This window comes from Panthera pardus, unplaced genomic scaffold, assembly GCF_024362965.1.
Source record: "Panthera pardus isolate Hobbes unplaced genomic scaffold, ASM2436296v1 HiC_scaffold_22, whole genome shotgun sequence".
Lineage (NCBI taxonomy): Eukaryota > Metazoa > Chordata > Mammalia > Carnivora > Felidae > Panthera > Panthera pardus.
Window position 1 is genome coordinate 61,782,602 of NW_026526788.1, and position 1,153,433 is coordinate 62,936,034.

At 42.2% G+C, this 1,153,433-nt stretch overlaps 3 protein-coding genes, 3 long non-coding RNA genes, 1 other non-coding gene and 1 pseudogene across 8 annotated transcripts; 5 read left to right on the forward strand and 3 right to left on the reverse strand.

The window, feature by feature from the left end:
* Nucleotides 1-341: 341 nt before the first annotated feature.
* On the reverse strand, nt 342-23,780 carry ITPRIP (inositol 1,4,5-trisphosphate receptor interacting protein). Of its 2 annotated transcripts, none has more exons than XM_019459362.2 (2): nt 23,591-23,780; nt 342-4,098 (listed from the first exon to the last, which is right to left on the reverse strand). In XM_019459362.2, the coding sequence occupies exon 2, from the start codon at nt 4,083-4,085 to the stop codon at nt 2,427-2,429; it is 1,659 nt and encodes a 552-aa protein (XP_019314907.2). In that variant the 5' UTR covers nt 4,086-4,098; nt 23,591-23,780; the 3' UTR covers nt 342-2,426. The 2 variants fall into 2 exon arrangements, with proteins under 2 accessions (XP_019314907.2, XP_019314906.2); XM_019459361.2 differs by lacking the exon at nt 23,591-23,780 and adding an exon at nt 14,672-14,731.
* A 21-nt stretch (nt 23,781-23,801) lies between these two features.
* LOC109272871 (uncharacterized) lies at nt 23,802-33,780 on the forward strand. Its single transcript, XR_002082633.2, has 3 exons — nt 23,802-26,354; nt 29,282-29,481; nt 33,245-33,780. It is a non-coding gene; the product is annotated as an uncharacterized LOC109272871 (long non-coding RNA).
* LOC109272870 (uncharacterized) lies at nt 33,579-37,859 on the reverse strand. The gene is made up of 5 exons (XR_008424918.1): nt 36,974-37,859; nt 36,243-36,382; nt 35,626-35,797; nt 34,443-34,658; nt 33,579-33,690 (listed from the first exon to the last, which is right to left on the reverse strand). It is a non-coding gene; the product is annotated as an uncharacterized LOC109272870 (long non-coding RNA).
* A 1,780-nt stretch (nt 37,860-39,639) lies between these two features.
* Nucleotides 39,640-145,573, forward strand: CFAP58 (cilia and flagella associated protein 58). Its single transcript, XM_019459373.2, has 18 exons — nt 39,640-39,794; nt 45,480-45,761; nt 47,820-47,968; nt 50,659-50,815; nt 51,666-51,860; nt 54,193-54,330; nt 56,807-56,966; nt 61,099-61,181; nt 66,011-66,202; nt 76,740-76,901; nt 77,604-77,750; nt 87,640-87,780; nt 89,044-89,267; nt 91,978-92,089; nt 94,323-94,427; nt 138,073-138,192; nt 140,536-140,669; nt 144,850-145,573. The coding sequence occupies exons 1-18, from the start codon at nt 39,786-39,788 to the stop codon at nt 144,959-144,961; spliced, it is 2,622 nt and encodes an 873-aa protein (XP_019314918.2). The 5' UTR covers nt 39,640-39,785; the 3' UTR covers nt 144,962-145,573.
* A 157,407-nt stretch (nt 145,574-302,980) lies between these two features.
* LOC109273014 (small nuclear ribonucleoprotein Sm D1-like) lies at nt 302,981-303,489 on the forward strand (annotated as a pseudogene).
* Nucleotides 303,490-313,416: 9,927 nt separating this feature from the next.
* Nucleotides 313,417-908,095, forward strand: SORCS3 (sortilin related VPS10 domain containing receptor 3). Its single transcript, XM_019459374.2, has 27 exons — nt 313,417-314,769; nt 495,572-495,639; nt 572,014-572,113; nt 629,916-630,074; nt 695,330-695,403; nt 743,109-743,173; nt 762,974-763,092; nt 793,750-793,839; nt 802,004-802,183; nt 811,493-811,639; nt 813,172-813,274; nt 818,814-818,890; nt 822,265-822,356; nt 832,269-832,376; nt 857,967-858,084; nt 859,106-859,239; nt 869,594-869,707; nt 872,886-873,057; nt 875,378-875,564; nt 881,205-881,338; nt 890,232-890,355; nt 891,957-892,069; nt 895,995-896,126; nt 898,005-898,104; nt 899,088-899,193; nt 905,158-905,318; nt 906,109-908,095. The coding sequence occupies exons 1-27, from the start codon at nt 314,143-314,145 to the stop codon at nt 906,171-906,173; spliced, it is 3,669 nt and encodes a 1,222-aa protein (XP_019314919.2). The 5' UTR covers nt 313,417-314,142; the 3' UTR covers nt 906,174-908,095.
* On the forward strand, nt 334,326-355,732 carry LOC109272873 (uncharacterized). The gene is made up of 3 exons (XR_008424921.1): nt 334,326-334,589; nt 335,765-335,854; nt 355,536-355,732. It is a non-coding gene; the product is annotated as an uncharacterized LOC109272873 (long non-coding RNA).
* Nucleotides 908,096-986,391: 78,296 nt separating the features above from the next.
* On the reverse strand, nt 986,392-986,558 carry LOC128772634 (U1 spliceosomal RNA). The gene has a single exon (XR_008416803.1). It is a non-coding gene; the product is annotated as a U1 spliceosomal RNA (small nuclear RNA).
* Nucleotides 986,559-1,153,433: the final 166,875 nt, after the last annotated feature.

Here is a 1,153,433-nt window from a genome sequence, read left to right on the forward strand (position 1 = left end):
AGTGCCCTGAGGGACTAAAGCTTCCACTTAAAAGATCATGTCTTTCCTCAAAAACCAAAAGCTTCGTGTTCCTTCTCTCTCCCACAGTTGTTTGCACATCATACTCTGTGACATAAGGTCTTGTGCTGGTATCCACCATGTTCCCCTTCTGGAACTCTGTAGGCTGCTTCGAAGATGGGCTAGAAATGTTCTACTGCATTATTTGTAAAAGTTTCCCACAAGTGTAAGAATCAAAAGGGAGTGAAAGCTTCCGATGGTCAACAGGAAACCCTCCCCACTCCCCAACTCTGCTCTGGGAACCTCACAGACTTCCTGAAGTAAAAAACAAACACCGTGACCAGTTTCTACTTCTTGTAAGAATTTAATTCTTCCTTTAATATAAATAAGGCAGCATGAAACACCGAGAGCCCTGCTGCTCTCTGCTTCAGAAGCAGCTTTGCTGCATAAAGACCCCCATTTCCCCGCTGAGTTGGCATCTCTGAATAAACAAGAGGCCAGAGGTTATTTTTCAGTGAACTTTCTTCTGGGAGCCAAGGGAGGTTCAGGCTTGGTCCTGGCTTCTGGAGGCTGGTTCCTGGCTGTGGGGTCTCCTCCAAGCACAATAAGATACGGATGAAGGAGGGGGGAATGCAAGGCACGGGCAATAATAAATATGGAAATTCAACCCGACTCTGGAAACAAGTCCCAACTGAATGGGGGGCCTGGGGCTACTGTTGGGGGCCACGTGGGCACGCCCCTTCCCTACAGCCCCAGCGGCCAGTCTGTGCAGTCTGACTCCGGCTCACACGGAAGGGTTCCTACAGGTTTCAGTGTTCCATCACAGCCCAGCCTGCTGCGAGTAAACCCTCGCAGGCAAAACGGTTGTCCATCTTCCAGAGCCCCTGGGGCCAGGTGAGACGACCTCTGGGGTCAGGACAGGATCCTCTGCAGCTCATGGTGAGCCTGACAGCCTGGTGGACCGGGTAGGCTGTTCAGCAGGCATGGCTGGCTTAAACCCTGGAGGGGAACCCAGGTGCTGGTGCAGGCGCCCTCATTCTTGCCTCCCCCTCGGCTTGCTGTAAGGGTTACTGAGGCAATGCCATGAGAGGAACTCCCAAAGGGCCAGTGAAGCCACAAGTGGAGGAGGAGTGGCTTCCCAACCCCCCTAAACAGGCCTGGAGACAGGCCAGCGCCCACCACAGGCTCTGGCACCTGCCCAGTGACCGGGGCCCCCGGCCGCACTGAGGTGACCTCTCTGGGGTCTGGGGGCTGGGTCTGCACTACCGTCCCTGTGTGCTCCCAGTCAGCTGAGCCTCTCTGGGTCTTGGTCATCTGTGTGGCTGGCAAGGCCCCTTCCAGAAAAGAGGGTTCTGTGCAGTGAGGGAGCCCCACTAGAGAGAGCAAGTCTTGGGGCCAACAGATGGAGCTGGTCTCCCCTGGCCTCCAGGCACTCCTGCTTTGGGACCGAGACCCTGCTGAAGAAAATTCAGGGCTACAGCATGTCACTTCTCAGCTCTGCAACTTTCTCTAAACCGGGCATCAGAGGCCAGGCTGCGAACCAGACCAGAGTACCCTGGGTGTAGGTGCTATCCTTTATCCCACTCACCCTGTGTCTCTTGGAGCTTCCACCTTCGGTATCTGCCCTCCCCCACCACGTGGAGACCAGCTGTGGAGAGAATACAGAGGGGTGAGGGGCCGTGGAGCTTGTACCCTGCACGGTGTGTGGCACCCACAGAGTTCAGCACACTGGGGGAAGGGGTAGGGTGAGGGGGTGCACCCTGAGACGTGTAGCTGAAAAAGCGGCCACATGAAACTTCTCTCTGCCACCAAGTACCCACTTCTGTGCAACAGAGACACTGGCCTCTTGGGGCCTCAAATCTCTACCTGGTCTTTTTTCCAAATAGCTTAAAAAATGGCAGCTGCATTAGATTCCTGTTTTGCAGGCTGTGGACAGAAGGTTGCAAATTCCCACGGCTGTCCCTGTTAGTGCCTTGGGTGCAGATGGCCGGGGCCAAGAGTAACTGGAAACAGGGTGCAGGGTCTTAACATACTACCCTGTCAGCCCTCCTAGAGATCGTCTATTGATATCCAAGTAAAGACTGGACCTAGGAGGAAAAATCTGCACTCAAATCGATGTTTGTGTTGTCTTTAACTTAGTGTCCCTGGAGTACTTCATCATCCTCTTGGCCATTTGTGGTGATCCAAAAGTAAGCTGCAGGGCGTCCACCAAACCCAGGCCATAACCTCACCAGTAGGCCCCAGTTGGCATGAAAGCAAACCAGCTTCCGGTGTGGGATTCTTTCCTCCGGGCTGTAGGGCCTGGATTTCCTGGTGGGGTGAGGCTCCCAACAAAGCCCACTGTTTTCCCAGGACAGGCCCTGTAGACACCCCCAGAGGTGTGGACATGTGGGGTGTCCTGCACCCCGGGCCTCTGGGTCCTGGACACTTTACAAGACAACAGCTTTTGGGGGCAGGCTGGCATGGTCTGAGGGGATATGTAGGGAATACTCGCTAATGAGCACTGGGGCGTTCTTCAGCATCTCATAGAAGGAGTCCACCGTCTTCCGGTAGAGACTTCGCTGCAGGACGAAGGGCCGGAAGAGGTTGAGAGGCTCGGCCCTGCGAACGGCCTCAGGGAGTCCCATGGCATTGGGCACCTTGCGGTTGCCAATGAAGAAGTGATGGAGCTTCTTCTCCAGCAGGCTCTTCTCCAGGAATCGGAGCAGCTCGTGCAGGCGAGCATCGAGCTGCCCGGCCTCCCAGTCGGCGGGCCGCCGGGAGACCAGCAGGTGCAGGAGGGCTGTCTTGAGGTGGTAGTTGCTGAGCCCACTGGGGCCAGTCAGGCGGCTCTGCTTGGACAGCAGGAAGGAGGCGATCTGCAAGCAGCTGAGGTGACAGGCACCCTCAGGCAGCGCCTTCGACGTCATCCTGAGGAACTGTCGCTCGTAGACGGCAAAGGACAGGAGCCAGTCAGTGCTGGATGCCGGGGCGTCCCCAGAGGGCTCCCTGGGAAGGTGTGAGACAAAGTACAGGTCCGAGTCGTCACACTGGATCACAGGAATCAGGTTGAAGGGCATGAACTTCCCTGAGCGGAACCTGATCTTGAGGGACCCAGGGGAGTCCAGCTGACCAAATGCCAGGTCGAACTCGTATTTGTGGGCAATGCGGTGCCAGGCTCTGGTGAGGGCCGTCTGGAACCACTTCATGACCTGCATCGCGTCCAGGTATGGGGCGCCTCTGGCACACAGCAGGGTTTCCACCTCGCTGCCCGGCCGCGCCAGGCTCTTCTTGCCGTGGAGGAGACACAGCATGTCTTCCCCGAGCTTGGTCTTGTCGCAGATGCAGCCCAGGGGATCCTCGTCGGCCCGGACCACCTTGATCCGGCCGTAGCCCTGGCGATCCAAGGGCACGGGGTGGCGGGAGCAGCAGAGCTCTGCATGGAAGTGGTAGGGCTCGGGGGGCATGAAGGGCACGAAGAGGTCGCACAGCAGCGGCCTGTCCACCTGCCAGTTCTCATACATGCTGTCCACGCCAATGAAGTCCTCCACCTCCATGTCCGTGTCGCGGTTGCAGAGGCTCCTCAGGGCCTCCAGCAGGTCATCCACAAAGCCTTCCACAAACTCCCGGGTGCGGGCCGCGTCGGCCGTGGCCCCCCGGATGCAGCGCTCATAGAAGTGGTCGAGCGTGCCCTTGTTGGGCAGGGTGAGGCCCCGGAGCGGGGCACCCTCCAGGCCGGGCAGCTCGTCCTCGTCCCCGCCCAGGCACTCGGGTGAAGGCGCATCCTGGTGGTCCTGCCGCCACACCTCGATCACCAGGAAGAGGATCATGCACAGGGTGCTCCACAGGTCCCAGGCCGTGCGGCTCTCGTTCTGCTGCTGGCCTTCCTCCTCCACCCTCTCCAGCGCCTCCTTCTCGGCCGCCAGCCGGGCCACCTCCTCCTCCAGCCGCAGCTGCTCGAGTTGTAGCTTCTCCTGGTGCGCCTGCATCTTGCGGATGATCTCCTCCTCGTTCTCGGGGACCGTGGCGTTCTCCCGCGGGAACAGCAGCGGGTGGTTGACGATGGCTGTCACCACCACCAGACACACCCGGAAGAGCCCCAGAGCCATGGCTGCAACTTTCCTGTCACACAGAGACACAGATCAACGGTCACACCCAGCGTCTCTCTGTGAGGCTTCTTCCCCGGACCCTCACACCAACCCCTGCCCCATGGAGCTGGTGAATGTTTTATGGTTCTTCTCCCACCCAACCCGCGGTCTCCTTGTGTGCTTCCATGTAGCCTTGGAAGAAAGAACTGCAAAGAGTCCCACACCAGCAATCCTGGCTGAGCAACCCACAGAGACGGCCCTGTTTCTGTCTGCCCAGGTTTTCCTCTCTCTGGCAGGAGCAACCCACTTTCCCCAGCAGTCAACCATTTTCTGCTCCCTGTCCTATGGCTTGGGTGGATAATTCCACCCCGGCTCCAGGGAGGAACATACAACTCAGGCCCAAGCTACTCCCTGCCCCGACAGTGTGGATTCAGTGAGGAGCAGAGGACCTCACTGGGGCCAATGGGAGGGAGGACCAGGTAGGATTTGTCGGGGCCAATGGGGAGAAAGACTTGCCCTGTGGCCTTCATTTGCCAGGGAACAAGATTATAGCTGCCGGTGGCTCTCCAGCTGCCTCAAAGGGGGGACTGCTTGAGAAAGATGCCAACATAGACAAAAGCAGACTCTCTGGATCCATTGCCTCTGGACTTTTAAAATCATATAAATCAATGATTTCTTTGCTTTGTTTCAATCAGTTTGAGTCATTTTTCTATCACTTCAAACCCATCTCCCCCCACTGAATTCCTTGTGGCAAAGGTGTCTTTCCTCAATGCAGTAAAGCCTAGTGGTTGAGAACAAGAAGGCTGAGTCCCAAGCAATTAGCTGTGTGACCTTGGGCATGTCAACACATCTCTCTGAGACCCAGTGTCCTTACTGTACAAGAGGAAAGCCACGGTAGCCACAGGGTCACAGTACTGATGGATGCCGTGACCCGTGAAAAGTGGGTACACAGCAGTGGATGGTGAACAGCATATATTCATCCAATAGCAAATGCTTTTGAAGCAGTTTTGGGCCCTTGTCTTCCCCCGCTGTAAACCTCTCCTGATACGTGAGGCCTCACCCCAAATACAGACACTGACCTCCTGGCCTTCTCCTTGGTAGAGCTCTCCCCAGGGCCATCTTGGAGACAACCAGAGTGACTGAGCCATTGGATTTGCTCTCATGAATCTTCTAAACTTTAAATCTGACTTCTTAGTGTGAAGGGCAATACTCCATTCCTCCAGGACAAATGGAGTTTTAGATCTCAAGCGACTTTTAGGGAAGAGCTAACCCCATTCAATCCTGGGAGTTTGTTAGACACGCAAAACCTTGGCCCCATCCCAGACCTACTGAACCAGAATCTGCATTTTAATACCATCCACATTAAAGTCTGAGCCTTCTATTACACCCTCTCCTCTCCTAGGCAGGAAGCTTGAGAAGTAACAACGGGCCTTTTCCATACTTGCCCTGCTCCCCCTGCCTGGGACCTCAGCTAGGAGGGCAAATGGCCAAATGAGGTCGTTGTCAGACAACAAAAAACACAGAGGGCTCCCCTGGCCCCCTGTATGCCAACACATGCTGATAGGAGCTTTTCCACTTTGCTTGAGCCCCATTTCTTAACCTTCAACTTGCACCCTTAAAACCACTTGTTCGGGTTCTTACCCTAATGGTGCCAAGGAACAGGTATGTGTCATCAGGTAAAGAAACCTCTGCAGATTCTGGCCAGCAGTGCCAGGATGTACACAACCTGAGTTGCCACACTTGGGTAAAGCCCGCTGCTCAGATGTGACTCCATCCTAGACGCAGCTGGACACGCAAGCAGGAACCAAAAGAGGGGTCCGCCTGCAGCCGAAATCAGTGTGCACACACACTCAGGCCTCAGGGGTGCACTTGAGGAGACGGAGGACAGGAGAAAGTGGAGGAAGTCAGACCGGAAGGTGGGCGGGCTGAGGAAAAAGTACAGGGGGCAGCTAGCCAGCTTTTCTTCCCCAAGACCAGGAGCAGTGTGCTAGAGAACTGCAGGAACAGGTCAGCCCTGGTTTCCACATTAGAGACACATCAATGGAAAGTTTTGCCAGGGTGGTCCAAGGCTGGCTTATTAACACGGGTCAGGGTTTTAAGATAAAGGTGTGCTAACAGGCAGAGCACCAGGCAACAGCCAGTTAGCAGGTAATTTGGGGGTGTTGAGGACCTTGAGGGCCCCTGTACTACAGGCCACCTTTGGGCACGGCAGGCCCTGACAAGTCACAGTAATAATCCTGGGCAACCCCTGACCCGGGAGGTTAGTCTTCATGCGAACTCAGGATAGGCTGCTACCGAGTGGGCAATGGCACCATTGTCAAACCTTAAGACTGGGAAGTCTTCCTCCTCCCTCCCCAACAGCTTCCACAGGGCTACCTGTGTGCATCCTCGGGCCCTGTTCAAGGGCTGTAATGGCCTCCTTGCACTGCGACAGGCAAGGTTCAAAGCTCCAAATGAACTGGAGCCATCGACTCTGTGTGCAAGGGGTTAAGAGGACGGATTCCAGACTAGACAAGACAGAGCCCAGCACATGCCATGTGACCTTGGACAAACAACTCAACTTCGTAGACCCTCAGTCTCTTCATCCATAAAATAGCAATAATATCTGCCGTTGCAAAGCTTGAACGAGGTAATGCATATAAAGCACTAAACCAAAAAAAAAAAAAAAAAAAAAAAAAAAAAAAAAAAAAAAAAAAAAAGCTCTTAGCTTTCCTCAGAGCAAGTTTTCTTACAAAAGTGTAGCTGTGAAGTGATGGGATGGGCAAACACAGTGAACCTGCCTGCAGGGGTTCCTGATGGGCCACACAGATGCCTCTACAAGGTACTCCGGAGGATGCAAGTGGCCCACAGTACCACGGACAGTTGGACAACTGTAGGGTTACAAGACTTGCTGGGAGCCCGAGGGAGAGGGTGGCAAAGTGGAAAGAGCCTGGGCTATAGAAGCAGACAGGCTTGGGTTTGAAACTTTACTCCTTGCTGAGTGGTCTTGCTTCTCCAGGACTCCACTGCTTTACCCGTGAGATGGGGCTAACAGCAGACCCTCCTCCACAGGGAGGTTGAGTTAAGGGAGATAATTCATCTCAGGTGCTTGGCACAGAGTAGATGCCCTACAACATCAGGGCCTTCCCCTTAGGCCTCTGCAGGCCTCTGTTTTCTCACCTGCTAAGCACACCCTGCCAAGTCCTAGGAGTGCGGAGCAAAGCACGCTCAAAAGTGCTGTGAAAGCACAAAATGCTCCCCCAGTATTGCTGTCCCTTGGCATGCCACTCTGCCCACCCTGCCCTCCAGCAAAGGGGAGAAGCCTCTGGAGGCCTGGATCCTCCTGGAGGTGGAGTTCTGACTCAGTCCTTACTTAAACCGCAACTCCCTCCCAGGGATCAGATGAGGTATAATTTTGCTTTTAACGTGTGGATAGGCCGGCTCTGCCTATGGCACCCTAAGGGATGGCGAACAGGCCGTGGCCGCTCAGTGCTCACTAGATGGGGCCGGGGTGGATCCTCTACTTTTCCTCCCCAAAACAAACCAAAGGGAACACTTCCCTGGGGCCACCGAGCCAGAAGAATGAGAAGGAACCAGAGTGGTGTGAGTCTTGTTGGAGACCAGAGGGACAGACAGGTATCTGGGAGCCTCTCCCAGAGCCATGGATATATATGTGCGCCTCCCCCACCCTTCCCGAAGGGCCCCTTTCCCCCAATTTGAAAACTGTCCACCTCTGCATTGGCCCAAGGCTCTCAGCTCTACAAGGCTGCCCCAGGCATGTGGTCCAAGACATCGATTGGGTTTGGCTTGAAAATCAACTTGGGTTCCTCTGAGGGCTTTTGTCTGTCTGCTTGCCAGGAAGCCAGCAGGAAACCTGCTGAGTTCCTCTCCACCGCTGCCCTTGCCTACAGAGTGCAGTGGCCCATGCAGGTCACAGCTAAACTTAGCCTGGCAAAGGGCCAGGGTCACGAGGCAGCAGGGGCTGGGCAGAAGGCTGCAGGTGCTCAGCCCAGACTAATGGTTTTCTCAGACCCTTATTCTGAGCCCGGCCGGAAGCCTCAGACTCTGGGGGAGAAACCCTAGATACCCTCTCTATTCCCTGGGGTCTGTCACTCCTGCATCCCCCCGCCCCCACAATCACAGCTTAATCCAATGAATGCCACTAAGAGTTGTCTAATAGATATATGCTTCTGTTTATCAAGCCCTCACTAGGATGTGCTGGGTGCACAGTGCCCCCGCCCTCCATAACCTTCCACATGGTGGGTATTACCCTGGTTTCACAGATGGATTAACCAAGCCCAAGAGACAAAGAAATTTTCTAGCCACACTACGAGAAAAGGCGCAGCCAGGTTGAGATGCAGTCTGTTCTGTGTGCTTCCACTTGCACAGCCCAAGTTCTTTCCACCCTGCTATGTTTACAAAGCACCTACTACGTGCAAGGACCATGCTGGATGCTGCAGGGCCCACACAGATGAGGGCAGCATGATCCCAGGCGGGAAGAACACCACAGTTCATGAGCGGAGGCAGACAGCCACCCGGGACTGTCACAGAACAGAATGAGCTGTGGGCATAAACGGCACATGAGCAGTAGACCACTAAAACGCAGAGGGAGAGAGTTTCGTTTCTGTTCTTTGGGGGCTCCTCCTTGTCTGTGGACCTTCCCTGTGCTCACTGGCTGGGGAGATGTGGGTGTGTAAGCCCTCAGCTCCATATCCACCCAGTACCCTCCTTCCAGACAAATTCCTACAACAAACTTGAAGCAGTGAGAGCCTGTGTCCAGCCCCACGTGTTCATCAACACCCCTTCTGCCCCACCAGCCGCCTACCCCCACCCAGAGCTAGCTGGCTGTGGCCTCAGCAGCAGGGGTGCCCAGGACCCATTTCTCAGCAGCCAGCAGTCCCCCGGGATGGTGGTTCTCAAAATATGGTCCCCACTAAGCAGCACTGCAATCACCTGGGGATTTGTTAGAGATGCAAATATTCAGGTGCAATCTCAGACCTGCTGATCAGAAATTCCAAGGCTGGGGCCCAGCACCTGGTGTCTTAACAAGCCCTTCGAGGGGGGTGGGTTCCAGTGCCCACTCAAGTCTGGGAACCAGCCTTGCCCAAGCCAGGCAGGTCTCCAGGGAAGAGGAAGGTGTGGCTCCTGCAGTGTCACGGCAGCCCTGACCTGCAGCTTGCCAAGGCCTTGCCCCACGCCCAGCCTGTCAGGTGCAATTAGCTGTGCTAATTACAACAGCAAAAGTGGCCCAGTCCCTGGCGTCATCTTCAGAGCTGAAAGGAACAGCTGAGGTCGTTTCTTTATGAAACAAAACGAAGGAGGTGGGTTGGTGACAGGAGAAGCCACCTGCAGTCCAGGCCCCGTGGGGTTACTGGGCCCTATCCCACTGCTTAGGCTCTGCACCCTCTGAGGAGCCAGGGGCCAAGGGAGACCAAGCTGTTGGTAAGTTTGGGCTGAACCCCTACTGTGTCCCTGGTCTTGTGCAGGTACAAGGTACACAGTTGTTTGGGAGAAATAAAGCCACAAATTTAATAAAGTCAGAATTCAATGTTGTACTCATCTAAGCCCCATTTTATAGATGAGGAAACTGAGACCTAGAGAGGAGGCGTGCCCGACGAGGAGGGCAGGGTGGAGGTGGTCCTGGTAGGCATCACCCTGTGGACCCTCACAGGGGTTCCCGCACAGACCGCAGAGAAGTGGTGCTTCTACTTCTGCCAAAATTTACAAGGCTGAGCACTCTGCATACATTTTGTCATTTGATTTTCAGAACATTAGTCAGGTAGCTGCAACATCCTATTTTGTGAAGAGACTGACGACAGAAAGGTCCACTGTGTGACTTCCAAGATTCCCTGTCTGCAGTGAGCCTGTCCCCCTCCTTCTGCTCTCCCTCCAACCTCCCAGGGCATGAGCCCTACCACCTGCCAGGCATCACTGCCAAGGACGACTGCCCAAATCATCCAGGGTTGGCTGTGCCCCGAGTTTCCCAGACCTTGAGGAAACAGGACTGTAAGGCTGAATGCAGAGCACGAATTTGACCCTGAGTCTTTGTGGTGGTTTGGGCCCCATGAGCACGCAGTCTGTCTGAAGCCCTGGGGGGTTCTCCTCCCGTGGTCTGGCCTGTCTTACCTGTGACTGCACGCCTCCCTCTAGCAGAGCCCACACCGCACACTGGTGTCAGACAAGCTTCCCTGCCCAGCCCAGGGCATCTTCATTCAGGCCCAGCTCAGGGGCCCTTCCTTCGGGAGCCTGCCCCTTGGTGCAGGCCACCTTCCTGCTCTTCCCTTGTGTCACTTCACCCACCAGGCCCTGCCTTCCTGGCTAGTTTCAGCAAGTTCCGAAACTGAATGTCCTCCTGCCTCCTTCAGCACCCATTGCAGCTGCCCGATATGTTGGAGCGGACTTGATCACGTATTAGGGAGGAGACAGCCACTGCGGGAGGGACATATGTTCACAACCTCTTTCCTCGTCACCTAACTCAGGGCCGGGGAGAGGGGCACAGACAGACTCAGCACAGATGGCCCCCACCCTTCCAGGAGAAGAGTCCTTTGCAGGAGAGGAGAACGGCCTCACCAAGAGCATCTCTTGCTTCGGTCCCTCTTTGCCTGCACCTCCATGGGGGTGGGGACAGGGGAAGGGCTGGGCCAAGGTGGCCTCAGGCCTGGGTAAGACAGGGAGGGGCAGGCAAAGAAAGGAAGTGAGGAAAGAGGAAGGAAGCGGCCCAACAAAGCATCATTGAGAAAGTGGGTAGGGGGGGTGAGGTTCTAGGCCCCAGTGCCTCCCCTTCTCAGTGTCCTCCCAGCCACACCCATCACCTTCCACCCACCCCTCCCCCACAGCAGGACCTTTGCCTTGGCCTCTAACCAGGCTCACCTTCCTCCCGCCTGCCACCCTCATGGCCCCTGGGTCCCCTCCCTTATCACCTTTCAGTCACCCTTCCTGAAGGCAGGGGTTGTAAGAGCACATGTGGGGGACGGGGGTGGAGAAAGACCCCCACAGAAAATGGGCAAGCCTGCAGAGGCTGCACATCTAAGGGATGGGGATGGAGTGGATGGAGTCGCACAAGCTTTATCTAAAGGCCAGAGCCGTTACATCCCATGTTCTGTGTGCCAAGAATGGCGTGATCTCGTTTGTTTTTTTCCCCAAGAGATTTTGGGATTTTATCCCAAGATAAATCTGAGATCTGGATTTTATCAATATCCCTCAATTTTACACTTGTCGGGTGCTATTTCAAAAATTCTTTGAAAACCATGGAAGCCAAATAAAATGTCAGCAGGCCACCTAAAGCCTATGGGCCCTGGTCCACAGGCCCCTTTCTCCTGTCCAGTTCCCCCTCCCCCTCATTAAGCATCCCTCAAGGCTGCCCTTGACCCTGGGACTCCTTACTCTTCCCCCTCAGCAGTACCAGCACCTACTATTTCCTCTGTGAACAGGACTCCCTGAAATAGCCCCCTCGGCTCAATCTTTGTCCCCAGTGTCTCCCAGTCGTCCCAGCAGCCACCCTCTGAATAATCATACCCGGCATTTATGGGGGTTGGCTGTGTGCCAAGCCTGTGCCAGGGATTTACATAAAGGGCTTCCCCACAGCCTCTCCAGGAACTAGAAGAAAACAGAGACTCTGTAGCTTAATGGGTATGCACTAAGTAGCACCTGGTATTACTGTCTGAGGTCTGTGGTCTCCTGGACTGGAGAACCGGATCCCCACTGTCCCCCCAAACCCCCTGCCAATCCAGGGGAGACCCATACTGACTGAGCAGAGATCTGGGCTAGGAAGAAGCATGGGTCAAAACTGGGTACTGGTAGGGGTAGGGGAGAGGGCAGAGAGGTGAGGTACCCCCCACCCCTCCATGCCCAGTGGAGAGCCCATAGCAAAGTTTACACTGTGAGGGGAGAGGTCTTCTCCCCAAGGTAAGGTCTGCTGTCTTTGCCCCATGGCCACATTGGCCAGACTCACAGCGGGTGCCCAATCACACCGGCCAAAGCGCTAAGTTTCCTCAAGGCCTACTTCTGGAAGAGGAAGGGGTTTCCAAAAAGTCACCAGGATGCCAACCCCATTCCCTGGTCCGGGGACATGCATCTGGCCAGCCAGAGTGCAGGAGGGACAGGGGCCTGGACTCCGGGGATGTGGGTGGGAGAGCCCACATCCTTCCTGTTCCCGCTCCTCCATCGGCAGCTCATGTGCATCCCTTGGCACGCAACGGACGGGGACGGCGGGGAAGCCATCAATCTCCCAGGAAGGACACGGTGTCCTTCCGCCCAGCCATGCTGCCTGATGCCGATGCCCCCACAGCACGTCATGGGAAATCACAGCGTCCTGGGACAGACAGGCCGAGGCTCAGCACCTCACAGGCTAAGGCATGGCAGTGAGGCTTGCAGGCCACAGAGACAGGAAGGGGCTCCCCCAGCAGCCGTGAGTCTGGGCCCACATCCAGCTTTCTCTTGTCTGTGCTCCCCAGGGCATCTCGAATCCAACATTTGCTGCAGTGTCTTGAATGGTGGCCCTCAAAAACATAAATCCATGTGCTAACACCGAGACCCTGTGAATGTGACTTTAGTTGGAAGGAAGGGTCTTTACAGATGTAATTAAATTAAGGATGACGGAGACGAGCTGGCCCGGGATTACCCAGGTGGGCCTACAATCCAGTGACAAGTGTCTCTTAAAACAGAAAAAGAGCAAAAGGACACAGGAGAAGGTAACAGAAGGCAGAGGCAGAGGCTGAAGGGAAGCTGCCAGGCCCGGATGGCCTGGAACCACTGGATGCTGGGCGGGGCAAGGAGGTATCCCCTCTTGCAGCATCCGGAGGCAGGGTGGCCCTGCGGTGACCTTGATTTCAGACTTTGGGCCTCCAAAGCTGTGAGAGGATCATTTCTGTTGTTTCACCACCCAGTTTGTGGTGTTCTGTCAAAGCAGTCTTGGGAGACGAACAGAGTCTCAACGCACAGTGCAGCCTCCTTGCCCCACCCAGCTCTGACGCAGCCTTTGCTCCTCGCCTAAACTCGGGGCTCCCCACCCCAGCTGGCAAGGACCTTTGCAAACAGCTCCTCTGAGCTCTAATTCCCAGCCACCCTCGGTGGCCTCTGCCTCCCTGGAGGTCTCCCTTCCCCCATTTCAGTGGGTTCCAGTTTCCATGTGACACAGGTCAGAGCTTTGAGGCGACGTTCAGGGCCTGGCCCCACCCAGCCTTGGGGGACGCCTCAGTTCCCTTCCTACTGGCCCTGGCTGATTCAGATTACTGACTGTCCCCCAAACACCTCCTGTGCTGCCCCAAATTCCCTGCACCGCGTCCACACCATGCAACCAAAACCCTGCCGGACAGTCCTCACACGAGTCCATCTCAGAAACTGCTTCCAAGAGCCTTCCTGAATCCTCTCCACCCTCAACTCCTGAGAGAAATCTTCTTTCTTGAAAGGGACACAGAACAAAGTTGGGGGAGGCGGGAGATGGCATATTTATCAAGTCCCTCTGAGCGCAAGCAAGTCTGGTGCCTTGTGTCTGGTGCAAGGCATCTCCAAAGACGTCCCATGGTGGGTACCCCACAATGCCTGCTCCCCTGCCTCTTAGCTCGGCTCGTCGGTGCAGTGGCCCCACTGCACAGGCAGGAGCCCAAGGTGCTGAGAGGTAGGGCAGTCGCTCAAGGTCTCACAGGCTAAGAGCAGAGGGGCCAGGCACTGCCATCTCCCCAGTTTACCCCACCCGCACCTCTGTCGTAGTGAGCTCCCTGAGCTCTGGTCTTATCCCACTGCTTCCAGCCCTGCCTGTTCATGCGCCAAGGACACGTGCGATCCTGGGGACCCACCAGCGTGCTCACATCCTGCACTCTAGAGACCCCCGCTTTCAAAAGAAGGCACCACACGCACCCTCCATTCTTAGGAAGGATGCATTTCCTACAGCAAGCAGGTGTGCACCAAAGCATGTCCCTTGATCCCAGATTCCCATCTCAGACTTCTGGACCTGAAATCATAGGGGCACATGAACAATGGGAACACAGAGCTAACCATCTCTCACAGTGAAGCAGCCCTCATACACCGTCAGATGCTGACTTGGCTTGAGCTAGTATTTCTCAGAATTTCCCTCTGCCTCGGGGCCCCATCTCGCCCACAAGAGCACCGGCTGAGAGGGAGCATGAACACCCACCTCAGGCAGCGATGCCATGATGCCACGGCTCCCCAGACTTGTCCCCCTCCTCTCCCTCTACCCGTGTCCTCTACACCCCCTGCCCCCAGGCAGCGAACGCTCAGACACTTTGGCTGTGGGGCAGGGATGGGGGGAAGGCAGGCTGCAGGGACAGAAAGCAGGTTCCGGACAACAGCAAACATGCTGGCTCAATGTGGAGGGTATTCAAGGGGGCTGAGCAGGAACCAGAGAGAAAATACAAAGGAAAACAAAGTGGAGACAAAGCCCTCCCTTGGCCACCCTGCCTCCCCTCTCACAGATGAGCCGGGGATGGGTGGAATGAAACAGACTGCTGGGCGCCACCTCCCTTGTGATCCCTGGATGAGAACAAAGAGAGACCTGCTCACAAAGACAACCTGGCCTTGCAGGCAAGGGCAATGGCCCCCAGGACTTTTCCATAGCCACAGAAAGGCCAGTTCCCCGTCCCACCCTCCCCATCCTGCCGCCTCTTACTCACGTCCTGGCTTGAGGGATTCTGGCCCCCACACAGTGAACAGGCCGTTCTCCCACCCGGGTCCTCTGTGGCTTGGGCGGTACCTGACACAATGCCTGGGCCCCAGCTGGGCTGGAGAGAGGGGGAGAGGGGTGGGGAGGAAGGGAAGAGCGCTGGGCCTCCTGTACGTATGTGTACACACACACACACACACACACACACACACACACACACACACACTCTGTGCCTGCAAAGATCTAAAACCCCTTTCATCTTAATAAAGGGAAACAGCAAGAGACACAAAGAAGACGGAGGCCAACCCAGTCGTAAAAAACTTAAGAGTCTGTGGCGGGCCTCTGTGCTGCTGCAGGAACCCGGGCTGAACACCAGAGCCAGAGTTAGCCTGCCTTCCCCCACCAGGGCCGCCACAGTCAGGGCCAACCAGTTCTCCCCGTCCCGGAAAGCAGAGGGCCGAGACCATAAAGCCAGGAGCAGTTGGCAAAATCACCCCCGGAATCATCTAGGACTGCACAGGGTCCCCTTCCCTGTGAATTACACAAAACGACATCCAGCCACAGGGATGGACTGAAGCCTGAGCCCTGCCCTGGTTTCTGCCCGGGGCTGTGCCTGGCACGTAGTAGGTGTCCCCAAACAGGTACAGCAGGTACGTGCGGGTCAGGCTGGGGCAGGCAGCAAGCAGACACTGACAATGCCAAGTTCACAGGACACACTCCACCCCGAGGCCACCCAGAAACAGCCCAAGGCTCTTCAGTTCAGAAGAGCTTAACGCTTTGTAGAGGCTTAGTGTACAGGGGCAATGGAGCCAAGGTCTAGAATCAGAAGGCCTGGGTTTGAGTCTCAAGTCTCTCACTTATGGTGACAATAGTACTTCCTCAGCATGGTAGTCACATACATGGTCGTGCTCCGTAAAGGACGTTGTTATCTTGGTGTTGGTATGGGTCTGTCTCTTTTGATTTGTTAAGTCCTACATCTTAGGGAGTCCTCTAGGGACTGGGGGTGGGGGGTGTTGGTCAACATCCCTGCAGCACTCCAGAAGCCTGGGGACTTAGTCTGGTTGTCTCCTAACCCCCCTGTTTCTTTGAAAGACCCCAGAGGCTGCCACAGTGGGACAGCAGGAAGCTTGGCCCCTGGGGAGACTGCAGCTCACCCCCCACTCCCACCCCAATATGGCAGCATCAATAGAGACAGCGCCTCCACCCCTTCTGAGCACCTAAAAGGAGAAACCAATGCTGGTCCCTGATGCCTGGGCATTAAAGAGAGGTGCAGGCCATCCACAAACACCTGCTGAATGGGTGAAGTCAGGACCGGGGAAAACCCTCACTGCATTTACTCCCAGGAGCAGGAATCTGAAATGGGAGTGTAGTGGGAGATCCCTGATGAAGTAACTTGTAAGTTTTTGTTTTTGTTTTTTTTCCTTGGGAGGCACTCTGCAGTCAGAAAGTTAGCAAAGTGCTAACAGTTGTTAAGCGCCTTGGGAAATGTGAGCAAAACCCCTTGCAGATGCAGCGCTGGAGACAGACCTCAGCGGCCTCAGGACTGGACGGCCTGCATCTAACTGCAGGCTGACTCACCACTGATGTTTACCGAGAAGATGACCCAACCCAGGAGTGAACCGTTTATCTGACCCCCAGCTGCCTCTGCCCTTGACACCCACTTCCTTGCTTCAGAGTCTTATAGAAATGTAAGATAAATGGAGGATTATAGGGTTCAAAGCAAATTAAATAAGAGAAGTAGCAGAGGAGCAACCCTTGAAGAGTGGCAAGCCGTTCTCCCTTTCTGGAAAAAAAGACAAGCAAGCCCCATGGCCCTGACACCCCATGGGGGGATTTAGAAAATAGTGACCAATGTGTAACATTTATTGACATTTTAGCATTGTGCAAGAGGCTTTACGTGAATCATCTTCATAATAAACTTCCAAAAGAGGCACTATCCTCATTTTACAGAAAAGGAAACTGAGGCACAGAGTGGTGAGGCCACTCGCTCAGGATTGGGGCTGGGATTTGAACTCAGGACTGACTTAAGCCTCTGGTCTTCCCATGATGCTGTGCTGCTCAGTGACCTGGTATCTGTGAAATATTACAGTGCACCTATGGGCTTTCCTGTACTGTTTTGGGAAAGAAGGTGACAGTTTAGGTGAAATCTGGGCATGAAGCAGGGAATCAGACTTAATGAGCTTTCAAGGCTCCTCCCACCCAGAGATTCTGGGAGTGTGACTTGGGATGTCTGAGACCACTATTCACCCGAAAGGACGGTGCATTGGGAAAAGGGGGTGATGGCCCTCCTGGCACTGGGTAGCGTGTTTTGGTGGGAGGCGTCAGGGAGAAAGTGGCATTTTGGGGGCAGCACGCAGTGGGGGGGGGCTGAGGGATCCCTCATTCTCTTCCTCTCCAGCCCAGGCTCGCCTGGCTGTGGTCCTGCCCCTCTGGAACAAAGTCTCAGTGAACAAAGGACCTTTTCATGAACTGCAGGCGGGTCCCCTGACTACTACTAAGGTTATTGAAACAGGCTCCCAGGAGAATAGTCTGTTAACAGCACATGGTTTTGTGCCAACAAGCAGGACTCAAATTATGACAACACCCTCCCTATGGTTTGGTGCAGGCTGGAAGGAGACTTTCCTGTATCCACCGCAGGGGAATGACACGGGGGAGAAAGCAGGAGCAGCCCAGGATAGCTCCAAAGCGCAGCCCCCTGCCAGGCAGTGAGCGTCCCACCAGGTCATTCACCTGGAAGTGAGTCATTTGAAAATTGTGGCCTTGGTACTTTTTCCAGGACTTGCATCTGAGGATCTTAAAGTGCTCTGTGTGTTCTCTGGTCCTGGCTGCTACTGTTTCCATTAAACAGGCAGGGAAACTGAGTGAGTCACACAGCAGGAGGGAACCAGGAGTGGGCGGTCAGCCTACTGTCTTCTAGCCTTGGACACTCTGACTTTGAGGGATTCAGTCCTCTGGCAGGACATAGTTGATACCCATGCCTGTCACTCCCCAGATCTCGGGTATAGTTCAACTGCCTGCATGAACTACTGGGGAGGAAGGGACTTTCCATGGCTTTAGTTTAAGCCACTTGAAAGTCTCTGCATTTTTTTAAAAAAAGCTTATTTATTTTGAGAGAAGGAGAGAAACAGAGAGAGAGGGAGGGGCAGAGAGAGAGGGCGGGGCAGAGAGAGAGGGAGAGAGAGAATCCCAAGCAGGCTCTGCACCATCAGCGGGTGCTCGAACTCAGGAACCATGAGATCATGACCTGAGCTGAAATCAAGAGTCGAACGCTTAACCAACTGAGCCACCCAGGCGCCCCCTAAGTCATCTGAAATCCTATGGGGCATGCTAGAGCTGGTGAGAGGTGAGCTGGGAGACCTTGCTCCTGTTCCCAGCTGGTACCAGTTCCTGGCGCAGCGGATCCCAGACGTTCCTCCTCTCTGTGTGCATTTCATGATAAAGCCCCATGAGGCCAATGAATCCCTAGCACACTGCCTTGCACATTGTAGGTGCACAGTAAATTCTCGCTCAAGCAATGAATGAAGGCTCTCTTTTAAATCAGTCCCTGTAGTGAGGACATGGGCATCCTTGTTTCCTACTTTCCTTTGGGGGTGAGGGTGAAGAAGGGAAAGCCACTTTCCTGATCTCCCCATCACTGCACCCCTACCCCCCACGCTCCCCTTCCAGATTCAGGCTGTAGAAGGGAAACCCAGAACCGCGGAAGCTGCCAGAAGCCCCTGTAAGGAGTCATGCTCTTTGGTCCAAGTCGCAGCTCAGAGATCTATTCACTCAGGCCAAACCAAGACCCAGAGACCTACCACCAGCTGGCTCAGACGTCTGAACTGTAGCCCCTCCCGCATCCCCTTGCCCAGCCCCTGAAAAACACACCTGTGGAGGTCACACCTTCTATGCTCCCTCCTTTCAACATGTGTCTTACAGTTAGGATGGCTCTTATTCCTCTCTCTACCTTAAGGTGGAGGTGTTGCCATGGGCAACAGTGATGTCACCTACCAGTTACTTCCATTCTGCTGATGTCAAGGGGTGGGCCACCTGGATGGATGGAGGGGGAATACACTTTCTTTGGGAAAATGCCACAGGTCCCAAACTGCTGAGGAGGACCCTACAGACCTCTTGGGCACTCCCAAATGACCCTTGTCCTCTCCCAGAAAACCTAACCCTTCTCTCCCATCTGGATGCCTATTCAGGCCAAGACTCAAATCTGATTCTCCCTCTCCCAGAGCTGGATAAAAGGTCAGGACTAGAAGCTTTGTCCTCAGCTCTGAACAAACCACAGCTAGGGCACCGATGAGCTCCTTCCTTCTATGCATCTGGGACAGTCTGGGTCCCCACAGCCTTGTCCTTCAGCCAGACATCAGTGGCACTAATGGGGAAGCTGAGGGCCCAATTCGGCAGAGAATGTGGATCCTCGAACAACCTCTACTGTCTTTAAGAGCTCATACTAGCCAAACTAAAAGTCTGTGCCAGGCACAGTGCTGAGTGCTGAGTGCTTTCTATGCATGTCCTATGAGTGGTTGTCCCCATCTTACCAATGATGAAACTGAGGCTTGAAATAGTCAAAACACTTGCCCCAATACAGAGAACATCCATACACTGAGCAGGGGAGCCAGGACTCAACCCTAGTCCACCCTACGAAGGCTCAGGAGGGTCACACCTCCTTGGTGCCGGGGCACCCTGGAGACTGTGGCTTACTAAAGATAAGCCACGAGGGGGCCTGGACAGAGATTACAGAGAGCCCTTTAAATCCAAAGAGGCCATTTGGGCAGGCCAAGCTGACCTGAGCCAGCCAAGGCAAGGTGCCTTAGTACTGCTTCACGCCCGTGCGCATGCAGGGGATGCTCTAAGTGGCCAGTCTGGGGCCTTTCACTTCCCCGAGCATCTGCGCTGATCAGGACCACGTTTCTTTGCTCTGTGCTTGGCTTCCTGTTAACCCAACCTGGCCGCCGGACCAAATCGTCTTAATTTGCATCTAGCATTCACATCCATGGCCTGGCCTTCCAACCCTGAAATGTACAGTGGTTAGCTTATGCAAATGAAACTATGTAGCTGGGAGCTAATGCTTATAAAGCACTAAACAAATTAAGTAACTAAAATAAAAGTAGCTAAATTATGCAAGAGGGAATGGAGAAATGCTATCAGGTAAACACTGTCCCCGAAGCACTGGCCAAGGAGACCTACACAGCCAAGCTGACTGGAGTACTGCTCTACCAGGCAGGTATCTCTCCACTGCTGAGAGGGCCACAGGAGTGAAGAGGGGCCCATGCTATTGGACTGCCCTGCTTTGCCAAGCACGAGCTGCCCGGATCTTTGGTTTCCCATGTGGCTCTCCCTGCCCTGCTTTGCCAAGCACGAGCTGCCCGGATCTTTGGTTTCCCATGTGGCTCGCCCGGGACGCAGGGACCAGAGACCATCTAGTCTGCATGATGGTCACACGTCTTCCAAATTAATAAAGTAGCATTCTAATTTGTACACCCACTCCTGGGAGCTTCTGGAGGTGACACAGTAGTCCAGGTCCAAACCACTCTGAAAACTGTGGAGATGGGGTTTCTGCACGGGCACAGCTAAGAGCTAGACCTTGGGCCAAGTGACAAGATCCAGGTAAACACCACCCTGTATGGCAAATCTGTGAAGGCACCAGCTGGTCCTTCCCAACAGAGTTGGAGGCATCCTCATGGGCCAAGAAGCTTGTTTGTTTAAAATACTGTCTAGAGACAGTATGTAGTAAAATGCTCCATTCCAGCTAAGTAAGTGCTAACATGTATCCTGTGGAAAATAAAGGATCACATATATGGAGCTGTGAAATGGAGTTCTGGGAAAGATTTCCTGAACAAGTTTGGGAAGGGCATTTGCAGGCGAGTAGGACCTGGACAAGAAGGAAAGAGGGAAGAGATGGGGATTGGGGGTGGGGTGGGGAGGGCTGGATCAGCATGTTTGGACAGTTGCCACCTCTGGCCACTCCTGGGGGCAGTCTCTGCCTAGGTCAGGGGCCCCGGGTAGCTGTGGCCTTCTCCCTCTGCACCACACCCAGGTGGCACTTACTCATCACCCTCCCATAGGGTCCCAAACTGGATTTGCCACCTCACAATGCCCAGTGATTAAGAAGGAAAGTCATTTGATGCTGGGGCCAGGCCTCCTGTCAGCCATCAAGACTGAGCTTGCTCTTTTTTTCCTCGCCTTTCTGCCATCAGATGAGTTTTCCATTTTTCCTCCATGTGAGCTGAATGGGTATTTCTTCCTTTGACAAAGAGAAAAGCAACTGCTCTTTCCTCCTTCCCACAAGGACCCCCAACCAAACTACCTTTTTAAGCTTAAACTGCTTCTTGCTCTGTGAATGTTCAATGACTGGGGCTCAGCTTCCAGGCTCCTGAACACTTTACTTCTCTGTGCCTTTGTTTCCTCATCTATATGAGGATAACAATACCTCCACATAGGACTACTATGAAGATTAAATGAATTAATGCAAAGAAAATGGTTTTGGAAAAAAAAAAAAAGCTTGACAAATAAATGCTAAGCCCTCAATAATTGTTGGTTATCAGGACTGCTGGGTATGGTTGCACGGGTGGTGTATTGCTCAAGAACCTGGCTGGGGTGCGGTGAGGATGAATCCAGTTCACATGCCAATTGCCCAGCTATGAGCCTTGGCCATGCCCATCAAGACGAGGCCCCAAGGTGGCATCCTAAATGTCACCGAGGTGCCACCCCCTTGCTGAGAGGTGTATCTTACTCTAATTCACACAAGGGATGGAATAGGCTAGCAACAGCCCTGGCAGTTATTGTCGATCGCTGGCATTCCCAGATAGATCTCCCTCCAGAACAAGACCGGATTAGAGGGGGGGTCTGGGATAGACTGGTCTCAGCCATTAAGGTCCCACTCCTCAGCTGCCCAGCACTCTTGGAGCACTCGCCCCTCCCTTGGGACGCTGCTCAGTTGAAGTCCCGCGGCGTGCCCTACTACTTCATCCCTACTGATCCTCCCACAGTTTTGGATTCTGAAGCAACTGTCTCCTTCATAATTGCTGACGGCCACTTGTCTCTGCTGACACTGAGAACTTCCAGTTGCTGGCAGGTTACTCCTTACTTCTTATAAGATCCATCTCCCTGCCTCTCCTACTCAGTGAGTCTTTGAGGTCAGACAGAGGAAGTCTTCCCCTTTCCTCAAGTGACAGTGCTAGAGAGTCCTGAAGGCCACACAGCCTCATCCCCCTCAGCTTCTCCTCCTGGAGGTAAAATCACCGGTTCTCTCCCTTCTCCCTCACAAGATGAGCCCTGCAGACACCCCTCGCCATGCCATCCCCTCTCCTCTGGACCAGTTCCCTTTGGCAGTGCTGCTGTCCCTGGCAAGAGGCAGCATGGAGAACTGAGCTCAGGGGCTCCAGCAGCCTGACCCCACCCTTCCATGGGCTCCGCTGGTCACTGCCTCCCACTGAGGCGTGTACCCCCTCCATCAGATGGAGTTTCCCACTTTCTTTCTCTTCTTCATCCCGGGGGTTCCGGAAGTTAAAAATACAAAACCAGCTTTCTCCCAGGCAGTACTTTCTTTGGTGGGCAATTTTGCCAGAAGCCTCTACCTGGAAGTTCTTCCCCAGGTCTTGCTCTCAGGTAAAAAGTTCACCCCCACACCCTCTTCTTTGTTTCCCTTTGAGCACTGCAGGAGGTGGGAGCCATTCCCAGTAAGGTGACAACTTCTAGGATGATGGCATCAGGTTAAGAGGTCAGATCCTCGCCCACTGAAAGCCAGAGCCTGAAATGGATGCATCTTTGAAAATTATGGAGTAAGAGGATGGCATCTGAACAAAAGCCTTTCCATCCACTGCGAGAGAGCAGAGAAGAGACTCCGAGTAACCACTTTATGGTTACCCACAAGTGGAAAATATGAGGGCTGAATGGCCTGGAGCAGCAGCCTGCACAGGGAATTAGCAAACAATGAAAGCCACTTAGGCACGTAGGCTGTTAGGAGGACTCAAAAGCACAGCCTATTATGTTATTAATAAAGAGATGAATGGCGGCAATTCCATCTGTGGCTGCCGAGGCGTTTTTCACAGCCAACCTGGACCTGTAACTACACCAGGCTCAGACCAGCTTCACTCAGCAGCCTCTTCGAGGTAGAACTGGTTTGTAAAAGGGAAGGGCCCTGGGTCATATCCAAAAGAGTAACAAGAAAATGGGATTCCCAAACGGATTTAGATCTCAAAGACCAGGGTCCAGGATCTGCCAGTATCTGGGGCTCTTCCAGTTTTGAAAGGGGGGCGAGGGGCTTTTCACACCAGGCAGAGGATGCAAAAGGCAATGTGCCGTCCCTGAGTGGTTCACTGAAATATTTTCCCTTCCTGGCTGGCAGCCTTTTGGTTTTTAAAGAGCATTTCGGAAGGGATGCCTGGCCCTGGGGCTTCGGAGTCCCTTCACCTGGCAGCCAGAAAGCTGGAGACACTGGGAGGGGGATGGGGATGGGAGTAAGGGTCAGGCGGCAGAAAACTATCTGCAGCCACAAGAGAAAGTTCGGCGCTGTGTGAGGTCCCCTCCACTAATAGTCCCGAAAGAGGAAGCCGGCGAAGGCTTCGCCCGACCCCAGCAACCTCACAACTATAAACCTTACACCGGGAAAACACAAGCTACACGCCTACTGCCCCCTTCTAGGAGTGGCCGGGCCTGTCTTTCTGCCAGAGCACTCTGCTCAGACGGTGATAAGTAACAGGGCCACGGGGTCCGCCGCGGGGGCTGGAGCGGGGCCTGGGGCGCGCGGGACGTGCGGCGCCGGAGACCACGCGTCCGCCTCTGCACGGGCGTCGCAGCCGGGTCTCCCCCAGGCACCCAGCCTGGGGCCGCGCACCGCCCACTCTCCCGCCGCCCGCACTCCACGCCGCCACCTCGGGTGCAGCGCCGTCGGCCCGCGGCCCCCCACCCCCACCCCGTGAGGTGGACGCGTCGGACTTACGCTGCCCTTAGTCCCACGCTCCCTCGCTGCAGGGACCGCGCCAGCCCCGCGGCGCGCGCGCGGGTCCAGGGCCCGGAGGCCGCTGTTCTCGGGCGGCTTCCGTCGAGCGTCCCGCTCTGCACTTAGAAGGACTGGGGGCGCGACACCCCAGCCGGCTCCCGCCTGCTGGCCTCCATCAGCGCGGCCCTAAAGGCGGCGGAGTTACTCATTTCCTGGACGTCCCAGAAACTTTTTCCTCCTTATAAGAACAAAACACCCGCCTCTACTCGCGGCAGCGGAAACTTCTTAAGGAGGACCGCGCGGGTTGCGGCGGCCGGCCCCGGGGTCGCCGTAGAGGTCGGCCCGTTGACCCCCAGAAATTTCAGAGAGGCCAGCAGGACTGGAAGGTGACCGGCAGAGTCGGGCTTTGGCCACCGGAGTAAACTTGGGCGGGTGGACAGGGAGTCGGGCAGGACGCCCTTAAAAGTCGGTCTGGGCCGGCGGAGTGGAAGGGGTTAAATCACTGCTAGTGGGCCGAGCGTTTTCCCGCGGCGCGTTTCACGGGCGGCGGAACTCCGGGGGCCACCTCTTTTGTCCCCGGGAGGGAAATATAAATTGAGCCGCCACGCCGGCCCTTTTCTTTTTTTTTTCTTTTTTTTTTTCTTTTTGCGGCTTGAATGTATTAGAAGAACTCACCAAACTGAACGAGAAGCGAAAGCATCGTAGTCTTTCTTCCTGAGTAACCCTGCACAAAGGAGAATGATGACCACACGGGTCTATCCGTAGAGGGCGCTTTAATGTCCAGAGCCTGTTTACCCTTGTGGAGTTAGCCCTGAAGGAACTGAGGCCGGGAGGGACAGCAGCAGCAGCACCCTGGTGGCGCTTAATGGGTTATGAAATCCATAACCTCTTATTTTCCCTTTGTGACCTGCTCCAGTGCCACAGCCAGTGGAAGTGGCCGGCAACGGCTTGAATAAATCCTGAATTAAGTGGCTTTGGGGGAGTCAAACGCCACCGAGGGCACCTTGGGGGAAATTATGAGAACACACTGTCCAAATGATTATCACCACTGCTACTGCTGTCGAGTCTTAGATCACCTACTTCCTTCCCTCTTCGCGCCAGCCAAATAACTTTAACACTCGCCTGGAAGACATTAGGGAGAGTCGGAAAGAGAAACAGGCAGTGAGACAAAGTCCTAAAAATAGACCCCCTGGCCCTTGGCCCAGGTTACTCTTGTTTTCAAATTTTGCTGTTGCTCATAGCTCTTTCCTTACGTCAGGGACAATTATGAAAGAGTTTTGGGAGCTGGTGGGGAGGCATGGGGAATGGGCTTGTAGGGGCCAAGGGCAGGCTGCACCAAGAAGGGCCAGTTTGGTCTGAACATTATTTTGAATTAAAAGCAAGGAAACCGCAGCAGATTTGGGAAAAGCTCTTTACCTCCCCCTCCAATTGCCTGCCCCACCAGGAAGAGAGCTATTACCAGAGATTTCTCTTTACCTAAGAAGTTTCTCTGCATAATAAGGCAAGCTTTCTTTTCCAAACTTCTCCTTTTACCTCCCTGCTGAAAGTCTTTCTTCCCTTTGTCTCCTTAGGCCCCTACCCCTCTCCTCTGCTCCCATAAGCTCCTGTTGCCTCACTGCCTTCGGAATTTGCGTGTCTGCATGGATTTCCCTTACATAGGAACCTAAATCTGATTTTCTCCTGTAAAAAAAATCTGTCAGCTGTCGGTTTGACTCTTAGTAGAATCAAATGACTAGTAGAAGGACCTTAAAGGGCAGAGAAAATTCTTCTTCCTTGTCAAAGTGATCTGGGGAAACTTTTGTGAAAGAGCTATGTATTTCCAAAATGTTTGTGAGGCGGATGGATAGGGCACTCATTCTCTCCGAGGCAGGCAGAAGAAATTCTTGGGGGGGGGGGGGGGGTAGGAACACTGGCCTGAGCACCCCTACATTGCCTTATAATCCTTTGAGTAAGAGTTCAGGGTTATGTATGCTGGAATGTGAAGGTTAGTACTGAAACACCCTCTGGGATTGCCATCCAGCCTGCAAAGCTCGCTGTGTATATTTCTTTATGGAAGGAAGATTTATTAGATTTGTCTTTCTTTTAAACCGGACCGTTTCACTCTCTGAGACCTAATGGTCACCTGCACTGGTTTCCCTCTGCTCTCAAAACAGAGTCCACTATTCTAAGCAGGCACACAGGCGGTTCATGAATTGGCCTCTGCTTATCTCACTAACCTCACGTCTCACTCCATATGCCACCCCAAACTCCTTGCAGTTCCTGGAACTTGTGCTTCTCAGAATGTGATATAGGGTTTGTCCCCACCCCCACACTTAGATAGTCACATGTGCTCTGTCTTCTGCACGCAACCTTCTCCCACCTTGTTCTCCAATCTGTCACCCCCAGTGCACACACACTTTTTTGGGGAGGTGGGGGGCCTGGCTAAGGTGTGCTCAGGCTTTAGAATAAGCAATTTCTCTTTCAGGAAGTTTTCCTTGAACCGCCATGCCTCCATTGGAACCCCCATCTATGCCATGTGGTTTCCATAACACCTTGTGGTTACTCTACACAGTTTTTAAAAGACAGGAAAGTACAAAGATTCAACTTCTGGGACCATGAAGGACTAAGAAGTACAGGACCATCTGCTTCTAACAGAACTGCTGAAAAAAAGATAGCAATGCATGAAAGGAAGAAAGGAGGAGCTCGGGGGGTGAGATGAGAAGAGAGAACCCAGAAGCACCCATCTGTGTTTGAGGTGAAAATAAGCCCAAATGGCTGACTGGAGGTGAGTACTCACTCAGGCCTTGGGTTCTAGAAAGGCAGAGATCTGGACTAGAGACCCCTGCTCACAGCTGGGACTGTGCAGAAGATCTTAGTGACTAGAGAATGGAGAAAAAATTTTCCCACTTGTTCACGGTCACAGCAAGGAAGTTTGTGGTTTGGCGCTCTGGATGAACTGATGTTGTCTGCCATAGAAATCGAAACCACTGGCCCAGCTATGGCAGCATAGGTGTGAGGCCCCAGTTTACACAACCCATGTGGTGAGGGAATCTTGAAGTCAATACAAAACATAAAAGTTGGTTCCAAAGTGATGAATCTCCTTAGTTCCTGTCAGAAGTGAATGCAAAACCCGGATGTTTCTTCTGATCCCTCAGGGAATAAACAATCCCCCATGGAAAATGAGCTTATAATAAGAAATTACAAACTAGTAAGTGAACCAATGAGGGATGAGATTGGTAGGTATAATAAACAAGAGAATTAGCCTCTTAAGGACTTGAGACAGGGGCATCTGGGTGAATCAGTCAGTTGAGCGTCTGACTATTGGTTTCAGCTCAACCCTTGATTTCACGGTTTGTGGGTTCAAATCCCACATGGGGCTCTGCACTGGCAGCACAGCACGGAGCCTGCTTGGTATTCTCTTTCTCTCTCCCTCTCTCTCTGCCCCTCTCCCACTTACACTGTGTTTGTTTCTCTCAAAAATAAATAAACTTTTAAAAAAGGTACAAATACAATATATAGAAATAAAAGCATAGTCGTTTACATTTTTAAAAACTCAGTGATTGGTATTCTTTTCTTATTAGGCAGTAATAATATATCAGTCAAAACTCCAATAATAATACCTCATTAAAAAGGGGAAAATAAAGAAAAGGGACATAATAATTGACATGGAAATGTTGGGGTTCAGAACGAACAGTCAAGAAAGAGTTCTTGAGGGGTGCCTGCACGGCTCAGTCAGTTAAGCGTCCAATTCTTGATTTTGGCTCAGGTAGTGATCCCAAGGTCGTGGGATAAAGCCCTGAGTTGGGCTGCACTCTGAGCCGGGAGCCTGCTTGGAATTCTCTCTCCCTCTGCCCCTTTCCCCTGCTCATGCTCTTGCTCTGTCTAAAAAAAAAAAAAAAAAAAAAAAAAAAAAAATTAAAAAGAATTCTTGAGATGTCTTTGGTGCCAATAGGTGGTTTTATTTTATTTATTTTTTAAAGTTTATTTATTTATTTTGAGAGAGAGAGAGAGAGACAGAGTGCATGAGCAGGGGAAAGGCAGAAAGAGAGGGAGAGAGAGAATCTTAAGCAGGCTCCGCACTGTCAGCACAGAGCCAAAATGTGGCTCGAACTCGTGAACCCATGAGATCATGACCTAAGCTGAAATCAAGAGTGGACACTTAACTGACTGAGCCACCCAGGCACCCTGCAAATAGGTGGTTTTATTAAAGCACAAGGACAGGACCTGTGGACAGAAAAAGCTGTACTGGGATTGTGAGGAGAAATTGAGCATATACCATCAGGTAGGGAGGGGGTTAGGTATAACATAAGTCTCTAAGGAATTTTGGAAGCAAGGTTTCCAGACCCCGGAGGGGGGCTAGCTATTGTTAGGAAAAGGCTATTTATTTGTTTATTTTTAAAAACTTTTTTAAATGATTTATTTATTTTTGAGAGAGAGAGAGGGGCAGAGCATGAACAGGGAGGGACAGAATCTGAAGCAGCTCCAGGCTCTGAGCTGTCGGGGCTCGAACTCATGAGCTGTGAGATCATGACCTGAGCTGAAGTTAGACGCTTAACCGACTGAGCCACCCAGGTGCCCCAGGAAAAGGTCATTTATCACTGCCTAATAAAACCTTAGTCATGAGATGCTTCAGCTGTAGATCAGTGGGCCCTATGCTTGGAGGATAATTGCTAACATGTATTTGGGGGGGTAGAGATTAAGGAAGTTTCCAAAGGAATTTTTAGAAGTTAAAGGAGACTTCTAGGATCCTGGTGGTCTGGATAGTGTTAAACTAAGATTGCCTTTTGCCCTTAGCGAAGTATCAACATTGGGGCAGTTGAGATCTAAGGGCAAGGTCACTCCACTTATCTCAAGGACTTGTCAATGGGCTGTAAGTAGTAAGGAAATTTAATTTGATTTTTTTCTTTTGCTTTTATTCCCCACATCATCTCGTTTATGAATACTTTTTCAGAAATCCTAATGAAAAAGTTAATACAGAATTCCAGCAGTGCATCAGAATACAATTAAACACTTCTGTAGCGTGATAAAAACGAAGGGTGAAGTTTGGCCCCAAAACAAATGCCATGTTTCAAGGGGAAACACTAGAAACCTTCATGTTCAAGTCAGTGCAAGATAAGGATGTCTTCTTTCATCTCTCTCTCTCTCTTTTTTTAACTTGTCAATTTGGAGTGTGATTGGTTTCAGGTATTAGAATCCTGACTATGATTTTGTATGTGTTTGAGATTACTAGAGGTTTAAACAAATAGGGGGGTTATTTTTTTCAAACAAGAAGTCTGTATGTGGGTGGCTGCTTTGGTTGAACGCTTTGATAGTTTAGGGTCGGGTCAAAAGTAAGGTACATATTGGAAAACCATCCTCCAAGGCTGCTTTCCCCAATTTAGACTCTCAATGATAAAGTGTGAGAATGATGGTTGCCCCACATCCTTTCCAGCACTGGCACTTTCCTAACTTACATTAGTGTGCTTCTTTTATGGGTGAAAAAGATATCTGAATGTGTTGATGTGCATTTCTTTAATTAGGAGTGAGGCTGAACAGAACAGGGTTATTGGCCGTTTTTATTTCTTCATTTGTAAATAGTTATAACTTTACTCATTTTTCTGCTGGTCTGTTTTTCGTGTGTGTGTGTGTGTGTGTGTGTGTGTGTGTGAAGGTAAATGGAACTGTTTTCATAATCTCAGGTCGTACATGTGGCTTCAAATTCCGCATTTATAGGTGACTTGTGACCAACGTCAGGCCAACTGCCGGGCACATACTAAACTTCACAGTCAAGAACATTGAAAAAAAAATCCAGACAAATATGGGGACAGATTTCCTGTTTACCCCCAGCTGTGATTATCCCAGTATGTGGAATAACATACACAACAATGGGAGAGACAGGAAGCCAATGCTAGTCACGGACGGAGTGATGGATGGTAAAAAAAACCCAGCATTTTCCTTGATTTGGTCGATCTCTTGCCATCATAAATTCACCTTTGCGTGCAGTTTCAAGAGATAATAACAAGTTGGTTTACAGAGCATTTCACTGGAATAGGCTGCTTTGCTGAGATGAGACCTGAGGAGTGTCCGTTGAACAGGAAGGATGATTTACATCTGGCTATTTCTTTCCCAGAGAAAAGAGGAAATTTCCTTGTGCTGGGAATCCCCCCGCTCTTCTAGGAGTGTTGGAAACAGCAGGTTAAAGATTATCTGTCAAAAAAAGTGAAGCCCAAAGAAACTGGGTCATATACTCAAGGTCACATTATTGTTTAGTGACAGTATAATAATAGGTAAAACTCATACTATGTGGTTATACTATTGCTTTAAGCACTTTACATATAACACCTCATTTAATTCTCATAATAACCACACACAGAAGGTATCATTAGCATTCCCATTTAACAGATGAAGAAATTGAAGCCCAAAGAGGCTAAGCAACTTGCTTGAGGTCACACAGCTAGTAAGTGGCAGAGCCGGGATTTAAATCAGGCACTATGGCTCCAGAATCTTGACCTAAACTACTACCTTGTATCTTTCTGTTCGAAGTAAATCCCCTTCAAATGTACAACTGATGGGGTTTTGGGGTGATGGTGGGGTTTGGAGCCAATGGCCAAGAAAGAATTCTGGAAGATGTGTTTGGTGCAAAAAAAGGTGATTTTATTAAAGCATGGGGACAGGACCTGTGGGCAGAAAGAGCTGCACTGGGGTTGTGGAGGGTGAATGATTATATACCTTCAGGTTGGGAGGGGATTAGGGACAGCGTAAGTCTAAGGAATTTTGGAAGCAAGGTTTACAGGACCTTGAGGGGCTAGCTGTTGTTAGGAAAATGTCATTTATTATTGCTTAGTAAAATCTCAGTCCTGAGACCCTTCAGATGTGTATCAGGGGGCCATAAGCTTGGAGTATGATTGCCAGCATATATCTTGGGGAAGTTGAGATATAGGAAGTGTCCAAAGGAATTATATGTTAAAGTAGATGTACAGGATTCTGGGGAGTCGGGATAATGTTAAGCCAAGATTCCCTTTTGCCCCTAGCAACGGGTCATCTTTGAGGCAGCTGCGCCCCTAGAGGGAGGTCACTCTGCCTGTTTCAAGGACTAGTCAATGGGCTGTAGGCAGTAAGGGAATTTAATTTTTCATTTGCCTTTGTTTCTCACGTCACCATGGCAAGCACTTAAACCCCCTTACATCTTGATGAAGGTGATATTAGGGCTCCAGAAAATGGAGTCTATATGCTTCTGGAGATTAGGCTATGGATAAGATTGCCTTTTTCTTGCAGTTTACTAAGTTATCTTGCACTTTTCTAAGTTTACTAACTAAACTGAAGGAGACTCCTGTCCTGCATGACTGTGATCTCTGCCAGTCAACCATTTGCTTTCTTTTCTTTTCCTTGTTCTTGGGCAGCCAGGAGTGCGGGAAGAATATCACACATATCCCACCTGTGGGTGTGGGGGTGGGGGTAGGGAGGTGCTGTTAGTCTGTACTTTGCCCTCAGCTTGCCTTATGCTCCCTCATCACTACACTGAATTTCCCCAAGAATGAGATTACAATAGTATTTAAACATTTTTCAAGCTTTTTTGAAAATACATTTTCCCTTAGAACCCAATATATTCACACATAAAAGTGTGTTATAACTGAAAGGCAAATTCCTTAAAAACAATATGCTTACTACATGTGACAAACTCTGGTATATTCCCTCTTCGTTCTCTACCCATCTCTTACCCTTATTTGAAAATGAAAAGGCAGGCCACAAATTACTAATGAGTCATGATCCACAGTAAGAAAAGAAATGCTTCTTTCTTTCTTTTTTAAAAAAGATTTTTATTCTTAAGTAATCTCTACACTCAGAGTGGGGCTTGAACTCACAACCCTGACATCAAGAGTTGCATGCTCCACCGACTGAGCCAGCCAGGTGCCTTATGTCATGAAAGCTGGTGGTGGTTTATACATGTTAAATTTCCAACCACACATAGCACTTGGAGTAAGGAAAACTGTCAGATAATTTCTGTCAGACTTATTTCTGGTCAGTAGGTATTCATTGAGCTTCCTGTAGTTAATGTCTAAAGATGGTACACTGGGACTTTAAAACAAATCACCAGGCTATATAACCTTAGGAAAACCTGTCTTCATTCATTCATTTATCCATTCATTCATTCAATAAATATTTGAGCACGTACTATATGCCAGGCATTGTGCTAAATCAGGACTTGGCAATACTGGCTGGCAGGCCAACTCCAGAGTGCCACCTGTTTCTGTAAATAAAGTTTTACTGGTTCAAAACCATGCCCATTCATTTTTGTATTGTCTGTGGCTGCTTTTGCACTACAAAAGCACAGTTGGATATGGAGATCATGTGGCCTATGAAGTCCACAATATTTCTTAATCTGGTCCTTTACAGAAAAAGTACACAGACTCTGGTGCTAGATTCTAAAATACAGTGTTATTTTAGACTGGTCTCTGCTGTCCTGGAGGTTTGAATTGTCCTGCTTGACTTCAGCTGGGTTTCAGTCACCTTGGGGGTGGGGGGGGAGGGGTTTGAGGCTTTCTGCCTCCCTCCCATTGCTGCCTCTGAGAACACCTGTTCACAGTAGATACTCCATAGTCATTTTCTACTGCTGAAATTATTCAGTAGATTTGGCAGCAAATATTGGAAAGAAAGAAACATACACCCAGGGTAGAAAGGAGAGTTTATTCCTTTAACATAACAAATAGTTTCATTTTATAGATGCCTATCTGCTGCTATGAGAAGCTAGTCGTCAACTTTTATTGAGTATCTACTGTGCATTTGGCCCTCTGGAGAAGAAAAAAGACTTGGTTCAAACTTTGGCCCTTGTGTTAAGGATAGGGAGATAAAGGAGATAAACGTATTTTATTGTAATCCTTAATACTTCTGTTTGGGGACCTGGTGCATACCTGAAGATGATTTTGGTTTACTACCTTAGAATCGCAAATGTTTGTATTCCAATACCTTTTAACTTCGCTTAGTCACTAGTTACTCCCAAGAGTAATTGCTCTATGCCTGAGTGGATAAGCTAATCCTATTTTTAATTCCTTCCTTCATCAAACTTTCTATTTTGACTGTCTCTTATGGGTCAGCACCATAGATATACTTAAAGACTGGTCCTTCTAGTCTGGTGGGAAAGACAAATAAACACATGGTTACACTATTGTGTATTGACAGAATGACACACAGGTCTTCTAGCAACACAGAGGAGGAGTACCTAACTAGGGAAGACTTCCTGGAGGAGGTGACACTGAGCTGAGTTTTAAAAAGGCTAACTGGGGGGAGCTGGGTAGCTCAGCCGGTTGAGTGTCCAACTTTGACTCAGGTCATGATCTCATGGTTGGTGGGTTCAAGCCCCACGTAGGGCTTTGTGCTGTCAGAGCAGAGCCTGCTTCAGATTCTTCATCTCCCTCTCTCTCTGCCTCTCCCTGGCTTGTGCTATCTCTCTCTTTTTCTCAAAAATAAATATTGAAAAAAATTTAAAAAAAAAAAAGAACAGGCTAACTGGACAAAGAAGGAGACATAGGATATTCCTGACACGGGATCAGCATATGTAAAGTCTAGAGATGTTTGAAAATATGGTGTTTTCAGGGAAGAGCAGAAATAAGACAAGGGATTTGTGCTTTGATGTTTTAAAGGAATTATTTATTTACTTATTCACTCATTAATTTATTTCATTTATTTATTCATTTGTAGTGGGAACAGGTTGTGTGGAGCTACTCAGTCTTTTTAAATAATCGGGTTAGCTGGTGACTTTGTGTAAGTCCTCCCTGGTTCTAGGAAGAACACCAAATTGCAGTCTTGGCCTGGCCTCTCCAGCAAGAGCACCAACTGAATGAACCAGTCATACCCAAAAGTAATCCGAATGGGAGAAGCGCAGTTGCTGTTAAGCCAATGAAATGCAAGGCAGGTTGGATAACTGCGTGGTTGTGACACTGTCATCCCCTTCTGGTAAAAATCATTGCCTGCAATGGCAGACCGCCCACTGCTTCCACTTCATGGCCAATCTTTCAATCTTCCTGATAAATGTGCCCCAGCTTTGTAGCCTCCTCCAGTATCAAGAGTGGAGTTTGTATGGAGATCCTTCGGGAACCGATGTCAAATGCTCAACAAATGTTCTGTTAAGTTTGGTCTGCAGCAGGCTGGAAAAGGAGCAGATTAAAGGAATAAAATATGGCCCGCACAGTCTTGGAGAGCACCAGCCAGCTGGGACTCTGTTCTGTCATCTAAGGTGAGCAGGGGGTCGGCTGATAAATGTCAACAATTTTCTGTAACATGTGGGCTTTTAATCTTCCCAACAGCCCGGGGGAGAAATGTTAGATATGATGACAGGGGCAGTTTTTGCCATGTTGTTTGGGGCCCCAAATGCAGTTTTGATACTAAATTCAAGCGACATCGCAAGAATGCCTGCATAAACAGGATTTGTGTTGATCAGGACTTTTGGGTTTTTGGGGGTATAAGCAATAGAAACTAACTCTGTCTAGTTTAAACAAATGAAGTCAGTTTGTTAGGAGGTTGTATCTAGCAGGACTCAAGAGTGTGGGTGTTCCCAGGGCTCCCCAGGGAGTTACCAGGCTCTGAAGAGGCATCAACAACCAGGGAGGCTCCTTCCCCCAACGCTCCCTTCTCTTGGGCCTGTGGATTCTTCCCCACGTTCATTTGCTTTATTCTTCCCTCTGTTCAGCCTACCTTTCTCTGCCTCTCCTGGGATTCACATACTCAGTTCCAGGCCCCAGGAATGAGTGGCTTGCAACTCTTGACCCCATTTATAAATCCCAGGAAAAATAATGGGATTGACCTCAGGTGGATCAGGTCTCTACCCGACTCTTCAGCTATGGCCCCAGGGAGTCAGATAGGGCCATCTATAACATTTTGGCATCAGGAAGGAACATACTTCCTGGGGGGAGTTACTAGTCTCAGAGAAAGGAATTGTGGGCTGTGTGGACTCCCTCCAAATTGGCTCCAGGACCTCTCTGATCCCTTGCAGGAGCAGGTTTCCTTTAGGGCACAGTTGCTTTGCATCGTAGGCTGGGACTTTCCATGCAGAGCCACATCTCAGTGTTTCTTTCTGCTTTTCTGGAGTTCTACAATGTATCTTCACTGGGTGCTACTAAAGAAGTGAGTGCTATGTACAGAAAGCTGTTCTTATTATGAGTCACAACACACAGCTTAGAAATCCTAGCAGGGTGCCATAGGAAGCACTTATATCCAGGTTTAAACAAAGAGCTTTGCAGAGGTATTACAGTGCATGATCATATATTCAAGTTATCTGGCAGAGTGAATGGATGTGTTCTTGGCTGTCCCTGGTCGTTGAGTTTGCAGCCATGCCTCTGTTATTCTTCCAAACCTCCACCATTCACCTACCCTCTTCTCAACATTAGTGTCCACTGGCCCCTGAGAGGGACCGCACCATCCCTATAGCAGGACTTTTACATTCTTGCCTTGGTATGTGCCCAATGCCACTTCCCATACTTGGGATTCCTTCTATTTTCTTCCATGACTCTCTGAGCCATCTGTATCATTTAAGGTCAAGGTCAAGGGCCATGTCTACCATGTAGCTTTTCCTAATATGCTATCCTTCACTGTTCTTCCTTATTTTAGAGCTCATTCAATAGACACTTACTTAATAGTTGTAAACTGAGAGGAGTGATGGCCATTTATATTGGTTTTTTCATCTGCCATAATAAAGTACCACTGACTAGGGTGGCTTAAAGAGAAATTTATTTGCTCACTGTTCTGGAGGCTAGGAGACCAAGGTCAAGGTGTCAGTGGGTTTGGTTTCTCCTGTGGCCTCTCTGCTTGGCTTGCAGATGCCCTTCTTTTCACTATGTCTTTCCTCTGTGTACATGCGTCCCTGGTGTCTCTTTGTGTGTCCAAATTTCTTCTTCTTGTAAGGACACAATTCAGACTGTATTAGGCCCACCCTAATGGCCTTATTTTAACTCACAAAGCCCTCATCTCCAGATACAGTGACATTCTGAGGTAGTGAGGTTATAGCTTCAACATATGAGTTTTAGGGGGACACAGTTCAGCCTACAATACCAATGGAGACAGGGCTGAACAAGATATACATGTACCTTGCCTTCTTGTTTGATAGCTTGTAGAGAAGACAGATCTTAAGCAACCATTTCCATGAACACATGATTAACTACCATTGTGAGAGGGTCCAAGAAGTCGAATACATGGTACTTGCAAAGGTAATCTGGTGTTGAAGGATGGTCAGGAAATCTCTCCCCAAGGAAGTGAAATCTGCAGGAGGGGTGGACGGGAGTTAGCCAGGTGAAGAGGGATGGTTGAGTATTCCAGACAGAAAGATCAACCTCTGTGAACTCCAAGCGGTGGGAAAGAACATGACATACAGGGAACTGAAAGAAGCCATTGGGGCAAGAAGTGAGCGGTGGGAGAAGGCACCAGAAGGTCAAAGGGGTCAGATGACACTGGATATTATATTCCGACATCCTCATTTCAGTGCTTACCACATCCCGCCTTGGAGTGTTTTACAATTTTTTTTTGTGTGGGGGAGGGGGTGCCATGCGTGTTTTGCTTCTCCTTATGCTCCCTTGGGAGGAGATCCTTGATTCAACTCCTTTTATATTCTCCACAGTAGGCAGCACAAGGCTGGGCACATAGTAGAGGCTCAGTAAATAAATTAAGTGGATGTAATGAGAAATGAAATTGATAGAAGCACTCTTACTTGTCTAAATTAGGGGCTGACCCAATCTTGGTGGATGAGCGGCTCCTGGAGGCTTTAAAAGGTGACAACTTTTGGTAGTGTGATGCCACCTAGTGTTCTTTTTTATTACAACAACAAAGGGGAACAGGGTCTTCAGGAATCTGGAAAATTGGAAATGAAGCATTTTCTTTCATCAGCATACATTAATTTGTCCAACCACCCATCCTCTCATCCATTAATCCATCCAAGTTGATGTCACCTGCATCTCTTTCCTGGGAGTTGAACGTGTCATGCTCCTTTCCACCTCCTGTGGTTCCCTGATTTCCTTTGTTAAGGTCTTTTTGTCCTCATATTCTAAATAATGCTCTCAGGTATCAGTGTCTAGACTGACCCAGCACCCATAGTGCTTGCTGTTGGCATGGCATGTTCTAAATTATGCCATCATATTGTGTTGGGATTACTTGTAGATGGTCTTTTCTCTCTTTCCCCCAAAGCCAGATTGTGAATGCAAAGGGCAGTGACTCTGTCTTAGTTGGCTCTGTGGTTCCTCTGGCCAGCCTTGTACTTACAGTGCAGCAGGTGCTTTAAAGAAGTGTTTTCTGGATTGAATTTCTGTCACCTTGGCAGGCCATCTGCTTGTAAAATAATCCTTCAGAAGATTCTTGGGAAATGGGAAGACATATAGCACTACAACTGATACCAATACAAGATATGGGTGGCCAGGGCCCTCTAGGTCTTTCTCTGTTATGTACCTTCAGGAATGTTATGGAGTCTCTCTGGATCACGATGGTATCACCACCTGTTAGTCCCAGCGTGTGATTGGATCTCCTGTAAACACACAAAGTAGCCTGAGCTCTGTTGCCTACCCTGTGTTCTCATTTCCATTAGCTTGGCTTGCAGTTTGGTTCAGCCTGATCCTCCAGCTTCAGCTGCCACTTCTCCCATTGCCTCCATAGTGCATTATGCCTCTGCCATATTATGTCCTTTTTTGTCTACCAGATATATAGTCTCTGTTCATGAATGAGATACAATTATACAAATGTGAATTTTCCCCAAGTTAAATCATAAATTCATTAATGTTCCAGTTAAGATTTCTCATGAGGAACTTGAAAACATCCTGAAAATTATATGGGTTGATGGAGGTTCATGATTAGCCAGTGACGTTTTGACAGAAGAAGTAGGAGTGGGGGACTTGCCCTCAATCATGATGTCTGGCTATAAAACCATCATGATAAAACTTTGTGGTACTAGCACAGGAGCAAACCACAGAGCTCAGTGCAGAACTGTCTATATTTGGGAACCAAGATGTTGAAAATGGGCTCACTCCTCTGAGAAAAAAAAAAATCGGATCCTTACCTCACACCATACGGAAAAGTAAAATGGGCTCAAGAACTGAATGCTAACAAGTAAAACCATGACACTAATGTAAGAAAATGATAGACAATACCTTTATGACCTTGGGGTTGAGAAGGACTTCTTAAATCATACTGGGAAAGCATGTAAAAAGTAAAACACACACACACACACACACACACACACACACACACACAATGAAGGGCTACAAAATGAAGGATTATTGTTTTACAAAGGACATGGCAAGCAAAGTTTTCAGTCTTTGAAAGCAGATTAATGTCCAGATTAATGTACAAAAACCTCTTGCAAATCAAATGAAAAAGAAAAAGAGCAACTGAAATATAGGTAAAGGCTATAAATAGACAATTCACAGAAGGGAATCCCAAGTGGCTTATAGATGTATGAAGAAATGTTCAATTTCACTAGGAGTCAGAGGGACACAGAGTAAAGCAAAAATATGTTGACACTACTTCCATGATAATTGACAGAATTTAGAAAATTGGCTAATTAGATGAGTCAGTATTTGTAAGGCACTTAGAATAGTATTTGACACTTGGTAAACACTATGTGAGTGTTTATGAATAAACAAACTACAATGTGCTGGTAAGGATGAGAGTAGGGCCAGAAACCCTCACACTGTGCACTGGAGGATAGTGTAGAGCAATAATTCTGGTGTGCCATCTAGCAGTACTTGAAGTTAAGTACCCAGGGCTCCTAGCAGGCTACTGGGCACCATTGTGCCATTGGAAAACAGTGTCTACCACTGGGCAAATGAATTTGAAAGAGGAAAACCCTCTCAATAGTAATAGCCTCTCAGGTTCGTGACTTGACTAGGGAACAGAGCTTTTGGGGGAAGAAAAGGGCACATCTTCCTTCAGCAGGGCACATGACATAGGAAAGCTGTTTTCCAGCTCCCACTGGTGCATGGCTGGATGTCTTTGTGCAGGACAAGTTGCATAACCAAATGTGAATTGCCCTGTACATCCACTATAACTTACCAACCTCATTTTTAGGCATATGTTGCCAAGGAATTGCACATAGGTCCACAAGAGACCATGGACGAGGATGATTATCGCTGAGAGGTAGGGGTAGCCTTGGTATCCATTTGGGGAATGGAAGTCACATGTGTTGCTGTCCAATATGGAATAATGTGCAGCAATCAGAAGCGATAAACTAGGATTACAATACCAACTGCAAAAGAATAGATTCATAAAAAGAATATTGAGTGAAAAAAAGTAGAAAATAAGATCATCCTAAAGTCCCATATCATTAAAAAATACACTAATAAAAATGCATACACTTTTCAAAAATGCATATTCAAGCACAGTAGCATGAATGTTTATGGGGCTGAGGAGGGATGGGAGTAAGGATGGGGTTAAAGGGGAAAAAAAACAAGAGGGGTTTTGCATATTTCATGAGCCAAGTTGTTTACCCTCTGTACCTGAAGGTTAAAGAGTGTGGAGGAGGAGGGGGAGAGGGAGACGAAATGATCTTGAGAGGAGCCCTAGATGAAAGGCAACTTTCCATGATGTGGCTCCACATACGTTTTCCCAGGGTGCTTCGAGCGCTGCGCCCTATTATTCTCACCACTGGTGACTAAACCCTTTGAAAGCAGGGTCTGTTTTCTCCACCTTACTTTCCCCTCCGTATCTTGCACACAGTAGCTGCTTCATTAGGGTTGAGTTGACTCGAACGGAGATCATTTCTTGTTCCCGCGACGGAGTCTCTTTGTCACGGAGAGCAGAGCGTGGCTTCCGGCCCTTCCAGAAGCCTTTGATCCACCTTTCCATCTAGGCGTTAGTTCTCCTCTGGCCTTAGCGGCCTCCCAGCTCTGCGCCTTCTCGTTCCTCGGAGTTTCCAACTTCCGAGGGCACCTTGGGACTCCGCCCAGCCTCTCATGGGCCCCGCCCCTCACACCCTTGGTCCCGCCCCACACAGGGCAGTTTGCCTATGCCTCTTAGGACGCCTCCCGGGTGCCCTCCCCGGAGGCTCCTCCCCTTTCGGAAGTCCTCCAGTTTCCTCAGAGGGCGTGGCGGTTGCCTGGCGACGGGAGGACGCGCCGAGCGCCGGGTTTCGGCCCCCTGCCGGGGATACCAATAACGTGGCGCTGTTTTAGACGCCGGGGGTAGTGCGCAGCCCCATCCGCAGACTCCGGCCCGGTTTCCGCGATCACCGCAGAAGCCTCTGAGGCCACCCCCAGAGAGCGTCAGGATGGCCGAGGTCAGGAGTCAGTGCCCCTCTCTCTGTCGTCTCTCGCTCGTCCCCTCCCCATCAACCCTCTTCTGTCGACTTGACTTCTCCGCTGTCACATCCGCTGATTCCTACATTCCTCCCATCAACATCCTATTCCCCGCACCCGCAGCCTCACCCCACCCCTCAGTGTTTACCTCCTGTCCCTCCTTCAACTGGGTGGACACACCCCAACCCCACTCTTAAAACTGGCGCTGTGTTCAACATAGTATGAAATTCATGATTTCCCAGATTCACACATGACAGGCACCCACTCCTAGATTTTGAGCCATAAGGTTTTGAGCCCAGGAGAGGTACGTAGAAATATTGATGTCTCACTGATTGGTGGGACCTGGAGCAAGGCTTCATAGATACCCACTGTCACCCCTATTCACTGACCCTTGTCCACCTGTCACTCCACGATTCCCTATCATCACCTGCTGTGACACATCTTCATTAAGCTCTTCACCTATCACCAATGCCCCGTGTTGTCATTGACCACTGTGTAAAATCTTCTAGCCCACTTTGTAGCACACTCCATCTTCAGGCTCACCAATGAGGGACCATTTCTGTAGCTCTTTATTGATCCTTTGTCCATTAGCACCTTCATTTGTAATTTGGACAACCTCATGTCCCTGTCATCACTTGTCAGTCACAGTCCCCATTCACCGTGGCCATACCCTATTCCTCCATCACCCCTTCAGATCCCTCCCTCATCTCACACGTCACAGGATCGGTCCCAGCCAGGGTCAGCCATATAGTTTGTGAGGCTCAATGAAGATGCAGAGCCCCTTGTCAACAAATTATTAAGAATTCCAAAGTGAGACAGCAGAGCATTAAACCAAAGGTGGGGCTTATCTGAACAAGGGGCCCTGGGCACTCTCAAGGTTTTATGTCTAGGGAACCAGACCGGTCCGCACTTCTCTCATCACCATCATGCCCCCACTCTTATTCCAGTTCCTTCTCATATCTCCTCACATCCCTCACCATTCCATCTCCTCCATATTTGGTCCCTCCTTCCTGTGGGCAAAGATCCCTCCTTCTCTTATCATACAATCCCTCTCCCACCCTCATCTTCCTCACTCTCAGGTAGGTGCCTCACACATCCATACTGTGGTGGCCACAATACTCACCCCATTACCTACACTCATTCGTGTCTCTTTCCTTCCCATCTCTTCCTCCCATTCCTTCTAGCTCTCCTTTAGTTTCTCCTTTATTTGATTTTTAGCATACCTTCCTTTTCTCCCTCACCAGTCATCTTGGTTCATTTCATTCTTCATTTTCCACACATAAGCCCAGATACCAATACCATTAACAATTTATTTCCCAGTCTCCCTTCTCCTGCATTATCTCCCCTCATTTCTTGCCTTCTTTTGTTTTTCTTCTCACTTGATCTCAGCCAGGTTTTCCTCACCTCTACTTCCACAAGTCTCCATTTCCACTCTGGCCTCATTTGTCACTGCAACTCTCTTGTCCTTTTTCCTTGTTGTTCTCCCCACTGAATGATATTCCCAACACCTACAACAGTGCCCGGCAGATAGTAAGCACTTAATAGACAGGTGTTGAATGAAGGAACATCATAGTTCCTTTCTGACCAGTTCATGTTGAAATCATGCTTCTAAAGTAGGTATCATTATATGCTCTAACAATGTAGACACCAAGACACCAACTGGTTATGGGTCACAGCTCAGAGATGATTTTTGCTGTGCTTTTAGTAGTAGCATATATATATATACACACACACACACACATACACATATGTATCCATATACATATATATGTGTATATATGTATATATATACACAACACACATATATGCATATTTATTTATTTTGAGAGAAGGAGAGAGTAAGCAAGCAGGAGAGGGAGAGAGAGAATGCCAAGCAGGCTCTACAAAGCCCATCATGGGACTGCATCCCATGAACCATGAGATCATGACCTGAGTGGAAATCTGGAGTCTGACACTTAACCGACTGAGCCACCCAGGTGCCCCAATAGTAGTATATTTTTAAAATGACAATATGAACAAATCTGTTTGTGAATGTTTTTAAAAAACCTTTTCTTTCTTTGACATTTTTCCATTCCTATGCTAAGTGCCAGGTGTACAGGGAAAACCTGGTCTGCAAACAAATCATCAGGCTAGTGATCAAGTGTTGGCATTAATACCATTTACACGGATGGAACTGAGAACATTGCTATGATAAATTTTTGTGTGTGCTCATGTTTAGCATCAACAAGGGGAAAACACAGGGCGGCAGCACCACCATATTTCCTTAATATGATTTTTTTCTTCTTTGTGGAATTGCTGTGTTGTGATGTTTACAGTAAGCTGCTTCTCATTGGGAAGAAAATCTCTCTGCTGAGTTTAACATTAGTGCTAATGTTATACAAAATGTTATAGGTAGGCTTGGTACTCCACATCTACTTTAAGATGTGGATTCTTTTTGCTTGCATGTAATCTTTAGAAATCAATAGTACAAGTGTTTTTGAAAACCAAAAATACATAGACTTTCTCTGTATTGGGCAAGACAGGCTTGTTAAGGCAGAAGGTAAACTAGACTGCTTACCCCGATTCTGCAGGGTGAATTTAAATTTTACTTTATTTTTGGGATTGGAGATCATCTCAGTTGATTTCTTTGATTAGCAATACAGTGTCGATCTTGGAGCTCTTTTTCATGTAGAATATCAAAGTGTAATGTTGCATACATAAATAAGTCCTCTCAAACTTTATCAGATCAGAAGTTTTGAGTGGGTCTGTGGGCCTACAGATTAATTCACTCCATATTCCTTAGAATGCCATTCACGGCCTCCAGTCTGTCTTTAACTTCCTGTCTAGTCTTCTCTTTCCTTCTCCCTGTCATACTTCTTACTCTTTAGCTAACTTGAGTTTTTTTTAAATTTTTTAAATATTTTTTTAAATTTATTTTTGAGAAAGAGAGAGAGAGAGACAGAATGCGAGTGGGTTGGGGCAGAGAGAGAGGGAGGCGCAGAATCTGAAGCAGGCTCCAAGCTCCAAGCTGTCAGCACAGAGTCTAACGCGGGGCTCGAACTCATGAGCTGTGAGATCATGATCTGAGCCGAAGTCAGACGCTCAACCGACTGAGCCACCCAGGCACCCCGAGCTTTTTTTTTTTTTTTAATAGAATTTATTGTCAAGTTAGCTAACATACAGTGTATACAACGCTCTCTGAGCTTCGGAAGTAGATTCTCATGATTCATCACTTACATACAACACCCCCAACTTGAGCTTCTTAACCAATCTCAAATCCTGGATACTTTCTGGGCCTGAGCCTTTGTTCAAGCTTTGCCATGGGCCAGGCATACCTTTTCCCTCCACATTCACCTGTGAATATTTCACTCTCCCATCTGGGCATACTCAAATACCACCTCCTTTAGGAAATTTGCTTTCATTCTTGCTGCTGGGAGTAGTTCCATCTTCCTATAGGTCCTTGTAGAATTTTGAATCCATTTTATGGCATGTATCAAATTCTGTACTTCCACTATCTGAAAACATACTCCATCAACTATTAATGTATAAATTCCCTGTGGGAGGGCTGTTTATTCCTTACCTTGGTACCTCCTACGAAGGCTCCCTCGTTCCAACTTACAAATAGCAGATGTTCAATAAATATTTGCTGAATAAATGAAGAAATTTATTAACCACCCCCATTCTTTTTCATTATTTTGCTGTGTCTAACAAGGAGAAGGTGTATTAGTTTACTAGGCTGTTACTCAGCCATAACAGAGTACTGCAAACATGGTGGTTTAAACAGTAGACACTTCTTGTCTCACACTTTTGGAGGTTGAAGTCTGCAATCAGGATGTTGGCAGGACCATGCTTCCTCTGAGACTCTAAGTAAAATTCTTCCTTACCTCTTCCTAGCTTCTGATGGCAGCCAGTGATCCTTAGCTTTCCTTGGCTTACACCCTGTTTCTGTCTTCACGTGGTATTTCTTTCTTTCTTTATTTTTATTTTGATGTTTATTTATTTTTGAGAGAGAGCAAGAGAGAGAACAAGTGGAGGAGGGGCAGTGAAAAGGAAACAGAGGATCCAAAGTGGGCTCCAGGCTGACAGCAGAGAGCCTAATGCAGTGCTCGAACCCATGAACTGTGAGATCATGACCTAAGCTGAAGTCAGATGCTTAGCCAACTGAGCCACCCAGGCGCCCCTCGTGGTGTTTCTTCCTTCCTGTGTTTGTGTCGCTGTCCAAATCCCATCCTCTACTTTTTTTGCATTGAGATAGAATTGACATGTGACATTGTATTAGTTTTAGTTGTACAACATAATGATTATATATATATATATATATATATATATATATATATTGCAAAATGATTATTACAATAAGTTTAACATCCATCACTACACATAGTTACAGTCTTCCCTCTTTTTATAAGGACACCAGTCTTATTGGATGAGGGCCCACTCTACTCCAGTGTGACCTCAAGTTAACTGATTATATATGCAATGACTCTACTTCCAAACAAGTCACATTTATAGGTTTATAGGTACTGGGTGTTAGAACTTCAACATACCTTTCTGGGAGACAAATTCAACCCTTAACACTAGGGAAATAAGAACTCTTCAGGTGCCTGGGTGGCTCAGTCAGTTGAACGTCTGACTCTTGATTTCAGCTCAGGTCATGATCTCGCGGTTGGTGAGATTGTGCTATTGGTGCAGATTCTGCTTGGGATTCTCTCTCTCCCTCTCCTTCTGTGTCTCTCCCCTGCACCCTCTCCCCCCACCCCCAAAATAAATAAAATAAACTGAAAAAAAAATCTTATTTAACTGACTCCGGGTTCTCATCTAAGTCATAGCCAGATGTGTTTGAATTGTATCTGTATGTCCAGGCTTTTTTTTTTTTAAAATAATTTGTTGTCCAGCTGATCATGGAAAGCAAATCTAGAGAAGACCTGTGAACATTGCACAAAGGGCATCTCAATACACCTGTGAAGATGACCTTGTCTTATCATTTTAAGAGATAAAAATGATGGAATAGCTTTTAGGGGAAGATTCCATATTTCGGATGGGGTTCATTGTGAGTATGTGTGATATCATGGTATCCACACCAAGATTCCGTATATCTGACCATAATATCCCTTGGCTTTCTTCTGCAGGATGAAGTGAAAACAAATCAGGGCTTGGAATAATCATAACAGATATCAAAATTTATTGAGTGCCTCCTCTTTGCCAGGCACTTGGCCAAGTGTTTAACATGAATGATCCTGTTTGTTTATTTTTTTGAAGTTTATTTATTTATTTTGGAGGGGGGAGAGGCAGAGAGAGAGGGAGAGAGACAATCCTAAGCAGGCTCCGTGCTGTCATCATGGCGCCCAATTCAGGGCTCAGTCTCACACCATGAGATCATGACCTAAGCTGAAATCAAGTCATGCACTTAACCGACCAAGCACGCCTAATGAATGATACTATTTAATCTGATCTTTGACACCATGTGGTAGGAAATATTATTATCCTAATGCATATGTGTACATATATACATACATCAGGGGATGAACAAGATGTCTTTCCATCATATAGTCTTAATGTTTCTGTTTTTTCAGTGATTTTTATTTTGCTTCTATGAAGGTCTTGTATTCATAGATAATAATAGCAACCCCTGAATAGTAACATAGACATATTGTAATACTCATTCCCCTTCCTGCTCTTTTGTACAGGAAAAGAGTGAGAAACTAGTGCTGGAAGAAACTGCATTTGAAGAAATCGAAAGGGATTTTCAGGAGGTTCTCAATGAACTTTCGGGAGATAAAAGTCTGGAGAAATTTAGAATTGAATATGAGAAGCTTCATGCTGTCATGAAAAAGTCTTATGACAATGAAAAGCGTCTGATGGCCAAATGCAGAGAGCTAAACGCAGAGATTGTGGTTAATTCTGCAAAGGTCGCCACTGCCCTGAAGCTCTCCCAGGATGATCAGACCACCATTGCATCCCTGAAGAAGGTCAGTGATCTCATAGAAACAGAGCCTAAGGAGAGCTGCCATAAATGCATCCTATATTTAAAACGTCATTCTTTCCTTACATTGGCAGCTCTAGGCTGGTAGTAAGTGAGTTATTAAGTAAAAATCTACATGATTTATATATTCATTAAGCCTAGGGAATAATGTTATTTTCAAAGGAAATAATTAGCCTGGTGAATTTCACTGGGCAGAAAATAATATAGAACCTTGCTGGCTTGCTTTCTAAGAAGTACCGGGTTAGCAGAAAGAATGAGAAGTAAGGAAATGTAATATTAGGGACCTTGGTAGGTCTTGTTTGATAGAAGATGAGTAATTAAATATCTCATGATGATAGCTTGTGAAGGATATTTTTTGAAGGATATTTTCATGTTTCTGCTTTTCCTACTGTTTTAGAAGAAATTGCCTTGAGAATTCCTAGATAGTAATTTTCATGATCTTGTTTCCTCCTTGATCCTCCCAATTCCTTATAATGGGAGATCAGGGATTCAGTCTGGGGGCTACTGAGGAAGCATGGTTCTACTTTACCATGGAGTTTTTCATCCTCAAGTGTGTTGCATTATTTTGAGGGTAAAATGTAAATGTTCCTTGTTGCTCTCGGGGTGATAAGAAGTTGAGAGATTTTAATTTATAATTAAAACCCGAGTGGTAAAAAATAACTCATAAACTTTTTAGATAATTCCCTTGATATCATACAATGAAACATCAGGCAATTTAAATGAATTTCCAAGACCAGTGCAAATTATGACATCTGTTATCTTAGAATTTACTTTTTTTAAAGTGCTATTTTCTAATGGCATTTTCTTCTCTTTGCTGGAAAACCAATAAAAGAAGGCTTTAAATCATTGTATGATGAGGAAAAAAACCATTTTTTATTGCAAATTAAAAAACTGTAAATGGAAGTCATGAGCTGGTTAAAATATAATTGGTGAAGTTGATTTGGACAAAACTTCGTATAATTGTATTTTCATTTAAATACCCTTCATTTGTTTTGCTGAAAATAGTACATATCGTTGCTACAGAAAAATATACCCTGTAATTATTTTGAATCACTAAATTATGTGAAGTTACCCAAGACTCATCTATCTCTCTTTCATGTAATGGTGAGCACGAATTTGTGTAAATACTCTCTTCCACTCATTTTATTCCTTGTCAACATAAAAGCAGAATGTTTTCACCTTAAGCTTATAGGTTCTTACCTATATGAAGGACTCACATTGCACTTGACAGAACTTAGCAAGAAAATGGAGTGGTGGGGTAAAACTGAAGGCTGTTACAACATTTACTATGCTTTGTTCACTTATTTGAATGGCTGTAATTCACTTTTAAGTATTTATGTTAATATTCCACATTGGATTTAATAATAGTAAGGAAGCCAAACCTGCATGAGTCCTTGTTCCCATTCCCAGCTAGGGCTTTGCTTTTCCCCTGTGAGCATCTGATGAGAAGATCTGGGAGGGGATTTCTGGAATGGGAATTATCAAGGCTGTTATGTACAATTAGGTGACAGCAAAGACCACCTTGCTATGAATTGTTCTAAAGCTGACATAGCCATCCAGGACCCCTTACTTGAGACCTGACTACAAAATAGATTTTTTAAAAATTTGTAATCGATCAAGAGCTTCAGATTTAGGGCTTGGATCCAAGGCCACTCCTTATTTTTTTTTCTCCATAATATTTGGGCTTGGAAAACACATAGGCTTTTGTTTTTTAATTTTGTAAACCTATCTTAACATTTTTATTAGAAATATCCTCCTAGTTATAGTGGCCCTTGCAAGATGTGAGCCTTGTAACCCCACTCACCTACACAAGGAAAAATACCATTTGCCAGGACCCCTTCTAACACTGCTGTTCAGTATCGACTAGCTCATGTTGAACAATTTAGTAAGTCAATATAAATGGAATGCATAATGTATAATATATAATCTTCTTCCCCATAAATGACAACTATATTGGAGTTGTTTTATTATTCTACTTACTCAGTTTATCTTGCATCTGGATCCTAGTTTGGTTTTTCTCACTGATGTGCCGTGGCCCATATAGGAAATCGAAAAGGCCTGGAAGATGGTGGACTCGGCCTATGACAAAGAGCAGAAGGCAAAGGAGACGATCCTTGCCCTGAAAGAGGAAATAGTGAACTTAACCAAACTAGTCGAGCAGGGGTCTGGACTGTCACTGGACCAGGATAGCAAGTAGGTCATAGACTTGTTAATGTATGTTGAACTTGCTTTTGTGGACGCCCCCTTATTCAGCAGATGGCCTGGGGTTTGCCGTGTCACCTTGAACATTCTTTATGATACAACAGTCTTCTTCTTTGGTAGTTTCCCGGAGATTGTTTTCCATCTATTGCTATTTTTTGTTTTCAATGCTCCCTTTCTCCATACCCAAGAACTCATAATTTGTGATTATATTAAACTTTTGGCTCTGCAGGAATATGTACTACAATTTCAAAATGAGTAAATATTTTAGATTTCTTTCTCTCAAACTTGTGTGAAATGGAACTTGCTGCCTTTCTGCTCTGATTTCCAGCCCCTTCCCATGCTCTGAACCCCCATTAGTCCCATCACCATTCTTCTAACTTCTCTGGTTCTAGGCCAGAAAACAGATTCTAGACCGCTCTTTTAACCCTGAAAGCTTCGTCTTGTTGATTCTGTCTTCTAATCATCACTTGTGTCTATCCCTGCTCCTTATCAGCAGTGCTAATGCCTTGCTTCGGGCTCCCCATTCTTGGCTGGATTTGGCGATGGACTGTTAACTGTTCTAGCTGCCTTCAAGGAGACATATCCCCTCTTCACCATCTTCCACACACCAGATTAGGCTTCTGAAATGTGTATCTGAGTGCTCCCATCTCCAGCACATGTTCCAAACACCTTCAATAGCTCCCCACTCCCAAAGAATGCAGCCCAGTCATGAACATGTCTTTTAGGGCCCTACATAGATCTGTTCACCAGCCTTGCTAGACTCATGTCCCGAAACACCATGCTTGCTGATGCCTCAATACTTTTGATCATGCTGTTTTTATTCCAGGAATGCTTTTTCTTTATTTCTCCACACAGTAAACAACTATGCACCCTTCATGACCCATCTCAAACACCATCTTAATTTCATCACTGTTGGCACCTCTATTTCAACCTTCTCCCTACCCCTAGCCTCAGTGAGAGTCACTGTGTTCTCTGTTTCTGTAGAACCCAACATGTATCTCAAGTATGGCATTGATCACATTGTATCGAAATTATTTGTTGAAATACTTCACTCTCTGTTAGGCTACAAACTCTTGAAGGAAGACACTTTTACCTTCCCTCTAGGTGTCTAACACTGTGCAAGGCATGCAAAACCTTGCATTAGTTTATGAATCAGAAATGATCACACACTTCCTTAGGCATTTTTTTTTAAGTTGGCTCTGTACCCAGTGTGGAGCCCAGTGCAGGGCTTGAACTCATGACCTTGAGATCAAGACTTGAGCTGAAATCAAGAGTCGGACACTCAACTGACCAAGTCACCGGGATGCCCCTTCCTTAGGCATTTTTCACCAACTCTAACTGCTGCCTAGGTTTCTTATGTTTTCTAGATGCATTTATCCAACGTTGAGAGATAGTTCTAAGTGCCAGGGTTGGAGGAAGGAACAGGAAAAACAAAAAGAAGATGTGATATCTGTCATAATGGACTCTATTTTCTCATTAAAGAAGTCAAGCATCATCAGAGCAACTACTGAAGAGCAATGTGAGGGAACTGATCAGTTAGGAGTTTTAATGAGAGTTGGAGCACAGTGAGGAGGGGAACTGAAGAAACTATCTAGTCCTAACAATGTGCTTAGGTGTAGCTGTCTTCAGAGTAACCTCAGAATTTGAAGTTTTGTTTCTGGAGAAGAAGTTGAATGCAGTTCTGAAAGTTCCTTATTAAATACTTATGTTCTACCAAAGTTGTTGGTAAATAAACATTGTCAGAGGTGCTTCCAATGGTCATTTGATGACTCAGTAGTGAGTACCTCAAGTTCTCTATTTTCTCAACTCTCATGTGGCAGCCTTGTTCTAGACCTTCATTCTGCTGCACAGGTCAGATCAGACACAGTCTTTCTATTTCAAGAACACTAATTCTGCAGAAAGTCATGCCAAATCATAAATAATGTTTTTTTTTTAATGTGGAAGTAACTGGTTAACAATTCAAATCAACAAATATCATCACATACTCTCCAAAAGCTGGCAACATGAATGATTTCCAAATTTTGTTCTTGGGAACATTTTATCAGAGTTGCATCCCTTTGGTGGAAACTAATCTCTATGGGTGAATGATTAGAAAACTGGCAATGTGTATTATTTGCTTATTTTTATGCTTTATTTTAGACTTTATAGTTGTGATCATAGCCCTCCCTTGGGTATATTAAACAAATAATTTCTTAAATTAACATTTTCTTTAGGATTAATTACAAGAGTTGACAGTAGCTGTATAGTCTTATTGTAACAAATTCAAATAATACAGAGGTGTGGCAACTAAGGAGTAAGAATTACCCCTCCAACTCTTCCAATGCTATATTCTACTTTTCAGAGATAACCAGTTACCAATTACCAGTTTGGATCTATTTTCTTGGACTTCTATAAAAATGTCTATAAAACACATACATACACCTATATACAGACACTGTAATTATTTAAACATCAGAAAAGGGATCATGTTATATATATTATTATTGGAATGTCTTTTTCAGTTAACAACTCACAAGCAGCTACCATGTCCATGTCAGGGCATAAAGGTCCTTCTCTTTCACACTTGAATGGTGTTAGTCCTTGACCTCAAGTCTTTCCCATGAAAATGTGCTCAGAGGGTGATAGGAAGGGCTCCTGAGAAGATGGCCTTTTAGTCTGACTCCAGTGTTCTTCTTTTTTAGTATCCGAGATTTACTGAAGTTCAAAGAAGAAGTGATAAAGGAGCGAGACCAGCTCTTGTCAGAAGTGGTGAAATTACGAGAGTCCTTAGCTCAGACTACTGAACAGCAGCAGGAAACGGAGCGATGCAGAGAAGAGGCAGAGCAGACCATCAGTCAGGTCTGCTTTGTCATGGAGGGCAAGATGAAAGAACATTACCTTCTAGAAGTCCTTCCCATATTGTTCCTCTCTCAGATTTACCCCCTGGTGCCCAAATGAAGCATCCACAGGTCTGCTTATTTGTCTGGTTTGTTCTTACAAGAACAGTTATACTTGTTCATTTCTTCTCAACATTCTGTGTCTGAGAAGTCACTAAGACAGGGCACTGCTTACAGTTTTGGCTTAAGAATGTGTCCCTGGCAAAGGCGAGAATGCTCTGCATCTGGAGATGGTGCAAGTAGTTCCCTTGGCCCTTCTCCTTTGTAAGGACCTCTTTTGAACACTTTTTATAATAACCCAGGAGTCAAATAGATGATACACACATGCAACCCCTAGGAGATTACTTTGAGCATGAGATAACAGATTTTTCATAGATTTTTGACCATCCTGATAAAGCTATAATGCTTTATGTAATAACATCCAGGACTCATGTGAAACATAATTTAATGTTTAGGGTAACTGGCGACATTTTATTTAGATCCTATTGATAGAGAATTCGGTGAATTCTTTCAATGTTTAACTCTCCAGAATTCTGGGTTTCCCTATTTAATTGGATCTTATACCATTCTTTGTGGATTTGTTCCCACCGTTAGGGTGGATGTCTGGTGTTAAGGCTCTGGAAAACAACACAGAACATTCTCGAAAAGTTTGAACGTTGGGGTTCAAAGATGACTGTCCTGCAGGGGAAAGGCTACCACGAGGTGACTGCCCCGAAACTAGAAGAGTTGAGATGAGGAGCAGCTCAGCTGGTTGAGATCTGTCCTGGGGAGGGCTTCATCCCTTTCCTCCCCTATCCTTCCTGTGCCCCTAGTTCCGACAAGAGATACAGCAACGTCAGAATGAAGCGTCACGGGAGTCTCGGAAGAAGGAAAAACTGGAGAAAGAGCTCAGGCAGATTCAGACAGACATGGACACCAGGCAGACGGAAATTAGGGCCCTGCAGCAGTATGTGCAGAAGAGCAAGGAGGAGCTTCAGAAGCTGGAGCAGCAGCTGAAGGAACAGAAGGTGCGCTGGGTGTGGGCTGCGCCTCGGTCCTCGCAAAGACAAGAAGGGGGCCTTTGGAACACTTTGAGTTTTCTCTGGAAAGGAGCAGACTCTCTGCACTAGAGATGTTGGTAACACAGCACTGGGCACTGCATTGCTCTTTGAAGAGCTCGTATGGGTATCTATGACCTTTTCTCCCCCAGCTCCAGCAGGTTAATTTCTTTTTAACATTCTGTTGATGTGTAATATACACATAGAAAAGTGTGTAAGTCAACAGTGTACAGCTTGATGAATTTTCTCCACCTGAACATATCTTGGTCACCTGCACCAGGCCCAAGGAACAGTACGCCAGATGTCCTTTTGTGCCCCCTCCCAGTCACTCTCTCCCTTAAAGGTCACTTCTATTCTGAAACCTAAGCCGAGTTTAGTTTTGTCTGTTTTTGCACTTTGCAGAAATGCACTCATACAGTCATGCAATGCTCTTTTGTACTAACTTGCTCAATATTTTGTCTGTTTGTGAGATTCATTTGTGTTGCCACATGGTTATAGAATGGCACTATCCAGTATGGTAGCCACTGGCCATGCATTGCTATTTAAATTTAAGTTATTTAAAAATTTTTTTTTAATGTTTTATTATTTATTTTTGAGACAGAGAGAGACAGAGCATGAACGGGGGAGGGTCAGAGAGAGAGGGAGACACAGAATCTGAAGCAGGCTCCAGGCTCCGAGCTGTCAGCACAGAGCCCGACGCGGGGCTCGAACTCACACGCCATGAGATCATGACCTGAGCCGAAGTCGGACGCTCAACCGACTGAGCCACCCAGGCGCCCCTAAATTTAAGTTATTTTAAATAAAATGAAACAAAACAAAATCAAACCTCAAGTGCTCAGTTGAACTAGTACCATTTCAAGTGCTTAATAGCCACAGGGCTAGTAGATAACCTATTGGACAGAACAGATAGACAACATTCACATCATTGCAGAAAGTTCTGTTGCACAGAGCTCAATAGAACATTCACCGTCATAGTGTTCCTTGTGTGACCATAACATGGTTTATTTTTAAGCGGCTTATTTTTAAGTTTCAAGTTTAGGAACCCATATTCAGTCTATCTGCATTTTAAATATGGTGCTATTTTTAATATTTCCCCTATAACAGCAGTTGAAGGTAACTCAAATAGTAATAATTGTGCTCTGTCTTTTCTCATTTCTTAAAGAGGCAATTCATATAATTGAGAAAAGTTGTTTCTTGAAAATAGTTTCTCTTAGGAAGTTTTCAAAGAATTGCCAAGACATACAGCATTTTTTCCACTTAAAAAATAGATATTAGAACACATTTCTTTGTCAATTGCCTTATTAATATTGTATAAAGGCAGAAATCAGATGGGTAATACACATTGTGCAAGTATCCACAAGAAAAACGAGACTTCTTTGAGCATGAAATTCGAGAGGTTTTTGAACATCACGATTAAATTACAGTGCTTTGTTTAGCAATATCCAGGACTCACGTAAAACACAATTTCATTTTTAGCATAGCTGGCTGTATTTTGTTTGGTCCCTATTGATGGGAAATTGGATGAAGTCTTTCCATGTTTAAATTTTGCTTGCATCTAGTTATATTTTGGGATAACTGTCTAAACTATCTTCTCTCTCTTTTCCCTTCAGCGCATTTTCTCCCCCTCCATCCTCTCACTAGTCTGCCAATAGAAATGATGACGCCCCGCCCCGCCAAAAAATATAATCCTGTTTTTATAAAACTGTGTCTGCTGAGGATAGGCAAGGTAGGGAAGAGGAAACCCCATTGACACTGAAGTCAGGCAGATAGAAATCATTCCTCTGCCGTTCCACGGTTTTGACTTGAGTTGGATTTAAGGGGAATTGTCTCTGTGCTGGTGTTAGTGAATGGTTCTGTCCAAGAAAATGTTGTAGGCATGTTAATGCAGGATTTGCTTCTGAAGATGTGGCTTCCCAGCCCCACAACTGATAAAACCCGTTTGAATCTCTAGCTCATTTGCAATGATTATAGCAATTGTTGCATATGTGAAGCTTGCCAAACGGCAAACAGGCATTAAAATATTTATCCACCACCTGTGAACAAGACTTCCCAAGGCTCTCAGAAAAAAAAAAATTATGCGCTCTGTGTTATTCATTAGAAGGTGTCATTTTCCTCAGCCATTTAACATTCATCATATTTGAGTGCATTAGTGCTTTCACCGGGGATAAAGAACAATTTCTACAAAGACAAAAAAAGTGTGGTTGCTGTGATCATCCCAGGAGGTTTGCAGGGCCTCCTGTGTGGATATGCAGATATTGTAATCAGATTAAAAGCATTAACCAGCTCATTATGCATCTTTCAGATATTGAACGAAAGAGCTGCAAAGGAACTGGAGCAGTTTCAGATGCGAAATTCTAAACTTCAGCAAGAGAATGAACAACACAGTTTGGTTTGTGAGCAGCTATCCCAGGAAAACCAGCAGAAGGCATTGGAGCTCAAAGTAAACACCAAGTGACTGATTTGTTGCCTAGCACTCCCTCCCTTATTCCCTATTTTATTAAAATTTTTTAATGTTTTTCGAATTTTTGAGAGAGAGAGAGAGAGAAAAAGAGAGAGAGAAAGAAACAGATTGCAAGTGGGGGAGGAACAGAGAGAGGGAGACACAGAATCTGAAGCAGGCTCCAGGCTCGGAGCTGTCAGCACAGAGCCTGATGCAGGGCTTGAACTCAAGGATCTTGAGATCATGACCTGAGCTGAAGTCAGACACTTAACCAACTGAGCCACCCAGGCCCCCTCACTCATTCCCTATTAATACAGATTTGCTGTAGTGGTTGGAGCCGTTGGTTGGATAACCTGTATTAGCCTTGATATGTCAGAGGCAGGCTCAAGCCTACAGTGATTGCTTTCTGCTTGGAAGTAGATAGTTTGATGACTTCCATGCTCATAAAACCACAAACCTGAATATTGATCATATGATTATGCAAGTATTTTTGAGAGCAAGCTCAGATACTCATCTCTGTAACTTAGCCTTGCAAGTAACTAGTTGCCCTGAGCTAGAAACCATTTACATGAGTGAGTAGCAAAGAAGTTAGATTATATTTTACTACTTTTATATGGAGAAGGTAGAATGGGAGGGTTGGGGGATGGACTGGTACTATTGAGTATCTACTTCCAAGATTGTAGAACCATGATTTTTTCTTCTATACACTGTAAATTTCAAGACAGCCTTCCCATTCTTCTCCCTGTCCTCAATGAAGAGTGTTTGCAAATTATGTTTGGGTAACAGTTTTATACTTGGGTACATATTGTATACCTACGTGTTTGACAGAGCGACTTTATGTTTATCACTGATTCTGAAAAAAATCCATAAACCCTTCTCTGGTAATGTTAGGATACTAAGCATAAAATGAGTGACCTATCAAGAATGATACATAGATTTGATCAGTGAGTCATAACAGTTTTTGGTTCTTATGCCCTTTTGAAAATCTGATGAGAACATGGGTGTACGTGCGCCCCCCGCCCCCACGCACACACACACACACACACACACATACACACACACACACACACACACACACACACTTATTTGCACATCTTCTATCCTGTTTTGAATGCAGTCTCAGGTTTCCAAGGTTTTTCTGAAGTCTAACCACGGGGTCTGGATTAATAACTACTGAATTACAACATTCTATTGTTCTAATTGGAAAGGGCCCTAGTTCAGCTAATTTCGACCATGTAAATCTGAGGCCGAGGAGTATTTAAAACAGTCCAGAGTAGTTTGACTTGAAACCATTCTTTATGAGAAAGCTGTAAATTGAAGCAGAAATGAAATGGCTTCTTAAAGCAAAATAATATATTAGCCCCTAAGGTAAAATCAAAGTAAAAATACGTATGCCATTAATTCTCTTCTTTGGTAACATGAATGGGGCACCTTGAAAGATGGAAAATTTTTGTTATCAGATCCTGAACCTATGGGATTCTACTTCTAGCAGTAATCTGAGAATGACATGCCCAGCTGAGTGCAGTTTCTTCCTTGTCAACAGCGGGGGATAACTGCTAATGTTTATTTGCTCTCTTTGCTTTTCCAGTAATTTCTAAGAACGGCAGATTTAAAAAATGAATTTGAATTTTAAAAAATTAATAAAACTTGAGGTCCATTGGCAAAAATCTGGTGCTTTCTAGTGTTAGAATTATTATTTTGGTGCCTTTTGCCATTATGTAGACTTGCCTATTGATGATGCCCTGTCCATGTATCTGTATGTACACCCACTGACTAACATCCTCTGAGGAAGTAGGGCCCTTTCTCTAGTGTGTGTAGTTGTACTCCAGTGGCCATGTGGGTTCAAAAGAGTATCTGAATATGTTAATAGCATGTCAACAACCTTCTGAGAGAGGGGTGCCTGGGTGGCTCAGTCGGTTAAGCGTCCGACTTCGGCTCAGGTCATGATCTCACGGTTGGTGGGTTCGAGCCCTGCTTTGGGCTCTGTGCTGACAGCTCAGAGCCTGGAGCCTGCTTCGGATTCTGTGTCTACCCCTCTCTCTGCCCCTCCCCTGCTCACACTCTTTCTCTCTCTCAAAAATAAACATTAAAAAAATTTCAATAACCTTCTGAACGAGATCACTCTGTGAGTCCATAAAAATTGCTAATCAAATACAGCATTCGTATACAAAATTCACACATTTGTGATATGTACAACTCAGCATTCTTACCCTGTTTGATTCAACAATTCAGTGGTACCTTGAGACATCAGCTCTAATCAGTCTTTCCATTATTTTTTAGCTTATATAGCAACATATTTTATTCAGAGAATAGTTTTTCAATTTCTCTCAAAACCAAACAATGTGTGTTTTTGTTTAACCCATACAACAACTTTACACTAACATGGGAATAATTTCCTTTTATGGGTTCTGAGTTCACCATCACCTAGTCACTGGCACTTTATTTACTGAATATCCCTGAATCTCACTAATTACAGGCCAAAGAGGAAGAAGTCCATCAGATGCGGCTTGACATTGGGAAGCTCAATAAAATCAGAGAACAAATCCATAAGAAATTGCATCAGATCGAAGATCAAAAGTCAGAGGTGGAACAGCACAAGGAAACCCTAAAAAATCAGATCTTGGGATTAGAGAGAGGTAATCCAAGAAACATTTCGTGCTTTGTCATATTCTTTTGTAAACATTTTATTGGTGACTGTGATTTGGCAACCCAGGGCTCTATGCGTCCAAACACAAACCATGCCAGATGTAATCAGTAAAACAACTTTCAAACTGGTAAGCAGCCAATGTGCAGGGGACATCATTTTGAATACCTTGAACTATCCTGCCTTAAAAAATTCTTCAACAGACTATATTGGCGCAATGTAAATCCAGCCAAAAGTATTGCTCAGTATTTGTCGCTGGAATAAATAGCATCTATACTCTTAAGTCTGGGTTCTACATGACTTTATGCTTTAGTCCCTTTTCTCAGAGAAGATAGGGGATAAATTAAAACAAATGTCCCCCCACTAGCAATATTTGGGACAATGTTGTACCAAGAATCAGTGAGACAAAAATTAGTGGTTCCTAACTTCCTTTAAAAAAATGTTTATTTATTTATTTTGAGAGAGAGGAATAGAGAGTGAGCAGGGGAGAGGCAGAGAAAGAGGGAGACAGAGAATCCCAAGTAGGCTCTGCAGCTGTAAGTGCAGAGCCCTACATGGGGCTTGAACTCATGAACTGTGAGATCATGATCTGAGCTGAAACCAAGAGTCAGACATTTAACTGACTGAGCCACCAGGCATCACAATGGCTCCTAACTTCTTTTCTCTGTTATTACTTTACCATGTGATGAACCTTGTTTTTACCAGCTATCACATTGCCCCGTGGAGGAAAAATTTAAGTGCTATGGAAGGTCACATAGCACAGAAAAATCATTAAGGATACAAACTATGGAGTCATGTCTACCTGGGTAAAGATCTCACCTTCATCGTATTTATTGTTAGGGGATGAAATGAGCTGATACATATAAAGCACTTGTGGACAGTACCTAACACAGTAAATGCTTACTAAATGGCATCTATTATCATCTGGGCGTATTACTATTTATATAAGCAGTAAGAGAGAATGCCATCTCATTCTGAAAAAGAATATAATTGAAAATAGGATATGCTAGTCAAATTTGGTGTGGCAGAAACAGCCCTGAACTTGGACACAGAGGGTCTGGGTTTGACTTTGACTATACCAGAGTATGTGAGGCAGGAACACCTCGTTGAACTCATATGGGTTGTAGGTCACTGAATGAGATAACATGCATACCAGCATAAAAGCAGACATTGCCCCCCCCAAAAGGTAAACTCTAAATCTCTAGGCAAGGTTATTAGAAATACATCTGACCCTTGAACAACATGGGTTTGAACTGCATGGGTCCACTTACCTGTGGATTTTTTTTTTCGGTAAATACAGTACATCACTATGAATGTCTTTTCTCTTCCTTATGATATTTTTAGTAACATTTCTTTTCTGCAGCTTACTGTAGTGTAAAAATGCAGTATATAAAACATATAATGTGCTAAATATGTGTTAATCGACTGTTTATATTATCAGTAAGGCTTCTGGTCAACAGTAGGCTGTTAGTAGTTAAGTTTTTGGGGAGTCAAAAGTTATACATGGATTTTCATCTTCACAGGGGATCGGCATTCCTAAGTCTGGTGTTGTTCAACAGTGAGCTGTATTTGTTATGTAAGCCTTTGAAAAGTACAGGTATTTTTCCTTCTAAGGCATCAGGAAAAAATCTTTTATTGAGGTACAGCTAGAGCTTACCTTGAAAATTTCTCCATTCTTTCATTCAATAAACTGAGTGCCTACTATGTGTAGTCACCAAGGTAGGCATTGGCTGCATGGAGGTCCCTGCCCTCGGGATGCTTACAGTCTTGCATGAGTTTACAATCTAATGTTTTCAGTGATAGTTAGGAAGAAAAATAAAACTACTAGATCATATTTTGTAATTGGTTTAGTGACTTTCAAAACACTCCCATATTTAAATCGGTGTATTTTTTACTTGCAGTAGTTCTAAGTTTTGAAAAAAAAAATTATTCATTCTGTGTTGAACCCAATTCTTCATCCTTACGTCATATTTATAGAAGTCATCATGCTCTCTTTTGGTTATTTTATAGGTATCATTAACATTATTTTTTCTTGGGGACTTCTTCCTTTTGAATGTCTGATCAAATAGTGGCACTGGACATAAGAGTTAGAAGCATGAGTCCTCCATGGGTTGTGATTTTTCTATCACAAAACCCAAGAAACTAACTGATAAACTGCCAGAACTAATGAGAGTTCACTGGGGTGGCAGGTTATAAAATAAATATATAGGTATCAATAGCTTCCTTTCATATACAGAATCAGTTAGAATATATGATGGAAAAACCCCTTTTCACAATAGCAACTCAAGTAATAAAATATCTATAAATAAAGTTACCCGGATATCTGCAAGACATGTATATAAAACACACTCCAGAATTCTATTGAGGGGTATAAACGAAGACTTGAAAAATGGAGAGATATACAAAGTTCCTGAATGAGAAAGCTCAATATGATAAAGATATAAATCTGCCTAAATTAATCTGTATATTTGATATTTCCAATAAAAATTTCAGTAAGTTATATTGTTGGGACTTGAAAACTGATTCTAGAGTTCTTCCTGAAGAATAAACAGGTGACAATAGCCATAAAATTCTGGAAAAAGGGGTGATGAGGGAGTATTTGCCTTACTGGGTTAGGTTTTTAATATTATAAAGCTTCAATAGTCATCAAGTAGTGTAGTGAAAATGCCTGATAAACAGATCAATGGAAGAGATTGGAAAAAACAAAAAACACCCAAGATTATCATTAAGATAAAGGTGTTTCATACCGGTGTTCTGTATGGACTATTAAGAAAATGGTAGCAGAACAGTAAGTTACTTTTTGGGAAAAAAAAGTTAACACCAAATGTGGAAACCATAAAGCAAAGATTGAGAGATTTAATGAAAGAGTTCTCACAAATCCATAAAAGGGGTAAACAATTCATGAGAAAAATGGGCATAGGGCAAGTGTGGGCAAATTTAAAAACAAATACAGGGGGCACCTGGGTGCCTCAGTGGGCTCAGGTCTTGATCTCATGGTTTGTGAGTTGGAGTCCCTCATTAGGCTCTGTGCTGATGGTGTGGAGCCTACTTGGGTTTCTCTCTCTCTCTCTCTCTCTCTCTCTCTCCATTTCCCCCCTCAAAATAAATAAATAAACTTAAAAAACTCACTGTTAAAAAAACCCAGAAATACAAGTAAGTGGTCATTAAACATGAAAAAGTAGTTGATTTCACTACTAATCAAGGAAATGTAAATGAAATACAGACATACTGGCTTTGATACTCTATTGACTTGTTAAAGATCAAAGAGTGATAATATCCAGTGATGGTCTGGGTGTGGATTTAAGCTGCTATTAGTTTTCTGGAGAGAAATTTGACAGTAGGAGAGAGATGTCTTTTTTTTTTATCACCTTCAATCCAGGACTTCCTCTTCTAGAGTAACAAATGAATGAGAACTTTCACAGAATTATGGCTTATAATTGCAAATAAATAAGTAAAATGGAAGCAATTTAAATGTTAAGGTAGGGGATTGGCTAAATAAATTACGCATTTTCATATAGTGAAATATCACAGAGTCATTAAAATTCTGTTGTAGTTGCACATTTATAATATAGAGAGGCATTTATTTTATGTTAGTTAATTACGAAAGCAAGCTACAAAACAGTATGTGTAGTATAATTCATTTTGGTGTATGTATATGAATGTGTATATATTTATATTTTTATGCACACACATATTTGCATAGGAAAAAGTCTGGAAAGAGACATATGAAAATCCTAAGTAGATTCTGGTTGACTTGAAATTTTTTCCCTTTTGTTATTTGGATGTCTCATTTCTGTCTGTATTCCTAATTATTTGTATAATTAGAAAGATTTAAAAAGAGCAAGGACTCTTGGAGTCAGAGAAACCACGCTCCCAGCCTCAGCCCCTCACTTCTTGGCTGCAGACTGTTGGCATGTGGCTTAATTCCTCTAAGCCTCAGTTTCCGTCTGAGGACAGGGGACCTCCTTCATGGCGTTATGGTGAAGATCATGCAACCCTCAATAAATAGTAGTTTTATAGCTGCAGATAAATCTATAAAGCAGTTTCTCTGTTACATTGGCTTTGGCAGATTCTTTCTTAGGTTGGCTTCATATTTCTTCTTCTTCTTCTCCTTGGTCATTTAGAGGTGGAGGCTTCAAAGAAACAAGCAGAACTTGATAAGAAAGCAATGGATGAGCTTCTGAGAGAAAGGGACATATTAAATAAGGTGAGTTTGTTTTCTGTAGCACTGCTAAACAAATGTCTTTCCTTAGTGCTATGATATCTGCCTATTAGGGGATAGAAAACTCTGAGGCGAACAAAAGTAGATTAGAAATAAATAATCGTGCTCAGTTTTCTTCCAAGCTGCTGTGCACAGTCCACCATTCACTGGCTGAGAATTGAAACTGCATTATCACCAGGGAACACAAAGGGACTTGGGAATTATCATATAAACGAGGAGCGGATTTCAGAGCGCTGTGTGGATTCTGATTTTATTGCTGGTGTGTTATTTGGCATCCTAAGCAGTTGATCAAAATTTCTGAATTTAATATCTGTAATCTGCAACTTTTGCTAATCCAGAAGATACAAGTGAGCGCGAATACAATTCTAACTTTGAGGTGTTTGCTGAAAGAACAGCCGGTTGATGACAAAAACCTTCCCTGTACCTTTTCGGGATGTAGGTTTTTGGTTTTGCTTTTGGCCCTTACATCTCCTAGTCTTTGGAGCTCAATCTGGTCCAAAGCTGAGGAAGGGGTTGGGGGAGGCTTGAGGCCTGGAAAGCCTCCATTCAAGGGGGGGGGGACCCTTACCCCCACCCCTTTCCTCTCCAAACCCTTCCAGAGGATTCCTTCCAGTGATAGTCACTCTTAGGAGATTAACTACTTTCAAGGATTTAGGGTAAATTTCTTGCTCAAGGATTTCCTCCAGGGAGGAAAAATCAAAGGGCCAGTTATAGAGGGGGGAGGCTGCTTGCAGAACAGTCTAGTCTGATGGCTTTTGTCCAAGAGAGCTTCGTCTCATCAAGTAGAAACAGCCTATATCTTTTCATTCCAACTTTTATGATTTCTTTCGGTTTTCCAGAGTTGAACAAATATTGACAAAATAGGCCACTCTGTAAGCTTAACTGAGACTAGGGATCTCAGGAAGTAGCAGGAAATTACATATCTTTACATGCTGAGCTCTCCTTAGAAAATCATTGTGGTTTTTTGTGTTTTTTTTGCATAATGCTGGAAACTGTTCCTTTATTCTATAAATTTGCACATGCAAACAATGTTGTTGGATTTAGATTTGTAATTAAATTTTTTTTTTAGTTTAGACAGAGACCATGCATGAATTGGGGAGAGGGGCAAAGGGTGGGGGGAGAGAATCCTAAGCAGGCTCCATGCCTAGCGGAGAGCCTGATGCAAGGCTCCATCTCACCACCCTGAGATCATGATCTGAACCGAAATCAAGAGTTGGATGCTCAACTGACTGAGCCACCCAGGTGCCCCCTTTTAATTTATTTTAAACATATACATTTAATTCATTTATATTTTATGTATTCTGGTAAACAACCAGTAGATTTTTCTGCCACAACAGGACATATAGAGCACCGTTACTTTTACATTTATTTGTTTAATTTGACTGATGTCAGTTCCTCCTCTAGGGCAGGGTATACTTTCTTTTTTCTTTTCTGGTCGGCACATCCTTAGTGCCTAGCACAGCATCCAGCTCTCCGCAGGTATGCAATCAACCTTTACTGGTAATACATTCTTTCCCCAACGACTTGAAATGCCACCTTCACTGAATGAATGAGTGACATGGTTTTGACAGGCAGCAATGTTAATATATTTTGGCTCTTTCAGTGTCATGTTAAAGTGGCTTTGTCTTTTCTGGGGTGAAAGTTTAATTCAATACTTGAAAATAAAGTTGACCTTTTCTATTTTCTGCATCATCACCCAGCCAAGGTTTACTGTCTTTATATTCCGTGGTTTTCAGACCCCTGGCTGCAAGTCTGTATTGGTAGGAGATTTGGGAAGGGGCCACCAGGTGCCTCGTGGAACCCAAGGATCCAGGTGGAACTGATGGGAACCTGACCTGACATCTTGGGATACACGAAAGCCCTGTCTCACCACCACTGGATTTCCTGCTGAGTTTTTGCTTTCGTTTCTCTCTTTCACAGAAGATTGCCTCCCTGTTTCCCAGTCTGTTTGGGAAAAAAAAAAGGCTATCATCAACAGCTCCCAGTTTACATCCTATATTGACCTTCAAAAAGCTAAAGGCCCTATTTCAAAAATCCCTGATCCCTTCAGCTATGGCCAGAGAAGTGAACCCTCTTGCATGAGTGCGGCTGTCAGGGTGACACTGTTGTTGCCTCCATGTTTTCAGGGAACACTCTGGCTTCTCAGGCAGCCAATCCAAGGACTTTCTGCTTCAGCATCAGAAATCACTAGTGCAGCTTAAAAAAAAAATATCGGCAGCTGCATCCCATCCCAGAATCAGAATCTCTGGATCTGAGACACAGGCATCTGCATTTTCTTAAGAAACTGGGTTAGTTATTTTATTGTAGTAAAATACACATAAGACAATATTTACCATTAGTGACATTTAGTACATTCACAGTTTGTGCAACCATCACCACTATCTAGTTCCAGAACATTCTCATCACTCCCAAAGGAACCCCTACACCTGTAAAACAGTTGTTTCCCCCACCCCTGAAAACTACTAGTCTACTTTTTTCTTCTATGGATTTGACTACTCTGGATATTTATGTAGCTGGACTCATATTATACATGACTTTATGTCTGGCGTCTTTCACTCAGAATGATGTTTTCAGGCTGAAACTGTGCTGTAGCATTAAAAAAATTTTTTTAAACGTTTATTTATTATTGAGAGACAGAGAGAGACAGACCATGAGCATGGGAGGGGCAGAAAGAGGAGGAGTCACAGAATCCAAAGCAGGCTCCAGGCTCTGAGCTGTCAGCACAAAGCCCGAAGTGGGACTGGAAATCACAAACCGTGAGATCATGACCTGAGTGGAAGTCGGACGCTTAACCGACTGAGCCACCCAGGCACTGCAGGACTTCATTCCTTTTTATGGATGAATAATATTCCACTGTGTGGATATACCACATTTTGATGACCTGTTTATTAGATGATGGACATTTGGGTTGTTTCCACCTTTTGGTTTTTGTGACTAGTGCTGCTGTGAACATTCATGTACAAATTCTTGGTTGGACACCTGTTTTCAGTTCTTTTGGGTGCATACCCAGGAGTGAAATTGTTGGCTCATATGTTAATTCTAGATATTTGCATTTTGAATGAGCTGGTTTTATTTTACTGTGTAGTCAAAGCCCTGTTATGTGATTAGGTTTAAATGTTCTAAGCTCACAAGAACAAGAGTAGAGCTGGGATTGAGGTTATCTTTGGGGTCAGCCAGCCCTGGACTCAAATCCTGGCTCTGCCCCAATCCTGTTGTATGAACCTATAGGCAAGCAGCTTAACTTCTGAGTCTTAGTTTCCTACGCTTAAAATGGGAGCAAGAAAGTACTCATTTCCAACTCTAGAGGAGAAAGCAGGAAAAGACCTCTCTGACCTCAGCCGTAGCAATTTCTTACTTGACACATCCCCAAAGGCAAGGGAATTAAAAGCAAAAATGAACTACTGGGACCTTATGAAGACAAAAAGCTTCTGCACAGCAAAGGAAACAACCAACAAAACTAAAAGGCAACCAACGGAATGGGAAAAGATATTTGCAAATGACATATCGGACAAAGGGCTAGTATCCAAAATCTATAAAGAGCTCACCAAACTCCACACCCGAAAAACAAATAACCCAGTGAAGAAATGGGCAGAAAACATGAATAGACACTTCTCTAAAGAAGACATCTGGATGGCCAACAGGCACATGAAAAGATGCTCAACGTCGCTCCTCATCACGGAAATACAAATCAAAACCACACTCAGATATCACCTCACGCCAGTCAGAGTGGCCAAAATGAACAAATCAGGAGACTATAGATGCTGGAGAGGATGTGGAGAAACGGGAACCCTCTTGCACTGTTGGTGGGAATGCAAATTGGTGCAGCCGCTCTGGAAAACAGTGTGGAGGTTCCTCAAAAAATTAAAAATAGACCTACCCTATGACCCAGCAATAGCACTGCTAGGAATTTACCCAAGGGATACGGGAGTACTGATGCATAGGGGCACTTGTACCCCAATGTTTATAGCAGCACTCTTAACAATAGCCAAATTATGGAAAGAGCCTAAATGTCCATCAACAGATGAATGAATAAAGAAATTGTGGTTTATATACACAATGGAGTACTACGTGGCAATGAGAAAGAATGAAATATGGCCCTTTGCAGGAATGTGGATGGAACTGGAGAGTGTTATGCTAAGTGAAATAAGCCATACAGAGAAAGACAGATACCATATGGTTTCACTCTTATGTGGATCCTGAGAAACGTAACAGAAACCCATGGGGGAGGGGAAGGAAAAAAAAAAAAAGAGGTTAGAGTGGAAGAGAGCCAAAGCATAAGAGACTCTTAAAAACTGAGAACAAACTGAGGGTTGATGGGGGGTGGGAGGGAGGGGAAGGTGGGTGATAGGTATTGAGGAGGGCACCTTTTGGGATGAGCACTGGGTGTTGTATGGAAACCAATTTGACAATAAATTTCATATATTGGAAAAAAAAAAGAAAAAAAAAGAAAAAGAAAATCTCCCTTAAAAAATTATTTTTGCATATGCTGTCACATACATATACATTTTATGATGATACCATAATATATTTGTTGTATTTTAAAATACAGACTATTTTTTTCAAAAAAAAAAAAAGAAAGTACTCATTTCCCTTGGATGTTGTGGTCACTTAGTGCACTTACGTATGTGTGTGTCTTGTGCAAAATTAACATAATCTCTAAATAAGATGTAGAGAATATGATTATTTTTATTCACCCAAAAAACAATGTATCTAATTATTTTAGGGGTGAAACAGGGTAAATTTACCCCCCCCCCCCCGCCCTCGCCGCACATACATTTTGAGTAACGTGACTGCTCTCTTGTCTTTATTTTTAGAACATGCTTAAGGCAATCCATGCGACCCAGAAACAGATAGACCTGGTAAAGCTCCATGAACAATCCAAGAGGAACCTGGAAGAAGAAATCCAGAACTACAAGGATGAGGCTCAGAAGCAGAGAAAGATCATCTTTCAGCTGGAAAAGGAGCGAGATCGGTACATCAATGAAGCCAGTGACCTTACCCAAAAGGTAAGTCACTCCTTGACGATGTGGATGGAGCACAAGCACGTTCTTTCTGATCGTCACACACTGTAGCAAAGAGGATTTATTCAGATGTGCGCTTGTGGTTTGCATGAGAATTTAAGAGAAATGACGTCAGCAGAGTAAAAGCTGTCCCAGAGCTGATCTGGGCCAAACTGTGAAATGGACAAGGCCAGTGCTTAGGGGTCCCCTTCACCTGTTGTCGTGCCGTGCAGCTTCCCAGAGCTGGATGCGTGGGGGTGGGATGGGATGGGGGGGAGCTCTTGGCATCGTTATCTCTGCACCCTTTGTTCACACCCCCCACGTCTGGCCCTGAAACCCTTGTCCCTTCAGACCGAGGATTGCAGCTAGTAGTTAGGAGCAAGGTATCCAATTAAATAACCTCAGATTAAGACGTGAGTAACTACTGGCACCAGGCAAACGTTCACACAAGTGTGGGGAACCTGAAACCTCACCTGTGGCAGAAATTCACAGGGTGCGTAGCTAAGTCCCACATCTCTACCTCTTGTAAGCTGCTGAGGAGAGACAATGCTCAAGGCAGTATCTTGAAGAATGACTTCGGGGATTTGGATTCTACTTTAACCAGTTGTCTTAGCACATTGCCAGCATTAAGCATGACTGGTCAGACTATCCACCTTCAGTGCATTCACAGCTGCATAGAGCAGGGGGCTTCACGAGGGGGTTTCATGGTGTCAGGAGGTGGGGTTGGGGAATGGGGGAAAGTTTTAAGTATGAGGCTGAGAGAAGAGAGTTTGGGAGAAAAGACTCATTTAATGAGGTTCCCAACCACCCCCGGCTGCCTCGAAAAGTGTTCTCTACTCTGTAGCATAAGCCCTCTTTATCATCTCCTCAATGAAATCTTCAGTGCATTCTACAGTGTTTACCAGTGCGCTTGAATGTTTACATTTGTTTTGTGTTTTTTCTGGAGTGGGATCTCAGAGAAGATGACAAGGAGGACAGCCAACATTTGAATTATAAACATTAAGAAAGTGGGAAACAAGCATTACTGTTAGGAAATCAGCTTCTTCCCGCTTAGACTAAATAAATGCCGAGCAGATGTTTGTAGAATGTAAGTTTGGAGGAACACAAATGCATATGCTCTGTCAAGCCCTGGCTGGACGTGTCTTCCTTGTAAAAGATCCCCCCGGTGATTCTCATACCCCTGACTGGGAGCCGTTGGTATACAGCATTTCTCTTCTGACTTAATCATCTTACAAGCGCCATTGATTGATTTCCTGACTCGGAGACGACCAGCTGTCAGTTCAGGAACTCGTATTCTCCAGCCTGGGCTGGCCCATTAGGCTCTGCATCCGTCAGCTTAAGCTATAACAAATGACCCTCAAATTTCAGTGGTTTATAGCAACAAAGATTTATCTTTTGCTCAAATCAATGGCCTTTGAGGGTCAGCTGCAGCCCTGTTTCATGCCATCTTCACTTCAGGCTGGCCTCGTACAGAGGGAAAACAGAGTAATAGTGAACCTTGTGATGCTCTCAGAGCTTCTGCTGGTAAGGGAAGGGCGCAGGGCTTGTCCATTCATATTCCCTTGGCCAAAGCTAGTCACGTGGCCAAGCCCAACATCCCTGGATAGGAGTATAAATCCTTCTAAGAGAGAGGCACTGTCTGGTGAGACAGTAAATATATCTGAACATATAATCTGTCGCAGCTTCCTACTTCACCTTCTTGATGATCAATCTCTCTCCACTCCTGGCTGCCATCACACTATCAAAACTAGCTGTTAAAAATTCCGATGTGATCTTAGTATCACCCCCAGCCTTACAAACCTCTGTCACTTCTCAGCAACTGGGGCAGTGCATCTTTAGCACATGTAGAAAATAATATGTCTATAGCTAGTGGGAATTAGGGGGAAACTGCTCAGGGCTGCAGCGGACTAACCCAGGGATGCCTTGGTCCCCCCTGGTAGAGTGAGTCAGTATTTGGACACATATCTATAACGCATGCAAGACAAAGTAATTGGTATGCTGTGATTTATGAGACAGAGTCCAAGCTCTTTGTTCTTCCTGGAAAATCCTTCCTTCCCTTCTCTGTATGGAAAACTCCTCTTCATCCTTCAATACCCAGCTCAAGTGCTCATCTCTGGGGTCATGCCTGCCCTGACCTCTACTTTACGGATTTGTTGATATCTCTGGAATGGCACTTATCATCTTCTCGAGTATTTTCTTTGCACATTTGTTTTTCTTACTTTACAGAGAGCTCTTGAGAATAGGGTCTTTACCTCATTCATTTCTTCACCTGCAGTGTGCTGGTAAATACTAGGCACCAATAAAGTGTGTGTTAAACAGATGGATACATGGCAAGTGATAAAAAGAATGCTGCCACTGATTTTAATACAGGATTATATATTTTTCTGTTTCCTTGTAAAAGGTAAGGGTACCAAGTTTTTTGTTGTTGTTTATTTTTTCTCTTTTCTTTTCTTTCTTTTCTTTAACTTAAATCCAAGTTAGTTAATGTATAGTATAGTATTGGTTTCAGGAGCAGAATTTAGTGATTCATCACTTACATACAACACCCAATGCTCATCCCAAGTGTCCTCCTTAATGCCCATCACCCATTTAGCCCATCCCCCCACCCAACTCCCCTCCAGCAACCCTCAGCTTGTTCTCTGTATTTAGAAATCTCTTATGGTTTGCCTCTAAAAGTGCCAAGTTTTGCTGGTAACTGTTTTTCACAATTTCTGATGTTTAATCGCATAAGCTTATATAATATATCACTAAATCATCTGAGCACAGTTCTTAAAATATTATTTATTAACTGCAATTTTTCTGTCTCTTACTTAACCCCTGATAGCCTTATATATGTTGCTATGGCAACTCCAGTCATCTCTAGACTTCTTATTAAGGTCCCGTGTGTCCTTAATACATATAAGAAATATGCTCCTCCCCATATTTCTTTCTTTGTTTACTGTTACACACACACACACACTCGCACACACATACCTCACTCATTCAGACAAACAGAAAACTCCCTTTCATGCATTCTATTGATAGGGAGTTGAGGACTGATATCAGGGGCTGGGGATAATGTCACAAAACTGATGTTTTTATCTATTTCTGGAGTGAGTGTATGTTGTTCCAAGTTTTGACCCAGCAATTTCTTTTGTAAGAACTCAATCTATGGAAAAATAAAAATGCAAAGAGTTTTACAAAAGAACATTCTTTGAAATAAATTCTGCTACATTTATATGAGACAATATTATGTACCATGAAAACCACGTGTTTGAAAAGTAGTTTTAAAAATAGGGAACATGTTCACAATATGAATCTGACAAAAACAGAATGCAAAATTACTTATATGGTTTGACCTAATTTTATCGCTGTGCATAGGAGAAGGGTTGATATTTGATTTTGAACTCTTCGTATTACTTATTTTCTAAATAGGTACCAAATATTTTTTGAAAGATGGATGGAAAGTATAATTAGATATCTGAATTAACTACTCAAAGACTTACTTATAGGTACTTACATTAAATTCTTCTTCAATAACATATTTTAAAAAAAATTTTTTTTAATGTTTATTTATTTTTGAGACAGAGAGAGACAGAGCATGAACGGGGGAGGGTCAGAGAGAGAGGGAGACACAGAATCTGAAACAGGCTCCAGGCTCTGAGCCATCAGCACAGAGCCCGACGCGGGGCTCGAACTCACGGACTGTGAGATCATGACCTGAGCCGAAGTCGGACGCTTAACTGACTGAGCCACCCAGGCGCCCCTCAATAACATATTTATCATTATGGGGCTTCCCTCACTTCAAATTCATTTGAAACATGTTGCCATAATGGACAATCTTACCTGAACTATCCTTGGCAGTTTTAGCTATGAGTGACTTATGGCACGGTCTCTTCTGCCTTCTGGGCTGCAAAAACAGTGTCGATATTTGCCTTCTGCTTCTTTCCATTTAGAGAAAAAAAGGTGAAATCTTAGATACTAAAAGGCCTACATTACATTTTATTAATTTTACTTGGCATTTGCAAACAAGGCAGAAGATCCTTTTCTGTGCCAGAGTTGGATGGCTCAGAATCCCAAACCTTTTCTTATGTGCCTGTCTCAGTCAACACTTGCCATAATAATGCTGCATAATACAGAACCACCAAATCTCCCTGGAGTGCAAAAATAAGCACTTATTTCGCACACATCTGCAGCTGAGTGGGAGTCAGGTGATCGAGGCTAGGCTTGCCTGTACTTGGCTTGAGGCTGTGAATTGGGTCTGGTTTTGCTCTACATGTTTCTGATTCTCAGGATGCATGGTGTTCTCATGGAGAAAGAAAGGAAAGCAAAGGACAAACCCACCCACACAAGCACAATTCACAGCTCTCTACTTGCCTAATGTCCTTTGACATCCCATTGGCTGTGGCAAGTCACATGTCTGATCTCAACAGCAAGGGGAGATAGACTCTTCCCACCGAGGTGGTGGGGACAGGGAGAGGGAGTGAATATTTGCAGAACCATAAGATAACCTAGTCCAATGTTTCAGCACTTTTTATCCTCATGGTTTCTCCTCTGCTGCACTCCCAAATTTTACTATTCAGATAAGTCGAGAGGCACTAGGAATGGCATTGTGAGTTGTGGTCCACCATATTTACTGAACTTTTGTAAATTCTGGGTAAAACCATTCCTGGTTAATAGTTAAATCTGTGACCCATCTTGCATATTATGCACTTAACTCATTTTAGAACCCCTCCCTTTTCATTTTAAATATTAAACTTCTGGTCATTCCTCTCCCAGACATTTTATATGCCAGAAAGCATTCTTTCACAATGGATGCTTACCTACATGTCCCTTAATGCTCTGCTTATTTGCCTGTAACAGTGTCACTCACGCAAAACCCTCCTGCACAAAGTTCCAAGGCATGAATAATAATGTGCTTTCAAGGGCTTAGCAGTAAATGAGGAAAGCAAAGGTTGATCAAAGAAATATTGTTGACTGAATAGGTACTTCATGATGAAATGAAGCTCCTGTTTCTTTGATATTAATTTGAAGTTTTATAAGAGCATCTTCCATAGGATAGAACCCCGGACATACACAAATTATAAGCTTTTTCTGTTGTAATAAAATTAGTGTACAAGGGATTACTGCTTTCCTGCAGAACAGAATTTGACCCATAGAAACATCAAATTTGTTAAGTACTAATATTATAGAATAGGACATAATGTTAACCTGTCACAAAAATCTATTATTTATTAAATGATGAAATTATGATATGCTGGGTACTTAGATGATGGTGTAAATATATGTATCTTCTCACTTAAATCCTCATAATAGCCATCTGAGGTAGATACTATTCTATCCCTCATTTTATGACATAATGTAATATGTTATTAAAAACAGACACATAGATATGCCTCTCTAAATTTAAGGTAGAAGATAAAATAAGAAAGCAAGAAAAATAGAGGAGACTTAAAATCTCACGTGCCTGGCCACATAGGGTTTTTGTTTGTTTGGTTTTTTTGGTTTGTTTGCTTTTTTTTAGAGAGTGAGTTTTTTAGTTTCATTATGAAGGTAAAGGCATTGTCAGCATTCAAACCATTGACATTGAGTCAGAAAAACTTATTGGAGAAGTTTATTATACTGATATTTCATCAAATGTAAGTTAAAGGGTTCCAAATTCAATGACCTACTTTCTTATCCTGCCTTAGTCTATATGATGTTTTGACTATGCTGCAGATTTCCAGCATGCATTATTGATTTTTATCTCACTCTTATTTCTATTGGCAGGTTGTTTTAACAGAAAAAGAAAAGGTAGTAGGTTATAAACTGGAATTGTACCCTCATAGTGCACTGTAAGCATTTTCTGGGCTAGTCTGAAGTAGGCTTATGAGGGCCAGGATCTCCAAGTCTCTGGCTGTAACAAAGCTTTCTATATTTGTGTGGGATTTATCTCATGAGTTGGTTTGAGGTATCTAAAAGTGTAATCAATTAATTAAACTCCAGTCCCACAGCTGGCATCCCATATTCTCTGATATGCCATTTTCAACAGGGGACAATCTGCTGACTAAAGGCTTTGCTCCTACTTAACACCCCACACATTTTATGAATTTTCAGGATTTGACATCAGTTTGAATGATTTCCATAGAAAAAAATCGAGTTCCAACCCTCAGAACTAAATTGCTTTGTAAATTGTCTTTTCCTTTTTCCTTTTTTTTCCATTGTCACTTAAGTAAAATATCTTTGATCTTGGTATCACGATGGGTTCTTATTACTCCCAGCTTTAACAATCCAGAAGCATGTGCACTGTGATTTTGTGCACTGTTTTGTGCAGAAAGATGGACCCTGCCAGCTGATGCCTCCAAAAGAAATGCCCTTGGCTGCGTCCTTTTTCTGGAGTGTTCTTCTGTCTGTGCAAAGGATTATTCTTGTTATATCTCAAAGTGATTGAACAAGCGATTTTTTTCTTTTCTCTGATGTGCAGCTTGATATTCTGAATGCTGATGATGCTGTTCAAAGTATTTTCAATCCATTCGTTTCACTGACCCCAAAGAGGGTAATCATGTCCATAGAAAGGCTAAATTTTAGTCTAAAGTAGTGCCTTTTCTTTTTTTAAAATCAAACAAATAACTGATCTAATGGATATCTTATTTAGGTTTTTACATTTATTTTTAACTTACACATTTTCGTTACTGTGGTGGTACCTTAAAACACTGCCTGCTATAGATTCTGCAGATATGGATCAAAGAAATGAGGGGAGAAGGAATGGGGTTTCCATTCATTTCAGATGTATCCACATGCCTTTTCCCCAGACCTCCTTGTCTCAGATTTTCTAATTTATTTCCTTCTAGATCCTCAACCAACCATCAAAACCATTCACCACTGTCTGTATACATTCTTACTTTGGGATACTTACTTTCTTTTTTTTTTTTTAAATTAACGTTTATTTATTTTTGAGACAGGGAGAGACAGAGCATGAACAGGGGAGGGTCAGAGAGAGGGAGACACAGAATCTGAAGCAGGCTCCAGGCTCTGAGCCATCAGCACAGAGCCCTACGCGGGGCTCGAACTCACGGACCGCGAGATCATGACCTGAGCCGAAGTCGGCCCCTTAACCGACTGAGCCACCCAGGCGCCCCTGGGATACTTTCTTTCCACACAGAGTGGATGATAGCAATTAATAATAATAAAACTATAAAAGCATATGAAAATACTTCGTACAAATCTAGTGGCATAAATTTAAAAAAATGGCCGAAATGGTCAATTCTCTCAAAAATACATACCTACATCAAGGTATGACTTGAGGAGAAGTAGAAAACAGAAAAATCAATAGCTATGGCCACCAAAAAAAAAATGAAGGAGAATAAGCTCCAACACTCACAGAGGGCCTAATAACTTTATAATTGAGTTTCTTCAGACTTTTAAGAATCAAATAGTTCTCAGGCTCTATAACTTTCGAAAAAGTGCTGCTCATGCACTTTGTATCTTTTGGGGTAATACTGATTGGCACTGCTCTAGTGATGTATAACCCATGCCTTCTGCAGTGATAATGAATAAAGACTCCAGGCCAAGGAGAGAGCTTGGGGTCTGAGGTGAGTCCTTGGTTGGGATGGTTGAGGAATAAAAAGGAAGAGGTAGTTCCCACAAATTGTCTAAATCCCAAATATTAACTGCTTAGAAAATATATGTAGGACCATTCTTAGAAACTATCCATTAACCTTCCAGTGTTTGAACCTGTCATAACACCCTATACATGTCCTGGTTATATTTGTACTTTGGTTATCCATTTTGTGGTGGAGTCACTCAGCAGAGGTGAACTTGAGGGTAGGGAATGTGTCTTCTGGTTCTTTACATCACTAGTGCTTTTACAGTGCCTGCCATAGATAAGTCCTCAATACATGTTTATTGAGTGAATGAATAAATGGGTGAGTGGATGAAAGAGTGAACAGAAAGGTACTCTGTTCACTTTACGAAACTAGCAGAAACCTTGATACTGAAATAGAACGAAAAAGGAAGTTAGAGACTTAGATCACTTGTGAATACTTATGCAGAATCCTAAATGAAATTCTGGCAAACCAAATTCAACAGTACATTAAAAGCATCATCCAGTATGACCAAAGAGGGTTTGTCCTGAAACTGCAAGGATAGTTTTCTGTTAAGAAAACTGTTGCTGGCACTATGGAAATGGAAAGCGTTACAGCCATTTTGGAAATCAATCTATCAATATCTATTAAAGTTAAAAACGTATATGTCTTTTGAACCAGATATTTCACTCCTGGGAATCCTTCCCAACAGAAGTAAAAACACAGGAGCATAAGGACACATGTACAGAAATGATTATTTCAGCAGGGTTCAGAGCAGCAAAAAAGTGGAAACCAAACTAAGGCCCCTCAGAGGGGAAGAGCTGAATGTATAGTGTCTCACTCACACTGGAGGGCATTAAACCACCTTTAAAGAGAATGAATTAGAACTACTCCACATGATTCCCCAAAATATTATCGAGAGATTAAAAAGCAAGGTGCACAAAATGTGTATAAGGAGATTACATTTTGCTAAAAAATAAAAACAAAACCCAAAAAAGCAAGACAAAGGAAGACAAACAAATCCCTGTGTCTGTATATTTACTAGTTGAAGAGCTGTGGGTGATATTACTTTTTTTTTTACTTAAATTTCTTTCCTTGTAAAATGAGGGTGATTAATAATGCATATCTCATAGGATTTTTTGTAAAGATTAAATGATAGAATGTACCTGAGAAATATTGGCTGTTGTTATTATTATGCTAGAAGACTTGAATATATGTAGAATTCAAAGAAAAATGTGGAAGAACACATACTAAATTGTTAACCTGGTTACTTTATGTGTCAATGAGGGGTTGATATGGGTAGAAGAGAGAAGGAAGATCCAAGTAAATAAGTAAAAGAAAAAAAAATTCACGTTGATGCATTTATTTAAAATTATGGCACATGGGACTACTTATAAACACATAAAATTAAAATACTTATAAAAGGAAACATTTATTAGTAAGTATATCAAATAAATAGAACCAATAAGAAAAAAATAGTATAAAATAATATACGCTGAAAAAGCTTTTACTAATATTTAACTCCATCCTTCCTTAAATATTTTTTAAATGTTTATTTATTTATTTTGAGAGAGAGACAGAGAGACAGAGAGTTGGGGAGAGGCAGAGAGAGAGGGAAAGAGAGAATCCCAAGCAGGCCCCGTGCTGTCAGTGCAGAGCCCAATGCCGAGCTCGAACTCACAAACTGGGAGATCCTGACCTGAACTGAAATCAAGAGTTGCAGGCTTAACTGACGGAGCCAACCAGGTGCCCCTTTCCTTAAATATTTCTAAGAAAACTTTGAAAGGTGTTTATTTAAAGATATAAAAGATAAATATATTAAACACTAGGCATCATTAACTCTGATGGGAAAACATTAGAATTGTTTCTTGGAGTGTGTTTTCTGGAATACTAACTCCACATGGGGGAATAAAAGGCTTCTGTAGTGCAATGACTTGGGAACATGTTGCTCACAAGTAACCCACACCTGAGTCGTAATGAATATGAGTGTGTCAAAGGTGTAAGTACTTTTTGACCTTTAGGTTCTAGATAAAATACCTCCTTTTCAGAGAAACCTTCTCTGGCCATGTTACTGCATGGGCATGCCCTTCTTTTTATTCTCTGTCACATTGCTGTTTCTTTCCTTTAGTTATAACCATTAATTAAAATAACGCTACTGAAATGCAGTAAAAATCTTCTGAAGAATTTTCCCCTTATATATTCTAGCTTTTGTCTAGACCATCATTCCATTGATTCAGTCTTCCTTGCTAAAGTTTTTCTTCTGAAGGAATTTTTGAAGAAGTTTGTCCTTAAAAAATCAATTTCTGTGGACATTGCAGCTGAGAGTCATGATTATATAATTTCAATTGTATGGATTGCTTGTTGAGAAGCATTGGCTCACGGTGGAATTTTGTGCCTCGGTTTTTCATAGTTGCAAAAAAGAGGCAGTTATCTTGTATCTCATCTTTCCTAGAAGTGTTTTGTGCACAATAGAATGCATTTTTATGAAATCCTTTGAGTTTCCCTGATGGAGCGAGTTTGACATTGGCAAGACAGTGCTTTGATTGCTATCGATGTCCAAAGGCCACTTTTCTTTTTCGTGGTTAAATTTATAAAGCTGTGAGTGTGGCCAAACAGCTAAGTTATCTCTTATCTTTCTTAGTGCTCCATGTGAAGATCTGTTTAAACCTGCACCTTTTCTTTTTCTTTTTCTTTTTCTTTTTTTGGTGGGTGGGTGTTCAGGAGAGGTTTTCAGAATTGAAAGAATTTTTTTCCTCTTGTGATCACAAAATAACTGCTAAAGCCTTCATGCTTAAGCAGAACTCTGGTGTAGATAAAATGTATGTTTGCCCCTAATCAGCTGGGCTGAATTTCTGTGTTGCACTGCAGTGATCAGAACTGCAGTCAGATTTCCTGATTGGTAACATTTCTACCAGCTACCCTTAGATCAAAATCTGTTTGTCCTGAACTGATAATTACAGATTGGCTATGTAACCATTTTCCTATACTTCTTTTTCCCCCAGGTTCTCATGAACATGGAAGACATAAAAATCCGTGAAATGCAGATTTTTGACTACAGGAAAAAAATCGCTGAATCAGAAACTAAATTAAAACAGCAACAGAACCTGTATGAAGCGGTGAGGTCAGACAGGAATCTGTATAGCAAAAATCTAGTTGAGGCTCAGGTAAAGAATATGTTTTTGTCTTTATGTTTTGACTCCTCCCCTTCCTGGGTTCAAAGCAGTTTCTGTTATCTTAATGGCAGGATTTAGAACAAGGCAAGCAAGAAATCTCATGGAATTCACCTGAGAGAGAAGGATCAGTTTGTGCAAAACTATCAGATTATTTGAAATAGAAATGACACAACTTGATACAATGTGAAGATCATGGTCCTGCTTTTAATTATTATATAGAATTGCCATTCTCTTGTTTCTAATTTTTCAAACTGCTAATAGCTACCATGGCTGAGAGGGGAGCAGCATTCTGTTGTCATTTAATTGCACATCTTTGCTTTGTAATCTCTTAGTTATAATGTTTGTTGTTGGGCCAATTCTTCCCTTGTAAAATGAAGAATAAAATGTGTGTGTTGTGTATATGTTTGTTGTATGTGTGTTGTATGTATGTGTTGTGTGTGTATGTGTGTGTGAACTGTTCATTATGCATACTTTGTATATATCTCATGAGAATATTTTGAGAGTTAATGCTACAAAGTACTTTCAGGTTGATGGGCACAAGGTACAAAGAACAACAACCTGGTGGTGATTGTCCAGGAGACCATTGTTTTGAGAGAACCTCCCTTAAAAGCTCTTGACTATGTATTGAACTTCTATACAGAGGGTGATGTCTATTTAATTCACTTTCAAACATTTCTCCTTTCATTTTGTTAGGATGAAATAACAGAAATGAAGAGAAAATTAAAGATTATGACCCATCAGGTAGATCAGCTGAAAGAAGAAATCTCAGCCAAAGAGTCAGCACTTGTGAAGTTACATCTGGAACAGCAGCGGATAGAAAAGGAGAAGGAAACTTTGAAGGTACAGATCTTATAATAAAAGTGATTGACCCAATAGACTACCTCTTTGGCCCACTTGAGGCAGGCTCCATGCTCATTGAAGGCAACAAGGTGCAGGGAGAACAACCGAGGAACCAGGAGGGTGAACTCTAACACCTTCAGGTCAGGCTTCTGTATGGGTAGTGCTCCCAGGTAGAGCAGAGGAGGAAGCCAGTGGAGATGCATAAGCACCCCTTTCACCTATACTGCTATCATCACATCAGTGGAAGAGAAACTAGCAGGTCAGCAGTGCCTAGGAAGTCCTGGAGCTTGCAGGCTTGCTACAATCCCTTTGCATTTATAACCTCAGTCCAACACCCATACCCAACCCTCCCAAACTCTTCCCTGGACCTTCCATAAAGTGGTGCTGGTGAGACTTTGTCCCTCTGCTCCTAATAGTTGTTTGCTTTATGTGCACCTGAGTTTTCTACCTGCATTAGCATTAGCCACTCCCCCAGAGGATCACCTCTGTCTTTGTATATACTACTAAGACATATCCTTTTAAATCTACTAACTTCGAACATTATATGTCTACCAATATAACATAAAGACTTTCCCCAAGAATACAGACCAAATAATTATGCCCTTTCAAATCCATGAACCAAATATGTTTTAGTATACACATTCACTAAACCTATTTTCCTTTTCCTATCCAATCCAGTAGATTTCCCTTCTAATCCATTTGACCGAAGAATTAAAAAGGAACTTCTAAGAGTATGAAAGTATCACTTTCATTTGAAAATGTATACGCAGAATACTCATGGATGTCTATAAGCCACTTGCAGGAACTATCTATAGCAAATGAGAGACTGGGTGTCTTGGTTTCTGCACATATTTGTTTTCAAAGATAGTTTCTATATTGAAAATGTGTAGCTTTAATGCCAAATTTCCTTGATTCCAAGATGCCATAGATTGAATATACACTCTGAATTTCATAATGGGTTTTGTCAACTTAATGATGGGTCTTCGTGTAAATAAAACTACTATATTAAATCAAGGCACATTTGGTTTGAGAAAGATTAAAATATAACAAAACTGCCTTTACAAAAAGATATGATAATTGATATTTACCTGTCTAAGACTTGATCTTCCCACTCTAGATTATGATACAAAAGGAATAGGAGGAGGGACTTAAGATGGTGGAATAGTAAGGGGACCCTGAGCTTGCCTTGTCCCTCGAATACAGCTAGATAAACATGAAATCATTTTAAACAACTAGGATATCGGTCTGAGGATTATGAAAACAATCTGCACAATTGGAGGGAGAGAATGTGACAGAAGCAAGGTTTGGAGCTGTGAATCGGGGGAGAGGAAAGCAGTGGTGCTGCGTAGGGAAGGGAACCCTTTGGCAGGGAGTGGTCAGGAAGAGAGAGAAAGAGTGGTGGGGATTGAATTAGTGTAGGATTTGTGGGAGATTCTGTGGTGCAGGGATCCCCTGGGTTGCACTGGGAGAGATTGCCCCCCACTTCCTACTGTACATTTTGAGGAGGGTTTTTTTTTGCCTTTCCAAGGACAAAAGGCCCACCAGGAGCTGTTGAGTGTCCAATTCAACTTCAGGGAACAGTGGTGCCCACAGATGGATGATATCCTGGTCCCAGCTTTTTGCTCTGTGCCACAATAGACTCCAGCGACTGGGTGTGCACTGTGTGACTACTTTTCTGGGACAGAACAGTGAAGGGCTTTCTGTGAGTCTCTCCTCCAGAGGAGGGGAGTGGTCTGAGTTTTGCTGGGCCTTTTAAGATTTGGTGTTTCGAAAGCCAGCCATTGGCCAGAAATAAAACACAGAACTGTGGCACTGGGAAGACAGGTTATGGATAGGGATCTGATAAAAGCCTGGGACATTTTTCTGTGAGTTCCTCCTGAACAGCAGAGGCTGTGGGTTCCCATCTCAGGGGAGGAGCGGACGGGATGATGCCATCTTCCACCCCCCCCCCCCTGCATACCAGTGGTATCAGACTTCAGAGAGAAACACAGCACCATCTAGTAGAGGCCGAAATTGCTTCCACCAAGCCCCGCCCACCTACACCTTCCAGGCATATCTCCACTAGGGCAAGTTGGCCTGAACCAGAGTAGCAGGACCCTTGTCCAGAAGACCAGCACAAATCCCTTCCACCTGCTTTGTCTACATTTTATAGTGTGCTGCAATGTTTCAGCTCTAAGGGGAAACTGGATCTAGCTTCATTTGGGTTTCTTTTTGTTTGTTCATTTTCTTTGCTTCTCTTTTTGTTTATGTTGTTTTCTTTTTCTTTCTTGGGTACAGAAAGAGCAAATTTGTTATTCTATTTATTTTCTTTATTGTTAAACCTTTTTTGAATTTTTAATTTCTTTTTGAAAATATTTTTTCTTGGGGCGTCAGGGTGGCTCAGTCGGTTGAGTGTCTGCTTCTCTGATGAACATGGGTGCAAAAAGTTTCAACAAAATACTAGCAAATCAAATCCAACAATACATTAAAAGAATTATTCACTATGACCAAGTGGGATTTATTCCTGGATTGCAGGAGTGGTTCAATATCTGCAGATCAATCAATGTGATATACCACATTAATAAAAGAAAGGATAAAAACCATATGATCATTTCTGTAGATGAAGAAAAAGCATTTGATAAAGTACAGCATCCTTTCTTGACAAAAACCCTCAAGAAAGTAGGGATAGAATGAACATACCTCAACGTCATAAAGGCCATGTACTAAAAACCCACAGCTAATGTCATCCTCAGTGGGAAAAAAACTGAGAGTTTTCCCATTAAGGTGAAGAACATGACAGGCATGTCCACTCTCACCACTATTGTTCAATGTAGTACTGGAAGTCCTAGCCTCAGCAATCAGGCAACAAAAAGAAATAAAAGGCATCCAAATTGGCAAGAAAGACGTCAAACTTTCACTCTTTGCAGATGACATGATTCTCTATGTAGAAAACCCAAAAGATTCCACCAAAAAAATTGCTTGAACATGAATTCCGCAAAGTTGCAGGATATAAAATTAATGTACAGAAATCTGTTGCATTTCTATACACCAATAATGAAGCAACATAAAGAGAAATCAAGGAATTGATCCCATTTACAATTGCACTAAAAACCATAAGATACCTAGGAATAAACCTAACTAAAGAGGTAAAATATCTGTATGCTAAAAACTATAGAATGCTAATGAAAGAAATTGAAGAAGACACAAAGAAATGGAAGAACATTCCATGCTTTGGAAGACCAAACATTGTTAAAATGTCTATGCTACCCAAAGCAATCTACACATTCAAGGCAATCCCTATCAAAATGACACCAGCATTCTTCACAGAGCTAGAACAAACAATTCTAAAATGTTTATGGAACCAGAAAAGACCCTGAATAGCCAAAATAATGTTGAAAAGAAAACCAAAGCTGGAGGCATCACAATTCCGGACTTCAAGCTGTTATTACAAAGCTGTAGTCATCAAGATGGTATGGTACTGGCACAAAAAGACACATAGATCAATGGAACAGGATAGAGAACCCAGGAATGGACCCACAGATGTATGGCCAACTAATCTTCAACAAAGCATGAAAGAATATCCAAGGGAAAAAAGTCTCTCAGCAAACAGTGTTGGGAAAACTGGACAGTGACTTGCAGAAGAATGAACCTGGACCACTTCTTTATACCATACATAAAAATAAATTCAAAATGGTTGGAAGATGGAATATGTAAGACAGGAAACCATTAAAATCCTAGAGGAGAAAACGGCAGCCTCTTTGACCTCGACTGCAGCAACTTCTTGCTAGACATGTCTCTGGAGACAAGAAAAGCAAATATGAACTACTGGGACCTAGTCAAGATAAAAATCTTCTGCACAGCAAAGGAAACAATCAACAAAACTAAAAGGCAACCGACGGAATGGGAGAAGATATTTGCAAATGACATATCAGATAAAGGGTTAGTATCCAAAATCTATAAGGAACTTATCAAACCCAACACCCAAAAAACCAGAATAATCCGGTGAAGAAATGGGCAGAGGACATGAATAGACACTTTTCCAAAGAAGACATCCAGGTGGCTAAGAGACACATGAAAAGATGCTCAACATCACTCATCATCAGGGAAATACAAACCAAAACCACAATGAAATACCACCTCACATCTGACAGAACGGCTAACATTAACAACTCAGGAAGCAACAGATGTTGATGAGGATGTGAAAAAGGGGAACCCTTTTGCACTGTTGGTGGGAATGCAAACTGGTGCAGCTGCTCTGGAAAACAGTATGGAGGTTCCTCAAAAAGTTAAAAATAGAACTACTCATGACCCAGCAATTGCACTACTAGGTATTTATCCAAAGGATACAAAAATGCTGATTCCAAGGGGCACATGCACCCCAATGTTTATAGCAGCACTATCAGCAATAGCCAAATTATGGAAAGAGCCCAGATGTCCATCAACTGATGAATGGATAAGAAGATGTGAGATACATATACAATGGAAATTACTTGGCAGTCAAATAGAATGAAATCCTACCACTTGCAACAACATGGATGAAGTGAAATAAGTCAGTCAGAGAAAGACAAATATATGATTTCACTCATATGTGGAATTTAAGGAACAAAACATAGGGACAGAGGAGGAAAAATAAAATAAGATAAAAATAGGGAGGCAAACCATGAGGGACTCTTAACTATAGAGTAAACACAGACGGTTGATGGAGGGGTGAGCTGAATCAGGGTGATGGGTGTTAAAAAGGGCACTTGCTGGGATGAAAACTGGATGTTATAGATAAATGATCAATCACTAAATTCTACTCCTGAAACCAATACTATACTATAAGTTAACTAACTTGAATCCAAATAAATAATAAATTACTTAAAAAAATTATAACAAATCTGCATTTAAATGCATTTCCATATAAAGAAATATAAATATATATTTTTAAATTGGAAAATATCCTTCATCTTTGCCCCTGTTCTCCTTGTTCGAAGGAATAGTTTTGTAGATGGTAGCTTGTTTCACCCTGGAGCCTGTAGTGGGACGGGTTTATTAATCATTGAATGAATCGGAAGAATCTTTTTATAAACAGTGCTTCACCCATCGGCCTCATGGACCCATGTTAGCAAGGCTTCAGTGTAGCTCTATTTGGTACATCATGACATTGATCCTCATCTCTTACTAGTTAGTATTCCCAACTAGTGCTCTTTTCAAAAGATTATGACCCTATGAGTGGGGTCCAAGGTGGAGCTAAACTGCCTTCTATAAAATTCTGCTTTAGATAAAGCAATGTCCTATGCAAGAGATCAATTGTTCCTAATTCCCTAGAGTTTGACTTGGTTATTATTTGTTTCAATTATGCCCTCCATCATCATACATGTACAGCTCCAAAGAAGCGTCATAATAAAATGAAGGGCAATAGAGCTGGTATTTGGTCCTGTACCAGCACAGCTGGCAGCTGGTGAACATGAAAGGTGATTAAAGGGCTTCTACCCTAGAGAGTCTGCTCTAAACGGGGAATCCTAGGTCTGGATAGCTTTGGACTGTTGATTATAGAAAGGTGATTGATTGCTTTGGACTTCCTATGAAACCAGGGTGACTTTTTTTCCCTGGCATTTGCCATTGAGGCAAGAATGAGGAACAGAAAAAGGATGTCTGCTTAATCTATTATTTGAGGTTATCCAATGGTGCTTCGGCTGGATAATTTTGGCCTACCATTAGGCCTGCTTGACATTCTTTAGAAAAACATGACAGCTCAAATATGGAGTTTCAGCCTCTTGCCTTTGTAGCCTCATATTTGAATCACGTTTCACACAGGTCTCTAGATTTCATGCATCTGAAGTTCGCAAACCAAAATCCTGGAGGGAAGGGCAGATTTTCTAGTACCTTTGCTCCAAGAGACATTTAGCCTATTATTGTTGGGCTCTACAAAGCTTCGTGGGCACCTAATTCCTCCTGGAAGGGCAAGCCCCAGCCTGTGTTTTAGACCGTGATACGCCTTTTGACAGGACAACCCAATTTACTACTTCTCCAAGATGACAAAGAGTTGTCCATAATGGAGCACCCTTGTCCCCGTTCATCCCCCCTCAAAAGAAACATCTTGCTCCTTCCATATTTCTTTTCCTTTTTCAGTTGCTCCCAGGCCTTACTGACTTCTCAGGATTCTAGACATTGTCAGCACATTATGGTTATGACAGAATGTCAATAGTCCTCTGAGACATTGCTGCATGTGCGTTCATCTGCCCATTCTGTCCCAGTCTTGTTTCATCAGTGCTGACGGAGCCATCTCATTTGGAGTGTCCTAACAAGCCCCTGATTCTGCCTCGTCACCTTCAAATCATCCCACATCAGTCTGACAGCACTTTGATTCCTGGTGAATAATTCAGCAGCAGATTCTTTATGTCCAGAGCCCAGCATCACATTAGCAACTGGCTTCAGGGCACCTTATCCTTTTACTTAGTGGACTTTCTAGGGTGACCTGGATGGGAGCTGCCACATAGACAGAGAGGGGGAAGGAAAGAAAGCCTAATTATTCTCACGACTAGAAAACTTTAGGTGGTCCTATTAGTCTTAGATGTAAACAGATGATTTCTGTGAAACCCAGTGAATGTTGGGATCATGTACTAATGGGTGAAACACCTGTGAGTATGGTTCTTGAGATATGATTTATACCTGCAGCCAAATTGGATGATATCTATTCCGTAAACACCTATCACAAAACCGTATGATTGTGGAGGCAGTGACTAAAGGGTGTGTCCCGTCATTGCATTACAATTACAACTTCATACCACTGGTAACACTTTCAGAGACGTGGATACCTCAGGTCCCACCTAGAACATTGCTTGATGGGCTTTTGGGAGCCCAGCAATTGTTACCATCTTTCCTGGGTGAGACAGCTCAGATTTATAGCTGCTAAATGCATTAGGCTCAAGGTGTTTTGTTGATGTTAACATTTGCTGCCATAGTCTAATGCCACATCTTGTTTACAGCCCATAAATTTATGACATAAGGAGACCACTCAGAATTTTGATATATTATGGGGGAAAAAAACACACAGTAATGCCAAACGCGTGAACGGTTTTACATTTCAGACAGATACTTTTACACACCGTTGATTGCATTTTAATATAACAGGGGTTTCATTCTGTTCTGCTGATGGATTCCGATCAGCTCTTGGCACTTAGGAACAGGGAAGTGAATGTTGCACATCTGGGAAAATAAAAGTTTTATTAAAGAAAACATGAGCCAAACAGGTATTTATGGCTGCCTTCACTGTCACCTTAACTGATTAAAGAAAGAGAGAGGCTGGTTCTTTGCTTTCTTTCCCAACAGGATTGCCAAAGTGGTAAGTATTAGACCAGATCTTTTCTCAATAAGTATTTGCTTTTGCTTATCCCTGTACCAAAAACATATTCGTGAATGAACAAACGAAATGTCATAAAAGAAACCTTTGGTTTCACAGTAGCCGGATGCCTTTAGTTTGTGACATTACACGTCTATTACTAAGTGTGCAGTATCTTCTACTGTTTGGATAAGCTTGAGATATGGAGTTAATGACTCTTAGCCTCCGTGAGTCCAACCTAACTAGAGTTGGGTTGGGTCACAGGCATTTGCAAATATGGGGCTTTCTGTCATCCCAGTGAACTTTCTGGATGGGTGGAGGTGGTGGTGGTGGTGGTGGTGGGGCTCCCAATACTTCCTTGAAGGAAAAATTTATTACTTTCTCACTGTCATTTGCCAGCCAGCAAACCATTGAAAAGTTGGAGCCTTACTATCATCTTGTCATCCCCCTTGCGTTTCCAGGCATGCGTAATAACAGAGCTCTATTCTTACTTGTTACTTTTTGTGCTGAGCCCGTCTGTGATAAAAACCTGTCCTTCCCATGTGGAAGTGGAACCTCTCAAAGACATACTTTTGCTTCCTTTAATATGAATCCCTCTGTGGCTCCCCATTGTAGACTCTGTCCAGTGTGTGGCACACAAAACCTTTCCCAGTCTGGTTCAGCTTTACCTCCTGCTGTTCCCTACCTAACACTAATCCAGCCACACTGGATGTTGGCTGTGTGGTGAACATACCAGGTACTTTACAATTTGCATGCTTGGCTGTTTAATGCCTTCCCCCAACACAAGTCTCTGCATTTAGGAACTTATCTGTCAGTTGCCAAGGCTCCAACTGGTTCTTCCCTCTAACCCCTGGGCAGGCAGGAATTAGAAACTCCCATGTCCCTTTTCACTCAGTAGATAGCATTTGCACATTGTGGTGTGGTTTTATTTGTCATTTCTAACAGATGATGAATCTTTCAAGTTTTATTCTTGTATTTCACTTACAACAATTGGGTGGTGATAGCAGTGGGGGTACAGGGTTTGGAATCAGAAGATCTGGGTTGGAATCCAAACTCTGCTACTTACTAGCTGTGTGACCGTGTGCAAGTTAATTTGCTTTTCTTTGTCTCTTACGGATCACATTTGTTTTTGTTTTTTTTTTTTTAAATTTTTTTTTTTAATGTTTATTTATTTTTGGGACAGAGAGAGACAGAGCATGAACGGGGAGGGGCAGAGAGAGAGGGAGACACAGAATCTGAAACAGGCTCCAGGCTCTGAGCGGTCAGCACAGAGCCCGACGCGGGGCTTGAACTCACGGACCGCGAGATCATGACCTGAGCTGAAGTCAGGCACTTAGCCGACTGAGCCACCCAGGCGCCCCCACATTTGTTTTTTTTTAATGTTTATTTATTTTTGAGACAGAGAGAGACAGAGCATGAACGGGGGAGGGGCAGAGAGAGAGGGAGACACAGAATCGGAAGCAGGCTCCAGGCTCCGAGCCGTCAGCCCAGAGCCCGACGCGGGGCTCGAACTCATGGACCACGAGATCATGACCTGAGCTGAAGTCGGACGCTTAACCAACTGAGCCACTCAGACGCCCTTTTTTATTTTTATTTTTTAACGTTTATTTATTTTTGAGACAGACAGTCTTACGGATCACATTTGTAAACTGGGGATAAGAGTAGCTATGCAAGATGCCTGATATCAAAATGCCTGAGATATTGTAGGTCACAAACATGCTTGTGGAATTGGAGTGAATGTGTCCTTTGATGAGAGGTATTTTCTTTCTGAAACTGACTAGTCCACGGCACCCTGTCTCCATCACTCTTACGATTTCCATGTGACCTCAAGAGCCTCAAGATCTGAGCTCTCCCCGGAAGTCTCCCTGACAACCATAGTCCTCTAACCTCCTATAACATCCATTCACTGTGTGCTAATAAAGATACTGAAAAATCGCTGCCTGGACTTGTTAATGTTCATATAATACTTGTAGATCTTATCTTCTCATCTAGCTTGGAAGCATCTTAGGGATAGGATCTATGTATCTTTTTGCACCATGACATCTCTTCTGTTCCATCAAGACATTTTATAAGACAGACACTTGGTTGTTATCTTTGTTAATTTAATTTTTGTTTGCAGTAGGCTTTATCTTTACAGTTGATATGCCCGTGGTGTTAGGACCATTACAGGAGCTGATGCATGCAAAGACCCTCCCTCACCCCTCCGTACCCCTACATCCTCCTCTGCACTATTCTTTGTGAATTCTCACCTTGTTTAGCTGGTGAGAGAAGTGCTGCTGAATACCAATGAAGCCTCTGCTACACATATATAGAAAAATGATGGAAATCCCTCAAGGGCACAACTCATAGAATAAACATGACCACTGTAATGTTCACTGCTGTTTCTTTACAGGCCTGTGTGTGTGTGTGTGTGTGTGTGTGTGTGTGTGTGAAGCTTGTTTTGGTTGTGAGAGTGATCAGGCCATATTAAGCGAAACATCAGAGGAAAGTATAAGAAGAACAACTCTACATCTGATCCTGGGCCCTGCAGTCCAGGCTGGTATTGCCACAGAGTGAACTTTGTCTGTACCTTTCGCTCTTTGTCAGGCCGAGCTGCAGAAGCTCAGACAACAAGCTCTGGAGACCAAGCACTTCATTGAAAAGCAGGAAGTGGAGGAGAGAAAGCTCCTGCGGATCATCGCTGAGGCCGATGGGGAGAGGCTGAGACAGAAGAAGGAATTAGACCAGGTAGGAACATCTCCTCACCAGACCTCATCAGCAAGCACAACTGTGTGATTCAGCTTTTCATGAATCCTCATTCTTTATGCTCTTACATTCTATTTATTGGAAGAACAGCAGCAGCAGAAGATCCGTCTTCTGTTGATTAATTATGAAATATTTGTTCATTATTCAAGTCATATTTATGAGCATTTACTGTCCTCCAGGCACTGGGGATACACTGACCAACAAGAAAATAAGGTCCTTATTCTCAGGGAGCTTACATTCTAGTATAATATAAATGCTCACATATAATTGTAATTAAAAATGGCATAATTCCAGGGCTAGAAACTCAAATGCATAATTAGGGGGTTAGAAACTTACATACTGTCAGGGGCACCTGGGTGGCTTTGTCAGTTAACCATCTGACTCTTGATTTTGACTTGGTCATGATCACACAGTTTGTGAGATAGGGCCCTGGGTTGGGCTTTGCACTGACAACTCAGAGAAGTCTGCTTGGGATTCTCTCTCTGCCTCTCTGTCTCTGCCCCTCCCCAACTTGTTCTTTCTCTCTCTCAAAATAAATAGTAAAAAAAAAAAAAAAAAAAAAAAAAAAGAAAGAAACTTAAATAAGCTTTCAGAAATTTGGGAGAGTGAAAAAAAGAGAAGTTGACCGGTGTAAGACAGTAAGGAGTGGTGGAAACTGGTAAGAGCTCGCCCATCATAAAGTCATTCAAATTTTAACATTTATAGGGGTTCCTGGGTGGCTCAGTCAGTTAAGCATCTGACTCTTGATTTTGGCTCAGGTATTGATCTCATGGTTTGTGAGTTTGAGCCCTGAGTTGGGCTCTTCACTGACAATGCAGAGCCTGTTTGGGATTCTCTTTATCCCTCTCTTTCTGCCCCTCCCCCATTCATGTGCACACACGCGCGTGTTTTTTCTCTCTCTCTCTTTCTCTCTCTCTCTCTCTCTGTCAAAATAAACAAATACACTTAAAAATTTAATATTTATAAAATAATGGGTTGGGAAAAAACCAAACTGATGGACCAAGAATTAATTGGATGATGATGATGATTGATGATTTGTTGTACCCTTTCTCTTTCCAAAGGGACTGCAAATGCATGGAAGGAGCCCAGTGTTGACTGTCTAGCAGGGTCTTTCCAGTGCCCTGCCCACTGGGTACCTAGCATACAGGGGCATTTGAGACATCTTTGACAGAATGAAAGAGGCTGCCATAATGTAAAGTGAGACTTTTTGTTCCCTGACAGCCATGCCTTTCCTGATTTTTCTAGGTCATCAGCGAGAGAGATATTCTCGGGTCTCAGCTTGTCCGGCGCAATGACGAATTGGCTTTGCTCTATGAGAAGATCAAGATCCAACAGTCCGTGCTGAATAAAGGCGAGAGCCAGTACAACCAGAAGGTGGAGGACATGAGAATTCTCAAACTTGAGGTTAAGAAACTTCGCCGGGAAAAGGGGATTCTTGCCAGGAGTGTGGCAAATGTTGATGAACTCAGGTAATAGAAGACCTTTCAGAGCTGAGGGCACAGTAGCCTGAGGGGAGCTCCTGAAATGACCTTATGTTCATGCTTGTGTGTCATGGAAAGTCTTTCTCAAGTTGTACAAAATAATTTTTTATATGATGACATTATTAACGAATAATGAGAACAGCTTTTCCGTAATTCAGAATCTATGTTGTGCCCATTCTATGTCACAAAAGAATGGACTCATTTCCTCTCAGGGAAATATAAGTGAGGGCAAAAAGATTTTTTTAGAAATGTATTCTGGATTTAAAAAAAAGGAATTTGAAAACAGACCACAGACAAACTAGTTACAATGCAGAAAATAATTTCCCCCAATGAGCTGTTTAGACTTCCTTTAAGAAGGCAGTGTGCAAGCAATGGATCAGCAACATTTACATTCGGTCCTGGGAACATTTGCACATCTTTTTTCTTGGAATTATATACAGAATGAAAAGAAGAGAAAAATGTAATTTTATCACGATTTGAAAAACTCTGTTTCCTTAGAAGGCAGCCAAATTTTATGTCTCACTCTTGATTTATCTTCCGCAGCTTTTACTTTAGCTTAGTGTGCCTTCTTCTTGCCTTAAATCTTACATTATACAAGATCTACTTCCCCTTTGGGAAAACATCACCATGTTTTATATAGGCAATTGCAGGAAACCAAATAAGAGGACTGGTGTTGTTTCAGTAGCTACCCTTATTCCCCCCAGACTTGTAGATGAACAGTATCCTTGACCACCTTGGGACAAGGACACGGTTTGCATCTGCTTCTTAAATGAATTAAGTTAGAAGATAGTTTTGATATTTAGATGCAGTGAGTATATTCAGGAATAGCAAGAGAAGTTGCCACTATCCAGGATGGATCAATACTTTTTATTTTTTATTTTTTAGAGTCGCTCGTATTTCAGGTGATGAAAGTAGCGCAAATTCATTGTAGAAAATGTGGGAAATGAAGCAAAAATATAAAGAAGGGATTAGAAAATCACTCATAAGTTTACTAACCAGAGATACCAACCATTGACATTTCGAAGACAAATGGATTCGTTCTAAGTAGCTATTGAATGATCTCAAAGATCATCACTAAACTTGCCAGCCATGAGTTATTTTTGTTATATACACAAAGGACCAAATTCTACCCATTCCTTGTCAGTATGACTGGTTTGTTGGTAATAGATTTTATTTTTCTTTTCAATGGGAGGACAACTTGGGAAAGATATTGGAGGCAAGCAGGCATGAATTCCAATCTCAGACTTGCCACCCACAAGCTGTGTGACCTTGGGCAAATCATTACACTTCTCTGAGCTTTAGGCTTGTAGTTAAAATTAAACACGGAAACAAACACAATGTGCCTAGCGCAGGGTCTAGTACAAAATAAGCTGTCAGTGACAGTAGCTAATACTCCTGCCCTCCTGTCTGACGGCGCTCTAGATAATCGAAGTGTTAAAAATATGCTTTTAATTCTAAGCAGCTTGTTCTGAGCTCCCTGTTGAGTGAACATCGTGCAGTTAATTCTAATGGTTTGTCTTGCTAATGAGGGGAAGTTGTATTATTGGTTTAAATGAAGCAATTAAGTAAAAGAGATGGCTTGGTATTAGTAATCTGCACACCCACAGCAGACGAGGACAGATAATAATATCCTTGTTGCCCGTATCAGTGTGAGTGTTTGCTTCTTCTCTGCCCCCCAGCAAAGCGTCTTGTTCAATAGGGTGGCAGCCAGCTCACAGGGTACTGCGAATGGCTATCACACAGTACCTATTAGCTGGAGATTTCTGCAGTTTGGAGAAGTAGGTTTGAGCCAGAGCTAGCTCTTCAGGACCGTTGCAGCCATCTGTGTAGTTGTGGAACATGAAATAAAATATCACTCCCAACTCGGTGTTTCTCAATCCTGGCTGTACCTTAGAATTACCAGGAGGACTTTAAAACCTATGAAACCTGGGGCGCCTGGGTGGCTCAGTGGGTTAAGCGTCTGGCTGGCTCAGGCCATGATCTCATGGTTCGTAGGTTCGAGCCCCGCGTCGGACTCTGTGTTGCCAGCTTGGAGCCTGCTTTGGATTCTGTGTCTCTCTCTCTCTCTCTATGCCCCTCCCCTGCTTGCACTCTGTCTCTGTCTCTCAAAAATAAATAAACACTAAAAAAATTAAAAAAAACACAACAACAACTATGAAACCCAAGTAACATGCTAGATGAATTAAGGCAGAATTCCTGTGGGATTTGGTCTAGGCAAAGGTAGGTTGTAAGGCTCCCCCAGGTGATTCCAGGGTGCAGTTGGGTACAATGCACCGCCCTGATTGGTGTCAGGTTAACACCGGAGCCTCAGTGTCTTGCAGTCAGGTGCTGTATTTTGAAGCAGAACATAAAAGATATATTGTTCTTTATATGGAGATATTTAGAAGCATTGAAAGGTATATTAAAATTCTCATAATTTACTTCCTCCCTGTTCTTTCCATTCACTTCTAAATTCCTTGGGTATTCAGAATCATGATTCTGAAGCTCTGGTCCTTTCATTAAAGAAAAAGCTGGAGTCTGCTCTCTGTAGGGATTGGTAACATCTGTGTCTGGCTCAGATTGGGGGCTGGTCTTGGTTCACAGAAGTCTCCCTCATTCCAACTTTTTATGTAAGACGTAGTGTGTAGATAGCCACATAAAGACATGATTTTCAAATGGGAGGAGAATTTCTCTGCAAAAGAAAGTTCATCTTTTTCAGGCAGGAGTTTTTTCACATGCAAAGAGAATTCTTGAAGGAGAGGACGCGATGCCGAGCCCTGGAGGAGGAACTGGAGAACCCCATGAACGTGCACAGATGGAGGAAGCTTCAGGTAACACCTGGCAGAGCTTTCCTCTCTTCCCCGAATCTCTTCTTCTGCCCTGCAAGGTGTCCTAGCTAAAGCACAGTATGAAGCTTGGTTTTATTTAATCCTATGCAAATTGTTACCTAACATGTAAGGCTGGATCGAATGTCAGTTGGGTTGTTCCAAACCCAGATAGTTTACTTGGGTTTTGTTTAACAAGTCTTGGAATAGGGGGTCTGTGTGGCTCAGTTGAACACTCAGCTCTTGATCCTGGGGTCGTGGAATCTAGTGTTGTGTCAGCCTCCGCACTGAACATGGAGTCTGCTTAAGATTCTCTCTCTCCCCTTCTCCCTCTTTCCCTGACCCTATCTCAAAAAAAAAAAAAAAAAAAAAAAGTCTTGGACAAAATCCCTTCTGTTTCAAGAAAACCCAGGGAAAGATGTGAACTTGCCTCACCAATTGACATTTTTCTTGTTAAAGTAGTTTTGGTCAACCAGTTATCCTGAGGCTGCCTGTCTTGGATTGGTAATTGCCTTTAGCTATATTGGCCACAAGCGTCTATGCTGTCTTTCAGTTGGTCTTTGCATTCTTTGATTTCCTGCAGGAAATAAGGCCCCCTTTTTTTTTTTTTTTTTTTTTTTGAAGGACTAGCATTGTGTTAGCCAAACCCTTTCTCTTAGGATCTGGGGACATAGCTGAAGTCTCACTGTCAGGTGACGAATAACAAACCTCATATTTTATTTTATGATTTCCTGATAGATGTTCCCACCAGCCTTGCAGATAACAGTTAAAGACAAGCTCTGCTTTATTCAAGGAAAAGACGGCCATCTCTTATGGTTGTACCCAGCCACGTGGGTGCCAGGAGGGGCTTGGGCTACACGAACAATTAGGGTTTGGGAAGGATACCAGTACACGATGTAAGAAAGAGCAATCAGCCAAGTCAGTTTTTGGTTTTCATTTCTATTTTTTTTCCTTTTAATGAAGAAACCATTAAAGATAATGCATTATAAATTGTTAGGTAAACATGAGGCCTGAATTTTAACAACATCTAGTCTTGCCAGATGAATGTGTGCCAAATCTAGTCCCAGTTTGTGGATATCAGTTGGCACTGCTTAGTATTTCTTAAGCAAAGTCAAAGTCAGTGAAATGTTTTCTCCCCACCTCTTCTCGACCCTCATTTATTCCTCTTTAAATGCCAAGAGTGGTGTCATTTACTAAACTAACAATAATATGGATGTGTCTGGGGAAGTAGAGCTAAAGACTTAAAATTCATTTACTGTCACATTAGTTTATTCCATGTGTTTTCAAGCAGATCTTTAAAGTTTCCAATTCCATGTCAATTTCTATTTAAAAATTAGAAAATATTGGGGAGGCAGATGAAAATATTTAGCTGCTAGATTAATTCAAAATGTCAGTACAGTTGAAAGCAGAGCTTTGGCTCAAAGTCGAGAAGACAGATTATCAATTTATAATCGTAGAGTTTGTTCGAATTTGTACAATTCAAAGGTGCATCAAACCTTTACGGATTGATAACCCTATTTGAGAGCTAAATGCCCTGGTCGCGTTTTGCTGCCAATGATTAGCAGAAGTCTATGTCCTAGAAACCTTCCCCATCTTAGGCTATAATGAATCTTCTTGTTGGCAATTACCAAAGGAGAATCCTGAATTTGAATACATTAGGGAACCCTGTCTCATTCATTTGGAAACAGAGGGCATAGGAAGAAAAGCCTCAGAACATAGTAATGAAGAACCACAGGCTTTAGAGCCAGGCATGTCTGGGCTTGAATCCAGCTCTGACCCTCACCGGTATGGGTAAATGACTTAATCCTCTGAGCCTCAGTTCCCTTATCTGTAAAAGGGGAAGACTAATACTGTCTCTTAGGACTGTCATGTGCCTAAAATTTGATACTGTACAAAAAGCACTTAGCATGGTGTCTGGATGGTGGCAAAGAATCAGGTAAAATGCACGGTAGCTATCATTATTGTTATTATTAGTATTATCCCACTGGTGGAATAAACATATTTGCTGTCCACTTGTTGGCTAACTAGAGCCAGTAGATAAGACATTAGCCAAGCTTCAATCTTCTTTGATGGCCGTTGCCATCTGTTATGCTTTCTTAGTTTTTTGGTTCTAATTCTCTCTGAGTTGGGTCTGCAGGTTTGCAATAAATTTTAACAAAACAATAATTATTTTACACAGGGACCTCAGTGCTTTGAACTAATGATAGCTCAGCTGCTTTATTTTGTTCCCTTTGAACAGGCCAGTGACCCCAGTACCTATGAGCTGATACAGAAAATTCATACCCTGCAGAAGCGTCTCATCAGCAAGACAGAAGAGGTGGTTGAAAAAGAGCTGCTCCTGCAGGTAGTACTTTCGTTTTCTGTACTCACTGAGCAAGCATGTTTTCTGGGCATCGCCATCTCCAGGACTGTTTTTCGAATTGGCTAGTTGGCAGCATCGCATGCCCCATTTTTAACTGTAGATGGCAACAGTGACTCACACACAGAGAACAAACAACATGATTAATTGCTCTTTTATGCTGCCATCACTGATATTTCAAGAATTCTGGAAAATTAAGTTGGGTAATGTGAGCTTTTATCCCTCACTTCTCTACAGTTTTATTTGTCAGATTCTTTTAAATACTTTTCTTTATATCTTCATATAATGGAAAATGCTATGATTTTGATTTTGAAAATAAGCTTTCACATAGAGCGCAGATGATCTGTCCTCTTGAAGATTTGTGAGATGCACTGGAAGGAAAGACTTCTTTTTGTGAATTGTATGCAATCAGTTATTCTGGAGCAATCAGGAATGGTAGCATCCTTTCAGGCCTGTGTCTTTGCGAGAATAAGCCGTCACCACCATTATCACCACCATGCCAAATACCGTGCGGGTGGCTTTCCCTACTGGTCTCGGTTCCTTTTCACAGTTTGGGGGCGTGGGAGTGGGTCTTATCACCCCCAGTCAGCAGATGAGGAAGCCGGGATCCCAGAATTCAGTGTGGACAAGAATGTTAGCTCTGGTGTTTGGTGGACTGAGTTGAATCCTGTCTTTGCCAATTTGCAGCTGCATGAGGGTAACCTCTCTGCACCTGGGATTCTTAACCCGTATTATGGGACAATAACAGAACCTGTGGAAAGGGACGTTGTGAAGATGGAAAGAGCTTAGTATTCTGCTTGGCACATAATGTCTAATGGACGTTGGCAATTATTCTTATTATTTCTAATTCCAAAGCCTGTAATCTTAACTGCTGGGTTACCATTAGTAAGAGCAGGAACTTCTGTACGTGAGCAAGGGGTGTTTCCCCTTCTCTTTTACACTTTACCTTAAAAAAGACATTTTCCCTGAAGTTGGGTATATGGTAAGTAGCTTTCCAGAACATAGCTATGCTGAGTGGCCCATGGGAGACAGTCCTCTTTCTTATAGATGAGACTTTGGAGTCAGAAAGATCTGGTCTTGAATCAGCTCCAGTGCTTTGTATCACATGACTCGGGAGACTTACATAAATTCTCCAAACCTCAGTTTCTCCATCTGTTAAATGGGGACAATAATACTGAATTTCATTATGGGAGGAAGATACTCTCATTAGAGTATACAACTTAGAAATCCTGTTGTGAGGGTAACCACTTAGTGCATGGGCACTGGGGTCTGGCAGGCAGTCCGGGCTCTAAGCTGTGACTCCACAAATGAAGCCACAGTCCCGTCCCAAGGCCACACAACTGGGAAGTGGCAAAGTGGGGACTCAAACTAGACAGTCACCTCCAGAGCCCACACTTTCTACCACTGCATTACTTTGCCTCTCTTATTACTGCCTTGTTGGTTTTAAAAAGATTTTGTGTTTGCCAAACCTCTGTGTTGTAAGCTTGTTTCGTATTTCATTGACTGCTCTAATTTTATTATTTCTTTCCTTCTATGGGCTTTGGATTTATTCTGTTCTTTTTCTACCTTCTGAAGACTGATGCTCAGCTCACTAATGTTAAATCTACTTTTCTATTAGAAGCATTTACAGCTATAATACGTCTTCTAAATGATTTCTTGAGTTCCTCCCCACAGGTTTTGAGATACAGCATTTTCATTTTCATTTAGTTCTAAATATTTTCTGTTTTCAGAATTATTTCAGAATTATTTCTCCTTCGAGAGTAGTCTTAAAAAGTAGACACTATTCCTCCTGTGGTAATGAAAAGTACAACTTTAAATTTCCAGATATACATACAGTTAAGTTATCTTTTAGTTACTGATTTCTCACTTTTTTTGCATTGTGGTCTGTATTCTTTTTTTTTTTTTAATTTTTTTTTAACGTTTATTTATTTTTGAGACAGAGAGAGACAGAGCATGAATGGGGGGAGGGTCACAGAGAGAGGGAGACACAGAATCTGAAACAGGCTCCAGGCTCTGAGCGGTCAGCACAGAGCCCGACGCAGGGCTCGAACCCATGGACCGTGAGATCATGACCTGAGCCGAAGTCGGACGCTTAACCGACTGAGCCACCCAGGCGCCCCTGTGGTCTGTATTCTACTGATTCTTTGGAATTTGTTGAAACTTGCTTTTGTGACCAGCTAAGGTGGTCAGTTTTTGTAACTGAAGCCTGTGTGCTTAAAAGAGTGATGTACTCTCTAAAGGTTCAAGATTCAGGAGTCTCTATGATGTTTATCAGATCAGCCTTCTTTTTATTTTTTTTATTTTTTAAATGTTTATTTATTTATTTTTGAGAGAGAGAGACAGAGCACAAGCAGGGGAGAAGCAGAGAGAGAGGGAGACACAGAATCCCAAACAGGCTCCAGGCTCCGAGCTGTCAGCAGAGAGCCTGACACGGGGCTCGAACTCACAAACTGTGAGATCATGACCTGAGCTGAAGCTGGATGCTCAACCAACTGAGCCACCCAGGCTCCCCAGATCAGCCTTCTTAATTGCATTGTCCAGATCTGTATCTTTCCTAATTTTTTTTGTCTGCATAATCAATGAAAGAAAGTTTAGAGATTTGTCTATTTCTCACTTTTTTCCTTTGCTTTAAGTATATTTTACATTACGTTCATAAGTTGAGTAAAAGGTTGCAATTGTTATTGCTCCCTGGTGAATTGTTCCTTTAATATTGTGCAAGAACCTTCCTCAATCCTTAGTACTTTTACTTAAAGAATTGTCTGATATTAATTTAGCTCTACCTGGGGTGTTTGTGCATACGGTCTCTATACTTTTAAACTTTTGGTGTCTTTATATTTTAGGTGAGTCTCTTGTAATTAAAAAAATTTTTTTTAAATGTTTATGTATTTTTGAGAGAGAGAGAGCGCAAGAGAGCGAGTGGGAGCAGAGGAGGGGCAGAGAGAGAGGGAGACAAAGAATCTGAAGCAGGCTCCAGGCTCTGAACTGTTAGCACAGAGCCTGATGTGAGGCTTGAACCCATAAACTGTGAAATCATGACCTAAGCTGAAATCCCACGCTTAACTGACTGAGCTACCCAGGGGCCCCTCTTATAATTAAAAAAATTGAATCTGATATACAGTAAAACCTTGGAGCATAATTCGTTCTGGAAACATGCTTATAACCCAAAGCACTCGTATATCAAAGCAAATTTCCCCATAAGAAATAATGGAAACACAGATGATACATTTTACAACCCAAAAATATTCATATAAAAATGATTATAATACTGTAATATAATATAAAATAATAATGAAAATACATAATATAAAGAAAAACAAATTAACCCACACTTAACTTTGAAAGCCTTTGTGGCTGGTGTGAGGGAAACAAGAGAGAGGAGGGTTATTGGGTAGGACAACTTTCACTATCACTAACGGAATCACTGTTGGCTCAATGAAATCTTTTTCTGTATGGGGGCCATCGTATACACACTTACACGAATGTCAACAATAGTACAGTATTAATAAACTCGTCATATACTGTATTTAACGTAACTGGCAATAAGGCAGCAGAGGAAAGGGGCTCTATGTGCTGGAAGCCTGACTTAGAATGAAGAAAACATTCCTAAGCTTACTCTTGGATGGACAAACAAAGGACTGTCCATAGGTGCTTTGAAGTGGCAAAAAATACACTAGTGCCAGTTGTGGGCACCTTCCAATATTTTGAAAAATCACTGATTTTGGAAAAACACCACAGCCTAAGACTGAGCATCTGAGTATGGGAGATGATCACCCACAATCCTGCAGAGAGAGAGAGAGAGAGAGAGAGAGAGAGAGAGAGAGAGAGAGAGAAGAGCCATTGGCTCAGAAGAACCATTGTGATCATGTGACATTCGGTGTCACATACTGCTCACATTGCAAGACATCGCTTGTTTATCAAGTTAAAATTAAAAAGTTTTAAATTTGCGGAATACTAGCAGAACAAGTTACAATCCAAAGTTTTACTATATTTGTCTTTTGATTGGTACATTTAATCCAGATAATTATTGATAATTTTAGGTTTATTTCTACCTACTTATTTTCTATTATTTACCCTGATTATTATTATTATTTTTTTGGTTTGAAAAAGGTCTGTTCCTGCTTTCTATTGGATTGAGTTTTCTTTATCCCCTCTTTTTTCCCTCTGCTGGTTACTTCTCTCTCCTCATTACTCCCTACTCTCCTTTTCCTGGTTTATCTACTTATTTTTTCTGAATTGCTGCCACCACTCAATGTAATCCTCATTTTCTGTTTCATGAATTTCCTCAAAAATTGAGCATGCGTAGTGGACGTCAAATCTAAACTAATCTAAAGTTGATCCATATGCTTATTCCTAACAATACAAGGACTGGGAGTGCTTTAATGCTAAATACTCACTCCAGTTCTGCCAGCATTAGCCAGAATCATGATTTTATAGAGTCAATGAATACTTATTCAGATTTACCAAGGTGTTTACCAGTTTGGTTTTTTTAATTTTTAAAAAGTATTTATTTATTTTGAGAGAGGGGCGGGTGAGGAGGGGCAGAGCGAGAGGAAGCAAGAGAGAATCCCAAGCAGTGCAGAGCCCGATGTGGGGCTTGATCTCATGAACTGTGAAATCATGATCTGAACCAAAATCAAAAATCAGATGCTTAACTGACTGAGTCACCCACCCTTTTAAAAAAAAATTTAAGTAAGCCCTTTGCCCAATACGGGGCTTAGACTCAGGACCCCAAGATTAAGAGCCACATGCCCTACTCACTGAGCCAGTTAGGCACCCCCTGTTCTATTGTTTTCTATTTCTTCATATCCTCAGTTCCTTTCCTCAAGTTTCCATCTCCTTTTGGAGCCTTTCATAGTTATTTCAGTGATACATTTTTCAGAGGTGAACACTCTCCTTTGCTCATCTGAAAATGTTTTTATTTTGGCCATACTTATAACTGATGGAGTCCAAATTCTGTTTTCTGTGTGTACTTTGAAGCTGGACAGCCTTTGTGTTGGTTTCTAGCAATGGCATTGAGAAGTCTGCTATTAGTCTCATTATTCTCAATCCTCTTCAGGCATTTTGTCTTTGCTTCTGTTTGGTTGCTAGTGCTTCCCATTGTCTTTGGTGTCCTGGAGTTTTGCACAATGCATTTGGTATGAATTTGGTTTTGATGACAGTGCTTAGGACTTGCTCTATTTCCTGAATCTGAATCTGTCTTTGAATAGTGTCTCCTTTATCTTCTTTATTCACCCCTTCTGGAACTCTTACCACATATAGGTTGGGTTTTCTCATTCTTTCTTCCTTATCTACTGACCTCTTTGATATTTTTCTTCTCTTTATCTCTTATGTTACTTTTTCTCAGCTTTATCTTATTATGCACTAAGGTGTGCTTCTCTGCTAATAGCCAATTGAACAAGACTTGTTTTCACTAAATTTATTTTTATTTTCTAGAGGTTTTTTTCCCATATGACTGGTCTTTGTTGATAGTGTCTTGATTTTTCTTATGTTTTTTGTTCCTTCCTTTATGTCTTCAAATAATTTAAACATTTATTTTATAGTCTTTATCTGATTGTTCTATAATTTTAAGGCCTTGGAGATCTTTGCTATTGTTTATTATAACTGCTGACTTTAATTCATGATGGATCTTTTTCTCTTTGTGTTGTAATTTTGGATTGTGGACTCATTTTCAGAAAAGCTTTATAGGATTCAGGAATGGTTCAGGTTAAGGGTATGCCCTTTCATTTGTTTCTGCCAGGTACCCTAGAAGTGATGAGTTGCTTAAGATATTTTTTTATGTTAAAATCTCACCTTGGGACTTCCTGGACTATTTGGTTCATGTATATTAGAACCCCAAACTCTTGTGATGGAAGAGCCATGGATATAAGTTCTCGAGACAGCCAACATTTTTTTCCCCACTCAAAGCCCAGGAGAGATTGTTAGGTTTCTTTGTGGTCTTACTGTGCCAGTGGGTGGATTTCTATCTATTGTCTCTTTTCACTGAGGGTGTAATGCTGTTAAGTCCCTAACTTTATGTGGAGATGTCTCAGTACCAGTTACCCACTTCACACAGGCCTAGCACCACATCTTTTATCCTTTTATGGCCATTAAAACCCAAGCCCGTTGTTCAGTGAGTCCAGCCACTTGTCCCACTCAACCCCCAAGAGGTAGCTGCCCTTATATGCAGTTCACCCTCTGAATTTGACACCCGAGGATCAGACTACTTGTAAACTCCATTTGGTGATCGAAAGAATGTGTTGTTTTACTCAGCAGGTCTAATGCTTTGTGGACTTTAGCTTTCAGTCTGCCATATTGTCATAAATAGAAGTTTCTTGTTTTCTCTAATCCCTAGTTTTTTAGCCATAAAATGGGGACTTTTACCCCATTTTATCCCAGTACTTACCCACAGAATTGAATGTGTGAAGTATATAAAAAGATTTGCCAGTATGCTTGGTTATCCTGAACAATGTTCTCATTAACATTATTATTAGTAGTAGTATTAGTACTATTAATATTATTAATCACAAAATAGTTTTTTACAGTTCTCCAAAGTTTAACATCCAGCCTCACTGCTTTTTATTCAGTTCCTCATTTAATCTTTCTTTTGGATGGTTGGGTTGCCCTGTGCCTGCTGCAAGTTTCCTTCTGGGGCTTGCACATCTCCAGACAACATGCTTTATTATCTTGGGGAAGCCCCAGGTGCTCCACCGGATTTGACAGTTGCTCAGTTTCATCTGCTTTATTAAATTATTTGAGAAATTCTCTGCACTTAGAACATTTTACAATTAGAAAGATTTTTGGTTGAATTCTTCTGAGTCTCAGAACATTTGTTAAATGACTATTTAATTTGTTGCATGGTGATGAAGAGACCCCATCATTTACCAGCAGCAGATAAGATAGAAGCCTACTTACCCCCAATAGACTGTGAGTTCTTTGAGGAAAGTCACTTGGTAATTTATCTCTTTAACCCCAATGCCTGATATGGTAGCAGGACACACAGGAAGTGCTCAATAATGACGGACAGGCCTGCTGCCTGGACAAGTCCTACTCAGCCTTTAGGCCTCAACTTAAATGGTGTTTCTTCAGGGGGGGCCCTCTTCCTAGATTATGTCTCCTGGTACAGGTTACCATATTTTGACTTCTCTTTCACGCCCTCATTACATTTGTAATTAACAAAATAATTATAATTTTTTGTTTAATGACTCCTGCTGGACCGTAAGATTCACAAAGGCAGTGCCTGTGTCTGTCTTAACGATCATTTCATTCCTAGTTCCTTGCCCACAGATAAATATTTGTTTAGTGACTGATTAAATGTTGAAAGAATGGTGGTCCTTCAGTAAATGGTATGTCTTGTAGCCATTTAAGTTCTGACTTTGAGCTCTGACAGGTTATAGGAATTATTCTTCTTATTTGCCTTTGCATTTTTGTTACTAACTTCTAACTTTGGAGGATCCTAGTATTTACTCTGGGTTTATGGATCTATACACTTGATGCAAACTGTCAATGTCCTTTCTGTGTGCCAAGGCATGCTGATTCATGGGGTGTGCTCGAAGTTCTCCCCTTGCTCAGGGTTAAGGTGAAAATGGTTCTTGAGCTTGACTTTACAGCTTCAGTGATAAGATGAAGAAGTCTGTATTCTTTCCAGAATTGGAGTCTAAGTTGTGAATGTGAGGAATTTCTTTTCTTTTGCCCACCAGTCTACTCTCCTCTTCAACAAAGCAAGGGTAATGCAAGCATACCTGAGATGTGCCGCCTCCTGGTGGCCTCTTCTTTCTGTTTTTAATGCATTTATTCCTCATTTATTCTGAATCCCTTGTGTTAATGACTTCTTTAAAAAACAAGAAAAGCATCTGGAGGCTTAGGCAGGCATCCATGTTATGAGTAACTGCTATCCATTACCCAAGTATTAGTGCATCATCATCACCACCATCATCATCATCAAGATGGGATTCCAATTAACGGTATACAGCATGACAGCATTACAGTAGGAAGCTCTAACCTCTTGCCAGAGGCACTTAAACACACAAGAAACATACACAGCATTTGGAACTTGTTTTTTCCAAGTGTTTAAAGATCGAGTAGCAAGCTCAAATATACCCACCCTTAGGGCCAGTAACAAGAAAGAGCAAAGTAAAACTGTGTGTCGTGATCAGAAATGGCAACATGAAATGGACAAGGGCCTCAGAATCAGAGGCAAAAGGGAGTGGGGGGGACTGCAGTGCATGAGGGGCTGTGGGTGCCATCTCTAGGAAGCAGCCTCACCCCACCCTAGTTAGTTGCGTTCTCATGTCATCAGATCTTTAATTTTTCAAGAATAACTTGAAATGTAGATTTTTATGCTCCCTATACTGAGTTTCAATGTTGGAAACTTTAGAACATTGTATGGTCTTCCCAGAAATGCATCTGCCAACCACCCTTGACCCACAGGAGGCTGGTTTGCAACCTCTAGCTTCAAGGCCCAGGGGAGATAGAGATTTAAAGGAACAGCAGCAGCACAATCAACTTTACTTGCTTCAGTATCTTTGATTTAGTCCTTTGTCATGATTCCCTGATGGAAGTACAGAGCATAAGAATCAAAAGGTAAAGCGGAGATGAGGAGGGAGGAGGAGAGGCTCCAGGTAGTTTGCAGTGATGGACAGTCAGAGGTGAATGAGGCTGGGTTTCTTCCAAGAAGGCAAGCAAAAAGGTGGAGAAACCTGGGGTGTGTTTGTGGGGCAGTCATGGATGGGATTAATGAAGATGGACCTCCTTAAGATGTCTTTTCCCCTGCTGCTAATGTCTCTCAATTTTTTTTTACAAGCTTTTCTAAAACAGAAAAGGTATTCTGTGAATTATTAAAAAGACAAAGGGTTGCCTCCTGACCTCCCGATGCACAGGCGGCAGATGTATTTCTGGCATCCATTCAACTAACAGTTACTGAGAGCCGTCTACGTGCCAGGGCACCTGGGGTTCCAGGGTTCCTCTTTATCTTGGTCTTGGAAGACCTTGTGGCTCTGCAACCACAGTGCAGTGTGAAAAGGGCTGTGATTCTGTACAGGATGCTATGGGACTCTGGGAAAAAAACCTTTGGTGTGGTCAGGGGTCTCAGTGTGGATTCCCCAAATCAGAGACTGAGACAGGGCTTGGGTTTCGGTAGTTTGGGAGGTTGTCTCAGGAAGTTGGAGTGGGGAAGCAGAACAGTGAGACTGGGAAGGAGGAGAAGCCAGTAAAGGGAGGGAGACAGCTGGATGCCCTGTGGACATCTCAGTTCCAGTGCCACTGGAATTTCTTTGAGGATCCACTGAAACCACTGCAGAATTGTCCTGCCAAAGGAGGGGAGGCTGGGACATTGTTCATTGACTCCCATTCCCTACTGGTTGAAAGTTGTCCCCAGGTCATTGGGTTGCTTCTAAAGAAGATTGAGATACTTTAGTTGTATCCATGCCCACATCTGAGGAAGCCCTGGCCTGAGGCAGAAAAGCTGACTCCATGTGTACCTGAGGCTGAAACTGCCAGACTATTTCAGGAAATGATGGCCATATCAAGTGTGCCAGGAATGTCAGCCACAGCTGAAATTTCTAGATGGACTGACTGAGAGGATGAGACTCAGCGCTGTTGAAGGAGATGAGGTTTCCCAACAGGTCATGAAGACCAGCAACCAGGAGACCCTCTTCCTCTCAGGCCCTTGCTCACTTAGTTTCTCACTTGAGTGATAAATTGCCAGTCCAACTTTAGAAAAGGCAGTGGGCATTTTCCTACCAAGTTTCCACTTGGCCTTCCCCCATTCCAACCTCCTGGTATCTAGTTGATATCCAGTAACCAGTTGCCATGGTCAGACTGTGGTTTGTTTAAAAGATGGCGCCCCGAATTTGCTCTAATCACAATCATCTTTTACTGCATGAAGCCTGTGCACTGGGCCCTGTGCTTTACCCACACAAAGACCTCAGGGGTTATGGTGAGCACACAATGAATGACAGCTGGCTGGATGGGAGGGTGAAATGATGCACGATTCACCTGAGGAGATGGTATAATTTGGGGGAAAGGAAATAAGCTTGACCCCACAACATTAACACTGAACTGTCATACCCATGGGAGCATACCACCTACGAGAGTGACAGACTAAATGACTCCAGTGAGAAAAGGACTCTGGTGAAGTTCAGGTTTATGCTGCTCAGGAAATCGCTATATGCATTCTTGATCATTTCTTGTGCCTAGATGTCTAGGGAATGGGCATGTCCCTTAGATGAATAAATAATGAACTGAACTGGAAATCACTGCTTCTTTGTTGGCATCTGGGTCCTGCCCTTTCAGGGTAAATTTTCTCCCTAATTTAATTTTATAACTGACTAGTTGCAGGTCTGGTTTACTTAACTATAAAATGGCTTGAGTGAGAGGAGGGTTTGAATGGATCAGCACAAGTCATTAGTTGTGCAGGGGAACAAACCTCTTATGGCACACTTTTAGATAAATCTTCATTTTTCCCAATCTTTTGATTATCTTACTTTTATCTGATATTTACCATGCATTAGACATTCCTCTAAATGTTTTATATGTGGATTATTTAATTCATCTTCACAACTCTATGAGATGAGAGCCACCACTATTCCCCTTTATAGGCAGGGAACATGAGGCACAGAAAGGCTGAGAGACTTTCCCCCAAGGCCACACATCTGGTACCTGGTGGAGTTATGAATCTAACTTTGGCAGTCTGGCTCCAAAGGCTCTTGACTGTGGTAAACCATGGCCATTGATTCATCTCATGTAGGCCACTTTGGTCATCAACAGGCAGAACTCATGCTTCTCACTGTGTCTTGAGCCTGTCCACACTAAGCCTGGTTCCAGAACCTATGCCATTGGCATCACCTGAAAACTTTTTAGAAATGCAGAATCTCAGGACCTTCCCAGGCCTAATGAATCAGAATCTGCATTTAAACAAGTTACCCAGGGGTTCAGTATATGGGTTCAGTTGGAAGAGTCCTGGGGCTCTAAAAGATGGTCATCCTTTCTTTACTCCAAAGCAAGAGCTATGGTTCAAGAAGGAACATCACACCTCCTGGTTACTAGGCCTGCCGTCTTGCTAGTTGCCTGACCTTCCAACACTTCAGATCTTCTCTGAAGCCTGAAACACTTGTCTGACACTTGGAGCTCACCATCTTATCAGCATCCTTCAGTTATTGTGAAGATGAAGGGAAAGAATTGCATAAAGCCCTTACAGGAATGCCAGTGGCCATGAGAATTGGCCACTGCTCAAAAAAATATCATTATTTCTGGCTTAGAGCATGAGAAACTACCTCATACTCTTGTCCTCAGCTCCTGAACTCCAGAGACTGAGATCTAGCAGGAAATGGACAGATGAGCGCATCCAGGGTTTGAGGCATGTTTTAAGGCCCCATAAACTCTCAAAGGCTAGTGCTGTTGTTATGAAAAGTCTAGAATGTTTCTTTGTTGTTAGAGACATGAGAAACCTCTGTCCTGTTTGATGGTAGCCTGGATGGATTTGGCAGAAGCTGCCAAGAGTTTTGAAGAGTGGAGGGAAATGGCAGTCACAGCTCACATTTATAGCATACTGAGTACGTGCCCAGACGCCCTGTGCTAAAGCATTTTGCTTTCACTGTATCCACGGGAAACCCAGATGAGGCCAGTGCTGTTGTTTCTGTTTTACAGAGAAGAGAACTGAGGCTTCAAAACAAAACTTGCCCAAGAGTTTACAGCTAAGATATGCCAGAGCTACAGTTATAAAGCAGGGTTTGGTAAGTGATGACCCAACATGGCCCACACCAAGAATGGGCTTTATGTATTTAAGTGGTTAGAAAAAAATGTAAAGGAATGATCATATCTCATGACATAAAAAGAAGATGAAACGTACCTCAAATTTCTGTGTCCACGAATCAAGTTTTTTTGGCACACTGTCATACTCTTCCGTTTATGTATTGCCTATGCTCCTTTCATGAGACAGCAGTAGAGCCGAGTAGTTGTGACAGAGACCATATGGCCCACAAAGTCTGCAAAGGTAACTATCTGACCGTATGGCCCACAAAGTCTGCAAAGGTAACTATCTGGCCTTTTACAGAAAACACTCACCGACCCCACTCGTAGACCTTAGTCACTGGAAGCCAGACTGGAACCATTCACCACTGTTTTGTGGTGCCTCCCAGTAAAGCCACTGAACATTTCATTTCTATGACTACTTCCAACTTCTCTAATTCCAAAGGAATTGTTCAATTATTAAAGAACTGTTTTAAGATGTGGAAGGCAGAATTCCAATATTGCATCTCAGTCGCTGGGAGTGTAGCCTGTGCCAAACATCATTCTTGCCTGCTCCACTCACAGATAACTAAGTGGTCATCCTCCCCAAAGCTGGGCTGGAATTGTTGGAGATGCTCCCTCACCACAGAGATCCAGGGACAGAAAGGCACAGCGAAAGCTGCTGGCTAGAAACCCATCTGCAGGTTTTTGTTCTGTTCCAAAATCAAGGGGAAGAAGAACGAGTTGAGAGGGGGAAATACCTTCAGCCTTCTTGCTGTCCTCAGCAAAGAGTATTGAAAGCATTGGGAATGGTTGAGGTTTCTTCCCCAGCATGCTCCTTGTGGGCAGCTTCTCCACTGCCACCTCGTCCTGTGACTTCCTGGGGGATGTCTGCTTTCCTGCACCTGCTCCTTGAGTGTCAGGGAGGATGAAGCAGCAACTGGAGAGGGGTCGTTCAGAAAACAGAGTGCTAATGCTGGCCATAAACAAGATTTGTGTACATCCATGTGGCCTGCCTGTGGGGGGCTACATGCCTGTCTGCATCTGGTTTGCGTAGTGTGAACACTGTAAGAGGGTGGGTTCCAGGACAGCTGGTTCATGATCTTACAGCACCCCAGCAACCACTAATGTCTGATGGGAATGTTGTCAAAGTGCTTTCTGTGCATCGTCATATCTCACTGGTTCCCAAATGCTGATCTGGGGACTGCGGGGGATGTATATGTTCCCAAAGAAGTATTTCCTTGGTTTGTAATGTAATGAGCACAATGGCTGTGTAGCATAAGGTTCATTTTATTTTTTTTATTTAGGGGGACTGCAGTTTCCCCCCACTGTGTTCTTCTTCCTTAGTTTTGGAGATGTAAAATGTTATTTATTTTTTGAAATGGCATTCTCTTTTATTTTTTGTGCATTCCTTTCCTTTATGAAGTGCTTGCTGAGAGCTCCTGACAATGTGCTGTCTGTTGAGAGTGTGGATCCTATTGCTAGATTACTACCATTTGAATCTTGTCTCTGCCATGAGATCTGAGCCCCTGGGTGGCTTACTTAACCTGTCTGTGGCAACTCAGTTTCCTCATTTGTTAAGTAGGGATAATCATAGCTATCTCATAGGGTTGTTGGAGAGATTATATTAATATATGTAAAACATTTAGAAATAGACCCCTGGACCAGAGCAAACACTACATTATTATTATCTATTAGTCTTTTTCTATTTCATGTTAAAACTTAGCTAAAGAAGAAATTACTAAGACTATGCTGGTGCTTTCAAGATCTCGGGGAGGAGTTATTCAAATCTAAGGAATCTAGAACGGGAGCCACTACTTTACTTTTCATCCTCACAACGGCCCCATTTAACAGATGAAGGAGCTAACGTTCAGAGTGGTTTGTGTGCCTTTAGAAAATGTCTGCCGGCCTTGAGAAAGAGGGTGACTGTGGAGGGTGGTGCAGGACCCACTGGTCTCCTTTGCAGGAGCAGGCTTTTAATATGCAGATGTTGGGGCTTTTCTTAAAATTGTGTTCAGCTTCATTTAAAATGAATAAGTTCCTCAACCTGTGTCCCTTCACACTTGCCTACATGTACTTAATGTGCTCAATTATCACATACCTTCTTCTATTCCCTCTCACTAGTTCTCTATAAATGTGCCGGGAATAACTTCCTGAGGCGTTAGAGTCCTGCACACATTAGGAGTTCCTTAAAGAGAACTGGTAGGCTCCATTAGGCAGGCAGAGGTTAAAAACAAGTTTATACCTTCAGCCGTGAGTACCTTAAACACTTGTAACTTCAGCTAACCCAGGGAGATACTCAGCTGACTGGTGTACTAGATCTTTGATTTGCTTAGCAAGGGTTTTGTTCATTTTACTTATTTGGAAACAAGTGTCTTTCAAAAGGGGTTATCTTGATGGACTCCCTTCTCCTCACTCTTGTTTTCCTCTCAATATTAAGAGTTAGGGTTGGGGCAGTTAAAATTGTCAGGAATCCCAAGAAACAGCAGGCCTGATTTCAGAGGTTTTGTTAACAAAGGACAGACAGGCGTTAAATGTGCAGCAGACAGTGAACCTCTTCCCTCTCCTCATGGGAACACTTTCCCTGCCCCCAAGAAGAAAAGGATTTCTGCCTAGCTTTTCACCTATTTTCCAGCCCTTCCATGACTCCTTTTTCCTCCCCACCTGCATGCCCCCTGGAAAGGGAATCATTGCTAACCTGATTAGCACATAATCACAAGAGGCTTGGGCCCCATATTGTGGGTGGGCCAGGCCCTTATGTGTTACAAAGCCCCTGCCGGTGTCCTGAAGCTCCCTTGCTCTCTGAGTCACTGGGTCAGAGGTCAGAGGGTCAGGGAAAGACCCACCACATCCACTGTCCATTCAAACTCCTCTCTATCTTTGACTAGGTCTGTTCTGCCTGGCCATCTGGGCTTTAAGAAAGGGAGAGTAAGTCTCTTGGTGCAGATAATTTCCCAGTCCAATGGACTAAAGAAGCCTTTCAATGGGGGATAGTTTGGGGGGTATCACGTAGAAAAGCCTAGTGATTAAGAGCCATGACTGTTGAGCAAATCACATTTGAGTTCAAGCTCACTCCTAACACTGTGTGATCCCAAGCAAGTTACTTAACTTCCCTGAGCTTCAGTTCTTGACTTGTAAAATACAGAAAATAGTAATACCTTTCATATGTGGTTTTGTGTAGATTAAATGAGATTGTCTCTACCAAGCTCACAGCTCAACACACGCACTTAATAAATGTTAGCTGTTATTGCCTTGACATCGCACTTTGGATGTAGACTTTAGAAGCATCTCCAAAACAAAGCTTATTTGTAAGTGGCTTAGTGTAGGAACTCAGCATTACATATCTAAACTCACTTTGTGGAATAGTTACTAGACTCATCCATCCTTAGGGAAGCCTTTCCCTTTCACTTTATGGTGGCTGGCCCATAAACTGGTGTGCTCATGGAATAGGTTCTGTGATGACCTTGGTATCAGTTAGCTTTTGCTGTATAACAAACCAATCTAAAACTTAGTAGCTTGAAACAATAATCATTTATTAGGCCACAATCCTATCAGTTGGCAATTTGGGCTGGGCTCAGCTAGCCAGTTCTTCTGTTGGGCTTGATGGCCTCACTCATGTTTCTGCAGACAGCTGGCAGGTTGCTAGCAGCTGGTTGATCTAAGTGGCATCATTCACTTGTACAGTGTGGTTGATTCTGGCAATTGGCTGGGGTGATGGCAGCAAATGAACTACGTCTCCACTAGGCTGGCCCAGGTTGATTCTCATGCTGACAGTCTCAGCTTTTTAAGAACAGCAAGAAAGGATAAGCCCCCGTGTGGGGTTGGAGCCTCCATTTGTGTCATACTTACTAATGTCCCATCGACCAAAGCAAGTCACATGGCCAAGGTAAATGTGGGAGAGGACCGTGTAGGCTCATGGATACATGCAGCCATTATTGCAAAAATATACCCCAATTTCTTACCTTTCATGAGCTCGAATGGAAATACTTTGCAGTTAGGCATTCAAGTGGTACAAGATTTCTTTTTTTAATCCTTTGTCAGATATGGTATTTTAATGTGTCTGGCATCTGGTTGCACTCCTTGGATTTTATTGCTGACATGTTTTTCTTTTCTTTAATCTTTTATTCCCTTTATTTGGGAAATTATAGTTTGCTGCAGGACATAGTTCTTTTTATAGGAGAAACAGCTGTGATGTCATAACCGAGCACATTTCCTTAGGGTTATGCATTTATCCCCATGCATTTGGAGAAATGATCCACAATCCATTTGTTCATTTCTATTTTGGTGTCTGACTTCACATTGAATCAGAGCAAATACAAGAGCCAAAAATATATTAGGTGATAAATTAATCTTTAAAGAATGTTATTTACTATTTTCTTTTGATTTCTAGTTATTGAGCTCTAATAGCTGAAGGAATATTAAAAAATAATTAATTTTCTTTCTTTTATAAAGGTCTGTTGGAAGTTTCACAAAACCAATTGAGAAGGAGAATAATATGAGTTTTTGATGTCAGAAACTATTCAATTTTTTTCATTAGAGGAGTGTTTAAGCAGGAAATTTTTTTTTTAAGAAAACCAAATACAATAATATGACTAGTAACTGAAAATGGAAATAAATAGATTACTTAGAGTCCAAACAAAACATTTTCAATGAAGAATTTCTCAGTGGAACATTTAGATTCTTATTGAATCTGTACACAATTATATCTTACTCCCTAAACAAAACAGATTTTCAGTGATAAATGTTTTTGGACAGCAGCAAGATTCAATTCAGTTCATTGCAAGTAGCAGATTTATTTGTGAAATTAGAAGAAAATAGGTGTCAACTGGGGGGAGACCTATCTATCTTTAGCTGCTCTGTTGGTGTTTCACCCAGAAATACCTCAGAGATAGAGGTGCCTCTTGCAAGGATGAGAAAAATTGCAGCTGGAGCAGAAATTAATTTGTATTTATAGTCCAAACACCTACATGAATCCTTAATCTGCTTTTTTATGATTTTAGGGGAATTTATAGAATCGTTTAGATTGGAAGAAATCTCCAGTGGGTCATCAAGTTTCCTCTCCTTATAATGGCAGCACTGATTTTATTATCCTTAAAGCAGCCCTGATAGATGGGTGTCAAGTCTGGCTCATGTTTCATGCATTTAAAAATGTATATTCCCTAGCCTGAGCGTATTTAATGTGTAGGAGACAGACTGAGAGCTGCCTATATGCCCAGGAGACCTTTTCTGAGTTCCTGACACACAGCCTCCTCTGGAACAGATGCCAAATATGTAGCATATTAAGCATCATATTGATGCCATCAAACTAAGTTTGCTTTTGCCTTCTGACAATTGGAAATATTTTTCCCAGTGTGTATAGGGACCGAGTGTGCTATCTGTTCTGAGATGATAATAGAAGATCATTATCTCTTAAATCCTTTTGTCCTGAATATGTCCGAGGATCTACCATCTCCACCTGGTAGAGAGCCTGGTTGGAAGACCAATTATGAACCAAAAGTTATTTTGGGGTATCTCTAGTGTGTGCAGAAGTTTCTGAGACATAAAGGAATATAAGACATGGTCCTTACCTTCAATAAATTTATTTTCTGTTTCAGAAGGTTTCTGAGGTATATCTGGGGAAAAATGAGACTGGTCTCTATGAGTAGTGTATAAAAAAATCCAGACTATCACTTTGCGGTTCCACTTAGTGAACAATACCCAATTATGCATCATTACATTATACTGGCCACTGACAATAGTGAGTGTCCAATTATGCAGAAGAGACACTGTCTAGGAGAGAATATAATATGGTGTTTGTTGTTTAAAACAGCTGTAAGTGCCAAAGGGGTAAGAGTAGGGGAGATGAATAAGAACTGGCTTCCTCGCTGACAAAGAAGATGTGATTGGGATGGACTTTGATGTGTTAAAATTACTTATCCAGCCATTTCCTAAAAGCATGTGTTGAAGAATGGTGTGGCAGTTGAGAGTTGAGATCTAGTTTTGAGTCCTGGTTTTCCCAATGTCCAACTTTGTGACTTTGAGCAAGCAACTCACCCTCTCAGAGCCCAACTGTAGAATTGTAGAATGGTCAGAGTAATAGTACCTGGCTCATAGGGCTGTTGTGAGGACTCAGTGAGATACCTCATTTAAACCGTCTAGGACAGAGCTAGTCACGCAGGGTCGTAAGAGGTAACTGCATGTGACGTTGATGGTATTGATATAGAAAAGGCTTGTGGAAGCACATGGATGGGGTAATGGAAAGTTTTCTTGAAGGGGGCATATTTGGAAACAAGTGAAAAGGGCATTTTAGGCTGAGAGAAAATGAAGAGTCAAAAGTTCTGAGATGGGGTGAGTATGTTTGGGTGCGGAGACGGAGCTGGCCAGCAGGGACACACAGCTGGCTATTTGGTATTGGAGAATACCTTTGAATATGTTAAGTGGGGACCAATTACATGGTCTTAGAGACCAAACTTAGGCATTTAACTTGCTCCAGTAGACGGTATAGACTAATTGTGATAATGACCACAACTCCCATGGTAGAGGTCACAAGTTTTGAATGCCTATTGTGTCATTATGTGTCCAATCCTATGATAGGTCTTTTATGTTATATATTATTTTTAATTCTCATAGTAATTTTTTCCTGTTTATGTATTAGGCCTGTTTTACAAATGAGGAAACTGAGGCTCAGAATAATTAAGTAATATGGTCAAAGTCACAGAGCTAATCAGTGGCAGAACTGGGTCTCAGACCCATGCAGTCTCTGGTTAGAGGTGAATCTGTATACTAACCTGGCTTGGTTAGCCTTCCAAGCCTATGTTCTGCAGGATATTAACTATCAGAGGAGTGGCACAGTAAATGTGACCAGGAGGAAAAAATGAAACAGACAAGCGGTCAGGGTCTGGGCTAAAGGAGCAGCCAAGAGACAGTTACTATTTGGGCCCAAGTTCCTGAGGATATTGGTAAGAGACAGGCACTGGGGATGAGGAGAAAGGAGTAAATCCATGAGATCTTTAAAGAGACCAACTTAAAGGATTTGAGAATTGAATGTCTGTGAAGGTCAAGGGAGAAGAGTCAGAAGTGTTTTGCAGTTTTCATCCTGGTCACTGATAACTCCCAGGGTGCTGCAGCTGACCCACTGCCTTGGGGCCCAGTAACTACACCATACCCTTCCTCTCGCTCCTGTTCCCCACCCCTGCAAGGTTGCCCAGGCTGAAACTTGGAACAGGAAGCTCTTTAAACCTGGAACATAAGATGAAAATAAAACAAAAATAGGGAAGAAAACCCATGTCACATAAAGGTTGCAAATAGTTACTATCATAGAAAAACTAAAGACTTCAGTAATCTTTTAACACCATTTCACTCATCAAGGTGAGTGTACCTCTGGTAGGGATTAGACATTAAGGCGAAAGAACTCTTTCCCCCATTATGTATTCCACTTGGTTACTGCTGCCATATTGGAAAACTGTTGATCTTTGCATGCTTATTTGTAACCAACCCATCCCACTACATAGCTTCTTAGTTAATTTTCTAGGGTTTCTCGTTGTATAATCATGCCTTCTCTAGTAAATGATGGTTTTCCTCTTCCTTTCCAATAAGTATTCTATTTGTTTTTATTTTCTGACTCATCACTTTGTTTATAATATTAGTTATTTTAAGAAATTAGTTGCAATAGCAAAAATGATGTTGGGTTGTTGGGCACCTGAAGGAAGGGTGGATTGGAAATCAGAGAGGCTCAGATATAGTGAAAGTCCTGGAAGCTACTTCAGTAGAACCATAATTTGAAGATGCCCAAGCATATGGAAATGAAAAAAAAAGCTGAAATAGTCACAAGAGAAAAAAGACTTGCCATGTTATGGTGGGCGGAGCACAAGAGATGACTTTCAGACCTCAACTCCAAAGTCTGTGTTCTAGTTAGTAGTCACCAGGAACTTTTACTCTGTTGTTAATAGAGTTTGAAGTTTATTGTGATCAATTCGTCTGAAAAGAGGTGAGAAAATGGAAATTAATTAGAATTTTCAGTTTATAAACAGCTCCAGGAATGTAGATTTAAAAGAAATTAGCAGGTATTTTAATTTTGTTCAACATTGCCATGATCTGACTCTTAATCTAGCCCAAGGCAAAACATCACATAATAAATACAATTCAAAAATGTTTTTTCCAGTTGACAAAGCAATTTTACATATATCATCTCATTTGGTATTCAATGTCTCTGAGATGGATGATGATGGAAGTATCCAACATTTGTCTTGCAAGTTACGTTTTGCAAAGTGCTCCCGCCTACATCACTTCGTTTAATGCTTACACTCTTTGGTTTTTAACATACACTAAAAAAGTTTGTCTAATTGTAGTTCTCCATGCACAGATTTTCTTTTATTTTCTTTAAAAATGTTTATTTATTTGTTTTGAGGGGGGCAGGGGCAGAGAGAGAGGGAGAGAGAATCCCAAGCAAGCTCCTCGCTGTTAGCGCAGAGCCCAACGTGGAGCTTGAACTCACGAACTGTAAGATCATGACTTGAGCCAAAATTAAGAGTTGGATGCTCAACCTGCTGAACCACCCAGGCACTCTTTCTTTTCTGTTTTGGAAAACAAAATTCCCCAGAGAATATCCATCCTTGTTTTGTCCATGCACTGAAACCCTCTTCATTTTTTAAAATCCTGTTCAGGTAGGACATTATTTTTTTTTCCCTCTCCTCACAAGAGACAGTTAAGAGACAGAGATGGAGTGGAGAGAAGCTGAGTGAAGCAGCTCAGGAAGGGAGCACCCAGCCCTGTGGCCCGTGTGGTGGGGGTGTATGTAGAGATGGCTGATAGGAAGTCCCCTTGGCAGCTCTGAGGGTTATGAGAACTTTGAAGTGATCTTATCGTATTTGGCTTTTCCTCAAAGTGAAGAGAGTGGCGAATGTGGCTGTGTGAGGGTGTGTAGTGTGCTGTTTAGAGGGTGACATTTCAGAAGCAAATACTCCTACACACATTTAGAGGCTCCCCATTCTGCGGTGCCTGTCCATTCCCCTGATTTTATAAGGAAGTAAAAAGAAGCTCATTTGGCTGTTTGCAGGATCTTTTAGTGAAATGTGTCCAATTTTGCAGTGGAACTCAGAGGGCAGTCTCACAGAGGCCAAGGAAAGAGAATTTCAGGGAGGGAGTAGGTTATCACTGTTAGCATCTGCCAGGAGAAGTGGAACTCGGGGAGGGATGTGGCCACAAGGAAGTCACTCACAAGTGCCCTTTGAGAGTCCAGTTCTGGGAGGTTATTGGGCATGGAAACCTGACTGCCACGGGCTCAGAAGGGAAGAGGTGGTGAGAGAATGGAGGCAGTAGACTTAGGTCATATGTATAAGTCTTATGGCTCCGAAAGACTGGAGGAAAACGATTAAACATACACATAATATAAATATGTTTTTGTTATAAAAAATTCAAAGTATTTAGAAACATGGAATAAACTAGGCAAGACCTCTGTTCCTTTTAGTTGCAGCCCCACTCCCCGAGTGTAATGGGGTGAGAGGTGCTCTTCCAATCCTTAGTAAACATTTTAGAGATAGGATGAAATTCATGTTGGTGTCAGGCATAAGCACAAAGAGGATGCACAGAAGGAGAGGATGAGATTCAAGGTAGGCATGTGTGTTTGCATGTGTGCAGAGTTACAGAGTGTGTGGATTTATATGCATGGGTATATGTCTACATATGTTTATTCACATGCACATACCAGGAGAGAAGATGAAGGCCACCAGCTCTTCATTTGATATGGACAGGAAGGAAGAAGATTTATGTAGCACTGGTGTCTTGTGATGAAGACTGGGGTCTCTTGAGATGCCTTCTGTCTGTTCAGATCAGGTCATCTGCTGAGTGTGAGTGTGACCATGGTGAAACTATGGTCCAGAGAAGAGAGGTCTGAAGAAGCTGAGCCAGTGATATCTGGGTCTCCACAAGAAATTAAAATGAGAATTTCTTAAAAATTTTTTTTTAAAAATGTTTATTTACTTTTTGAGAGACAGAGAGAGAGAGAGAGGAGTGTGCAAGCTGGGGAGGGGCAGAGAGAGAGGGAGACACGGAATCCAAAGCAGGATCCAGGATCTGACCTGTCAGCACAGAGTCCAATGTGGGACTTGAACCCACAAACCGTGAGATCATGACCTGAGCTGAAGTCGGAGGCTTAACTGACTGAGCCACCCAGGCACTCCCTAAAATGAGAATTTCTGAGAGGAGGGAAGGAACGAGTCAATGTGTCTAACTTGAACTTGTAATGTCCCTGCTCCATACTTCTGCATTGCCCTCCAGCAGCATTTGGTGTCCTGGAAGCTGAGAAATGGACAGCAGGAGAAAGGTAGCACTGGGATCGTGAGTCACAGGTGAATAGGAGGTTGGGGAAGAGGGTTGAAAGTGTTGTGGAGGGCATTCAGGAGTACTTGACTCTGGGGTAAGGTGGGGGAAGCAGAACCATAAAGCCAGGAGGAGGCTAATGGGCTAAGCAGAGCGGAAGGGTTGAGTGATTGCAGGTCCCTGCAAGGGCAGAGAGAAGGAGGGGGAGAAATGGCAGGTTAGGAGCCAGCACTCAGAGAGGGGGGACATAGACTTAGAGCATTTTATTTTATTTTATTTTATTTTATTTTTTAGTGTTTATTTTTGAGAATGAGAGAGAGAGAGACAGAGTGCAAGCAGGGGAGGGACAGAGAGAGAGGGAAAGACAGAACCTGAAACAGGCACCAAGCTCTGAGCTGTCAGCACAGAGCCCCACGTGGGGCTTGAACTCCTGGAATGCGAGATCATGTCCTGAGCCAAAGTCAGAGGCTTGACTGACTGAGCCACCCAGGTGCCCCAAACTTAGAGCATTTTAAAGCTAGCGCTTGAATTAGTGACATTCATATTAAACTGGTCATGGAATTTCAGGTAGACTATTTCAACCAGATAAAAGCCAAAAAAAAAAAAAAAAAAAAAGAGTCAGTGCCTATTGTAATATATCTGTCTCTATTTCTAAGACTTATAAAAAATTTCCTTGTTATTTATGGTCCCTTTGTAGGTGTCACTTCTGAAAATCAATATGTCTCCAAATGGCACCTATTTAGAGAAGACTTAATTCCTCTTTAATATAGACTATTACTGATGCTCTCTGACTTGTGAAATCCTTCCATTCAGTAATTTACTAAATTACTCTCCAGTAAAACACGACTCAAGGTACATTTTTGTACCTCCCCTCACTTTTGCTCTGTAAAATCTGATCTTTTAATCAGTTGAGTTCCCCATGTTGAACTCCAATGCTATGAGTAGACTTATAACTCCTGGCTTTGGCTGGTTTGGACAGGACACCAAATGCAAACATCATTTTTTTCCCCCCACCACATTTTCCTCTTCTGTCTACTAGAGAGGGTTCTGGCTTTGTACTTTCTTACTGGCAACCCCTCCTCCCCACTCAGGGGAAGGGGTCTTCCCTTCTCAGAACAGTTCTCCTCGCTTTTGAGATACATGGTCATGGTGACAATGAAGGAAGGAATAGATGGGCAGCACATGAAAGAAGTTTTTCTAGGAATTTTGGAGTTGAGGATGTAAGAGTAGCTGTAGGTTATGAGGGAAGGGGGTTTTAGGTATTGATGTGGATAATACGCCTCCTTCCCAGTCACTGATACCAACGAAGTACTGAAGTTAGTCTGAAATTACTTTTTGGTAGCTTTGTTTGACCATGATACTCCTCTGTGCCTGGGCCACATCTGGATCCTACTGTCAATAGGTCTACACTAGAATCATCACTGTCCAGTCAAGAGTAGACTGCACTAAAAAGAAAGCAAGCCCAGGACTATGAATAACATGAGCTAATTCAGTGGTGTTCCACGGGGGAACAGAAACTTCAGGAGACTGACAACAAAATGTCATTCCTTTCTGGTTGTTGTATTTCATGTTACCTTCTCACCTTATGGTCTACTTCTGGAAGTGAATCTATTTTGTATTACAGAACTTAATACAAAATTTTCCACTTCCCTCAAGTTTTATTAAGTGCCTTATGGAACAATTTGTGTAAGGTCTAATTTTCCAAGTTGTCGGCTGTGCAATGTAATGACCTCATACTTTCTCATCTAGTTTCATACCATTATTTATTTAAAGAGGTGGTTGGTTTGCATTCAGATTAGGCAAATGTGAAAACTGGACATGTGTTTTTTCTTCGACAATTTTAGATCTAAAGCAACACTGTTGTTCTATTTTAGTGCCATCCAATAAAAAAATAAATAAAAAGCTGTATCTGTAATTGTAAATTTTCTAGCTGTCACAATAACAAGGTGAAAAGAATTAAGTGAAATTAACTTTATTTTTTTTTAAATTTTTTTAACGTTTATTAATTTTTGAGACAGAGAGAGACAGAGCATGAACCGGGGAGGGTCAGAGAGAGAGGGAGACTCAGAATCCGAAACAGGCCCCAGGCTCTGAGCAGTCAGCACAGAGCCCGACACGGGGCTTGAACTCACGGACCGCGAGATCGTGACCTGAGCCAAAGGCGGACGCTTAACCGACTGAACCACCCAGGTGCTCCAAGTGAAATTAACTTTAATAATATACATTGTTTAGGGGCGCCTGGGTGGCTCAGTCGGTTAAGCTGCCGACTTCAGCTCAGGTCACGATCTCGCGGTCCGTGAGTTCGAGCCCCGCGTCGGGCTCTGTGCTGACTGCTCGGAGCCTGGAGCCTGCTTCCGATTCTGTGTCTCCCTCTCTCTCTGCCCCTCCCCTGTTCATGCTCTGTCTCTCTCTGTCTCAAAAATAAATAAAACGTTAAAAAAAAATTAAAAAAAAATAATATACATTGTTTAACCCAATTTATCCAAAATAATTGTCATTTTCACATAAGATGAACTTTAAGTTAGTAAGATGATATTTCAGATTCTTTTTTTGTACTAAGTCTGTAATATCTGGTATGTATTTTACACTTCGAACACATGTCAGTTCAGACTATCTGCATTTCAAGGGCTTACTAGGCACATATGGCAATGGCTACCATACTGACTGGCACAGATCTACTCTTTGGCCATGATTACTTGAATATCAGCTTGGCTACTAAATTCTCTCTGATTTGCTGAGTATGTTTATGTAATCTGAATTATGGCACTCATGGAAGTGACAGAAGTATTTAGTCATTAAGAATCATTCATTCGTTCCTCTTTTCATTCATTTACTCATGCACTCATTCCTTTTCATTCACTCATTCATTCATTAGCTTAGAGTTCTACTTAATACCATCTGCTAAGTTTTAAGACATATTGCAAATGTTATAGAAATAAAAGTGAATTTCTGTATATTCTTGAAAGGTGGAGGAAGCCCTCCCTTTTTCATTTCGGGAAAGATTATAATGCAGAAAAGTAAAGTCTAATAGGACAAATACACCTGATATTCATCCAAATGGTGAATACTAATGTGTTGTCACATTTGTTTTGGAAGAAAAAAATTACTAGAGTACCCCTTTCGGTTTGGGTGGACACGTTCAAAGTCCTCTTTCTTTCCTGCCTTTCCTAGAGGCAACAATAACTATCTTGAATTTGGTGTGTATTCCTTCTTATCCTTTTACTGCAAATTGTTGCATGTACAGACAACATAGAGATTACTTGGTGTACTTTACATTTACACACATGGTATTATAGTACATGTATTATTATTTATTTTGTTCTTTTCTCCCCACACTCGATATATATACATATATATGCATATATGTATATATATGTATACATATAATGTTTATCTATTTATTTTGAGAGAGAGAGAGAGAGAGAGAGAGCACGTGCATGAGTGGGGGGAGGGATAGAGAGAAAGAATACCAAGCAGGCTCTCTGCTGTCAGTGCAGAGCCTGATTTGGGGCTCAATCCCATGAACCGCAAGATCATGACCTGCTGAAATCAAGAGCCGGACGCTTAACTAACTAAGCCACTCAGGTGCCCGTCAACATTATATTTTTGAGACTATCCATGATGATACACAGAGATGCTGTGGATAATTCTATTGTATATTTCTACTGTATTTATCTATAATTTAAGTGATAGACATTTAGGTATTTCCCCCCCCCACACTTCCACTATTGTAGAAGTATTTCAGTGGGCATTCCTGTACAAGTTTCCTTGTATACATATGTGAGCATGTTTCTAGGTTAGTTACCTAGAGGAAGGGTGAAGATTTTCTAGGTATAATATCAAAGGCAGAAATCACAAAGGAAGAGAGTAATAGCTTTGTCTGCATAAAATGTTGAGAGCATCAGTGTGCCTGGTTAGCTCAGTCAGTTAAGTGTCTGACTCTTGATCTGGGCTCAGGTCATGTTCTCATGGTTTGTGAATTTGAGGCCCAGGTCATGCTCTGCACTGACAACATGGGGTCTGCTTGAAATTCCCTCTCCCTCTCTTTCTGCCCCTACCCCACTCTCTCTCTCTCTTCCTCTCTCTCTCTCTCTCTCTCAGAAAAAGTTGAAAGTATCATCAGTATAGTAGGAAGTACTTTAAAAATGGAAAGGCAAAAAAAAGTACTTGCAACAAATATGACAGAGAAAGGGTTAATTTCCTTAATATATGAAAAATTTTGTAAACCAACTTAAAAAAGATGATCACCCCTGTGAATAAACTGGTAGAGGCCATAAGTAAACAACTCACAAAGGAAAAATATGAACGGCTTATTAACATATACAAATGTGATTCACGTTATTAGTAACCAAAGGAATGAAAACTAAAAGAATAATTATCTCTTTTTTTGGCCTATTGAATTGGCAAAGATGAAAACCAATGATGATACCCATCTGGTGAGAACATGGGGGCAGTAGGCACTTTTATATACTGTGGGTAGAGTTTGCATTGATGTCAACTTTTTAGAAGAGAGTTTGGTAGCAAATATTAAAGGCCTCCTAATGTGCAAACTTTGACTTGAGAATTCTACATTAGGAATTAATCCAGAAAAAACTCAGTTGTGCATAACTCTGCCATATTGAAGGTGCTTATTGTAGTGTTATTTATGCTATGTATTAAAGGTTTTTTTTTTTTAAAATAATTTATTGTCAAGGTAGTTAACATACAGTGTGCACAGTGTGCTTGTGGTTTTGGGGGTAGATTCCCATGCTTCATTGCTTACATACAACACCCAATGCTCATCCCAACAAGTGCCTCCTCAGTGCCCATCACCCATTTTCCCCTCTCCCCTATCACTCCCCGCCCCACCAACCTTCAATTTGTTCTCTGTATTTAAGAGTCTCTTACGGTGTGCCTCCCTCTCTGTTTGAAACTATTTTTTCCCCTTCCCTTCCCCCGTGGTCTTCTGTTAAGTTTCTCAAGTTCCACATATGAATGAAAATGTATGATATTTGTCTTTCTCTGACTGACTTATTTCACTTAGCATAATACTCTCCAGTTTCATCCATGTTGTTGCAAATGGCAGGATTTCATCCTTTCTCATTGCCAAGTAGTATTCCATTTTATATACAAACCACATATTCTTTATCCATTCATCAGTCCATGGACATTTGGGCTCTTTCCATAATTTGACAATTGTTCAAAGTGCTGCTGTAAACATAGGGGAACATGTGCCCCTATGAATCAGCACTCCTGTGTCCTTTGCATAAATTCCTAGTAGTGCTATTGCTGGGTTGTAGGGTAATTCTATTTTTAATTTTTTGAGGAACCTCCACTCTGTTTTCCAGAGTGGCTGTACTAGTTTGCATTCCCACCAACAGTGCAAGAGGATTCCTGTTTCTCCACATCCTCACCAACATCTGTTGTTTCCTGAGTTGTTCATTTTAGCCACTCTGACTGGTGTGAGGTGGTATCTCAAGGTGGTTTTGACTTGTATTTCCTTAATGATGAGTGATGTTGAGCATATTTTCATGTGCCTGTGGCCATTTGGATGTCTTCTTTAGAAAAGTATCTTCTCATAACTTCTGCCCATTTCTTCACTGGATTATTTGTTTTTTGGGTGTTGAGTTTGGTGAGTTCTTTATAGATTTTGGATACTAACCCTTTATCTGATATGTCATTTGCAAATATCTTCTCCCATTCCATAAGTTGCCTTTTAGTTTTGTTGATTGTTTCTTTTGTAGTGCAGAGGCTTTTTATCTTGATGAGGTCCCAATGGTTCATTTTTGCTGTTATTTCCCTTGCCTTTGGAGATGTGTTGAGTAAGAAGTTGCTGCGGCTGAGGTCAAAGAGGTTATTGTCTGTTTTCTCCTCTAGGGTTTTGATTGTTTCCTGTCTCACATTTAGGTCTTTCATCCAATTTGAGTTTATTTTTGTGTATGGTGTAAGAACGTGATCCAGTTTCATTCTTCTGCACGTTGCTGTCCAGTTCTTCCAGTACCATTTGTTAAAGAGACTGTCTTTTTTCCATTGGATACTCTTTCCTGCTTTGTCAAAGATTAGTTGGCCATACATTTGTGGGTCCAATTCTGGGTTCTCTATTCTATTCCATTCGTCTATGTGTCTGTTTTTGTGCCTGTACCATACTATCTTGATGATTACAGCTTTGCAGTAGAAGCTAAAGTCTGGGATTATGATGACTCCCACTTTGGTTTTCTTTTTCAACATTACTTTGGCTATTTGGGGTCTTTTGTGGCTCCATACAAATTTTAGGGTTGTTTGTTCTAGCTTTGAGAAGAATGCGGTGCAATTTTGATTTGAATTGCATCTAATGCATAGACTTATTTGGGTAGTATTGACATTTTAACATTATTTGTTCTTTCCATCCATGAGCATGGAATGGTTTTCCATTTCTTTATGTCTTCTTAAATTTCTTTCATAAGTTTTCTATAGTTTTCAGCACACAGATCTTTTACATCTTTGGTTAGGTTTATTCCTAGGTATTTTATGGTTCTTGGTACAATTGTAAATGGGATCAATTTCTTGACTTCTCTTTCTGTTGCTTCATTATTGGTGTATAGAAATGCAACCGATGTCTCTACATTGATTTTGTATCCTGCGACTTTGCTGAATTCATGTATCAGTTCTAGCAGCTTTTTGGTGGAGTCTTATGGGTTTTCTACATGATACATGTAGAGTATCATGTCATCTGTGAATAATGAAAGTTTGACTTCTTCTTTGCCAATTTGTATGGCTTTTATTTCATTTTGTTTTCTGATTGCTGATGCTAGGACTTCCAACACTATGTAAACAACTGTGGTGAGAGTGGACATCCCTGTAGTGTTTCTGATCTCAGGGGAAAAGCTCTCAGTTTTCCCCCATTGAAGATGATATTAGCTGTGGGCTTTTCATATATGGCTTTTATGATGTTAAGGTATGTTCCTTCTATCCTGACTTTCTTGAGGGTTTTTATTAAGAAGGATGCTGTACTTTGTCAAATACTTTTTCTACATCTATTGACAGGATCATATGGTTCTTATCCTTTCTTCTATTAATGTGATGTATCACACTGATTGATTTGTGAATATTGAACCAGCCTTGCAGCCCAGGAATGAATCCCAGTTGATCATGGTGAATAATTCTTTTAATATATTGTTGAATTTGATTTGCTAGTATCTTGTTGAGAATTTTTACATCCATATTCATCAGGGATATTGGCTTGTAATTCTCCTTTTTAGTGGGATCTCTGTTTTGGGAATCAAGGTAATGCTGGCTTCATAGTATGAGTCTGGAAGCTTTCCTTCCATTTCTATTTTTTGGAACAGCTTGAAGGATAGGTATTAACTCTGCTTTAAATGTCTGGTAGAATTCTCCTAGGAAGCCATCTGGCCCAGGACTCTTTTTTATTGGGAGGTTTTTTGATAACTGATTCAATTTCTTCACTGATTATGGGTCTTTTCAAATATTCTATTTCTTCCCGTTTGAGTTTTGGTAGTGTGTGGGTGTCTAGGAATTTGTCCATTTCTTCCAGGTTGTCCAGTTTGTTGGAATATAATTTTTCATAGCATTCTCTAATAATTGTATTTCTGTGGTGTTGGTTTTGATATGTCCTCTTTCATTCATGATTTTATGCATTTGGGCCCTCTTTCTTCTTTTTGAGAAGTCTGGCTAGGGGTTTATCAATTTTGTTTATTTTTTCAAAAAACCAGCTCTTAGATTAATTGATCTGTTGTACTGGGTTTTTTTTTTATTCTATATTGTTTATTTCTGTGATAATCTTTATTATTTCTTTTCTTCTGCTGGCTTTGGGGTTTCTTTGCTGTTCTGTGTCTAGTTCCTTTGGGTGTGTGGTTAGGTTTTGTATTTGGGATTTTTCTTGTTTCTTGAGATAGGCCTGGATTGCAATGTGTATTCCTTTTAGGACTGCCTTTGCTGCATCCCAAAGGGTTTGGACTGTCATGTTTTCATTTTCATTTGCTTCCATATCTTCTAAAATTTCTTCTTTAATTGCTTGATTGACCCATTCATTCTTTAGTAGGATGTTCTTTAACCTGCATGCATTTGGAGGCTTTCCAAATTTTTTCTTGTGATTGATTTCAAGTTTCATAGTACTGTGATATAAAAATATGTATGGTATAATATCAATTCTTTTATATTTATTGAGGGATGTTTTGCGACCCAGTATGTGATCTATCTTGGAGAATATTCCATGTACACTCAAGAAGAATGTGCATTTTGCTGCTTTTGGATTAAAAGTCCTGAATATACCTGTCAAGTCCATCTGGTCCAGTGTATCATTCAAGGTCATTGATTCTTTATTGGTTTTCTGCCTATATGATCTGTTCATTGTTGTAAGTGGAGTTTTAAAGTCCCCTGCAATTACCCTATTCTTATCAATAAGATTTCTTATGTTTGTGATTAATTTATTTATATATTTGGGTACTTTCAAGTTGGGGGCATAAACATTTACAATTTTTAGCTCTTCTTGATGGATAGACCCTGTAATTATGATATAATGCCCATCTTCATCTCTTGTTATGGCCTTTAGTAAAATCTAGTTTGTCTGATATAAGTATGGCTACTCTAGCTTTCTTTTGGCTTCCAGTAGCATGATGGATGGTTCTCCATCCCCTCACTTTCAATCTGAAGATGTCCTCAGGTCTAAAATGGGTCTCTTGTAGACAGCATCTAGATGGGTTTTTTTTAATCCATTCTGATACCCTATGTCTTTTTATTGGAGCATTTAGTCCATTTACATTCAGAGTTATTATTGAACGATATGGATTTAGTGGCATTGTGTTGTCTATAGGTTTCATGCTTGTGGTAATGTTTCTGGTCCTTCCACTCACAGAGTTCCCCTTAGGATCTCTTGCAGGGCTGGTTTAGTGGTCATGAACTCCTTCTCCTTCAGTTTTTGTTTGTTTTGGAAAGCCTTTACCTCTCCTTCTATTCTGAATGACAGCCTTGCTGGATAAAGGATTCTTGGCTGCATATTTTTCCTATTCAGCACATTCAATATTTCCTGCCACTCCCTCTGGCCTGCCAAGTCTCAGTGGACAGGTCTGCTACTACCCTTATGTGTCTACCCTTGTAGGTTAAAGCCTGTTTGTCGCTAGCCATTTTCAGAATTCTCTCTTTATCTTTGTATTTTGCCAGTTTCAACTATGATATGCTGTGGAGAGGACCTATTCCTACTAAATCTTAAGGGAGTTCTCTGTGCTTCCTAGATTTGGATGTCTGCTTCCTTCCCCAGATTAGGGAAGTTCTCAGCTATAATTTGTTCAAGTAAACCTTTTGCCCCTTTCTCTCTGTCTTCTTCTTCTGGAACTCCTATGATTTGGATGTTATTACATTTTATTGAATAATTTAGTTCTTTAATTCTCCCCTCATGGTCTAGTATTTTCTTATCTCTCTTTTTCTCAGCTTCGCCATTTTTCATAATTTTATCTTCTGTTTCACTTATTCTCCCTTCCGCTTCCTCCACCCTTGCTGTCAGTGCATCTAGTTTATTTTGCATCTCATTACAACATTTCTTAATTTGTTGTGACTATTTTTTAGTTCCTTGATCTCTGAAGCAATAGATTCTCTGCTTTCTTCTATGCTTTTTTCAAGTGCAGCTATTAATCTTAGACTATTATTCTAAATTCTTGCTCAGATATATTGTTTATATCTGTTTTTAGCAATTCTCTAGCTGTCATTTCTTCCTGGAATTTCTTTTGAGGAGAATTCTTCTGTTTCATCATTTTGACTAGTTTTCTGTCCCTTATATGTTTTAATAGCTTGTTACATGTCCTACACCTGCAAGCACTTCTATGTTAATAAGGGGTCATACGCTGTCCAGGGCCTGGCCCTTCAGGAGGTGTTTTTTGGAGGGTGTTACTTGCTCTCTGTTGTTGTGACTTTGGTTACTTTATCTCCCTACTTGTAGTGATGTTTTGGACCTTCCACCAACATACCTGATGTTTAAAACCATCATTATCAGACTCCAGTCTGGGACTTCATCTCTTTCTCCATGCACCTGACTCTAGCCTAAGCAGACCATCTCTGGTCCTGAAACGCAACTGACAAGTCTTGCCTCCATGTATTTTCTTGTGATGCCTCTGTAGCCAAAAAGTTCATTTGTTTTGAGTATGTAATTCCATCAGAGTATTTCTTGTTATAAAACTTAATTTGGCTTATTTAAAACTATGTACTACTCCAAAGAATTTTCCAATTTAGCAAGATTTCCCTGAACTACCTTTCATTGGCCCCTCTGCATGTGTTAATAACCTGATTGTGTAAGGTCCTTTCTTTATGCAACTGTCATTGTTGATGTATAGTTACACCGCTGCTATATTATTTCTTGATCCATCACTACTTTGGCTATCCCTGTGGTTTGGCTGGTAACTGAGAATGGTGGAGGCAGGGTGCTTGATAAGGGGTGGGAAGAAACCAAAAGTGTGCTGGTCCAGGCTTGGAGTTATACTGGCCTGGGTTACAATCCTGGCTCTGCAGTTTGTAGGTGTGTGATCATGGACCAGTTACTTAGCCTTGCTGAGCCTCAGTTTCCTTAATACATGTTTACCAAAGGATGTCTTGTTGACTCCTTAAAATGGAACTCACCATTTTCTTCCTGAACAGCCAGCTGCTTCCCTGGCTTGGGTATGCACATTCATGGTGTGGCAGTATCTCTAGGCACCCAGAAGCTTGAAATGCCAGAGTCACTTCTGATTCCTCCACCTCTTGCCAGGTCAGTTGCTGAGTCAAATAAATTCCATCTCCCATGCTCTTGCATCTATTTCTAACCTTGTAAGTTTTCCCCAAGCCACTCTTCTATTGTAGGTCCTCATTCTATTTTCTTAGACCAGTGTTCTCCAATGTAGAGTACTTAAGGCTATCTGCTGAGCATTGGAAGAAAATATTAGAATACACACACACAGATTTTAATATAATATAATATAATATTATATATTTTAATATATTATATATTATATTATATATATTAATTATATTATAATATTATATTATGTTATATATTTTAATATAATATAATATAATAGAATATATTATATATATTCTATTTTATACATGTCTTATAAATTACTGTTATTAATATATTATCTACCACCAACACCTCCTTTGTTTCCTGCTGCCTATCATGTTGAAAACAAACTCAACTGTCTATCAATCAAAACACATATAGTCTTCTTTTCTACTCTAGTCAGATAGTCACTTACAACTTTTCTTGTATATACTGCAGACTTACTGGATGTTTTTATGCTCTCATCTCCTTACCTTTATACTTTTGTTTGTATTTTTCCCTTCTTTTACTTTCCACCTGCTCTAGGAAACAGTGTGAGTAAGCTTAAGAGCAAGGATGAAGATATATACACACATGCATACATATATACATACACACATATTTACACATATCTATCTATATCTATTTATGTATCTATATATGCACACATGGTGGTATAGATATATGCTTATCTCAATCTTTGAAATGTTCTATTTCATATAGGTTCAAATCTTCGTTCTGCCAGTTTCTTGTTTTATTTAGGTAAGTCACTCACACTTCTGAGCCTCAACTTTCTCATCTGGAAAATAGGAATAATAGCAATCAGTTCTCATGTTTGTTGTGATGAGTTATTGAAATACCACATTGAGCTGAGTACCTGGCCTGGTACATCCAATGTAACTGTTCAGTAGATAAGAGCTGCTGTGACTGCTTCTATTACTCTTTTCAGGTATTTTTTTTGTCCAATTCTCCCAAATTGTGAGATTGTTCATGAAAGTGAATATTTTCATAATATAAATATAGTCATTAATGAGCTTGCCATTTATATGACTATCACCTACTCAGGTATGCCTACCAGCATCATGTGACTAACTTGCCCATCTTGATATCATTGGTCTCTTTTTCAATAGGATTGTCCAATGTTATTTTTAAAAAATGTTTACTTATTTATTTATTTTTGACAGAGAGAGAGAGAGAGAGACAGAGGGGGAGGGGAAGAGAGAAAGAGGGAGAGAATCTCAAGCAGGCTCCTCACTGTCAGCACAGAGCCTGATGTGGGGCTCGAACTCATGAACCATGAGATCATGACCTGAGTCAAAATCAAGAGTCAGACACATAAACTGAGCCACCCAGGTGCCCCAAGATTGTCCAATGTTGTTAACAGTCAACAAGAAATGCAAATACTATGCAGAGCAGTTGTAAGCTTTACAAAAGATGCCAGATCACTTGAAGTCAATGCAAGTGACTTAGAAAAATGCTGGAATCATATCAAAGGCAATGTTAAATCAGCATCTGGTAGGAAAAAAGAAAATTGAACAATTATAAGTGCAGGTACCTCAAAACAGAATGTTTTAAATATCAAAGGATTAAGAGGGGATTTGGGAGAAATTAATGAGGGCTTTGAATATTTCTGCTAAAGGAAGTCTTTTAAAAATAATTGGTCCTGAGTACTTAACTAAGATACAAAAAGCATTAACCATAAAAGAAATTCTGGATAAATCTTACTACATTAAAATTAAGAGCTCCTCAAAAGAAGTCATAAAGAAAGCAAGGCACAAACTTTATGTATCTTTACCCAGAATATATAAAGAATTACAAATCAATAAGAAAAAGGCAACAGTAGAAAAATAGGAAAAGCAGTGTATGCGAACAGGCCTTTCTCAGAAGGGGAAACACAAATGATGACTAAACTTGAAAAAAATGCTCAATCTTATTTTATAAGCAGGGAAATTAAATGTATTGCCACCTTGAGACATTGTTTTTCTATTTCTAGAGGGAAAAATGTTAAGATGTTTGTATTACTTATCTATTGCTTCCTTATAAATTACCACTAATCTGGGAGCTTAATACACATTATTTCATGATTTCAGTGGATAGGAATCTAGGAATAGCTTGTTTGGGGCCTCTGATCAAGGATGCCTGGTGACACAAAGCAATGGTGAGGATGTAGAGCAGTGGAAACTGATCTTTGGAAAATCATTTTACATTCTCTTACAAAGCTGAACATGTATATATCTTCAAGGTGCAGCAATCCCACCTGTAGTTCTGGATGCCGGGAAGACTTGTATTTGGGGACTTGGGAACACGTGTGAGAATGTTCATGGCAACACTGTTGATAAAAACAAAATCCTGGACACAATCCAAATGCCCACTGAAGGAGAATTGTGGAATTCTTATCCAACAGAATATCAGATGAAATACATGTACAGAAATGCACAATGACATCAGTAATCTTAGATCCATCATGTTGAATAAAACAAGTACGTCAAAGAAAACTAGGTGTGCTGGGACGTATTTTTATAAAGCTCAAAGCAAAGCAAAATTAAGTGATAGATGTATAATAAAACTATGTGAAAAAAGTCTAGGGAATGACAAAAACAGAATTCAGAAGGTGCTTATGTTGGCTGATGGTGGCAGTTGTGTAGGTACAGGGATGGGATGGAGAAGGGAGTACATTGATGATGTTCTATTTCATAAATTGGGTGATGGGTTCATCATGAGCATTCATTTTATTAATATGCTGTACAGTTATATATGCTATATGTTCTTTTGTTACATAATAAAAAATTTTTAAATGTTGTACTGCAGAAGTCAGATATATGAGGGAAGTCAAATTGTACTATAATGTTGTTAGCTATGTGAAAGAAATCTAATAATTTTTTAAAAGTTTATGTGAGTAATCTCTATAACCAACATGGGGCTCGAACTTGTGAACTCAAGAATTGCATGCTTTTCTGACTGACCAGCCAGGTGCCCCCCAAAACCCAATAATTTTAATTGATCCAGTAAGTGTACATTGTTATAATTAAAATGCAAATTTTAGGGGTGCCTGGGTGGCTCAGTCAGTTGGGCATCCAACTTTGGCTCAGGCCATGATCTTGCAGTTGGTGGGTTCAAGCCCCACATTGGGCTCTGTGATGACAGCTCAGAGCCTGGAGCTGTGTCAAATTATGTATTCCCCGCTCATGTTCTGTCTCTCTCTGTCAAAAATGGATAAACATTAAAATACAAATTTTTAAATTATAAAACAAAATACTAAATAAAAAATTAAAGTTTATTTATTTTGAGAGAGAGAGATGGGGGGAGGGACAGAGATAGATAGATAGATAGATAGACAGATAGATAGTTAGATATAGAATCCCAAGCAGGCTCTGTACCATCAGTGCAGATCCTTATGTGGGACTTGAACCCACCAACTGCGAGATCATGACTTGAGCTGAAATCAAGAGTCAGGAATTTAACCAAATGAGCCACTCAGGCACCCCTAAAGAAATTCTTAACACAAATTTTAGATCATTTTTTTCAAGGAAAAAAATTTCAAACTTTTCCCCTTAGTATTTATTACGAAAATTGGTCACATTTTCAATGGACGGACTTTAAGTGGTTTTATCTATTAAATTTGTTCTTTGGTAGTGAGGCCCTTCTCTAATTCATGAATGTAAATATTATTTCTACAACTATTATTCCCACTAAGATCCATCTGAAATATTTCCCTCTCTACAGTCCACCAAATAAATATTGTCTCTAGTTTTGAACCTACCCACACACCACACTCTATTCCTAACACCTCTTTGGGGACCTGGCCAAACTCTGTCTTATTTTGTGACTTAGTTATTCGTTTTTCCTGTGCTGAAAAGTGAGCTCCTTGAAGTTTAGACCTTATTTATCTTTGTATGAAACTAGCACAATCATATGCATAGTACTGGCACTAAATAAAAATTTAGTGAACTTGAATTTTTCTAGATGTGTTTCACTATAGGGGTTAAGAGAAGTCAATACCATCATTACTTAATAAGTGCAAAATTTTCACATACATTACATTGTGAAGTAAGGTGAAGGGTAAAACAAGCCAACATTCTTGGTGATGAAGTTCAGGCTGGTCTAAGCAATTATATACTCTGTCCAGGACTTCACAAACATATATTTGCATTTGAGAACAAAACCTGTTGCAAAGAAATCTTTCAAGAAAGTTTGTGTTGCTTATATCAGAAAACACCAGAAGCATTTTTCCTATTATTACCAAAATGGTGAAGGTTAGTGCATGCAGATTTCTCATATGCCTCATAAAACACTTAATCATCTAAATCCGGAGCCGAGAACCACTGTGTAACCAAGTAGTTTCCTGCTTATAAGGAACTCAGCTGTGTAATTCTGTTTCATCCCCAGATCCAGCATCTCCCATCCTGTCTAGGGGGCTTTACCACTTCATGACATCATAAACAAGACAGGTGCAGAGTTCAGTTTAGCTGACACTTTCGTTATAAAGCTAATAAACAAGAAAGCCCCAAGGTATCAGGCATTGTTTTTTCCTTTCCTAAAGCTAGATAGAAATGTAATATGTATACAGAGTTTCTAATTTATTTTCCTACTAACGAAAAGAGGCATTTCTAGATAAATTAGTGTTCTGGAGTTGCCTTTATACAAAGAGGGAAACAGGTTTGCTTAAGATTTTAAATTTGGCTTTAGTCTTTTGTTAAACATTATGGATGTGGGTGGGAAGATGGAAAAAGAACTAAAGGCAAACAAACAGGCAAAAATAATGCATTATTTTAATTGTAGAAAAGAGTTATGTGTGCAATTAGAATTCTTGTGTTTAAGGAGGCTGTTTAAAAAGTCCACACATAGTTTAAGAGTTATGCTTGCATTTTCATGTGTCTGTGTGCACATGCACATACAGAGCTTCAGAGTCAATTAATATGAATACAGTTGCGAGCCTTATGAATTCAAAAAAGTATTTGAAACCACTTGCACTATCAGAAAGCCACTATAAACATTTTACTAAGAGATCGAGGTTGTATATCAAGTATTTTCCTGAGTTATACACAATATACATGTTGAAAACATTTCACTCAAAGGTATGTGGTTTATAGGACCAGCTAGCTCATTAAGGTGAATTATACAAGCTCAGCTACCTGGGAGTTGTTACCCACTGATCTAATTCACGTAAAAGTTCTCAACATAAATATATCTCACCTCTGTTGATGTGTATTATTAAAATATGATGGATATAGTTTGCTGTCAATATACTTTGCTGACAAGCAACAAAATTATTGAGCATCTAGAATGAGTAGAACACAATAGCAGGTATGAGGGACATATAGAAAGATCCATCATAGTTCTGACCTTAAAGGCTCATAAGGCAACTGGAGAGAAAGAATGGATTCATATGGATTAAATACTGAAGTAATAGAACTGATATCTTGACATTTTGGAAAAGAGATTTTCTGTATATTCTCTGAGGTTGGTTCTCTCAGAAGTAGTGAGTGGGGCATTTAAAGAAAAAAGAATCAACTTCATCTTGAACCCATTGGGTGAGCTAGAGTGAAGACAAGGTGGTAGTGTCTCTTTCTTTGGAGTACATGGTATTCAAGCATCCCAGTGAGTGGCTTTCACCCTGGTGGGTATAGATAAGCGTGTGACTTTGGATCAGGAGCAAAGCTGCCTGATTCACATGAATTAGCCAGTTCATGGGGTGAAGCGATTATTTGCAATGCTCGCCCAAACAAATTGATGAATCCAGGGTGAGCAGAATCAATGCACTGGCATTTGCCAAGCACAGATTCAGATCAAAACAGAATAAATTAGTTCCTCTTAGTCAGTTATTGCCTCAAGTAGGCGAGCTGAGGAAAAAGAGGTGTTAAGGTGCACATTGAATGTGAACTACCTTCTGTTTTCAGCTGAAGATGCAGAGCCAAAGACAGGGAATGTAAACAGACAGTGAATATGAAATTGTAGCTCGGTAGGGAAAGGAGTTCTGTGAGCAACTCAATTTCTTCCTCTGAATTGTACCCAGAATAGCACTGACTCCTATTTGCATAGACTGTTCAGAATGCAGACTTTTAATTCGTTGTCAGATAAAATACAAAGACCTGAAGTCTGAGTGACTTCGTGTCTGGAGTTTCCAATCTGGGGTTACAGACTGTCACCATGTAATGACAGCATTATTTGAAGCTAATACTGTAATTAATTTCTTACCACTCTACTCAGCCAATATTAACAATGAACCATACTGTTATCCAGCACACCTTAGCGGAGAGTTCTTGTAGCAAAAGAATCCATAACCGTGTCTGACAGTCTGTCCAACTGGGAGAATTGGATGTCTAGCAAGGGAATATTTCAGGGATGGACATAATATGGTTTATGCTTGCAAGTTGTGCTCAGCCAGAGAGAAAGCTAGTCTCCTGATGTTAATAGTCTGGCTTTTTCCAGTATAGCTGTTCACAAAATAATTTAGAGAGTGAGGCATGCTACAAAGTAATATTGATGTACATTATGAACAAACTCTGTATAAAGAAATGCCAACCTGAAGATGCAATCTTTTGTTGGTGGGGAAATAATAAACTATTTATGATTTTCTTATGATGTTTCACTGACATATGGTGCTTCTAACCCAGTGACAAATTAATTGACTTGGTTTAAAAAGAAATGGATGCAGCTTAACGAAGAAGGACAGGATATGTATCACAAGGCAGCTGGTTCTGCCACTGCTGGCTTATGGAGACAATATACATGGGACAGCTAATGAGTCTCTCTGTTGCATAAGATAGATTCTCTTTATAATAGAATTGCACGCTTTGTCTCTAAATGGGGTTATTATACACACCATTGCACAATGTTTGAAGAGCTTGGTTGGCCCTTGTAGAGGGTTAGGAGAGAAATAAATTGGAAAACAATCGTACTTAAGACCTTCAATCCATCAAACACTCCATATTTATCTAAATTACCAGCATGCTCTCCCAAAATACAAATCTGTATGATACACACAGCTAGAATATTAATGCTGACCAGCCTTCACTCTGCTTTCATCCGTTAGGTTTTCCATTGTAAACACAGACCAAAATTCATGCACGTTGAAGCCGGGTAATGCATTTTAGCCAGTACCCCCCACTCCTTTTCCCTCTGCTCTTCCTAGTTCCACTCTCTTGGTCCCTGAAGTTTCATTTGGGATTCTCTCCACCCACCATGAACACACATGCATCACTTGGCCTGGGTTATTTAACTCTTAGAACTTTTCGACTTTGAATACGCCAACAGTTTTAATGGTAATTCACTCTGCTTCTTCACTTTTCTCCACACTTATGGGTTCTCACTGTTCAGTCACTGAGTTATTTCTTTAGAATAAATCCATTTCAATTCCTTTTGCAGCCTTGAAAACACCCCAGGAGGTGGTGGTAGGAGAAGGCAGGATAAATGGCAGCATCATTCACTCTGTATGTGAAGATTACACACCTATTAGAGGGTGTGGGCAGAGCCCATTCGGCTGGTGTAGGTCCAGAGAGCAGGGAGCTGAGTCAGGCTCTTACCTCGATGTGCTCTAACTTGGCTCTGAACCTGATTTCACCTTCTGGCTCCATTCTTCTACTGATAGTATCATGAAGCCCTTAGGAATTATGCAGCATGATTTCATCCAAATTCTTTCAGCGTTATAACATATCTTGAAGCCCCACAGGAGGCATCACATGGAAAAAGTGATTCATGAGTATATCATGAGTAGATTTTTGATTTATCACACTTTGGTCTTAAGGATACACCGTTCATTCCTGTTGACCTTGGGATGCTCACTTATGAGACTAGATAACAATATTTGCTTCTTCCAGCCTTTCTCCTCTGTGTCTCTGTCCTCCCTGCCAAGAGCAGTTGAAAAGTGTTACACCTGGGAAACATTCTAAGGTTCTTGGACTAAGACTATCTTTTCAGTTTAAGATGCTATTATATCCCAAACCAGATTGCTTCCTCCTTGTCATTGTGGGGTTCTTTTCAAGTCTACCTGTAATTTGGTACGGAGGAAGGGGAGCTGAAACAAATGGATGAAACAGTTTCATGGGCTTCTCCACATATTTATTACCCTCTCCAAATTGAATCTTGAAGCCTTGTCAGAAGTGTTATTTTTCCAACAGAACACGCATTAAGTGGCTATAACAAATAAACTCACCTCCTGACATCTTTCCCATTGCTTGCTACATCCATTTACTGGGAAGATTATATTGTAAGGTGTGATGGGAGGTGTTGTTCAACAAAGGAAAATCACCACTTTGTAATTCTATTTGTTCAAGTTTTTTTCTTTTGCGTGGGATTTTGGATTTACTTGTCATTTCTGGAATTATTTTTTAAATGGTGAGTATTATATTTCGATACATGTTTCTCCAGAATTTATTCCATCCAACTAATTCTTTTTTTTTAATGTTTATTTATTTGTTTATTTTTGAAGGAGAGAGACAGGGCATGAGTGGGGGAGGGGCAGAGAGAGAGGGAGACACAGAATCCAAAGCAGGCTCCAGGCTCTGAGCCATCAGCCCAGAGCCCGATGCAGGGCTCGAACTCACAAACTGTGAGATAATGACCTGAGCCAAAGTGGGATGCTTAACTGACTGAGCCACCCAGGTGCCCCACCATCCAACTAATTCTTAAGTTACATACATTCTTTTGAAAGTAGAGTCATGTTTTTTTGTGAGCAAATTTCTATAATTTGGCCAGGGGGAAAGGAAAATCCAAAGCAAATGGTAACAATGAGTAGTTAATGAATGTTCTTTTACCGATTTTTTTTTAATGACTCTCATGTTCTCTGTCAAAAACAGATTATTTGATGGCAATGCTAAGAAGACTTAGCTCCAGGTAGAAATTAGTTTCCATTTGCCTGGATGTGTCATTTATTGAGAGGGCTTTTACTTATATTTTTTTCCTTTAACACAATTACCTTAGGGAAATAAATATGTACAGAGACAAATGAGTAGACACACTAGTCTTTATCAATGTTTGTTCAAATTATTGCGGTTTAGAGAAATGGGAATCTGGAACTGAGATGCCTAGGAAATAAATCTTGCCTTGTATGTAGTATCTTTAGTTCAAGAATCTGAAAACACATTACAAGCAATTAAACTTTAGGGTACAAATGGGAATTCTATATTGTTTGTTGGTTAAATTTAATTACAAAATTATGATTTGCTTTGGGTGCCTAGGAAGCCCGTTCTTTCTACAAATGTGCACATCCTAGTTTTCATGGCTTTTTACCTATTCTCTCAAACCACTTCCAGGGTTCTGTTCTTCCCATGTTATATTGCTTAAAAGACTCAGTTTCCTTACTTCCTCCTTCTGATTTTTTTCCAGCCTCTGTGACTTTTGCTCCCCAAATGTTCTTGCAACCTCTCTAAGGTCAGTGGTATCATCCTAACAGCCCTCCCCCAAGGCCCTTTTCAGTCCCTCTCAGGTTTTTTCTTTAGCCCATCTGATATCATTGACCCATCAAATCATGCCTCCCTTTAAAAAAATTTTTTTTTAACGTTTATTTATTTTTGAGACAGGGAGAGACAGCATGAACGGGGGAGGGTCAGAGAGAGAGGGAAACACAGAATCCGAAACAGGCTCCAGGCTCTGAGCTGTCAGCACAGAGCCCGACGCGGGGCTTGAACTCACGGACCGTGAGATCAAGACCTGAGCCGAAGTTGGACCGACTGAGCCACCCAGGCGCCCCAGATGCCTCCCTTTTTAAACGCTGCCATTTCTTGCTTGGGGGACATTTGGTTACTCTCCTTTGTTCCTTTTCTCTGTGTCTTTCTTCCTTACCTCCCCTGATATGCTGGATTTCCCAAAGACCTCAAGTTCCTGGCCACCCCAGAGGCCATCCTTGGTTGGTGGAGCTGCTCTCATGACTGTAGCCATAACCCACCACCAGTTCCAATTTGCTCTTCAGTTCAAACTCTGGGACCTCATTTTCAACTCCTCTTGTTGATATCCCACTGTATCTCAAGCTCAATATATCCGGAACCCACTGATAATCAGGAGACAATGTGGGGACAATTCCCTCCCTCCTTCCCCACTCCTTCTTTCCTAGCCTCCCTGCCTCCATCACCATCACCCTCCAGCCCCCAAAGTATCCATGTTAGAAGCCTTGGAGTCTTCTTGGCCCTGCTCCTTCCTTCCTCACTTGTCTGATTTTTCACCAAATCCCACTGATTCTACTTCGGGAATGTCTTCATATCTACTTCCTTTCCAACCTAGTTGCCTTAGGTCCATCTGTTTTCATCTTCTCCTTATCCTGGTACACTGAGTAGTCTCTTCACTTTGTTCTCTGCCTTCCTGCTGGAGCTTTTCCTCTGAAGACAAACCCAGGCATGGCTTATCCTTTCCCAGACCATACAGCCTGGAACGTACCTGAGCCCAGCCTATTCTCTCCACTACTTCCTCCTGTGCACCTACTGAACTAGACTCACTTCTCCCTTGTCCTAACTCTGGACTTTGGCCTAAAAAGCTTTTCTTTTCTCCCTTCACTTGGGGAAAACTACTACTCATTCTTCAAGCAACAAGTCAAATGACATTTTTGTGAAACCTCCCCCACTCCCTACTTTTACTGGCCACAGCACATGCCCCAATCTTGCATCATTGCCCTTGTCTCTTGGTCATGGGATCATAAGCTTAGGTAACAGAGACTTTCCCTTCCTCATTTGCCTTATTATTTGTATCCAAATGCTGGGCACATCCTAAGCCATTGGCCAGGGTTGGCTCGATGCTCTCTTGATAGAATGTATGGTGGATGTACTCGGTGGGGCACTCTGAAGTCACCTAGGTGGCCCCACGTTCTCCTGACCGTGCTGGCAAAGGCGCTTTCTCTGTCTTGACGGGGCTGATTCTCTCCCTTGTGGGTGTGCTCTCCACCAGGAAAAAGAGAAACTATATGTGGAACTCAAGCACATCCTGGCACGGCAGCCCGGCCCCGAGGCTGCGGAACAGCTACAGATCTACCGTCACACGCTGCGGGAGAAGACCAAGCAGCTGAAAGTAAGTGGGAGCCTCAGTGCTTTCCTGGCCAGAGGACGGCCACCTGCTGGGGACCCGGACAAGCCCTCAGTACAAGGAGCCCAGCTCCCAAATGCCACACTCCACGGAGGTTGGCCTGTTTTGTTTTTTTTTTTCTTTTAGAATTCCAGTCCCAGGAGGAGCAGGGCACATCTCAGAGCTACCCCCCCCACCCAGCATGTAGACTAATAGACCTCACAATTCTCTGTTTCCTGAAAGGAGGTGGTGAGCGAGTAAGGAAAGAGTTGGAGAGAGGGTGATGGTGACAGAATGGAAATTCGGGGGATGGGGTGTGTAGGGACCACCTCAAGATGAGGTAGAGGATGTGGTTGGTGGGGAAGAGCAGAGGAAATATTTTAACACCATCATCCACCGAAGCAGACCACTGTGCCAAAGCAGGTTTTTGCAATTCCATTCCACCTGAAATAAACGTGCAGAAAGCACGGGCTACTGCCCAGCCCCCAGGGCCTTCCTTCATGACCATCTCTCAAATAAGTTGCTATGAAAGGAAAGTAAAATCATTTTAGAATTCTGTTAGCATAATTTCCCTTCTCGGTGACTTAAGAACGTCAGCTGGGGAGATGGAATGTATTATTATTGCACGTGCTTTTTAAAAAGTTTTCTCAGAAACTGTGTGTTCCCATTATATTTGGAGCTTTACCTCCCAAACAAGTACTTAGATATTCTTGGCACGTCAGAGAAGTCTTATACACACGCATGCACAGAATGTAGCACACGCCAGCTGAATTCTGGAACTTACCTGCATGACAAGGGCGATGATTGTTGCCTTTCTGCCTGGGGTAAAATCAACTACTATAGTGCTAATCCCTTCACAAGTAGCACGTTTTACAAGCACATCCTTCTTCTTTAAAAAGGCAGATGAAACAGAAGTGTAATTAGAACATTAATTTTCAACTTCTCACTCACAGTGTTTATTTCACACGAGTATCCTGAGACGTAGTTTGAGTTTTGCATGAGGCATAATCTTTTGATCATTTTCACCCTTCTCAACAATTGAGTATTCCAAATAAAATAAAAGCTCCTTTTCTCACAGGTCTGTCTTTATGCCACTGTCAGATAGCCACACTTAGCGCTGGGTAGTATTATATGACTCACAGGAGCTTTTTGGTATTTTTAACCGTTTAACTCAGGAAATCTAGATTTTTTTTTGCGCTGAGGAAATATGACCCCTCGTGGAAGAGGTTCAGAGGTGGTGGTACTGAGCCTGTCTGCTAGTTTGTCCTCATTATCTGGACTCTTTTAGGAAATGCTATATTCATTGTTTGGAAACAGAACCTTGGTTCCTAATTGCTTAACTATTAGGCAGATTTTCTCCCAACATGAAAGTCTTACTCTTTAGCTCATGATAACATAGTCAGAATCATTTTCATAGAGATTAAAGGAAAGAGTTTAGAAGCAGGTAAACACTCAAAGGACAAAGATCCTCCTTTTGTGCAAATTTTTAAAATAGTGAGCAAGAGGAAAAAATAAGTCTAAGTCTGTTGCATGCCCCTTAGAATGGTAACCTTCCTTTCTTCCGTTTGATTTCTGTGAGGTGTGCCCCTAGCTCAGGAATGCTTTACATATCCTGGTCAGGTGAGTAAATGCCCACCCTTCTTGCCCAGCCAAGACCAGCAGCATCTATTGAACACCATAGTGGAAGAGGCAGGTAATCAGGGTTCCTATTACACATTCCCTGGACTCTCTTGCGTTCATATCATAGCTCCCTGCTTCTCAGGAGAAAGCGTTACTGTGCCTGGAGAAAGAAAGAACCTGTGAAGAGTCCCAAAGAGCACAGTAAAGAGGTGATAGACATTTAGCAGAACAGCAACCTAGGAAAACACAGAAATTGAATGCCTACTTAGTGGTGGTGGTGGCAGGATGATTCCAGAATAATTTTTTACCATAATCCTCAAATGAATCACTGTCCCTAGTGATGACTTCTCTGAATGCTTTTTAAAAAGGCTTTAAAAGCAATTTTATCCTGCATGCCTGGGAGTTTTTCTGTCTCTACTCACCATATTCTTGAAACACATTACACCATTCATGTGTGAGCCTCGTTGAATGTGGCCTGATACTTCTTTTAAGCAGAGGTTTTGTTAAGTTTGTCACTGGATTATGAGACTTCAGACCTCAGTCGGATTTTTACCTCGGTGCAGATCTTGAGAGCTGGCGGAAGTGCGAGGATTAGCTGTTAGACTTGGGCGTGGTTTTGTAACACTAGCCTCAGTGAGGTAAATGGCAGCAGATTAGGAAAAATGTTCAGGAAAGGATATTGTCTCACTGCATATCTTCTGTTAATGCTGCTGTTATTTGTCACATTAGGTTTTGTCTTCGGAGCTGAATATGTACGAATCACAGAGCCAAGAATATAAATATGAAATCGAGAAACTTACCAATGAACTGATGAACTTAAAGAAGAAATACCTAGCTCAGAAACGTAAAGAATACACTCAGAAGTAAGAATTAGTCAAATGTTATTCTAATTTTGTTGTGCCTATTACCTGCTGATAAGAAAATAATTGGCAGACAGTCATGGAGTCACAGAATCCACTGGGTTAAAGTCGGTAACAGGGTGAACAAATGACATTTTACAGGTCCCCCCCTGGTTTGTGTCAGGGCAAGATGCATGTCTCATTTGATACTGAGGCCTCTCCTTAGGACCCTAACAGGGATCCATTAATATCTGCTCACTGATGGACCTAACACGGAGCAGAGGAAATGTATGTAGTCTTCCCTGCCCGCCCCCCCCCGCCCCCACCGCCCCACTGTTCTTATGGTTTGGAGATAATTATGCCATGACAGTGTTTGCAAATGAGGTTCACAGCCAGGCTTGTACAAACTAAAAGCATGTCCACACTTAAAACCACAGGTGATTTTGCTAAGGGGTTTAGGCTTGGTAAAGCTGCATTTCAATAATGCATTTTGTGCCATGATAATGATGAGCCCACGAATAACTTTTACCTATGTTTTAGATAATCTAGCTCTGAACCATCTTTATGTCTAATAACTGACTTCAGTATCTGCTGGGGGTATTGACGTGAGCTCTTATTTTTCTAGGAGATGATAATGCGATCTCAGGTTAACATTTTGGGTTTCAGGATGCCTGCATGTGGAAGAGTGAATGTTCTTTTCACTTTGTTTTCGTCATTTGCCTAATGCTAGGGTGAGAGAGTGGACTTGGATGAATCAATAGATTTGAACCTTGGTTTGGCTGAGTGGCATTACCCAACTCATCTAGTTAATTCTGTAGTACTCACATTGCGGGTTTAAGCCAAGTTTGGTGTTTCATTCACGTGGGCATTGCAGGGACATGGGGAAAGAGGTACATCCGCCTATGATTCATTAGTGGCAAACAGCTATTTAAAGTAACTGGATGCAAATTGATTTGCCAGTAAAAATTTGCCCTTCTGATAAATCAGAATATTCCCCTGTTCCACATTCTGATGCCAACTCCTTGGTAGAATAAAATCCTGCTAAAAATTTGAGCTAATTCCTATGGGTCTGTCTTATTGTAGGGTCTAGCAACTACCTGATACAGAATCACTGGTGGGATTTATTAAACATTCAGGTTCCCAGGCCCCATTTCCTGATGTTTGGATTCAGCAGGCTCTGGATGAGCCTTAGAAATGTGCAGTAACATCAGTCCTCAGGTGATGTCCATGCACATCTAAGCTGGAGAAGCACTGATATTAATGATGTGACTCAATGTTGGAGTGGAGACACTGGTTTTATTTTAGGACAGCAAGGTTGAGCTGGTAAGACGTCAACATGGCTAGTTCCTGTGTGAGGCATGAATCCAGCTCAGTGGCCTTCAAGCATTTCTAGTGCACACTCTTATCAGTAAAACACTTTTGAACTTGTAGCACCCCCCCCAATATATGCATATATATTAAATATATATTTATGTTAAGTTTTAAAACAAAATTTTATTTTAGAATAGTTTTATATCTCCGATATATTTTAATTTTTAATGTTTATTTATTCAATTTTTAGAGAGAGGCAGAGAGAGAGGGAGACAGAGAATCCCAAGCAGGGCATACTGAGAGAGTATGACCTGAGCTGAAATCCAAGAATTGGACGCTTAGCCAACTGAGCCACACAGGCACCCCTATTATTTTAATTTTTAAAAAGTGTTTATTTACTTTAGAGAGAGAGAGGAGAGAGAGAGGGAGGGAGAAAGTGTGAGTGAGGGAGGGGCAGAGATAGAGGGAGAGAGAGAATCCCAAGCAGACTCTGCTCTGTCAACACAGAGCCTGACGTGGGGGACTCCCATCTCATGAACCATGAGATCATGACCTGAGCTGAAGTCAAGAGTCAGATGCTTAACTGACTGAGCCACCCAGGAGTCCTTCATTTGTATATCACATGCAAAATACTATTATGACATTGTGAGTAAATATTAGTAAACTGAGATTTTGTTTTTAATTTTTAAAGACAAAATATGGGCAGAATCTGAACTACCTTCTTGGCACTTCCCTGTGGGTCATCTTACTCATTTTTGAGAGTACATGCATCTATTTTGGAGACCAGCAGTCTAGTATACACAGTTACAAATAGCTCACTTAGCTAAACAGTTAATTATCTTCCTAGAGCTGACCAACTTCCCTACCTTGGTCCTGCAGTTTGGCCTAGTCACCTTTGACCTTATTGATCCCCTTCCACCCATAGTTTTCTGGACACTGATAGTGTGTTGAGCCAACGGAAATGCCATTCTGTTGGCTCAGTCCCTCCCATTGGCACATCTACTAAAATTGCACGGCCCCCATCCATAGGTCTTTTGTAGGTATTTAATTAAAAATGAACTACAGTTAAATCAAATTAAAAATTCAGTTCCTTAGTTGCACTAGTCACATTTCAACTGCTAAATAGCCACATGGAGGTAGTGGATGCCACATCAGGCTCTAGACAGAGAGTTTTTCCATCATGGTGGAAACTTCTATTGGGTAGCACAGCTGTAGAATCTTTGTCTTTACCTGTCCTCTCCTTTCCCTAAATTGCTCACTTGTAGCCATTCTGCCCTGGTTAGGGTGCCATTGGCAATTACATTTAGTTGGGGATCCATAAACTGGAAGTAGACAGAGAGAGGGGTTCATAGGAGAAGAGCAAAAGTATTCAAGGGCTGAATGAAAGTTTACTGAGGCAAGAACAAGAGTGCTGAGATGGTGTGGACTGGAAGGGAGAAGGCTGAGGGAGCCATTGTGCTGGTCTGTAAATGCATTACAAAGGCAATATAAAGGAGACATCATTCCCATCAGTCAGCTTAGAGCAAGCCAGAAGCATTATGCTTAAGTTACTTCAGAAAGGAAAACTTAGGTTATTTAAGGCAAGAGAGGGCTGGAGGAGGTGGTGCTTGCTGCATCTACCGGCAGTCAGGGGGTAGACAAGTTGCCAAGCACTTGAAGGAATCCTCTTAACTGGATCCATTCAAGGCTAAAGCTTTTGTCCTATTTATGGAGGATGATTTTTTTTTTTTTATAATAATGAAATCAATTCTGCTAAGAAACTGCTAGATTGATTAACCAATCTTCTTCAGGTTCTTTCCAAATGGAATAATTTAGAATAATCTCTGTGGACGTTCTCCCCACACTTGCTCTTTATAAAATAGCAACTCATGCCACTTTTGCATTTATGCCTTCTTTCATTTTTCTCAAACACCCTTTTCATCATGTTTCTATCCTGACCTGCACCCCCACCCACCTGCCTCTGACTCTCCTGTCCTGGAACCCCAGGCTGGTCTAGAGTTTGTAGAACTAGTCAGATTCTTTCCCAAAAGGTGGAATTCTCTCCTCTGAGGTAAATCACTTCCAGTTGTCAAATCTAATTGGTTTTGGTCTTAGTTATTAGCTTAACTTTTATTTTTAAAAAGGGGTTCCAAAGATGTTTTCTGTAAGACCCCTGAATTCACAATAGGGAATTTGTATAAATTTAAGGTACCTCTGCAGGAAACTTGAGTGTGTGTGTGTGTGTGTGTGTGTGTGTACACGTGTGAATGTGTGTGTATGTGTGTGTATTTAAAGGATATCTATGTAGAAGATACATTATAGATTTTAGGGCAGGACTCCCTTTATCTGTTGCCCAATGTACTATCTTATTTATCTTTCTCAGATTTTCTTGTATCTTAAACTATTTCTAATAATAATTTCTGCTTGTCTAAAGTTATAGTAAAATTTGTATTTTATAAATGTCCAAGTTTGATGAAGATACCTTACGCGTGTGGTAAATATTTATGTTTCCACTGAAAATTTGAAATAGAAAAGTTGATAAATGATGAATTCGTCATTATAACTGAGCCAAGAGAAAGATTCTTCTGATGAATCTTTGGAACTAAACAGATGTTTTATAAAACAGGAAGATGATTACAAGTTGGAAGTCTCAAGTCCATAATTGAGTTATAATGAGGTCTTATGTCCACATTTAGATCAACATTAGGAGGGCATGTTTAATTGTGTCTTTCCCTAATTTTATGTGTTATCAGCGAACACCTAATTAGATTTAAACAACCACTTTGTCTAAAACTGGAAGCTTTAATCAAAGCAGTTTTCAATGGCTAACTCACCCAGGGAACTTAGAGAACACCAAACTTAGAAAGAGGAAAAAAGATGGTAAGGAAGTTAACTTTCACCTCCTGTCTTACAGAAATAAGGACAGAATATCCATGGATAACACCCTGTCAATGGCCAAGCCAATTGGCCCTCGTTTTACTGGGGGTGGATTTCCCCTCTACAGGCCATCCAAAGTGAAGTCCTAACCTGAAGCTCCTGCCTGGGTCCAGTAGAGCAGCTCATGAAATTCTCTTTGAAACGTTTTGGAGGAATCTTTTTCAAATCCCTTGGATCACAAATATTTAGAGAAATCAGTGTTCAAATTCCAGGATGGAAAGAAATGCAAAACTATCATCGTCATGTACATAAAAGAGTGGTGACATTCTGCTTGGTCCACATGGATATTAACAGATTGTAATTATATCATTCAATTAGACTGACACATTGCATAAAGCAGATCTTTTGTTACTACTACATTGATTGATTTGAAATGCACCCTATGTCTAGACACTCTGTATAGATGAAACTTTGGATCTGAATTTCTCTATTATAAACATTGCTGTATAGGTTTTACATTTAAAAAATATTTTTGAAATGCAGTGCATTTCTTTTTAATAAGAATCTATTTTAATTATTCCTCATTAACAAGTCATTGCATGAGGTGAGAAAAAAGGACAAACTCTCAAGTATTTAGAAAGTGTTTTGAGAATGATTTCTATGTGGAATTTCTTTTCAGGCCTGGGGTATGAAAATCTATTCCAAAGAGACATACTAATAAATACTTCATCATAAAAAATAAAAAAGAACCTTTGTAGAGATTTTGATCTTTGCTTTGGTAGAGTATGTAATTAAAGTTTAAAACTACTGTGAGAAATGTTTAACATAGGATTTGATTCAGAGGAACCAAGACTTTAAAATGACGGGTTTGGGCTGGTATCCTCTGAAGACCTTGCGTTTCTTAGACCTCCTACTTGGAGAACAGAATTATATAGGACCGGGATCTGTTTGGCTTTCAGGCTGCGTGCCAACATTTGGAGTCATTGAATCCATTGTATTTTCTTTCTGTTGAAGCCTCAATTACTTGGACGTCAGTTCAAAGTCTCCTCATTAAGGGTGCTGATTCAGTAATATTATGTGAGGACATTATGGTCATCCCCCTCACAAGAACTTGACCTCCGTGATCTTTGAAATTATAGAGGAGTAAGCAGATCAGGGTTAAGCAAGGACATTACAAGTGGATCATTCCATTTGTGCTATGGGACCAAGGTCCCCACTGCAGGGAGCAGGATACTTAATGACTCCAGGATGCTTGTTCAGATTATACAGAGAAGTAGGATTTTAGAGGGATTGTCTACATGTCCTCAGTTCACCACCAGAAGCAGACCCAAGGAAGTTATGGCCATGAAGTGATTTATCACGAAGTGATCCCAGGAAACCCACTAATAGTGGGGAAGTGGGTCTGAGAAGGGAAGGGAATCAAGCTAGGTGCAATTTGAAGTCAGGTTCCATGGTGGGAGACTGGCTACATTTCACAGGGGGCTCTGGAGACAATGTAAAGACATCTCAGAGTTGTCCCCTTCAGGGGAAGGCAGCTGAGTATTTATAACCCTTATTCTGGTAGTCTTTGGTCAAGGACTGCTTTGGAAAGGTTCTTCTGCCTGCAGCACAGCAGGGTCCAGCAGCCTGGGGGCAGCCCTGAGACAGAGAGGGCAGTTGCTGACTATCGGCAGTGAAAATGCTAAGGGCTGGGGGTGGGAAGTGGGAGTGGGTGAGGTAGTGCCATCCTCTCTTGCTTTTCCCACAGGGTCCCAGGAGAAAAATGACAGATGGAAATCACCCTCCACTGTAGACGGTGACTCTATGATGAGGTGTGGTCATCAACTCTTTGTGTACCATATAGGAGTGTGGAGGATGAGAATGTACCCCAGAGAATTTGCCAAGAGCACCTTAGACCTAAAGAATCATGGTGGGACCATTTCCATTTTGAAAATCACTGATGTTATCTTACCTCAGGGTCATATTTTGTTTAGACAAAAGACTTTTGCAGGTAAGGTAAAGCAAGGCAGTTATTACATATGTACAACACTGGAGATTTTCCAGTCCATTCAGGGACTTTTGAAATATATCTATTGTCAACCTCCTACTGAGTCCTTGGGTGGCTATGAGAGGTTCACTTTTTTTTTTAATAAAATTTTTTAAATATTTATTTATTTTTGAGAGAGAAAGAACACGAGTGGGGGAGTGGCAGAAAGAGAGGGAGACACAGAATCCAAAGCAGACTCCAAGCTCTGAGCTGTCAATACAGAGCCTGACGCAGGGCTCGAACTCACAAACCATGAGATCATGACCTGAGCTGAAGTTGGACGCTTAACCAACTGAGCCACCCTGGTGACCCTATGAGAAATTCACTTCCCTAGGGAAAAGGGATCTGTGATTCTTAATGTATCCTATTATGGTATAGATGGGTTCAAGTTCTGGCTCATCATAACAATAATTTGTTTTAAGGATTAAATGAATTAATGTATGGATAAGATTAGAACAATGTCAGGCACATAGTAACTGTTCAGTAAATATCTGCCATTATTATTATTACATGGTGATAACTTATGTTTTGAAATTAAAGAATAAGAATTGTCACATGATACTAATAATAACAGATAACACTATAATATTGGGATAAAGTTAGATTTGGTAATGTGATTTATAGTTGAATATCTTGTGGAAATGCCACATTGAGTACCTCATGAAAAGTTCTGTATATATATATATATTTTGTAATTGTGATTTGGGGACAGATCTTTCACCTTCAGAAGTCAGAGCGTCCAGAAGGAAAGACCCTGGTGGCCTCTAGCTGCCATCTTCTTGTTTTTCTCCATGGGGAGGAGAAGGGTGGTCAGCCTCTGTGGATGACTGAGGTCCCATGAGCCAAGATGGCGTGCGCTCCAAGAGATGACACAGCGACTCTATAGGCTCCATAGGCTTATGTTCAAATGGAGGAGGAGTAAATTAAGACTTGAAAAGGTGGAAGATACTGCCGCTGCTTCTCATTTACTGCACACCCTGACAGCCCAGGGTATTATAAGCAATAACTACTTAGGTGCAGGTATTACCAGCATAGCCACAGTACAAAAATGAGTCATTAAAAACACTGAGATTTGCAAATCATTAAAGATAACTGTGAACTCACAGTGGGCTGAGGTGCTTTTAAAATCACAAATTTGAACTGCATTGTAAAACAACATTAGGAGATTGTACAGTAGCATCATTTTATCCTGGGGTTTTCAGAGTTTCAGAAAGGAGTCATGTTGCTAAACCAGCTATTGACTCTCTACTGGGCTGATGGGGGAACTGGTAGGGTTTCTCTGTGGATAGAGAGAGACATGATAAAATGGACTCCCTGGTCATTATTTGCTGATCATAGCATCTCAACGACTGCTCTTATAGACAGATTTTTATTGTGCTTACCTCTAAAGAAATTGCCCAGAGCAAAGGTTTGTTGCTGTGACAAGCCATAGAGATGGAGGTAGTTATGCTAAGAGAAGGCAGCAGCAACTCTCCGATCATGGGCTGTAATTTTGCTGTAAAAATTTATCCAGGGTTGATAATTATCGTTTGATCTCTTGGCTTGCTCAGCCAGATTCTGAAGGTTGACCTAGGCCAAGATACCCATAGGAAAACACTATATAATGAATTTTGAGCAATGTGGCATTTCAGAGCCTGGGCTATTTGAGGAAAGATACTAGGTCTCTTAGTAAACATAATCAGTTATACGGAGATCTGGCTGGAATAGGATCAAAGGGAGGGCATTTTAAAATATTAAAATGGTAAAATAGTTTAAAAATATATGTCACTATTTTCTTTGTGGTGGATAGGAAGTATTTTTATGGCATTATCCATTTTTAACTCCTAATTCAATGCTGTTTTAGTATACCATTTCTCGTATCTATTATTTAAAAGTTCCATTAGGATTTTGAGACCCATTAGAATTTTATAACAGTGTTAAATGTGGTATCAACAGGGTACCATTTTTCTTTTTTATAAGGAAAGATAGATTTTTCCCCTTTATTTTAAAGTACCTGATTGAAAATATGGGTAGAAAATTAGAAGATACTAATGAGCAAAAAGAAGAAAAGAGCATCAATAATCCCACCATCTACTGATATCTGTTGTTTCCTGGGGCCAATGCTCCGCTCAGGGAGCATCATTTACATGGGTTGGCTGTTGCATTTGTTCATGCCCACCATTTGTTCTGATTGGTTGGTACTTATCATTCCCAACCATTAAATGTTTTGAATATTACCTCTGAAATACTACTGTTTTAGGATCTTGAGTGTACCTTTCTGGACTTTTAAAATAAGTTACATAAATATATATTTTGTTTTTAAAAACTGAAGATGTAATTGAGATATATAATTTACATATAATAAAAGCATTTGGTTCAAGTGTGAAGTTTAGTGGTTTTGACAAGTGCATATACCCAAACAACTGCTGCCACAATCATCACCTTCCAAGAATGCCCTTGTGTCCCTTAGCAGTCAATATTCACAGCTGCCACCCCACCTAAGCAACAATGGATCTGTTTTTCATCATTATATATTTGTTATATCTTTCTTAGAGTTTCATATAAATGGAATCATACACTATACACTCTTTTGTACCTGGCTTTTTTTTGTGTGGTGTGTTTTTTGAGATTCAGCCATGTTGTTGTGTATATCAATAATTCATTCATTTTTATCATTGAGTAATATTCTCTTATATTGATATAATACAATTTGTCCATTGATTTACCTGTTGATGGGAATTCAGATTGTTTCTAGTGTTTAGTTATTATGAATCAAGTTGCTATGAACATTTATGTACAAGTCTTTACATGAAAAAATATTTTCATTTCCCTTGGGTAAATGTTGAGGAATGAAATTGCTGGATCAAAAGGTAAGTGTACATTTAACATGATAAGAAACTGGTGAACTGTTTTCCTAACTTGATTGGATCATTTTACATCCCTACTAATATTGTGTATCAACTGTAATTACTCTAATCCTTGTTAATATTCAGTATTGTCAGTAGTTTTGAGCCATTCTTTTGGATATGTAGTGATATCTTATTGCGGTTTAAATTTGTATTTCCTGATAATAATATTAAGCATTTTTCATGTGCTTTTGGTCATTCGTATGTGATGTATCTTCAATCATTTATTCACTTTTTATCATATTAGATTGTAGAAGTTTTTTGTATATTCTGGATACAAAACCTTATTCAGATATATGAATTATTAATATTTTCACTCAGCTTGTGACTTATCTTTCCACCTTCTTAACGGTGTATCTTGAGGAGCAGACATTTAAAATTTAATAAGATCTGACTTATTTTTATTTTCTTATGTGGTTTGTACTTTTCTTGTCCTAAGTAATTTGTGCCTATTCCAAGATAGTAATGATTTTTAAATCTGTTTTCCTCTAGAAGTTTTAGCTTTTATGTTTATATTTATAATCCATTTATAGTTAATTTTATGTATGGTGTGAGGTTAGAGTAGAAGTTCATCTTTCTTCCATATGGATATCCAGTTGGTCAGTACCATTTACTGAAAAGACTGTCATTTTCCCATTGAATTGCCTTGGCATACTTGTAGAAAATCAATTGACTATTCAACTAGTTCTATTTATGAACTCTCTGTTCTGTTCTGTAGTTCCATATCTATTTCTCTTGGTAACAATAGCTTTATAGTAAGTCTTAAAATTAGATGGTGTAAAATCTTCAACTTTTTTCTCCTGCAGAATTATTTTTATTATTCTAGATCTTTTGCATATCTATATACAGCTTAGAATCAGCTTGTCAATTTCTACAACAAAGCCTGCTGGGAGTTTGGTTGGAATTGCCCTGAATCTATAGATTGATTTGGGGAGAATTGTCATTTTAACAATATTCAGGCTTAATCCATGAATATAGTATATGTTCTCATTTATTTAGTTTTAATTTTCTTAATTTTTTCTTTAATTTTCTTTAATTTTTTGAAAGAGAGACAGAGCTTAAGTGGGGGAGGGGCAGAGAGAGAGGGAGACAGAAATTTGAAGCAGACTCCCGGCTCCAAGCTGTCAGCACAGAGAACACACGATCATGACCTGAGCCAAAGTCGGATGCCCAACCGACTGAGCCACCCAGGTGCCCCTAGGTAGATAGTTTTAAATTTCTTTAAAAATAGATATTGCATATATTTTGTTAAATTTATGTCTAAGTGTTTTGATTTTCTGATGCTACTATAAATGGTATTTTAGTTTTTACTTTCCATTTGTCATTGATATGTAGAAATGCAACTGATTTTTCTGTAATTGTTTACATTCTAAGATGTTACTAAATTAATTTTTTTATAGCTTTTTGGGATTATGTAAGTTATTCTATGAACATAAACATATTTTCTACAAATAAGGACCGTTTCTCTTTGTTTCCAGTCAGTATTCTTTTTATTATTTGTTTCTTTGCTCATAATTGCCATACTTGTATTAGCCAGGACTTTTAGTACAATGTTAAGTTGAAATGGTGAGAGCAGTATCTTGTCTTGTTCTTGATGTTAGCTGTAGTATACTTCAACATGAAGTATACTGTTAGCTGTAGGATTTTCACAGATGCCTTTTATTAGCTTTATTTCTTGTTTGCTAAGAGGTTTTAATCAGGCATGTATATTGAATTTCATCAACCCTTTTTTTGCATGTTGAGATAATCATGTTTTTTCCTCTGTTGTTAACATGGTAAATCACTTTGATTTTCTTTTTTTTTAATTTTTAAATTTTATTTAAATCCACATTAGTTAACATGTAGTATAGTAATGGTTTCAGGAGTAGAATTTAGTGATTCATCACTTACATATAACACCCAGTGCTCATCCTAACAGGTATCCTCCTTAATGCCCATCACCCATTTAGCCCATCCCCCTGCCCAACACTCCTCCAGAAGCCCTCAGTTCTCTGTATTTGAGTCTTTTATGGTTTGCCTCCCTCTCTCTTTTTATCTTGTTTTTCCTTCCCTTCCCCTGTGTTCATCTGTTTTTTTTCTTAAATTCCCCATATGAGTGAAATCATATAATATTTATCTTTCCATGACTGACTGACTTTGCTTAGTATAACACACTCTAGTTCCATCCATGTTGATGCAAATGGCAAGATTTAATTCTTTTTGATCACTGAGTAATATTCCATTGTGTGTATATACATCTTTGTTATCCATTCATCAGTCGATGGACATTTGGGCTCTTTCCATAACTTGGCTTTTGTTGATAAATCACTTTGATTTTCAAATGTTAAACCAATTTTGCTTTTTTGGGGGGTAAACTGTACTTTGTCATATTATCATTTTTATGTATTTATATATTATTGAATTAGACTTACTTATATTTTTTAAGGACTTTTTACAAATATGTTTATGAGTTTTATTGGGCTATAGTTTTCTTGTAGTATCTTTCTCTGATTTTGGTATTAAGAGTTTGCTGGCCTCAAAAGCTGAATTGGGAAAGCTCCTTCTCCTCTTCTTCCTGAAATACTATCTGTGGAATTGGTATTATTTCTTCCTTATATATTTGACATAATTTTCCAGTAAAGCCATCTGAAATTACAATATTTCTTGTGTGACAGTTTGAAATAGATATAAGGTTATTCAATTTTTCTCTTTTATCTTGCGTCACTTTTTATACTTTGTGTCTTTCAAAGAATTTGTGTATTTCATATAAGTTTTTGAATTTATTGACATACAATTTTTCAGAATATTCTTTTACTACTCTTAACATGGCTAAGATCTGAACAAATGTTTCATTCTGGATTTTGGTAATTTGCATTTTCTCTCCTTTTTTCTTTATGAGAGTCTAGAGTTTATCAACAAAATTTTATTGATATTTCCATAAAACCAGCTCTTTATTTCTTTAATTAGTCTCTATTGTCAGTTTTTTATTTCAATGACTTCTGCTCTATACTTAGTATTTTCTTCTAGTTACTTTGGGTTTAATTTTCTCTTGTTCTTATAGCTTCTTAAGGTAATTGATTTTAGCCCTTTCCTTCTTTTTTTTAAATAGCCTTTAAAGCTACACATTTTACTCTAAACTCTGTTTTAAATGCATCCCACCCATTTTAATATGCTGTGTTTTCATTATTATTCAGTTTAATTAGTTTCTACCTTCTTTTATGACTATTTCTTTTACTCATGGGCTGCATGTTTTTAAATTTACAAACATTTTAGTGCTTTTCCAGATAGCTTTTTGTTATTGATTTTTAATTTAATTCTGTTGTCATCAGAGAACACAACCTGTATACTTTATTTAATTTTAATTTAATTTTATTTTTATTTCATTTCATTTCATTTCATTTCAGTATATTTAACATACAGTGTTACATTCATTCCAGGTGTATAATATAGTGATTCAAAATTCCATACATCACCCAATGCTCCTCACAACAAGTGCACTCCTTAAACCCCATCATCTGTTTCACCCATCCCCCCACCTTCCTGTGGGCCAGAATATGGACTTAGTTCTTGTTCTTTGTGCACTTGAAAAGAATATGTATTTTCCTTCTCTTTGGTGGAGTATTGTATAAATGTCAATTAGGTCAAGTTAGGCAATAGTGTAAATTGTTGCTGATTTTCTTGTTTTATTGATTACTGTGAGTGGAGTGTCAAATCTCCAAATGTGATTGCGGCTTTGTCTGTCCTCTGTTAGTTTTTGCTGTGTGGATTTTGAAGATTTAAAATTAGTGTATAAATACGTAGGATTGTGTCTTCTTGAAATATTGACCTTTTTATTATGAAATATCTCTCTTTATTTCTGGGAATACTGCTTGTCTAGAAGTCTGCCTTGTCTAACATTAATATAGTCACTCCAGCCTTATTATTTGTAGAGTTTTCATATCTTTTTATATCCTTTTACCTTTAATGTGTATGTTTTTTTTTTTTAAGTTTTCATTTATTTACTTTGAGAGAGGGGTTGGGGAGAGGCAGAGAGAGAGGGAGAGGGAGAGAATCCCAAGCAGGCTTTTCATTGTCAGTATGGAGCCTGATGTGGGGCTGAACTCATGAACTGTGAGATCATGACCTGAGCTGAAATCAAGAGTCAGACACTTAACAGCATGAGCCACCTAGGCACCCCTACTTTTAAGGTATTTGTATCCTTATATTAAAATATACTCACTGTGGATAGAATATAGTGGGGTATTGCTTTCTTTTCAAGTTCAGTGTGGCAGTATTGCTCTTTTTAAATTTTTTTTTAATGTTTATTTATTTTTGAGAGAGAGAGAGAGAGAGAGAGAGAGAGAGAGAGAGAGAGAGAGACAGAGCATGAGTGGGGGAGGGGCAGAGAGAGAGGGAGACACAGAATCCGAAGCAGGCTCCAGGCTTTGAACTGCCAGCACAGATCCCGATGCGGGGCTCAAACCACCAACCGTGAGATCGTGACCTGAGCCAAAGTCGGACACTTAACCGACTGAGCCACCCAGGAGCCTCAGTCTTGCCCTTTTAATTGGAGGAATTAGACCCATTACATTTAATGTAATTATCAATATTTTTAGGTCTACCATTTTACTGTTTGTCTTGTATTTGTTCCATCTTTTCACTGTTTCTCTTTTCCTGTTTGCTTTTGTACTGAATTTTCTTTTCAGCTTTATTGAGGTATAATTGACAAATAAAATTGTAAGATATTTAAAGTAAAATATACAGCATGATTATTTGATATATGTATACATTATGAAAGGATTCCCCCATTGAGTCAATTGACATATCCATCATTTCATACATTTACCTTTTTGTAATTTTATTTAAGTTCTACTCTAAACAAATTTCAGTTATACAATGCAGTGTTATCAGTTACACTCACCATGTTATACATTAGACCTTATTCACCTTATAACTGCAAGTTTGTTCCCTTTTGCCAACTTCTTCCTATGCTTGTTGTTATATTGTTTTCTGGTTTGTGTTATTATTATTATTATTATTATTAATTATTATTATTTTAAATTAGGCTTTACACACAGTGCAGACAGAGCACACAACCTGAACTCACAACCCTGAGATCAAGACCTGAGCTGAGATCAAGAGTCAGACATTTAACCAACTGAGCCACTTAGGCACCCCTGGTTTGTATTATTTTTTATTAGAAGACTGCAAATATTCTTATCTTTGTTCCCCTGAATGTAGTATGTCTTTTGCTTTATAAAATTTATCTTTATAATTGATTTGGTTATAATGTGCTTTTTTGTGGTTTTCTTTATGTTTATCCTGCTTGTGGGGTATCGAGATTGTTGGATATTGGTTATAGTTTTCATAAAATTAGGAAAAAATTTAGCCATTATTTCTTAGACTTTTTTTGTGCACACTGTTTTTCTGGGATTGCTATTTTAAAAAAATATTTATTTTTGAGAGAGAGCGAGCACGCATGAAAATGGGGGTAGGGGCAGAGAGAGAGGGAGACAGAGGATCCAAAGTGGGCTCTGTGCTGACAGCAGAGAGCCCAATGTGGGGTTTGAACTCACAAACCATGAGATCATGACCTGAGCTGAAGTTGGACACTTAAACGAGTGAGCCACCCCGGCATCCAGATTACTATTATTTTTATGTTGGACAGTTTGATAGTGTTGAGTAGGCATTACATTTTCTATTTTTCCTCCTTTTTTGGTTATTCACTTTGGGTACTTTCTTTTGCAATGTCTTAAGGTTTTACTAATATTACTTACTATTTAAATTAAATATTACTTAATATTTCCTTGTGCAGTGCTAACTCTATGTTTAAACCACATTTACTAAATTTCTTATTTTAAATATTGTATATTTCAGCTTTAGAAGTTTCATTTGGTTATTTTTATATCTTCCCTCTCCTTTATTTTCATGCTTCCTTTACAAATATGAACATATTTACCATGGATATTTTTAAATTCCTATCTACTGTAATTTGTGGCTATTTATTTTTTTAACTTTATCTATTATTTTGAGAGAGAGAGGGAGAGAGCATGAGCAGGGAAGGGCAGAGAGAGAGGGAGAGAGAGAGAATCCCAAGCAGGCTCCATGTTCAGTGTGCAGCCTGACATGGGGCTTGATCCCACACCGCAAGATCATGACCAGAGCTGAAATCAAGAGTCAGACGCTCAACCAACTGAGCCACCTATGCTCCCCTGTAGCTATTTCTATTGACTAAATTTCCTCCTGGTTTGGGTCACATTTACCTGCATCTTTGCATATATGGTATTTTTTTTAAATTAGATGATAAATATTGTGCATATTTCAACATTGAGTATCTAGAGTTTGTTGTCCTCCTTTTGCTAGATAAATTGCTTGTGGATTACCTTAGATAGTTTTTCAAACAATTTTTTATTCTGACTTATTTTTAGACTTACAGAAAAGTTGGAGAATACTGCAAAGAATTCATTGATATCACTCACTTAGATTATCCAAGTTTTACCATTTTATTTGCTTTATTCATTTATCTATTAATTTTTTTTTCTGAACCAATGTCTCTTTATTCCTAAATATGTCAGAGTGTATTTCCTAAAGATGAAGAGCTCTGTTAAATAACTCTAATAAAAATGAACCTCAAAAAATTAACACTGATATAACACTACTTTCTAATCTCTAGACTTTATGGAGATTTTACAAGTTGTCCCATTTATGTTCTTTATAGCAAATGAAAATTCAATACCACATCTCTTTAAATTACTTTTATATAGAAGAGATCTTTAGTCTTTCTTTGTATTTCATGGCACTGAAGGTTATTTTCAAACTCAAATTTCATTTTTTTTTAGTGTTTTCTTATGGCTATTTAGGTTATACACTTTTGACCAGAATATCACAGAAGTGATATTGAGTTCTTCTCAATGCATCATATCAGGAGGCAGATGGTTGGTCTCATTACTGATCATGTTAAATTTGACAGTTTGCTTAAGATGCCATCACCATATTTCTCCACTGTAAATTTAATTTGCAGCTCTGTGACTAATAAATATCTAGCAGGTAAATTTGAGACTGTGTTAATATTCTGTTCTTCCTTATTGGTACCCACTCGTTTTAGCACCACTGATGATTCTTTCCTTAATCAACAGCAATTATAACATTTTGCCAAATGGTGATATTTTCTCATTCCTTCTCCACTTATGAGCTTGCTTTATACTGGTAGGAAGAATGTTTCCTTCCTTTCTTCTTCCCTTCCCTTCCCTTCTCTTCCCTTTTCTTCCTTCCTTCCTTCCTTCCTTCCTTCCTTCCTTCCTTCCTTCCTTCCTTCCTGTATTTAGATTTTCTAAACTATTTATACAAACAATATGATTGTAATAAACACGAGAATTTTTAAAAGGAACAAAAGCTTTCATAATATGAGTCCTTTGGAAAATCAACTATTTCCATTAAGATTTCTCATTTAATGAAACAATGACAAATGAAAGAATATTCAGTCAACAGTATGTTTTGAGTTTCTACTGTATATAACTTATTGTACTAAGTGCTTCAGGAAATGTAAAACTGTCCTTGTAAATTTTAGAATTTTTGAGTTTTCTCCTCTTCACTTCCAAATTCCTTTACATCCTGCTCCCCAGACCACTTATTCTTTTATTCTATCAAGCAAGAGAGTATGCCTCTACTTTTTCCTTAAGGCTGATTCCTCCATTTTTTCCCAAAACCTTGTACGCTTTTATGTCATGTGGAATCTTGTAAGTAGACGAGATGGCATAGTGGTTAAAACCACACAGGTTTTGGAACCAGACAGACTTTTTAATTTGAATCCATATTCTTCCAAGTATAGCTTTTTGATCACAGGCAGGTTATGTAGGCTCCCCAGGCTTCAGACTCTCATTTGCAAAATGGGGATAATAACCCATCTCAGAATTGTTATGAGGATTACAGAAGACCACATGTGATATTTCCATAGTGCCTGGCACATAGTAAGTGCTCAATAAATGTCAGCTTTAATTATTATTATCTAAAAATCATCTCCTTGCTATTAATAATGGCCTAGAAAGTTTTAAAATATTGTTCTATGTGGTCAGGTGAATGGATAATAAACATCGTGAAAACTGCTTAACTGCTGTCTGAATGGATACGGTCAAGAATCCTCCCTGGATTTTGAAGTCTTCTATTATGTTCTTTAAATAGGCATTAGAAGACTGAATGGCTATAAAAGTATATTGTGCCAATTCTGTCTCTTTCACTTAAGTGATTAGTCTTTCTCACACTTAATCTGAGACAGAATGCCAGGAAGTCTTTCCTCTAGTTCCATAATAACACTGTTCTTTTCTAGTTAAACAAAGACAATTTCTTTTTCTCCTTCCCATTGTGATGATGCATGGGAACTTATTACAATACAATAATTGTAATAGCTGCCATCACAAAGGCTTTTAATAACTCAGGCCACACCCCAGAGTGTGGCCTTAATAATGCTCAGGCCACACCCCAGAGTCTTTGGGAGAGGAACCCATATTCTCAAACGTGGTTGCACATGGGAATCACTTGGGGAACTTACAGAAATACTTATATCTGGATGCTTCTCCAGAGACTCTGATTTCACTGGCTCAGGTGTAATGTGGACATAGAATTTTTTAAAGCTCCAAGGTGGTTCTGATGCACAGTCAGACTTGAGAACAGCTGATTTACACATAGTATCTCTTCCCTGAGGGAAGCCTGTCTTCAGATTCATGCAGCCTCTCTCATGAAAGAAGAAGCAGCCTGTTGGAATGTGGCACTTGATTTCAGAGGCAAGGCTTGAACTGGCAAGTTTGACTAATCCTATCATGCCCCACATTATGACATTGAGGTTTTCCTCCATCTCTGATGAAAGCACAAGCTCCTGGCCATCCCATTCTCATACTGCTCAAGTGACCCAATCCCCTATCCCTTCTCTCCTTTATTGTGCCCTCTAAACTCTGACCTATGATCTGCAAGCTTCCTACATCCTTAATCTTTTATTCTGAATGGAAATTCCCTTCTTCTTTCCCTTGTCCTGGCTCACCCTTGCCTCCTTTGCAGCCCTCTTAAGTAGAGACAATTTTCTTAAGTCTCACGGAAGTCTGTGCTCTTCAGACTAAGGATATGGAGTAGGTGTCATATTTGCTCTGCATTTCTACTTTAATTCCGATTTTTTTCTCCTTAAAAATATCAGACTGTTTGAAGTTGGGCCATCATACTATATTACCCACCAACCCTTCAAATTCCATTCTCTACCTGTCCACCTTCTAGGCACTCTCCTTGTGGCCCAAAGGCCTTGACTCGAGTCTCATTGTGTGGTATTTTAGTGCCTACTCCTCTCATTGGTTCTGGTGACTTCCATAACCATGTGCATGATCCACACAGTGCCCTGGGCTCTCAGTTCCTTGAGTTCCTCACTTCCAGCAACTTTCCCTCCCTTCCACCTTGGGTCACTGTCCAATTATTTTATTTTATTTTAGTTATTTTTAAAAAAGATTTTATTTTTTTATTTTCTGGGCAGAGAGTGAGAGCACAGGCAAGAGGGGGAGGGGTGGAGAGGGAAAGAGAGAATTTTAAGCAGGTTCCACGCCTAGGGTGACTTGATCTCACGACTGTGAGATTGTAACCTGAGCCGAAATCAAGAGTTGGACGCTTAACCAACTGAACCACCCTGGCATCCCTCGAAATCTTGATTTTAAATATTCTGTTCCCTGACAGCAGCTTCTTATTCTTCTTGATAATATGCTTTAGAATAGCCAATACAACAGTTTTCCAACATCACTGAACCCTTTCAAACTTAGACTCTACTGTTTTGTCACTATTCATCTCTTTTCTTCCTTTCCTTCCATATGTATCTTAGATTTTATGGCCCATAGTTGCCATTGTTTCCTTGCAAACACTTTCAGATCCCTTGACCCTCTCTCTCTGCTGCAATGGATTGGCAAGCATCCTAATGCAAATGTCCACCCCCTGCCTCTTTTACCATCCATCCTCACCCCTTACCTTCTTACTTTAAACTCACGGATTGCTTCATACTTAAGTGAGACCATAGAATCTATGATCTTTCCACCAACAAACCTAGACATCTGCTTGGAGTTTTGCCTGTCTTCAAATCTCTCCTATTAAGAGGTGAGAAGTGTTTCCACTTTACCCAAGGCCAATCTCTCTTCTTGTGCTCTGGATCACATCTCCTTACTACCTCAAGGACTTGCTGTTTCAGGAAGTTTTATTACCTCTCTCCTGCATCATAGGTCTGTCCTACTCTGTAGGGTCATTCTTAATAACTTATATTTACCAGCATGGCTCACCACAGGGGTGAAGTGCCCTTCTAATTCCTTCATACCAGCTGGTACATGATAGCCACAGGGCATCACAGGTAATGTTCATCTTTATCATTTGGTTACGGTAGTGTTTGCCAGGCTTTTCCGCTGTAAAATTACTATTTTTCCCTTTCCACCCTCTGTACTTTGGAAGAGAGTCACTAATTGTAATGCAACCTCAACCTGTGAAGGGATTGGTAATAATTAAGTTCCACCAAGAAAGATACATTTATCCTAGGAAATTGAGGCACAGGGAGGTTAAATGAATGTCCTAAGGTCACACATGGATGGATGATGAATAATGTTGGCTAATTATTTAAATAACTTGCAGCCATCCAACCTGTACTTATGCAGACAGACTTGCATGAGGGATTAGTTCGGTTGAAAGGGTTTAAAAAAACCCAAAAACCTCCAGGTAATTGCAAATGAATGCACTCAGCGAGACACTTAATCATTTTTGCAGGCCAATGTGTACAACAAAAATAAAAAGAGATACCAAACATTTGCTATTATCATCTGTGCCTCCATACCTCTAATTCAGAGAGGAGAACATTTTAGAGAAGTGATCGCAACTTGTGTTCTGTGGTTTGGATCCATCTTGCATATGTGTTTTATTTGACCTGCATGGTATTTAAAATTACTTTCTCTGAGGGCACCTGGGTGGCTCATTTGGTTAAGCGTCTAACTCTTGATTTCGGCTCAGATCACCATCTTGTGGTTTGGGAGTTTGAGCCCTGCATTGGACTCTACATTGAGAGTGTAGCGCCTGCTTCAGATTCATTCTCTTTCTCTCTCTCTCCCTCCCTGCCTCTGTCAAAAAAATGATTTTCTTTCTTGGTTGTCAATTTACAAACATTGGGAAAACTGGGAAGTTTCCCACACAAATAAAGATCTCAAACTTCTCTTGGAAATTTGAAAGATATGGCAGCAATGGATCTTCATTTACTATGACAGGGGTCCCTGTGGTGCCAAGCCATTCAAGGTCCTCTTGAATGATTCTCTCCAAGGGTCCCATGTAGCTATCTGGAGTGACTGGCTTTTGCAGCTGTCTGAGCCCAACACTCATGCTAAGAGAGACCAAATCATAGTCTCCAGTTGAGTGAAGGGTTACCAAGATAGAAGAGGACTTGACATATTCTGCAGAGCTCCTGAGAGGGGAACCAGAATCAACCACCCAAGCTGTAGGAGACAGCCTCCAGTTTCCTGCTTACGGCAGGATGGTCTGCAGATGTTTGCAGTCTGGCAAAGCAGCAGGTTTCCCCAAACATGTTGACTTTCTTTTCACCAGAAGTGTTTAAGCAAAGGGAGAGGATCGTGACTCAGGACTATGGAAGACAGGATTTGTGCACTGGAGAAAGTTTGGGACAGGCACACTGGAAGAAGCACAATGGAAATATTATGCAGCCCTGTTTTCCTGAAGAATTAATAAACTTGATGGAATGGCAGTTCTGCTCATGAAGAAGTATTGTACCTTGTAACTGATTATACAGGGCAGACTGCATTAATGCTCCCAATTATAAGACAAATGGGGTCACCTGCCTGGCTCAGTCAGTAGAGCACGTGACTCTTGATCTCAGGTCATGAATTCAAGCCCCACATTGAGCATAGAGCTTACTTTAAAAAAATATGCGAAGCGAAGGCTACAGTGAGCTGACTCAAGTGTCTGAGCTACAGGGGATGGTGAGCAGGACAGAGATGTAGGGAGAAAATTGGGCAGTGGTACAAGGTGAAGGGACTGGTGGAAGTTTGTGTTTTGTTGTACATGGAGAAAGAGGGTTGAGGATGTGATGGAATGATCTAGTTAAAGAAGCAGCATGCTTATCGCTAGGCAAACTGCATGCTAGATTTTATTTTCTGATTGAACAGCTTTGGCTTTCTTGAAATAAAGGGAAAGCCAGATGTAGTATAAATAATTTGTACAACCTCTTCTAAACACAGCCTGCCAAAGATAGTGTTTCAGTCTTTTTTGTTGTAAGGTCTTATGCAGACTGATGGCAGAGTGGGTTTTGGTTTAGGTGGCTAAATACTGGGGTGCTCACTATCCAGTTTGTTACCATTAGAGATCATTCCAGCTTTGCCTTGAGTTCTAGTCGCTTATATCTACGTTGTTCCAGAAAGTTATGTGGTTTGTTATAAGGCTGTGTATGTTTACAGATGTGAAGATTTGCCTGAGGAAGCATTTTGCCTCTGTGACTCTTTTCATCTATAAAGAAATCACTCAGAAATTAATTTCGGGCATGGTGTTACCAAATCAAGACAAGCGGAGCATACCTATCTATCAGGTGAGCTTGTTACCCTAACAGTGATACAGACATTCATCTCCTTGGCATCAGTGGTGTTTGAGATGGGAGAGAAATGCTTGTGGCAGCTAATTATACCTCCCTGTATTAATTACCATGTTAAGTGACAGTTTTGTTCACACATTGTTGTTTTGCTAAGGAAAAAGGAAAAGAACAATTCTGTGCCATTCTCCGAAGATTTAGAACAGGAATGTTGGCCCTCGTTCTTAACAGAATTCAGGTCGAAATAAGGAAAGAGAGAACTATTCCACTTGTGCTTGGTGGCTTAATAGGAAAAAAAAATTAATGACTTTCATCTTATTTTGGCTCAGACGCCTACCTGAGATATGATTTGAAATGAGTTTCCTATTCCTGACTCCCCTTGTTGAAGACCTGGGGATTTATCAATACCTCACAACAACAAAGAACATTGCTCAGTACAATTTGACACAGATGCTTCTTCCTGCTTCATGGAGCCACCACACATCTTCTTAACTTCTATAGATTTAAGCAGGATTTATACTTCATGAACCCAAGTGTGTATCCAAATCCTCTTGTTATTATAAAGAACAACAACAAAACAGCCATACTCTGAATAGCCAGTCTTGTTTTCTATAAACCTCTAAAGAAAGATTTGTACTCTCCCCAGTCTTAGCTTTAGAAGAAATAAACCCAGTCTGGACGGCACCCCTCCCAGAAAGCAGTATCTGAGAACAGACCCTCGGGCCCTGTAACTTTGCAGGCACTAATAGCAAGGACTCAGCAAAGTAGCTAAAGTGAATTTGTCACTAGTTCTTCTTCTTTTTTTTTAAAGTGGGCAGCAACTTATGTTTATGTTTGTCTTTCTGGAACATTGGCATGTCATGCTGTTATCTAGTCAGAGACCTTTTTATTATTTCCTTATGGGATTTATAACCAGTAGGTTTATTTCCCTCCTGATGTTTAGCATTACATTTTAGAATTATGCCCACCTGACACTTCAGGAAATTTCCTCTGAAGAGGTTGTATTTAAGCCAGAAATGGCCAAGCTCATCCAGAACCCACTGCTCAGCTGCTACTTTCTATGAGTAGAAGAGGGACTCTAAGTTGAATTGATTTTATTTGTTCAGAGTTAACTCTCCCTTCTATTTTCCTTTTTCATTTGAGTTATTCTGTCTTGGCATCCTTTTCCATTGCCTGCATATTAATATGTAGTCAATGCAGAAAATGTGGCGCTTGAGCATTGCACGAGTTCTATATGTGATGCCCATGGATGTGCAATGCTATGTGCAGATATAGTTGGGGGTTGCTGGGAAGGTCACACAGGTGTCATAGAAAGAAGTAGGGGACAGAGTCAAGACAGACTTGGATGAAACTCTGGTTGTTCCTGTTACTAGATTTATTCACTGGTTTCCCACCTTCAACACCTTGTAGGTTTATTGTAAGGCATTTCTTGAAAAGAATGTATAAATCACAGGCGATGAATAGTAAATGTTAGTTGATTTCTGATTGATAGTTGCTTTCCTTGGAAATTTATCAGATTCAGAGTCCATGGGAATATTACATATGTAGCTTGGTGTTCAGTCATTCAATGGTTTCACCTCGGAGAAGCACAAACATCCTTTAAAAACTGTATTTCCTATTTGATCAGCAATCCTACTTCTACCAAGATGGGTCCGGGTATAAGAGTTTAAAATACTTTTGATTGGCATATATGTGTATTTCCATACCTGTGTGACAAAGCACTCCATGAAAAGTACTGTACTATACGAAGGCACTTTGATCCTATTCAAAATAGTAAGATCTAAGCTCAAGCTATTTCAAAGGTCTGATAATTTCCACTTTTATTCTCAATGCTGGAATGACTCTTTATGGAGCCCCAGACTCCAGCTGGAACATTCCTGCTGCTGTTCGCAGGAAGGGCACATTCCTTTCATGCTCAGAGTGGACAATCGCTGATTGCTTCAAAAGACTACCCCTCATGTAGATGATAGAAAATGTACAGTCCTTTACTTAGCTGCTAATGAGTCATGGCTTTGTGGCCGGCAGCAAATGTGGCTGGCCACTGGAGGGCTATTGTGAGGAGGCAAACACTTTTATCCTCCAGGGTCTTGGGTGCTGCCTTCAAGTTTTGTCAAGAAGAAGCTGGGTGTTGGGTTAGCATCTTGTGAGCAGTCCGAGACTCAGGAAACACTTGAATTAGCATGACTGAGTACTATCATTATGGAAAGATGTACTGAGTACTCTGGATGGTCTGTTCTCTCTTTTGTAGCAAAGTTGACTTGGGAAACTAGTCTAAGTTCGAAATGGTTGCTTGGTGCATATAGAATCAGAATAATGAGATTAAGAGGTTTTTAGCATTACTTTTTCCTTTTTATTTTTATTTACTTAAATTTTTTTTTTTTAATTTTTAACGTTTATTTTTGAGAGAGACAGAGACAGAGCACGAGTGGGGGAGGGGCAGAGGGAGAAAGACACAGAATCCGAAGGCAGCTCCAGGCTCTGAGCTGTCAGCACAGAACACAATGAGGGACTCAAACTCACAAACCGCGAGATCATGACCTGAGATGAAGTCGAACGCTCAACCGACTGAGCCACCTAGGTGCCCCTATTAAAAAAAAAAAATTAATGTTTATTTAGTTTTGAGAGGGAAAGAGTGAGAGTGAGAGAGAGAGAGAGGCAGAACGCGAGTGGAGGAGGACTAGAGAGAGAGGGAGACACAGAATCTGAAGCAGGCTCTAGGCTCTGAGCTGTTAGCACAGAGCCTGATGTGGGGCTTGAACTCACAGACCGTGAGATCATGACCTGAGCTGAAGTCGGATGGTTAACTGACTGAGCCACTCAGTTGTCCCTACTTTTTCCTTTTTAAAATGATATGAGCAATACATTTTCATTATAGTGAGATTGGAAAACACAATACACAATAAAGAATACAAAACACGATATATATATATATATATATATATATATTATATAATATAAAGCATACAAAACACAATATATATATACACATATATATATACACATATATATGTGTATATATATATACACACATATATATGTGTATATATATATATATATACACATATGTGTATATATATATATATATACATATATGTGTGTGTATATATATATATATATATACATAAAGAACACAAGAATAAAATACACAATAAAGAATACAAAACACAGTATATATATATGTATATATTTATATATATATAAAGAACACAAAACACAATAAAGAAAAAGAAGGAGCCACCCACACTACTTAGGGATAACCAATGTTAGCATTCTGTTGTACAGTCTTCCATTCTTTCTTGTGCATCCTTATTGAGTTTTGTACAATATAAGACTTGAGGGTAATTCATCATTTTGGAGAGACTTAGACCCCTGAAATAGCAATTATTTATTTTTATTTTTTTAAATTTTATTTTGAGCAGGGGCAAGAAGTAAATGATCTTATTCCTGTAAAACCAACTCTTTTGCCAGATAAATGGGTGGATGGGTGAGAGAAAGGAGGGATGAATAATCAGTGGAATATTTGGAATGAAGAACACCTTTCACTAACTGGTAGAGTGCTTTTTTTTATTTAAAAAAGTATTTATTTATAAAGTTTATTTCTTTTTTAAATTTTTTATTTAATTTATTTTTTAAATTTACATCCTAATTAGTTAGCATATAGTGCAACAATGATTTCAGGAGTAGATTCCTTGATGCTCCTTACCCATTTAACCCGCTCCCCCCCTTCCACAACCCCTCCAGCAACCCTCTGTTTGTTCTCCGTATTTAAGAGTCTCTTATGTTTTGTCCCCCTCCTTGTTTTTATATTATTTTTGCTTCCCTTCCCTTCTGTTCAACTGTTTTGTCTCTTACAGTCCTCATATGAGTGAAGTCATACGATATTTGTCTTTCTCTGACTGACTAATTTCGCTTAGCATAATACCCTCTAGTTGCATCCTCGTAGTTGCAAATAGCAAGATTTCATTCTTTTTGATTGCCGAGTAATACCCCATTGTACGTATGTGTGTGTGTGTGTGTGTGTGTGTGTGTGTGTGTGTGTGTGTGTGTGTGTATATATATATATATATGTACCACATCTTCTTTATCCATTCATCCATTGGTGGACATTTGGACTCTTTCCATACTTTGATTATTGTTGATAGTGCTCCTATAAACTTGGGGTGCATGTGCCTATTCAAAACAGCATACTTATATCCCTTAGGTAGATACCTAGTAGTGCAGTTGCTGGGTCATAGGGTAGTTCTATTTTTAATTTTTTTGAGGAAACTCCATACCGTTTTCCAGAGTAGCTGCACCAGTTTGCATTCCTACCAGTAGTGCAAAAGAGATCCTCTTTCTCTGCATCCTCACCAACATCTGTCATTGCCTGAGTTGTTAATGTTAGCCATTCTGACAGGTGTGAGGTGGTATCTCATTGTGGTTTTGGTTTGTATTTCCCAGATGATGAGTGATGTTGAGCATTTTTTCATGTGTCAGTTGGCCATCTCTATGTCTTCTTTGGAAAAGTGTCTATTCATGCCTTTGGCCCATTTCTTCACTGGATTATTTGTTTTTTGGGTGTTGAGTTTGATAAGTTCTTTATAGATTTTGGATACTAACCCTTTATCTGATATGTCATTTGCAAATATCTTCTCCCATTCTGTCGGTTGCCTTTAGGTTTTGCTGATTGCTTCCCTTGCTGTGTGGAAGCTTTTTATTTTGATGAGGTCCCAGTAGTTCATTTTTGCTTTTGTTTCCCTTGCCTCTGGAGATGTGTTGAGTAAGAAGTTGCTGCGGCCAAGGTCAAAGAGGTTGTTGCCTGCTTTCTCCGTGAGGATTTTGATGGCTTCCTGTCTGACATTTAGGTCTTTCATCCATTTTGAGTTTGTTTTGGTGTAAGAAAGTGGTCCAGGTTCATTTTTCTGCATGTCACTGTCCAGTTTTCCCAGCACCACTTGATGAAGAGACTGTCTTTATTCCATTGGATATTCTTTCCTGCTTTGTCAAAGATTAGTTGGCCATACATTTGTGAGTCCATTTCTGGGTTCTCTATTCTGTTCCATTGATCTGAGTGTCTGTTCTTGTGCCAGTACCATACTGTTTTGATGATTACAGCTTTGTAATACAGATTGAAGTCTGGGATTGTGATGTCTCCTGCTTTGGTTTTCTTTTTCAAGATTGCTTTGGCTATCCAGGGTCTTTTCTGGTTCCATACAAATTTTAGAGTTGTTTGTTTGTTCTAGCTCTGTGAAGAATGCTGGTGTTACTTTGATAGAGATTCCATTGAATACGTAGATTGCTTTAGGTAGTATTGACATTTTAACAATATTTGTTCTTCCTATCCAGGAGCATGGAATATTTTTCCATTTTTTGGTGTCTTCTTCAATTTCTTTCATAAACTTTCTGTAGTTTTCAGTGTATAGATTTTTCACCTCTTTGGTTAGATTTATTCCTAGATATTTTATGGTTTTTGGTGCAATTGCAAATGGTGTCAATTCCTTGATTTCTCTTTCTATTGCTTCATTATTGGTGTATAGGAACGCAACCGATTTCTGTGCATTGATTTTATATACTGCCACTTTGCTGAATTCATTGATCAGTTCTAGCAGGTTTTTGGTGGAATCTTTTGGGTTTTCCATATAGAGTATCATGTCATCTGTAAAGAGTGAAAGTTTGACCTCCTCCTGGCCGATTTGGATGCCTTTTATTGTTTTGTGTTGTCTGATTGCTGAGGCTAAGACTTCCAATAGCATGTTGAATAACAGTGGTGAGAGTGGACATCCCTGTCTTGTTCCTGACCTTAGGGGGAAAGCTCTCAGTTTTTCCCCATTGAGGATAATATTAGTGGTGGGTCGTTCACATATGGTTTTTATGATCTTGAGGTATGATCCTTCTATTCCTACTTTCTTAAGGGTTTTTATCAAGAAAGATGCTGTATTTGGTCAAAGGCTTTCTCAACATCTATTGAGATGGTCATGTGGTTCTTGTCCCTTCTTTTATTGATGTGATGAATCACATTGATTGTTTTGTGGATATTGAACCAGCCCTGCATCCTAGTTATAAATCCCACTTGGCCGTGGTGAATAATTTTTTTTTAATGTATTGTTGGATCCAGTTGGCTAATATCTTGTTGAGGATTTTTGCATCCATGTTCATCAGGAAAATTGGTCTATAGTTCTCCTTTTTAGTAGGGTCTTTGTCTGGTTTTAGAATCAAGGTAATGTTAGCTTCATAGAAAGAATTTGGAAGTTTTCATTCCATTTCTATTTTTTGGAACAGCTTTAAGAGAATTTAAACTTAACTTTTACTTAAATGTTTGGTAGAATTCCCCTGGAAAGCCATCTGGCCCTGGACTCTTGTTTTTTGGGAGATTTTTGATTACTAATTTGATTTCTTTACTAGTTATGTGTCTGTTCAAATTTTCTCTTTCTTCCTGTTTCAGTCGTGGTAGTTTATCTGTTTCTAGGAATTTGTCCATTTCTTCCAGATTGCCCATTTATTGATGTATAATTGCTCATACTATTCTCTTATTATTGTTTTTATTTCTGCTGTGTTGGCTGTGATCTCCCCTCTTTCATTCTTCATTTTATTTATTTGGGTCCTTTCCTTTTTCTTTTTGATCAAACTGGCTGGTGGTTTATCAATTTTGTTAATTCTTTCAAAGAACCAGCTTCTGGTTTCATTGATCTCTTCTGCTGGGTTTTGTTTTGTTTTGTTTTTGTTTTTTTGGTTTCAATAGCATTGATTTCTGCTCTAATCTTTATTATTTCTTGTCTTCTGCTGGCTTTGGGTTTATTTGCTGTTCTTTTTCCAGCTCTTTAAGGCGTAAGGTTAGGTTATGTATTTGAGACCTTTCTTCCTTCTTTAGGAAGGCCTGGATTGCTATATACCTCCCTCTTATAACTGCCATTGCTGCATCCCAGAGGCTTTCATGTTATCATTTTCATTGGCTTCCATATACGTTTTAAGTTCTTCTTTAACTTCTTGATAAGCCAATTCATTCTTTAGTAAGATGTTCTTTAGTCTCCAAATATTTGTTATGTTTCCAATTTTTTTCTTGTGGTTGATTTCGAGTTTCATAGCGTTGTGGTCTGAAAATATGCATAGTATGATCTCAGTCTTTTTGTACTTATTGAGGGCTGATTTGTGTCCCAGCATGTGATCTATTCTGGAGACCGTTCCATGTGCACTGGAGAAGAATGTATATTCTGCCGCTATAGGATGAAATGTTCTGAATATATCTATTAAGTCCATCTGGCTCAGTGTGTCATTCAAAGCCACTGTTTCCTTGTTGATTTTCTGTTTAGATGATGTGTCCATTGTTGTAGGTGTGGTGTTGAAGTCCCCTGCTATTAATTATGATATTATTATCAATGAGTTTATGTTTGTGATTAATTGATTTATATATTTGGATGCTCCACATTTGGAGCATAAATGTGTACAATTGTTAGGTCTTCTTGGTGGATAGACCCTTAATTATGATGTAATGCCCTTCTTCATCTCTTGTTACAGTCTTTATTTTATAGTCTAGATTGTCTGATATAAATATGGCTACTCCGGCTTTCTTTTGTCAACCATTAGCATGATAGATGGTTCTTCATCCCCTTACTTTCAATCTGAAGTTGTCTTTAGGTCTAAAGTGGGTCTCTTGTAAACAGCATATAGATGGATCTTGTTTTCTTATCCATTCTGTTACCCTATGTCTTTTGATTAGAACATTTAGTCCATTGATGTTTAGAGTGAGTGCTGACAGATATGAGTTTGTTACCTTTATGTTTCTTGTAGAGTTGGAGTTTCTGGTGGTGTTCTCTGGTCCTTTCTAGTCTTTGTTGCTTTTGGTCTTTTTTTTTCTTCATCTTTTCTCCCCTCAGAGATTCCCCCTTAAAATTTCTTGCAAGGCTGGTTTAGCGGTCACAAACTCCTGTGGTTATTGTTTGGGAAACTTTTAATCTTTCCTTCTATTTTGAATGACAGCCTTGCTGGATAAAGAATTCTTGGGTGCATGTTTTTCCAATTCAGCACATTGAATATGTCCTGCCCCTCCTTCCTGGCCTGCCAAGTTTCTGTGGATAGGTCTGCTGCAAACCTGATCTGTCCTCTCTTGTAGGTCAAGGACTTTTTTCCCTTGTTGCTTTCATGATTCTTTCCTTACCTGAGTATTTTGTGAATTTGACTATAATATACCTGTTGATGGTCAGTTTTTGTTGAATCTTATGGGAGCCCTCTGTGCTTCTTGGATTTTGATGTCTGTGTCTTTCCCCAGGTTAGGAAAGTTTTCTGCTATGATTTGCTCACATAACCCTTCAACCCCTTTTTCTCTCTCTCCATCTTCTGGGACCCCTATGATTTTGATGTTGTTCCTTTTTAATGAGTCACTGATTTCTCTAATTCTTTTTTTTTTAAATTTTTTAAATGTTTATTTATTACTGAGAGAGAGATAGAGACAGAGGATGAGCATGGGAGGGGGCAAGAGAGGAAGAGACACAGAATCTGAAGCAGGCTTCAGGGTCTGAGCTCTCGGCACAGAGCCCGATGTGGGGCTCGGACTCACAAACTGCGAGATTGCGACCTGAGCCAAAGTTGGACGCTTAACTGACTAAGCCACCCAGGTGCCCAGATTTCTCTCATTCTTAAATTGTGCTCTTTTGCCTTAGTCTCCCTCTTTTTTTCTGCTTCATTATTCTCCATAAATTTGTTCTCTATATCGCTGATTCACAGCTCATTCATCCTTGCCACCGTGGCATCCATTTGAGATTGCAGCTCAGTTATAGCATTTTTTATTTCATCCTGACTAGCTTTTCTTCTTTTATCTCCATAGAGAGGGATTCTAATCTATTTTCGACCCCAGATAGTATTCTTATTTGGTAGAGTGCATTTTTAAGTTGGGTAATTGTCTTTGGGTGGGTACGATTTTGTCTGCCAGTATCCTGCCCTTGGGGGAGTCTCTTTTCTCCCTACTTGGTATGATCTGGTTGATTGTCAAACATGTTGTTATGCCCTCTCTCTAGACCTCCTAGCCACAGGGCTGAGCATGTGACCCAATCTGAGAAATCATATTCTTGCAACCCTGTGGATATAGTGATTGGTCCAGGGGTGGGCATGTGATCCAAACAGGGCTAATGAGAGGTTTTGTGTTTGTTTTGTTTTATTTTGGTTTTCCTGGAATTGATATGTGAACATTAGGAGAAAAAGTCTCTTTATGGTGAAGTAACTCATTGGGGAAAATGGGCGATAAGGCTGCCTCATGTCTTCTTGCCTGCCATGTGGCAGACAGCCTGTCTGAGAGCAGGGACCAGCAGTGCAGATATAGACAGAGAAAGGTGATAGGTAGATAGATAGATAGATAGATAGATAGATAGATAGATAGATATAGATAGATGATAGATAAATGAGAGAGAGAATAATGAGAACTTTCTGTCATCAGTGAGTTGAATTTCTTTGAGCCCTTGGATCCAGCCAACCTTAAAATTCCATTATTTAAGCTAAATAATTTTTACTTTTACTTAAGCTAGTTTTTAGTTAGTTTTGGTTAAATATAACCAAGAGCCAAGACTAACATATTTCTTCAGCTCCTTGGGGATGGTGGCCTTATCTCTGAGCACACTGCCTGTCATACACCTGCCCAGATCACTGAGTTATCTTTTCTTTCTTGTGTTCAGGGTATAGTTTTGCTGCCTTGAAAACTTCAGCTTCCAACTCTGCATCCACGGTGATGATGGGCCAATATCTTCTGGGGAAAAGAGGAGCCCAAAGCATCCTTTTGGTAATCCACATGAGGTGGAGCCTGTGATTTCTCTGACAGCTGATGGGGTCAGATGGGCAGGGCAGGCCCGGTTTTGATTAATATGCCTATAAAATGGGATTCTGGGACTGACCTCCACTCAACTCAAGCAACACAAAGATAATTGACCTTTGGAAACTGCCTTTGTCAGTCTTTTTATTATTTTTATTGGAAAGTCCTGCAAACCAATTACATCTCACAATGGGCCTTTTATGGTGCTATTAGTTTAATGCAGCTTTCAGAGAAATTAGTCCTCAGGGAGCCTGAAATTCTAGGGGAAAAAAAAGCCCTCCATGAACTTATTTGACTTTTGGATTAGCAGGAAAGATGGATTGGTGGCATGATATCCCCTACAGTAACTTTTGACATTTTGAGCCAACTGACCAAGGTACCAAATTCCCATTTGGGGCCCCTGGCAACTGCCCCAAGCAAAAGGAAAAAATAAATTTAAAAAAGACAAGCTAGCTCTTTAAAGACTCCAGTCTACAAATCAAAGAAGGTTTATTCCCCCTCAGTCTGAGGTTAAGGAAGAATAAAGTGAGAAAGTTGAAATAGAGTTTCTGCTCAGAGGTCTGGGTTTTTCCAAACATGCACTTACAGGATGTCTGTCTCAGATCCTCATGTTGGCTTCTGCCTCTCTTTGCCCTGGCCACAGTTATTTGCAGAATGACAGTTCTGGGGCCACTGTCACAGGGTCAGGCTGTAAATATGGGCTGAAGGAAAGGAGAAGCCATCTCAGTCAGATCACCTCGCCCTGGCCTGGGGATCAAGTGCTTGGGGGAAGCAGGCCCTGAAGAGCAGAGTGGGAGAAGAGAGAGACCTAGAAGGTGACAGAGGACCAGGGACTGGCAGGGTGGCCTTCCATTGCTCAGAGTCTGATCTGCAGGTTGGGTGGCCAGCTCATCCCGAGGACAGGGAAGGGGCATGGGAGCAGGTCCTTGAGGGCCAGAGGACCTCCCCATCAATCCAGCCCTCCCCGCGGAGACTCTGCCCCTGCCTGTCTCTGTGTCAGATGGTCCTTACCCAGGCTGCACGCAGGAGCACACAACCCTTCTGTCCCCTATAGCTGAAGGACTTGCCTTGTGTTCTTGTTCTCTTTCCCTCCCAGTTACTACTTATTCTGGCTCTGACCTTGTCACGTGCTGAGGCCCACCCAACCAGGCCTCTTTTCTGCAAGCCCCTACGATCCTCTGCCTGCGGACTCCCTCTGGCTGTAGAAGCCCGCTTAGCCTGAGCAGGTGGGGCAGTGCACATGCTGGGCGCTACCTCACGTGGGAGCAGCCCCCAACTATTCATGTGAAGGTGTTGCTGGACAAATAACCTAGTTTCCTAACCCCTGAGGTGGGACCGCTCTGAGGTGTTCCCCACATCTTCTCCTGGGATTCCTGGTACAACGAGCCCCAACTGCCCCAAATGGTAAACTTCTTTTTTTAATGTTTATTTCTGAGAGAGAGAGAGAGAGAGAGAGAGAGAGAGAGAGAGAGAGAGAATGGGGGAGGATCTGAGAGAGGGAGACACAGAATCTGAAACAGGCTCCAGGCTCTAAGCTGTCAATACAGAGCCCAATGTGGGGCTTGAACTTATGAGCCATGAGATCATGACCTGAGCTGAAGTGGGACGCTTAATCGATGGAGCCACCCAGGCATCCCCCAAATGGTAAACTTCTTATTAACATCTTCTTATTTGCTTCCTTCCTCTCCTTGTCTCAGCCCCCACCCCACTACCGCTGATTCTCAGAGCCACTCCCCAAAAAGTTCTCACACCCAGCCTTGTCTCAGAGCCTGCCGCTGGGGCTTGCACCCTAAGCCAGACCTCCTGCCTCATTTCCTGTCTGCTCTCTTACCTTGGGTCCAAGATCTGGCATGGCTTGTCCCATGGTGTCATGGGCTCTTCTTGCTCCCTTACTTACCTGGAATTCATTCGACTTCTCAGGTCGTATCTGTCCTAGGCACCTCTGCTCCATGACCTGGCTCGACTACCAGGATGCTCCCCTGTTCCATGTGGCTGGTATTTCTCCTGGTTTTGACCCAGTCCTTGAGTGGAAAGAATGGAATCTCAGTTTTAGGGGAGAAAAGAATAGAAAGAAAGAAATCCTGAAAGGGCCACACCTCGGGTATGAAATGTGGAGAATTCGTCTCTGGGAGAAGAACCGGGTGGATGGAGAGCTGCGTTCACCACCCACTGGGCGTGTCAGTCTCTGGTCCCAACACTTGAAATGGCAGGTGGATCGGCTTTTGTAGAAGTGGGGCTGTGCCCTCCCTTTCCTTTCCCATAACTGCTTCCTTTGGAAGCAGCAGCGTCTTGCTTGCAAAGCGGCAAGTCCTGGCTGCAACCACTGCTTGTGTCTGACGTTGGGCGAGTCATTTAAGCTCACCATAGCTCCGTGTCTTCCTGAAAAGTGAGGTTCCTCGGGCACACCTCATAGGGTAGTTGCAAGGAGTAAATAAGAAAATGTGATGAAGTGCTTAGCAGGTTGCCTGGCACGTAGTGAGAGCTCCGTAAGTGCTAGCTGTTTGTATTAACCTGGCCCGTACTGCCTGGTTTCGTTCATTATCTTTTGATGTTTTATCTCCCGGCAGGAGGGAGGCATGTGGTAGCATCTTTCTTCCTCTTGGTGGCTAAGATATGTGCATATAGTAAATATGTAAAAAGATGCATGGGTGGGGACCAGGTAGGGTAACATCCGAACCCTCTGATCCTTGCCTTTTTCTCCTAACCTCTCATGCTTCATCCACTGCAGAAACTTCCAGTTACATAGAAGACACGCTGGTCTTGGAGGCTTGTTGGAGAACCCGCCTCTGCCATGGGGCCACCTGGGGGTTAGGGAGCGTGGAGAAGCAGTTCTAGCTGGGACTAGGGGTTCGGTTCCGTCCCTGGGCTCCTAAGGATGCAGCCGGGCTGTGGCGACACTGTTCCGTTAGCAGCCCCTCTTTACCATGCCTGAAACCTAAAGGGAGCGCAGGGGCTGGTCCCCCGGGGGGAGAGGCCAGTGCAGCGGGTGGTGTTTCGCAGTCTGAGGTGCAAAAGTATTTAGGCTGAACGAGTCACTTAAATAATGGCGTTATCTGCTGCTTCCCCTTCGGTGTTCCGGACAGATAAAGATAAAATAGCCGAGGTAATTGTGGAGATGGAGTGTCGCTGGCAAATGATCTAAGCACAAAGACCATTTCCAGAGACAGATGGAGTGGAGGCTCCGGTAATTTTTCTTGAATCATGTTTAAAGTGGCACAGTCTGAAAACCAGTTCAGCAGGAGGGCCGCTCAGGGGGCCCCCGGGGCCACCTGAACTTTGAAAATATTAAAGTCCAGGGAAGTTGACCAGTCACACACACACACACACACACACACACACACACACACAACACACTTTCCCCAAGTAGCCTGGTGTAGAGGCGGCAGGTGAGGGCAGCTGGATGGTCACCCTGGAGAGTGCCACCCACACAGCACCAGGTGCCAGGTGCCGAAGTGTTAATTACCTCTGAATCTGCAACTCTTGCTGCTCTCTGGGCTTGGCTGGCTTCCAGGGCGCGGAGAAACCACTGGGAAGAGATGGGTGGGGTGAGCCGAGCGCCTTGGGAGACTTCCTCCTTCGTGATTCGGTTTGCTCGGAGGCATCGGGGCAATGGATTCTAGGAACCGGGCACTGTGAATTTGAACGTGCGGGCAACGTCCTTGGGCCCAATGCCAGCCCCGAGATGGGGAGGGAGCAGAGTCCCTCGACTCACTCTCACCCTGCTAATGAAGGAAGTAATGGGCTCTGAAGGTAAAATCACAACTTCTTATGGAGCACTCTGCAGCCATTCAAAACCATGTTGTAGAAAACTAACGACTCGGAGGAAGGTTCGTGATATATTGCTAAGGGAAAAAAGTAGACCACAAAACAGCACACAGGTGTGCTCTAGGTGTTTGTTTTAACAATTACAGATAGGCACACATATGCAAAGAAAGATGACTGAAGAGACAGCTGAGGTATTGTGTTATTTAAATTTGTTTGTTTGTTTGTTTGCCTTTTGAGTCTTTCTACATTTTCCGATTTTTCTACAATGGGCATGTGTTTCTCCTGTAATCAGCAAAAGAGATACTAAAATCATGTATTACACTCGTGTAGTATTTATAGTTTTCAAAGTTTTTTTTTGCGTACGCACTTTCACTGGATCCTCATAACAGTTCTGTGAATTTGGTGGAACAGTTTATTTCTGTTTTACGGATGAGGAAACTGAGGCTCAGAGCAAATCGAGGGCTTGAATAATGCATTGTCCAGCACGTAAGTCACTGAACCGGGGTTTTGACCCTGATCTCTTGTATTCTGGCTGTCGAGTTCTTTCCGCTACATATTAGGAATTTGGACACAGGACCATCAGCAGTATCTGCCACCTCATAATTGAGATGCTAGGTCAGGTCACATCCCCAAGAATGTCCTGCTCCCCTAGATAAGACCAGTTTCCTTTGTTATGTGTTCTCAGATCTGGCTTCATTTATTTCTATACCGTCCAATAAGGTAGCTACTAGCCACCTACGGTTATTTCAATTTGAATTTAAGATAATAAAAATTGAATAAAATGAAACATTTGGTTTTTCAGTCACGTTAGTGACGTCCTGAGTGCACACTAGCCTATGTGGCTATGCTGTATTTACATATGTCCATCAACACAGGAAGGTCTGGCAGGGCTCTTCTGGACTGTTTATCTCCCTTCATGGTTACACATTGGTTTGTTCAGTTATTTTTGGATTCGTGTCTGGTCCCCGCACTACACTGAAGTCCATGAAGGCAAGGGTCACCACTGATTTGCTTTCCTCTGAATTCACAATGCCCAGACCAGTCTTGACATAAAGAAGTTGCTTAATAAATGTCTGTTGAATGCCCCCCACTGCTTTAGGATGAAGTACAGACATGCCTCACCCTGGCTTCTCAGGCCCTGTGTAAAGCGGTGTGTTCTCCCTCACCAAACTCTCTCCAAACCTTCACCTTCTTGTCTCCAACCATCCGGTTGCCCCAGATCTCTCTCTGTTCCTTGGATGTCCCATTCCGTCTGGTCACTGAGTCGTCACAACGCTGTTTCCTCTGCCTGCAGTCTCTCCACACCACCCCCCCTCCACTTCTCCTGGATGACTCTTTGTCATCCTTTGTGTCTAAGGGTTAAAGATTGAATGTCTCTTCCTCCAGGAATCCTTCCAGATGCTCCTCCTATGTATATTCATAGCACCCTGACCCCCCCGCCCAACCCCCACTTAGCATGCTGTAGTGTAATAGTCTCTTAAGGTCTTTATCTCTCCAGCTAGATTGTTAGCTCTATGGGACAGAGGCTGTGTCTTTTTTACTCTGCATCATATCCTCTTGTGCCTAGATCAGTGCCTGGCACAAAGTAATCGTTTGATCAACAAATGCTTATTAGCAACCCACTGTGCCAGGAGCATGTCGGACACTGGACTTACGTTAGTGGACAAAAGGGACATAGTTCTGACCTTGAAGGTTTCCCCAGTCTTTAGAACCCTGCAAATGTGTATTGAATGAGTAAAAGACCGAGGCTGTGTTTGATGAGACTGGCCTAAGGCTCCAGCTGCAGAGACAGTGTGCCAGGCCAGGGCTCTTTGATGGGGAGGTTCTGGCTGCGGGCATTTTCCCAGGACCTGTCTTGGGTTTCAGGTGAGGTGTGGGGGTTTGAGAAGGATGCCCTCAAACTCGCTCCTCTGTGTTGCTCTCTTGTCTCTCCATCTCTCTCTCATTCTCTCTCTCTCTCTGCATTTCTGGAGCTTCTACTTTTTTAAAATCTGTGTTAAAGTACTCTTAGCACCCCACCCCCTAGGCTATTAAAACTGCCTGGGCTTGGTTGCTTTTTCAAATCATCCCAGGTCTTTTCTCTTGCTTGGTGAAACAAAAACAAAATTATTCTAGTGGAACATTTTACGTTAGATGCAATCTAAGAAAACAGCGCACAGCGCGGAGGGCTCATTTGGAAGCAACCAGGGCTTGGAGGGGCAGGTGGGGAGGGGGAAGCAGACAGCATATTCTCCGCAGGGCGGTGGGGGGGGTGGGATCTAAGGGTAGAAATGTCTCCAGGAGCTGGGGTGGCACTGGCATAAGTCACAACACAAATTGATGACCCTTTTGAGTGTTTTTAGCCCCCTGGGATAGAATTTTTATTTTAGTCCAGAATTATGCAGCTCTTTAGCCAGAAGCCTCTCTCCCTATCTCCTTTTATCTTCCCATCCCTCCTGCTTTTAGTGTTTTTCCCTCTACTTCAAGTTTTTACTGCATGCCTGGCCCCAGCCAGGGCCTCCACTTCCTCTGACACCCCCCCACCATGCGACTTTGGGTGGTAAATGAACAGCCCCAGCAGGAGACAGAGACTTCTAGCTCTTCTCCTTCTTCCTGCTGAGGCCCGGGGGCTGGGAGTTTTCAGCTCAGCCTGTTTTTTTTTTTGTTTGTTTGTTTTTGTTTTTTAAGTTTTTATATAAATTCCAGTTAGTTAACATACAGTGCAGTATTGGTTTCAGGTGTGCAATATAGTGAGTCCACGCTTCTATACAACACCGGGTGCCCATCACAAGTGCCCTCGTTAAACCCTTCACCTATTTCACCCATCCCCCTGCCTCCCCTCTGGTCACCATCGCTTTGTTCTCTATAGTTATGAGGCTTGGTTTGTCTCTCTTTTGTTTCCTTTTGCTCATTTGTTTTGTTACTTAAATTCCGCATAGGAGGGAAATCATATGATGTTTATCTTTCTCTGACTGACTTATTTACCTTAGCAAAAAATGTCACTGCAAATGGCAAGATTTCGTTCTTTTTTTTGGTTGAGTAATATTCCATTGTGTATATATATATATATATATATATATATATATATATATATATACACATACATACATATATATATATATATGCCACATCTTCTTTATCTGTTCATCAGTTGAGAGATACCTGGGCTGCTTCCATAGTTTGGCTGTTGTAGATAATGGTGCTGTAAACATCGAGGTGCACGTATCCCTTTGAATTAGCGTTTTTGTATTCTTTGGGTAAATACCTAGTAGTGCAATTGCTGGGTCGTAGGGTAGTCCTGTTTTTAACTTCCTGAGGCCCCTCCATACTGTTTCCCAGAGTGGCTGCACCAGTTGGCATTCCCACAAGGAGCTCAGCCTGTTTCTGGTGGACTAGCTCTGAACTATGGCCCAGGCGCCTGGGGTCATCAGGCAGCTCTACTCCCAGCTGAGCCAGACGGTCGTGACTCTGCATTATGACAAAGTCGTGCCAAAGCGAATCTCTGAGTCCCGCTCCTCCAACTGTCCCGAGTCACAAGAGGGGAAACTGAAGTCCAGAGAGGTGAGAGGGGAGGATGAATTCACACACCCCAGGTGCCAGACTCCTGACCCAGGGCTCTTTTCCTACTGGAAAAGCCTGCAGGGCAAAGCACCCGTCCTTTTTCTTGTGGCCCCATGCTGGGGACTTCGTGGGATCCCTTGCTATTTGTCTTCTCACAGAGTATAAGGCTGATGCAGGGGTAAGTGAATGGCCCTGGCCTAGATGTTGCAGACACCGTGGGGCCAGGCCCGTAGTGCAAAGCAATAAGGAATGGTCAGGACTTTGGTTGACTGGAGACTGCTCACCTCAACTGAAAGAGGCAGTGGCTACAGAGTGCCAGCGTCTTGTTGATCCAGAGGAAGGAGAGCCCAGTGTGGCCTGATGTCTGACTTTTCAAGAGGCACTAGAATTCTAGACTTCTTAAAATCTGATTGGCTATATTAAAATATGAAACCCTGAGTGGGTCAGACAAAGATTCTTGTGTGACCTGAGTTCAGGCTATTCTTTTTTTTTTTTTTGCATATTTATTTATTTATTTATTTATTTTTTGAGAGAGACAGACTGCGCAAGCAAGTGGGGGAGGGGCAGAGAGAGAAGGAGAGAGAAAGACTCCCAAGCGTGCTCCGAGCTGTCAGCACAGAGCCCGATGTGGGGCTTGAACTCACAAATGGTGAGATCATGACCTGACCGAACCCAAGAGTCAGACAGTTAACTGACTGAGTCCCCCCTGGGCGCCCTGAGATGAGGCTTTCCTTATATGAACCGAGTGCAGCCTCTCCTCTAGGCACATCGACCGATCTGGGGGTCGGCAGTGGACAGAGTGGTAGAGATAAAGGGTGCAGAGTGCTGAGATGGTCACTGATGAACATCAGCCCGCTCCCTAGCACTTGCTAGCACTTATTTATTTATTTTGAGAGAGACAGAGACAGCGAGAGTTGGGGAGGGGAGAAGAGAGAGAGAGAGAAGTCCCAAGCAGGCTCCGTGCTGTCAGCGTAGAGCTGGATGCGGGGCTTGAACTCACAAAGGGTGAGATCATGACCTGAGCTAGGGAGCGGGCTGTTGTTCATCAGTGACCATCTCAGCACTTTGCACCCTTTATCTCTACCACTCTGTCCGCTGCCAACCACCACCCCACCACCCCCACCCAGATTGGTAGACGTGCCTAGAGGAGAGGCTGCACTTGGTCCACCTAAGGATAGCCTGATCTCGGGGCTCCCGGGGGGCTCAGTCGGTTTCCTGCTGCTTTCCTCGAACAGCTTCCTTATAAAGGGAAAGAAATTGTACCAGGAGAATGCTGCAGAGTTTCTGTTTTAAGAGTGGAGGGCTAAGATTCATACTGGTGGAACTTTCTCTCCTATGCAGACAGCAAGGGCTGAGGAAGGATCTTGCTGTAGGAACTGACAGAATCCCAAGTCCAGTTGAATAATAATAAAAAAAAAACCCCTGCGACTGAATGCTTACCGTGTGCCAGGCATTACATGTCAGGCCATCTGATCCTCAAAATGACCATATGGGGTGATTTATCTTTTTTTTTTTTTTAATGGATGAAGAAATTGAAGCTCAGAGAGGTTAAGTAACTTGCCCAAGGATGCTCAGTAAGTGGATTTCTCTAACACTGTGCTTTCCTTTCCAAAGAGTTACCCCCTAAGGCACATGCATACATGCACATAAGCACCCCGACTCTATAGAAAGATACATAAGATTTAGAAATTTATCCCAAGGCTCCTATTAAAAAAGTGACTTTCATATCTTGCACAGTTTTGCATTAGTGAAAACTGCCTTTGGATGAGCTCACCTTTCCCATGAACTTCAGTTTATTGGCTTGGCAAAGGTGTCAGTGAGGGTTTGGTTGTGGTTTATTTCCCAGCTCTTGGAAAAGTGCTCGGCCCGGGAAACAACCCAGCCTGTCTCTGTGGCAGCCAGCAAGCTGGCAGCAGGAGAGAAGCAAGCACTGAACAAAAGTCGGCTCCTTTTCCTTTCTTCCTGTTCCCTTTGGCCCTAAGCCAGGCTTTCTGCTCTCACTCCTGTCCCTTCCCTCCAGGATGGAATAGGACTGGCCCACCGCACCTGCCCTTCCCCTCCACCCCACCCCCAACCCCACTCTCTGTCCCTTCTTCAACTTCGGCCACAGGGTCAGGTGCATGCTGGGAACTTCACACCCACTTGCCTGGGAGTTTGGTTAGAGTCAGTGTATGATCTGAAACTCAGAAGAGAATATCTTTTATATTTCTGTGAGTGAGGTACAATTTTTTTTAAAGCAAAATCAATTTATCTTACAGATCATATATTTGCTAGGAACATAAGTCCCTGCAGTTGGCTTAAGAAAGGGTAAGAATAAGTCTACGGGCCTGCTGGAATCCAAGTAAAATCTGGACAATGAGGCCACAGGAGAGGTGGGACCAGGCTGCTCCCAGGCCAACAGTAGCAGCAGCGTGCCCTGACCTTGCATTAGTGCTTCGCCATTAGTGTGATTCAGCTAAGCTCCACTCTGACCTACTCTCATCGGTGGCTCCATCTCAAAGTTTCCATTTCAAATTCCCAGAAGTGGCAAAACAAAGGGCATCACATGGGCAAGATGGCCATTACTGATTGAATCAGCCATGGACAAGGTGCTCCCAAAATGTTTTGTGCCCCCTATCATTTTACTGCAATATTATTATTACAGCTAAGATTAGATCAGAATGCCCAGAAGGGGTGAAGTCATCCCTTTTAATACTCATCCTCAAATGCCTGTGCTGTAAATTTTTAAAATTAAAAAACATTTAATTAAAAAAAAATCACAATATGTACTTGCTGGTACTAAAGCCAAGTGATCCTTCCTCCACGGGGTAAAAAAATGAACACGGGAGGAAATCAGACGGCAGGAAGTCAGATTTCTAACCTGTCAAGAACAGATGATATCAGGGGTTAGATGTCCACTCAGATTCTGGACTGTCCTAATTTTTTTTGGGGGGGGGGAGAAAATGATAACAATGTACAGTGAGGGACATTTCTGCAGCGAGTCACTGAAACTGGAATAGTAATATCCCCATTCTGAAGGAGCAAGAACATCCAGGAAAGCGACTGGCACATAATAGATGTTCAGTAAATGGGAACTGTGACCATCAACTCCTGGAGGCAGAGCCCAGCATTTACACAGGACTGAATGCAAAATAAAGTTGTTAACGGAATAACTGATAACCCACCGTGGCCCACTGAGAGCAGAAGGTGGCTTGCACGGAATGGACTTGGTGAATAACAGAGAGACAGTCTGGATTGGCAGAAAGTTGGAAAGGAATGACCATGGTAGCTTTTCAAAAACACTAGTGAGAGACGTATAATGGATATGCTAAGGAAGGAGAGAAAATGGAATCGTATGAAATGCTCAGTTCAAACCACAAGAGACAGAAAAAGAGTGGAAGATAAAAACAGGAACAAAGAACAAGGGGAACAAATAGGAGACAGTAACAGAGGCGATACATATTAATCCACCTATGTCAATAATCACTTTGGACATCAGTGGGCTCAAAGAACCAATGAAAAGACAGAGATTGTTGCAGTAATGCAAAATCAACACCCAACTATATGTTGTCTACAAGAAACTTACTTTAGATATAAAGATGCATATTGATTAAAAATGGATAGAGGAGGGGCACCTGGGCAGCTCAGCCTGTTAAGTGTCAGACCCTTGATTGCGGCTCAGGTCATGATCTCATGCTTTGAGAGATTGAGCCCCGTGTCTGGCTCTGCACTGGTAGCATGGAGCCTGCTTGGGTTCTCTCTCTCCCTCTCTCTCTGCTCCTCCCCTGCTCACATGCACACGCACACACCCTCTCTCTCTCAAGATAAATAAATTTTAAAAAATGGATAGAGGAAAATACACCATGCTAACAATAATCAAAAGAAAGCAAGAAGAGCTACATTAATCTCAGAGCAGATTTCAAACTGAGGTTACCAAGGATAATGATGGGTAATGATGATGGTGAATTCGAAAACTGTCAATGTGTCTCCAAATGCAGAACTTCAGAAAAGCCTTCTCAAAAAATCCAAAATGGCCATTTTACAAAAATCTGAAATCACAGAGAGCATCCCCAGGAGGCCATCAGGCCAAGTTTTCCGTCTCTTGGGGGGTGATAGGGCAGGTGGGTGTGGGGACTGAGCAGGCTGGACAAGGCTCCATGGAAGGCCCAGAGGTATTCCAGACCAGGAGGATCAGATCCTTCCGGGCATCTTCCCACTCTCCTGGGAGCTTGGAGAAGACAGACTCCTTCAGGAAGACATGCTTCTGGGAACCTCCTTTCCCTGGTCGAGAAGGGCTGTAAGGGTAGGGTTAGGGGCTGAGCCCAAGGTTCTGCTTTGTTCGCAGGGAGTCACAGGTGGGCCTGAAGGGGACAGGGGCCAAGTCTAGCTCTTCTGACCCAGGGGTTTCTGTAGCACAGGGCAGGGGTCGGGGGAGAGGGCATCCCATTCCTTTTTTTTTTTTTTAATTTTTTTTTTTAATGTTTATTTTTGAGACAGAGAGAGACAGAGCATGAATGGGGGAGGGGCAGAGAGAGAGGGAGACACAGAATCGGAAGCAGGCTCCAGGCTCTGAGCCATCAGCCCAGAGCCCGACACGGGGCTCGAACTCACGAACCGTGAGATCGTGACCCAAGCTGAAGTCGGACGCTCAACCGACTGAGCCACCCAGGCGCCCCTAGGGCATCCCATTCCTGATCGCTCCTGTACCTGAATCAGTATGGCCTTTTCAACCGGCGCAAGGAAGGATAAGCATAGCTCCTTTGGGGACAGAGCTACTCTCAAACCTCAGCTCTACCTCTGAATTATCTACATGACCTTGTGCATGTTCTCCTCCGAGTCTGTTTTCCTCATGTGTAAAATGGAAATAGTAACATAAGGTTGGGGTACTTGGTAAGTGCACGGCAAACACCTGCCATTGTTATTAACCACTAAACCCGCCAGAGCAGAAACCACGTCTCTTTCCTCAGCTGATCTCTCCAGGGCAGCTTGGCTCTGCATGGGCTCTCTGGCTTGATGGGCTGAAGGACGTCCACATGTTGGTCTCCAGACCTCAAATATATTCACTCAGCTCTGCTCGCCTGTGAGCTCACCCATCAAGCTTCTAGTGTCATGATGAGGAACCCAGATTCTAGAGTTGGAATGTCTGGGTCTTAATCCCAGTTCTGCTACTCAATAGCTGTATGACCTGAGGCATATTATTTAATCTCTTTGTGCTTCTGTTCCTTCATCAGTTAAAAAAAAAAACAATAGCAACATTCTCACTTTTTAGCATTCTTGCCAGGAGTGAATGAATTCATATGTGTAAGATACTGAGAAAGGTATCTGGTGCTTTGAGATCTGCTCGTCTCCTCCCAAGGACCGAGGTAGGTTGGGTGCTGAGGGGGCAGCTGGGGAGTAAGGGCCTTTTGTCTGGAGCCTGCTTCCCTTCAGACCTGTCCCTGCAGTTGATCGAGGGTCCCAGCTATAGGCCAGAGTCCTAGAAGAGGCGGCTGGCTCTTGGGGCTCAGGTGGAGCACGGAGAGGGTGGAGAGGGTGTGGACTGCCCTTCACCGGCCCAGTGGGTGTTTGCTCAGCCTTCCAATTTCCCATCCAGATTCCCTTCCAGAATCCCGTCCAGATTCCCATCCAGGTGCGAGGGGAGCACAGTTGGCTAATTAAGCTGAAAGCAGCATGAAGGTGCCAGGGAAGAAGTGAAGACATCTGTTCCCCTCTGATCATCAACTGGTTCCTTCTTTATAAGAATGGGCCCCTCCTCCCAGCTGAAGACCAGTGGGAGGGACATAGGGAGGGCAGTCAGGGAAACAATGATGAGAGATTTTCTCCCGTGAGTGCTTTCCAGGGCCGGGCTTTTACCTAACGATGACCTTTGGTGGAGTTGCTCCCATTTCCAATTGAAGATAGCATACAGACCTGATTTCCTTTGACCTCAGTTGACACGACTTACTCTATCCCTCCTCCTCCCCTGCCTTCATTTATTTTTATCATGTAAGGAGAGCTGCTTCTACTGCCCCCATCCAATGGGGAACTCAAGGCCATGGTCTGAATTATTAAGGGTGATAAGTGACATAAAATTTGGACAAAACCCCTCCTGTACTTGGGTAACTGAAGCCAGCATAGTTCATTCTGATGAAAGCGTCACTCAGCTCCTCTCAGGGACAACTGATGTAAAAACCCAAGGAAGTTCGAAGTCATTTGTTTCTTTGGTCTGTAGTGAAGTCAGAGATGGGACACAGGTTCATCAACCTTCAGGGAGTCCCCAGCCCCCTTCCGGCACCCCCCTGAGGACAGAAAGAGGAGGCGAGAGGAAAAGTAACTGAGGCGCCTATATTGAATGCTTATTCGGTACCATTCAGGGAGCAGTGAGTTCTCTATCTTCCTGTTTGTATTATTGTTCATAATAGAAGTTAATATTGACAGGGTGTTGTTCTAAGTTCCTTTTCTTTCGCTTATGTTTATATCCTCTGCAGTGCACAGGATAATGGACTCAGAGTCATGTCCTGAACTCAGGTCTCTGATCCAAGCCCATGTCATTATCACCTGATATACTGTGCTTGCTGTTTTATGTATTTTAAACAGGTTAGTTGTTCTAGACCTCATACTGAAGGCTGTCACCCCCATCTTCATTTACAGGCTAGGAAACTCGGTAAGGCCCAGGAAGGTGAACTCTATCAGTAGCAGGTAGAGAATACAGTTACTGCAGGCTCCTGCTGCTGTTACTAAGGTAATATCCATACTCACTGAAGACTGGGAATTTGCTTTAGTTTCAGCTACTCAGTGAAAGCACTATTGTGACTGTTTGGTTCACTGTTGTGTCCTCAGTGCCAAAAGCAGTTGCTTGGCTGAACAACTACCTGTGGAATGGGTGAATTCCACAACCGCCTCCTTTCTGCTTCTCCTTGCACAGATTGTAAAATGTAGGCAGAGCTGTTCAGGCAGGAAGGCTCTGTGTCCTCCAAGATTCTCCTCACAGGGCAGCTTCCAGACCTGCCTTTCGCTGCCTATGAATTTTAGCCTTCGGAAATACATGGAAACCACTATAATTTTTTTTAATTTGTTTTTGAGAGAGAGAGAGAGAGAGAGAGAGAGAGAGAGAAAGTGTGTGTGTGTGTGTGTGCTTGTGTGAGCATGAGTGGGGTAGGGGCAGAGAGAGAGGGAGACAGAGTCTGAAGCAGGCTCCAGGCTCTGAGCTGTCAGCACAGAGCCCAGTGTCGAGTTCGAACTCACGAACCTTGAGATCATGACCTGAGCTGAAGTCGGACACTTAACTGATTGAGCCACCCAGGCGCCCCAGAAACCACTATAATTTAACGTTTCCACCAGGGTCCAGAAACTGGGCGAATATATCAAATTGAAATCAGTTTTCCACCACTGGTAGTCTTCTGTGATGTCCTCAGTCACAACACATCAAAAGAAAGGTGTATTATATGAAATGAAAAAGAAACATTTTGTCCTCTGAATCACTGGTGTCCACCACACCCTCCCTGTAGGAAAAGGGACATTGTTGTTTGTTTCAGGGTCCCTGATGCTCTGTTAGTGGCTGTTTGGACATTGGGGGACCTGCTCCAGTTGTTCATTTCCAACAGCCATCTCTCTCTGCCTGCTGGCGTATTCTCTGTGCTCTTGGCAAATCTGGGAAATAACTGAGGAGCTTAAATGCTCTCCTTGTGGCCTGAGCAGGGTATTAGGTTCTTTCAGCTGTCTTCTCGAATGGGGTGGTGGAATCAGACACTCTTGGTTTATACTTCTAGCTCAGTCACGAGCTAGGTGAGCTTGGGCAAGTCATTAAGCCATTATTATTTAAAACTGAGAAGAAGATCCTGAAATCTAACCCTTAGAATTGCTAGATAAAGATAAAGAGAAAATCGGGGCCCCTGGGTGGCTCAGTCAGACAAGCAGATGAGCGTTCGACTTTGCCTCAGGTCATGATCTCACCGGTCATGGGTTTGAGCCCCATGTCAGGCTCTGTGGTGACAGCTCAGAGCCTGGAGCCTGCTTCGGATTCTGTGTCTCCCTCTCTTGCTGCCCCTCCCCTGCTGTCTCTCTCTCTCTCGCTCTCTCAAAAATAAATAAACATTAAAAAAAAAGACAAAGAGTAAAAATATATTCTGCTTTTCCACGGCTGAACTCCAACTGTAGCGGACACTGAGCACGTACCTGGAGCTGGGGGATGGTGTTTGTGAGTGTAGTTCTAATCCTAAAGCCTTGTGCTCTATTTTATTTTATTTTATATTTTTATTTTTTTTTTAACGTTTATTTATTTTTGAGACAGAGAGAGACAGAGCATGAACAGGGGAGGGGCAGAGAGAGAGGGAGACACAGAATCTGAAACAGGCTCCAGGCTCTGAGCTGTCAGCACAGAGCCCGACGCGGGCTCGAACTCACGGACCGTGAGATCATGACCTGAGCCGAAGTCGGACGCTTAACTGACCAAGCCACCCAGGCGCCCCTTGTGCTCTATTTTAAACATTCCTGCAGAGTTTGTGTTGTATACCTTAATATGCCCATGCTTGGTTTGATATAAAACGGTGCTCTCTGCTCCCACATCTCTGGATAGAGAATCACCATTTCAGGATGATAGCGTATCCTGTGCCTCCTGCAACACTCAAGGACCTTTGGTATCATCTGCCTGTCCCCACTCTGCTTCCGTTTCAAGGGCATGACCACAGGGCCTGGTGCCTTAGCAAGACCTCTTTATTTTTCAGTTCTTTTTTAAATCGCATAGTTCAAGTTTTTTAATTATTTACTTTTGAAAGAGAGAGAGAGAGAGAGAGAGACCAAGTGGGGGATGGGCAGAGAGAGAGGATCCAAGGGAGGTTCTGCACTGTGCGTGCAGAGGCCACAACGTCGGGCTCGAACTCACAAACTGTGAGATCATGAGCTGAGCCAAAATCAAGAGCCAGAGGTTTAGCCCCGATTGAGCCACCCAGGTGCCCGTAATTCAAGTTTTTTAATTGTGCTTTTTTTTTTTTAAATTGAAGTACAGTTGACCCACAATGTTGCATTAGTTGCAGGTGTACAACATAATGATTAGACAGTTCCGTATGTTATGCCATGTAGCTGACTATCATGTGGCTGCCATCCGTCACCATACAGCGCTATCGCAAGACATTTGACCGTGTTCCCCATGCTGCGCCTTTCATCCCCCTGGCGTATTCATTCCATAGCCGAGAGCCTGCACCTCCCACTTGCCTTCACTCCCTTTTGCCCATCCCTCCACCCCCTCCCCACTGGCAACCACCAGTGTGCTCTCTGTACGTATGGGTCTGTTTCTGGCTAAGGCCTCTTTAATGTGGCTTGACAATAGTCTCTGGAATAAAGGCTGAAGAGGTCAGTAGATCAAGGGCTCTTTGGAGAACACCTGTTTGCCCCCAGACCTGCTGCCCCTCTGTTTTGCTGTGGTTCTACCCCCACCCCTCGGGGCCAGGCACTGGCTGCTTATTGACTTTGTCAGCATTTCCCCCATGGTTCTCAGACTGACTAATTAGCCTACCCTGCCTGATTGCTGAAGCCACAGGGCACTGCCAGGGCAGCACTTTTCCACATGGCATCTGCTAAGAGAATGCAGGGCTGAGCCTTTAACCCTATCCCGTCTATGTTGTGCAGGTACTTATGAGCTCGCATGGAGATGGATATGGGGGTCTACCCCCATGAGGTTGAGGGCTAGGGGTTGTGAGTTCTGCTCTAAGAGCCGGTAGATATTTCTCTGGATGGTCAGACATTGTCAGAACACGGGACAGACTGAAGGTAGAAATTCTCACCATTATTGAGGATAATTTAGGGGAAGAGTGGCATCAGGCAACTGAAACTATTATCCTCATTTTGATGCAAATTTTACAATCTTTTTTTATTTTTAATTTTTTTAATTTTTAACTTTTTAATTTTTAATTTAATTTAATTTAATTTTTTGCCATCTGGCTTGGCCTTTTGGTTTGAAAGAGATCTGGATCAGTTAAAAAAAAAAAAGGTCAGGCTGAGGATCACATAGTTCTTTCTTCCTCTCTCTTAGATTTACTATATGTTTCCTCAGGCTGTTGCAGCCTGAGATTAAAGGTGGGTCATGTCACCAGTAATCTCCCATGCTTTCCTAGCTCATGCTCCTTCTTGGGAATGCAGGACCCTGATCCTTGCCACAGCCCCTCAAGCATTCGTGCATGTACCCAGGGAGTTTCCCGTGAAGCCCATGGGCAAATCTGGTCAGCTGCTACAGGTTTCTGCTGGGTACTGCTGTCCATGGGCCAGCTGTGCATTTCTACCTGTGCTGGACATTGCCACGGCCACAGGGCACTGTGCCTTCTCTCCACCTCCACCACCTTCCGCCACAGAACACCACAGTCTCTCTCCGTGAACACCTGCCTTCCCACTGAGGCACCACTGATACCCTGGAATTTTGAGGTGCTAACACATTGCAGTTAGTGGCACAGCTAGAGGGAATAGCTGTCTTTGTGCTTCCTCAAGCCTCCCCGCCTTCCGTTGCAGGCAGAAGGTTCTTTCATTTTTTATTTAAGGTCCTCTTTCCCTGGGGGAACAGGAGAGTGTGAGGTTAGAATCTGGGTAATGGGTTCAAACTGATTAGGGTTTGAAGCCTGGTTCTCCTGCTCAGTAGTTGTCTGTGCTAGAGAAAGTTCTTTGCTTCTTTGAACTTTAACATGTTTATTTGTGAAATAGAACTAAAACAGCAGTACCCAATTCAGGTTTAGAGGCTAAATGAGCTAAAGCATGCAAAACTACACTTACGTTGTAATGCTCTATAATGTTAGCTGATATTAATTAGCTAATAGGGCCCAAGTGATACCGCACAGGACAGGGCCAAGTGACAGATTCTGCACTATCCACAGAACCATGCCTCCTCTCTCATCTTGAGGACGTGACATTGGGTCCAACTTTTCCTCATCTCCTTCTTTCCTTAGGAATTTCACTGCTGGAAGCTCCTCAGTCCTTAAAACAATTTCCTAAAGGGGATCGCCAATTCGTCAGACATTCTAAAACATGTTTGAGTCCCACAGGTGATACAGCTTAGGCTCAACATAGGTCCACACTCCCTTATGGTCTGATTGTATCTATCTATGCATTTAAGCAAATGGGTATTTATATGTTGCCATTGGCTGTATTTATGTGTGTGTGTACAGCAAATTGCTACACACACACACACACACACACACACACACACACACTTAATTACAGCTACTCAGTTCTTTGATGTTATGGCTTGAAAATCTCCCCTGTGAGCAGAATTGTTTACTAGGCTCTGCTCTATGAGAAGAGGGCAGTGATGAATTTGGTTCCCTTGTGCTCAAGAAGACTTATCTGAATGGGACATCAGAAGACATGGACTTGCCTCATGGAAGGCCTCATCTGATAACGAAGGCATGATATTGCATCTTGGAAGACAGAAGTTTTCCAGAGCAACCTGCAAGAGCCACTGTGAATACACAGATGTTCTCTGAAAGCAGGAGTCTCCAGCAGACCCACTTGGCTCCAACTTTCCTGGCAATGAGTACAGGCTCTTTCCTTCCATCCCTCACCTCCTCTGTCATATGACAGAATGTTCTACCATTTAAATGTCCTGTGTTGCTATTGAAGGAAATCTTCTCAGGTTAATAATAAACCCAGATGGGTTTGGGGTATGGGATTTGGGTATCTCTTGGGGTTACTTGTGTTTTGAAATCTTCAGCAGTGCTTGGGTATGGGAAGTAAACACTCCCTTGAATCTCTCCTTATACCTTCTGCTCATCTTTGCCTGAATTTCAGGTGCTATTCTACCTGCAGAGGCTGACAGTTCTAAGTCAAGTCTGATCTGAGTGAGGACTGGTCCAGAGAAGTGATCATGTCTTCTATAACACATTTCCCAGCCCCTTTCCACACCTGATTGGTGATGTATGGCTGCTTGATACTCCCCTGTAGACATTCTAGATCTGATGGGCTATGGCATGTACCCAATTCTCTTGATATTACATGTCCTTCTACTCCTTCTCTGCTACTCAGAGAAGCACATGGGTAGATGTTATGAAGGATCCTTGGGAAAATCCTATAAAGGATTTGAAATCCTTGGGAATGGCCATGTGATGGATTTTCCCCTTTCTAAAGGGTACAGAATATACTAATAAATTATTGCCATTGTTCTTAAACAAGGTAGGCCAAGGCCACTGCATCCTATAAATTATGTGCCTATCTTCTTTGAGGGAGAATATAGAACTTCTACACACCCTGTGCGTGGGGCTTCATATTTAGGCAAATTTTTACACAAATACACACATGAGCACGCACACCCATCTTCAAATAGATAAGAAAAAGCGGTCCCTTTGTGCTTTTTAAATAAAGCATAATGTTGTCATGTAACTTTGCTATGGGCTTGAATTTCATCTGGGGGCCCATAATCTTTTCCCGGGGTCCCCAAATCGACAGGAGTTGGGCATTTGACTATTGTATGAATCAGACTGTGATAAGACATTAGGGATGGTACACATTCCACATCTAAAGTTAGAATCAAACCTTAAAAACTGCTTGCCAAAATGTGTACAGGTTCTTCTGAGCGCGAAATGCTACACTCGTGGACCCTCACCTCGCCTCACTGCAGGGCACTCCTGGCCTCTGCCCGTGAGCTCTTCCTTCTTTGCTCCCTTTGTGCTGGTGTCCCCAGGGTTCTGGTTCTTTCACCCTATTATCCGACACCCTCATCTCATTGTTCAATCAGGTTCGAGCTCTTCAAATGCTGGAGCAGGTAGCCGTGGCCTTAAATTTCTGCTCCACCAATTCCTGGCTCTATGACCTGGCTGTTTAAATTCTCTGAACTTCAGTTTCCTGATCTGCAAAACTGGAATAGTAATGCCTTCTTTATGGGCTAAGGATAAAAATGGTAATATAGGGCACTTAACACAGAGTCTAGTATATGACGTGGGTTTAGTAAATGCTAGTTATTTTTAGTGTTGTTTTAAATATTTAACATCCATTCATTCATCTGTCATTATCCTCTGTGGCTGTACATCCCTGTTTGCTGACACGGAGTAGGAGCACAGCATGTGTGAGCAGAATGACTCAAGTCAAAGTGAATGAATTCCTCCTTAGGTTATGGGACATCGTAGGAGTCAGCGCTTTCCCTGTTTAGGGCGAAGGCAGGACCCAGGAGAACTTGGAGAGTTGAAGAAGGAGCTGGGATTTGGGGAGCAGGCATCAGGTGGGACTTGCTATCCGGAGTCTGTGCTCATCGGGATCCTTGGCTCCATTCTGAGTCTCGCCTTGACTACTGTTCAGATCATGGATGACCCCTCATGTCCATGCATGGCATGGAGAGGGTCTGGGTCACCTCTGCAGGCCTCTCTGCCTGTGGGGGCTGCTGCCACACAACCTGGAGCGTAGGTGTTGGAAGACAGAGACCATGGCCCTGAACATTTCACCTTCTTATTCTTGTGGGAAACCACAGATAGATGTGGGACATGCCCAGCTCTCTGCTCCTTCCTTGTGTCCTGACCCACAGCACCTGTTCCAGATGCAATCCTGCTCTCCTCCAGAACAGTCTTCCCTTGGCAGCTCAACACCTCTAATGTCAGCCCGCCCCTTTCTTTCTTTCTTTGCTAATGATTTTTGTAGTTAATGAGGTCCCTCTTCCCCCCCGTTCTCTACTTACATGACTCTGCCATCAACTTTAGTAACCATCCAGCTATCTATTTATATACCACTGGGCTTCTCAGCTCTTCCTCCCCCAATTCTTCCATGACCCCTGTATTTTTTCACAATTGCAGCAAACAAGGTATGTCTCAGAGAAGATGGTTATTTCTCTAACAAGGAGTCTCAGTACGTGAAGAGACACTGCTGTCGAATGTGAATAATTAACAAAAACTTTGTTGAAATCCTTGGCCTTAAGACGGAGTGTTTGGCAGCTCAGTTAATGCCCATCTGGAGGCATCTAATATTCTATGGAGTTTTCTCACTATTAAAATGGAACCTAATAATAATGATGCCTGCAAGGAATAGTCCCTCCCTGTCAATCATATCGATCACAGAACTCTGCATCTCCATCGATTGATTAAGTCCGTCTTGAACATTTGTTGAACTCAGTGTTGTGCTGTTTGCTCCCGGGAAGTGGCTGGGGGAGCTTTAGAAGAATAGATTCTCGAGCCTCGCTCCAGGACCTCTGGGCATCCGAAGCTCTCCACCAGACTCTTCAGTGCAGTCAAGTTTGAGAACGGGGGAGAGTAGGTGCTCGTCACCCCCCGGAAGCTCAGCAGTGTGTTCAGAGGTAGCTGCCGTGTGCCTGTGCAGGGTCTGGCATTCTTGCAGCCATGTTGTTCACCTCCTCGGTTCTTTGCTTTAATTTCTTGTTTCTTAAATTCTAAGCATAGATGCTGATTCCAAGACTCAGAATCAAAGTTAGACAGCCTGCAGGTGCAGGGTTAATCTCCGATAGGAAGCTCTCTGGTTACAAAACCCACACCTTTTGCACCCACCTTATCAGGTGATTTATGCTAGGAAAAGACACAAGGCCATGCATAATTTATTGCTGACTCCTTGACTCAGTAGGTCCAGTAGGCATGTAGATGGGAGAGGGCGAGATGTGCGGCATTTGGAAAACTCAGCCATTATTCTGTTGAGGAGGTTAAAGTGGGACCTTGACAGATCCCCTCGGTGAGCTTGGAAAGTGAAAGCAGACAATGCTTCCTCCATTACTGGGCAAAATGAGAGCATTTCCTATGTTTGACTTGCATTTTCATTATAAGCAGGTGTGTGTTGGGGGAAGGAGGTCGATGGAGTTGACAGTTCACTTCCCAGGCTGGGCCTCTGGAATTTGTGGCCCTCTAGAGGGTCCTTTGCATCTCCTACTTTGCAGGCTTAGAACTTCAGCTTTTTCAATTGGCTTGGCACTGACTGAGGTTCTGGGGAATGGATTTGTGATGGCCAAACAGGACTCTGCTCCCAGAAGAATGCACCTGTAGTGGAGTGTGGAATGTCTGTGTGGAAATTTACAACAGAACCCTCCCCAGCCACATGTATCTGCCGGGGAGATTGCCTCTTGGGGGTTGGGGGGTGGAGGTGAAGGGTGGTGCTTGAGAAAACCCCCGTTGTAGCTCAGAATATTGCCTCAGAGCCCAGAAGAGAAGCAAAGGAGTTTGGATATTCACCAGGAATATTGTTTCCTGTTTATCCCGAAGATCTTTTTGCCTTATTCAGAAATGTTTGTTATTAGAATCAGACCACCCGATTCAGTTAGGCAGGGATACCTCAAAACATTCTCTCTTTTGTCTTTCTGCATTCTATCCAATACATTATGACAACTGTATCAAGGTAGTTTGTAATTAATCAGATACAACTTATTGATCATGTTTATGTCCTTTTTTAAGTGTTTATATTTGAGAGAGAGAGAGAGAGAGACAGACAGAGAGAGAGAGACAGAGTGTGAGTGGGGGAGGGGCAGAGAGAGAGGGAGACACAGAATTCGAAGCCGGCTCCAGGCTCTGAGCTGTTAGCATGGAACCCAACGTGGGACTCGAGCCCACGAACGGGGAGATCATGACCTGAGCCGAAGTGGGACGTTTAACCAAATGAGCCACCCAGGGGCCCCTGATCATATTTATCTCCTTGATGGGTCCTTACTTTTTATTGTGGTAAAATACACATAACAGAAAACTTCCATTTCAACCACACTCAAGGGTACCACCCTGAGTACATTTACATTGCTCGGCATTCATCTCCTGAACGTTCCCATCTTCCCAGACTGAAACTCTGCACGAAACTCCGACTGCCCATTTGCCCTTTCCTGCCTCTTGTGCCCTTCAGGACACTCGAGTCACCCTGGGAAAGAACTCGTCAGGGGCGTAGAAGTCTGACCTAGGATCGTGTTGAAACAGAGGCGTGGAGCTCCCCTTCGTAGACCCTGAGTGCGCAGGAGTGGAGGGAGGCCTGGGAGTCCAAGCTGCTGTGATTACGGGCCAGGGGGCCGCGGATCTTAGAGCCCACCTCCACTGAGACTCCTTGACTGATCAGTAGTGAAGCGATGCTCCCGGGCTAATAGATTCAGAAGATGTGTAATTTCTCCTTTTCTCCAGACACTCCCCGGCTTCTTTCTGGACATGGAACACCACTTTCCGAGCCTTTGAAATATTTATCCTCTCCTCTCTGCTTCCTTTACAATCTCTCTGCTGCAAGGCTGCTTTTTTGCCAGCCCCTTGAGGGCTGTAGTAGGGACAGTTTAAAATGATTTATGTATTTCCATTGACTAAAAATTGGGACAGTTCCAGAAAAACCTGAGCTTCTTATGTGCATGTGTGTGTATATAGATGTTCACATTTATATTTCTACTGTGTGAAGTGAGTGGTTCTCAAAGTGTGGTGCCTGGGTCAGCAGCACAGTATCGTCTGGGTACTTGTTAGCTGCTAGAAGCAGAATTTGGGGGGCCTCATTCCTGACCTACTGAAAATCTGGGATGAGCCCCAGAAATCTGTGATGTAGCAAGTCCTCCAAATGCTTCTGTTGTGTAGCAAGGTGTGAGAACCGCTACTTTAAATACGTTGCCGGATTTAACTTTCACGAAAGTGCTGAGAGAATCCCTAAAAAGAGAAGACAAGGGAACTTAGAAAAGTTAAAGCTAAGGGGGTGGACCAGGTTCCCCCCCCCCCCCATACCACTGTCAAGCTGATCTAGTGGCTCCCAAGGTCCTGGTGGACGGCCCTCTTGTGCACTTCTTTGCTTTTTTGCAGCCAGTTGCTGCCTGTAGAGAAAGGTTCCTCAGGCCTTTGCAAACACAGACAGGGAGGGACGAACCAAGAGGCCAGATCATGCAAACGGGAGTCAGGGGCTTGGTGTCAGGGGGCCATTTGTGTAACAGGCAGCAAGGAAGCATCTTTATGCACTGTCTCCCTTTGTCCCGTATGTAGCCAGCTTGCCCACCCTGGAGGGGACCCTTGACTTCCTCTGGCATCAGCAGCTGGCTGCGCTCTGCGGGAGGTGGCAGACGAAGGTCTGTTTGGGAAGTGTCATTACTGTGAGCGGGCGAGCTCCGAGCATGGCGTGGCGGAGGGGAGCACAGAAGGCCAGCTGTTGGCTCTGGGACTTTTGCGGAGACTGGTGCCGGTGCCATTTGGTCTCCGCTGCTGCGTGCTGTGACCCCAGGGAAACTCCACGGCTGCTGCTTGCAAGCCAGCTGTTTATGGCGCCTCCGAACAGGCATAAAATTCCTCACTAACTGTTTTCCTTTATTCTTTAAAGTTTGCTCTGATTAGCGTGAAGTTTGTTAATGGAAAATCAACATGTCTTTTTGACTCTGGCTCTGGCAGAGTCAGAGGCTTCTGGGCACTGGATTACCATCTTACATTTTTCTCCTGGTCCAGCCTGAGGTGCAGATGTGGGCGGTGGTGAATTCATGCAGCCAGTATTGGGAGCTCTTGCTCTGTAGGTGGTGGGGGTACGGCAACGAGCAGACAGCCCCTTCCCTCACCAGCTTACCTTTCAGAGGCAGCAGACAGAGACTTTTTGTTTCTTTGTGCTAATGGTATGAAGAAGTGAAACTGAGCGATGTGGTATCAGGTTCCAGCCGCTGCATAAGACACCATCCTAAAACTCAGTGGTTTAGAACACCACCGATTCAGGGGCGCCTGGGCGGCTCAGTCGGTTAAGCGGCCAACTTGGGCTCGGGTCATGATCTCACGGTTCGTGGGTTCGAGCCCCGCGTCAGGCTCTGTGCTGACAGCTCGGAGCCTGGAGCCTGCTTCGGATTCTGTGTCTCCCTCTGTCTCTGCCCTTCTCCTACTCTCTCTCTTTCTTAAAAAATGAATGAAATGAAAACATTAAAAAATTAAAAAAATAGAAAACCACCTATTCAATTTGTTTACAATTCTACAATCAGGGCTGGACTCAACAGGGTGGACTCTTTTGCAGATCTTGCTGATGGTCCCCTGTGTGGCTGCATTTGGTTGGTGGCTGGCAGGGTCTGGGATCAGCCAGGTCCGCCGGGCCCCTCTTTCTGTCTCCGTCTCCCTTTCCCTCTCCGTGTAGTCTTGCGGCCTCTCACTCTTTATATGGTCCTGCACTTACTCCCTCCAGGAAGGGAGGTGGACACTTTAAATCGGGCCCCGGGCTTCCACAAACACAGAAGTGGAAGCTTCCAGTACTTCCTAAGGCATGGCCTTACCCCTGCCATATTCTAAGGTTAAAACAGGTCCCAGGAGCAGCCTAGAACCAAGGAGATAAGACTGTGTGAGGCAGAAAGATGTAGAGGCGTGACGGATTGGGGGTCACCATTTAAAGGGCCATCCCAGGTACACTAGACTAGGTGGTGGCTAGACTAATGAGGCAGGGTGTGTGTGTTAGGTGGGCTGGTTGGGGAAGGTGTCTCTGAAGAAATGACATCTGAGCCGAGGCCTGGCTGACTATGGAGCCAGCTAGGGGAAGATCTGAGGGACGAGCCTTCTATTCAGGACAGTATGGCTTTCTCTACCATAATGTCCTCCTTACTTCCTGCTTCCCAGGCTGGAGCTGGATGTAGACCCCCTATTTGATAGGGACGGGGGAAACAGGAAACTGGATGGAGGGAAACCATGTGCCTCTGGCTCAGGAGCCAGTCAGCAGTCAGCAGGGAGGGACCAGGAGAAGAGCTTGGGGACATTTTCCCAGACTGCTTCATGGGCACCTCTGAAGGACAGATGCCAAGCCACTGGCCCTTTACAGAGAATGAATGGAATATGGGGCTTCACCTCTACAGAGGTTCCCTGTATCCTCGTGGTGGCACCACTGCTTGGTTTACTTCTTGGGAAGGGACACCTATGTGGAAGTTTCAGGAGTTGTCAATGTCAAGTGTCTTAAATATCTGAAAACAAACCTTAGGATTTTTTTTTTTGTAACAATACAAATAGAATCAACAAGGATTGAACCAGTCATTTCTCAGAATGTGGTCGGCAGACCAACTGCTCCAGCATCACTGGTGAGCTTGCTAAAATGCAGATTCTCAGTCCCAGGCCCAGATGGGCTGACAGGAATCTGTGAGAGATGGCTCCAGGAATGGACCTTTTATAGGTGCTCCCCAAAGATTCATGTGTTCATAAAAGCTCAAGAAGCACTACCTTAAAACTTCTGTGGCCCCAGAATGAGGTTACCAGTGAATTGCTTGGAAATGAAGTATAGAATCATTCTTTGAGGTCCAGCTCAAATGTCCCCTCCTCCAAGAAGCCTACTGGATTCCCTTGGGATGAACCTGGTCCCGTATGTTTGGGGGACACTTAGCATACATCGTTAAGATGATCTGGTTACAAATCCTTTGCTTTTGGCAAACTGCGAACTCCTGATGGTGGGAACAAACTTTATTTGGGTTTCTGTCCTTAGTGCTTGGCACAGTGTGTGGCACACAGTAGGTAGAGTAAGTGCTTGAATGAGTAAATGAATGGAGGGAGCCCTAAGGAAAACCTGGTTCAATCCTCTCCTCTTACAAGTACCTAAGAAGTGAGGCAACTGGCTCCCAGCCACAAGGCTAGTAGTGCAGGGTGAGGACTAGTGCTTAGGCTTCCAGACTTCTCATCAGGTGCCCAGTTCTCCCACCCAGGCCGGCATCTTCCTTCAGGTGACAGACATATCGGTTCCACTTAGAAATGAAATCCTGGGGGCACCTGGGTGGCTCAGTTGGTTGAGCGTCCAGTTCGTGAGTTTGAGCCCTGCGTCAGGCTCACTGCTGGCAGCGCAAAGCCTGCTTTGGATCCTCTGTTCCCCTTTCTCTCTGCCCCTCCCCCACTTGCACACACATGCTCTCTCAAAAATAAATAAAAGCATTAAAAAAAAAGAAATTAAATCCTGACAGTTGTCCCACCCTTCTCACAATCTCTCTATACAGTGTGGAAGGGAAGTCACATGTGATCCAGATTCCTCTGTGCTATCCCCACTCAAGCCCAACCTGGGGACAGGGGCAGGACTTTGGCTACAAGGGCTCTGAGGAGCACCCCCAGACCTGGCCCCCAACGTCAAGAGGACACAGGTTTCCTTTGCTCCCCTCCACTTGCCTTCAGTTCACAGTCCGCAAACCCCATTTGGTGTGAGCCCATCTGGGCCTCTTCCAGATGAATGTAAATGACTGCTTAGGGTGCCTCCCCCTTCATTGTGGACAGCAAAGGGCTCAGGGTGGGATTTGCATATTGCTAATTACAGTTGATTCCAACTCCAGAGAAAATCATTGATCCATTTATAACTTACAGTAATTTGGAAAGCAATTACCTTCTGGCATCTCCTTTCTTGCTAAAAATGTGTCATTATTTTTTTTTTCCTATGCTTTTTTGAAAGACAAATGATCTGGGCATTATCCACAAAGGACCAGGCTCTCTGTGTGCCTGAAAGAGGCAAATCTGTAAAATCCTGAAGGGTTAGAACTGCAAACAAAGAATCTAAATCTTGTCCAGTGGCCATGCACAGTAGGTGTGCAATCAGGAGTTGGCTGAATTGGAAACGTCTTTGTGTGGCATATGTAATTAATACAGGTGTTGTGGGCATCTGCTAAATCTAGGACATTTCTCCTCTCCTGTGTGGTGTAGTGATGGTGAGTTCAGCCTCTGGAAGCAGGCTGTCCAAGTCAGAATCTGGGATCTCCCCTTTACTAGCTTTGTGACTTTAGACAGATAGGCCTTTTTGTACCCAGCGTTTCTCATCTGTGAAATGAAAAGGCCAGCAGTGCCTCCTTCCCTAGATTTGATACGAAGGTTTAAATGAGATGATGTGGGCAGAGTATGCCTAGCAAATGGTGAATGTTAATTAATGTTAGCCATTCCTTTTCCTTGGTTCTAGGAGTTTTTTGTTGTGATTCATCAACTTCTTCCAAACTCCTATTAATGTTGACATTTTGACCTCTTCCTATAAATCACGAGTATTATCAACAGCATCTAGAATGGTAAATCCTTTCCAGAAGGTTTTCAATTGACTTTGCCCAGAGCCATCAGGGGAATCATTATATATGGCAGCTACGCCTTACAAAATATATTTCCTAAATAATAAAACTTGAAAGTACAGATGACTCCTTGATCCGTGGGCTACAGAATGGATGTTGTGTTAGTGGGCATGAAAAACAACATTAATTTTGTTGTGTATCTCAATCAGAGTTCTTGGGTGACCAGGTGCATTGTCAATGAACAGTAACACTTTGAAACAAATCTTCTTTTCTGAGCAGTAGTTCGCAACAGTAGACTTAAAGTATTCTGCAAACCATATTGTAAACAGATGTGCTGTCCTCCAAGCTTTGTTTTTCCATTTATAGTGCGTGGGCAAAGTAGATGTCGCATAATTCTTTTGGGCCCTAGGATTTTTGGAATGGTTGATGAACATTGGCCTCAACTTAAAGTCAGCAGCTGCATTAGCCCTTAATAGAGTCCGTCTGTCCTTTGGAGCTTTGAAGCCAGGCATTGATTGCTCTCCAGTTATGAAAATCCTAGATGACATCTTCTCTAATACAAGACAGTTTCATCTACACTGAAATCTGTTTAGTGTATCCGCCTTTATGAAGTATCTCAGCTAGATCTTGAGAACTTGCTGCAGATTCTACATTAGCACTCGCTGCTTCACCTTACACTTTTTTGTTGGGGAGACGGCTTCTTTCCTCAAACCTCATGAACCCACCTCTGCTGCTTTCACACATTTCTTCTGAAGCTTCCTCACCTCTCTCAGCATTCATAGAACTGAAGAGAGTTAGGACCTTTCTCTGGATGAGGCTTTGGCTTAAGGGAATGTTGCGGTCAGTTTGATTTTTTATCCAGACCACTCAAACTTTGTCTATGTCAGTAATAAGGCTGTTTCACTTTCTTACCATTTGTGTGTTCATGGGGAGAGCACTTGTAATTTCCTTCAAGAACTTTTCCTTTGCATTCATGACTTGGCTAACTGGCGCAAGAGGCCTGGCTTCCAGTCTATCTCAGCTTTCGACATGGCATCCTCACTGAGCCTAATCATTTCTAGCTTTTGATTTAAAGCGAGAGACTGGCGACGCTTCCTTTCACCTGAACACTTGGAGGGCATTGAAGGGCTATTAATTGTCCTAATTTCAATATTGTTGTGTCTCAGGGAAGAGGGAGGCCTCAGGAGAGGGAGAGACAGGGGAATGGCTGGAGCCAGACCACACACTTTTATCATTCAAGATCTCCATATTGCGTGGGTGCGGTTCATGGTGCCCCAGAAAGAATTACAACAGTAACAGCAGAAATCGCTGATCTCATATCACCATGACCAATATAACAATGAGGAAATGTTTGAAATATTTCAGGACACAGAGACACAAAGTGAGCGGACGCTTTTGGGAAAGTGGCGCCAATGGAGGACACATCCTCCGTGCGGGATTGCCGCACACCTTCATTTTGCAAAAACTGCAGCATCTGTGAAGGGCAGTAAAGGAAAGTGCAATTCAACAAGGCACACTTGTGGCACAGACAGCGTTCTGTACGGTCTGTGGTCTCAGACGCCCACTGGGCATCTTGGGAGGTATCCTCTGTGGATAAGGGAGGGGGGCTGCTCTAGATTCCGAATGAAATGGAAATAGAGCTTTCTATTAGAGCTCTTTCTAGCTAGGAGCTGCGGCAAGAGAAGGTATAATGCAAAGAAACCGTCTCGGTTTCTCCAGGCTTGGTGCTGTGCTCAATTGTCTTTAATTTTCTTGTCAGAGCAGACAGTTTAAATATCCTATCTCATTCTCCCACCGCCAGCATCGCCTTCAGAGCCCTGGCCTGTTACACTTGTGTGGTAGTTAAATACGTTTTAGCTGGTGCTCTTTTGTTTCTTTTCATAAAAGAACCAAGTAAAGAGTAAACAAGTTGTTTCTTCTTTTTTTTTTCCATTTAAGTAAATATCTCCCTTCCATTTCTGAAAAGCTCCTCGCTCTGGTGGGTTTACATCCTTACATTAATCCTATCAGCTCTTGATTCATGGATCTTTGGAAGAGGCATTAGAAAATAATCTCTGCCTCTTCCACTCTGCCCGAACCCTTGGCTGGTACAACTAGAAGCCATTTCTGCATAAAAATGCAATCATCCTTTGGTCACACATGTAGCTGGGAGAATGTTTGCTTGTTAAAACGTAATTGGTTAATTTGTATTATGCAGTTTCCATTTCTTTCTCTGTTGACAAACGCAGTTTTGTTTGTAACGGCGCTGCCCCAAACATGGAAATGTTCTGTGTCTGCACTGATACGGCAGCCGCTGGCCACAGGTGAGCACTTGAAATCGGGCTTGTGCGACTGAAGAGCTGAATTTTAAACTTTATTTAATTTTAATTAAATTAAAATTAGAAAAAGCCACCTGTGGATACAGGTCACCACTGTGGACGGTGCCGGTGTATGAGCAAGATCACTCCTGATTAGAAGGGAATGAGCCCCAGACGCTGCCCTGCAGAACCCCTGAACATCTTATAAGGGTTTACGTGTGTCCACTGGGGGTAGGGGGAAGAATGGAGGTCATTGGCATCTCTCAAGGCCTCCCTGAACTGCTTCAGACCCCTTCTTCCACCAAAGGTATGCACTGCTTTCTGTGGTATCTGAGCACATCTGGCAGGGGGAGGGGGCAAAAACATCTGGAGGTGAGTGGTAGGTCCCCTGAGCCACAGGTGGGGGGCGTTAGAGCTGGCAGTTCAAATCCCTGGCATCGCAGGATATTTGAGCACCTTCCTTAGCCGCTCAGGGTTCTTCCTCTGGGGCACAGTCCCGTTGATGAGTTGCATGGAAAGTAATAGACTAAAGGGGCTTTGCCCTCCAGCTTGACGTTCTTACATAACCAAAGAGCTGGTTACAGAGGCAGGGTACAACCAGGAAAGCAGACGTCACTGTGAATTTTCACAATGCCGGACATTTAATACAATGTGATGGAGAAGCTTAAAGCCCAAAGGGATAGTGAGGCAACTCAGAGCTTAGCAACAGAAGGAAGTAGTTGTCTCCTTCTAGGCTGGAGAGTCAGAGGGAAGGAGTGGTGTTAGCAGAGCTCAGGAGTGTTATCCGGTGGAAACTGGAGCCACGGAGCAGGTGTTTCTGATGGGAGCAGGAGTCAGTTAGGCATCTGTTGCCATAGTCACTTCCGGGGAGAGAGAAGGAGGGGGAGAGATACTCTGATTTCTCCCTTTTTCCCACCCTCCAGTCTCCCACTGATGCTTCTGGTTGAGCCAACCCAGCCAGAAGCCAGCTGATGAGGAGCCTGGGAGCAGCTCCTCCAAGGTCTCCTGTTACAGAGAACAGAGCAGGGGAGGGGCGAGGACTGGCCTGGAGTCTGTGTGTGCGTGCGTGCGTGTGTGTGTGTGTGTGTGTGTGTGTGTGTTTAAAATATAAGCCTCTACCGTTTCCCCAGTACACAGTTACAGGGGGGTGAGAATAATCCAGGTCTGTTTCCCTTGCTCCCTGCCCAGTCTTCCCCCTTCCCCAGCGCCACCTGCCTCCACCCCAGTGCCCAGGTCAGAGCACACATGAAGCGAGAGTCCGTGGTGTTGATGGGGTAGACCTCTTAGAAAGGATGCTGTGGAGTGGGGTGAACTATTTGTGGTGGTGATGGTTTGAACCAAAATATTTTATTCTTGTGCATCATTATTTTATTTGATTTAAATTTTTTTTGTTTATTTATTTTTGAGAGAGAGAGAGAGAGAGAGAGAGACAAAGTGCAAATGGGAGAGGGATAAAGAGAGAGGGAGGAGACACAGAATCCAAAGCAGGCTCCAGACTCTGAGCTGTCAGCACAGAGCCTGACACGGGGCTCCAACTCACGAACTGTGAGATCATGACCTGAGCCAAAGTGGGACGCTCAACCGACTAAGACACCCAGGCACCACTGAACTGATTTATTTTTTAAGTGACTGCCAACCTGGAGATTCTGTGATTCAGTTTTAAAAATCTGTGTAGTAGAATGTCCTCGTAATTGAAAATAAAACAAAGAAGAACGTCTGAGTAGGATTGCTGTAGCTGGCCTTTTCCCTTCCGATGTGGAAGGGCAGAAGTTCAGGAAGACCTGTGCTAAGGGCTGGGTTGTTTCTGAGATCCCGGTCCTGGAGAAGAGATGGCAGGACTGGGCTTTGAGCTAGGAGGACCTGGAGGGAAAAGACAAAGGCAGGGCTGTCCCCCCCAGACCCTGGTCCCACTGTGCCCATACCACAGGGTTCTGATGCAGGCAGGCCTACCCCTGGGGGACTCCATCATGTCTGAAGAGCCCTGGACTGTTCGAGTTGGAAAGGCCCTCAGCGGTCTGCTGGTCCAGCCCTATCATTGCACAAGCAGGAAACTGAGGCTGACTGAGCTGACCCAGCCACCTGATGGCCAAGCCAGGACCAGAGCTGAGCACGTAGTAGCAGGAGGAGGGCAGGGAATGTGCTGTGGAGGAGAAGCTGCCATTCTGGAAGGTCTGGACCACCCCTCTCTGTTAGTCTGGACAGACACTTTTAAGGGATTTTTTAAAAACACAGTTTAAGTTTCTTTTTATATATTTTGAGAGAGAGATAGAGAGCAAGCAGGGGAGGGGAAGAGAGGGAGGGAGACAGAATCCCAAGCAGGCTCTGCACCATCAGCACAGAGTCCAATGTGGGCCTCGAACTCACGAACACGAGATCATGACCTAAGTTGAAGTTAAGAGTCAGATGCTTAACTGACTGAGCCACCTAGGTGCCCTTGGACAGACACCTTTAGATGCCCTTGCTTATTTTGACCTTATTTGTTGGTGATTTGCCATCATTTGGACACAGAGCACATAGGCCTTGTTGAGAAACAGATTGAAATAAGTAACACAGGTTGGTAGGTCATTGGCACAAGAAGAATGTACTGGCTTAAAGTGGATTCAGAGCCAGACTGCTCTGCCTCGGGTAAAATCTAACTCCACTGATGACTAGCCCTATGACCTTGAGTCAGTCCCATTATCTCCCTGTGCTCCACTTTGCTCATCTATACAATGGGGATTATAGTGACTCTAACTATCTGCTACTTAGGGTTGTTTTGAGGATTATATGAGATCGTGCACACCACCTGGCCTATTATGAGTATTTCATGCTTTAAGTAGGAACTAGTATGATTACACATTAAGTATTATGAGTGACTTATTATTTGTACCAGTCGGCTAATTGTGAACTTGTGATAATTTGCTGCATTTAATGGATCAGCCTTAGCTGGTTTCCTTGTGGAAAATATATATTATGTAAGGTGAAAAATTGGGCCACTTACCATCTCCTCCCATCTCCATAGCTTCCTGAAGTCCTGAGGTGTTTTAAACAATTATCAGGCATTTATTAAGCACCTACTACTTGCTTGGCTCTGTGTGAAGAATCTATCCATGAAGTAAGAGAAAGAAAAGACTTGATTCTTGTCTTTAAGGAACCTGCACTTACTGGGGCCCCAAATGGCAGTGAGACAGTATCTGAACAGGTATTACCCTGGGGGATATATGTGTCAGTGCTTCAGGATGGGTGGGGTTGGGGACTCAAATCCTTCCATTAACTTTTAAAAAATAATGTGATTTTAGAACAGTTTTAGATTAAAAAACAACAACAATAATCGCAAAGATACTAAGAACGAAACCCCACACAGTTTTCCTGTTGTTACATCTTAACATTAGTATGGTGCGTTTGTCCTAAACAATGAACCAGCATTTGTACATTATTAATAACTAAAGCCCATACTTGGTTCAGATTTCCTTATTTTTTACCTCATGTCCTTTTGATGAGCCAGGATCCCATTCAGGACACCTCATCCCATTTAGTCATCTTGACTCCTTAGCTTCTCTTGGTTGTGACAGTTTTTCAGACTTTTCTTGTTTTTGATGACTTTGACAGTTTTGAGGGGTACCATCTAGGTGTTTTGTAGAATGTGCTTTGGGGGGAAACTCATGAAAGGTGCTCTTCTCTGGTGGGCTGAGGCTGAAATATGGGTGGGAGGGGGGTGGCTGGGTGACTCAGTTGGTTAAGCGTCTGACTCTTGATCTCAGCTCAGGTCATTATCTCATGGTTCATGGGATCGAGCCCCACATTGAGTTCTGCACTGATAGCATGGAGCCTGCTTGGGATTCTCTCTCTCTCCCTCTCTCTCTGCCCCTCTCCCACGTGCTCTTTTCCTCTCTTTCACAATAAATATTAAAAAAAAGAAATATGAGTGGAGGGAAGAGACAGTTTCACCTTCCCCACAGAGTAAATAGAAGGTTTCAAAGGCCAGAGAAGGGAACTGATGGAGGAGGGCTGAGGAATCAGCCCTGGAGGGTGAGTTGTGGGTTGAGCAGAGCTAAGGCTGTGGAAGGAAACTCTTTCCTACATGATCCTGGTAACCACATTCCTGGGCACGTGGTGGCATTGGACTGCCTCACACTGAACTTGGCAGAAGTGTTTGTGTCTCCAGGGTGGGCAGGAGAGGAGGTCACCGGCTGGGGCTCAATGCAGGCTGCACCAGGCCTGGTATGACCTGTTGGGGGCTCCGGCAGAGCTCAGGGGAACAGGCTACTGAGTGCCTGCCAGTCAATGGCATTAATTAGGAGGCTGAAAGAACTGGCAGAAATGCTTGGGACATGACACTAATGTTTTAAAAAATGTTTATTTTTGAGAGAGAGAGAGAAAGCGCAGGGGAGGAACAGAGAGAGAAGGAGATAGAGAATCAAAAGTAGGCTCTGCGCTGACAGCAGAGAGCCAGATGTGGGGCTTGAACTCACGAGCTGTGAGATCATGACCTGAGCTGAAGTCCAATGCTTAACTGACTGAGCCACCCAGGTGCCCCCACACTGATTTACTTTTATATTATTTAGTTACACAACACAAGCAAGTGAGAAAACTAACCAACCTTCCCTTTGAGAATTTGGGTGTGGCCTGGCTAAAATAACAGCCTGTGGAGGAGGAAAGGAGGTAAATATTCAGGGTAAACTTGAAGGGACTAGGCGGCCAGAGAAATCTCCCCAGAATAAGGTCATTCTGTCCATGCATCCATGTGTCTAAGCATGCATCCAGTCATCATTCCAGGCATCCATTCATTCTCCATCCATTCATCTTCCAGTATCCATTCACCCATCCATTCACCCATCCATCCACCCATCATCCATCCATCATCCCCTGTATGTGTAGGCAATGGCAGGCTACATCCTCAGTATACATTGAGCAAGTCCTTACCTGGCCAGTCCAGTGGACTGACTTTTCTGATCCACAAGCCCCTTCTGTCTCCACAGTCACCTGGCTAAACACCTCTTGCTTGAGTTCCCACCCTATGCCAGTCCTGTAGCAGATCCCAGAGGGCATCAACAGTAAGTATTAAGGCAGCTATACCTCAACACACTATTCCTATAATTGGGGAGACAGCACTCCACTCTGAAAACAATATGAAAACACAGCACATAAAAATATTTGATGGCATAGTAGAGGTTTGCACACAGTAAACAGTACTAGCAGGCTGTAGGAGGTAGAGGGGTAGACAGCTCAGATTTCAATGGAGAAGTGAGCTTTGAAAGATTCAGAGTAGAATAAGTGAGATATAAGAAGGAAGAGAAATAATGTTACTTGAATATCTGCTGCGGTTGTTAATATCCCCATTTTACAAATAAGGACGTGGAGGCACACAGAGCTTAAACACCATGCCTAATGCCACAGGGGGCTGGTTTTAAACCCAGATACTCAGACCACAGAGCTCCTTTTTTCCCCCATTATTCTGCCTCTCTGTCAAGGGTGCCTGGTAGGGTCTTGCCATTACCCCTGGCAATTCCCACCCTTTTTGTGAACATTGAAAGGCCCTACAGCCATGCATCAGGTGATGAATAAATGTTGTCCCCCTGTGAACTAAGTTGCAATTTCTGAGTTGTTTTTGGTCTGACCAATCTCTAGCATCCATTTCCCAATACCTCCCCCCTTTTGTAGCAAAGAAAAAATGAGGTGGGTTGGAAATGTTTGGGGTATTATTATTTCTCTTGCTATCTGAGAAAAAGCAGGGTCATTTAAGTACAAGATTGTCATCCTGAGTCCACTGTGGGATCCGTGAAAGCTCTTCTAAGATGTCTGCCATGATACAGTTGCCCTGGTTTCATAGGTAGGTAAACTAATTCTTCTAAAAGTTATTTTGCTGGCTGTTGGCCTGAGCCCAGATTTTCTCTCTGTCTGGTCCCTCCTGGCCAAGTACCTGCCAACAGGGGTCTCTGAGGAGTTCCATGTGGTCCCAGAGTGGTATAAGTGGCCCTGCCAGGTGATGCCACCCTGGGGCCAGGAACCCCTTGAGATGCCTCTGGACTTTCTCTGGCCTCCAGGGCAAGCCCAATCTGACCCCAGAGAGGAGCAAGTGTCTCCACTACATATGTGACTTAAAATAATGGCAGTCTTAGAAGAGACAAATCACTAGGAAGGGTTTTCCACAGGTCAGCAGGTTTGGGACTCAGATACATTAATAGGGAAAATTGCTTTTCCTTCCGAGTGGGGGACAGGGGGTGGGTGGGGTATAAGGGCTCAGGCTTCCTGGATTGAGCGGTGGAACAGGTGGGGAGGCCTGGGCTCAGCGCCCGCGGCCAACTTGGAGCCCTGAAGCCTGTCATAACTCAACATGGAGACCCCACTACTCCTCATTAGCTCACTGGAGGGGGCCTCCTCTTACTTGGCTCTCAGGATGCCTTCTCTGCTGAACTTACCCTCCTCTCTCTGCCTTTGCTTGGGTTGGTCCCTTCTGCTATGGCCATTCTGTCCTGCCAGCTCACCCTGTCCCAGGTGTCCATCCGGGAACCCACATCTTCTTCGGTGAATGTCTATACCTCCTGCTACATTCCTCAGTGATGGACATTCGCGGCATGCTACTTAGTGGGTTTGGTGGCTGCCCTGTCTTTTAACTAGTTTGTCCTTCCCTGAGGAGAAGGAACGTGTCCTATGGGCATGGGCTGTGGGGTCAGACAGACCTGCCTTGGGCTTCTAGGACAGTTCTTTCTGCCTTGAGGAGGGATTCAGTGAGCACAAAGCAAGGGCTTTGGATTCTGATTTTGGATAGCTCTGAGTTTAAATCTCGGTTCTGTCACTTTCCACTTTAGGAATGTGGAGGGGGCAGTTAGCCTCTCTAAGGCTCCTTTTCCTTCCACATAATGGGAATAACTATAGTGATTATCTAATCAGGTAGCTATGAGGAGCTGAATTAAGTAATACAGCACCTGGCACAGAGTATGAGGCTTAGGAGGAAAGGGAGATGGTCTCTGATCACCAGGGTCCTTCCTGCCTGCCCTGGGGGCTGGCACGGTGCTGCTCGAACCGATCAGTACCACTGACTAATGCACCCACACACCTGGGTAAAGGAATCTCCCCTCTTGAAAGAACAGAGTCTGGTTCTTCCAGGGCCATCTCTGGGTGGAGAGTCTTTGTGTGGGATGGGGCTGCTGGGCCTCCCACTCCCACAGCTGCCTTTTGTCTTCCAAATTCTCCTTCCTGGTTTCTGCACAGTAGAGGCACTCGGATTTTCACATTATACCTTACTAAGTTCTCAGGCATGTCAACAAGACCTCAGGGAACAGAGTAGTGATAAGAAAGAGCAAAAGGTTTGAGGTCGGGGGCCTTCAGCACTTTGTATGCTGGCTAGAGTCCTTTTCCTAGTGGGTCTCTTGTTTGGAAACTGTGTGGAGAGGCTGAGGGTCCGGCCCCAACTATCCCAGTGTGGAAGCCAGGCTCGGCCCCATGGAAGCTGTATGAGCTTGAGCAAGGTGCCACATGTTGTCACACGTGTGTGATCACAACTACATGCGCAGCGCCGGCTTAACATGGTGCCCGGCCAAAGGGCGCCGCAGATAGGAATGCATCTGTTGTCCTTAACAAATGCGATCTGGTTACTCCCTTCACTATGGCTCCCCGGACCGGGACCTCTTTAGTTAGCTCCCACTTTACCTCACCAAGGAACCCCACCCAAAGCCAGGTGCGCCTCCATGAGCTTGGAGTGCAAAAACCCAGGTCCCCTGCTCTGTAACTGGCAGCAGGTGAGCCTTCCCTCAGGCCCCCGCAGATGTCCTCACGATGAGCCCCCTCACGCACCCACCGTGGGTTCATTCCGAGGGAGGGGTAGGGGCGTGGGAGAAGGGGAAGAAAGACAGGTGCAAGATCATTCCATCAGAATGCCAACAGCTTGGCCTGCCATCTGGTAGCCCAAACAACACCCCTTATTGAAGAAATGCATTAGTTTCTGGGCTTTCTGGAAGAAAGGAGACTCCACAGGCTGTGGCCACAGGAACGAGGCGCTCCTTTGCCCGAGTGTGTGCACAGCCACACCCCTCTGAGTGGGTGTTTGTCCCCACAGCTCCACGTGGTCAGCGCGGCCGTCCCTCCTGGTTTTCAGGTGAGGGAGCTGAAGCTCAGGGAGATTAAGCACCTGGCCAGGGTCATCCAAGCAGCCAACGGCAGAGGCGGGATTTGGGCCCAGGCAGCGGGACCCTCCACCACAGTGTTCCGCAGCTCTGCTTTCGGGACGGTCACCCACGCCCTCGTTTTTCAGGAAGGGAAATCATAGTTCGGAGAGGCAAAGACACCTTTCCAAGGACGCTGGTTGCCCGTCTGTAGCCTGGCCGGCTTCTGGTTCAGAATCAGAACGCTCTGCTGGAGTCCACGAGCCCCCGGGGAGATGGAGTGGGGTCCATCGGCCCAGCTCCGGGCTGGCCTCGCGCACGGGGCCTGCAGGCAGACGGCGACCCTGGAGGCCCAGGCTGCCGCGGCTGAAGATGAAGGGGATGGGGCGTGGGGCCAGCACGGAGCCCGGGCGTCCCGCCAGAGCTGCCAACACCCAGTAGCATTTTGTCGTCTGCTCCCTTTGCCTGATTTAATACCACCTTCAATAATAATGGGGCCGGGGGAAGGGGGGAGCTGGTGAGGAAGAAACAACCCAGCCAAGAGTCTGTGTAACAATCTCATCAAACCTGGCATTTTCTCTTTGCTGTTAGGGAAGCAATTTCTCCTCTGATGTAAACATTTTTTTTTTTTTTTTTAAATGATGATTCTGGGCTGAGTGGCACCAGGGGCCGCTGCTCGGTGCTTTCCTCCAGCTCCCTCTGGTCCTCAGATGCCAGCAGAATGGGGCCTGTAACCATGGCAATTCTCTAATGTTCTCCTTCCATAAACCATAAACATAGGGGGGAGTCTCCAACATGGCTTCTTCAAGGAGAAAACAAAGCTTTCCCTGACTGGGGCAGGGCAGGGGGGCCGGGAGAGGGGCGGAGAGGAGATGTAGAGACTTAACATTTTTTTTTCTCGTCATAGAGATGAATTGCCTCAAAATTGGCTCAGTCCGATCTGTGGTTTCAGTAATTAAACGAGACATAGGCCGGGCCAGGCGCAAAACGTGTGTGTGCTCCTTAAACATTCGTTAAAGGCATGAAGGGATGGAGGTGGGGAGAGGGGTGCGCAGGGGTGTGTGTGTGGAAGGATTTGGGGAGCAGTGAGGAATGTTGGGCATATTGTCTCACATTATGAAAGGATATAAAATGAGGCTGACCTAACAGACTCCTTGCAAGAGCTAGGTGACGTATGGATTGTCCTATCTGGAGGCTGTGTGATGCCTCACCTTCCTTGTGTCCCCAGTGCTGGGCACGTGGTCTCTGGGAGGTCAGCATCAGTAAGTGTTTGCTGAAGAAACGAAAGAAGGAGTGGACCAAGTTTTTAATTTCTTGGGGGTGTTCCTAATGTATTGAGGATGTAAATATAATGAAAGGTATGAATTCTTACTCCAAAATGATAGTCATGAAAACACACATCTTATATGTCATTTCACAGTGCTCACAGACCCACTCATGGCCATCCTGAGACTCCACAGGGAGAATTCCTGGCCATGTTAACCTCTAGGTGTCCTTGGGCATTTGTTAGTTTGGACCATCAGTGAGAGAAGGGTCTACTGGGCCACCTTGATTTCCCCAATGTAACATAGAACAGGTGGATCTGAAGAGGCAATTTTACTTTTAATTTCTAAGTTTTAGGAAGATAAACAGGGTTCACCCAAATGCTTTGGAGCCCACGGGCCTTAAGAGAAATTCCACTCCAGACACCTGCATGCAGAGAGAGAAAGAATGCCTCTCCCAGGAAAGGTCTCAGAGTGCGGAAGTCTTTCTTGACCGGAAGTCTCTCGACATTTCTCTTGTCCTCAAGATTGCCACATTTTCTCCCTCCTTGCTTTGCATGGTTTGGTGTTACAAATTGATCCTATTGTTTCCCACGATCACAAGCCATGCACCTGTCTACCTCTGTTCTGAGGTGAGAACCGCCCAATCTGAAGGCAGAGAGCTATGGCTTGTTCATCTTGGGGTCCCCTTGGGCTTCACAATGTGGGGGTCCTGATACAGGCTTCTGGTTTAGGTGAGCTCTTGAATCCTCTACAGCACTATCATGCTGGGAATCCAGCACCCTCTGTGTCTTTAGGATCCAGGATTATGAAAGCAGTTTACAATACGAAAGAATACAACATCATACATCACCACTGATTTTGAATTTCTTGCCCTTGGCTTGAAAGCCAAGGGTTCTTTCCTTTTTTACCCATCAAAAGCATTCTTGTACCTAAAATGTTCCCTCCCTCGTGAAGTATTCCTCCATTGGCACCGGCAGAATGTGTTACTTCCTCCCCTGTTCCCAAGCTCTTTGCTTCACATTCAAATGTCACCTTTTTAGGGACTCTTGTGTTTCCTTTATTGTAAATTCCTGGAGGGTGGAGACTGGATCCAATTCAACTTGGTATCCCATAGTGCTTTGCATGTAGCAGAAACTCAGCAAATGAGGGACTTGGTGAACAGCAAGAAAGCAGATAGTTTTTTATTATGAAGGATGGACTTACCCCTCTCTAGATCCATGCCCGTGCTGTGTCACTTTGGTGGATAGCACGTCCCTGCCCTTTGACATGAGGTCTGGCCATTGGACGTGCTTTGCCAGGGGGTTGCCAACAGACATGAAGGAAGTGGAGGCTTGAGACGTGCTGGTGCAATACTGTTGCCCTCTTGTGCTTTTATCATCACCCGACTCACCCCTGGCCCCAAGACGAGGATCAGAAACACACGGAGCAGAGCTGCCCGGCCAATCTGCAAACCTGTGAGTGAAAAATAAGTGCTTACTGTTGCGATTTGGAGGGTGTTTGCCATGCAGCAATGGCTTTTAAATACCGCTGTTGACCTAAAATGTGGGCTAAGAAACACAGAAGGCCTTGAGGTGTTAGTTGTTTTTAAGGGATGGCATCTACTTTTTAGGAAAAAAGGGAACATGGAGGAGTGACTTGAAGAACTGGTTGGTTGTTTTCCCGATGGAAGACTGAAGGGAGGAGGAGGAGGTGTTGAATTCCGCCCCCCCCCCCCCCAAGCATCTTCCTGTCTAAGCCAAGCCTGTTGCTGTTAAAACCTGATGACGGCTTTGGTGGGTGGAAAAAAAAGAAACGGGGCTTCTTTGAGAAGCGACCCATTCTCCCATGGTGACAAAAGGCGTTGTTTACCATTGCTGACTTCTGTGAGTAACTCTGCAGCCTAAAATAATGTCTATGTGTGTGCACGAGGGTGTGTGGATTTCAGACAAAGTCTGGCTTTAGATGCCTTTTAGAAAATTGGACTTCTCCATCACTCTGCCATGGGGTTCCCTGGCTGGCTCATTGCATTACTGGTGGCATAAGGGATGGGACACGGGAGGTGAGGGACCCTAATTCGGTTTCCACCCTTGCCTGTGGCTTGAGGGTTTTCACACAGTGTGCTTTCTTCAAAATCTGGAGCTTCTGAAGCATAAGTGCAGCCAAATTTCTCACCCACTTCCAAGCCACGGCAGGTCTCCAGGGAACTGGATCCTGGTTTTGGAGACAGGGATTGGGGCACAAAAGTCATCCTGCTGAGCTTTGTGGTGACCCACAGCTGGGACGGCAGTTTTCAGTTAATAAACCTCTACTATGTGCCAAGTACTGCCGGGCACCCAAGCAACCTTTTGCTCCCTGCTCTCTTGGAGATTAGGATCCAGAGGGAAGACAGACATTGATAAATATTCATACAAATAAATGTAAATTTGTAAATGTGACAGGTGCTACACAAGGGAGCTACTTGGGCTATGAGAGCTAATCATAGAAGTATTTGGCTTTGGAACATCAGAGCTGGGAGATGATTTCTGAAGCAGTTTGAAAATCTTTGTATCACCAAGGCCGTAGCTACTCCACTTGAAGCCTTTGTGCAAATTTGGAAAAGCTGTCCCAGCTCCCAGAAGCCCTTGCGTGATCAGTGACCTGCAGAAGTGTGCACGGTGGTCCTGCCACTCAGCTCCACAGCCTTCTGTTTGTCCTCAACCCACAGCCGTGCTCCCACAGCTTGGAGGTGCGGGTCTGGGCCTGCCTCCCTATTGCATGGCCAGGGCATGCTGAGCCCTGTGTGTTAGGCACCTGTGGTGGAGTTCTAGCCCAAGTGCAGGGAATAAAAGGTAACATTGTAAGAGCATCATCTTCTCTGGTACAGAACTTGAAGCTTTTCCATTCTGACTATAACAGATCCAGCCTTCTGATGAGTGGAAAACATACTTTGCATTGTCTGATCCAGGCTATTGCTCATTTCTCTTATTCTGGCCCTGTCCAAATGGATGCTGGGAAGTATGAGGAGCTCCCTCAAAACATCAGGGTACAGGAGTTTTCAGACCTGCGTGGTTTCTGCAGTGATGCCACTTCCCCGTCTCATCGTGGCTCACCTTGCTGGCACTCCAGGATGGGGAGGGCAGAGGCCAGTAGAGTTCCCAGGCTCTGGAGTCAGTAGACATCCTGACTCGGCCTCCCCTTAGCTCTTCCTCCCAGGGGCATCCTGTGTCTATGCCGTGTCCTCAATCTGGTGCCGGCCCAGCTGGCCCATTCCCAGCCTTTGCAGCCTTTCACCTCTGCCTCAGTGGGCCCCACAGAAGGCTAACTAATCCTTGAGTTGGAGTCCATACCACATGCAAATTGAGAGAGGAGGCTTGGGAAAGGCAGCACACAGCACGGGTTCCCTCAGCTCAGAGAGAATGAGCCTGCATTCCACAGGGTTCCCTGCACAGTGCTCTCTTACCAGCATCCCCAACACAAGCCCGCTCTGTCCATGGCATTGCTTTCAAGGTCCTAACATGGTTTGTGTCTAACTTGCAATGGTCTCGTGAGCTGGCTTCCTGCTTCTAATCTCCTCCTCCTAACCCAGTCCTCTGCTCTGCTGTTGCTTTCCTTATCATAAAACAAAGCTCTGGTTATAACATCTCCTGCTCAAAAACTTTCAGCAATTAAGATGAATTGGTCCCAATTAAGCCCAAACTCTTCAACATGGCAGCTAAGACGGTCTTCACCCCCCAACTCACCCCACTGACTTTGCCTCAGTTCACTGGCCCTGCAGTCGTGGTGCTGGACCCCTGAGCCCCTGTTACTCCCCGAACACACTGGAAGCTTTCATACTGCTGTGCTTTTGCTCTCCCTGTTTCTCTCACTTGGGGTTCCCTTTCTTGGTGCTGGCTGGAGACCTTCTTCTTTCCATTCACAGCCCAATTCAAATGTTGTCTTTACTAGGAAGACTTCTGTAAATACCCCGATGGGAATAAGCATGTTGTTTCTGTGTTGTAGCCGATACCACTGCATTTATTTGCTTGGATGCTTTTCTTTCTACGTTGAAAACCTTGATTCCTTGAGGTCTAGGAAAGGCTGTTGGTCATTTGTATTAATGTGCTTGGTGATTTGTAGTGTCTTTCTACAGGGGGTCCTCCATAAATATTTATTGCTGTCAAATCCATAGGCAAGAGAAGGTATTGTCCTTGCCCTGGAGGTACTGATTGTCTGGATGAGGAAACGACATAGGAACATAAAATGTCATGAAAACAATGCTGAAAATGAGTCAGCAGTGGTGGGAATGTAAAATGGTATAGCCACTATGGAGAACAGTCTGGCAATTCCTCAAAAATTAAACATAGAATTATCATATGGGCGTATATCCAAAAGAACTGAAAGCAGAGACTTGAACTATGTCCTATACCCATGTCCACAGCAGCATGGCTCATAATAACCAAAAGGTGGAAGCCAGCCAGCCAGGTGTCCTTCTGTGGATGAATGCAAAACCAAAATGGGGTATACACTTACAGTAGAATATAGTCAGTCTTTGAAAAGAAGGAAATTCTGATATGCACTGCGAGCTACATGTATCTTGAAGACTTTGTGCTAAGTGAAATAAGTTAGTCACAAAAGGAGAATATTCTTTGATTCCACTTATATGAGGTACCTGGAGTTGTCAAATTAATAGAAACAAAGTAGGTTGGTGGTCTCCAGGGGCTGGAGGGAGGAGAAATGGGGAGGGGCTAGAGGGAGCGTTAGTGTTTAATGGGGCCAGAGTGTCAGTTTGGGAAGAGGAAAAAGTTCTGGAGATGGATGGTGGTGATGGTTACACAACAATGTAAATGTACTTAATGCCCCTAACTGTACACTTAGAAGTGGTTAAATAGGTACATTTTATGTTTTGCACAATAACAAAGGAAACAACAAGAGAAAGAATCAGCAAGTACAAATAATGGTATAAACTGGTTGCAGACTCAATCGTCTTTTGTTGTGAGTGCTGAGGTGGGTTTCAAAGGCAGAGGGGTGGGGGTTCTGGCAGACATGTTATGAGCTTTTGGGGGGAAGTGGGTGAGAGGGTCTTCTGGAGTCATGCCTTCCCTGGCAGAAGGTTCCCTATCTGATTCCTAGAGGCTGACCACTAAGGAACCCTCAGCTCAACTCCTCTGTCTTCCAGGTGGGTCTGGCCAATGGGAGGTGTGCGCAGGTGGTAGGCGGGCAAGAGAAGAATGAGGTCAGGGATCCTCTTCCTGCCTGTTTGGCAATGGCTCTGGTCCTCTCCTGCCACCACATCTCATACTAAGCAGCAATGGGAGGAAGAGAAGGAAAAGGAAGGCTTACTGGAAGTTTCCCACACTCTTCTGCTATATTTCCTGTGGTAAGAGCCCAACTGCCTGAGGAGACCAGCTGCATAAGTAGTCTTTACTCTTGGAGACAGAGTGTGGGAATAAATTCCAGGGTTCTGTTTCTAAAGAAGAAGGGTGAATGGATACAGGAGGTGCATTGGCTGCCTCTGCTGTGGGGCCGATTAAAGACCCTTTGGGACTGGGGTGAACTGAGTCACCTGTGCCTTCTTTCTTCTCCCAGTATCAGGTGTCTAGACATCGGTCTTTGGCTGACTTGGCCCCTTCTCTGTGTTGAGTGTAGAGCAAGGGGCCATGTGCCCAGTGTCACAGGGAGATGGCAAAGAACCAGAGCAGAACCAAGCACAGCCGTCTTAGATCAGGAAGCTAAAAGTGCTATTCCAAACTTGCTCCTCCCACCTGTCCTCTTAGTTATGATGGGATATAGATTGCTAAAGTAATGGGAAGGTGAGGGAGGGGGTTGTGGGTGCTTTCACCTACACATAAAACTTTGTAAAAGTTTTCTCTGAGGAGCTGGACTTAGGATAAGCCAAAGCCTGCCCCCAGATGTCATAGGGCTTGAAAAGATTTCCCAGGTTTCTGTCCACCAAACAGGTCTTGCAAGAAGCCAGTGCTGTAAACTGGGGAGTCCAGCAACATTCCAGGAGGAGGGATGATTCTGCACAAATCTTAAAGCACTGGAATGGGCTGAGAAAGCTCTCCAGCTTTGGACTTGAGAGTGGGGGCAAGAAGAGGGATGGTCAGGTATATGACCCAGGAAATGGCCCTGTCCCCTCAGTGCAAATGGACAGTGGTGGTGTGGAGCCCAGGCTTTGGCATTTCCTGGGGTTGGATCCTTGCACGATCACTTTTTTGTTGTATGACCTTGGAAGAATTCATTTAATTTTCTGAGCCTCTGCTTCCTTACCTGTACAATGTGGACCAGCTCCTGAGAGGATTCAGGAGGGAATGCATACAGCATGCTTAGCCCAGGGTCGGGCACATGGCATGAGTTTCAATGGTGGTTACCTTAACTGGCATTTCCAGGTAACGAGTTTCTGGGTACCTCAGGGTGGAGAGAGTTACTGTCTTTGTTTTGGAAATTAAGAAGCAGCCCAGGAGTGAGGAAAGTGTGGGAGTGGAGGAGGGGAGCTGTGGCAAAAGCAGGTAAGGAGCCCCAGCTTCTTTGCTCCTGAATTATTCATGGAAACAGGCTTTGAATAATTGGAAGCCATTTTTCATTATCATTATTACCCAGAGAAATGACTCCGTAGCTAAATTCTCAGGCAGGGAAGTACACTTGATTCCGTTTAGATTGCTTTCTTAAAAACTGCTCAGGGATAGCCCCAAACCACCACCTCATTTTGGGAGGTGTGAATGCAAGGGCGAATAATCCCACCTTGTCAATTACTTCCCAAAGTGACAGAGGAGAGGAGAGAGGGAGGGAGGATGGAGGGGAAAGTGGGAGGGAAAAGGGCTGTGGGGCTCTAGAAGGACCTTGGGCCTCACAGATGTGGGGTCAGCCTGGACAGAGGAGTAGTTCATGTCTTGCCATCCATCCCAATCCCCACTCCGGTATTTTGTCCCCATCCAGGCACAGGGTACTGAAAAAGGGTCACTCTGTGCCACCACTGGACCACCTTGGGCAAGCCCCGTTCCTGCCTCCATGCCTCAGTTTCTCTTTCTGAGAAACAAGACAGAGACTGTGTCTTTTGCAGAATTATTATGAGGGCTGAATGAGATGATGGACATGATTTGCCCAGCACTGTGCATGACCTCAAGGAAACTTAAGAATTGTTAGAAAACCTGTCCCCCAGCTGTTACCTCCTTTAGAGATTCAGTCCTAGGGGTTAAGCATTGCCCCTTTTCAAAATATAGAGACAGATGCCCCTGTAAGGTAAGATGTTATGCCTTTAATCATAATTAATTAATTATCTCTGGGGCTGGAAGGGGGCCACTGGTTCTTCTGTGTGTTGTGAGTGGGCAGTAGAGGAGGCGAGGGTAGGGAGGCAAGGGGTGTTGAGGAAAGGAGGAGAAAGTCACTTCAAATGGAAGCAGGGATACACCTGAAGCTTGACAGTTTTGGCAAAGGCCAGTCCGAAGATGCTCACGCATATGTCCGCATGTGCACTCATGTACCCATGCACGTGATCAGGCACTTGCATGCACACACACCCATGCACGCACATACTTGCCTGGTCTGGGTGTTTTATGAAGCCTTCTTGGACCACCCATCTCCACCCTGCCGCTCCAGCCCAGCTGACCCAGCTCAAGGCAGACATATTTGTATCTGACAGATGAGAGGTAGGCAGAGGTGTCTCATGTTGGTTTCTAGGGACCCTCCTCAAGGCAGCTGGCACATGGCCTTGGTTGTAATTCAATTGTCTGGGAGGTTTGTTAGGAATTACTTCTGTCTGTCTAATGAGTTAGTAGCTCTCAGGGCAGGGAATACCTCTGTTATGCCATGCCCCCTCTGTCCCACTCAGGGTCAAGCCCAGGGCTCTGGATGTCATCACTCTGCAAGACTCCACAGGTGGTTGATTGCTTGGCTGATGAAAGCAGATACCACCCACTGACACGTTTTGTACCCGGAGCAAAACAGGATGAGCATTCATCCTGGGGACCCTCTGAGTGAAGAGAGCCCAGTGCTGAGAACAAATGGATCAAATTTGACAAAGAAAGAAAGCAGGGACCCGCCCACTCTCACTCCACTCCCACAAGGAGCCCTACCCTGGGGATCCTTTTCTATGCCAATTCTCTCCATTCCACTCCATGTGATAACTTCATTTCTAGGTTCTCTAGCCCTCCCCTCACCCCCCACTTCCCTACTAAGGAAGAAGGTGAAGAAACTGCCATGTACTGAGTAGCACAGGTGTCAGCCTCTTGATGTTGTTCCCAGAGGCCTTCAGAGGGCAAACACTTAACCCAGCAGGACAGACATGGGAGGAGGCACTCAGCACCTGGAGGTCCTTTCCATGCAGGGGCTACATCTTCACACCAAAACAAGACCTTGGGAGGCTATGGGTTATGCATGTCTGGGGGCTTTTTGATCCAGGCAAAGGTTGTCACACTTTCCCCTCCCCTCCCCCTGGGTATGATATTAGATATCATACCCAGACAGCCCCGAGTTTGAATCCCGGCTCTGTCGCTTCTGACGTGTGGCACAGCCTCCATGGTGTGCATTCTGGCCATTTGTGAAACCAGGATCCTAGGAAAGACTTATTCCTAGATGATCCTTCTTGCCAAGTGAGTTCTTTCCTCTGCCACTCTCTAGCACTAGCCTAGCCTCTTTGTGGGCACCCGTGCATAGCCAGATGCTTGGCAAGTGTAAATGCATTGTCTAATTAAACTTCTCATAACTCATGGCAGAGGTGACAGATTGTCCTGTTTTTTTTTTTTTTTCTGTCTTCTATAGAACATCTGATTTTTATCTGGGCATAACGCCAACCAAATAAAGATCGTATTTCCCAGCCTTCTGTGTGGATAGGTATGACCATATGACAAAGTTCTGGTCAATGAGATATAAATCAAAGCGCCGTTTGTCATTGTAGGAGCACCTTCATTAAGGAAGTGGGCACATGCTCATTGTCCCTTCTTTTTTCTTTCCCTTTCTTGCTGCCTGGAAGACATAGATGTGATGGCTGGAGCGCTAGCTGCCACATTGTGCCATGAGGATGAGGACCACACTCTAGGGATGGTGGAGCAGTGAGATGGAAGGAGCTTTAGTTTCTGAGGATTTTATGGGGTAGAACCAGCATACCAGCCTTATGACTTTTATATAAGGGAGAAATAAACTCTTATTTAAGCCATCTCATCTCATCTTAGCCTCATAACTGAACGTAGTGAAAACCAATCCATTAAGAAACTCAACACATTCTTACCCTAGCTACATATCTTAATCACCTGGAAGATAGTCAAAAAGAAAAGCCCCATCCCAGACCAAAAGACCTGGAACTTCTGGAGGTAGGGTCCGGGCAGAAGTAAGTTTCACAATTCCCTAGCCAATTCTAATATGTAGCCAAGGTTGAAAATCACTGCTCTCCATCAAGTGTTGCAGACTATGAGTCTGGAATTCTCTCTTATCCAGCAAGACAGAGGATACAGAAATGAATATGGGAGAGGCTAATGTCTGGGAGGAGACAAGAGCCCCCAACAGGACTTTCGTCTCCGTATTTATTGAGTGCTCAAGATCTTACACACGTGGTGAACGTAAAGAAAACAATCAGACAGTAATCATTAACTTGTGTGTGTAACAAGCAAAGGGTCTGGGGAGCAAGTGGTGTTTGTGATCAAAGTACAATACTACAACGGCACCATAAGGAAAGTAACAAGTTACTCATGACCCCATTACAGTATCTCGCTAGCTAACCTTGGGCGCTTTTGCCCCGTGGTGGTGGCTTTCCACCCTAAGCTTTCTCAAGCCATTTTGTAAGTATAGGCATTCTTGAACTTATTTCCCCACAGTTAAGCAATGCATTTGTTCCAAATATCTGTTCCCACCTCCCCAAAGGGAGGGCAGGGGCACTTTTGAGGAGCTACCTAACGCTATGCTGACATTGGAAGGGGTTTAGGATGGCATTTCTAAAGTTATTTCTGTGCACCACTGAGAGGCTCTGTGAAAAGTGTTCTGTGGTCAAACAGGCCTGAGGAACACATTAGCATATTAAAGGCTCTGAGAAGTATAAAAGCAAAGAAACAGAATTAACTTTGTGAAATCCAGTGTTTTTCACACCTATTTCACAAAGTTTTCCCCTCTTTTTCTTTTCTTGCATAGTCTGTATTAAAATCCTACAAAAGGATTTTTGTATGTTGGCTTGGGCAAAGGCCAGAAATGTAGCAAAGATTAGCTTTGGGGGAACTTCTGGGATTTCCACAGTTGGGATTTTCCTAAGACTTCTACATTGGAATCTCTGGTTATAGACTTGAAAAGGCAGGTCGGGGTTCTAGGAAGTGAGGAGGGAGAAGGAAGGAAACTTCTTCCTTAGGGATAGGGTGGAAGAAGCTGTCTTAGAGGGTTTCCAGGTATCCAAAGCCTGCTCTGGCATTACAAGTGGAGGCTTAGGGCAGCGTGTCCATAGGTGGGTTTAGGGAGACCATAAATCCCATGAAATGATATAAGGGTTCACCTAATGAAGAGTAGAGCCCTTCAGGGGGCTCAAAAATTTAAGAACCCCTGGCTCAGAGAAAGCCAAGCTTCAAAGAAATTCAGAAGGCTAAGCTAGTCAAATTCAGCATGAGTTGCCAAGAGGCTGCTTGCTCTGAGGCTGCACTACAGAAGGGAAGTGAGTCCACGGAGGAGACAGGCCCCTGTACTTTGTTCTGGCTGAGCCAGTTCAGGGGTAACACTTTTGATTCTGGGAGTCCCCCATGAAGTAGGGAGGACAAACCATGGCTTCCCAAGCAGTGGTGGAGCCAGGATGGTGGAGGTTGAAGGTCAGTTCAGGAATCTGGGAAGCTCTGTCCAGCAGAAGACAGGCTCAGTCATTCCCATCCTTTTTTGCAACTGTGCTCTCTCTCACTCTGTATTGGCTTTAATTTCCAGAAAAGAATTCCTCTAACAAATCTCATCTGTGTTTGCTGAATGATGGACTTCAAAGAGGTTTCCAGAAGTGGATTTGGAGCAGGTGGGGACCTATGGGCCCCTAATGGCCAGGTGTGCTATAAGGTGTTCTGGCCGCAGGAAAGGGGTGTGTAGATCAGGGGACCAAAGGGAAATGGAAAGAGAGTCAGGACAAGTGGGGCTGCAGACCCCTCCCAGCTGGGCCAGTTTTATGATGGGTGCCTCTGTGGAGAAGGTTCCCTACTGGGGAAATTGGGCTTTGAGGTGTCTCTGAAGGACCCCACCCACATTCCCTCCACTTGCAGGGTAAGGCACAGATCCTTTGCATGACCAGCAAAACCCCACATTGTCTGGCACCTTTGTCCCTTCCAGCCTCCTCGTGCTCCTCCTGTCCCTGGCATCCTATGGTTCAGCCACAGTAGTCTTCGTTCTGGTCCTATAAGGCACCTTGCTTCCTTCTGCCTTAGGGCCATGGCACAGCCTGGAATACTCTCTTCTGACCCATCCTCTAGTGCAATCCTTCTCTTTCTGTTGGTCACAGCCCAGGGGACCTCCCATGAGAAGTCTTTCTCAGGCTTCTGCATCACACAGTTCTGGTGGGAGGCATCATTTGGAGAGTCTTATATGAGTGGGACCCCTTGGGGTACAATCCCATAGGAAGTGTGATAAATAAGGGCCCCTTAGCTGTGTACTGCTGCTTGCTTGCCCTTCCCAGACAGACCAGCTGCTCCTATTAAATGCCACTGTCGTGGCCGATGTCACAGTTAGGATTTTACAGCTATTTGAGTTAATAGTCATTAAGGTCCATCTTTGCTACTAGATTCAAGCACCATGAGGGCAGGACTAGGCTGATCTTGCCTTGGCACCTAGCCTAGTGTCTGGTGCAGAGTAAGTGCTGAGCAAAGGTTTGTTGACTGATGAAATGAGCGAAATGACTGACAATGAGAAGAACCAGTCGTAATGCTCTGTGCCACGTGTATCCAGAAAGGCAGGCTTTGCCGACCTCCCCAGAGGCTTATTTCTTCCCTGCTTCTATTACTAAGGCATCTGATGTGCCTAGACTGTATATGTGTGTGAGGGGATGTGGTGGGGGCGGGGGGTGGAGAGGAGCAGTATGTGTGAATGTGAGTAAAGAAGGGCCAGTAGGAAAAGAAGTTAAAATATTAGTTAATCCAAGCCAAAAAGCCAGTCCTATGCAATTTGTTCTTTTGCTTGCTTGTTCATTCATTTTTCAACTAATAAGTGCATACTGCATGCCAGGACATATGCTGGGCAACGAGAGGGTTTCCAGTAGGAACAAGACATTGTCCTGTCCTGGAGGAACTCATAACACAGTAAGAGAAAGGAAATATTTAGAGCAGCGGCCATCCTAGCAATGCAAATACACCTGCTGGTTTTTAAACAGTCACTGTATGCCAGATATTGCTGTAGACACTTGAAGATATTGGCTCATTCAGTTTTTTCAACTCCATGAGTTAGGAATAGTATTCCTACGGATTGGGAAATCGAGGCACAGAGAGGTTAAGTCGTTTTCTCAGGGCCACACAGAAAACTTTATATTCAAAATTCTATGCCATGCTGTTGCAAAGATAAAGTAGAACAGGAGGAATGGCCACAAATGCACAAACAGTGCCACAGGAGTTTGGAGGCAGGGCTCCAGGTGAGCTCGGGAATGTGGGAAGGCTTTGTGGAAGAGTGGCATTTGAGCTTGAAAGTTAGGGAGGATCTGGAGAGCTTCTCAGTGGGGGATGGTTGCAGGGGGGAGGTGACCTGGTGAGGAGACGGGGGAGCAAAGGCAGAGGAATGAGGAAGGGTGGAGGGATCTGGGGAAACAGTAGGCAGTTCAGTATGGCTGGAAGTGAGGGTGTGTGAGGAGGGCAGAGAAGGGTGAAGAAGAGGGACCAGTCTGGGTAGGATCTCAGGTGCCACTGAAGACGTCCCCTATGAGTAGGGGACAATGAGGACCCAGTCTGCCCCGGTGCTTGTGGTTCCTCTGGTGTGAGGGACAGGTTGGCAGCTCTAACTCAGCCAAGTGAGTAGAGGCCCTGGGAGTCCCAGGTAAAGCTGCTCAATGGGGGAGGAGGCAACACGGACTCCAGTGATGCTCCTAGGTTACCCCCAGGAAGCCCTTGACAAGGTTCTGCACTGCTCAGGGGCCCCACCCAGATGGCTGGCAAAGGTCACTCATCAAACTGAGCATTCCTCTGAGCCTGCTGGGCCAATCGCTGGCAGAGTGGGCAAATCCTGATAAGGGTCCTGGAGAATCCATACTTTCCCCTGCACAGAATTTACCCATGCCAAGAGAGTTTCTTACTTGCTTTGACCAAGAATTTCCAGTGTGCCTCCATTAGAGAGAGTGATAGATAGACGGGGAGGGGAGGGGGAGAGAGGAGGTTGTGAATGTATTTGCTGTGCAAGTGACTTCAGGAGAGGTCTAGGGAAGGAGGCTCGGTGGGGGCTGCTGAGAGCAGCTGAGAGAACATGTGAATTCTGTCATTGTAAGTGAAGATTAAACACTGGAGAGAATGGGGCTTTGCTGGCAGCCACTGGATTAACAGCTTGTAGATTTCAATAGTCAGTTAAAGCTGAGTTTATCACGCATGCCGTGAAATCTGGCTCTTTAAGATGAGCTATGCCGTTGTCGCTAGAAGTGGTTGAAAGTCAGAGGGAGGGCGATTTGCAGCCTGAAGACGCTGCCCCTCGGAGAGGAATCACAGCTCCTTTAGCAGCAGCCAGGGCTGAGAGATCCTGCTGATTTCCTGAAACCATGAATTTGAGATGCTACGCCCCAAGAAAAGGCAGATGCTATTTTCAGGATAATGACTGAGAGGAATCTGCTCAAGAAGCCACTGCAATGCCCCACGGCCAACTGAGTAAAGCTCTAAATCCTTGGCCCAGAAGCCTCATCCTTCTCCCCTGGGGGCATCCTGAGCCCATGTAGAGTTCGACTTCCTGGGCGCCCTCACTGGCCTGTCCTCACAGGACCAACCCACTCCAATCCTGGCCTACAGTGCAGCATTTCTGCCTCAAGCCCTTGTCCTTGCTTTCACCTGTCCAAACTCTTCCCGCTCACCAACTCCAAGTGGAACATAACGTTTGTGTACTCCTCCCGCGAAAGGTCTCTGATGCCCTACTCTTCCCCAGGTGCCAAGACATCCTCTGCTCCTGCAGGAACATCTCTCTGTGTCATGGCATGTGGGTGGTTGTAACAAGACTCTTACCAGGTTGTAAGCTTCAGAAGGCAGATGGCACATTTGGGCTTCTCTGTGTCCAGTTGGCCAAGTACCTTGCCCGTGGCCACCACATCACATACTGTGTGTTCGTTCTTAGCTTTCCCATCACATTCTTTCACCCACAGTAGCCCCTCACTGATTCCCAATGTACCATGAACTTTCACATCTCTGGGGCCTTCATTCATTCATGTGTTCAACATAATTTTTGGAGTGCCTACTGCATGATGGACTATTCCATTTCAAAGACTCAGGGGTGAGCACATGACCCAGACCTAGCCCATCAGAGCATTCCATTCTCCTACTCACAGAGATAAGTTACATACAGATGGGCCAGTGCTACAAGTCACACCATTGAAATTCAAATCTAATACTTTTGTGGGTGCTCTTGGAGGAGCATGTACTCTCTTCTAAAGTTGCTTAATAACAGGTGTCAGCCTGGAGCTTCTGGAGGCCACTCATGAGCAGCGAAAATCAAGTCCCACCAAGAAAAGCAGATCTGAAAGGCAGAGAGCTGGAGACTCCTGGTGACATCCATTGCGTACCTAGATCCAGCTATGCCTGAAGTATTCCCAGACTTTTCCATTATAGGAGCCAACCAATGCCCTCTCCTGCATCAGCCAGTTTAGTTCGGACTCTTCTACAACATGCAACCAGTGCTTTCATTAAAATAAAGGTAATGTATCGGCATTCATGCTTTTGAAAAACAGTCCTTTTTTCTCCTGGTTGTTCTAAACCTGGGTATAGAATATCCTTTGCTTTCTTGCAGCCAGGAGTGCAGAGAGTGCCGGTGGAGGGGTTGTTTGCTTGTCTGTATCATGGTGCCTGGCCTCCAGGCCACACTTGGTTGGAGCCTTCCTCTTTGTCTAGAAGCGGGCCTGACATGGGTCCTTCTCACATCTCCTGGAGTGCATGAGATCAGAAGCACACAGAATGAACGATGGGCTCTGGACAGTGGAAGGAAGTGGATCCAGAGACCATCGCTTGCCCTAGTTCAGCTTGATTAACAATTAGGTGTTAGTACACCATGGGATTTAAACATGAACGGTTTTTTTCTTTTTTCTTTTTTGTACTGGGTATATATTTTTTGTCATTGCTGCTATTGTTTTTATACTGGGTTTTACTTTAGTTCCATCCCTCTTCTGCCTCTTGAGATCCCGAGGTCCCATCATTGCCCCAGGGACTGAGATGTTCCCGCACACTTAACGAAGTCTCCAACCGGTGTATTTTTAGTCGGCTTGTTTGCATCTGTTCTCTCCCTGTTCCCTGTCTGATTGACACCCACTGGGTGAGAGGCACAGGAGCATAATTTTGCTATGGGAGCGATTTGGCTGAAGTGGCTTCACAGCACCCCTGTTTCTAGCCTGGGAGGGGGCATGGAGATTTCCATCTCTTTTAGCTCGCCTCAATTCTTTTGTTCAAATGGACTTCCAGGAGGTAAACTGGGCTGATTTGTCACCTGTCCATGGGTGGTGGATGAGAGAAACAAGAAGCATTGCTCTTAGAACCCCCACTAGGTTCAGGATGGTCTGCTAGAGAGGGGTGTTTCCAAAGTGCCTGTGTCTCTGGCTTGAGAAGCTTCTCACAGCAGAGACAGGGTTTGAAGACAGCCCTTGCTCTCCATTGAAGCACCCCACAGCCCTTTGCTAGTGGCTGCTCAGGGTCCAGTCAGGAAACAGACGGCACAAGAAGGGCATTGAAGACAGCTTAGTGAAGGGACAGTTCACAAGGGCGCAGGTTTGAAGGAACCAGCAAGGGAGGTAAAATGCCTTGGGACAAAGGACAGCAAGAAACTGTTCCCACATTTGTCTCTCTCCTGACATAAGACACAAAGCACATCCAGGGAAAGTGATGGGTGCAGAAGGGCTGGCCCACAGGACTTGTGGTTTCTTTTTTTTTTTTCAACGTTTTTTTTTTGTTTTTTTGTTTTTTGGTTTTTTTTTAAATTTATTTTTGGGACAGAGAGAGACAGAGCATGAATGGGGGAGGGGGAGGGGCAGAGAGAGAGGGAGACACAGAATCGGAAACAGGCTCCAGGCTCTGAGCCATCAGCCCAGAGCCTGACGCGGGGCTCGAACTCACGGACCGCGAGATCGTGACCTGGCTGAAGTCGGACGCTTAACCGACTGTGCCACCCAGGCGCCCCAGGACTTGTGGTTTCTAGTAGAGCAGTACAGCCATGGGTGAGCTGGGGCTGGGCTGTGACAGAGTTGGGGAGTGAAGGCCCTGTCTGCTCTGGTCTCCTGCTGGCTGAACCCAACTCAGTGGGGGAGGAAGTCTTATTGACACAGTCCATGGATGTTAGTGTGCAGAAGCATCTCTTCCGCACTGAGCAAACTGGAAGGGGTGGAGAGTGGACCTGGAAGGAAAAACAGACAGCTCTCGAGTGCTATCTCCTGTGTCATACAGGGCTTTCTGGATACAAGAAGCAGATCCACTCATGGTCACCCCCCGGGAGAAGCCAGTGATGGGACGGAACCTCAAAGGTAGGAATGCACTGGGATGTGGAGTTCATGAAGATCTCTTGTAAAGCTCCCTGGGGGAGACTGTGTGTGGATGCCACATGAAGCGGCAGCAAAGTCTAACACAGCTGAATTTTGTACTATTTGTAATGCTTACTGACCCTCCACCCCCGCCCAAAGTAGATTTTCATGAATGCTCATTTCAGCAAGCCAGACAGCACAGAGACCTGCAAAGGGAAAGTCTGACTCCTTCCTTCATCCCCTGTCCCATCCCCTAAGCCAAGAAAACAAACATTAAGGGTTTTGTGTCTATCCTCTTCTCTATGCTCAACACATTTAAATGTTTACAAAATACCCAAGTATTTTTCTTCAAATGTGAGATCACACAATGTGCATAGCCCTACAATCAATTTTTTCCCACTAAAACTGAAATGGATATCTTTGTAGATAAATCGATATATATAGTCCCAACTCATCTTTTTAAATCGCTTCCTAATATTTCATTATACCCATATATAAAGATTTTTCTAGAAAATTACACTTCTCTTTCAATTAGCTAACATAAAGTTCTTGGTGACCTAATAGGTCACATTGCCATAAATAAGACTCGTTTTTGGTCTCCAAGTACTTCTAGTCTAGCTAGTGCTGGTAAGAGTGGCCACAGGATGGAACTCAGTACAAGGGAGCCTTTACATGGCACACAGGGGGCACGGGCACTAGATGATTTAGAAGTTGAGTGGGCTGAAAAATCTTGGAAAGCTCCATGCAAGGGGAGGAGGTGGTTTGGGCTGGACCGTGGAAGGGAGAGAGGCGCCATTGCTATGTTAAGCATGTATAACAGCACTGATTAGTGATTAACAAAGTGTTACAAGGCAGAGGGTCTGCTGGGTCTATGCTGAGGTGAGACAGCAGTCATTTGTTAGTGACATCATTTGGATGCAAAGAGAGAGGAACTAATGTCATTTCAAGTCCTTGAAATCAGTGGGTTTTTTCCAAGTAGGTTAATTATCCCTGTTGCCCATAATCCTTTCACACTCTCTATTTGTGTAACAAACTCTATTTTCATTGAAAGCTCATGTGTCAACTCAAGTCTTGTCTGTGTCTAAATGATCACAAATTTGAAATCAGGCATGTTTCTGTTAATGAGGTTTGACATGATGTGCATTAGCCCATGAATACCACTGGCCCCGCAGGTCTGTATCTCATCTCAAGGGCATCTCAGCACAGACTGAAATCAGTTCCCTGTGTAGCTCTCTGGGTAGTGTAGGAGAGTGGTGGTCAAGAGCAGGCTTCCCTCCTAGTGACACAGTGGGTTCCCTTGCCTTCAGCCTGGCTTCCCCCTGCCATCCCCTTACCTTGGCTCCACCCCTCTTCTGCCCCCTCACCAGCATCTCCAAGGGCATTCCCTCTGCTTCCAGGTGGCCAGTCATTCTCTCTGACTGCCCATCGGCAATACCCCCTTTCCAGGTATTTTCTTCTCCATACTTTCTCTTAGGTTTTTGACCAGCTCACGGAAGCCTCACCTCTTAGAGTCCTTATCTAAGGCAGCAACATTTTGATCCAGCCCTGGTTTATTTCTCAAGGTCTACAACCTGGGTCCTACTTTCTCTTCACACCCCTGGCTCCAGGTCTGAACTCCTAGAACACTCCAGAATTCCCCACCTCCTTACCTCTCTGTATCTGTAACTCTTGACTCTTCCAAGATTTGTGGGCATAAAAATTCACCACCCATCTCCAGTGCAAAGTTACACTTTATGACTCTTCATTCAGAAGCCTTAGGAATCATTACAAGCCCTGATGAGGAATGAAAGAGACACAGAACTTGATGCAATCCCCTTTAAATGGGAAAAACTCCCAGTTACGAACCATGTGGGGGAGACAGATTCTTGCCTTAAAGAGGTGGTGCCAGGAATTGCTTTTCCTCTCACGGCATTCTCCAAGCTGCTGAAATATCTCCCCTCATTATTGGGAACCTATATAAAAGCCGGTAAACTTTTATTGCAGGCATATTATAGCTTTACTTCAAAACACTGCCTCCTCCCCCTACGCTTGGCAGCACTAAAGGATGGATTTCATAGGCAATTTGCAGCTGCCATTCAGGCACCGTTTGAGCAAGCAGGGTGGCAGGGAATCACTCTGCAAGCCCCTCAGACAGACTCATCTGCTCCAGGCTCTCTCACTCCGGAGTTTCCACTTGGCTGAGCCTTGCTGCATCCAGGGTCTTGCAGGAAGGTCGTGGTGCCACCTGCATGGAAGGAGAGAGCGTCCTCAGGGTGGGCGAGTGATTCCTAGTGGTTCCCAATTTGGGTAGCTGCAAGGAGAAAACACTAGAGAGACTTAGAGACTTGCCAGAGTGGTCCCAGCTGAAATGGAAATTGCCAGGAGAAGCAGGGCCACTCTTTGGACTTGAGTCTCATGGGAACAAGTCCCCAGACCCCTGCTAAGTGACTCAGACACTAAATATGATGACAGCCAGAGAGTTGGATGGGGAGCCCCAGCTCTGACATTCAACTCTTCTGTATTTTCCTTTTTTTTTTCTTTTTTTGACTAGGCTCCACACCCAACATGGGGCTTGAGCTCATGACCCTGAGATCAAGAATTGGAAGCTTTATCCACTGAGCCCACCAGGCACCCCTCAACTCTTCTGTGTTTTCATCCTGAGTTTTCCATTTATGAGCTTCATGTACTCGGGCAAGGACTTCATTTCTCTGCTCCTTGGACTTCTCCTGTTTCAGGAGGAGTAATATGCCATTGGAGGGGAAGCTGAGGAGTGAGCACAATAACAGATCTCCCAGTGTTGGTCTGAACATGAAGTAGATGTGTGACTGCTGTGGGGCCTCTCCTTCTTGTACTGGAGTGAAGTTGCTTCTGGGCAGTCATAGTTTTCCCCTCTCATTCAGTTCTCAGTGGACCACTCTTGTTAATTATTATTGGAAATAATTCTACCAGTTGAAGCACTATGACTCTTGCAAAGCCAATGCTAATACACCACATGTCCATAGTTCTCTTTTCCGTAAATGTTTTGGAACTGTTTAAAAAAATTTTTTTTGCCTTCTCTTGATAGTTTTTACACTCTCCATTTGTTGGCTTGGGCTACCTGAGCTCTCCCAAATGGATATCTGGAATAAAGGCCAAAGTTGAGGTTCAGGATAATGAAACGATGGTTCATACTTTTTAAACATCCCTTAGATACAACCAAATGGGGTTATGTATTTGGATATATAATAGTGAAGCATTGCCCAGTCCTGCCTAAAATGATTTGCAACTGACTCATTAAATCAGGGGTCAGTGAACAACAGCCTATGGGACAAATCCATTCCACCATCTGTTTTTATAAATAAAATTTTATTGGAACACAGCCGTACTCATTTGTTTATAATTGACTGTGCTTTTACACTACAGTGACAACACTGAGCAGACACCTTGTAGCCTGCAAAGCCTAAAATCTTTATTTACAGAAAAATTTTGCCAACCCCTATCCTAGGTCATCTGCTGATATGTTTCAAGACTCCTGCCTCAGCTCCAAGGGGACACTGAGGAATTAACTCCATGCAGTCCACTAGGTAAGCTCTCCAGCTGAGCCAGACATTTACTGGGAAAACATTGCTTCTACCCAATACATATATGTGGCATGCATGCCACATGACGTACATGTTGACTCTGCATTTTAGGCAAATTGGACTTATCCTGACAAATTCTTTAAATCTCAAGATTCATTTTAGGGGTAAGGCCCATTCTGGAAGACCTACCTGCTGAAGGAAGACCCAGAAAGCAGTTAGCTCAGCGGCCAGCTGTCCTTGATGCTGATGTCAAGCACTGATTTAGTCCAATACCTTAATAAGTAGGATCTTAAGTTTATTAGGGACTTATTTGTCTTCAAAGGACTGTAAAATGTGTTTTCACTTGATTCTGCTATTGTTTCTGAGAGGTATGCAAAACAGAGTTTTGTGTATGCTAGTGGTAGAACCTGGAAGAGTTTGGATTCTTTCTGCACCATGCCTTAGCTAAATTTTCACAATTAAATCTTCAGTTTCAATCTCTCATTGAGCCTCATTCTGCCTTGCCTGCAGATCTTAACAGATAGGTTTTGGTATTCATCCTTTGGCTTTTACTTCAGTATTCATCTTGCCCAGACCTACACTTGACTCCTTGAACTCATTAAGTCCTGGGTCAGGACCCTTCACTATCTCTCCCCCTCTCTGCGCCCTCCTCAAGAATTTGCCTTCTTGTGCTTTCTGCTCAAGTTCCTGCCATTAACTCAGTATCAGACAACTTGCCCCCTACTAATACATTCTCTGGACACTAATGAAAGCCTTCAGGTACTTGGTAAGTGTTCATCTTCTTAACCTAGTACTGAGGTTAATGATATTGACTTTCAAAGAGAAATGATGTGTTCTTTAAAATACCATGAAACTCCGCTCTTGACTAAAATACCATGAAACTCCACTCTTGACTTCTCATTTTGGAGGATACTTCAGGGTCTTTGCACTAAGGTAGATATGTCACTTTTTGTTTCTTTCACCCTCTGACCAAAGCCACAGCTTCATTCCCAGGACCCTTCGCTTACCCTGAGTTTGACTATAGCATGTGACATTTTGCTGCATGCAAGGGCCCTGGTGTGGACCAAGACAGTACATGATGATATGGCTTCATTTAATAGAAGCAATTGCACCCTAGTGGTGGGGTTATAGCTCCCTCATAGAGTAGCAATCGTTATTCAGCATAATAGATTGGGGTAGGCCTGGGAAAAGACAAGAAAACTAATAATCAGATCCAGTAACCAGAATCTTTCTTGAGTTACATTGCATTTTAGTAAATAAATGCAATGCATTTAGTTACATTGCAGTTTAGAAGTCAGAACGTTGTTAGTGGTCACTTACTCCATGCTCCTTATTTTAACAGTGAGAGCTGAGATTTAGAGAGCAGAAGTAACTTGTCCAAGGTCTCCCTGGGAGGTACTGGCATCATTGATGTTAGAACTCAGGTCTTCCAATTCATCCTGCACCAATAGTTTCCTAAGGGTTCAGAGGTAGTGTCTCAGGGACCCTTCAGGAGAGAAGGGGATGATGGGACCAATTTTGTCTGTTTGATTTATTTTGAGGAAAATATTTTGCTCCCTAAAACGATTTAAAAGTCACTGCAAAAAAATATGCTGACTCTTGGTCTGGGAGATTAAAAACCCTTAAAGGAAAACTGAAAAGTCATTATACAATTGGCTTCCATTTACTGAATGTCTATTGTGTTCCAGGTACTTGACACTCAGTGGCTCATTTAAGTTTAATAACATTCCCATGAGGCAAATATTATGATCCTATTTTAAGTGGGGAGTCTAAGTACTGTACAATTTAAGACTCTTGTATGAGATATACAGCAAGTAAGTGGAGGAATTGGATTTCAGACTGAGGTCTTTCTGATTTTAAGATACATTCTTCCTCATTACCCCCAGCTTTCATGTCATCCAGCTTCTTCCACAGCCAGCTCCCAGGTGATATTCCAGCCTTCCTATGTGATCACTGATTGCACGTCATGTTCCTCTAGTCTGAAGAAGACCCCTCATTTTGTTTCCTAGGCAGCATTTAAAAGCTGGACTGTGGCAGTTCCCCCTCTCAGCCCCACCCCCTCTATCCTCATCTCCCTCTTGAGTACAAGACTCTCCTGTTCTGTAGAAAAGAAAATGAGCAGCATGTGGAAGTGACACATTCATCAAGAATGTAGCTGATGCTAATAGAGGATATGAATGAGACACTATTTTGAGATAAGAATCCATTGTTTTTCTTCAAACATCACCGCTTCTTTCCCCTGAACAGTTTTGCATTTTTTGTAAAGTGTGGAGAGGGAACGAGTGTTTAAGAATGGGGAGACAGAGAGGCTTCTGTCTGCTCTCTGTGGGTAGGGTGAGGGCCTAGAGATCTGTCCCCTTCCCTATATACCAGTTCTTCTCCGAAGGTAGGTATGACTCTAATGAGGCCCTTCCCTAAGGATTGCTAGCCCTATTCTGGCTACAGGTTTCAGGTGGTATTGATACTGGAATAGAGGCTCTTCAACCAGGCACATCTCCAGATGGCAAACAAGCCTTTGCTTCTGGGGAGAAGATCCAGCCATGAAGACCTGCCTGTGGGAAAATAGGTTCTAGTTACATAAATTGGTTAGAAAAACACTTAGAGTGGCAAGCCGCCACCACGGGGCGAAAGCGCCTGAGGTTAGCTAGCAAGATATTGCAATGGGATCATGAGTAATTTGTTATATCACCTGCAGGACATTACTTTCCATTTGGTGCCAATGTACTATTGTACTTTGATAACAAAGGCCACTTGCCGCCCAGAATCTTTGCTTCTTACACACACAAGTTAATGATTACTGTCTGATTGTTTTCTCCATGTTCACGTGTATAATATCTTGTTTTCTTCACATTCACCACATGGGCAATATCTTGTGCTTTCTTCACGTTCACCACGTGGGTACTACCTTGAGAGCTCAATAAATACAGAGATGAAACCCCTGTTTGGGGCCCGTGTCTCCTTCTGGCCATCAGCCTCTCTTATATTCAATTCTGCATTCGCTCTCTTGCTGGACAAGAGAGAACTCCAGACTCATAGTCTGTGACACCTACCCATTGTCAGAGGAGGAGGCAAAGGCTGCATTATAGCAGGAACCATACGGTTATGGTCTCCATACAGATGGGGAACATGCACATAATCAAGGCTTCATTGCCCCAGAGGCTCAGCATAAAGGCAAGATGGGGAATGAAGAACCCCCAAACTGTAGGCTCCTCTATCCTTCTGGTATCTATTGTCAGCCACCACCAAAAATTACCTGTGTGAAGTCACCCAGTAGAGGAGTTCTAAGCAAGAGATAGTAAAAAAGAATTGGGGTCTGGTCCTAACTCAGCTGTAGGCTCACTTTGATCTAGGGCAAGAGCGGTCCTTCTACAGTCGTTTGCTTGTGAAAAAAAAGGGAGTTGAGCCAGTTGGTCCTTTCCTGCTCATACTTCTTCACCATAAAAGTGACATCCATACCACTCAGGGGACAGAGCGGCTTATGCTGCCCTCTGGTATACTTGCTGTGTCTACTGTGATTGTCTTTGTTGTATGTGGCAAATGTATGTGCAATTACATGACATGATGAGGGCTGAGGGATGATGCCAGAACTTCAGGTGCCAAATGAGTGGGGAGAGATAGAAAATAAAATTCCATCTCTTCTTTCTGGACTCCTGAACCTGCCTTGAGTAGGATCTGAGATGTGGCTGAGAGGCAGCCTCCCACTGCCCCAGCCATACCTGTATCACTTTCTCTCCCCCAAAGCTTTCCCCTTCACACGTGCTCTGCCCTAAACAAAGTAGGGCCAGCACTGTTAAGCCTTCCTTCTCCTACTACTGTGTTCTCTTGCACAAAGGGGAAGCATGTTTTCCTTGGATAGAGGTGAGGAAATGGTGGAGATTTTGGCTGGTTGATGCTTAAAGAGTTCTCAGGGAGGGTCAGCTCATGGAGCTCACTTTGCCAATGGGGATTTAACCCTTAGTGGCAGAGGTGGCACTCGCAGTCTATAACCATAGGAGGACTACTTGTTGGTGGAATGATGAAGACAGAGATGCTCCTTTATGTTGTTACTCAAAGGAAAACTCCAAGTTCAGGAATAGGGAACTAACAAAATCATACATCTGCCTTGAATTTCCTTCTTGAATCTCCTTGTCCTCTGGTATTGCAGGAGGAGAGTTGTCCCCAAGTTAGGCATTCAGGTTCCTTTCTCCCCTTCTTTGTCTTAAAAGCACCTACCTACCTGATCTGGGACTGTTCCAGAAATTCCAGTGCTAATTCTTAGTCCCTTTTTTGTTGAGGCATTACTATCTTTTGGTTCCTTTTTAAAGAGCAGATGTTCTGTGCCTTTAAAAGAATATAGACATCTATAAGTTCTGTAACACCTCCATATGAATTAGATTATCAAATACTCTTCAGTTTGCTGAGAATAAACCCAAAGAGAATGGTAGATTTGTAAAGAGTGAAATGTCAGAGGGCACTGCTTTCTTTGAAGCATGAGATGCTGCCTTATGCAAGTCTAGTTGATGTCCATGGAAGGATCTGGGCAACCAGGGGCAGCATTCACAGAGTGGGCATTGAATGAGATGTGTATAGTTGGGTGGGCTCTGGAAGGTATGTTGGGCAGGAGCCAAAAGCAGATACTTATTCCTACCATTTATCGAATATGTAGTACGTTCCAGGAACTTACATATGCATTAGCTCTTTTATCCTTGGAGCATCTTGTGACATAGGTGTTATTATTATGAGCTTTCTTTTATTGACAGGGATCCTAAGGCATAGAGAAGTTAAATAAGTGTGCTTAAGGTCACACAACTAAGAAGTGCCAGAGTCAGGATCTGAAAACAGATAGTATCACCCCTGTACCTGCTCTTTCTCTCTCTCTCTCTGTCTCTACAGAGTTCACAAATACAAGACTGTGAAAGAATAAATACATGGAAAATATCTATGACTTTCATATTCTCTTTGAGTTTTTTTATCATACAGCAATGACAATATTTTATGCTGCACATTTCTTTACTCTCTACAAATACTTCCACGTACATTAATTTTGTGGGGCGGGTCTGCAGGCTGGTTCCTGCTGCATAAGAGGGAACATCTTGACTAAGGGGGAGCCTACCTTCCAGAGTGATTATTACCTCTGCCCCATAAAATTTTCGGCAGGCCTTCCACACCCTCTCTTCAAGCCTTAGTCTCTGCTTCTCCCCTTGGGATTCAGCCACGCATGCTGGATCACAGAGCATGGGGTTCTCTTCAGAATAAAGGAATCCCAGCTTGTTAGTAGCCAATGAGACTTGGGTGAATTTTGGGGCACTAGATTAAGTTTTCTTTGTTTCAAAAGTCATAGACCTGGTAATTGTAGGCACCAGCCTAAATTTCACTGGGTCAGTTTCAGGTGGTGGTGATGAAGGGGGGCAGAATGGAGCTGGACTCTGGTTTTACAGGTCTGGCTTCAGTCCTCCCTTGTTCATTCAATCACTTCTTTATTCATTCAAAAATATTTTGAATGGTCATTCTGAGCCTAGTCCTGTGTAGATATGTACAGGAGATGGGGCAGGGAAAGGAAACTGTCCCTGGCCTCAAGGAGTGCCCAAGCCCACTGGGTAGAGGACTCCCACTGGAAACACCTGCTCTACATAAGGTGGGGGAGAGGGTGATAGAGGGCTCCCAGAGGCAAGGGGAGGAGAGCTCCTTGACAGTGGCAGGGGCCCTATCTGTCTGTTCAAACTCCATCCATCCTTTAGTACCCAGCCCTAAGGCCTCCTTCTCTCTGAAGCTTCTAGGCTTTTGTATTTACGTGGGTCTCCCTCCCTTCTGGGACCAGACAGCATTTCTGTTCTCTTACCCTGCTTGACATTGTTCTTTTCTTGAGTTTGCTTTGCAGTCCTCATCTGGACCATGGAAGACCATGCTGTTATTCTCATCTTCTGTCCACTATCCAACAGGACATTTCAAAATTCATTGTCAAGTAGAATCACCCGAGGAACTTATTAAAATGTGGGTTTGGATCCAATAAGTCTTGTGTGGAGCTTGAGATTCTGTGTTTCTAACGAGTTCCCAGCTGATCCCGATGCTCTATGGACCTCACTTTCAGTTGCAAAGTTCCACAGTATCAGACACAGACCAAACCTTTCGTGCTAACCTGTTGATTTACTGAACTGGCTAATGGACATATCACTTCCTTTCTCTGGCTCTCTTTTTCCTATAAGCCAGATGAGGAAATTTGTTGACAAAAATTTTGCCAAGTTCGACAAGTGCTTGGTTTCAGTACTGCCATTTCTCTCTGCTCTCTTAGCTAGCATTGATCATTGAAGATGGTATTCTTTCTCAACATGTCCTGTTGAGAAAGATTTTCCCTAGGGAGTGATTTTTGATCCAATAAATTTGGCTTGAGGATGAATCTATTCACAAAACCCCCGATAAGATGTGCTTTCAGGTCTTTTCTCATGGAATGATTTGAGGTGTGTGGGGAAGCTGTCCTGACCATACAGAGATGGCTCAGGACCTGGCCCACCCTGAGAGATGAAGGCATTGCTGCTTTTGGGGTCTCTCATGCTAGAAAAGCGCCTCTGCACAGGTCTGGGAAGTGAGAGGAGGGTCAGCAAGACAGAGAACGGGTGCTGGAAGGGGATGATTAAGTCAGTGGTTCTCAACCATGACTGAACATTAGAATCACTAAGAAAGCCTTAACAAATAATGATGCCTGGAACCATTCCTAGATATTATATTTAATCGGTCTGGGACATGACCTGGGCAGCAACATGGAAAAATCTCCCAGGTGAATCCAATGTACAATCAGGACTGAGAACCACTGATTAAGCCCATATGGTTGTGCTCAGCAAGTGGCAAGAGATTGAGGATCTGGGCTCAATCTTCACTCTGGGCTTGAGAGGAGCAGAGCCCTGACCTCCTTTCCCCAACTAGCCATTTCCAGAGCTGCTTTAAAATAAGCTCTTGGAAGGAGTTCTGGTTCAGCAGGCTTTCTGGTTAGTATGGATCCATCTCTAGAGGCCAACTCAAAGGTAAAGGATTTGAGGATTTTTTTTTTTTTTTTTTTTTTTTTTTTTTTTTTTTTTGCTTAAAACGGATCTATCCTCAAGAAAACATGGGGTAAGGTAATCCCTTCTGATTTAAAAAAAAATTTTTTTTGGAGCAGATGTTGTTATTATTGGCCCTGCTAATCTAGATGGGCTTTTCTTGTTGTCTAAGTGTTGTGGGGGGACCCCTTCTTCCTGGCTGGGGTGTGGTGCTGGGAGGCAGCTTTATTCCCATCATCCTCACGTCAGGGTTGCCCTTCTCTCATTTTCCTCCCTGATATGAATACCCATGTCCTCCCAATCCTGCAGAGCTGAGCTATCTGTTCAAGTGCAAGGATTGGATCCCACTAACGTGTCGGTGACTGAGCCCTACCCATACCCCAGCTCTCTTGGATTTGAAGAGGCTGCTTGCTGTCCTAGAATATCTTCAGTTTACAGAATTCCGGGCAGTAGATGTAGAGAACTGAAGCACTTCCCCATTACCATTGGGGGAGATTAGTTGGGCTTTTTAGAGGGGGAAGGGATGGTATTCTGTGCTCTTCCATGTCTCCTAATGATAAGAACAAGGCATTGTTTGGAACAAGCCAGATACCTGAAGAGCAGTCCACGCCTCTTGACTCTTAAAAAAAAAGACAAAAGGGGGTCTGCTTTAGGCCGCTTCAATGTATTTCTAATTATAGTGCCCATTTGTAACCAAGACTGTGGCCTTCCAAGAAGGCTTGATTACGACATTCATAATTCATTGGCAGTCATTCTATTACCGATTCAATGATTTCTCCAGTCAGGGAGAGAATTTTGATCCTTTAAAAACTGATTTTTCACATTAGAATAGCAAAAGCAATTAGTTTTATTTTTAGCTCGGTTAAGCAAGAGCTCTAATGAAGCACAAAGGAGGTTTATTCCCTTCTTTCTCCTGTTATTTCCCCTGAGGTGCTTTCGGAGAATTCAACCCAGAAGTTTGCCTGCTGCTGCCACTGGGTCTTTGTGGGATGCCTCTGGCTGCTTGAGGAAACCTACAGATGAGGACTTTGTGAAGGTGGAGGGTGGTTTCCAGAACTTGGTACTAACCTTGTATTTCCTGAGGCCTAAACCCCTACTTCTACTCTCGTGAAGGTAAGGGGTGGAAATGTATGTGGGGGTGAGCCTGGCAGCCTTAGTCCCTAAATCCCACGTCTCCTATCTGGGGTTTGTGGCATGAACAGCTGAGAATAATAGTACTTGGCATTTCGGGGCCCTTGTTCCAACAGTATGAGCTCAACTTACCACTCCCCCAACTCCCCTGCACTGGCAAATAAAGGTTTATGCCTGGGCCGCAAGTAGGGCCACACACACATTTCTAATTCCTTCCCTTAACTCCCTTAACTTCCTTGGTCCTCTCCACCCCCTGGAGCTCCCTTTCCTCTAAATTCATGGGAGCCAGCTTCTGCCTGTCAGTGTAAATTCCTAGATGATGTTGGGCACGTGGTGCTGTCACCTGGTCAGACTCTTTTACCCGCTCAGACACCTACAGGGTCCAGGGAGGCACTACTGATGGTAGTGACAAGTGTGGTGACCTGCAGAGGCCAGATTCAGTCTAATGGACACAAACCACTTTTCAATTACAAAACACTATTTTCAGGTTGAGTTTCTGGTCTGGTGTTGTCAGATTTTCTAAGAGCAGCTGAGAATCCTGATTTTAAAATGTAAAATCTCCTTATTTTAAAACATTCAATGAATTTAATTTCCTTTATTTTTTTTTAAACATTTATTTTTGAGACAGAGAGAGACAAAGCATGAACAGGGGAGGGTCAGAGAGAGAGGGAGACACAGAATCTGAAACAGGCTCCAGGCTCTGAGCTGTCAGCATAGAGCCTGACGCGGGGCTGGAACTCACAGACCAAGAGATCATGACCTGAGCTGAAGTCGGCCGCTTTACCGACTGAGCCACCCAGGTGCCGGGAGTTTAATTTTCTTTAAAACCCTATGTGGGCCCCAAACCCACAACTGGGGGCCACCATTTTGTTTCCTCAGCTTCAGGCTTTGAGAGCATAACTCAGAGAACCTCTGTTTGAAAGCATCTTTGAGCTCCAGCTGCCTCTGGTATCCTGATAGATTGGGCAGAAAAGCCAATTCTGCATGCTCTTGGCTCAGAGCTGTAGGGACTCCACAGTCACACAGGGAGCTGAGGACAGAGCTAGCATTAGCTGGTGGTCTCAAGTCCGGATTCCCTTCTTCCAGTACCACACAAAATGCATGGTGATGTTCTCTGACGTGTGGTGTCAATTTTTGTAACATTTTTTATTCTTATCCAAGTTTAATAAAAAATGAGGAAAATGCTTTCTCCCCTGGAATGGATTAGAGAAAAAAGAGAAAATAAGACTTTGCTTCTGTTGGTTTCTGCGCTATTTTTTTTTTTTTTTTTTTTTTTTTTTTTGTGGGAAAGGTGCTATTGAAATTGAGCACTGGGGCCCCTGGGTGGCTCAGTCGGTTAAGCGGCCGACTTCGGCCCAGGTCATGATCTCGCGGTCCATGAGTTCGAGCCCCGCATCGGGTTCTGTGCTGACAGCTCAGAGCCTGGAGCCTGTTTCAGATTCTGTGTCTCCCTCTCTCTGACCCTCCCCCGTTCATGCTTTGTCTCTCTCTGTCTCAAAAATAAATAAACGTTAAAAAAAAAAAAAAGAAATTGAGCACTGAAGAGGCACTATGGAAGTACCTACTGTGGACCAAAGACTGGGGAAGCCACAGGGCAGAGTGAGCCTCCCAGACCTAGTTCCTGCCCTTGGTAAGCTTCTAGTCACAGAACTTGGCCACACTCCTCACCGCATGTTTCCCAGTCCTTAGCACATAATGGGGACTTAATGAATTAAAGACCAGGCAACCCCTGTGAGACACACAATGGAGGAAGGCAAAGCAGAACGTCCAACTGAAGTCGTCAAACTGTTTCATCTTGATTTGGGGATTTTATTTCTCATGAATCTGATCTTGCACATCCTAGCATTATTTTCTTTTGGCGGATGACAGCCTGTTGTGACAGACTAGTATTGTGAACTGATAAAGAATAATATACCATTATTTAAGTGATATTGCCCCGAAAACCTGAGATGGGGCTGGTGGAGGGACACAGCAATGGCAGAAAACAGGCAAAAATCCACGGTTAATTACATTCCTTCTGAATCCTCCTCTCCTTTTCCCTTTTCTTAGTTTATCCTGACTCCAGCCCCTAAGCTATTTCTAGGAAAAATGTAGCATTACTGTGTGTCTCCTCATCTCTAGGCCCTGAAAAATTGCCTGCCATTCTCAGGGAGAGAGTATACAAATTGGACTCCAGTGGTGGCCAGCGCGGGGTGTTGGATGAGCCTCTGACAGGGGATATGAATCTTGGCTCCAGGTCCCTGTGAAGGATGGTGGGGCTGACAAGCCTACATCAAACACGCCTCTGTTCTGGGGGAGCCATCACTCACCTCTCTGAACTCTGGCAGCACATGCTAATGAGGGCCCAGCTCCTGTAACATCCCTGCCCGAAGGCTGGGGGTGGAGAGGGGGCTTGGCCTCTTGGTGGACCTAGAAAGGGCAGCCCTTGGAATTGTGAGAAAGGCAGCACCTCGCTGTATCCTTCCTACTTTTTAGTCAGTCTCCACTTATAGGGGCCTTTTTCCTCTCTGCCTCCATTTCACCTTGGCCAGTTCATTTATCCTGCCTAGGGCATGGACTCCCTTCCCGAATAACTAACTTAATGCTCTTAAGAATTGTATGTGTTACTCATTCCTCTTGGTGGCTTTCATGTTCACATGGAGACCCGAGACACAGGACAAATGCTTAACCTAAGGAACAAATGGCTGATTGTCACATTTCAGAGAACTGGTGGGAAATTATCTTGAGAGCCCTTGTGAACACAGAGGTTCCCTTTTTACTAACAGGTGGCCCTGTCAGCTGAGGGGCAACTGAACACACCCGGTGACCGTGGTGATGATGGCAAATTAACATCTATTAAGTGCCTGCCAGGTGCTATTAACAGCATCACATCCGTAAACTCATTCCTTCTGTCAGCTCCATGGTGGACACAATGATTATTCAGAAACAAAAAAAACAGGGCTCAGAGAGGTTAAAAACTCACCCATGTAGCTAAGAGGCATTGCTGGAAGATGCTCCAGAAATCCTGCCTTTTCATAACAAAAACGTGGAGGCTTAGTTCACTCGGATGATACTTCCTTTGTGAGGCATTCCCCAAATCCCACCCAATCCCCTAGTCATGTGGAGTTTAAGAGCAAGGGACTTAAGACTTGAGTTTGAATCCTGTCTTTGACAGGTACAAGTTATGTGATCTAAGGCAAATTCTGTAACTTCTCTGAGACTGCTTCCCACTTTATACAGGGGCATCAAGCTCACCAGACAGCTGTGAGGGTTAAATGGGAGGATGCAGGCAGAGCCCAGTCCCCACACCTGCTTCTGGTATAGGGTGGGCCCCAGACAACCCACCTCCCCCACTCCCAAATGTTTAATGCACATGTTCATCTTCCCCTTAAGACTGAGTATCTGAGGGGCGCCTGGGTGGTGCAGTCGGTTAAGCATCCGACTTCAGCCAGGTCACGATCTCACGGTCCGTGAGTTCGAGCCCCGCGTCGGGCTCTGGGCTGATGGCTCGGAGCCTGGAGCCTGTTTCCGATTCTGTGTCTCCCTCTCTCTCTGCCCCTCCCCCGTTCATGCTCTGTCTCTCTCTGTCCCAAAAATAAATAAATAAAAAAAAAAAAACGTTGAAAAAAGACTGAGTATCTGGGGGCAAATTCCATATGTTACTCATCTTTGAAAAGAGGTCCCGTGCAACTTTGGATAGAGTTAATCAAATCAGGTGACTAGAATTGGGATAATAACAGCAACTAACACTTATTAAATCTGAGTCTTTCTAAGCACCCGGCTGCATAGGTATTCTCGTGCCTGTTTTGTAGTTGAAAGAATTGTGGCGTGGATGGTTAAGTCATTTACTTGGGATCCCACTATTGGCAAGTAAAGGAATTGGAGGTGGGTTCAGGTGGTCTAGATCCTGAGTCTGTGCTTTTAATCACTATCCCAGAGAGTGAGCCATTTATTCCACGTCATGCAGCTAATTTAGCAGTGGAGTCAGAGACAGGGCTGGGGCTGAGCTCTGGGGACTGCCAGCCTAGGGCTCCTCACTGGAGGTGTGCCTTGTCATATGACGCTGTGATTAATTGTGAGGGAAGCTGTAGGAGGTTGACATTTCCCAGCCTCATCTGTGTTTCCTGCCCACACACTGGGCCCTGAATGTCAAAGCCCCCCACGCTGCTATGCTGGAGGGGAGGGGGAAGCCCACTTGCCATTATTAAGCAATTAAAAATATGGGCTAAGCAGATGTGGGACAACCACATTTCCCTGGTTATGTTGGGCAACAAGGTAGCTGGCTGTATCTCACATAGACATTTAAGGGACTAAATGAGAAACAGCCCTTCTCAGCTCTGAGGGGAGGTGGCTCTGAGCACTGTGCACTAAGTACCTTCCTACCTCAGAGACCCAAACAGCCTGGACACTATGAGGAGTGGGGACTAAAAGTTGTGCTCAGTGGCTTCTGAAACCCATGGTGATATCATTATATGCACAGAAGTGAGATGGAGGTGGAAAACTTTGTCTGGATCCTTGGGTCTATTCCCAAAACCAATGTAGTTCCTCAATCCACTACCCTACAATTGTCCAGAACCTCAAAAGTCAAGTTCATGTCAGGTTGGACCCAAATCATTCCTTTCCCCCCCCCCCCATTTCCACCGATAAGGATGAGTCCAGGGTTTAATTTATTACAGGAAGAAATAGGGACTGAGGCTGTTGGTGCTATGGTCTGAATGCTTCAAAATTCATATGTTGAAATCCTAATTCTGAGGTCATGGTATTAGGAGGTGGGGCTTTTAGGAAGTGATTAGATCATTAGGGCAGAACCACATGAATGTGATTAGTGCCTTAATAAGAGACACCTGAGAAAGCTCCCTCACCGCACCCCCTCCCCCCTTCTACCATGTGAGGTTACATGGCCAAGATGGCAGTTGATGAACCAGACAGAGAACCTGACAATGCAGGCACTTGGACTTCAGACTTGGCCTCCAGAATTGTGACAGACAAATTTCTGTGGCTTATAAGCTACCCAGTCTATGGTATTTTTGTTCCAGTAGCCCAAAAACACTAAGACAGTGGTGAAAAGGCCTCCTTGCCATAGGACCTATAGAGGCCTCCTGCTGCATAGAATCTGGCACTTGGAAACAGGAAGAGAGGAGGGCTCCAGGATTCTTTCCTTTTCTCCTTTCAGACACCTCCATGTCCAACTAATAACTCAGTGTCCCTTCTCATTCCTTTAGAATGTCTCTCACGTCCATACTAACTTTTGCTCTTTGAGTGTCTGTAGGTGTGCACATATCGTGTGGGTCAAGATAAAACTAGCTTCTTGATGAGTCCTGGGTTGGTCTGGGCTCATCATGGAGAATTCACTTACGTTGGCAGGATTGGAAGTGAGCCACTCCCTGTTGCTCCATGGTATGGGACACTCCAAAGGTTTCTAATCCATACTTACTGAATGAGCGACATGTGGTAGAGGAGGTCTTGTAAGTCCTTTGTTGTTTTGTTTTGTTTTGCTACCCACAATTGATAGTGACTTGACTTCAACTTCATAAATACTAATAAAATATTTAGTATTGTTTGATGGCATGAAAATTATGCAAGATAGATGGGAAATTACTTGTTTTAGTGCACATACACACACATGCATACACTACACAGAACACCCCACGGCTGTCAAAGATGATGGCAGAAAATGTCAAGCAGAGTATGGAAAGGGAAGGGGGAAAATCTTCTGCAGCATTAACAACTGCCAGCCTAGGTAGGGCCCTAGCATGCAGAGAAGATTAGTGGGTGGTCATGCAGACAGAGGTGAAAACAAGAGTAGAGAGTTTGGCCAATGAGACCAACCATCCAGGTTCCTGTATGTGGAAATAAAAATTTCAGCAAATTATTCAAGGTGGAATATCTTGGAATTCCAGGAAGAACTCACTGTCTGCTAGTCATCCAACTCTGAGTCCAGAAGCTACTTGGAGCTGTCTAGTTCTCCTTTTGCTTGGGGTCGGGTGCTCCTACCTCAGTCACTCTAAAGGAGCGAGGAGCTCTCTCTCCTTCCAGTTAAGTGGAACAGGGAACAACCACTTTTAAAATCTTTTATTTTGAATTAATTTTACACTTACAGAAGAAGTTGCAGAATAGTACAGAGTTTCCCTGTACCCTTTTTTGAGCTTCATCTAATGTTAAGAATTTCCATAACCAGAGAACAATGAACACGATGAGGAAATTAATGTTGGTCTGATACTATTAACTACAGGCTTTGGATGTTCTTCTACTTCTGCCCTTTGTCTGTGCCAGGACCCTCTCCAGCATCCCACATGGCATTTCATCTTCAGCCTCTAACAATTCCTTAGTCTGTCTTTGCCTTTTATGGCCTTGACCCTTTCAAAGAGTATAGCACTGAGGGCACAACTTCACTTCAGTGGAAAAATGCCACTTCTATGGTATTTTTGCCCCAAATGCATAACCTCTGCCTGATAAGAGAAAACATCAGATGAACCCGTGTTGAGGGGCACTCAATAAAATAGCTAGTCAATGGATGCTTTTTGAAAAAAAAGTCGAGCCTCTGCTTTTATATTCTGTTGGTCTCAAAATAGGGTTGGGGGACATTGCTCTCTGAAGTAGAAAAATAGGATACTCATTTGGAGTTTTAGCATGAAACCTTGTGAGGGAGCAGTGAGTCTTCTCTTGGGTGATGAAGATAATCCTGGACAAATGGTTGAAGCCATGGATTCTTTCTTGGCTTTCTCCTGACAGTCAGATGCCTCCCAGATGTCTTGTGAAATGGTGATACCTCTCCCAAAGGATGGCTTCAGAACCCAGTGTGATCATGTGGAGGGGCTTACTGATTCTTAAGGGATGATGCATGTCGAGGGTCTTATCATCTCTAAACTTTAGTGGGGACCCAGCAAGGTGAGAAATGTGGAGGTGTGTCAGCCAATCAGCTCCCCCACCCTCCTTGTTAGCTGTAGTCTTTGTGGGGAAACCAGGAAGGAGAGAAGAGGAAATGTTCCAGATGTAAACCCTCAACTTCTTCTAAAAGGATGTAACCTTTATAAGAGGCCCCAATGAGGAGATTGTAGACTTTCATTCAATGAATATTTTTGATCATCTGTGTGCCGGGTAGGTATGCTAGGTGCTGGGCATATGTGAATGAGCAGGACAGACTAAAATCTCTGCTCTGTGGAGGTAACATGATCATGGGGGAGGCAGACCATAAGCAAAATAAATAAGTAAATATTAGAAGGTGATGAAAATCCATCTTTGAATTAATAAAAGTCAAAACACTTTTGGATAAAATCCATGCTGGGAGGCAGATGGTCTCAGCTGACAAATGGGAATGGTCATAAAATAATGAATAGCTTATTTTAGGGGTGGGAGAATGGGTGTTGCCAAATGTCTCACCCACTTAAGCTTTCTTGCTTCCAGTTTCACATCAAACTCTGAGTTTGTGTAATTAGACCATCCATGCAGCAGTGGAAGTGTCATTCCTTTGACCTGGGAAAATGCGTCCTAATCATTCCCTCTTGGCCATATCTCAGGGGAGAAGATGAAGGAATAAAAGCACCAGGAGTAATTTGTCCTTGGAATACTAATACCAGGATAATAGCTGAGAGATGGATTGCACGCATCAATTGGAAGATATTTGAATGAGCGCGAAGAAAGCAGTGAAAAGATACATACCAGTCTGTTAATCTGCTAATATCAGGACCCTGGTGTTTTTGGAAAGTGCAGGATGGCAGTGTTGGGGAGTGGGGTGGCTAGGGGGTAGGAATAGTGCAGCCACCACCACTCAGTATAGCTGTCTGGTTTTGGTTTTAGCTTATATTAACAAGTGAGTACTGCTTTTGTAGTTGAAAAAAAATCTAAGGAAACATTTAAACAAACAAATAAAAATGGTGAATGAAAGGTGAAGAAGATCTTATGGGACTTCTGAGCCTCCAAAGTTTATAGCTTTTCTTCAAATTATTCCTTCATCCAAGCAGACACTGTTCATTGTCTTTATGTGCCAGCCCGTGCTAAAGGTCACAGGGATGAGGGCACATAAAGATGAATGGATTTGATTTCTACTTTTGGTAGTTTTGCTTCATGTTTTTTTTTTAAATTTATTTGGAGGGAGGGAGGGGGAGGGGTAGAGAGAGAGAGAAAGAGATAGAGAGAGAGAGAAAATCCCAAGCAGACTCCTCATTGTCAGCACAGAGCCTGATGTGGGGTTAGAACTCACTGTGAGATCATGACCCGAGCCGAAATCAAGAGTCAGACGCTTAATGTTAACTGACAGTCACCCAGGCACTCCTCAGTAGCTTTGTTTTTCAATAAACTGTTTTTATTGGCTTATCTGCACTATTCCCTCTTTAAATGAGGTGAAAGTCACATCACATAAAATTAACCATTCAAAAAATTTTTGATGTGTATTTATTTTTTAAGAGAGACAGAGACACAGAGTGTGAGTGGGGGAGGGGCAGAGAGAGAGGGAGACACAGAATCTGAAGCAGGCTTCAGGCTCCAAGCCATCAAGACAGAGCCCAATATGGGAGGCTCGAACTCACACACTGCGAGATCATGACCTGAGCCGAAGTCGGACGCTTAACTGACTGAACCACCCAGGCGCTCCTAAAATTAACCATTTTAAAGCAAATAATTCAGTGGCATTTAGCACATTTACAATGTTGTGCAACCACCACCTCTAAAAATTTTTCGTCATCCCAAAAAGAAGGTAGTTACCTCTCATTCTCTTCTCCCCTCCAGCCCATGGCATCCACCAAGCTGCCTTCTGTTTCTGTGGATTAACTACCTCTTCTATTTCATATAAATGAAATTATACAATATGATTTTCTTTGTCTGGCTTCTTTCACTTAGCATACTACTTGCAAGATCCATCTTGATTGTACCATGTATCAGTACTCCATTCCCTTACATGGAATTCCTAGTTTTCTATTTTATATATATTTTTAAGTCCATTTTATTATATACAATTTTTTGAATCCATTTATCCGTGGAAGAACATTTGGAGCTCCATCTTTTGGATATTTTGATGCTGTGAACATGTGTAAATATATTTGTTTCAATACCTATTTTCAATTATTTTGGAGATATACCTAGGATGGTATTTTTGGTAAATTTTGGTAATTTGGTTAATTGCTGGTAAATATTGTAGCTATAGTTAATGGTTTGAGGAACCACCACAGCAGCTGAATGTTTTACGTTACTACTAGCAATTTTCTGTTTTAGTTTTTTAATTAAAAAATTTTATTTTATTTTATTATTTTTTAATATTTATTTTTGAGAGAGAGTGGGAGACAGAGAATGAGTGAGGGAAGGGCAGATGGAGAGGGAGACACAGAATCTGAAGCAGGCTCCAGGCTGTGAGCTGTCAACACAGAGTCCGACACAGGGCTTGAACCCATGAACCATGAGATCATGACCTTAGCCAAAGTTGGATGCTTAACCAACTGAGCCACCCAGGCACCCCTGTTTTTTTTTTTTAATAACCATCCTAAGTGAATATGAAATAGTATCTTGTGGCTTTTATTTGTATTTCTCTAAAGACTAATAATATTGATCATCCTTTCATGTGTGTGTTGGCCATTTGTAAATCTTCTTTAGAGAAGTGTCTGTTCAAGTCCTTTGCCAATTTTAAAATTGGGTTTCCTTTTTGTTATTGAGCTCAACAGTTCTTTGTGTCTTCTGGCCAGCAGACTGCTATCATATCTATGATTTGCAAATATTTTTTCCCATATGTAGATTGTCTTTATCTTGATAATGTTCTTTGAGGTACAAAGGTTTGTAATTTTGATGAAGTCTAATCTATTATTTTGTTGATCATGCTTTTGTTGTCATATCTAAGAATCCATTTCTAAATCCAAGGTCATAAAGTTTTGCTCCTAAATTTTCTTCTAAGAGTTTTAAATTTCTGGCTCAGTTCATTTTTCTTCATTCTTTCCCCCTCCCCTGTTTCCTAAGACTGTATAATTTCAAATGACTTTTCTTCAGGTTCACTGATTTTTCTTTTTTCCTGCTAAAATATGCTACTGAAACCCTCCAGTGAGTTTTTCATTTGTTATATTTTCAGTTCCAGAATTTGTTTGGCTCTTTTTTATTACTTCTCTTAATTTATATTCTCTATTTGTCCATATGTTATTTTCCTGGTTTCCTTTAACTCTTTTAACATATTTAAGATGGTTGATTTAAAGTCTTTGTCTAGTAAGTCCAATGTCTATGCTTCCTTAGGGACAGTTTCTGTTAATTTTGTGTGTATATTTGTGTGAATGGGCCATGTTTCTTTCTTAGCATGCCTCATAATTTTTTTGTTGAAAAATGGACACTGAACATTGTGATGTGGTAACTCTAAATCATATTCATCTTCAGAGTTTATTTTTATTGCTTGCTGTAGACTTCAGTTACTTGCTTAGAAATTTTTCAGGGCACCTGGATGGCTCAGTTGGTTAAGTGTCCAACTTCAACTCAGGTCATGATCTCACAGTTCATGGGTTTGAGCCCCACATCAGGCACTGTGCTGACAGCTCAGAGCCTGGAACCTGCTTTGGATTCTGTGTCTCCCTTGCTCTCTGCCCCTCCTCCACTCAAGCTCTGTCATTTGCTCTCTCTCTCAAAAATAAATAAACATTAAATTAAAAAACATTTTTCTAAACTATTTTTGCATTCTTTTTATGTGTGGTCTCTGAAGTTTCCTTTCCTTTTGTGTTCAGCTAATGTTTTATTTTTTTAATATATATTTTTAAGTTTACTTCTGGGAGAGAGAGAATGCACAAGTGGGGGAAGGGCAGAGGGAGAGGGAGAGAGAGAATCCTAAGCAGGCTCCGTGCTGTTAGTACAGAGCCTAATGGGGGGCTTGAACTCATGAACCATGAGATCATGACCTGAGCCAAAATCAGGAATCAGATACTTAACTGACTAAGCCACCCAGGCGACCCTCAGCTAGTGTTTTGACAAAGTTTTCCCTGAATCCCAAGCCAAAAGGAGAGCAAGAGAGAGAAGAGGAAGGGAGGGAGAGACAGAGAGGAAAAAGGAAAAAAAAAACCTTAAAGAACCAAATACTAAAATTTGTATTTAGAACCAAAGACTAAAATTTCAGTCTATGGAGATTGGTTCTGTACAGGAGTGCTCCTTCAATGCTCAATTAGATCATTTAAACTTTTGCCTTAGCCTTCAATTTCTACCTGCACTGAGCTTAAGGATCAGCTACAGGTGAAAGTGTAAGGTCTTCTGAGGTCTTTTCTGGGCATGCATTCTACCCTGAGCATGTGTGTGGCTTTCTTAAATCCCCAGTATACATGGGGACTTTTGAATGCTCTACTTTCCCAAAGAAACTTCCTCCCCAGCTTTGGTTCCCAGGCTTTAGGCATGGTATTGTATGCCTCAATTATAATCTTTTGTCTTAGGTGGCTTTAGGTTTTTTAATTTGCCTCATGATATTTCTGGGGAATGCACACTGTCTTTTCCACCCTGAGTGAGTTCTGAGTTAGGCTAATGAAGGACATGCAGTTTGCAAAAAACCCTGCTGGTAGCTTCCTATAGGTTGCAACAGACAGAGTTCCATGTGAACAAGTCTTGTTCCTCCCCTCCCTCAGAACCAGGGACCCCTATGGGTAATATAGGCTAATGTCTTCAAGACCACTGTCAAGCTAAAGAGGGGCTGGGTCAAATGTAACTAAAAAGTCACAAAGCCTTCCTACCATTTTAAAGTTGACTTTTTTTGGTTCAGAATTCACTTGATTGCTATGAACTTTGGACTTCTTTCAAGTGTTCTGACAACGTTGATTCTGACAGCATTTCCTTGATATATTTTTATATTTCTGTGGAAGGATCAGTTCTTAGAGCTACCTATTCTACCATTTTGCTTCTTAGTAAACAAATTCGTAAGTATACAGCTAGATGATGTGTTGAATTTTCACAAGACATATATACCTCTATATTCACCCTTCAGATCTTTTTGTGTTTTAAAACATATCTGTGTATCCTCTCATTTCAAAAATTATTTATGGTAACTTACAAAGATGTATATAGTGTCAATGAGAGCAAAAATAATTTTAAGTGAGGAAAGTGGGGAGAGAAGTAATGTAGAAGGAAAACGAAACCAGGAGTAAAATGATTATCCAAGCACACGGAATAATGTCTTACATACTTAGTAGAGGTGGGATAGAAATTTGTCCCTGAGTTTCCTAGTTGGTAATGCAGGAAGTGAAATATCATCACTTCTAGTTTTTGCAATGTCCAAAGGTAAAAGCCAACTAGTTGCTCAATAGATCTGCAGCTGTATCAGGTACTGAGGCTGGAAGAAATTTCTCCTGAAGTTACATTAAGGAGACTTTGATGGATTCAGTCAGATGTGTGACTTCTAATATCTCCTTTAGTAAATAAATCCCACGGCATGAATCCCAGGCCTTCCTATGTATGAACAGCAAGGAATACTAACACCACAGTGACCCAAGTGAAGAGTAAGGACAGTAAGCCTATGAGGGGCCCAAATGCTGCTGATTGGGTGGGTGGGGGAGAGTGCTATGAAAATAAGGATAGTTGAATTAACTTCCTTATGCCTCAGTTTCCCTAGCTGTAAAATAATAATAATAGTATCCAAGGATAGACCATAAAAGGAGAAATTATATGTGTGTCTGGTATGTAGTATGCACTTGCTAAATCTAGTGATGATTATTATAATTCTAAAGACTTGTTTTTGAGACTACTGATGGCCCCTAGTTCCTTGGTTGAGTCACCCCATTTCTTTTGACCTGCTCCTCTATTTCTGAGTCCTGGACCATGCCACCAAGGCTTTCAACTGGTTAAACTATACTCAGAGCATTTGGATCCTCTGGACCTAAGGTGTGGTGAGGATATACAAGTCAGGATATTCCTAGTTATGGACCTCCCAGTCCTGCAATGGGTCAGTCTCAGGACTCAGTGAAGGCAATTGTAACTCTTGATGAGGAAGAGGAGGAGGTGACTATGTATCCCACCCCATCCTATATTCCAAGACCAGCTACTTGAGGTATGTATCCCACCCTGTATACAAATCAGGTTCAGAAAGGAACTCAATGACCATATCTCCTTGCCATGGATTGTAAGAATACAGTTGTTTATGTCAGCAGCACAGCCCATGGTTTCTCTCAGGTTGTGACAAATGCACATGGCATTTGTACTTTTTCCTTGGATGATGACCACGGCCCGGATGGGTGTGACTTCTACGGCTCTTGTGTGGTACTGCCTGAAGGGCAGCAAGGTGCTCTCAGACCTCTGTAGGATGAGCATCCATCTACAATTACAGCCAAGCCTCTGCTAGTGTCTCAGGAAGAAGCAACTCTTTATGGCTGGTCATGAGCCTTTAATATATTACCCTTAAATCATTTAAAACTGGACTAGCCCGAGCAGCAGTGAATATGCCAGTGCAGCTGGGAGCAATCTCGGCAGGCCCAGTGAAATGGCCGAGATGATCTAATAGATCTTGCTTCATCTCCAAAAGTCTATCACCCTGCCTCTCTCCTCCTTATTAAACCAAAGCTCCCCACTCACAGGAAATAAAACTGCTACCTGATATTTATATATCTTCAGAGAGTAGTGTAATTCAGAAACCAGGGAGAATGGTTTAAAACTATTTATTGAAAAGGAGACTGTTTCTTGCATGAAATAATCTTATTGGAAAAGTTACCTTATTTTTTCTACTGTACTTGGAAAATCTAGATCATTTGCAAATCAAAGGGCAAAACAGAAATTGATTTTTGTTGGCATGAGGTTGGTTTTTGTACTTTGATTAGTGGCTTGAAGCTGATGAGTCATGTGATGGTTCTGATATTTGGGGGGAGGGTATTCAGACTGAGATCATAATAGCTATTTCTAACCTTGACTTTGGGCAGAATATTGCGGGAAGTCTTATGTCACCCAAGAGCTCCAGCTACTTGCGACCTTATGATATCTTTTTGATTGGTCTTTTGCATCAAGCAGGCCCTTCCTATCCCTCACTGGACATTCCTAGACTATAAAGTTCTGAATGGAACTTTCAGGTAATGGAACTTACAGGTAAATTCTATACTCATTGTTCTAGCATTCATGTTCCTCCAAGATCTGACACAATTTGACTTTACTTCTGGACTGTTCTCTCTCCTGCATCCATGGTGTGAACCCTCTGCCACCTTTCAATCCCTCCAGCTACTCAGCACCATCTGCATATATCCTGACCACTCCAGAATTAGTGCTTTCCATTGCCCTGTCCCCTCTGTTAGAATGTCTATTCCTTTCCCAGGTATCTGTCCAAAGGTATTCTCAGAAGTTACATCCCCCATCTTGCCCACCTGTGGACGTTCTCAGTTCTCCATGAGCTCACTATCTTCTGAACTTGGTATATTTACTCTACCTGCCATCCATTCAACATGAATCTTGTACCTAGAAATCACTGCTGTTGATGGCATGTTCATTGACCTTATGAAAATTCAACTCTACCTGCAGAAGAGGGAAGGGGGAAAGAGATTTTATCTGCCCCCACCACCCCCCAACCCCCCACCCCCACCCCCCACCATCAAATTCATATGTTGAAACCCTAATCTCCAGTACTGCAGAATGTGACTCTATTTGGAGTGTTAAAAAGAAAACCACAGTCCCAGAATAGTGTCAGATAGGTTAAGGTCCCAAGTTAGCAAACTAAGACTTGATACCTAACCTAACTGAACTTTCAACCATTCAGGAATGTAAAATTCAACCAGTCAACATGGAATTTCCTGGTCAATACTAGCAAGTTTATTGATAGACCCCTTCCACTCCCCTTATGAGGGCAACCTTGCCTAAACAATAAATGTCTTGCTAATAAATTCCTTTCTTCTTTTTCTTTTTTAAAAGTTTATTTATTTTGAGAGAGAGAGAGAGAGAGAGAGAGCGCAGCATGAGCAGGGGAGGGGACAGAGAGAGAGGAGAGAGAGAATCCCAAGGAGGCTCTGCACTGTGAGCACAGAGCCTGATGTGGGGCTCGATCTTGAGAACCATGAGACCATGGTTCCAATCAAAATAAAGAGATGTTTAACCAACTGAGCCACCCAGGCACTATGTTCTTTTTCTTTTCTTTTCTTTTCTTTTCTTTTCTTTTCTTTTCTTTTCTTTTCTTTTCTCCCTTCTCTTCTCCTCTCCTCTTCCTTTCCTTTCCTTTCCTTTCCTCTCCTTTCCCTTCCCTTCCCTTCCCTTCCCTTCCCTTCCCTTCCCTTCCCTTCCCTTCCCTTCCCCTCCCCTCCCCTCCCTTCCCCTCCCCTCTTCCTTTCCTTTCCTTTCCTTTCCTTTCCTTTCCTTTCCTTTCCTTTCCTTTCCTTTCCTTTCCCTTCCCTTCCCTTCCCTTCCCTTCCCTTCCCCTCCCCTCCCTTCCCCTCCCCTCTTCCTTTCCTTTCCTTTCCTTTCCTTTCCTTTCCTTTCCTTTCCTTTCCTTTCCTTTCCTCTCCTCTCCTCTCCTTTCCTTTCCTTTCCTTTCCTTTCCTTTCCTTTCCTTTCCTTTCCTTTCTTTTCTCTTTTCTTTTCTTTTCTTTTCTTTTCTCTTTTTTCTTTTCTTTCATGACCCCTCTCTGCTTTTAAAAACGTTTCCTTTGTTTAGCTCAGCAGAGCTCCCCTCTACTAGCTAATAAGATGTTGCCAGATTCATGAATTGTTTAGTAAAATCAATTAGATCTTCAAACTTACTTGGTTGAATTTTGCTTTTTAACATGAGATAGGACCCTTAAAGAGATGATTAAGTTAAAATGAGGCTGCCAGGGTGGGCTGTAATCCAGTCTGACTGGTGTCTTTATAAGAGGACATTAAGATTCATAAAGGGACACCAGAGATGTGCACACACAGAAGAAAGACCATGTGAGGACACAGCAAGAAGGCAGACATCTGTAAATCAAGGAGACTGGCCTCAGGCTTCTGCCATCACCTTGATTTTGGACTTACAGCTTCCAAAATTTTGAGAAAATAAATTTCTTTTAAGCCACCCAATCCATGGCATTTTGTTATAACAACCTAAGCAGACTGATACACTCACTGTGAGAGTGCCCTGGAGGGAGTGTGAGGTCAGAGGTGTGAATCTGCTGTCCCCTGTCCTGGCTCAATTTCTCAAGCTTCCAAGAGTGAGCATCTCCTCGTGCTTGATGTAAAGCAAGTATTCAAAGTTATCTGTCTTTCCATCTCTCTATCTCTACAATCGCTCTCTCTTTAGCCGTATCTTATCTAGTTTCTCATAACATTTCCCCTAACCACAGGCAACTACATAATCCGGGGGTCCAAAGAATGTGTGATCTATTCCAAAACTGACTCGATTGGATTTACTGTCTTTCCAGCTCCTGGGAACCATGACCTCATTAAGATGGGGTGCACTGGCTGGAGGGGCTTCAGGGGAAACCTACAGGCTCAAATAAGCAGGAGGATAGTTTAGGCTGTGTTCTGACCTGCTTCCCTGTGGGTGGTGCCATGCGTGGGGCACTGGAGGTGGAGGCCTGAAGACCGAGGTCTCGGCACATTCCATGCAGCAAACTGTTGTGTTATTCACTGAACAACATTTATCAAAAGCTTTCTATGTGTAAGTCTCTGTAGTTCTCTGACTTTCCACTCCCTCTTCCACCAAAGAATGGGGTCCGTTTAAGAAATCTCTGAGACTCCTTTCCACAACACCTTCTGTGACCTTTTGCTTATTCTTCAGGAAGCAGGAAAAGCCTCATCAAGACAGTGATGTTTCAGATCATGAGCTTCTAATGAATGAGATCTCTGAACAAAAATTCTGTAACAGAGGAGAATTTATCCCGGACTTCCTTCTCTCCCATCTCTTGAATGGAGGATGGCTTCTTTGGTGTTGGGGAATTTTATTACAAATAATTATTGAATGTTCTGTGTGTGGCAAGCACTTTTTGAGGACAGAGGGGGAGTGACGATGAGGCTTAGGCAAGGGGAAGTCAAGGCTTTCAAAAAACATAGACTAGTTTCCTACAGATCCCAGGGGACAAGCCCTCTGAAACTAAAAATTAGTGGTTCTAACTTATTTTCCATGTCAGGGCCAAGGGCAGGCCACCCCAAAATGTGCCACTTTGGTGTATTGATTATTTTAAATAAGTTACTTTTAATTTATTATTTTAGTAAAAGTTACAGTCTGTGCATGAAGGATACACAAACCTTCCTCAGTCCCCCTGGGAGCAGGAAATAAATCTCCCATGTGAAAGGGCCCCTTCTTGTAACAGGGGATAGATGTCCTTATCACCAGAGATGGGCAATTCAGGGCCCAGAAGACTATATAAACAACTCTAGTTACTTCCTACTAATTGACTACCTCAGCCCAAATTCTGTTTAAAATTTCTTACTAATCGAAGCTCCCAAACTTAAGCTTTCTTTGTCATCAACTCCTCAAAGATTTATTGTCTCTTTGTCTACACAGTATAACAACAGCCTGCCTGGGTCACTCGTTTCGGTGTCCATGTCATTATTGGGTCTCCGTGTGCCTGTAAGAAAACTTTAAGATTCTTTGCCCTGTTCGTCTGCACTTGTAACTTTAATTCTTAGTCCAGCTGGAAGATCTTCAAGACTAGAGGAAGAATTTTTCCTTCCCTAGATCCACTATGGGCAAAAGCGCCTCTTGAAGGCCTCTGCCCTGTGCAGGACGCCCCAGGATAGCAAGCTCAGAGTACCTGCTTGGATCTAGCTGATGCCATCAAGATAAATGCCAGTCTGCCTTCTGCCCTTTGAGCCAGCACTTCCCCTTTCTCTGGCCTGCCAGTCAGAGCTGCCTGCAGAGAGCCCTAACACATGGCCCTCTCCCCCGTGTTTCCATCGACACAAAGGGCCCTTCAGGCGACGCTCCCGTCCATCAGTGACAAGCAGTTGGTACCCTAGGTCTGGGGTGCGACTTCTGATCTCAGCTTGGGGCTTGTTGAGACCTGATGACTGCTGTTCTCACTGAGAGTCAGCAGGACACGGTCAAATCACTGTTTGAACGTGGCAAAGTGATGAATCATGCTCATATTTATTCCATGCTTTTGAATGCAGCCACCTAATGTTTAAGAGCATGCAAACATTAAATGAACAGAAGGTTTGGTGGCAAGTAGGAGAAATGGACACAGCCATGATTTGCTCCTTAATAGACAAACTTTATTTTATATGGCTCAGGTGTATAGCTTAAAATAACTCCTGACCTGTAGGTAAGATTTGGATAGTCTCAATTATGCTCCAAATTTGGGAAGCAGTGCCTTATGCTAATGTCAATTTTTATAAGAGGGTGGTCTCCTTTTTGCAACAGATTGTCCGTTAAATTAGTAGAAGCCAGAAGCCATAAGTTAAAAGCAAGAAAGTACAATGTAGCAGATTGAATTTAGGTTCATGCACTGTGTTCGAAATATATGAGTGGCTGTCTGAGACCTCATTTTAAATGAATGGTGGGCTCCTTATGAAGAATCCCCTCGGTTATCTGGCTATTTGCATTGGAAACCCAGTTTCCACTCAGTGCCATAGAAGGAGCATCTCCCCACCGCAGTCACTGTGACCATGGCTTGCTCTCTGGGCTTGCTTGAATGGGCAGGACCAGACTAGAGTCTGCTGATGTCATTACACCTGTGGGAACCTGGTCCTGAGTTGCTGCCCCCACCCAACCTGGATGAGGCAGATCGAGCTTGGATTCCCATTTCCTTCTGCCATCAACAAGAGAGGTGCCCAAGGAAGAGTGAAGGCTGGAACTCTTTACCAGCTCTGGGCTCTAGATTCTTTCTTCCTGGCCTAGGTCTAAGGTTGTGTGGAAGGCAACATTAAAGCCTGCTTTTGCTTCATGCATAATTAGTGAGACCCGGCTCTCTGGGCAAAGGCCAGCTCATTCATAGTGGTTCTTAATGCTGGAGGCATGTTAGAACAAGTTGTCCCAGCTTGGAAAAACACTGATGCCCATGCGCTGACCTCTAGAGATTTTGATCTAATTGGTCTGGGATGGCACCTGGATATTGGGGTGTGTGTGTATGTGTGAGTGTGTGTGTGTGTGTGTGTGTGTGTGTGTGCGCACACTTCTTAGCTTATTCTAATATTCAGCCAGCGTTAAGAACTACTGGTTTGGAAGAAAAAGTTATCCATTTTCACTGTTAGAATTAGGAAGATTTTCTTTAATCAGACTAAGACAATGTGGTAGGCAGACAATGCAAAATTAGTTGTTCAGAAAGGGAATTAGAGACTCTGGGCATTCATGACAAAATTAGCCATGTACCCTTTTCACTATACTCAAAATAGGAGATCCAAAAAAGCTATGAAAAGGCTCCTTAGGACTTGGATAGGACTAGAAAGTAGGCAGTTTCAAAGCTAGAGGCTATACATGTTGCAAATATTTTCTCAAATTATTCCATTCATGCATTCATTCACTCTTGCATGCACTGTCTACTTGGTAGGTGGTGGTTAGTGTCAAACACTTTAATAGGCTTTAGGCTGCAAAGATGAATAATATCTTTAAGATAGGAGCTCTAAAAGGGTTAGAAGCACAAGAGATTAGGGTTAATTTCCTTAATCATAGATATTTGGCTTTTCACCTGGCTTCCGCTGTTCCTTTGCAGATGCTGGAAGTCCACATTTGCCCTTGGGTTTTCCTGGGGGACGTAATACCACCCCCCCTTCTCTGCTTCACCACTTGTGAAGTCTTGCCATCGGCATTTTCTCCAGGACATTTTTGTATGAGGATGAGTGGCATTTGGGCACTTCTTTGTCAGGCACACATTATCTTAAGTACATCCTTGTTCCCATCCTGCCTGATTCATTTGGTGATTACAGAAAGTTTATGTGAACATGCAAGTGTGCAGGGGCAGGAGGAGTGGTTTAGAATTTATCAAGATTGAGTACTAGAATATATAAATATATATAATATCTATATATATTTGTCTCTTTAAGCAACAAAAAAGTACAGATGGTCTCATGGCAGCTTCAACACCCTTAGTAGAATGTTGGGCAGGAATTAATTACACCTATTTTACCAAACAGGAATCTGAGAGGTAGAGAAATTGACTGGCAAGCATCTATTTTCTTTTTTCTCTTTTTAAAAGTTTATTCATTTTGAGAGAGAGAGAGAGGGAGAGAGAGAGAGAGAGAGGGAGAGAGAGAGAGAGGGAGAGAGAGAGAAAGCGGAGGAGAGGCAGAGAGAGAGAGTCCCAAACAGGTGCCACACTGTCACGCAGCTGATGCAGGGCTCCATCTCACGAACTGTGATATCAAGACCTGAGCTGAAATCAAGAGTTGGATGCTTAACGACTGAGCCACCCAAGCATCCCTACTGGCAAGCATCTTATTCTGGATTCCTCCCGCTGTGAGTGGCGGACATGTATCTCTAGCATCGGTCCCTGGGAGTACTTCCCTCTCCAACTTCAGGCTCCCCTTTGCTTAGGCCCCAGCACAGCCCTCTCATCCACCTCCAAAACTACAAGAAAAGCCAGCATGCCCGTGGGCACTCCTCAGCCGGCTAACTGAACATGACCACAAGGGGGCACCAAAGAGTTTCCATTACTTCTTCATTCCTTACTTTTCTATGGGTTCTCCACCTCCCTCCCCCCGCCACCCCCCTCCCCCTTAGTGAATAGGAACACAAAAGAAAATAGTGTGAACTCAGAAGGGACGATGTTGGAAGGTAAAGCTTAAGCCCCAGCTAGAAAACTGTGATGATACAGCTGAGCTGATGCCTCTAATTCTTACTTTGGTTGGAGAGGTGGGGGAATGTTACTGGCTTGGGTAGGGTTCTAGGACTGTCAGAACTACGGAGGTGCCTTATGAATGTTTTAATTTCTCCTTAAGAAGCAAAGGAAGATGATGTCTATGAAGCAGACATTTGTTCAGTCAGTCATTCACTGAGTGTGGGTAGGACATTAGGTCTGAAAAGTTGGCTGCAGATTAGTAAGACCATGCGGATCATGGAAGGGAGTCTGGATTTTATTCCAAATGCTATGGGGGGGGGGGGGTCTTTGGAGACTTCCAAGCCAGGGAGTTCTGTGGCCCATTATACCTCTGGCTGCTCTGCAAGGTACAGATGGTGGAACACACCCCATGGACACATGGGAGAGGCTGTTGCATGGTCCAGAGACACGAGGGTGGCATTGATGAAGATGGAGAAAAGCAAATGGACCCAGGGTATCTTTTGGAGTTAGGACTGGTAGGATTTAGTGGTGGTTTGCCCCCTGAGGTGTGAGAGAGAAAGGTCTGGGCCCTGGGTGGGTGCTGGAGAGATTTATTGGGGAAAATGGCTTTGGGAGAGCCAGGAAGAGAGGGACCTGTGTTCTCTTTGGCCATGGAGAATGTGTAATGTGACCATATTCTCATATGGAAATAGTCAGCAGGCAGTTGGATTTCCAAGTCCTGGGAGAGACACTTGATGAATGGGATAATTGGCATACTCACAATCAAGGGTTAGAGCTAAATGCCTGGATGCCAGGTGGGGATCTTCACCAGTTAGGAGAAAGCAGGAGGCATATGGGTGGGATTCCAGAGTCGCTGTCATGTTTCCCGATGAGAGGATTCAGGGTGGTGAGGGTGCAGGGGTGTGGGGGTGGGATGTCAATAAAGGCAGGACAGACCTGATCAGAGAGACACATTAGTTGCTAAATCTCATTAAGGGTGACAATCAGGAGAATGAGTGAGGGGTTTTAGTGAGAGGAAACACCTAGCTGGAAGAAGTGTTGACTTACAGAGAAGTCACCTCAGGAAGGAAAGCATAGCTACGTGGAATCTAGAGAAAGCTTCCTGGGTCCTTTCTGTTTGCAATGTCATAAGCTCCCTTCTCTGTCTTCTTCAAAGACTGGTCCTTATGGGGCAGAATAATACAGTGCGTGAGCACTTGATGGGGAGTGAGGAAGCCAAGGCTTGCACCTGCATCTGATTCATCTTGGACAGCCAACCAGACAGCTTCTGAAGGATGAGGGATCCTCTTTGCTGGCAGGGAAGCTCAGGGAGGTGCTAAAGAGCACGAACTTGCATGTACTTCAGAAGAACAGGACGTGAGAACATCTGAGGCTTGAAAGCAGGAAGCCTCAAGTCGTTTCTGGGCCTTGGGATTTTCAGAGTGGCTTCAGAAAACTGAGGTCCAGGACTGTTGTGTTCAGAGAAAAGTTCTGAAAAGAACATAGGGTAGCAGGGTTTCTGGGCACGAGCAAGTCAGAGCATCTTTAAACTGAGCTCTGCTAAGACTTATGCAATCAGTGGATAGCACACGTCCGCAGGCTGTCCTGGGCTCATCCTCTGTGTCCATTGCCCTGTCCCAAGTGGATTCCTTGTTGCTCTCCACTTCTGTGGAAGCCTGCTACCCTCTGAGCACTTAGCTGGCTTGGTCACCCATGTTGGTGGCTCCGGCCCAAGGCTGGCCTGACTGGAGCACAGGCAGTTCCAGTCTGCCCATCTTACATCCTCTCCTGGGGCTGTCGGGATTCTCACCTGTGTTCTTCCTTTGCCTTGTGTTAAATGTGCCGAGAGGCTGTTGGACAAACCATAGCCAGGAACCATACTTTGTTTATTTTGAGAACACACTCAGTAGAATGCAAGCAAGGAGGAAAAACCCTCAGGAAATGGGAAATAGAGTCCCAGGTGCAATTTCAGTGGCAGGCAAGAGGGACTGGGGTAGGTGGTCCCGAGAAGAAAGCAGAGCCACCAGCAGCTTCCAAAGAGGTGGACGAGCTGGTGTGTCCTCTGCAGGCATGTGGGAGGGCTGTCCCCTCCCTCCTTTCATGGTCACATATTGATGCAGGCTGGATTGCACTCACCTCAGTGGGACAGAGATGGAGAATGAAGAAGAAGACGAGGCATTCTGTACCTGCCAGACGCCCTGGGGACTCTAGATAGCCATCCTGCAGCCCTGTCCAGCCGTTTGCCTCTCCCCAAATAACAGAGTGCACACATCACAGCAAAAGGCATTTTCCAGGAGAGTGTCATCTCCATTACAGCCAGCCAGGACCCGTTGTGTACCCAGGGAGGAAGCAAGATAGATTCCTATTTGGGGGAATGAGTGTGTGGGAGAGATGTGCTGTCAGGGCGAGGGAACTTTAGGTAGAATGGATGGTGTTGTCTTGGTAGCTTTCCCCTAGCTCAGTAACGGGATGGAGATGACTCCTAGGTCTGGGTTTCTTGGGAATCATCCTCCCACCCTGTGCCATTCATATTCATTGAGTTTCTTCTAATCGGTGTCACCTGGGGAAGGAAAAGTGAGCCCAGAGCAGGAAGGCAGATTTCCTTCTGGGCACCCCTGCCTTCAGGTGTCACAATCAGTTGTCCTGACCTTGAAACACAGAGCAGGGGGATAAATGGAGGTAAACGAGCATGTCAGGTGGCCTTCTGGATTGAAGGACGTGAGAGGAGGAGTCTAGAATGTTTGGCCCAGACCCAGACTCTGAGACATTTGGGAGATTTCAACCCTGTTGTGAATCACTGTCAACCAACCTTTCAGAACCTTGGTAACTTTCCTGTCTTGGTTATTTCTTTATTTTTATTGAAGTTTTCATTCACATACCATGAAATTCCCTCACTATGCATGTTCAGCGGGCTTTAGTAAGTGTAGAGTTGTACAACCATCACAGCAATCTCATTTTAGAACAAGATATGTTTTTATTATCCTGTTTCTCTGAATGATTCAGAGAGTTGGGAGCGGGTTGCAAAGTACGGGAGGAGGACGCCCAGCCAATCTTGGGAGGAGAGGACATGTTGGAGAGATGTTGGATTGGCTGAATGGCAAGTTTCCTTGGGGAGGGAATGATGACAAGAACGGGCAGTTCCTATGGTGTAGGTACAGTGAGTCAGGGACCATGCTGGCTTTGTCACACGAATTATCACATTTGCTTCTAACAGGAGCCAGGGAGATGGGCAACCTTGTTATTTCCATTTTAAAGATGGAGGAACTAAAGATAACACAGGTTGAGTCTCTTGTACAAGGTCTCACTGCTAGAAAGTGGCCGAGGTGGGATTTGAACCCATACCTCTCTGCCTACAGAGTCTGCATGCCCAAACCATTAGGGGGCATCTGGAAGCCCTGGTCTAGAGCAAGGACCTCTTCATCTACAGTAGGATGACTTTAAATGCGACAGATTTGAAGGCATGCTGCAGACCTCTAATTGTATGACTCTTAACCGATTTGAGTTTATTAAAATGGAAAATGAATCCCTACCCCTGATTGATTCTGATTCTCACCCAGCCCTGGGTTCGCTGTCCCTTTGGCTTTGACTCCGTCTGGAGAAATAAACACTAACTACTGAGTCTGTTTGCTCTCTGACGACCCTGCATCAAATATCTGGTGCCTTCCCCTGTGCTGAGGAATAAAGGAACCTGCAAATACACGGCCATTTCACAAACAGCCTGCCTGCCACCACGGTACCGGTGTTTGATGGAGCCACTGCATTTCTGTCTCCCTTTCAAAATCAGTCTTTATGTTGTAGGCCTGAAAGCCAGGTGCCACTGTCTTCTGATGGTATGCCAGGGGTTAGAAACGGATGCTCCACATCACTTAACATGTGAAATATGATTTCTCTGTCTGGGCATATAGGAAAAGAAAGAAACGCCCAACAACAACCCTCTGTTGAATTTTGAGATGTAAATGTTTGCTAATGCTTTGCTGAAGACAGCTTCACTTGTGCTGAGAGCTATGTGTAAAGAAACATTAAAATGCATCATTTGCTCAGGGCTAAAAGTCATCAGCTTGTGATATTAATGCCCTTTAAAAAATAATTTGTCGGCATGAAATCAGAGCATGCCTTGTGCAAAGGATTGGCTCTTGTCAATTTTCTCATGGATCTACCGAGTTAGAATTGCATTTAGATCTTGCCAAAAATGAGGGGTTTCCCCCCTAATCTCTCCCTCCCTCCCTCCCTCCCTCCCTTCCTTCCTCCCTTCCTCCCTCCCTCCCTCCCTTCCTCCCTTACCTTCCTTCCTTCCTTCCTCCCTCCCTTCCTTCCTCCCTCCCTTCCTCCCTTCCTTCCTCCCTCCCTCCCTTCCTCCCTCCCTCCCTCCCTTCCTTCCTTCCTTCCTTCCTTCCTTCCTTCCTCCCTTCCTCCCTCCCTCCCTCCCTCCCTTCCTTCCTTCCTTCCCTCCCACCCTCCCTCCCTCCCTCCCTTGCTAGAAAGAGAGGTAAGGGGGTTAACTTTGATTTCATGGAGTGTGAAGGGGCTCTGCCCTGCGGGCTGGAAACGTGCTGGTCAGCTGGAAGGTTGTGGGTTATTATGCTGGCTGCTTCTCCACCCTCAGCCCATGGGCTCCCATCAGGGCTCCTCTGGGCAAATGCTGGGAAAAACAAAGGCTCACAACAGATCACCTAAATTTATTAAAGCCACTTTAATCTCCAGTGACCAAAACCTTCCTCAAACTGGCTGATGCAACATAGCAAGAAATCTTGCCAGACACAGGGGAAGGGTTCACAGAGCCCAGGGATGGGAATGAGGTGGGGCTTTTGTCCACCTGGAAATGGAGGCTCCATGCTGCTGACACTCCTGTCTCCTGGGCATGCCATGTGGGTGGGACGCCCTGTCTCCTGGGCAAGTCGTGTGGTGGGTCATGGCCACTGGCTGCTCTTGGAATGGGGGCCAAGTGGGGAGGGGGATGGAAGGTGGCTGGAGGATAGCTGAAGAGGTTGATTGCATGGAGCTCTGGCAAGGAGTTTTCTTCCAGCCTCATCTGGAGCAACCCCACTTTCTCTTGGGCTGTGTGGTGGAAGATTCCATTTGGAATAACGATTCTGTTGTGAAGAAAGAAATTGAAAATGACTGGGCTACATCATTCCTTGGCTTCCTCGTGTATTCTGCTGCTTAGAGAAATCTTCTGCCAGGAGAGTCCCAGTATGTGATTTATCACTCAAGGCATCTGTGCCTTCCTTTTGAATTCCTTTCTTCCTTTCAAAAAATCTTAAAAATTTTAAATAGCTTCTTTAAAATGTATGTGAACGCACATGCATTTTATCAATCCATTCATTCAGCACATGTTTCTTGAGTGCCTACTAGGGCTTCTGGGATCTGGGGACAGAACAGTGAACGAAGTAGAGTCAACACATGGTCCCCATGAACTTCTATCCTGGCTGGGAGGTGGTGGCGACTGCGTCTGCTTCTAGCGCGCTGGTTTGCTGCTGCCCGTCCCGCTCTTCCCAGCTGTGCTAAGGGGCTGCATTTCTGGATTTCTTAGGTTCCCAGATCCTCTGTGAGGTCTCGGGTGGCTGTGTGTCTCAGCTGAGCGTAGCTCACACACAGGTCCAAGGCCTGGGGCAGCCTCAGAGCCTGGGGAGTGTGTAGGATGGTGTGGGCTCATGCGGAGGACATGCCACTGTCTGAAGCCGAGAACCCAGAGCAGGAAGTGATGGACAGCCAGAACTCCAGACTGATTTCCATTGCTACAGCCCCAGAGCATTTCAGAGAAATTCTGGGGTTTGAAATGCCCTCTCTAAACCTCCATTGGGAAATGCCAGGGGCACAGATAAGGGCAGTCGTGTGTACCACTTCTGGCTCTGCCTCCTGGACACTTCTGTTCCCGAGCCTTGGAGGCTGGAGATCTTCTGTGGCTGGATGCTGGGTGAGGTGCATGGAATACAGAAAGGGGTGAGGAGAGCCTGTTACACTCCTGGGTCCGCCTCCTTTCCTAGGTACAGGGCAGGCGAGGAACTTAGCAGTATAGGGCAGGAGTTAAGAGTCAGTTTCTGGGAACAGACTAGGGTCCCTACTTGGATATGTGCTTTGCTTCCCTGGATTCGGCTGTTTTTGGAAAGGAGCCAGGTGACCGCGTCAGGGGGACACGAGAGAGGAAGAAGAGAAACAGGCAGAGAGAGCAGAGCTGGCTGGATGGGTCTCCTCCATGTAACAAAGCAGGCGTGTTCCACACAGCCATCTCTGTGATGCTGTCTCTTGTCTGGTTCCCCCCCACCCCTCCCTGACTCAGAGCAACAGGAAGGCCGGGTGAGGGGTGGGGAGAAGTTGGATGTGGCTGGAGGTGAAATGAGGTGGAAAACTCTCTCCCTCTGCTGCCGTCTGACAGAACACCCCGGCTTGTGCTGAGCTCCTTCGGGTGGTCAGTGCGTCTGGGATGATCCGCTGGTTACAGCTGATGACCACGTTGGCTGGAGGTACTCGGGAATGTGCCAGCCCAAGTGGTAGAGACCCATCCCATTTTCTCTCCGGGAAAAGACAGTGAGAAGCCAGAGAAGAAAATCATGGAGGAGAGGGTGGGCAGGGGGGTCCGGGGAAGCAGCTCTTTATGAGAGTGAGTGAGGCTGTGAGCAGTCCTGGACGGCAGGCTCCATAGGTGATTTGTTCCCCTGGCTCTGGGCAGAGTGCCTTGCACAAGACAGTTGGATGGAGGGATAAATGGCCAAAGCTTGCAGGGGGCCCATTCAGGATCCTGATGCCTGCTTCGGTGCCCAACACCCTCTCCTCACACTCGTTGCACCCCTGCTGAGCCCTGGCCCTGCCTGCTCCACCACCCCCAGGAAGATGTCCTGCTCAATGTGCTGCCTTTCTCAAGAGGGTCTGAGGTTTAAAAGGAAACGATGAAAGGGCAATGATTTATCCAGACTGGTAATTCCTTAATGCGATCTTCTCTTCCTGTTTCTTCAAGGCTTTATTTGGTATTATGTAAAACTTCTTATTAAATCCTTGGTCAAGCGAATTTGCCAAACCTTGGACATTGTAGCATCATCTTGAAGGTTTAAAATGCACATTGACATATTCAAGGCTCTGAAAAGTCCTGTGGTTTAAAAACAAGCCGCTTTACATTTTTAAAACAATAATTAACCTTACTGAGGTATGGTTTACAAACAATAGAATTCACTCATTTTAAGAGTGCAGTTCAATGAGTTTTGACAAATATATACAGTCAGGCAATTAACCTCACAATTAAGATATAGGATGTTTCTGGGCGCCTGGGTGGCTCAGTTGGTTAAGTGTTCGACTTTGGCTCAGGTCTTGATCTCACGGTTCGTGAGTTCGAGTTCCAAGTCGGGCTCTGTGCTGACAGCTCGGGGTCTGGAGCCTGCTTCAGATTCTCTCTCTCTCTGCCCCTCTCCTGCTCGCACTCTGTCTCTCTCTCTCAAAAATAAACATTTAAAAAAATTTTAGAAAAAGATATAGGATGTTTCCCTCAGCCCCAAAAGATCTTTACAGCTATCCTTCTTCTCAAACTCCCCACTGTGGACAACACTGATCTGTTTTCCGTGGCTATATATAGTTTTGCCTTTTCTAGAATTTCGCATAAATGGAATCCTACAGCAAGTAATCTTTTGTGTCTCAGGTTTCTTTCCCTTACTTCATGTTTCCTGGGGTTCAGTCATGCTGTGTGTATTGGCAGTTGGTTCCTTATTATTTGGAAGTTGTAGTCCATTGTACGGATGCATCCCTGTTTGTTAATCCACCTGCCAGCTGATGGATGTTAGGTGGTTAAGAATAAAACTGCTATGGATATTTGCATGTAAGTGTTTATGTGGACACGTATTTCCATTTCTCTTGGGTAAACACCTGGGAGTGAACTTGTTTCTTTGTACTTGATCAAGGGGCATTTAAACTGAACACCCGTTAATAAATGTTCTGCAGAACAGTTTCAGAAACACGGCTCACGCTCGCTCGAATGTGGGGCCTGTCAACACGATCGAGGCTGCCCGCCTCACGTCCATGGGCAGAGCCGAGGTTACTAGGGCCAGGGCCCCTGCTCGGCAGACAGGCTGGTGAATGGGTGACACTGGATTTGCCAGGCAGAACTCGCCGGGCACAGGGCCCTTGAGCTACGCATGGTGAATGAGCCTCGGAAGTGCGGCATCTTCTCTCATGTGGTAGTAAACTCAGACCTTGACCATGTTCTCTGCTGTCTCCGATCTGTCCGCGGTGGGGAGACTGTGACTCTCCCCAGGGGCCAGGCTCTGTGTCTCTTCTCATCGGCTCTGAGAAAAGAGGGACAGGAGCTCAGCAGTTGCTGCCATGCATGCCATCACCCTCACCAGCAGATGGTGGAGGGGAGGCTGCTTGCAACTCGTGGAGCATATAAGACAAAAGCCAGCCAGAGGGACCCGCAAGGTAAATGATATCAGAATCAGGCATGTAAAGGAAACAGCATCTGTCCCCGCCGTGGCTGGCTGGAGCTGAGGTGCTGGGGAGCTGGCGGCTTCCCAGGGGCCGTGCGGGGAGGCACTTCTCACCCAGGAGCAAGGGCGCTGACCCCTCAGCACGTGCTCCTATAGAGCTCACCTGAAGGGAAGAACTTTGGGAGCTCCCGGCTTGGGAGGCTGGGTGGGTCTTGATTTTAAATGTTTGATGAACGACCTCACTTCCTCTTGTTCACTGTCAGATTGTCTTGACAGGCTCTCGTGATTTTCCAAGTGTGTTGATCCGCCGAAGTTGGAAATTGCACATTGCCTATCCCACTTCATGCCTTTGGACGGGGCGTTGTATGTGGAAATGGCCTGGGACGAGCTTATCCGGGTTGCCAGCTTCTCTGAAGCAGGGGCTGAGGTGGCAGGAGGCACAGGGCATTTGTAGTCAGAACCAAGAATTTCAAAACTCCTTTTCGTCCCTTTAGCGCCACTCGGCGCTCAGGCCCACTACTATCTGGAAATATTCCCAAGGTATGCTGTGGTTTCGCAGAAGGAGCACAAGATTCTAGAATCAGACACACCCAGGTGCCAATCCTGGCTGTGTTACTGACCAGCTAACCAGCTAAGGCCAGGGCCCTCTCTGGTGACTTAGTCTTCTTGTCTGTAAAATGAAATATCTGCTTCGATGGTGTTAAGAGGAGCCCACAAGACACAATGTCATCTTTGGATAGACTGACCGCTGCCTGGCGCATATCAGGTGTATAATCAGTAGGAGTTCATGACCCTAAATTCTTGGACCCGCCCTACACATCCCCCCAGGCAACAGTGTGTGCCTCACCAAGATGGGGAGGAGGGAGGCAGGGAGGGCTGTACTGGGGGGAAAAGACACTGGTGAGACACTCCTCTACCAGAACTACTCAGCATTCTAGAATCCTGAAACCCCAGGTCCGGAGCTTTCCTTAAAGGTATTTTATCCAGCTGTCCTCCCGATGCTGGAGATGGCTTTCCAAAGCCTGTGCTTAGTGGTCATCTGACTTCCCCTGGAACAGCTTCAAAATAACACAGTGGGTGAGGACATGGTCTCTGTCACTTCCTTTTTTTTTTTAAAGTTTATTTATTTTGAAAGGGGGGGAGGGGTGAGTAGGGGGGAAGAGTGAATCCCAAGCAGGCTCTGCGTTGTCAGCGCAGTGCCTAATGCAGGGCTCCATCTCACAAGCCGTGAGATCATGACCTGAGCCAAAATCAAAAGTCGGATCCTTTTTTATTTAAAACATTTTTTTCATGTTTATTTTTTTTGAGAGAGAGAGAGACAGAGTGTGAGTGGAGGAGGGGCAGAGAGAGAGAGGGAGACACAGTATCGGAAGCAGGCACCAGGCTCCAATCTGTCAGCACAGAGCCTGACATGACTTGAACTGATGAACTGTGAGATCATGACCTGAGCTGAAGTCGGACGCTTAACCGACTGGGCCACCCATATGCCCCTTTGTTACTTTTAATCCGCAACCTTGGGCTAGTTCCTTACCTCTCTCTGCCTCAGTTTCCTCATCTGTAAAGTGGGACACTAGTAAGATTAATAATAATCATAGTACTGATCTAGTAAGATTGTTGTATGGAGGACGCAACAGATGTAAAGTCCTTGGCAAGAGAAACCACTCAGTAAATGCCAACTTTAAAAGCTTTCCATGGGGTACCTAGCTGGCTCAGTCAGTGGGGCATGCAACTCTTAATCTTGAAGCTGTGAGTTTGAGCCCAACTATGGGTGTAGAGATTACTTAAAAATAAAAAAATTCTTCTTAAAATTTATTGATTTAAGAGAGAATCTTAAACAGGCTCCATGCTCACTGTAGAGCCCAACATGGGGCTTGATTCTATGACCCTAGGATAATGACCTGAGCCAAAATCAAGAGTCAGATGTTTAACCAACTAAGCCACCTACGTGCCCCATAAAATAAAGAAATCCTTAAAAAATAAAAAATAAAAAAAACCAAAAGCTTTCCTTATTGTGCATAATCTTCTCAGTGATAAGGAACTTGCTATGGCCATTTGTACCCCATATCCTTCCTGGCACTTTGGACAGTTTCGTGTCCAGCAAAGGGAGCTCTCCTGTCTTCATGAAATTTCCACTTGGGAGTCTATTTATTATCCTTCTTAGGCTTTCATTTGTTTTTATTTATTTTTTTCATAGAGCTGTCATTTCTTCTCTGGGTCTTTTCCCCTGTTACCCTTAACACCTTTAAACCTAAATATCATTAGGTTGAATCATAGGAAATTGTCACTTTGTGTGTCAAAAGCTGCTGAATGCTGGGGATTTCATATGGTTCATCCTAATAGTGGGTTACCCAAACAGCACCATCTTTGGGGCCCTACAACCACAGTCACCACCAGCATGCTGAACACCTGATGCTGGAGCCTGTCCCAGGTCTGGTGGGGGGTGCCCATGAGTCTGTACTTCTAATAAGGTCTCCACTGAAGCAGTGGAAAGAATATTAGATTGGGAAATAGGACACAGGTCAGGGAGCATCCTATCTCTGGCTGACCATGCAAACTTGAGCAAGTCACTTTCTGTCTGTAGGGCTCTGCTGTCTTACCTCCATGATGGGAGCTTCCAGAAGGTGAGCTCTCAGATCACTTCCAACCCTGAACTCCTGTGGCTTATGAAATATTTATTAGGTGCCCCCTAGGAGCTGAAGGTCACCAAATAACATAGCTCAAACCTGCAAGGAGGTTACTTTAGTTGGGGAGATCCAATCCAGGGAACAAAGGGCTAATTGCAACTGTAAATCACTGTTATAAGTTCAGAGGAGGGGAAGGCATGGTGGATGGGGTAGGCTTCCTACTGGAAAGGGGGACTTTGGGGAGGGTCTTGGCTTTACCTTTTTAAGGTAAAGCTTGCCTTACCTTTATTTCTCTTTGATATTCCCAGCACACTGGCTCCTAAAATTTCAACAGCCTTGAGGTATTTCATTCGTTCGTTTGCCCATCCATCCATCCATCTATCTATTCATTATATCCATAAACATATCTTGGGTGCTTACATACAGTAAACAAGATAAAATTAGTGTCTGCCCTTATGGAGCCTAACAATATAAAGGAGGGATCAGGTAAGAAACGAACACACAAATTAATCAAAATATGAGATGTAGTGTTTTGCAGAGAATTAACACAGGATAAGATAATAATGACTACATGGTTTCTTGGATTGAGACAGGGGTCGTAAAGGCCTCTCTGAGGACATGTAAGGTGAGATCTAAAAGTCAAGGACCCAAACAGGACAAGATGAGGACAGAGTACTTTAGGCAGAGGGAACTCTCGGTGCAAAGGATCTAAGGTGGGAATTAACAGGAACAAAAAAAAGGCACTGCAGGAGGAGTGAGGTGAGAGTTGGGAGTGTGGTACACGATATATCTGGTGAAGTAGGCAGGGGTCAGAATGTAAAGGGTTTTATAAACCAGGATAAGGATTTTATGCTTTATTCTAAGTGCAATAGGGAACCATTGAATGGCTTTAAGCAGAGGAACATAATTTGACTTATGTTTTTGAGAGATCTCTCTGGCTTCAGAATGAAGAATGATTCTAAGGAGGCAGAGTGGAAACAGGATGCCTTCTGAGGTAATTGCAGTGGTCCAGATGAGCAATGATGATGGTGTAGATGATGGTTTGGACAAACAGTGCACAGATATTTAAATACCCAGGGCAGAGAGGGTGGGATAGGGAGACACAAGGAGGTAGGGCAAGTTCTCAATATTTAAAGCAATGTTTCTCAAACATCTTTTTCCTGCCCATGTAGGGAATGTTGTATACTTGTATCAAAAACAGTACATCTGGGGGCGCCTGGGTGGCTCAGTTGGTTAGGCATCCGACTTCGGCTCAGGTCATGATCTCGCGGTTGTTGAGTTTGAGCCCCACGTCGGGCTCTGTGCTGACAGCTCAGAGCCTGGAGCCTGTTTCGGATTCTGTGTCTCCCCCTCTCTCTGCCTCTCCCATGCTCATGCTCTGTCTCTCTCTGTCTCTCAGTAATAAATAAACGTTAAATTTTTTTTTTAAAAAACACAGTATATCTGGGGCTCCTGGCTAGCTCAATCAGTAGAGCATGCAACTCTTGATCTCAGGGTTTAAGTTCAAGCCCCACACCCGGCATGGAGCCTACCTAAACAAACATAAAAACAACAACAACAACAAAAAACCACTGTGTCAATTCAGCAGTGATTCTCTACTGGGATTCCCATGGAATCCATAAGGAGCACATTGTTGTTGGAGGAACATGGTGGGACGCCCTACTCCAATATCTCACCAACTGCCACATGATTTTATGTCCTGATTATTACATAAATCCGAACTGTGAGGGAGGCCTAGGGTCACTGCCCAAGTGATGGATAACATTTATAAATACAACCCAGTGTGACCTGAAAGCTTGTTCCTGTTTTGACCCCCTAAGGGAATTTTGATTCCCTGTGTATAAATAAAGTCATTTTAACTGGAATAACAAAAACAATAATTTGTGTCAAAAAATGATTTTATAGAGCAAACTCCATTAAGTACATTTAATTTCTTGATCTTCTGCTATGTGATGAATCTAAAAATTTCTAATCATTTTGGTTTTCATTTCCATTTTTATTATGAGAAATTCTATTCCATATACACCATACAATGAATATTTGATTTGTCACTCAGGGTTTTTATTTTTCGTGTTTTGACCATTATAGCTTTTGCCACAATGACTGATTTAACCTTTTTCAGGTCCAGTTTTCTTAGGCTTAATTTTGCAAATCTAAATTTTGTCAAGGAGATAAGATTCTTTAGTTATATTCTAATTATAATGACTTTATTATGTACCATTTTAGCCACTTTCAGCTCTATTTTCCATCCTGCATTTTCTACCAGAAATATTCATTATAAGTTGAGAAAAGCTGATAGTTGTATTTATATTCTAGCTAAGCCATGAGGATATTGAGAGCTATTATCTCAGGTATATTGGAATAGTTCTCGGATGTGGGAAGCCCACGGTGGTGAGTGTTCAGGCTCTGGAGTCAGGCTGCCTGGTTTCAAGTCCTGATTTTATCACCTTCAAGTTCTGGTGTTGGCCTCAGTTTCTTCAATGAAGAATGAGTGTCCTCTTCTAGGTGTTTGTGGCTGTGAGCTGTATGAGTCAATGAATGCACACCAAGCACCTATTACTCTGCGTCAATAAACGAACCTAATTTATTATTCTGATGAAGGCAGAATCCCGCCACTCATTAGGAAAGCCAGAGTGGGTGGAGTTTATGTCAGTGACCCCATGTCCCCACTGCATTATCTTCTTCCATTTTACTCTCTGCTTCTATCTGCCCAGAAGCCTCTTGGCTTCTCATCCCTGCTGTCTAAAGGTTCTCAAAATGTGATCCATAACTTGCAACAGAGCCAGTCTGGAAAGTTGTTAAAAGGCAGATTTCTACTGAACTAGAATCTTTTAGGGCAGGCCCTTGAGTCACTTTAACACACTCCTAGTCATGCACACGGGGGTATGAGAGACTTAGGTCTTTGGCCCCAGATGTTCTTCAAGGGTAGACAGTGATCTGCTCTGCCTGCCAGGCCGGGTGTCCAACAGGCAAGCTAACCCTGAGCTGCCCTCTGCCTAATATTTTTAGCAATAGCTTGTAATTAGTGAGCACACAAGAAGGGCCAGGAGAACTCAGCCACCTTCCTGGGACTCCCAGGGTCTGAAAGCCATCGTCTGTGTCAGACTAATAGCCTTGACCCACCCATAATTTAAATCGAAGCTGAACAGAAGCAATTCTGTCATTTTTTGCTATCTAAGGCTAATGCCAGTAAAATGACCAATGAGTACTCTGGTTTCACATCAACAGGTTACATGCAATGTAACAATGCAAAGCATATCGGTGTAAGCATATCCAGTATGGATGTGTCTGAGGTGCACAGTCTCAATTTCTATTTGTATTCAGGCAAAATTGACAGTACCTACAACAGATGACCCACGGAGGAAAATGTAGGTCAAGTCGGCAGGCAGGGAGAGAAAATGCTTGACGTGCTGCTGTACTCTCCTCTGTTTCCATGTAAGGCTGAGGAGGCTAACCAACTGTTGTCCACTTCCTGTGAACCTGGGGGGACAGACAGAGCTGATACAGGACTTGTGATCAGGTCGTTTAAACATCTTCAGCAATTGGTCAATAGCTGCTGCCTGGAGGGCTCACACTGAGCCAGCAGCCAAAGAGTTAACATCCAAACCAGCCTAGAACCTAGAAGAGCCCAGAGGGTTTAGGATTAGGGTTAGGTTGGTGGGCTGGTAGAGCTTGCTCTAGCTGAGCAGTTGGTGGGTTGTTAAATCTTTTGAATATCACCCTGGGGAACAGTTTAAAAAGTTTTCTCAGTACGATGCTCCAGGCAGTCATTACCAATTGATCAATGGGTAGTTTAGATTAAACTTATTTACCATCCATGCATTAAGGTCTTATGTCCCCCAAGGGTAATTTGGTTTATTTGGTTTCAAACAATGTGCTCTGGGAGTTAAAGAGAAATGCTTGACCTCTAAGGCTGTTCCTTCCTTTACTGGACTTGGATAGAAGCAGGGGTTTCAAATCTCATGCCCTGACTAGCTCCCACCCTTGAACACAAGCTAGGGCAAAAGGGACAGACAACAGAAAATACCCCAAGCCCTCAGTACTGAGAAGGCTTCCAGCAGAGCATCTACATTCAGGCTCAGCATCCTCCAGTGTAGAAGCTGGAGTTGCCAATGGTTTCTCTGCCACACATTCTCATTTTTGCCTGTAGATGGCCAAAGTCACTTAGCATCTAGACAGCATGACTCGTGCCATAAGTGAAAATAATTTTGCCATATGAATATGTTTTTCCTTTCTCATCAGTAGCAAAGTGACCCTGATTTTGGAACAATTATGGCCACGCTACCACCAGTGACAACCTGGGCAAAAGTAGAATTGCTGTGAAATGGAGTTTTTGGGGAAATGGAGCAGAGAGGGAATAAGCATCTATGTATGGATTGGATGGTCCAGAGGGAGAACATGGCCGTCCTCCGCAAGGGCTGGTGACACTGTGGAGTGCTGGAAAAATTTCTCTCTCCCGGATCCCTTTGTTTGCTTGTAGACTTTGCTTTTCAGACTTTCAGAGTTGCCATAACCCCCATTTCACCAGTGAGAGGACTGAGGTCCAAAAGAGTTGACTGGCGTTTCTGAGATCACGCCAGTAGCTGAAGACTGATGCAAAGTCAGTAGGGTCCTGACTGTACCTTCTATTCACCAGAGACAGCATGTCAATGTAATTTGCCCATTTCTTGATAACCCAGGGTATCATCAGGCACATTAATTATCATATAATGTTGCAGTACAAGGCTGGCTGAGGTGTGTAGATCTGTTTGCTCCCACACTCCATAGGCTCATTTAATGTTATTTTGGTGTTTGCTCCTGGTACTTCTCAGGTCTGTCTTCATCATTGTAAATCTCTTACTCTGCCTGCTTCAAACAAATATTCTAAAATCTATTTCCCCACACACTGTAGACTGTGAAAGTACATTAGTAGTTTAATTTTGCATAATTATTCTCCCCAAATGGCGGGTTGAAATCTCAGCAATGCAATCTTGTCTACTTCCTCCTCCTCTCCATTCCCTGGGTCCCCTGGACTCTCTAGGGCAAGGCACTGTTCCAGAAGGAAGCTGCCTAGCATCATGGGCCCAAACCCTGCAAGAAACAGTGTGACTGTGGGAAAGTTGCTTAGCCTCTTTGGGTTACCCTAGTGTCTTTCAGGCAGAATGCGAGGCCTAAATGCCTTCATAGAGTTGTCTTTTAACAATGCCTAGTTTCCTCCCAGTACTACGAGACACATTCCACATTTACCTTAGATTATGGCTGATTAAGGGCATGTCTGTGCTCTTTGGTAGGATCCAGAGTTCTTGAGGTGGTGACTGTGTTTCCTAATTCTGGGTCCACTGTGTCAAGTGTAGGCTTGCTACAGCTCTCCATTAATGCTTGCAGCATGGAGAATATTGTAAGTCAATACATTCTGGTTTGAGGCAGCTTGAAATGGCTGTGTTGTCATCCACAGGCTCAGGGACACATGCCTTTTCCTCTTCTCTGTATCCTAGGAGATACAGTTACTGGAGCTCATACATCCTCAATAAGTTATGACTCCTCTTTTCAAAGTGGCCCCATTGCAGAGAGTCCTTCTCCCAAGACAGAATCAGGTTCAGGGAGACACAGCTGCAAAGCCCAAGTGAAATGAGCTTGCCTGCTCCTTGCCCGTGGGCACAGAGTCTTCAAGGCAACACCCCTTCCCCTCGGAGGCCATGATTTTGAGTGGCTCTGAGTTTCTTAGCCCTGGAGCAGTCTCCTGATTCCCTCGTATCAGGGTTTAGTCATCAGGTCCACCACTGTCCAAATGGCTGGCGATGTGGAGACAGAGCAGCTGGCAGAGAAAGACAAGGTAAGAGGAGCCTGGAGAATGGAGATGAGAAAGCAAACCAGGGGGGGCCCAGGGAGGAGAAACAGATGGGAACTTGGCTATGCTCCCTGTGCCCACTTCCTCACCATACTGCTCTTTCAGCCTACAAATCTCCCTTTGCAACTTGGCTCATTTCCTTCGGTCACTTGGGCTTTGATGCCCCTCAACAAATGGACCCCAACTAATTTCTTCTCTAAATAATCCATGGAAGTCACATAGTAGGTTTCTTGAGGGCATTTGTCTTCTTATCTTTCCCTCAACGCACAATACAGGGCAGGGCAAGTAAGAGATGCTGGAGGCATATTCGTTGTTGGTTTGATGAATAATGAGCCTGTGTAGCACTAGGCTGGGCACAGGGAGTGTGTTTGCCCCTGGAAATATCAACAATTGTCTGAACCTTTCATTCAGAAAGGTATCACTCTGCTCCCCCCATAGTGTGTGTGTGTGTGTGTGTGTGTGTGTGTGTCCATCCGTCCTTGTCCATGAGCCGGGTCCTCTGTATGTGCCATAAACCCCATTTATGGTGTGTTCTGTAGTGTTTTTGCAAACACAAGAAAATCCATTTGAATCCAATATTCTTAGATTGCCTGGTTCATTTAGTAATTAGAATATATTACTCTTATAGATTATTTGAGCCTTATACTTCCTTTCAGCCCTCTCTCAGCCTCCTCCAGACCACTGCTAGTGAGACATTTGGGTAAAGTTGTAAATGCATTCACTGTATCTTTCTACCTAAGTATTTGCAGCAGGTTTTATGAAGCTTGTAAATATGAACTGATTTTCTTTTACATATGTGAGTCAGCCTTATTTTGGTCTTAAGTGGACTTTATGAACCTGCACGGATTAGAATAAACACTGAAGCCAGCAGTCAGTTCTATATTTAGTTCTTAAACAGCTAGGATTTTCATTGTGTGTGTGTGTGTGTGTGTGTGTGTGTGTGTGTGTGTGTATGTGTGCGTGCTGAATATTAAGAAAAAAATTATGAGTACTGACTGCTGCTGTGTGTGAAGCTGGCTGACTTAAAGATGGGCCTGGCAGGATTCCCGGGCAGGTAGAGCCAAGAGTCGACAGCTGAGGGACCTCTTTCTCTCCTGAAAGCCACTGTTCGGTTACCTGTAAAATGGGGGAGAATAAAACCTCCCCCTTGGGATGGTTGTGCAGATAAAAGGAAGCAGGGGATGTAAAAGGACCTAGCACATGGCTACTGTTTCAGTACTCAGTAAATACTCACTACTTCCAGAATCTCAACCTTGAATGAACTTTAAGTTTCTGAAGGGCAAATGTATGTGTCTTCTGCTGTGTCCCTGACAGTTCCTATGAAGCTCTGGGCCAAATAAATAATAATATAATACGGATTTATTACATTGGATGCAAGTGTCTGCCTGGGTCTTTATTTTATCAGAGTTCTGCCAGAGGAAAGTTTCGACTCGAACAACGTTGTCTTGGGTCATTGTTTTTTTTGTTTTTTTTGTTTTTTTTTTTTTTAACATTTTATTTATTTTTGAGACAGGAGAGACAGAGCATGAACGGGGGAGGGTCAGAGAGAGAGGGAGACACAGACTGAAACAGGCTCCAGGCTCTGAGCTGTCAGCACAGAGCCCGACGTGGGGCTCGAACTGACGGACCGTGAGATCATGACCTGAGCCGAAGTCGGACACTTCACCGACTGAGCCACCCAGGCGCCCCATGTCTTGGGTCATTGTAAGTGATAGAGCGGCAAGGTCGGGGGAGAGCCAAGGGGGTGGTCAGGGCCTTTCCAGCTCCACTCTTTGGGTTTGAGTCTCAGCTCTGGCACTTTAAGAGCTGTGTGACTTTGCATGTGTCATTTAGCCTCTCTGTGCCTCAATCTCTTTGCCTGTTAGAAGGACCCAAAAAGGGGCACCTGGGTGATGCAATTGGTTAAGCGCCCAACTCTTGATTTCAGCCCAGGTCATGATTTCACAGTTTGTGAGTTGGAGCCCTATGTGGAGTTCTGTGTTGTTGGCATGGAACCTGCTTGGGATTCTCTCTCTCCCTCTCTCTTTCTGCCCCTCCCCTGCTTGTGCTCACTCTCTCTCTCAAAATTAATTAATTAATTAAAAAAAAGAAGGACACAATAATACTACTGTTCTAGTGATCATGTATGTATACATATGATATTAATACATGTAAAACTCTGAGTGTGCCTGGCACACACAGTGTTTGTCAGTATTATCATCATCTTCATTATTATTGTTAGTGGTTAAAAGAGTGGATTTTGGTGGCAGGAAGATTTGGGTTTGGGTCTTGGCTCTGCCACTTATCAGCTCTGTGACCTTGGATAATTGTTCAACCTCCCTAAGCCCCTATGTCCTCCCCTTTTATCTGGAGGTTTCTTTTATGTCCTGGGGTTATCACAAACATCAAATGAGACAAGACGTAATGATTAGTTAGCACTGTGCCTGTCGTAGAGAAATCACCATCCATGTTTTCTATTTTATAATCTTGAGAACTACCCTGATTTAACACTATTCATTCAACAAATATTAGTAAAGATAGTGCTCAGTGTGGGCTTGGTACTGGAATAAAGCTCCTTCCCTAACGAGGAAGCATGCACATCTTTTCTGTTTTGGAGGAATATTTACTTCCTCTACCCTAGTTAGAACACTGGAATATTGTACAAAAAAACTAAGGTAGGACTACTTGAATCCCCAAAGGGTGCCTTGGCTCAAAGAGTTAGGGTTCTCATGAGGAGATCCCAGTTACAAACCAGGTACACCCCCCGGGACCTGGGATGGGAACTGATGGCAAAAGTGGATGTGGGTACTTCTGGGGTGGCCACCCATCCTGGTCTCTGACTGCCTTCCCGATGTTCTTATTAACTGTGCTCTTTTTCACCTTAAAACCATCTCCCTTCTTGACCTCCTTAAGAAAAACACCTCCACATGGCTCTAAAGAATGTGGTCAGAAGTACCCCTTGGTCAACCTCTGGCGTTTGGGAAGGATAGAAAAGACGAGGGGGCTTCTCTGGTGTGGTCAGAGAACACATCTTACCTCTCCTGGAAAAGTTGTGGATTTTTTTTCTTTTTTCTCTCTGTTGCCAGGTCAGTGCACACTATAGGAACTTTGTCGTCTTGCTAGGTTCTGCAAGGGAGTGGCTACTTGCCAGAGGGAGACAGTGTAGACAGGCCAAATTAAAATGGCAACCGAACAACAGAACTCCAGGAAAACAAACAAGCAACCAGCTTGGAGGAAGACACTTTGGGCCTCAGTTTGAATCCTGTTCTTTCTCAGTTGTTTGTTACTGTTGTCACTGGGAGAGGGGGAGGGTGGTTGGTGAACAGTGGGCCGTGGCCCCTGTATCCTCACCCCTGTGTCCTAGCTCAGTGATTATGACAGCCTGGAGGGAGGAGATGGTACCCAGAGGGAGGAGGCATTGGCTAAATATTTTGGAACGGTCTTTACGAAGACTCTTATTAACACATAATTAAGTAGAAAGCAAAATAGAGATGTCCCTGGATTTCTACAATGTTGATGTGCTACTTTTAGTACCACCACAAAAATACATTTTATAAAGAGTAATAAGACTCACAGTAAAGACTGAATAGTGATTACTGCATTTATTTAATCCTCACAACCTCTGACTTGGAGATGCTCTCATTGTTCCCAGTTTCCAGATGTGGCAACTGAGGTCGAGATGTTAAGTAAATTTCCCAAGGTCAAATGGCCAGCCAGTGACAGAGACTCTACCCAGGCAGCCAGGCTTCAGAGTCTAAGCTCTTAACCAAACTCTATATCACTTCCTGGGCTGAAAGTCAGCCTGGGATTAGGAAATTGGGGCACAGAAAGGTTAGATAACTTGCTCAAGTCACACAGCTAGGAAGTGAGAGCAGGACTCAAATTCACCTTTGACCAGCTCCAGAGAGAGTACCCTCCACTGTTACTAATGCTTTTCCTCTTTTGGAATTGGGTTCCTTAAAAGCATTGTCATGAAGATCAAATGAGACAGGGTAGGTGGGTGTGTTTAGACAACTATAAAGCATCACACTGGCTATCATTTGTCCACTAGGTCTGGGGACTAGAGGGCAAACAGGGAAAAACTCACCTTGTGTTCAGGGAGCCTCAGGCAGAGGCTGCCGAAAAGAGACCCACACATTTGCAGTGAGGAGGTCGAGCAGTATAGGTGTGAGGTATGAGCAGATCTTAAGACCAGATGGGGTGGAAAAGCAGAGCATTTCTCTTCTGGTGCTGAGTGGTGAAGCCAACAGTCTGGCCCTTGTTACCTGGGTCCCTGGGTCAAGAACCTGATGCTAATTAAGCATCGTCATCAATGACAGCAATAAAACTTGTTCTCTAAGAAGCCAAAGACATTCTGCCTCCTTCCTCCACCACACTTTTCCTTTCTCCAAGCTGCTTCCCAGCATTTCCCCGGGTTATTGGCTCTTCAGACATCCCTGCAGAGGGGTCCTAATTTGCATCTCCATATGGAAATCTTTACCTGGAGGTACGACACCTCCCTCTACAGCTGTGATCTACCTACAGAGCTGTGCCTGCCGGTGACTGAAAGTGGGGCAGGGACAGCAGCTTCTTCCCTCCCAATCTGTACCCCCACCCCAAATCCTGTCATCTGCTGAAGGCCCGGTTGTCTTCCATGGGGGCACAGGTACCTGTCCATCTCTTCAAGTCCACTGAGGGCACTTCCTTTCATCTGCTCAGAATCTAACTTAAATGTGAATCCATCCAGCACAAACACCCAGCACTCAGAAGAGCTGTAACTTTGTTAAATTTTGCTCCTTCACAACAGTTGTCTTCTTCTTTTCTGCTTGCTGATGTCCTGCCGAAGGAGTCTAAATGACAATGTTTGGAAAGATAGCAAAATTAAGCACATGGAAGTGATTTATTTTTAATCCACCACACTACAGGCTGGCCCCTCATTATTTGTGAATACGTATCAAGCCCAAACTTTGAAAATTTGATAATTGGTTTCTTACAGTTCCATTATTTCTCCTTTTCCTCCGAGTCTGATGTGTATGGAAAGTTTCTGAAGTATGCATCCAATAAATGAAATCTATATATAAAGATAGGCACAGTGAAATAAAGTAAAATAAAACCTTATTTATTTAGTGAATATTTATGACAGGTCTTTATTGTGTCAGGTACTGTATGAGGAGCTGGGGACATGGCAATGAACAAGGTCAGCATCTGTCCTCACGAACTTACTATCTAGTGGCACACAAGCCAATGAAAGAGCAAATAGACATTTTACACATTGTGATAAATTCTTAGCGTGAAGCAAGTATGGGTATTGTGAAAGACAATCATGGAAGGGAAAACCCAGGAAGGGAGTGCTTTCTGATCACCTAACCCAAAGACCTCATTTTGCAGATGAGAAAAGTCAGGAATGAGTGATTTCCCCCCCCCCGCCCCCCACCCCCCATCCTATACAAATAGTTTCTGGCAGACCCACAGCCAAGGGAGCTACTGCCTCTTGGATGGGGACTATTGGATCTGTGTGGGAAATGCTCCATCTTCTTATGGTGAATTTTCTAGGAGGATTTGTTTCAAAGACCTACATGTATATACAGTTATTTCCGGGGAAATGCTAGAAGGCATTCTGGTATTCCTGTTTTGCACATTGCTAAAGTCTGGATGCTGTGGAAGAATGAGTTCTTCCCTCTCCTCCCAGACACTAACTCAGAATTCTTGTAGTGAAGTTCATGCCCATGCACTGAGCAGAGGAGGTCCCTACACTCTGGACCCAAAGTCTGTTAGATCCAAAATCCAGGGGGCTCATGCCAAGAAGGAATTGGAGGGAAAAACAGGGCCCTCTCTTCCTGCCCCTGGTCCCCTTTCCACATGGAAATTCCTGAGGGTGGAGCCCACTTTGGTTATCTTTGTGGTTTAGTCTTCCTTACAGCTAGCAGATATCTAGCAGCTTGTTCCAAAGCCTGATGTATCATCCCTGAACTTGTCTCAGGGACCACACATCCCTCCATCCTTTGCTGTTTGGTCACAGCACTTACCATAAAGGGCAAGGTATCTTCTCTTGGTCAAAAATCCTCAGTCTTCTCCTGTTCAATACTGAGATCAAGTTGGATATAATAAGCATTCTGACTTTCTATTGCTCTGTAACAAACTATCCCCAGACACGGTAACTTAAAATAACTATTATTATCTCCCATGATTCTGGGATTGACGGGCTCGGTGGGGCAATTCTTGTTTGGCATCCCTCATTTGGTTGCAGTCAGAAGTTGTCCAAAGGCTTCTTCACTCACATGGCTGGTGCCTGGTCTGGGATGGCTGGATGCACTGGGGTCTGCTTAGACATCTCTCCCTTTGCGTGGCCTCTCCATATGGCTAGCTTGGGCATCCTCATGCCTGGTGGTCACAGTGTACTTCTCACAAGGCTACTGGCTTCCCCAGAAGACAGGAAGAGGAAGCTGCCAATCTCTTAAGGCCTGGGCCTAGAAACTGCCATAGTGTCACTTCTGCCATTTTCTATTGATCAAAGCCGTCACAGAGACATCCACATTTAAAGGGAGGGGACATAGATTCCCATCTCTGAATGGTGTAAGTACTGAAGAATTTGCGGCCATCTTTAATCTGCCAGAAATCTACTGCCCCCCCCCTTTTTTTTTAATGTTTTATTTATTTTTGAGACAGAGAGAGACAGAGCATGAGCAGGGGAGGGGCAGAGAGAGAGGGAGACACAGAATCCAAAGCAGGCTCCAGGCTCTGAGTTGTCAGCACAGAGCCTGATGCAGGGCTCAAACTCACGAATTGCGAGATCATGACCTGAGCCGAAGTCAGACGCTTAACCGACTGAGCCACCCAGGTGCCCCAATCTACTGCCCTTTCTATGTGAGAACACTAAACATTCATAAAGAAAGCAAAAGTGTCTCCATTAACTCTTTTTCTTTACAGGCCCTGCTTACAAGTTTCTTTAAGCTTCAGATCACCCTCCACCCTTCCCCACCCCTGTATGAGTCTAAATGGTCAAAGTGATCCTTTAAGACATGACATCCAGGACTTGATTCATTATCCCAGATATGGCTGTCCCAGTACAGAGCATAGTGAACTGATCAATATCTCTTTTTCTGGGAAACATAATTCTATGTATGCAGCTTAAGACTGAATTCCTTTTTGTTTTTTATCAGCCGTTACATTTTTGATACATATTGAACTGCAATGACATTTTTATTATAAAAAGTAATTGCAGCAAATGTATAAAATATGGAACAACACAAAGAAGAAAATAAGATTGTCTATATTCTCACCACTGAAAGTTAACTGCTGCTACCTTTTGAGTCTTTTTTTCTATTAATATCTATATGTGTGTGTGTATTTTCAGTAAACTGGCTTTTATCCACTTAGGAAAATGTTCTGGGGATTTTCTCCATGTCAGGAAATTCCTTCTTTATTATCATCTGTAGTGATGGCCACATAACTGTACTTTGTGGTCCAGTGAATCACCTGCATCTTTTTTTTTTTTGAATGAATGAATGAAATATAGTCAAACCAGGTCTTCTCCATTCTGTACTTGTGTAATTCTTGTTTGTTTGTTTGTTTGTTTTTAAACTTAAATGTAGGAGTATATTTTTATTAAATATTATCTTGTTACTTTTAGGGTAGATTATTGTATCTTGTTATAATCTTTTAAGTCTTGATTTCACAATCTTTCCCAGGTTTATATGATTTTAAAATCAATAATATGAAAATTACTGATATATCATTTTAAATAGGATAAACCCTCATAACATTCCCTTGGGGGCCACTCTGTACGTTTCATTACTCCATCGATCAAATACTCTTTGGCTCTGATAATTAATAATTTTATCTGTACTATCAGAGATATATGGCTTGTTTCTTCATTTGAAAACAAGAATTTTTGAAAACAGGAAAAAAAAAAGACTGCCAACCACTTTACCATTTGGATTAATTATGTCTGTTACATTTCCTTTTATGCCCATATTATCATTTTATTAAAGAAAGGAGATTGGAGTGGTTTGGTGAAACTTGTTCTTTTTGAACCCATGCTATTGTTCTAGAGGAAAAGAAATTCATCAAATACTAAAATCCAATTCAAATCTCTTATCATTCATGAATGTATAGGTGGTACATAAAGGTCTTCATCTTGAGATATCTCTTAATTTGGAGAGTAAAAATAATTTTTTTTAGATTAAGTTTTTTTGTTATTGTTGTTTCTCTTTGTCATATACAATTGCTGATGGGGGAAGATGGGAGTAATTAGTTCTTTCAAAAAATATTTAATTGAAAAATGAACACATTTTTCTGTGTTCAAAAACCAACTATTTAATTTTCTAAGGATTAAACACAACTCATTAGACTTTAAATAATACAATCCATTTGTAAAAAAAAAAATCCAGATTATTTCCCAGTTCCCCACAGTCCTTCAGAGAGTAGCCCCAGTGGCTCAGCACTTTCATATTTAAGTCCTAGAGGCACACTTCACTGTGTCTCAGTTGGGAAAAGTGATTTGGACTCATGAAAGCAGTGATGAGCTTTTTTCTTTCTCCTCACTTATCTCTGATTTCTTAACCCTGAAAAAACATTTGTTCTACCCTCTCCATGCGAAGATTATTTTTCCTGAAATAATGGAGGCAAAAGAGAAGTGGAGTAGTTGTGCTTTCTATTTGCTATTCTCATTACATCTTCTGCTTCAAGTAATGGATCCATTTCCTTCCTTTCTAAACTACCTGAGAGCCTGCTCATCTTAAGATTCTCCATACTGCCTAATGTAATGCTTTACTTGTTATAGGTATATTAGTCAAAACACTTTTGGTTGCGAGGGATACAAACCCAACTCAAACATCCTTATATCAAAAACCGTAAAATGTATGTAGACGATCCAACAGCTGACAAGCTTCAGATACAACTAGATCAAAGATTCAAAATTTGCCATCAGGACCTAGATTCTCTCTATCTCTCCTCAGTGCATTTCTCTCTGATTTTACTCTGAGGCAGTCTCCCTGCACATGGGATCCCAAGGTCTCCATCTTCACAGCTCTGAGCTGTGAGAAAAATGAAATACCTGTCTTGACTGCTCAAACAAGTCTCAGGGTTAGCTCTGTTTGACCTGTTTGGTTTGGATTAGGTCGTTCCTGAGCCAATCAATCACCATAGCCATGGCCATCTGAGGCTTCCATTGGCCTGAGCTCAGTCACATGATTACCCATTGTGTCTGGGATATAATCAGGTCTACCTAAGTGGCAGTGGGAGACAGGACCACTGGTGCTTCCTCCAGAGACAAGTCTGAGTATTGGTATCAGGAGAATTAAGGAAGGATGCTGGATGGGAAAAAAAAACACATAATCATGGCAAGTTTTTAATTAAATATTTTTTGAAGAAATTTATTAGTTCCATCATTCTCACCAGTGATTGACAAAGAGAAACAGCAATGACAAAAAACCTAGTCCTAAGAAATTTATTTTTAATCTCCAAAGTGAAAGATACCTCAGGATGAAGACCTTTAGGTCCAGCCTGTATATTCGTGAATGGTAAAGGATAGGAATTGGGTTTTATTATTTGACCAATTTCTTTTCCTCCAGAACATGTGAGTTTATTTTTCATTTTGTGAATTTCCTGGAAGCAAATGCAACACTTCCTCTCATCTGCCCTTTAAACAAAAGATTTCTCACTTTCCACTAAAATAAAATGTATTACAATAGGACTATTATATACATTAGGAAATAAAGGCTCCTGAGTTGTGGCAGCCTCAGCAGACTTGGGATCTTAAGGATGACGTCCCGCTAATGCATTGCTGCCCATCTCTCAGTGGTTTGATTCTGCCTTCCTAAAATGCAACCAAGAATAGGAATCTAGAGGCTGGTGCTCTGATGTTGAGATGACCTATTTTAAACAGCCAGTATCCAGTCAGAGGAACAGAGCACATGCTAGGAGTCCGATAGAAGGAATTTAATATGAAGAATTGATTATAAAGGCATTGGGATAACTCAAGAGCCAAATGAACCACAAGGCAACCCAGATGTTAAGGAAGCAGAAAGCCTCTACAAGCCCTAAGGTGCAGGGAATTAAGGGAGGAGGTGGTGCTGTCAGATTCAGAATGCTGGGGCCATCTAGCAGGACTGAGAACACCAGGGGCTTCCAGGTAGGAACTAGATCTATGAAAAAGGCTGTGTGATATAAGCTGGAACCACAGAGCAGTTGCCAATCAAAGCAGAAAGAAGGGGAGAACTACCTTCATTTCTCTCTCTTTTGCCCTCCAATCTCCCAACGTGGTCTCTCATTGGCTAAACCAGAAGGCAGCTAGCAAGGAAGTTGGGGAAGTGTAGTTTTCAGGACAAAGGAGAGGAATGTATCTGAAACCAAAGTGGCAAATGAGTGACACATTGTCTGTAGCAAGATGTGAAGACTGGGGCTGTTTTCACATGAAAAATTAACAGCTTTCTTATTAGTCCTTTTCTTTGTTGCAGTTAAGTGGGTTTGAAGCCTTTATGCTTTGAAGAAAAGGAAACTCCTATTTGCTGATTCTGACCATGGGTCTATTAGACTATGAGGGACCAAAGAGTGGGGGGCAGGGAGCAGGTAGCAGGAGTTTTACAGAGGAACAACTAAAAGAAAATGAGGTGATTCACTGGTGTGATGTATCTTGGAGAAGAAATGGGGAGAGTGGAGTTCCCCTCAAACTGGAAAGGTAGGGAGAGAAAGAGAGTACTATGAATGATTCCTTTATCAGATGAGTCCTGCTTGCTACTTACCAGCATTTCTGCCTGGAGACTAAAGAGCTGTGTTGTATATCTGTACTGTTGGGGCCACAGAGTGCCTTATAAAAGGGCCTGGGCCCCAAGAATGGCATGAGATTAACAGAAGACAACCAAGAGGGAATATTTGGAGGGGTTGGAGTCATTCTCAGTAAACTCAAAGGCAGATCGTAGTAGCTGACTTTTCTATTATTCTGTTAAGGATTCCACTGGATTGGCCCCTCACCTAGGGTTACTGTATAGGGGAGCTGCTGGAGAATATCACCAAACATTGATGATCACCAAACATTCCTTTTCACTCACCCTTTGTGGGCATAGATACCTGATGGGAAAGCCCAAGAAAATAAAGCTCAAAGCTATAGCTCTGAGTACTTAATTTGGGTACAGAGTTTGAACAGGGTGCATTTAGGTAGTAGGTGCAGATAACAACAGAGAACTGAATTGTCTGAATGTCTGTGGTTTTGGGTAGTGAGAGTTTGGACAGTGAGGGAATCCTGTATTTCAATATTTTAACAGTTGGCATAATCAAACTAGTGTGTTCTAATTGAATATCAGCCCTGGTCATAATCCTCCCTCCTCCAGGAAGCCTTGGGACATTATGGCCACCCATAGGCACTCTCCCAGATCCATAGCTGCTCTGCAAAGGCAGATGTGGTGGGGCTCCATACTGAGATTTCAATTCGTGCTTTATGTGGTAGTTACAAGCTACAATGTAGGTTCCAAAAACTTGTCCAAGAACATAGAACATAGACAAACCTTTGAACTCCTTTGCCTTAGGAACTTCTGTGTTGCCAGGCTACAGCAGAATTTTCCTTTGCTTCTGAAAGCCCAGGCTTTCTGAAAAGGAATGCCAGACCAGTTGTGTCTCACATAAGCACAGCCTTGGGCCAAAGTCAGTAAAGAGATGTGCCTAGTATAGTCTGAATAGTCGTAGTCAGTATAGAGTTTTAAGTTTGATTCTTGTTAAATTTTTTAAATGGAGAGATTCTACATACAAACCCAGATTTCAGGCATTTCCCAGAAATTTGAGTGCTTAGTCAGTATTAGCTCCACATTTGCAGTGCCAGCAATGGCTCTGTCCCCTTTAGAAGGCACACATTTCTGGTTAGCCATGGTCTCTGCCACTCCTTTTTGTCTTCCTGACCCAGACATGAGTCCTTTGCCATTTTGTCATCTTCCATCTGGCAGGTACCACTCATTTGCATTACCTGTTGAGTTTCTTAGGTAGTTGAGTTTCTGACTCCTGGGCTTTTGGAGTCAGGGCTTGTGGAAGGGAAGCAGAGTTGAGATTCCCTGAGCCTTGCAGAAGACTGGCTTCTCTGGGTTTTGTGAGAGGAAGACACTAACTCCTCATAGTAGGGCTGATGTGACATGGCTTGTGAATGTCTAGGAGACTGGAGACTGTGCCCTCCATCATGGTGTTGGAAGACCTCTGGGCTCAGGCTTGGATCTATCCCCTTAGGTCACCAGGCTAGCTTAGACAAGGATCACCCAGTTGTAATTTTGAGGACTGAAGACAAGGGGATTTTCCTCTGAAAATTTAAGATTTACAAGAACCCTGGGACTTCTGAACAGCACTTCAAGGAAGGCCCACAGGATTACAGAACTAAGTATCCTCTGGTGATATAGGAAAGAATTCAGAACAGGGTATTGATTAAGAAACAAGACATCAACTGTTATATATTAGCCTTAAGGATGTTTGGCTGTATCTTCATGTCTCCCTGTATTGAGAGATGGGATGAATCCCATTATTCTACCTTCAGGGCTGGATTTATGTGGTTTGCTTATGTGCTGTCACCAAGGAGCACTTTCTCTTTGTTTTGTCATTGTGAAGTTGCATGCCTGAAATGATCTGGCGATGATTTTTCAAAAAGCCCCAAGCACAGAGCTCAGTACTTTTTTTTTCTTAACAGCAGATGTTCTAATAGTCTGTCTCCTGTTGCACAGAGAAATACAAGGAAAATTATGAAGCCACCACATATATCTGAGTATCAACTGATGTTCCTGTGGGATATTGTGGAAACTTCTTAAGTGACTTCCCATATTTTACTTTCCCAGTACATTCCATATACTAGTCTCAGAGTTCTTTTCCCAGATCCTGAGATTAATCTGTTCATCCTCTTTTACAGCCCATCTCTGGACCCCTATACCTTCATTTAAAGCCCTCTGTCTTTGATATAGCTTTATAGAGCCCTCCTGCATCACCAGCTTCATCCCTCCACCATCACATGCTCTGCCCAACTTCCCCAACACTCCATTCCCTGCTTCTCTCTCTAGACCTCAGCTCAACCTTCCCCTTCAGCCTGAGGTGTCCTTTTCTTCACCTCTACTGGTTGAACTCCTGTCAAACTCCTATCTTCAAAGCCCACCTTGAATTCTGCCTCTCTCTCAAGTCATTTCTGTTATTTCTAGTAGGCATCACAATACTTTGGATTTCTATCCTAGCGCCTTCCCTAAACAACTATGTGTATGTCCTCCTCCCTCTGATCCCCTTTCCACCCCAGATCTGAGAACTCTTTAAGAGCAGCAGATTAGTACCTCTCAAGAGAATTATGACAAAAGGCAAAAGAGAAGAATCTTCTGATCATTAAATTATAAGATCAGCTTAATGGTCCAGCAAAGTCATTTATAGAAACAACTTAAGTGGTCAAAATTATTCCTGGTTCAGAGCATAACTTGATTGAAGCTGTTTTTATTTTTTATTTTTGAGGGTGAGAGAGAGAGAAGAGAAGAGAGGAGAGGGGAAGGGAGGGGAGGGGAGGAGAGAGGAGGAGAGAGGAGGAGAGGAGAGGAGAGGAGAGGAGACTAGAAGAGAGGAAGACAGAGAGTCTTAAGCAGGCTCCACGACCAGCATGGATGATGCAGGGTACCATCTTACGACCTTGAGATCATGACCTGAGCTTAAATCAAGAGTTGGGATGCTTAACTGACTGAGATACCCAGGTGCCCTGAAGCTGTTTTTATATAGCATTAAACTGTAATCTGGGGCTGGTGGAGAGGTATGTGCACATGGGAGAATCCATTGTCTTATTATATCTTCCTCTGTGTGGTTTACATCATGAATTAGCATATTTGTTAAGGTTCTGAGAAGTCCTATAGTAATGAATCCATTTTCACTTTGTTGAATCTATTATTTATTGAATTTATATGACTCATGTTTTGCATACAACATGTGAAACATTATTTTTTCATAGAATATTATTACTACCTGCTGGACTAAAGAAATGATATACCACTCAGAAGGAGAACTGGTCTATATTGAATCTGGAAAACAAAAACCGAAGGACAAATGTTGTCAGTGTCTATCCAAGGTTATTTGGAGGAGATCTGGGCTGCTGTGTTCTGCAGGTGGTGGGTCCTTTCCAGGGAGACAACACCATGTGTTCCCTTGACCTGATACCATAGGATTATTTGAGTTGGACAACTAATTTTCCTTATTCTCAATCTATGCTCACCAGAAAATCTGGTTATAGTTTAGTTTCCAAAGTAAATTTCTTACATAAAAAAAATAATCTGGCCTGAGGGCAGAGCATGTAACCCCCCTGCAGTTCTATTATGGTAGTAAATTGGCATTCTAGATTGGCCATCAGTCCTTTGTAACCTTGATTAGTGACAGTCCATCCCTGAGCTAGTGATTCACTCTCTCTGGAATAGAACAAAATCACATTTCAGAACCTGCAAGGGTCTGGATGATATCCTAGTGCTGTGGTGAAGGACAACGTCAATACCTAGCATTTATGAGGCACCATTGCAGTTATCTGTTTCTGTGTAACAAATACACACTTAGTAGCTTAAATCAGAAACAATCATCATTTTTTTTCCCTGTGGATCAGGAATTTGGGAAGACTTAGCTGAACAGTTTTCGCTTGGATTGTGGTCAGACAGTGACTACAATATCTGGGACTTGACTGGAATCTCTCTGACTTCATGTATACTCGACCTCTCCGTTTGTTCTCTCCACGTGAGCTGCTAGGAGCTTCCTCACAATATGGCATCCTCAGGGCTCCAAAAGCAAGGTTCTCAGTGAACATGGTGAAGCGCTGTCAACTTTTCTGTTCTTGCCTCAGGAATCACATCAATGTCACTTACCTGCTATTTGTTACAGGAGAGTTACAGGCCCATCCAGATTCAGAGAGAAAACAGACTCCACCTGTTGCTGAGAAAATGGCACTGTTTTAAAGAGCATGTGGGATGGGGGTAATGTAGTTTTCTTTGGAAGATACAACCTGATGCAAGCACTTACTATATTCAGTGCCTTTGCTAAATCTCTCTTCCTCTCTCTCTCCCTCTCTCTGTCTTTCTCTCTCCCCCTCTCTCTCTCACGCACACACACACACACACACGTACACACCCTTTATTTATTTCTCACAACAAATCTATGAGATCATTCTTATCATTCCCCATTTTTACAGAGGTTAAGTAATTTGTCCAGGGACTAATAGGTGGTTAGTCGTAGGGTTGGGTTTTGAAAACCAGTGTGTGCTCTTAAATAATATGCTCCACCACCTGGTGAACCAAGGTAAATGCCACCTGGGAAGTTTCTGGCAGTCTGTCACCCAGCCTTCCTAGTGGCTTCCACCTCACTGCACATGCTAAGTGTGGTGGGAGAACATTTCAAGGTGTTGATCAGAAAGCCCTCTTCCTTAAACCACCACATTCCTTGTGCCCTGAGGGTCTTTCCCTCATGGAACCCCTACCTGCTCCCCACCACCTCTGGTCATCCCTTAATGGAACCAGAAAACAAAGACCATGTTATTAAGTTTTCAGGGTTTTGTTGATGGAAGAAACATGTCCCAGTGCTACTGGCGATGTTGGTGCTCTGCCCAGGTCTCCCTGGAACTCTTCTCCCTATTTATGCTCCCTGTTAGTGTTCTTGAGCCTCTAACAGTCAGTACCTGTGCTTCTTTTCATAGACCTGCCCTTGTGCACCTGGAGCCTACTCTGCCCAGTTATATGAGGGGAGGAAAGAGAACTTATGTCTCCCCAAGTTGGTCCTTGGCCAATGCCTGAAGAGTTGGGAGAGTGAAGGCCCAACCTTCTGTCCTCTGGTTGGGAGAGCCTTGAGGGGTAACTTATACTCCAGAGCACCCTGGAGGGATCAGGGTGGGACTTTTCATGAAATCGCACTCTTTGCTTCTTCCCATTCTTCTCCTGTTTTCCCCCACTTCTCTGAAAACATCACCTTTGAAAACCACTCAGTCTGTTTCTGGGGAACCTGATGTCTCTAATGGGAAAGGAGAAGGGGAAGGAGTTAGAGAAACTTCTTCAGAACAAGTCCAGTCCTTTGCCAGATCAGAGAGCTACAGGGAGGTTGGGCCAGCCTGGCCTGTTTCATTGTCCTTCAGAAAGTAGACCCGCCCGCTGACCCAAATGACACCGGCTGTGCTGACAGCCACAAGCACAGTGTTCTGGACCAGGAGTCTCTCCTCAACACCCCTGTCTAACCTGCCTTCTCACATCCCACTCAATGGGACAAGCCCCCTAGAATGGAGCTTAAAGGGGTGATGGTAGTCTAAGGAAAAGCTCCTCCACTACTCTTTCCATTATACCTGACCAGGGTGATACTTGATGGAACTGATGTGCCACTGATACAGGGAGGGGTTGGAACCCACATAGAACTAAGAGTTAGACTTCTTGTGCCTAGCTCAGCTCCCAACTAGCTGTGTGCCCTGTTTTCTCCACTGCAATGTAGTCTCTGAGATCCCTCCAGCTCTAAATGTCTGTGCTTTCACATGACATGTTCGATGCCTCCCAAAAGCTTATAATCTTGTTAGGAAAACATGATACAATTAGAGGACTGTATATGACAGGCTATAGTACAAATCTAAAATCAGTCCAATTAAGAGGGAAAAGGAATAGTGCAGAAAACAATCACAGTAGCTGATTAGGATGGGTGGATTTCTGTGGGACAGTCTTCAGGAAAGGGTTCAAGGAAGAATTTGAGAAAGGTCTTGGAGGTTGACTATTGCTTGGTTGAAGGAAGGTAAAAGCCACCATAGTCAAAGGCTTATAATTGTTACTTTTGTGTGTGAGGGAGAGGCAAAGGAACAAAATCCTGGTTATCATCTAATTGCTGTTCCAACTCCTAAGTGAATATAGCACACACTGCTCCAGTTATAATATACTAGTTATTTACAGGGCTGTATTTCTATTCTCCCTGGCTTAACACACATCACTGGAAATCTGACATTCAGAATTGGCTTTTCCAACCTCCTAAATTTTAATTAAAGTAATTATGTTACTAACAGAAGCTGTAATTTATCTTCTCCCTGTGTTTACAAAGAGGAAAAAAGGCAACTTTGGCCAAGCACATTTTCCCTGCATCATATTGCTGGTTTGGTGGTGGGGAAAGGGGGATGTCTTTGGTTTGGGGGGGGGGGGGGGTCCAGAGGCCATACTGCTCACTGGTCTCTTCTCTCTGCAGTGCAGAGGGCCCTGTTCTAGTTCTTTTGGATAACTGCTACTGAAAACCTCAAAGTGGGCTGAGCTGTGTCATTCGGAAGCAGCATCTGGGCTAAAGAGCAAGTCCATGTTCTAGAAAAATCCTTTTGGCACAAGACACTCTGTATGTGTGTGTGTGTGTATGTGTGTGCATGTGCACGCTCACACGTGCATGTGTATTTTTGACAATGGTGGGAATAAGGAGCTCAGTGATTTAGATGAGAACTTTCCATGCAATTAACTTGTTCCATACCAAAGCAGGTGCCGAAGTGAACCACTGGGCCAGTCTGCTCAGTAAATACCCATCCATAGGTATAGAGCAATTCAATGGAAATAATTTTACTGGGTCAATTAAGCAGAACTCACACCTCCTCCTGTTAGCCTGTTTGAATTTTTTATTTCCATGAGTCATGTTTGTTCAGGATTTAAACTGCTTTACCTCTGGAAAAGCGAGCCTCTAGGGAAACATCATTGATTTGTGCAATGGTGGTTGTTGCTAGAGAAGGTGGCCCCTCTTCCCAAGCAAGAGCACTTGGTCTGGGCCTCGGGCAGGCCTGGGCTGGAGTGCTGGCTCCAACACCTAGTGGCCCTATAACCTTAGGCAAATTATTTAACTCTCTGAACCTTAGTTTTCTCATTTTAAAAGTGAAGATGGGAAGACAGCTTATATTCCCATTCTTTCATGAGGATTAATTGAGAAAATGCTGGCAAAGCTCTAAAAAAAAGGTCCTGGGATATAATCAATGCTCCATAAGCAGCCATAATTGTTATTGTTATCGACAGTAAAACTGGGTATTATTATAACTGTGCCACCTATGATGACCCAATGGAAAGCTTTTTAATAAAGGGTGGCATGTGAGGAGCTAATTGTGCTCAACTCCAAGCATGCAGGATTTAGAAACACCAATATGTGAGGTTATAAAATGGAACAATTAGGGGGTGATATAAGGGCTGGACAGAAGAAGGAACACCAGAATTCAATGAATTCTAAAGCCCCTTGGCTGCAATGAGGATCAGTCCATCTGTAGATTACCCATGGCATATCACAAAGGCTGGGAGGGAGGCTGAGAAACTAAGCATTGGGGACCACTGTCAGGTTGAAAATGAATCAGAAATGAAATGACATCACCTCTAAAATGATAAGGCAAATCAGTAAAAAAAATGCAATCTGACAAAAATTCTGTTCTTCACACAATGATAGTATTTATTGAGAGCTTACAGTTTGACAGAGGCATTAATGTGGATTCCTTATTTAATCTTTACCATAACCTATAAGGTTGGTTCTATGATTATCTCAGTTTTACAGACACATCACCCTTTAGGGATGTGCTTACTGCAGAAAACGAAAGGTCGCTTACTTCTTAAAGAGGTTCTTTTACAGCCTGGGAGAGTGTAGACGCACCAGAAGCTTACATGTGGGAGGGGCTTACTTGAACTCCAGACAATGTGGATGTACTTGTATCCGTACAATCATTAAACAAGTTATTATAGGCTCTACTACAAGGTGCTGGGAACTGAGTTTTGTGTTGAAGATATAATGATGAACACAAGTAGGTGTGATCAGCTTCTGAGAAGATGGAGTAGACGAACTTTTCCTTACGCCTCCTGCTGCTGTGTACAACAAATCCCCTTAAGCATTGTGTGTAGAGCAAACATAAGAAGACTCTGAAAGGTGGAAAGAAGATGGCAGGTCAGTAAGATATTTGGGGAACCAAGGAATGACACATGAGTTCTCTGCTTTTGTTTTTGGTTCTTGGTTTTTGGGGTTTATTTGTTTGCTTGTTTGTTTATTTTTGCCTCATGAATCCCAGACTCAGAGATGAAGAAGCCAGCAACTTGGAAATACCCATGGGCACAGACAATGCAAATCCTGTTGTCCCTAGCCAAAGAACTAGAAAAGGGGCAGTTTGGCAAGATAGGAACTTTTAGACAATAACAACTTAACTCTAGCCAAACACTACAGAAAAATCTGTGGCCTCACATCCACCCAGTGCCCAGTGGTAATGAAGCCAGCCCCCTTCCCCATGCTTTTGTATCAGTGGAGGCCACATGGGAAGCAGTAATGAAGCAAATTCCTATACCTTCCAGCCAGAGAGGTATCAGTGAAGGTTTGGGAGGAACAGGAAACTCCCACCTTTGCCCAGCCCTGCCCCCCAGGTGTCAATGGAGGCTAAGTAGGGAGTATGAATTTATACTCCTCCTGGCAGTACCAAGGTAGCACCCCCTCCTGTTCCTCTGTCAGGGCTATATCGGAAGCAAGTTAAGATCCAGAGTCCCAAAACATAATACCCACAATAAGAACCAGGAAGTCTCATACTGAATGTAAAAAGAAAATCTCATCTACTGATGCCAGCATAGAGATGACAGATAAGTTAGAATTATCTGATAAAGATTTTAAAGCTGTTATTATAAAAAAATACTTCAACAATCAATTAAAAACAAGCTGGAAACAAATGGAAGTATAGCAAGTTTCAGCAAGGAAAAGAAAGATAAAAAGAAGAACCAAGTGGAAATTCTAGAATTGAAAAACATAATAACCAAAAATAAAAATCCCAAAGGATCAATTCAACAGCAGAATAAAGGGACAGAAAACAATAATTTAACTTGAAAGTACAAAAGTAGAAATCACCCAATCTGAACAACAGAAAATAGATTGAAAAAATAAGAAAGAACAAAGTCTCAGGGGTTTGTGGGACTATAACAAAAGATCTAACATTCATGTCCTGGGACTCAAATAAGGAGAGGAGAAAAAAAACAAGGATAGAAAAGTGCTGAAGGAGATAATGGCTGAAAACTTCTCAAATTTGTCAAAAGACATACCTACATATCCAAGAAGCTGAGTGAGCCTCAAACAGAAGAAAGAAAGAAAGAAAGAAAGAAAGAAAGAAAGAAAGAAAGAAAGAAAGAAAGAAAGTCTACAGCAAGACGCATTACAATCAAACTTCTGAAAACTAGAGACAAAGAAAAATCTTGAAAGCAGCAAGAGAGAAATGACACACATTACCTAAAGGGAAAACAATTCAAATGACGATGTATTTCTCATCGGAAACTATGGAGGTCAGAAATAAGTGACACAACATTTTTCAAAATACTTTCAGCATTTCCAATGCTGAAAATAAAGAAATATCAACTCAGAATCCCACAGGCAGTGAAAATATCCTTCAAGAATGAAGGAGAAATGAAGACATTCTCAGATGAAGAAAAACTAACAGGTCTTGTCACCAGCAGACCTACCCTAAATGAATGACTGACAACAGGAGGTAGCCTAAAAAAGAAAGGAAGGAAATGATAAAGGAAGGATCTTTGAAACATCAGGAATGAAGAAAGAATGTGGGAAGCTAAAATCTTGGTAAATAAAATTGACTTTCCTTTTTCTCTTGAGTTTTCTAAAAATTTTTAGTGGTTGAAGCAACAATTATAACACTGTTCCATATAGTTCTAAATGTATGTATAGGAAATATTTAAGGCAATTATAAATAGGGGAAGGTAAAGGGACATGAAGAAAAAATAAGATTTTTATACTTCACTCACACTGGTAAAAAGAAAAATCTACAGGCTATGATAAATTGTGTATGTTTAATGCAATACCTAGAGCACACTAAAAAAGTTGTACAGAGATACACTCAAAAATGTTATAGATGAAATCAAACTGGAACTTAAAAAATGTTCAAGTAACTCACAGGAAGGCAGGGAAAACCAGACAGATAAATTAAAAACAGAACAAACAGAAAACAAAAAATAAAATGGCAGGGTTAAGCACTAATATATCACTAATTACAGGACCTGTAAATGATTGAAATATACAAAAGAGAAGGCAGTTAGGCAGCGAGGATTAACAAACATGACCCAAATATATGCTGTCTACAAGAAGCGTACTTAAAATATAACTATGAAAGGATGGAAAAGATATATCTTGAAAACATTAATCAAAAGAGAGCAGGACTAGCTATATTAATGTCAGATATAGTAAACTTCAGGACTAAGAAAATTATCAGAGACAGAGACATTATGTAATGACAAAAGGGTCAGTCTGTCAGGAAGATACAGCAATCTTAAATGTGTAAATATCAAACAATAAAGCTGCAAAATATATGAAGCACAAACTGACAGAACTGAAGGGAGAAATAGACATGTGCACAATTAGAATTAGAGAATTCAGCACTCATTTCAATTGTCCAATTGATAGAACTAGATAGAAACTCAGCAAGAACATAGAAAAACTAAACAACACCATCAACCAATGAGATCTAGCCAATATTTATAGAAAACTCCACTGTAGAATATACATTGTTTTCAAGTAAAAACAGAACATAGATAAGACAGGCCATATCCTGGGCTATAAAACAAACATTAATATTTTTTTTAAATATGAAATTTATTGTCAAGTTTGTTTCCATACAACACTCAGTGCTCATCCCAACAGGTGCCCTCCGCAATGCCCATCACCCACCCTCCTCTCCCTTCCACCCCCCTTCAACCCTCAGTTTATTCTCAGTTTTGAAGAGTCTCTTATGGTTTGGCTCCCTCCCTCTCTAACTTTTTTTTTTCTTCCCCTCCCCCATGGTCTTCTGTTAAGTTTCTCAGGATCCACATAAGAGTGAAAACATGGTATCTGTCCTTCTCTGTATGACTTGTTTCACTTAGCATAACACTCTCCAGTTCCATCCACATTGCTACAAAAGGCCATATTTCATTCTTTCTCATTGCCAAGTAGTATTCCATTGTGTACATAAACCACATCTTCTTTATCCATTCATCAGCTGATGGACATTTAGGCTCTTTCCATAATTTGGCTATTGTTGAAAGTCCTGCTATAAACATTGCGGTACAAGTGCCCCTACACATCAGCACTCCTGTATCCTTTGGGTAAATTCCTAGCAGTGCTATTGCTGGGTCATAGGGTAGATCTATTTTTAATTTTTTGAGGAACCTCCACACTGTTTTCCAGAGCGGCTACACCAGTTTGCATTCCCACCAACAGTGCAAGAGGGTTCCCGTTTCTCCACATCCTCTCCAGCATCTATAGTCTCCTGATTTGTTCATTTTGGCCACTCTGACTGCGTGAGGTGATATCTCAGTGTGGTCTTGATTTGTATTTCCCTGATGAGGAGTGACATTGAGCATCTTTTCATGTGCCTGTTGGCCATCTGGATGTCTTCTTTAGAGAAGTGTCTATTCATGTTTTCCACGCATTTCTTCACTGGATTATTTGTTTTTCGGGTGTGGAGTTTGGTGAGTTCTTTATAGATTTTGGATACTAGCCCTTTGTCTGATATGTCATTTGCGAATATCTTTTCCCATTCTGTTGGTTGCCTTTTAGTTTTGTTGATTGTTTCCTTTGCTGTGCAGAAGCTTTTTATCTTGATGAGGTCCCAATAGTCCATTTTTGCTTTGGATTCCCTTGCCTTTGGAGATGTGTTAAGTAAGAAATTGCTGTGGCTGAGGTCAATGAGGTTAGACTAGCAGAATGGACTCTCTGGAGCCAAACATTAATATTTTTATAGTTTTATATTTTAATAAAATTATTTAATATTTTAATATTTTTTTAAAAATTGAAATCATATAGAATGTGTACTCTTACCATAATGGAATCACACTAGAAATCAATAATAGAAAGATCTCCAAAAAACATGAAAATAAAAGATCATACTCCCAAATAATCCATGGATCAAATAAGATGTCTCAAGAGAAATAAAAAGAATAATGAACTTAATGAAAATAAAACCACAACATATCAAGATTTGTGGAATACAGCTAGAGTAATGCAGAGAGGGCAGTTTATAGCACCAAATGCACATATTAGAGAAGTAGAAAAGCCTCAAGTCAGTAATTTAACCTTCTACTTTAAGAACCTAGGAAAAGAAGAGCAAAATAAACCCAATGCAAGCAGAAAGAAGGGAATAATAAAGAAAATAGCAGAAGTCATTGAGACTGAAAACAGAAGAAGATAGAAGAAAATCAGTGAAACCAAGAGCTGTTTCTTTGAAAAGGGCAATAAAATTGACAAACTTCTAGGAAGACTGACACAGTAAAAAGAAAGAAGTTAGCAATATCAGAAAGGGAGAATATCACTACTGATTCTGCAAACATCAAAGGATAATAAAAAAATACTACTAACAATTCTATGCACACAAATTTGACCACTCAAAACGGAGCAAATTTTTGAGAGACACCAACCACCACAACTTATGAAATAGATTGTTTGAAAAACTCTGTAACTATTAAGGAAATTGAAGTCATAACTTCAAAAACTCCCCCAAATAAATTTCCAGGCCCAGATGGTTTTACTGGAAAATTTTATCAGGTTTAAAGAATTGAAACCAATTCTACATACTCTTTTCCAAATAATAGAAGAGGAGGGAACACTTCCTAATTCATTTTATGAAGTTAATATTACCCTGATGCCAAAACCATACAGTCCAAAAACAAACAAACAAACAAAACAACAACAAACAAACCCACAGTCCAATATCATTCATAAATATAGACACAACAATCGGTAACAAAATATTAGCAAATAAAATCCAGCAACATATAAAATGAATTTTATACCATGAAAAAATGGGGTTTATTGCTGGGATGCAAAATTGGTTTAATGTAAGAACATCAATCCACATTAATAGGCTAAAGGAGAAAAATCAACTGATCGTATCAATTGATGCAGAAAAAGCATTTCAAATTTAACACCTATTTATGATAAAAACTCAGGATAATAAGAATAGAGGGAAACTTTATGGATAAAGAGTACTATAAAAAACCAGTAGAGAACATCATACTTAGTGGTGAAATACTGAATCTTTTCCTCCAAGATTAGCAACAAGGGAAGGATGTCCACTCTTATCATTTTTATTCAGTACAGTTGAATTCAACTGGAAGTTCAAACCGGTGCAGTAAGGCAAGAAAAAAAAATGGCACACGGACTGGAAAGGAAGAAACAAAACTGTTGCTGATTGCAAAAGACACAATTGTTTACATAGAAAATGCCAAGGAATTTACAAAAATAATCCTAGAGTAAATGAGTTCACCAAGGTCACAGGATACAAGGTAAACATAAAAAAATCAACTGTATTTCTATGTGCTAGTAATTAATTCATGGATACCAAAATTTAAAATATAATACCATTTTTAGTCACTCAAAAAATGAAATACTTATGTGAAAATCTAACAAAACATATATGGGAATTATGTGCTAAAAACTATAAAATACTGACAAAAAAATCAAAGACAATACAAATAATCAAAAGACCTACTGTGTTCATGGATTGGAAGACTCAACATAGTAAAAAGTTCTCCCCAAACTGATGTATGGTTTCAATATAATTTCTATCAAAATTGCAGCAAGATTTTTTAAATAGGGATAAGAGTATTCTAACATTTATACCAAAAGGCAAAGCCTTCTTATCAAAAGTATTAAAATAGCTAAAACAATTTTGAAAAGAGGAATAAAGTAGAAGAAATCAATCTACCTGATTTCAAGACTTAATATATAACAACAATAATGAAATCTGTATGGTTTTGGCAGAGGAATAGGCACATTTGATGGATCACTGGCACAGAACAGAGAACTCAGACATAGACTAATAGACCCAACTTATTATTTTTTTTTAAGTTTATTTATTTTGAGAGACAGAGAGAGTGAGCAGCAGAGGGGAAGAGAGAGAGGAGAAAGAGAATCCCAAGCAGGCTCTGCATTGTCAGCACAGAGCCTGATGTGGGGCTCAAACCCACGAACCCATGAGATCATGACCTGAGCTGAAATCAAGAGTCAGATGCTCAACTGACTGAGCCACCCAGGTACCCCCCCCAACTTATTTTTGATGAAGGCACAAAAGCAATTCAATGGAGGAAAGATAGTTTTTCAACAAATGGTGCTGGAACAACTGGACATCTATAGCCATAAAAGTGAACTTGTTTCATACTTTATACAAAAAATGAAATAAAAATGGATCATGGGGTAAGTGCAAAATGTAAACTAAAACACTTATAAAAAAAGATCTTCGAGATTCAGGGCTAGGCAAAAAGTGTTAATGACACCAAAAACACGATTCATTAAAAAAATTGATAAACTGGACTTCATCACAATTTAAAAATTCTGCTCTGTGGGCGATCCTGTTAAGAGGATGCAAAGACATGCTACAGACTGAGAAAAGATATTTTGAAACCATATAGTCAACAAGAACCAGTATCTAGAATACAGAAAGAACTCCTAAAACTCAGCAGAGAAACAAACCAACCCAATGAGAAAATGGATCTAAGACTTGAAGAGATATTTCACCTAACTGGACACACGGTTGGCAAATGTTCAGTTTCCAGTCATTCATACTCATAGTCTTTGGGACCCGGGTTGTTGGGTTTTGTGCACTATCTGATTGAAAGAGTGATGGTGTTGCTAGGATGAAACTCCTGAGACTTTTGATGAAATTGAGTCACAAAACCATAATCATTGAATTAAAAAAATGGAACATAGGTCCATGGAACAATCACAGGTGTAAATATCAGCATGAACATGCATCTTAAAACTGTCAAAATGACCTTGAAGAACAGGTACAGCTGAAAACAATGAGTATTCAAGGAAAAAATATTCAATATTTGATTCTGCCAGATGGCTTTCCTCTGGATACACTACTCATAGATGTTGAGCCAAGGGTGAAATCTAAGGGGAGATGTTGCCAGAAGAAGCTGAGGCCAAGGAAGAGGAAGAGGAAGAGGAAGTGGTCCAGGTAGAGGAAGAGGGGGCCTTAGGCAATAATGTCTCTCAGGATTACTATTTCAAAGTGATATGTGAATTGGGGCATTTTTGTATAGGTTTTGTTTGTTTATGTCAGTTTTTAATAAACATAAATGTAGGAAAAATAGAAAAAAAAAGATGTTCAATGTCCTTAGCCATCAGGGAAGTGCAAATTAAAGCCACAATGATATTTTATTATGTATCTGCCAAATTGACTAAAATAAAAAATATTGATAACACTAAATACTGGAGGGGATTCACACATTGCTGGTGGGAATGTAAAACAGTACAGCCACTTAAAAACAGTGTAGCAATTTGTTAAATAACGAAATATGCAACTACTATGGAACCAAGCAATGGCACTCCTAGGCATTTATCCCAGGAAGATAAAAACTTACATTCACAGAAAAACCTGTATGTGTATGGAAGTTTTATTCATTATAGTCCTAAACTGGAAACAATTCAAACGTCCTTCAATGGGTTAAACAGACAGTGGTACGTCCGTCCATTCTATGGAATATAACATAGCAATAAAAAAGAGTAACTGTTGATACAAGTTACAAGCTGGATGAATCTCCAGAGAATTAGGTTGAGTGAGAAAAGCCAATCCTGATGGGTTATATACTATATGATTCCACTTATAACATTCTTGAAAGGACAAAGTTACAGTAATGGAGAACAGATTAGTGATTGCCAGGGGTTAAGGAGAGGTTGGAGACAGTATGAAAATGGGTGTGGCTATAAAAATGACAACATGAAGATCCTTGAAGTGATGGAAATGTCCCAAAACGTGACTGTTTCAATGTCAACATACTGTTGATATGGTATTGTAATTCTGTAAGATGTTACCTTTGCCGGGGGGTGAGGGGGCAGGGGGCACGTACTGGGTAAAGGGTACATGGGATGTCTTTGTGTTATTTCTTTACAATTTTTTAAAAATTTTTTTTGAGAAAGAGAGAGACAGAGCACAAGTGGAGAATGGGGGAAAGAGAGGAGAGGGAGACACAGAATCTGAAGCAGGTCCCAGACTCCAAGCTGTCAGCACAGACCCTGGTGTGGGGCTTGAACCATGAACAATGAGATACCTGAGCTGAGGTCTGATGCTTAACCAACTGAGCCACCTAGGCTCCCTTAAAAAAAATTTTTTTTAATGTTTATTTATTTTTGAGAGACAGAACACAAGCAGGGAATGGGCAGAGAGAGAGAGGGGGACAGAGGATCTGAAGAGGGCTCTGTGCTGACAGCAGAGAGCCCAATGCAGTGGTCCAACTCATGAACCATGAGATCATGGCCTGAGCCAAAGTCAGACACTTAGCTGACTGAGCCACCCAGGCGCCCCATCTTTGTGTTATTTGTTACAACTGCATGTGAATCTACAATTACCTCAAAATTAAAAGTTTAATAAAAAATAGTTATGAACCCTTTGCTGCTAAGGTTTATAGTACTTTGGAGGAGTCGTTAATTAAATCTCTATATAAACACATAAAAATTCAACTGTAATAATGCTTTGAGGAAAAGATATTTAGTCTCAGGAGAACATGTAATAGATAGGGTGTGACCATATAATTTATTGCTCAAACTGGGACACTTTGAGAGTGAAAGAAGGTGCTATTATTAATTAGGCTGAAAAAGGAGTCCTAAATTGGGGCACTGGTCACCCTAATAATGGGGCAGCTGTCCTGAGGCCGGGGAGGCTCCCATAGGGAAGTGAAGCTAGACCCAAGATCTGAAGAAAGATTGAGAATGAATCAGGCAGGTAGGGAGGGGAAAGGCAACACAGGCAAAAACCCCACAGCAGGAGAGAGCCTGTCCTTGAGGGAGCAGGAGCACCCAGGGTGCTCCCAGGAGCTCGGGGAAATCCCTGCATGGTTTTTGGTGGGAGAAGCCTCATCTGGGCTCTGGTTCCTATGACCTGAGTAGCACTCTCCCTTCCTTCTGCCTTCCTGATGCTGAACTTGGGTGTAAACCACATGTTTGTTTTCAGGCTACATTTAGCTCCTTGCTTTGCTGTTCTTTGCTACGCTTGAACAATTTCCCAAGAACTTCCAGCTCTCTTAGGTCCCCCGTGATGCTCCTGATTCTGAGTGTGGATGGGTGAAAGAGTCATGGTCCAAGTGTGGGGGTGGGAGGGCCACAGAGCATCCATGATACATCTTCTCCTCTGGCTGTAGCTAAATGGCCTCCGGCTCTTCTTGGGGTTGTCCATCTTGTCCTCAGAGGGATGCTTCTTCGGAGCTTCAACTCTGTCTTTACTTGGCGGTTCTTACCCATCTAGAAGCTAATCCTTCCCCCTCTTTCTCCACCCAGGCTCCTCATTCTTGCTTGTCTTGTATCCAAAGTTGGACTCAGGAAATCTGCACCCCATCCCCCTCCACCAAGTTCTCTGAGCACCAGGGACTGCATCTATAAATACAGATACTGACCTGGCCTGCCGACCTCTCAGAACTCTAGGAAGATTAAATGCACTTCTGCTTACCCATCTGTAAAATGGAGATATCAGCAGTTCCTATCTCAAAATTGTGTTGTTGTTTTTTTTTTTTTTTTTGTTCTTGATTTTTAGGATCCAATGACATAATCTCTGAATAGTGCCTGGCGTATAAGCACTGAATAAATCATTACTAGACCTCTTTACCTCTCCTCTCTAATCTCCCTCTACACCCACCCACCCCCTGCCACCAAATGTGCTCCATCTGCTCCATGATGCCTGGATTTCCTTCATGAGAAGTCAAAGCTTTTATTCCCCAAGGTGAAAGCGCAGAATTAAAGAGTAAATCATCTCGAGGCAATGGCCTTGTTGGTTGACCTCAATGCTATGGCTCTGAACAATTATGAAATACTCGTTTCCCTTGCTTCTGAGATACCACTATCTACGGGTTCCCCTTCTACTGCTCAAGTTGCCTCTTCCCAGGCTCATCAGTGTGTCCTCCTGGCCCATCCTCTTACCAACATTAAGGGTTTCAACTGGATGCTTTCATTTCCCACGTTGTCTTGAAGAGACCACCTTATCTCTAGGAACATAGCATTACTGTTAGAGTCGTCAGGGAGAAGAGTAAAACAAAAACCTGTTTCCTCCAATCTTCTTTCCCATTGCACCCACCTCATTAGGTCGATGCTTTTGTTTTTGGAGACATGAGTAGGGGGCAGATGTTGACAATGTTGGTGATGGCTTTCAGCAGCTTAACGAGTGTGTTCTTTTCCTGGAGGTTGTTATGTTTCTGTTGTTGACTTGTCTTCTTCAGCCTGAACTTGCTAGTTGAACACAGGCCTGGAATTCATTGACCATAATTTTCTCTTCCTTTCTAGGGGTGTCATTTAAAGATAAGAATGTCAACAACTAAATCAGCAACCTCTACTCAATTGCTAGGCATGTTGCAGGAACCATGTGCCTGATCAGCTACCAGCGTCAGTCCTCATGGTGTGTCCTTGTGTGGGGAGACAGGTGGCACTGCAGAAAGAACACTGGCTTTAGAGCCAAGGAGACCTGAATGTAAATATTGCCTAAGGCCTGTTGTGTGATCTAGAGGAAGATGCTATAAACCGCTGTGTAAGGACTTAGCTCTAATGTCATACAGATCTGGATTCAAACCCCGAATTCTGTCACTCACAAGCTGTGCAACCCAACCTCTCTGAATCAAGATTTCCTCAGCTATAAAATGGGCCAAAGTGCTGACCTCCACGGGACCATTAAGAAGAGTAAGAACCTTTACAGCCAAATTTACCTTTAGCAATTTATCTGTGCTACACTTCATTCAACTGCTTTTATGTGCATTAATTATTTAATCTTTACTATGACTCTGTGTGGTACTTTCGCCATCCCCATTTAAAGATGAGGAATGGAAGCACAGAGAAGTTAAGAATTTGTCCAAGGTCACACAGCTGGGGTTGGTATGGTAGGCATTTGGATACAGGTAATTTAGCTCCAATGTTTGGGTTCATAATCGCTCTGCTAGAACGATGATGGATCATTACCACACATCGGGTCCCAAGTTAGTGCTTGGGGTGTGTGAACACTCATTAATGCCAATGGAATCGCTTTTATCATCACTGCTTCACCACATACATTTTCGTTTCTCAGTCTACCGATTGGAACCAAGGAAACCTACTCTGGCAGAAATAAGTAAAGCAGTGGCATAGAAGACACAGAGTGGGACTTAAAGCCCTTATTAAATGTCAGTGTTCATGCTGTTCTTTTCTGCTCCTTCTTTCTTCTTCCGCTTTTCTTCATCATAACATCTTTGGTGACTTTATGACCAAGCTTCTTCTTCTTTTTGTTTTGTTTTGCTTTTATTTTTAACAATGGCCAAGCTTTGTAATGTCACTACGTGCAACTATGCTGGGCAGATGGTCACCTGTGATAGGGAAGAGCATCAAATCGTAGAGCTTTTGCCTCTTTAGAAAGTATATGGGGCGCCTGGGTGGCTCAGTCAGTTAAGCGGCCGACTTCAGCTCAGGTCATGATCTCACGGTCCATGAGTTCGAGCCCCGCATCGGGCTCTATGCTGACAGCTCGGAGCCTGGAGCCTGTTTCAGATTCTGTGTCTCCCTCTCTCTGACCCTCCCCCATTCATGCTCTGTCTCTCTCTGTCTCAAAAACAAATAAATGTTAAAAAAAATTAAAAAAAAAAAGAAAGTATACATATGCAAAAAAGAACAGAGGACTAGAAGTTGCAGCAGAAGTGTTATTATTTAAACTCATCTGTTTCACTCGTGATTGCACAGTTATCGAGGCTCAGTGCTATGTCACAGATGGGGCCAGGTGCTGAGGTTATAGCGTGGAGCAAACCAGACGCTTCTTGCCTTCGTGGACACACAGTGGTAGGAAGTCCTGATTCCAGTGGTCTTCTGACTACTTTCATCTGCATTTCATGGTTTGTTTTATAATCATTTACCTCTGTAGAAATTCAGAGAGTTACAATGTGAACTGCTGTTTTGATGTTAATCGATTAATTAATTTCCTATTTAGTTCCAAAAAGTATGTGAAGTGGCTTATCAACACCGCACAGCTATTGTAAGACTGAAGAGTATCAAACAACAAAAACAAACAGTATTTAGTAAAAGGGGAGCAGAGGATAAAGATCTTGTTCTGAAGACAGTTGGAGCAAGTGAACCTGGTACTCAGCTTGACTGTCGAGACAAGAGGAAGACAAAGTGAGAAGACAAAGCCACTTTAAGAACGCCTTTAAAAAAGGATGTCAGTTTCACAGGAGAAAGCCACTTTTTCCGGCTCTAAGTTTTATGAGGAATATGTCTTTAGATCCTCATATGAGGAGTGCTGAACATGTTATAAAATATGAGAAACAGGCTTAATTGGAATGCTTCTCCATATGTGCTGGCCATGGGTGTTGATGGCAAGATCTATTAAAATATTAAGGGTTTGGGGTGGGGAGAGAAAGAAAGGGGGGGATAGAGAGGATATGAATAAGAATGCATTTTTGATGTCAGGAAGAATAGTGTCCCAAAGTGTTATTTCACCGTGATGATTAAAAAAATAAAACATGAGGGGCGCCTTGGTGGCTCAGTTGGTTGGGCGTCTGACTTCGCCTTGGGTCATGATCTCACGGTTTGTGAGTTGGAGCCCTGGTCAGGCTCTGTGCTGACAGCTCAGAGCCTGGAACCTGCTTCAGATTCTGTGTTTCCCCCTCTCTCTGCCCCTCCCATGCTCACGTTCTGTCTCTGTCTCTCAATAATAAATAAACATTAAAATTTTTTTTTAAAAAACGTGAAAGAAGTCATATTAGGGTGGCAGTCGTGTAATCTCATGGATAATTTACAGCATACAGTGTGCTTTTTCCATTGTTTGCAACAGGGACAGAAGCCTGGAGGGAAAATGCATTCTCAGTAGGGCCTTCTTTGCTCTCCCCATTGTACCTGGGTGAGGGCTAGTCTTGGCTCCCAACATGACTTTTCCAGCTGAACTGAGCATTATGCCAGCAAGGGAGATTGGAGTCCTTCTAACCCTCACCTGTCTTTCCAATTCCAAATAGATGTTGGACAGCTCCCGTCTTACAGCAGGAAGACAAAACTTTGGAGATGGTGATGATGAAGATGGTAGTGGTGACGATAATGGGTAGTGTCAGGTGGAATGCTATAGTGGGGGCAGACTTCACGGGAGAACTGGCACTGAGAGCAGACCCTGATGGAAATGTGGCAGAGGGCAGATGAAGACTTAAGGAATTTGGTAAGAAAGTTCAAGGAGGCAAGGCAGTACATGGAGCCTTCATACTATTTTGAGAAGTTTGGACTTTATGGACAATGGTTGGCGATGCAGAGTTTTGAGGAGGGCGTTCCATGACTAATCTCCCTTATGTTTTAAAAGGCAACCATGAAACTGTGCTGTCTAAAACTGTAGCCACCAGCCACATGTGGTTATGAGCCTTGAAATGTAGTCAGTCTGAGTTGAGATGTAAGTGTAAAGTATACACTGGATCTTGAATACTTAGTGCAAAAATATGTAAAAATACCTCAATAATTTTTATTTAATGAGCTAAAATGAAGATATTTTGCATATGGTTAAGGAGGTATATTATTACAATTAATTTCATTAATTTCTTTTTGATTTTTCATGAGGCTACTAGAAAAATTTAAATTTATACTTTTATTGGACAGGCTGGTGTGGAGGCTGGGTTGGGGAAGGAAAGAACTGAAGACCAAGAGAAGATAGGAAGTTACAGCAAAACCCTAGACAACGGGGGGCGCCTGGGTAGCTCAGTCGGTTAAGCGTCCGACTTCAGCCCGGGTCACGATCTCGCGGTCCGTGAGTTCGAGCCCCGCGTTGGGCTCTGGGCTGATGGCTCAGAGCCTGGAGCCTGCTTCTGATTCTGTGTCTCCCTCTCTCTCTGCCCCTCCCCCATTCATGCTCTGTCTCTCTCTGTCTCAAAAATAAATAAAAACATTAAAAAAATTTTTTTGAAAAAAACCCTAGATGACGGAGGATGAGGGTCAGATCTAAGGCAGTGACTCTGGGAATAAACAGGAGACAACAGGTGAAAAAGGCTTTTAAAACAGGATTTGACAGGGCACCTGGGTGGCTCAGTTGGTTAAGCATCTAACTTCAGCTTGGGTCAGGAACTCCTGGTTAGTGGCTTAGTGGGTTCAAGTCCTGTGTGGGCCTGCATGCTGGTGGTGCAGAACCTGCTTGGGATTCTCTCTTTCTCCTTTCTCTCTCTGCCCCTCCTCCACTTGTGCTTTCTCTCTCTCTCTCTCAAAATTAACTTAACAGAATTTAAAAGAGGACTTGACAATGATTTTTCTGGATGTGGGGATGAGAAAGAGGGAGGAGACAGGGTTGCCTGTTAAGTATCTAGTCTGGGTGACAGAGAAGGAGGATGGTTTTTAGAACTTGATGCATACGGGTTTCAGTGTGGACCTCCACGTGTCTGGAGCAGTGGGGAACTCAGATGTGAAGCTCAAGAGAGATCAGAGTGGGCTTGTCGATTCAGGAGTCAACAAGCAAGAGGTGACAGCTGAGGCACAGAAAAGGGTGAGAAGGTTGAGCTCACTCACACAGGGAGGGGGGAGTGAGCATGAAGCATAGAGAATGGGGTGTTGATGGAGGTTTAGGGCTCAGAATTTAATTTGTGGACAAGAGAAGAGAGGCTGATGAGCTTGACTGAGGCTGGTCAGGGAGGGCCCAGGAGACCCTGGTACCACATAGACCAAGGGAGATCTTTCCAGATGGAACACTACAAATGCAGCAAGTGGAAGCTGTTGACCAGGCTGTGTCAAGGAAGCCACCAGGAGGTGTTTGCTGGGAGTAAGCCTTTGATGAGTCACCTCAAAGGCAAATGTCCGCTTGCAGAAAGTCCAGTAGAGAGCGGCGGGTGAGGAAGGGGACTACAGGTACAAGAGAGAACTCTGTGAAGAGGCTGAACTCTAGAAGGTTGGTGGGGACTCGGAGGCTGCAGAGGGAGAGTGGGCACAGGGCCGAGGACAAGGATTGTTAGGCAAAGGGTGAAGGAGGGAGAGCCTGAAGATAAAATGGGGGCCAATAACTGCTAGAGCAAGGCCAAGAGGATGAATCCGGGCAGGAGATGTGTGAAATTATCACATCTGCTAGAGCCTTTTATCCCTTTTTTTCCCCAAACAAATACTTAATAGCCACATCTCCCAGAGTCCCCCTCGAGGATCAGACCTTTCCACAGGCTATGTTCAGGTCAGGTCAGATGGGAGTGGGAGCAGGGAGTTTCCAGCATTGCTCTTGCAGATAACTGCCCCCCCCCCCCCATGGGGTACTGCACGTGAACTTTGGGGATTGGACAGCATACCTCCCCCTGTGGGTCTGGACTTGGGAGGCCTACCCCCAGCTCCCCCCCGCCCCGCTCCCGGGCTCTGTGAACGTCCACTCCGGGAGGCCAGCCTGAAAGCCAAGATCACTTCTACTCTGGCAACTAGCACCTCTGCCCACAGCCCAAGCAGAAGAGAGGCCTCGCATCCTTCCTGCACCCCGAGCTTGGCTCGGGCTGCAGCGCCCGGCTTTCCCCGGCAGGGGCGCTGGGAACCTGCGAATGGCCGGCTCGCGTCCAGCGCCTGATCCCGCGCCCACCTCAGCCTTCCGCGCTGCAACTTTTTTGGGGCGTTCCGCTGCCAACGGTCTTTGGAAACCCCTAGAGTCCAAGACACGACTCATCCTGGGCTGGACGTTGTCATCGACTTGGCTCTCCAGCTCAGTCTCCTGGGTTTCCAATTTCCAGTTTAGCTCCGGTCGGAAAAGCCTGTTCGCCAGGGTGGGGGCTCCCGGAAACCGCCGGTTGCCGCCCTCTGTGACCGGCTGATTCCCAGGCCACCTCTGCCTCCTCCATCCCTCTTGGCCCTTAGCTGGCGCTTTCGCCTCTTCTTTTCTCTGGCCTTTCCTTTCGCACCGTTATCTCGCCTTTCCTCCTCCATCTCATTTCTCCTCTCTTCTCCCTTTCCCCTTTCTCTCTTCCCCTCCATTCCCTTCTTGTCCCTTCGCCCCACATTTCTCCTCTTCCCTCTTCCGGCGTTTCCCTCCCTCTGGCTACGCTTTAAACATCACCCACAAAGGAACTCTTCCTCTAATCCCGAGGAGGAGGGGAAGGGCCTGGAGGCGGCCACGCTCTCCAAGCCCCCTCCCTTCATCCTATTCCTTTCTTAACAACCCCTCCTCCAGCTCTGCGCTTCTCGCCTTTCCAACCCCTAGAAATCACGGGGGGCTTCGCGGAGGCGGTGGGCTGCACTACGTGCCCGGGCCTGTAAACCACATCTCCTCCTCGTTCAAGTTTAGCTTCCCGCTCTCCGAAGTCTCCCTTTTCCTAGGGGGCTCCAAGGGCCCTAGCCCGGACTGCGTCCCACGCGCTCAGGCTGCTCTTCTGCAGCGGGGTCCAGGGGGGCCTGGTAGGCCGGCGCTGGGCTAGGCCGAGGGCCCTCTCACTGGCAGCCTACACTTCGAAGGAACAACTGAGCCGGTTCAGAAACGAATCTAGGAAGAGTGAGCGACCTCAATCCCAGGCTAGAAGATGGGGGCTGGATCCCCCCCGTGGGAGCGAACGGTCTCCACTGTCTTTCCTCAGCTCCGACCAGGGGTCCCGAGAAAGAGAACCGTGGAGCGGGAAGAGCCGGCAAACACCTGACCCCGCCGCCGGCTCCTCCTGGATCTCTCCCCTCGCCTTCCAGGAGGCTTAATGAATCACCAGGTTCCGTCCGCCGGCTGTGGGGGGAGCATGGGTGCGCGGGGCGCCAGGAGGAGGGGGCTGTCCAGGGCGGCCTGCCTCACTCTCAATATTGCCTTTCTGAAGACTCGCAGGCTCAGGAAATGCAAGCATAGCCCGCGCGTGATCCGAGAGCGCCCACGGTCCGAGTGGACCCCTCCCCGCCCCACACCCCACGGCTCACACTGACACGCACACAAATGCGTGCAAACGCGCACGCACGGAGGCGCGCGCCCCCGCACACCGAGCCAGCCCTGGGCTCCGCCAGGTGCCCCCACCCCGCGGCGCCCGCCCGCTAGCCCGCCAGCCCCCGGCGCACCCCTCGCCTCACCCTCTCCCGCCTGCGCGCACGCACGCGCACGCACGCAGTCCCCGTGCCCCCGCACCGGGCGGAGGCGCAGGCCGCGAGGGGCGGGGGGCGGTGGGAGGGGCGGGCCCGGGAGCCGCGAGCGGAGTCCCGGGTCCATCCCGCGCTCTGCTTCCGCGCGCCGCCTCCGCACGCGAAGGCTCCGGTCTGCCCCTTGGCTTCCGAACCCGAACAGTTGGCGCTGAAAACACTTTACTCCTCCTCCTCTTCCTCCTCCTCCCCCTCCCTTGAGACCCCCCCCCCCACATCCTCCCTGCACGCCACCTCCCGCCCCCCACAACAGGCCCGAAGAGTAACCCCCTAAAGGCGGCCAGAAGCGACTCCGAACTCTTCGGCGGGAGCAGGTTGGAGGCTGGGTTTCGGAGAGACTCTGGATTGGGGTCCGTCGCCAGCCCCTCCTCCTGGATCCGGCTTGATTTTCATATTTTAAAAGAGGATTTTTCTCATTACCTTTAAACACCCCTTTTAACAAAATTTCTGGAGGAGCTCGGTGAGGAAGATTGTGAGGGATCTTATTTTAAGGGGGAAAAAGCACCGAGGGGGTATATATTAATTTTTCTTGGGTTTTGGAATCGCCCTTTCGAGAGAGCGAGCGGTCGAGAGCGAGGAGGGAAGAGTGGAGAGGACCCGCGAGGCGCGCCAGCCCGAGCCACCTCCTTCCCGGCCGCCCCCTCCCCACTCCCCCCGACACACACTCGCTCGCTGGCTCGCCGGCGCGCGCACACCCCCCGCGCCGGACCCGCACCTCGGCGGGCGCCACACTCTCGGCAGCCCGAGCCGCGGCAGCCGCAGCGGGATGGAGGCAGCGCGCACCGAGCGCCCCGCAGGCTGGCCCGGGGCGCCTCTCGCCCGGACGGGGCTCCTGCTCCTGTCGACATGGGTCCTGGCCGGCGCCGAGATCACTTGGGGCGCGACGGGCGGTCCCGGGCGCCCCGAGGCCCCTGCGTCGCGGCCGCCGGCGCTGCTTCCTCTCTTCCCGCGGGCAGTGGCAAGCCAGTGGCCAGAGGAGCTGGCGACGGCGCGGAGAGGCGCCGCACTGGGGCGCCGGCCCGGCCCGGAGCCGCTGTCCCAGCCAGGCGGCGGCAGCGGCAGAAAGAAGCAGGGAGAAGGCGGGGGACCGTCGCCTGCAGGCGCGCGGTGGGGACAAGGCACCCCGGCTCCGGGCAAGCCTGCCGGCGCGAGGAGGAGTCGCCGGGCGCAGCCCCCCAGTACCCTGGAACGCGGGGACGCCCGGGCCTCTGCCTTGTCCGATGGTGCCAAAGGAAGCCGCCCTCCGGCCAAGGGTCTCCGGGAGGAGGTGAAGGCGCCGCGGGCCGGGGGGGCGGCGGCCGAGGAGCTCCGGCTGCCCAGCACCTCGTTCGCGCTGACCGGGGACTCGGCCCACAATCAAGCCATGGTGCACTGGTCCGGACACAACAGCAGCGTGAGTACCCGCTGGACCGCTGTCTCCTGACAGCAGGGCAGAAGGGGGGGGGGGGGGCGGGAACGAGGGACAGATAGTTGCTGGAGGGTCGAGGCAGAGGCGGGGGCGCCCTGGCTTGTAGAGAGAACAGGTTCATTCGGCTTCCCCCACGCCCCCAACAGGTTAGCGGAGTTTGTTGTAAGATGGTGTGTACGTTTGTTTGCTGGAGACCCTAGATTTGGGGCAGCCCGGAGGGAAGAGAGGGGGGAAAGAAGTGTCTTAAAGATGGGCAGGGGATGGATCTGTGGTCCCTTTCCCTGGTAAACGGCTTGGAGAGTCAGTTTTCCCGTCGGGCGCTTGAATTCGTGAGGACGCGGTCTGAATTGGCGAAGGACCCGCTGGGCAGACTGACGGATTCCCGCAACTGCCGAGCCTCCCCCCCTCCAGTCACGCGAAAGGGAACCCGGGAGCTGGAGGCCACTCAGACTCCCAGACCCCTGCCGGTCTTGGGGCCGCTGCTCTCCGCTCCAGGCGCACTTTCTCCCAGCCCCGGCGAGGGGGCTGCGCCGAGTCCACCCAAGCCCCGGCCTTCACGTCAGAGTCCCCCTCCAAAACCCAGGCAGCTGCCTGGAAAGCTATAGGAGAGGCAGTAAAAAAGTTTAAAGCGTGCAGTGAAATTCAACACCCTTTCCGCACCCCTCACCCTTACGAATGCACAGGCACACCTAAGTCTTTGAGCAAAACACTCGCCTCGGCTGCTGCGTCCCGCATCACAATCGGCCCCCGGAGTGGAGATGGGACCCGGTGCTTTCAGTGCACCTCTCCACCCCTTTCTCCCCGCTGCCAGGTTCCCCTGAGAGCAGCGGCACCGACAGGTGGCGCCCTTGAGTTTCCACTCCAGCGGCCCGGGTGCTGACGGCCCTGCGTTGGGCTTGGAGCTCCAGCGGCCCCGGGCAGCTGCTGCAGCCCACAGAGCGCGCTCGCTCGGAGGGGGTCCCGATCCCCGCCGCCCGCCCGGGCCCAGCGCCTTGCGGCCAAGCCAGGAAACGGAGGGGGACGAGCTCTCCGGTGGATGGGGGGCGGCTTCCCGCGATCTACCCCCCCCTCCCCTCCTGTCCACGGCCCCCACTTTCAGCCAGTTTGGGAAAAATCCTTTCCGCTTCTCTGGCTCTCCGGCTAAAATCAGAAACCGGCGTTGGGCAGAGTCTGGAGGGTGATGAATGTCTGTATAAGCAGCTTTGGGGAACTCATTTGATGGGAAAGCTCCTCCCCTCCCCTTCATGCCTCTCTTTACGGCTGGCATTCAAGACTTCCTGGGAAATTTTCGTCTTATTTTAAAGGGGCTCTAGGGTGTCACAGGGGTGAGAAGGAACAGGAAAGCGGGGAGTCCGCAGAGTGCAGCATGTCCACGCTGCCCAAAACAGGTTTCCTGGTTCTCCATGACACGCGCAGCCCAGCCTGGGTACGGATGCTGGGTTGGAAGGATTTGCGCCGTCCGACTCCCCAGCGGCGCGGTGTCTGGCTTCATCTGCCTCCGGTGAAGACCCCCGTAGCTTCGGAGTGTGCAACTCTGGGCATAGGGGGTGGGCACAGCAGGCCTTGTCAGGGCTGGATGATTGAAGACTTGGAAATCTCCAGAGGGAGAGGGGGAGAGGGGGAGAGGGGGAGAGAGAGGTAATTCTCTGACAGCAGGGAGTGTGACTCTCAACTTCATTTTAGTTTGATAATGAGGAAGTGTGTGTGTGTGTGTGTGTGTGTGTGTGTGTGTGTTCGTTCATGTTCACACTCAGTGAGGAGGATGAACAGGATGTGTGGAAGTAAATGTATCTCTGGGAGAAGGAGGAGGTGCTGTCCTCACATTATCTATGACTATATTACTGCCACATTTGGACGGTATAAATTCACAATGCCTAAAGCGTTTCTTATGTCTCTGCTTTTACTTGAAGGATCGTTTTTTTTTGTGTGTGTTGACTTATCCCCTGAAGATGGAATTTCAGAGAGTGACCACTTTTTTGCAAATGGTAGTTACATCTGCCTGTCTTCAATGCTGTTGTGCAGCAGAGGAAGTGAGGGGTCAAGTCTAGCCCTGTGCCCCCTGGGCAAATGGCTCATAGTTGAACCAGGGGCAGAAGCACCTGGGGAATGGACCAGTTGGCCTTGGAGCCCTTAGTGACAGCAATGAGATTCAGGCAGTCCACAAAGAGCCCACGGGATGCTTGTTGGTTGTGTTCTTGGCCAGTCTTAACTGTCCAAGAAAGGACGAGGCAACACACGTGGGTGCAGGGACCCCATCCCGTCCTTTCTTTCTAGTGGAGAGGGGGACTGCCTCTTTAGCTCCTGGGCTGGACCTGCCTCTTCTGACCATGCTGTGTAGGCAGTATTAGTGAGAAAGGCTTCACTGAGTATCAGATCTGTGCTGCTCTGAGGGAAGAGGGGAAGTATGTTACCATGGCCCTCTCTTTGAGAGACTCTAAGGAAACAACCCCTCTAAGAGAAACTGGGAAACTAGCTTCTGCAACATTACCAGGCTGGTTTCTTCAACTACCCCCCCCCCCCATTCCTGAAGTCAATAAAAGAAGATGCTCTACATAAAAGCCAGGGTGAGGGATGAGTGGGATGATGGAAGTTTCTGGAAGCTTCCCTCATCATCAGATTCAAAGTGGAGGGAGATATCCTAGCACCAGGCTCTTTTGACGTGAAAAGAGAGTTCCATCTTGCCTCTGATAACCGAAGTATTAAACACATCCTTTTCTGGGAAGACCAGCAGTTTAAGTGTGAACTGGGGTTTCTGCTCTCCTTGCAAGTGCCTTTGGTGGACCTCATTACTTGATATGAATTCCCTTTTGGGGACGGTTTTCAGTCACCCCATGTAACTGAGATCAAACTCCAGTCTGACACTTGGCAGGATGTCAGGCAGGCATAACTGGATGTGCTCCAGTCCATTTGTCCAGGTGTGCCCAGGGACTCGGGGGCAGAGGAGATCCCTGTCGAGGGCTTGGGTCATGTATCCACTTTGGTTCAAGGACTGTGCTCAGTTGGCTTGGGGGACAAAGGAGGAAGTGCCCAGCAGGCTTGAGCTAGAAGGTGTCAAGAAGGGCTGGAGTCTGGGTCTCCCTCTGACCCTTACTACCCTGCCAGGTGTTCCTAGCGAGAGGTGAGTGGACTTGGACTTGGAGCCTCTACACTGGAGGGACATTCCCACCCTATCTCCAGCAGTCTCCAGCTGGATTCCTGGTGATTAATGGCGAAGAGAGTGTGTCACAAACACCCGGAGGGACAAACCCCGAGGAACAAACACCCCACAGCTTGCAGGGAAACAGAAAAACACATCATTCTGCCCTTCTCCTTCAAATGCAGGAAGGTGCCTCCTGCTTGCTCATTGGATTGACAAAAGGCTCTGGAGACTGGAAGGTTGTAAAGGCGACAGTTCACTTCTCTGTGCCCCCTCCTCTTTGGAGTAACCCCGCATGGGGATCCCCTGTGCGTGTTGCCAAGGTGAGAACCTTGCATTCTCCCTTGGATGACCCCCATTCCTTTCCAGCAGCTCACTGGCAGTGGCAGCAACTTGCAGCCCGCTGCCCCTGCAGCGTGTCTGGTTGAAATGACTTGTCAGATAGTTTTCAGTTAATGTGCCCAACACTGCACATTGGTGCAGAAGCAGGGGTGTCGAGAAGCAGGGGATGCTGGTAACTCCAGGTGCCTCCAGATAACCCATCCCTGAGCCCGCGAGGAGGTGGAACACACAGATGTTTTCCAGGCGGGATTTCATACCTTTAACTAATTCAGCTGGACTGTGTTCTAAAATATTTACTCCTAATGTGCAAAATAGTGACAGCTTTGATCAGATTAATTGTATTTCACTCACTGGAGCAGCTAATTGTGGCTCTCAAACAGATTTTTCAAATAGCTTTTGGCTGGATTGTCTTGCCTTCATCGTCCCTGCTCACGAACCTTGTGTCACAATATCTTAATGCATTTTGCCTTCTCAGAGGCTTAATAAAGAAGCCTGCCACAGAAGCTGTTCCTCAGGGGGTTGCCAAAAAGAACCTGTTTTTAATTAATATTACAAGGGGAGCCTCTCCTTTGAGCTGGAGCTGGGAAGTGCTGTGGGACATCACAGCCCTAATTGCTCCTGGTCATTGTCCACCTGGGGTTGGGGGTGGGGTGGAGAGAGGAGGGGGCTGGACACAGGCTGTTTGTCTCTATTTGTCTGCTCTGCGTTTCCTCTGATGGCTGGGTTACAGGGTGTGATTTGCTTCTCAGATCCTGCAGTGATTTCCAAGGTGAGCAGAATTTGCAAACTCCTTAATTGGGAGGCCTGATTTAATGATTGCAGAAATGCAGTGGTTGGAACTTGCTTTGTAGTTGGCAAAGAAGTGCTGGGAAGTGGCTTCTCCAATTGTGTTGGATTTAAGAGAAGCAGCCGTGGGGGTGGGGGTGGGGGGGGGGGGTAGTGGAGGGTTGTAGCTCCAGTGGCAAGAAGGCTCAGGGCAGAAGGGAGAACTGCTTTTTCCTTGGCCTGCGTAAATCTATTATTGTCACTGGGGAATTTTGGAACTGGATGATATGTGGGCTCTGATTCATCCCATAAGGAGCAGAGGGGGTGCGACAACCCCATACAGGCTGAGATAGGAAGATACCTCTGAAGGCTGGGTTTATCCAAGGGTAGGTGCACCTGAGGCCTGCTGGCTTGACTCACCTGTTGATTGCCTGCTTTCTTTGGCCTCTTGGCAGGCTTGAGACACTTTTCTTATAGAGGGAGAATGTCGAAGGATGATTTTTCAGAGAGTTTGGGAGGAAAGCGATCTAATGAAGTTGGAGGCAGAGAAGAGAGAGTGTAGTGTCAGCGGGCCACCTTGGGTAAGTGGAATGGACACTGGGGTATGGATGGACGTTGGTAACCATCCTTACCCCCCAGGTATGGGGAGTGACTGAGAGAAGGGTCTGGATGGTGCTCTGGTTTTGCTGGCAGTGAGTGGAGATGGGAGAGCTCCGTCTCACATGCAGGAGGGACTCAGCCGTGTTTGACCAAGTGGGTGAAGGGTGACAGCCTCAAGTCTTATTGAGCGGAAGCTATGAAGGAATTAGAAGTCCTTGTCCTTTGGGATATCAGTGATTTCTTTCCCAGGTTTTTCAAACTTGACAGCGATGGTAACCAGGGGTATTTCATCTAGTATGTCTACGTCTGGCTCAAATGCCTTCACCTGCTTGCATTCAGATCCAGAGCCCTTTAACCTGGCATTTGGGGCCCTTCACTGCGTATGTCCTGGCTCTACTTTTCCACTTCTCTGTTCCCTGATGGATTCCTTCACTCTAGCCAAGGGAGCCCCTTCATTGCCCCAAGCCCCTTCTCGACTCTGAGCCTTTGCTCTTGAGGTCTTCTCCACTTATGGTACCCTTCTTCCTCCGTTGAAATGCACCTGTTATTTACAGCTCTGCTCAAGATTCAAATCCTTGAAAGCATTTGTTTCCCTTTTTCCTAATTGTTTATAGAATGTCAAAGACTGCATCACACATTTGATCACGAGTTTAGTACTCATTTATTTTAATCTTGTATGGTTTTGTAAGTGTTTTCAAGGTAAGAGATGAAGGAGGAAATAATTACAACAGCACCCCCCCACCCCTCAGCGTGAGTGTTGTTTTTCTTCTTGTGTTGTGTGGCATACAGTGCTTGTCACACAGCTCAGTACATACTTACTGAACTTACACCCAGAGCTGGAAGGCGCCTTAGCTGTGTGGGGAGGACGGGCTGACGCTCTTAATAGCACCGAGTTAATATAGCTGCTTTATTACTTCATATGTGACTTTTAACACCAGATTTGGAGGCATCTCTACCCCACTTAGTAAGAAGATGGAGATAGGAACTAGGCAACAACCTGGCTTCTTCCTTTTGGACTTCAGAGATCAGGTGGACTCACAGAAGGTAGTCGACCGCTTGCTGTGTGTTTCCTGTGTGTGTGGCAGTGTTCTGGGCACCGTGGGATTGGTAAGGGTGAGATGAAGGGAGAGCCAAATAAGGATAAGACAGCATTTGCCTCAAGGTCCTTCCAACATGCTTTGGATATGAGACTGCTGTTCTGTAAAGTTAAATAACACATGACAGCAAGATAGAAGCCATGGGGATGATACGTGGTTAATCGTTAAGCAGTTGTTTCGGGCTGCGAGCTCAGGGGAGAGAGGGTCACTGTGAGAGATACTACGGCATTGAGACTCATAGGATGTCAAGGCAGGAAGGGCATGTGGCAACTGTTTTCATTGTATCGCTCAGCATAGAGATGAGGGATGTGAGGCTCAGACAGAAACGTGGCATCCTATGATCTGGACTCTCTCCTGTTCCTTTTCTCTGTGTAGCTGTCCCCTACTCATTCCCAGGTTTCTCCTTCGGTTTACAGACCATTTTGTGTCCAAGAGGATTATGCATTTTCACTCAGGGGAGGTAGGATGCTGCCCATTTTATAGGTAGGACAGACTGAGGCCTAGGATGAATATACACGAGGCTAACCAAAGAGGCTCCTCTGGTTCCTCCTCTGGTTCCCTGGCTGTGTTCTACATCCACCCTGCCCACCCAGTGAGTTATCTGCAAACGATAAATACCAACCTCGTCAATGTTGGACAATCTGTGTCTTACTAACCGTTGTTAATGGGGGCCTCTTGTGAATCACCTCATTATTCGAGTTAGTGAATCAGGCCTGGTTGCATCACCAGGAACATTTTGCTCATTTATTTTGATCAGTGTAGTTTGGGTTTAATTATTTATGGAAATGCTTTTCTTCATAGTACGCTAATAAATGTGTTGTAGTAAATTTGGAAAAAGTAATGGAGTCTAAGAACTTCAGGATTGCACAGACAGCTTTCTGCTATTCACTCCTTGCTGGGGAGCGGAGGAAAGCATCCCTAGTGGGTTGAGATGAGAGGGCCCTGGAGCACAGTGGGGCCAGCCATACAGGACGGTTGGCCAGTAAAACTGCCCGCTGCTAAGTAGGGGCCTGTCACTTGGCCCACACCGGGACCTAGTTTAGGGGAAAAACTGGAAATAGAGCCATATAGGGAAATCAAGGATCCTGTTAGGGTGTGGATTGTGGGATTGTTTGGTCTGGGTGTGAATTCATGCTTGTGGAGTGTATCCATCCTGAACATAGTCTTCAGAGATTATTGGGGACAGCCGTGTAGTAAATAGTTAGGAGCATGGGTTCTGGAACCGGGTGCCTGGCTTTAAATCGTGCCTCTGTCCTTAATAGCCTTGTGACCTTGGACAAGTTGTTATACTTTCTTCGCTATTTGTACATTTATTAGAAGAGAGTGGTAGAAATAGTACCGTTCACACTGGGCTGCTGTAAGGATTAATGAGATAACGTACGTGGCCAAGTGCTTAAAAGAAGTGCTGGACCTGTGGCAAGCCCTGCGGATACCTTAGTTGCTTTAGTTGTTATTTTTATATTGGAAAGGGCTTTCCCTTCGCTTTCAGATGGAAACATTGAAGCAGAGGAAGGACGTACTTGCTCCAAGTTTTCCAATGAGCTAATGGCAAAAGCTTTGGCCAGAACCCTCAGGGAGATGCTCCTGTCAGGCACCTCCTATCCTTGGCCAGATGAGCCTTTGCGATATCTCTCTTCTGTGTTGTGCTGAGATAGTGAAAAAGACAGGAGAGAATGACTGGGGACCTTGAAATTCCTACTCAGAATTTGTAATAGAAGCGGTTAGAATCAGATAGTTAGAACCAGGTTAAAGATTACACTAATTAACAGCTTTTATGTGGGACATTTTTTGGGGGGGATTTCATTGAAGCCTTAAGGAAGGCATCCAGAAAGGTAGAGAATAGCTTCTCTTGGCTTGGGCACCCATAATTATGCTTCACAGCTAATCTCGGAAGACTTCTTGAAGGAAGTGAGTTAGTGGAATGTGTCATTCAGGGAAGTAGGAGAACAGTGGGCTGCTGGGGCTGGGCGGCAAGTGGAACCTGTAATGTAGTGCCGAAGACTTCTCTACATGGAAGCCATGGGATGGACATTGAGGTTCCAGCTGTGCTTCTCCTCTTGGTCTCCCAGCTCTCTCTGCTTTGTGCCTAGTGTAAAATGGGAATATCCATGACTAGAACTATCTGCAGAATATCCGCAGCCTCTTTCCAAGAATTATCACCCTGGCCAAACCCACTATTAATTTTGTAGTGATTTATCCTCATCGAGATACAGGCTTGTATTCCCTTTTTGCTTGCACCCTCTGCACCAAGAGTGGAACCTGAGATCCCTACACAGACACTAGAGGGAGTGTTGCCCTGGGAAAGAAGTGAAAATAAATAGGATGAAATAATAAAAAAAAATGCTGCACAAGGAATCGTTCCAAAGGAGAGAAGAGGAGAAACAGCACCCTGCAGGTGAATTGTGTGTGGGGATGTTTGGTGACCCCTAGATGGATATTGATTGGCAGCAGGGCACTTCAGTCCTGGGGGGGTGGGGGGCAGGGAGGTCGATCAGCCTCTTCCTGCAGAAAAAGGAAATGGGTGTTTTGTTTAAATACATTACATCCGTTCTGCAGTCCATTCAACCCATTAATGACCCAGCTAAGACTCTAGAAGTAAAAATCCGCAGGAAGTGATACTTAGGCTTGGTTGCCCTATCTCTTCTGCATTTTCTCCCTTTGTGTCCCTTCACTTCCTGTGCATGGTGCATGGTCAGTAGAAGCTTACTGAGTTGAATGTAATAAACACTTTCTTAAATACTTAGAACTGCCTGGGTAAAGAATGAGAGTCTTGGGGCTGAGGGAAGGCCTCTTCTTGCTGCCCCTGGGCCTAGGCTCACCCCTGAACATCTCTGTTCCCTCTCACTGGTGCTGAGATCCCACATGCCTGATGCAGGGCTTTCCAAGTCTTTTTGGCATCTATGGTGAGGTATGCAGTTTCTCTTCCAGATGGTTAGAGTCAGGTTAAAGATTACACTGCTGCATCAGAAATGAACTTTTTCTTCTTAAAATCTGTTCTCAGTGGGAGATGGGGAACAATTACTGAATCGAACATTTTTTTTCAGGGCTGGAAAAGTAGCTCAAGCTGCCATATCTGAATGTGATTACATGTAGTGGAGGAACTTGCTACAATAAGAGTTTCGAGACCATAAAACTGGAGTTGCAGAGAAATTTGTTTTCCAGGGTGGTGGTAGGTAGAGGAAGCTATTTTTAGAGGCAAAAGAGTTGCTCATATCACTGTGCTGCTGTCAGTGTTACTCATACTTGAAAGTGAAGTTTTGACTGGAAGGTTTCTCAAAACTCTGAAATGTCTATTGGGTTATGAGAAGATGCCCAAGCAGCAGCGACTTTGAACGGATGTCTGAGCCTCAGTTTCACTGGCTGTAAAAGTGGGATAATAGTGAACCTACAGGTTGTTGGTAATCTTAGAGACGGCGTGGGTCTAAAGTACGCTATAGTATAAAGGGTCTAGCATTGAAGGCTATCATGTTGGTTAAGAATGTTCTTATTATTCGCCTAGGCAGGAAATGGGGTAGGTTGAGTATCTGTCCATTTAGGCAGATCTGTTGGTTCTCTGCCCATATCCCCTTGGCACTTGTTTCTCTGCATGCTGGCCTGACTTAGTGTGTTAGTCTGGGCTCTCTAGAGAAAGAGAAACAATAGGATATATATCTCCGATATATATCCAGTATGTGTGTGTGCATACACACACCCCTCACTGTAAATCTCTTTGTGTGTATATAAGTAAATATATATACATACATACATATATATATGTATAGGTATGTGTGTGTATGTGCATGTGAATGTACGTGCATGTATGTCTATATCTACGTATGTGTATGTATATGTACATATGTATGTGTGTCTATGTGTATATGTATGTGTATCTAAAGGAAGTGTGTATATGTGTATCTAAAGGAAGTTATTGTGAGGAATAGACAGACACTATGAATGGGGCTGAGAAGTCTTAAATCTGTAGTTGTGAAGCTGGAGACCCAGCTGTAGTTCCAGTCTGAGTCTGAGTCTGAGGGCAAGAGAAGACCAGTGTCCCAGCTTGAAGATAGTCAGGCAAAGAGAAAGAATTATTTCTCACTCAGCCTTTTTGTTCTAATCCGCCCTTCCTGGCTTGGATGAGGGCACTCACACTGGGAGGGCAATGTGCTTTACTCAGTCCACTGATTCAAATATTAATCTCATCCAGAAACATCCTCGCAGACATACACAGAGTAATGTTTGACCAAATATCTGGGTACCCTGTGGCCCAGTCAAATTGACACATAAAATTAACCATCACACCAAGCCAGGAATTTCCCTCCTACTCTTTTAAAAGCCTGTTCTGGGGCCTCCCATGGTCCATATTGGGTGTGGGGAGGGGGATGAAGTCACTGCCCCCACTTCTGAGAGGTCCTCCTTGGAGTTGGCACCTTCCAAAAGAAAGGATCCCACTCCAGGTTTATACTGAGTGGCAGGAACATGGTGCTGGGGTTTTGAGAAGGGGACACACGCCTCCAAATTAGTGTTCACTGTCATTTCTCAAGGCTAAGCAGCCCCACCTCACTTAGGACCTGTGGTTGTTCTTCATAATACATAAAACAGAGGCTCCCTAAAATTTTGACCTCTACCTGCTGGCAGATGATGTCCTACCTGGGAGTGGGTGCAATTCCTCTTTTTCTTAGACTTTGTCAGGATTTGGGCAGGGAGCAGTTAGCTTCCCATTAGTATCTTTCTTTCTAAGATCTCATCAGTGAGAAGCATCATAATAGGATGGGAAGAATATTGTCCTGGGAGCTGAGATCTGTGGAGTTGGGTTTCTGACTCACGTACAGTAACTGCTTTTAGCTGGCCACCATTCTTAGGTGTAAGGGGATGAAAACTCTTCAGTATATGTCTATGAATGAGAGTTGTTGTTGTTTTTTAATGGGTACATTAGTAAGGAGAGTGTCTAGGATGATGGTAAAAATACTGAAAAACGCTTCTTTCAAGCATGCATAAATTTGGTCTTCCCCAAGCAGAGGTGCATTCATTTGTTCATTCATTTTTTCATTCATTTCTTTGCTTAGTGTGATGCTCATTAAGTTATTGAATATTCTTGGATTCAATTTCTTTATCTATAGAATGGATGAGCTGCATAAATTGATACAGGCCTATCTCAGCATAAACTAGATGTGATACTAGGTCAGTCATTTCCTTATGTGTGAAATGGGGACAATCCCATTGCTCCCTTTATGTCACAGTTAAGTAAGGACATAACGCACCTGGAAGCATTTTAAAAAGAATGGTTCTCAAAGCAATGTGAACAGGGGCGGTGTGAACTCATGGTGTTAGTTTACCTTACCTCTCCTTTTATGCTTTAAGTGGCTGGAGGTCCTTCCACAATAGATTTGAGACCATGTCCAACAGCCGCCTTGTTTTGCCTTCGCCCAGCACAAACGAAACCCTTCCATTAGCACACATAGCATGGCGTTAAAAACCTCATGCTTCTTATTCCAGGCACGATGTACAATTTATTTCAAGCCACATCTGATATAATAAAATTCTCAGATGGGAGTGTAATTTGGGAGTTTAAAAAAACATTTGTTCCAGGACTTGACCTGTATTGATTGCCTGGCCTCATTCTTTTCAGATAATATGAAGTATTTGGGGAGCATCTGCTATACTGCCTAGTGGTGCAGACTGGACACCCCCAAAGTGTATAGTCTTGTGTGTGGGAAACACACATTAGGAAAATGTTAGGAACAGAGAACAATGGAAGGTGCTTAGGAAATACATTGGATGTAACCTAGAGCACAGCGAATGAAACTAATAAAATGTTCAGAATATTATGCTTGTTTTTATTATCTGCAACAAAGTAGTATGGTTGACAATACTCATGACTAAATCTGTGTGACATGATAAGAAGTAAAGATTGGGTAGATTATTTTATGCTGTGACAGTTGCTCAGAATTCTGCCATAGTAGTTTGGGCTGTAACCTTCTTGTACTGCTCTTTGTTTTTTTTTTTTTTTTTTTCTTGAGTTTCTAATTGTTTTATCATCCTCACAGAGAGAAGAAACATCTGTTTCTTCACCATTGTGCCAAGATATTCCAGCTTCTTAACTGTATTACTGGATATTCTTATTTGTACTGATTTCTTTCTAGGTCTGTCTTCCTGTTCTTATCTTACTATTTCTGTTTATTCTACTCCTGGGTTCGTACTTCTGGGTTTTTGGGGGGATGGGGAGTGGCTCCATTCCTCTTTTTTGGGATGATTTTCATGTTTCTGTGGTTTATCCTCCAGTTTTTTTTTGTAGAGAGGGCATGAGAATGTCCTGGATTATTTCTGTGTCCTGACATAAATATTGATATATTGCTTTTAATTCTCAAGAAATCCTGGCTTGGATGATAAATTATATGGTCTAAAATTATGATAAATTTATGTCTAAAATTTATTTGCCTTTCTCATTTGCTTGTGGTTCATCTGGACATGGAAGTCTAGGGTCAAAAAAATTTCCCTTGGGTCGTGAAGTACTTAGTGTACTTGCTTGATTTGCATCTTTGCTATTTGGGGATTCTATGTATCCCTCTCCTACTCAGGACTAATGAGAGTAAGGGAAGGAGGTGTCTAGCATGGGCCACCTTGGCTTTGCTCAGGTCACTGATGCGCAACCCTTTAAGGAGACCTGATGCATTACAACCAGGTTTATACAAAATCAGCAGCATGGTGTGAGGGATTAAACTCTACAGAGCAGTTTGCCATAGATGCTTATTATCTGAATACTTTTAATATAAAACTCAGCCAAAAAAAGAGTAGTTTTAGCTATTTGTCATTTTAAAAAATGTAAGATAGCTTTTGAAAACGTCATCAATATTCAACAAATATTTTTGGAGTACCTGCTAGATGCCAGGCCCTGCTGGGCTCTGAGTATATAATGGTGATCAGTGCTCTGAAAGAGAGGTTCATGACATTATCAAAGATTACACTAGGCACATTTAACTTGGAGAGGGCAGAGAGGCAGAAGCAGATGAGCTGAGATCTCAAATATGCACAGGGTTAATTAGGTGAAGAGGAGAGGGCAGAGTGTTCTGGGCACATAGCTTCTGAGACATGAGGGAAGAAAGTATCTGAAAGGGACAGAGAGAAGGACAGAGAGAAGAGGGTTTGTGGGCTGGAGGCTGGCAAGAGATAAAGCTGGACAGGCAGGGATGGGTAGGGCCTTATGGATCCAGGGGGAGGAGTTTATTCTCCATCTTAAGAGCAAAGGGGTAAGCCATTGGGAGGGTTTAAAGTAGGAGAGTCATTTAATTAAATGTGCATTAAACAAAACCACTCTGATCACCCTATGAGTTAGATGGTGGAAAGGAGACCAGACTGTCGCTGTAGCTAGAGAGAGTGATGGCTTGGGTGGTGGCAGTGGAGGTGGGTGAGGAGAAGCCAGCTGAAGAAGTACTTAGCAGGTGTAGTTGATTGTATTGTTGGTTTCTCTATATAATTCCTCACGCCTCTCTATAACCCCTTTTGTACTGGGCCCTGGTAGTACCCTTTCTCTGGAGGTGGGGCATTTCTTCTCCACCTCCTAACTTTGGGTTTGGCCTTGTGATGCACTTTGGTCAATAGAAGAAGTGCCAGTTCTAAGCTTAGTTAGCAAGAGGCATCAGGTATCCACCTGCTTTCTTGTGCCTCTGCATGAGGAAACATGCCCAGGCCAACTTGCTGGTCCTGGGAGAGAGGACAAGTCATGTGCAGCCAAGCCTAGCCTACACCAGCCTGGCCCAGCCAAGAGCAGCCCTGCCCAGCTGAGCGCAGTTGAGTCAGCCAACCTCCAGCTGCCCTATATATTTATGAGCGTAAATGATTCTTGTGAGAATAAGTGGTTGAGATTTGAGTGGTTTGTTCCCCAGCATTTTTGCAGCAGAAGTTAACTGATACAGCAGGTAAAGTCAACAGAACTTGATAGATTGTGTGTAACAAATTTGTGGGAACATAACTAGAGTATAAAGGGAGGCTCACCTGTATTTCAAGGTCATTAGCTTCATACATGCTCAGGGCTATACTTAGGTGTCTCTGTGGTGGTTTCCTGTCCCTCACCTCTCTTTGTAATTCATGGCTTTTCCTGGAACCCAGTGAGGTAGGTCAGAATTCATGGTTCAAAAGAATTAATCTTCCCCCTTTTTTTCCTTCTCACTCTTTCCAGCAGCCTGATCAGATTGCAGCAGAGTGTTGGGGCCGAGCAGTTCTCAGGTCCCTCAGTGGGGGGGGGCCTTCAAGCCCTAACACTCAGTGCATTCTTGTTAGTTGAAGTCCGTTTCTGCTCTAGCTGTGAAGATGGGATTTCACTGCAAGTGGGGAGACATGCGGGGCCAGGGATTTTTCTGGTCTTGACTGATTATTTAAAATATATTAGTTCTGATAAAATATTTAGCTTTTAAACAACAAATTTAATATAGGGAATTGTGTTTTATTTATTAATTGCAGTTGGAGGGAGATTGGTAGGAGTTGCGCTGAAGTGCACTGTTGTGATTTTGCAAAGTATAGTAATTACTGTAATATTTTGTTGAATTATTAATATCTACTATGCCTGCAGGAACATAAGCTTTTGCAGTCAAATTCATTTCAAGATTGCCTTTTGCCCCTCTGGTTCTGTTTTGTGTTTTCTTCTCTTTCGTGTGCACTTATGAATTTTTTAAGAAATGGAGTTGGAAGGGCAGGGTTGATTATATGGTGTGAAACACCATTGTCACACCCTGTAACTGAACATAGGTGGGCAGGAGAGAAAACCTGTGGTTCCTTGATTGTCTCTTGTCTCAGCCAAGAGACTGTTGTGGTACCAGACTGAGGGATGCTGAAAAGGGGCGTGTTTGGGAAGAAAGGACTCATCAATGTGCCTCTTCAGGAGCTGCGATGAGGACAGAAAATGGTGGGGAGGCCATGTGTGTGCACGTCTCTGAGCACACAGTACTGATCTTTCCAGTAGGTGGAGTTGGCAGGTATTTGGGTGTATGTGTTGAAATGACACTAGCGTCCCTTAGTAATTGTTCTTGGCAACCATTGCTTAGTGTCTCTTGTGTCCTCAGATAAGATCATTGTAGATGATGATGGTAATGATGATGATGCTGACAGCTTAGGTGTGTGGATGGGCTCATGCTGTGGTAGGACTCCAGATCCATGCACAAAGCACATGTAGGAGTATCCTTTTGGTTGTGATTAAATGGACATTGGAAGACCAGCCTTCATACCACCATCTACCAGCTTTATGAAATGGCCCAAGTCAGTCCATAACTGAGACTCAAGTTTCCTTATCTGTTTCATGGTTGCAGGAATCAGAATGCAATCATATATTTGAAAAGGTGTTAGAAACTATACATTTCTAAACATATTTAGGGGAATGCCTTTGCTATTAAATCATAGGCGAAGTCGCTTGTATTCGTGGTGTGATTTTTTTGAGGGGAAGCAGGAAGTATTCTCTGCCAGATTTTTGTTTTTACTTTTGCTAGAAACTTCACAATTCAAGAGCTATCCCTTTGGGTTAAACATTATCCTCTCCAAGATCCTCTTAAAGTATCAATAATGGAGAGACGGTATTTGGAGCTGGAAAGAACAAATAATGATCTAACCAGGTCCTTTTTCAGATGTGGAAAGTGTGGCCAGGTGAGGTTGTGGCATGATCAAATTCACCAAGATGGCGGCAGCACCCACACCAGTGTCCATGTCCCTGACTCCTAGTCCAGTGCTCTTCCTGCAACACCCTGAGGCTCCTCCGTTTCCATTAGGTTCTCAATACAGTCTAAGGCTTTCTCTCCCAGAAGGGAGCCTTGGGCAGAATGAATACATTTGGTGACTTTGGGGAGACATAGGGCAGGGGATGTTCTGGGCGGCATAGTTGTGCTTGGGTCAGTCAGGTGGACCTCACTCCTCCTCTGACTGGCTCTGTCACGTTGGGTGGGTTACTTTTCTGAAACCCAGCTCTCTCCTTTATAAACTGGGATTATAATCCCTATTTTACACGGCTGTTGTGAGGATTTAGTGAACTTGAAAGGCTTGGCAAGGTTCCCACCCTGCCGGTGAAGGGTACTGGAAAGTGACTTGTAGATGGTAAGCAGTCGTGAAGACAAGCATGGTTTGTTTATCTCATAGTAGGTCTCCTCCTGAGACCCATTTTTCCTACTCTGAGAGTGTGTGTGAAGGGCAGACAGAAGGAAGTTGCACCGTCCAACACCACCATTTCCCTTCTCCAGGGTGGGGGAGGAGGGGCCCATAAGGTGTCCAGGGGAGGAAAGCCCTGCAACGTCCAGAGGGATGAGCCAAGATTTACCAATGGCCCTCCCTTTCTCTTTAATCTCAGACAGCACAGATCCAGCCCCTATTTAAATGTCCCCCCAAAAGGGTGTGGATGACAAGAGGTGAGAATGAGCGTCTTTGAAGAACAGCAGGTGACTCTGAAGAGGCTGCAAAAGTGCTTGCATACCCATACTGCTCAGTTCTGTGTTCTTATGGGGCTCCTGTTCTGGGTTTAAGTTACCAGTGTGGTTTCTGGGAAACGAGCTTCAGGGGTGTGTGTGTGTGTGTGTGTGTGTGTGTGTGTGTGTGTGTGTGTGTGTTATAAGGCAGGGCTTTAGCAATTGGCGAGAGGATGAAATTTTCTGAGACAGAAGGACACCTGAAACACCCCAGAGCCTGTGTCAACTCTCAGGCCTGGGGGCTGGGCTAGTGTTTGCCTCAAAGTGAAGTAAAGAAAAGAAAGGGACCAGGGAAGTGTGTTCAGTTCCCCTTTCTGGTTCTTTGCCTCCTCTCTGCCCAGCACCCTCCACTGTCTTCCTTCTCCCCGCCCTGGGAAAATGTTCTAACATCAGTCCTGTAGTGCTTCAGTTCCCTTTCCTGAGGCCTTTGCATTTTATTGCCTCTGACCCGCCCCCACCCCTCCAGCTTTACTGAGGTATAATTGAAGAATACAAATTGCATATATTTAATGTGTACAATGTGATGTTTTGACACATGTATACATTGTGGAATGATTACCACAATCAAGCCAGCATATCACCTCATAGAGTTACCATATTTTTTTCTTTCTTTTTCTTTTTTTGGTGGAGAGAACATTTAAGATCTATTCTCTTAGCAGATTTCGAGTATGTAATATAGTGTCATTAACCACAGTCACATTGATGGGCATTAGATATCCAGACCTTATTCATCCTGCATAATTGAAACTTTGCACTCTTTGACCAACCTCTCCCCTTTCTCCTACCTCCTAGCCCCTGACAACCTTCGTACTCTCGCCTTGTATGAATTTGACTTTTTGAAATTCTGCACGTGAGATCGTGCAGCATTTGTCTTTCCGCCCCCGCCTTACTGTACTTAGCATCATGTCCTCCAGGTTCATCCACATCATCACAAATGACAGGATTTCCTTCCTTTTTAAGGCTGGACAGTATTTCATTGTGGGTATATATATACCACGTTTCCTTTATCCATTCGTCCTTTGATGGACACTTAGGTTGATGAAATATCATGTTGTGGATAATGCTGCAAAGAACATAGGAGTGCACATATCCCTTTGAGGTCCTGATTTCATTTCCGTGGTACACCCAGAAGGCATTTTAGGGGTAGGGACTCCGGAAATCTCAGCCAGTCCCATTTGTCTAACTTGTCCACCTTCAGGGCTGGCAGCAGGAAGAGGGCGGCAGCAGGAGGAGGGTACCCTCTAGCCAGAGATGCTTGTTTCCTTTCTGACCCCTCCCTAAGCCTCGGAACACCACTGGGACGTGAGAGTGAGGGCCGTGACCAAAGGCTGGTTTCTATGTCTCTGGTGGCCATGCTTCTAATACTGGGTTTTCTTCGGTTAAGGAGGCAGGGAATTGGGGAGAGCTCTACTGTCTCCCCTGTCCCTCCTTAAATCTTATGTGTTGATTTAAAAATATATATAACATAGTGGGGGGTGGGGTGCCTGGGTGGCTCAGTCAGGTGAGTGTCTGATTCCTGATTTTGGCTTGGGTCATGATCCCAGGGTCATGGGATTGAGCCACATTTCAGGTTTCTCCCTGAGTGTGGAGCCTGCTTAGGATTCTCTCTTTCTCCCCCTCTGCTGCTTTCCCTGCTTGCATGCTCTCTTTCTCTAAAATACACACACACACACACACACACACACACACACACACACACACACACGTATGTATGTATGTGTGTGTGTATATAACACATAACATTTGCCATTTGACCCACTTTGAAGTGGCATTGATTACACTCACATTGCTGAGAACCGTCACCACTGTCCCTCTCCTGAGCTTTCTCACTGCCCAAACAGAAACTCTGTTTATGCATCAGTGACTTCCCATTGCTCTCAATTCTCTTTGTCAGCCTCTGAGCAGGTAAGGGGGCTTCCAGTTTGTTCCTTGATCCTGTCTTCTCCTGCCCCATCCCTAACCTCTCCCCCTCTTCTCCTTTCCTCCACCACAGGGGGCTGTGGTGTTGGGGGTGAGGAGAAGGCTTATCATATTCAGAGCTGAGAAATGGGCTGCATTTCAATCCCCCCTTCACATTCCATGTTCTTCATTTATGAAAATAATCACGCTTCTTGCACCCAGAGATCTGTGCCTTCTTCCACCCTCAACTTGTTCTCTTGGCATGGGGGCCGTAGGCCAGATCATTGACAGGCTGGCCGGGTATGTCCAGTGCAGTCTTGTACTTGGGACTTTGTCTCTGCTAAGCCTTTTTTTTTTAATGGGAGACTTGTTTCTATGCAGCTGAGATAGGAAACAAACATACTCCATAGTTGAGTGGTTATCGCCTATATTCATTATTATCTTTGTCATTATACGTGGTGAATGATGATGAGCTATGCATTGTGGTGTGGGCACTTTTATGTGTTTACAAATAATATATATCATCCTGCAGTAGTTCAGAACATATTGTGAACAACTTCCAAACTGTGCTTCAGTGCTGTGGCATATGCTGAGTAAAGAGCAATTCAGATTTGATCTGGTCTTTTGGGAACTTGAAATCTAAGATAAGTACATGTAAATAGAGAGAGATGGAAATGTTAAACCAACATTGGCACCCAAAATGAAGCCTTTGGGGGAGGCGATCTAATTCACCGAGGGTCTACTGTATGTCAGGAGGGGGTGTTAGGTGTGTTGTACCTGCCGTCTCATTTCCCTCTGCCAATAAGCTACAAGTTGGGGCTTACAGGTGAGGAAACCGTGATGAAGAGAGGTTGCATAGATTGCCAGGGTCACATGGCTAATAAGCTACAGAGTAGGTAATGAACTAGAACAACATGCCCTTTGGAAATGTCAGGTCGCTGAGTCTGCTATATTCATGACCTAGAAAATCATGGGGTTATAGAGTTTGGGTGTGGGGATGGGCTGAGAGAACCAGAGCGAATGGCTGGGTAGAGGTGAGGAGATAGGCTTTTATTTCATTCTAGAATGATGCAATTTTGTAAAAACCATGGACAACATTTAGTGTATTCTCCCTGTGTGCCAGGGGCTGACCTGTTATCTCTGCATCCAGCATCTCATTTAATCCTAACCTTTCTGAAGTATCTGCTATTAAGAGCCTCATTGTAAGGATGAGGAAACAAAGGCACTGAGGTGTTGCATTCCTGGCTCAGGTCACACAGCGGCTGACTGACAGAGCCACAACTCCCATGTGGGCTAGGCTGACTTGAGAGCTCCTTACAGGCAGGGCCAGAGAGCCTCTCTTCAATCTGCTTCCCCACCTGCTCCCAGCAAGGAGGGTGAGGCCCCAGGATTGTGAGGTTCACCTCCTGATCCCACCAGGGCTGAGATGGATTTCCAACCCCTGGACCTTTCCCCAGTGAGACCATCCTGTTCTCTAGAAGCCCTCACTGAGCATTTGTTCTGAAGTTCTGGTGTTTCCAGGCCTGGAGCAGGAGGAATAAAGAGTCAGAGGTGAGAAGTAACAGTGTGTGTGTGTGTGTGTGTGTGTGTGTGGGAACCAGGAGAGAGAGGGATGAGGTGAGGCCAGATTATGGAGGCATTGCATATCCCGCTGGCTTTATTTTTGTTGGCAGTGGGCACCCCTTAGGAATTGTGGGCAAGGGTGAGATACAGTTAGCAGAGGCATCAATCCTTCTCCAACCACCAGGAAACCCGGTCTCCCTTCTTGGTGGGAGGGAAAACAAAGGCTCAGAGAGGTGTGGCAGCTCCCCTGGAGGCTCCCAGTAGATTGTTTCCAGCAGCAAAACCAGAAGCTCTCTCCTTCCCAGAGATGGGGCGCTGGCAGCTGCTGGCTGCCTTCCCCTCCCTCGTTGCCCTCCCTCCCCTCCAGCAGGAGGGCCTCCTGCCCACTCCCTCCCTTCCACCGTGAGCTCTGCACAGGCCCTCTCCATCATTAGAGCAACCAGTGGGGTTCTGCTGTAATTAAAGGAAGCCAACGGGAGGGAGCAAAGCAGAGCAAGGGGAAAAAACAATCACCAACAAAACATTTTATTTCCCACGCACACTCCCTACAACCCGCGTCTATTGGCTTTCATGGGAACCTGCTTGCTTTAAATACAGCAAAGGGAAACCCCACAGGACGATGTGGGAAAGCCGGCTGTTAGTTACCATCAGGCTGCCAGGGTGGGGATTTACTCCTTTTTCCCCCCCTCCCTACCCTGCATTGGCAAAACCAATCCAATGTTAGTGTTGAAAGAGACCTCTAAGGTCATTTATTGCAACTTCCTTCCCAAGGCAGCCTGCCCTCAATGCTTGCCCCTTCTGGACATCATCTCTGACACATTGTTACCTAGCTCCCACACTCTCCAGCTCCCTAATTTGCTGGATCCAAGCTCAGGTAGGGATAGGAAGACACTTTAGGGAACAAACAAACAAACAAACAAAAAACCCAAAAATCTGGCCACCCACGCCTGCTGTCATTTACCGCCTGACTCCGGAAATGTCTAATTAATTCATTTATCCAATTAGCCCCTTGCTCTCTGAAATGCTTTTTCTTGGTTGCTGAGCAACCAGGATAGACTTTCAACACATGCACGCTGCTGGTGAATGAACCAGTAGTTTTTTCTTCACCCTGACACCCCTCGCCCACCCCCTCCCCTTTCTCCTTTTATTTTCCTGATGCACAGTAATGAAGACCATCTCCACCAATCTCCAGCCTTCTCACCTTCCCCAGGCCTCTGGATGTGTTTGCTGCCTGACTTAACACATCTCTGAAGGTAATTTTTATACCAGGCATTTGTCATGGACAAGGAGAATGACAGAATATACAGGTACACAGAGATGCGTTTGCAAAATAACGGAATGAGCCAGGCTCAGGTGGACCCAGGAAAAGCTTTGCTGGTGCCTGGGGGCTGGGGGGAGGGGACCCTGGCCAAGGTTAGGCTCAGAGGCGTTTGGGAAGAGGAGGGGCAGACTCTCTTTAAGGGACCAGGCATAAACAAGGGTAGCTTGACTAGGCTGCGGTTCCATTTGTTTTAAAGTCTGCCCTTCATGGGGAATTGTCATCCGTCCCCAGCCAGGAGCGCACTGTGAGCAGTAAACAGGACAGGGGTTTTAAGGGAGGCTGAAAGGGACAATATCAACCTAGGAGGGCGGGGAAGTGCCTTGAGGAATCATCCTTGAAGTATAACTTGCTCCTATTTCGGGATGTGAAAATGCCACATCCTGCTTCAATGAGTTAGAATGTTAGAACTGGACTTTGAGCCCAAACTTCCACCGTTCCTTGCTTTTACAGATGAGAAAATTGGAGCTTTGGGAGGATAAACAGTTTGCTCATAGCCAGCGTTTGGGTCTCCAGGGTCCCAGGCCTTCTCAGTTGACCACACTGCTTCTGTTTCATCTTATTAAGGGGCCCTTGTCCATAAAATGAGTCACTTGAGTCACTGACACTTACTTTTAAAAATCAGCTTTTATTTTGGAAGAGCTGAAGCTGGCAGTGAAGATTTGCAGGGCACAAGGGTCTTGGCTTCTGTCTACTGCAGATGCCAGGGCATGTGATGCAGTCCAGTATTCACTTTGAATAGGGGCTGGTCCTCGCCCTCAGGGAGCCCCCACAATACTGGAGGGGATGGACAGTAGAGGGGGAGGGGCTCCTTCTTAGAAGGAAGCATTTAGAGAGGAGGATCTGGGCCATTTGACCTGGACCCAGGTCTTGTGGTTGAAGGGGCTGTGAGGGTAGGGTGGGGGTGGGGCCATTCTACCAAGGGGCAGCCTGGGCCAAGGTCAGGAGGTATGAGAGATTGTGACATGTTTGGGACTGGAGAGTGGGTTAGGAATGGAGGCTTTGGGCCATTTGGCTTTCTGGGATACACAGTGGATGGCTCGGGGCTGCCCATAACGGCATCTGGAAAACGTTGCCTCCTGCTTGCCAGAATAGTAAAAGAGCACAGTTTTCTTATCTCTATGCATGGGTGGGTATGGAAAAGTGTATGTCAGGTTTTCTGGATGGAAATGACTTCCCTTCAAAGTTAGTTCATAAATAACGATGAAGGCCATGAGATACGTACACACTGCACACATATTTAGCTACTGCTGTGGACCAAACTCTCCAGGAGCAGAGTGTTCAGGAAAAGCAGCTGCCTAGAGAAAGAAATAACTATGCACTGTCAAAACCATTGGTACCCAGAGCCTCCTGTGGGACCAAGGGAAACATTTTATTGAGAAGGACCCGTTCCTTGACACTCACCATTGGTGGCACTCACTCAATCTGCAATTTCAGGAGATAGTCAGAGAAGGAACTGGCTGTGGACGATGATCACCCGATCAGGTTCTTCCAGTTAAACAGGAGCTTCTGTACGTCTGAGCATTGCGCTTCAGGGTAAAGTTCTCCTTTCTTCAGCCATCCAGCCAAACTCCCCTGATGTCAGGCACTCTTTTTTCATCAAGGCTGGGCTTGCTTTTAGAGAACCTAGAGATGGCAGGCAGCATTGTGGGATGCTCCTTAGTATAAAATCTCCTCTGGGGATTTTCTTAACAAAGTGGTTTGAATTCCTCTAGGAATTAAGCTGGGGGTGGCTATTTTTCTGGCTAAGACTTTTTATAATAAAAGGCATGCTGCACTGAAGGTCCCAGTGGTCTGTCTTTGGGGCAATCAGATGCACACGACAGTCTAAGGCTCTGGTAGGAAAGAGTCTGTGGCCTCAGTAAATATTTGATACACCTGGGGCTTTGATGGATGAAGCCACTGTCTGCTTGGGTCTTCCTAGACCAGAAGGTGGAGTCTCCGGTAGCCATTGCCTCTTGTTCATTCCTTTGATTTTCTTTGGTGAAAAATGACTCTTGTCTTGGTGAGGTCTGTTAAATCCGTTCTTTTCCAAATGGGGCTGTTGGTGTATGGAGGGGATTGGAACTTTCTCTCCCTCTGGTCAGCCCTCGCCATCCCTTGGGTGATTCGGTTTCCCATTTTCTGGGATGTGTCCACAGGGTTTGTCTCCCACCCCACCCCCCGCCTTATATAAGGGGGTAGGGTGCATCTGGCGCCAGATTTCATTCAACCCTGTAACAATCCCCCCTTTATGACATCATTGCTTGTCACCATGGAAACATCCCCCGAGTCACAGAGACTGGATTGTGGCATCATAGCATCAGGCAGGAGGAGGGAGAGAGGAGAGAAGAGGAATGAGACTGCCCAGGGGGATGAAATTCCAACAAAATACCATTTGGTGGCAGGAATGTAGGATTTTTCTGTTTGGATCCTTGAATGGAGAGTCTGACCATGGCTTGCCAGAATAAACCTCACCTAAGAGAAGGAGGACGAGTGGTTACGGAATGTGGGTTCTGGCCTCTTTGTTCTTGCTGAGTATTAAAATACTTTTAATGAGACCTATCCTAGATTTTATACGTATTTCTCATTTGATTCTCATAAAATGTTCATGAACTATTAGAGCAGAGAGGTTAAATAACCTCCCTAAGGTTACAAAGCTGGAAAAGGCAGAGCTGAGAGTTGGAGGTAGGAGCCGTAGTCTGTGCCCTCACGTGGCTTACAGTTTTGTGTGTGCACACAGACAGTTATTAAGCAAATAAAATATAGTTAAGATTGTGGTAGATATGGAGAGAGTAAACATGGTGCTTCAGTGAGGAGGCATTGGAGAGTGAGTGGGAACTGACTTTTGTGTATTATTAAATTTGGGACACGGCCCTGCATCTAGTTGTGTGTGCTTAAACACACAACGCACTGTGCTCATAGAGGCTCTGACCTGCCTGAGCTTGTCTGCTGGGCCCTGTGACTGTGACCCTCTTCCCTAGCTGCTTTCCTGTGCCTGTACCCTGCTTCTCCATTTGTCTGCTCCCTTTTTCTGAAATATTCCTGCCAGTCCTCCTCCCTTGATCCTGTTTTTTCCTACCAATCCCCCCTCCTTCTCTCTCTCTGGACTGTAAACTCCTCAAGAGAGAGAAGATACTCTCATCTGGTATAAAACATCCTTGGTTTGCCCAAGAAGGCTAGAAGATCTGTTGCAAAAATTAATGCAGTGGCTCGTTTTATAGGAAAAAAAATTGGCTAGATTTCATACCGTTAAAAAATATTCTTATAGACTTATCAGATTTTGGCTCCTAAATAAACGAATAAGTAACAAGTGTGCATTAGGAGAGAATTCCCCACACAAGTGAAATGACCAGTCATGTTTAGTTGAGTAGCTTGTTTGCTGTTGTTGGTGTGGTTCATGCTGATTGTGATTTCCTATTGTATTTATGTGGTCCAACAACATTTTCTGTTAGGAGAATTGGTCCTAGTGTGTAAGATGGTGGCAGGTAACTTAATGCTCTTCAGGTTTCTATGAGCTGTAGGTGCTGTGCCATGGGCCACCTCTGGGCATTCCTATCCTTGTATCTCACTTGGGCAATAGATGGGTCTAGCGAAGCCTACTGCTCTTCATTTGTGCCACCTTGCCGAGCTTTTAGGAGTATTTGCTGCTTGAGTTCGGTTCTCATCATTGCTTTCCTAGGATATAGGGTAGACAAGTCCCTACTTGGCTTCCAAAGTCCAGGTTACCCATCTCAGGTGAGCATCATACTGATTGGAGCTCTGCTATTATACTTTGCTGTGACAGGTGTGTGTGTGTGTGTGTGTGTGTGTGTGTGTGTGTGTGAGCGTGTGCGTGTATGTGCGCGTGCATGTGGTATGCATGTGTGTGCACACAGGTACAGTTCTTAATTAGTAAACCATATTAAATGCACTTACAATCTAAGCTTGTTCTTTCTAGGACCTAGAGTGTCTCAATCTGACTGATAAGGGGGCCGTTTATTGATTGCATCAGGACCATTTATGACTGGCACATTACAGAACTAGTAAGTGGCTTATTTTTTTAAGGGATGCATGAGGAGTCATATAATGAATTAGTTAAAACCCCAGGCTTAGGAGTGAGATAGAGACGGTTTTGGATCCTGGTTGGGCCTCTTACTTGCTAACTGATCTTGAGGAATTGACTTAGATTCTCTAGTTGTAAATGCCTTCATTTACAAAATGGGCATGAATCTTAGATTCATCATGGCATGGATGTTTAGATTCACTGAGATACACCTGTAAAGTCTTTTTTCTTTTAAATACAAAATTTATTGTCAAATTGGTTTCCATACAACACCCAGTGCTCATTCCAACAGGTGCCCTCCTCAATACCCATCACCCACCCCCCATTCCCTCCCACCCCCCATCAACCCTCAGTTTGTTCTCAGTTTTTAAGAGTCTCTTATGTTTTGGATCCCTCCCTCTCTAACCTTTTTTTTTTTTAACACCTGTAAAGTCTTAACCACGTGCCTATCTTGTCAAAGTTAACTATAATTTAGTGGGTTAAATGTACTGTTTGTATTTCCTCCAATAATTTGTTAACACTTTTTGAACTCAGTGCAAAACTTTGACTATACCCTAGATCACATCTAGGTGTTTCAAAGTTTGAATTAGAAGGATCAAGATAATTGGCATTTTTATTCATCATTTGCAGTCTCCATAGGTGAAAAGGACCCAGGAAGTGTAACTCCTAGCATAGAACTGATTTCTGAGAACTGTCTCAAGTACTGGAGATGGTTTCCCAAGTGTGACCTTGACCTTATGGCTATAAAAGCAAATTAAACAGGTGTGGTCCTCTGCCTCCAAGAGCAAGCGGTTCTCTTCACACGGTACTACCAGAGGGGAGATTCAGTCAGATGTGTATGTGAATTGACAGGCACACACGGACCAGGTGAGGGAGGTTACTCTGACCTTTAGGAATTCAGTTCATATTTCTGTATCCTCAGATATAAAAGTGCAGAAGGTAGGGGCTACTAGATACTTTTCTCCCCATGTGTTTATTGATGTGTAAAATACATGCACTGAGTACACAGTCTTTTTTTTAACGTTTATTTATTTTTGAGAGACAGAGACAGAACATGAGCAGGCGAGGAGCAGAGAGAGAGGGAGACATAGGATCTGATGCAGGCTCCAGGCTCTGAGCTGTCAGCACAGAGCCTGATGTGGGGCTCAAACTCATGAGCCATGAGATCGGGACCTGAGCCGAAGTCAGATGCTTAACCAACTGAGCCACCCAGGCGCCCCACGAATCCACAGATTTTCATCTCATTTTTTACATATGAGTACGCGGATGTCACTCCACCACATAAATGAGGTCAAGCTGTAGAACTATGTATTCATTGCATTCCAGAAAGCTCCTTCATTACCCCTTCACATTGTATGGCCTTTCTCCCTGGAAGTAATCAATATTTTGATTTCTATCAAATTTTGCCTGTTCTTGAAACTCACATAAATGGAATAATACAGTGTTGTAGGCAGCTTCTTAGATGGCTCCCAACAATCTCTGCCTCCTGATACCCATGCACTTGTATAATATCTTCCCTTTGGATGTGGACTGGCCTGTGTAACCTGCTTCTAATGAATAAGGTATGATAGACATGATGGAATATCGCTTCCATGATTAGGTTACAAAAGACTCTAACTTGAATTTTCCTTACATTCTCTCTGGTCCTTCTCTGGCTCTTGTTCTGGTGAAGCAAGTTGCCATGTTGGGAGGTGCCTTCTGGGGAACATCTGGTGAACTGAGGCCTTTGGCCCGACAACCATATGGGTGATCCTGGGAGCAAATCTTCCCCTGGCTAAGCCTTGAGATCACTGTAGTCTGGCTGACACCTTGATCAGAGCCTTGGGAGCCACCCTGAGCTGGAGGACTCAGCTAAGGTGCACCAGAATTCCTGACCCACAGAAATGGTTGAGACAATAAATGTCTCTTGTTTTAAGCCACTAAGTGTTGGTGTAATTCAATAGTGATAGACAACTAATATGTATAGTATGTTCTGTTTTGTGTCTGGCCTTTTTCACTGAAGTCTATGTGAGATCTATCCCTAGTGATACAAGTATATTGATATTTAGCTATATTGATGTATATAGCTTCAGTTTGCTTTCTTTTATTTCTGTAAAGTATTACAGTGTAGGAATATACCCAAATTATTCATCCATTCTAAAGTTTGGGATATCTGGATTGTTTCAGTTTTTGGCTGCATCACAACTTTTTTTACATTTTGTGTGTGTGTGTGTGTGTCTATATGCTCTACTTCCTCTTGATATATATCCAAGGGTAGAATAACTGGATCATAACATAGACTTTAGTAGATACTTCCAATTTTTCAAATGGTTACACTGATTACACTCCCTCTAGCAATGTATGATACTTCCCGCTTTGCCACTTCCTTGCCAAGGCCTGATATTTGTAATTAAAAAAAATTATTTTAGCCATTCTGGTGGATGTGTAGTGGTATATGCCATGTGGGTTTTAATCTGATGACTATGGATGTTGACCATTTTTCATGTTTAGTGGTCATTTGGATATAATCTTTAGTGAAACATCTATTCAGATATTTCGCCCATTTTATATTATCTGTTTTTCACGTGGATTTGTAGGAGTTCTTTATATTCTGGATTAAAGTGCTTTGCTATATTTATTATTGAGACCTTTTTCCAGTTTGTGGCTTGCTTTGTTATTAATGGGATGCTCTTAATTTTAATGAAGTTAAATTTTTCAGTTTTTTCTTTTAAGGTTATAAAATCTTTGCTCATTCCTGTGTCAGGAAGATGCTTTCCTATGTTTTCTTCAGACATGCTTTGTTTTACGTTTTACATTTAGGCCAGTGATTCACCTGGAATTTCTTTTTTTGTGTGTGCTAAGTGTCTGATGTGAAGAAGGGGGTCAAATTTATTTCCTTTTCTCATATGTAACTCCAAATGACCCATTGTCATTCACTGAAAGCATATGTTTATTGCAAATCAGGGGTCTTGTGTATGGCAGGTTTTGAGTTCTCTATTTGGTTCCATTTTTTTTTTTTTCTGCTATCCTAACACCGGTGCTACCTGTCTTCATACTATAGCTTTATAATCTGTTTTATTATTTGGTAATTTAAGTTCATCAGCTTTTTGTGTTTTCTTCATGACTGTCTTGGCTCTTGGCCCTTTACATTATATGTATATGTAAAATCCATATATGTTTTAGAATCAGCTTGCCAATTTTCATACAAAAAAAAAGCCTGCTAGGATTTTTGGCTAGGATTACATTATATCAATGATCGGTTTGGAGAATATTGACACCAGTTTTTCTTAATTTCTTTCAGCAGTGTACCACAATTTTTAGTGGAAAGATTTTAGAAATCTTTTAATATGTTCATTTCTAGGAGTTTGATGCTTTTTTGATGCTATTTTAAGTGAAATTTTCAAAAGTTAATTTTCTAATTGTTTGATGCTAGTATTATGTTAGGTTCTTCTAAATTTTCTTTGCATACTGTCATATTATCTATGAATAATGAAAGGATGTTTTCTTTCTTTTATTTGTACCTTTTATTTCATTTTCTTGCCTTATTACACAGGTTATAGCCTCCCTACAGTGTTGAGTGGAAGCAATGAGGGCAGACATCTTTTGCTTGTTCCTGAGTTCGGTGGAAAACATTTAATAGTTCACAGTGAATCATCATGTTTGCTGTAGGTGGTTATAGATATCTTTACCAGGTTAGGGATAAAAGTCTCTTTTTCAAGTCTGACATTTGATGATTATCTCTGATTGTATGGAAAAAGTAAAACCTAATCTATAGGAGGGAGGAATAATGATGAAAACATGAGTAAGAATCAGAGAGGCAAGAGAGAGAAGGAGATGAAGTATGCTAAGAAAAGAATACAAGAGGAATTTCCTAAGTGCTTCCTATGTTTCGGGCACCCTGAGAGCTGAGGTAGGTTGTGATCAATAGGTCACATGGCTAATGAGGGCTGGAGGTTGGGTGAGAACCCAGGTCTTCCGGAACCAGGGCTTATTCTTTCTGCTGTACTCAGAGGGAGAGTAAATAAAGGAAGACTTGAAAGGAAGGGAGCAGCTATTGTAAAGTCCTCTTATGGATTTTAGGACCCCGTTCTTTCCTATGTCTCCCCATCTCTTGTTTCTTTCTTCCTGTCTCTTTTTCAATCTCTGTTTCTAATTCAGTCATAATCTTAACCATGGACTCGAGCTCAGTCTCATGATGCTCTCCACAGGGGGGAATGGTGGTAGGTGTCTTCTTTCTCCTTCTATCCAGATCATATGAGGCTTCTCTGCTGTGGGCCACCTCTTATTTTAATTCAGTTTTTACATAATGCCGGTTGACACGGTCAGTCAGATCACAATGGCTAGGGAATGAGATTAATGGGCATGGTCGGTGCCTCCTTGGTGTCTTGGTGTCCATGCTCTGCAAATAATGACCAGTCAACAGTCACTGGTCCACATGGAATAAGAGGGATGAGCAAGCTTCAGCCTGGAGTGAAGGGTGCACCCACCACTCCTCACCCTAGACAAGCCCAACGTTTTGTGGTGACAAGCCAAGCTTATCTGTGGCAACTAAGGCCTCTATCCTGGACCAGGCCTAGGTGTGTTTGCAAGCCTTGCTGCTGCCGTGCTGCCTGAGCTTTCCACAGCTTGCTCTGTTCTCCTGTCGGTTTTGCTTCCTCTTTTGCAAAGTCTATCCTGAGGCTATTGTTTGGTTTTCTAGTCCTGACTGAATTAGGATGGTTCCATTTAAGGTGAAAACAATATAAAACAACCACAAAAAAAGCGCCAAAGAAGAAACCGAATAAAGAAGTGTTTTTTAGTCTTTGAAAGATGAATGCAAATGTGTTTTTGCAGTGTTTTAATACATTCGAGATGCTTCCCTAACATTAACCAATCTATCATAGCCTGCCCGGGAACCTGGTGTATTTATTATGTTGCAGGAAAGTTTTTTTGAGGAAGAGGCTGAAGGGTAGGGTGAGAAGGTGCCTGCCTGAAGGCCCATGAGTCATCAGATTCATTACTGAAGCATTAAACTACCTGCTGGTCCCTAGGACTGGCCCTTGGAGGGGTGGTTGAGGGAGCGAGGTGTGGTGGGAATGAGGTCATTATCTGACATTTTCCTGTTGTTCTGTACAGGCAGTAACCTTTATCCCACCCCAGGACTACAGCTCATGTCCTCTGAGTATGACCTTCTGGAGAAGTATGGATGAGTCAGCACTATCCAATCCCCATTCCTGGAGACAAAGCATTCAGTATGTGTGTGTGTGTGTGTGTGTTTGTGTGTGTGCGTGCATATGTGTGCGCACGTGCATGTGCATGTTTAGCAAAGAGGACCATTGAAATTGCTTGCAGCTCTGAGATTTTCTAACTTTTTCTGTTGTATGCAACATTTTAAAGTAGGAGGGGTGCTGTGTGATCAGACATTTGTTTAAAGCAGTAGGCAGTCTTAGTTCCTAGTAACATTCTAGTAGTGATGTAATTGATGTCACTTGTAGACACATGTGCCTGGTCTTAGAAAAACGTGAGGATGCCAAAATTAAATTCCTTAACTGGGCATTGATAGACCCCCTTGAGCATACTTTGAGAATCAACAAGGATGGGTCTCAACATTTCACGTCTTCCTACGTTCTGACCTCAGGTGGCCTTCCGGATAGTGCTGCATGACCGTGGCATGCTTAATAGTAATGGTACTTTAGTAATAGTGGACCCTGTTGAAGTGAGGTGACTCTGTTATGTGGGGTTGACTAGTTGGGTTGACTAGATCTGGTCCACACTAGTGACTTTCAGAGGCCAAGTTCAGACCTGCAGAAGCAGCTGTTAATGAGTTCATACGTGTAAAGTGCTTGGCTGTATCTGGCACATAGTAAGCCCTCCATCAGTGTTAGTGAACGTGAATGCTATTGCTGAAAAAGAGGTGATGATTAACAGCCATCGGGACCTGGTAAAAGTAGGGTAGAGTCAGTGCTTGGGGACAAGAGCACCATTTAGGATGAGAGAGAGTATTCAGTGCTGGAGAGTACAGGAGACTTAGTGCTTTACCTGCCTCTGACCCTTCTGCTGGGTTCAACCTAGTTGGGTCACGTGTGCTCTGGAGTTGTGCCTCCCATAGCCTCCTGAGGGCAGGGACCATGTCTACCTCAGCAGTCTCTGGCCTGGAGCGTGTGCTCAAAAATACGTTGTTGAAAAAATGGGTGATGCGCTCAAAACGCTTCGACAGTGAGCTGTGGTATTTCTCTAAGTTTATATTCTCTGAACTAACAGCATCGTGCCCACAGTGAGGTCCTGCTCTGCTCTCCCGCTGAGGGCACAGCTGCACTGGGTACCCTCAGGTCTGGGGGCTCAAGACAAATCAGATTATCTTTCCCTGAGAGACCAAGCCAGGGAAGGACATTGGAACCCTACTGTAAAATAAACTATTAAAAAAGATAGGTTCGTTTAGCCTGGAGAAGAGAAACCTGGGGGTCCAGAGCTCTTAGTATTTGAAGAGCTTCTGGGCAGAAGAAGGCAAGAATTGTTCTTTATAGCCTTCTGGATAAAAGTTTGATGGGAGATGAGAAATTGCAGAAGCTGTTTTTGTTGCGCTGTAAGGAGGGACTTTACCCTGGGGAGAAGTGGTTAGCAGAGTCTCAGGGGAGCTTTTTAGGTGGCTGTCCTGGGGTGTGCAGAGGACTTTGGAATCCACCTTCAGACTTCCTTCCAAAGTAGAAGTTAAATGGGATGAGAACAGGCTTCTCTTGCTTGTGGAGAAGTGAAAGCTGTTGAGTCAATCAGGGTTGGTGAGAACCTTATCCATCTTGAATGAGAAATGAAGGAACCCACCATTTCCTGAGCACTGTCTCTGTATCAGGAGCGTTGCTGGGTGCTTTCTTTACCAGACTTACTTGTCTTGGAACACGTTAAGGTGAGTAGTAGAGAAGGAAGCACTCAGGTGGAGTCACTTGGCCAAGGCTCACATCCTTTCCAGTCATCTCCTGGGACCCTGTGCTGTCATGTTGATACTTTTTTAATACCACACCCACTTTTTCCTCATCTAAATAAATGATTTGCAGGTAGAACAGACCTGCTTCAAACTCTTATGGAACTTTCTTCAGGGGCTTGGATGGGTTTTTGCCTTGTCAGCCAAGACTTTCCTCTTTCCTGCGGAGTCCTTGCCCAAGGCTCTCAATTGAAGTGTCCCATTTCTCCCCCTTCCCCTTGGTGGAGAGTTCCAGAAAGCTTTCTGTTGACCTTCCTTTAATTGCTAATAATTATTCAATTTTATGTAGCCCAGAGTGATAAATATTCATGAATAGCACAGTGCATCAGGATCCAACACTTTAAGCTATTGTGTTTTTTTAATTAAACTGAAACATGGAATTAAATGCAATAAAAAGGGAAAAAAAAGGGAGAGCATATGTACGTATCTATTTCAGTCCTGCTGTGGGACTGTGTGGGAGGCAGATCGGAAGCTTTGACCTGGATGTTGTGATGTTCTGTCTTAGAGTTTCTAAAGGAGACACGTAAAATATCTGGACCTGGCCAGGTTCATTCATTCATTCACACATTTTTTTCATTAATTCACTCAGCACATATTTACTACCATGAGCCCTCACAGTGCCTCTCAGTGGGCTACAAATAGACTAGAACAGGACCTAAGGAGCTCACGATTTAGTCCTGGAAGAGATAGGCACACAAATCAGCCATGCCGGAACTGCTTGGTGAGCATAGGTAAAGCACGAAATAGAGTGTTCCCAGAGGAGCAGAGGGTAACTTCCCCGGGCGGTTGATAAAGTGGCATAGGGGTGGCGTAAGCCCCGTCAGGACTTATTAGTTGGTCCCGTGTACGATGCTTCTTTCTTCAGCCCACTGAGTCTCATCTCCCTTTCCCTAGAGAGTCTGTGGAGGCTGTGGACTCAGAAGTTGGACTGCTTGGGCTCATCTCAGTTCTGATGCTTACAGTGGGTGAACATGACCCAGTGCAATGTTAAACAGCCCTGAGCCTCAGTTTTCTTATCTGTGATATGGGGATTATCACAGAACCTACCTCACAGGGCTGTGGTAAGGGCTACACTGGCCGATGCGTGTGAGGTTTCCAGAATGGTGCCTGGCGCACAGAATGTGCTCAACTATGGACGTGCCAGCCACCATTGCTGTTTGCTCTGAGGCCTTAGTCCATGAATTCTTGTGGCTTCTCTCCTGCTGCGGACTTCTCGGTTCTCTAGAGACCTCTTGTGAGGTTTGGCTCCATGAGGAGGCAGGCAAACGGCAGGTGAGCTATTGTTGAGAGTTCCAGAATACTGCTGAGAGCTGGCCTCGGGAGCCAGCGAGAGGAAGGCAAAGGCAGGGCCTTAACAAATACCTTCCAGAAGGCCCCCTCAGAGATGGGGCGGGAGCCTGGGTTGGGCACCTTGGGGAGCAGAGAGCAGGAGGGACAGCGGGAGGGGAAAATAGCACACCTTCCCGTGAATGCCACCTTGGATCCCTGCGCTCTGTGGGGAGGAAGACGCACTCACATGTGGGTGTAACACATGCTGTACTCCGTGGGTCGTGTTTTCCTGCTTTAAAATGGGAAATGTGAGTTATTTATTTGTAGCACATGCATGGTGAGATGCTCATGAACCAGCCTGGGGATGTTCTCCAAGTAAACAAACCCACTTTCTGGAGAGGCGGTTTCTTTTTACAGCCCCAGAGATAAAGTAGCCCCAGAAAGCGCACCACTGCCAGTTTCTAGCACCTCGACGTCCCTTCCTGGCTCCGAGAGGCCCATCTCTGCCATCCTCCCCCACCCCCCGCCTGCAGCGTCAGCCCTCCCACTGAGTACCACCCAGCTTGCCTTTTTGTGTCAGTTCATACTGTAGCTGTTTCAAGTCAGAGGTGGATGGGGTTGCCAAGTGGAAGAGGTTGTGGCCATGAGGAAAAGGCCCTGGGGTCACTGTCTGATAGGATGACCCATTAGGGTTGATTTTGTTTCCGAGCCTTGGTTTAAACACGAGCTCTGTGTGGTTTTTAATACACCACTGGCCCTCTCTGAGCCTAGTTTCTTCATCCATAATGATAGGATTGATCAGAATGTAAAGGCAGAGTCCTTACTGTAACCATCCAGGCCTCATGATTGGCCCTTGTCACTATGCTCACCTTACCTCTTGCTTGCTCCCCTGGTTTACTCGGTCCAGCTGCACTGGCATCTCTGTTCCCCCATAGATCCCAAATGCTCCTGCCTCAGGACCTTTGCATGGACTCTTCTCTCTCTCTCTCTCTCTCTCTCTCTCTCTGAAATGCTCTGTCCCTACCTAGCTGCATGTTTCATTTTCTCACCTCCTTCTGAAAGGAGATGAGAATTTTTTTTTTTTTTTTTTACTGAAAATTGCCTTTGTGTGAGGCCTGCCTTTGGCCCCCAATTTACAATTGTGTATCTCTCCTCCCATTCACCTTCTTTCCCTGCTTTCGTTTTCCTCAGGAACCCTCTTGCATATTACCCATTTTAGTACTGCCTGTTACTTATTGGCTGTCCCTCCCATGGGCATGCAGGCTCCACAAGGACAGAGCATTGGTCCATTTTGTTTCCACCTCCCACATGGTGCAGCCTGTGGTGGGGAGTGTGACAGAGATGGGGAAACTCAGCAAAGCAAGGTGGTGGAGACACTTTGTGATCGCAAGCTTTCTGGTTCTTTATCTCCTGAACTGTGAGAAGAGACGGCCTCCCCAGAAAGCAGTTTGTTTACTTGGAAAACAATCTGCATGCTGATTCTGCTCGGTGCCTAATAGATACTTGCTGAAGGAAAGAATACAAGGCCAAGCCTGGGGCCGTATGGCCTGGACTGCTCCTCTTATCAGCTCTGTGAACCTGAGCCAGCTCCTTAGACTCAGTGACTTTAGTTTCCTTCTTTTTCAAAAGGGGGTAAATGTGTAACTACCTTGTGGGGTTGTTGGGAGCTGTCCACGCAAGGCTGAAGAAAGCCTGCATCTTGGAGGTGCTCAGCAGGTTAGCTTTTATTTTTAAAAGTGCTTTTAGTTTTCATACTCTACTTACGGACAGAGGGTTAAGGATCTTGGGTTGAGCCCTCAAGAAATGACTCCCATAGGCACTAATATGGTTCATGCATCCTGCCTCTGATGCTGCCTGAGAGGAGGGTGGGGGCTGTTGGACAGATTGTAGGGGGTGCAACTTCATCCAGTGCTTTCATGTTGCTAAAGTCTTAGGAGACTGGACAGCGAGGCAGAGGAGAATTCTAAATTGACCCCTGGTTAGGAAATTCAGATGCCCTGGGTTCAGTACCCGGAGGGAGGTTGGGATGAAGGGACCTGGCTCTGGGCCCTGAAGCAAGCTGGGTGCCAATCTTGAGGGTGGATGCAGGCAGCTTCTGGTCTTCTCTCCTCTCCAGATCTTGCTTAGTCTTGGCCCAGGATCTTACCTATTCAGATCCTCCCTGGCATCACCACCAGCCTGGGGGTCACTGGCTTTTAGCCAGTATTCTAGGGAATCTGCTTACCCAGGACATCTAAGCATGCTTCAGCTCAGGTCCTTACAGAGCTCAGAGGAAGACCCCGAAGGTCCCAGTGGTAGGGACAGTAACTCTCACCCTGCCCACCACATTCCCCGCAGTAGACTAGTCAAATCAAGGTGACCTTGGAGCTGAGTCTTGAAGGGTTCAGAAAGCTGAGGAAGTCTTGGAAAGAGAAAGCCTTTCTTGTTTGGGCATAGTCATCAAATAGGAAGCGTAAGTTTGGGCTTCTGTTTGCCCCTTGGTCTTAGAGACAGCATGTCCTTCTAAGGGCGAGAGTGCCTGAGAGTCTCCGTGCCTTTCCTTCAGAAATAACGGATGCTTAGAAGGGAGCCCCAATTGTCTGACCCCTGCTGGCCCTCCCACTTTCTTGTTTATGGAGAAGTAGAAGAGAAGAGGCCAGCCAAGACCTACCTGGTGCTTCAGGGAAGCTTCCAGGATGATTTTGCTCCCAACATGAAGCCCTGAGGACAGGATGCCTGAAAATGGGAGAGAAAGGTATTTTTATTCTTTTGCCTTGGTGCTGTTGTGATGGCTCCTTGTATTTATGCTGTGGGTAACTTTTGGTGCCAGCTGATGTTTACTGCCTGACTCTTATCCCAGCCAAACCATCCAAGCTGGGAAGAGATGGGGAAGCCAGTTATATAAGACTGGTAATTCTGGGGTGGATTAGCCCTGGGATTCACAGGGTCTGGCTCAGCGCCCGGCAAGGCCTGGGATGGGCCTACCTCAGTCAGCTTGGCTGCCATAAGAGATACTGTAGGCTCGGAGTCCTGGGCCCCGTGCATTGGCACAGACTGCCGTGTGGCAGAGTGGCACAGTGGTCCCTCACTAGACTTTAGAGCTGGTCAGCCCCGCTCGATGCTAGCTGCTTGTGGGACCTCTGGACAGCCTTGGACTCACTCTGCTGCTCGGGCAGCTCATCTGTAAAATGGGGATGATGGTAATGATGCTTATCGTAGGAGGTTTTTGTGGAGATTCAGTGGGCCATTCCACGAACATACACAGCACCAGGCATTTGTTTAGAGAGTAACTCAGGAAATGTTGGTGTTGATGAGTAGAGAGGTGGGCAGTGAATGGATAGTGGTCGTGCCGTGAGAGGCCAGCTGTGGAGGAGGACCACACTGAGTGTTGCAGGAACGCGGAGGCAGCACACAGCCTGTGTCTGCGAGGCAGAGAGAAAGGGAGCCACAACTCGAGTCCAAGCGTGGGCACACTGGTCATCCCTGGTGTCACCTTTGATAACAAGTCTGCTGCTCCCTGGCCCCAAGGGAATCCTTTTTAGTGGCAGAGGCTGTGAGGGCCATCCACCAGTGCCTTTCTTGAGTGAGATCACAGGGCCGTGGGCCTTTAATGCACCCTCCCTGCCCAGCCAGGATGGGGAGGCAGCAGCTGCAAGGGTCACCTGCACCTGGCATCCTGCACATCCAGACCCAGGAGACATTCTTCCTTCTGTTTGACCTGCATGTTCTGAGCCCCTGGGCCCAACACTGTTCCCCCAGTTTATTGGAATTCCTTACCTGCTGACTCCATCCCTGGCCCATCCTCCCCACCTCTGCGCCCTCACAAAACTTATAAATGCCTAGAAAGAAGACATGACTACATGCAAGGTTTTTTTTTTTTTTTTTAAATAGGGGGCACATTGACTTTTTGGGCAAAGAAATTCTTTCTGGTGCTGACTGTCATGAGCACTGAAGGACTTAGCACCCCTGCTCCCAGCCGGCATCACTGGCATTGTCCCCACCCTCTTCCAGATGTCCTCGGGGGCTGGCACCTGCCCCATTGAGACCTGCGAGAGCTGAGGTGGCATGGATGTTTGCTTCTCCTCTTGTGGGTTTCTTTGCTGACTCTGCTTTCTCTTTGGGGTTGGCTGACCCCCCTCCTGACACTTTACTCCTCATTGCCTGGTGGCGGTGAGGTCCTACAGCGCTGGTGGGGGTGGGTAGGCAGTCCTGGGGAGAAGCACAGCTGTGGCAGCGGAGTGAATGCAGACGGAATGAAAGTGGGCAAGCACAGGTGGCCCGTGGCACGGGGTGTCCCTGGAGGGGCGTCTGGCTCTGATTCTCTTGCAGACCCTGCTTGTCAGCTTGTCTGTGGTGAGAGGAGGTCAGGGAGGAGGGCACTGTGTCTCTGGAAGTGAAGCTCTGAGCAGGGGTCTGGCATTCCCGGAGGCAACAGGGACTCTGTAGGAGTGCTCTCCAGGTCTCAGTTTTGTGGGGGAAGGCATCTCCCGGGAAGGGGCGACAGGACCAGCGGTGACCAGCTTGGGGCTGGGGTGGGGAGGCACAGGAACTGCCAGTTGCCGCAGACTCAGGCTGCAGAAACATCTGCCTTACTCACCCCTGCAGCCAGCATTCTGGGCAGATAAAGTGATGAATAACTGATCGTCGTGAGCTCTAGAACACCCACACTCAGTAAACTACAGAGATGAAAATCTGGGGTCTCCATGGGGCTGGCTCTACTCTGGTATAACAAGCCTGAAAGGTTCAGGAACCTTGGGAGGGAGCCCGATGAATTCAGAATGCCACACCACTCTTCCTTTGACCTGTTTTCCTGCCTCCCTTTCACCCTCCCTACCATTTCCTAGGTATTCTGTTCCCATCCCTCTTCCTTTCTCCTTGTGTTTAGAACCTTTTGCGTACCTGATGGAAAGGACCCAGGCTCCTGGGACGAGCCCCATGTACTCGGCGGTCTCTCTCAGAACCACAAATCCATCCCTCTCTCAGGCTCTTCATTCATCTATCCACCCGCCCACCCACCCTTCTGTCCGTCCATCCATCCATCCACCCACCCCAACCCTGCTTAACATCCTCCCTCCATCAAGATGGCCTGTCTTTCCCAGCTGGATAGTAAGCTCCATCAATCAGAGCATGTAACTGATACTTAAAAATCACCCAACCTGTCTGGCCTGGGGAATGCCACACCACTCTTCCTTCTGACCTGTTTTCCTGCCTGGCTTTCGCCCTCCCTACCATTTTCTAGCTATTCTGTTCCCATCCCTCTTCCTTTCTGGGGAAGTGCTGTTTGAGACACTTAGGAGCCCTCTGGGTCTCTTCCCCTTTCCTGCTGCCTCCAGGTAAGGAGTGGGGCTGAGTGAGTGGAAAAGCCCTTTCTTGATACAAAATGTCACTAGCGACTGAGCTTTTTTAAATGGTGAATATCTGTATTCTCTTTTATGAGACAGCCCCACGTTCAGATGTCTGGGAGAGGTCACACCGAACACAAATACACATTAAGGTATAAATGACTGATGTGAAGTTGTCTTTCGAGTGTGAGGGTGTGCTCAGAGCAGGGGCTGGGAGAGCATGAGGTGTGGCTGGAACCATGCAGGAGTAAGTACAGGGGTGTGGCTGGAAGGGTACCACGCAGGAGTAAGGTACAGGGGTGTGGCTGGAAGGGTACCACGCAGGAGTAAGTACAGGGGTGTGGCTGGAAGGGTACCACGCAGGAGTAAGTACAGGGGTGTGGGTGGAAGGGCACCAGGCAGGAGTAAGTACAGGGGTGTGGCTGGAAGGGTACCACGCAGGAGTAAGGTACAGGGGTGTGGCTGGAAGGGTACCAGGCAGGAGTAAGTACAGGGGTGTGGCTGGAAGGGTACCAGGCAGGAGTAAGGTACAGGGGTGTGGCTGGAAGGGTACCAGGCAGGAGTAAGTACAGGGGTGTGGCTGGAAGGGTACCAGGCAGGAGTAAGGTACAGGGGTGTGGCTGGAAGGGTACCAGGCAGGAGTAAGTACAGGGGTGTGGCTGGAAGGGTACCAGGCAGGAGTAAGGTACAGGGGTGTGGCTGGAAGGGTACCATGCAGGAGTAAGTACAGGGGTGTGGCTGGAAGGGTACCACGCAGGAGTAAGTACAGGGGTGTGGCTGGAAGGGTACCACGCAGGAGTAAGGTACAGGGGTGTGGCTGGAAGGGTACCACGCAGGAGTAAGGTACAGGGGTGTGGCTGGAAGGGTACCACGCAGGAGTAAGTACAGGGGTGTGGCTGGAAGGGTACCATGCAGGAGTAAGTACAGGGGTGTGGCTGGAAGGGTACCAGGCAGGAGTAAGTACAGGGGTGTGGCTGGAAGGGTACCAGGCAGGAGTAAGTACAGGGGTGTGGCTGGAAGGGTACCACGCAGGAGTAAGTACAGGGGTGTGGCTGGAAGGGTACCACGCAGGAGTAAGTACAGGGGTGTGGCTGGAAGGGTACCACGCAGGAGTAAGTACAGGGGTGTGGCTGGAAGGGTACCACGCAGGAGTAAGTACAGGGGTGTGGCTGGAAGGGTACCACGCAGGAGTAAGTACAGGGGTGTGGGTGGAAGGGTACCAGGCAGGAGTAAGTACAGGGGTGTGGCTGGAAGGGTACCAGGCAGGAGTAAGTACAGGGGTGTGGCTGGAAGGGTACCACGCAGGAGTAAGGTACAGGGGTGTGGCTGGAAGGGTACCAGGCAGGAGTAAGGTACAGGGGTGTGGCTGGAAGGGTACCAGGCAGGAGTAAGTACAGGGGTGTGGCTGGAAGGGTACCAGGCAGGAGTAAGGTACAGGGGTGTGGCTGGAAGGGTACCATGCAGGAGTAAGTACAGGGGTGTGGCTGGAAGGGTACCAGGCAGGAGTAAGTACAGGGGTGTGGCTGGAAGGGTACCATGCAGGAGTAAGTACAGGGGTGGGAAGGGTACCACGCAGGAGTAAGTACAGGGGTGTGGCTGGAAGGGTACCACGCAGGAGTAAGGTACAGGGGTGTGGCTGGAAGGGTACCATGCAGGAGTAAGTACAGGGGTGTGGCTGGAAGGGTACCAGGCAGGAGTAAGTACAGGGGTGTGGCTGGAAGGGTACCAGGCAGGAGTAAGTACAGGAGGAGAAGCCCTTCAGGACTCTCCTGGGCCAGTGGTTTCAAACTGAAAGTAGTAATTTCAGCGTATCAAAGCTTTGGCTCACTGGTGGCTCTTGAATCCACCGTGCGTCTGGAGAGAGTGGTGGGGAGCTTAGCGCTAGAGGTCATAGCTTTGGAGCCTGTCTGTCCTGGTTCCAATCTTGGTTCGCACGTCCTAGCTGTGTGCCCTCAGATAAGTTCTAAGCCTGAGGTTCTTCGTCTGTACCATGGAGATAGTAATAATACTGTTCTCATAGGGTCGTCCTGAGGGTCTGATGAAATAAGGCGTGCACTTCGCTTTGCAGAGTGCCTGGCACATCATGGTTCAAAACATGAGTCACCGTCATCATCGTCACTGTCATCATCGCCACCCTCATCATCACCCTCATCCATAGCTTTGGGAGAGGAATCTGGAGCAAAAGTAGGAGGCATCTGCGTACCTGAACCCTCAGCCACAGCAGTGCCAGGTTTAGCAAATAAAAATATAAGCACATTTCCTCATTATTTATCTGGAATCCACATTCCACTGAATGTCCTGTATTTTATCTGGGAAGCCTCATCAATCAAGCCTCTCAGAAGCCAGGTCTGGATCTCCTCCCCCAGCTTGATCCTAACTAGGATGGCCAAGAGGGGTCCGGGAGGAGGCGGGGGATGGGGAGGAGGCGGGGGCAGGAGGGGTGGCCGGGGTGAGGGGCTGTGTGCGTGGGGGGGACTCAGCAGAGCTGCGTGCTCCGTGGCTGCGGAGGGCGTTGTGAATCAGAGCGCGTAGACGCCAGCACCTGCCAGCAGGCCGTGGGCACGGAGACTAGCAGCCCGTGGGGAGGTGCTCCACGCCAGTTCCCAGTGGCAGCGGCACAGCAGTGGGGACCGCTTCTGTTTTCTTCTTGAGAGAAGCAGCCAGCGGAGCTCTGAGTTTTCTCACCCTGGTGGGTGTGTAGGGCACCTCCCTCCAGTTTTCTTCTGTTCCTGCTCATTTCCTTCTTCTCTGTCTTCCTGTCCTCCCCCCCGGCCCCTCCTCATCTCTTCCTCTCTACCTGCCTCCCCACCCCCCCACCAGCCTTTTTGAGAGAGCTGGTGTGGGAGGGATTCTGACGCATTCCTGGTTACCTGCTGTTCCAAGCCCACAGGCTTCTGCCCCTCCACGTGCTGACTCCCAGACCGTCCCTTGGCAGCATGGCCCGAGCCCCCAGCAGCAAGGGAACATCCGAGGGCAGGTTCTGTGTGACCTGGGGGAGATGAGCCGCTTCCACGCCCCTCCAGGTGCGCAAGCCTGCCGGGGAAGCGAGGATGTGATGTGCATAGGTGCCATCGTTTTTACTACACCCACCTCCTCTGGGTGACACATCGGGTTAACATTCTGTTGTTCCATCTATTTTGGGGGCTCTAAACTCTGGCCCCCATTCTTTTTGCCTTGGCGTAAAAGACCCTTCGTGTCTCGTCCACTTAATTTTTCACCTTTTTTTTGGTCTACTTAATTTTTTCTTGCTGTTTCTCCCATCACTCCTCCTCCCACATGAAGTCCCAGGTAAATGGAAGCGCTTTTCATTCTGAGAAAGCTCTGTGCCCCTCATACTTTCAGGCCTTTGTGCATTGTGTTTCTTCTGTCTTTGCAAGATCTACTCATCCTTCAAAATTCTGCTCAGATACCTCCTCTTCTGAGAAGCCCTCTTGACCAGCCCCTGGCAGGCTTGACCTTCAGGGCTCTTTCTCCTATAGTCAGCTTTGTCCGTAGTGCCAATGAAGCCCTTGTTGAAATTACCTTGTGAAATTGTGATTGTTTGTTTGTATATCTGCCTCTTTATCCCCGTTGGAAGTTCCTCGAATCATGTCTTTTAATTATCCCTGCCGCAGGGCCTTTGCATGTGCTATTGGATTTTCATGGAACACCGTCATCCTGTCACTGTTCACAAAATGGGCCCCGTATCAACCCTCAGATCTCAGCTTAGATGTCACCTTGTCAGAGATGCCTGCCCTGACTCACCTTACCCCTAGATGATTATTTATTACAATACCCTGTTTTCTCTTACAATAGTTTATTCGTACCTGAAATTTATTTCTATTTTGTCAGTCTTCACCACTGGAGGAGGCACCAATGAAGGCAAGCCCCTCTTGGCTGGTTCACCATCATGTCCCCATGTCTTGGCCCAGAGCCATTTGTGGATAAGCTGGAGAAAGGCATTTGTGGAGAGAGGCACGTGCAGCAGAAACACTGAAGGCCAGGAGAAAAGGAATTCCAGATCAGGATTCCCTAGAGGTGGTTAACAGAGAAGGGATGTGGGGCTGATTTCTCTGTAACTGTACCTTCCCATCTTGTCTGATCGGAGCACATACCTCCAGTGTGTACCATTATCATTTCTTTCCCTTTGTACATTTTAGTTTTAATACATGTTTCCTTGGAATTCTTCCATTTGGTTACTGTCTAACCAACAGGAACGTCCTTGTTCTGCAAATATGTAAGGTGTTTGATGAACAGCGGCTAGAGTGCCTGGGTCAGCTCTGGGATTTGCACACCAAAGGTCTGGAGTGGCCTTTGTCCCTTGCCTGCAGGTGGGAGATTCCCTTATAAATGTGGGAGCACTCAAAAAGGCCCATTCTTGGTGGTGACGCCTTTCTCTGGACCCTGGAACCCCTCCAGGTAAGGGTGTGGACTTGAGGATCCGAGCATTGACTCCGAAGTCTAGTCCCTGGAGCCCCTGCTAAGAGGGTAGGCCAGCCACCCGGGGAAGGGCCCTGAGAGATTATCCGCTCAGAGCCCCATGCCTTCTTACAGGGGGAAACCATGGCTCACAGAGAAGAAATACTTTGCCCAGAGTCACAGGGTTGAAGCAGGACCAGAACCCAGGTTTTGTGTCACCTCCTCTGGGCGCCTCACCCTCATCTAGCGAGACCCTCATGTGATGCAGGATGTTAGTTCAGAAGTGCACACTTCAGTACCGCAGGACGCTTTATGTTTATTTTCATTGTACAAAACTAAACCTTTTCTTCTTCCACATTCCTCCTCTCCCTCCTCTTCAGCAGCATGAGAACACTGAGCAGATGAAGGCAAAGTCTTGGGTTCGAGCATAGTGGGTAGGCAACAGGTGTTTCCTAGTGATCCACGATCCAAACGAGTACCGTGGAGCCCTGGCTGCTCCTCTTGGGACCAGACAGACTGTACGGAGGGCCCCCCTCTGTCAGCAACCATCTGATGGTTTCCTTATGGAAGAGAGCAGCTACGTGTGTTCAGAGCACTTTGGTTTTCAGGTACAGATTACAAAAGGCTGTTTCTATGTAGTTAACCTTTTGAGGGGTCTGCTAGAAAACTCTTCTGCAGGCTGTTTTGGTTCAGGTGTGTGATTGCAGCTGGCTCTGACCACCGCATCGTTCCAGGACACTGTCCAGGGGACCGGCCTGGCCAGAAGCCTGTGGGCAGCTTGCCTGCAGGGCTGTTGCCCTCCTGACATGCAGTGAGGGATGGGGAAGGAAGGATTCCATGGCAACAAGGCTGGAGAGCCCTAGCGCCATGGTGTCATAGCAACCAAATAGAGGAATTCTATCCACATAGTGACAGGGGGACCCCTGGACCTATCAGACTCAGCTGGCCCACTGCATTAGCAACCAGGCTGTGGCCTCCTATGATGAGAGTTGGGTGGGAGGAGGGTGCGAAGGTTGGAAGAAGTTGTTTTGTGTGTGGGTTTAGAAAACTAAAAAAAAAAAAAAATTATTGAGAGAAACAAATAAAGAAGGCTCTGTGGGATAAGTACCAATAAAAGAGAAAGGAATCAGGCCTGGCTTTGTATTGCATACCCTAGGAAATGTGTGTTGGTTCATCTCTCTCCTCGCTTGGGGCATTGAGTTTTCCCCGTTTCATGCCTGGTCTGGAACATTTTACCTTGGAGACAACACTCGTTGCTGGTTTTCCTCCTCTCTCTCCTAACATTGTTCTCTGTTCCTTTTGCTTACTCAAGACATGGGAGGAGGTGTTACAGTAGCAGTCATTGGCCGTTCTGTCCCTCACCGTATGTGTCCGCGCTGTATGGCTTGTGATGTTTCAATGTGTGTCTGTTTTGGCTAACTAAATGGACTGTGGTACTTGACCCCTTACCCCATTGTCTGGTTTTTACTGGGCAGCGTGGACACATGCAGATATTTGTGAGTTGACCAGGACCCGGTTTGGGGTCAGGTGATTGGGTACAGGCTTTAATGTAAAAGGTATCTTTTAGGGGCACCTGGGTGGCTCAGTTGGTTAAGTGTCCGACTTTGGCTCAGGTCATGATCTCGCGGTTTGTGAGTTCGAGCCCCGCGTCGGGCTCTGTGCTAACTGCTTGGCGCCTGGAGCCTGCTTCGGATTCTGTGTCTCCCTGTCTGTCTGCCCCTTCCCTGCTTGTGCTCTGTCTCTCTCTGTCTCTCAATAATAAAATAAACATTAAAAAAAAATTGAAAGGTGTCTTTTAGCAGCCTTGCAGTCTTTCTGAGATGGGACCGTCTCAGCATGGATCTGAGCCTTCATTCTTCTTTCTCATCAGTTGTGGAAGGGTAGGGAGAATGGAAGATATGGGAAGCCCTGGGGAGAAAAAACAGAGGGAAGCATGGACTACAGCAGGGAGGTCTGTGCCTATATCAGCAGAGAAAAGAAATGTGGTCTTTGACTTTCCAGCCATAAGTTTGGATTATAGGCACCTCAGTGGTCAAGATGCAAAGTGTCTTTGAGGCCTTTGGGCATGATGGATCCAGTTTTCTGTGTATACACAGTGAGATCCTGTAAAGTTAGGCCATGGCTTATATTTCTCTATCCCCCATGCCATCTGCACAGGGATGGGCCCCCGTATTTGGATGCCTTGTATTTGTTGAATGATACTGTTCTTGTCCTTGTCAAGCTTACACTCTACCTAAGAAAATGGAGCATCTCTCCATGGATTACTTACTCCCAGGGACATTAATAGACTACACGTTTTCCAGTGTAAAATAAGGATTTGCTGGCTACTGCATGAATGAATGTTTGGAACATATGGGGGCAGGCATTAGAGATTTGGAGATTGGGGAAGTTAAGAAAAAAGAAAGAGGTCGTGAAAACCAACCCTGGTGCTCTAGGCTGTGAAGAAAAGTATGCCTGTATCCTAGGGGACCTCAAACTTCAGTTGGGTCAGATTCATCTAGAAATCTGTTTAAATATGCAGCTTCTAGGGCCCTGCTTCAAAGATTCTGGCTCAGGAGTCCTGGGAATCTGCATTTTAAACGAGCTACCTGGGTGACTCTGCTGGAGGTCAGCTGGGGACCACACACTTAGAAACACTTAGAAACAAGGGCACTCCTCATATAGCAAAGCCTCTGTGAGCCACATGAGCTTCAAGACTTGCTCTTCTTAGGGGATTCACAGATAGGTTTAATAACAGAAAGATAGCATCTGTGGGGCTGGCAGATCTGGGAGCCTTGCCTTCTCTGGTAGAGGAGAAAGCACCAATGTTGTCTTTATGTTTAATTGGTGAAGCCAAGAGGTAACGGCAGGTGGCTGAGCTCCAGTATGTGGATTGGGAAGCCCTCGCTGGGTGTGTGAGCCTCACAGGCGGGGAGGGTGAGCTCCTGTCGTTTCACGGGGGCCACACTGTGGGAGCTGTGAAATGCAGGACAGGATAGGGAATTTCGGGGGAGGATTTGCTGTTTTAGGGGTTGTCTCTAAATAGGGAAGGAAAACCATTTATAAGTCAACCTACTTCACAGAAGGTTCAGAAAAACCCAACCCATCTACCACACTTTCATTCATTCTGACTTTTCCTGCTGCAGTTGGGTTGTTGGGAGGGTGCTGACGATTATATTAACCACCCTGATAGTAATAATCAAGAGCTTACACTTACTAAATGCTTTCTGTACATGCACAGTGGTAAGCACTTAATGTTCATCATCTCATTTAATCTTCACATTGACCCTGGGAGGTCTGTGCTTTTTCACTTCCCACTTAACACTGGAGGAAACTGAGGCTTCCAGAATAGAGATTTACAGCTGGTGATGGATGGATCTGAGGTTTGATTACAGTCCCTTTGTTGGAAGCATTATGCATGGAGACTGTTTGATTCAGCTTCCTTCTCTCCTCTCTTATTATCTTCTCCCATGTGCCAAAATGTTCGTTCTCCTCCATCCAGTTTATCCTGTATAGTTTCTAGTCTTACTATGGAACATGGATAGTAGAAATGGAGTGGAATAAATGGATCTTTTAAGCATGCATGTGAAGCAAAGCCTTTCAGTAAACACACAGTGCAAATAGGATGAGCACAGGGTTCTGTGTAAGGTCCTTCATGGCAGAGGTGATCACAGAATAACGGGGCCTTGATTATCCATGTGGTTGTTAGCAAAGCCCTTCTTCTGTGTTTGTGACAGATCTCTTTGGCTTGATAGATTCCTTCTAGTGTCAGATTCAAGACTCCCCTCACCCCTTTTGTCTTGGTGGGCGGATGGATATGCTTATCAGCATAAAGGTCCAAATTGCAAGTGTGAGATCCAGTACCAAAAGCTACCCTTCTCTGAGTCAGGTGCCCTAAGTGGGTACTTGGTTTGGGGTGCAGCATGGCATTAGGGGAAGACTTTTGGAAGTAGATATTCAAATCCTGCCTCTCTGTTTACCTCGGGCTAATTTCCTTGTTCACCATGGTTATTACTAGTGAATGCGGTGGATGCAGGATGAGCCTTTCTTTTCCCCAGCTGCCGGCTGCTGAGTCTTTCCCCAAGAGTCACCCTCAGCATAAGACAGCTGCCTCACCCAAGGTCACACCTATTCCCTGGGGGTAGCCTGTGTCCACATCAAAGGTATAATGGCTTGGCATCTTGACCTGAGGCCGGACAATTCCAGAACTCCTGTGGATGGGTAGAGGCCTCTGTTGTGGCTGCATCATCCCTCTGTCTTCCCAGAGGGGGAGACTTCATGTCCTTCTGCCCAGGCCCCAGGCTTCACTTCTCCTTGGCCACTTGTCTTGAGCCTCTCCCCTGAAAACACCCTCCCATATGCAAATCTCTGTTTCAGAGTTCTGGGTACCCAACCTAAGACACTTCTGTTTTGTGATCATTAAATGAGATCACTGATTCAAGTGCCTAGTGTAGTGCTTGAAAAGCAGTAGGACCTCTGTAAATGTCCCTTTCATGTTGTTAGCTTTAACATTTCATAAAATTTATAGCTATGAAATTTGAAGCCACTTTTCTGTATTTTGGAAAAATACTGAATATGCAGTCATGATCAGGGCTCAATAAATTTCAGTGAAAGTAGGAATTCTTTGGAGCTATGAAGGAAGCTTTCCTATTGATTCATGTCAAACTTCATTGTAAGAAATGTTTGGGACATTTGGATCAGCTCTGTGTAATGGAATATTATTGGGGTAATTTTTAAAAAACATTTTACTAGAAACCATATGTTCTCTGAAGGATCTTCCCAAAGATATCTTTTCTTTTAGGAAGATCTTAACCAAACTCAATCTTTTAGTGGGGAATTAATGAGGAAAGGAAGTGCTATAAATCCAGTAGGGGAAGTGGGAATGTGTTATCATCTGCATCTGCTCTTTCAATCCTCCAAATGTGCGTGTCTACGTGTGTATCTCTAAGAGAGTATTTGCGGTTTCTTATTTGCTGGAACATTAGGGAACTTAGCTGATGGTCATCAGTGGGAGTGGTTAGGATATTGGAGGCTCCATTGAGAGAAGAAGTTCTAGTATATCGTTTTGACATAACCTTTTGTAGGTGATCATAACAGAAGTAGAAATAAATGGAAAGAAATTCATGCATTACTGGAATGTATAATGCCTCTCAACACAAATTTGGTGTCCTAGAAGTAACCACTATCATAAGTTTAGCATATGTATTCCTCAGATTTTCTCTCTATGTATGATTATATTCATATAGATTAATGATATATGTGTGTGCATATGTACGTGCATATATGTATGTGTGTATATATATTTTTTAATGAGGTCCCATCATAAACTCTACTGTGTAACTTTTTTCCACATACTCTAATTGGACATCTTTCCAGATCTGTATATGTAAATCTCCTTCATTCTTTTTGATGTCTGTGCACAATACTCCATTGAGTGGCTGCACCCAAATTTATTTAAGATTTCCATTGGTGAGGATCAAAGTTGTTTCCATATTTTCAATATAGTGAACCAAGCTGCAGTGAAAGATCCTTGTTCCTACATCCATTATACCATTTAAATAAATGACCCTCAGCTCACAGAGGGCTGGATGCACAATAGGCACCGAATCAATAATTGTTGAATTGATTTCAAGGCTCGGTGCAGCTTGAGGAGAGATTAAAAGGCCTAGCTGTGCTTAGTACGCAACCAGGCACTGAGTTTTCAGGAGACATTGACCATCAGGGATAGATTTGGACAAGAAAGAGTCTGGTGCACTGAAGTCTTTCTTGGTGAAAGTTTGTTTTGGTCTGATTGTCCAGGCCCTGGTCCTGCTAGACATTCGCTTTGATGTCACAAAGAACCTTTCCTGTATGGTGGGCTTTGCCTGTACCATGGCATTAGGATATCTGGTGTTTTCTTCCTTTACAGTTTGAGGGTATGGGCTTTGATCTGAGCACATATGCTGACGATCACACGGCTGTCACCCAAGCCAGTTTAAATGTTCACAGGTGTTCCAGGCTTTACAGATGAGAGGGCTGTTCAAAGGGAACAGGTGCATCACGCGGGTGCTGAGCCTCCAACATGTAAATACTCTTTGAAAATGATCCCCTATGAATAGTTAATTTTAAAATGCATCCAGAACACACTCTGTGACATAATAGTTGATCTATAACCCCATTAATGCATCTAAGTGAAGGGTTTAGTGATGCCATTTAGCATATTCATAGTCCTGTCTGGGGTTTAATTATGTCAGCCAGGAGCCCACGCAAGCCCAGTGCACCTGATGCTGCCTGCCCCCATTGTGCTTTAGCACAGGGCAACTTTTTAAGGTGTTTTGTGCTGTATTAACCTCAAGTTCAGCAAAGGAGGTTTTCATGAAGGCCACTAATTGGAGCATCTCTCCAGGAAATCATGGGCCATGCCAATCCACTATGCAACACTATCATTTTGTCAGAACCCTCCCTCATTTCCTTTGCACGACATTCTTGTGGATCAGGACAGATGCGGAACCTGAGAGTCAGAGTTTACTGGCTTATGCAAGGTCCCATTGGATCAGTGATAGGAAACCTAGGACCAAGTTTCCTGTTTTGAAGTCCTTGGACCCCTGCAAATAACAACCACTGGACATATCTAAGTTGTGTACATAGACCGTGTACATTGAAACACACTACTTGGAGCCCAAAATGAATTCCATGTGTTCAGATTCCTTGGTGAGAATTTCTAGGGTTTTAATTCACTTTTGGTATTCAACAGCCCTCTTACTGCCACTCTCATGGTTCAGTCTATTGCTGACTGTTCTCTTTAGCACAGGTGCATACACACGTGTATCAGCTCTCACAAATTAAATAGAAAGTCATTTAGGAGGAAAGAGGAGCGATTTCATTCTAAGGAGACTTAATTAGACCCCTTACCAAACAAATGGCTGTTGAATGCTCACCCTGCGTGACTCTGGCCTGGACACAGGGAAGGAAACCCAGCTGTGCAAAGAAGTGTTCCTATACTGAGGAGCTTGCGATCCAGTTGAGGAGATGAGAAGATGATTAAGTGACACAGGGAAGCGTGTCACCAGTTGCCCATCATGAGCCATGGAGTTCTCTCCTTCCCCAGGATTTTGGAGGACGTGGGGTCCCTGTGGGGTGGAGGAGTCAGGGAAGCAGCATGGGTCCCTTTAGTCTCCCAACAGAAAGGTCTTAGAGGCTACGTAACACTTAGATGAAGGGAATGGGATAACACTTAGATGAAAGGAATGGAGAAAGGAAGTGCATTCTAGGACCCTACTAGCTCCATGAATTTGAGGCTCAGTGAGGAAATGTCAGATACTCATAAGCAGAGGTGATGCCTCGCGTGGCTTTGGATCATGTTTGTTAGCTTCCAAGGCAACTTACAGAGTGCCTAAATCACTGATTTCTAGGACTTTTTTGGACAGAAAAGGCCCAAGGGTATATATGTAAAAGAATGAAGGCCTGGGCCACCAAAATATTTTGCAGCTGATTACTCTGGGCTTTGGCTTTGGTGTCCCTGATTACTGGGTCACCACCCCTATGTCCCCACTTTATCATTACCATCCTTGGATGTGTGGGCAGAGCTCAGGAAGGGACATCATGCTTGTGTAGGGAAGACTAGTCCTCAGGGCTCCTCCTCAAGAATATAAAACTAATCGTACATATGGACCCCTGTTCTACCAAGTATATGCCAGGTAGCAAACAGGTACAAACTCTAGAGGAGAGAGTTAGCCCTAGGCTAGGATGCCTAGTTTTGTTTCAAGTAAGAGGTGGGAATTAGGCCCCTGGAGACAGGCTGGGATTGGATGGCTGGATATATGAATGGGATATGGGTGGGAAGACCATTCTGGGCCAAGAGAACCACCTGAACAAATCCTGGGGCAGCAATGTGATGGTCTTTCTGGGAAAGAGCGAGCCAGTGTTTCTGGAGGGTAGGGTACTTGTGGGATCTTAGGAGGAGGAGAAAGTCACTGTAATATGGGAGTCTTTAATATCATTTTAAAAGATTTAGGAATTTGGATACAAAGTATTAAAAGTTATAATCAGGAAAAATAGATAAAAAGATAACCAGGAAACTTGCTTGGCAAAACATAATAGGAGCTAACAGATTTTTAAAAATATGCCAGATTTTAAAAGATGGATGATTTACAGTTACTCATTAGGATAATTGCATCTGGATGCAATGTGAGCTTTATTCTAGAAATAATATATTCCAAGATTCTTAGAAATTATTTTCTCACCCAATGCTAAATAAAAATGTAATAAATAACCATTCAAGAGGCTGTTGACATATTGCAAACGTAACATGTCATGGAACAGAACGGAGGCAGAGCACTGCCTAAGGCCATGCTTCAGATGAGTGAGTGCTTGGGCAGGTGCTGAGCTGTGATTTTAGGGGTGGGATGGGTTGCCATGAGCCTCCCACATTCTGTCACTTGACCCCTCCGTGAAGCTAAACGAGATGGCTTGAGATGTGCATTCACTGTACTGGTAAGGAAGCTTTGGGTGGCAAGTGACAGAAGCTAAACTCAAACTGGTTTAAGTCCAAATGTTTAACCAAACTAAAAAATTAACCAAAACTCAACTAAGATGTCTGGAGTGGATGTAGCTTCAGTTGTGGCAGGACCTAGAGGCTCAGTGTGGTTAAGAGTCTGTCTTTTTCTCTCCTGCTTCCAACTCTACTTTCCTCCTGGTCAGCTTCCTTTTCAAGCAGGCACTCTCCATGTGGTGGGTAAGATGGCCATTCAGAGCTTGCACTGATGACAAGAGAGTCAGTCTCTCTTCTCCTTTCCCTCCTCATCCTCCTCTCCCTTTCATTATTTTTCTTTCTGAAAAAGTTGTTCCTACTTGATTCCTGTGTTCACCCCAACACTGGGCTAATTACCGGTCAGCTTGAGGAGACAGCACTCTCTAATTGAGAGCACTGCTCAGCAGGATAAAATGGAGGGGATAAAATGAAGAAGCAGTTTCCCAAAGATGTGGGTACAGACCAGATCAGAGAGAGAGTGAGAGAGAGTGGCTCGGATCAGGGTGATACCAGCTGATGCTTGCTATCATGGGGTGGGGCCCTGTGGTCCTACGGCCTTAGATGCTCTCTGATCCACACCATCAGCCCCATACCTGGAACAAAAGCAGGGACTTTTCTTAGCCTGAACTGCAGTGAAGGATGTGGGTATCAGAGGCAGGGACCTATTGGATCACATAGTCAACTGCAATCCAAGCTTTTTTGCTGGACAAAGTGACTAAACTTTACTTTGAATTTCCACCTGAAATTGTAGAAAAAGCTACTCATACTGATAGAAAGTAATAATTGCTTAGAGGATGAAGATTTGAAGGTTTTCTCTTAGAGATTACCAAAATTTAATCTATGAAGAGTTTTCCATCGTGTGTTGCCATATTTGGAATAAGGCTTTGTAGTAGATGAGTTAATAGGTCATTTGCTTGTGACACCCTGGTTTTGTTCTCCTGTGTCATGTTTATATTTACTGAGCCCCACCTCCTTGGAGAACGTACATGTAATGTTTAGCCTGTCCCTGTGAGGGGCTCTTAAAAAGCTCACAGCAAATGCTGTTTTGTGCATCCTTTTCACATCACTGGTTTGGAGGAGGGAGATAAGGGGTAGGAGATGGATATGATTTTCTCCATTTGGTTAGGAAAGTAAAACATAGGGAGGGTTAAGAAATTTGCAAGGGAATATTAGTGGCAAAGCCTAAAGATAGAACATGGCACTCCTCATTTGAAATCCGTTTTCCTAACAATCGGGCGCTGTCTTTTCTGATTTCAATATGCTGTTTCCTTTCAAAAGAGTAGCACCTTGAGCGTTCAGTTTCACGGGAGGGTCCTTTCAGATCCATTGGTGAGCCCAAAAGATAATAGCCAAGAAATCATTTAATGAGATCTGGACCATTTTATAAGGCATGCTGAGTTTCCATTTATTTGTAGCGCTGCATTCAATATGCACTTCTCTGATTTTTCTTTTAAAATAAAGTAAAAAAAAGTTTGTTTTCTGTAGTTTTTCTAATGATTGCTAATCGTAAATGCACTGGTAATGAAAGGAGTGGATATCTAGTTCAAAAGTTCAGGCAAGAGTAGATATTATTGACAACAGGCTTCTAAGCAGGTATCAAATGCTGAAGTAATTGGTTTGTGATATATATATATATATATATATATATATATATATATATATTTTTTTTTTTTTTTTTTTTTTTTTTTTTTTGTATTGGGTGGAAAATGATCTTTCCCACCTCATTGAACATCAGTAGTACTTTGTTTCATTTCTGCTGCTGCTGCCCTTGTTGTTGTTAAGTGAGCTAAGTGAATCTAATATGCCAGGAGTTGGCAAACTCTTTTTGTAAAGGGACATAGGGTGCTTTTGTGGGCCATAGGGTGAATTACTCGATTCTGCTGTTATAGTGTAAAGTTGCCATGTGCAAATATGTACATGGATGGGTGAACCTATGCTCTAATAAAGCTTTATTTACAAGAACAGATGGGGGGCCAGATTTGGCCCATGGACAGTAGTTTGTAGACCATTGGTGTGCACAGTCTGCTGGAGTCTACGTGGGTTCCTCTACCTGAGCACACCTGAAGCACAACTGTGTTTTCACAGTGTTCCTGCAGTCTCCATCCTTCTCGCTTCCTGTTTCCTGCGCAAGTGTGTTATAGGATTCAATTTCAAGTGGTATTTCCAAAAGCCCCTTTTCTAGTGGCTGCGTTTCCATCTTAAGGGCACTGGACCTTGGACTGGACTCAGGGGCCTGATCTTAGCTCTGCAGAAGCAAAGAAAAATCTTTCTGCTTAATGCTGGAGTTCGGATACATCCTCTAGCAAAATGACACTCAACAAATGTTGGTGAGTCCTAGGCTGAGTGACCCTGAGGAAACTACCTAACCTTAATGAGTTTATTGTCAACCGTAAGAATATCCACCTTTCTCTCCTCATGGGGCTGATGTAAGGATTACCCATTCATCCCATTTTTCTTTATTAAGCACCTACTTTCTGCCGTTGCTTTGGCTAGGCACTGGGGATGTACTGGTGAACACAACACTTACCAAGGTTACCTTCAAGGGTTCAAATTAATATTAAAGGAGATAAAACTTCAAATTGATTGATTATACAAAGATTTAAATTTTCCTGATCCTTTTAAACCAAAATTATGCCAAAGACCAAGGGAGATATTTGGTTCCTTATTTAGAAGGTGAACTGTAATGAAAGCCAGTGGGAGGGTGGTTTAGGTAGAATGATAAGGATTGGGGGTGAGGGCAGGGAGAAAATGAAAACAAAATGTGTTAGAGTGGCCTGATGAAGCTGCTTCCTACCAGAGTTCCCTTCTGAAAGAAATCAAAGAGATTTTTCAACTCCATCTGGGCTCTAAACCTAAGGAGATTACCACTAAAGTCAGCTAGTGGAGGGTAAAAATAAGAGTGTAGGAGGATTCATTTTGAAACGTTGTCAGCAACCAGCTGGAAAAAAATAGCAGTTACTGTGATTACTAGGAAATTTCTTGGAAGGTGTAGAGGTGTTTATCAGGTAATCTAATCTGTCACCCATTTCAGTGGCATTCGGGTGGTTGGATAAGCATTTCAGTTTAGAAGGAAATAGCACCAAACAAGAGAGAAAAGAACATGGTTATTTTCAACTCTGGGTCATCTTGGGCAGCATGGATTTCTTGTCAATCAGATCTGATAGCCTGTTCCAGTTCACTGTTGTGAGATTTTCTGAGAAATAACTTTGGGCCCTGCATGGGGTTGGAAAATGGGGGTGGGGTAGGGGTGGGGGTAGGTACCAAAGCACAGGCAGACCCTGGTTTTAGCCTTCTGAGAATCTGCTTTCTGGAGAGTGTGTGTGAAGAGGCTATGGAAAGTGTGATGGGCCACCTTCCACCTCAAGCAGCAAGGAAGTATGTCTCATGAGGGCTGATCTCAGCATGGTACCTGGCAAACTACGGGTGTGCAAATCATTGTGGAAAGAATGCCACTGTATGTTTGGTGTTCAGTCACAGCAACTCATTTGGAGACTCACAGATGCACCTTGTGCCTTTATAGTCGTGGCTCTGTGTGCTTGGAATACCCTTCACCCCAACTTTGCCATGCTAGCTCTTTCTTCTTCTTCAAGACTCTGTGCACATTTCTTCTCCCTGAAGGTTTCTTTTCTCTTTCCCTTTCCCGCCTCCTCCACCACAAGCTTGATTCAGATATTCTTACTTACCCCCTCTGCCTCTATCTTCCCATTCCACGTGCCTCTGTTACAGCCTGTGACTCACTGGATTGTGGTTGTTAGTATCTTACAGTGGAGACCAGTTGCTGGTACTTGAAAAATGTGTGTGAAATTTGCAGAGTCGTTAAAAAAGTACACACAGAGCCTGAACATATTATTTTAATGTAACACCGAGAGATGTATGTTTATTTACCCATTTTTTATTTTTTTAAATGTTTGTTTATTTTTGAGAGAGAGAGAGAGAGAGAGAGAGAGTGCAAGTGGGGGAGGGGCAGAGAGAGGGGGACACAGGATCCAAAGCAGGCTCTACACTGACAGCAGAGAGCCCGAAGCAGGGTTTGAACTCATGAACTGTGAGATCATGACCTGAGCAGAAGTCAGACGCTTAACTGAGCCACACAGGTGCCCCTGTTTACCCATTTAAAAAAAAAATTTTAATGTTTATTTATTTTTGAGAGAGATAGAGATCGAGTGCAAGTGAGGGAGGGGCAGAGAGAGAGGGAGACACAGAATCCGAAGCGGGCTCCAGGCTCTGAGCTGTCAGCACAGAGCCTAAGGTGGTGCTCAAACCCATGAACTGTGAGATCATGACCTGAGCCGAAGTCAGATGCTCAACGGACTGAGCCACCCACGCGTAGTCTATATTTAAAATACAGACAGGCTCGGGGCGCCTGGGTGGCTCAGTCGGTTGAGTGTCCGACTTCGGCTCAGGTCATGATCTCGCGGTCCGTGAGTTCGAGCCCCGCATAGGGCTCTAGGCTGACAGCTCAGAGCCTGGAGCCTGTTTCAGATTCTGTGTCTCCCTCTCTCTCTGACCCTCCCCTGTTCATGCTCTGTCTCTCTCTGTCTCAAAAATAAATAAAAACATTAAAAAAATTTTTTTTTAAATACAGACAGGCTCTAGGTCTTTTCTTTGCATGTTGGTCTACTGATTAGCCTTCTAGGTCTTGGGGCTTGTTTAAATCACACCTGTAACACATCATCTCTACTTTCCAGTTCCTGATTTTTTTTTCATGGAGTAAGAAGACATTGGGAAAACAATTAAAAGATTCTGGGTCTTCCCTACACCCAGTATTTTATACTTTTCCTGTTCACAGCTAACTTAACCACATGTTTTAATGACTCACCTTTATCAGCTCTTTGCAAAACATTCAAGTAAGCTTTTATAGAAACATGGATTTTTTTGGTCTTCATCTTCTGTTGATTTACACACTGTTTAATTTAATTATCATAACAAGTATGACAGCTATACATAGTTTGGAGAATAAATGCAATTAGCTGTCATGAACGCATAATGCAGCTGGGGGGAGAAGTAATGCTTGGGTGTACGAGACTGGGGTAACATGTGACTCAGTTGGTAGGACTTGAGTGAGGTGGGCATCAGAAGCAAGGAGAGAATCAGTTAATCCAGCAGGTCGGTTAAGCAAAGTTCCGTTTAGGGAGCATGTTCTTGGTTGAGCTAGTATGGTACCTGTTCAAGCAGGTGTTCAATAATTTGTTATATGGATACATGAACGATCCAGTAAGTGAAGGAGAGAATTTTTGGGGATACCACTTTTATAGGCCACTGGTATTTGAACTCATAATTGGCCATCTCTATCTTATAAGGAGTGCTGAACCCATATCAAAAGGCTAGAACTTTTCCCACCATCTTTGAAATGAAGAGGTGAAGGGAAATTTCTCTCCAACAAACAAGGCACAGATTTTGGGGGGAGGCTGCAAGCTGGCTCCCCAAACCCCTGCCCCAGCTTTTAACACAACTGCTGTCTTGCTGATGAATTAAGTGTCTCCCATGGTCCCTGGATACTGTGTCTGCCATTACTTCTTATTTCAGCCCCTTCTACTTTGGCTCTGAAACCTGTGAAATGTTCAGGGACTGGAGTTTCTAGAGATATATACCACCAAAGGAAACTATTTGTATTAAAATTCTCTGTGTTGTAAACCCTTTTAATGAATCTGGTTTCACTGCAGCGTATGGAACATCAGCTGGCGAGGGAGGCTGCGTACACATCAGGGCCCCATTTCTGATATAGTCCCACTTCCCTGTGGATGTTTTACCTTACCTGTAAGGAGACACTGGCAAGAAGCTTATGTATATGTGTGATACACCACGCACGCGCGCACACACACACACACACACACACACACACACAATTATTTTCCCCCTAAATATGAAACGGGTAAGTATGAGTACAGGGAGGATTGATATAGATATAGGGTCACCTCTTGAAAACCAAGGATCATGGAGAGACACAGACTGAAGCTTTTAGTGTGTGTGTGTGTGTGTGTGTGTGTGTGTGTAGTGGTTAAATTAATAGAAGCAAAATCTGTCTGAGTCATAGCATAGATCGGACACTCTGTGGCTTATCCACAAAACGGAGTGGAATGAGTTAGATCCAAGAAGCAGAAAAATGTGGGGATGTGGTGGCTAAGGGTGTATCTCCTAGTTTCAGAGAGTTCTGGGTTCAAGCTCTAGCTCTCTGCTTGTTCGCTATGTGGCTAGGTCATTTAGCTTATAGGTTTGCTTTTTAGTCTATCGAAAAGAGAATGATCGCTCTTCACAGAACTGGTGGGATGATTGGATTTTTATATGGAAAGTAATTCACACAATGCCTGCTCCACAGTAAAACACTTAAAAATGTGATATTCTTATAAACATTAGTTGTATCTGGAGACAGGACAATTTTGTCCTGCTATCAGGGCACTTTTTTGGGCTACTTGGGATCAGGAGACCTTTAATGAACTAGAACCTCTCTGATGAACACTGTGTAGTACAAAGTATAATCTAGACATTTTGAAGGTGGAAGGTCAAATAAGTAGATTTCAAGATTGCATGATACAGATTTTCAATATAATAGGAGAGCTAATAATATCCATGGAGAAGGACAGAATTGCATTCAAAGAAAATATATAAATGAGTATCACTGATGAGCTGCCATCCCTTGACCAAGGTCAAGATACCTTGGTCAGTTTGTTTCCTCTGCTTTAATCTCTGATATTCTTAACTCAGGCAGGGGCTGAGAGCTGGCAAGAATGTATCTGCTTCATGTCTATTTCAGAAACCAGAATAGAATGCCTGTTGCTTCCCCTCCCCCTCCCCCAGTCCGATGCAAGCCTGTTCTTTATCCCTTATATCAGGAAAGATTCACCTATGACCGTCTTGAGACCTAATGTCAGATACACTCGGGATGCAGTTCTTTTATTGCTGAGAAGATTGGGACTTTACACGTGAGAGAGGTTGAGATGAATGAGTTTCCATTGTATTTATAGAAACTCAGTGCAATATCTCCCAAGGTATAAATAGAACAATGGAGTGTTGACAAAGGAGCTGGTTTTCTGTAACTGTGGAAAACCTGCAATTATTCCTGGAACTATACTCATTGTTTATCTGCATCTGAATTTTAATAAACAGGGCTCTTGCTGCTTATTCATGAATTTTCAAATGGAAATATATCTCCCATTATTATCCCCTTCTTGTGAGTCAGGCCTCATCTTGCAAATTTGCAGCTGAGTAAATATACGGAACATTAGCAGCAATTAGATAATTGGTGCCCTGGATAAACCCACCCGCAGCTGTGAATGAATATGGACTGTACCAGTGTCACCTGGTGCGGCTTCCTGATGGCACTGCATGCCACCACAGCCTTGCAATTAAGTATAGACGTTTACCAGCCCGTGTCCTGGCCCTCCTTCCTCCTGAGAGACCCAAGGTAGCAAAATAAGGGAGGTTCCTCATTGTCCATGTGAATCACTGTACAATGAAAGAGTAGATGCTAGAGACTTAGTTAAAAAAAAAAAAAAGGAGAGTAGGTTCATTTATCTTTGCTTGACTGTTTGGTAAATTGCTGGTGGTAACTTGTTTGCTGCATGCAGACAACAAAAATTCATGCTTACGTTCTGGGTTGGGGAGAAAGGAAGTTGGGTTATAACTCCTGTCTTTCTGTAAACCTCCCCAAACTTGAAGCTTTGAGCTGGTCATTTTTTCCCGCCCCATCATTGTTTGGGACTCTGACATTGATTTGGGTTTCCTTTCAGCAGGTCATATTTTCCTGTCTCTTCCCTTGAGATTCTATTCCTCCTAGGCTGAACCGGATGCCTTTTCTAAGCGCATTCTTTACTCCTGCCCCTCGGGCAATCACATAGCCCTTTTGAGGTAGCTAATCTTTTTAAAATTTTTAACGTATTTTTAATTGCTAGCGACTCCAGGGACACAGTAACGTTACAAAAGGGGGAGTGGCAAGACGGCTTCACCATCGCGTCTTATCACTCTGATGAGGCTCATTCCAGCCCAGTGGAGCTCACCCCTTCGCCCTCCTCTGTCCCGCCTTGTCTCGTCTGCCGCCTCACTTTTGCTTTTGGTTTGAGAGCAATGCTGTCTAGACCTCCAGTCTCTCATTCTTGTTCTGCAGGCTAGCACCTCCCACCCCCATGCTTTCCCAAGTCACTGCTTTCCTTGTGTATGCATACACCTTCTGCGTGTTTAGAAGGAGGCGGCTGCTGTGGGATTTGGAGATAGCAGGGTAGTGGGGAGATTTGGGCTGGGTGTCTGGGCCTATGAATGAGTCACGTGGAATTCATTCATCTCCTGGGGATCATTCCAGGCCATCTCACTCTGTCCCAGCTTAGAACAGGAATGCCATATGGGTCTTGAACAGAACGGCTGGGAGGAAAGCCCTGGGAGAAGCAGCAGTCCTGGCGAGACTTCTTGCCAGCCCTGCTCTGCGTTTTCATGTGTACCGTCCTCCTTTATAAACTTGGGGCACATTCTCTGTCTTCTATGCTTATTTTTGCCACGGTTTTCTTCACATGGCCAATATTTGACATCATTAATATAATGACGAAAGCTATTTCCTATGTGGAGCTCCTACCCTGCTTTACGTATGATTATATGTTATTTCCACAATCCGTGAGATTAATTTTATTAACCCTATTTTATAGATGAGCAACTGAGAGTTCAGAGAGGTTAGTAAACATCTCAAGGTCACACAGCTAGGAAGTGGCAGGGAGGAATCGAAACCCAGGCTCATCTAATTTCAAAGCCCCTATTCTCAAACACTGTGTTGATGGCAGGACTCAAGTCCTTTGGGGCTACAGTTAATGTGTGAATTCTCTGCTTGACAGAGAGATGTGAACTGTATAGTCTGCATTTTAGTTCCTTAAATCATTTGTCCATTTGGGAGAAGACATTAAAAACACAGACTCAGGCAGCAGTGCTTGGTGATGGTGTGTGAGTGTGTGTGTGTGTGTGTGTGTCTTATACCTTGGCTGAATTTTCCCTTCCAGCTAGAAACTAGTTTTCCCAATACTCTCCTCTGGGTTCTCACTGCTGCCAACACATCAGATGCATCAACCACCTGAAACTGGGCTGCAGGGGTAGAATTTATTTGCAGACGTTTTAATTTCCCTGGTGATAAGCAAATTAATTTTGTTGCAACTCTTTAACATTCTAATTGAATGATGGAATGTTTCTGAGTGTGTTTTCCAGATAAAAGGCCGTCAAAGTCTTACCATCCACCAGAAAGAACAGGGTTGGGACCTTGGTTTACAGTTTTCCTTTGCCCGACAGCCCAGCCCAGCCCAGCCCAGCCCAGCCCATCCTATCCTCTGGGCTTGAGAAAAGCCTTTTGGCAGAAGGGTGTCAGCTCTGTAATCCAGCCACACGGCTGGCGGTCACCTCTGCTGGGGAAAGACCTTTACTTCGTTCATTTAATCAGGTATTTCTTGAGTGCTTGTTAATGTATGTAACAGACACTGTTCTAGGCTCAGTGGTGAACAGAACAGACAAGTATCTCTGCCTTTTTTGGGGGGGAGGAAGCAGATGATAAACTAATGAACAAGCGTCCCAAATCATCCTATGAAGAAAAGCAAAACAGGACAACGGATACATAATGTTGAGGGAGCTGTTCCAGAGGACACCCCTCAGGAGACCAGGGAATGAAGTGAGGAAGGGCATTGCAGCCAGGGGGAACAGCAAATCTGAGAGTTTATGTTTGTCGCTAGGCCAAATTACCACGCCCCTACCCTATTGAGAGCAGTGATTTGACCTGAATTGGATCTTGTGTAGCACCTCTTTCTTGTGGCTCCTAGAGGCCTCTTTCAGGGCAGCTCCTTTGGAGATTGCCTGTAACACCTGTGTCTCTCATTTGTTGGGAAGTCTGTTGAAGAAGTAAATAGCATCACCACAAAAAGGCTGTATATGTATGTGAAGCATAAGGCTGTGGTGACGGTAACACGGGTTCACACTTTCTGCCTCTCTTGGCTAAGAAACACTATTTATGGGGAGATGGAACCTGACAATGATGGGAAATTAGGTGGAATGATCACCAGGATCATTCACTGCACATGTTTGTCATTTTCTATTATGTGCAAGAGCCTGTGGGATGGGGTGGGACTGCTTTGGTTTTCATGTTCCTTCAGCAATAATTTTCTATTATTATTATTATTATTATTATTAATTTTTTAAACAAAGACTAGCTGTCATTATTGGGCACTTACAATATGGTAGATGCTTTTCTAAATACTTCATAAGGATTAACTAATCGTCACAATAAGCCTAAGAAATAGGTTCTTTTTATTGTCCACATTTTATGATTGAGAAAACAGAAGCACAGAGAAGTTGGTAATTTTCCTGGGGTTTCCCAGTGCCTAAGTATCTTGTCCAGGTTTCAAACCTGGCTAGTCTGGGTGGACATATCTAGCTAACTGTGGGCCAGACGCTGTGGTAAGGGCTGTAAGCTAAGTGCTCCTATCATCCTCATATGAGAAAACAGGCCCAGAGAGATCACACATCTTACTCAAGGTTACATAGTTGTGTCATCGTGTAGAGGCCAGAATCTAACATGGGTCTTTCTGACCCCAAGGCTGTGTTGTTAATGCCTCGGCCCAGCTGCCCCTTCCATGGCCACACTCACTTTCTGGGGAGCAGAAAGGATCAAGGCTGGTGCCAGCCTGGTGTAGTTTGCCAGCACCAAGCTGTGCCCCCTCTTCAGCCTGGCATTTCCTCAGGAGTTAGGATCCGGGAGAGAACCAGCATCTGGAGATGATGGTGGAGTTGCACTGGAAGGAGTTTGGGAAGCATCACCGGCTGCTGAGTTCAGGGACTCTCTTTTCAGCCTGGGCCTCTAGGTTTGGCTCTGGGACATCTCGAGGATAGTTCAGAGATGGGGGTGTTTGAGCTGAGGGGGGACCCTGCGAGTTCTGTGGGCAGCAGGTGCCAAGGGAAGCAGGAGGTTGCCAGCCACACTGGCTTACCCCACTTTCCCATGCTGCCTATGATGCTCCTGTGGTGCAGCTCAAGGAGCCCAGCTGCCATTGGTAGGTTTTCATCCTTCCTGAGATGCATCTCCAGCTCCTGGAAGTTCCTCCAACCTTCCTTCTTCTGTGATTCTTCCCACAGTAGCAACAATGAAACAAGAGTAACAGATTTCAGTAGTACTTCCCACTTACCAAAGAGGAAGAAGCCCGGCTTCAGAGAGGTTCTCGTCTTGCCAGAAGCCACATAGCCAGTAACTGTGCCCGAATCCAATCCTAGTTGCTTGACTCTTCCCCACTCTGCCACGCCGCCTCTCCAGATCATTTCCTAATTAGTCTATTTAACGGCTCTCTGTCAAGCTGGCTTCAGTTGCCCTTGCAAAGACAAGCCTGAATGAAATCAAATGATTTTACCGCTGAATGAAAACATTTGCACGATGCTGTTTTCTAGGCCATCCTCACATATGGTTCTCTTGGCTCAGGAAGCCAGTGCAGGTTTGGGGCGGGCTGCGGTGGCTGAGGAGGGACAGGACACCCTCCTTGTCACAGGTGAGCCAGTTAGCGATTGTGAGCCTGGCAGATACCTCCCTGCACGGTGGGCGGGTCCAGGGGGAGGAAGGAGACCGAGAAGCTTCCGTGGTGTTTGTGGTGCCCCCCTCTGTCTGAGAAGATGCCCATAGCTGAAGGATGGCTTGCTGCCTTATTCGTCCCGACCCTGCGACCCTCTTTCCCGTGGTCTTGGCCCCTGAATAATCTAAAAGATCACAAAGGCCTGAACTGGTTTATTCACGCAACAAAAATACGCACACGCCAATGTGTGGTGGTGATGTGGCAGTTAATAAAACAGCGAAGTCCCTGCCTCCCGGAGCTTACTTTCTAGTGGGGGAGAGTCAAGAAAATAGATTACACAACACGTTAGCAAGTGCTAAGTGCTGTAGAGAGCAGAGTGTAGGACGTGCTGTGGGTGGAACAGCTGTGTCCCCTCGTCTCAGCTCAGCCCCCTCCCCACACAACGTGGTCATCATCATCCCAATTGCAGGTGGGGTGATGGGGACAAGGAAGGAACCCCAGCCCCCCTCAGCCTTCCCCAAATCTCAGGAAAAACTATCCACTTTCACTGTGGGTCCTTTTCCATGGGATTGCTTCCTATTTTTTCCGTAGCTCCTGGCTTCCTGTTAGCAGTAGGTTTGTTGGGTAGATATTCTTCTGGACATTCCCCACTATGTCCAGTTTGCTGTTTTTATCATAAATGGGTGTTGGGTTTTCTGCACTGATGGATACTATCGTGTGGTTTGACTTTTTAAGTCTATTAATGTGATGATGACTTAGGTCCATTGATTTTCAAATGTTGAACCAGCCTTGCATACCGGCGACAATCCCATTTGGTCTTGTTGTATAATTCTTTTTATATATTGTTGATTTGCTAATATTTGTTGAGGATTTTTACATCTATGTTCACGAGAGATATTTGTCTGTGGTTTTCTTGAAAATTTTTTTTTCTGGTTTTGGTATTAGGATAAATTTTGGTCCCATAGAATGAGTTAGCAAATGTGCTCTCTGCTTCTGCCTTCTGGTGTTATTTCTGCCCTAAATGATGGTAGGACTCAGGAATGAAACCATATGGACCTGGTGATTTCTCTCTCTCTCTTTTTTTGAAGATTATTGATTCTGTTTCTTTAATAGATACAGAGCTCTTTAGGGTATCTCTTTCTCCTGGTGTCAGTTTTGGTATTTTGTGCCTTTCAAGGAACTGGTCTGTATTATCTAAAGTGTTAAATTTATGGATATTTATTTATTATCTTTTTAATATCAATGGGGTCACTAGTGATAATTACTCTTTCATTTCTAATATTGGTGTTTGTGTCTTTTCTTTTTTTTCTTGGCTCTCCTCACTGGAAGTTTGTCAATTTATTGATCTTTTCAAAGAACCAGCATTAATTTTAGTTCATTTTTCTCTGTTGTTTTCCTGGCTTCAAGTTCATTGACTTCTGCTTTTATTTTTCTTATTTCTTTGCTTCTGGCTTGAATTTCTCTTCTTCCTCTGGTTTCCTATGGTGGAAGCTTAGGTTATTGATCTTAGATCTTTATTATTTTTTGATAATATGCATTTAATATGCTGTAAATGTTACATACTTTTGAGCACTGCTTTTGCTGCATCTGATGACTTTTGATAAGTTGCCTTTTAATTTTGATGGCGTTCAAAATATTAAAAAAATTCCCTCGAAACCTCATTTTTATCCAGTGTTATTTAACATAGAAAGGTGTTGTTTAATTTCCAAATACTGGGGTATTTCACAGCTCATCTTTTTGTTTTTGATTTCTAGTCTAATTCCATTGTCGTCTGAGAATATACTTTGTAGGATTTCTGTTCTTTTAAACTTGATAAGATGTGTTTGTTCAGAATGTGATCCCTCTTGGTCAAATTCCTTGCCACCTTGGGAAGGATGGGCATTCTGCTGTTAGATGGAGTGTGGTGTCTGTTTTAGATGTAAGCCAAAACTCCAGGGTTCTTCACCTTTTCCTCCCAGCCCAGAAGATGGTGCCTTTCCAGAAGGGAAGCTTTTGGAATAGCTGAGAGTTATACTAGGGTAACCTTAGTCAGGCAAGCGGCCAGGTCATAGGCAGCATGAGGAGGGCCAGAGGCGATACGATGGGAGAGCAAGGGATCATAGGCTAAGTTAAATAGGGGTCAGGACAGGAGAGACCAGTATAATGAAGCTCGTCCTGTGTTCTTACACCTATGCTTGGTACTTTACACACATTATTTGGTGCAATCTACACCAGTGCTCTTGAAAGTGGGGTATATCCAGGGAGTGGACGAGGTTGATTCCATTGAGTGTTTGCAAGAAAATAGTAGATCCTCTATTTTTATTTTTGAACCTCTTCCTTTTACTATTTCTGCTTTGGGGTGTATTTTTAAATGTATGTCACACACTAGTGCAGGGCTATGAAGTAGATGAAGACTGGCTCTCACCACTGCCACGGCTGAAACCCTGGTCTGAGTGATCATGATCTCTGGTTAGGATTATTTCAGTAGCCTCAGATCCAGTGTTCTAATTTCTGCCCTTCCCACTGTGTGTTCACACCAGGTGACACTCTTACACATAAGTCAGTGTCCCCCTACCTCACCCAGCATCCCCAGCTCTGTCTCATTTCAAGCCAACTCCAAAGCCCTTACGGTGGACCTTGTCCCCTGTTGCTCATCTCACTCACAGCCACCCAGGTACAAGGTTCTTGCTGCCCCTGCCTTTTGCTGTGCTGTGCCCTTTGGCTGGGTGCTCTTCCCCAAGCCTGCTTGACCTGCTTTCTCAGTTTCAAGTCCTTTAAATTTGCACTCACTGCATTTCTTAGTCCTCCTCTCTGCTTTATTTTCCCTTCCCCAAATTTATAAGTGTCAGGTGTATAATTTATTTGTTCATTTGTTTACTGATAATCTTCCTCCAGCTAGAATTTAAAATGTACAAGGTCAAGGTTTTGGTCCATTTTGGTAATGCTCTGTCTTCTAGTTTCAACACATACATAGAAGGTTCTCAGTAAATACCTGTTGAATACATGAAACAGTATTTCAGGGGGTGTTAAATTTTGTTGACTGTTGGGGTACAGAGTGAAAACATATATCCTCAGAGAAGGGAGGCTGAGGCCACTAGAAAGAAGCAGAGCTGAGTTTCGAATCCAGGGTTTTCTGATGCCAGAGCCCACACTTCCCCAAGTTGCTTTTCAGGAAGAGAGGACAGGGGCATAAAGAGAGAGAGACAGACAGAGACAGATACAGAGAGAGAAAGAGGGAGAGAGAGAGAGAGAGAGAGAGAGAGAGTAAGAGTAATGGAGGAAGGGAAAGAGGAAAGGAGAGAGGGAGAGAGAGAATGAGAACTGAACATAAATAACGGAAATGATCAGAACCAAAGAGAACAAGTATTAGCCACATCCAGGCAGTTTTTTAGGATAAGAAATCATCTTCATTCCTCCAGGAATATTTTTGGAGTGGGAATGTGGTTCTTTTATCTTACCTGAGTCCTCTGAAGTTGAGTCTCAGATCAGTGGGGCCAGATACCCTGGTTCTCCCTCTGCCCACAAGGATGGACCATTGTCATCTTTATTTATTTATTTTTAAAAGTATTTATTTTTATTTTGAGAGAGAGAGAGAGAGAGACAGAGAGAGAGAGAATGAACATGAGCTGGCAAGGGGCAGAGAGAGAGAGAGAGAGAGAGAGAATCCCAAGTAGGCTCTGTGCTGTGAGTGCAGAGCCTGATGTGGGGCTCTGTCTCATGCACCATGAGATCATGATGTGAGCCAAAACCAAGAGTCAGATGGTTAACCAACTGAGCCACCCAGGCACCCCTCATTGTCATCGTCATTTGCAGGGTTGTTCTTAGGTGAGGAGGGTGCCAGCTGACACTGGAGTTCTGTCTGACTGAGGAAGGGAGAAAAGGCGCTTGACTTCTCTGCCATTGGAAGAGGAACCATCATCCTGATCCCCTTCCCCACCAAAAAAGAAGTACGTTCTAGCATCAAAAGTGGCAGCACACAGGGGCACCTGGGTGGCGCAGTCGGTTAAGCGTCCGACTTCAGCCAGGTCACGATCTCGCGGTCCGTGAGTTCGAGCCCCGCGTCAGGCTCTGGGCTGATGGCTCGGAGCCTGGAGCCTGTTTCCGATTCTGTGTCTCCCTCTCTCTCTGCCCCTCCCCCGTTCATGCTCTGTCTCTCTCTGTCCCAAAAATAAATAAAAACGTTGAAAAAAAAATTAAAAAAAAAAAAAAAAAAAAAGTGGCAGCACACAGTAAAACTAAAGGAAATAGAGGTCTGTTTCCATCTCTTCTGCTGTTCTTACCCAGAGCCTCATTTCTTCCCTTCCGGTCTGTCACCAACACTGCTTTGTTGCCTGCTGTCTATGATCTGGTTCTTTCCTCTGAGGTTTTGTGGCTGAGTTCCGGTGTCTTTCTTTATCTTCTTCCCTTTCGGTTGCTGCCTCTGCTTATGAGCATCTTCTCTTTGATGATCACATATAAAACCCAGGGACAGTGACAATTAGGAAGCCCCTGAGGGCACCACCTACATATCATGCTTGTGAGATGGTCACATCATAAACTGGAAGCAATTTCAGCAGGAAAAAAGAAGGCCAGCTGGGCAGCCTGATAAAATGTAAGGCACACAGAGCCTTGGGACAGTGAATTTTGTTACCATAGAAGAAAAGTTTGGGAGGTGCCTGTGAAGTACAATTAGAGCCTCCCAGATCTGATTGTGCCCTGACCTTCGCCCAGTGACTTCGACTCTGGGAAAGAAATCTGGAGGCCAGCAAGGCAGGGACACTTCAGCAAGGGACCCCAGTTCTGAGGAATTGGGTTTGTTGAGTGTGGCAGGTTCATCAAAGACCATAACACAGAAAATTCTGATTGTTCCTGAGAAGTGAGTCAGCATGACGGACAAACTAGGCCAACGGGGCTGGGAGCGCTCCAGGAAAGTGGGACAAATGTCAGGAATATGCCAGTATGAAAACATCTTTTTTTACATGCTATTAAGAATATTGGGGAAAAAAAAGACATTCTGGTTTTATTCCATAAAAACAAAGAAGAAAACTTTCTAGAATAGTGGTGCCCCATAGAAATATAATGTGAGCCACATATGTCACTTAAAAATTTTATATATTCCTTCTTCTTCTTCTTTTATTTCATTAAAGCAGGTTCCATGCCCAGTGTGGGATCTCGAACTCAGGACCCGAGATCAAGGGTTGCATGCTCTATCAACTGAGCCAGCCAGGCACCCCATATAATTTAAAATTTTCTAATAGGTTGAAAAAGTAAAAATGAGGTGAAATTGATTTTAGTAATAGGTTTCATTTTTACCCAATACCTCCAAAAATTAGAATTGCAACAGGTAATCAATATAAAATATTAATGCTGTTTTGTTATTTTTTTCCACATGAAGTATTTGAAATCAGGGGTGTACAAGACGCCTACAGCCCATGTCCGTTCTGACCAGCTCAATGGTTACACGCGGCTGATGGCTACTGTGTTAGACCACACAGATCTAGAAAATCCTTTTTCTTTCTCTAAAATCTCCGTTCTTTGATTTCTTCATCATTGCAAACATGTCCCTGGTTTTGCTTGCGCTTCGTACGGGAGTGTCTAGTGTAGATGTGCTCGCCAGTGGGTTGGGTTGGTTCAGGTCTTTAGGTTTTGTTCGTGTAACTGAACGTCAGGGTGGAATGTGAGATGATTGAGCCCTGTCCCTTCACCTCTGTACTTCCTGACTCAGGCCCTAAGGGAACAGGGATGCTGTGGAGAATGGATGGTGGACGTAGCACAGAGAGAGACGTGATTATGTGTCACTGTCTGATCTTCGGCGACTCACGTCACCTCTCCATTTCTCTGTCTCCTTCCCCGTAAAGTGGGGAGGGTGGAGTCATTCATGTCTGGCTCCAGGATTGTGCTGAGGATTAGGGAACACCAGAGTAGAGGACCCTTGAGGAGGTAAAAACATCACCTGCATGTAAGACGGGGTGTTTTTTTTAATTTTTTATTTTTTTTTTATTTTAAGGTGATCGAGATTAGCTAGGTCCTCTCGCTGTCTTTGTGTGAAGGTAACCTTGTCGGCAGCAAGAAACCATGGGAATTATACTCGGGTTGATATTGGAGCAGTTTGTTTGTATGTGTTGGGGTGAGGGAAATAAATGGAATCAGAATTGAGGATTGGGGAAGCCCCAGCTGAAAAGAGCTTGCTCTCTTTCTTGTCTGTAAGACCATGTCAGGAAGCTAACCAGCCAGCTGAGCTTTTTCTGCTCAGGGAGGTCTCTAAAGTAAACAAGGTGGGCAACTTTAAGCCAGCAGAGGCAAATTTACCTTAGCGTTCAGTGGCTCTGGATTCCGGGGACCCCCTGCATTGGTTTACCATGCTGTACTTAAGGACACCTTGCTCTCAGGAGACGCTGCAAACATCGGGTTGTGTCCTCTCCCAAGCACTGGAGCCTGGCATTTCTTCATCACCGTGGAGGCACTTGCTTGCAAAGGGTGTTTTACTTTGTTAGTGTGTTTTTGCTTGGCATTCCCACTGGGCATATTCATTTGAGCTCTTGCTTTTAGGTGGATTAAGTGGCTGCTGAGGTGGTGGTTGGAGCCCAGCGCCAGGGTGCAAACCTGTGGGGCCTGTTCTCCCCCATCTGTTTTGCATGTTTGCATGTAAATGGCATTAGTGCCCTCCTGCCACACCACTTCCCCAGAGGGAGTCTCTTGGGTACTGTTCTGGGATCTCCCCTTCATTCCTGGTCTCCTCCTCTGGTTTGCTAGGTAGACTGCCTCCAGGTTATTCTTTCAGAGTAGCTTCTCCTCTAAAATCTTCGATAGCTCTCTGTTGCCACTGGGTTAAATCCATCCCCTGTGGCTAGACTTCAGAGTCATCCATGGTTTTGTTCCTTGTTACCTTTTCTCAAGCTGGACTGCCTTCCTTCCAGGGGACAAGGTTTGCCTGGCCCTGTCTTAATGCCTTTACTTTTTCTCAGCCAGAGAGCACTTCCCAAAGAGGGTAGCCAGTAGTCGTGGTTTACTAGAGACTGGGGATTCCTGGGGTGCAGGACTTTCAGGGCTCAAGCTGGTGAAGTCTTGGGTGAACCAGGACAAATGGGTCACCCTCTTCCCACATCCTGTCCACCTATTGAAATTCTACCCAGTTCCAGGGTGCTGATCATCCGTTCCTTGCTGGGCCTCTGAGCTTGGGCGCTCGTTACGTGTCCATTTATACAGCACTGTTTCTGTTGTCTTTGCTCATAGGTGTTTGTGTTCTCTTACTGTCTCCCTGTATAAGTGTAAGTAATTCGAGGACAAGATCATTCATATCTCATTCTCTCCACCCTTCGGAGCACGTGGCACAGGGTCTTTCGCGTGATAGGTGTTTAGATTTTATCTTGATGCGTGAATGAATGGAGAATGAATTCTATCCTTGCAGTGAGGAACTGTAGTATACCCACATTGATTTTTATTCTTATCAATTACAAAATAATACATATTCATTGTGTTTTCACAGAAACTGGATAAAATAGAAAAGCACGCATATCGCTTGAAAATCTACTACCCAGAAACGACTACTATTAATATCTTTTTTGTCTATCTCTAATATTTTCCCTTCTTCCTTTTCATCTCTTTATCTAATCATCATCTATCTGTCTATATATCGTTTTAAAAATGCTTGGGTCTTGTGGCAACTGGGTGGCTCAAGTCATTGGGGGCATCTGGATCTTGATTTTGGCTCAGGTCATGATCTTGCGGTTCAAGAATTTGAGCCCTGTGTTGGCTCTGCGCTGACAGTGCAGAGCCTGCTTGGGATTCTCTCTCTCTCCCTCTCTCTCTGCCTGTACCCTGCTCTCTCTCTTAACAAAAATAAAAGTTTTTGGGTTGTATCATACGGATTATTTTGTAACCTGTTGTTTCCTTCAACAATGTATCATGAATGTTTGTCTTATGTAACTAAATATTCTGTTATAATTCTTAAAGGATGCGTATATATATCCTCACATGTCATACATATGTTTATCATTGTAGATCATCTGTTTATTTTATCAATCTATCTATTTACCTGCCATTCCATTTGTGGCTGTGCCAGTTTTCTTTTCTTTTTTTTTTAATATATATTTTTTAATGTTTTATTTATTTTTGACAGAGAGAGAGAGAGAGAGAGAGAGGGAGAGAGGGAGAGAGGGAGAGAGGGAGAGAGACAGGGCATGAATGGGGGAGGGGCAGAGGGAGAAGGAGACACGGAATCTGAAGCAGGCTCCAGGCTCTGAGCTGTCAGCACAGAGCCCGACGCGGGGCTCGAACTCACAGACCGTTTTTTTTTTTTTTCCTTCCTTTTTAACCAACTCCCCACTCCTGGACATTAGGATTGTTTCAGAAATTCTGCTCTTGTGGCTTTTTTTTTTTTTTTTTTTTTTTTCTCTCACCATTCCTGATTATTTCCTTAAGGGTAAATTCTTAGAGGTAGAATTTCTAGGTCAGAGCCTTCTGAGTGATTTTTAAAATTTAGTTGGGGTGCGCCGTATAGTTTGCAGGTTACCCCCGATAGAAGAAATGAGCTCTAGAGGTTAAGCCTTGCGTAGATCTCAACTCTGACAGTGACCTTGCCCTTCAGTGCTGTTCGAAGACCTGAGCCCTGGAGGTTTGAGGAAACTTAATTCTACTGCAGGGCTGAAAAAACCCGGGGCAAGGCTGAGAATGAGGTGTGTTCATGGTGGGTCGGGATTCCGGGAGTCTGGGCGTGGCTGAGGCAGTAATAGGAAGATGGTGGAAGCCAGGAAAGAGTTTGGGAACAAGGTTAGGGCAGTGCAATGTGGGCAGATTAGGTCAAATCAGGTCAGAGACCCTTGAATCTGGGGATTCGTACACTAGATGTAGTACACTAAACCAGGGGACCTTCTTTCTGCAGTGAATCCTGCTTCAGGCGGGAAGCCTTTTACTCCTGTCCTACTGAAAATCAAGGACTAATTTCTGTGATGGGGCTCTCCTGGGGCCTGCAGGCTCAAAGAACATTTCAGTGTAAGCCTTAGAAAGTGCTATCTGGCTGATCTTTCCTAGCCCCAGCTTGTCTGAGCTTAGCAAGTGACAGTGGAAGTCCAGGCTCACTGGGAGATTAGTCCTGCAGGTCACAAGCCTGAGGTGATCAGCACTAATAAGTGTGGATGACCAGCTCTGGTGTTCCAATTAGAAGAGAGCTCCATCTGCCTTAAATGGGCTCAAGTCTCTTGATCTCGACAATTACATCCCAGGTTAGATGTCAAACTTTGGTGTAATATAATATTGCTGGCAATATTTGAGGACAACTTTGCAGAGTCAGAATGTTCTGGAAGGTTGGAGACAGGCACTAATTATTCCTGTTTTCAAACTGGTCTGTAGGAGCTAGTTTACAGATGTGTGAGCTGGTTTAAGATCCTGGGCAAGATTCTAAAATAAGAGTATTCGAAAGATGGTTTGTGTAACCTTGGTAAAGCAAATAGTAATCGCTAGGAATCATCGTGTGCTAAGCAAGGAGCAAGTATTGTGTAGCTAACCTCAAACCCTTCTTTGTAGTAGGCATGGTGTATCCTAATTTTTGCAAGGTGTTGGAAAAGCCTCGCAGGATAACCTTGGGCTCAAGGTGGAGGGCTTTGGGCTGGATCAGTTATTCATGGAATATACTCAAGAGTGCTTTTTAACGAAGCATTCTTAAGACACAGACAGGTTTTAGAGCTACAAGGTTCTACTCTTGATCTTGCATTGTTAACATTTCCTTTAATCAATGACAGAGAAAAGAAATATGTAGGTGACATGAAGATGGGAGAGATAATGGATATGTCGGATGAAAAGATTCAGATCCAAAATGATTAGTTCAGGCTTGAAAAAACGAACTTAATTTATCAAAATGATGGTTAATAGGGTCATATGTTAGGTTTTATCCTTGCATTAAAAAAGTAAAACAACTGCTCAAGTACAGGATGGAGAGGCTGGGTGGACTAATATATCAGAAGATATGGAATGTCAAGTTCGGTGTGTGTCAGCTTACTTGAGTCGAAGTGCAGAGCCCGTGGGGAGGCTGGAGAAAGTCCTTCTCCCTCGTCACCGCTTCTGTTACACCTGGAACCAGGTGACTTGTTCTGGGCACAGCACGTTGAGAGGACACAACAAAAGGCAGACGGTGCACTAGAGGGAAAAAACATGGTGTCCTCCAAATCTGCCAGTGACAGGCGGTGTGTACCTTGAGGATGTGCTGAATGTCTCTGAGCCTCAGTTTCCTTGTCAGTCAAATGGAACAATAGTTACCTTATTAAGTCTTGTGAAGATGATATAATTTGTGAACATCCCTTAGAACAGGCCCTTGTCCAGACTCGGTGCTCAGCAAATCTTGGATTTATTTCTGTCGTCCCTGCTAACAGAGTGAACACAATTCTAAGAAGAGTTGAAAGTCATGTCAAGTGAAGGTACGCAGTCTGGAGAAGAGTCGACTTGGAGGCCTGCGAGATGGATGTGTACTTTCCGCCAGGCGTTGTTTGAGTGCTTTGCTTGGAGTATTTCATTTGCCTTTCTGGGTAGGCCTGTGAAGTAGACACTGTTTTGTTGTCGTTTTACAGATCAGCAAAGTGAGGATCAGGCAAGATGTGTTTAGACCAAGGCTCCGTGGCTAGTCACGGACCGAGCTGGGGCAGGATCCACCCTCGTCTTTTGCCTCTCTGTCGAAATTACTGTGCCACATCTCTTGCATTCTGGAATACTGAAAATTGGCAGGGTATTAAGTGAAAGGATTTTAGGGTAAATGGAGAGATCCATCTAGATTGGGCACCAAGAAAGTCTGAGTTGAAGAGCAGCCACGTTCCCGTCCTGCACCTTTCCACCATGTTTTCCTCAGTTGGGTCTTTTGGGCATTTTGCTGGGTGATTGCCAGCAATCCCGGAGTGAAAGAAGTGCGGAGTCCACGTTGCCTGTGGATGACTCAGGGCTGTGGTTGGGAGGGCAGAGACTTGGTGGGGTTTGTGAATGAATGAATTTCTAAGACAACCGGAAACTGCCTGTTTATCTGATCTCTCCCCCAGCCCCCACTCCTGCTGAGCTGACTGCCCAGTAGGGAGGCCTTGTGTGTGGGGGTGCACTTTGAGAGACCCCATCACCCTCCATACATTCACATCTGCGACAGAGAGCTACTTCTCTGGGTTGGAGCATAACAAATGATCCGTGGGAATATCATGGTGACCTTTTCAAAGGGTTTTCCTGGGTCCCAGCCAGAGGCAGAGATGCAAATTGATGTGTCTTCTTAGTCTGCATCTTCATTTATTGAGTCATGTTCCTTCTGTAACAAAGAGTTGGTCTTGGGGGCTAATTGTAAATCATCTCCCTCCCAGGCGTCCTTGCTCAGGATTCCTCCAGAAAGGGCTTCCTAATTCCTGACTCTTCCTCCACTCTGATTCTGGGAGCCTCAGTTTTCTAGTCACCTTGACTCCAGACCCCAGGCTCTAAACTTGGCTCCCACTGTGATGTGTCCCTTGTGCCCTGTGTGTTTTTCCAACTCTTACCCTGCATTCTGCCCCCTCCATGACTTGACCCAAGTTATTAAGGCCTCACAGATGAACTAGACTGAGGAACTGAAGGGCAGGGACAAGGATCCCTGTGCCTAGAAAGTTCCTGGCCCTCTGAAGATGCTCAGTAGGCCTGTTAAAAGAATGAGCGAGAACAAAGGAAGGGAGGAACACCAGCGAGCCCCATTTAGCCCTTCAGTGGTCTCTGCTTGTTTTGATGCAGGTGGTTAAATGACACTTCCTTCAAGCTATGGTCTCAAAAGTCAGAGGTTTGCGTTCAAATCTCAGCCTTTCCGCTGACTTGGGCACATTCGTTGAATTCTCTAAACCTCACTGTCTTCAACACGGCAAGATACAGGGTTGTTGGGAAGTTGAAATGAGATTATGGACGCAATATTCTTATTAGCCACAACAAGTGCTCAAGAAACCCTAGCTGGCTGTAGCTGTATCAGGAGGGCAGGACACCAACTTTTATTACTCCGGTTGACTTGGTGTTCATCTGGCTCTCAATAAATCTATCTTGAGCGCTTATTGGGTAAGGACCCCAGCATTTACAAAGCAAGCAAGAAAGGACTCAGCAGAGGAGTCTGACACGTTTATAATAAAACACAGTATTGTTTTACTTGAACAGAATTGTGCTAGCTTGGAGGCTTAATAGCAGACATTATGGGAACAAAGAGAGAAATAGAGGGTCATGAGGTCAGTGCCATTGTTACATCAGTGTTCTCTGTTGTCTCCGGACAGGATGTTCCTAAACCGTGGCGCTTGTATTTGAGAGGTGACTCACTCCAGCACGACACTGCTTTTAGAGATTATGATAGATACTGCCGAGAGAGGAACACTCAGAACCAGGCTCTGCTGCAGGAAGTTAAAAATGCCAAGTGCCTTTGCTGTTCTGTCCCCCAAAGGGGGCGGCTGGGGGTGTCAGTATGGAATTATTAGAAGGATGAACTCCAGTCTCAGTCCCCTTAGCTCGGAGCAGCCTCTGCTTCTGCATACGTGCGGCTGCCGCTGCTCTTAAGAAGGCTTTGTCTTGGGCTCACATGCATATTGTGGAGCAGAGATGTGTCACCCCTCCCTGAAAAGAAATAGCCATGCTAACAAGCAGGATTGGTGAGGAGGGCGGCGGGGTCGCAGGAGTGCTTTGTCATCTAGAGGGGCTATTTTGCTGGGGAGGTTTGTGTGGGTGTTCTGGGGGCAGCACGGAGTACCCAGAATGGAGGTGAGTGTAGGGATGGGGGTGTTGAGACTGCGTGCAGGTGGAGGCGGCAGGGGAGAAGGAGCCCCTCCTCCAGGCCTCATTCCTGGCCCCCGCATCTGAAAGTTGAGGGGCTGAGCAGCAGACAGTGGAGGAGGGAGCCTGAGAGCCAGAGTGGGGGCAAGTCAGGCTGCAATCAGCTTGCAGTAAACAGGCTGATTAATCAGGGATGGATTCAATTTCCCTACAAGAACTATTGCGGATTGTCATGGTGTCTCCAAAAGAATAATAACAACCCTTGAACTCGGAAAGTGCTTTATACTTCTGAAAACGCTCTGGAGTTCATGAGCTTCTCTGATGCTCCCGGCGGTCCTGAGAGGTGGGGAAGGGAGGGTGGGCTTTGCTCTCCCCTGGGCAGAGATGCGGACGGGCCTCAGGACCTGTACACGGACACCAGGTAGACCCAAAAGAGCTGGACCTGCTGCCTACCCTAAGTTCTATAACTTGTTCATGCATTCATTCATTCATTCATTCATTTATTCACCAACTCTTTGGGCGCAGTTTTTGTATCACACATTGGGCTTGGCTGAAAAAAAAATAAGGAGATCCAGAGACATGCCTGCAAATAATCCCAATAGCTTGTGTGATTCAGTAGAGCAGCTCTTTGGTGTTTCCCCTTCAGTTTCTCTTGGCAAGCACCAGGTTGGATGCTTTGCTGTAAAGTCCAAAGGTTTCACTTTTAAAAAAAAGTTTCTCAATCCCCGCTTGGTGGCGGAGGAGGGGAGGGCGGAGGAAGATAGGACAGATCCCATGTTGAGCAGGCTTGTGAACGGAACCTCATTGCCACGGAGTTGGTCTTCATTAAGCATCTCCTGGAAACCAAACAACTGAGGAGGTGCTATTCCCCAGCAGTGTCTTCGGATACCTGTGTGTCCCAAAAGAGATCATAAGCTTCTTAAGGGTCCTGGTGTGCTCTTTACCTTCCCAACCTGCCCTCACACCCTCACTACAATAGTAGGCACTCAGCATATAATAACTGGATTGAGTTAGTGGAGATACTACTATTTCTAAGTTGTTCCTCTCTCTGCATGCCCACGTGCCTGCGTGCATGTGTGTTGTGAGCATGTCAGGTTGCTTTAATCTGAAGTGTGACAAAAATGGTCTACTTCTGTGGTTTGTTTTTAGGGATGCAAGAAAAATCTCTTGCCTAGAAATAAGTCCCAGTTCCTAGTCTAGGGTACACTAGTAATTTTTATCATGAGATGTACTTCTTTATTATAAGGATGAATATTTATAGTCCTGTACACTTTAGTATGAATGAGTCACTGGTCGTTTCTTTCAGCTGTAGGAGAAATTATAATAGTGGGAGGTGGCCTGGAGCTTCTGGAGATGAAGAGGAGACCAACAAGGGCAAAGGGCAGAGGAGGTAGCCAGAGCCTAGGCACCAAACACAAACCGCTGCTCTTATCATCTAGCTGAGAGCTCACATTGGCCCTGTCTTCCCACGGAGGTGGAAAGAGCTTCGGGAGCAGAGTTTGCATTTGTCCCTAAGAAGCATTTACTAAGCAGTCAGATCACAGACGCTGCTGTGCCTGTGCACAGGACCTCAGGAAAGGTGGATTGCAGCATAATGGATCACACAGGCATGATGGCCTTAGCAACTGTCAGTGAGAATGAATCAAGAGGGGTCCACATGTGGGCAGAGAGGCTTACCTCTGATATCCTCCTTCATAGCCTGTGCTGGTGATGCTCAGGACCACGTAACAGGAGAGACTTTAATGCAGGCTTTTGAGGGAGCTGGGTTTGACCCCACCTCGGGCACATCGGACCTTTGTGACCTTGACTGAATGATTTAACCCCTCTGGTCGCCAGGGATAAAACCAACACTGACCTTGTGTTGGGTGTATTGAATGACATGACATGTGTGCAGGACTGGTTACTAACTTAGTTTCAATAGAGCTGGCAAGTTAGGTTTCTTTTCCTTCCAAGAAAAAACTCTTTTCTATAGTTAATAAAAGAATGTACACTTTAAGGTGTTCAGCTTAGAAATTCTTTCCCTGGAAGGGGTGGAGTACACATTCAAGAGTTGGTGAAGAACATCAAGAAAGAGAAGGGCTCCGGGAGGGGGCTTCCCCCCTACCGGTCCCCTTTCAAGTGGTTCTCCTGCCTGGTGAATGTCTGCAGGCAGGGGGCCGGGCTGCCCCTCCTCCAGAGCTCTGCCACTGCATTGTTCTTGGCACTTATGCCAGCCGTTCAGGGCTCTCAAAAAATTGGCTTAGGAAATAGTTTGAAAGTTATTACTTGGGATTCAGGAAACTCCAGGTGGCTTTTGAGCTCTGCCCCCAAATGCAGCCGGAGATGCATCCTCAGCTGTGCACTTTGAGGACTTTCATTATTTCTCGTGTTTGTTTCTGGCTGGAGCCAGAGCTGGGGTATTCATGAGCTCTAGCCGCCTGGCTTTTTTTTTTTTTTTTTTTTTTAAACCAATCCCTTTGTTTCTCTGGGAGAGAAAGAAGCTTGCTCCTCAATCCCCTCTGCCCAGTGGTAGGGTTCAAGGAAACTGGCCCTTGTAATTGTAAATTACCTATGAAAAAGACAAAGCCCTTGGCTCCCTTCCTGGCTAAAGCTTCAAGATCAGCGGTGATAGGAGAAATTAATGAAAGCTGCTGCTGAGCCACTGGCCTGTTGGAGGCTGCCGAGATGAAAAGGCAGCCGTGGAAGCCGGCTTTGGGGATGAGCCCTACGATAAGGATTTCTGTTTGGGATACGGTTATTACACATGCCGTGGGCTCCAGCCAGGCCTCAGCTTTCTTGGAACTAGTTCTGATTTGCTCACTAATCACCAGTTTCCTTTTCTTTCAAAATGTAACCTTTCCCCCTCTCCTCTGACCACCACCTCCCCCAGGAAAACATGCAGCCCTCGAAACACAGTATAGTAGTGACTCAAGGTGCACCTCTCTTTCTTCTTCTGTTTCCTCCTTTTGAGGGCAGAATGACAAGGGTCGGTGGGATCCACTTTCCCTTTCAAAATCTCAGCTCATGCCCTCCGGGCCTGTGTTAAACAGCTGTCATACTTAGGCTGCCCAGGAACCCACTTAGGAAACAAACCAGCCAGCCTTCTGAATTGTCCTCCTGCGACCCGACTAAATTTGTCTTCCTAATTTTTGAATGCTTGAGTTCCTGGGCCTCAGGCCGATGGGTGTCATTGCTGAACACGGTCCATCTTTTGTGCTCAGCCAGACCCTTTTGTGAATTGAGTGGATGGAGTGCAGAAGCCTGGTGGCTGGGGTCTGACTTCAAACACGGAAGGCTAAAAAGGAATAAAGGGTGTGAGCTTGTTAAAAACAAAGCGATCTCTTGTTCCTGTGTGAGGGATGCTTTCTTCTTAACGTTCCATTATCTTCCCAAGAGGAATAAACACTCGAGTGGAAAGGACACTCCGGGGGATCCCGTGTCCACCTGATCAGGGTAGGTCATGTTGCAGGTACATGCGTGTTCTGTTGCATGAAAGGGCTGTGTTTTATTTATTAAAAAAAATTTTTTTTAAGTTTTTTTGTATTTTTTGTATTTGTATTTTTTTAAAAGTTTTTTTGTACTTAAGTTTTAAGTATGAGTGGGGGAGGGGCAGAGAGGGAGACAGACAGAATTCCAAGCAGGCTCTGACCCTGATGAGAGGCTCAGACCCATGAACCTTGAGATCATGACCCGAGCTGAAATCAAAAGTTGGTTGCTCAACCAACTTGAGCCACCCAGGGGCCCCGAAAGGGCTGTGTTTTAGAGAGCACAGTGACACTTCGTTATTCTGTCAAGGTTTAGAAATAGGTTTTAAATTGACATTGATGAATTTCACATTCATGGTTTTGGATATTGTTGGCATCCCCAGAGAGCTACGTGTAGTGTGAACCCTGATAGTTTTTTTTTTTTTTTGTAATGCTAGTGCCAGGCAACCACTTAAAGAGGCATTCACTTCAAAGACAGCCCTCCGGAATAAATACATTGCAGGCCACAGGCCACCTCCTCTCCCTGAGGCTCCTCTGTTTTAGAGATCCTGGATGATTTCCATAACTGATCATTTGGGCCCCTCGCTTTTTCTTCCCACTCTTAGTGTTTTAAATTCACCAATAAGGGGTGAGCCCTCACCTCTAACCCCAATACAATCCCCCTGTCCTGCCCCCTGCTCCCCTCCCCAGCGTGCTCCCTCTGTCTCTACTTGCGATCTAGCTCTGTGGCCCCAGGTGTGTTGTGTAATTTCCAGGTCTTGTAAGAAATTTTTATTTTTTTTAAAGTGTTCTGATGGTTGATACTGAAGGGCATCTTGCAGCCTTAACCAGTAGGATCAGTCCCACCACAGCATTCCTGATTGATAGACTGATGCCAGGCACAACACGCTGTGGCACAGTAGTCAGTTTCAATGCTTTTGATAATTTTGCAGTTTATTTGATTAGTTATTACGTTCTCTGTTTGGAGAATGAGTCCTTCTGAAGTCTGTTTCTCTTGCACCCTTTGCAAGTGAACCTTTTCTTTTCAAAATGTTTCCATGTCTGAGTCCTCTGACTTTTTCAGTTGGAAACTTGATTCAGTTATTTGTCCTCTTTCTTGCTTGGTGTTCAGACTTTTAACATGGTGACTTTTTCTTTGTTCACAACTCACCCACTCGTCATGACATTTTACAGTGATCCAACCCAGGCAGTCGCCCGAAACAGGTTCTCAATTCATCTCGAAGCAGCAATTCACAGATGTAGCTTCTCATAAACACCTGGTAATATCAGAAGAACCTGGGAATATTTGAAGTGGTAGTTCCCCCCCCCCCACCCCCCGCTTGCTCTTTATTTCTGGACAGAAGTAACTGATCTTCTTGAGGGGACTGTGGCCAAATGGTAATTTGTGCTTTCTTGTGACAGATTTTGATGGGTTTCGTTGCTATCTTTTGGGATCCCAAAGCAGAAGAATGTGAGGCAGACACATTTGTGAGTGCACATTGATGGGAACTATCAGAGGCATTAAAAACTAAAATGGCTTTTAGGTCACAGTCCAGGAAAATGCTCACTTTGTGTACATTTTGGGTTAGGTGGAGAATAGTGTACAGCTGAGAACCAGCAGCAACTTCATGGTTTCCCCTGAGACTCACAGCCCAACACCCGTGGTCTGAAGATTCAGAGGGAGTTCCCTGACAGTATGCAGGTGTCCTGCAAACACCCACAGCCTATTCAGCCGACTCTCCTGCTTCTGCCTTTCAACAGTGGCAGCCAGAGGTGAAGCAAGGGGAACCCAAGACACGTGCTGCAGACACATGCTGGGTGTCTGGGGCTTTTCTGGTGGAAGTGGGCTCAGCTGGGCATTTGCACATCTGACCCTCCAAAAGTTATTAGAAAATAGGAGGAAGCTATTGGCCATGAATAGGTCCAGACTTATATTCATAGAAAAGTTGAGCATCCAGGAACAGATGTTCAGTACAGACATAATCTCTGCTCCCAATCACCGCAGGGTCTTGTTGACCTGGATCCTCTCTAACTGAGAGATGTCAGAACACTTGGGACAAGTGAAAAGAACCTCATGGTTCTCTCCCCGAACGCCTGAGACAGGTGAAGCGGAGGCTGTGTTTGCAGCACAGCCAGCAGCGGTCTTCACAATAGTTCAGGCAATGGATGGAGTTCTCGTTGAGTTTTGCTGCCATGGTCCCATGGGAATTCACTGTCCCAGGGTGAATTCTCAGGCCTGTGCCTATTACTGGCTCCACTCTGATGAGGCTGACGAAATTGCCCAGTGCCAGGTTTTCCTGAATTTGCTTCTCCTAGGACTCTGGGCAGATGAAAAGCCTTTTTATCAGTGTCCATAACCAAAAAGAGAAGGCACCTGAGAGGTACACGGTGTCTGAACTTCATAGAGGAGGGCTCTCAGAGTTGTCGCAGAAACAGAGGGAGGTCAGTGCTTTCTGGAGTCACAGCCATAGATGCTCTTCACAGCCATTATTGTCTCTCCTCTGGCATCAATGCTGAAGGCTCCTAGTGCATCTGGAGGGATCTGGAATCACTGCTTTCCTTTTATCGGAATGGGTGAGATCACACCTTCCTCCCGAATCCTGCCACACCCATTATCTCTCCTTTGATTATATTTCCATTAAAAGCCAATCCGAATAAAACATGGGCTTCACCCATCTGTGTAGGACTCCAGGATTCCTGGATGGTAATTTGAAGGTTTTGTGTTTATTCAGCTATCAAACAGTGTTCCACTTGGTACCTCCTTTGTGTAGGAAGTATGTAAGGAGATGCAGTGTGTTTAATGGTGAGGAGGAAAAACTTGGACCGCACAATGGTAGTTAGTATTACTTTTGACAAGTTAGTATTACTTTTGAAAGTATTTCTTTTAATTTGTGTATAGAATTTCTTTCTTAGCATAGTAAAAAAATATTAAAAGGTACATATTTAAAATTTTGCAACATAGGCTAACAAAGACATACTGGGCAGCATTTTCATTACATAAAACTGAAACAGTCAACATTAATTATAGCGAATTCCTTAAAAAAATATCTACCTGTACCAAATAGTCCTAGAAATCTGTGGGACCTTTTTTCCCTCACTTTTATATCATTGAATCAAATACTTACTTCCTAAGTTTGTGTCCCTTGATAAAATGAAGGCTTCGTAAGAGCAGAAGTTTCCCTAGATCAGACAGTGGTCAAAACACATTGAATACTGACCGTCTGCTTTGTCTCATCTCCTTCTTTTTGCTTTGATGCCACCTGCTCCAGGAAGTGTTAGCTGATCTCCCAGATTCAGAGTCCCCTTGTTTATGTTCTCACAACCTGGGCCTGTTTTTTTTTTTAATTCTTTAATGTTTATTTTTGAGAGAGAAGGAGACAGAACACAAGCAGAAGAAGGGCAGAGAGAGAGGGGGACACAGAATGCCAAAGCAGGCTCCTGGATCTGAGCTGTCAGTACAGTGCCTGACATGGGGGCTTGAACTCAAGGACCGTGAGATCATGACCTGAGATGAAGTCAGTTGCTTAACTGACTGAGCCACCCAGGTGCCCCTGTTTTGTTTGTTTTGTTTGTTTGTTTTGTTTTTTTACAACAATGCTCCTCTTGTTACCTGCTTAGTGACTGTCTTCCAGATAACTTTCATAACGGTGTGGACCCCCGTTTTCTTATCCCGAATGGATGCCTGCATCAGAGTCACACAGGTGCATTGCTCCCTGAAGATCAGTGGATTAATGTGCATCACACAGAATGTTTATAAAGGAAGGATACCTCCTGTTTTCTTATTTCATGGTTTCTGTGTGTCTCAAGGCAAGGAAGTGGTTTGTATGGAGAAATGATGGTGTAAAAGAGGTGAGGTTCTGTGATTCTGAGGGCTTAATTTTCTTCCGGGATCTTGTCAAATGCTTGGCCTCATTAAGTCAGAACAAGATTTACCTTCCCATCCACACAATATTAGCTTCTCATCTTGACAGTCTTGGTTTCATAAAGTCAGTTAAATCCTTTTCTTTTTTTTTTTTTTTTTTTAATTATTAGAAGGCAATGCCAATATTCCCACCCAGCCATCATAGTGGTGCACTTGCTTTCCGGAGTCCTAGAGGGCATATTTACTTTGTTATGTATCCAGACCTTTGGTTTTTATTTGTTTTTTAACTGAGCATCCATCATATGCTAATAACTTGTTGGGGATGCAAAAATCTTCTTTGTTCAAATGGTCTTCCCACCCAAGGGTCTCATGGTCCAGGTTTAGGCTTAATGGAAGCTCCAGGGAGGTTAATGTTAATGCTGGAATGGTGTAGTAGAAGGCAGGGTGGGAGAGGTGCTGTGACAGGCATTCACCCTGTGTTAGAGGTCCTTGACCAGATGAATCATCATGGGGATGAGGGGTGTTAAGACCTGGGTATCCTATAACCGTGTCCAAGAAATTTTCTCTGTAAATCGGTGTTACTGAGAGTGGGCTCTCGGGACAGCCTGTGGATTGAGTTCTTTCTCCTGGGGAAGGGATGAGTTTGTTTTGGGCCACCTGCATGTTCTCCTAAGCCTCTCTGTGTGCGTGAGTACGATTCTTTGAGATAGAGGGCTGGGGCCAGAAGACACAGGACATCTGCCTGGTCTGTACAGATGTGGACATGAAAGAGAGGTTCAGAACAGGAAAATGAAAAGCATCCTTTATTCAGGCATCCGTTTAAAGGCTAGGGCTCCAAGGAAAGGATTTCAGAATGAGCTTCCCTAAACCTTCATTCATTAGTAACAATGCTGCTGCTTCTAATCATGCTAATAATAATAGCGGTAAGCTCTGATAATGATGCCTCCCATTTTACCCAGTTCATCAGCTCATTTGACCCTCGTGGTGCTGTGAGATGGGTATTATCATCTCCATGTTGCAAGTGGAGAAACCCATTTTTGAAAGGTTGCTGAGTGTATGCATTGTGTCTGCCTGTCACCTCAGAGCTCTCCCTGATCCTGTCATCGCTCTTCCCTTTATATGCAATCTTCCTCAATAGTCTTTTTAAAAAATCCAAAACAAAAAATTGAATATGAATAGACTGTCAGAGTTATCTTTCCTTTCCTTCTCCTCCTCCAACCTTGGGCCCCTGGACATACTGGACCTGATTGGGTGGTATTTATACAGTGCTGCCTGTTGGATGAGAGTCCTAGCTTGTAGTAGTAATTTTTCTATTGCAATAATGATAATGATGATTAATTACACTAGTGCTGTATTTTAAATTTTTTTTTTTTACGTTTATTTATTTTTGAGACAGAGAGAGACAGAGCATGAACGGGGGAGGGTCAGAGAGAGAGGGAGACACAGAATCCGAAGCAGGCTCCAGGCTCCGAGCTGTCAGCACAGAGCCCGACGCGGGGCTCGAACTCACGGACCGTGAGATCATGACCTGAGCCGGAGTCAGCCGCCCAACCGACTGAGCCACCCAGGCGCCCCAGTGCTGTATTTTATTAAAACACAAAGCATGTGCCGAAAATAGTGAAGCGTTTGCTTTTTCTTACATACTCCTCACAGCAGTCCCGTGAGGAACATATGATTACCTCCACTGTTCCAGATGAAGGAGTTGAAGGTTAGAGAAATGGTATAACTTGGCTACAACAGTGTGGCTAGGAAGGGGCAAAGCCGGGATCTGAACCAGGTCTGCCTGATTCTGAAGCTCATGCTTGTGCTTCCAAGCCTTATTTTCTCCCTCATGAATGTTTTCTCATGCTGGGTTTGCAGAATCTGGACCCGCCTGCAGCCCCAGAATGCATCAGGAGTACTGCCAAGTGAAGGGCAAGCAGAATATTCTCCCTGCACTTTCTCTCTTGCCTTTTGCCTCTCTGCAGGCTGCCGGTTTGGTGTCGCGTGCCTGGGACCCATTTTAAGGCTGTGCTGCCCAAGACGTGAGTGGTGTATTAAAACTGGAGACTCATTGTTCACTTCACGGGCGTTAATCAATGGCAAATTAGAATGGAATTGATATATGCATATGACATGCACATTAATTCCAAATGTGTTTATCGTAATTAATGCTATTACAATGAATACCAAAGGAATCAGGGAATGATTAGCTACACTTAGTATTTGTTACGGTTTGTTTAAAAAAGTTAAACATAGAATTAGTTGAGGTTTGAGGAGTGATGTTTCATTTTCACGGCGAACATGGCTGTAAGCCTTGGGTTTTTGCGTGATGGGAGGTTTCAGGTGGGCTCCCCATGCGAGATTTTACAGAAAATTGAGGTAATGAGGCTATCATCCTCAATTAATGGTGTGGTTTTCCTTTTGAATCATTTGTATCTCACAGCTGTTCCCTATTGTCATACCTATATTAAAAAGCCTACCAACTCAGAAAGATGTAAATGGAAGAGATGCAAAAGTAGCCTATAAAACATCGAAAAGGATCAGTTTATGCTTTTATTTTGAGAGAGATAGCATGAGTGGGGGAAGGGCAGGGAGAGAATCCCAAGCAGGCTCCATGGTAGCCTGATGCAGGGACTCAACACAGGGCTTGATATGGTGGCTCATGGCAGGGGCTGAATCTCACAAACCAAGAGATCCCGACCGGGGTCGAGATCAAGGGTCAGGTGCTTAACCAATGGGGCCACTCAGGCGCTTTTAAAAGACATATGCTGTGTTAGCTGGGTGGGCTATTCATATTCATAGACATCTGTGATGTTTTTGCCACCTTCGTTTGTGTGACCCCATTTAATCCTCAGAATGACACTGAGGCAGAGGTTAAAATGAGAAAACCACGGCTAGGAGGAGTTGACCTGCTCCCAGTGACATGACTGCTGCGTGGAGAAATGGGGATTCGACGCTAGGTATCAAAGTGTGAGTTCAAATCCATGCTTGCTCCACTAAGAGTGGTGTACTTCCTCCCAAGTGACAGGCCCCCTCCCTCTGCACCCCTCATCTGGTGGAAGACCTTCCAGATGGGTAGAGCTGGTCATAAAGAAGACAGGATGAAAGAGAATGGTTCACTTGGGACAAACCCAACTCTGTCAATGGATCAGCTGCTCAAAGTGTTGTACTGTCACTTGTTTTCAAAGGATGGGCTTTTGAAGAAGAAGTATGTCATATGGAGGAATCTGTTTAACAAACATTTGTTGAGCACCTACATATGCTGGGAATTCTTACCAGCCCTAGTGAGACAGATGAACAGCACAGTCACACGTATGCAAATAGCTTATATTATAGGGGAGTAAGTAGACACACAGATGATTCCAAAGGGACATGATAAGTCTATGATAGATACCTGAGGTTTCTGGAGAATCAGTGAGGAGTGCTAACCTAATCTGTAGATTGTAGGGAGGCAAGAAACACTTCCCATATGTGGTATGTAGGTTGAGCCTTGAAGATTATCAAATGCCTACTTGGTATAAGATACTGGGCTCCACTCTCTGAATCCTATGGATGGGGATTCTTGGGCTATAAGAGGGCCACTTCTGGGACCGTTCTCAGTGCCTAGCATAGTGCTGATAGTAGGAGGCCTCAGTGTCTGTTGAATGAATGAATAAGTTTATGTAGAGTTTGCAAATTGCCTTCGCCAAGACACTTTCCTCTCTTCATCTTTTCACTTCTGCCCTGAATATGCCAGCATCTGGAAGGACACAGGTTACTGTACATTGTTAAGAGTAGTGGGTTTGAAGGCTGGATCTGCTGCCTGCAAGCCACGAGACCTTGGGGAGGTACCTCACTTCTCAGTCCCTGAGTGTCCTCATCTTTACTTATTTTTTTTAATGTTTATTTAGAGAGATAGGGAGCTCATGCCCATGCATGTGCAAGTGTGGGAGGGGCAGAGCAAGAGGGAAAGAGAATCCCAGGCAGGCTCTGCACTGTCAGTTCAGAGCCCAACGCGGGGTTCGATCTCATGAACCGTGAGATCATGACCTGAGCTGAAATCAAGAGTTGGTCATTTATCTGACTGAGCCACCCTGGTGCCCCTCCTCGTCTTTAAATGGGACTGATAATATCCCCAAATCACATGGTTATGACTTATAATAACTCCAAATCCCATGGTTGTATGACTGATAATAACTCCAAATCCCGTGGTTATATGACTGATGATAACTCCAAATCACATGGTTGTGTGCTGATGTGTGAAAAAGCGCTTAGAGCAGTAGCTAGCGCATAGTGAGTACTCAGTCATTATTGGCTCTTCACTTTTCTATGACACATTGATTAATCTTCTCAGACAAATCTCTTTTGGCAAATTCCAGCTTTTCTCTGCTATCATGTGGTCTGATTCTACAGTCTATAATCTCATAGAGTTTGATGATACTTTTGATGACAAGATTCCATGATTTCTTTCCTAATAACTTTACTGAGTCCCATCGAGTCTGATTTGACAAATAGTAAATGAAGAGACCTTGTTTTGGTTGTTTGTATCAGCCAAAGCTTGTGCAACCATGTGCATGGCCGGGCTGTTGAAACCACTGGTCTCTCTCTTTATTTTAATTCGTGTATTAGTTCAGTTTTTTGTTTGTTTGTTTGTTTGAATTTGAAGGCAACAGAAACCAGCTGGAATGCCCTTAAGCAAGAAAAGGAAATTTATTGAGAAGATTCTGTAGTACTACAGGCATTTCCGGGAACAACCAGGCCTCAAAAAAGGGTGGGGACCAGGGAAATTCCATAGCCTCAGGGACAGGAGTTTGTAGACCTTTCTTACAGATCTCCACCAATCCTGTAACTAGATTCTTAACAGATCCCTGGGAGAAGGTATCCAGTTTTCCCAGATGTGGCTGGGTGTCCACTGTGAAACCAATGTGCTATGGCCAAGGGGGGCCAGACTCGTGAAGCAAAAACAAGAGTGTGTGGAGGCCTGGGTCAGGCAGTTCCCAGGGAAAGGTATACAGTGTATTTACTGCAGTTAATTTGTGTGTAGCCTGGAGAATTGTGAATTTACTTCTTGCTTTCAGCTCTGAGGAGATCACTGCTCAGTCAGGCATGGTTACTGAGCACTTACCATGTGCCTCACTCTGCCGGGAATGGTGTTTATGTGAATATGTGCACGTGTGTGCATGCGTGTGTGCGTGGTGGCCAAAAAGAAGCATGCCTTGGGGACTTCGTCCTTAAGGAGGTTATAACACAAGGCCAGCACCAGGTTGAGATGGTTTTATTAGTTTGGACATGAATGTGACCTCTTTATCAGTTGTTTCCTCGTTCCTTTTTCTCCTAAGCTATTTATATCTACCTTGTATTTCATGCTTCTTACAAATTGGGGCATTTTTGGCCCAAGTATTCAGTATTGAGGGTGGATCTCAAATGAGAGCATAAAAAATACTGTACAGTTGAGGTGCCTGGGTGGCCCAGTAAGTTGGACGTCCAACTCTAGATTTTGGCTCAGGTCATGGTCTCGTGGTTTGTGAGATGGAGCCCTACGTCAGGCTCTGCGCTGGCAGCTTGGAGCCTGCTTGGGATTCTCTCTTTCTCTTGCTCTCTGCCCCTCCCCTACTTTCTTGTGTCCTCTGTCCCTCTCTCTCAAATTAAATAAATAAACTTAAAAAAATAGTGTAGAGTTTAGTGAGTGCTTACTATATGTCAATAACTGTACAATTTCATTATTTCCCTTTTCTCTAGAATTCTCTCAGCCCCCTAAACAGCAGACACTAGGATTATGCATATTTCAAAAATGAGGAGATGGGACTTTAGAAAGAGGAAGTAGCCGTCTCAAGATTATGTACCTCAAGTGTGAGCTGAATGAAAGCATTTGAACAAGTTTCAACCTTGCAAAACACAAAGCCAGGACTCCTCACTACTATACTCTCCTAGCTTTTACCTTTTATAAGATGTAGTAAATTTTTTGGCTTACTTTTCATGTTTCATATTTTCCATTTTTTCCCTTACGTTTCCACATGGAGAGATTTTCATTTTTTTTTTAAACCATAATTTCATTGGTATTTCCTAAGCCTGCACCGTGTAATTATAGGTCCCTTGCAAGATAATGGAATTGAGTGTTGTTCTTTTGAAAATCAACACATAGTGGGGTGCCTGGATGGCTAAGTTGGTTAAGCGTCCGACTCTAGCTCAGGTCATGATCTCACGGTTTGTGAGTTCAAGCCCCACGTCAGGTTCTGTGCTGACAGCTCAGAGCCTGGAGCCTGCTTCGGATAATGTGTGTGTCTCTCTCTCTCTGCCCCTCCCCCACTTGTGCTCTGTCTCTCTCAAAAATAAATAAGATGTAAAAAAAACTTTTTAAAAATAAACACATAAAAAAGTTATTAAATTTATTTTGTCCAAATCAGCATCAGACATGATTTTTTAAGCAGTCTGGAAATATGTTCAAAGGCAAGGTGTGCTAATACAAACTAGTAGGTGGCATTGACCTAAAAGAATAGTTTGGAAGGGAAAAATTTAGAATATTTATTTTTCAAAAAAAAAAAAAATCCCAAGGACAAGAATGAGGTTTTTGGAAATATTTGGGACAAGGGTATTGGGGAAGGTCCTCTAGAATGATGGATGAGAGGAAGGAAGTAGGGCTCTTCAGTTCTCACTTCAGTTTGGTCTTCTATGTCAAGGAAAATGTTCTCTGGACTGAACAGTGTAGAATGAACATGTGTAAATGAACATGAATACATGAGAAGAGCCACAAGGTATGTGAAGAGACTTACAGAATATCGTATTGATCTAAATAAATTCGAGTCTTCTATCACACAGGAGATTTACGCCATGGCTCTGGAAGACATTACGTAGGAGATCACTGTTAAAGACTCTAAGGAATCTCAAGAATGAGATAGACAGATGTCAGATGATGGGTGTCGCAACCCTGGAGCAGTGGGCTTAATGAGGAGGTGGTGATGATCACTGGGGATGTTGTGAGAATTTGATGCAAGCAATTCATGCTAGTGCAAATCTTGCCTTGTTTGTAAGGGTCACTATTAGTTGAGAAAAAGAAAATAACACAAGCAAAACAATCTCAACAACATATCTGAACAACCTCCTTGTGAAATCTTTGTGATCATCAATAGGGACGTGTATTTGTAGGTAAGGGAAACTGGATGGATTAATAACGGGTCACAAATCATTCTCAAAGGATACTGACCCATGCTTGAAAGTGAATCTGGAGATAGTCTAGTAGCCTGCTGGCTGATGCTGCCCTTGGCTCCGCCCTCCTGTCTACCTAAGAGATGCCAGCATCGTTTCCCTCAGTTTGGGGACGATATCCCCCAGTTCATCCAGTGTGCAAATAATACAAAGACAGGAGGGACAGTGAATACTAAGACAGAAACAGGATATAAAATGATATTTATAGACCAGAGATCTGGGCCAAGTCTAACAGAACAAAATGTAGCAGGGATAAATGTAAAGTTCTATAAATCCCAAAATTAAACTGCCCAAAATCGGATGAGCGCCCTCCTGTTCTAGAGAATTAGTATCATGAGTGAAATATTATTAAATGGTTGAGGAAACAGTAAGCTCAAGGATCCCTATGAGTCAACTCTGATATAATAAGCCACAAAACTCGCAAACCCATAACCTATGTTGATAGATGTATAGTATAGAATGAGAACGGGGATGATTTCTTTATACTTTGCACTTCTTAGTTTGGAATATTGTGGTTGTAGTATTTTAGTTGGGAATAATTTTCTTCTGTTCTGGTATATGCTTAGTAGGATGTGGACACATTGGAAGCCATGTAGGAGAAAGAGAACCTGATGGCCAGAAGATTTCAAGTCCTGTCATATAGGGGATGTTTGAAGAAATGGGGGCCTTACTAACATGAAAAGAGAAAGAGAAGGCAGAGAAGAGACATGATAGCAGCCTTTAGATACAGGAAGGGGTGTCAGGTACAAGAGATATTACGACTGCTTAATATAGTATCACATTGTGCTAATCTGTGGCAGTCACAGGGGGGACAGATTGGGATTCAAAATAAGGAATGAATTCCTAACAGGAATGCCTGGTCATGAGATGAGTCTTCTTAATAAGAGGTATGGAAGTTTCTATTATGGGAAGTTAATCCTAGGCTAGAAGACCAAGTAGGGTGAATCTTAACAGACATTCCTGTAGATTGCTGGTATATTCTTCAATAGGGGAACTAAGCTTTTGAGTGACATGGGCTCTCACCGTTCTGCAAGAGGTAAGCAAGCCCACAGTCAGGGAGACTAGTTAGAGGCTATTGCTATTTTCTGGGTGAAATGAAGATTGGCAACTGTTTGGATGTGAAGGTTAAGTAGGTGCAGAAGAGTCTAGGATTATCCATCATTCCAAAGCCCTTGTAAAGTACAGTGAGTGAATCTGATGTGGCTGTGGCTTGCTGTGTGATCTGGGCCAAATCATTAAATGGTGGTGGTCTTTAGCTTCCTCACCTCTGGAGGCTAGAATCAGGATCCCTTTCATTACTGGCATTCTGGGGAAAAAAAAAAAACGAGCTGTAAGAATCACATTTTTGGAAAAGTACATTTATGGCTGTGTGGCTGCCCTCTTATTTAATATATGAGGAGGGACGTGGAGGTGGCTCCTACCCAGATATATTTTCTCATATTTTCCAGCAATGACTTCTACAGTGGCTGGAATTTCACCATTCAGATTTTATTCAATTGAATTAAGACCTCATTCTCTCTTTTAAAAGCTGAATAGATGCTAAACGATGCACACGTTAAACCATAGTTAATGGTTTAATTCTAGCAGGAATTAGGTTTTTGGTTGTTTTTCTCTAAAAGCTCCAGTGAAACACAGGCTCTTAAGGAAAGACCATTGTGGAGGGTGGGGCAATATTTGGATTGCAGAGTTGAGTATAATTCCGCAGTTGACAAACGCAGTGGGGTGGGGAATCACCATTGGGGGTAGAACAAGTATACGGGCTTCAAGGGCACGCTTCAGTCATTTGAGCTGTGCTGTGGGCTCACCAGCTCTCTGGTTGGGTCCCAGGTTCATTTAGCTCCTTCTCTTCCATTTTCTTGAGAGCGAGATCTCGAGGATGTTAGGTGTGCTCCATTGTGATTGTTGTTCTGTCTGCTCAGTGATTGAAATATAACCATCTTTCCCCAGCACTTGACTTTGTGAGATGGAATTAATTACTTTCATCTGAATTATTTCCCGAGTGGTCTGAGACAGTGTATAATAATGAAGTTACTGTTGGGCTTCAGATAGTTAATGTGGACTTAAAAGAGAAAGTTTAAATATTTTCCATGTATCTTGAATGTCTATAGACAGCTGTTTGTTTCTGTCTATTTAACAACCTTGGAAAGAGTTTGCTGGTGGAATTCAGTGAGAGTTTTAAGAAAAAAAAAACCTTCATGGAAACAGGGACTTTGGCTTGAAAAATAATTTATTAAACTCTTTCTAGCAATTAACCACTCAAGTAGGAGTATGTCTACTCTATTGACTGACCTTCTTTTAATTAAATGCTGTACCTGGCTAGGTATCTTTTAAGAATCTGGCATTGACTTTACACAACCATAGGGAATCTATCCAAATAAGATTTGCTTAGGTCTCCCCCCACAGAAAAAGGTTTAGGGCACGTTCTAATATTTTAAATTAAGAGTGAGGAATCCATTTGATGGATGGAACTGGGGCCGCCTTCACTATTTGAGAAAGGTTAAATGATATTTACCAGCAAATTTTCTTGCCAAGAAATATAAAAGGAAAAGCGGTCTACATTCATGTAGAGTGATGGGCCAGGTCATGTCAGGAGGAGAACATATGTGCTCAAGTCCTGCATAGGCTTCCATTAAGTCTGGCTGCTGAAGGATGCAGTGACTATAAAGTGTGTGTAAAAACAAGAACAGGAAGAATGCAAGTATTTGCTGATGGGAACACTTTAATCCAAAGCTCATTTCCTGATACTGATTACCTTTGGTAATAGAAGGATAAGAAGGATCCTAATGTGTGACTTTGTTGATAGTTTTTCCCTCTGTTCCCAGTAAATGTGGTTTTAAAAAATATACTTTTACTATTCTAGGGTAGAGTTTTCAGAGGACTTCCTCATCAGTGATCTTATTTTCTGGCATGACATTGTCCTTGGGCTTTATGTTTGCACCATGCTATGGATAAGACAGCATTATCATGATATTCTCCAGAGGTCAGTGACCTAAAAGTCCAAAGCTGACCGGGAACTAGGGGATTCTGTGCCATCATTATGGTGACCATGTTTTCAGAAACCCCAAGAATGTTTTTTTCCTAATTATTTATGTATGTGGAATGACTAAATCATATTTGCATCCTGAAATAGAGCCTTAATTTGATAGACCTAATATGATTTAGAGACATTTGGACTGGGCCAGGCAGTCTGAGAGGTAGGAGTTCAAAGCCTCTATTTGTGGAAAGTTTCTATTTAGTGAAACTCTACCACGTGCTAGACCCTGCACTACTAATTTTATGTTACAAGCTTAAATTCCTACAACTCTCTGAAGAAGCTATTCTTACTCTTACCCAGAGGTGAGGTAACTTGCCCCAGTTTGCAGTATATAATACAGCTGGGATTTCCACCTAGGCCTGTCTCACTTAAGAGCACATCAGGGGCATCTGGGTGGCTCAATCTGTTGAGCTTCCAACTTTGGCTAAGGTCATGATCTCATGGTCTGTGAGTTTGAGCCCCACATCGGCCTCTGTGCTGACAGCTCAGAGCCTGGAGCCTGCTTTGGATTCTGTATCTCCCTCTCTATCTGACCCTTCCCTGTTCATGCTGTCTCTCTGTCTCAAAAATAAATAAACATTAAAAAAATTAAAAAAAAAAAGAGCACATGCACTTCACATGACACGGTGTTTCCATGTTGTTTATCAGTCTGTCATAAGGGCTGGCTACATCAAGATCATCTGGGGCCCTTGTTAAAAATCAGACTGTCAGACTCCTCCAAAGACCTACTAAGTCATAATCTCTCTAGCTGTTGTTGGCCAGCTCTGTAGCCCATGGGTCATGGGCTCTTCTGCGTTAATGCTTGTCTTAGACTATAACCTTATAGAGGGCAGGATTTTTGCTATGCACTTACACCTACCAGCAGATGGTAGAGACAAAGTCCAAAACACTGGGAGAAAACCCTTTATCCCCTAGCATTTCTGGTTTTAGGCGCTGTAATCAGAGAAGTCAAGAGAGTTATTGAAATATAAGCTTCCTTGGGCTTGGTGGTTGAGAACAATCTTTGGGCTCATGGCCTTGCTTGCTGTGCTATGACATGGAAATTTACTCAGAAAATGATTCCTGTCCAGCCTGCTTGTAGCTTGGGATATTCATAGAGGAATGAAAACTGATTGCAGAAGTCAGTCCCTGCTGGGGCCCCACCAGGCAGGGCCTGACCTCCATGCCCATGTATCAGCATCTTGTTTATTAGCATCAATAAAGAGTTATTCCACTCATTAGTGGATGGCAATTTGAACCACAGAATTATACCCCATTCCTGCCAGCTTGTTTACTCATTTTCTCCTTTTCCCCAAGCACTAAAAAAGTCCAGATGGAGTCAGGGCGGGTTGGAGGGGGATGCCAGAGAAAAAATTAAATTAGAGAAGGTGCTATTGAAATAACCTGGCTAATCTTAGCAGAGATCTGTGGCTAATGCATTCCAGGTGAACTCATTTTGTTTGAAAATAGTGTCATGTGTCTCTGTGTTAGTGTGTAATGGGGAGGAGAAGAGACAGAGGATAGATTTGTCTGGAATTGTTGAACAACAACTGAAACCTGACTAATGAAAAGGCACATTCATTCATTCACTCATTCATGCATTCTTTCTGCAAGGAGAAATATTGACCACCTGCTGTGTACTTGAGACTTGTCCATGTGTGAATTTTTTATATAAGAGAACTTGGGATCCACCATTAAAGAATTTAAAATTTAGATCAATGGGGCAACTGGGTGGCTTAGTTGGTTGAGTGTTGGATTCTGACTTTGGGTCAGGTCATGATCCCAGGGTTATGGGATTGAGCCCTGTGTAGGGCTCCATGCTGAGCATGTAGCCTGCCTGCTCCAGATTCTCTCTCCCTCTGTGTCTGCCCTGCTTGTGCGAGCACACACTCACTCACTCTCTCTCTTTCTAAAAAAAAGTTAAAAATTTTTAAAAATTAGATCAATAATAAAAGTGCATGAAAGTTAAGTAAGGGCATAAGAATTGGATGAGAAATATCATAACAAACCAAGTACATGTTGTTGCAGAAAGTGAGTGGTAAAGTAGTTAAGGAGAGCCTGGATGAAAGGAATAATCCTAAATGATTTAGAATTGAACTTGAAATTTGAGTTCCAAAAATGAGTTAGATTTACATGGAAATGAGGGCATTTTGGCCGAGGAGAGTGTGTGCTGAGGTGTGCTGGGGGCTTTGGCAAATAGTCAAGCCAGCCATATTGTGTTCATGGGGAACATGTTGGTGAGTCAAAGAAAGAGAAATGGAATAGCCTTTAATGATCTAGAATGATTCTACTTTGCCTTCCTCTGTCATCACACTTGTCACATGGAGTCATAATGTTCTGTGATCTTGTCTGTCTGTCCCATTAGATTGAAACTCCTCTTGATCAAGGACTATCTATCTCTTTTGACTTTCAAGTGCCATCACTGACACAAAACTGACAAATAATATGCACCCAGTTAAGGGTGTAGGGACTAAATTATGTTGTATCTGGATAAGGGTGAAGGGCCAATCCCTTCTCCCTTCCTTATTGCCTGCTACATGCAGGCCACCAGCCAGAGGGGTTTACTCTTGTATAAAATTATTAGGTTATTATATGGCTCGTCATCAATGTGGTTGGGGGAAGTTGAGGTTATTCTGAGCCCTACAGTACTATTATTGGAGTGAGGTCATTAATAAACCACAGAGGAAAGTGTCCAATGATGGACAGCTATTTATTAAGGATCTGCTTATGTCTGGTCCCATGTTAACTACTATGGGGGTATATGAAAGATTAACATATAGGATAATATAGGGACTCTGTCTTTGGAAACATGTAGCGTGTTAGACAGATGAAAGTCCAGTACATGAAACAGAAATTAACAAAAGAATGTCTGGATAAGCCAAGCAACCTGCCTAGGCCTTGATTTATTTTTGTCTATGAAGTTGGACTGGATGATCTCTAAGTACCCTTTGAGCTTGAAATTGATCAAGGGCTCAAAGAGTGCAGCAGGGGTAAATAAGTGTACAGGGCAGGTGTTGCTTATTCAGCACCTTCTTCATAAACAGCCTTTCTTGGCAGGGTAAGGGTGGGGTCAGGTAGAACTTGGAAGGTACCAGGTGAAGTTTGAGTGGGAGAGGAGAAATCATCCAGAGATGGAGAAAGCCCGAGTGAAGTGTTGGACGCTGGAGTGAGCATGCAGAGTGGAGACTGCCTGTGGTATCAGTGGACCTCCCAGGGCATGGACCCTCTGAGACTGGCGAGGGTGATGCTTTGAATATGAATCTCCTGGGAGGTTAAATACCTCCCTTCACAAGCTGCCGGCAGTGCACTGGCTGAGATCCTGGGTGTTCACGCTCTGTGCTGGTTGGTGCCTGGGGAAATCTTCCCGACTTTCAGATTAGTGATTTCTGGGACTGAATGCTAAGGATTTGACCTCTTAACAGTTCCACGTGCTTTTAGGAACCCTCCTGAGATAGTCACTTGGCTTCTCCTGAAGCTGGAACATCTGTATCCATGTTCAAGATCAACCATTATTTTCAGACCCACTCCAGCGCTGGATAACTGCTGTTGTCCAAGTTAAGGTTTTTTTTTTTTTTTTTTTTTTTGTTTTTGTTTTTTGGTGGGTTTTTTTTTGGCCCCATTAGAGCTCACAAAAGTCTGTGCCTGCTTTGTCCAGGTGGGTCTGCCAGAGGCCCCCTGACCCAAATGGTCTGTCCCCACATCATGTGGCAGCAGAGCCCAATTACAAGTGACCAGGGCAGCAGTGCACTTAATTTTACGCAGTTAACACCTAACCCTTGGTTTCCTTGGCAAAGCAAAGGCATTGGCCTTTTGGCCTCTCCTGGTCTGGTCAGCAATTACCCAGTTATTAAAAGGAGATAATTGCCATTAGCGCTTGTCCTCAGTTCATCCCAAGTCTCAGTGCGGGCTGATTTTCATCTCATTTGCAAAGCTCTCAGATGCAGGGCAGGGGATGCTGGTCCTTCAGACAGTGGGCAGGTGCAGCAGCAGAGCTTGCCCCCAAGGGCCCCTTTGCTCGGGCTGCGTTTTGCTCTTAGCGATGGTGCCCCGAGGTTTATGCTCGCCTTCGTGCTTCAGCTCCGGGGCCCCCACCTGTGTGTCTGTGTTCCTGTTTGTTTGGCGGACTGTGGTTTTATTGTCAGGGGAATAGGCTTTCCTCTTGCTTTTTCTCGGCTGGATATTGCTTTGTGGGAGCGGTTTGAAATTCAGTTTGGGGGGGCGTGAACTTTCTCTCCTCATCTCTTTCTCTTCCCCTTTCTTTCTTCTGAGTTCTCATTTCTGAAGAGATTTCTCTTCTTAAACCCTGACATTAAAGGGAGGCGTTTTCATTTTCTCCAGGAGAAGTCTCACTGCACAGGTGTGTGCTTCATTCTTCTACACGCAGCTGCTTTTCCCCCCGCTGCCTCGATGTTGATCGCGCTTGTCTGAAGTACAAAGGGAAAGTCAAGATTACAGGTTGTCCTTCTCTTGATTGTATTCTTGGCTGTAGCCTCTCAGCCCTTTGCGGGAGGAACTTCATCAGGCAGATGTGGAAACAGGAGAATTCTCAGCCCCAGAAATAGACGCTTCTCAGAGCAGATGGCTTGGGGACCCTCCTGCCCAAGAGCGGATTTAGACGGGCCCCAGCAACCCATAGGTTCCGGGTGGGGAGAAAACGTCTGAGATCTGTGTTTGAGGCAAAGAAAATTCTGACGGAGCCTGTGTGCAAATGTATTCAGAAATCTAATTAGGCCCTGGGTGTGTTTGCACTACTCTGTTGCAGTGGCTACAATATTATTCGATTTTAACTACTTCCAGAGGGCAATGATCTTTAACCCAGATTCATCCCTACTCTTTTTTTTTTCCTTTTTCCTTTTCTTTTTAGGGTTGTTAAATAGAATGAGGGTTACTCCATTTTATTCTTGTGGCTGTGGAGATTAAGGAAGCATTTGATGCTGTTTGTCATGGGGCCACCAGCTATAAACTGTGTCCCAGCTAGGAACCAGTGGTGTAGATCACAATGACAAGATGGGTCCGGAGGTAACATAATCCAGCCTCTCATTCTGTAGGCGAGAAACTTAATCTCCATATTCCCATCTGTCCAGTCTCTCTTCAAGGCCTGGGCTCCAGGATGTCTTGTTTTCCAAATGCCCTGTACCTCATCACTTAAAAATGACAGCTAGGACCTTGTGAGACTTGAGAGCTGATAAGGTGATCCAGCTGGTTCTCTGGTCTCGTGGCCCTCCACGAATGCAAGGAGAGATCCCATCCCTTCCGTGTTCTTCTTCCAGGCTGCGTCTCAGATCCAGGGGGCCTGTTCTTTTTGAATTTCCCATTTAGTGGCTTGACAAAGTCAGTCTGCCTCCATGGGCTTCCCAGTTTGACCTCTGACATGCCTTCGTCCTGCTGAGGCAGCCCCTGTTAGGGAACTGATTTTATTTTATTTTATTTTATTTTATTTTATTTTATTCTTTTATTTGAGAGAGAGAGAGAGAGAGAGAGAGAGCGAGTGAGCAGGGGACAGGGGCAGAGAGAGGGAGAGAAAGAATCCCAAGCAGGCTCCACACTCAATGTGGAGCCCAGTGTAGGGCTTGATCCCACAACTGTAGGATCATGACCTGAGCCAAAATCAAGAGTCAGATGCTCAACTGACTGAGCCACCCAGGCACCCCAGGAAAATGATTTTAAATCTGAGGCTCTGTTGTGGGCTGAGTTGTGTCCCCCTAAAATTCATATGTTGAAGTTGTCATGCCCAGGACTTCAGAATGTGGCCTTATTTGGAAATACATACAGTCATTGCGGATATGATTATTTGAGTTGATATTGGAGTCAGGTGGGCACCTAAAGCAATATGACCAGGATCCCTATTAGAGGGATATTCAGATACAGACACACACAGAGAGGACACTGTCTAAAGATACAGGCGGAGATCAGGGTGATGCATCTTTCAGCCAGGAAACACCAAAGATTGCCAGCAGACCCACAGACACCACGGGAGAGAGGTCTAGAACAGCTTCTCTCTCACGGCCCTTAGAAGGAACCAACATGTCCACACCTTGATCTTAGATTCCACCCCCCAGAACTCTGACACAAAAACTTTCTGTTGTTAAAGCCGTCCAGTTTGTGGTACTTGGTCACAGTAGCCTTAGAAGCTAACAGGCTTCAAACGAAGCGAGAATGTCTTCCCTTGTGGAAGGGGAAGTCATCACCTGGGGAGGACGGGGGCAGTGGAGGAACTTCTGTCTTCTTACTGCCATCCCAGCAGTGTGGGGATTCTTGGACAATAAATTAGGCTGAGATTTTGTGTAGGGGTTATTTTCGTGTATAATCTTTTGTCTGTTATATGTGGCCTTTTATCTGGAATACCAGTGGACTTCCCTTGCCCATGTGCTACATGTGTGAGATCCAGCCCAGAACTCCCCTTCTTGAGATCTTTTTCTACTCCTAGGCTTGGGTGTGTGTTTTCTGCCCTCCTTCCCCACAGCTTACGTCATGTTCTAACCATTGTGCTGCTTTGCCGGTTCAGCAGGTGCTCCGCAGAGGGCCTGGTGTAGTCCTGAGGGTGCTGGGATGGTGGTCGACTCAGTGTTCAGGTTGCTCATCAGCAGCGGGGGGAGCAGACGATAAGTATGTGAATGGATCAGAATAATGTCACCATGGAGGGTTACGTAAAGAGAGTAAACCAAAGTAATAGAGTAGAAGGGCCGCTGGATACAGTGAAGTCAGGGAGGCTTCTCAGAGGGGGGTATAGGTGAGCCGAGACCTGAAAGAGCAGTAGGAGCCAGCTACACGAAGATCTGCAGGGAGAGTTCCGGGCTGCGGGGAGTGCGAAGTGCGAAGCCCCAGAGGGGGCGGTGGTCCTGGCACACGCTTGCTGGAGTGGCTGGAGAATGGTGGCTCAGTGGAGAGCGGGGATGGGGTTGAAGAGATGAATGGGAGTGAGGTGGTGTGAGCTTTGCCTCCCCGCCAGACCGAGCTGATTGTGTAAAGGATTTCACAGCCTTCGTCACCAGAGCACCTAGCACACTGTCAGTGCAAATATACATATATTTATGAAGACCCATAATTAGTACATACGCTAGTATGCACACATGCTAATTAAAAATCACTAAATGCTAGACGTCACTAGACATTTATCAAGGATTGCTTCTTGGGCAAACTCTGCTGTCCAGGATGCATCAAGAGACAATAAATAAGTAAACACGGTTCGGAGATGCGAAGGCAAAATGTCGAGAGTTTTAATGTGCTTAAGGTCACAGAGTTTACTTAGCAGACACTGCCTTTGACCCTTGTTCAGAGTCTATTAATTCTCTTTCTACATACTGTTCTCATGATGTTGGTCCTTGAGTTTCCCAAGTCCTAGCAAATTTAGAGCAACAAATTATAATTGAGAAGCAAGCGGGGGTGGAGAATGGACACTAGGGGCAAACGGCATGATGTAGGCATGACGTGATGGTGGGCAGACTGGCAACAAGAAGGTGGACAGGTGTGAAGAAAAAAGAAGAACCAGGAATGCAGAATGCTCACCGGGGTAAGACTATTAATTCAGGGAAGGCAGCCTTACGCATCACAATAAGCTGAGACATCCTGTATATTCTAGCATGGTAAAAATACAGGCTGTTCACAATGAGAGTTCTGAAGTGCCACAAAAAAGGTTACATTTTGCTCCATGTATTTTGTCTAACAAAATAGAGAAGTGAGTACCATTCTAGAGTAATTTCCATTTGAAATGGCTAAAATTCAAAAACAAATCAGGTGCTTAAGGGTAAGCTTCATTTATCTGGAAAATGTATGTCTGTGCAATTCTACCTCTTTGAATGATGCCAAATAAATGAAAATGTGATTGTTTAGCCTTTTGATCTTCAAAAACCTTAGTACAAGTGGTAGATGATTTCCTGTGACCTCCTAATCAGAGCAAGGAATTATCATTTCTGTTTTTTTCCTCCCGAAGAGCCAGGTAGAAAATGACGAGCAAGCAATGACATTATTACAGTGGCACTTTCATGGATGTTCAGGGAACTAAAAAGTCAGCAGAGGCGCTGCATGAAATATTCATAGGTATTATTCTTTTTCTCGCTCCTCCCTCCCCAGATGCAGGAGTGAAAAGCATCCAGGGCAAAAGTTCTGAGTACCGGAAGCATGTAGAAGTGACTCCCGCAGGCCTATCTTTGACCTTTTGGGGAAGGGAGGGAGAGACAAAGCTCTTCCTCTCCGATGCCAACTTTCTTTTTTCTCATTTCTGCCATCTTGGTTTTCCAATACACAGAGATGCATCTGCTTCTTACAGAGGCTCTAGGGCCCTGAATGGATATTGACAGTTCCACCTCCTCTTGGGAATGAGGTTAGGATTTTACCCCTAGAGGTTTCTGGGAGGAGGTGTGTGGGATCAAATAGATCGGTATCGTCGGTGGGAGGAGATGGAAGCTAACAGCCTGGTCCAAGGTGGTTCTTGGGCACTGCCTGCAAGCTGTTGACTGGTAGGAAGTCAGGAGGCCCCCCCGGAAGCACTGGTGGGGTTGGACGATTACTCTGTGGCCTGCTTTTGTCTTAATGGTCCTTACAGAAAGTTTGGCCAGTATATGATCCCATACTGCACTGCACGTGCGCACTCTTCTATGGAAGCCCATTGTATGAAATTCTAAACTTCTGAAGTCAGATTTTCAGAGAAGCACTTTTCTGTGACAAGAACCCTCACTCTGCCCAGAGGCACCTTGACCTGTCCCACCTCCAAACACATAATGCTTATTGTTCTCCCAGGCAGATGACCTTCTTTCCATACAGATCTTAGCCATCCTTTATCGTCCATCTCGGCCTCACCACCTCCGTGAAATTCTCCATGTCCACTGCAGCCCAGTGAGATTTCTTCTCATCTTTCTAGTATTTGTTGCCTGACTGTTCATTTGGTCCCTATCACACATACCTTCTAATCAGTGGTGTGCTGGTAGATGTTTAATAAAGCTTCTCTTGGGAGTGCGGGGAGAGCCCTGATCCATAGCACTTGCCAATTTCTGTAGTGAAAATATACCCCTGCGGTGGCCAGTTTCAGACTAATGACATGATGTGACTCAATTCACAGTTGGGAAGAGGTGTGTACCATTGGCTTTCTCCCGCTGGCACCAGCTGCTTCCGGCACCCAGTGCCCTGGGACTCCTCTTGCATATCTATCTTACCTCCTGAGCTCACTGGTGCTCAACTCTGACTTCATGTTAGAAACGACAGGGGAACCTACAAAAATTCCAGTGCCCGGGCTCCACCCCCAGAGATTGATTTCCCTGGTGGTTGGAAGGAACCAGGCATCCGTAGTTTTAAGAGCTTCCCAGATGACTCAAATATACAGCTGAGGTGGGAACCACTGTCCTCGATGCAGGGGGAATACTTTATGTCAGTTCTTCTCAAAGTGTGATCCCTGGACACATCATCCTGGGACTTGTTAGAAATGCTAATTTTTGGTCCACTCCCCAGACCTACTGGCTGAGAGACTTGAGGAATGAGGGTTAGATTCACAATCTGTGGTTTCATAAACCCTCCAGGTGATTCTGGTGCACGCTAAATATGAAATATGAAATTTCATAAATATGAAAACTACTGTCTTATGTCTTCTGAATCCTTATTAGAACCTAAGACAGTTACAGGCACACAGCTGTGCCCAATCAGCACTTGTTGATTAAAACCTATCAAGGGGTACATTTTCATGAAGCAAGCTTTTCCCCCCCCTCTCTTTGTGAAAGGATTTAGTAGAGGGTACCTTAAAATAGAGACTTCTTCTTGCACAGTGAATCATGTGGTTCACAAATAGTCAAGAATCTAAAATTTAATGTTCATTCAGCTGTGCAGAAACAAACCTATTACATAAAACAAAGTACAATGACATTCATTCATTTGTTCATTTACCAAATACGTATTGATGGTGGGAACCTCATGGAAAGTACAATGAAATGCATTCATTCATTCATTTACTCACCCATTCATCCAATATGTATATGGCTGGGGGCCTCATGCTAGGCATGAACAATTTGTTATCAGTCCATATCCACCTGTGATGACCAGTCAGCATTAGAGCTGCACATGCATGGACTGTTGTGCTTGACCTGTTATTTACAAGCTGGGTGATGTGGTGGCAGACACTGAACTTCTTTAGACCTTTAATTTTTTCAGAGTGATTAGTATTTACGTAGAACTTTCTGCTTTAACTGACATAGGATACCTTTCAAAAAAAACTTACCAGCATCGTAAATAATGTTGAAAATAGAGACACACTCTCTTTTTAGTTAGAACAAAAATCAGGACACTTTTTACTCTTTTAATTTCTCAATAGTCAGTTGAGTAGTGTTTCTCAATCTTTAATGTGCATGCGAATCACCTGGGGATCCTGTTAAAATGCAGATTCCTAGAGGGCTGGAATTCCAGTGCTCCTGCTTCATAGACAGTACACTGAGTAGCAAGGCTCTGAGGTTCTGGCTGATGCAACAATAGGAAAAAGAAATGAGGGGGATGAGAATTGCAAAGGAAATTATTTGCAGAGGTGATTGCCTACTTAAAAACTTGACAAACCACTAAAACTAATAAGAGTTTTATGCTTTACACATTACAAGGTGCTTGCCTGCCTGGTGAGGTAGTTGTGAGAGTCAAGTGATGGTAATTTGTAAATCATAAAGTGTTCTAGAAGTTTAAGCTAAGAAGGTAATGAATCGTTAGTTTCTGAAAGCATAGTTAATTGTACTGCATTGCCTAGTCCATTGATTTTTTTTTTTTTTTTCGGAATTGTTAACTAAGATTCACCCAGGAAGTTCTAAGAATATATATTATCACTTGTTTCCAGTGTCCTAATCATTTCCTGAAGTAGATTACCTATCCTTTGAAGACTAGGGGCTTCTTAATCTCCTCTTGACAGCATGGTGAAGAGAAGGGATGGCAAATAGATTTTATCTAGTAGTCAACTCTGGTTGATTGGCAGGGCTTTCTGGAGTCTGAAGGCTAGGATTGCCTCCAGGCCTGAAGGCATAAGTGCGGTGATCGATTATTGATGTCTGCCTTTGACAGAGGACAGGAGAAGTGATGAGCTGGTCGTTAGAACCAGATTGACTTAGGTTTGAATCTCCTCCAAGAATCAGACCATGCCAGAAACTCCTCTTGTTAAACTCTATGACCTCTTTCTAGGTCCATGTCAGCAACCACGCTTTACCTTTCTTCTGACCCGATGGAACCTTATTTTTTTCTTTCTACTACTACTGCACACACACACACACCCTCTGTCCCCTGCTGTTTCTCTGTCCACAGATCAGAGAACAGAAAAGAAGGATGTCTTTCCAGCTCTACTCTTCCTTACAAACCCCATTCCCTTTTGGGCTCAATTCCTGTGCCATCTGTGGAAACCGATAGATACCAACATGAAGACTTTAAGAAGTTTTTGGACCTTTACAAAGCTTTATAGTCATGGAGCTAGTCACTAGTACCTAACCAGGTCAGAGGAATTTCTGGACCTCTGTCTTCTTATCTGTATAATGGAGATAATGATTTTGACATCCCAGATTTGCTGAGAGATTAAGTGATATATAGTGTATATGAAAATACCCACACCAGTGGCTCGTGTACAGCAGTTAGTCGGTCAGTCAGTGTTGGTTCCCTCTTCCAGTTGGTCCTCTGCACATGATGTGCAGTGTTTCAACAATGTCGAGATAGGGTAGGAATTGTGACCTGACTTGGCACAGGATCTAGATGACCTATGCTGTTGGATGGGGAGAAAGAAGGACAGTTATTTTATTTATAACTAAAATTTCCCAGGCTCTTGCTCTGTTTCAGGTATAATGTGAATTATGTATTAACTCATTTAATTTTCATAATGATATTGTGAATCATTATCTATTTCACAGATGAGGAAACCAAGCCCCTGAGAAATTAAATACGTTGTTCAAGTCCACCCAGCCAATCAGTGTCAGGGCTGGGGTTCCCACAGGGAGTCTGACTCAGAGTCTGTGCTTTCAACTACTTCACATGGTACTTCGTCTAGGCCTGGGGTGGGGGACATCCTGGCATCCACAGCTACCAACTTGCCTTTTGGAGCCGGACATGATAGAGATTTGCTTTGTTTTCTGTAGAATTCCTTATCTTCTAGATTTTCTGGAAGGGGCTCTTATCTTTGACTCTGGTATTCTCCTTCTGCTTCAGGAGAAAGGGCCCAGGACAAAGTCAGAATGGGATAGAGGGCAGTGAGACAAAGCCTGGAGCAGACCTACTAAAGCTATACAGTCAGGCTAGAGAGAACCAGGGGGTGAGGCCATTGTCTGATGGCTATGGTATCCATGAGAGTAGCTGAGAAGGTGGGTCACAGAGAACTATGGAGTGGAGGCTGTCACTAGATCTGGTTGATATTTGCCTCCTTGTCCCAGTGCGGGAGTCCCACCCTGACTCCCATGTGTCGAGTGAGAGGAGCACTGGGGGAAGTGAGTCAAGTGGCATCCTTGCATACCCTTCTCCTAGAATATTGCATTCACAGGGCTTGTTTACTTGTCTGTGTCCTGTGTGAGCTCTGTGGGAGGAGTAGGGGCTGTGTCTTCTTGTCACTCTTGTGTCTTAAGCACAGGCACGATGCTGGCCACACTGTTGGTAGATGAACCATGGATGGATGGATGACTTTTTAAAAGAAGGGCCCTTCATATTGTGGATTGTTGGAGGAGGCTGGCTTCCAACATGGTGGCAAGTTGGGCCTTCACCTTGGCTGTTCTTGCTGCTAGTGTAGGGACCATGACAAAGATAAGATTTGGGGAAGTCATAAGTAGAAGGAGGAACAGATGTTTCACCCTGGGCTCAAGGAGATAATGGGGCCATAATACATAAAGAGCATAACTCTCCATTATAACTTGGATGTACCCTCCCCAGTTGTGCATATTGGTCTTCTGTGACGTGTTCTTCCATCATTTTCTCCACCATGACCTCTGAGAGGTTTGATTTAACATAAATATTACCTGTATTCCACTGTGATGGGAAAGACTCATTATTTCCCAGATAATACAGGTCAGGTTCCTAGTTTTTTTGGGCTTAGCAGAGGGATACAAAAAGTGGTCATTCTTTGGGTTCACATTCCTCCAGGTTTTAAAATTTTTTTAAAAAAGTTTGGTTATTTTTGAGAGACAGAGACAGAGCATGAGCAGGAGAGGAGCAGAGAGAGAGGGAGACAGAGAATCTGAAGCAGGCTCCAAGCTCTGAGCTGTTTGCACAGAGCCCAACACAGGGCCCGAACTCACAAACTGAGATCATGACCTAGTTGAAGTCAGATGCTTAACCAACTGAGCCACCAGGTGCCCCTCCTCCAGGTTTTTTGGTGGGTAGGTTCATGTCCCCAGGTCCTCCTTACCCCCCCCATCAAATGTGGTTCTGATTCTAAATGTCTTACTTTCCCATCTCAAGTGTAAGCCCTCCAAAAGCCGGTTCTGTGACTTGTTCTGATATAGCGTGTGATTTCCATAGAGAAAATGATCAGTCAATACTTGTTGAGTTAGTGGTACACATAATCTATGCTGGAACCGCTGAGAAAATGATTTTCTCAAGAAAGTGGCAAGGTCTGCTTTCTGAACACTGAATAAATGAAAAGCTCTAAGTAGGCCTGGAATCTCTGGCCTACATGCTTGATGAAGTTTCACCTGAAGTTACAGGTGGAACCCTAGCTCCCAGGCCTGTGGAATTAATGCTTTTTGTCATGCTGCTCCAGAGGACTTGAATGTGGAAAGCCCTTAGGTTCTACTCTGAAAGTTAAATGTCACCCCTTTCTTTAGAATTGTGACCCTCCCTCTTTCCTTTGATTCTTCATGATTTACGAGTCTGTTAGAGCTTGGTTGTAATATAAAAGATGGCCAGTAGGTGCCGAATTGTTTTACGACAGGTGAAGTGGCATCAAAGCTCATGGCTTTCCAAGACTGGACAGTTTCAGGGAAGGAGGACCCAGGGGTTTAACTGGATAAAGCAGAATTAGCCCTTGAACCAAATATTTTCTGTAAAGAAATCGCTAAATATGTGATCGGGGTTGTTTAAAACTGTTAGAGCAGAGCTTCTCAAGGTGTGCCTGACTGGTTATGATGAGGGTTTACTGAGCTCCACAGTAGATGCACAGAATCAGAGTCTGCAGGGAAGACGTCCATCTGCTGTTTTGTGAGCTGTCAGGTGATTCTTAGGTGCATGGAAGTTTGAGAATCATTTGATGTAGGCACTCTCCCTTCTTCAGGTGGAGATAAGTAGGCACCTTGATTGGAGTTCAGTAAGGAGTAGGTGGAGACCAGGCATCTTTTTGAGAAATCTGAGATTTGTTATAGTAAAAAAAAAAAAAAAAATCCAGGGCCCTACTTTTTCTATCTGTAAATTGTATTCTGTGATGCAAGGAATATTTAAAGAGAGGTTGTGCTTGAGATGTGGCCAGGGAAAGTGGGTGGAGGAGAGGGAACTCTTGATACATAGGAAAGAAAAAAAACCCATCACTTTGCTAATCTGATGTTTTATTTTCCTTGACAGTGTGGTATCCATGGCCACCATGCAGAACACCTATAATAAGCCACCAAGGCGCTTGAAGGCGATGGTGAAGTGTACTTCTCCGTGGTGCTTATTAGCCATTCAGGGCTTGTTGGGCTTCTCCCGATGGAGAATTTGCTCTTCAGAGCTCCACAAGTCACCCCTTGCTCCCTCCAGCCCAATTTTCTATGCAAGAAGCATCTGTTTCTCTGCCTAATTGGAGGCCTTCCTCCTCTCGAGTGACACCGTAGTGACCTGACGTTGGAGGTGCACTGTTGAGTTCACAGAGCACACGGACAAGCGTGTAAAGGCCTGGACATGGAAGGAGGTACAGGGTCAAGGGCAGCTCGCAGAGCCCTACTCCCTGTGCTGATGGAATCCAAATGGCTGGAGAGGGTAGCTGCACCTTTGAGTGCCCTCTCTGCACAGTAGTGACATCAGGCTTCACTCTGTTCCTTCCCTGCTGCTGTGTCTCTTCTCCTGGCCCTCTGTCTTCCAAACCCTCTGCCTCTCCTGTTTCTATGATCGATAGAAGAGAGGGTCAGAGAACCACCAATTTATTTATACCTAAGGAAGCGGATCTGTATGTGAGGGAATCACAGACCGTGGGCTCCTCACAACTCCCCAGGGAGAACGCAGAGAGGGAGAACTAGTGCACCCCCCAGGGGGCTTCTAGGTTGCTGGGTGTTGGGCTTCTGTTAGCTTATGGCCAGAGGCAAAGCCAGGGTGAAGCCAGTTCACAGAGGTTGGGTCTGGAGGCTGCCCCAGGCACTGTGCCCACAGGGGTGCTGCTGGCTGTTTGCATTTCTGGAAACAGTTTTAGAACGTAAGTATCTGGTGAGGTATTTGGCATGCCCAGTGGACATTTCTACCCCTTGGAGGGAGGCCAGCTGCCGTCCTAGCTCAGGGGAATGTGCCCAGGTAGGTGAGATGCCTGTTGGGAACGGGGGGGCCCCCATGCAAGATTCAGCATCGGATGGAGGAGGCTGTGAGGTGTTACCAGGGTCTCACTCTGGTAGTTAGAGGTGGAGGGGGGTCTTCAAGATGACTTCTTAGAGCTAATGGATGCCCACTAGGAGTTGGCACCAGGCCTCTGGGCGATCTAAGATGGCTGGGCAGAGCTGGAGGGGTATTTTGCTGCCAAGGTCTGAGGCAGGACTCTCAGGGGTGAGCACTGACTTGGAGTCTGATGTCTACCTCTGTATGCTTGTGTGACCTTGAGTAGGGCCTGCCCTTCTGTGTGTCTTAGCTCCTTAGCTATAAAACGAAGGATTTGGCTTGGGGAGCCCTATGTACTGACTTGATCTTATAAGTTATAACCTTTGGTCAAATGACTCTTCTTCTGGGGCCCATTTAGGGTAATGATGATGGTGATATAATTTCACCAGTAGATAATAGCTGTTACAACAGTGCTGCCCAGTCGTGAAACAGTCTGCCTCACAAGGTAATGAACTCCTTGTCACTAGCGGTATTCAAGCAGCAAAGAATACTCTCGAGTGTTTCCAAGATAACATCATCATAATCATCTGATTATAAAAAAAAAATTAGATTCCTGGACGCCCACCCCCAGAAACTCCCAATTTGGCAAGCTTGGGATGGGACATGGGAATTTGCCTGAAAAGTGAGTCTGGGACATGGTGCTGCTATAGATAGGCCAAATTAATTTGGGAAACCATGTACACTGTAGCTTTTGTTGGAAGTTCACAAGGTGCAGGAGCCAGATAAAGCATCCTCATTGTATATGAGAGGAGCAGGGACTCCTACTATGAAGGTACAGTGCTGTTTCATGGGACTCTGTGAGGATGCCACTTTTGTGGGCCTTACGGTATTTCATGGGAAGTTCTATGACAGTGCTGTCCAACAGAAATACAACATGAGATCCATATGAAATTTAAAATTGTCTCGTGACCATATTTTAAAAAGTAAAAAAGAAAAACCCATGAAATTATTTTTCATGATTTATTTATTTAACCGAATATATTCAAAATATTGTCATTTCAGTACCTAAAATGATGAATGTGGTAGTTCGCATTCTTCTTTTTCTACTAAGCCTTTGAGATCTGGTACAGACTTTATACTCACAGCCCATTTGACTTGCGATTGGCTATGATCCAAGTGCTTAGTAACCACAGGTGGCTGGTGGGTACTGTACTGGACAGTGCTGATCTGTGAGATCTTTGCTACTCACTGTGTGGTCCAAACATCAGCAGCATCAGTGCCACCTGGGAGCTTGATAGAAATGCAGAATCTTTGGCCCCACATCTGATCTGCTGAATTGGAATTTGCATTTAGCACTATCTCAGGATTCTGTGCACCTTCAAGTTTGAGAAGGTGTGTTAGATGACCTCTCTTCCAATTCCAAGGTTTTCTGTTCTTCAGATTCCATGGGGATGTGTTTAACTAATAAGTATAGCTCACATGAGAAATTGGGAGCTCCCATGTGTAAATGTTTGGGTTCCTGGGATCCCTGGATGGAGAATGGACACATCACATAATACTGAATTGTTGCAGTCTCAATCTTGGTGTCGTAGGAGTGTCTTACAGAGAGACTTAACCGCAGAGAAGACTTCCCTAGAGAAGCGATGTTTAGGATGAGAAATGAAGGAATAGGTATCTCAGCAGTGGAACAGCATAGATGTGAGTCCTGAGGCTTCCGGAGCAGGTCAGGAGGCTGGAGAAGTGGTTGGCAGGGGGTCAGACCCCTCAGGATGACTGAGCCATGGCCCTTCATCCCAGCATGCCATTCTCTCGCAGTACATCATCAGGCTATGAGCTCCTGGCAGGTAGGCAGTGCATTGAGAAACCTTCTATTCCCCCCCAGCAGTGGTGTGCTGATGCCTTGTGACTTTGAGAACCAACTGATCCATTTCGAGGAATTTTTTGAACCGGGTAATGCACATGAGTTGCTTGAAATTGGCCATGATGACAATATTTACACTATGGAAATTGGCAAATGCTATAAATCAGGGCTCTTTTATCTTCTCTTTCAGCGAGCTGGTGTTTAAACATTTACCAGCACATTGCTGCCAGCTGACACAGTGCTGGGTCTACAGAGCAGGAGGCAGAGGCCGGGAGAAGGAGCACAGAATTGGGAGACAGATACTGTCTGTGTGTTGCTGGTCAGGGTCTTTAGCCTTTCCGATTCTCAGGTTCCTCATTTTTCAAATGAGGATATTAAGACAGATTTGAGGAATAAGCGAGAAAAGCTGTTCAAACTACAGGCCCCAGTTCAGGTCACACAAACCAGACTGAGCTCATTTCCTCCATCTCTCAATTATCTGAGTGTCCTCAAGAACTGGAAATACCTGTTCTCTGCTCCTTTTGAATTGTTTTTTGAGTATAGTTTTAAGTTTTACCTTATCAAATATTCTATGTCGTGTTAATTTTGCAAGCCATTTCTCATCCTTCTTGGGAGAAAGTGGGAACTGTGCCTCCCTGTAAGGCCCAAACTCCGGGAATAACTGTTCTGTTCCCTTACAGTGGCCTGCAGCCCCTCTGCTACCCCTCTTCCTACCCCTGTGCTCACAGCATCAATGGGAGGTCAGCCTTACTTTGGGCTGAATGGACCTTCCCAGCCCTTCCCCTGACAGCAGGAAGGAGACTCTCTTCGCACTCAGAGGGTCCCTGAAATTTATGACTCGATTTTGCGAGGCTGCATTGTTAACCCCCACGCTTCAGAGGCTGAGCAAACTCCCCCTCTGTTTCTGCAGCCTGTGCTGATATCACTGTTTCCCCAGGGAAAGGGAAGTCAGTGTTGTTCCTCGTGGGGTTGGAGGGTGAGGGCTGCTGTGTATTGATTACTTAAGGATAATATTTCTGGCAGTGAGAGCCAATGAGGTGGGAAATGGCTTTTGTGGGTGATTACATGCCGAGATGATGTGGCAGCTTCTGTCTGTGGCCACGAGTCCCAGTTACCTGACAAGAAAGAGAGATTTGGCCAGCCGTCCATCGGCGAGGCTTGGTTCAGAGGGCTGTGGGCAGGGAGAAATAACAACCGGGACATTCAGAAGTGGGATCCCAGAACACAGAGGAAACAAAGAGGGACCATCATGGATTCTGGTCCTGTCACGGCTGCAACTTGATGTGCGACCTTGAGCAAGTCATTGTCCATCTGTGCTTTATTTAACCTCTCTGGGAAGCACGGACGTGAACTACATGATCTCCAGCATCCCTCTCGGCATGGAGAGTGTATGATTTTACGAACTTCACCAACCAGCAGAGACATTCCCATTTAGGCTTGTTTTATGTTCTAATTCCCAAGGACATATTTCTAGTGGACTGTACTCCAGAGACTCTAATTATTTCTTGTTAGCCAAGAATAATTTTAACAAGCAGCAGTAAGCTATGAGGAGCCTGGTGTGTGCGTGTATTCAGTTGTAGAGTGTTCTGGGCATTCAGTTGAACTCAACCAGCATTTATTGAGTGTCAACGCTGGGGATGAAGTATGGTGCCCTGGAAACAACATAGGATTTAGGGCTAAAAGCTTGGGATTTGATCTGTGATTTGCTATTTGTTAGCTGTGGCCTTGACCTCTCTGAGTCTCAGTGTTTCCGTCTGTAAAATGGGGATAGCAAGAGCCCTTTCCTCCCTGAAAATAAATGTGAGAATGTGTCTAGAGTACATAGCACAATGCGCGAGGCATGGAACTGCTTGATATATGTTCCTTCTTTCCCTGTCAGGTGCAAGGCCTTGATTAGGTGTTCGGAGTACAATGATACATGGAAGTCAGGGGATTCTTCGAGGCTCCCACTGAACTTCAGGCAGACAGACACCATCAGTCTGTGATGAGGCATCCATCAGCACTTGAGGCGGGAATGCCATGATCACGGGCACAGAGATGTTCAGCTGTAGAGTCATGACCTAGCAAGCCAGTGGTCACTGTGCTCCTGGTTGCAATGAGGAGATACAAACCCAGTGCAGCTGGGATCAGTTCTGTAAAGACAGAATGACAGACTTCAGTGCTGCCTTGGCCTTGGGCATGGCATTTAGACTGCCTCCCTCTTGGTGCCACTGTCTTCCAGACAGAAGGACATTGGCATTTATGTTTCCAGTGCTGGACTAATACCATGGGGGCAGGATGGGATTCTACAGCTTAAAAGACACAGCCCCGAAGCCAAGAATTCTTACTTAGCTTGGGGACAAGGTGTGCTCACTTGAATAGCCAGAAGCTGGAGGCAGAGCGAACTCAGTGCTTCTGACCCTGGCAAGTGCATGATCGTGTAACCCTTCCCCTCCTGCCCTCTTTTCCTTTTTCTTGCATTAAATAAGCAGATATTGAACGCTTGTTGGTGCCAAGTGCTAAGGATCTTGGAGTAAGCAAACCTAGTGTTTGTCTCTGGAAGATTCCAGTCTGACTGGGAGATAGGTACATAAACAAGTGTGCTCAGCAGAGTATTATAGGTGCTCAGAATGTTGGGACAGAGTTGGGGGCCAGGGGAGGAGGGTGCAAGGCAGGAGTCTACCTGGATGTGAGGGCGTGTGGTTGCACCAAGGCATGTGAAGAAGGGGTTCGCGGGAGCCCATAGCGGCCAGGGAGGTTTTCTAGGGCGAGTGAGGTCTGTGCTTCTTACTCAGATCTTCTGCAGGCCATGGAGCCCTCACACTCTGTGGAGTTCTCTGACACTCCCCAGGGCTGGGGAATTCTTAGGTCTGATTTGAGTTCTGTCTGCTAGGCCTGCTTAAGTGTTGTCAGGCGTAGCAAGGGTAGTTAAGAGTTGGCGAGAAGCCCTCATCTGAAAGTCAATTGCATCTGCCTTTTGAAAACGGGACAAGACATTTATGCTTAATATTTGGGTATTTGTGTTGTTGGCTTTTTAAAACATTTTCTTTCTCAGGTCACACTCTGCTAGTGAAACAAGATTAATTTGAAATGGAATTAAGTGCCTGTTCCGTGTAAGACACCCTTGCCAAATAATTACGTCAAATATAGTTTGCAAGGAAGGTTGTCTTTTTTATCTTTTCATAAAGGGCAGTCCAGAATCCAAACACACAGCAGGCCTGCCTCTGAGAACCAGCATGTTCTTGGGTCTTTACCTAAGATCGCCGTATCAGCTCATCCCTCTCCCAGAACCCGGGTTAGGCAAAATTGTAATAATCTTATATCTCAGGACTCAGAGAACTTTTCTGTACTGTCTTCACTGAAGGTATCAGCTTTAATCAAAATAAAAGTACCTGGGCTTATTCGGCAGTGGGGGGAAAAAAAAAGAAAGAAAAAAAGGCTTAGGAAGCCCTGCAGAGTTCCTCTTTGTTATATAACAACAGAGAGACAGAAATAAAGAAAAACCTATAGGGAGAGATAGAGTGCTCATGGACTGAGAGAGAGAAATGGGAGTGTTGGGAAACAGAGACGTCCGGCTCATTGCACACACCCAGGCCGCCGTGGAACTGTGGCCTTGCAGATGTCTGTGGCCGTGCCCTCCTTCTGGCAGCCCCACGAGGGGCTTCCCTCTGGCCCCACCTGCTCACAGTTCGGAGAGCTGGCTGAGAATGGGCTCACCTTTGGGGAACAACACGACGTGACCCTAGACAGATTGTTGCTCAACTTGTTCATTTTGCGAATGGGGAAACTGACACCCAGACAAAGGAAATTCAGCAGCTTCTCACGTCTGCCAGTGCAAGCGATGGGATGCGGGAGAGTCTGAGGCTGCCCTCAAGGAGTGGCTCCTCAGTTACGTGCTGAGCTGCAGGGCGGGCAGGTGGGACGAGAACCCTGTGCTCTCGATTCCCAGGCTGCGCTCTCGATTCCACATGCCCTTCCCGCTGCCGCCTTCCCGCTTGTTCAGGGACAGGTACGAACTGACCAGAGACTGGACGTCTCTCAGGCAGTGACTTTGCTTTTGTGACCTGGTCTTTCTGATCCCCTGTCTCAGTGGTTTTCAGCCAGGGGCAGTTTTGCCTCCAGCAATATCTGGAGCCTTTTGTCACAGCTGGAGGTGGGGAGGGTGCTCTTGGCACCTATAGAGGGTGGAGACCAAGGAGGCTGTTATGTATCCTGTGATGCGCAGGAGAGCCCCTCACAAGGAAGGGTCATCAGGCCCCAAATGTTGATAGTGCTGCTGTTGAGAAACTGCCTATCTGATTTTGTGTGTGTGTGTGTGTGTGTGTGTGTGTGTGTGTGTGTGTGTGTGTTTCAAAGAGATGAGAGTTGAGTGTGACTGCAGAGAGGATACTGTTATTATTTAGGGGGCTCCTGTTTTACAAATTTGCCCAAGCATCTGAATGAACATGTTTAGCTTGTTACAAAACAGGAGTTGATGGATGAACAACACAGGTTTGAACTGTGTGGGTCCACTTTTTTTTTTATTTTGATAAATACAGTATAGTGCTATAAATAAACCTATTTCCTTTTCCTTATGATTTCCTGAAAAAAAATTTAATGTTTATTTATTTACTTTTGAGAGACAGAGAGAGAGCACAAGCAGAGGAGGGGCAGAGAGAGAGGGAAATACAAAATCTGAAGCAGGCTCTAGGCTATGAGCTATCAGCACAGAGCCTGACATGGGGCTCGAACCCACAGACCATGAGATCATGACCTGAGCTGAAGTCGGACACTTAACCAACCGAGCCACCCAAACGCCCCTTCCTTACGATTTCTTTAATAACTTTTTCTTTTCTCCAGCTTACTCTGTTGTAAGAATATAGTATATAATACATGTAGCAGACAAGATATGTGCTAATCAACTATGTTATTGTTAAGGCTTCCAGTTTACAGAGGGCTGTTAGCTTTGGGGGAGTCAAAAGTTAGATGCGGATTTTTGACTGCATGGGGCATTGGCACCCCCACATTGGTTAGGGGTCAGCTGTATTTCCAGACCCCACTCCCTATATATGGAATCAGGATCCCAAGTGGTGGGCCCAGGAATCTGTATTGCAACTTGGCTCCAAAGGTGATTCTAACACGGAGCCTGTTTTGGTAAAATAATGGGTTAGGTCACAGTGCTGGCTGAACATTTGTTATTTGCCCATTCAGTTAAATCTGGACTTTAACTTCAGCTTTGCCCTTTGTCAACTTGTGTGACCTTGGACGTATTCTCTGGGCCTGTATTTTCTCCTCCTCCAAAGAGGGACGGCCACATCCATCTCATGGTTTGCAGCGAGCGGACAGTGAGATAACTGCTTCAGAGCTCCTGGGCAACAATAGATGTTCATACCTGTGTTTGGTAGTAAGGAGAGCTACCGGTCATTAACCACTTGTATGCCAGGGGCCCTGTGAAGTGCTTTGACAGTATCCTTTCCACTTAGCTCACAGTGACCTTGTTTTATAGCTGGGGCACAGTTTAGTTCTCTGACTGGTGGGGTGGATAATGGCCCCCCAAGATGTCCACACCCTAATTTCTGGAACATGTTTAGGTTATCCTACATGGCATAAGGGACTTTACAGATGTGATTTAGTTAAGGGTCTTGAAATGGGGAGATTATTCTGGATTATCCAGATGAGCCTGACCTCATCACAGGGGTCCTTTTCATAGGGAGGAAGTAGGAGATGGGACAGTGGAGGCCAGAGGTTGGAGTGATTTGAGGAAGGGGTCACCAACTACAGAATGCCACCGACCTCCAGAAGGTCAAGTAGGCAAGGACTCGGATTCTCCCCTAGACCCTCCAGAAGGAGCATGCTCCTGCTGACACCTTGACCTTAGCCCTGTAAGACCCATTTTGGACCTCTGACTTTCAGAACTGTGAGAAAATAAGTTTGTGTTGTTTTTAAGCCACCAAGTTAACCACCAAGTGGTCATTGGTTAGAGAAGCCATCAGACGTTAATATACTTACTGAGGTCTCATATCCAGAAATTCTGAGTGATAGAAGGGGGTGGGGGGAGTGGCCAGATATGTTGTCTAACCAGTGAGAGGATACACACACACCCACACACCCACACCCAGAGCTGAAAAAGTTGGGAGAATTTGCATCAAGGAGCAAATGAAAACATCTGAGAGAAGTTGAGAGTCAGGACCCTCGTAAGTGGTACTGTTAAACCAAGGTAGCTCCCCCAAGGGTGTTGGGACACTGCCTGCTCCTGCAGCGTGTGGCTGATGTCTTGTAAAGGCATTTTGGGATCTTGGGAATGACTTCTCTCTTGCCATGTGATCAGCCTACTCCGTTGGTGCTGGCCCTTCAGCCTGGTCTTCTGCCCTCTCCCGTCTTACATGGCACAGCGGCCCCTGCTGCTGGTTGACAGATTCCAGAACAGCCTTTGGCTCTCGGGTGACTCTGATTAGAGAGGATGGCAGGGGAGGCCCCTCTGCATCCCCCTTCTTTTCCACGCACAAAGGTCTCTTCTCTCAGCCTCACCCTGCACTACCCTGAGCCGGTTGATGAGGGCGGTGTAGGTGCTGACTAACACGCTTATTAGAAGTAGGAATTATTTAGGGAGATATTGCATCATTAACCTGTCATTCATCAGAGGGAGGCTTGGCAGGCATATTAACCTTAAGCACATTGCTGTTTTGCTTGTGGGAAGGGGGGGTGGGGGGTGGGATGGGGGTGAGGTGGTGCAAAGAACTGGCTGAATTGTGGAGGACTGGGAGGGGTTGCCCTGAGTGAAGAGGCAGAGCAAAAAGAGCTGAGCGCAATTTGATAGCGGAAGTGTTTTTGGCTCGAGAAACTGAACCGCACTTGCAAGGGGACCAGCACCTCACACATCCAGGGGCATCTGTGAGCACGCATGCCCATGTGATCCCTGTAATGACAGTAATAAATGTTGTCTCGTGCTGTGACTTGTGGAGGTCGCCCTGAGATGACAAGGTGACGAGGAAGAGGTGGAGCGGGAAAGTATTAATAATAACCTTGGACATGACCCTCAGCTCTCTCACCCCTTCCCCTGAACCCGTCGGTGCTGTGCTTTGCCCAAACCTTAATGACATAGGAGCCCATGCCATCTAGTGTCAGCGTAGTGTCAGTGGGTAGCTGCTGTTATTTCCAGATGGACTTTGTGGTTTGATGGGAAGGCCAGTGCTGGTTCTTGTCCCTGTTTGGATCTGGAGGGCCTTCTGATACAAAAGCAAAATGTTCCTGCTTTGGGATAATGGGGTTTGAAACTGGGTCTCTGGGTGGGATGGGAGATAAGGACTCTGCTGGAATGTGCTGAACCGAGGCTGTCAAACCAATTCCCTTTGCAGGGGGTCAGTCAGGTGGCATCCACCAGGAGTTAGTTAGCTGGGTCTTTTGTCAAGCACACGTTTGCTGAGTGTCTGTCAGATGATCCTCATCTTACAGGGGACACGCAAGTGTCAGATAAGATCCCTCCTCAGGAGCTCACTGTCTTCTTGGGGAGAGAATAACAACATAAGGCGGTTGCTACAGAATATTTTTATTAGTACTGTTGCCAGACACAATATCATCCTCTAGTATCAGAGAGCAATATAATTGTTATGAGATACGTTATGTAGCTTTATTAGCTGTACGTACCACTCCTAGTAGTAATAAATGGAGAGCACTATTGTACTATTGTACTATTGTACATGGATGGTTTTTTGCACAGAAAATGAGCATCACTGGAGATTACAGGTAGTAGAAAACTCTGTGCAGCAGTAATACTGACATCCAACATCTGCAGAATGTTCTGTAGCTCACACTCTGCTTCGCAGGTCGTGGGATCTTCACAACAGGAAGCCCAGGGGTGTTAGGCAGCTTGCTGATACCATGCAGCTCCTAAGTGGGAGAGCTGGCGTTTGGGCCCCTTGTGACACCGGGGCCAGGGCTGGTCCCACTGCACCACAGCTGCCCACCCCACTGAATGTTGTGGGTTTGTACGTGGTATGTGGGTCACAGCGCTTTACGTTTCCAAGTCCTTTCCCATCAGCCACCTGTGAGAGTCACAGAGCAGGAGTGCATGAGGTAGGGGTGGGTGTGTTCTGGGGGAGGCTTGTTGGAGGACATGGCTTTGAGTAGCCCACTAGCTTCTGTTAGGAGAAAAGACACAAAACTCACACACACACACACACACACACACACCCCCCAAGAAAAAAAGAAGACAAACTCACAGAGCGAACAAATAATAGTCATAAGAAGCTATAACCACAAAGAACATTTGGCTGTGTCACTGTTCCCTGCTAATTGCCCAATATCAGGTACCCTTTCCTACATCCCAGAGAGACAACTGCAAAGGATGGGTAGGGTCCATCCGGTGCCCCCACTTCCTCCCGCTGACCTTCAGGTCCGGTTTGGGCCTTGGTAGTTTGTGCTGGTCTTTGGGGTCAGGGCAGATCTTCCTGCTCGTCTTCCCCTGGATCTTCTGGGTCCACCCACTTCCTCTGCCGTCATTTGCACAGGGGGGTCTCCTTCAGACAAAAGAGACACACTGCTGGTTTTGTTTTTGCAAGTTGACTGGGGTGCCCGCGTGTCGTGGCCTGCACGCTCACCCATGAACACCCTCACAGGCATGCCTGGGCTGAACTTCCCTCCCACAGCTCAGTAATCCAGTGTGGAATCTGCCATCTTGCTCGTGGATCATTTGTATTAGCAGTTCTGAGGCAGCTTTATTATTTTAAACCCCCCTTACGACATTTCCTGTGACTGACAGTCACTGTCATATTTCTGCCTGATGCACACTGAGCCTCGAATTGTTGACTTGGCTTTAGGGATGTGTCACCTGGTCGTCTACCATCGCTCACTCACGCTGCACCCGCTGTTCATTTCGGCTCGCCTGCTTCCATTAGGACAAGGCAGGGGCCTGGGGACCAGAGAGAATGGGCAGTGGTTATCCTTTATCTGGGGCTGTGTCGCTTCAGCAGAGTGGGCTTCCCTGAGCATCCTGTGGCTACGGTCAGGCAGGATGCAGCAGTGCTAGTGAGCCTTCGAGAAGAGACTGTACAGGTGTCTAGGTCACTCATCATTGCAGTCGCCAGATCTTCCAATGACCACCAGCCTGTTCTTGGATACCTGCAGAAATGAGGAGATCACTCCACCCCAAGGCAACTCATTCTGTAGGGTTAGCACCCTCTTTCTGATATTTAGTCAACATGTGGTAAGATGAGGAGAGTACTGGGCTAAGAGTTAGGCACTGCCCTAGGTTCTTCTCCTGATTCTTACTGAGAAGGTGTGGGGTCCCAGGCAAGTCACATCATCTGTCTGGGTCTCAGATTCCCCTGCCTGTGGAATGTGGGGACTGTGTTTCGCATGTTTGCTCTGAGAAGCTTGGGCTTCCTGGAAGGTTCTTCAAAGGAGGTTGAAGTGGGGGTTAAGTGTTGAGTGGGACTCCAGCCGATACTAAATGAGACTATTTATGATTTTGTGTTTTATGTATTGGGTTTTGAGTAAACGACTCTCATAGACTCTGGATAAACAAGTTTAAAAAAGAACAGGGCTGGGGGCGCCTGGGTGGCTCAGTCGGTTAAGCGTCCAACTTCAGCTCAGGTCACGATCTCACGGTCCGCGAGTTCAAGCCCCGCATCGGGCTCTGGGTTGATGGCTCAGAGCCTGGAGCCTGCTTCCGATTCTGTGTCTCCCTCTCTCTCTGCCCCTCCCCCATTCATGCTCTGTCTCTCTCTGTCTCAAAAATAAATAAAAACGTTAAAAAAAAATTAAAAAAAAAAAAAGAACAGGGCTGGATAATTCAGGGTCCTTTTCAGTTCTAATGTTTTATGATCTTTGAAATCTGTGGAAATCACAAGGAAGTCTTTTTAGTAGAATAATACTATTTTAAATCCATTTTACACAGAACAATTCTAACCCCTCTTAGGAGACCGCCTTCCTACTATCTCTGACCTTTCTAAAGTCTGTACATGCAGACTATGAATGTGAGTATTACCTCAGGGGCAGCTCTGGCCAGAGCAGGAAATTGGGAGAGATTTCTTTTGGTGCTCTCTTTCCTCTGTTACTTTCTTTCCAGCCTGTGGGGTTTCCCATTCTCCATAGACTGTCAGACCTGGTCAGCTGTCACTGTGGGAGGAATTCTCTGATAACTTTACCCTAGTTATGAAGTGTTAGCTGATGATGATTTGAAGTTTTAATATCTTCCAAAATATCTTCCAAAATATTTGGGACTTTTGAAGACAGAAAGTCTAAATCTGTTCTCAAAAAATGAATCTCTAATGATGAAGTCTGGGGTTTTAAGATAAATCGTATTGTGGGCAGTTGTGTGTCTGGAGGCTGCTCCTGGCACCCATCAGCTTCTTCCGTCCCTTCCTCCGGGCGTATTTGCCTCACAGGTATGTTTCCAGTTTTGCCTTACAGAAGTGTTTCCAGAAGTCAATCCCTCGGAATACTAATCCTAAATGCACTGAGATAAAAGGACTGTGCAGCCAAGTGCCTTTGGGGGGAATGCTGGGTATTATGTTTACCTCTTAGAGATTCATAGTGCACCCTGATCTATTTCAGACTCTGAGAAATCTGTCAGGGAAGAGTCCTGTTTATCTTTGTTTCATACAGTGTTTCCCAAACTATTGACAGTATCCTATTTTCCCCTAAGTAACAACTTTTAGCATCCCTAAGTACTGGTGTTCCCTTAGACACAGTTGGCAGATCCTACTGTACTGGTTCTCAGGGGGAAGTTTTGCTTTCTAGGGGACACTTGACAAAGCCTGGAGACATTTTTGGTTGTCACAACTTGGTATGGGACAGGGAGTGGTCCTGGCAGATGGTGAATAAAGGCTGCTTTATTTAAAGGATGCTGCTACATTTCCTAAATGCATCAGATAGCCACCCACAACAGAGAATTATCTGGCTCCAAATGTCAGTAATGCTGGGGTAGAGAAATCCTGTTCTGGAGACAGGCAGGGGCAGGGTCTGTTTAAATGTGGGGCAAGTCCCTGCCAAGTCAGGTACTCAAGTCAGGCCTTTTCTGAGTATTTTCTGAACAGTGCTGAAGGAGATGCCTGCAGGTGGTGTTTCCCTGCACACAAATCCAGAGCAGAGTGTCTGTTCCTTCAGGCTCAGAGGCAGCACCCAGTTGCCCCGAATCCCCCTATGTGGGTGGTACTGACAGCAGGGCATCTGGGATCAGGACTGACAAGGTGCATCACCTCCTTCATTTCCTTCATTCTCAGAATCAAGCAGTTTAGCACCACTGTAGGGCAAGCCTGTTTTCCCAGCTTGCAGATCGTGCTTTATTTATTTCTTTAATCTTTCTCCAAGCCTCTTTTCTTTTTTTCTTTGACAGGGCTTGGCTGCTCCTTCTGGAGATGTTGACTTGGTGGAAAAAATGTGCCTGCTGTCAAGCACAAGAGCGTTCCGGGGACTGGGATTCTTTAAATCCTGGTGATTTATCTGTTCCCATAAAGCAGAGCAATGATGCTTGTTAGTCAGCAGAACTCACACCTGCAGCGTCCCCGCCCCACTCAGTCCCACTTGGCATCAGGGAGGGCAGAAGAGACCATTCCAGGTCTCAGATTTTCTGATGCTCTAAGTCTGTGAACATAGAGCTCTTGGGAGGCCATGGATCCCTTTGAGAGTCTGAAGGAAGTAAAGGATCTTCTTGCAGTAAAGTGCATACAGATGCACTCACACAATTTTGCACGTGATTTGAGGTGGTGCATTTACTTTTGTGTTTGTGAACTCAGAATTTGACATGCCTAATTTAAGGGATTCTTCTTGGAGACTGCGGCTGCTCTGTGGGTCTACATCGAGCATTATCACTGGGGAGGACAGGGAAGGAGCCACCTCAGTTCCGGACCCCAAAGAGCTGCTGGTCTTGGGGAATCAAAATTACCCCAGCAAGTTAATAACTGCTTGTATTTTAGCTCATTCGTTCAGCACATGTTTTTTAGTTCCTGTATGTTAAGTATAGTAGGAACTACTGGAGAGTCAAAGACGATGAAAAAATGATCTTCTTTCCCTCAATAATAAAAGATACAGGAATTAAAAGAGAGCCAAAAAAAAAAAAAAAAAAGAAAAGAAAAGAAAAGAAAATTGAAACTTGAAGGCAGAAGCCGAGAGGAGTGGCCTCAAGCTCAGAAGCAGAGTGTGAGCTGGGTGAGAGCAAGCCATGAGACCGGGGCTTCCATTCAATGTGCACGGCTCCCCTAGTCTCAGAGCCACCTGCTGGGATTGAAGAATTGTGCAACATCAAGCAGGTTCTGCTCTGGTGCCTGGCACTTATCCCTGGACTCAGTCTTGGCCTGAGAAACACTAAGAAGTCAACCAGCACTTTCCAGTGTTCCAATGAAGCACTGCCCATTTCCCCTTTTCAGTGCCCTCTGCAGAGCTGGGGCCATTTTTGTAGCTTTACCTGGTTGTTATGGGGAAGAACAGAGGACACAGAGTCTCCACGTTGGGGTTTTAGGACTTGTCTTACCAGTTATGGTCCATAGCCTCCACAGCTCCTGTAGCATGACAGGGAATAAGGCTGAGTTTTCTGATCACAGTATCTTTTTTGGCAGAGCTTACTGATGTGGGAGTCTCTGTAGAGAAAGAACTTTGCAGAATGATGAACACCTTTGGAATGAATCATGTTAATGCCGCGGTTGTCTCTGTTTGGTTTCCATTGTTTGGGCTTCGTAATGAATTGTAAAGAATCCAATAAAACAACTAGACTCCTCGCTTCTGGCTAGGACACATACTTTCGGCAGCCTGGGAGGAGGACATGTTGGTCTGTTTGTTTGAGCTGGTGAGGACTTTGAATGATCCAGCCTAACCAGTGGATGCTCTTGGGCAGGATGGGCAGATGGGATTTCTTTTTCCCAAACCAATTTATGCTTGCATCAGGTTGTGATGTTCTCACCTGAAGAGGGACAATGAAGTTCGTAGCAGTTGGATTCAAAAGAAGAAATCACTTTTCTGTAATTGGTACCTTCTGTTCCCTTTTTAGAAATGCCTAGCACCACTCCCCAGTTCTGAATCCCCAGAAAAATGCAGCATAGGAAAGGAAAAAGACCACACAGAAATTACAGTTGTAAGCAGGTAATGAGAAGCAACTACAAGCAGGCAGCTCTCCGTCGTGAGAATGGGGTTGCAATTACAGATTTATATGGCTCCGTTCTCAGCTTTCAATATAGCCTGTCGACATCTCCAACTACGAAGCCCATTGCTTCGGCCTGGGCAGCCCCCTCCCGGCTCTGGCTTCAGGAGAGATTTATTATGCTTACAGACCCTGCTCACAGCAGCGCCCTCCAGATGGGCCGATGGAGGCAGGATTTTATTTTATTTCATTTTGCTGAGAACCACAGCTCTGCAGAGACGTTTGTTCTGTCTCTCAGGATGGACTCCTGAATCTAGGTGAAGAAGGTAGGGAAATTGAATCAGGCAGTGGCTGCACTGAAAGAAAATGAAAATGGAGCCAAAGGACCACTTATTGCTGCATTGTGGGAACAGAAGCCTGAAACAGTAACCGTAATACCCATCAGCTGGGAACTGGTGAAATTAATTATGGTCCATCCAGAAAATAGAATACAATGCAGCTGTTAAAAGGAGTGAGGAGGATTTATTTCCATGGGAAAGGACTGCTCTCCATGGTATAATGTGAAATGAGAAAAACAAAGTGCAATGCAGTATACATAGTGTGCTTCTATTTGTATAAAAGTATGAGTGATCTATAAATATGTCTATGTTGGAGATCTCTGGGAGGACTCATAAGAAATATGTAACACTATTTGCTACTAGGGAAGGACTTGACTGAGGGACACAAGAGGCGGGAAAGGTTTTTTTATTTTTTATTTTTTTTTGTAGAAGACCTTTCGTGCTTCTAGATTTTTTTTTTTCTATGTGCTTGTATTACTTTCTCAAAAATCACTTAAGGCTAAAAAATGAATTTGAAATCTAATAATGCCTAGCAAGGTTTGCTTTTGGAAGAATGAGCAAATTGTGGTTTGAATGTGACTAACCGAAGCTACCCAGAAATGAAAAGTTGTCTCCAGGAACTCCCATTATTGTGTGGGATTTATCATGGCTAATGATAAGTAGGAACTAGAATCTGTCAGGTGAGGTACGATTTTACCTTCATTTATGGGGATGAATTGAGTACATTATGGCCCACATAAATTGCATTTATACCACACCGATTTGTTACGTACCATCTATTAGAGGCTCAAACATCCCTCCTAATGACATCATTGTTTCCACCACCCAGGCGCCCTGCCTTTTCTGCCAACGTCTTGTTATTCTTCAGCAAGGTTGGCATGGACAGTCTGTTTCTTGGGGCTCTTGGGATTTCCTGTGAATCCCAGGGATCAGAGAGGTAACGTAAGTGTTTGAAATGGCCAAGTAAAGGAGGAAGTAAAAGTGGTCAGGGCTCTGGCAACCAGAGTGGCATGCCCCACTTGGGAAAAACATTAAATTCATCTTGAAAACAATCTGTAGGTCGTATCTTGTTCAAGGTCCGGGGGTTCTACAGTCTCTTTATTGAACTTTCTCTCATGTCCCATCTTCCTCCCTCAGTAATGCCCAGGTCTGCACGTTTGATAGCAGTCTTGGTAGTCAGAAAACATCCTCCTGGGTGTCAGTGTTGAGAGTGAATGGGGGGAAGGGTGACCAGATAGCTTAGAGCCAGCCTGATTCTTTGCATTTCCATGCATTCTGCCCCAAGTTATTGAAAAATGCATCTTCTCTTTTCTCTTGCACATCAGGTTCTTGGATAGTGAGGACTTGTTCATTTCACACAGAGCATAGGCTAACACATCTTGCCTCGGGCTTTTCTTCGAAAACCTGGGTCTTGCAGGATGTTATTGGGTTATAGTGTTGCACCTGGGAGGCTCTCTTCCCAGGATATATCTCACTGCTGGGAAAGGTAGAAACCAGAACAGATTTGCTGAGAAAATTAAATAAATGAGTGGTATCATTCTTAGCACACTGCGAATTCAGAACAACAACTTGATCAGGATTAAGAGGAAAATGGTTGCCCTTTGAATGCGTAGCTGTATGTGGAGGTGAGCACTTGGTCGGTCCCTCTCCGAGCCCTCTGCTGCCACCATCATAAAAAGAATATATGGCTGTGTGACTTTTGGGGTGATGGTTCTTCTGTCTGGCTTTCTCTGGCTCACAGGGGTCTTGGCTATCCCAGTGCCTAACTTTGTTGGATAATTCAGGACTTTCTCCCTCATCCTGTCTCTTCTTAATGGGGTTGGCATGACTCGGGGGGTTCTGTGCCAACGCTGCCATAACTCTCCTCGGTAACTCGCCCAAACAGGAGTTTCTTCCCCAGAAGAGGAGAGTGAGAGCCTATCCAGTTTCCATATAACACTGCTTCTGTCCTCCACCGAAGCCCCACTGTGCAGACTATATTCGAAAGCCATCCACAGTACTAAATAACACAATGCAGCAGACAGCGGCTCCCATAAATTACTGGAAATCGTGCTGAAAAGACAATGTAGGGTGCATAAATTCAAGTATTTAGCCAGAAGCCCATTAACTTGGGGCTGACAAAAAGAAGGGAAGAACATTAACAAACCACTTCCCGGTAGGAGTTTGCAGTGGCTGGGGAAGTAAGTGAAGGGGGAACAAAAAATAAACCACATTGGCAAGGAGGCCAGAGAAAAGGAAAGGAAAAAGGGACAGAGGTTCTTTTTTTTAAGACAGTGGGAGAGAAAAATCTATGGCCTTGAGTTGGAATCCCCAGGTGGACTAATTACCCTTGGAAGGTCCCCTCACTGTTGGGACAGGCTTTACCTGTCTCTTTACCTGTCTAGTGGCCACCTCCTCCCTGAAGCTTTCCCTGAGGTTCCAGATGAAAACAGCTTTCCCTTTTAGGACTTAACCTGTTTTCATTGCTCATCTCTCTCAGTGCTGACTTTCTACCTTTTGGGATGGTTACTTGTGTCCGTTTTGTTTTTCTACAAATGTATATGTACTTTGAAGGCAGAGATTATAACTTGATGGTTGCCAATTTAGCAGCTATGTTGCTGATTGCTTATATATATATTTCTCTCTGTGCTAGAAGGGGATACTTAGATGAACACAATGTGGTCTTAGCATTAATCCCATTTGCCTTTAGCAGAATCAATAGGGTTCTTTGCATGATGCATGTGTGATCTCTCCTGAATGAACCAAACTTGAACTTCTCTTCCCTGTTTTAAGGAAATGAGGAGATTGAAGTCCATGGTTCCTTGATCTTCAGAAGATGGCACTTCTGGTTTGCATAAAGATGGACACTCAGGCAACTCTGTTCTTGCTCTGTTTTATAGTCTACAAACAGCATCATTCTCCTGGCCAGCTGTCTGATAGATGAAAGGTAGGACTGGGAGAGTCTGGCAGTAGCCCTAGCCCCCCAAAGCTGGGAATAAAACTCGCAGGACACACTGAGATCTAAAGACCGATATGCATGAGCTATTCAAAGCAAGGCCAGTGGAGTAGTGGGTATGTCTGAGAAAGGCTAAAACAGGACTTCCTGAAGTGAGGAGGAGACTTTGATGGATAGGAGGGCTTGCCTTGAGGCAGCAGATCCTGAGCTCAGAGACTAGTGAGGTCAGTAATGCAGACACCTTCCTCTTTCAGTGGTCACTTTGCAGGTGTTTATAGAGTCCTAGAAGCAATATGGACTTAGAGCCCTACAAACAAATATATATCTATCCAAGCTTGGCATACAACAGTCCATTGTCAAACTTGGAAAACAGCCTTCCCTTTTCCTGGTTGCTATGCAGGCAAGTTGGAGCCGGGCGATAACTCCAGAAGCCGTCTGATTCAGCTCCCTGCCTTTATGTGGGTTAAGATATTGGCTCCATTTAACAGATGACTTAAAAGAGGCTCAGTGGTGCTTAAGGGCCTTAAACCACTCAGGAAGGGTGCCTAGCCCAGTGTCAACCCAGTGGTGATACATGGTATGTGGAGTGGCCATTTCGTGAACATTTTTTTGAGTTGGATTTTGGTGGAATAAGGCACTGCATTCATCTGAAATCCAGGTTCCTCAAGGACTGACTCTAAAGCTGCCTCTTTGGCCCTTAACTTGGATCATGGGAGCCCTGGAATCTCAGATTTTGCATTCTGGCTGCTGTGCTTTGGTGACATAGGAAGGACTGCAAGGGCGTTTGTGTGGCTCTGGTGTGGTCAGGAGCTAGGGCAGCAGCAGACACACAGGATCTCAGGCTGGGGTGTCTCCTTTAGCCCTTCTCTCATTCATAAGCAGAGGAGCTCTTCTGTTACTCTGTTATGTGCTGTGGATCATCTAGAGTTCTCTGCAACTCTGGGGAAATTGGAGCTCTCCAAATTGGTACTCTTTAGGTGGCTGTGATCAGAGAAGATATTTATATTCTCTACACCTTTCCATAACAAAGCCGGTGATTATAATCTTCTGTAGAGTTGTTATATTTCTGCTTTGGAATCAAATCAGAAAGAAGGAAGGAGAATAGGTTAGAGGCATAAATATAGAGAGAAACCCGGACCAGTGTCTACATTCCCTGCAAAGAGAAGCTTATGTTTTGGGGATAGTTCTGGTCTGAATTCAAAATACAGGGCCCAAGAAAGTCAGAGTTATCCTAAAACATCACATACCTATCCCGTTAGAGGTATGTGGCAATAGGTCTCGGCGGGAAGAAGATGGAGAATGCATGATGGCACTTCCACACTGACCCTGCTGGCTGCCACCTGTATCAGGTGTGCCTTTGATGCCACTTCGAGCCTCATCCTCCTGTGGCACGTGGTTGTTTCCTCTTTTTGACCATGTTCCATTCTGCTTTGCTTCACCAGTTAAACATGGTAACAACTTTGTAAAGACCATTTGGTCCTTGAAGGCAGTGAGTGTTTTATTCCCTGTGGGTTGCTTACAACATTTGTGCTGTTCCTGGTGGAGAGAAGAAATGCAGGGAACATTTATCCTTATGGTCTTTGCAACATTTCCTGCTTTAGAAAGTGAATTTCTAAGTATCCTTGGTATCAAGGTGGCTACAGTTCTTCACAGTTATCATTTCCTTCTAAGACTTAGAAGCAGAAGACTTAGAAGCAGCCGCCTTCATGAAACTTCGAATGACTGTGACTTACACGCCCTACCTGTCAAAAGTCCCACATTTTTGTAGGTTGTGTGTTATCCTTTTTGTTGTTGTTGTTCTTGTAGCCTCAGGTCGACTGTGGGATTTCCTTGGGTCTTTCACAACAGCTGTGTCCCTACTTTGAGACTGAGTGATTTTTCGGTCATTTATTTCCCAAGTTTATCTCTTAATAAGGAGTTTTACTATGGTTGGGCAAAGGAGGAGAGGAACCTTGGAATTGGTGCTGGGATATATATACATATACAAATATGCACACACATAAAATGTATATGTATATGTGTATATATAATTATATATAAAGATACATATATAGTATGTGTATAGATAGAAATGCATATGTATATGTGTATATAAATGTATGTGTACATACATAATATGTATCTATAATTATATGTACACATATGTATATGTGTGTGCAATATGTATATAATTATATATACATGTGTATGTGTATATATGTAATATGTATATATAATTATATATAAATGTATTTGTATATGTGCATGCATATATTTTTTCTCTTTTTAATCCTTGCAATAAAATGGAAAAGCATCATTATTATCTCCATTTTTGATAAAAAGAAGAGATTTTTACCACTTCAGAAGTGAGTTATTTTGAATGTCAGATAACATAACCCCATCTCCTGTGGATGCCTTTTTTTACCTAAAGTGGCTGAATAGGAAGTTGAACTCTATGTATGATAAATACAGACTCTACAATTAGGGTAATTAAAATAATGAGTCTGCACTCTTGTTCTTGTCCAAGGTCACACAGTCAGAAATCTGTGAACCTATAATTCAACCTCAGGTCTGCCTGATTCAAATGCTTCTAGTCCTTCCTGATTGAAAGGAAACAATAATGGAGGGCTGTGTTGAGGAACCAGAATTCTGTACCATGGGTCATGCTGAAAGCTTGGTGCGGAGCTAAGTGTCAGATTTGACTATACGCTTTAATAGGATCATACTGCTAAGAGGTTGGGAGATGGGTGGGAGGATCTGAGGAGGAAGAGAAATCAGTGAAAGTCCTTGGTATTACAATATTCCAGGTGAAAGATGATGAAAATCTGGACTGATGCCCTGGGAACGGAGGATGTGGTAACATGCTATCATTGCAAAGATAGAGTTCTTAGGACTCAGCCATGCGTTTGGGGAACAGTTAGGTCAATAATATGGCCTTCAGGTTTCTGTTGTGGGTGCTGGGAAGGCAGTGATGACCATTAACTGAGACAATAATACAGACAGGAGCAGGGATTTAACTTAGCAGGGGAGGGAGGGGAGGAGAATGTGTATGATTTTGACATATTATCGCTGAAGTATTGGAAGTTCAAAGGTTGGATTTTTCTAGGAGGTCGTTGGATTTATAGGACTAAAGATCAGGAGGGAGGTCAGGATGGGATTAGGAAGGTTTGGATCCACTGGCACTTAGGTGGTAATGGAACTGTCAGAGTGGATTAAATTTCCCAGGAGTGGAATGTAGAGAGAGAAGGGAGATGACAGTGGAGCACTGGCAATGACCAAAATTTAAGGGGTAGAGTGAGACAGGACAGCAATGACAGAGGTGGAGAAGATGCTGGCAGAGTGTTAGGAGAGGGTCAGGACTGGACCTTTTGCCTCAGTTTCCAGGCCAGAGAAAAGGAATATGCAGCTGCTGCTATTCTTGGCAGCTACCTCAGAAGAGTTCTAAGATCACTCTGTCTGGATTATTCATCCCTGAATTTCTGGGACAGTCATGATTTCCAACACTTTGTTCTGGGTCAGACTCCAAGCCCATATTTTCATCAGATTTTGTGTCCAGGTTTTTGGTTTGGAAAACGTCATACATATACTGCTTATCAGCTTTCAGGAGTATGGGGTCTTCTCCTGTGCACCTGTTTTCCTTCAAGGGTTGATGATTGGGACATTTTCTATCATGAGGCCAAAGTGCTAGGAGCCAGATGGCTGCTGTAGGTGGGAAAGATAAACAGTGATAAAGGGGGCTCTGGGGCTCAGAACAGATGCTATGGTAGGGGGTGGGGCATCTTGGGAGCCTTGAGGGAAAAAAGCTACAGGAATCTAGGGGAAATGAACCAAATGAACCTCTATTGGAAGGATTTAAACAAAAGATCAAGGAAGGATTTCAAGGTAGATTGTGTGTGTGTGTGTGTGTGTGTGTGTGTGTGTGCGCGCGCGCGCGCACGCACACAGGAGAGAGAGAGAGAGGAGAGAGAGAGATTATTATCTAGCATATAGTTGAAGAGGGGATTTGGAAAGTTACTTCAATAGGCAATACCTGCCTACTCCCCTTCTTACAAGTTTTGTTGCCAAAACAAGTAGGTTGCTGTGGAGGCAGCAGGGACCACATTGGAGTTGAAGTCCTTGGCTAAATACCCCGTGCCTCTGGAATTCACAGCCTAACACCCACATGGAGCTTGAAGAGGATGAGGAGCCTGTGTTTCTCTGCCCTACGGAAGGCCCTCCATGGACTCGGTGGGGGTTGGGGTTACAGAGACTAGGAAGACAAACCACCATGGGGCTGATCTCTGAGAACGGTATTTTCAGGCATTTCAGACCCGCTTCCCATTTTTACAACAAATATTTTTAAACACTCACTTTACTGTACTGAAATGAAATTCAGAGATAATGTAACCTGCCTACACACATAATTAAAATCAACATAATGCTCTGACTCTAATATAAAGAAGAAATAAATGGAGAGTAATTTATAACAAAATAGCATGTATTTCAATAAATGCTCGGGTACGACTACACTAGAGTTATAATGAAGTCATTGGATGCTTGCTTCCATACATAGAATCACTGAGAGGCAGCTACAAAAGCAGACTGATACAGGTGTGTGTTGGCAATACAAACACTACAAATGATATTGCCATTTATTATGTGATTTTTTGTTAAAATGGTGAATACTTTTTTGTAAGATCCTTTACAAAAGTCAGTCTTATAATCTACGTGGTAGTTATGTGCTTAAAAATTCAGTCTATTGATGCTATGCAAAAAAGACTTTCTGCTTATATGTATAATGAGTTTAGGTTCTAGGTGTGGTTAATGACAAATAGATTCTTCTCTATAAGAATGTCTGGTGGGGCACCTGGGTGGCTCAGTTGGTTAAGTGTCCGACTTCAGCTCGGGTCATGATCTCATGGTCCATGGGTTTGAGCTCTACACTGGGCTCTGTGCTGACAGCTCAGAGCCTGGAGCCTGCTTTGGGTTCTGTGTTTCTATCTCTTTCTGCCACCCCCCTACCCTGTCTCTCTCAAAAATAAATAAACATTAAAAAAATAAAAGAATGTCTGGTGACTGTTTCAAGCTGTGTGAGATGTGAAGTGACTTTCCATGGTACAACACAATATAGAATGATCAGCATTCCTGCCTCTGCCCACTAAATCCAGTATTGATTGCCTTGTTGCCCGAAATTTTCAAAATGCTCCCTAAGGGCCAGTAGCTGTCCTACTGACAATACATGTAAGGTGTCCAATAAAACACATATATGTGTATGTGTGTGTGTATGTATATAAAAAGTCTTGGTGGTGGCCAGAAAAGACCAATTCTGCTGGGAACTGAAGAGCTCCAGTTATGTCCTGTAATCAGTTCTTGGGACCACAAGGAGCTGTCCCTGGTTCTGCTTAGATTTTGGTACAAGCTAATTTCATTCCTTCAACTTGGACCAGTTCTAAGTCCTACCTGCCACCACGACACCATTGTGATCCTGCCTTCCTGATTAAAGGCTCTAGTTACCAGCTTTAGCTTTCTCCATAATGTGAGTTATGTGCCTATGGCCAGGCCACCAGTCAGGCCTCCATGCCCTGCTTCAGACCGAGAACATCCTGGGTGGTGGTATGGCTTTGGCTGAACCTTCTTGGTTGGATCCAAAGACAGAAGGGATAACAAACTAAGATATTTCATAAGAATAGCCTTGAGGAGGGATTCCATAAGTTATCTACCTTTTGCCTGGGAAGAGCATTGTTATTTTCTCACATTTGGATGTTCATAGCTTGTTCTGTATTTGTGAAAAGCCTGTCAGTGCCATACCTTCTGTAGCCAGAACTCTTCGTAGTATTTTCCGAAGCATTGGGACTTGTGGCAGTTCATCTCAAGCATGGATGTGGCTGTGAGTAGTATTGGCTCATTTGGTGAGATACTTAATTCTTTTCAGTTTGCTTTTGATCCCTTTAGAACATCAAGGGAGAATCTCCGTTTGGGGCTAGTGTGTCTTTAATACCTTTCTAACACTTGATAATCTCCCATTTTAACAAAAAAAAGGTGGCTTCTGTCTCAGAGCCCACAGCAGGGGACAGTATTAAGACTTTAATGGCCTTGTTTTCCTTGCTTTGCTGTTATTTTCATGATCCCTCTGCATTTATGGCAGGTGATGTAGATTTTCCATTTTGGTCGTAATACCAAGTTTTCTTTCAAAATCAATTAATTTTAGTAAAAAGAAGAGCCAATTTAAGAAATACACGGCATTTAGTATAGCTGTTTCACAGAAGCAGCATACAAAGAATGTAGTGCAGCAAAGATTGAAGTTTAGGGGACATTGACATTTTGTATCATTCAAGGATCAGGTGCTGGGTGTAAAACAAGTTCTGGGGCAGAGGAAGGCCACAATTTCAGGGTATTGGCTGGTTGTCAGGTCATTAAATTATTGCTTTCTTGCACAGACCCACTCCAGACTATTTACTATTCTTGTTGCTGTCTTTGTCCCTGGATAGGAAAGCAGCATGTTAATGCCTCATATAATTGGTGATGGATGGCCCCAGCCTGTCAGTCTCTGACACTTTGAGTGTTCAGTAATTTCATTATCTGCCCATTTCTCTACTCTTTGCAGCCTAGCACTTATGACAAGGTGGCATTCATCCCTAATGACTTGGGCTGGGCTGGGATTCCCAGGAATCATTCTGTCTTTAGGAGGGTGAAATTCTTTGAAAGAAGGCATTCCCCCTCTTTTTTTTTTTTTTCTACTCAGTTTAGAACAAATTAAGAAGCTGGGCCAAGAATTTTTGCTGCTGCAAAAATAGAAAAATAGCATAGGTAAAGAGGGCTGCAAAATGAAACTTTTAGTGACTAATGACAGTGCTTGAGTTAAATGTTTTCTAACTCAAGATGGAGCCAAAGGTTTTTTTTTTCCTACTAAATGCATGTTTTAAAGCAAACACTGACGTAGGCTGGATGTCCACTAAATAAATAAGATTAAAGGAGCCCCATTTGACATTGGCTTGATGGCACCATACTGTTTGCTAGGCCAACCTTGGCCAATTTTGCTGCTCTGAAAAAGGTAGCAAAACCTTGAGTCTGAATCAAGGCTGATATATTTTATTTATTTATTTATTTATTTATTTTTATTTTTAAACATTTATTTATTTTTTGAGAGAGTGCAAGCAGGGCAGGGGCAGAGAGAGGGGGACAGAGGATCTGAAGTGGGCTCTGTACTGACAGGCTGACAGCAGTGAGCCCGATGTGGGGTTCACAAACTGCAAGATCAGGACCTGAGCTGATTCAGCCAACTGAGCCCACCCAGGTGTCCCAGGGCTGAGAGATATACATATCTATCTATCTATCTATCTATCTATCTATCTATCTATCTTATATCTATATCTATCTATCTATCTATCTATACCCAAGTATATAAGTATATATATATAAGTATATAAGTATATATATAAGTATATATATATATATGTGTATATATATATATATATATATATACCCAAGTATATAAGTATATATATATAAGTATATAAGTATATATATAAGTATATATATATATATATATATATATATATATATATATATACACTTAAATGTTGGCTGAAATTGTATGTCTAACTCCTATGCACCACATGCATTTATTTCACCTAATCTTTACAGCAAACGTAGTTTCATACAGGTTAAGTCAATTGCCCCAAGTCACAGAGCTGGCAAGGTAGGACTAAGATTTGAATTTCACATCTCTCACCTATGTCTCAACATCCCAAATCCATGTTATTGGGACTTACCTGGCTTTTTCTTAGAAGAATTTTTCTAGCCTGGGTGGAAATAGTTCTTCCCACTCTCTTGTTTTTAATTGCAAAACTCTCCCAAAGATAAGAACCACCCTGGGGCGCCCAGTGGGTTAAGTATTCGACTTCAGCTCAGGTCATGAACTCGAAGTTCTTGAGTTTGAGCCCTGTGTTGGGCTTTGTGCTGACAGCTCAGGGGAGCCTGGAGCTTCTTTGGGTATTCTCTCTCTCTCTCTCTCTGTCTCTCTGTCTCTGTCTCTGTCTCTCTCCCCTCCCCCACTTGTACTCTGTCTCTATCTCTCTCAAAAATAAATAAACATTAAAAAAAAAAACCCTGGGAGATTGGAAAACAACAACAACAGCAACAGCAACAACCAAAAACCCAACACCTTGGATGTTTGAACAAAAGAAAAAGGAAAAATCACACATATACATGTTTCTGGGCCCCAGCCCAGATCTACTGAGTCAGTGATTCTGAGGGTGGGGCCCGATTATCTAACAAGCCCAGCAGGTGTATACAGTCATCAGGAAAGTTTGGGAAACAGTACATAATCTCATAGTGTAAACCCATGAGTGATATTTAAAATATTTAATAGCCAGGAAAGGTCTGGGCTTTGACTAGTCAGGAAGGACCCTGGCTGTAGCTGGAGCACAGTTCCAGAGGTCTTCTCAGGGCCAAGCCTTAGCTCCTTGGGTACAGGATGCAAAACACGCTGGAAAGTCTAAGCAGTGGGTCTGGGGCTATGTGGGTGGTAGTGGGACCCAGAGAGGGCTTGCAGTAACAGCTTTTTACTAATGGGCCTAGGACTGTGTCAGTATTTAACTGACAAGTCTGTACCAAGTGAGCACCAGTTGAGAATCAGCCCTGATCCTCAACCCTCACATGAGAGACTGCAAGCTGGTGGTAAAGCCTTTTTCTTTAAGTTTCCTAAAATTTCTCAACCTCGAGCCATCTGCAGGAGAATCACAGGGAAGCTCTTTTAAAAAAATGCAACTCTGCTATGATAACACACCTATTAGAATGGTGCAAATCCAAAACGCTGACAACACCAAATGCTGACGAAGGTGGGAAGCAACAGGAACTCCCGTTCACTGCTGCTGGGAATGCAAAATGGTGCCGCCACTTTGAAAGACGGCGTGCCAGTTTCTTAGAAAACTAAATGTACTCTCACCATCCGATTTAGCAAAATTTGGTATTTAACCAAATGAGTTGAAAACATATGTCCACACAAAAACCTGCATATGGATGTTTATAGCAGCTTTGTTCATAATTGCCACAACTCGGAAGCAACCAAAATGTCCTTCAGTAGGTGAATGGAAAAATAAACAGTGGTACATCCATACAATGGAATAGTATTTGGTGTTAAAAAGAAATGAGCTACCAGGCTGTGAAAATACATGGAGGAACCTCAAATGCATATTATTAAGTAAAAGAATCCAATCTGAAACAGCTATATACACTGTATGATTTCAGCTCTATGGCATTTCCAGAAAAGGCAAAACTACTGGAGACAGGAAAAAGATCAGTGTTCACCAGGGGTTAGTGGAGAAGGGAATAGGTAGAACACAAGGGATGCTTAGGGCAGTGGAAAGATGCTGTCTGATACTGTAATGGTGCATACACATCATTATGCACCTGTCAAAACCCACTGACTACACAACACCAAGAGTGAATGTAAACCATGGGCTTTTGGGTTATACTAAGTCAGTCACTGAAAGACTCTGTGCATATCAATTTCCTTCTACTCCTGGTTACTCTGATGTTGAGATTACCCCCTACCTTAAGGTACTAGTTTCAGAAAGCACCTGTGCTATGAAGTATTCCCTGATTCAGCTAGCCAGGACTGATTCTTCCTTCTCCTAAATTTGTAGAAATTGGTGACTATTGTATTGCTCATTTTCAATCCATGGATTTTCACTTCTTTTAATAGAGAGAGTGGTAAGGGGCATATAGCCAGATGGCCCTGGGTTCAAATCCTATTCTTACCACTTATAGTTGGTATCACCTGGAGAAGTCACTTGATCTGTCCATACCCATGCTTCCTCATCTGTAAGCAGGGGGAAATTAAAAGGACCTGTCTCATTTGAAGCTTAGGGCTACTAGGTTAAGGCACCATAGCTTTCATTATTTGTTTTTGACTTTCCTGTCTCCCCTGGAGAGAAATAGTGTGGGGGATTGGACAGGCTCTATAGCCAGACAGATCTTTGAATTTGACCTTGGAAAAATTCCTTAACCTTTTCAGACCATAATTTCCTCATTTGTAAAATGGAAATAAACATGCCTACCTGTGGCTATTTTTTTGATGGTGAAAAATACACCTGTAAAAGGTCCAGCCCTGCGATCGGCTCAGTCTGTGCTAATGTCTCTTTTGTGCCTGTCACTCATGCTGCCGTAAACACAGTGAGTGTGTGAATAAATGAATTATGTATTGTGCATAGTGCGAATGGAATCTTTGAGGGTAAGATACGAATCTGCTGTGAACATAATTTTTACAACTTAGGACTTTCATCTGGGTATATATGTTTGGAAGCAGAGCCTGAAAAGAGAAACTAAAGCATTGAGGCATACATTTAGTTCTAAGACCAGAACTGTACATAAATTTACAGATATGTAAAAGCTCACAGTGTCATTGTGGTATATGGCAAGGGCAAGCTTCAGAAGATCCTGTTTAAAATTCGAAAGTTTCACTTCTGAAGGTCTTAAGTTTAAACATGGATAAGAATAGAACTTACAATGATTTTGAAAGATCCTGGCTTCTTTGATGCTAAAATGGGATTTGTATTCTCTGAGATCTACTTCCATTGCCAGCTCACTAAGCAATTGCTCACATTCTTTCTTTTCACTTTATTATATTTTAGGACATTTTAAATATTTTGGTGAGTCATTCTTCTTGGTAATTAGATGTGGTGATTAGAATAGCTTTTATATTCCAAGGCATTTAGTTTCTTTTGTACACCTCAACATCATCATTTTCAGTAATGATCTAGTATTTAACAGTGGTTTCACGATACTGGATCTGTGAAGCCAAGAGAAAGTGAGCCTGTCAGGTGATGGGAAAGGAGGACCAAAACCCTCCTTATTCTGGCTATATTTAACAATTGAATCATCTAAGATGGGAGAATAGAAGAGAATAGAAACTCAGTAGCACTTGCAACACCATTAGGAATTATGGGGTTTATACAAAATTGTTTTTCAACATTTTGTAATAGTTCTTGGCATTGAGATAGTACTTTTCAGCCTGAGCTGATAGACCTCTTTGGGATTTAAAGAACAAGATACTAGGCTGAGGTTTCCCCCAGAAAGCAACGGGCTCATTCTGGGAATATCCTGGAGGCAGCAGTGCTGGGAAGTGGAGAATGTGTAGAACTGTGACATCCCAGCTCCAAGTCTGAAGCCCAGATGTAGCAAAAGAAAAGAAAGGGAAGGAACTCTGTGCTGCCATAGTGTAGTCCCAGGATCCATTTGGGAACTATGGAGCATCTACAGAATCACTTTTCCTAAGAAATGAAGCATAAACAGAATCTGTTTCCATTCAAAGCTATGAACAACTTCTGGTCATTGAAAGAGGTCATCATTCTGGCATTGGGGCCAAGTCATGGGCTCAGAGAAGATTTGGAGGTAGTGTAGGAGGCACCGAATTGAGGGTTTCCCCCTACATTTTCCTCTTCTCTTCCTACATACTTCATTAGCTAGGTCACAGGGGATCTGTAACAGTGACGCTCATGGTGCCGAGGCTTGAACAGGATGGAGATTTCTTTCTCTCCCATGTCTGATGTAGGTGGGTGGCCCAGGGAGGGGAGGTGGCTCTGCTCCACAAGCTCATCCTAGAGGCCCAGGCCCCTTCCATTTTGTTGCCCTATTAGCCTCTAACTTTGTCCTTTTCACATGGTTGAAGCTAGCCATTGTCTTATCCATGCCTGTAGTGAGCGAGAAAGGGAACAGTCCATTTCTTTTGAAGGAAGTGATGCAGAAGCTGCACACACCACTTTCACTCACATTCTACTGGCAAGAGCTGAGTCATCTCAAGGTCACTTCTAGCTGCAAGGGAGGCTTTGAAATGAAATCTCTACGAGGGGTTTCAGCTCTAAAAGGAAGAGAGAGAAGTGGGTAATAGAGTTGGTTGTCTTTGTCACAGATCCAATCCCTTTTTGAGTTGGTGGCCTTCTGATTCTACTGTCAGATCCCACTGTGCCTCACTTTCCTCAGTGAGGCTGCCTTTGGGGGATGGAGGGGCTGTAAGGCTGAGCATTCAGGCTCCAGACCTTTCCTCAACTAGCTCACCTTGATTTTACTTGTTATATGCATTGGATTTCCATATTGATTTCCTTTAAAGAAAGAATGTGTAAAATATTTTTAAAAACCACTGCTGTAAGCACTTTCTATAATCCTCTATATTACCCATCACTGGCACTTTTTTTTCCTTCTACCTTTTCACCTTTCTCCCTTTCTGGGTATCTCTGGGTTGCTGTTTATAAGGAATGCATTTAAGGCTCCTCCGTGAGTTCCCAGGCTCATTTAACTCACTCAGGCTCTTACTGCAGGTGAGTGACCCCATTATTGCTTCTGAATTCTCATGAAAGGCAGTATTTTGTTCTTGATCGTTTTCTCCTCCAGCTCTTTCTTGGAGGGCCCTCCTCCAGGGCTCAAGGTCTCTGTCTTTGACTAAATTTACAGCTGTCACAGAGATCTTTCACTGTCTCCTAAAGCCGGTTTCAAACCCCAGGGAAAGAGCCATTCTGTCATCACTTAACCACACAATGCTGGGACCCAGATCAACCCTGAGGAATAGTTCTTGGATGTCAGTTCCCAGGTTGGTGGGTATACATTTCCCATTTAGCTCCAGTTATGTAATAACCATATTGGGGTATAAAACATTCTATTGTTTAGTGCTTTATAGTTCTCATGGAGCTATCTTATGGAGCATCTCATTTGATTCTAACAAGCACCTGAGAGTAGGAATTTTCATCATTCCTATTTTAAGGTTGAGGAGACAGGTGATAATCAAAGGTTAAGGAACTTGGTCTGAGTCAGCACAACTACTAGGTGGCAGAATCAGGATTTGGACTTAGGTCGTCCAGGCTCTCCTTTCATCTACATAAAATCTTGCTTATATGGACTGTAGAGAGGATGAAATAGGTTATTAAAAGTTTCTTTAATGGTCCTTACTTCATGGGAGGGGCACAAAGTAAATATTAGTTTCCTTCGTTATCATACCTGGTACTTTTGTAAAGGTGCCTCATTTCCACCTTTACACCTTTCGTCTATTCTTAAAGCCCTGGAAATAGGCAAGGTGGGCATGATTAAGTCAATAATCCAGGTACAGATACAGAGGGTAAAACAGATGAAGTGGCTCTACCATTGTCACATAATTAGCAGCAAAATCCACCAACTGAAGCTTAGTTGTGGTTCCTTTCCATGAACTTGGCTGCATCGTGGAAGTGGGATCCTAATGCAGTTATATTCAATATTCAGAAGTTAACAAAGCTCCTCATTGAGATAGGATAAGATTTGGAAAACTGGTATCATTCAAGAAACCAGAATAGATGCCACTTCATATGAATTGGGCAACTTGATTTCTACCAGAGGTGGACTGGCTGGTAGGTATGAGCTTCCCGTGCCTTAGGAAGGGTTCAACTCTAGACACTCCAAAGTTTCATTAATTCTTTCAAACAAGTAGGGCTTAGATAAGCAGATAAATAGGGGAAGACAAATCATGAGTTGTCACCCTTAGCCAAATCTTAGGTGCTGCGTGGGAGTCATTTAGTTTTCTAATACAGTCCACCCCAATCTAATGAGCACCTGTTCTGTTTGAATCATGGAGGGGGGGGGTGGCTATAAACCGTGATTTTTGTGCTTCAGTTTTGTACTCTTGAATAGAAGAGGAGTAGAGCTAGGATTCTAAACAGAATATTTATGACTAAGTCCAGGTCATTCCACCATTCTAGGCTGGAATCCTCTGAGTTGAATTTCTGTGTGCCCAGAGGTTAAGTCTAGGCATAGAGAGATAGGGAGCATAGTTACAGGTGACCCAGTAGGAGTATGGCTAGTGCCCTCCAAGAACAGCAGCACAACATTTGATTGTGACTAATGATGAAGCCCTTGAGCTCTCTTCAGTTGGAATAATCATTCTGGTGGCATTTCAAATCAGAACAACTATTTTGGAAAGCAGCATGACAGGTTGTACCCAAAGCTATAGCATTGAGCATGGCTTTAAGTAATACCACATCTTGGAATTTATCCTAAGAACTTGCCCTCAAATGAAAAGATGCTAGGGGCATGAAAACAATCACATTTAAACCAAAAAGGAAACATAATAAGGTACATTCCATGATAGCAGTAATGATTGTTATGAAGTCTTTAAGGAAAAATGAGAATACATTTATGATAGGTTAGGTGAAAACAAAAAGATAGCTCAAAAGGGCATATGTCCTTGATCACAGATCTTTACAAAGGTCTACATTTCATCCAGTCAGAAAGGAATCCTAAATATGGGAACAGTTATAAGAGGCTAATGTGATTATGTATTTTTTTTTTCTTCCCAGAATTGTCTCTGGTGTTCTATGGTTTTTATAATGAAAGCATATGGAAGAGAACTAAGGGATGTGTGCCAGGGTAGGGTTTGCTCTGAGCTGTTGAGACCCTTCTACTTCAGTTTATGACAAATTCTGGGAAACTCCCTGGGTCCCTGGGCTTTAGGGGCAGAGCCAGGTTCCATAGAGCCTGCAACCCAACTCTTCCTGCATTCTGAGTGCTTCTGGGAAAACATCGTAGGATGTGCACCCCCAGGCTACATTTACAGACACTTCTGGACTGTTGCTCTTGTTACAAACTTTTAAACTTTTAACTGAAGTTTGGTTGACACACAATCTGAATATTCATCTTAAGAAACTCTCTCATTCTAAAATCTCTTCACTAAGTTCCCTGTACAGGTTGTGTGTGTGGTTGGGGGTGGGGCAGAGAGGGCTCTATTTTGTTTTTGGAGGCATCAGCCTACCACCGTTTATATTTTCAGTCTTAGCTGAGGGATATTGTAGAACAAATTAGGTTTTTTTTTTTGGGTTTCTTGATCCATGGAGAGGCTTTAGGGGATCCACGAATACCCTGAGATTGAGTGGAAAATTGTGTGTTAAGTGTATGCTTCTGTGGAGAGAGGATCTATCGTTTCATCGTCTTCTGTAAGAGCTCTTTGAGCCTCTAAATTAAGGAGAACTGCACTGAAGGCTCAATGTGAGGACAAATGAAGAGATACCTAGACCAGAAGGGGACATGAGTGGCCTTGTAAAAGTTTAAGAATCCCCTGTTGGGAGCATCTCCTGCTGATGGGGGGGGGGGGGGGGCGGGGGCGGGGAGGCAGTTTGTCTCCTCCCAAGTGCTTTCTCCATCTCTCTTCTCCTTATTTTTTTTTAACCTGAGTTTGGTTTTTATAGCTGAACTTTGTGAATATGAGGGTGACAGCCCAGAAGTTAAAATCATTCTGTGGCTTCCAACACTTGCTGTTCTCCCAGCTTGTAACAGATGGATTTATCGCTATTATTCCATAGAATATGATGCATGATGAGGTCGTCCTCACACCAGAAAAAAAAAAGCCTTCATAATTTACCTTCAAATCTGGGTTTGAGTGAGTGCTGGGAGGCCTGATTCTGCCATGGTGTGAAATGCATTCCCGGGAAGGGGTATGGCTCAGTTGTCTGACCTTTACAGCATATTTAAATACATATTATGGTGTTCACGGTAGTAAATAATATAGCTAAGGTTATGCACAGAGGAGAGCTGAGGGAAACATTTGCAGTAAAGCTGTGGGCTGCCCTGGCGGGGAGACAGGCACTTGGCTTTGAACTAGAATTTGGGATCTGGGTGGGGGAGTGACAGCAAATATTTTCCACATGGGTGCCAGTTACTTTAGCACTGACAGAACGAAGATTCCCAGAGCTTCTAGACAAAGTTGGTTCCATTGATTCGGGGTACGTTCTACTTTTATGAGTTGATGGAGGACATAAAGGTGGATCTTCATTTATTTAGTCATTCGCCAAGCATTTACTTAGCACATGCTGGGTACTTGGCACGATTTTACATGCTGGGGATGTAAGGACACGGCTTCTGCCTTCAAGTAGCTAACAGTAAAACTGAGATGGATATAAATAAATAAGTTACAATAATGTGCAAATCAGTGGAAGCATGCATGCAATATGAATAGGGTAAAAGAGGGACTGATTAGGGGAGTTATTAGTTCCGTATGGAGGGGCCTCAGGGAGAGGTGGAAGCTTGGAGGTAAAGATATGACTTGTGTTTTGAAGGATGGATAGGAGTTCATCTGTAATGGATGGCTGGGAAGGACATTCCAAATGGAGGAAAAAACATATGTAAAGGCCTGGAGGCAAGAGAGGGAAAGGGGCATGGGTGAAGGTGGTTTGCATTGTCTTCAGGTAAGTGAGAGGGTAGGAACTGTTGGTATATGAGAAGACTGGCGCCCATTATAAATTGGCATCGTGTGCTGTTATTATTAAGGAAAACAAACTAACATTTACTGAATGCTTACTCTGTACCATATTTTCTATTGAGCACTTCAGATGCATCATGTCATTAATGTAAATAACAATTCTGTGAAGTAGGTACTGGTATTGTCTCTATTTTATAGTCAAGGAAATGGAAACTCAGAGAAGTAAAGTAACCTGTTAAAGGTCACACAGCAGAAATGGATTGATGGTAACTTAGAGAAGTGTTGGTGATAAAGACTGAGAAGTAAATGGATTTGGGAAATATTTAGGTGGAAAAGTCAACAGAACTTGATGCATTGGATATAGAAACATGTAGGAGAAGACAAGGGAGGATTTGAGGATGATTTCTAATTTTTTGTCACATGCAGTGGGAAGGATAATCCTGTCATTCACAGACTACTGGAGGTTCTGGGAGGGAGAACAAGAGTTCCATTTTAAGTGTGCTGGGTTTTAGATACCTTTAAGATATATAAATGGAGATTTAAAAGCTGAAATAAAGGTCCATTTGTCACACATCTCCCATGACTCAGTGGCTTAAAAAAACACATTAAATTGGCTTAGAACTGTGTGAGTCAGCAATTCGGGCTGGGCCCAGCTGGTCAGTTGTTCTGGTCTTGGCCGGTCTTCCTCATGCACCTGCTCTCCCGCACACATCAGCCGGTGGCGGGGCTACTGGGGGGTGGCCGGCTGCGTGTCTCTCCTTCCAGCAGACTAACCTCAGATTGTGCTCCTGGAGGCTGGGTAGGGCTCTTAAAAAGCAAGTGGAAACACGGCATCTCTGGGAGCCTAGGCCCAGAGCTGGGGCACCATTGCTTCTGCCATATTCTTTGGAGGAAAACGAGTCAACACCAACTCAGATTCAAAGGGTGGGATAACGGTTTCTGGCTCTTGATGAGAGAAGCTGCGGGTCACAACTTGAAATGCAGGTACCGGGAGGTATGACAGCCAGGGCTGTGGGTGCAGGCGGTCGGCCACCCAAGAGAACAAGGCCCCTCTGTGCTTCTGGAGTACGTCTTCTGCCTTCCACCTCCCAGCTCTTACTCATGTCTTACCCATACTTGTTTAATAAGCATCTTGTGGTTGTCTGCTGTGTGGGTTGGCCCTCTGCTAGTTGCTGGGGATACAGAAGGGGATGCATCAGAGGCTTGGCACTTAGGCTGAGGAAAGTCGTGTACCTGTTAGTGGTGAAGGCGAGGCCACTCTGCACATCCCAGACCCTACCCAGTGTCCTTTATTTGATACTCCCTCAATGTCACCAAGGTGGCAGCCCCGGCCCCCTGGAGAAGGGTCTGCTTCCTGTAGGTGTGCAGGAAATGTGTCACCCACCAGTGGGATGGGTTATTTCTGAACATGCTTCAGACAGAAAGCATGCTCTCATTTAAGCAGAGCCATATGCCACATCTTGAATGTTAAAATTTAGCCACCACTGAATCATCTAGAGATGAAATAAAGGTTATGAGATTTTTAAAGCAGAGATAAAGGCCCTTCAATTCTATTTTTATAGCATTTCTGACTATAAAAGAAATAGGAGTATCTATCATAAGAAATTAGAAAATATGGAAACTTGTAATGAAGAAAATAAAAATTCCACTGTCATGCACTGAGGATTATGTCAACACACATGAACATTTATTTTGTAATAATATAAAAGTTATATAAAATTTTTGTGTTTAACATTGTCTTTGTACAGAATATGCGTATATCCATATGATGTATTTTTAAAAAAATATTTGTTAGTATTATGTACAGTGTTTTATGGATTGTATTTTACCCTTGACATTGCATGATTATACCTTATATTCAATATTACAAAATAAGAATGTGAGATTACGATTTTAATCCATCATATGGAAGTACCACAGCTTAATTAACCTTCCCTTGATTGTTGGCATTTATGTTGTTTCTGGTAGTTTGCTGTTATAAATTATGCTCTTGTGTCTTTCCTGGCACCTAAATCATTGCAGGCATCTATTGTTTTGTCCAGACATTGTCTTAGAATTTGCTGCACAGGGACAGAGGGTACATGCAAGTTTTAAAGGTTGTGGAGAGATACTGAGAAATGGCTTTGTAGAAAGGTGACAGAACAGTTACTGTCTCATCCTCTGAACTTCCTTTGACTCAAGAACTCTCTAAGGTGGACATTGTGGAAACTTGCCAGCAAGTATTTGTTTGTTTATTGTTTCCTTCCTTCAGTTTTTCACTCATTTGTTCATCAAACATTTATAGAGAGAGAAAGTATGTAGAGAGAACTAAAAATGTCTAAAGTGGATAGTCACCCAACTTCATGCATTTGTCAAAACTCAAAAAACTGTACGCCAAAGTAAGTTTTACTATATATACATTCAAAAAATAAATTTAAAAAATGACTAAGACATGTCCATAGCTCCAAGGAACTCGAAAGGCAGTGAGGAGGAGAAGACACGCGCACCACAATTCCAACACAGGATGACATATTAAAATGCCATAGAAGGGAAAACATTTCTTGGCACATTTTGTGTGCCAGAGACCGGGACAGGTGTTTGACGCATTCCTTTCTTTGCTCATTTCCTGGGAATAGGAAGATGGAAAGCCAGAGTGCCTGCTTTCAGAGGCCGCAGCTTCTGAGAATCAGACCTGCAAACCATCACGAGCAGGACAGGGTAGTTGCTGTAGCAGGTGTGCATGGAAGAGGAAAGAGTCGGCCTGGGGCAGCTGTGGCTGGCTTCTGAGAAGCCAGGGGGTTTGATAGGAGACAAAAAGGAAGAATAGTGCTTTGCCTTGTTTCTTCCTCACAATTGCCTGGAAAGCAGGGGCCTCCTACTTGATTCACAGAGGAAGAAACCGAGGCTTATCGCAGAGGCTAAGTGACTGGTCCAAAGTCACCCAGCTGAAAGTGGCAGAGTCACGAATTCCACCTAGATCTGTAACTGTCTGTCCTAGTCACTGGGTCCCTAGGGAGGAGCTGGGGTTTAGGATCGAGCCTAACATGGAACAGGGAAGAAAGAGAACTGGAAGGGGGTCAGAAGTGGAGTCAGTGGAGAGCAGAGGTTCATTTAGGGGAGTAGCGCGGGGAGGTGATGGGGGACCCAGACATCAGAGGGGCTTGCATTCTAGGCCGAGGGCCACAGGCCTTAGTAGGTAGGGAAGTGATTGATATTGTGAGAACAAGGAAGTCATCTGCCGAGACAGGTGCATCAGGAAAGATGAATCTGGCAGTAGCGCCCTTGAGGGTTAGATGAGGGCCAGGGGAGACTCAGATCTCTCTTGGAGAGCCATCCACAGACACATGTTAGTGGGGGACGGTGGTGCATCCTAGCCCGAGATCGGTCCCCACCTAGTTACGCACATCCTTAGTTATTCCAGGATTTTGTTTGCTATGGAAATTCTCTTATCAATTTAGTCAGAACAGTAGAAAAAACTGTATGAACACCCCTGTTGATGGGGGTGTTGTAGTTAGGTAGTGGGAATCTGAATTTTAAGTCTTTTTTTTTTTTTTTTTTTTTGTAAGCAGTGGAAGGAAGAACCCACCTCTTTATTTTCTCTAGTGCCGTGGCTTGCCCCCACCTCCAACTCCAGGACACCGGCAATGCGACCTTTAGCTCCAAAATTACCCTCAGGATAGTTTTCTTTTTCCATGTCCTACAAGGCCCCTGCGTGCTTCACTCCCTTCCCAGCTTCATTGCCTGCTGATCCCTCCAGCCTCTCTGACTTTTTGTTTGTTAAGTGTGCCAAAGTCTTTTCAGCCTGAGGGCCTTCACCACTACTGTTTCTTGTGAGGGCTGTGGTTTCCCTTCTGCTGTTCTTTAAGTGGCCAGCTACTTCTCATGATCCATTCACTGTTTAGAAAGGGCATTTCTGATCTCTGGATGTGACAGATAATCCCTTTTGCTATTTGTTAATTCAGAAAATTTCTTTGCAATTTGTAGTTATACATTCATTTCTTTGTCTAGTTTAAAAGTCTCATCTTTACTATAGATTTAATACTTCCTGAGAGCAGGGACAGCTTATTTTATGCACTAATATATATATATATATATATATATATATATATATATATATATATATATATATGTGTGTGTGTGTGTTTGTGTGTGTGTGTGTGTGTGTGTACCTGGCTCAGGAGCTGGAACATAGAAGAGGCTTCATTAATATTTGTCGAATGACTGAACCTGAGACCTTCCATTTCTGTGGCTATATCAGCTCATTTCGAGTGTGACTGGGTGAGAGTATATCACACGTCCTCAGAGCAGGAAGGCTTTCCTTTCTTCAAGGTTGGGCACATTGGGTTGGTCCTTCCTGTACCCCTTGGTCTCTCTTCAGGGGTGGGTGGCAGTGATGGCCCCACATGAGAACATTCCTCTGGGCTGGCAAAAAAAATATGTTAAAGGAAAATACTCCATTTCTTCCATGAAACAAAATTTGTAAGCAGGACAACAAAGTTTTCATGGGTTTGTGAAGGAAAAGACAAAGAGGGTATTTTATCATTGTCCACATTTTGACATTCTAAAACCTGTTTCTTCAAGTAGGAAAAAAATCTTTTATTGAAAAGGATATCTGGGGGAGTCACTTTTTTGGGGGGGTTCTATGAATAGTTTAGGAAAGTGTGTAATTTTTTCACCCCATTCCAGAGTAACTTTGCATTTACCAAATAGAAATTGGTATGTGTTCTCTCTTAGTCACGTAACGTTCTGCTAGAATATCCGTCGTTTGAATAGCTTCCAAGTTGCTTGTCACTCGGTGCAGCCCAAGAGGTGGTGTTTTGAGGGTCAAGACATGTTGAGGAAGTGAAATCAGCTTTCCTTTTATGTTGGACACGGTGTTCAGATGCTTTCTGCTGTCTCTCCTGACCTGCGGTGACATGTGTCGCTGGCCTTTTGTATATTTCTTCCCTCCCATCTTCCTGCCCTGCTCTTAGTCTAAGGATACACACCACCCAAAATAATGGAGTGAGACCCTTCTCAAAATCCAGGCTTTTATGTTGACCCAGCCTCAGCTGTCCCTAACTCAGATCCTGTGTTTGAGATCTGCTGGCTGTTCCCGATCATCATACCTCTGCCTTTGTAGGTTTTGTTCCCTTCGCCTGGAATTCTGCCCCCCTCCTAGCCCTTCACCGACCGCAGTCTCCTTATGGCTACACCTTATTCATCCTCTTAGGATTCAGCTCAGCTAGTAATCCTCCTCCTGGAAGCCTGCCGAGACAGCCTTTTCTCCTTACTGACAGCACTTTGTGCTGATGTCCATCAGAGTCACTCTCTTTATGTTGCTATTGTATGTTCATGTGTCTAACTCACTAAATGTGAAATACTCTGTAGGAAGGGCAGGACCAGGTCTAATTTATCTTTGTATCACTAACACATACTAGATATGGCTTATCAATGAATGAACATGGAGAATATTTTATTTGTTTCAAGACCTTTGCCAAAATAAAACATAGCAAGTTAATTATTTGTACCTAGCTCCGATTTGTAAGTCTTTCAGCATTATTCTATCTTATAAATATAGTTGATAATTATCCTGCCTTTTCTCTTAACCTTCATCATTAAATCCTAATGGAGCCCCAGTCTGTGAATCAGTTCAAAGATGCTCTCTGTGGAGGCACCTGGAAGAAGAGGGAAGACACAATCCCGCTTTTCAAAAAGCTGGCAGTCTAAAAGGAAGAGGCAGGACAGACAAACAATTTTAACAGAAGAATGTATGTGCATGGCGATCGCTGATACGTCAGCTTAACCTCAGCGGTAAATAACGGCTAACCACCGTAGTGAAGAACAATGTGGAAGTCAGCCACTGGGCATCCTGTAATATAACGTTCTTGGAAACATTTAAATATAAACAAATAAAGATTTGAAGTTGGTGTACAAAGTAGATTCATCATGATCCCAGTTCATTTAAAAATAGTATTCCATCCTGATTGTCATTTATGACCATCTATACAGGGGTGTATATTTGCATTTCCACAATTACATATTAAATAGACATGCATTTTTTTAAAGGTAGACTTTAGGCTAAGTCAATACATAAAACAAAAATAGTTTTTCATTATGTATCTAACTTTGTAGAATATAATCTCATTAATACCAAACACAGGGTTATCAAGTGGATATACATATTTATACGTAGCTATAATAAGCACAGCATTCTTTTGCTCTAGTTTGTAACTTAGGTATGTTTCTACATTTTCCCCCTGTATTAATACAGGCATGTAGTTTCAGTTCTCCATTTGTAGTAACAGTGTGGAATCCATCATAGAATATGCTATTAATTGCTTGAATATGTCTGTGCTGTTGGGTATTTAGGTTGTTTAATTGTTTTTTTTTCCCCCTGTGAGGGACGGCAGTGTTATGAACATTTCCATACAAATAGCTTTTTTCTTTTTTACTTTTGAGTGATTTCTTTGGAACATAAAAGTATATTACCAAAAGTGGAATTAGCAGGGTAATGGGCATAAATAGCTTTGTCATTCTGCTAGAATGTTCCCTGGCAGTCTTGGGCCAGCATACAGGATAGAGGATCCTGGTTTCTTTGGGGTATCTGCATACTTCATAACTTTAGAATTAATTTTCACTAATTCAGATGCATTTCAGAAATGAGTTAATTTGCTTTTCTGTTTTCTGTTGAACGTGGGCTGCTAGGCAGGTGTCCTGCTTTGGTTTTCTCTGCATTTCTTTGTGTATAAACTACTGTCTTTTGCTTCCAGATATCCTTGCTCTGGTGCCTTCAAGCACAGCCTTGGGTCTTACACCCAGATGGTTATCCTTTCCAGTATGAGGAAAGACAGAACTGAGCTACATCAGTTTGCTAATTGTTTTTCTTATATTTATCCTTTCCCTCCCGGCTCATCTCCACGTTACACTAATAATACCCATCCCGGGTCCTCCTGTATGCAGGCAGTTTGTGAGCTCAGTGCATTCTTAGCTGTGCCCACAGGGCCAGGAAGGGATTGGTTTCTGCTCAGTCACCTTCCAGACCCACCAGAGGCTTTTACACATCAGCTTTTGTTGAGGAAAGAGCAAGGCTTTGAGGTCCGGCTGGACTTGGATCCCAGCTCTGCACTGTGTGACCTTTGGAGGTTTCTTGGCTCTGTGAGCTTGGGCTTTCACAGCGGGATGCTGGGGAAAACCGAACCCGGTTTGCATCAGATTGGTACTACTTAGAGTGGTCTCTCTCCACTTCCCACCTCCTGCCACTCACCTCTCATCCTTCATCGCCTCTACCTTGTAAGAGAAATGGAACCTCCCGGAGCTAATTCTACATACCAGCTACCATTGCCCAGTTTCTTTCTGTGTGCCAGACACTGAGTTGATTCACGGTTTTCCTCTTCGTTCCTCACCGCAGGCCTATGAGGTCGATGTGCCTGTGTGGAGGGAGGCGGGGAGGCTCTGGGGGCCACACAGAAGTGGCGGTGCTGGAATGCGAACCCAGGGCTGTCTGCTTTCAGGATTTGGGCTTTAACTACTATAACACTTAGTCTTTAGGGGATTACTGTATCCACTGGTATATACACCGGGAGCTCAGGGTTGCTTTGCTCTTGCATGTGTCCAGCCAACAGAGGTTTGTTGAGAACCTCCTATGTGCCAGGAGGCCCATCGTCCCCAGCATCCAGTGGGCACTCTCCTATGCAGGCACTGCTGTCTGGAGGAGATGGGCTCCATGAGGTGGGGCCACCTTGCAGCACAGGAAAGTACTACTGGAGGTGGCTTGTAGGCCCCAGTGGGTATCTGGCAGGATGTGTCCCACCCTTGGGTGGGGTTTTTTTTTATGTTGCACTCATGCTGCTCAGGGCTGGGTTCGGTAGAGGCTACTGGAAGATTTGAGTGATGCTCATAAGTGGAAAATAAGCTGGGCCCCTGCTGAGCCATAGATCTCAATGCAAAAGGCCCTTAAAGCGGGGGTTCGTTCTTCTTGTGCTGGGGTGGCTGGGAGTCAACATTTGGGAGCCATTAGCAGATGCTATGTGGCTGCCCTTGGCTCTGCTCCTGTGTTTCTTGTGCCCCCCTCCCCCTCAACCCTGTCACCTTCCCCCAGACAATAACTACTGGAGGGGCTGCTTATGTAGCTCTTGATTATCTTGAGTCACTGGACGTCTGGAAATGAATCTAGCTTTCCAAGAGGCGTTGTGCCATCTGGCCTCCTCTGGAGGTTCTTGCAGATGACTCAGGTCTGCTTAGGAACAGAGCCCTGAGCAGCCGGTGGCCCCAGTACAGTTATGGAAGGGGTGACACCTCTGGGCACAGATCTCAGTGCATGAGGGGTAGAAAACAGAATCTGCATTTTTTAAAATAAGTTCTTTAAGCAGGTCTGATTCCTCTGGTCCACGACCCACACTGAGAGAGGTTCTCACCTGTTGGACGCGTATGTTGTGTTTATGTGTAAAAACACACATGCTATATATAAACTGTATCTCCATCTCACTTTCTCTCTCTGAATCTCTCCCTCCACCGTAATCTCCCACTCACAGCCTCCCACCCACTAACCTGTCTCAGTAGGTGCCCCGTCTTTCCCTCACGTGCCCACAATACCTGAGAATCCCTTGGCACATTTTAGGTATTGGGCACATGCTGGCTGATTGAATGATCCCTTTCCTGTGATTCTGGGCTTCACTTTTCTTTGAAGTCCTGTACTGTCCACCTAAACCCATCAGTGTCCTGGATGGTAGGAGACAGGTGTGTGTTCCTTTCCTTTCCCTGGATCACCTGTGACCCAAAACCTGCTCTTTTGAATCAAAGTTCCAAGTTTAGGAGAAAAACTAGAGCCTGCCATCCGAGCCCTGTGAGGTAGGTGGCCTGGAAGCAGAAACTGAAGGTGGAGTGTGACTCAAGATGTGGAGGTGGAACCTGGGGGTCGGGAGAGCAGAGAGGTGGGAGGGAACCATAGAAGTGCCCTGTCCTCAAACTCAAAATGGATAAAGGACCTGAATGTGAGACAGGAAACCATCAAAACCCTAGAGGAGAAAGCAGGAAAAGACCTCCCTGACCTCAGCCGTAGTAATCTCTTACTCGATACATCCCCAAAGGCAAGGGAATTAAAAGCAAAAATGAATTACTGGGACCTTATGAAGATAAAAAGCTTCTGCACAGCAAAGGAAACAACCAACAAAACTAAAAGGCAACCAATGGAATGGGAAAAGATATTTGCAAATGACATATCGGACAAAGGGCTAGTATCCAAAATCTATAAAGAGCTCACCAAAGTCCACACCCGAAAAACAAATAACCCGGTGAAGAAATGGGCAGAAAACATGAATAGACACTTCTCTAAAGAGGACATCTGGATGGCCAACAGGCACATGAAAAGATGCTCAACGTCGCTCCTCATCAGGGAAATACAAATCAAAACCACACTCAGATATCACCTCACGCCAGTCAGAGTGGCCAAAATGAAGAAATCAGGAGACTATAGATGCTGGAGAGGATGTGGAGAAACGGGAACCCTCTTGCACTGTTGGTGGGAATGCAAATTGGTGCAGCCGCTCTGGAAAACAGTGTGGAGGTTCCTCAGAAAATTAAAAATAGACCTACCCTATGACCCAGCAATAGCACTGCTAGGAATTTACCCAAGGGATACAGGAGTACTGATGAATAGGGGCACTTGTACCCCAATGTTTATAGCAGCACTCTCAACAATAGCCAAATTATGGAAAGAGCCGAAATGTCCATCACCTGATGAATGGATAAAAAAAATTGTGGTTTATATACACAATGGAATACTACGTGGCAATGAGAAAGAATGAAATATGGCCTTTTGTAGCAACGTGGGTGGAATTGGAGAGTGTCATGCTCAGTGAAATAAGCCATACAGAGAAAGACAGATACCGTATGTTTTCACTCTTATGTGGATCCTGAGAAACTTAACAGAAACCCATGGGGGAGGGGAAGGAAAAAAAAAAAAGAGGTTAGAGTGGGAGACAGCCAAAGCATAAGAGACTGTTAAAAACTGAGAACAAACTGAGGGTTGATGGGGGGTGGGAGGGAGGGGAGGGTGGGTGATGGGTATTGAGGAGGGCACCTTTTGGGATGAGCACTGGGTGTTGTATGGAAACCAATCTGACAATAAATTTCATATATTGAAAAAAAAGAAAAAAAAAAAAAAGAAGTGCCCTGTCCTCGCTTCCAGAGAGCTGACGTCGCTCATGCAGTCTTCGTGCCCAACCTGCAGTCCCCCAGGTCTTCTTTAACCTCTGAGTAAACGGTTGGCTTGAGATTGAGTTTATGGTTCCATCTTGAAGATTTTGTTTGGTTGATTTTGAACTTAGCCTTGAGAGAGAGGCTTAGCCAGCAGAGGTTCTAGTATACACCAAGCTGGCATGATAATTTCTGTAGTGCCAAAGTTGCTGAGTTCGTTGACTCCCTTAATCAGGAGGGAGGTGGCGGGGAGGCCCTGGGCGGCTCAGTTGGTTAAACATCTGACTCTTGATTTTGGCTCAGGTCATGATCTCAGGGTTTCTGATCGAGCCCCATGGCAGGCTCTGTGCTTCTGTGCTGATAGTGTGGGGCCTGCTTGGGATTCTCTCCCTCTCTCTCTCTCTCTCTCTCTCTCTCTCTCTCTCCCTCCCTCCCTCTCTCCCTCCCTCCCTCTCTCTCCCTCTCTCTCCCTCTCTCTCCCTCTCTCTCCCTCTCTCTCCCTCTCTCTCCCTCTCTCTCCCTCTCCCTCTCTCCCTCTCTCTCCCTCTCTATCCCTCTCTCTCCCTCTCTCTCCCTCTCTATCCCTCTCTCTCCCTCTCTCTCCCTCTCCCTCTCTCTCCCTCTCTCTCCCTCTCTCTCCCTCTCTCTCCCTCTCTCTCCCTCTCTCTCCCTCTCTCTGCCCCTCCTCTACTCGTGCTCTCTCTGTCTCTGTCTCTTCCTCTCTCAAAATGAATAAACATTAATAAAAAGGAGGGAAGTAGGATATGAAACCTTGGGAGGGAACAGTCATATTTTTTTGTTAGAATATGTCAAGTGCTGTCATTTATGTGTCATGGGACTTTGTTTAGTTACATAATCTTTTCAAGACTCTGGTTGATCCTGTTTTAAAAAAGTGGGGGAAGGGAATAATGGTGGTCACATTTCATAGGATTGCTGTAAGGGTTAAATGAAGTAGTGGATATAGATGTTGACTTGTAGTCCTACTACCATTACTGTTGTGAACTGAAATTTGTCAGTTGGCTACCATTTATTCTGTAGATATTTACTTGTTAACAGATGCTTGGAAGCATCTATTATGGATCAGGTAGGGTTATGTATGTGTATTTCCTTATTTTTCAGAAAGATCAAGAGGCTCGAAACTCACTCTCAAATATCTCGCAATGTAGTAAGAAGATAAAATGTTAACATCACAATTCAGTAAGAAGTTGTTATAATGCTAGGGTGTAGCAAGGGTCATATAAAAGAAGGAATAATAGTCTGTCTGGAAAAGACAGGGTAGGCCTTGTGGAGGAGGTAACTTTGACCTGAGGCTCAAAGGATGGCTAGAGTATTTCAGGTGTAATTAGAATATGGATGAACTGAGAAAAAAGGATTTATTGGCTGATTTGACATAAAATACTAGAGGTTAACAGCTTCAGGTCAGGTTTGATACAGCAGCTCAAATGATACCATCAGTACTTACATTCCTTTAGTATTTCTACTCTGGCTTATGCAGTGTTGGCCACATCCTCAGGTTTCACTTTGTTTTCCCCCAGCAACGTCAGGCTTTCCTTGCAAGACAGCAAAATGGTCATAGTATTCTAGAACTCATACCTTCATTCCATATTATTTAGAAGACAAAAGTCTCTTCTGATGTTTCTTGAGGAAGGAAGGGGATGCTTCTATTTCGCAAAAGTCCCAGCAAGACTCATCTTGGATGTTATTGGCTCCAGTTTAGTAACATGTTTTTCTTGGGATCAATCACTATACCATCGGGCTGGCGTGGAAGACTGACTTGGGATAAATAGAGCCAGCTCTTCAAGCTGAGGATAGATTCAGTACCATGGCCCATGCCACCTGAACCATATGACTCATCATGGGGAGAAACTGGTTCCCCAAAGGGATATTGTTCCCAGAAGGAGAGGGCATGGAGAGACATGGCAAAGCTAGCTCTCCACTACACAATAATGGGTATTTAAAGTCTGCATTTTAGGGATGCCTGGGTGGCTTGGTGAAGCATCAAACTCTTGATTTTGGCTCAGGCCATGATCTCATGGTTTGTGGGTTCAAGCTCCACATCAGGCTCTGCACTGGCAGTGTGGAACCTGCTTGAGTTCCATGCCCCCCCCCAATCCCTCCCTTGCTCTCTCTCTTTCAAAATAAATAAATAAACCATAAAAAATTTTTTTAAAAGTCTGCATTTTACGTGAGAAAATAGGGAACTGTATTTCTAGAACAACACTTAGTTGAGAATATCTAGATCAGCACTATTCATCAGAACTTTGTGCAGTGATGGGAGTGTTCTATGATCTTCTTTGTCCCGTATATTAGCCACTAGCCACATGTGACTGCTGAGTGCTTGAATGTGACTTGTGTGACTGAGGAACTGAATTATTAATTTTTATTTACTTAATTTTATTTATTTACTTAATTTTCATTATTTAAATTTAAATAGGCATGTGTAGCTAATGGATATGGTTTTGGAGAGCACAGTTCTAGACTCTCGAGAGGGTTCTGCAATATAATTAAGCCAGGAGACAGGACAGAAACAGAGAATATGAGAATGAATAAATTAATCCTGAATGCTTTGGTTATATATTATTGTGAGGAGAATAGACAAAAGTCACTCAAATCATCTTCTCCATTCTTTGGTTCAGATGAGTGACCCAGAAAATAGAACCCAAGGTGGCAGGAAATATGGATAGAGACATAGAGACCTAGGCCAGGACCAGGTTGATAAAGCCCTTGTGCCTTGTCAGTTACTTTAGATTGTCCCTTCTAGGCAGTAGGGAGTCAAGGAGGATTTTGAGAATGACCTGATCATATTTGGGTGTTGGGAAGGCAGCATGGCACTTTGCAGAACCAGAGGCTTGTGCAACTAGAGGTGGGGATACCAGAAGGAGGCAGTCCCAGAAGTGCTTATGAGAGAGGATGACAGTTTGAACTTGGGGAGGAGGGGTGGGGCTGCATAGAAGGGTGAGATGTGAACATCAGAGACAGAAGAGTAGGGTGGGGTTGCATGTGCTGCATATAGCAGGATTCCTGGATGTTTGACCTGGACAACTGAGGGGATGATTGTGCTCTCTTTGAGATGTAGCATTCCTCAAGGAAGGGATAGGTCTGAGGGGTTCCTTGATGAATACTCTTCAGGGCATGTGGTATTTAGTACACCTGTAGGAATACGCCTGCTAGGTTCTAATGTGTTCTCTCAAGGGGTATATGTTCTAGGTATGGAGATTAGGTCTTTATGAATCAAATCATTAAAAATTATTCCATGTGCCTAATGCTGTCTGCCTTAAATGCTGCATGTGTTTTTTGAATGGTGTTCTAGGTACCTTTTCAGTGTAACGAACCACCCCGAAACTTAGTGATGCAAAAGAACAACATTTTATTATGTACATACATTTTGTGGGTAAAGAATTTTGATAGGGCATGAGGTATGCCATGTCTGGTGCCTCAGCTGAATGAATCAAAGCTGAGACTGACTCAGTGGCCTTATTGGAGGGTATGTATTCCCTCATGTCTGGTGACTGACTGTCATTCTCAGCTGGCTCCTCAACTGGGCCATGGGCTGAAACTCTGTGGCCCCTGCCTGTGGTCTGTCCTGTTGTGGGCTGGTTTTTTACTTCCTTAAACATGTCATTTGGACCCCGAGAGTGACCATTCTAAGGACACACAGTGTCGCCTTTGTAGTCACTTAATACCATTTCCCCTCTGTGCCATTGGTCTGGGCCGTAACAAAGATCTGTCCACTTTCAAAAGGAGGGATGTGAACTCCACAACTCAATGGAAGGAGTATCATGGTCAAATTTGTAAGATGATAAGCATGTGACCTGGGAGACAGTGAGAAATAAGTTGGCCACAGATGGAGAGATGTATGTGGACGAGGGTAATGGATGATCTTGCTGGGGGTGGCAGGCTTGAGCTGATACTTGAAGAGTGGGTGGGAAGATTCTGGCAGGCAGAGAGAAACAGGGGGAGGAGAACATGTGAGAAGGGGAGGGTTTATGTTCCTTTTGAGGTCTACTAGACTAATCTTCTTAGTGCCAAGGGCAACTAATGGTGGGGCCCCGTTACTGCCACATCTCTGTGGGACACCAAGGAATACAGCGGGTTCAAAACAAATGGCTCCTTTCTACGTGATCACATTCAACATCAGGTCTAAAGTTCCCTGTGCTGACCAAAGTTGATCAGGCTTGTCAAAATGCAAAGCCATTTCTTTTGATTTTCCGTACTGTTTTGTGTTCTGTTTTGGAGTGGGGGGAGCCTCTACACCATGGAATTATAAGCATCACCAGAGTCCTTGAGTTAGTGCAGTTCAGTACCCTTGTTAGTGCAGGAATCACATTATGTATTTGTTTACTTATCTATTTCCCCTCCCCTCATTAGATTGAGAATTTCTGGAGAGAAGAAACTATGTCTAACCTACTCAGGCTTCTGGAGCAGAGCCAAATACACAGTAGATGCTCAGTACAAGAAAGTTAGTCATTCAAGGTTAAATGGAAACAGAGCTGAACACCTGGGCATTTTTATGCCAACTCAATTTTTTTTTTTAATATATGAAATTTATTGTCAAATTGGTTTCCATACAACACCCAGTACTCATCCCAAAAGGTGCCCTCCTCAATACCCATCACCCACCCTCCCCCTCCCTCCCACCCCCCATCAACCCTCAGTTTGTTCTCAGTTTTTAACAGTCTCTTATGCTTTGGCTGTCTCCCACTCTAACGTCTTTTTTTTTTTTTTTCCTTCCCCTCCCCCATGGGTTTCTGTTAAGTTTCTCAGGATCCACATAAGAGTGAAACCATATGGTATCTGTCTTTCGCTGTATGGCTTATTTCACTTAGCATCACACTCTCCAGTTCCATCCACGTTGCTACAAAAGGCCATATTTCATTCTTTCTCATTGCCACGTAGTATTCCATTGTGTATATAAACCACAATTTTTTTATCCATTCATCAGTTGATGGACAGTTAGGCTCTTTCCATAATTTGGCTATTGTTGAGAGTGCTGCTATAAACATTGGGGTACAAGTGCCCCTATGCATCAGTACTCCTGTATCCCTTGGATAAATTCCTAGCAGTGCTATTGCTGGGTCATAGGGTGGGTCTATTTTTAATTTTCTGAGGAACCTCCACACTGCTTTCCAGAGCGTATGCCAACTCAATCTATCGTGAGGTTCAAACTTGTTTCTGTTCCTCACTTTTATTCCTTCTCTTTGTCTCAGACTCCGACCAGCTCTTCTGTGCTCCTTGTTTCTCTAGAGCAGGAATCTGATCTGTCTCCACTTTCTGTTTCTGTATCTGACAGTCCCTGCCCCAAACCTGATTCCCATGCACACTTTTCTGCTTCATATCATGGAGGGAGATTGTTTAGATGAGAGTCAGTATACAAGAAGGGCTGCCGGCCCCCTTTCCCCTTTTCCTTGGCAAGTCTCCTTGGCTGTACTCTTTTTCTGTACCTAAGATATGTGAGGAACTTATTTTTTACAGAGATATTCTGCAAAAGATAAATTTTTCAGGACTGTGGCCATGGATTCTTAGCAAAAGAAAGGACAAGGAGATATGATCAAATGTGTGCTGGTGAATCAATACAAATAAATTATGTGTTCTTTGTTATTATGTCCTAGGCTACATGAGAGAGGGTTCTTAAATCATCCACCATCAGCCGCTGGAGGTTCTGCTCCTTTCCGAGGAGTTATATGGAGACAAAGTCTAGGCTTGTGTTATTTTAGGCAATCTAGATAACTTTCTAGTGTGGACACTGGTTTGGTTGCTAGGGGAATGCTGGCCACTGCAGAAGACCAGAGGGGAGCAATTCTTCTCTAGGTATGGCATGGCCCTGATTACACACTAAATATTTTTACCTCTAATGTCTGGGATTTATGAGCACTGTCTTGCTTGAAAGGATGGTCCTTTTACTAGAATATATGGGACAGACCTCTGGGGTTTTGACTAAGTGCTTGTCCAAGAGTTTGAACAGATTAAAATCTACATCCCCTCCCCACCTCCTACCACATGAATAGGACAGCCCTTCATCTGTTATGTCCTGAGATATGGCTTCCATGGCCCAATTCTCAGTTATTCTGGATCAAGATCTAGAACAAGGCCAACTCAGAAAGAACATGGAAATCTGGGCAATCCGCAAATGAGATCCAGGCAAGTGGTTTGTGAATGTGCTCAAGAGGTGACCAGATAGGTGGGTGAGGCTAAGCATATTAACCTAGGGAGGGAAATCCTTAGAAGTTCAGGCAGTTGGGCAGGCAATAACAAATATTCCCATCCATCTCTTAGGTATATGAACAAAAGCAAGAGGGGAAAGAGGGAGAGCTTTGGCCATGAACATGTTTCCAAAGAAAGGGAGAATGCATAGATTCAGGGAGTTAGGCTGGAATCCCATCTAACCAAGCTGGGGCGTGAAGTGAGTGTTAGATTATGCAAACATACAAGATGCTCCTCCTGTAAGTGTTGGAGCTGGATTCAAGTGCAGGCCTTCGAATTATAATGAAACCCACTAACTTCCTAGAAATCTCTGAGGCATCTTTGACTCCTTTCTTTTCTATTATGCATCATTTGCAATTTTTAGCAACAATTTTCATAGATTTTTTTTCTCCTTTTCTTTCCAATTATCATTATCTCAGTTCAGATCTTTAATCTCTTAAATTTGGATTATTGCAATATCCTCACTAACCTCCTTGTTTTTCATCTTCACTGATCTATCCTTCATACTCTGGACAGTTTTGTTTCCAAAACATAGGTGCCAACAAATCATTCACCTCAAGCACTTAGACATCTCTGTGCTATTTACTGAGTAGAGTAGAATCTCCTTAACCTGACATGGTAGGCATAATAGTGGCCTCCCAAAGATGTCCACAATTAATGCCTGCAACCTTTGAATATGTTAGGTTATAAGATGCAGGGGAATTAAGATAGTAAATGGAAATAAGGTTGTAATCATTTGAGCTGAAGATGAAGAGATTATCTTGGGTTATCTGGCTAGACCCAGTGTAATCAGAGGATCCTTAAATGGGGAAGAGGAAGGCAGAAGAGTAGGAGACTGATACAGTGTGAGAAAGAGTGTTGATTAGCCATTTGTGGCTTTGAATATGGAATGGAACCACAAGAAAGGAATGGGTGCAGCATCTAGAAGCTGGGAAAGGCAAGAAAATGGTTTCTCCCCTGGAGCCCAAGAAGGGATGTAGAAACACAGCCCTACTGGCAGCTTGATTTTAGCTAGTGAAACCTATTTTGGACTTCTGTTCTCCAAAACTGTAAGATAATACAGTTGTATTGCTTTAAGCCACTCCATTTGTGGTGACCTTTCCCTACAGAAACAATAGGAAATTTACATACATGGTGTTTTTTAGCTCTACATTTTTATTTTATTTTTAAATATAATTTATTGTCAAATTGGCTTACATGCAACACCCAGTGCTCATCCCAACCAGTGCCCTCCTCAGTGCTCATCACCCACTTTCCCCTCTCCCCCACCCCCATCAATCCTCAGTTTGTTCTCTGTATTTAAGAGACTCTTATGGTTTGCCTCCCACCCTCTCTGTTTGTAACTGCTTTTTTCCCCCCTTCCCTTCCCCCATGGTCTTCTGTTAAGTTTCTCAGGATCCACATAAGAGTGAAAACATATGGCACCTTTCTTTCTCTGACTGACTTATTTCACTTAGCATAATACCTTCCAGTTCCATCCAAATTGCTGCATGGCAGGATTTTATTCTTTCTCTTTGCCAAGTAGTATTCCATTATATATATAAACCACATCTTCTTTATCCATTCATCATTTGATGGACATTTAGGTTCTTTCCATAATTTGGCTATTGTTGAAAGCACCTCTATAAACATTGGGGTACCTGTGCCCCTATGCATAAGCACTCCTGTATCCCTTGGATTAATTCCTAGCAGTGCTATTGCTGGGTCATAGGGTAGTTCTTTTTTTATTTTTTTGAGGAACCTCCACACTGTTTTTCAGAGCAGCTGTACCAGTTTGCATTCCCACCAACAGTGCAAGAAGGTTCCTATTTCTCCACATCCTTGCCAGCATCTATAGTTTCCTGATTTGTTCATTTTAGCCACTCTGACCAGTGTGAGGTGGTATCTCAGTGTGGCTTTGATTTGTATTTCCCTGATGATAAGTGATGCTGAGCATCGTTTCATGTGTCTGTTGGCCATCTGGATGTCTTCTTTGGAAAAGTGTCTATTCATGTCTTCTGCCCATTTCTTCACTGGATTTTTTGTTTTTTGGGTATGGAGTTTGGTGAGTTCTTTATAGATTTTAGATACTAACCCTTTATCTGATATGTCATTTGCAAATATCTTTTCCCATTCCGTCAGTTGCCTTTTAGTTTTGTTGATTGTTTCCTTTGCTGTGCAGAAGCTTTTTATCTTGATGAGGTCCCAATAGTTCATTTTTGCTTTTAATTCCCTTGGCTTTGGAGATGTGTCGAGTAAGAAATTGCTGCAGCTGAGGTCAAAGAGGTTGTTGCCTGCTTTCTCCTCTAGGGTTTTGATGGTTTCCTGTCTCACATTTAGGTCTTTTGTCCATTTTGAGTTTATTTTTGTGTATGGTGTAAGAAAGTGGTCCAGTTTCATTCTTCTGCGTGTTGCTGTCCAGTTCTCCCAGCACCCATTTGCTAAAGAGACTGTCTTTTTCCCATTGGATACTCTTTCCTGCTTTGTCAAAGATTAGTTGGCCATACATTTGTGGGTCCAGTTCTGGGTTTTGTATTCTATTCCATTGGTGTATGTGTCTGTTTTTGTGCCAATACCATACTGTCTTGATGATTACAGCTTTGTAGTAGAGGCTAAAGTCTGCGATTGTGATGAGTGCTGCCTTGTTTTTCTTCTTCAATATTACTTTGGCTATTCAGGGTCTTTGAGGTTCCATAAAAATTTTAGGATTGTTTGTTCTAGCTTTGAGAGCAGTGCTGGTGCAATTTTGATTAGGATTGCATTGAACGTGTAGATTGGTTTGGGTAGTATTGACATTTTAACAATATTTATTCTTCCAATCCTTGAGAATGGGATGTTTTTCCATTTCTTTGTGTCTTCTTCAATATCCTTCATAAGTTTTCTATAGTTTTCAGCATACAGATCTTTTACATCTTTAGTTAGGTTTATTCCTAGGTATTTTATGGTTCTTGGAGCAATTGTAAATGGGATCAGTTTCCTTATTTCTCTTTCTGTTGCTTCATTATTGGTATATAAAAATAAAACCAATTTCCGTACATAGATTTTGTATCCTGAAACTTTGCTGAATTCATGTATCAGTTCTAGCAGTCTTTTGGGGGAGTCTTTTGGGTTTTCCATGTGGAGTGTCATGTTGTCTGTGAAAAGTGAAAGTTTGACTTCTTTGCAAATTTGGATGCCTTTTATTTCATTTTGTTTTCTGATTGCTGATGCTAGGACTTGAACACTATGATAAACAATAGTGGTGAGAGTGGACATCCCTGTCGTGTTCCTGATCTCAGGGGGAGAGCTCTCAGTTTTTCCCCATTGAGGATTATATTAGCTGTGGGCTTTTAATATATGGCTCTTATGATATTAAGGTATGTTCCTTCTATCCCAACTCTCTCGAGGGTTTTTATTAAGAAAGGTTGCTGAATTTTGTCAAATGCCTTTTCTGCATCAATTGACAGGATCATATGGTTCTTATCCTTTCTTTTATTAATGTGATGTATCACATTGATTGATTTGTGAATATTGAACCAGCCCTGCAGTCCAGGGATGAATCCCACTTGGTCATGGTGAATAATTCTTTTTATGTGTTATTGAATTCAATATGCTAGTATCTTGTTGAGAATTTTTGCATCCATGTTCATCAGGGATATTGGCCTGTAGTTCTTCTTTTTTTGTGGAGTCTCTGACTGGTTTGGGAATCAAAGTAATGCTGGCTTCATAGAATGAGTCTGGAAGTTTTCCTTCCATTTCTATTTTTTGGAACAGCTTGAGAAGGATAGGTATTAACTCTACTTGAAATGTCTGGTAGAATTCCCCAGGGAAGCCATATGGCCCAGGACTCCTATTTGTTGGATGATTTTTGATAACTAATTCAATTTCTTTACTATTTATGGGTCTGTTCAAGTTTTCTATTTCTCTTCATTTGAATTTTGGTTAGTGTGTGGGTGTTTAGAAATTTGTCCATTTCTTGCAGGTTGTCCAGTTTGTTGGCATATAGTTTTGCATTGTATTTTCTGATAATTGCTTGTATTTCTGAGGGATTGGTTGTAATAAATCCATTTTCATTTGTGATTTTATCCATTTGGGTCTTCTCTCTTTTCTTTTTGAGAAGCCTGGCTAGAGCTTTATCGATTTTGTTTATTTTTTCAAAAAAACCAACTCTTAGTTTCATTGATCTGTTCTTCTGGTTTTTTTTTAGATTCTATATTGTTTATTTCTGCTCTGATCTTTATTATTTCTCTTCTTATGCTGTGTTTGGGGTTTCTTTGCTGTTCTACTTCTATTTCCTTTAGGTGTGCTGTTAGATTTTGTATTTGGGATTTTTCTCGTTTCTTGAGATAGGCCTGGATTGCAATGTGTTTTCCCCTTAAGACTGCCTTTGCTGCATCCCAAAGGGTTTGGATTGTTGTGTTTTCATTTTCATTTGTTTCCACATATTTTTTAATTTCTTCTTTAATTGCCTGGTTGACCCATTCATTCTTTAGTAGGATGTTCTTTAACCTCCATGCTTTTGGAGGTTTTCCAGACTTTTTCCTTTTGGTTGATTTCAAGTTTCATAGCATTGTGGTCTGAAACCATGCATGGTATGATCTCAATTCTTTTATACTTATGAAGGGCTGTGTTGTGACCCAGTATGTGATCTATCTTGGAGAATGTTCCATGTACACTTGAGAAGAATGTATATTCTGCTGCTTTAGGATGAAAAGATCTAACTATATCTGTCAACTCCATCTAGTCCAGTGTATCATTCAGGGCCATTGTTTATGTATTGATTTTCTTTCTGGATGATATGTTCATTGTTGTAAGTGGAGTATTAAAGTCCTCTGTAATTACCACATTCTTACCAATAAGATTGCTTATGATTGTGATTGCTTTATATATTTGGGTGCTCCTGAATTTGGTGCATAGACATTTATAATTGTTAGCTCTTCTTGATGGATAGACCCTGTAATTATTATATAATGCCCTTATTCATTCTTGTTACCAGCCTTTAGTTTAAAATCTAGTCTTTCTCAGACATTCCCTGCTCATGGATTGGAAGAATAAATATTGTCAAAATGTCAATACTACCCAAAGCTATCTACACATTCAATGCAATCCCAATCAAAATTGCACCAGCATTCTTCTCGAAACTAGAACAAGCAATCCTAAAATTCATATGGAACCACAAAAGGCCCCGAATAGCCAAAGTAATTTTGAAGAAGAAGACCAAAGCAGGAGGCATCACAATCCCAGACTTTAGCCTCTACTACAAAGCTGTCATCATCAAGACAGCATGGTATTGGCATAAAAACAGACACATAGACCAATGGAATAGAATAGAAACCCCAGAACTAGACCCACAAACGTATGGCCAACTCATCTTTGACAAAGCAGGAAAGAACATCCAATGGAAAAAAGACAGTCTCTTTAACAAATGGTGCTGGGAGAACTGGACAGCAACATGCAGAAGGTTGAAACTAGACCACTTTCTCACACCATTCACAAAAATAAACTCAAAATGGATAAAGGACCTGAATGTGAGACAGGAAACCATCAAAACCTTAGAGGAGAAAGCAGGAAAAGACCTCTCTGACCTCAGCCGTAGCAATCTCTTACTCGGCACATCCCCAAAGGCAAGGGAATTAAAAGCAAAAGTGAATTACTGGGATCTTATGAAGATAAAAAGCTTCTGCACAGCAAAGGAAACAACCAACAAAACTAAAAGGCAACCAACGGAATGGGAAAAGATATTTGCAAATGACACATCGGACAAAGGGCTAGTATCCAAAATCTATAAAGAGCTCATCAAACTCCACACCCGAAAAACAACCCAGTGAAGAAATGGGCAGAAAACATGAATAGACACTTCTCTAAAGAAGACATCCGGATGGCCAACAGGCACATGAAAAGATGTTCAACGTCGCTCCTTATCAGGGAAATACAAATCAAAACCACACTCAGATACCACCTCACGCCAGTCAGAGTGGCCAAAATGAAGAAATCAGGAGACTATAGATGCTGGAGAGGATGTGGAGAAACAGGAACCCTCTTGCACTGTTGGTGGGAATGCAAATTGGTGCAGCCGCTCTGGAAAGCAGTGTGGAGGTTCCTCAGAAAATTAAAAATAGACCTACCCTATGACCCAGCAATAGCACTGCTAGGAATTTATCCAAGGGATACAGGAGTACTGATGCATAGGGGCACCTGTACCCCAATGTTTATAGCGGCACTCTCAACAATAGCCAAATTATGGAAAGAGCCTAAATGTCCATCAACTGATGAATGGATAAAGAAATTGTGGTTTATATACACAATGGAATACTACGTGGCAATGAGAAAAAATGAAATATGGCCTTTTGTAGCAACATGGATGGAACTGGAGAGTGTGATGCTAAGTGAAATAAGCCATACAGAGAAAGACAGATACCATATGGTTTCACTCTTATGTGGATCCTGAGAAACATAACAGAAACCCATGGGGGAGGGGAAGGAAAAAAAAAAAAAAAAAAAAAAGAGGTTAGAGTGGGAGAGAGCCAAAGCATTAGAGACTGTTAAAAACTGAGAACAAACTGAGGGTTGATGGGGGGTGGGAGGGAGGGCAGGGTGGGAGGGAGGGCAGGGTGGGTGATGGGTATTGAGGAGGGCACCTTTTGGGATGAGCACTGGGTATTGTATGGAAACCAATTTGACAGTAAATTTCATATATTAAAAAATAAAAAAAAATAAAAAAAAAATAAAATCTAGTCTTTCTGATATAAGTATGGTTACTCCAGCTTTCTTTTGACTTCTAGTAGCATGATAGATCGTTTTCCATCCCCTCACTTTCAATCTGAAGGTGTCCTCAGGTCTAAATGGGTCTCTTATAGATAGAAGATAGATGGGTCTTGGTTTTTTTTTTTTTTTTTTTTTTTTTTTTTTTTTTATCCATTCTGATACCCTGTGTATTTTGATTGGAGCATTTAGTCCATTTACATTCAGTGTTATTATTGAAAGATATGGGTTTAGAGTAATTGTGTTATGTGTAGGTTTCATGCTTGTAGTGATGTCTCTGGTCCTTTGTGGTCTTTGCAACATTTCACTCACAGAATACCCCTAGGATCTCTTGTAGGGCTGGTTTATTGGTGATGAATTCCTTCAGTTTTTGTTTGTTTGGGAAAGCCTTTATCTCTCCTTGTATTCTGAATGACAGGCTTGCTGGATAAAGGATTATTGGCCACATATTTTTCCTGTTCATCACATTGAAAATTTCCTGCCACTCCTCTGGCCTGCCCAGTTTTAGTAGATAGGTCTGATACTACCCTTATGTGTCTACCTTTGTATGTTAAGGCCCATTTATCCCTAGCTGCTTTCAGAATTCTTTCTTTATCTTTGTATTTTGCCAGTTTCACTATGGTAAGTCACGCAGAAGATTGATTCAAGTTATGTCTGAAGGGAGTTCTCTGTGCCTCCTGGATTTCAGTGTTTGTTTCCTTCCCCAGCTTGGGGAAGTTCTCAGCTGTGACTTGTTCAAGTACACCTTTGGTCTTTTTCTCTCTCTTCTTCTTCTTCTGGAACTCCTATCATATGGATATTGTTCCATTTCATTGAATCATTTAGCTCTTTAATTATCCCCTCATGATCCAGAATTTTTAAAAATCTTTTTCTCAGCTTCTTATTTTTCCATAATTTTATCTTCTATTTCTGCCTCTCCCTTCTGCCTCTTCAGTCTTCTCTGTGACTGCCTCTGTTTTATTTTGCACCTCATTGATAACATTTTTTCAAATTTATCATTACTATTTTTTAGTTCCTTGATCTCTGCAGCAATAGATTCTCTGCAGTCTTCTATGCTTTTTTCAAGCCCAGCGATTAATCTTATGACTATTATTCTAAATTCTTGTTCAGTTATATTGTTTATATCTGTTTTGATAAATTCTTTAGCTGCCATTTCTTCCTCAAATTTCTTTTGAGAATTCTGTTTTGTCATTTTGGCTGGTTTTCTGCCCCTTGTGTGTTTCAAAAGCTTGTTATGAGCCCTGCACCTATGAGCACTACTATATTAAAGAGGAGTCATACACTGTCCAGGGCCTGGCCCGTCAGGAGGTGTTTTTTTGGAGGGTGTTACTTGCTCTCTGTTGTTGTGACTTTGGTTACTTTATCTCCCTACTTGTAGTGATGTTTTGGACCTTCCACCAACATACCTGATGTTTAAAACCATCATTATCAAACTCCAGTCTGGGACTTCATCTCTTTCTCCATGCACCTGACTCTAGCCTAAGCAGACCACCTCTGGTCCTGAAACACGACTGACAAGTCTAGCCTCCTTGTGTTTTCTTGTAATGCCTCCATAGCCAAAAAAGTCATTTGCTTTCTTCACCTGGTAAAATAAGCCAGCTCAAATTTTCACAAAGGGTAATTCTCTACTTCATCCCAGTTTGGGAATCACTGATTACTGTTATATGTCTATCTTTCATAGTTACTGCAAGACTCACGTGAAACATTAGGTATAATATGAGCAGCCTCGTGTCAGACCAATTTCAATTTTCACCAAAGGTAGTTGTATAGATATTTACCTCTCTTCTCACACTGAAAGTGCCTTAGGTCAGATACTTTGTGTCTCATGTTTCTCCTTTTTTTTAATGATATTTAGCACAGTGCAGAGCCCAATTTGTAGGGTTGGATAGGAGACAAGTTGTGATAAATGACAGATCATGGATTGGGTGATAGATCATTTTTCTCCTCCCTTGTGTATGTGAGATCTTGGGATGGGGGGGGGGGGGTGTCTGGGTACTGTCCCAGGTTCTGAAGATACAGTAACAAATAAGACAGCTCTTGGATTTGCCATGAGGTCATCTTATAATCTAGTCAAGTCTCTGCTCTTAGTCTCATTGGAAGCACCTTGGGCTGGTAGCTACTTCCAATCTGGGGAATTGCTGATCCCCAGAAAATCCACTGGGGTCAGCAGCGAAAGTTGTTTGGCTGACAGCTCTTTCAGCTCCTGAGACCCAAGAGGGAATGATGCCCCTGACAGGAGTGGTAGAAGGAAGGGGAGTGTGTGTGCCTGCAGGTGAAATGAAAGAGACAAGTGGATAGGATCACACACCAGGCAAAATGGACTTGATGGACCTGGGATCTTTCCATTGCTGAGGCTGTCAATGCATGTCCACATAAAGTGAGCACCAGCACTCAGGGAATCTCTGAGCTTTCATCTCTACATCAGTGAGAGGCCTGGCGAGGTTGCTCTTTATTTTGTTAGCTTCAGGTTGTCATCACTAAAGAAGTGACATGCTCCCTCTTGGGACATGGCATTTTTCTACTCTGGTGGCAAATGACCTGGTTTGCTCAGAGACAAACCAGGGTGGAAGGGACCTGATATATGCTGAGGGCTTCCTGTGCACCTGACAGAAGACAACTTTCATCTAATCCTCACAACAATCCAATGAAAGAAATGAAATTGGCTTAGTTTTCCAGATGAGGAAACTTAGGCTTCATAGGATCAGCTTCTTGTCTAAGGTCACACAGAGAGTGAGTGGCAGAGTATAGATTCCACACTAAGACTATCTGGTTTAGAGCTTTTTTTCCTTTCCCAAGGAAACAGATTGCTTACATTTTCCTTTACGTTGGTGATTATCTCTGAAAGCTTCACTCCAGTGGCTTTGGAGCCAGCTTTTCATCTTTCGTCTGCTCACATCTGTTCCTTCCCTCAGCCTCCTCCTCAGGGGGTGCTGGTGGTGGTTGGATGGAAGGTGTGATGGGCACATAGGAAGATATGAACTCAGACTCCTAGTTACTGGTATACCTTGAGCTAATTAACTCTAGTTCTGGTGAGCTATCATCATGGGATATAGACACTGGCAGGGAATTCTGGGGTCATTTGGCCCCACCCCTGTTAGGGGGCTGCAAGCTACCTAAATTATTTCCAAGAGATGACTCTCTCTCTCTCATTTTCAAAGTCCCTTAGGGAATGAGAGTGAATGGATTTTTAATTAATTTTTAATGGCTCGTTATACAAAGCCAGAACAGCCCCCTACTATTCAAGAGCCATTTTTCATAAGCTCCTTGTTTCAACAATACTGTATTTCCATTTCCTACATCTGTCTCTTACCTTATTCAGCAACCAAATTCTGCACAGTACTTTCTTAACAATAGCTCTGCTTTAAATAGGGATGACTAATGCTTATTAATTTTTGTATCTCATATCCCTTGCTTGGATCAAGAAGGAATAGATAAACCTGTGTTGGGCCCTGACTGGACAGTTTCCTCATTTGGACAGTGGGGATAATGATATCTGCTTTTCACTGTGGTTATTTCCATTATATGTGTAATGCACATAAAGCACCAAACATGGTGCTAGACACTTAGTAGGTGCTCAGTATATATTAGTGTCCCACCTCTGCTTTTTCTGTATTTGTTCAGTTCTGGTCTAAGCTACTCTACTTGATCAGGTCATGCTTTTGTCTATAGACTAGTGTTTTCATTAACCTACATCCCATCAGATATAGGGATATACCTTTGTCTTTTCTAGAAGTATCTAGAGAATAACACCCCTCTAATACTTAATATGGTCATATTTAGAAGATTGTTTTCACTGTCTTCCCTTCTTGCCCTTGTGTCCCCTTTCTCTTACCCTCTCGTGGAAATTCATGAAGTTCTCTCCTAAACCACCTTGGGTTCTCACTTCTGGAGAGAATTGGCAGACTAGTTTATCTAAGGAAAAGACACATTTGAAGGAGTTTACAAAATACTCCAGAAGAAGAGGGCTGGAAATTTCCATTTTCCTCCTGTCTCTTAAGATCTTCACTTATAGCTCTCATCCTTTCTGAGAACCTTGATTACCCCAGTCCAGACTCATCTTCTCCTCCTTTGAACACCTATGGCAACACTTTCTATTCAAGAATGTGTGTATTTCTGTTGGTTATAGGCACCATGTCAAGGAAGAGCATAAAATACTCTTATAGTATAATGAGAAAAGCAGGGTCTCTATCTTGAAGGTACACATAGCCTAATGGTGGATATGCATATGCAAGTAGAGAATTATAATATAATCTGGTGAATAGCATAATTGGATGTATGTGCAACAAGTTAGGGGAACATGGATTAAAAGAGAATCCATTCTGTCTCAGAGGACAGGTGAGACATCAGAGTGTTGATGACGTTTGAGCTGGGCCTTGAGGAATGAGAAGGAGATCAGCAGGTGGAAAATGGGGGAAGGACTTTCAAGGAGAGAAGGGAGCTTTTGAAAAAGTGTGGGATCCTGGAACAGGGAAGAAATAGGTATTCCAGTGTGTCTAGAATTTAGATATCATTTGGGAAAGTGGCTCTAGAAGAGGGTTAAAATGTCTAGAGGGGCCAAGTTGAGAAAGGCCTTTCATGCCAAGGAATTTGGATTTGATTTTAAAGATGGTATGAAGGCAGGAGAGATTTTTTTGGCAGTAGGTAATGGGATTTGGCCTGTGCTGTAGAAGGGTCATTCTGGTGTAATGGTAGAAGAGGGGTGAAGATCAGAAATTAAGTAAACTAGTTATTTTGAAGGCCTCTGTAGTCATCCATTAGCTAAATCCATTGGTCTGTTCTTAATCTTCCTTGTACATGAACTGTCAGCAGTATTTTACACAGCTGATCCCTCCTCCTCTTTGAAGCACTTTCTTTACTTGGCTTCTAGCACACATGCTTTCCTGGGTTTCCTATGATCTCACAGACTCTTCTATGTCAGTGAGGGTCTCTGACTCTAGTATTTCTAAGAGAAGACAGGAATTGAATGCAGGAATTGTTTACAAGGCTGGAGGAGTGAGGAAGAGAAAAGGCAAAGTTGCCCAAAGATTGGTAACTATAGAAACCTTTTCAGGCCTCTGCATAGGAGGAGAAGAAACAGTGCAAGAGGCTGAGGATCTCTCCTACCTAGATTCCTACTGTGTGTGCCGGGCTTCGCATGCAGGGGACCCAGAAGTCTGTGCTTCCTGTCACTGAGGTCCACCGTCACTGCTGTTGTTCCCGCCAGCTCTGTTGCTGCTGTTGTTTTGTGACTTCAAAATACAAGTGGGAAGAGTAGCTTTTTTCTTTCCTACTGGTCCCTACTGGTCCCTACTGGTCCCTACTGGCATACTGCCTCCTGCATTGGGTCAGACTGGAAGGCAGATAACGTGAGAGTCTTAGAAATACAATTCTCAGGGTCCTGATTACCTGCAATACATAGACAGGAAAGAGAACTTGGAGTAAACAGACAGCACAACCCCTCTCTCTGGCTACTGTGAGCATCCATTTCCATCCCCAATTCATAAATAACTCCTTCTTTTCCTGTAGGTTCAGTGATAGTGTGAGAAGCTCAGAATAGCTGGGTATTAGTTTCTGCTTCCAGTTCAACAGAACAAGAGTTTTGTCTTTTTTTTTTTTTTTTTTTTTTTTTGACAATTCCCTCTTTAGGAACCAAGAGTTCTCTCTCAACAGAGCCAAAATGTATGGGGACATGAAGCAGATACTGTGAAATGGCTTATTGGGGACAATAATGAGAGGACCACTACCTCTTTTGCCCCTTGATTCTCAGACCATTGTATTTTGACCATATGTTGGTCAAATGCATTTTATGGAAGACAGTGCCACAACCTCACAGTGTTGACTCCCAGCTAGTGTTGTCATTGAATCTTTGAAAATCCATTCAACCATTGTATCAGGCCAGCTGCTTCTGGGTGATTAAGTTTGTGGTAAGACCAGTGAATTCCATGGATATGCCCATTACTGCACTTCATTTGCTGTGAAATGAGTTTCTTTGTTGGAAGTAATGTTGTGTGGGATACCATGACAGTGAATAAGGGGTTCTGAAATGGAAAGATTTTGACTCTAGCATAAGCACTGCAGGTAGGGAAAGCAATCACAATGAAAAGAAATTGCTCCCTGTATGTGATGGGGGCGGGGGTGGGGCGCGGTGGTGCAATGTGATCAAACTGTCACCAGGTGCCATAGTGAGGCTCAACATTGGTTTCTGATGTTGGCAGGTCGGGAATGTAGCAGTGATAATATGCACAACAGCCTTGGTGAAAGGAAGTCCATGTGAAGCCTAGGCAAAGTCTCCATCTCTGTCATAGCAGTGACCACAGAGGACCCCCCAGAGCAAACTGGGGGGGCTCTGGGGAATTGGGCTTACTGGCCTCAACCGAAGGCCATCTTGTTCATTTGATTACTGAGGTTCTTCCTTGTAGTAAATACCATTTGGTGAGCATTCACACAGGACATACATATCCACTGTGGCAATTTTGAGAGGACTTTCTCACTCCCCTGACCTCTAGATGCTGGAACACCTCAGCTCTCAATCCTCATATCTTTACTCCATCTTCACACTCTGTCTCTTGGTGATCTAATCTAGTCTTGTGTCTTTAAATACCATCTAATTAGAGACAATTCCCAAATGGATATTTCTGTCCTAGATTCTCTTCCCTCAACTCCAGACTCATTTATCCAGCTCACTATTGGACTTGTTCATTTGAATTCTCTTAGGTATCTCAAACTTCATGTTCAAAGCTAATTTCTAATTTTTCCTCCATACCTCCTTCATCTGTAGTCTTCATCTCATAAACCAGCAACTCTGCCTCCAGTTGCTTAGTCCTGAACTCTGAGAGTCATCCTCAACTGTTCTCTTTCATTCACACTCCATATCCAGTTTGCCTGACACTACCTTCAAAATACATAAACATCATGTCCCTTTTCCTGTGCACTGCTGTTGCTCTGTTGTAACACATACCATGTTTCACCTGGATGATTACAACAGGATCCTAATTCACTTTTGTGCCCTTACTGCCTTTCTCAACACAGCAGCCAGAGTGATCCTGTTAAAAGTAAACTTCTCTATTAAAATCCTCAGCAGCTCCCCATCTCACTCACTCACTCTGCATCTCACTGGAGTCCTTACAACGGTTCACAAGTTCCAGCAAGATCTGAGTCTCCGAATATCTCCCTGACTTCATCTCCCCCTACTTTCCACACCAGCTTCATTGGTCTCCTTGCTCTCCCTTGAAAATGCCAGGGACACTCCTGCCTCAGGATCTTTGTATTCACTGCTCCTCTGCCTATAATGTTGCTTACCCAGATAACCCCATGACTTCATCTCACCTCATTCAGGGTTTTGCAGGAGTGTCCATTTTTCATAGAAGATGTACCTGGGCTCCTTCATCGTCTCCTTTTCCTTAATTCCACCCCCGCCCCCATAGCACTCACCATCATTTAACTATGTCATTTACTTACTTACTTACTTACTTACTTATCTTCCTGCCAGAATGTCAGCTTCATGAGGGCAAAGAAACTGCTGTATTATTTTCAGTGCTGAATCCAGATTACTTGGCAATCAGGAAGCGTTCCATACATATTTGTAGTTAATGAATGAAAAAAAAATATGAGAACCTGTAATTGTGTGATACAGTGGACTACAGTGTATTTCAAAGACTCCGTGTTTGCCTTGATTTGTGTGGGACGAGGAAGGAATCAAGGACCATGCTAAGGTTCAGTCGTGAGCCACAGAGTTGATGAGATGCCCTTATACAAAGCAGGAAAGGGGATAAAAGCTTTGTGAAAATCTGTGCATTGTACATGACAAGTTGCTATAGTTTGTACTGTTTCCTTGTCCTCTTAACTAGATTGTAAAATCATAGCAGGCAGGGAGCACTGTTCGTGTCACTCTGAATTTGGCACACACCTACCACAGTTCAAGACGCCCAACTGGTACCCAGACATCCTTGTATTGGGGATCTGTTGGGCTTTGGGTTGTAAATGTTCAGTTTCTGTTCCTTGGTGAGGGGATCTCCCTGAGGTGTGAGAAGGACCCCGGGATTCAGACTCTGCTGGAACTGGAAAATGAAGCTCTATAGGCTGTCCCAGAGGGGTAGCATCTTTGTCGTGTGACAGTTATCAACCATTTCTGGTAAAGAAAGCTGCGGTCCTTATTCCAACTGGCTGGAAACAAAGAACTATCAAGTAGGGGCAGGAATGAAGCGGTAGCCTGTGAGTGGGATGCGCAGAGGACCCCGTGGATTTAAAGGCACCAAGATTTCAGGAAGGTTTAATGAACTAAATTAATTTTCCTTCAGAGTAAAATTTTACAGGCATGAAAGGCCCTCCCTTCACTGAATGTGCTCACGGGCGAGAGCGTCGCAGTGATTTATGAATTTGCAGATTATGCATTATCCTTTCAGAGGACAGGAATCCCCCCGGGGTTCCTGCCTTCTTTCCGAAGCTGAGTGGGGGGAGCCAGGTGAATGCACTGACTCTGATCTACAGCCTCCTGTACTGAAGTTGGGGTTGAGAATGGATGAGTTTGTTAGGAGGAGCTTAGCATAAACTCTAGAATCTGAATTCCCCTCCCCCAGCCCCTGACCAAATGAAAATCATTTGGAACCCTTATCTCCTGAAGAATAATTATCATACTAATAACACCCATTTCCCTAGTACAGTTTATAAAGCAGGTCAGCTTTCCTTATTTGATTTGAATCAACAACCCTGTGAGGTTGGCAGGGGCAAGTGTATCATTATCCCCATTTAAGGAAATTGGAGCAGATTCTGAAAACATAAATAAGTTGCTCAGGCTCACACAGTAGCATATGGTGAGACTGGGTTTTGAGGCAGCCCTCTGGTCGCAAGTGTTCCGTTATTTCCATGCTGCCATGCAAGCCCTGTCCAGGAGGCAGACGGCTGGATCCAATGGGTAAGTGAGTCTAGAGACAGGCACATTTAGAAGGGTTCTCAGGTGGGATAGCGATGGAGACTTCTTTGCAGTTCTGCATTGTGGGTACCTCCTCTCACATAGGAAGTGGGTAGGAAGAGGATAGAAAGCTCCCTTGTCCTCACATATCACTTTCCCTAACTCTGCCAGAGACTTGGACTCCTTAGTTCAAATGCATAATCCTGGAGGCAGCAGGTTGAGGAGGACTGTCCCTTTCATGAGGACAGCCACCATTTCTCTTTTGATCACTTCACCAAGAAGCTTATGCTGTGCTTAACATAAGTCAAGAACAGATGAATGAAAGAGAAGAGGGGACATATGAAATAAAGACACTAGTTACTGGCTCCGAGTGTGTGTAAAGAGCAGGCACAGGGATGGCTTGAACATCTGGGGGCATTAGAAGACACTAGATGCCTGGGGCCAAGAAAATTGGTAGTGGATGGTCAACAAAGACAGCAGCAACTGATTTCATAAGAGGCTAGTCCTGCCCTTTATTGTCACTTACTATGTAAGTCCCTTATTTTAATATAGTCTCTTAATATATGAATTATTTATTATATAATGTATGCATTATATATGTCTCCTGTTATAATTAGTCCTCTGATATATTACTTATTAGATATTTATGTATACATTACATATAGACACATAATAAGTCTCTTGGTAAATATGGTCCCTCCTTGTTATCGCCCTCTTCACTCATAAAACTTTTTATCTACCCATAGTTGGCCATAGGTTGGGCTTCCTCTGTCTTTCCTGCATGATCCCATTGTCCTTTGTGCCTTCTTTCCCAACTTGACATGGCCTATGTCTCTGAGTGGCTCATGTACACATGACATTGCATTCAACACATGACTGCTCTTGCCCCTAATGGCCCGTGCCACTCTACCTCCATACCTTTTCTTGTTACTGGAATGGCTTCCTCCCCTACCCTCCTTTTTTTCTATCGATCTCAGTTCAATTAAAAAAAAGAAAAAAAAGTGAATGAGCTCCATTTTAGTTTATGCATATTCTTAGCATACTTTAAGTCCCAGTTCATGTAATCTTTCCTTCATGGAGACCTTTCTGATCACACTCTATGGACTTAATTGCTTCTTCTTTTCAACTCTTATAGCACATTATCTGTACCTCTCAAATACATTTATCATCTCATCTCTTCTTTTATTGTTCTGCATCCATAATTCACTTGTAGTGCCTGCCAAGTGTCAGGTGATGTGCTGTGCATTGAGGATGCAGAATTGAATGAGACCTGATTTCTAACCTCAAAGAGGTCACAATCTAACAGACTAGTCAGACATACAGAAAAGTCATACTGACCCAATGTGATAGAAGCTATAAGAGATAAATGACCACAGTATAATTCCAGAGATGTCAGATACCAATTTAAGGGTGTGTGTGTGTTCGTGTGTGTGTGTCTGTGTGTGTGTGTGTGTTTACACATTTCTCTCTATATAGGTCTTTCTAACTATGTATATACACACACATACATGTCTGCGGATTTCTCTTTATACTGTGTGTGTGTGTGTGTGTGTGTGTGTGTGTGTATGTATATAGCTTATATTAAGAGAGAAATGCTATTTACTCATGAATTATTCCAATGTATTTTCACATTTAAGGCAGCAATCCTGCTGCCTGGAGGTCTCTCAGCAGTTTGTCTCTCAGCAAACCTGGGTCTCTCAGCAGTTTGTCTGGGTCTTTTCTCCTTCCATAACTCTGTTTCCTATTTACTTCTCCAAGAACAAAGAAAACAGAAGTTCCCTTCATCCTTGGGCCTTGAACTCTGGATCTCTCCCTGAGTCCCAGAGTTTAGCTGGTGCCTTCCCAATTCACCTAAGAGGAGCCCAGTAAGTATCTGTGAACTTCAGGAGAGAATGTGCAACTCCTTGAGGGCCAGGGTGTGCTTTTCTCCTCTCTGTGTGCCTCCTCCTTGTCTTGCACACAACTGGCTCACAGAAACACTTGCTGCCTGGAGTAGCATCACATTAGAGCAGAGTGAGCACAGCGTGTCATATAGCCAGGGGTGGAAGCGCTGTCTCCTGCTAGTTCTGTCTCCTGCTAGTTGTGTGCCTGGGGTGGGGGTACAATTAGCTTAGCACTTGGGATTCAGTTTTCTCATCTATAAAAGGGGGATATTATATTTCACTTGCTTAGTCTCAAGAATTTGTTGTGAGGATTGAGAAGCACTCCATGTAGTGTTTATTGCCTGGTAAGGGTTCAATTAACGTTTACTCTTTGCTTTTCCTTTGCTGAATTTGACTGCCAGCTCTCATCTGGGAGTATCTTCTGAAGAGGAGTCAAGTCAGGCTTTGCTGTGGATCCAGGATTAGCCCTTTAGCCTTCCCGCACCCCACATCCCATCCGCTGGTGATTCCTGAGGCACACTCGTATCCTCTTTCTGATCTGAGTCCTTGCCTTGTGGTCTGGGGCTTAGTGGCTTTATTGCATCTGCTTTCAGTTTTCTTCCCTAATTCCCTCCTCTCTGGTGGCCTTCAGAAGGCTCTGAGTGGTGAGAGAAGCCAGGGATGGGCAGGCCTTGTTTCCCTCTTGGTTTTGTTTGCTTGGCACAGAGTATCTCAAGGCTAAAGGTTACATTATCATCTCTTCATCGCTTTATTACTGCCCTTCTGTGCTGGCACCAGGGGAGTGGAAGCTTCCAGCCCCTAATTCACCCCTTTCCTCTGGGAAATGCAGGGCTGATTTTGCGGAGGCATTTTCCTCATACGTCTCTTTCTGCATGCTTTCTGAAGTTCGGCTACATTTAAAGGACAGGATGCTTTTCTAGGTTAGGATCTCAGCACGGTGCAAGGGCAGTGTCACTGCAGCAACAGTGTTGGGAGAGGAATCATAGTGGGATGGAGTCTTTCCCAAGTGTAGTTCTCCAGTTACCACAGGAAGATTTCTGGACCCCACTCAGGACCCACCAAGTCAAACCTGCTGGGAGTGGGACCTTAGAATCTGCATTTAAAGGCTTTCTGGTGACTGTTAGCTCCAGCTGTACTCATGACATGGAAGAACAGTGCCCTGGGCACTTGGTCAAGGTCACACATTATTGAGACTTTAACCAGTCCCTTCCTTTCTCTGTGCATCAGTTTCCCCATCTGTACAGTGAGGGAAAGAGACTAGATTAATACCATTCCCATCTGAAGACTATGATTCATCACCAAAACACCATTATCTTCTATTGACTCAAAATGATTATTTTTAGGAACCTTTGACATGTTGAGCTTGCCTGTTAGGGAGACAGAAGTACAAAATACGAACCCCACCTCAATCTAGCTGGGAACGCAAATCCTGTGACATCCAGAAGGTAACAGGATAGCGTTTGACTAAGTGCCAAGTTATGTAATTCCATTTTAAGTGCGATAGGACTTTAGAAGAGGGATAACTCTGATGGCTGGTATGGTCCTAGGAGGCTGCCTAGAGAAGGTGGGCTTCAAGTTGTTTCTTGAACAACAGGCAGGCAGGTGCAGGTGGTAATAAAAGGCTGAGGCACAGTTGATACAACATAGCATGGAAGAAAGAAAGCAGAGGTGTGAGAACAGGTTTGGCTTATTTGCAGAGCCTTGAGAAACTTGGATTGCTATAGCAGAAGACAGCGTCTTGAGAACTGGGGAAAAGTGGTTGGAGGAGTGTGTGTAGTACATGTGTGTGGGTAGTGCATGTGTGTGTGTGTAGTGTGTTACATACCAGGCTAAGGAGTCAAGTTCATTCTGAGGCAGAGGGAACCAGGACACTGATAGAATGAGAACAGCTCTGGGCTCTTTCCAGGGCTTTCTAGACCCAGTTGTTTGTTAGAAGCTCTCTATTGGTTAAGTGGAACTCTTACCCCCTACACTTCTTTCTTCTCTCTGTGTGGACTTTGCACTTTTTGGAGGTTTTTTGATGTCCCTGAAGGCTTGATATTGGGAGAAAATGAAATGACCTAATTTGCTCCTGCAGAGCTCTGGATGGGTGTTCTGACCTATTTCTAGAAAAGCATAGTTTTGAGTTTGTTTGTCCAGAATTTGGGATGGCCAGCACATAGCCAGCCCCTGTTTTTTACATAGTGACTGTGGGAATGACTTTGTAGATGAGAGAGGATAAAAGAAAGGGGAGGTGAAGTGTGTTGTGTGGGTTATCCAGCAAACAGGATTATTGGTGCATTCCTAGGCATTTGGTTGGGGAAGGTGGGGATAAGTCCCTTGTTTTCATCAGCCCCTGAATTTAACAAATGAGGAAAACTCCATGAATGGGAGAGGCAAGAACCACTGAGTGGCTGTGGGGAGCAGTTCTCTGCAATGGATATACACTCCTTACTGTTGTGCTATGTCAATAGGACAGGTAGCTTGGTAGATTTTACTGTTGTGCAAATAGCCATGTCATTGATATTTTTCTTGGCTTGGCTGTTTCTTGCCCATTCACCACTCTCCATCAAAGAATGCACGCTTGGGAAGAGCCCTTCCATTGTGGCCCTGCAGAGAAGTTGAGCATCCCAAACCAACTTTGCCATGGACTCTCTCTGACCTATAATGGGTCACATCCTTGCCTCTAATTTTTTCTTAGTTTACATAAAAGTAATGGAAATGGTGCGGACAGACCTCATGGGGTGTTGGATGTTAGTAAATCTCAAAGTGAGTGTTCTGTTGTCAGTGAGATGCCATAAAAATGTTCAATATAATGGCTGATTATTTTTCTTTAATCTTAAATAGATACCTAGAATGGGAAAGTCCCATCTTGGTAGCAGAAATTCATTATCTTGGAAAGAGTTTAATGGCTGCTGTGCAAATGAACTGGAGGAAGTTAAATTGTGGAATGGGAAGGAACTGAAAAAAGTGAAATGAGTTGTGCATTAAATTTAGATAAACACAATTATGTGTAACTGGATTATCACGTGTGCAGGCAGGCACTGTATATTAGGCACCTGTGTTTTGATTAAAATCGATTCAGGTGCATGCACTTGGCATCCTTGTGATTCGGAGTTGTGCCTAAGCCACTGTCCAGGCACACAGTGGGCAGGCAGGGAGACGTCTGATATCCAGGTCCCCAGCTAGAGAAGTTTAAAGGGCCTAGGACCAGACCGGCCCACGACCATTTCGGGAAACTGCTAACTCTATTAGAGAAAGCTCCAGCCCTCTTTCATGTACAGCTTCCTTTTGGGTTTCTGAATTTCAGCTGATGTCAGGAAAGTGGTCCCGGAGTCCAGTGGAGTCCAATGACCTGCTTCTTACTCCATGATGAGGACAGATGCCAAATGGTAGATGGCAGATGGCATCAGGGGATGTTGGGGACTGGGTTTACCTGCCATTCAAGTAGATGCGGCTGCTGAGGCGCTAGTAATGGAAACACAGAATCTCTTTGAACCCGTCTGTAGATGGAGAGAATTAGGCTCGGTTGCTTCTTACCATTGGGTCCAAGTCTGTAAGTCAGAGTCATCTCCAGATCAAAAGCAAGCCCATCGTCTGATCCCTGGGTGGCTGTACGAGTGATCAGAGCCAGCCGGCCAGCACCTCACCTTGAAGGAGGACAGATGTAGAGAAACCACTGTCGATAACCCAGTTAATTCCTGTTGGCTTGTTTTACTTCAAATGCAAAGCGTCGTCAGGATTAAAATAAATGCTACCAGTTACAGGAATGCATTAAATTAATAATTGTTTTCCCTTGCTTGATCCTATAATACCCCTCCACTCAACGGATAAATACTAAACCCTCCTCTGGGTGATTTGAGATGCACTGTATATTGTTACACAAACTAAAGTAAGCTTGCTTTTTTTTCCTCCCCTTTTGTTCCTCTTCTCTGCCCTCCTCCCCATCCCCATCACAGGTTATACTTATCCTGACGAAGCTGTACGACTTCAACCTGGGGAGCGTGACTGAGAGCTCACTCTGGAGGTAAGTGGATTAGAGGTTCTTAACAAGCTTCTGTGGCTTGGCTCACTTGAAGAATGCCAGCCACGCGGCTGGGGGGCACGTTTTGGAAGAGGCAGGAAGCAATCCTCCTCATGGAAGAGCCCCTTAGCCCCCCAGGTGGAATGGACAGCCCCACCTGTGAACTCCCGTAGCACTCTGCTTATCTCTCTGGGGGCCTGTCACAGCCCTGCCTGCTTGGCACCATTGTTGCTTCTGCGTTCCTGCGCTGTCTCGTTCTGCTTGAGGGACACACGTCTGGTTAGAGAGATCAGGGGAGCATGCCCGGAATGAGAAGAGCTGTGGGTCAGGGAGTCTGCTGAGGGGAGAGTCTTGCCTTGGGCGTGAGTCTTGGCCCAAGGACCATTTCCGGCCCTGTGCATCTGTGAGATGCTGTGGTTCTTACCTGTCCTTGTGGGAATAGATACACGTGGGGATCAGGTCCAGATGGGGACCTTCATGGGCTTCTTGATACATATATTTTAGTATATTCACTATACATATTTATAAATGCTTACTGTATATTAATGTCTATATATTTAACAAACATTTACTATATATTTAATAAATTTAATATACGTTAAAATGTATATTGGTAATACATATATTTTAATATATATCGAAATATGTATTTTATGGCTGCAATGGCATAAAGATAAGTGTGTTAATATAGTATATGGAAACTTTTTTCAGCCTCAAAGTTCATTTTTTGTTTGGACTTTAAAAGAAATGAAACATGTTTGTGGATCCTTAAAAGTATGGTAAGCCCTTGGCACTGTGCCCATTGTGCCTGCTGGATAAGTCCGCTCTGACGAGACGCGGGTCACGGGACAGAGAGAAGGATGCGGGTGGTTAGATCAGGGAGAGCTTGACTGAAGCAGAGGCCTGAGGACTTTCTCTGCACCGGGCGCTTTGGCGCCCGGCTCTACACAGCGCATGCGCACACTGCGGGCAGTGCCAGGGCAACAGCAGATTCCATCAGTCTCTCTGAGTCAGCACTTCAGGCTCTGGGAAGGCTGTGTTGTCTGTCCCGTTTGCTTTGTCATTTGTAAACACTGGGGAGGGGGCACTGTCACAAAAGGCTCTTCACTGGGCTGCCTCACCATCCCAGACCTCTGTCCTGAGGGTTTCCTGGGGTCTTGGAGCAGAAGTGGTCTGGGGCATGAATATCTGTGTGCCTTGCTTCTTCTTCATCCCACCTGTTTGTTTGCAGAGGACTGGCCAGAGTTTGTTTCCCAGGAAGGGGGAACAGTCACAGCATCAATGAAATATTTAGGGGTTAATTGCTCATATTGACTCAGGCCTGCCTCCATTCGCACAGGATGTCCAAAACCTAACTTTGCTGCTCAGTGAAAATTGGCACAGATATAAGAAAGCACTGTTCCTCTAATAGATGAGAGCATGCCTGTTTCCACTCACACAGGGCTCCCGGGGAAGTAGAGCCTCAGAAAACTTCCTCTCAGGCCCAATCGCAGTGATACTATGGTGATACCTGAAGCCTGACTCGCGCACTGCCTTCGGAGGGCAAATAATAAAAACAAGCCAGAAGATCCTGCCCTTACAATTGGAGAAGCTCTACCTGGCAGCCCATATTTCAAGAAAGGTTTGGCTAGGTCTAGGGGTGGGCCAGGCACAGCCAGGGGCCCATGCCCAGGCCCAGGCCATGCTTACTGCTGGAGGCCCTTAAGTAATGAAGTGTGTGGCCTGTGGTCATAAGAGCCAGTATATTCACTGGTGTGTACCAGAGACCATAGGCAGCCTAAGGGCACCCTGATGTGCTCTCGCCAGGATTCAGACCCCACCTCACCCACCCAAAGAGCTCTGTAACTTTTTAACCTCTTTGTATCAGTTTTCTGGGGCTGCTGTGACACCGTACCACTAACTGCCTGGCCTAAAGTGGCAGAAATGTACTGTCTCTCAGTTCTGGAATGTGGAAGTCTGAAATCAAGGTGTCTGTAGGGCCGCACTCCCTCTGAAGGCTCTAGAGAGAATCCTTCCAGCCTTGGCGGCTGCTGGCATTCCTTGTAGCTAAGGCTATGATCCTCCTTCTCTGCCTACGTCATCTCCTTGGCCCACTCCTCTCCTGTCCCTTGTAAGGACGGTTGCCATTGGAGTTAGGCCCAAGGATAATCTAGCATGATCTCATCCTGAGATCCTTAAATGCATCTGGAAAGATCCTTTTTTTTGTCAAACAAGCTCTGTGACAGGTTCTAGGGGTAAGGATGTTGAACATATTTTTCTGGGTGGTCACCGTTCAGCGCATCTCTCTTTCCCTGGATGTAAGTTGGAGATAGTACAGAAACCCCCTTTGCTGCAACCACATTGTTCTTGCCTTCCCTGAGACACATCACCTTGTCCCCTCCACGGCCCTTACCCTCGCCACCTTTTTCTGCTCCTCTCCAAGGCGGGGCGGGCAGTGCCTCTGTTCCTTACCCTCTCGGTTCCTCTAATCAGGGAGGCCTTTCTCCAGGACTTCACATTCCATCACTCAACTTGCATTTTCCTCCTTAGTACTTACCCCCATCTGGCATGCTAAATATTTTACTTATTGAATGATTTATTGTCTGCCTATAACCACTAACATCTAAGCTTGTAGAGAGAGACTTTTTTCCATTTTAATTCAGGGCTATACTCTCTGTACCTAGGACAGTATCTGGCACATAGGAGATACTTAATAAATGTTTGCTCAATGAATTAGTGGATGATTTGCAAGGACTAAATGAAATAATAAATGTAAAAACCCTTAAGAGTGGCTCACACGTAGGAAGTGTTCACTTAATTGTAATGATTGATTATTATAACCCTCTGTGTTTATATAGTGTTCATCCCATTATTGACTTTGTTTATAAGGATCCAATGATGTCGGGGTCCATGTGATGGAAATTATAGGGCACCAAGGGGATATATTCTGTGATATGGATGAATTAGCAGAGATCTTCAGGGGATTAGGGAGGGGAGAAGAGTGATTTAGATGGTTGTTCCTTGTGCTGATTAGAGGGAATTGAAGTATCGGTTTCTAGCAACAAGAGGATGTTCCTCTGTAGACAGGATTCTATGAGCTGGGGGTTGGACTGATGGGTGGGATGTGACTTGGCAAGTGAGAAGTGGAAAAACGTCCTTACTACAAGGGAAAAGGGCAGGTAAGCCTGAGCTGCAGGAGAAAAGGGAGCCAAGCAGCAGGAAGAGAGAGCAGCTGGTCTTGGACCAGGGAGGGAACGTTTGGGTGGGTCTCTTCATGTTCACAGAAGGAGCCAAACCAAAGAGTGTTTGTTACACTAAGCATGGTTTGCAGATAACAGATTCATATGGTGTGACCTTATAAGGATTTGGAATGCTGGTGGATATTGTAGGCTTTCCCTCTGGATAATTGTTACATATGAATGTGTTTTTGTGCTCTGTTTCCAAGGGTTCATGGGTCTGATAAAGCCCTGCTTAGCAACCCCTGCATAGAGCTAGAGAGAGAAAAGGGGCTGTTTCTATCCTTCGGGGGAATTTTCCAATGTGCTGGGGCCTCACAGCATTTCTTCAAACCTTGCATTGTCTTTCCTGCTCATCCCCTAGAGATCTGCGTCTCCCATCCTCTTTTCTGTCCCGATAATGATGATGTATTTTGCAGTTAGAGCCTAGAGCACTGTGATCTTCCTTACTAACACAGTGTGCAGAGAAAAAGAAACTAAATTAAACACGCACCCTTTCAGTTTTGTGATTTGGCCCAACATGCTTAACCAAGTTGAAATTGAATTTAGGGGATTCTTCTTCAATTTTCTGTACAGCAGAGGAGCCTGGAGCAGCAGCTGTCATGACAAGATGACACTCCCTGCCAGGTTACAGTGGGATATAATTATTCGCCTCACCGGATTAATAATTCAGAGGCCATCTACTTCTAAATAGACAAAAGACTGTTGAAAAGCATTCAATAGGGTAGGGGTATCTTAAGCCCTCATGACATTCTTTCTGAAACTCCTCGGTGCTGTTATCCTGGGGGGAGGGTCAAATTTTTTCTCTACCAATGCAAGGATGGCTGTATATTAATAACTGGTTATTAGCACAACCATCTGTTTGTATCCTTTAGTCAATGGACATTTTCCATAGAGAATTCATGCTTATAGACTTAAGGAGGTTGGGGACTGATATTTTTTTAACAGACCCAGGGCTGGGGTGCCTGGGTGGCTCAGTCGGTTAAGCGTCCGACTTTAGCTCAGGTCACGATCTCGCGGTCCGTGAGTTCGAGCCCCGCGTCAGGCTCTGGGCTGATGGCCCAGAGCCTGGAGCCTGCTTCCAGTTCTGTGTCTCCCTCTCTCTCTGCCCTCCCCCGTTCATGCTCTGTCTGTCTCTGTCTCAAAAATAAATAAATGTTAAAAAAAAAATTTAAAAGACCCAGGGCTTCACTTTCGGGGTGTTTTCAGTCCATAATGTGTCAAATCTGGAGGTTGCCCATCAGTCAAGAGTGATGCTGGCCCCCAGTACTGTTAGATTTGATAGAAGCCTGACCCAAAAAAGGAGAGATAAGTTCAGATTTAAAGGCTGAGCATTAGTTGATCTGTTTCCTGCTCATCGACGTAATTAAGAATAGAAGCTCGGAGACTGGTGGCCTGGGTTCAAGTCCACACTCCTCCACTTAGCCACGGAGTGACTTTGAACAAGTTTCTTCACCTCTCTGTGCCTCCATTTCTTTACTGTACAATGAGGATTATACGGGTGCCCACCTTATAGTGTGGTTATGATGTTTCACATGAAATACAATGTGTGAACTGCCTAGCATAGTGCCTGGTATACAGTGCCCACCCGTGGAAAACGCTCAGGGAGGGTTGGTAATCCTATGGAATCTGGTAATTGATCTGCTTCTTGGTGCCGGCTCCTCTTCCTGACAACAGTGTGAGACACGTTGTGCCCTTAGAAAAGCAACCAGGTTGCTCAGCCGTTTTTCCTAGGGCCCAGAGAGCAGAGAGAGGAGTTCCGGGGTAAGGTGTTTATGGAGCATACCGCCTCCTGGGCTCATCCTCCTGGGAAGCTTCCCTGCCCCTCCTCCCCGAGTGGGGTGCCCCTGTTCTGCTCACCACCGGCACCACTTACACTGTGTTGTGATTTGTTTCCAGCCTGTGAGCTTCCCAAGAGCAGGGGCAATGTGCCTTTCATGTTTCTGGATCTATAACGCATAGCACTTGGGCTACACGAAAGAAGGGCTTGGAGAGCTGAACTGAAGTACCAGTGGCCCCAAATCGGCTGCAGCATCAGCCTTGCCTTGGCCTGTCGCTTTCCTTGTATTGAGTTGTCTCATCCTCCTGCCACTGGGGAATCCAGTGACTTTTCATCCGGTTTGCAAGCTGTTGGCTGGACCATTTATTTCCTCCCCTAATTGTTCTGTCAGTGACCTTTCTGGGGGATGCTGTATTTTTTTTTAATAGAAAATGGAGACCTTTGGATTTATTAATTTTTTGTTTGCCAAGAAAACCCTGATAATAATTGCTAAGACTTCCCAGAAGTTATTAGTTTACAAATTTTAATGACACTCATGATTTATTTATGTGTTTCCCTCCCTCTGCAGCTGCTCACCCCAATTCCTTAGTGGAATTGCTGCTGAATCTGAGTGAATTAATGGAAACAAAACTGCAGATTGGAATGACATTTTTTTGTTAGGCTGTTAATTAAAAACTTCCCGTCCTATTCGCTAGGCTCTTCATATGTGAAGTCCCGAAGGCTGGGCTGATGATACAGGCTGTGAAATCCTCTCCCTAGAACTGGGGCCTCCTTCTATTTGCTTTCAGTAGTAATAAATCTGGTGAAAGCTCCTGAATGGGTCACAGAGCATTCAATTGAACAGATATTAATTGAGCATCAATTATATAAGCAGCCCTGTGCTCATTGCTGGGGGATGCAGGATAATTATGTCATGCTTGTTATCCTCGAGGAATGTTTCGTTTTGTTGAGAGGTAAGATTAATGTACTAGGAACCAACATCAGGCATATGCACGAATAATATGTATATAAAAAATACAGTGCATTCTGCAAGAAGTTGCCCTGCTATAGAAATACTTATATTTTTATTACCACCCATCTCATTCTATAAAGGGTGCAAAATAATTCTAGGAAGGAATTAGAGAAGTGATCAATATGGCACCTATTTTTTGTTTTGCTGTTTAATATAAAACATTTATTTCTCTGTTAGGGTGTGAAACTCTTAATAGGAAAGGCTCTCTCCTGTACCATTGGTTCCCATGGTTCTCGGAAACACTGGGTAATTGGTGGGATTGAATATGAGTAGTGGATAAGGAGTCGGTCCTGGATTCAGACTGCCTGGATGTGAATCCCAACTCTACTGCTTATTAGTTATACCACCTTGAGCAGTGTTTTAATTTCTCTTAGCCTCATTTACGTACCAATATAATGGGATGACAGTAAGACCTGTCTTGTGAGAGCTTTGTGAGAAGTCACTGAGATGGTACATGTAATGCAAAATGTCTGTAATCTAGTCATAACTTAATATAAACAGTAACATCTGTTGATAGGTCCACATCTGCCTAGCCCAGCAGCTTCCACCTGGTTCCACATGACAGTTGTGCTGGTAACTTTAGGAGGGCAGGGTGCAGAGCACATCTAGAATCCTAAGCACGTAAGGCCTGGATGTGATACACTTCTTTTGAGAGAACACTGTGGAGTCTTCCTCTTTGCATACTAATCTGTGCTTAGCAAAAGGGCAAGGTGAATATATTTCTTGGTTTTTCTACACCAGATGCTGATAATGATTTGGAGTATAGGATACAAACCACAATCTGATTTAAGTTCCCCTAACATAGTGTTGAGTTAACTCATCTGTTACTGGTTATTTTCTTTTTAATGCAACCATAAGGGAATCTAAGCACATTGAAGAGGTTTGTTACCGTCCAAGTACTTAACATGGAAGTCAGAGTGGGATCATGCATGTTTTTCAAATTTGGCATATCCTCACAATTTCTTGTGGAATGTGCTAAAAATCTAAATTCCTGGGTCCTGCCCAAGAGATTCCAATTTAGTAAGGCTGAGGATTACTCTGGATGTATAATTTTCGAAGTGCCCTAGTGGCCTCTTAACATCATGTAGGACCAGGAATCAGTGATCTAGGAGAAAGCCTGGTTCTGGCCCATCTCAGTTACCAGTAAATTGGATTACTCTTGCCATCCTTCTGCTTCCTCATAAACAAAGGTATGAGGTGAAATGATCTCTCAAGTCTCTTTCAACTCCGAAGTCCACAGATTCTTCCACCTTGGGAAATCAAACAAGAAGCCCACACAGTGGGATTTATGATGCGCAATGGATAACGCCCTCACTCCCGAGCATAGCCACCTTCCTTAAAAAATCAGGTATTGTTAACAACACATACACAACCCTGCTGACATGCCATGCCACTCACTGATGGATAGTGGCCAGTTGGCAGGTATTAGCTAGAACACCTCTCCAAACTACTTAATTTAAATTCATTAAACGAAGGGAGCATCACTCAACTTGTGAAAGTCTTTGTTCCAAAAAACAGAATGAGAAAGGGGTTTGCCCTAAATATTGAGCCCTCAAACATCTTACTTTGTTAGAGAATAGAGAAATGAGAATACTGGAGAATGGGGTCTGGATTGCAGATTTGTTGTTTTCCTATTTATTATGGGAAAGAGGGGTTCTTTTTATGGCCTAGTCTTTTTGTCTTCCATGAGGCAGGACCCAGACATGTATAAATCTTGATTTTTGTCCAGTGGCTGAGAGAATGTAACACTTTTGTATGGATCATGTCTGTTGATTGTTATTTTATGTTGTTTTCGCTTTCATCCAAATGCAGTGCCATTTTATCGCAATCATAAATAACCTCACCGTTTGGAGAAGGGGTGTGAAATTCTGCCCATCCCTTTCCCGAGCCTGTGCTCCCTCTCATTTTCCCAGCAGGAGATTCATTAGCTTTCTAATGAAGTTAATAAGTAAACAGGATCAGACAGTCCCTTCTAAAATAACATTTATAAATGGATGCATTTCCCTACTCTCTAAGGTAAGCCATAATTTATTTCCCTGCCAGATGTCCATGTGTGTAACACTATGATAGGTGGATCCTTGGAATTTGGTTTAAAACCCAAGGGGGAAAAAAAAAAGAGGAAAATTTTCAACTCACATAGAGCCTATCTATTACCAAGTTTATAGGAGAGTGGATTTTTACCAACCCCATTCCTGCTTATGTATATACAATGCCTATAAAGATAAGGTAGTCAAGCTTTCATGGTTACTTTCTCATCATTTGGTGGTCAATTACTTTATTGGACGTCCACTGTAAATGTCTTTAGGAGGCCTTTGGCAGCTTCCCCACAAAGACCACTGCCCTCGATATTATTTGGAAAGCAATAAACTGGTAAAAAGACATGTTCTGTTTTCTCTCTCACATGTCCGTGAGGTTTCTTTTCAAGAATTGCTGAACTTACAAAGGAGGCATTTCACACCTTGCTGTCTAAATGCTTTGTACCCAAATTAGAGCTAAAGTTAAGTCTTAAAATGCAATACATAGATAGGGTTTATCTTTAAAAGCTCCCCCTTTCAGTGGTACTTATCTCTTAAACTGGTATACTATTTGTAGTCACTGCCCACATGAATGCCTGGCACGTCTCCTATTTCTGGGAGGAATGTGAAGCCTGTGCATTGAACATTCCATTTTATGGATGGATGAACTAAGGTCCCGAATGGGTTGGTGCTCACTGATTCAGATCTGGGACCCAAATCTAGGTCTCTCCATTCTCAGTAGCCCCCTGCTCTTGCTGTTACATTAGTAATCACTCTTTCCTGGCCTTTCTAGCTCAGCCACCATTCATATTTCATAAGAGATCTATAGCCACGGGGTTGCGCTGGGGACTAGGAATGGGTTTCTTGGATGTTTGTCTAAGTGATTTTCAATTCTGGTGGATCATGAAAATCACCTGGGAAATATAAGACAAGCCAGTCTCCTGGGCCTCATTCCAAACCTATTGAGCCAGTTTCTGGGGGTGAAGATCTAGTTGTTTATAGTTTTAAGTTTATTTATTTTGAGAGAGAGGAAGAAAAAAATGAGAGTGGAGGAGGGGCAGAGAGAGAGAATCCCAAGCAGGCTTTGCACTGTCAACACAGAGCCAGATGCAGGGCTTGAACCCACAAACCGTGAGATCATGACCTGAACTGAAACCAAGAGTCAGATGCTTAACCGACTGAACCCCCCAGGCTCCCCAAGTTGTTTATAGTGTTTAAAGAGCTCCCCTCTTGATTCTGATATAACTGTCGACCTAAGAGAGGTCATGGCCATCTTTACTTCTGAAAGGTGCATAAAAACTTGTTGTGGGGAATTCCCCCTTAGCCTAGCACCTTTCCCTTGTATCTATTATCCTTATGTCTGGTTCACAATGAGAAGCACAGTCATTCATGCCCTCATCTTTATAAATGACAACCATAAAGGTTAATAATTGGAATGAGCTCTGATACTTACTAATTAGCTCACATTCTGTCAGCATCAAACTTGTTTAATTGGCAATTAACATTGATTTTAGAGAGTGGTACCACAAGAGAATGGTTACAAGGTGCTGCTATCTGTGGAGTTGTGCTTGAGATGAAACCTGTGAGGCTGAGTTGGCAGCTGGGAATCCAGGTTCCCTGGGGGTTTGGAAGGGCCCACAAATGGGAAATAGTTTCCAGGTGATTTTGGAAGGCTTTCTATTCATAATACTTGGTTGCAAGCAATAGAAGTAATCACTAATTTAGGCGAGATGTAGGATTTGTTGGAAGGATACTGGGATCACTCCGTGTTTGGAGGAACAGGTAACAGGAAGACTCCAGGAAGGACCAAAATCCTAGGCCTCTCTCGGGACCATGGTATGTCATGACTCTATTCTCTGCATCTCCAGGGACCACAGCATCTGAATGTCATGGTTCTACTCTCTAGCGAGCTGCCATAATATGACAACAACCTTCTCCGTGATTTAAATTCCCAATAGAGAATTGGAAGGCCCCCTTGAGTCAAGCAGGCAAAACTTTATGTTTGGGGGTGAGAAATTCCCAGTCTAGGCTGGCTTTCTTATTCATTCCTGTGCATAGGGAGACTGGGACCGCTAGAAAAAAAAAAAAAAACAAAACAAAAACAAACTAGGGAAGAGTTTTGGGAATACTAGACCAATAACCTTCAAGGGTATCAAATGTTTTCTGAGGTATTCTAATATAAAGGAGACTTAAAATACACTACATTTTAAAGAGCATCCCTTCACTTGTACTATTAATTTAAAAGACTAATTTAGAATGTGTTAGGGAATGTCTAGGAGCTTTACTTGTAAAGATACCACTTATAACAACCTTGCAAGGATTTTATTCCATTTTGGTAGAGATGAATCTGAGGTTTTTATAATCAGCAAGTAATGGACATTAAGTTTGACCTCACCCCTGTAAAACAAAAATACATGCTTGTCTGACCTTGTCATACTGCCTCCCCAAATAATTTTCAGTTCAGGGTCTAGTTAGTGAGCGCCTTCTCAGTTTTGGATGCTGCATTGCCATATCTGTTCTCCTGAACTTTAGACAACGTACCATAGTCCCAATAGTCTCCATAAATGATGGCATTGTGATTAATTAGACATGTTGCCAAAAATTCTTAATTTTTGGCATACCTCCTTCCCACCACCTCACCCAGAGATGCAGCAGGTAAAATGCTCGTAATCATCTGCAAATTCTCACTCATTCCGTTTATGGTTGTTGAGTACAGAGTGTTCTATGGGATGAGTGTGACATTTGTGACCATATACATTTTCAATTGAAATTTTTGCGAGACAAATGAAGATACACATACAGCTTTAAGAAATGATACAGATTGAGCTTGTGTACTCTCTACCCAGTCTCTCTAATGGTAATATTTTATCAAACTATAATATCACAACAGTGCATTGACATTGATACAATCATCAATGTTACACAAATTTGTTGTTCTCATTGGTGTGTGTGTGTGTGTGTGTGTGTGTGTGTGTGTGTAGGTTTGTCTATCCACCACTGCAATGAAGATACTGAACAGTTGCATTACAAGAATCTCTCGTGTTCCCCTTTTATAATCACATCTACCTCTCTTTCCCCAGACCCTTCATCACTAAACCTCGGCAACCTCTGATCTGTTCTCCGTTTATAAAATGTTTCATTTCAAAATGGTTAAAGAAATGGAATCATACAGTATGTAACCTTTGGGGGTTACCATTTTCACTTAGTGTAATTCCCTGGAGACTCACCCAGATTGCTGTGTATCAATAGTTTGTACTTATTGTTGAGGAGTATTCCACGTATGCATGTACCACAGGTGGTTTAACTTTTTACCTGTTGAAGGACATTTGGCTATTTCCCAGTTTTTTGTTGTTGCAGATAATGCTGTTATGAACATATGAGTACAGGTCTTTGTGCAGAGATAAGTTTTCATTCCTCTGGGACAACTGCATAGGAGTGTGATTTCTGGGTCATGTCGTAGTTGTGTGTTTAGTTTTAGAAGAAACTGACAAACCTTTTCAGAGTCGCTGTTCCATTTTATATTCCTACCAACAATGTCTGAATGATCCAGTTTTTTATAGCCTTGTCAGCAAGGCTTTCTCACTACTTTTAATTTTAGCCATGGTAAGAGGGAGGCAGTAATATCTCATTGTGGTTTGAATTTGCATCCTTGATAGCTAATGATGTTGAACATCTTTTCATGTGCCTACTTAGCATCTGTATATTGTCTTTGGTGAAATGTCTGTTCATGTCTTTTGCCAACTTAAAAATACACTTTAGAGATATTATGGAAATACAAGAAGCTGTACATATTTAATATATATATATACATATATATTTAATGTATATATATATATATATATATATATATATATATATATATATATATATATATCTTGGTGAATTTGGAGGTAAGTGAAGCTGTCACCACAACCTCTGTCATAAACATATCCATCACCTGTAAAGTTTCCTGCTGCCTTCTTTATTCATTATTATTTTTTGTGATAAGAACTCTTAACACAAGTTCTACCATATTAACACATTTTTAAGTCTGCAATACAGTATTGTTAACTATAGCTTTATGCTATACGGCAGATGTCTAAGACATGATTATCTTGTATAATTTAGAACTTTGTACCATTTGATTAATACCTCCCCATTTCTTCCTCCTTCCAGCCCCTGGCCACCACCATTACATTCTCTCCTTCTATGAATTTGATTATTTTAGATTCCTTATTCAAGCAGTATCATGTATTTGTACTTCTGTGTCTGGCTTATTTCACTTAGCGTAATGTCCTCCAGTATCATTTATGTTGTTGCAAATGGCAGGATGTCCTTCTTTTTTTAAGACTTAATGTTCCATTGTATGCGTATACTACATTTTCTTTATTGATTCATCCATCAGTGGACATTTATGTTGCTTCCATGTCTTGGCTCTTGTGAAAAATGATGCAATGGACATAAGAGTACAGATATCCCTTTCAGATTCATATTTAAATTCAAATGGATATACACTCAGAAGTGGTATTGTTGGAGCATATGGTAGTAAAACTACCATACTGTTTTCCATAGTGGCCGTACCAGTTTACATACCCACCAACAGTGTGTGGGGGTTCCCGTCCCACCACATAATCACCAGCGTGTATTATCTCGTTTCTTTGTTAATCTACATACTAATAGGTAGGAAGTGATATCTCATTGTGGTTTTGATTCACATTTCCCTGATAATTAGTGATGTTGAGCACCTATTCATATACCTGTTGGCCATTTTGTATGTTTTCTTTGGAGAAATATCTAAATGTCTATTCAGTTTTTAGTTCATATTTTAATTGGGCTATTTTTTTTTTTTGGTGTTGAGTTATAGGGATTCTTTATATGTTTTGAATATTAACCATTTATCATAATGTTATATGATTTGCAAGTATTTTCTCTCATTCCGTAGGTTGCCTTCTCATTTTGTTGATGGTTACCTTTGCTGTGCAGAAGCTTTTTAGTTTGATGTAATCCTACTTGCTTAGTTTTGCTTTTGTTGCCTGTGCTTTTGGTGCCATATGCAATAAATCATTGCCAAAGCCAATGGCAAGAAACTTTTCACCTATTTTTTTCTTGTAGCAGTTTTTTTTAGCAGTTCTATGGTGTTAGGTCATTTGCTTAAGTCTTCAATTCATTTTGAGTTGATTTTCATGTATGGTGTAAGATAAGGATCTGGTTTCATTCTTTTAGGGGTAGTTACCAAATTTCCCATATACTGTTTCTTAAAAAGCCTTTTCTTTGTTCATTCTGTATTTTTGGCATTTTTGTTGAAGATTAGTTGACCATATATGAGTTGATCTATTTCTGGTCTCTAGAGGTCAATTTTTATGCCAATGCTATATTGTTTTGAATACTTTGGCTTTGTAATATATTTTGAAATTAGGAAGTGTGATGCCCCCAGCTATTTTTTTTTCTCAAAATTGCTTTGGCTATTTTGGGTCTTTTGTGGTTTCACATGAATAATTTTAGGATTATTTTTTTCTATTTCTGTGTAAAATTTCATTGGGACTTTGATAGAGATTACATTGAATCTATAGATCACTTTGAGTAGTATGACATTTTAATAATAATAATTTGTCTAATCTCAACACATCTGTCTTTCCATTTATTGGTATTTGCTTTCATTTCTTTCATCAATGTTTTATAGTTTTCAGCATATGGGTCTTTTACCTCTTTGGTCAAGTTTATTCCTAAGTATTCATTTTGATGTTATTATAAATGAGATTTTGTTAATTTCCTTTGTGGATAGTTCATTGTTAGTGTGTGGATGGACCTTGAGGGCATTATGCTAAGTGAAGTAAGAGACAGAGAAAGACAAATACAATAGGAGCCTTCTTATATGTGGAGTTTAATAACAAACAAAGAAAGCAAATTCACAGATGTAGAAAACAGATTGGTGGTTGCCAGAGGTTGGGGTGGAAGGGGGTGCGCAGAATGGGTGAAGGTGTTCAAAAGATACAGTCTGGTAGTTATAAAATTAATAGGAACTGGGGACATAATGTACAGCATGATGACTGTAGTTAATAATACTGTACTGCACATTTGAAAGTTACTAAGAGTATACATCTTAAAAGTTGTCATCACAAGAAACACAGTTTATAACTATGTGTAGTGATGATGGATATTTACTAGACTTATTATGGTGATCATTTCACAGTATGTACAATATCAAATCACCGTTTTGCACACCAGGAAGATGTTATATGTCCATTTTATCTCAACAAAGAAGAGAGAAATACAACTCATTTTTGTATGTTGACTTTGTATCCTTCAACTTTATTGAATTTGTGTATCAGTTCTAATGGTTTTTTTTTCTTGAGTCTTTAGGGTTCATACACACACACACACACACACACACACACACACACATATATATAAAATTATAATAGCATGTTGTCTGCAAACAGATAATTTTACTTTTTCCTTGGATTTGATTGCCTTTTATTCCTTATTTGTTCTGGCTAGGTCTTCTGGTGCCATGTTGAATAGCAGTGGTGAGCGTGGTTTTTTCCCATTGAGTGAGAGATTAGCTATGGATTTTTCATACATGGCCTCTATTGTGATGACTAAGTTCCTTCTATGACTAAGTTGTTGAAACTTTTTTGGTGGGTGTGAAAGGATATTGAATTTTATCAGATGCTTTTTCTGCACTTCTTGGGATGATCATGCAATTTTTATCTTTTATTCTGTTAATGTGGTGTACCACATTGATTGATTTGCATATATTGAACCTTCCTTGCATGCCAGGGATAAATCCCACTTGGTTATGGTATATGATCCTTTAAATGTGTTGTAAATTAGGTTTTTGTTCATATCTTGTTGGTGATTTTTGCATATATGTTCATCAGAGATATTGGCCTGTAGTTTTCTTTTCTTGTGGTATCTCTGCCTGGGTTTGGTATCAGAGTGATGCTGGCTTCAGAAAATGAGTTTGGAAGAATTTCTTCTTTTTCTGTTTTTTGGAAAAGTTCAAGAAGGATTAGTTTTGATTCTTCTTTAAATGTTTGGTAGGGCTCACCTATGAAGCAATCTGGTTCTGGGCTTTTTTTGTTGTTGTTGGGAGTTTTCTGATTATTTCAGTCTGTTTGTTATTGGTCTGTTCAAATTTTCTATTGGGGAGGGGGGTTCAGTCTTGGTATGTCATATGTTTTAGGCATTTATCCATTCCTTCTAGTTTTTCCAGTGTCTTGGCATGCAGTTGTTCATAATGGTCTCTTATAATCTTTTTTTTATTTCTGTGACATCTGTAATGGTTCCTCTTCTATTTTAGAATTTATATATTTGAGCCTTTTCTTTATTTCTTAGTCTGAGGACCTTTTGGTTTTTTATATCTTCAAAAAACCAACTCTTAGTTTTGTCAGTTATTTAATTATTTTTTAGTTTCTATTTTATTGATTTCTGCTCTTAACTTTATTATTTTCTTCCTTCTGCCACCTTTGGGCTTAGTTTCTTTTTCTTTTCCTAGTTCCTTGGGGTGTAATGTTAACTTTTTTAAGATGATCTTTTTTAATCCATGTGCTTATGGCTATAAACTTCTCTCTCAATGCTGCTTTTGCTTCACTCCAGAAGTTTTGGTATGTTCTGTTTTTGCTTGTCTCAAGATATTTTCTAATTTGCCTTTTTGTTTTGACCCATTGATTAAGAGCATATATTTAATTTCCATGTATTTGTGATTTTTTAATTTTTACTTTTCCTTTTGTTACTGATTGCTAATTTAATTCCACTGTGGTCAGAAAAGATACTTGGAGTAAGTTAAATCTTCTTACACTTGTTAATCCTTGTTTTGTGACCTAGCCTATGATTTGTTCTGGAGAATGTTCTGGGTGCTGCTGTTGGATGGAATGTTCCATCTATGTCCGTTAGGTTTACTTGGTCTGTAGTGTTGTTCAAGTCTGTTTCTTTATTGATTTTCTTTCTGGATGATCTATCAACTATTGAAACTGGGATATTGAAGGTTCTTCCTAGTATTGGGTTGTTGTCTATTTATTCCTTCAGTTATGTCAGTGTTTGCTTCATATATTTAAGTGCTCTAATGTTGGATGCATATATATTTATAATTTATGTATCTTCCTATTGAATTAACCCATTTAAAGTTATGTAATGACATTCTTTTTTTTTGTGACAGTTTTGATTGCCATAAATAGAGGCACCCCTATGCTCTGTTTTGGCTACCATGTATACAGAATATCATTTTCCATCCTCCACATTTAGTGTTCTTAAATGTGAAGTCAGTCTCTCCTAGGCCGCATATAATTAGATCTTTTTTAGAAAAAGATACATTCAGCCAGTCTTTATATTTTAATTGGTGAGTTTAAAACATTTAAATTTAAAGTAACTATTGATAAGTAAGGACTTACTATTGCCATTTTGTTAATGTTTTCTGTTCTGTAGTTTTTTTTCATCCTCTCTCTCTGTCTTCCTGATGATTATATGTAGTGATATACTTTGATTCCTTTATTTATTTATTTTTTGTATTTACCCAAGGTTTTTTTTTCTTTGTGGTTACTATGAGGCTTGCATAAAACTTTTTTTTAATGGGGCACCTGGGTGGCTCAGTCAGTTGAGTGTCCAACTTCAGCTCAGGTCATGATCTCATGGTTCGTGGGTTCGAGCCCCATGTCGGGCTCTGTGCTGACAGCTCAGAGCCTGGAGCCTGAATCAGATTCTGTCTCTCTCTCTCTCTCTCTCTCTCTCTTTCTGTCAAAAATAAACATTAAAAAAATTCTTTAAAAAATTTAAAGTTATAATAGCCTATTTTAAGCTCATAACAGCTTAACTTAAATTGTATACAAAAATTCCACACTTTTACTTTCTTCCCGCAACATGTTAGATCACTGATGCCAGAGTTTACCTTTTTTTACATATTATTTATGCATTAACAAAATACTATTATCTTTTACCTTTTATACTAGGGTTAAAAGTGATTCATACACCACTGTTACAGTCTTGAATTATTTTGTATATATTTACTTTTGCCAGTGAGATTTATACTTTCATATTTATGACAGCTTTTGTACGTTGAATCTTTTAATACCTGAACATGGTATACCTCTTCATTTATTTAAGTTTCTGTTTTTATCAGCATTTAAGCATTTTCACCTATATATGTTACATTCAAGTGTGTACTTAAGTATTTTGTTTTCTTTGGAGTGATTATAAAAGGTATTGTGTTTTTGATGTCAGTTTCCACATGTGTATTAGTGAACAGAAACAGAAATGCATTTATGTTTTGTCTGTTGGTCTCGTATCCTGTGACCTTGATCAACTCATTTAGTATTTGTGAATGCTTATCGTGGACTCTGCTCTGCTAGGTGCCTTTTGTTAATCATGGAATAAATATATTATGGGATAGAGTGAAGTTCCCCAGTGAGGGCTCTAAGTCCAGGAGATTTGGCTCTTTTATGACCATGCATTAGGTCAGTTCATTTAATAAGACTTAGCTATGTGCAGTATCTGTGCTAAGCACTGTGGACCATGCAAAGATGTAAAAGAGATCTTCTCTCTTAGAAATCCCTAGCCGAGAGAGACAGAGAAAGGTAGAGATAGAGAATACAAACATTTCATATTATTTATTGTTAGAAGGAAATATAATAGAAGTTTAAAACAGAGGCCTGAGAAAAGAAGATGCTAATTCTAGCTTTGGGAGTTCAGGGGAAGCTTAATGTGGAGAGCAGATATGAGGTGGGTCTTGAAGGGAGAGAAGGACTTTGATGGGTAATGTGAGGTGACGGGCATGCTAGATAAAAAAACATGAAAATCAAGGGGTAGAAAATGACGAGGACAGGTTTGGAGAATGTTCACGAGACTGGGGAGTTGAAATATTGGTTCAGGGCAGGGAAAGTGACTGAGGAAGAGGTGGGACAGGAAGTGAAAGTCACATTGGGGAAGACTTTGGGGCCTGATTGAACAGTTTGGAACCTTTTCTGTGGGATAGAGAGGAAAGAGCACAGGTTTGTGAACAGCAGCTGTAAATGATAGTTGTGCTTTAGAAAGGGTGATTTAGTGTGGAAAAAGTTGTAGTCTGGAAGGATCAGGATTGATATGGTTGGATATTTGTATTTTTTTCTCTTTGTTTATTTATGAATTCATAAATGTATGTATGTGTTTGCTTGTGTGTTTATCTTCCTACCCTTGTAGATCCTCTAGAGATCTGAGTAGTCTGTTTATTAGGTCAGGAATGAGGAAGTCAGGAAGCCTAAGCTCGATGCCCCCTTGCTTGAGGGAGACCAGAAATTTGCTCCCCACCTTTCAGATGTATAAACATGGATTCTATACCTTTGGGGTTAACCTGTGGTGACTGGCTTATGCGTTGGACCTGGTGAGGGGCCATCAGGGACATGGCATGTTTCTCTGGCTTCCTGAACTCAGGCTAAGGTCAGACTTCAGTATTCTGAAAGCATGGGGCAGAGGATAAAGAAGGTGGCCTGACTTCATAAGATTATTCCATTTCGTTCCTCAACATGTGCTCGCTGTGGGGATAGGGGAGGGGGGGGGAGTAACAAGGCAGCCTGTGTAGAATTTAGAATTGCACCTAATTCTGATTTCCTTTGATACTTTGATACCTTATATTGGCATTCTCTTTAAACTCATCTGCCTGGATTCCCTAAGATTTGAGAATTGAAATGTTACACAAGATTGCCTCTGGCCAACAAGGAAGTAACAATGAGTTTCCTAAGCTTCTATTTTACTTCTCATTTTTGCGTATTTAAATTTTTATACCATAATTTCACTAGTAAAGACAATTTTCCAAAACTTGAAAAATGAAGAGTACTATAAAAAAATAGTCACCATCTATAATCCTGTTCATTACCATTGTTTCAGGATATGTATACTTATCCATGTTTTACCTATCCATTTTTGCATAATTGAGATCCTCTTGTGTCAACAGTTTTGTTTCTTATTTTTGTATACCATTTGAGTAAGCATTTTTTGTGTGACTCAAAATGTTTTGCAAACATAATTTTAATGTTTGCATAATAGTGTATTGTATTGCTGTTCTGTAATTTGCTTAACTATATTCATCTATATTGGAGATTCGGATTGTTTTAACAGTTTCCCACTATTTTAAAAATGTTGTAATGAATAACTAGAAACATAAATCTGTATTTTCATCTGCATTTTGTATTATTTCCTTAGGAGAGACTTCTGGAGGAGAAGTTTTGAGGCTGTAGTATATATTGTCAAATGGGTGATGAGAAAGTTGCTTTTCTGAAAGTCTTATGCTGGGGAAAGAAAACCTTGAAATTGAAAGAGAGAAGTTAACACACTGCACAGTGCATGCATGTACGTGTGTGGGCTGCTCATAGCTCACACGTGTGTTTCCATGCTTTAGGGTAATCTGTGTGCCTAGAGTTATTGTAAGATCATTGGAATAAGACTTGGGTAGTAAGATCCGTGAAAATGATGTATCCCTAGATGCCACAAAGAACATGCATGTCTCCTGCTAACTGAACATATCCAGGCTCATCTGAACTGGTAAAATGAAAACAGTAATAACCACATCAATAATAACAGCTGCTCACACTTACTGAGCACTAATTATGTGCCAGGCACTGACTCGAGTGCTTCCCATATGTTTAAGCTACCCTTCTAATAAACCAGCTAGGTAAATACTGCTGTCATCCCCATTTTGCAGCTGAGGAACCCGAGAGTCAGGGAGTTCAAGTAAATTTCCCCCAGGCCGTGCTCTCTTGGGAAGTGGATGTGCAGGGATTTGGATCCGGGCCCTCAGATTCTAGAGCCTGTGCACTTAACCTCACTGTGGATAGTCATTAATTTAGACCTGACCAAGGTTGGAAGTTGTTTTGGGGGTTCTCGACAGCCTAGGTTTACGACTCACCTAGTGCAAGTCTCATGTGAAGGAAGGAGACATGGAGAAAATTCCTCCTGGATTAGACCCAAGGCACTGTCTTTTATGGAATTGGCAGAGGAGGGGATGGGGAGGGTCTAGTCTCTTCCTTCTATAAAGGTTTGGAATAGCCCTGAACTTCTTCTCTTAATAAGCCATAAAGAACTTTTTGAACACAGCTTACCTGTTCATACCTGTCTTACCTGTTACCTGTACCTGCTTACCTGCACACTCCTGAGAGTCACCACACAGAAAGGTTAAAAAGCACGGACTGTGGCACCTCCTGGCTGGGTTCAGATCCCAGCTCTGCCAGTCCCCAGCTCTGAGCTCCAGGCACATCTCTGGGCCCCACTTTTTCATCTCTAAAGGAAGAGTGATAACATACCCACTGGGCAGCTGAGAGGACACCATGAGTTCATGATGGTAAAGTGTTTGGAACGGTGCTGGCTCACAGTAAGCCTGCGCTCTGTCTGTATTTGCCTCAGTTCCTGTCAAGACCGCTCTGCCTCTTGTCCTAATAATCCCTCAAGGCTCCAGTGAGGGCTTGTGCCTGCCAGGGCTGATTCCCACGTTCCCCAGACATAACCAGCACTCGCTCATGGAGCGCTCCCACCTGCTCGATGTCACAGGGATTGCAAGAAAGCGAGCAAACTGCCTGCACCTTAATGCTTCCCTCCAGTGTGGAGGCAGATGTCAAGTAATCTGTGAGGTGGTCCAAGGAAAGCACAGTGTCCCCAAGACACTGAGGCTGCAGGAACATATTGAGGGGAAGGATCAGGGAGCGCTTTCCTGGATGTACAAGTTTCCTGGGGCTGCTGTAACCAAGTACCACAAACTACGGGACTTTGGCCACAGGAATGTATTGCCTCATTCACTGCTCTGGAAGCTGGAGGTCCAAGACCAGGGTGCCAGTGGGGTGGGTCCTTCTTGCTGTGCGAAAGGATCTGGTCCACGCGTCTCTCCTAACTCCTGCTGGTTTGCTGGCAATCCTTGGCATCCTCTGCCTTCATGTTCACATGATATTCTCCCGTGTGTGTGGCTGTGTTCTAATTTATCCGTTTTATAAGACCGCTGGTTATATTGAATTAGGGGCCCGCTCTACTCCAGTGGGACTTCATCTTAACTAATTACCTCTGCAAAACCTTGTTTCTTTTTTTTTTTAATTTTTAAATGTTTATTTATTTATTAAAAAAATTTTTTTTTAACGTTTATTTATTTTTGAGACAGAGAGAGACAGAGCATGAACAGGGGAGGGGCAGAGAGAGAGGGAGACACAGAATCTGAAACAGGCTCCAGGCTCTGAGCTGTCAGCACAGAGCCCGACACGGGGCTCAAACTCACAGACTGTGAGATCATGACCTGAGCCAAAGTCGGATGCTCAACCGACCGAGCCACCCAGGTGCCCCTAATGTTTATTTATTTTTTAGAGAGAGAGAGACAGAACAGGAGAGAGGGAGACACAGAATCTGAAGCAGGCTCCAGGCTCTGAGCTGTCAGCACAGAGCCCAACTTGAGGCTCAAACTCATGAACCATGAGATCACGACCTGAGCCAAAGTCAGACGTTTAACCAACTGAGCCACGCAGGTGCTCCTGCAAAACCTTGTTCCTAAAACAGGTCATACTGTGAGGTCCTGGAGTGAGGACTTCAAGATATAAATTTTGAGGGAACGGGATGCAATTTACCCCCTCACACTAGGGGTGAAAGATGAGGCAGAATTCATCAAGAGCTGAGGGGTTAGGAAAGAGAGAGGGGAGTCTGTGCAAAAGCAAGTTCCTTTGCAAAGGCAAGTTCCAGGCAAGTCTGTGCAAAGATACTGTGGTGGGGGGCGGGAGGAGGGGGGTTTGCGTTTCCAAGGAGCCAGAGTAAGCCAACATGTGTGGTGATGGTCTGTAAGATGTGCGGTGATGGCAGGGGGCATGCCCTGTGGTGTCTTAACCATTTTAAATAGTTTGGGTTTTACTTGGGGCATGTGGGAGACAATTAAAAGGCTTTAAGCAGGGGTGTTCCATCATGTAATGAATGTTTTAAAGATTCATTATTATTGAACTTTCATGTAAATTTTTATTACTGATTCTGTGTTATTGTGAATGGAACATTTTTTTTTCTTGTTTGTTACCTACTTGTAGCTCCACAGCACGTTTTCTTTCCACACATTTTGCATGGTTATCTGCTGGTGACTTCTTTTCCTTATCATTCTGTACATGGTTTTTTAATATAATATATAAACTGAAAACGTGGAATCTGATGCCAACATTCCCCCATTCTATTTTTTCCTGTTATCTTAGTTTTCGTTTTCATAAAGCCGGAGTTTCACAATTTGTAAATAATCACATCTGCTGATCTTTATTTAAAACCACATTTCTTCTTACTGGTATTTGTTAGGATTGAAGGGCTCCCACTTTTTCGTGCATTTTTACGCGGCTGCAAATCTGTCCCTTAGGTGGGGAATGGGTGCTAAAATTGTTGAATAAGCTGTGACATTCATTAGAGGAAACACCTGCTTGTTTTGTGCTCTATTATCTCAGAAAATCCTCCCCCAAACCTTAGGATGTAGGAACTACTGTACTTTTCCTTTTTGAGGATGGGGAAGCTGAGTTTCAGTGTAATGAGTAGTGTGCTGAAGTTCACACAGGTGGATTTGGGGCTGTTACCCTCAGATGAGCCGACTCCTGACTCCTTCACCACCTGGAATTTCTCAGCTAGGAGCTGTCAGTCGTTTCTGGGGTGGCCTCTACCCTATCACTTTGCACTTTAGTACCTACTCCGCGTGTGGACATGAGGAACTTCCAGCAGAGCAAATGCTTCCATAGATTTGTTGCGTCTACACCGCTGCCTCCCTTTCCGACTCCCCCACCTCCCCTTATGCCACTTCCCATTCTGGAATTCCCTCCTCTTCCCTCCTATTCACTTTTGGGATTTATGTTCTTCTTTCTCCCAGGGACGATCTTGAACACCCTCTCTCTTCTTTCTTTGGAGTCCCTTAGAATCTGTTTTTCCACACACTCCTCGGCTACGTGGTCTTACCACACATGTACGGCCTCTCGAGATCTCCCCCAGCACCTGGCTGTGTGATTGGGGTGTCGCGTGTGCTCCATAAGTGATTTCTGGGCAGAGGAAGAGCGGGAGCCGCCTGAGTGTCTTTGGTCTCGATATTGGGAGTGTGCGGAAGGCCTCCCCGGCTCCGGCAGGCTTGGGTCCTGTGGATGCTGCCAAAGGCCAGGCAGCCTCTTATGGCCACTTGGTTCTTGATAGCCCTCCTGCACCCGTCACCAGCCTTGCAGTGGCAGTGTTTTCTGCTCGGTAGCTTGTCCTCTGTCACAGTCAGATGGTGTAGGATGGGATAAATGGATATTTTGGAGTGACAGCCTGTGTTGGAAGGCAGCCAGCTGATAACTGAGAATCACACACAGAATGCCACAGTTATCAAAATTCACTGGCTGTTTTGAGGCATTTGCCAGATTGCTTATCAGGGTTGACAAAAGGAACATTGCCAAGAGATGGGGGGTAAGTGGGGGCAATATGTGCTTGGGGGCAGTTATAATTGTTAGCATATACTGAATGGCTACTGTGCGCCAGGAATGGAGAGTTTCTGATATTATCTCTAATCTAAACACCCTGATGGCAAGATGTTTAGGGAAGTGCTGAGTATAGTACGAGTTGAACAGGATGCTACGTGTGTGGGGTTATTGCCTGGCCTTCTGGCTTTGCTGTCTTGCCCAGAGATGTCAGGAATTGTTACATGGTTATAAAAGTCTTAAGATTTAAACAGACTTTAAAAGATTTTGCTGTGCTAGGAACCCGTAGGAGTGGGGGATGGCTTAGGGTCATTGCAACCACAGCCCCAGAGCCCAGATTTTAGCCTCCTTGGGATCACTGGATGCATGCAGTCACATAGGGATCTGTCCAGCCTTGGACACCTTAGGAAGCCTCACTGATGTCTTTGTATGCACTGGCACCAAAGCCATACTCTCCTTTTAGGGTTCCACTCATTCCTGTCACCAGTACACCCCTGGAGTGGTTCCTAGTATTGAGGTTCAGAAGGTTTGTCCATAAGAGTCTCCCTGGGTGATACTGTCTTCCTTTCATGGCCCTTTGGCATGCTGTGATGGACAGCATCTGCCAATGGGTGCTGGACCAGAGTGCACCCCACATTTTTGCATCAGAGATATCAGTAGGTGTCTATGATACGTGCCATGATTCTCCCTATTGTCCTCTGTTAAAGTATCAGTGATAAGGCGAATGCACCAAATGCACATAGGCCTGTAGAAGCAAATTGTGGGGTGATCATGCATGCCACCCCAAGTCACCAAAGGCAAGCTGGTGTTCTTGCATTCTCTTTAGAACAAACCACACTGTTTCAACTCCCTGGGGAACTTCACGTCTGTCTGGAACATTCTCATTGTCTCCTTACCTCCCCGTTCCACCTGCCCCCAGTCTTACTTTTCACAAACCTCATTCTTTTTAATTTTGTTCTCTTATTTTAAAGATTGCTTCAATCTAAGCGTCTCTTCTCCAGAAAGGTGTTGTCCAGCCATGCTGTCTAAGTGAGGTTTCTGAGCTGGTCTGTCTCTCAGTCTCTCAAAGCATGACATCTTCTACAACCTGCAGTCATTTCACTTTATGTCTTACATTGGAGCTATTTATTATTATTTTTTCCACTACTGTTCCACCTTCTCCACTAAACACATTCACTGAGCTCAGGGGTCGTGTTTGACTCATACGAACTTTTCTCACCACCAGGCACTGCTTGGCACGTGATAGGAGCCGCTCGTTGGAAGGGGAGGAGGGAGGGGGAAAGACAGGGAAGCAGAAGGGCAGGCAGCAATCCACAGACAGAAGCCAGGGAAGACAGGTAGACGTGTGCTTTCCAGTCCCCTGGATGGTGGTTCTTGAATTCACCCCTTGTAGATCCCTTCCTTTATGAATGCTTTCACTTAGATTGCTGATATTTTACGTCAGAAGAAACACCTATCATCAACGCTTCCCTACAGATTGTAGGGAGGGGGACAGTGAGCTCACAGAAGGGAAAAGCCTTGCTCCGTAGCATTTAGTTAACGGGAGGTTGGACCCAAAGTCAAACCAGCACACTTCAGACAGGAAGGCAGGCATCCCTGAAAGATCTTGGGAGCCCCCGTCTTTTGGGATTTGTGACTAAACCTTTTGCTTTCTAGAGGAACAATAGAAATAGTGGGAAACGTAAGACATGAAGACAATCAAATGCTGGGCTTTTACCCAGGAGCAATCTCTTGAGTCTGAAAAGCCTTTCTCTAAGAGGGACCTTGAAAGAACAGGGTTTTTTCCTTTTCCCTGAAGCGGAACCTACAAGCTGAGCACAATGCACTCCACAATGAGTCAGGCGCTGCCTCAGAACAGTCCCCCGGGGGTGGGAGGCTCGTCCATCTTTTGCCTTCTTTACAGGGCAGTGCTTCCCGCTTGGAGGCTGACTGCAGTGCTTCTGTCCTTGGCCACCCCGGGGGGAAGATGTGTAAGGGATCGGACAGTGGTTCTCTGTTTGCTTCACACACTCACCAGCCTGTGGTTGACACTTTCTGTGGTTCATCCCTGAAATGTCAGAAGGGAAGGAGCGAGGAAATCTACTTAGAACATAGCTGCACCAGTAAACAGTGAGTTAGGGAAAAGGGACCCAGTGGTGGTGGTTCCTTTTGGGGAAGTGTGCTGAAACCTGACTTCCTGTTCACAATCAGGTGCTTGAGGTGTCAAGGTCTGAACAAGAAGGAATAGGTTCAGGCAAAGGAACTAAGGGCTTATGTAACACAAGGACTCCTATGGTGTGAAAGGAGTGGGGTAGTTATGTAAAATCTGTAAAAAAGACATGTATTTCTGAAAACCCAATTGTCTAATTGTGTTGACTGCTCTTCGAGGATAGGTTTGTTGGGTTTATTGATCTAGGAATTCTTTCAAAAAGCCAGAGTTGGGAACAATTAGTTATGACCACCAGTAAATGTCATGTTTCTAACCTGAGCCCTTGACATGAAATCAATCTCAGTGCTTTGTTAGGTCATTTGAGAGGATAACTTTGGTGCTGGCAGCAACCCGAGTTTGAACACGAGCTGCCTCAGTTATTCGCTGTAAAATCAGTGACAGATTCTAGAACCTCTTCAGTCTTCACATTGATGTCCTCATGTGGAAAGTGGGCAGAGTTTACTTCCGAGAGTTAATGTGAACATTAACTGAAATAATCTTGAAGTCCCTTTGGAAGAGGTATTCGTTCATTGTTTTGTTGTTGTTGTTGTTTTCCATTTTCTCTCTCAATGATTTGGAAAAGGTGGTCTTAATGCTTGTGGAGTTCATACTTTCTGACTTGCTCTTTACCAAATCAGGTGCTTTCTTTGGCCCCAAACTTATTTTGGAGTATCTCAGTCTTGAACATGTATCCATGACACTGGTTCTCTCTGTATACTTTAAGGTAAGTAGGATGGATGAGGGCTTAGGGGGATTTTGTTGGGTTGCCATTCAGCACACGATCTCCTGGGAACTGGCTGTGTGCCCCACACCCTGTGAGGCAATGAGGGACTGCAGGCGGGGGTGGTGGGGAGATAGATCATGTTCCTGCTCTCATGCAGCTGACAGACTATAATAGACAGTAGATGAATAAACAGCCAACCAGGTGGTAACCAATATGGAGAGTGCCACAGCGTTGTGTGACAGGCACTAGGTGGGCATGGGAGAGGAGAGGTGAGGGGCTCATCCGTTAGCATGGTCAGGGGAGACCACACCTGGGTGCAGGGCCTGGCAGGAGGCCAGTGAGGCAGGTGAGATGTCCAGGGTGCAAAATGGTGCAGGGCCCTAGGCACCCTGCTCACCTGTCTCATGCTAGTCCCAGCTCTGCCCAGGAGGTGACATCTGAGCTGGTACCTAAAAGTTAATGAGGATCTAGGCCTTCAGAGAGCTGTGTGGTCATCAGCTAAACAAGAGAGTGAAGATTGCCTTTGCTGTGGCTCATTTCAAAGTGGTGCAAAGATAGCCACGTAAATCCTAATTGCCAAAATTGACCCATCAATGTTAAAGACCCTTTTTAAGTGGATCATTTTCTTCCTTTTATACAGCCATCAAATGCAGCACTAATGAGGGGTGGTATTCATCTTGTTTTACAACCCTGAGCTTCTCTGTATTCATTAGCACACAGGAATCTGGCTGCGTGTGGTTCTTAGAAACACGCGCCCCCATCCTTGCTTCATATTTTCATGTACAGTTGTTTTTAATTGCTGAGGAGCCTTGTGGCTCAGCCCAGGTGGCTCTATCCATTTCTTCCTTTTCTCTGACTTCACAGTGCTTTAGGGGTTTGTTCTCTGACTGAGGGAGAGTGTCTTGGCTGCCTTCTTGCGGGAAATGTCTCTTTATAGCTAACACGCACAACTAGAGATCATTAATTAAAAGCACATCCATGATATTAACACATCACTGAGAAACGCCACATTGCAAAGTTCCAAAACTGCGAGGAAAGTTCTAACTTCTGAGCCCTGTCTGATGCATTGCTCTTTCTAATGTGGTCTGCAGGAGCTGACTCTAACCCTGACAAGACCCTCCCACTATTGCAAAGCTGTGTTCCCAGGGGACCGCCTACCTGTGCAGTGATCTTTCCACTCGCTCTGCTTTCCTGATGGTATCTCTCAGATGGAACCCTGTAGGCACTACAGCCAACCATCTCTTCTCAAACCCAAAGCAGAACCCACTCTGTGCCCTGTTGAAATGTGTTGGATTGATTGTTTGAACTCAGCACTCAGTTGGAACGTCAGGAAGCATGGTCATTGCACACATTGTGTGGTGCTGACTGCTTGTGTTCTCTTGCTGGCTTCATCATTATTAGCTGCAAATCATTCACCTTTGTTGTACCTCCATGTCCTCAGCTGCAGAATGGGCATAACAATGATGGCATATACTATATAGACTTGTGTGGAGAAAATGAGTTGATACATAGAGAGTTCTGGAAAGAGTGCCAGCATATTGTAAGAGCTCTAAAAAATGCTCTTTATTATTATTATTATTATTATTATTATTATTATTATTATTTCATCACAAAGTTGATGCATATTCTGAGTATCAACAGCTCTCCAAGGATGGTGTACTCTACCCTATTTTTATGTTGCATATGCAACATATAAACAAAAACCACACAATTAAATTAATACTTACTTTTTCTATCATTGATCCTATCTTCTGGAACTGTCCTTCTTGGCCAATCTAAATCCTTGGGAAAAAGAGGCATTGAGACCCCTTTAGCCAGTGGCACTGAGTGGGAATCATTCATTTATTCATTCATTCATGCACGCATTTATTCAACAGGCATTTCGTCAGCCCCACTGTGTGCCAGGCTCCAGGCCAGCCCCTCAGTGAAGCTGACAGATCATTATTATATGTAATCAATGTTTTTGTTCTTGTTAGACTCTGTTATAACACTTCAAAGAAAAGTAACACCTAGAACTGTCATGACTTCCTGGCACACCAGTGTGAGGAAGGTTTTGAGAGAGACTTTTGACAAAGGTCTGGGGACAGCGTGTGGATTAGGGCCTTGGGCCCAAGGACAACAAAGGGCATAGGGAGCTGGCCATGAGAGTAGACCCCAGAGTGACCAAGGGAAAGAAGGAATGAGAAACAAGTTTACCCGGGATGGGGAGAAGCTGGCCGTGGCAAAGGCAGTGTTTTGCCATGTTGAGAGTGTGCCCACCTTGGTTTGGGAGGGACAGGCCTGCCTCACACTCCCCTCTTCTCTGACCATTGGTCCTCTCCCTTCACCTGGTCATCTTTCTTGGAAGTATCTTGCAGTGAGCCCAGCTCTGAGGTCCACCAGTCTCCTGAACATGTTTTGTAGAGGGAGGCCAGAGGCTTTAAGGCTGTTGGCTGTCAGGGAGCATAGAAACCAACACCAAGAACAGGAGTGGGCAGAAATCACAGTGGGCAAAACAGCTGTGCATCCTCGTGTGTGACCCTGTGTGCTGGGGTATGAGGATAGGCCAAGTCAGAGAAGAAGCAAGCATGTGTAGGTGAGAGGAACCAGATGATAAAGTCGTAGTCATATATATTGAGAGGTCACTACATGCCAGGCACTGTTCAAAAATTACACAAAGATTAACTTTTTAAATTCTCACAGCAGTCCGAGGAGTTAGATGCTACAATGATCCCCATTTTGTAGACGAAGAGATAGAGGCACAGAGAAGGCTTCACAGAGAAATCCATTGTGGATTAGGCCTTAAAGGATGGCTATGGTTTAATTATGCAAAGAGACAGGAGGGAAGTTTCCAGGAAGGGAAGAGGAAAGGTATGCCCTTTTATCTACAGGGCCCGTATAACTAATTGGTGCAAGCCAATTTAAAAAAATATCTGTTTATTTTTGAGAGAGAGAGAGAGGGAGAGAGAGAGAGCATGAGCCGGGGAGGGGCCAAGAGAGGGAGATGGGGGATTCGAAGCAGGCTCTGTACCGAGAGCAGAGAGCCCAACGTGGGGTTTGATCACACGAACCGTGAGATCGTGACCTGAAGTCGGAAACCCAACTGACTGAGCCATACAAGCGCCCCATGTGCAAACCAATTCTTTAAGGGTCAGGAGTTATCAGTGGTCCAGTTTTGTGCTTAGAGTTCTACTTTAGAAATCTGGAGCCCCCGCCCTCAGCCCCATTGTGCGCACCAGCTCTGGGACTTTGGCAATCCAGGTGGACCCTCAAATGCAAATTTCCAGGAAGATAAATGAGAATTGGCAGCTGTATTTAATTATGCAGACTTCTGCAATGTGTCTACAACAGACATTTTCCTTATAGAGACTAATTATTCTTAGCGTGCCCATCTGAATGAGATGATGCTTTGGTAATTGGTTTTGAATCCTTGATCCATTTTTATTTGAGCCGCCTTGCTGGAATCCTCTCTCTCACTGTTTGTGAGGTGAGGCCAAGGCGCTCCTGCCTCTGAGACACAGCTTAACGGTGATAGTGTTTCTGCCCTTCCGGGAAGCCTGCAGAGGGAGGGCAGGAGTCCCTGGGGCGATGGGCAGACCCTGCTCTGTGGGATATGCTTGCTTAGCACTCTCAAACCCTGCGGAGAGGTCTTCATTTTGCCCCTTTCCCTTGTAGTTCTGATTATAGTCTCAACTGATTGGAACTGTTGTACTTGATGCAAGGAGGTGACTTCTGCTCTGTCTCAGTCTTTTCTGCTCACTCTGACCCGTTGATTCACGGGTTTACGCCGCGCTGGGCTATTTGGCTGAATAAAGCACAGAGAATTTACATTCTAGCCAACCAAATCCTACTCCAATCCTCTGTACCCATGTCCATAATATAGATATAATAATAACTGCCGCATGAAACTCAGAAGATGCTGTGAGGAAATTGGCAAAGTGCTTTTAAATTATATGTTAAATTATAAATAGCAGGTATTGTTGCCAGACTGGACTGAATTCCAGCATCAACTCCTGTGTGACCTTTGGCAAGTTGGTTTTCCTTCCTGGACCTTCGTTTCATTCTCAGGGAAATGAGGGGGTGGTGACAGATGATACTCCTGATTGAGTATTTTTGAGAATCTATTTGCATGCAGGGCCTTTGACCTAAGGGAGCGAATAGAGGTTGCACTCTCAAACTGAATGTGCATTAGGGGTATCTGGCCACGACAGAATGCAATCCTGCTGAAATGCCAGCTTTGGGTCCCACCCTCCTGGGCTGGGACTCTGGTAATGAAGGATAGGAGTATGGGATCCTTTTTTTTTTTTCTGACATCCCAAAGGATTGTGATGTAGTTATTCCATAAGCCATCTTTGGATAATTCCTACAGTACAGGAAGGGAAAACAAGAGAGAGTGGAGGAGATAGCAAACTGTACTGACCCTACTTTTGGGGTATCTGGGTTTCCGGTGAATTTCTTTTCTTGAGCCCCAATTCCTCATGTGTGTGTTTCATGTGCTTGCCCAAATGTGCACAGGCACGCCCACTCCACACGCCATCACAAACAATATGGGTTGAAAAGTTTGTTTTCTGAAAAGCACAATATGCTGGAGTCTTGGCAGAAGGAAAATTATGTTACGTGCTGAAAGCATTATCATTTGCCATGCGTGAAAGCTTATGGCTAGAAGGACTGATACTCCATTTGCAGAATGTGATTTATAATGACGTGCGCACACACAGACACACAGACACGTAGACTTGAGTATGCTCCCACACAACAAATGTGTTAAGAAAAGAGCAAAGAAAGATCCAGAGAGACCTTGCCCTCTCTGTAGCAGAGGGCAGGGAACGCCAGTGTGTCAGTCATTCTCACAAGAAGAAGCTTTCGCTTCTTGTTTTCAAAACTAGCAGAAAATAGAAACAGAGTGAGGGCTTCTGAGACAGAAACGCAGTAGGATGTGGAGTGCCGGATTTCCTAGTTCTGGCCCCTCTTTCCCTCAGTGGGATGAGACCCCTGGTTCTTTGCTTTTCCTTAGTTGCTGGCCAGATTCCTCCTGACTGGGAAACGATTCATCCCTAAACGGGGTGGGGAGCCTGTACTCACCCCACAGTGCTCCCCGCAGCAGCATGCAGGTTCTAGGGAGGGGCTAGTTCTGAGCAAAGAGCAGAGCCAGTCAACAGCCCCCTTTGGCTTTACCTGAACATCTTCAGAAGAAGCTCTGTTCTACCTATTCTGAAGGAAAGTGTTCATGCAAGGTAATTTCCTCCTCCTCTTTTTGTAGCAGAAACAATTGCCGTTTGTGGGTAGAACCCCCCATGTTCTCTTTTGCATGCACAAGTCATACAATCACCGTTTGCAGACGCGTGATCTTTCATTTTAATTATAATTGTGGCATATCTTTAATTTGCGTGGCCTAATGCACTTAATCCAGAATTATAAAATATGCAGCTAGCCCTTGGCCTCATTCTGCTCTCCCACCGCAGAGGCAGCTTGGTGTTTTTATTAATTTAACTTGATACAAGCTAACAGATTGCCATAAAGGAAAACAGAATTTCTCAACCAGTTCAGCTAATAGCTGTGCTTCGGCAAAGGGCCCTGTGGTATGTGTTGAACAATAACTACCTCTCTCCAACTCCGCTTGCAGGTTTTAATTGAATTTCTATCCCATGGATATCATGTTGGAACTATTCATCTGCTCCACTAAGTCCTCTGATATTAAACAAGTTCTTCCAGGTTATTATTGTAATACAAACACTGTTAGACAGTTGATTTGCATTAAAAATTCACTGCCGCGGTGAGGCTAACACAGTAAAGGGAGTTTATCCTGAACATGGCCAAGTACGGAAATCACATTAATAGGGGTGACAATGCAGCATGCTTATCTTGTTTGCTTCCTTCATGGCCCCGTTCTTTGTTTGACTGAGAGGGTTTGGTCATGCTGACAAATTTTGATAAATGACAAAAATACCAGGCATTTTCAGAGAGTGCTTGGTTTGCGATATCTGCCATTCAGATCTGCCACCAACAGGCACATACATTCAGCTGGGTTTCTCTTTCCCTTCCTTTCTCCCTTGCTATCTTGTCTCTAGCTCACACTGCCGTTCTGGTCGACATTAGGAATATCTGCCCCCGAGAGCTATTCGAACTGCTACAAGAAACATTTTAAAAGGCCTTCCTGTCCCCTGAATTGTGCGTGCTGTTCCCTTTCCAGCATTTTTACCACTGACACTTCCTCATGTTTGTAGACTGACAAGTTCACCAAGGTTTCAGGACATCAAAAGATGGGGGCCTTCTGAAAACTCTCAAGATGAATTTTCTAAATAAATGGAAGTAAGCCTTACATGTAATTGGGATGGGTGACATTAGGAATGGTTTTCCTGTATTTTCTAGCTCTGGGACGGTGTCATCACGGAAGGGGACTACCATCCTGCCTGCTGTCGTAGTGCCTAACCTCAAGTATACTGCATCCTGTTGCTTACCGTGTCCCTACCTTAAACCTGTCTCCATCATCATGTCCTTTAACACCCTCTGTGAAGTCTTCTCCATCTGTGTTAGAAGACACCTTCACTAGTCTGACCTCATAGTCTTCAGCCGTCTTCTTCAGCCACCTACTAGCATCATTAAATCTTGGTCCTGTCGTCATTTTTACTGCCTGATTGATAATAACTTGAACCTTGAAATTTCTCTGTCTGATCACATTCTCCTATTTCTCCAAATTTCTGACATGCTTATGTCTGCTGAATTTGTTTTTGAGTATACGATGTCTTCCGTTTTCTCAACTGCTCCTTACTTCCAAGTTCTGAAGTCACATGTCTCCTCTTCCTTCAAAGACTATCTTCTTCAAAGGCAGGGATCAAGCCCGCTACAGACATCGTGCTTTCCTTGGAATAGATGCTCAGTGAATAGTTGCCAGTTGGTAGATCTTTTCAAGTCAAGAGTGTTTGACCAATCAATAAGAAAATTACTCTCTGACTTCTGTTTTGGGATATGCATTGGATCAAGGGGATGCCATCTTGGTACAATACCATTATTTGCACTTCTGTTTCATGATAGTGGTTTTACATGGATAGTCAATTCTGAGCTCAAGTTCTTGCTCTCGTTGTGTGACCTTGGGCAAGTTACTTCTCTTAAATTTTTTCATCTGCAAAATGGGGCATAATGAGAGGGTCTACCTTATAATGTCACTGTGATAATTACATTAATTGATGTTTATAAAATGGCTCACCTAGTTCCTGGAATTTAGTGAACTCCTAAAAAATTACAATTATTATTACTAGGAGTCATGGACCCACCAAGGTTTCAAGCCTGTGTTTGCTTAAGATGAACCTCTGGAATTTCTGGTTCAGTGTTGAAGAAATTTGAGTCTATAAATTGTGGTTGAGACCCAGTTGCTCTAATGAAATTCCTAGTTAGTTATTGCCGCTGGCCTACCCATGTCCATGAGAAAATAGATGGTCTCACGGGCTCAATGGTGCATATTAGAAATGTTTCTAAATTGTAAAACCTGCACGCCTGTCTGAATGAATAAGTGCTAGGCTGATGGTCAATGCAAAGCTTTACAATGGACATAATTATTAGTGTTTTTGAATCTCTAGACACCATAACACTGATGGGAAAGCCTTAGAATGGCTAAAATGAGGTGACTTTTTTAATATTCATATGACCCTGTAAACATAAGCCTGCAGGCTCCTAAAGTGTATTTGGGAGTTTTGAACCATGCCTTTTCTCTCTAGTTAGTGTTACTCTGTATGTCAAGGTTAGATGCCAATAAGTAGCAAATCGTATTTCTTGCCTTGGCCTGGTTGTTAGACTTGCTATTTCTTGAGAAAAACAGCAAAGCCTGCTGACAAAGGGGGTCTATGACTTCAGTCGTAAGTCACTAAGGGCAGTAAACATTCCTGAAAGGGACTGTGTTCTAAGGATTGTAATCATCTCCTTTTGCAGCCAGTTTGTCTGGGATAACTATGCCATCAGATGTTAATTACTTGCTTTGATTTTTCTGGCTCTCGGAGGGTGGTGCTTATTTTAATATTGTTATCCTTTATCTTTGGACTTCTTTCCTTTATTTTAGATGTTAACAAAACAAGTCAGGTTCCAAAAGTATTTTATAGTTATGCGACCTTCAAATTAATCTGTAGAAGCATAGAAATTGTATAGCAGTTAAAGGCCTGTTTCCATGCCCTGAAGTTCCCCACATTATTTGTTTCCCTTGAGATCTCTCTCTCCCCATTCCTTTCTTTGCTTTTTCTACTTTCTATTATTCAAAGTGCAGCCCCAGCAATTTCAGCCCACAGCGATCTATGTGAGATTTTTATCTACCCCTCAGAACCTGTTTCCTCATCTATAAAATGGATACAAGTATAGCACATGTCCTACGAGGATGAACTAAGTCAGTAGTTAGTGCAAAAGTATTTGGCCCATATAAGATGTTCAAGAAATATAATGTCCTACCATGATTAATTTAGCATATCATCATTTTTCCCTTCAAGCCTGTGTGTAGAGACCTGGACGAGGCATGGGGGATCAACAGTGTAGAAACTGGCCACCCTCTCAAGGGGCCTGGAATCTAAAAGAGAAAGATGTTCATTAATAATTTCAAGGCAAGGTCTTCTAAAGGAATGCCACATGAGAGACAGAAAATCAGCCAAGAGAGGAAAGGAAGGCTACTTATATGGGGTGATAAGAAGGAAGTTCCTGGGGAAGGACTCAGATACCACAGAGCATGTCCTTGCTGTGTTGTTACCTGTAATTTTCAAAACACATACGAAGTGTATTTTTAATATTTTGACTTTGAAAATCTTCTATAATGCCTGTGTTATAAAGTTGGTTTTCTTAAGAGGTCTTTTTGGTAATAACACTTCTATTTTGAACAATTTTTACTTATTTATGCACACATGCCTTACTGTTTTCCAGAAAGGATTTCAGGTAGTCTGATAGTATGTATCTCTACTGTCATCCCAGTGTCTATGTTAACTCCAGCTTTTAGGAAATATACACAGATTTTTTTTCAGTTGCATTTGTTCATGAAATTCATTTGTCTTTATTAAGCATTAACTCAGGTACAAGGGTATATAGTCCATGGAGATCTTCATGGAGGACTATGTTTGTCCATTCAACAAAGATGCTGTGCCTATACTCTGTTCCAGGAACTGTGCTATGCCCTTGGGGGTACATGTGTGGACAAGACATGCATAGTTTCTGCCATTGGTGAGCTGACCTGCTAGTGAGAGAAGCAGATAACAACCACATTAATGAGTTAGCAGTATAATTATAGCTGGTAATAAATGCTGCAGAGGAAACAAAAAGGTGCTGTGATAGGGAAAGGAGAGTGGTAGGGCTGGGCTATGGAGAATTCCATTATATAAGCATTTTGGGCAAAGGGCTCAATTTGTCATATAAAGTATTTGGTGTTCAAGAAGATTTACTCAAAACCTGTAAGGAGTTTGAACTCTTGCCTCTGGTGGTTCTGTCTTCAACTATAAATGTATGTGTGTTTGCGTGCACACATGTATATACATGTATATACTAGTAGAAGATGTTCATAAGAGAAAAAAATGAACTTAATTCAGAGAATGGTTAAGTAATTTGTCTCCTAGGATGAAATACTATGTTACCATACAAATGATTTTATAGAGGTTTTAAACTAACATGATGAAATACTTGTGAAATACTTGTGAAAAAGGTAGTACAATTACGTAGGTTAGAATGTAAGTACATAGAATTGTACCATCATCGGTCATGCTTCAGTGCCTGGGGAATACACTCTTATGTATTCCAAATATGGAGGGTTTTAATAAACAGATTAGAGAGAACTGCATAATCTACTGGAAGAGCCAGGGACGTAGGTCAGGGATGCCACCACTGACTGCAGCCTGCAGCGTCCTAATGGATTGCTTTTATGGACTCAGCCTGAAGCTATGACAAATCTCCAGGAGCCTCTGGGAAGCGCCAACCTATTCCATCAGTTTCCACGAGCAGAATCGGTGGTTTTTAAGGATGGCTTCATGTTATGAGAGACTGTTCAGAATGTGTTTTTCCTGAGACGTCTGCTGCATATGAGGATTACATTTTGGAAAGTTTTAGGAGGAGCAGATTTTGATGGATAGTCATCATATCCGTCATGTCAATTTCCTATTGCTGCTGTAATGAATTACCACACATTTAGTTTATTATTTTACAGTTCCATGTGTGAGAAGCTACAGGTCTCATGGGGCTAAAATCAAGGTGATAGTAGGCCGAGTTCTTTTCTGGGGGCTCTGGAGGAATCTCTTGCCTTGCCTTTTCCAGCTCCATGGCTCATTGTATTCCTTGGCTTATGATTCCCTTCCCTCGGTTTTAAAGGCAGCAGTGGCAGCCGCATGTTGTATCGCTGAATCCACCATTGCTGGGGAAAGTTTTCCACTTTCAAGGACTCCTGTGATTAGATTGGGCCCACCTTGTAATCCAGGATAATATCCCCATCTCAAGATGTGTAGTGAACTGCATCTACAAAGTCCCTTGTACAGGTGGCATATTCTCAGATCCTAGGGATTAGGGCATGGACATCTTTGGGGACCATTATTCTGCCTGTCGCAATTTATGTGGAAAAGACGGTGGGCCCAGGCCACCACTAGCCCATTGTCTAACACATGCATGTATCTAAATTGTACAAAGGCACTGTCTCTAGTTGGACATGGCCCATTGGTGAGAAGATGGAGCCTGCATGTGAATTTGAGAATTTACCCCTTCTGTTGAACAAATGTGGTCTTGAGTGGAGCCTCCCAGCCTGCCTAGCAGAGCACAGACTGGGTTTCACACCTTTTTTTTTTTTTTTCCCATAGCAGGATGTCCTTAACTTGTAGAACGCGGTTCAGAGGCCCTGGGCAAGGTCAAGGAGTGGAAACATCGAGAAGAAGCGTGTTGAAGTCTATTGAATTTTACCTGCCACCTCTTTCTCTGGCAGGGTGGTGGAGGTGGTGGTGGTAAACCTGGCTGATACCCTGGGGCAGGTGAACATGCCACGCCTCAAATCCCTCTCCCCAGGACCCAGGCCACCCTAGATTCACTTCCTTTTGCTTTCATAAATACATTTAAATAATTATAAGTTGCCTCCTCGGCCAGGCTATAAGTTCTTGGGGGACAGAAAGCCTACCTTGTCTTCTCCTTACATTCCTTAGAGCCTAACCTGATTATTAGATACTTAATGACACGTGTGGCCTAAATGAGCCAGTGACTGAAGTAAAATGTGATAGGGGTTATAAAAGATCTTCGAGGCTTCGCAACACGTGCTGCCTTGCTCTTCTTGCTACAGTGATACAGACAAAGAGTATCAGACATCAAGGTTTATCTTCCTTCCCTGAGCGCTCCCTGCTTCCTTGGGACTGCTCTCTCCCATAAGGCTGCTGCTTGCTCTCTGCCTTTCCTCTGTCCAAATCTGCTGGCTGGTATTGACTCAAGCATGACTGAATTTATCACTGTGGTCTGCCTTTCAGTGATACATGCCTTTGATGCCCCATTACAGAATGCAAGTCTTTACCTTTGTGTTAAAATAGTTGTCAGAGCAGGTGGGAGAAGCGTTTTGAGGTCAGGGTCTTCCTTGGTGCCTCGAACATCCTCACATAGGTTGTCACCTCTTCCACGGTTGCCTCTAGTGGCTACCCTCCACCGCCCATCTGTGGGCAGGAGGCATTCTTGCCAAACATTCGAGCACATTCTCTAAACCCAGATTAGAAATCTCTGCTTTCCCTTGCAGAAATCTGTCCTCCCTTGCCTTTCCCTATAATGTTATAGATGCAGATAAGTAGGGAGGTGGCCCATATCGATGGTGTCATTACTGAAAAGATCCTCATCATAGACAATTCACTCTGCGGTGCGAATGCCGTGATGTGAGCCACAATTGGCCTTCAAAACCACATGTTTGTCACTGTACATGCAGGGGAGAAAGAGATTAATTTTTCAAAATTCCCACAATGGTTCTCTGAATCTGACTCGTTAAAATATATCATCTCTGTAGCCTGGAAGATAATGCCTCAAAGTTGAAACTTTATTTATTTGCTTCAACTTCAGTATCACTGATGCAGCAAAGTATGAAAAAACAGTTACACTCTTTGATAACATCACTAAACCCATGGTTAATGCAGATTTTAAAGGACAACTGCTAGTTTCCTGGTCCCCGTGATCAATACAAACACACAGAGGTTTAGCAGCTGTGCAGTAGCTCTGTACAGAGTACAAAAGAGATCCGAATATGGGGGAGTGTGTATAGATTGTAGTCTAATAACCTGAAATATTTCTACTGATCAATTACTGTGGCAATAGGCGTGTGCAGTTGCCTCCCTTAAACCAAAATGGCTTACCTATTTGTGAACTCCAGCTCTGTGCTTTGCTGGGGGAAAGAAGTGGGAAAGAAATGTATTAGCAATGCATAGAGCAATACTTTGTAATCAGAATATTAACATTTTGATTGAATTGATGGAACATTTAGATGGAAATATTCAATTGCAAAGATCAAACTTGGGAGGGAACCTACAACACGCAGAGTCTGGGCCTTTTTTCTTGATTACAGAGAATTCTTTTAATAAAAAAAAAGAGTAACAATGTAAGGAGCTTCATATTAAGAATAGAAGGGTGGGCAGGCACCGGGGTGGCTCAGTTGGTTAAGCGTCCAGCTTCGGCTCAGGTCATGATCTTGCGGTTTGTGAGTTCGAGCCCTACATCGGGCTTTGTGCTGACAGCTTGGAGCCTGGAGCCTACTTCAGATTCTGTGTCTCCCTCTCTCTCTGGCCCTTCCCCTCTCAATCTTTGTCTATGTCTCTCTCTCTCAAAATAAATAAACATTAAAAAAATTAAAAAAAAAAGAATAGAAGGGTGGGCAGTGTTCATTTTTCAATTGCTTATATTCGAATACACATAAGTACCCACATTGGAAGGTATAAAGGCAAAGTCTTTGATGTACTGATGATTGAAGAAGTCTATGGTAGTTTTATCAAAAACCAAGCAGAGTGACTGAGCAGAGAGGCCCAGGAATGTGGTGTGTTATCAGACTTGGATGCTTGCTCCGCCTCCATTCCAAAGAGCTATGTAGTGTCGGGCAAGCCACCTCCCTGTCTGGGCTCAGTTTTTCTCACTGGTAAAATGGGAACAATACTTACCCTAAGGAATTCACATGGTTTTCATGTGGAGCAGATGGGATATAAAAGCTGTTTGCATCCTCAGCAGCCAGCAAGCATCTGTATTCCCTGATGGGAAAAGGTCTGTCCCCAAATGGGATCGGAAGCTAGAGGTGCTGAGCTGCTCAGTGGATGCACAGTGAAATTTAGAAGGAAGATTCTCCTTTGAAAATTGTAGATTCTCCTTCAAAGAGTTTTAACAGATCACCCTTACTGATCAGCATACCAGTTTTTTAGAGTAGGGAAAAAATATGAATTTTCTTTTGTAACAAATTGTGGGTAGAGATACACCTGATTGACTTTCTACCTCTGCTTTGTCCTCAACCCAACTGTTTGTAAAATGTCCAGATTTATTATAAAAGTGGTTCTCAAGTCACTTTTTTTTGTTTGGCTTCAATGCATTATCAAAAGTAGGACTATCTCCTCGGTCAAAAGAGATCTCCTGGCTTTCGACCACTATTAGAACAGAACCTATTATTTGGAATGAGAAAGAAAAGAATGACTAGTAGAGCATTAGCTTATGACGACAAGTATCTTCATCAGAATGCTTATGGTTTTGAAAGGAAATGCTAGTAAATATGGTCTCATTTGTGATGGGGAAGGAACATGGTCTCCTAGAACTGTAGAATTCTACAGAATCATTTTACAAATAAAGAAACTGGGGCCCAAATAAAGCACATTCTATTTAGGGAAGAAGCATCCATAGGGCCACTCCCTTGTTCATAACATACACTGTGATTTTATATTTCTTTGGACGGCCTTCCAATTTGGTGCTGCCGCATTCCATATTACAGCTGCCAGTTCCAGTCTCCCCATCCACTGCCCTCTGCCATCCACAGCTTGGGATGAGAGAATCTTTGCAGATATCACAAGAGCTAGTGAACATTTGGACTAGAAGAAAGAATACTAATTCACTATTTCATTGTCGCACAATGTTTCTCCTCTTGACCCCTCTCTTCTACTTAAAAGAGAATCCTGCTGATTTCTAGTGAAGTCTAGAAGGTGTCCTGGTCCTCAGGAGACCAACATCACAGAATCACGGGGAGGAAGGGTGTACATTTTAAAGTTACAGGTGGCTGTCCCATCTGTCCCACCTGTTCTCCATAGACAGGGTAAGGGCTCCATTTTTCTATTCCAGAGCAGGACAGTGGGTGTAGGGAACTTTCCTGGACCTCACTCATTCTGGTTGCCACCAGGTCTGGGGAGCTCAGGAGTCTCCACATTGGGGTGAGTAGGTTTGACAGCAGAGGCGGGGAAGGCGTCTCCGGGAAAGAGCTACCTAATTAATCACAAGCTATCAGAGCCCATCCACAGAAGGACTCTCTGAGGTCTTAACGACACCCCTCAGTAATGTTAAAAACCAGCTTGGTATGACTTCATTTTCTTAGAGACACATGATTGATCTGGCTATTGGTGAATGGAGACACTGCGGCTTCTTTCCGTAGATGGTGTCATTAGACGAGAAGATTAAGTGCCTTTGCACAAAGGCTATGAGGACACTGTGAGTGATTCACTGGCAATGAAGGGAAGATAAAGACAATTCTGAAATATGTATTTTTAAAGGCAGAACCTTAGACTTTACCTCATTTATTAGCATCATGAAAAGCTTGGTGGAGAGTCTGAGCTAAGAAAAATGGCTCTTTGGGTCAAGTCTTTCCAAGATGTTGTTCAAAACAGTCAACTGGGGCTAATATCTGTGGGGAATGCCCTATTTCTTATTGGTGATCCTAGTAAGTATTTCAGGGCTCTGAAAGGAGGTGAGAGTCTTCTTAATTGGAGCCTGTTAAATTTTGGGAAGCCAGATTGGGGCAACTCAGCTTCTTTTATTCAGAGGAGGCTGGGAAGTAAGTTTGTGAGAGTGGCCCCTGAGACTGATACTCCACCTTTTCCAGGAGTTTAGGGACTTCCTAAAGAAGACATTGTACCTTTTCTTCAGGCAGGCAGTAACTATACCTTCAGTTCTTTCTGTGTGTGAACCACAGTGGGGGCCAGCCTCTCTTCTTTTGTAGATTCTACTGTCCAGTTGGGGATACTGGCTAACACTACTAAACTATGTAATGCATAGCATCAGACCTTTACTGTTGGCTGCTGGATTGTGTAAAATGCAGTAATACATGAAAAGTGCCTAGAACAAGTTCTCGCTCAAGTCAATACTCAATAAGTGTTAGTTACTATTATGATGCAAATGTTTATAAATTTGATGTTGAGGATTATAGAGCCAGGTATACAGAGAAGAACAAATGAGTAAAGAAGGACAGGTAGTAGAGGTGGGTGAGGCCTGTGGTCAACAAAAGCATTTATATGCCCTCTGAAGTCATTCAAGTTCATATTTTTAAGTATTCATGGCAGGCTAAATCAAACATATTCAGGAGGACTTAGCTCATACAGATGATGTAGATCTCTAGAGATGAGAAGAGATAAGTTAGCATAAGTATGCTTTGATCACTTCATTCATTCATTCATTCATTCATCCATTCCTCATACATGGAGGGATTACCACCTACTGGGTTATGTCAGAGGAAATAAAAAATAAGACATAACAAATGATCTAAAGCAATTCAACATCCAGGATCTGTTAGGTAAAAATCAATATGTCCTATGAGAGATCTTTAAGTATAATACTGTAAAATCCAGAGAGAAGATAGGATAGTGGACTTTGGATACCAGGTTAAGGAAGGAGTCAGCAGACTTTGGGGAGCCAGCAAAGGTTTTGAGCTGGTTATTATGAGATTAGATGTGGAAACTAGGAAGCATAATCAGGTGATACTGTATGAGATGTATGTGATGGGTTGGTCTTAGAAAAGAGGGATGGGTCTCCATTGGGTATAGACAGAAGGTGACCTTTTCAAGACGTAATATGGATACAGAATCCATCACATTTCATAGAACATCTTGGTGTAAGGAAAAGTAGACATTTTCAAAATGAAGTATTGAACTCCCATAAGTAGTAATTTGGGTAAAAAAAATGGTGTCTATCAGCAAAGCTGTTCATAATCTGGTCCCACATACCTTTCTAGCTTTGCTTTCTTCCATCTTCCTCCAGGCATGCTTGCTACCAATCAAAGTAGACCTAGACTAGTGTCTTTGCCCAGAGCATCCCTTGCGTTTCTTGCTTATAGATTGTTTTCTCACACCATTTCTTCTGCTTCATTGAAGTTGATAGGAGGTCAGGAAATTGTGAGTGGACTAGTAGTAAATTTCTAAGTCAGTATTTTGACAAAGAGTTCCCAAGAATCCACTAAATGCTGGGCACCATGCCAGGGGCTGGAATATAGTGACCAGGCTGATCTCTGCTCCAAAGCCAGGCTGACAAAAGGGAGACTGAAGTGCTGCTCACCCATGCAGGAAGCATCTTCTCCACGTCCCCTTACTGACGCTCATAGTTACAGCCAAGTGGCTGCAGTCTCCCATGTCAGCAATATCTCTTTACTGCACATTTTGGAATCACGCGTTTTGGCCTTTTTCAGGGTCATGTTAACAAAGATCTCAAGGACAGCAGATTCCAGTTTATGCTGTCAGGGAGACTTAGTAGCTTCATGAGGGCATATACACTTGAGTTTTAAGTGCACAAGAAGCACGTTAAAGATGTTCAAAACATTCCTTTCTATTCCACAGACTCTGCTGTGTAGGTGCTCCTTGTGGCAATATAGTAGGACTTTTAAAATATATCTTTATGGGTTTTAATTTTGTATTGCAATTTCAATATATAGAAATTTGTATTTGTATTTCTTTTGTATTTCAATTTCAATATATAGAGCTTTTAATGTATACAAATGCAAATTTGTATTTCTTTTGTATTTCAATTTCAATATATGCAGCTTTTAATGTATATCTTTATGCATTTTAATTTTGTTAGGATTAGAAAAATGTTAATGGCTACCAATCTTTTAAAATGCTTGCAGGGTATTAAGGCTCAGGAGAAAAAGGTTCTCCTTCAAATATAAAATTTATAACCAAGAAATATTTTTTTGTTTCTTTTTGCTTCTCTCCCATTCCCATGCCATCCTCCTTACACGAGGTGTATGATGTAAGTCAGATAGCTGCATCAGACTAGCTGGAACATAGGAAGGATGAATATCCCATTATCCTGGGAAAGTTTTGGGTATACTTTAGCGTTCTCTGAACTTTGTAGGATTTCTACTTTCTTCCTTAATTGTTCTAAGAATTTCTCTTGGTTCATATGATCTGAAGCCGAATAGCAAAGATAGCAATGTCAACAGAATGGTTAGAAAAGAGAGAGCAAAGAGAGAGAGAGAGAGAATATAGGTTTACCTGTTCTCTGTGACCGGTTATTTGGTGATGTTCAAAGTAAAGCAAGAATCTCAGAGCCAAAAAGACAAACTAGGCATTCCTCCCATTGAACAGATTGGACAGCAGAGGGTCCGGAAGTATCAGGTGATGGTCTCACAGATACCCCAGCTAGATAGCAGTGGTGAGGGGTAGAATTTATCTTTTGGTTCCCTGTTCCATAGTCTTTAAATGTATCTTTAATAATTTTTTTCCAGTAAAAGTAACATGATCCAATGGAGTTGGGATGGAAGCTTTCATTTGGGGGGCAGCAAAATCTATTTGGATTCCTTTCTCATCAACAGCTCCAAAATTCTTATTCAAGTCCTGCTTCTCTCTTTTCAAAATTCTTGGAAATTGAATTTGAATACCTTTGTTAAAATGATAATTCGTGAATTCATTCCATTTACTTTAGAGACTTAATTTTGTATGTATTTCCTTTTGTTTAGAATAGGCACATACATAGAATATGCTTTGAGGCCATGTAAGAAATAAATTATATATATATATATATATATATTATATATATATATAATATACATTATATATAATAATGTATATAATATACAAAAATACTGTCATGGAGAACATTCTAGAAGTGTAGAGCTATAGATATAGATATCTACCTGTATATATTATGTATTTTTCCCTAAACATACATTTAGAATTATAATCCTTTAGGTAAGAGTCCAAGATAGTCACTAGGTATTGACTGGAAATGGCATGTCAGATACAGCCTCTTTGCCATTGTGCTATTTGTTTAAACTGATATGTAAAATTTGCAACTCAGTGGAGAAAATTTTTATTCCTAGATTTCCTGAATAAAATGTTTACTTTTATCTATGATGACACCTTTCAGGCTTATTTAGAGGGTTCCCTTCCCCCCCACCGCCCTCAGTTTACTCACCATCTTCTCCATCCAATTTTTAAAGTAATCTGACTGGAACACAGGCGAGTTACCCACTTTCCTGTCTGTGAGCTCAGTGGCAGTGAGGGTTGACAAAGTTATCCAAAGGGAACATTTGGGTGGCGGGATCTGGGTTATCCTAGCAATTCAAATTTCTTTGTTTAGCAAGTAATTTAATGAATACCCCACTAAGCATAGTAGGGAAAGTATTTATTCTAGAGTGTCCGTTTTATAGGAATTTATGATTTAGTTGGGGAGATAAAGGATTCACATAAGCAGTAATTATATGAGAATTTAAAGCCCTATTTGAGCAAATGGCATAGACACTTCACTGTTTATAAATGCCAAAGGACTTCAGAATAAAAAAAAACAAAACATTGTAGACTGATTGGGAAAGTCTCCCTGGGTGGGAACAGCTTGGGCCAAGGCTGAAAGGCTGGTTAGGAAAGAGCTGTGCAGGGAGGAGTCATAGAGAACATTCTAGAAAGAGGTATGGCATGAACAAGGGCTTGGGTCAGAAATGAACATGGCTTTGTGAGAGACTTGGGCCCATTCAGTTCTACTGGTGTGGAGTGAGAGTGCAGAGGAATAATCAGAGATACAGTCACAGACATGGAGGGTGGGAAGATGGAGATTTTAGAGGGCTTTCAAACTTCCACTGATGGGTTAGGATGCTCCTGCGTGTTTGTTACATAGAATGCAGCTCCTAGACAGGAGTTCAGTTATGGGAAGGGGTAGAATTGCTTCTCTGGGTCAGGCTGTGGGGTGCTTACCTGAGGATTTTCTCTCTGCCCCAAGATCTCCAGGCAGTGATATTCACGGTGTGTGGCTCCTGTCCCGAATTTTATTAGATCCCACATGAACTGGATTGTTTTCAAACAGTACAAGTTTTGAGAATCAAGCTTCCCTCTTCCACATCTTTGTTACTTAATTGTTCTACCCACGTTTCTGTGAATGTTTTAAGTTCTGCTGCATCTGGCATGATGTGCGGTGGCCAGACCCGCACGGACTGTCCAAGTACAGATGCTCGCACATTTAGTGCAAGGCAAGTCACTTCCCTTATCTCCTGCACCTTCCCAGCAGCATGGGGAGTGGCAAGCCCGTGGACGCAGCATGAGACCAATGAGAGTGCTTCTCAGAGTTTGGGTTTATGGTCTGCTTTTTTGAAGGTGGCTGGGAAGCTGTGCTTTCCCCCAGGACCTCTTTTCCTCTTGCTCACGGCATTGAGACATCATAGATTTCTTTTAGTGAGCATTGTAAAACCGTTCCCCTTCCTTTCACTTTTTAGAGTCTCAGACAATTGTAACAGTTAACCTCTTTTAAACGATTTTGCTCTGACTTTTATTCCCCTGGTACTGGGAATAAAACTGAAAATTAAACGTTGAAATCAAATCCATAAATCCCTAGCTACCACCAGAGCAAAGTGACAGGCCGAGTGGTTGGGCCACGAGACTCATGGGCTGGTTGATCCCAAGGATTGTACTTGCTTGTATTTTGCTGTAGGGCATCAGACTTCGTGGTGTTCAGTGAGAAATGCAAAAGGGCCCAGTGGAAGAAGCCTTTGTTTTCTGTGTTTTTCAAATGGGTGCTCTGCACGTGCTGCCCGTGCAAAGTGAGGATGTTGTCCATTCTTGTTTCTTTGCTCTTAAATACCTCTCCACCACTCAACATTTTCTCAGTGTGAAGCCAGCTTGAATAAATGAAATGATAAAACCTTATAAATGGCAAGAGATTTAGAGATCACTTTTATCCAAGCCTAGAGGTTGTATTCAAAATACTAAGCAATTGATATCAATCTGTCAGGGTAGGTAGAGGCTACAGGGTTGGAACCGAGCAAGGAGACAGCATGGTGTACAGATAATTACCTTTTTAGTTTCTGAGTTGGGGAAGATCCTGGGGGAGAGGAGAGATGGCTGAGAGATGTTGGGGAGTCTGGAGCAACAGCAAGTTACCAAATTCCATTATTTTAAAATTATTATGGTTGAATATTAGCCCTGCCTGTAGCTTATTATATTTCATATATTTTGCAATTCTATTATCAGATGCATAAGCATTAAGAGAGTTCTGTCTTCTGGAAAGATTGAGTACTTTATCATTATGCAATGGTCTTCTTAATCCATGGTAATATACTTTGCTCTGAAACTCACATTTCCTGATGTTAGTATAGCCACTCCAGATTTCTCTTGATTGGTACATCTTTTCCCATCATTTTGCTTTTAATCTACTTGTGTCTTTAATGTAAATCACATTTCTTGTAGACATCATCTTTGGGTCTTGCTTTTTTATCCAGTCTGACAGTCTCTGCCTTTTAGAATGTTTGAACCATTTACTTTTAATGTGATTATTGATAGGTTTGGGTTTAAGTCTATCACCTTTCTCTTTGTTTTCTACTTGTCTCATAGTTCCCTCATTCCATTTTTTCTTTTTCTTCCTCCTTTGGATTGAGTACTGTTATTTCGTTGTACCTTTTTTTTTTTTGGCTTATTGGACATAACTCTTTAATTGTGTTATTTTATAGTTGCTTTTGGGTTTATAGCATGTACCTCAAAACGTTCACAGTCTAGAATCAAGTGACATTTTGCCATCTCACATATGGTGTGAGAACCTTATGGCAATGTATTTCTATTTCTTCCCTTCTAACCTTTGAACCATTGTCACCATGCATTTTATTTCTATGTGTGTTATAAACCTCACAACATGTTGTTGTTATTTTTGCTTTAACAAAGATATTTTTTAAAAAGAGATTTAACTAAGAAGAAAGACTTACATTTATTCCTATAGTTGCCATTTCTTTGATCTTCATTCCTCTGTGTAGATCCAGATTTCCATCTGGCATCATTTAGAGGTTTGTTGTTGTTGTTGTTGTTTGTTTGTTTTTGTTTTTCATTCATACTTTAAAAATACTGCTTCGCTTTCTTGTCTGCTGTCATACATGTCTTCGCTCCACTCTTTGTGATATATCTTTTTCTTTCTGTATTTTTATGTCTTTATTACCAGTATTAAGCAATTTGATTATGATGTGCTTTGATGTTGTTTTAGTCATGATTCTTCTGCTTGAGAATTTTTGTGCCTTTTGGATGTTGGTTTATAGTTTTCATCAAATTTTCAAAATTTTCAGCTATTACATTTTCAAATATGTTTGCCTCCCACCCCAACCCCCACTGCCAATTTTCTTTGGGGACTCTAATTACACCTGATGTCCTGCAGCACACTGATGTTCTATTTATGTTTTTCCAGTTTTTTTTTTTTTCTGTATTTCATTTGTACTGTTGATACTATCATGGTTTTAATTTCACGTGCCTTCTTCAGTGTCAAATTTGCCATAACTCTCATTAAACTCAGAAATGGTAGTTTTTGTCTCTGGAAGTTTGATTTGTGTCTGATTTTCATATCTTTCAAATATATAATTAACATGTACATTTTTTCTGGCTTCTTGAACATATGGAATAAAGTTATAATAGCTGCTTTAATGTCCTTTTTTACTAATTCTCTCATTTGTGTCATTTCTGAGAAAGATTTCTCCACAGTGGTAATATTAAATCTTGGCTTGGCTAATTTTTAGTTATGGGGGGATTTTCTGTGCGTTGTAGGATATTTGGCAGAATCCTTGTTCACCACCCACTACATGCCAGTGGCATCTTCAGTCATGACAATTAGAAATTTCTCCGGACCTTGACTACTGGTCTCAGGTTGGAGGGGGTGAGAAATCACTCCTAGCTGAGACCTAGTAGTTTAGATTGATTGATTTTTTTTTTCTTCTCATTATGGGTTGTATTTTTCTGCTTTTGTCATGCCAAATAATTTTTTATTTGATGCCAGCTATTATGATTTTTATCTTACTGGGTGGTAGATGTTTTTTGAATTCCTACAAATATTGTTGAGCTTTTTTCTGAGACACACTTAAGTCACTTAGAAATGGTTGAATTCTTTCCGGTGTTGATTTTAATCTTTAGAAGGTAGGATCAGGTAGCATTTTGTGTAGGGCTAATTTTGCCCTGTGACTGAGGCAGAGCATTTCTGAAGTATTCTACCTGATGCTCTGTGACGGTCACCACTCTGGCTGGTGGGAAGAGTAACTATTAGTGACCCTGTGTGAGCTTCTGGGATTGTTGTCTAATCTTTCCAGGTGGTTTTTTCTCCAGCCTTGGGCGGTTTCTTCACATGGGTGAACTGATTAATACTCAGCTGAAGACTTGAGTAGGATCTTCTGCATTCCTCTGGAGTTCTGTCTACTTATGTAGCTGTCTCTTCTCCCGTACTGTTTCTTGCAAACTCGACCCACCTTGGCCTGCTCACGCTCGCCATGGCATCAGCTCAACTCTGGGAGATCACTGGGCTTTGCCTCAGTTTCCTTCCCTGCATGTGGCCTAGAGGCCTTCCTTCTGCATTGGTCTGGGATGACTGGAACACTTGCCTCATTTGCTTCTTGTCTGTCAGGGATCACTGGTCTTCATTGCTTGATGTCCAATGATTTCAAAATAATTGTTTTTATATATTTTATTTATTTATTTTTCGTGGGGGAGGGGGGGGGTTGGTCCAGTCCTCTTTACTCTGTCATGTCCAGAATCAGAAGTATCTATACCTTATTTTAGATCTTACAGAACTGAGGTCAAAAGAGGTGTGTGTTTACCTAAGGCTTACTCAGCCAGTTTAGAGGCAGGACCGGTGCTGGTCCCCAGACTTCTTTCTTCCATGTTTGTGCTCTTTTAGTCATTTCACACCCTGCAACTGCTGACTCCACAGGCAATGGTTTGGCTTCTGGATCTTTCATGATAAGATTTAAATCACAAACAGAGGGAAGGTCCTAGAGTCTTCCTGCCTCTTCTTTGCTCCTTATTTGTTAAATGCATTTTTCTGTAGACAAGATTGTGACCCCTGGGAAGATGATGTAGACTGTGTGTTGGCATGGGTATTTTGTGAAGACTCTCATTTTAAGTTTTACAACTCTTATTGTTTGATAGTGTAAAAATATGTACTGGGTTGGTGTGTCCCTTTAAAATTCTGCTTTGGTGGTTAAGATGTCCATTTGGGATTCTGTCCACCTCTAGTGTTAGGAAACCTGGGTTTTAAGTGTAGAAAAACCTAGTAATAATGGACTAGCTCATGCTATATTTGGGGAGATGCATTTGGCTAATTGGAATCAGGTGTTATTTTGGTTGAGGAACAGTGCAAAATGACATGTGTCACACACAAACTTACCAAATCAAGATCAACACAAATATATCCAACATGACTGATCATTATTTTTATCCAACATGACTGACCATTCTCTACACCCAGTATGGGGCTCAAACTTACAACACTGAGGTCCAAAGTTGCATGCTCTACCAACTGAGCCAGCCAGGCACCCCCATGATTGACCATTCTGTTCCATATATGCTAGTTCTCTCTGTAGGCTTCTACAGGCAAAAGCAGAGGCTGTGGTTGAAAAATACCTCTTCCAGTGTTTGAGACATAGGACACACTCAGTCTGTGTTAGTTCCTTTCTTCCACGTTGTGTCCTTGGTGAGAGAGAGGAGGCTGGGCCACATAGTGTGTCCTTACCACTTGTGTGTTCTTTCCACATGTCTTTCTCTCCCTCGTTCACTTTCTTGTATTGGTCAACCTCTTTCCTGCTCCAGGGCCCTTACAGATGCTTTTCCAACTGCAGTGCTCAGGCATCCTACGCCTTTGCTCTTTAGGTCCAGCCTCAGTGGCATCTCCTCTTAAAAGACACTTGCCACCAATAGTCTCTGCCATACTTCCTCTTTATTTCCTTCGGCATGCTCAATAATTTCCATTTTTGAATTTGCTTATTAGAATACTCGTTTGCTGTTTTTTTTTCCACTGTGGATTGTGAGCTTCACATGAGCTGTGATTTTGTTTGCTTTATCACTCATGGAATGGCTGATTTGGGCTAAGAATTGTGGGAAGGTATACAGCTCACGCTTGTTGGGATTTGTGTCTATGAAGTAGGATCATGATTGAAAGCTGATGTAGATACTCAGTAGGTACTTGGGAGTTGAATCTCCAAGGGCAGTGAGCCAGTCTCCTGGGCATTGCCAGACACAAAGTATAACCTCATTCTGAGTCTAGAGCAACTGATGACAATGGTCTCTTCCATCCAGTCCCCATGCTGTCTGCTTTGTCAGCTTTGGCATTCAGAACAAGGGAGGGCATAGTTCACCATGGTTTGATGTCACTTGTAGTGTGATTTCCTGGCTTTCAAAGTCTATCAGTGATAGGTACTGGTTGTTTTCAATGCTTCTGACATACAACAGACCTTTTGTCCTTCCTTTGTGCCTCGTCTGACTTCTGGTCACCCAGTCCCCTGGTATGGAGACCTTTAACTGATGCTTCTGTAGAGTCTGTGTCAATGAATTAGGGCTTATTTCCTTCTAGGTGCTAGAGATTCCTTACCGGCCCTGTTCTGTATGTTGAAAGGAAGCCGGCAGTCTCAATGGCGGGATGGACAGCAGCTCCTTGCTTTTCCAATTATTTCCTTCTCAGGCAAACCCTGTCGCACTTAGTAGTCTGGTCAGCCTTCTGCTCTTCTGAGACTCTCCTTCACCCATTCTGATAAGGACCTCAGGTTTTCTCCTGTGGCAAATTTATGCCTCTCTCCAGCACCTGTTCCCTGCTACCTTTCCACAGCACTCCTACCCGACAAATTCATTTCATTGTTTAGCTACGTCTCTACTCCTTGTCAATAAATTACTTTTCCCTGGCTCACCCAGGTTTTATTCACTTCCTTTCGGGGTCATCCTCTTAATTATTCTGGCTGCTCACTGACTGGGCTTCCTCCCTGTTATTTGTCATGAACTCCGGTGTAATCTCCTTTCTTCTCTCTACCCTCTGCGTTCTTATCATTGTTTTACACACTTGTAACTGTCAAATCAGTTCAGTTTTATAAGCTCACGGGTTCTCTCAATGGCAGCATTCCTCCCAAATAGCCATAGAGGGAAAGAAGAAGAAGAAGAAGAAGCAGAAGAAGCATATAGCTCTTCTCAGTATTCTTCAGTCACCAGCCGCTCCATCATCAAGCAATTACTGAGATTCAACTGTGTGCTTCCCCCCGGGTTGGGTGTGAGCGGTGGTGATGGTGAGTGCAGACAGGGTATGGAATACCAGAATTCTCTTTTATAGTAAATATGGGACAGTGAAGATTCTTGAGCTGGAAAATGACTTTGTGCTCACAGCTATGCTTCAGGAAGGTGGATTTGACACCACTTTGATCCCTGGACTGAGGAGGGAAGATGTCTGGAGGTGGCCAGTAAGGTCAGGGAGTATTACAGTAGCCCAGGCAGCCCATGATGTGGAACTTGGGTTGTTTAGAAAGAAGGAAGGAAGGAAAGAAGGAAGGAAGGGAGGGAGGGAGGGAGGGTGGACGGACCAATGCAAGAGGTATTCCTTGTTAAAATTTTTTTAATATTTATTGATTTTTGAGAGAGAGAGAGAGAATATGAGTGGGGAGAGGCAGAGAGAGAGGGAGACACAGAATCTGAAGCAGGCTCCAGGCTCTGAGCTGTCAGCCCAAAATTCAAAGCAGGGCATGAACCCATGAACCCAGAGATCATGACCTGAGCTGAAGTCTGACACTTAATCCACTGAGCCACCCAGGTTCCCAGCAAGACGTATTTCTGAAGCAAAGTGGGGACAGGACCTGGCTGCGATTAGAGGTGAGGGAGAGAACACTCATGATGGTTGTAACGCTTCTGACCTGGGCAAGTTAGAGGGTTGGGTCCCATTACAGAAATGGGGAATGGCAGAGGAGGAGGAGGTAGGGGTGGAGAGAGAGGTGCAGGAGTGCTCTGGTGGGGGAGGTACCCAGCTCAGTGTTAGCATCCTGGGATTGCAATGGCCCTGGTTCATCATGCAACATTTGGAATGTGGGACTGGAGCTCACAGGAGAGACTGGTGGGGACTAAGTTTTGGGAGTCATCCAAACGGAAGTGGGAGGGGAACCTGAGGAGGAGCTGTGTGCATATTAAGAGGCAGCTAACACCACAGGCAGCAGGTGTGGGACCCCAGTGTGGTATGGACAGGTCCTGTGGGCTGTGGGCATCAAGTGGAGGGAGCATTGCGGCCAGTTGTTAGCAAACACCTTCTCAAAGAGCTGAGCTTCCGTCTGTCCTTGCTTCTCATGCCATTTATATTTACTGTTTTCTTCCTTTTCAGTGCTTTTCCATTTCTGCACACTATTTTCGTTTGCATTAATGTCTTCAACCTCAATGTTTCCTTTCTTTCCATTTGTTGTTTAAAAAAAAGGTTGATTTTTGAGAGAGCAGTGCGCTTGAGTGGGGGAGGGTCAGAGAGCGAGAGGAGGACAGAGGATCCGAAGCAGGCTGTGTGCTCACAGCAGAGAGCCCAATTGAGGGCTCCAACCCACGAACCGTGAGATCCAGACCCAAGCCAAAATCCAGAGTCCGGTGCTTAACCGATTGAGTCACCCAGGCGTGGCTTTCTGTTTGTCATTAAGTCTGAAAGTGGAAGGAGGTAGAGCGTAAAGGAAAAACATCAGGGGTGAATTTGTGTCTTTTCCTCAAAGGCAGTGAGTGATTGCCTTTCTTTGCGAAGCTTGCTGGGCGGCAGAAACGAAATCAGAAATTCCTACTTATTTCCCACTAACACTGAGAAGGAGGATAATTGGACAAAAGTGTTGCAGAGGCCTGGGTACACTTTGCCTTCATAAGAACGCTCAGACACCGTGTGTCCTTTTTCTTTGTCCAGAGAACTGCTTGCTCCGGCGTCTCTCTGCCCTCACCCTCCTTTCCTGTCTCATTCTCTGTATCTGTGTCTCAGTCTGTAGAATTGAGAAATGAGTCCCCTTCCGGGGCTGGTCTCGTCGGCTCTTCTCATTCCCACTGCACCGACTCGTGGCTTTGCTGGCAAGCCAAGAGTTCCCTCTGCTCTCTGCATGCATGCCTCCATGCCTGAAGATGCCTACCCATGTGTTGGAGGTAGACTTTGGGATGCCATCTCTGCCTGCAAGCTTTGCCAAGGCCATTGAATTAAGCAGGCAATTTCCTCTCACTTTGTCTCTCTGTAAATTTCCCAACCATATGGTATGAGGAGAGTTTTTGGATTATAAATAAACAACACTGCTCATAAATCTCAGGGTTTTTGTTTTTCCCTCCAATGGGAATAAATAGAAACCATAGATGTGTAACTTCAGAAAAATGTGTTGGAGAAGAAGATAATGTCTTTCTCTCTCTCTAGGTATATAAATATTCCCCCCACCCCATTTCTTCTGACGCAGAGTCTCTTTTTACTGAGAGTCATCTTTTTGGCTGGATTCCATTTATTTTTTATTGCTGCCATTTTCCAACCCGGAGGTAAACTGTTGCTTTAGGCAACATGAATATAGCCACATGGGCCTGGCCAGATTGCACTGACCAGATGGGTTTGGTGCATCTTTTTCCCTGCTGGAAATGTCAGTTTCCTTCTTTACGGGACACATGCTTCCTCACTGGTCTTGTGGCAAAAAAAAGTGAAATGGTGGATTCTTTTGCATTCTCTTCTGGAAGAAGCCCAGCTTGGGCATCTTGCATGTCTGTCCATTGGGCAAGCTGTAGCTTGGCCACTCTTAAACTGCAGATCTTTTTAAGACATGAAGAATCACAATATTTGGCAGCCCTTTAGTTTGCTTTCCTACTACTGAAGCTACAGGGAATCACATGAGCATGCCAACCACCAAGGACAGATGCCGGGATGGCATCCTGGGACTGAGGTGGTTCAGGCAAGGGACAGCTCATGGAAGCATGACTCAGAGTGTGAGTGCGGATTTTGGTCTAGGGGGAAAGCTGAGTGTTGGTGCAGCTAGGTCAGCAAAAGGTAATGGGAGCTTATAGTTGGGAGGGGGCAGGTAGGCAGTGGCCATTGGGCAGGGGGCAGCAGACTGTGACCCATACACCAAATCCAGTGTAAATCCAGTGCAAATCCAGTACTGCCCCCTGTACTTGTATAGCCCGTGTGCTAAAACCATTTTTAAATAGTTGAAAAACAAATAAAAATAATACTACACTGTGATACCTTAAAAACAAGAGGAATTCAAATATTAGTCTCTCTAAACAAAGTATTATTAGAACTTAACCATGCCCATTGTTTATGTATTACCTAAGACTGCTTTGGTGTTACAGTCATTAGGCATTAGGAATTATGATCATAATGGTGGAGAACACATTTAGGGGAGGCACTAGGTGCTGCTATACAACATGTTGATTAGGCGCAGATCAGCTTATTTTCCATGCAGACCTGAGACAACGGCCCATACCATAAAGATGTCAACATAACGTCAGCTTTGTTGGGCTTCGGGAGACTAGGTTAGTCTTTCAGAAAGAGTTTGTCTAAGGGGTAAAGATCTGTGAATCTATCATATTTCATTTCATATTAGGTCCTTGTGCTCATACCAAATGATTTCAAATAAAATAATTCCCATAAAGGCAATGAATATTCAGTATCTTGCCCAGAATTTTGTCTTTTCCAACACCGATCTTGATGAATACATTTTGCTTAATCCAAACAAATGAACATCAAAACATGAAATTGGAGGCACTGAAAAAACACTGTTGTGGAATGTTTTTGAGATGGGGAGACTTCATATATCACAACATGTCCAGCCATTAAAATCAGTTCTACTAAAACCTGAAAGATTGTTCAAAGGGCAATTAATAGAAAGATGAAGTTAGTAATTTACTTTTCTTTAAGGGAAATGTATTCTTCACTCTGGAAAGCTGTATTAAATTCCAAGATTTTAATTTCTTTGCTATTGTTCCCATACAACTGACTTAATAGCTCTCTTACCCATTATTTTATAGTTTGATAAACTATGGGACGATATAGTAACTTTAGGGGTCAGTGATGGAAGCTAGAGAGAAAAGAATTTCATCTCTCTCTTGTGAGTGCAGAACATAGTCTTCCTTGTGAGTGAAGCAATTGTTGCATGGTTCTGGGAATGGGATGCTTTGAGTGAGTCCTGCTCTGGTCCCCATGAGTTGGAATCGTTTGCCTGGGATAATCCCACTCATGCCTGCCAGCCAGCCTTTAACCCACACCAAGATATCTGTAGCCCATACTGACTTCTCATATTCTGTCCAGCTGGTTCGTTATAGTGGAGGAAGAAAATAGAGGGCTAGATCTAGTCTGCACATCTCTTCCTTAGCACCACTGAGAAGCTGATTTAGAGTTGGGTTATAGTGGCCTGTAATGAAGGCATCTATGTATCTCTTTGGCTCAGAGAAGTGTTTTATGGGAGCTAGCATGGCATCTGGAGAAGAACTTGACTTCTGAAGTAAAGTAGACCTGGTTTCAAACATGAACTTTGCTACTTACCAGGTATGTGAACTTTAGCAAGTCACTTGGCCTCTCTGAGCCTACATTCGTTTGTTCCGTTCCTTCCTTTCTTCCTTCTTTCCCCCCCTCCCTCATTCTCTCCTCCTTTCTTCCTTCCTTCATTCTTCTCTTCCTTTCTACCTCCCTCTCAAGTGCTCCCTCCCTCCCTTCCTTCCTTCCTCTTCCTCTTCCTCTTCCTCTTTCTCATTCTTTTTCTCTTTCTTCTTTCTAACAAACATTTTTTTTATTGTGGTAAAATATACATAATACTGAATTTGTCATTTTAACCATTTAAGGGTATAAATCAGTGGCTTTAAGTGCGTTCACAATGTGCAATAATCACCACTGTCCATTTCTCAAATGTGTTTAGATTTTAGGGTAGAGGTTTTTAATTTCTACTTGGGTGATTAAATTTCTTCAGCACTTTTATCATTTTTTAATTTTTAATTTCGTGGTGAGAATTATTAAATTGTACTCTTTTAGCAAGTTTCAATTATACAACACAGTATTATCAACTATAGTCACTGTTATATATATATTAGATCTTAATACTTTATTCATCTTAAAAAACAGAGTTTGTATCCTTTTACCAGCTTCTCCCTATTTCCTTCATCCATTAGCCCCTGGCAACAACCACTCTTCTGTTTCTATGAGTTTGACTGACTGTCTTTCTTTCTTTCTTTCTTTCTTTCTTTCTTTCTTTCTTTCTTTTATTTTCCAAATGTAAGTGATACCATGCAATATTTGTCTTTTCTCTGACTAGCTTATTTCACTTAGCTTGATGTCCTCCAGGCTCATTCTTGTTGCCACACATGGCAGAATTTCCTTCTTTTTTATCTTTTAAATATTTATTTATTTATTTATTTATTTATTTATTTATTTATTTATTTAATTTTAGAGAGGGGGTGGGAGAGGGATAGAGGGGCAGAGGGAGAGAGAGAATCCCAAGCAGTCTCCACGCTGAGCATGGATCATGGGATCGTGACCTGAGCCAAAATCAAGAGTTGGATGCTCAGCCAACTGAGCCACCCAGGCACCCCTCCTTTTTTAAGCTCAGTAATAGTCCACTATATACAAAGACCACATTCTTAAAAATCTGCTCATTGTGTATTTGGATTGTTTCCATTTCTTGGGATCCTGTTTTCAATTCTTTTGGGTAAATACCCAGAAGTGGAATTGCCAGATCATAGGGTAGTTCTGTTTTTAACTATTTAAGGAATCTCTGTACTATTTTCCAGAATGGCTGCACCAGTTTGCATTCCCACCAGCAGCATTCAAGGGTTTCCTTTTCTCCACATCCTCACCAGTATTTGTTATCTCTTGTCATTTTGATAATAGACGTCCTAGCAGGTGTCAGCAGATACCTCATTGTGGTTCTGATTTGCATTTGATGATTAATGATGTTTGGTACCTTTTTGCGGACCTATTGGCCATTTGTATGTCTTATTTGGAAAAAGGTTTATTCAGGTCCTTTGCTTAATTTTTTTTAAGTTTATCTCTTTCTTTTGAAACAGACAGAGACAGTATGAGTTGGGGAGGGACAGAGAGAGAGGAGGGGGAGAGAGAATTTTCTAAGCAGGCTCTGCGCTGCCAGCTGTGCAGAGCCCAATGCAGGGCTCAAACTCATGAAACCATGAGATTATGACCTGAGCCGAAACCAAGAGTCAGATGCTTAACCGACTGAGCCACCTAGGCACCCCTCCTTTGCTTAATTTTTATTGGGTTATTTATTTATTTATTTGCAAATGAGTTGTATGAGTTCCTGTATCTATTTGGATATTAACCCCTTATCATTTACATATATTTTCCCCATTTCATAAATTTCCTTTTCATTTCATTCTTGGTTTCTGTGGCTATGCAGACATTTTTTTAGCTTGATGTAGTCCTACTTGGTTTTTGTTTTGTTTTGTTTTGTTTTTGTTTTTTTTTTTTGCTTTTGTTGACTTTGGGTGTCAAAACATCATTGCCAACGACATTGTCAAGAAGCTTACACCCTATATTTTCTTTTAGGAATTTTATGGTTTTAGGCCTTACATTTAAGTCTTTAATCCATTTGTATTTGCTTTTTTGTGTGTATATTGTAAGATAGGAATCTTGTTTCTTTCTTTTACATGCGGGTATCCAATTTCCTCAGCACCATTTACTGAAGACTGTTCTTTCCCCCATTGTATATTCTTGGTTCCTGTGTTGAAAATTTACTGACCATATATGCACAGACTTGTGGACTGTCTATTCTGTTCCATGGATCTATGTGTCTGATTTTATGCCAATACCATGCTGTTTTGTTTACGATAGCTTTGTAATATAGTTTGAAAGCCGGAACTGTGATGCCTCCATCTTTGTTTTTCTTAAGATTGCTTGAGCCATCTAGATTCTTTTGTTTTTAGTACAAATTTTAGGGTTATTTTTTTCTATTTCTGTTGTCAAATGCTATTGGAATTTTGATAGGGATTGCATTGAATCTGTAGATTTCTTTGGGTAGGGTGGACTTTTTAAGAATATTAGTTCTTTTGATCTATGAACAAAGAATATCCTTCTATTTAGTGTCTTCATTATCTTTCATCTATGTATTATAGTTTTCAGTACACAAATCTTTTACTTCCTTAGTTAATTTTATTCTTTTTGATATAATGGGTTGCTTTCTTAATTTACTCTTCTGATAGTTAGTTTTTGGCTTATAGAAACACACCTGATTTTTGTGTATAGATTTTGTATCCAGCAACTTTACTGAATTCATTTATTAGCTCTAACAGTGTTTTGGTGGAGTGTTTAGAATTTTCTATATAAGATCATGTCGTCTGCAAACACAGAAGATTTTTCTTCTCTAATTTGGATGCCTTTTACTTCTCCTTGCCCTAGTGCTCTGGCTAGGGCTTCCAATGCCATTTTGAGTAAGAGTTGTGAGAATGGCCATTTTTGTCTTGTTTCTGATCTTAAAGGAAAAGCTTTTAGCTTTTTACCATTGAGTAGTAATCTGTAATTTCATTAGCTAGTCACATATGGCCTTTAGTAAGTTGAGGTACATTCCTTCTATACTCCATTTGTTGGCAGTTTTTTTTTTTAATCATCAAAGGATGTTGAAAGGACCTAGTTTCTTTATTTGGAATATTGGGATACAAGTGAAAATTCCTGTCTTAATATAAAGTGCCCAGCACTTGACTGGTTTGTTTTCCCTTTAATGTGGTGTTTTGAGCACCTAAAATAGCGTCAGGCAAGTCATAGGCACTGCATAAATATATGGCAAATGAATGGGTAATCAACAAATTATGTTCCTGTTCTTTTGGTGAGTAGGATGTGTTTCTGGGTGTTTTATGAGCTCAGAATCTCCTTAGGAGCAAGGAGTCATTAACTGGTCAGTCTTTTATGTAAAAAGACAAAATTCTAATTTCCAAATTCTGAAACTTCACCATCATGTTTCCATGGCAGAGACTGAATAGATATTTACTACACTTATTCTATCTTCATCCAGGGCAAACAACTAGACTACCTTCTTTCATTTAAATATAGCCATAGGACTGAATTCTGGCCGGTAGAAAGAGGCTGGAAGTAATAGATGCCACTTCCATACCTGGTAAAAAATGCTTCTTACACCATTCTCTCTGTTCACTCATTTCTCCTTCCACCTATTCAGTTGAGGATTCCTAAGATCTGTGAGATAGCAGAACCTTGATATGAAAGGAGGCTGGGTCAGTGAAGCATCGCCCACATCAGAGTCCCCTCCTGCCCCTTACCTCTCTGCCAGTCCATGTTGCCCTATAATGTGAACCAGAAATGCACTAACACGGTATTAAGTCACTGAAATGTGACTAAATGCTGCCGTTTGCCACTGCAGTTAGCTACCTCGATGCATGCAATGTCTGAAATGCGTATCTAGCCCTTTCACTCCTACATTAACTTTGTTCTCTAGCCAGAAATGTCTATTTACTATTCCCAAGATATTCTGTGTTTTTCCAGCATCTAGCATAGTGCCCTTCACACCATAGGCATTCAGTAATAAACACCTGCTGATTGATTTCTGGGTCAAAGAATGAAACAGCAGCTTCCTATAAAATGCAAGCATGTTTTATGTTAGATCTGATATTTCACAGGAAATATGCGTTTGGATGTGATTCTCTACTGTAGGATTTTGCGTGCAGCTTTTAAACAGAGTTCAGCTTACTTAGAACATTAAAACTAACAGTAAAGTTACACAACCCTTTCTGGGAGATTCCTGCTGTATAAAAGGAAAATATAGCCCTAGGGAATCCTGGAAGTGTTAGAGTAGCCTTGCAGATAGGCTCCAACCAGGAGACAGACTCCTAGACCAGAATATATGAACTGGCAGTGCATGTTAGTGGCCCAAAGACATAGGGTATCCATGCCAGATTTTTCCATGTATATTCAGCTGTTTTAAATAGAGACAGCTTATCTTTTCCACCTTTTTAGAAAGGCTCACCTAACTTTGCTTTTGCACCTCTGATGAATTACATGGCCAGTGGTGAAAACCCAGAAAATGACAGCTACCTAGCATTCTGCTGCTTACACAAAGCATGTCAAGAATTGGAGGGGAAGTGAATTACACTACTGGATAGAGGTTGTACAGGGGCAGAGAACTGGAGTTGCCCAGAGTTTTTCTCCTTCATCCATCAGATATGTTGGACATCTTGCCATCTTCTTCATGCTAAAGTTGTTATAACATTAAAAGACATTTGTTGAATGTTATGTGCCAGACCTTAAGTTGACATTCTCTTTACCCATCTGTCAGCTGCTGCAAGAGAGGTGGTGGCCATGTGCAGGGGGAAGGCTTTACCTGTATCAGGCTTTCTCTGGATCCACATTATTGCTTGTCTGTCTCCCCTTGCCTATCTTGCCTTCCTCTCTTCTGGTAAGTTTTGCCTAAGAGCACTCCTTCAGTAATTCTTGAGCTTCCAGATCCCAGATGCAAGCTCTGCTTTTAAAGAACTCAGCCTGGGATGTTTTTCTTCTTTCTCAGAGTCAATTTATAACCTATGCCAGAGGCGTTAGCTCCACTCTTATTTCTGCCAATGGCGACACTATTCTCTTAGGCTCTCGAATGGCTTGGAATCTTTAAGTTACCATCACCAGCCCCTTCTCCTTCATCTCTGCCCCCTGTCTGGGAAACAGATTATGCTTCTTCTCCGTGTCCCTATTTCATCTCTTACAACCTACTGCCATCAGGCTAGTGAGACAGATTGCTAATAAGTATTTCTGCCTCCAGGAGGACATGCTTCACTGATCCATCATATACATCACCAAAAGATTAGTCTTTCCAAACAGGCATCTATCATGTCCCTGCCCTGTTCAAAAGCCTTTGCAGCCCCCACTGATTGTAGATAAAATTCAGACTCTTTAGCAGATATCTAAGACCCTTTATCTTATTCTACTAATCTAAACATACTCCCCTTTATGCCCATGTGGAACATTGCTTTCAGGTCTGGCCCATCTCCTAATTATCTTCTGAAAATATTTGCATGTTTCAGGTTCCAAGCCTTTGGACATGCTCTTTGTCTTGCTTTGGCTCCTCATCCTCCATCTTTTCCTCAAGGCCTACCTCTTCTATGAAGTCTTCCTTCCTTTTCTCTGAGATCCTTTAGCACTAACGAATGTCAGTGTCTTCAACATCGTAGCCATCGTCATCATGTTAATAATGGCTACCTTTTATTAAGAACCTGTAACCTTGACATTGTGATAAATGCTTTAAGTGTCTTTACTCGGTGAGCTCTCAAACCACCCTGTGAGGTAGTTGGAATAGGTGGTTTTGCCTATTTTATAGATGAGAAAACTGAAGTTCAAAGAGATGAAGTGACCTGCCCATGATCACATAATCAGTAACAGGTGTGGAACCAGCCCTTGATCCCATCCTGTCTCTGACTCCAAAACTTGTGCTCTTAAACATACTGCTATCCTATTGCATTTGTTCTAACTCTTTCCTACTCATGTGTCTCATAGTATTTATTTGTTAAAATGGTGATTGGGTGCCAGGGAGAGGACACTAGGGGCTTGGTAGACCCCTTGTCCTCCCAGAGTTTTATCTAATTGCATTCTTGAGCCTTTTTCCTAATCACTATCTCCCTCCCCAAACTTCTCTTTCTCCTTTGATCTCTCCAGGAGAGGAGTATATTGGAATTTTACCTATGTTCAAATCATTTTGTCTATCATTTTCAGGTGGTTCAGGTGTTGGGTGTCATCCCTTGGCATTCAAGACTCACACATACCCTGATTTCTAGTTATTTAACGAGAGATGGTCTTGTTGCCCCAAGACCATATGGTTCTTTTGGACCACAGTCCTGTAGGTGCCTAGATTACGTGATCCATATGCTGGTAGACCTTTGGGAAGCTGAGCACTTGTTTTAGGCACATGCCTTAACTCAGGCAGTTTTTGCAGGACCTCAGTGGCACATTTGCATCCTTAGAGCATCGATCTGCATTTTGGAAGCAACCAGAAGGCATTTGGAGCTTGATCAGATGCACAGAAGGTTGGAGATGGCAGGGGCTTTTGAGATCATTGATTCCAGCCCCTCTCATTTTACAAAAGAGAAGAGTAATCAAACTGTGAAGCGTTGTTTTGGGTTGGAAACAAGGAGTATCTGTAACAACAAGATTCTGGAAACCCAGTAGACCAGAACTTATGGTGCTGGCTGAATGCTTAAGTTTGAGCCACTGGAGACAGTCAATAGCATCATGTTGCTGCCAGTCCTGGTGTTTGTTAACGTGTTGAGAGACACTCTATTCCTAATCAGGGCTCTGGCTCCTCTCAGCACCTTATCTTGCCCAGTTGAGTACTACCATCCCCCTATGGGAGCAACCCACCATGTCAGGAAGGATGTTGAGTTCCAGTGATTCAGAGAGGACATGGGCCTGACAAATGTCTGTGCATGTTGAGGGAGGTGGGCTATGGTGGCTAGCGTCCAGAGCCAAGCCCCCTGCAGGCTTTCACATGAATTGGCAGTGAATGTCTTGGTAAAAACCGCTGTCCTCTCTTCCCAGCAATACCTTTGGCCCAGGCTTCTGCAGCCTCTGTGTTCCAAAGACCCCCAGATCCAGGTGTTTGGTATAAAATATACTTCTGTTCAGTAAATTGCTCAGACTGTAGGAAGTACCTGCTTTCATTTCATTAAGTCATTCTTGTTTTATAGAGGGGAAATAGGAAATGGTAGGAAGATGGCCTCAGGAAGGAATGGAAGTATTTCAGGGACCTAAGCTGATTCTTGCACTATGCTTAATGCAGGTTTCTCACTTTATAGAGAGTATCCCAAACAACTCTGCCTGGTGGAAGTTGTTATGCCAATATTAGAGATGGGGAAACTGAGGTCCAGAAAAATAAGGCAGCATTCCCAGTATCCTATGCTAGTAAGTGGGAGAGCAGGGATTTTAGTCTAATGTTGATTCTAAACACTCTCCTTTTTGATACCTGTAATGCCTCCTAGTAAGCAATGCCCTTGGAGATCCCCTGAAAGTATGAGTCAGTGAAACATGTGATACTTTGTGAAACACATGCTCCATTTACCACTGCTTAAATAACTAGCCAAACACTGGAGTAGAGTACAAGGGATTTGGAATCCGTTGACCTTGATTCCAGGTCCAACACTGTTGTTTACTCAGACACTTAACCTCTCTGAGTCTCTATTTGCTCATTTTTATGACAAAGATAGAAAACCTATGTCAAAGGAAGTTCGTGAGAATTAAATAAAATATTTCAAGAGGAAGTGTTGTGCATAAGGCTCTATGTGCATGTTACTTAAATGCTGGTGATTTAGGGTAGCAGTCTTCCGAGAAATCAATTACTGAGCCCGAGTGTGTGCCAGAGGCTTGACCCACGACCTCAAGAAGCTTATAGTTTGGGTGGGGGCAAGTTACTGTGAAAATCAGAGAGTACAGGCCAAGTGGTGCTGTAGTTATAGAAAAGCAGGAGAAAAGCAGAGACGGGAAAGATCACAGGGCAGCATGGATGAGAAAGCTTTATGTGGGAGGCTGGAGCTGAACTTTAAAGGAACTGGATAAGAGGAATGCTTGAAGAGGAGATTTTCAAGAAGTCCAGAGATTTAATAAAAAAAAAAAAAAAAGTCATCTTTTTGTGTGCCGCGGCCCTCTTGGGACCTAGTAGTTATTTGGCATAGGGCAGTCGTTCTCCAAGGGTGGCCCTTCCATCCCTGGGGGATGTCCATGACCCTTTCAGAGGATTGATGACATTGAATTATTTTCTAATCATAAAATGTGATTTTCCCTTTTTTATGCTCATTTTCTCATTGTGGAGTTTCTTAGAAGCTACATGATCTATGCGATATATCAGATTAAATGCAGACATAGATAGAAGAATCTCATGGTCTCCCATGAAGCCAAATATTAGAGTTTTGCAAAAAAGCATAAAATGCCACTCTTTCTCACTAAATTGTTTTCATTCTGGAAACCAGCTGGTTTTCGCAAAAGCGTAATATGTATTTATTTTTGTTATTTTAAAATGAATTAATAAATGGAAAATTTTATCAGCTGTAATTTCTCATGTAGTACGTGGGGTGAAGTAAATCTCCTAGGGTCCAGTCCCCACCAGTTTTTAGAAGTATGAAGGAATCCTGAGTCACAAACATTTGAGAAGCATTGTTGAAGACGTGGCATTCTGGTGTGAAGACACAATCAAGATCTCATGTTTTTTACAATGCTTTGGCGTCAAGATGGGTGTCCTCTTGGTATGTTAGGACACCTGTGTTCTCGTATGGAAAACTTAAAATGTTGTCTGCTATGTCTGGAAAACTTCGAAAGGTAAAGCCCAGTGTTGACAAGTAAGCAGTGAAGCTGGTGCCTGCCATACATTACTAGAAGTGCCGATTGACCAGAATAGTTCTGTAGGGCAGTTTATAACAAGTATGTTAATGATAATTTTTACCCTTTGAACCAATAATTGCACTTCCATGAATCTATTCTAAGGAAACAAATAAAGATGCACACAAGGATTTATGTACAAGGATACACACTAAAGTATAAAATTGTAAAAGTTTGGCCAGAAACCGACCCAATTGTCCAAGAAGAGAGTTAATGTAAATTATAATACGTTTATATATTCGAATGTTGTAGGGCTTTTAAAATGATTTTGGAAGAATATTTAACAACACGGGGAACAGCTTAAAATATTATGTTAAGTGAAAAAGGACGACATTAAACTGTATACAAAGAATGACCCCAATTTTCATAAACATACACATGCACACGGATTAGAGAAAAAAAGCACACCAGATGTTAACTGAGCTTTTCTCTGCATGGCGTAGCTATAATTGATGTCTGTGTTTTGCATTATTCTTTTCTGTGTTCTGTATTCTACCATAAATTTTCAGTCCTTTTATCTTCTTTTATGTGAGGCTATGGGAACCCATCTACCGAGTCAGCCCATGTCACTGGGGGTTTAGGTGAGGGCTACTTCAGATCGTGAAGGGGCATTTCGCAAGGGTGATGGTTTAAGTAGTCTGTGATTTGAGGATAAACTCAACTTCTAACTGGTTGTCTTTTTCTACTTAGACTTTCAAAAAAGCTTAAGAAAACTAGGATTCATTTTCATTCCCTACAGTGCTCTGGTCTATCATTTTGAGCATTTGGAGTGTAGAATGCAGGGCCCAACAGGGCAAATGTTTAAATAATGTTGTGCAGCTGGCACAGTGTAGAGAGAGCATGGCAATCAGTGTATAATTCTTTTAAAATAACTTCTTTTAAACGTTTTATTTATTTTCGAGAGAGTGCAAATGGGGGAAGGGCAGAGAGAGGAGGGCAGAGGATCTGATGTGGGCTCTGCAGTGATAGCAGTGAGCCTGATGTGGAGCTCGAACTCATGAACCACGAGGTCGTGACCTGAGCCCAAGTTGGACGCTCAACGAACTGAGCCACCCAGGCGCCCCAATGTATAATTCTTCTACAGGAAGAGGTTTCTCAGCCCATGGAGATGAGGTGACTATGGCATAATAGCTTCAAATAGAAGAGCTGCAATTCACTCCTTTTGTATCTGGAAATTTCTTCCTCTTTCCTGTGTTGGGAAATGTCAGGTGTTGGAAAACTTTAGTCTTCCTTCTTCCCTGAATGACCAGTAGGATAACTGATAGTCTGAGTTCTGCATGAGGGAACATCTGCTTTGTTGTAAGTCTCTGACAGCAGAACACTTTCACAGTCAAAATGGAATCTGTTTGAATGTGACTGTTTCAGTTCCTGGAACATATTTGCTCAGTTTGACTATCTACCCTGTGTGGCAATATTCAGCATGCTTTAGGGTTTAAAAGAGACATCCAAGATACTTCCTTGACCTCAGAGAACTTATTCTGTCTGGACAAAGAAGCCTGATGCAGAAAAAGTTAAATGATGACATAAAACGACAACAGAGGAGAAGAGATGTATGTCCCCAGAGAGCAGGTACAATCGTCCCTGACAATGACACCAATGCTGGGTGCTAGGAAACCAGAAGCAGGAGAGATGAGAAGCTTCTGGGAGGAGGATACAGCCCAGGTACATGCTCTCTTTACAGGGCTGGCTGTTCCTGGGAAGAACAGATTCACATTAATTGACAGTAATTAATTACTGCACTGAGTGCCCACCACATAAAAGGCATTGTGCTTATCTCTGACAAGAAAAAGATTTACAGATGAATGGGACACAGAATTTAACTTCTCTAGGGTAGTGGGATGGTCTGAAGGCTCGCCATCAGTTCACATTTCTCCATTAGGCAGCTACACATTTTATCCTGGGGGTTTCTGGATGTGCACAAACAGACATAATTGCTTGTATGGCATAGGGACCCAACTGGCTGCATGTAATTTTAAAGGGAAATGGTAAACATCTGCTCCCAAGACAGAGATGCCTTGCTAAAACTGTCCAGCACCTTCTAGTTCATGCCTCATTATTTTTTACCCCAGGAAAACTTAGTAAAAAAAAAAGTTGATTCTGTTTTCCCTCGACTTTAATTTGCGAGCGTTGGCCACCTGCTGGAGGCTATCCCTGATTATGTGTAGCAACCCCTCCATCTTCCGTGTGCCTTTTGGTAGCTTACTGCTGATTTGGTGGGGATGGGATGGCGTTCGTCTGTCCGCTGGTGGTTATGTAACTATAACTCAGCCGCTGTTTGGCCAGAAATGGACGGGACAATTTCTCCTCCAGTGACTATTATTCTACCGTGGGGTCTCCCAACAACTGGCAGTGAAGGGAGCTCTGTGATATTAGGGCTATTTAAGCTTCACAGTAATCCTATGAAGGCAATATTTATATTCTCATTGAGTGGATATGAAACACGAGACTTATGTAATTAGCCTAAGGTTCCACAGGCTGGATTTGAAACCAAATCTGCTTGACTCTGAAATGAATCCTCTTATGATTATGTTGGGCTGTCTGTTTGAATGCAAATGCTTATCTATAATAGGGTTCCTCTACAGATGTGTCGTTTTACTATGTGCATTGTAGCTGCTCAGTAACAAATCACTTTATTGCTATTATTTTTTAAAGTTTATTTATTTATTTTGAGAGGGAGAGAGGGGGGTGGAGAGAGAGAATCCCCAGACGGCTCTGCACCCAGCGCAGAACCGTGAGATCGTGATCTGAGCTGAGATCAAGAGTCAGACGCTTAACCAGCTGAGCCACCCAGGTGCTCCGTGTTGCTATTATTTAAAAAAAATTTTTTTTGATGTTTATTTATTTGTGAGAGAGAGGGAGAGACAGAGTAAGTGGGGAGGGGAAGAGAGAGAGAGGGAGGCACAGAATCTGAAGCAGGCTCCAGGCTCTGAGCTGTCAGCACAGAGCCTGACATGGGACTGAAACTCATAAACCACGAGATCATGACCTGAGCCAACATCCCTGAGCTTAACTGACTGAGCCACTCAGGCCCCTCCAGCTATTATTTTTAACTGTGTGAGTGCTACATGGATACCTTTTCATTTTAAAACACTATAACATTACAAAGAGCTCAAGTCCCAGTAGCCAATGGACCCCACCCCAGTCTCTTACCCCGAGTTAACTTTTATTACCAGTTATTTGTGTTTTCTTCTAGAATTTTTAAAATGCATTGTGTACACACTTATAAGCTTAATGGCAATATATTATTTTATTTTGTCTGGGTGTACTGTTTGTGTATTTAATATATCATTATTCAGTATATGTGTTAGGGACTTTTCCAGGTCAATAACCTTCATATCTACCTTATTTTTTGATGTTGTTATATAGTATACATACGTGTGTGTGTGTGTGTGTGTGTGTGTGTGTGTGTGTGTGTGAGATAAAATACACTTAGTCTTTCCCTTAATGATAGCCATTTCATTATGGTCACAAGAATAAAGGTGCAGTGAATTATGGGATGCTGCACCCACGTGGGTTCTTTTAGAGGCTTTTTCTTTGGAAGGCTTCTTTCCTCCCCTTACCTGTATGATATAAACATACCTCTTGGATGATAGAATTGAGACTGTCCTTTTGAATCCTCAGATTAACAACCCAACAACCTTATTGTCTGGACTGAGATTCTTTAGTGGGAACCAAAGTGTTCACACAATGGGAAAGAACAAAGATCTGAATGTTTGGCCAACCCCACCCACCCCAACCTTCCCTCCCAGATCTGTGCTGGGTGGGTGCTGCTGGTGGATCTCCATTTTATCTGATATAAACCATGGATTATGCACGATCTGGTCTTTAGGGTCAGCTAACCCCCAATTCTCTGCATTTGAAACCCAGTGGTGGTTCTCATTCAAATAGCTGGGACAGGAGGACACAGAGATGGATTAATTATCCTGTATCATTGTGCCTCTCTTTTTGAGACTAGATAATGCAGCTGAGGAATCAGATAACACAAAGAGGTCAGTGGGAGCTTTGTGAGCTTCTGCCTTGGCATCAGCCTGTGTTTTTTTTAAACAGAGGATGGGACCAATACCCACTTGGAGAATGAAGCTATTTAAATCACTTGCTTTTGGCTGAGGTCTCAAGTGAGTTATCTGTTTGTGGTCAGGCTGGGTTTCTGCCATTGCAAAGATACAAATTAATATGGCTTTGGGCACTGGCCCTAAGAGGAGAAGTGGGGCCGGCCAGAGGGGAGCATCAATGGTTTTTCCATTTCATCATAAAGACTGTCTGGGCAGCCCTTGGTCTGGAGCTATGCTGTGGAAGCTCCTGACCCTGACCCTGGAATGATCTGTGGTTCACCACACTTGAGAGCCCCTAATTGCCTGTGGGTTTTGATTGTTGACTCTCCTCAGTGTTAGTTAATTGGGACATACTTGGGGAATGGCTGGAGGGTCCACCCCAAGGCATGCCACTTTGAAGCTTGGTTCTGACTTCTGATTTTCCAGGCAGCTGGGCCATATTGTACTTTCATGGTAGCAAATTGAAACGGTGGCCAAAGATTCTTTAATGATTTATTGGGTGTTCATAGGCCTTCCCACCCCTGTTAAGTGTAAGGAGTGTAAATCAAGGAAAAGAAAACAAGGTGATTGCCCTTGAGGAAAATACAATCTGGGGCATTCATAAAAATGACAGCCATAAGCATTTATGGAACGAGGGCTTTTATCAGCTCCTAGACTAGGTATCTCACTACTCTTCATTGACACCACAACAGTATTGTCTGAGCTGAGGTTTAGAGGAGCAAAGAGCTCACACAGCTAGTTCTTCAAGCTCTGCATCTAGTTGTCTTTGCCATGATCCCACCTTCCTTGTTTTCTCTGCTTAGAGCTGTGCTCCCCACTTCCAGAGATTTGAAAGGCATTTCATTTGTTATTTTTCTTTTAAGGAGCTCTTAGCAATTGCCAAAAAGCAAATTTCACATTCAGAGAATAAATAGGGAACTCCAAGGTGCCTTTGATACAAATGAATAGGAGAGTGTGGGCTGAAGTTGTAGGAAAGTCTCCACGATGTAATCAGTGCAAGAGCTGGGAGTCAAAGAAGGGGGAAGTCTGGGCAGTTGCCAGCCTTCAGATCACTGGGAGAGTGGGGGATGGGACATAGATGGGGTGGACCATGAATGCCCAGCTCAGGTAGGCATTTTGACCCAATGTGGCAGCTGGGCTGGGAGGGTGAGTTAGGGCATCAGTGACCCTGGTGGGAATCTTGGAAAGTTGTCTTAGAGCAGAGGCAGTGAGTCAGGCTGGTGGTGGGGATAGTACAAGCTGATGGTTTGATAATCTGGAGCAGGGGCCTCCTCATTATGGGCTCCCTGCTTTTGTAAATACAGTTGTATTGTGACCGCCACACCCAGTCGGTGACATGCTGTGTTTGGCTGTTTTGGAGCTAAAGTACAGAGTTGAGTGGTTGGGACAGAGATCAAGGAAACCTAAAATATTTACTCTCTGGCCCTTTTACAAAAAAAAAAAAAAAAAAGTTTTAACCTGAGCTGGGGCTACTTGTAAGTGTCCAAAAGGAGAAGCGAAGCCCATTGACTGGCACACAGTATGTGCCCTAATAGGTAATAGGTAGGTATGTGTTAAGAAATGAACGGAACAAACTAAACTTGATAACAGGAAAGAGAACAATCGAGCCTGTGATTGTTTGCTGAATTTAGATGACCTCCCAGAGAATGGAGCCGATGGAGGGGAAGAGAGACTGATAAGAGAATCCAGGAGGGAAAGACTTGTGGTCTCCCAGCTCCTTTGCTTTGCAGAAGTCAGGGGCAAAGTTTGGAAAGGGAAGGAGCAGGAGGCTGATTAGTGAGCTGGGTGGTAAACTGGAGGAAGGCGGCTGCCTGGACGAGGGAAGCAGTGCACTCACCTGATCCCGAACATCTGGTGGGCCAGCGAGAACTGGCAGAGTGCCTTCCAGAGTCCTCTCACCTCTGGCAGGAACGTGGCATTGGAATGGGGGCGTGGAGTTACAGTTCCACTCTACCGGGAGGCTGACTTGGCTGCGTTGCCTGAAAGTTTTTCTTTTATGTTCTTTTACTTTTAAAATAGCAGCCCATATGCTTGTTGCCACCAGCCTCTCCCCCAGAAGCTTACTAGAGGAGTGGGAGCTTGCTGGATGGATAAAAGTATATGATATTCTCAACTGCACTCTGGACGTTGTCATGGAGAGAGTATCCCTGGTGAACACCCAGGGTTATGGCAGGTCAGGCTGCCATGCTCTCCTGGAATGTGCTGGCCCACATGGAGATCTTCTGAAGGCCTATCAGCATAGGACAAGAACTCCTGAGTTGTTGAGGGGCTCACTAGGAGTCAGGTCCTGGCACAGAACTGTCTGTGTCTGGGAAGTTGAAGACGGAGGGTATCCAGCCTACCAGTCATCTTCGGGTACCTAGGGAGTAGTGTGAGTGCTTGGCAGCTGGGAGGCCCAGCTAGACAATAAGCAGGTCCCTGGGCAGGCTTGGGCATCATGGAGCAGGTGACCCACAGCAGTGCAAATTGGAAAACCAGGATCAGGGTCCATGTGGCCAGGATCCAGGGCCCCAGATGCTAACTGAGTTCAGATGGTCTGGAATTCAGGACTGTAGAATTAGAGATACCTGGGACAAGACTGGTCAGGATCTATGGACTTAGGCCCTGGAAATAAAGAAGGACTCAGCTGCTGGAACCGGAGAGTAAGGGAGTGTTTACAGGCTTCTTGGAGAAAATTTGTCAATAACCAGCAAAGTAGAAGTTATGCATAGAGTATGAAGCAGTAACTGCACATCAGGATATGTCATTTTCTTCCCTTTCTTCATAAATGCATGAGAAGCCATGTATAAGAACGTTCACTGAAACGTTGCTTACTATCACAAATTTTAAAAGAAAAAAATTCAGAAATATTTATTAGTGGTTGGAAAGATAGACAGTGGTTTCTTCATACGCTGCAGTGCTCTACAGCAATGAAAAATGGATGAATTAGGGCTAGATGTGCCACCATGGATAAATCTCAAAACTTGAATGTTGGGCAAAGTAAGCAAACTGCAGAACATAGATCCTGTATAAGGCTTACGTAAAAGTAAAATACTCCAAAAGATGATATGTTGTTTATGAACACAGATACTTGTTAAATCTAGTAGTGGGCATATGATTGGCATCTCATTGTGTTTTCCCGTGTGCTGGAAATAATTCATTAAAAAGGCAGGAAGAAAGAACGAGAGAACATAGAACGGTCTGCTAGACTGCAGTAACCTGAGCGGAAGCACAGAAACCCATAGCCTGTGGCTTTATACCTCTCACGTGTCGCCTTCCAGGGTAGCTGTGCATTCTGATCTCCAGAATGGTAAATGGCAGGTGTGATGTTTCCAGGTTTCCGGACATTTCAGTGTTGGGACCACAGTGTCAAGATTTGGGAAGCTAGCTTTGAAATAGGAGAAAGGAGCCTGTTTCCTCCACGTGGCCCCACTGGCAGGTGTCTCAAGTGACAAGGTGGAGGATGGTCTGCTTTCTTGGAAAAGTGAGTTCCTCAGGTGCAGCTGTCTCTGGCAATGGGGTGGAGGCCTCTCTCTCAGCTGCTCCTCACCCCAGGCAAAGGGGGTCCCCATAGCTCTGTGGTCAATGTGGTGTGCAGTGTCCACACTGGAAAGGACAGAGTCCGAGGCACCTTTAATCCCACAGGCGGCCTGGCTTCTTAAGGTGTCTTCAGTGAAGACACCTGTCTGTCAGCCTGAGCAGAAAATGCCCAAGGCACAGAGGAAGCTGATCTATGGAGAATCTTTTGTTGGAAAGTCCCGACTCTTGGAGAAGCAGCCACTCGGAGAAGAGCAGAGTCCCTGTGAATCTGTGGTGCAGCCGGCAGAAAGAGAGGACTATGTGGTACTAAGCATACTACCTTTGATGAGATTCATTTGGATTCTGGAAGGAAGTTTGTTGTGACGTCAGTCATGCAGGGGGACCTGAGAATTCAGCTCTTTACAAAAGTAAGATGTTTGCTATGTATAGAGTGAGGAAAGTTTGCTGGTTGGAAAACAGCTAAGCACTGTGTTGGTGGCATAAAGATATTCAAGGTCCAAGTGGGGCCTTATGATTATTGGAGTAAAACCTCTTGTATTTGATGATGAGAAAATGGGGCTTGACAGACCCTCTTCTCTGCCAAACTCTAGTCAGGACCCTCTGAGTGCTTTGTCAACAAGGCCCTGTCCTTGGGTGTGTTCAACTTTTACCCAGTTTCACCATGAATCCTGCTAAGCCAGTTTAGCTAGAATCCCCCGCCCTCAATATTTGACTGAATTCCTCATCCCCTACCAGGCCCTAGGTGATGTCTGATTACCCTGGCATGCCTTCAGTAAGAATCCTCTCAGGTCAGTTTAGAAAAGAATTACTCTACCTTCTAGTAATGATCCACTCACTGACTCCCACCCTTCTCTTTGGCTGTAAATTCCTTGCTTTTTGTTGTTTCTAGAGTTGATCCCAGTCTCTCTTTCCTATTGCAGAACCCCATCACAGTGGTCTCTATACTTATTGCCATTTCCCTGAATGAAGTCTGGCTTACCATTTTAACAAGTGTCTGGGTAATTTTTTTCTTTAACAGGCATAGAGAATTGGTTTGTCCAGGGGAACACTTTGTGTATGCTTTAGAGTCTAGATTTCCAGACTCCAGATTCAATGTTCTTTCTCCACACCATGTTATCTTTAGGCCTTCAAGAGTACAGAATCAAGAAGTGATTCATCCTACAAAATATTTTATTTGGGTTAATAAAAGTATGCACCTGACTGCCTCTAGAGATTAAGGTGTCTCCTCCCTGCTGTGGAGAGGAAAGGAGCTTGGAGTGATTGATCATTTAACCTTGATGCTAGTGCATGTGAACTGTAGGTCCTTCCCTGGAACCAGATGCTGCTAGATCTTTCCAATTGTGCCAACATCCAACTTTATGAATTTTTCTAGGTAAGGCTATGTTTTGACTTGCTCCCAGATGTTAGCAGTTGGTCAAGAACTTGTGACCACGCATTCATTCTTGCAAATAAAGACAAAGCAAAGCAAAACAATACACAAATCAGTACATTCAGCACTTGCTTTGCACCAGAAGTGGTGCAAGGCATTGGGGCTGTTATAAGAAATGGCTTTTTCCCTTAGGGACTTATAGTCAAGGAAGAGATCCCAGAATAAAAATAGTATGACTGAAACCATAGGATAAGTGCCAAAATAGAATTATATACAAGGTGATATGAGAACACAAAGGAAATCTTGATTAATTTCCCAGTGGGGAAGCTGGAAGGAGGGTGATATTGGTGTTGAGGGTTGGAGATGAATGCACCAAGAAGAAGAAATAGAGCAGGAATAGTTCAGGCAAAGGGAATGATATGTGTAGAAATGGAGGGAAGTGAAAATGCAAGACATTCAGGAAAGTTTAGTGAGGCTGGAGAGAAAGGGACAGGGAGCAGATGGCTGGAAATGAGTCTAGTAAGGAAGATTAAAGCCAAATTTGACAAGACTAAGCTTGGAAGCTACAAACTCATTGTGCGTAGGCAGTGGGTAATTACTACGAGGGATGAGATGGACAGAGCTGGGAGGTTGAAATATAGCCTGATGACAGCATGGAGGATGGTGGGGCGGGGGAGAAGGCTAGAAGAAGAGCATCCAATTGGGGAACTATTGCAAAAATAATGATGCATGAGCCACAGCATCGGGGTGAGGATGAAAAGACCAAGGGTCCAAGTTATTTAGGAGATAGGATCATTAAGACTTGGAGACTGAGCTGGGTTTAAGAGATAAAGGCAAGGAGAAAGATTAGGCGTGATTCCCTGTGCTTAAAGGTAGACAGGAGACAGAAAATAAGTCATTTTGAGGTGGGGGCTGGTTATAAAAGTTACCATAGCCACTGACCATGTGGAGCCAGTAGCCTAGGGAGGGATTTGAAATGCTGATGTTTGTTTATTCAGTAAGCATGCTGAGGGTATATGATGTGTGAAGCCTGGTTCTGTACATTTTGGGGAAAGGAGAAGTGAATGTCCTTTTTATTTTTGTTTTATTTTTTTAACATTTCATTATACCTACATCCTTTTGGGAGGTTTCCCATGTGTTCTATTTTTGCATCTTTACAAAGATCTTGTAAGACTAAATTACCCTGAATCTTTTATTTGAGAAACCTGAGGCTCTAGCAGACTAAGTAACTTGCACGTGGTCATGCAACCAGAGAGCCGTGGATCTAGCAATAAAATAGAGATTTTGCTATGCCCAAAGTTCATGTTCTTTCATCTCACCATAGCATTCTCTGTGGTTCCTTGCCCACCGGGAGCTTATGTGGTGCTAGGGGAAACAGAACTTAAAGAAATTCAACATAACAATATCAAAAGAGCCGAAAGGAGGCATGGACAGTGGGCTTTGGGCATGTAATGGGTGGGGAAGCTTGTTCTTGTGCAGAGAGATGAAAGTGACTGGGAAGAGGGCTAGTGAAGCCTTAACAGAGGTGAGGGTGGGCATCCAAGCTGGGTGTGGGGACACGGAATTTGCTAGATTAGATGGGGGTGGGGATAATTCTTAAAGGTCATCAAATAGTACAAGCCTTGGCTACTAGGCTTGTAAAAATAAGATGTAGGCCAGGACAGGAGCAGATTCTGGTGAGAAGGTGGATGAAGAATCCAGGAAAAGGCAGTTACTAGGGGAGGCACCCAGCTAGAGCTGGGATCTGAGATTTGAGACAGAATGCAAGCACCCATGAGGTTGGGTGACCATAGAGGAAATAAACTGACCTCTGATTTTTCTAAAGCCTGGGTGGGAGAAGTTTCGTGATCTAGCCAAGGAAGGCAATGAGGGAAAGACGAGTTGGGGAGCTGATGATACCGGTTGTTTGAAGAGGGAGGGGGGCAAGTGAGGGGTGGAGTTGGGAAGTGAAGTAAAAAGCGTGATAGCGAGCCTAGCTCTTGGGGCCTCCCTGTTTGGCACCCCTTCTCCTTCCTCCACTATGGAAAGGTGGGGTGGAGAGGAAGGAGCCTGTGGTTTGGCCTGCCTTTGTTCTCTGAGACCTGACTTGTGGCTTTGGTATAAGGTCAAAACCCTGGAAATGAGGCCCAAAGGACAAACAGGGTAATTGGAATAATGAACTGTTGGCAGTAGTTCAACAACATTGACTTTTCACCCTGACACACCATTGCTCCTCTGTGAAGGCTCACACCCTCTGCCTGCTGCGGCCTGATTTGGCCACTGGACCCTAATGGGCTTCTTTCCACCAGAGGGTCCCGAGCCTCAGGCTCAGTGGAGGGGGCATGAGGTTGGCTGGACTCCAGTGACCTCAGGAGGCTGTCTGGCCTTGCACATAGCTCCTTGTGCCCCTGCACAGCACCAAGAGGGACTGAAGGTCCCTGGGCTGAAGGTGGAGCAGGAAGTCCCCAGCAGCAACCTGTACCCACAGTCTCACAGAGGGCAGAAAAGGAGGTCTCTGAGAAAGGCTGGGAGCAAAGGGGACTGAGTTTAGGTAGATGCAGTGGTCTAATTGCTCTTCTAAAATTAATGGGGCCTTTTATCTCTGAATCACACCTGTGATTTGGGAACAAAGGTGCGAGTTGAAGGAGAGCCTGGCTTCCCTTGAATACAATCTCCCATTTGGTGAAACATCTCTCCCTTTGTTTCTCTCTTACCTGCAGATCAACAGACTATGGCACCACCTATGAAAAGCTGAATGACAAAGTAGGTTTGAAGACTGTCCTCAGTTATCTCTACGTCAATCCCACCAACAAAAGGAAGGTAAGACTAGGGGTCAGGGGTCCTGACCGCTCCCTGGGGATGGGGAGTTGTGGTAGGGCTGCCTGCGGCCAGGAGTGAAGAAGAAAACCCACAGCCGTGGAATCAGAGAGGGCCCGCTTGATATACCAAGGAGAACATCACAAACGCTGCTTATAATTCTAACAACTGCCTCAATACTAGTAATTTCAACAACAACAGTAAAATTATATAACTAGTAAGGTGTTCCTCTGTGCCAGGGATGCCTTATCTCGTTTATGCTCACAGCGAATCTATGCGCTAGACATTATTATTGTCCCCATTTTACAGATGAAGAAACTGAAGCTCAAAGATACGAATTTTCTAGCCTAAAGTCAGACAGCGGTGAGTAACAGCTTTGTGATTTGAGGATGGATATGCTTGTTTCTTGAATTGGCTTCTTCCACAGTTGCCCTCTTGCTGGTCTGTTTTCAGACAGCGCCTTGGAAACGGGGAGTCTGTTTCTGCCGAGGGAAGGAGAGGCAGTTCCTGGATTCACCAACTTGATCTAGAACAGCTGCTGAGGCAGGAGAGAGCAGACCTGGCTCCGGTGGCCCCTTGGCTCTCTGACTTTCCAATGGACTCAATAGCCAGGATGTGGAGGAGATCATATAAGGCCAGACCTTGGTCATGGAGACCCATTGGGAGGAAGGGTCCTGGATTCCATGGAATAATGGATGGTTTTAGAAAATAAATACTGTGTAATATGTTGGCTCTGGGAAGAGGTGATCTTACTGCAACTAGGAAGGCACTGCTCTTTAGAAACTTAGGCAGGCCGAGCCCCTATAAACATACCAGCTTTCTAAAAGGCTGTTTCAGTGTTTCTAAAAGGCTGAAAATGTTATGGAACCAGGCTGGAACGCTGGTGGAAAATCCAAGTGGCACTCAGAGATCTTGGTGGATCAGATATTTATTTAACACCGGTGGGCTCAGAGGAGACCGTTTCTCCAAAGATCTGAGCCCGAATACAAGTGGGAGGGGTAATTTATAGTTGTCAGCTTCCGTATCTGTGGGGGTTTTTGCGCGTGCAGCAAACAGGGCAAGAAGAACCCGGAAGAGGGGTCTCCAAGCTAGAGACGAGAGCTTATTTTAGTCCCGTTGGCCATCTTATAGTGTAAAACTTTATTAATTTTCCCAACACTCCCCCCTTTGATGCCTTTTTAAAAATCTTTTATTAAGCATCACTTTTTAGCTCTAGGGGTTGGTACCCTCGGAGGGCTAAGATACTGCTGCAGTTTGGCGAGCAACAGTGTTTTCAGTAAAACGTACCAGGGTATTTAGTATATGGGGGCCGATGGTCACAAGTAAAATTAAGGAAAGGAGGGGCCCTTCCAGGGCAGGGAGCCAGGATGCCCAGTCTGTGAGATCCCATCCTCTCCATTGACTGATATTTTCCTGTTGTCTACATTGAATTCTTTCCTCGAGTTCCTTAGCCTTAGTCCTGACGATTCCTGATTGGTTTACAAAATAGCAACATTCCGCCCCGCCCCAGGAAGACACAAGTCCCTCCTTTTTCTGAAGTGAGGAGGTGGAGGGCTCGCCTGTTTTGGAGGGACACTGCTACCAGGGAGTTTGTTTGGCTTTGTCAGGTTACCAGGGAGTCTGCCATCCGTTCCACATCCAGCTTGTTGCTGCAGTCCCTATTAGCCCAACAGCAAGAAGCAAGATTAGGGCTATGACACCAGTAAGGGGCAAGGGCTGGCCGAGTTGCATCCAAACCCCTGGGCTCAGTCCACACGTTGATTCCTCAGGCTTTTGCCATGCGCAGGCCAGCCAGCTTCCGGGGTGTGGCTGGAGCAGGGCTGGAGATCTCAGGGGCCAGTGTCTTTTTGAGGGTCAGTTTAGGCGGGTTGACTGGATCTGGATCACTTCGCCAGTTTGAGGGTTCCTCTGAGTTGGCCTTCTTAGCTCTGGAGTGATCACCATGGGGTGATACCCGAAACTGAGTCCTCTATTTGGTTGTGTGTCTGTGAAGTCCACCTCCAAGTCTTCAAAAGGGGCGGGTTTCTGGTAACTGTCAGATCAGGTTTAGGGAAGATATGGTTTGCATATGTAGAGATCCATCCTGTTTTCTAGCTGTTTAAATAATCATATGCCCATAGGGTCTTAGTACTATCCCCACAGAATAACAAGCACAGAAGATTGTCTATACACGAAATACTGTGACAATTTTTCTGAAGTTTACCTCAAGTTGTCTAGTTTAGGCAAACAACAAACATTTAAAGACAGTCAGAACTAGAATTTAACATCCTTAACGGTGCATTGTTGAAACATAGTCTTTTTATTTTCTCTCTAAACCAGCCCCCCCCCCCCCCCCGCCCCAGCCTTTCTAGAGATAGCCAAATTGAGACCAATGCATTTGTAGAACAAGTCCAGTCTTAACAATCCTGGCCTAATTATTTATGCAAGCTCACCAATAGCGATTGATCGTGAGGATCTTTTAAAGTTTGCTTTGCTGGAACCTTTTATCAGGAATCTCTTGGTTGAACTTTTAGTAGCCTCTCCAGGCCAGAAGCCAAGCCAAATACTTGCCATCAGACAGGCCTGCGATACCTGTACAATTGGGAAAATTCCTCTTTATGAGGTCCCCAAGATATCCTGAGGTTCCTGCACCTGCCAGGAAGTGACCTTCTTTCATCACCTGGTGAGGCTGCTGGGAACTCTGTAAGCAAGGTATCAGGCCAACATTTCCAAGGGGCTCTATGGCCCCATGTTTCATAAAGCCAACCTTAGTTCCTTAAAGCTGTCTGGTCATATCTGAGTCTATGAATGTCACTCTCAAATATGACATTCCAGTCAAAGCCTTGGTAAAATAACCAGTATTTCCAATGGTGATCTGTTACAAGATGAACAGATTCTTATTGAACTTATGCAAACAACTGTAATTGCCATGAAAGAAAGAATACTCACTGAGAGTTTTTGAATTTCAGGGGAGTTATGTAGAGAGAAAAGATAAATGCTTCAGTTTACAAATGAATATTTTATGACATTTCTGTATGTCATAGATATCTTAAGAGAAAGTTTCCTTAATCTGGAAGAGAAAACATCAGAGGACAAGCAATATTTTCAACAAGAATCACAAAACTGTAATCTTCCTTAGTTCATTTAATCCCATGTTCCTAATTCTTGTTCAATTTGAATGCAGCTTTTTAGTTCTGGAAATTCTTACCCATTTTAGTATTAATCTTAAAGACGTCAAATACCTGTATTTGTCCCTAAAGTCCTTTTTATAAATCTCCTTGAAGAAGAAACACGTTTTGTGGGAGAATAAGAACAATTATAAATGACAAAATCTCAGAAATAGACATTGTTAAAGATCTGATGAGAGTTCATTATGATGCAATTGACAAAGAAATTCGGTTATTTCTGTGACACATAACACTTCAAGTAATCAGAATATTAAGTGATGACCTTATACCAAAACATTAAAACTTTAGGAATTGCATATATATTTGGGCAGTTACAGCATTACCTGTGCAGTACAACCTAAGGTTTACCATCGTACGACAGTGCCTTTCCAAGTAACTTAGTATCCCAAATAAAAGGGCGTAATTGGTCAAAAGACTTCATTTGCCATTTAAATCCCGGGAAGTTTGTTAAAACCTTAGGAAGTTATAAGTCCATTCTAAATAGGATTACAGATCATTACAAACCTTAAAACTTTATTTAACCAAGGTGGCAGTAAAAGATTCTAAAGGTGAGTGTGTGGCATTATATAGTTGTTACTGAAACCTAGCTCCTTTAACATTGAAAAGTTTTAACTAAGTAATCAAAGACCTGATAAAGATGACACATAAAACTTTGGTTTTCCTGGAAAATAAACCTTTGGTTGCATTGTCTTACCAAGAGCAGATCAACAGTCCAAGAAAACTTTGCCATTTGAGGAAAGAGAAAAGCAGAATTTTAACCTTATACCAGTGTACTTTTAAAATTCCATTTATCTCAACCTTCTACAACTTTCCTTTGCCTTCAGACTTTGTCCTACAGCTATTTCTCTCCAAATAACCAGTCTCATTTAGGACAAAATTACTTTCCTCTACCCTCAACAAAAATGTATTTCCATTCCTTATATCTTTCTTACATACCTCCTACTTTCCTACATACAGGGTTGCTTTCCTTATTTCCATCAGTCTTAAGTACACTTAGCAGAATTTTAACTCTTAGGAAACTTTAGTCTCCAATTGAGGACTTAGTAACCAACTGAGAGGTGTTTACAATGAGAATTTTTTTAGATGGTAAATTCATGAACCAATTAAGTACAAAGCATGTTTTCCAATAGGTCCAAATAGCCTTAATTTCTCAGCAATATGAAGTTAAAAAAACAAACCTATGTTCAGTAATCAAAGCTTTAGCATTTCCATCCTATTTGGAAAGTTTCAGGTTACTAAGGACCTTGAAAGTTATCTCAACAATTACCCATGAAAACTTTGAGACAGACAAAATTAACTATCATTAATAAATTGCAACAGAGATAACATGAGCTTATTTGACCTTTGCTGATAACTTTAAAGACAGGGCCAACAAACTTAAATTAGTGTCAACACTGAATATGTTTCACCTGCGTCCACTTAAAAGTCCATCAATTTTTCCCCATTGTCAATTTTCACCTGGGGCACCAGTGGAGGTATCTGAAATGGGTGGTCCTAGAGGGTGCACTTTGCTCCTTGACCTGGAGGGTGGGAGGAGGAACCAATGGTGCCAGAGGCACTGAGGGTGGTCTAGGACCACACCCAAGTTGGTGCAGAAACATGAGGGGGAGGGGAAGGCAGAAGCAGCAACTGCTTGGGAATATTCCTTCAAGTCTCCATCCCCAGGTAGACTAACCACAGTTGGCTCCAATTATAGCTGTTAACCTGGGAAATGAGGGAGAATCCCTCACATCTATTAGGCAGAGGAACAGGGAGAGGGAGTCAGTGTCCCTTTTAGTCTGATTCTATTTCAGCCAGACCAATAAGGTCCCCTTGAGGTTCCTCCTGATACCGGCTGGGTTTCTGGGACTTTCCCTGGTTGGGACACTTATTCTTTTAATGTCCTTTCCCCTTGCAGTAGGCTCATTGACCCCTTGCTAAGGAGGTTCTGGGCCTCCCCGCTTTTGGTGGCTAGACCTTCCCCGTCCTTTTGTTTTGGCCTTTTTGTGCCTCTGGAGCAAACAGGGTGTAAGCCTCGCATATTCTCTTATAATAATCCCCGGGGGAATCCCCTTGCTGCTGGGCATATTTATGGGCTTCTCAGCCCCTGCTCTGATCCCCAGGAGTACAGACTCTTGGTACCCGTGGATATGGACCTACATCTGGAGAGCGCCTGCACCTGGCTGAGGATGCAATCTGGTCACTGGTCCCTGTGGAGGAGGGTTCTCCGGGTCCCTGAGGGGAGGAGAAATGGGTGGTACTGGTGGTGGAGGAGAGACAGACGGGGGAGGGAGCCCTGTGAGTCATAAGGTAGCAGAAGGATGAGATCTTCCTTCGTGTCTCCTGCAAACACTAGGGGAGCAGTGGGTTGCTTCTTTGGCTCTCTGGGTGAGTCTCCGGATAAAGTGGCTAAAACCTTTGCCTGACTCCGCTTGCTATGGATGAATCGCACCCAAGGCAGAGGATTTTGGGCAATTTCAACCAGTCGATGTATGGAAATTGATCAGGGTGACCTGGGTCCCTGGAGACAACATGCTAGATGCAGCAGACCATTGGGACATCCAAGGTTCCTTCACAGGGCCCTCCTACACCAAAAGTGGGCCATTCTAACTCACATAGGGTCCTTAACATGCCAGGGGTTATCTTAATTTCATAGTCTTCCAAAAACTCCTTCTTTGCTCTGTCCTGACCCCATAATGTTCCTGTGAGACAGAGTCACAAAGACAGAGGGATAGGGGTGCTTCCTTTGATGAGGAGATCAGTCAGATGCCTGTCTGGCCGTGTCCCGAAGGAACCTAGGTGACGCTTAGCCGTAACGGTCTCAGCTTTGTGACTTATGATTAGAAACTATTCTGATGCCACCAAAGACTTTGTGCCATTCACCACAGAATCGCAGACGGGCCCATTCAGACTCTGTGGGCTTTGGGGACCTTAAGGGTGCCCACCCACGGAGCCACAGAATCGAACTTGGCAGGCAAGCTAGACCGAGTTGCACATTCACACTCACATACACACCAGAGGTTATTACATTCCCTCCCACGGAATTTCTACCTGTGAGACTACTGAAGTGTCTGGGGACTGATCAGGTCCCCCTTCCACTCTTGTGAGTGGGCCTCACTAGATTGAGCCCCAGTCTTACCAGTTCTGATGTCGGGTCCAGATCCTCACCTGCCAAGTCTCCTTGAGTCGGAATGGCAGAGCAGAGCCAGCCTGAGGCAACTGAGCAGGACACTGCCAAAAGTCAAGCAGGGCGTGTCTTCTCCCTTGCGATTCCTTGTGCCGTCACCGCCTCGCTGTTCTCCCAAACCGGTGGCAACAACGGGTCAGCACAGTTGGGTTTCCTGGTCAGGGAACCAAATATGTTACAGAACCAGGCTGGAACGCTGGCGGAAAAACCAAGAGGTGCTCAGAGATCTTGGTAGATCAGAGATTTTTTTAATACCAGTGGACCGTTTCTCCAAAGATCTGAGTGCCGAATGCAAGCAGGAAGGGTAATTTATAGTTGTCAGCTTCTCTATCTGTGGGGGTTTTTGCCTGCGCAGCAAACAGGGCAAGAGGAACCTGGAAGAGGGGTCTCCAAGCTAGAGAACAGAGCTTGTCTTAGTCCCATTGGCCATCTAATGGTGTAAAACTTTATTCATTTTCCCAACAAAAATGGCACTGCCAAGATCTCTTGTGATCTGATTTGCATTCCCCCAGTGGTTTTCTAGCCTTTTCTTTAGTGAGAATAAGTGCAGGGGTGAGCTTGAACCCATTGTGCAGATGTCCCTGATCTCTGATTCCAACCTGGTGGAGACCAAGCGGGGTTGATGATTGTTTATGCTACTCAAAGCAGAACAGCTTTGACTCAAACCCTTAGCACGAGAACTCATAACCCCCTCTTCTCCTCACTTTTGCCTCCACAGCCCCAGCAAAGGGAGGAAGCAGAATGGGTGACACCTGGTTCAGTGTTGGTGATGGATACCCAACGATCTAGCTAGGGAGCCCCAGACCTGAGACTGTGCCCACCAGTCAAGTGCCAGGACTCAGATGATCATCAGGAGGGCTGTTTAGATACCCGTTGCTGGCTTTAGTGGAGCCGTTTGTCTTTCCTTTTCCCCAAAGTCTGTCTTTCACACAGTTTTCAGTATTGTCATGTGACTTCTTGAACGTTAGAGCTGAAGGGATCATAGATTTTATTTATACAAAGAGTTATTAATAGTTGTTGAACTGCAGTGCTTCTGTGAAAGTGATCAAAACTCTAGATCTCTTCTCTTAAAACCTGCCCCTGACATAAAACTGGAAAACAGTTTTTAGCAGTTTATGAACAGCTGGAATCTCACCCCTGGACCAAAGATGTCCGTGGAGTCTCAGTTAAGAATCGTTTATCTGTAATCATTTTACAGATGACGTTTACAGGAAGACAGAAGCCAAAAAGCCCACATAACTGGGTGAAAAAAGGAGCCAAGTTAGAGGCCAGGACTCATGATTCTCAGTCCGGATTTCTTTTCTCCAGACCACACTTTGCACCTTTTCTTTCTATGCAGTCACAGCCTAGTATTTTAAAATTTACAGTCTAGTCTTGTCTTGGAAGCTTGGGGCAGTTGCTTCGTGACTTCGATTAAAGCTGGTGCCCTGTCCATGATGGACACATGATAAAACTGGACCCAATCAATTCAGAAGTGATGTGTCTCAATTCTGTCTCTGCCCTTCTCCCTTCATTAAGAAGGAAGCTGGAGCCCACAGACGATAAATGTCCACCCAGGTCACTCAGCTGGTTGGTGGCTCCGTTGCCAGTTGGTCTCATGACTTGCAGTATAAAGCTTCCCACAAGTGACGTGGGGTCAGATGGAATCACATCTCAGGGTGTGTGCGCTCTGGGAGAAACAGGAACTGGTTTGTCATTTGTCATGTAGCAGATGCCCTTCAGCACTGATCTCTGACCTATGACCACAACAGAATTAATCATATTTTCACGTAGATGATAGGTCAGCCCTCTCATGAGGATTCTCCCAAGTGGGATGTGGAGGGTCACACCTGTTTGCATCCATTTTGGTGGTCATCTGTCAAGTCTGTTTCCTGTTGGGTTTCTATTAATGTCTTCTTTGGTCTTTTGCTGTTTTTCTTGACCTCTGACTTCTTTATCTCTCCCTGCTACAGCCTAGATGTGCTTAGACCTGCAGGGAACAAAGTTGGTGAAAGCAGATGCTGGGGTCAGAAAGAACAGAGAGCTAGGATTGAGAGACTACTGGAGTAGAGATGCTGTCTCCACTTCTTCATCCTAGAGGTGCCGTCTACCCCACAGGCTCTCTGGAGCAGTTTCTCATGGGAATTCATTCCCACTTAACAAAAGTTGGACCTATTTTGTATGTCTTCTCTGAGAAACACCATTAAAGCACAATTAATTCCCACTTAAGAGGTACTGTTGCCCAGAAAGTTAAAAGCATAGATATTTTCTTCACACAGATTGGGGAAAAACAAATGACCGGCTATTGCCATGGATTTATTTACTTTTTTTTTTTTAAATGGCAGTAGGAATTAATTCATAAGGAGACTATGTGATCCTGAAGTGCTTTCTGAATCATCCAAGGGAAGATGAAATTAGATTTTGTTTCATTTTATTGTGTTTTTGATTGTCTTCTGAGCCTCTAGATGCCGACAATTCAAATACTTACATGGTGGCTTTCTTTTAACCAGAATATTCAGTTTACCAGAACTACTGTTAAGCAGCCACATAGGCAAAATGACAATTAGACATAAATACTCAGTTAGATGAAAATTCTCTGATTTGTTTCTTTATTGCTCTAGTGCTCTGAATCATTATGACCTTGTAATTCAATTTTTGGTTTTGCTTCCTTCTTAAATATGTCTTAAAGTTTAAACTTGTGGTCTCTGGATTCTCATCTCAGCTCACATTATGCAAGATCTTCTGATTCTCCAGTGCCTGAATTATCTGTAGCTGCCCATGTTCACTGACAGCCAATGAAAAATCCAGCAGATTTTCGGTTAATCTTGTGGAAACACTTGCTCTTTACTTAGTGAGTTATTTATTTAACAGATGGCTTGCTTTCCTTGGAGGCTGTGAGAACATCAGAGATCTGTGGCCCCTGGCAAAACAGTAAATTGTGCTTGTATTTATATAGCTGTTGATTTTCTAACGCTTTTGGTGATGACATAAAATCTCCAACTGCAGATAGCCAATAAGCCGTTAGATTGAAAATAGAAGTGTTAATACGTGTACAGTCTCCTTCTACCAGTAATCATCTTAGCCTTAATTGAGTACCTACTGAGCTAAGTTGCATTTTAATAACTTCATCTGTATAACCTCCAGTCCTCCCAGACACTTTAGGAGGCAGGTGAGATAAGGAAATAGCTCTATGTCAATTACGCCAAGGCTGTGTTACTTGTAATTGGTGGGTCTGCAACGACTTTCCCATTGATAAGGACAAGGAATGACAGATTCATCAGGATACATCTAGCAATGGTGGACTCCCTAAGGAAGTTGAGATTTACACTAGCCATATTTACTAGTCTTTCCTACATGGGAGTATTGGTATGAAATGCTGGGAGCTACTCCAGTTGACGTTGTTCCAGGCTGTCATATGACATGGTGGCATCAGCATTATTTTAATGACCTTGACCTGTCCTGACTGTTTTTGATGTGAATTCCATATTCCTCCCTGTTTGCCTTTCTCCAGCCATTGGCCAAATAGCTCATTGCCTGCATGATGTCTGAGCCTGGCAGTGTGTTAGTTCTAGAAACAGGCACATGTGAGGTTTGCCTCCCAGAGGAGGGGCTCTGGTGGGGTCTGAGTTCCCTCTCATAGCTTCTGCTACTCGCAGGAGACAAGTGTCCCTGGGTTTCTAGAACTCATTACTGTCAGCTCATTCTTGTCCTCTGGTCCATGCAGAATGGCATGTGCCAAGGTCAAGCTTGCATTTAACAGACATGTGTTTTGTACAACACAAACATGCTGAAGGCTTTGTGCCTCCACAAGAGAGGGGTTTTGCTCCTACGGGTGCCTATTAGAGAACAAACCTTTAAGTGGATAGGGAAATGTAGGCCTGCTATGGTCTAATTGCTCTGGCTCAAAAGTGACTGCCACCTGCAGATTTGGAAACAGTGTTTTGGAAATGGCAGAGAGCATAGGAAGTTCTGACTGCCAGGGAATGTGACTAAATCACTGCAGGGTAGAGGTGGGTATGCCTCTGTAGATGTGTGGGGTGTGGGGAGGCTGTAAGGTCTGCTATCAGAACAGGATAATTACTTCTTATGAGCTCCTTGTAAGTTCCAAGCCCTGGGCTGAGTTCACTTCTACACCCTATCCTAAGTTTTGCTCTTAATCCCTAGACCCTGGCACTTGTATTCCAATTTGGCAAGTAAGAAAACTGAAGCTCAGGCAGGTGAGCCCCTTGTTTTTTGTAAAAAAATGTGGATCCCCGTTCACCTCTGTCTGACCACATGGGCCACACTGTCTACTCTGACCTGGAAGTTGACTGCCCTTGCACAGGTATGAAGACCAGGAGAGTACAGTCAGCACCCTCATAGGACTCACTCTGCTTCTGGGGGTTTTCTGTCCATTATTGTGAGAGAATTAGCAGTTTCTTAGAAGAAGAGGAGAGTGTTAGACCGTTCTTTCTTAATTGATTTACCATGGAGAAGGATAATTGCTTCCAGGCTACCCTGCAGAAATATAGTGGGAATTACCAGTCAGATTTCTCTGACAAGCAAGCCGTTTCTGTCAGGCTACTAAAGAGGCATTGTGAACGTGGTCGGATGTTGGTTATTCCCATGTCATTCTCTTAATACAGCAGCATAACCCTGAGCTCTCTGACACGTGGGAAAACCTCTAAGGAAAGCAAAACACAGAATTTTAAACTATTGGCCTCCTGCTTTCCCTGACCATGTCTCCTGAGATTGTTGGAGGATCAGGGAGAGTTGGCTTTGGGGCAGAACACTTTCCATTCACAGATATTAAAATCTCTTACACTAAAGCAAAGCAGTCAGAATCATAAAAAGGAGAATGTAGAAAGATAATTTCAGGCTGTTCAGCAATCTGTTAAATGTCTAGCTCTGAGCAAAGTGTTTTGGAGGGGAATTTCCTGCTTTTAGAAGTGTGCAGTCCAGGGGCGCCTTGGTGGCTCAGTTGGGTAAGCGTCCGACTTTGGCTCAGCTCATGATCTCGTGGTTCCTGAGTTCAAGCCCCACATCGGGCTCTGTGCTGACAGCTCAGAGCCTGAAGCCTGCTTCAGATTCTGTGTCTCACTCTCTGCTCCTCCCTGCCCCTCTCATCCTCTCTCTCAAAATTAAATAACCTTAATAAAAAATTAACGAAAAAGAGGTGTGCAGTCTGGGACACTTGGTGGCTCAATCAGTTAAGCTTCCAACTCTTTGTTTTGGCTCAGGTCACGATCTCATGGTTTTGTGAGTTTGAGCCTCACGTTGGGCTCTGTGCTGGCAGTGCAGAACCTGCCTGAGATTCTCTCTTTCTCTCTATCCCTCCTCTGCTCACACTGTCTCTGTCTCTCTCAAAATAAATAAACTTAAAAAAAATAGTGTGCAGTTTGGGCAGACAGCATGCACAGAAAAAATGGCTGTGTGTATAGAGTTGGAGTCTCAAACTCAAATGCATACCAGGGCCAGGGAGGGGGTGCCAGTGAGTAGCAGGGGCCAGGTGGGGACATCAGCAGCCACTCCACAAAGGGCCTTACACTCAGGAGCTCCAGATCACTGCTTGCTTGCGAGGATGAGGGCCCAGTGCAGCTATGACATCCTTCCCATTGTCTCCTGATTCTTTCTGCATATTTTCCTGTGAGACTTTTGCATTTTGAAGTGTTTTAGATAGGCTAGGATGTGGAGTTGGGAGTTTGGGGCCTGGGAAATGGTCCAAAATCCATTTCAATTCCTTGCATCCAGGTGGTGTCGTGTGCCATATTCTGAGTTCTAAGTGATTCTCCAGATGAAAAGCTGGTATTTGCAAAGCGGCCTTTGGGGCCACAGGGTAAGGATAGCACTTAGTAGGTGTTCTTACTGAGGGCCTCCAGTGATGCCTTGATGACCTGTGGGAGAGATCAGCTGAGTGTGGCTCACAGAGACTTCCCTTTGACTCAAAGGAATCATGTAGTATTTTGTGTCTTTGAAGGGCAAGACCTTTAGAGTAGGAATAGAAGACGACCTCTGTTTCCTTTCAGCCCCTGGGTACCTGTGTTCTTTAGTAAGCCAGTCCCTACTCAGAACCTCCATTTCCCTATCTGTATAATGGCAAGATCAGCTCCTATACTTCCTGAGGTTCCTTCCAGCTTGGGTTGTCTGGATGGTCACCATTTGGACGGTGCCTCTCAGAGGGCTGCATGGTGGTATGTGATGATCTGTGGACCTTGGGCTTAATGCACAGCCAGTTGAGTAGACCTTGAAAGGTGCGATCCCCATAGCTCTTGGTTTTAGGGATGCATGTTGGCCAGCTAAGCCCTTCCATCCAGGCTAGAAAGTTCTTTTCTGCAGTTACAGTTCCTTGGTCAGAAGGTGGATGCTTTCCTATAACTCAGTGGCTCTGCTGCTGTGACCCAGAGTAGCAGCATCCTCAGTGGCACAACAGAGGGCTTCCATGAGCATGGGCTGACGCAGCGTCACGTGAATGTCCCTGTCCCGTGTAGGCGTGTGCAGCTCTCCTCTTGCAAGGGAGGGAACTGGAGATTCTCTCTCTGGAGCACCCAGGCGTAAGGATACTCTCATGATAGCAGCCAGTGGACAGGCTCTGCTGCATCCCACTTCCTCCTTCGTGGCCACCTGCTTGGTGCACCCTCAACCAGGCATCTCATCGCCGTGGGCCCTGCTTTATCCCTTCACAGAATGTGTATAATAAGCCATGTGTTAAAGAGCAAGTGAGACAGGTCCCTCCTGATGGTCCTTTCTGTTTCCAAAGGTAACAAGTGTCTGTGGTATTAATGACAGTGGTGATGATAATATAATAACAGTGATAAGCAGCTAGCATTTTTTGAGAGTTAACTCTGTGCCCCAAATTATTCTAAACGTTTTATGTGAACTAACTCATTTTATACTTCATCAACAACCCTGTGATGTTGGTACTGTCATTATTCCATTCACAAATGATGAAAGTTTGGCACCGAGAGGCCAGTGACCTGCTGAGGTCTAGTTGCTCCTGGTCACTTGCCGTGGTCTAATGTGCTCACCTAACTCACTTTTACTCATATTTAATTTTAGACTCGCTGCACATTGGAGCTAAAAGGGCCCCCAGAGATCATCTTTGCCAGCTCTCATTTAGCAGAAGGGACCACTTGGGGACTTGCCCCAGGTCATGACATCATTTGCAGCAGAGCCAGGGCTGGGACAGGGTCTACTGACCGCTAATCCAGTGTTGTCTACAGACGCACAGGCTGTTGACAGCTGGGGCACTCAGATGTGATAGAAAACCCCTGCTGCAAGTGAATGCAAGCAGGGAACAGCTGGGGATATGTACTCCCCACCTGTCTCACTGATGTGTGTGTTAGCTGCAGGGTCATATAAACATCCATAGCTTCTCAGTTCTTTGGCCCAAAGTCCAGAGGACATTACCACTGGGATCCTGTTTCAGATGAAGCTGGATGAGAAACCCAGGGCTTGAAATCCAAACTGCCATTTGCATGTTGGAAGACAGAATGGTTGAGTACTGTGCTCCAGGCTAAACGGGTATCCAAGAAACAAGAGGCTGGCTCCCCTGGGGACGAGATGCTTCCCTGGGGAAGGAACTAGGATTTCTGGTCTAGCCCTTTCTCTTAACTAGCTATGGGAATAGGGAAAAACCATTTAAATTCTCTAAGCCTCTGTTATCCCATCTGTAAAATGGGCATAAAGGATCATTTACCTATCCCTTCCTTTGGGAGCAAAATTAGGATAAAATGAGAAACATAATACTGTATTGGAGGAAATAAGCTTCAGAAAGTGAAGGGAGGGTTGTATCTATTGAGGCGGAGCTGGCATTATGATCACAGACTGGAATCTGGGCTCCCTGTGCACTGGCTCCTTGGCTGTGCCTCTGTGCTGACCATTGGGGCTGCCAAGCCTCCCCTGCTGGGCTGCCTGCTTCTCAGTTTCCTTGAGGGGAGGGGAGGCTGCACCTCCCAGAACCCTGGGTTTTCGAGGGCCTCACATCCTGCCCTGTCCAGGAGGCACACTGCCACCTTCTTTCCCCTGCCAATCTTCTTCTTTGTCTCTTAAAACCAAACTTGCTGACAGCCTGTGGGAGATGGATTATTCTGCTGATGGAGAGAAATGGTCCCACTCTTGTTAATTCACAACCACCTCGTTTTTCTTGCCTCATCAGTTAACAGTTATCAAGAGGCTAGAGCAGCGTTTATGGGGAAATGTGTGAAAGGAAGCAGTGACAAAAGGAAAAACAGATCTTGGACCAAACCTTCTTCATTTACTGATTCCATGTCCAAACCTTTTTCCTCTTAGTATATACAAAAAGTGATCCAGAAAGTAACCTTCCAAGAATGAAAGCGTCAAACTTTGTTGGGGGCCACGGAATCCAAATAAAGGAGAACTAAGAAATCAGAAGGGGGTAGACCAGTGAGGGGAGAGACCCTGCTTTACAGATTTCCACCTGCCTTTGCAAGTGTGACCAGTGATGGAACGGATATGAAGTGTGGTTCAACTCAAACTAATCACTTAAAGGAAAAAGAATCTAAAGTAATTCTTGGAAATTCACTCTTTAGTCACAAAGTCCCTTTCTCAGCAAATATATGTATTTGGTTCCCTGTATAAATTACTGCAGTGTGCTCTAGCCAATAATTTATTTAAAGGCTCATTAAAATGATTACTAGTTTTTTCTTTTGCATTTTATTTGAAAATGGGAAGAATATAAACCTATAGCCTGGCTTCTCTCCAAAGTGCCCTTTGGGGTTTGCATTGAGTAGATCACATTTTTTTAAATAAAGATATGATTTGCAGTAAGATTGTTCAGGCATTTAAAAGGAATAATAAAAATTGGCCACTTCCTGCACTTTTTAGTGGCTTGTGTTTGCCTAACCTATTTTTTTTTTTAATTTGATTTTTATTGGATTTGGGTTTTATGTGTTTGTATGTGTGTGTGTGTACTTGTGCATCTGTGTGTACAGAAGATCTCGACAAAGAGCATTATGGAAATTTCAGGGTTAAGGGGGAAAAAAAAAAAACCCGGAAACCAAAACCCTTCTCTTTCTGTGCGTACTCTGGTTTGGAATGAACTAAGGAGTAAAGGAAAGCCTATGTTTCTGGGTGGTCATATGAGATGCTGGTTCTGTTATGCTGTCTGAGATCGTGGGAATTTGGCACATTAAAGGCAGTTAAAAAACAATGTATCCCGGTGTGAAGGATTTAATAAAGCACCAAGCTTGGAGGAAGATGTCACCCTGTGGCATAATCAGAATCAGTGAAGAGGAGAGGCGAAGATTGGGCTGTGGAAGAAAGCTTGCGATTTGGAGAAGAAAGGAAGAACAAAGACAATCTGATAGGGGAGGCAGGGTGTGTGGAGGTTTTACCAGACATACTGGGTTTAGCAGTTGCAGTTCAGGAGAGTGGCAGAGTGAGATTAAATATTGTAGAACCTCCTCCCCCGAATCTCAGGGATGGAAGTAGGACTCAGGGCCGGGGCATGGGGAGCCACAGCAGGCTTTTGAGTGGGGACTGGCAGTGTGAGAGCGGTGTAGGGGAAGGCTGATAGCCTATGCACTGATAAGGTGCCCGTGTTAAGCATTGTACACCAGCCCTCCGTCCTTGCCCTGCCCTCCCTAGACCTCTGGGTTTTTGTTTTTGAGCGTCACAGGCAAGAGCAATTTTAACAAAGAGCTTGAGATGGCAGGGTGTTGTGTTCTTTCTAATGTTCCGATGCACAGTTATATAGCAAATGGATCTCACTGCCCCTGAGGTAGAGATATCTGTTACAAAAACAACCACCACCACCAGTGAAAGAAATGACTCTATTTTTTTTCTTCCTTGGTGGGCTCAACCAAGCAGAGGGATTGTTGGCACGCATGGCTCGCCCCCAGCCCATCCCCCCCATCACGGGCTCAAGGTCAGAATGATAGACGTCAGCACTCAGCACACACTCTGCTGGTGAGCGTGTCCGGGTAATGAGGGGCCAGCGTCCTGGGATCCTCAGGTCTGCCAAATGGCTCAGGGGCAGGTTTGCGGCAAGTAAGTGTCTGTCCCTTGCACACGGGGGGTCTGAGCCGGCAGCGCAGAGCGAGATGCTGACCTCAGTGACAAATGGAGGCCTAGCTTGGTGCTGGCAGGTCCATGTGGAGGGCCCCCCGGGAGCAGATGCAGACAGTCAGCCCTGCCATTTCACAGCATGAGTCTAACTCTGAGAAATGGCTCAGGCTGTCTTATGATGACCACATGGAGGAAAGAAATGAACCAGAGAGGAAGGAGCTACGAGAAATACACAAGAGTTTCACCTGGCTTCCAGAGGGAAGGTGCGTCCAGTTTAGAAACTTGCCACCTGTTCCTGATTCCCTCCTAGTGCCCAGCAAGGTGTGTGACTACGGAGGGAAGAGCTTCATGGCACAGCCTGTGCCCTACTGGCTGTGTGCCCTTAATGTGTCATTTCACTTCTCTGAGCCTTCGTTTTCTCATCTGTAGATGGGGCTTCCGATTGGATTAAGAAGACAATTTTAAGCATTAAATAGCATATGCACGCACAGTGCACAGAGTAGATGCTGTCCTTCTCTTGGTTAAATGAACTTCTCTTTGGCTTTTCCCCCTCTGCTCAGCGATGCTTCCAGCTTCCCAGGCACTCCATGTCCACGCAGCTGACTTTGCTGTCCTGCAAAAAGGCATCTATTTCCCTCAAACTAGCATTAGGCAATGTCCTTTCAACTTCTAAAACGAAGAATTGCCCCCTTGGCATCCCTTCCATTTTTCTCTCCCCAGCCGCCTGCCTTGTGTGTCTTCTGACTGATGCATTGATTGCTTCTATCTCACTTAATGAAGTCTAAATTAAAAGTGATGTTTGCCAGCCCTGGGCAGTGTGTGTAAACCAAGCTTCTACCAGTTATCACCCAAGCCCCATTAGGCAGATGGAGCTGGTGGAGCAGGGATTCGTATCCAGGTCTGTCTGGCTTCAGAGCCCCAGCATCATTCCCCCATGACCACCTCCGTCTGTGTAGATGCACATTCAGGTGCATTGCTCCCTCTTGGTGGTGTACAGATTATCCTTCTCGACCATTTCGGATCTCCTTCTGTGTGGCGCCAGGCCCAGGAAACATGCAGGCACTTCCGGCCTGGATCCCACACGGGCAGATGTTGTATTTAAATGGGACTTTCCTTTGGGACTGAGCTGGGAGAGGAGCTGGTGGCCACCACCTCAGCGACTGCAGTTACAACAGTGTGCTAGATGCCAGGAGACACCCCCATGGACACTCAGCCTGCTGCTAGATGTCAGGAACTCAGGAACATGCCTTGCTCTGGCTTGGGCATTAGAAAGACAAAAAAAAAAAAAAAAAAAAAGCTAATATTGATTGAGCATGTGACATGCTGATGGTTTTAAGTGACATTTTTTTCACATGCAAGAATATGTAAGGTACTACTGTTGTTATCTCTGTGTTGTGAGGAGGGTACAGGGGAGGCTGAGAATGACTACTGCATGAGGGAAGTAGAGGGACAGAGACAGAGAGGGAGGAAGTGATAGGGGAGGGGCAGAGGAGAGAGGTCCAGAGGGAGAGAGAATGAGCACGTTGAGACAAAGCCACTAAGTTCTAGCTGGGCAGTGGTCACGCCAGGTTTCAAACTCAGATTGTCCACCTTTCAAACATAAGGTCTTAAGACAGTGATTATTTTGGTCTTTCTTGGCTTGGATGGGCACCATGACCTTCCAGAGGCTCTCTGCTATCTAAAAGGAGTGTAGGTATGCAGAGGGATGAGTTTCCTTCTAGTTCAACAATGCCTTGGTCCTGTGTTAAGAAGTTCAGAAGAATGTTCCCTGCTGAGGGGAGAAGTCAGAGGAGTGTAGAGTTGCTGTGTTTTCTTAAACATAAGACAAACAATAGACTGGGGTGGATGGGGGTAGTAACCAGCCTGTGGAAAATGCCATAGCATTCAGTAACTAAAAAGAGCAAGCAACAGGACCAAGCTCTGGCATTCCCATTTGGAAGCCCCCCCCACAGGGCTGGGGCTGGCTGGGTTCTGGAGGGTCTCTTTCCACTTGGGTAAGAAGCCATTGTCTTCAGATCCTGGCTCTACCTCTTAGCAGCTGGTGGCTTGGGCACATTATTAAATATTACAAGCTTTTGTTTCCTTGCTAATATAATCAGGACAATACTAGTACCTGCTTCATAGGCTGATAGAAGTATTAATTGAGAAATGTTTGCAAATGCTTATCCAGTGACAAACCAAACAGTACTACTGTTTATTATTATTATCATTGTCCTAATTTTGAGACAACTGGCTTCTGTGGGATAGTCCCATGTCGGGTCTGCCCATTTATTGAATGGATACTCAGCCTAACTGGGGCACTCTTGGCTTCTCTCTCTCAGGAATTTGGTTCTCCGTTTGGAGATGAGGCTGATTGGTAACTCAAAGGTTGTCTGGTTCAAGCCTTTCATTAAACTGATAAAGAAACTGAGTCCCAGTTAGGGAAGCCATTTATTCAAGGTAATACGGACACTTAATGGCGGAACTGTGGTTTTTGAAATCAGATTTCTGGCTTTGAGCCCAGTGCTCTTCTTATGAAGTTACACAGAAAGACACTTCACCATGCAGGCAGACCTGGAAAGACATGGAGTTGAGGAGGACACTGACAACTAGGAGCTTTAAGATGCTCTTTGTCTTTGTCCAGTAAACCCAGAGTTTCCAGGGCACTGGGATTAGAAGGAGCCAAGTCAGTGTTTCAGACCAGTGGGGAGTTATGTATCATGGATAAGGCCCCCAAGGGTAAGTTGGACCCAGAGCAGTCAGAGGCAGCAACATGAAAGAAGAATTTGAGTCAAAGTTGAACGAGGAGACTAAAGGTTGAAATTGGACAAGGTCTTCTAAAGTCCAAACGGTGAGAAAAGGCCTGAAATGGAAGGATGAGGAAGAAGGGAAGAAAGCAGGAAGATGGGCCATGGAGTACAAGGAAGGCTTGGGCATGGGGACACAAACTGAGATTGTGAGGTTATTGGCAGCGCATTTGTATAGGGCACCTCTCTCTTGTCGGGGGGATGGTAACAGGGGGAGGCACTTGACTGATTAAAGCAGTCAGCCTGGGCCAGACAAGGACAGTCACACAAGAAGAGTAGCAGGGAGATAGGATGCAATTATCCAAAGTGGTCTTTGGCCTGAACCTCCAATCTTTAATCATCCCTGGGGAGGCAGTGACAGCATATATATGCATGGAAGATTTCCTGACTCTGCTCTGGACCTTTGGAGAGGAGTGGGTTGATGTCAGAGCAGAATCTTAGCACACAGGTTAGCTCTGCAAAGGTGGCTTGGAATAATAAACTGCTGGCTTCTTGGTCTCAGCCACCCCACCTTGATCCCAAATCACAGAGCATCAGCATTCGGTAGCTCAGAGCAGACCAGCCTCCTAGACGCAAGGTTGTAAAAAGTTATTTCTCTGAGAAGATTTCCTCAGCATTAATGGCTGTGTGACGTGGCTGTCTGGGGGAGCTGTCTTGCCTCAGCTGGACCCTACGCCAAGTGTAAATGATTTGAAGTACTCCTTGTTGCCCTCTTCTCTTGAGCAGCTATAAAAATCATTTATCTGGGTCTCACAGTTGCTCGCTTATGAACTTGTGTATGCTGAGTTTTCTGTGAAGTCTTAGGACAGGTGCTTGGGGCCTGACCATCAACCCCTGGAAGGAAGGTAGGAGGAGGTGGGAAGGAGGTAGGCCGTTATCATAGTCATTCTCTCAAAAAGTGATACAGAACTTCAGACCTTCATTTATTGTCAGACATCACCACTTTGATCATGCCAATCCTTACTCAGAAACCTTCACGAGCTCCCCACTGTTCATGGGAGAAAATCTGTACATTATGTGTGTTACAGCAAGTGGTTCTGAGCTTAGCTGTCTACTCTTCCCTGTGTCCCCCTCAGCAGTGTCACTTCTGTGACCTTGGATGCTTTTTAAGTGCTCCATACCTCAAGACATTATCCCTACAATGGAAATCATAACCCCTGCCTATATCAGTTAGGATGCTTTGGCTCTATGAGTCACAGAAAGCCGTGCCTTGCCCCTCTAAAGCATGGGGCATTTATTGCTTCATACGGTGACGTCTAAGGGTAGGGTGCTTCTGGGTTGTTCATTCACTGCTTCCATGACATTGTCAAGGGCCAGTTTCTTTCACATTTTGTACTTTGCCATCTAGAGTGTTGGTCTTTGTCCTCGAGCTGGTTTCCTCATGATGAGGAAGAAAGATGGTCACAGTTCTCATATCACATCCAGACACGAAAATATCCAGAATAGGAGACAACATGTTTTCCGAATGAGGGAACTGTTGCCAGACGATCCCAGCTCCCAGCATCCCTCGGGCGTGCCGGTGCTAGGACTGGGCCGACCAGGGGAGGCTTCGTGGAGCCGGCCTCCTCCAGGCACATGGCCACACAGAGGGGGTACCTTGACAGAATTTGTTAGGAAGTAAGAAGGAGAGGCATGGGTGGATATTGTGTGGGCAACCAACAATGCCTGCCACTTGCTTCATGGGGACCTTTTGAGAATCAAATGAGATAAGCCAGTAAATCATATAGATGTTAGCACTTTTGCTGTTCACCATCCTTCCTGTCTTTATGTCCTGGCTCTCACTGACATGTGTCCACCCCACCTGAAAAATCTTACTCCCCTTAAAAAGATGAGTTTGTACCTTCCTTCCTCTTGAAGTTTTCCCTGACACCCCAGTATCTCATATCCATTGTTTTTCTCCCAGATGGAACTTCTGCCCCCAATTCCTGAAATAGTATAGGCAGTCTATGGATAGTCTGCATCAGATAACCTGAAGAACGTTGAAAAATACTGGAACCCAGACCTCATTTACCCCCTGGAGATTCTGACTTTATAGGTCTGGAGAATGTTCGGGCTAGATATTAAACAAAAAGTCTCCTAGGCCTGCCTGATGTCAAGCTAGGTTTAGAAGTAATTTCTGGAACCTAACATGAAGGCTTCATTACCTACTTTAAAGATGGTGGATAGCTTTTCAAGTCCTGTCCTCGGCTGGAGAGCAGGAGCCCACATCTCATATTTTTGTGTGTTGCTTAACACACAGCCTGGGCACAAGTGTGCCATCAGTAGTTTTTCAAGGTGTGTTTTCATGGAGTCTTTGGAGAGGGTTAAAAAAAAATTCCAGAGTTTTTCTACATGTGTGGGTAAGTGTAGTCATTCATGCAGACCTCTAGTACTCTAAGACTTACAACCAAAAGAGGTTGGCTGGTTTATTCCTCTGGCACTTCCTGCCAGAGGGATAGACAGATCTGTCGGCTCATGCTCAGTTCCAGTGTTGCCACTCAGCGTTTCTTTCTCTCCTTTCAGAGTTATAACCAATTTAGAAGGTCTGACTGTGGTTTCCTTTACAACTGCAGAGGCGGAAGAAGTCGGAATTGACTTAACATTATCTCTGAAAACAGCCAAGGCTGGGAAGGGGCACTTTTACGCTGCTTCCTTTTTACCGGTAATGATCTCCACAGCAAGTGACAGCATCGCCAGTTGGAGTTTCAGGGAGCTGATGGAGATACTGAGCAGCAGAACAGTCATCTGGTCCATGAACTTCCTCCAAATGACTGTTGAGAGTGTTGGCTTGTTTTGGGCCCTGAGGGGGGGGCTGTGAAGGAATAGCAAATACCAGCCTATAGCATGCTCACTATGTGCTGGGGTCAGGACTAAGTTTTTATATGCATTATATGATTAATCCTTAAAACAGCTCTTGACCCTTGTGAGTTAGGCATTGTTATTATCCCCATTTGGCAGCTGTGGAAACTGAGGCTGAGAGGTTGAGAAATTTGCCTCGCTAAGGAGTTGATGACCTAAGTTTTAAACTCAGGTTTGTTCGACTCCACATTCCATTCTGTGACCCACCGTCTCTACTGAGTTCTAGGAGACACGCATCACTGCTTTCTAAGGGTCTGGAGTCACTGCCATTTATTCTCAGCTCTGGCTGCCCTTCAGACTTCCTGAGGAGCTAGAAAGCTACCCATGCCCAGGCAACACCCTTGGGACTGTTTTAATGTATCTAGCATGAGGCCTGGATTATACAAAGTTTTCTAGATAATTCCAGTGTGCTTCAAGCATCAAGAAGCACTGGTTTAGTTAGAGTCAAGAAAAATGAATCCATTGACTATTTTTGAGTGTGTCTTGTGCTCTGGGCCTTTGCTTTCATGGAGGCTTTCCCAGGAGGGTGATAAATGCACAGAGGAAAGAGACACTGATCCTGCCTAACAGGGCCAGGAAGGCTCTGCATGAAGCTAGTATTTAAGCTGTGTGAACAGGTGAGTAGGGCTTTGCTGAGGACTGATGGTAGGGTTGGGCGGGGAGGGTTTTCTGGGCAGAGAAGATAGCATGTGCAGTGGCATAGGCATGTGTTCAGGAATGCCCAGGAACTTCGGTGAGGTAGGGTGAAAGCACGTGTGAAAAGGTGGCAGAGGGGAAAGAGGTGGTAAAGGGCCGCATGATTAAGGGTCTCCTGTATCGGGCTAGTGAGTTGTATTTTTGTTTTTCTTGATGGAATAGGGAGTTACTGGATCTAATCGCTGTCTTAGAAAGATCACTGGGATGGAGGGGGTGCCTGGGTGACTCAGTCTGTTGAATGTCCAGCTCTTGATTTCGACTCAGGTCATGATCTCACCGTTAATTGGATTGAGCCCTGCGTCCGGCTCTGCAGTGACAGCGTGGAGCCTCTCTCTCTTCTCTCTCTGCCCTTCCCCTGCTCACACGTTTTCTCTCTCTCTCTGTCTCTCTCTCTCTCTCTGTCTCTCAAAATAAAAAAGTATTTTTTAAATGCCCCCCCCCCAGAAAAAGAAAGATCACTAGCAGAACAGGGTGGAGATTGGACTCAAGAGGTTGGTGAGCCTGACAGCAAGAGTCTAGTATGACATTGCCTTACACAAGCAAAAAAGATGAGAAGCCACCTGAATACCCAACCATAAGAGATTTATTAGTAAATTAAAAACATTAGTATGATGGAATACTCTGTAGGTATTAAACATTGTATTTGTTGATCTAGGAAGCTATTTGTTACATATAAATTTGAAAAATGTTATAGAATTGAGGAGTGCCTGCGTGGCTCAGTTGGTTAAGTGTCCAAGTTGTGATTTTGGCACAGCTCATGATCTCAGGGTCATAGGATGGACCCCTGCCTTTAGCTCTGCACTAAGTGTGGAGCTTGCTTGGGGTTCTCTCCCTCTCTCACCCTCTCTCTCTCTCTCTCTCTCTCCCTCCCTCCCTCCCTCTGCCCCTCCCCTGCTCACACTCTATCTCTCTCAAAATAAATAAATAAACTTTCAAAAAATGTTATAGAATTGTGTATTAGAAATAAAGCAAGCTCTGCAAAAAAAAAAAAAAAAAAAAAAAAAGGAAAGAAAAAGAAAAAAATGGCTGCCATGGTGTTCTAGGCAAGGGCTGACACGGGCATGGACTTTTGCAGTGTTGGAAGGATGCTGTGGAAGTTGGCTATGAGAAGTGCTAGAGAAGTAAAGTAAGCCCAGCCTAATGCATGCTTGGATGTGGAGCTTCCAAAGAAGATTGTAGTGTAGGTCTCAGGGTTTCATTTGAGTGGCTGGGTAAATGCGTAGGGTGTGGTGGTATTCATAAGCCATGCACGGACCACAGAGCAAGAGGCTTTGGACAACAGATAATCAGTTTGGTCGGGACATGTTGAGTTTGACACTCTGGGACATCCAGGTTAGAAGGCTTTTAGTCAGTTGTATTGATGGGTCCAGATCCTAGGAGACAGGCTTATGCTTAAGAGCTCACATAAGTCTTGGCAAACAAAGATAAATTCGACAATGCGGTCTGTTTGCGATTCTTATTGTTGAACATAGGATTGAGTGCATATAACCCAGCTTGCCATCAATTCAGCAAACATTTATTAAAAACTTACTCTGTGCTCAGCACGATGCCAGGCACTGGGATCACCAAGATGAATGGGACTTTTTCTGCCCAAGGAAACATATTATAATAGAGAGATGTATCAAATGCATTGGTAACAAAGAAGAGAAAGTGATTAATTCTACCAAGGGTAGTTAGAGGAGGAAACAGAGCAGAGGTCACATTTGACTAGGACTAAAAAGATGAGGTCGAGTTTGCCAAGTGGATCAATGTTTTATGCATTGCCACTGCGGTTGAATTTCACTTTAGAAATTAAGCATATTTCAGAAAAAGTTGGTCTCAATTTGAATGCCAGGAAACAGAATATTAAATCCACCAGAAGAGTCTTCTATAAAATTCAGGAAGTTCTTTTCTGAGAGAATAGAGAACACCAGTTGTGTTTTGCAAGCCGTTTTAAGTTTTCTCGCAGGTTGGCTGAAAGCTCGTGTCATTTTTACTCACCACGAAGAAAAGTGACATTGAATATCTGATATGTTTTCCTCCAGTCCATACTAGCCAAGTCAAGCTTGGGTCTTGGAAGGACAACCCTTCCCCAAGCTCCCGGCAGATGCCCATTCCCCATGGCTGCTTAAATAGGAACTGGTGAACCAGTTCTTACTCACCTCAAAGGGCCTTATTGAAGGTCACACAGCAAAGTGGTGGCAGAATCCCACTGCTGTATGCACCTTGCCACACCATCGGGCACTTCCAAATGATACTTCCCCACATGTTGGCTGCTCTCCTTTGGCAGTGCTTGTGTGTACTTTTACCTTTAATTACAAGGCACAGCAGCGAGTAGTGGTTTGCATGCGGGCGCCAGTGGGGATGGAAGCCAGCCAAGTGGTAGACGCTTGACCTGGTGAAAGATGACTGATTAGCAGAGTTTGGACTCCAGTCTTACCCTTTCATTTTGCTGAAGTTTAATGTGTTTTGTGTACTTCCAGGGCTCTCTGTTCATCGGGAGCCCGTTCAACCTCAGCCTGCCTCTTTCTCCACTGTTGTTAGTGCCTTCAATTTTTGACTGGGGTGTAAATACAGTGCAGAGACCCAAACCTTCCCAGGCTGATATGGGCCTCAGTTGGCAGGTGAATTTATAACCTGAGACTAGTCTGTGCTTTGACATCTTCCAGTTGAATGGCCTTTATTGGTCAGGGATGAATCTTTTGCGGGGAGGAGTGTTACATGAGATAATTTGCTTTTATGCAGTCTCTAGCCTGCTCAAAATCTGCTAGTGATTGCCCACTGTCTTCAGGATTCAGGCCAAACTCCGTAGCAGGAGACTAAATCTCTCCTGACGAATGTCCCCAAGTGTTTTCTCCTGCTTCATCACCCTTGTACTTTCATATCTTTATAGGATTCATACATGCCATGTTCCCTTTCATCTTCTCTGGCTGCTCCTGCGCTGTTGCTCACAGTGTCTTCTTGGAATGATCCTTCCCATTCTCTCTCCACTACCTGAATTCTAACCATCTTTGGGGCTCCATGAAGAAGTCATCTCCTATAAGAGGCATTTATTGATCACCTCTCCCTGTATTTCCTCTCACATTGATTGTCATTTCCACCTTGCATAATATATTTTAACATTCTGTCTGTAGAAATATGGTTAGCTCTCTTGGAGAAGGTACTGAGTTTTTCCCGTTCTTGTACCCATTGTAGTGCCTGATGCAATGCCTTACAGGCTTTCAGAGCACACTATTCTTGTTGCTTTTTTGGAGGGAAACCATGGTGCAGGTGTTCAAGGCAGTTCCAGGGTAGCTGGATCTCAGCCACCTGTCAATGGTTCTCAGTCTGTCCCTGGGCAAGGCCTGTGGAGGGCTAACTAATGAAGAGGGATTTTGCTTCAGGTTTTATCCCAGCTCCCAGATCTGCTTTCCTGGTCCAGATGGCACCTGAGTTTGGCTGCTCCATCCTGGACTCACCTTCTGTGTTCAGCATTCTGCTGGCCTCTCCTGTCATTTCAACAGGACTAATGGCTTCCAGCTGTAATAGCTTATAGTCTTCCTCTAGCATCCCCTGCCAGAATTCAGAGCCTAGCACCTTCTGCTAGGGGGAGAGAGCTGAGTAAAGGGGACATTTATGGTAGAATTGATTGCTCCCTCCTTGGTGCTTTTACAACATTCTGTTTATCTTCTGTCTAGCATGTATCTTCCTGCAGCTCAGCCATTTATGTTTCTGTGTCCCCAGCTAAACATTGGATGCCCTAAGGCTAGAACCATGCATTATCTGTTCAGGCTTCCTGGTACCTAACACAGTGCTTGGCACTGGGTTGATATTCATTTCAATGAAGCTGAAATCAGTAAACAATTATTAACTGGCAATGGCCCAGAAAGTGCCCAATCCAAGCCGGTGAACCATTTGAACTCCATACTATGTTCCTGCTACTCCTGTTCCTATCCAATCCCTTTCCAAGGGTAGTATCCCAAGAGTATCCCTTTGGACTTGACGTTCCTGCATACTGGAGTTTTAAGGGGCATTTTCTGTCCTTTGGGTGGAAGTATCATAGGGGCAGAGGGAGGTCTAAGCCAAACTATCTTCAAGGCTCTGTGAAGTGACTGTCCTCACCTACCCAAAAAACTAATTTCCTAATTGTTTTTCACCCTGATGCTGTTCTATAATGTGAAAGAGATGTGGACATGAGTTTCTCTTGGTCCACAAAACTCAGGGGGTAGAAGGTAAGCCATATTTTAAAAAATGTTATTTTTTTCCTATTGAAAAATGAAAAAAAAATACACTGGAGATCAAGACCTTCATCACTGGACTTATTGATTCAGTACATAGCAGTTATTCTTTCTGGCTCTCTCTCTTGGTTCCTGTAAAAATGCTAGAATTTAGACAATCCAGGGAAGAATGGGAACATCTTTGACATCATACAGTGATGCTCTTCACTCTACTTGGCCCTGGAAAAGTGTCTGTCTTGTCCATGTAGAAGTGTCCAACTCTGAAACCATCTTTACTCCATGTTGAGTGGGCTGTACACACCTTCTCCAGGGTTCTTAAGGTCACCAACTTTGTTCACAGTCTACATGGGCACTCATAGCCACCTTCATTTGAATTTCTGCCACTCCAGATGATACTTGTCAGATTCAGAGAACTTCAGCCATTCTTACTGCTGTGAATAAGACTCTAAGGACTTGGGCTCTGTTCTTTTCAACCAGGGCACCAAAACTTAGACAATCTGGCTAATTTCCCTGGACTGGTCCAGACCTTGGAGAAGAAAGCAGGGATGATTTTAAGGTTGGCTTCCAAGCACAAGCTTCTTTCTCTTCTTGCTCTGGCTCTGAAACAAAGTAGAAAAAAAGCTCTGACATTCCCAGTAGTGGAGAAGAGAGTCTAGTCCTTGCAAACAAAGGCCTAGCTGCCTGTCTGGAAGGGTTTATTTGGGGAATTGGGACTTCACTTTTGTTTCAGACTGATTAGTCTGAAGCATTGAGAAGGAAGACACAATTTTATGTCTTCATAGTTTATTCTGCTGTGTTTATTTCTCAATAAATCAACCTGCTATAGGGACAAGGGTCATATATATATATATTTTTCTAATGATAAAAACATCTCGTATTCATCAGAGAGGCAATGCTGATTTAGGATGAGGATTACTGAGATCTGTCTAAAAGATCAGGACTGTGGAAGGAGAATCATGGCTGGAACCTGCCCAGTAGGATGTGTTGCAGCATTTTCTGAGGACTGCTAAGAGGCTAACACCATAGCTTCTAGAGCAGCCATTGAAATATTTTGGAATACTGAAAATTTGAAGCATCCATTATCTATTAGAGAAACTGAACCTGTATTTAACATTCTTCCCACCAAGAAGTCACCAGGCCCAGATGGCCTTACTAGTGAATTCTTCCAAATGTTATGGACAAAATAATTAATAATAATAATAATAATAATGCACATCTTAGAGAAATTCTTCAGAGAATAAAAAAAAAGGGGGGGGGGACTTTCCAACTCACTATGAGGACAGCATAACCTTGATACCAAAGTCTACATGGCATTAAAAGGAATAAAAATTACCTATTAATTCCTCTCATGAACATGGATGCTGAAATCCTTAACAAAACATTACCTAATTCAAGCCAGCATAATATAAAAAGAATAGTACATCACGACTAAATTTGGCTTATTTCAGGAAGGTTACTGCAAGGTTACTTTAATATTAAAAACAAATGTAATTTAATATAATTATATAATAAAGGAGAAATCATATGATCTCAACTGATGCAGAACAAATATTTGATAACACTCAACATCTCTTATGGTAATAATGCTTTGCCAATCAGAAGATAACTTCCTAAATATGATAAAATATATTTTAAAAAAACCCTACAGCAGATGTCACACTTAATGGTGAAATTTTGAATGTTTTTCTCTATGATTGGGAATTGGATGAAAATATCTATCATATCTTTTTTTCAGCATTATAATGAAGGTTCTAGGCAGTGCAAAAGGTGAGAAAGAAAGAAATAAAATGTACAAGGATTGGAGAGAAAGAAATGATAACATAATTATGTGGAAAATTCAAGAGAGTGTGAACAAACCACTAGAATTAGTAAGTGATTATAACAAGGTCACTGGATACAATGCCAATATATAAAAAAATTATGTCTATATGGTTGTAATGAGCAAATATGAAATTAAAAATATAAAATGGTTCTGTTTATAATAGTATCAAATAATATGTGATAAATATATAGATCATATAATAACATAACAGACAAAGTAATTAAACCATGAAGAAGTCCTCAGTACAGAAGACTACAAAACATTGCTGAGAGAAATCAGAAAAGGTCTAAGTAAATTAGGATAGGGACAATATTGTAAACATATTAATTCTCTCCCACACTCATCTACTAAGTCAAAACAATCCCAATAAAAATTTCAGTGGACACTTTTTGTGGAATTTGATAAACCAATTTTAAAATTTATGCAATAATGTGAAGGACCAAGAATGTATAAGACAATCTTAGGGAAAAAAGGAAGAATTACACCAAATATCTGTACTTATTTCAAGCTGCAGTAATTAAGACAGTATGCTATTAGCACAAGAGCAGTGGAATAAAGCCCAGAAGTGTGTGTGTGTGTGTGCGCGCGCGTGTGTGTGCACGTGTGTGTGTGTGTGCGCGCGCGCATGCTCTTGATACTTTCTTGGTGATAGAAAGGTGATCTTTTAAAAAACATAGCTTGATCTACTGAATATCTTGATATATTTTTTTAAAAATATTCTTAACTTCTATTTCACTCTCTACACAGAATCATTCCTGATGGATTACAGATAGAAATGTGAAAGTTAAAATCATAAAGCGCCCCAACAAGAACATAAGAGATTGTCTTCATGGCTTCTGGATTGACAGAGATTTCTTACATAAGCCACAAGAGTTTTGACCATAAAGTAAATATTACTAAATTGAACTTTAATAAAACACATAGCTTCTATTCAACAAAAGCATTATAAGAGAGTAAAAAGGCAAGCTACTGAATAAGAGAAGATACTTGTAATACATATACATGACAAAGGACTCATATCTAGAATATATAAAGAACTCTTAAAGTAATTTAAAAAAGACTGACAACTTAACAGAAAAAATAGGCAAAATATTTGAACTGACTTTGCACCAAAAAAAGGTATCTAAATGTCCCATAAACACATGAAAACTTGTTGATCAGTCTTTGGGAAATGCAAAATAAAACCACTCTGAGATGCTTTTATTTAACCAACATATTCACTAAAATGAAAAAAGACAACATTGAGTGTTGGCAAGGATATGAAGCAACTAGAACTTTCATACACTCCTGAATTAGATGTAAACTATTACAACCACTTTGGAAATCTGGCAACATCTTCTAGAACTGAATATACACATAGCCTTTGAGTCACTGGTTCTACTCTTAGGTATATGTCATATAGAAATACATGCATATTTGCATCATTTGGCATGTAGAAGGATGTTCATAGCAATAGAAGCCACACTTTAGAAGCAACCCAAAAGTCTATCGGTAGTAGAATGGATAAATAAATTGTAGACTATTCATACAATGGATTACCATACATTAAAGAGAAAGAATGAATCACTGCTATAAGCAAGTGACAAGATGGATTAATCTCATAGAATGCGGAGCTATATAGGCAAGACAAAAAATAGTACACACTTTATGGCTCTGTTGCTATCACATTTTAGAATAGTCAGAACTAGTCAATGTTGATAGAAGAAAGAATAATGGTTACTTTTGGGAGAAAAAGGACACAAGTTGTATTTCCAAGGTGCTACTAATGTCCTTTTTCTTAATGTCCAAAGTGTGTAATACACAGGCACACTCACCTGTAAAAATTCATAAGGCTATACCTTTATGATTTGTGAACTTTATGTGTTTTGACTTTAATACATTGTTTACATTAAATTATTTTGTAAAGATAAGGAGGTACCTTCATTTTATTTTATTTTATTTATTTATTTTTTTCAACGTTTTTTATTTATTTTTGGGACAGAGAGAGACAGAGCATGAACGGGGGAGGGGCAGAGAGAGAGGGAGACACAGAATCGGAAACAGGCTCCAGGCTCCGAGACATCAGCCCAGAGCCCAACGCGGGGCTCGAACTCACGGACCGCGAGATCGTGACCTGGCTGAAGTCGGACGCTCAACCGACTGCGCCACCCAGGCGCCCCAGGTACCTTCATTTTAGAAGGAGGTCATGGCTTCTCTGTTCAGCAGCTCACACTTTTTTCCCACAAAAGTAACCACACACATGTACACATACAAAAAAAAAAAAAAAGTATTTGCTCCATTCTGTACTCTGCCTTCACACCAGTATTACCTCAGTAATTTTGGAGAAGTGGCGGTGGCATAGTTTACCCTTCAAAGTGCTATGGGAATGGGTTTTGAGTTAAGTGGTTGCCATCTTGTGGCCATTTGTGTGGTTAAGAGCCCCCACATCAGCTTTAGGCAGACCTGAGTTCTAGGCTCTACTAGTTATTAACAATGCTATTTAGTTACAGTGAGTGGGTTGAGTTCTTAAAACTTCAGTGTTGTAGGGGAGGAAATAATTTTACTCTGCCTTTGAGGTTCTTATAACTAGACTAAGAATGAAATTAACTTGAGGCAGATTAACAAAATAAAATAAAATTTAATTTTGTATATAGGGAGAATCCACATAGACATGAGATTCCAAAGACAGGCATAATGAAGTATGTATCATTTTGAACTAAGAAGGGGATAGGGGTCTTGGACTTGAAAGAGAAGGAATACAATTTACAGGAAGATGAAAAAGAGTAAATGTATGGTAATGAATGTTGGCTGCACCACTCAAAAAATGAGACATAGGGAGGACTTTGATCAAGCAGTCCTTCCTAGGTTCCTCTCTACCACACCTAGTTCATATTACAATGTAGTTATCTGTGGTGATAGCTCTCTTCCTGGAACAAGTTCTCTAAGTTCTTTCAGGCATTTGGTGGATGGGGGGGGGGTGTCAAAGTTTCTTCCTGAGTCTTTAGGGCCTTGATTGTTTTCAGCTCAGCATAATCTGCGTGCCAAAGTGGCTCATCCTGGGTGCCTGCCCTTGGCCCCTGAAGTTTTCTTATTTGCAAAATGGGAATAATACTAATCTTTCTTTCTTGGGTATTGCTGAGTATCAAACAAGATAACCCATGAAAGTGCTTTGCACAGTGACAGGCACATGGGGTATTTCATAAATGACATGTTTGGTGGTAGTGGTAACAACTATGAGTACTAGCTAAGGAGGGGCTGTGAGGGTGTTGAAGATACCTGTAGGGGACTGAGAATTGGAGTCACAAATACAGAACTTCCTTCTTGTGGTGCTCTGCTACCTATCTCTTCCTTGGGGGCCCCATTTTCACAGTCTTTCAGTGAGCTCCAGCCACACTGCTCCTTGCCTGGCTCATTCTGCCTCTCTCTCTCTCCAAGTTCTGTGTGTGGTTACTGTGGAGGTAGTTGTATCCACTTTAGCAGCAGCTACCAAAATTGTTTGATAAATGCTCTGTCATCATCAGACCATTTCAGGGGCTTTGATGTGGAGACAGGCCACTCAAAACTCTGTAAATGCATGGACCCATCTCCTGCTTTGGCATGAAGTGGCCTCTAGGTCAGTAGCCTTGCTGACTGACTCGATGGTTTCAAAAGAAACCAGGAGTTCCATTCCCACTGGTTGAGAGTGTTCCCACATTCAGGGACTGCTCAGCCCTGTGCTTCTCCTCATCTGCTCCCCACCCTCCCATCATGGGTCCAAGTTAACTGAGATATTCTCCTTCCTCCTCTCCTTCTGCATGAGAATGAATTTATAAGTCCTACCAAAAACAAAACAAAACAACTCAACCAAAGCAAACAAAAACAGAAAACCCAGGAGTCCTCTCTCCCTCTGAGCTCTCAGCCTGTTCCTTGGGGTGGACATATGTAGCAGCAGTAAGGACAGCAGGGGACAAGTCTGTGTTAAAGCCAAACTTAACTTCTGGGAGTGACAAGTTGGGGTTGTTTGCAATCCCCAGCATGGCAGCTCCCGTCCCAGAAAAAGCAATAGTGTGGCCTTTAAAAATTAGCACTGCTGCGTGTTTTAACCTTCTTCCCCCATTCTCATTGCCCCATCACTTTTCCTATTTCTCCTTTTGGGAGGGAAAATGTACTTGGCCAAGGAAGGACTCTGTTGGAAAGAGGTGTGCTTTGAAAAAAGAAGGTTCTATGGCAGAGATCAGCAGTAAGATCCATGGCTACAATAGTGTGTGCAGATTGGGGAAAAATTTGCTCTTCCCTGCGGATACTAGAAAGAAGGACTGATACCATTAGGAATCCCATACACCATCTGGGACAGAGGGAAGCTTAGAAAATTCTGGGATTTAGAGAGAAGAGTCTCATTCTTTCTCTCTCTCTCTCTCTTTCTGAGGGACACTCAATGCGTTCAAAAGCGTGAAGGCTCTGCAAACACACAGGTGCTGTCCCTTCATGGATGGTGAAGCTGACCTATGTGGCAGTAATACACCATCCTCATGGGCCCAGAGAATGGCAGTGCTTCCCAGGACCAACTTCCTGACCCAACACTGGGTTGTATGGTTTTTTATCGACCTGGGACATAAGCACCTGAAAAACAAAACTGCCTTTGTCAGGACACCAGAGCTATTTTTGTGATTGTAAAAATGAATGAGAATGTTTAAGGGACTCTTTATAGAGGACTTCCAGCAGGGCTAAGAATGGGCTTGGCATTGAGGAACAGATAACACATATACAACCTTTATGCTTTTCCAGCTACATTGTCTACCGCTCAGACTGATTCAGGATACTGATTCCTGCCTGGCCCTGTCTTGAATGCCCCTGAGTTTTGCTTTCCTCCAAAGGGTTGGTAGCTGTGTGGCACCTCAGCCACAGCGTTCTGCTGTGGCTGATAGAAGTTGCAAAGAATGGCATACAAAGCACAGGAATGAGGGCTTTACTAAATTAGTTATTACCAATAAATTCTGATATGGGCGCTTTATGCAAGATGGAGAAACCAACATCAAGGAACTGGGAAAACAGCCTCAGACATCACATAGGCATCTAGCTGGGCCTGCAAACCTTAAAGACCAAGTGGGTATGGGGGTGATGATAGAGAAATAGGCAGTGTGGAGGTAAGTGGAATGGGATGAACTTCTCATGATAGAAATGGTCTAGCTGGGAACCACATGGAGTAGCTCATTTCACAGCATTTTCAGGGTACCAGGCATCAACTCTGGGGACACAGTAGCTAAAAACCGAAGATAGCCCTGCCCACATTTTGTTGACTTTCCAGTTTGAAGTCTATAAGTGGCTCCCTTTTCTTTGATCCTCATGTGTCTTATGGGTTCAAAGGAAGAGTCTTAAATAAAAGGAACATCCTCAAGAGGAAGAATGCACAGGAAGTGAATAAGTAAAGATGGGCTGTTCCTCTTCTTAGGGGTTATCAAACTGGGCAGACAGCTCCAAAGCCAGCAGGCCAGTGGTGTCTCTATGGGAAAGATTTAGTTATTGGCCACTGTTCTCCCAGCCCCATTTGCTACCAGCCTCACTCCTCTCAGCCACCCACTAATATTACTTACTTTGTCAAGCAATGTGAAATCATGCTAATAGTAGCCCAAGCTAATTCAAGCTAATTTGTTTCAGAAAAGACCACCATCCAGGATATAAAGGGGGGAAAATGCTTTCATTAGTCACTATTTGCGATTACACATCCATCCAGGTCTTCTCTATGGTATGAATAACCAAGCTTTGACGGTAAAAGCCCAGTTTGTTTTTTCTTATGTGTTTACAAAAATCAGTAGATCCCTCTAGCACATATAATCTTTGCCTCACTCCAGAGGCAGAAAATTGAAAGTTGGCTTTATTTAAAATTGCTATGTTCACTTTGTCTTTAAATTGCTATGTTTTCCACAGATACTATGCTTGTGTTTGGGCATCAGTGGGGACACATGGGTGGTGGAAGGAGCTTTTTGCTTATATGCCATAGGGAAAGCAAAATAGTTTTGAATGTAGCTGAGGCCTGGCAAGTTAGACTTTTAGTGTAATTTGGCAGTTCAGGAGAATTATAGACACAATTATTTCAGTAAGAGAGTGAAACACATTAACAGAGAAGGCTTTCTTTTACGGTTTCAAGGTGTAGAGTATTAAGAAAAAAAGCTAAATATGACTTCCATCTTTTCCCTCTTAGGAAATTCAGTGCTGTCTCTTGGAACCTCTTTGTAGCATTTCATAAATATATTCCATTTTCCTTCACGTAGGTAGGTAATTGAGAGATCTTAGAGCAGCAATCTGGCTTGGTCTAGGTTTTTGATCTTCATTCATTGTGGCTTCTTGAATAGAACTAAGTGCATGTTTAAATTTGTGTTCTCTTTAAGAAAACCCACTACATAAACATTTGAATTGTAAAGTAGGTAGGCTTTGAATTTCTGTGTGTACGGAGGAGGGAAGTGTGGAAAGAATGGTGAATTTATTGGGCAGTTCCTTGGTGTATTTCACTGTTCATTTGCAGATCATTAGCTACTTGCCTGAGAACTGAGAGCAGAGAAACTTTAAATTGCACATTGAATATCAATTTGAAGTGAAACGGTAATGAGTCAGTGGAGGAATAAGATTCGATTTACACAAGTTCGGTTTGTTCAGTTTTTGTTTAAGCGGCACGAATCCACCTGTACAGGTGTCAGGTGAGTCATAGGAAGCATCCATCTAACACGCAGAGGCAGAAGCCAGGATCAGGTGGAGGTTGAACAAAAATCAGAGTAGGACTCCTCTGAGCATGCCCGCCTTTACACCTGTGTTCGCCTCCTTCCACATCCTTCTGCTTATTTCCTGTGAACCTTCTACCCCATTCAAGGTCCTTTTCAAAATGTCATCCTCTGGAATGAAGCCATGTGTGATTGCTACTCACAACCAATGAGATACTGCCTATTGCCTTTTTTCACAAAAAAAAAAAAAAAAAAAAAAAAAGGCTAACTTTAGGACAATATACAATAGTGAATTTCGGTGTTAGAAATATTGGATTTTAGTTCTTGCAATATTACCTACTAGATCTTGGGCTATGTTCCTTTTACCTCACTGGATCTTTCTCTTAACTACTGGTTAAAATAAAGGGTCCTAATGCACAGGGCCCTTGCGAGGATTTGAATAAAGCACTGCATGTAAACAATTCTTAGCATACAGCTTGGTGCATAACAAGAGCTAGAGATATTAGCTATTATTAGTTTAATTATGATTTTAAGGCTATTTTTATAGATCTGGTTTAGTTACAGACATGTTTTATAAATTGGTTTTGGAGAAAACCTGCTGGAAATTTCCATTTGAATAGAAAGGCTAGTCCAAGTGGATTGGGGAAAAGCAACATTTTCCTCTGGCTCAGACTGGGGATATGCTGTCTTGGAAGAAAAGGGGGAGAGGGGAGAGGTATATATCTGCACCACAGAACTCCAGGAGGAGCATCTCCAGAGCAAGGAACATGGATTTGGAATGTTCTGTCAAGTTTTCCAGGTGATCTTATGCACACTAAAGGTGAAACCCACAAACTTGGTATGTAAATGCTATTCTCTCAGCTGTCTTACAACTTAAAAGCTGAGTCCTAAATGTAAATGGTTTCAGCAAATTGGTGTTATAACAGGACCATCTTAAGTTGAATATTTTTTTTTAAGAAAGACTACTTTTTGAACTGCCCGTCCATAGGGGACTGGTATTCCTATCGCAGAGCCCTTCAGACATCTCTAGTGGGTACTGGCAATATATTTACATTTTCTGGTTATCTTTACTATTAATAGAGAGTTTCTTTCTTAATCTTCACTAATGTTGTTTATATGTTCCCTGTGAAGTGTGTAGCATATAACAAGTGCATGCTTAGTCCTGAATCTCCTCTTCCTTTTGAGATTGTAAGTTTCTTGAAGGCAGAAACCATCTTGCTTTGTTCCCAGTTCCAGATGCACCTTCCACACTGCCTTGCACGTGTAAGACTCGATTGAATAAGTACTGATCACTCAGGTTTACCTACAAGTCTATGTGTCGAAGATGGAAGGTCAGAGATGGGCAAATCATAGCAGACACAACACACAGAGTCACGATTATCTTGAATCCTGGACACATATTCTTGTAATTCAGGCATTCTTCATCATTGTTCATTTCTGAGGTCCTAACAAATTGTGCTAAATACTTTATGTACATTATTTATTTAACCCTCATCCAAACCAAACAACCAACCAACCAACCAGTAGATTTTATTATCCCCATTTACACCAGGTTCAGAGAGCTGAGCAAGTTAGCCCCATGGTGAGATTTGAGTCAAGTTCTGCCTGATTCTCAGTCTGGTGTCCTTCTACTACAGCAGTGGTTCTCAGATGGGGTTCCTGAACCAGCAGCTAGCTCATACATCACTTGATAACTCATTAAAAATATAAAATCTCAGACCCACCCCAGAACTCTTGAATTCAGACACTGTGGGGGTGGGGCACAGAAATCTGTGGTTAAATAAGCCCTCCCAGTGGTGGATTTCATGCACGTCAAAGTTTGGGAACCACAGCACTACACCAGATTTTTCTAACAGTCCCTGTTACTCTAAGACCTACAGACCACAGCATTGGCTTAATTTAGGAGCTTGTTAAAAATGTGGATGTTACACCTCTCACCACACCTACGGGATCAGAATCTGTAATTTAGAAAGATTTTTGGTGATTCATGAGCATATTGGAGTTTGAAACACATTGCTCTCAACTATATTTTATCCCCTCAGTCTTAAATGAACCCATCCTGGTTTGGATGTCTAGGATCTTGGGGTTTGCATTCACTCATGGTACAGAACCAAATGCTGAGGAGCCTTCCATTTTCCACCATGGGATAGTTGAGAGTTGTGCCAATTTTTTTCTAATCAGATTGTGGCTTCTTTCCACACATGCTTGCCTCTCTAGTCTAAATGCATGCACACACTGATACTGAATACTTTTATTTGTTTCCCTTTGATATCACCTTAAGCTAGGCACAACAGCCAGGGAGTAGCTAGAGTTGTGTTAACATGTTGTAAACTAGCAGGAATGGCAGTGCTTGCCTATTAATGAGGAAGGAGAATGGCTAATTCCTGCTCATTTCTATTCTGGAAACTAAATGTAGAATCTGAAAGCTCATTGCTCCACAGCTGATGCTAATTACTTTCCAACCATGTTATAAGTAAATAGGTGATGTTTAGAAAGCCTAAAATGTAGGCTCTTTAGGGGGAAAGACACACACCTTTTGGGAGCTTAGTGTGCAGTTATAGAAGTCACAAAAGGAGTATTTGGGGACCCCCATCTCTGGTAGTAGTGGGGATTAAAGGTTATTCAGAGAAAGATATTAACGAATGGTGCCCTGATCCCTTGTTGTAATTACTTTTGTCCCTGTGGCACTAGGGACACATCATTCTCTCCTGCAGTCCTTGATTCCCTATTGAGTCCAGGGAGACTGACCCCCTCATGATGAGGGCTGCATCTGCATTTCACACTCCATTTTTGCTTGTATGAGTCCTTCAAACTCTCCATGGCCACATCCTTGATGGAGGAATATCAGGCACCAGCAGTTTATTTCCATCCTGCAAGAAACCCGAGAAGATTTGTTTTCTTGTTGCAAACACTTTACAGGCATGATGCTCACATTTGTGTATTTGTTAGAATAATCTCACTACTTGTTAAAGGCAGAAATTCCTTCTCCCTGAGTCAGAAATTTTAACTCAAGATGTCTGAAGTAGGACCCAGGAAGACAGAGTGTTTAGGAAGCATTATGGGTGATGCTGATGGTCTTTTCCAAAGTGCCACTATTGGCCAATCACTATATCATGGATATCTGTGGGATTTTAAGAAGATGGCTACATGTCTCATGTTCTATCAAATGTATATGGAAATGGTTGGGATGGATGAGCTGCTTGCTCTGTAATAGTTTTCTCAGAGTTAGTTAACTATGACTTCACTTAGACATATCTGTTGACATCTGCAGTGTACCAGATATTGTGCTGAATGCCGGGGATAAGAAAGATAAATCATCGATAGTCAGTGTTCTCAGAGATGTCACATTCTTCTACGGACACAAATATACAGAGCAGTGAATGGCACTAAGCATACTGGCTGGATAGAAGCGATAGGACATTAGATCCAAGAAGACCCAGAGTTGGGAATAGTGCCATAGAGTAAGTTTCTACTGTGTTCTAGTAGCTTTCTGTATTGGGTTCTCTAGAGATATCTACCACAAAGGGAGAAAATAATCTTGGGCAATGCTTCACATGGTCATGTGGGAAGGGCAAGGTTGCCCTTAAAAATTTCCAGTCTCATAGAGAAGGCAGATCCAAATATTTAACTCACTGATTTTCCTCTGACGGATAAAAGGTTTGGTCACTAAGAAGCAAAAACAAACAAACAAAAAACTGTTAAGAAAACTCATGCTGCTGAGAGGGAATCTCAAAAGGGACTTTGGGGATTTGTGCCATTTCCAAAAAATATGGTGGTCCTATTATTAAAAGCTTAGAAGAGATGTGGTTCACTTCATTGCCTGGAGTTTTGAAGGCTATGTGTCCCATTTTTCATTATCCAATAATAAATATCATAGTGAAAGTCACCTTTAACACTTAAATATTGCTTGGATTTTATGAGATTGAATTGAATGGACTGCCATGGTATTAAAAAGCCGTATGGGTGAGGTACTTTTATAACACATGCTTCATAAAGCTGTATAAAGCAAGTGCCTGTATACCATCCTTTAAAATGAGAGCATTCAAGCATGGCATTTAGGCATGAGGAGGCCTCTGGTTGTGGATTAAACCTGTTGGTAATGTTAATTTTTAAGAAATAAGAAGAGAAGGCTTCAGGCAATTAGAATAGGATTTGTTGCTGGGGAGGGTAATCCACCTGGAACTGTGGCTTGCTCAGCAGGACATGTGAAGTCTTCACAGGCTGCAGCCACGCTGGAATTGGGCATCGCGGGAGCCAAGCGGGTCTGTAACAAGACTCACTAGCCAGTAGCTGATTGTGAGGTTTGTACAGCTGTTCACACTCTCCTGATGGTGGTGGTCGGTGGCACCCATTTATTATTTTCCATTAAGCAGAGGAGTTAATAGAATTTACAAGCTAGGTGGGAATTAGTTTGGTGCTTAGTAGTATCTTTAGCTTGATATTGTCATCCTCTTTTTTCTTGGCAAGCAGGAGAGAGCCAGAAGCTGACCGGCACTGGCCTCAACTCTTGTAATTTTTTATCCAGGTTTAATTTGCATAATATAAAATTAATCATTTTAAGGGAATAATTCAGCGGCATTGAGTACATTAACTGTATCGTACAACCATGACCTGTGTCTAGTCCCAAAACATTTTCATCACCCTAAAAAGAAACCCCAGAAGCAGCAAGCAGTCATCACCTCAACCACCCATCTGCTTTCCATCTCGATGGATTTACCTGTTCACCTGTTCTAGGAATTTTATGTAAACTGAGTCATTAATGTGTGACTTTTGTGACTGGCTTCTTTCTCTTAGCATGTTTTTGAAGTTCATCCATTCTGTAGCATGTATCCATACTTCCTTCTTGTTCACGGCTGAAAAATGTTCTATGTGTAGGTCCCGTAATTGGTTTATCCATTCATCTGTTGATGGGTATTTGGGCTGTTTCCACATGTCTTGGCCACATTTTATAAATAGTGCTACTGTGAACATGAATGCACATCTATTTATTTGAGTATCTGTTTTTGACTCATTTGAATGTATATCGAGGAGTTGAATTTGAGTCTATTATTTGTACAAAATATTTCTTGCCTCCCCCCTGCCACAGGGCTGTCCCCTGGGAGGATCGTACACCATCTCTCAATGGGGGTAGGCTGGGCCCAATGACTTGGCTTTGGTCAATGAATGTAGTGAGAGCAGAGGTAACTAACGCCTCTTGTGAAAAAAAATGAGCCATTTCGAGGCGCTGCCAGACTCCTTTCCCTCCTCATTTGGGAGTTCTTTAGTATGGCAGGGGCTGCTCCCTCAGGCGGGGCTCATGAATGCAGCCACGGGGAGCAGAGCAGTAGGTCTTTTGAGCTCCCTCTGTAAGATACCAAATTGGACTGTGTAGGGGAATAAGTAGATGAGGGGAAATCTCTCTGCCATGAAAAATCTTACAGTTTTACTATAACTTAAGCAGCTAGTTGTAAGCTCTATAAAGCACAACAGAGTGAAGAGGGAGGAATCCATGGAGCTTTCTTAGACGACTTTTGGTATGGCCTTAAGTGACATATCGGGTTTGGGTGTACAGAGTGCAATGAAGAGCATTCCAGAAAGAGGAACGGCCTCAGCAATGGCTTCAAGACGGGGAAGCAGGATGCTTATGGAAAAAATGAATTGGGTGATTCTTTTAAAGAGTATAAGCATTCTGGGGGTTCGGGTTGGAAAGTTCTGTTGGCACCTGTGAGTGAAGCACTGTGGCCTCCAGGCCAAAGAGCTGGTTCTCTGTAATCTGCCATTGAATATGCCAGACAGTCACGAATGGCTGTCACCTGCTCCTTCCTTGTGCTTTGGAGGTTGGACACCTTCTACAACAGCAGCTATCAATCTTTACATTTTGGGGTTTTGCTTCATCTCAGCTGTGCAACTTGAGTGACCCCCCCCCCCACCCTTCTTCCACAAACTCATTGTCTGCTTTTATCCCCCATCTTGGCTGAGAACATCTGTTCTCAACGGCCTTGGGGAGCAGGTGGGAAAGAAAGGCCCTGACATTTGCCAAATGCCAATATATGTCAGGAGGTTTCCAGACATTGCTTCTGTCTCTCATTCTCTCCTCTAAACCCACCATGATGTTGGGGTTGGGCACGATTCCATCTTTTTTTTCACAGAGAAAATCTGAAGCTTTGATGTCAGGGAGCTAATAAATGAGCTGACCAGTAGACCAACAGAGGTGGGATTTGACTCTGTTTGATTCCAAATCTAAAGGGGGTGATATTTTGTAAGATTTGGTTCCAGGACTCTCTCCCTCACAAACACCAAAATAAATGCTCCTGAGCTGTGGTGAATGTGGTCAGGGGCTAAAATGACACAGCTCTGGCTTAAGTTAAGGAGGAAGGGACTCCGCAGGTTCCTGGATAGAGTTGGCTTAGCTAAGAGTATGTTCCCATTTATCTCTTGTCCTGCTTCTCTGGACAGACTGCTGGGTGCAGGAAAAGCCGTTGGCTGATCCTTTTCAAGTACATTGTCAAGGACGTTTTCTGGCCCTTTGCTGTGGGATTAGAGCTTTGTGAAAACCATAGCTAGAAAAGGAGGGAAAAGCGAAGAAAGCAAGGTGAAATGTAATTTCCTCTTTAATATAGGCTGTCATTTAATCTAATATTATAGAAAATGATTAGATCTTAAAAACCTATAAATTACATTTGACAACTCTCCGGCGTGTCTCTGCTTCCCCTCTCGGCAATTATACCCTGCCACAGTGGGCCATGGCGGAGAGGAGCTACTGAATGCAGTTTGTTTATTGGCCCTTAATGAGAAGCAATTAATCTAAATCACCATAGGGGTGGATCCTTTGCCGAGCTTTGGAATCCAAAGTGGCAGTTGGACCTTTTGACAAATGTGCTGCTTGGTCCTTAACCACAACAGAAAGTTTCCAAGGAGATGTGTGGTGTGTGTTTTCTTCCTCTGAGTGATGAGGAAGGAAAGAAAATACACACACACACACACACACACACACACACACACACACAGGCTCAGAGCAGTCATGGCACAAAGTAGAAAACGGCCCCCTTTAGACACCTCTGTCTCTCACCGGCAGCCTCCCCTCTCCTGTCTCTGCCCGCCCTCCCTGACTGAGGCAGCTGGGGCTCATCATTATGTCATTCCCTACAAGGCCCTCTGCTTGTCTGTGATTGTTATTGTGGCTTTCTCTTTCCTTCCTGCCTGGGGACCACCTGGCACAGGATGAGGGGTCATTACAGAGAGTACCTGCATGGCAAAATTGCCACCTCTCTGTCCCCTCCTGTCCTGCTTCACGTTGGGAAAGAGAGGAAGCATCACCAAACAGCTAACAGGAAGGCTTAAAAACCCTGCAGGAAAAAGAAATACACACACATGCGGCCACATTCTCTTTTGTTTGGGGATCACGGGGTCAGATTTGCAGCTGCAGGGACGGACACAAAAAGGGGAGGATGGTGGGCAAAGACCTTTCTGGGAAATGCTTCAGTTTGATTGTTTGCCGCCTTTATTCCCATGCACTCTTTGTCATTCCCTTGCTGTGTCATCTTGCTCATTTTTACTGTGTGGCCAGCACAGGGCAGCCGAGCAAGAAGGAGAGCACTCACCTCGGGAGGTAAAGTTCTGAGTTTGAGCCCAGTTTTCACACTTGGTGACTAGCTGTGACTGCCAGCAAGTTGCTCAGCCCTGGCTGTGGTGGGTCCTGGCCTGTAGAATGGGGTGTGACGGGCAGGATCCTGGCCTCCCAAAGATGTCCCGATCCCCAGAATCTGAGAATGTGTTAGGTCACATGGCAAAGGGGGGATTCAAGTCTGGATGGAATCACGGCTGTTCATCATCTGATGTTAAAATAAGGAGAGTACTCTGGATCCTCTAGATAGACCATTGTCATCACAGGAATCTTTCAAATGGGAAGAAGGAGGGAGCAGTCAGAGTGAACCCATAGGAGCAAGACTGGCCTGGCCATGGCTCGCTTTGAAGATGGAAAGGGGCCATGAGCTGACGAATGTGGGCAGCCAGTCTCTAGGGGCTGGGCCAGGCAAGAAAACAGATTCTCACCCAGAGCCTTCAGAAAAGGGCTGAGCCTTGCTTCTACCTTGATTTTATCCCAGCAAGATAAAAGCCCAGCGTTTTGGGCTTTTGACATCTAAATTGTAAGATATGAGATTATATTGTTTCAAGCCACTAAGTTTGTGGTAATCTGTTCCCTGCAACCAGAAACAAATACAGTAGGCAATAATACCTGCCCTGGCTTTCCCAGGGAGTAGAGAGAGAGAATCAGGGAGAGAATATCTGTGGAAAGACTTAGCAAGCTGTGAAACTCAATGCAAAGCCTGTGATATTGTTTAGCCCTGCTTGAAAGTGAAGGTGTGCAGAGAAGGTATCTTGAGCTGCGGTTAGAAAGCACAGACCAACTGCTTCAAGGATCTCCCAACTCCTTGCGTGGTCTGGCTCCATTTTGTTTATCCTCTTTCTGGTAGCTGAATATCTGTCCCCTGGAAGAATGGGATTGGTGCCCCCTTTCCCTTTCCTCAGGCCAGCTACTGTACTGGTGAAAGACTGAAGCTACCATCAGTTATTATTGTTTGACTCTTACATAGTTCAACCCCAAAGCGTTGTTGCCTTGGAAAATTGCCTCTTCATTGTTAATCACATCTAACATCTGGCTGAATGTGAGCTCCTTCCTGCCCCTCCAAAGAAGTGGGGACAGTGACTGGGGGGTGGTGAGTTGAGTTCTAACGTATCAACATTCTCAGTGGTCAGCGTGGTGCTTCCTGAATGCAGTGACCTTGCTACCAGTGCCAATGAATCTCTTGACTGAACAGTGTCTCCCAACCTGACCACAACATGGGGTATTTCTAAGCATATTTGCTCCCCTGATTGTTTTCCTCATGATAACCTAAAGCTTGTCTTCCCTCTCCTGACTGAAAGAGTCTTTCCCAAATATGGAGGGTTAGGGCTCTGAAAATTGCCTCAGTCAGGGGTTTCTCACATAACAAATAAGATCCAAAAGGAAAAATAAGATTAGCAGGTGAACTTACGAAAGCCCTTGTCCTTTTTTTTTTTTTAATGTTCAGTGAATTAAACACTAAAGATAGCACACTAAATAAATACTGTATCCGTGACAATCTGCAATTCTTAAATTAGTCATAGTGGGTACTGTGCAATTAATTTCTATTTACCATCCCTGTGCACTGGAATCTTTTGAGGATCTTCCCACACAGATTTAAATGCTTATAAATTAGGATTTGTTTTGTAGTAGGTGGTATGCATGCTGGTGAGCATTTTTCCTCTGTCTCTTCATGTAGCCATTGGCTTTCTCATTTTATGATTTGAAGCAGGGATTCTTAACTCTGGGGCTCCGCCGTGTTCCCAGACATGCACAGTCGCAACTTGGATGCTTGAAATAGCAAAACCTTGGATGATCTTGATGCAACTGATTTGATATTTGTCAAAACCTTTCCCAAAGCACCCGGTTATTATCTATGCCTGTGACAACGTTATGCCAAATCCCATGCCTTATACCCATCTAACCCGTGTCGCAGCATACTCCATCTGATGCCGGGAGTCTACAGTGGGGTTTGCATCTTTCTTTAGTGCCCCTGATGTGGCCAAAGACAAAATGAACAAATCAAAGCCCCTACATCAAACCAGAACAAAACATTAAAAATAATTCAGGGACGCCTGGGCGGCTCGGTTGGTTAAATGTCCTACTTTGGCTCAGGTCATGGTCTCACAGTTTGTGGGTTCGAGCTCTGCGTCAGGCTCTGTGCTGTTAGCACAGGCTAATGGCCTGCTATGAGTTCTGTGTCTCCCTCTCTCTTTTTGTCCTCCTCTGCCACTCATGCTCTGTCTCTGTTTCTCAAAAATAAATAAACATTTAAAAAATTAAAAAAAAATAATTCAACAAGGGCTCCTGGGTGGCTCTGTTGGTTGAGCGTCCACTCTTGATCTCGGCTCAGGTGATGATCTCAGGGTCATGGGATCAAACCCCATGTCAGGCTCCATGCTGAGCATGGAGCCTGTCTCTCTTTCCCTCTGCCCCTTTCCCCCACTCACTCACTCTCTCTCAAATAAGGAAGGACAGACGGATGGATGGAAGGAAGGAAGGAAGGAAGGAAGGAAGGGAAGGAAAGAAAGAGAAAGAAAGAAAGAAAGAAAGAAAGAAAGAAAGAAAGAAAGAGAAAGACAGAAAGAAAGAAAAGAAATTCAACAAAAGTAATCAAAATTACTTCTAACTCAAATCCTGTAGACTTCAGTTTTATCATTATTTTTTGTAATTATGAAACTTCCATTTCCTTCTCTCTCAGGGGTGGACTTGCTTTTTTAAAATACTGGAAATGGAATCTTGCTGAAAAATATAATATGGCTATTGATTTGTTAACTTGGTGTTTCCACAAGAGAGGAACTGGATTGGCAGAGGGACTGAGTGGTGATATTGCAGCTGGAGCTGGTATTGCCTGGGCCACCAGCAGTGCTTCAGGGAAAAGTTTTGCCGACCACTTTTATTCAGACGGTGTGGTCTTCTCTGGCTAGGGCACTGGTAAGCCACTAATACGGTGGACTGAGTAGTTGGCCGAGCCAACTCAGAAACCCTTGTGTGAGCTTCCCTCAGCCATGCTTCAGATGTTTATTGAACATGTGCTTTACTGAGCCCAGCAGAGAAAACCAGAGTGTGATATGAGTGAAGCTCTCTGCCTTTGAGGAACTTAACATCTGGGTGGTCAAGTGAGATGAATAGAAGTGAAACGAAATATAACTAATATTTGTAAATATACAAAAATGCTACTTAGAAGTTTTCAACTATTTTAAACATAAAACCGTAGTTCATTGTGATAACTAATTTGCCAATGGAGTTTGTAGAAGGCAGAGATAATTCTGTTGGAGTATTCTGGAGGCTTCGGTAAAGGGAAGGAATTAAAATGGGCCTTGGAGGGAAGTGTGGGAAGGGAGGATGCTGGGACTTTCCAGGTTGGAGAATAGCATTAGCAAAGATAGGAGTGTTAGGGTAAGACAGTGATTTGAACAACACTTTTTTGGGGAATGCTTGATTGTGTCATAGTGGTCACGCCTGAGAGCAACAGGGGAACCCAACTGTGAAGGGTCTGAGGTGCCAGGCTTGGTTTCCATGACATGTAGAGGATACGGGAGTTTCTTCTTGGGAGGAAACACCGTATTCAGAGCTACCTTGGGGAGATCCGTCACGCAGTGCAAGGTGGGCTGGGTAAAGTTTGGAGGGTAGGTGGGCACCAGAGGGTCCTGCTCCAGAGGGCAGGTCAGGAATCCTAGTCCTGAGTTGGGAGGTCCTCTTGCTGCTATCTCTATTGAGGTCCTCTCACTGTCCTGCCTTCACTGCATCCTTTCCCTGTGCTCAGAGGAGTGCTTCACAGTGTACACAGATAATTACCCATCTTCCCAGTTTTTTTAAGGGTAGGCGATGGGTAGCATAATCCTGTTGATATTCTTGAAAGGGCTAACGACAAAAAGTGTGTGTGTGCATGTGTGTGCATGGAGAGAGGGGGGAAAACCTTATTACAAAGGTAATGTCAGTTCATTGCAGAATGGGGAAAATAGAAGCATGTAAAGAAAAAAAAGAAAATTACTCATGATCTTGCCACATAATAGTATTTACTGACAAGTATTGAGTTTTTCCTTCAAGTTGTTTTATCTATGCATAAATATAGGCATGAGATATAAACAATTTTTAACAAAATTGAGATTATGCTTTATGTGTTTTCAGCCTGCTCTTATGTATACTGCTTGAGCATATGATTATTTTTCACGTGTCATAAAACTATTTGAATCCATACTGAATGGCTGCATAATATTCCATTGAATGGGTTTAACCTACTTTATTTAATCATTCTATCAGATATTTGTGTTGTTTCCAATTTTTTATTATTATAAATAACACTAAGATGATCATATAGGTGCATTAGCCTTTTATTGGGTCCCTGATGGCTTCTTTGGACAGATTCCTAGAAGAGAAATGACAGGATCAAAGTTATGAATATTTATGAGTCTGGTTCCATATTGCCACATTGGTTTCCAGAACAGTCCTGCCAATTTATCCTTGCTTCAACACTGAGTGTCTGCCTCCTTCACCCCACTGCCTTTGCCATGGTCACCAATATCCTCTATGTTGCCGGATTCAGTGGTCAGTTCTCAGTGCTCATCCTACTTAAGTGTCAGCTGCATTTGTCACAGTTGAATATTCTTTTCTCTGGGACTCTGTCTTACCTTGGTTTCAAGGTTTTGAGGACACTGCACTCTCTGGGTTTTCCTTGCCGTCTTACACTCCTTTTCTGGTGCCCCCTTTTCTCTTTGACCCTTAAGCAGGGCAGAAGGTTCAGTTTTCTATTTACTGTCTTGTTGCCTCCAGATTCACATCTATTTTTTTTTATCTTTTTAAATGTTTTTATTTATTTTTGAGACAGAGAGAGACAGAGAATGAGCAGGGGAGGGGCATAGAGAGAGGGAGACACAGAATCCAAAGCAGGCTCCAGGCTCTGAGCTGTCAGCACAGAGCCCGATGTGGGGCTCGAACTCATGGACCATGAGATCACGACCTGAGCCGAAGTTGGACGCTTAACCGACTGAGCCACCCAGGCACCCCCAGATTCACATCTTTAAATGGTATCAAACAGTGATATCCCCTAAATTCTTATCTGTAGTCCAGCCCACTCTGAAAATAAGCCTTGTCTACCACTTGTCTACTTAACAGCCTTTTTTGGATGCCTATTAGCCATCTTAAACTTAGCCTTTCTACCATCATGTTTTTTATTTCCAAGGCCCCCAGCCTGCCCTTCCACAGGCTTTCCTATCTTATAAACACTGGTTTTGTCTTCCCAGTTTTTCAGGCCAAAATCCTATCAGGCAATTTGAATTATTTCCAGTTTTTGATTATGATAAGCAACATCAAGATGCACAGAAAGTAGAAAACTTAAAAAAAAAATTTTTAATGTTTATTTTTGAGAGAGAGAGAGACAGAGAGACAGTGACAGAGTGTAAGTGGGGGGGGGGGCAGAGAGAGAGGGAGACACAGAATCCAAAGTGGGATCCAGGCTCTGAGCTGTCAGCACAGAGCGCGATGTAGGGCTCGAACCCACAAACTGTGAGATCGTGACCAGGCTGAAGTCAGACGCTTAACTGACTGAGCCACCCAGGTAGAAAACTTTTTAGTGGCTCTCCTCACTTTCTCTTATACTGCGCATGTCATCTGTAAATGGACCCTTTTGACTTTTCCTTTAAAATATACCCAGGGGCGCCTGGATGGCTCAGTGGGTTAAAGCATCTGGCTCTTGGTTTGGGCTCAGGTCATGATCTCACTATTTGCGAGATCAAGTCCTGGGTTAGGCTCTGCACTGGCAGGGCGGAACCTGCTTGGGATTCTCTCTCACCCTTTCTCTTTGCCCCTCCCCTGCTCTCACGTGCTCTCTCTCTCTCTCTCTCTCTCCCTAAATAAATAAGTAAACATTTAGAAAAATAAAATAAAATGTATCCGGAAATGGACCACATCTCAGTACCTCAGCACTTGCCTTAGCCCGGGCCAACAGCCGCTCCCTCTGGGTCATAATGGTGGGGGACTCTGATAATGTTGCTGTTCCCCGCCTCCTGGGATCCTCTATGCAACCAGCATGGCAGCCGCAGTGAAAAGATCAAAATATAAACCCTGGCCTATCAGTGCCTTGCTCCGAGCCCACCAGTGCTTTCCAGATCACTTGCGGTCAAGCCAGGGTGCTTCTATCACCTACAGACCCCCTTTCCAACACTGGGCCTCCTTCCCTCTGCGCTAGCTCACTGCACTCCTACAGCCTTTTTCGGATGGCACCTTCCCAGGGAGCCTTTCCTGACCCTCTGCCAAAAGTGAACCTCGCTTCTTCTGCACTTTTGGTCTCCTTTCCTGCTTTATTTGGCTCTGAAGGACTTGTCACCATCTGATAAGCTACAGATTTTACTTATTTGTTTGCTTACTATGTATTCTTCTCCCCCTAGCATGTATGCTCCCTGAGGGCAGGGATTCTCATTTGGTTTGATTATTGCTCTAATTCCAGTCTTTATAATCGAGCCTGGCATAAAGACTCAGTAAATAGTGTTTATGTGTTTGTTTGATTGGTTTTAAATTTTCCTCAGCACGTTGTTCTATGTCATTTCGTGCCTAATTGTGTATTTTATTTATTTATTTATTTATTTATTTATTTATTTATTTATTTATTTATTTTAAAGTGTATTTATTTATTTTGAGAGAGACAGAGGGAGCATGAGCTGGGGAGGGGCAGAGAGAGAGGGGGAGAATTCCAAACAGGCTCCCTGCTATCAGTGCAGAGCCTGATGCTGGTCTCAGAATCACGAGATCTGTGAACTGTGAGATTATGACCGGACCCAAAATCAAGAGTCAGACACTTAACTGACTGAGCCACCAAACTGCCCCTGTATATCTTTACTTCTGTGTTGTTTTTTTTTTTTTCAAATGTGGTAAGAGGCACATAACATAAGATTTACCATCTTAAACCATTTTTAAGGGTACAGTTCAGTGGTGTTAAATGCATTCACATTGTTGTGCAGCCAGTGTCCAGACTCCTTTCATCTTGCAAAACTAAAAGTCTCTACTCATTAAGCAACTCCTCATTCTCCATTTCCCCCAGCTCCTGGCAGCTATCATCCTACTCTCAGTCTCCATGAATTTGACTACTCTAGATACCACATGTAAGTGGAATCATATAGTATTTGTCTATTTGTGACTGGCTTATTTCACTTAACGTAACATCCTTGTGTTTCATAATGATGTAGTGTATGTCAGAACTGCTTTCCTTCTTACGACTGGATAATATTTGATTGTGTGTATATGCCACGTTCTGTTTATCCATTCCTCCATCAATGGACATTTGGGTTGCTCCCAGCTTTAGGCTGTTGTGAATAATGTTTTTATGAACATGGGTGTACAAGCATCTCTTTGAGACCTTGCTTCAGTCCTTTTGGGTATATACCCAGAGGTGAAATGCTAGTTCATTTGAAACTCCACTTTTCATTTTATGAAGAACCACCATACTGTTTATCATGGCGGCTGTACCATTTTACATTCCCACATGCCCACAGTGTGCAAGGGTTCCATTTTCTCCACATCCTCACCAACACCTGTTATTTTCTAGTTTTATTTTCTGTCTTTTTTGATCATAGCTGTCCCAGTGGGTGTGAGGTGTGGTATCTCATTTGTGGTTTTTATTTGCATTTCCCTAATGATTAGTGATGGTCAGCATCTTTTCATGTACTTTTTGGCCAGTTATACACACACACACACACACATATATATTCATACATACATATACATATTTGGGGGGAATGTCTATTCAAGTACTTTGCCCATTTTTTTAATCCAGTTTGTTTTATGTAGTTGAGTTGTTTTTGTGCTTTTTCCTCCCTGATTGGCCTCGATGGCTGTTGCTTTATTGGTGGTGCTTATGTTAAATTCTAAAGGACAAGTAGAAATATGCTTAATACAATGGGTTGGGTAGAAAGATGGGGAGTCTAATCTTGGCAAAGTGAATGGCATGCATAAATGGCAATAGGTGAAAGAGACATGTATATGCATAAATATGCATTGATGTGCATCTGTAAAATGTATGTAGTTTATATTTTTTTCAATATAGGATTTATATGTATATATATGTCTATATACATTATGCATATATTATGATTAAGGTTTCTCAACAGTACTGTTGACATTTTATGTTGGATAATTATTTCTTGTAGGGTGCTGTCCTGTACATTGTGATGTGTTTAGCAACACCTCTGGCCTTAATCACTAGATGCCAGTAACTCCCTCTGCTGCCCCCAATTGTGGTAATTACAGTGTCTTTATACATTGGTAAATGTCCATGGGGGCATCATGTCCCCCACCCTGCCCCCGTTGAGAGCCACTGATACAAGAGGAGGTGTTGGATGGATGGATGGATGGATGGATAGACAGAAATACAGAGAGATGGGTAGACGGATGGCAGTGGAGGGGAATGCTGGTATATCGTTATATCATGATTAAAAGCCTTATCTATAACAGGCTCTATTTGTGTATAAGTCAATACTCAACAATATATCAATTACGTCAGTGGTTTAGGGGTCAGCTCAAAGAACATCTTTCTTATATTCTTTGTGAGCTTGTATTGATACTATTGTTATTTCTTATTGAACACTAACTGTGCTAAGCATCTCCCATTAAGACTCAATTATATAGTAAATTATAGCATTTCTCCTTTTCCATTCAGAGGAGAATCTACTTGTCTTCTGAGACCATGTTCAAAGCATTGACCAACAATCTGTTCCTTTGCACTCCCGGGTTCTCTGGCAGAGCGAGAAACTGAGAAACCTTTAGCTTTCACCCACTTTATAGATGGCACACAGACCAGAGAGGATCCAATTGAATGAAATGACATATTCACTGGTGATATTGTAAGACTTGCCAAACAACAGGAAAGGGTGCATTCTGGAAAGAGTTGTGGGGAGGATTGTGACCTCTTCGATACTAATTTTGACTGGTTTAGGCATAAATAAACTTGACAGGCTTGTGAAAGCATAAGACTAAGCACAGCCCCTGCCTGATTCCTGACCTTCACCCGTGTCCTTTGTGATTTGCAAAACCCCATGAAAATTAGGGGTGCTGTTACTCAAATTCCTGAGGAATTTCCTGCAAAAAACATTACAAACTAAAAAAAAAAAAATTCTAAATGTTGGTGAACTCTAAACCTTGTCCATTTCTAATCTTAGATACAGACAATTCACATACAGTAAACAGCCAGATCCATAGAGACCAGTTATATGAGGTTTTCACCCCTAAGGCAGTGATGTGTTTAATCTTTCATGTGCTGGAGCTTTGCACTGAAGAGAGGAGAGTGGTCATTCATTCAAAGCCACAAACAAATTTAGCAAATTCCCAATTACCTACTGATTGGTGTTCATTTTGGCGGTGTTGATATTTGCTAATAAAGTGTTTTTCTTAAAAATTACCAGCAGTGTAAAGCACATGTAAAATGTAGTTGTTTTTTCTTTTTTCTCTTTTACCTTTTCATGGTATTCCTAATTGTGGTTAAAAAAAAAAAATACACCTAACGTGAGATCTGCTCTCTTATCAAACTCTTCAAATTGTACAAATACACTGTTATTAACTGTAAGCACGGATGTTGTACAGCAGATTTTTAGAACTTTATCATCTTGCACATCTGAAACTCTTTTCACCGAACAGCAACTCCCCTCTCTCCCTACCACCTATCCGTTTCATCTTCATCCACAAAGCTCAGGAATCATGGGAGCCAAGAGGGAGGCACATAATCCCCAAATTGCTTCAATTTGTCTCCAACCTGCTTGGCATCGCTTCTGACTTAAGTTGTGCTCTTACCCTGGGTGATTTAAAGATGAAGGTTAATGTTTATTTAGCAGTTATGGGCCTGTGCTAAGCTCTTGGAATCATTATCTCATGTAATCCTCTCAACAGCATTGTGAGTTAGATATGATTATTATCTCCTTTTATTTTAAGAATTTATTTATTTATTTATTTATTTATTTATTTATTTATTTAGAGAGCAATGTATTTATTTAGAGCAGCAAGAGAGAATCTCAAGTAGGCTCCACACCGAGCATGGAGCCCAAGGTGGGACTCGATCCCACAACCGCGAAATCATGAGCTAAAATCAAGAGTCTGATGCTTAACTGACTGAGCTGCATAGGCGCCCCTATCTCCTGTTAACAGATGAGGTAAAGACTTGGAAAAATTGAGTAATATCCTCATGTTTACATGCAAAGTAGTAGAATGAGAATCTGAACTCAAACCACCTGTCCCCAGAGCCTATACTAATAATAACTCTGCTAAACCATAGTTGAAATACCCTTTTCCCCTTCCAGTACACACATACACCCACTGCAGATCTTATGTTAGGACAAGCTGGATAAAAAATCAAAGCAAAAAGGAAGCAAAAGCAAAATAAAACAAAACAAAAATCTCCAAGGGAAGCTCTTCTCTGCTCATATTGTCAAAATCTCACAAATGCAGAGCTCACAGACATTGATTTTTACACCTCTATACCTGTAATTAAAAATTAAGGGGCAAGGGTTTTACATTTCTTGATTTCAGTAGTATTGTAGCTTGGCCAAGAATCACATGCCTAGTTCAGAAATTCAGGCTGCAGACATATTTAATTTGGGTACATTTTTTTAAAACTCTAACTTTAAATATTTTAAGAAAAGGTGTGCACCTTCCAAGCTGGCACATTCCTCACCACTCCTTGTCTTGCTTTTTTTTTTTTTTTTTTGCTTCACTCACTTATTTTACCTGATTTTGCCCTCTTATGCATTTGTGCTTGAAATCCTTGCTTAGCAGTAAAAATTTGGGTGGATATGGCATGATTTTCTTTACATATGTCATACATTAATATACAATACCCATATTTTACCTTGAGTCAACTTCTGGCGAGGTATTTGCTCTCACATTATATTTATGTTACTATTATGGTCTCCTTTTTCTTCTTCCTCTTCTTCTTCCTCTTTCCCTTCTTTTTCTCCTCCTCCTCCTCCTCCGCCTCCTCTGCACTGACATATATTTCCTCTTTGTATTTCTACTCATTTAATTCTTCTTGGCTTCTTGGCCAGAGGTGGATATGAGTCACAGGAAGAAAAGGGCTTTCTTGAAGCTACATTGTTTGTTTGTTTGTTTGTTTGTTTTGGTGACTTTCGTAGAGATGCTTAAGAAAAGGATGAATGAAGACTTGCTCCTCTGACTTCTGCTCTTCCACTGATAAAGATACTAACTTGCTGTGGTTTCAAGGTCCAGGAACGTGTTAGTATTGGGTGCAGGTGGTGGCATTTGAGCCGATCAGAGGAGGCAGTGGGAAAGTTGCTTTCCTCCTCTGAGCCTCTGTTTCCTTATCAATGCAACTGATGATACTTTTGTCACTTGACTTGTGTGAGATTTTGATAAAGTATCTGGTAGTGTGGCCAGTGCAGACTTGAAATCCAGAACATACAGGGCTCTGTTTCCCTTCATCTCCTTCTTCTCAGAGGCTAGGACTGAATACAGACACTGGCAGTGATATCAAAGTATATGAAAGGGATTCTGATGAGAATGTCAGAGAAAGGTTGCAATAAAAATGTACACCTGCCAGTAAAAGCTCTCTAAGACCACCACACGGTGTCAATGTGCCTTATATATGAATTCATTAGTGGATGTGTGTGCATCCATATATGAAGCATCAATGTATGTGTGAGGGTGTATGTGTACATATATATGCAGTGTTTACGGATTAATGTGTGTGTATGTGTACATGTGTGTGCACCTATATATGCAGCATTGATGTGTGAGTGTGCATGTGCACACATACATGCAGCATTTGTGTATGGGTTGATGTGTGTGTGCATGTGTGTATGTGTGTGTGCCCATACGTATGTAGCATTGATGTATGTGTGAACAGGTATGTGTGCACATATATGCAGCGTTTGTGTGTGGATGTGTGTTTATGTGTGTGTGTGTGTGTGTGTGTGTGTGTGTGCGCACATGTGCCCAGAAGGAAACTGCTAGGGGAAGAGAATACATTGCACTAGATATTTGATGGTAACCATTATTCAGTACATAGTAACTCATGGTATATAAAATAAAGTCCATTTATGATGTTGGTCTTATCTTCTAATTAAAATCATAGGCATGAAGCTTTTTTATACCTGCATAAAATAAGCAGTTTAATTTCTCTGCACCAGGGGAAAAATGATTTCATTGCCTGTTATGTAGCCCATCAGCACATGGTGGGAGCAGGGCAGGGCTGCGATGAAAGCCTCATTCTTCCTCAGTGTTTGTCCTCTTAGACTTTGTGAGGAGGATAGATATGTCCTCTGAGGTTTCCTCAAGGGCAGCAGAGGGGTGCTTTTCTCAGTTGCCCCTCCCCCTTCATAGCCCCAAGGGCAGAGACTCTCTTCTGTCTATGAAAAACCCATCTCAGATCATTTCCCCTGGATTATTCATATAGGAATGGAAAAAATATTATACAGCATCCATTCCCTAAAAATTTGCTGATAACTAGTAATAACTTATTTGAATGAAGCCAAAGCAAATATTTGGGGAAAAGAAAGTAAGCTTGTCTTGGAAGCTGTAAAGGAATAAAAGAGGAAAAGGACTATGAATCTTAGCAGCTGAAGGGATTGAATCTATTTTAAAGCTTACTTTGTAATAGTGATATGTACTATAAGTAGCATTTAAAAAATCCTGCCATTAATAGTTTTATTTGATGAGGTATGGGTATGGGTTTTGGCTTTATTTTGTACTCTGGGCCCTGTGGTTCAGACCGTGGTAAGAAGTAGCCCTAACAACTGGTGAAACTATAGCCAAAGGCAGGAAAATCTGTGAGAGGAAATAAACCCGTTTGCTCATTCAGTCACTCAGCAAACATTAGGAACTCAAAGAAGCTAGGTGTAGCTGGATAATAAAGGTCAAAAGGGCTATGCTGCTGCTGCTGAAGCCAGAGACATAAGCAGGGGAGAGTTTGTCAGGCTATTTTAAGGATTTTAGGATATATGGGAAGATCAGTGATAAGTCATCGAATGGTTTTAAGTAGGGAAATGTCAGAAGCAAATAAGTTTTATATAGTACAATTATTGGGGTCACAGTGTACAAAGTAGATTGCTGGGGGGTGGGCAGGGCTATGTGACATCAGTGAGGTTGTCTAGAAGGTCTTACAGTGATGCAGTGCAGAAATTATCACATTTTGGGCTAAGGCAGTTATAATGGGCAAAGAGAGAGAGAGAGAAGACTAGATCTGATTTTAGAGTTAATTAGTAGGTAAAATATACAGGGTTCAAACACAAGTTAATGTTAGGAGGTGAGTAGAAAAGCAGAGTCAAGGCTGAATCTTGGGTTTTTGGCTTTATACTGAATCATTGGTAGAAACAGTAACTGAGTCAGGACACAGTGGGAGATGGGTAGGGCTGGGAAGAGGTACAGTGTGAGGAATGTTGAATTTGAGGTGTTTGTGGACCTTCAGACAGAGCAATCTGCCAGGAAGCTGAGGCTGAGACGAGAGGAGACCTCAGGTTGAGATTTAATTTATGACTTGTCCCCAGAAAGATAGCAATAATAATAATAAAAAAAAAAAAAGCTTGGAAGAAGTCCCTGAGGAACGGTATGTTGAATAAAAACCCTCAACTGAGGGTTGAGGAGTGGTCATATTATAAATTTTTTTTTAACGTTTATTCATTTCTGACAGAGAGAAAGGGAGTGTGAGCGGGGGAGAGGCAGAGAGAGAGGGAGACAGAATCCGAAGCAGGCTCCAGGCTCTGAGCTGTCAGCAACAGAGCCCAATGAGGGGCTCGAACTCATGAACTGTGAGATCATGACCTGAGCCAAAGTCAGAGGCTCAACCAGCTAAGCCACCCAGGCGCCCCAAGGAGTGGTCATATTATAGAGATCAGAGAAAGTTGAGTATTCAAAACAGATGAAAAGGAAGGCTAGATGAGTGTGATGTGACGGAAGCCCTGGAAGAGAACGCTTCAGGGAGGATGGAATTGCCGTGGTATCAAAGACTGTTAGGAGTTCCATGATGGGAAAGGTCTGAGTGTCTAAATGTCTGTTGGATTAAATACTGGAAAGTCAGTCACACGTGCAGTGAGGCCAATGTCACTGAGGTACTGTAAGTAGAAGTCAAAGTGCGCTGATTGGAGGGAGCTTTTACATACATACTGGAAGATAAATAATAATTATAGCTATCCCTTGTCAAGACTATGTGTTCAAGGCCATTTTGGCTTCTTGTGATACTCAATTATTGTTGTGGCAACTGAGGCCTCTAGAGTTAAGTAGGTTTCCAAGTGACCCATTGTGAACAGAGAAGTGTTGAGTTTGAATCTGCTCCTTCTGATGCCAAAGTGTTTTTAGTCTATACCATTCTGTCCATCTGGCTTGGGGAAGACACACTTTCCTGAGCAGCAGTCTTTGCCCCAGGGGCCTTTGGGGATAGGTGCTTTGGAAAATCTCGAAAACAAAGGGATCATTGAGACCACTTAAGTCAATTAAATCACTGAAACAATTCATTCAGAAAGAACAAAACAAACAGTGGGATAATCAGGGGATCCTTTTCATGATTAAAGGGCAGTAAGAACAATAGCGTGATGAGAGTGACAGGAATTGAGGGAGGGGGAGGGAGGAAGAGAAATTTGTGACGGTCTCAAGGTCAGGGGACAGAGGACCATAAGAATATGCTCCCACTACTTAAAGGCTGGACATCAAAAATGAAAGTACTTATAAGATGGACATCACAAAACAAAGCCTCATTTGTATGCAGACCTAACCATGCACAATATTCCAGCTCCCTTCAGCAATGAAGGACTAAATCAGGGGGGAAATGCCAATATTTCATAGAGAGACCCACGTGCCCCTTCCTGTGCTGTGATATGCAAGTACAGATGACTTTATATTTATGCTTTAATTTCTTGTAGTAGTTCTCTTATGCTAACTCTGTCAGTCTTTTCTCCCCTCTCCTTTAGATCATGCTTCTTAGTGATCCTGAAATGGAGAGCAGCTTACTGATCAGCTCAGATGAGGGGGCCACCTATCAGAAGTACCGGCTCACCTTCTACATCCAGAGTCTGCTCTTCCATCCCAAGCAGGAAGACTGGGTGCTGGCCTACAGTCTGGATCAAAAGGTGAACAAACACTGTTTTTATTTGCATCTTGTCACCCAGGTACCACCTGGGGAAAAACGCTTGTTTACTCAGTCCAAATTTTGGAAGGGATTCAATGACATTTCATCATCCATCTGGGTTGATTTTGTCTGCAGCAACGAACTTTCTTTTCTACTCTTCAGTATCAAAATATGCAGGCAGGTGCATTTCACGTATTGGCAGTGCTGTTTATCATTTCATAGGCTGAAGATGATTTTCTCTATAATTTTACTCATTTGACCTTTAAAACAACCCTGTGAAGTAAGTAGGGAATGTGTATTCATAATAATTTGCTGGTGACTATAGTAAGCAAAGGTGCAGAAGGGCTGAGGTGTTTGTTGAAGCCTGCCGAGCTAGTCATTGGAAGAGCCGGAGCTCAAATGCGTATTGTCAGATTCCAAGTCTAGGGCGTATTCCAGCATACCATGTGGTGTTGATTTGGTAAAATGTGAATATACCATTGCTTGTAGTTTAGCAAAGGAAGGGAAGTCCCAAACATGCCCATTTTGTTGTTTTCTATAAGTGCCTTCAAGATATAATGACTCGATACATCCTCCTCTTCAAGCTCGAGATCCATTTACCCATCTGTGTACTTGACCTTGACTCTCATGTGTCTCGGATGCCTCTTGATTCAACATATTCCAAAAATGAACTTTGCTCTCCCTCCAACATAGCTGGTTTCTCTTCCAGTGTTCCCTAATTGTATCCATTTGTTGGCAAAAGGTAGAAACCTGGGAGTTATCCTTCATACTTCCTTGTTGCAAACCTAGTGTCTGTAATCTGTCACTCTTATCTCTATCTCTTAATTCCATGGACGCTTCGATTACCACCACCACTCAGATATATGGGTTATATCTGTCCTTTGAGCTGTGATCAGAGCCTCTTCCAGTGTGTTTACACTATAACCTGAACAACCTATTTTCCAAATGTAGATCTTAGGATTTCATCATTTTCTCATTGCTCACAGAAAAAAGACTGAAGTCCTTTGCAGGATCTGTTAAGATTTCCTTAGCTGTTCCCTCCTCTGTCTTGACTCAAGGTTATCACTTTCCCTTGAATGGCTTTCTTTCAGTTTGTCACCCCAGCTGTTTCCCTGGCTCCATTTCCTGGGCCTGGAATCTTTTTCCCCGAAATCAACTTTGTCACTGTCAGATCTCAGTTCTAGCATCACTTTCTCAGGACCTCTTCCCTAAACTCCCTGACAAAGTTAAATGCTCCTTGGTGTTGTTTCCCATAACGCTGTATACCCCCCTTCAGAATGCCTGTCACTGTTGAAATTTTACATTGATTTATGCGATGTCAGGATTATCTATATTCCTCACTAGACTATAAGCTCCAGGAGGGCAGGGCCAGGTTTGGTTTTACTCTCTGATTTAACACCAGTGCTGACACAGTGCCTGGTACTTAATAAGTGCTCAGTAATTTTTGTGAGGTGAACAAATTAGTGGATAAATGCATAAATGCTATGGTAATGAGCCTGCTGTAACTGATCAACTTACACTTAAGAGACTTTAGACTATGCTTCTTTGTATTGCCTTAGTACAGAACCTAGGTACAACACTTGATGACAAACTGTTATGTAACAATGTTGTGAAATCAATCAGTGAAAGAAAATAGATAATTGTAAGCACTGTCTAGCAGAGAGATATCTACAGATTAACCTTAACTGAAATAGCTTTTTGTGTTCTCTCTTAAATCCTGAAACAGTTGCTTCTCTGTATATATTTAAATATGGGATTGTAAATATGAGTGTGTGTGTGTGTGTGTGTGAGAGAGAGAGGGAGAGAGAGATGTCAGCACCTTTAAACAATAATTTCAACATAACCTTTATATGTCTCATTAATGGAGCCTCATGGTGGGTTCCAGGTGCTTAATGCAATCCCCTAAGGACACCCATATGACATTTGCAGAGCAAAAGCCACTGCAAATACATTTCTTTCATGGCATCGAGTGGATATTGTATGAAAGACTTAGCCAAATGTCAGGTAGTCTGTGAGTTTAGATGCTTAGTGTTGCTAGGAATTTCGAAGCTGTATTGAAAAAAAAGATAATTTATTTGGCTTTGTTAAAGGCTGGATAGTAATTTATCTAGATGATGCTCAGAAATCCGAAACTATGTTTTTATTTATACAGAGACAAACTAGATTAGACCTCTCATGCCAAAAGATTAATAAACCAAGTGCAGTGTGCCTTGTGTGTATCTAGAAGGAATATCCTTTAACTCCCATCTCCATAGCGCTGCGAACATCTGGGCCATTGCTCAGGAAGTACTCTTGTGGATATAATGTGTTCAAAATACTTTCAGGCTTGGTGGCTGCTTTTTCACTTAGTAAAAATATTTGGAAATGTGGCAGTGGGTGTTGATGGATTTTCCTAATCACGCTGCACATTTCTGGATGTATTATTCCTTAGGTACTCTTTCTTGTTGACATCTTTTGCATAAAGTGGCTGGATGTTCTTCAGGCCCATAAAGTTTCTAACTGGTACCCTGCCATTCTTTTAAATAAATGGTGTGAGGAGGCAGATGATGCCCCTGGCAACATTTGCAGAGCTGGCATAAAACATGTAGCCTCAGTCATCCAGGGTGCAGAAGAGTTTTTCTTTATTTTGGAATAATTTATTGGTTTAGAGTCAAGGACAGTGATGCTATGCAGCAGCGGATGAAGAGGCAAGGGGAGTTGAGATTGATATACAAATGTCTTACTTCAGACTGGAGCCTTCTGTGATGTGCATGCATTGAGGCAGCTGGTTTCTTCTAGAGAAAATGAAAAGTGTTAGTATTAAGGTAACTGCAGCATCAAAGGGAGATGTTTGTGGTGAGGATTGAATCGATGTTTTCATTATTGTGCCTTTGATGAAATGCACTGGCAATTTCTTTAGAATCGGTAAGGCTATCTCGTTACGTTGTATGTATTACAAAAGACCTAATTGAATGATATTTTAAAGGGACAATATCCAGTTGCTTCACCTTCCAAATTGCTACCTCAAAGCTGCAGGAGACTTGCCAGGAGATCTCATTCAGTAAAGGCACTGCAGGAGAATTAAGGAAATACCTTCCGGATAGGACAAAATTGTAGCTAGAAATTGAGACATGAATATAACAACATGTTAGTTGAGATGCTGGATGGTAGGTTGTGAGCCAGCTAGGAAATGTTGTACTAGGAACTGTACTGGTTCAAGGCCAGGTTGTGGGAGATCACCCACTTCCAAAGTTGCAAAGAGGTGGCGAGGTAGCGACAAATGCACCTTGTACTTGACCCTGTACATGGGCCATGACTCTCCAATTTTGATGTGTCATGATGTAGCAGTTATTTCTGTTTCCTGTTCAGCTGGACCTGGACTTTTGACCAATTTCTTCCATTCTGGCCATCCCAGGAGCTTCCCAGTTCCTGTGGCAGCTCTTCTTTTGCCCCACAGACAAAAGAAGAGATGACTTTATAAGAATCTCATGATTAAAAAACAACCAGCAAACATGATAGGTTATGGCTGATTAAATTGGAATAATAAGAGAACAGCTACTCTCTCCTCCCCTCCCCTCCCCTCCCCTCCCCTCCCCAGTATTTCCTCTCCTCCTCTCCTCTCCTCTCCCCTCCCCTCCTCTCCTCTCCCCTCCCCTCCTCTCCTCTCCTCTCCCCTCCTCTCCTCTCCTCTCCCCTCCTCTCCTCTCTCCTCTCCTCCCCTCTCCTCTCCTCTCCTCCCCTCTCCTCTCCTTTCGTCCCCTCTCCCCTCCCTTCTCCCCTCCCCTCTCCTCTCCCCTCCCCACTCCCCTCCCTTTTCCCCTCCCCTCCCCAAATCAAAGCCCTAGAATGTCTTTTGAGGGCTATGTATTTACGAGTCAGGATTCTCTTTTGTTTCCACCAGGCTATGTCCTCATTGACGACTGAAACTACATTGTGATGTTTTGGATTAGCTGGAGGGCTCAATAATATTATTAAAACAGATTAAAAAAAAGACTTCAAGACAGGTTTTGAGGATATTGCAGCCCTCTGAATGGATAGATGTTCTCATTGCTGTAGAAATCTGGATTTTTAAACATTCCTCATTTTGACAAGAGACTTGGTGTAGTTTTTTGTTGTTGTTGTTTGTTTTGTTTTGTTTTTAATGGGCACATGCTCATGTATTTACAGATGCATATATCCTGGCACAGGGGTCTTCCACAAGAGACAGAATTGAAAACAGCTATTTTTTTTCTGTGGGAGAGGCAGAGTTACACAACTCTCTATTATCATTTATCTACTTGGCAAAATGAAACATTAACAAATACAACTGGCTTTGGAGACCAGAGATGAGGAGCTCCATGGGATTTCAGACTCTGTTGTTTTTCAGACACTTCTGAGCTAGACTGGTCTAGAATTGCCAGTCATTTCCATTTAAAAACCACTTTCTGAAACACTAGCACACATAATGCAGGCTTGCTGTTACAGTAGTTGGGGGGTGTGGACTGCTATGTTTTTTTGTTTGTTTGTTTGTTTTGGGTTTTTTTTTGATCACCTGCTACCAGACAAGTTCAATAGTAGCTGACAGATTGACAAGCTGGCTAAGGAGCTGATGCAGTTTTTGTCATGGTCACTGGCAAAACAGAGTCCACAGTTGAAGAGGTGATGGTTGTTCCATGCAGGCTTTACTGGTTGGTGGACTCTATCTGGGGCTGCATGAACAGGGCACTGGTGAATTAGAGCATCTGGTGTGTGGAGGAACTGAAAATTCAAAAAGGAAGTTTAAACCTGTATTTCTGGAATGCTGGATACAAATGATGCTGTTCCTTTCATTTGTATTCTCCTGTAAACCCTTAGATTAGAAATGTAATTGTATTCAGAGCTCCAGGATTAGCAGGTGATGACAACTTTCCTCAGTAGCCATTGGCAGAAAAAGGCTTTATATCTCCCCACCTGGTGGGGATAAAGCTGCTGGGGATTAACTAGGGATGACCATGGTTTTGAAGCGTATCCTCCAGGGAACGAGAGTACTACTGAAGGGCACCTTCTATTTCAAGAAAAACATTGCAATTTCATTAGGTCTCTTCCATGCCTATAAAACCATTTGTGTATCATTTAAGAGAACAACAGTCCAGAGCTCCACTCACCTATGGCAAGCTGATCGTGCTCTTTGAGATATCTTGTGGATATAGTGGGGAGGTGCTGTCTCCATCGCCATAGAAACACCAGTTTCCATGAGGCTACTTTCATGTAGGTGAAAACAAAACAGTGGACCAAGAATGGCCCTATTTTTTTTTTATTAAGAAGATGGAACAGCCTGTGTGTTATTCAAATATTACCACTAATCTATCTGAACTGAGATCTGAATGACACAACTGGTTGAGTGTACAATATTAACTTGCATCCGGTGAGGGTCACATAGTAAAAATCTCTACCCATGGCAACTTTGCTCATGAGAACATTAGCTCAAAAGAACAATATACCATAAAATTATGGATCTCATGGCCTTTGTCTTCCCAAACCTGCTTTTCTGTGTCAAGTTCCAGAGTTTCTGTGCTTTGCCTCTACATTCTAGGTGTCCATTTTGGTAAGCTGACACATTTCTGTCAGGGAAGAGAACATGAATATTTGCCAAAATAATTGATGGGAGATGCAGCATATATGTGTATTAAGTAGGGTACTCAGGGACCTTTTCCCAACGTCTTCCCAAAGAAGTTCTGCTCTCATGGTAGAAATTCAGCCAAGACAGTATCTCGGCAAAGGAGGTGACTGCAGCCACAGGTGGGAAGGAGGTGGAGCAGCTCACAGCCTTCTCTGGATTCTTCCACCCGTTTCCTGTATGCAGTGACCATATCTTCATGCACGCACTGGTCACACTGCTGCCTAGTGTCCCCAACTCTGACCCTTTGCCTAATTCTGACCCTAGGTCTCCAGTATTCGAGTTGGACTCAGGAATTTTTTAGCTTGCCCCTTCCTTGGCAAGTCTCTCTAGACTTAGGAACTTATCTACCTGACCTGACCATACCTTCTATCCTGCTTCCATTCTCTGCCGCCATCTTGACCAGTCATACTGGTATGACAGTGCCTGGCCTTTCATTTATTTATTTATTTATTTATTTATTTATTTATTTATTTATTTTTAATTATTTTTAAATGTATTTATTGTTTAATTTACATCTAGGTGAGCATATAGTGCAATATAGAGCATATATACATATATATGTGTGTGTATATATATATACATATACATATATATGTGTGTATATATATGTGTGTGTATATATATATACACACACATATATATATATATACACACACATACACGTACATACACACACACACACACACACACACACACACACACCACATCTTCTTTATCCATTCATCTGTCGATGGACATTTGGGCTCTTTCCATACTTTGGCTATTGTTGCTAGCGCTGCTATAAACATTGGGATGCATGTGCCCCTTTGAAACAGCACACCTGCATCCCTTGGGTAAATATCTAGTAGTGAAATTGCTGGGTCATAGGGTAGTTCTATTTTTAATTTTTTCAGGAACCTCCATACTGTTTTCCGGAGTGGCTGGATCAGTTTGCATTCCCACCAGCAGGGCAAAAGAGATCCTCTTTCTCCTCATCCTCGCCAACATCTGTTGTTGCCTGAGTTGTTAATGTTAGCCATTCTGACAGGTGTGCGGTGATATCTCACTGTGGTTTTGATTTGTATTTCTCTGATGATAAGTGATGTTGAACATTTTTTCATGTGTCGGCCATCTGGATGTCTTCTTTGGAGAAGTGTCTATTCATGTCTTTTGCCCATTTCTTCACTGGATTATTTGTTTTTTGGGTGTTGAGTTTGATAAGTTCTTTGTAGATTTTGGATACTAACCCTTTGTCTGATATGTCATTTGCAAATATCTTCTCCCATTCTGTCAGTTGCCTTTTAGTTTTGCTGATTGTTTTCTTTGCTGTGATGAAGCTTTCTATTTTGATGAGGTCCCAATAGTTCATTTTTGCTTTTGTTTCCCTTTCCTCCAGAGACATATTGAGTAAGAAGTTGCTGTGGTCAAGGTCAAAGAGGCTGATCCCTGCTTTCTCCTCGAGGATTTTGATGGCTTCCTGTCTTACATTTAGGTCTTTCATCAATTTTGAGTTATTTTTGTGTATGCACCTGGCCTTTTAAAGTCAGAGTCAGTCTTGGGGTTCCTGGGTAGCTCAGTTGGTTAAGTGTCCAACTTCAGCTCAAGTCATGATATTGCAGTTTGTGAGTTTGGGCCCCATGTCTGTGCTCACAGCTCAGAGCCTGGAGCCTGCTTCAGATTCTGTGTCTCCTTCTCTCTCTGCCCCTTGCCCACTCACATTCTGTCTCTCTCTCACTCTCTCTCTCAAAAATAAATAAACATTAAAAGAATTAAAGTCAGAGTCAATCTTTAATCCTTTTCACTCAAGTTATAGCATATACATAGGAAAGTTTACATCTCATGAGCTTGATGAATTTTCATAAACTGAATTCACCTATGAAACTAGCACCCTGATTAAGGAGCACATGACTGGCTTTCCAGAATCCCCCTTGTGCTCTGTGCAGTCATTATGTTCCACCCCCAGTGGGGTCACCATCGATCAGGGTTGTTTTTAATGTCATGCAGATGATTTCTGGATAAGGTGGTGAGGGAATAGACACAGATAAATTCCTTGGAAGGAAAGTTAGAAGACAGCAGGTGAGGGAAGTGATAGAGAAGGAGAATTTAAAAAACTTAAACTTTAAACCAAAGGCAATAATTCATTGATATTGAATGAGCCTGATCCATCCAGAGCATTTGTAAGGAAACTTTCAAAAAATGCCCATTTACAATTAATTTCACAGGTTTCATTTTTAAAAATGTGTGTCTTTCTATGCCATAAGAACAATACCCTGTGTTGGCAAAGTTGTGATGAAACCCATATTCTGACATGATATTGATGGTCATGTGAATGAGTTTGCCTTCCTGGAAGACATCTTGGTGATGTGTATCAGAAGATGTACACGTATTCATAATTATAATCCAATGATTAACTTATTCCAGTTCTGAGACTACCAAGAGAATAACACTAAATACCACAAAAGCTTTAGGTATGATGGTTTATCAAAGTCATTCATAATGGGGAAAACTGCATGGAAACTCATTCAATGGCCAACATTAAGAGACTTTACATCATGGTCCATACATTTGACAGAATATTACACAGCCATCAAAATGGTGGTTCTGATGGCCATGTAGCAGCATGGATATGCATTAATTCGTATTTAATACGTCTACATTTCAAATGAATTCATATACATATGCATTCATGCGTAAGAAATGTTAAGTAAAGTTGTGTTATTTGAATGCAGATAGGCAAAAGATAAAATAAGATAAAGGGAAGAAGAAAGGAAGCAAAGAGGGAGGGAAGAAAAATTTTTAAAGGAAGGAAGGAAATATTCCTAAATATTTCCTGGGATCTCTCAAGATGATGGAATTCTGTTTTCCATGCCGTTTGTCTTTTAAATTTTCCATTATTTTGTTAGATTACTTTTATAATTAAAAAAAATTTTTGAAGCTATTCTTAAATAGCTTATGTTAAGTCCTAGTTCTAAAGCAGTGCTCTTAAGAAACATTTTAGGTGTGAAAATGGTCATTTTAGATAAAATATTTCAAATCATTATTTAAATACCTTTTGAAGAGGCAGGGTGGTGTAGAGGAAAATTTCCTTGAACTAGGAGTACATTGAGTCTAAGGTTTCTCTTTTCTTCAGCTTTGTTTTTCACTCTGGTCCCTTTTAAACTGTGAAACTCTAGAAATTATGTTTTTTCTCCTAACAAAAAGTATACTCTTGTTGGATATAACCTCAATCTATATTATTTACAACTCAGTGATAGATATAGGTCTTATTATTTAGAAGCATCCACTATAGATAGATGTTAAGGAAGTGATTTATTCTGGTAGTTTTTCAGATGAATTTTGTGACTATACCCGAAAATTGAATTAGTGTTTGGTTATTTGATTTGACAGCTGTAATGGAAACAAATACTCTGGAGCCAAGGGGTGTAGACATATGCAGTGAATTAAGGTTTGTGCTGAGTAACTCTTACACGTCCATGCTGTGTTATTTAATATTGGACATATAGGTTCTTCTCAGAAATGGAGATATATGTCTTTAAATATCTTCTGTGTATGGGCAGTGACAGGTGCTTTTATGTACATTGTATTGAATTCTCATAGGAGTCTGCAAGGTGGATAGTGTTATTTCCAAGTTATAGGTAAGCGTATGTCTCTTAAGAGCAAGCAGTGTTAATTTGCTCAAGGTCACATAGCCAATGAGGGGCCTGGCCCTCTCTCTATTCTAGGCCTTCCTGAGATCTCCCATTGGGACCCACCACCACACCTCACTCTCTCTAGTGGATAGACAGACTTAACTACCACATCTGGGCAGAAATTCATATGGGCCACTTCATACTGAATCCCAGTCCCAGAGAGCACTGTAATAATGAGACAACACAATTGGCCATGCCAAGACCAGACGTTTGGAAGCATCCAGTGGTTCCTCTGTCACATCCCTCAGCTGATGGCACTTTCCAAGATGAGATCCTGAGGCCGGAAGCCATCAAACCCGCTTACTGATGTTAGGCCATAGGACTAATTAATTTTGCCTCAAGCAGAAAATAAACAAGGCAGTAGTGGTTTTTTTCAGGTTTTGTCCATTTTTACTCACTTTTCCTGTTAATTTGTTCCAACATGTGGGTTAATATGTAGATTAAACCAAAGAGTTTGCCATTTAAATAGGTAATACTATGATTTGAAGTTTTTTAAGGAAGTTTATGAAGACAACATCTTTAATATGGTAATGAAGATAGAAGTTGAAATCATTTAACTTCATTTACAAATCATGAATATGTATTATGCTTTAAATGAAAAGAAGGGCTAAAACAGATATAGTGTTTGTTCAATTTACTAAAGAGAAGACAATTTGTCAAGATTTTTTTCCCCAAAACTCAAGCAATATGCAAATGTAGGAAAATCAGACCCCCATGTTAATTCCATGGCATGATGAATATTTTTATAATCCTAATTAGTACCAGTCATTTAGTCTAGCAATTTCCCCCAATCTAGCCAATTTGAAATTAAAATAGATGCCTTGATTACAAAACTCATTAGCACAGAAGCACCCTTCTCACTAACCAGTTCATTTAAAATGCACAAACTGAATGAAGTGTGGAACACTTGTGTTGTCAATTGGCATAAGTGAAGTGAGTCTTAATTGGAAGCATTGTGAAGTATTTGTATTGCTGCATGTTTCATTGCAGTATAATATATCATTCATTAAATGTAACAAAAGCAACTTTTAAATGGTTTAATTAAGCGGAGTTGGTGCACTTGGTAATTTTTATAAAGTCGAATGTCACAATTGTTTGCATTTGAAGTCCTGATGGGTATTAATGTCAGGGAGACGAGGTCTGACTCTGCATTTATCACTCCGATTATGTGAAGAATGGCAGGTTTAATGTGAGAGGAGAAAATTAAATTCTAGAACATTGACTTCTTACTTAAAAGTACCCACATGCGTATTGTCCTCATGCATGTGGATGTGGAAGCCCCAGAAGTGCCTGACTTCTGGCCGGGAATGGAGAAGAAGGGCTGAGGACTGAGAGTGAAGTGGAAGGAGCAAATAACAGTTGGAGATTTTTCTTTTTGTCATTTCTTTTTTAATTTTCTTTTTTAATCAAGGGAGGAAGTAGTAGGTGGAGAGAAACTCTATCCAATATATTTTCATCTGCTCAAAAGAGCAATAGAGATGTGTGGCAGTGCAGATTGATGTTCTGTCTAAGCCAAATGTGGTGGGAGTGGGGGAGGAGGGGGAAACTGGCTCCAGACCAGGGAAATGCTAGAAACAGGGACTCTATAGAAAGTCCTGAGCTGGAGCCAGTTAGCAAAGAGTTCGAGACTGGTTTTTGTGTAGAAGTTAACAGAGTGAGTTGCAATAATGGCGGTTCTGGATGCATAAGGTATATGACAAGCACAGAAGCCACTGTGCTGTTGATGTTTATTCTCTGTGTGTTCCAGATGTCAGCTGTTACCTAATGTTTCTGGACTGTTTCAACCCCACATCCGTGAGGATGCAAAACTCAGCCATGTCGCTGGTTTCCATGAGAAATCTAATTTTCACAGACACGGTTGATGTCCTGCCCATATGCATTTGGTATTTCCACTGTAGTGTGCTCCTGCTGACTTCCTAGGGCTAGGATTTGCATTTCTTTGCTGGAAGTCACTCTCCAAACCCTTTAGAGGTTACCCCACTCCTCTGCACAGGACCCAGTAGAAGTGCCAGGGAGGTAACATGTGGGAGCAGTCCTCAGCCAGTGACCAACAGAATTTGGTATATACGTACTCTGGTTCCCTCATTTCTCCTGTGGGACAACTCTGAGGCATGTATTTATTATATACTTTTTTCCCCAGAATTTCCCATTGTAGTTAAGTTGTGGTTGCCCACAGAGTTAGCTGGCTTTGTAATATACCGTATATTAAGTGCCTTCCATTGCCTGCGTTGCTTCTCTAGTCCTACACCATCTCCCAAGGAAACTACTTAATTCTTGTGTCAGTGACTGCTCCTGGGGGAACAGTAACCAACTATGCCAAGCATTTTGTGATTAGGTGGTGGTAGCTGAATTACGGTGTCAAGGACAGGAGTCATAACTCATAGGTTTTCACTTGGGAAAGCCCCTTTAACATCTCTGTGTCCCTAGTCTCTCCTGGGTCATGCCACCCTCTGGTTTTCCTCACTCTTGTAAGCTCATTGATGTTCCCTCCCCCAAAGATGTCTACCTCCGAATCCCTAGAACCTGTGAATTTGTTTTCCTACCGGGCAAGAGGGACTGGGCAGATGCGATTCAGTTAAAGATCCTGAGATGGAGACAATATCCTGGATTACCCAGGTGAGTCCAGTAAAATCACATGGGTTCTTATAAGGGGGAAGAAGAAAAGAAGAGTTGAAGAAATATGACAATGGAAACAGAAGTTGGAATGATACTCTTGGAACATGGCATCACGAGGGCAGGGAATGCAGGTGGCCTCTAGAAGCTGGAAAAGACAAGGAAATGGATTCTCCCCTAAAGCCTCTGAAAGGAATTGCAGTCATGTGGATACCTTGATTTTTCACCCGAGACTGATTTCAAATTCCAGATTTCCAGGAAATATTCTTTTATATTCTACAAATTCCATAAATTATATTTACACTTATAAATTAAATTTGTGTTCTATTAATTGTATAAAAAATAATAAATTTGTGTTGTCTTCAGCCGCTAAATTTGCGGTAATTCGTTACAGCATTGATAGGAAACTAATACCCTCACTAACCCTTCCTGTGGCATTTACAGGTCTTCTGTCCCCACAGCAGACAAAATCCTCAGCTTGTCTGTACCTCCACCCAGACTCAGGCCATCCAGGCTATACTTTTGACTCCTCTTTACATTGATCCGTAAAGTCCTGAAGTAATTAAGAGGTCCTCCTGAGAGGAATTCTGGTGGAAAAAAAAAAAGTTCTCTGTCTTGTCACATATTATTATTTTGCTAGGCCTGTCCCAATAGAAACTGTCTCACAGTTCTGGAAGGTAGAAGTCTGAGATCAAGATGTCAGTAGGATTTGTTTCTTCTGAGGGACTTCTCCTTGGCTTATAGATGGCTATCTTCTCCCGGTATCTTCACATGGTCTTCCCTCTGTGTGTATCTATGTCCTAATCTCCTCTGCTTAAAATGAGACTAGTCATAGTGCATTAAGGCCCACTCTGATGACCTCATTTTAACTTAACTAACTCTTTAAATACCCTGTCTCAAATTCAGTTACATCCTGAGGTACTGGGGTGAGGACTTCAGCATATGGATTTGGAGGGGACATAGTCAGCCCATAACTTATATTCATGTCAAGGTTGCTGAGTGATGGACGTCTTGTTGAGATCTGGGTCTCTATGGCCCTGTGGAGGGGAGAGTAGGAGTCTCTTCCTACTTTGTAGCCTGAGATGTTCCTGAGGTGTATGGAATGGAACTAACAACCACCAGGAAGATTTTACAATGGGGGTGGGAGGTAAGAAGTGAGGGTGGGACTTATCCCTAAGATGTAAATCAGATCCTCATGAGAGGTCTTGACGTTGGTCAGGAAGGTTTCAAACTGATCTTTGGCCTTGACCCTAGATAAGGTTAGGAAATCATGGAGGCACAACAGAAAATATGGTGGCCAGGCCAAGGAGACCACTGAGGAGAACTTTGAGGGAATAGAGTCTGAAAGAAGTCAGAGATGGAAACTTATTCTTTAGAATCATGGCTATGTGCTTGTATAAGCTAGATTTGTTTAGTTTGGTTTTATTTTGGTATTTTATTTTTGTTCTTTCTTTGCACATTAAAATGTCAGTAGATCTCAGATGTGCCAGAAGTTATAGAAAGAGGTTTGGTTGACCTTAATCTTCCTCTTCCTCTTCCTCCTCCTCCTCTTCCTCCTCCTCCTCCTCCTCCTCCTCCTCCTCCTCCTCCTCCTCCTCCTTCTTTGAGTACAGTTGACATACAAAATTGCATTCATCTCAGGTGTACAACTTAGTGATTTGACAGATTTATATATTATGCCATGTTCACCACAACTGTAGCTACCATCTGTCCTATCACATAGCTATTACAATGTCATTGACCGTATTCTTTATGCTGTGTTTTTATTTCCATTACTTACTTGTTTCATAACTGGAGGCCTGTATCTCCCTCTCCTCTTCACGTATTTTACCCAACTCCCTACCCCCTCCCCTCTGGCAACCACCAGTTTGTTCTTAAAATTTATCTTTGGCTTCCCTGTAGTTTGGAGGATAAATTTAACTTAGCACATAGACCATGGTAGTTTGGATCCTGTCTAACTTCCTACCACCCCCCCCCCCTTTCTATGCACTCCCTTAATTCATGCAACAGAGAATGTATCCTCCTGTTTCACACCAGAGTGTGAAACTCTGGCACTTATCTCTGGGAGTCCTTTCCCCCCTTTTCATCTAGCTAGTCCTAAAACTCAGTGCAAATATGGCTTTCTAGAGAAAGCTTTCCCTGGGCAAGATTATCTGTGGAAACGTAACTCAAGTTATCTAGATTTTTGAGAAAAATCTGGAAAGAAGCGATTCATTTTAGCATATGGAAAGCTTTTTATTTTATAATTTTTTATTTTATAAGCACCTAAGGGATGGGAGGACCAACGTTTTTCTCCGTGTTTACGACAGCGAATGATCTTAAATTGTCCCTGGACAAGAGATAAGTAAGATTTGGATTAAGGTAATAATTGTGGCATCGAAAAGAAAGGGAACCAATTATAGAGTGATTTGACAATAGAAGTAGACTTTGTGACTGTGTAAAGTCACAGGAAGGAAGAGTGCTTGATAACTCTGACCATGACAAGAGCCAAAAGGACACTATTGATCTGATAGTCTGATTGCCTGAAAAAATATCTAAGGCCAAGGGCTGTGCCCACAGCATGTTTCTTTCCTGACAAAGAAAATGCCAGTTTCTCAAAAGCGCAGAGTGGTAGAGGGGAGGTCCTGGTTGGCATTGCCGCCAAGGTGTACCATGGAGGGGATAATGACCTTCCTTTGTGGTCGTTTTTCCCGTTAGCTGCTTTTCTGACATTTTGCCCCGTTGTCTCCCTTGGCTGCTCTGAGTGCCAGAGGCAGTAGCCAGCTGTAGCTAAGTTATTGAAACAAGGCTTTTTAAAATGGAGACTTTTTAATTTAAAGTGCTTGGTTGAGATACCAGAGGTTGTAATCTAGAAGCTTTGTAATAGGCAGCTGGGGAATGAGCGAAGGGAAAAAAAAAGGACATACTAACTTTCCTTTCTTCAAATACTGTTGTACTAATATTGAGCTTGAATGTTTTCATAATGAAGATGTGGGAAGGTGGCTGAGGAATCCTCTCTCCCGCGTCTATCAGCCTAGATGGTCTCTGAAACCTTCTAGCCCAGAGGTTCCAACTCCCAAAGGGAGCTTTTGAGTTTCACTGGTAGATCATTACTTGTGATATGATCTGTCTGCCCTTAGGTTTATACAGTCTCTTTCCCTTTTTTTGATGCTGAATATGCCAGTTTAATAATCAGATAGAACGCTGATACTCGTGTAATGTCTACTAGTGGTATCACACCATCAGTCGTTAAAAATAACTGAAAAGTATGCCATGGTGTTTGTCTTTTTTCCTCCCAAGTATCTTCTTAGCAGACCAGAGTCTAACAAATCCTGACAGATTCATGTTTTAAACTATTGGAAACCATTTTTTCTCAGGTGAATATTGATAAAACAAACGGAAAAATGAAAAGCATAGAGAGCAAAAAGCATTTCTTTGCTTGAAGTGTATGTCATTAAAAGTGTCGATAACCTGTGCTTTGCCACACAGACAGCAGGTCGAGGATATTATATTCAACAAATATTTACTGAGAACTTAGAATGTACCAGGGCTGAGGGATTCACTAATGAAGGCTACTGATACGAGTTCTGCTGTCATGGAAAGAGAAGCACTGATCATATAAGTAATTGATGGCCATTATGATAACTGCTACAAAATGGAAGTATTGGTAACTATGAGAGCATATGTTGGGGAGAAGGTCTGACCTGTCCTCAAAATGTTTGATATAATTACTGTGTTCAAAGAGTTAAGATATACTTTGGAAATTAAACATTTTTAAGTGCTCATAAACATTATTTGAAATAATCTAAGGTCACTGTATGAGTTGCCTTCAGATTTCTGTAAAGACCTTATCGAAGTATAATTGGCATTCAGGAACTACTCAGGTTAAAGCATACACACTGGATAAGTGTTGACATAAATATACCCACACAGGCATAATGATAGTCAAGAAAATTTGCATATCCATCACCCCCCCACAGTCCAAAGTTTCCTTGTCCTCCTTTATAATTCCTTCCTCCCTCCTTTCTTCATTTCCCCACGGCCACCCTAGTCACAGTTGGGGATTTGCTTACTGTCACTATACAATAGTTGGCATTCTGTAGCATTTTTGTAAAAAGGCATCTTACATCCTCAGTTTTTTGAGTGGCTTTTTTAATTTCTCATAATTATTTTGAGGTTCATCCATATTGTTGTGTGTATGAGTCGTTATTTATTTATCTATGTATCTATTTACCTATTTGCTGGGTGGCATTCCATTTTATGGATATACCAAAATCGGTTTATTCGTTTGCCCATGAATGGACATTTGGTTTGAATCTGAGTTTTGGCTACTACAAATAGAGCTGCCGGGGCCATTCCTGTACAAGCTTTCACATGGATGTATGCTTTTATTTCTGTTGGGTAGATACCTAGTGGCAAAATGGCTGAATCATACGGTAGATGTGGCTTCGCATTTTTAAGAAAATGACAAACGATATTCTAAAGTTGTTGTACCATTTTACATTTCCATGAGGAGCACGTGAGACTTGCAGTTGCTTCATATCCTTATTAACACTTGTTATGGTTGTCGGTCTTTTCAGTTTCAGCCTAGGTTCTACGAGGCATGTCGTGGTATCTCTCTGTGACAGTAGTTTTCATTCTGTTGGTAACTTTGCTGTTGTGACATCTTTCCACGTGCTTGTTTACTATCTGTATATTTTCTTTGGTGAAGTCTCTGGCAAAAATATGTTGCCCATTAAAAAATTGGGTCACTTTTGGTTTTTTTTTGAGTGTTGAAAGCCCTTCTGCATTCTGGATGAAAGTCCTTTATCATAGTAAAACCTTGGATTGCAAGTAACTTGTTCTGTGAGTGTTCTGCAAAATGTGTGAACATTTCTAATAAATTTTTACTTGATAAAGGAGTGATGTCTTGCAATACGAGTGGTATAGGATGCTGAATGTCACAAGATCACAACCGAGCTTTCTTTTGCTGCAGAGGGGGAGGAGGAAAAGGCAGAGGAATCCTTCACTTCAAATGAGATTAGGGAGATGTGTAAAATTTTGGAAACAGTGCAAAATTTTGTAGAAAAGCACCACCTGAATGAGGCTGTAGCAGTGGGGACGATGAATCTGTTTAATGACAATACCACGAAATCCTCAAAAGGAGGCAAAAGCAAGTGTCATTGGATAGGTTCCTTGTTAAAGTTGTACAAAAAGAAGATTCCATTGAGCCAATAGATGGCACTGATTCTGTTAGTGATAGTGAAAGTGGTCCTACACAACATACCTCCTCTCTCTTGTCTCCTTCACACCAGCCAGGAAAGTTTTCAAAGGTAAGTGCAAGTTAATTTGTTTATTTTTCTTTATATTTTATATTTTTTAATTATTTTGTATTATATGACAGTATTGTAATCATTTTTTTTAATGCTTATTTATTTTTGAGACAATGTGAGAGACAGAGTGCAAGCCATGGAGGGGCAGACAGAGGGAGACACAGAATCATAAGTGGGCTCCAGGCTCTGAGCTGTCAGCCCAGAGCTCGACGCAGGGCTCAAACTCACGAACCATGAGATCATGACCTGAGCCAAAGTCGGATGCTTAACCGACTGAGCCACTCAGGCACCCCTGTAATCATTTTTCTATGAATATTTTTGGGTTGTGGTTTGAATCATCTGAATTTCCATTATTTCTTATGGGGAAATTCACTTTGATATATAAGTGCTTTGGATTACAAGCATGTTTCTGGAATGAATTATGCTTACAAACCAAGGTTTTACTGTATGTGGTTTGCAGATATTTTCTCCATAGCTTATTTTTTTTATTTTTTTTTTAACGTTTATTTATTTTTGAGACAGAGACAGAGCATGAACGGGGGAGGGTCAGAGAGAGAGGGAGACACAGAATCCAAAACAGGCCCCAGGCTCTGAGCTGTCAGCACAGAGCCTGACACCGGGCTCGAACTCACGGACCGTGAGATCATGACCTGAGCCGAAGTCGGACGCTTAACCGACCAAGCCACCCAGGTGCCCCACCATAGCTTATCTTTTAATTCTCTCGACAGTGACTTTCAGTGAAGAGAAGTTCATAATTTTGATGAAATGTAATTTGTCAATTATTTATTTTGGACCATGCTTAAGGTGTCATAAGAAATCTTTGCTAAAGTCAAGGTCACAAGGATTTGTTTCTTCAGCTTTTTTGTAGATGTTTTGTAGCTTTATGTCTTATACTCAGGCCCACGATCTATTTTGAGTTTAATTTGTATATGGTGTGAGGTATGAGTCAAAGATTATTATTGCAAATCTCCACTGAATTGGCTTTGCACTTTCATCAGAAATCAATTGTCCACATATATTCAGGTCTTTTCCTGGACTCTCTTCTATTCCATTCATTTAGTTTTCTTTCTTGACGCCAATACTATGTTACCGTGAGTATCATAGTTTTATAAAAGTCTTCAAGTCTAGGAGTGTAAGTCTTCCAAGTTGTTGTTGTTGTTTTGAGAGAGAGAAAGAGAGAGAGAAGAGAGAGACCATGTGCACATGCACATGAGCGAGGGAAGGGGAGAGAGAGAGAGAGAGAAAGAGAGAGAGAGAGAGTATATCCCAAGGAGGCTCCACAGAGCCTGATGTGAGGCTCAATCCCATGAACTGTGAGATCATGACCTGAGCCAAAATCACGTCTGACGTTCAAATAACTGAGCCACTCAGGTGCCCCCCAAGTTGTTCATTTTTATCAAAATTGTCTTGGTCATTCTAGGTATTTTGTATTTTCATATGAATTTTGGAATCAAGTTGTCAATTTCTACCCTCCAGAAAAGCCTTCTGGAATTTTGATTTTGAGCTTATGTAAAGCCACAGATCAGTTAGAGGAGTATGGACATTTTACAAATATCAAGTTTTCTGATTCATGGCCACATTATATCTCTCCATTTATTTAGGTTTCTTTTAATTTAACTCAGCTGTATTTTATGGTTTTTAGTTTATAGATCTTGTATCTCTTTTATTAGACATACCTAAACATTTAATAAATGTGATTTAAAAAATGATATTAAAAATTCAATGCTTTAATTTTTGCTGGTACTTTATAGAACAAGTAGAGAGAAAAATCGCTAAGGGTATAGAAGAATTGAACAACACAATCAACTAACTTGACTTAATCGATTTTGATAAAACACTTCAGCCAACAAAAGCAGAAAAGACATTCTTCTTAAGTGTATATGGAATACTTACCAAGATCAGCCATATTCTGGTCCTTTGTGACTCACTACACTTATTGTAACTTTTCACTTGTAAAATGGAACTATTTTGACTAGTTTCAGAGAAATATGAAAATTACCTAATGTGTGAATAAGTATTTTGAAGCCATTAGAGAGACTTTGAGAATCAAGAATTAATAATAGAAAAAAAAATCCTTACTACTAAAATGTGACTTTAAAATGTTAAGTAAGTACAAACCTCCACCCTCACATCCCATTGTGTATGTTAGTTTAGTGGAGAGAGATCAAGACAGTGCAGTGGAGGATGAAAATGTGGCTTTTTGGTTTTTGGAAAAAGTGTCAGATTAGCACATGGAGAAGATATTCTGCACAGTGCAAACAATAGCCTAAGTAAATTTCTGAAGGCAGGGAAGGAGAAGTATAGTTAAGATTAGCAACTACTTTCACTTCACTGGGGCACAGAGTGCATAATGGGGAGCAGTAGAAGTGTGGTCAGCTTGGGAGGGGGGGGTGGATTTGGTATTAATCTAGCGAATTTGTGCTTTACTGTGTAGAGATGGGAAATTATTTCTTTTGTTTTTAACATAGTCCACAGGAAGGTTGGGAACTCTCTCTTTAAATAACAAAGGCTATTGGAGTAAGTCATTTATTTACCATAAACTAACAATTCAAAAACTAAAAAGAATCTTCCAATTTTGTCATTAATCAATTTCATACGAACCTCCAATTTGTTTCAGACTTCCAGATGTGAAGGTTTTTCTCCAACTCTGTTTCTTTGGTATGAGACTTGACCTTTCCATCAATGGTTTAATCCCAATTAATTCCATTCTAGATTGGGCGATAACCTCTTAACACTTCACTGTTGTAATCATGGGAAACAGCCCTTTGTGGATGTTTCCAGTTCTTGAAAGAAGAAGGCACATCAGGGCTCGAGGATCGGGAAGATATAGATGTGTGCTTCCCTGCCCCCCCTCCCCGACCCCCACCTGGGAACTCTCCCTTGGGGATTAGCTCTATGGCAATTACAATTCAGGACACAGTTTAGCATTTAATCCTTTCTGCTTTCTTCAATGTTTGTTTCATGTGTACGTCTTGGCTCTGTAACAAGACCCCAATCTCCTCATACCAAAGCCTACTTTTCCATTTTGCAAAACTTTACTGAGGACTAGAAGGGTGTAAATAATTGTATACAGTGTTTGTGTGGATATAATGATGAGTCAGACTCAGACCTTCCCTGAAGTAGCTCAGTTGGGTGGGAAGTAAAAGGTAATGAACTATTAATCATGTGTGGTGCCATTGGAACCTTAGGAACCAGTGACTTTCTGAAACTACTGGCAGTGAAGGGTCTACAGAATATTGGGGGAGGGAGTGAGCTGAATTTTAGAGGATGAGGGGAATTTTACCAAAGAAATAAACCTACTAAGTGTACCTGTTAGGTGCCCGATGCATACTTGGGGATGGGTCAGTTACGAAGAAAGGGGCTCAGTTAAGAAGAATCAATACTTTAGAGGTAACCTCATAGCTTATATGCAGCTGAAAATGGATCTCACTGAGGGACATAGTACTAGGCTCTGGAAAGAGAATATGACTTAGACTCAAAAATCCTAGATTTCATGCTGTGCTTCTCCCTTTCAAGATGTGTTTAGCTCTGCCTGCCACCCGGCACCACAGCTAAGTAGATGACATCACTTTTCATATGATTTGGGGTCCGAACTAGCTGAGGTAATTTGGATTTTCTTCTCAGGGCAGTTATTGCCTTCTCTTTTAATCTCCTCCTCTTTTGCTACTTTGAATTTTAACTTTTCTAAGACTTCAGGGGGTATTTTCTCTCGGGTGGAGTTACCTGTCAAGATTCTTTGGAACTTCAGTCTCCTTAATGCCTTGTTGTCCAGACTCAGAACTAAGGCCAGAGGTCTCAGGCAAAGGAGGCCGACTGGGTAATAGTTGGCTAATAGGACCATATATCATTGAGGACAATTTCCCAGCAGAAAATCGTCAGCCATTGATTAATATGGAGTGTGGACGTCTGTGACTGGGCTGTCTTTGCTCATTAAGTCACAAGCTGGGCTTCTGACTCCATTTGCAATTCATCAGGGTCCGTGTTCTCTAATTACAGAGTTGAAGACAGCAGTGCTCAGATTATCCAGCTCTTTCTCTTTATCATGGAAACACACACAGAGGAGGCAATTTATAACAACGTGCGAACTATGACCTTTTTAGCATTTCAATTGTGCCAGAGTCTCTAGGTGGTGTTCCTTTGGATGGCCTGTGTGTGTGCGCATGCACTCATACTCTGCTATAAAATGAGAAGAGGAGAGAATAAAAACCATACTATCGTTCATTTAATTAAACTCTTCTGATTTTATTAACACTTCTAGGCATGGAGTTCGTTGTACAGAATCTCACCAGTAAATGTTTTTGTAGTTGTTTTTGCTTCTGTTAACCTCTCTGCTTTTTATTTTATTAATTAATACTTATAGAATCTTTGAGCTGGACAGGTCTTTAGTCCAACTCCCCAAACCTCTATATTTTATCTCTGAGCACAGTTTCTGTTTACACACTTCCAATTTCAGGGATCTCAGTCCCTCAAAGCCACCTCTGCTCTTGGAGTATTCTAATTACAAGTTAAAGCCTTACACATAAAATTAAATTTTTCTCTCTTTCAGTTTTCCACTGGAAGTTGGTTTCTCTTTATGTGCTACCTTGTTCAAACACTCTGTTCATTGAAACCCACAAGTTCCACGCGCCCCACCCCCCAATCCCTGCTGTCTCTCCTTAAGAAACCCTTCAGGTAGGTAACATACCTTAGTACTTGTTGTCCTACTCTGTCCTCTCCAGAACCATCCTCTTTTGCTCCACAAGTTAAGGTCCAAAAATGCTGAATTGGGGCCCTGGTTGTGTCAGGGGGAGGTTGGAGGGCCCATGCTCCATGCTCCAGTGGTCCAACTGTTGGCCTTTTAAGCACACAAAGTTTGAAAAATACTTTATATGCCTAAACTTTGGGTTCATGTCATGGATCCAGCCCATTAAAGTCTACAGGTGGAGCTAAACATTCCTAAGTGCTTCCCTGCTCTTTCCCACTTAGCTCCTTCTCTCATGCTTTTTTTTTTTTTTTTTTTTTTTTTTTTTTTTTTTTTTAACCACATGGCTACCCTCTTGTGGTAGGCAGAAGAATTACCTTTCTCTTGGACCACTTGTCTCTTGCTTGTTCCCTGGTCCTTTGTTACTGCTTCTGATTCTTTTAATTTTTTTTTTTTTTTTTTTTTTTTTGGCAGTAGTGAATGTATCAATATGGGGTAGCATAAAGTAAAGTCTTCCTAAACCTCAGCTCTGGTCATGCACTCCCCTGCTGAATGAATGAATGAATGAATGACATATAACAAAGCCAAAAATAAGTGTCTAAAACCAACAATAGAGTCTAAAAACCAATTATTTAGGATATGAAAGAAAAGAGACTGGGAAATAGGAACTAGTGAATACCTAATATGTACTACACATTGTGCTAAGGTGCTAAATGTTTTATTTAGGCTAGTTTTGCTCTTCTAGCGTCTTTCTGATTCATTCATTAATTCCATGAATTTCAAACCTCGTGGTGGGGTGTGTGTGTGTGTGTGTGTGTGTGAGATTATGTATGTCTTTTAAGTGTTGGTTCATCTTGCTGAGTCTGTTTTTTCACAGGATGCCCTGGATTTTCAAATATCCTCCATGGGTGGTTTTCTTTTGTTCCTGCTTGAGGTCTAGGAGTATCAGCGGACATAGACAAATTTTTATGTATTTGTCTATGGTAGATTTCTGCATCATGCAGACCGTGTGAATTCAAACTTCAGATTCATAGCTGCAGCTAGCCTTGGGTTTTGTTCTCTCTCAAGTGACTGTTCCCATCTCCCCCACTCTAATTCAAGGCTCTGATCAGAAGGCAGTTTGTTTCTGCTTCCCTAGATAGTGGCTGACATATTTCAAGGCTCCATGTTATGTGTCTGATAACACATCAAACTTTATATATGCACTGTTTCCAGCTATTTGCCTTGTAGAGCATAAGGAAAAGAATCTTTCCCTTGTACAAATATTAGAATGCACCCATTAGAATGTTCCCAGAGCCTATATTTGTTCCACAAAACACCATGGGTCACAAAGTGAGTCAGCTCCTGCTTGCCACTTTGGTTTGAGTTCTCAGTTCGATTTTGACATGCAGGAATTTTACTTTCAAGCTCAGAAATTATTTAAGATTTTGAATTTTTCTATGTTTACTATGTCAGAATGTTTGTTAAGAGATTAGGTCCCATTCAGTTGTGGCCTCACTCTCCTGTATAATCTTCAAGCTAACCTAATATCATTACCTTGATCTCATGATGACACTAATGTTCAGGATGGTTAGGTAAGTTTTAGAGGTCACAGAGCCAATAAGTGGCATAACAGAGATGGACAGCAGCTAGCAAAGGAGACAAAAGAAGGATGTTGGTAGAAGAAGGAAGAAAACTAGGAATGAGCAGTGCCATGGAATTTAGGGAAGGAAAGCGGCTCAAGGTTTGGAGAAGAATCGAATGCTATTTGAGGGGTAAGGACTGAGAAAATCATTGGGTTTAGCAATTTTCTAAAGGGAACAGATTGTGTGTAAGTGGCTGTTTGAAGTGGGCCTGGAGGGCAGGGACTGAGTTCTGTCCTCTTCCTTCAACACTACTTGCAAATAGGCACTTAAGCGGTTTTTGATGGTGATGGTAATTATCCAAAATTTTCCTTGAAATTGCTCTTCCCATTTGAAAAATTTATGCAAAAATGTGGGATCAGGTCCGGCTTTATGCTCACCCTTTGAATACACTTTTTCTTTGGGAAGCTGCCTATAGAACCCCCTCAGGGGAAAATCACAGAAAGGAAGGATCAGTTAGGACAGGCCAGTTGGAGGATGTACATGTGGTCACTGTAGCCTCATAGGGAGAGGCAGAACATTCTTTCATAAACACATACAACGCATTGTGCACTTCCCTAAGCTCTTCGTACTCAGTGTCTCAACCTTTTGGAAAATGGCACTGTTATTCCCACTTTAAAGATGAGGTAACTTAGGGTTTAGAATTTTGATGTGCGCAAGGTATGAGAGCCAGAAATGACGGAGATGGTGTTCAAACAGGGGCTGGTTGGACTCCATGGTGAGGCGTCTTAATGCTTCAGGTCCCAGAGTAGGATCTGTTTCAAGTGGTTCTTGAAATTTCCGTGGGCACGTGGGGGGATGTGACTCCCAGAATCAAAATGGGAGATCAGCATGCTCCAAATTATCTTCTAGACACTAAGATGTGTAAGATGTGGGCCCAGGTGGGTGATTCAGGACCTTTATGGGCTCTGAGTTTGACTCACCAATCTCTCCTTAAGAGTAGACAGAAGCCAAAGGCTGCAGGCTCAGGAGGGGTGTCTGCGTCATATTAGAGGAAGGGAGATTGGAGAGCCACCTGCTTCACATGGAGCCATTTCTCAACCGAGCTGAGGTGAGACTTTCATTCATCTATTCATTGATCCTCCAAGCACTTAGGAGTTCATTTGAGGTGAATAACTGTTTATTGAGGATAGACTTGGGAAGGCAGGAAAATCGGAAAGATGGGAAGAAGAGTTTCTATCCTGCAGAGTGACACAAGAATGCCTACCATACGTCAGGCACTGAGCTAGGGTGTAAGGACAGCAAAATGGATAAGGTAGTGAAGAGACAAGCTGTCTAATGTATTAACTGCTAACCACACGCGGCTGTAAATGAAATTCAACTAATTAAAAATAAATTTAAAAATTCTATTTCATAGTTGCACGAGCCACATTTCAAGTGCTCAGTAGCCACATGTGGCTGATGTCTACTAAACTGGTTAGAACAGCTATAGACCATGTCCATCATTATAGAAAGTTCTATTGGATGGCATCAGTGAGAAAAGCCTTAATTCTAGAATCAGAAGGCCTGGATTGTGTGTGTGTGTGTGTGTGTGTGTGTGTGTGTGTGTGTGAGAGAGAGAGAGAGAGAGAGACAGAGAGAGAGAGAGAGAGACAGAGAGAGAGAGACAGAGAGACAGAGAAAGAGAGAGTTCTTGAATAGGTTTAAAAAATAATCTGCCTTTCTTCCCTTATCTGCAAAATAGGAAACATAGTAGAACAGTAAACTAGGGAATATCTTATTGAGCACTCACTGTGTTCTGGGCACCATTATAACTGCATTAAGTGTATTAATTAGTGTAATCTATACAACCCACCCCCATGAGAGAAAGGCTGTTGTTATCTTCATTTTAGATGTAGAGACAGGAGCAGGAAACTCATGCAGCTCGTTGACCGTGGAGTGGGATATGAACCCAAACAGTCAGGATCCAGAATCTATGCTCTCAGTCTTTTATCACAATTCCTAATAATGGGATCAATCATGTGGTGTTGGGAGAATTACATCATTTACTCCATTAAGATCTTAGTATCTTCCTGGCCTAGAGTGAGGGCTCCAGAAATGTTAGCTGTTATTATTCTGGCCTTCAGAGAAGTCAGAGAAACTTGAAACTCTTATTTTCTTCAAGATTCTAGGAGAGGTGGACACCTTGTTCCCCTTGGTAGTAGAAAATAGCAAAACGTGGCAGAAAAAGGACTATAATGGGAGATGAGCCCATAGCCCTTGCTCTTTCCTGTCTTGGACATGCGCCCTCCTTTCTCTGCTTTAGTTTCTTCATCCTTAACATGTGGGGGTTGAACTAGAAGGTCCCCGGACTATGTTTCCTTTTCCAAATTCTTCGATTCCATGATAAATGGGGACTAATTTGCATGGCACAATTGCAAGTCATGTATAAATATTAGCTTATGCCACTGGTTAATCATTTAATGTCAGATAAATGTGCAGAGCAAGGTGTTTAGTGTGTTTACATACACTGTACAAACCACTTTGTCATTAATTGTGCTTATCCAGAGTCCTAGTGTGAGTGTGTCGAGGCAGGGAGCTTGGCAGGGGCGCCTGTCCCCCTACCTTTTCATTCTGACCAGGCTCTGATTTACGCTGTGGGTTCCCTCCTGCGCACTTGGGAGCTGGGGTTTTGAAAATGTTTATGCAAACAGTGCAGCCCTCAGAATTGGAAGCGCATGAGGTGTTATCTCTGTCTTCAGACAGGCTGAGCTCCTTGTGGGCACTTCATTTTTCATCCCGTCAGGGGAAAAGATGGGACTTACCACCAGTTTACGCGTAGATGTCAAATCTCCCCCCGCCCCCGCATCTTCTTTAAGTTTTACCACAGGAGATCCAGGATGATTCCAGGGCAGTTACGGGAAATTTCTCAGGTGTGATAAAGATTCTCGGGGTTTTTTGTTCCATTGATTTTTATGGGACTGTGGATGGCTGTAAAATCCGAGCAGGCGTGATGCAGCAGTCTGCCCAATAGCCAGGACTGTGCAGGAAGCCCGGAAGGGTTGGGGCCAGAACAGGATGACACTGAAAAGGGATGCGCTTCGACCTGGTATCCAGAGAAGAAGATTGGCCTTGGTGGAATTTGGGGGAGAACGGACTCTTTTTCAGAGGGATGTGCCGGGAAAGGGCCCCCACACAGCATGGCCAAGCAGCAGACTGCAGCAGTAGAAAGCAGTGGGAGGAACATGAGAGCCCCCTGCACCTGAAGAACCGAGCGTGTGGGAAACTGCACCATGATCCCTGGAGTGAGCCCAAGTGGCTGAGTGGAGGTGGGGGCATCCAGCAGCTGAAACTGAAGTTGTGGCAGGGGGAGCCCATGGCAGACAGGACAGAAGCAGGGAGGTGGAAAGGCAGACTGTAACCTCTCTTTCTTCTCACCGGCCAAGCTCTGTCCATTGCCTCCCTTTTTTTTAATTTATTTTTGGGACAGAGAGAGACAGAGCATGAACGGGGGAGGGGCAGAGAGAGAGGGAGACACAGAATCGGAAACAGGCTCCAGGCTCCGAGCCATCAGCCCAGAGCCTGACGCGGGGCTCGAACTCACGGACCGGACCGCGAGATCGTGACCTGGCTGAAGTCGGACGCTTAACCGACTGCGCCACCCAGGCGCCCCCATTGCCTCCCTTTTTTGAACCCATCTGGGAGGCAAGGAAACCAGGTGGGTCGGTGCCGCCAATGAGGGTGAGCCCTGCAGGGGTGGGGAGGGGGCCGGAGAAGGGCAGATGATGGCCACGGAGTGAGGACACACGGAGAATAATCGGCATAGACACCCGTGGACAGCTGTGTAGTGTGAATGTGAAGTGCAGGAATGGGTAGGGAGAGAGCCGAGAGAGAGGGGAGTGGCTGGGAGTGCAAGGCTCCAGCTTATCAAGTCTCCTCCTTGGTGCCCCATTTGCAATCGGCTTCCCCTTCAACAGTCCAGCATCAAATATTCACTGAGTGATTAACAGCAAAGTTGGAAAGGGCCGTCTGCTTTAACTTGGACTTGGGTTTTCTTTTGACCACTCCCTCACCTTTCTCATCTTCTCTTTTCATGTCTGTAAAGTGGACGAATTCTACAGACATCACAGTATGGCTCTTCAGTTGGAATTAGGTAATGAACCCAGGGCATGCAGCCCAGGGCCAGGTGCACCCTGGGTGAATGGAAGCACATGTGACCCTTGCATGCAGGTGACAACCTGGTTAAAGGCAGATATTCGGTGCTTGTACGTGTAAACAAACATGCAGTGATACAAATGATCATGCTTCATATGGCAATATTGCATAGACTCATACCCCAAGTGCTAAGGTGGCAAAGACCAATGCAATATGATAAGGGAGGTTTGGGGAAGTCCTCTGAAAAATTAGTACAAAGGCTGAGATTTGGAAGATGAATAGAAGTTGTCCAGTAAAGGCAATGAAATGTGTTCGGGAGGGGGAGGAGGAGGGGGAGCAAGGGAAGGGGAAGGGGAGGTGGGGAGAGGGGGAGAGGGGGAAAGGGAGAATTATGTGAAAGAGGGAACCCTGCTGTCCTTTGTATCTCCCCCTCACTGGGTGCTCCTTCTCAGAAGCCTCTCGTGCCTCTGCCTCATCTTTCTGGCCTCTCTGAATATTGAAGAGCCCATGGGCACGGTTCTTGGACTCCTTCCATCTCTGTCCTTCCTTATTCATTCCTGTTATTTTCTCATCCAGGCTTGTGGTTTTCAGTGCCATTTATTTGTCCTAATTATTACCCAACATCTCTCCTCTGCACCCCAGACTTGTTCATCTCCAAGTGCCTACTCGACTTCTTGACATGGATATCTCCTAAATATGCCAAATATTCCATCCTGAAATCAAACACCTGGTTTCTGTTCATCTTCCTCTGCAGATTTACCTCCCTCACAGATTCATTCTTCCAGGTTTTCAGGAAAAATACTTTGGAGTCTTGGCTCCTCTTCTATTTCACACTCTACTGTCAGTCCCTCAGCAAATCATTTTGGCCCCATTTTTTTAAATGTTTATTTATTATTATTTTTGAGAGAAAGAGAGAGACAGACAGAGCGTGAACAAGGGAGGGGCACAGAGAGAGGGAGGCACAGACTCCGAGGCAGGCTCCAGGCTCTGAGCTGCAGCACAGAGCTTGATGCAGGGCTCGAACTCAAGGACAGTGAGATCATGACCTGAGCCGAAGTCACGGAACCACCCAGGGGCCCTCATTTTGTCTCCATTTTTAAAACACACCTAGAATCCCACCGCTTCTCATCCCCTCCCCCACTGCTTCATGGGGTCCTGACACTGTCAACCCTCTCTTGCATGGGTGAGGGTAACAACATCTTCCCTGTCCACCTGCTGTCCACTCTCACAAAGCAGCCCAGTGATCTACTAAAGGGTGAGGATTATGCCATTCCTATTTAAAAGCCTCCAGTAGATGCCATCTCACTGAGAGTAAAACCTTCAGTCTTTGCCCTGGCTCATGAAGTCATCTGTCCCCTCCCCCGTGTGCCTGCCATAGTGCTGCTAGGACTCCGTCTCCCTCTGCCCTGCTGTGTACTCGCCAGGTGCCCTGGCCATCCTGGCTCCAATCACCAAGCACAGCCCTGTCCCTGTTGTCTTCTCCAGCACCCTCATTGGGATGCACTTACTCACTTGCCTTGTGTTCTCACCACTTTCCCGTCTCCGCTCAAACCCCATCTTTTTAGCAATGCCTCCTTCAACCACCTTGTGTAAAGTTCAAGTTCATTCTGACCCACTCTGGGCACCATTTATCCTGCTTTGTTTTTCTTCATGACAAGTTGTCACCATTCAGTATGTTAATTCTTGGGTAGCATGTCTGTCTCTCCCACTAAAATTAAAGTTCTAGGAAACTGGGGACTTGGGCTCTTTAGTCCTGGGATGGGACTTCAGTACTTCAAACAAGGCCGGGCATAGGAAAGGTGCCTTAGACACAGCTGTTGACTGGCTGTGTGAGTGAGCCTGAGAAAGTCCTACAAAAGTTCCTTACTATAGTGAGGATCCATCCTTGACACAGCTTGTTCCTTGGAGACAAGGATGGAAGGCAAGTTACTCCAGTATCAAATTGAGGGTTCGAATTCATCCTGAAGTCCTAACTAGGGGCTGGGCTTTTAAACCATTTGGTCAGTTAACGATTATTGGTAATCAGGGGCACCTGAGTGGCTCACTTGGTTGTGTGTCTGGCTCTTGATTTCCGCTCAGGTCATGATCTTATGGTTCATGAATTCAAGCCCCATGTCGGACTCTGTGCCGACAGTGCAGAGCCTGCTTGGGATTCTCTCTCTGCCTCTCTCTCTCTGCCTCTCTCTTCCTCAAAAATAAATAAATAAACTTTAAAAAATAATTATTAGTAATCAACTTTCTGTGCAGCCTTTTGTTGGGTGATGAGAGATACCAAAATATATGTGGTATAATTTCTGTTCTCAAGGATCTTTGTAGTCTAATTGAGGTGAAGTACACTCACATCCACACACACACATCCACACACAAAAATAGCAGTAATTAACCACACCAGGCAGTACCTAGGTTATCCCTACCCATGTTGTCCCTATCCCTGCCACTGTATCCCTACCCCTGCCACTCCATCCTACCCCCCCCCCCCAAGAAAGAAAGAAAGAAACAAACCTAGAAAGCAGGAGTCACTTTTCCAAGGTGAGTGTTGGAGTGTAATTTGTGAGGAAGGGGCACTGAGTGAAGCAGCAGAAGCTGGGTTCAAAACCACCTGCCTGACTCTCAGTGGCATGAATTGCAAACATGTTTTCTGAAACCCACAAATCAGGGCATAAGATCAGTTCCCAGAACAATTGTTGGGATGATTTTTCATTAATTATCTGTTTGTAGGAGTGGTACCAGACAGGTGCTTTGCACAGGCCATAAAATTTTGAGCAACCCCAGGCATGGACCTTGCCCAAAGGGCTTCAAAGGTAGAAGGGCATAAATTTGAAATTAGGATAGCAGCTAGAAATCTGGAAGTATGGAAATCTTCTTCCAGGAGAGAAGTCCTTCTGGGCTGGGATGATAGGCTGTGTTACAGAGAAGGAGGAGTTTTAGGTTGGCCTAGAAAACAGAAAAAAAAAAAAAAAAAAAAAAAAAAAAAAACGTGTAGCTGGAGAGGGATGGGGAAGAAGGAACAGAGAAGTCTCTGGAAAAACATGAATCTCGTTGGATAGTTTGGTTTCTGTTTAGCAAATGCTCTCTCAGTTTAAGTGTCTGGGAAGCCATTTGATCTCTGCCAGGCTGTCCTCCCTCCCTTCCAATTGTTGAACACAGCCATGTCCATCTTAGCATCTACCAATAGCCACTACTTTTTGCTCTGTGAGTGACGGTGGAGAAGACCCCTTGCCTTTTCTTGTGTGACTCTCTGGTGCCCAGAACATTGTAAATACCCAGTAAACAGCTCTTGGACAAAGGTCTACACTTCACTGATGTCTAGTAGATTCTCCGTGAAGGGATGGATCTTCTTCTTTCTGTCTGCAGCCCCCGATCAAGGAAACATATTCAAACCTGCTTGAATGTGAAGGCTATAGCACTTTTCCAGATGCATCTAGCTCTCTGATGTGGCTTTGAGCTAGATTTGATGCTCGATCTATGGTTTTTGTTGCATCTGTGTCATCAGAAGAGGGAGTGCTGAGATACTTCATAGCTAGGGTATTTTTAGAGGATGCTACCTATCCTACTGAATGTTACTGACAGAACAGTGTTGAATAGTTTTGAGAAGGTAGCAGTGAATCAAATTTTAAATGCACATTTTTTCCTCCTTTCCTTTCTCCTTTAACTCTAAGGGAGACAATGAACACAGACATGTATTGTTCATAGTCTCAGATCTGGCACATATTTATTGAGCATCTTCTATATTCCAGATACTGTGTTAAGTATTTCTATGTGCTTTGTATCTCACAATAACATGGTAAGCTTGGTTATTATCATTGATGTTGTTGTTATTAGTATTTGGACACTGAATAATTAAATACATAACATGGAGAAATAAGTAATTTGCCTCTATACTGAGAGCTAGTAAATGCCAGAGTGTAAATGAGAAACTAATTTTATTTGGAGAATCTGAAAAAGGAAGCAGAGTTTTAATTGTGGAAGGATAAATTCAGGAAGGAGAGAAACATACTGTAAATGTGTATTGAAGCCTTCTATGCTTCTGTCAGTAAACGGTAAATGCTGAGGCACATCCAGAGAGGTGACATTTAGGGTCCCTGTCCTTAAGCTTACAATCCTGTTGAAGAGAAAAAAATTTGCAAGAGATACAGTTTTAACCAGAGAGAAGAAAAACAAAGAGATGTATCTTATCCTTGGGAAACAGCAGTGAGATGACATATTACCTATGTCATTTACATATACATGTAAATGTATAGATGGAAGTTTGCAAGGCCTGACAAAGATCACGGGGAAATGAAAAGAGCGATCCATTGGAGCTATTGATTAATGATTGACTTTTTTTGAACGTCTGATATTTTTATGATGGCATTTTTTTTTCTCAGTAAGTTTGAGAGAAAAACCAGGAGTGATACCAAAGGAAAGGGGAACTTTTCATGATATAGCAGGGCCCTGGCTAGGAAGAAAATTAACCAGCTTTCCAGGTGATCAGGAAATGAGACCCCCTTTCCTCCAGTTTCCCATTTCTCACTTTAGGGAAGCATATGTACAAGACTCTTGGAATTAAAGAATTGAAGCGATGTTGAAATAGCAGCTCTGTTTATACTCAAGGAGACTGAAGCCCTGAGATTGTTCCCGAAGTCAGTCATAACTCACGGCAGAGGCAGAACAAAACCATGTGCCAGCTCTGTAGTGGTGAAGGGATCACCAGATGCAGAGTCGGAGATGTGCATCTGGCTCATCTCTGTGGTTTTTCTCTGCAACTAGGTGCCTTACTTATCCTCTATGTCTTTGTTCCTAAGTCACTGTGGGAGGGGCTCTGATACTAACTTCACAAGCTCCTTAAGGGGAATCCAAGAAGAAACATGAAAGTGCTTTGTAAACCATAAAGTGTCATATGAATGACAGTGGTTGTTAATAATTCCATTGCCCTACACCACCTTTTGAAAGGAAACTTTTGTATTTGAAACAGTCTAGCATCTGCTGTTCTGCCTGAACACTGGTTCAGTATTTGTCTCTGGAGGTGAAGGATGCATTCTGGGATAGACAACAAGACAGAACCGAGCAAGGTATTTGGAAATAGAAATTGGTTTTTCACACAAGACCTATTCAGATTGATAGAGGGCATCTCATCATACTCAGCCATTAACCAAAATCACCTTGAAGATTATCTACTTCTTAAGAGGCTCAAAAGAGCAGGGAACTACCACTTTAAGTTCCACTCTGGCTAATGTGTGAGTTTCCACTGCATTGCCCCAGCTACTCTTGCATTCAATAAACATGAGGGATTGCACTGTAATAGCAACCAATGCACCCAGACACACACTTTAATTAAAGGAATACATCACACAATAAAGTACATTTAAATGAAAAATCTTTCTGTTGGAAGTACACTTTCTATTTTTTTCTTTCTTTCTGTGGCACCTTTCTGATGTTTAAACACTTCTAAGAGAATAGGAAGGGCAGGCTAGGGTCAAGGTGAGATTCTCTATGGGGATGTTGGGGGTTTTGGCTGTCTTTGCCCAAATATTGTTAGGTTTATGTAGTGAAAGATGGTGCAAACAATGTCTATTGTGACCATACAGTTAATGGGATGGTTGGGCAGAACTGATGCATGCATGAGATCCTGTTAGAGGATTTCTTAGTTTCAGGAGGAGGCATCATGGCTCGAGAAAGCGGGGTTGGGGGGGGGGTGAGTGAGAGAAAACCACAGAATTGACATCATATGTTGTAGATGTCTGGCCTGATGACTCTATAGAGTCTGAATGCTTTTGCTCCTGGATAGGAGACAGAGCGAAAGAGCCATCTGCCTCTCCCTGTGCCTGTTATGGTATCTTTTCCTTATCAACTTTATTAAAAAATAATTTATGTCTAGTAAACCACATTTATTTAAATTATATACTTCAATGAGTTTTAACAGTTGTAAGCTCTCGCAAAACTACCACCAAGATACAGAACATATCTGTCGCCTCCACCAAAGATTTCTCATACCCCTTTGCAGACCACCCTTCCCTCCACCTCTGGGCTCAGGCCAGCCCTCCTCTGCTTTTTATCACTATTGATTAGCTTGCACTTTATACAAATGGAGTCATACAATACGCCATTTTGTGCGCCTGGCTTCTCTCGCTAAGCACAAGGATTCTCACATCCCTCATGTTGTGGTGCATATTTGTCGTTCACTCTTTCCTATTGACTATGGTGTTTTGAGGATAACACAGTTCTCACCTTGATTACATGTTCCATATATGGAAAATCCTCTATGCATATCTGAGCTGAGGTCATTTGTCACCACATTTAGGGGTCTGCTTGAGTGACCAACCATGGTGATCATCATTTTCCAGTCTGGGTTGCACAGTGAGGAAGTGAGGATGGCATCCCTTCCTTCCCTCCCTCCCTTCCAATTTCCCTTCCTTTTTCTGTCAGTATTTATTGCACTCTGTGTCCCAAACACTGCTCAAAGCACCTGGATATACTGGGAAACAAACCAAACAAAAACACAGAATTTCTCCCATTATGAAGCTTGCTGTATCGGTCAAATTAGATATAGATATAGATATAGATATAGATATAGATATAGATATAGATATAGATATATGATAACATTGATTATTATAGTTGGTTTTATATAGTTGGCCAACTCTTGCTGTAGTCGGTCTAGAAATAATATATATTGTTAGTTGGTCATAAGTGATGTAAGGTAATAACACACAGAAGGGAGTGGGGAGAGCCAGGATGGGAGAGCAGCAGCTTAGGGTGGCCAGAGAAGGACTCATCTAGACTGCTATCTGAGACAACCAAAGATCCAGAGCAGAGGCTCCAGCCAGTACTGTGGGTCTACAGCATAACATGAATGTTCAGCACATGATCTTTTGAAGGTGGACAGGCTTTTTAACAGCATATAGGGATGAAACCTCATGACACCCTTTCTTGAGTTTCCCGAGGCTTTTGCCTCTCTAGAGCTAAGCATTCTTCCTAGTTCATTTGAACTCTCTCTGGTGTTTGGTTCTGGTAGCTAAACTTAGAAACGGATGTAGAGAAACTGGAGCAGGCTGAGAAAACATACATATTCAAAGTGAAAAACATACTTGGGAGGCAGTCAAAATGGACCTTTGGATATTGGATGCTTTGGTGAGAGCTTGCCAATATTTTCTGGTGAATGTCCTTGCAACCTAAAGTTGAGATTGACAACAGTGAAAGTTCTAATGAGCAAGTGTGAACTTATGCAGAGGTGGGGCTGGGTAAACAGATTTGATAAATTCATAAGTCTAGATGGAAAGGAAATAAGAAGGCCCATTTCCATTAAGATTGTAACCTGTAACCTCGGGCCACCTGGGTGGCTCAGTTGGTTAAGTTTTCAACTTTGGCTCAGGTCATGATCTCGCGGTCCGTGAGTTGGAGCCTTGCACTGGGCTCTGTGCTGACAGCTCAGAGCCTGGAGCCCACTTTGGGTTCTGTGTCTCCCTCTTTCTCTGCACCGCTCTCTCTCTATCTCATGAATAAATACACATTAAAAAATTTAAACATTGTAATCTGAAAACTTCTAGCCATTCCCCTAATAGCGCTAAAAGACATTTCAGCCTTCATTTACACCCATCCCCTCTGGTCTTTGAATATTTTAATGCCAGCAGATCGATCCCTCTTTTCTTCTCTACACACACACACACACACACACACACACCTACAGGGTTGACTTTTGAGGTCCACTAGTCAAGTGTAATTAAATTAACCTGTGGGGATTTTATTCTTCTAAGAGCAAAGAACTGGACACCTAGTGGACATTATAAAAAACATCTGTTGAGAAAAAAAAAAAAAAAACATCCGTTGAGGTGTTATCCTGAGTTGTCAACTTCAAAGCACCCGGAGAGCTATGGAAGATGGTTAAAATCTTGGAGTTTGGAGTCAGGCCCAGGTCATACCACTAGTAAATGATACTCTGTAAAGAGATTATAAAGCACCTACTTCATAATGTGAACATTCAGAGAGATAAACTGAATCCAGCCATGTATGCAAAAGGGAATATAATAAGATTGAGTTTGGTTTATTTCTAGAATACAGATCACTTAATGATAGAAAAACCTAAAAATGTAATTTTCTCTATTAAAGGCTCCAGGAGAAAAGCTACATTAACAACTCAATTGATTCATAAAGATTCTTGAATAGAATTCAGCACCCATTAGTGATTTACAAAACAAAACCAAGAAAAGAAAACAAACAAATAAACCTTAACCAACAAGTGAAAAATGAGTGCTTCTTTAAACTTACAAAGATTATTAATAAAATTACAACAAACTTTAAAAAAAATTAATATTTATTTATTTGAGAGAGACAGAGCATGAGCAGGGGAGGGGCAGAGAGAGGGAGACACAGAATCTGAAGCAGGTTCCAGGCTCTGAGCTGTCAGCACAGAGCCCGACGTGGGGCTCGAACTCACAAACCGTGAGATCATAACCTGAGCCGCAGTCAGACACTTAACCGACTGAGCCACCCAGACGGCCCAACAAACATTCTTTTTAATTATAAAATATTAGAAGCATTTCTTTTAAGACCAGGAATGAGAGAAGGTTATCTACTATAGCATCAAGTCAGCATTGTACTTGGAGATCAACCATCATAATAAGAAAAGAAAAAGAAAAAAATCATTCTATGTAGATAGTATGATTCTTTCTCTATAAGACTCAAAAAACCCCTGCAAATTATTAAGCTTAACAAAATCTGGAAAAATCAAATGGAGTTTTATTCCCCAGCAATAATGAGTTAGAAAACATAATTCAAAATGTAATTTACACAGTGTAACTTTTTCTACTATCCAAAAGGAATGAAATGTATAAGACCTTTATGGAGAAAACTTTAAAATGTTTTAAAAAGACATAAAAAGAAACCAAACTAAGTGGAGGAATGTACCATGCATGTTTACTGGAAGCCTCAATAGCATAAAAATATCAGTTGCTGTGTTTCAATACAATTCAATCAAATAACAACAGGTGCTTATAGGAACTTAACCAAGCTAATTTTTCTAATGCATAAAAGATAGCAAAGGTCCCAGAATAATGCAGACTTATCTGAATAGAGAAAGTGTGTGTTGTTGGGCTGGGTGGAGAACTTACCAGATGTCAAAAGTTGTAGTTCAATTTGTATGCGTGCACATGCACACACACATACACACACAGACAGACACACATACACACAGAGACTGAGGCTGATTGGCAATTGGTACAGAATAGCAAGCTCAGAAGAGATCCAGACATCACATATATGATAATTACAAAATTGGCATGAATAGTGGGCAAAGAATGGGCTACTTAATTATTATGTTGAGATATTTATGCATAGGGACAAAATATATTCAAGACACATAAAGGTAAAATTCCAGATGTATTTTAAGACTTAAATGTGAAAGAAACATACTACCTTTAAGAAGAAAATTTTGGAAACTGTCTCTTATACCCTGTGATAGGAAGGTTTTCTTAGTTATGACACAAGAAATGCTAACCATAAATTGAATAAGTTCAATTTACATTAATTAAAGTTCATAACAATAAAGAATAGTTGTTTGTTAAAGGATACCATAAATGGCATGTGCAAATATAAGCCATAGACTTGGAGAAGATATTTGTAACACACATCTCTATCAAAGGGTAAGGATCTATTGTATATAAAGAAATATTGCAAACTTATAAATAAAATGCAGTCAAATTAGCAATATAATTGTCAAAATAAATGAAAAGGCATAATATTTAAGAGAAAACATGAAATACTAGCAACACAACATGAGAAAAATCCTTAGCCTCATTAGTCATCAATTCAATGCAAATTAAAATGACAATAAGATAGCATTCAGTACCCATCAGACTGACAAAGTTAAGACATCTCACAATTTCAAGTATGAGGGAAATTGAGGTTTAATGGGAATCTATTTTATCCTGTATAGCAATATAAATGTGAACAAATCACTTTGGAAAACTATCTGGCAGTACCTTTGAGTCCAACTAGGTAAATGCAAATCCTATGATTGAAAAGTCTACTCCTGGGTATAAATCCTGGGAAAACATTTGCTGGGAGACATATGCATGAATGTTCATACATGATTTCTTGTTATGTCAAAAAAGCTGTAAGTAAATAGGTGAATGGGTGAATAAATTGTGTTATACTGACATAGTAGAATATTATTCAGTCATGAAAATTAACAAACTAAAATTGCATTGAACATGGATGGATCTTGGAAAAATAATTCTGGGTGGGGGAAAAAAAAAAACATCAAGTAGGCTTTATACCAGTATGGCATTTTTATAGATTTCAGAAACAAGCAAGGCCTAACAATATTGCATTTAGAATTACATACCTCTGGAGCAGAATTATTTTTAAAAGCAAGGGGTCAATAAAAGGCCAATTCTGGTGAATGCTTGCCTTAGGGGTTCAGGGAGAATGCACAGAGAGCTTCAGTGGAATGAACAGGTAAGCTTCTACTTCTTAACTTTCTGTGCCAGGATTAGGTGTTCATTTTGCTGTACTTCATGAATTTATGTTAGATATTACATATTACAAGTATTACATATATACTGTAGGAATAAAATATTACAGGCTTTTTAAAAAGCTAGACCATAAGCACTGGAGAAACTGTAGAACTAAAAAAACTCAACACCAGTCACTGAATAACCAAAAAATAGCAATTGCTATTATAGCTGTAACTCTTTTCAAGCAGGGATTATGTTTTTTTCTGTTCTCCCTTTGTATAAATTGTTACCATAAAGGATGAAGGCTGCTGAGGGCTCTGTCATGTTGGCTGGAAGGTGGACCCTGATGGCAGTCAGCGTTACTCCCGCCTGCCACTCCAATTTCTTGCCATCCCTGGCAAAGTTGCCTCCTCTCTCCACTCAGCATATCTGTGGAGAATGGATGGCTGGCAAAGCTCACAAAATTAATGTATTCTGAGTTGCAGGGAAAAAAGTTTCCTAAAACAACATACACAATATTATTAATCTTGAAAACTGCCTCGGGGGAAAGATATGTTTAAGCTGATTTGACTCTTGGAATCAGGAGAGCAGTGTTTTCATTTGGAGGACAGCATTTTTAACAATGACTTTGATGCAGTGCAAGAGACTCCATTATGTCTCATTTAAAGATTAAGTTTTGCTTGTTCTCCCATGCTACTAATATTTTTTTTCTGCCACTTCTGGGTAATTATGAAGGTTATTTGTTGGTGTAATGAAGGGGATTTTTTTTTGAGGGAGCCATCTGCTTCTTCTGCAGGTCTCTGCATGAAATGGTTGACTGTTAGGGGATGTGTAGGTCAGGGGCAGGTTGGGGGAGCCCAACACAAAGGCAGTTCTGGTGGCCTTGGTAGAAAGGTCTTATCTTTGGTGGGCAGTCCTGTTCAATGATTCATAGGACTCCAAAAGGCAGTCAAAGAATAGGAAGGTAGTTTTCTATTTCCAGCTGGTGTTGAGCAAATAAAGAATTTTCTCTGCATATTCAGGGATGAGTAATAAGATCAATTAATCAGAAAGTCCATTTGGATCAGTCAGGCAGCAAGAGGTTGCTAGGTTGTCTAGTAAAGGGGTTGAGGCATAGACTTTTAAATTATACAGTCCAGTCTAAAAAAAATGGAAGAAGCAGTCATGGGCTTTATGGCTTTTATTATCATTGTTACCGTTGCTTTTGAGAACATAACTACAGAGGTAGTAAATGTGAGAAGTTCTAGCACATAGAATGTTGCTCAATGAATGCACACTTTTTAAAAAAAAAACAGTCCTTCTTAATGTCATTTGTTATGAGGATGGATCCTTCTCTGTTAGGCTCCACTCTTCATCTCCTTAAACTTGGTTCACTCTTTTGTTGAATTTGGCGTGCAGCTGTTTCCTACATGAAATCATGAGGTTCCTGACTAGCAGGAGCTACACTGAGATAATTTTTTATAGTCCCTGCAGTATCCAATAAAAAAACTATATTAGTCAAAGCACAATGAACCAACCTCCAAGAACTGGCCTCTTACATGGACCTTCCATTGGCTAAGGTAGCCTGTACAATGCATGGCTCTCTCTGGATTTAGTTAGCATGTTGCATGTGATTATGTGCTATGTATGGTAGGAATATTTGGAATGGAAGTGACAAAAATTCCATCTCAAAGTAGCAGTAAGTGAAAGGGAGTTTTGGGGTTAAGATAGCTGTGGTATTTAAGGGAAGACCTGGCTTCAAGCATGATTGGGTCTCAGACTATGCCAGCAGTTGTTTCTTTTTTTGGTATCTTTCAGCTCTGTTTTTGTTCAGACATTGTCTTTGTTCTCAGGAAACTTCCCCCTCAGAATGGCAGGGTGGTGGCTGGTAACACCAGGCTTCGGTCCTAGTGTCTTGGTGGAAGGAAGGATCCTTTAGCAGAAATGAATGGGATTGCTTCTGATTGTTTTTAATTGTGCCACCTGCCCACCTTTCAGCTAAAATTACCAAGACCACTGCAGGTGGCATAGACCTGGATCACATGCTGACCCTGATATGATGGTAAGAGTGGGGGAGGTCCCACACAAATCTCATGAACTGGTTGGAGGAGGAATGGTCCCAGGGAAGTTTGAAGTTACTGGAAAACATCAAAATGAACAGGGAGTGGGAAACCAACAGATGTTCAACAGAGATGTCTTATGTTGCCTTATGTGGAAACATGGATTTGACATTTTTCTCAGCTGCATTTTAAGGTTATTACTTGTGAGGCTATATTTTCATTTTTTTCTCTCCTAACTTTTAAAACAGAATATACAGTAATGATTTGAGACAGACTCAACATGATCGAATTGAATTGTTTCCCTCAGGAGAGTTTAGAAGAAGCTGTAGCTGCTCATCCAAATTCTCCTTTGATTAATTATAGTAACTCACTCTAATGTCAGCTTCTCTCTCTCTCTCTCTCAGACTTATGTTCATGGGGGCATGGAAGAAATATTAAGAATCTTTCACCCCATGTGTCAAACTCCAGCCTGAATTTTCCCTCGCCTTCCCTAGTTCTACCAGTGATCTGTCCATTCTTCCTGCCACTTAAGCGTTACCTTCTCCTTTCACTTGTCACTTGTGTTGAAATTGTCTTACCTTGGTGTACTGTTACTGACTTCACCTCCTTTCCATCCCCACTGTTACTACCTCAGTTTTTGTGTTTGTTTTACAACACTTGTGTTGGCTTGCTTCCGATGTCCCTCTGTCTTTTCCTTCTATGCTTCTTATGCCAAGTTAAAATCCCTAATGATGACGTATTTGATTATTCTTCAGATGTCATCCCTTTCCTCATTTTGCAGATAATAAAACTGAAGAGAGATTGACATAACTGCTAAATGTCATTAGGTCCATCTTTGGTGTTCTACGTGATGTAGTGTGTCACGCCCCCCCCCCCCCCCCCCCCCCCCGCAACACACACACAGGAGAATGACCAGTTGTTCTCCATTGCTCATACTCAGAGTTAGCATTTGGGTCTTCCAGCTCTTGAGATTCTGGACCCCCCCCCCCCCCGCCCGCCATTTCTACTTTTCCTCTTTATATACTTCAGGCTCTAGACATGTTTGAGTCGTGTTCATTTCTGTAAACATTTATTGTTCTGCCTCTTTCCCGCACTTCTCTTTCCTCTCTGATCCACATGCTAATGTACTTCCATGGTCTTACCACTTTTCCATGAAGTTTTCCACAGGCATTCAACAACAAGTGATCTCAATTCCTTTGAGCCTTGACATTCCTCTCTTCCTTTCACTTAATACCAAGAGTAGCTGTTTATCAAGTGTGTACTATGTGGCACATCCTATGCTTAGCACTTATTCTACCTTGCTCAGTGATGTACACTCCCTTTTTGTATCTAGGAGCCATGAATGGTTGGAATGAATCTGTCTCATGATCTTTTTCACTCTTCCAGCATCTAGAACAATACCCTGCACAAGAAGACCATCAATAGCTTTTTTTGAATGGGTGAAAAATTGAATAAATGAAGGGGTGTACTTATTTCTGAATTAAAGATCAGCTTGGTACAATGGCCCACTTTTCCTGACTTAAAGTGGCAGCTGATTTTTTTTTTTTTTTGTTCTATGTCAGGAGGATACTGGTTTCCATAGAAATGTATTCTTTTCTCTTTCCTTTTCTTCCCTGAATTTTGCAGAAGCACCAACTACTAATATTTGAATTTTGAGGCCTTGAAACTCTAATATTTTACAATTTCACTTAACTAAACTGACTTAAACCAGAGCCCACGTTTGCCCTGTGAGAATTTCAGTGTCTTGTTTCTAAGACCATGTAGCATGCTCTTTTGCTGCATCAGAAAGCTTCCTGGCTCTGTCATTGGCATCCATGGGGTTGCCCATACTTACCTGTTACTGGATATCTTTATGGAAAGAGAATCTTCTGAGGCAAAGGCCCCATAAATATTGACCATATAAATAGCTTCTTCCAAAGGTGCCACATCTTCAGTGCCTCTCCCTTGCTGTCAGGGTGAACTACAAGCTTATAGACATAAAATCCATCCTTTCTACAGTTTGTATCACAGATGCATCACTCTCTGATTCTCTGTGCAAACCCTATACCCTAGGTTTATCTCAGATGCATATTAGGGAGGGGCAGATTGTATATAAGAATGGTTTTAGACTAGTAAATTGGTGTGTACCTGCCCTGCCTAGAAATATCAAATTCACTAAAAATACTATTTTAGCAAAAAATCAAAACAAAAGAAAACAAAAAGAAGAAAGGAAGAAAAAGAAGAAAGCCAAAGCAACTCCTCTGAAAAAGAAAAGACAAGGAACAAAAGCTGGATTTAAATCATAAAGTTGAGACCCTTGGGAAAAAATAACCCATAAAACAAAACAAACAAACAAAAAGCAAGGCCCCTGACTTTCACCATCACCCTCATCTTCCTTATGCTGTTTTGTCACTGGGACATTATTTATGTATGACTTTTAGCACTTTCTGAAGGGCTGTGAGCTCCCATATCACCTAATCAGAAAGGGTTTCCTTCTCTGAGCTCCCTTGACACTGGGTATCTGTACCTGCCCCACCTCCAGCACATGATGTCTAACATTGTAGTAATTATTGCAAGCATCACACTCCTTCAGATCATATGCTGCTGATGCACAGGGCACGTATCCGAGACATCCTCATATCCAAAGTGCATTGCACAAAGCCTTGTCGTTAGTACGTTCTTAGATAGCATCCACTGGCTGGTACTTGTGTATATACACTTAAATGGGATTAACCAATCAGTTGAATGAATATCTCTTCTGTGCTGTTTTATAGAATTCAAACACTCTTTCTTATTTCCTACCTGAACTCTGGCACATTCTCATTTTAATAATGAATAATTCTAATAACTAGTAATTATAATAATGTTCCCTGAGATGGGATAATTTTGGTTAACTCACTTGACATATTTATAAATATCCACTGGAGAGTATAAAATTAATTTTAGTGTTTTGCCCTTATAAGTATTAAAAAGTACCAAGCTTTTGTTTGACTTTTTTTTTTTTTATGGTGTCCCCAGTCTGCTTCAGAGATTACAGTTAAGAGAGGAGAAACTTGGGAGATATTTTATAAGCTACCAGTTCCAGGCCTGTATTTACAAGTTACTAGTTCTAGCAAGCAATCAGTCAAAAATAAAAATTAATTTTTCCACAAAAAGATATGGAAGAAACTTAACTTGGTTGTTGCTGAGTGCAAGAGGACAGTTTGTAAAAGCTACATAATATATGCTTCCAACTACATGACATTCTAGAAAAGGCAAAACTATGGAGACAGTAAAAATATCAGTGGTTACCAGGGGCTGGGGAAAAAGGAAGAGTGGATAGATGGGGAACACAGGATGTGTTAAGGGCAGTGAAATTATTGAGTATCATACCACAATGGTGGATTCATGTCGTTAGTATCATATAAATGGCATACATTTGTCATTTGTCCAAACCCATAGAATGTATACAGAGTGTGAGCCCTAATGTAAACTATGGGCTTTAGTTATTAATAACGTATCAATATTGGCTCACAAATTGTAACAAAGTACCACACTAATGCAAGACGTTAATAATAAGGAGAGGTGACAGAATATATGGCAATTTCTCGTACTTTTCACCATTGCTATGTAAACAAAAAAACTGCTCCCCCCAAAGAAAGTGTATTAATTAAAAATCTTTTTATTTAAATAATTAAGACAATAATATACATCCCAGTTGTCAAGAAATGATTTTTTAGGTATTTTACCCAGAAAACATTGGACATTTTGGGAGGTTGGTGAAAGGCCATGGCAAGTCTGACTATATGGTTAAGTGAATTGAAAGTATACCAGGCAAGCCAGAAATGGCAGCTCGTGCCTCTGAGCAATTTTTCCAAACAAGAAGCTTTTAAAACAATAATTTCTAAGGTGCCATGAAGATCATTAAGTCTGTAATAAAGAGACTTTAGAAGAGACAGGATTAAAAAAAAAAAAAAAAAAAGATCGGAATGTCTGTGGAAGATTGTCCAAGAAGGACCTGGTTTTTAACTTGCTCTCTCTTCTACCAACCAATGACATGTGTGAGGTCCCCAGGCTCACTCCTGATTGGCGTTTTAGGGTAAGCTCTTCCCACAGACAACCCCCTACTTGGTGAAACACTATTTTGGCGTTCCCACCAGTCTCAAGCAATGGAATAAAAGTGAAACCAAGGCCAGTAGATACATGGGTCTGTTTGTTTTCATTTCAGTCACTGGTTTCGTGTTTTTACTCTGGGTAAACAGGGCTGGAAATGGAAGCACATATGTGAATTTAATTTTTAATCTCTCAATTCCTGTCTGCTGGCTGCTTTTCCTGAAATTGCTTGGCCCATAGCAGTGGCTGCCTCTCAGCTACCAGCCTTAGAAGGAAGGGAGCAGAGAGTTCCCAGTGTTGGTTGGAGAGGAAAGTGGCGGTGTGGGGGCCGCTATCTGGAGTTAGGAAAACAGCTCCCAGTCTTGCCTTCTTTGGCACTGATGGATTAAGCCATTGTTTTTGGCCACGCAGCTTTGTTTTGTGCCTGGGGCTGTCGGCAGAAAACTGTTTGAGCTGGAGGCTGTGTACCGTGCCATCTTGGCAATTCTGTATTTTCAGCATTTTGTCAATGCAAGGAGTAAGAGAAATTGTAATTGAGGCTGCCTTTCTATAAATCATGCCACAGAGGGTGAACACGTCCAAATGATGAGTCCAACAGGAACTTTTGTCCCTTGCCTGGGGACAGTGGTGGGGGGGGGGGTGTTGGAAAATCCGGCTCAGGCACCTCTGTAGTTGTGAGCAATGCAGCGAGGAAGAAGTGGAAAATAAATTCTACATTTCCTGGCAAATTACGAGCTGTGCACAGGGATAGGCCGGAGGAAGAGAAACAGCAAGAGATTATCAAACCATGGAATTCAGTTGAAAATGGGAGGGCAAGTCCACATGGCAGAGCGGTTTGTGCACCTACCTGGCCGGGCAAGGAGCTGGGAGGCTCCGTTTCTAGGACAAGCCAGCCGCTCCTTTCTCAGCCTAATTACTTTCATCTTTGTTATTTGACTCTGCCATGGCAACACTGTGAGAACGCAGTGTTCTTTGTGCAATAACATTAAAATGCAAACGGAAAGCAAAATGGCGGAAGGGGCATGTATATCTGTATGGGACTCACACTCCATAGGTGATCTGCAATAGTACAGACTAAGCTTGGGGTGAGCACACAGTGGATAGACCCTGTGTGATTTTGTGGGTCATCTTCCTGGTTTTTCTCAAAGGGCTTTGCACGCTTTTCTGTTCTTGTAACCATTGACATAGACAGGAGTGCATTTGACTGTTGTCTTTCACTGTTGTTGGAGTGTGAAATGCCAACATGGAAGGGTTGTAGGGCAACTTTACAATCAGATAAAGATAGAAACCCCTCTGTTCAAGGTTACTGACTTCAAAGGGGATATTGGAATTGATCTCACGGACCCTCCCAGCCCTGAAATGCAAAGTTTTCATGAAACAGGGATACAGTAGGGGCAGGGGAAGTGGAGAAGAGATCAGATCTTGGCCCAACCCATGTCTCTGCTGTCCTATGCCTGAAGGAATGTGAGTTTTGCTTTGTTTGCCCAATTGGACTTTGATAACCCCAACACCTATATGTTTCTCCCCTAAAACTGTCCCTGGCCTGGAATTTCCACTCCAGGGATTTATCTAGAAAAGACGCAGCCAAGGAGTGTGTCTGTGAGTGTGTACATGAACTGCCTTCTTAAGAATTCAACAGGCATTTTCTGAACCTGGAGCTTTCAGACAAAATGTGCTACAAAACAGGGCCTGTGCACCTGGTAAGTAACATTCTTAGCTATTGTAGGGTCAAGACCCTCTGCTTTGTGACTGACATGATTTTACAGTTTTCATATTTTCTTTATGTATTTCCCCTTTGAATTTCTAGAGTAAGTCTTTTTTGAAAATGCTGGTCTTCAACAGCTGTCCTGGGGGGACTAAGGAAGAGGATTGTCTTATTTTTCCGTGTTGTCTCCCTCAGTTCTGGGGCCGGAGAGAAAGGTAGAAGCAGACTCAGAGCAAAAAGTATCCTGCCTTCAACAGAGATTTTCCTCAAGAGAGCTATGTCTCCCTTGCTCAAACCTTGGAGGAATTTGTGTTTTGTTTGTTTGTGGAGGTGGTTCCCTGGCTTAGAGGCTTTTGGTTTTGTTGGTGGCTCTCTGCTCTCCCCAAGAATTGCTCTTGGTTACATGTTAAAAGCAACAAGCACATCTGGAGGCAAGTTCAGCAGGTTGAATGAAGGAATGTGGAGATGCTGGTCTTCATGGCTCTTGCTTGTCATCTGAGCAAGGAGACATTTCTGTGACACTTATTGTTACATTGGCTCTTGGCTGCCTGGCTGGGTTTCTCATAAGCTTTTCCCGAGGAGATCCCAGAAGGACTTTACTCATCTGCTGAGCTACCTAGGCTGAAAACTTCAAACAGTGTGTTTCCAAGACCAAGAAAACCATCCTTCTTCAGGTCTTCCTCTGGAGAAATTGGAGTTTCTGCAGATTAGGATTTGGGGATCTCTGTCCAGTGTTCCTTCTGTACAGCAGTGGGCATTGCCTGACATTCTCTGGCTTCAAAACCTGTATTGAGATTTTTTTTTTTTTAATAATCACCTGTTGACTTGTCTGTTTCTCCCATTAAACTTCAGGCTTCTCTGGGGTAGCTGGGTTTTGTGCCTGATCCTGAGCACTTAGCAGAACATGTGCAATAGGTAATTTATAAATATTTGGTGAGTACCTATTACGTCTTTATAATATTCTTTCTTTGTCTCACATACACACAAAACCTGAAGAATATATTAATGCGTACAACTCTTGACGCCCCCACAGACTCAATTCTTTCTCAGATTTGAATTGCAGTAAACAATACCACTTTCCATGGACTCCAGTTCTTGGAATCGTCTCTTTCTCTCAAACCCACATTCAATACAGCAGCAGATCTTGTCACTCCCACTTTCAAAATATATCCTGAATATGATCATTTGCCTCACCTTCCTCTACACCTCGGTGGACAGAGTCCAGCATCTCAATTATCTGTGACTCTTATGTTACTCTCAGACTTCACAGCCAGTCTGTGACCAGACCTGCCTGGCATCCCCTCTACTTCCCCAGCTCTACTGCTCACGCACTATCCCGGGCCACGTCTCCTCCCTGGACCAGCACAGCCATCTCTTCCCTAGTTTCCCTGCTGTTCCATTGCCTCCCCACTTTCTGTTCTCCACTGAACTATCAGTGAGCTTTAAAACCTGTACCAGATCATGGCAGCCTCCCCTCAAACACCTTGTACGTTTCCATCATGAGCAGAAGGATGCCTGGGTCCTATCAAAGGCACACATGCTTTTTATTTATTTATTTTTTACCGTTTATTTATTTTTGAGAGAGAGATAGAGACAGAGTGCAAGCAGGGGAGGGACAGAGAGAGAGGGAGACACAGAATCCAAAGCAGGCTCCAGGCTCTGAGCTGTCAGCACAGAGCCCGACCTGGGGCTCGAACTCCCCAACTGTGAGATCATGACCTGAACCAAAGTCAGAGGCTTAACCGTCTAAGCCACCCAGGCGCCCCGGCACACATGTCTTTTAACATGATGTTGTCCCTGATTTTCTCTCACACTTCACCTCCCCATCGCCTCTCTCTCATCCACACTCCAGCTACCCTGGCGTGGCGACTCCTCAGAGACACCCACCCACACCTCCATGTCACGGCCTTCACCATTGCTCTTCTGCTGTCTCAGGCCACTCTTGGTCAGATGTTCACCTCACCTGCTCTGTCCCTTCATTTGGGTTTCTGCTCAAAGGTTAGGTGTGCAGAGAGGCTTTCTCTGACCACCTGAACAAAAAAAATGGCACAACTTGTCATACTGTATCCCCTTACCCTGCTTTAATTTTCTTCCAAGCTTTATCTCTGGATGACAGTATTAGGCAAATCCTCATGATGTGCACATTCTGTGTTTGTGAATTTACCTACTCATTAAAATTTACTTGTAATCCCCAAATCAATACTCAGAGTATTGTCAATGTCACCTGTGGACATGAGTAGAGTGGCAAAAAAGAGTTGAGTCGCCTGATGTACATGTTCTCAGCTGAGGTTGAATGAGGAGACACTCTAGCACCTTCTAGTTCTTATACCCCAAGCAATTGTCCTTTCTGTAGTCTTTTTTGTGCCATGGTTTTTGTAATTTTTGTGCTTTTCTTTAGTGGTTCCATTGTCTAAAATGGTCCCCAAATGTAGTACTGAGTGTCTGGCTGGTATTTTTAAGCATAAGGTGGCTATGATGTGCCTTGCTGTGATGTGATGGCCATTAGTTCAATGTTAGTGTTATTAACAATATATGTTGAATAATTTTTTAAAAAATATTAACATACCTAAAACAAGCTTGTGTGTGTGAAACACATTATGTGTGATGAAACTGTGACAAGAGATTCACAGGGACCTAACCTTGTATTTCCCATAGGGACAATGGTTTAGTATTTGCTACATCAGTGTCTGCGGTGACTTTAAAAGAGCATAACCACCGCAGATAATGAGAAACATATATTTGCTTATTTATGTCCATATAAATATCTGTTTGCTTATTGTTCCTTTTCCCCACTTCCATGTAAACTCCATGAAGTCAGGGATCAGTAAACTGTGTTTTCCAGCATCTTGTTCTCTATGTGTAGCACCTAAAATCACGCCTGGTTTATGGAAGGAGCTCACTAAATTACTAAGTTGATTAAATGGATGGAAAAAATGAGTGAAATATAGTCAGGAACATCTCAAGACAAAAATCTGACAAGATTACAGTTTCACTGTGCCAGCGTTTTCATTTTTTTAGACATCATGCTATCTCTGATCTTCCCCTAGCCCTATAATGTAGGCATCTTAGAAGCCCCCTTCCCTGCCCCTTGAAGTAACCTGCCCAAGTTCACACTCCAGTGTGGCTCAGAAGCTCCATTCCCAGGTTGTGAATCTTGGCTTATATGGTTCCTGAGCACACAGGCCAGAGAATCAGACAACTTGACCTGAATAAAACCTTCAAAATTGCTCTGTTTTCAGGCAAGTGACTTAGTTTTGTCCAAATCTTTGTTTTCTGCATTTTTTTTAAGTGAAGATAACCAGAATTTTTTAGTGCGTATAGGGATTAAATGGGATGATGCAAACTGCTTAATGTAGTATCTGATCAATAATAAATGCCTGTTAAAATTATTATATACATTGAGCTCCTGATGTTGGAAAAATAGGTCAAAGGGATATGAAACCAAGCCACGAGACGCTCAGGAAAAAAATCCTGTAAGGACCCCTTAACCAGTATTAAAGATCAGTACCTAAGAGCAAGGTTGGCAAACTTTCTGTAAAGGGCTGAATAGTAAATGTTTTAGGCTTTGCCAGCCATAGGATCTCTGTTGCAACAACTCAATTCTAAATAAATGAGTGTTTCAATCAACCTTTCTGTTTACAAAAAACTAGTGGATCATAGTTTGCCAACCTGTCCTTCAGACAGAGAGTACTGAACCCTATCTGCACACTAGAATCACCTGGGGAGCTTTAAAAATATCTATGCCCAGGTAGCATATCCCCAGAGATTCTGATTTTATTTTTCTGAGATAGGGCGCAGGCATCAGTATTGCTTAAGACTGCCAGGTGACTGTATTGCAGAGATTAGAACCAATGATTAAAGCCATGAGCAGAAGACCCTCAGAGCAGTTGCTGTCTTCTAGCTCCTACTCCATCATTCTCCTATTTTAGAACCCAGGGATCCATGCTGTTTGAGAGCTTTGGGCAAAGGCTGGCCAGGCTATGGTAAGTCCCTTTTGCTTAGTGCACAGACCATATCGCTTTTGTATCTAGAGGGAAGTCTAATTATCTATGTAATAAATGAATTGTACTTTCAGGGAACACAGTCCAGCTGTTACTGTGCATTTTAGCTGAAGCTATGCTTTTTGCTATTTAATTGTATTCCAGCATTGGCAGCTGAACAGAATGGTTTTGAGTGGAAACACTCTGCCCATTTCCTTTGTCAAGGCCGTGACTTCTGTAATGGAGCTAGGAGCGGGTTCCCAATAGTCAGTCAAAAGGTGTCTGACTTAAGGTGAAGCCACTCTTCTCTAATGGGCCCTGGAGCAAGCTTGTGATACTTCTAGAAGTCTCTAAGGAGCTCTCAATTTTCATTTGGACGTTGTTTACCTGTGATGGGGTGGAGTTTGGCTGAAGGCTGGGGGTGAGCTTAGTTATAAATGTCGAAGCTTTCCTGAGAATTGCCCCTTAGCATTTACAATAGGGTCATCTGTTATCTTGTTAAAATAACACTCTTGACCTCCTGATTCCAGAATTTCTGGAGGGGTCCTTGGATTATGCATTTTTAACAAGGTATCTGGATAACTGAAATTTGAGAGCCACTATTCTGGAGAAAGCCTTTCATCATACTTATGTAAGACTGAGATTGAGGAATTTAAAGTCTTCCTCAAAACAGCCCAGTGAGGTCATAAAAGTAAGACTTGAATCTCAGTCTGTGTGTCAGGTAGCTAATGCTGTGTAACCAAACTTACAGGCTTCTCCTTAAACTTACAGGCTTAAAACAATACACATTCATTACTGTTCATAGCTCTGTGGTTTAGTGGGTAGTTTTTATGATCTCAACTAGGATGAATTCATGTGTCTGTGGTCATCAGTGTTTGAGTATGCAGCTGTACTGATGTTGGCAGGGTCTCTCTTACATTTAGAGGTCAGATGGCCGTATGGTGATTTGAGGTGGCCTCCTCTGGGATACCTAAATTCTCTTCTGTGTGATCTTTCTTCCCCCATCAGGCTAGTGTCACCTGGAGGTGACAGAACTCTGAAAGATTGAAAATATTCATGGCTTCTTAGAGACCACACTCACAATTGGGACACTGTCACGTCTTCTCATTCTGATGCCAAAACGAGGAGTAAGGACATCCTTGATTCAAGGGGTGAGAAAATTCTAGCTCTTGGGGGAAGGGCTGAGAATTGCTTTCCAAAGGTGGTAGGTACAGGGAGGCTGAATGAATCCACCAATGCCTGCCAGAGTTCTGGGTTTTTCCCACAACATTTGAGTGCCTTTAGAAGAAAATTTATCTCCTAGCTTTTACAAATGTTTACGGAACATCCATAGTGGTATTCTTTTGCGTGCTGTACCTAGGATTACTGTTCTTAGAAGAACAATTAAAAATCCTGTATCTTAAGGGACCTAAGAAGTCATTGGTTTAAACCCTATCTGACACTTTAATTTCCTGATAGTATCACCTTAATCAAAATGCTCATCCATCTTCTATTCAAACACATCCCAAAAGTCCCTGGAGAACTTGCTGCCCTATGAGGCAGCTTTTCCACGCTTAGAGAGTTCATTCCATTAGAATATTATTTCTTACATCAAGCCAATATTTACTTCCATTTAGATTTGACCTTTCAGTCCTACTTCTGCCCTCTGATGCAACACAGAAGAAAGTTCCATTGCCCCTTCCGTGAGAGAATGTTTTCCCACATTTGAACACCGTTACAAACCTCTTTGCTCATTGGCCAATTTTCTGTGCCAACAATCCCAAGTTTCTACAACTTCTCCTAGGACATTGTTTGAGCTGCATCAGACTTCAGGAAATTTCCTTGCAAACATTCATTTCTCAACGGCAGCCAGGTATTTTAGAATGCAGAGTGGTTTTGGAATCAGGTTTTCTAGAACTTGCCTTGAGATCTTGATCAAATTTATAAAACCCATGAGGCCACCAAGTTCTCCTCCTGAATGTGTGGGCAGAAGTAACCCTCAAACTGTTTATTTTGTGTCATTTAAACTATAAAGCATATACAAAAATGCCTGTCAGGGAAAATCCTCTATAAATGTTAGTTTCTTTTTTCCCTCTTGTTTTTCTGAAAGAGTAGCCTTTGAAGTACATAGTTTTTCCTTTAATATCTTGAGTTTGAATGAACTTTTAAATTTTCTGACTAGAGGAGTACCTGGGTGGCTCAGTGGGTTAGGCTTCTGCCTTTGGCTCAGGTCATGATTTCACGGTTTGTGTGTTTGAGCCCCATATTGGGCTCTCTGCTGTCAGCACAGAGCCTGCTTCAGATCATTTATGCCCCTCTCTCTCTGCCCCTGCCCCCCCCCCCCTGTCTGTCTCTCTCTGTCTCTCTCTCTTAAAAATAAATAGACAAACTTAAAATTTTTTTCTGGCTGTATATTAATACTAAAATCATGTGCGTGTTTAAATGTCTGTATCTGGAGGTATGTTTCAAATGGTGTTTCATATGTTAGGGTTGGTGAAATCTTCATTTCTTCCAAATTGAAGGGAGGTATTATTGTTTTGATACTTAGAGGTAGTAATTTAAATTACATAAATGACCTAAAACTAAGAGATTTGAGTACTTCATGCCTCTTTTAGATCCAGGCTTTTGGGAAGAAAAGCAAATCTGAAGTTGGAAAGAGTTAGGGACAAATTGGATGCAGTGAAAAGGCCAGGAAAATAGGTGATCAAGTGGATTTAATAGCGGGCTGTGGTGCGACACCAAAATCATTAAGGAGAGAGAAAACACAGGTAAAGGGAGGGATATGAGTCGGAACAAAAAAGTCAGCTCACAGAGGAATACCAGCATTTGTGTGCAAAGAGTACTGCTTAATATGAGATATTTCTGAATCATAATATATAAAAATGAATAGAATCTGATTGCAAAGGAAAATGGTCAATAGAATAGGAGTGTGGAGACAAAAGAATGGATTTGGGTAGATACTATGTAAATTGTTTATAAGATTGTCTTATGTGACTTTTGGCTTAGAAAATACTCTTCAGTGTAAAAGAGGATAAAGTGAATTGTGAGAATGAATTGTAAATAAAAGCATTAGATTCAAGGTACAGTGTCGTTCATGCATGGCATACCCAAATGAGCCATTGTTCTGTGAGGTGATGGTAACTTGTTTTTCTTTTAAAGTCATGCACTTAATTTAACAAAGACAGCACATGCAGTAAAAAGAACGTTGAGATGAGAGTCAGGACCCTAGGTTTGAATTCCAGCTCCACAGCTGACTAGGTGTGGGACCTCAGGCAGGACAGTGAGGTTCTCTGAGCCTTAGGCTTGCCATGTGTAAAAAGAATTGTCCAGATGATTCCTACTTCCAATCTCAGCTACAAAAGCTTATTATTCTCTGATTCTGTGTTGTTAAGCAGCCCAGGGGAAGTTCCTTTAAGGGGGAGAGTGTCAAGATTGCAGAGGGGATTCCTGTCATCCGAGAGTCTCTAGTCAATTTGAAGAGATTACCTGAAGTTTCGATGCATAAGTTAATGGGTGAATAGATCACTGTTTGATTGAATTAAATAAAAACAATTTGAGAACTTATAAGAGAAACATGTTAGTAGAATCTGGTTGGACACCGAGTGTTAAATATGGGAAAAGAGATGCTGCTTATAAGGTATTCTTACCTTATCCCCAACATCTTCTAGTAATGAGTTGTATGAATTTGCTTTTAAAGTAGTTCTTTAGTTTTACTATTGTAATTTTGCCTCTTTTGGCCGAGCATGGCCATAGATGGCATCATTGAAGGGAGACATGGAAAGAAGGGTAAACTTATGACAAATTTGGGAAGGAAAGTGGGGGGCTTTTTGGGTGGAAGACACATAACTTTACAAGACTTGGAAAGGAATATTTATGTATTCACTCAGTGAATATTTACGTGAACATCTCTTCTCCTGTACTTGGCATGGTGTTAAACACTTGGGATTATTAAGGTAGCAATCCCCACTACCTAGAAATGAAGACAGATATCAAACATATAATTACATGAATGTGTAATTTCATATTTTGATGAATGTTATGAAATAAGAGAGACTAGAGAACCATAAGGGTAGGAAGTAACCAAAGAGGGCTTCTCTTAGGAAGTGTTACTTCTGCTGATATCTGACATTTGAGCAGCAGTTCAGTACATGAATACAAAGAGGGAGAAGTGCAGAGTGGATGGAGGGCATTTTAGGTAGAGGGCACAGCATGTGCAAAGCCCTCGGACTGGAGAGCCCATGATATGTTTGAGAAGCCAAAAAACTGATGTGGCTGGAAAATAAGGTGGTGCAGGGAGCAGAGAGGAGAATCCTGGAGAAAAAGACATGTGGGAAATGAGCACGGGTCACCCTTTGACAGAGTATAGACATCAGTACCATTATTTCTGTGTGCCCATCTGGAGGAAAGCATGCTATACTGAGAGGTGGGCACTGGGAGAATGGGGACGAGTATCATCTGTGCTTTGTGTTCTCAAATGGGCCTTTAAGGCACCAGCACCTCCATTAGGGAGTAGGATACTAACTTGGGAAATAGAAGGCTTTGGTTATTCCAATATACACATGACCTCTGAAATTGGAGCCAACTAGGAGGATAAGTCTGAGGAGTCGTACAAAAGCCATGGCGAAAATGAGACTTGCTGTGTTAGCTTATAGGGTCACATGGAATTTCTTTCTTGCAAGTATGGTGTCACCAGACTGCGTGTTTTCCTCTCCCTTGTTCATTATAATTAAGGAGACTTAATGGAAACCCTGGCCATACAGTGTCTTCTCATATCAAGTCCAGTATTCTAGTTGTCATAGGCACCAAGAAATGACCATAGCCCCTCTGTGGTCAGCTTGAGACAGGTAAGTGAGTCACCCCAATCAATAGCACCTGGGCCCTCATTATGCACCAGACATTCTTTGTGTAACTTCTTCCTCTTCTTCAAACTTAGCTCAAAAATGAACCACTTGAGAGGGGAACAGTGGTGAAAGAGAGTAAGTATGATAGATAGTGTCTTTCTGGAGGGTCCAATTCACTTGAAGATACGTGAAAAAATTTATCTTGCATTCTAAGCACAGAGATATGGTAGCATACACTACAAAATATCCATGGAAGGTTAAGGTAAGAGTTAGAGATTTGAAGATATTTGTCCTTCTTTCAGAATACTTAAGGCCAAACCCCCAGATTCCTGGTGGATGATTTATTCCCTTTGGCTGTGGGAGATGTTTTGATGAACAACTTTGAGAGGCATGGAGTCTTAATTTGTGTTTGATGCTGTTTATAGGATAGCCTGTGCCTTTCTCACCAACTTCCTCTAGAAATGAGCTTTATGAGCTCACTTTTAGAGGCAGTTCTTCATATTCAGTGTGTTAATCTTTCCTTTTTTAAGTTTCAAGGGACGGTATTTCCAAATTCGATGAGTACAAGTGTGTATCTGCCTCCACTTCTTACAAATTTTACTCTTGCCGTCTTGCTGTTGCTCTCAGGGTCTTCCTTTTACCCATATGCCCACCCTCTCATGCACTTGTTTCTTCCTCTTCCTCCTAAACACTTCAGATGACCTTGTTTGACTCCTTTTCCTTTTCTGTTCTTTCTCTTTTTTGATGTGGCACTTAGAGCAATGTGCACTCATCCAGGGCCAAGCAAATGATACTTTTGGAGGAGGATGAGATGATGTTTCTGTTTTATTTCCAGTGTCTTCCCTAATGACTGTAATTTTTCACCTTTGTTAGCTGCAGTGTTTGGGGGGAACTTATCCTTCAGGCCAGCTCCTACTCATTCATTATGACTCAGCTCATGGCACACTGCCCAACCCCGCAGCACTGACCGCTACTTCCGTGAGTTTTTCCAGCCCTCCTCTACCTCTGTGGGCATGCGCCTCATTGTGTTGTGTTGCACTTACCTGTTGACATGTCTGTCTTCCCGTCTAGGTTTTCAGTTTCTAGAGATCAGGGAACTTGTATTATTAATCTTTGCATCATCACACCTGGCATTGAGCCTAGCACATGCTAGGTGCTTAATGAATACTAAATAAGTTGAATAAAGTGATGTGAATTAATTGAGTACAGGGAGTATTTACAATGATTTTGAAATTCTTTTATTCACTTGGGGAAATCCAATGTCAAAGAATAAAGGCACATAGTTTAAGGGGATGTATCTTATGATCCAGCTGCTTAGAAATGGAATGGGAGAGACTTCAAGGGAGGGTTGCCAGATAAAATACAGGACATGTGGATAAAATACAGCTAAATTTGAGTTTCAGATAAATAACAGTGTTTCAAAAAACATAATCATATTCCTACTGTTACATCTGACATACACACACACACACACATTTATTTTTCATCTGAAATCAAATTAGCTGGGCATTCTGTATTGTGTTTGTTAAATTTGGTAATCTTACTTCAAGGTCAAATAGTCCCATTCTCTTCTTCAGGCATTAGTATGTCTTTGCTAAGATTCAGGTCACAAATTTGTGGCCCTCAGGCAACATCTGGCCGGCAGGATCAATACACCTTATTTGCCCCGCAGTACATTTAAAATTAAAAAAAATAATAATGTTTATTTACTTTTGAGAGAGAGAGAGAGAGTCACAGTGTGTGAGCAGGAGAGGAGCAGAGAGAGACGGAGACACAGAATCCCAAGAAGGCTCCAGGCTCTGAGCTGTCAGCACAGAGCCTGATGCGGGGCTCGAACCCATAAGCTGTGAGATCATGACCTGAGCTGAAGTTGGACGCCCAATCAACTGAGCCACCCAGGCACCCCTAGTACATTTTAAATTTTTAAAATTTTTGCTAACACTGAAAAATACGGAGATTTCTCATAAAAATCTGAAATTTCAGTTCCCTTGAAAAACTATAAAGCCTGACCACACTAGATCAGCTGTCTTTGTCCAGATAAGGAACAGCTAAGCCCATTTTTAGATGGAGCATGAGCTTTGTGTATTCCCTGCTTCTCCCCAGTATTATGGGGAAATGTAGTCTGCCAAAGTTTATCACACCTTGCACCTGTTTTCCTTAGGGTTGAGAGGAAAGTGAAACCTTTTTTGAGCCCATGTCTCCATCAAAAGCAGGAAAACAAAAGATAACCAAAAGTGGCAAATGTTTCAATAAAAATGGGGAAAATCATCTTGAGTAAGTAAAGGAAGTTTCTTAGTGTGTTAAGTGCTAGCAAAATGATCATGTGTCTAAAGAACACAAACAGTGGTACTGTTTCTCTTATACCTCCCTCACATATTCACACTTACAGACTTGAGGGCATTTGAGTTCCTGATCTCCACAAGAAAGTAAGATCCCTGAGGGCAGAAACTTTTGTCTGGTTCATTGATGTATCCTAAACCCGTAGAGCAGTGCTTGGTTGTTAATAGACATTTGATCAATATTTATTAAACAAAGGAATGACTGATGTAAGCCATCTGAAAGAGAGAAAACCTCTATGGTTAGAAATCTTGAAGAAGAAAAGAAAATGTTGCCTTCTACAAAAGAATGACATGACTGGGTGAATGCCTGTTTTTAAAATAAATATATCTATGCTATAGATGCCTGATATCTGTCAAGGGCAAAGGAAAAGGGCTACTGAGGACAGAAGCCCTTGTCTAACTACCCAGAGCTTAGAGGGACATTGGATGGGTATTGTCTCCACCCGTTATCAAGGGAAGGGTTTTTTGGAGAATATTTGAGGAAGGAACCAGAGGCACATGTTGGAAAGGACTCTCTGCTACTGTGTGACCTGGTTTCTCTCCTGCCTACCGTAAATACTGCCACAACCCAGGGGATTCTTCCTGTAGTCCTAAAGAGCCCAGACAATTCCTACCACTCCCTCTGTGGCTACCAAGGAAACAAGTGCAGACACCTTATTTATTTATTTTTTATCAGAAACAGCCTCATTTTATTTGAATGACAAAGACCATCATGACTACAGTTCAGCAGAATACTACCTAAATTCCATAGGTTTTGAGGAAAAAAATCGGGACAGATGTATATTAAATTTGAATTTGCTACAAGGGAGAGATTTTTTTATAAATGTGTTCCAAACCATTCTTCCCTCTTCATGGACAGTATTCTGGCTCTAGGGAATCTGGCTGAATCACCAAAAGCTCACATAAAATGCATAGTTTGTTGTTTCTTCTGAATATGTCTGGTTACCGCCATATGGTCATTATTAATTCATATTTATTCTTAGAAAATATTATCCTTAAGGGTGTGGTGAAAACACATAGCAGAGAAAAATAGAGGCAAATGAGATTTTGGCTTTTAATCACAGATTCAACAATCTGGTCACACATCAGACTTCTAGCCTAGGAGTGGAAACAAACAAAAAGAAATATAGCAAGATTTGTCATTATTATTCTTGGAGGTAGGTGTTAGATCCCTGTACAGTCGACCCTTGAACAACATGAGGGTTAGGGGCACTGACCCCCTGTGCAGTTGGAAATCCATGTATAACTTTTGACTCCTTAAAAACTTAACTGCTAATAGCCTATTATAGACCGGGAGCCTTACTTATGACATGAACAGTACTATATACTGTATTATATACTGTATTATTATAATAATCTAGAGAAAAGAAAATATTAAGAAAATAATAAGGAAGAGAAAATACATTGATAGTACTAGACTGCATTTATAAAAAAAATCTGTGTATAAGTGAAGGCATGCAGTTCAAACCCATGTTGTTCAAGCATCAACTATATTAGCTTTCCATGGGCTGCTGTAACAGACTACCTCAAATCGGGTGACTTAAAACAATAGAAATTCATTGTCCTACAGTTATGGAGGCTAGAAGTCCAAAATCAAGGTGTTGGCAGGGCCATGTTCCCTCTGAAATTTAAAAGGAAGTCCTTCTTTGCTTCTTCCTGACTTTTGGTATTTTGCCATTAGTCTCTGACATCCCTTGGCTTGTGGATATACCCCTTCAGTCTTTTGTCTTCACGTGGCCTTCTCTCTGTGTTGTGTGTCCTCACATTGTCTTCCCTCTGTGCCTTTCTGTGAGGCCTAATTTATCCTTATGAGGGTATCACTCATATTGGATTAGGACCCACCCTGACCTCATTTTAACTTGGTTTCATCTGCAAAGACCTTATTTTCAAATAAGCCCACATTCTGATAATACTAGAGGTTAGGACTTCAACATATCTTTTTTTTTTTTTTGCGGGGAGGGGCGGTGGACACGGTTCAAGCTATAACCTCCTAATGCAATCATATCATTCTTTGGACTTAAGCTTTCCAGGTATAACTTGTTGTTCCTCCTGTGGAATATTACATTGATTAAATTGCCTCTAGTTCTTTAGCCATCAGATGCTTTTCCCTGGCAGGCTGATGTAATTAGGGAACTAATAACCGGATCAATAAGGAAAAGAGCATGTTCTTTCATATTTTCCATCTGTTCCAATGATTCATTTAGGGCTTTCTGTGTGTGTGTGTTGCCACTGAATACGTGCTTGTTAAGAGATATGAGACCATGATATATAGGAGAAGAAGGGAAGGGAGGGGGTCTGGATTATTCTCTGGTAAAAGTCCAGGAATGTCATCCTTGCAGGGAGGGGGCATCATAAGGCAGGATATGAAGAACAATGTCATATACATAACTTTATATGAATAAGAAATGTTCTTAAAGATATTTGCTGTCTGAAAAATATACTTTATTTTAGTGTTGCATGAAACACGTTAGGCTGAAGTCATGCAGGACTGTTTAAACCACATGGGAGCTAATACACTGCTTGTCCTAAGAAGGATTCACTGCTATCCATGATAATGTCTATGCAATACCATTTTGTGGAAAATCCCATATTGCTTTGTCTAATTCAAGGTCCCTCATATAAAAGTTGGAATTTTAATTTTTGGCCTTTTAAAAGGTAGTTTTAAAGATAAATGTAGTGTATACATTATGGTTGGAAATTATTATTATAAAAATATAAATAGAATAAAACTTGGCTTATATTCCAAAATATATTATATATAATATATATAATATTCCAGTAAAACATTGGAATATTATATTCATTGTAAAGAAATTTGAAAGATATAGAAAAGTTTTATTAAAATTTTTTTTTTTTACGTTTATTTTTTGAGACATAGAAAGACAGAGCGCAAGTTGGGGAGGGGCAGAGAGAGAAGGAGGCACAGAATCCGAAGCAGGCTCTAGGCTCCAAGCTGTCAGCACAGAGCCCGCCATGGGGCTCGAACTCACAAACTGTGAGATCATGACCTGAGCCGAAGTTGGAGCTTAACCAACTGAGCCACCCAGGCGCCCCAGAAAAGTTTTAAAAGTATATGTTAAAATATATACTGGGTGGCTTGGTCCATTGGGGGCGCCTGGGTGGCTTGGTCCATTGGACATTTGACTCTTGATTTTGGCTTGGGTCATGATTCCAGGATAGTGGGATCAAGCCCTGCATTGGATTCCCTGCTGAGCATGGAATCCTGCTTAGGATTCTCGCTCTGTATCTCTCTTCTCTCGCCTTTCTCTCTCTCTCTGTGTCTCTCTCTCCTCCTGCCCCTCTCCCCCACTCATGCTGTCTCTCTCTCTCTAAAATAAAAAAAAAAAAGTACATGTTATCCATAATCCCACAATTCAGAAATAACCACTGCTAATATTTTGGCATATTTCCTTCTGATATGTTTCAAGTTTTTACAATACTTTAAATAAAATTGGTGTGAATGTATGCATGTTTTGTAATATATTTTAAAGTAAATAATATATCATAAGCATTTTCATATCATTAAATCATCTTCTAACACTATGCAATGGTTGCCTAAATTCTTTGAGTGTTAGAGCTTTAACTTTTTAATTACTAAAGTAATATATGTTCTTAATAATTTAAAAACCCACATAACCAAAAGAAAAAATACCAATGGCCTACAATCTTACCCTTGCACAGATAGCTAGTAATAATATTATGACACACTCTGCATGACAGTATAATTGTCTGAGTTTCTGTCTTCCACTGTTCATGGCATTTTTAACCTTTATAATTCCAGCACTTAGTTCCGTGCTTAAATCATATTGGTTGCTTGATACAATTTTAGTCAATGAGTGAAGGAAGGAAGAAATGGATGAACACTTATATGAATGGAGAGGCTGCAAAGATCCAGCTCGTGGTAAAATAAAGTTCATTTCAGACTCAGCAACTTACTGTGGATAGAGAGACAAGGTAGCTAACCAAAGACTCCTAATGAATAGGAGCCTGCTCTTTCTGTTCATCTGAATCAGCCTCTAGGCAGAGAATTCAATTTAATTTTTCTCCCATCAGTCAAACAGAAGAGCTGAAAAAGCAAAACCAGAGACAAGGGAGGCAGGAGGTGGAACAGACTTGGATGAGGAGATCAGCAGCTGATCTCTTGTTCTTTCTCTGTTAGAAATAGCATGAGATGAGAGGAGCCATGCTTACCCTGAGAGTGAGCCCCAGCAGGAGCTGTGGTGGATGCATTTAGCCACTACTGGATCCTGCATGATGGAAGGACTGATAATTTCCCCCAGAGGATTGAGACGCCAGCAATGTCAGTGTGACCCTCATGGTTCTTCCCTGGCTTGTCTTTAGAGTTTGCAGCAGAGAAAGACACGATCATGCTGGGTTTTATTTGAAGGAATTTGGGGCTCTGATTCTATGATTGGAATCTGGGCTGACAGTCTGATATCTTTGGGCTATAGAAGGCTCCAACCAAAGTCTCTTCTATATTTAATTAGGAAACATGTGTCTTAAGTCTGAGCATCTGTCCCTCAGACACCTGCCATGGGAAGGAGAGTGATCCATTTCTTAACACTCTGCAGGAAATCTCAGTCCTTGAAATAAAATACAAGAATATATCCTTTCCAATGCAATGGTCTGGTCCTCACCAACTCTCTCCCTCCTCCCAATCCCCTCCTCAATAGAAATATACATACAGATAAATATAAGATTAGCCACAAATAGTTGGATGGATAGGAAGAGAGACAGAAAAATGGACAGACAACCTCCACCTCCTTTTAGCCAATGACAGGTGTCACATTTCTCCTTCCTCTTAAAAGCTTCTCCATGGGATGCCTGAGTGGCTCAGTAGGTTAAGTGTCCAACTTTGGCTCAGGTCATGATCTCACAGTTCATGAGTTCAAGCCCCACTTCAGACTCTGTGCTGACAGCATGGAGACTGCTTTGGATTCTTTCTTTCCCTCTCTCTCTGTCTCTCCCCAGTTCTCTCTCTCTCTCAAAATAAATAAATAATTAATTAAAAAAAAAAAAAAAAAGCTTCCCCATAAGCCAGGCTCAAGACCTTGGCCATATTGACACTTTGTTCTTATTGTTTCCTCCACCCAGTAAAATCTGTATCCATCTTTTGTCCTGTCCATACCACTCATCTCCAGAGGCCTAGGTCAAGCTGTGTAGCTCCAGGAAGGCTAATTGTTCCATTTCTTGCCCATTTCTCAACTTCTAGAGCTTTAGCCTTTGGTGTCGTGTATGTGTATTTGGGAGTCATCTATGTATAAATTGAGAGATGGGCAAGATTAACATGGGTGGAAATGGAAGAGTGAGGCTTCCTGGAGAAATAGAGATAGGTGGTGTGGATGGGATGGCAGGCAGATAGAGATTTTTTATGTGTATTCGAGGTTCAGGAAGGGGTTGTCATTTTGGTTTCTGAAGAATTGGATGTGGCTCTGTGTGTTCTACAGTATAATGGTCTACAATTAGTTGCTGTCTTCACTAGGCTCGTGAATAGAGAAAGGACAAAGGGTGATGGGGAATAATTTTGCCTGATTTTCCCATATGCAGAGTTGAATACACACAGTAGTTAGTACTTACCGATGGAATGAGAATCCGGTTTGGGTAAATACTGTGAGAGTTGGTAGAGTGGGTGAAGTATAGTATAAACTGTGATCAGCTAAATCAGTATTGGCATCCTGGTTTTCATATAGTTGTTATAGCCACTTCAAAGAATCAAGCATCAGTATCTTCATCTATAAAATGGGAATGCTAATATATCTCCTTAACTACCATATAGGATATTTTGAATATACAGATACGTATTTACGTGTATATATGTATGTATGCATATGTTATATCCCAACACACACATGCACACATCTATGTTATTTACTGGACAAAAAGAAACATTGTTATGTAGTTTATGGTGCCAATGTCCAATAAATATTGGAATTAAATTGAAATGGTCTAAAACTTCCTCAAGCCCCACAAAGCTTATTTGAGATTACCAGATGTTCATACAAAAAATTATTTCTGTTTGAGTTGCATGACTGCAGACTCAGAACTTTACAGATGGCAGTGTTACCTGGGTGTGGCGTGCCAGGCAGCACATTCCTATAGGTGAGCACTACCGGGGATGTGATAATGGGGAGATACTTCACCTGACCCCATTTCTAAAAACTTGAGGCCCATCTGCTTCTGCCTTTCTTAGTTTCCCCACCTGTAAAAGTGTGGAGAACGTAAACATAATAGAATTCTCATTATAAACTAGGTACCATGATTCCATGGGAGGAGATGTGAGCTAGGCATCAAAAAACTTAAATCCTAGTTACGTTGACCAAAACTTAACTTCTCCAAGACCAAGTTTCATTAACTTCGAAATAGGTTTGTGTGCTTACCTGTTATGTGTCAGGCATTGTATAACTGCTGATACATAAGGGTTAATTGGGCATGATCTATGCTCCTCTTATGACTCATACTCTGATGGAGGGAGGGACATGCCAACCATTATTGGCTTGGTGTGAACTGCTTCTTAGAGGCAGACAGTAAAAATGGTGATGGTACCGGCCGGGAGTGGTTGACTCTGGTTATAGATTAGAAAATGCTTGGGGCACCTGGGTGGTTCAGTAGGTTAAGCATCTGACTCTTGACATCAGCTCAGATCATGATCTCAAGGTTGTGAGATCGAGTCCTGCATTGGGCTCTGCACTGATGGTATGGATCCTGCTTGGGATTCTCTCTCTCTCACTCAAAATAAGTAAGTAAATAAATAGGTAAATGAATAAACAAACTTAAAAAAAAAGAAAATATTTGAGAGCAAAGATTCAAGTGAGTTATAACTGCCTTGCCTTACTGTCATTGTCCTTGTAAGTCTCAAAAGTATGCGAAAGTGCAATGTGGTCCATCTATCATTATTATTATTATTATTATTATTATTATCATCATCATCACTGTTATCAATTAGATACAGATATTGTACTTCCAGACACACACTTAAAAATAAACCCCATACTCTTGGCTAGTCTCTTATAGGAATGTTGGCCTTTCCTTTATGTGTTCAAAAAGGGTCACACTCTACATCCATAAAGTAAGTGAATGTGGAATCTGACTTCATTAGCTATACTGAGAGTTCTTCATTTTTCCAAAGTCTTGAGCCTCCTCCAGAATTTTTTCTCCTTTCATCTCTCTATGTTACTATCTATACTGACTTGTCTGTTTAATTACTGATTTATGCAACAGATATTTATTTAGTGAACACCTCCTATGTATTTAAGGAGTATAAATGCAACTAAATAATACAGACAAATCTGAAAGACATAACCACATATTACCTTATGGCAAGTGCTCAGAGGAAACCAAAGTTGGGTGCAGTGAGTTGAGAAGCAAGAAAGAGGAGTGGGTTGAAGTGGGCAGAAAAGGATCCGGGGAGGAAGCCACATTTGTGGGTACATGGCTGAGTAATGTTTACTTAGGCATAAGCGTGGCCTTATCTCTGTGAAGACATGGGAGTATAAATAAGGGTGGTATCTTGATTGACACTGAAGAGTCCATTTCATTTGGATTATATATTGGAGCAGTAGGAGATAAAACTTCACTAGCACAATATTTTGCATATAATATTGGCTCAGATACCAGCTGATGAGTATTTTTACGTGTGTTTCATTTCCCTGAGAGCACAGAATCTACCTCTTCTTTATCTTCACATCCACCAGAGTGCCTGATGCATAGGAGATATCCAATAAGTAAATTCTTAGTGAATTTTGCTGAATTGTTTTAAATGTAGCTAAAGACCTCAAGGAATTTACGGGTGTGCCTGGGTGGCTCAGTTAAGCATCTGATGCTTGATTTCTGCTCAGGTCATGATCCTGCGGTTTGTGAGTTTGAACCCCGTGTCAGGGCTCTGCTCTGATGGTGCAGAGCCTACTTGGGATCCTCACTCTCTCTCTCTCTCGTTCTCTCTCTCTCTCTCTCTCTCAATCTCTTAAAGATAAATACATAATCTTAAAAAATTCTTTAAAAAAGACTTCAGGGAATTTGAAGAAAAATAAGATAGGATTTTACAAAAGATTTTGTCCCTGAAGGAGAGAATGATAGATGACGTCAACTCAGCTCAAAAACACCAGCCGATCGGATATATGTGGAGCACCTACCTGGTGCTGGAAGGCACCATGATAAGCCCAGCGCATCATATTCATATTTTCATCTCGATAAAATGGGTGTCTACTTGGGTGTGTTGGAAGGTCCTTATCCAGGGGCATACCACATGTATTTATGTTGAACGGTTCCCTCGATGCTTATGCTTTCCTCACGTCATTGTTTTGCAGCTGTACAGCTCCATGGACTTTGGAAGACGGTGGCAACTCGTGCATGAACGCATCACACCCAACAGGTTTTACTGGTAAGCCCCATCGGCACACTCACTGCCCTCTTGGATAAAGAACCGTCAGACAGCCTAGCTCTCTGGACAATCCTGGCCACCTTCAGCACTTGAAGACAGATTGTTCTAGCCCTTGGCTATTCGGTGTGGTTCACTGACCAGCAGCATCAGTATCACCTGGGAACTTGTTAGAAATGCAGAACCTCAGGCAAGACTTCCTGGGCAACAATCTGCATGTAACATGGTCCCTAGTGATTTAGTGTGTACATTAGAGGTTGAGAAGCACTGGGCTAGGGTGTTCCATGAGAAGGTCATGACCAGGTGCTCTTAGCTATATACTTATCCCCCCTTTTTTGTGGGGGGGGGGGAGTATCTATTTTATGTACCCATTCTAAAAGTGGTATTTCCTAAAATGTACTCTGAAGAACACTAGTTCCACAGAATTTGATAAGCATTTCTATGGTCAAATGATTTTAAATAATAATTATTTAAGTCTGCCTTACTGAAGATGCAGGGTCCGTGTTAGGATATTTAAGACTCTGGGGAAGCCCTGACTGAAGAAGTCTACCAAGCATTCAGTCACTGATTTCCAAACTTATTTCACTACAGAATCGTTTTCTCGTGTCACAAATGATAACTCCTTCAGAAGAACTTCCGTGGAGCACATTTTGAGAAGCCTTTTTAAAGAGTACATGTGTGTTCCAAATGGAAAATTAGCTCCCCCTCATCAGAAAGTGTTTTTTTTTTTTTTTTAGAAAGTGTTTTTTTTTAATTGGTGTTCCTTTATATGTGCATACTATTTTTACCTTGGTTGTAGCAAAGAAAACGTGGTTTGGTATAATTCTATATTTTCTTTTTCCCTGCTGCAATATGAAAATGCTTCTTATTTGTATCTCACTTTCATTTCAGCAGGGGTGTGGCCAAAGGAATAGAGAATAGGAAGCATGCATCAAAGTGGTTAATATGTGTAATTCTGTGCTTAATTAAAACAAAAGCAAAGTTAATCTTTGAAAGTAGTCTATATTCTATATTTCTTTCTAACTACCTTAGTTCAATGCCCTTAAAAAATCATGAAATGGGGGATGCTTGGGTGGCTCAGTCAGCTGAGCATCTGACTTTTGATTTCGGCTCAGGTCATGATCCCAGGGGTCATGGCATCGAGCCCCGCGTCAGATTAAGATTCTCTCTCTCTCTCTCACTCTGCTCCTCTCCACCAACCTCTAAAATTAAAAAAATAATAATTAAATGTCCATTTATGTCTTATACAAGGTGGGGGTGGTGTGTGTGTGTGTGTGTGCGCACATGCATGTGTATGTAGTGGGGGATGGTGATGAGTACTTTGTACATATATATATTCACACCAACATCTTTGAAAGCAGTGGCTCCATACATTTCCCTCTGAACCCACAAAACTATGACCAGAATTAAAAAGGATAATTGTAGAAGCATGTTGTGAAAACACACTGTGTACTGTGTATTGATTGTACACAGTGAAGATAATTGGGAGAAAGCAGTGAGGACCGGGAAGTGCTCTTGGCTCAACAGCTGGACTATCCCAAGTTAATTTGGCCTTTTCAGACTGACTATTATTTGGTCTGTACTATTATTACACTTAATATTTGATCTGTATTTATGACTACTAAGATTTTTTAATAGACTAAACACAAAAGGAAGTATTTGTTTCTCTGATATTCCAGCCATGTGACTACAGCCTTTTGCTCATCTCAGAAGGACCTGTTTCTCTGTACCATCATGCAGAGGTCCATCAGAAAGAAAAAAAAATCCTCTGCTATTTCTGGAACAAACTCTTGAGATGGTGAGGCTGTTGGCTGACTAGGAAGTCAAGTTGATGGAAAAGGAAAGTACAATAGACTGGATAAGCCTTGTCATCATTGCTGAAGGAAATTAAATTAAGTGGATGAGGGGCAGCATTTTCCTATGTTTTGCAAAGAGCAAGAAGAGAAGGTTCCAGCTGTTGTCTGCCCTCCCCCTTCCTTTGTGTAGCAGAAAGAATAAATCCCCAGGTCCTGATAATTGTGTTTCATCTCTCCTGCACTCTGAGATTCTTTCATATATGCCCCCATGGGGAAATATAAAAGTTAGTGCCCGTGCTGGCTAGCCAAGTGGTAGCTGGAAATTCCATCTTTGTAATTATCACTTCTTCATTTCTGATGTATAATTGCCATGATTATTCTTCTAGGTGTCACAGAAGTTGCAGTGGAAGTGCTCACGTTACACAGACCTTTTTCCCCCCCCAGTGACAGAATCCATGTCTTTCTCAAGCTCTAATCCATTTATGTTGAAGAGACACGGCCTGTGTGGGTTAGGAATAGAAACATTCACTAGGCACCTCCTTGAGAAAAGACAAAAGTGTGTCGTGGAGCTCTGCTTTGGCTGACACAGGGACTATTTGAGCTCTGGTTCCCTCATCTCTGTAATAGGAACAATATTCTTGTCAATTCTGTAAGGTTATTGACAGGAACAGATATGATCAATTGGACATTTGGCAATTTCACGTCTTCAATTTCATATCAGATTTATAATTTGTACATTATAAGTCATTGAGAATTATGCTTATTAGCACTTCCAAAGACCATGACACCTAAGTGCTTTGCTATTTTTCTGGGACACAAATTTGTATCCCACGCGCGATAAGTTTGTATACCTATGGTCATCTGATAACAATTGTTTGGATCTGATTTACTATCACAGATTCACTTCTCAGCCTAACTTCCACTGCTCTCTGTTCTTTATAATACTCTTCATAATTCTTATGAAATGGTAAAACAAAAACAAATCAACAACAAAAATCCCTAAAACTACTTCTCTGGGAGGGATGGTACAGAGTGAAGTGGTACTGGGGACAGTGGGGACACATTGGAGGGAGTGCAGTCATGCTTAAAACAAGATATTGAGATGAAGGATGATGTTAATACTTTTATCTTGCATGTAGACAAATAGAGTGAGTGTGCAATTCATGGATAATATTGCCCAAATATTGTTATCTATAATTTGGAGATTTGCAATTGTCTAGAGAAAGATCCTTCATAAGATTTCTTCCCCCATGCCACCTTCAGTTGATGGAGAGATGGAATCCCCCTGGAGAGGATTCTTGGGAAGAACACTGTGATCCAGGGTGATTTTTGCCAAGGCTCCTGGAGGAAGAACCGACCACACACATACCTCATCGTTGCTGTAATGGCTGTGAAATGGATGAGTTAGGTGTAGTAAGGGGCTGCCATTATTATCCATTTCCTCCTTAGTGCCCCACAGTGCCTTTGAGTTAGGCCAGGAATGGGGCACAATATTGGTTAGCAGTAATAAGAAAAGCTTCATCTGGAGGTAAAATTTTCTCTGTGAATTCCAGATTTGTCACCCCATCAAGAGAGGTCACCTAGGAATCTTACGTTATGGATTGATTCAGCTGTCCGATACATGCGTAAAGAATAGGACCGACTGACTTGAAAACTCCTTCTTTGTATGTGACCCTTTCACTCCTTTGATACCTCGTTAACAGGAAGATCAACAGGCCTGTCTTGTGTTCCCATTTATCACTCCAACTGCTTCAGCAATTATAATTTGCAAGCAGAGCACAAAAGTGGAGTATGTGTCTTAACACAATCCCTTTCTAGTCTGCTTGAGCAGAGCTATCATGGGGGAAAAGTATGTATTTCTTTTGTTTTTTTTTTGTTTTGTTTTTGTTTTTGTTTTAATATCCTACTGAGCTGCAAATGAATAGTATTTCCACTCTTCCGTTGGGAGATATTTAACAGGCAGGCACATTCTGCACTGAGAAGATTGTTTTCTTTGCACATGCAGTGTGAATACTTGTTGTGGGTCCCATCTTTGCCTTTGTGGCCCCTCACCCTCCCTAGGTGTTTACCTTCTTCTGGTGTACCTGGGCTGGCCTCTAAGTGCCTCTGGTCTCTGATGGCATTTGCTTATATAGTGTTGTGAAAGAGAGAAAGAATATCTCCAATATCTCTTCCTTATTAACTTCCCTTAATTATTGTGTCTCCTGAAAGATCATAGTCCTTTTGTTCCTATTTCTTGCCATCACTGCAGGAGGGTGTTCTAATAAAGTATACACCCTAAGGTATCCCAGACTTTAAACTCTTACTTCTTTTCTGGGCTATTTGGATTGCAGTGTGGACTGCTGTTGAGAGTAAGAAAGCCCACAGGAAGTCAATAGATGTAGTACTGGTTTTAGATCAACCCACTTTAGAGGGTCCAGGAAGATGGTTCCTTAAGGACTGTTCTTTTGAGCTGTTATGATGCCTAGTTGCTGGCGGACCAGTGGCTGCTGTGTAGGGACAGTCAGGATGGGCTCCACGTCTCTATTGTACATTGATTAAGATCAGTGTAATCACCGTAGGTTCATGATGATGGTTGTGCCAGCATCTTTTCTTTTGCTTTTTCAGAAAGACCATAAGGGAGAGTAAGAAAAATGGAAAAGCAGAGCTGTCCCTCCAGGTGTGTGTAGATAGTAGGTCCTAGGAAAATGTCTTTTAAAAGAGAAAGGGATGGAATGGAAAACAAACAACAGACTAAAAGTCTTCTCATTGCAATCTTGCCTTTCCAAGCTTTTATTGTTCTTTTTTTCCCTAGTCTCTTCTTGTCTGCATATGCTCATTTATACATAACCTATACACATTAAATGTGAGTTTCTGCAGTCTGATTTTTCTCCTCTTAATGTTCTATGATAACAATTTTTATGTTATTATAAGACCTTTATAACCATCATTTTTAATTGTCTATGCAACACTTCATTATATAAAGATACATAGTTTATTACTGTGTTTTATGTTTATTGGATATTGGAAATTTCTACATCTTTCATTACCGTAAATAACCGTTTCATTAATGTTTTATGCATATGTCTTCAATATCTGGGATTGTTTTCTAGGACCAGTGTCTAGGTATCCCAAGCAAAAACTTTGACTGTGTTTTTCCCAGTCTCAGCAGAGTGTCACATTTCAGTGATTATGACCCGATTTCCATATTGAAAGCATTTCAGAGCAATGCCAATTTTTACTGAACATTTTCTTAAATGGGTTGCAAAGAAGCATTTTATCACACAGCACACAGTAAGTCTTTTTAAAACTCCTTTGCCCCTGTTTGTCTCTAGAAGTCCTGATCATAATGGTAGTTACTTTATCTTTTCCTTCTCTTTCTGTGGGCTCCCAGTCACAGAGGCTTATTGTCCCAGAAGTCTCCCTTAAGAGCCCTGCTACACTTACACCTTCCTCCCCAGGTATCACAGGCTTTTCTTACATGTGGTGACCTACCCTCTGTCCTTTACTTCTCCGTCTATTGTTCACACCCCATGCCTCCAGCAAATCAATGTAATACTTGTTAGGTGCACATCTCTTAGAACATGGAGGAGGGGGAGTTGGTAATTTTTAGGGCTTAATATTTTTGGTTGGATCACCACCAGACGGGGAGTCGTTACTTCCAAATACATACATTTTGAATGTCTTTAATACCTGTCATTGAAAATATTATCAAAGTTGTGTGCTAATGTATATTCCTGCCTACAACATAGGCAAATATAAGTCTATTTGTAGACATAATATTTACTTCCTCCTTGTGGCAGGCAGCCTCCAAAATGGCTTCCAGTGGTGTCTGTCTTCTGGGGACCCTTCCATTGTGTAGTCCCCTCCTTTTGAGTTTGGGCTGAATGTAGTGACTTGTTGCTAGTGAATAGAATGTGGCAGAGGTAATGAGAATGTCATTTGAGACACCTGGATTCAAAAAGATAGTGGTTTTCATCTTAGGTACGTTCTTGCTTGCTTGGTCAAAGCAAGCTGCCATGTTGGAACTGCACTGTGAATAGACCTATGTGGCAAGGAACTGAGGGAGGTCTCCAGCCAGTATTCAGTGAGGAACTTAGAGCCTCAGTCCAACAACTCAGTTCCAACAAGGAACAACTGAACCCCTGCCAACAGTCACATGGGTGTGCTTGGAAGCAGCTTCTTCTCTGCTCATCCTTTAGCTGAGATTGCAGCCCCAGCCAACACATTGGTTGTTTGCCTTGTCAGAGACCTTGAGGCAGAGACACCCACTTGAGTCATTTCCTCATTCCTGACCCATAGGAATAGTAAGATAATAAACATTTGCTGTTTTTAGCTGCTAAGTTTTATGGTAATCTGTCACACAGCAAGTGTGCACCTGTCCTTTCAGAGAAGTGTTAATTTCACTTCAGACAAAAAAAAAATCTCATGTTTTTGAATCCTAGACCTACCCCTCTCAGCATACTAGCAGCTATGGGTATAGAAGACATTGGGCAGAGAAGCAGGAGGTAAAAATGGGGAATAATTACCTTGAGATAATGTGGTTGGCATGAACCCTCTTGTACCTTTACCTCCATTTAAACTCTGTAGATCTTGTATGCTATGTTTTGTATGCTATGTTTTGCTATGTATGCTATGTTTTGCTTCCAATATGGGCTCCTCTTCATCCAGGAACTCATTCAGACCCTAAACTATGGTTCCTGAAGAACTACATGACAAGTCATTTAGGCTATTAATACATTAGCCACGACAGAGACAGAGTTAAGGAACGGACTGAATGGCTTGAGATTGCTTCCTGGAAAATCAAGGTCTTTTCAAACAAAGTGAACATTATGGGTTGAATTTTTGAAGCTGCCTCTAAATGTGCATCTACAATTTTGCAAACACAGTCATTTGCAATCTCAAGTAATGGGATTTAGGCATCGACCCGATCTAAGAGATCAGATTTAGAGGCCCTTTGCAAACCAGGGTATGCCACAAATAATATTTAATTCAGCTCTCCCTTACATTTTTAAAATGGTATGGCAATTTAAAAATGCATTACATTCAAAATAATACATGCAAGGTCATGAGGGGAGATGTGAAAATTCAGCATGCAAGCAGAAATCAGTTTCTACTTTGCTGGTGGGGGCTGCCCATGCTGTCTGTCTGGTTACATCTTGGCCTTGGAAGAGCTATGTTAATGCTAAGAGCAAACGCAGTGCTCAAAAGCCATACATGGTAGTCAGCACTGAGGAAGACACAATGCTTTGACAAGGCCTCGGGATATCTGAAAATACTTGTGTATGTTCAACGTAGAATTCACAGATAGTCACAATACTCACCTAATCCAATGTAAGGCAAATTCCAGGACACAAATGGAAATACCATTCCTCCTTCTTTCTCTATCTAGCCTTGGCTGCTAGTGTCTCTGGAATTAGAGACACATGACTTCCAAATGCGTATACCACACAGATGATTATGAGGAAGACATGAGAACATTCTTTCAGCTTAGAGACAGTGGAATCTCACTGATAAATAAACTTTCAGAGGAGAGCAAGTTTGACTGTCCTTACAGTGGGAGAGATTTGAGTTGGTTAGAGTCCTATGAGGGCTGGGTCAGGAGACCCCCCCTCCCCCCCCGGTAGAATAGAACATTTTGACTGCTGCCCTCTTCTTGAAGGCCAGATTGTTCATGGAGGGCTTGCTCCTTACATGAAGAAATGTGGTTAGTAATAAATTGTTCTGCACCCTCATGAGTAGGAAGTATGAGAATTTGGTGGGTCAGGAAGAGGACTAGGTAGAGAAAAAAGAATAGAATGTTGAACAGAGGAACCCAAGGAGAAAACGCCACATTGAACACATGGAGGCTGTTTAAAATGCAGGTTGGATGCAGGATTATGAAAGGAGTCACCCTTTTTCTCATTGAGCAACATGTAAGAATGTTCTGTTACAGCCAAGGCCAAGGGTATGTATTAGTCTGCTGGGGTTGCCATAATGAGAAACCATAGACTGGGCAGTAAAAACAACAGAAATTTATTTTCTCATGTTTCTGGAGGCTGGAACGTCTGAGATCGGGGTGCCAATATGCTTGGTTTCTGGTGAGAGCTCCCTTCCTGGCTTGTAGATGGTCACCTTCTTGCCATGTCCTCACATGGTGGAGGCGGGAGCAAGCTCTGGTCTCTTCTTATAAGGACACTTAGGGGTTACAGCTTCAACATGTGAATTTGGGCAACGAGAGGAGATAGGAATCAGTACATGGCGGGATATAAAGCAGGGAAGAACTTGGAAAGGAATGCAGACTTTCTAGAGAACCTCTTACCAACAAGAGTTCTGGAACAGAAATGGCCAGGCATGTGGGGAAAGGGGGAGAGGTAATGCCAAAACTACAAAAAATAATTTTAAAAAGAAACAAACACATTTTACTTTTTTTCCTGATTTTAGACACAATGGAAGTCTGTTGTAGATATTTAAGGAAAAGCAGAAAAAGAAAAAGAAATAATTACCTATAATTTCACTGCCCAGAGAACATCACTTAAAAAAATCAAGTACTTCATAAATTTTTCCCTAGTATAATTTTTAACATGAATATTTCAGTTTCATCATAATTGAGATCATGTTGTGTATAAAATGTGGTCTCTTTAAAAAACGTACTTTATGGGGCGGCTGGGTGGCTTGGTCGGTTAAGCGTCCGACTTCGGCTCAGGTCACGATCTCGCAGTTCGTGAGTTTGAGCCCCGCGTCGGGCTCTGTGCTGACAGCTCAGAGCCTGGAACCTGTTTCAGATTCTGTGTCTCCCTCTCTCTCTGCCCCTCCCCTGCTCATGCTCTGTCTCTCTCTGTCTCAAAAATAAACGTTAAAAAATTTTTTTTAAATAAAAAAAAATAAATAAAAAACATACTTTAACATTTTCCTGTACCATCCTATACACTTTCCAAACATAATTTAGAACTTATATCATTTGCATTTTATTCTGATTGGTGGATATATAACTTAATCATTCATCATTTAACATTGATTCTTGCTTCTAAACTTTTATTATTAAAAAAGGCATTGGAATGTTGTTTTGAAAACCTTTAAGTATTATTTGTCCTAAGTCTGATTATTATAATTTTTAAGGATAGAGTACCAAAACAATATATATATATATATATATAATATCGTCATGCCAAATTGTTCTCCAGAAAGTTTATGCCAGTTTCCACTCCAACTAGTAAAATACCACTTCACTACACCTCATAAAAATTTAATTTAAAAAAGTAATCTAATTCAGTAGGCAAAAATGAATTTTTCTTGTCTTCATTTGCATTTCTTATCAGACCGGTGAGTTTAGACATGTTTTCATATATTTATTAGCCATTGTGTTTCTTTTATGTGGCCATCTGTTTTTTTCTTTTTCTTTATTATGAGTTCTTTATATGGTCTCTCATTTTGTTTCAATATTGTACCCAGTTTGTTCTTTGGGTTTTAATTGCCTTATGATTTTTAACATACTTTTTAGTTAAAAAAATTTGTACAGATCTTTTTCTTTTTCCCATTGTAGTGTCTTTTATTACTTCATGTTCAGATAGTGCCCTCAATGTATGATCATGTAAATATTATATGAAGTTTTCTGATTTGTAATGCAGCTTTATAAGTACATATAAATACATAATATATTTTTATATATTAGATGTATATTGAATATAATATATACTATGCATAAATTAGGTAAAATATGGCAGAAAAATACTGAGCATTCTCTGACACTGTGCTTCAAAAATCTCATATTAATAGTTGTCCATATCATCCTTTGACCATATTATAATCAGTTTAATAAAGTAATAATTTTATGCATACTGATGGATATTTTTAGAACGTATAGGATTTCTATTTTTTTAAGTAAAACAAAATCTAATGAGTGTGTTCCCACTTATTCTGTTCCTATGGACTGTCTCATCTGATGATCTCCTGCAAAGGAAGCTCTGGTCATCTTAGGTACCCTTGATGTTGGTGGCATCAGTCAGCTTTTATTCTACTGGATTGGTTGGTCCTCTGTTTCCTGAGCTAGATCTTACTGTGTTTAACTACTGTTGATAATACATGATCATGCCTAGTCTTCTCTCCTGTGCTACGTAAGAAAATAAAACAAAAATAGAACCCCTACTTCTTTTTCAAAATATTCTTGGCTTGTGTTCCTCATTTATCCATCCAAATGAATTTGGAATCACTTTGTTATGTTCCAAAATCTCCCACTCCCCCCCACCCCCCACTGAAGCAACTAAGTAGACTGTTGATTAGAGTTGCAACAAAGCTCTGAGTTCATCTGGAGGGAACTCATTCTTTTTCAATAATCTGGTTTTCATTTTGGACCACATGGTTTCTCTTCTTCTATTCCATTTCTGGGCGTTCTTCCGTAGAATTGTACAGTTTCCTTCATGTGGGTCCTACACATTTCTAGGTAATGTTTTTTCTAGGAATTTTCACTTCTGGTACTAAGTAAAGCTGTTTTTCACACAGCATCTCTCTTCAGATTGGCATGATTGAGCTGGGTAAACATGATGTGTGTCTGTAATGTGCCTGCATGCAGGTAAAGTTGGTGTCATTAGATTCTTCGCACTACAATGAAAATATCTCTTAAATTTTAAGTGATTGGGAGAGTGGGATGTGACTAGGGATTTATTCTTGTGGCAGGGGGATTGGGGATCTAAATAGGAGGAGAGCTCTGCCCTTAACAACCATGTGACGTTTGTACTAGATCTCTGACCAAAGCCCCTTGAGTCAGAAAGGACACCAGCTAGTACTCACTACCGCTGCCTCCTGGCTGAATGCCAGTCTTCTCAGCCTGACACATAATAAGTACTTCATAAATACTAGCTATAAAATTAATAATATAATGACTTATAAGATAAGCAGACAATTGAAATAAATGACTGTTCTCATTAATTAGGTGGCAAAATAGCACTTAGCATCTTCTTTGAAACCAAACAAGGTTGGGTGTGTCTGAATCTTTCTTCCCCCCATCCAAATCCCATTGCCTAATGGTCGATGTTTGCATTTCTGATCTGTTTTTCCGGCTCTCAGCATATGTCTATTATTATACTTGTTAAAACTATTTTTAGAGAAAATTATTTCTGGCATAATGTTAACAAAATTCAATAAAATTTACAAGACCATCAATTAAAGATTGTTCTGTATCGGATCGTAAGTGCTTTAACAGATTTGATGTAGATGTTAAGTCCATGTGGATCGCTGAGGGTCCATGGCCAGAAGGAGGAAACACTGAAAGAGTATTGGAGGAAGTGTTATCACTGCTCAGCAGAGGCTTCTTGGAGGAGTTGGGATTGAAGAATCTTGAAGAGTGGGTTGAATTGGTGAGGAAGGAAGGGAGAGACCGGTTTTCCTGGGAAGGGAGAATAATCAGAATGAAACTAAGGTCATGATACGTTTGGAGAGACATTGGAGGATATGCTGGAAGAGGATTTCTCAACCTCACCATTTTTGATATTTTGGTCTGGATGAGTCTCCTGTGCTTTGCAAGAGGTTTACCTCGATCCCTGCTTCCCACTCCATAAATAGCCACAGCACCCCTCCCCAACTTGTGACACCCAGAAATGTCTCCAGCTATTCCCAAATTGCCAAATGTTCTCTGAGAAGCAAAATAGTCTTCCCTGGCTGGCCCCTGCCACTGAAGAGAACTACTGTGCCAGAACAGTCGGATTTGCGTTGAAGGGCAGTGAGGAATAGAATAGAAGTAGACTTGACTCAGATTGTGTAGGGCCTCACATGCCGGCAAAGTGATTTAGATTTGTCACTCTGGCTAATGGAGGGCATTCATCTTTTGTGTAGGTGAATGACATGATATACATGTTTTATGAAGATTTATTAACATATGGAACTTTTTTGTGAGATGCGTAAGTGCATTTCTGTGCAACTCACTGTCAGTAGATAAGCTATTGGTTTTTCTGAGGACAGATGCAAATCTTCTCCAGTATCCTGATCCTAAGTTCCATTCTGCAATGACAAATTATGGAATTGTAGACTTTTAAAAAGTACATATCGGGGCGCCTGGGTGGCTCAGTTGGTTAAACGTCCAACTTTGGCTCAGGCCATGATGTCACCCTTTGTGAGTTCAAGCCCCGTGTTAGGCTCTTGTACTGACAGCTCTGAACTTGGAGCCTGCTTCGGATTCTGTGCCTCACTCTGTCTCTGCCCCTCTCCCGATCATACTCTGTCTCTCTCTCTCTCTTAAAAAGAAATAAAACATTAAAAAACTTTAAAAAGTACATATCTAGTATATGATTTTTTAAAGCGACACATTCTTATGTGCATTTTAATTGATACAATGGCATTAAAATGTTCTTATTAAACTAAGGATTTAATCATTTTAACATAACTTTAGTCTTGTAACAATTTTTGGACACATGAAAGCCGTTTCTCATAGAATTATATTTGCTCATTTTAGATCTTTTTAAACATTTTTACTTACACCTAACCTGAACAGTTTTCTGTACATGTACATAATTTCATAAAGATCATTTTGATGGTGGCAGAATATTCCACTAAATTGATACACTCTCATTTAGACTAAACAATTATGGAAACGTTAGAGTGGAAAGGGCTCTGTCATGTTACCTGGTCTGATGATTTCTCTGACAGCGCCCTCGAAAGCTCTACAGGGGTTCAGCTAATTTGCCCCAAGGACTACATGGTTCACAGAAAAGCCTGTGAGGTGCCTAGTGATCAGGTCCTTGGCCCTCTCATTTTTGCCTCAGCCAGAACTACTCAGCTTCTTAATTAGTTGTATATATTAGGCTTCTGCCTACAATTTCTTTTGAAGATAGAACCCCATTTATTAAACAAAAATGTTTACAAATCATTGATTTAAATTGGTCTTTTCATTTTACACAGGCTGCATACTGGTATTACAATACCCCGAAATGTACAACTTCATAGCGTAGACCCTGTTTAAATGGTTGCCAAACTATATAAGCCATTGTGTTAAGTGAGGACATTGAGAAGTGAGAAGTGGACTCTCTTCTCTGTCAATAGGCTCGCCATGTTTGGTGAGAAGACAGTTGTCCACACTCACCTAAACGTGGTTTTGGCAAGTGAAGTGCTAATTCAGAGTGATAGGTGTGGCAGCATAGGATGGAAAGCTGTGGTGACTGGATTGGAAGAAATGGACCCCTTCATTTACTTGGTGGCAAATGCCACCGAGGATCATTCATTCAGTCACTCCCTAATTTGTTTTGTTCTCAAAGGGATGCCTAAAACAGGGAATTCCTTTAGGTGATTAGACTTTTTTCAATTGTCAGCATATTGCCTTTCAAAGACGGCAGTTTTCTGCCTGTGTACATGGTTTGTGAATCTAGCAACTGGGATATTCTACCACCTTGATCCCTTTTTCTTACATCAGGGTTCAAGAATCTATGTTGTTTCTCTTTCAATCCCCCCGCTCCTGCCCCCCTGTCAAGATACATTATCCTGCTTTAGGCATCTCACTCACGTTTGCTCTTTGGGAAGACAGCCTGGATGATGGATTAGGGGCATGCCCCGCCCCTTCTCATCTCCCCACTGGCGAGTGGTGTCCTATTGAGACATTCTCCAACCTTTTCCTCTAGCGGTGTTGAAGAGAAGCTGTCAAGTAATTTGGGCAGAACTGTGCACATTGGAGGCAGAGAGAGTGCCCCTGAGGGAATCCCTGCTCTGCCCACTCAGCGTTTTGGATGGATGTAAGGAGACTGAAGTATTGAAAAGGTCAGACCCTGGAACCAGGCTGATCTATAAAAGGCGCCAAAGTATGCAATAGTTGCCAAGGAGCAGGCCAAAAGCCCGGGGCTGCGGGGGGGGTGGTTTAAAATGGGGTGGCCATACACTTGTCCATGTGACTCTGGGAAGGAGAGGTCCAAAATCCTGCTACATACATTTTTCAGCATTATTGCCCCCTGTTTAACAAGTCTCATTAAAAGAAGCAACAGTGAAATAGAACAAATGGAGTTAAGTTTTATGACTATTTTCTCTGCGCAAGAGGAGATTTGGAACATGGATTACATAATTGGGGGAGCCGTGCTTTCCTCCCTCCCTCCCTCCCTCCCTTCTTTCCTCCCTTACTTCCTTCCTCTCTGCCTTCCTCCCTTCTTTCCTTCCTCCCCTTCTTCCTCCCTTTCTTCTTTCCTCCCTTCCTTCCTTCCTTCCTTCCTTCCTTCCTTCCTTCCTTCCTTCTTCCCTTATTCCTTCCCTAATGTGAGATTTGTTAGGATTTTTCCATAGCTCAGGGAAACTCAGTAAATTGGGTAGAGAAAAATCTGTGACCTGCGATATAAGCAGGAGGAGAGTTTGAGTAGGATCAGGCCTTCTGGGTATAGGTTCTGCTTCTGCCACTGGAATGGCACCAGGCCTTGGGGCACTCAGAAATTTCTGGCTCTCTGTGTCTTCGGCACAAAGGGATGGCCAGAAGGTTTTGAAGGCTCAGTCTTGGAGGCCCAGTGCTTTCCTCCCAGGTGTCCATAATCCTCTTACGGCCTGGGTGTTGGTTTCCAGCATTATGTGATGGCATAAGAGGAAATTCTGTGTACTTCTCTGACGGTCAGGGAGGATTTTGTTTCTTGGTTGACGGTCAAGGGAGAACCTGCAGTGGATTGACTTGAGATGCTTGTTAAAGATGCAGATTCTTGGGTCTCACCTCAAAACTCTCGATCGGAATCTCTAGATCTAGGCCTCAGCATTAGCACTGTCTCCTGGCAACTCCTTTGCACCTTAGATTTTGGAAACCAGAGGAGGTGGTTAGGAAGTGGTTTTTAAAACCAGGGAGGCATGTTAGCGAACTATCAGGTTTTGTGCTTTGAGTCATACAGACTGGGCCCTCTTACCAAAACCTTCCCTTTTCTCTGCAGCACTTGACATCCATAGTTAGAGAGTAGTTAACCAGCAAAGACATGACCACCTCCAGGCCTCTTTTGAAATGTACGCACTCCATGCTAAATGAGATAATATATTTAAGTGTGCTTTGAAAGCATAAGACATTATTAAAATGCTTTGTAGCTGCAAAATGCTGTCTAGATGTTAGTCATTATAAAAATAACACCTGTAGTTTTTATGAACACTATGGCATGAATGAAGTTATTGATTTTTTCTTTATGTCCATTTAGATGTACTTACTGAGCAATTCCATCCAAGAGATGGTTTTGAGTGCCCACTCTGTGAACTGTGTATCCCTATAAAGGGATATAAAGGACAGTAGATGTGGGTTGTTCCAATCCTGAGCTCTCTTAAGCGATAGAATTGCACATCCAAACCTGTCGCCATGTAAATTTGTGGGGCCTTTTGACTATCCATTGCAGGTACTTCCTCACCCCCTTGACTGTGGGTTCATCCATGTGACTTACTTTCTCCAAGTTTAGCAGATGTGACGCAAGCAGAGTCTTTTAAAGTACCTGCCAAGTTGAGTGTGTCTCTTTTACCTGGGCCACGGCATAGTAGCTGTGGCTTCCCCCACCACACCCCCCCCTCCCCGCCCCCAGGCTCCACAGCGAACACATGGTGCGTGCATAAGCACACATCTCTGAGAGGAACCAAGTTCTGCTGTATTCCTATCATGGAACAAAGCCTCCCATGGAACCCATCCCAGATAAACTGATCCTCACCGGGCCCCTAGATGTATAAGCAAAATATATAATTGCTGTTGTGAGCCACTGAATTTGGGAATGTGTTATTATGCAGCGAAAGCTAGCTGATACAGTAAGGCGAAGGAAGGCTGAGACGAATGGACACATATCTGATATGAAGGACCATAGTGAAGTGGCTGAGTGAGGGAGGTGCAGCCTGTGACAGAGCGGCCCTGGGAGGTGGCATCAGTCACGTCTTCATGGAGGAGGTGGCATTTGGATAGAATCTGGAAAGATGGGTTCATTTACATGGGGCTGAGCATATGTGTGTATTCCCGTGCCTTCTGGTGATATGTGATGGCAGAAATTCCAGGCAGAGGAAGAAGCAGGGGGAGAGCTTTAAAAGTGGGGGAGCATGGGGTGTGTTTAGAAAATTGTGAATGGTTCAGGCTTTCCGGAAGTTCAGGTTCTGTTCTTATGGGAGAAGAGATGCTGATAAGGCTGGAAAGAGGATTGAAGTGATTTCTGAGCAGTCGTAAAGGCCAGGTTGAAGATTTTGCAGTTAATGCCGTGCACATTGTGGGCTTCTGCTCAGGGCCAGGACGCGCTCAGGACTGGCCCTTAGGAAGGTCGTTCTTGCAGAGGAATTAAGGGCAAATCATAGAAGGAAGAGCTGGAGAGCAAGTGGCCTGTTAAAAGGCTATTACTAGGGGCAGTGAGAACTGGAAAGAGAACTCTAGGGAATTTCAGAAAATGCGCTTTGCCATGAAAAGAGGAAATGAAAGGGAAAGAAAGGAAAAAATAAACAGAAGAGAAAAACTCCTGAAGAGTAGAAAATAAATCCACATCCTTCTTTGGTCCTAGAATATTGTTATATGTTTTCATAATATCTAAAAACTCAAATTGTACTTCGAAATAAATGAACAAAGTATAATGACCACAGATTTATAGATGTACAAATTAACCTTTTAATACATGTTCAAATTCAGCATGATATTTACACACTTTGTGGAAAGCCACACTCTGGACTTAGGTGTGATTTTTCCTAGTGTAAAAGGGCACCCAGGGGTACCTGGGGGGCTCAGTCAGTTGTGTCCAACTCTTGATTTCAGTTCAGGTCATGATCCTAGGGTGATGGGATCAAGCCCCATGTCGGGCTCTGTTCTAAGCTTGGAGCCTGCTTAAAATTCTCTCTCTCTCTCCCTCCACCCCTCTTACCCACTCATGATGTTCCTCTCTCTAAAAAAATAAATAAATAAATAAATAAATAAATAAATAATAAAATAAAATAAAATAAAAAATAAAAGAGCACCAATGGTGGTGGGGCGGAGGCGCTGGGTGGCTCAGTGAGTTAAGCATCAGATTCTAGATTTCAGCTCAGGTCATGATCTTGCTGTTTGTGAGTTTGAGCCCCGCACCTGGCTCTGCCGTGGCAGTGCGGAGTGTACTTGGGATTCTCTCTCTTTCTCTCTCTCTGCCCCTCCCCTGCTCTCTCTCTCTCTAACTCAAAGTAAAGAAACTTAAAAATTAGAAGGGCACTAAAACTGTTCTCTGAATGCTTTTGTTTGTTTCTGTGTTTGTTGTTTGTTTTTTGTGGGGTGCATGGATGTTGTAGGTGGTGTTCCCTTGGCAAGTATACTTTTAAAATTTTTTTTTAACGTTTTATTTATTTTTGAGACAGGGAGAGACAGAGCATAAACAGGGGAGGGTCAGAGAGAGGGAGACACAGAATCTGAAACAGGCTCCAGGTTCTGAGCTGTCAGCACAGAGCCCGACGCGGGGCTCGAACTCACGGACCGCAAGATCATGACCTGAGCCGAAGTTGGCCGCTTAACCGACTGAGCCACCCAGGCGCCCCTTGGCAAGTATACTTTAAAACAGAAGTATTTTATGTATAGGAGGTTTGTTGGGAGCTCAGACTTACCCTTTGAGGGGTGAGGGAACATGGCAGGCAGGATGAGGTGGGCCTGCCATGTATTCGCAGTAGCTGATTCCAGGGGGCCATGTAGCTGGGATGGCCCTTCCACACATCCAGTCTCGAGCCAAAGGATTGGACCTTCATACCTCCACAGTGACCCTCCACACCCAAAGAGGGTGACCTTGATGAGGTGGCTGTCATCAGCTGTAGCAAATTCCCAATGAGCAGCTCAGCTGGGAGTTATCAGGCACACATAGATTTCCAGCACCGGGGAAGGAATGTCTGGGGCAGAGCAGGGTGCAGACCACATGCTACCGTGTCCACTGCAGCAGGGAGAGGGAGGTATACTGTTCATCCTTCTTGTTTCTAAGACGCAAATGAGCTTTGATAATAATAGTAATAAATAACAGTGCAATAATAAAAAGCCATGTAAAATGTTAATAAATATTTATGTGGCCATGGCCCATAACTAGTTACCATTTAACAACGTGGTAAGTTCATGGCGCCCGTTATTGCAACTCTTTTTAACAAGCACACGGGCAGAACGTCGTGGTGGCCGAGTGTGTTGGGCTGGCCACGGACTGCTTAGGTGTGAATCAGAGCTGTACTGCTTATTAGCTGTGTGATCTTGGGCCCAGGGCCTCAGTTTCTTTGTTCATAAAATGGGATTAACACCAATAGTCTGCTCCATGGGATTGTGTGTTAATGTGGACCAGAGCATAGTGGGGCTGGTCTTTCCTAGTTTGGAGCTGATACCGTCAAGTTTGGTTTTGGGTGTTTGCGGGAGGCTAGGCCAGAGAAGCGTGCTGTAACGGGGTCCTGCTTAGCGATGGGTACTTTGGGGTTGGGGAGAGTCAGGGCTAAAAGTGCGGTAAAGGCAGAAGTGTGATAGGCAAGAGGGTACAGAAGACTATTAAGCTCACAGTGATGGGGGCACCTGGGTGGCTCAGTCAGTTAAGCATCCAACTTCAACTCATGTCAAGATCTCAAAGTTTGTGAGTTTGAGTCCTGTGTCGGGCTCTGTGCTGGCAGCTCAGAGCCTGCAGCCTGCATCAGATTTTGTGTCTCCCTCTCTGCCCCTTTGCCACTCACACACACACACTTTTTCTCTCCCTCTCTCTCTCTCTCACAAATAAATAAACATTAAAAAAAAGGCTCATAGTGTCGGCCATGCCTTTCCCTGGCAAGGGTAACCCTGTCATCAAAACAACAGAACCTAAGGAGTCAACACCTGCTACTGAACACCGCCCTTGGTGGTTTGTGCAGGGAAGCCCTTGTGCTTTTTGACTTTCCTCCATGCCATGCACTATGTCTATATAGGTGGTTCCATTCCACCCCATCACAATGTCAGGCTCTGTTGGACACTTTCTGAGGGTGATGATGGTCTTCTAGGCTCAGAAATCTACCCTGATTATAAAAAGACGCTCGCTGCTCCAGGTACGATCGCTGCTCTGCGAAATGGGTAAGACCAGAGAGAAACAGCAGTGGGGGAGGTGACCACAGAGAAACTTACTGTTGTATGTCATTAATCACTAATTGCTGAATGATTTTATTATATGGCAGCCATAAAATATCACTTGAGATTTTACAGCCAGTTCTAGCTTTAAGAAAACAATTCCTTATGTCAAAATGACTGTTAAATTAAGTGATTCCATATTAAACATCCTATGGACTCCAGATGATTTATGGGGCTGTGTAATGAATAGGAACCTTTTCCTTCCGGCTGCTCAGAGGAAATCAGCTGCCATTTCTGGAACAGGCACTGACCTTGGGAGCCCAGGAGAGACAGCTGGTTTCTAAAAGACACCTGAATGATTAGAGGGAAGGGATTCTAGAGAAACAGGCCCAGCACCCTCATTTCACAGATAAGGAAACTGAGGCCAGGAGGCAAAGTAACTCCCCAGAGTCACTGTGTAGACACTGGTGGCACACTGTATCCATTGTGCTGCTGTCCCTGGTAATTATGTAGTTTTCCTGTTATTTCCAGCTGTCCTTACTGTCCCCATTTTATTTTTTAATTTTTATTTATTTTTACTGTCCTCATTTTGTAAAAGATGAAGCAAATCTTGGAAACCTCTTTTGTATGTTACCTCCAACATAACCACTTTTGAGGTGATGTGCAGTGCCTTTCCATGACCCTATTCGTATTGGTTGCCATGACTTTGCTTTTAGGTGTTCTAGGTGGTGGAGACCAGGAAAATGACCTAAAATGAAATTGTTTTGGCCCTGCAGTATGCTTCCACTGAAGTGTTCACAGTTTCACACTTGGAGCACGGTGGGAACACTGCATATGTTCCAGCCACGGTCCCTTCCTTCAAAGTGCTTATACTCCAGCAGGGAGCCCTGATCATAAGTGTCAGATCCCCCAGTGTTCACCTGTGTGATCCAGGTGCCATAGGAGACAGAAGGGTAGTTAGTGTATGTCTCATAGGTGGCAGTGAAGTCTGGCAGGGTGAGACCTAGCAAAGCCAAAAGGAGGAGAGAGGAACGTTTCAGGCAGGGCAGCAGCAGGAGCCCGAGGTTCAGAGACTGAAATCACTGTGATGTTTGGAGGTGCTGAGAAGTTCAGGGTTTTCTGAAGTGCGCCGGGTAAGCCTTGGCCAGATGTGATCTGATTGTGAAGGGTTTACAATCCAGGCAGAGGGGTTAAAAGTCCTGGAGCTTGTGTCGTGTCAGTGTTCATGTTTGCTGGCTTCTCTCCTTATCTACCCACAGTACTTCTCTTTCTCCCCAGCTCAGTTATAAACCTTCTCTAGGAGGCAGTCCTGCTAGGTTGTCTCTGTATACATTGCCTCCCCCAGTGTTAGATACAGGAATAGTTACAGAGAGGAGAGAAGGACAGAAGGAAGGACGTAGGAGGAGGCAGGACTAGAGGCAGGGAATGGAGGGAGAAGGGAAGTGCTGTCTTGCTTGTTGTATTGATGAAAGGCCACATGAAATAAGCCTGGAGAAGTTGCTAGAGTTGAGGAGCGGCCCTGGAGAAAACTTAGCAAGTCAGGCAGTAGCCTGTGGAGCCAGACCGTGCTCCGTGACTTGGCTGGTGTCCTCACGATGGATGGCAGCTGTGGGCAGGCTGCTAGCTTCCACAATGCCTACAGATGGCCCCAGAGTGCTACCCCAGGTTACTTCTCCACTCACTGGTTCTTTCAACAAACATGCCTTGCCTTCAACATCTACTAGGAGCCAGCCACTCCACTAGGCACCAGGATATAATGGTGAGCCAAACCCACACGGTCTGTGCTCCCTTAAGTACTCACAGTCCAGTAGGGAAAACAGACGGTAACCAAATAATCAGACGATTGAAGATGTGATTGCTAACTGTGCTAAAAACAATAAGGGACAATTAAAGTTTGCCATATGAATGTAAAATGACTCAGCATAACCTCCGAGTCTGAAAGACCTGCCATATATATGGAACCTGCCATATATATATGTGTGTGTGTGTGTGTATGTGTGTGTGTGTGTGTGTGTGTATAGAACCTAAACGAGGCAGAAATACAAATAAACTTAACAAAATCAAAATATGTAGGGTGCAAGTAAGAAGTCTTCCTGCTGGGTCCATCTGTCTCAATCTATATGTGAGTGAGTATTCAGTAGGAGGTTCAGTAGTTGTGGCTGGCATCAGTAGTCCTGGTACAAACCTAATTCTCCAGCTAAGAAATTGTGTGTTTGTGGTTAATTGCCTCCTCCCCTTGCACGTCAGTCTCCTGTCGTGAAGCATGAGGAGTTTGTACCAGCATCATTGCTACTCAAAGTGCGGCCCAGGGACCAGTGCCGAACCACACACTGCCTCCGGCCTGGGATGAGAGAAGTATGGATGAGTACATCCATTGAGAGTTTTTAGGAACTTGTATAGCCATTTGACATTCTGTGATATTTTTATTGCATTTACAAAAATATCAGTTTGCAGTAGTTTGGGGAGATATATTCATCCCAAGTGGTTTGAAAACCAACCACACAAGATGACCTCTGAGGACTCTTCTGGGACTAAGAGCCTTTGATTCTAATTGGGTGGGATAGAAACTTTTAGGTCAGCATTATAAAATACCCAAGGTTAGATCTAGAGCCTGGCGTTGAGTGATTATGAATGGCAAGATGATATTCTGGAACGAACTCTGCTTCAGCCTGGGGCTCTGAGACCTTAGGCAGGTCAACTCTGGTGCACTGATAGAACACAGAAGTCAGGACATCATCGGAGTCAAAGGTTGGTCACTCTAAGAAGACAGCTCATGTCCTTTTCTGGCCAAACACCTGACTTCCAGGTCAAAGACGAATACACCAAACCTAGCTCAGAGCATCTCTATAAAAGAGGAGATGTCTTCCAGAGAAGACAAAAGAAAAATCTGATAAACTCAAATGACCACACATATATATATTTGTTGTTTGTTCTTCTTAATCCACTACACTCCCATCAAATTGCTCAAAAGCTACTTTGATTTATAAATGGAATTTAGGAAGGGAGTAGTGTGCAATGTAAGCAATTTAAACTTTGAAAAGTAGCTCCCATGAAGCAGAGTAAAGGTACTTAAAGGATTTCTGTTTCCCAAGACCCCACAATACAATAAATTAGAGTGGCTCTGTTTAACTGCTGTGTTATGGATGGTCCCCTGGGTAAACATTGTGCTTTATAAAAAGCTAATACTCAAAAAGGGTTTTTTAAAAATTAATATTCATTCATGGGCTCATCCGGTCGAACAATCCACAGCTGACATTTTGTGACTGTGTTGTACAAAAGACCTGCGTTACATGGATGGAACTGGAGAGTGTGATGCTAAGTGAAATAAGCCATACAGAGAAAGACAGATACCATATGGTTTCACTCTTATGTGGATCCTGAGAAACATAACAGAAACCCATGGGGGAGGGGAAGGGAAAAAAAAAAAAAAAGAGGTTAGAGTGGGAGAGAGCCAAAGCATAAGAGACTGTTAAAAACTGAGAACAAACTGAGGGTTGATGGGGGGTGGGAGGGAGGGCAGGGTGGGAGGGAGGGCAGGGTGGGTGATGGGTATTGAGGAGGGAACCTTTTGGGATGAGCACTGGGTGTTGTATGGAAACCAATTTGACAGTAAATTTCATATATTAAAAAATAAAAAAAAATATAATTTTCTATAAAAAACAAAACAAACAAACAAAAAAAAAAACACAAGACCTGCATTAATACTAAGAAGAAGCCCTTCCCTGTGTCCTGTCCCTGCTGAAATCTTTCCCTGTGAGAAATTCCTTGGCTTTCCCTTCTTCAGTGTTCAAAGAAGGAGGATCTATTCTAGACTTGATCTAGATTTCAGGAAGTGGAGATCACCTGGAGGAGAAGGATCTGGGTTTAGAGGTTGGAAGAGCTGGAAATAAATTAGAGACATACTGGGGCTGCCACCTCACTGGCCACAAAAGGCTGCTTGTGGGGAGCAGAGCCGGTATGGGATTGGGGATTTGCCACATTGGATTTGGATCATTACATCCAAAGACCTAATTGAATTTGTCATCATTCTCTACCATTTATTTTATGGGCAGCCACTGCATGTCACTCCATGCTTGAAGAAAGAGAACTGTAATATATTGTCCAATACCAGCCATAACCTGCTTCCTTCCACTTATTTGATGAGCCAAATGGCCCTTGCTCTTGCCACAGTGTTTTTCTCTAATTGGCTCACCTCCTGTCCTTACTTGGGCTTGTCCCAATCTTTGCAGCCCTTCACCACTCACCTGTGCCCCTCTCTCCCCTGTGCCTTCTTTACAGCAATCACTGAGCCTTCTGTTTCACCCAAACAAGAGGCTACAGTATTTAAGTACACCCTACTTTCCTTTGTCCTTCCCTCCAGAGTTCTGTCTGCTTGGCCCTATATCTCTGCCCCACTGGAAGACTAGCTGTACCTTGCTAGTCAACTTAAATTTCCAGTTACACTGTTGTCCTGTCTCTTCTCCCCTTTTAGGGGCTTTGCTTCTTCTTCAGTTATTCTTTAGTCCAGTAAATTCAAATTCTTTATTCTCTTCCACCTAAACACATTGTTAGTTCTCTTCTACCCTAAAAATTAGAGGAAAAAAATAAAACGAACTGTCTGGTTTTCCACCCAAGTGACTTCCCTATTTGTCTCCTTTTTTCCATTGCCAGATTTTATGAAATTATTAGAATAAATATGTTTCCTTCCCTCCAAACCACCTTTAAACCCCCTCCATCTGGTCTCTGTACTGCTGCTTCCTTGACTGTGATCATCAGGGACCTTCTAATGCCAAATCCTGTACTTTCCCTTTATTTCTCACTCTGCCTGACTTCAGCTCGCGTTCTCACATTGTCTGCTTCCTTCCAGAGTCCTCATACTTCCTTGATCACTGTAATTTTCTTGTTTCCTTTCTGTCTTCCTGCTCATTTCGTTGCTGCATCCGTCATTGGCTCCTGATTTGGGTACCCTGTACATGTCAGTGTTTCCAGGACACTCACATCATTGTCTTGTTGTTCTTGAAAAGGTCCATTTTCCCCCAGTATATCCACTATCATCACACCTGTTCGTTCCTATAAAGACCACCAAACCCTTCCCCCACTCTACTCTCTCTAGAATTTCAGACACACACTTCCCATGCTTCGCTAGACATTTCTACCCTGACATCACTCAGACACTACTGGAAAGTTCTACTGTGATATTTCTCATATATCTCCATGCCCACACTCTCCATAACAGAACATATTGCATTCCCCAAAGGCACAAAAGTCTCTTCCTTCCCCCAGTTTGGTTAAATTATTCCTCCTGATTTCACAGATTGTCCCTCCATCTACCTGTCTAACCTAGAAATCTCAAATCACCTTGGACCCCCTTCATTAATTCTCTCAGCCATCCCACCCACTTGATCCCCATGCCGTTTTATGACATGTGCAAGACCTTTTTCCCAAATACAACTTTTTTTTGTCCCTTCTGGCATTTTTTTATACCAGATGATGAACACATCGCCTTTTGCCCAGACCACCTTCTTCTCTCCCATCAGCTTTGCTACCACTTGAATTGATCCTTTACATTGCCTTGTAAGTTTGCTAAGAATCAGACTAAATGATGTTCTCTTTTGGTTAAAACCTTCTGTTGAAGTCAAGAGAGAACTATAAAAGAATTTTAAATAAAAGTGTAATGACACACTGGTGAGTCATGATTACTTGTGAAGTGTATCACAAAATTTTTGTGGCCAGTAATAAATAACTGATGTTGATGAGTTCTCTCCCCTCTAATTTTTTTTGGGGGGTAAATTCGAGGCAATTCAAGGTTATCAATAAAATTATGTCATCCTTAGCTCTTTGCATTCCTAAATGAATAGAAATCAATTAAAAGACAGCGAATGTGTCCCCGGCCTCTTCTGTCTCTCTTACTGACCGTAGTAAAGCTGCCTTTCTGGATGGACCTTAAAGAGATGTAGTGAATGTGCATTATGACTGCGCAGGATTTCACTAAAGAAGATTTGAGAGAAAAGAGATTTTCTCAAAATCGTGCTATGCTCACCCGATTGTGTCCTAGGTGAATGCCATCTGCCAAAGATTTGTCAGGGAACAAGATTGACAAGAACTACCCTAGACGTTGAATTCCAAAACCTTTAGCGTGCCCTAGCATGCCTTCTCACACCAGACACTTTCCAGACATCTTTCCAAATTCACAGTCACTTAACTGCTCCTCACCCCCACCCGCTGTCCACACCAGTTGCTGGTCTGCTTATAGGCTCTGCTCTTTCCATGGGGGTCTTTGGTCAGGCCTCCCTTTTGCCAGGACAATGAAGACAGGACACACAGCTCTAGGCAAACTACTTAATTCTTGCAAAGTTCTGTTCTGAAGTTACCTTACTTTTGAAATGACCTGAGCCCCCCGCCTCCCTCACACTGAGTTGTTAAGAACACATTTCCTGAGATAGATGTCTTCACTCCTTCATTAGAAGCTCTCATATTTTGGGCCAGTTTTGTAAGCCTCAGTTTCTTCATCAGCATCATGCTGATGATAATGCTGTCTACCTCAGACAGTTGCTGTGGAGATTCTGTCAGGCAATGAACCGTGCCTGGGGGCTTTTTCTGCACCCCTTCCATGCATTCAGATTGGTTAATATCTGCAGCTCATTTAGACAGTACATGGTATTGCCACGCTCAGCTGGGGTCAACCTCACTTTGCATCTCTCCAAAGCATCTAAACTGTGGAGTAAATTAATTTTCAGCAAGTTAGATGTCGTCCCAAGGTAATTCTCTGTGATACTTTCCAGCAGGGAGGCTTTGAAATGCCATCCCTTGTATAATTAATATGTTGTACTGTGCTGCACCCATCAGCAGACGGATTTCTTCTTGCACATTCGGACTTGACAGAGGTCAGCCGTCAGCTCTCTCCATGTGTCCCCATGTGCCCCTGGCAAGCTGGCCTCTTCCTTTCTTTCCCTTCTTTCCTAGCCCTCCCTATCTCAGCCTGCCTCCTAGTCTAGCCAGATCCTTAGCTCACTGGCTGAACGTAATTATGATATCAGTCTGGAGTTTGGAAGCTTGGAAAGACTCCACTGTCTGTTTAGATTTCATTTCTGACTGGAGTCATCACATTGTCAAACATTCCACATTTACTCATTCCAAACATTGGAATAGGAATCTGGTGCTTCCCAACCTTCTCTCTGCCTGTCACACTCATTCCTGGGTTCGATTTCATTTAAAAATTTCTCAAAAATGTAATTAGGATTAATAATGTCAACATTTATCAGTATTGTCAGCGTCTTTGGTTTTCATGTTGTTGTTAGACCTATTTCACAGATGAGGAAATTGGTGTTGACAGAGGTTACGAAGTAATCCCAGTTCACACATAATTAGTAAGTGACGGGGCTGGGATCCAACCTAGGCTTACCCCAAAGCTGAGATCTACCCACAATGTTATACCACCTCTGTATGTCAGGTGAGGATCTCCTTCAATGCTGCTTTCATTTCAGCACCGAGGAGATGGCTGGATTAAATAGACTGAATCAGAAATACCCAACATCTTTAGAGAAAGGGAGAGATCCCAGGTCTTTTGTCAAAGAGCCACTTCCCAGCCTGTGATCAAGGAGATTCACATCATCTCCTTCAGTGGAACCACTGTCCCCAACCCTTTTGTGAACCCTACATGGGAGGGAGGCAGCTCATATTTTCCCCACAAGCCATGAGACCCTCCCTTGATAGCTAAGCAGGATGATCTCGGCGAAGCTGACAAGATGTTTCCATGTTTGTTAAACAAGAACCATTTGTTTAGCTCAGGAGCATCTGTTGAATAAACAAGATATCTGATGTGCCATTTGCTCATTGGAAATTAACAAACCCTTTAAAAATGGCAATTTGTCAGGAGTTATATGAGGCAGAATTCATTCTCAGCAAGTGAACAAATTGAAACTTCCTTCCTAGGCTTTCTAGAATCCCCCAGAGCCAGTTGTGCAGAAAAAGTTCAGTTTAATTCTGCTATCATTAAGGAAAATATGCAGACAATGATGGGAGAAGAGAAGCAAGTGTCCTGTTAGGGAAATTGAAGGGTCCTGGAGGATGGATCTTCCAGAATGATTGGTACGAGCTGTTCCCCTTCTGGGTTGTTTCTTTTCGGAGAATGTAGGTCTTTTGAACGGGAGGCAGCTATTGCTTCATCCATGCTGTTTCCAGGCACCATTTAGCAACACTGTCATCAGCCAGCATTGTTCCTATATGTGGCTTCCTGTGGGGAGGGATGGGAGGAGGGGAGGGTTTAACTTACTACAGGAATAAAGGAGAAAGGGAAAATAATAAAAGGAATAAAAAGGCAGTCACTTCTCTCTGGGGATGCAGCAGCTACTAGGGAACTAGCTAAAATCAAGTCTGATTATGGTCCAGTTTCTCTTATGAAACACAGGAGCTTCCTAGTGCTGGTCCACTTTTACTGAATCTCCAAATAAGCACAGTACGTTGGCACCAGGTGGCCCCAGCATAATGGACAGTGCACGATGGCTAGCATTTATTAAGTTCAGGTGCCATGCTAAGCACCTGACTGGCATTATTGAGTTGTGTGCCCACAAAGCTCTGTTGGGACTCCCATCTACAGATGAGGAGACCACGGCTTAGAGAGAGTAGCAATGGGATTTAAATGCGTGCGCTTTGAGAGCTCGGTGACTAGAACATGATGTTACATTGCTTCACAGAGCCTTTGAAGGTGCAAGTCCCTGGGATTTGGGGCATGAAGACTGAGTGAGGCAGGCTCTGGACTCATGGACCCCACTCTGGGCAGATGCCTAAGTGTATGAAGTAGGATCTTCCCGAACTTCCTAGGATGTGCAGGCTGGCTTGGGGTTGATCTGCTATTCTTGCTGGGTTGCAGTTCAAATTCTTTATATAGAGGAGGATTTGGAATGGGAGGGTGATTGAGCCAGGCAAGTTCTCAGGCTTTATATAAGTGGGTCCCTGTGGGCTCTAGTTAGAAGCTAAGGAATTAGCTGACGCTGGGCCCAGCACAACCTGCTGCGTCATCTCCTCACATTAGCCTTCTTAGCAATTGATCTTGTAAACTTTCTGAATCAGAGAAATTAAAGATGAAAAAGGGCCTATTAAGTGATCTCGCCCCTGCCCCTGCCTTGGCAGAATGACTCCCAGGAGAGGATTCCAGAGTGTCTGGTTCAGTTTAATTTTAATTGTCCCAGGGCTCTGACTTCTTGCTCTTCCCCTGGGCAGCCCTTCTCTAGGCAGAAGGATACAGGTGTGAGCGATATCTCAGAGGACGATGCTGCCAGGGCTGTGCATTGTCATCTTGGACTCAGTTTTCCAGGGCCTGAGAGTTTTCACATGTTGCCCCTGAAGTGTGCTGGGCCCTGGGAAGAATTCTTTTCTGGGGACAAATTAAATAGCTCTACTGTAGACAATTTCTGCTGATTTCACCTGCTTCTTCTTTTAGCCAGGAGATGTGCCTACAGCAGTGTCTATGCAGGTATAATGTGGGGATGGAGGTTCCTGAGTACAGTCAGGGGTCGGGGGGTCAAAGGCTGATAATCTATTACAGAGACCAGAGACACGAATGGCTGGCATGTATGGGGTATTCCTAAGCCTGTACTAGAAGTGTCCTACTATTATCTAGTTAAATTCTTATGACAACACTGTGAGGTGAGTATTATTATTCCCTCTTCAGAGATAAGGATTCTGAGGCTCAGAGAAAGCAAGGGCATGTCAGGGTCACTTAGCTGGTAGGCACCGGGGCTGGGTTTGAACCCAGGTCTCTCTGAATGTGAAGGGCATGTGTTACCCCACTTCCCTTTGTCACTGCCTCATAGTAAAATAGAGTGAAAATGAGACAGAGGCAGGAAGGGACCAGTGCTTACTTTGAATTGAAGATAGGTGATCCTCAGATTACCCAGGTTTAGTTTTCTAAACCCGTGGTATGAGTTCTCTGTGCAAGTCCCAGGTTTGGAGACCTTGGGGTGTGTGCACCTAGACTGATCCTTTCCAGTCATAGACAAAGGGGGAATTTCACTCATGTATCCCCTGCTTAAAGAGTGATGCTGCACAGGAGGTATTCAACATCTGGCACCAGCATAGAAAATATAACTGGTTATTTTTGGTTTGTTCTGCTGCCCCAAGATGTCCTTGCTTGTTACCGAAGGATATCTTTACATTCATTCATTATTTTCCTTTGAGAGCCCGGGCATATCCATGGGTTACTGGTGGCTGATTTTAGAGCCCAGAATATTATCCAGGAAGGGCAGGCCTAAGAAGGGAATGTCTTAGGTCCTAGGGTAGGACAGGGATGCCTGTGGGTAAGAAGCATGAGGCTAGTGGCTGTAGAAATAAGAGAAGAACTGAAAGAGGGGTGGAGTCAGGGATTGGGGGAGGCGGTCATCAGAGAATCATCTGCATCACAGTTTGTCCCCAAGTTGTCCCTAAAGGATTTGTTTGAAGAAACAGGAAACCGTATACTTTTATTTTCTTCGCCTCAATGCCTTGTGTTTTCAGGATGTAATTTCATCTGTGTGGTGTCAGTTTCTGGGAAGGCGTGAAGTAAAGGGTAGCTCTATAGAGGTTAAGTTATGGAGTCATTTGAATCCTCCCTCTTCTCCGTTGCTACCTGAGTAATCTTGGGCAAGTCACTTAAATTGTCAGGACCTCTGTTCCTGCACTTACAATTTATGGGCACTGCATGCTTCATAGACTCCTTCTCAGGATTAAATGATATAAAGAAATAAGGTGGCTGGTGCAGAGTAGCTGATTAACACATGTTGGTCATATTCTTGCCTTCCTCCCTCTTTCTCCAGTCACCAGAGGCAGCCTTCATGGTGCATCACAAGATGTTGTTCCAGAGCTGGGTCCGTCTGACCTTAGTGTGAATGCAGCGACTGCCATTTATTAGCTATGTGACTTAGACAAGCCAGTAGGCCCTTGTTAGTAAAATGCAGGTAAAAGTTGTACCTCCCCTGGGGATGCCTGGGTGGCTCAGTTGGTTGAGCTTCCACCTTTGGCTCAGGTCATGATCTCATGGTTCGTGGGTTTGAGCCCCGCATAGGTCTCTGTGCTGACAGCTCTGAGCTTGGAGCCTGCTTTGGTTTCTGTCTCTCCCTTGCTCTGCCCCTCCCCTGCTTGGTTGCTCTCCTTCCCTCTCTCTCTCTTTCCCCACCCCATCTCTCTCTCTCAAAAATAAATAAACATTAAAAAAATCATTTAAAAAAATTGTACCTCCCTATAGGAGTTTTGATCCTTTGTTTAGCAACATGATTGAGCACCAACTTTGTGTTAGGAAATAAAGTTACCATAGCGGGCAGGCAAGACCCCCTTCCTTCAAGAAGCCTCTAAGCCAGAAGGGAGGTGGACATTACCCAAATAAACACACCAATTACTTATAAAATATTAAATAAGATCACACACACAAAGCATTATATAACAGGGACCAGCCCACCGTCAGGCAGCTTAGTATGCAAATATTAGCTACCATTATGTGGTCATTGGGGGTGCTGGGTGCTTACCGAATTCTTCACAGGGTCTGCACAAGATTCCAACCCATCCCCTCGCACCCGTGCCTGTTGTCTTCCACACCCATGTGCACTCATGAACTCATACAGCAGATGCCCTTTTCCTAACTGCTTTTGACCCCAGTCAGGTGTGGGACAGCTGTAAGGCCTTGCTGTGCGGACTCCAGGCGGGATGTCTGTGCTGGTGTAATGTGCCAGAATGTGTGCCCCTAACAGTCCCAAGGCAAAGACGAGGAAATTCTGTTTTTATTCTCTTCAGAGCTAAGATACAATTAAAAATGTTACCACAATTATTGGCAACGTCCATTAATTTGATGAGAATCACCAGAGGCGTCACATATTTCCCCTCTTCTGCACATTATTAGTCTATAAATACACCTGGTTCCTTTCTCTTTCTTCTCTAGAACTTCCACAGAACATCCTCCGAAGCTGTCTCCTTAATGCCCTTTGCCTTTTTTTTAATTAACTCTGAGTTCCTCCAGCACTTCCCATTGGGACCACGTAATCTTGCATCTAATTCTGTGAGGTCTTGTGGCCTGAGAGGCCGCGCCCACCGCGCCCGGAGCCCTGGGTTCAGAGTCAGCAGAGCCTGGTGGGAACCCCAGCTCTGGTTGGTGACCTTCAGTGACCTCAGCTTTCTGAGTTTGCTCACCTGTGGAGTGGGAACAGTGACACCTACCTCTCCAGACTGAGGCGTTAAAATTAGATGGTGATGTGAAAGGGCTGTGCGATGTGTCAGGTGTGGGGAACCCCTCCAGCTTGTCCATCCAGCAGGTTCTCCACCTGCCGGTGCCCGGCTTGGCCTTTCAGTCAGCATGGAGGTGCGGGTGCAGGCTGTTTCTGGAAGCAGGAGGAGCCTTTGCCAGCTGGGTGTGGGCCCTGCTGCCGGTGAATGACAGCTCTGGAACCTCCCAGCAGGAGGCTCCTCTGCCTTGTGGTGCCCTCTCCTGGTTAGGAAAGTTCTCCCTCAGAGAAGGGGGTCAGGGCAGGGTGGAGCATGGAGGAACCTGACAGTCAGGGGTGGAAGATCTGTCTGTGCAAAGAAGGAGCTTGCATACCGGAGTCCTCTTCAGCGCTGGCGTGAACCCCACAGGAGGGACCAGAGACGGAGGGGATCCGTGGGTGCCTCACAGCCCTGGCAGCCCTTCAATCCACAGAGCAAGGAGCGGTGCACTTTGGGATCAGGTCACTGAATAGACTAGGACCAGAATTGAAGCCTTTATCCTCGCTTCAGTCCAGGGGTCTTTCTGCTACGTTCTGATGCAAATTTTTATTAGACACTGTCTACGTAGTACGTGTTGAAATGAGTGTGTATGCGCATCTGTGTTGTGCACGTATGTGCACATGTATGTGTCCATTCCCGGATGCTTCATCAGATGCCTGGAACCTAGTGCGCACATTCACTAAATGTGTGCTTATGTCATTTTATTTCACCCTCTTCAAGACTAGAAGGGGAAGTTTTGATGGTTTCAGAGAATTGGAGGTTTAGGGAAGGAAACTAACTTGCCCAAGGTATAGAGCCAGGATTATGATCTAGAACCTGTGATTCCAAAGCTCCTATCTTAACCACTGGACTATTGAGGAGACAAGTTCATGTCCCCAAAACACATTATATGTTAAAAATAATACTCAGTGTGATCAGCAGAACCCCCAATAAGCACTAACTCTGTCATTCCAAACTCCAGTTTGGGGAAGATGGGAGCATTGAGGGTTATGTTCGTCCCTAATTGTTTTTGTTTAACTGATCTCTATACCTTCATGAATGTATTTCTCTGAAATTATGTCCTGCCCCACTTTACCAACCCCTCCACTTCCTCTGGCCCCCTGACGCTCGTCTTATCTTCAGTCTTCGTGCTGAACACACAGGAAGCCCTTGAGAAAGACTTGATTTGGGAACCACAGGGCTACGCTGGTGGACCAATAGGATCTATTTGTATCTCTCTCTTCTACTCACTTTTAAAAGCCCACCCCTTTGTGGATTCCCATACCACCCTGCTACATTTTCATATGAATATCTGCCTGCCTCTTTTCCCGTATCAGCCATGGAGCCTCATCTTACTCAGCTTGGCATCTTCTGCCATTATGATTTTAGTACTGGACTCGTAGCTGGTGCTCAGTACTTGTGTGGGAATAGTGGGACAAGTTACTTGGTGTGGTGCTTTGCCGAGAAGCAACGCTGTCATGTGACCATGGGGATGATAGGCAGGTGTTCCTTCCTAATCCAAGTGTTTATAAAATTCCTGCCAACCAGGATGTCTTCCTTCACTCTTCTCTCATGGCAGAGTTTGGGTGGCTTGGCACAGTTGGTGTGCGCTACTCTCACTCAGAGTTTGCATTTCTTGTGCTTTGGTTTGCATCCCACCTGAGTGGCCATGGGTATTGACTCAGGCCATTGGTGAAGGACGGAGTGAGAGGGTCTCCACAAATACTGTGATTTGGGGCTCACGCTTGCTCCAAGTTATAGTGTTTTAAGCACATCCCCAAAACAACAACAACAAAAGGAGAAAGCAAAATTTTAAAAAGCCTGGACTTTTCTAAATAAACCAGTTTATAGAAGTTACATTTATATGCTTTATTTCTGAAGAAATAGAATGGATATACCTTCAGAAACAGGATTTTTTTTTCACTGATGCAACCTAAATGGAGGGAATATTCCAGACTTGAGTTTCCAGGACCCGATCCGTAATTCGTGGGATGGTGGCTTTTCGTGGCCTTCGAGGTCCTTCTTATTCTGTCTCCAAAGTGATCTCTTGTGACCTCTGGCCAACATTCCACCCCTACAGCATGTCCATTTGCCCCACTGTACCTTGCATCATGCATTTTACCTCTTTCTTCTCCTTGACTTTTCAATCCCACACATTCTTCAAGCCTAGCCTTTGTCTTCCCATCTCTGTGAAACCCTTTGTGATCTAGCATGCCTTTCCAAAGTTTCCTTTATATATCATTCCATAAATACCTATGAAAGGAATAGTATACTCTCAGGAAATAGGTAGTGGGGTCTGAGAATGGCAGTTCCAAAGTCAGATGTCTAGGATAAAGGACTTGACCCATTCTCTCTAACCACTCTGCAAGTGTTGCAATGTGCTTGGTCTGTTTTATGGATTAATATAGGATGAACATTTTTTTAAATTTTTTAATGTTTATTTATTTTTGAGAGAGACAGAGACAGAATGCGAGTGGGTTAGGGGCAGAGAGAGAGGGAGACACAGAATCGGAAACAGGCTCCAGGCTCCGAGCTGTCAGCACAAAGCCCGATGCAGGGCATGAACCCACAAACCATGAGATCATGACCTGAGCTGAAGTCGGATGCTTAACCACATGAGCCACCCAGGCACCCCAACATTTGTCTTTTTTGAGCTGTCATGTGACATTATCTTGTTTGGAAATATATGGCTGTTCCCTAGAGCTCTGCCAGACTGTGGCCACACAAACAGCCACGTGGTAGGCTGTCTGGTAACTCACTGAATGCTCACACATAGTAGGGATTTAGGAAGTACTTGCCAAGGGATTACTGGTCATATTTTGAGTAGGCCAGTTGTTCAGTTGTATTTAGATAAAGCCTCATGCATTGTCAGTGTGTTAACAGAATCACCAATGACCAAAGCTCAGCCTCACATTACCACTGCCAGCGTGTAGCATGGTGTTGGCTATGCTTCACTGAAATTCTTCAGTTATGTTCAACCTCTTTGTTTGATTGGAGTGACCTCTTGGTGTGCGTATGCCTTGTCCTGAAACTATTCATGTGACTGCTATATTCAGTTCCAAACATCTAGAACTTAAAAAATATATTGAATTAGACCGTATTGTTTTTCCTTATTTTTTAACTGCTTATCTAGTAGGCAGTGTTACGCTTATGACCCATTATAAACCTAAGTCTTTTTATTGCATCTTAAATTGACATGAAAAATACTTAGTCTCCCACATGAGATGCTCTCTGATATTTTCTATCCCATTTCATTCTATTTGATTAAAAAAAAAAAAAAAAAGGACTTGTGATCCACTAAATACACTTCATAAAGTGTATTAAAGTGACCCACTAATGGGTCACAACCCCTAGGTTGAAAGACGCTGATCTAGTGGTCAGTGGCCCTTTCTGCTGGGAGGACCAGAATGCTGAGGAGATAGTAGTGAATCCAAGCATAATGAGAAGGCTCAATATACACTGAACAGCTTTTAACAAGTATATTCGTAATGACTCTCTGGTTGCAAGAAACAGTAACTACCTTGAGCTAGTTTAATGAGAGAGAGATGGGGAGGGAAGGAGGGAGGGAGGGAGAGAGAGAGAGAGAGGGAGAGAGAGAGAGAGGGAGAGAGAGAATGAATGGCAATAAATGAATCATTAGGATCCAAGAAAATAAATGCATTCAGATCTTAGAAGGGAGTCTATTCCAGATCTCACAGAGTCCTCTTTTTCTCTTATCTCTGTTCCTCTGTTCTTTCTTGCAGAGCAGCTAGAAGTGTCCAAGATGAATTGTTCCTAAGTCTTATGTGTACTCTCTCCAATCAATCCCAGAGTTTGGGAAACAAATGTCTTTGACCCAGCTTGGGTTGGGGGGTGCTGTCTATCCCTAGTCTAATCAGCTATAGACAAGGGATGGAGCCATATAGTTTGGACATGGGAGTGTACCCCTAGAAATCTGTGAATCTGGGAGGAGACGGGGATTATTGCTGATTTAGAAGGCAAGCTCCCAATGTGCCCACTAGGGGAGCCATGTTCATTTGAGCTGGATGAGATAGATCCCTGTTTTTGCAGCTCTGGCATTTTCACAGCCAGATCACATTTGTCAGGTAAATCACAGATGACTGTGTTTGACAGGTCCAATATTGCTTTGAGGATAAATGGTGAAAATAGCAGCATAATAATGTAAAATGAAGACTTTATTCATTTAATTGCCTAGAGATTAATTAAATGAATGGAATCTGCTTCACCATATTATGGAGCTATTTTAAACATTTATCCTAAACACACTGCTAGGGTTATTGTTGTTGTAATTTGTGTATTTATTCATCTACTCTACTTATATTTAATAAGCGAAGAGCAAGGCACACTGCTAGGCACCAATGGAAAGCATGATTTGATCATATCTAGAGCCTGTCTTTGAGGTTAGTACAATCAAGAAAGAAAAAATTCAGGCCCACGAATAACTGAAGATGGAGTAAGACAGACCATGTTTGAATCCAGGCTCTATCTCTTTCTCACCCTGTACCAACAGTTGGGTAATTTCACATCTCAAAATCTTCCATTTCCTCATCTCAAAAAAAAAAAAAAATTATATGACCAGTCACGAAAGTTTGTTTAAGGATTAAGTGAGATAACATTAAATTGGTAGTAAAATTCTTGGTCCATTAGGCACTCAATAAATATTAATTGTACTTAAGATAATGGGAGCACCATAATAGTAAGCATTATATATAATGTTAAATGTTAAATACATGCCTCTGTCTCTTAAAAATGTTCTACATGCATTTAATTCATTTGGTTCTTGTAAAAATAATGAGACGGGTGCTATTATTATCTCCCTGTTGTGCAGATGAGAAAATTGAGGCACAGAAAGGTTAAGTAAATGGTCTATGATTCCACAGTTAGTACATGTACTAACTGTGGTTCTTGTAAAAATAGCACCTCACAGTCTGATTCCAAATTCCTGCTCTGACACGTCAAAGGAAGCGACTGTTTCAGGCTGAGTTCATGGAGGCGGTGTTTTGAGCTCTAATGAATGATTCTCAGCTCTGAGTGCACATTCTTATCACCTGGGAATACCTAAAAGCTATTGATTCTAGAAGCTATTGATCCTGCACTGTTCTCCAGGCTAGTAGTTCTCATAGTGTGATGCCTGGCCATATTGTGATATCATCTATGTATTTCCTAAAAATACAGATTCTTGGGCCCCACTCTCGAATCAGAAGTTCTGAGGGTGGAGTCCCAACATCTGTTTTAAGGAGAAGGTTCTGATGTTGTTGAATTGTGAGAAGTTCATTGCTCCAGACCAGTTAAGCCAGAATTCTTGGGGTAGGGCCTGTGCATTGGTGTCTAGTATTTTTAGACAGTTTCCCAAGGGGTTATAATATTCAGCCAGGGTCAGGAGCTTTCCTGGAAAGAGGTATTGAGGTGGGCCATCCACAGGGCCCAGAGTGGGATGGAAGAAATATTTCACTGGAGAGGTGGCTTGAGCAAAGACAAAGGGGGAGAATGTGGTGTGAATTGGAGAAATCTGTTGAGATAAGAGTGTTTTGTAAATTTAAGTGGCTAGCTGATCAGTTCATAAAGCATTTGTACTTTGACTTGATGGGGTTTTGTAGTGATGGCGGGGTTCAGAGCCAACGGCCAAGAAAGAATTATTGAAGATGTCTTTGGTGCTAAAAAGTGATTTTGTTAAAACATGGAGACAGGACCCATGGGCAGAAAGAGCTGCACTGGGATTGTGAAGAGTGACTGCTTATGTACTATGGAGTTGGGGGAGGTAAAGTCTAGGAAATTTCTTAAAGGTATTTCTAGATGCTAAAGAAGATTCATAGATTACTGGAGGCATGGCTGTTGTCAAACTAAGGTTGTTTTTCCCTCTAGCAAAGCATTAACATTAAGACAGTAGGGAGTTCCTGGAAATAAGGTGATTGATAAGATTGTCCTTTTCTTGTAATTGTACTAAGGCATTTGTAAACTGATGGAGACTCTTATCAGTTTAACCATTTGTTTTCTGCCCTCTGTCCTTGCACAGCCAGTTGCTCTTGAGGAATATCACACATAGGCCCCTCCCCCCCCCCCCCCCCCCGTGGGTGGGGGGAGGGGGTATGCTAGTTTGTGCTTGGCCCCCAGCTTGCCTTATTGGTCCCTCATCAACCAGATCACTGTTTTACCCTTAATACCTCCCTCATGCATCCCCAGTGTCCAGTTTTTGTTTTTGTTTTTGTTTTTGTTTTTGTTTTTGTTTTTGTTTTTATTTTTCTGGTGAAGATTTTGCTGTGGGATTCTCATCCACAAGGAGAGAAAAATGCACAGAAGTCTAATGCTCCCACTTCCCCATGACAGCAGCTATGTTATGAGAGGCTGGGCTGAATAGCCCCGGGAGGAAATCACCTCCCACATTATTCACATCTGTATAGATTTTTTTCTCCTTTTTAACACCAGTTGAGCAATCCACTTGATAAACATTATCTGGGGCACAGGAAAGAAAATGAGATCTCTTTTGGCCTTAAGAAAGGTTTGTCTTTGAGACCCAAACGTGAGCTCCAGGCTTACAGAGGGCCGTATATAATTTGTCTGACTAAATAAAAGTGTTGTAATCATCCATTCATCAAATACATATTGATGATCTACCATTTGCCAAACACTGTGATGGAAAATGCCAATAGAAGATCCAGCAGAAGCCTGAGAGGTCAAGGATTGTGTCCCACAGCTAGAACAAAACAATTGCAATTCTTTATGGTTTCTACACTGGAGAGGAGAACGTGCTGTTCAAAGAACCTCGATCAAGGGTTGATCCCCAGGTTTGTGGTGTATAATCCATCTGAAGAGGGGGAAAGGTGCTTAAACTGAACTCCATAGCAGCGACTTCTCATATCCAGTGCCTGGCACAATGTTGCATTATTAAGTGCTCAACAGATGTAGAACTGAAGTCCAAGGGAAGGAAGAAGGTAGGCAGGAAAGCATATTAGTTTATCCTGCCCTTCAAACTGCAAAGAATGCTTTTTTGTGCCAGACACTGTTCTAAGTGTTTACCACTTAGCTCATTTAATCCTATAACTGTGTGAAGTCAGCATTATGATCTTCCCATTTCACAGATGTAGAAACTACAAGTCATTATTGGCACATCTGTGCAAAATGGGGTGGGGAGCTTGTGGAAAAGGGCCTGATATTATTTCCCTTTTGAGGAAGAATGGGAAAATCCCCTGGAAAAGATTAGTTTTTCCCCAATCATGGGTGTTAAGTTTCAGGAAAACCTTGTGAAAAGAGAATTAACCATTAGGGAATTTTTAAATATTTATAAGGATTTTCATAGACTCATACATGTTCTTGATACCTTAACTCTGTTTTGTTCTTTTAAATTCTGTTTTATAGGGGCGGCTGGGTGGCTCAGTCAGTTAAACGTCTGACTTTGGCTCAGGTCATGATCTCACAGTTTGTGGGTTAGAGCCCCGTGTCAGGCTCTGTGCTGACAGCTCGGAACCTGGAGCTTCTGATTCTGTGTTTCCCTCTCTCTCTGCCCCTCCCATGCTCACTCTCTGTCTCTCAAAAATAAATAAATGTAAAAAAAAAAATTTGATTGTTTTATAGTCACCTCATTAAAACCAGGAATACATATCACTAAATAAAGGCACTATTGATGACTTAGCATTAATAGTAATCCACCCATGTGTAATTTCTCTTTATTATCTGATACATTTTAGAAATCTTTGGTAGTTTCCTTCCATGTAACTTCAATGGCATACATGAAAATTCATTTTTACTTTGTTGTAGCCATTCAGCACAGGGAACTTGATGTGTCCTATGGCTGGTTCTGCATTGGATATGGGTCCTGGCCTTTCTATCCATCCTGGCCTCACGTTATTCCTGGAAATGTGAAGGGGCTTGTGTGTTTGTGATGGAAGAGGGGTCGGGGCAATCACTAACCCTCTTGGCCTACCTGAGCAAGCATGCCTCTCATCCCCTCCCCTGTACTCATGGCAATTTCACGGTCCCTTTTATATATGTCTTGGCTCATTCCATTTGCATAGACCTACAGTAGACTCAGACCCAAACACCAAATTTTCTTTTCCTCAGCTGTATTTATCTTTCTCAGGCTTCTGCAAAGATCTCCATTTATTACTTCTCTGTTATTGGCCCAGCCTCCTTGTTCTGTTCCCAGAATTTCCTTCTTACTGATTATCACCAATGGGGGGGGGGGGAGCTTCAGGTTCATGTAGTCTAGAATGAACATTTTCTGAGATGCTGTATTGAAAATGTATAGAGTGCATTTCTATTTCCTACAAAGCTGCTACTGAGGACCTCCATATGGGAGGTGTGGAGACAATGAGGCAAGATGGTTCTGGTCCTTGATTCTAGGAGAGATGGCTGCAGGCACACCTCTCACCAGCCAGGAGAGGCAGCTTACAGGAGAGGTTAAACTCCTGGCTCAAAGCTACTTGCCTGACTGAGCCCTGGTTTTGCAGTTTACTAAACTGTGTGCCTTTTGGCGAGTTGTTTAATCTCTCAATGCCTGAATGTACCTTTTTAATATGGAAAATATGGAGAAGAATGGTTCAAGACTCAAAGGAATGGTGTGAGAATTAAAGATCAGCATTTACATGTAAAACAGAACCTGACACACGGTACTCTCAGTGTCTATCAATTGTGACTATCTATCGTGTGACTTTAAGTATGTTATTTAATCTCTCTTATTATCCCCATCCTACCAAGGATGGAAATTCAATGAATGGTACCTTCCTTAAAGATCATCTTGAGGATTAATTGCGACAATGCATGTAAAACACTGAACACAATGACTGACATGTGAATGGTCTCAATGTCCATTAGCATTTATCCTTATTACTGTATGTGCTTTCCCCCAAATTTCCACAGGTTTATCCCTTACAACTTCTGCCTACCCCCCAGAAAAATTATCAAATATCTGCATCTTGTATTTCTTTGCTTGCTGTATTTGTTTGCACTTTTCTTACATTTGGTTTTTAAAAATGGGGGCTTTGGCGGGGGGGGGGGGGACTTTAAGATTAGGAACTTGATTGTTTCCACCTGATGAATGTCAGAGAATTTCCTGATAAAGTGGTGTAGCCCAGAATAGTGATAGTTCATGGGCATATCAGCAGTGTTAGGTCTAAGTGTGGAAGGGAGATCTCTGCGTGGTTGGTTGGTTTGTTTGTTTTGTTTGTTTGCTGCCTTTTTAGCAGGGGAGATAGAGTCCAGGCATCAGTTGAGTGAGTCCAGGTAAGACACTGGTTCTCGTTCTCAACTCGGGGCAGTTTTGACCCCAGGGGATAGTAGGCAGTGTCTAGAGACAATTCTCATTTTCAGGCCGGTAGGGATATGCTACTGCATCTAGTAGAGGCCAGGGATTCTGCTAAATTTCCTGCAGTGCATAAGACGGCCCCACAATGAAGAATTATCCAGCCGAAAATATCAACAGTGTTAGTGTGGAGAAACCCCAGGCTAATGCCAACAGTACTGCAGAAGGTGGGCGGTAGCATTCCTCTGTGTGCTGGAAAAGGGCAGGTGTATTCTCCTTATCCTCAGCACCCAACCTTCTCTGCTGCATCTCTGGCCTGCTGAGCAGCTTAATCTCTTCTCTTGTGGATCCAGAGACAAAGCAGCTCTGAAGTACAAATTTCGTATCCCCATCATTTAATCGGAATGTATGCCTAATCCTGAGCTGTGTGTGGTGGTAAATATTAGAGAAAGATAATTAAGGTCCCTGTCCTTGGGAAACTCAGTGTCTGATAGGTTGTATATTAAGAATCATTCTCTTTGAAATTGATGCCTTAAGCGAATATAGAAACACATTCACACGGGTATGCTATGGCCTTATGTGGATAAACAGGCTGCAGTGCTGGAATGGGACTAAGAAACATTTTATTAGTCAGGGCTGTCCAGAGAAACAGACCAATAGGATATAGAAGAGACAATAGTATATGCAAATAGACCAACAGGAGGATGGGGGGAGAAGACAGGGAGAAAGAGATTTATTAGAAGTAATTGGCTCATGTGATTATGGAGGCTGAGAAGTCCCAGAGTCTGCCACCTGCAAGTGTAGATTCACAGAGTTAGTGGTGTAGTTCCAGTATAAGTCTGAAAGCCTAAGGACCAGCAGAGTTAATGCTCTAAATTCCTATCTGAGTTCAGAAGAAGACCAGTTTTGGGGCTAGAAAACATTCAGGTAGGGTAAGTGAATTCTCCTTTACTCCTTCTTTTGTTCTATTCAGGCCTCCAACAGATTGGAGGAGGCCCACTCATATAGGGAGGGCAATCTGTTTTCCTCAGTCTACTGATTCAGATGTTAGTTTTATCAGAAACATCCTAGAAGACACATCAATAATAATATTTAACCAAAGTGTCTGGGCACTTCATGACCCAATCAAGTTGACACACAAAATTAACCATCACACAAATGGATTCAGACTGAAGTACCTTCAGATGCATCTAACTGCCATTTGTCTCTAAGTGCATTTCTCTATTTGTGTGAATCCCGGACCTCTACATTTTATGTTTTGATGTCACAATTTGCATTTATTTACATGTATATCCATTAAAAAGTTAATTATAGTCAATTTAATATTTTGTCTTTTAAACTTCCTACTAGACTTATCAGTGATTTATCCACCACCATTAAAGTATTCTGAATTTAACTATACATTTACCTTTACCAGTGAGTTTTATACTTTTTTGTTTGTTTGTTTTCCTGTTACTAATTAGCATCCTTTTATTTCAGCTCGAAGAACCTCTTTTAACATTTCTTGTAAGACTAATCTATGGGGATTTCCTCCTTCATCTTTTGTTTGTCTAGAAAACTCTTTATGTCTCCATTAATTCTGCAGTACAGTTTTGCTGGGTATTCTTGGTTGGTTGACAAGGTTTTTGTTTGTTTAGTGCTTTGAATATATCATCCCACACCCTTCTGCCCTGCTAACTTCTGCTGAAAATCTGTTGATAGTCCTACTAGGATTCCCTTGGGTATAACAAGTTGTTTTTCTCTTGATGGTTTTAAGATTCTCTACTTGTGTTTAAATTTTGATAATTTAATTGTAATATGTCTTATGTGGTTCTCCTTGGTTTCATTAATTGTAAATGTGTCTTATGTGGTTCTCCTTGGTTTCATTGTTTTTGGAACTCTCTGGGCTTCCTAGGTCTGGGTGCCTATTACCTTCACCAAGTTAGGGAAGTTTTCAGCCAGTATTTCTTCAAATCTTCTGGAACCCTATAACAAGAACATTTGTCCATTGTATGTTTTCTCATAAGTCCCTTAAACTGTATGCACTATTTTTAATTCTTTTTTCTTTTTTGCTCCTTTGGAGGAAGTCCACTTCTATCTTAGAGTTCACTGATTTTTTTTTTCTTATACTTGATCTTGTCTCTTATTGAACCCTTCTATTCAGTTGTTTAATTCAATTATTGTATTCTTCAGATCCATGATTTCTGTTTGGTAATTTTTAATATTTCTATCTGTTGAAATTGTCACTGTTTTCATGCATTGTTCTTCTGACCTCAGTTAAGCATTTTTATGACCCTTACTTTAAGCTCTCTATTAGGTAGATTATTGTCTCCATTTCTTTAAGATCAGTTTCCAGAGGTTTATCTTGTTCTTTTGTTTGAAACATATATTTCTGTTTTTGTTGTTGTTGTTGTTGTTTGTTTGTTTTTCATTTTCCTTGACTCTTTGTATTGGTTTCTGAGCATTAGATAAAACAGCCACTTTTTCCAGTCTTGACAGAGTGACCTCATGTAGGAGATGAACCTCATTGACCTGCCTGACTGAGCTCTTAGCTGTCTCTCAACTTTGTGTTTGTCCAGGCCTCCTTTGTTCTTAATGGCTTTTAGTAGTCATGAGTGTCCCAAGTCCTGTCAGTATCTCAAACTTGAGGATTACAGTCAACGTCTAGATACAGGCTTATGAGAAGCTGGTTCCTGAGGCACAAGTTGGGAAAGTATGTAGATAAGCCACTTCCAGGGAGAAACTGGGAGGTGGGCCTTTTTGCCATCTCCCTCAGTGCTAGGCCTAGGTGTGTAGCTGCAGGGGGTAAGGGTGCTGCTATGTCCATTAATAACTATTTCTTTGCTTGCTACAGTCCTTAGTGCCTCAGGAATGCAAGACCCATTTACTACTAGCATCAGGTGATCCAGGGTCCCATCCCTCATGTGACAACTGCAAGAGCTGAGGTGCCACATACGTGTACAACTTCCTTTCATAGAGATACTGGTGACTTGGTTTTATTATTGGAGTAAGTTTGAGGGAGATGGTAGGAGAAGTATCTGCCAGCTTCCCCAGTCTTTGGAAGATTGCAGATAGTTCCCAGATGCCTGCTAAATTAGAAGCCTGGCCCTCAGGCAGTAGCCTTTAAGGTAGGCAGATAAATCCCTTTCAGGGAAAGAGTAGAAGATGGGTGTTTTGGACCTGTTTCCTCTGCACTGAACCTTGGGGAAGTAGATGGTTAAGAATGGATTCTTTGTTTGCTATAGTCCTCTGGGACTCATGAATGAAGCCCTGTTGGCTATCAGAGCCAGGTGATCTGGGGACCCATCCCTTGGGCAGCAACCCTAAAAGCTGGGGTGTGGTCCTTCCAGTAGCACAGCTCCTTCCAGGGAGCTACTGGCAACTAGGAATGGGCTGTAGGGAGAAGACGGGAGAGGTATCAGTGGGCTTCCTCAGTCTGTGAGGAGGGTCACAGCCCCTCAAAGCCTGATAAATTAGAAGCCTAGCCCTCAGGCAGCAGCTTTTAAAGTATGCAGATAAACCACTTTCAGGGAAAGACTGGGGGAAGGTGCACTGAGCCCTAGGGCAATAGCTTCAATGATTGCTCTTGCACAGGAAGAATTGCTTCTTTGTTTGCTATAGTCTCCTGGACACAAGCCCCACTGGCTTTCAGAGCTAGGCATTTTGGGGCCCCATCCCTCTGATGCAAGCCTTAAAAGTTGTGATGCTAAATATGGAGGCCAAACCCTTTGCTCCTGATTATCTGTCACTGTGCCAGAGGTGGGGTTCATGGTGAGAGTATATCTTAGCCTTTTCTCCCCATTTCAGTGTGGGTGTTTTCTCATTCATCCAGTGTGTGGGAATCACTCAGCTAGTTTCTGGGTATCTTTCAGAGAGAATTGCTCCATATATAGCTACACCCAATGTGTACCTGGGAGGAAGGGCACTCAGGAGTCTCCTGTGCTGCCATTTTGGTCTACTCTGTCTCTTTCTGAACCTCTGTCTGTCTTTGTCTCAACCACTGTCCTCTTATCATCCTTTCTATCCCTATCTCTCTATGAGACTCCTTGTCACAATGCCAATCTTTCTGTATTATATCCACATCATCCCTTTAGACCTATTCTCCCTATCAGACTAGACAATTTTCTCTCAACAGTCTTGACTTGGTGAGTAGAGAAGAAAAGCTATTCTTTCTAATGAGCTCCAGTTAGAGAAATTCTGAGGAAGTCCTCTAAGTTGTCCTGATATGTTCCAATCACCACAGCCAGGATGCCTCATGATCATGCTGGATCATATACCATCCTGGGGGTTCAGATGGGTGGGCTGCTGTAATTGATGACCCTGGACAAAGCACATGGCTTGAGTTGGGTAGAATAGTTCTATAAAAGATGGAAAGGTTATAGGGGTACTAAGATAGCCAAGACTGCAGAGGTCTGCTCTAGGGAAGCAAAAACTTAATCAAAATACAAATGCTAGAGGATATATAATCCAGATTCTGAATTCTGTAGAAGTCCAAAGGAGTTAAATCAATGTGAGCTAGAGTGACCAGGGAAAGCTTCCAGGAGGTGATTCAATTTCAACCTTAAAAGATAAGGTTTTAGATAGATAGGAGGGAGTGAGAAATCCTGAACTAGGGAATGGTTTCTGGTTTTTTATTGGTGGTGTTTGCATTCTTTTAAGCTCCTAAGAGACAAGGGCTTTTCTTTTGGTATAGAATAGCACTTGATAACCAGTTAGGCTTGGTCATTGGAACCAGGTTCCAATTCTGTCCATTCTACCCTGCCCTTGACCTTGGGGGAATGACAGAAGAATACCTGAGAATCCTCTTATCCTGACAATACCAACTTGCTTATAAACAGAAAGGGAGACTGTAAAACAGAGCAGGTGTCCATAAAGTCCATTCTGATAGCTTCAGCCCTCTGTTTGTATGACCTCAGCCCTCTGTTTGTATGACTCAATGTGAGTTTCACATTGTAATTTTGGCATTATCATAGTAGACTGGATTGCTTTTTAAATGAATAATATATTAATTTAATAAGCACATTGGTAGCCCCTGATATATACTCAGCACAAAAGTGCCAAGGATTCCAAGATAAATAGATAGGGTTCTACTTTGTTAAAATTTATATCCAAGTACAGCAGGCAAGTGCAATGACATAAGTGATATGACTGAGCCATGCAAAGCAGTGGTTCTAACACTTGGCTATACATAGAAGTCACTTGGGAGCTTTAAAAAAAACTACCGATGCCATCATCTTATTGTTACAGCAAATGCTCGGTGCCCAGGAAGAGACAAGCCACACACACTAGGGAAATCAGGAAAAGACTATTTATTGCACACCAGTGTTGACCCAGAGGAGTCACCTCCAAAGGCTGAGCCCCGAACCTTGGCATCGGCCTTCTTTTATGGCTGAGATGGTAGAGGGTTGAGAGAAAAAAGAAAAAGGGGAAGGGGCTTTTATCAGTGTTGCTATCTGGGCAGTTGGTGGACACAGGAGGCAAGCAAGATTACAGAAGCCAAAAGTATGCACAGGGAGTATCCAGCCTTGGACATCTGGCTGGCCCCTTTTATCTTGTTTTTATTAGCTTTTTCCTCATTATCTCCAAAGGATTTTTATTTCATTGGTCTGGGGAGGGGCCCGGACATCCAGATATTTAAAGCTCTTCCAGTGGCTCTCATGAGCAGCCAACATTGAGAACTACCAATGTACAGATGCTATGGAAGCAGATAGAGGACTCTTCAGCAACATGAAGAGTGGAAGGGCTGCCAGAGGGGTGAGCCTAGTGAGCTTTGAAGGAAGGGTGAGAGTTAGCTGGAGAAGAAAGGGGACAAGGAGACCATTGGATACGAAGGACATGGAAAGCAAAAGGGAGAAGAGCCAAAAGGACATGACTTGCTCTTGGCTGAGGAATCAATAAGTCTTTCTAGTTCTGGCCTCATCCCTTTGTGATCTTAGACAAACATCAACTTTGCTGTGCCTCAGTTTCCCTTTGGTCAAACCAGCTAATGATACCTGCTCTCTTTACCTTAGAAGTTTCCCTTAGGATCAACTGAGGTGAGCAAAAACTAAAATACAGTATTTTGATGATCATAAGTGAGATTTTTAAGTAACAGCTTTGGGCATTCAAAACATAATCATTTCATTTGAACAAATAAAAATCATTTTATTTTTCCTAACATATAGCATTTGCAACCTACTTTCTTAAACAGAGTGCACTGATGCCATTTCCCCCCCCTGATTCCTGTTTTCTGTTCTCCCTTTAGGGTAGATGTCAATAGAGTAATGAATGGCCCTCTAATAGAGTAATGAATGGCCCAAGGGCCAGGGAGAAGCATTGGGTTTTAAGTTCTTAGGTCTGTTTTTCATAGGTTTTTTCTATTTTTCTTGCTATCTGGGTATCAGCTATTGATGCTCACTGTTTTAAATTTCTATTTTATTTATTTTATTTATTTAGTTTAGTTTTTTTTTTTTTTTTTTTTTTTTTTTGAGAGAGAGAGAGAGAGAGAATAAGCAGGGGAGAGGGGTAGAGGGAAAGGGAGAGAGAGAATACAAGCAGGTTCCCTGCTCAACGCAGAGCTTGACCCCATGACCCTGGGATCATGACCTGAGCTGAAATCTAGAGTCAGATGCTCAACCAACTGAGCCACCCAGGCACCCCTCTCACAATTTTAAATTCTACCTTTTCTTTCTAACTTGCCACTTATTACCTGTTGAGGACTGGAAAACCAGAAAGCCCATCTTAGAATGATATTTAAAATAAGAGTAAATAGACCAAGCAAGAACTTGCTGGAGAGTGGATTATGTGACCTCTTTAGTGCATGAATGTTTTAATGTCTGTGTTGCCTCTTTTAGCTGACTTTCTGTGTCATCCTCTGGCCTGGATACCTCATGTGGGAGATGGCTGACTGAGGCTTTATGTGTGGAAGGTCGGAGGCCCACAAGGATTAGTTTGTCAGGATTCTCAGCCTGCCTGCTTTTGGCTGTTGGCCATAGACCTTTAAGGTTTCCCACTCTGATCACTCCGAGAATTTTTTCTTGTCAGACCAGATTTTAATGTGTGTCACCAAACACTTATTGTTTCCGGGGTAGGAGGAAAGAAGGGCAGATAGCCTCAAACTCAGGAGGGCAACAGTGTCTTGAAGTAAACAGCTTGAGTGGAGGTTAACCACCCTCATCCAGAGGACAGATCAGGGTAGGGAACAGAACACTCCCAGTGGGAAGACAAGGGGGAGAAAGTGCTGTAAGGAATCCTGTGTGGCAAGACTGGGTGTGAGGGGAGAAGGAAGGAGGTGGGGAAGAGAGAACTTCTTAGGTGCCAGGTGGTGAAGAGGCAAGGACAGAGATTTAGACCTGTATTACTGTGGACTTTGTACTCTTTTATGGTTTTTTTGAGAGCCACCGACTCCCTAATGCCATTCCGGGACTCATGAGTTGTGACCATTGCAGGTGACAGCTGTATCTGCCAGGCTCACCAGTGGCCATCCTCTGTGGGTCCCCACAATGCAGGCTAGGCCCTCTTGAGAAAGTGGCTTTCCAAGTAACAGTCAGCCCTGAATTCTTTTTTGCACTTTGTTGTCTGCCTTCCGCGTGGTCACTGTCTCTCCTTCCTTCCCCAGGTCGGTGGCCGGATTGGATAAGGAGGCGGACCTGGTGCACATGGAGGTGCGGACTGCAGATGGATGTGAGTGCTGAGGCCTGGAGGCTAGGCCGGGGGGGGGGGGGGGGGGGGGGGGGGGTCTGCCTGCAAGGCTCCCTCCTCCCCTAATTTGCATTTTAATGGCTTGGGAAAATGAAAAGGCCTGAGCTCCTTTACTGCCATATCCATCCTATTTTTCAGAGTAGGGGGAGAGGCCTCTGGTCCCAAGGGAGATGTTTCACTGAAATACACCCTCAGGAATGAATTTTCTGGGGATGTGAGTTAATGTGATGAATTTTGAGGCTCCTGTTAGTAATTTCCTGGCATCTTCAGTGTAATTCGAATAGGAATGTCCATAGCTCATCAGGCTATTTTGCATTCACATGGTGAATTACAGGGACTGTCAGCTTTAAAAATGAACCCTTCATATAGTCAAGCTTACCCAAAAAAGTCACTGGGCAATTTTTTCAAAACTGTTTATTCATTCATTCTACAAATATGTAGGGTCAGGCTACTCTGTGCTGTGTTAGGCCCTGGAGATACAGTGGTGAGCAAACCCTTTCTGTTTCTTGTCCCTGCAAACAAGCAGTGGTATCCCAGGATCCTGAATACGTGACCCCTTTGCACGGTATGCACCTGCGCATGTCTTACACGGAAATTGATAACATATCATTTTGCACCACTTAAGCATTTTACTCTTCCCAGAGTTGATCGTATTATCATAAGGCTCTTCCCTACCCAAGAAAATCAACTTAACAACACATGAAATGTGTGAAAATATATGATATAAATGAAAGAGATGAAAATATAATTAGCCTAGGTCAACAATAGAGCCAAATAATCTGTGGAAATAGTAGTGATGGAGGAATGCTGTGGAACAGGCCCCAGCCTGTGAGTTGGGGTCCTGGGTTGTTCCATGCACTAGCCCTAAGGCCTGGGGAAATGCCCTCTGATCTCAGTGCTAAGTCCTTCCATTATCTGAGAACACTCATCCTTGCTCTCCCCACCTCATGGGGTTATAGGCTGACCAAGTGGAGAGACATTTTATGGAAATTGTCAAAGGTACAGATGTAAGGAGGGTCCGTTTTGACCTGGCTGTGGGCATTGCATTGTCATTTAGAATACATTAAGTAAAACTGCATGCGCTTTGTCCCTGATAAATCTGTTTTTGATGCCAAACACAGGTGCATGCCAGAAACATGCATTTTGGGGAATATTTTCTTTTTCTTTTTCTTTTTAAAAGTTTTAGAATATGACCAGCATTTGTTACTATATTCTGCTGAGTACTTGATTTTTTTCTTCCTTTCCTTCCCTTCCCTTCCCTTCCCTTCCCTTCCCTTCCCTTCCCTTTCCTTTCTCTTTTCTTTCTTTTCTTTTCTTTTCTTTTCTTTTCTTTTCCCTTTCCTTTCCTTTCCTTTCCTTTCCTTTCCTTTCCTTTCCTTTCCTTTCCTTTCCTTTCCTTTCCTTTCTATGTAATTTGGTTGCATTTGGTCCTTGAATAAATGTAAGTCTCTGAAGCAGGCAAGGATGAGGGATGGTTCACATACTCTTTAAACAAAAAAAAGTATTTTTTTAACGGAAAAGCTATTTAAGATTTAAGAAAATAATGCCACACATTCAAATGCACTGATCATAAGAGTAATGGATTCAAAATGATATTATCTGACTCTTATTGCTGAGAAAGAAACTGGGGGAAGAGTGAGATGTAGGGGTGTGAAGGAGGAATAGGGCAGCAGGAAAAGAGCAGACAGTAGCCGCAGATGATCTAGAGGCCAGTTTTTGGTACAGTTCCTATCTTGGCTTTGCTTCCCATATCAACTTTTTTTTTTTTTAATGTTTATTTATTTGTTTTGAGAGAAAGAGAGAAAGAATGAGTCAGCCACTGGGATAGAAACAGAAAGGAGAGAGAGAGATGGGGTGCCTGGGTGGCTCAGTCGGTTGAGCGTCTGACTTTAGCTCAGGTCATGATCTCACGGTCCGTGGGTTCGAGCCCCACGTCGGACTCTGTGCTGTCAGTTCGGAGCCTGGAGCCTGCTTCGGATTCTGTCTCCCCCTCTCTCTGCCCCTCCCCACTGGCACTCTGTCTCTCTGTCAAAAAATGAATAAACGTTAAAAAAAAATTAAAAAGAAAGGGGAGAGAGAGAGAGAGAGAGACACTCCTAAGCAGGCTGCACTTTGTTAGCACTGAGCCCAACATGGGGCTTGAACTTAGAAACCATTAGATCATGACCTGAGCCGAAAATCAAGAGTTGGACCCTTAACCAACTGAGCCACCCAGGTGTCCCTCCATGGCAACATTTTTATGCCTTAGATGTGATCTGTGCTGGTTGTAGTATTTTAGAGTTGGAAAAACTTTGTATGACTATCTAACCTCCTGTCTATGTAGGAATACCATCCCTGAAAACTTCTGACAGTGTATCCTCAGGTTCCTGGATTTAGGCTTAATTAGAAACATCCTGTTCTACTCCTGGACAGCACCCATGTTTGTTTGTTTGCTTGTTTGTTTGTTTGTCTATTTAAGGTAATTTCTCACATTAAGTTTAAACCTATTTTCCAAAAGTTTAACAATTCTGATCCAAATTTGGATAAGGCCTATGGTGCAGGACTGCCACAAAATTTTATGAGATTAAAAATGCAAAAAAACATAATAGTTTCTGGCCTATTGTCAAGAATTGAAGAAAACAAACAAGTACAACAGGAATAAATGTCATGTGCCACACTTAGGTTAAATATGGTATATATTAATCCTGTTATATTTTTTACGTTTCCAAAATCAGTTTTTCAGTAGTTAATATTCTGATTGCCTCTAACCCATATTTACTTAGAAAATGTATATAACAAGACTGCATTAATCTAGAGATGTTGTATTTTGTATATCCTAATGAAATGCATGATACTTTTCTTTCATGCTGTGTGGTGAGGGCCTTCTTACTCATACATTTACACATACACACACATGTCTATCTTTTAATCATCACAAAAAGGCACAACATTTATTTCCTTTTTTCTGATGTGGTAGTCTGGACTACAGTTTGCCCAAATTCACACAGCTAGCTAGTGATAGAATGAAAACTAAAGCACAAAACTCTCAACTCACTAGAAATGAGAGGGAACTTCCAACAAAGGGCATCTACAAAAGACCTACAATTAACATTATATTTCATGATGAGATACTGAATGCTTTCCCCATAAGAGCAGGAAAGAGAAAAGGATGTTTATTCTTAACACACATATTCAACATCATGCTGAAAGTCCTAGCCTGTGCAATAAAGGAAGAAAAATGAAATGTAATTCATATAGATTGCAAAGGAAAAATTAAAACTATTATTATTCTCATTGACATAATTGTCTATGTAGACTATCCCAAGAAATCTACAAAAATAAAAAGTTCCTACAACTAATAAGTAAATTGAGCACAGTTGCAAGGGACAATGAATTCAGTCAAGAAAGGATGTTATTTTTAACAAATGGTGGTGGAAAATATTGGAAAGCCATATGGGGAAAACTGAACTTCAACCTATGATTCACAACTTACACAAAATGCAACTCAAAAATGGATATTTTTAAATGTAAAATATAAAATTATAAAAAATATAGAAAAACATATAAGAGAAAATCTCCATGACTGTGGGTTGGCACCAAGAACAAAAAGTACAAAGAATTGATAAATGGATTTCAAAATTAAAAAAGCATGTATTTGCTTTGCCAAAGAAACAGTGAAGATACTAGGAAAAATAATTTGCAAATTATGTATTTATTAAAGGACTTGTGACCAGGGACTTTGAGAGCATAACAATAAGAAACAATGCAATTTTTTTTTTAAAACAGGAGAAAATTTGAGTAGATCATTTACCAGAGAAGATATAAGGATGACAAATAAGCACATGAAATGATGCTCAACATCATTATACATTAGGGAAATGAAAATTAAAGCCATAATGAGGTATTATTACATACCTATTGGAATTACTAACATAAACAAAACTGATAATATTAAATGCTGACAAGAGTGTAAAGCCATTGGAACTCTCGTACTTTCCTGGTGGGGACACAAAATGGTACCACCACTCTGGAAAAACATTTTGGCAGCTTCTTATAAATTTACACACACCCTTATGATTCAGAAATCCCACTCCTACATATTTACCATACAGAAATTCACACTGAAACTTATACACAAATGTCTGTAGCAGATTTATTAATAATCACCCCAAAATGGAAATACCCTAAATATCCTTGAATGGATGGATGGGTAAGCAAAGCTGTGGCACATCTGTAAAGAACATGGATGAATTTCATAGGCATTATACTGAGTGAAATAAGTTGGTCTCAAAAGGTTACATACTGTAGGATTCCATTTATATGATCCAATGGAAAAGGAAAAACTAACAATGGAGAAATATATCAGTGGTTTCCAGGGTGGATGACAAGAAAGCAGCACGAGGAATCATTCAGGGTATTGTAAATGTTTGGCAACCTGTGGTGGTTGTTACATAAATCCATATATCTGTTAAAAATTTAGAACTGTATGTCAAAAAAATTACTGTACGTAAATTTAAAAAAGTTTGTATTTAAAAATAATACTAAATGGGCACCTGGGTAGCTGTGTATTAAGGTTAAGCCACTGACTCTTGGTATCAGCTCAGGTCATGATCTCAAGGTTGGTGAGTTTAAGCTGTGCATTGGGCTCCACACTAGCAGTGTGGAGCCTGCTTGGGATCTCTCTCTCTGCCCTTTCCCTGCTCACTGTTTCCCTTGAAATAAATAAATGAAACCTAAAAAAATAAAAAAAATAAAAATAATACTAAAATAAGTATTTAAAGAAAGGAGGGGGGGTACCTGGCTCACTGATTTGGAACAGCATGCAACTCTTGGTCTCAGGGTCACGAGTTCTTATAACTCTTGATCTCGAGGTCATGAGTACAAGCCCCACATTGGGTCTAGAGGTTTTATAAATATTTAAAAAAATAATGATAATAATACTAAAATAAAACCTATAGTGAGGAAAAACTAGAACACACAGTTCTTAGCTTCTAGTTCTATAGAACTTGCTACCATTTATGATTAATTAATTAATTAGTTTATTGATCACTTAGTTCTTTTATTCAACTGGTGTTTATTTAAATTAAAAAAAATTAACATTTATTTTTGAGACAGAGAGAGACAGAGCATGAACGGGCAAAGGTCAGAGAGAGAGGGAGACACAGAATCTGAAACAGGCTCCAGGCTCTGTGCTGACAGCTCAGAGCCTGGAGCTTGCTCCAGATTCTGTGTCTCCCTCTGTCTCTGCCCCTCCCCTGCTCATACTGTCTCTCTGTCAAAAATAAATAAATATTGAAAAAATTAAAATCTGCATATTCTGGTCACTGAGGGGATGTAGAGATGAATATGATATTATCTCCACCTCAGAGAGCTTGTGGGCTTGTTGGGGAAATAGACAAGGATTTGAGTAATTCTAGCACAATCTCACAGGGTTCATAGGGTTGAACATATATTATGTTGAGTTACAAGTGGGAGTATTGCTAATAGTCTAAGGAAGTTGGGGGTTCATAGGGGCATATGTACTCCAATGTTTATAGCAGCGCTTTAAACAATAGCCAAATTATGGAAAGAGCCTAAATGCCCATCAGCTGATGAATGGATAAAGAAGATGTGGTGTATATATACAATAGGATACTACTTGGCATTGAGAAAGATTGAAATCATGCCATTTGCAGCAACATGGTTGGAACTGGAAGGTATTATGCTGAGTGAAATAAGTCAGAGAAGGACAGATATCATATGTTTTCACTGATACGTAGATCTTGAGGAACTTAACAGAAGACCATAAAGGAAGGGAAGGGGAAAAAAATAGTTAGATACAGAGAGGGAGGGAGGCAAACCATAAGAGACTCTTTTTTCTTTTAATTTTTTTTAATGTTTGTTTATTTTTGAGACAGAGAGAGACAGAGTGCAAGTGGGGGAGGGGCAGAGAGAGAGGGAGACACAGAATCTGAAACAGGCTCCAGGCTCTGAGCTGTCAGCACAGAGCCTGATGCCGGGCTCGAACCCACGAACCGTGAGATCATGACCTGAGCCGAAGTCGGACGCTTAACCAACCGACTGAGCCACCCAGGCGCCCCAAGAGACTCTTAAATACAGGGAAAAAACTGAGAGTTGATGGTGGGGGTGGGGGAGAGGGGAAAATGGGTGATGGGCAATGAGGAGGACAATCATTGGGATGAACACTGGGTATTGTATGTAAGCGATGAATCATGGGAATCTACCCCAAAAATCAAGACCACACTTTACACTTTACACACCGTATGTTAGCCAATTTAACAATAGATTACACACACACACACACACACACACACACGCACGCACGTGTGCGTGTGTGTGTGTGTATGTGTGTGTAAAAGAAAGTTGGGGGAAGCTTCTTAGATGAAGTTTTTGATCTGGCCCTTGAGAGATTAGTAGGATTTTATCAGAACATTTTGGATAGAGAGGAGAACCTCACACGTTCCCAGAGTTCACCCATGAAAAGTGGTGTGTGCAAGGCTGTGGGCTGTGGTTTGTGGCTGGCAAAGATGAAGGGAGATAAGGCCAGTAAAGGCAGGCTGGAGAGGTTGTGGGAAGAAATGGGTAGGTAGCTTTCTGATCTGTGATCCACACTGAACACCAAGCATTGAGGCCATTTTTACCTTTATCATAAAAAAGCTTTCATGATAGAATTGTGATTTCCCTAGCTGTGACCTTAAACATTGATTATACTAGACAGTCCTGCCTTGTTGTTTCAAGTTCCTTTATTTCTGCTTCTTCTGTTTGCCTGTTGTATGTTTAAACTATAGCAGCTGGTAGATGAAAAGTTAGCACCCATTCTAGCTCATTTAGACTCTAGCTCTGGGCAGTTACTTGCAATGCTGCTGTGCCCCCATCTCTGAGGCATAAGGCAGCCTTGTTATGTTTCCCTAGTCCCCCATCCTGCCTAACTTAGCTTCTAACTCAGGAATGGTGCTGAGAGATAGAGAAGGCAACTGGCCTATGTCTGACATCCTTGACGGGGACAGGGGAGTAGAATACAGAATGACCTCTGTGATGAGGCCAGGTAACGTCCTGAACCCTGCTTCTTAGGGATCGTGCATCAGAGAGGCTTATTAGTCACTCCCAGCTCTGTGTCCAGGTCTTTCCTTGCCTGGCCAGACTGTGCTTGCTAATATATCCTGTGCATTCTACTTGCCAAGAGAGGCAGGTGGACCTGGGCAGAGTGCTGGAATGAGCACACTCTCCAAGTTCTGGCAGAGGGTTGGACAGTCCTAGACCAGGAGGAGGCACCAGAAGCACCCACCATCCCTCCAGCTCTGTCTCCACTGGGGGCCATGTTTGCAATTTGGGTTTATCCTTTCGAGGAGCAGGGAGAAATGGTTTTCAGATATTTATAGGCAAGCAGACTGGGAGAGTAGAAACCTAGATCTTAATTTCAGTTTTTCCATGGAGAGGCTGTGTTTCTAGGACAGCAACTAAAATTCTTGGGGTTCCTGTTCCCTCACTGTTAAATGAAACAATTAATAATTTATTCACTTTTCTTTCTAATTCTCTTATAGGATATTTACTGGGTGTCCCCTGGATGGCAGTCATGACCTGCATTTTTAGAGATATAAAGAGGGAATGAGACATGGTCTCTGCCCCCCCCCCCCACCCCGAGTCTGTATTCTAAAAGGGAATGGGCAGACAAATAAACCAGCAGCTCCTGAATAGCTGATAGCCTTCTTATAGTCACACACAGGACATGCTAGGAACCCACAGGAAAGGGGACTTCTTTATATTTGGTGTATTTGAAGTCAATTGAAACCTCAATTTTTCTAGCCCTTTTGTTTTGTCATTCACATGTCTAAAGGGAAAATAACAATTCTCTGAACATCTTAAAAGAACTAGTAGATCTTAGGTAATAGTTATTTTTCCTTCCCCTGACTTTCCTTTGTTATTCCACTTTTTTTTTTCCATGTTGGAGAGTCTGTTACTTAATCAGCCCATTTCAGACCACTTACCCCGTGTTCTGGATTTGCCAATTACTATTTTGTAAATTATCCCCCAAAGCACCTTGAGCAGTAAAATTCCATTCTCTGCTTCTTCTAGCAGCATAGTTCTTATGGCCGTTTCTATCAACCTTTAACATCCATGACCCTCTGGCAAGCTGGTTCTATTGCAGATTCCTGGGATCCACCCCAGAGGTTTTGGTTTAGATTGTCTCCTGTAGGGCCTGGGAGTCGACATATTGTTAAACATGCTCATGACATGATTCTGATCCAGATGGCCCCTTCAAGAACACTTTGAGGATCCCTAACCTCAGATGGTGCTGGGATTATAGCCAGCAGTTATATCCTCATAGGCATGAAGAAAGAGCCTTGGTGTTGGGGTCTGGAATTACCCTGTTGTAAACAATATGTGATGATCACGGCAGCTGGGCTGTCATAGGGTTGGAAACAAGAACATACAAGTAGGGCAAACATGTCTTTCCCTTATTTCTTCCCCTTTTTTTAAAAGTAAAAAAAAATTTTAATGTTTATTTATGTTTTGAGAGAGACAGGGACAGAGCATGAGCAGGGAAGGGGAAGAGAGGGGGAGACACAGAATCTGAAGCACGCTTCAGGCTCTGAGCTGTCAGCACAGAGCCCGACGCCGGGCTCGAACCCACGAACCGTGAGATCATGACCTGAGCCGAAGTCGGACACTTAACCGACTGAGCCACCCAGGCACCTTTTTTCTTCCCCTTTTGACTTTCAAGACAAAATCACAATAAATTGTAACTCATCAGAGTGCTTTCCAAGTCAAGATAATGTTCACTGTGTTACTTGGGGTGAGGAGAGATTCATAAGGAGTAGTAGAAATTGTTTGAAACCTGTAAGGATGTTCAGAGAATAGAAACAAGATATGGCTATGAAACAACAATTAAATGTTCTATGTAGTTCCCAGAGCAAGACAGGGATGTGTGGGCATTCATACTAATGTCGATAAAGAAATTTGTATTTCTTGTTTATTTACCCTCTCACATTCACTCCACAGAAATGGAAGAGTTTCCATGTGTGAAGACAGTGGTTCTCAAAGCTTAGCATTAATTATAATCACCTGGAGAACTTACACACACACACACACACACACACACACACACACACACACACACACACACACACGGAAGGTCCTGGGCATTGGCCCTTTATGAAATTGTCCTCATGATTCTAAAGTACATGCAGTACTAAAAACCACTGCACTAGATCTGAGCCTTCCCAAATGGAACATGCATATGAACCATCTGGAGAGCTTGTTAAAACACACATTCCATATTTCTGACAAGCTCACAGGTGATGCTGCTGGTTTGCAGACCCCAATCCGATCAGCACTGCACTATGCTAAGCTGTGGGGGATTTACAGATAAATAGGACACAGCCAACCCTGACTAGCCAGCCCACAGTTTTAGGGGAGAGGCAGATATACACGCAGATTGTTATTTTGATATAATGTGCTGAAAGCCCCCGATTGTCCAATTTAAGTCTCCCAAATAAAGTGCTGTGGGAACCAAAAGGAAGGTGTTCTGGATAATAGTAATTCATGATAGCCATACTTTCGGTTCCATGGAGGAAAAAATTAATTATAAAGGAAAGAGAATATGAAGAATTAAACGGTTGTAGTAACAATAAGAAGGAGAGAGTATAGAGAAGAACAAAGAAGGCTTACTGTGTCAAATCACGTACTCACAACAGCCAACCTCTTGGCTGGGGAAGCCCCGCGGTGAATAGCCCAGTTGGAGTGCCACTTGAGGGTCCTGGGCAGAGTGTCCCCCCAGCACTCAGATGAGACTTCCGACTAACTTCCAACCAGGGCGATGCATATATGACTCATGTGTGATTTAGGGCTAGTCGCCAAGTTTGCCTAAGTGCAGTCCTGAGGGAGCTGTTTTTTCTGTTTCTCTTATTGTATCTGACAATCTTAGGAGCCTGGGCATCCGCATATACCTCTTCCCTTCCTGGTCTATTCCATGGCGCCAGCCTGGTCTGGCTCAAGTAGGTGAGGCAAATTAATCCCATCAGGAACAGAAGGGCCAGTTCTGATTCCAAGGCCAGATATGGAGCACAAGCCAACTAAGCTTTCCATGATTGTGTGTGTGTAGGCTCTGGGCAGAAATGCCTGACAAGTCACACAAACAACTTCTATACAGAAGAGAAGGGTACCCCTAGTGCTGAGGAGCAACTGAAGGCTGCACAGAAGAGGCCATAGTTAAGCTTCATCTTGAGAGATGAGTTGGATTCTCCCAGGAGGATGGTAGAAAGGGGGTCAGGAAAGTCATGCTAGAGTGGTGCTGTCCAGTGTGGTAGCTGCATCATCACATGGGGTTGCTGAGCACTTGAAACATGCTGTCCAGATTGAGGTATGCCATGTGTGCAAAACATACACCAGGTTTCAAAGATGTACTGTGAATTAAATGATGGAAAATAGCTCACTAATAATTTTTATGTTGACTACATGATGAAATGATAATACTTCGGATATTTGGGGTTCAATAAAATATGTTACAATCCGTTTCACTTTTCTATAGACTTTTTAGCGTAGCTACTGAAAATCCGTAAAGGTTATTTGTGGCTTACATTGTATGTCCATTGGACGACACTCTTCTAGACTGGAGGAACAGCAGGTACATCAGCACAGGGCGTCACTTTTTCTGTACTGTATGTGACACTAACCACCCTCTTTCTCAACCTGGCTCCCACACGTGGGAGCAAACCCAGTGTAAGCCGGTCCCTCTTCTTGTTTTGATGTAGGAATCTCCACTCCGGTCCAGTCCTGGCCCTTCTTTTTGGGAGTCAGACTTCCAGATTAAGCTGAAGCCATTGAATTATCTCTTGCCCTGGCAGGGTTTAAACAGGGCAAAGCCAACCAGTTTGGTTAAAATCATTGTGAACCCATTTCTTCCATACAATTCAGGATTCAAATGACTTTTTCTCCCATTGTCTTCTAGAAATCATTTTTCTCAGAATGTCCCCTGTGATCCTCCCTACACCCGACCCAACACATATTCAGATACACACATATACACACCCATATCCTCCATCCAAAAGACATTTGGGTATCAATAGAAAGTTCATCACCTTGATGCCCTAAGAGTTCAGAGTTGAGTTGGAGGATTAATTCTGCCATTTAGAAGCTGTTTGACCTTAGATCCCTTCTCTTCCAGTGCTTTATATATTATAAAAAATATATAACTGTATATATATATAGTTATATAACTATACATATTATAATAATATATAACTAACAAATATAAGAAGTACTTCTATTACATTTTTTCATCAATGGACTAAAAAAGGTGTTATTACAGAGTAGAATTTATAGTGGGGAGGATTTCAGTTTGGTGAACAGAAAAGTAATAATTAAGGGTATCCGAAAATGGCTAAGGCTATTTTGTGAAGTACTGAGTTTCTCTTCATTAGAAATTCCCAAGCATAAGCCATTTGGATGTATCATAGGGATACCATAGTAAGTGAACCTGGATACAGGCAGAAGCTCTTTAGCATCTAGACACATTTGAAATTTCTAGAATCAAAATCTGTAGCATATATGCCACCATTTCTTGTCCTGGTGCCATCATCACCTGCCATCAGTCTATCACCGCACCTTCTCACTAAGCCAGGATGAAGCCTAGTACTTTTTAAAAACAATGTTTAAGTTTATTTATTTTGAGAGAGAGAGAGAGAGAGAGAGAGAGAGAGAAAGTGCATTTGCAAGCGTGAGCCTGGGAGTGGGAGGGGGGAGGGGCAGAAAGAAAGGAGAGAGAATCCCAAGCAAGTTCAGTACTGACAGCACAGAGCCTGACATGGGGCTCAAATTCGTGTACCGCAAAGATGCTTAACCAACTGAGCCACCCAGGTGCTCCAAGCCTAGTACTTCTTAACAGACCTCAGGGAATCCTAACTAATCAAATGGTATTGGCACCCAATGTAAAACTATTAACCCTATAGCCTAAACTTCAGGTTCTAGATACATAGAATATTGGCTCTTAAAGAACCTTGGATTATTGACTAGTTCAGTAATTTTAAACTATGTAACTCTGAGCTCTAGCAGTGTTCTAAGAACTCAGAGGCAAGATGGGGATGGGGTGTGGAGTTAAGCCAATGGGACTGCTGAATTCTTACATTCAACTGGAAATGGTGCACTAAAGTTCACTTTCTATATTGAGAAGATAGGATCTTGTTTGCTAAAAGCGTTCCGAAGTTTGTTTGTTTTTTTTTTAAGTTGAAATAGAAAAGGTACTTTGGAATTGCATCACTTGCAAAAAAGTACTAAAATATATAATAACTTTCTCAAGGCCACGTAAATAGCTGTGGATGAGGACTGAACCAGAACATGGATTCTTGTCTAATTCTCAGACTGATTGTCCTTCCATGATTAAAAAAAATAATAGTTGGGATCATTGGTCCTGCTGTTAATATGGCTGTGTTCTAATCCTGGTTCTGTCATTTCCCAGAAGCTGTGGAACTCAGGCACATCACTTAATTGTTGTGCCTCATGTTCCTCATCTATGAAATGGGGATGCTAGTAATTGCAACTCCTTACTGGATTGTTGCAGGAACTAAATAAGTTAATACATACAGCTTCTGCAACACCAGAAGACATAGAGTGAGCATTCAAAAATACTACTTCTTGGGGCATCTCGGTGGCTCAGTCGGTTAAGCCCCTGACTTCGGATCAGGTCATGACGTCGCGGTCTGTGAATTCAAGCCCCGCATTGAGCTCTTTGTCGACAGCTCAAAGCCTAGAGCCCACTTTGGATTCTGTGTCTTCATCTCTCTCTCTGCCCCTCCCCTGCTTACACTCTCTCTCTCTCAAAAATAAATAAATGTTTAAAAAAACATTTTAAACAGTGTTACTTCTTGTTATTGTCATCGTCATCATCATCATCGTCATCATCGTCATCATCTAGTCATCACTGTCACTGTCATCATTGTCATTATCATCATTATTGTCATTGTCATCATTTTTATCGTCATCATTGTTATCATCATCATTATCACCATCATCATTATCACCACTGTCATCATCATCATTGTCATCATCACTGTCATCATCACTATTGTTATCATCTAGTCATCATATTCAATCAGGCTCAGTTTATTTGGCAATTGGAGTGGAAAGAGCTCTGGATGCAGTACCAGGAGTCCTAAGATATTCAAGGACACTGTGATTTCTAAATCTCTATAACTGCCATATTCCCCCTATGCCATAAGAAAACAGGAGACACTAGAATTCTTCTTCGGTAGTTACAAGTTTCACAAAAACTCTAAATCCATAAGCACAATAGGCAGGAATGGAATAAGGTAGGTAAGCTACCTTTTTCAATTCGTTTATTTTGTTTTCAGTACCTACCATGTCTGGAGGGTTGTGTAGGCATTTCCAGCATGTGGGTGCCCTGCACACAGGTTAGCCCCACTCCTCAATCAAGGAAAAGGAGGCTTGTGGAAACTAAATAACTTTTCATAGTTTCTTGGATCTGCTGGTTTTTACTTGTTTGCATCTGAGAGTTAATGCTATTATTCAAAATAAATAGCTCCTGGGTATTTCTCTAAGAGAGGACCTGAGGAGCTGATTTGCTTTTTGTTCACAATTTAATTCACTTTTTCAAACTTTGACAACATGTATATTACCCAAAGGGATGGAAGTTGAATGAATCCAAGGAAAGTTTCTTTCTCCGAGGTGGTAAGAGGCATGATGGCTAGGATAGTTTGAATATTTAGTAATCTCAAAGGCAAACCATTGCCACAAGTCACAATATCACTCAACATAACAAAAGTGTTTAGGTTTTTTAATGTCATTCAATTCAATTTAACTAGCATTTACTGGGACTTTATAAAGTTAGCTTAGGAGACAAACAAAGATAACTAAGACTTCATTCCTACTTCTGAGGAGGTGACCCTTTTGGAAAGGTTTGACAGAGAAAGAAACACTGGATATAAATGGATGAGAAACTTGCCTTGCTGGATGGGGAAGTTAGAGACTGCCTCCCTAAGCCTTACAGAATTCCTGGCAAAAATATATCTCCTTAGGAATAAAAGAATGCTAAGGATGTCAGATAATCTCCTTCATACTCTCTGTCTATATTCTCCAGTTCTCAGATCTTCCTCTGTCCAACGCAAACCCCAAGCATGTTCACTTGTGAATATCCCATTTTCCTCACTGGTCTGTGATTCTTCCGAGAATGTTCTCTGGTTCCTGGAAGTCCTCTGAGTGCCTGACACTTGAAGCTTCACTATACTCCTTGACCCAGTGCAAAAAGGAATGAATCAGTCAGTCTGAGACTACCCCTTCTTGCTATATGAGACCTTTAGCCCAATATCTGCTAGGTGAGAAGGCGTGAAGGCCGGACTCACTAGGGAGATGTTCTTATCTTCCCTAAAGGGTCTTCCAGCAGTAGAACTAGTTAAATTGAGCCAGATATTTCTAACGTTAATGAGTATATCCCTCTATTGACAGTGCAGGGAACAAAGCCTTTGACTTTTAGCTTTTGTAAGTGGAACAGTGACTACACCAGCTCTTCAAAATACATTAGGAAGACATTTGACATTTAGAAATACGTTAATCATCAGGGTAATGATTGACTCTCAACCCCTAGGGAAATCACTCTCTAATTTTCTTACAGGGATATCCAAATGAGTTCTTCACTCAATCTGGTCTTTCTGATTTTTCATTTGAGAACATTTCAAAGGAAAGGATAGTAAATAAAAGATTAAGAATATAGATTAATCAAAGCTAATCCATTAACATGTGATTATATAGTGCCTTCCATGAGCTTTGCCTACCTAAAAGGCCATGGTTCAGTTTTCACTCCCTTTTTAGGAATTTCCTTCTCACATAATATACTTCTCCATCTTGTCTACACACAAAGGCTGCCTTCTCCTTCAAGTCCTCCTTGGTTATTGAGGCTCAGATTTTTTTTTTTTTTTTTTTGTTATCTGCACACCCAAAGCACTTGAAGAAATTAAACAGGGGTATAAATTTGGAATATGACTTTACTAGTAGGACCTGTGATATGGTCTTTTGACTCTCCACAGACAAACAACATTACTTGTTATTAATGGAGGGAATGAGAGATGCCGAGTGTTAAATTCCCTTCCTTCTCTTTTCATATTAAGAAAGAGGTACCATCTATTAGTCTTTTAAAATGTATCCAATGATATGCTAAGCATTTTTCATACATAATCTTGTTTAATACTGATGACAGTCCCTGGAGGCAGATACTAACTTGCGGGTATTTCACAGATGAAGAGCCGTGCTACTTACTCAAGGGTGATAAGCAAGTAACAGGTCCAGGACTCGAACACAGCCCAATCTGGCTTCAGAGGCCTTGCTTTCAAATACCACACTATGCTCAAGAGCTCTGGACCCCTGCCATCTTATCAGACGTTTGGTGTTATTAAAAGCAAATAAAAAGGCCACAGGTATTAGAAGCCTAGTTTGGGATTCAAGTTAAATGACGAATACCCTTCAGTTTCATCTTTAAATCTCCATGACTGTACCCAGCTTCATTTCAGGATAACGTCCAAAGCCCGAATCTGAGAACTTTTGCAAATGTGAGGCTCTTGGTGTCCCCTGCTCACTTTTGACACCCTGAGTCCCTCATCACCCTCGGTCACTTCCATCTGGTAGCCAGGCCTGCCCGGTAATTGACTCTCCCCTTTTTCTCTATTCTGAGTTTTCACCAGGCAGTGGGTACCTTAGCACTTACTATCATGTCTCTGTATGTTTGAAAAAAAAGAGCGTTGAGACTTCCAATATATGAGTCCAGCTAAAGACTGCAAGTCCCCTGAATTTTAAGTGGATTTGAAAAACTCATTTCAGTGCTGCTTTCCTGTTAAATTGGACCTTTCGTTCCATGCTGGGCAGTAGCAAGCAGGGGGAGAGCCAAGAAGTAGGATGAGTTTGGCACAAGAGCTCACCTGCTGTGGGCCAAGGTTTAGGTAGGTTTTGATTTTGTTTGGGGTGGCCTTGAATACACTTGATTCTTTTTTTTTTTTTTCCCAAAGTGTCCAAATGGGAGAGTGAATAGTAAACAGACAGTAGAAAATGAGCCTGTGGGGGGGCGGGGGATAAGCAGATGTCCTCCTGTGCGTACCTTTGATTAGCAGTGTAAGGAGCTTTCTGAGACACTGGCTGGCAAGAAGGAAGCAGGTTGTCATGTCAACACTTGTGGTTTCTTTATGTGTATTTACTGCAGCTTTTCACTGGCTTTTAGTGCCTTATTCTAGGAGAAAATTACTAAGGCTTTGTGGGTCCAAGAGTATTCCTGGTGGGCAGGCCATGTGCTGCTCGGCACAGCCTGTGCTCTCGGCCTTCCCTCGCTCTCACACCCAGAAGTGGAAAGCCAGGCCATTCTTAGCTTTCTGTGTGTGCAGAGACAAAGAGGAAGTCCAAGGGCAGGCTGTATGTACAGAACGGTGAACAAGCTGGGTTTGCTAATGGGGCAGGGAAGAGGGGGAAGAAGGTCGCTTCTCTGGAGAGGAAGGTAGGGACCAAATTACAGAACAGGTGACATATTTGGATGTAGGCTTGTTTTGTTTGGCTTTATGGTATTTGGCCCACACCCTATTTTAAATGTAGAATAGCTGTCCTTTTTTTTTTTTTTTTTTTAAATCAGGCAATTTCACATTTAAAAAATAGAGACAGTTAGATTTATTATAAGACACAGAACTCCTTACTCCTGTGTGCCAATGATGAACAGACACTGAGGAGCTTCTCCTCCATGAAGAGTCAAGTGTTGGCCATTTCACTGCAGTCCCCACCGCTCCCGAGTGCTCCCAGCCGCCGAGGCCGTGTGCCAACTGCTGTTTGTCATCTTCATCCAGCTCGTTTTATTCTTACACGTTACTTGTCTGCCTCCCTAGGCACTTGATTTTATTCGGCTTCTTGTAAAAAGCCTTCTGTTCTATAGAACGACGTTTGGGTTTTGTCCCAGGGCACTCAGAACTGTTTTGAAGCCGGGAGAGACTAGGTCAGGTTTAGGTTTTAGAGATGACTCTGGCTCCCTGTCTCGGGTCCATCCAGTTCCCAGTCCATCATGTACATGCAGGCTAGTCGTGAAATGGATGCAACAGGCCACACGGATGAGAAGGACTTGTCCCAGGCAAGTGGCAGGGCTTGTGGAGAGAAGAGGAGAGACTAAGCATGTCAGAGGCAGGATGGTCGGGGCTGGGAACCAACTGGATTACATGGCATATGGAGGAAAGAAAAGTTAAGAGGCTTGTGCTCACGGGCGGGTGAAAAGACTGCTGATGGAAAGAATGAGATCTATGTTTGACATGTTTGGATTAAGAATACCAACGCAAATAGGCCTTGTTCAGCTATGGACGTTCGGGAAGTAGGGATGTAGCACATAATGAATTCATTTCTTACCCACATGTGTTTGTTACATTAGCATCATGTTTATACATAAATGTGTGGAATAGCTAGCTGCAAATAATATGAGTAAGCCCCTTTCTAGTCAGCAGGTCCTTTTGAATCAAAAACCTCTGTCTCATTCACTGTTGTATTCCTCGTACCTAAGCAATACCCAGTATATTGTTCACACACCAGAAACACTTGTTGAAGCCATCAGTAAATTAGTTAATTAACGATAAACAGGGAGGGGTGCCTGGGTGGCTCAGTCTGTTAAGCGTCCAACTTTTGATGGCGGCTCAGGTCATGATCTCACGCTTCTTGAGACTGAGCCCCATGTCAGGCTCTGTGCTGACCGTGCAGAGCCTGCTTGGGATTCTTGGTCACCCTCTCTCTCTGCTCCTCCCCTGCTCATGCACTCCTTCTCTCAAAGTAAATAAATAAACTTAAAAAAAAAAAGATAAACAGGGATAATTAAACGTATTCATGTTTTAACTCAATTAGCTTTTTTCTTATTTAACCTGTTTGCCTTTATCTCGGCTGCCTGCAGGCTCCCCTTCCCTGTCACCCGTGACACCTGTGCACACATTCAAGGGAGCAATTGCATTAGATACATGTAGTAATGAACATGGTTTTAGGTGATAACAAAGACTTCTCAACTTATAATACTGAAATCACTCCTACTTCTCATTTTCCCCACTTACTACTTTCAAGTACTATTCAGTTATAACCACTTTATTATTTATTTAGTTTTTTTTAATGTGTATTTATTCTTGGGAGACAGAGACAGTGTGTGAGCAGGGGAGGGGTAGAGAGAGAGAGGGAGATATGGAATCCAAAGCAGGCTCCAGGCTCTGAGCTGTCAGCACAGAGCCCGATGCAGGGCTCCAACTCACAAATCACAAGATCATGTTCTGAGCCAAGGTCGGTTGCTTAACCGACTGAGCCACCCAGGTCCCCCAATTATAACCATTTTGAAAGCAAATGTACGGGGACACCTGGGTGGCTCAGTCAGTTAAGTGTCTGACTCTTGGTTTTGGCTCAGGTCATGATCTCATGGTTTGTGGGTTTGGGCCCTGCATTGGGCTCTGTGCTCACAGCACGGAGCCTACCTGGGATTCTCTCTCTTTCCCGCCCTCGTTGCCCCTCCCCACCATCTCAAAAATAAATAAATAAACATTTAAAAAAAATAAAATAAAAGCACATATATACACAGGTTTCTTTACAGAGACTTACCTGTAGTTTTTTCCCCAGTAACAAATAACTGAATAAATTATCTTTCTTGGATGACCCTATGGTCATAATTGGGATGCATTTTAGAGTCAGAGATTTTCCTATTGAGCAACAGCTTCTGCTGTCATGTTCCTGGTTTGCTAGAGGGGCTCTTGACCTGCTGAGATCTTTCGAAGATTTTACAAGTAATTATAGAGGATTTATAGGTTTTATACAAGTAATAGGTGAAGACATTCTTATTGTAAAAATAATAAAAATGTATATAATATGGAAAGGAAAGGTCTCACTTCAACACTATTTCCATTCTTTTCACCCAAAAGTAATCATAGCTAATTTTTATGGGTTCCTTTAAAACTTTTTCTTTGCACTGTGGCACAAACCTAAACATTTATAAAGGCAAGGTTTTGGGGGGACATAATTGTATCATACTACCATACTGCCAAATAATTTTTTCAAAGGTTATTTGAAAAGGAACAAGGATTCTAGAGAAATCAGGATGTGGATGTGTCCATATCTACTTAATATTTTTTAATGTTTAGTTTTGAGAGAGAGAGAGAGTGTGTGCACATGATGGGGGGAGGGTTAGAGAGAGGAGACAGAGGATCTGGAGCAGGCTCTGTGCTGACAGCACAGAGCCCCATTCAGGACTTGAACTCATGAACTATAAGCTCATGACCTAAGCCGAAATCAAGAATTGGTTGCTTAAGTGACTGAGCCACCCAGGCACCCCTCCAGTTAATTTTTTTAATTATAGCATAGCATTCTGTAATATGTGTACCTTAGTTCATTGACATGTTCAGGGACCTTTAGCCTGTTTCTGATTTTTCACTGCTATGAACAATACCCCAGTGAGCATCTTTGCTCCTGACTCTTTGGGAAAATATACGAGTGTTTCTCCAGAAGACATTCTTTGCGTTAGAATTGCTGGTATAATATATGCACATTTAAAATTCTGATATTTCAAATTGGTTCTTCCAAAAATCTATTATCAGTTTACCCTTTTGTCAGTAGGATGTAAGATTAACTTTCTTCCACTCCTTTGCCTCATCTAGATATTGCCATTTTTTAATAATTATTACAAATTTTGTGTGAACAAGAATGAAATCTCGTTGCTTTGAACTGTATCACTGATATCCCATGGGGTAGAGCCTTGTGTACTGATGAGAGCTTTGTCACCATTTCTCTTTGCGTCTAAGTGTCGCTCTCCCATTTCAGATGCTCACTACCTCACCTGCAGGATCCAGGAATGTGCTGAGACCACTCGGAGTGGGCCTTTTGTCCGCTCCATTGACATCAGTTCCCTGGTTGTTCAGGATGAATATATCTTCATTCAGGTGAGTCCAGAAAATGCATTCAGTGGTAGAGGTGGGGGTGCTTAGGTGAAGTCAGGAAAATGAGGGCAGCATTCCCGAGGTTGTGAACACGTGGAGCTGGGGTGAGTCTCTGCTTTGGTGACCCATTCTCTGGGGGATCCAGGACTTCTGGTGAAAGATGAAGATGTTATGGGTCAGTATCACGGATGGGGTCTTTAGTAGCCCACTGAATCCTCAGCTGGGTTGCTGTTTTATTATACCAAAAGGGTCTTAAAATGACCAGGATTTGGACTAGGGCTTGGAAGTTTCTTAGAGCCACATCTCCAATGGATCTGACTTTCAGTAGTTTATCAAAGCCATGATCCATTGCTGTCCAAAGTGACCAGTCTCAAACTCCACACCCGAAAAACAAATAACCCAGTGAAGAAATGGGCAGAAAACATGAATAGACACTTCTCTAAAGAAGACATCCGGATGGCCAACAGGCACATGAAAAGATGCTCAACGTCGCTCCTTATCAGGGAAATACAAATCAAAACCACACTCAGATATCACCTCACGCCAGTCAGAGTGGCCAAAATGAACAAATCAGGAGACTATAGATGCTGGAGAGGATGTGGAGAAACGGGAACCCTCTTGCACTGTTGGTGGGAATGCAAATTGGTGCAGCCACTCTGGAAAGCAGTGTGGAGATTCCTCAGAAAATTGAAAATAGACCTACCCTATGACCCAGCAATAGCACTGCTAGGAATTTACCCAAGGGATACAGGAGTACTGATGCATAGGGGCACTTGTACCCCAATGTTTATAGCAGCACTCTCAACAATAGCCAAATTATGGAAAGAGCCTAAATGTCCATCAACAGATGAATGGATAAAGAAATTGTGGTTTATGTACACAATGGAGTACTACGTGGCAATGACAAAGAATGAAATATGGCCTTTTGTAGCAACGTGGATGGAACTGGAGAGTGTGATACTAAGTGAAATAAGCCATACAGAGAAAGACAGATACCATATGTTTTCACTCTTATGTGGATCCTGAGAAACTTAACAGAAACCCATGGGGAGGGGAAGGAAAAAAAAAAAAAGAAGAGGTTAGAGTGGGAGAGAGCCAAAGCATAAGAGACTGTTAAAAACTGAGAACAAACTGAGGGTTGATGGGGGGTGGGAGGGAGGGGAGGGTGGGTGATGGGTATTGAGGAGGGCACCTTTTGGGATGAGCACTGGGTGTTGTATGGAAACCAATTTGACAATAAACTTCATATACTGAAAACAAAAAACAAAAAACAAAACAAACAAACAAAAAAAACAAAGTGACCGGTCTCATTTGGGAGTGAGAATCCCCAAGAAATGAAGCATCTCTAGGATTTTCTTTCTAGAAAAATGTAGAGCTCCCTAAATCTTGCCCTCCCTTTACAGTGCTGACCACACCCTGATATGTCCTGAGTCCAGAAATCCTTCACTCCCAAGAGCTCTGACTCACAGAGAAAACTAGGTGTGACTCACATTTTTAGGCAGGAAAGGGAAGCCTTGTTTTAGGTGTTGAGTTTCACTGGAAGGAGATGCAAAGAAGAACAAAAATGAGGAAAAAGAAAAGGTGATGCTTCTGCTCCAGAATGACTTACAGTGTGTGTGTGTGTGTGTGTGTCTGTCTATGAGTGTGTGTAATCATACTTGACCTTTGAGAGCAGCTTTGATTTCTCCCACTCTGCTTTCCCACCCTTCTGCTGCCAGTTGTGTTTGCAGGCTGTTTCCTATAGGAACCTTGATCTTTAGACTCTCCTGAGTTTACTCAGACCTATGCACCTGAATGACTTTCTCTGCCTCACTCCTGTTTCTTTGGTCCAGATTAGCCCCGTTTCCCAGGAGCTGGGTATGCCTCTCTTCCTCTGAACCACTACAGCTGTTCTTGTCTGCTATTCCCTTAGCACATGGGCTATTAGGAATTGTTACTTAAATATTAGTGGATTTGTCTTCGTCTTTCCAAATTGCATTTTATACTATCTGAGGATAGGGACAATAGTTTATACACAAATTTTTCTCCTCATCCTTGGCCCTAACAGAAAGCCTTTGAAAATCCAGGGTGCTCAGTGACTACTTGTCTTACTGATAGATTGTAGATGTAGGAGTCACTTCTTTTTAAAAATCAGTTGTGTAGACTTTTGAGGTCTGAAACACAGGACATGTAGCCATCCACTCAAAAACCAGCTTGAAAAAGGGAGGGAAAGAGAGGTCTGTGTGGCTCCAGAAAATCCCTGTGTCTAAGTTTGCGTAAAAGCCAGAATCTCAGAATATTTTTGTCTAAATCTTGGCAGGTCATTAGCACTATTATTGCCTTATTCATGAATATTTATTGAACACATACAATGCAAATTAAAGTCAACAAAGTATTAGGTGTGACTCTGGCTCTCCCTAACTCTTGCCCTTGGCCTGCTTCTCTTTGCACCCAGTATATACCGTCTTGGGTCTTAAGTACTATCTCCATGTTCTGATGAATCTCAAGCCAGGGAGCTATAACCTCTGCCCTGGAAAGCAGACCTTCTTGTCGAATAGTCATCTTGATATCTCAACTTGGATGTTCGTTCCACAGCTAGAATAAAATCAACATGTCCACCTTGATACTGAGGCATTGGTGGCATTACCCTCTACCTGGTCACTCAAGGTAGAAACCTGTAAATCTGTCTATGACAACAAATTCAGTGAATCCAGGTCCCTGCTAATATCACCCTTAGTCTCAGATGGTTTTTTGTTTTTCATTCCATTCCCATGGTCCCAGTTTAAGGTTTTATTATTTCTTTATCTCTATTTAATTTTTCAAGGTAGAAGCACAGAGATGATTTATGAATTTACCAACCTTATTGCCCTTTCCTTAATGCTAATACTGCATATAATGATGAACATGACAGGACCATTTCTGGGAAACATGACTTAGAATTTTAAATGTTCAGATTTTTTAAAATTCATTTTTCCTTTTATTGCATAAAGTTTTCTGTAACTCTGCCGGCAGACATCCAGATTTTTTCCCTAACTATTCTGAAGTATCTTTTTATTATTATTATACTGCAAGCCAGCAAAAGTTTTTTCTTTGATAAGCATCAATTTTTATTTTGTTTGAAAGAGATAGGAGTTCCCGTTAGTCAATAAAATTTTATTGACAGCCTGCTACATTTCAGGCCCCTGTTCTAGGAGCTGGGGTTAAGACAGTGAACATAATAAAATTCCTGCCCAAGTGGTATTTATATTCCAGTGGAAGACATGGGAAAATATGTATATAATATATACATCCATATATACATAGGTATGAAAAGCCTGTGAAACATTAGTGGTTGAGATGCTGTGGTTTTGAGTCCAATGGCCAGCATTTATCCCAGCCTTGGCAGGCCACACTTTAGCTGGGTGGTCTTGAGCTATACTTCATTTGACTTATCTGTAAAAAGAGGACAATTGAGTACTTATTTTATTGGTTGCTGGGCAGATTCTGTTTGTTAATTACATTTGTAAAACACAAAAACAGTGCTCTGTAAATGTTGCTCTCTATCTTTCTATCTTGTGCTATCATCTATTCATCTATCTACCAAATATATTAGATGATGATAATGTTTTAGATGAAAATTAATGAGGAATGTGAATGTTAGACATCTGTAGATACTACTATTTTTTTTTTTTTTAAGATGACCTGAAAAAGTCTCATTCGGTGAGTGGTGAACCAGAAGAGGGTGGCAGGAGTCAGCAGTCAGATGGGCACGTGGGGCCAGGTGTGTTAGGCCCTGTACTTTCTTGAGCCCCACATGGCGATGTGTTGGGAACAGGTAGAGATTTGAGGCTGGCTTTAGGAGCAGAGGTGTTGGGAAAACCAGGGCTGAGGATATAAGTTGGAAGCATGTCAGCATGTTGATGTCACTTTTGAGTTGCAAAATTGAAGTCATCAAGGGAATAAATATAGACAGAAAAGAGAAGGAATTCATAGACTAGGGCAGAGGGCATTCTAATATTAGGGAGATGAGAAGGAGGGAGTAAATGAGACCTAGAAACAGAGTTTAGAGATAACCACAGAAAGACCAAGGGTATTAGATTCCAGGACCTTGAATGCTGTTTTCAGATTTTTAAAAAGAAAACTATGAGAGAGATGGGAAGCAATGGAATAACAATGCCCCAAATAATGCAAAAGGCCAATACTCTTGAGAAAAGCATGGAATTTCATCAACCACCAAACACAGATTAAATGCTATCATTTGCAACTATCAATTGGCTAAATTTAAAATAAGGTAAAAGAATGTGAGTGGGTTACATATGAACCGCTGCTCATACTGAAGGTATATTTGTGTATTGTTTGGCCATCAGTATTTAATGAGTCCTTTCCTTATCATAGGTGAGTTTGGCCTTATGCATTGATCAGTATGATAGATGTGTCTTATTTCTGACAGTGTATGCTTAGCTTTCAGTTAAAATTGCTTCTTTTTTAAAAAAGTCATTATATGATCTCTTTTCCTGCTTTCCTGCCTCTGGGTTTCTTTGATAATTTTGAATATTTGTTCTAGCTACTTAGCTTTATGAATATAACAGCAAATCTTCTATTTCTGGATAATATCTATTGATTTCCTTTTGTGAGCCGTGATACAATTTCCATACATTTCTCTTTCCTCCCCTCTCTCTTAGATTCCTTCACCACCTGTTTTGGGTTGGTCATATTATCTCTTTGTTTGCTTTTCTATCTTCAAATCTAATTCTCTTAGACTTAAATATTTTACGAAGTACTGTTGAACAAAGGTAGAAAAAACTAGCCTGTGTTTATGACCTGTATCCAATTCTAGTTTTGTTAATTAAATCATTCAGAGCATTTACATTCTGCTGTGAATGATCATTCCTGCATTTATTTTGATCTTAGTTATATGGGTAAATCTAGTTCTTTTCTGTAGTTTTTGCATTTTTTTTCTTGGTTGTCTGAAGTTTGTCCTTCAGTTTTTCTTTTTTTTTTAAATTTTTTAAATTAATTTTTGAGAGAGAGAGCGAGAGAGAGAGAGAGAGAGAGAGAGCATGAGAAGGGCAGTGGCAGAGAGAGAGAGAGAGAGAGAGAGAGAGAGAGAGACAAAATCTGAAGCAGGCTCCAGGCTCTTAGCTGTCAGCACAGAGCCCAATGTGGGGCTGCAACTCAAACCTGAGCCGAAGTCGGACACTTAATTGACTGAGCCACCCAGGTGCCCCTGAAATTTGTCCTTTAGTAATGTCTTCAAGAAAGGTAAATTCTTTTAAAAAAATGTTTATTTATTTTGTGAGAGAGAAAGAGAGAGAGAGAAAGAGGGAGAGAGAGAGAAAGTGTGAGAAGGGGAGGGGCAGAGAGAGAGGGAAAGAGAGAATCCCAAGCAGCTGACAACACAGAGCCCAATGTGGGGCTCCATCTCATGAACAGTGAGACCATAACCTGAGACAAAATCAAGAGTCAGATGCTTAACTGACTTAGCCACCCAGGCATCCCACAAAAAAGGTGAATTCTTGAATGTTGTAAACAGTTTCCCTCTTTAGGTTTAATTTCCTTTTTTAAGCTATAAAATGCATGTATCATTTGCTTTCCATGATAACTTTGCTCCATTAACTTACTGAATGTTACTGTGTCAGGCCAGTCTGATATTTCCCTTTTGGGTATCTTAATTTTTCCCCCTTGATACCTAAAAGTCCTTTTTAAAAATATTTATTTTTAATACCATTTGCTTTGTTAATGTATGTTCTGTGGTTGATCATACTGTGTGAGTTTCTTTTCCTGAAATGTAAGTCTCATTCAGTTGGTTCAATTTCTCCTTCCTTTTTAATATCTCAGAACTTTCTGTTGCTTATATTTTGAAACATATATTTTATTTCACTTTAATTATTTTGGTTCTCTTTCTCCAGGACATTTAGGATGTGTGCAGTAGACAGGAAAATCAAAGGAGAGTCATTATTTTTTTTCCCCTTCTAATCAGTTTTAACTCACTGAGCAAAGTGATATTAAAAAAAAAAAAAAAAAAAAAAAAAAAGGGCACCTGGGTGGCTCAGTCAGTTAAGTGTCTGACTTTGGCTCAGGTCATGATCTCACAGTTTGTGAGTTTGAGCCCTGCATCAAGCTCTGTGCTGCCAGCTCAGAGCCTAGAACCTGCTTCAGATTGTGTGTCTCCTTCTCTCTCTCTGCCCCTCCCCTGCTCATGCTCTGTCTCTCTCTGTCTCTCAATAATAAATAAACATTAAAAAAAATACTGGAAAGTCTTACCCACATTATCCCTGAACAAGTATTTGGCAGTGTCCAGGCTCTTTTTTATATTTTTTTGCTGCTCTTGTTGAACTTATTTTCTGAACTTTGCCAGCTTATATTTTATCACTTTTGTTGTCCCAACGTATCTATTCTTAGCTCTTGTATTTCTACTTTGAAGTCTTCTCTTACAGAGGTAATCTCCTCATCATACAGGCTATTTTTAATCATAGCAGTATGGGCACAATTTTCATTTGCTTCCTGGAAGCAGATTTTTTTTTCTGAGTCTGCTGTTTTTTCTGTCCCTTTCTCTCTCATTTTGCCATAGTATTTTATAATCCCTGCACTATTTTATTTTATCTTTAGGTTTTTAACCATTATTCATTTTTTTTATGACATGAGCTCTTCTGGACTATTTGAGGAGATTCTTCTTGGTGACAGACCAGAACTCTTTCAGCTTAACAAGACTCTTCTTTGTTTCTCAGTGAGGTTCCATATAACTAAAGATAGTTTGTCTGTGAATGAGTTCTTTACAAAAGGTAAAACCACCTGGCTGCTTCTTCATCCAGCCACACCTCTCCAGCTTCTTGTCATTAGTCAGCTCTAAGAATAAATAAACTGCCACTTCCTGGGCCACAATCCCTAGGTTCCAAATAATTGATTGTTAGTTTTGCTCCTTGGGAAATGTCATCTTTGGAGAATGCTATTTCTCTAGCTTGATCTAAGATTTGTAGCTGTAGGCATTTTTGCCCTGGTGCCTGTCGGTACTCTGTTTGTTCTTCACTGAATTTGGCTTCCACATATATTGTGTTTCAGGGTTATATTTTCATTGAGTATTGAGTTTGTATTTTTATTTCTTGTTTTCCTTGTTGCTCTAGGGTGATTTATGAGAGGAAAAGGGAAGCACCATTATTACTTGGCTATTTAAAACCATTTATAAACCTTAATTATGTATTTTCTGAAATGTCACAAAAGCTTGCAAACTGATTTTCTCATTCCGAGACCAGCAACCCCCACCCCCAATCCATTCACAACACTACTTTCAAAGTAATTTATTTACAACAAAAATCAATGTTCCTGTCTTCAGTGGCTGCTCATCACCTATAGGTTAAAATCTAATTTCCTTAACATTGTCTACAAGGCCCTGTACGATCTGGATCCTGCATACTCCATTAGCTTCATGGGAATCCCCATATACCTTCCTGGTTATATTTTCCCCTCCCATAAACGATAAACCTGTTTGGTCTCCATACACACATCATGTCATTTGTTGCCTAACGTGCCTTTCTTGCGTTTCCCCACCTGCTTGGAATGTCCCTTTACTGGACAAACTTATCCTTAGATTCATCTTATGCGTTGCTGCCTGTAGAAAGTCTTCCCTGGCATCCTTGATCAGGATTGGACCAAGCCCCTTTGCTGACTACTTATCCACGTGTGTTATGTCTCCCCAGCCAGGTCTGTAAACTTTAAGAGGAACAAGACTATGTCTTATTCATCATTGTTTCTCCTGCACTTAGCATAATGACTGGTACTCAATAAATGTTTATTGAACTGAACTGAACTGAGAAGATAAGACACCGTCCTTATTCTCAGGGAATGCGGTTAGTTATCTTTTTAAAGCAAGGGAATCTTGTTTCCCCAACTAACAATATGAGACAACTTTGGGTAATTGCCAATTGTTCACTGCACGAGAAATGACCGTATGTAGGATGTCTCTGCATTTTTATAAAACTGCTGTCCAACAATTATCCATTATGTTATTCAGTACCCTTTTCATATTCATTCATTTAAATGTATTAAAATACAATCAGCCCAGTGGGGAACACAGACAGCTAAACAATTATTATGTAGCATGATGAGAGCTGTGTTAGTGCAAAGCACATGTTGCTCTTAAAGCAAGTGGGGGGAGCTTCGGAAGGAGGGTCTGTGCAAGCTTTCCAGCAAGGGAGACTAGGAGTACCAGCTGGGTAAGTGAAGGCAAAAGAGCATTCCAGGCAGAAGGGAGGCAAGAATGAAGTTAAGAAAGTAAGAGAAAACAATGCCTGGGGATCTCTTTGTCCAAGGATAGGTGTAGTTATGGGAGGGAGTGAAGTGGCAGGACTGTCAGGTAGGACAGTCCTGGGGAGGTGAACCTTTTCTGTTCCCTTTCATTAAATCTAGGTAATTGCGCATTTCCCTCTTTGTAGTGCTAAAAAGCTCACAACTAAGTTTTGTGTCAATTATAGCAGCTTCCCTGCATCAAATTGTGTGTTATTATTCTTCCTTTTCTCCTCCACTGCTGACCATTTGTGTTTATGTGGCTGCTTTCCTTTATCTGTTTATCTGTCGTTATGGCTTATTGCTTTTGTTTTAATTATTGGAAGCCACCTCAGAGAAATGTCTGAAATCAGCGCGAGTTTTGAATCTTTCTTGCAGGGGATGGGTTTTGAAAATTGAAATGGGCATCAAGAAAGGCTTTGTGGGGAAGGCAAGATTTGGACTGCAGTGCCTAATGTCTATCTCAGAAGCAAGGAGAAGGCAAAGACGCCTCATTCTGTTCATGGAAGTAAAGCTGCCGCAGAAGGCTTTTGGGAGGGCAGAAACTCCTCAGAGCAGCAGTAGCTTCTCACTCCAGGGTTTAAACCCACAGGTTTATATGGGAGCAGGGCATCAGGCCATCAGGGTAGGTGGCATTCTGCCGACCCTGCCAGCAAAAGCTACTGAAAAGAATGATCTCAAAAGCTGTAGTGCAGGGAGGCTTGGGTCCAGCACGCCCCCTCATGGGTGACCTCTCTCGGGAGTACTGCTAAGGTAGAGCTGGACATTGAGAACTGTGTCTTTTCTGAGAGATGCTTGCTGTCACTCCACAGTTGGGGTCTCAAAGGGGAGCCTTGTACAGCCACATTATTTTCTTTGTCTGCAGTTGGAGCAGCTACATAACAATAGGAGGAGCATAAAGGACTTTGGTGGCTTTGGTTTTTCATAACTTTAAGGGGTCTGTCTATTCACTTGGATTTTCTAGTTTTGTAGAGTATTGGTATCTTTTATTTCGTTTTAGTGCCACCAGAGACATACACCTGAGGAAGAATCTTACGGAAAAGGACGCCAGTCCATCCCCTTCACTCTTTCTGGCGCCCCCCCTCCCCCCCTGCTAAATGTGGTTCTTGGCAGTTTTTACATGGAGTCTTAGGTAACTTGTCTCGGGAGCTATGGAAAAATGGAAGAGGGTATCTGGCCCTCTTACCCCCTCCTTAAATAGCACACCTCAGCTTTTGTTTGTTCTGTATGTCAGAGTTCTTAATACTTTTTGCATCTGATGAAAGCAATCTGCTGCTAAGAAATGTTTGAAATTGCCAACTTTTTGTAGCACTGTTGGTTCCACGGGTCACAGGTCAGGCTTTTTGGGTGTGGACAACCGAACCATTCGGGATTCATGTGACATGGATCCATTTCCTTTCTCTGCAGATTAATAAATGTTATGTGTGTGTTTAAGGCATAATTGTTTACCCATTAGTGAGTCATATACAAATGTATATGCACACATTTGAGAGTAAAGTTAATAACCAAAAACCCAGGTAACTACTTCATAATAAACTTCCCATTAATTTTGCATTAAAAAATTCACCCTTAAAAAACTTTGACCTCCTAAAGGAAAGCTCCTCATGCCCAGTCATTTCTTTCTTTCTTTTTTTTTCAACATGATTATTTTTGATCTGTATCTTGTGTGTCGTTGAAGGGTCCCTATACTACTCATGTGGCTCCTACAGTTCAGAAGAGACCCCGAAGGTTCTGCCTCACCTTTTATTTTTCTATTGACAAAGAGGTAAAGATAATCATCTTGATGGTTTTGCTTGAGGGGGCCTAGTGTTTGATCTCCAGCTTTCAGCCGAGCTGAAGATGTACAGAACACTGTGAAATTTGTTAATCTGTCAATGCCTTTTCTGTGCAGGGGGCCTGGGGGCCTGGGGTTTCATAGTGAAATCAGAAGGAGCTAATCCTTCCCAGAAGAGCCCTTGTTTTAATGGGAAAGCGTCTGCCTGAAATGCCTCCGTTCCACATGGATAAAAGAGAAATCGGCTTTCCTCGTAGGGGCAGGGGGAGAGAGATAAGTTGGTTTCTGTGTTCTGAGCCAAGAAGGTTGGAAATCCTGTCTTTTCTCCTTATGGAGTAGCTTTTCTAATGATTATCCTGGAAAATAGGTAGTTCAGCAGTGATAGCAGTAAAATCCCTTCAGTGATAGGATTGATACCCTGGCTATTAGGAGGTATGATGAAGAAACAGGAACAGAGCCCTAATAAGCCATTGTAAGAGATTTGTGTGTCTTTACTGAACTATGCAAAGCCTGGCCTCATCCTCCCTTCATGGCATGGGAGGTGGCCTTCAGTGTAATGAGGATTCATTTACTCATTGAATAAAGTTTTATTGTGAGTGCAGTTGTGGGGGGAAAAACCCAGTTCTAATACAGATATCTAAAACACAAGAGAAAACACTGACCGATCCATAATTAACATACACACACACTACATCTTCTAGAGGTGTAGATAAAGCAGAAAATTCAAAGGGAAGGTCATCCCAACTCTGCCAAATCCTTCTCAACGTCCACAACTAGACCAGTGTCAGTGTGGAGATCCACACTTTCAACTCCTGGTAATGTGTGGGTGTAGTCAGGAGAGAAGGCCCCCCTACAGCAAGGAATTCTGTGTGTGGATCAATGGCACGCAGAAAAGAAGTCCTAGGATAACTCCAGGGCTACAGTGAAGCCAGTCAGCAATTTGGACACAAGTTGCTGTTGTGAAGAGTTGAAAAGATGTTCTAGAAGTATTAGCAATTAACAAGTACTAGTAGCTAGGTAACAGATGCTTCTTGAGGTCCTTGATGTATGCCAGGTACACTGGAGCGTGGCAGAGGAAGAAGGCATTGTTCCTGCTCTCAGACAGTTTATGATTCAAGTAGCCTGTGGTTTGATGTGGGGCAGAGGACCCTGAACTTGAACACCTGGGTTGTAGTCGGGGCTCTGCCACCTTACCAGCCAGGGAACACTGGGCAACTCATTTGGACTTTCAGAACGCTCATCTTCTCATTTCTGGAGAATGGAATGATGCCCCTGGCCCTGCCTGAATTGGAAGGTTTTTGTGAGGATCAAGGGAGATAATAATGGCTTTGATATGCTTTGAAAACTACGGAACCCTATAAAACGCAAGGATCAAGAGATTAATCCGCATGCAAAAATCAGACTCGCTACGTTTGTGTATGCACATTCTCATTTAAGAGTTTTTATAAGCCTGTCATATAGAAGATTCATAAATCTTTTCCCCAAATTCATTTGGTAGTTATTCATGGATTCAACTCATGTTTCAACATATGTGCATGATAGAATCTTCCCACATACCTTCCATAGTGCTTCAAAGAAACCAGCTTCTAATGACAGCTATGTAACTGTAGATATTCTGGGGTTTAATTATCTTGCCAGACTCTTGAGTACCTTCTTGTAGCATGTTTGCCCCCAGCTCCCCTGGGTTTTGATAGTTGTTTAAGAACCTGGTTTAGGCACCACTGTGGGAGGTAGAAAAGCCTCTCTGACATGGCCACTCTAGAGTTATCTTTCTGAAAGAAAAAAAAAAAAAAAAAGCCCTGAGGCAGAAATTAATAGAGTGTAATTATTCAAAGAAAAACTATTTGGCAATATTTTAAATGATGTTAATTTGGCCTTAATGGGAGAGATTTGAATGTTAAATAAATAGCAATCTCATCATTAGGGACACATTTACAACACAGGAGTTTAAAGGAAAATGAAAGAGTTGCAGACACCATCTTCAAAAGAAATTCAATAAAGACATCTTCAGGTGAATATTCTTGAAGCGCTTTCAGAATCTTAAGTGAGTTGTTTTCAACAGCCAGCGCTAATGGAAGATCCTTAAATAGCATGTTGCTGGGATGTGTCTCCTGTACAGGCAATGATTTTAGTGGCTTGATGTAAAAGTTGCTGTTAGTATTTGAAATGCTTCCATGTACAAAAACAAATGAGCAACCTCATTGTGAAGGTCATGATGCTTAGTTGATCTTCGTGCTGGGCACCGCAAAGGTCCTATCTCACGTCCTTCTGGCTCCTGTTTGCTCCGCAGCTAGCTGTGCACACAGGTGGCCTGATGTCACCTTGCCTCAGCTGCACTGTGAACCTCTTGCTTTTTGTTCCGGGCTGATTCCTCCCTAAATGGGGTACTTATGAGAGACCCCTTAGCCATCCTGATGCAGGTACAAGCCTTGAGGTGCAAAGGTGTCAAGACCCTCCTGGACAATTAGACTGATAGGAGTCAGGAGCCAGTGGACACTCACTCCTCTCTTCCTGTGTCAGGAGGGCGATACTGAGCCTCGTTCTCTAGGGGTCTTTAGAGTGTCCCCAGTGGGGTTGGGCCCCAGTTACTTATAGTAATAACCAGTTGAGTGACACTCCCTGGGACGGCTTTTTCTCCCTCCTTGTTTTCCACTCTCTAGTTCTGCCACATCTGTTCCCTAGGATCATTTCTCAAACTCAAGCAAACAAACAGACAAAAGAGCCTCCCACAGAAAATGACAAGTACTACCTGCAAAGAAGCCCTGGTCTCAGGCTCTACATTTCAAGGCAGATGGAACCCAACTCAAAGAAACTAAAAAAAAAAAAAACCCCTCAAATTTATGGAGTCCTTACTATGTATCTAGTATGTGGATAGATCGAACTATCCAAGAAAAGTAAAAAGAATCCTCTTCATGCCTATATAAAATTTCTCAATCCAAACGCCCAATCCCATCCCTTCTGACTTCTCAGGGACCTGGCTTTACCCATTATCCTTCTTCCCCTATCTCTTCAATATTCCTTCCTGTTTCAGACTTCCCATCAGTATTTAAATATTTTTAAATATCTACTATCCTTAAATTAAAAAAAAAAACAAGAAAACTTTCTTTGAATCCCATGTTGCTGTCTATAAATGTCCCATCTTTCATTTGCAAGCAGATTTCTTAAGAGCTATCTATATTCATTGTCCCGTTTTTTCATTTCCTTCTCTTTAACCCACTTGAGACTGACTTGCTCCTTGTCCACTCCATTGAAATTACTTTTGCCAAGTTCATCAAAGATGTCTCTGAATTATATCTAGACAACACCTCTTGATAATTAACTTAGTTGACCCGTCTGCAGCACTGGGGTCTCTTGGCTGCTGCTTCGTTCTGGAAGCACATTCACCCTTGCTTCTTTGACAATGTGTGCTTCAGCTACTCCTCCTACTTCTCCAGCATCTAGCATCTTCTTCCTCTCCTAAACAGGTGCCTCTTCCTCTGCCTACCCTTGAAATATGGGTTGTTCTCAGAGATTTTCATAGGTTCCTCTTCTCTGTTCACTTCCTGTGCTCTCTGAGCAATCCTGTCTCATTGATTCTTACAGCGTGGCATCAATTACCATCCAGATGCTGATGATTCCCCAGTGTCTCCTGCTGAGACAGAGAGGCTCCAGGAGGGGCTCTTTATTTACAGAATGCCCATCAATCCTTTCGGCTTGGTGTCTTTTTGCTCCTTTCAGAGCTTTGCTGTGCATGTCCCTAATAAATGGTGACGACTTGTTTATTTCCCAGGAGATCTGCCGAAGCTCTGTGAAAGTTACATACTGTTATTTACTAGGCCAGCATAGCAAGGAATGTTTTCCCTTAATCTCAGCGAATTGTTCTGTAATTTGCCCCATATTATAACACAGGTATTTGCTTTTCTAGTAGTACATGGATGGGATATGTCTGGCCCCGGGGTGTCGAATTGTTTCCATTTTGTGTATCACCTTTGAGTAATTACTAATAGCTGCATAGAAGACTGTGTTGTTGTGCTTCAGTAGGAAAGACTGTTGCCGTTAATTAGTAGTGTCTCCATGGGCATGAGAAGGAAGAGTGGTGGCGTGGCGTGTATGCTGTGCAGTGTATTTTATAGGAAGGGTGGTGCTCATGGTGTTTAATTATCCGGGAGCCTCATATGATTAGGTGCAGCCTGTGAATGCTGGCCTGGAAAGTGGATATGTTGTCCAGGGGACCACAAGTGTTTCTGTAATTCAGCCCAAAAGAATGAGATCGGCCACACACCTCTCAGTCTCCTCCACTACTGGAAAATCTGTAATTTCCCGTTTCCAAAGCAGTGATGCTTCAGAATGCGGTTTCCACCTCGCCACACCACCAGTGATTACCCACCAGTCAGCAAAGTGAAACTGTTGTCACAGTTTATTTGTTGTGTCTCATGTTTATTTCATGCCAAATGCATGTCTGCTATGTGTGCATTTTCTTTTCTTTAATTCTACTTTAATCTTCCCAGGATCTTGGTGTGATGGATATTATTCTCTTTAGTTTTTAAGGGTGGAAACTGAATTTCAGAGAGGGTTAGAGAATCCCCCTTTGTCCTATAGCTCAGTAGATGGCAGGGTCAGGATATGACATCAGAGCTGTCTGGCTTCATAAGGGATAACAAAAGAGGACAGCGATCTGTTTCTCATTTCATTTTCCCAATTGGAAGATGTTTGCATTAGCAACGAGTAGCTGGTGTTCCCAGAAACTTTTCCGGATGACTGTACAGGTAAAAAAGAGGCAGCTGTTGTCCCATTCTTGGTGGACACGAGGGGCAGGAAAGCCTTACTCCCTCCTTGTTCAGTGGACTGTTTGTCAGGATCTGTTTCAATTTTGTTTCAGATCAGAAACTTTCTGCACCATTAACCAAAGAAGGGCTTAATGGGATTCAGTACAATGTAATCATGCCTGAACCTCTGAGAGTCGTCCCTCACATGCACTTAGAGGATTATTCAAACACTCATCACTAGGGTGCAGAGGAGGGGGAGTGGCAGCATGGTTAATCATAGTTACCATCCCCAGCTCCACTTTCTCCAGCCTTCCCCACTTACCATGTACCTCTTGCCATGAATTATCCAGTTTCCATTGTGTGTTTCTGGGCACAGCTTCTCTTGAGTTCCATTCTGGGGTACAGAGGAGCTACTGAGTCATGACCCAGCTGGGTCTCCCCATTGTCCTTCCCTTTCTAAGTCCCAGCAATTTCCCAATACCCCCTCTTCTAAAGCACAGCTCCCAGGAGGATCTCTTTTCTGGGGCCTTCTCCTATTAAAGATAATTGTATTGTAAAAACAACAGTGCCGATAATGAAGACAGTTGGGCTGTGGACTGAGAAGCAGACTATTAAACTCAGTCCTCTCCCCATTACCATTATAACGAGGATACATATCTATTTATTTCAGAGTTTCGGTTTTTACAATTTTTAATAGCTCTGCCTTTAACTCCATAGCTAGCTAATGGGGTAAACAAATGCTTTGGATTTCTGCAAGCAACTTTTAAGGATCTGATTCCGAAAGCCCTCATGGTCAGTCAGAACAAGGTCTTTTTGGAGTTTAAAAGTGGCGGAGCCATTGGCTGATCATAGCTTAATTTGATTGAGCACCTACTATGTACCCAGGGCTGTGAGAGGTTCTGTCTGAGACAGAAGTGTTGATCATTCATTCATTCATTCATTCAACAACCATTTGTTGAGCACTTGATATGTTCCTGTTATTCTCAACGAAGGGAATATATTGGTAAACAAGACTGACAATGTTGTCCTCGTTCTGTTTCAGACTAGGTGCGGTAGTGGGACTACATGGCCTGACACTCTCTCTGAGCAATGTTCAAAAGCTCTTGAGAAAGTGCTAGGCAATTTCTCAGAGTGAGGGAGATCCATGAGGCATGATATGATCAGAGATACTTTCCTGGAGAAGGCAAGGCTCAGGCTAGGTCTCCAAGCAAAGAATTGACTTGAGGAGTCTAATTGTCAGAGCAGCAAATGCTCTAAGGAAGAGACCCTTCCATGGCAGGAGACAGTTTGCCACCAGATGGGGGTGCAGGTTGGTGCGGGATGTGGGGGTGGGCAGTACAGCATTGCTAGATGTAAGTCTGTTCTCACCATTAACTCACTCGGTGACATTGGGCCACCACCTTTCCTCCCTAGAGCTCAGTTTCCTTGTCACAAAAAGAAAGAATTGCATCCAAGAAGAGCTCTTAACCTTTTGTTGTTGTGGTTCGTAACAGTGGGAACTGCTTTTCATACAACCTTTCCAAGGAATTCCAAGATGCAAAACAGATACAAGGGAATGATCTAGTTTAAAGAGGGTCAGGGGCTATAGGAGCTCCCGTACCCACTCAGCCTCTTCTTCATCCATTTTGGACACTCCCAAGGCATCACTGTAGGATTCCCAAACTCCATAGAATCCAGTTGGGAAGGCAATGGAGTATATGATTCCAGAGTTCCCTTCTAATGGTGCAGTTCCAGAAGTCTGCTCACTCTACAGGATGCTCCATTTAGTTAAACATGGGCTGGTGACTGTTATTCAGGAGTATTTCCCAAGTTATTTCTTCAGTGTTGGAATCAAAACAAAAAATATTTAGGTTGCAGCCCATCCCTTAACAGAGTTGCTGAACTATCCTTTCCTCCTTTCCTTTCACATACATCTACTGAGGGCACAAGGTAGAGGCGGTACAATAGGTCAAAAATTAAAAAGCAAACAAGTAAAAGTTCCTGCCATAAGGGGGTTTGTAGTCTAGTGAGAGAGATAATACCTATGCAAAACAGTGAAGAAGAAAAATAATTACATGCTGTGATAAATTGATGACATAAACATAATAATTGATAATTATCAATTGATAATTATCAACAATTGATAATTGATGACATAAACATAATTGCAAGAGCCAATCATAGAAAAGAAGACACTTCATTAATTCATCTATTCTCTCAGTCCCTCAATAAATATCTCTGGAGTTACTATAGTCCACAAAGCATGGGACCCCACTTTGGAGATTTTGTAGCGAATGAGACAAACCCAGCCCTCTTCTCCTGGGAGTTTATGATTTACATGGATTCTCATCTCTAATAGTTATTGGGAGGCAAAAATAAAATAAGAGCATAAATTAGAAGAAAACTATGTGCAGACATGCCTGTGTCTGTGTGTGTGTGTGTGTGTGTGTGTGTGTGTGTGTGTGTGTGTAAAATATCTCCAGATTTTGCTTTTGAGATTGGGACATATGAAGTGATTTCATGACAGGTGCGTCCACATGCACTCTTCCCTCCCCCTTTCTAAACTGGGAGTCAGAAGGTCTGAACAGAAATCAATCCCAGCAATTTATTTTTAACTTCTTTCTCCTTAGCCAGGATTGATTTTTGTCTTTGTGATCAATGGCACAGAGAATAGCTCCATGGCCTGAGCAGCTGTTCAAGCGCTTGGTCTGGTCGGCCCCACATCTATCGAGCAGAACATTAGAAGCCGATTATGAACGTAATAGAATGAAGATGTTTGAAGGATGGGCCTGATTACCCCTGCCTTCCTGGTGAGAGATGCCTGCAGGCAGGGGGCTGCGTTTGCAGGAGCCCAGGAGAACCATAGGGCAGGGGAGACAGGGACACACGCTGCCTGTCCCCAGTGGGCAGAAGCCAGAGACCGGAAGCCTGCAAGGACAGGGAGGCACTGGAGATTCACTTCTCCTCTGCCAGCCTGACTCCCTCCCTCCTTTCCTTTTTAGCTCTCTCTTTTTCTTCCTCCAACTATTTCATCTTTACTACACCAACTGCTATTAGATTTGGAACTGCAAGTGAAACATCTGTTGTGAAATAGAAAAAAGAAAAAAAAAAAAAAGAAATTGATTGGCTTTTCCCTCTCCGGGCTCTTGGGCTTTCAAATGGTCTGTCTTTAATCTCCATTCTCTCCTTCCTTGTTTTTCTCTAATCCAGCGTGTGTGTGATGGGACCATGAACTTAGCCACTTCCCCTCTCCCTGGAGCCTTGCAACCTCTAGAGGCCAGGCAGAATCGCTTCCACCTCCTCCTCTGAAAAATGTTTTGGGAAGGGAGGCACACCTTGTTGAAATGCGCAGTGGTGATTCCACCACCCTACCGAACCCAATTAGAGTGGAGAATCTGCTTGCCGTACCCCAGGCCTTCTGTCCGATTCTCTGGAATAAACGCCTGCGGTTTTACTGCCTGCCCCAGGTGGCGATTGCTTCCAGATTGCAGGATGGAGAAATAATCAAAGTGCTGTTAATACGATTGTGTTTATTATTTCGTTCTGCTGTGTAATTGCTTCTTAGGTATTCTGTGTGTGCATGGGAGGGAAGGCGTGGAAGTGGTGGCTTCCTTCCTCTGAAACGTCTGGTATGAGTCCTTGTGGAGTTGATTGAACCTTATACGGAGCCCTTCTGTATAAGAAATACTGTGATTCTCAGCATTTCCTTACTTAAGATTTGTCCTTTAACATTCTTCCGTGATTTTTACCTCCTGGCTAATTTTCTTACTGAATAATCTGTAGTTCTTGGGGAGTCAATTTCATATAATAGTAAGAGCTAACACTTATTGAGTGGCTAGTGTGAGCTGGGCATAGTATTAATGCATTTGGGCATTATGACATCCAATGAGGTAAATCCTACTCTTACCTCCATTTCTCTCAGGAGGCACAGAGAGGTGAAGTCATTTTCCTAAGACCACACAGCTAGTAAGAAGTGGAGCAGAGATTTTGACCCAGGCTGTCTGATACCAGTACACTTGTTCTGCCTTTTAAATGAGTCACAACCTAAATGTTCTTACATTTTGAGGCAATTGGGTCAAGAACAATGTAAGGGGCAGTTAAGTAAGAGCAGAAACCTTTAACACAAAGTAGCAGCCTACAACGTGTTTGTGGGGTCATTTAATGAGCACAAAATAAACTGGCAGCATAGAATCTTAGGATATAAGAGTTGAAGAAGATCCTTATGCCGAGGACACCAGGACCTAGGATGTGAAGGAATGAAGAACACAGAGGTGTGACAGTTTTGAGTCCCTGCTTTGTGTCTGGCACGTGTTGGGCCTATATGTTGTGAGTGTGCCTTACCTGTTTGAGGATGAAACTGAGGTCCAGAAGCAGCTCAGTGCTTTTCCCAAAGATCCGTAATAGCCAGTAGGGGTGAGGGAGGTTTGGAATCCATGTCTAGGCTCCTGATGCAAGGCTCTTTGTTAATTTTCCCAACAAAGAACTAAACAAAGGGCTGAAAAGTTTCAGAAAAATGAATTGCTGGTAACCCAGCTATAAGTCTTGAGTATTTTCTTGAAGCAGAACTATGTTCTTGATATGAACCAGCTCTGCAAAGAGAAACAAATAAATAAATAAAATCTTAAAAAGATTATTGAGCAGTGTGGTGTAGACTTTTTATTGGAAATGTCAAGCAAAAATGAAGCAGAGTGTTTGTGTCAGATACTGCACAGAAAAAACACTTAATAAAACCTACACACACCCACTGTTTCTTGGCATTCCTCCAAAGCACCTCTTCTGGAACCGACCACCAGTGACCCGCCTTCTTAGATTTCACCTCTTGCAACCCCTTCAGATTTGCTGTGATCTTTTTCTTCTTTCAAGATCCATCCCCACCTTATCCCCACCTTTTCTTTCCATCCCTCCCTTGATTAAATAGAACACTTCAGCTACATCCTGGTTTCTCTAGTGTTCCATCCTCAGATCGATCATCCCATTCAACAAACAGAAAACATATGTATATGTGTGTGTGTGTGTATGTGTGTGTGTGTATGTATATATGCCAAGTTCAAATCCTCCGTGTGTGTGTGTGTGTGTGTGTGTGTGTGTGTGTGTGTGTGTGTGTATGTGTAATATGTGTGAGCCAAGTTCAAATTCAGGCTCTGCCACTTTGGAGCTGTATGTTCCTGTGCATGTCACTTTACTTACGAGTAAAGTGGAGCTGCACAGTGTGTGTGTATATATACATATATTTTATATATATATTACATTTGTATTCACTATACACTGATGTACATATATATATACTCTATATATATGTATATACTTTATGTGCATATATATGTATATACCTATGTATGTGTGTGTGCATGTTGTATGTGCACTGATTTTTTAGTACTTCTGTACAGAGCATGAAAACAAGTGGAGTAAATTACTGTGGTTCTGAGCTGGTATTTCTTTCTTCTGTGGCACATAGCCTTCACCCTGCTCAGGGTACCATAGCATTATGGTGTTCTATAGCCATTTGTATATCTTCTATGCTAGGCTTGTTTTTACAGAGAAATGGTGAAGTCCATGAGGTCACAGTCCTATGACTCCCATGGTACCTGATACAGCCTGGGCACAAAAGTGCTGAATATGTTTTGATAAATGTAACATATGGTAGAATTGGAGCCAGTGTCCATAATGAGATGTGTAAACATGAGCAATGTTCAAGAAATAATGTGAGTTTGGCCAGACCTTTAATTAGTATGTGGAGTCAGCAGTAGGTGGGGAAGAACATCTTGTAATCTGCTTCTCTATTTCCCACAGGGAAGCACACTCTCTTATCGCCTCTGGTTTTCCATGTTGTGGTGTTGCCAAACACTCAAAGGATTATTTAATGTAAAATCACGACCCACTGGTGAAAACCCATGCAATTATCTCCACTTTGTGTTTTTCTGATCTTGACTCAGCACACACAGTCTGAAGCAGCCTGGCAATGTGAAAAAGGCCTGGGTTTTCAAGTCAGAAGTTCTGTGGTTGGCTTTGAGACTCACCATTTAGTAACGAGGTGACCTAAAGTAAGACCCCTCAATTCTAAAATGGGAATATGCTGAGACCTTCCTCAAAGGGTTGTGCTCTGACCAAATGAGGTTCAGTCAAATAATAAAACTAATGCATAGAAGAGCATACCCTACAAATATTAATTGTTATGACATGGATGCTAAGTACTGAGAGAGGCTGTATAGTATCTTCTCTGTGTGGTCATTGTGCATGAGAGCACGCAGTGCATCCAAAGTGTGAGCACAGAGCTTGACTCTCCAGTGGTGGTGCTTCTGCTGGAGGACGAGAGCAGCACGACATGCGGAGTGCAATGGTGAGGCTCCAAGTAGCAGGTGGCATTTCACAAATATTCATGGCTCTCTTGGGGAGGTGGCAGTGTTTCTTGAGAAAAAGCTTGACAGATGGCTTAAATCTGTCCACTGCTGTCCCAAACCTCACTCATGAGGCATGCAAATCCCATGTTGGCGAAGTTTTGCCGTCATATCTAGCAGCCCACACATATTTCCAAGACCGTCTGGAAATCCCACGTCCCAAAGAAGCATCCCTGCTTAGCTAGAAAATTAATGACTTTGTTTGTTATGCCCTTTTATGTTATGTAAAATATCTTGAGCATATCAATAAAATTAATCATTCTTTAAGTGGCTTTATATGCCTGCCATTCATCTTGTGTGGCTGAATACACTTCTGTTCTATATCTCTGCCCATCCATTTCTTGCTTCTCTTCTCACATTCCTTATTCCCCATTGGTCTGTGGATAGCTATAGCCTAATTGGGAAATTTCAGTGCCCCCACACAATCAATAGATTGGGTATTTGGATCATCAGCTTGATTTCGGTCTTAGTCTGTTCGGACCGCTGCAGCAGATATAGCATATAATAGAATCTTATGTACAGATAACAGAGTATTTCCCACAGGTCTGGATGCTGGGAAGTCCAAACTCAAGCAACCAGCAGATTTGGTGGGTAAAGAGAACCCATTTCCTAGTTCATAGACACATAGTAGAAAGGGCAAATGGAGCTTGCTGGGGTCTCTTATAAAGGCACTAATCCCATTCATGAGGGTTCCACCCTAATGACCTAATCACCTCCCAAAGAGCCCACCTCCAAAGACCATCACATCTAGGATTAGGTTTCAACATAGGAATTTTGGGGGAAAACAAACATTCAGTCTATAGCAATTTCCCAGTGCAAATACTTCTAAGATCTTTGGGTTTTTAGGTACATACCACAGGTCACTTATAATATTCTCATCGTTATAGCTGTAGAACACTTTACAGTTACATGATAGCATTTTGTTATCTCATTTACTTCTCCCTAAGAGAAGGGTAATTATTTTCTCCCTTTTTATGGAACAATAACCCTGAAACTCCAAGAGATTAGTTACCATGCCAAAATTGCCTGTCTGATACCTGGCTAAGCTGAAACTAGAAAGACAGATGTTCTATACACCAGCACCTTACACCCTTCTTCTCCTTTCCCACTGTTTTGTTTTTATTTTCTAAAATTCTGGAATAGTAGAAAAAAAGACAGAGGCTGGTGTTGGCCTGGGAAGATTTCAGCCAATGAATTGGCCTCATAGCATCTACCTGTGCAAAGGAAACAGGTGACGTGAGGTCTCAAGTTGAAGAGAAAACTTACATAAGGGTAGGAAGATGATAGAAGCAAGTCTCCTTGTAATATCTGCTCTAGCCTCCTCAGTCCCATCTTTTACAAAATCATATTAAACTCACAGTCCGCAAGGAACAGGACCATTCCCTAGAGATGAAGGAGCAGATGTTTTGGTAATGAGTTTTAACATGTTTCTTTAGAGGTTCCATGAGTAGTGATTTTTTTCTTTTTTAATGAAGCTCTGGGACAAAGTAGATGGACTAGGTTTTAGCTTTTAGCTGTTATTATATTGATCTTGAGCATCTTGATACTCCCAACTTTTGTGCTCCAAGACAACAATTCAAGTCCATATCTGTTCTTTTTTATTTCTACACTTACCTTTGCCTTTTTATATCCCCACCCCCTGCAAAAAAAAAAAAAAAAAAAAAAAAAAAAGAGGGAAGGCAAAGGACTTTCATCCTGAAGGGTCTTATGGGAATTCCAAGAACTTCTTGTCCTCCCTCTAAGTCATGAAAGTCAGAACACAAAGATAAAGCTTGCAACCTTTAATGGTTCAATCTCTGGCATAGACCATGTTGGCTTTGTGGTCTCCATACGTGTCTTCTCCATAAAGTCATCCTGCCTGAGGGCAACAAGAAGAATTTCAGTCCTCTATCCCTGACCAGGTGCACAATGTGGCTAGCCCAGCACTTCCTGAAGCCTCCAGTTTGTATATATAAACTGCCACTATGGTCATGGTCAATCCCCATTAGGCCCCCACGATGTTATACTGGTGCAGGTCTCTGTACCTCTAGCTCAGCAGGGACAAGTCATATACAATGAGCATTTACTGTGTGCCAGCTTTGGGGCTAAAGCTCTTTACATGGTGTTCTGTGTTTACTCCTCAAAATAACATGTTAATAGGTTGTACTGATGTCTCCATTTTCTAGAAGGAAAAATTAGGAAGGTTAAATTAATTACCTGTCCAAAGTTACCAAACCAGCAAGTGGCAGAAGCAGAATTTAAACACAGGTCTAGGATCCCAACCAAAGTAGTAAAATGCTAAAAAATAAGAGGAAGAGTCCTCTTTGAAAATATGTAATTGGAAACTTATCAAGTCCAGATCCTTTACTGTATTTGACAAACAGGCTCAGAGTCAGGCATGCTGATTCCTCTTCTAGTGCTGTGTGTGGTGTAGACACAAGGTCTTTATCCCATGCTTTTCTAACTCACCACCTTTTCTCTCCCTTACTATCATTCCAAATGGGCAGTGAAGGTTCCAGGGAGTTTCTTAGTAGGGTTGGGGAAGGTGGCAATTGTTTATCAATATGTTTTGGCTGACAAGTGTGCTGGCAACCTCAGTATACATCTCCCCTCCAACACCTCCCCTACACCACACACACACACACACACACACACACACACACACACACACCCCAAACTGAGAGAACAATATTGGCTTCAATGCCAACTATCTTACTCGAAATCCGTTCTCAGTGAGGTTATTTTGGGGCTGTTATGTTAGGGTCCTAGTAAAAGATTTTATTATGTTAGGGGCCCAATAAAAGATTTTATGTGCAAATCTGTTTCAAAGGAGTTCAACCTCAGCACAGTGTATGTGTAGTAGGTAATAGACCCACTCTTTCTAGAAACAGGCAGATAAAACTGCATATTACATTAATATCACACAGCCTCCAGGACATAAAATGAGCAAACACCAGTTTGACAAACACTAAATTCAACATCAAATGGTCTAGCAGAGGAGACAACTTGCTGGTAAGATGCCGTGTTATTCCAAGTGCCATCTCACAGTTTTGATTCAGACACGTATTGTGGTGCCTTAGCAAAACATTTTTGGAAAATGAGCTTAGGGTGGCAAAGTCAACATAACCTGCTGTGCAGGAGCCCTCAGGGCCCTCCCGATGCTTAGAGCAACTTCCTGATGAGACTTATGGCTCTTTATCAACTCTTGTGGTCCAGCAGTCAGCATCCTGCTTCTTTGTTCTTGAAAGAGAAATGTGATCTTTGAAGGAAGTATGTAGGTGGAGAGGAAGAGAAAGGCCTAACAATGTCAAGATTTATTTCAAATAATCTGAATAGAATTAATGAGCAAAGAAATTGGAAAAGTTAATTGTGCATCCTAACAACTGTGTGGTTCACTTTTGTTTCTTTAAGGAGGAAGAAGCACTGCAGAGGCTGTGTGGGAAGTCACTAACATGTACCTGGAGAGGTGGCCACTCCTCTTGCTTAGGCTGGTTATTCACATTGCGTGGGGCCAGCAAGGTCCTCTAGTCGACACACCTTCTAAGTGCCATTTCCTTCATTTCTTGCGCAAGCCCAGTTTGTTTCCACTGTGGCCCCTCCTAGTCACAAGTTCCAGGAGCAGCACTGTTCACTCCAGTCCAACAACAGAGCAGTGATGTCTCAAGGCTGGGAAACTATTACGATCCCTCACATAAAAGGATCTGCTTTGTTGGCAGGCATCTTACCTGGGAAATTTGGAAGTCAAGTGACATGGGATCCATTCCCCACCCCAGAAGTTTGGAAACCTGACACAGCCTGAAGGACCAGCATGGGCTTGACAGTCAGATAAATTTGAGTTCAAATTCCAGCTTCACCATTTACTTGCTGTGTGTCTTTGAGTATGTTGCATAACTTCTGCACCTGTCAATTTCTCACCTGAATGTAAGAGAGAAGGCCAGTATGTACATAGGGACAGTGCTTGGCATGTAGTAAAGACTCAGAGAATGTTACGCTATGAATATTTATGCCTTGTAGGGTACTAATAGCTTCACTAACAATCATCATAGTAGTAATTAATAGTGTGGATATTAAATAATATCATGAATGTAAAGCATCCAACATAGTAGACACTCAAAAATGTTCATTTTTGCTTCTCTTTTTAGATTACCATGCCCATTTATGAGTTCTAGAGATATAAGTTTTCTTCTATCTATGGCAGAAACAGGCTCAACATACTCAAGGCCCTTTGGTTCCTTTTTCTTTTTTTTTTTTTTTTTTTTTGGCAGATTTCTTCCTCTCCTCCAGGGCAAGCCATCATCTAAAAGCAAGGAGAAATGAAAAAAAAAAAAATAATAAAGGATATGTCAGGTTAGACTTGGTTACAGCAAGAATGGGAACAAGTCAGAAGAGATAGATGTATTTAATGGCCAGTGCATTTGTCCAAAGGAATCATTTTCACTGGCCAGGAGCCCAATTAAACCTGTAAAATGGAAATCCAGAAAATCAGATTAACGAGCCAGTCATTAGTGAGGAAAAGACCCAGCTAATTCAGTGTTTAGCATGACGGATGGGCCCAGAGCAAATAATTGGATGACATTCATCATATGTAAAATAAAAGGTGTCACTGAAAAGGAAAGTGGTAATAATCTCTGGGATTTACAATGCCAGCAGATTTGCTTGTAAGGAAGAGAAAAGTTCATCAAAATAGATTAATAGTCGCTAAACTTTATTCTTTTCTTGTGTGGTTGCCAGAGAGCTGTGCAAATAGTATTGGAGAGGCAGCAAATGCATCAGCTTGTATCATCCCAACATTGTGAGGATTTTGCTCCCAAGGAGGAGTGCTAGAGATAAGTTCCTGCAACCATCTAGAGGCTGGGTGGGAATGGAGAGTTCTCTACATCCATGGTTTAGTCACTAAATAATGGAGGAAATCAAACTCAAAAGCGTCTCTGGTTGAGCTCCTTAATCCCCACAATTTGTTATTCCGTTAGTCAATAGGTATTGAGCCCTGCTCTGTGCCTGACATTGTGGGGATACACTTATTCATAATTAAGGGCTCGGGCATAGGCTGGAGTCATAGATTGTAACAATCTCGTCCTGACCTGTGGAGGCTCTGTACATTATATAATATGTAATTAGACTCAAATGAGGGATGGTGTTTAAACTGCTTATTGTACCATTTTCTATGTAACAAGGTTTCATTGCATGGTAGTAATTATCAATCTTGTTTTTATTACCTCACCCCTTCTCTTCTATGAAGACATCATTTTTAAGATACGTCATCAATGCCATCACAGATTTTCTGGGAATATGAAGAATACTAAACATATATACATGTGCCAATTACAGAGATTTTTATATGTTTCTTAAAAAATAAAAATATGTTTCCTTGGAGTCAGGAAAATGTATTGTTATAGCGAGGTAAGATGAATGGAGACCCTTCTCAATCACAGGAGGAGGAGAACAGGTTTAGAGCCAAACTTTGCCAGGTTCCAATTTGTCTTATCTTGGGCAAGTCAGTCAGTACCTTATAGTCTCTGAAAGGTTGTCATGAGAATTGAATTAGATAATTTATATAATGGCTACATGCAGTTCTGGAACATGGTAGATGAACTCAATCAATGACCGTTGTGTCATTACTCTTATTATTACGTATTCACTAATCATTTGCCACAAGACCAGCACTGCCTAGGAATCAGGGAGGTTGCAACTGTATAATAAGACATGGAGGGAAGATTATAGGAATATGTGTACCATCAGAAAAAAATGCTGAAAGGGCTGTAGAAATAGGAAGAATAGGGCTGAAAAGTTGAGAGGAGAGAAATTGTAATGAACTGGTGGCATCCAAAATCCTTCCATGATCTCATAGGTGGTACAGTGACGTGAAACCATCAGTCGGCTATCAGTAGGTACAGAGAAGGATATCACCAGGACAAAAGATAACTGCAGGAGTCGTCTTGGTATCACTGGAAGATTTTCTGATATCCTTGGAAGTGGGACAACCTCTGGGCTCCTGGGGCTTTATCAGCCCCTTAGTAGTTTGGATCATCCCCTTGTGTATCTGAAGTGTAATCTCCATCTTTGATTACTCAAGCACAAATTCTCCCAGGTTGTATGTGTGAGCTTGTGAGAGAGAGAATCTGTGCTTGTGCAGGGCTGTATCAGGAATGGCTAGACTGAGTTCCCGAGTTGGTGGGGTTGATCACCCTAACGAGGGGACCACTCTGTTCTCCTTTGGCTCTTGGTGATTTGGAAACCGCAAGGGACCCAGTGCAGTTCTATGGTGCTTATCAGAGGCTTGGCAATGCTCTCATCTTGTTCCCTCGGGAGCCCACTGGGTCTTTTTAGGAGAACCTTCTTTTCATTGCTGAGCTCTGGCTGGCATTCACTGACAGGACTAGCCTACTCTGATGCCAGTTTCCTTCCCCAAGGCAAATTTGGTGATGTTCAGGGCGTCCCAGAGAGAACTGTCTTTTAAGCATATGATAAGTGACTGGAGCATATATTTTGGGGTTTAGAAACTTCATCATTGTGTATCAAGTCTCCTTTGGGGTTATGGAAGACTTGTAGAACTAGATAGTGGTTATATAACATTGCAAATGTGCTAAATGCTACTGAATTGTACACTTTATTTTTTATTTTTTTAATTTGAGAGAGAGAGAGAACACAAGCTGGGGAGAGGGGCAGAGGGAGAGAGGAAGAATCTTAAGCAGGCTCCATGTGTAGTGTGGAGCCAGACTTAGGGCTCAATCCCATGACCCTGGGATTATGAACTGAGCCAAAATCAAGAGTCAGATGCTTGACCGAGCCACCCGGGTGCCCCAAGAATTGTACACTTTAAAATGACTAATTTCATGTAACAGGAATTTCCCCTAAAATAAAACTTTATCATCATTGTCAACACAAAATGAGGACAGTAGCTACATCTAAGAGGGAGGCAAGGGTCTCAGGACAGGTGCAAGGCACAGAGTCACAGAGGTGTATGTCAGTTGTCATTTGAAGTTCTGGTTCTGACCTGCTTAGAGTGAGTCCCCTAAACCAGCAGCATTTGCATCATCTGGAAACTCATTAGAAAAGACAATTCTTGGACCTTACCCCAGGCTGATGAACTCAAAGACTCTATAGGTGGGACCCAGCAGTCTGAGTTTTAAACAGCTTTCTAGGTGATTCTGATGCAGCTAAAGTTCAAACACTACTATTCCAATTCTGAGGTTGACAGGTATACATATGTTGGTTTTATAATTTATAATTAAAACACGAATTCAAAAAGATAATATGCACCCCTGTGTTTATTACAGCCAGATTCTGGAAGTAGCCCAAGTGTCCATCAGTAGATGAATAGATAAAGAAGTGATATATATATATATATATATATATATATGATGTATATCTATATATATCTAAAATATATATAATTATATATATATAATGGAATATTACTCAGCCATAAAAATAATGATATCTAGCCATTTGCAACAACATGGATGGATCCACAGGATATAATGCTAAATGAAATAAGTCAGAGAAAATAAATGATTTCACCCTATGTGGAATTTAGGAAACAAAACAAATGAAGAGGAAAGAAAGAGACAAACCATAAAACAGAACAAACTATAGAGAACAAACAGATGTTTGCCAGAGGAGAGGTGGCTGGGCGGACAGATAAAATAGGTGAAGGGGAGGGGCACCTGGGTGGCTCACTGTGTTAAACATCCAACTCCAGCTCAGGTCATGATCTCACACTCCGTGAGTTCGAGCCCCGTGTCAGGCTGTGTGCTGACAGCTCGGAGCCTGGAGCCTCCTTCAGATTCTGTGTCTCCCTCTCTCTGACCCTCCCCTGTTCATGCTGTATCTTTCTCTGTCTCAAAAATAAATAAACGTTAAAAAATTTTTTAAAAAATAGGTGAAGGGGATTAAGAGGACACTTATAATGAATACTGAGGAATATATAGAATTGGTGAATCACTATATTATACACCTGGAATTAACATAACACCTCATTTTAACTGGACTGGAATTTAAAACATAAATAAATGAAATGAAACACACAAATAGGATCAAGCAAGGACTAGTGGTGACTGTGTGTTTAGTACCAAAGATTACATTTTAATCTGTTCTATGCAGTTGAGATTTAAAAAGGAAAAGATTACTCAACAACTCATTGATCTTAATATGTGAACACCCCATCTCTAAGCCAGTGCAGCACAATATAGATTGAGAACGGATGTCTTTATCAACAAACAAAAACCCAAATTAAACAACAACAACAAAACCCCAAAGTCCTGGAATACAAAACATGAATGGCTCTAATGAGGAAATAGAGATGTAGGGATAGCATTGAACAGTGGGGACAAAATCAGTCTCTCCTCTTGATTCACAGCCTGTCTTTGCACCGAGTTTTTTACAAGGTTCTGCCTCCCCACAGACTCTAACATTTGCTCCACCTGGCAGCTTGCGCTGTCTGCTTTGTGGGCTCCCAATCTGTGCAGAGCAAGGGGGAGCTGTGGGAGATGCCCTCTCTTGGATGGGGAGCGATGGGCGGCTTTCAATAGGGGCGTGACATTTCTGCTCCCTGCACCTCCCGCTGTGGATGGGCGCCACGTTCCGACTGGATTGGGAGGGCTGGCCCGTCTCCAGCAAGTGCTTGGTGAGAACAGAGTGGGTGCCTCCAGTAATTGCCTCCTCAGCACAGCAGCCTGGTTGCTATTGTTGTCCTGCTATTTTCTCTGAACAGTCTTATGGTATCTTCTCTTGTGAATATTAATTCCCCCCAAGTTAAGACGATTGGGCTGACAGCAGCCATCTGCAGAACTGTGCCATGTTGGCAGGACTTTTCAACAAGCCCAGGCCAGACCATTTCTTGAAGTGGTTTCCAGACTCTTCTAAGAATCCATCCTTCCCAAGTGAGATGATTACAGAGTTTGACTCCCCCAGCTGTCAGATAGCAGAGCTGGGACTCAAACCCAGGATTTCTCACTTTCCAATCTAGAGTTCTTCCTCTGAGCCTTGATTCCTTTAAATAACTTGCATGTGAAACGGACCAAAGCATACCTGCTTAGTGCATAGATTTGTCAGTAGGAAGGAAAAAAATGTGCTCAGATCAGAAGTGAAATTAATTTCAAAGTAACAAGAGTTTTTGAGAAATAGTAATTATTTAGAATCAGAAAAAAATTCATTTCACAATCATGTCATGACTGCATTGGATTAGAAACTTGTTTTTTAAGGCAGAATAAAGAGATCATGGGTACATCCCATGTAATGGCTTCTGTTTTCTAAAAATACTTATTGGGTGTGTATATATGCAGAGCACAGTGACCAAATAGAGTCCCTGCTCTCATAGAAAGTGTCAACCATTGGGAAAGACTGTTGTAATTGCTCATTTGTGGTCTACGTGCCATGACATGGGAGCAACTCAGTGCTGTGTTGCCAGAAAGGGTTATTCTCTAAAAGGTTATCACAAACCTATTGTGGCTGGTGATGGAGAAGCTAGTACTTTCAACTTGGCCATGACCCCTGGCCCAATCTGACCCCTGGCCCCATCTGACTTCTTTGTGTTTCCCCTGTGATCCAGGTAACAACTGGTGGAAGAGCCAGCTACTACGTGTCCTATCGAAGAGAGGCCTTCGCCCAGATAAAGCTGCCCAAGTACTCACTGCCCAAGGTATGCACAACCTCTGTCCTGGGTCCTGCCAGACAAAGCAGCAGGGAGAGGCTGCCATATTGGGCTCTGGGGAGGTTTGACTTCTGCCTGGGAGACAGCTGGCATTCAGCCTGACATACCACTGCTGGGGTCTGGCCTCTGCTTATGTCCCCAAACATGGGTTCTGTATTCCCTTTTCAGTAGGCTATACAGGCAAGAGCTTTGATTCCCTATGTCTCAAACATCCTGTATGGGACTGGAACCATTTCCCAGGGGCCGTAAGGAAAGGAGAGCTAGTATTCAGTCTCTTCTGGGGGTTCCTTCCTCTTGCAAGGGCCTTACTGCCAAATAGAGGGACAGGCTCAGAAGGGCCTAGGCAGGAGCCCAGATATGTGGGGTGTGTGTGTGTGTGTGTGTGTGTGTGTGTGTGTGTATGTATGTGTATACACATATACAAGTGGTGGAACTGGAAAGAAAGCTCAGGGCTTCTAGCTCAGAAGCTCCATTGCCTTTTCCCCAGTCCAGCATGGCCCCCTGTTTTCTGCCTCCTCCCTATATATAAATATATATATATATATATATATATATATATATATATATATATATATATATGCATGCATAAAGGTGCACATGTGAGTCTTGTGGTGCTCTTGCTTCTGTCTGCATTTTAATACTAAATATAAATGCACTGCCTGTTTTCTGCTCCCTTCTGCCACTATGAGCAGTTAAAATAGGAATAGTTTACTATAATGTTAATCTCAGATAATGGCATTTTAACTCCTCTATTGAAAAATTATAAAACTTACCCTGTGGGCTCCATCCCTTGTGAATGATGGCTTCTGGCAGAAGATGGATCTTGGAGCCTGAATCTGAACATGGACAGGATGCAGTTGCATCACCTACTGTAGCTGCGAAAAAGCCAAGTCTCTGGGTGGACACATATCAGATGTAAAGGGTCTGTAGGCTGGTGCTGGGAAAAAAGCTAAGTGAATACAGAGGTGGGAGGGATTATGGAATAAGAAGGTGGGTAATTGTCTACCCGCTGGTTGTTTTATTCATGCATTCATTCATATATGCATGCTCGCATCCATTCATTCATTTGATCCTTCTTTTATTCACCCATTGAACTGTTGTTTCTCCCATTTAAGCTTTTATTCTGTGCCAGGCACAAAATTAGCTCTGTGGATAAAATAGTAAGTAAGCCGCAAATGGTCCCTACCTTCATGGAGCTTATATTCTGGGAGAGAAGAGAGACACTGAATAAGCAATTGTAGGTGTAGGGAGTGTTAGGGGGATAGAAGCTCAAACGCCATTGTGACATAATAAGTGGAGCTTACCTAAAATGGATAGTGAGGACAAGTGTCCTAAAGACAGTCATGTTTAAGCTGATTTAAGAGGGTTAAGGAGTCAACCCTGCAAGCAAGGGTTGGGAAGCCAATAGAACATATATGCATAGGCCCTATTTTAAAAGAGATAGTATCATTCTTTCAACAAACTAAGACACCATCTCAAGAGACTGGGTTGCAGAGAGAGAGGTGGAGAGGCTGATGAGATGAACAGGGACTGTATAAAGTAGCCTGAGGAACCATGGGAATCAATTTCTCATTTTTCTCTACCCTCTCTGTGATGGGTTTGAGTGGGACCATTATATAGCTTTGTGGTTGCAGGGTGTACCCATCCGATGGTCTAAACCCAAGCAGGAAAGTGGTACCCTGCTCGCAGAAGATGAGGAAGGGGAAGTTCATAATCATGCTCTTTCTGAAGGAGAAAGACCCCTTGCAGTCACTTGATGATTTCTATGTATTGGAGCAGGAGAGAAGTATTTTGGGAACTTTCCAAACCATATCTCCAGTGTAAGGCCTGTTTCATCTCTGTATTGTGTGCATATTTTATGTATTCTCAGCCTTCTGAGGAAAACAAACAGTTCGCTCCCCTGGGCAGTGTGGCTGCAGGTGGGGACAAATGAAGCCTGGAATTGATCAGAACGCTGGGACACTCCATTAACGATCAGCAACCCCATGGCAGTTTATTGTGGTGGAGTACTGTCCGTGCGGCCCCTTTTATAGAACTTCATCCACAGCAGCTTCATTAATATGAGGGCTGCTGTGAAAATAGCTGGATGGTTATCGATTCCCTTTATTAGCCAGCGTTGGCTCAGATTTTCATAGCCTAGGCTGAGGAGGTGAGGACAGAGGGGGTGGAAGTGTTTAAAAGTGGAAATGGCTTTTAAGCAAGTTGTTGCTGTTCCATGAGCTGCGGCTGCTGCTGGGCCTCTTACTTAAAAAACAAAAACAAGGAGAAGCTCCTGTCATCATTGCCCTCACACCTCTCCTCTCTGCCTGTCTGTTCAGAACGCGCTCTCCTGGGGCACTCCGTGCCTCGGAGTATTTTGCAGAGAATGAAATGAACACCATTAATAACGAGTGGCATTATTAGGAGCAGCAACCTTGTGCTGAGTTCTCCAGAACCAGTTCCTGGGTGTCGGCTTGGCAAGGAAGGCATGCACCAGCAAGGTGGGGAGGCAGAAGACAGGGGGCCATGCCTGACTGGGGCAAAGGCAATGGAGCTTCTGACCTGGAAGCCCTGAGCTTTCTTTCCAGCTCTACCACTTGCTTATCCATGAGCCCAGGTCTACTTATCTGTGAAATGGGCATCATAATACCATTGAACATTACTGAGCCCGGTGCTGCTGGAGAACAATAAGGTTTAAGAAATTCCCCCACTCTTTTATGTTGCTGGAAGTGGCTCCCTGCAAAGAACCACTCTTCCCAGTGTGCCCCGCTAAGACACAGATGCCTGCCTATTTGCCTTTGACAAGACCAACTTCCCCTTCTTTATCTCACAAATGATTACCTGAACTCTTTGTCCCCACTGACCAATCTGGACAAAATGCTGGCTATTTTCACTCGATCAGACTTAGTCTGGCCTTTCACCTTCTCCCAAACCCATGAACTCTGCCCACTCTTGAGCAGATGCGAGCATTGAGGGCTTAAGCAGTCACTGGACTCAGAACAACCCGTTAACAGCCCTTCTGAAAATCACCTGATGTGACAAAACTTAAGGAAGGTGGTTTCCTGTCTAATGGCCCTCTCTGCTGCCACCTGCTCCCCCTTCTCCCCACACCCAGTTCTCTCTAGCTTCGTTTTATTTTCTAATCACTTCATAAAAGTAATTCTTTTCTGCCTTTACTCTTGAGGGACTTTAGATATGACAGCCAGACTGTTCCCCCTTTTGCAATAGCCTTTGCAAGTAAAGTCTCTCCCTACCTAAGTCTGGGTTTGCTTTTAGTTGACAGTAGAATATGTTTAATCCCATTTTGAATAATAAAAGAGAGGAGAGGGAAATATGCTTGAGAAAATTTATTATAATGATAATGATGGTGATATTAACCTTTTCCTTAATTTCCTTAGGACAGTTTTCCTTAATGTTTACATTTCCCCAAATACTGATTTATCCTTCTTTGCTCCCTTACAGCCATACTTCTTAAAATGTTATCTGTAATTCTTATCTCTTTGGTTGCTTCTTATCCACCCTTCCATCCACTGCCAGATGCCCTGTGCTCTCCCACAGCCCTCTCTCCACTATTCCACCAAAAATCCTCTGGCCATTGTTACCAGAGACCACCTCCACACCAAATCCAATAGACATTTGTATAACTCTTTTTTTTTTTTAACCACTCTGGAGCATTTGACAGTGTTAAAAAAAAATCCATACCTGATAATCTTCCCTTTGGAATATTTTATTCTGATTTCCTTTTCTGGATCCCTTTCCCTTGCCACCCATTAAATGTTGATCATCCTAAGTTCTCCTGGTATTCTGCATGGTTCCTTGGTGACCTCATCACTTCTCTTCATATTGGTGACATCTGTATACACAGCCCCATCCCATATCCACTGAACCCTAGACTGTATCTCCAACTGCCTATTTGAAGTACCTCCCCTAAATGATCTCATTGTAAAAATCTGGAACTGAGCTCAGAGTCTCTATATGATATCCCTAATATTTCATCCTTCTCCTCTGTTTACTTAGTCCATCTAAACTTTCATTGGTTATCTACCGTGTGCTAGATACTTAGTAAGTGCTAGAAATGAAGTGATAACTAAGAAAGGCACAGTGTCTGCCCTCTGAGAGGTTACAGTCTAGTGAGACAGACAGACATAAACTAAATGATTACGCAAGTATTTAATTATGAGTATTTAGTTATGATTGTGTGAACATGCTAAAAAGAAGCAGAGAATTTTGTAAGTCGGATATCTGATATATTATTAAAGATATGCCCTTTTCCTTCATCCCCCTGTGGGTTCTGCCTTCTTAATATCTCACCAGCCATTTCATAGGATTCTCATAGAATACCTGCTTTCTTAGCTCAGGCCCCCATGTGTCACTTTGGAGTTTGTTGCGGTGACCTCATAAGCCTTCCTCCCTGCCCCACTGAAATTCACCTTTCACACCACCTCCACAAAGAATGAGATCACACAATGCAGCTGGTTTTCCCCAGCCAAATCTCTGCACTGATCAACTCGAATTCTTTTCTCAGGCTTAAAATCGTGTGCTAGTTTTGGATTTCTTTTCTGGGCGAAACTTAGGTGTGCCATACACAACCCCTTAGGATGCAGTCACTGTCTGTCCTCACCTCCCTCAGGGGAAAACTGCCTTCAGGCCATTCAAGTTCCACACATTTCCATGGATGCCCCACTCCTCTTCCTGTCAGTACTTGTGTGGGGGACCTTCATCAGGTTCACAAAAGGCCAAGAGTTGGGGTGCCTGGGTGGCTCAGTTGGTTAAGCTCAGGTCATGATCTCAGGGTTCATGAGTTTGAGCCTCATGTTGAGCTTTGTGGTGACAGCTCAAAACCTGGAGCCTACTTCAGATTCTGTGTCTGTCTCGCTCTCTGCCTCTCCCCCACTCACTCTCTCTGTCTCTCTCTCTCAAAAATAAACATTAAAAATTTTTTAAAAACAAAAAGGCCAGGAGTGAGGGATGTCCCCACCACCATTGGACATCTGCTTGAGGTCAGGTTCTACACCTTCTTCTCTGTATTCCTATTATAACGTTTGGCACATGACAGATGCTGTATATCATATGTGTTTTTACAGTGAATGAAGTAACAGTCGGCCCAGATTACACGAAAATGTTTCAGTCACGGGGAAGTATTTCCACCATTGCTCACCTATGAAGTCGCACATTTAGGTTTGTGAAAGGCAACTATGATTCTTCCAAATTAATGGTAGAAGGGTTTAGAGGGAATGCTACTTATCATGTTTTCCAAATAAAAACATGAAGGTGGTAACATCTGATGCTGCCAAAATTCCAGTTTAGTAAAGTCCCAATCAGAATTGACTTACTGATTTTTCTCCTCTTGGGTTTCTCTCTTCATCACTGATCAGATGTCTCCCTGCATGTTCTCAGGAGTAGCAAGAATGTCTTCATTGTCTTAGAAGGAGGTGACACGTGCTTTGGGGTTAGCTTGAGATCACAGGATTCAAGAAATATGCTTTATTATCATCAGATCCCTATTAGACCAATAATCCTGATAATGCTTTTATTGTTCTTGAAGATTTAATATCCTGGTTATTATTGGTTGATCCCTATTCAACTGTAAGATCTATTTGGAGAGAGGACACATAGTTTAGAGCTTTTTCAAAGACTGATTCCCCAGACTGCATGCACCTGGATTGCCTGCAAGGCTGGTTCAGATGGTAGAATTTAAGGCTCCAAAGCCAGATGTACTGAATCAGAACTGCAGGCAGTGGGACATGTGAGTCTACATGCTATTAAAATTTGCAGGTAATTTTGATGCATATTGAGTTATACTCCCACTGATACGGAGGCTAGCTTCTTGATTCAGATAGTCTTGGGTTTAAATCTTAGTAATATCATTTATTAGCTAAGTGACGTAGGGGAATTACGAATATCACAAGCAGACTTCCCAGAATCCTAGGTGCTAGAGAGCGCTGTCTCTCCCAGAGACTGCAATACCTGTTGGCCAGGTGATACGCGCCAGTACAGCTCCAAACTAAGATGCTTTCACAGCAAATCTGGCTGCCTTTAATCCCGACCATGCCCCAGTGTTTTAAGTTGTTTTTTTCCACTTATTTTACATTAGTTTAGTCTAAAATAACTTAGCTCATTCATTTTTATAACCAAAACATCTGGGAAAAGCCCGGCACTTCTATTGCATTTTTAACTGGGTAAGTGAATTTAATTCGTATTTCCTGCAGCTGCTATTTCCCCTCCTACCGGGTTCTTGGGCTTTCATTCCACACCAACACAACACAATTTCATCACATGGTTTTTAAGAAGAAGCCTTATTTCCATTTTCAAGCAGCTCAGCGGGAACCTGTAATTCTATAAGGTGCGTAAGCACAAATGAGCTACTGAGGTCTTAGTCAAGGCGACCTAAGGAGTTCAAGGCCAGAGGCTGAGATCTGACAGATTCGCCAATAAAAAGATCCAGAATTCTTCTCACTTTCCCACATCCTGGTTGTCCAAATCAAATGAGCTTCTCTTTTTTAAAATCATCCTGAGAGAAGCTTTCCATAGTTGTGTCATTATAGACATTGCTACCTCCTTTTGCTGCTGAAATCATTTTTGGGAAAGGTTGGCCAAATAAGGTAAAAGCTAGACCCAGCTTGGTGATTTACTTACTGTCAACTCCAATTGCCTGTGCCCCTACTATGAGTGCTTGCCACCACAGTGACAAGGGTCCTCTCCTGCTTTCCCAGGATGTCATTACTCTTTGCAATATATATCTATATATTAATGCATTTTTTAACTGCTTCCATTATGTCAAGTGTTCATCTGTGTCAACATCTTCTCCTGACAGGGCGAATTCCCTAGAGGAGGACTTGAGTTTGTGATAATCTTTGTATAGTGCCTAGCTACATATGAAAACTGGCTTTCATAAATTGTTTTGAATTGTGAACTGATTAGATTTGATTTTAGAAATGATCTAGTCCAGGTATGCAGACTAAATTGACTTCAGAGATCAGGAAGTTGATATTAATATGTAAGTGGCCGATCATAAGAACATTTGGGTACTGGAGGCTGAGACTTTGGGAGTGCTGACTTTACCTAAAAGACTGCGCAGTCAGGTATTGAACAGAGACTGTGGTTGAACCAAATATTTGTGATTCATATTCATCTCATGGGTCATTGGATTACAACTTCTGATCTGGAGGCTGTCCAAATGCTTAGAAGCTAACAGGTTAGACTCCTATTACAAAGGTTCAAAACTTGGTTCTTCCTCTGACTAGCTATGTAATAAATATGAAGCAAGCTGGCAAACCTCTGTGTACCTTAGTTTATTCCTCAGTAAAATGGGAATAATACTGCCTCCACTGTAGAATTATTTGGATTTTTCACTAAAATAATACATTTAGATGACTTAGAATAAGTGCTCAGGTGTTAGCTATTCTTTTTATCAGTAGCCCAACCTCTTCAGTATTATGGTGAGAAAATTAAATCTCAGGGACCCAGATACATTCCACACCCTATAGCTAACTTTTAGTAGAGTTTCTATTATGACCCAGAACACTAAATTCCAGGTTGAGTATCCTTTCTGCCATATCTGTGATTTTCAAATATTATGTTATTAGCAGCAGAACCTCCCTCACCTTTTACTCCCAAAATATTACATGGGACTCCAGTATAAAACAGATTCAGGTGGTATTGCTCTGGTTGAAACAGAGTTGGAAGCCCAGAATCCCACTCATTGGCTATGCCTCCATGCCATCCTTCTTGCAATCCCCATGACTCTGAAGATTCCAACGACAAGTTTCAAAACCACTACAATAAAAGTTTGAAAACATAAATGAAGATCTAAAGAAGGGATAAGCCCTGTCTTCTTTGCATGTGTGTTTCCTCTTGCAGGGCTGTATGTTTCTGTTAGCACTAACACTTACTCTCAGATATAAAACTAAAAAATGAAAGTGGATGAATCCCTTGGAGCCATAGAAAATGATACCCACCAAAGCCCCTTACACCCATCTTACTGTCACTTAGCAAGGAACAGAAATCACAAAGCTCTTAATATATAGCCTTGGTCCGACACAGAATTGTTTAACGCTGCCTATAACTCAGGCATTTTCTCAACCTCTCAATAAGTCATGGTAATTACTCTGGGTCCCACTGGGCAGAGAGATATGGAGATCTGAGTCCTTACAAGTTTTCCATCTTCTTACAGGACATGCACATCATCAGTACCGATGAGAACCAAGTGTTTGCAGCCGTCCAAGAATGGAACCAGAATGACACGTACAACCTCTACATCTCAGACACGCGTGGCATCTATTTCACCCTGGCCATGGAGAACATTAAGAGTAGCCGAGGTCTAATGGGAAACATTATTATTGAATTGTATGAGGTATGTAGCCAAGACTGTCCTGCACCTGGATCTGCCTCTCTTTTTCATGAGTTTTAATGGCATAAACATAAGCATTGCAGTCAACTAGTCCTGGGTTCAGATCTCAGCTGCACCCTTTAGCAATTGTGTGACTTGAGGCAAGGGACTAACTTACCCGTGCCTCAACTTCCTCACCTGTAAAACATTTGCCTAATGAGGTGGTTGTGAGAAGGAGAGATAACGTATGTAGAGCATCCAGTGTGGTGGTTGACTCAGTGAGCTTTAACAAATGGTAGCTGAAGTTGATGTTCTTGCGTGTATAAGCATGATTACAAGCCAGACATGCAGGTATTTGACCTAGATAGGCTCACTTAAGTTCCCCTTTCAACTCTATGGACTCGGAGTGGAGGCACGTATCTACTTATATATGTTATTTGGAAAATTCCATCCTATGAACAAATTTTATAGGAAAATAAAAGTGAATATCAGCGCTTGGAAGGAGGGTTTCCCTAAAATGCCACCAGATACCAACCTCTGCGCATGAGGGAAGAACGGGCCTTGACTTATGTTGAGTTGTTGTTATTGTTGTTGTTTAATATCAGCATCACCTTACTGAGTTTTCAGTTATATTGAGGTTTGTTTTTAAATGTGATCACCAGTTAAAGAATAATTTATCTAGGAAAACAAGTGATTCCTCATAGGAACTAGAGAAAAAAAAACTAATTGTTTCAGTGCCCCTAAGGCTATGGTACTTTCTTGTATCTCTAGTGGCTGTGTATGACCTTTGATGGTCCTGGCCACAGTGCCCACCTTGGTATGATGGATTGATTTGAGTAAAGGGATGTATTTTATTATCCAGCATTCACTCGTAACTAGTGGTCAACCTACACGTTACACTGGTTGAGGACATTCATTTGTGGAGGGGGAAGTTGTCTTTCATGAGTGGTAGCTTCAGATGGTATGGGTGAGCTGCTCCCTTAGGAGTTTTCATCTTTGGGGAGTGGGAGCAGCTTTTAGAAAAGAGGGATCAGTGCAGGGGCTTCTACTTTGCAGTGGTCTCTTCTGAACAGTGCCCGTCAAAGTTCCAGCATCCCTGTATTGGTATCTAAGTTGGCTCTTCAGTTACTGAGAGCAGGGGAAACATATACGATTCTAGTTATTTTGTTAGGCAGGATTACACAAAGGTCTGGGGTGAAGTGAATGTCAGTGGGTATAAAAAACAAAATCAGTAGAAATAACCGTGATTTCCTAGGAGGTAGTTGACAAATACTGAAAGAATTCCCTTAACAAACAAGGTCCCAGTTTGGAAAATTGTCCAGATTTCTTCTCAGAGTTATGAAAATGGGCAAAGATGACTAAGGTGTGTAAAGGGCTTTGGGAAGCTTACATTTACATGCCTCTATTCATACCTGGAAGAAGAAATATACATTGTTACTGGGCAGTAAGTCACATCTAGTGGGAAGGTTTGGATAAAATGTTCCCAGGACTCAGGCCATTCCAACCAACATTCCAAACCAAGTTCCTATTTGCATAAGTGAGGCTATCGAGGTGAGAGGATTACTCATACTCCTGCAGTTAGACTCCAGTAGGACAGAGTAGGCATTGCTGCAGATGATCTTTCAATTGTGAACTCCCTGTGTCTCTGGTCCTTTTGATAAGTCAGGTGAGTTTGGCACTGTGCTGTTCCTTTCCTAATAAAGGCACCTAAAACCCCTTGGTCATTGTGAATAGTGAGCCACTCTGATCTGAAGTAGAACAAGGATTAAAGTGAAGAATGTGCCTAGATACATGTAATCTCTTTTGTCTTGCTGAAGGCAGTCTTGCATTTTCAGTTTTGTTGGGAAAAATGCATGGTGTCATTTTATCTATAGAGAAGCAAGACATACCAGGCAAGGCGACTTCTCTAAAACCAGTTCTGTTGAGCTTGTTTTCCATTTAATTTTATCAAGGTTCATTGTGCCCCTACTTTGTGTTAAAGCCCATGAGCAAGGGAGGAGAGATACTAGTTCGTACCCTCAGGAAGCTGGCCATCTAGCTTGTTGGACTTTGGGGAAGTCAGTGAACGAAGTTCCTTTTTTACCTGCCAAGATTGGAATCAGTTGAGACAGAGACAAAGGGTGAGAGAAATGGAGATCAGATGTCAGTGTTATTTCTTTTTAAAAGTTACATAGGAGGGAGTGGGCTTGCTAATACTGCACCCCAGAACTGGATACACCCATCCAGTCACATGCACAATTAGTAAATGCTCTTCTGTGGAAGCCTCTTCCTGTAACATCATTGCAGTGAGATATAGAGAATGTGATCTTTGCAGGCAGAGCCCTAAAATAGTGAACATGGGGATGAGCCATACATGCCCAGTTATTTTTTTGCAATGTTACCAATCTTATTATAAGACTTTTTGCTCTGGGGAGGAAGAAGTAGAAGGCATTCCATATTTTGAGAGTGGCAGGAGCCAAGAACTAGATGGATAGTGTAGATTTGCGAGACCATGAACTAGCCAATCTAATTGCATAGAACAGATTATTGTCAGGTACGAGAATGAGTGCCAGATAAATGGTTGGATTTCAGATTCTATAAGGCATTTAATACCAAGGGAATAAATTGTATCCTCACGCTACCTAGACTATGACCATATTAAGGGTTTTTAGAGGGTGATGCTGTTTTGCACCTGGAGATGCATTCTGTGATTTGGAGATAAAGCTAAATTTAATTGGTCTCTAGGGGTCATTAGTTTTTAACCTTCTTCACTGGAGATTCTCACAGAAACTGAGATAGTGTACCATATGGCCAGTTAGCAGAGAGACTATAATTTTTCTGGACTCTGAATGCCCTTGAGTAATGCAGCTGGGAAAACTAGTAAGCTTTCACATTCAATTCAACTAAATTGAATACACTTTCATAGAGTGTATTTTGTTTGATGAGATGTGGCTAGTGCATGAGACTCACAATCTACTGGAAAGATATGTGATTCTATTAGGGTAGTTAGTGATCATAGACTAACTTGTATTAAGGCTATGATTTTCCATGTTGTAGGATCAATAAGGAGGAAGGTGACTTCTAACTTGAGGAATTTGGGGAGTCCTTTAAATGAGTTGGCTTAAAGGATGAATTACTGGAGCTTGAGAGAAAGACAGGTCTGGTGGAATCCCAGCATGAGATGAGAACTAGAGTCTGATGACTAGATGCCCATTTTCATGGAATGTGGAGAGATTTTTGGAAACACTGGGGGTAAATATTGTGACTATACTAGTAAAGAGCTGGATTGAAGAGTTGCGCATTTATTTGATGGGCTAACATTTCTCTGTGTTTTTCCCCTACATCTACATACCTAAAAAATGATATTTAGATGCGTGACATAGTCTCCTATGCCACATTAATGTCTAACTTTATATTATAATGTGATAGGATATTATACCTGTTTAACCTTGTCTGAAATGTCAGGGATGCCTTTAGGTAACATGGATGTGAGGTGGCTCAGAATGAGCACAGCCACTTAAATCTACTTACTAGTGTATCACTCTATTTTGCATGTGGCCCTCTCAAGCTTCTTCTTGACCGCGGAAAGGAGACAAAGAAAATGAGAACTTACTTGAGAATTCACCTTACAGGTCTTGTCTCTAAAAGACCTTGGAAACCAATGGGATTCCACCCCACTGAATGTCCTAAAACCAAGTAAAGCAGAGACATTATGTGTTTCCTGGTCTGTTGGAGCAGTCTCCTACTGTAGAGTCCCATCTCGTTCTTTAATCCCTGCTTCAAAGTACAAAATTGTCATGGCTGTAATTACATAATCAGGTGAGAAAATAATTCTTGAAGGACAAATAATAATGTTTTTTAAGGTGTCAGAGCCTGTTCCATCAAAACAAGTCTGGTGTTGACAATGAATGTAATCTATTATGTGTGTTCACCATTCTTCTATGATACTCGTTTCGCATAGAGCTTTGTTGTGGTTTCTTTACATCACACATTACTAACTCTAAACTTCATTTCTTCTTAGTTGCTTTCCACAGATAAATCAAGAAACAAATATCCTTTCCAACGCCCTCAATTATATTACAGAAACATGCTCTGAGCTGCTAGTCGGATGCATTTTTTTTTCAATATTTTCCTGGATATTAAGCATCCAACTTGTACCTCATCGTAATAATAACAACAGCATATGAGACAATGCCTTAGACCGGCATTGTTGAATAAATATATAATACAGGCTACAGATGCAGTTCTAAATTTTCTACTACTCACATTTTAAAAAGTAAAAATAAACAGGTGAAATTAATTGTAATAATATGTTTTATGTAACAAAATTATCTAAAATATTATCATTTTAGTATGTGTTCCATTTGAAAAATACTAATGAGATATTTTATTTTTTTCCATACTGAGTCTACAAAATTCAGGGTGTATTTTACACTTCCCACACATCTCAATTCCTATGCTAAATTTTCATCAGAAATACTTGATCAGTATTTACATTTCATAAAATTTACAGTAGAAAAAGAAGATTCACATACCCAAGTTATTCCAAACATACTTAAAGTTTGCCAATAACAGAATTGGGTGTCAGTTTTTAAATTGAAGTTCAAATTGCTTAAAATCAAATACAGTTAAAAATCATTTCCTTAGTTCCCACCGACCACATTTCAAGTGCTCAGTAGTCATATGTAGTTAGTGGCCATGGTACTGAATTGCATAACCCTAAATAATGTATATACTTTTTCTTATTTATCAATTGCCCTATCTCTTTGTGGCAGGTATCATTCTCCCTTGTGCCTATGAGAGTACAGAGATGCAGAGAATTTAGTAAGTTGGCTGAGATCATACATATAGTAAAATGGTGGAGCTGTGTTTAAACCATTCCATGTCTATTTGATTAAAAAGCCCAGGCTCTTTCCACTATGCAATTTTTCACATTTATGTTTTTTTTTTTAATTGAAGTATAATTTATGCGTAGTAAAATTTACCCTGTTTGGTATACAGTTCTATGTGTTTTGACAGGGATACACAGTTGTGTAACTATCATCATTATCAAGATAGAGAACAGTTCTGTCACACCAAAATATTTCCTTTTTGTAGTCAACTATCCTCCTACCCTAAATCACTGATTTATTTCTCTCTCCTGATTCACCTTTTCTAGATTTTCATGTCACTGGAATTATACAGTAGATAGCCTTTTGAATTTGGCTTCTTTTACTTAGAATAATGCATTTGAGGGGCTCCTGGCTGACTCAATTGGTTAAGCATCCAGCTCTTGATTTCAGCTCAGTTCATTATAACATGGTTTGTGAGTTCAAGCCCCACATTGGGCCTTGTGCTGACGCTGTGGAGCCTGCTTGGGATTCTGCCTCTCCTTCTCTTTCTGTGCCTCTCCAACTTGTGTGCACGCTCTCTCTCTTTCTCTCTCAAATAAATAAATAAACTTCAAAAAATTAAGGGGCGCCTGGGTGGCTCAGTTGGTTAAGCGTCTGACTTCGGCTCAGGTCATGATCTCACCCTTTTTGAGTTTGAGCCCTGCGTCGGGCTCTGTGCTGACAGCTCAGAGCCTGGAGACTGCTTCAGATTCTGTGTCTCTGTCTCTTTCTGCCCCTCCCCCACTTGTGCTCTGTCTCTCTCTATCAAAAATAAATAAAATGTAAAAAAGAACATTTTTAAAAAATTAAAAAAAATAATAATGCATTTGAGATCCATTCATGTTGTTGAATATCAGTAGATATTCCTTTTTTATTGCTGAGTAGTATTCCATTTGTGGATATGCCCTAGTTTATCCCTTCATTCAGCAGTTGAAGGACATTTAAGTTGTTTCCAGTTCTGTGAGCTAATGAATAAAACTTCTATAAACATTCACCAGAACATAAGTTTTTTTTATTTCTCATGGTTATACACCTAGGAGTAGGATTGTGGGATTGAATGTGTTTCTAAAGTGGCATCCCCACCAGAGATGTATGAGAGTTCTGGTTGCTTCACATCTTCACCAACACTTGGCATTATCAGTTGAGTGTGTGTGTGTGTGTGTGTGTGTGTGTGTGTGTAGCTACTGTGAAGGGGCCTAATGGCACCTTATTGTGTGTTTAATTTGAATTTCTTAATGACTATGTTGACCTCCCTAGGATGGATAAAATGAGACCCTGTGAGTCATCCATAGTATTTTGCTTTCTTTACCCATCTTAGTGATGTTTCCTTGCTTTCCCTGTCCCTTGTGCCTGTGCCCCGCCTTTGCTTTATCATGACTTTAAGTGACCCATCTTGGGCTAAATGATCAACTGCTGTTAGATTCCACAAGGCCATCTTTCCCAAACTCACCTTGACCCGCCCCTCACCATAGGTCCCACTGTAGGGACAGCCCACAGCAGACCATGATAATTGTTTTTCTCAGCAGAGCCCCGGTTTCCTTGTCCTAAGGGCCCAGGGAGGTGAGCAACAGATGACCATGCCACCTGGACTTAGTACTCTGCCAAGAGGCCGCTGTCAGTTTCCCTTCAAACCTCAAATTGATTCCCAGAAGGAAAGTGGGCCAGGCAGGCCCGCACTTGTCCCACCCTCTTCTGTGGGCACCATCACAAGCTGTTGCCCTTCTCTTTGAACTCTGGGGCCAGCAGCTGCGGCCATGCTTCTGATTTCAAATAACAGTGGGAGGTCACATAGTTAGAGTTTATCAGATGCCAAGTACCTCTTTGGATGGAAGAGTCAAAATGTGTGTTTCCTTCCCTAATCCCTTTATGTTGTAGGTAGTGAGGGTAAGTAGTGTTTCATGATACTTTTGCATCAGAGACATATATGGGTCTACGTATATACTCACACATGTATATGTGGGTGTGAGGACTAGACTGAGCATAAACACATTTCATTCTTGGGCCGCAGTCAGAAAGGTTGAAAGCTGTTGGTCTAGGGCATGCAAAAGCAAAGGGCCCTCCAAACTTATAGTCCATTTATACACGATACAGAGCCAAGAAGCAACTCAGTAATAATGTAAGGGTTTTAAACAATCCAAATGCAAGTGGGAAGTGTTCTGGTTCTTTCAGACTGGAGGGAGATTGCTTGTGGCTCCTTTGTAACTGCAGAAGAAACACCTTCAGAGCTGCAGATGTGTTCCTTCCTATATCTTTTATATCTTTTCAGACCCCATTCTCCTGATTTTTCTCTCCTAATACGTCGGGATTGCAAAAATTGCTCATCTGAATGGTGGAGCGCTCATTGGGAAACTATGGTAGTGACCATTCCATTTGCCAAAGACACTCATCCAGAAGAACTGGACATAGCTGAATGGCTAGTAATTCATGCTGTAAGGCATCCAGCTAGGAGGCAGCAGATGGGGGTGACAGGAGCCCCACATGAGATGTCTAAATCAGACCTGTATATTTTCTCCCAGGAAGTAGACAGCAAGGCCCTAGGTACGTGTTGTGCTGGAAGGGGCCAGCTGGCTTAGGTGAGACAGTTCTCTAGATCATTACCTGGTGGTCCAACAGAAAAGGTACCAGCTCTGTGGCTGAAGATAATACCAAAAGTCCTCCATCAGACAGATGATTCTAAAGAAACACAGGGTCCGGGGCGCCTAGGTGGCTAAATCGGTTGAGTATCTGACTTCCGCTCAGGTCATGATCTCATGGTTCGTAGGTTCGAGCCCCGTGTCAGGCTCTGTGCTGACAGCTCAGATCCTAGATTTTGCTTCAGATTCTGTGTCTCCCTCTCTGTCTGCCCGTCCCTCACTTGTGCTCTCTCTGCCTCTCAAAAATGGATAAATGTTTAAAAATATTAAAAAAAAAAAGAGAAAAAGAAAGAAACACAGAGTCCACTCTCTGTAAAGAATGATTGATAGTCAGGTTTAAGAGAAACACTTTTGAAGTTGATTTTAAAGACCGAGGTGGTCTGAGAGACTCAGAGCCCCTGGATGAGCATGGAAGACACCAGTCTTCCTGCAATGGCACTGAGTTTAAGCAGTGAGGACAGGGAGGGTTTGTCTTGGGAAGGACAGAATTCTGACACCAGTGCCCCTCCCCCTACTTCAGCTTCTGTCTGTACCCACCCTCTGTTCAAGTTAGGAATCTAATCAATTCCACTGTTGGCCATTTGTCAAATTCTCCTGGTGGTGTCCTTCCCAGATAAATTCTATTCTCTGCTTGACATTCTTTGTCCATTATTTTGTTTTGTTTTTTTTTTTGTTTGTTTTGTTTTTGTTTTTATTTGGGTTGGCATTCTTTTTCAAGAAAAAACAAACAAAAAAAAACCCCAAAACTTCTTATTTCATCAACTGAATTATGTAATTAAATAAAAGAGCTGACTTCTGTGAAATCCTTTCCCACTGTTATTCTGCAAGTTAACCAGGATCCTAAAAGAATGGGGGAATAAATATACTTAAAATTCTGAGGTATCTATTTCCAGAAAATCTACCATTCAACCTCATGTTTATATGTATTTAAATGATTTGACTTCCCTTTTGGCTTTGGAACATGCTGGGATTATATAGGAAGTTAGGGAATCTTTCTTTGACATAGAGTGTTGCTATTCTTAGTATCAGTTCATTGCCCAAAATGTAGACATAGAAGGAATAAAAGTTTGAGTTGAATCTGTCCTTACTCCAGAACCTTTCTGGATCATAATTTTTTTTTTTAATTTTGTGGTGATGCTCTTCTGTCTTCTAAATGTCAAGGGTATGCAAATTCCAATACATCAGGAGCTTTGGCAAGAGTGCTGTGCATTATCTCATGTATCCATTGTTAGCCAACTGAGGAAAATAGGAAGGGCAGGTCTGATTCTGTCTGTTTCAAAGTGGCCATTGGCTGAGACCCAAAGATGATATGGAAGTTACGCAAAGTCACACAGAGAGCCGGTGGCACAGCCAAAGATGGATGCCAGGTTACCAAGCTGGGTTATCTGCCTACAAATAGATGTCTCACTACTAATTAGGATGCCTAAACTTCTAGCATTAGGGATTATACCTTTATGCTTTCAAAATCTGCCTACAAGCTCCTCCTGAGCAAAAGTGCACGTTCCCTAGAAGAGTTAACTCCTTCAGGTATTATCAACCACTGCCACCTCAGAGGGAATGTTAATAGTTAAGGAAGGATAAAATCCTATAAACAAAGTGTAGAAACATGTAAAGTGGGAAAATGAATATCAGTAAAAGGGCAATGGGACATCTGGGTTGGTGTCAGGTGAGGAGAGTACAGAGATTAACTTATACTTCTCCCAAAGACCACATGGCATATGGCATTTCTCACCATGTTCCTCCTCTTCTATTCTTTTGTACTCCCAAAACCCCATGGAAAGTGCTAGTCTTCTCCAAGAGTATCAGCATTTGGCCCAACATGGTTCTCCATCTCTTGCCCTTTTTCCTAGGTAGCAGGTATCAAAGGGATATTCTTGGCAAACAAGAAGGTGGATGAGCAAGTGAAGACATACATCACATACAACAAGGGCAGAGATTGGCGCCTACTTCAAGCTCCAGATGTGGACCTGAGAGGAAGTCCGGTACACTGCCTGCTGGTTAGTCATTCAGTCTTACATGAGGTCCATGGGCAAGCTGGTCACCTGGGATGTTGCATCAGGGGCTTTCTTCCAGCATGGGGTTCATAGGAACTTGGGTGGTGCCGAGCAGGGATTTCCCACAACTCCCAGGGAGATGATCTATGGACTCAGATTGCCATACCACCTGGATGGAAAGTTCAGTTGAAACCCACAGGCTTTTACTGAAAATGTACTATGTGCTCCAACTCCTAAGATAAAGAAATGTTTAAGAGAAAGTGCCTGTGTTCCAGGGCCCCAGACAGAGCTCTTGGATAGAAACACATTTGTTAACTGATACTGCTGTGATACAGTTTGAGAAATGTTTGATAGATGTCAAGGGAAGCAAAAGTTGCCTTGGAAGCCCAGAAAAGGTCAGGTGTGTCCACATGGGATAGGAGCTAATCTAGCAACATTCCCAAGGTAACAAGTGTATGGAATATTGAGGTTGGCACTAAGGACGACATGCTGTATAAGAAGTTTTTTCTGCCCTCAGGTGTGACAACTCTTGGTGGGGAGCGAAGACCCATCATTAACAGTGAAATTCACAACCTTCATGCTTTCTTAGAGAGGATGCTCTCTTCTAAGGCCCCAGCAATGGTTATGTGTCCCCTTAGCCAAAAGTTGCCTTCTGCCACTTATTAAGAAGGTTTATTAGGCATTTACTGTATTCTAGACATTATATCAAAGACTGGGGCTGTGGGGACATTCAGGGCCTTTCCTCTTTTGTGGATTGCAGTCTAATCCCATGTTTTCTGCTTGAGGTCTCAGGAAGATCAGAGACCAATGTGCACCCACCTCTAGGAGCTGGTCACAGAATGAATTTTATTTTTCCCTAGGCCTTACCCAAGGCTTTCTCTTATTTTCTTAACCTCATTTTCTCCTTTCCCAATTTTCATCATTTTCTTGTTTTTACTTATTATACAAGATACATCTCTATAAATCCCTAATCCTTTTTAAAAACACCTAAATATGAATAAATGAGTAAATACATTTATATGAGTTTTAGACAATGGCTTCAAACATTTCAGGTAAAATTCAAGTAACATCATATACAGGAATTGCATAATAAAAGAGGAACTGAAACAATCTGGTTGAACAAGAGGGTAGAGGGCGTGGAGACTGCTTCACATAGCTTCTCTCCCTTCCTCCCAGTGGCCACCTACACCTGTAAAAAGCAGGATGTGAATGTCAAGATCAGACACAGAGGGAGGTCGGGATCATCCTGTGGGAAGTAATGGTCAGGGAGGCTTCCTAATGCTGACTGTGAACTGGACCTTGATGGATGGGGCAGGGGTGATGAGGAAGAGGGGGCAGGGGCTACAGTTGTGATGGCGGGGGGGCAGCTGCAGATGTGAGCATACCTGCTGTCTCAGGGGGAAATGTCTCCTTGCCCAAATCTGAATATGTGGCTGTTTCTGGAAGCTGAGCATCTGGAAGGCTTGTCTCTGGTGGGGCAGGGTGTGTGTCAGAAGTTTGCTGGAATTAAGCTGTTTTCTTCTTCTCCGTTGTAGCCCTTCTGCTCCTTACACCTGCACTTGGAGATCTCTGAAAATCCGTATTCCTCAGGAAGAATCTCTAGTAAGGAGACAGCCCCGGGGCTTGTGGTGGCTACAGGTAAGGAAGACACTCCTGGGGCTTCTTCCTCTCTGAGGGCTTCTGGAATATGTTTATCACCTCTTTGGAATCATTTGAGCGTTGGGGGAAAGCAATGGGTGCTCTCCCCAGTAAATAGGCAGGGTTACGGAACCCCAGGGCCAGTCTAATGACCCAGGAAAAGAACTCCAGACACTTGACACTTCTAGGTTAATGAGCATCCCACACAGTCACAGAGCAGTCCCCTGGGCTTAGCAAGAGACCAGAGTTCCTCTCAAAGTAAACTGACTGATCAGAAGGCTTGTTTGTAATAGGGAATTCTCACTTTAAGACATCATGATATGTGAACTTTCCAGCTCACCAAATATAAGTTGAGGTCATTTTCTCTTTACACAGAGGATTCTTTGCAAAGAGTTTCACCCCAGAGCTGTTTTTAATCAGGAGGTCTCTGGTGCATGTAAAGGTTTGTTTACACATGATGAACCACTTGGCTAAGAGCCTGGGGAAAAGGGCAGAAAAACCTAAGGTTGCATTGTTGGAACCACTGTCCACTGAACATCAATCAGAAATGAAGATAAAGCAACTCTGAAATGAAAAATGAAAGTCTCTGGGGAATGTGTTCTGATTAGCATGCATTTGATTTACATGTACCTTTTCAGGAATACATTGATGGCATAAAGCAAGGCAGGCTTCTAATCTCAGAAGTTAGAGCTCCAGTGTTAGGCTCTTTTCTAATGAGAGAAGATAAATTCACAGTGACTTCCTGAGATGGTATATTCTGTCCTGTCTTATCAACTCAAAGCTCTGGCTCCTGGAGTTACTGCTCTCCTAGACAGGACTTCCTTCTCCTTGGCTCCAGCTGCATGAACTTCTAAATACCATCCATGACTGACCACACTGATCAGATTTGCAGCAAGTGTAGCCCTCTAGCATTCCAGTCAATTTCTCTCAACCCCGTAGGGATTAGATCCCCATATTTAACACCATTGGCTTCAGGACTGGCTTCCGCCCAAGATAATGAGTGATGACGGCAGGCTCTGTTACTGTTCTGGCTTGAGGAGTGATCCCCAAACCCCCAATCCTTGGGGGCTGAACCTGTCAACTCAGGGACTGCAATACTCTCTAATTTTCCTCAAGGCCTACAGGACATCCTGGGGTGGAGTAGGAGGAACATGGAAAACAGTAATCAATAATCAAAGTAATATTATTTAGCATGTCAACTATGTAGCCAGGCATTGTCCTATGTGGCTTAACCACTCTGAACTTCAGTGTTTTCCTTGGTGAAGTGGGATTAACGGTATTGACATAACAGAATTGAAGGATTCAATGAAGAACTGGATTTAAGGCACTCGAACAGTGCCTAGGACATAGCGAGTACTCAATACACGTTACCTGTTATTATCAGTAATATTACAGAAGTTTAGCCCTGTTCATCTTGCACGAGAAGACTATGTATGATTTGGGCGTCTCCTTCAACAGAACCCATAAATCATATGCATACACTATGCATGCACTGAATGAATGAATACACTCCTTGTTGTCCTGCTTTCCGAGATGAGCTCTGACACTCACCAGCCTTATGAATTTGGCTTAGTTCTTCAACCACTGGGCTTCGTTTTCCTATTTATAAAGCAGACTTTTTCCCCCTACCTTGTGGGGGGTTCGTAAGAATTAGAAGAGAGTGTCCACAAGACCCCCAGCAGAGTACTCAGAATACAGTGAGGTAGGATTAGTTTAGTTATTACCTGTGACCATTATGTGTTTCTAAATTAGTCAAATGTTAAGTCTTTATAAATTGACACACATGGAGACATTACAGATTTGTTTTGAAAGTTTTTATTTGTAGACACTTGACCCTTGAACAACAGCGGGAGTTGGGGGCATCAATCCCTACATCATCAAAAATCCACATATAACATTTGAGTCCCTGAAACTTAACTACTAATAACCTAGCGTTGACCAGAAGCCTTACCAATAACAAACAGTTGATTAGCATGTATTTTGCATGTCATACGTATTACATACTGTATTCTTATAATAAAGTAGGCTAGAGAAAAGAAAATGTTATTAAGAAAAGAATAAACTGAGGGTTGATTGGGGGTGGGAGGGATGGGAGGGTGGGTGATGGGTATTGAGGAGGTCACCTGTTGGAATGAGCACTGGGTGTTGTATGGAAACCAATTTGACAATAAATTTCATATTAAAAAAATAAAATCATGAGAAAGAGAAAATGCATTTATAGCACTGTACTGTATTACTGGAAAAAAAAATCACACATAAGTGGACCTGCGCAGTTCAAATTCATGTTATTCAAGGGTCAACTGTGTACCAGAATTTAGTAATGCCTTTTATTCTCCCCTTTGTAACTCTCATAACTTTGTATGGCTCTTTGCCATACAAATGTCCCTGGGACTTTGGGAAGGCTATAACACAGCCGAGGAGAGTCTGACGAAAAGCCAGAGCTAGATGTCTAGCACATGCCTTCATGTTCCCAGCTTCTGCTTAACCTGCTTGCCAGCTCTCCCTGGGAGGTTGTTTGTTATCAGGAAAACAATTATGAAGTCAGCCACGGGTGCCCTCAGTGGCCTGCATGGAGCCTGTCTCTAGGGCCCTTTCCCATGTCCAGGCATTTCATCTGCCTCCAGGTGCCTGTGACCCTGGGCCCCCTTCCCTCCACCCCTGGTGCTCACTGCCTCTTCCTCTTTGCCCTGAGGTGTATTCTTGGGGGAGCTGCGTGGAGGAAAGGATTCGTCTCCAACTCCTGTTGAGGCCATCTCAGAGGGCAGATAGAATGCCAGTCTGGAGAGTTTGACAGTTGCTTTTAGCAGAGCGGGGACACTAGGGCTCTAAATATTCTTACCACTGTGTTTTCAAGCAAGGTGTCAAGACCCTGCATCTTCACAGTGCCTTGCAGTGTGCAAAGCGCTCTCCGTGCCTCCATTGCACAACAGTGCTAGGATGTGAAAGAGGTGATGACTCTCCTCCATTTACAGATGAGGAGATGGAGGAGGAAGAGGAAGAGGTATTGTGCCCACACCAACACTCTGTCTGGTTCCAAGTCTAGTCCTGAGCCCCTTCACCTGCCAGTTGCAAGATACCCCGGGCTCCCTACCAAGCTTCCTGTGAACTGAAGCTCCATGGGGGTGCTCTCCTCCCTGCAGTGGGTTGTGCCCCGTCTGCTTCCTTTTCCATCTTTTCACCGAACCCTTAGTCCCCTGAATGGGCATCTGTGCTAGCGAGACCCCAAAATTATCTCTTCTTTTCTTTTCTTTTCTTTTCTTTTCTTTTCTTTTCTTTTCTTTTCTTTTCTTTCTTTCTTTCTTTCTTTCTTTCTTTCTTTCTTTCTTTCTTTCTCTTCCTTCCTTCCTTCCTTCCTTCCTTCCTTCCTTCCTTCCTTCCTTCCTTCCTTCTTTTTTTTTTCTTAGCACAAGTGTTTAAGGAACAGAGAAAGGTAGCTTTGAGAGGAAATGGGAATTTTTAAAAGTTGTTTAAACCTGCCAAAAGGGCAGTGGAGCCTCCAGGACTGACCAGCTAAGCCATTGGTGAGAGAAGCTTCATGTTCTTCTCTGTGTCTCTCCCCTTCCCCTTTCCCATCACATCTCTTAAGTGAGGAACAGCTACATCCTCTTCTAATCAGATCAGAGGTCACTTTGGTGAGCTTCGCAGTCCCACGTCAGCCAGTAAGGCGCCTTATTCAAATCTTCTTTATCTGACACCATAACCCAGATTCTTCCTGTCAGGGATTCCCCATAGGGCCACTTAGGGACTGCTGTGTTCTGAGATCCAGTTGTCTTGGAGACATCTTTTCTGCCCCTTCATCTGGGAACCGACTTTTTTTGGTTCTTGTGCTCAGTAGCAATTTTTTAAGGGCTCCTTTCAGTTGGTGGAAGATATTTCCAGAAAAAGACATTGCTGTGAGCCTTGGATTCTCATCACCACAGAACCTCCAAAGTCAGTCTGGTGGAGCTTTGAAAGAGAGGGGCTTAGGAAGATGACAGAACCAGCTCCTACAGAGAGTACAAGGTGATGAGACAGACCCTAAGAAGCCATTACAGGAATAGCAGATTCCAGCTCAAGGGTGACTGTGCTTTTGTGCCTGTTTCTAGCTCTTTGCCACCTTGGTAGACATTCCTGATTGATCACTATACTCTGTTCTCTTGAAACTAAGTATGACTTCAGAATCCTTCTTGTCACAATGCTCCAGGCAGCCATCCCTAAACGACATGAGTTGATATTGTCTGCCCCATCCCTCCTTTCTTTCTTCCAAAACCTGTATCTAGAGAGTTGAATTCCAGATTCCAGACAGATCTCCACAGAGCTGCTCATGGTGCCTCTCTTCGCTCCACTCACACCTACTGCCTGAGCCCTGAGCCCTGGGGTTATTTTTGGAAGCCAGAGTGTCAAAACAAGTTGGCTAGCTGTGTGCTCCCTGGTGCTGATGGGAGGTTGACAAGCTGTAGCCTGGCTTTAATTTCTCATTTTGAAGCATTAAATGTCAGGAGCTCAATTAACATTTTCATTATTGCATTTTTATTGTGCTCTTATTTAGGCTACAGATGTGTAGGAGCTAACATTCCCTTCCTGCTATTTTTAAAGAAAAAAATATCAGCCAAAATGATAAATTCTTAAATCTTTAGGGTACTCTCCTGGTTCTTGATACGTCCCCAAATACACATCAATATCAGAACATGATTTAATCATTTGTTGACTCATTCATCCATTCCATAATTATTTATTGAGCGGTTAACTACTGCATTTGGGGCACTATTCTGGGCCCTGAGGTGGGGGATGCCCATTGGGGAACCTTGGGCAACATAGGTAGACCAGAAAATCTTGATCATTTCCTCTTTTAATAAGTATAACCACTGGGTGATGATGCTCAAGGGAAGGAAAAGAAGGGGAGAGAGCATGAAGTTGTGAAGTGATGGAGGAGGCAGTAAGTGTGGCACAAGCCAGATGATTTCTCCTGCAGTGCTCGATAGCCATGATCTGCTGAGGATAGTCATTTTATTCTGGCCACCCTATGCATTTGGTTACGTGGTCGATAATATGGGGTCATTCATCTGTGTGGCACCCAAGAGACAGGTGGACATGTTTGAGTTGGATATACACTCACATGTAAACACACACACACACACACACACACACACACACACACACACACACCAGTTTTCCTTAGGCTAAAATTATCCATGAGGAGGAAGGTATCCTTAGGCCCAACTTCTCCATGCATATCTATTGTTCCACTCTTTGCCACCTTCAGAAAATGCCTATAAAGATAAATTTTAAGAGACTATTGGTAAAAGCATGAATAGTTCAAGAGATCCAAGCTCATTAATACTGGGTCTTTGAGTCTTACCATTTAAAGATGAATTCCTATAATATTATTTACTTGTGTTCCCATATTACATTTTTTCTTCTTGCTGTGTTTTTGATATGACACCAATAAAGACACTGCACAAATCAACTCTAAACATACTTAGAAAATCGTTACCCTCTGCGACCCTTACCCTCAGTCCCAAATCTGTAAGTAATTACAAATGATGTGCTTATGTTTCAGGCAACATTGGCCCGGAGCTCTCATATACTGATATTGGTGTGTTCATCTCTTCTGATGGGGGCAACACATGGAGACAGGTAATTGGGAGAATTGGGAACAGGGAAGAGGCATTTAGGGCAAGTTCTGTCAACATCTCTTTTTCCTATAGATTCTTGGGCTCATTATGACTTTGTGGTTGCAAAAAAATATTGAAGCACCTGTCCAGTTTGGTCCATTTTCCTGACAGATGGACAGGGGGGTAAAATGGAAGTATTGGGTAAGGAATATGAAGAACTGGAATTTTCCCATTTTTTTTCCATTCTTTCATTCAGTGATAAGTATGGAACAGCCACCAGACGCTAAGTACTGTGCTAGTTTCTGGGGATACAACCGGTGAAATGGTTTCTATCGTTAATGTGCCATGGGACCTATCTGCCCAGATAGGTCCCTTTACCTTTCTGGGTCTGTTTCTTTATGTACAAGATGAATAGGTTAGGATAATAAAAACCCAAGGCTGTTGAAATCTCTGGTGATTTAAATAATATGTAGGTCCAGCCTTAAGTAAGTATGAAGCAGCTTAATAGATACATGACTACATGAAAAATTAACTCAATTGTATACACATTTGTAGCACACTGTCCAATAGAACGTTCAGCAGTGATGTAAATGTTCTGTTGTGCCATCCCAAGTGGCTACTGAACACTTGAGATGTGGCTAGTTTGACAGAAGAACTGAATTTTTTTATTTTATTTATTTTAATCAATTTAAATTTATTATTTTTTTAAAATTTTTTTTTAACATTTATTTATTTTTGAGACAGAGACAGAGCATGAACGGGGGAGGGTCAGAGAGAGAGGGAGACACAGAATCGGAAGCAGGCTCCAGGCTCTGAGCCATCAGCCCAGAGCCCGTCGCGGGGCTTGAACTCACGGACCGTGAGATCGTGACCTGAGCCGAAGTCGGTCGCTCAACCGACTGAGCCACCCAGGCGCCCCTAATCAATTTAAATTTAAATCGTCTCATGTGGCTACTGTATTGAACAACACAGATTTATACAATGTCAGCTAGGTGTCAAGTACAAACCTGAGGAGGCAGTTGAATATTTTGGGGTCCCTTTCCTCAAAGAGTTCAAAATTAAGTAGATAAAACAGCTTCATAAATAACGAACTGTAGTTTAGAGTGATTGAATTATTTTCATGGCATTTTTAGCCTGCAGAGTAAAGGGAATTGATTCTACTTGAGGAAACTGGGAAAGACTTAACAAGAAGAGTTGACATTTTAGTAAGTTTTAAAGATGAGAAGGTTTTTACCTGAGGAAGACAAAGGAAGAGCACTGAATGTCTTGACGAAGGGGAAGCCATCATCTGCAGTCTAGTTGGACAAGTTCCTGTTTGGATCCCTTAGTGAAATGTCATCACCATCACCAGCATCATCATCACCACCCCCATTGCCACCACTGTCACCACTACCACTATCAAGAGAAAAATTTACCTAGGACTAATACTTACAACCAGCTATTTTAAGTATTATAAGACATACGACAAAGAATAAGTTAAGTTTCCTACCCACAAGGCCAGAATCAGGCAGATGAGGAGAGGACACATAATTAAGAACATACCTTCAGAATATAAGATAATCACTTTTTATAATTTTTTGAATTTATTTTTAGAGAAAGTATGAGCAGGTGAGGGGCAGAGAGAGAGAGAAGTAGAGAGAGAGAATCCCACGCAGGCTCCATGCTGTAAGTGTGGACCTGACACAGGGCTTGATCCCATGAACCATGAGATCATGACCTGAATCAAAATCAAGAGTTGGACACTTAACTGATGGAGCCACCCAGGAGCCCCAAGATAAACTCTTTTAAGTGTCAAATTTGGGTGGAAACTGGAACATCAACTCTTCTGGTATATAAACTCCCAACAACAAACCATTGTCCCTCCAACTCAAGAAATAGCTCACCTGGCCAGGTGACCACCACAACATCCCTTCCTTGTGTTGTCACTACTTTGGTTTTCTTTTCTCTTTTTGTAAATAGCTAAGGATTTCAGTTTCCACTCCATTACTGTACAGGACACTTATTAGCATTGGCCAAAATGATAGAGAGGAAAGTGTAGATAATGACGTTTCTCTTTTCCCCATGGCAAGAATCTTGTACTCCTCAGCCTCACACTTAAATCCAGCATCTCCATTATGTGGATTATCACAGAGCCTACCTTTGAGCTCGGGAAAGAAAATGCTGTCATTGTAAGCCCAAAGTTCATGTTTATATATGATATATAAATGAATCACCCTGAGGTCCTTTTTGCATTAATACTACCATTAGTATGGACATTCTTATTTTCTTAAAAGACAAATGTGAGAAAGGAAACCAGTTGGGACGTTAGGTTTTCCTCCATGGTGTTCCCTAAGGCAGACCCCATTCCTCCTATTCTCTCCCTTTTAAATATGTTTAGACTCCTCACTTTTTCTACTATGTCTCACTTAACCCAGCATCCCAACCTCTCCTTCTAGGCTGTAAGAGCCACCACCAGTGGTTAAGAGCTAGAGGGATTATCCAGTTCTAGTTTCCTCTAGAAGATTTATAGGTAGGAGGTTGGTTCTCTGCTAGAGAAATGTTTTGTTTTTTTTTTTTCCTGTTTCAGGTTGGAGATATGATAGATGTATATAATAGAAGCATTGAGTTGTGTGGGATTACATCTGAAGTTCTCATAGCTCAGAGCCTGGCATCATAGTAGATGCTTAGGAAATGCCTATGGATGAATGGATCACTGAATGCTTGAATGAATTAATGGATGCATGAAATGAGTAATGGACAAAAGGATGAATCAAAGAATGGATAATTCTACGTCCCTGGAAGCACTGTATTCCAATATACCTTCAGAATCTGCAAGGGCCAAACTTAGGCCTTCATCCAGCTTGCACAGAAACCTAGGAGGCAGTGTCTCAGTCTAAGAACTCAGTCATCATGTCTAGAGAAATTGTCCCATGTATACGAGACTGTCTAGAGAAATTGTCTTTACATTCCTAGATAATTTATGAACAACACTGTAAGGGACAGACCATTTATAAATTAGCAAAAACCTGAATAGTTGAGAAAGGAGAGAACTGAGTAGTAAGTTACTCAAAATGCAAAGATGGGTAAACATTTTTAAGTCATATTTTCCTTTGGGTTTCCTAGCTGAGCATGCATCTTCTTGTCTCGTCTTCTTGTAGCACACCGTACTACACACTGGACACAGTACTAGTGGAAGGATCCCTGGAAATTCCGTTTCAGTGAACTAGGGAGAGTTATTTGCTCTCTGCAAGTCCATTTCCTTATCTATTGAGTGAGGATGATAGTCTTGCCAAACTCCCTGGTAGGGTTGTTGGAAGACTCAGAACCTAGAGGAAACAATGTATGTGAAAGACTTTGTAACAAGCCCTGTGCAAATGTGAGGCATTGCTATGATTGTTGTTGTTGTTGTTGTTCCAGATCTTTGATGAAGAGTACAATGTCTGGTTCCTAGACTGGGGTGGCGCCCTCGTGGCCATGAAACACACACCTCTGCCAGTCAGGCATTTGTGGTAAGGACAGCTCCCTACCCTATTAATAAGCTTTTTTTTTTCCTTTTAGTGGAAAGTGTTGGGACAAGTTTTTCTGCATGACTTTGTACCCATCTACCCATTTCCTCATCCATTTATTCACCCGTCCATCCATTTAATATACATTCCATCATCTAACTCTTAGGTAGCAGTAGTAGACCAGATAATTTAGGTGGGGAGGTATGATAGAGTAGAGTGGTAGAAAGGGTGCTCAGATAAGGCAGAAAAGAGCTGGAAGGACCTGTGGGTTCAAGCAGCCAAGATTAAGAATCCAAAATACAGGATATAGAAATTGCTGCAAGAAACTTGGGTTCATGTAGCAGATACTAATTTCAGTTCTAGATAAGTTGGGTTTGAGATGTCTGTGAATATTCAAACAGAGATGATGATTATTTGTCAGATATATTCATCTGAAGGTCAGGACAGAGGTCTGGGCTGACACTCTAGACTTGGAGTCATTAGCCATTAGATGATAGGTAAAGCCATAGCAGTGGGCTCAATGGCTCAGGAGGATAGGTACAACAAGGAGAAATCAGGGATTAATATGGACATGGTTGAATATCAACATACAGAATGGGAAATAAATTATGGAACAGACAAAGAAGAAGTAGCCAAAAAGAAAAAAAAAAGCAAAAAAAAAAAAACAAAAAAAAACCAGGAGAAATGTTTTCATGGATGCTGAAGAAAGGGGTGATCAATAGCACCAAATTCTATAATTGGACCAAATTAGTTATGGAACGAAAAACAATGTAGGATTAATAAATGTAGAGTAGTAGAGGAGTTCAAACTCTGTCAGAGTAGATTCAAAAGAGAAGTGGGATTGAAAGATAGATTGTAATAGATTTATGAATGAAATGAGTGATGAATGAATGAATGGTAAGCAATGGAGTAAAATGGAGACAGTGGAGATAACTCTTCTCAGGAAGGTAGATTATGGAATGAGGTTGTGTGTATATATGCAAGACCCTCCAGTGAGGACAAAGATCTGTGAGAATATACGATGATGATGATGATGATGATGATGATGACGACGACAACGACGATGACTGATGCTGTTGTTTGTTCTTGCTTTTGGCAGGAGATAAATAAGTATCATGTGCATTTATATGCTGAGGGGAAAGGATTTCAGATTTCACATGCAGCAAAGTGAATATTTGAGACTGAATATTTGGGAGTAGAGGGTACTATCCAGAGTACAGTTGTTGGGGTGAACCACAAGTTGGAGGATGGACTCTGGCTTAACTCCCAGACCCTTGATTTTGGGAGACTATCCCTTTTAAAGTAAGAGTTTTACTGGGAAGTATCAGACTGTAATCAGGAAGAGGCATAGGATTCCCAGGTGCCAAATTTAGGCTTCAGCCACCTTGGAAGGACTTAAAAAGTTTTCTCTCAGTTTGTCCTTTTATTGGGTTAAACCATATTTACTTGCCATTTTTGGGGGGTGAAAATAGTCAAATACGGTCAGTTTCTTAGAGCTGAAGTTAGCATGAAGTTCAATGGTTTTACCAACTGCTATATTTTCCTATGAGATTATGAGATTAAATTTTGAAATGATACATGGAGCCATTTGTAAGGAAAAGTACTAACTGATGAATGAACGTGTAAAGGTTCCCATTGTAATTGTTTATCACCCTGTTACTACTGATTATATACTTTTTGGGTACAATCAGAAGACTGAAATTACTTATACTAATGACAGAATTTTTTGAGGAATTCTTACATTCCAGACAGCATTCTAAACCCTTTAGTAAGTTAACTAAGTTAGTTCTTGACACAACGCTAGGTATGTGGGTACTCTTTTTATCACATAATTATAATAGCATTGAAATGCAGACATAATAAATACTTTGCTCAAGGCTACACAGCTAGTACCTGGCAGCACTAGGTTGGGTCTCTGTTATGGATGCTCTTCTGTTTTAACTGAATTTTCCAGATCTTTAATGAGTGTACAGAGGCTTATCACATGGTCCTAGCCCTCTAGGAGATCATAGTCAAGATAAGGAGCTTAGACAGTCTATATGTCACCAGAAATCCAAGCAATGCCTGCTAAAGCATGCTGGCCCTGTGCGTTGTTGGGATCTTAGCGCAGGATGGAGTCCTGCCCAGTGTGTAAGGGATCTTCGTGCAGGTGGTGACAGGAGAGTTGATTTTTGAGAAAAAGATGCCAGGAGTCAGAGGACTGATGAAATCAGTCAAGGGAAGGGAAACCCCTACCAAACCCTGGGATTCAGGAAAATTGGGGAGTGTTAAGAAAATATATCTGATTGGAATCAAGAATGTGAGTAAGTTAGGGTGGGTAGGACTCATTGGAACTTAAATCCCAGGTTGAACCTGTAAGTAATCTCTTTTATTGCAAAGACCTGCCTCTTTGTGGAGGGAAGAGTTTCTCCACTGAGGATAGAGTAGGACTTCTACTCTCAGAAAGGATTACTTGACTCTTAAAATGCATTCATTTGTTTATTTGTTTTTTTCACCAAGAAAGGCAACATTTTTAGCCCCTACCAAAAAATTGCATTTATGTCTCAATAAGAGAATTGATAAATGCCCTGCAGACAGGTATAGCTGAGCAGATTTTCTCCACTTAAGTCTTGAGAGAAGGGGGGTGATAGCCCCATCTCACACTTGACCATCACCCTCCTGCTCTTTCTCCATTATGATAGGAACCTAGTACTTACTTAATGGTTGATTTCTAGACCCTTTTGCACAACAGTTTCCTTATTCTAAGGAAAAGAGGAATTTGGTGGTGGTGTTTCCTTTGGGGTACAGAAAAGGAGAGGATATTTGGCATGAACTAGAGAGTTTTGGTTTTGGTTCATCTTACCATCCTTACGTCTGACTGTTCAGTCTGTTCTGCAGTTATTTCCCACCCAAGACCTGATCACTTCCCAAAGGAGCATTTATCTGGGAATTTTTGGAGGGAAACCATGCATGCTGGGAAAATTTCTTAATATTCTTTCAGGGATACGTAAGTAGGACAAAATCATGTCTCTCAAAATCCTCAATACAAAGTTTGAGTTTTCCCTTGTTCCATGAACTATCTGTTTTTTTGTTAGAAAATGTTTTCAAAGCTCAGGAGAAAATAGCTGCATTCGCATTGAACTTCCTCTTACAGTAACAGTGGTAATACTACCTTCCATTTGCTTGCCTACTCCAAGTTACAAAGTATTTTTCAAATGAAACTTTTGAGATAGCATTTTCTCCATTTAAAGGATGTTGACACTGCTGTTTGTCATAAATGCTACAAATATTTCCCTGAACTTGGATGCCACCCATGATTTCTACTTGCTTGCCTACCTATGAATAGGCCAGTCTCTGAAATCATCTCTGCAATGGTTAAATACCAGCTATTGGGGTCATGTGTTAGAACACAATAAGAAATACCTTATTCAAGAATTCTCCTTTGCACTTCTCTTTCAAAGGCTAAGTGAGTATTTTGTAAGGACTTGACCATGTCATTATCATCAGTGTTCCCTTATGAAATTCTTGACTGATATTTGTCTCCTGCTTATGAACTGCAAGCTTGTGAAACACAAGCAGCTTCTTCATCACCAGTAGCTTCTAATTAAGTCACAGCTTTCAAGGTAAACAAGTAGCTCATTTTCAGTGGAAGAAAAGTTAACTAATCAGTTCATTGTTATTTTCTGTGTAGGCCTCAAACTGACATTATTTTGTACATAGATGTATATATATTCACATAGAAAAAAACAACACCAGCCTACACACTCTCACACAAGGGTATAGTGGTTCTCAAATTTAAATAATAGCTACATTGCCTTTCAGAGAAAATAGGAGTCATAATTGAAAAGCTGAGGAAACTTTAGCTAGGCTAATAAGGCATGCTGTTTCCCATAAATTGAAATGATAGGTAGCTAGATATGCATGAAGACAAAACAGCATACAAATGAACCCATCTATTTGTGACCGTGTACTCTTGGATGCATAGAGATTAGAACCTAAGTGCTATTTCAGGTAAGCCCTGCATCCAGCATTATCTTTATACCATAGATGCATTAGGGTAAAGTGAATAATGGAGCCCTATGGAATGCAGTGCTCTAATGAAAACTCAAAATAGTCAGAGCTACTAATCTGCAGGTAGATTGGGGTCCTACTGTTTGCTTGCCCTGACAAGCTGGCAGTGTCTCCTTTCAATAGGATGTTCTTGGAAACAGGAAATGAAACATCACCTGGCCTTTTTTCTTCCTTTGTTTTTCCATAAATGGCTGTGAGTGTTAGTATTTTGGTCCGAAAAACATTCACATGAAAACAACAGTTCCAACCATACATGCCTCTGAAAAGGGAAAGTACATGTGCTATTGTGAAGAACTTCCAGGTGGCTAAAATGTTACCACCTCATGTGTTTGTGACAAAATAAGATGGAACAATGTACCTCACCAAAGGGAGGACACTGATTCTCTGGGGAGGACTTCGTTGTCCTTGGAAGATATCTTCCTTTTAGTGGATCTCATCTCAGTATTATAAAGTCGTAGATGCTGGAATAAGGAAGGGTCTTAGAGAATGTGTAGCCTGGTTTCACACCTAGTGTACCAGACACCTCTTGGACACCCCAGAGGATCACCCTACTTCACCACAATACCGCAGTGCTAAGCAACTCACATACACCTAAGACAGAGATTTCCCCATCTTGTATAATGTCTTTAGCTGTTAAAAGATTGTTTTTAGGTTGAGCAGTAGTGAACCTACTATAACTAATGTCCATCATTACCTGTTCTGCTGCCCAGAGCTATACTGAATAAGTGGGATCCAGAATTGCACATAATTAAAGAATTATATAGCTGGAGAGGACCTCAAGAGATCTCTTTGTCTAACCTTCCTCAGCTCTAGAAAATGATCAGATATGCAGCTCAAGACTGATTTTATGCATTTATGCACTTATTCCTCATGCATTCATTGAGCATATACTATCTATCCAGCTTTAGTTTAAGGGCTGCGCTATAAAAATGAACAAGACAAATACTTGGGAGCTTAAATTATTGTGCAAAAATATTTGACTATTCTCTTTAAAACCATTATGAGAATGGAAATATTTTCTCTTTTATCTGTATTTTTAATTGATATTTTTATGCATCCAACTACTTATTTCTTTCACAGACATTGACCCTTTTCAGTAGTCAACAAATAGTGTTTTGTTTAACTAAAGCTTTCTTACTAAAAAAAAAAAAAAAAAAAAAAAAGTAAAAGACATGATAATTAATTCAGCTCTATTCTTCTTTACCCTAAGCTATCTTCAATTCATATAAACTGTTTTCAGAACAACCTGGTTTTTTTTTACCTTTAATCACATTGAATGTCAGTTTCTCTACAATGATTGTAACTAAAACACAGTATTTAGGATTTAATAGAAGGATAGTTTTTTCTATTATGCATGTTAGCTATCTGTGAACACATAGTAGACTCACATAGACTCACTGTGGCTTGATTACCTCTTATAATAGCATCATTTCTAGAAAGTATGATTGACAATGACCCCAGTTGTTTTCAGCTTGAGCTTACCATTAGTCCTTCTTTTCCTTTCTCTGACTGTGGAGCTTTTTTTTTTGTTTTTTCTAATTAATTCTGTTTTAAGTTGGTCCTAACTTATAAGTGACTTCTAAATCTACATTCCCAACATTGATTACTCCCAAGAAGTTTAGATCCATCCATCCAAAAGTCTCCTTGACAATGTCTCAACCTGGAAGTTCAAAAAGCACCTAAACCTTGATGTGGACCAAATAAAAACAAACAAAAAAAGCTTTGCGTCTCCTTTTCATCCCTTTTCCCCATCTCAACAGCTTAACCCTAAAAATCTGTTGTTCATGATTTATTTCCTTTGCTCAAGCAACCTGTATACATTATATTGACTCCACCTCTAAAAGTATCTTTTCCATCTCTTTCTCCACTACTATAACCTTTGTCCGGGCCCCTGTTCTTACTTGGTATCTTCCAATTGTTACACTTTCCCTCAGCTCATCTCCTTGCATCCACTTTGAGTCCTGACAATCCATTCACTATAAAGAAATGAAAATTATGTTTTAAATTTAAAGCAAATTATATCTCTCTCCTTGCAGATGGAAACAAGGTCCTTCATAGTCTGTCTGGTCTTGTTTTCTGACTCTGTTTTCCTTCTATAATCTACTTTCCCACTGATCTACAGCCATTGGCAATCTTTCTGTTCTCCCTTGTGAAAGCAACTTCCTTTCACACTAGGTCTTACCTCTGGAATGGCTCTTACCTGGGTCTAATCAGCTTGTTCCTTATTATCATTCAGACCTCAGTTGAAATATAACCTCTTCAAAGAGGACTTTCTTAAACTTTCAATACAAAGTAGCTATTGTGGTCACTCTCTATCACATCACTTTGTTTTAATTGTCTTCATGACACCTATTTGTAACTCACATTTTTTATAACTCATATTTTTAATCCATTTGTCTGAATATTGTTTGTGTCCTCAAATTAGAATGTAAGTTCCACTTACACTAGGGCCTTCCCTTTCTTGTTCACCCCTAGATCCTTTAAACAGAGGCCACTGCCAGACCAGGTACAGTTAAGCATCATATATATTTATAAAGGAAGTGTATTTTATTTTGATTTTGTATCCTTGTCTTGCCATTATTTAGAGGTCAGTTGGAACTTTACACCTGTCTAAGTATTGGAGACCCTAACAATTTTCTGTTTCACCTGTGGATCTAATAAAGAATTCCCAATTCCTTTGTCTGGGCCATTAATGAGTTATTGAACTGAGTAGGGAAAAGAAGGTGCATCCCTTGGGGATACCATTCACTATAGTTACTTCAAAACATTAAAAAACCTCCCTGTAATCAAAAAAGAATAGTTCACATAAATGGCAGGCCATCCAGACCCAAATTTCTGATACCCAAGAGATTAAATTTTCTAATGTCATATTTTTTGGAGTTTGTTCAGGAGTTTTGTTTTGTTTTGTTTTTAATAATTACCTCAGTTCACAATATTCAAGTGTTAGAAGTTCCTGATCTCATAAAGTCACCAGTATGGCACAGTCGTGACCTTCCAAGTGGTAGGCTGACCATAAATGAGAATCACGGGATCCATTCCTCACCCTGATTCTATAGGGATGTCTCCTTGCTTATGTTTATAAGCATGGTTTGTAATGGATTCTTTGGATTTTGGTTATTGTATATGCTAGCTTTCCCACATGGATTTTGGCATTTCTTAGTCTTTCTTCTGATCTCATTCTTCCATCTAATCCATGCTTCTACTCCTTCCACATGAACTCAGTTCATACAACAGGCCTTTTATTTTCCAGTTTTTCTTTTCATCTTGGGCTTGGCTTTTCCTTGGAACTTCCATCTCAGAGCTAGAAGGCTATGATGGTCCCTCCGTGTCTACTCTGTGGTGTCTCATCCACTGTACAAAGTAATAATGACTATCTTCTACCTTGTTATCAATGGCAGTGGTAGGAAGGCTCCTCCTTCCCTGGGACATTGGTAGCACCCACCATTATTTTCTCTGCTAGTGTTAATAAGTGATCTTCACTGATAAGGAAATTCAGAGAACGAGATAGGACAGAGGACTTCATCTCACTTTGGCTTCTTCCTATCAGTATAAAACCCAGTTTATCCAAAGTCACCCAAACAAATAACTAAAGAAATGCTTACTTATCTTCTAGAGCTATCGCGTAGTTAACTAGTTAGTGGCCAGGACATACTCGAAAACAACTATGATTATTTTAGGAACTGAGCAGGTCAATGGCAAGAAAGGTATGAAGTTCATTCCCAATTGTGCTTTCATCTTCGCCTTTGAAATAAGAAACTCATTTTTAAGAAAAGCAGTTCATATCTACCCAACTTTCTCTAGGTCAGCTTGGATGATTATGTAGCTTTCAGCCTATTTAAAAAAAAAAAAGTCTGAAATGACCAAATTCTTAAAAGTTAAGGAGGTATTGTTTTTTTGTTTTTTGGGATTTTTTTTAACATTTATTTATTTTTGGGAGACGGAGTGTGAGTGGGGGAGGGGCAGAGAGAGAGGGAGACAGAATCTGAAGCAGGCTCCAGGCTCTGAGCCATCAGCACAGAGCCTGACATGGGGCTCAAACTCACGAATCATAACCATGAGATCATGACCTGAGCAGAAGTCAGACACTTAAATGACTGAGCCACCCAGGTGCCCCAAGGCAGTATTGTTAACTATCATCATCATGTTACATGTTAGATTGCCAGAACTCATTTATCTTGCATAACTGAGACTTTGAACCCATTGAGCAACATCTCATTTCTCCCTCCTGCCTCCTCACCACTACCCCTGGAAACCAGCCTGATTGTGGTAATCTTTTCATAATATATACATATATCAAAATATCACATGGCACACTTTAAATGTATATAATTTTTACATGTCAAAAATAACTCAATATTTTAGAAAAGTCAAGACAGACACAATTTGTGAACTCATAAAAACTTAAGTTTGGACTGTCTACTTTTCGTTTTTTGTGTGAATATAGACTTAGGTGTATCATAAATTCAGAAATTGGTTAAGAAAGGACAAGACAAAGAGATAGAGACAGAGACAGAGAGTCTGAGAGAGACAAAGAAGTAGATATGTAGAGAACAGGCTGAGTAGGTTGACCAGTAATGGAGAGATTCCTGCAGCCAGTACATGAATGCCAAGATAAATCATGCTTGAAAAAAGTGGATGGATTGGAAGAGTGCCATTAATCATTCCTTATTTCTTTCATTAATTTATTCATTTAACATTTATATAGTGCCAACTAGGTGCCTGTTTTTCTGCTAGGTGCTAGGAATGCAAAAATGAATAATATGGACTTTGACCTCAAAAAGCTCACAGTTCAGTGGAAAAATCAGACACGTATTTATCTAAATGTATATGAAATATCATGTAAGAAATCTTATAATAAAGATGTGTGGGTGGTGTTAGGAGAGCATTCAATTAACAAGACATACATGATCCCTGAACTCTGAAGATTATCGTTTTGAACTGGTGGATTTAAGATCCATTAAGAAGTTATCACTCAGCACTATGAGAGGAAAAGCCTACAGAGTTCCTATAGTTGAACTCAGAGAATCCTGAGTTATGGAGTCAGGGAGGAATTAAGAATCAATATGGCCAGGAGGAGGGAGCACAGGGAATAAAGCAAATAAAGCTGCTTTGGGGAAGAAGGAGGGTCAGGTACTTGACAATATCAAGAAAGGAAAAGAAGCAAGCACTCAGAATCGCCCCAGTCTCCTCCACTAGTAACCTTCTCTTTAAAGAGTTTCAGGTGCTGTGCCCACAAAGGGCCAGACCTTTCTCTTAGCACTGGACAAAAGATGGGATAGTATTGTCTAGAATGTCTTTGACACTCAGCACTCATCTCTAACAGCTCCTTAAAGTGGCACTGGGGAGGGAAAATGATCCTAACGTTCATTCTGAACAAATAGGAAATTGCTTTTCTTAAGGTTTGATCTGAAAGACACACACCTCCCCTCCCATAGGCTACACCCCACACTACTCAATTTATCTGTGTCAGAAACTCCAGGGACTGAATTGATTGTGCTGTAAATTGAACCTCAGTTCTATTCTGAGTACTTGAAACGTTACACTCCATCCACTAAGTCCTCCTGCTTGGGTTGGTTGGTGGTGTCGGTGTGTGTGTGTGTGTGTGTGTGTGTGTGTGTGTGTGTGTGTTGATTCTAATATGTTGAAATATTTCTGCAGTCTGGTGCTATCTCTGCCTGGGACAGGAATTACAGTTTTGATCAAATCTCATAATAATATAGGGAGATGCTGAAGATTAATGCCTATTGATAATTCAAACTGCCAGAAAGTGAGATACAGAGGAGAATTTAATAACCTGAAAAATTGTTGCAAAAGAGTATGGTTTTATTTTCAGCTGTCTCTTCCATGTACTTGTTTCCAACCCAGGGTGAGTTTTGACGAGGGCCACTCCTGGGACAAGTATGGTTTCACTTCGGTTCCTCTCTTTGTTGACGGGGCTCTGGTGGAGGCGGGAGTGGAGACCCAAATCATGACGTGAGTACTTGTTTTGCTGTGGCCGAAAGGAGTCCAAGAACTGGGTTCTGTTTCCACTGAGGCCACGGGTTTTCCCAGGGAATCCAACACCAAAGCATTTCAATCTGGTCCATAGTTTCCTCATCTGTAAAATGGAAATATGCAACCTTATACTCACTGATTGGGAAGGCTACTGACAGTGTCTGAGAAGCTAGACTTCTAATTGAGCAGTTAAGATTTCTAACAGAATTTAAGATATTGTAAATTTCCGTGTGTCCAAAATCCAAGCAAATGGAAAACTTGTCTTTAGACATGTTTTCTTTCCAAAACTGTCCAGTAGGGGGCGAGGCACAGGGACAGAGTAAACAAAATAGCCAACATACTGAAATAAGAGAATATTTTAAGTACTCCTGGAGCCTGTGGCACGCGTGCACACATGCACACGCGCGCGCGCGCACACACACACACACACACACACACACACACACACACCACGGAGTTGTTGTTCTACTTCAAGTTAATTTGCTGTGAATGTTTTTGTATATCCCTTTACATTGAGAATAGATCATCTTAAGGCTTTAACAATTCCTGAAATATTTTCTGAATGTTAAAGAAAATAGTAAGTTGCTACAAGTTTTTAAAACTCTATATAATTTTAATTCCTAAAAAGTTGATCACCTATGTGCGTTTGTGTGCATGTGTGTACGTGAGGGATATGGGAAGATAGTTATGGTAACCTTCTACCAGCCAATACCACCCTCGCCTCCTTCACTTTCAAGTGACTAGAACACTCTATGCCTTAATTATCACTGAATGGAATTGAGGGAGTCTTCTGGGTAAGATTAGGGGGAATCTGCCATGTGGTGGAGTTGGCACAGAAGGGCTCCCAGAATGCTTCTCTGCTGGTTTGGGAGAAGAGTCTGGTCTTCCTCCTCTAGGGAACACTGCTGTTCTTTGAAACTTTGCGTTACAAATGTCTTTATGGTTTTAATCAGTCTCTTCCAGTATTCCTTAACCGGCTTTGAAGGGAAGTTAGATACAGGAGCAAATGGCTAGTTCTGTGTCTTATCTTTTTCCCAGGGTATCGTTTAAAAAATCGGTCTTAACTACAGCTATGCAGTTGTGATCAGAGGTCATAAACTGGCCACCAACTTGACTCCTCTGCCGTGTTCCACCCCTCTACTGCCATTCTCACACGCAAAGTGTTGACCAGCATGCACACACACACACTGGTCTTTCAGAGTGACAGAAAAAAAACTGACAAAAAATGACAGAAGAAATGGTGCACAAGTGGGGGAAAACAAACAAATATAATAAATGGACAAAATCTGATCCCAGGTTTAGGGCACCCGAGTTAGAATTCTGTAGAATACTGTGGCTGTGGATTACCTGTCTGGTAGCTAACCACGCTATATCTTCATTTCTTCATTTTAAGACTGAATCACTCCTGCTTCTTTTAAAAATGTTGAAATCCTAAAACTCTTTGCCTTTTTAGTAAATTTAGCAGAAGCCCTGTAAGGGTGTCATGTCTACAGGACTTGTATACAGAAACAGTCCAGGATTTCCAGTATCCTCATTACTGGGGTGGGGGGGGGGGTGGGGGGAAGGTTTATAATAGAAAATCTGAATGGTTCCACAAGAATACCTTTAAAATGTTTGGGACAAGTGCAACAAAGAGTGATTTTAAATTCTCTTTAATTCTCTCCGAATTTCCCAAATTGCCAGGAAAATATTATCTCTTAACTCCAAGGGCGGTGAACTGTGTCTTTTAAAGACTCAACGCTCATTTTTGAGCTTCTGCTATTGTCTTAGGTCCTGGGTTGGATCCTGGAGCTCTGTGGTTGAAAACTGAAAGATACGATGTCAAACCCTATAAACAGCTGCTCTGATTCTCCATGGGGTATATTATGTTACTAACTGATGTCTGTAGATGTGAACCTGTGTTATGGTAAGACTTCTCTGGACAGTTCTGTCATAAAAGATGAGCAGAGTTTGTTGCTCAGGATGTAAGGTTGTAATCTGAGTTTTGTCCAGGAATTTCTTCCCATTTTCTTAAAATACACCCTAAACAGAACTGTCTCACTGTCCAAATTTCTAATGAAAGTTTCTAAACAAACAGACTCTGTTGCTAAGCTGAGAAATCACTTTATTAAAAGTTAACAATTATGTATTCAAGTGTAGCTGTACAAGCATACACAGTATTTAAGATACAGTATATTATTGATGCTTAGAGTCTAAAGCTTCACCATTTGTTGCATATGCAGCAATAATGTATGGTGGAAGTGTAAGTTCTGGATGTTCAAAGGAAGCATCATAATATAAGTTGTATTTCTAAGATACAAATGATTTAGTAAATCTATAGATATACATCTATCATAAATATATATATACAAGTGTATATAAATACAGATGCATACACATACACATTTACCTATACATGTATGTATAGAGAGAGAGATAGGTAACAGATACAAGTAGAAATCTAAGGATCTAGGGACCTGGTATGACCTTTATAGTCATACTGCAAAAAAAAAAAAATAGTAATAGAAGTTAAAAACATCGTTGGTGCCTATGTGGTAGATACTGTTCTAGATGAACAAATCAGAGAAATTCCTGTCTTCATAAAGTTTACCTGATTGTACATTAAATAAATGTGACATACAAATGACTCTGTCATTTTACCCAGAATACTCTGCCAAGAGATTAAAATGTTTTCTTGTGAATTCTGGGAAGCATATGGGATACTGGGAATACCTTGATCTTTTTTCATGAAGATCTTTGACATGAACTAACTTTTCCAAATTATTTCCTATCCTTCACTTAATCACTAGCTATAGAAAGAAAACCTTCCTCTTTTCTAGGACTTTACATGTCCATCAAGGATTTAAAGTATTGAACTCTAAATTCCATAAGGCAAGTGTGCATTCAAGAAGGTTGTAGATTCTGCTTGAATTTATCAAGCCAGATATGGCTGCATTTCATAGTCAAACCTGACATAGTCCTAGAACTTGGGTAGTGAAGGTATACATGGTCCTAAAGTCAGGTGTTTCCTGCTTTTGTACCAAAGATAGATACCAGTCCCCCTTTTATTTTGTTTTCCTCTCATCCCATAATGTGATTGATCCTGCATTTTCTTGTATGAGCCCTCTTTGAATGCATTGCATGCTTATTGTGGGCATTGCTTTGAACAATATCATATATACACTAGTCTCTACATGACCTGGCATTCCCCAGCAAGTTTAAGGCTACATTTTAAATTCTGTGTTCATCTAATCTTACATGGTAATAATTTTTTTCTCAGCTTCAGATAGAGTTTAGCTCATCACATGGATACGAAGGAGATTGACCTCAGGGCCAAACCATTTACCGAAAAGACGAGATAGCACTCCTATTTTTCTTTCCTCCCCACCAAGACCCCGCAAGAGCGGTCACAGCTTCTGCCCCTTCTACCTTCTTTATCAAGATACTTTAAATGCTAGTAAGTAGCAGGAACTAGGGGAGGGCATCATTGCCTTACATGGGATTTGGGACAGACAGGTATTTTCATGAAATTAAGATGCGTTTGGAAGCAGTTGTCCAACCAAGTATGAACAATTCAGGCTTCCTGTTTTTAACTTTTCATCAAATTCAGAGTGTCTCTAGTATGAAAATAATCGAGGTTTTGTCAAGGTTCTTCAGACAGCCACAAGTGTGAGCCCTGGAAGGATTGCCAAGAGGCAATTTTTGTCTCTCCCTCAGATTTGAAAAGGACTTTAAACCCAGGTGGCCCAATTGGCTAACCAGTGCTTTCCCCTCATGGAATGACAAGGACATGGAGGGAAGCAGGAGCTCAAAAAAATTGATATACTCCCTAAGCACTGTGAGGGCAGGGAGTCCATTTGGGGATAAACGTGCTTCCTCTTGTCATTTAACCAAAAACTTACTAATGATGTAGGCTGTTTGAATTCTGTATTTTTCTCCTCGTGATTAACCCTAACTCTGTAGCTCAGCTTTGGTCAGGGAGAAAGAAAGGCTAGCTCATTCTCACTGAGGTTGTATCGCTTTATCTTGCTACCTTCATTTAGAGGATGTAAATATTTATAAGGATACAGTGGTTAATTTTGTGTCAGCTTGACTGGGGCCTCTGGGTGCCTAGATATTTGGTCACACATATTTCTGTGAGGATGTGTTTGGGTAAGATTAATATTTCAATCATAAAGCAGACTGCCCTCCCTAATGTTTGTGGGGCTTATCTGGTCAGTTAAAAGTCTGAATGGAACAAAAAGGCGGAGCTTTCCCTGAGCAAGAGAGAATTCCTCTTGAGTGGCTGGCTGCCTTTGAACTGAGGGACATGGCTTTTTCTGTCCTTGAACTTCAACTAAAAAATCCACTTGGGTTTCGAGCCTGAACTACTCTATCAGCTCTCTTGGGTTTCCAGCTTGCTGACTCACCCTACAGATCTTGGGACTTGTCAACCTCCATAATTGTGTAAGCCAATTCCTTATAGTAAGTAAATCTCTCTCTCTCTCTCTCTCTCTCTCTCTGTCTCTCTGTCTCTGTCTGTCTGTCTCTCTCTCTCTCTCTCTGTCTCTCTCTCTGTATGTATGTATATACACACATATACAGCTGACCCTTGAACAATAGGTTTGAACTGCACTGGTCTACATATATGTGGATTTTTTTTTTCAATGAATACAGTACAGTACTATAAATGTATTTTTTCTCTTCCTTGTGATTTTCTTTTCTCTAGCTGACTTTATTGTAAGAATACATTATGTGATACATATAACATACACAATATGTACTAAGTGACTATGTTATCAGTAAGACTTCCAGTCAACATTTGGCTATTAAAAATTAAGTTTTTGGGGGGAGCCAAAAGTAATACACAGATTTTTAACTCTGCAGAGGCTTGATGCCCCTAACCCCCCCTGCATTATTCAAGGGTAAGGGTCAACTGTATATGTATAACTTATTGGTTCTGTTTCTCTGGAGAGCTCTGAATAATACACAGTTTATAATTGAAAATTGTGTAATGAGCTTCTAATATGTTTCAGACTCTCTTAGAGGGTATTAAAGAGGTAAATACAATTCTTTTTACCTTCAAAGAACACTCACACCAATGTGTTTGGGGAAGGAGATATACCAATCATCAAAGAACCCTGGTTGTATAACCAGGATATGAGTAAAAGGAAGTGAAAACTTCACACATACAAAAAAAAAGTGATGATTGAGTTGGTCTTGAAATTTCATAGCAGTTCACCAGTGGAGAACCAATTAATAAGTAATGGAATATAAGCTCAAAGAAAGCACAGATTTTTTTCAGTTTTATTGAGTACTGTAACCTCAGTACTCCTCCTGAAAGAGGAATTGCCACATTGTAGAAAGTCAGTAATTATTTGTTGAAACAATGACTGATTTCAAGACAAAGAACCAAACAAAGCAAAGTGCCACAAAAGAGCACATGGCTGGGTCTCAAGGGATTGATATTTTGAAGGGTCTTTAATTATGTTTAAGAATTTGACCTGTATCCAGAGTGATGTTCTTGAATTTGAAAATATGGTAATGCCATTCCTCTTCTCGAAGCCCGTGGAAGTCTTTCTATTGCCTTTAGGATTAAGTCATTGAATAGTCTATAAATATCTATACTTGATCACATGTCTGGGATCTCATTTCTGTCCCCAACACTGACCACTTTTCTCTGATCCATTGGTGCCTTCCTGCCCCTGGGTTTTTGTATATCTGTCTGGAATGTTCTTGCCTTCTGAACTTGAACAACCAAACTTCTGGATGTCTTTCAGGTCTCAGCTTAAGTATCAGCTCTTCTGGCACACTTTCTTTAGCCCACCAGATCACATTGAGGACCCTCATGCCACATGCTGTCTTAGCCCTATGTAGTTTTCCTTCACCATGCTTTGGACAATAAATATTAATGAAAATGGCATTGTTTTTCAGTAGCTTCCTCCTCCACCTTCATCTGCCCTTGATCCACAGACACGTGTGTGTGTGTGTGCGTGTGTGTGTGTGTGTGTGTGTGTGTGTGTGTGTGTGTGTAAACACACACATATGACTTTAAGTTCTGTGAGGGAGGATCTTTGTATATGTAGTTCTTTGAGTGCTATATGTTTACCAGTTTTTAGGATATGATGGTGTATACGTCAGTGATTAAATGAATAAATGAATGAATTAACAAATGCATTTTATGGTCCCCAATAATCTCACCACTATTGTGATTGTAGTGACTTATCTGGACTCTGAAGTGCTATGATCAGAATCCACTAGTTGCAAGTAATGAGGGTCTGGGAGTTGAGTCAGCATTCTGCGTGCAGAGGTGTGTATGGAGTATGATGACACAAGGGATGGACTGATGTGTGGCCACCAAGAGGCAGCTGGAGAACGAGAACCAAAAGGGGGTGATTCCGAATTTCCTCAACCATTCACAAGAGTCTGCCCGGCTTCCACTTCTCCTGAAGGCCAGTGCTTGGGGAGCATGGTACCTTCGAACATGAGCTCTACAGGGAATTCGTGTGGGAGAGACAGTCCCCAGCTTGTAGGCATGGGGTTTACTTACTTTCATTGCTCTTTTTTCCCACCGTCTTTTCAAATGTTATTATTTCGGCATCTCCCTGGTAACCTTGACAGGAACCATCTAGTCTAGCCTAATTCATTGTGAAATGTGACCATTCTTATTACTTAAGGCTGAGAACGGGACTGGATGATTGACAAGCTGAGGGCCTATTGCCATCTCAGACAGTGGCTCTCTACCTGATGGGATGAGTTGCTTGCAGCTGCTGAAGTACTCAGGCCTCTTTGGTGTAGTATTTGCCCCCAGATTAGCACGTTAAGGAGAACTCTTTTTTGCTTGACTCAGATGTTGAATCAAATGGAGAAACACTGCTTTCCTACATTCTCAAAGCTACATTTGAAATTCTTTCTTGATATAAAATATTTGAGCCCATTGGCTGTGATTTAGCTGATCTTTAACAAGAGCAAGGGAGAACCTGATAGTCTCTCAGGGGGAAAAAAATAAACCAAAAGGAAAGTCCTGCTTCCCTGGAAGAAAGTGGATGCTTCTTGCCAGGCGTAAGAAGTACCTTCTTACCCGTCTGTGTCTGTTCAACACCTTCTTTTTTGTCAGGTACCTGAGCACTTTCTCAAATTGGATTTTATAGATTTCTCCCAACAACCCTGCTGTGTAGATCAGATTGTCATCACTCAGCAGATGAGGACACTGAGGCTCAGAGAAATTCACTGCTCACCTCACAAGTTCAGTAGGAGGCAAATTGAGAGCAAGGACTGTGAATTTCAAATGTCAGGCTAAGAGCTGAAATTTGAGGAAAGGTAGTAGAATTCTCCAAGGTTCGTTCAATAAAGGACCGTGGTGTGTGGGAACAAGAGTGACAGGATGCTAGCTATTCACTAAGTATTGATGGATGGCCACTGTCCTCCAGACACCAAGTCACAGAAGACCCATTCAAACACAACCTGTTTGAAAAGATATGGCGAACATGTGCTAGAACTGGAGAAGGATTACATTGGAAGGTATGGGGCAAATTGTAGTTGCTATGAGACATCAAAGAAGAGATTGAAGATAGAATAGCTGGAAAAGGTTTTGTGACTCTGCAGACAAGAAGGAGACAGGGAGCATTATGAGCAAACATGGAGCAGTAGACCATGCCTGTCCTGCAGAGGGGACAGTGAGAGGTAGAGATACTTGCAGCAAATTGTCTAGGGCCAATTGCCTCGCTGACTCCTTGTATAAATCCAATTCTAATTGGCATAAATCTCAGATCCATTGTTCCACTAGCAGAACTAATAGCCATAGTGAAGGGGGAGAGAGAACATTTTACCTAGAAAATTATACAAACCCCAAAACTGCAGAGGTTAAAAAAAATGAAGACCTTCTTTCCACTCACGAGACTGTGACCACATGCTTAGCAGGGAACAATGCCCTTAAATATAGCCTTAGTGCCACGCAGAGACCCAACCCTGAGCATAAATGCATTGTTTAGCCTCTGGTAACTGCATCTGATAAAGTCGTTGGAAATGAACCAGTGCTGCTTCCATTGATCTGTTTTTCAGTTCTCTGCTATTTGCTGGAAGAACCCGATTTTACTTTGCCCAAAGTAAGTCATTTGAGTAATCGGTAAATCCAGTGGAACTCTGAAGTCACTGCCTCTAAGGCTGGCTGCCGGGCTCACAATCTTCACGTTGTCAACAGACGTCCATCATTTCAGAAGCACACTCCTGTTTGTGCCAAGGAACACAGAAGCAGAATGTGTGCCGATTGTAGGGGGTTTTGGGTGATACTGGGATGTACGGGAGGCTGGCAATAGCCTGGAAGGAAAAGATTTATTTTGACCAAAAAATGACTGTGTGTGATGGGGTGATGGCCAAGAGCATGGGTTTTAGAACTCCACACTCCAGGGACAGGGCTCAGGTTTCCACTTAGCATCCATGTGACCTTGGAAGCCTTATCTGCTCTCCCTCTGAGTTTGGGTTTCCTGACATGGATGTGAGAATTAAGTGGAAATAAGCTCCACAGAGGAACGTTAGAGATGTTTGTAATCTCTCTAGTCTAATGAACAAGATGTGAGTCACTTGCAGGGAAGAACTTTGGCCAACCAGATAGGGGTCCACAAAGATTTTCCCTAATGATTTTAGACTTTGCTGGCCACAGGGTCTTCGATGCTACTTGATCCCCAATCTAGTGTGAAAGCAGCCAGAGCCATTCACAATGTGCAAATGAATGGGCCTCAGTGTATTCCAATAAACCTTCATTCATAGGCACTGAAATTTGAATTTCATGAAATTGTTACATGTCATAAAATACCATTATTCATTTGCTTTTCTTCCCCTAACATTTAAAAACTGTTGTTAGCTTGTAGACCTTCCAGAATAGATAGCAGGCCAGATTTATCCCACAGGTTGTAATTTGTTGACTCTGAAGGACAGGGCACATGGAGCTTAATTTACTGTGGCTTGTTACAAACCTAGTGTGAATCTTTGACACAGTTTCTACAAACCTCCCCTTCCCACAAACTCTATCTCTATTGCGCTCCTTTATGAAATATTGAATAGGCAAATCACTTGGAATGACTTAGAAGTTTCCTCATTTCTTATTCTACCCACATAGGCAGCTCATCTCTTTCAGGAAGCCCTCCTCAGCTCCTTCAGCTCTTACTCGTTCCCTTTCATTGAATTTCCTTTCTTAAGGTGCAGGGTTTGGCACACAGGTGTATTTAGTGTGGTCTGCACTATTCTTAATGGAGTCAAAATTTGCAAAGTTGGAAACATCTGGCAGCATTGAACCTGAATGCTCATAGTCCAGAAGTTTTCTAGAGCTGTATGACAGCTGCCCTTTGGACTGGACATGCTATTTCCTGCCCCACCTGTCTCCTGATGTACATGTGTCTGCTCCAATTCTTCAGCTCACTCATGGTCCATTCAGGCTGCCCTTCTGGCTCCTGTAACAGTTTCCATTTGTGATTTCCAATATAGATTCTACATCCACAATTTCATACCTGTGTTGTTTCTTGAAGTTCTCCTTGAAAGTTTCAAAAGTGCAGTAATACAGAGAATAATCTCATAAGCACCTATGTACCAACCCCTTGGAATTAATATTATGTTAACACACTATGACTCTGGCTTCAGATTTGTTTTACTGAATGTACAGAGCATCCCAGTAGAGTTTGTCTTCTCATTATTGCCCATTTTCAGACCCTGTTTTTTTATTCCCTCCACAGATCAGTGACCACCATTAATTTGATATATATCCTTGAAGTGCGTGTTGACACATTTAGTACATATTTAATTATCCACAAACAAATATGTAGTATTGCTTTATTTGTTTTTAAGGTGCATAATTTATCTAAATGCTATCATTCTCCTACATGAGTCTGTCACTCAATATTATCTATCTTGGGGCATATCCATCTGGTCCAGACACTTTTAATGTTGTATGGCATTCTGTCATGATATGAATATGTGCTGCTTATGTCTCCATTCTCCTATCAGTGGACATTTAGCTTATTTCAAACAGTTTTTTACACTATTTCAAATGTATTCTTCTATCTCTGTGCATGCCTCCAAGTGCCTAGATAGAAGTCTCAGAGCTACAGACCTACAAGTGGAATTGCTGGGTCATGGCGTATTGTTATCATCATCTTTACTTTTGCACGGTTTTCTAATTGTTTTACGTATTGGTCATCTTGGTGGTGGGAGTGTGAGGGATTTTTTAGTCCATCAGAGTCATAGAGTTTACAACTGTCTCATTCATCATCTCCCAGAGCCGTGGACATGGAGGCTTGTGCACGATTGGTACTCATCAGATACATAGGGATTGAATGATACCATTGGACTGACTGGCAAATATTTAAGGATAGGGGTTGAATTTTATTCTCTTTAGGATTCTTTCTATCTCTTGGTTCAGAATTTGGCACAAAGTTGGAGGCTGAGAAATACAATGCCATGGGAAAACCAGGTGGCACTCCTTCTCCTTTCTTCCAGCTCTTTCTATTCCCATGTAGTTCCTCTTCTCTTGAGCATCCATCATCTCCTTGTTTGCATCTCTTAGGTCCCCCTTCATCCACCAACTCCTGACTCATCTTTCACAGGTCCACAGATGACTGGTTTCTAACCCACTGATACAGACTTTAAAATTCCAAATTTTAAACTCAAAATTTCAAATTTTAAAACTTTAAAATGTCAAAACTAAGATTTGAGAAAGGAATCAATGTTGTTTGGACACAGAAAGAGTCTTTAAATACTTGTAAAAAATCAGCTCTCTTCCCTTTGCCTTGTCGGTTCCAATGCTAAACCTTCAGTTTCTTTCTCAATTTCCCCTCCATCCTCTGCCTCTTCCAGGACTTACTTTCAAGCCTGCTAATCCCTGCCTCTGTCTGCCATCTCACAGATCGGAGCATCATGCAGCTAATACAGGCTCTGTGTGCAGGATCCCTTGCTGCTGATCCCCTGCCTATTTCTATTAAGGTCTAGTTCCTGTCTCACTTTCACTCAGTGTAATTCTGAGGCAGCTGCTGACCTCCTTTAGTGCTAAGCCCATCTACACCCTAATGGGAAAACAATCAGGTGGCATGGACACACACCAGTAGCCAAGGATGTGGCCTAAATTTCTGGAGACCAACAACTGCGGGCTGCTGATGGCTGGCCTTCTCAGAACACTGCTCTTTCCGCTTTGATTTGAAATAGGTCCTCAGGAGCTTACTCAATGGAAGTAGAGAGGAAAGCTTATGGGGCAGGAAGCAGGAGAAGGCTTGGGGAGCCTCGGCCTTCCACAGAGAACTAGATATTTAGAAAAGGACTCAGGGAACCACATGTATCGAGCCTCTATTACAAGAACTTACCAGATCTTTATTCAACAGGGTGCATTGCATGCTCACTACAAGATAGGCACTGTTCTAAGAGTTCCAGGAGCTGGTCTAAGACATACACAAGGTAGTCAAAGGCTCTTCTGATAGGAAGTTTATGTTCTAAAGCCTCTTCCACACCCTACAGAAGAAAGAACAGTTTTGTATGAGGTTTATTTCAGGTCTAGTGCTATGGAATCTGTTCTATAATCTGATTGTGAGCTTTTAATGGTGGTAGTGGTGATGTGGGCGCACATGAGATAGGGGAGGGAGAGGAAAGAAGAGAGGAGAGGAGAGGAGAGATTGCTATAAACCTCAGGGCACCTCTAACTTTCAGCAATTCTGACCCTGGCTGTGGTTTCTCATTATTACTTGTATCTTAGTTTGATAAAAAACAACACTGTGAATGAATTGAAAGGAACATTACAGATTATTAAGAGTGGTTACCTCCAATGGGTCCTTTATTTTCTCATCTATACATTTTTTATAGTTTTCTAATTTTTGATAATGAGGGAAGGGAAATCATTTATCAAAATATACACATGAGAAAAAAGTATCTCCTGGATAATGAAAGGAGCTGCATTTAATTATATTTTGGTGATTTTGTAGGTCACACTGTACTTTTGAGGTTGTGACCTAAAGGAAGGGAGAGTCTTAACTACCCACCATCACTTTTCAGTGCTAACTAATGCCATGAGTAAATTAATACTAAATCATTTCAAATAAATAGGCTACTGGAACCCAATCAAAAACAAGAATGGAAAATAGACAAACCCCACTCATAAAATAAAAATTCAGGAAATTGCTAGATAGTGGCTTCTGATGAAGCAGTGCTCTAAATAATTTCTTCAAGGTCATCTGGTTAATTTATGATGCATTTGTAAGTTATTGTGTATTTTAAAAATTAATGAAAGATTTAATTATAGCAGGGTTGCCTGTGACCTTTTGTGAAATGACTTCATCATAAATCTGCAGGCATTTCAGAACTGTTTTCCAGGTTTCTAATAATTTGCTCTCAAATTAATGACATCCAGCCAGTGAAAGGAGTCAAGCTTGAGTAAAAGGATTGAGTTGGGATTTGCGGTTTCCTAGCAATGGCTAATTCTAAGTCCTGGTTGGGGTTGGCAGAGAAGATGGTGTGTGACTCACAGGAATCCACAGCAGGTTTAACTGTTTACTTAGAGAAATAAATCCAGTGTGTCAATAGGGGAAATTGTCGGTAGCCAGACTAGCTTATTGCAGAATATTTTATTTAGGGAACATTTTTCTGCATATCCATGTGGAGGTAACACCTGGACCAGTGGGAAAATTCTTTTTCCCTGGTAACCATAGTCCTTCTCCCTCATTTATAAATTGAAGGTCTGTGTCTACCCTCCAGCCCGTTGCCAGCTACCTGTGAAGCTGAACTTAGACTCCATCACTCTGGGATCTCTGACCTTCACCTATGGGATCTCTGACCTTCACCTAACTTAGTGAGAAGAGCTAAGCTGCCTTTGGAAGAAAGCAGGCTCACTTCCTCAGAAACCAGGGTATATCATTGTCTGTGTCATTCTGATGATTCATTTGATTCAGTAGAGGGTACAGAGGAATGCTATATCTTAACAAATCAAAGAAAAATTCTCTCTCTTAAAAGAACCTGGAGCACTTATTTGTAGTTCCAGATTGGCAGGCTAGAGTTTGGAAAACCTGGAACATCCTTTAGACACAGAAGCCTGAAGGAAAAGCCAGCAAAATGTAGAAGGAAAGTCTTGGCTGAAGACTTCCTTGTTTGCCACAGCCCTGAATATGATCTCTGGTGTACCCTTCATTCTTCCAGTAATGCACTACTGTCACCCCTGGCAAATCATGGCTCAGCCTGCATGCTGCAAAGGCTTCCTGTGAAAAGTAGTCAGCGTGGGAGGAAGAGCTGGGTTCCAGGAGTCTTGGGTCCTAGTTCTTTGTGTTCTTGAGCACACCACTACATCATTGTTTTCCCTAGCCAGCATACGAAGGGGTTGGGTCAATGATTTGTCCCTAATGACCCTTGGATGACTAAGACTTTATAATTCTATTTGTCCTTTTTCATGCCCAAAGGACTCCCAAATAGAGGCAGAACCAATGAAGATTGTCATAGTTCAGGTTCAAGTACATAATCATCCACATAGTTGATGCTTTAGAACTTGAGACAAATTGGGTCATAATTGAAGCTCTCTGGATATATCTTCTCTGCAGATTTTTCTTCCTTCCTCCAATTGGACTTTCAGTTTTATATATTTCATGGGGTTTTTGTCTTTTGTGCAAGCAGCCTATAATGAGCTGTTGTTAAGGGGACCCCCATGCCCAAACCTCAGTGACAAACTGTGCAGTCCATGATTGCTAATGAATCATGAAATACTTAAAAGAGATATGGGCCTTGCTAAAAGCACAGTGCTGAAAACTGTGTTATAATATTAGCAGCAACTGCCTAAGTTGGACTGGCTGCCACACCTACTTGCTCTATAATTCTTTTTGGATGAGTTATTTAACTTGAGCCTTAGTTTCCCTATCTGTTAAATGAGAATAATAAATGAAATGACATAATCCATACAAAGTGGTTAATGAACTGTAAGGGTTCAATAAATAATCACAAATATTGATATTCCTGATTATTATTGTTATTTGACTGACTTCTACTAGAGTGCCTACTGTTTGCAGTCTTGTAGAGATCATGGGTATATAAAAGCATAAGGTACACTATCTGCCCACAAAGTTCTCAGTCATCCAACAAAGGACATAAAGCAAATTATCATTATTAGATGCTATTACATAAAAATATTAATAATTTAAAATTATTTACTTCTTAGTTTATACAAAACACTATATAAACACTTAGTTTATACAAAACACTATATATGACACATTTAAACCTCAGCACTCAGTTAGGTACTGTTATTATCCTCATTTTGCACATGAGAAAACGGAAGTCTAATTAATGTGTGTAAAGACTTTCATTGGGTCTGGGATTGGCACTCACAGCTTGCCCTATCTGATAATAACACCTGTGTGTTTAACTAGTTCATTCTGCTGGCTCTCAGACAATAAATATATGACAAGGATGGCTTGTCATAAGTTGCAAACTTTTAAGAGTTTAAGATCTAGCAAGGAGGATAACATATTTATGTACATAGTGTATTAATTTTGATACCTTCTGGAAGTACTAAGGGTAATACCCAAAGTACAGAAAAAATGCTACAAAAATTCAGAGGAAAGATATTTTTTTTCTTCTTAAGGAAAGGAGTGGAAGAGGAGGAAATATCAAGGAAAACATAATAGAAAAGTTAGCATTTGAATTAAACCTAATAGAATAATCTATCAAGAAGATAGAATAATCTCAAAATCTGTAGTGTTATGATTACATAATTCAAAAATGTACAAAAAACTCAAGGAGAAATGGAATATTTGCAGTATCATAGGAAATATTTTAATAATTTTCACATGGAAATCAATAGAACAAGGAGTCAAACAAGGAGTCAAATCAAGGAGTATGATTTTGGTGTGAATACTATTAGTAAGTTTTATTTAAAAGACCTGTATACAACTTCTACTCAACAAATAGAGAATATATATTTTTTAAGCAAACATTTATTTTTTTTTAAATTGACCATACACTGGGCCCCATGGAAATTATGGACTAATTCCAAAGACCTGATATAATTGAGGTCATATTCTCTCTAAATGTTATAATTAGATCAAAATATTAAAATAGAATTATGATAAAGAAAATAAAGGAAAAGACATCTATGTTTGGAAACAAAAGCCTGGGTCATTTGGGGGTAGTTTTGTTTTTTAAAGAAGAAATCTAAACAGCCACTATGAAATATTTAGATTTGAAAAACTATCCCTCCTTTCCTTTCACTCCAATGCATTATTTCCCATCACCCCCTCTACTGTTTGACTTGAGACCTGCAGCATGAGTGGGAATTGGACAAAATCAGATGTGGGGAATAGCATCCCCAAGCAGAGGAAAATCAGGCACTAGGAAATCATGCTGCTTTTGGTGGAATGAACAGAATTATGCTTGAGCGCAAGTAACATGGAGGAGAGCAGGAGATAATATTACAAAGATAGATGGAGGCTACTGTAGGGTGGCTTTTAAATCAAATTCAAAGGTATTATCCTGATAGTCATGACTAGAGCTTATGAAAGTTCAAGGACAAGAATAGGTACCTTGGGAGTTTTTTACAAAGAGTTTGAAATTGCAGAAATAAATACAATTGCCAAGGTCAAGTGTAAGAACCAAGAAGACGAAGACTTAAGTTACCACAGTCAGAAATGAGGGGAAGAAGAGATAGGTGAGAAGTACACTAACAGAAGTACCAGTAAGGAAAGGAGAATATGGTGTCACTGAAGCAGAAAGCTAGAGAAACTGAGGAAAAGCCTCTGTTTCTGGGGGAGAAGATCAGCATCTGCTCATACAGGATGTCAAAAGCTTAGAAGAGGGGAGAGATCCCTTACACTTGCAATATCTAAGGAATGTTTCTAAGAGGAGGTGACATTTCAGTGGGGGCTTAGAATGGGATTGGGGCAGGCAGAGAAGGAAGGAGCAAATAGCATGGCAAAAAAAGGTGTTGAATTAGTAAAATGTGTGTGTGTGTGTGTGTGTGTGTGTGTGTGTATGAACATGCACATGCACCACCAGGGACTCTGCTAAGTGTTCCACAGCAATTACCGTCAGCATATCTATATAATGCACATGTATGCAAGCATCTGTGTAGAGTAGGCATTTGTGGAAAATAAAGTAGACTAGTTTGGTTGGAACAGAGGGAAGAAGGAAGAACAGTTTGGAAAAGAATTATGAGGTCCAGATTTGGGATAGAATGCTAGTTCTAGGAATGTGATCTCTATTTTATTCTGTAACTAGTTTCTGAGCAGCCCTGTAGTGTCTTTGGAATCATGCTCAAAGACAACTCTCTGGAAGCTGGTGGAAAATTGGTTTCATGAATATGGATATATGGTATAAACAAGTGAAACCAGTGAGGAGGCAGTAAGTACGAGAGCCTGGATTACATTCTTCAGCAGGAAGATGAGCATCCAGTAAGAGTTGGCTTCACATGGATGCCAACTTGAATCCTAGCTCAACCTTGATCTTGAAAATGAACCTAGTGCCTCAGTTTCTTTACATGAAATGACTATACCCATGATTCTCAGGGAATGTGTGTGGGGTTCCAGATTATAAAAACCGTGAAGCATTTAGCAGAGTCCCTGGAAAATGATAAGCATGCTGTAAAATATAACCATCAGTGGTAGCCATTGTTGTTATCAGGGTATGGAAATGGGATTCCCATTGAGTTGGTGAATATGAGAGATTATTTAGAAGTGCAATGAAAAGGAATGAGTGTCAGGCAGGAGATTAAGAGAGAGGACCAAGTCGAGGACTGAGTTTCTGCTGACACACAGGTTTCTAGCCTAATGAGTGAGAACTTGGCTAGGTCAGCCACAGAGAGAGGAGAGTCAGGAAGGACCTGTCAAGTCATCTTTGGCCTTCTTCTCTTAAAATTTTCCTCAGGCAGATATAAATGGGGGAATTAGTGGTTAGAAGAGCTCGAGATGCAGGTGTAAGAGTCCCTGAGGAAGATAAGGGAAAGGGCAGGTTCTGGGGCAGGTCGATGACAACACTGTATCATCTTACTTGAGTTCAATCAGATGTTCTTTCAAAAATCAGTCCACAGTAAAGTCTTAATCGGACCACCCCAAGCATCATTTGTTCTTTCTTTTGCACATTTCTAGTGCCTTTCTTTCTAATATTGAATCCTTGTCCTTTTCCTCTCTGAAGGACTGTGATCAACCACTCTCTCCTAGAATCTTCGCTCAGCTTTTACAACTGTGTATAAAGGTTGGTATAATTGGAGGTCAGGAAAAAGAACTATGCAGGGAAGAATCAGGTGACCCAGAATTGCTCTCCTGTAAAGAGAAAAACATCTTCACAGAGCCTGCTTCTCTAATTACATTTAGTGTGGCATTGTTTCCACCTAAATTATAGCAATTAAATAACCAGATCCCCTTTGAAATCATTTAATTAATGAGTAGCTAAACCTTTATGTGTATGGAATTCTAATGAAGTTTCTTTTTATTTTTGAGAACCACTTCTGTCCCTCAGATTAATCACTCCCCTCCCCAGAAGTCTCACTCAAGTCTGGATGGTAGGTAAGAGAAGGTATGTTAGGGTCCCAGAAAATCATTTGTTTGTGGAAGTCCAGGATAACAAAGGACAGAGAAGCTGCTGCTATTTCTCTCTCAAGATTGTTTTTGTCTTTCTAAACCCCAAAGGACACACAGATCAACCATGTTCTTTGGCCCAGAAATAAGGGCAGATAAAGCTATTAGTCCAATTTTGAAGAAGTGAATGACTTTGATGGATTAATTCTATCCATTAATCAACTCAGAACTGTTTAATGAGCATCTGTTTTATGGAAGAAGTGCCAGTGGAGATAAAGACGAATGACTCTAAAAGATAAATCTTTTGTGTATGGGGTCACCAGGAGATAGATGGCTTGTACACCTGGAGGTAGGCATAAGGATTGAAAGAAAATAAACTCTTGGAAATTATCTTAGAAGGGCCACATTCCACCTAGACTGTTTCTGCATTCCAACCTTTGAGTATATGTGTCACTGATTAAAGTCATCTTGTATAAGGAAGCTGCTGGTTTAAAAGATGAAGTTATTTGCTCAAGGTTATTTAGTTAATTTAGTGGCAGACCAGGAATAGGGAAAGATATTTTCTATTTCTTTGCCTCATACTCTTGTCACCATGACTAAACCATCTGCGTGTTAAAAATCAAGCAACAGGAGGAGCACATGAGGGCACTCTCTGACCAGAGTCCCATTAGTAGTCTAGACATTTGATACCAGAGGAGTTTAAAAAAAGGAAGAGACAGTCTTTTAGGTTGATAGAGCCAAAAAAGAGGGTGAATCTTAAGCCAAAAACTCTTGTGAAAAGATCCAGATGACAAGGTAAAAAGAAAAACAGAAGTAATAAATTTTAATTGATTTTTCCTGAAAATCCATATAGTGAGGAATGGCTTAGAGAATTCATTAATTTTGCTTTGGTCAGGAGCAACTTCTTCGAGGGAACTAACGGGCAGGCTACCTGTTTCCAGTCATTTCTATTTATGTATGAGGTATCTACTTTCTCCAAGGCTCTGTATAAAATGTCACACACACACAGACACACACAAAAGGCAAAGCCCCGAATTTGAGGTTAGTATGTATCTTAAAAAGGGGATATTGAGCCAAACCTGTCAAAAGCTCTTGATGAGCAGGGACTTGGATGTGTATTTCTGGGGGTTCCAGCAATAGGAGTGATGGTGATGGTAATGAACATTTGTTCAGTGGAATTTTCAAGATTTTCACATCTTTATCTCACATGATAGGTTTTTTATATGTTGGCGAAAATACACTTTAAGTTAAGAAGTGGGGTTAGGAATACATTTCTGCAGCAGAGGGTCAAAATAGTTTACCTTGGTAATTGCAAGGACTACGGATGATAGAGGATTTGTGCATGCTAGAAATTATCTTTTTTTTTTTTTTTGCCAAAGACTTGAGATTGAAACCACACTCTAGAATTCCTCGTTCCTCAATAATCAATTAGTGTTTCTTTATCAAGCACCTACCATTGAAAGGCTTTATGGCATACAAAAAGTATAAAGAAGATGTGGTTTATGTACACAATGGAGTACTGCTCAGCAATGAGAAAGAATGAAATCCCACCATTTGCAACAATGAGGATGGAACTGGAGGGTATTATGCTAAGTGAAATAAGTCAGTCAGAGAAAGATAGATACCACATGTTTTCACTCCTATGTGGAACTTAAACTTAACAGAAGACCATAGAAAAAGGGAAGGGGAAAAATTGTTTCCGAGAGGGAGACAAACCCACAAGAGACTCTTAAATACAGAGAACAGACTGAGGGTTGATGGGGAGGGGGTGAAGGAGAGGAGAAATGGGTGATGGGAATTGAGGAGGGGACTTATTGGGATGAGCATTCGTTGTTGTATATAAGCGATGAACCGCATGAATCTACCCCTGAAACCAAGAGCACACTGTAGAAACTATGTTAGCTAACTTGACAATAAATTATCTTTAAAAAAAAAAAAAGAAAAAGAAGCATAAGAAGTGTTCCAAACCATAAGGAGCTTTCTAATTGGTTAACACAAACTTGACCAAAGGTAGGAAAATTACATTCTAGATAAGAGGTCTAGAGCTATGTTTCTTAAAGGATAGTCTTGGGACCAGCATCAGCATCATCTGTGGAGCTTTTAGAAATGCAAATAATCAGGGGCACCCAAGTGGCTCAGTCATTAGCACTCTTGATTTTGGCTCAGGTCATGATCCCATAGTCTCACAGTCTCGTGGTTGGTGAGACAGAGCCCCTCAGAGGACTCTGTGCTGACAGTACTGGAGCCCGCCTAGGATTCTCTCCTTCTCTCTCAGTCCCTCCCCAACTTGCACTAAGTGGCACCTACTCTCTCTCTCTCTGTCTCAAAATAAATAACTACACATTTAAAAAAGAAAAGAAAGAAATGCAATGAGGCACCCAAAACATACTAATAAGAAAGTAAGAGAATAAGACAATCTATATTTAACAAGCCCTCTGTGATTCTGATGGAGACAGTGGAGAACCTCTTGTCTAGAGATAATAGGACCATTTGAGCTTCTGAGGAAACAGTTCAATGTTGCTGGAACAGTCATAGAAGTCTTTCTGAAAGAAGTATCACCTGATTTTGGAATCACGTTATCCTTTTAGAGATATTCCATATCTTGGGTTCTTTCACCCTACCTCTCTTGGGTTTTCATATTAAGTTGATATATAAACCGCTTTGTTTCCCCCCAAATTTACCACAAATGGGATGAATATGCTGTGCCTACTTACTGGTGATGAGATCTGTAACTTTAGAGGAGCATTTCCAGTGAATAAGAAACTTTTATCTGGGAAATTAAGTTTTTTTTATTTGTTAATCAGAAGTAGTCTGGGTTTTCTCTATTCCTAATCTACCTTGTGGGTGATTATCATCCCAGATTAAGGTACATGGTTTCTCATGATGGTCATCCTGCTTTCTATGCTGGCTTCACACTTTTACAAATCCTATTGTGAATTTTAACATCTGTTCTAAGGGTAGTTAGGAAAAGGGATGAGAAATGCTTGAATTTAAATTAGTCCTTATTTTATCTCCTGCTAAGTTTGCTGCATTTCTGTCATTTCCTTGGCTTCCATGGGCTCCAATCAGAAGAACTGTGAATGAATGCAATATTGAATGGAATTAGGGAAGCCAGATACATCCAAGAGACCATTTCAGTCACTTATGTCCCATAGGCGGGGGCCCATATTGAACATTTTTCTTCCCAGAACCAATAATGGATAGAGAGATGGGGAGTACATTAATATCTGAAAGTTGCTAAGGGGTTTTAGTTAGGGTCCACTGATCTTAGTTGGGGTCCAATGAGAAAATGAGCAAAGATTATAGTCCTGATATTCAGTGTTTAAAATTTTGTATCTGGCAAACGTAAGTGATCACATGGGAGAGCAGACTAGCACACTCCCAAGTAAAAATATTTTTGTATCAATTTACAGTTTGAGGAAGGACCTGGGAAACACAGTGTAAAGACATCTGGGCTAGAAGCCAAAGAAATATAGATGAAAGGATATGCCTTGCAAGATTGCAGAAGACAGAGGCTGAATTAGTCCCCAAATCCTAACTTGGCACCTATTTTTGTGGTCAGTTCTGAAATGAGCTCTCTGAGACTGGAAACAGGTATCCCAGAGAGTTGGGAAGACCAACAACATGGACATCCTTAGAGGGTCAGGGTCAGTTAGGCTGGGCACTTGGGTGATGCTTGCATCCTCCTCCAAAGCAGCCCTGGGAGATGGTGAAGCCTGAGCTTGAGGTTCTGTGTTTACTAACTCTTGAGCATTCCTTTCCTTTGTGGGCAAGTTTATCTATTAGAAAGTTCTCTCATATTTTGTAAACTTTCACGTTTTTCTATCTTGTTAGTTTTTTTTATACTCACATGATCTCCCCAGAAGGCCTACTTTTTGGTTTCCCCTCCCCTGCCCTTCCTAAGTCATCTCCCGGTTAACCAGCCATAGTTTTTATAGCACTTCTTGGATAGATAGGTGAAAAGGTGATTTTAAGTTTATTTATTTTGATAGAGCCTGCACATGAGTGTGGGGGGGGGAGAGAGAGAGAGAGAGAGAGAGAGAGAGAGAGAGAGAGAGAGAGAGAGAGTCCAAAGCAGGTTCCACACCATCAGCACAGAGCCTGATGTGGGGCTCGAACTCATGAACGATGAAATCATGACCTGAGCTGAAATCAAGAGTTGGACACTTAACCAACTGAGCCACCCAGGCACCCCCAAAATTGGTCTTGAATCACATCACCATCTATATTAATTTCCTGTGGCTGCTATAAAAAATTGCTTCAAATTAGGGGGCCAAAAACCCAGAAATTAATTCTCTAACAGTTCTGGAGGCTAGAGTCCAAGATCAAAGTGGTTAATAGGGTAGCACTCCTTCTAGTGCATGGGGAAAGAATTCCTTCTATGCATATTACATCTTCTAGGGGTTCCAGGTGTTCCCTGGCATGTGGCCACATAGCTCCAGTCTTTGCCCTTTCTTCACATGGCCTCCTCCTCTCTGCAGGTTTCTCTTACAAGGATGCATGTCATTGCACTTAGGGCCCACCTTGATAATCTGGGATGTTTTCATCTCAAGATCTTTAATTTACTTATGTCTGCAAAGGTCCAGATAAGGTCACATTCACAGGTTACAGGGACTAGAACGTGCTCATGTCCCGTGGGGGAGTCACTATTCAATACAGTATGCTATCTTATGTAGTGTCTATTTCAATGGTCCTTAAGCTTTAGGAACTGTGAATCACTTCAAAAATATGATAAAATGTATGTAATTTCTCCATAATAAATACACATGTTCCAGTAAATGCATATTTTTATTTAAAATTTCTGGAGATTCACACTTTACTATGACCACCAAAACCCATACATGTATTCTAGTTTGAGACACTTAGTGTATATCTTTGAATGGTGACATCCAAAATTGGCTACCTTTTTCTTTGCGATCTAGTTAATGTAGAATAGGCCTGGATATTGCCTCTTTCATTCTTGATAATATACAGAATTCTTAATTAATGTGTTGTAGGATCATCTCAAGTATTTTTGGTTTCTCTGAAGTATTTACTTACATTAATCACATTGTGTATGAAAACTCTTAAGATGCCACATTATTATTATTTTTTTATTATTATTTATTATTATTATTATTATTATTATTATTATTATTATTATTATTTAACCTGAGCTGCATCAAGCATCATTTTCTTTATTCAATACTTATGTAGTTGCCAGGGAAGGACCTGACATATCTTTCTGTTACTTCACATTATTAGATTCAGCCTTTCCCTTCAGTCTGTCAAGACCTTTTTGGGTCCTGATTCTGCCATCAAGCATATTGACTGTTTCTTCCAGCTTTGTGTCATCAGAAAATGTGATTTGCAATGATGACCATTATTTTCATGTCTTCAAGTCATTAATAAAAATGATGAACAGGAAAGAGCAGACAGCAGAACCTTGCAGCTGACTACTCATGCCCTCCCCCCTCTTCGATTTTAATGCCTTAATTAGGTACTGTTCAGTCACATAATTTTACTGTCAGATGCCTTGCTCATACCCAGGTAAATCGTGTGCCTCATATTTCCCTCTTCTGTCTGTCCAGTAATCCTTCCATGGAAAGGAATGGCATTAATCAGACATGATGTATTTTATGATCCATGAAATAACTGTAAACTATTTGGAGTAGGTGGAAGTGTTTGGTTTAGCATCACTATTATTCTTCTACTCAGAGTATTCCAATCAGGGAAGACTAGAGGAGGTGATATTTGAATATGAAAAGATTTAGAAAGGTTGGATAGAGACAGAAGAAGACATTCATCATGGTCTTCTCACAGTGGTTTTTGTTTGTTTCTCCTGACAGTCTTTCAGTTTAACTCTTCTCTCTTCAAATAAGTAGAAACTTTTAAGACATAACTGCTTTGTTAGAGATTTTAAATGGACTGACTAGTGAACTCTCCATGAAATGAATCAGGACTAGAAGGTGAAAGTACCTCACTGGTGACCTGGCATGGACGTATGGGATTTGGAGACCAATGAATATAGCAAAAATGCAAGAGATCAGAGTAAGCCTAGGGGAGGGATGCTTACATTCACTCTGCTTCACACGGTATTGACCACACAACCCAAGATATTCTAGCCCCATGGCTTCTGCTACTCAGTGCTGAGCTAAGATTCTTATAAAGATCATACGTTTTTAGTTTTGTTCTTTTAGTATAGTTGGCACACAATGGTACATTAGTGTCAGGTGTACAATATAGTGATTCAGCATCTCCATATGTTATGCTACACTCACTACAAGTGCAACTACCACCTGTAACCATACAAAATGATTACAGTATCATCAACTGTATTTCCTATGCAGTGCCTGTTATCCCTATGACTTATTCACCTCAAAGTCTGTTTTTTTAATTTTATATGTTTTTATTTATTTATTTATTTGTTTGTTTTGAGAGGGAGGGAAGGGGGAAGAGAGAGAGAGAGTGAGAATGAGTGGGGGAGGGGTAGACAGAGAGGGGGAGAGAGAGGATCCCAAGCAGGCTCCTTACTGTCAGTGTAGAGTCCGACACAGGGCTTTAATTCACAAATCACGAGATCACGGCCGGAGCTAAAATCAAGAATTGGCCACTTAACCAACTGAGCCACCCAGGCACCCCAAAGTCTGTTTGATCTTTTAGACAAGACCATAAAAAGTTGTATTTAACTTTAAAATTTTTTTTTAACGTTTATTTATTTTTGAGACAGAGAGAGACAGAGCATGAATGGGGGAGGGTCAGAGAGAGGGAGACACAGAATCTGAAACAGGCTCCAGGCTCTGAGCTGTCAGCACAGAGCCCAACGTGGGGCTCGAACTCACGGACCGTGAGATCATGACCTGAGCCGAAGTCGGCCGCCCAACCGACTGAGCCACCCAGGCGCCCATGTATTTAACTTTTAAATTGATAGAACATTAAAAGGCATTTCTCAAGGTGTAATATGTAAGTTGTACGATCTACAAAACAGTCCTATTTATTCATCCATTTCACAATTTTAGTCAACTTCCACCCCTCGCAAAGCATCTTCATCCTTCAGAAAGAAGAAGGGACTGTCCCTTGAGGAGTAGTCTCTTAGGTGTCACCACAAGAACATATGACTGGAAGGAGATGAGAATCCGGGGATGATAAAATGATTAAATCTTGCTGAAATGGAATCCATCCAATGCCTTGAAAGACTTCAGTTGGTTTAGGTTCCCAGAGTGATTGGTCTCCTCTTTATAGCACTATGATAGATATCTTGCATTGTAATTATAAGACATGCCACCCAAGTAGAGTATGGGTGATCAGTATTTTTTTCCATTTTTCTAGAAACCATTGGTCATTCATATGTATAGGGCCATCAACTACTGGGCTTTGAAAAGGTCAGTATTGATTATCTAAGTCACATAGATGGTGTGTTTCTTTACTATACATAAATATGAGTTCCTTTTATGGGGCTACTGTGATTTTTCAGGGAAGGGAAAGGAGGGTGTTATTCATGTGAATTAAACAATAGGAATTTCAACTAAAGCATACTTAGATTCTGTCAGAATTTTGGAACTGGCAGCCACACTTCAGATTAGCTAATTTGCCCCCATTCCCACCATACACATACACATTTACTTTACAGATGAGGAAACTGAGTCCCTGTCAGTAGACATCAGTAGATAAAATACCTGTGCTTGCATTAAGGAGAAACAAGAAGGCTACATGTCAAAATATCAACAACAGTTCTACCTGTTGAGTGTAAGATTTTGAACTATTGGGTGATTTTTTTCTTTCTTCATATCTTTCTGTGTAAGGTTTTGAACTATTGGGTGATGTTTTTCTTCATATCTTCCTGTGTTCTCATTGCTTACTATAAAGTACATATATTACTTTTCCAATTAAAAAGTGGTTAGTTTTAAACCCACTATGAATACCATGCCAGTTGGCTAGAGTTGTGTAAATGGTGGACTTTCTCCTTGGTGACCTTCCAAAACCTCAATTTGGAAGAACCTGTTGAGTCCAGGCCGCAATTTAGTCCTCTCGCCCTCCAGTCTTTGTGTATTAGTGACTGACTAGTGGGACCTCTCTGTTTGTCTCTCCCCTGCCTCCCCTAAACACTTAGAGTTTTCGGCCACTTCAGCCTCCGTTCTGAATGGCAGTTGGTGAAAGTGGACTACAAATCTATCTTCAGCCGACGCTGCACCAAGGAAGACTATCAGACCTGGCACCTGCTCAATCAGGTATACCATGTGGTAGGGGCATACTGGCTTCTAGGAAGAGGAACTACCACAAGGCCTGTTTGGTCATCTCTGGGCCTTCCTATTTGGAGGAAGAAGGTAGTGGGGCATCTGAAGATAGTGATGGATTTGGGGGAAGGGTTGGAGTCCACACACACAGGTCAAGCATGCAAAGATGGTATTTAAAGACCATTTTTCACCCTGTGATCCTGATCAACCCGTTGAGATGATTGAATAGTCGAGGGGTGAGGGGGGCAAGTATTACCTCGGGCTTTTGCTCTATCTGTGGAGAAATAAACCCAGACAGCCAGGAGGACTTTCAGTGGTTTCATCATCTCACCTGTTAGTGGGGAGGGTGAGAATATTTGTCAGGCCAGCCTGCAGTGAGATCCCCAAGAGCCCTGGAAACAGGGCCACAGATAAAGGGTGAGGGATTGGGGTGAGTGCCTCTAGAAATGGTAGATATTTGTTGCTTTGCAGCATAGGTAAGACTTCTGCATTCTTGAGAACCATTGCGATCATGTGATTTATACCAGTTTCTCCGCTTTTCTTTGCCCTTGACTGGAAATAAGGACTTGGGCATGATTATTTATCATAGAGAGAGAACTTTTCAGGCCAACTTCAGTTTTACTCTGAAGATGATATGAAAAATATGCCAGAATTGGATTCTTTTCCACCACAATTTCTGTTGAAGTCATTTGGGCAATTTGTAAGTCTGTGACAATGACTTGGAATTTTTGCCTTCTCTCCAGAGGTGGAAGAGAAACAAGATGAAGTAGACATCATTGGCTAAGTTGGGTGGGAGGTAGTGATGAGCCAGCACCTCCTCCATGGTGTTCCTCTTATGTGGTAGTAAAAGACTGGCCCTTTTTCCCTTGAGACTCCTGAATGGTTACTAGGGATGAGATTGGTAGACAGAGTGACCAAAAGAGAATGGAAAGGCCAGCGCTTCCTATAGAGAAGCTGGTTTATTTCACCTTCTTTGTGTTTTTCTTCCTTTCTCACCGTGGACTTTCTTTCTAAGGGGGAGCCTTGCGTCATGGGAGAAAGAAAAATATTCAAGAAACGCAAGCCAGGAGCTCAGTGTGCCCTGGGTCGAGATTCCTCAGGGACAGTGGTTTCAGAGCCCTGTGTCTGTGCTGACTGGGACTTTGAATGGTGAGTCCCATGGCATCTCATTGTCAGTTTCAACCAGACATTTACTTGTTGGGGGGTGAGGATGAAGATCGAGCTGGGGAAAGGGGAGTCATGACCCACAGGTGGGAGGTGTGTTTGCTGGCCTATGGGCCTGACTGTTTCAGTTCCTGGGCCCGAGGGTAACCCTGTACCCCTGGAGGGAGGACAGGAGGAGATATTTTCACAGGGGAGGTCACTGTTCTGTCAGAGCAATATGTCTGAGGAAACTTGTCATCTTCAGTTAGCATCCCTGGGCAAGTACCAGAGAGGTTGGTCTGAGCAGTGACAAAGCTCAGAGAGCTACCACCTTGGACAGCTACCTCCAGATACATTAGCTCAAACTGTGATCTTCCATGTGTACTCTCTCCTTTCATCATTTTTTTTCTCCCTCTAATGACAACTACAAAGAACAACTTTAAGTCTCACCTATTAGCCAATAATCCACAAATTTCCAATATATACCTCCAGCTCTGGCCTCACTGTCCTCTAGGATGGAGACATGTGTGTCCATGTACATACTCAGCCTCTATCTCCCCTTGAATTGCTAGTAGGGATTTCAGACCCAATGTGGCCAAAGTGGAGCTCTTCCTGAATCTTCTACTTTAGAAAGCAATTTTTTCAGCTCTTCTTGAACCCCTCTTCCCAGACCAGTTTTTCCAAACTCAATAAAAAATATAGTTGCTTAAGTCAAAATCTCAGGAGAGCTTGATTTTCCCTTCCCCTTCCTCTTCCCCTAAGGCCCAGGCCATCTGCAAGTCCTTGTGAGTCTTCACCTCCAGAACACATTCTAACCCAAAGTACCTCTGCCCATGTTGACCACAACTTGGATCACTCCCGCAACCTACAAACTCTCTCTGCCTCCACCCTTGTTGCCCTAAAACCTATCCTCCTGACAGCAACCAAAATGAGATTGTGAAAACCCAAATCATATATTACTATTCCTATGCTTAAAACACTCCAGTAGCTTCCTCTCTCCCACAAAATACAATGCAGTCTTCCTTCCTTGGCTTATTCTACTCTACACGATTTGGCCTGCTACCATTGTGCCCTAATTTCCTACCATTCTGCCCTCATTCCCTGTTTTGCAGCCACACTACCGTCTCCTTTCTGTACCTTAATTAATCTAGGCTTACGCCTATCAAAGACAATAGCAAGTGCAGAATTTCTTCCAAATCTCAGCATGGCTGGAACCTCTGGATGAGTCATATCTCAGCAAAAACATCAGCTTTTCAGAAATGCTTTCTGAGGCCACCTGATCTCTCCTACACCGTGACACTCTGACACCCTAGTTCATTGTCTTAGTATTAGTCACCACGTGGAGTGATCATGTTTTCTGATTGCTTTATTATTGTCTGTCCTTCCCCAGTAGACTGCTATGAGGGCAGGAATTTTAGACTTTCTTCAGTGCCTATCCCATAGTAAGAATTAAGCGGTTGCACCATATTCCCTGAACATTGTCCCTTTTAGGAGAGTCAAAAAAGTATTTCAATTCTGGGGATGGGGGATCCTGCTAGTGATCCCACACTGATCCCTATTAGATGAATTCCTCCTTCTCAGGACAGTCAAAAGGTGAAGTTCAATTTAGATATTTTCATAACCCATTCCAGGTTAAAAGACAAAGCTAAGGGCTCAGGCATCACCCTCTAAACTTGGCAGGACAGCAGCAGAGTTGCATTTGGGCTTTTCTGGTGTCGAATAACAGAAGTAAATCCATATGGATGCAGAACAGCTGCCCCTCCCCAGCAACCTCATTCAGCCTCATTTCTTCCTCTTCCTGAAGCTTGCTTTGTGCTGGAACCCATGTTTTGTTCCCCCCTTTCTGCTAGCACTATCACTGGTAACTGCAAACCAGCTAGATGGCTATGACTGCTCCCTAGCTACTCTGCATCCCTGAACACATGCCTTGGAAAGCTTGACCTCAGTGAGAATCATTAAAATGGGATATGCTGAATGGAATTTAATTTGAATGTCAGGGTCCTACCTGTGGCACTTCTGACCCTTTGGAAACAGAGGATATTTTCACACTTGGGAAGAATAATTTTCAATTATTAACCACAACCCAGAAAAATTGTCATAGACCCCTCAGCATTATGCTGCGTGACATATTGATGTCAGCTTGAATATTCTGAATATGAATTTCAGTCTTCCTTGGGTCCCTCTGAAGACTGACTCCATGGAGGCACACTGCCCTTGCATGTCATACTATTCTCTCCTGTGTCTCTCTGAGCTGTAATAGACCCTTGTCTGCTATTGGGAAACCTCACAATGGAGAAAGAAGAAGAATTATGGCATAAATATTTTTCTTTCAGTAATTCCACTAACATTTACTAGTCTGGAAATAAAAAATCTCAGCTCTGATATTCACAGATTTTGACCTTGGGAAATTTTCTTAATCTCTATGATTTAACCTTCTCGGCAGTAAAATACAGATAATATAACATGTATCTCATTGGTTGCTAGAGAGGAATAAATGAATTAATCTACATCATTAATGTAGGTGAGGCATTCATCCTAGTGGTGTAGGCATCCATATGGTAGCTATTGCTGCTGCTGTTGTTAATCTTGTACCCCACAGTTAAGTAGTCCCCATGGTATTTTTAGCAAGTAAACCAGAGCTTATACATCCAAATGAGCCCTGTCTACAAAGTCATACCTTTGGGTGTTTTTCGTTCATTTATTGTAGGTGGTACTGCTTAAAATATTTCTGAGCTTTTCTTTGGGAACTGCTATCAGAATCCATCTGTAAGTGAAGCAGTGCAAAAAAAAAAAAAAAAAAAGAAATAAATTAAAAAAGAAAAAAGCCTTTGCAAGGTGTCCTTTGGTTCTTGCACTTGAATTTACAGAGGTACCACCCGGACCCAATGCTCTGTAACATCAGCATTGTTACTATGACTTTTTAATGAGATGAAAACAAGCATGTGGAACGTAAGCTACTTGACTAAGGTCACATAACAGAGAAATTTGGAGCTCAAATACAAGTCTAGTTAAATCCTATGTTCTTCTCTGTATCATGCTATTTCTCAAGAAATCAAACAAGTCTTATTAGATTCACTTTATGTTTCAAAAGAAACAGGTCCCCAAGTTTAGTTATTCTAAAATTAAAACATCCTCAAATAACGTGGGTGAACTGCTGTTGATATTTTTTTATTTAGAATGTTCCGTTAACTCTAACAAAATTCCAGATGATGTAGTTTTGACCATTGGTACTCGAATTGTAATAGGTGTATGGTGTTCAAGAGGACCTTATAGAATTTTGGGGAATATGGTATTTGAAGCATTATGTGATTATATTTTAGACCCAATTGTATCTCAAATTAGAAATAATACAGAAGACAGTATGGATGTTCCTCAAATAATTAAAAATAGAGTTACCAAATGATTGAGTGATTGAGTAATTTCACTACTGGGTAATTTACCTGAAGAAAACAGAAACACTAATTTGAAAATACGTATGCACTCCTATATTTATTGCAGCATTATTTTATTTTATTTTATTTTATTTTATTTTTATAATTTTTGTAATGTTTATTTTTGAGAGGGAGGGAGGAAGGGGAGCAGGACAGAGAAAGGGGGACAGAGGACACATAGCAGACTCTATGCTAATAGCAGATAGCCCGATGCAGGGCTCGAACTTGCAAACTGTGATACCGTGACCTGAGCCAAAGTCGGGCTCTTAACTGACGGAGCCACCCAGGTGCCCCAATTGCAGCATTTTAAATAGCCAAGATATGGAAGCAACGCAAATGTGTCCATTGATAGTTGAATGAATAAAGATGTGGTGTGTGTGTGTGTGTGTGTGCGTGTGCATGCACACACACACAGTGGAATATTACTCAGCCATAAAAAAGGATGAAATCTTGCCTTTTACAACACCATGGATGACCTAGAGGGTGTAATGCTAATTTAAATAAGTGAGTCAGAGAAAGACAAATACCATATGATTTCACTAATTTGTAGAATTTAAAAAAGAAAGAAACAAAAACACAAAAAATAACAGATTCTTAAATATGGAGAAAATAAGAGGGAAGCTGGGTGGTGAGGAGGATGAGTAAACTAGATAAAGGGAATTAAGAGCACTTGTATCTTGATAAATGCTGAGAAATGTGTGGAATTGTTGAATCATTTTATTGTACACCTAAAATTTATATAACAAAAAAAGCTGATTATACTTTAATAATAATTTAAAAACGAACCACTTGAGTCAGAGATAGGATAAGCAAACAAACACCCAGGACTTGAGGCTGGGTTAGTGGTCAGAATCTGAGAACAAAAGCAAAAAAAAAAAAATCGTGTGGCCTAAAAATATTTTTGCACTACTTTTGAGTAGAGAAGAAAGTTTTATTTCTGAAATTTCTGTTGTTTTTCTACAATATTTTATATAAACAACTACTGAGTATTTAAAATTGTTTTGTTTTAAGTGATCTTCAGTAAGCATAGGTATTGATTTAAAAATATATTTTTTTCCATCAAATACAGTTGTTTGTCTTCAGTGCTGGAAATCAGTGCATGGCAGGAGTTTCATAGCCCTATCTCCTCAATGGTCCTTCCTACCAGGAAGCGTTATTAGCTAAAGAATCTGAAAAGCCCAGCTCAGTTAGTATAAGTAATTATTATGTGCATTCTACCTAGTTGTTTGCCTAAGCCAAATCAGGTCATGTTCATCTGATTGGTTCAAGCAACTTTTAAGTGTCAGAGACAGCAGGGAGAGGGTATAACCTAGTTTTAATCAGATTAGTGTGTGTGTGTGGGGGGGGGGGGGGTTGTTTATGGGCTGGGGAGGATGCATTAAACGTCTTGATTTTGGTGGAAAAGTTTAGGAGTATAGCCTAGATCCACAAAGGGAGAGTATTTTCAACCTATATCTTTTCTTTGTTTGAAGAGGGAAGCTTTTACAGATTCTCAGAAGCATTTATTTGTAGAATAATATTCACCCTTTCCTCAGGAGTACATGTCAGTATTAAGCATGAATTTTGCATAAATATTGATGTTTCTACTTAGTTAGCCTCATGCTTATTCTAGAGAGCCACTTCCATTGTGGCACTGGTGAAGGGCCAGACATGAATCATCCCTGTGAATTAAGTTTGTCAAGGGCTAGTGAGTAGTCAGAAAAGGGAGTATAAGGGCCTTCTTTGAAGTCAAATGAGGCTTCTAGGAAGGAGTGGCCCTCTGAGAGATGCAATTACCTTTGTCCAAGGAGAACCAGGTTGAACCAGGAATTATGTTTAATCATTCTCTTTTCTTATTCACCCAACCACTTACTCAGCAATAACTTTTGCTGAGCACCTACTACTCACTAAGTCCTTTAGATGGATTATCTTACTTTTCTCAGCTAGCTTCTGGAAGGAGAGTCTGTTACTGTAGGCCTTTGATAGATGAAGAAATGGATACACAGAGAGGTTAAGTAACTCATTCAAAATGATAATATTCTGACCTGAGAGTTCTAAGTCTGGGCGTGTTTTAGTGCTTCCTTCCATGTGCAGTATGGTTCCACATCTATAGAGGGAGTTTATCAAGTGGTAACATAGAGGGGAAGAGAGATGGGGATGCCGCAGTGCATAAGTGCAGGGGTGTCTGAAATCAACCATTAGTATTCTGCATTTAGAGTACAATCAAGTATATTTTTCTATAGACTAGCATTGTGGAAAAAGCAAAGGTGTAAACCAGAGTTTTGAACTGAAAGAAGGCATAATTGCAAATAATAAGGAACATAACTAGGGGCTGAATTTTACAATCCAGACCTATATTATCCAATATAGCAGTCACTAGTCACATGTGGTTATTTGCATTAAAATGAAATTAAATTACACATTCAGTTCTTCAATTGTACTAGCCATATTCTGGGTGTTCGTAGTCACATGTGGCTAGTGGCTACCATATTGGATAGCATAGTTGTAAAACAGGAAGGTCTTTCAGACAGCCCTGGTCCTTCCTACCTGCAAGTGCCAGAAATGATCAGAGCAAGGAGTGTTGAGGACTGGAGTAATGACAGAAGGCTTACTGTGGAAGGTTGTGATGGAGCTGTGTAGACTTGGTGCCAAGCACAAGGGAAAAGGGCAGCACTTCAGAGAATGCAGTTGTGTGAAAAGGTTGTTAGAGGGCATGAGGCTTGATAAAGAGAAATACTTGAGGGATGCTTGTTGGGTTTTTCATACAATTTCTGAAAGAGTTTGGATGTAATCGCCTTTCTTTTTGCCTGTATTTAGGCTTCTGCCTTAGCAAAATGTTAATGATGTTAATTATTATCCCATCGTTTTTGTTGCAGTTGCTTCTGTTTGTTGAGTGTTCACTCTGCATCTGCCAAAACCTTCTATCTGCCCATTTCAAACCAGCATGTGATCCTGTCTCATTAAGTGGGACAGAGACATCCGGGGAGTACTATTCCTGGAATCTCAACCGCCAAATGGGAGAATGGAGGGCCTGGGGGTCACTGAGGCAGTGATAGGGCTCTGCATGGTCTGAGAGTAGAAAAGCCCCAGCAACTGGGCCAATTGAAAGCATGACTTCTGGACTGGCTCCCAGAGTCTCAGAATGTCATTCCTGGGGACCAGGGGGCTCTCTCTTATGATGATTAAATGGGTGCTTCATTTACTAAATCTGAGGCATGGATCAGGAGTCCCAAGTATCACTTCCATCTGCCATTTCCAGCTGTGTACAGTCTTGAACAAGTCACTTCTCTTTTGTTTCTCCCTTCCAACCTACCAGTTGAGAGGATTAGACCCAAGGAATACAAGTGTCACTGACACGCAGAAGCTTTGTGATTTCTGAAGCTTGTCTCTTCCCTCTTTAGATGGTCTAAGGCTTCTCCCTGAATGGGATTTGGAGGACATACATCTCCTGGAAATGGAGAAGTTTCCTCCTAAACTTTTAGAAGTTCTAAACCCTTTTATAGTTAAGAAAGATGCAGAGGTGACTTATTTCTGGAAGGAAACTGCTGGTGTGTTTGCAGAAGCTGTGGCAGCATACTTCCCTGAGGCAAATCAGACTTTCTGGTACATTCTCTCCAAATGTCACAATTCAACAGAAAAACACCTCTTCCCCAGAAAGTTGGAGCAGCAGCTGGAACTGCTTGTTTTTTTTTTTGTTTTTTGTTTTTTGTTTTTTGTTTTTTGTTTTTAAAATCATGCAAACTCCAGAGCTGGGGGGTAGGTTGGGCAGAATGAGATTTTAATATACATTTAACAGAAGTTAATGAAGAAGTCCACAGCTTGGAGGCAGCCAGTGATGTTTCCATTAATGTTATTAAATATTAATGAGGTGCCTTTTCTCTTTGGGGCAAAACAGCATCCCTGACGCACCTTTTTTAATTACTGCATTGCTAACAGGTAGCAGAGCTGAACAGAACTGCTAAAGATGGTTAAAGATTTAGGAAAGAGCATTAAGACATTCCTTTCCTTCCCAAAGCTATTAAGGAGAGCACCCTTCCTTCAGAGATTATTAATATTTCTTAGGGTTAGCAGGACATTCAGTAGATTTAGTTCATCCAGCAGTTGGAGAATTGTCTAGAAGCATTGCAGACCCACCACAGCCCAAATGTTTCTACTGATAAGCAATGCTTAGAAATCAGATATTCTGGTGGTGCCTGGGTGGCTCAGTTGGTTAAGTGTCCAAGTTCAGCTCAGGTCATGATCTCATGGTTTGTGGGTTCCAGCCCCATGTCAGGCTCTGTGCTGACAGCTCAGAGCCTGGAGCCTGCTTTGGATTCTGTGTCTCCTTCTCTCTCTGCCCTGGCCCCACTCATGCCCTCTGTCTCTCTGTCTCTCTGTCTCTTTGTCTCTCTCTCTCTCAAAAATGAATAAACATTAAAATTTTTTTTAAAATAAATCAGATAGTGCTGTGCTGGTAAATATTTAACTACTAGCTCTCTTGGAACAAATAAATAAGCCCTCATTTGTAGCATTTGCTGATTGCTTTAAATATCCCCAAATGTGGCCAATTTCAAGCTACCAGCATGACGCCAGTGAATATAGAATTGAGAAGAGATGTACAGAAGCACATTATGTAGTATTTTTGTCCTACAGGTACATAGATGCAAATGACCTCAGGAGCATAGATAAAATAATAATACCTAACATTTTATATATAACAATATATTAGTAGTAGTAGTAGTAGTAGTAGTATTATAACAAATGCAGCAAAATATAAGGGGTCTCTGTGCTTTATGTATTTATTTTTAAAATATATTTATTTAATTGAAATTTGATATAACTTATTTTTTTGATATTGGCTGTGTTTAACAACTATTAATTAGCTGGCAAAATTCCTGAAATTTTAAGTCTGTTCCCACTGGTGGTTACCAACTGTCACAATACTGAGTCCGCATTGAACGTGCGGGCTGGGAGATCTCTGATCATTGATCAGGAGGCATGGCAAAAGATTTGTTTGACGGACACGTCCCTTGCTCCTTATTTTCTTCCATTTTCATTTAAACATGGCCATATCAAAGCTGGTCTTGAGTCCCACCTTTCTGGCTTAGGCATCTGTCTAGCACTTGGGATGTTTTCTGTGGTCCACACTGGAAGGTGAACTATGGGTTCACATCTCCCTGCAGAGATAGACCCAATGTAATGGAATAATAAGTGTGATTACTTTTAAAACATAATTGGAGTATTCATTCACCCAGTAAATATTCAACACCGACAATGTCCTAAGTACTGCTCTGAACTATTATATTGCCAAACAAAACCAACAGAGATCTCTGTATCTTCAATGTTTCCAACATGCTGTGGTCACAAAGATTCTGTCTGGGGAATCAGCGAAGGCCTCCTCTGATTAGATACTGAAGACGAATACTAAGCAAACTACCAAACACAGACAACGTTGAGTGCTTCAAGCCCAGGGAATAACATATGCAGAGACAAAGGGTTGAAAATTTGGCCTGGACTGTTCAGGTATGAGTTTGGTGTAGAGGAATATGGTGAGGAAGTAAGGTGATATGGAACTGAGAGAACAATTTCTATAATCTCCTCCATCAGTCGGTGCTTCCTAACTGTACTGCTTCATACTGTATTTTCATGTTCTGCCTCATGCTGTATTATTCTGTTCTTTGGTTGGATTTGAGGCATGTTAGGTCTCTTTCTACAAAGACTAAAAGTCCTTGTAGGCAAGGATTGTAATACTTCTTCCTGAGGACAGTGCACATATTGAGTCATAAATAAATCTAGAGTTAAACTTGTATTCCTACCTCCCTTTCATTCCTACCCTAGTCACAGACTGTTTCCCTCTATTTTCATTGGACTTTAATTAAATCTTGGCTCAAAGAACATGGGAACAGAAAAAGAAAGGAGGGGTAGGTCTGGAGAGAGTGACTTTCCTTGCTGTTATATGTTTTATTAACACTCAGTGGATCAATATTCAAATGTCCAGATTGTTCTGCCCAGTCTGTGGGTTTCAGGAAACCCTTGGGTGCTTAACTTAGAAGCATGAATTCTCCTGCCAAGTGAAGACACCCTCAGTGACCTCTGGTTGGTTTCAAGAGCAATAATACTTATTTTATTGCTCTTTTTCTACCCTGACATTTATGCACCTGGGAGCCTTATGAAACTCCAAGAAGTAAGGAAACACCAGTCACATTTCAGACGGGGGCCCTCCTCTCTACACACTGGTCTTTTACTTCATTTTGGAATGGGAGGAATGCAGGAGGGAATTATACCTGATTTTCTTTCTTTATTTTATTACAGCTAGGCTTTTATGAAAATGTGGAAAAGAACCTCAGTTTGTTGTTTTTTGTAGGGTAACAGGAGACCTGTGTTATATGTATGTATTGGGGACAAATTGAATGACTGTTTGTATATATGTGAATGCAAATATATATATATATATATATATATATATATATATATATATATATATATATATATATATATTGGGAAGGAATTTGTAGGAAAAATTAAAATAAAATCTATGAAATTAATTTTGGAATAACACCTATGGAATTTTATCCAGAAATGAATCTTGACCTTTAAAATCATCCTCTTGCTTATCACCTACTTATGTCAGTAATTCCACTGTGATCCAGAATATGCTTTTCAGCTCATAGCATCCCTGACACCCAACCCCAGCCAGTGTACCTGCTACATGATGTATATCCATACCTCTTTTTAACCTGGAGTATTTGTTTGATAATGCATTATTTCTTCCATACACTGGATTTCCAATGATTCGAGATTATTTCTAACTCTAAAACTTCATATGAATATTTGCTGTCACTGGGAATATTTGAAAGAATGCAATGCAGCTTTTTGCAAGACCGTAGAGATGTATTTGTGTTTGTGTGTGTCTGTGGGTGTTTTGGCATTTGTGCATCTGTACTAGTGTGCAATATTCATTTTCTGGACAGTGACTACGGCTATGAGAGACACGGGGAGAGCCAGTGTGTCCCAGCTTTCTGGTACAACCCAGCATCCCCATCAAAGGACTGCAGCCTTGGTCAAAGCTACCTTAACAGCACTGGGTAAGTAAAACACCTGAAGGAACTCTATTCACTAGTCTCCTGTTTCCCTAGATTGGGATCAAAGGTAGCATTTCTTCTGAAGCATGAGAGAGTATGGATAGTTTGTTTATAGGTGCCTTCTGAGGAAAGCTGAGGCTTTCTTTAGCTTAGAGTAGCTTTAGGGGGAACATCAGAAATCTACCAGATTTCAATACTTTTTTCCATTTGCCTCTGACAGACCATAGCTATTGTTTCAGTCGGGTCTTCTTTGCTGGAAAGAGATGCCACCTTATTTTTTGAGCCCCTGAGGAAATAAATGAACACAAGTGGTATGCAGATATTACAGTGCTCTCTAGTGATAGATGAACAGAAGCTCTCCTAGACTGTGATGCTGGCAACTTAAAATGAAAATTTACAGGTCCCATTCTAGAACCTCCTGGAATAAGAAGGTCAAGGCATACTTTGTTTAATTGTCACACTATGTATGTGTTTCTCTCTTTGCTCACTTATAGTTACTCAGATTTGTGGGGAAAAAAATATTTCCTTGAAGACTTATCTTCCCGTCTTTTGCTACCTCCATGGTGCAGAACGGATTTGGCAAGTGGATTGGGGGTCTAAGATAGCACTTTTCAAATTTTAATGTGTTGTAGATCACCTGGTGATCTTGTTAAAATGCAGCTTGTGATTTGGTAGATGTAGGGTGGGGCTGAGATTCTTCATTTCTAAGAAGTTCCCGGGCATCATTGGCATTACTGGTCCTAGGACTTTGAGTAGCGGAGGACTAAGGTGTTCTGGACTCCAGTCTCAACTCTTCCAATGGGTCCTCTACCGTCTCACACAAGTTACTCACCACCTCAGTACTTTTACCTTCTCTGATTGTAAAATACTGAAAAGGTACAATCTACCTAAGTGACGGGAGAAAATGATGGAAGAGATGTGTTGAGTGGTCTGAGCTACTGAAAGCAAGAACTTTTAGTTAAATACTTGGTTCTTAGGGAGCTGTTGCTGGGTCCTGAGCTGGGGCTTAAGCACTTTTGATGTGATTTTATTGTGGGTGTCTAGTTCAGGGATTTAAGCCATTCAAAATACAGATCCAGAAGCATGAACTTTCAGAGATATGGTAGAAGAGAACACAGTGCTATCAAGTTTGAGGAAGAAGAATATGATAGGCACAAGTCATCAGCTAGGCCACCAAATCCCAAGCCAGAGCATACCTTGGACGGAACTGGAAGAGAATTACATCACAACACCACATATGATCATGTGACACGTATATGTACACCCAATTTAAAGCAAGTTAGGTATACCAAAATCCCAAATAGCCAATCAAATAAATTAGGAAGCTGAAAAGGAAAGATAATTCAATTTTTTTCCAAAAGACTTACTACAACTGTGTACACATACCTCTGTGTTGCTTAAATGTTGGCTTATATTATAGGTGGTCAACCAGCTGGCCAGTTGAGGTTGAAGAGAAAGAGTAGATGATATCAAGTTTGCATTAGGATATGGTACCCACCAAAATATCTGCCATAAGTAAAAATTAAATATCTTGTAAATGATTAAAAGTCAGCAAGAAAGTATAAATTGATTATAAAAGTTTGATGATGTAGACTGGTGCTGACCAAAAGAATTATAATATGAACCAAAAGAATTATAATATAATATAATATGAGAATTATAATATATAATTTAAAATTTCCTAGTAGCTACATTAAAAATTTTAAATGAAAACTTAATTTTAATAAGATAATTTACTTAACCTAATATATCCAAAATAGTATCATTTTAACATGCAAGACTAACCACATTTTAAGTGCACAGTAGGCACAGGTAGAAAGTGATTAGCATATTGGACAGCACATCTGAAGACCCATTATGAGCTCAGTTGGCAATTAAAAAAATATTATGTATCTACAAAGGGGTATATTGTAATTCTATCTGAGGCAGTAACTACACACAGCATTTGCTTAACATCCTCCTGAGATCTTTGGGTGGAGATAGGGCTGGTAGTTCAGCAGTGTTTGGGGGGTGAAGGATGGAGAGAGGACCGGGGGGAAATATCAGGTATAGTGGAGGATCAATATTATTCATAAAGAATTGTCTCTCATCTGCTTTCAATTGAAAGGCAATCAGAAGAAGGCAGCATGGATGGTTTGGTTAATTACTCCTGACATAAGGGTGAAAGAAGACATGATATAATGATGGTGGTGGTGACACATTTATATTTTGTGGTTTTACCAGAATGTTGATTATATGCAGTCTTACAGATAGTGGAAATAATATTTTCCGTGCAGGTCAGGACTGTGGACAAGCTCTTGGCTTCATATGCTGGGATCACTCATGAAGTGAGATGACATGGCATCACTATGTGCAAAGATGCTCTTGTCCTGAAAGGCCACACTGCTTTGTGAGGAGTTTTCCCCATGCCCACTTCTTCTCTGAGCTGATTTTTCCTCAGCAGGATTTAACAGGCATTTCAAATTTGTGCTTTGGAATTGGCATTTGTGTTGAGTGGGAAGTGAAATATTAGTAAGGAGAGAAAATGTGCTGTGCAAGAGCCCCGTGGCTTCAGAGCAAGGGCTATTAGGTATTAAAGGATGGAATGATGTCCTGCAGGTCGAGGGAAGACAGGAAGAGGCTTCCTGATGAATCAGAGTTGGAAGTCTGATCTTCTAGGTGATGGGCATTGAAGAAGGCATCTTTTGGGATGAGCACTGGGTGTTGTATGGAAACCAATTTGACAATAAATTTCATATATTAAAAAAAAAAGAAGTCTGATCTTCTAGATGGTTTTCAGTACAGAGAAAACTGGAGATGGCCTTAGATAACTCCAAACAAGTCCCTTCCTCCCTCACAGAAAGGAGCACTTGCTTTTCTTACTTCCCTCGTCCAGTGGGTCAGCCTCCTTCCCTCTTGCATGTGAGTCACGCATTGATTTTTCTTGGCTAGTTTAGACACTGATCTGATCTGTGGCTCACCAGGTAGGATCAATAATAATGTTTAAAGAGCTGCTCTTCCTCAGATGGAGGGATAGCAGTTCCTCAGCATTTGTTTGGCTTCTTAAAGGGCTGTCTTCTTTGAGACTCAGTGTTTAGGAGCAGCTGTGCAAAACGTCTCTCACTCTAGCTTTCTGGTATCCTTTTCTAACATGCACACACACACTCACCCCACACTGCCAACAGCTGTCAATACTCTTTAGGTACCGGAGAATTGTATCTAACAACTGCACGGACGGGCTGAGGGAGAAGTACACGGCCAAGGCCCAGATGTGTCCCGGAAAAGCCCCTCGAGGCCTGCATGTGGTGACAACCGACGGGCGCCTAGTAGCAGAGCAGGGGCATAATGCGACCTTCATCATTCTCATGGAGGAGGTAGGTGTTGTCCTGGGTCTCCGAGGTCATAACTCACTGCTCCCAGGGAGGGAAAAAAGAAAGATGATGTACCCCCCCAGGTGCCTGTACCAGAGTCAATGGTCAGAAGACAGAAGGGATAAAAGAAGGCTTGGACATTTAGGGACCCTCTTCCCTCCATCACTTGGCACAGACCTGGGCTGCAGGAGACCCACTTGGCTCAGGGCAGATGCAGATCTGGATATGTTCTTTGAGATTCCCCTTTAGGGCCTGCTTTGTTGAAGGAATATTTATCACCATAAGACCATATGCTCTAAACTTTGCCAGAAGAAGGGAATTCGTATTTTTTCTGTTGCTCCCAGGAGCCTCTTTTGCTTTTTTCCTCATACTTAACCCCCCTGATTAAAAAAAGCCCACAAGTCTTTCAAAGAGTCTTGAGAGTGAGGGTGAGTGTGGGGGAAGATTATTGCAATCTTTTAAACATATATGTATAAAGAAGGTCACATTAGTTGCTCTTCCATCAACTGGCTGCTCCATTATTTCACTTTTTAGTGTCTTCTGCAATTAAGGCAGTAAAATCAGCCTGCATCCATTCATTCCAGGGTGGAAACAGCTCTGTCTTACGCTTCTTGCTCCCTACATGAACTACTTTATCCCTTTCCCAAACCAGAGAGCTTTTCAGGCACTCCTTGCTGAGGGGGTGGGGCAAAAAAGCTTGCCTGATTTACAGAGACCTCTAAATGTGTGTGCAAATTGCTTTGAGCTCTTCAGATCTTGGAAAGAGACCACAGCAGGCCAGGAGGGGGTTTTTTTTGTTTTTTTGTTTTTTTTTTTGTTTTTTTCCCCCAAATGTGAATACTTTAGAAACCTTTAAAGTCTGGGCCATACTGAACAGGATGGTGAAGGTTCCTTATCCTGGGTTGACAGATTCTTCAGCCTTCGCCCACAGGGCACTTGAATTAAAGGACTTTAAGATTTAGAGGAGGTCACTATCATATTTCCACTAGGGAGTTTCCAGGACCAGCAATATAAAAACCTTCTCCTGAATGGATGTGAAGAGCCATGATCTTATCCATTTGAATTGCCTCTAGTTCATTTCCACTTCAATTTATATTCATAAACCCAAGGGTAGTTAACATTGTGCAGGGGGCAAGGGAGCACCTATCAATATTTCATTCACATCTGGGTTGCCATGGGGGAAGAGATGGAACATGAAACTGTGATCAATGCACCTTCACTGGACAGAAGGATTGGCTCATAATTCCAAAATGATGTATATCCTTTTTTTAAAATTTCATCAACTATGTTTGTAAACAGAGAGATCCAATTCTTCTTTTTCATCGAGGATCCTTGTTTTGTGGTCAGGTTCAATTGCATTTATCCAAAACGCTGACCCAATATAGTGGGAGGAAGAACAAGGGAGGGTAAGCTTCAGTATCCGCTCTTAAGAAGCTGAGCATCGGCTTGGGGCGTTCGGATGACCTCACCAGAACTGATGGCATCATGCCTCTAGGTGTCTCCCAGGGGGCTCTTGGCCTTCCAAGAGGCAGAGGGATCTGTGAGCTGGGATGATTGGAAAAGGCTTCAGGGAAGAGGGGCTTAGGCAGGTTTAGGGAAACCCAAGGTCAGCAGAGCATGGATGTAATTTTAACTGGTATGTAGTATCCATGTGTAGCCTGGGAATAATCATCCTACCTCACAGAGTTATTTTGAAGGTGTGGTATAGAGTATGTGTTAGGTGATAAACATAATGCTTGGAACATAATAATAAATATTAAAACATAGGAATAATTATATATAGTTCTAGCATTGTAGTTGAGAGCATTAGTGTTGAAACCAGACTGGCTTGGTTCAAAATTGGTCTCTTCCACTACTAGCTGTGAGTCTTTGGTCTACTTATTTATTTTTGTCCCCATTTATAAAATGGGGAAAGTAATACTTTCTGCATTAGAAAGTTGTGAGGAGATCAATTGCTTGGAACTGAAAAGAAACTTTGTAAGTTAGCTGTTACTACTATTGCTGTTATTCTTATGACACAGGAGAGGAATATTAAAGCATGTGTGTGCCTAGAACTCCCTAGAGGCTTTACCTTGTCCCCTTGGGCCCATGTCAGAGGCTGCCCTGAGCTTGGGCTTACGGGGACAACAGATCCATAGGACCTCCCCATGATGCCCAGTGGATATCATATAAGAGTCTGATGGTTGTGTGCAGGGTGCTTCAGCCCTGAGAGAGTCTCTAGGTCCTCAAGAGGGTGATGCAGAAGGCACAGGACCAAGCATCCAATAGGACTCAGACTGGACATGTGAGTGAGCCCAGGCCCACTGCTATTCCCCCCGTGCAGGGTGATCTCCAAAGGACAAACATCCAGCTTGACTTTGGGGATGGGATTGCAGTGTCCTATGCTAACTTCAGCCCCATCGAGGATGGCATCAAGCACGTGTACAAGAGTGCGGGCATCTTCCAGGTGACGGCCTATGCAGAGAACAACCTGGGCTCAGACACAGCTGTTCTCTTCCTGCACGTGGTTTGTAAGTAGCATGAGCCTTCTCCTTTCTTATGTTCCTCCCAATTGACAACTGGTGTCAAGACTTCTGGGATGCAGAGCTGAGACTAGCTTTGGTATGACTGCCACCCTTTTGTAATGGCCCAAGTGGAGAGACTGAGATGTGTGCTCATCTGTGTTTCAGTTTTCTGACACCGAAGTAGATTAAATATCTTGAAAGTTTGGGGGATAGCATTACCAACTGGCCCCTCCTTTTCAGTCCCACTACATCCTGATGGACGTATGCACATGCAGACACACATTCAGGTGAAAGTCATTTCACTTTGCTTTGGAGAGTCCTAAGAATATAGGAAGAGGAAGCTCACCTGGTTCACGGCCACATGGTGACTTCCAAGCTACTATGAGTGAAGGCAGCCCGAATCAAAGTAAATTTCTAATCTCTGTTGGAAGAACCAAAGAAGGGTTAAAGAAACATGTACGGATTTTTGAAAATGTAGAACTGAGCACACAAAAGAACCTAATTCTTATGTCCAAGGTTACTGTAAGTTCACTCCTATTGTAAACAATTCTAAGGACTCTCCAAAATGTTTTTGTTGACCTGGAACGTTTTGCATTACTATTGACTGTCGCTTGGCCCAAATCAAAACAACAGCTGAAATTCCAAAGTACTTTGTGTGTAATGGATACGTTTTGTGTATTTGTTATCCTGGGACTTAATTCATGTAAAATGAAACTTAAATATTATGATTTTAGCATGTTGGGTCAAGACATGTTATGGGGCTGGTATTGATTTCCTATGCCTTTCTCAGTGATACTCATGGGCCTAAGGAATTCTGTGGTTCTAATTTATATACCCCATGATGTTTGGGGAGTAATATGCTATATATGGTAAAAATTATATGTCCCCAAAGAGTCTAGGTGAATGCAAGAAGTATCTCCACCTCAGTGATGATGTAAACTCCACTTTATAAGCTGCCTACATTTAAAAGGTTTCTGGAAAACAGTAAACTATCTAGTCATCTAGCATTTTAATCATAGTGGTAGCACAAGGGCCACCAGTGATAGGGGAAGAGCACTGGGGGACACCTGGATGATAGATCAGTTACATCGTTAAAGATGCCAGGATACTTGGCCACAAGATAAATTATTTCTTCTCTGGATCTTCTGAACTCCAATTTCAAAATGGCTTAATTCTAACTGGTACTTTGCCTCACATGGCTCTTGTAACAAATAGGAAATGTAAATAAAACACCCGATTATTTACTAATTTATTCAACAAATGTTTGTTGGATCTGAATATATGTAAGGCATTCAGCAAGGCACCGCGGAAGTAACAATACAGATATGGCCTGAGTCTTGAAGACTTTACATTCTGGTGGGTGAGGGCAGGTGCTGCTAGAAATGGGCCATCAATAGCCCTAGTGGTAATAACCATACTATACCAATTATACTCATTCTGTGCCAGAAGCACCAGATCCAAAACCCAGGTAGGTGGCATGCAGGGTGTTCATGAGTCAGGGTTTAGAACAAAGGGACCTCTGTTTGAAATCTGATTATATCCCTTTGTTAAACATCTAATACTGATCAACTTTCTTACTCTACAAACTTCTGATTGCTCATCTTTAATAGTTAGGTTATAGGGAAGCTATGAGAATCAAATTGGATTATGAATATGGTTCACGGGTCCCCAGGACCACCCCCTTGGGTTTGTTGATTCACTAAAAGGACTCACAGGACTCAACATATTGTCATACTCAAGACTGTGATTTATTACAGTGAAAGGTGACAAAATAAGATGAGCAAAGGAAAAGGGCCAGAGGGCAAAATCTGGAGGAAGCCAGTCATGATCTCCAAAGAGTCAGCCCCTATCATGGTGTCACCCAACATGGGTAATTCCTCCAGCAAGGAGTTCTAGAAGCACATGAGAAGGGCTCTTTACCAGAGAAGCTGCTTAGAAATACATTACCCATGATTTTTTGGGAAGGACTGGTCAGGTAAGCATCTCCTGCCTAGTGTATGCCAGAATTCCAGACACCCTAAGGAAAATACATTCTCAGAATAAACCATATTGTTGGCATAAACTATCTAGACATAGTGAACCACTCTTAGCAGTTAACTGTTGAGTGGAAATACTCTCAAAGCCAAGTTTCCAGATGTTATCAAGAGCCAATCTTGCACACAAGTCTTTCCAAGGATGGCAATTTCAGGTCTATGTTAACATTTTTCTGCACAGTATGCAAAATGCCACTTAACCACCCAGCTTGGCACATGATGAATGTTACCTGTTATAGTAATTACTAAGTACTACCTACTAACTTTCTGCCTGACACTTCTGCTGCATTTAAAAATGAAGACAAAGAGGGAAAATTTACTTTCCTCTCTCCCACCCATATTCCTAATTCTAACAATAGCGGACCTTACCCGAAGGGTGCAAAGACCAGTGTATCTTAGTGGCAAAAATCACAACAGCAAGGAACTGATTTATACTGTGGGTTATGTGCATGAAGGAGGAAATGTTCCTTGAAACTTTTATCATGCTCGTAATTCCCTCCAAATCAATCATGGCTGCATTTACCAGACAGTTATTATAGTGGAAACTGCTCTTGGCCTCACCTTGGGCCATTAGCTAACAAAAGTAGTTGTTAGCCACCCATAATAACCAATCTCGCACAAATTATTAGATTTTTATCAAAAAGAGCACTGTTTGACAGTGAGGATTTTATGAGTTGGCTGTGCTCCCTCCTGAATCCTTCCTCTCTCTTCTCTCTGGTCACTGGTATATCCCTAGGTTGAAGCCCAGAGCATCTGGTTCAGGTTCTTTGCCCTACAAAGCTATTACATGTTGGGGTGCCTGGGTGGCTCAGTCGGTTAAACATCCGACTTCGGCTCAGGTCATGATCTCACGGTTTGCGAGTTTCAGCCCCGCATCGGGCTCTGTGCTGACAGCTGACAGCTTGGAGCCCGGAGCCTGCTTTGGATTCTGTGTCTCCCTCTCTCTCTCAGCCTCTCCCCCCCCCCTCTCAAAAATAAATAAACATTAAAAAAAAACTATTATGTGTTGTTGTTCCTTGAGATTCTGTTTACCCAAACATGCTTGTCTTGAATTTGGAAAAAATGTGATTATGTTTGATGGTGTGCCAATTCATGGAAACTGTATCCCTTTGTTTGCAATGAGTTTAGGGAGAAGAATATCTCCTTTTATCTTTTTGGGCATCAAAGTACCTGACAGTGTGTAGCTGGGCCAAGGCCCTTGAGTAACAGAAAGCTGAGAAGAAGTGCCAGGGCCACAAGCCATTAGCAGTATCATCACTTAACTGTGGAAAGGCCTGGGATTCTGATGAGCTGGCCAGGGGAATAAGCTTCCTGCATTATGAGGGAGGGATATAACAGGAGAATTGACTTTAAGGGTAAATGGTCCCTTTCCCAGCAGGGGAGGAATGAGCTCTGTATCTGGGCACAGAGAAAGACTCTGGGGTGTTATTGTAAACACAGAGTTCTCATCTCCCTCCTAGGACATGGCTGGCTGGGGGCTCCTTCCCACTGTCTCATTCTCCTCCCCATGAATCAGTAAAACACAAACAACAAAGAAAGGTAAATCATATAAGGTCCTAAAAATGACTAATTAAGTCACAAAAGTAGCCAGTGCTTTCTCATAACTTGTGGGTATTTGTATTTTCACCAACAATTAAACCATACAAAAATAATTGAGCAGAATTTCTTATTGAAAATAGTTAAACCTTCGGGGGTGCCTGGTTCAGTCAGTTAAGCATCCAGCTTCAGCTCAGGTCATGATCTTGTGGTTTGTGAGTTCGAGCCCCATGTCGGACTCTGTGCTGACAGCTCAGAGCATGGAGCCTTCTTTGGATTCTCTGTCTCCCTCTTTCTCTGCTCGTGCTTTCTCTCTCTCTCTCTCTCTCTCAAAAATAAATAAACATTTAAAAAAAATTTTAAGGAAAATAGTTAAACCTTTAGCCAAATGTGTATCTGAAGTGACAAGGTTGAAATTATTTGCTAGAAGTGACTATTTGCTGGAAGAAACCTTGAGGGTTGTATGTCTGTGGTCAGGTCAGAGAGCTGTAATCAATGAGTAGTTTCAAGCTGTAGATACGCAGGTCCTCGAACACATGTTGACTGTTTAGGAAAGTACAGCATGGACAGTGGCAGGCAGGCCTGACTGCTCTCCTCCTTTCAGCATTTGTCTTTACCCAAACACCTTCTCCCTCAGCATAAATCTACCTACAATACCGGCGATGCCCAGTGAGACTCAGAAGAACTTCTGCTGTCTTAGAGGGACTTCTATGCAATGGTACACAGAGACAGCGATAGTGGCGGTAGAAATAGTCCCCACCCAGAATTAACGGGATGGTACTTTTAACATCCAGATATCACATTCACATGTTCTTATTCCTCTAAGGAAGATGCGGGACGGCGTAATGGTAAGGGACTGTGTAAGGTCAAGGCTCTGTAAGAAAGAGGAAAAGATCATCAGCTACATTTAAACCAGACCAGAAATGAGAAGAAGCCATCTGTTTTCTTCCCTTTAAACCGAGCTGCCTCCAAAAGAACCCAAGATGTAAATAGTGAAGGTTGAGTGGCCTGAAAAATGTCCCACCTATGAGAAGAACTCAAGGCCCCCAACTAAAAAGATGTGGGGACTGCAGTCTTGACTTTTAGTTATTCTTGACACTATCACGATGGAAACCAGGAATATTTGTGCTAGCATAGTGTGAATTGATAATGGAATACTTTAATTGGGTTTGGTTAAGTAGCAAGGATATAAAGAAGGGAAAGGAGGTAAAGGGAAGGAAGGAAAAGAAAGAAAAAGGAAAGGAAAAGAGGAAGGAGTGGAAGTGGGGGGGAGAGGAAAACCCCACAGAGTTAAAAAAGATAACATATCCACCCCACAGTGCAACACTGACCTGTTAATGTTTTCCAGCAGCTTTTCCTCTTCTCATTTTATTTTGGAAATGAATTAAATTAAAATCCTCATTTATTGTGAGTGGGATGTGTTCATATATTTTCTCTGACTTGCTGCTTATATCAGTTTTCTGCAGGAAAAAAAGAGAAATTTGCTCACCTTTTTGCAAGCAGCTTTTTTATTATTTGGGAATCTGGAATTTGTTTCTCCTTTGATTTAGGGAGATACACATTTTCCTTTTTGTAAAACGGCCTTGCCAGCGTCTGAATGACGCCCACTGAGTATTGCAGATGATGGGCATAATGGCGGATTGTTGAAGAGGATGGAACCAATTAACAATCAAGGATAATGGAAGAGCCCTCCATATGATGCGCTGACCCCACATGACAATACAGGCTAATTGTCAGAAATGAAAGAGACTGCTGTTTATCTTCCTATTTATTGGCTAAGTGTCTAATAAACTGGCTTTGTCCTTGGATTGGAGGTTCATAAGTATTCATGGTTAGGCACATCAGATGTAAATGTATTTCGGATGTCATTCAAAAAGTCTGAAGTCTGATTTATGTTCCCTTTTATACAAGGTGCTTTATTTCAAGCACACACCCACATCTCAACATTTGTGAGTTTGTGATCCTTGTTTTACTATAGTTTATGGTAATAGGGGTTAAGATTAAGAATCTGGGAGTGCGATGAAGTTCGTTTATTCCCAGGATATAAACACTCATATTGTTTTCCTTGTTCCCACAGGTCCCGTGGAGCATGTTCATCTCCGAGTTCCATTTGTTGCTATAAGAAATAAGGAGGTCAACATCAGTGCGGTTGTGTGGCCCAGTCAACTGGGGACCCTCACCTATTTCTGGTGGTTTGGCAATAGCACAAAGGTTCGGCCCTTTCTGATCCATGTCTGAGTAGATCTGTGCTGAATTCTTCTATCTTCCAGCATCCATGTTGACGTTGGGGACATCAGAGATGTGGGCAATAGGGAGTACTTCCTGAATCTATGAATCCACCTAATTGAATATCACATACGTCTCTATACCAGATTCATTATTATAGTAGGGAAAGTTCAAACAATCCTGAGGAAGAAAGAGTACTCTGAGAAGCTATACAAACCTACTTCCATAATCAGTATTTCTAAAACTTCATTTGCTCTATTTTTTTTTAATCCTGGGCTCTCCACTCACTAGCTATGTAAAGGAAGCCACTTAGCATCTCTGAGATCCTGTGATTCCATCTGGAAATGTGAATTATATCTCTAAATACAGAGATGTGAAAATCAAATCAAATAATGCATGTAAAGAACCCTTCTCCAAGACCTACTAGATGTTCTATGAAGCCCAGGGTTTTCTTTAGGTTCTTTTTTAGACTGATGCTGCCACGCCTCTAAGAAGGGGACTACGAGGGCTAAACTCTGAACTTGGCACAGCCTCCCTACTCCCCGCAACTGGTGACAGTGATACTTGTGTCAACAGTGACTACACTTGGATAATAGGAGCTGGGAGCAGTTAGGCTGAGGGTCTCTAAATGTAAGGGCTTCATGTTTTTCTCCATTCCTGATTTTGTCTACATTTTGCTTGGTCATTCTTGATGTGATTGGCATTAACCATCTTAGACCTTTCATTTTTAAAAAGTAAGAAAGATATCGTATCACACTTGGAAATGCTGGATATCTCAAGAAAGGGGAAGCAAATATTCAGTTCTATGTAGTAATTCCTTTAAAAAAGAAATGAACAATGATGGCTTTGTTTGTTTCGAGATGACCAAAAAGAACTTCAGTCCCTGCATGGTAAGAGTGGGAGATGATTCACCCTGCCCTTTTTTAGGGAGGCCGCATGACATTGTGATGAAAACATGGACCTTGGAGTCACAGTGCCAGTGCCAGCTGTGTGAGCTTGATGAGGTCACTTGACCTAAAATTTAATTCAGTCAGCGCAAATTGGAGAGAATAATGCCTATATCATCTTAATTGTTGTCAAAATTAAATAAGATGCTATGTATCTCCCTAGTACATGCTAGGTACTCACTAAATGGATGCTTTTTATAAAAACTTGGAGTTAGGATGGGTTGATAAAAGACAGACTTATGGACCCAAGGGACCCTTTTCTGTTTGCATTGTTCATGCTGTATACTTTCAAGTCAGTTTCTTAATATAGGTTGTGATGCTTTTGCATTTCTGTAAAGATTATTCACCAGGACAAGAGATACAGAAGTTAGTTATTAAGATCCCCATTTGGTACATTAGAGAAGTGAAGTTCCCTGCGTGAGATGAGCATCCCAAGGTCAAACATCTGGTTAATTGTGGAGCCAGGTCTCCTAACTCCCATCTACCATGCACCACCCCAGTCTCAGGATGCATTGGCTGCATCACTCTGTTTGTCTTCTAGAGGTTACAGACCCTAAAATCTTTCTTCAATCACCAGCAGGCATATATAGTGAAAGAGGAAAGAGAGAATCATTTGGGAGGAGAAAATTAGAAACAGAGGATTTTAAGTGCCTTTATCTGCTGAGAACTTTTGGCTGTCAGGCCAGGGAATTCTTTGCTGTTAGTGTTCATTTACCAGGTGATCTTTACTGAGGCTGCTGTGCTCAAGGAGAGAAGTTCTTCGCAGTTGTCAACACAGTGATTTACTCAGCAGCCCACAAGGAGCTGGAGACACAGTGTTTCTCTACAGCACCATTTTTCCCCTTTGAATATGTTTTTTTTTTCCTTTGAGTATTCTCAGACCTGAATTCTAAGGCTTTTACTAGTTACTTAATCTAGTCTAGTTAATCTAGACTAGTAGTTAATCTAATCTACTTAATGCAGTTACTTAATCTAGTTTCTTAAATTTTGGTAAATAAACACAGAAGTGGGCAAAGTGACTGGGGAGTCAGGTTTCTGTTTCTCTAATGATTATCTTTGTTTGCTTAAACAAATCGCCCGATCTAAATATCAGTGCTTTTTCTCTCTGTAGAGCAAGGATACTAATATCTAACCCACAGACATCACTGAGTTATTATTTGAAATATACATCTAGCTAATCTATATTATGACATATTAGGAGAAGGGAAATTTTAAATTACAGAATGGCATTACAGTTTTGTTTTGGTTTGGGTTGGTGGTAACCTGAGGTCTTCTTTGGTTAGGAATTTCCACCTATAAGCTTGAGCATGAAGTGCTTCACAAATGCCCAGAATTGAGCAGTTTTAAAATAATAAATCTGGGTTGCAGTCCAGAATCAGATTCTTCTTGGCTGTATGTGTATAGTCAATCATGCAATTTCTCTGAACCTCAGTTTTGGTCTTTGTAACATCAGAGTAATAATAGTAGTAACTATTAGTAACTAATAGTGAACAAGTAGTAACCAGTAATAATTAATATTAGTAACTTAGATGTACTTAGAATATATCTAATAGCCCTTGAAAATATCAGTCAGGGTGGTGCTTGTCATTTGCATCAACGGCATCTACATTTCAATGGTGTATCTGATTTGGTTTCCTAGATTTCTCTCCCCCACCTAAGAATGGTTATTTGGTCCAGGTGAAAGAGATATATTTTCAGTTTTGTTTTGTTTTGTTTTGTTTTTGCTAGCACCATACCAGAAGCATATCAAGGGGGCCTCATCGCCCAATTGATCCAGTGAGCATTATATTTGACTGGCAAGTTAATGAGTGTCTTTGAATGTTTTGGTGAGGGCTCTGACTTGGTGCTATTTGGTTCCCATTAACTAGCAAACTGATCTGTAAAAAGAGATAATACTAATTTTTTTTAATGTTTATTTTTGAGAGAGAGAGAGAGAGCACGAGCAGGGGAGGGGCAGAGAAAGAGGGAGACACGGAATCCAAAGCATGCTCCAGGCTCTGAGCTGTCAGCACAGAGCCTGATGCGGGATTCAAACTCATGAACCATGAGATCATGGCCTGAGCTGAAGTCGGACACTTAACTGACTGAGCCACCCAGGCACCCCAGGAGCTAATACTAATTTCAGGCATTTATTTCTACTACAGCTTTGTAGGAGGCTGTTGATACATATCATTTTATTTAATCATTAGAACATTACTGATGGAGAAAATTATCCCATTTTTCAGAGAAAACACTTAGGCTAATAACCTTGTAAAGTAATGTTTTATGGGTGTGTGTGTGTGTGTGTGTGAGAGAGAGAGAGAGAGAGAGAGAGAGAGAGAGAGAGAGAGAGTTGTGACTGAGTGAATTACGCAAGTATACCCAGATGGTCGAATTAAATCAAGAATCAGTTCACCCCTGCCTTTATACCTAGCCCTTCACTCGGTGGTGTCAGGAATAGAGGAACACATACAACATTGTCCCTACCTTCAAGGAGATCAAAGTTCAAATGAGAAGGCATGATGAACACAGATGCAATGATTGGCGAGCCCATGTGATGTACAAGTAAATAGAAGAGAATAAACATTCCTCAAATCCAACAATAGTCTCATATACCTACAAACCTATCACAGGAGATGTGAAATTGCATCAGTAGCTCCATAGATCTTATTCAAGAGCCCATATTTTGTGCTAGATGTTTTGAGGAATACAAATCTGTGTAAATTCCATTTGTTATCTTTAAGAAGCGATCTTTTGGAGAGTATGAAGGCATAGGTACTATAAGGGAAGGTGGTAGGGATGTAATATTATTGGCCCAGTCAAGCAGCCTAGGTGGTGATGGATGTACACCTTGTTGGTCATGGAGTGAGTCACGTATGAAGTTGGTCTTAACCTGGCATTGAAGAAACAGAATTGAGGCAGAGAAAGGGAAAGAGATTTGTATGGAAAAGTAAGGAATGGTTGTATTCTGTGTAGACTGATTCAGACAAAAGAGAGACAAGACACTGAAAGGTAGGGAAGATAGGTGACAGGTGGCTTTCAATGGTACAAATGGATGTTTTTTTGTTTTTTGTTTTTTGTCATAGAAATTCAGATTTATGATAGGATGACAGAAGATAGAATCAGATTCATGGACAGTGATACTTTTGATGAGCTTTTGATGTGTTTGTGTGTGTGTTGTGTGTTTGAGTGAATTTTTTCCCCTATGAATTTTCACATTAATTCCTTAGTCCTAACACCTGTATAGATGCTATTTTGCTGGTCTTTGTGTATATTTTAGGGTTTTTTTTTTTACATAGGTCTAATCATAGTATATCCTCAATTATGTATTCTACCTTTTCAACTTCATATGATGAACACATTTTACATTTAACTATATAATCTGCTGAAGGTTTTAAGTAAGGCAGGCATAGTCATTGCATAGTCTTTCCAATTTGGGAATGGTAGCTTTTATAAAAGTATATATTTAAATTGTAGAGGTTTTATTATGCTCAATATTAACTTGACTTACAGCGTCTGGGAAACTGGTATAGGCTGCATCCAAAGGTTTCCCTGAAGCTCCTTGTTCCATTAGTCAAGTGGAAATGTCATAACTAAATAGTCACTCAGAGTTTTGTCAATATCTTTCTGGGCTCAGTGGATAATATGTGACCTGTCACACATGAGGGATTCTCTGTGGGCAGGGATGTATCCCACAACCCAGGCAGGAATGAGGTATTATTCCAAAGGGTCTCACTGTGGGCTGCCACTGCAGCTTGGACAAGGCACAGAGATAGAGAAGTCAATCGGCTGCCTGTTAGATTTGTAGGGCTCTGAAAGGCCAATTTGCTGGGATTAACAGAGGTCTGGCTTAATAAATGTGTCTGCTTGCCTGATAGATTTAGTAAATGAACCTTAAAATACTTGATTTAATTTAGCATTGCGCACTAGATATCGGTAGCCAACAAAGAATTCAGGAATCCTGTTGAGTGTTCCAGGTTTGCAAGGAAGGTGAAATCAGCCATGATGCCATATCAATTGATGAAAAACAAAAGCAATTTGGAAAACAAAATTAGCTCCTGCCTCTTCCCTAGTATGGAAGCTTGTGGTCTACCATCTGGGGACCAAGTGTTCCCATTCAGCACTATTTGCTGTGACTCAGAGCCCTGACTGGCTGGTAGGATAGCACACTCTCTCCCACCACAGATGGCATTCCCTTTGTCCTGCAGCCCTGCACCCTTGTTTGGCCCCTGGATCTCCTAGGGAAACAGCCAGATGGAGAGAAGATCAAATATTCAGGGACGAGAGGAATTTCACCACTCTCGAAAGAGGTGCCTTTGCCTGACAGATTGCAGCTACCCAAGTCTAAGGTTACAGGAGTGTGTAGAGAAAGGAAGGGGGCACAAATACACCACTGACAGCTAAGGAAGATGACAAGGAAGTAGTGAACGTTTCATGAAGAGAACACTGTTAACGTAGAAAAATGCCTGGTGATGAGAGGTGGGAAGATGATAGCTGAGGGTAGAGAACCAAGATGGAGGACAATAGAATATAGCCACGATCAGAGAGTCATTCATGGAATCAGGAAAAGTAAAATCATATTGATTGTTCCTTTCATGTTTTCTCTCCCAACATCTTATTATGGAAAACTTCAAATATACACTAAAGTTGAAATAATTTTACAGTGAACATCCGTATACCCACCGGCTGTAGCTACCATTAACATTTACTATGCTTGTTTTATCACCTGTCTGTCTCTCTTTCTGTTCTGTCCATCCATCAATCGATCTTAATTTTTGACTTATTTCACATTTAGACACCAATATACTTTGTCCTCGATGCTTAAGCTTGCAAGTCATTAACTAGAGTGCAGTATTTGCTTCCCCATGACAGTGTAAAATGTATCAATAATGAAATGCACAAATCTGAAGTGTGCACTTTCTAGGTTTTGAGAAACACATTCACATGTAACCCAGACTCCTGTCGAAATACATAGTATTACCATCACTCCAAAAAGTTCTCTCATTCCCTTTCTTAGTCAATACTCACCCCCAATCCCCAAAACCAACTGCTGCTTTGTTTTCCATCATAGATTAGATTTGCCTGTTCTAGAACTTCATCCATATGAATTCTTTTATGTAAGGTTTCTTTCTTATAGGTTTGGGATTTATCCAGGCTGTTGTATATATCAGTATTTTTTTCCATTATGTTCATTGTGTGAATACACTATGGTTTTTTTATTATTTTCCTATTGGGGAATTCCTGGGATGTTTCCATCTTGGGGCTATTATGAATAAGCTTCCATGAACATTTTTGTTTATTTGTGGACATACGTTTTATTTTCTCTTGACTAAATTCTCAGGACTGAAATTGCTAAGTCATAAAACAGAAAATGGTACAATTACTTTGGAAAAATTGTTGCAGTTTCTTATAAAACTAAACTTTTTCCTAAGTTGTTGTGTCATTTCACAGCCCACCAAAAAATGTATGAGAGTTCCAGTGGCTCTGCATCCTTATTAATGTTTTATATTATCATTTTTAAAGAAAATTTAGCCATTCGGTTGGGTATGTCCAAAAAATATGACTAGGTAATGAAGCAGTTGAAAGTCTTCTAACAGATAAGATGGAATGGGTTGACCAGTAGGGACTAGAAAGTTTGCCAAAAGCCATTCATCAATCCTCTGTATTCTGATTGTTGAATAAGTTCTCACAGCTCTTCTGACCCAAAGCTTTCATTTAACAGATAAAGTACGAAGGCCCATAATGGGGACAAACTTTGCCCAAGGTAATTTATTACAACATTAATTTCATAAAGCCAGAGTTTCAAATCTTTGTTCTTCTTACACTAGAGATGGCAGTTCTGTGGTGTACATATTGTTATTCCATGGTCATGGCCAACACTGGTGTACTGAACCCCACTTGACTTCAGCTTCCTTCTCAACACAGGACACTAAACACCAACCATCTGCCCATGGGAGTTGACATACATCACAGAACCTACTTGCAACTGATTCACTGTTTTATTCAGAAGGCTGTACCTTTGTGTATATTGTTGCTGAGTCTTAATACTTGAACTCTGGGATCTGTCCTTAGTTAAAGGAAAGAGTGTATCTATTTCTACACTCACTTCTTTCATGTAGCAAACAAAAAAGAAAGTGTGTCACAAGCTTAGGACAATATCTCTAATCTTGCCCAACTCCACCTATCTGCCTGGCCATAAAATAATGGAGTTACAGAATTTTATTTTTATTTTATTTTATACTTTATTATTTTATTTTATTTTATTTTATTTTATTTTATTTTATTTTATTCTATTCTATTCTATTCTATTTTATTATTTTATTTTTTAAGTTTTAATTTAAATTCTAGTTAACTAACATACAGCAAAATATTAGTTTCAAGCATACAATTAAATAAATTGTTAATTTAAATTCCAGTTAGGTAACATACAGTGTAATATTACTTTCAAGTGTACAATACAGTGGCTCAACACCTCTGTGTGTTACTCGCTGCCATCACAACAACTGCACTCCTTAATCCCCATCACCTACTTAACCCACCACCACCTCCCTTCTGGTAAACCATCAATTGGTTCTCTGTAGTTAAGAGTCTGTGTCTTGGCATGCCTCTCTCTTTTGTCCCCCCTGTGCTCATTTGTTTTGTTTCTTACATTCCACACATGAATGAAATCATATGTTATTTGTCATTCTCTGACTGACTTATTTTACTTAGCATAATACTTGTGGTGCAATGGTAGTCTGTCTGAGTCCAGAATTTTAAAGCAGAAGAAATCAAATTATGTTTCAGAAGCCCACTTGAAAATTGTGAGCTAGAAAGGAATTCCAGTCTTGCCGCAGAGACACTGCCTGAAAGCTGCATCTTTGAGCCTCTGCAGGGCTCTGACACACATATCTAGGCCATGTCTAGTTTAGTGTGCCTGAGTGTGCTGTGTAAGTGCTGACCCACACTCACACCCTTAAAGAGCTGCTCTGTGCATCCCCAACTGACTACATTCTTGGTCTCCATCCCATTGTTGTCCTGACATACAGAGAGGAGAGGGAGTCTGCTCATCTGTGTTTGTGACCTCTCTTTAAGAGCTGCCTTACAGCAGCCTTCTCCTGTTATGTCTTATCTCATAAACAACAGGAACTTGGACAGGCACAGGCTTAAGATGACCACTGAATAATGACTCTTCAACCTCAGGATCTTCATTCTTCTCTTTGATAAGCACCTAATTATATCAAGATCCTAATTCTCAGGAAAATAATATAATTATTCTGTTTCTATCCTTGGGAAACTCCATATGTTATGAAAATAAAGAAGAAGAAAATAACTAAAATGGTCATAGATGTGTATGTTTATGTTTTCCAGCCTACTTAAAATGCTAGGAGTGCCTGGCAATGGAAAACACAGAATAAAACAAAAAGCCAGTGATCTGACCATGCATCCAACTTACATATATATTCTACTATATGAGGGCGGTGTGCCAATGATGGAGATACAGAAGGATGGGGATACAGAAGTAAATAAAGTGTGATCACCTCCCTGAAAGGTCTTATAGTCCAGTGGCATATAGGAGAAAATGCAGTTGATACAGAATATTGGAGGAGAAGAGAAATAAATGATCTGTTCCCAGAGCCAGCTGGAATATGTTACTAATGTTGCTTCTACTTGGCCCCTGGAGAAGGACCAGAGTGATGTGCAAAATCCAGAGTGTCCAATCTTATCTTCATCTTTCAGGATTACATGTTACAGTCCATTTCAAGGATATTAGTACTCTTCCTGGATACAGGCTATAATCACAGTTTTTGGAAGCTATGAAAAGTCATTTTCTTTTTCCCTTTTTCAAGTGAGGATCCCTTGGGGATACACAAATACTATGCAGATTTGTGACAGTCTGAGATTTATAAGAAAGGAAGAAAATCTGATATCCCACAGAGGACTAAATGGGTATTCCTACTCTTGTCTTTTAGCCCCTCATCACCCTGGATAGCAGCATTTCCTTCACCTTCCTGGCGGAGGGAACCAACAGCATCACTGTCCAGGTGGCTGCTGGAAATGCCCTTATTCAGGACACAAAAGATATCGCTGTTCATGGTAAGCCCTAAAAATTGTTCAGTGATGCCCCCTCCTGCTCAACCAATCCTGTCTGCTCACCCTGATGGCAATCCCTGACTGCTTTGGAAATTCCCCAGGCTGGGAAAAAATTACATAGGTCAACAAGTTTTCCAAACACACTTTCTACCTTGTTCCTGAATAGACACTGAGGTTAAGAGAAACTGGCACAGAATGGCATAGAAAAGCCCTTATTACTCCCCTAGAAGTAACTGCATCACATCCTGACAGGGTTCTCATTAGACAAAGACATATCATAAGTGGAAGGACACCAAGCTAGAAAGACTATCATAGAAGCATCTAGATCTGATGTCCTGCTAAAGTATCTACAACATGTATGCATCACCTACCATTTGTGGCCATGGGCACCAGTGATCTCAAAAGAGGAGTCATGGCCCCTGACCTTGCAGAACTCATAGATAAGTTACTGAGATTAACTACACATAACCAATTGTTGGAAATTCTAGCATCTTTGGCTGCAAAGGCTCAAAAACAAGACTGAGAATATGAAGGCAGAGCTAGAAAGAAGAGTGGTAAATAGGGCTACCATGCTGTTCTCAATCCTGGAGAACCATTCCTAGCTATTGAATTTATTTTAATCACATTTTCTTCTAGTACCATCCCACAAAACCTCCCCCAGGCACCTAAAGACTATTACTATACCTGGGGTTTTCTAAAAGGTTGTACTAAGGTATGTGATCCTCTGACTCAGACCATATTTCTTCAGCCTCACTTCAGGTGGGTGCCTTTTCCTACATCTCTGCAAATTTGATACTCTGGCTCTCTCATCAGGCAGCTGGAAGCCTTTTTTTAAGCAAACATTGTTATTGAAGTGTACATTTTTTTAAATTTTTTATTTTAGAGAGAGAGAGAGAGAGAGCAAGTGTGAGCCAGGGAGAAGGGCAGAGGAAGGGAGAGAGAATTCCAAGGCTTCACACCCAGTACAGAGCCCAACACAGGGTTCAATCCCATGATCCTGGGATCATGACCTGAGCTGAAATCAAGAGTCAGATGCTCAACTGACAGAGCCACCCAGGTGCCTCTATTGAAGTGTAGATTTAATACAGAAGAGTACACAGATCATAAGTGTTTAGTTTCATGACTTACCACAACATAAACAGACCTCTGTATCCATCAGCCAAATCAAGAAACTGGACATAGCCCACACCCTACACACAGGGTTTCAATCTAATCCCCTGACAGTTTCTAGGAGGAAGATCACAGGAAATGAGGGAGGGCAAGTGACAAGTTTCCATTCAAACAAACACAGGTTGTAAATACTTTATCGTTGGCTCTACATGATACCGCCAATGGTAACAAATGCCTCCTTCTTCTGGAGTTTCATATTTATCTTTCATTTCAGTTAAGACGCTAGGAACTCTTACCTGGTAGGAGCACAAATCCACTTCCAGTCACTAAGCTCCACCTTCTTTTCAGAAGCCAAGAAACACACTGATAAGAAGGAATTTTAGTTGAGGCCACGTAGAAGACTGGACCCTTTCCCTAAAGCACAGTGATCATGCCATCTGCTAATCCACCACCCCTCTCTCTCAGCCCCATTCACACACCCGCTCTCCTTGCAGAATACTTCCAGTCCCAACTGTTGTCCTTCTCTCCAAACCTGGATTACCACAACCCTGACATTCCTGAGTGGAGGCAAGATATTGGCAATGTCATCAAGAGAGCTCTGGTTAAAGTAAGTTGGTTTTATCTTTGCTTACGTGTTAGTGTATAAAGAAAAAAAAAACAGAGTGTCTGGTCTAGAATAAATTTTCATGGGTTAAAACCACCATTCTACAGTTATATGAGAATTCTCTGTAAAAAGAGAGACAAGAATGAGGAGGGTAAAGCAAGGATGGAGAGAAGTGGGGACAGTGGAGGAGAGACACAGAGAGAGAGAGAGATGGGAACCAGTGTTTGAGGATGGGAATTGGCCCTGTCTGTATACCAAATTTTTTTAAGACAAGAGAGCTTGACCCCTTTAATGAACTAATGGATGGGGGCACTCATTGAATCTATACAGATATTATCATTCACTAGGCTTGTTCTTTGCCCACCAAAGGGGTTTCTTAACCACATATGTGGACTCACAAGACTACCATTGGCTATACGTGACAATCAGAAGGCTACAAGCCAGAATAAAGAACATACCTTCAGGGTAATAGAGTTCTAGAGTTAACCCAAGGTCATACTGGCCTTAGAGAGCTTTGAAAGGGTTCTGTTAACCCTTTTCTCAGAACTAGGCACTAGAACATAATGATGAATACAACCTGGGTTTTCAAATGCAGAGATAAGTCTAACATGATTAGTTATATGGCAGAGGCACGGTCAGCATTACAAAAGAGCATGACGAAAAGTAGGATTCACTCTACCCAGACAAATGCAGGATTAGCACACTATTTGTGATTTGATAAATACTTGTGAGCTATTAGGATGGTCTTTGCAGGGAATACTTGAACTCTGTTTTAAAGAGCACATAATGGTTAACAGAGTTTGTGGTGTCTTTCAGGTAGAATGAACAGTATGTGCAGGCCATGGACTATTGAAAGAGTGGAGCATATTGGGGAAATGATAGAGTTTAGTGTAGCCAGTCTATAGGTTCTAAGGCAAGTATGACTAGACTTGAGCTAGAATGGTTAGGGCAGCTTGTGAAGCATCACAGAAGCTAAAAGGGTCTGACATACATCTGGTAGGCAGTGGGAACTGGATTTTCTTATTTAAGCAAAAAATACTGAGAATAGATTCATTTATATTCAGACCCTCATTTTGGTAACAGTGGAGAGGTTGGGCTGCTGAGGTAGGAAGTGAATAAGGTAGGGAATAAATTTCACAAAAGATGACCAGTTAAAAGAGTGCTATATTTCTCTAGACCAGAGATAACAAGATCTTGAAGAGGAAAGATTCAAAAGCCACTTAGGGAGTTGAACAGTAGAACTGGTGACTAATAGAATATAGTGTGAATGAGAGGGAGAGAGAAGCTTCTTGATTCCAAGAGGAGAGGGGTGATGGCCTTGCCCTTAGGCCATGTAGGAGAAACATGCTTGAGGAACGGTAATAGTATGATCTTGTATGTGAGTTTGGAGCACAAGGGGAGTTGAAACTATGGATCTGAAGGTCAAGTGCATGTTCCCCCTGAAGACAGAAATGTGGAGCAGTGACTGTGGAGGTGATTAGGCCCCCCAGGTGACTAGGATGCAGGGCAGACACGAATGCCAATGCTCCCCAAGGCAGAGGAGGACAATCTAGGGAAGGACCTGGAGAAGGAGCCAGAAGAAGAAGAAGAAGAAGAAGAAGAAGAAGAAGAAGAAGAAGGGGGAGGGGGAGGGGGAGAGGGGAGGGGAAGAAGGAGAAAGAAGAAGAAGCAGGGGGAGGGGGAGGAGAAGGAAGAGGAGGAGGAGGAAGAGGAGGAGGAAGAAAAGAGAGTGATTTAAGAGAGCATTTCTATGGAGAGTTGTCTACCAGATGATCTTCATCTGAAATCTTTTTACAAAAACATTTTTCATAGAAAAGGATGAAAATGCCCCTAATCTTGTGTGCCTATTCACAGTAACATCCACAATTCTGTTGTATTTTATATGATTGTGTTTATTAAAAACATACTAACTTTTTAATAAATGACTTGGTAATTGCAATAATAATACTAGTAAATAATAATAATCAGACATGTTGGTTGATGCCTGGGTCTTAAACCTCAGGAGGATCTGTCCCTCAAGTGTCCCTTTGGATGGGATTAAGTGAATCTAGACAGATGGGTCCAGAGTCTCTCCAAGGTTGCTAATTGACTGATACCCCCTGAGACCACTATTCCCTGGGACAAAGGGTCAGCCCAGCCACTGGGTGATCCTCTGTGCTTTGCCCTCCAGAATGGTCTCTGGAGACTTGCTTCCCCTGGCTGGTTAGTATGAGGCCTTCTTGCCCCATAGACTTGGGCACCAAGACTTTCAGCTACTTCGGGTCATGCGTCCCAACAGGAAACCGAGATGTCTGGCCAGTTCCAAGGGATCCTCTGTGTCTGGTAGACTCTTCTGGTTTCTGATTGCTGCTTGTTAGTTCTCTGCAAGTTGGTGCTCTCACTTTTATCACGTCCCTGGGAATTAACTCCAATCTGTGAGCCTAGTCCCAAATAGGAATCAGAGCTGAGCAAATGGAATACAACCCCTCCACTTCTGTTCAGTCTAGCGACTGTTTATTGAGTCTGTACTCTGTGCAAACATCATCAGAACAGAGAGCTAACTACAAAGACTCCCAGGAACGTCTGGGTTAGCATTCGTAAGAACCTCTCAGGGAAAAGCTTATACCCGCCAGATATATTCATGTCACAGGTGAGATGATCTAAGTCCCTGAAACTTGGTAGACATGGTGTCTGGAAGTGTCGGCATGAGAGACTAACATGGAGGAGGTCGCTGCCACTGGATATAGTCAGGGGAGACTTCTTGGAGGAGGCAGGTATTTCTGACAAATCAAAAACTACCCTATTTGGATTGGCAGCAGAAGAGGAGGTGTTCTGGATAAAAGACCTTCAGGGGACACATAGGAAAGAATAACCATACTCTTTTCCAGGGTAGGGGGAGCTCAGAGTTTTGTTCTCTTCAGGAATTTGCCTCCAGAGAGGCACTTAATTTTAAGTTTTTATCAAAAAGTAATATAATCCTTTTATTAAACACTCAGGAATAAAAAAAGTTTCACTCACGATCTCAGCGTCTTAACACAACTTTTAGTATTTTATTTTGCTTTTTTACTCCTATACATTTTTATTTTTATAGGGTTGTAACCAAAGAAATATAAGGAAATAGATCAGAATGCAGCTATCATAAGTGTTTTTCCATGTTGGCTGACTGTACTAATTATCATCGTAATGGTAAAATAATGTTCTGTTCGATGATTATACCATTATTTACTTATTTTTTTGAAAATTCGAGTTTTTCTCTATTTATTTGCTATTACAAATAATGTTTTTCTTCCTGTGTGTGGCTTTTTCTATATTTTGGATCATTTCCTTAGGACAAACACTCCAAATTACAGTTACTAAATGAAGGGTCTGAATATTTTTATGGCCTTAAAGTAGTCTTTTGAAAAGCAAATCAGCAAAGTCAATTGATTTGTAGGGCTGGCAGCAACAAATGAGGGAGCCTCTTAAGCCTCCCTGACATTAGTGATTTTAACTTAAAAAAAAATCCTGCTTTTGTAAGTGAAATAGGGTTTCTTGGTTTTTTTTTTTTTTTATTTGCATTTCCTCACATTTGCTTGTAGCCTCTTATTCCTTGTTTGCATTGCATATCCATGTTTTTGCCAGAAGCTCTAGTCCTCTTAGTGCAGAAAAATGGAAAAGAGGGGAGGAGCTTTAGCCACTGTTCCCAGCAACCAACATTTTGAAAATCATCATAGTATTTGAGTTTCAGGATAAATGTATGTAAGAGCCAAAGGAGGTAGTGAAACTAATAATAGCACTTCTAAGGGGGAAACAGAAAGAAAGCCTAGAGGAATATTGGAATGTGTGCCTAAAATGCTGTGTTTAAAAAACAAACGTAAGCCTTACACCCATGTGCACCCTGCTCCTTGTGGTTGACTCGGGGAGGCCGGCTGCTCCCGGGCTCCACTCTGTGGTCTGAACGTCCCTGCAGGTAACCGGCGTCCCGGAAGACCAGATCCTAGTTGCCGTGTTCCCTGGTCTCCCCACTTCGGCAGAGCTCTTCATCCTTCCCCCCAAGAACTTGACGGAGAGGAGGAAAGGCAATGAAGAGGACCTGGAACAAGTAAGTGACAGAACACTTGGCCAGGACACTTGCCTGCCCCCCACAGTCTGAAGGCACACAGTGATCTTTCCAGCCACGAAGGGAGGGGAGCTTTCTCCCATAGGCCCAGCAGCCTGTGGGTCTGCACAGCCCCCTGGGCGGTGCCAGCAGCCAGCCTGGCCCAGAATTAGCGCGAGTGCACAGACTGGAACATTCAGTGCACAAGAAGGGAAAGCGTCCCTGGCAGCACTCATTCCAACAGTTGGCATCCCTACAAACTTACTTGGGTCTCCCGCCCGGTGACCTGACCTGGGGGAGACACAGGAGGGGGAGGGAGGAATTTGAGTTTCCTTTTCTATTTCTAGGAAAATGTGCTTCTTGTCCTTAAACATCCCGGTCAACCTAAGTTCTGCTTCAGGAGAGAAAATGAACTGCTTCTAACCATGTTTCTTTGGTGAGAGATGGATTGCTTCATCTTGCCTTGACTAAGGCAGCAGCGTGTCCGAAGGGATGGTGATTTACTGTCCTCATCAAATGGGCGTGTGGCTCCTGTGATGGGCACACCGTTCTTGAAGTGAAGGGGCCGGTTTTCCCTCACTCACCTATTGCCCCCGCCTTCCTGTGATGCTAAGTCAGGAGAAGTAAATGAAAGTGACAGTAGGGGGCACCCGGGTGGCTCAGTGGGTTAAGCGTCCAACTCTTGGTTCCAGCTCAGGTCATCATTTGTGAGATCGAGCCCTAGGTCGGGCTCTGCACTGACAATGCGGAGCCTGCTTAAGATTCTCTCTCTGCTCCCCGCCCCGCTTATGCTCTCTCTCAAAAATAAATAATTTTTTTAAAGTAAGAATGGGCTTCTAAACATCAGCACAAATCATGCATTTGCTCCCACCTGAGGACATCTTCTCTGTCCCTATACTACTCACCTGGCCATCCCCTCCTCCATACGGCCATCCACAGTCATCCTCCAGCTGCACAGATACCAGCACAGTCCATTTCTCTGGAAAATGCAGCAGATCCTTGCCTTGTAGGGCTGCATAGCGAAGTTGGCCAGAAATAAATTCAGCTTCTCAAAGCATACATCACTTTTACAAGACCTCTTTATTCTGAAATAGCAAGTGGCATGTGTGAACTATATTTGGAAGCTACAATATCCATCCATTTAGATAAATAGGTAATTACGGTGATGAATAGCAGCTGTGATATTAAGGCGCGTACAGCCAGATAAGAGTTAGGGACAACAGCCCAAGTCGGCCTCGGCTTTCATGTGGGAATTACAGAGTGATTAAATCGATGTTATGTGTTCTGAGACTTGCTAGGGAAAAGTAAAGAGGAAAAATTATCCCATAAAAAGAAGGCAGCTTCTGCTTTGATGTCTGCCTTCAATTGTCTCCAAAAGAAAAAAAAAATAGAGGAATGGGCTGGGGACATATATGCCTGCTTTAGTCCTGGCAGGGGTGTCTCTGCCCTGTGTGTGTTACTTCATTAGATTAAAGAACTAATAATGGGTTGATGTTCTTTCATTGTAAACCATAATAGGTTGTGCTATGGTGAATTAGAAAGGCATGGATGAAAAAGCACCGAACCAGGAATTGAATGAGATATCCATGTCTGTTATCAACTGTAATTCACTAAGTAACTCTGGACATACTCTCTCTGTCTCACTCTCCTCTCCAGCCCAAGCGAATACCACCAACTACTTCCCTGGGCACAGAGGGCTCCCAAGGGCCGTGAGAACCAAATTGATGAAAATGTCCCAATATCCTGTCTTCTGATTGAACGTGGTCACTGTTTGCTTATTGACCCTGGTTTCTTACTCCACGAGGAAGCGTTATTTCATTTCATGTCTTCCTGTGAAACTCTCTCTCTCTCTCTCTCTCTCTCTCTCTCTCTCTCTTTCAGATTGTAGAGATGATGTTTAATGCTCTAAACCAAAACTTGGTTCAGTTTGAGCTGAAGCCAGGGGTTCAAGTCATTGTGTATGTTACGCAACTGACATTAGGTGAGTGCCTGCTGGAATCCAGGGGGAAATGGGAAGAAAAGGGAGGAGATAATTAGCAGACACTTCTCCACAAATCCTTGACAATAGCTTTGAGGGCAGGGCTCTTTTGTGTAGTGATGGTTACAAGAAAGATTAATCACATCTTTCTTGGGGCTTCCTGTCAAGGTGGAAAGAAGACTTCATTAGAAGTGGCTTTGCTAACCCTGTATGACCTTGGGGAATACCTACAATGTTCTTAGGCTTTGACTTGGTTGGTTGGTTGGTTGATTGATTTTTAATCTGCCATGGTCAAAATTATTATATATAGTCTTCAAGGTTTCTTAATTTCTGTGATTCTCAAATTCCATGAATCTTGGTTGGGAGGTCAGATCAGGTAATGTAAAAAAAAAAAACCCTTTGATTTACATCTGGTAAGTCTAAGTTGATACAGAGACAGGCTCTAGTGACTGATTTGTAAAAGAAATTTGAAAAGGCATGTCCCATTGGGCATCCACTACTGGCTCTCTGGGAGAGCCTATTATAGCTCTTATTAATATAAGACTTTGCAGATGTGGAAGTTCCAGATGTGCCCACTCTGCAGTGTTTTAGCAAAAGGAGTGTAGAGGAGGGGAATGAAACACTGCATCAGTATTCAATCGAAGGTTCCCGATGGGCCACCCATCATTATGTCAACAGGCACTCAGGCTAAGAGAAAGGACATTCAAACCCTCCTTCTACTCCCCTTAGCTAGACACACATTGCTCACCTGATACCAAGAACAGTAAATGTCCCCAGGCAGAGTAGAAGAGTTGACTTGTCCCAAGAAGCTGTGATTGAGGATACTATTTTCATCATGGAAGCCAAGTGTCCCATGCCCAGATAGCACGCAGGGCAGGGCAGTTGGAGATTGGATATGAGGATGAACATCAGCTGGCCTCCTTTCTCCAGTGGGATCTCCCTCCATGTGGTAGTTTCCAAGTGAGCCATCTTCTTTTTCCTCCTAGCTCCATTGGTGGACTCCAGTGCTGGGCACAGCAGCTCAGCCATGCTTATGCTCTTGTCAGTGGTGTTTGTCGGCCTGGCTGTATTTTTGATCTACAAGTTTAAAAGGTATGTTCTACTGTCACTCAGTTTTGATACTGGGGCTAGATTCATGGGGTCTGGTTCTTCCTATAACCAGAGTTCCTACACTAATCCTAAATATGTGAAATTGATTCTCTTTGAAGTTTTGTTTGGCACTGGGGGACAGCAGGAATGGTGGAGGGTCCAGGAAGGAATAAATGGGTTTAAGAATCTGAACTCTATCCAATTTATAGATATATAGAGTTAGGAAGGTAAGGGGTAGCCTATGAAATCAATTCTTTTTTTCTCTTCAAGAGAAGTGGAAAGATTTTTCAGACCTCACCTAAATTTCTTAAGTAAAGTCTTGGATATTCAGATATTTTCTGCCTCTTAACACCCATTGAGGGTGATTAAGCGGACAAAATGCAGCAGAAATCTGGTGCACACATGGACACACACACACATGCATGCACGCACACACACACATGCTTTCTTACCTTGTGTTGCAGCCACCTGGTCTTTCTGTGTAAATTTGCATGCTAAAAATATTCAACCTTTACCCCTCTCCCTCTTTTTCCTGTTTCTGAAGGGCAATTGATCAGGCAAACCAAACTTCACATGTATTCAGATATTACTTTTGAAGGCCACAGGAGAGGTGACATAACAGGATACTTATTAAAACATGAACTTGAAATCAATAATGCTGTACCATTATTTGAATAGTATAATACTTCTACCAAGAGGTGTCCTGGTTAAGAGCATGAACTCTGAAAATCAGACAGGCCCAAGTTTTACTTAGTATTTGTAGCCTTGAGCAATTGGATTTGCCTCCCTAAGCCTTAGTCTCTTTATCTGTAAAGTGGAGAAAACAATGATACTTAATAGGCTTGCTCTACAGTTGAAATGTAATAATATCGATAGCTGGTACATACTAAATAATCAAAAATGCTAACCTATGATAGATAGCAGATAACATGCCTTCCAAAGGTCCCTTCTGTGTCACCAACTGGTGCATGGTCGGCTTGCAAAAGATTGTATCAGTGGCATAGAGAAGTGCTTCATAGAAATACTGGTTAAAGTGAAAACATCATTAATTATTCTGAAAGCAAAATTTAGTCCTGAGAGTCTTCCTGGGCTCTGAAGGTAATGCTTTTAGATTTTGAAAGAAATCAGCTGGAAAGGTGTTTGGCTCCACCCTTTCCCCCAACCCTTAGCTGCTCTCTAGTGGATTCCTCGGGCTTAAAAACACCAGTTTTACTCAGTACACATCTCAGCAGGAATCCTTCAACACTGTCCTCCTTCTGAAGGAGGTTTACCTTCCTACCCAATTAATAGACCAGTATGTGTCCTCTTGGATCAAGACATGTCAACCCACCTGCCCGTGTTTCCTTTGAAGAGGGGCACAAACCTTCATATCACAAGTAAAGAGTGGGGTAACTGGGTGGCTCAGTCGGTTAAGCGTCCAACTTCGGCTTAGGTCAAGATCCCGCAGTTCGTGAGTTCAAGCCCCGTGTTGGGCTCTGTGCTGACAGCTCAGAGCCTGGAGCCTGCTTGGATTCTGTGTCTCCCTCTCTCTCTGCCCCTCCCCTGCTCACTCTCTGTCTCTCTCTCTCTCTCTCAACGATAAACATAATAAAATTTGAAAAGGAACAAGTAGAGAGCAAAGATTCCATATAGAAACAGACTAGTCAGGGAAACACCCATTTGTGGATGTACTTCACTTACATGCAAAGCCCACTTTTATTCATCCAAGGATTTGATTATGGGGAAGCCTGATGTTTGCTAGAGCTGGAAGATCAACTAAACCAAATTTATCACCATCTGGCTTCTAGAGCTCCATGCTTGCTGAGGACAAGGGCCAGGTGGAAGTCCTGCAAAACGTATTTGTGTCAGGCATCTCCAAACTAAGGCAAGACATCTCATGACTTAGGAAGTTTTCTGTTCTCTTATAAATTCTACTAAACTCCCTAGACAGTCAGCTTATTAAAGTAGGCATCTCTAAATGTGTACATTAGAATTCTTGAATCTCTGCCAGGTAATGACATCTCTGAATTACTCTACCTCTATAGTCCCCAAATATCAGCCAACTCTTTCTGTGTCCCTGACAGTGAATCATGTACCTAAAGCTACGGGAAGCAAATACCACTCAAACTGGATAAGCAGTAGAGTCAGTTAAGGTAACCAATCGTCAGTTATCTTTTCTTTTCTAGCTACCTTTTCTGGAAGTTTGTTTCCCAATGCTCTAGCTCTTTGGCTGAGGGCCTGTTGGATTTTCTTTTATTTCTTTGGTCTCTTTTTCCCTCCACATCACCTGGAACTCCAGTGATGGCTGTATGGGAGGTGGCTGGCTTCCTATCAAGTAAAGGCCAGGTTCTTACCCGTTATTCCCAGAGGCTCCTTTGTTTCTTTAATTACTGTCCAATAGAACTTTTGGTATTAATGATTTAAATGCACCGTAACCTGTACTGTCCAATATGGTAACCACTAGTATGACTGAGAAACTGAACTTTAAATTTTATTTAACTTTGATTAATTTAAACTTAAGTGTCTGCACCTGGTTTGCAAACATTGAGCACATCTAGAGAAAGGGCAGTTCTGTTTCTGTTTCCAGATCACTGGCCATGCTGAGTTTTCAGACACAAAACTTTCTCTGTGTAATCATCAGCATTAGCTCACCAAACCACCTTTTCATTCCACAGACATTTACTGAGGGTTCACTGTGTGCCAGGCAGTGAAAACAATCTCAGTGTCCCAAGTGGTCACTTACCAGGGGCAGGAGAAGACAGCTACCATCAGCCTCAAGCTTCCTTTAAATAAATAGCACCCTGTTTCTCACATATGATCTTATTCTTGGGTAGCTGTTTTCTGAAGTTTTAGACAATGTTTTAGACAGTAATTAGAAATCATTATGACCTGGCTTTTATTTTCTGAAAATTCTGCCTAACAAGACTTTCTTTCTATATGGTAAATCTGTTTTTTGTTTTTGTTTTTTTTTTCTGGTTATCCAAGAATACTTTTGAGCTTCTCCCACAGGCTCCTAACACTTACAGTTGGAGCAAACAAAAACTGAAATTTTTATGGGTGACTTGGGTTGATCCATCGTCCTTCTCTTATTAAAACCTATATGAGGGGCGCCTGGGTGGCTCAGTCGGTTAAGCGTCCGACTTCGGCTCAGGTCGTGATCTCGCGGTCTGTGAGTTCAAGCCCTGTGTCGGGCTCTGTGCTGACAGCTCAGAGCCTGGAGCCTGTTTCGGATTCTGTGTCTCCCTCTCTCTGACCCTCCCCCATTCATGCTCTGTCTCTCTCTGTCTCAAAAATAAGTAAACGTTAAAAAAAATTAAAAAAAAAACAACTATATGAATGTGGAGGCGAAGACATGCCCCAAAATCTCTTTATTGTTAACCTTTTTTACCTGCAAAAATGGGCCTTAGTCTGATATTCTCAACAGTCCTTGAAGCACACGTGTTAAGAAATGAAAAACAATATGACAATTTTTAAAAATTTTTTCTATGTTTATTTATTATTGAGAGACAGAGAGACACAGAGCATGAGCAGGGGACGGTTAGAGAGAGGGGGGAGACACGGAATCCGAAATAGGATCCAGGCTCTGAGCTGTCAGCACAGAGCCCACCGCGGGGCTCGAACTCACAAACTGTGAGATCATGACCTGAGCTGAAATTGGTCGCCCAACTGACTGAGCCACCCAGGCACCCCTGACAGTTTTTTTTTTAAATGTGCCCATTATGACATAAAACTCTTTCCACCCGTCTGTTGAAAATGTTGAAAAAAATCTGCCTGTTGTTTAGAGATTGCAAGAAAGTGAATATTCTTTATAAGGGAAAATTTTTCCAAATCCTCGCTGGTATCACTAGGAATGCAGGAAAAGGGGAGGCAGTGAACTCTGGCTGCAGCTCTGAAGTCCGCAAACTTGTGTGATGAGGAATAGTGTGACCGCCTCCAGCACCTAATAAATATTACAGTTGATCCCAGCGTTCATGAGTAATATGTACTTTTATGATTAGAAGAAATCTAAGTTGTTAGGCTGCATGTCTATTTAGATAAGAAGAAAGTAAGGGCCAGAATGAATTTTTAATTATACGTATTTAGAGAGCCTGTGGTTTGCTGCCTCACATAGAATCTATTTATTTCAGGTTCTTGTAAATTATGTTAAGCTGGGTTAGACCAGTAGGAATCACAAGGACACCTCTCTTAATGTATGTAAAACAACCATGGAGGAAATGAGAATTGAATGAAAAGGAATGGTAGAAACCACCCATGTTTCATCCCCATTTTTGGATCTTTTCTAACAAATTAGCTACAAGTAAATCTTATTAAATGCCCACACTCTACCTCATTGGGGTTGGAGTGGGGAAGGGAATACAGAAGCTTGAAAATACCGCTGCTTGGTACCAGGGCAACAGAGTGATTCTCCTTTAGAAAGGCACAGAACATTCTAGATTGGGATGGGCACCTGATGCCTTAAGTTTTAATAATATCATTGCCAGGGATCAGCTTCGTGAAATGTCTGGACTTTAATCCAATCTCCCTGTCATTCAATGGGTTATGAGGGGTCTCTTCTAGATATAATGTTCCAAGGTAAAAATGTGGTCTTTTTGTTTGAGAACATAATATATGAAGGTAGAAAGAGCACATGCTTTGAGGTCATCTGTTCATTCCTTTAACAAATACTTCCTGAAGATAAACCATGTGCCAAGCACTGTGCTAAGTTGTGTGTGTAGCCGTGAAGACAGAGAACATAGACCCAGAACGCTTTTTAGGGACTTTTAGGCAATGGAGACAAAGACAGAAAACGAGTTGGCAAAGTTGACTATTCCACCACCCTAAACCCAGGACCCTATCCATTTCTTTCATAAACACTATCCCATAATTACATCCTTTTAACAGGAGAGGTTGGGTGGTCAGGAGAGGCCTCTCAGAGCCAAGTTCTGAAGGGCAGAAAGGACACACCATCATGAGAAGAATAGAAGGAGAAGTGTTCTAGAGGGAACAGCTGGTTCAAAGTGCCCACGGTGGGGACCAGTTTGATGTCCTAGATTCTTACACCTCACAGTTTGGGGCTCAGAGCAGCAGCCTCAGAATCTCCTGGGAGCTTGGCAGAAATGCAGAATTTCACCCCATCGCGTACAGACCTATAGAGTCACAAATGCATTTTAGCAAGAACTCGGGTGATAAAAAGTACATTAAAGTTGGAGAAGCCCTGGCTTAGAGGAATTCAGAGGAGGCCACAGGACTGGAACACAGTGGGTCAGGGGATAATGGAGATGGGTCAGGAAATGAATCCAAGAAGATTTCAATCTGAACCAGCCGCTCTTTCAACCTCAAGTCTTTCTGCCTGGCTTCCAAACCTACAACCTTTGTGACTTTGAAGGAAGTTATTTCACGTCTCTTAATCCTCTCCACAATCCTGAAAGGAAGCTATTGTTATTCCCATCGAGCAGATGAGGAAACTGACTGTCCAACTGTTTAAGATATTTGGCCCATAGACGGTGTTCTGAATATGGTAGCAATGGCTGGAAGCCTTTTCTCTCTTGGCTACTCATAAAGAAACCAATGTAAATTGATGCAGTAGATGCAACCTTAGAAAAAAGCTGTCTTTTCACTGTGGTAGAACCTTCTGAGTCTCAAAGTCCAGCTCCTTGAAAAGATTCATGGCAGATAAGTACGTTAAGGGTTTTAGTGCAACCTGATCGACAGCGTTGCCCTTCTGTTTACACCTGTTTTGTTTTTTGTTTTTGTTTTTTTGTTTTTTGGGGATTTTTTGACCCCAGAAGAAGGTGCAGCCCTCACGGAGTTCTGCGGTTTACATCGCCACTGGGCCATCTGCTCTCTGGCCTTCTGCTTCTTGGCCTCCTGGCTGCAGTGTTGGCATGACCAGCCCCTTTCCCTGACATGGGCCTGTCCTATAAATAGCTTCTTCCTCCCCCTTATGACCCAGGATCTCCCAGTTGCCCAAGTTTGGCATACCCTATGATCATAATCTGATTTTTGTAGGAAAATCCCCTGGATTAACATCTATGCTCAAGTCCAACACGACAAGGAGCAGGAGATGATTGGGTCAGTGAGCCAAAGTGAAAACGCCCCCAAAATCACACTCAGTGACTTCACCGAGCCTGAGGAACTGCTGGACAAAGAGCTGGACACCCGGGTCATAGGTATGTGTGCTGGTACCACCAAGCTCCTGTGTCCTCTGTCCTCCAAACCCGAGGTCAGCTGGCTCGTGTGGCCTGTCCCTCAGCTAGTACCAGACTGGAGCGGGGTGGGAAACAGCTGGCTACAGAAACATACTCATGTTTGAAAATTTGTCTGCCACCTCTGGCCACATGAAATTGGTAGGTTTTTTTTCCCTCTTAAAAGTAGACCAGGATAGAAAGTGCTGGGGTTGGAGTAGGGGAGGGATAAGGCCACCTATGCATTACTGTTGGGATTTGTCTTTCTTTCTCTGAAGCAAAAGTGGATGTCGTAATTCATAACCACATGAATATTGGCTCTGGTATCAGAGGGCCCTGGGTGCATTTTCTTGCTTTATCAATCTGCTTGCTCTGTGACCCCTCTGTACCTCACATTCCTCATCTGTGAAATGGGAATAATTGTACCTACCTTCCAAAATTGTTGTGATAATGAAATGATGGTGTATCATTAGCACAGTGCCTGCCACATAGTACGTGTTCAGTGCATGTTGACTATGACCATTGTCATTAGTGGCGTGGAAGAGGGCAAGGCATTGCTCCTACCTTGCATGCTGATGTGGGAGATAGCACACCTTAACATAGACGGCATAAGCCAATGAGCTAGTAGGATAGCCTGTCCAGGTGTCCTTTTTAATAAATACATAGTAGGTACCTGTTCAAGGTGGCTTGGTATTTAGCAGTAAATAAAATAGACACAGGTTCCTGCCCTTGTGAAATTGACATCCTCTCTCCTTCTGTGTTCTCTTCCCCACAGGAGGCATTGCCACCATTGCAAACAGCGAAAGCACAAAGGAGATCCCCAACTGCACTAGTGTTTAATATCCACAAGTCACGTGGTCAACCATCTTTCTGACCTTATTTTTGATGATTACTATTACTCTTGTTATGGAAAAATGAAAATGGCTTTTTTACCTTTTGTTTACCAAGGGCCCCTTCATAAAGAGCAGGCAGATGCTTATTAGCTGTGGGAGGCAAAGGAGCTCTTAGCTGATTAAAATGAGACAAAAAGAATAAATGGCCGTATTTGTGCAGAGGGCAAAGGATGCATCTTCCCGTGGCCTCCTTGGCTTCACTCTGCCGCTGACAGTGTGAGGACTCTTTTTACTGTGGTCTCCTTTGTCGTTTATTTGTTTTTTGGTTTTTTTGTTTTTGTTTTTGTTAAGCTGGGTTGGCTTTTCATTAACCTCCCATGTCCTGCTTCCCACCCCCACAATCACCAACACCCTCCCCCCACCCCCAGAACACACCCCTAAAACACAAACCATTCCCCAGTTAGATCTGCAGGAGGTGGGTTGGTGGGGAGTGAAAGTAGCTGCAGAAAGCGTGCACATCTTTACGAAAGAGGCCCTGCCTCGTGCATGTCAATAGCGAGGCTACCGGTGGCTTCTTGTATATAATTACAGTGTAAATAGCTTTTTATTTCCTAAGAAATAATTTAATGTTTAGTAAAAAAGAAAACCGAAAAAAGAAAGATGCGTGTGTTGGCTTATGCACTCACCGTCCGAGCTGACCAACCCCCAGGCCTGCTAGTTGTGTTGGGTTCTGGATGCTCTCCAGTTGTCTGTCACACTTAACTCTTGAATCTCTGTGTCCATGCATAGCTGGTTTCTACCTATGTATATAAAGGGGGGGAGGGCGGGACGGGGAGGGCTTCTTTGGGACAATTAGTAAAGGAAGGACTAGAGTGACATCCTAGAACAACGAGGGTCTTTCTGTTCCATCAGTGACGTGGAAGAAGTTGCACGATGAAGCCCACCAGAGACTTCTAACTGAGACCCAGGTGGGGAAACAAGGCTTCCCCTCCAAAAGGAAAGCATTGAGGGTACTTACCAGCCAGAGAAGGTGGTTTTCCCTGAAGAAGCTAGGCCACAGATCTAAGAGGAACAGTCTTTGTGCTTTCTGGTCAGATTCAATGGAAATGTATAATGCTTATGGAGAATTCCTGGACTATTTTTAGCTCAGAAAAGCCCCTGAGCACTAGGTTAGGCCTAGCGAGTGCGTCTTGGCACAGGAGTCCAAGAGGCTGGGAGGGATGTGGCATTTGTGGCATCATGAGTCCATGTAAGCCCTGCAGGCCAAATAGGGGGCTAGCCTTTAATGATATTAGTCAAAGATGATTTTAGCAAAGCTGTGCTATTTGCTTGTCAGATGTACACAACTTCCTTAAAGTCAAATGTCTGCCTTCAGTTCCCTTAAGATAGTTCTTGCCTCTGGGGCGAGTGGCTTTCAAAGCCAGCTTCTCCTTTCCAGCATCCCGACCCCTTCATGCATTCACACACACTACTTCTTTTCCGTAGGGTCACTTTAAGCCATGCCGTAAGCATTGTTTTCTTTTTGGGCTCAGCCTGAGTCTACTTGTTTTAAAAAATGATATACTGTATATATACACGAGGAAAGGCTGGAGTTTGTACCTGTTAATTTTTGTGAGCTATTGTTCACATTCTTCTCTGTGAGACCCCGAGAGAATGTGACCTAGAGAAATCTGACTGGCTACAGCATAGATGAAGATAAGGAGTGTTTCTAAAGATCCTGCTTTTTTGTTTCAAGGGTTAAATGGGGCAGACAATTGCAATACTTGTACTGAATACTGGAATACAAATGCATGAGTCATGTCTATATATACAGTATATGTATATATACTGTTCTTGATTTTATTGTTCCATTTGAATATTTCTACTGTAAAAAAAAGACAGTGGTTTTGAAATTGTTGAAAATAAATGTATTTTTGTACATCAAAGCTACATACTTGGCTGACATTTTTCTCTTTGGGCAGTTCTCATTATTGTTATCAGTCAACTGTTCCTGAACCAATTCTACATGGCCAGACAAAACAAACAAAAAACAAATAGCTTACAACACAGATATTTATGTTTTACTCATGCATCTCCAGGTTGGCTGTGGTTTGGCTGAACTCAGTTGGGACGGCCCGATCTCTCCTGAACTAGTTCAGATGCAGGCTTCAGTTCGGTCCAGGTCGTCTTCATGCGTTGTCATCTTCTGAGACCAGAAGCTACCCATGGCATGGCATTTCATGGTGGATTACAGAATTCCAAGTGAGGCCAGCAGAATACTCTATGCCTCTAAGGCCTTGGCTCAAAATGGTCACTCTCTTTACCATCATCTACATTCTGTTGTCTAAAGAAAACCACAAAGCCACATCCAGCATCAGTGGCCAGGAACAGTCTCTGCCTCCTCTGGTGTAAGGCACCACCAAGTCACATGGCAAAGGTGTGGGTATATAATTTCAATCTAGGGGAGGGCACAAAGAATTGAGAACAGTAGTTAACAACAGTTCAATCTACCATACTTATTCATTTTCTATGGTCCTGTGGGGAACTTTCATTAGATGGCCCATTTCCAAGTTTCGATCCCAATATTTGTGGCCAGGACTTCTGAGCAGAAGGCTTGGTAACCACAAGGCCTTTGAGGCTGGCATCAGATCCCAGTGGGTGGTAGATAGAACTCCAACTCGGGCCTTGAAGATTTTAGCAGAGGAAATGAGAAGGAACCAAGAAGATGTATTTTCTTTATTATTATTATTATTATTATTATTTTAACCTTTTTATTTTTTTAAGTTTTTTAAAAAAATTATTTGAGAGAGAGAAAGAGAAAGAGAATGATCAGGGGAGGGGCAGAGAAAGAGGAAGAGAGAGAATCCCAAGCAGGATCCACAGTATCAGTTTGGAGTCTGATGTGGGGCTTGTTCTCATGACCCGCAAGATCACGACCTGAGCCAAAACTGAGTCAGACGCTTAACTGACTGAGCCACCCAGGCACCCCTATTTTAACCTTTGTTAATGCTGTTTGATGCATCAAACCAGCAATAGATCTTCTGTCCACTGCTGAGTAAGGAATTTGGAGGGATGAACGAGTGGCTCTTCCCTAACATTAGTACTTAGGTGAGCTAAGTACTTACAATAAGGGCTGTAAGTTAGATGTTTTAATTATTTTTTTCGTGTTCAAAATAGGTAATAAATTTCCACGGATCCCAGAAACCAAGGAAACCCTAAAACTTTGGTCAATAATTTGTTCCTATATTTTGGATACTAGCTGACCATTCCAGAATCTTATTTTTTGTAACTCAAATGAAAGATGTAAGATGAAACAAAGGTAGTTTTCTTTTGATTGGTGAATGTATCTAAAAATTATTATTCTTGGCATCACATGAGTTATGCTCACCTTTTAAAAAATTCATACTGTCGGAGTAACTTCTTCAATGGGGGATGCCATTTATAGTGCCTCTAAAAGAAATAATGAAGTGTTTTTTGGTCTAACTAGTGGTTCATAATATAAGGTGCCTGCACATCTTTAAGGTATTTTTTAATAGTTTTAAGCTTCCCCAGTAGTGTAAAGTGTCTAATATCCTTATCCCACGTCAAAAGTGATTTTTCTAAATGAAGTCGTTTTTGCTTTCCAAGGGGATCTGAATTCTTCCCATATTAATTTATGTCGGGGTTGATAAAACTCCACCAGATTAAGAAAGGATGACAGTGAAATCAAGTGGTAAAACAGAATGAGTCAGTTGGTTCATTTGGGCTAAGCCCTGCTAGGAATATAGCCTGTGCAACCAGCACATGGGCCTGCCAGATTTCTCCTAGCAGACAGCCAAAGGCAGATGGCGGAGAATGTGATTGGCTTTGTAGCTATTTCTATGCGGGGTTTCTCACAAGTGGTGGGGACACTCTTTGCACCAGAATTGTCTTCTCTCAGGAGATTTGAAACCTGATAAGCCTGCAGAAGTGCTCAGGCTGGAGCCTGGAGTTTCTGAGGATGCTCCTGTCTGTTGAAGTTTGAGAATAACTGGTCTGCCACTAAAATAGCTCAGGGAGAGTTACTGGGGAAAAGTCACCTCCCTTGGTTCCTGTTACCATGATACAAGGCACCTTAATCTGCAGAAGTGAGAACCACTTCCAAATTGGCTCATTTCCTCCTGGGCGACAGCTGCAGCTCCGAGAGAGTCACCCAATTGAGTTATCTGGGACAAAAAACACTGCGAGTCAAGGTGGTGATGGATTGGACGTTGGAAAGAATATTAAGCCAGGAATTAGGATATCTCTGACTTTCAGCAAGTCATTCTGGACCATGATTTCTTATTTGTAAAAGGAGAACACTTTATGGCCTGCCTCACTGGCTACTTCTGATTTACAGAGGTGTGAAGAACACATTGCCAATTCCAAAGTTGATAGATGACTAGTACGGGCGTACTTAGGAGAACTCTCTTCTGTAGGGGGATAAACTGAGAGAGGAAAGTGACTTCCCTATGGTTATATAACAAGTTATGGTGGAGCTGGAGACAGAACCCATGTCTTCTTTATAATGGGGCGGTGTTCTTTCCACCACATCCCTTCCTGACAAAAGCAAACTTGGTTGAACTGCACATGACTGAGCTTCAGTGGAAAGCCTAAGGGTTATGCCAATATGGCTCCTGTATTTATAGTGTCCAGAATGGTTTAGCATCTAACTTCCCAAGTGTGTTCATTTAGTGGCTCACAGCCCTCCACTTGTCATTGCCCTCCTGACCCACTTGTTTAGCAGCCCATGGCCCGACGCCCTCCCTTGCTTCCCTCACTGGACTGAAATACGGCTACTCAATAGACAGCTGCCAGGCCGCAGCTTCACATGCTATGCTGCTTGCCTTTTAAAGCAGTTGGCCTTGTTCAGAGGGAAGAAGGCCAGAGAGCAAACATAAGCAATGGGAATGCCTCATCCTGACACACACACCAGACCCTGCCAAATTCTCGTCTACTCCAACATTACTGCCAAGGGGGACCAGATGTAGCCCAATTACCTCCAGAGTACTGCGTCTTGATGTCCCTTAAACTTAGTTTAATTACCATTAACTTTACAGTAGCAGAGTTCCCTTTAAAATGCTCTTCGCCTCTGTGTTCTTAGACCATATATCATGATGAGATATAGGTTCATTCAGAGCGGAATCAATGGCATGTTGTATACAAAAATGGGAGGAGAACTTCAGCTAGAGTTCAATTTATTCAGAAACTAAAAAGTCTCAATAAAACTCCATTACTTTTTCATTGTCTGAGGCCCAGAGGGATATAATCACATAATCAGGTTCCAATTTCCCTATCTATAAATTGACAATAATGACATCTGTCTACCTCACAATGTTGGAACCCAGATCAAATGAGATAATTTGGGTAAAAACAGACAAAATAACTAGGGCTTGACAAATAATGAATTGAACCTGAGAGGTCTGAGTTCTTTTGTGCTGGGTCTCCTTTCTCTGTCCTCCCTGCCCTCCAGTTGTAAATACTATCTGACCACTTACCTACTCTCACCTAGGGCTGTACTTTCAGGGAAAGAATCAGAATTACCTGGGGAGATATACCATCCCCCTCCATTACCCCTCAGAAGGAAGAGAATTTTGGTAAAAATCAGCTATTTATACCTGATGCCAAAAGTCACAGCTACTTTTATTGCTTGTTTAAAAATATATAACTTATCTAATTTTCCTTGTGAGACAGGGACCACGGGAACGAGCCCCAAGTGAAAAATATTATGCACCTGGGGCACTTTCTACTGGCTGTTATTGTCAAAACGCTTCTACAGAGCAGAACCAGGATACAGCTCCAAATACAAGCCAGACTTAAAGGACCGTGGCTCCAAAAATCACTAATGAGCCGCCGGTGTTGCCTGCCAATATCAGCCAGTCAGGACAAGACCCTTCCAACCAATCAGGATGAGGTGTTCGTTTGTTTGTTTTTCTTTTCCACTTATTAGCATAATGGACCGGAACGGGAACTTGGACAGGGACTTTCTCTATATAAGCAGGACCTTCCACTGCGTTTGGGGAGGTTGATCTAAGTGTTCATTCTTGCTGTGTCTCCTGTCACCTGGAGCTGTAGGTCCAGTAAAGCCTTTCCTGTATCTTTGATTTTGGGGTCTGGCCTTGTTGCTATTACTGTGGGCCCAAGAACCTGATTCCGATAACACTTGGACTATATAAAAGTTGCGAGAAATGGATACTTCCAATCAGGGTGGCTAAAATGCCTCATAAAATTAACAACTAGAGGCTGCTGGGTTCTGAAATATGCTCTTCCCAAATGTGTTGACGCTCAGGGTTCAAAACAGTTCGGCCTCGCTTGTTTATGGTTTTGTGGCTTCAGAATTTATAAGTAACTTGCTTCTTGTTTATTCTCCCTTCTCGTACAAAGCTTTTGTGAGGATGTGTGCAATTCAGGTCCTGAGGTCCCTCAAAGCTCCTCTGAGGCTCACTGACGTGAGTTCCTTCATCACCATACCTTGAAAAATAATCAGAGAAAACAATTATTTGTAAAAATACACATTTTCTATATCCGCAGGTACCAAGGACACCTTTCTTGCCTTCAACCCTGGTCACAGCTCAAAGAGAGCTCTTTCAGAGAGGGAGCTCAAGATGCAGATTCTTTACAAAATGTCACCAAAGACAGAGGAAAATAGATGATGACAGGCACACATGCTGTCATTACGGCTCAGTATCTGGGGAACAGCACTGTCTGCAGCCACTAGAAATGCACCAGATAAAGTGGGGCCTTTAGTGATTTGCTCCTGGGAAAGTATGCGGTCTAGTCCCTGAAGAACAGAGACTTCTTAAGATGAAATGTCTGTGCCCAAAGTGTCCCATGAGCTGAAGGCTGCTAGGCTCCAGGAATTTCTCACCACTAAGCAGGCCCCACTTCTTCCTAAAGCCTCTCCCAGAAGCCTCTTCTTATGATGCAAAGTCCTTTGTTGCTTCTCCCTTGCAGAGGGTTATTGCTGTCAGCATTCCAGGAACTGGTTGCAATTAAGAGTATGTCCAAGCATGGTGGATGGAAAGAGAAAGGAGGCCACACAAAAGCAACAGAGAACAGAATTGTTTTTCTTGTCACTAATCTATCTTCCTTGGTTTCTGGGCAGAATCACCTGGGAAGCACTTAATTGTCTCCATAAACACACACCTGGTCCTTGGAGCGCCAGAATGGTTTTCTTGCACTGACCTTCCAAAATCTTATGGTTCAATTAGAGAATTTCTGGGCTTCTTCCATTGGCAGCTGGGACACTTTGTGGGAGGGGCAGTGAGGGAGGAAGAGGAGAGAAATGAGCCTAGAGAAATAAAGTTAATCTTTGTCAATTACAAAGCTTTACTTGACACATTCTCATTTCAACCTGTCAATTTCAGATTCTCCTCTCTGAGGGGAAAATGCAGATGCTCCCCAGATTTCTAATCTATTTATAATAGTAACAAGACAACTCTAGGCAGTGTGTGCTCATCATGAGCTAATCATCCTCTGCTATGCCTTGTGCCTCCTAATTAGTGGCATGTTGGTTGCCTACTGATCAAGTTGGAGCCTCATCCAGGCAGCAGGGAGGGAAGGTAGGGGGAGAAAGAACTCTGAGCCCAATGGAGCTTAGATCTTGGCAGACTTTCTAACAACAGGTGGGCTTCACACCTTGCCTTGAAATGCATCCCTGTTAAAGAAGCAGCCACCACTACCATGGGTGCTAACAGAAATATGGCAGGTTTCCAAACACGTGTCTCTCTCTGCCTAAGAGCACTCCTAGCAAGATGCTGTCCTTCCAAAACCTCTTGGCTTAATGATACAGACACAGCAAGTGACATCGGGGAGAAGAAAATAAATAATTAAGTGTGCATCTGTAGATGATAATGGGTCAAGATCCCTTTTGTTCATTCTTCATTTAAAAAGTATTTATTAAGCTCTATAGCTAATAGTCTCTTAGGATTGCTGGAGGGGAGGTGAGTGGGGGACGGGCTATGTGGGTGATGGCTGTTAAGGAGGCACTTGTTATGATCAGCATTGGGTGTTACATGTAACTGATGAATCACTGAATTCTCCTGAAACCAATAGTACGCTGTATGTTAACTAGAATTTAAATAAAAACTTAAAAAAATAAATAAATAAAAAGTATTTATTGAGAACTTGCTTTCCACCAGACTCTTTTTGGATACAGAGAATAATGATCGGAACACACTTAATAGAGGGTGACCATATCATTTTACACAGTTGGGGGTGAATGGAGCACTATTCATAATTACTCTGGGAAAACAAGCATGACGCGGGACTGTCTCAAGCAAACCAGGATGTGTGGTCACCCTAACTTAAAATTCAGAGGGCCGTCACTTCTCCTGGCTAATTCAAGCAAAAAGGAATTTAAGGAGAGGCGATCAGAAGCCCACAGAATCAACTCAAGTTTGAGGAACAAACCTTGGAAAGAGGCAGGAGCTAGGGCAGCTTTGGAGGGATGGGGATCAAGAAGTACAGGGATGTTTTCTGGGTAGATTGTATCTCACCAGGGGTCTGTCTCCTCAGGAAGGAATGAACTCTAATTATCTCTCCTATCTTCATGTTACTGAAAATTCAAAGTTTCAGATAAATTTCCCAGTTGGTAAAGTGTGGGTCGCATGCTCACTGCATGATACATGGACTGAATTGTGGTCATCCTAAAATTCATAGGTTGAAGCCCTAACATCTAGCACCTGAGAATGTGACCCTATTAGGAAAGAGGGCCTTTAAAGAACTGATTACAGCGTGTTACACTGAGGCTGTAACACGAGGCTCTTAGGGTGAATACAAATCCAATCTGATTAATATCCTTTTAAGAAGAAATGACTCACGCAGTTACAGAGAGGAGACCACGTGAAGACACAGGAGTAGGCAGTCATCTGTAAGTCAAGAAGATGGGCCTCAGAAGAATCCAACAGAGCTGACCCCTTGATCTCTGACTTCTAGCCTCCACAGTTATGATAAAATACATTTCTGTTGTCTAAGCCACCTCACCTGTGGTACTTGTTACAACAGCCTTCCAAAACTAAAGGTGAGGAAAACTATCGGGGGAAATAAACCTGTTAAGTATTGCTCTGGCTTTTGAAGTAAGATTTAGAGGCATTTGGATTTACTACCCCGTGGGGAGTCCCTACACGAGGAGACAAGTCCTCCCTCCTCCACCACCAGTGAACAGAAGTGAGTGGTAATGAAGGCAGAATGGATAGTGGACAGAGGACAAGCTTTCAAGTCATTTTAAAAATCATGATTCTTTCAATATTTATTGAGCATAAACCAAGAAACGAAGTACCTGGTGCTATAGGTGGTGAAATTTGAGATAAGAATTTGTGGCCCATGTCCTGTCCTGGTGGAACTTATAATTTAAGGAGAAATCTTGTATTTATTCATTTTTTAAGTCACACTTTGGGGGATGGGGAGACAAAGTACTTGGATCATTTCTAGAAAGGTAACAGAGAGGTGGAGTTACCCTGTTGGAGTTACCCTCCTACTCTGTTGGAGTTACCCAACAGAGAGATGGGCCCCCACCCCGCCCCACCCAGAGGAAAGGTGGTAACCAGAAGGATGGACTGTCAAAGGAAAGGACACTTAGAAATGTTGGGGCTTACACTTTTCTTTCCACCTAGAATCTTCCTTTCCCTTCTCTCCTGGCACAGTCCTAGAACCCTGAATGTGGAGGAAGTGACAGAACTAGAGGATGAGTAGGAACAGGGGTATGGTGAGAAATGGACTCTGAAAACAAGCATAAAATAAATTTAAAAAATCAGAGATTTGGTGGGAATGCAAGCTGGTGCAGCCACTCTGGAAAAGAGTATGGAGGTTCCTCAAAAAACTAAAAATAGAACTACCCTACGACCCAGCAATTGCATGGGCATTTATCCACGGGATACAGGTGTGCTATTTCGAAGGGACACATGCACCCCCATGTTTATAGCAGCACTATTGACAATAGCCAAAGTATGGAAAGAGCCCAAATGTCCATCGATGGATGAATGGATAAAGAAGATGTGGGGTTTGTGTGTGTGTGTGTGTGTATATATGTATATGTATATGTATATGTATATGTATATGTATATGTATATATGTGTGTATATATGTATATATATACAGTGGAATATTACTCGGCAATCAAAAAGAATGAAATCTTGCCATTTGCAACTACGTGGATGGAACTGGAGGTTATTATGCTAAGTGAAATTAGAGAAAGACAAAAATCATATGACTTCACTCATATGAGGACTTTAAGAGACAAAACACATGAACATAAGGGAAGGGAAACAAAAATAATATAAAAACAGGGAGGGGGAGAAAACAGAAGAGACTCATAAACATGGAGAACAAACTGAGGGTTACTGGAGGGGGGATGGGAGGGAGGATGAGCTAAATGGGTAAGGGGCTCCAAGGAATCTACTTCTGAAATCATTGTTGCACTATATGCTAACTAATTTGGATGTAAATTTTAAAAAAATTAAATTAAAAAAGTCATTAAAAAAATCAGAGATTTGGATTTACAAAAAATGTCGACCTTCTAATCTGCATACAACAAAGTTTGTATTTTCCGTGTTATTCCAAATTTTTTATGATGAGCATATGTTCATTTCATAATTAAAGACAAAAAAAAAAGAAAGAGGAAAGTAAGAGTCACATCAAATGTCCATAATGGTTTTCCAGATGTAGCAGGTTTTGCGGTACTTCATTCAAATTCTTTTAAATAAACTTTAAAAAAATTGTAATGAGATTGTTCTGTTATACTGATTATTAAGCATAGTTAAAATAAGAACATCCATAGGTCAAAGATGGACAATAACTTCAAAAGAGACTGTGATAGCATAATATCTGCTAGAGAATGGTTTATTGGTCTTTATAAATGGAAAAAGAAACTGTAATTACTTAGGTCTTTCACAATGAGTATTAAAGATACAGGAAATCATTACTCAAGATTCTTGGCAAAGGAAATGGAGATTGTGTTGCTCTCTGCTACTCTTTTATTTCTTTCACAAAAGTGGAGAAACTTCTCTGCTTAGCAGTTTTACTGGCAATGTCCCATCCGTAAGTAATTTGCTGTTGTTAATAAATGTTGGAACAAAACACCACCAATTAAGGTTTTAAGTGGTTATCAGACGTGGCAAGAGATTGTGCATGAACTGTGAGATGAAGAAGTTAGTTTGAGGAAGGCATTGCCTGCTTCTGGAAAACATGCTAAACAGAAGGGAAACTAGGACCCGGTTTCTTGCCTAAGCTTTAGTACCCACCTGATGCTCTGAGACAGGGGAATAGCTAAAGGTTCCGAACTGGAATTCTGGAAGCCACAGGCCTGGATGAGATCACCTGTGGAAGACATGAAATGGAAGGTGAGCAGGCTCAAACTAGCGCCTCCAGCTTGGGGAAAGAGCATGTTCTCCAAATGTTTTTCTGTTTACAGTATATGCTTTTTATGAGTGTTTATCGATGTCTCATGCAAACTTCCTGCCTTTGAATGGAGTCTCTCCCACTCAGCTCTCAGAATTAAGGGCTCGCTTCCCATCCCAGACTCATCTAGGGAACCGCCTCCACCTGTGGAGGCAGGCTCACCATGTTGTCACAGGGATTTTGCATTTGAAGAGCTATGGACCCGGGCTCAGTGGCAGCTTCTGCATTTATTAGCTGTGTGGTCTTGGGTAAGTCTCTAACCTCCTTAAACATCATTTTCTCTCGTATTCTTATGAGGAAAGTAAAATGCTAAATAGAAAACATCTAGAGCATCACAGGTTCACCATAAAGGAGCATTCCCTCTGCCCCCAACTTTCCTCTGTGCTTCCCTAGGACACCTGCATGGCAAAGGGAGGTGACTCCTCACCAGGACAGAAACAGGGGAAGGCTCAGACCATCCCCATCCCTCCAAAGCGTGTTCCTCGTCCCCCTAGGCCATGTGTGCACTACTCTAACAAGCCCAGTGCTGCCTCTCCTCTCTTCTAAAGCATCCCCACCATCCCATGAATGTTTACACCTGTTCTTTTGTCAAGTCTCAGAGAAGAGGCTAGATACTAAGTTTGTAGGAGCAAAACGAGGCTGGGACGGTGCAGGAGACAAGTAGCCAGCCCCAGACCAGGCTACTGGGCTGTTGGCTGATGAATGCCACATTGCTAAACTCAGCCACGCTTGCCAGCTGAACAGCTCTTTTTCTTTACAACAAATCCGAGACCAAGGAGGTCCTTCTGAGAGCCTATCATTAGCTTCGTTATTATGGTGATTATCAACAATGTGCCAATTTTCCTGCATCTTTTAAGATCTTTCAATTACTACATGCTGAGTTCTTCCTCCCCTTCTTTTCCCTGGTCTCTCCACCCACCCTCCTCCTACCCCGAGTGCCCCAATTTCTTTTCTTTCCTCCTCCCAAATTCTTTTCCCTGTAAAAGAAAGGCAGTGGCAGGGATGGAAGTTCAGCAGGATTTGGAATCTCTCTGACTGAGGGGCAAAAAATATTTGTATATTATTCACCGTCCTCCAAGTTATTCATCAGAAGTTTCATTTTTCACTAAAGTCTTTTCCTTATCTGAAAGCCACTGACATGAATATATATCATAGAGTTAAAAAGATCGAATTACACTTCGCGAGCTACCGCTAAGATTCATGGAGGCTCAAAGCCCAGCTAGTCCCTGGGTGTACCAAGCTGCGGCATTTTACGTTTGTTTTGTTTTGTTTTGTTTCTTCTTTCTCAGTGAACACACGCTAACAGGGTTTGTCTCTTCATTGTGATATGGGAAGGATTGAAAATATACTCTGTATCACTTGATGAAAGACCTTTGCCAAAAAGGAGAACAGCTTTGTCATTTGAACATATTTCCCAGGGGCCCTGAGATGTGCTTAAGCCTGGTGTAATGGGATGTTTCTGAGCGGTGATGCTGGTGCACAGGCCAAAGACAGAAGCTTCTGTGTGGGGTCACTGGCCCCAGGAGAGTATGGAAGCCCCCGGATGTGAGTGGAGATTAGAATGCCGGTTGATATGCGTGTGCCCTGGTAGCTGAAGTACCTGGGTTGGGGGCAGTCTGGTGGTTCATCCATCTACATTGTTACTAAGAGGGTTCCCGAGTCTTAGCACCTAACAGGCTGCAGTCTCCTAGAGCCACAAACCAGGTGGCTAAAAAACACAGAAATTTTTTCCATCATAGTTCTAGGGCCAGAGGTTCAAAATCAGGGTGTCCGTAGCATTGGTTCCTCCTGAAGGACCTAGTGAAGACTCATATCCCACCTCTCTCCTAGACTCTGGTGGCTGCTGTTCATCCTTGGCTTATAGCTCTGTCACTCTGACCCCGGCTTCCAACTTCATATGGCTCCTCTCTGTGCTCTCTCCCCACATTTTTCCTTCATTTTAGAGAGAGAACGTGAGCGAAGGAGTGGCGCAGAAGAGAGAATCTCAAGTAAGCTCTATGCTCAGCATGGAGCCCAGTGCAGGGCTGGATCCCACGATGCTGGGATCATGACCCAAGCTGAAATAAAGAATCAGTTGCTTAACTCACTGAGCCACCCAGGCGCCCCTCTCCTTATTTCGTAAAGGATATGTGTCATATCCTTTAAATGTGTCACATTTAGGGGGTACACCCAGTTCATCCAAGATGATCTCATCCAAAGATCCTTAATTATATCCAGGAAGATCCCTTTTCCAAGTAAGAAACCTGTCACATTCACAGGTTCTGAGTGGATATATCTTTTGGAGGGCCATCAGTTCAGCTCATACCATAGGCCTATTCCTGATAAAAAGATAAAGATTTAGGCAAAGAAATAAAAGTTGGGATCATCATCTAGCTAAGGTGATCCACCTTAGCTCTCAGCATCCAAGGCCAAGCCCCATGATCCTTCCCATCAAAGTTTACAGGCCAGTGGTCCAGTTTTTTTGCTCTCTAAAGTGAATCTGGGTTGTCTACTATGACTTTGTTGCTCTGGTCTGCATTTTATAAGCTATTACTATTATTGGATACCATAACTTTTATAAGTCCTTTAATCCCATAAGCCTCATGGTCTATTATCAACAAGACAGTTCCCCTTAATACCTGCACCCCCACTTGTGTCTGAAGGGGGAGAGACTGACCCAATTGCTCAGATTCTAGGATACAAATCAGGCCTCCTTGGCTACTTGTCGGGGTCACTGTGCCACTATAATATGGCCATCCTGCAGAAAAAAAAGGGTTTTCTTTTCTTGCGTTCTTGCAGCTTTCCATATTTTCATGAAATGGAATGAGCCATACTATCCTGGGATTTCACTGGAGCTTGAAGGAGAAGGGAGAGGCCTCATCAGGGTCTAGGCTGGGCCACATGTAACATTCAGATTTCTCAAAACATTCTGCATTAGAGTTTGTGGCCCAGGTCTTAGGAACAAGAAGGTGGTGATTTGTTTTCCTTTGTCTTTTTCCTTGAGCCCCTGGGGTAGGAGTGTTTGAGATAAGAGTGGGGCATTTGAATACTTGGACCTCACCTAAGCCATCTTAATTCTATAAAATCCTACCCTGACTTGATAGAAACTGCATATTCAGTTTAAAGGGCTTTGTTCCTCTTCATCTGATCATGGAAAGCAATTTCATGCAGCTCTCCACAGTCTGGGGCCAGTTATTCAGGAGTTAACACTTCAGAAACCACGGCTGATTTACAAGCTGGCAAAGGATGTGCAGTGGGTACGTGGAGGGACTATGTGAGATGCCCGAGAACACAGACAGCCTTCCTTGCGAGAAGGACTTCAGAGATGGAGGGACCCTCTTTCTAACATACGCACACGGGCCAACATTGCTTGTGCAGATCCAGCCCCTTGCAAGAAGGACCCACACGCTCTACTCCAGATGCACCCTGGGTCGTTCTAGTTTCTGGACTACCTGAGCCTGGAAGGCCTTTGTCCCTTGATCATCTAAATCCTAACCACCATAGAAGAGGCTCAGCACCGACGTAACCTCTCAACAAGGCTTCCTGATGAGGCCAGCTCAATTCCACTCATCTGCCCCTGCTTCCCATGGCACTTGCTCGCTCCACCTCCTGCATGCTTGCTGTCACTGTTTGACTTTTCTCACCTTTAACCATGAGAGCTAAGAGACAGATGTAGCAGAAAGCACACAGAACTTGAAGGCAGATGTCCTAGATTCTAGTTCCAACTCTTCTCGTATTATCTGGCTTCTTGAGGCTAGTAATTCGGTCTATCCGCACACATTTCCTCCTCTGTGAAATAGGAGTCAGTATTGAAGAGAAATTGTGTTTGCCCTGCCTATCTTATCAGGTCATTGTGTGTATCAAATGAGACACCCCATCCTGTAATGAATTTAATATACTGGCTCAGAGCTGCCACCACGATGAGTTGAGTTGGAAGGCAATTTCCTGGCTTTTCCCTACACCTGTATTCGCTCGTCTTTGCCTGCAGCAGTGCACCCGGCACCGGCGTCTGTGAGTGTTGGCTGCTAATGTCTCACAGCTGCTCCTGCCCCAGAGGGATCCTCGTTTCTCCTAGATGCAACACCCTGACCCCACTCCTTGATGGGCCACGTCTGTGGTATCATTTATGCTGTTGAGCCCCTTGGGGTTCAAGGCAAAATGAAACTTAACCTGAAACTACATCCTCGCTCGACTCTTGTTCCCTTTTCATCCTTTTTCTTTCCTACCCTTAGATTTCACCCTCTTAATAAGTTACCTGCCCCTAGTCTCTGTCTCAGGCTCTCCTTCTTGGAAAGCCAACCGAAGACACCATCCTATGGTGGTCAGATCACAAAACAAGACATCCCCATTCCTGTTATTGAAAGTGTCCACACAGATAAAAGATATGTAGGACAGCTACACTTTCTTCGATATAATATCTCAGGGAGCAGGAGAACTGAGTTCTTTGACCAACCCCGAACACAGCTAGCTGAGTGCTGCAGTCCCGGTCTCCAGCCCTGAGCCAACACAGAGGACCTGTGAAAGATGTGGGGGGGGGGGGGGTGGCGATGGGATTCACAGCATGGTGGAGCCCTCCTGCCCCAAGACTAGACTACCATGGCCTGTAAGAGCAGTGGGCCTTAGAGGGCAATCCTGCCTCTACCAGGAATTTTCTTCTGTGGCCGCAGAGCCCCCAAACTCAAGAGTGATTGCCATCGATACAAGCTGAACTTCCTTGAAACTGATTGTTGAGTGGGAACATCTGGTGTGTGAATGGCTTATATATTATTTTTCTCTTCTCTCCCTCCAGTCAACACTAAGTGAATACTTTAAAAAGTCGGCCCTCCTTCCCTTCCAAGGACTGGAGAACTGCTTTATTATTTAACTCTGTGCTTTCGTCACTGCACAAACTGTTTTCACACTGCCCTTGCCTGGCTGGAAGGGATACAAGCCACATCTTGTGAGATTTTCCTGCTAATTAAAAGTTTCCAGCAACTCTGTTTGCCAGGGCAAACACTGCCATATTACTTTGTTCAAATATTGCTAATTAAGACCAGCTCACCATTCCCAGCAGTTGCTTTAAGTTCTGTGTTTTTTGTTTTTGTTTTTGTTTTTGTTTTGCTTCAGTAGCTTTGAATACATCTTCACACACACATTCACACAATTGAATATCGACTCATACATTGTCTTTTTTATTGACAAGCATTGGAGTATAGTTGACATACAATATTATATTAGTTTCAGGTGTACAAACATAGTCATTCCATTCTTTACATTAGACTGTGCATCACAATAAGTGGTTACCATCTGTCACTATACAACATTACTACACTAGTATTGACAACATTCCCCATGTTATTCATACATTATCTTTTACTTACGGAGCCTAGGCTTTCTAGGTTGTTCTTTACAACTGTCCTTCCCCTAAGCCATAGCTACTCTGAGGGTGACTGGTGAATGTGTAACTTAGACTGTGGTCATCTTGCTATTGCCAAAGTATAGGTTAGTCTGGGTGAGAAGTATGGAGGACGTCTTCTGCATTGTGTAATAAAGAAAACTGCAGAAACAACACTGGGTCTTCTCTGTCACCTTTAGCAAGTGACTTAACATCACTAAGCCCTTTATTTTGTTTCATCTTAAGTTGAAAGTAATAATACTGTGCACTTCATGGTAGTATTTGAGGATTTTATGAGACAGTTAATTCTTGCATCCCACTTACGTCCCATTTATCAAATGCTAATCCGGGTGCCTCTGGCCTGTACATTATTCTTGTGTCTTGTTTGGGGCTCTCAATGAAGAAAAATGTGTTTGCATTTTATAGGAATTAGCCAACCCAAATCAACATATTCCTCTTGGCTGTGTTCAGACTATGGTTTTTTAGCAGAGAGAAACCATCCGGTCTATCAAGTGGACTAAATGGTCTATACTATCTGAAATGATGAACCGATGGTTATACACACATAGAAGCTGCAAGTACCCTGTGGTTGGCTTTTAGAATCTGAGCTGCCCTCAATTTGTGGATAGAAAATCAGGATGTCCTTAAATTATTGCAGAAATAGTCCACCCCTACATTGTGACTTTAGCTGTTGTTTCAGATTTTCCTTTTCTACTTTTCCCAAAGAACTAATAACACAGAAGCTTTTCTTTTCTTTTTCCCACTATTGACAACTACTTGAGGACAGTGAAGTTAAGGCCTAATGCTCTATATGTCTGATATAAAGTTCTTTTTTTTATTATTCAAGTATAGCTAACATACAGTGTTATGTTAGTTTCAGGTATACGATATAGTGATTCAACAATCTACTCATTACTCAGTGCTCATCATGATAAGTGTCCTCTTAATCCCCTTATCTATTTCACGCACCTGCTGCCTACTGATCCTCTGGTGACTTTCAGTTTGTTCTGTGTATTTAAGAGTCTCTCTTTTTGTTTGTTTGTTTGTCTCTTTTTTCTTTGTTCATTTGTTTTGTTTCTTAAATTCCACATATGAGTGATACATGAAAAGATGCTCCACATCACTCATCAGCAGGGAAATGCAAATCCAAACCACCATGAGATATCGCCTCACACTTGCCAGAATGGCTAAAATCAAAAGCACAAGAAATGACAAGAGTTGGCGAGGATGCGGAGAAAGAGGATCTCTTTTGCATTGTTGGTGGGAACGTAAACTGGTGCAGCCACTGTGGAAAACAGCATGAAGCCTCCTCAGAAAGTTTAAAAAATTAACAACAGAGTAAGTTCTTAATAAACGTGTGTTGAGGACATCAAGTTGCAATCATGAAAAAAATAGTATCTTGGATAAAACACATGTTCTGTGTTAATCGGGGCTCTTGTCATGAGCTAAAATATTGAGTAAATTATCTCTGGTTAAGACCTTGTTCTTGATTTCTGACTTTCCAGTTCTCATGAGGGTCAGTGATAACCTCACTCTTTCTGTCTCTCAGGAAGTGCATCTTCTCTCACCTCTGGTTTCCTCTGCCTGCCTGTACTTACTCCTCTCTCTGTTTACTTTCTCTTCCAGCCCGTGCTGTTGCAACTGACAGGATTCAAACTAAGACTCCTACAGGGAAGTTTCAGAGGTAGGGAATCTAATTACAGCAGCTTGTCTTTCTGAGCCAGCAAGTCACTGTCTCTGTCCAGATTTTGAAATGACCATCTGTCGAACAGTTGTCCATCCAAGGCCTGTCAGCTGAGACCTGGATATGGGGTATTATGGTACAGGGCTTAACCATCCCTCTCAGTGCACATGCACATAAGGCAGCTTCTCAGAGATGGGGATGGTGTGGTGGCTTCTAAACAGGCAATGTAAGTCTCAGGCTCCTTTCTTCTTCCTCCTTTGCCACAAGCCTCCTGAATCTTTTATGAGTTAAAAATGAGCAGAGGAAATACTCCCTCTTGGAGCATATGTTCATGGATAAGAGGAAGGTACTCCCTAAGCATGAAATTTAGATTACCTTCTGAGCAGAGAGCTAGGAAAAATTCAACATGCGGGAAATGAAATTAGCCATCTGTAGAAAAAGCAATCCTAAACGATAAGGAGTAAACTTCCAGGTTCAGTGATTTGGGTGTCATCAATCTCAGGAGAGTGTGGTTGCTTAGCAGAGCTAAAGCTGTCACCTTCTTCATCCTCCATGTGAAGAAGGAATGTGTTAACAGAAGGGTATTTCCTGCATGAGGAAAAGAAAATGGAGATCCAAGAGCTGAGACTTGGAAGAGAATACCCAGCTCCCCTTCTTCAAGGAGAGAGGGCCTCCTCACCACCAGATGCGTGCTCTCTGGTTCTGTCTCCTTGTTACCTTCACTTCGGTCCCCACCTACATTCACTTCATGCACCTGACTTCATTCCCCACAACTCCTTGAAAATGCCTTGTCCAAGTGTATCACCAATTCACCTCACCCCAGTCATGAAACTCTTGGGCACTTGATACACTTCAGATAATGGTTTAAAAAGATTAACAAAACAAAGTGGAACACTTCCTTCTGCAAATGTCTCAGTATACTTTCCCTTGTGAATCTCCTTCCTGATACTTCAAACCTAACTAATCTCTTTGGGGGCCATTTTTCTCCTGCGCTCCACCCCTAAAATTCCTTGTGTTTTAATTTCTTTTCTCAGTCTTCTGCTTTTATCACTCTTCCCTAGGCCAGTGTGTCTATCCTAAGGCTTTTAGTACCATATGTAGTATTGTAATAATCCCTAAACTTAATTACAGGCTCTAGAATCCAAGGAGGTTAAAGTCTTTCTCCTGGTCTGCATACGCAGCCCTCTGCTGCTCTAGCCAGTAATGTGCTAGTCACTGTTTAACAATTGGCTCTCATGGAAAAAGGAAAGAAAAGCTCTGATTTGAGGTTTGCCAATCCCTGCAACATAAATATACTGACCATGGCATCAACTAGCTCACAAAATAGCTGAAAATTTAACAGTTGGCTCCCCAGAGCTGGCATGAGCCAACTCCAGCACACCATTGCCTCTGCTGGAAATGTCTTCTTGATTAACCCATAGACCCTTCAAATTCTACACAAAGCTGAACATCCCGTGGCTCACGTGACTATTTCCCCCTCAACTGGCAATTTAAGTGATCAGGACTCATAGGGTAATCGCCAAGAACGTGTGGACCTTGCTCATATTCACTGTCTTACCCCAAGCACCTAGAGCTCTGCTGGCACCTAGTGTGAAATCAATATATGTGGAATGGATGAGATGGTATACCAACATTCCAGTCTGTTTTCTGGGCCTACTTAGACTTAGAATGAATTAGAACTCTTTACCAATCAGATTCCTGTGAAGCTAGTAAATTAGTGTATATGATAATGGAAAAAATTGAGTTCTGAATCTAAAGACTGAGAACTCCGTTCTCAGTTAAGTGCCCGACTCTTGATTTTGGCTCAGGTCATGATCTCATGGGTTGGTGAGTTTAAGCCCCGCATCGGACTCTGTGCTGACAGTCTAGAGCCTGCTTGGGATTCTGTCTTTCTCCCTCTCTCTCTGCTCGTTTCCTGCTCATTCTCTCTCTCAAAATAAATAAATAAACTTAAAAAAAAAATAGACTGAGAACCCCAAACTGGACTATGGGAATCCACCAAGGGCCTGTGAAGCCAGGTGCCATCTTACAGGTATGATGCCTTACACATGTGCCAGAGATAATAGTGTGAATACGTTTGTTGAAGTTCTAAAATAAGGAAGCATCACCATATAAAAAAATCACTTAAAACAGGCTACGTAATCTACTAAGGTGCCTGCTAAAGTGGACAGTACATGGCTTTGAGATATTTCCTGAACTGTGTTCAAATTACAGATTGGACAATTCTTAAACTGGTGGCTTGGGTGAATTCTTCAACCTTTGTATTGTCAATTACATAATGCTTCTTGTAATGTCTAACTTGCATGGTGAGGAAGGTTGAACGACTTGTCCTACTCAAGACGCAATGAAATGCTTTTTCTGGACAATAAGGATGGGGAGGAGGGGGTCTTGAGGCTGACAGGAATATTGTCACGTGAAGGCCCTGGTCGGAGGTACTCACTGATCTGGCTGCCCATGACAGCGAAGAGATTAAATCCTCTTTTGTTTCCCAAACTGGCACTGACTCTGTTAATGGAGACAAGGTCAGAGCCTCTGCAGCTGGCTGTTGCCTGTGCCAGGGCTGAAGCACGTTGCAGGAGGGATGGAGGTCAGTCTGCTCCGCTATGCTGTGGGTGCCTCCATGGGGAGGAGCCAGATTCTCCCCTGTGCTGGCAGTTCCTAGATTTCTGCTCTGCAATCAGCTATGCTTCACGAGGGCCCTGAGCTGGGAAACTGGCCCTGCAAGGCACAAACACCAGATAGACAGGCCTCCAAGTGGGCTCTGGAATAAAAAATTCAACATATGTGATTAGAACAATTTTCTTTCTTTCACAGATGTGATCCAGTCACACTAAAAACGTTTCTCAGGGGTTTTCCTTTATCTTTTAAACCAAAGGAGTCCCTGAGATTTGTCAGTAGTTAATCTTGTTGGCCACCACTAATGATCTCAAATGCAATGTGGGATAACAATGGGGGCCCAGATATAAAATCTCCCAGAATCCCAAGAACTGAGTCCTGTCCTTGAGAAATCCCTCTGGTTTTGCAGGACCCAGTGCTGGCAAACTCATTATAATTCAGTGGCTTTTAACAAGATGGATTAAGAGAGTGAGCACAGCAACATGGTTCTTCAGGAGGCTTATTTCCCTCAAATCAGCAATGGAGATGGAGAAGGAAAATTCCTCCTTTCCCCACCTGCCTCTCGTAAGTATCCTGACTTCGATGGTTCTGGGACAGAATCCTAATTATCTGACTGTCCTTCTGACTTTTATGATAATCATGACATCTGAGAATTCAGACCGTTGGAGCACAGCCAGACCTCCCTGCTGGAAGATGTGCTTTGTGGGCCATATAATTGTTTAAACGGCTTTATAGAGCCATAATTGAAGTACAATAATTGCGAATTTTAAAGTGTACAATTTGATACATTTTTACATATGTATACACCTATGAAACCATCATCACAATGAAGATAATAAATTTTCCGTCACCTCAAGAGTTTCCTCATGCCGATTTGTAATCTCTCTCTCCCTCCACTGCCATGCTCAGACAACCACTGTCCTTCTGTCACTAAGGTTTTGTTTGCATTTTACATAATTACAATCTTACATTATATACTATGTTTTGTCTGGCTTTTTTTCACTTAGCATCATGCCTCTGAGACTAAATCATTTTGCTGTACGTGTCAGTAGTCTGTTCCTTTTAATTGCTTAGTAGTGCACCATAATTTCAAAATTGAAATCTATTCAACTGTCGGTAGGCATTCAGGTTCCCCCCCACCCCGCCCCCAGTTTGTCACAAATAAATCTGCCATGAATACTTTCATACAAGTGTTCACATAGACCTACGTTTTTACTTGTCTGGGGTAAATATCGAAGAATGAAATAGCAGGATTGCATGGTCATTGTCTGTTCACATTTTTAAGAAACTGCTAAGCAATTTCCAAAGTGTACTTTTTGTTTTTCTACCAATAATGTATAATTATTCCACTGCCACCATGATCTCCAACTCCAGGTATAGCTAATCTTTTAAATTGAAGCCCTTCTAATCATCATTCAAAAATGCCTTAATGTGTGTTTAACTTGAATCTTAATGACTCATGATGTTGAATATGTTTTCATAGTTTCATTGGGCATTTACATATATTCTTTTGTGAACTATCTGTTCCAATCTTTTGTCTAAGTTTAATATTGTTTTTTTTTTAATATAATTGCAGGATTTCTTTCTATATTCTTGCTACAAGTCCTTTGTTTTGTGTATGTGCTGCAAATATTTTCTCCCAATCTGTGGCTTACCTTTTCATTTTCGTAATGCTGTCTGGGTTAGTCTTCTATTGCTGTGTAAGAAAATACCACGTACAGAGTCTCTTAAAGGAACACTCTTATTATCTTACTGTTCTCTAGTGCATAATTCTGGCACCATGTGACTGGATTCTCTGCACAGGGTCTCACGAGGCCAAAACCCAAGTGTTGGTGGGGTGTCTGTGTTCGTTTCTAGAGACTTCAGGGGAAGTATGTGTTTCTGAGCTCATTAAGGTGGTTGTCAGAATCAAGTTTCTTGTTGCAGGACTGAGGTTCCTGTTTCTTGACATGTGGCTCCCTCCATGCTCCAGCCAGCAACATTAAATCATTCTCATGCTTCACATTTCCTTATCTTTCCTTCTTGTCTCCCTCTTCAGCTTTTAGGGGCTCATGTGATTACATTGGGGCCTACTCAGAAATCCAGGATAATCTACTTATTTTAAGGTTAGCTGGTTAGTAATATAGCTTAGCAACTGCAAAATTCCTTTTGTAATAGAGTAACATATTCAGTCATCCTGGGGATTTGGAAATGGGATCTCTTTTTATTGGGGGTGGGTGTCATAATTCTGTCTACCACAGTGTATTTCAAAGACCAAAGGATGTTGATTTTGATGAAGTTCAATCTCTCAAAATGTTTTGTGTTTGTTTGAAATCTCTGCCTATTTCAAGTTGCAAAGAGGTTCTCCTGTATTTTCTTCGAGAAGCTTTACAGGTTTAAGTTATATATTAAGTCTGTGAGTCATTTCAAGTTAACTTTTGCATATGGTATGACAGTCAATTCCATTCCACTCCCCTCTTGTTATATCATGAATGTACTGTTGACCTAGCACCATTTGTTGAAAATTCTTCCCTTTGCCCATTGAACTGAATTGAATTGTTTGCCTATTTATTGAGTTGTGATCATTCTTTCTATATACTGGATACAGGTATGTTTTTCAAATACTTTTCTCCCAGTCTACAGCTTATCTTTTAATTGTCTTCACAGTGTCTTTCAAGGAGCTTCAATTTTAATTTTTATGAAGTAAAATATATATTTTTTTCTCCTATGGTTGATGCTCTTTGTGTCTCATTCAAGAAATATTTGTCTAATGTAGGGTAACAAAGATTTTCTCCTGTGTTATTGTGAAAAGTTTTATGGATTTAGGTTTTGTATTTAGGCCTAGAATCTACTTTAGGTCAAGTTTTAGGGTAGTGTGAGCTAAAGGATCAGTTTTTCTTTTCTTTTCTTTTTTTTTTTTAAATATGGATACCCGATTATTCCAGCATCCTTTGTTGAAAAACTTACCACTTTTGATCAAATCGTCTTAGCCCCTTTGTAATAAATCGGCTGACCGTATATAAAGGTCTGTTTCTAGACTCTTTTGTGTTCTTTTAATCTATGTCTTGATTTTTATTATCTTTATAATAATGAAAATAGATAATGTGGGACTTGCAACTTTGTTCTTCATTATAAAAACTAATGTATTTTAGTTGCTTTGCTTTTCCACATAAATTTTATTGTGTTTACATTCACATAATTGGAGTGACAATCTATTTATGAATTATAGAATTGACACCTTAACACTCTTACTCTCAATCCATTAATGTGGTAGATGCCTATGTTTTTGAAGTAGTCTCTGATTTGTCTCAACAATGTTTTGTAGTTTTCAGATGAAAAATATTATATGTATTTGGCACATTGAAATACCTCAGTATTTCCTAAGTTTTTCTTGTGTGTGTGCTGTCGTAAATAGTACTGATTTTAATTTTGATTCCCAATTTTTCTTTGCCTTTATAAATGTAAATGTAACTTTTGTGTAGATTATTTGGAACCTTCTGTGAACATAGTTACCCTTTTATCTGATACCCCACACCACAAATCCCAGCCATCTCAGCTCCCCAAATTCTGATCACTGTCCCCTCAACTCAGAAAGACTTCCACAGTCTGCATAGAGGCCACCTATCTGTACTGTGGTCAGGAAATTATCCTGAAGTAGAAGCCTGGACCACTGTGGGCCTCACTTTTCACTCTCTCTTCCCTCAGGAGTCATAATCTTGTGCTGTTTGTTGTCTAGTGATGAGGAATATTGCCTCATAGATTTCGTCCAGTCTTCTAAGTTAGGCTGGGGAACTAGCATATACTAGTTACAACCATCATGGTTACAAATAGATAGTCCTCCCATACTTTATTCAATTAGGCATCTATTAATAAATATTCATGTTGTTTTCTATCTTATTTTTACCCAAAATGCTACAAGAAAGGTGTTATAAGTATGTCATGTTCCACATATATGAGTTTATCTATAAGGTAATTACATTAAAGTGTAATTGCCGGGAACAGACGCTATAAATTTTTCACCACATCTTAACAAATTGCTGAACCCATTTATAATTCCACAATCATCATATGTGGACACCCATTTCATAACTCATCACGGCAGTTTGTGGATCTCTGCTCAATGGCATGAATAGACAGTTCATGGAAAAGGAAATGGCTCTCCAACATTTGAAAAGATGATCTATCATGCTCGTAATTATTCATTCATGTCCATAAAGATAGCATTTCTTATTTACATCAGATTAGTGATATCATATGAAGCTTTCTTATTGAAGTGAGAGTCGGCATTTGGATATAAAAGCAAAATAAGCCAAGAAAACCTCCTCAAAAACAACAAAACCCCAAAGTCTAGGCAGATTGGGGAATGGCAGTCCAATTTTTCCCTGCCACTTGCTGCTAACAGTTATCTGAGAAGAACACTAGCCACAGCCAAAAGGTCCCTAAAGCTTCCATAGGTTGCTGTCAAACCTTGGCTCCCCATTTGGTACCATACCATTGTCCCCTACTGCATTCCAAGAACTGACTTATGTCACTGGCATTGCCAAGCACAAATGATGAATTGCCTGAACTGTTTCCACCAACACAAAATGTGCAGAGCGAAAACAGAACCAAGGCCCGGGCCAAATTCTCAGCACACTTTTTAATTACCCCATTAAATCTTGTGCAGGGCTGTGGTGAACTCACTCTGTTCCTGGCAGCCAGCTGCTAGGAGGAGGGAAACCTGTTGGGGATTTAGAAATTGAGTCTCATTTTGGATAAGGGAGTTTGGATTCTTTCCACCTACTGGTTTTCAAGTTCCCCTTTTTGCCATTAGACATGTTAAACTCGGGAGAACAGTTAAGTTGAAACTCGTGATTTGCAATGTAGACAGTCCTTAAATTATATCCTAAATATAGATGTGCATGGCCAATTTCTATTTAGATTAGAGAGTCCAAAAATACTTTTAAAAAGCATATAGCTTTCCTTTCTTGTGCCCTTAGTAAAAGATCTCTTGTCTCGTGCAAACTTGGGAACTGAGACTAGAAAATCTGGATTTGGGAGCTTGGTGAGTAATTATACTAGAATCATCATGCCTGCATTTAAATTCCAGATTCATCCCCAATAGATAGATAACCCCAGGCAATTATTTAACCTTATCTGCTCCCAGTTTTAGGGTATAAACTGCACATAGTAATATATGTCTTATATGATTGTGCTTAAGTTATTTGGTTCATGTTGAATCTTAACAATACTTTGTTTATTGGATACTATTATCATTTTTGTGATCATTATTTGTGCTTTAATAACTATGATTAGAGGCACCTTGGAGAACAGCTCTGAGAATAGAGGAACAATGGCTGCTTATAGATTAATTAGTAAATTAACCAAACATTTTGAATGTCAATTGTGTCCTTAGCACTTTTTTAGCCTATAGTCCTGAACTTTATGGAGTTGGTGGCCCATTTAAAATTCAGTGGATCATCTACATGGAAATTTAATGAAAAGAGGAAAGTATCTGAAAAAAATGTCAGTTACTGTTTTTATTATTAATAGTCAACAACTCAAGAAATGCACTTTTAAAACCATCAACAAACAAGCCAAGATTAGGTATATGATGAAGTCAGACTGCTATCATTTTACCTCACTTGGACTTTTGTAATAGACTTATAATTACTTTTGGAAGAAATTAAAAGGGCAAGGCTTAATTTATATCACTGACATGGTCTTACTCCAATATATCCCGTTGCCTAGGCTGGCAGATTAATCCTCTAAGAGTTCATTTCTGATCTTGTCAACCTATATTAAACACCTTTAAAAACTTAACAATGACCATATGACAAAGTTCAAGCTTCTTAACATATTTTTCACGTGTTTGTCCTGCTGTGTTCTTACTCACCATGTTTACCAACCCATTTTTCATGTTAAACCAAACTACTCACTATTGTCCTGATAAGGCTCATGTCAAGTTCCATACATTTTATTTCAGGTCAAATTATTTTGCTTCCATCCGAGGTCTCCTAGCAACTGTACTATGTCTTTTTTTATGCTACATATGACATCTGAAATATAAATGTCACCATACATTTCCTTGAATAATTATATCTACACAAACATACAGATACATGGGGGTGTAGGCATATGATACAATTACCCAAGGGCATTATAGACAAATGGCCAAGAGCTTTGTTTCTGGAGTTAGACAGTTCTGAGCTTAAGTACTGTCTTTGTCACTTACTAGGAATGTGACCTTGGACTGCAGAGCTGCAGTTTCATTATTTATAAAACTCTTGAGGATTGTCATGAGCTATCCATAAGATAACATAAGTGATGCCCTTATACCATAGTACATGGTACATAGTGATTCTTCAGCACTCTCTTCTGAAATGCTGTTAGCTCTTTAAAGCAAGACACACATATGATTGGTTTATATTAGGAGAGTAGCTCTGATAGAGATATACACAGGGAAGGTGCTTAGAACATGTTGATGAGTGAAAGAATGAATGTGATTAATTTCTGATAATACATGTGTTGGATTGTAAAATTCTTTGAGTTCAGGGGAAAGAGTGACTCAAATAGTGGGAGAAGTCTTCCTAGAACAGTTGGGAAAACTGAGTTGAGTCTTCAAGACTGAGAATGACCTGAGGAGTTAGAGAAAAGGGCAAGAATAATGCACATGATGTATTTTCCTTAAGGAAGAGAAAATCCAGAGGACTGGAATGGTCTTACATCTTTGGTGGCATTGTGACCAATTGGAGCAAACCATACCTCATTAAACCATGGAAGACTCTCCTTTCCATGCCCAGAGAAAGGAGTAAACTTGGTACAACAGCAGCAGCTCCAACTGAGAACTTTCTCAATGAATATGTGGGTCTAGCTTGAGAACTGCTTTACCCTCTTGCAAAAACATCTCCATTATAGTGAAGTCAGGAACTTTGAACCTCATCAAAGATTTTTAGGTTGTGAGTTTGTGAGTCACATCTTAATGGAGATAAGGAATGTGGAGTAAAGTAGGTAAGTGGCCCTATACTCATTATATGCAGACTTTTCAGCAAAACAATTACATCTCTCTATTTCAAGCTCTTTAGCCTCAAAATAGAAGGGATTGTATCTGAGCTGTCTCCACTGCAAGTCTTTTTGAGAATTCTAGGTGTAAATTCACTTGATATAATTAAAACTATTTGCAATTTTATTTGAAATGATAGTGCAGGGGGAACAGTCCCGTATCCTTTAGAGAGCAGAAACAGGAATTATTGTGGCTATCACCTTTCATTAGGTGCCAATGCTGGCATAAAACATACCTGCTCTTGCTTTGTTTCCAAAGGTATTTTAGGCGAATGTTATAGCTAAGATGTTGGTATCCAATTTGTCCTTATATCTGGATGTTGAATTGTAGAGGTGTTCCTTGTGAAACCTCAGATCTCTTTGTTGAAATTACCATGGATAAGGACATTGTCAATGTGATCAATGTGGTAGATTAAAGATGTCCTTAATTCTTTGACATTCCTCTATTGAGAGGTAAATCTATTTTCCCTCCTCTTGAATCTGGGCTGTATTGTAACTGCTTTGATCAAAAAAGAATGAAAGTGACACTATCTTTTCTGGATCCAACCTTTGAGACCCTTTGAGAGAACTGTCAGCCTCTGTCTCAGTCTCTTGAGGTCCTTTGTCTCCATGTAATAGTTTGACTATCCTGCTAGAAAGACCAATGAAGTGGCCTGGAGACTAAGTGGCGAGCGACTCAGTGAAACCCAGCCTTTCATCTGACTCTGACAAGGCCCTGGGCATGTAAATAAAGCAATCTTGGACATCCAGCACAGTCCAGCTGAATACTAACAAGTGATTCTTGTCAATATCCTGTGGCACAGAAGAATTTCCCAGTTTAGCTGTTCCCAAAGTGCTGATCAACAAAATCATGAGATGTAATAAAATGATGGTTGTTTTAAGCCATTAAGTTTTGGGATAGTTTTTTTAAATACAGTGTATTCTCATGAACAAGGTGCATGCATAGAAAGTCATGTGTCAAAATTGGGGGAATTATGGACAAAAAAATCAATACTTTTGTAGAATCTGTAATTAGTAATGTGAAACTATCAGTGGAAAGTTTATTAATGCAGTTCTAAGTAAGATGTTTGCTTCATTAGAACCAGAGATCATTTAAAGTGATCAAAAGAGGTAATAGGTTGTATAATTCCAAATTCAGCCAAAGCCAGTTTCTGATAACAATTTTCTTATTAAATGTAAGCAGGAGGTATTGTAGTACAAGAAACACATCATCCCCAGACTCCACTTTAAGATGAGGGCAGGTGCAAAACTGTTTAAAAATGCTTAATAATGAATGTCTGCCATCTTTACCATAACTTGCACCTTGGAAGCTGTGCACATCTTAATTAATTAAGCCTCAGAATGCCTCTGTGATGGCAAAACGAAATAACAAGGAATCATTTTACCCACTACTGAAACATAGTCACCTCTTGGGTTGAACACAACAGCTGTTTAGCAGCTGTAAGGGAATCCTGAACTATCATTCTGGGCAGCCATGCTAAAGAGGATAACATATCTGATTGAAATTGCAGAGGAAATTTGAGCAGACAGGATGCAATTACCTGAATTGGAGCCCAGCCAGCTCACCGGGGCTAAGTGGCAAGCGACTGGAACTAGAGAGTGTGCCTTCTGCATATTTCACAGATTACTGGGGATGGTCAGCACCCTGTATGGACAATAATCAGAGGCTACGTAAGTCTGTGGTCCTGAACCTGTGGTACATCTTCCCTGAACACACCTCTTTCTAGAACAATATGACCATTCTGTTAAACCTATCTGGGAAGGAAGGCTCATATAGACCCAAACATGACATGGACAGGAAAGATGAGGTGATTGGACACTCAATCTTCAAGCTACTCATCCTGACACAGTTCAAGGCACACATTTTTTTTTTTAGCCTCTGAAAAACAGTAAAGAAAAGGTCACAAGTAGGAGCATAAAACTCATGTATTCTATATTGATATACTTAAAACATAGTATAACTATTTTAATAATCCAGAAATACACAAGATAAGTAATATTGGAGTTTAAATTCAAGAGCCACTGAGGCTCACGTTTTCCTTAAAAATTAAAAAAAAAAAAAGACTGGAGGTAGGGGAACTAAATGTGGCTCTACCAGGCTACACGATGCCTCTATCTCCTCATCTGAAAAGCAAGAGTTTCAGATGTCACACACTCTAATAACCTGCTCACCCTAAAATTCTGTAAGTCTGTGAACCCAAAGAGCAATTTCTGGCTTTACTCTTAAGTGAAGCAAATTCTCATTTTGTAAAAGCATGTTTAGGCGGGACCACTAAATAAACAACATTAGTGAAATAAAATTAATTGGCCTAAAGAAAATGCACTATTAAAAAATAATGTAAAACAAGCCAATTACAGGACCCCTGTGCCAACCTCAGAGTGCGTGGGTCAGAGAATTCTGTATTCGATTTTCTTATATCAACTATGGACTCAAAGTTTTGGTACTAAGTTTTGGTACAAAGTTTTGGTTTTTCTACTCAAAGTGTGGTACATGAATCTGCATGGAAAAGTCAGAATCCAGGTTCCATCTCAGACCCAAAGAATCAGAATCTGGATCTTAGCCTGATCCCCAGGTTATTTGTAATCACATTCAAGTTTGAGACACCCTGTGCTAGCATATTAAATTTTTGAGGAGTCCTGCACCCATATAAATTATTTGATCTTGTTTAAGTTAGTATCTGTCTTCAAATATCATCAAAGACCCAGACTTAAATATACAATGGCATTTTGTTATCGCCAAGTGGATTCACTTGAGATTTCCAATAATTTTTACACTTTAGTTTTTCCAAGTAAATATTGAAATAATTTCTTTGCCTTTGATTCTTCAGGGTCTTATATATAAGGGAGAATTCAAACTATAAGTACTACCTTTGAAAACCAAGGACTCAATAAATCAAAGACTCTTTGCTCTGCCTTCAATTTCTCAACCACAGCAATGATTTCCCTTATGCCAAAGGATTTACACGCTTGTGATACATCACCACTTTATGTCGGCCTGTTGTGAGTTGTAATTTTACATAAGCTTATTCCATTTAGCTTAATAATATCCATTTATAGCTCAGTTTATAACACATTCTCTACTTGAGAGTAATAAAATTGCATTTTGTTAACAAAACGACTGTAATTTAGTTTTGTTAGTGAGTTATATTAGTCTCATTATTCAAAATTAGTGAGGCTTTACCACGTATGTCGTGGCTGCAGACGTCAGCCAGAATACTGTGAATAACACCAACACTGAATCTGAAATTTGTAGCTTGTTTGGAATTCGCACTATTCAGGGGTGTGCTGAGCATGCCTCACTGACCCCAGTGGACCTGAGCGCTCCTAGAGTCTTAGAGCTGAGAGTGTAGGGTGTCTGGTTTCAACTCCTCATGTTGGGCCTTTCACTTTCACTTAAGAAGGGGTCCTACAGGGACACCTGGGTGGCTCAGTCAGTTGAGCGGCTGACTTTGGCTCAGGTCATGGTCTCGCGGTCTGTGAGTTCGAGACCCCGTCGGGCTCTGTGCTGACAGCTCAGAGCCTGGAGACTATTTCAGACTCTGTGTCTCCCTCTCTCTATGACCCTCCCCCGCTCATGCTCTGTATCTCTCTCTCTGTCAAAAATAAACATTATTATTTTTTTTTTAAAGAAAGGGTCCTACAGCTGAGAAGTTTGAAACACTCATTCTTGATCAGTGTCTCATGCACCATGAATGTGCCTTGGTGAGAAGAGACAGGGACAAAGGCCACATGTGCTGTCACAGTCGAGAGGGCTTCAGACTTAAGACCAGCCCCCACAGTCCATCCTGTGCTGCCTGCCATATCACAGTCACCAACAGCAACCCTGACAGGCCATTGGCTCACTGTTCGTTTGCCATGCCCCCTGAGCGTGGGAGTACTAGATGTCCAGCTTGACTTGGAACATTTCTGGGGTTAATGCAATCATGTCTCATATCCCTGCTCTCTTTGGTCCTCACAGCACCTAAACTATTCATTGCCAGGACCTTAATCCTCAGACTACTCTCTGTAGTTACTAATTAATTCTTATTTCCCCCAGAACTTTCTGTTGTTCTTTTTGAATTTATGATCTATTAGCTGTGAAATACCCTATACCATCCCCCGTTCCCTAAACTTTCTCCTCATTTTCTTGCCCTAATAGAAATATGGATGTCCGCTTATAAAGAAATAGCAATAATAGGGGTGCCTGGGTGTCTCAGTCACTTGAGCGGCCAACTTCAGCTCAGGTCATGGTCTCACAGTTCGTGGGTTCAAGCCCCCTGTTGGGTTCTGTGCTGACAGCTCGGAGCTTGGAGCCTGCTTCAGATTCGGTCTCTATCTCTCCCACTCGTTCTCTCTCTCTCTTTTCCAAAAAATAAAATAAAACATTAAAAAAATAAATAGCAACAATAATCTTCTCTAGAGAAATCTTCATGGAAAGCAATGCATTTACCCAAGAACCTCAAAGCAACTTATAAACCACTTCTTCAGTCTTCCTTCACAACCATTGTTTCTGTGAAATTCATGCCATCAGACTTGCCCTATACCCTTCTCTAATTACCTTATTCCTTCGTGCCTTGACAAACTTCTTTATGGCTGTCTCATTGTCTTCTTTTCCATCTTGATTCTTGGGACCATTTTTTTTTAATATAAGCTATTCTTCTTTCACTGTAAAGATATTAAGACTTACATGTATGATACATTGGAGTAGAAGCAACTATAAAAGAAAAAAAATGTCCCAAAACCTGTATTTGGATCAAAGTGGGGTAGCTACCTGCCACTCTTATTTAAAACCATCTCAGGTTATTGTTACAGGATTATTTCTGAAAAGGAAAATACTCAAGTATGCAACATACTTCGCAGAATTTTCTCTTCTCAATCAGTAAGTTATAACATTTTAGAACACAGCAAGTGATACAATAACCTGAGATGGTTTTAAATAAGAGTGGCAGGTAGCTACCCCACTTTGATCCAAATACAGGTTTTGGGACATTTTTTTTCTTTTATAGTTGCTTCTACTCCAATGTATCATACATGTAAGTCTTAATATCTTTACAGTAAAAGAAGAATAGCTTATATTAAAAAAAAATGGTCCGAAGAATCAAGATGGAAAAGAAGACAATGAGACAGCCATTAACTTCCTTTTTAAAATCATTTTTTTTAATTTAAATTCAAGTCACTTAAATTCAGTGTAGGATTTCCTCTTGGATCCCTCACCAGCTTAGCTACCCCTTTCCATTCTTGCCCTCCAGAGAACTTTTTAAAATAAGCCGTATCATGTCATGGCCATGGTTAAAATCCTCCAATGACTTTTCAGTGCATTTAGAATAAAAAGAAATTCTACAGCCTTGCAGTGGAAAGGTTTGTAGACTGATAAATCCCTACCCAGTCTGGCTTCTGCCTAACTCACATTCTTACTTTCCATTCTATCCATGAATCACAGCTACATTGGCCTTCTTTCTGTTTCTCTGATATGCCCAGCTTATTTCTGCCTTTAAGACCTGAAAAATGATGTCCTCAGGTCTTCAAGGCCTTGTCCCTCACGTCAATATTACAGTTTAAATATCACCTCCTCAGTGACCCTCCTTGTCCCATGCCTGATCTACAAGAGTAACATAATCACTCTCTGTCACATCATCTTCTTTTAAATTTCTACATAGCTAATATTACTTTTTATTTGTGGGGTTGTTATTTGTCTTTTCTCATTAGCACATCAGTTTCATGCCATGTCTTTCTCTTATGCGCTACTAATCTCCCATTGCCCACAGTAGGGGCCAGCACATAGTAGTTGCTCAATTACTACAAAATGATTTGAAAAGAAACAAATAAAACTCTTCTATGGCAATATCACAACAAAGCCAAGGTGTGCCAATCCTTGACCTGTTTTCTCTCAGATCCATTCAATCTATTGAACATTAACTCTTTGTGATTATACAGGCACTTTCTGCTTTAGGTTGTTAACTTTTAAGAATTAAACTTATTCTAGCCCCTGGGATAGAACAACACTGTATGCCTCTTTCTTCCCTTGGGTCTAGGGATGGTGATGGCTTTTTAATGTGGCTAAAATCTGGATTTCCCTACTGATTTATACATTTTTCCCCCAGTTTTTCCGTAACCTTTGTCACCATCTGCTTTTATTAAATTAAAATAACATTCTCAATACATATAATGACTTTTGTTATCTTAGAAGAACACTATCTGATACACAAGGATAATAAAAATGTATAAACTTTATGTTTCCAAACATGTCTTTCATTTTAGGTTACTGATTCCTATTACTGAATCACTGTAGGTAAAAATAGAGCAGATGTAAGTGTAATGAATTATTGAGATTTTACAGGTTGTTACAGAGATGAGTCACCCCTCATCTATATTTTCAGTAAACTCTATAATGGTCAAATTACGAAGGAAGGGAAGAATGGCAGAAAATCAAAGCAAGGCAAATATACTACGTGAAAAGACTGATAGATAAATAGATGATACATAGGTAGATAGATTGATTGATAGATCTATCAGTAGATGAGAGAGAGGGAGAGGCAGGGAAGGAGAAAATATTTCCTCAGAGAACAAATTACTACAGCAGTTTTCAAGGAGTGGCCTCGGGGTCCACAAAGTCAAAACTATCTTCACAACTTTACTAAGACATTATTTGCTTTTTTTTTTTTTTTACTCTGTTGATAGTTGCACTCATGGTGCAAAATGCAATGGTGGATAAAACTCTAAAATACAAATCAAGGCAATGGCGTCAAACTGCACTCAGAATAATCGTGCTTCACTACTATACAATTATAGTAAAAAAAAAAGATGCGGATCCACTTAAAAACATCCTGATAAAACAGAAAAAAAATACATTTATTAAATCAGAACTTGAGTACTTGACTTCTAAATATTAGGTATGTGGGGCACCTGGGTGGCTCAGTCGGTTGAGCATCTGACTTTGGCTCAGGTCATGACTCGTGGTTCAGGAGTTCAAGCCCCGTGTCGGGCTCTGTGCTGACAGCTTGGAGCCTGGAGCCTGATTTGGATTCTGTGTCCCCCATCTCTCTCTGCCCCTCCCCCACTCACACTTGGTCTCTCTGTCTCTCAAAAATAAATAAACGTTAAAAAATAAAAATAAATATTAGGTATGCAGAAAGCATGTCTGCCGCCATGTGAGAGACTGCGGTTGCCTCCAGGAAAAATCACTTGTACAATTGTTTGAGTTGCAAGCTGAATTAGCCGCTTGTTTCCTAGAACACTGTTTTTCCTTGAAAGAATGGCTGGCAGGAGAAAACTAAGATTATTTAGCTCAAGTATTTGGCAGACATCTTTTCAAAAATAAATGTTATAAGAATGTCACTTCATGGAAAACAACTGAACATATTTGTCACCAATGAAAAAATTTAAGAATATTGAAATCTGGAAATCATGGGCAAGCCATTGTGGCCTTGACAGAGTAACACAATTTGAAGGCTTTCCTGATGAGATCAGTGGTGATATTAATATGTGTGACTTGATATTTTATAAGGAAATGTGTCAATATTTGCAATATCTGCATAACCCAGTGAACCTATATTTTTATTCAAAGGTATAAAATGCAAGATAGACTAATCAATTATAATGTAAGAGAGCAGTAAAATTTCATTGATACGGTTTCAGATTCTACATTGTAACTAATATGTGATAAACTACCATTTTTCTGGTTCGAGTGTAGTATCAAAAAAGAATATCCACAATTATTCAAAAGGCTATTAAAAGACTTCTCAGGGCACCTGGGTGGCTCAGCTGGTTAAGCATTTGACTTTGGCTCCGGTCATGCTCTCATGGTTTGTGGGTTTGAGCCCTACGTCAGGCTCTGTGCTGACAGCTCAGAGCCTGAAGCCTGCTTTGGATTCTGTGTCTCCCTCTCTCTCTGTCCCTCCCCCACTCACACTCTGTCCCTCTTGTTCTCTCAAAAATAAAATAAACATTATTTTTTTAAGGCTTCTCAATTTTCTAAATGATTATCTGTATGAGGCCATATTTTCTTCTTTATATTTCAACCAAACAATATATTGCATCAGAAGCACACAGAAACAGATGAGAATCTAGCTCTCTTCTGTTTAACCAAATGTTAAAGTGATTTGTAAACTGTAAGGCAATATCACTCTTCTTACTATATTATGTTTTGTTTTGGAAAAAATATATAGTAATTTTCATTAAAAAGTGTTCTTTGTGTTAATGTATAACAGGATAATTGTTGGTATTTTATAGGAATTAATGCACTAATATTTAAAAATCCTCAGTTCTAATTTGTAATATGTTAACCAATGGTAGGTATTACCAACATTAAAACAAAAGGCTCTTTGAGTCCTCAATAATTTTTTTTTTAATTTTCTTTTAATGTTTATTTATTTTTGAGACAGAGAGAGACAGAGCATGAATGGGGGAGGGGCAGAGAGAGAAGGAGACACAGAATCGGAAGCAGGCTCCAGGCTCTGAGCCATCAGCCCAGAGCCTGACGCGGGGCTCGAACTCATGAACCGTGAGATCGTGACCTGAGCTGAAGTCGGACGCCCAACCGACTGAGCCACCCAGGCACCCCAAGTCCTCAATAATTTTTAAGAGTATAAAGGGGTCTTTAGATTTAAAATTTTGTGAACCACTATTCTATATTAAATGTGACCAAAGATATAAAACAACTATGTGTAATGTGTGAAACTTTATTGGATGTTAGTTAGAGATAGCCAGATACAAAAACTTGTTTTTGTGGAAATTAAGAAAATTTAAATATTTGTCCAGTATTATATGATGGTATTAGGGAATTATCTTTAATCTTCTTAGGTATGATTATTGTAGAAAAGGGTACTTTTTGGGGAGGTGCATAATAAAGTGTACAAGGGCTAACTAGCCTGATGAATATAACTTACTTTAAGATAAGTGAGTACAATATAAGTATAGAAGTGTTTCCTACTCTATCCTACTCTTCAACTTACCTGTATTTTTGAACAATTTCTTTTTTTTTTAAGTTTATTTATTTTGAAAGAGAGCGAGTGGACAAGGGGCAGAGAGGAAGAGAGAGGATCCTAAGCAGGCTCCATGCTGTCAGCACTGAGCCTGATGCGGGGCTTGAATTCATGAACCGCGAGATCATGACCTGAGCCGGAACCAAGAGTCAGTCGCTTAACTGATTGAGCCACCAGGCAGCTCTTGAAGAATTTCTTAGTCGTTTTTTTAATTATGCAAAATAAAACTGATGTGTTTATCATGTAGCTTTTAAAATCGATGTAAAGTCATAATGTTGAGATAAGAAATATACATTTAACTTATAATTAAATGATACAGGAATATCTTGCCCTTCTCATTAAATATAACAGGAAACAATACAAGAAGAGGAAAAATAGCCAACTGTCATTAGGTATCCTGGAAATGTCAGCTGCCACCCAGTCTGTGTTGCAACCTTTGACTTAAGTCCTAATGTGTTGTCTGCAAGCAAACTTTTAGAGAAAGGAGTGGCTCTTATATTTCAAACAGCCAGAGGTTCCAAACGGTGGAAAAGGCTTTCCTGAGAGGTAGGGTGTTTTCTGTCACTGAAGGTGTCCCAGAGTTGGTGTGATACCCTAGACCAATGCTTCTCAACTATTAATGACCCTGAGAATCACCTGAGGATCTTCTTCAAATGCAGATTCTGATTCAGTAGGTCTGAGATGGGGCTCGATATTCTTTCAATCAAGTCCCCAGGTAGTATTGATACTGCTGGTCTGTGGAACACATGTAAGAGTTCTCAAAGAGTTAGGAAAGGTTGAACTCAGTGAAGCTGGGCTTCCCAATTGTTTTTGGTTGTAAGAACCCCCTGATATCCTGTTTAATCTAACTTTCTATCATTTTCCTTTAGACACTGTGACTTAGTTGATTTTGGGTGGAAGTCTAGAAGCTGTGTGTTTAACAAGGAAATATTTATGATCAGGCAAATTTGGGAAACACTAACTAGATGATCTTCATAAGCTTTCCATGATACTATTTCTCTGTTTATTTTTTTCCCATAGAACTAACAATTGATTATATTTTTTCCTGAAAATATTTTTTTTAATTTTTGCCTTATTCTTTTGTCTTTTTTTTAAATCTCAGTGACAGTAAGATTCCTACATATTATTAATAATCAAGAATCAGCACTCAATACATGAACCTGCTATGATCATTTAGTGGTTAAGCAACTTTGTGAACTATAAAATTTTATTTGCATAACAACTCTGTGAGGTTTATATTATTTCCCTCATCATGTGGATCAGAAACCAGCATCTATGGAGAGGATCATATGATTCTTATCCTTTCTTTTATTAATGTGATGTATCACATTGGTTGATTTGTGGATATTGAACCAGCCCTGAATCCAGGAATAAATCCCACTTGATCCTGGTGAATAATTCTTTTAACGTATTGTTGGATCTGGTTGACTAGTATCTTGTTGAGATTTTTTGCATCCATGTTCATCAGTGAAATTGGTCTGTAGTTCTCGTTTTTAGTGGGGTATTTGTCTGGTTTTGGAATCAAGGTAACACCAGCCTCGTAGAATGAGTTTGGAAGTTTTCCTTCCATTTCTATTTTTCGGAACAATTTCAAAAGAATAGGCGTTGACTCTTCTTTAAATGTTTGCTAGAATTCCCCTGGAAATCCATCCAGCCCCGGACTCTTGTTTGTTGGGACATTGTTAATTACTGATTCAATTCCTGTACTGGTTATGAGTCTGTTCAAATTTTCTATTTCTTCCTGTTTTGGTTTTGGTAGTTGAAGTCAAGTGACTTGCTCAAGGTCACACAGATGGAAGAAGTTGTGGGGTCAGTAGTGGATTCCCATCTCTGTCTGAATCCTGGTCACTCAGACACTAGACTTACAATCCCACTGGTATCCATGTGTATACCTGTACAGCACCCTGGTGAGGATCAGGGTTGATGCTCGGTGCTAGAAGACTTGGGGGAGCAGAAGCAAAAGTAAAGTTCTCATCAGGAGACATGAAACCAAGATACCCAAAGACATTAAGCTAGCAAGAGAAGAGCAGACGTTGTGATCAGTGTCAGGTCAGACTTGCTAACTTCAGTATCTCCCTGTGATCTTTATGAACATCCACATCCATCTCGGTCTGGAGGAAAAGCACATCCTGATGCCTGAGGTTCCCGAGGACAGGCTCTTTGGACCAGATGAAATATATTCCCTGAACTATTCTTTAGTCAGAACCGGCCATTCTGTGCAGAGTCACATGGTGGGGTTGGTGGGGATGTTGGGATAAGAAACGTAGGCCTTGTAGATGATTAATAATGGCTTTTGCTGATTTTCTTTTCTGCTTGCTCCTCAGTGGTCATTAGTTTAAATTTTATGGGTCTCATGTATTTATTTAATAGGTGTGCATTGAATGCATCCCATGCGCCAGTGTGCTGGTAGCAGGAGTTATAAAACCGAGCAAACACAAATGAGGATGCTGTGCCCACAAGGTGATGAGCACGTTTTTAAGCAAGTAACCAAATAACCAAGGTATAATTGTGAGCCGTTATCAGGGTCATGGAGGAAAGGGATCCAGTTCTCTCAGAGCTGTAGAACTGTGGAAACTGACTTAACCTAAACGGTAAGGAAATAATAATAGATAAAATATATGTACCAGGTGCTTTACTATGTATCCCACTTTGTACTAAATGCCAAACATGAGTCATTTTGTGGTGTCCTCAAAACAGCCATACAAGAAAGTTACCTCCTGTTATAGGTGAGAAAACTGAGGCTCAAGAAGTTAATATCTAATCCCAGAACGTGCACCCATGGACCACCTAAGCTTCCTCCTGGCGACTCCTTCGTCTTGTCACAGTAGCAACAAATCCTGCAATCATGGATTTAATGCAGAAGCTACTGCTGGGTCCTCATACAAGCAGGGGTTTTCTGCCACGGTTCCCATGTGCCAGCTAACACTGAGGCTAAAGGTACAAAAAAATAAGGAGCCCAAGGCATGCCTGGCTCGAGACTGCATGCAATCGTTGCTCTAGTAAATGTATTCTGGGGCCAGTAAAGTTGGAGCAGTGTGTATAGAGGAGCTGACAGAGGCCATGGGAAATGGTCTCTAAATCATTGGGCCATGAGAAATGGTCTCAAGGAAATTTAAATGCAAATTAAAAATGTGTAACACGTTGATGGTCAAATCCAAAATAGAAACACTACCGTTGAACCAAAGTGCCCTGCTACTGTTTGTCGGGGTGTTTTACCTTATCCTTTCTGTACTATCATGAGAAGACAAAAAGTAGAGCCCATTTAATAGTAGGTACGCTTGATATCTTCCTGATTCTTTAGCAAGTCTCCATTCATGCAGTGCGTATAATAGTAGCTTCTCATTTATGTAGGATTTTGAGTTTTTCTCAATGGATGTATTTGGGTCCAGTCTCATCCCCCAAATCTGTGAGTAGACTCTATGTATTGTAATTCTCACTTGCTATGGCCTAAGCAGTGAATGAAGGCTCTCAAATTCACACAGCAAATTAGTGGCCCCACTGGGAGTGCCACACAGACTTTTTGATTTTTGATTCTATGTACTTCCTACTAAACAAAATTGTCATTATTTACTTTAAATGAATGAGACTGTTTTATGATCCAGACTAGCTGATACTGTAACCTTGCTTAGAAATGCAATAATTGCATATAAAATTGTAAGTGCTAGCTTGTGAACAGAATATATAACAGAATAGTATGCTGTTATGTAGATGTGAGACTATGTCAGGGCAGGTTATGTTTGCAAATGTAAAGTAACTGCTTGCATTGATGTGGAAATACCAGAGTAGCCTATTTTCCATACTCTATCAGTAGGATAAAATAGTACCACATAGAATATTATCTTACACTTACAGATCATGACCCACATGCTTCTATCCCATAATGGTGCCATGTTTAGAAGAACATATTTCATACAACAATATTAATCATGAATTAATTCAGTTTTCTAATTCATATGTCTAGAATATTATGCAGGTGAATCATACTTTCTTTCACGTCTCTAAAAACTCCCCATTTCACTCTTCTACTGAATCACTCTCCAAAAAACCACCCCTCCTAGTTTCCACCTGATTTTCTACCACAAAGATCTCAACAGTTGATCTGGCACAACAGAGTTCTCCTTCAGATGGTGAAATTCAAAAAATAAAGGCTAAGAATAATACTACCTAATTCAGGAAAGGGGAAAGGCTTAGGTCATCATAGATTGTTTTGGAGTTTTTCCCCCGTCATAAGTACAAACTGGAGCCTCACCGAGCTTACGTTGGATGTATAAGGCTCCTCGTTGCGGACGTGATGTGTCCTGATGCTGCAGATGAAAGCAGACTGGCCAAGGAGACTGACTTAAATTTAAGTTCAGAAACATCTAGAAATAATGACTCCAAAGACCCTTCTCAAAATGAACCATTGGATGCACTTTTCTTTTTCCTTTATTCTTTATTCATGTATTCACCAGGAGTTAATATACACTTTAGCAGCCTAAGTTCTTTATGAGATACCACAGAGGTTACCTTAAGCAATTATATCCAGTCCTTGATGTCACTGGCCCCAGTCAGTAGTGAGTCTGAAATCTTCTGTATTTCCCACCTACTTTTCTGGTGACTGCTAAGTCAGTCTTTGCTCACCAGATAGATCGGTGCTTTGAACAGTCTTGTGAAGGAATTTAGTGCTTTATAATTAAAAGTAGTCATAGCATCTGCTCTCTGTTTTGTTTTTAAGCTGCCTCTTAATTTTTGTTTCTATCTTTGTGACCACTCTTTGATTTATTAGCATATGCTTATTAGAATTCCCAGGGGTAAATGCAGAGTATTGCTTAGAAATTCAACTGTTTAAATTCCAAAATAATGCAATTAAGCACCAGGCAAGAACCTAGGGACAGGGCACTTGTCTGGTCTGAACTCTGTAAATCATCTAGGGTGACCAAGCATCCTGGTTTGCCCTGGACTGGGCAGGATGGGGTGGGTTGCATGGGTGGGGGTTTTTGCAGGATGAGGGACTTTCTGTGATAAAACCGGACAATCCCAGGCAAACTGGGATGGTTGGTCATCACCTATTCGTCTGCAGTTATCATGAGGTACCCTTGGCTAGAGCTGCTCCTGCATAGCATTTATCTTTCCTGGAAAGGGGAGGCTGATTTTAAAAACATCCTGGCTCTGCTTCCTGCTCCAGGATGGTCATTGTGGACCAGAAGAGATCTGTTCTTTAAACTGCTCAGTTTGAAATGAGGAGTCCCTGCACTTTGCTTATTGGTCCTTTAAGATTTACCATGTCAGATTCTTATTTTTACACAGAAAAACCCATGAGAGAGAAAAATGCAAGTCAGCCAGTGCACAAATTATTTCAAGAAATCACAGTCCACTTTGTACAATGCAGACCATGAGAGGGAACATGCTGGAAGTCTCAGAGAGATGTAAGTTCTGCAGGTAATAGAACCCATTTTGTTCACCTTTTTGGACTTGAAATTGGGACTGTGCCTTCCTTTAAGGCAGGCAAGTTACAGATATAGATCTCTAGCAACTAGATGGAAGGACAAATTTTAGTCTTTATATACAACTTGGGGCAAGTTATTTATGTAACTTGAGACAATCACTTCTCTCTGGACCTCTGTGTGCTCACTGGTCAAATAAAGATGTTGGAGTAGCTCATTCTCAGTCTACTTCAGCTCTGGATTTACACACAAGCTTATCACACGACTGGCATCAATGTCAGTACTTTATATGCTTTAATTCATGTAATCCTTGCGACGACTCTCAGAGTGGGTTCTACGACTACCACCCCCATTTGACGGATGTGTGCTTGTTTTTGCATTTTCCCATTATTCCGTGTCCTGCCGCAAGATTTTGGAGGGCAACCAGTGTGAATGCTATTCCTTTTCTCTGGTTTCCGTTTCAGTTCCGCCGACGGGGAGCAGGGAATTACCGGAGGAAAGGGTGAGAGTGAGGTTGGGGTACTTCCTGTCCAGCCTTTGGATGGAAGCATGTCTCGACAGAAGGTTGCGTCTTCTGCCAGGCAGCCCTCTCCATGCAGCCCTCCCTCGTCCTGTGGGTTCCAACATTCTCACTCCATTAGCCTCTGCAGCCTTGGGGAGGTAGCAGCTCCTGGTACTGTTACTTGCTGAAGATACTGAGTCTTTGCTGGTGGTTTCCAGGAACCTGCCCACACCTTTGTAAAACAATACCGTTATTAAACTCCCATTAAATCCCCCAGTCTTTTTCCGAGCGGGACTCTGACTAATACAACAAGGCAATGGAGACTGAGAGTGATGAAATGGCATGCTTACAGCACACAACTGCCAAGGGGTGAAATAAAGCAGGCCTCAAAATCACAAGGATGGATTTCAGAGCCCAGGCTGGTAAGCACTATGTTACGCTGCCCTATAAAATCTGTGACTACATACTTGATGCGGAGCTCAGTTTAACTGGTCTCTTACAGACTAAACTCTGCTCTGATGGACTTTATAAAAAGTAACTTTAACATTCTGGGGAATGTATTAGGCCTCACGTATACATAAATCTTGTACCAATGAGCACTTCATGCAGAAAAATGGAAAATATTGGGCTTCGGAATCAGACAAGCTTGGATTCCCACCCCAGACCCACCTTATAGAGATGAGACCATGGGAACGTTACTTCATGTGATTAAACTTTTCTGCATCAAAGGGCATGCAGAGTTTAAATTCCTTTCAGAATGAAAATATTGTGATGTTAATAGAACATCCAGTTCAATGCCTTGGTCAGAGCAGGGGCTCAGCAGATGTTCATTTTTTCATATCTTCTCCTAAACTTTTATTCTTTGATTTCTTAGTATGCTACTGTGCTATGACTGTGTCCCATGTGCATTTTCATGACCATTGGCAAATTTGGGTCTCTGCATTTCCCATCCAAACGTAAAGACTGCGACATATATACACCATGCAAAGAGTACTTACTCTAAAGCTGCTTGTTGAGTAAATAAATGTGTGAATTTTTTGGCAAAGTTTCTGACCAGGATGCAGATTCCAAGTTTCCTAATCTGAATTCCAGCAGGGACTATTTTTTAAACCAAAGTCACCTATCTATACACCTCAACTTATTCCTGAGCCTCCTTTGTTCCCTACTACCAACAGAGCTCGAGGGAGAAACCAAGTATTATATTATTTGTTTACAAAGTAGTCATGTTAAATACAAACTTATTCACCTACGAATAGATATTTCTACAAACCACTATTTCATCACCAAAGTGAGGCAAGGGACTGGTCATAACAAATGAGACAGATGTGGGAATTTTGAGTCATGTCATCTGGGGGTTCCCTCTTTCTCTCTTGCCTGGGAAAGGCCAGTGGGAGGTTATAATTTCATGGTGTGACTTTCTCATCTCAGGTTTCCTGCTGATGTTGCCACTGAACCCTTCAACAAAGTCTTGGCCTTTCCCCAACTATTGTCATAAATGGGGATTACACATCTTGTTTTCCTCTTAAACAAATTAAATTAACTCAAGTACCAGAGGCTGCTCCCTCCTGATTTATTTTATTCGTAAATCTCCCAAATTTGGGTTGTTAGCAAGCCAAACTGAATTAATGGATGTATCAGTTTTAAGAAAAAGGAACCTGCGAGTCAGTCAATGCATTGCTCTTCTTTCTGTGATGGATGTGGGATTTATGAGCAATAAAAGTATAAGAAAAATATCTCCAATTTACTTGCAGAGTGACACCATGTGAGCTGAATTACTCTGAGTATCAGTTTTCCTCTTTACGAAATGTAGGACCTGCATTTGATGGTCTGTAGCATTATCCTCAACTCACATTTGGAGAGTGTGATTCCTTGAGATGCTGCCCTGTATGCATTGTTAGGATGCCATAAAATAAGCTCTGTGCAGGCCCCCCGCCAACTGGCTCTGAGGATTAAAAGAGCCTCAGCAGTAAGTTTCTTTGAAAACGGTACACATTTAAAATAACTACTCTGTGAGGAGAGTTATGTGCCTCTGTGATCAGAGGCTGGAGAAGAGAAACCCCACCCCCTGCAGACATGAAACTGCTCTCTGCAAGAGAAAACCAATGCTCCTTACCATCGCTGTGATCCCCCCTTCTTACAACACTCCCTGAGTGTTGAGACCAGGCCAGGATATTTAAAGAACCCTCTCCTTGTTCTCTTTGGGCTCCTTCTCTTCTCCCACCTCCAAGCATCTCACACCCAAGGTTCTAATGACAGAGTTAATGTTGTTGCAAGCTGGTGGCATCTGACATCCAAAGGCTCCTCTGAGGATGTATTTCCAAATCCTTTACGACCTAAGGGAGTGGCGTGTAATTGTTGCTATAAAGCAAGGCGCTGCAGTAACCTTGGGAATTTGAAATCACTACAGGAAATTGAAGAGTAAATTCCTCTTAATAAAGCAGTGCACAGCAAGATGCCAGGGAGCAAGAAATGAGCTCATGCGGCAGTTGGTGCTCGGGAGAGAAGAGAGACCTCTGCTGCCAGAACCCAGCAGGGTAGGCTTGGGGCATTTGTTCCACCACAGCCCCTACCCCATTCCAGAAGCGGCCTTATTACCTTCTGGATGAGGAACTTGGAAAACAAAATGATTCCTCTAGTTTAAGAAGCAGAGGCAGCAAGCTGGAGGTTTAGGTGTGGAATATAAGTTTTGAGGAGCAGAGTCGAGTCTAGACTTGGTCTTTGATGTTGACTCAGATCATATCCTATCAGCCTCAGTTGCTCTAGAACAAAGTCCAACATTAGAACGCATGGTGATTTTTCTTTCCCCATCAGCTAGGGAGAAAGATAATGTCTATCGAGCTAAATGTGTGAAGTCTACAAGAGAGAAACTATGTAAAGCTTGGGCAGGGAGACATTGCACCAATACAAATTACATATTGGTATGATAGCCCTGTTGTCAGAAGCACTTTGTATGTGTTCTGTTAGTCCTTAACAATTTTTTTTTTCTTTACATTAAAGACTGAGTGTAGACAACCTGTCTAGGCAGATGAAGGTGAAAACACCACTCAAGCAGAGTGATACTGCCCTGAAAGGGCATGGATATGAGGTTGTCCAGAAGGCATTTGTCTAAGGATATTTGACAGGCTGTGGCTAACGATCCCACCACAGGGAAGGCTAATATTAGCTGCAGTTGGTTACAGCCATTGCTTTCCAGAAACTGCCACACTCCTAATTATTCTAGGGACTTGTGATTCCCCACATTATCACTCTCCATCCAGGCTACTTGTGTCTTCAGTCCAGTTCTTACTAGAGGCTGCCAGTTCCTCCCCTTGAGCAAAGACCTCTCTTTTCTTGGCCCCAATCTCTCTTGTCCTTCTGCCCCAAACTCCTGATTTACTCCTGTTCTACACTATTAGAATCATCAAGGTGTTGTCTATTAGCATGGGCTCTGGAGTCTAACTCAGATATGGCTGGGTCTCAGCCATGCACACACAATTACTTAGTGCCACCTACCCTCAGTTTTATCATCTTTAAAATGGAGAAAGGATTGCTAGGGATATGAAATGAGACCAAGTATGGAAAGCATGTAACAGAGTAAAATACCAGCAATACATTTTTACCTATAACTATTTTTGTCAATGAGTACCTATTTGTAATGAATTCTGATTTGCTTTTTGAAGGTTGTCCTAAAATCTTTCACCCACTCTGCCCTCCCTATCTCCTGATTTATTTGGCAAACCCTTAACTTGAGCTAAAGTTACTGAAGCTCTCTAGACCTCTGTTTTCTCATCTGTAAAGTAGAGACTAAGAATTATTCTCCCATAGTTTCATCTTCCTGTGCTCAGTGGCCTCATCGACACTCCCAATGGGAACCCCCAACATGATGTCATGCTACCTCTGCAGGAGAGTCCAAGTGCTGGTGACAGCTTGTCAGCTGTCCTGAGTTTCTTCTGCCATACAGTCAACAACCTAGGTTTTTTTAATGTTTATTTATTTATTTTGGAAGGAGCAGAGAGGCAGAGGAAGAGGGAGAGGGACAATCCCAAGCAGGCTCCCTGCTGTCAGCATGGAGCCCGACACGGGGCTCGAACCCACAGACTGTCAGATCATGACCTGAGCCTAAACCAAGAGTCAGATGCTTAACCAACTGAGCCACCCGGGCACCTCCACAACCTAGTTTTAGCTGTTTATTTACATTCTGACTGCTCTTCACATGAAATATTTCCAACGTTTTACAATCCTGCTTCTTTCCTTCAGAAGACTCAATTGCTCTCTATATAACCTCACTATAAGGTGCCAGACTGTGTGGAATGCTTCTTTCCATAAATGGTCTACTCAGATAAAGCAAATGCGGTCTCTTCTTTCCTTTGTTTTATATTTTTTACCCAGATTTTATAATCTCAGAGTGAAACACAGATCTCATTAAGTGTTTTACCTGTCACCTCATGCTATTGCCACATGAAATATCCCGCCCACGAAAATTTTTATGTCAAAATGTGGAGTTCCATGTCCCCAGGTCAATAGCTATACTGTTGATGTCCTGGACTCAAAGGGCAAGTCTTCACTTTCATTTGCTTTAAATTTCAAATTAAGAGAAGCAGACCTCAGTGGGAGTTTTGTGAATACTAATTTTGTCATCCAACATATTTGCTCCTCTTCTCAGCAATTTTTGTCCACACATGGGATGAACCCTTCCCTTTCATGCATTTACCTAGGTCCGCTGACAAACTGTTTCAGACAGGGCCAAGGACAGAGCCCCAGGCAGATGCTATTACGAACCTTCCTCCTGTTTGTCATCCATCAAAATATCTCCTTTGGGTCTATTTGTTCAACCAATTACCAGTCTACCTAATTGTTCTTACATTGTTCTTGCCACTGTCTCTCCATCCTGGGCCCAGTTATGACAACTGGCTCTCAGTACACAATGTCTACTGTATTTCCCTGAGGCAGTAAGCAATCAACAATTGTTAAAAGCTTGAGCAGTGGAGTCAGATAGACTTGTGTTCAATTCTGCACCCATTTCTCCTTAGCTGTATGATGCTTAAGGTTTGTTAAACACTCTGTCCCAAACTCTCAAAGGAGGAAACTCAAGGGGATTGAGAATAGCTATTTTATAGGGCTAATGTAGTTTCTGGGCAGATATAATATGATAAAGCATATCAAGCCCTTACAAGAAACCACTTGTCCATAATAAGAACACAATAAATGTGAGCTCTTTTTACAACTATAAACATCACAACTCCACTAAAGAAAATAAAAGGAAAAATGAGATTAACCTGACCAGATCTTTGCTGATTTCTACCACACATTTGAGACTTTGTTCTAATATTTGTGTTTTTTCCCTTCACAGCACTGATCTCTATTTGTAATCACACATGGATTGTTATGATTATTTAATTAAAATTATCTTCTTCATTGAATCAGAAGCTCCATCAGAACACAATTCATGGCCACTTGTGCTCAGCCCTGCATCCTCCAAGTACACTGAACAATTCTGGGCTGGTGCTCAATGCATATTTGTTAGGCAAAATGATTTCCATGCAATTTGTACTAATGATAACCAAGGAACAGAAAAGAATCAGCAAGTTTCTATTAACCGCCTATGAGTACAGATTTCCCCACCCTACCAATCCCACCACGTGGCTTTGCACAGAGCAGCTGGTTCTGACTGAAGAATAATTCAGGAAGTGTATTTGATTGCTGTTCTGAAGAGCCTAACGTCAGGAGCCTCATTACATCACAACTGACTTTTCCTCCAGACTGAGATGAGTGTGCATGTTCAAGAAGACCAGAGGAAGATACTGGAAGAGTGAATCTGGGTTGAGGTCCCCTGCTGGAGGGCCTGAGGAGAGCAGATGCAAAAGTCAGAGCGTGAAGTCCTACCACGAGGCAGAAAGCCGAAGTAAATGGAGACATCAAGTAGAGAAGAGCAGAAGATGCGAAGAGCCTGCAGGCCCTGTGCCTCCCAGGCACGCAGAGGGGGCAGTGGCACAGGTGATGGGGCATCTGCTGTCTGAGGGACCAGGCTCAGGACTGAGTTAAGAGTCACATCCATACCCCCCAACTTTGTCCGTCTGTACGACCTTTAGCAAGTCGCTTGACTTCTATAGACTTCTGTCTTCTAATCCACACAATGAGAGAAATAATGAAAATCTCACAGAGTTGTTATAAAAATGAAAGTCTATCACTTAACGAAATCATCTAGCCAAGTGATGAAAGCAGGTTCACATGTAGAGTGCTTACTCTTGGTTATGAGCAGTAAAAGGTGATTCCATGTAATAGGTGTTCTAATGTCCCTGGGATGAAACAACATACCAGGCCGATGGTGGACATAGGCATCCGTCGAAACCTTGTCTATAGCTAGCCCTTAGGAGAAATATTGAGAAGCAGAATTGTGGGAAGTCAATACCAAAAACTGTTTTAGGGGAGCCTTGGTGGCTTAGTCGGTTAAGCGTCTGACTTTGGGTCAGGTCATGATCTTGTGGTTTGTGGGTTCAAGCCCCAAGTCGGGCTCTGTGCTGACAGATGAGACCTAGAGCCTGCTTCAGATTCAGTGTCTTCCTCTCTCTCTCTGCCCCTCCCCCACTCATGCTCTGTCTCTCTCCGTCTCTCAAAAGTAAATAAAAACGTTGAGAGAAATTTTAAAGATCATTTAGCATTTCACCAAACTGACTGATCGTAAAAATCATGAGGTTAAAACCACAAATACCAGACTTCCACTGAAGAGCAACTAAGGCATATTCCCCAGGGTGGGGGCCTAGACATTGGTATTAACAAAGTACCAGGTGATTTTAATGACTACATGAAATTGGTAAATGCCGCACAGTTAGTTCAACCTTTGCTAATTATTTAAATCTCTTTAAGCTCTCACGACTCAAAACAGCAGCATCAAGATCACCTGGGAGAGTGTTAGAATTGCAGAACCTCGCATCCCACTGCAAACTTAACTGCATAGCAGTCTGTACCTTAACAAGACTCCAGGTGATTCTTATGCATATGAAATGTCAAGAAGCACCAGTTTAAAACCTCCTCACCTATTCTTGGACATTTGGAGGCCGGGAAAGCTCTCTCCCTGGAAACTTTCTATCTCTTAGTGCTTCTAACTATTTAAAATATAGGAGCCAAAAAAAGCCGAAACCAAAACCAAAACCAAAAACCCTCCCTACGGAGTCAACACCATTGAGAGTATTTTAGGATCTGAGCCACTGATTGTGACACAGACTGGTAAGAGCTAACAATGCCAGGACATCTAATAAAGGTAGGTATCAATTTACTTCTACAATATTAATCCTCAAAAATCAAAAGTTGTTTTATGTTTGCCTTCTTATGGGTTTAAAAAATTAGGCTAGGGGCGCCTGGGTGGCTCAGTCAGTTAAGCGTCCGACTTCGGCCCAGGTCATGATCTAGCAGTTCGTGAGTTGGAACCCCGCATTGGGCTCTGTGGTGACAGCTCAGAGCCTGGAGCCTGCTTCAGATTCTATATCCCCCTCTCTTTCTGCCCCTCCCCTGCCCACGCTCTGTCTCTCTCTGTCTCAAAAATAAAGAAATGCTAAAAAAAAAAAAATTAGGCTAAAAAAACATGATATAAATTCACCATCTTAAACATTTTGATGGGTCCAATTCAGTAGTGTTAACTATATCCACATTGTTGTATGACAGGTCTTTAGAATCTTTTCATCTTTCAAAGCTGAAACTATATCCATTGAACAACTCCCCAGCTCCCTTTCCCCCCAGTCCTTTGCTGTCTCTGAAGAAATAAGCTGCCTGGTTGTGAGAGGTCTTTGAGACGGTCACCTGGGAATGAACTACAGGTGGCTTCCAAAGGAACCCAGCCCAGCTGTCACCTTGACTGCAGCCTTGTGAGACCCTATGGTGTATATTGTGTGTCATTTAAAGCCACTAAGTTTGTGGTAATTTGTTGTGCAGTCGCATTAATCAAATACATCTCTGGGGTGAGACTTAAAAACTACACAAATATTCCATTCCCCATCAGCTTTTTATCTAACAATTTTATTATTATCTTGTTTCCTTTATATGATGTTGAAAGAATTATTCTACATTCTTCATTGCCCATTTTCAGAGTGTGGAATTGGCATGATAGTCACCTCCAATAGTACTAAATGATTGATTTTTTCCTTTTATTATTATTATGGACTAATGGGTTTTTATTTACCAAATACATTGCATATAATTGGAGTCATTCTTTTTGTTCCACATAGCCTTTGAAATATATCATTCACTTAACTTAGGTAATATATTCATTTTAAGAAACAAAAATTGTCCCCTTAAGTTGTAAATGAAATCACAGGTCTTGTACTAATTTCCCCCTCCTAGAAAAGATAATGTGTGTTTTCTGTTATTCAGAAACCCCAACATTTGGGGTTTCATTTGACCTTGCAGACTTCTTCCAAATGCAGGCAGACTTTTAGCAGATTCAGATATGAATCTGGCTATTTTGTATTCATTAATGCATTTCCTAGTGTTAGGTTTTGAGAGATTTGTGGAAAATTGCAGTCAGATCATCTAGTGAGTCTATGGGTCAGGATTTCTTTAGACAAGTGTTCTTATAGCAAAAATTCTTCCACCTAGTTTCATACAGCATTACTTCACTTTAAAACACACAGTAAGAAGTTGAGATTTGGTTCCAGTAGCACTAAACTTTTCAGTGTTTTCTTCTCTTAAGGGAGCCTCTTTCTGAGCCTTAACTCTGCTCTGTGTGTGAGTGGGGGTACATGTTTTCTGGAGGGTCTTCCTTGAGCTCCTTGACATATTGCTTTCCTAAAATGTACTCTTCTCTGCTCTTTAATGAAATTCATGAACCGCTAGCCCTTGTGGGTTCTGCTCAAGTAACTTCTCCAGGTTGGAAAAATGGAGAAACTCTGGATTTCCCTGGGATGTATAAAACTCAACATTTGCAAGTAGAATGGAAAGCATCATGAATCATTAATGGTAAAAATTCAGTAGGCAATTTTGCACCAAACACAATTTACTGCCTGTCTTGGGAAACAAGCCTATCCTATTGTTAAGCTAAGAAAATGTTCAATTCTAGTTTAAGTGACAGTAAAAACTAAATACTCGAAGAGCTCAGAAGAGAGAAGGCTGTTCCAAAGGGATCTGAGAAGGGATTATAGAGAAGAGAGAAAAAATATACACCATCATTGCAAAATGTAAAGCCATTGAGAGAATGAAAAAGAATTTCCTGTGAAATTTAAGAATTTGTACTTTTTTTTTTCTTAAGTGAAAGGAGGTTTGGAGACATGCAGAACTCAGTAATGCCTTTGCTATTGATTAATGTATCCGGAAACAGTAGAAATGGTAGAAATAGCAGAAATAGTCTTGGGCTGCGACCTAGGGGATCTTGAGTTGTAGCATATGGTTCCTATTTCTAGTTTTGTGTCCTTTTCTTTATGGAACACCATTATCTCTTCTTCCACTATTCATTTCCATAAACCCACAGGGAAATTATTTTGTTACGTCTGTCAAAATGGTAAAGCACACTTAGAACATACTGTAGAATAACAGCAGATGTCCAATAAATCCATGAATCAAATACCTGGTCCCTATTGCCATTCAATAAATGAGTGAAGCAGGCCAGATTTATTTTATAATGATGACTTAAATTATATTACATGATTATCTGCCTAGACAAATGGAAGAATGTTCTATGTCTCCACAAAGACATATGCTGCCTCCAACTTTTCTTGAAACATATGGTCATTCAGTCCTTTTTTGTTTTGTTTTTTCCTTTGAATAGAATCCTGGGAAAAGAACCCAACCACCTTCTTCTATGTTAAATGACCATTGGCATGCAAATCTCAGCTCCCATGAGACAACAGAGGCACTATGATAAACATAGAACATAGGAGAGCTAAAGGAAGCAGCCTCTTCTCAACTCCCCAACCTGTTGCACAGGATTAAAGATCTCTTGAATTTTTAAGATGAAACTACAAATCCAAATACTTATGTAATAATGCCAGATTTTAAATGTTGACAATTAATTCTAATTTTTAAAGTCCCCGAATAGGCCAATACTGTACAAACTGGATCCTATCCAAAGACAAGTAACTAGCAATCTGATTTAGTCTGTCATTTTCCCAGTTTGGAAACTTAAATGTCCTAAAGCCAATTAACTATAAAACCTACAGCAGCACTTTGTTTTCCGAACTTTCTGTGCAGCGAAGCATACAGATACAAATGGCCCCCTCAAAAGAAACAGTGTCAAATGTGTCCCCCATGGACTTTAAATCTTGCTGTATGATTTGCTCTTCCATTTCTTTGTTCTGAGAGAGAATCTGGTCGATAGTGGAGCAAAGCTTTTATTCAGTTTTTAAACTTTAATGTTGGTTAAAAAATAATAATGCATCTTTATGGCATGTATTATAATGGTAAATATTTAAAGTCTCATAAATCCACCATGACGGAGATTCAGAAGTCAATGGAAACGGATAGCAAAGCTGAGATGTGCACACTTGCCCTTTGGAAGGGTGATCTAAGGTAGAAGGACAATACTCTCTCCAAGTCCTTTCCTTTTTGCCTAAGTTCAGGATTTCTCATTTTTGCAGGGAGAAGCAATCTTAGATGTTCATAAGGAGGCTTCCATTCATCTTACATTCTCCCCAGTCTATGGACTTTTTATGATGAAACATATTAAGTGAGGGCTTTCAGATATGGCCCATAGGAAAGATGGACAGTCATCACCTGAGTTTCCCTTGTCCTTTTCATCTGACCCAAAGGACACTCATCTCAGCTTTACGGCCTCTTCCCAATGTACTGAATTGTAGATAATTCATGGTTTACTTCCACTGAGATCTTGGCTTAAATTAAAAGTTTAAAATTGTGTGTGTGTGTGTGTGTGTGTGTGTGTATTATAGCTATATTTATATACGTTACATATTTTCCTAAATATGAAAATATTCAATATATATTTATATATTTTTTTGTTTTTCCTGTATATAGTCTATGTCAGTGTGTCTTTTCAGCATGCTTGGGTTTGATTAAGTATTCAAATATTTCTCAAGTATAAGCACTGCATTTATGGTGGTTGTGGAGTATATGTAAGAAAGGGATATGCCTTCTTGGTTTATTGACTTATCATACATGGTGCTGTACACACTTACAATCTTTCTGGAAGGTAGAGTAATTATGAAATACAACAGAAGAGAATGTAATTGTACAAGGCAACTTTTGAGTTAATTAATGCAACTTATGTATACTAGATTCTCGCTTCCATTGACCTGTTCTATTGTTTTTGCTTTTTTTTTTTTTTTTTGTTAGTTTCTATTTCATTTATTTCTGCTCTAATCTTTATTATTTCCTTCCTTATGCTGTTTTGGGTTTTGTTTTTTCTTCTTCTTCTGGTTCCTTTAGATATAAAGTTAGGTTGTTTATATGAGAGTTTTCTTCTTGAGGTAGGCCTTATTGCTATATGAATGCTTTTGTTACATCCCAAAGATTTTGGGCCATTATGTTTTTACTTTCATTTGTTTCCATGTATTTTTTATTTTCTCTTTGATTTCTTGGTTGACCCATTCATTATTTATTGGCATGTTGTTTAACCTCCATGTATTTGTGCTCTTTCCAGAGTTTTTCTTGTGGTTGATTTCTAGTTTCATAGCATTGTGGTCAGAAAATATGCATGAAATCACTTCAGTATTTCTGAATATGTTGAGTCTTGTCTTATGGCCTAATATGTGATCTATTCTGGAGAATATTCCATGTGCACTTGAAAAAAAATGTACTCTGCTTTTTTAGGATTGACTGTTCTAAATATATTTGTTAGATCCATCTGGCTCAATGTATCTATCATTCAAAGCCACTGTTTCCTTGTTGATTTTCTCTTTGGATGATCTGTCCATTGATGTAAGTGGGGTGTTAAAGTCCCCTGCTATTATTGTATTACTATTGATTGTTTCCTTTGCATTTGTTATTAATTGATTTAAGTGTTTGGGTGTTTCCATGTTGGGTGCATAAATATTTCCAATTGTTGTATCTTCTTATTGGCTTGTCACCCAAATAATTAGATAGTGTCCTTTTTTGTCTGTTGTTACAGTCTTTGTTGTAAGGTCTATTCTGTTCCATATAAATGTGCTACTCTGGCTTTTCTTTTCACATCCATTTGCATGATAAATTCTTCTCCATCCCTTCACTTTCAATCTGTATGTGTCTTTAGGTCTGAAATGAGTCTCTTGTAGGCAGCACATAGATACATCTTGATTTTTTTATCCATTCTGTCGCTCTATGTGTTTTGATTGGAGCATTTAGTCCATTTATATTTGAAGTAATTATTGATGGGTATGTATTTACTGTCATTTTTAATTTATTTTATGTTTTTTTTCTGTTCCTTTCTTCTTTTGCTCTCTTCTCTCACGATAAGTTGGCTTTCTTTAGTGATATACTTTGATTCCTTTTTCTTTATTTTTTGAATAGTTATTACTGGTTTCTGATATGTGATTATCATTCAGTTTGCACATAACATCTTCTGCATATAGCAGTATGTCTTCAGTTGATGATCACTTAAGTTTGAACCCATTCTTTACTCCTCTCCTCCCCACATTTTAGGTATATGGTGTCAGAAATATATCCTTTCATTTTGTGAATCCCTGGACTGATTTTGATGTGGCCTCTTCTATACATTTAGCTGTGGAGTTTATTCTGTCAATCTTCAGGTAGTTTTCTGAGTTATTTACACTGATGTGAGTATTATCTAGTTGTATCTGTGGGACAAGGTGAGCCTAGGTTCCACCTACTCTGCTATCTTCCCTGAGAGTTTCTACATTTTATCTGTTAGACCACAAAGCCTATAACAGTGGTTATAGGGATTCATAAGTGGATTGGGTAAATCTTAAGGATCTTAGCCTTTGAAAGAAAAAAAGACACAAGTTTGATAAAAATAGGTGGGAAAATAAAAGGACAGCAATCCAACATTGCTATCTATAGCTCACAAAAAAATCTCCTCCTTCAGTCCTCATTATAACCATGAGGTTTGCAAATAATTATTCTAATAATTACAGAGCAGAATACTACTGGTCAAGAATGTCAAGAAAATCCTACTTTATCAGAGCTGTCTTTGTATGGGGTAAGTTTGGACACAGAGAGAAGACCAACATATGGTAAGCAAATGTACAGCATTCTGTAATTATGTTCTTTGTTCCTTCTTCTGTTGTGTGGGGTAAGATGACCATATTAAGGGTCTTATTGGATAAGAGTCAGGTAGTTGCAAGCAATATAAAAAGTAGCAAGGGTGGATTTTTTAATCTGTAATGCATATCTGTTTGTAAACCAAAAACTAATCACAGACTATATAAAATGGAAAACATAGAAACTTGTGGTTTCTATTATTTGGCACAAGGTCTTGTGTGCAGAAAGCAAGTTTTATAGTCATAAAAAATAACAAAACACACAAGGAAGCACAGGTTACGTGCTAGATAAGCAATGAAGCTAGAGACAGGAGTAAAGTCACCCTACTTCAGACACAGATATATTCTTCAATGCACACAATTTTAGGTGTCAATTGGGGTCTGCCCAACAAAACTTTTCAAAATGGTATAAGCCTGTCCATTGCATATGCTTGGATCTCTCTTCATGCAGGGTTGGCCAGTGAATGTTTGCATTTGCTGGGAACCTAAATATTCACTCAGTCACTTACCTTGTTTTTTATAAGGAACAAATAAACATCTGTGCGCATGACAAAGTGAGGGTGGGTCTTTTCTGGCAATGTGGTTTTGACTCTGAGAATCCATGTGCACTGTATGGAAACCTCTTCTTGGATGTATAGATTCCAATGTGCATCAACCAGCCATTCATTCACTCATCTGAAACACCAGAGAATGTGGAAAGTATCTGGTTATGTCTGAGCACTTAAGAGCACACAGTAAGCACTTAAGTATTCAGTGAGAGTGAGTTTAACTGAAAAGTAACAGGAAAAACAGAAGAGAGAAAAAAATCAAGCAATAATAACAACAAAAAGAAAACAAACACAAGAAGGAATGAGTGAGGAAATATGGCGTGATCTATATTTTCTTCTAAATAGTAAACATAAACTGCAAGCCCAGGAATGTGAGTTAATGGTCACTCCTCCCGAATGAAACAAAGCCACCCCACAAAAACTTTACTAAAAACTGCGTGTGTGTGTGTGTGTGTGTGTGTGTGTGTGTGTGTGTGCGTGCATGTGTGTGTGAGAAAGAGAGAGACAGAGAGAGAGAGAGAGTGAGAGAGAGAGAGAGAGAGAGAGAGAGAGAGATATTTCCTTTGAAACACGGGTAGCCTTCAAAGTTGCATAGGTTTTGATTGTGGGGGATACATAGTAATGCTTAGGAATAATGCCCAAGGATCCCAACCAGCTGGCTGTCTGGTTGAGAAAATGGTAAAGAAAATCAAGAGTGAAAAACTCCATCTCAGGGGCAAACATTCAGATTCTCTGACTTGGTGCAGAGTCTCAATTAGAAACTTTCTTCTTTGAAGGCATTTTTCTAAAACCAACCTCTATCCATATTTGAAACTGAGAGATTAATGGACTCTAGGAAATAAAGTTAAGTGATATTTTTAAAAAGCATCATATATAAGGGTCCCCATTGGACATAATGATACATACTGACAATTGAACATCTCTTAGTCAGAATTAATCTCCTCCCATAGGCTTGTGACACTTTGCACTTATGTTAATGTTATGAAACTTATCATAAGGTACAGTATATTATAGAAAAAAGGAAATTTGTATTTCTTGAGAGGTGATTATATGTCATGCACTTTCCTTCTCTCTCTCTCTCTCTCTCTCTCTCTCTCTCTCTCTCTCTTTCTCTCTCTGAGCATATTTGACACACAATATTACACTGGTTTCAGGTTTACAATACAGTGATTCTTATATTGTCTCTTAAGTTACTCAAAAAATAGAGTATTTGGTATATTAGACCCATTATTTCCATTTTATGGAGAGAACAGTTGAGGTATGAAAGGTTAAATAATTTCATAATTAGTAAGTTTCAGTGCCAAGATTTGAACTCTGATTTATCTGTTCCCATTTCTCTTCATGGCTCTGCATATGCAACATCTAGAGAAAGGCAGCTTATGTCTCTCTTGGCTTTAATGACCTACTGTACCTAGGTGCTCAATAAAATGTTATTACATTGACTCTAATGAACACCTAATAGTTGTGTCATTTTGTAAGTTGAAGACCCAAATAATAAACTTTAGAAGCCTTATTCAAATTGCAATGAAGTAAATAAACTTCAAACTAGAATAACAATCCCTGAAGATTCAGCAGAGAAATAATTATTCAGAACTTCTCAGTCTGTACATTAAGAATGGACTTGACTTATAGATAGGTAGAATAGGCATTATCTGTTACTTAGTCATTTCGATGAGTTCTAGAATGTCTCTCTGTCTCAAATTCTCTTCACATATGACCTTAACACTAATAGGCATGCCTAAAATTTCCACCTCTTAGAGCTAATTCCTTGTGTAAAATTATAGTCAGCTAAAGATCTCAATTCAATTCCTTATCTGCACTAGAGATAAATAAAATATAAACCTCATTTTATAGAAACACACATGCACACACACAAATGAAAGATTGTTTTACCCTAAAGAAGATCCAGGAATCAAGGGAATTCTATACTCAGACTTGGAGGGGGAGGACTGAAAATATCAGACTCCAAAGAAGGTCTTGCCAACCTCATCATGCTGCTCAAAGCTGGTTCTGAATGAGAAGCACATTTCCCATGTCTGAATGATGTAACTCAGTAGAATCTTAATCAATGTGACTTTGATATAAAGGGTGTGCTTTGTTTGCTATTAGATACGGTCAGAGTGCTAGGCCTGGCAGCTCTCCAGGGCTGGAAGACCTGTTGGGATGTTGAGTTGTCTTTGGGATGGGGATCCATTGGGAAATAAGGCTTTGATGGTTAGTAAAGACAGTCTACATAGCTACTGGTGTCCTAGCAAAGGTCATAAGCAAAGAAAAATTGTGAAAGTTATTGGAGAGAAAAAAGGAAGAGGCAAGGTGGCCCCTGAGTTTGATAACTTAGAGTTTAATTATAGGGAGGCTATGTATGAGAGAGAGAATGAATGAATGAATGAATGAGAGGAGTGAAATATTGGGACAGTGCCTCAAAGTTACAAAGCTCTTGAATGAACCTTCATAAGAATTTCAAGAGAAAAATACTGCTATGGCAGAAAACTAGACCCACAGAAGTTAAATTTCCCCAAGACAAACAGCTACAAAGTGACAGCCCAAAATAAGATTTTCCCTCCTGGTTCCACATCTCATGTTTTCAGGTGGGTTATACTCTCTGCTGCATAGCAATACAGACTACAGAACATTCTGTAATGTTGGTGCTACATTGTGTCACATGGAATATAGAAAGGACTGGAATAGTCAAGGTTGGCTTCCTGGAACAAGTGAGATTTGAGGTGACCTGGACAGGAATTGTGGGGGGGATGGTTAAGAGAGGGCTTTTGAAGCCTGCCTGAGTTTGAGCTTTCATGTTTCAGCCGTGTGAACTTGGCAAGTTAATTAACTTCTTTGTACCTCAGGTTTCTCATCTGTAAAATGTGGATGACTGCTGTGAGAATAAATGGGTTCAGATTTATAAAGTGTCTAGAATAGTCCCTGGCAATGGCACACACTCAGGAAATGACAGCATCGTTGTTGATATCTAAGGAGAGAGTGGGCTCCAGGCAGGAGGGAAGCATTTGTTTATCCATGCAGGTCATTTAGTATTTATTGAGTCTCCATGAAGGCTAGACAGGCACTGCCCATGATAGTTGAAACAAATTACCTAATCTAGGCTCTGCTGGCAAATCACAGAACAATGCAGAGATACAGCTGTCACCACCTGAACCCACCAATCAATCTTTGTATCACCAAAAGTGAGACAGACATTACGTGCCTACTGGGGTGTTGCAGTCTAAACCATATAGCGCCACCTGTGAGGCATTCTTGCCAAAATGGCCTAACCTGGATCTAACGAAGCCTTTAGGAATAATGTACAGTCTGCAGGCAATGGAGGAAACACAGGGGATAGAGGGACAGGTAAATGACACTATGAGGAAATAATTAGCCAAATTCAGAACGTGGAAGTTTTGTCAAGACAATTAACCCAGTTTATTCAAAATATAAGAAGTGTGACCAAAAAAAAAAAAAAAAAAAAAGAAACAAAGGAAAGGAAAAGAGGTTCTGTTTTAGGTTGAAAGTGACTGAAAAGACATTTAAGAGACAGCTATCAAATGTCACAATGGGCATTTTCTTTACACATTTTCTTTACACACCAATTGAAGAAACTACTTGTAAAAAGGCCTCCTGTGGATGATCATGGATAATCATAGGTATCAGATGCTATTTAAAAAATACAGCTAATGCTCTTAGGTTTGAAAATGGTCTTGCTGTTATGTAATAAAATCTTTCTTTTTGAGAGAAAAAGTCTTGAATAAAACATTTTTTACTCAAGAGAATAAATTGATTAAGCAAAATTGTCTGATACCAGATTTGAGAAGCAGGTAGAACTATTTAAAATGAAGCTTCCTGTCTCTTTTCCTCAAGACCCCAGAGGAGCTCCATGGAGTATCCTGGACCTTTATGGGAGCTAGCATCTTATCTGCGACCTCCTTTTATTTGAGAATCTTAAGTGCTTTACCTGCAGAGAGGAGCTTATCTCTGTTTAGGAGCCAGAGAAAGATAAAGAAAATGAGAGAAAGATCAGAAGGTATTTGGATAAATGAGAAGGATGAATGAAGAAGTGAGGAGACAAAAGAATAAAATCAAGAAAAATAACATGGCTGGGAGGAATGAGGGGTGTGTGTATGGGAGCAAGGGAATGAGAAACAGGGGTCAAAATAAAGGTGAGAGCAAAGAATCTGAGAGCTCCAGAATAAATCCCCAACACTTACATTTGCCAAAGAGAAGGAGACTTTATCAAGGAGGGAGATAAATATGAACAAGGCCGAGAAGAACATGGGCAAGGAAAAGGCTCTGTTCAGGGTGTTTTATTTATTTAACACAACAGTGCTGTGCTGTGTATATTATTCTTACATTCTGGAACCTGAGGCACGGGACATTACACGACTTTCCTAAATCATATAGCTAGTAAGTGGAAGCCCAGGATTCAAACCCAGGTGGTCTCTCTCCAGAAACTTCACTCCAAATTAATAACTGCTTCTGTCCAAGGACCTCATGTGCATAAGATAGTATTAGCCCATAACCAGACAACAAAATGCAGTGTGATTTAATTGATGCACATTTAAATTGTTTTTCCTAAGTAGACTGCTCACTCTCCCTACCCTTACAAGTAGCCATTGTGTGCCATTCCTCCCTATCTAGAACAAGGTAGGGTGTGCCTTTGTCATAATGGATAAACCAAGTTCATGGTCTTCATCAGTTAGACTGGAGCCACAGCCACAAGTGTAGAACCATGGAATGTTAGAGCTAAAATGGGCTCAGGTAATATTTAATTCAACCTCCTTTTTTAATAAATGAGGAAACTAAGGTCCAAAAAGGTAGGGTGACTTACTCAAGGTTACATGCCAAGTTAATGGTACAAATTTGATGATGGTCCATGTTTTCTCACTTGGAGTTCAGAGATCCCCACAGGACAGAAACAGGTATCCTAGCTACACCCCAAACTTCACTGTGAAAACAAAAATCCATATGATCCACAAATTGCACTTCTGTATGTATATGCAAACAATTGAAAGCATGGTCTCAAAGAAATACTTGTTCACCCATGTTTATAGCAGCATTATCTGCGATCCTGAAACACGGAAGCAATGCAAGTGTCCACTGATGGATGAATGGATAAACAGAATGTGATGTACACTTACAATGAAACATTATTCTGCCTTAATAAGGAAGGAGATGCTGATGTGTACTACAACATGGATGAAACTTAAGGACATTTTCTAAGTGAAAGAAGTCAGTCACAAAAGGACAGCTAGTGTATGATCCACTTACGTGAAGTGATTAGAGTGGTCACACAGTCAAATTCATAAAGGCAAGAGATTAGAATGGTGGTTGCCAGGGACATGGAGGTTCCTGTTTAATGGACAGAGTTTAAGTTTTGAAAGATGAAAAGAGTTTAGTGGATGGGTGGTTCTGATGGTATCCCAATACCACGAAAGTACTTAATTCCACTGAACTGTACAATTTAGAAAAGTCAAGATGGTAAATTTGGTGTTATATGTACTTTGCAACAATGGAAAAAAAAAAAGCCAGCCTATGAACAATAACAACAACAAAAGTTTAGGGCACTTTTAAAAAATGACACGTTTAAGAGTCAGAACAGACTCAACCACAAGGATCCCCACTTTATCCTGATATTTTACCTTGATTGCATTCAATTGCATTACAGAAACAAACGTTGTATGTTGGAAGACCTATGGACAATAATTCAGCATCTTTATATTATATCTGACTTTGGTCAGCCCTAGCAGGAAAGGTATAAGGTTACCTTTAAAAAAATATCTATAGGCCTTTGCAGGTGTCACTCCCTCTAACTGGAGGTTACCCCCATTTCTTCCAAAGCATGCATTAAAGAGACACACAGACAAACCACAATACCACATTGCCTGCTTTCCAAACTCCTATCTGTCCCTCAAAACCCTGCTAAGAACCTTCCGAATCTTTTCTGGGAAGCCAGCAACATACACGGCTACTTGCCCTGGACCTAGACAATCTCAGACAATCCCTATGGCTCCATTAATATTGCTCTTACTTTTAACTTACTTATTGATGTTTGCATCAGTAAATTTTACTGTGAGCTCTTTCAGAGCAGGTACTGTCTTTCATCCCTACATTGCTAACGTTTACAGTTTTATACCTCCTAGAATTAGTCTTAACAAATTAGCTGAGTGAATAAACAAAAGAAGAAAAATTCTGAGGCCAGGCACTACATGTCTCTTCAGTGTCTGGCACTCATACCCCTTGAAAGGCTCTTGTCCCTTGAATCAACCCATCAGTGTCAGTTGAAATTGTCTGTGACATCTAATAAACCCAACATCCTGCCCCGTGCTCACACAGTGCTGCCTTCAAATATGTAAAAAATGTCACGAAAGACAGCTTACCCTTCTGGAAGAGGATGATTAAGTGCATAATTAAAAATTGATGCAATTTTCTTTGATGCAACAGTATTTTGCTATTTCTCTTCCTGCAGCATATAAATGGAGAAGAACACAGAAAAGAGATCGGTTCCCAGTTGTTGGCTCCTCTGCCCTCCTTTCCTACTCTGGAGGGAGCAGAGACCTGGGTTTCCTTCTCTCTACTTTTGAAAACAGCCATGCAATTATTGGATTGCAGGGTCTCTGCTCAAACACAACCTTTATTCTGTACACATGTCCTGGGATATAAGGTTGTTAGACATGACTTATGCTATTTACAAGCCACAAGCTTCATAATGGATGATGTATAAAAAGCACAGCCTTTCTGTCCAAGTCATCCTGATATTTTGTCAATTTCATAATTTGAAATTGGTAAGCCAAGTGCTGGGAATCCCAATCATATAAACATGCAGTAAAGGAAGAATTATCATGGTAGAGTTTGTTGTTTTTCTTAAGCCACACTCCTACTGTCTTCGTGTTTTCTTCTTCAATTCCAGGTTCTTACCTACTAGACTCTTCTGAAAAAAGAGAATATTTATTTTTCACTCTTGGAACACTGTAAGCTGGGTAATAGAGATCCAGAGGTGTGGAAAACCAGGAGTGAGACAAAAGAAATTATTATAAAGAAAAAGTAATATTGGAATTAGAGAGGTTTGTCCTCATCCTTAGGATTCTGCCAATGAATGGTTCATTTTCTGTCATGGTAGGGTTCCCTTTTTCTTCCCTCTGTCCCTTCCTTCCTTCCTTTTTACTTCCTGTGTGTGTGTGTGTGTGTTCTAGGTATAGATAAGGTATTGACTATTGACTAGTTCATTGCGTGCTGTTTGTATAAGAAACTAAATGAAGTACATAACGCAGTAGAAAAATATAACAGAAATTAAATCTTAAGATGAATTTCTCACCCCAAATCTTGTGACATTTTGTATGATCCCAAGAAATGCAAATTACCCTTTTGAGCCTTACTCTACTCCTCTATCAATGGTTTAACATCTGCCTTGCTCACCTTGAGTTTGGGTGAAAGTTCTGGTCTGAGGGAGCACAGATGCCAATGGGGCCAAGATAGGGGGGCCTTGGCAGAGGAAGGGGCATCACTAATAATGTGGGCCTCAGGAAATGCTTCCCAGGAAGGCCAGCAGGAGAGCTGGGCTTCCCTAGGTAGATCAGGTTTACCAGAAAAAAAGGAAGAGAGAGATAGGAAAGCTTACTTCAGGAGTTGGGAGTAACTTAGAATACTGTCCTTAGAATGCCACGGGAAACAGGCAATCGGTGAGTACACTTGAGAAAGAGTTTTTAAAAATTAATGAAATGATCCCGTGTCTATTTGCATGTCAGCTTTTCTTCTGTTAAAACAAAAAGAAGTCACTAAAATGAAAAGGTATCAGGCAGCTCTGTTATTAGTTCAACATAGAAGGGGAAAGAATAAATGCAATTAAATTGTCAATAGAGCTCTCCTTACATTTGGCCTTTCAATACATCCCTCCCTGTGCAGCCTCTCTCTGCAGCATTGATTGGGTATTGTTAACCTTTATCTATCTCTTGTTTACGTTCCTCTATTAGGGCCAAACATCAATATGAAGCTTTTAGAAAGGACAGAGGCAACCAGCAAGGAGACATTGAGAAAAGGTCAAAAATCTCGAAGATGAGGTGTGCTATTCTCAGCCAGGCCTAGAGAAACATTTTCTGGCTAAGACAGCCAGGTCAAGGCTCGGCGGCTGGCATCCCTGGTGCCTGCCTTCCAGAAAGAAGTAACACAGGTAGCCGTTATCAGTGCTCCCTCTGTCAGGGCAGCAAACACCCAGCCTAAAAGAGAGGGGGGAGCAGGGCGGCTTCACTGGGCATGGATGGATGTGAAGACAGTGAGAGGGCTGGATGAGTAATCTGGCTGGGGAGGAGGGACAATTCAGCAGGCCCTACCACTGCCTGTCCCTTTCCCCCTGACCCCCATCTTCCTCCCCATGCTCTGTTCTGCAAAACTGAAAGACAAGTTTTTATTTCAAAAGGGAGGAAACTGAAGCCATGAGTAGTTCAGTGACTTGCAAAGATCTCACAGTGCCAAAGTTACACTTGGATTTCTCAGTTTTGAAACCCTACATCTGCGTCTGAGAAACAGAAAACCCCTTTTCCCTTGCAAAGTCTGGCTTGTGCAAAGTGTCCTCAAAAGCCATAACAACTTGGCAGAATTTTTCTTGTTCTGTATGTTACAAAGACAAATATATACTTGAAAATGTATACTTGCAAAGACAAAATGTATATTTGCAAATGTAAATTATAATAGAATCTAATAATTTTAATATTAAATATGCTCCCTCCCTTTCCTCTTCCCATTACCTCTATGTTAGGGCTCCCTGTGCTGGAGACCTGTTATACCAAGCTGAGTGCTGGCCCACTGTGAAAAGCAGAAAATCCCCGCAGGTCTCAATTTCTGAATACTAATACTCATACTACTCTAGTACTACTCTTTATAGGCCACTGCTGAAATTTTAGTGAATCTTGGACTCAGTCCCAGGTCTGTCTCACTCAAGACCCCATATCCTAAATTATTATGCCAGAGGACCTGCAGGTACAGACAGTGACATTAGTGCTACTTTCTTGACAGGACACTTGTGAGCATCCAATGCAAACATAAAGGTAATTAGCATTAGGAGATCAGAATTGTGATGGTGATAGTGAGCCATCCTCCTCACCACTGAGAATAGAAATGCAGATAGGGGCAAGTAGAAGACTGTAGACAGACCCTGTATGAATTTGCTGCCAGGGCATTGCCCAGGAAGAAATATGAACAAAGATTGTGATAGTTTTTTTTTTTTAATTTTTTTTTAACGTTTATTTATTTTTGAGACAGAGAGACAGAGCATGAACGGGGGAGGGTCACAGGGAGAGGGAGACACAGAATCCGAAACAGGCTCCAGGCTCTAAGCTGTCCCGACGCGGGGCTCGAACCCACGGACCGTGAGATCATGACATGAGCCGAAGTCGGACGCTTAACCGACCAAGCCACCCAGGCGCCCCTGTGATAGTTTTTTAAAGGCAGCTGGGAAGTCTCTTAGACACCACATGGTGCATCCCTTCCCCCTATGTAAGATGGAGAATCAATGGCCCAAAGTCACCACCTGGAATGCCCAAGGTCACCTGCTAAATTCCGGCAGGGAAGGACAGGTTCTGCTGAGATGGCTCAGGACTTGTGCTGATCTCCTATACATACTGCAAAAAGGGGATAAGAGGGTATTTTATAAAAAAAAAATAGCCAACAAAACAAAGAAAATACAAAAACATAAGAATCCACGGGAGTATGAGCTGGTATAATGGAGTTCTTGTGCTAGGTCATCTAGAAGTTTCTATGTGATTAAGCTACTATTATCCTCCTTTTCATCATCACTGTAATGGAAGTGATGACTCTGCCCTGCTTGCCACATCAGTTGGTCGTAATCAAATGTCATTTTTAAAAAGTATTTTAAGTCTTGTGTACCTTTTTTAAGGGCATGAACATGGGGCTGTTCCATTTTAATAGATGGGTGACCTTGGGCAAATCACTTTAGTGACCACAAAAATAAAACTCTGTTTCCCTTATTCAACATCATCGGGAGCAAGAACATCCCTTTGTTAAACGGATTTTGCTGAGATGTTTGTTGATGTGGGACAGCGCCTTTGTGTCCTAAGCTGCATGTAGGGCTGGTTGCACATGACCAGACTTGTCTATTGAGGGGATACTACTCTAGAGCAAAGGCAGCCTCGTTAGCTATACACAGGTGCAGGAGATTCCATGTCCAACATTTTCCAGGAAAGTCTAGATTTCAGTGATCCCACCCCTATGTCCTATAAGTCCTCTTCTAATTGTTAGTCCAGGTGGAGTGATTCTGGTCTGGCTACCCACATGGTTGTAGTGATGGTGGGCTGGCCCTGGTTGGATGGGGACCAGGTATTTGGTTGCAGGAATAAAAGAACCAGAAAGAGCTTTCCTTCCAGCCCTCATTTTATATGGGAAAAAATCCAAATACATTTCGTAAGTGTGTATTTCAAGTTGTCAGGAGTATGCTACAGCTGGGTGACAGGCTTCTTTTTGAGCAACGGAGGAATAAAGCAGATTCATGGGTATTCTGGTTCATAACTAACTTTCTACTTAAAAGTCTTGGGATAGGTAGGTGGGTGGTGGTTTTAACTTTTGGATACTATAGAAAGTTTCCACTTATAAATGTTGAGTCCTGAAAAGCCACTTTCTAAACTCATCCTTTGGTTAAGGCACTGTCACTGATTAAAATGCAAATATCTCTAAATGGGAAAATATATTAAACTGTGTTGGTCATTAGCAATTTAGTGCTAGTATGGCTGTGAGATTGCTTTTTTTTTTTTCTTACCTAGACAGCCAGTTGCCATTAGCTCTCTGTTAGGAATAAGACACATATTGGGTCTGATGACTACAGGAGAGAGAAAGAGAAAGACTAGAAATTGAGCCTTATCTGAGAAGCACTGTTGGGAGCATACTAATAGAGTATGCTGGGGGCAATATTAGGAGGAAGGATATCACTGTGTTTATTCAGATTATACTAAGTGCCAGAAAACTTATTGGTTCTTCTATCTGTCCATCTGTCCATCTGCCCATCCATCCACCCATTCATGCAATATATATTTTTGAATACTTGTTAATTACTATGTTGATCCCTGAGGGTCCAATCTAGAAACCATTTTCCCCGCTGCTATAGACTGAATGGTTGTTCCCCCTGAATTCATATGTTGAAGTCCTAATACCCAATGTGATTGTATTTGGAAGTGGGGCCTTTGGGGAGCAATCAGAGTTAGATTAAGTCCTGAGGATGGAGCCTTCATAATGGGATTAGTACTTTTACAGGGAGATAGAGGCATCTGAGCTTTCCTCTCTGCCATGTGGGGATATAATGACATGATGGTTATTGCAAACAGGAAGTGGGCTCTTACCAGACACCATAGTTACTGGTGCCATGATCTTGGATTTTTCAGCCTCTGGAACTGTGAGAGATAAATATTGTTTAAGCCACCCAGTCTATGGTGTTTTTGTTATAGAAGCCCAAACTGACTAATACACATGTCCTCAAGAGATTAGTCTCATGGCTGTGGTCACAAGTATACAGACAACTATGATCAAATTGGAAAGAGCTATCATTGGGGCAGAGGGATTCATGAAGGGACAGGAAATGGGTGCTTTGCCATGTAGCTGTGGGGATGTCAGAGAGAGTCATATTGCATTATTTCACTTAATCTTCACACTAGTTTTGCTTGGTAAAATTTTAACCTGTTTTACAGATGAAGAAACAGGCTCAGAGAATATAGCATCCATAATTATAATACCGAAGAAAGCTAGCCACCATTCCTTAATCATCATGCCCAAGACATATGTCAATGAAATGCTGAAAGTCACAAAGTCAATAAAGTAGAAAGTCTAGATTTCAATGAACTGTGTGCCTGATTCTAAATGAATACATATTTGATCCTCTCATTCTCTCCTTTGACGAGGAGAATGAAAGAGAAGAGATGTGTTTGTGGCTGGTGGGAATGCTGAGGGTGGGGAGGCTGAAGCAGCCAGTTCCATTCCCCTTCTTTAGCCCTAATGACAGTCAATGAAAACTACGCACAAAGAGGACTTATCCTCAGGCAGCTTTTGTGTAGTGTCTTTTAGACAAAGGGCACAGCATGACACACTTTAAAAATGTCACAGATTCCCCAACCACCCTTTCTTTGGCAAGCTCTTTGCTATTTTCCTTCATTCGCAAAGCCAACAGCCTGATTGGGGCTGGTTCCCCTGCTCATCTTGTCAGGGAAAGAGGCCATGGGAAATGCCCTTTTAAAGTCCTTGAGATAAGGTTCGAAAGGAGATATAATGTCTATCTTTGCACAGAAGACCCTCATTCAATAAAAGGTTCAAGAGTGTTCACCTGCCCCATGCAACACCCTAGGTTAGGCGCAGGGGGCTCTATCAAACTGGTTTTGCTGAGATTTCCCCAGACTTCTTAGGAGTGGAATTTCTCTCTTGGCTATCAGGAATAAAGTCTCAGGAGGAAAAAGAACACAGAATTGCTCTAAGAGGATTTGTGAGTCGTAAGAGAAGAAAACCTGACCTCCCTCCTCTGGGGACTCAGAGAAGGCCCCATCTTTGTAAATAAGCTGCCCTGATTGCTGGGAACGAAGTGGGATCCTTAAGTCAGTTCCTGCTGACAGAGGCTGTTGATTGCTATACTGGTCTTTATGGGACTTAGTGGCTGGTTTCAACTGCGTGCTTGCCCCCCACAGCCAGCGGTTTGCCAAGGGTACAATTTTATAAATCACAAACAAGTAAACGCAGGAGTTTCAACCAGGAGGCTGAACGGGGGGAGTTCAAGCTTTAGTGCAGGCCATGGGAGGTGATACAAATGGCTGCAGGTTTGTAGAGCCCTCATTGTTACAGGTATAAACAATGCTCCAGGCAGGAATATTGGAGAAACTCAGTTCTCATCCCCCCTTCCACCCCCATCTGACTCCTGCTCTATTATCCCATATAGCTCATCACTGAAAAGATGGCAAAGAGTAAAGAAACGGGAACGTGAGACGTGTGGGTACTCCTTGAGCTTGACAAAACCACCTTGAATGTGGACCCGTCTCATTGTTTTAAGTCACGGGAGATACGGCCGAGGACTGTGAAAACAATTAAAGGTCAGGGTTGAGATGTCTTCATGAATTACTGGAAACAACCTCTTGCTATTCTTGACTGCCTGACACACTTAGGCGAAATGTCACCCTCAGCCTGGCACTTCCGTCAAAAGTAACATAACGGGCAACATCAGATACAATACAGAAGCCCTCAGTGAGAGGTCAGCGTACGAGGCCATGAGGCAAACAGCAGAAAATATATCACTCTCTTTGATTTTCCTGTGGTATTCTTCTCTCTTAATTCCCCAGAGCCAGCATACAATTAACAGAAGCAAACATAACTGTTGGATGGAGACCATGGAAGAGTAAAAAGCAGTGACTAAGGGGTACATACTTATTTTGTGAAGTCATTTAGAGGTAGGGCTGTGGCTGCATGAGGTGCGAGAAAGGATTCAAAGACTGACCATTTGGTAAAAGAGAAAGGGATTGACTGTTGGAAAGACAAACCACGAATGGAGGCTGCCTGCCTCCTGTTTCTCCTTATGTAACAAAAATATCTTGCTAGGAGGGTTAATACTGGATTCCTCTCCTCATGCTGAATTAGAAAACAAGAAGTTTCTGGGGGTGAGTCAATGACTGCAAAAATCATGAATACAAACACAATCAGATTCATAACGCATTGAATATATATAGCCCTTTTATTCTGAGGAGCTATATAAAGTCACACAAGGTATCTCCTTAATCCTTACTTCTCTGTCTGTGAGATGAGGTGATCAGCAGAAATGGGGCAAAAAATTGAAGATCAAGCCAGTGGAAGTGTCTGAGGAATCAATATTGTTCCTACCTCCATAGCAATAACTGGATACGTCCCAGAGAAGTGACAATTCTGAGCTTCCCCCCTCGCCCAACAGAGGAAAGTCCTATATTCATGCCTTAAAAGAAATGCATTTGCAGACAACTTTGCCCTGTCCTACCACATTTTCATCACATTGAAGCAAACGGAATAGAAATATTGCTTTACAAACTATAAAATTCTAGTATTTCATGACTAGGTTAGTAAACATACACAGTGTTTCTACGATAACCAGGGAAAATAGCGTGCAAGTGTCTTGCATAATAGGAAAATAACAAATTCACGTGCACCTTTTAAAGCTTGAGGCTTTCCCTCCACCATCCCCTAAAGGAATTAAAAAAAACCCAACAGTTTAAAGCATTAGAATTGGTATACCCTGGGAGTGAAGATAAAAGGAAATGCAATTATGTGACCTGAGGAAAAGAAAGAGCAAGAGAAATTTTATAATATAGATCTTATGTGGAAAAAAGATCTTACAGAATGAATGGTGATCAGCAATCCTTTATCCTCACTGAGCAAGGAAGAAGGGACAAGAAGGAAGATTTTTCAGCAGCTGTGTAATGGATTTAATAGCAAAGAGCTTTGCCACCACGATTATTAATACTAAGATCACCCATCTGTCTCCATCATCGCTGTCGCCTCCTGGGTCCAAACCATCACCACCTCTCTCCTGGATTGCATGAACCTGGTAGAGGACCACTATCTCTGCAGTCTTCTGTCTTCGACTTATTCTCTAAACAGAAGCTGGAGCTGTCTTTTGAAATTCAAATCTGATCATTTCATTCTTCTTAAAATACTTCAAGCGTCCCATCGTGTTTGTGTTTGAGCCAAATGTTGAGTTTTAAATGGCCTGCAAAGTGTGACCTATGCCAACGTCCTCTTCATCCAAACCTGGCACTCTGCGTCATCCCTTCTCCCAGTGCGGTAGCCACACCAGGACTCTCTCTTTTCCTCAAGTAGGTCACCTGCTTTCCCTTTTCAAGTTCTTTGTATGTACTGTTCCTTCTTCCTATCTACACTGCAGCTAACCCATCACTAATCATCCTTCATATCCCAGAGAGAATTGGCATTCTGTCTTTATCTCGCCTAAGATGTATCGGACTTGTAATTATTTGTTCAATTAGATGGAAGCTCCTCGAGGACATATTTGCCTTATTTGCTTCTGTGATGCCTTAAAATCTGGTTGGTATCATAATAAGATTCCATAAAGTACTTAATGAATCAAAAGGTGATCTGGTAGGTGCTCAATAAATAATTGTGGAATAAGTGAATAGAATAGAGTGTGGGGAGAGAAGCAGAGAAACACACACACACACACACACACACACACACACACACAATCAGGTTGGTTGGATATTCTCCTAATAGGTAAACTTAGATTATTCCAGTCTGATTCTCAGTCATTTATTTCTGTCCCAAATCTTGTGGGCAGGATTAGAATTAGACTGGTTAATGCATGTGGTTAATAATCAGCAAATAAATATATAGTAAAGCTGGGTTAACTTCATTTTTGCCAGTTCGAGTCTTATGATACTCTCAACCGTTTTGCCATTTGTAAAAAGATTGTTTCCTGGAAAGTTTTATTAATTGGGCACTTTAATATACTGCTGGTGGGAGCAGAGATTGGTACCATCTTCTTGGAAAGTAGGTTTGGGTATCAGTAGCCTTAAACAAAGGGACCTTAGAGCCCTATTTTAAGAAAGCTTTCCTAAGTAAATATTATATTTAGAAATGCAGATGAGGACAAAGATTTACACATTATCATGTTGAACGCAACCATTTTTACAAAGAATATAAATTTGAAACCACTGAAACGTCAAACAACAGTAGGTTGTTTGAGTCAATTATGACACATCTACCCTGTGGCTGTCAATAAAATGATGTGTTTAAATAATTTGCAAAGATGAGGAAAGCTTATGATACAGATATGTGAAAAAAGAAGAAAGCAACATTATACATCAGAGAGACCTTGGCATTACAAAGATAATACAATCATAGAAAATAATCAGAAGAAAACAGTCTGATATCTGTGTGTGGAGAGTTTAGAGGTGGTTTTGACTTTCTAGTCTCACTTGTCAACACCACACCAGCCATGCCCAGCTTGAAAACAAAAACCAAAAGGAAAACACAAACACTTAAAATGTAGACTCTTTTGAAGATACCACCAAACAAAAACCATACAAATGATAATTTCAAGAAGCAAAGGAGGGAAAAGTGGGACATTTTTCTCACTGCTGTAAAAACTTTCAGCAGGGGGAGCCTGGGTGGCTCAGTCAGTTGAGCTTCCAACTTCAGCTCAGGTCATGGTTTATGGGCTCAAGCCCCAGATTCATGGGTTCGAGTCCCGCATTGGGCTTGCTGCTATCAGCACAGAGCCTGCTTCAGATCCTCTATCCCCCTCCCTCTCTTTCCCACTCATGCTCTCTCTCTCTCTCTCTCTCTGAAAAAAAAAAAAAAAAAAACTATAAAACTATAAAAAAAAAAACTTTCAGCAGGTTTATGTGCTAAGTGACCCCCCCACTGGAGCATGTTTATGCTCACTCTGCTGTGCCTGCTGTCTACACTGATATTCCTCTGTAAATTTAGTTAACTAGATCAGGTGGAATCTATGTCTGATCCTTCCAGCAATCCATGTCTGATTATTGGCTCATCTCAGTTGGGAGGCCCTCTCGTGCAAAATATATGCTTTATTTACAGTCTAACCTGAAATAACACCTTAACCCCAAATAATAAATTCTTCCTGCTGGATTCCAAAGGCAGGGGAGCAAGCTTGCATGGTGGGGAGCTCAGGTTTACCATAGGCAGAGCCCTTAACAGTGCTTCTGGAAGTCAACAATTGTTCATGTGCCACCTTTTGCCACTATCAAAATCAAGATAGGCACTTTGATGTTTGTCTTTTCACAGTAGCACATGGTAAGTGCTATTAACCCATTTACAGCTGAGTTAAAAAGCATTCTGTGACTGACTTTATTATAGTCACAGGATAGAAAGAGGCAGAATAAAGTTCTGACTCAGGTCCCTGGATTGCAAATCCTTCTCAGTTTTCAATGTGAGAAGCATCTAGTCTGCCCACACTTAAACTCTAGTTTTATCTTCAAGAATTAAAAGCACAAGGGCATTTGCTTTGAGCGCATAGGCAGCTGTGGCCTCTGATCCACAATACTAGACTGGTGTATTGATGATAAAAAACACTCACTGTGTGTCTGGCACTGACAGAAAACCATATGTGTTAATTCACCTCATCCCGACCACATTCAGCCTGATACACAGTACATGTTCAAAACATGGGTATTGAAAAATATGTTAAGTATGTACTATTATTATCTTTCCTTTAAAAAATAAAGAAACTAAAAAAGAAACAAACAAACAAAAAAAAGGGGGGGGCGCCAGGGTGTCTCAGTCAGTTAAGTATCTGACTTTGACTCAGGTCATGATCTGTCAGTTTGTGAGTTCAAGCCCCACATTAGGCTCTGTGCTGACAGCTCAGAGCCTGGAACCTGCTTTGGATTCTGTGTCTCCATCTGTCTCTCTGCCCCTCCCTGGCTTGTGTGCTTGCTCTCTCTCTCTCTCTCTCTCTCTCTCTCTCAAAAATGAACATTTAAAAATGAAGAAACTGAGGCACAGTTCAGATTAAGTAACTTTGTCAATGATGTACACCAAATAAGTGGTGTATTTGGGATTCATAGTCAAGCAGTCGGGGTCAAGAGTCCACACTTATATAATGTGTTGGCCGAAAGTCATTAAACAGAGGTTACCAGATGGGCATGTGTGATTATTGTTTGGAGACCCTGTTACTACTGTAGCTTTGGGGGTGTGCCACAGAGGTCCTGACCAAATGAGGCTAGAGAGGAGTATGGTAATCTGTGTGTTTACAAGTGCCTTCAAGTACTTGGGGAGTGGCCAGTCTGCAGGACTAATGTTTAAACCCAAGAGTACTTGGGACTCTGAGCTCTGGCCACTCACTGTGGGTTGGGACAATTTGCATAAACTTTCTAACTTCAGATTTCTCATCTGCAGAATGGTGGTACTAATAAACTCTTAAAGAGGAAGTAGGAAGATTTGATGAAAAAAAATATTGCTTCGTGCAATCCCTTGCAAGTAGCAGTTACTCAATAAGCGAATTATCATGGTAACAGCTGTCATCTTTGTTTCTTAAAATTATTGATATAAATAATAAATTATTAGTCAATGCAAATTAATATTATTAGCCATATAGTATTATTGCTTTATTATATTAATGTATTGTTATTGTCATTATGACTATTGATACATTTTTTAATATTATGAAAGCCAGCTATTGTCTCTGAGTCATCCATGGCACAGGATTCTTACTGCAGTGACCTGACCAGCTTAGCTCCCAGAAAGAATCCCAGAAAACTCTGGCTGCTGCAGAAATAACTGAGGAGGCTACTGCTTGTTTACTTACAGCCCATGTAGCAGGCAGCCACCACAGCCCCAGCATTACCAATATGGATTTTGAAATCACCCACGGCTAATAGCCCAAATTAATAGCCTCGGGGTGACTCTAGAGCAATTGAGAAAGAAAATCCATAACTTCACTAAAGACGCCAGCGGCTGTTCAGGAAGAGAGCTCTACATTAATTAACAGCTGTGAACACTGTAAAAACTGGTGCATTCAGGAACGAGACAGAGGCAGTTACAATTAGCCAAACACAAGAATCCCATAAGGCTGTCCAGGTTAGGAAACAGAGGGAGCCGCCCCTGGAGAGGGCGGGCTGGTGGCCACCCTGCTGCACCCGGGCATAGCCCCCAGGGAGTCAGGTGCATTCTCCTACCAGCCCTGCTTCCCTGTGCTCACAGCAGCCTCTAGGGCAAGCCTGTCCTTTCTGCATCAGCTATAAACTTCAGGAATACTCAGGTTTGGGAGGTGCATAAAACTCTGTGGTCCTTTTCTTCTGCAACAAAATCATTTAATTCCGGTGGCCTCCTTTCTTGAGATCCCTCCTGGATACTTGGCGAGGTGGGAGGCTGAATGTGAGGGAGATTGTGCCTGTAAAGAGGGTCAAGGATGTTAAAACAATGATCACTATCCTCAGCACCCTCTCTCAGATGCTTTGCACTTGGCGATTGGTGCCTAAGACAGATCCCAACCTCAGGCAAGAAAATAACTTACACTTAGGAAAAACTGCGGTGTCCAGAGCATACGGTAATCAAGGCAGTTGTACTCAGGGAGTGTGGTGTCCTGAATCAGAGCCCCACTTTGTTATTTGCTCCTTGAATTAATTCAGGTAAGCCATTTAACCTTCCTGCACTTCCCATTTGTGAAATGAGATGAATACTTCCTATCTTGCAGTTATTATAAGATTCATAAACTATTATATACATTATACCTGTAATATATATCCTAATGTATAATATATATATATATATATATATATATATATATATATATATATATAGCATGTTATTCACATTTTAATTATGGGGTTTTTTTTCTGAGTACATTTTTTCCTGTGTGGTTTTATTCAGTGGTATAGCTTTAAATACAATCGATATGCTAAAAACTACAAATTTTTATTCCTAGCCAGGACATCCCTCCTGAACCGCAGACTATAAATAACCTTGTCTACTCAACATCTCCTTTTGATCTCTAATAGGCACTTCACACTGAACACGTCCGACACAGCTCTCACATCCTATTCCCCATCACTGCTGATGGCTCAGGCCCAAACTCAGGAAATCATCTTTTTCCTCCTACTCCTCACAGCCAACCCTCAGAGAAAATTCTATGGGCTCTATCTTCAAACAGACCCTGAACGTACCTCCTTTTCAAGTCTCCTATCAGTACCACTGGGGCCATCAGCTCTCACGTGGATCATCACCATCATTTCTCAACTGGCTACCCTGTTTCTGTCTTCACCATTCCCACCCTGGCAACACGGTGGCCAGAGTGAGTCTATTCAGATCACATGACCATTGTGTTCAAAACCCTCTGGTGGTTTCCCATCTCAAAGACACAGGCAGGGGCGCCTGGGTGGCTTGGTTGGTTAAGCGTCCGACTGGCTCAGGTATGATCTCGCAGTTGGTGGGTTTGAGCCCCAGGTCTGGCTCTGTGCTGACAGCTCAGATCATGGAGCCTGCTTCAGGTCCTGTGTCTCCCTCTATCTCTGCCCTTCTCCCACTCATGCTGTCTCTCTGTCTCTCAAAAAATGAATAAACGTTAAAAATAAAAAAAAAAAGATACAGGCAAAGTCTTTGCCTTGGCCTATAAAGCTTTAGGTGATGTCCCTGCCCTTCTACCATCACCTCTGTGGTCTTATTCTTCCTGCACTTGCTCACTCTGCACCAGTCACCCTGGCTTCCTTAGGCTTCCCTGCACATGATAAGTAAGCTTTTACCCCAGAGCTTGTGCACTTGCTGGAATGCTTTTTGGAATTGTTTTCCCTTGGGTCAGTATGTAGCTTAGCCCGCACTGCTTTCAGGTTTCTGCCCAAATACAACAGAGATAAGCTTTCTCTGATCCCCCATTAGAATAACACTAGGGGTACCGGGTGGCTCAGTCGTTTGAGTGGTCCACACTTGAGTTTGGCTCAGGTAATGATCCCAGGGTCATGGGATTGAGCCCTGTGTCAGGCTCCGTGCTCGGTGAAGATTCTATCTCCTTCTGCCCCTCTCTCCTGTTCTTTATCTCTCTCTAAAATAAATAAATAGATAGGTAGATAGATAAATACAAATAGCACTTTGCCATGCTCCCCAGCATTCCTTTCTGTACTTACCTGCTTACTTTTCTCCATAGCATTGATCACCATTCAACGTATTATATATTTAATTATCATGTCGCCTCTTACCCAGAATATCAGATCCAGGAGAGCATTCCATTTTCTGTTCTGTTCCCTGCTATAATCCTCAGCACCCAGAACAAGGTGTGGTACCTAGTAGAAAGGCAATAAATACATATTTTTAAAAAATCAATGAATGTACGAATGAATGATTATTACTAGTTGAGTTAGTTTATCCATGAAGATTTTTTGGAAGTTATTACAGGTCCACAAGCACCGATCTATACCCTTTGTGTTTGTTTGTATGTTTGCTTGCTTTGTGTTTATTCTTGCTTGTTTACATGGAGGCAGGGTCAACATGAGGACATGGGAGTTCAAGACTCCTTGTCAGTGTAGTCAGCTCAACATGGCCCTTGAAAGGAAAGCTATATCACACTCATCCATATCAAGAGAGAAAAGACAAAAGCAAAACCATCAGTTTCTGGGCTATGGCAGTGCTGGAGTATACTGGCGAGCCCACTGTCCCACTCATCAGGGGATCTGCTCTGGACCCAGAGCACTCGGGGAAGTGCCACACATTGGCTAGTTTAACTCCGGCTCTCATTCTTGTTCCTCCCAAGGTGAACTAGTGAAGAGGGGCTCCATCTCACTCCTCTGCTAGCTGTGGACACAGACAAAGTAGGTCCTTAACGCCTGTTAGCAGAAATGCTCTCAGGTAAAGCTGAGGTTAATGGCTCTGCAGGGCTTGGGGATGTTATCATTTATAAAGCAAAGGGTTTTGCATTAAGAAGAAGACAGGGTTCTAGTATTGATTGTCCAATTATTACCCTGTAAGACCTGTAGGAAAATTTCTAGGCTCTCTGCCTCTGGTCTTCCTGACTGGTTAAAAGGGCAGGCTGGACCGATTAGAACTGGTACCCAAGCTGGTTATGAGATGTGGCCTGGAATTTAGCTAGATTTGTGTTAAATCTTATTTCTGCAAATGAAGCTGTGTTTTCTCAGGCAAGTTACTTAACTATCTAGGACTTGGTCCTTTATCTGCCAAATGGAGGTAACAGATTTTAAGGTTAGTTATAAAAGTAAATAGAAATAATGCATGCAATGAGCTTAGATTTAGGTCAGTCATATAAAGTGTTCAATATGCTTATTATTAATATGATCATCCCCATTTGAAAGATCCCCAAGGTCGTTCACATGTGAATTGGCTCCCATAATTTTCTTATGAGACATAGTTGAGATTTAGAACTCATCTATCTATCTATTATCTATTATCTATCTATTTATCTGTCTATATGTCAGAATTTCATAAACAGACATAGAGGGAGTTCTAAATCTCAGTTATGTCTGGGTACTTGGATTGGGGTAGGTGAGAAGATTGTCTTTGACAGGTTGCCTACCAAACACCCTGTGGTACTGCCAGCCCCAGGCAGTGAGCAGGGACAGTGGCCACCAAGTGCCTGAGCTCCATCTGACGCTCCAGAGGAGGGATAGCCTCTGCTTAGGACAAAGGATGATGGGGGGGTGCAAGTCTTTCCAGGCCTATACTTCTTGGTCACTGCCCGGTGGGAGAGTGTCAGTGGTCATGGGGCCGGGAGAAAGTGGGGGAGGTCTGGTGGGGCCCAGGGTGCTGGGAGAAGGTGCTGACAACCCAACCCAGCGAGGCAGACAGCCTGGGGGTAGCAGGACCTTGTGTGAGCTGAGGCTCTTAGCCCCTGTGCATGCTCCATTTTCCCATTGAACTCCTCTTACAAAATACAGTCCATGACTTGGGGTGCCTGGGTGGCTCAGTCGTTTAAGCATCCGATTTCAGCTCAGGTCATGATCTCATAGTTCGTGGGTTCAAGCCCCATGTCGGGCTCTGTGCTGACAGCTCAGAGCCTGGAGCCTGCTTTGGATTCTGTGTCTCCCTCTCTCTCTGACCCTCCCCTGGTCATGCTCTCTCTCTCTCTCTGTCTCTCTCTCAAAAATAAATAACATTAAATTTTAAATTAGATAATCCATGAACAAATTACTAGGAATTTCAAGTCAGACACCACAGAGCCTTAAACCCCCAGTACAGAGCCCTTCTGGGTGTCAGGCACTTTTCTGACTGAGCTAAGTGGGGGGCCCTTTGCAGCATGCCCATGAACCCAACCCTGAATCTCTCCACACAGAATGGAGACAAAGGTTAAGAGAGTTAATATACACAGAATGCACTGCCTGTCATGTAACAGGCTCTTGATGCAAAGTAGTTGCTGAGATGATCTTCAAATTGTCCCAAACCTGCTCTTTTACCAGGCACCATTCTCCAAAGAGGGCATCTTTTTACATTGCAGATTCAAGCATGTGATTCACCTTAAAATGTTTAAGTTGCTTCTCTGTTCTGAAAATCAAGTCCAAACTTCATGTGGTCAGTGAATCCTTGTCACACTCTTCTAAGGGCCGCCTGACCCCTTACCTGAGGCCCCTTCCTCCTCCGTCACTATCCTCAGGCTCACTGCCATTCACTTTTATCAGGCTTGCTCTCACCTTAGGTCCTTGGCTGTCTTCAGGGAAAAGAGGAGTTCCAGGCAGAGGGAACAGACTGTGCAAAGCCTTACTCATTTGTAAGTTTGAAAATTCACTTAGGAGGGTTTTCTTTGAGATTTTTGACCAGCCAAAACAACCCCCATCTATGATGTGCTTTCTTCATTTTTTTTGAAGTTTTATTTATTTATTTTGAGATGGGGGAGGGAGAAAGCACCCATGAACAGGGAAGGGGCAGAGAGAGAGGAAGAGAGAGAATCCCAAGCAGGCTCTGTGCTGTGGAGCCCCGTGCAGGGCTCGAACCTGTGATCATGGCCTGAGCCAAAATCAAGAATCAGACACTGAACCAACTGAGCCACTTAGGCATCCCATGTGATGTGTTTTCATAAAATCTTGTGTTCGATTTTGTTTTTGTTTTTCATCTTCTGAAACAAATTTGTTTCCTTCAAAAATGAGCCAAAAAGGGCTTAGGCTTAAAAAGAAAACCCACACCAAAGCAGAAAATGAAGCTCTCTTTCTCTGGCCAGAACAAAACATGAGAAAGCAGGAACTCAGTCCCACCTCCACCCTACCTCCAAATTATACAGTCGCGTTTCCCACATTTGGGGAAATCACAGGGCTCAGCACATTGGGAGTGCAGTGTATAAGACTTGCCCTGGGAAAACCACCTTTGTGATCATGGCATCTCCCCTGTCAGGTGAGTATATCCTGTGTGTGTGTGTGTGTGTGTGTGTGTGTGTGTGTGTGTGCTCACATGTGCTTTTTTTGGTAAATAGCACTTCTAACAATTCTAAATATAATCAGCTCTTTAAAGATTGTTGATGTGTCTCTTTCTAATTAAACTGTTAGCATCATGTATACAATCTTTGTATCTCTCTTGTTCATATCTCCATTCTGGTGCCTAGTTGAGAGCCAGACGCAAGGTAGAATCTTGGGGACTAGTAATTAAATTACTTATATCCAGTGTCTAACCAAGATGGATAGGCTGATGCCCGACCACTTGAGATTATTGTCTGGTAAAAGATGCCCTTTAATGTAGGCAAATCCTGGTTAGGTGTTAGAACAAGACTGGTTTCAGGTTTATTTCACTTCTTGCTCTCCTGGACCTTCTGATCTCACCTGTTTGGGTGTGAAAACCTTTTCTTCCCATTTTGTAGTGTCCTGTGCCCCAGTTCCCTGGATTACCACTCTTGAGCACAGGGCACATACATGTCTTTCTTCCCAGTCTTTGCTTCTAGATTCCTTCCCCCTGCCATTTGTGCAGACACTGAACCTCCTCATTTATTCAGTTGATAGTATCTTTACATCATTGTTTTGTAGAATTTTCCTATAAACTGTCTGCTATTATTTAAAGGTGGAAGAGAGGAGTTTGTCCAGTGAGGCAGATTGCAAAATAAGCTTTGCAGAAAAGTATGGTCTCTTAGGGGCGCCTGGGTGGCTCAGTGTGTTGAGTGCCCAATTCTTAATTTTGGCTCAGGTCATGATCCCAGGGTCATGAGATCAAGCCCTGTGTCGGGCTCCACACTGAGCACGGAGCCTACTTGGGACTGTCTCTCTCTCTCCCTCTGCCCCTTTCCCCTGCTTGTTCTTTCTCTCTAAAAAAGAAAATGGCCTTTTAAAGTAAAAAATATACTGGTTTATTTAAATAACCTTACCACATAAGCAGTGCTGAGCTTCCTGTCAGTTTCAGCTTCCTATGCTACACAGTTTGATGATCACAGAACAGGTGTGGAAAAGAGAGCCCCACGTACCCAGCCACTGGGTTCCAGGAGCATTCTGAGATGGTCTCTCACATATTTGTCATTGTCTACAGCCTAATAAGATTATGCTTCCTTTTCACCTTTCATTTTATCATTGTCCATAATAAAGGGATGCATTAATTTAATCCATAAATACAGATATGATGGTTTTATCCTGTGGCTGTGAATGGTGCTTTAAAATAAAGAACCAAAATGATAAACCGGTGTAGTAATTTACCATAATTACAGCAATGAAATACTACTTTGAGTCAGTCATGGCAGTAATACACAGCTCAGGAACTTCTAGCAAAATCCACTGAATGGAAGAGAGCAAAGGGAGGAAGAAATGAGATGTGAGGTCGCATAAGGTTTCTAGCCACGAATCCAGACAGTTGAGAAAATAAATGCAAGCTGGAAGGCTCAGGGAAAGATCTGCCCTGGGAGGAGGTGCCCTTGTTTTCTCTGGAAAAGCACGCCAAGTTTAGGAGACTTGCCACAGTTTAATTAAAGTCTGCAGCTGGTGTGAAAGCAAAGGAGAAAAAGAAATTAGGGCAGCACAAAAACTAATGAAAGTCTAGAATCTCATTTTAAAGTTTTCTCTCTATTATGAAAGAAATACGACTTGTCACATGTGCCCCCATTCACCGTGACAAAGCCCTCGGGGAAGGAACGTTCTGGACTATGAAGAGAAAAGACCTGTAGTTAGGTCTCTTTCGACATGATTGCCACTGCCTTTTTCAGGAAAAACTCATCAAAATCTTTTGTTTGTTTTTTGAAAACCAGATTGGTTAGGGAGAGCAGCACAAATTGAACAGCTTCAAGTATAACTATAGGAAAGTCCATTGAAACTTTAAACCAGCTTTGGCAATCAGAGTGGGATTCACATTCAGGCTGTATGGCTGTATTCATCAAGGTCTCCAGAGAAACCAAACCAAGAAGATAGTCTCTATTATAGGGACTGGTAAGTCCAAAATCCATGGAGTAAGCCAGGCAGGCTAGTAACTCAAATGGGTTTGTATGTTAGTCTTGAGCCTGAATTTCTTTGCCTTCATGAAAACTCAATATTTCTTATTAAGGCCTTCAACTGATTGGATGATACCCACCCACATTATGGAAAGTAATCTGCATTCCTGAAAGTCTACTGACTTAGATGTTAATTACATCTTAAAAATACCAAGGCGGCAACATCTAGTCTGATGTATTTTTTCAATGTTTATTTATTTTTGAGAGCGAGAGAAAGAGAGAGAGAGAGAGCAGGGGAGGGGCAAAGAGAGAGGGAGACACAGAATCTGAAGCAGGCTCCAGGCTCTGAGCTGTCAGCACAGAGTCCAATGTGGGGCTCGAACTCACAAACCATGAGATCATGACCTGGGACACAGTCAGATATTTAACTGACTGAGCCAACCAGCCACCCCTCTAGTCTTATTTATGTTTGGTGAAGCAAATGGGCACCATGGCCTTGCCAAGGTAACGCCTGAAATTGACTGTCAAAGCAGCTAATATTGAAAATATTATATTAGTTAATATTTATAGAACACGTTATATTTGTCAGGTACACTGAACTCATCTAATTCTCACAACAACCATATTATATAGATAATATTATTATTCTCAATTTATGGGTGAGAAAACTAAGATATAGGAAAGGTAAGTAACTTTCCAAGTTCACAGAGTAAGAGACAGAGCTAGAATTTGAACCCATATAGTCTAACTCCAGAATTTGGGTTCTTTAGCATCAAAATATGATGAATTTGGGCAAGTTAATTAATTTTCCTGAGCTTTTACTGTTTTATGGGAAAATATAATAGCAAATAATGTGTGGTTTGAGGGAACAATTAAATTAGAATATGCATATAAAGATCCTAGTAAAGTACCTAATAGATAGTAGGTACTCAATAACATGTAGCTTTTAGGGCATCTGTGTGGCTTAGTCGATTAAGCATCTGACTCTTGACTTTGGCTCAGGTCATGATCTCACGGTTCCTGAGTTCAAGCCCTGCATTGGGCTTATACTGATAGCATGGAGCCTATTTGGGATTCTCTTTCTCTCTCTGCCCCTCTACCATTGGTTTGCACTCTCTCTCTCAAAATAAATAAATAAAAACTTAAAAATAATAAAAATAAATAAAATGTATCCTTCTTCCCCTGACCTTAAAATTGCTTAAGTTTTAATCATGTCTTTTTTTAAATTTTTTTAACATTTATTCATTTTTAAGAGACAGAGAGAGACAGAGCATGAGTTGGGGAGGGCAGAGAGAGAGGGAGACACAGAATCTGAAGCAGGCTCCAGGCTCTGAGCCGTCAGCACAGAGCCTGACACGGGGCTCAAACTCACGAGCTGTGAGATCATGACCTGGGTCAAAGTCGGATGCTCAACCGACTAAGCCACCCAGGCGCCCCCATCATGTCTTATTTTTAGAGATCTCTTCACTCTAGAAAAGCTCACTAAAGCATTGAGGTCTTACTTTTATTGAAGAGAATTATTTTTATAATTTTTTGGATAATAATAGTCTCCCTTGATAATCTCTAAGATTCATTTAGGCTAGAATTTGTGTTATTCCATGCTGTCCTTCAGCACCAAGTTCAATCTTTGGCATACAGTAAGATCTTCAATGCATGAAATAAATCAGTAAATAGATTGAGAAATTATTGCCTTTTCTTGTCCATTGAGGTAAGAAACTGAAGCACAGAATGATCCAATGATGGGCTCAGGTGAATGCAATTTACAGATGGTGCATCCCTGTCTCCAGAATTCCATCGTTTCATTTATGTATTTGTTTTCTTTCTGAAAACAGTGTGGGATGTAAGCAGAGGCTTATGCAACCTTAAGGTTCATCATCTCCCTGCCCAGTTGTAGTCAGAGAAAGTTTAAATAAAATTCAAGTGTTGAGTGACAGTGACCTCCATGCCTGTGTGCCATAGATAGGTCCTGACGAGGATCTGAGAATTGCTGATGCCAACAGCCTTCATTTGGAGTGGACTTCTTCTGAACAGGCAGATAAATAGCTTTGAAGCTCAGTAATGAAAGGGTCAGTGATTCACGCAAAGCATGAATGTATCCACATTTAGATACATGTCATTTGCATTTCAACAAGAAAAGAGAAAAAAAAAAACCCTCACACCTTAATTCAAGTTCCACTTCTCTTGCCCTTTTACTTTTTCTAGAACTGAGGAGAAGTACCTCTATAATTTAAATCTAATGACAATTAAAGTGCAAAGCCATTACCTACTTTTATTGAATTGTCTTCTGTTTTATGGATTAATTGAAGAAATGACACATCACTACAGAGATGTGTGTGCTCATCCCATCCGGCCCAGCCTCCTCCAACCTGACATGTGCTGTCTATGCTGTAGGAAGCTGATCTCGGACTTGGAGACACAACACGCTGGGCTCAGACACTCACATACCGAGTAAGCTCAAGCGAGTGCCTGAACCTCTCTCTGTCTCACTTTCCTCACAAATAAAATGTGGGTGACAAGTTCCACCCTGACTCTATGGAGAAGTAAGATTTCAGTGGGGTGATTTATGTGAGAGTCATTTGAATAAGACAACAAATAAGACATATAAATAAAAATTAAGAAATTGTACAAACTATTATTATTACTCTGGATGTTTTGAAAGAAAAATACATTCTACTTGGTATTGAGTTTCCTTCACACTATAATTCCAAGTCTAGATTTCAAGTCCAAGTAAATAGATAAGCAACTCACAATCTTCCAGGCATTACCATCTCCTGGCCATTCTGACGTCTCTCTGAAAACCAAAGTTCCAATCAGTCACCCTTTGCCTCCTGATCTCCTAAAGATTCTTAGTTCCTATTATTTATACTTTTCCTTCCCATTTCCATGGCCAACACCTCAATTTAAAATTTCATTGTTTTCTAGGATGTCTCTCTGTTTCCTCTTTCTCCTAAACTGACTTTCATAACAGCTTCCCACTGCCTAGAGCAAATTCCAAATCCCTTAGATCTCTACAACTTGGAACTATCAAGACATTACTGCTTTATATTTCTAGTTTCCATAAAGAAACCCTCTGCTCTGAAAATTTGATTGTCTTACTATTCCCTCAAAGCTTCAATGTGGTTTATTAGACTACTTCACAAATTCCTTCCTTTCTCACCCTATAAACCATCACATTGGAGTTTTATTCATTTTATGTAAACTCCCCAGTCATTTCTCTCCCTCACCTAAAAACTTCTGAGACCACATTGTCCTTAGACCAATATCCTTAAGATTGATTTTTAAGGTCCTTCAAAATGAACTTAGCTTATATACCCCACCCCAACACTTTTTCCCCAAACAAGCTATTCATATTAAACTTGAACAGCCCCTTGCTTCCTGACCATTCTTTTCCTGGCTCAATTTCTCTTCCTGCCCCTTCTCTGTTTATCTAAATCCCAGCAGTCTTTATGAAAACAGCTCATGTAAAATCTCCCCTCAAAGCTTTCTCTGTTGCTGCATATTTTCCTTCACTGACCTCCAAGAATATGGAGGAGGCAGTATGATGTAGGAGAGGCAATAAGGCCTTCTAGAAATAGAATTTCATTTGGAGTCGCACAGACCTGAGCTTGCAATCCCAGTTTGGCATTTAATATCGGTAAGTCCTTGGGAAAAATCACGTAACTCCTTGAGCTTCCTATTCCTTATCTGTAAAATAGGAATATTAATTATAACCTTACACAGATTGTAGTGGTTGAATGAGGCAATTTATATAAAACATCTGCTACATAATAGTCATTCAATAAGTGGTAGCTACTATCATTATGAGTACTGCCTCTGTTGCTCAATTGGCATCTACCATATGCCACTTTGTGTTATTATTGAACTACTTTATGGGTTTATAGTTGTCTCCTATAAAAGTGGTTTTCATGGATGTGCTGAGTATTACACTTATTTTGAATGTCCCAGAGTGGTAAGCACAGTGATGGTATCTTGCCATTTGTTAAAAATCTAAGAAGCTCATCCCTTGAAAAATTCATTTCAATAGTATGCCTTGTTACTTTAAGTACATACTGTTAACTGTATATTACCAATACTAATAAAGCGTTGCTAAGTAGAAATCCTTCTGGATTAGTTTGGCATGTTCTTTGAGAATCACTTTACAGTTCTATCCTGTTGCCTCGATGCCATTATTTGAAACTTAGGAAGAGACTAGGGCCATCTCCTTGGGTGATAATAGATTTTGGGTCTCCTCCCCCCAACTGCACTGAAACAGAGTATTTCATAATTTATGTATATGATGAACACATTGGGTGGTTCGTTATCATTCTGAAGGATGAGCGTCTTTGACACGAGGTAAGGTGAGCAGCTTTGAGCCATGTTTTTTAGCTCTCTGAACCTGAAACTTATTTTTCGAATACAAATTATCATCGTTCTACATAGAGCCTGTGAAAAAAAGAAAAAAGAACAAACCTCTCAGCTCATTGTCTGGTATGCAGTAGTTACTTAAAAGCCATAACCATAAATAATTATTCTGTTTGTAATTATAAATAATATTTGTCAGATGAATAGCTATAGCTTATTTGAAATGCAGGGTCTCAGGCTCTAGGACTTAACAACTGAATCCAAATCTACATTTTGACAAAGAAGCCTAGATGATTGGAAGGCACCTTAAAGTTTGGGAAGCACTGGTCTAGATCATATTCTGAATAAGTAGGACTAGGAAGGGACCCAGGACGATGCATTTCTGACAAACTTCCAGATAGCACCTGTGCTGCTAACCTAACCCATAGTTAGCACTATGAATAGCCAGTGTGGATCCCTGGCCCCAAACTTGGCTGTACGTTGGAATCAACTTGGCAGGGGGTTTCAGAAAATATGGGTGGCTGCTTTCCACTCTCAGATATTTCATTGGAATGGGCTGCAGCCTCAGCATCAGAACTTCTAAAATTAGCTTATTCTAACATGCGGAAAAGTTTGAGAACCACAGCTATGTATTAACTTGGGATTTTTTTTTCACACATAAATCAAAATTAGCGTTTCTATCAAGAGATTATTACGTAGATCATGATTCAAAAAAAAATCCAGCATTGAGATTTTACTAGAGCTATATTGACGGATAAAAAGGTAAACACACACATGTACACAAACACAGACATACAGATCCGTTTAAATCCTTTTAACTCCTGACTTGGTCTTGCGTAACAATAACAAAACAAAGTTGAAAGCCTGTGAAATACACAGTTCCAAGAGAGAGTTAAGGCAAAGACGGAAGCTGAAATCATTTGGAAAGAAGCTTCACTGAGCACTTGAAACATTAGGGAGTCTGCACACTGTGCTTCTGCATCGCCAGATTTGCACTTGTCAATACATCAGAATTAAGGTTGAGCCAGATAAACTGTTAGCAATGTCAAATGTGATTGTTGCAATATGTTCTAAATCATGGCTGCCAGGGGTGGATCTTGCTGACTTTTGCATCTTCCTTCCCAAATCTCAACAGAATGATAGATCGATGTGTTTTTTTTCAAAGTATAAACAAGAAATATACTTAGAAACAAGTGATACTTGAGTGGGTGGGCTCGTGTGAAAATATTCCACCTGCTGGTAAGACTTGGGAAAAATCTCATTGGGAGTTCCCTCATTAAAAATGATTGTAGGATGTCATCAGGGTGGGAGTTTTTTCCAGTTTTAGGCAGAAGCAATATTTTTTCAATAAAAAAGTATTAAATGATACATCATTTCTCTAAAAATTTCAGTATTTGACCATACTCCAGATATGCCCTTAATGTGAAGGAAATCCCGAACCTAAAATCAGTTTCGTGGTTGTGTTCCTTCACACTAACTAAAAATACACCAGAAGGAAACTTTGAACATGCCTAGCTTTCACTTTGTAGAAATGATACTCCGTTCAGCAGGAGGAAAACAACAACAACAAAAAAAGACAAAATAAGTTGTAACCCCTTTGTTCAAAAACATTTTCGAATGGCTACTATGTGCTAGACGGTTTTAAAAGACCTTAAAATAATCCTCTCCTCGACAATTTAATCTTCAATTCCTTCGCGCAAAACAGTTTTGTTGGTGGAAAAAGATGACACGAGTAATGATGAATAGTTGGTGAGAACTAAGATGTGGTGGGTGGTTTGCTTGGCCCTTTATGTATAACCTTGTCTCCTCGTGTTCATAGCAACCCAGTGTGGGTAGAACTGTATTATCCGAGTGTCAGGATGTGGCAACTGAGACCCAACATCTTACCTGACTAAAGAAACAGTGAGCAGTGTGACGGGCATTTGAAATCTGGATATCTGAATCCAAACCCCACCTCTTAGTCATGATGGAGGAAGCAAGTGTACCTGAAATGTGCGGGGTGTGTTGTGTGAACTGAAGAACTCCTCATCGAAGGCACACTATGCCTATTGTAGGAGAAAAGTGGTTATTTTCTTCAGTGTTTTCATTTATTTTGTTTTGAAAGAGAGAGAGTGGGGGAGGGGCAGAGGAAGAAGGAGAGAGAAGCTGGGAAGCAGGAAGCAGACTCCAACTCTGGCTCTATCTCACCAACTGTGGGGTCATGACCTGAGCCAAAATCAAGAGTCAGGCACTTAAACAGCTGAGCCACCCAGGTGCCCCGAGGAAAGTGATTCTTGTTCCCATGAAGAATCGTCTCTGCTCAGTCCAGGAAGCTTCCATGGACAAAAGAACTCCATCATATCAGTGCCCTGCAGCCAAAGCTCACCCTGAACACCCTTGGAGTTGAGGAGTCTTATTTATTTCTCATTGCAACAAGGGAGGTCATATGCCACGGGGACTAGGAAATATCTCAGTAAGACACTGCTAAAAAGAACTTTGTACGAGATTTGGACTTTGGTTGGGTGATTTTTTTTTTTTTTTAAAGTTTAAGGAAGCAAGAATTTACTCTGAGTAGGATGTTTTTAGGAAGGGGAGACAATCCCTTGATCTGGTAACTCAGTTGCATTTTTGCCGGAAGCAACCTAGAGCTAGGATAAAGCTGTAGTCAGTACGGAAGCATCTGTCACTCACACAGGCCAGGAGGGGGATATTTGGCATTTAGTGGGTTGCACTTGACCTTGTCTTGTCTGTGCTTATGCAAGGTTATGAAGTGACCCTGTTTTGTCTCACTCTATCTTGGTGTCAACAGTGGCTTTGTCTGGTGTTGGTGTTTTGTAAGATTGTTTATGTCCAGAACAGTAAAGGCCTTGTGGTGTTCAACAGACCAGCTTCTAAAAACACTGAGGCCCAGCTGTGTCAGAACAGTTCCTAGATGTCAGGGCTAGTTTTGCTGTTACTGTTTTTAATAGTCTATTGAGAACAATAAGACTCCCAGTCCTGGTGTCTGGAATTTTCGGGGAAGAGAGCTGAAATCGAACACATCGTGTGTCTAATTGTGTGCCTGAGGGTGAATGTAAAAGCATCAGAGGGCCTGTGTGTGTTTGTGCGCGCGCGTGTGTGTAACACACTTGTGTGTATAACTAACACAGAGAATGAGGGAGAGCCAGATAGATATACTGATAGGTAGAGAGAGAGAGAGAGAGAGAGATGATAGATAGATAATGTTAAGCTCCAAAGATGGGGACAAAGGACCTATTGTTTCAAGAAAGATTGAGAGTTCTGAGTTACAGTGGCTCAGGAATGCTTCTTAGGTCAAATGGACAAGATGAAACCTTAAAGTAGGAAGGAATTTGGGGAAAAATAATAACAGATTTACCACTTGAATTCTTTTTTCATGTGTTTGATTCTTCAAACAGCACTGCCTCCATCCTCACAGCAAGGGACTGATTTATTCCTTTCTCTCACCAACCATTCATCAAGAAGTCAACAAGTTCTGTAGAATCGACCTCCCTTATAACTCTTAAGGATTTAATTACAAAACAATTCAAACACGCAAAAATGCACAGGAATAGTGTGACCAACAGACATGTCTCTTTTTTTCCAGTCCCCCATGTAAATATCTTAACCTTCAGGACATGAAGGTGTCTACTGTTTTTCCCCCTTTTAAAAAAAGTGTTCTTCCCCCAGAAATTATTTATGAAAGAACATGAAAATTAAGAATCAAGCAGTACAAAAAAAAAAAAAAAAAAAAAAGAAGAAGAAAAAGGAGAGAAAAGAATCAATCAGTACTATAAAGCTTCCACCAGTTTCTCTTTGCCTTCCCGACTTCACTTTATTCCTGAATACCTTGGTCCTCAGAGTCAGTTACTATCTATCTATCTATCTATCTATCTATATTGATATATATTGGTTTGACCTCTTCCATATTTCTAAGTAATCTGATACTATTAGCAATTGTTGATTTGTGCTGTTGAGCATCAGACCTTTATTTCATAGTGTGAGAAATGAGGATTTAGCCCTTAGCTCTAGCTGAGTCCTCTCCATACACCCTTCTTGTCCTGCCATTAGCACAATACAATTGTAATCCACTTTTGGTTAAACACATATTACATGTTACATTATATGACTACATAGGTATTATTCACTAGTAGGGTACTATGACTACCTTTTCCTTTCTGGTACCACTTTTTATATTGGAGTTAATGATCGCCTTTATAAACAAATGTGCTTAATTTTCAATATAAAATCATTTTCCCCAAACTCTACATAAGAAGTGGAAAATTCTTTGGAGTACCTTCTTCCACAGAATGAGCTAATATTTATGCAGTTTTTTTTCCTCTGAAACAGTCCTCCTCCCCGGGCCCTCCACCCTCCCCTACCACTCTAGCCTAAACTAGAATGTTGTCTTCTAAACTCTGTATCTAGCCTCTTGAGACTTTTTTTTTTTTCCACTCATTTTGTGGTCGATCTGATGTTTCCTGGATGAAATGGTCTGTTTTGTCTTTCTTGGTTTACTCCGTCATTTTGGAGAGGTAAAACTTTAAGTGGATTCCTCAGAATGATACACGAGAGGGAATCTGGAGGCCTTGCATTTCTGAAAATGTATTCTTGAAATCTCATCTCCTGGCCTGCTCCTTTTATACATGTATAGCTTATTTTTATTTATTTTATTATATTTTAATGAGGTTTCATGAGGGTACAAAGATTAATTCATATGTGACATTGGCAATGTATGTTTGGAAATCTTTAAAATTTTCTTCTAAATTGTCAGATTTGGGGCACCTGGGTGGCTCAGTCGGTTAAGTATCCGATTTTGGCTCAGGTTGTGATCTCACAGTTTGTAGATTTCATCCCCATGTCAGGATCTGTGCTGACAGCTCAGAGCCTGGAGCCTACTTTGGATTCTGTGTCTCCCTCTCTCTCTGCCCCTTCCCCTCTCGCTCTCTGTCTCTCTCTCAGAAATGAACATTAAAAAAAAATTAAAAACAAATACATAAATTGTCAGATTGTGCACCATTCTTAGAGGAGATGTTAATTATATCCTGTGTAACAGGATACATTTTCAGTCAGTAGGAAGAGTGCTGTAGCCACTACCAATAAAATTAAAGTGATCACAGTACATACAATTTCACTACTAGTAAACTGAATTTTTTCACCTTCTAAGATTTTCTAATAATGGTAGTAAATGCCTCAAATCCTCTGTGGAATATGTAGTAGGGTATATAGAAATGAATGAATAAATGAACAATAAATGAATGCCTGTTGTTTATTAACATAGTAGAGCAACGACAACAAAAAATTCCCATCAGATACAGTGTGGTCTTTAGACAGCTGTTTGAGCAATAAAACGTTTTGACTTTAAGGGCTTTGTGGAGGCTGCATCACCAGAATGTCAGGTTAGCTTTGAAAGCTGACCAGTGTAAACGATCCACTGATGTTTTTCACATTGAATACAATGAAATTATCATACGATTATTTACAAGTGTGCGGTGAGGCTTCTGATGTCAGGGCGCTGCCACGTTTTGACGGTAAGGTGCAGGAAAGGGAGGAACAGCATGAAAAACCCCCATCCCCTCAGCAAATATCCATCTTGCTGTAATCTGCTGCAGTACCTCTGGACTTCTCCAGTATTGATGGCCCTCTTTATACAAGGGAATTCTGAAAGCTGTCTCATTAATGCACTGAATGGATAGTGGTGTTTAGCCAATGCCATTGCCAGGTCTCCCTCACCAAAGTGGAAAGATCCATCACGGAAGTCCATTTCCCTCCTCGACATTTCTCACTGCAGAATGTTTCTCCTGGAAGTCAAAGCTACCCTTCCACATCTCTTTACCATGGCTCTTTCCCTCTGTCACAGAGGAGGTGTGCCTTCCTCCCCCCGTCTCTCTCTCTGAATTAACACCCTCTGGCCTGTGTGTGTGATGTGTCTGACGATCATTGATGCCTTGCTAGGCGTTGGCTCATGGGGTGAGCAATGTACAACATGAGCTTTCCTGACAGATTAGAAGGTGCTTTGTGACCAGGGGGAAATCAAATCAAGTGCTTGTCATAGGGAATTCCAAGCTAGGTGGGAAGGCAGAACGGGCATGGGAGAAAAAGAAGAGCTGGAAGAAGGACAAAATTCAGTCTGATAAATGAAATGCAAACACCTGAAAGGCAGCATCAGTTGATGAAAACAGTACAAACACTGCTCCAAGCTCTAAAGGATCTTCTCTGCTTCGTGGCAAACCGATTTTCAACAAGAGCGCTGAGCAAATTTAAAAGATACAAAATAGGAAAACGGTTGATAAAGCTGTGAGATCACCAATCAAAGGAAGTTGATGTATCCATTTAAATGTTGGCTGTGGGGCGCCTGGGTGGCTCAGTGGGTTAAGCGTCCGATTTGGGTTCAGGTCATGATCTCACGGTTCATGAGTTGGGGCCCTGCGAGGGGCTCTGTGCTGACAGCTCGGAGCCTGGAGCCTGCTTCAGATTCTGTGTCTCCCTCTCTCTCTGCCCCTCCTCTGCTCATGCTCTGTCTCAAAACTAAATAAAACACTAAAAAAAAATAAAACGTTGGCTGTGAAAAAATTGTGATAGTATGAAAAATGCTTATTAGCACATGATGAGCGGGAGAAGGATGCAAAAGTTAAAAAGCAGAATGATTACAGCTGGGTCAGACTTGTGCCTAGAGGAAAGGATGACTATCTACCAGTATGTTAAATCTCTAGGCCCCTGGGTGGCTCAGTCGGTTAAGCGTCTGACTTTGGCTCAAGTCATGACCTTGCGGTTCTTGGGTTCGAACCCTGCATTGGGCTCTGTGCTGAAGGCTCAGATCCTGGAGCCTGCTTCTGATTCTGTGTCTCCCTCTCTCTCTGCCCCTCCCCCACTTGTGTTCTGTCTCTCTCCCCAAAATAAATAAACATTAAAATAAATAAATAATCTAGTGCAGCTAAGTGGTAGAACTTCATATATATTTCCTCTTTATGATTTTCCATATTTTCCGCATTTTTAAAATTATTTTTTTAAAAGATAGAGCACATATGAGTGGGAGAGAGGGGCATAGGGAGAGAGAGAGATTCTTAAGCTGGCTCCATGTTCAGTGGGAAGCCTGACATGGGGCTCGATCCCATGGCTCTGGGATCATGACCTGAGCTGAAATCAAGAGTCAGATGCTCAACCAACTAAGCTACCCAGGCGCTCCTACATTTTCTTTAAAATACAAGCTACCTCCCAAAACAAAACAAAGCAAAACCCCCAAAACCAAAAACCATGTTTACTTTTCAGAAGGAAGAAGTCTATGGGGCACTGACAGTTCAGAGCCTCTTTGGGATTCTCTCTCTCTTTCTCTCTCTCTCTGCCCCTCCTGTTCACTCTCTAAAAATAAATAAACTTAAAAGAAGAAGAAGAAGAGGAAGAAGAAGAAGAAGGAGGAGGAGGAGGAGGAGGAGGAAGAGGGAGGAGCGGGAGGAGGAAGTGTAAGCAAGCTTCAGGCCCTGGAGGAAAATATTCAAACAGAAGCACGAGGGAATACAACGGGGTGTATTGGCTCTGGGCCTTCGGTGTAAAGGAAATGGAACCAGAGAAAAAGCTAAGATTAAAGAGAAAGACAAAGACATGGTAGAAGTTTGTAGGAAAAAAGTCAGAAAAGCTAGTGGAGGAAGACACACTTTGTAAAAACATTTTAAAAGTTGAGGAGAAAAAAACCTCTTTAAATGTCATGAATATATAGTCGTTTTAAAAGATCATTTTCCCTTAATTATTGCTTGTTTTTTAAAAGGTCGTAAGTGTTCCAGAAACATGGAAGATCCATGAAACATAGTAAGAAGGGTCTAGGAACCAATTTGGACTAGGAAAGTGTATGGATAATATATCTGTTTCTTAAGTAAGAATTAATTAAACTATGATACATGAACCTGTTAGTAGTATGCACCCATAAAAATGATGAATATGAAAATTATAGAAGCATGAAAAATGCCTACAAAAGATGTAAATATAAAAATGCCACACAACTTTATGTAAACACTGATTACAATGATGTGAAATTTTATGTGTGTATAGAGAGATGTAAATAGTTATGCTAAGGGGGATGATTCCTTATAAATATTTTTTTGTGCAACTGTTAAATATTTAACACGGTTTTAGTTTGTATGAAAGATTACTGATCTAGGCTAGATGCATGCAAACACCGTGGCTTAAATTAATTGCAAACTAGACCAGCAAGGAATCCAAAGATAGCATTCTGGGGTGTTTGGGATACATTTGAAGGCTGGGGTAGGGAGCAGACGCCTCGGATGCGAGCGTTTAGCAAACAACAGAGAGATTTGCTTGGTTGGAAGGGATGGAGAAAGGGAAGAGGATTTGCATAGAACAAGCAGCTTCGAAACACTGGGCTATGTCTACACACCTGACATATATCATGAGGTTGAATTGGCCATAACTAGCTTCTGCACGCCTGTGTCAAACATTTCTGAAGGTTCTTCCCGTGCTTCTGGATGCTGTCCTCACAACTTGAGAAACATTCACTGAAGACGTCAGGGGATGCCCAGAGCCCTTAGAATGGAAATCAAGCTTCGTAACACCAGCCTGAAGTCCCCACATCATGTGGTCCCATTGACCTTTCTGACTCATGTGATGCCCTTTTATTCCCACCCCGTCCCGCTCCCCCTGGTTCATGCTTATTCAAGGTTTCCCTGTTTCAGGTCCTGGCTGTTTCTTTTGCACAAAGTTTTATTTCACCTGGTTCTTCGTGGTTAGCTCTTTATCCCCCAGTCCTCTGTTCAAGTGTGCTTCACCCTCTGTTCAGGTGATATCTTGTCCGATATCAAGGTTTTGCCATTACCTTCTCTAAACTGTGCCTTCAGCCACATCCATCCATCCCGATGTGATGTCCCCAGGGCACCACTTTGCTTACTCCCTTTACAGACTTAGAAACAGTACTCATTTATGTGCTTGTTCATTTATTTATTTAAATTTAGCCTCTAGTTCATGAGACTGAATTCTCTTAGGATAGGGATGTTACTTTATCTGCAGTTCCTAGCATCATCTTTAGCGTATACTATGTGTTCAATAAATGTTTTGGACTTAATGATTTCCCGAATAACTGATAAAGCAAGTGAATGAAGCATTCTTTCCCTTCTCTTCCATCTCATCAACAGTTTGTTAGAGATTCTTATGCTGAGTAGCTCAGTTGGTTAAGTGTCCGACTCTTGGTATTGTCTCAGGCCGTGACCTCAATGTTCATGGGTTCGAGCCCTGAATCGGGCTCTGCACTGACTATGTGGAGCCTGTTTGGGATTCTCTCTCTCTCTCCCTCTTTCTCTGCCCTTCCCCCACTTGAGCTTGCTTTCTCTCTCTCTCTCTCTCTTACTCTCTCAAAATAAATAAATAAGCTTAAAAAAAAAAGGACTATTATGCTTGGAGATACCACAAGCTTTCTGAAACCATAGAAATTATACCTCTTTTATTTATAAGTTATTTCACCTTGCTTTGGATACCGAAGGCCAATTTAAGATGGGATGACAAGTCTGGGTCACACAGGTTGTGTTCAAAACCTGTGCTAGCTGTATGATTTTGAGTTAGTTGCTAAAACATCATCTGGGCTTATTCACCAGAACATAATGATTAACAGTAAATATAAGACATCATAATAAATTCTATTCTTATATTATCACTATTATTTTTGGTATTACAGCTTTTATTTTAAAATGATTTCAGGTAATGGTTGACATAATTAGTTTATGTGGGGTTACTTTTATTCATATAACTACTTGGTGTGGATTACAGTCAAATTTTATTATAACAACAGTTATCAAGTCCACTATAAAACTATCTAATTTTGGGGTGCCTGAGTGGCTCAGTCAGTTAAGTGTCTGACTCTTGATTTTGGCTCAGGTCATTATCTCCCTGTAGTGAGATCGATTCCTGCATCAGCTCCGAGCTTGGCATAGAGCCTGCTTAGGATTCTCCCTTCCTCCCTCTGCCTTTCTCCCTTACTCGTGCTCTCTCTCTCTCTCTCTCTCTCTCTCTCTCTAAAACAAACACATCAAGGAAACTATCTAACTACTTAAGAGGGTTTCATCATGTGAATACCCAGAGAGCCTCTTAATAAATTTTCCCAGTGACAATATTGTAGAACGGTAGAAAATGGGAAACACGGAAAAATAAGTCCAGACAACCCAATCTGGAATAAACTTGAGTGCATGTCAGTAAACAAGAAATCCCACAAACTTTGTGATAGCACAATATCAGATTTAACTGGCATGTAGGTCCTAACTGCTGCCTAGCCCGTTCCCAAACAAGAAATGTCAAATAGTCTCTTATTTTGGAGTGGAGGAGGGGGAACATGGAGGTGGGACTGAGGCCTGATCATTTCAGTTACTCTTGCAAGAACACAATACCACATTTTATTTGAATTTTTGGGATACCATTTATTAATGTGTGGCAGAATATTACTGTATTGATAAGAATGAATCACCTTTGCCTCACCTGAAGGTATGTCACAGGTGAAGCAAAAACCAAGGTCCTACCTTAAACCCATGGCCTTCTAAGAGAACCATGGAAAGCACAGGTGATCGAGTCCCACTTCTGGTATAGATGTTTGTGGCTCTTTAGTGTTATCTTCTTAAGAAGTGCTAACTTTTATAGCTTTGAGATAGGCATTTGAAAGTGATTGCAACTGGTTTCTCTGAAGGCAGTGTGGCAGCCAGGACAGGCTGGATTATGCTGTGGTAACAAACAATCCCCAAACCGTAGCGGTTCTACATAGAAGGTTTACTTCCCAGCCACGTGACATGTCCACAGAGGGTCAGCCAGGCACTCTGCTACAGTGTTGTCACTGTCATCACATTGAAGTGCAGGCTGGCAGGGAGCTGTCATGAAAGAGAGAAAAGAGACAATGTGGTGGATTTTGCGCCGGCTGTTACCTTTCTCCGTGTCAGTTTCCTTATGTTTCATTGGCTAAGGTAAGAAGTGACACAGTCATGTCTGACTTCAGGGTGGCAGGAAAGTAAAATCTTCCTGCAGGATGAGGAACTAGGTAATGGTGAAGAGGAATATGGTCAACCAGGTAATTAAGTGGAAGTTTACATTCCTGACTTCTGAGCTTGACTTGTGAAACTACAAACGTACACACACACACACACACACACATGTTCAAACACATGCATACATACACACATACATACCTACACTGTGTGTGCCTTCATGTGTGTGTATGTTTATTTGTGTTTGAATCCAGGTCTGGAAATAAGTCACTCACATTCCCATGGCCCAGAGGACCGTTTTGGTGCTGTGTATTTTCTTCTCTTTGTATATCTATCTATTTTTAAATTTTCTACAACGAAACTTTATTGTTTTCAACAACAATAAAAAATTATTTTGCTGTTGTTTTAAAACAGCTGGTTAAATATTTGCACTCTAAGTCTGATCTTTAGTTCCATTATCCTGGCAACTGAAAACACATGGGCCATGTGGTGGTCGTGGGGCCTACGGCTACCCAGGTGCATTAAATCAGCTCCTCACGTGGTCAGCCATCTTTGAAATGAAGGCCTTTCCCCACACAGGGAAATCAGTACTTCTATGAGCTTGGTTTGAACCAGATCTCTTAACACAGTTTTAAGCAAGTGCTCTGGGGGACCGCCACTAACATTTGGTCGGGTTTCAGTGCTCTTGTAACACACCAGAGCAACCAAACAAGTGTAACGAGGAGGAGTAAATAGGACAACGCCAAAGTGCTCTCTGGAGAAAGATGCTCACGTAAATGGAGAGTTACTCACTCTTACTGCGATCTTGAGATTGCAGTCTCAAGGTCCTTCCTGAACCGTAAGTGGAATGAATTTTAGAAATGCAATTCACGTTAGCTACCTTTCACTTAGCTATCGATGACAAACTGGGCTCTTGACAAATTTTCTCCTGTGTGATGCACTGGATGCTAATTGGCTGGGTGAAAGCTCTCTGGTAAAGAAAGTATGTTTATGAGTGAAACTCAATCCTGGCTCATTTTCATAATGATACTTTATGACAATGCAGCTGGAGAGAAAAGGTCTGTGGCAGTTAGATGTTTAGGAAATGCTAGAGATGCAATATGTTTCTCTCTTGCCACCTTATATTTGTATAGCCTAGGCACGGTATAACAATAAAAACAGGAATTAAAGCTGATGAGAAACAACATGAGCTAAAATGAGGCAAAGGGAAAATAAGAGTAGAAATGTCATATGGTGCCAATAAAATTTTGGTCCAGCATGCACGTACCTTGAAGTTCTGTACATCTGCTACGTCACACTTGGCACTGAAGATATTTAGGCACCAATGGGAAAAGGGAAACACACCCATTTCATAACAGATTGTGAACAAAATATTTACCAAAAAAAAAAAAAAAAAAGCAAGTGTTGAGGAGTCAAATATTTCTGGTAGAGAAAATACTAAGAACAGGATACTAATCCTCATGGGTTTTCTTAGATACTGCATTCAGATGGACGTTACAAGCGTGAGCTGAGGGACCGAGCTGCTTGAGTCTGAATCCCAGCTCTGAAATTTACCCTCTGCGTCATCTTGGGCAAGACTGCGCGAGATCCTTCCGGCTCTTTTCCTTGTCACTAATTGGGCACAGCAGTGCTCACCACATAGGATCATTCTGAGGATTATCTTAGGTAGTCTACGAAAGAATTCAGCATTCTGCTTGTTCATAACAATAGCTCAAATTTAGTGACTTTCGATCTTTGATGTAAGAAAAAAATAGTCACAGTAATTTCCCCATTAGTCAAAATAATGTTTTGAAATGTATAGATAGATAGTGATAGAAAACATCAAGAAGGATTTCAGTTTCCTACCTGCAATTCTACAGATGAGTGGGAGGTTGGAGCATACAACAAGGACTGGAGAAGGTTTTGGGTGTAAATGGGAAGCCCATTTGGGCACAAAACATTTCCCCTGTGTATGTTACACTGGATTTTGCACAGGTTTGGAAAATTCCAGTTTAATAAATGGAAGGCTTTTTCTTGACTTCATGAATTATCAGAGCTCTTTGTGCCCTGTTGTGTATTCTGAATTTCCAGAGGGGGCAATAATATGCAGCATTTGCCAAACTTGGTTGACCAAAGGATTCTTTCTTCATTGGACAGGACATCTTGTAGAATTTATGTCCCAAAAGACACACTTAGGAAATGCTGATTGAGGGAGGTGACAGAATCACACTTCCTCCAGACAACTGGTCATAAATATTGTTGCTATCAACTGAGTTTTTGAGTTTTAATTTAGAGTTTGAGCACATCTGTGGTCTGACTTGAGTGAATCGTGTTATTTCTCAGCCTAGTTGGAAGAGGGGATAGACTTTCTCCTGTAAATATTGAAGGAACTGAGGAAGACATTCATTGACTCATTTATATCATGGTAAACCAACAAACTGGTTTTGGTTATATATGTAAGTCACTATTTTTTCTCCTGAGTGTTTGTTCTGTGGGATTTGGGTGGAGTCTTAAACAACTTCCAGGTACCATTCCTGCTCCATAACACTGATGTTCATCAGTACAAGTTGATACATCAGTACATTCATATCCATGTTAATTGTACAAAGTCCAAAATTCTGAAGTATAGAAAGAAAAAATTCCTTTTCATCAAGCCTATAATTTCTCTGCGGATTTCTTTGACTGACTGTACAAATAAGTAGGTTCAAAAAACAGGATCGGGGCACTGGGGTAACTCAGTCAGTTAAGTGTCTGACTTCGGCTCAGGTCATGATCTCAGTTTGTGAGTTCGAGCCCCGCGTCGAGCTCTGTGCTGACAGCTCAGAGCCTGGTACCTGCTTCGGATTCTGTGTCTCCCTCTCTCTCTGCCCCTCCCCTGCTTGCTGGTGTGCTCTCTCTCTCTCAAAAATAAATACACATTAAATTTTTTTTTTAAAAACAGGATCATATGATATATATATATATATATATATATATATATATATATATATATATATATTCATATTCATTCCTGGCTTCTGTATCTTAAAAAAAATTTCTTTGTCTCTTCTTTGTTTGGATCATAGACACAAAGAGGACCACTGTAACTATAAAATGTGATATGTAAAGAGAAATTTGCAGAGAGATAAGAAATTTATAGAATTCTGGGTTGAGGATTTGGGGGATCTTATAGGAAATGGGGAGCACTATGGTTCCTATACTGGCAAAAAGCATGAGACAGCAGAGTTTTAGGCCAGTTCTGGCAGTGAGAGGCACAATGTACATTTGTTACAAGGCAAGTTCATCTTTTCATGCTTGGAGGGTCATGATTTAAAATAAATAAACATAGGGGTGCCTGGGTGGATTAGTCAGGCGACTTCAGTTCAGGTCATGATCTCACAGTTGGTGGGTTCCGGCCCTGTGTTGGGATCTGTGCTGACAGCTCAGAGCCTGGAGCCTGCTTCAGATTCTGTCGCCCTCTCTCTGCTCTTCCCCTGCTCATGCTTTGTCTTTTTTTTTCTGTCTCTCAAAAATAAGTAAACATGAAATTTTTTAAGTAAAATAAGTAAACATAGGTTTGAATTATTAAATGATGCCCATCAAAGCCACACTTAAGTTTTTGTTTGTTTCTTGTTTGTGAGAATGCTCACAATTTTGTAAAACATTGGAATGTTACAAACTTCCATGTTCTCTGGAAGTTAGTTAACATGTCAGACTTACACAAGAGAATTGAGGCCAGGAGTCTTCTGGGAAGCATCTTATTTCCTCCTGGTCCAAGTCCCCTGAGATGCACAGGATGTTTATAGAAACCTTCTGAGTTTATGCTTTAGGGTAGTAATAAACTTAAATTTTGCCTGGTTATTTCTCCTGATCAAAACATCAGGAGGTTTGTCCTCCCTGATGCTGTGTGTGGCCAATCACATTTTCTGCTTCTCCAGCATCTCTCTGTAACTCACTGCCTGTCAGCTCTGATGAGCATTAACGAAGGCAATGACTTGTGTGCCGCTTGTCATGTTTGAAGAGGTGCATGATAGTCTACGGTTACCACTAACTGGGGAAACGGATGACTTCTGTGCATGACAGCTAATTGGTGTCGAATCACATCACCTGCATTGCAGAGACAGGCACAAATCAGACAGGCAAAGGGTTGTCCCAGTATCTGCCCCACCAGGGCCCAGTTGGCATTTCAAAACTGCCACAATTTAGCATTTAGGACCCTTGCACTCCCACCCCCACCACCTGTCCCATTCTAGAACCAAAACAGATTTTTCTTTAAATTGCCTTAATTTTCAGGTCAAACAAATTTCAGGGCTCACATAACTGAACCTATATAATTACTGCAGATGATGAGATACCTTCCTCTCTCCCGCAGTCAACTCTAGGAGGATCTTGTGCTGAATGTTGAGCTTGTGATGAAGGTTATTTATGACAAGAGAACAGCTTTGCTCACACTGAGTCCTTTTCCAGTGACAATTTTTTTGTTGAGTACCTTGATCCTCAGGCACTCGAGCTACTCGTGTCTGAAACTTACAAGGAAAGAGGGTAAACAATTTGCTTTGAAAGCAACCTCTCCCTTACAGAGCCCTGTGAAATTTCCACTTAGAACTCTTAGAAAAATGTGATTTCTCATTGAAAAGAAATGGAAAGAAAGAGAGACAGAGACAGAGAGAGACAGTGGCCTCCAAGAAACAAACAAGTTCCACTCAAATCTTCACAGCATCATCCCTGGATCCTTCACTACTGCCTCTTCCTGCCAGGAACACCTCCTCCCACTTTCTGGGCTCCTTCCCATACTGCATGTCAACATTCAAAAATACTTATCACCAACTCCACCATATTGAATGTCGCCTCTGTTATCCTCTCCCATAGCATTTTGTTGTTACTTTCTAGAGGTGTCCTGATCTTTAATTATTTGTATTCATTAATTTTCTAATTGAATCTGATATGTTTTCTCCACTAGAATGCAAGATCCCTAAGGGGGCGGGACTTGGCCTCTATTGTCACCACTGATTTATCATGCCACCTGCATGGTAGGTGCTTGATTAATTTAAGTAAAGAGGAAGAAAGGAGAAAAAGAAGGCAGGACAAGAGTGAGTAAAGGAGGGAGAGAAAAGAAAGATGAAAGACAATGAGAAGGGAGGAAGTATAAAGAGAAATTAACCTGAACACCAATAGGACATATATATAGAATATTGTGTGTGTGTGTGTGTGTGTGTGTGTGTGTGTGTAGACACATCTTTCCCATTCATTCAGTGGACATTTAGACTGTTTCTACAATTTGGCTATTATAGATAATGGTGCTATAAACATCAGGGTGCAGGTATCCCTTTGAATTAATATTTTTGTATTCTTTGGGTAAATACCTAGCAGTGCAATTGTTGGATCATAGGGAAGTCTCATTTTTAACTTTGTGAGAAGCCTCCATACTGTTTTCCAGAGTGGTTGTACCTGTTAGCATTCCCACAAACAGTGCAAGAGGATTCCCTTTTCCCTGCATCCTCACCAACACTTGTTGTTTCTTGTGTTGTTGATTTTAGTCATTCTGACAGGTGTGAGGTGATAGCTCATTGTAATTTTGATTTGTATTTCCCTGATGATGAGTAATATTGAACCTTGTTTCATGTGTTTGTTGGGCATCTGTAGGTCTTCTTTGGAAAAATATCTACTCAAGTCTTCTGCCCATTTTTAATTGGATTACTTATTTTTGGAAAATTGAGTTTATATGTGCTTCATATATTTTGGATACTAACCATTTATCAGATATGTTATTTACTCAGCCATGAAAAGAATGGCAAGAAATCTTGCCATTTGCAATGAAGTGGGTGGAACAAGAGAGTATTATGGTAAGTAAAATAAGTCAGAGAAAGACAAATTCCATATAATTTCACTCATATGTGGAATTTAAGAAACACAACAAACCAGCACAGGGAAAAAGAGAGGCAAACCAAGAAACAGACTGTTAACTATGGAGAACAAACTGACGGTTACCAGAGGGGAGGTAGAGGGATGGGTTAAATGAGTGATGGGGATTAAGGAGGGCACTGGTTGTGATGAGCACTGCCTGCTGTATAGAAGTGTTGAATCACTAAATTGGACACCTGAAACTAACATTACACTGTACATAATTGAAATTTAAATAAAAACGTAAAGGTTATGGGGCTCCTGGGTGGCTCAGTCAGTTAAGCCTCCAACTTCAGCTCAGGTCATGACCTCACGGTTCATGAGTTCATGCCCCGTGTCGGGCTCTGTGCTGACAGTTCAGAGCCCAGAGCCTGCTTCAGATTCTGTGTCTCCCTCCTTCAGTACCCCTCCCCCACTCTCTCTCTCTCTTTCAAAAATAAATAAACATTAAAAAATTAAAAAACTCAAAGGTTATATATAGAAATCTACAAGAGGAGATTTATTATAAGAATTGGCTTCACGATCATGTATAACAGGGACTCAGAAGTTCCACAATTTTTCTTGCATGAGCTGGAGAACCAGAAAAGCCAGTGGTGTAATTCAGTCCAAGTCCAAAGGCCTGAGAACCAGGGGAGTGGAGAGTGTAGTCCCAGGTCCAGTCTGAAGATCCTAGAACCAGGAGTGGGGAGGCCCATGGGTAGGAGAAGATAGATGTCCCATCTCAATCAAAAAGAGCAAATTTGCCATTTTCTACCTTTTTATTCTATTCAAACCTTCAACAGATTAGATGACTCCCACCCCACATTGGTGAGGGCAATCTTCTTTACACAGTCTACTGATCCAAATGCTAATCTCTTCCTGAAACACCCCCCCATACACACTCAGAAATAATGTTTACCATCTCTCTGGGCAGCCCTGTCCCAGTCAGGCTGACACATCAAATTAACCATCATACCTGGTATGAAAAAAAATCTCAGGACCACCTCTGCTTCCACTACTGGCGGGTTTCTCTGTTGTCATTGGCCTGAATGCTCTGACTTAATCCAGTTTGGGATTATGGGATTAGCAGCAACTGTTCATGCTGTTAAGTTTGTGAGTGGAAAATTTCTGAGTTTTCTTTTTATTGTTCATGCATTTGTCATCCCTTCTGTATAATAGGCAAGAAAGTCAACTGTGGGACTCAGGGTTGAAGCATTCAGCACGGGAGATCATGGCAGTCAGTCATGTGTGTCATGGGTGGGCGGAGAGGGTCAGGGCAAAAGCAGGCCCCTCTTCCCAAGGAGCTGATTCTAACGTTTGTTCTAATTTCACTGTCAGCACCCAGCTTGCTACACGGCCCCCTGTGTCAGGTTGGCTGCCAGTTTTAAACACCAGATTAATTAATTTAGTCAGAGATTTGCAAGAATAAAAATGAAAGAGAACTAAGCCAAGTGCTTAACTTTAATTCAAAACGAATTACCTGATTTCTTTTAAGGAAAAGCTCCTTAAGCTTCACAGAAGCATTGGCAGCTCTTTTCAAAGATACATCTTAATATGTGGTTATTTCCTTGTGACTTTCAGAAGCTGCCGTTCCTCCAGTATGAGCCTGAAAAGTTTACAGGAGGACTTTGTGTTTTGTGTTGTTTTGAATTAAACAGACTAAACCCCTACTCTGACAAAATATTACTTTCAGAATGATGCAGTCTATTATTATTTCTGTGTTTGAGATGCTAGAAAGCATTCAGATTAGACACAGCCCACCATGGTCACCTAAAGGGTTGGTCTGAAAGGTACTGACAAGTTTGGTCTAAGATGCTCTAGGGATGCTGTGTGTGGCACATAGGACTTGCTTGAGGAACTTATTAAAATGGGACCACTGGGTCCCAACCCAGGGATTTAATCTAGTATGTAAGGAATAAAGCCCAGGAGTTGTTTTTTTTTTTTTTTTTTCAATATAACAGGCCACCATGACTTGATGTAGTTTAGACACACTGCTTTGGAGTATTGGAAAAACACAAAACAAAACAATATGACATATATCTCCATTGTGTATAAATCTAATAAGTGAATCACTGCAATGGTCTTTCAAACGGTCCTCAATTAATCAACTGCTAAGTCAGTTGGATCTGTCCTCCTACTTAAGACCCTACAGGGCTCCCTGAATCTTTTAAGCTCCCCTTCAAATGTCTTTGTTCAACATTCAAGACTCTTCATGATCCAGAATAACACCATGGGAAAAGAGATGGTTCAAATGCAGATTACTTGGCCCACTGAATCAGATTTCCTGGATCCTGTCAGGAATTGATCCCTTAGTTAGTTCCCAGGGTGATTTTGATGTGTATCAACATTTGAGACTTTGTACTTGAGACTTTCTCCATCCTGTTTCCCACCACTGATGGCATTCTCTGCGGCAACCACACGAACCTGCTTAAAATTCCCTCAGTACCTGAGGTTTTTCCAACTCTTCTGGAATGTCCCACCATATCCCCCAACCAGGTAATACTTCCTGTCTCTGTCAAACTCAGCTGAAGCCCCTTATCTTCCAGCAAGCCTCTTGTCCCCGCCCCGCCAAGCCTGAAAGCCCTGTATCTCTTCTGTGTTCCCATAACATTCTCTTCATGTCTCCAGCTAGAACTTAACTTACTGAATAGACATTGTCAATTTACTTAAAATTCCGTGAAGCCTGGGAGCATATCTCTTTTAATATATTCTATGTCACCAGTGATACACCCAGGGCTTGTATGTTTATACAAATACTTGATCTAATGGCTGGTGGATGAATGAGCTAGAATAAGAATGCGGAACAATTAACAAATAGCTGTGCATAGAAAGTTGCAGTTTTATATAGAAAAGCTCAAAGTATTCTTGATTGGAAATGTTTTTATAAGGTGGAGTTAATCTGAGATTTTTGCTTGGAGGGAGTGCCTATGGAGCCTGGTGTTGAAAGGGAATGTGGGAAAAAGAAAGGGACCAGTTGATCGAATCAGTGGAGAAAGGTTGAGGAGCTTCGTATATGGGTACCTCAAGAACTAAGTATGGATGGAATGGAGGTCAGAATGAAGATCAGGAAGTCACAGGTCTGGAGGGAGAGTTTATCTAGACATAGAGTCTAAGGATGCTGATTTGTCATAAGGTTCTTAGTTTTAGCTCTGAGAATATCACCTGAAGATTAGCCTTATCTGTGCAGCCTTTGCTCACATGGTATTTCATGTGAACTGTACGATTCTTTGCCCCCACGGACAGAAATCAGTGACAATGATCTATCATCCTATAAATTTTCCCTTTTCCTCTTTCTCACCTTAAGGTAACTCAGCACCATGATTTACAGCCTGCTTTTTCTATAGAATGTCAGAAATATGTTAGACTATGAGCATTTCAGTTTGTTTATTCTGTAAAGAAAGAAAATGTCTTGATATAGAAAAACAAGAGGGAGATTGAAAGAAAAGAATGGGAGAGGCGGAGATAAAAACAATGAGAAAAAGGAAAGTCTGACAGACTCTTGGCATATTTATTTCAAGCATGTTTATTTCTTAAAGAAAATTGAATTAGAGGTGAATATCTCATACTCACTTTTTATTCAGAAACCTGAAGCTTTGAGAAGTTTTGAGATGGAAAGAAGAGTTTTCAAAGAAACAAAAGAGAAATGTATATTAAAGAGGGTAAAGTGGATTAACAAGTAAATACACAATTCAAAGGTAGATCACTTCACATTTTCTAATTGCTTGTATAAAAGTCAAAATATTTATATAATCTAAAGGGAAACCAGATTTTTCTAACTGCTTTTGTAGCCAAGTAGCGCCATTCTGATCTTTGGTTATGAGCTGACTGATACTGTTGGGGTCTTCTGGCCACCCCTAAAGCTCCAATATACACCGCTGCTTGTTCCTTGTCTACAGCAACCCCTGACCAGGCTCCCTCAGTCAGAATTCTCCCTCAGACCCATGATTCAATCCACTTGTAGATCATACCTTTTCATATGGCGTTTTGGGCCTCCGTTTTAGATGAGGTCTAGTGAAATTGAGAGTTTTGTGGGTCAAAAACAGAGGACAGAGAAGAAGAATGTGGTAACTAACCTCAAGTACATGATCCTTGAAACTCTGCAATGCTTGAAGACTAGCTGGCTGGTAGAGTAGATGTACAGTAAATGACAGGGTAATATTATTCCTTTTCTAGCCTTCCAGATCTTGATTCTATTCTATGCATCTAGGTCAGAAACTTGGAAACCAGTGTGGACATTCTTCCAGCCTATCTCATTTGTCACTCAGATTTCTCCCTTTGAGCTTCTCCATAGTTCTTCAGTTGAGGTATCCTCTGTATTGCTGTTCTTTCCTATGGACCTGCACTGAGTTCAGTGCAGTTGCCCTGGGACATGTCTCCCTGCCCCCGCTTCTCTCCTACCTCTGGGTTCATTCTTCCTACTGTTCCTAGACTTAAATTTACTAATATATGAATAGGATTATGTTACAACTTTTAATGGTTTCCCTCTTTCCTCCTGCTCCTTCCTCTTCATTTCCAGGACTTCTTACAGATCGTAGACTATGCCAGGCAGTCTTGCCTATAATATTTTCCTCATGCTGTTACGATTATTTGCAAATGCACATCATCAGATTTTCCCAGCCCCTAGCATTCTGCAAGATTTAGCTCCTCCAGGAATCCTCAGGTAACACCTCTTCTGATTTGCCTACATCTGTGCTTCAAGAACACCTTGAGCATAAGGATATTCAATAATTATCACATCAAATTAGAACTGTTTGTCCTGTTTTGTTGTGTTAGTCTGCTTCCTTCACCAGCTACAAGTTTCTTACAGTCCTGTCTTTCACTTCTGCAAGCCCAGTGACTGATACAATGATGGGTTCATTTGCAGAGCGCTGACTAGAATCCTTTCAGAAATCATATGGGCATCATTGTATGTGATTCTGGTATGTCTGACCTTGGACCTTTTAAATCTAGCGATGGGCATAAAACGAGGCTAGGTTAATCAGAGGCCTCCCCCAAACTGTTGAGAAAGAGCTTTGGGAAAGAAGTTCTCTTCTTCTAGAGTCTGAAGCTGTAAGAATATCTGAGCTGAACATCTTAGGTTTATTTTCCTTTTCTGAACGGAGAAAGCCATTTTTAATAAGACACTGAGGGCGATGCTTCAACATAAGCAGAGACTGCACTCACAGGGAAGGATGGAATTGAGAGAGAAGAGAAGAGATTATTTTGTCCCTCTCTCCAACACCTGGGCTGCAGCCACATATGAGATTATTCCATACCCCCAATTTCAGTTATGTGAGCAAATAAATAACTAGAAATCCTGTCACTTGAAAACAAAAGAAATGAGTTGGTCAATTAATGCTTATTGAATGGAGAATTTTAAAAAATCTTTCACAAGATGAAAGAAGGGGATGAGTTAAGGATGAGGGAATTAGAAGGCATGTGGCAGTGAATTAAGAGACTACTTACCCTGGAATATCTTCTAATACAGGCAGAAAGATGGTGAACACAGAGAAGGAAGAAACATGTATAAATTAGTGGATTGTGGACTGAGGACTATTGTTGAAGAGACCAGGGCAATCTGAGTGCCATGAGGTTTTAGGCATAAATCTATTTTTATGAACTGACAAGTCAATGATTTCTCTGAAAGGAGAAAAATCAAGATTTAACATCGGAAAATGCACTTTGTTAATTTATCTTACAGTTCCATTTCTAGCACTGCCTAACTCAGGGTTAAATGTTCAGCATCTCTGTAGAATTGTATCCTGACAGATATATATTCAGAGTTGTACTTGCGGTCAAAGAACAAAATGATGAAACCCACCAGGAATGGGCTCCAAATACAGTGAACCTGACCGGGTCCCATTTGTCATGGTGAGTGAAATGTTGTAAACAGACATTACACTCAGAAGCTAACTTAAGCTTCTGACCCTCTGTGGCTGCAAACAGCCAAAGGAAGTTCACAGCCTGAATGAAAGTGGACAGCAGCAGACGTGGAAACTGTCCCCTCTCTGCCCTCCATATGGCAATTCTGGGAATTCATATCCATTTCCTGACTCTGTCAGCTTAGACTTTGCAAACTCAGAGGATAGGAAAACCATTTTCCCCTCTTTGTAAGGGTGATAATAAATAATAAAAATGAATTGATTCTAGGCAGGTACCTCTTCTGTGTGTAGAAGTCCATTTCTGTTTTAAGACTAGGATATGAAATGTGCTTACAAATCACATAAGGGTGCACATACTTACCATGATTCATTTGGTTAAAAAGCTAGTTATAAGAGTGGCAGAAACAAATATCTTTTCTACTAAGAACTAAACAAGCAAGCAGGGAAAAACTGGAACAGAACAGTTGGGGGTGTGGATAAGTGGGTAGCTCCGGGGGTAAAGAGCAAATTATTTTGTGTTTTGATATCATAAAAAATTAACTACTTCATCATGAGTTTCAAACATACAGTAAGGAATGTAAACATTTATTTATTTAGAAAGAAAACAATAGATATACATTTTTCTAACATATGAGCAACTTCTTTCTATCAAAGAAGATAGAAGACAGAGTTGAAGTTGAGAGAGAAGATAGTCCTGGAACAAGGAAACAGTCTTGAAGTTTGTCAAAGTTATGTCAGAGGTCAGATAATATTCGGCGTCTAATACTGGTCTAGTATTGACTGTTTTCTTGTAGGGGTAAGAGCAAGTAAGAGCAACAACCATTACTTCAATTAAAGAAGTAAAAGTGAGTTTTCACACACAAAAAGAACAGATGTTGTCAAAATTTATTTTGAACATGTTTTAACTTTTCCTTGAATTTAAAATGTCCATAAATGTTTAATTATTTTTTTCATAATTCCGAAGGAGGAAAACAAAAGTGTTTTCGCATTCTGTAAAGTTTTCTGAAGTGTGCACAGCTGTGGAGATAAAGTTCGATTTCCATAGTGCAGCCATCTCCTCTTTTAGAATTTTTAGGATTTTAGTGCTGAAGACTTGTTTCATTATTCTAGGCATCCATGGGCATAAATGGTTTCATGCGGTTGGCCATTGTCCAAATGATAGAATTGTGAGAATTACAATGTTTATAATTATCTTGTAAAGTGAGGGAAGTAGTGGTGTGGGTGATGTTGGAAGTCCCCTACCGTTATACAAGCATCATCAAGCCAGATCTTTTCAAATTCTTTCTATAATGAAGTACAAACCATATTGGTTTGCAGCTCATTCTTCATAAAAATCTTTTTGTTTTGTGTAACTTCCGAGAGCTCTATGCCACACTCCTTTAGGGAAATCAGATTTGGAAATTTACTCCTAAGCTTGAATATTTTATTTGGACATTACTTGGATATATTGGATTTTACTTGGATATATTACTCTTGGATATTTTACTTTAAGAGATCTCAGCGCCTGGGAAACCTGTCTGAGCAGTGGCTTGCCTTTAGTAAAGCTTCAATTCTCCTGGGAAGTGGCTGTGCCTGCAAATGAGATATTAGGCAAAGGCTTATATTAAAATGTCATAGTACGCATATCATCCCTCATACATTAGTCCTCCTATCTGCCAGCAAGATAAACCAATGTCTAAACCCCACCCATCTGACATTATTATCTCTTACTTCCCCGTATGAAGGTTTGTTTCTATTCACTGTCTCATTAACAAGTCCAAGTCTCCTCTAATCCTGCTATCATTTCCTATCCTGGAACATTCTTTGATCTCTCTGCCTATCTAATTCCTATACCTATAATTTAATCCTCCATTAACCACTTTCCAAACTGCCTAAGTCAATGGTGACTGTTATCTCACATCATGGAAATGCTTAGTATATAATTATTTTTTTTATAATAATGTGTTCAAGTGTCCCTAAATTGATCATTAGAAAGTCAAGAGCAGAGGCCAAGCCACGGAGATCTTCCGTGTCTCCCAAAGAGTTATGTGTTAGGAAAATACTAAAATGATCAGGAAATATTTACCAACTTTGTGTGTATAGTATACTTGTGTGGGATGTATGGGGTGGGGTGTGCACAAAGTCTTTCTACAACCTTAAATATTTTAAGTCATTACAACCTCTGAGTGACAGCTAGAAGTATCACAGAAAACACTTGCTAGACATAAGAGGTGAATTTACTTTGTGGGATATAGTTTTAACACACAGGATAATCATTAGAAATCACTGTAATGTGTAATTTTTGTATGTGCATACACATAAGTATACATTATCTAGCACCCCTGGTGGTTTGCATCCTGCCTTTGTTCCATTGGTTCCTGTATTTTGCTTTCCAGGAGGCCTGGAGGACAAAATGTTACCACTAATTTGCTAACATTGTTGTGATTTATGTTGCAATATGGAGAGTGAGAACAACTTTCAGAAGGTTAAAATTTTTCATCATTTATACAACAGGTGTTCTAATAACAAGAGGCACTCAAGTTAAATGGCCAGAGCTATAACCTGAAGGCAACACTTTACCAATGGCATATCTCTGATATGGACAGAACCTCTCCTTCACCACGTTAATGGACACTTACGTCCAAAACCTCTCAGATTACCATCACCCAAGGGGGGCTGAGTAGCTGGGTTACCCTTCATAAACCCCTGTTTGTCATTTTAAGATGTTGCCTGTATGAATAATCACAATAAATATGCCTTAATAATTAATTTGCATCCATTTCATATAAAATTATGCCATTAAATCGAAATTAAATGTCTAGCCCAGGATCTTAAGGGAGCTTATTACCAATCTCCCCCCACCCAGAGCAAAATCCCCTTTCAATTAGAACTCTTTGCAGCTATAATTGTAATAATAATTGCAATAACCCGCTTACATTTCTCTCTTATCATCCTGAACATGTCTCTCATCTTGGCACTGTAGGAAATCTTTGTTTTGGCAGGATATTAGTGAAGCGTGTTGTAGTTAACACTAATTAATTCCTGTTGGTCTCTTCACAATCTAATGAAACAAAATTAAATCTATACTTTGTTCACTTGGTTCACATTTTCCAAATGAGACACCTAATGGAGACTTTGTGAAGGGCATGTCAACTCTACATAGCTAGTCTCTGTGATTTCTTTTAGATTTCCAAAGGGAAAACCAGCCTATGCCCATAATAATGATAATGATTATATAACAAAAAAAGGAATGAATTGCCACAGAGTGGCTGAAGATTTTCAAATAGCTAAAAATATGAATCTACAACCAGGTAGCAGTTTCTTCTCATAACTGACATTTAAGAATGAAATTAAGGAGCTAATATTGTCCAAGTCTTCCTTGCTTATGTAACATAGGAAGGCTTAGATCTGGCACTTCCAAAATAGTTTTGAAAATTCAATAATTATCCAGGTAATCAAAAACATCTTGGCTTTTGTTAGGATAATCTATAAAATTAATACCCATTTGGACATCATGGAAGTGAGATTTTCCATTTTTATTTGCTTTTTCATTTGCATGATTTTTCATTTTTATTTGGTTAAAGAAGAGCTTCCTTAAAAATAGCAATAGTAAAGTTGGTTATAATTTCAGACATTTACACATAAGATCCTGCAAAATATAGTCATAGGACAATTTAAAGAAGATTTATTTATTTTTTCCTGGTTGATTTGTACCAAGAATATATATATATATATACACACACACAATACACAATATCACAGTGTGTGTGTGTATATATATTTACACACACACACACACACACACACACGCACACTGTGATATTGTGTGATATTGGTTAATCCATTTCCATTTTATGGTTTTTTTTCTTTTAAAAAGTGAGCATGGTGGTTCATATAATCTCTGATGACTAAAAATTAAAAATTATGTGATTCAAAATGCAGCCAAACAATAAGCAGCCAAACACTTATTCAGAGGAAAATTCATAGTCCTATAATTTTAGCACTTTCTAAAAAGAATAATAATGTTTAGTACTTACATCCCTTACTATATACTATGCACTATGTAAATGTTTTGCAGACAGGATCTCCTTTAGGAAAGGAGACTACAGCTGTCTTCTTGGCTACACCAGATGCCCAAGAACTATGTCAAGACAGTGAATCAAGAAGAAAGAAAGTTCAAAATAGGCTAGCATCTGAGATGATGAAAAAATACTCCAACCCAACAAATCTTGCTCATTTTGAGAACTTGCCCCTAAAAAAGTACAAAACAAAGAAATAAACAAACATGTAAGACAATCTTTGCCTCAAAAGGCTTTATAATGGAGTAGAGATGGATGTAAGCATTGGCTATTTTCTAGGAAAAGAAATGTATAAGAATTGTGTTGTGTGGAGAGCTCAGAATATTACTTGGGTAGAACCTATTACCTGATGCCTATTACAGTTCTCTAAATTGTCTGGAGTGAACCCCCTATTTTGTTTACTGTCATGATATTGTCCTCCTCCAGTGATTGAAGTGGGAAACTTCAAAGTTCTTTTCACATCCTCTTTCCCTTGTCTCTCACATGCCATCAATGATCAAGAGCTTTTGTTTGTACAGAACGTTCTCCTTTTCAAATCGTTTTCTTTGACAACCTTTAACCTGTTTTTTTTCTCAAAACTTTGCTGCAAATAGAAGGTCATTATCGCTATTGTCATTTAACCTCTGATGAAAAAAATAATAATGCTTTGAAATGTGAACTGATTTGTCCCATATCACATGTGATAGTATTAGTTCGGAAATTGGGATCCAACCTGAAAACTCCAAACAAATATTTATCCCGCTTTCATCTCTCATCTGCTAATTTATAATTCCTCACCTTCTTAGGACTCTGTTTAGATCTTCAGGCTCCCAATAACAGAGAGGGGTATGTGGCCATCTGTAACTCAAAACAAAAATAAAATTAAACCATAAAATAAACTGAAATAAGGACAATATAGACCTAAACTTCCCCAGGACAATTTTGATGTTTGAAAGTATTAATTACCATATTGTTTCCTTTGTTTTACTCACTTACTTGGTATTCCTGCTCTAAGTACAGGCTAATCTTCTTACCAATAAACCTATTAGTCATATTACTACTTTTACATATGGTCCCTTTGGACTAGGGAAAAAAAAGTGATATACATATATTATATATACACACATAATATATATTAAATATATGTAATGTATATTTATGTTCTATATGTATGTAATAATAGTTTCCATACATGTTATATAGTTTATATAGTTAATAGTTTCCACTCTTGTTACTTTCTGTTTGTCTCTTCCACTGTATTTCACTCCTTTCTCTCTTTCCCTCTCTCTCTCTCTCTCTCTCTCTCTCTCTCACACACACACACACACACACAAAAGTAACATGCAATGTATTCAGTATGTTTTACCAAATTATCAGATGGCATTGTCCAAGCCACAGAACTCCTTTTTCATCACTCATGTTATATATGTCTTGTATGTTAAGAAAGAGTCCTAAATTCCTGGAGAAAGAAGCCTGAGGTAGCTGGTCTTTCCTAAGCAGAAAAGCTCCCTTTGAGGTTGGTCTAATTCAATATTTATATCTCACACTCTAGAAGGCCTTTCTTTTCATTTAAAGAAAGAAAAGTTTTGAAGATTCCAGTCTCAGTTGCTTTATCAACTAGTTGCTGTTAATTTCCAGAAGGAAGATAGTAACTACTTTCAAAGATTGAGCAGCTCTTCCCTGTAGGCCTTGGGTGTCCAGCACTTTGTTGAACACTTGGATATATGGGTGATACAGGCAAAGGCTCTCTTATTCACTCAAAGAAAATATAGTCCAGCCATGGAAACTAGATTTCAATAGAATGAAAACAACAGTATGAAGAAGCAATGAGGGAAACAAAAGGTAATCAAATGCCAAATTTTAATTACTTGGATTATTTTTGTAGTATGAGTTAAGGGAAAGAAGATGCTAAGGATTCTAGCAATCAAGGAAACATTCCCGAAGGACTTTTGCAAACACAGCCATACTCACTCCTGTTCTTATATAGTACAGTATCATTGCAATCAATCAGACACCTTTAAGTACTATTTATTTATTTATGCAAGGTACTACTATTATCTATTTGTGCAAGGTACTGTGAACACCTGTTTCTATCACTACCGTTGCAGAATCAGTATTGCCTACTCCCACAAAGCAGACACCAATAGATGGAAATCTAGGCCATCAAATAGGAGCCTCTAGAAACATGGACTCTAGACAGATGTAAAGGACCATAAAGGCCATAAAGGACCTCACCTATGGCCATCAGGGATCCCACTTTCCTGGTAGAGAACTAGCTTCTCAGCTACTGCTCAGATCTCCATATATTTGCTGGACCAGAAGAAAATGAGAAAAAAAAAAACAAGCTGGCTTCACCTCATAGAACGAACTCACTCTCCGCCAAGGTCTCTGGTAACCTGATTGCCTGAAGTAGATGCCGAAACAGGAGCCTAGGAAACCCACTGCACAGAGAAACTGATTTAAGATTCTATTCTGCTAGTGCACTAACTTTACCTATATATGGAGCCCATGTCTGATGTGGAGAGAGAAAGTAACATGGGCAATCCAGCCATCTTCACAGAGATACAGTTATTCCAGGGAACCAAAGCAAAAAGGAGTAGTGGGTTGTGGTGCTGACCAAATCATTCAGGAATTGGATTATTTTCTCCCAAGTAGTTTTGTTTTTCACTGCTCTTAATCAAAGTAGATGGACAGCTCATTGCCTGAAAGTTTATTAGAAATATTAGAAATACAGAAACTTGGATTCCAACCAACTTCTACTAAAATAGAATCTGCATTTACAAATTCTCAAGAGATTTTTATGCATGTTAAGGTTTCAGAAGATCTTCAGTAATGAACATTTAAACCAGGCTTTCATGAATTTACTATTTAGTGCAGAATATAAACAAGAAAATGAGCTATAAGAATGGCCACAATAGTGGCCAACATTTATTGAGCAATGATTAATTATCATACCCTTTTCCAAGTGTTAATGTGTGTTACTGATGCTAATTCATCTAGTCCTCATGATGAACTAGAACTATAGTACTACTATCTTCATTGTATAGATGAAGAAATTGAGAAACAACAATTGTATTTGAGCCAAAGTTGCAGTTAGTAAATGACGATGTTAAGATTTGAACTGAGGATCAGTGGGCTGCAGAGTTACCCCCTAAAATGCTACATTCTTATGGCAATTTCTAGAAGTAAGCAGTCAGGCTTCCATAAGAGATCACTGAAGGGACAAATAACTCATAATTCGAACTTTCCAGAAACATGTTGAAGGTACAAATAACTCATAACTCAAGCTTTCCAGAAACATGTCGAGTAAGCTGAGACACAAGAGTGAGGAGGAATTAGCCAAGGCAGTGGTGTCCATTCAACAGGCACCAAGCCTTCTTTTTGCTCTCCTGACTCCGCTTGACCAGTTCCGTATTGTGATCCGTAGCTATATAAATGTCACCTCATTTGCAGCTCTCTTTTATCACCTTTACTTGCCCTACACTTATAAAAAGGACTGCCCTTCTCTAGATCCATCTCTCTCTTCTGTTTCCTCAATGATTGCCTCTATCATTAGGATGACGATTTAAATCTCTTAAACGTGTTTTATCTGCATCCATAAGCTTTCAGTTTTATCTGTGAAATGTTTTAGCCATTGAATAAAAGAACACTTGCAAGTTAAATGGTTGTCCAGCTAGGCATGTCTCTAGACCATGGTCAATGAAACATATTCTTCATCCTTTGAGATTAACATGCTTTCCCTCTGAAATCTACCTCTTTTTTGGAGTAATCAGTAATTTGTTAAAAAGGAATAAACACATTCTATGTTAGCAATCCCTGAAGGAGGGCCTGGAAGTGAGGGGACTGCAAAAGAGCTGTTTACAGGGGTCAGGGTATGGGTTAGGCTGGCTCAGAGCCCCATCCTTTACACTCTGGCCTTCCATTTGATGATCCTGGCTTGACTCAGCCTCTTCTGGTTACAGCAGTTAAATTTGATCTTGCCTTAGAAATGAATGATTTCTGGAGCGCCTGGGTGGCTCAGTCAGCTAAGCATATGACTCTTGATCTCAGCTCATATCATGATCTCAGTTTGTGGGATCGAGCCCTGCATTGAGCTCTGTGCTAACAGTTCAGAGCCTGCTTGGGAATTCTCTCTCTTCCTCTCTCTCTCTCTCTCTGTCTCTCTCTCTCTCTCTGTCTCTCTCTCTCTCTCTTTTTGCTCCTCTCCTGCTTGTGCTCTCCTCTCTCTCAAAATAAATAAACAAACATTGAAACATTTTTTAAAAAGAAATAAATGATTTCTCTAGGCATGCGAGAATTGCCCTGGAGAAAATTCAGTTAATATGGAAAAGCCTCCTCTGTCTCCATTTACCTCATCTTCCTAGATCAGAGGCTCTCTAACACATGCTCCCCTAATCCCCATATCCCTATCAGTGTGTTAAATTGGGTGTCAGTTTTTTTAGAACTCAGGAATATAACTATGCAGAACATGCATTATGCTCACTGCCATGCCAGGCACCTAATAACTGCTCAGTGAATGAAAGCTGGGCTCATACTCACCCTTACAGAGTCCAAAACAACAGAGTCAATCCTTGGTTATTGGCGTCAGACTCTGAAAGAACAGACTGTGTCTGACTGATTTCTCTTTGGATTTGGACTTTAACACACAAATAGATTGCATTGTCATTATAGTTGTTAGTTCACGTTTTGAATAAAATCTATTTTCCCAGAACATAGACCTGTATCCAGGCAGAGGATCCTAAAAGGAGGGTATCTGATCTGCTAATAAAAGATGGCAAATCATTTCATATCAATGGAGAACTAAGTAATAACTATTTAGAAGACTGTTGATTATCAAGTTATAAACACATTATCATAGGGAGATCTCTAACTCACAACATATTCTGGGTTTATTTTTAAAAGTTAAAAATAAAGCTATCAAACAATGAAAAGAAAGTGTAGATCAGTGTTTATCTGATATCTGGGTGGGGAAAGTCTTTGCAATAATGTATAAGGGGAGATGTTGGAAGGGAGAGTCCAAGAATAAGGGTTCTGGCTTCAGACACATCTTCTTCAGCATGTCACATCTGCCTCTTACCCACTGTACATTTGGATTATTTAATCCTTATAAACCTTAGTTTCTGAATTACTAATACTTATTTCATGTACTTAAGAGGGAAAGAGATAAAGCATATAGTAAACTCGTGCATTTCCCACATATAGTAAATATTAATAAATATTGTTATCTTCACCATACTTCATAAAATGACAAGTCAGTATATCTAAAATTGCTATGAATAAAATTGAAAAGTAAATGCCAACAAAGGAAAATTCAAGTCTACATAATAGGCAAAGGGTTAATATCTTTAACCTCCAATATCTATTATAAATAAGCAAGAGAAATCATTCTCTGATTTAAAATGAGCATAGAGGGTGGGGTGCCTGGGTGACTCAGTCAGTTGAGTGACTGATTCTTGCTTTCAGCTCAGGTCATGATCCCAGGGGGGTGGGATCAAGTCCTGCCTCCAGCTCCACATTGAGCATGGAACCTGCTTAACATTCCCTCTCTCCCGCTACCCTTTTCCCTCTGCCTCTCTCCCCTGCCAACCACATCTCTACCTCTCTAAAATTTTTAAGAAATTAGCAAAGAACATCACAGACAATTCACAAACAAATCACAAACCAAAACCTTCATAGGATAGCCAATACTTAAATGTAGTCAGCCTTATAGGTTAATTAGACAAATGCAAATTCTGAAATAACATTTTACCTATACATTTGAAAAGGTCGTTTTTGGGGTATGAAGAAGGAAGTAATCTTAAAAAGGGTGGAAAGGATTGTAGAACTATCCTTTTCCAGAGCAATTTGCTAAGGTATGTCAAAATCCTCAGAAGTATTCATACCCTTTAACCCTATAATACTCCATCTAGAAATTAATCATAAGAACGTCATCAGAGATATATCCAAAGGCTTAAGATATTACCTAAGCATTATTCTCGATTATGAAAATGAGACAACCTAAATGTTCAACAGTAGAATAACCAGTCAATAAGTCATATTATATCTTAAATCAATAAGTTAATATCTATGTGATACAATTTTGTAAATAATCCTAATAGAGTAGTAGAAAAGTGTTTATAATATTTAGTTATGCTTCTAAAAATTATGAAACAATACACAAATCATACTGTTACACAAAAATAAATGACATACATGCAGCATTACCATTTTATATCATGAATAAAATACATAATTCTGCTTGTAGTAAGATAGTTAAATTACTGGTACCCTTTCAATATATATGCTTTATACCTTTTTTTTCTTTTTATTGTTTACATTCTTTATACTTTCCAAATTTTACTCAATAAACATTCATTTTATTCAAAATATGATATGATATAAAATGATAAAAATATTATTAAAATGATAGCAATAATATTTTGTTCCAGAGAAGCTACATGCAGATAAGAAAGAATTGATTGTGAATAATCTTACATTAAGATAACTTTTATCTCGAATTTAGTGATACCATGTCTAACACTGATGTTTTGCTTGAGACATTGTTCTGATATAGGTCAAAGGTTATTGAGGGAGGATGGGTTGTGAAATTTCTAGTTCTTGGAGATCTACAGCAGTTCCTCCATTTACTTGGGACTTCTTATTCAAGGATATAATCTTAGGGTTGGAAGATGTCTGAGAAATCAGCTTTCTCATGATCAGTTTTTCATCAGAACTTCATTTTTAGGACAGTTCATTCTTCAGAAATTGTCTCCACACCTAGTACAATGGCACATGAAAGTCGCTCAGTAAATACTGCTGAATGATTCCATAGAATCCTTTCCTTTAATGGTATCTGCTATAGCGTACTATTAACCTTTTCCATGAATCTGTTTTTCCCAAACGTTGAACATGGATCTGTCCCCTTCTTTTGTTTATTTCTTGATCTTCTATGGTACTTCTTCAAAATATCATACCTTCTCCTGAATCATCAGCTAGTTTTTCCTTTTTGGTCAAAATTGTGAAGGAAGTGACAGTTGATGGATTTATTTATAAAATAATTTATTCACCAAGTACTTCCACTAGGGTGCTGGCACTTCGTAAATGGATAAGAGATGAGACAAGCATTAAGACTGAAATATACGTTAATATATATATTTATTAATTGTTAGCATACAGGTAGTAATTGAATCTATTCAATTTGTGCAAATAGAGAAGATGAATGTCCAAGGAAACACAATATCAGTAAAAATTAAAAGCTCTAAAATAAGCATCTTCTATTGCACTTGTTCATTTTTAATCATTGAGATAAGATTTGGAAGGACTATATCATCTTTTCTAATTTCTACTTTAAACAATGTAGCCTTGTAACTCTAGGTTTTTATTTTGCCTTGTTTTCTTAGCTTTTAAAACACTTATGTTCTTTCTCCTTCTACTTTATTGTAGGTCCCTCTAGGACAGAGTCTTATGATTTATTATAATTTCCACAACTTTAAATATAGTACCGTACCTAGAATAGGAACCCAGCGAATAGTTGGTGGTTAATTAAGTAGGCTAATTCCATATTTTGTGTCAAGATTCCTAGAAAATCTGGAACATTATTCCTAACCAAACTTGTATTTACCTATATTCTAAGCCTTTTTGGGCATTGTGGGTGGACAGATATTTCCTTATATATTTAAAATTCTTTTTTCAATGTTTATTTATTTTTGAGAGACAGAGTGTGAGTAGGGAAGGGTCAGAGAGAGAGGGAGACACAGAATTCAAAGCAGGCTCCAGGCTCTCAGCTGTCAGCACAGAGCCCGACATGGGGCTTGAACCCACAAACCATGAGATCATGACCTGGGCTGAAGTTGGTTGCCCAACCGATGGAGCCACCCAGGCTCCCCTCCTTATATTTTTTTAACCAGATTTTATGTACCCAAATATTTGTCAATGCCTCTGCCTTCAAAGACAGTAATGCTGTGGGAGTAGTTGAATGTTATTACTGGAGGCAAATAAATGCATTGGAAGGATTTCATGTGGCTGAAGAAGCTGAAAAGGCTATAACTTCAATCCATAATAGTGGGTAGTGAGAATATCATTATTGGAATAGTCCAAATATTCAACAAATGAGACACTTAATATATATATATATTTTTTTTTCAAGGATTTTAAGTGAAACAGTGAATTTAAAACAATAAATGGATATTTAACAAATAAGCAAGTTAACAAGCTAAAAAATAAGTCTGACCTTAGACTAACATCTTTTTATATATTTACCCAAAAAATTCTTCAGGTATATTTTGGAGCCCCACATCCCAAATCATATTGTTTTACCTGTAGTCAAGTTGGTAGCACTGATCAGTGTCCTTTGGTCTCCTCAAATGTAGTGAAATTGCTTTAACATTTTTAATTTTATATAAAGAAAGTAGCACTTGTGCCATTAAGTGCTATGAAAATAAGGAGTAAATATATTTTCAAATGAAGTGGGTTTGATCTAACATGATCAAAGGAGCTGTGTTATTTAGAAATGTTTCATCTCTTTTCAATTTCATTATTAATATTATTTTCTGCTTCTATCTTAAAAAAACTCCTTCAAATATTTCCAAAATATTAAATTTCTGGCTCCCAACATCCTTAGGGAATTACTATGATATTTATTTTATATCAGCAAACCTGAAGCTGCTGGAAATAAAGAGAACAAGTATCACAGCACTTGAAACTGGCAAGGAGAAGAACCAGAATCTGAAGTGTTCACCCCTGCTGCAGGATTGGATACCACACTATTCAGACTCATTCTGAGATAACAAGAAAATTCCAGACAAAAGTTGAAGCTTAAACTAGGCTTAGAAGAATGGGGCACCTGGGTGGCTCAGTCGGTTAAGTGTTCAACTCCTGATTTCAGCTCAGATCATGATCTCATGGTTCATGAGTTTGAGCCCCACATCAGGTTCTGTGCTGACAGTATGAAACCTGCTTGGGATTCTGTCTCCCTCCCCTTATGCCTCTTATCCACTAGCTCTCTATCTCTTTCAGAAAATAAATAAAAATGAATCAAAACAAGCAATAAAAAAACTAGGCATGGAAGAACATTTGGGTAGAGCAATTCATCCTCAAACCAACCCTTTAACCTTCCAATTTAACCAATATTTATTGAATACTATGCTTATTTCTACCAAGCTAACTTCTGACTTGGTGTAGCAACAGAAGGTAGAGGAAAAGTACAGACCATCCCTATTCCATGCATGTCAACAAGTAATGAAAAAATATATACTAATATACTAAATTCTTCACAAAAGGTGTTGGGAAAATTGGGATAACCACATGCAGAAAAATCAAATTGAATCCCTGTCTCCTAAAACTTATGGAAGTTAACTCAAAATGTATTAAAATCATAGACCTAAGACCTGATACCATAAAATTATTAGAAGATGGCACAAGAACAGACACTCAGATCAATGGAACAGAATAGAGAACCCAGAAATGGACCCACAAACGTATGGCCAACTAATCTTTGACAAAGCAGGAAAGAATATCCAATGGAATAAAGACAGTCTCTTCAGCAAGTGGTGCTGGGAAAACTGGACAGCGACATGCTGAAGAATGAACCTGGACCACTTTCTTACACCATACATAAAAATAAACTCAAAATGGATGAAAGACCTCAATGTAGACAGGAAGCCATCAAAATCCTCAAGGAGAAAGCAGACAAAAACCTCTTTGATCTTGTCCGCAGCAACTTCTTACTCAACACATCTCTGGAAGCAAGGGAAAGAAAAGCAAAAATGAACTACTGGGACCTCATCAAAATAAAAATCTTCTGCACAGTGAAGGAAACAATCAGCAAAACTAAAAGGCAACCGACAGAATGGTAGAAGATATTTGCAAATGACATATCAGATAAAGGGTTAGTATCCAAAATCTACAAAGAACTTATCAAACTCAACCCCCAAAAAACAAATAATCCAGTGAAGAAATGGGCAAAAGACGTGAATAGACACTTCTCCAAAGAAGACATCCAGATAGCCAACCGACACATGAAAAAATGCTCCACATCACTCATCATTAGGGAAATACAAATCAAAACCACAATGAGATACCACCTTACACCTGTAAGAATGGCTAACATTAACAACTCAGGCAACAACAGACCTTGGTGCGGATGCGGAGAGAGAGGATCTCTTTTTCATTGTTGGTGGCAATGCAAGCTGGTGCAGCCACTCTGGAAAACAGTATGGAGGTTCCTCAAAAAACTAAAAATAGAACTATCCTATGACCCAGCAATTGCACTACTAGGCATTTATCCATGGGATACAGGTGTGCTGTTTCAAAGGGACACATGCACCCCCGTGTTTATATCAGTATTACCAACAATAGCCAAAGTGTGGAAAGAGCCCAAATGTCCATTGATGGATGAATGGATAAAGAAGGTGTGGTGTGTGTGTGTGTGTGTGTGTGTGTGTGTGTGTGTAATGGAGTATTACTCAGCAATCAAAAAGAATGAAATCTTGCCATTTGCAACTATGTGGATGGAACTGGAGGGTATTATGCTAGGTGAAATTAGTCACTCAGACAAAGACAAAAATCATATGACTTCACTCATATGAGGACTTGAAGAGACAAAACAGATGAACATAAGGGAAGGGAAATAAAAATAATATAAAAACAGGGCTGGGGACAAAACAGAAGAGACTCATAAATAGGGAGAACAAACTGAGGGTTACTGGAGGCTTTGGGGGGGGATGGGCTAAATGGGTAAAGGGCATTAAGGAACCTACTCCTGAAATCATTGTTTCACTATATGCTAACTAATTTGGATGTAAATTTTTAAAAAATAAAAAAATTAAAATACTAGAGGAAAACATACAGAAGCTGCCTGACTTTGGTCTTGGCAATGATTTTATGGATATGATACCAAAAGCACAAGCAACAAAAGCAAAGGTCAACAAATGCTATTACATCAAACTAAAAAGCTTCTGAGCAGCAAAAGAAACACGAAAATAAAAAGGCAACCTAAAGAATGGAAGAAAATATTTACAAACCATATATCCAATTAGGGGTTAATATCCAAAATATATAAAGAACCCCTATAATTCATATAAAAATAATCATTTTAAAAAATGAGAAGAGGAACTGAATAGTCATTTTTCCCAAAGAAGACAGATACAAATGACCAAAAGATACATTGAAAGATGCTCAACATCACTAATCATTGGTAAAATGCAGATCAAAACTACAATGAGATATAACCTCATAGCTGTTAGAATGGCTACCTTTAAGAAGATGAGAGCTAATATTGGTGGGAATGTAGACAAAAGGGAACCCTTATGCACTGTTGGTAGGGATGTAGATTTGTTCAGCCACCATGGAAAACAGTATGGAGGTTCCACATCAAATTAAAAATTCAACTACAATAGGATCCAGCAATCCCACTTCTGGGTGTATACCCAAAGGAAATGAAAACAGGATATCAAAAAGATAACTGCATTCTCATGTTTCTTGCAGCATTATTCACAATAGCCAAGATGTACATAAACAACCTGAGTGCCTATCAACAAATAAATGGATAAAAATATGGGGTGTATGTGTATATATTTACATATATTATGAAATTTTATTCAGCCATTAGAAAAAAAGGAAATCTTGCCATTTGTGACAACACGAATATAACTTGAAGGCATTATGCTAAGTGATATAAGTCCTACAGAGAAAGACAAATATTAGTGATACCACTTACATGGAGTTTAAAAAAGCTGAATTCATTGAAACAAAGAGTAGAATGGTAGTTACCAGAGGCTAGGAGGTGGGGGAACTGGGAAGATACTTAAGGTTACAAACGTGCAACTGGTAGATAAATAAGTTTTGCAGATTTAATACACAGCAAAGTGATAATAGTCAATGATATTGTATTATAAATTTCAAGCTTATTCACAGATGCTAATTCTTCTCACCACAAAAATGTAATAATAATTATGTGAAATGATAGAGGTGTTAGCTAACACCATGGTGGTAATCATATTGAAATATATGAATATATCAAATCAACATGTTATACACCCTAAACTTAGAAAAATGTTGGGGCGCCTGGGTGGCTCAGTTGGTTGAGCATCCGACTTCGGCTCAGGTCATGATCTCGCGGTCCGTGAGTTCGAGCCCAGAGTCGGGCTCTGTGCTGACAGCTCAGAGCCTGGATCCTGTTTCAGATTCTGTGTCTCACTCTCTCTGACCCTCCCCCGTTCATGTTCTGTCTCTCTCTGTCTCAAAAATAAATAAACGTTAAAAAAAGAAAAAAATGTTGTATGTCAATTATATCTTAATGAAAGAATGCAAAAAGTTTTAATTAAAAAAATAAAGTATCATATACACAAATGTACTATCCAACAGGTAAAATGTTTCCTATACGTTTTAGAATATGAACAAATTGTATTACACTCTAAATAATCAAAGAGCAGACATGCCATTCTCTGAGGAAATGGTGTTATAAACGGTATTATGGAAACTGCCCTGGAACGTGTTGTTGTCCAATAATGATGCTGTGCGTTCACTGACACCTTTGCCCATGCAAGCATAGGAAAACCACCAATTGGTTAGACAAAGGGGACAAGACGGAGGCATCATTTTCCTCCCAGATAAAACACAAACAGCACCATAAAGAGGAAACCGTGTTTAACTTTAATGAAATTTTACAATTAAATATCTCTGACTCCTCTCCCTCCCTATCCAGAGTTTATTTAATTCATCTTTGAACTCGGTAAAGACTCACTGCCCACTGTGGGTTAGATGAACATCTTTCAAGTGTGCTCTGAGGACCCTATGGTCCCTCAAATGTTTTGGAGGATCTATACGGTCTTCTAGTCCTCAACTACGTATCTGTGTGAAGCTATAATTTCTTCATATACTTCAGCCAAAACAACAGTAATCACAATAGATTGAATGCAGAAGCAGTTATTATAGAATCCAGCTGTCTTCTATTAAGCAGGTCACAAGAAATTGGCAAAAATGTAAAGCAATGCTACTCTTCTTACCTATTTTTTTTTGGACAATAGTTATTTTTTAATAAAACTAAGTTAAGGCAAAACTTTTTTTTTTAAAGTGATAAAACCAAGTATGCAAGGCCCGAATCAGCTACACATTTATAAAGTTAAGGGAAAACTTTTTTTTAAAAGTGATAAAACCAAGTATGCAAGGCCAGAATCAGCTACACATTTATAAAGAATTTTATGGCACTATCTTCTCTTCAGCAGATACCTCTGGGTAAGAGTATCTTTTAATCTGGAAATATTAAAGCCCCAAATAGGTTAATAAAACAATGAGTACAAAAAGGTGGCTTAAAGTCTATTCTAGAGAAAAGCTTTCCTGGAATTTCATCAATACTAGCAAAACATAGAGCCCAGGGCAATTGCATAGACTTATTCTGAACCAATTTGAGAAAGTAATTCCTGACATGATACCATAATTCTTGTGCTTACAAGGAAAGTCTTCAGAGATAATGGAAGAGCTTTGAGGCAGGCAGAAATCTTGGGTTGCTGGATTATTTTATCTATGAGGGCCAAGAGTACCTGTGAACCCCTGAGAATAACAATTTTATAGAGTTCTGATGTTGTCATTGAAATCAGTAGGACTGGAAGATATCTCAGAATAAAGCATTTTTCCTGACCCATATGTTTGAGACAGACATACTTGGGGCACCAAAGAATAGTCGGTGGCCAATACATTTATGCCTCCCTGTACAAATGCTGTCTACAGTGAATTCACTGGCTCAGACACTTAAAAGAATCAGGAAGTTCAATTATACAGAGTATCTAAAAATAAATTCCACCTATCCGTGAGTTTGAATTTTATGTAACTTGACTTTTTTGTCTGATAATCCTCCTCTGCATAAAAGAACCTATGTACCTGTCTAAAATTTGTTTCAATTTTTTTTCACTTCTTGGTTGACAAGTGGTATTCAATCATTTCACAGATTTTCACTTGCCTTCCTTGATAGAATGCTGATATCAGTATTCATGCTTACAGTGAACTTCTCTGACTTTTTGGTAATAATAACTAATAGGAAGATGAAATAGTTTCCAACCTGCTGTATCCAGTTTTCCATTTGTTGATGGTCTTGAGGTGACCACAGTCCCTCTCTATCTACCAAATAAGAGAAAGCCTTCATCTTCAGGCTGATGACTGTCTTCCTGATCAGGTACTATTCTCTGTATCTGAAACAATTTCTCACAAGCTACTTATCTTCTAGTTCTCAACTCAGACATCATTTTCTCCAGGGACCACTTTTTGATTCTCTCTAGAATATGTAACATGTTCCTTTTCTTTCTTTCATATGATGTACCTATTATAGAATTTATCACATTTTACTATTACTGATAATTTGATATACTTCTCTTCTAACCTTTAAGATCCTGAAGGCAGGTGTGTGTGTGTGTGTGTGTGTGTGTGTGTGTGTGTGTGTGTGTGCATGTTCGCAAGTACGGATGGAAGATAGATAGAAAGGTAGATAGATAGATACCAACCCCTGAGTGTCTATTGCCTGTGTCTTTAGTAAATATTCACTAAATACTTACTCAACAAATGGATTAATGGTTAGATGGGTGGATGGATGGATGGATGGATGGATGGATGGATGGATACCCATTGACCCAAGCTACTTTAACCCACTAGACAATATGGGCAAAGATAGAAAGTAGTATCTTGGTTTGTGACCCAAACTTTACAATGTATATTAATGACCTGGACAGTGGAAACTTCTAAATATTTGGCCTTTCTTGTCTTGTGTGTTAATCTGGGACTCAACTTTCTGAGTTGAGTCTATCAGATCATGTTAGTGGAAATCTCAGTTATGATTACTCTTGAATTTTCCCTATTAGCCTGGTCCTATTGCCCCATATATCTTAATGGGATTATACATGCATTTTTCTTAAAATATCACACTTATTTTCAAAATATATGCTCTGTGTTTTTCTGCTTTGCTAAATCAAAATATCTGTGGCTTTCACTTTTTCCTGCAGTGTTTGTTCAACATATATTTATCAATAATCTATAATGTACTAAGCAAAATGTTAAGAATATTTGGCACTGACCCTACTAAGACTTACATAATGTCCAAAATAAAGCAAACATAGACAATATGATGCTTATTAGTTGTTTTTAGGGAGTTCTTATTTCTAAAGTTGTGTATAATGCCATTCTGAAACTGCTTGATTTAACATGTACTAAGCTAAACAGAAAAGGCAAATCCTCTATGTCCGTGTAGCTAAGAAATGAGTAAATGATTTTAATGCAATACATAGAAATCTGGATTCTATATCATAAAATAATAACCTAAATGAAACCAGAGACTTGATTGATATTATTTAAACCATCCCAGGGATTGTATGCTATTTTGTATGCTGCTTTTTGTAACCTCTGGGATATTTTTAACTTTTCTATACAGATTTGGATGAGGCATTTTTCTCTCCGTGTATAAGCTTTGACTCAATTGAACCATCTGTCTCTCTTCATCCCCTTTCCTCTGTCACTCACACGTTCCCCAAAAGTTTTCTGGGAGAAAGTATTACACATTGAAATCATAAGTTTATTAATCCACAAATATCATATGCCAGGCACTGTGCTAAACACTGGGAATATAGCAATAAATAAACAAACACAATCCATGTTTTTAATGGAACTGATAGAAAAATGCTAAGTAGTGATCCTTATGTTTGATGCATTCAGTTTTCCTGGGAAAAATCTGTAAGAAAATAATCAGAATATATATAGTAGTTGGGATTTGAACAAACTGCAATGATAGGGTGAAATCAAGTTTAGCTACCTTCACCTGGAAGCATAAGAAATGAGAAATGGCTAGGGATGAGCCTCCAAAACAAAAAGCTTGGAAATCAGGGCTAGAAAAGATATTGGCTGGTTAACTGTGTAGAAGTAGTAAACCCTCTGTTAGTACAAATAAGAATCCTTCAGGACTCTCCCAACTTCTGTTCCCAATGTCTTCTTTCATACTTCACAAATCACACAAATTATTTCAAATTACAGTGATTGATATTTTACGAAAAGAAAATCTTGTATTTGGGGCACCTGGGTGACTCAGTCGGTTAAGCCCCTGACTTCATCTCAGGTCATGATCTCATGATCTCATGGTTCATGGGTATGAGCCCCTGTTCAGCTCTGTGCTGACAGTGCGGAGCCTGGAGCCTGCTTTGGATTCTGTGTCTCCCTCTCCCTCTGCTCCTCCTTGGCTCATGCTCTGTCAATATCCCTTTCAAAAATAAAACAAACATGAAAACATTTTTTTTTAAAAAGGAAAATCTTGTATTTAATCAGAATTTGCCATGGAAACCACGATGAGCTTTAGGCTGATATTGACCAATTTCAATAATTCCCATTTTACATATATAAAAATAGAGTGTTAATAAGTTACGTTGCATGTACAGGGTCAAATAGTGTTGAATCCAGGACTTGAATATAAGAAATTTATTTTTCAAGCTTGTGCCAGCATGCTTTGCCTTGATTAGATTAATCATTCTTACCGTTAGTGTTTTAAATCCTGGTCTTTCATCTCCAATTAGAATATACACCACAAGTAATTTATAACTTAGTAAATACTGAAGTTTTACAATCTTTTTTTTTTTTTTTGAGACAAAGAGAGAGAACATGAATGTGGGCGAGGGACAGAGGGGGAGAGGAGAAAAGAGAATCTTAGGCAGACTCCACACCCAGCATAGAGATCTCTCTATACATAATTTCATTTTAATATAATTATTATTACATAGAGATATATAATTTTAATTCCAGTGAAGTTAATGCACAGTGTCATATTAGTTTCAGACATACAGTATATTGATTCCACAATTCTATACATTACTCAGTGCTCATCACGATAAATGTACTCTTAGTCCCCTTGTTTCACCCATCACCCACATACCTCTGCTAGTTTCAGCAGGTGATTGTATCTCTAGCTCAGAGGTAGGGGAGGGAAATGGTGCTGGCAGCTCCTTTGTTCTTGTTCTTGGAGAAGTCTCCCAAAGATGTCTGCTCCTCCTGCACATGCTCTGAGATGAGTAAATTAAATTTCCTTCCCCTAGCATTTTTCAAACTGCTGTTTCTGTGCTGTATCTCACTGGGGCTCTTTGTTGTGCTGTCTCTTTAAGGGCAAGGACTCATTTTCCTCACCCTCCTGGCTCTCCCAGAGCTGAGCCCACTGATTTTTTAAAGCTCCATGTGCTAAAGCCCAGTAATTGTAAAAACTCACAAAATTAGGCACCTCTGATTTTCAAAGCCAAATATTATGGGTATTTTCTTCCTCTTGAGGGTCCGCTGTGCCTGGAATACCTAATTTGGGGTCTGTTCCTCTCCCTTCTTCATGCCTGTGGCATCCCTCCCTCCCAGCGACAGTCTTATGGGTCAGTTTGCCTCCCAACCATGTCTCTACCCTTCCTAACCTCTTTAATGTGGACTCTTCTCTGCATTCAGCTGTGGAGAGTCTGTTCTTCCAGTCTTTGGGTCATTTTTGGGGTTATTTACACTGATATGGCTGTTATCTATGTGTATTCATGGGACAAGGTGAGCCTAGGATCCTCCTACTTTGCCATCTTCCCTGCAAAAATAGGATTAAGTGGTAATTGTACAAAGCTACTGGGAGCCCATAGAAATTACTGGATTGAAAAGTAAAATTTTGTAGGATTGTGCTTTGGAGAACACTGTGGACATTTTTTTTTAACTGAATTTGAGCTTGTGAACTACATGAGAAGGCAAATATTATTGTTTAATGATTATACATTCTGTAGACAGATCATGATGATGATAGGTAGGTAAGTAAGTAGGTAGGTAGAAAATAAGCCATGTCTCTTCTAATATACATCTTTTTTTTTTTTCTAAAATTTACTATGCTGGGCTACTGACAAGGTGCCTTGAAAACAATCAAATACATGAAAATGGAAAATAGAATTGTTTCAGATAAAGATCAGTGATGTATATATGTATACACCTTCGTGTAAAAACATGCATTGTATAAGTTTTGGCACTGGATGGGCCTTAAGAAGTCAAAGCCAAGGCATTATCTTTACCTATCTGGGAGCTAATGTCCTTAGAGGGCCACATGCTTTGCTACAGATCACACTGTTAGTATCCTCTGCTGCTTTACCTGTTATTCTAATACTTGTCTAAGACTAATACTAAAATATGTAACATATTTTGAGTATATGTTAGATGCCAAGCACAGTGGAAAGCACTTTCCCTATGTTATCTCAATTTTTCCTGTCACTCTGTTATGTATTTGTTTTATAGAGGAGGAAGTAGAGGTAGAGAGAGGTTACATCATCAGTCCATGCTGAGACTGGTACTCAGATGAAGGAAAGTCTCAGAAGGTTATGTTGATACCGTTTATATCATCATGTTGTTACTGTTCTGTCAGAGGAAAAAGGGGATACAAGAAAAACAAGCATTTAAAGGCATAGATGCAGCTACATACCATTTTACAATGTAAGTGTCCTGGGATTGTTTATACTCCTCACTTGACTTCAGATATGAGTAATAAGTTGTCATTCAGTCCATGTAAAACTCCCAAACACATAATATACATAATGACCTTGCCCAGTGCCAGATGTTTTCTGGGTCCTCAAAAATGTCAACTCTCCTTCCCTACCTCCCTTTTGACCAGTCTAGAAATTTAAATACCATTCTATTTCAACACTTTGTACTCAGTTCAAATCTTTATTGAATGCTTTCTTGAACCAAAACTTGTTTTTTTGCCGTAGGAACAAATGAGAGACCGTAGACAAAAATTAATAAGCTTGCTTACTGTTTCAGCATTTCTGTCAATATATGAGGAGACCTAAAACATTATAAAAACTTCCTGACAATCTAAGCAAAATATGTCAGGGGCACCTGGGTGGCTCAGTCAGTTAAGTACCCAACTTTGGCTTAGGTCATGATCTCATGGTTCATGAGTTCAAGCCCCACATTGGGCTCTGTGCTGACAGCTCAGAGCCTGGAGCCTTCTATAGATTATGTGTCTCCCTTTCTCTCTGTTCCTCCCCTGCTCACTCGCTCTCTCTCTCTCTCTCTTTCACTCTCTCTCTCAAAAATAAAGATTTTTTAAAAATTTAAGCAAAATATGTTAAAAATCCATAAACGATGGATATAAAGGTTCAGTTACACCAAATGAATAAATTCTAGAGATCTCTTGTACAACGTTGTGCTTATAGTTAACATTACTGTATTGTGTACTTAAAACTTTTTTAAAAGGAAAATCTCATGTTGTATTCTTACAAAACAAAAACAAAAACAAAATACCCAAGGAGGCACAAGAAAACTTTTAGTGAGGAGTATGGTATGTCTGTTACCTTGATTGTTGAGATGGTTGCACATGGATTTGCCTGTGTCCAAACTCATCAAATCATATACATTTAATGTGTACATTTTTTTTTGTATATCAATTATACTTCAAAGTTGCTTTTAAAAGAGAAATTTTTCATTTCATATCTGAGTTGTCAACCTTACTGGCATACGCTGTTCTTTCTTTTTTTTTTTTAAGTTTGTTTATTTTGAGAGAGAGAGAGAGAGAGAAAGAGAGGATGATGAGTGGGGGAGTGGCAGAGAGAGACACAGGACTCCACCTCACAAACTGTGAGATGATGACTTAAGCCAAAATCAAGAGTCAGTTGCTTAACCAACCGAGCCACCCAGGCACCTCTGGCATAATACTGTTCTTAATAGTACCTTGTTTTCCTTTAAATGACTGTAAAATAGGTAGCAATGTATCTTTTATTCCTCATTTTTACTAACTTGTATTTTCTATTTTATGTTGACCAAGTTAGCTACAGGATAGCAATTTCATTCACCTTCTTACAGGAACAACTTGGCTTTTTAATTTTATCTTGTGTTTGTCTCTCATAACATTGATTTCTGCTCTAAAATGTATTTCCCTTCATTGATTCATTTTACGTTTAAATTGTTTTTCTTTGTTCCCTCATCTTAAGGTAGAAGTTTAGAGCATTGACTGTAGCTCTTTTCCATTTCCTGATATAATCATCACAACTATTATTTTCCTCTAAGAAGGACTACAAATTAATCTCCCAAATTTTGATATATTGTGAATCATCACTCAGTTAAAAACACTTTGTAATTTTCTTTTTTATTTCTTCTTTCATTCATGGACCATGTAGGAATTTGTTGCTTTGCTCTAGTTTTGGAGATGTGCTAGAGATCCTTTTGTTCTTGTGTTTTAATCTCACCGTAGTCAAAGAATGTTCAGTACTGTAGTTCAATTTTTGAAAACTTTTAAGACTTGTTACATGGCTCTTTATTGCTCTTTATAGGTGAATATTTCATGTGCATGTATAAAGAGTGTTTATTTTCCAGGAGTTAGGTGTAGTAATCTATGAATGCCAATTAGTTCATGTCAGTTAATGGGATTGTTCAAAACTTCAATATTCTCATGGGATGCCTCAGTGGCTCAGTCAGTTAAGCATCGGACTTCAGCTTAGGTCACGATCTGAGTTTGAGCCCTGCTTCAGGCTCTTTACTGACAGCTCAGAGCCTGGAGGCTGCTTTGGATTCTGTCTCCCTTTCTCTCTGCCCCTACCCCGCTCATGCTATGTCTCTCTCAAAAATAAATAAAAACATTAAAAGAATTTAAAAAAAAACTTCAATATTCTCACTAAGTTATTATCCTATCTATTACAAAGGAAAAGATATTACAGCTCTATTTATAACATAAATTTTTCTGTTCTCCTATTGGTTTTGTCCACTTTTAGTTTTTGTAAAAAATGCATACACACTTCAATTGGTTATTCCTTCTTGATCAATTGACGCTTCTTTCTGAAATGTTCCATTTTGTCTCTGGTAATACTCTTTGTCTTGAAGTATATCCAATTTCTTTTTCGTGTGTGTGTGTGTGTGTGTGTGTGTGTGTGTGTGTGTGTGTGTGTTGAGAGAGAGAGAGAGAGAGATGGAGTGTAAGCAGGGGAGGGGCAGAGAGAGAGACACACACACAGAATCTGAAGCAGGTTCCAGGCTCCTCGCTGACAGCAGAGAAACCTGATATGGGTCTTGAACACAAGAACCGCAAGATCATGATGTGAGCTGAAGTCGGATGCTTAACCAACTGAGCCACCCAGGTGCCCCAAGTATATCCAATTTCTTAAGCTTAGTACTTTCACAGTTTATGTTTTTCTTTTACATACTTTCAACTTCTGTCCTATTTTATGTATATCTGATTTTTATGCAGTGTAAGAATATTTGCCTTTGTAGCTGGTCTTTTCCTTCCAGTCTTACAATCCCTGCCTTTCAAATAAAATATTTCGTCTGTTTGCATTTGACGTAATTAGTGATATGATTGTATTCAAGTTTACCATTTTGCTATTAGTTTTCTATTGTCCTATTTATGTTCTGTGTATCTTCCCTGTCAATTTTTGGCTACTTTTGTGTGCTTTTTGAATACCACTTTATCTCATGTATTGACATTTTAATTCTACAGTTCCCATTAAGTTTTAGTGTTTGCTCTAGAGTTTATATTACATATATATGTATTTTTTTTTCTTTTCTCAGCCTACATTTAAATTATATGCAAACAACATTATAATACTATAGCAGCGTCCCTGTGCTTCATGCTCTTATCTTCATATATTTAAATTCCATATGTTATCAGCTCCATAATACACTCTTATTCCTTTTACCTTTACATTCAACATTTAGTTGTCTTTGCATGGTCTTATAAGTTGAGCGCTGGGAGTTTTTAAATCTCTCTCTCTCTCTCTCTTTTTAACAGTACAACTCTGAATTTCTTACACTGCCATAGACTGATAATGTTAGTCTTATAAATCACTGAGTTTGAATGAGGTTTGATTACAGTTTTGGTTGGACGAATTTTATCCCCAAATTAAGTGCTTCGAATTTGTTTCAGACTTCTTCTAGAAGGGCCTTAGGACCAAAGACTGTAAGATTTCTAGACCTCAAGACTGTGAGACTTCAAGGTTGGTAGACTTCAAAACTGTAAAGCTGCTAGATTTTTAGGGAGACTTTTTGATTTTGAGACCATGAGTTTGCAAAGCTTGGAGATTGTGAGACCATAAGACTATGATTCCTGGAAACTTTAATATTGCAATACTGTGGAGTCTGGGACTGCAGAACCATGAGATTCTGAGATGATGTGAGTATAAATCCACATGACAGTGAGATTTTGAGATTATGAGAATTTGAAACTCTACTTCTACTTTTAAGAGATATACTTCTAATTTTCAGCCTTGCCTCTACATCTGTTTCCACCTGAAAAGTTTCCTTATAGAAAATTACTTGGCAGATTATTTTTGCATTTGATTCAAATTCTACATACATTACCTATTACACATACATGTTCATCAACCATTCATTTGGTTATAAATTCGCCTTTCCCCTGCCCTTCTCCAAAATTAGCAACTGGCCAAGCTTGAAAATCTCTTTTGTATTACTCACCTAGTATCACCAGGGACTCAACAACAAGCTCCAAAGAACCCAGTTTTCCAGCCATGTTTTATAGGTGCTGCTTACCACCAGAACGTAAGACCAGATGTCAGAAGCCCAAAGCTCCAAATAAGCCCTTCTGACCCAGTTTTTGACCCATTTGCTAACCCTCCAGATGAGCTCAAGATCATTACCATCTAATTGTAATAACAACAACATGAACAACAAAAAACCCACACACCTACCAGCCCATGACAGAACCAACTGTGCTCCTTTAAGGGAAGAAAAGAAGTGGCACTCTAATTTGAAGAAAACTCCTTTCCATTTCATGAAAAACCCTGACATCAGCTTGCTTACTAGCCTCTTAATTGCCCTAACTCCATAAAACACTGCCCATGAGACCTAATGGAGAGAAGGTGCCTTTAGAGCATGACATCCCCTTCTCCATTGTCTAGCCATTGAATAAATTACCCGCTTGCCATCAAATACTGTTTTGTTATTTGTCTATTTGGTGAATGGTATTGAGCAGGGAAAGACTCTACCATGTAGATAACACTAAGAAGGGTTTGTCAGTCTAGAGTTTAGTTTCCTAGATGCTTTTTGCCCTCAGATCTCAATGGCTTTAAAAAAACCGTGATTTCCCCCCCTGTTATTTCTTGACAGTTTGGTGGGAGTAAAGGTCTTTAATAGTCTTCTATTTGCTAATCATAAGTTGAACTTTCATTGAATTCTTAATTTCAATTATTACGCTTTTCAGCTTCCATCTGATTTGGTTTTATAGTTGCCAGTTCTTTGCCAAAATTCTCCCCATCTTGTCATTTAACTTTGTGAGCATGTTATTAATCACAATTATTTTTAAATGATTGTTTGACAACTCCAATATCTGGATCCCCTCTGACTCTATTGTTTTGTCTGCTTTTTCACTTGCTCTTGGTCAGTCACGTTCTTTTACATGCTTGCTATGACAGTTATCAAGCTATTATCTCTCAGCCTGAAACCCACCATTCTGTACTATGTTCCAAGGGTGGGAATCTGCAAAAAAAAAAAAAAAAAAAAATTCTGAAATGCCTTATAACTTCCTATTCATATCTGCCCATAAAGGCACTAGAGGGAGATTGTAAGGTTGGAGGGAGAAGGGAATTTGTCTTGCAAATTTGCTTCCTATCTGTTCTCTTTTTCTATCACTATCATTTTCCTCATGATTCTTCACTAGAGAGCAGATGTTGGTTTAGGTAGCAGCAATTGAATCCAGTTTCCAGTTCTTCAGACAAAGAACCAGCCTTAATATAATTGTTTGGAGAGTCCAGCATCAGCCAGGCAGGATTATGGCCTGAAAAGCCTGGGTCTCAGTCCCCCAAGAATCCTCTTCCAAGATTAGAGACATGACTGTCAAACATTAATCCCTTCTTAATATCTTAATTTTAATTTGAGAGACCTCTCTTCCAAACTTCCTTGAAATATTTCCAGCTTCTTTCTCTTGTTCTTCCAGTTGTAAATAAGGTAGCTGCTTCTGCACGTTTTAACTTATGATATTGAGAGTCCTATCTTTTGCCTTTCAGTTCTTCAATTTCCACTGAAAATTTTTTTATATGAAATCATTTCTACTGAAATTCATTGTATGGTCTCTGCTTCTTGAATGGACCCTCAGTGAAACTGTTGTTTTCTTAGTGGATGCTAGATATTTTGCATTATACCATTTACAAACAAAAGTCCAAGGAGGCCTTTTGTTAGGGAGGTATTTTAATTGGGATTTGAGCTAATTCAAAGCTAACTCGCAGTCACTGTAGGAGCCAGTTTCTATCTAATTCACACTTAGGTTTACAATATAGTTTTTCAAGTCCCCCAGTAAAGTTTCATTTGTGAACAAGAGCCCCTCCGTTTGGATGGCTTCTCAATTCCAGTTTTAGATCCAGATCTATAAGACTGCCCATCATATTAGCTTCTATTTTATGCTCAGATTTTTAACCTCTCACTTGGTGTTTTCAAACCACCAAATGCTCAAAGGGAAAAACTATACCAAATGTTGGGTTCACCATTTTGGGCTTTTCTGCTTTCTGGAACATTGGCCCTAAAAATTCTCACTGTCTTGGTAGTTCCCTGACTTCAAAAAGCTAAAATGACTTTTTTTGTTCCAATAATTCCGTTTTTCTCAGTGAGAAGATCAAACTAAAACTAGCTTACATTGCTCTCCTTTTTGCAGTGCCAAAGAGAAAAGGTACAAGTCCTTGTAGTTTCCTTCAATTGCCCTCCGCCCCTCTGTAATGACTTTTTCCTAATAATCCAGTAAGGTAAAATTTTAGGGATTCCTCCCCAAGACCTGTCATGATTCCCTAATCTTCCATTTTAAATTATATTCTCCCTAGAAGAAAACAAACAAAAGTTCCATCTCAATACCAAGTATTTGAGCTGGATTGCTAGAATGTAGGTTAAGAATTCATGTTGTTTGTATTCTTGGATCAAAGGAGACGTCAGGAAGTGATATGAGAGGCCTGTCTCCTTTATTTTTTTTAATTTACTATAATATATTATCTATTTTCAGGGACTTCTAATCTCAATCAAAATTTAGAATTATAAATTCAAAAGTGATATTGAGATTAAGAAGTCTGGGTATATACAACTGTGATAATCGGAAAATAGTTTTAAAAGAGTAAGAGAGAGGCAGAAATTAGAATTCTGGTTGCTAGGGTTTGGGGTGATAGGAAATGGGGAGTTCAATGGGCATAAAATTTTAGACTTGCAGTTGACATAGTTCTAGAGAGATGCTGTACAACACTGTGGTTACAGTTAACAATACCATACTCTATACTTAAAAATTGTTGAAGAGGGGAGATCCCATGTTACATGTTTTCTTACCACAATCATAAAAAATTTAAGAAATGTTGCGTAAAGATGCATATATGTATATTAAAAATAATATAAAAGCAAACTGAAGACAGAGGCGCCTGGGTAGCTTAGTTGGTTAAGTGCCCGACTCTTGGTTTTGGTTCAGTTCATGATCTCACAGTTCATGAGTTTGAGCCCCACATCTTGGGATTCTCTCTCTCTCTGCCCCCCCCTAATAAATAAATAAACAAACATTTTTTTGAACCCTGAAGAGAAATATAAAATAGACATTTTCCAGAGGGGGTTATTTTTTGGTTTTATTATAAAAATGCTTTTCCCACAGTCATTTGAGACATTTTCTTCTCAAATGTTTAGTCATAAACTAACGTTTAATCTAAAAAGAGAGAGAAAGGGAATGAGTCTCTCTTCATGCTGTCAATCTAATTTAGTCTATTCAATTTGCAACAGCTTCATTAATAATTATAATATTCTCTCTGTATCCATCCACACACCCTACAGCCATCTCCGCCCCAGTTTCTTCTCTCTGATTGCTGAGAATATGCATGTAAGTAGATTCATTAAGTAGATTCATTAAGTAGATTCAGTCTTCTTCATATCCCCTCAACAAAATCGAGACAAGCCAGTTGTAAAGGTGATATTTGTTGGCAAAGTAGAGAGCTCATAATTCACTAGGGCCACTAGGGTGGCCATTCTAGAGAACATCATGGTAGTACTGTGTCAAATTAAGTGCGCAGAACCCTACGACACAGAGATCCAAGTCTTACGCAGGTTCTTAAGGAAACGTGGATCAGAATATTTAGAGATGCAGGCAACCCATTATTTAAAGACAGGACAATTATAATGTAGTAAATGCAAAGTGTGGGATATTGTGTTCCAAATAGAAGCAAAAATCACACACAATCATGCATACACAATAAAAATGATCTTTTTTAAAGATCTTAAAATGGTGTTAAGAATAAAAAAAAGATACATAGAATTCTATAGTATATTAAAATTAAAAAATATATGTAATGAAAAATGTAAAAATAAAGTATATAAATAGAAGAATAGTTTAAAATATTTCAAAAATTATCAGAATTAAAAGCTTAAGAATACCCCCCCCCCCCAAATGCATGCACTCTACAACAGTATATAGAAATTCACAGATAGGGGTGGCTAGGTGACTTGGTCATTTCAGTGCCCAATTCTTGGTTTTGGTTCAGGTCATGATCCCTGAATTGGGGATCGAGTCCTGTGTCAGGCTTCATGCTCAGTGTGGAGCCTGCTTGGGATTCTCTCTCTCTCTCCTTCTGCCCCTCTTCCCTGCTCATGTTTTCTCTATCTCTCTCTCTAAAATTAAAAAAAAATACAATAAAATAAAGAAATTCCCAGCTATATTTAGAACCCATTAAAATAGTGACATGTGAGCAGGAGAAGAATGCTAGTTACAATTGGGACACAGGGGGAGCATAAATGAATAAACAAGTAGACAATGGAGGAACCAATAAAGATGGTGTCCTGAATTAAGGGCTATGAGCAACTTTCCATCTGTACTATTTTAAGGGAAAAAGAAGAAAAAAAGTCTTTAAATGAAAAAACAAAAAATAAGAAGGGAATTTTGGCCATATCTCAATTCTCATTAGGCTTCAGACTAGCTACTCTTTCTTTTCATGATTTTCTTAATGCATTTCATATTTGGTTCCAGAGTTTAGTTCTCTTAATTGAAATATGTTCCTGCTATTTTGAGTATGTTATGTGAAGATAATGTGACTTAACCTTATAGTATAGTTTAGTTTCCTTAAGTGCTTAGTTCCTCTCAATGGTTATAAGCAATAGCTTCTCTTTAAAATTGCCCTTGGATATGATTTTACAATTTTTCCAGCAGCTGTACAAGTCACTGAGCACAATGTCCAATACTATTTAATTATACTTATTCAGAAGGAAGTTGGGTGGTAATTGTCTTTGGCCTTTCATTTTCATGTCACAGCTGACACAGAGCAAATAGAAGTTGAGGCCAGACCCCCTTCTTCAGTATTTATTAAGCAGTAGCCAAACCAGCCATGCTATCCCTGATTATCACTGCAGTGTCAGGACCACATCCCATAGTTGTTTTGTATAGGTTGTTCATTGTTCAAATGTGCACAGCCAAGAAGGTAATGAGGACTGAAATCCAGCCCACACCCTGCTAACTTGGCTGTGTGCACATGGGCTACACCCTCTCACAATGGAAATGCCTTGCTCTAATTCATAAGAAGGGGCCATATGGACCAGCAGTATCTCTATTAGTGTCTCACTTCACCCCATCCCTTTGTGCCCTAGTTCCTTCCCATCTCTTTTTAGTCCATACCTATCCCTGAACTAAGGAGAGGAGAGAGGATCTGCAAGACTTTTCTTCCCTGTGGAGGCTGAGGACATTTTTCTTCATCAAAGCTAAGTGAGAGGGGCTCCAAACTATACAAAGGAAGAGTGCTTGGAGTATCAACAATAAGGGCACACTGGCATGTCACTCCTTCCTGGTATTGTTCAGTTAAAGAATGTGTAGGCACTGCAAAGGAGTAGAAATGTGTTTTCTGGTCTTGCTGGAGGCCAAAATTTCTTCCCTAGACTTGAGAGACGTTCCCAAAGAGACAAGGAACTGCTTCTCACCTGGAGATATTTGAAGGCAGAATTGCTCAGGTTAATAGAACAAGCTGGAATCATTTGATAGTATGCTTAGGATGAAGGGGGTAGGACTCACACCCAACCTATTTCATATGGCAAAGAGTTACATTAAGGGTGATTACATTAGATCAATCAGATCTCAGTTCTGGAGCAGAGGTAGAGCAAAACCTACCAAACTGAAGCCAACCACACAGGTGCTACCACGATGGAGGAGGAGTCATTCTCCAAAGGAAAACTTGAGTGATATTAGCAAATGGATGTGGATGACCATGGATGACAGAGAGAATGCCAGAGTTCTGTACTTGTAGGGTGTGAAACAACATCTCAGCAGTCACTTGTGCTTTCAAGTGAAGTAAAAAAAAACCTTGAGTAGAGCAAGGGCAAGAGCCATGTGGTTGCCCACGTGGCTTCTGAGAGAGAGGACTAAGTGTGTGGAAATATCGGGGTTGTAAGGAGATACAGCTATTCCTCTCAGAGTCCTCAGCATTGAGTGGACCAGAGACCAGAGCATGACTTAATTTCAGCCTCATGAAAACAACTCCTATGTTTGCAGAAAATCACCATATTGGTAGATAGCATCAGTAACAAGTGGAATTAGCCTGACTCATGGTAAGTCTGTAGATACCTTCCTGCCACTGACACTCTTCCTTCTTTCCTACTCCCTCTCTCTTCTGCCTCTACATAGAGGGACTTGACACAGAGGTGGGAGGAGAGGCGAGGTATTCCATAACCAGACCGTGCAACCCCCACCCCTCTAAGGTTTTGGGATGTGAGGATCTAAGATAAAACCATGCATCCCATTCACATCCCACATCCCCTGCAGTGGGGCTGTTGCACGGAAGGGAGGAGTTGGTGTTTGAATTGTATTTGAAGCCAGAGTCTTAAATCAGTCTGGGCTGTGTGCATTTTCTAATGACCTAAAGTTACTGTAAAGCCACAGAATCTACCTAGCGGATCAAAAAAGTGTGGTTTGACAGAATATGTTTGAGCACAGGAATTGAAAAAAGGATAATTAAACCATTCTATTTTTATACTTAAAGCTCACAATGTTCAATAACACAGGAAATATCCAGTTATCAGGTAAACCTAAAAATACTTCCCCTTGAGCCTTAAGAAAAGAGACCTAGAAAAAGAAAGGTGCTGTAAATTTAAAGGCAATGTATTACATTGGAGGGAATTTCTGGCCTTTAAAATCTTTCCCATCTCTTGTTTCCCTTGAGAAGGCACTTTGTAGGATTGATATGAGGGGAACATGGGCCACTTTTCAATCCTTCTGCCATTTGTTTATCCAGCAAGAATTTGTCATCACTCTTTGTACAAGCCCTGGCTTGAGCCACCATGTGTGTTGAAGTGAGGAGGAAAGATTCAGTATAGCATATAAAGGTTACCCTATACCCTATGGAGAGATCAGAGTGCAACGATTAAAAACTGAACCAAAAGACAACACTCCATCAGTGACAGATGACCAAGTTCCAAATGGTATGAATGGGTCATGCCACTCTTGTAGTAAAGCCTGTCAATAACATCCCAAACCTTTTAGAACAAATGCAAGTTACCCCCACTTCACCCATGGTGTAATGATCTTTCAAGATTAGCCTCTTCTATCTAATCATTCATTAGGGTACTGTCTTCTCCCTCTGCTGGACTCCCTCTACAATGGTCTTATGGCACTTCTTAAGAAACATGTGTTTTTTTCTGCTTTAAAGTTTGTCCTTGATTTTCACTGTATCCCAAATACTCTTTCCTGGCCTCCCCAGATGGAAAACCTATCTCAACTTTTGGAAAAAGTGATAAACATAGCCTGGTTTGTCTGGGACTATCCTAGCTTTAGCACTTGAAGTCCCATTGCCAAGCAGCCCCTTGGTCCTGGGTAAACCTGGATGTGTTGTCACCCTACCTTCAGGTTTCTGGGATTTAATGTCTCCTCTGAAGAGAGACATTCTCTCAGCACTTTGTTTATAGGATTCTTTGAATAAGTAAATATATATTTGATTATATCATAAAGAAAAATATCTCCAAGAAAAATACACTATAATCAAAGCAAAAGGACAAATGGTGTCCTGGGGGAAAAGGTGCATCTGATGTCGCTGACAAAAGTTAATATTTAAAGAACTTCAAAAAAGACAAAAGAGGGGTGCCTGAGTAATTGGATTGGTTAAGCATCCAACTCTTGGTTTCAGCTCAGGTCATGATCTCATGGTTTGTGTGTTCCAGCCCCCCATGGGGCTCTGAACTGACAGTGAGGAACCTACTTAGGATCCTGTCTCTCTGCCCCTCCCCTGCTAGTGCTCTCTCTCTCTCTCAAAATAAATAAATAAACTTTAAAACATGAGAAGAAGAAAAAGTCCAATTATTCCATAGGATGACAGACTACAGAAATGAATAGAATTCATAGGAAAAATTACAAATGACTCTTAATCATAGGAAGCTAGTCTCACCCTCACATATATAAGGGAAATGCAAATTAAAACTTCAATGCAATATAATTTCTTGCCTATGGACCAGAATTCCAAGTTTTTATTTTTTGCTTTTTTGTTTTTTGTTTTTTTGTTTTTGTTTTTGTTTTTGTTTTGTTTTGTTTTGTTTTAGCATACTCTGTAAGCTCTGAGGAAACAGGTACTCTCATACTTTGCTGCTAAGGCTGCAAAGTGATAGAATACTTATGGTCAAAAATTTGGTAACATCTAGCAAAATAACATGTCTGTTTCATCTTCATGGTCACAGTACGGATCCCACTTTTAGGAATCTATTGCAAAGATTACATGCACAGAAATACAAATCATATTTATTGAAGAATTAGGAACAACAAAAAATTAGATCCAAGGTTGGAGCTGATGAGTTAATTGCTAATAAATAGTTTTTGAAAGTGAACCTCAGGTATCATTCCAGAAGCATTTTCGGTCAAAACAGCAGGTATCGTTGGTTTAGGCTACCAAATGCTACTGTAAAAATTAACTAAGTCCTGCACAAGAAAGTGGGAGCCTATTTGTATGTAACCTTCCTTCTGCCAGCAGATGGAGGTCGGAAGACCCAGGTCAATTTGAAAGCTCAAATCTTTGAGTCTTTTAATTTGTCCCCCAGCCAAGCAAGTCAGTCTGATGTATGATGAAACGGAAAATACAGGCATCCATCCCAAGTCTTGTTGAACTTCTTCATATTTGCAGAATCAAATACAATGTTCAAGCTAAATGAACCCATCTCTAGAGCAGGGGAGTTATTAGAATATTAAAACTGGAAGGGACCTTAGAGATGATGAAGTGGTTTATAACTAACTTTAGAAAACCACTGATTTTATGAAAGAGGAAGTTGAGGCCCAGAGAAGTCAAATCATTTTTATAAGATCACACAGCTGGGAGTGCAGCTAGATGGCTTTGGATAAGTTCAATAGTCAGCACTGTAATTATCAACACAATCTAATATTAGGAGAAAGCTGTGAGACACAAAAATGGAGCAAAATAAGGAGGAAGTGGATGTAGGTAAACCATGGAATATCAATGAAGATGCATCACTGGCCTCATAGATTTATTTCAAACCACCTCTTGCCTAAATTCCCATTCTCCACCCCATTTCAAATCTTGAGTTTATATGAGAACTAATATATGCTCATAGCCCTCTTAATCCCCACCTGTAGCCTATATCTTCCATGGTTTAGATCTGTGTATATTAGCCTTCAGGTTTTCCTTTGGGGAATGCTCTCTGCACATCGTTGTAAGCGTCTGTGTGGTTTGAATTTGGGTGTGATTTACTCTACACTGACTCTAGATTGGGGCTGTGATTGTTCTGCAATCAGCATTAATTCAACTCTCTGCCATGGTAATAGGTAAAGAAATGGACATAAACACTGGTTGAAACCAATCAGTTCATGGAATTGCCTTAGTCATAGTGCTTGGATATGGAAAGAGCATTTAAATTACATTGGCCCATCAGAAGTAAGCCTGCCCTTATGTTTGTAGTAGGGTTTCCTTCTCTCTCCGTCATTTTCCCCCTCCTTCTTTCCCTGCCACTATCTTTCTCACCTAGAAGCTGCTAAGAGTTATGCTGTGACAGTGTGAGCTTTGTTCTTAAGACAAAAAGGGTGGGGGGCACTGCAGGAAAAAGAGTGAAGGGAGAAAAAATCAGGTGACATTTCTGAACTGCTAGATCAAACCAATTGCCATATCTACCCACCTACTTTTGAAATTATTATTTACATAAGCCAATACATTCTGTTAATGTTCAAGTCAATTTGAGCTCAATTTTCAGTTATGTGAAACTAAAGGCTTTGAAACTGATAGTGGAGGCAATGAGATTTAGGGACAAGACTCAGAAGAAGTATGCAAACCCAGATTCTACTCCAGCAACTGACTGTATGACCTCAGGTTAGTCATTATGCCTTTCTATACTACATTTTCCTTAGCTGTACATTTGCAATGAAATATTGTCCTTAACTGTTATTACACAGTGTCGTGAGACCACATGAAGTAAGGGTTAGGAGTGAGAGAACTACAAACCCTGTGCAATTGAACTGTAGGTGATATTATTACCATCAGAAGATCTTGCAACAATCAACATGATTATTATAGTACATTGCTGCTTTTTCCTGCATTTCAAAAGACAGGAATAATTTATCAAGATTTGCACTTCTGCAAAGCACTTGATGAAAACAAGAGTGGAAGTTTCTAAAGCAAAGCGGATTTCATTAGGCTGTTTAATATGAGTATTTATAGCCAAATTGTTTCCCAATTGACTTAGCAATCCTCATTTGTGATTCATAATTCTTGGTGAATAATTGCAATTATCATCTGCTTAATGAGACAGTGATTTCCTCTCTGCCCCATCTTTATTTTCCTTTTGGTAAAACCTTGCATTCAGTGCTGTGTATGTCATAGAAAGTTGGTCCATTGAAAGCTGATTTCCTGCCAAATACCCAGAAAACCAGACCCAGGGGCAGAAGAAAAGTTCCAAATGTGAATGGATATAAACTATTCTGCAAATTAGCATCCTTTTTCAGATATATGCACAAACAAAAGTTTTATGATTGAAGTGAGTATAAGTGGTTTTATATGCAGGCCATAAACTGAATGTTTGAGTCCCCCCCTCCCCCGCGCAATTTATGTTCAAACCCTATATGATGGGATTTGGGGTGGGGTCTTTAGGAGGTAATTAGGTCATGAGGGTGCAGCCCTCATGAGTGGGATTAGTACTGTCCTGAGAGGAGGCCAGAAAGCTAGTAAGCTTTCTTTCTTTCTGCCACGTGAGAATGCAACAAGAAGTCAGCAGTTCTCAACCCAGAAGTTGCAGATATATATATATATATATATATATATATATATATATATATATATATATATATATAAATGGACAGTATGTCCATTTATTTATCTTTGATTTATTTCATCATTTTTTTGTGTGTTCACCGTACAGGTACATATTTTGTTAGATTTATACCAAAATATTTCATTTTTGTGTGATTATAATTGGTAATATGTTTACTTTTCAGTCTTTACATGTTCATTTTTAGAAACATAGAAATAAACAATTTTGGGGGTGCCTGAGTGGCTCAGTCGGTTGAGCCTCCAACTTTGGCTCAGGTCATGATCTCATGGTTTATGGGTTCGAGCCCCATGTCAGGCTCTGTGCTGACAGCTCAGAGCCTGGAGCCTGCTTCAGATTCTGTGCTTCCCTCTCTCTGCCCCTCTTCCACTCACACTGTGTCTCTGTCTCTCAAAAATGAATAAACATTATTTTTTAATTAAAAAATAGAATGAAATCTTGCCATTTGCAACTACGTGGATGGAACTAGAGACTATTATGCTAATCAAAATTAGTCAATCAAAAAAATACAAATATACGACTTCAACATGAGGACTTTAAGATACAAAACAGATGAACATAAAGCAAGGGAAGCAAAAATAATATAAAAACAGGGACGGGGACAAGACATAGGAGACTCTCAAGTACAGACAACAAACAGAGGGTTACTGGAGGGGTTGTGGGAGGGGGGATGGGCTAAATGGGTAAGGAACATTAACGAATCTACTCCTGAAATCATTGTTGCACTATATGCTAAGTAACTTGGATGTAAATTTAAAAAGTAAAATAAAATAATAAAAAAATAAGCCATTTTTGTATATTGATATCACATCCTGTGACCTTATGAGCTGTAGGAGTTTTATTTTCATAGATTTCTAGGAAATCTGCACCACTTCCATATTACAGTAGACTGCTGCGTGGCCCACATGATCTGTGACTTGTTGGTCTGAAAGAATCCAATTCTTGGGCAGCTCTGACCATCTTGTCCTTTGATGTCTCATGTTCAAAAGCTCATTGCCTATGGGGACCTTGTATTATGCCTCATGCTCTTCCAACAGTGTGTATATATCTCTGTTGCAGATGGACCTGTTCCCAAACCATGGATGTCTATGTTGTGATTATTCTTTTTGGACTTTCCATAAACTCCACATGGTGTTTTTGCCCCTAATACATCAAGGTCTTGGTAATATAGCCCTTGTGGCAGGATTGTATGATAACTTGGGCCAGGTATATGGGGCCCTTTATTTATTTATTTTTAAGTCTCATTACTACTGGAAAGAACATGTTATCTAGCAAATGAATAAGAAGGATGTTTCCAAGTGTGGAATATGCTACTTTCAAAATCTGAAGAAACCTATAAAATATTTTGGTTTTTTTCTTACTAATGGGAGTTCTAAATATAACAACTTGTCTCTTACTGTGAAGGGAATGTCCTCACATGTCCCAGAGCACTAGATTCCTAAGAACTGCACCGATGTCAGCCTCTAGAGCATGCATGTTTTCCACAGCCTCCAATTTGCCACTTCTTGCCTATGTAGGCTTCCTGTAGTCATATTCCTGATACAGTGTTTCAATGCACTGCTCTGCAGAATGTGCAGATGATCCAACTATCTTTGACAATGTTATGACAAAGGTTGGGAGTGTTAACATAATCCTGTTAGCATCGCAAATATATAATGCCCCACATAAACTGCTTCTGATTCTTCTTCCTGATAGGAATGGGAAATAGGCATTCACTAATACTTGGATGGATTCCATAGTAACATTCTTTCCCATAGTGTGATCCGTATTGTATTTTAGGAACCAGAGCGGTGAAATAAATGAAGATTTGACAGGAAGTATCTCCCTTCATTCTTTGTTTTTTGAAGGTGACACTATATATCCTTTCACTTAGGATGCATTATTGTTGTTTTTTTTTTTAATTTATTTATTATCCTTGGGGAGAGGGAATTTCAAAGGTATGTATTTAATCTACCCCAATATAGTAGCTCTTATCCTAGGTCTAAGAACCAATATTAGGATTCTTACAACTTCAAGTATATCCATTCCAAATATGCATTAAGAGACCAAGAAAATGATTACCAGGTTTGTCTGTGGACCCAGCGTGTCCGTTGTCAACCAGATTTAGGTTAGATCTTCACTTGTTACCTGCATCACATGTGCTCCCTACTCTAACAGGCGATCATGAGCATCAGTGTCAATGCAGACCATGTGTCTAACAATCTGTGTGTCAAATACTGATTGCCTGCTTTTTACTGATTGTTCTTTCCCCAGCATTAAGTAGTTGCTTCATGTACATGCTTTGATCCATATTCACCTGAAGACTTAAGAGTGAGGCCTCTGCATGTTGCCAGAGGGCTCTCTCTCTCTTCTTTTTGATACTCTTCCTTATAAATGTAACTATACAGGTCTCCCTGGAAACTCAAGCTCCATATTTAACATCAAGACACCAGGAGCCTCCTGGGTTCTCTTTCCCTGCACCACAGCCTAGAGACACAGTCCAGGTGTAAGATGAGAGGCAAGTATAGGTCTCATCTCATCTGTTGTTCATCACTTTGGGGTCTCTGTCTTGCACTGTTTTCCAGTACTTAAAAAATCTCTGTTTTATGTATGTTTTCTAGTTTTTTTCTGTTTGGCTAAGGCAATTGAGTAAATTCGGTTCCACTTCATCTTGGCCAGAAACCAGAATTACATTTTTGTTGTTTTCTTTTAAATACCTTAAACCTTTTTTTAAGTAGTTATTTGATAGCTGTCTACTTATTTTATAGCTTTTGTTTTATTATGAATAAGGACTTCTTTTTTTCCCATTATGCTCCTGGATTTGTTATTACCGGCATATAGGAAGACTATTAATTTTCATATGTTACCTTTATGTTTGGATAACTTACCAAATGAAAGTCTTTTATTCATAGAATTTTTCAAATGATCCTCTTAGATTTTCTAGGGTGATAGTTAATATCACTTGCAGAACACAAACATTGTTACTTAATTTCCAAAAATCTTATTTCCTTTTTATTTCACTGATAATATTTTTACCATTGAATTGATAGTAGTTTAAAGCAAGTAAAATATTGTATTTGATTTAAATTCCAATGATTCTAGTATTTCACCATTAAATACAAGGTTTACTCTAGATTAGTTAGATTGGTTTCTAGAAAAAACTTTGTATTAAGTTAATGGAATTTATCTATTCCTAGTTTCTAGGAATGGATGAATTTCATCAAAGTGTTTAAAAATTATTTGGATTGTCTTATGTTCCTTCTTTTTTAATCATCAATACTGTGAATTATATTAACAGATTTCCTAATGGTAAGCTATATAACCTTCCTGATAAAAATCTTCATTAATTATAATATACCATTCATGCTTATTTTTAAAATGTTTATTTACTCTGAGAGAGAGAGTACAAGCAGTGGGGAGGGGCAGAGAGAGAGAGGAGAGACAGAGAATCCCAGGCAGGCTCCATGCTGTCAGCACAGAGTGCAACGTGGGACTCAGTCTCCTCAACTGAGCTGAAATCGAGAGTCAGATGCTTAACCAACTGAGCCACCCAGACACCCCCATTCATATTTTAAAGTATAGTTGGATTCAATTTTATATTAGTTACCTAGAATATTTGCATATTTATGAATTATTTTGGTTGCCAACTGTATTTCTCAAACTGAGATCCATGGACCAAGTATTCTGTACATTTAGTCTCATATTGTGTCCTAGTTTGCTGATATTCTAAATTTATACACATCTAAGCATAATCGTGAAAATGTGGGTCACCACCCTACAACTGAGAACTTATATGTGAGTCCAATGTCCTACTTTGCCTTTGTGCTTAAGATGGATTTCTCACCAAGGATAGATAAAAAAATAAGGTTTCAGGGGATAGCTCAGTGTAGGGCATTTGGCTCCAAAAAAATCCCAAGGTACACAGACAACAAGGGGTAGGAAAAAGTGAGAGACTTGGGTCATTCTTTTTTTTTTTTTCCCAAGGCTCAAAATATATATGGTTATAAACAAGTCTGTCTCCCATCCGTGTCCTCTGGCCACCTAATTTCTCTCCCACAGAAACTGCTATGGTCATTTTCTATATAGTTCCAGATATATCATATGTAATACCAACATATAAGTGCATATATATATATATATATATATATATATATATATATACATATATATTCCAAGTTAGTTAACATGTAGTGTAATAATGATTTGTAGTGTAATAATGGTTTCAGGAATAGAGTTTAGTGATTCATCACTTACATATAACACCCATTGCTCATCCCAACAAGTGCCCTCCTTAATGTCCATCACCCATTTAGCCCATGCCCCCACCCAACACCTTGAAGAACATATTAATATGGGAAAACCAAGCTCAGAAAAATTTAATTGTGGCAGTTAATAATTTATTAAAGGTACTTTTGCGTGCACTGTGTGGATCAGAAGTCCTTGGCACTTCCTACACATTTCTGGGCTCACTCTGTATTAAATGAATTAGAATCTATAATGTCGGGGTATGGACATTAATATATATTTTTAATCCTTACAAATAATTCTAATAGGCAGCCAGAAATGAGAACAGATGTAAATTTTTCCCCAATATATATTAATTTGTAAAAATAAATGAAATTATAAATAAGTAATGAAGATTTTTGTCTGCTCCTATTCTAGCAATAAAAGGTAAAATAGCCATTTAATGCCTGCTTTAATATTTCCACAATGCTGATTTATTTTCAGGTGAACTAGGCATAGCAACAGATTTGTTATATGGCACCTGATTAAAATTAAAATTCATGTTTAAAGAGTACAAGATTGCTCATTAGCAGTTTTTGGAAAATTATGAGTTGTGATGATTTGTAACTACTAAATCAAACCCTGAAATTAGTAATTCTTTAAAAAATATATTTATGTGAACAAGCATACTCATTATCAGTTTTATTAAACTTAAAAACAGAAAAAATAGACCTTTCTTCTTTCAAATACTATCCCACTTACTTAATGTAATGGTTGAGATTGAGTGGCTAAGAATATATTACTTTATACTGTATCTTTTTTAAGTACGCATATAATTTATGTGCATTTGTTTTGAGGTTTTAGGTAAAACAACTATAACTAATATGGAATTTTAACTTACTTTTTGTTTATACATATATAAGGAACATAATAAATATGTAAATCAAAATGCGGTTCTGTAAGATTTTTTTCCTTTTTTAATGCATTTATTTATTTATTTATTTATTTATTTATTTATTTATTTATTTTTGAGAGAGACTGGGAGCAGGTGAGGGACAGAGAGAAAGGGAGACACAGAATCTCAAGCAGGCTCCCAGCTCTGAGCTGTCAGCACAGAGCCAGGTGAGGGACTTGAACTCACAAACTATGAGATCACGACCTGAGCCGAAGTCAGAAGCTTAACCCACTGAGCCACCCATGCACCCTAGGATTTATTTTTTTATTGAAAGTAATTCACATATTACTAAAATGTGAGAAACTTTGTGCAATATATAGTGCGTGTGTGTGCGCACATGTGTGTGTGTGCATGCCCATGTGTGTGCATGCCCATGCTGTCTATTTAATTTTTTTTTCAGGCTTATTTTGTTTTTGATTGAGATACTTTTTGTATTTTACTTGGTTATTATAATTTAAATATCTAAGAATTAGGTCACCTTTGGTGATATGCTGTAGGTCTCTGGTAAAACAAACTAGGTTTAGCTCCTTTTGGGGGAAGGTACTAAATATAGGACTATCTCTATCTCACACTTATCCATTTAGATTTCTAACTCCTATTGCGAATAGATCTGCTGGATTTTCTAGCTTAGACTTATAAGATACCATTCAGTATTCACTTATAATTGTTCAAGTAGCTTTTGTATCAGTAGTCATATTGTCTTTATATTCTTAATGCTTATATTTTGCATTCCCTTTCCCTTTTTCTCAACCATTTTTTTTTGGAGTTTGATCAAATTTACTGGCTTTATTTTGAAATACATAATCCACATCACTAATTTCTACTTCAATTTTTAAAATCTTGTGTGTCTTTTAACAAACATTTTTTTGTGTATGTACTTTCTCTTACTCTATATGTCTAATCAACTAATGTAGTATTTATTTTCTCTTGTTCTAAAGATCTGTATCTAAAGAAAAGAGAACAGATGGAGGGGACAAAAATAGATGGAGACATAACATTATTACCAATCAGGAAAGCGTGGTTCAGGGATGTGAAGGGAGAGCCCATAGGAACATGAAGCAATATAGAAATGAAAGTGTTGGAAAAAATAATGCATTCATTTATTAATTTTTTGGTTCAAGAGAGTCTACTTAAATATTCACTAAACCCTTTGATGGAGGGTTGTATGAAAATGCTTTTAGACCAAAGTCTGTGATAATAACAAATTTATACAGTAGGAACTGTAGATATTTATTTGCCAAAATAAATCACAACTGGAAGAGTAGAATGATAGAGTTTTGGAAGACAGAAATAGAAAGTCAGTTTGAAAAAAATAATTCACTGTAATTTTCATAATTATAAAAACATTTTGGTTATACATATATATATATATACATATTTAAAGGAAATACCAGGGTGCAATATAATTTGAATACCAAAATATCCATCTGTGTTTTTCTTCAACCAATTAATTATTGTAAAGTGATTTACAAATCCTATGTGCCACATGAATACTAAATGATTAAACCGAAAAATTGAAGCAGGAATATTGGTATTTAAGGGATTTATAACTTAGAATATTTACATATGGCTGAAGAAGAAGAAATTTAAAGTGCCCAAATGATAATTGGTGGAAATTCTCTAAGTATTCCTTTGATCTGAAAACAATAGAAAGTTTGGGTTGTACTTTTTTTTTTTTTTTAATCTTTTTTTGTTTGTTGGTTTTAAATATCCTGGGAACTTAGGTAGCATTTTTGTGCCTCAAATGGTCCCACAAGAGGAACTTAAAAATACGTATCCATGATTATTACTGACTAGGCAAAAACTAAGCCAGCTTATAATTATCTTCACAAATACTTGCACCTGCAAGTAATTCTACTCGAACTGCTAAACTAGCCTTGTTAATTAGCCTGTTAATCATAGAGGAAGCAGAGTTCAGACTACCAGAAGGGTCATCTCTGTTTCTAATGGTTTCCCTACAGAAAGTAACGTGCAACATTTTGTATAAGTCCCTTAGTTTGAACACATTGATCAGACCGTGTCCCTCTACATTAGGAAAACCAGCTTCTGAAACTATACCTTGCATAAAATAAGCACTTGGTGTATATTTACCAATGGATCAGATTATTGATGCAGGAAGTAGGAGAGGTCTGTTAGTTGGGCAGCCATTGAAAGGGCAGGAGAGAACACAGCAGCAAAAGTTTTACTCTCTACTGATATGCTACGGTTGAAGTTTGCTCAGAAAAGCACTAGAGATTTGACTTGAGAATTGCTTTCCATATGAGTAAGCCAAAGTTTCTGAGATTCCAATTGTTTGCTAAACCCTGTGTGCTGAGAGCTTGGGGCCCTTCATATGGATGCTCTTCCTACAGATAAGGAAATCATGACCCAGAAATGGTGAATTGCCCAAAGTCATATAGGTGCCACACTTAGTTAATGCTGTTTTTTTCTGCTGTGCCTATAAATACACTTTAGGTTGGAGTTTCCATGTAGAGGGAGAAGAGTAATGGCTTTATCCCAGTCTAACATGTTAATGTTTTTAACACAATAAAAGCATAGATACTCAAAACATAAAATGACTTTGAAATTGCCCACCTAATCCTTCCTCTCCTTACTTCCCTGACCAGGAAACTGACGACCAGACATGGGGAGCGGTTTCTCAAATGATATACGATAATTTATGTATATAATGATGCTGTCATCTTTGAAAAGTGAAATATGATCCATTTATACTCTTAACTAAGTTAGGGACATATTAGTACATTTTAATTAAATTCTCATTGGTCATCTATATTTACTAGTTTTTCTTTTTCCTTTCTGTAAAGGCTTAATTATTCAGATCACTCTACCCTAAGAGACATGCAATAAAAGATAGATTGCTGACTTACTTGTTGCAGAAATAAACAAACACATAAAAGTTGCCTATCACAAAGTGTCTGAAGCTCAATATTGCCAGTGATATAACTTTAAACAGCTTAATTTCCCCTTTTTATCAAAAGCAGTAAGCACTGTTAATGTCAGACACTTGCCTTCCTTTCTAGATACCAACATGTTTTTCCTGAAACCTTTCACATAATAACAAAATTGACTCATTGTTGCAAGCCTGTCCATTTTTGCCAGCTCTCCAGGAATCACTCTCTGATTCAGATTCCTCAATATCCATATTTTTTTCTATACAGTATCTTCCTTTGTGCCATTAAATGTGATAAGCATGTTGATGATACGGCTTTTTTTTAAATGTTCATTTATTTTTGACAGACAGAGAGAGACAGAGCATGAGCAGGGGAGGGGCAGAGTGAGAGGGAGACACAGAAACTGAAACAGGCTCCAGGCTCTGAGCTGTCAGCACAGAGCCCCCCATGGGGCTCGAATTCACAGACCACAAGATCATACCTGAGCTGAAGTCGGATGCTCAGTGGACTGAGCCCCCCAGGCGCCCCCCAGATGATACAGCTTTTCTTAACAGTACTCCATTATTCTTTTCCAGAATTTCTCTATGATGCTAATGCCCAATCCGTAAATTCAAATGCTGCTGCATTACCAGCAAGTGGCAGTGGAAGGTTTTTGGATAATAACAAGTTGTTAGAAAGATAACAACCTCGTATTCCTTCTTCAAATGATCCTTAAATGGTTTTTTAACCAAAGTGTCAAAGAGTCTAGTCAGGCCATCAGGAATTACAACCAAGTTTATACGTGCCCAAGCAATGACGACCACCACTTTGTGAATTTCCATTACTTACAGAATTGTAAGGTTTCACGCTGATTTCTGAGATGTTCATATTTAAAATATGAACAGATGACCATTTCCAAATTGATGAGACACTTCATTACCTCAGACATAAAGCCATCCACCTTCTATTCCTTAGTAAGGAGAAACACAAACATAACAAAGACAAAACACTTTCCTCTTCACTTTTCCCACCAATAACCCTCGTTCTTACTGAGTCTGGCACGTTTCACCTGCTTTATTTTCTGAATTCAGGGATAAGCTCTTTGTGTTGTACTCATGTGGCCCCACATTAGCTTTCTCATTTGAATCCAATTTTATGAACTACATCAAAGCTCTTACTCCAAATTTTCAGTCATCTCTGGGTCAGTGCCATTTCTGCCGAAGTCCCTCTAATGTTAACGGTGTAGTTTAAAATACTCTCACCTGCAGTTCACCAGAGTTGAGGTTGTAAGCAATTTTAGTGAAATTGACATGATTTTTTAACTTGTATGATCACCAGGAAATATCCTGTCTTACACTGTTTCCACAAGAAAGTTTCTCCGAAACTGGACTTTACTTTGACCATAATCCAAATGCATTGCCGCTTTGCCCTTAAAACTGCAGTTCTAGACCTCTGTGACTCCTTCGGGTTAGCTGTTGACTGTGGCCTGTGGCAGGTTCCCTGAGCTGGGGTTGGGACCTCTGAGGGATGAGAAGGCAGAAGATATTGGCTGGCTCTGTGCACACTGTGTGCATTCTGCGTGCACTCTGTACATGACCCACAGACAGACAAACGAAGAATGTCCTGTTCTAACCACATATATGCCAAAAAGTATTTTTTTTTCTCTGCCTTTCTGAATCACTCATTCGCAAACTTTTCTGGCTTTCTGTAGATTCTGTTTTACTCTTTTCGTTTACAAAACACAGGGGAAGGGAGTAGATAACACAATTCTGTGTACATAGTAGGTACTTAGTAAATATTGTCTTCATTGAATCATTGAGTGACAGACTGATAAACTGTTATGTCATTCCTCAATTAATGGAAAATGATTATTGAATCTCCATCAGATAAAATGTTTGTTTTGTTTTGTTTTCAGGAACTATGCTCTAAGCACAACACTCAACCTATATATTTTTAGAATAAAAAATAAATGACCATGGGAGGAAGAGCCTGGAACACGAAAAGGCACATGCTTTGGGGGAATACATTCCATTCATCCTTATGGATTTTTTTTTTCTTTTTCTCTGTCCCATTGAACTGCTTACATCTTTGGCAAATTGGTCACATTTCCTCTCTGTGTGGCTACCATGCCATTCTGGAGGTCTTTACCACTTTCATTCCCAACTTGATTCCTCCATGAGGCTTGATCTTTTCCAAAGTGCTGCACACCTCTCTGACTCCTGTTGTTCCATAACACCCCTACTCACACTCCAGAGTTACCTGGAGTAACTCTACATTCTTATACAGTATATGTATGTGGGCTCTTTTTTGAAAAAGTAGCCTCTATCCCCAAGGTGGTGCTCAAACTCCTGACCCTTGTGATCAAGAGTTGCACACTATAGCCACTGAGCCAACCAAGCACCCCTCCCATGGTGACTCTTTGATTCTTTTCTCTATTCATCTCCAATTTGCTAGCAATAAGAAACTTGATGTAGAAGAGAAAAGAATTACTGTTCTCCAGTAACTTAAAATATAGTTAGATAAGTATAAAATACATCATGGAAAAAAACAGAATAAACAAATTTATTCCGGGTCATAATTCTTGAATTAGCACCACTGAACTCTATATAGTACCAAGAGATGTTCTATTAAAAAAGTTACACAATCATAAGGAAAATGTGGCTTATATATACAATGGAATATTACTTGGCAATGAGAAAGAATGAAATCCTGTCATTTGCAACAACATGGATGGAGCTGGAGGGTATTATGCTAAGTGGAATGAGTCAGTCAGAGAAAGACAGATATCATATGTTTTCACTCATGTGTGGAACTTGAGAAAATGGAGGACCATGGGGGAAGAGAAGGAGAAAAAATAACTTCAAACAGAGAGGGAGGCAAACCATAAGAGACCTGTGAATGCTGAGAACAAACTGAGAGTTGATGGGGGGAGGCGGGGGATGGAGGAAATGGGTGATGGGCATTGAGGAGGGCACTTGTTGGGATGAGCACTGGGTGTTGTATGTAAGTGATTAATCACAGGAATCTACCCCCAAAACCAAGAGCACACTGTATACACTGTATGTGAGCTAACTTGACAATAATTTTTTTAAAAAAAGTTACATAATCAAATGCATTTTGGAAATACTACACTATTGTATTTCACTTTTTCAGATTCCTGGTGTACATTAGCATATTAAAAGACCTGAGCAACTCTGTCTTATAATCACTAATTTAGCTTGATGAGTGCCAGTGTTGCTGCAGACTTTCTGATGCTGGGGTCTTTTTCAATGTGTTATACCTGATAATATTCCAGAAAGTGACTACTCACCCAAGAGAGCTTTTCAGAAATGCCATGTGGAATATATCTCTTGTACTTTCTCCAGAGTTATAAAACCTAGGATGCTTATTTCCCCAAATATGCAGGCTGCCCCCCTTCTTTCAGTCCACTGCCTTCCCTATTCTTATTACAAGCTACCTTTCCAGGTTCACCTATGACTCTACCCCATGTGCATCTGCACTGCAATTCACTGTTTGTCCCTGCATATCTGCATCTTGTCCATCTTGTTGTGTGACCCAAGAGGCTGATTTCAACTGAGCCTCCAGCTGGGTTTGGCCAATGGGAGAAAACAGAAAAATATCAGAGGGTAAGAGGCCTGGAGTCTGGCCTAATTATTTCCTGGGCATGTGCTCCCTTGGCTTCCTGTTTCTATTTTTCTTCCTCCCTTCCCCTGCCCCCCCCCCCCCTTTCTTTCTCTCTCTCTCTCTCTCTCTCTCATGTTGGTGATAGGGTCATTCTTCTACAAAAAGCCAAAACTCCTGGCAGGTGGCCTCCTCCCACAGCTACAGATTTCCCTAGGTTTTGCAACAGCCTTTTCATGTCTTAACTGCTTCCTGCTCTTGATGGCCATGGCATGTTGTACAAGCCTTTGCTGAATTTCAGTAGCCCTTGCCAGTGCCTTGCAAAAGTTCTTATTAGACTCTCTTTAATCATCCACATGTGGATGGTTAGGACCATGCCTGTATCCTCTGGAACTGTGAATGCCTTATCCCAGCCACAGCACAAACTTTCGCTTCTTTCCTCCAGTTGGTCTCTGAGATGGCAACGCCATTTTATCCGTTTTCTAACTATAGACATCCTTCTAATCATGCAAGGCTCATTCTGATCTATTCTTTATTCTTTATTCTTGCACTTCTTCCTGCTTTTGAAAATCAGAACCCCTTGTCCCACTTGAGTTCTATTAGGCAGATTGTCCCACTGGCCTGCGCCCTCCCAGAGCATTAACACGGGATATTTTACTCAGCAAGTTCTCTGTATAGTTTTGTTGACTGAAGCACACATTAGTGACACATTAGATAGCTGATAGAAGGAAATGAAAGATTAGGTCTAACTCCTATGACTTAGCTTTTCCACTGCCAACTTGTGTGTATTTACCTTTTTAGTAAAGTGTTTGAAAACAAGAGTAAAAAGCCAAACTGTCTGTCCTATAAGCATTTTAGGAAAAGCAAATGTTCCACTCCCTTCACGACATTATCATAGCAAAATGATTGTATGTCAGCACGAGCTGGGTCTCAGAAGCTATCTGTGCCCCATTTTGTAGATAGAGCATGCATTAGAGAACGTTTCCTCTATCACTCCACAGTAGCCTTGTTCAGCCCAGGTGATGATAGTATGTATATTCTGCTCCTTTCTTCTCCATCTAGGGTGTGGGTCATGACAGAGGACGAGCCAACAAGATCACTCCGTCACATGGTCACAGTGATGCTTCAAGAATGGTCATGTGACTGACTCAAAAGGGACTGTGGGAATCCTATCTAAGATGTTGCCAAAAATACTAAGAGAAACACTGTCTTGCTCTAAGATTTGTAAACTGCAAGACCTATAGTCTTCCTTTGAGTCAGGATAGGATAGGTTATGTTACAGTAATCAGATCTCCCAAATCACTAGAATAACACATCAAACATTTTATCCTGTATTCATCTCTCACCCACAGTCTACTGTCGTTTCAAGCAGTTCTCCATGTGGAGAGTCATGGATCCAATCTGATTAAACATCCAAAGGAAGAGCTGTACCATCTGGGATACATGGCCTCTTCTGTCAACGTTGCAGGTACGCCAAGGCCGGGGAGCTATGAGTGTGTGCTTCTCACTGTGTCAGCCTGGAAGTGACACGTCACCTCTTCTTGCTGCACACTGTCAAGTGTGACTGACCTGCCTAAGCATAAGAAAAAGGTACAAGAGTATTACCACCTCTGAATTTTTGTAGGCATCAAACATCCATGTGAAAACAGTATCACAGGGAAGCTAAATATCAGCTAGCAAAATCACGAGTTACAGAGGAAATTTTCTGATAAAAACAGTTAAAGCCAGGACCCAGCCAGGCTGAAGCCTCGACACACTCTGGCTCCCACAGGCGTCCAAAAAGGCAGAAGCTTGTGTCTTTCTGTGCACGTTAGTGGGTCCTATGCAAACGAAGCGTAAGAAATAGACATGCACCCTCTGGCAGACGAGGCATGAAAAATGTAAAAAGAAAAAAAGAAATGACCAAGAAACTCAGTTTTAAAAATCGTCATGGAATTCATGCCGCTTTTGTCTACACGTAGCTTTCTGTTCTTTGCTATGTGGGTGAATAAGCAAGGTGGGCGGAAAGAAAGGTAGACCTTTTTAGTTAATTAGAAACTAGGAAAGCAAAGCCAGACTTAGCCTTTATTTCAATTTCTGAATCTTTCAGGGAGACAACTGCAGTGGCTTGTTGAGATACATGATAAGCCGCCACAAGGAATCATTTCAACAAGCTGCTTTCTAGCTTTGCAACCACTTTATAGAGTATTTGAATCTATACAGGGTAAATACCAACAGGAGTTTCTAGTCTATAAACTCTAATAATAATAACAGTTGGCCTTTACTGAGGGCCTCCTGTGTTCCAGGCGCTGTGCTAAATGTTTTACTTGTTATACTGGTTAACGTTCACCATAACCCAATGGGTTTGATATTATTATTGTATGACATACATCAGAATATGGTGGCATAAAGAGGTTATGTGATTTGCAGAAGACTGATGAGAAATCATGACCTTCTGATACAAATTAAGAAACTGCATGTAAAACTAAATTATACTTAAGTATATTAGAAAAGTCCAAATGTTTATTATGTATTAAAAATGCTATCTGATAAAATGACTTCTGAAAAAATCATGTTTGGATTTTTAAACGAAGAGCTCTGATACTTGAGATAAGAAAGCAATGAGTGGAAACTGCTGATTTCTCTCCTCACAGTGAGGAAAATACCAGATAGAAAGTGAGTAGGATGGCCTGCCAAGGTGGGCAAACCTAAACAAAAGATGATAGGGGCGCCTGGGTGGCGCAGTCGGTTAAGCGTCCGACTTCAGCCAGGTCACGATCTCGCGGTCCGTGAGTTCGAGCCCCGCGTCAGGCTCTGGGCTGATGGCTCGGAGCCTGGAGCCTGTTTCCGATTCTGTGTCTCCCTCTCTCTCTGCCCCTCCCCCGTTCATGCTCTGTCTCTCTCTGTCCCAAAAATAAAAATAAAAAAATGTTGAAAGATGATAAAGCCTCAGGATTATTAATCTCTGACAGAATTTCTTTGGTGTGGGGTCAGTCACAGGTCTTTTGCGTTAAGGAGCCTAAACTTGAATTCTGGCCCACCCACTCAATTAACTGCAGGGTCTTTGGCAAATTAGTTAACATTTTTGAAATTTAACCTTCTTACCTATAAAATAGAAATGATAATGCGAACGTAATGGTATCTACCTTCTGAGCCTATGACAGTGGTTAGTTAAAGATGATCCATCTGAAAAGGCCTGTCAACCTGCCTCACATGCTACAGGAGTCTGCCACCTGGACGCTGATCTCATCATCCTTATTGTCACCATAATTATCATCAGGATTGTCACTCTTCATCAGAACCTTTGTCAAATTAAATACACCAAAACAGCTAACTTTGGTCAGTGATCATCTTTATGACGATCTGTTTTCATTTCTGGAGGATGGTTATATTCTCATTCATTTTGTTGTCAGCTTTTTGTGAGGTGGATTTTTTTCCTCCCCAATTTCGTAATTAGGGACTAAAAAAAAACCAGTGATTCAAAGTGAAGACACTCATGCTAATAGGATATAATTGCCCTTTAACAGGTAGGAGTTAGTGCTTTTTGAGACATAAGCACAGGATAATTAGAACATTTTGTTTAGAGTTTGGACAGTGCTCGTGTTGAATAAAGCATCCAAGAATACAAATACTGTGAGTGGGGGAAGGCTCAGGCTATTTTCTGTAAACAAAAGTGCATTTAATGGTTGTTTACAGGTATGCTTGAAATTTCTTTTTTTTTTTCAACTGCAAATCTATTTACCTGTTTGGAGTAAAGAAGCCAGTAGGCAATTAAACACACACAGGAAAAAAAAATCAAAAGATGGCAGTGATAAAGTAAAGGAAACAACAGTGAATTTCCAGGCATAGAACTCACTTAGATACCAATAAATTATGTCTTTGGAGGTATTCTGTGCTGGCAGGTTGTTACAGCCTCCCTCTCTTCTTCCTATTTGTGAAATTTTTACATTTCTTCTGCCACTTCCTTTTCTTCGTCCCTCTTTCCTTCCTTTACTGAGCAGAAACCAGTCACAATGTGGGGGACAAGTGGATGAATATGAGTGATACAGTTGCTCTTTGTCTGTTGGCCATGAATGATTACATAGGGAAGGACACAGAAAGTATATTGGCAATTACAATATAATGCTCTCAGGAGGCAAATCAGTGAACATATAGGAAAGTTACCAGATCCAAACTTGGGTGCATGGGGATGGCTTTCTGGAGAAAGTCACTCTTCCACCCAAACTTAGAGGTTGAGTAATTATGCTGTGTGTGGAGGTAAGGAAATGGAGATTTTTAAAGAAGAGCAAGGGGTGCCTGGGTGGCTCAGTTTGTTAAGTGTCTGACTGTTGATTTTGGCTCAGGTCATGATCCCAGGGTCATGGGATTGAGTCCCACATTGGGCTCTGCATGAATGTGGAACCCACTTAAGACTGTCTCTCTCTCTCTCCCCACCCCCCCCCCCCCCGCCACTCTCCCCAGCTCTCTCTGTCTTTCTCTCAAAACAAAAGTTGGTATGTATGAAAAAGTTGACCTAGCTTGCTGGGACATGGACACCATCCATTATGGGTAGAGAACGGGGCTTGAAATAGACAAAGGTTAGAGAGGCAAGGAAAGTATCGGCAGGTCTTAAATGGTGCTCTGACATGATCACACTTACATTGTAGAAAGATCATCTTGGCTGTACAGAAGACAACGAATATGAAGGATGTGGAACAAGTTTGGCAATGGTGGGACACGTTCAGAAGCTACTGTAGTAATTCAAGTAAGTGGTATGGGGTTTGAATTGGGGTAACGGGAGTACAGAAAAGAAATGTATGTGGATTCAAGAAATGATAAGGCAGAAAACTCAGCAGAACTTTATGATTTCTTGTGGGGAGGTTAATCTTGATGAACAAGCATAAGAATTCAGTGATGCTGCCCAGATTACTGGCTTGAGAAAATGGGTGGGCCTACTTGTAGAGATAAGGTGCCCTGGGGAAAGCATACATTTGTGAAGAAAAAGTAGAACTTTGAGGAAATCTCCCTAGGATGGGACAGAGGAGCTTGTAAGAAAAACTGAGAAGGAATAGCCAAAGAGGAAGGAGGTTAAGCAGAAGAACTTCCTGTCACAGCATCCAGGGAAGAGGGAATTTGAGAAAAAAGAATTACATAGGTGTGTACACATTGTAGTGGAGGTGGTCAGATGTTTGTTGACAAGAGAATAGGATAGGAGGGGGAAGAGATAGAGTGAGTACAAATGTCTTTTCCCTCTCTTATTCTGATTTGTGGCATGGAACAAACAAGAGGTGCCTACTACAGATACCAGAGTAGGGTACCTGTCCTCCCCAATAAATCTCAAGTAGAGAGAGAGAGAGTCCAAGAGAAACTAAAAACTCTGGGGAAGAAAGCCTAATGGGGATTATTTAAACCTAGGATCAAAGTTCTTGCTATTAATAATGAATACCCATGGACCCAGTGAGTGAGGAAGGGAGGAGAGAGAACAAGTCCCAGGACTGAGAAGCACAGTTGTGAATTTCTATGATAATATTCTTCTCAGCCAAATGGCTGGCCACTCTGTTGGCACACTGGCATCTTGTTCCCTGTGGCAAAATAATGCCACCTGGTTTGCTGCTTTAGAAACTTGGCATCTGGGTTGGCTGAAATTGCTTGAATGGTTAAGGAGAACTGAGAATAGATGCTCTAAGGAAGTTTGTTCTCGTTTCAAAAAGCATACAATTGACTGGTAATAATAATAATGCTCATATCTTACTATATTTTTAATGATAATATTTATTTATTAAGTGTATTACTATAGCCAAATTCTATGCTAAGGATTTTATTTTCATTAGTGTGGGGGATAAGCTTAGGAATCCCCAGGGCTTACACCAATGGGTTGACAAGGCATAAAGAAATACAAAGTCATAAAATGCTCACACCTGAGTTTGGGTAAACCAGATTGGCACTCCAAGAATAGGGAGGTGCAAAGACACCCCGAGAATAGGGAGGCACAAAGGTGCCAGGATTATGGAGGTGCACAGGCACCCCAAAATAGAGACGGAGTGCAGAGTCCCCAAAATAGGGAGAGGCAAAGGCCTAAAATAGGTATGGCGCAAAGGTACCCAATACACAGGTATATGAAATAAACAAGATTAGATAGTTAGGGTGGAAGCACCCCCAATTTAGTACGATGGCAGAAAAGTTGCTTTCATAGGAGAATAGGGCCAGGTTGGGTAAATTGGTGAAATTGGACTATAGACCACTGCACTGCAGGCAAAGCAGCCCAGAGCGGAGATGGTTAACAAAAAAAAGGTGTCTTGTCAATCCTGAGGTTATTTCCCCTACCTGTCTCATCCCCTAGGCTAGCTGAGGTAAACAGAGGTGCTGCCTCATGTCCGTGGTAAACAACCTGCCTCCCAACTGCCTGGTGCCTGGATTTTGTTTTGTATTAACCCAAACCCCTAGCCACAAATATCCTCAAGACTCCCTTTCCCTCACGTCCACAAGTTAATGTTCACAGATTCATTGTCCCTTTGTGCATGTCCATCACCATCTTTGTAAGCCTTCTGATCCTAATAAATATGGGGCAAAGACCCTTATTCAGGGCTCTTGTCTTTTCCCGGACATTAGCCATCTCTCGCTTTCAATCCAGAACTTTAGATTTAGAGTCTACAACACATTAGCATGTAATGCTTACAACTGCCCAATGAAATAATTACTATCGTTAGCCTAACTTTACAGATGGAAAGATAAGAGACTGAGTTTTGTTGATATTGACAAAATTGTCTGAGCCCGTTTATCTGATATGTGGTTAAGTTGAGGAACTGAACCCAACCCATGCTGCTTCTTCACTTTGACCTAGTGATGGAAAGAACTTGATTGTTATAATAAAAACACTGTGAGATAGCTCACATTTATCTAAGTATTATGCTAAGTGCCTTCATAGCCATCATTTCATTTAATCCTCACAAAAACTGCATGAGGTAGGCACTATTGTACCGATTTTATAAAATTGGACTCAATGAGGTCAGGGCACTCGTCTAATCTTATGAAGCCAACACTGCAGAGCTAGGATTTTATTCAAGTTGTTTGACCTCAGATTCTGTACACTAAACCATCTCCCTGTTGTTTATTAGCCTGTGATACATGAGCCAAGGATGCATAAGTTGTGAATTTGACAGAGACAGAGTGTACTACAAATAAAAAGCTGATTTGGGACTCTATTTTACTCTCTCTGGAAGATGACGCATGTTGGGTGTATAGGTTACTTGCTAAGGAGAAACAAACTGTGGCTACAACTAATCTGAGAATCTCCAATGGGCTATGGACAAATGCTATACTTTTTAAGGAATAGAGAGAGAGAGAATTATTGAGGAAAGCGGGGAAATTATACTTCTAGAAGCAAATTCAGAACAACTTTTCCAACTGAAGGATGTTATGGAATCACCCTAATATTCAACAAAGAGGCTCTTAAATAGTGTCTAGCTCTGGGTTTTCTCCTACAAGGTAACTATTTGTCTGTATTGGCACTTTGGACCAAGAAAAGACCTAACACCTCCTTTGAAGGTTATTTTTCTTCATTGAGTTCTGAAGAAGGCCACCACTCCCTTGGTCCTGGACTAGGAAGTTTTTGATCATAAAAAGCCCATCTGCATAGTCCACACTGCTAGAGAAAGAGAAAGGGAAGATAAAACCCCTCTAAAATCCCTACCACTTGCTGGGAGCTATTGCAGCCAGGAATATGAAATGCTTTTTATCTAAAAGCTGAAGCCAGAAGGGATAAAGCTGGAAAAAAAAAACATTACCAAACAATTTACACCAAATAATAAATGTGGAGGGGATTCTGTTAGGAATGCATATTAGAAATTTCATTGGCTTTGTTCTCTGGGAGTTCTGTGGACATAGCCTATAGATATTTTGAGGTTTTTCCCTCTGGAAAATAATAACAGTGGCTTTCTGTGCCCATTTCTGCTATATTTCCTACCTTTACACCATTCATAAGGAGCAAAACAATAGACATCCAACATGAACTTAGGCTGGTAAGTTTTCCTTGAACTTCACATAAATACATGCACACACACACACACACACCAGGTAAAAGTGGAAAAAATTTAAAAAAAAATTAATTTTAACACACTTTCTTGTCTCTTGTTTTCTATAATTCAAATAAAATTTGTTAAGCACATTATTCTCGTCAGACACGCACTGGGTGCTATGGATGATAAAATGATGAGTCATATATGGCCTTTAAACTCAAAGAATTAATAATTTATTGAAGAAGACTATGACGTATATACACCTTACCATGGTACAAAGCACACACTACTAGTTGCTATCATAATAAAGACACAACAACATGCTTTAAGAGGGAATAGAGGAGGAAGAAATTAAATTTTAGTGGATTAGTTGGTTGAGAGTTTTGAGCTAACATCTCTAATCACTCACTAATTTCTGCAACTTTGAACAAGTCCTTAACTGCTCTAACCCTTGGCTTTCTCCCTTATAAATTGAAGATGATAAGAAAAGCACTTTTATGAAGGATGATATGAAGAACGAGTAGCCAATTAATTTTAGGTGTTGCTCTTATAAAGGAGGATTGGAGAAGGCTTTTCAGGGGTGGTGATATTTTAGTTGACCTTTGAAAGGGAGTAGTATTTTTGATAGGGAGACAGTTGTGGGAAAGATGTCCAAGCTGATGTAGCATGAGCACAGCACCAGTTGTGTTCAGCCTCAGGGAAAGCTGAAAGATGGCATACTCTCTCAGGTCCTCCGTCCCTTCCAGCCATTTCTTACTATTAGGATCACTCCTTTGGATATGTGCGAAGGGACTACTTCTAGTGACCAGAATCAAACGTGACATCCAGTGTCTAAAAAGTGTGAGATCTTTTGCTTTTGAATTTATTACTAGCCATGAACTCAATCATTTTATCAGGTTAGCCAACTAGAGTCTTAGGGAGCAGAGTGGGAGGCCACATGGGAGTTTCCGGACAGATCAGCTTGGTTGAAATTCAATAGGTGAAAAAGGGTAGGGATATGGGGTAGTGCTCAAAGGCCCCTATAAACCTGGTAGACCTGGTAAATGGGCCAATGGCAAATGGCCTACTTTCAAATTCTCCTAAAGGCAAGTTCTGGCCATGTTCATCAGCCCTGTCTAAATGAAGATAGAGAGGAAAGAAGAGGGTGGGTTGGAAGAATAGTGCTGAAGGCCACATCACTGGGTGCTTCACACCTAGGGCTCACCTGTTGCAGCCCCAATCATAAGTAACACTCATTGATTCCCAGTTGAATGTCTTGCAATCTGATGTTGAAAAACATCTCCAAGGTAACTAATACACACCTTTTCATTTCATTGTCTACTATTTCATAACAAGAATTTATCCAACCATGATTATCTAATCGTGCATTTTGGCTCACCTTACTCCTCAATTTGGAAGGCAGGTTCCCTCTCCTCAACTGTTGACAAGCTAAATCATACTTACTTTTCTCCAATGCCTAGATTTGCTCAGACTCTTTGTTTTGTCACCCCATATCTCCTACATCTGAACCCAATGTCCATGTCACTTACCAGGTTTGAGAATACACTGCCTCATGGGGGAAATGATTTGTTTACCTTGGCAGCTCTGTTCCACTTCTCAAGCTAGATAGAATCTGAGTCCCTTGAGGAGAGAAAGGCACAGAGATTTGTTTTTCTCCTCATAACACCTAGCCTAGAGCCCAGGATATGTTCCTTGAAGACTTGCCAATTAATTATAGGCAGGGACAAAAACATTAACACAATCATCAAAATTCCTAGTTCTCTTGAAATCTTGTACCCTCCTCTCCTTTTCTCTAAAATTTAAAAGATTTTCATACCAAGTTATACCTGTCCCCTTTTGTTTAAAACTGCTTCCCTTCTTCTTCAGTACAATGCAGCTCCCCCTGACCAAAAAATAGAAAATAAGAGAAAATTAATTAACAAGAAAATGCCAATATAAATATATGCCTAGATCCAGCATGTCTTCCACATGTAGAAAATTGTCCATGTATGAATGTCCTGATTCATTTTTGTACACAAGCTTTCTCAACTAGCACAGACCAAGTATGCTGCGATACGTATCTTGTCCATTTGTGAAGGGAGAAAATGAAGCCCAGAGACGCTAATGAATTACCCAATCACATAGAGCTTAGCCAGCACCCCAGAACTCTTTCAGGGTACGACCCACTATGTCTTTAGTAAGAAATAACTAAGTTGGGGATGATGGCAATGTCAAAACTGGCAGAGTTATTCACCTATTTTGTAAAAATGTAGCTCTCCTTTCAGCAAGGTGAGCAGGAAGTGTAAAACACACTCTAACACCAGATTCTTAGAGTTCCCTATGATCCCAATGTATGAGCTGCTGGTGTCCACGTATAGCCCATTCATTCTTTCCTAAATGGCCTTACACACATTGATTGCCAATTAAGGCATTTGTTACCAACAGAGTAGTCAAGACCTAAAATTAGCCCCTCACTTCTTATGACTCCAGGGCACCCAGCCAAAGTGATATTTATGACTGTTATAGACCAGTGAACTAAAGACAGCCATGACACAGAAATGAGTCAAAACTGCTTTTTGTTTCATAGACACCGAAATGAAACACATGTTCTTGAAATAGAAAAGACAGTTTTACCCAATTCTTACTTTTACACATTCAGAGGTGGTTAGGAAAGACAAAAAATAAGGAAGGAGATTAATAACATTGAATGTATACATAATGCATAATTTCCATATATGGTCTTATAGTATGTATCTGGCATATATTTGGCATTCATCATTTATCAGGTATTTACCAGAACAAAAGATGGAATGTATGTGCTGCTATTTCCAGTTTTCTGATGAAAACAACAGAAAGTTCAATGATTGAGTAAATGACATAAATTATTAGTGAAGAGACTGAGCCTGAACCCAATTCTGCCTCCCAATGTCCTCCCATCCCTGGTCCTATCTATTGCAGGGACTGACAGATTGTCACTGTATTCTATGATCTCCCATAAAACTTTGTCAAATCCTATATTAGAAAATTTATTGCTTTGTATTTTAATATTCTCTTTACCTAATTGCCTGCTTCCTTTGAGAGTGTTGGAGCTCTGAGTTCTGGCTGCATCATTTATGAGCTTTAAAATTTGGTCAAATCATTTGGACACATTCTTCTCTATGGAACAAAAATATAATTATTTCCTCTTCATGACATTTTGTGAATAATTAAATGAGATGACGGAACTTGCTATTCAATAAGTGCTCAAATACTTATTTATTATTATCATCCAAGGACCTAAGAGTACCAGCAAATGATGGGAAATCATGTATGACACTGTAGGCAGAGATCGTGTCTCTCTAGTGTACCACTAGCATAGTACCCAGCAAAGAATACATATGTAAATATATATTGGTTCAATGAAGGGGAGAACAAACTTTTTAAGGTCTGAAGGCTGTAGGTATAGCCCTATAGTTTCCAACCCATTCATCATTGACCCCCAAGGACTAGCATATCTATTGTTGGAAATCTGCAAAATAATGTCTGCTAACAAAAGAAGTTATTCTCATTCATGGACATACTGTTGTTTAACTGTATATAGATACTGTTGTGATTTCAAAAGCATAAAATTTCTTGAAGGTTTTACTTAAATCTTAATAGTCCCTTGTTGTTTATTTTTCCATTAAGTGGCTAATATGGTTATGAGAAGGTCATGGGAAGTGTCCATGAAGTTCCTGAGAACTTCACTAGGAGAAAGGGCACACACACACACACACACACACACACACACACACACACAGAAAGCTGAAAAATACTCTCTTAAGAGTAGAGTTACTACTGTGGCCAGTAATAGCTATGGTTCTGTGAGATTGTAACCGTATCAGCTGTGTCTATACAGAGTTGGATTTTTTTTCCCAAAACAGGTTCTGTTCATTTAAATAAGGCCAGAATAGAGACAGCCATCTACATTTCCTGTTGTACTTATCTTTATTTGTTCTTTGTGTTTTTATATATTAATGAAAGAATACAAGTATGAGTTTGGAAAATACCTCAAAATCTAAGAAATAAACTCTGCCCCACATCCATAGGTATGAACCTCTTATAGCTCTGTTGTTGCCTTATGTGGTCCCCTTCTTTTGGCTACCATTCATTGGCCACTAAGAGGTGGGGTACACCTTAATCCAGTATTGGCCAATCAAATTCTCTCTTCCAGAAATTTTGAGGTTTAGAAAACTAGTGGAGTTCTTGTCTGGAATTGTAGTAATGGAACTCAGTGGTTACAAATTGAATCAATGAAAGTGAATCTCCAGAAATGGTAAGATGAATGACACAAAAAGAAGACCTATGAATCGATAGAAGATCTCAAAGTTTCTAATAGCTTCCTAGCCCTTTGTGAATCCTAGATTAACCTCTTTCATCGAAAGGACTTGACCATCAGTGGGCCCACGAGCTGCACCCAGGCAATTGGAGGCTACTCACCCTCTCCTCTGCCTTTGGCATATTCTTCCAACTGTTCCCCCAGACCTCTGCCCTAACAAAGCTTATATGCAAGTGTGGGAAATACAAAATAAGGAGAATAGGTGTTTAAAGTACACGGTATGATAGATAGTGATAAGTGCTAAGAGAAAAATAAAGTGTGGTAGGAAGCGTCATGGCTGAAAGTTCAATTATGATTAGCTGACTAGTTAAAATCTCAGTGAGAAGATGACATTTCAGTGAAGTGAAGGGAATGGACTTGAAGTAATGAGGAAGGGCCTTCCAGGCAGAGGGAACAGCGAGTACCAGTGCAGGAGCTTCCCTACAGGTGTGGAAGAGAGTAAGTGAGGAAAGGGGTTAAGAGGTGGTGAGATCAGAGAGATGATGGTTACAACAAGCTCTCCTAGTCTGTCTTACTCTGAAAGTGTTAGGAAGCCATTGGATCATTTTGAGCAAAGGAATGGCATGAACTGTTTAAGTTTTAACGGGGTCACTTTTAGAAGTCATCATTTTCCATTTCTTTGATTAGGAAAATATGAGCTGGTCTTTTCCACTTACAGTACATAAAAAATTCTTAACTAAGACATCCTTTGTCTATATGTTTGAACCAGAAAGCAAATCGTTGCTAAAGAGAGGTTATCTCCATGTTTTAAACAATGTTTTTTTTAATGCTTTTCTTTTTTAATTGGTGTGTTGCAGGGTTGTTTGTCTTGTGTCTCTGACTGTACTCAGCAGCACAGGCTTTTGGTGCTGGGATTTGAAAGACATTGAGGAGCAAATGAGTTAACCTTTAATAACAGTGGGAAATACCATATTTGCAATGGCCTCTGGACTCCACTGGCTCATGGCTCTCTCCACTGAGACTGCTCCTAGTAACCCGGCAGGAAAACAATTTCGTAGGAAGGGAATACATTTAAACGTCTGCAAACCTTTCAGCAGATGAAACCTCCAAAAATGTAGCCATGAAACTGAATTACAACACTAGGTAAGTTAACGAGGAAGATATATCTCGATAGAGAAAGATCATCATTTATTTTTGGAAATTCATACCTTCACTGATCTATTAAAACCAAAATTCCAGAATCAAAGTTGAATATATCTGAGAAGTAATAATTCATTTTGGGTTGAATAAGTTTTTAAATGGAGTAAATCTTAAATATTATAAAATTGGGGTATTAAGAAGGAGTTAGTTGCAAAATCAAAACATTCTATCCTTTCCTCTTAACAAATTCCTTAGAAATACCAATGCATGAACACAAACTATCTACATAACTCTAGGGCAACTCATTGGCTTTGGGATTAGAAGGCTGAAATAATCTCCCTGTAAAAATATAGGATGGCTTATTTACAATTATGGCCAATAATTACTAAAGTGTGACATGCATGTTAAGTTGGAATGGTTCAGGGACCATCAGATGATTTTGCTTTATAGGCAGAAAACGAAGTGAATATTGCAGGAAGGCAGCTGGGGAGGAGAGGGGTTGTGACTCCAGTTGCTTTATTATTTTATCCAATTTGATGCCTGCTTCTTTTCTTCTCACCTGGGGCCCTCCAATATGACGTGTGCAATTTTAAAGAAAACTGGAGGGTAAAATGAATAAAATGAGGCTTCTGTTCCCAGTACCCCAATCCTTGCCAACTGAGAGTCACAAAGGGAATTTAGCCTCATTGAAGGGCAGTGGGTCAGACCACAGAATCCACAGAGCTGCTCTTAAGGCTCACTCTTCTTGCTGGGTATCATTACCATAGGAGCCAATGGTCATATGACTGTGCAGCATGTCTGTTGTCAGAGAAAGGCAGTAAATTGGGTTGCTGGAACAAAGAAAGCTCAGTGCATCAAACTGGAGTCCACGCTACTGTCCAAAGCAGGTCTTTATGCCCTTCTGTGTTGTCCTCACCTTTCACTTTGTTTAGTCTTTTCGTCTTGTGGGTTTTACTACCCCAAGCTGAGCCAGCATATGGGATGTTTAAAATTTATACCATTTCTTTAAACTCATGCTCAGGTAGGAACCTGCCTCTAGAGCATAATTTCTTGACCTTGGCATTATTGATATTTTGTCAGCGTAATTATTTGTTGTCAGGGCTGTACTGCCTGTGAAGGATGTTTAGCATCCCTGGCTTGTACACACTAGCTGCCAGTTGCACCCACCAGCTGTGATAACCAAACACGTCTCCAGATTTTGCCAAAAGTCCCCAAGTAGGGGCAAAAACACTCCAGGTAGAGAGTCACTGCTTTAGAGGTGGAAGCTGGTGGACTGATCAGTGCCATCTGTAAGAGAGCTTATGATAGTTTGCTTGAAAGCTCTTCTTCAGCAGAAGAGGAATTTTTTTAAAACTTGCACAATATATCAGGCTGAGAGAAACTCCATTATTTAGGGTAGAAAGTTGAAATTGACCTCAGGGTTTTGGAAGCATGTAGTTTAGAAGGTAGGACCCGTTGTGCAAAACGCTCCCCCTTAGTAGGGGAGCGGGAGGCATTGACCTAAACGTGTAACGTCTGATCTGTCTGTTCTGCTTTCTCACTGGGTGACTTGTGACAATACCTGAGACCTCTCTATGTCAGTTGCTAATGCCATGTAGTGATGCAAGGCAATATCCATAAAAGGTTTAAGTGCTGAGAATGGGAGTCCTATATCAAAATAAGATGTCACAGATGCATTTATGACCAGCCACTTGCCCAAGCACTTCCCCTGCCATAGTGGAATAAAATGAATTCCAAGGAGAATGATGTAGGGAAGAAAGATCTATCCAATTTTAGTACTAATAAAAATATTAGTAAATATTTATTGAACACTTGTAATGCCCCAGGCCCACACCTGTACACTTTGCTGTATTAAGTCATTGTATCCTTGTATCAGCTGTAGTGACATTTGGTATTTCAAAATAGTATTTTAAATAGTATGAGAAAGTTCTTTTGTCCCCATTTAACTGATAAGGAAACGGAGACACAGAAAAATTAAATAACTGTATGAATGTCACATCGATATCAAGCTGTAGAGTCAGGATACAAACTGGTCAGTTAGGCTATTAATCATTGCAATATAATTGTTAAATCAGCAAACATGTATTATACTCCTTCTATCTGCCAGATGGTCTGCTAAGCGTTGGACACTCAAAGATGAATACGTCATGTTTTCTGCTACCAAGTTGGTCACAATCTAGTGGAGTCAGTTATTTAAATAAATCATTCCTACAAATGATTGGCATGATGCTTCTAGCATAGCAGCGGTCACAAACGAAGTAGTGGAACAAAGGAGAGATGATGATCTCAGCCCTAAGAGCAGCAAGGAGACCTCATGGAGGAGATTGGAGGGAGAGCAAGGCTTTGGAGGACAAACAAGAATTCACCAGAGAGATCTGCTGTGTGAAAGCCCCTTGAGGAGGGGGAATAATACAAGCCAAGGCTCATCCTGGTTAACATCAATCTGCTTTGGGTGCTAAGCCCCCAGTGTAAACTAGCCCATTCCACCACATTCAACTCATCTACTGTCTCCTTTACAGGAGGTCTTTTAGAATATACTCCTGCTTTGGGGCGCCTGGGTGGCTCAGTCGGTTAGGCACCCGACTTCAGCTCAGGTCATGATCTCACTGCTTGTGAGTTCAAGCCCTGCATCAGGCTCTGTGCTGACAGCTCAGAGCCTGGAGCCTGCTTCAGATTCTGTCTCCAATCTCTCTGCCCCTCCCTGGCTCATGCTGTGTCTCTCTGTCTCTCAAATATGAAAAATTAAAAAATGAAAAGAATATACTCCTGCTTATTCTTGTTTCAGATCTTGACTTTATCACCTGTTATCTTCTGCCTTGTGCTAGTTGAGTGCACAACATCCTCCTGAGGAGACTAAGCTCTAAGCTCCCTGAGGGAACTGAGTCTGTCTGTGTTCATTGCCATGCAGTGACTCATGCTGGATGGTGCCAGGTGCATGTTGAGTTCAATGACGGGTTGAATAAACATACCTGAACATAAGGCAATGTAAATGTCATATCAAACAATTCATTGATTGTGTCCTATTAAATCATATTCTCTAACATAAGTCAAAGTTGCACTTGGAGTGTATATTTTTATGGCTGGGACCAATGGTGCACTGCAAGATAACTAAAAAAAAAAGAAAAGAAAAAAAGAAAGGAAAGGGAAACTCACAATCAAATCGGTTTGTAATTTTGGTAGATCTGGGCCTTGGCTCTGCCTAACACCAGGAGTGGTTCTCAACTTGAGTGTGTGTTTGTCTGTCACAAGAATTTGTTAAAATGTGGATCTCTGCAGAATCTAATGCAGAGTTCTGGAATGGGATACCTTCACTCTGAATGATTTAGAACAGGTTCTAAAAATGTGTCGAATGGTAAAAGTAGGCAAAAGGTTTAGACTTAGAAGAAAGACCTAGCACCTAACAAACTATGAATTTAAGTGCACTATATTGGCCAGATGAACTGGATAATAACAATTCCCTCATTATCTTGTGAGGAATTCCTGAAATCCCAACAAGAGCCAACTCTTAGCTTTAGCCTCCACCCGACTTATTGGGAGAGACTCTGACATGAGGCCCAGGCTTTGAACGTTTCAAAACCTCCTGAGATGATAATAATGAGTAGTTTGGGCTGAGAATTACTAGTTATGGCCCTAAAAGTGACAAAATGTATATATCTCAGGATGATTAACACCTTAGCAAGCCAATTTTCAGTCATTGTTAACACCTGAGGGTAAATTATTCATTTGCTCTTAAGTAACCACCAGTGAGGTGATAGTTCCCCACCAGAAGCAAAATGCAAAAAAGTGGAAATTTCAACGGGAGAATTCAAAGTGAACAACCAGAAAAGCCCAGGGGAACACTGGTAATCATGAGCACACCCTGAGGAACAGAAAAGAAATGTCCAGGTGTGGGGTGTTTAAAAGGGAAAGTAAGGAAGGAGTGCAGAGATCACAGAGCCTACCGGTGGGGCTAGGTCCCTGGCTGACCTGGGGCCCTCAGTCTCCTTCTTGGAGGAACACTGGTAAATGAGAAATGTGCTGAAGACTGAAGATGTAAGCAGGTCATGGGGAAATCTGGGAAACAGAATCATCTGCACCCCGAGCTTTCCCAGCTCTGGGCCATAATCTAACCTTCCCTGATGATTTTCAGGTCTTCATAAAGGGGGAGAATGTGGGCAGAGCTGATTTCACACTGGCTGAGAGACAGAAAAGGCTAATATCTGAGAGGAGGTGGTGTTTAGGGAAGGGAATGAGCTATGCTCGAGGGAAGAAGGCGTGTTTGAAGGAAGAGGTACTGCAGAGGTAATTACAGCTGTAGCTGAAACTCCAAAACTGGCTTGTTCTTAACTGCTATTTGTAGCTAATCACTTCCAAATAACAAATGAATAGCACAGTAAATGTTAGCAGGATAATTTTCTATTAATCAAGAATAATGAGTGAGTAGACTAATTCCCTCTCCAAACATCCCTAATTTTAATGCTGTTGCATGTTGCTGCTTCAGATTGATTACACGGTGATTTAGAGGGAGTGAGACGGTAGGGAGACTCAAAATAAAAGGCAGGATATTATTATTTCCTGCTACATTCATGTAGAATATCAACCTCTCCCACGTGAATTCTTGGAGAAGATGAACATTGCCTTTCCAAAAATTATCTTAACCCAGAGAGATAATGCCCAAATTGTGTGTGTGTGTTTTGAGAGAGAGAAAGAGAGAGAGAGAGAGAGAGAGAGAGAGAGGGACAGAGAGAGATGTCCTGGTTGCAAACTAAAGCCACAAAACCTAAATACATTAAATCTGGAATAAGTCTAAGTGTTTTATCAACTTCATTCCCTGTGAGAGACTTTGGTCAATTTGCTTAAATCCATTGACATTTCATTTATACACTCTAAGTAAAGTTTATACAGGTTTTGATGATTTCACATTACATTAGACCTCAACAGTCTGCTCCTTGATTGGCCAACACCAGACTTCCTGAGAAATTAGATGTAGTCCCAGCCCTTCCAGGAGGGCATAATCTAATAGGAAAATCAGCCAAATATGAAACAAAAGCAATTAGGCGGTGAAATCACACTTAATCTGCAGTAGAGGGGAGAGACAGGTCTTTGTTCCAGTAGTACAGTAAGGGTTCCAGGGTAAGTGTGGAGCCGCTGGGTATAGTTTGAAGATGAGTGTGATGGGCATCTTGTTGGCCCCTCCAGATTCACTCTCCACCCTTTTTTAATCTACCACTCTACTCCAAGAGGCTGATTTGTTTGGATTACACTAATGAGCTCCTTTGCCTTCCAGCCTCTTATGGCTTTTGTCCAAAGAGGAGCTCCAGGAAGAGACCAGAAGGAAGAAGAGTAAATTGGAGAAGCATCTTCCTTCTCCTTTTGAGACTGTAATTGGTAGCTTTCCTCTGGCAGAAAACACAGCCTCTCTTATGGACCCGCTTCCCACTCTCTCTCCTTTTGGCATTCATTATCACTTCCTCCCTTCTCCCCTTTTGCCTAGAAGTGACCGAGGTGGCACAGAATGTTTCTGTTCCCTGTGATTTCCCTAAACTCTGCCCACATATTTGTAATTAGTCTCTTTAGTAAATTCTCATTGAATTATTCTAATGCATGAGTGTCATCTGCTACCTTTTGGGTTACTAGCTAAGACACATAGACTAAGAGGTGAGAGGGAAGACATATCAGAATAACGGAGAAGATACATTTAATTTATAGCAAGTTTATTTAGTATAGGGTCCTAGCCCATTTCTATATAGAAAGTTAATAGTTAACTTGAAGGCAAACAAGTAAGAGGTAAACATCATTCAGTATGAGGTCATAAAAGTCTTTCAGATGCACAGTTTTGTTAGATTTGAACCAACCTCCACTCTACTCTAAAGCCAGAAGAGCAGGTGAGAGATCCCTTCCCAGACCTCTCTGTTTGAAATGAGAGGAAGGCAGCGAGAGGGTTGAAAGAGACTACGAAGACCCCCATAAAAAAGACCCCCTGTTTAAACGTTGCTCTCCTCTAAGGGGGTCTACGTGAGCCTGAGCTGTGGGGCATTGGCTTACCTCTCTCTGCAATCTTAGGGAGTGTGAGGATCAAACAGAAGTTTCTATGCATTTGCAAGTTGTCCTGTGGCTTTCCTTTCAGCAAGGCAAGTTTGGGGATAAAAACAAAGAAAATGTTCAGAGGTTATGATTATTTACTTATTTGTTCATTTACTTATTCATGTGTTTATGCATTTGCTTAGGCATTGAGGAACCAAATATAAATGAAGTTGCATGCAGCAGTGACGCCCATCCCCTCAAAGATAAAGAGGGTGATAAGGATTTGTATAGGGGTGGACAAGTCCATTGTTTTGCTTCAATAGTTGCAGCCAATTTGTTTAGCTTGATGGACAGGTACAAGGTGTTAACTCCCTGTCATATTTCCCCTGGTAGACAAAGAGGAAGCTTGACAAGTTGATGAATGAAAAAGGAGAGTTCTTGTGGATAGTTAAGCAAGAAGAGAATGAATAAGACTAATCTCATGCCTAAAATCCAGGGCTAGGTTCAGCCCTTCTATCATCCTCTAAGTTAACTTGTGCAAGAAAAATGTTGAGGTAAATCCCTCACATAGAAAGGGTTGATTTTCTTGTTTCTACTATAAATTTCTTTTCCAAAGAATGTTGAGATCTTGGAGGCTGAGTCTGACAGATCCGGATTGGAATCCCAGTTTACAAATGTCTCAGCTATTTGTCCCCACATAAGAGTCTTTCCTTCATGAAATGAGCTTTCCTTACCTAGAAAAAAATGGGACAAGGAAACAACCTTTGAGGTAAGTGTTAAGGATTAAATGCAGCCATGAATGATATGCAAGTATCAATAACCTAAATGTGAAGGACTAATCGTTAACCAGGACAGAGAGTAGAAGAAACTACTCTTGTTGCTGTCTTAAAAAAAGGATGCTGCTGTAACTTCCAACAGGCTGACCACAAGAATGGTGGCAGGAAGAGAGAGGGACATAAAAAGAAAGATAGTAAACCAAAGTCAAAGTCCAACCCCCACCCATTGTAGGAACTTCTCTTTGATGCTCTGCTCCTATAGGCTCTGGACACCCATTTCTGGTGATTGAGAGTGTTTACCCATTTGGTCACTGATTGCACTTTTCAGCTGCTTGAGGTTTGGAAGTGTTCTCTGAGGTTATAGACACAGAATGGTAGAATGGGAAGGGTTTTAGAATCAATCATAAATGGAGATGAATGTCAGTTAGGCTCTTCACTAGCAGAGTGGCCACCACAAGCCCCATAAATATCTCTGGTCTGTTCTTTTCCTCAAGTGTAAAATGACAACTTGTAAAGATAAATGAATGAGATAAAATATGAATATTTTAGGTACAGCTGTTCATACATAATGGGTAGTTAATATTTTTAGTCTGTTCCTTTCCTTCCTTCCTTCTGTTGAGGCAAAAATCAGCGTTCTTGTGTCTCAAGCATTTATCCTCCATCCAACTCTGGAATCGATATGGATTAAGTTGAGTTGCTCTTTCATGATCAGACGATTCTCTTCCCTTTTATTTTCTCTTGTTAATGGTAAATAACTTCTGAGTTCTATTCCATTTCTATAGGACATGATTGTGATGGCGCTAAAGGAAAGAGATTCTATGTTTTTGTATGATTAAGGAATATAAATCGACTTTATGTAATATTCAAATGTCAAGGTTTTGGAGGCAAAGGGCCTTCCCCAGAGCGCTCTTTGAGCAATATATCTTTGTGACCTGCATTCCCCAACCACCAGACATCACATTAGGATAGAAGAGAATAAATTTCTTGTTCTTATAATAAATCTTTCTTACGTAACTAAAGCTCTTTGGAACACAGGCTGTTAAGAGACAACACACTGTATTACTATTACCCACCTCACAAACAGTGCAGGCTAATTTTAGTGACACATTTTGTCTGTTTTCATCATTCATTTGTATACTTGGCCTTGCAAATAGAGTAGTTTGAATAAACATTATAGCTATATTTATGGGTATTCTTGCTAAGTGCTTCTCTTGGAGATGCATTATCGGGCATTCAACATAAACCACAGAGATAGAGTCATTCATCCTTGTTAGGCAGGCAAATAGAGGGAAGTTGTTTTTACCAACCATCCTGGGCCTGGAAGAGTCTTAATCTAAATCTAAGGCAACATAGAGAGAAGAATCCCCAACTGATTAACTAGGATGTGAAGAGAAGAAAAAGGAAAATGTTTTAAAAACCTGTATGCTGGCTCTTAATAACAAAGTTGAGAAGAAAGGCTCAGGTTGCCGAGAAGTTAGTATCTATTGGGGGGGCACTACAATATGCCACAGCATGTGTTTAGGTCATTCACTTATATTCTGTAATATTCAGTTGAGGAGCAGATGTCATTGACCTGGTTTTATAGCTGAGAAAGTAGAGGTTCAGAGGTGAAGGAATTTGCCTAAGGACAGGGAGTTCATGGCAGAGTTGGGACTTACCCCAGATTTGCATAAAACACAGCCCATCTCACCCCACCAGCTGCCTTTGCAGTGCCAGGAGGGCAGAAAGAGCAACACTGGGCCTAAGGGGAGACATTCTCTGCATCTTAAGAAGGTATAATCAAAAGATCATTTAAAGGCAAAAAAAAAAAAAAAAAGACCTAGTCTGGGGGGAATTTGAGGAAAGCTTACCCCCCAAAAAGGAGTTAAATTAAAAGGGGATAAAACCCCCTGCTAAGAAGTAGAAACTGCCTAGGTTAGTCTCTGGAACCACCACAAGAACAGAGAGTGGAAGTAACAAAGCCACGTGAGAGGAGAGTGGAGAAAAGTAAGAAGAATGGAGGAGGAGAATGGGAAGGGAGGAAGACGCTGTGGAGGAGAGGGAGAAAGTCTCTAATTTTGTTTGTTTCTTGTACTATCTGAGTGTCTTAGGTTGTTTCTTCTTGTTCTGGAACTATATAAAGCATTTTCATTTTTGTAAAACAACGCCTCTGATCATTTAAGGTATTTTTAAGATTAACTGCAATATATGCCACATCTATTAAGAAGGAAAGAAAGCAGGGAGGGAGGGAGAGGAAGACCCAATAAAACCCTAACAGATTGTTCATGATCTTGTAATTATGGCTGAATTACCTTGTAAAGGCAAACACAGACCATACATATACCCACTGGTCCTTCTGCAATGACTAAAATCAGGCTTTGTTGAATACCTCCTGAGAAGTAGAATCATAGATCTCTGTTTTCTCCTCTCCTGTGATGTTGGGGCCATTTGTTACCAGTGGCCCATTGCTCACGTCTATGGTCAGCATCTAATCATGACTGAATAGAAAGGAAAGATCCAATTCTGTCTGATCATAATATACTGTCAGTAAAATTGAATATAACTCCAACATTCAAAAGAAAAAAAAAGTAGTCAATCTATGCACACTCCTGGTAAAAAATCTCTTCTGGTTGTTACTTTCCACCCCTTAAACAAGTACACTTTGATTTCTATAATGATGCTAATTCTAATGCATTTCATTTCTTAATTTCCTCTGTGATTAGTCATCCTGGGAAATAATCACTAGGCAAGTAGTTTGGGATTAGGTTTTTCATTAGGACGCTAATGCACGTTGTGAACTATGGTCTTCTAACACTTCCACCCCTGGGTAACCCACTTTGCCCATTCAGCTGTCTTTACGGTCTTGTGAGTCTGTTGGCTGGGGTTGTGTTGTCACTGCGTCCTGCTCTCTGCAGTGCTATTTCACTTATACTTGGCATTTGGTAGCTGGTTTGAGACCTAGGCCACCTCATTAGTAATTTTTCTGTTCAGACATATTCTATAGCAACTGCCATTTAACACTGCAGTGACTCCCCCCCCCCTTTTTTCTTCATGTTCACAGTCCATTATACTTGCTGTATAATGGGCATGGATACGAGTCAACTAATGTTTTTCTGACGTTGGTGATTTCCCCTCATTGTTAACTCATTTGAATCACTGTGATTGGTCACATGGTTGCAGAAATAATTTCATATGAATTGTGTGTGTGTATGTGTGTGTGTGTGCACACGCACATGCATGTGTGCACACAGTATTGACCGATCAAATGTATACTCCTGTCATGGCTCAGGAAGATCCCCTTTCCATGTGTTTGCACAATGACATAATATCAAAATTTCTTCAATCTTTATTCTGGGGCTAAAACTAAACCACCAAGACATGATTAATCCACCACACGTTAACTAATTTACTGTACAAACTAGCAATTTTGTAATCTTTCAGAGACTACCTTATAAGGCTGCTGCTATTGTTAATTTTCTAGATTATTGGAAAGCTTATGGGTCAGGGTAATACCAGTTGCTTCATTAACAGATAAACCCTGAAAACTGTTCACTTAACCAGATATATATATATATATATATATATATATATATATATATATATATATATATATATATATTTTACTTCTAGCTCCCATAAATTCCATTATGAGTGTCTTAGAATGGACAGTTTTTCTTGGCTCTTGGAAGCAATGGCTCTGGATTTGGGCTCCTTCCATCTACTCTAGAAATTCTTCTCCTCCCAAAGTCCTGCAATTCTTCACTGGATCCCCTCTATCCCCTCTATCTGTCTAGACAAAGTGGAGGAGGGGAAAGGAGAGGAGAAGGCAGGAGAGGAGAAGGCAGGAGAGGAGAAGAGAGAAATGCTGTAAGGGATCTGAAAGAGATTTTTGGAGCGCATTATTGGAAGTGTCATTTATTATTTTACTGATATTCCTTAACCCATACCTGAGTTACATTGTCTCACCACCTGTAAGGCAACATGCAAAGGCAGTATAGCCCAAGAGGAGATAAAGGGTGTGGAGAGATTAGAACAATGTCTCAGCTATGCTCTTCCCATGCATAGATCATTCTTACTGCCACCTCAAAGCTCCATCCAGGCATTGTGTCCAGAAGCATATCTGGGTAATGAGTGACATCCTTTTGCTCATAGATGTAGCTCTTCTTGGTTTAATACCTCTGATTTTCTTTCTTTCTTTCTTTCTTTCTTTCTTTCTTTCTTTCTTTCTTTCTTTGTTCTTTTCTTTTCTTTCTTTCTTTCTTTCTTTCTTTCTTTCTTTCTTTCTTTCTTTCTTTCTTTCATGTTTGTTTATTTTTGAGAGAGACAGAGACAGAATGTGAGTGGGTTAGGGGCAGAGAGAGAGGGAGACACAGAATCCGAAGCAGGCTCCAGGGTCTGAGCTGTCAGCACAGAGCCCGACACGGGGCTCCAACTCATGAGCTGCGAGATCATGACCTGAGCCAAAGTCAGATGCTTAACTGACTGAGCCACCCAGGCACCCCAATACCTCTGATTCTCAAAGACAACCTATTTCCTTTCTCTTCACACACCTAATATATGATGGAAGAGTAGGGACAAACTAACCAGAGGGATACTGTCATTTGGAAAATTAAAAAGGGAAAGCAGAGAATTCACTGGTTTCTTTGCCATCTTCTCTTTGTCTTCATGTGGTCTCTGTTCCATACATGTCTGTGTCCAGGTGTTTCCTTACTATAAGGATACCAGCCCAATTGGATTAGGACCCATCCTAATGATCTTACTTTAATTTGTTAACCTCTGTGTATATTCCATATCAAATAAGGTCACATTCTGAGTTACTGTCTTCCTTCGTTTTGACTACAACTGATGAATTTTGGAGGACACACTTCAACTCATAACACTGCATATATGTGTATATATATATATATATATATATATATATATATACACTGTTTATTATCTATCTTCTGTATTGAGCATACTTCTCTGATACTTGTTTATTCATCCACTGATAGACATTTTAGGTTATTTCCATTTTATGAACTTTTGTTAGAAGCCATGGGATGGCCACATGCCTCCTTTTCTCTTAGATAAATGCCTACGGGCAGAATGGTTGGATCAGATTGTAGGTGTATGTTTAACTTTTTAAGAAATTCCAAAGTGATTGCCAAGGTGGTTACCTCCTCTTACGTTACCAGCAGCAGTATATGAGAGTCCCAGGCCCTGCACATCCTTGCAGCACTTAGTATAATCATTGTACCCTTTCTAATAGGTGTTGATCTCATTGTGGTTGTTAGTTATGTGCACGTGATCTTTTGATGACAGCCAGTTCCACATGCCAAACTCCCCCTCATATTTCTTTTAAACTAAGGTTCAGGTCTCTTTTATTTTATCCTTTCCCTTCGTATTTATTTTCCTTTATCTTTCCTTTATTATTGTCCCCTTCTCTTTTAAGATAATGGTGGCTGCCAGACTTGAATGAGAAGCCACACTCCTAATTTAATAGTTCTCCTTACACGTTTTACTCATCTGAGTTTTAGTGGACACTTGGCACCTTTTAATGTTCCACCTCTTATTGTGTCTAAAGTGGATGGTTTTCTGGAAACAAGGCAGCTGCTTTCTGAGTCTCGATTCCCTTTCATTGCTACTCACAAACCAGCCTGATCTTTCCCACATTCATCTCTTCCTCGCAAAGCCTTATCAGATCAGCCTTTAGCATCGGACGCATACTAGCTGTTGGCTCGTTAGGTGTGTGGTTTACCTTCTATGCTACTACAGGAGATAGTTACACCAAATATTTTGCCATTGAATGACATGAGTTCCCATCCCTTCAACCTCTATTATCGCTCTCCTTGCTGCCTATCACCCAGCCTACAAGGCAACAATCACATATTTCAGTTTTGTCTTACAGCAGAACCCTTTTTACAGTTAACTTTGCTGTATCAGGTTAAATAATTTAGCTTCTGTAGACACGGCAATGATATCTCTGTAGCCTAGCATTATTTATTTCTCATAAAAACTCATCAGTTAGTATAATCACCACCACCTTCCTTGAGTGGCTTCACAGAGTCCAGTCCCCTCATGGGCCTTAGAATCCTCCCCCAGATTTTCTCTATCCAGTCAACCAAGGAAGAAAAAAAAAAAAAAAGAGCACATGTGCAAAGGAGCATGTGACAGATATTAAAGTCAAGTTCTGAAAATGGCCTGTATTAGTCCTGCCCACATTTTATTGACCAGAACAGTCCCATGGTCCCACCTAACCTCAAGGGGACTGGAAAATAGGTTTGTCTTGAAAGGAGTGATTGGGTGAACATGTAATTCTAAGACACAGGAGAATTAAATAACATATGTAGAACCCTCAGCACAGTGTCTGATGTCTGTAGGAGGGATCCCATAAATGCTGGTTACCAATACAGAAAGAATTTTACATACTCATTGGTCTCAATAAACTTTTGAAGAATCTCTATTACATATCCGCACAGCTTAATCAAATATATCATTAGAGATAAGATGACATTTTCACTTATTGAAATTCTGACAGCTCATAAATCCTAAAATTCAGGATCCACTGTGAAGAACAAAAAAGTGAGATGCACTCATTTCTGTATGCAGACAGGCTTGCATAAAATTGCTCACATATGCCTGTACTCGAAGAGACCAGTGAAGAAAGCACTACAATATCCTTTCGTTGTGCTCTCATGAACCTTTCTAGACATACCTTTAGTTAACTGTGTATTGCTGCTTTCCTTGTAGGCTATAGAAAGGGTGGATGTGATGTCCATGAAATGGCCGTTTGTCGTCCTCAGAACAAGGGACAGTTACTGTACAGAGGCAAAAGCATGTTCTCTTTCTCTCCTGTTCTGGAACATTAGTGAGAAGTATAGGCTATCACTGTAAACATCTTCCTCTGCCTGGAGTTTGGGAACACATTCTCTTATCTGCTCCATCGACAATAGCCTGCGTTCCTGTGGGTTTCTTGTGTGGTAAGCATGTGCCTGAGAAAGAGAATTTTATCTTTAAAAAAAAAAAAAAAAACACCATCTGATTTTTACAGGATTAGAGAGACGGAAGAGTGCCAAGCAAAAGCAATAATAATGTTAATGAAACCAATGGCTGAGGAGAAATTTCTGGTGAATGTCAGTCATGAGGAAAAATGTCAGAAAAAGACATTAATGTCCCCTTATAGAAGAAGTCTCAGATGCAACTGGCATTTGAAACAGTTGGAAAAGGGCAGATTTTTCCGTAATAATGTTCCATTCAAATCAGATCCACGATGGGCACACTGGGTCACCCAAAAGGTTCAACTGAGTTCTCAACTGATTTCCAAACTAAAGATTCAAGGTTAAGTAAACTTCAAGTATGCAGCGACTTATTCTAAATCCCAGAGAAAATGAGATGCCAATGTCGACTGTTTGTGCAGATATCTTTCCCCTGATATGATGGTAAGAACGTTATTTCTTCTGCTTTCTTAGAAACAATGCTTTTGATTCCAATTCTCTTGTTTTCTTCTGATTCACTTCATATTCAAACCAAGTGTTAGTAATCTAAGGGCTAGTTTCATAATTTTAGCAGTTAAAACTATGTTTGGCATGAAGTTAATACCTGAAGATGTACACAGCGGCCATCAAATATTCAGAAACCTGACTGCACACTGAAAATACCAAAATTAGAGGGTTTTCCCTCATTTAATTGACTGCCATGAATACCACTTGAGAGTGATAAAACTCAGGGCATCAGAAAAAGCTCAAACTGAAGGAAGAGAAAGACTCATAAGCAGGACTAGAAGCTCATTTCTCTAGAAGTCAAAACACCAATCTGCACAAGGTCAAAAAATCTAAATCATAGAAAAGGGCAGAAAATAATCTAAGTGGGAACAGTTTTAAAGACATTTACACATGGATTAGGGTTGAACCAAGCTGCTTTTTAAGGCTTCAAAGATCAAGCTGGTGAGAGTAGATGTGCCTCAACACCATCACATAAGGGATTGAAAAAAATCTGTACAACTTCCATGGAAAGCAGAATGAACCATGGAAAATTGCCTTTGATAAAAGAACTTATTAATCATGTTTAAAGCATTGATTCCAGACTGCAAAAGTGGCCCTACCTTTATTGAAAGCAGGGATTCTCGGGGTGCCTGGGTGGCTCAGTCGCTCAAACATCTGACTCTTGATTTCAGTCCAGGTCATGATCTCAGAGGTTCCTGAATTCAAGCCCCCAAGTCGGGCTCTGCACTCACAGTGAGGAGCCTTTCTCTCGCCCTCTCTCTCTGCCGCTCCCCAATGCACATGCACGTTCTCTTGCACTCTCTCTCTCTCTCTCTCTCCAAATAATAAATAAACATAAAAATAAACATTAAAAAAATAAAAAAGCAATTCTCAACCACAGCACTACTAACATTTTGGGTCAGATAATTCACTCTTGTGGGTCTCACCTGTGTGTTGTGTAACTTTTTTTTGTTTTGTTTTGTCTTGTTTTCTTATGTGCTGGTAGCACCTCTCCAGTTGCAAGAGCCAAAACCACTTCAGGCATTCCCAAAATCCCCTGGGGAGCAAAATTGTCCCTGGTTGAGAAACACTGATATCAAGGGATTATCCCTTAATGTGGGAGTGGCTAGATAATTCCTTCCATATTTTTTTCAATGATTCCATGAATTCTCTTTTGGTCAAACCAAAAGATTTCTTTATTCAGTTTGTCGCAACACCCACTGTGAACTTATTCATTATCTTCTCTATTTCCTAATGCCCTTTCATGCTTCCTCCCTTCTTTCTCAAAGTTACCCTACATTCTCTCTCCCAACCATCATTTTAGATTATAACCTCCCTGTGGCCATATCCTTACTGTGGCTTTTGTTTTATTACAACTTATGAGCCTTACAGACCTTCTCTTCCCACTAATAGCCAAATCAATATTCTGTGTAACTAAAGCTGCCAGGAGTGTCCAGAATATAGAAACTCTCAGATGTCTTTTGAGAAACACAGGTCATGTGAGCCTGATCAATTCCTGGTCACAGATTCCTCTGTGGCCGAACTCAAAGTACACAAGAAGTCTGCTGAGGTGTGAACACCATGGCCTCTGCTCCATCTTGAAATTCTAATTGTACGTTTCACCTGATCTGTGTGCATTTTGTCCTTGAACCCATAAGTCTCAACTTTTCTTTACATGGGCTTATATTGCCCGATCTGAAGGACTCTGCCTGGTAAAGCCTTCTAAATATCATTCTATCTGTTCACTTGGGATTTTAAATTTCTTTTTAAACTGTGCCAGCGTTTTCATTAGCATTGTTATTCTTATGGTTCTCTGGTTACAAAGTTACATAGGTTATGAGTGAAGTACCTGACCCCCAATTTTCCCATAAGCTCTGCTAGTGCTTAGTTCTTTTTGGAAACATATGTATCACTTTGTAACAGAAACAGTTGACCCTAGAAAGACCTAAAAAGTGATTTCATCCGGCTCTCATTTGCCACCCATTTTATAAATAAGAAAACTGAGACCCACAGATGAGGATACAGATTTGTTTCCTGCTTTGCTCTGTAACCACAGAGCTCACGGCAGCATTTGGTGCTCAATACAGTATATTCCCTTAGCTTAGATTTGCTGCTGTAAGTATCTCTTTTTTTTTTTTTTTTTTAATATCAGGTTATTACCTTGTAAAAAGAGTTCTGATACATTAGTGGTTTTTATTGAAAGCCACCTCCAATCTGTTTTGGAAATAGGCAAGGTATAAATAGTAAATAAATAATGAGCCAAGGAGCAGAGAGGTTTTTATAGCTTCTTGGCAGCAGAAATGAGACTGGATCCTACTTTCCAACTCCAAGCCCAACCCTCTCTCCATAGCATCCTGTTTTCCCCAGGCAACTGTGGGTCTCCCACTTTACATCCTTGTGGTCTGGAAGACTCAATAAATAATCACCATGGCATTGCCAGGTTCACTCCCAAATGTTTCTCTTAGGTGCTGAGCTAGGCCAAAGTTCAAAATCAGAGATACCTGTGTTGCCATCTTACGTGAGTATAACATTAGCTGACCAGTGGTAAGGTCATTTTGGCTTATTTTTTGTAGAAGTATAGGTTATACACAGTGATTCACAGTTGTTTCAACTCTGGTTACAGAAACACATTGTTTATTCTTTGAAAGGTCACACAAAAGCGGGACTGTTCATGTGGGTTTCGTTAGCACCAGGCTCTAACCTGCCCAAGAGAAGGAAGCTTACAGATTAGCCCCACGATTTCTACCATCAACTCTTTCTCCATTTGTTTTCATTCTTTTTATGTTCTCTGGAACAAGAGTCAACAAAGAAAATGCAGAAGGGTTCAGACATAACATTTTTTTTTAAGTCTGAAACAACAGTAAAGGTCCAAGAAAACAAATTCAATGTGGGAAAAATATTATAGCTGGTCCTGAACCAAGTTAAAGATGGGGGGAAATAGGAAGACAGGGACAAACAGTGAATGAACATGGACCTGAGTTTGCACACCTGCCAACTTCAGGTGGAACATGACCTGTAGTTGGGTTTTGTTTGGTAGGCATGCCCACAAAGACTTAATAAATTTGGACATCCTGCCAACATTATATAAACAGAAGATTTCACACGCTCATCTAAATCTCTGGCTCTTCCTAGGAAAAAAAAAAAAAAAAAGAAAAACTGTACACAAAATCTTGGGTTTTAGCACAGTCACCATGGGCTGGGAACGAGCCACAGGGGACACTTTCTTAGAGGAAAAAAACAAAAAACAAAAAAACCACGTGATCTGTTTCTTTCAATCCCCAATGCTGATTGCCATCCCAGTAATGTACTCGTCTGGTTCCCAAGCGTGTCTCTATTCATGTGCCGTGTAATAGCAACTTCTTGTTTTTATTAGAGACCTGCTTTCCTAAGTGCCTTACTTTCATTTCCCCCAACCTGTACTCACACCTGGAAGCCCAACTTTCAGAGATTAAGCCCAAAGTTTCAAGATTTACTCTAGTTTATAAAGGCTTTCAAAACTCTTGCCTGCTGCTTCCATACATCTTGTTACGTTCCTTTGACAAATCTCTTCTTGGCAATGAACTGAAATGCACAGCACAGCACAGGCAGGGCTATCAATTTTGACTCAAGTGATGGGCTTCATCTGAACCTGTCCCAGCATCATGGCTGCTGGCTCCATTTCCACATCATGGCTTTCATTTCTTGGTACAGTGGGCAAAATCTGAGACTTGTCTACCGAAGTTACCACTTAAAGGGTACAGAGAAGCTATAGAGAGTAATTTTAATAAAGCATGGAAGATCAATCACTCTTGGGGAGAAAAAGGACTTAAAAAAACCCTTCAAACAATTTATGGTTAATTTCCAAACTGTCTATGCACTGTTAATTATAAGACTATACATTTGGCTATTTGCAATTTTATTTCTTCGAAGCACTTTCTCTGATTAACTTTGATTCCCAAAACTCTCAACTCTGCTGCCATTACCACCTTTGTTTTCAGTCACAAAGGTAGTTTATTACTTCAGTAATAAGATATATAGATATATTTGTATATCTATACTTATCTATATATCTTTCTGGTCTCCATCCTGAGTCGTCTTAGGACCTGCAAATTATATTTGGCTGAGTGTTGGTGAATTTATTGATCTATTACTGAGGTGGCAATTTGTGTCTTTTTTTTCTTGAAATTGGTGTTCATTTTTGTTTAACATTTTATTATAAAAATTTCAAAAATAGAGATTAATATATTAAACCCTCATGTGTTTATCATCCAGGTTTTCCAATTAGCAATATAGAGCTAATCTTATTTTCTCTCTCTTAAATTATATATTGTGTTTATCATACAGATATGTAACTTTTTATAGTTCTAAGAGACAATAATCCCTAATAATCCAATGCCATTATCTAATTGTTAATATTGACTAAATGTTATTATTACTATTTTTACTGGAAAAGATTTCCACTAATATCTACACTGTGTTCATATTTCACCAATTTCTTATAAATGTATTTTCTTTTCTTTTTTTTTAATTTTTTTTTTAACGTTTATTTATTTTTGAGACAGAGAGAGACAGAGCATGAATGGGGGAGGGTCAGAGAGAGGGAGGCACACAATCTGAAACAGGCTCCCGGCTCCGAGCTGTCAGCACAGAGCCCGATGTGGGGCTCGAACTCACGGACCGCGAGATCATGACCTGAGCCGAAGTCGGACGCTTAACCGACTGAGCCACCCAGGCGCCCCATAAATGTATTTTCTTAATAAAAATGAACATTTTAATTTTCTGTTTGAATCAAGCTGCTTTTTGATCTTTAAATTGTGGCAGGAACACTTAAGATGAGATCTACCCTCTTGAATGTTTAAGTGCACAATGCAATATTGTTAAATATGGAAAATGACCTTGCACAGAAGATACCTAACCTTTATTCATCTTGTACAACTGAAACTTTATACCTGTAGAACGGCAACTCTTTGTTGCCGCCTCTCCTAAATCTTGAGCAACCGCCATTCTGTTCTGTCTCTGAGTTTGACTATTTTAGCTGTCCATGTAAGTGGAATTGTGCAGTATTTGGTCTTCTGTGACTGGTTTATTTCACTCAGCGTGACCCTCCAGGTCCCTTCATGGTGTCACATGTAGTTTCTTTCTTTTTCTAAGGCTGAATAATATTCCATTGTGGGCTGTATTCATTCATCCAATGATGGACATTTGTTTCCATATCTTGGCTACTGTGAGTAATGCTGTAGTAAACACGGAAAGGCACACATCTTTTTAAGATTCTGCTTTCAATTATTTTGGATAAACACCTAAAAATGGGATTGCTGGAGTCTATGGTTTTTCTATTTTTATTATCTTTAGGAAACTCCTTAACGTTTTCTATAGAGGCTCCACCATGTTACATTCCGACCAATAGTGCCCAGGGGTTTACATTTCTCCACATCCTCCCCAATGCTTGTTATCTTTTTGTTTTGGATAATGTCTTTATACACACACACACATATATATGCATATATATATAAACATATATATGTGTACATATATGCACATATATATGTATATATACATATATATGTATATATATGTATACACACACACACATATATATACACATATATATACACACACATATACATATATATATGTGTATATATGTATATATGTGTGTATATATATATATATATATATATAGCTGATTTACTCAAGGATTTACACATTGCATTTGTTTGCTTTGCTCTGTAACAGCCCCCCCCCCCCGACTTTTCTTTCTTCCCTGCAAATTGTACATAGAAAGACATGAATTCTGTAGAACTTCGTCCATTCTGTGTGGCTAATTACCTTCCTGTGGTGTTATAAAATGGATAAACTCCTACATTTTCTGCAATGCTTGCCATCTAGGAAATTATCTGGAGGTAGAGAAGATCACCCCCAGAGGGCTCAAGCTTCCTGGACCATTCTGGTGGGTGAAGGGAAGTAATATTTTAGCACATTTTTAAGAAGTGTTTGTCGCACCCCATGTGGGAAGCAGTCCAGCAGGACTGGACTAGAGAGACAAGAGGAGATGGGAGCCCGTGCTAGTTCTGTGGATCTCAAACTGCGTCCACGAGCGGCCTCTGGGAGGAATGCCCCAGAATTCCCACAGTGAGGCTGACCTCAGCCTGCCACTTCCATAAGGCAGCCTGCTTATTATTTGTTTCCTGTGTTGGGCATCAATATATAAATATCTGATTTTATTTGAAAAAAATTAAAAATACTTTTGAAAGCCACTATAGAAGACTTATAGAAAACACTTGGGTTTGTGATGGGGGAGATCTGACTGCTCTCTTAAATTGCCTTAAAGAACTGGAGAAGTTCAGTAAGTCACTTACCCCTTGGGGATTCCATTCCCCTCTCTCTTCCACTCGGATATCCCTATGTGCCCTGCATATCTTACAGGGTTGTCGTGAGAACCCAGAAATTGGGACAGTTTGAAAGCATTTTGCACAAAACAAATCTTAAGACTTTGTTTTCCCCATTTTTTCTTTTTTCGTTATAAACATGACTTAACAACAGAGAGGTTTTAAGGGGATCAAAAATCACTTAGATATCCCTGGAGAGAGAAAGTGCTATTAGTGGCAAAGCTGACGTGAGAAATTTAAAAAAAATAATAATGGAAAACAACTTACTTTGCAAGTTTGGCGTGCTGTCATGACTAAATATACACTGCTGAGGAATCTGTGTGTTAGGCTGAAAATACATCTCTAGGGATCTAAAGACAAGATAAGATTTTCCCAGTAAGATAAGGTGGCAGATTCTGTTTTTAGTTAGGATGGGGACATCAGTGAGGAGCTCTGGATTCCTGACTCTGACAGTGTTTAAGAGCTGATTCCTGTGCTTATTCTTATATGCAAATCCCAGGAGGAGAGACAGTTGGAGCTTCCTCCCCTGTAGACCATCAGGAATCTGATGACTTCAATCCCATATCATGTAACACAAGTTTTGTGGGCTCCCTGAATTTTTCCATGCAGTGTCATTCTCTTTAGATTGAGCACAAAGCACTACCCACAAGAGTCAAGCCACATATCAGAAGTTCATGAGGCATTCCAGAATTCATTAAAAACAGACCTAAACACCCCATCTTCCACAGTTTAGTGTGTGTTCTAAGTAGAACGGAAAGATCAAGTTATTGAGGTATGCCATTACCACAATGACAATCCTCTCTTTACTGCTCAATGACTCTGTATGAGTCCGGCTAGCTGCTCGACCTCCCTTTATGTGTATTTTCACCTGTACTACAGAAATCCTACTATTACTACTACTACATTAATATAAAATAGGTAAAAATCATCATCATTATCACCATTTATCTAGAAGAGTTATCAAAAAGGTTAAATGAGATAAGATAACTGCTTTAAATTATAAAGGGCCATGCAATGTCATATACTAGAGCTATTCCCAGGTCATACTGGCCTGCCTTTGGAAGGTGCTGGAATATAATCTAAGAGTGTGTGGTGTCCCTTTGTTTGGTGGTTCCTCATAAAATACTTTTTTTCTTAATAGGAGAATATGTGATTATATCTTGACTACCTCATTCAGAGAAAGGAAGTTTACATGCCAGGATGACTAGGTAACAGAGATGGAAAGTACATAATAAAGGAACCACTGGAGATGTATTTTACAATTTATAGGAAAATGAGGATTGTGAATGCTTTTTCTATTCTTTTCTTTTTCTTTTTTTTTAATCAAGGGAAACCTCGAAACGGACCTTTGTTTTTCTTCTGTCTAGCACTCTAACTTTCTTTGGGGAATTTCTTTTGCCCCATTCCAATCATGTGGCTTTTCGGGTTCCCAGTTACAGTTGTCAAACCTGCTGGTGCTTGTGGGGACCAGACCTGGTGTAGGAGAGGCCATCCCCGGACCACAGTGATGGCTGCAGGGTGGACATGTGCTTCCAGTTAGCAAGCCGTGTTTGTCCCAAGAGATTTTGTCTTGGGCTTAAGGAATGACACCATGCTTTTAAGATTATGTTTCTAGGAGTGTTATGAATAAAAGACCTGCGGAAATGATCTTCCCCACAAGTACTCGTAATTGAAATAAACACAAGGGAAGAAGAGGGCTGAAGATCAGCTTTGAGTTTCTATACCTGCTGTGCCAGAAACCAGATCTTCCTTTATTATATCCTGGTTACAAAAAAATAATAAATTAATTCTTTTCTCTTTTCAAATTAAACCTCTTATGACTGAAAAAGTAATCAACTTCTTATAAATATTACCTGTATTGAATTCCAGTACAGATGCTTTTATAATTATTACACATTGATACTTTAAAATGTTATTTATTTATTTATTTATTTATTTAAACTCCAAACATTAGGTATGAATTAGGGAGGGTAGAGGAGAGTGAGGGCACTTGATAAGAAGTAATATAACTAAAAAAGGCAATTGTTATGAATTATAAATTCTTTTTCAGGTATACCTAGTAAGATTTTTAGTCTAGCCTCTACCCAGAAGATAAAGACTGTATGCTCAAAATATCCATGCTGATCATAAAACAGATGCTCAATAATCTGATTTAGAGGCTTTGTTTCCTAAGAGGATTTTGTTATATTTTGAAATTAATCAATAAATACAAGTATGATATGAGCCTTCCTTTCAAAAGCAGCTAATGTTTTTATCTTTCCCAAAATACTTTTCACATAGGGTCTCAGAGATCTTAGCTTCAGGTATTATAATTAATTCCCATAAATTTAAAAAGGAGGGTATTTGTTACATGGCATGAAATAGCTCATAACATTTTCCAGGAGGATTAGGGGCTTATGCTTGGATGATACACAGATACAGAGAATAACCAGAAGAATGGGTTCTTGGAAAGCCCCGCTGGGCTCCAGGCTGCTTCTCAGAACCTACAATACTCTAGATGAAATGACTAGAACCTTCATCACCATTGCCACAAGAAACAAGCACTATTCCCCTCCTCATTGCACTATCTTTTCCGTTTGCCTGCCGAGGACCATTTGTGGCTTCTTCTAAATCTCGCACAAGTGTACCCATGTGGAAGAATGCAAGAAAGCTTTTTGGTTTTCCAGCTCTAGAGGATAGGAAGCCTGCTGGAAAAGATTTAGAATAGGGGCAGTGTCCCCTGCATATTTTACCTTATTTTTGTCTCATATCCACTTTGTAAGATAGGTATTTTTTTTTTCCTATTTTAGAAATGAGAAGACTAAGGCTCCATGAGGTGGGGCTGGAATGAGAAAATCCTTTAATCCAAAACCCGTGTCTCTCTCACTTTATCACTGCTACTTGTCCTGATCATTTCTGGAGCTTAAATGCATGTTCTATTAATATTTCTTTGCACTACCATTTCAACATGACCAGGATAGTTGTCAAAGCTGTCACATTGTAGAAGGCATTTGTCATCTGTATTAGCCCCTGTTCAGAGATGAACATTTTGAGAATGGAAACAACAACCGGGTTAGATGTGTCTGGGTTCTGTTCATTTGGGATTTTCTTAAATGACATGTTCTAGGGCTGTATGCCACACACCAAAAAATCTTCATGACTGTCCTTTGACTGAACCCAATTTGACATTTCCAACAGGCCCATTGTCAAAATAGCTAATACAAACCACGGTCTTGTTCAACACCGTTTAAATATCTTCCCTACAGATGAAGTTATCAACGTATGATCACAGAACTCTCTAAGACATGGGAAGAATTAGTGGAAGAGTTGGTATACGGGAACAGTTCACCTGGATTCAACCTTTGCACCAATTCCCCTGGGCTGAAAAATGCCCGGTGTGAAATGGGAGGGGGAAATAGCAAAACAAAGAATCCTAAAATTGATGAGCTGGAATCAATATGTCCAAAGTCAAAGTTAAACCTTCTAAATAAAGCTAGAAGCCCATGTAATCTTCATTTGAATTTTTTGTTGTTGTTCCTGGAAAAAAAAAAAAAGATTACTAAAATGTAAATGGAAGACTGTGCGGAAAACTCAAGGTTGGCCTGCATCCATTAAAACACTATCTGTTGGTAGAAATCAGAAGGAAGAGGGCACCACTATTGTTTCAGAAATCTGTCAATTTCTATTCTAAATGTCAGGACACCAGCCATGACTTTGCTAAAAGATAAATTTTTATCAGGAAAAGAGTGAACTTAGGGCTTTGAATAGTATAAAATTTTCATGCCGGACATATAAATAAGATAGAACAGGGGAAGGAGGAAAGAAAGGGACTGTATACAAGCTCTGCTGATGCAGTGATAGTTGTTAGTTGTTCTGAGTGGCCAATAATTATAAACCGTGGCTCATAGTGAGTTTTATAGTTTAAAGTTCACCAACACATCCACTGCCTGTTGGTTGTAAACTCAACTACTAACCATTCTTCACACCAGAGAACTCATGTAAGCCGGTTTACCGTTGAGCCAATTTCAAGTCCTTTTAGTAATTATAGTTAAACTCCAATGTTGGGATTGGGCTGGGAGGGCTATATGCCTCAAACGAGTTTGTATATTACAACGAAAGCAAGATGTAGAGTAAATCTAGTGTACAAACATGTATCGGTAAACTGGCATGGAATATGACTTGTACTGTAGATTGAGAAATTCCTACTCTGTGTCCTAAAGCACTCTGACAAGCACCTTGCATAGAAAGCTTTTTCTAACAGGATACATTCTAGTGGTAGAATCAGCTAGCATCATAATGGCGTCACGTGGCAGGAACCATAGAGGAGGTACAGGAATGTGAAGCCAAGAAGGTTCCAGAGCTCAAGTACCACACTCTGTTATTGAACTGCAAAGTTTGCTGGCTCTCTAAACTTCTTAAAGGTTGGCAAAGCCCATGCATTCTTTCTAACTGACTCTAATTCCTAATATCACTAGGCTGATTTAAAAAACTCTCTGGTGTGGATTTTGACAAAGATATATGAAGTGTCAAATAATCACATCAGAATGTGTCAGTTCCTGCTTGTGGTAGTTCATTTGCTAGTTAAACACCCTTGGAGTACACGTTTCTGATGAGATGCAGGTTTCACCTGATTGACCCTAGGCTACAGATTAGTGTTGAACAATGCGAAAACATATGTTTCACTATTTGTACACATTTATTTTTAAAGTAAATTATCAGGCAGACAATAAAGCACAGACCTGTATCCTTCGTGCCATTTTTGGAGCTGTTCCTCTGTGTACAGAATACTTCGAGTGTTTCTTTGTAGGGCAAGTGTAACAGAAGTTGACCTTTGCTATTAGGTGTCATTTCCTTTGCCCTGGAACCCACAGAGAGCACTCCCTTGGACACCTATCGCTGACTACATTACATGGTCACTTAACTGTTTCACTTAACTCTTGTGTCCCCCAGTAGAGAAAGGCCTGGCATCATGCCTCTATAGCTCTTTATTCATCTACTGTAGAGATGCATACGTTGGATCCCTCAGAGTCATGCTCAATAGATTATTTGCTGAATAAAGGAATATATGAGAACATGAAGAAGCCATGAAGGAAAGTACTGCTTGTATTGGGGGGAGATTTGTCTTTTTAACTTTGTGGTGCACACTTCGAGGGCAGAAGACTTATATGGTCTTTGATTTTGGAAGCAATATACATTGAGACATCCATTTTGACAGCTAAAGGCAGGTGTCTTAATGCTCCCCGGCTGCAGCCTGCAGCAAACACCACCTTGAGAAGGCTGATGGGGGCAGTGCCATATAAGTGCATTATGGAATTTGTGCTCTAGGTGTCTGCCAACCCCCATCCCAACAAATATGCACACGGTCCCACATCCAGCCCTGCCATTTGCTTTGTTGCCTGGCATTTACACAGCAGCAGATGTGCTATAAATAGACACACAGCAACAGGGCTGGCATACCAATGGACCCAGAGGTGAGACATCTGGTAGAACAGATGCAGCGTGGCAGGGGAACACAGACTGCCCAGAAAGTGCTCATTGCCCAAGATCGGCGCCAAGGATCTGACCAGTGCCCGCCTCGGCACCGTGCCCTCCAAACAGATGGGAACAGGTTTGAGCCAATAAGAGTACATGGAGAAAGTGGTCAGATTGCTTCTGAGAAGGAGTGGCCTCTGCCAGAAAAGTTGAAGCAGCCCTTTTTCTTTTAAAAGTCAGCTCTTCACCGTCACCTGGGTACCACCCATCCATCAAGTCCCGTCAAGCAGTTTTTGCCCACGTTTCATCGTGGCAGAGCAAGCCCTTAAATAAATGCCTTACCTTGTTCACGGAGATGACAGGAGGATTAATTAATGTTAGCAAAGCTCCGGCAAGATCAATGGATGAAAGAAAACTCACAAAGTGCATTATTAATAATGGAATGAGGTCACACTCCATAAAAGCCCCGTAAAAAGTCCCATTTTCCGTGTAGAGCAGTCATTTTGTATTACAGTCCCACTTTTTATTGAAATATTTAACAATCATAATGCATTGTAATTTGTGTCCTTAACTAGGGAAAAAGTGCATATAGGAGAAATGCTGGGGAGAAAGCATTTAATCCACTCATCTTTTTACTTCTTCTGTGTGGTCTAGACACAGGGTCCTTTTTCCCCTGAGATGATAAGCCTACTTATCCATGGCCCTAATACTCTCCATTCTTTGCCTTCAGTCAATTAACGACTATAATAGGAAGAACAACAACTAACTGCAAGGAACACTTGAATCTTCAGATATGCAAAAGTAAGGTGCACGATACATTGGTGTAAAATAACGTCCTTGAATAATAGAATTCTCTTATTCTCAGGTACATCTGGCACCGGAATGAAGCTATCAAAGTATTTCTGAAGTGGAGGTCTCTAGGGGGCCTATATTCGACAGGAACAATCAAGATAAACAGCAATGAAACTAGACAAGAGGAACTTGGAATTAGCATAATTTCTTCCATGGAAATGTCTCTTTGCTCACATTTCTAACTTTCTGAATCTCCACCTTCTATCAGTATTCCTTGAATTTCATCCTTCATTGTGAGGCAAACCAGATCATCTTAGCTGAAAAATCTTCTCTTGTGCCTTTACATCCATTACAACCTCTTTTACTGTATTTGCAGTTTTTTATTATGACATTTCATTTTGTCATTTACAGAGAAGGCACACTTTGTTTCGCCAAAGTGATCATAAACTCATATAAGGCAGAGTCACTGCTTCGTTCCCTACAGTCTCAATTACAGTCTCAGTTATATGAATACAGGATGTCCTTCAAAAAATACCGGTTGATTGACGCTTAAAAAAAGCAACGATGGGGTGCCTGGGTGGTTCAGTCGGTTGAGCATCTGACTTTGGCTCAGGTCATGATCTCACAGTTTGTGGATTCGAGCCCACGCCGAGCCCACAGAGCCATGCTCCGTGCTGACAGCTCAGAGCATGGAGGCTGCTTCGGACTCTGTGTCTCCCTTCCTCTCTGCCCCTTCCCCGCTCATGCTGTGCCTCTCTCTGTCTCAAAAATAAATTTAAAAAATTAAAAGAAAATAATTATAAATGACATATGTGAAGCATCCTCAGGCATCATACTGACTGCTTTCATGCATTTCTTTTACTAGTCATCACAGTACTCTGTAAGGTGGATACCACTGTCATCTCAACTTTGTAGATAAGGACAATGAATCTCAAACAAGTTCACTAAGTCGCCTACAACATGTACAGCTAGGAAGGTTCAGGTCCTTGGCTTCAATCCAATCCTGGCTGATTCCAGGGATCTACTGTGTCATATTGCCTCTAAAGTTCTTCCATGCCCACCCCTGGCAATGCATCATTTAATGCACATTTAGAAAACTTTTGTATTGCGGCGCCTGGGTGGCTCAGTCGGTAAGGCTTCCGACTTCGGCTCAGGTAATGATCTCGAGGTCTGTGAGTTCAAGCCCCGTGTCGGGCTCTGTGCTGACAGCTCAGAGCCTGGAGCCTGTTTCGGATTCTGTGTCTCCCTCTCTCTCTCTGACCCTCCCCCACTCATGCTCTGTCTCTCTCTGTCTCAAAAAAAAAAAAAATGTTAAAAAAAAATTAAAAAAAAAAAGAAAACTTTTGTATTACATAATATCCTACAGATAAACTCTAATTCCTTAAAATAATGAAGAAATACACATAGATGAGAATACACTGTAGTATTTGGCCAGTGAATATAATGGGCTGGACACAGCAGGTCTATAAAGAGGAAAGCTTGCTCTTTGAATATGGTTTCACTCATGCATTAAAACCACCCATGATGTTGTCTGTCTCCAAGTCATTTCAGTTGCCTCCGCTCTCAACCAGCAATGCTGTGGGGACTAATTAAATATTGCCCACAGAGTGTAGAGTAATAATATAATTGATGATAGGCCATCTAAGAGCTCTTCTACTATTATGAGATCATTTGAATACAACCATCTCTATGGTCCAAAAGCAGTAAATATCTTACAGCCAAATGGCTTTGACATTCAGGTTCCAGGCATTCTAATGCATGGGATAATTCAATGCACTCTAATAGCCTGAACTGGAGACTTGCTTTCTTGATTGACTCTTTATTAATGGTGAATTGCTTAGTTAGTTAACAGGATAACTGCTGGAAAATGGGAAGTAAAATCATAATGGCATATGTTTGCAGAAAATGACTTCTCTATAGTAAAGATTTATAACCTTATGCAGGCATTTGTTCATTCAATAAACATTTATTCAGCACCATCCCTGTACTAGTCATCGTTTTAGGTGCTGCAGATACTAAGTTGAGTGATACTAATCCACCGACCTCTAGAACTTACATTCCAGGAAGCAAGACACAACGTGCATGTATTTCACTCTGTTGCTATCTAACTTCAGATAGGGATGATTGCTATGATAAAGAACACAATAAAAGAAGAGAGGAGAAAGGAGGTAATAGATGGTCAGGAAAGGACTACATGGAAGTGACAGGGGCAGATACCGGAGTATTGAAAGGGAGCAAACAATGAAAACCTGGGAGAGGAAACTTTTTGGCAGTGGAACACCAAGCATAATGATCCTGAAGTGGGAAAAACATAGGTCTGTTGGAGAAATACTAAACAGCCATACTGGCTACTATAAAATGAGTTAGGAGAAAGTTGTAGAAAACAAAATTGGAAAGGTAAGCAAGGGCCGGACCATATAAAGCCTGGAGGCCATCTTTGAATTTCCATGTGAAGCCATTGGGAAGTTTTGAGGAAAAGAATGGTCTGGTCAGATTTACATTGAGAAAGATCACAATGATGGCTATGTACATAATACTGTATAGGATGCAATGGAGAAGGAAAGGAGACCAATTAAGAGCTATTTTAGGATATGACAAATTTTTGGAGTATGGTTTAAGGATGGAGAAGCTGAAAGAGTTAAGGTTCAGGATATATTCTTGAGACTGCAGCTGTCAGGATCGGGGGCTAAATGGATTGTGGTATTTGAGAATAAGAGAGGAATCCTATATTCAAGGGTTAAAAAGAGACTAAAAAATATTAAAACAAAAAAAAATAGGCTTTACAAACTGTGTTCTTCTCAGCCACATTTCCACAGTGGGAATTCCTCAGAACAGAACAAAATCTCTTACTCTTTTAAAGTTCTAAAATGAGTGTTGGGAGAAAGTCCTTGGGTCTAGTAATCTAGTCTAATCTCTGCTGTTAATTGACCCAGAACAGGCTGCCCTACCTCTCTGGGCTTCAGTTTCCTTTTATTTGAAAAGTAAGTGGTTGGGTCTAGTAATCTAGTCTAAGCTCTGCTTTTAATTGACCCAGAACAGGCTGCCCTACCTCTCTGGGCCTCAGTTTCCTTTTATTTGAAAAGTAAGTGGGAGTCCAGAATTAGAAAATGTTTAAGGTTCCTTCCAGCTACAGTCTTTAAGAAAATGGTGAGGTTTGATAAGCAGTAAGGTTTAGTGTTCACATACATAAGCAGTATATAATCAGATGTATTTTCTCAAACTGAAAATGATCATTGATGACGTAGTTTCCTCACTAAAATTAGAATAGGTCCTATAATTGATAGGACCTTGGCAAGTACAATCTGCAGAATGGCAAAAAATACCTATCAGAGCTGAGACCATGGGTCTTTGAATCCTGCTGGATGCACCTACTTTACTTTGGAATCTCCAGAGTAGAAACACTTCCCTTGTACCCTCATTCAGTGTAAGTACTAACTCCGTGGAAGTACTTTCCCTTCATGCTTCTCTCTCCTACACACACACACACACACACACACACGCACACACACACACACACACACACACACACACAAATGTATTGCTTGGTTAGAAAGGCATCTTGACACTAAAAATAATTCCCGAACCGTATACCTTCCAATTAGGATAATTATGGTCAAGGCCTTAGCATATATGTGAAAATTCTTTACCCTCTGAATGAAGAATATGACAATAAGAACAAGAACAAATATTGTAGATGAAAGAATTAGAATCTCTTAAAAACTTGAATGTTTTAAATGTAAAATAGAGTCAGGGCTCCTGGGTGGCTTAGTCAGTTAAGCATCTGTCTTCGGCTCTGGTCATGATCTCGCAGTTTGTGAGTTTGAGCCCTGTGTCGGGCTCTGTGCTGACAGCTCAGAGCCTGGAGCCTGCTTCTGATTCTGTGTCTCCCTCTCTCTCTGCCCTTCACCTGCCCATGCTCTGTCTCTCTCTGTCTCAAAAATAGATAAAAAAATATTAAAAAATTTTAAAATAAAAAAATTTTTTAAATGTAAAATAGAGTCATCTTAAGGGACAGATGTTTACATTCTATTAATTGGTCTTAGCCTGGATTGCTCAGAAAAATAAAGCCTGAGCCCAAAGCTTATATACCACTATTTTATTAAGAAACAAAATTGGAGGGGTGCCTGGATGGCTCAGTCGGTTGAGCGTCCAACTTCGGCTCAGGTCATGATCTCACAGTCTGTGAGTTCAAGCCCTGCATCGGGCTCTGTGCTGATGGCTCAGAGCCTGGAACTTGCTTCTGATTCTGTGTCTCCCTCTCTCTCTGCCCCTTCCCTGCTCATGCTCTGTCTCTCTCTGTCTCAAAAATAAATAAAAACATTAAGAAAAAAAATTAAAAAAAAGAAAGAAACAAAACTGGAGAGAAGGAGATGTGAGCAAAAGGAGAGGGGACAGGGCAGGAACGGAAGCCAGTACAAAGACACACTAGAGAGTGGACACCACTGGAAGTGACGATTTGACATCGCAGACCTGTGTTCTGAAAAGCTGCATAAACTGCTTCTCAAAGGATTTGAGTGAGGGTTCACCCATCAACACCCATATCTTCTTGGTCAAAACATATTACACAAGATGGTAAGTTCCTCACACTCCTGACTTGCACAAACAGGGGGACCGAGTGAAGCCTGGCAGTGCCCTGTTCCTCCCTGTCTGCAGGAAAGCCGTGGGGTGGGGGGACAGGTGGTCTAGAAATGAGGTGAGGTGCTGTTAGGTTACCCCCCACAGACAGATGGACAGAACCTTGCAGAGTGGGGCTCCCCGGCAGTGAGTGTCTGAAGTGGTACATGAAGTGTCTGATTCAAAGGGTCCCCCTTGCCCAGTTACCATACAGATGCAAAGTAGAGGGGAAACTGCCTCATTAGCAAAACACAGAAGAATGTCTTAGGGTGTCAGTAGGCTGAGCATCTGACTCTTGGTTTCATGATTTCATAGTTTCTTGAGTTCAGGCCCTGAATTGGGCTCTGTGCTGACAGTGCAGAGCCTGCTTGGGATTCTCTCCCTCCCTCTCTCTCCCTCTTTCTCTCTCAATTTGTCAAAAATAAATAAGTAAAGTTAAAAAAAAAGTCTACCTTAGAGGAGTCAGCCCACACTGAAAATCAGGTGAGTTAACTATGTCAGTCTGACAAACACCAAACAAAATAAAACACAAACAATGTCAGCTTGGGCAGCATTCACAAGAGCAGAGTGTCTAGAAATAGGAAGATGCTAATATTGTTCTGCTCCGTACTGGTCAGATTACACATAAAGGGGACTTTGATCACAGAGGGTGGCCACGGCAGCAGGGCCAGCTGTACATTATGCTCAATAAAGAGTCACAGATAAAGGAATTGGAAAATTTGTATTTGTGAAATAAAAAGGAAATAAATTATGCTATTTATTTTATATCCTAGTACTTGAAGGAGTTCAAATGGAAGGTAACTAAGACTCATTCTGTGAGGTACGGCCCATAGAAATAAAAACAATTGGTCATCAGAGAGATAAGTTTTTGGCAGTAAAACTGTTGAGTACAAGCTATTGCATGGAGGCGCTGGAGTGAGGTTGGATAATCCCAGAGGTGTGAGTGTGCCTTGGGAGGATGTAGAAAGAGAACAAGGGATTTTTGAGTCAGAGAATACGTGTTTGGAAACAGAGCCTTGCATTTCTATCATTTTTAACTGGGTGATAGTTGATGTGTCACCTAATGTCTCAGTTTCCTCCTTAGAATACTGTGAACACCCTTAGGGTTCATACAAGAATTGTAAGATATAGGGAGGGGGAATGAGGAGGGGTTGTTCCAAGGACACCAGCATGCAGCTCTAAGAGGAGTAAGTCCTGAGGCTCCCATGTGCAGCACGGGTGAGTATCTTAATACTTTGTGTACTTGAAATTCACTAAGAGGTTAGATCTCGGGCTTTTCATTTTTAAAACAGTTAACTATGTACAGTGGTGACTGTATCAGTTGACTTATTGTAGGAATCGTTTCACAATGTGTGCATATATCAAATCGTCACATGTACACCTTAAATTTATTTCATTTTATTTGACAGTCATACCTCAGTAAAGCTGGAGAGAAAATGAGGAAGTTTCTCAGTAAAGTTAAAAAAATACAAGACACAATATGTGACTGCATAGGCATCTCTAGAAAGCGGTGGAATAGTTCCTTAGAATCCTTAGAAGGAACAGCTTTAGCCTCACACACAAAGGGCTGATATTCCCAGGCACAGCAACAGCTTGTTTTCTACAGAGAAAAACCTGTGTTCTCCAGAGCCAACACACATTCAATGGCAAGAAATGTTATATTTTAAAATGGGGCTCATTTGAATGGAAAGAAAGGAGCTCAAATTGTAATGAGCCTCCAAGGCATTTTACAAAATTCTCATTAGAAAATAACAGCCAACAGGCTGTATGGGTACCAAATCTAAGAACAAATAACATGAATGAGATGCTAAACATTCAAAGCCTGTACCATTTGCTTAAAAGCATAAATTCAATTGGTCAGATGCCAAATTAAATGTAAGAGAGACTAAGGAAATATTACCATAGCAGAAAACATTATTAGAAATTAAGCAAATGAATAAACATTCCCCCCTCTGGTGAATATTTGTAGCAATTATTGAAAAAATTTGCAAGCATGTGGCATTTTAACAAACCTTACCATTATGTGATGTGCAATTGTATATGAGGAAACTCTGGGGTGTTCTGCTTTGAGAATTGGATGGTGCTCTGGCCTTGCTCCTAATGAGAGGCAAGTAAATAATGTAAAACATCAATTTGGCACTCAGATGGTGTTAATGAGTGAACAGTGCAGATCGCCAGCTCTTCTCAGTTGAGGCAGGTGACTCCACGTGTAGCAAGTGCCTAGATACAAATCAGAGATTAGGCTCTCCAAAACTTCCATGAAATGCAGATGCTTTGTAGGAGACATTGTTTCAACTGGGCCTTCAGAGAAAAACCAGTATCATTTTCTTTTAAATTTCATTAAAGTCAGCTTGCCATCAGAAAAGTTTTCAAAGGCATTTGAGTCGCCTACTTTTGCTTGATATGATCTAACAACTAACTCATACATTTATCCACCCATCCAATCACCATTCATCGTCCGTGTGTCCATCTTTCTGTCCGTCTGTCCATCCATCCATCCATCCATCCATCCATCCATTACTGGTCATTTAAAGTATGGTCCCTGGAGTTTTGCTGCCTGGTTTCTGAATCTGGAGCTTCCATTTAACGGCATAACCTTGGGCAAGTTCAATCACCTTCCTAAGCTTTAGTTTCCTTGTGTATAAAATGGGGGTAAATAATAGTACTTAGCCCCATAGATTTAAAGCGTTTAGTAGCACTGAGTAGCAACATAGTTAAGCACTTAGTGTTAAAAGTAGTAGTTGTTATGTCATTCAAATTTTATGTGCCAGCTAACCAGCTCCCTTCCTTAATTACCTTCTACATAATATGTATGAGAGAAAATCACCCTCTTATTGAATAGTGCTCATCACCAGAAAGCAGAACCGTTCTCTACAGATCCTGTAGGAGCCCCCAACATACCAACTCCTTAAGCTGGGCTGCTTCTTATGAGTAAAACATGGGGGCTTGTATTTTGAAGTTCTCCCAGAATTCAAGATAGCCTGCCTTGGACAGAGCAATCAGAACCAACCAGGACATGGTTTGGGATGTACATAAACTGCTTTGGCACTTTTCATTCCTAATGAACATCAGTTTGAAGGCAGTACCTGGCCCTTTGTGCACAGACTATCCTGAAAATAATCCTGCTCTTACCTAAGGGACCTGAATAATGAGATAATGTCCCTGGGCCACCAGCCTTCACTCATGAGGCATGTTTACCAAAACGCAACTGATGGTTTGAGTTCATTTTTATTTTCTTCACCCTAAAAAGCCCTTACACCACCTCCCCACCTCCATCACACATTCACACCACAGCATCTCTTCTCGGAAATATACTATGCCAAATGAACTGGATTTAGTATCATATTAATCTAATTAATAAAAATGAAGCATTATTTATTGAAGTAATTAGGGAGATAATTAAAGGTGTAGAAACTTGAATTTAAAAGTGAGTTTTAGGGGGGAATCAAATTGTTTTACCCAATACCATAGGCAAATGCAACATATGTTACCAAGGGAAGATTCTTGAGTGCAGCTTCCAGAGAGATTAAGACTGCTTTTTTATAAGCCCATGAAGTCCATGTAAATGAACGCTGCTAAAACACTTGAAAAATATATTTGCATAAAAAGCTTCAATTTGTCCCCAAGATATTATATAGATTGTTCTTTATTTTAAGAGCATCTTTGAAGGATAGGGCACAGATAAACCCTCTGCTAGAGTTTTGGAAAACGTAGTAAATGGCTCACTATAACTGAGACATTTCTTGTCCTTCTCCTACCAAAAAACAAAAATCAAGATACATAAGAAGATAAAATTTAGAAATAGGAGCATAAATAAAGGCTAAAGAAAGTCATTTACCAAATCCCAGTCTGAAGTTTTATGTTGAGAAATATTTTTTAGAATGCACAACTCACCTGAACAAGAAAAACCTTCCCAAATAAGGTAGGGAGGTAGAGGGAAAGGAGAGAGTGAGGCACAGGAGAGAGAGAGAGAGAGAGAGAGAGAGAGAGAGAGAGAGACAGAGACAGAGAAGGGAGAAAGAGAGAGAGAGAGAGAAGGAGAGGGAGAGAGAGAGAGAGAACTAGCAGTCTTTGAATGATTTATCTCCATAACCTCTGCATCTTGAAGTTGGGCATGAATGAGAGAGAATTTATGTTCATTCATTTAACAGATATGTATTTAGTGTTTACTGTAGCCTCAGCATTCTTGTAAGGATGAGGAATAAAACAGTAATGAGAAAGGCAAAATCCCTCTCACATAGAGTCACATTTTATTTGGGGCAGGACAAGTAATGTACACATAAATTAATGATTTGATTTCAGATAGTGACAGATGCTCTGTAAGAAGGAAGCCAGTGATGTATTTGTAAGTGTTGGCCTAAGAGATGCTATCAGAGGGCTGACATTTGAATGAAAGCTACCTGACAAACAGGGACTAGATCCTGAGACAGCAGGAACAGCAGGTGCAAAGAGCCAAGGCAGGAATAAGAAGGGGGGTAGGGTGGCTCAAGCTTCATGGTGAAGTGGAAGGAAAGTGACTGAGGGGAGTAGGGGGAGGGGGGCGGAGACTGGGTCACTCACAGCCTTAAGAGAGGCTGACCTGTATGTAACTAAGTAATTGGAGGTTGTTAAGCCTCCCATTTTTTGACTTGCCTTATTTTCAATTGTTCATGTGACATTTACTTTTTAGTGATCATATATTAGGCTAAACATGGGGTTCATTAAGTTCCCAGTAACGTAAGTTATACAGGTCACCCTCTCTTCTCACAATGACATAAAAATAGCAATTAATAAAAACCAAAGGAAAAAAGTCTATTACCTGGAGATTAAAAAAAATATATATGTAACCATTAGTTCTTGAGGGAGTCAAAACTATAATTTCAGAGTATTTAAAGAATAATGAAAATTCAAATACACTTTCATTTCTAGCAATTAGCCAGCAGACGTGGTACCCTGAACTACTCTCCTACTATAAACAACTTAAATGCCTGCATAAAATTTGTGGCAGAGACTGGTTAGATGTTCACCACCCTGTTTCCTTTCTCTAAGCATACAGGCAACCCCAATGTCACAAACCTTCTTGCATCTATCTAGAAGAAATGATCTGTGTAGTTCTTGTCTATGGAATGCGAGTTGATGTCTCACATTCAATCCAAGGCAGTTATAAGTAGGTGTACCTTCTCCAAATTCTTCACCCGCCCACCCCTCCACACACGCATCTGTTATCTAAAGTATATCAGGATGACTCTGAAGGCACATGTTGAGAATGGCAGAGCCAAGGCATAGAAGGCATTCTGGACCAGTAGAATTTAAAAGTAATGTTTTCAAACCTCAGTATCTCTGACTGATTGAGTGAAGCAGAGTCTACTTACCTATTGACCTGTATTAATCTGTGTCACCAGGCAGACCTAAACCTTTGTTGTATTTAGCTTTGGAGAATTTGAGATTGTAAATTTCTGCACCTGCTATTATGCTGCATAAAGAGAAATTGAGATCTCTAAGTAGGACATTGGCTTAATGATTGTTCCATGAGCAGGGAGGAAACATATGTACTATAGTAGCAAAACATGTGGTAAAATTGAGATGTTGGCCCTTGGGAAGCAGATCGTACACTTACAGAATTGAAAGCTCCAGTGTAAGGAGGGATTGGAGTTAACCAAATCTTTAGTGTCTGTTGGCAACTTACTTTTTTTCTTTTTCTTTTGGCAATGTATTCTAAGACAGAAATTCACTCAGGAAATAAATTGCTTATTTGCAAGGAAAAATACAAGAGAATTTAGAAAGTGCAGAAGTTTGGGACTTTTATGTTTTGGGAAAAACAAACAAATAATCCTACTGTTTATAGACCACAAAGATCAGCATGTAATATTGAGCAACTTGGTACAACAAATACTTGTTAAGATGCAGTCTTGCAGCAAACATCAGATTAATGGTATGGTCTGGGAGTATCAGCTACTCAGCCTCACTGTGAGTACCCACCCCTAAAGTCACCAAAGAGATGAGGAAGCAAAGAAAGACAGCTTATCTCAGAAATTTAAGAAAGAACTTGGGATTTTGTTGTTGGCACAAGAAATTGGAATGGAATAGACCAGAAGCCATCTAAGTGCTTAAGGGATTTAATTGCCCCAAACCCACAAACAAACAAACAAACAAACAAACAAACAAAAAAACACCTCAACCAGCTCAAACTAAAAAAAAAAAATTGATCAATAGTTAAAACAATGTATAGACCACCATATTTTCATGAGCAAGAACAGACTCTATAAAGTTACAAAGTCTTGAAGATAGATCTGCTCTCCTAAATTCATATCGATATTGTCATGAAGAAAATGATGAATTAGGAAACGACTACTTGAAGATGAATCCGTGAAGAAAAAAATTGTCAAGGGCACCCCTGCCAGAGCAGAGAACCAGAGCCAAAAGGAGGAAATTCTCTCATTTCCGGGCCTTCACAATATCTTCCCAGCACAATTTCGGAATTACCAAATGATTGTTTTGTGTCTTATATTCTCTCCTTTCCCTAAAGAGAAGCATTTTCTGTGGCTATATTGACTACATGCCACACTGCACATTCAGTGTGAGGGAATCAGCAGACTTATGTTTTTAGTTTTTTGTTACCAGAAAATGAAAAGCCATGTTTGGATTTGATGGTATTGACTGTAAGTCTCTAGGAGGTCTTGAAGCTTGAACTGGATACAGTGACAGGAGGGGGTGTTAGTAAGTGTGATAGAATTTGGATGGCCAAAAGTTCTCTGCTGGATACCTGGTATTGAGAGGCAGAACTTAATCCCTCCCCTGCCCTGAGTTTAGGCTGACATTAGTGATGTTTTTGATCAAAAGAATCTAGAAATGATGTTCTTAGACCTCTGTGAATCGGCCATAAGAAGTCCTGTAGATTCTACCAAGATCTCTTAGAACACTCATGTTTAGAGCCCTGAGCTTCCTTATAAGTCCAACTACCCTGAGATAACCATGCTATGAGAAGCCCAAGTCTCCTTCAGGACCACATGGAAAGGCTCTGAGACTACATGAAAATGGGGAGAGATCAGGCTGAACCCAGACTTATACACATTATGCCAACACATTAGGCACATGAATGAAGTTCCCTAACCTAGCTATCAGATGACCTCAGTGATCCCAGTGGAAGCTGTTAGGAGCATAAAATTGAGTCCGTTTTGAATTTCTGATTCAGAGAATTGTGAGATGTAAAACAAACAAAACAAAATAAAACATTAAAAAATTATTGAAAAATGTAATCATTACTGATTAAAAATCAGAAATTGAAAACTACTAGAAAAGCCCTTGAAGTTTTGAAAATTAAAAGAACATATTTTGAATAATGAATAAGTCAACAAAAATATAAATTAGATAATTTAGAACTGAACAATAACAAGAAATCTCTACCTAGAAAATATCATGAGGTGAAAGTAAAGCAGTTCGTAGAAATTTATAGGCTTAGGGGCACCTGGGTGGCTCATTCAGTTAAGCATTTGACTCTTGGTTTTGGCTCAGGCCATGATCTCATGATAAGTGGGTTCGAAACCCACAGTGGAGCCTGCTTGGGATTCACTGTCTCTGTCCCTCCCCTGATCGTGCTCTCTCTCTTTCCCTCTCAAAATAAATAAATAAACTTAAAAAAAAGAAGTTTAAAAGTGTTTATAGGCTTAAACACTTAAGTCTATCTTTTGGAAGATAGGTTTAAATTAATAAGGCAAGCACTAAATTTATGAAGTTAGAATAAGAACAAAAGAATTGAAAGAAAGTAAAAGGAGATAAGTGATAACAAATTTATAACCTCTAAAATTCCCTTGGAATAGAGAATATTAAAAAAAAAGACAAATGTTTGTGAAATTTTCAGTTTGTCTCTTCAAGAGACTGATCTCTTGCAAGTTTGTGTAATGAAAATAAAATAAAATAAAAAACCAATTGGACATAAAGACAATATTAGAAATGACCAAGCAGGCATGTCTAAAGATAATTGAATGGGATAAAGTCTAAGGTGATTTTTAAAGCAGTTTTATGCCAGTACATTTGAAAACTTAGAAAATCAGCAAATTACTAGAAAAGTATATCTTACTGTCTTACCAAAGCTGGATTAAGATGCAAAGATAAAAGCAACGTGCAGGTAGATGTGTAATTTGGAATACTTTAGAAAGCAATCTGTTTAGAAAGACATTATCTAGGAGGGTCCGCATGACTACACCTGCTGCGTTCCTTGGGATAGTTCCAATTTATAACTATTGTTCAAGCCTAATTACGTTCACTGCTCTCTTTTGATGCAAAGTGATTCCAGTGTTCACGTTTGGATGCATGTGCTAGAGCATAGCAATTCTACTCTCCGGGATTTACCCTAGAAATAATTTTGTACTGGTAAAAAGGAAACATGTGTTGGAATATTAATAACAACATCATACTTGAGTGAAAAAAAGAAACAAGAGCACAGGAACAAGTCACACTGTCCATCTCAAGTGTCTCCTATGGAATGTGATGGAATACCATATAGCAGAGAGGGGTGGACTACACGTCTGCGAATCAATATAGGTGGACTTAAAGAAAATTATATTGGAGTGGGACGGGGGGGTGGGGAGGTGGTGGGAGAAGAGAGTGGTTGCAGAATCTATCAATATGATCTTATTCTGGGGCACCTGGGTGGCTCAGTGGTTAAGCATCTGACTTCGGCTCAGGTCATGATCTCACAGTTTGTGTCAGGCTCTGTGCTAAAAGCTCAGAGCCTGAAGCCTGCTTTGGATTCTGTCACCACCTCTCTCTGCCCCTCCCAGGTTCATGCTCTGTCTCTCAATAAGAAATAAACGTTAAAAAAATTTAAAAAATGATCTCATTCATATAATGCTACTTAGGGATATACCGATATGTGCTTAAAGAAGACTTTATTTTTTTTAACGTTTATTTATTATTGAGAGACAGAGAGACACAGAGGATAGGTAGGGAAGGAGCAGAGAGAGAGGGAGACACAGAATCTGAAGCCGGCTCCAGGCTCTGAGCTGTCAGTGCAGAACCCAACGCGGGGCTCGAACTCACAAACTGTGAGATCATGACCTGACCCCAAGTCGGATGCTTAACCGACTGAGCCACCCACGTGCCCCTAAAGAAGACTTTAAGGAACACAACAAGGAGACAACAATTCCAAAATTCAGGACAGTGATTTTCCCTCGGGCATTGGGATACACAGGGCTTGAATCTGGGAGACAAATAAGACTTCCAAAGTGCCAATTAATTTTTTATCTCTAAAACTATATTTTTATCCTTTCTACCTTACATGTGAAATTTACTTATATAAATTGGCTCTCATTAAAATAAGAAAAACAAGTTATAATAACAGTTACTAACATTTATTGAGTACTTACTCTGAGCCAGGCATTATTCTGAGAGCTTTATGGCTGACAGCAACAAGCTTTCATTCCCAGCACAGCTCTGAGAGGGAACCCTTGTTATTTTCTCTTGCTAGAAATAAAAAAATTGATCCATGCACAGAGATGTTACTTAAAATACAGGGCTAAACCGCTCATAAATGACAGTGCCAGGGTGTTTTAACCACTGTGCCTTCCTGCTTTGCACCTCCTGGCTCTAATTTTACAGTTTTTCTCTGATAACGATATGTAATGTTTATATGCAAAACAAAACAAATATTATAAAACACTCGTCGGCCCAGCTTCTGAAATTCTTACAAAGCTTGAATTAATTGAGGATAAATTAAAGATGTTTTAATGTGTTGACTGAGAGAACTTTGAAGCACATAACAACTTACAGTGCAAGGCTATTTACATTGAGCTTTCAATTTTAGAAACATGTTGCCATAAGCCTTCATAAATGCCTAGTAAAGTAGGTTTATACCATCATTTGCATTTTATGGAGAAAGAAAAAGGTCATGTGACTGTCTCTAGTTCAAACAGAAAGGAGTCATCATCATGGATACAGACATTTTATCTACCTCTTAGTCATAGTTATTCACATAATATGTGTCACACTGGTCCGGAATAGTTTTTTGTCTTGATAATGATGCTAAGGTATGATCTATGGAAAATGCTCACCCTGAAGATTTCACTCTTCTTCAGGGGACTGGATATAAATTGGTGGTGCTCGAAGGAGGCTTTAAAGAAAATTAAAATATTAGGCCATGCCTGGTGGCTAAGACGGGATAGGGTCTGAAGGCAAATATGTTTTTATTTAAAAAGATGATTCTGTCTACATTTATTCTTTCACATTGGCTGAACTTGGTTTAAGCGATGGTTCGGTGGGGCTACCTCTTCACAAAATGTGAAGTTGGTGAAGTTCGTTTTCTATGTTCTTCCTTCCTTTTGATTTATTTAATTTCTCTCGATCCCACATTATTCAAGTACCTGGATCCTTCCTGCCTCATTCTTTCCTTAATTAGAGGAAAGAGCTCTAGATTGATAGCTGGTGAACTTGGTGTTTTGGAAAGCAGGCTAGTTTGGAAATCCTAAAACTGGTTTTGGTTCCAATTCTTTGACTAACTTACCTAAGACCTGACATTCCATCTGTCTCTGGGAACCTCAGTTTCTCCTTTGTTCTGGAGATAACTGAACTAGCTGTTGAATAGAAGGGATGCCTTCTACATCAAACATTTTGTCTTTCTTACTTTAATGTACAATGAGAAAGCTGCCTAAGCTCCTTTCAGTAGTATCTACACAATTACACAGAAAGGAATTTAAAATCTTGTTGGTTTATTCAATTGTTTATTATCTCTTATGAGTGACTAATGCTCCAAATTTTCTTTATTTGACCATCCTCTGGGTCTAGCTCAAAATGAGTTTACTAACTAGCATTTCTCCACCCTTCATCCTTCATGGATTTTTCCACCTTATCAACTTGTTTAACTTGGGATGGCATTATGCAGGGGACAAGCAAGGCCACATGGATATACAGAAGTCTAGTTTATATAAACCGACCATAACCAAGTCAGCAAAGGACTTGACTTGTCTGTAGTACCAAGAACTTCATAATCATGTTTCATATATTCATTTTTATTTTTAAGCCACATCCAAAGCATATTTCTTATTCATTTTTAACGTGCCAACTCCTTCCAAACTCCTCTAGTCCTTCCCGCGTAGTGGCTTGAACTCTTCCCTCGGTTAGAACGTTTTGGTCTTGTTTTGTTCTTCCCATTACAATAATAACACAATTAGAACACACCTTTACTAAAACAACAAGCATGTGAGCCTTGGAATGGTTAGGTCCTCTGGACTGCTTGCTCTATTTGCTTAAATATTTCATTCTTAAGGTCATAAGAATACAAACACTTCGCAGTTTCCCTTTCCTCGTCTTCTTTTCAACAAGGTCTCTCTGATATGATATGTTCCTCTAAATTTATTTAGAGTATCTAAACCTGACATATTTCTCACCACCAACCATGGAGTTTTCTTCTTCCTAATACAACCCGGTTTGAACATACAAAGTCACTCATCATCTTGTTATGGCTCCTTAGTGACCTCAGAGCCCAAACCAGACCTCATAAGCTAGCACTGAAGGCCCTTTACAATCAGTTTTCAATGTAGTTGTCAGCCTCATCCAACCCTCCACACTTCCTGTCTTACTTCCTGTCATCCACGCCCTAAATTCTACTGAATAGTCAGAAAGGGTCACTGCTTATTACTCTCTTAAGGGATAATCATATGAATAATATTGATCTTTCAGAATTTCTTTAGTGATGATTACTTAATTTAATGCTGTAAGGGCCTAAAACTTATTAGAACACTTATTAATGATCTATCAGTAAATACTAGCTATATTTTCTATTATCATCATTCATATTTATGTTTCTGCTCATGCAGTTCCTATAAGGTGGAATTTCTTTCTCTATTCTCTCTTCTTATTGAAATTTTACGTATTCTTCAAAGGTCAGCTCAAAAGCTGCAAATCTGTGAAGTCTTCTGTGATAATCACAATCAGGATTAATTATTCCCTTTTGTGCATTGTCAAAAAACTTTAGTTATACTACAGTTCTGACTCACATTCGAGTTATTTATTTCTGTCTCCACAATTAGATTGTAAGGTTAATGAGGGCAGGGACCAAGGACCATTTGTTACTCATCTATCTTCATGATCCCCAGAGTGCCTGTGACTGATTATTCAGCCAAGAAATCCTTATTAAAGTGAACTTGGAAATTGAAGATGAAAATTCTTAGGGCACTAAGGAGATAAATTATAATACTGAAACAATGGACATTTATAGAAAATTTTGGAGCTGTGGCTCCCATCTAGACCTGCCTCAGTCTGCATGATGACTTATCCAAGGGCAGCGATATGATTCAATCATCTCAGAATAGTACAGTGATAGAGGTTGGGGGCAAGAAAGGGATTTATTGAGTAATTACATCTACGTATTTATATTTTTTATACATATGAACATATTTTTTTAGCTGAGCATTGACATGGAAATATAGTGCCACTGCTAGGTAATAGGGAAATATTACAATGAGATGCATTTACAAGCAAGGATTACTAGAGGACAGACAGGTACAAATCTATTATAATAGAAGGCAAAGGGTGAGGGTTTTAATAATGATAATTACAGTCATAATTATTGATGCTTATTGAATTATTACTCTGTACAAGTAATTGTTCCTAGGACTTTACATAAATTAATCCATAAACCTTCACCTCACCACTCTGAATTGGTAGTTAGTGTTGTTACCCCTATTTACAGATGAAAATGTGGAAGATGAACAGTGTGGAAGGTGAGAAAAAACTCCCCACTCAAGTGTGGGTTGCTTTGCATAGTGACTTCCTTCCAAAGAGTACAGTATGGAAAGGAGCATAAAAAGAGTGCTTTTATAGTTGGGGAACCAATCAAACACTATTTCAACCAAGTGATCAAGGTTAACATCAAGAGTGGTATCATGCTGTGATAGTATGTATCCTTAAGATGATATGATGAAAATGACACTGTATGGTCTTCCTCATGGAAGATTCTGTGACCTTCCTCCTAATTCCTATAACCCAAGTCTGATTATGAGAAAAACATCAGAGAAATTCCAACAGAGGACCATCTTAAAATATACCTGACTAAAACTCCTCAAAAAGGTCAAGGTCATAAAAGGAAAGTCACTAGGGAAAGTGTCACAGTCAAGAAAAACTTAAGGAAACTTGACAACTAAATGCGGTGTGGTGTCCTGGATGGAATCCTAGGATAAAAAGGACATTAGGAACATTAGAACGTTAGGACATAGGAGATCTAAGTGATGGACCTTATAACAATGTATCAATATTGGTTCATTAATTTAGTCCATAACTATACATTTTGGGGAGTTTGTGTCCCACAATTAAGATAGGTTGGAGTCCTAACACCAGATGTCTGTGAATGTAACCTTATTTGGAAAGAGAGTCTTTGCATGTGTACTCAAGTTAGAAGAAGTCATACTGAATTCAGGTGGGCCCTGTATCCAATGTCTGATGTCCTGATAAGAAGGCCATGAAAGACACAGGCACACACACGGGGAAGGTGCCAGATGAATATGGGGGCAGAAATTGGAATAATGCAGCTATAAGCCACAGAAGGCCATGGATTGCCAGCCACCAACAGAAGTTGAGAAGAGGCAGGATAATTTCTTCTCTAGAGTCTTCAGAAGGAGCATGACCCTGATGATGTCCTAAGTTCACTTCAACTCTCCAACACAGTAAGAAAATAAATGTCTGTTGTTTCAAGCCACCTGATCCATGGTGATTTGTTACAGCAGTCCCCAGGACACTAATACAGTACCATATCAGATGTTAATACTTGAAACCATGTGTTGGGAGGAGGGTAACTCTCTATAATATCTGCTCAATTTTATTGTACATTTAAAACTGTTCTAAAACATGAAGTCTAGTAATTAAATAACAAGTAAACAAAGGAAAAACCAATAATGAGATACCACACCAACAAGAATGGCTATAATAAAACAATAACAAATAACAACAAGTGTTGGCAAGGTTGTGGAGAATTTTTAACTCTCATATACTGATGAGAATTGATGTGATTGTTTTGGAAAACACTTTGGCAGTTCCTCAAGACGCTAAACATAAGGTTACCATATACCAGTATTTTCTCTCCTAGGTAGGTATGCCCTAAAATTGAAAACATACTTCTGCACAAAAACTTGCATGTAAATATTCACAGAAGCATTATTCATAACAGCTCAAAAGTGGAAACAACCCAAATGCCCAAACTGATGAATGGATAAACAAAATGTAGTCTGCTCATACAACGGAATATTATTTGGCAATGAAAAGGCATGATGTACTGATGATATAACAACATAAATGGACCCTGAAAATAAATGCATGAAGCCATTCTCAGAAGAGTACCTAGTGTATGACTTCATTTATATGAATTGTCCAGAGACAGTATATTGGTGGTTGCCAGGAGATGGGAAGAGGGGTGGGAGGAAATAGGAAGTGAATGCTAATGGGTACAGGATTTTTTTTGGGGGGGAAGTAACAAAAATGTTCTAATATTGATTGTGTTGATGGCGGTCTAGCTCTGTCGAGATACTAAAAAACCTTGAATTGTATACTTTAAATGCATAAATTATATGCTGTGTGAATTGTGTCTTAATATAGTTGTTATTAAAAAGTGCATCCACATGGGGCACCTAGCTGGTTCAATTGGTAGAATATGCAACTCTTAATCTCAGGGTTGTGATTTCAAGCCCCACATTGGGCATGGAGCCTACTTTTTGAGAAATGTGCATCATAGAAAGAACTTTGAACTTGTCCAAGGTCACATGGTTACTGGATGGCAGAGACAGGATTAGAACCAAAACAGTCTGACACCAAGGGTCTCCACTCTTAGCCACACCACATACAAGCTCTTTTTTAGAGGTTTCAACGAGATAGTGTAACAGCAGCAAGGGAGAGGTAAGACTAAAAGAAGAAGAGAAAAACCATCAAAACGGCGATTTTCCTAGTGTTCCCTGGCTTGGATTTGCTCCTGGAAATAGATAAGGGCAGACTCTGAGGGGGAAATGTCATTAAAATCCTGATTACATTCACAACCTCCTGCAGGGAAGGAGGCTTTTTTTTTCCCTTTGCAATTCTGAGAAGGGTTATATTTAGGGTAGCAAAAGAAAACGTATTCCAAGCAATATGATAAACACATTCCTGGTACCCACTTAAGTTATTTAGATGCATGACAAAGCGTCATTTAAAACCAACTTAAAATTAACTCTAATGAGGCAATATTGCCTTCCATTTCACAGCCTGTCACACATTTGTTTTTCTTTCATGATATGTACTGCATGCCTGTCAAGCAAAATCAAGATTTTTTTCCCCAATCGCTGAAGAATTTATGCGTAGATGAAGGTATTTTCAGGGTATGTTTTGTTGGACCATGACTTTTTTCAGATAATAGGGGTTAGATCCCACTGATCAAGCTACAGTCTGAAAGTAGTTCCCCTTAGGCCTGAATACTAGATGAGGGGTCAAGACTGTACACTCTTCTGATCCATAATGACAAACTAACTGTCCATCTACTGAGCCTGGGGCAAACCCCAAAGGCAACCAAATCCAGAGGAAGACAGAATCTTCAGGTCATATTTAGTGGAATGAGTGGTTGCAGAGGAAGAGTTCTGAGGTGTTCAGACAGGCGATACCCAGGCCAAGAAGGGCCTTATATCTCATGCTAAGGAGTTTGGACATTATCCAGCAGTCCATGGGGAGCCTCTAAAGGGTTTTCAGTGTAGGAAAGAGTTTGATATTTGAAAATTATTTCTGACTGTGTTATGGTATTCTGACATTAGGAGATAAGGGAAGAGATGAATAACCTGAGTCGATAATCACACATAGAAATGTACCTATTACCACCTTACTTGTTGAACATATGTACACACTGAATTACAAAGACTTGAGTTCCAATCTTGACTTTGACAAACTATGTGAGTTTGAATAACATTTATTTTTAATCACCAAGGTTCAATTTCCACGCCTGTAAAATAAGGACAAAATGATACCCCATTCCCAGGGCTTGAATGAAAGTAATACAGGATAAGGTATATATAAAAGTATTTATTCCTTACTACTCTATATTTGAGTAAATGAGAGGATTAGGCAACGTTAGGTATTGCTCTTGGTTCCTGAAGAGTTAGGTACTTAATGATGGGGATTCCAAAGGTTTGTGGGTCCAGGAAATTGAATTCATCTTAGTAGTCTTCATGATATCACTGAAGAATTTGTCAGGCACTAACAATGTTGTAAAACTGTAGTTCTTTATGTGGACATAATAATGAACTGGAAATTCTAGGAATACTCAAAAATCTCAGAAATTCCTAGAATACTAGGGAGTTATACTGAGAAGTGTGAATCCATTTGCTCATCAATCAAATATGCCTTGGCATCTTCTTTCGTCTTCAAGTTGACAAACTTTCATGAGCTCTTACTTGGTAGTGGACTCTAGTGACAGGTGGGGAGTAAATAGAGAATGCTCAATGAAGCATAACTTGTAACTAGAGAAAAGAAGTGTGATGCTGCTCAGTGAGAGTAGTCTGAGCAAAGATTTGGGTGTAAGAAATTATGAGACATAATCAAGACTAGTGAATAGCAGTGCCTGGCTTGTAGAGACACAGAAGCCTAGAAAAATAAACTATGACCCAAAAGGCCAATTGGGACTTCATTTTATGTATAATGCAGGGCATTCAGAAGTATTAGAAAAATTGGGTTTCTAATGGAAGAACCATTTGAATGTAGGATTAGAAGGTACACTCAGTAAAGTCAGGGAGCTAGGCAGCTATTACACTATTTCAGGAGTGACACTACAGGAACCTGAACTATTGCAACAGGAATAAAAAGGGCAAGTACGTGTGAAAATGCATATAAAGAAAATACTGAATTTATTAGGAGAAGGAAAAGAGATGGCAGGATGACAGGAACTTTCCCCTGGTATTATTAGTGATAAAAATTGCTTGGCATATAAAGTCATGCAAATGTATGAAATTGTATACATTCTTTCATGTGTTCTAAGAGAAAAAGACATACACATACACAAAACAAAATGGCATAGACACAATTTGTCTTTGGAGGTGAGGAAAGCTTACAGAGGCCACTTGATTTGTCCAAGGTCATGCCCTATAATGGCAAAGTTGGGAACTGAATTTGCATCAGTGCCTCTTTATATCATGGCACAGGTCTCTATATACAAGTGTGCTTTCATCAGGTCTAGGTGTAAAATCACCCCAGACTTGGTGTCATTGTGCACCACTGAATTTGCCTTGGCTGCCAGGAAGTGCCCCCAAGCACATTTTCTGTCTTTGTTTTCTTTTGCTGAACACATCATAATGGTTCAGAATGTCCCATTTGGAAGTTAAAAGGTCCCATTTGCAGAGCTCTTGAAGATACTGACCCACTATGCCATGGACACCCAGAAATCAGGAAACATAGAACACATTTGCTATCCCTATGCATTGAAAACTAGAATGCACTTTAGAAAAACCAGTTGCTACATCCTCTTTCATAAGAATACTTGTTTCTTTGGATTTGTGAGTATTTGACAAAATAAACTTCAAATATCTTTATCTGTTTTATGCAGTGATATATCTCAGGTGTTAGGATGGCAACTGGCGGGTAGCATATGCTCAGTAAATATTTGCTTTCTTCTGGATAACAAAGATGAAAATGTTTGACTTAAAGTATACAGGGAGTGAGGGGCTTAAAGTATGTTTGTTTTGTTTTGTTTCTCCCAAGAGGCCAAGAGAGACAACTTCATTACTAGATCTCTCTGAGTCTTTATAACCAGAGAAGCACTGCAATGCTATCCCAAACATGGTCCTCGCACAATGGCCTTATCTGTTACTTTATTCTCAAGGTGTCCATAGGCGGAAGTGGTGAATAAGTGGAGAGATTTGTGGGTTACTTGAAAACGAAGGTAACTCCATTTGTCCTCCTTCCTCCTTCTATTATCATTATCAGCCTGAATGATTTTCGGGGAAGAGCAGCATGGTGGATGGAAAGAACATGAGTCTGAGTCCAGGCAAAAGAACTTTGGAATCCCAGCCAAGTACTGCCTAGCTGTGTGACCTGGGACAAATTATTATACATTTCTGAGTCTATTAACAACATCCTCCTCTGTGGAATTGGGGACAGATTATCTACTAAAATTGTGAAAAGTAAACACACAGCAAAAAGGTCTTTTTTTGAAAAGTTTATTTATTTATTTTGAGTGGGGGAAGGGGCAGAGAGAGAGAGAGAGAGAGAGAGAGAAAGAGAATCCCAAGCAGGCTCCGGGCTGCTCACGAACCATGAGATCATGACCTGAGCTGGAATCAGGAGTCAGATGCTTAACTGACTGAGCCACCCAGGTTCCCCAACAGCATAAAGGTCTTGACACAAAGCAGATATTTAGTGATATTTTATTGTTTTTATTTTCACATGTGTTAATTATTTTTTTTTAAAGTTTTTTAACGTTTATTCATTTTTGAGAGAGAGAAACAGTGTGGGCAGGTGAGGGGCAGAGAGAGAGGGAGACACAGAATCTGAAGCAGGCTCCAGGCTCTGAGGTATCAGCATAGAGCCCGACACAGGGCTTGAACTCACGAACCATGAGATCATGACCTGAGCTGGAATCAGGAGTCAGATGCTTAACTGACTGAGCCACCCAGGTTCCCCAACAGCATAAAGGTCTTGACACAAAGCAGATATTTAGTGATATTTTATTGTTTTTATTTTCACATGTGTTAATTATTTTTTTTTTAAGTTTTTTAACGTTTATTCATTTTTGAGAGAGAGAAACAGTGTGGGCAGGTGAGGGGCAGAGAGAGAGGGAGACACAGAATCTGAAGCAGGCTCCAGGCTCTGAGGTATCAGCATAGAGCCCGACACAGGGCTTGAACTCACGAACCATGAGATCATGACCTGAGCTGAAGTTTGACGCTTCACTGACGGAGCCACCCAGGTGCCCCTACATGTCTTAATTCTTTATCTCTGAAGATGAAAGTGAATGGTAATCTGGGAGAAAGATGTGCCACCATCTTATGGCTGTAGGTAACCAGGAAAGCAAATGTCTGGGGGCAAAAAAAACCCCCAACCTTCCCGTGTCTCTTTGGGTCTCTTTAATGAGTCCTGTGCGTGGGACCTTGAGGCTGGTTCGCTTTGTTCATTAAAGCCCAATGGTGTGTATAATCCAAGGCAGGGGTGAACAGTCAGGAATTCACCTTTAAAAATAAGATCTGCTATGATTCCATCCAGGGACTATGGTCTGGGGAATAAGTTGCCTGTTCCTGGGGCTGCTTGCTGCATGGAGAGTGACTGTCACTGACTTTCAGCTTGTCAAATGCATTTCTTAGCCATCAGTATTTACTCCTAAGGGAACCACTGCTGGGAGTATCAAAACGGAAAGAAGTTAAATAGACCGTGCTGGTCTTGTAGCACTGGGGCTGCCATCAGCCCAGTGGGAGGCCTCCACTTCCTGGCACTCACAGCACCCCATGCTTCTTGCTGTGTCTTCAACTCCCTCCATCTTAATGTACACTGCATTTGCCTAATGCTTAATCAACACCAACTTTGTGATGAGCACTGATGGACTCTGTCCTATTTGCCTTTACCAATATCCAGTGAAGAGGAGGGGTAATTTGAATTTAAAGATAAAACTGAGGTCCAGAGAAGTTAAATGGCTTGCCTGAAACCACCCGGATAGTGTTTGCAAAAGAGGATCCAGATCTACACTGGTCTATGGTGCTTCAGGGGAAAAACTGTCTGCATGGGAGTCAGAGTGGAGTTTGGTGGTTGAGACCTCTTAAGCTTGACACGTTCTCACGCTCATCCTGGTCTCGGTAAGCACTTTTCTCTTCCATGCTTCCACTGATCTCTGTAAAAACCCTCTCTGATCACATCTTTTCTGCCCACTTCTTGCTAATTGGGTATGTTTTATTTTGAGCAAATTTTGAAAGGTACAAATAAGACCCAGGCATGTGAAGTGGACAAGTATAACTTGGTTCTCATTTGCACGCATCTATGATCATGATAGCCAGAACTGTTGGAACACCTACTCCATACTAGGCTCTGTTCCAAAGTTCTTTGTACTAACTCACTGAATTCTTGCAATACCCTTAGGAGGTAGGTAATATTATCTTTGATTTGTAGATCAAAAAACAAAAAAAACAGATTAGACAACCAGTTCGAGTAACAAAGGCAACAGAGAACAGAACCAGGATTGGAATCCAGGGAGTTTAATTCCAGGGGCAATGCCTAACTAAAATCCTGCCACACTGGGTTAATGAGGTTGAAACTGTCAGCACTCAATCCCCCCTTCCCACCTGAATGTTACACTTATCTGTTAGAAGCCAATAACAGGAGGAACTCTGGTCAGCCTAGATCAGTTTAAGCTTGCCCACTGACGGACCCCTGCACAGTTGGACCGTGGGGGGTCTGACAGTTATCTCTACCTAGATATAGTTTTTGAGGAACATAAGCTTCATTAGCACAACATAGGATACTTGTTTTCTAAGTACTCCTGTGAACCTTCTACCACCTCTAGGTGGGATGACAAAGCTCCTCCCTCTGAATTTTCACCTTAACCCTCAATAAAAGAAAACCCACTCATCCCCACTCAGAGAGTCACAGCTTTGGAAGTGATTCCCTGTGATCTCATTGGCTGCAAATGACAACTCCACTCAGTATAGCCTCCATCTGTAACTCACCAAGGAGCTAACTCACCTTAGCTCCGTTACATAATGACTACACCAGATTGCCACTATTTCTGTACTTTGTTTACAGCAACAGTAGAGGGAGAAAGGAACATATACAGTAGCATTTGTTTGCATTTTTTACAAGTTTATTTATTTATTGAGAGAGAAAGAGAATGTGTGCGCCCAAGTGGGTGAGGGGCGGAGAGAGAGAGAAGGAGAGAGAGAATCTCAAACAGGCTCCATGCTGTCAGCACAGAGCCCACACAGGGGCTTCATCTCACGAATGGAGAGATCATGACTTGAGCTGAAATCAAGAATCTGATGCTTAACTGACTGGCCCACCCAGGTGCCCCAACATTTGTCTGCTTTTTAAAAAGAAGACAGACTGAGCAAAGATGTAGGTGAGGAGGAATGCACCTTAGAAGCCCACTTAGACCATGGAGTTCCCACCAAGGACAGTCTATTTAGGCAACATCACTGGAAATAAATTTTAAATAGATTAGCAAAGCGTATTAAAGGAGACACGGAAAGAGAGCCTGAAAGAGCTAGCAGAAGTCATGCCTGATTGCGTCTGGAGGCTTCTGTTTTAAAGGCTTAGGATACATTGAATGCTGTTCTCCTATCTCTGGTATTGACTGCATGCCAAGGCAGGGTGATGCAATGAGCAAAGTCAGAGTGTGCATTAGAGATACCAAACAAAACTGTTCAGATGCCAGTGAATCTCTTTGAAGGGCAAGTCCCTTTTTTTGTTTTTTGTTTTTTGTTTTTTTTTTGCCATGTGGCCAGAGGTCACTTAATTATTACCCAAATGCTGAGCATGTGTGGGTAAGAGCAGCTTCAAGGGAAACCGGTGTTTTTCTTATTGAATCATGCATACTCATATCTGCGTGTGGTACATATTTAAAAGATAAAGACATTCACAAATGCTTGAGATGAGCTTTCATGTTTCCTAGAAGCAATGGGCATAAAAAGAACCTGGAGGAGCTTGTTGGAATGCAGATTCTCCGTCCTCCTATCCAGAAATTATAATTCAAAGGGCCCAGGGAGGGCCTAGGGATCGCTATTTACTAAACCTGCTTAAGGCGATTTTGTGGCAAGGGGTGTTCAGCCCTCATTTTGAGAAGGCCATGGGGTGCCTGGGTGGCCCAGTCAGTTAAGCATCTGACTTTGGCTCAGGTCATGATCTCGCGGTCCGTGGGTTCGCTCCCCGCGTCGGGCTCTGTTTGGACAGCTCACAGCCTGGGACCTGTTTCAGATTCTGTGTCTCCCTCTTTCTCTCTCCTCCCCCGCTCATGCTCTGTCTCTCTCTTCTCAAAAATAAAAAATAAACGTTAAAAAAAAAATAGAAGGCTGGGCAGCAATTCTTTATAAGAGATATGCATTAGAGCTGCCTGTGGACTCTTGGAAACTATGCCAACCTGTTCTGTGAGACTCTCTGTATCCAGACTTCTGAGGAAGGAGGCCTCTTGTCACAGGTGGGGCTCTCCAGGAAGCTGACTCTCAGAGATGTCTTCTGAAAAGGGGAGAGATTGCGCAGAGAAAGATGAACTACCATCAATCAGTCTCTACAGAGGCCTCAGCTAACCTAAGGAGTCATGAGGCTAAGATGCCTCCCAGAGGTATACTCATTTGAGGTTAGGGATCTGGGACTTCATACCCCCGTGTTGGCTGGTCATTCAATGCTGGCTTGGCTGCCCCAGGGAGGGGATGAAACCTTAGTCTTTGGCCTTGGCAATCCCCACAGGGGTCCCACAGGGGAGGACCATCTGCCAGCAGCTTGAGAATAGATCTGGACAGTGCATCACAATATCCCCTATGTAGAGTATGGATTTGGTTTTGTTTGGTTTTATTTTGGTCCTGTGGGTGATTCTATGCACTTCCAGACTGAGAACCAGCAGTAGAGACAAGTCATTGGTTATGAAGAGAAAGAAAGGATACTTGGATGTTTTTTCTGATAGGACCAGCCAAATCACCACCTCTCGGGGAATTCCCATTCATCCTACAACACTGACATCCAGGGTCATCAGCTCTCTGAGGATGCTTTTGACCCCTTCAGGCAGAAGTAATCTCTCTGTTCTTGGAGAGATCACTTATCTTGTATAAACTTCCATTATTACATATCTTTACTCCCTACTAGGCATATTGGGAACATGGCAAATTCATGTCAATATCCCAGCATCTAATAGGGTCTACACTGCATGAATGAATGAATGAATGATCAATAAATAAAGGGTTAACAAATGAGGCAGAGAAGATGCTACTCTTTTTAAAATTTATTTTATATTAAAAAAATGTTAATGTTCATTTTTGAGAGAGAGAGAGAGAGAGAGCAAGCAGGGGAGGGGCAGAGAGAGAGGGAGACACAGAATCTGAAGCAGGCTCCAGGCTCCAAGCTATCAGCACAGAGCCCAAAGTGGGGCTTGAACTCACAAACCATGAGATCATGACCTGAGCCAAAGTAGGACGCTTAACTGAGTCACCCGGGTGCCCCAAGAAGATGCTCTTAAAAACCATCCCTTGATATTCCAAAGACAGACTTTGGGTAAGAAAGATATTTATACTCCAGTTGTGGCAATTCTGATATCACAGTACCTTTTAGCCTACCTCAGAACCAGGCACCATTGGGGAAAAAAATTTTTTTTCCAACCTCTAGAATAAATTTCACGGAAAAATATTTTAAAGGTGGCTCAAACTCTAGGGTGATTCTGTACACCATCCTCTGTCTAGGATTCATATCAGCCATGTCACCTTGCCTATTACAGGAGCACATGTGGAATGAAGGAGATGAAATGATGAAGCAGCAAGCTGGTGGCAGATTTCACAGAGCCCCTCTTCAGCGATTCTTTGAAGACTAAACATTTCCTCCACTTGCCCAGTAATAAAAATTCCCCACTAATGTCCCTGAGCCATTCAGTGTATCCCAGATGCATATTACCAAGCCCAGCCATACATGCACACAGAGTGAATTCCCAGCCTGGCAGCCCAGGGCTTGATTAGGCTGCAGCCTGGTCTTGAACTCCAATCGCTTGCATGAACACCCCTGAAGCAGAACAACCAGAGATCGGCCACAATAACAGGTCACCAAGGGCTCTGAGGAGAAGGGGAACACAATGAGTTTCACAAGTTCCTTATCCATCCTGAGAAATGCCTGGGGACTCCAGTTGTTTGAGAGCCTGGGACCATTACAGGCTCCTGACAGTTTATTTTGGATTTGTCCTGAGGGAGAGAGTATCAAAATTTCCTACTGATAGCCTATATAGGTGACTGATGCCATTATTTGTTCAAGCAGAAAAGAAGAGCTTAGAAATATAATAGGAACTTTGGCTTCCCCTCAGTGCCTCTGAAGCCAGAAGTTTTCTAGTGCTTTCTATTATGCAAAAGCCACAGTGCTTGAAATTTTCAGGAGGTGGTGCGGGGGAGTAGGATCCCCCACCCCACCTGACTTCATCTAAAATGATTGCTTCACTACAAGATAGCATTTTAGTACAAATGGTTTTCTGAGAAGAAACCTTAACCCTTCCAGAAGTCTTATTTCACACCTTGTAAGTAATCTATAAGAAACCCTATTGTGTATGAGCGTAAATGACTGTGAAGCCAATAAAAGAGAATATTATCAAACATGAGTAAAATAGCTTAGATAAATGTGCTAAGGAGTACTTCAAGGAAAAGAGATACATCGGTGACAGGAGAAAGGGAGCTAATGTTTCCTAAATGCTAGATCCCATACACATCGCCTCACCTTTTCCTGTGATTGAACTCTTGTCCTCTGTGCTGTAGAGGTGGGGACTCTGAGGCTCACAGAATTAAGTCCGTTACCCAGCATCACAACATTAGGAAAGATTTCAGGTTCTTGCTCCATCCTCTCCTCTCTGATGCTGCCATGTAGGGAGTTGCAAGGGTCAGAAACTGGAGAATTAAGCAGAGGAAGAGAGGTGCCTGGGTAGCTCAATCAGTTAAGCTCCCAACTTCAGGTCAGTTCATGATCTCGCGGTTCGTGGATTCGAGCCCCGCGTTGGGCTCTGTGCTGGCAGCTCAGAGCCTGGAGCCTGCTTTGGATTCTGTGTCTCCCCCTCTATCTGCCCCTCCTATGCTCATGTTCTATCTCTCTGTGTCTCTCGATAGTAAATAAACGTTAAAAAATTTTATAAAAACTGCTTAAGGCTGAAAATCTTGGTTAATTCATTAATCAGCAAAGCAATAGGTGTATTGATCATGAAAGAAAGAGTTTAATTGATATGGAGGGAAAACAACAATATCAACAACCTCAAAAATTCTACTAAAAAAGCTCTTTGTAGTCACCAGTGACCCCCATGTCACCATTAAATGAACATTTTTCAATCCTCATCTTTCTTGATTTCTTACCAACATTCAATATAGTTGATCACTCCCTCCTTCTCAGAGCACTCTGTTCCCTTGCCTACTGTGATAGATCACACATACCTCTTACTTCTTTTCTACTCCTCTGCCTACTACTTCCAGTCTCTTTTTCATTCATTTTCTTCTTCCTAAACCCTAAATGTTGACATTTTTCAAGGCTGGGTTCCAAGTGCTTCTCTTTCCCCATTCTGTACTATCTCCCTAGGCAATGTCATACTTACCAAATGTTTCCATCAACGATCACCGATATGCAAATGACTCCCAAGTTTATGTGACTAGTCCAGATCTCTAGGCTTACATATTCAGCTATTTTGTCTTTACATCTCTTAGAATGTATCAAAGGAATTCAAACTGGAAATGTGTAAAGCTGAACTCAATCCTCTCCTCCATCAAGTCTCAACCTGTTCTTCTTCCAGTACTTATTATTTTTATAAGTAGACCATCATCTGGGTAGTTCAGCAAGTAGAATTCAAGGAGTAATTCTGTCATTTCCCTCTCCACCAACCACCAGACATCTCATTCAATCCATCGCCACTCTTGTTCGTCTCACCTGTTGTAATATATCACCCTCTCTCCATCATCTCTGTTTGCAGCACCCTAATCTAGACAGACATCATTTTTCATCCAGAAACCAAATTAAAAAAAATTTCCTAAGTGGTCCCCAACATCAGCTCGTTGCAGTTCCGTCTACCTTCATGACACACAATCCTTCTTCTCTATGTCTCAATCAGAGTCATCTTTTAAAAATATATCCACTGATGTTATTTCATTTAAGGCATTCATTGTCTTCTCAATGCTTCTAGAATAAAAACCGAAATTTAACTTGATTCACAGGATCTTCAGTGACTGGTTTCTGCTTCCTTTCCATCCCCTTCTGTCAATATCCCTCTTGTTTTCTGTGATTCACCTGCCCTGGCCTTCTTTTAATTCCCCAAATGTACAATTATCTCCTACCTGAGAACTTTGAATGTCACTTCCCCACATTTTCTTGCTAATTCTTCAGATCTCAGTTTACACATCTCCCCCTAAGGGAAGTGAGTCTTTACTATACCCACCAGGCTCTGTCAGGACTTCTTGTTTTGCATTCATAGTTCTGTGAGCTTCTGATTCTTAGAATTACCCACAGTTCATGATAATGCACCTATGTGTATAGTTATCACGTGAATGTCTCTCTCTAACTAGACAGTACGATCTATGAGAGCAAGAAGCATAGTAGTTTAACTCATTATATCCCTGATGCCTGTCACAGAGTAGGTAGTGGAACACAATTTTGAATGAGTGAGTGAATGGAGGCAGGAAGCCAAATGGTTGTTAAGACTCCCATTTAATGTTCAGTGCCTTTTTCTTGGGATTCAAGAGTGTCTTTTCCTGTTGGATGTCTCTTTGTGACAGTACTCTCATCTTCCATGCTAGATTACTCCTGGCCAGGACTGCTTCATTTTGTGCCATGACCTTTGTGCTCTGTGGTTAGCCTGCCAGAGTGATTGATCCTCAACATCAGCCTCTGGATTTGCCCTTCCTGGAGTAAACCCTCTCCTTCCAGGCATGTCTTATTCTCCTGGTAAACACTAGTCCCCTGAGTCTGTGCTAGAAGCAACCTGGCTGTCGTGAGCAGAGTCTCAAGATTTTTTAATATGTCTCTAATGAGAGGTATTGGCTCCATGAGATTTTAACAGAGAAATAAAACTTGACTGCCAATGTTAAGTAAGATAAAACCCACCTAGAACTGAATGAAATGATAGCGGGAGAGTGTGGGGGCCTGTCCAATGAGACCATTTTATGCAAGTAAACTGGTAATATTGAACTAGGATGGAGCCCATGTGCATTGTTTGAAAACTGCAGGGTACCTGCTTCCTGTTTCCCAACAAAGCTTGCCCTTGAGAAGTATAAGTTTGTTTGGCTACTTCACTTCTGTGAATTGAATTTCTGACAAGATAACCCTTGGCACAACCAATCAGACCAAGCTGCTTTGACACTGTGGGATGTCTGAAGCATACTGAGGGCAATTGATCAGACCACATTACTGTCCATTCACCTTCAACTAATCCGCTCTGCCTTGACCTATTCTAGGGAGGATTACTCAGAAATTTGGTTGCTGCCATTTGTGAAGGCTGAGCTTGTATAGGCTCCTAATCATTACTGCACTTTGCACTTTTAATGGATATTTTTTAATCTTGGTATTCTCCTTTCTTCCCTTTTGCACACCCTCTGAATTGATTTGTGTATAGACTAGCTTTACGCTTTGATGAATTGGAAAAACAGCGCTCAGCAGTTTTTCACTGGGGAAGTTATCTGTATTTTATTAAGAATGAAAGTGGTTATTTAAAGGTGAGAGTCCTTAGAACATTTTTATAGGATCCTAGCCAGTATGGTTAGTTCATTTGATAACTTGAACCTCGACCTGTCCCCACAGAGGGCTATCAATGGTGAGCTTCACTAACCTCTGGATAGTTGTATCATATGCAAAGGAAGACAGATATTTTTCAGTTTTGTTTTTTTTTTTTGTTTTTTTTTGTTTTTTTGCAATTCACTGACTAGGAATACAGGGTTTTTTCTTTCCTTCTTAAGTTTGACAATGAAAAAAAGGTATCAAACATCTTGAATTGAACATGCACCAAATCAAGATAATTGGTGATCTTTAAACTAATTTCTATCCATCTGTCTATTTTTTTCATCGTTCTTCTGTCCATCCACTTATTCAACAAATGTTGTTGAGCTTGTACTATGTGACAGGCCCTGAGTCAGACACTGGAACTATAAATGGCAAACAAACATATGTATATTTCCTACCTTGTGGAACTATTATGTATGAGGAAATAGAAATCAAATAATCACACAACATATGTGAAGTTCTATCTATGATCACTGCCATGAATGAGGGATGTATTATTTCTATTAGAGTATATAATAGACCATCTGGTCTACACACGTACAGGGGATCATAAACTTAACCTATGACCTTTTGCCATACTCTGCTGATTGCTGAAGTATTGGAATAGATAGTTAAGATGATGCCCACAGTTACAATATTCACAAGGTTCTGCCACAGTGGTTGGATTTTGATAGTTGAAAAACTTCCTTTACTATTGTACTCCTGAACTATGGTTCTTATGGCTTCTTTCTGAATGTTGAACTAACCTCTTACCCTGACATTGAAGATCGTCATAGTCCCCCGTTATCTCCAAGTTTCCCACCAACAAAAAAAAATACAGCTATAGTAATCTAATCATATTGCATGAATATCTCATGCATGTTTCCATCTCCCCCTTCTTGTAATGGTTAAACTCATCTAAAGGCCCATATCCATTGTGTGTTTTTTTAAATGCCTCTTTTAAGGTTTCCCCTTGCATAGATGAGGAGGGATATGTATTGGGAATGCTGAACTCTGACATCATCTCTATGGAAGAGAGATTGTTTACCTCAGAAGAGATAGCAGGAGTGTGCCTGTATAAGGGAACAGCCATGTGAGGGTACAATGAGAAGGCCTCACCTGTGAAACTATTCTGGCACCTTGATCTTGGATTTCCAGCTTCCAGAACTGTGAGAAAATAAATTTCCACTGTTTAAGTGCCCCAGCCTGTGGTATTCCCTTATGGCAGCCCTAGCAGGTACAGACAGTGAAAGCTGAAATGGCTATATTAATGTCAGACAATATACACTCAAAAGATGTTACTAGAGATATGAGTGGCATTTCCTAATGATAAAAGGGTCAACCCATCAAGAAGATATAATAATGATAAATATAAATGCATCTAATAAAAGAGTGCCCAGATACCTGAAAAAAAAGGCATAAATAAGAAGAGGAGATATAAACAGTACAATAATAATACCTGGAGACTTCAACACCCCATCTTCACTAGTGAGTAGTACATCTAGACAGATGGTCACTAAGGAACTAGAATTGAACAGCACCATGACTAGACCTTTCAGACATCTCTAGAGCAGTTACCTAACAAGAGAATAGAGATTCTTCTCAAATGCATACAGAACGTAGACCATATACTAGGCCATAGAACACATTTCAATAACTTTCAAAGGCTAAGAATATTATACAGTATATTCTCAGACTACAGTGAAATAAAAATAGAAATAAATAGCAGAAAAAGAAAATTGAGACACTCAGAAATAAGTTAGAAATTATACAACACAGTAATTAACCAACGGGGCATAAAAGAAACCAAAAGAGAAATTATTTTAAAAAAACTGCAATAAATGGAAAGGAAGAGTCAACACACAAAAACTTATGAGATATAGCGAAGAACTAAGAAGTAAGAAGTTACTAATGGGAAATTTAGAATTGGAAATGTCCATTTTAAGAAAAGAAGCCAATCTCAAATAAACAATCTAACCTCTACATCAAGAGAGTTGAGGGTGAAAAGTAAAACTAAGCTGCAAGCAAACAAACAAACAAAAAGAAAATCAAGATTAGAGTAAAAAATAATGAAACACTGAAAAAAACTCAGTGAAACCAAAAGATGATTCTTAGAAAAGATCAACTGACAACCTTTTATTTAGATTGGCCAAGGGGAAAACCAGTGAGCAAGACTCAAATTACTAGAATTAGAAGTAAAAGAGTACCAACCTTATAAAAATAATAGTACTAACCTTATAAAAATAAAAATAATAGTACCAACCTTATAAAAATAAAAAGGATTATAAAGGAATACCATGAACAATTATAAGCAAACAAATTACCTGACACAGATGAAATAAACAAATTCCTCCAAAACATAAAGTGCCCAGACTGACTCAAGATCATCTAAATAGATCTGTAACAACAGGGGTGCCTGGGTGGTTCAGTTGTTTAAGCATCTGACTTTGGCTCAGGTCATGATCTCACAGTTAGTGAGTTTGAGCCCTGCATCAGGCTCTGTGCTGACAGTTCAGAGCCTGGAGTCTGCTTCCAGTTCTGTGTTTCCCTCTATCTCTTTCCCTCCCCCACTCACTCTGTTTTTCTTTCTCTCAAAAATAAATAACCATTAAAAAAATCTATAACAACAAAAAAATAAAATCTATAACAAATAGATATTGAATTAATATTAAAAAAAAAAAAACTACCCACAAATAAAAACCCAGGCCCAGATGGCTTGAATGCTAAATTCAACCATTCAAAGAATTAACACCAATTCTTTATAAACTTTTCCAAATAATAGGAGAATGGACACTTTCAAATTTACTTAATAAGGCCAGCATTACCCTGATACCAAAACCAGACAAAAAGATGACAAGAAAATTACAGATATCTCCTATGAATATGGATATAAAATGCCACAGCAAAACATTAGCACACTGAATCCAGCAATTTATAAAAAGAAATATATGCCATGACCAAGTGGGATTTATCCCAGGAATACAAAGTTGCTTCAACTTCTGAAAATCAATTAACATAATACACCATATCAACAGAGTAAGAAACATGTTACTTACATCTCAATAGATGCATAAAAAGCAATTGACAGAATCCAACACCTTTCATAAGAAGAATCTAGGGATAGAAGGAAACTTCTTAACCTGATAAAGGGCATCTATGAAAAACCAAAACCTACATCATATTTAATGGTAAAAGACTGGATGCTTTCTCCCTAAGATCAAGAACACGACAAGGATGTCTGCTCTCAACATTTTTATTCAAGATTGTACTGAAGGTTCTATCCAGGCAATTAGGCAAGAAAAAGAAAAATGGGGCATCTGGGCTGGAAAGAAAGAAGTAAAACTGCATTTGCAGATGACATGATCTTATATATAGAAAATCCTAAGGAATCCACTAATTTTTTTTTCAAAAACTAATAAATGAGTTAAGCAATTGTATTTTTACACATTTACAATGAACATTTTTTAAATGAGAAAATACTTCCATAAATAGCATCAAAGAGAGTAAAATATTTAGCAATAAATTTAACCAAAAGTGAAAAAAAATAGCAGGAGTTTACTCTGAAAACTATTGTTAAAAAAAAACAAAACCTCTAAATACATGAAAAAATATCTTATGTTCTTGGATCAGAAAGCTTAGCATTGTTAAGATGGGAAAACTTCCCCAACTGATCTATAGATTCAACAAAATCTCTATTACCAATTTATTTCTCTGTAGAAATTGACAAGCTCATTTGAAAATTCATACAGAATTATAAGGGGTCCTTGATTATCAAGTTTTTTCCACCTACCAATTCCTAAAGTACTAACACCTTTGAAATTATTGGGATAGACTATATGTTAATTTTGGCTTTTATCTATCTATCTACCATCTATCTATCATCTGTATCTATCTAATAAGCTTATAACAATTAGGTTAATAAGCCCTTTGAAAGTGAGTTCTATGTGAATTTACTATTTACTGGCACTGCTACTGAATCCTACAAATATTAAATTCTAAAAATATGTTGCCACTGCTTCAAAATAAATTCAATAATAAGGGTTAAAAAATTGGGGCATGCATGCTTTGATCATCTGCCTTTAATAATTTTAATATCAAGAAATTTCCTTAAAGAAGATATACTTCATGCCATTTTGAGGGAATTTGGCCAAAATTTCTATATTTCGCAAATGATCAGGTTCTTTTTTCAACCCACAAGGGATTTTTTTCTTAAGTTCTAGATTCACAACAAATGCTATATTTGTTGTATTATAGACTTAACACACCTTGATTTCCTTTAGTGTCAGAGACTAGAAACTCCTCAACGAGTTTTCAGACTTATGTCCTACCTGACCAGATAATGTGGACTATGTAATGTCTATATTAGGCAATGAGTACATGAAGATTTTCTTTTTTTTTTTTTCAATATATGAAATTTATTGTCAAATTGGTTTCCATACAACACCCAGTGCTCATCCCAAAAGGTGCCCTCCTCAATACCCATCATCCACCCTCCCCTCCCTCCCACCCCCATCAACCCTCAGTTTGTTCTCAGTTTTTAACAGTCTCTTATGCTTTGGCTCTCTCCCACTCTAACCTCTTTTTTTTTTTTTCCTTCCCCTCCTCCATGGGTTTCTGTTAAGTTTCTCAGGATCCACATAAGAATGAAAACATATGGAATCTGTCTTTCTCTGTATGGCTTATTTCACTTAGCATCACACTTTCCAGTTCCATCCACGTTGCTACAAAGGGCCATATTTCGTTCTTTCTCATTGCCATGTAGTACTCCATTGTGTATATAAACCACAATTTCTTTATCCATTCATCAGGTGATGGACATTTAGGCTCTTTCCATAATTTGGCTATTGTTGAGAGTGCTGCTATAAACATTGGGGTACAAGTGCCCCTATGCATCAGTACTCCTGTATCCCCTGGGTAAATTCCTAGGAGTGCTATTGCTGGGTCATAGGGTAGGTCTATTTTTAATTTTCTGAGGAACCTCCACACTGTTTTCCAGAGTGGCTGCACCAATTTGCATTCCCACCAACAGTGCAAGAGGGTTCCCGTTTCTCCACATCCTCGCCAGCATCTATATAGTCTCCTGATTTGTTCATTTTGGCCACTCTGACTGGCGTGAGGTGATATCTGAGTGTAGTTTTGATTTGTATTTCCCTGATGAGGAGCAACGTTGAGCATCTTTTCATGTGCCTGTTGGCCATCCGGATGTCTTCTTTAGAGAAGTGTCTATTCATGTTTTCTGCCCATTTCTTCACTGGGTTATTTGTTTTTCGGGTGTGGAGTTTGGTGAGCTCTTTATAGATTTTGGATACTAGCCCTTTGTCCAATATGAGTACATGAAGATTTTCATGAGGCCCTGTAGGTGGGAAGAAGCAAGATACATGTTTGACAACAAGATCATACGAACAATGAAAAGTTTCTCCAAAGAAAGTAAATTTATTTTGGCATTTTTTCCTGAAAGAAAAATATTGTCTCCAATTCAAAGTATGTTTTTATAATTCAAGGACCTCTAGCATCTCCTTGTTACCTTTCATAATTTGAGATTTGATTAAACCTGAATATTTCTACTATTATACATTCTAATTTTCCAGGCACTGAACCATTTATTTGTACCCTTTTTTCTGTTACAATAGAGAAAGTGCCTCTCCAACTACTCTCCGATATAGCAATCCTGCATACATACACACTTCTTCTTTGACCTTTTAATGGTGTGTGTGTGTGTGTGAGCCTGCGTGCACACAAGCACATGTGCAAGCATGTGTGTGTGGTATTATATAAATTATTAAAAAAAAACACCCTACTCATCCTTGAAAAATTCTTTTATTGTCTACAGTGCTACACTTCTCAGGTCTTCCTCTGAGCCTCGCGCTTTCTTACGCCAGCATGCCAAAGGCTCTGGTACCAACGCAGACCCCTCCAAAAATGCTGCCGAGGCTGCAGTCCCAATATTGTTAACATGGGACTAAGATCAGTGACCCGTGGATTTTGAGAGAGAGATTCTTTTAGCATTTTCTCCATTCTCTTTATTCTTTCTTTACCCGGGCATATCTCCCCAGTGGCTGGAAAACAGGACAATCTATGTGGCAAGTACTATGCTGAACTCAGCATGTCTACTGTTATTGACTGAAATCAGCAGCCCCTAGGAGGAGCTCCTTCCAGGAGGAGACTCCTTGGACTTCATGTGGAAGGACTTCTGCTAATTGACCCATACACACCCAGCTATACCTGAGTCCCAGGACCACCCATGACTCATCTCAAGAACCAATCTTGTTAATTACATTAAATTTACTTGAAAAAAACAAAGAGAATGGTCAATAAACTTTCATTTTTGTCATATATATATATATATATATATATATATATATATATATATTAGAAAGGTATTTTAATGCATTTAGTCATGTTAAATTGTTAAATTTCAGGTCTCATTTGCCAGCTTGCCAGGGAGTCTGTATCTGCTGGTGGGACATGACCACATACACAAATTCAGTTAGTGGAATACACATGAGTCTCATTGGAGTTGAGCAAAATTACTCTTAAACCAAACCTAGCTGTTCCCCCTCAGGTATGTGCCACTTTGCTTTTTTAGCAATGCTGCAAAACAGCAATGATAATTTCTCTACGAGATTAACCTTTTTTCCCCTGCCTCTGTCAGAACCAAGCTGTCCCTCTCCTCTCTCACTCTGCTAGAAGATCCAACTACACCCATGCAGCTGAAAGTTTCAAAAACCTTGCTTTGATTCATTAGTGCCTTCTTCCTCTCACACTCTGGCCTTGCCTTGGCTGGGCGTCTGGCATTGTTTCATCCTTCCTGTCCTTAGCTAACCTACTGCAGTGAATTAACCAACTGCCTTGTTTTTGTTTCTGGATTAATTTTTGGTATTGTCTATTTCATTGAGTTCGACACCTCTGACTCTTGATAACGGGTAAAATTGTCCAGCCACAGTAGAACAGCCCAGCTCTGGCTTATTGTATCTCCATGAGACAGGACAGCTTTCTCTTCATGTAGCCTTGGTGCCAACAAATGACAAAAAGATCTGATGGACTCTTTTGACTTCGTGTAGAGAAACTATCACAAAAGATAACGATTCTGTTTTATGTAACTGCTTGTGAGTAAAATACAGTGCCTTAGTTTTTCTCTTTAAGAAAAAGGAAGCTCGGGGTGCCTGGCTGGCTCTGTCATTTAAGCACCTGACTCTTGATCTCGGCTGAGGTCAGGATCTCGCAGTTTTTGGGTGGGGGCCCCATGTCCAGCTCTGACTGGTGGTGCAGAGCCTGATTGGGATTCTCTCTCTCCTTCTCTCTGCCCCTTCCCCATTCTCTCTCTCTTTCTCTCTCTAAAAATGGATAAACTTAAAAAAAAACTAAACTAAAAAAAAAAGCTAAATTCAGATAAAATTCTAATAAAACTAAAAATAGGAAGATGAAGGCAATTGTTGGAAATTCCTATATGATAGCTTATAAAATAGATGGAACATTAAATAAGGTATGATATATCAACTGTAATCAAATGTATTTACTGTTGATAATTTTAATTAAGGAAGTTGTTAATGGAGTTGTATATATTCAGGAAGAATTTCATGACTTTATTTTTAGAAGCACAGACTCTCAAATTTACAAGTCATATGAATTAAATGAATCCAATGATCTACATGTAATTGAAAGCCGTCCTTCCCGTGCTGGAGAATAATTTTAATTGCAAATGTTATTAAACTGTCCTTGTGAATTTATTTATGTGAGTAAAATTCCTGTAACATTGCTATTTAGTTGTTTCAATGTGTATCATACAGTCATTAAAGGCCTCCAGAAATTAAAGTACTTTCCCTTTCATTTATTTCTCGAAATATTTACTTGAAATTCATTCCCTGAAAGCTTAAAGTGTGGTTACGTGTTTGTCCCAACACCAGCAACATTTACTTACACAAGCGTCTAAGTTCTTCAATAGATAGGGATCTGAGATCTGAAGAAAAATGAATCACCCAAGTCCAGGAGAGTACCTGTAAAAAATACACAGTGGGGACACCTGGGCTCAGTCTGTTAAGTGTCAGACTCTTGATTTTTACTCAGGTTGTGATCTCATGGTTCATGAGTTTGGCACAGCACAGAGCCTGCTTGGGATTCTCTCTTTCCCACTCTCTCTCTCTGCCCCTCCTCTGTGCTCACTTTCTCTCTCTCTCTCCCTCTCTCTCAATAAATAAATATTTTTTAAAAAACACACAGTAGAGGGACCTGATTTTAAGAAGCAGCCATGCCCATGTGCTCTGTATTTGCTTTTAAACAGGATATGATCTGTAACCTCAATGATTCAGGTAACATTTGGAGTGGAGAAGTTTGAGACGAATCTGTGCTCAGCATTCTTTGAAATCTATTGTTTATTTTCACAGGGGTCATAGAAGATGTGAACAAAGATTATAACCTGAGATGCAGTAATCAGCCATTCATTTATTCTTTTTTTTAAGTTTATTTATTTATTTGTGTCGAGGTAGGGGCAGAGAGAGAGGGAGAGAGAAAATCCCAAGCAAGCTCTGCCCTGTCATCACAGAGCGTGATACAGAGCTCGATCCCATGAACTGTGACATCATGACCTGAGCTAAAATCAAGAGTCGGATGCTTACCAACCAAGCCACCCAGGCACCCCAGCCATTCCTTTATTCTTGCATTCACTTGATATATATTTATTGTATGGCTGTATTAATCTTTTTTTTTTTTTAATTTTCTGTATTTTATGATGCTTTGATATCTTAGGACCTTGCTGACTGGGAAGGGACAGCCTCTCCCAGGGCTAGTTAATTCCTAGAGATGGCAAGCTATATGCCTTAGAACATGCCTTTTAAATGCAAACTGACCAATCTAAAATTCATTTCCCTCAATCTTCTCCTTTATCAAATTCTCACAAGCCAAGCCAATATTCCTCTGCTGTTATCAACCTGGGACCAGATACCAGACAACTTCAGACAGCGCCCACACCCTGGAACCCGCTGACATTATTCAAACAAGTCAATCCTAAACCAGCTTACCTTGTCTCACTCATTTCTTACCGTGAAAAACCATGTCTTACCGTGAAAAACCATTTGCCTAGCTTTCTCCCCCCTCTCCCCCCATTCCTTCTGCCCCCTGACCAACCCTGTGGTCCCATATGGCAAAGCTTGCCCACTCTTCTTGCAACTGTGATTAACAAACCATATTTTCAATAACAGTTGCCTCCTGGTCTTGGTCTCACCATACCCAGATAATAATAAAACCAACATTTTAAAACAATGGCTGTATCTTAAATATTGTGCTAAGTGATGGAGATATAGTAGGCAAGAAGCTAGATATGGTCCCAGTCCTGCTGGAGCTTATAGGCTGAATTGAGGACTTTCCTCCAGGGATAGAAAGTCTGATCCAGGTTCTTAAGCACCTCTTTGTGCATACCCTACACCACTGTGCTCATTCAAGCTTCAGGTCAGAGCATGAGGAGATCATGAGATTTGGAGTTAGACCTCATTAGGAGTCTGATTCCCTTTGAGACCTGGGACAGGGTGTCTGGCCTTCTGCTTTCACACATATGGTTGTCCTGATAACATTAGCAGAATATGAAAAGTGTATCTTTGAGCAAGTTGTTATATTTCAAAACAGGCCTGCTGCAAGGAAACCAGGAAGACTATACACTTGACCATTTCATAAGAAAGACTAAAGACTAGTGTCCCTGAGGCATCTCTCAAGAACCCCCTGAACTCTCAGAGGACTCACCTGGGTCTGATAAGCACGTTGAATGTTGTATGAATTGAACTGCAAGCCTTCAAACAAGCATTTTGCTTGCATGTGCACGCATTGGTGCACACACACATAGCCAGACATGATAGTGACTTGTGTCTTACACGTTAGAATTCAGAGTTGTCTTCTTCCCACATTGGGGAATGTAGAGTAGTCAAAAAAATAATACACACTCATGCATATGCTCAGGTTTTCTTTGAAAAGTTTGTGGCAATAGTTACATAATAAAAATACATAACTTATAAATGTCTCTGTCTCAAAGAAAGCAAGAGACCTTTCTGCCCTTATCAGTTTATGTAACACAAACTTCTCACCCCTACCAAAAACAATTTTATAAGCAAATGTATGCTCCAGGGAAATCACTAAAAATCAATGATCCAGAGTTAAAATGGTGTATATTTTTAAAAGCTTTGTTTATCTCCCCTCATTAAAAATACCTTTACAAAAAGCAATAATCCTGATGGTGTGAATTAATAGTTGCATTTTTTAGCTTCATTGCTGTTCTTGTTTTACTCATGGTTCACTGGTTCCCTGGGCCTGTTTTTTTGTGCAGGACTATTTACATGGTCTCTGGATTATTATCTGCCTTCAAAAGTGACAGGCAGAACATTAAAAAAAAAGGGGGGGGGGCGCCTGGGTGTTTCAGTCCATTAAGCATCCCACTTCAACTCAGGTCATGATCTTGCAGTCCATGAGTTCAAGCCCCATGTTAGGTTCTGTGCTGACAGCTCAGAGCCTGGAGCCTGCTTCAGATTCTGTGTATCAGTCTCTCTCTGCCTCTCTCTCTTTCTCAAAATAAATAAAAAATAAGTGACAGGCAGAACTCTAGTGCTTCTGGGAGCAGTGGGAAGATGGCTTGCGTAGAGGGAATGCAATTTTTTTTAGAAGAACAAATATCCAGATGGTACAAAAATCAGGCTAATGAAGTAACAGAGAAAAGAACAGAAAAGTAGAAGATAAAAAGGATAAAACACATTTATAATAGCACTGTAAGAAGCAAGTATTCATTCATATCACTTCTTAAGTTCTCAAAGGGGAAGTAGAATATTTGGTAATGTAAATTCTCAGAAAAGGAATCTGATGCCCAGGAAGGAACAGGAAATTGGGACCCATATGGATAAGGGCTAGAATCTCAATGCTGGCCCTTCCTTAGTGCCACAGATCCAGAAGCAAGTTATTTCCTTCCATTTTCTCATGCATAAAATGGAGACAGTAACACCTACTACCTTGGGTAGTTATTAGAATTAAATGAGAATAAAATGAATGTGAAAGAACTTGAGTAATAGGAGGGACTCAAGCAATGCCCTTTGTTCTAAATGGGAACTTGGTCTAATGTGCTGGGGACCAGTCACTGCACTTCAAAGGTTTCCTGGTTTAATTAAACCAAGTACTGTCTTTAAATCCATAAAATGAATAGAGGTCTCACTGTGGCTTTTCAGGAGGGTCTCTACTTGAGAGATTATCTGGGGTGCCTGGGTGGCTTAGGTGGTTAAGCATCCAACTCTTGATTTGGGCTCAGGTCATGATCTTGTGGTTCATGAGTTCAAGCCCTGCATCAGGCTCTTCACTGACAGTGTGGAGCCTGCTTGGGATTCTCTTTTTTTCCCTCCCCCCCCCCCAACCACCCGCCTGTCTCCAGGTCTGGCTCTTGCACTCTCTCTCAAAATAAATAAGTAAACTTAAAAAAAATAAAGTGATTTTCTTAGTCACTTGTAAAGTTAAGTGTAAACATAAATAATGCATAAAAAGGAAGCTGCTGGACAGATCTTCCCGAAAGACAAAAATCAAGTATTTAAGTTTGTGGTGCTTTGAATATTGAAGAGTTTTTGGATATGTAATGGGGAGACCATCTAGAGATAAAAATAGGAAAAGTGACTGAAGCTTGCTTAAGTTTCTACATTTGAACTGTGTATTCGGAAAAACATGAAGGATGCTTTTCCTTCTCTTTTGGTTCTGCTACAATCGTGGGTTGAATGGTCTTGCCATCAATTCAGACCCTGCTGTGCTTAGAAGCTCTTTCTCTCAGAGGGAACACTCTGGTATATGCATACAAGCTCTGGAAGATAATTTTGTAAGCCCATCTGATTTTGTCAAAGAGGGGTCACTTGAAATTTTATCTAGCGCAAGATTTCTCTTCGCTGCTGGAAATCATGGTGCTTTGTTGCGATTCTGAATGACAACTTATTTGAAGGCAGTAGGACTAAATTTTCCAAATGTGAGATCCCCCAAATAACACCCTGAGATGACAAGTCAAACTCTATGGTGTGTATGTACAGGTTTCCCCCGCTCTTCAGAAGTAGAGTATTCCTCTGAAACTTTTCATAAGCTCAAGTGGCATAAAGTGAAGAAGCAAATTACCAGTAATTTATATGGAAAAATATTTGAGTGTTCCCAGACTCCAAAAAATAACCTCTCTTAGGCTTTTCTGATACCTTGGATGCATCTTGCTAATGAAAGCACAGAATAAATCGAGATAAAGCACAGATGCTCACAGACTATGCAAAACTCTGGAGGCTGGATGCTGAGATGCTGAGCATCTTTCCCAGGGAAGGAGTGTGGCGGACCCCCTCTTGCTGCTCCGGGGTGTGCTGCCTCTGTAAGGGCTGGCTGCAAAAGTGCTGAATGCTATTTTTGCTTTTCTCCTTTTCTGATAAAAGTGAAATTACTCTTCATATTTCTTTCTTTTAGCAAATCAGCTACTGATGTAGGACTTTCAGAAAAGTGAGGTGGCACAAACTTCCGAAAAATGGGGGACACCTTGTTTTTTAAATCACTTGTAAATGTATATCCTGAAAACCTCACCAGTCTGGTGTTATAACAGTGTGTAATCCTTCACAACACAGACTTTGAGACAGAAATTTCTTCACTGAAATTTGTAATGATGAGGAGAGTCGTGTGTTCAGTGGAGCAAAGACAATGACAGCTAGGGAATCAGTTAAGGCTTAGAAATATAACACTTTCAGTCCCTTACTTCCACAGTCAAAATGTGAGAAAGCAAAATCCCTTGGGCTTTTTGAGTTTGTTTTAGAATACGCCTCTTCCAGTTAGGGAAAGATGTCAAACAGCAAATGTGTTGTTAGTTAAAATATCATGTCACTGGTTTCTAAGATCTGATTCAAAGTAATGCTACTGACCCAATTTGTGTAAAATTCTAGTTCTTGCATTAATTGCTACAAAGTCTATACAAAATGCAACGGGTCTCTTTCTCATTGTAGGAGAAAGATGAAGGAAGGCAAAGGAATTGTCACTGGAAACAAATAAGGTCCCCAGTTTCCCTTATACTTAAAAGATGAACCTAGCATCGTGCTTCATGCATTCTCAAGGATGTGTCTGATTTATAAAGCATGATGGGCACTTAAGATACATGATTTACAAAGCTTTTTGATTAGAGGGGAGTCTTTTCTTGGACCATTACCATTAACTTTGTAAAACCCAAATTACCCACTAAACGTACCCTCTCTAGGGAAGAAGTGTACTCTGTGATGTGCAAGAGTCCGACGTCACCTTCCAACTTGGCCCCACCCCTCACCAGCTGTGTGGCCTTGAACAAGTCCCTAAAGCATCTGGGTCTCAGTTTCCTCATTTGTAACATGGGACTAACAATCACAACTACCTGACAGGAACATTGTGAGGATTAAATAAAATACTGTTTCTGAAGATCTTAGCAGAGTTCCAAAATCATATTATGGGCTCAGTAATGATGGCTGAGTCATTTATATATATACAGACAACAACCACAGGCTTGTCTGTATCTATCCCCAGATTTTCTATCCCCAGATTATCCCCAACTCTTTCCTATCCTTCCCTCTCCTCCCCTCATCTCTCCTTCCCTCTCCCTACCCCCCCTTTTTTCCTCTCTTCATATCTTCTCTTACAGCTCTTGTGTTCTCCCTTCTTTCTAACTCCCAATTCTTTTTTTCTTTTAAAAAATTTTTTTAATGTTTATTTATTTTTGACAGAGAGAGACAGAGCATGAGCGGGGGAGGGGCAGAGAGAGGGAGACACAGAATCCGAAGCAGGCTCCAGGCTTTGAGCTGTCAGCACAGAGCTCGAACTCACAGACTGGGAGATCATGACCTGAGCCTAAGTCAAAGGCTTAACCGACTAAGCCACCCAGGCGCCCCTTTTTTCTTTTCTTGTAATAGCTACCATCTGCTTAGAGTCAAATGCTTTACATATGTAATTTCTATTCCTTAGAAACAATACAAACGTAGGTATTGTTAGTATTATTACTTTTCAAATGAGGAAATTAAGTTAAAATTTCCACAAAGCTAACCATTTGCATGCTACAGCCAGCATCTGAACTCCAGCTGATCCAACTCAAAAGCTAATTCGATCTTCACTGTAACACATATTTTGGTTAGCTATTTCTGCATAATAAAATACCCTAAAACTACATAGCTTAAAACAACCCATATTTTATTAGCTCCCAATGCTACAGTTTAGCACTTCAGCTTTGGCTCAGCCCAGTTGGCTGGTTCTTCTGTTCTAGCGTGGGCTGGGCCGGCTCCAGTATCTACTGTCAGGTAGGTACTGTTGCTGGCAGTTCTGCTGATCTTAGATGGCGTCTCTCAAATGTTTTCATGTTGGCTTGTCTGGCCACTCTGAAATAGCGTTAGCTGGAACAACTGGGCCATCCTTCACATCATCTCCCACTACTCCAAATGGAGCTGCCCTGACATGTTTATATAGCAGTTGCAGGGCTTTGGTAGAGCAACAGTCTAGATGACCAAAGCTGTTGAGGTCTGGTTCACAACTGGCTCTCTCTCTCTTGTCTGTTGTACTTTTTTGACCAAAGTAAGTCAGAGCACCCAGATTCAAGGATTGGGGAAATAGTCTGTACCCCTTGATGAAAGGGAAGTTTGCATTTGCAATGGAAATGAGGATAGGGATGGAGAATTGAAGATGTTTTTGTAATCCATTTCCACAACATCTACTCCGGCACATTGGTTTTTCCCTCGCACATTGAGTGCCCAGTTTGCTTTCATTTCCCGTAAATTCTGAAAAGGATTTTCAGATACTCTGACAGAGTATCAAAGTGCTTACCCACCCCCTAATAAAAAAAAAAAATATTGCCCTTGTTAGGGAAAGAAATGGCAACTAGCTCTAGGGAGAGCAGAAAACTAATGACAATGTCCCTAGTTAAGAATGAGTATGACTAAGTGTCTATAATAGTTGCATCGCAATAAAAAAAAAAAAAAAGACAAAACCAGGAAAAAAAAACCCTTCAGAATCATTTCCCTGCCATCTGTCTTTATTTTGCTAACCCACTCTATTGACATCCCCAGAAAAGCCAAGCATGAAGTAGCATTGGAAAAAAAAATTCCACGCAATAATTTGCAAACACACATTTCTATTTTTTTATGGCCAAAAAAGGAATATAGTTTGGGCAGCACAGCCCTGTGGCAACAGAGTGCAGAGCCATAGCAGGTACCTACTTCCAAATTTATCTTTGCCTAGAGCCTCATCTGATTTATTTTTAAGTATATTTCACCAGGATACTCGAAGTCAAACTGTTATTTACAATGTGGGGTTAGCAGCAGAACCTACTGCATCAATTTCTCCAGAAAGAAGAGAGCCCAGTAATCCATTCTCATGAAGGCAGGGAAATACGGTCCCCTTTCTTTCTTTCTTCTTTCTTTCTTTCTTTCTTTCTTTCTTTCTTTCTTTCTTTCTTTCTTTCTTTCTTTCTTTCCATCCTCTTCCTTCTAGAAAAGGGTTTAAGGTAGCTCCCACAATTGGTTCCAAGCTCAGCCATGTGTGTTTGTAAATGGTAAAGCAATCCTTTTGTAACAGCCCTGACTCTGATTGAGCAGCGTCTGTATGTTCAGGGAGAAGAAAGAGAAAAAAGCAGGTGTCGATCCCAAAGTCATTATCATCCATGTTCAGTGATAACAAAGAAGCTCTCTGTTTCTACTCAACATTTGTTTCAATTAACTGGAGAGAACAAGGATTCAAACACAGTAGTTGCCTCAATAGGAAATCTTTGCCTGGACCACTGAATCTAGATCTTTCAAGAATCCATTTTTCTCTGAATTTCCCTAGGACACACATACAGACACACCTAACCAAGGAAATTCTCCTCATCATTAAATCGAAGTGGTTTGAGGTACACACCAGAGGAATCTCATTCTTGTCAGAGGTAAATCTCTGAAGCTGGTGGAAAAGCTGACTCCAAATACCAGTCTCTTTAAATTCTTCACTTTCGCTTGGTATGCAGTAAGTGTTTGCTGAATTCCAGGAGAAACCCAGGGAAGTTATTCCATGCAAAGAGGTGTATGTGACAAATATTCTTAATTTTTTTTTTTTTTTGGCTGGGAGATTTGAGTGCAGAGGAAGAAGTGAAAATAATTTTCTTTATAGGCTTTATTCTAACCTACAAAAAAGATCTGGTTATTGTTGTGAGTCTAATAAATGCTTGTTGAATACCAGAGTGCACCAGTCACCATCTTAGCTGCTATTGATCATATCAAGGTATACAATTAGATGCTGTTCTTGAACTCATAGAATTTACAGAGTGGCTTAGAAGATGTGCAAGGTAAAATTCACTGGAGTAAAGGTCACTAGAGAAGCAGAAGCCAAACACAACTGTGTTCAGAAGAGGGAAAGTTTGCTCTTATGTAGGGAGAATTAAGCCTTTCTTGGAAGAGAAGGCATTAGAACTCATCCTCTTCTGGACATGGTTAATATCAGTATTGCCTAAAATTGTGATTCACAGGCCTCTTTTCATTTCCTACTGTGATCTACCATTTCCAATCCATGGCTCACCAACTGTAAAACATGGATGCCATCACTATCTTTTTTGCTTTGGAATCTCCTTCACCCACCCAGTTTTGCTGTGTTCCTTCTCTTTATAAAGAGAGACACAGCAGAAGCATGCTCAAGTTTTACCTGTCTTAAAACCAAGGAGGGTAGATGTAGACAAGGATAAACTAAAATTTCTCTACATTTATTGGACAAGAAACATGTGTGCACAATTACACATGTGCACATCTCATTTTCCTCTTTTCAAGTATCCAGATAGAGTTATCCAGACTTCTTGTCTCTACTGTGAGATAAAAGATAGATAGTT

Excerpts from the sequence above, each read along its gene's own strand:
- ITPRIP (XM_019459362.2), bottom strand. The coding sequence starts at position 4,085 with ATGGCTCTGGGGCTCTTCCGGGTGTGTCTGGTGGTGGTGACAGCCATC.
- CFAP58 (XM_019459373.2), top strand. Across the intron at positions 61,182-66,010 it reads AAAGGGACATATTAAATAAG|AACATGCTTAAGGCAATCCA; the intron begins GTGAGTTTGTTT and ends CTTTATTTTTAG. Across the intron at positions 89,268-91,977 it reads GCAAATGTTGATGAACTCAG|GCAGGAGTTTTTTCACATGC; the intron begins GTAATAGAAGAC and ends CATCTTTTTCAG.
- SORCS3 (XM_019459374.2), top strand. The coding sequence starts at position 314,143 with ATGGAGGCAGCGCGCACCGAGCGCCCCGCAGGCTGGCCCGGGGCGCCT. Across the intron at positions 495,640-572,013 it reads ACTGAGAGCTCACTCTGGAG|ATCAACAGACTATGGCACCA; the intron begins GTAAGTGGATTA and ends TCTTACCTGCAG. Across the intron at positions 822,357-832,268 it reads CTGCCAGTCAGGCATTTGTG|GGTGAGTTTTGACGAGGGCC; the intron begins GTAAGGACAGCT and ends TTTCCAACCCAG.